The following is a 1,153,433-nucleotide window of genomic DNA, read 5'->3' as shown; positions in this document are numbered from 1 at the left end:
CAGAATCGACGTTCCAAACCTGGGACCGCTGCGGACCCATACAGTTTATCTGAAAATAGGCCTGTCGCAATAAGCAGTAAATCAGTCAATCGCATGATTACTTTAAGCAAACTCAATAATTTCCATTTGTATTATTTATCTTTTTTTTTCTTCTCTTTTTTTGATCTCTTTCCACCAAAAACCAAATGACAGAAGTCTTGGTCTCAACTAACTCTTTTCTTTGAAGGACAGTTTTGTTTCTAGAGACTTTATTATTCATTAATAATTCATTAATTCATGTGTTGTTTCTGGGGTTTTTTTTGGGGGGGGGGTTATTATTATTATTATTATTTATTTTGGATATGCAAAAGGTCTTCCAGTTCCAGTCTTAAATGTTCATGGGAATTTAAACCTTATTGATCTTTTGAGAATGTGTTCCTGCACTTTTCTTAAGCCTTTAACGGTAAAGTTAGTTGAAAACGGACTCAAACAGAGATATTATTGTTTATTACGATAACTTCCATGGACAATTTATCGTCCAGCAAAATTTGTCATGGTGACAGGACTTTCTGAAAAGAACATAAAATGGACTTTTACCGTTAAACCCAGGGGTTCAATTCTGTACTGTAGAGTTTATAATTACAGCCATGTTAAAGAAATAGAACCCCGCCTTAATGAGTTCTTCATGAAGAATTATTCACATGATATCAACTGTTTTGTCGGAGTGATTTTCTTTCATGTCAATAGTGAAAATCTGGAGAGTGTCGAAGTGATTTGTGTTTGTAATCCTGTTCTTGGTGGATTCAGTGGGAGGTGAAGAGGTGTGTGGACGCAGACCGACAGTTTTACCTGTTCAGGTGAGCCTCCGCTCCCACAGCGACAGCCGTGTTTTTAGTGTCGTCGGGGGTTTGGTGTTGCACCTCCCAACCTCAGGCTTCCGTATTAATGAAACACATTTTTTAAAAATGATTTCCAGCGCTATGTTTGGAGCGCAGCTCCGATTTTTTTCTTTCTACAATGCAAGTGTAACACCTGCTGGGAGACATTTGCATTTTGCAGGTTTTTTTTTTTTTTTTTTTTACACGTGACGTAAACTGCAACGATGGCAATCAAGCTGGAATTTGGTTTTTTTTGGTGAAAAGCACAATTGTATTTGTTTGCTTCTGAAACTTCAGCTGTATTTTACCATCAAGTTCCTGGTTCTGTTCTATGTTTTTGCTAAAAAAATTCTAAATGATAAATTACTTTATTGTTTATGAAATGTCAAAGCGCCCAACTTTTGAACAATTAAACACCAAATCATAAGCAGACAATTTATTGGACTGCTTCTCCAAAGTTAGCCACATTAGCCTCTTTCTACTTCAGAAACTTCACTCATTTAGTCCTAGTCCAATCGCAGTCAGAAAAACAGAAAAGGTTTCATTTGATAAAAAGCTTTTTTTATTCATACATTAATCATCAAACATCCAGTAAAACTGCAAAGCAGCAATAAATTGAGCAGCTAATTGCTGCTTCGTTGGCAGCAACTCCAACATCCCTCATTGGTCCTACACAGGAAGTCCTTATGGCCTAGTCCAACCTCGTCCCGGTCCACTGTGGACCAAACCCTTACTGGTCTCATGCACACATGCTGGGACCAGCCAGAGTGGATTTCAGCTCTCAGAAGTTTAGGAAATAAGCTGAAAATGACCCAAAGGGGATTTTCCACGTGTCGTATAATAACTCCATGCTAACCAGCTTCATGTGTTTGTCATATTTCTATATTTTTGCCTCAGACCTGTTAGAGAAAAGCTTCTTCCACCCTCAGAGGAAGGTCCAGTTCCAACCAGTGCTTCAACTGGTTTAGCATGTGGCTGTAAATGAATGGCTGCTCAGTCGATACACATGCTTCCTGTAGATGACTGATGATGAGCGTAGAGGTAAAGAAATGATCCTACTGGTCCTGGTTGCTGCTCAGTCCATTTTGGGAGACAATCTTTTCATACAAAGGCACTTCTTCATAGCCATGCACATGGAGAAGCCGTTTCCCTGCCAACCCTGGGCTCGTAGCGGGACGTTTCCTGTTGCGGCAGCCGCTGTTTGATTTGGCCCGCTCCCTTCCCAGCAAAGGGGGACAGTTGTCTCCCCGAGCTTTTCTTCAACTCTGTCAGGGAGAGCGGAGGCGGCCTGGTCAGAGTTGGTGGGTAAAGGAAGGGATGAGGCTGATTAAACTGCCTCCATCTAAACACAGGCTGCTGGCTGATGCCTCCACACAATGTTTCCTCTGGTGGAGACACTCTGAGGGAGACAGCGGAGGAGGAGGGGGGTCTGTTTTCAGGCTGGATGACAGGGTAGGAACCTGTTTTTAGCTTCCACATCTGAAATGTTCGCTCTGCGAGGACACGGCTCACCGATGGAGGGGTGTGGCTCAATACCCTGCTGATGCGTCAAAAGCTGGAGGCTGGGTTCTTCTACGGTGGCCTGGAGGTCAGGCCTCACCAGAGTGTCGATCCTGTGCTGCTCTCGCTCCTTTAAGCTTCTGCTTCAACTTCAACTTTAAAGATGAACATTCAACCAAAACAATTTAAAATGCATGCCATTTCAGATGTGATGCATCAGGAACCCTAAGAATGACCCTGAGGCTCTTACTGTCGAGAGGAAGCTTGGGTTCACCCTCTGCTCTGATCCTGGATCAGAGGGTCTCCAGTCCTGCAGTTCATGATGTAAATGTCCTGGATGGAGATACAAACGTACATTTTTTTCTGCTGTCCCTGTCAAATCCATAAAAGTCTCCAATACTGCAGCTGACCAAAACCAGCTGAACCCCCAGAACGTTTGCTGTGAGGACGGAGCCTTGAAGGGAACCAAAGCCAATATGGAGGACAGAATCAGTGGCATCATTAGTCATTAGATTGGAAATTTGAGTCTGTAATCACAATGAATGGCACAAAATCTTAAGTCTAAATGGCAAATTCCCATTTTATTATAGGTACTGGTTGGGGCAGTGGAAAAGCTCCAGTAATTGATAGAATATAAAGTAACATGTGAGACAGACTATTTCTCTTTTACTTCAATCGCTAGTCCTTTTTTCCTACAAATCTCCTCTTTCCCTAAGCAGCAGTGGATGGTGTAGCGTCGTCTTTACAACCTCTCCTCACCCTCATCCAGCTTACCCCCCTCCACCTCCCACCCATCACCCCCGCCCCCTAAGGCTTTGTGAGGATGGGAGAGGTGAGGGGGATATGTGTCTTTAACTGAGCCGCCGCTCTGCTGCAGCTTACCGCTCGCTGTTCAGACAGGATATGTGCTCTGCTTTGTTCAAGCTAACCTGCTTGTTTGGAGTTGGATCTGTCTGTTTGCGCGCGTGTCGGTCGGTGGGTGTGTGTGTGTGTGGTGGTGTGGGCGTGTGTGTACGTGAGCGGCAGCAAAGGCAACTGAGAAAAATCCCATTACGGAGCCAAGTTGCCGCCACGCTCCCCCCCCTCCCCGTACACACTGAGACCCGCTGTAATCCACTCACCCCCCAACCCTCCACCCCCTTCGCGTTGCGCGCCCAGTGTACCCTCTAGACTCGTTGGTGAGCTGTTTATACCCGTGCACTGTTGTGTTACCCACCGTGAAACATGACAGCTAATGATATCGAAGGCTTTTTTTTTAAAGGTGTTTTGTCTGCAAGTGCGAGAGAAATGGAGAGCTGCTGGATTTCTTCCAGACATCGATTAGCAGCCAGAAAGGAAAAAAACCAAACAACAACCCTCCAACTTAAAAGCCCTGCTCTCATCTCTTCCATTCATTTCCTTCTATATGCCCTTTAATCTATACATGTGTTTACATTTCAAACCCTCAGACCAAAAGCTTTTCATTCTGTGATCATTTTAGGCTAAGGGTGATTAGCTGCTAGCATAACTCTAGCTGTAGAATATCGATATGCTGTTCCCTCTCTTCAGTCTAATCTAAACCAGCAGCTGATTTTAGGTAAAACAAAGAAATCTGCAGCTTCTGCAGTAAATCAACCCCACAGCATGACGGCACCACTGTCGTGCTCGACATTAAACTCGTACTAAACCAATCACACTTTGATACGTTGAATCCAAGTGTTAATTTTGAAGGGAAACAGGCCCAGGAATGCTCCACTATACTTAACACTGGGTCAGAGGTCGTTTTCCACATGTCTCCTCTTAGTTTCAGACTCTCAGCGTTGTTCGAGTGTTGAAAGGGAAGACAAACTCTGAGGGTTAGGTTCTGTTCAGACCAAAACAAAGCAGCAAGTGACAGTGCTTGAATTCTCTTGAAGTGGTGATACTGTAGAGGAAATGAACGACGTTTTGGAAACGGGGTTGGTTGACTTTAAGCTCGCTTTTTTTTTTTCTTCCATCCATGTTTGTGGATTTTTTTAACATAAATGCAACAAATCTGGGCTTTGAGGAGCAGGACTTCTGGATGACAAGTGCAAACCTTTTGAAAAATTTTTGTTTTGTAAAAGATACAAAAAAAAAAAAGAAACTTGATTACGATTGGGAGCCAGAAGGTGTTGAGGAAACACGACTTGAACCTCCACCAGGTGTTTCCAGGTAACAGTAGCATAGTTAGTATCCTGTAGGAGGTGCAGCTACTTCCACCAGGCTGAGCGTAGGGGGCGCTGCAACCACTACCGTGGCTTCCTATATTCACCAGTCTGTGTGTGTGTGTGTGTCTCTCTCTCTCGGTGTTGCCATTGAGCACTCCATCCTGGTTTATGTTTGTGTGTTTAACAGGAGAATCTCTCTCTCTCTCTCTCTCTCTCACACACACACACACACATTCCCATCCCCTCACCACCCCTGACCCCAGCGCCATCTTCTCTGTCTCATCCTTTATGCAGCCTGACAGCGAGCCGCTCCGTTTATGGCCCTGCATAACGTTGCCTCATTACCGGCCGGACTCAGGAACCCAAACGCAGCATCAGAGCTGGAGGAAGGTGTGTGTGTGTGTGGGTGTGTGTGTGTATGTGTTGGGAGGAGTGACGAAGTAAAAGTACAGATGATGACATTGGTGTTTTAGTTAATATTAATCTGATTGATTGCCAGGAAGCAGCACACGCTCTGAAACGGTTCATGAACCGAAGCGCCTCCCGTTTCTTCACGACGACCGCCCCGGCGCCGCAGAGCGCGCGCAGGCTGGCAGCGGGTCGTGTTGGCTGCAAGCGGAAGCGCGCGCGGGATAGCGGCGCGGACGGCTAAGCCAATCAACCCCTCCATCTCCTGTCCCTGCCCTTCCATTGATCCCCATTAAAATGCTTAGCAGATGCTTGGCTCCAGGAACGCCAGCGCCTCTCCTCCGCCGCTGCTATTTTCATTTGCATTCTCCTTGCCCGCGTTTTGCCAACTGGGATGCCGGCCCACTCCTCAGCTGTACAGTAGCATCTTTCAGCGGGCTAAAGCGCCGAGGAGTCCGTGTCGGCCAATCTGCCGGAAATCCCCGCGAGTTTGGTTGCCAGGAGGGCCATTTTTTACCATCTGTAGTCGTGGCAACAGATGCGCACCTGTGTTGTTTTTTTTGTCTTAAGGAGATTTGAAATGTTCTCCTTTTGCAAAATTCAACAAAAGCATGAATTGACCAGTGTTGCGGGAAACAGAAAGCGCGACGATGAAAAGTTGACTTAAGCAGCAGGACAGAATAGAGATTGAGAAGATGAAGCAAACTTCAATGTTGACCAATAGAAATCTAAATAAAATGTAATATAAACGAGGATAAAATATCAACAAACATGTCAGAATTTCCTAAATTTACAACTGGAACAGAAAATGCACAAAATACGTCAAATATAGATTAAAAAGGGAGGGTAGTTTAGATCCGTTTCTGTTTGCTGAATATTTTCCGTCATATGCTATTGTTTATGCTGCATTCTCAGAAGTAATCTCATATTTCATAAACTTTTTAATTTTTATGTTCATACCTGATTTGGAAGTGGCATCACTCTGTGACGGAAGTGATCGTTTTTGTCTTTGATGTAGAGTTATACTTTTCTTACGTTTTCTTCCATATTGCATCAGACTTTGAGTTAAATGCATAAATGCAACATAGCTACAACTGATGATGTGATCATGAACAATAAGATGCTGTTCTAGTGATATTTCAGATTAAATAAGAGGTTTTCTAAGTTTAGATCTGCTTTAAGTGATGAGCTAGTTTCCTCTCACCAATTTATTTCATGTCTTGTTTTCGAACAAGACGTGAAATACCTAAATCTGACCGCTCTGATACCAAATTTATCATCATCATAAGCTAGTGCTTCCTCTCCATTTCTTTGTTTGGCTGGGTTCCCAACATGCTGCTAGGGAACCAATTGAAAGGTTCCTCAGTGGAACGAGAACTTTTCGAGCAGCGTGAGCAGACTGGGAAAAGGGAAGTACTCCTCGACAAACTTCAAAATAAGAGCCTCAAACCCAGATACTATGGGATTTCCAGCTGAAATCGCACTCCTTCATCTATGGACTTGTAAGAATCCTTGAACAGCAGTTTGGGAGACGATCGTCACGTTCAATGGCGCGATTTCTCATCACACGCCTTCTGACGAAGTCTTCACTATTAAACCTTGACCTTTGACCTGCTTTGTTTTGTGCTTCAGCTCCTGATAGATGACAGAAATACATGATTCAACCATGACTCTTTTTTATTTTTTTACTTTCATAAGTTCCACTTTAAAGAATGCAGCTTTGTATTGAAGGAAGATTGTTCTATCCGATCTTATCATTGGGAGCTATGTTGATGATGGTAAGAACATTTATTTCTGAATGTGGGGAAATCATTTCGTCTTATTGTCGGATAAAAATTTCATCCTGATTTCTTTTTACATCATTGTGTATGTGAACACCTGCAGTCAAACATGACTGGTAAGCCTGTGGAACTGCAGGCTTACAGTTCCACAGGCTAGTGGCGCTAGCATCCTGCTGTACAGTTACTAATAATTGTTGGGCTTGAGACATTTGGGCCATTCGGTCACGCTGGAGTGTAAACATCTCCTTTGTGACATAACCCTTAAAGCAACGCGTGTCTGGAGCATGAGGGGCAAAGTACACCAGCATCAGGACCGGTTTGTGGTGTTTTGCCAGCCAGTCAATGAAAGCAGCTATTGTATGTGTGTGTCCGTGTGTGGGCGTGCGTGTGTGTGTGTGTTCATTTTGTGTGTATGAACCCAAACTATCTACATGTACTGTTTGGTGTGTGTTGTGCATACGGGTGTTTGTGTAGGACGCTTTCATGCTGACATGCGTACGCAGCATTTTTGTTTCTGCTTGTTTGCCTGGTCGGTAACCGAAGCCGCCGCCGTCCTGCTACTGTCTCTGTGTGTGGCGCTTGTCCTGGAGTACAGGAGGCATACACTAGCAGGCTTTGTTTGTCCAGGCGACTGACGTACGTGTGTGGAAGAAGGCCGTCCACTGCGGGCCGCAGCCCTGAAAGAGCAGCTTTGTTCCTCCCGTTCTTCCCTCGTCTTGTTGGAGGGAAGGAGAAGATGTCCGGGGCTTCAGCTTCTTCAAGCATGAAGAAATGCAGATAGGCCTTTTCCTCTTCTGTCTTGGCCCATCTCGTTGGATGTCAAGACAGTGAGAGCGAAGGTGGAGAGACCTGACACGTATTAACAGTGCAGGAAACGACGTGGTCTGAAATAATTTGTTTATAGAGTCAATTTGGTCTAAATTGGGTGTAAGTGTCCAAAAAGGTAAATAAAGCCTTAATATTAACCTTAACGAGTTTCTATTTAAGCACAAAAGTTTTGTTTTTCTTAAATATTTTATTAATTTTTTTATTAAATATTAAAGCTCAAAGCATAAACCACAATACATTTTGACCTTTCTATTTTGGAGTTACCTAATCCTAGTCATGCACAAAGTAAAAAATAAAAACACATGATTATGATTGTGATGCTACAGTAGCTATTAATACTGAATGAAACTCAAACCCGTACTACTACTGGGGCAATGAAAACAAACACTGTTTATTACTAAAAATGGTAAAAATGTGGTATTTCAATTATTATCTCAAATCCAGTGAGGTTAAGTTTAATTGACACAATGCTCTAAACGAGCTAAGAGTCTAAATCCATCGTTCAATGGCAATGCTCTTATCTAGCTAAAGTTAGCTCAAAGTTAGCTAGCTCTATTTAGCTATTTGCCATTCTAAGCTACTGTTATTGTCCTATAGTAATTCTGACTACATTTTAAAACCTGCTGTTCTGTTAAGTAAAATGTAAACTCTTACTGTTAACTTTAAGATAAAACTGGAAGTTTTACCAACTACTGTTGTTTAATGAGTACAAACATTGCTAATTAGCCAGATATTATAAAGTTTAAACTCAAGATGCCGTTTATCCCCGTTTGAAAACAATATCTTCTTGTTTTGTCCCACTTAAAGCGAAAATATGCTGTTGGTAATAATTTAATTTTATTAGATTTTTGAAGATCCAAAATCAGGTTCTGACCTAAACATTTGGAACTATACTCCAAATTTAGCTCCTTTGCTAAGCTGCTGCTTAAGTTTAGCTAAGTTAAGCTTAACTTAGCTCTTAGCTAAAGCTGATATGTCAATTCTACTAGAAAGACACAAGTTAGAATAAAGACAAATCTTTGCTAAAAGGCTCATAACAAGCTAAAGCTACTGCTAGCCAGATCTTAGCTAGCTAAGAGAAGGCTAAAGAACTAATTTTGTGTTTTTGCTGTGGAGTTTAACTGTTTTCTGCCTTGTAATATCAGTGACAAGTTTTTAAAAAGTGACTGTGTTGTGTAGAAATATTTTAAAATTAAATTAAACACATTTACTTTTCTCTGGTTGTGTGGAATTGTTTGGAAGAGACTTATTTAGACACAAATAAGCACCCTTTTCAAATGGCGAAATATTATATTTCAGTTACTTTTGACTAAATCAAGCAGGTGTGGATTTAAATTTTTTTACCCAAAATTTGTTTTGTGCCATGCTGTATTATACATATTTTTGTGCAACACCTCTCTCATACGGTTGCTTGTAATTATTTTCTTGCTTTCCGTTTAATAAAAATGGATACATTTTCAATTTTCAGAGTAAAAAAAAAAAATGTTTTCATAGTTTGCTTTTACTGCTTTTTATCCATGCTGCGACTGAGGCGGCGTGTCGAGATTCAAAGGGAAGTGTTATAGATGACATGCACACACTGTACAGTGTGTATCCAGAAGTAAAACTCCCACACAAACACAAATGCAAAACACAGAGACTCTCCTCCTCTCCCAGCCGTCACAGCGGAGGGACACCCTGACAGCGATCCGTTTAGTCGACAGGAAAACTCTGACAACAGCTTGAAGAGCGCGCTGGGAGCTGCAGTGATGCACAGGAGATATGGGGTGAGGAATGCTTGAAGTGAGGAAGGGAGGTGTGAACAAGAGGGGGAATTTGCGATGTCATGCGGCCGATTAGGCAGTTAGTCTATCACACCGACGTCTTGCAGAAGGGGTTGTGGGGGCGGGGGGGCTTTAACAGCAGCTTCCCTGTCCCACCAACACATCTTATCCATCACCCTCTCTTTTTGCGCACACACACACACAGTCACACCCCGTTTGCATCTGGAAGCATCATCCCCTCCTAAGTCACCTGCTCGGACCGGGAGCATGAAAAATGGCTGTCAGCTGAAAATGATTGCTGGAAACGAGCAAGAGGAGGGAGAATAAAACGGGGAGAGGAGGTGGAGGGAAGGTGAAATTGGAGGAAACTCTCGGCAGATTAGGTGCGGGTTAAGAGAATATTGATCTGTGTGCCGAGGACTGTTGATCTCTCTTAGCAGCACAAGACAAATGGCAGCAAACAGAAAATCGAGCGCAGGCCTTTTCCCCCGAGGATGGGATCAGCCTCTTTCTGCCTTTCCTTCACTTCTACAGATTTTCCACCTCTCATTGCACCAACATATACTTCCTGTAACGTAACAGAAAATGCTTCAACTGGAATCACCTTTCAGAGTCCTTCATCTATAAGAACAATACCGCTGGTGCTTATTTATTTCATGGTTATTGGGTTTTACGCCCTCCGTCCATCACCAGCCAGCATTAATACTAATAGAAGTGAGTTTGTGAGTGTTAAGAGCTGCTGAGTGATTCCGAAGGTTTCCCAGATAATTAGTCTTTTTCTCCCATTTCGAGTGTACGCGGGGTCCGCAGAGGCCCCGTGTTTGATTAGGGCCACAGCCTTGGCCTGGCACCCAGCCGGGGTGTTTGATGATGAGGAGCGAACTCTGGGCGGGGGCTGAGGTTCATCCGCGCCGGCTCAACATCAAACAGCCTGGAGCAAAGGACCAGAGCCCCGGGGGGACCCCTCCAGCAGAACTGCCTGGATAGGTAGATGCATTCCCAGTCTGAGGGGTTGGGGTGGGGAAAGAGAGACAGACTGGAAAGTAAAGAGAAACTCCAAATGAGAACGCCTTAGAGGAAGCAGTATCGCTCAGGTAACCTCTACAAAGTTTGGCCTTACAGAAACAAAATATATTTTTAATTTTCTTGGTTTCTGTTGATGTAGACTAGTCTTTGACTCCGTTAGTGAATTATTGACTGAACATTCAGTTCTGGTTATAGTCTTTATGTTTGCATGAATCATACCACAAAGTCCTGGGAATAGGCTTTTGGTCTTGGGGCACTGTGGTCTTCCTTCACAACATCTATAGTTTAAAACTTTGAGGCAACTAGTCCTTTCTGTTTGCACTCAGCACATAGGAAGACTCCAAAGATAAATCTTTAACACATGAGGAGCAGCTTACCGGATGTTGACTCTACACCAAGTGGTCCAGATCCAGTAACTGTCTGGTGATTGGTTAGTTGTCTATTTGATCAGCAATTAGTTTTTAAAAGCTTTTTCAAGACATGACTATGACTCAACAGTTGTCCATGCAATTGTTATTGGTCTTATTTTGTTTTGGCATTTGAAGAAAATAAGATAAACTTGTAATGTTCATCAGAGATCAGATCCTCAGGAAGATCCAACTGCTTTATTTTACAAGCATTTCTAAAATTGTAAAAAGTCAAAAATGTGTGAGAGATCTACATAAGAATCAGAGATTACAGACCTCAGGATGATCACAGTTGTTCGGTGCCTCAAAAGTCCAAAATGATCTGAGGAATTCTGGCTATTGGTTTGGCATTGATTTTTATGGCATTTGTGATTAAAGAACTAGTGGAAGAAATGTGTGTTCAAGGAATACATGAAGTAAAGTTTCCAATACTCATAACTTTCTCAAGAAATCCTTGAAATGATCAGCAGAAACGTTACTTGGCAGCCATCGGGAACTCTAGGTCTGGAGACAAAGTCTACGTAACCTGACTCTACTGAGGTAAACCTTTACCTTAGCCAACCTGTCTCACTTAAAGTACTGCTTCTAGAACTTGGTAAAGCATCATTAAGTAATCTGTTGGTTACAATAGCTACATAAAGCTATCCAGCTCTTAAGAACTAACTAGTCCCTGGTGAAGGGATGGAACATGAGTGAGAATTTACCAATTATCAGGAATCTGCAAGATACTAACTCAAGAATCACTGATGTTGAGGGCAAGATTACTAACATTTGTTTCTGTCTTGTTAATATCTTAGTTGCTTTGTATTCTCTTCTCGTATGGAGTCAAATTCCTTCTCATCGTCAAATCTCTGGACCTTCTGCCTTCCTCCGTCCACCTCCCTTTATGGTAGACTTTCCCTCCAGGATACAGTTACGGATTTCCTTCATGTGTCTTTTTAGGTTTATCCACCATGAATTTTCTTGAGTCAACACCCTGAACAGAAAGCAGTTTCCTTCCAATCTCCAGGCTATCTGACTTGTCTCTGTCTCTCCTCTCTTTTATCTCCCTCTCTCTCCCAGGAGGAGTGGGGAGGCTTGATCTTGCACCTTCGCCTCACTATTCACCCTTCAACAGTCATGTCTCATTACGGAGCGTCAGTCTGCCTGTCTGTCTGCCTGTGCAGCCCTGAGTGGCCATGTTTCGCAAGGTTAACATGGACAGGGCCCATCAGAAAGGGTTAAACTCTGGATTCGTCTGAATAGTTTAGTGAGAAGGTTCATGTAAATCTAGGATGCTCAGAGTGTTTATTGTGCATACAGATGCACCTGTCTGCTTTTAATGTGTAAAACTCCACGTTTGAAGCTACACCAGCGTCTAAAGACAGTGGAAGGTACAACGAGAACATCTACAGGGTTCCTTCGTCTCAAAAGTCTTGGAATATGTTGGGAAAAAGTTGTATTTCTATACCTGATCCCCTAATATCTAAATGTGATCCATCAATACATTCTTCTGTCTGTTTGGGGAAACCTTTGCCTTTATCCATGGATGCTGTTGCTGAGTAATACTTCGTTACAAACCTACCAGGTTCCTGCTGTTTGTAGAGTCCAAATTAAAAGGATCCCTCACTGAAGTCACAAATGTTCATAACTTGAACTGCCTCATATTATAATTCCATTAGTGGAGATCTGAGCGTAGCACACTTCTCAACAACAAAAAAAGAACAAATAAGAAAATCAATGCTGGCAGGGAAGCATTGCTGCTAATGCCCACGTAATAAGATGCGCCGGGCCGAATGCTCCTCAATTAGAGGAGCAAAACTCCAGAGAATATTTACAGTAATCAATGTACAATTCTCAAGTCAACAATTTATTTTTTTTATTAATTTTCCATACCATTTAGCTCCCGAGTGAGGGGAAAAAAACACCCACAGAATAGCCTCTGTTTGTGGCAGGAAACGTCTTGGTGAAGCGGACCGTCTCATTACCCGTCTTGGCTGGAACGAGAGTCTCTGGGTGGATATCTGAGATAAAATGGGTCAAGTTGGCTTTTTGACTGAACTGCAGGCACTGGAAGCCTACTTTCCTCCCACCATCCATATGGGTTCATGCATATTGATGTTCTCTGGACAGGTATGCCAAAACATTTCGGAGTTTTTTAAAAACGGAGAGTAGTGGGTTTTTTTGTTTGTTTTTTTTTTTTTCATTTCTGCCGAGGACAACCTATGTTTTGAGGCAGCGGGGACGGAGCAGGACGCACACGGCGCCTTGCCGACAGCCCCGACAAATGGAATAGTTCATATCTGTCAGAGGAAAACAATAATCCGGGGCTAGATTCGTTGTCGCCCATAAATGATCGTGGCAATTACGGCGGCGTTGCGAGGCAAGCAAACAGAATTACAGTGAGATTTTGCCGGTGATTGGGGTGTCACAGCCCCATTACCGCTGTGAGTCCTGATTGATCCTCTCTCTCTCCTCTCTGCTCTCTTTCAGCGCCTGTCTTGTTTCATCTTCTCCATTGTCTCGTCTTGCTTTTCCCCTGGACTTGTTCTCCAGGCTAATGAATCTAAAGCTGATGGGAACAGCCTGGCCCAGTGAGACCTGCAGCCTGTTCTGGGGCTCTTATTTTCTACCCTGCAGTGTCTTCACAGCCAGGCCCGGCCAAGTCGGGGGAATTTATCTGTCCATCACTCTTATCCTGGTTCCCTGCTAAGACTTTTACAACCTTTAAATTAGCCGCCGTCACCACAAACCAGGCCTTGTGTTCGTGCATCTCCAGATGTTCCGGGCTGCTTTTTTTCCACCACCGCTGCTGTAAATCTTTGCTTTCTGGAGTGGGAAGGGGCGAGAATAGCCTGGAGGGCCACCACAACTCACCTCCTTCCATCTGTTGTCTCAGGCGGTGTTTTCAGGAAGCCTAATTCTTTCTACGGTGGGTTGATGCAGCTCAAGAGATACACAAGGCAGTAGTGGGGTTGGTGGGGGGCGAAAGCTATGAAAACAAGGCTTTTGTTTATGGAAAATTAAACAATTTATCCCCAGCCAAAAAAAAAAAAAAAAAAGCAACAAAGAAATGATTTTATATTTTCTACAGAATGCATTGTATTGGGAGGTCATGAGAAGGATCATCATAAAGTAGAGCATGATTGTGGGATGCAAAGTAAAGGTGCATGGTTTTTCATTTTTCGGTCAGTAAAAGTCTGGAAAGTGTGGGATTCATTTGTGTTCAGCTCTATTTACCTTGATACCCTTAAATAAAACCAGTGCATTCAGAAGTCACCCAGTTATTAAATACAGTTCAGCTTCATGTCATTTCATCTGTATGTAATTAAAGCAATGCTCCCCCCAACAAAAAAAAAAATCATTTTAACACATTTTTGTAACTTGAAAATCAGAAAATTACAACATATTTAACCAAACTTAAAACTGAAGTATGTAACTTAAATTTAAAAAAATGCTTTTACATATTTGTTGATACTGTCACGACCTGGTAACCGTTTCAACAAATAACTAAAAAACTTTTTTTTTGTTTTTTACAAAAACTACATACTGCACGTTTAAGATGTATTTATTTAAAAAAGCTTTTGATCAAAGATGGAAACCATGATAGACAGTTATGCTAGAAATGGTAAATGGACTGAACTTATACAGTATATCCCTTTTCCAATCATTTTGGCCACTCAAAGCGCCTTACAGTAGAGTTACATTCACCCATTTGCACATGCACACACATTTATGCACCGATACGCAGGGGCACATCAACATTAGGCAGAAAGAAGCTGGAATCAAACCTACAACCTTCCGATCACAAGATGACTACTTACAGTCACAGTCGCTGTTTCGTTGTAAAGCATGGCAGAGGATCTATTATGCTTTGGGCTGATTGGTTGAAAAAGGAAGGATTCAAAATCCATAAAACTTCCTGACTCTAAAGACAAGAGCAGACTTTTGTACCTAAAGCACTTAGCTTGAATATTGAAGCAAAAGGGTTTCACCCACCCTACCCCCCGATTTTTCCTTTCATGATCAGCCAATCCGATCACTGATTGGTGATTTTGTATCTTATGTCTTAGAAACTGGGTAACCTTGTTGTACCCTGTGGGTAGTATCTGCAGAGCATGTTGTTCTTTCTGTCTGGTCATTGTCTGCTGTTCATGCTGTTCAGTGTGTTTTACTTGTCAATGTAATGACTAGTGTCATGTGTTCTCACACTGAGTTAAACCACCCTGGTTCCACCATTTAGGATCCACACTAGTTCCTTCCAGGGGACGTTTGGACTGTCCTTTATTATTATTGTTATTATAGTGTTTAAGAATCTTTTTTGGGGGCGGGGGGTCATATTTAGTTTTATATCTTTTAGGAAGTCAAGTTTGGAAGTTGTTTCTCTCAGTGTTGGTTTGGTAATTCAGCGCTTCAACCTGAACTTCCACCTTCTTGTTTTCATAGTTTGAGGCCAGTTCAGAGGTTAGCAAACGCCTCGACGCTTTATTAGCAGTTTTTGGCAGCGTTAACTCGCTCTTCCTCAAGTGTCGGGTTCAAAGTGGTACTTTTTAGTTTATTTTTTTTTTTTTCAGTTTCTGACATTAAATATTGCAAATATATTCCTGATTAGGTCAGTGAGGGTAACTAAATATCTTTCTAATTGCTAAATATCAGAATAATGAGGAATGCAATGGTCTATAATGTTACTTCTCCAACATTATTAATCTTCAAATGATCTTATATGAAGATATATTTGCTGTTTTGCTGTTTTGGGGTAACGCTTTATTTGAAGGTGTGTGCATTAGATTAACATAACACCTGTCATGAACATGAAGGAGTCTCCATGAATGCAAATATGTATTAAAAGGTGCGCTAAAATGCGTTAAAAGTATCAACTTAGTATTATTATATTGTAAATAATTTTTATGCAAAAGCAAAACATTTTTATGCAAAGTTGCATTAAAACCTACATTAAAAGTCAATTAAAAGAGTCAACTCTGCATTAAAAGTGGCATTATTTACCGAATGACACATTATGAAAATAGTCGCAAACATTCACGAAGACGCCTTAATGTTCATGACAGGTGTTATGTGATGTTTATGACAGTGTAATGTCAGTCTTATGCACACCCTTTCAAATAAAGGGTTACTGAATTTGGGAATGGTCAGATAAAAAAAATAATAGAAGTGGATGTTTGGTCACAACCACATTGCAATTGTCCATGCAGGACAATTGCATAACAGCTTTATGTAGTGAAGAATCGTACAATCGCACATAGTTACTGTGTTGGATAAACGCTTCTCAAAATGTTGCCTGCTGATATCAATGGAAGTGGACTAGTTAAAGCAAAATGTCATTTTTTGCTCTCCGAGTGCATTTTGACCAACAACCTTCTGTTTGGTCATTCTACCAAACAGGAAACAATTCAGTCGCTGAAACTTGTACCAAGTGACGAGTACTGGTCCTAACACTAGACCCTGTGGATCTCCGTCACTAATCTGCCAGGTCATTTAAAGTAGCTCTGTGCTGTTTTTATCCTGACTAGACTCGGTTGTTAGATCAGTCACCAAGCCGCCGGTTATGAAGGACGTCAATGATCCCAACTCTTGAAGACGGAAGGCTTTGACTGGATAATATCTTCCATCTACCGAAGGAAACATTCAAACCTCAAATGTCTGTTGTAATGGCCTAGAAGAGGAATTAAATATTCTCAAGAGACAAATACATTGAGTCTTTGTGCCCCCCTAAAGATTCTTTCTTCCTCCATCGATTCATCCAATTAACGATGCTCTTCAGTTGTGTTTAATCTGGAACAGAACCCAGCGCTTGTGGATGCCATTAAGGCTGATATCAATCAATCTGGGGCCGGTAAGGAGCCGTCCCTCACGCCCCATCTCCAGCCTCATATCCACAACCAGGGGCTTCTCTCTGAGTCACTCGGCCTCTCGAATAATAAAATAAATCAAAACATAAGAGTTTTGTCCATTTTGCAATTTCCTCTCAGGTCCTTGGAATATGAAACCAGATGTTTCCAACATCCTGAAGATGCTTTTCATCTGCTCCTCTTTCCTCCTCGACCCCCCTTCCTCTCCTCTGCTTTCAAAATTAATGTAAGCCCTGCAAAAAAAAAGAAAGAAAGAAAGAAATGAGGCTTATAAAAAGTGAAATGTCCTCTTTGCCTCAGGAAGTAGTCTGTTTTGCATTGATAGAGAGCCACAGGCAGCCCCTGGCCATCTACGGCTGAGCCTGTTTTTCCTCCGCCATATCCTGCCACCACATCTCTGCCTCTCGAGTGCGCCTCCAACTACAGCGGGCGGGTCAAAGCAATACCGCCCGACCCCCTCCTACAACCCCCCACCCCCCACCCCCAACCGCCCAACCTACCCCCATCCTTCCTCTTTTTCTCCAGTCCTCTAATTGGAGGTGCTCAGGTTAGAGAATGTCCCGGTTATCGCAAAGCCAGCAGAGAAACACCATTCAGCTCCGTAATTCCACTGATGAGTGACTTGCATTTTCAAATATTTAGCGTGGCTGTTTACACAAGCTGTGCGTCATTATCTCATTCATGCACATTCAAACGCCGACACGAGTTTATACAGGATAATTAATTCCAAGTCAGCCCCCGAATGGGATTTTTAATAGATTCTGGGTATATGTATGGGAATTCATATCTGGCTCTAAAGCGCAGACATTGATACTGTGTTTGTGTAATTCTCTCGGCGCAGTAAGTGTGGTCCCAGTCGTCTCGGCGCGTATGAAGAGCTTGTCTGTTTTATGCTTCATTTTGACAAACCGTGTGCGCTCCATGCCAGTCACTTCCAGGCAGCCGCAGCTACAATAAACACCAGCCTTTTTTTTTTCCTCCATATTTTTCCCCCCTCCCCGTTTTCTTTTCAAATCAAGGCCCGGGTTTGATCCCGAGCAGAAAGCCAGGGCCAGCTCACTTCCTTCTGAGCCGGGGCCCGAGCCCAAACAAACAGGATCTCCGGCGCATGCGACGGCAACTCCCCGTGAGCCGCGCACCTGCATAGTGTTACGGCAGATTTAGCGGCTGTGTGGTAGAGCCAGCAGGGCTTTATGTGTTTGTAAGGGTGAAATTTGCAAACAAGCAGCATAAGCTCCACAAAATGACTTGTAGACCAGACGTGCATTGGAACAACAAAGTCTAGTTTTTAGATTCTTTTTTAATTTGTGGCGTCAGTTAGAAAAGCTACGTGAACATACAACTACGGAGGGTGGCGTCACACTGTAACGTTTCAGATCCTTAATAAGCAGTTTTCTAATTGATTCACGTGTTAAAGTAAAAAACACCCAACAGAACCAACTTGGCTCCTTGAATTCCCCTTATTTAGTACAATTGGAGGGTTTGGACTTGCTGGTGTTCTGGTGGTGATCATTGTCCAGCTGTAGGACCCACCCATATGTCTTTGACTTTAGTCTCCAGAAATTAAGCTCTTTCTCCCTGTTTACGTTTGCACACATGTTCTGGAGTAATGGCTTTCTCCACACCTTTCAGCCCATGTTGGTACAGAACAGTTTCACTCTGGATAATGATATCCAGCGTTTTCACAAAGTGTGTGGCTTTTGTTCTGGGGTCAGTCCAAACACTTTGGACCATGAGCTGGTCGATGGCTGGACATTCCCATCATGGTCTAGACTCAACCGGATGAACGCGGCTCCTTCAAGCATCTGGAAATGAACCAGACTGGACTGGCTTATGATTCTCTTCCTGATATCTGGGCCGATGTAGAAATTTGACCTTAATCAAGAAACGTTTGGTCTGATTTACCATCGCTGGACGTGTCTTTTTATTGGGTGTATGATAACTTCTGGTTTCAGCTGTATTTGGGGACAAGAGGCTTTGAAACTGAACAAAAGAGTGTGACTACTCACACTTGACTCATGACAAAAACTTCCCTTTAATAAAGTAAATCACTTGAAAACCGCATGTTGTATTTCCTCAGGCTGTCTTTATTCGATGTTAGCTTGAAACAGGAAATACAGCAGAGTTCCCAGTTGTTTAGGTAGCTCTGAAAGGTGACAACTAGCAGCCTTTTATAGCTACCGTTAAATAGCCGAGTCCAATTATGGCTGTCCTCGTTAACATGACAGGATGTCAAACAAGCACTTCCTGTTAGCCGTCTCTTATCTTAATTGGCCACGTCTCAGAGGGGGCGCCTGGCTCTGAAGCGACTACAGTCTCTAGCGTCTGCGTCTCATCCAGAAAAGCTCAATTTGGAGCCAGCTTTGGCGTTCTTTGAGAAGATGAAGCCAGTTTGAAGAATTTGAGAAATGCTGAACATCACCCAAAATACCAATTGTACTTACCCAAGCAGATATTTTTGATTTTTAGCAAACTGTCCCCTATTAGTGGCTTGCCGGCTGTCAGTCAGACACTGAAGCATTGCCTCTTCACTCACTCTTAATAAAGCCCAAACACAATCTCCCTGTAACCCCAGTGAGATGCCGGGCCTCCTCACCGCTTCCATAATGCACTATTCATGCTTTTTATTAATCTCTTTTCTCCTCCAGCCATTTTTCAAATCACTTCGTCTGTTTACTTATGAATATTTTTAAACCTTGTTGATGAAGGGGGAGAGCAGCGAAGGCACGAAGGCCATCAACAAGGCAGAGGAAGAGCGGCCTTGTGGCGATCAGTCCATGGCTGACTGGAAACAGGAATGCTGCTGGGTAATCCGACCTTACAGGGGTTCCATGAACTGCCTCCAAACCAGGATCAGATCACATGACCGCCAGACCTTTTGCAGTCAATAGCTGTTATGGGTCTGGGGTCTTGCAACCATTTAGTGATGGTACAGTAACAGTTGCATTAATCAACTTTTAATAGAAACTGAGAATTCAACGTTAAAGCCCATATTTCATTCCAATTTGAATCGTAACCCGTACGTACTGCGCTTTTTTTGTGCCTAAAGATATTTGTAAAACTCTTAATGGTTTGGTGCTCCTGTGGTCATAAAATAAAATAATACAAAGATAATGCCAGACAAATCTGATGAATAATTATCATAAATTAACTTTGGGCACCCAAGAAATAGTGAATTGCTTGTTTATTAGCCAAGTTACTTATTTTGTAGTAAAACAACATATCTTTTGTAGCTTGCTGTTAATTTTCTTATTGTAAATCAATCTAATTAAAAAGAATAATAACCAGCCTTTCTCAGTTAATCAGCCCATAACTTTCTGTTTCTTGTTACCAACGTCAAATTAGCTTAATCAGTTGCTAGACTGTAAATAGTTGCTTAACAAGTTACTAGTAGTTATTTTTATATTTATATTAAACAATGATGTTCCAAAAACTTCAAGGAAAAAATATGTCCAAGGTGATGTCCTTGGAACAACCTGTATTGTCCCTGAAAACCCACCAAGAGTTGGAGCCCATGGCAACAAGGCTTTGAGGATCTAAACCCCAGTAGTTGTAGTTCGTCCCTCTATGTAACCACCTTCACCTATGGCCATGAGGTACTGATCACATCCTCAAAAACTGAGATCCTGGTGACAGGATTCTGGAAATTAGCTTGACCATTTGTTGACCGACTCTCCCTTAAATAAGGTGAGGACCTCTGAACGATGTCCAGGCAGAACTGGAAGTAGTTCCACTACTGCTTCACATTAAAAGTAGTCAGCAAAGGGTGATGGGTATCTGAACAGGGCACCTCTATCAGAGGCTTTCCAGGCTTACACCACCAGGAAGAGACCCAGACCCCAAGGCCACTGGAGGAACTTTACTCTAATTCCTTCAGGTCTTTTGATATGAGCCAGTTTTGACATGGAGACTGGAAGATAATTGGTGGGTGAAAAACACAGTTATGCTATTGAAACTTCGTAAGGCTTTACACACCTTGATATCAGAAATGAGGTCATACCTAGCAGCCTCAGCAGGGTTGTCTCCTTCAAAAGAAAGGAGAGGATCCTTTCTTGTTGGCTTTATACAATCAGAAGACATAGGAACTTTTGATTCCTATGTCTGGTGTCCAGTCAACTGCCATTAGTTTTTGGTGACCCTGAACATTTCCTAATTTACCAAACTTTCTATTATGTGAAGGAGAACCGTTGAGGGAGATTCTACCACTTCATCCACCAAGTGCAGCTGACACAAGAACAGACATTTCTTCCAAATCCTGCAACAAGAACCTTCTGAAACAATGACATATCCTGGACCTGAAAGCTAGAAAGTAGGTTTGTACTTCCGCTATGCCGTGGTAAGTTAGCACCACTAGACGTGTTGTATCGGATCAAACGAGGATGATGATCACACCAGACTGTCCATAAAAGTAAGCAGCATTAGGCTAATCTGTCACCCATTTCCATTTTTCTCATTTTCCTGGTTTAAGGGGGAAAGAGTGAGGACTGAGCAGAGGACATGGGAGAGAGCGTAATGAAAGGCTTCTAAATGACAGTGGGCTGACAGTGGGATTGGCTGGTAAGTGACTGGCGGAGTGGCTCGCCCGCGGAGGCTCCCAGTAGGCCTGATTAATTCAGCTCTCGGCGACTGCCGGGGTTAGCGGCCGCTCCGAGAGGAGCCCATTACCGGCACGCCGCTGAAACCAATATAATCAGCTACACGGCGACCCGGCCCTTCCCCGAGACAAACTTTTCCAGGACACGCTCCCCACTCATCCCACGTGGGGCCTGAAACACTCGGGCCGGGAGGGAAGGTGACGGAGGCTGAGGTAGAGGCGGCGCCGGGTTTGGAAGAGGGGTACAAAGGATTTTCTTTTTTGAGACGTGGTTAGGGGAGCTTTTGTTAGAAATCCTCTCCACTGCTCTGCCCCCACCCCCTCATCCCCACCTCCTCTCTAATGCTGCACCTCTATATCTCTTTATCCCTATCTCTCCCTCCTCCTCCTTCCCTCTCTGGCTGATTTCCTGCAGCTTTGATCGTGACAGACCCTCCCATGTGGCAGCAGCTTTAAGTCTGGTCAGATATGAATATGTCACAGCTCTTAATCCCGGATGCTCCACAAACCCGCTGCCAGCGTGGCTTGTTTTATCTGATGGGGGGGCTGCGTGATACGGCGCGGCCTCCTGAACTCTGCTCTGCCGGGTTTGTGGGACTGAGCCAGGATGGCGGTCGAGAGCGTGACGCGTTGCTTGCTCCACCTGCAGCTGCATTTCTCCGAATTACATGCAGGAAGGATTACTGGATTAGAGTTTCAACACCGTGATATGTCTTGCTTATGGCATAGATTTTCATTTAAAACAGACGTTTATGGATCAGTTGCAGAAGTTTTGTTTATGATTTGGTGTGAGACGGCAGCCAATGGCGGGTCACAATTTGGTGTTTAATTAGTGACTGATTTGCAAACCGACTCAATCTCAGTCGATGAGGACAAAAGTCGTCTATGAAAATTTAGACGATATTATAATTAAAGTATATAGTCCTATCCATATAACTGATCCAACTTAATAAAGGAAGACCTAATTCTAAGTAGTTTAAATTTTTGCTTTATTAATGAAGATACAGTTCAGGTTATTGCTACATTTTTGGTTCATTTTGTGTAAATGTTTCCTTTAGTTTCACTCAACCGTGTTAAGAGATCATTATTTTTGTGTCATGAACACAATACTTTAGCAATTTACAATTACAGTAGTCAGAAAAACAACAAAATACTTTCAAAAACTCTGTAAAACTCTCAAGTCATCACCGAGTTTCCATCCTGAAATTGTTCCACTGCCTCCAAGCATTCTTTCACAGTCATCTTCATAAGTAATTTACCAGAATTTCATAAACTTATCTTTGGGTGTTCACCACTTATTCTCTCCCTTTTTAATTACTATGTGAGTTCCTCCAGAGGAACGGATCGTGTTGACACAATAATTGGTCCTAAAATGAAGAGATGAACCAGTTTTGGCAGATTCTCCAAAGGACACCCAACTGATTGCAGATTGTTTCATTGACAGAATAAGTCCTGATGTGGCGATCAGGCAGCAAACAGCTGCAGCACATCTCCTGACCAACACAGTCTGATATAAACCTGGCAAATGCCAAGACTCACCCTCTGAACGTTTGGCCAAATCCTGCTCTTTTGTGTTATTAACGCAACACATTTTGGAATCTCGGTTAAATCTGTGTCGAAGCCAGTTGTAAACTGGACAGACTGCATCTGTTGGCCTCTCTGGCGGACTTGGACGGCCAAATATCTGCGAATCTTTCAACTTATCCTTAAACTCAAGCGCATAAAAGCCTCAATAATGTAGAAAAATGAAGATAAGTACAATTTTCTGTGTTTTTATAAGCGCAAAGCCGCCTTCTTCCAGCTGTATTCATGTCCCAGACACTGATTCTGATAAAGGTCATGAATAATACATGCTAAGCGCTGTACTGAAGACCCCAACCCAAGTGTTAAAATATTGATCTTGGCCAATCATAATGAGGAGAAATTACTGAGAGCAATCCATCACCGTAAGCCTAGTGTCTGCTGCTATTCCAGGCTTACGCTGCACACACACACACACACACACACACACACACACACACACACACACACACAAACACACACGCCTGCGCACCCCCCCACACGCTCACATTACAGCTCAATAATAATAAAGATGGTATCAGAGCTGCAGTTTGCGCACCGTGAAAGGTGGGGTGTTGTCATGCAAATTAAGCGACAACAAATCCATAACGCCACTAAATATATTTGGAGGATTACGTCCCCATTCATGTGTGCAGAGGAAGTAAATACTTTCGGTGTTTGCCAGCGCTGACTGGCTCGTCATTTGAAGCATTGGGTTGTGTGTGAGGAGGAGGAGGAGGAGGCACGAGTCGGTGTTTAATTCCCTGACGTTTCTTTTGCTTAAACGACTCCAAGCATCAGGTTTCTAGAACCGGAAACGATGCAGACGAGCGGGACTGGCAGCAACTCCCGAAAAAGACAAAAAAAAATTCAGTTTTGGGTTTCGTCTAACCAGAACTTCTGTGTGTTTTCGTGTCCTCTGTTGTGTGTGGCAAAAACATTATACTCCATCGAATCAGAATTAATTCAGAGACGCAAACCGACTTTATGCTTCCTAGCAAGGCAGTGGACCGGTTGCAATGGATAAAAATCGGACCCAGAACTGAGACCGGTAGATAAATAAGTTTTATTTGCTATAATAAGAATGTTAAAGATAATCAACAGGTAGGGAGGACAAGCAGGAAGTAATGTACTGTAGAAACAGGAAGTGATTTCTTCATCCTCTTTGACCTTGGCAAACTTTAATCCTCTGAGTTGTAACTATGTCCGTTTACTGGGGATTGTTTCTCCTGCAGGACCAGATAGAAGAGAAGGAAATGATGACGGCAGTGGGGTAAGTTGATGTAAACACACAGATCCTCTTCACAGAACAAATTGTGGTATTAACAGATTCCAGAGTCTGGACAGGGATTGGATTTCAATTAGAGTGAAGGGCGCTGAATACAGATGCATTTCAGAATTGCATTTTTTTAAAATGTCAGTAATCTTGAAAAAGAGGCCATCTAAAAGACACTGAAAAAATGTTCCCATTTTTTACTGTTAAAAAATGGGAAATGGTTTAAGGGGGCTGCGGGGAGAGACATTTCAATGCAATGCACGTCGTATAAAAACTGTTTTTTTCTTTCCCTCTTCATGTCCAGGATGTGTTTGAGTCTATTATTTCCACAAGAACTAACACTAGACTGCTCTTCTTTTCCAAACAATCTGACATCTACAGTGCAGCTGAAAATGTCTTGACCTACAGGTTATTTGTTGGGTGTCCTAATTTTTCCCTTGTCTGTGTCCTGCTCCGTATTTAGAGGGAGATTGCTTTGGCAGTCTCTGATCAATCTGTTGCTCCACCTCCAACCTGGGAGCCCACAGGGCCGTTAGCGGCACCTAAAGGTTATTGCACGGGGCCGCCAGCCCAACGGCAACACCTAATGAGTTTTTAAATATTAAAAAGCGGCACACATCGCCGCCACTATTGTGAGCTCTTAATTTACCAAGCAATTAGGCGCGGGGGCCCTCATTCATCAACGTATGTTGGTTTGCTGAAAACCTAGTCACTTTTTATTAATCGCCGGCGCGGGAAACAGCTAGGTGGAATTAATGCTCGCCCAGCGGAGGTCAGGGCGGCCACGCCGGCGTACCGCGGCTCACTGCGGCTGGGGAGATAAATAGGAAGAGCCGTTTGGTAATCACAGCGGAGATCCATTGAGTCGCTGGCACGGGGCTTCGGCCTCAGCGGCTGGGATGGATGAGGGAGGCCTGGGAGTCGGAGCCCGTGACCATCTGTTTTCGTAGTCGTTTTCCTGGGTTCTGGGAAATAAACCAAATCCCTATAAAAGGAAGAAACAACACTTCTAACCTTGTTGCAACTGTTGCTTCTACGCCTCCCATTGAAGCAACCCACTTCCTCATTAAGAAAGGAAAGAGTGCTCTTTAAAGCTGAGCACCAGCAGACTGTGTCCAAGACTGTCTAAATACGACGTATTCAATCAGAACAGTTCTGAGCCAAGTATGGCTTCATAAGACTTCTAATGAGATCTTATTGAATGGCGCTAAGCAGAGTGGGTGTCTCTAATAATCTTATTGCAAGTTAAGACAGTCCCAACCAATCGTCATTTAGCTATATGTAGCTGAAACAAGCTAAGTGAAGCTAAACAAAAATAGAGTAAGAGAAGTGTTCGGTTAGCATTTTAAACCAAACTAAGCTAGGTTTAGCCAGGCTGAGAACAGCCTGGCCAGTTAAGATCAGTTTAGCCTAACTTAACATAGATTATTAGTTTTATAACATAGATTAGTTTATCTTTGCTGACTTTGCAAGAGCTTAATTGAGCTTAGCTAAATTTAGTCAAGTTTTTTTTTAGTTTAGCGTACCATAGCATTAGTTAGTTGAGGTTTTTATCTTATAGTAATTTTGCTTATGTTGGTATATCCTAATTTAATTTGACGTACTATTACTTGGTTTAGCCTATTTTAAATAACCTGAACACAATATACCTTTGCTTAGTTTTGGTTGTTTTGTGCAAGATTTTTGGATATCACCCTAAAGTGTCTTTTATTTTGTTTAATTTGGTCAAAATATCAAAGGTAGCATGGTTTGACCAGAGGGTAAAGGAAGTATTTTGGCTCCAAAAAGGTGATTACACAGTAGCCTGGCATACAAAAGACATCCAGAGATGATGCCTCTTTAGGTTACGTTATAGCTCCACTTTTAGATTAACTGTACATTGTTCACAGTCAGCAACAAAAACTTGAATAAAAATGAGCAAACAATTCTAAAGTCTAACTTACCCTCAAACAGCTTTCTGAGTAATTGGTGAATATGCTGCTAGATTATTAGATATCCAGTCTGGCTTGAAACCTTTAAGAATCCTAAACACACATAACTACCCTTGTTTGGCACAGATGCCAACCTTTTGCAAGATTCTTTTTCTCCCTCCTCCTATTTTATCGCATGATTGATTGCAAACAAGCATATGGTTGTGCAACCTCCCGAGAGAAAAAAACCATCCACTGGGGAGTTGTTTGCTAGTAAAAGAGTCCATCTGCTGGGATTTCTTCTGTTCCGTGAATGTTTCTCGCGCTGGTTGTGTTTTTCATCGTCTGTGTTTTTATGAAAAATAATCAGCAAGATGTGATGACTGGAAGGGTGGCCCTCAGGTACTGACCGCTCACTTTGTGTTTAAACGCTGCAGCCAGGTAATCAATGCTGCTCCTCTGACCCGCCTGCTGTGCACAGTATTGCACAGTCATAATGCTTATCAATAGGTTAATGCGGGTCAGTGGAAGCCATTTGCCGAAGAAACACGGCTTCCTAACTCCTTCTGTCACATTTATGTGCGTGGCGGTATATTATATATTGTCTCACTTAAATGCAATCAAAGCACCGCTGCCCGCTAATGAACGATGAGACACCTGCTTGGCTTGTGTTTACAGCAGCATGCTAATGTTAGCTCCACCCTGGGACGGCTATCCGCTATGATGTGCACAGGTGTTGTTTGCAGCATCGCCCCCACTGTTTTGCTGTCTGTCAGACCAAGCATAGTGGGATTCAATAATAATCTCGCCGGGCACCGGGGGAGTTGGTAAACACACTGCATCCCTGCGAGATAACTCCATCACGCAGTTTTCAGTTTACCCTCTACATCAGGTGTCTCCGGATCAAGTTGGAGGAGGGGAATCAGGCAAACTGCTCTTGCACATTACGGAACAAAAGTAAATCCAAAAATGTACATTCATGTCCAGAATGCATACGATTCTTTTCTTACTTCACATAAGCCAAGATGGAAGACCTCGCCTTTCCTCAACAAGAGCCTGAACAACAACTTCGAGGGGCTTAAACTGACTCCGTTGTTGCTTTTAGATAAAAATACGGCCACTGACACTTCAACACCTGGACCCAAATTAAACCGAACAGAACTCTGGATGAGAAGATTCCCCTGGACATGCTCTACCACACATCTGCTGTGTGAGAAATGGAGAGAGATAGTTGTTAAGATATGAGCATTAGAAAAGCTTGCACAACCTCTATCACTTTGATAGTGTAGGCGTTTTGTACCTCTGTAAACCTTACAGCTATGCTGTGTGGGGGCCAAACTACAGCATGTTACCCAATTTAAATAAAGACAAGAACCATGAATCCAGAGGAATCTGGGGGGATCCAGGGATCTGGAACACCAGAACCTAATTGTAACCAGAGATCATGAGTGTTACGTTTTCCTTTGCTGTTATGCTCTCTAGAAGTGTCCTAGGGTGCAATGAAGTTTATCTTATCTTATCACACCCATACAGACTGAAATTTCACCGTATCATATCACCGTATCTGCTCTACGCTACTGGAAGAGACACTGCTGATACTTTGCATCAGGAACAATCCTCTAGGTTCAGTGCTGAATAGCCTAGCTGTGTTTGGCTTTAATTGAACTTTGACAACTGATTTGATGCATTTTAGCTACGTTCGGCATTGAAGGTGAAACCACGGTGACATCACTGAAGTTTGACTGCGATGCGAAGGAGATAAATGTGCAGATGTGAATGTGAAACGCCAAATGATTTCAGACAGAAAAAATTTATTCCAGGTGTTGCCTGGTGTAGAGACGGAGCAGGTGCCTCATGTAAGGCATTTGGAGTTCCAACTCCAGCCTGAAGACCTTTGTGACTTATCGTCTTCTCTCTGACTTGAGATGCAAGTAAGTGTTTCACTGTTTCTCTACACCTCCATCCCCATCCCCATCCTCCAGACCTTTGACCCTAAAGCGGGTCTTTCTGCAGGCGGTGCCAGCTTCCAGCTGCTTTGTCCAGACCCAGGACCCAGCACAGCGCTAATACGCTCCCATTCCTCATCCAGACAGTCTGTAAAGCACTGGGGCAAAATATTCTGTCTCCCTGAGCAGCTCCTAATAAATTGTCCTTTCATTGACGTGCAAGACAAATCTTGCTTCCCTGCCTTTCCCTCCTTCCATCCCTCCCTCCCTCCTGCCTCGCTGAACTCTTTCTCACATGTTCACAGTTGCTCTGCTCCCTGCGGTTTAGTGAAACTGGCACACTTACCCCACCTCTCAATGAACTACAGGAGCGGTTCAGTCGGCCAGAGCGCTCTGCAGACAGGAACGGGGACGGAGGATGCAGCTGCAGAGGAGAGCAGCACAAAGGCTTTAAAGGAGATGAATATCGGGCCCAGTCCTCCACTTTCCCCATCCCGTCTCCCTGCCTCTGCTCCCCGCGCTGGCACGACACCACGCTCCTTCCGCTTCGTAATTGTGCAATTAGTGCCAAGCGCCTGGTTTTCATATATCACAAATGGCTAGCCGCTGCTATTAAAGCGGCCCCAGCGCCGGGCTAGCGGGCACGGCTAGCCGAGGTGCATTAAGGGCAGCGTTTTGTAAAATGTGAGCCAATTTATCATGATCTGTTTTTCGCTCCCACCCACTGCTAAAACGCCCCTACTGCCTTGTCTTTGAGCCTGACCTTGTACCGTGCTTGTGTGTGTTTGTGTGTGTTTGGTGTGTGGAGGTTCAATTTGCTCATTGTTACTTGCTTGCATAATTTTAGGCGGCTGGCTCACACACACACACACACACACGCACACTGATTGCTTGCACCACCACTTTGCCTTCCTCTGTCTCTCGTTCGACTGCGTTCCCTTTTCGTCTCCGAGCAAAAATCCACTCATTTATATGCCGAGGCTAAACGGTATTCATTTGTAAGATGGCAAGCGGTATAACACTGGTAATTCCTCCTCACCAATTTCCAGCGCACTTTCCCCTTTAGCTGTCATAAGCAGTGCATTAAGTGAGTGAGGAAAATCCGCTCCATCTCCGCCGTTTGGCTGCTCGCCTTATTTTACAGGTTTAAACGCCTGCCCGTTCACTCACACGCCGCCTCTTGCTTTTATTCCCTTCATTTTTTTCTTTTTTTGGTCAGGTGATTTGAGCTGAGGAGAACACCCCGAGCTCATCAGAACCCTGCTGGTTCTTCTGTCCCGGAAAGCCACTCCAGCAGCGCCTGGCGCAGCAGAAAGCCGCCCGGCGCTGCGGCACCCTGCTGGGGCGCCTGCGGCCCGGAGGGAGCCTGAGGGCGGGGCTCGGGCTGCCATGGGACGGTATTAGAACATGGGGGTTGTTGAAGAGCAGCTTTGAAAATCAATTTTAAAAATCTTGGATTGAACTGGATTAACAGTAGGTTTTGACTAGGCCATTCTGCCATGCGAATAAGTGTAAACCTTTCCACTCCACTCTGACTGAATGTTTAGGTTGTTCTGCAGGTGGTTGTTCCATCTATGCCTCTGACAGGGTTTCGACCTGAATTACCTCCAACTATCCAACAATCAGTTAAGGAGCCAAGAGCAGACCGGTGAAATGTTGGACTTTTTGGTCAGGAAACCTTTTTTAATTCAGAAAGTCCAAAAACTAAAAACCCAATAGCCACAAAAAGTTCAGTGAATTGGGCCAAGTTAATTCACAGACCTAAAGTGATGAAGGGAACAAAGCCAGTTTAGATGACAACCCTTTGTCTAGGCTTCCATCTGTGGACGGACCGTTCCTTTGTTGAGTTTTTGAACACTCAAGTTCAACATCTGGCAACGACCGCTAACCAGTGACCCAGCTTGACCAGGTAAACAACCAAACACAGTAATTCAGTAATGTCAGAAGTGACATCTCCTCCATTTTGTCCTTTAAACTCAAGCAAACCCTTTCATCGCTGTATTATAGATTTTGTTACTGGGAGGTAATGGGTTATAAAGTTGTTAAATTCCTGGTTTTTGTTGCCTCTTTCTTCACATTTCGATGTCAGATTGCAGCAAAAACCAGGCTCAAGCATTCCCTGACCAACACTCAGCCATACAGCTACCATTTCTACCACCTTGTTGCTAATGTGTTTGCTGCCACTTGTCAAACACCCACTTGTTTTGTATTTTCCCTTAAGAGTTTGCCTCGGTAGCACTGTCGGAGTGGAGAGCCATCGCTGATTTGCTGCTGTTAACTTTGTTGTGTTTTTTTTTTTCCACCCCAACCACCAGCCCAGTATGAGGTCAATGCGGGCCAATAGACTGCTCTCACACCGGGGTGCAAATTGAGCAATTATACAGCATCCATTGCTCCGCTAAGAGATTTCAACTGGTGTACAGTTTGCAGCCACGCAGAGGTTTACAAGTTGCGTTCCAACATCCTCCTACTCTCGCTACACCCAGTCATTCTCAGCAGCCTGCGCGACTGGTGCAACTGGTAGAGATGTAGGAAATGTCTTCAGGTAAACCCTTTGTTTAATGAAGGAAGATCCAGTCTGTTGTGTGAGTACTGTTATCTAATGTTATCTAATTCCATTAAGAAATTGCAATAAATGTTCACTGGACCACTTTTTGGATTTGTTCTTAAGTCAGTCACAGTCAAAATCCTTACATTAATTTTACCTGAGGTGTAAAGGTTTGACATAGAGGTCCTGTTCTCTTAGCCACTTTTCAAAATAAGAAAAACATGCCATTACAGTACGGCAGATGGGAGCACAATCTTCAGGCAGACAAATACTTTAACTTCTAAGCAGATCAAACTGGGAGAACGTTTCTGTCCTGCCGTCACAAATGTAGACACGGCATTTGAAAAATAGTTCTGGGACTTTCACTGGAAGCCAGTGCTTTGGTTCAATTAGGTTATAATGGAAAAACTCTAAGTATGTCTGATGTAGAGCAAACTCTTCATGTTTGAGGAACCTTGCTCAAGTGCGCAACATCATCAGCTCTTTAAAACAGGTTGAAACGTAGCCCATGCTCACTCTTAGGCACAGTGGTGGAGCCATGATGATATGGACCTGTTTCTGTTTCATTCTGTTCTAGACTAAGGCTGAGCTTTTCCAGTCCAACACTCTTGAGATGAATATGAGCCCACGGCCAAATACGGTGGAGGATCCATGATACTGTGGGGCTGGCTTATCTTACAACCTTGGAGACCTTGTTAGCAGCTGTGGCGTCATGACCTCTTTGAAATAGACTCGGGTGAAATAGACATGGAAGAAACTCCTGTGTCCACTGTCAAGTACGGTGGAAGATCCGTGATACTGCGTGGATGGCCTCCGTTCCAACAGCCTTTCCCAGTCGCGTGGAAATGGGGCGTTGTTGGATCTTCCAGCAGGATACGGATCAAAACAACCCAGACGTGGATCGCTGGAGAGAGAATGAACCTCAGCGAAGATCACTGAATAATTGATCTTTATTTATCTTTATCACTAGTTCTAGTAATTGTGAAGGGACTTCCCCATAAAGCGTTAAAAAAAAAGAAAAAACTGCAACACCTCAGCGCGTGGTGAGGCTGCACATAATTGAAATGTATTCCCCAACATGAAGCTGAACAAGCTGCCAGCCGCCCTCTCCACGCTGGGTTTCTTCCTCCTCCAGTTGTTCCAGTCGGAGAGAAGCGATCTCGCCGTCGTTTCCTGTGGGAAGGATTTGGCAGAGCAGCCTAATAGAGGAGAGAGTTAATGTAGCTTAAACAGCCAAACTAATTGTCCCTGTCTCTGTCATATTTGTGTAGTTAAATACTCCTAAATACCACAGCCATTAATTACCTCCCAGTCAGGTACGTGGAGGGAAATGAAGCTTTTATGCACGACTAAAGGGAGAACTCTTGTCTGTGCCAGTGCATCATGTGGGTTTTAATTTGGAATATTGTTCACTTCTCCATTTCGTGAAGTTGGGCCCGAGCTCTGAAGGACAGACGGATTTATGTGGAACATTTTCACAGAGGGAGGTCACGCTGCTTTCGGTTTGTTTGGCAGACATGAAAACACCAAAAACAAGGAGACGATTAAGTGTTTTGCCAAGTGCAGAAGAACATGGTGGATCCAGGCCAGTTGCAAGACGCTCTACTTTTCTACAAGTCCCACAGGAAGCAGTATTTCTGCAGCGCCCGCTTTGTTTCAAAACGATGAACTCTTATTCTGAGAGAGAAGACTCCGTCTTTGAATATCAGACATAGAAGACGAGAACCTGCATCATGAACTGACGCACCTTCTTGCTATCTCTATTGCAGTCTGCCAATGCATTCTGGGAAAAGGTTTTGCGGTTGGCAAGGGCAACAATTGAGATATTTGGTCACAGTGAAAGATAAGTTGACTCTGACAAGAACCAATGCTATGAATAGTGGTGGTAGCTTCTTGCTAATGACAGAATGATGGTGGAGCACTTAGAAATTAATATTCACCTCAAATCATCAGCCAGCTGAAGGCTTCCTTCACTTTATTATTTTAAGATGACAGTTTCCAGACTTCTTCCTTTAAAGGACCTTTCTGACGTTTAAATTAAACTGGAGATAAAGAACAAATGCAGGGAAGGTGTGATACACCAACAGATCCTAAATGGACCATTAAAGGAATGGAAGGATGAATGAATGAATGAATAGCAGAATGAAGTTGCGGATCACGACAGGATGGACTTATAGGTAGATTGTTGGACAAACCAACAAATCCACTCATGGATGAATGAACTATCGGATGGACGGGGTGACAGACGGACCGGTGGGAGAAATAATTCTCTGAAAAATTCTACAAAGCTTAAAAATCTGGAAATTAAATTTTTCCATTCTATTTTTCCTGTCCTAATCTTCTCCTGGACTAGAAAGTTTGCAAACTTTTCCAGGCTATGAATGAATAATTCAGAACAGGAGTGTACAATGTGCATACTAAAGACTATTTTCAAGCCTCAGCACGGGCCGGCTGCATCGGCTGCACTTCCAGATAGAATAAACTTTAGTCAAACATCACAGGTCATGGGATACTTTCAGTACAAATGAGGATATTGATCAGTTAAAATAATCCTAGGATTGGCAATGTTTACTTTTCTTCGTGAACAATCAAAATAAACACGTAATCCTGAGGAAAGACTTTACAGAAGAGTACGTGGACATCATGCTTCCCCCCTAGAATGGGGTCTCTCTCAAGTTCAGTGTGGAGGCAGAGGAGTGAATACTTTTGGCATATAGAGTACATCTTCATATTTGTGTTTTCACTCACCACAGGAATGAGTTCAGACTGGATTGTGATCATTTCCTGTCTTCTCCCCTGTTTCCTGGCTTTGTGTCTTAATTAATGGAAGTAAATGGCATCTCTTGTTCAATGCTGAGCATCTCTTGCAGAAATCACTAGTTTGTTGGTGTTTCTCCATGTTGGGGCTCGTTTGCCAAGATCAGAGGCAGGCACCCCCTGGGGATGTGTGAAGTATATTCCCATCATGCATCTTTCCATGCCTGGGCAGCCCACGCCCACTCATCAGCCCCACATTAGTGCTCTCTCTCTCTCTCTCTGCTCTTTTCTTCTCGCTGTGTCCGTGTCTGTGTGCGTTTTCCTCTGCCTCCCTGTAATCTCTCTGGTTATGTTTGACCTTTTTGCCGCTCTGCACCGGCTAATGACGGTACAGGGATAGCAGGTGTGCCGCATTAGCCGACCATTGCCGTGGCGGAACAAATTAGAGGTCCACCGACACCGAGGGGCCGACCTTTCGCCGCCGATGCTCGCCGTTAGTGGCCACTGAAAGAAAAAAAAAAACAAACACACCCACAGATGCCCACACAGACTCTGTGAAAACACCGGCAAAGATGTGAAAAATGCTGGAAACACTCGGTCTCTCTGAGCTGTCAGGTGTGGGCAATTTGGGTAAAATAACACAGACCTGCCACATAATCTTCTCACCTGGGAAAATGGGGAAAGGAGGGCAGAATGGAATGTGGAGGCGAGATGGATAATCGTTCTTTGTTTGAACAGAAACTCCACTCTCATGATTGCACTTTACTTTAACCTGGCACTGGATCTGCAGAGTGAAGGAGATCAACAGCGAAGCGCCTTCCCCCTCTGACTTAGCAGAGCTGAATCCTCTCAGGCCTTCCTTCAGAAGAAAAAAAAACAGAAATAAAAATCAAAGGGGGGGACGCAGACTTAGTTTGGACCCCTGCTGCTAGTGGAGGATGAGTGCGCATGTGAGCTGGATGGTTTGCATAAATGCAGATCTGGCGTTTGAAGTCTCAGCACCTGGAGACAAACCGAAAGTAAAAACGGCGTGTGATCTTAGCAGCCGAAAAACCCAGAGCCTCTACAAACAACAACAGCTGAACAGAGATCGGAATCATACATCTGAGTCGTGACGTTTGTAATTGCAAGTCAGCAGCTCTTTGCTGCAAAATCCAGGCCCACGGTTTGGAAAACATAATAAAACATTAATCAAACGTTGGTTTACATCTTAATAGTACAAGATATTTTCTTGGACAGCCTGCTTGGTCAGTTTGCTCTCAACAACATCATCACGCACTGCCCTGTTTATAGACATCAGGACATAATGAATAGTTTTTTCTTCAGCAGAGAGCGTCTCTAAAGATTCAACAGATTCAACACAATTATTGCATCACTGCATCTACCAGCACTTTAAAGGAAAAGTCACTGCCAGACGAAGCCAATCAACTGCATTGCTCACCCAGTCATCAACCGGGTGTGGAGGCAGAGGAGTGTAGAGGCACGGGGTGACTGGATCTGATAAGCAGGAGAAGTTTGCTGCAACATCTCCAAGATGGAAAGACATCAACTATGACCTTCATGAACATGTAGACTTCATAAATCAGTTGCCAATGTTCCCAGGAGGGAACATCTGAGCACTTTCACCCCAACATTCAGCGAAATGAAAGAGCCCAAACAACCCTTTGGTGTTTGAAAGGGTTGAAGAGGAAACCATTGATCAAGGTTTCTGGATCAATGTCCTTCGGATAGATAGCAACAAAGTAGAGATGTTCCACTCTAATGCACAGCGGCATGTTTGATGGAAACCAACTGCAACACTTTGGCAGAAACAGCTGGTACAGCTGCTGGACATAGCAGTTGAGGAGTGATGAGTTGGGCTGTTTTTGGACCATGTCATCATTAATTTGACAGTAAAGTAAGTATAATGATGTCTCCTATTGGCCAACATGAGGTCATCTGTTCGAAGTTTGGACAGATGACCTCAGATGCAGGGCGATAAGTCCAGACACAGCAGCAGAATAAACCAAAACTCAAGAGATTCCCTCCTAACAATGTGAGCTATTCGAAGAGAAAATGAATAGTGAGAGTTATGTTTGATGGGCATGGTTTTACAAGCTGTTGTGTAAACCACGGAGGTGTGAGGCGGTTGTATGTGACGTGAAGCTGGCAGGAGATTCTGCAACGCTAACGTCTGACAGTAGAAAGAGTAAACCCAGTGGACGGATGTGTGAGCATCACAACTGATGAGGGAAAGAAACCATCCAGCGCAGAAAATGTACCATCTAGTGAGACGTTAAACATCAATTGTAGCCCTCAAGTGGCCCTGAGGGACGAGCTGAAATGGGACGGGGAAAATTAAACACACTCTTGATGGGAGGGAAATTGCCCCCTGCCTGCCAGCGTTGCAACCTTCGCAAATGAGCACCTTCAGCTGAGGGGACAAATGGGCCGACCTGGAAATCTGTTTCCAACCACTTCCCTCTTTGTCAGCCGCTGGCCAAAGTGCAGCTCTGTTGTCTGTCATCGGACCAGCTTCTATTACTGTCATTACCCCAATCGGGCCCCTAGTGCAAATGTGTTTGTCCGTGTACACAAGCCCCTGGGTGAATGGCATCCAATCTACATGGTAGTTTGGATGCTTTGGAGGAAAATAGCAGCCTGCCTTTCTGCCGCTAATCAGAGATCTCTGATTGATCTCTGCTGACTGACACGCTGGGAAGCACCTCTTGGACGTGAAGACATGTGTTAGACCCCTGTTAAACACTCCAATGGACGCCTCTGAATCCAAACTAGTTGAGAGTTTGAAGATGAAAGGCAAAAAGACAGACTTAAGTGGAGTCTTTTGCCTCTTTGTCTTCCTTATCTTCTCACCACTTCAGGTTCAAATGGGGAAGCTCAGAGCAAAGGCTGTAGTGGTCCGCCCAAGGCTTCCTCCTCCTCTCCATCTCTGAGATGCTAGCTTTTACTATTTTTCTAGATAAATCCCTCAGGACTCCAGGGTTTTCCAGGCAGGCCACTGCTCTTTTCCACACATTAAGTCTCTCTTGTGTGGAGCAGGGAGCGAGGTGGGGGCATGGGGAGGAAAGGGAAATTTTTCATCCAAGCAGGCTTCAGGAAGCAGCGGTCTGCCCATGGATCAGATGAGACACCTCTATGTTTTGGCCTTTTATGCCCAGTTACAGGTTGACATGCAAATACAGTCCGATTTATCCCGTTATTCCGCTAAAGCCCAACCACAAACCATATATCATCTTACTGCCCCTCACATCTAGCTGGGGGAAGGAAAATATCAGATCTGGGCAAATGGTACCTCAAAGCCTACCAGCCAGAAGAAGAGATCCCCCCTTATTACATGACTAAACAAACTTAATTGCTGTTAAAATAAACCCAAAGTGATTTCATAGTTTCCTCCGACTCCTGCTCCCTCCAACCTGCTTTTTTAGTTATCTTTGACACCATTGCTTCAGCTCCTGTACTCAAGTCTTGCTGATTTTTTTTTTTTCCAGCAAACGCAGCTGCATTTCAGTCCAGCAGGGCCAACAGATGCTCCAAATAAATCAGCTCCACACTTACTCTGGCATGAATTATGAAGAGAGACACGAATGCCAAGGAAAACACAAGGAGTCCAAGGAAATATTGGTGAATATAAATGTTGTGTGTACAGAACAAGCTTGACAGTCTCGTGGAACCTGGAAGTTCAGACATTCCAACTTTGTTGTCATTTGAGAACACAGAGTGGAAATAAAATAATCTGTGGTTGATATTCCAAAAAGTTTTCTACTCATCCGGAGCTGAGAGAAGAGACGTAGATTGAAACAGATACTGATCTTTTTTCTTTTTTTTTTTAATTTACGTAATAGACTCAGTCTTGCTAAATCTTTCTGAAGCTGGAACCGTTTCAAGGGTCACCCTTTCCTGGGCGACAATGGAGACGATCAAGGCAGGAATGTGAATTGGGTTGTGATGAAAAGAAAATTCCAACCTTTCGTACCAAGTCAGTCCAGTGTTAAAAACTCAAATCTTCGCTGCATCTGATCAAACCACGTGATACAGGTTAAAGTTCCAGTTTAAAACTCCACTTGGTGATGTTAGAGATGGTAGGACCGAAGATAATTTTCCTCGTATCGTAGGAACCTAACTTGGTGAATCAAAACGATCAGCTTTGACTGCAACTTCTGTGAACTTTGGAGGTTTTCTTGAACCTTCTTCCCACTTGTTTCAACAACAAATCTCTCATTTTATTTGTTGATCTAATTCAAGAAGGCCTACTGATGCATGTCATGATATACATATAAAGAATACTTATGCTACAATTTGTTTGCGCCACGCTGCATCACACCTGATTGTGTGTAGAAGACACGGCTAATGAGCCATTACAGATGAAGGGAAAATCCAATCGATTGCACGCCGTCGCCGGACAATGCCGATCAATTCTACTCTGACTGCATTTCCCCCTCATTAGCTCCTGAGGTGCGTGTGTGTGTGGCTGATGAGGTGGTGGAAGTGTGTGTTTTGGGTAAACACGCTCAGGTGGCTGCGTGGGCCCACGCCATGTTTCTGCTGTGCGCTAGCAGGCATGGGGGCCCTGATTACTCTTATTAACACGGAGGGTGTCAGGCACCGGTCCAAATGGCACCGCGGTGACTGTGAGCTCAAACACACACACCAACACACACCACTGCACAGGCTGTTTGAGCTGAGGGCCTGAGCCAACAGTCCCAGCTGAACCCTGCCATCAGGCCCAGGAGGAGATCTTTGTAGCGAACGGTTGGAGTTTTAACCATTAATATGTTGCCTCATTGCATTGCCTAAAGAAGCTGGGAAAGCACCTGCTCTTTGCCAAGCCTCACCCAGCAATATTTCAGTTGGAGGACCAAGAAAGACAACAGTTTTCACTTCTTTAGAGGGCCTGGGCCGCCTTTCATCCCTCACTCACCACCTGTGGCTCAGTCCTCTGAAACAAGCCAGTCAAAGGTTTCTGCTGCTAACTTTGGCGGCTCACTTCTACTGGGCGGAAACCCAGGCATCCTTTCCTTCCTCACTGGGAAGCTGCAATCCTCTATATATTTTCATCTGCTCTGATGTTGAATCTCATTCAGATATAATAATTCAGTATAAATCAATTTCCCAAACCGAGACTGAACCAATGCAGTAGCAAGAGAAAAGAACTGGTCTCTTGATCAGCTGAGCAATTCAGGAGTTTCTTCATTGAACATCCAAGATGTTGAAATCTTAATTTTTGTTATGTACCTGGAGAACTGAACATTATCACCAAAGTGTTATTGGACTGCTGGTAAAAGATGAGCGTCCGCTCTCGAGTCTCCTGCAACATCTAACGGGTTCCAGGATTTCCTGAATGGTTAAAAACAATTGACCTTCCTGTAGATGAATTTTGTATTGCGAAACATCTTGAGATTAGCGCCAACGTTTGGATTATTTAAGAACAGAGTTCCAGGAGAGACACTGGAACACCCCAGCAGTGTGTTTATCTGGCAGATTGAAGAGGAAGAGCCCAGATGTTCCAGATGTTGGGTGGAGCTCGACAAAGTTGCCGTTCATGGATGCACATGTGAGGAAGTGGATGTAAAGACACTCCTCCATGTTGGTTCCACAGTGTCTGTATCAGAAGAGCCCAGCTCCCCTACTGCAACATGATTGGCTTCCACAGAACTTATTAAACATAATTGCAAACTAATTAGTACAGCGATGGCTTGGCACCTCCGTCTAGTGCCAGACACTTGATGTGGGTTTACAACATGCATTCAAATTTTACACTAATTACCAATCCCTGATTAATTCATGACCGGGGAGTGCTTTATAATAGTTATTAATAGGGCTGTATAGATTAGATTAGGAATTAATTTCAAAATAAAAATCCGGCATTACATGCATGGAGAAAGCCATGTGTTTGGGAGCAACCTGATGTATGCGTGGTGTCACAACGCATTGGCAAAGCGCTTTGATTTAACAATCAGGTCTGCTTTTGTGTATGAAATCACTTGATCTAATGAGGTTCCCGCTTCAACCTGCTTGTCTAATGAGTGTTTGGATCTGGCTGCGCCCACGTAGCACTGGCTAATAACGCAATGAAAGATTTAAAACCCAATCTTCGCAGCTCAGTTTGCGCCGGACCTTGTAATTACGAAGGAGGGCGAGTTCAGGACAGGTTTTACCCAATCTGCGGCATTGTCATCATCGTTCTCCCTCCGCCCTACTGGACGGTGACCTGCTAGGTCCTCACTGTCATCTCTGAGGGATTAATCTTGGCCCACGCTTCTCCTGCTACTAATGGTCACAGCATGGACCTCACAATGCCACCCTAATTTCCTCTAATTGAATGGTCGTTAGCAGCCACGGGCCTTGGCACTAAAACACGCGTGGGTGTGCGGTGATATGTCTCTCGCTACACGTTCGCCTCCACGTGCATTTGTTCCGCATCAAATGGTCTGGCACCGCTCGGGTGACGACGGCAGAGAGGGGAGGGGTGAAGGGCACCGGTGGCACAGGGAGATCATTAATTCGTCCTGCCTCTCTGCACGGCTTATTTTGATGTTTTTGTAATGAGCGCCTGCTAGGGAGGGTAAACAGCCAGACTTGTCGCGGCCCCTTTGATGTCAAATGATGTGAGAGGCGACGAGGGTAGGAAGAGACGCAGAAGGAGCGAGTCTGAGGGAAAAGGAGTGGATGCTGAGAGGCCCACGAGGAGCAGCAGAGATGAGGAGAAACGGCTCCCGGGTCGAGTGGCTGCTGGTGATATCCTGTCACACGTTCAGGAAGTTGCAAAGAGAGGAAGATTGTGCTTCACGGCGGTGTGCGCTTTGGCTTCCTGCCTGTTCAAACAAGAGGAAAATCAACATAGACGTCTCTCAGATTTTACATAAACAGGGATTTAGTCAAATTTGGCCACTGTCATAAGCTGAAGGTTCTGAGGGCACAGACACAACGTTGTTCAAAAAATATCCTACAAGTTTTAAGCAACGACAAGAACATGCAACATGTTTAGAAAGTAAGACATTCATTAGAGATTTGAATTTGGGATCCACAGAGGCAACCAAGAGCAAATGTATCCCCAAAGCAAAATCCAGTTTTTTTCCTCAGTAGTTTGAAAAACCAATCCTTGTTCTTTAGTCTTTTGAATTTGGACAGTCTCCATTCATGACCATGGTTTAGCAAAATGTTGCTTGGTTTGGTTGGTAGGTACACAGGTTGTTGGTTGGTTGTCTTGTTTGGTGGTTTGGATGGTTGGTTGTTGGGTGTTTTTAGATGATTTGTTTGGTCAGTTGTATGGGTAAATATCTTAGCAGTTTGAATCATTGGTTTATTGCTAATTTTGTGGTTGAGATGATTGGTTGGCCGGGGTTGGGGGTCTTCTACTGCATCGTTCTAGATAGACCAAGTGAATTTTCTGAACAATATCATAAACAAGATTTTGTTGTCTAGATGACGTTCTAGCTGAAGTTAGCTAAACCAAAATGTTGTACTTCATCAATATTCGAACGCTTTGTCAAAACCTTTTCAGCTTCCATACCTCAGCTCTTTTCTTTGTCCAGTCGGACCATTGCGTGACCATTTCCTTTCCGTCTCCGCCCTAGTTGTCCTCCCACCCGCCAGTTGGAGCCACATCGTCCCCCAGCGTGGAGCCCAGGACCTCCTCAGTGTGACATCCTGACAGTTTCCTCTAATGCTGCAAATAAAAGGTCCTTTCTGAATGATGAGCTGTTATTATGTAAATAGCTTCTGACTACTGCTGCCTCAGACTTCTGCAGTCCGCTGGACGGAGGCTACTGTGGCGACGGGAATCATTTCCATGATTGCAGGCAGCTCTGGAAATGGGGGTGTGGGGAGAGGGGAAGTGACCAGAGGTTATGCTGCATGAGTAGATCTGTTTATTGCATGGTAAATGACCCCAATACGGAAAACATAGCTTGCTTCTCTTTTCTTATCATGACGGAGTGACTTTGGTGAGTTTACTGGAGATGAAAAGCAGCTCAAGGTGAAGAAGTTGTTGATGTTTTAGAGATGAAATGCAAACGTTGCTCTTCTATATCCTGGATTTAGGAGCAAACTTTTATTTTTAATATGATTTTTTTTTTATTGTATAACCCATGTTAGCTTGGGTTAGCATTTTCTGGACTTGTTACCACCAGAGAGACAGTGTGTCCCCCAGATTGTCTCTGATGGACAAAATGGACACCTAGTATCCCAAGCAGTCAGATATGCTGGGAAACCATATTAGCAGATTGTCACTACTATAACCTTCCTTTCTTTGATTTCTTGTCTTTATATCAAACAAGCCATACATCAACACCAATGGTTAAATTAGGGTTTTGTTTTAGTTTAGTTTTTTAACATTTAAGCTGTGGTTGAACATAAATTTACTAGAGTAATAATTCATCTATCATCTGTCTGTCTGTGTAGTTGCCTCAATACAGTTGATCTAGGTTAACTAGCACTTGATCCCTGATTCCTTCCCCTTCCAGTTGTTTTTTTTCTCTGATTGTTTCTCTTCCTTTGTTTTCTTTGACCTTTTATTTGAGATTGGAGGAAAACATTTTAGCCGCAACACTTTTTTTCTCCTGCAAGCGCTCCAAGTTTGTTTCCTGAGACTCAAACGTAATGTGGGAGAATGTTGGTTTTTTTGCCTCATTCCTGTGGGCTGAAAGCAGCTTTTAATTGATTTTCTGTAAATAAAATCTATGCTGCCCTTCAGCACCTTGTTTGTGAGCTTATTGGGAGCGAGTTATATGTGTGTGTGTGCGCGCATGTGTGTGTAGGCCTGTGTGGTTGCCATGACTCACTCTTGCTGCCACCCTGACCTCCACACTGCCCACACACAGCCACACTGAGACGCGAGTCCGACACTGGCTTTGCATTTTCCCATCAGCCGACCTCTGACCCCTGCCGGCAGCCTCTCCTGCACGAAGCTGAGCCGCATTAACCTGGACCTCCTTTGTTTCCAAATCATCTGTCCAAATACAGTGGACGGCAAGTCGCCACAAACACAGAGGGTGGATGGGTAATAATACATGCAGGCTCACTTGCTGCTGCACTGCACACCTTCACAGGCAGATCAGAGGGGTGGGGGTAGGGGGGTGATGATCACAAGGAGGAGGAGGAGGAAGAGGAGGAGGAGGAGTGGTTAGAGGTGAATAGAAGGAAGCAATGCAGCAAGGGGAAGAAATGTTGCCGTGCGCGCCGTGTGTTCATATTCCTCACTTCATTGGGTCTGGTTATTACCCAGAGCGTGCGGCCATGTTTGATTCATCCAGGTGCACCGCGGCAAATTACCCAGAGTGCTGCACACATCGACAGGGAACAAAATGTTAATGATGTTTGCTCCGGCTAAGAAATGCAGTGACCAGGTCAGTCCAGGTGGTGCTTTCATTTACCTCCCAATCTTCCTTCCACGGAGAGATGTATGTGTTCGTTGCCTTCGTTAGAAAAATTCATACCTATGGATTTTGCGAAATTTTGAGAAGACAATGTTGCCGTTTGTCAGTGCTCTGTGCAGTACCAACTGTAACAATTTTTAGGAACGTTTCAAAAGAATACAAGATAGTGACTAGTGGTGAGCTCTCTGTTGCTAATGGTGGAGCTAATTTTTAGCTAGGCTGTTTTGCTAACTTTAGAAAAAACATTTAGTGCTCTTTTCTACCTCTAAATTAATTTTTCCAGTGAAATTCTAAATTACTACTTTTATTCTATAAACTTTAAATTAAAGTTCCACATCTGTGTCGAAGCTTTGGTTCTTACCTTTTATATTAATGCTCTTATTTTGAAGGGGGTGAAGGCTGTTTACACAGCAGTTTTGTTTTCTCCTGTTCTCTCTATTCTTCCACCAATAAGGTTTTTTAAAACAGGAGCTAAATAAGACGCGGACAGTAGAGAACCAGACATAAACTTAAATACAATATCTAAGGGCATTATTGAACATGTAAATTATGTTTGAGGGTTGAAGTCTTCCAAGGGCAGAAAGAATTTTGATGTTAGCTATGTAGCATTAGCATCCGCTAAATAGCTTGTTGATGTAGTTGTTTAGTGTTAGTAGAACTAGCGTACGTCTTTGCTTTTACTGTAAGTCTGCGTACATAGAAATAATACATTCTACACATACAGAACATGAACCACACACAGAGCCATGAGGGACACCAGGGCTCCACAGAGAGGAAACGGAATGTGAAATGTACAAATATAACCAATGGGACAAAAACATTTCATAGGGAAAAACGTTTTTGTTTTAAAAAAATGACACAAAGTAGTAAATTAGAAAAACCGTGCAGCATCATTTCAGAACCGTTGCCAACTTCTTATTTATGTCTTCGCCAGGTTTCGGGACACAAACCCTGAAAGTTGCTCCAGGTGATCTGTGTGCTACTGGTGGCGTTTTAAAAGTTCACGCAATCAGGTCTGAATCCATGTGGAAGGGTTAGGTGGTAATTTGTGGTGCTGTGACTGTTGATTAATGCAATAACACTTTAGTCGGTGTGCTGTGCATCAATGGGGTCCTTGTGACAGATTACATTATGCAGCAGGTCTTTTTTTCCCCTTTCTTTCTTTTTTTGGGCTGTGTACAACATCTGATTTTAAAACTAGAAAGCGAGGAAGAACCGCAGGAAAACAACAAACAAGTCGGTGCGGTCACGCCTCCGCGTGCTCATCCTTCACACACTCGTCACTCTGAATACCTGGGCAGCAACACACACAAACACACACCAACACACGCCATGTGACTCTCCAAGCCAGACTTGTATTTATGAAGCTGCCCGCCTGCCTATCTCCTCCCCAGCCTGGGCGAATGATTTTCTATGAGTGCTGTAACTATCATGTCACACCATGTTGTCATTATAGTGATTGCCGACGGCCCTGATAACCTCCCTGCGGTGATTTGTACCATTGAGGAGTAGTTTCTGGGTTCCCCCCCCCTCTCTCTCTCTCCGTCTCTTTCCTCTCATCTTGATTGCAGCATCTCCCATCAGCAGCCTCGCCTTGTTTGTAGTCGCGCTGAAAGAGATCTCTCCTCCGCGTGCAACATTTCATCTCCCGTCTGACGGGGGAGACGCGCCTCCATCGCACTCCTCCTATTTCTCCCCTCACTTTCCCTCGATCCCTCCTTCTCTACCGCCCGTTTTTCACTCCTGAGAAGGCATCAGCCGTCTCCTGGCATGAGCGCTGTTTACCGCTCTCCTTTGATGGAGGGAATTATCTGTTCTCTCTCTGTCTCTCCGTCGCTTTGTTTTCTCTCCCCTTCTCTTTCACATAACTTGTCATTTGTTGCCCATTGTCTCGGTGGTATTTAGTGGCTGGGAGATTAGGCAGCTGTGAATGGACGGCAGCTGTCTGCGCTGGATTAGGGGAGTTTAATCAAAGTATTTTCTAATGCGCCTCGTAATGATGATCCATAGGGACGAAGGCTCTTTAACAGATAATGATAGCTCGACTGGCTGCTGGAGATCACTCGCTTGGAAGAACCACAGTCACCGACTTATTGTTGCCTTATATAGGCCCCGGCTTTGCTCGAGCAACACCAGCCTCTCAGGAATAAACCACACAAGCTTTAGATTCTCCAAGCTCTAAACGCTTGGCATTTTGTGAATTTTATGGTAAAAATGTCACATTAGATGCTCTGACAGTTTGTTTTTTTGTTTTTTTCCTATGTGTGAGTGCGATAACAGTAAAAACAGGTGTTGATTGGCTCCTTTCAGTTACATCTCTGGTGTTAATGATATGCCTCTTTCTCTTGACACAAGCTCTCTATTGTTTGTTTGCGAAGCTCTTGCTTGGACGCGGGTTTCCTCGTCGTTGGCTTTGTGTCGGTTACGAACGAGCACACAGGGGCCGGAATCAAAGGAGCTGAGAGGAGCTTCACCCGAAAAAGTTTCTTGGAAGGATTCGGCGTTGAACGATAGAGTTCAGAAGGCCGTCGACCTTGTTATTGCATCAACGCCAAGATGGAACGACGATTGAAATACCGCATTAGTTCTTGTCCATCTATCTGGCGGTGAACAGAGTGATCAACCCTTGAAAAGCAGCATCTTGGCTCTATTCAAAGGCAGGAAGACGTAAGTAATCACCTGAATAAGTCAGGTAGATAGGTACCATACATATTCAACGCAAGATACAATGCCAAGATTAGAAGACGGCAATGACTTTAAGAAAGCAATAAGGGAGTTTTAAAATGATCTTTTGTGCTTCATTCTAGATTAATTATGAGCTTTCACAATGGAGAAAACTTTCAGTTGTTGATCTTCCTGTGTGTAGAACTGCAAATATGTGAGAGAAAACCCCCAAAAGTGTCACTTCAAACTCCTCAGGAACCAGTTAGCATGTTTAGGGTTAAAGTTAATGGCTACATAATTTGACTGTTTTTGTGGAAAGCGTTTCCCTTCTCAAAGGTCTTACAGCGTTGCGCCTCACTGAGCCACCAGGATAAGGTGTGACGCTACATAATGCATAGATGCAACTACGGAGAAAACCTGTCAGCACAAACACCTTGTACCAAATATTTAGAAGTGGTGGATGTGTGATGACTAAAGGTTGTTTTGCAGCCACAGAATCTATTCACAATGCAGTTGTGGAGTTATCAGAGTCCCAAAGGTCTGGTCCAGTTCAGACCTGTTCATACCTCCAGGGAGGTGTGTAGACCACAACACTGCCACCCCTCCTCAAGGTGCCGCTCTGGGTGATTGCCCATGTCGGCCATATCACAAAACTGCTCCTAGTGGTGAGTTGGAGAGTGCGTCGCAAAAAGCCACAAATATGACTGACACCTGTATGAGAGGCAGCATCTATTAAAGATATTATATAATAATAAATTATTATTTTATGGGTTTGTTCAATAAATTTGTTTTCAGTGTTCATTTGCTTTTGTTAAAAATAAAAAAAACTGATTAAAATGTTATACAAAAGTAAGAATGTCTGTTTTCGTAACAGAACAAATACATAAAATGAAGGGAGTATATGTTAGGCTAAGTTTGTTATTCTTTGTTCCTTAATCTCCTTTTGTTAGATCAGTCTTGCTCTATTTTTAGTCCTTCTTTTTGATTCTAGTTTATTTCTTGTCTCTAGTTACTCTTTGTTACTCTAGTGTAATTATGTTTCTTAGATCTAATTATTCTTCCATAGTAGATATTGAGCCAATCAGCTCAGGTCCATTGTTCCACATCCTCTTTCCCAGTATTTAAGCACTTCTGTTGCTGTCACTATTTGCTGGTTCCTCCTGTCATACCCAGTTGCGTCCTTTGTATATTCTGTTGGATTTTGGTTCTGGACTCCTTGTTTTTGTTTGACCCTGGTTCCTTGTGTTCCCTGTGGTTTCTTGGAAGTTTTCCATAATATTTTTATTCATTGAGACGTTCCACATGATCCATGCTCCCAGCTCCTGTCTGCGTTTTTGTCCATACACCAACTCACACACGTCATAACAGTATAATATTATATTATATTATGTATAGGGAACATTGAATGCAAAAGAATTTTTCATAAACTTATGTCCATATGTGGGGCTGCAGATGACGATACCAAACCGAAGTCACAGAGGGACGGTTTTTTCAGACCTGGAAAACCCAGAACGGATCAATATCCCTAGTGTTGTTTGGATCAGGATCTGGCCAACCTGCAGGCAGCGACTAGGTGGCCAGGAGTCCAGAAACAGGTGGCTCGTGGGCTGGATGTGGCCGCCGTTTGAGGGCCACTGTTTTAGACCTTTAGTATTAATCATGATGTCCAAAAATGGGATTTATTTTGTTTATGTGTGCCTTGTCATATTTCTTGTAAAGAAGCATGTCCTGTTGCTGTGTGACCCAATACTGACTAACCATCCATTGTCCGTACCGGCTTACGCTTGAAGGAGCCTAGTTCCTATCCCCTGGAGTCATTGGATGAGAGGCGGGGTCCAACCTAGGACCAGTCTGTCCCCTGCAAGGCAAACCAAGAAAATATTTTCTAAAAGCCCTCCTCTAAGACATGAGAAAGAGTAAAAGGGAGATGTTTGTTCTCCATAGCCAGAGAAAAGGAAGTGGAGATGAAGGAACGGTGTCTCTCGGTAGCTGCCTCCTCCTTCACGCATGGAGGCCCCATGCTGGTTGAGACAGATGCTGGGGGAATCAGCAAAGCATGTTGCTACTGTGGCTTGTTTCTCAATCAGAGGCTTAACTCAGCACCTAACACACACACACACACACACATGCCTAGCCTCTTGGCACAAAGATGGAAACGGCACACAGACGAGTACGCGTCTTCCCCATAATATCCGTTGAGATGTGAGATCACAAACGCTGAAGCTCCACCTGTTTCTGTGCCATAACAGGTGCCTGTGATAATTATTGCACCTCTCTCTGATGAGCCAGGCTCACACTGCACCGTATGCAAGTTTAGTATCGAGAAAATGTCATTAAACTATTACTTTGTGTAATTACTGTATTAGATTTCTGTCTGATCCCCAAATCTGGGCTCTACTATAATTCCCCCGTCTTCTGCCATTTTACCCTGGACGTTACAGATTCCTGACGTTAATGGGTCAAACTGGCCGTGCTGGTCATTTCTACCAGTTACCTTATGTTAACCACTACCTACAGGACATCTCAGCTCAGTCATCATTAGTGGAAGAACTGCTCCAGTCTTTCACGATGGAAACAGAACTTCAGCTGTCTGTTTGCTCTTGAGGTCAAGCTCTACTAATCATAAGTTACATAAGTTGTTCGGGTTTTTTTCCAGCAACATCCAAGAAGTTTTTTCTTCACTCCTACATATCTGTTTTTTTCTTGTGTTAGTGTTGGATGGGCAAAGGGGAAATTAACGCAGAGAAACCGCTGCAGAACAACTCAAAATCACTTTTGTTCTCGCTCTCTGCGTCGGCTATGCTACATACAGACTCGTTGTCGTAACAACTGACAACAACGCCACTGTATGTTTCAGGATTCAACGCCAGAAACCACTCAAGCATTTCCCACACAAATAACAGAACATTCAGTCCATAATAGTATGTTTTTAGGCTTACTTTGCGATTATTAATAAGTGGTCGCTATAGTAGATTAGCTGTTGTTGCTGTTAGCTCATCTAACAGCAGGCTGATTAGCTACTTTAACCACCTGCATCTACTGATGATCTGTCAGAGTTGGTGTGAGGGTCACCTTATTTGTATTTAACTGAACCGAAACACACCGAGTTCCACGTCACATCTACATGTTACGGCTGTCAAAATCAAGCTAGCATAACTGAACTACTTCCTTCTCCCTCGCTATTTTTTTCCTTAAAGAAACCTTTTTCCTGACCTTGTTATCTAGTTGTGGTAATGTTGACAACTAGTAGTAAAGCACTGCTTCCCTTTTCCTTTTATTTAACAGGCATACTTTTAAGAATTAGTATGTTATTTTGACAACTTGACAGCTAAAACAAATGGTCGTCTACGTCAGTCAGGAGCTTTTGGCACTTCCACGCGTGATGTCACGCTGCGAGGTGTCCATAAATACTTGCTTTCGATAAGCCTCCACAGCTAGCTACATTTTACCAACGAATATTTCATGAATGCTAACATTTAAGCTATCACTATGTAGCTACACTAGTTACTAAGTGAAATATGCTTTTTTTTGGTCAATATTATGAAGTAACAGAAGAAACACATCCAGATATGTTCCTTGGATCAGTTGTGTCTTTGACTACTTTGGTAAAAATTGTGTATTTTGTATGCGAATGAGTTAGCTGAAGGTAGCTAGCTTTAGCTAAGTGTCTAGTTCAACTTGTTGGCACCTCAAATATCACCAAAGAAATCTTAAGGAAATTTTCAGTGCATATAAAAACGCTTCATTCCCTTCAATATTTCACTCTCCTATTCATTTTACAAAACAGTTATGATCAACAAAAGTTCTTTTTATCTGTCAAAAAGATAAGTATCTAAATATTCACCCCAATTCCAGTAAGTGTTTAGTAGGTGCACCTTTGACTTCCAGGAAAGTCAAAAATCCAACTTAAACAAAATTCTCGTATTTAAGACATGGAAGATGCTGAAGGATCTCCCTTCTGCGGTGACGGCGCATGTCCTGCTGCGTGGTTTTGATGCGGTATGAACAGAAATAACCGGGGCCACGGCCGTCCTCCTCCCTCCGACCTGCTGCTGTCCCCGCGTTCCTCACTGCGAATAAGAGCCAGACAAAGGGAGGCTCTGCGTTGGCGGACAGCCGCCCGCAGAAATATTCCCTCTCAGGGACTCGGCATCAGATGATGCTGCGACTGCTCCACCTCGCTCTCTCTATTGGGGGGAGTGTTTTATATACATTATCAGAGTGTGTGTGGAGTGTGACTCATTATTGGGCCTCCATCTCTCTCTCTCCCTGATGATGTCGTCATCCCGGTTTTCCGGATCATTCTCCGTCTCAGGTACTTTGTGAGACACACAAATGCTTGTAAAGGAAGAGGCGGCCGGGGGGGGAGGCGAGCCTTTGACATGACCCCCCCCCTTGTTCCCCTCACACCCCACTCACTGGGTGGTGAATGAGGGTCAGCTGCAGCTGGGCCCCCGGGGGCCTCCCCGCGGAGCCGTTTAATGAATGTCATTTTCTCGCATTAAGCGGGCCGATTGTGGGGGTAATGGCTCCCAACAATAACATTTAACCAAGTCGACCGGGTTCTGCCGGGTTCTGACGGCTCATTGATTGATTCCAATCAGAAGCGCAAAGCGCACCGCGACCTCACAACTCCACACTGGAGACAACCTGAGGACAGCTCCATGGACGCAAGCCCCCACGGTGACCCCCGCCACCCCGCAGGATGACCCCGGCTCTGCTGTGTGCTAACAAACATCCCCCCCCTCTATGTAACCCACAGTCAGCTAAAGAAGAGGTGAGCGGGTTAACGGCGCTCAGCTATTTAGATTTACTGTGAGATGAACAGTGGTGGTAGGGGAAGGGGGGGCGCATGGTGTCGCCATGGAGATGAGCAGTAATGGCAGCGGTGTGTGTTCAAGGAGAGAGCGGCTAATTGTCTCCAGAGAAGAGTTCATTTTCTGACTGCAGGTTGATCTCCAACAGTGGGATCAGGAAGATGTAAAATATTCAACTACATAAATATGACACATCACTATCACATAACACGTTGACTCTGGCTGTAGATGAATCAGCCTACTTGATTCAGCTGCTGTCGGGTGTGCTTTTTTTTTTCCTTCCACGAAACCTTCCATGAACACACATGGATGCAACAGCCTGTAAGCCACTAGCCTAATGCATCACCTCCAAACTCTTAAATTGACTTTCCATCAATATTGTCTCAAAGTGACTGCTATCCCTGACATGCTGACTGCTCCTTTCCACTTTTTTTCCTTCCACTAAACTTTCTGGAATGATGACTGGCTCCAGATTCGCTAGTAAGCGCCAAGCTATGAGCACCATTTCCCAATGACACGTTTTCCTTCCACCGAACTTTCCACACACGTGCTCAGATGCAGCATTCTGATTACAAGGCAGTGTTTATCCCGGCTTCTTCTGACACATTTTTTTCCCCCTCCACTCAACCTTTAAACCTAATTCTGCATTTTTTTTAGCAGAAGACTCTGGAGAGAATTAAGAAAAATAAAAAAAATCTAATCTGCTTTCAGGAGAATCTTTCAGGTTGTTTCAGGTAAGTTTTATTCAAGCTTATCTTTTCTCGTGACGCTGTATGTGTGAGTTATAAAATGCAGATGAGTTGAAAACAGTTTCTCATTTGAAATGTTAGAGTTTGAATATCAGGATTTGGAGAAACGGTTCTTTGCTTTTACTACTTTCTATTGTTAAATTTGTAGAAGTTTATGATAAAATTGTGACTTTGTTAGTTAGTAAACAGATTTATTGTTGCTTTATTTTAGTGCTTTTGTCGTTCTTGTTGCGTTGTTTTCTATCTATTATTGTGTTATCCATCACAATAGTTTTTGTCACTTTTTATTAATCAAGCTCTTTTTGTCTCTCTATAAATACCAAATATTAGTTATTTTTTATCATTTATTTCTACAAGAATCCCATTTTAGTACAATCCGTGTGTATTCGGTCATTTCGTTTGGTAATCCCCGGGCCTTATTGAAAACAAAAGCCTCGTCGCATCATCTCCCATCCATCAAATCTGACTCCTGACGGGGTTTGAGTTAATTTTTTTCTCTCGCTGCTTCGACGTCCACAAACAGAAGAAGTTCTGAAATCAGCAGAAACAAAAGGGGCCGCCCTCGCCCCTTTGTTTCGTTCGGAGATGATTATATTATCTTATCACGCCTGGAAGACTTGATGTGAGCCTAACGATTTCTACCAGCGCCCAATCTGCCGACGCTTAGCGGGATCTGGCTCCATTTCTCCCCCCCTCCGCATCTTTCTGCTGACTCGCCGCGCTCCGAGGACGGTAAGTAAATCTAATATAAAGCAGTTATTGATTTGCAGATCCTTAATCACTCTGATTCGGCCCAGTTTTCACTGACCCCCCACTGCAGCTATGAGTTCCCAGGGGGCAGTGCTCAGCGTCGGGATGGGAAGATACTTGGAGGCAAATGCAATTTTTTTTTTCTGCAACTCCAAACAGATTTAAAAATCCCATCATCAATCATCTCATCACAAATATTTATACATGTGCAGATCAATAGTCTGCTGTTCTCCTCGCCTCATTGGCGCGCTGCTAGAGCTCCATGCGCCGGTGAGCTGAGGTCGGTGCGTTCGCTCTGTGTCTTGTAGAGTTTGACCGAAAGGGAGAGTTTTGTTGACACACTTCCTGCCTGCAAAGGTTTGTTTTTACAAATTTGCGGATTCGGCCTCGGGCTTCAGGAATCGGTGGCAGAAATGCTTAAATGCACATGAGCCTTGCGCTCCCGAGTTTTTGTCAGGTTGGCTTAGTGGAAAACTTCTTGTAAACAGGACGTGGAAACGTGCGGCGCGGAAACAGAAAAGTTAGCTCCGCTTTTTGCCAACTTCCAGAGGGAGGGAGGGGGGGTGGGTTTCTGTGATTCGCAAACTTTAAAAAAAATATATATATATATATATAACAATCATAACAATGTATCGCATAACCGTGGTGAACACACTGGCTGGCTTAACAACAGTCCAACAATCAACACTGTAACAAAACCACCGTTTCTGTAACGGGGTTGAAGATTTTCACTCAAAGTAGCCATATGTCCACATCAGCTAGGTTATGGAGCAACATATGATATGATGAAAACAAGAAATTAATGTGTTTCAAAGACAATTCTTTACTTTTTCCCAAACAACAATAAATATAATTTACGTGCCTAACGGTGTTGAAAGGTTGAGCTTGACGATGACGATGTTTGAATAAAAAATAATCAAATATAGGCAAGAAACGTTCCTAACACTTAAATCTCTTTACAGTGTGAGCGGGAAAAGACTTAAATGATGTCACTTCCAGGGTGCTGATGAAATTGGATTGACCCATTATTTATAAAACGGAGGGATTGGTATGTTATGGGGTTGAACAAAACTGGAGGGACATGATTTAAAAGTATTTATAAATAATTCATGTATTTTTCTTATATTTCTTTTATTTAGGGTAAAGTATACCTAAAAATGTTTATGAATAGAAATAACTTGCAGTTACTGGCTATTTTTATTTGTTTTATATTCAGTGAAAACTTAACACCGGCCAGTGGGAACATGCTCATTTGGCTGACCTCTACACTTCAACAACCCATCAAGTTGTTCAAAGCATAATTTCTAAAAATATATTTGCATGTTATATTACCAAGACACATGGATATTTCCATTTCTTGATTTTTCTCAAAAAATGTGGTTTGCATTACATGAAAATCTTTGAGATCGAACCTGTGAGACACAAAATGCACCGAACTCAGAGAATGACCCGTTTAACTCGTGACTTCAGCCAGTTAAGCATCCAGAAAAAGGAGCAACAACAAAACTCTCCTGGAAATCACCAGATTATTTTCAGACTGGAAAACAATGATGATGAATATTTTAATTCAAATTAAAACAAACCCAGTATGCCCTGTTTATTAGCTCCTTTTACTTTATCAACACAAAAGGAGGAAAATCTGTGCTCTACATTTTGTCAGTGCTGCAGCCGTACTGGCTAGCAGTGGAGTTAGCGAGCTAAAGACGCTACCAGATGTAAGCATGGTATGTTTCTTTAGGACTGCCTCCTGGTTTTTGACAAATGAAAGTCCAGCTATAATTATAGTTCCTCATTTTAGATGTAATAGTTAATATTCACGTTTTAATTTATATACCCTAGCAAAAAAAATAAATCTAAACCAATAGAAGTACCCATATAGAAATTGCTTCTCTGGAAGTAATCTTGAACTGTGGACTAAAAGTGAGTTAGCTGGTGTTAGCTAGCACACAATATTTGCTTGGAGCAAAATGAAGAAATGCAATGTCTTATTTCTCTTGAGTTTTTCTTTTCTGTAATCAAGCAGCTCTTGTATTAGACAGAATGAAGTTGTATATTATGAAAAATAATCATATGTCTGGCACCTCAACTGAAATTGAATGATTTTATTGCAACAGATTTCAAATGGAATTAGGAATTAACCTTTTAGGAATTAAAATAGGCATATTTTGTTTATTATATTGATTAAGACACATGAACCACACATGAAAAAAGAACTTTTTTTTCAAGGAGCATTTCAAGAGTGAGACGGTGTCATTTTACCAGAGTTAAGTCAGAGGGGTAACGTTCTGAAGAGGAAGGTAAACCTCAAATACTTTTAGTCCTAATCTGGCTGGTTTATTTGGAGGGGTTGGGCAATAATCCAAAGCGCACCAGCAAGTAAAGCTCTGAAGGGTCAAAAATCCAAAACTGACAGTTTTCCACTTGCCTAGTCAAAGTATTGCCTCAGTATTCCTGATGGTTGAAAACAGCCCAGCGTGGTTGACTTAAAATGATCCTGTAAAGAAGAGAGGATCTAAGTTTTCCACAGTGACCTAGAAGAATTATCACCAGTTCGTGGCTCCATTGCCTTCAACCAACCAGTTGATTAAGGGGGGGTGATTATTTCCCTGATGGTTATGAAGAGATTATTTTTTATCTTTTCTCATCATTTTTTGCCTTTTTCTCTATTCAGGTTATGCTTGTCTGATATTCAGATATTATTGATGACGATCACTGGTGTTTCGTAAATAATCCATCTCTGCGGTCTTTCATAGAAACCTGTCTTCTCTGAGTCTAATCGGAGATTGAGATCTGATTTCTCTGACCTCCACAGACCGTAGCTTGGTGTCGGTGTGTGTTCTCCGTGATGTATTTGGTGTGGACGGAGTGACGCATGTACCCGACACGGAATCAGGAACCAAACGTGTCGCTGAGTAAACAACGCTAATTAAGAGAGACAGACGGATTGCCTCTTTGACCCCTGTCCCCTATCCTTGTTTGTTTGTTTTTATTCTTCATGCTAATTATATTTAATCCCTTTTCTGTCGCTGTGGACTCTGACCAGCGCCGGGCGTCTGCCACAGCCAATCAGATGCAGCCATGATGCTTTCAGGAGGGAAGCAGGGCGATGGACTGGAGAGCCGGGCTCAGATTGTGGGTGTGTGTGTGTGTGTGTGTGTGTGTGTGTAGGGGCAGTGGAGCATCACATTGGGTGGGGCCCCTGGCTGCCATTGTCTTGCAGTGCAGAAGTTAGCAGCGGGCCCCTCGGCCCCCCAATTGTTCTGCAGCCACTGAGGGAGAATGGAGCTGTCCACGTGCTAACACTTCCACACGCGAAGGTTCCTTCCATACACACACACACACACTTTTCATGTCCTATCTGTGACATGGGGAGTGAGTTCATTAATGGCTAATTAAAACAGGACTATTAATGAACGGCCAGCAGCAGACACCATACACCAACTTAGAGGGGATGAATTAACACATCCATAATGTGTCATCCAGCCAGTTGCAGCCTCTATGGGTGTGTGTGTGTGAGTGTGTGTGTGTGTGTGTGTGTGTGTGTGTGTGTGTGTGTGTGTGTGTGTGTGTGTGTGTGCAGCAGCTGCTTCCCGTCCAGAATGAATATATTACGCCCACAACTACAAAACCGCAACGCAACATTTCAACATGTTTTACTGTGACGGGAAGTGATGCGTCACAATAAGAGGTCACTCCAAAGAACGAACACAACACTCCATCCCCACGGCGATGCATGGCGGTGGCAGCATCCTGCTGTGGGGGTAGACCTGCCTTTAGCAGGTAGAAGGAAGATGGTGGGCAGATAGATCGAGCCAAAGGTCAAGTCAAAGCAGAGAGTTAAAATATGGTTTATGATCACAGACACATTTATTTAAATTTTCTTCAGCAAATCCTGCAAAAACTGAAACATTCAGTGTGGGGTGGTGATGTAAAATCGGCACAATAAATGTGTTAGATAATGGATGGATGGTTGACTTTTCTGTTGCAGCAATGGCTTTTGGCAATAAATGTCATAACGAGTGAAGATGGGAGGGTGTGCAGATGATTTGTATAATGAATCAAGATCAGAAATGACTTTCAAAACTCCTGGGCAGGGAGGCGCGATGCGGCGTAAAATTCATATCACAATATCTATTGGTAACGATAAATATCACGATATGTTTTTGCGTAAAACTTAGAAAAGAAACAAAAGAAAATCATCTTAACTGAGTGGAAAGTATATATTTGTATGTGTTAAATCTTTTTTTACTTTGTTCTTGTGGATGTTATTTGTATGTAATGTTTGCAAATTTAGTTTTATGTTGCAGTCTATCGTTGCCTAAGCAATGAACACGAGTGATTAACTATTATGACCAAATACACTAAAACAAACGATAAAGAAATGATCAGAACGGAAAACAACATAACACAAAATCCAAATGTGAACGCAAACCATGAATGGACATCCATATATAATATATTGAAATATGCCACTTTTCTAATTATACAAGATTTTTTGCCAATGAGCCTTTTTACAACAACAAAAAATTCAACCAAATACTTTATTGTCCTCTCTCTTTGTGCTCAGAATATGATCTTTATGTCCAATATTTATGAATTCTGAGGATGTTTTAAAACAATCCTTGATTCACTCAGTCTGGAGGGTCAGAGTGCTGCATGGAGAGCTAGGTGGTCATGATGGGTCACCGCCGGCAACCAGGGGTCGCCAGAAGCCATTAAGCAGGAAAAGGAATTACACACAGCTACCCGTGGGTTTGTCCCCGTGGCTCACAGGGGTCAGCTGGGGTCAACCATGCTGCCCACTGAGCCCCGTCACCAGAGCTGGACACTAGCTAGTTACATTTACTCAATTACATTTACTTATGTAACTTTTTTTGATTTAAAAACCCCCCCAACTTTTTACTACATTGTACTTTTTATTTTTACTTGAATAATTTCATTATGAAGTATCTCTGCTCTTACTTGAGCCACATTTCTGGATTCTCTTCCCACTGACTGAAAAACAAACTTATTGTAACCAAAAGCTCAGCAGACAGACACACACTGGCAGTTTTTGTTAAGGTTTTGTACGTTTTTTTTTAAAGAAACTGATTTGGAAAAAATCTAGAAAATGCCTGATTTTGTTATTCTGGTCTTTACAATACCAAAATTTCCACTTGACTCTATAATTTGGTCCTTCTGATCATGTAATTTTTAAATATTAAGTTATTGATAATCTGATCAGTTACTCCGTACTTGAGTAGACTTTTTACCAAATACTTTTTTTTTTTGTAATTCTTACTTGAGTCACATTTTTCTCTACTGCACCCACCTCTGCCCGTCACCTGGTCATAGTTCAGTTTGTTCTGGCTGTGCGTTTGCTGGTAATGAGAGAGAAGAGCGCCGGCTTTCTGCCTGATTGTTTGTTAAGCAGAAATGCGAATGTGGGAGCTGGGAGTGGGAGAGCTGGCTCCTTCCTCTGTGGTGGAAATGAGGTTTCCAGTTGAAAGAGTGAAGCTCCTGACTGCGCCGCTCGCGGAGGCTGGCAGGAGGCGGCGCTTCCCGCAAGCGGAGCTGTCGTGTCGCGGCGTTCAAGAGCAGCTCCTGCGCCCCTTTGTGAGTTTTCGACGGGAGAGAGAAAGAGTTAGCTTTTTTTTTGTCGGGGCTCAGCAGATTTAGAGGGCACGCGGGGCGGCTGAGAAACCCTGCTGCCGACTGGATCCAGCTCTCTGTTTGTGCTCTGACAGGGAGTTTCTCTGCTGGAAACGCAGGCTGCCACTTTTGCACAAAAACAGGAGAAGTGATGCATGAGGGGGAGGTGGCACTCTGAGGTCAGGGATGGGAGACAAGGTGGAAAACAAGAGGAGGTGTAAAGAGTTGCTGGAAACATGAGGGAAAGCTGTATAACCATTAGCCAGCAAGGCGATCGGCATCAGGAGGTGTTGGAGGCGATTCGGCTGCCGTCACGGCCCATAAACCTCCATCCGCTAAACCAAAGAAAGGGCATTTCCTGTCCTGGGGGTCTAGAGAGGGAAAGACGCAGAAAACTTGGATAAATACCAAATTAAAACCTTCTTAAATCACAAGCAAATTAACCGGAATACATTAAGAGAGCAGCTATTTTTGATAACAGCGGTGATCAACAGCGGTCTGGTTTGACCGATTAGTCAACCGCTCAAACCGGTTGATGATCTACCAAACATCCAACAAATCAACTAGAGGAACAATTAGTTCATTTTGTTGAAGCAGATCAGATCAATAACCGACCTACACACTAACCAATGAACCGATCAACCTGTAGGCCAACCAGCCATGCCTGAATCAGCTCCATAACCAATCAACATGAAGCCCCATTAACCAAGTGACAACAAGGCAGACATAAACCAGCTAACCATTCAATTAATCAATAAACCAATCAAACAACCGATCAACCGACAGACAGGAGAACCTTAAAGTTTATGGCCTCAGAGACATTGTCCAGTTATTCAGTCTAATTAATAATAGTTGCTAAATTGTTGGTCTTGTTGATTTATTGACTAGTTAGATGATTTGATTGGCCAGTTGGCTGGATAGCTGTTTGGTGCACTGCCTGATTGGTTAGTTAATTGAGACGACTAGTTCATTGGTTAGATCTTTATTTGTTAATTGACTAGTTTATTAGTTGGATGGTGGATTAGTTTTCTGATTGGTTGGTGAGCTGGTTGCTGGTCATTTTGTCTTTACTGATTGCTTAACTGTAATTAAATTAAAGGAAATCAATAGAAATATTTTCTACTGTCCCATACTGGGGACATTCAGGAGCCCCGTCTCGCCTAGTTTAGACAAGTGGAGAAACTTCCAAGACACATCCTGCTGTTCAGATACCAAGGCTTGGTTATTCATTAATAAAACATTTCCTAAAGTCATTCTGTCTTATCACGAAACTTAATTTACTTCTTTATATCTCTAACCTTGGAAAATCTGGAAAAATTCACATTGAAGAAGACATATTACATAAATGTAACAGGGCGTTTTTTCAAACCATAACTTATATAATCAATAAATAATAAGAACTTTAGGGTTCACGGTTCTGTATTTATTGAATTGACTAATGTTGCCAAAATACGTGGATTTTGCTGCTTTTAAACCATCCAGCATGCTGGGAAATCTTTAAAGCTCTCGCTCCATAAAAACTGGCTGCTTTGCTCAAAACCTTCTTATAATTACGTTTTGTTTTAATCAGTTAATACTGACTTAATTTGTTTTCTTGTGGCTAACGCAAAGCATTTCAATGACGACTCTTTTCATGGCGACAACAAACTGGATTCCAGCAGATGCTAACAGATTGATGTGACTTCTTGTGGATCAGAGACGAGGCTGATAGGTTGGTGAGGTTCTGTTCCTGGCTGCTAATTGGCCAGGCTCTGTTGGTGAGGCTCCGCCCCTCGGTATTAGCTGACTGGCTGCTCTTCGGAGGTCAGAGGTCACGCTGTGCGCCCGTGCTCTCGTCAGTAATCTCCCCTCCCTCGCCGTGCGGCCTGTCCTTCATATTAAATCACACTCGACACACCTGGAGCACCGCTGCAACCTCATCCATATTTTATTCCTGCGCCGCTTTTTTTTTTTTTTTTTTTAATACTGCAGTAATTTCTTTTTTTTTTTTTCTTTAAAGGGACGGCAAACTGATATATTTATTAAGTGACCCGCGCCGTGGAAGTATTGGGTGAGGGGAGAAATAATCAGGTTTGTTCAGGAAATAAAATGGGAAGGACATGTGACAAGTTTATGAAGTAAGCAGAACGGTCCTTCATTACTACCCTAAGACCCCTTGGGCGCTTTGGGTTGCGGAGCTCGGCGACTGCTGCTGCCGCCGAGTGAGTTGTCAGGGAGAATCTTTCCTCTGCTTTAACTCCAGCCCTTAAAGGCCTATTATTTTTGAAGAGGCCCGCTGCCGAACCTGGTTTACTGTCATAACTCAGGAAGAGGAGGCCCTTTCCTTCCCGATGGCAGGAGGGAAATGTTTATGCAGGAGCTAAATAATTCAATGGAGTGCTTTAGCAAGCAGGGGCCACGCTGTCACTCACCTGTACTTGGGCTCTTTTTTTTTGTTTTGTTTTTGGTTGCTTCTCTACTTAACCAGCAGCGAGGATGAGTGCAGTTTGCCCTTTTTTAAGCACAATTTAGCAGAATGAAGCCCTTTAAACATTTGTGGAGTGGCAGGGTTAAGTGGGGGAAAAACGGGGGAAAAAAAAAACCCTCTCGTGTGGCGCGTATTTGGCGCAAAAGGTTGCTCAATTATCGTCTGCTCACTTCGTCTCACCTGGAGTACTTTCACCGTTTTTATGCAATCAAATCTAGATATCTGGTCTCGCCGCTTTACATATTTCAGCCATGATGTCTGTTTACTGGTAAAATCTTCGACAACCTTAACACGCGAGAGATTTTCACTCTCAAAAAGGTCATGCGGATACGTGAGTCGTCCACATCGTCGGGGTTTTTCACCCCGACATTCCTTCTTCTATCGCTGGAGATTTTCTTTCCATTCTACCCACGACTGCCCTTTTCTGTCCCTTTCCTGAGTCCCCAATTAATTTCCTTCCACTTCTTTGTGCATCTCTATGGGGGAATAGTATCAAGTCAAAAATCCATACTGATTCATTAAAGATTGTCTCTTTACTTTTTTCAGTTTATCACAGAGACACTTAGAAACAGAAAACGTTCTGTGCTGTTTAATGTTAGTTTCTGTTTGTTCTACAACTCAGTTACTCTTTACAAACGTGTAAAAAAAACGCCTTATGGAGCAGATGGATCTTATAATATCAGCTGAGTTCAGATTTCACATCCTGAAACCTCCAGCACCCTGACTCCTCTGTGCCATGGTGTCCATCAGGGTTTTGTGCTCGGTCTGTCCATCTTTATTCTCCATATTCAACTTTGTGGCCACGTCCTTCATCATCTACTCTATTCCTGCTGCTTTGCTCAGAGCATCTAATTTTACAGGGCCCTGTTTTGACTTTTTGTCACGCTCAAGCTAAATTTAAGATTGTTTAAGACAGTTTCTAAACTTTAAGCCTGCAGAAAATTCTTGATTCAGCCACTGGACCTGCTGCTGGATGAATTTCCTGCTGCATTAACAGGGCAAGTTGTTAAAGTTCTCACTTTCTTAGTCGATTGGTTCATTTGCGTCTTTCTTGATTGGTTGTTTAACTAGTTGATTTGCTGGATCCTGTATTAGACAGATGAATGGTTGGTTGATTGATCAACTAATCAAGCAGGTTGGTTGGCCATTTGATAAAATGATTTGGTTAATTAGTTGACTCCAGCGGTTAAATGAAAAGGTTTGTTGGTTGATAGGTTTTGTTCATTGCTCATCGGTTGAACATATCAGTAGTTGATAAATGTTGTTACATCTGGACGGATGTTTGAATGGATGGATGATTAATTGGTTAATTAGTCTCAACGGTTGGTTGGTTGACTGGTTTATCAATTCTGTTGTCATGGAGTTCATCTGTCAGATATGAATGCGGCTGATAGAATATGAACTCTTTCAAACCACTGATAATTTGATCATTTTACCTAATGGTTGCCCTGGAGATGATGTAGATTAAGTGGAATATAAATGTAAACGGGTATTGGTGGCAATGAGAGAGTTAATCTTCTACTTCTTCTTTTGGTGTTTTTTGGCAGTTAGCAAGAAAACTGAAGGTGTGCATTACTGCCACCTACTGGTATGGATGATAGATGAGAGATAGATGATCACCTGATTACTTTGAGACAATACAACCAACTTAAGTTGACGCAAATATCTCATTGTTTTTGAGTAGTTAAAGCATAATACTATGTCTCATAGCCAATAACAGTAACATTTTCTCTCTTTTTTTAGTGTGAGAAAGATTCTGATGTAAATTATTACTTTTTTAAAAGTGGCATTTATAAGTGTCTAAATTGACTGGACTGAACCTGAACAAGGCAGGTTTCTGTGGCGGCGCTGTCTGAGTGTCGAACCAGAAACCTACGTCTGTATTTGGTGGATGTGATGGGAAGGTAAACCTTTCCTTTCTTCATCATGCTGTATTTAACGTTGAGTACCTCTAGCTGTGTTATATCTCCGAGTGCAGATGACGTCGGTTGCATTAAACTATTGGAAGGTGATCTTCTCTGCCCTATAAACCCAACCTGCTCTAACGCGGCTCCGGACAACTCTTGGCCTTCCATGGTGAATACAGTTATATATTTTTGTTCTTTCACTCGTGCGGACTGTCGGAAACCAGCCACAGGCTGCTGCTCTGCTGACCCGCAGCCTCTAGCTCCACCCTCTCACACCACAAGCCCTGACCCGGACTGAAGGGATCATACAGCCAATCACCCAGTAGTGCTGCGGGCCGGTTCCCTGCTGCAGAGCAAAATATTTAACTTGATGGCTCCATCAGCGGGCGAATGTGGAGGAAAGTGTGATTTTTTTATATATATATTTTTCTACCCAAGAAGAAAATCAAAGAATATATTTGGAATGAAGACACATGTACAAAATGAAATAATCCGAAGCTTTTATCCTCTAATATGAAATTATATACGTTAAATATGAAAGAGATTCTCGTTTTTATCTACATTTTTTTATATTTTGTGCATTTTCTGCCTCGGTTTTTAGGAAATCTAATCTGCTCCACCTGCTAGATTCTGTATCAGTTCAAATGTTTGACAAGCTTTCAACAAAGAGGCAGGAGGTTCTGCCGATTGTTCCCACAGCGTGCCATTTAAGGTTAACAAGTGAATACATGTAGAAATTAGATTAGAATTAGCATCCTGTTCAGAAGTTTGCTTTGGGATGAAGCTGGATCTGCTCTTGTTGTTTTTCATTTCCCATGCAGACCTGGAGTTTGACACGTGTGTAAAAGAAATCCTCCATAACTGCAGCTGACGGCCGAGCTGTCAGTGACGGAGTGTCGGGACCAACCCGGAGCTGGGCTGGATCTGCTCTGCCACCGTCCTCAATCAGCTGCCATTGATTAATTGGATTAACCCAAAATGATCCTAATGGCTGATCAATTTCCATTAGACATCCTTAAACACATCTTAATGAGATTGGAGGAGAGTCAACAGTTGTGTGTTGAATCTCATTTGCAACCCTGCGACTTTCTCGCCTTTACGTTGATTGAAGCCCTCATGCCTGTAGATGACATGTAGGGGCTGTGAGAGCAGAGATGAGCCATCCAAACCAGCCTGGCTCTGTGTGAATAAAGTTATCAACCCCCAACAACTGGCCGCTGTCTGTCAAGACTTTGACTAGGTCTCCTCTGAACCTAAGGTCATGTGACCAAGGTGTGGTCCAAAGGTGACAGAACCCTCTCAGCAGTGGCCTCCAGACTCTGGAGCTCTCTGCCCTTTAGGTTTATTGGTAAAAAGAACAACCACTCAGGATTCTTCACACCTTAGAGTTGCTGCTATGGCATGCTAAATGTGGAAAAAGTGTAACGGGAAGTACTATTTTCCCTGTATGTGCTTCTTTAACATTATTTCTACTCGTTTTTCTTCTTTACCACGAAGCAGAGATCCCAGGAAGTACCCAGTTACCCCCCCCCTCTCCTCTTTCCTCCCTTGTTTTGTCTGCTGCCGTCTCCTTGCCAGCTCCTCTGAGATCCCACTGTTGTTGTTCTAAACAAGCAGCAGGGGGTTGTGGGTAGAGGCCTGCACTCATGCTGGGGGTGTGAGTCACCGAAAGAAGGGAGGACGTGTCTCTCTTCCTTCCTTTCTTTTTCTCCTTGTGAACTCGGTGTCACCCCCTCAGCGGAGGAGACTCTGCAGGTCGGCTGACTCACGCGCCGACGTAGGAAATATGCAAACAAGTTCTGCTAATGCGCATCGTTTCATTTGCACATTGCACCGGCGCGTTAGAGCAGGAACACTGGAACGTGGCAGACCCATCCAGCGGAGAACCATAAAGCACAATAAAAGCAAACCTGCACATAAATCTGAAACCCCTGGAAGCAGCCGAGCGTAGGAGACCCTTTGCTCTCCAGAGAACAAAATCATATGGCATAACCCATAAACATGTAAACAAACACCCACGCAGGCAGCATTATAAATAGCGACACACTGAATGCATATGTTCACATGTGCCGAAAGTGTGTTTTGAATACACTCTGGACGTCTGCCAGCGACTAGAAATCATAAGTTTTATTGGCGAGGAAAGACGTGTGGTGATGGTAGCAGCAGGCAGGTAGCATGAAAAGGGGGTTGAAGGGGGGGAGGGACTGCTGTAGGTATTCACAACTCGTGGATTGAGATATATGGCTGTATCAAAGCTTTCTGTGTACAAGCCGAGAGGAAATGCACAGCGGATCCCCCGTTGTACGCAGCTGTACGGTCCACATCTCTGGCGGAATACTTAGCCCAGGGATTATGGGGCCTCCTGCATTTGCATAACTCCATTAAGACATCTTAGGCTCCTTTTCTATCTCTATCTGGCGCACTCACGCAGAGACACCTGTGTAGGGAGAAGCCATAAAGATGCTCCCCCCGTGAAAAGGCGAATTACATTTTCCTTTTCACATTTGTGGAACACGTAATCCACGGCGGAGCGCCAAAAGCATGGCGTCGAGGCGAAGTGGTGAAGAAATGAACATCCACTGTGGAGCTTCCAGGTTCACGTCCGACTGAAGTTCAAGATGAACTGGAGAATGTCGGACTTTGTTTTTATTTCAAGTTGTGGCTGTTTTTAACCCTGTTCGGTCGTCTTCATTTAGATCAATCTGAGTGCTTGTGGTCCAGGAGACATGCTTGCATCTTAAACTGTGTAGAGCTAGCGTTTTAACGGCGTATGATGGGTGAACAGTATTTCAGTGCAGCTGCTAGATGAACTCTCTGGTTCCAGAATGGATGAGCTATAATTAGCTTGACAGCATCAACGCCTCCCTGGGTCAGCCTCGTTTTCTTCCTCTAAGACAATAAGATCAGTCGTCCTGGGCTCTCCGGCTATAGATAGGCCGACTGTGTGTGGTGCTAAGGAGAGCGATGACCCAGAGGTCGCTTCCCTTTTCTAGTGTCTTTATACCACCGGCCCCCGCAGTGTCCCCCTCCTCCCTGCCACTCTCTCTTCCCCTTTCCCTCTTTCTCTTCTTCAGTGGCGTGAATCATGAAAGCGAACCCTGTGAAGTCGATGGGCCTTTTTCCTCTGTGGCGCCGTTTTCTTTTTCTCTCTCTCTCTCGCAGAGAGAAACGGAGAGATGAGGTATTGATTTGAGAGCCTCTGGGAGGAGAACAATAGGTCCCTCACTGAAGCCACTCTGTAGCACAAACACCTTCCCTGAAGCCTCTCAGCGCCAGAGCAGGACCTGGGAGGAAGAGAAAAAGCAGTTCTGCTCTCTGTTGCTCCGTCTTCCTCCACTTGCAGCTGCTTGTTGATAGCCTGCAGCGGTGGGATGAAGAAGAGGAGGCCAGACCTTAGCGCTTGTCTGGTCCCTGCAGATCAGCTAGCTGGATAGGCCAGAACCCAAAACCCTGGGCCAATCGCACAGGAGAACCTCTGAGTGCCAACACCCGGGAGGTCAGGGGTTCAAATCTGCCTGAAGGTTTTGAACCCCACTCTGAACTTTCTGGGCATGTAAAGCCAACCTGCTCCACCCTGCCCTCTCCCCTCTCCGCCACCCACCTACCCACCCACCCACATGCAGCTTGAAGACGGTCCCAGGTCGATGGCTTGCCAGCGCATTGGATAACAGCTTCCAGATTGGACTGATTGATGACCGCAGAAGGTCTACAATGATGTCATTGCCAAAACTGCATGAGATCATTAACAGAAGACAGCAGAAAATGCCTCATCCATCTTGTTAGTTTATGAGCCTGTTGTCCGGGGAAGGCACCGGACATAAAGAGACAAAATAATTATGAGCTGTCTCAGTCCAGAAGGGGAAACGGCAATTCATTTTCTTCTTTTGGTGTTTATAATCACTCTAAGCATAAAATTGTTCAAAAACTAAACAATACAAAGGCTATTATTCATCTGCATCATTAATTCTGAGAATAAAAAACATTTTTCATGGTTGTGTACAATTCACGTAAACGATGTGTTATGCAGTAATCTTCATGATAAACAAACCGATGCTACCTCAAGAGACCTCGGCTCCTATAATCCTCTCCGCCGGGCTGAGGTCGCGGCGGCCATCTTTACCATCTCTCCTACACACACCCGGGCCAGCCCAGACACGGAGCAGGGCCACCGGGCCCGGCCCCGACTCACGCTGATCATTTCATTATGCGGCGCGGCCGAAAGATGCGAGAGGCCGCCGAGCGAGTTGCCCTCGAATATTAAAACATATTGATTTGCTTTTGAAGAGATCCTGATGAATCCAAAGATCAGGGTTGAATTTTATGTTTTATTGACTGAATATTTATTTCCAGAAAAGTTTAGCTTCATCATAGCACTGATAAACAGCTACGCATATTAAGGAAGGATTCGGAACCTCCAGACTGTCTTCAACAAAGTTCCTGGTGCTTACCTCTGGTTGTGTTGTTTGCTTGAAGGTGATGGATGACCTGCAGCAATTCATATCACAGAGGCTCCTTTGTATGTTGTCGACAATGCGCTGGACAGGAAATGAGAAAGGTTCTTCACCGACGGCAAGCTGCAAACAAAAATATGACTTTCAACTTTTCAGTGCTTTCTCTCGCTTTGATGCGTTGGTCATTCCTGTAGGAGAGAAGATGGATGTTTCATAAGAAGACATGAAGCTGTGACCGCAGAGGCATTCAGCCATCGATGCTGCAATGAGTCTTAACACTTTGCCTTTGTCCAACTTTTTATATTTAATAATTTGGTAAAGCTGTTTGACTTTATTGCAAGACGAAACTGTTCCATATTGGTAAAGCCATACGGTGGTTAGGGTTAGCTATCAAGCACCTCTTTGAACTTGACAACAAAAAATACGTGTAAAAACATGGAAAAATTATACAGGTAGATGAAGGAAGCAGAGGTTTCATTCTTAAAAAACAAAGTTCTCCATCTAGTCATCCTTTGTATTGAGCTTCTTCAAGATGGACGACAGAGGAATCAGGTCCAGACTGTAAACCCCAACATGTCTGGAAGCTGTACAGTTGTCAAGGATTTTGTTTCTGGACGGATGTTTGTGTGCATATAAATGAAGATGAATGCAAATTTTCCATTTTGTTGATTGACTGCCTTTTGTTATTTTTAGTTTCTTCTGTCCTTTTTAAGTGTGTCAGAATGAAATTTTAAGACAATGTTCCGTGCAAACTGACAATAAAGTAATTATTTGTTCCTGTTTCTCCCCAGAGACTCTCTCTCCCTCTGGGAGATTCCAAGGTGTTGAGAAGCCAGACCTTCTAAAAAAACCTCCAAAAGGATCCAGATCAGATGCCCAAACCATCTTCATGTGCTTCTGCTGAGGTAGACATGCAGTGACTCTACTCTAACCACCAGAAAGCTTTGAAAACTACTGACCAAGATGACTTTGAGAGATTACAAGAAAGCCCAGGAGCAAAATGCAAAGAAATGACGGGATTACTCGAGGTTTTGGCATGACCAAATAATATTTGTTGGTTTAATTCTAATTCCTTTCCATGCTCTAACAGGGAACCAAGAGGCTATTGAAGGGACCCTGTGGGTGATTTTCCACTCTGTGAAGAATTAATATACCCACTAGAACCCAACCTCACTTTGCTTTCTCTCCTTCTCTGTCACCGGCCTTTCTTTCTCTTCATTGCCACTCGCTTGAGGCTACATCCCAGCGCGAGGCACGAGGGGAATTCTAAACGTTCAGGATGAGTTGTTTGTCTTACTTTGGGGAGTCAGCGGCAGCTGGAGACAAGAAGAAAGGGTGTCTGAAAACGGAAAGCTTCTCTCCTGCCTCCCGTCATACAAAGCCCAGAGTGGGTGGTAGAGTTGCGGGGGTGGGAGATTCGGTGGGGCAACGGTGAGGCAGAGACGGGGCTGTTGGGTTATTAATTTCCACTATGCAGCATCATGCAGCTGGTGGCTCCAAAGCGTGGTTTGGCGGTAATGAAAATGGTCCAAGTGGAGGATTAATGGCTCGTAAAGACGGAGCGTTTAGACGAGACGACCGCCTCAATCCGGACAGCGGTGACTAATCGCAACGGATGCACGCATTAGCACACGTGTAGCCACCGAGCTACACCTTCCCGTGTTATGTCACCCCTCGCTTTCTGCGGCTCGGTGTCTCATCTTGGTGTGAATTGTGTCTAGGTCAGAGGTCAAGGCGTGCTGAGAATCATCTTGATTTATGCCCCCTGAGCTCAGCTATGGCCATGCAGCATGTTGGGGCCAAATGGGGTGAGGTTCCCCCTTGCTTTGCCCCCCTCACCCTCTTTTTTTTCTCCCACTAACAGGCCCACCGCATCATCAAGCCGGACAAATGGGCTTTCCGCCGGCCAGCCATTTTTCCTTCTTTGAGGCTGAAGGTACATCATATATCTCTAAAACCACCTAATAAGGCGGTGGGGAACAGGTTTTTAAAAGAAATCGATTCAGATGCTTTACAGCGGGCGCGTGTGTGTTTGGGGTTGACGTTGTGGCAGGCGTGGCTTCAGCTGTCATGGCTTCAGCGCCGGGGGAGTAAATGGCAACACAGGCCATAAAACACACGATTTCCACCAAGACAGGCAGCCAGCCCTGTTTAAACCATTAGCCTGACATGTAGACACACACTATAAAGATCTGATGGGGGTCCAGAGCTGCAGTTTGACACACTCACGCTGATATGGAGGTTTTTATCACATCAGCTGAGGTGTCAATTACTAACAGGTCTCCTCCTTTTGTGGCAACCAACATTAACACGAAACAGTAAGAAGAACATTTTGGTTATTCTGCCCATAAATGTGTAAAGAGAGGTGAATCTCTGACTAACTCTTTTAGAAGATTTGTGTTTTTATTTAGAACTATGTGTAAATTATGTAAATCGGGCACAAAAGCTATTTTAATCTTTAATTTTGTAGGTAAATGTCTGTCACTAGCTTCTAAATGTTTGGCGCACCCAAAGGGGGCTTGAGGGGTAGAATGCCCACCTCTACCTCCTTTAGCTTTGGGAATGAGGCACAGCATAAAACATGGACTTTATACTCAAAAGACTCATAGGCAGGCATTACAATGCTTGATGGCATTATGCACCATCATCACCAACATACCTTGTTGTTTGGAGTCTTTGCTTATGTTACTTCTTTATGTGGATTTGTTATTTTCATTATTTTCCTTTGTCCAAGTTTATTCCCTCTGTTCAGTTATTCCTATTTTGATTTTATTAGCCTTACTCAGTTTACTCTGCTCTTAACTTAGACTATGTCTATTATTGATTAATGTCTTGTGTTTAGTTAGTTATTTCAGTTAGATTAATTTTCCTAGTCTTCCTGTTTGTCCTCTCTCGCCCCCTTGTGTCATTCCCTCTCTCTCTCCCTCAGTCTGCCTCTCTGGTCTCCTCTCTCAGCTGCAGCCTGTTACCAATCGGCCACCGTTTCTCCATCTACAAATCAGACTCTAGTATTTCAGCTCCTTGTCGTCGGTCAGTCACTGCCAGATTCCACTGTTTGTCAACCTCTTGCTCTCCTGTGATCTGGCCGCTGTATTTTTAGTTATTGGTGTTTTGTAACCATTGTTATGTTGAACTTGCCGTCATCTGACTGTAGTCATTAGATTTATTGGATAATTAATTTTTGCATAGGGCCTGCATGGTTTGGATGGTCTATTTGTTCCCGTCATGAATACAATGATGGCTGATGGTTGAGGTAATTCTTTGTCTGACAGTGAAATTTGTTTGATCTGAGTCTGAAGAGGTTGAATAGTAGATTTGCACATTGTAGTTTAGCTTTCTTGATTTGGTAGGACAAGCAGCATGTCCGAACGCCAAAGTATTAAAAAGTTTGAGAGGTTAACATTTTCAAAGTAGCGAGAGTGACCTATAATGGAAAATACAATTCAGCAGCTCTTGTGGGTTTCGGTGACGTGTTGTTTGCATTCGGGGCAAGGAGCCACAGAGAAGCACATCAGAATGTGAGTCTTGGCCTGAGAATGGACTGTGGTCTGTCGTCTGAAACTAGAGACCTTATTCAGTCCTCCAAGCTAAACATGGACTAACACGACATTTTGTTGAAGAGACCAGTCCAACAAAAAGCAAAGCAAAAATGTTTCCGCAGGGTAACTGGACAGGAAGGAAGGGAAGACATTTAAAATGACCAGGATTAGACCAGTAAGGTCACAAGCCCTTGTCCAGTTAAATACAAATCTGAAAGGACTGAGTGTAAGAGCCAAGATGGTTCCTGGCGCCTCAGCCTTTCTGGATCACAGTGTGAGGCTGGGTCAGTATGGACCTAAGAAAATCCTAATACTTAAAAAAAGAACCAAAATGACAGGATATACTCCTGATGTCTTGTGAATACTGTCAAACAGCTTAGTAGCTGCTGGACAAAGTAATATAATATAGTAATTGGTTTGCAAGTGGATAATTTAAATATAGAAGTGTAAAACAAAAAGTTTGCTTTGTTTTGGTGAGCATGCAGCCATGTTGGATTTGGAGTTGGTGACTGGTGGAAAGACTGGTTACGCTTCTTCTTCTGTTAATTGTTAATAATTATAAAACTAAGTTGCATGGCTGAGGTGTGTGTCTTAACTCACAAACATACAAAGTGTGAATTTTGGAGACTTAAACACAAATTGCAGATGGTCCACATTTGCTCAGATTTGCTCTTAAAACACAAATTATACTTTGGCTACAAAAACAAAGACTGACACGTACAATTTGCTAATCTCCCATTAAAACGAGTCCTGATCAAATGCTCTTGCGTGAAATGATTGGTCCAGTTCAAGCTGTCGTTGCGGGATCCAATGATGGCGCGGAAATCTATTATCCAAATGATCCACACCTCCACCTCAGGCTCTCGTCGTCTGCTCTGTGACTACATCCATCGCCTGCTGGCGTCGGCGCGCCCGCTGCTTTCTTTTGCCGCCAGTCCCATCAGGCGCACGCGCGAGCGTCTGTGTGCCGTCGGCGTGGAGGATGAGAGCACATGTGTCTGATTTATCATGCCCCCCCACTACCTGCTCCTCCCATGAACCGGACCGGCTGCCGGCGTGACCGCCCATGCACAGATGTGTCTGAGGACTGGGCTGAGGTGTGAGTTCTCCTGTCAGCTCCCTGACGGCGTGACATGAAAATCTATTTGTTTTCATGTTTTAAAAGAGACCGTTTGTGGCGGTGGTGGGATCATAAACCCTATCCAGAGCTCATCTTTTGCAGTAAATTGGAAGGCCCCTGACGGCTCCTGCAGCCGCTTCTTCCCTTTGTCGACTTGGCCTTGCACCTGGCCCATCTGCTGAAGCCTGTCATCCATTTTACCCATCTCTTCTTCAGAGGAGCCCACCCTGCAGGAGGGAGTGTGTGTGGAGGGGGGGTGAGGGTCAAGGTGTTCAGGCTGCACTCTTAAACTCCTCGGCTTCACTTTGAGGCTCGTCCTGCTGGTTTAAAGGTGAAAGCGAGCAGAAACGGTGCGGCGGGGGGAGGCGGGGATGTTTCTGAGCTAATATGGGGGAGAACAAGGCGGTGGGTGTAAGGCTGAGTCAGCACCGGAGTATGGATTCCCATCCCTTCAAAGCTTCCTTCACCTTCACCAGAGTTGGAGCCCATCTTGGACAAATGAACTTCCCGGTTCGCAAATCTAATTCCTCCTCTTTTCCAGGGGAAAACCCATCGAGGGGCATTAGATTTGTCTCCAGCAGCCGTGGCTCTAAAGGAATCACCCTGTTTTATAAAGAAATGATAAAATTGTGTCTTGCTGCCGTGTCACGGAAAGCAATCCTCCCTCCGCGTTTCCTGGGAAACCGCTGAAATTCCCACGCACATTTTATTCGTGCAGAAACAACAACCACAGGTGTGTGTACGCGGGGAGCGGCTGAGCCCAGACCCGTTGACTCGTCACCCCCCCCCACACCTCCCTGCAGCTCCTATAGCCTGAGATGGATAAGGCCTCGCTGGCTGATAACGCAGCCTGAGTGGAGCTGGCTAATTACTGCAGCAGTGGGTAGGGCTATTCATTTCCAGTGTAAAACAACCCAGATAACGCAGCTCTTTTTCTTTTTCTCTTTTCGCTGTTGTACAGTATCACAGGGGCCGGTGATTGAATTACGCAGCGTTCCCCTGGTGACTGAGAGGCGGTAATTACTGCGTAATTTAAGATTACATTATTAACCGTCTGACTTTATTAGAATGTAACTTCACCTCTGCAGTTAGTTACATCCTTATCGCTGAAAAAGAGAAAGATGATTAAGGGGGAAAGAGGAAATTGCCGCAATTGTCCGTGTGTAACTGGGAGTGTGTCGGGCTTATTAGCGGCAGGACGGAGCCACAGGAGGATTTCACGCCTGTGTTGTGACAAGGAAACGCAGAGCGGCTCCTGGCCTGTTTTCTCTGCCGGGGCTTATTTAATGTCAGGAAAGAGGAGAAATATCTCTGGGCCACTTACCTTAACTTGTGTTTATATCAGGCTGTCGACGTGAAAAGGCCAGTGAGTTCACAGAGCACACCGTCTCCACTTGGAAGGCTTTAATCTCGAACCACTAAACACTCTGCTCTCTGATTTCAGTCAGCCCTAGAGTCTGGACTTTGACTAGGCCGTTGCAAATCTCAGTCCTTCTCTTCTTTAGCCATTGGGACAATGTCTACGGTCGTCGTCCTGGTAACGATCCGTTTTGGGTCAAACCTCTGACTCTAGGTAAGGTAAGGTCATTTTATTTATGTAGCACATTTGTAGCAACAAGTCGGTTCAAAGTGCCAATAGAAAGACAAAAAGGTAAAAGTATGAAACTAAATATTGGTACCCCATGTTAATAAGAACAAGTAGACCAAAATTTATTAAGATTCTCTGGATGTTAAGTTTGCTTGATTCTATTAGTAAGCATACAGTATAAAGCTAAATGTTGGTTCTCCATGTTTGATTCTTGTTCTGGGTTGCTAAGTAAACTAACAGGCGTTTCTCCAGGTCTCGCTCCGATATTAAAAGGATAAAACTAAATGTTGGTCTAAAGTAATAAGAACTCCACGTTCTTCTTCATGGCTACTAATTGTAGCCATGAAATTAAATGTTGGTTCCATTTGTTCTGGGTTGCTGAGTAGATGGTGCTTTCTAAGTAGAATCATTTTACAAACCAGCGCTGGCCAACCGTCCCACAGCATGATGTTGCCACCACCGGTTGGTCCGTTAGCTCAATCCAAATCCCTGCAGTCACCTACCATCTGCTCCCGTCAAGGTCGAGCCAGATTGGAAAGCGTGGGCCAAATTCAACATGGCGACCAGAGTTTTTCCTTTGCGTCTGTGCTGAACTTTTATCCGACCAAACATCCAGCGGGGCGGCGAAGAAATGCAGAATGTGAGGTGAGGATTCGGTTTTAGCAGCTCATTCTCATTCTCATGGTGTGGGCTGACCTCCGTGGTCCTGTCAAAAATAATAAACCACTCTAATTATCTCAGAAAGTCAGGCTTATTACAGGCGGCAGTGGAGTTTTAGCCCTTCCTTCATGCTAACGGTTTGTCCCCCGGGAGCGACTGGTAGTTACTGGACTAAACTCTAATCCTGTCTTCATCTGCTCCAAGGTAAACAAGCTGCTGCTGATTCTGATATATCATCTAATTGGAGGCTTGTGTTAGGTGTATGTACATTATGAAACTACGTAAACATGCTACTTTTCCCATTGAAACTCAAGGAATGTGTGTTTTTGCATCCCACATCTTTTAAAGGCAAAATTAATGCAGAAAAAGTCTGGGGGGGGGGAAAGTATAAAATCCAATGTTTCCTAAGTTTGGGGAAATGAAACCTTATTTAAAAAATATATATGTGCTGATACTTTCTTTTTTGTTACGTCGTAATTATTTTTGTACCATTTTTCTCCTTCCCTTGAAAAATTGCCTGATAATTTATGAAGTGTGGGGGGGGGGGAAAGTACATTTTGTTGAGGTTGTAGACGGCAAAGTAAAATCAGGCTTAACTGTATCAAAGAAACTCTTACAGCATAAAAAAGTTTGACTGAGCTGAGCTGCCGAACCTCAATAGTAGACGTGTTTTAATGAAAAATCGAAACCAAGTATGTAAAAACAGAGAATCAAGCAGATTTTAAACACATGCAAGAATTATGCCCTCATTGTTGTGTTCACCGGTCAAAGGACCAGAGAAGGTGCAGGAATTATACATTTAAACGAGAAATTTGCAACTGGCATGCATAAAAAATCAGATTTTAAAGTTAAAAGAGCAGAATGGAAAGTGATGTTTTGGCCCTGATCTTTAAGATATACGCTCTGACTCACAGTTTCGCAAGAATTAGCCAGTTTCAAGGTAAAAGGTTAAGAATCAAAGGAAATTCGACGTCTTGACTCTCTGTCAGAGTTGTCAAACGGCTGCTGGTGAGAGCTGCGTTCCCACATTCGCCGATCAGCTTTTATTTGCAAATGTTGCCTTTGAGGGGAGGGAGAGCATCTCAAATTCTGACCTGGAAATACATTAAGCCGCTCCCAAACGTACGGAGAATGTCTCCGCTTGCCCTCACACGCTACAGGAACGGAGCTGCTCGGCGGCGCACACACAGAGCGGCGCAGCCAGAGAGAAAACGCAGCGTTGTGTAAAAAGAAACAAAAGTTGACCCGAAGCTGAAGCAAGATTAACCCCCCGATCGCTGGATTCACGCACAAATCCTCTCAGGGTGCAAAATCATGGGCCAGGCCGCGGATAATGATTACACATCCCTTCATTAGCATCATATCACTTCTATGGATTAGACTGAACAATAGCAGCCGTTGTTGGAGCGCCTACCAAAGCATCTGGCACATGAGGGGCTGAAGACGATCCTCGCTGGTGGGGCACAAGTCACCGAGGTGTCAGACGAAGGCAGGACGCAACCGCAGAGAGAGGCAGTCGGTCCAGTGACGAAAGGCTCTTTGCTTTAACAGAAAATGGCAAATATAAGGCGCAACGTTTCAGACATCCGTTCTCCAGCCGAGGAGGAAGTCGAGCGTCAGGACAGAAATGAAGGGCAGCAGCTGAAGAGGTCGAGCCGTGTCAATAGCTCCCATTGCAGTTCAGCTTGTGTAAATCGAAGAAGAAATCACTACAGAGGTGAAAGAGAGGCAAAGAAAACGCACCGTGTTGGCTGGGGGAAGAGGGAAGGGAGTTCGGTAAAGATTGGGATGATGATGAGGCAAAAAGAGGAAGAGAAGAGAACACACCAACAACACACACCTGATTACTTCAGTCCCTGACTGCTGCTTTTCTCTTCCAGGAGGAAAGAGTCTCTGTGGAAACTGGAACCTTCACTATGAAGCATATTAATCATGTTTCTGCCTCTAATCAGTTCAGAAATACTTTATTCATCCAGGGAAATGAAGTAACACTCCACAATTTACAAGCCTTCATGTCAGTTTGTGCGAAATTTTTGTTTTTGAGCCATTACCTCCTGGTGTTTAAATAATAGTTTGGTGGATTTATTGACTAACGGTCTCCTGATCCGAGGAAAGCGGCATATTTCCGACTGATTTCACCCCAAATTTACCTCAGGATAGACCTGTGGTCTGTCACCACTGATGCTAGTACTCTGACATTTAAGACAAAAACACATAACAAAGACCTTAAAGAAAGAACTAGACTATAATTGAGCGAATAAGTAAGCGTGTCTTTGCAGTTATGAAAAGACACTGGAAATAACTGTCGGCTGGCAAGGAGAGAAGGAAATGTACTTTGGTTCCAGTTTGCTCCAAAATTTGGCAAAGCAGTAATGACATTGTGTGGAGAAAAAAAAAAGTGAATTGTTAATTAAACGGCTGCTGGAACAGGTCTCTGCACTAATGAGGTTAAACAGCAACAGGTCAGCATGACTGACTGACGAGGAAGAAAAGTTTCAAGAAATCTGAGAATCTGCTAATCAACAGTTACAAAACCAGAGAATGTGGCAAATTTCTCTGCACAACTTTAGGATAATTACGGCAGAATTAGCCGCTGCTGATTATCCCGGATGCTAAACGGTGGTGGTGGAGTGTTGTACGCAAAGCGCTCCGGTGTTGAGTCATGTGATTTTTGACGTTCTCCTACATGTGGAGCGAGAATCGGGATCAGAGTTAGTTTAGAGCCAGAATCATCTTTTAACCTGGAGCTTTTTGTAAAGATGTCGGCCCTAAGCCAAGAAACGCCAACAGTGATTTGTAAACATTACCTCATCCCTGTCATGCAGCGGGGACCTCGGCCCCCTCCCGCTGGGCCCCATGTCTGTGGGAACTGAAGCCCACTCCACTGGCAGGAACAAAGGGTAGCCCTCGGCCCCTGCCCCAGCCACTGCTGCCCCAGCCCACCTCACAACAAAAGGGGCCATGGGGCCTTCATTCCCAGGCAACGATATAAATGGTGGCCCCCCGACTCCAGAGGATGGAGCGGGGTCTGAAACCGAACGGGGTTTGAAGGGAAGAAAAATGGCAAAGGAGTCATGAAAGAGCTTCCCTCCATTGCCCCCCCAACTCCAAGAGGTCCTTTTGTTGGACAGGGCTGAGGGGACATGGGGGTGTGGGGGCTGAGGGGACCGCAGCCAGAGGAGACAAAGGACAGGTCGGAGGGAGTCACAGGGGTCAAAACTGCCACACACCCCTTTCACACATCCACTGAGTCCCTATCAAACCGATACCCCATCGTCACCCCGCCGGGCCGACCAGGACGCCTTCCCTCTCAGCCCCGCACATCTGGTGCAAGAGTGAGTCCCAGAAATATTTCGGCTGACGGAGAAAAAACCTGCATGAAGGAATCCACATGTGGAAGGTTTTGCTAGAATGTGGCTCTGACAGAATGAAGCTGAAAGTCTCTTTAGCACCTAAACGTCTCTCAGTAACTCTGCCTCAGTGTGGTAACTCATCTGGCGTTAATAATACTTTGATACTGACTCAAAATCTACAGTTTGGGTTATTTGTGTCCTCAACTGCTTGAAAGAACTTTTAATTTTGTACCGAATCAATTTTAAGCCAGTAGGCGTTTTGTTGTAGAAAACATTCCACTGAGTTAGTTTTTCACCAGATGAAGCATGACACTCAGCTTTAGTTCAGACGTTTATCTCAGCAGAATGTTTCCTACAAGTCTTGGGGGATTTTTGAGACAGGATTCAGGCTTGTTTTTATTTTGTTCAGTTGGCTCCTTGAAGTAATCTTGGTAGGACGGCCACTTCATGGGATGGTCTTCTGCGGTTCTTTATTTTCTGGATTTGTGGGTAATGACTCTGACTGATAGACATCACTAGCTATGTTCAAACATTTAAGATATTGCCAAAATGAAAATAAGAAAAAAGAGCACATTATGCATGGTGTGGGGTGAATCAACTAGTCGATGCAGGGCCCCATCATGACTTTAATAAAAAGGAAGTAGAAGTTACTAACTAGCATCTCAGAATAATGGAGAAAGGTTTTCAGGAATGTGTTGCTGTAAGGCAAGTTGAAATAGTTCGTCATGCAATGTCACATGCTGTCTTCAGACATAGAGAAAGAAATGCAATCCTAAAAGCAGAAACAGCTGATCAGTCATGCAAGGCAAGTGTTTGCTGAAACTTTTGAATGTGCAAAGGAAATGACATTGTCGGTGACATTGTACCGGCCACTGATATGTCAACAATTATCTCAGTAATGTCTTTGTTAGCTTTGAAATGACAGAAGGTGCGTCAAATTTGCTTGATTTTCTCTATAGTCAAGAGGATTTGGTCAACTGGCCCACACAGGGACCAGAAATTAGTCTGTCTCTCAACATCCTCGCGGTTGTTTGAGGCAGTAAAGAGGTCAGGCAGACAATTGGGGTACAACTCAGTCCTGCGTAGATGATCCTTCAGTGCTGGGGGTCAGTCACCAGTCATTTCAGCCTCCTCGCAGATGGGAGCCGTTTCTCCGATGCTCGCCGTTCTCCTTCTGAAGCCCAACCAACCAATTAGACTAAGATGGCTTCCAACTCTGCAGTCGGTGTATTTACACCACACAGATTTTGTCCTCAAATTAAAGACAACGCGTTCCTGAGGATTCGAGCAAAATTAAATTTAATGTTGTGCCTCGTGCTTAAACTACACATTCTATCAAGGCAAACGGCAATAAAGACAATTTCAAAGCCATTTGTGGCTTGTTTCAGCGCACTCGCTCCCAGGCAGGGGTTTACCGAGGACCAGACCCCCCGCCAGCCAGCACCGCCAACCCGCATTAACTACTTCTTCTCCATCCTCTGTGCAACATTGTGGCCACAGATTGTGTGGAATGCAATTAGAGAGCCTAAATTAAGTAGTAATGGAGAACCTGGTCTCCCTACCAGTGTTGCCATCGCAACACCGCCTCTAGTAGTTTTGCTACTTTATCTGCAAAATGCACCATTGAGCCATAAACCGCCTCTGTCTGCAAGGTGGTGGGGGTGGGGGTGGGAGGGGGGTAGTGCAGGGTGGTGGAGGATGGGGGGTAACAGCTGCGTGCTCTGAGGTTTCCTTCTTGCATCTTGTGATTTTTGCCGGCCGTCAAATATTTACCGCCTAATACAGCGTGATGCGCTCCTGCGAGAGGATGAGGGGCCAGATTTCAAAGACCCCCTCGAAGGGTGACGTACGTTCAGCGAGCTTTGATGGCGCCGCTCCCCTCGGGTCGCCGCGGCGGCTCGGCTTTGTAAACAGCCTGTAGTCGCGGGGGCCTCGTTGACTCACGCGACGAGCTCTGAGGAGGATTTTCATCAGGATATTTTTGTATTTTCCTGCCAAAAAAACCAAAAAAAAAAAAACAGGATTAAAACTGTAATGAAGCAAAAGGTGCAATCACACCTGCAGACAAGAAAAAAAAAAGTTTCCTCTCCCGTATTCTGCTGGTTGAGTCTGGTTGGTTCACACGTCTTGATTTGCAAGAGAGCACAGACTTGTTAAAAATCACATCAAGTAGTTGACGCCGAGTTAGAAAATTAGATCTCACAAGGTAAAAAAAATAAAAGTTTCTTCAACAACTCAAATGTTTACTGAATTTATACCTGAAAGTACTAAAATACAATCTTCCAATAACAGCGATGCGGCAACAACGGAGGACAGAAACCAACTTCTTTGATGTTTCTGAAGAAGTTCAAACTGGTTTGACTGTTTTGGTGGAAAGACATCAGCCAAGACCTGAGAGAGGCAATTATTACCACCCATCAATCTGGGAAGGGATCAGGATCCAAACTACTTTGGAAGTTGCATTCTCGGTACATTACCGATACATTATCGGTATGAATCAAGCAGTTATGAGAAAACTCACGACCAAGGTCTGCAGGCATCAGCAATGACTCTTTCAAGAACTTTGAATTAAAATGAGTTACAACAACATTCAGTTTCCCTTTGGGATCAATAAAGTATTTTTGATTTGAATTGAATCAGCAATGACCTTCATGGACCCTTGATTCTGATGTAAAATGGGAGCGTGAAGTCTAGAAGGGAAAAATACACATTTACCAAACTAGGGCCTGTTCAGCTGCACACACAGGGTTTCAAAGAGGAAGTAGAGGATGAACAATTCAATGAGACAATAGATTCACCCTGATTTTTTTTTTTTTTTTGCCTGATTATGATATAAAATAACTGAGTAAGGGTCAGAAGGTGAGGAATATATAAATACCCCAACCTGCTTCTAAAGGACTTTAAAAGGGGCAATGCCAGGGTGGGAAGATATGACCTCACTGATGTCAGATCCTGGGTTGTTTTGTTGCTTCGAGTATTTGATTCTGTGTTCATGGTTTTATTGCAAGTCTTTGTTAATATTAATTAAATCTTCAGATCAACTCATCACCATAACTATGTTATAAAATGTGAGTGAAAAGATGTAAAGATGAGGAAGATGAGGAAGACATTTGCTGTCTTCAAGTCCTCTGTACATCAATGTGTTCTAGAGCTAAAAGTAAAATACGTTCCACCACAAAGCATGGTGGTGGAGGAGTGATGACCTGGGTTTGTTCAGTAGCTCTAGGATGAGGTTCCTTGGCGGTCTGACAGAACCTAAGTAGAAGTAAATGAACTGTGACCTTCCAGAAGGCACCATGACGACCAGAATGGGTTATCGACCAGAATCTGTTATACTTTCTTCTGACTGGAATCTGATCTCCAGGGAGTCTTCTGAGGTCAGTTCAATGCAAATCTGCTCACTTGGTCCATGATGTGATTCTGGAAATGTATGAATGATGCCGTTCCTCTTTCAGTGTGTCTGAGAAATGCCCTGCGGACAGAAAATCTTTGGGAACCAGTGCTCTAATCCAACTTTGTTGCACATGGGAGTGAGGAGAGGTGGTCCTGCACATGTCGGAGCCGCGTTTCCACGCAGCAGCTATGAGCAAAGGTGCCACTAATTTACACGAACAACAAACACGCCAAAGGTAAAGTGAGGAGGCCCGACACGCAAGATTGGAGCAAACCTCATGACTTTAGCAGTTCTAAAGGACATCCTGAATGGGGACGCCGTGGCAGGGTGCACCACATGTTGAAGCTGGTGACGAAGCTGGTTCTATTCCGGTGGTCATTAGTAGCCATGGTTGGACATGTAGGTGAAGGGAGGCCATGGAGAATCAGACTACAGCAAAACATTCCTGGTAAAACACGTAACCTGTCTAATAAACAAAGAGATTAAAAAAAAGCATGGGAAGCTATGGAATCTGATTATTTTCAAGAGTTTGGATAAATAATTACAGAAAGCACAGAATGTGGAAAATTATCAGTACTTCCAGACTTTCTTCCCGATGTCCAAATGCTTCATCAGCCATTCTCTATAAACCCCAAAAGTGCTAACATGAAAGCCGAGGCAGTTCTCCTGTTTCCCTGCATCTCGACATGATGCAGTCCGGTCCGTAGGAACCCATTTCTCTCCTCCGCTACCAGACCCATCGGGCCCCGGGACGGCTTGCTGCTGCTTTGCGTCACGGACTCATCACACCTTCCGCCGGCGCCGACGAGTGTGAAGGAACAGACTGCTGTCCACAGCGAGGAAGCATGGAGTCAAGTTGATATGTCTAACGCTTCATCACCGCTGTTGTGACATCTCTTTGATGTTTGAGGCATATAAATATCTGCCGGCTCCTATTCCGAGGCTCCGTTCGTCTGCTGGGCGAGGAGAAGCGGGAGGACGATGTAGAGGAGGAAGTGGGAGGAGCCGAGCCGGCAGGCTGCTCTGCTACGGGAAGCTCTGGACGGCGGCCAGGAATCCCGGCCAAGGTGTGTCGCTTGCTGTGGTCTACTGGTAGAGCCTGCTGGAGAGAACATCACACCGTCTCCACGCCAACTGCCTGGACTGCAGTGACCAGAAGTGTTGCTTTCAGACTCACAGCTGTGTTTGGTTCTACTAGTTCTGACTCAGGCGAGCTCCACACCAACCCACACTTTCCCTTTGCTTATTTCTACTAAAACAAAATTTCCACTCTAATGAATTTTGGCCACAAAAAGGTCAAAGGTTTAGCAGATGAAGACAACTTCTAAAGCCAAAACATGCACCAATATACAGAAGGTAAAGCGTCTTACTCCTCACCTTTTCCTCTCAGCAGTAAAAAGTTAATAAAAATCAGTGGAGAGTTTTCATTTTTGTCAGATTTGGGCGGCGTTGAGAGTTTTTGACTCGTGCCTCGGTGCCAAACGGGCCTCGATCAAATTTAAAACGATCAAATGCGGGAAAAGGAGCGAGATGGAGGAAGTGGAATGAGAACAGGAAGAGGAAAATAAAATAAAGTTTATGAAGTTGGGAAATGTAATTGGAGGCTGCTGGGGGAAGCAGCAGACTGCCGTACCTGCTGCACACACTCATACACACACACCTCCACCCCCATGCCTACACACACACTCTCTCTCTACCTGGGGAGTGTGAATATGGTGTTCTCTTTGGCCAGAGGCTGGTAAATAATGGATGTGTTGGTGGAAGAGCAGGCAGTTTGAAATGTAAATGTGACGGATGGAGAGCACGCGTACGTACGTGCGTGGATGGATCATGGCTCTGGAAGTGCATGCGTGTGTGTGTGTGTGTGCTGTCACTCCGGGCCGGGGCTGGCTATGTGTCTCGAATGGTGATGGCTCGTCCTCGCTGTGGAGAGGAAAACAGGAGCAAGCGGGCCAGAGGTGTGCCAGCACTACGGAGTGAAGAGGAGGCAAAACAGAGGAAGAGGCTAAACTTCCGGCAGGAACGTTTCAGTCCGCTCGGAACAGCGGAAGCTTAATTGTTCAAATAAACTTGGAAAATGCTCTTACATGGCTAAATAAAAGAGAAAGTGCATGAATTATATTTTTGCATTAGTCTCATTCATTTTGAGACTAATGAATGTTTTCTATGTAATTCCTTGGTTTTGTTCATTTCTATTTTGTCATTTATCAGGAATTTTGTCGACATTTTGTTTAAGTTTACTTATCTGAGTCGATAAGTTCACCGCTCCCTAAGACTTTACTTTCTCTTTTAGTCAGGTTTGAACATTTTAAGAAGCTTTGAATTTCTTTATTTTTAACTTATGAGTAGTCCAAACTGAGACAATATATATATATTTTTAGAGAAAATGTTGAAATATTCCTTATTAATGTAAACAGAGAGAAGGGAGGGATGGAGCGCTCAGATGGAAAAAGCCTGAGGAAAAGATCCCACTACCCTCTTTATAGCTTTATGGGTCACACACTCATCTACCAAAAGACCTTTAATGCTTTTTATCTCTCTCACACACACACTTTACACTAACTCAGTTGTCCTTGATTTGTGTGATCCTATGGTGATTTTTTTTTTCTGTTTCTCCCAAGAAACGTTCTCGTTCCTGCTTCCTGAAAGGAGAGGAAATGAATACTGGGACTCTGGGCCTGGGGGTCACGACCCCCGCGGTCCCTCGGTAAGGTTCCCTGGGATTGGTACTCGCCTCCGGACTCGAGGACATCGGGGGGGGATCACCCTCATTGGGAGCGGGAGCATGTGATGTCTGCGAGAGAGTGGGGAGGAAAAAAAGAGCAAAAAGCAGTAAAAGTGATGAGACGAAGCGAGTGTGAAGAAATGGCAGGGTGCGTCGAGACGGGGGAGCGAAAGAGTGTGCGACATTGACAGAAAGACGGAGTGAAAGGAACTGGTGGTGGGAGAAAAAAAAGAGCAAGAGTGTGTGTGAGGGACAGCTCGTCCTTCAGGCTCACCTCACCCCCCCCCCACCGCTCCCCAGGGGGTCTGTCTTCTTGGCGGCAGTTTTACTGACGGCCATGAAATGGCGAGGATTTACAGTTGAAGGCTGCGACGACGCCACCGTTTCCTCGAACTTTTGCTACATTGTAGCAAACAATAGCAGTGACATTAGAGAGGTAAATACTGCTGCCCCATCCAGCTTGTAATTAGTGGCGTAGAGATTTTGGTGGTCTGAAGGCAGACTGACACCAGCTACAACTTTCATGGACGTCAGATGAAGTGAAAAAGAAAAAAAAAGTCACAAGTTGTAGCTAGCCCATTTTGCAGCTCTCTGCTAGCTCCATTCTGGGGTGAAACGGTTTCAATAGACACAAGAAATGTACAACCAGAATTCATTTTTCAAAGATCTACTGTCAATTTAATGACAGATCTATGTTTATTGAGTTATTATTGACTAGTGATGTGCGTTCAGGGAAGTCAGGCGAGTAAACGATGAAAGAAAATCAGTTTTTCCGCTTGAATCTTCTATTAATTGTTTTTCTTATTTCTTAATTTCAAGAAATAAGAAATAAGCTATTTTTATGGTCAAAATTGCTGGATTTACGCATTGCTGTTGAAATACATGAAAGACCCGTGGTGAGGCAGTGCAGTACCGTGCCTCGATGATAGGGGCAGTGCTGAGCCCCGTAGACACAACGAGCAACAGGTGAGCTTCTTCTACTCATTGAAAAGACTGAGAGCAGTCGGGAGGGGCGGAGGATATAGATGGAGCAGAACTGCTACTGTTTTTGGCGTCCAGATTTCTGAAAATGAAAGAAAAATGAAAAACTACATTTTTTATTTTTTTCTACAACAGAATGACAGATATTTGTGGAGAAGGATAGGTGCATGGACATCATAAAATAGAGGTAAGATAAGAGTTTTAATCAGAAAAGAGAAAAAAATGTATCTTAAATATTCTTTTATCTTCCTTGCTATTATATTTAGTTGTGGTCGAAATGAAAATATAGCTTCTACATAGGATTTTGGATTTGTACATGACTCTGGTGAAGTCCATCATGAGCCTCACCGGCACTGCGAGTCAATAAGAGTGAGAAAAGAGTCCCAACTCTTTATCATTTACGTGAGGGAATTTTGAGCAATATTGATGTCAATGTCAAATTTCGGAGCTCTTAAAGTCAAACATCAGTGTGAACGTAGCACTTCCATTATGGCGCAACATAGTGCTGTTATTGTGAAAGTCCTATATTCTACTTCCGGTGACCAGTTAACATTAGCTTTGTAAATGGCCTCTTTGCACCTCAGCTTCCGCGTTCGGGGAAAAGCGGCTCAATCTTTTCCGATCTATTGAAAAAGCCACTTTACACTGGCCTTGTCCAAGGTAACAGCTAATGATGAACATCGATCCGAAGCCCCGACAAGAAAGCTGGAGAAAGGTTTTAAGATGTTCGCCTCGTTATACGTTCACAGATAAGAAGGTGAGTTTTACTTTCTTTAAACTTTGTGGCTAACATTAGCTTTGGCTTATGCTAGTAGGCAATATTCTCTGACATTTTTCTTGTAAAAATTTGCTAAGTATCTAAACATTTTTCATCCATTCTAACGGACAATGTTTTTAACCTTATGTTCAATATATTACGTGGTTTATTGTCGTTAGTGTCCAAGTAACAGGGATTTTACTGTTCAGGCTTTTTGCTTCTGAAGCCTGAGGAACAACAAGCCCATAGCTTAACAGTAGAGCAGCTCTGGTGTCGGAGTTCTAGTTCAGCTGACTGTTCAGGTTCAGAGTTGTTGCTTTTAGAAAAATATGGCCGTGTTCCTTAAGGTCTCCGTGTTATTTCACTTTATTAGTTTTGCATGTTTCTTGTGAAGCAGGACGGTGTTTACAGCAGTGTGTACAGGCGGATCAGTAGCTCGGCTGTCTAGCTCTGGTCTGCTCTCTGGTTCCCATAAACTCTCTTTCAGGCTGAATACAGAAGTGATTCCATGGAAATAACACAGAAAGCTCCTTTACCTTCTTCTTTAGGCTGAAGAAGTTGATCCGGAGTGACGTGAAGGCTGTAAACTTTGCTGTGCAGCATTAGCTTTAACTGGTAGCCACAAATATTTACAAGCCACCGTCTTCTTAATTCAGGATCGCTTGGAAATCCATAAAAACTTAAAAGCCCATTATGTTAGGAAGACAGCAATGTTCATAGTATAGTTTTATTTGCGTCTGAAAAACGACTTTGTCTTTTCTAGCTGTCATGGTAACTCAAAGCGGAAAAAAGAGAGCTGCATTTGCGCATGCGGTTGCGACGTCAGCGCGGCAGGTGCAAAGAGCCCGTTGGCTTTCAAAGGATGGTGGTTGGGAATGAGCAGCTGCAGTCAGTTCCGAAATAAAAAAAATGCACCCAAAAATTGGCAAAATATTCTAAGGTGGCCAAGAAGGCTTCCTGTATAAACTTGAATTTGTACATGCTTGGATTTTCGGAGAATAAAAATAGTGTTTGACCTATTCAATGCTGTTTGTCCATAGGAATGATTTATCCAAAATTCAGAAATTCCTCAAAATTCACTACTTTGTCCAGAAAATTATGACAATATTTCCAAATAACCAAATTTATGCTGGATTTTCTTTCATCCTGTTTCATTGCAGTATAAATAAAAAAATGTGACAAAACAAAATTTTTGCCACATTTTTTTATTTGTGGCAAAAAGAAAGTTAATTGTGAATGATAACTGTTTTCATTTCTCTCTTAGCTTAGATACAAGTTTAATCAGCGTAAAAAACTTGCATAAACTTTGCCAAACCCTCTAGTGAAAACATATTCAAGTTCAAATGAAGTCTCAATAATTATCACTCAGCTGTTAATGTAATGACTGTCAGTAATTTAAAAACACAGCTATTCTCAATTCCTGTACGAGCCTGCTGTGTTGGAATGCCAGCCAGCTAGCTTTTGTGTGAACAGTGACATGTTGACATGTTAAAGTTTAGTTTGTTCATTTTCTTGTTGTTTTTTTAAACCTACTGCTGACATATTTGTTCCCGCCTCCTCTTATGAAAGAAAATGGTACATTGCTGTATCTCTCAATCACCACTAGGGGTGCTGTAGTGCAAACAAAAATTGTCAGAATTCATTTCTAAAGAGTTTAGTTTCTGATTCATGAAACAAAAAGTGACCCTCAGTGAAAATACACTTTTTTTTTATCCAATTTTATGTTTACTTTGTTTTAAACTGCCAAACAGGACTAGGTTCTGGTCTATCATGGAGGAAATGTTGTCATTTTGATCTTTTATTGATGTAATGATGATTTAAAATGATTTATTAAGGATAAATTGTAGCAGAAAATGAAACCTTGAAATCTGACATTTACCCTGATTAAGAAGCCATCCACTTAGAACCCATCAAAAAGTTATGATTATTTCTTTACGTGTTGGTATGCAATCAAAGTGATCAATTTGACACGAGACAAACTAGTGTAAAAAAACAAAAAGTAAAAAATATGTACTTCCTGTTTTGACTGTAAGAGCACAACCTAGTGGTGATTTCACGCAGCTTAGTCGTAAACTGGAAAGATGGCGACAAGGTTTCATCCTCTAAAAGAGGTGGAAGGATGCGTCAGTAGACATTTCAAAATAAGAGCATATTTGCGAAGAAGAATATATACATATTTTATTTCATTTTTTTAGATCCCGTTGTTTTTGTGGTCGTTCAGCCCCACAATGAAAGCCGAATGATAAATCTGATTCGCTGCACATCTCCACTTTGGATGCGAAATGCTCTGATAATTCCTCAACGTTCCGCTGGTAATAAGTGAGAAACGCGTCTGCCCGGCTTCTGCGAGTTTCTGTCGCGGCGGCGGCGGCGTCTCCAGCCGTGAAAGGTCCACTACACGCCACTTCAGCTCCTCCGACTGAGACGAGTGTGACAAACAGCTCAACAGGCTTTGGCACGCCAGCTGTCCAGAGGGGACACACACACCCACACACACACACAGGGGCAGAAAATTCACACAGTGGTCCATTGACATGCGCGTCTCGGCATCCACACACACTCGCCACAAAACACACTTTGCTGCCAAGTGCAGTGTGGTAATCTTTACTAATGTCATGGGTCCTGAGGGCAGAGCATGTGAACGCTGCCAGGGGCCACACAGCATCACAGTCCGCAGCGCTTTGGAGAAGGAAAACCGACTCTTGTTTACTACTGATCGGGACCGTTCACATGACGGACCAAACGCAGTCCAGCCTGCAGACCCACTAAGGTCTGATCTCAGCAGCACCGGTCCGGCTTTCTGCTGGCCGGTCAGCCGCAGCCCAAACGCAACGCAGGTGACGGATTCCTGAACTGGGAATCCGTCACCACGTCATCCAGATGTCGCCCAGATATTTGAGAGGTCACCCAGTGACAGAGTTGGGCAGTGACGAGTTACATTTACTCAATTACGTTTACTTGAGTAACTTTTTGAGGGGGAAAAAATTTAGTTTTAGACTCTTTACGTTTTACTTGAGTAATTTATTATGACATGTTGCTAAATCTCTGGATTCTCTTGGTTGAAAAACAAACATGTTTTAACCAAATATTCACCAGACACAGACACACACACCGGCAGTTTTTGTTAAAATTTCACAAGGTTTTTTCATTGATTTGGAAAAATTCTCTTTCGCCTCATTTTGTCATTTTTTTGCTACTTGTATGAATTATTGTCATTTTGGTCCTTAAAATGCCCAAAATTTCCATTTAACTTTACATTTTGGTTCATCTGATGACATCATTTTTAAACATTAAATGATTGATAATTTCATCAGCTACTTATTTTGTTAAATAAATTTCTCGGATGGCCACTTTTTACTTTTCGTTGAGTAAAAACGTGTTGAGCAGTGCCACGCTCACTTTCGTGTGGTTCTCGGGTTCTCCGCCCGTCTCTGCTCAGTGACACCAGACCGGGTTAGCTTCAGCTGCTCCTGACCTTCCTGCTCCTCTTCCTCGTTCTGCTCTCCTTCCTCTGGAGGAGGAAGAGGCGGAGGAAGAGGGGAGCTGTCAGGAAGGAGTAAACGTGTGCAGCTTAGGGAGGCGTGGATATGATGAGGCTTCGGTGTTGTCGAGATGGATTAGCTGGATGACTTTGAGGGGTTTGTTCTCTTGTCTTTGAGCGCGCAGCCAGACTCGCCCTCCCCTCTTCTTCCACCCCTCCAGATCTTCACGTCTCCCTCTCACTTTCTGTCCCCATCTTTGTTTGTTCGGATACATTTTTTTATTCCCCCCCTCGGTTTCTGCCTCGAAGCGTCGCGCAGGAACGTTAAAACGAACCAAATTGCTGCTGCAACAGAAGACGCCCGATTCTCTTCTCATCTACCAGATTGACGGTTTCATTGAAAGTCCAGTTATTGTTTGCATCTCTGACAAAAAAAAAATAACATCTGTACTTGACATTTTCCTCCAAAGCAGCTAAATTTAATTGAAACCATTGGACATGGACAGAATACATTTTGAATGTTATTTTCTGTGGACATTATCTCTTTTGTTCCATATTAAAATCTGTTTTGTAGAGCCTGGCCAATATTAATGGATATTAGGCATAATAAAATGAATGAAGATGTTAAATACATGTGGTATCAGCAATGAATCTTCTGAAGGCAAAAACACTAAACACTTTTAGATCCAGCATGTGGATTTGGGGTCAATAAAATAAAATATAATATAAATATATATTGCCATTGGCAAGAATTTTGCTAGGGTCTGTCAAGAAAATCCGAGCTCATCCCACTTCCCCATGCTGGAGATTTTAGTTTAACAGTAATAATAAATAAAGTTATCTTTAAAATGAATCACTCAAGTGATATCAAGGCCCAACATTAGACTTAAGTGTCAATAAAATAAATCTAGTTGTGTGTGTTGTTTTTGTCTCATGCAAACTTTGCTTTAATTCTACTTTTTTCTATCTAATCATAAGAAATCATAGTCAGTCAGAGAGAGTCATTAAACAGGAAAAGCAGGTTTCCTGGAAAAAGAAGTTTCCAGCCTGCAGATTTATAAAAATAGCTGAGACTATTCCTTAGTTTAAAGGTAAAGTTTTAAAAAATTAAATCTAAACATTTTGAGTAATTTGATAAGATTCAAAGTAAAATACTTATATTAATATTGGTTTACTTGTAATAATACTTACACTTATATTTGTGAGAACACCTACAAGAAAAACAAGTAACTGTAACTTTAGTAGTAAATAATTAGAATCATGTATTATTCTTGGTTTCTTTTCAGAAAAACATCTGTAATAACTCACATTAAGATCATAATAAGAGTAACTAATAAGTAATGGTTATAAAATTATAAATGAATGATAGATCAGAGAAGCTGAAGAAAATAAATGTGATATAAATGTGATTTTGACATTAAATTTGAAATGGTGTAAAAGGTTATAAAACTGCAATTAAACATCACTGATATGTTGGAGGTAGATGGTAGGTGAAAGGTGACAGGAAGGGAAAAAGGGGAACTAACAGGAGAGCAGAGATGATCAGCACCTTATATGGAAACAGGAGGTTGAGCAGCCCTGAGACATTGGCACAGACATCATGACATGATGTCTCTTAAGACAGTGACGGATATGAGATCATCTGTCTAAGCAGACAGATGAACCCTATATAAGGTGGGTGCAAAAGAGGAACCTTTCGTTGGATCCTCCGGGCAGCTTCGAGCCAAGATCGAGATGGACAAAGAACTCTGCAGCTGAAGAAGAGCCGGGGCCACAGAGCTGAAGACTGTCCTGCACATGGAGACCAACCCGTCTGGCCCACAATCTGTGGCTTCGAATCGCACTTCTCTCATCGGCTGGGTTCAGACCCCAAAGACAAAGATGAAGACAAAGACAAGGAAGAAGAACTGGTGCCTTTTTTCCTGCCAGCACCAAGTCCTGTGTGACCTCAGCATCCATGCGGAGAAGAAGTTCATCGGACCTGCGGAGATCCTGGCCTTCGCCGATCAACATCTTCCTCCTGCTGCCACACCTTCTTCATCATCAAGCCAGGTCTGGGGTTCGAAACGCCAAACTCCGTCCGTCTCTCTCAAAGGTTCCCTTTTTTAGTTCTCAGTATCAGCAGTAGGGAAAGATAGACTAGATGACTGATTTTACTTATTTGATTATTTCTGCTACTGAATTAAGCTGTACTGACCCTTGCAAAAATGCCTTACTAATAAAATATTTAGCATAAAGAAAATCTAAAAGATGTTGTGGACATTCAGTTAATGAGTCACCTTAAAGTTCTTTGATGGTTGTAAAATAGCTGTGATGTTTGATTCTGGAGAGGAAGAGGTGGAAAATGTTTTTAGGTTGCTGGTAGCCCATATTTAAAACAACATCCTTGGGACTCGACCGAGTCACTAAAACCTACCTGGTTCAATAACAAATGCAAGTTGTAAAATAGAGAACGAGCGACCGTTAACAGGTGTGCTCTGTGAAACTAGTTGGCTGTAGGCTGCTCAGTCTGGCTAATTCACAGGGGGAAGAAGGGTGGGACACCTGGATGTAGGCCGTCAAAAATCAGGTGAATCGTTTCTCGAAACCAGCTTAAACAGAGTTTACTTCAGTTCTGGACAGGGTAAATCCCAGCAGATTTAGGAAACTCAACGGACCCGTTAGACGGAGAGCTGGTAGCACATCTCCCCTCTCAGAAGAGGAAGTACGAGAGTGAGAGAGTAGAGACAGAAAGGAGGGGGGGGGTGTTGCGCAACAACAGGTCATAAGAGTATGATATAATAAAGGTAAAACATAGACAACGGTACTGTTGAAGCAAATTTACAATAAGAAAAAACCCAAATACATAGTTATTAGAGATAACATCCCAGTTATTATTTATCAACATATTAAGACTTTAATGTATTAAGTTAAGTCCTAAGCTAATTAAGATTTGCTTTAGTGTAAATTACAACCAATTGGTCTGTGCTCACACAACCTGTTGACAATGCAAAGCAGACATGAAGATAGAACATGATTTCAAAAAGGTAAAGTTTCGTTACATCATTTCCTGAATTAAAGATCAATGACCCTTTGGAAAATAGATTTTTAACCAACCAATCAGCTCAGTGATGGATACCTATATCAAAGGTAGCTAGAGTTGGACTAGCACATTTGGGCCCCATATGAGTTTTGCCCATGGATGGGTGGTGATCCGTCCCAGGAGAGGCTAAGCTACCGAAACCGCCCCAACATAACATCGACTCATCCAGGAGATCCAAAGGAACCCAAATCCAAATCTAAAACTCTGCGGTGCTGGCGTGACGCTGGGGTTAAAAACAACCCACGTAAGGAGGCCTTACTCCTCGACACGGAAGTCACAGGTTCGATTCCCGGCCTGATCTTCCCCCATGTCTTATGACTTACTTTCCTGTCTAATCACTCTCAAATACAAGCTGCTTGAGCCAGTAAAAAATTTTAAAAATCCAAAACAGGTGGGGCCAAAGGTCATGATCCAACAGAATTTAAAAGAGGTCGGACAAAAATGGCCACCATGGGGGAAAACATCTTGATGATCATTAGGAATGTTGGGGAATAGTCAGAGGACTCAAAATGGAAGTAAATATACATATACACACATGTATTTCTATATATGTGTGTGTTCCTGTTGGCCCTGGCTGTCTGACGGTGTGTGATTGATGTGTCGAGGCAGCGTTAACACTTCTCATGCTGCTCCTACATGGAAGGAGGAGGCGGAGGCATAATGTACATGAACGATTGATCACCTTGCCTCCGCCGCCTGATGACTTCTCCAAAGACGCTTCCCTGGGAATCGATAACCACCGCTCTCCGTTTCCCCCCTTCTCTCTCTCTCTGAACATCACCAGGACAGACAGAGAGCTCATTTATGAAGGAAAGGCACATTTGCATATGGAAAAATAATTAAAACAAACAAAATGAAGCCCCCCACCAACACCACCCCACCACCCCCCGCAGAGACGAGGAGAGGTGGGGGAGGAGGTGAGTAATGTGGGGATAGAAAGAGGTTTAATTGCTCCACACTGAGGTTGTGCCATTTATCTTCAGCTGCCGTTCCATTCGTCAGCGTGCCGCAGATGAGAGTTTATGTAGGTGTTCTCAGGATATCTGTTTCAAGGTAAGCACAGCGTCAGACTTTTAGAGGGCAGTCGGCGTAGAGCGATGACTCAGAGTTAACCTCATCCTTCCCTTTGGCTCCCTTTGTGACTCCAGTTTAGCAGCCTATAAAGAGCCATTGCATAAAAGGGTTTTCAGAGAGACGTTCTGCTCTGTGGCCGTCTGTCTCTTTCAATCGTTATGCTAGGAGCTTCCGCTGCTTAGTTCCTCCCTTTATAATTCGTGCGCGTGAGAACAAAGTGTGTGATTTGTTCGTACTCGCGCCCATCTTTGTCTCATTTGAGCGTGCGCGGCGGTTCTGAGCGGTCTCCCCCCGCCAGCTCCGCGGGGTGCGAGTCGTCCGTGCGCCGAGGCCTGTCCGCTACGTTAGCACCGCAGCAGCTAAAACTCCATTTTCAGCACGCCGTTTGAAGCCAGAGGATGAAAGAGTCACTCTCCTCTCCCCTCGCTCTTCTTCTGCTCTGATGGACAACTCCATAACCAGCCACTTCTTAATTAAAAGAACAGTTCTTTGTTTCTTTCCAGATGAAAGGCTGTTGACCTGATGGTGCTTTGGGTAGATAAGGACAATGAGGGTGTCACTGAAGTCATTTGGAGTTTTTAAAGGAGAGCGTCTGTGTCTACTGTAGACAGATGTTTTAGCCAAGAAGGTATCGTAGACAGAGGATACATCTTCACAGTGTTTAGCACTTTAATAGGTTGGTCAAAAATCTTTCTTTAATGATTTCCTTTTATTCTATGCGCTTCGGTAAAAGACAGCTGGACTTCTTCACTTGAGAAGAAACCTCTAGAGTCTCTTTGTACCAATGCCACTGCCCCCAAATTTGGGTCCTCTACAGGTGAAGCGGTTAGATGGTTCCCATCTTTTGCCAAAGGCCTCTTCGGTTCTGATCAAGTGTTGGATGCAGAAGGTCTAAAGTTGGAGTCGGAACAATCACCAAACGGCCTTTTCCACCAGCATCTAATCGCCTTATCTCGACTCAGCTTTATTCGGTTAAAGGATTTGCCTTTAGTCATGGGTACATGGTCCCAGACCCTTTTTTTAGAACCTACTTTGCTGATACTCCAAGCATGCAGAGTTTGGGCTGAAAACAGCACAAGTCAGAAGACTGTTGGTCACTGATTGGCTAGGGGGCAGAGTCACTGGTTGCGTGATTTCCTGACAGTTGCCCCTCCATTTCCTAAACATTCAACAGCGACTGAGCACGTTTGGAGTTTTTAATGAGATTATTATCCTCCAGTGGGTTGTGTTTGTCAAAATCAAAGAGGTCTCACAATTTCTATAAATAATTGCTTTCATCTGAAGCATGAACTACTGTATGATCTTCATAGGATTTTACCTTTACCTGTTATCTTGTGGTTATCCTTCAAACCACAGAAATAGTACTTTCTACATCACGGCATTACAGGAGAGAGGAGAGCACTGAGAGATGTTAGAAGTGCGTAATCGTTGCTAGCATAAGGATTGGCTCGTCTAGGTGGATAGTTAGCAGTAGCATGCTGGTTCTGTAAACTCCATCCTCAGCAGAGATCCTAAACAACACAAGATGTATTTACTGAAAACATTTTGTCGCTGTTTTTCATCTGTACAACTCCTCTAGCATTTTGTCTTTGTAACTCCATAATTGCATTTGCCCCAGAAATACCTCCACAGCCTTTCCGCAGCGCTACCTCTAATGTTGCTAGTGATGTTTCAGCGCTGCCTCTGTTGGCCTTTCCCAATAATATCAAACTCAAAGAGACAAATTATCAGAGTTACTAAAGTATGACAGCTTGCCATGTTGCTCCGGGTAGGAAAGATCAGCTCTTAGTTTGCCTTTTATGCTAAAGAACGAGGATTTCTGAAGCGTTTTCAAAACCGTTTTCCGTGCTAATTGAGCGAGAGCAGCTGAAACTGGAGGGAGAAATATACAACAACAAAAACACGCCTCAGTCTGAGGAACAACTAAGAGGGGAAAAAAAAGCATGGGATTTTGTTACGCATCAGGTATAAATATATGCCGTCAAATTAAATGAAGCTGCTCTACAGCATCTATGCTATAGATGCAGCCCTTAGTTTCTCAGCTCGACAACAAAATAGCTGATTTAACCGGCGCTGGTGTTAAAGCTGCTTACCGAGAGTGAGCTTGCATGTTTTGCTCCCCTCCTCTTTCCAGATATTTGTAGTCTGCATTAGCATTCAGCCAAAGCAGCCTAGTTCACCCTCTGTAAGGAACTCGACATCATCCCAAGCTGGCTGTAGCTGCGGGCGAAAACAACAAGGCTTTAAAAACAGGCTGTCGAAGAAGAAACGCTCCCAGTCTATCAGAGCTCATTCTAATCGTGCGTTTCCTGTTTTTTATTTATTTATTAATTTCTTTTTTGCTGTTGCTCAGTGCGAGTGTGTGCGTCGAAGTCCCCGACGAGCTCTGCTGGGTGCTGGGAGTGTCTTCCCTTTTAAAGGATATCAGGCAACCGGGGATCCTCAGAAGCCGGCGTTGCCAGTTAATGCACCTCTGACGAGAGCGGCTGCGCTTAAGACAATCGTAGCGCGAGCGGGTGTGCGGGTGCGCACGTTGGTGTGTAAAAGTCGAGGAAGAAAGAGCAGATGGGGGGGAGAGAGAGAGAGGAAGTTAGGACGTATAGGTAGAAGGAGCCTGCTAAGTCGAAGCTTTATTCCCGTCTGTAGCCAAAGCCTTTTTCTGTTGCTCTTTCACAGATTGAAAAGCTTTATTTTGAAGATGTTTTGAATCTTTCCAGCACACTGCTGTGGATATCACTTGTGGGTTAGAAATATTTGCAGTTTACATATTAATCTTTAAATGTGTTGCTTTTGACAAAAACTGGATAAAAACCCAAATGGTCACCTTCAGATGAAAGGACACTTGATAAGATAGGAGAAGCAGCTGACCGCTAAGACCTACCCTTGGCCACAAAACTGCTAGAAAACAAGACTGAATTAACATGAACCAACTGGACTTCTGCTGTTGGATTTCTACTTGGACAAGTTTTATGATCAGATGAGACAAATACTGACCTCCTTGGTCACAGTAGTTTGATCTGAAACAGACATTCAAACTGGGCTTAGGATGGCTAAAGCAGGTCAACCTTGGGTTTCTGGAAAGTCTTGACCTCAACCTTGTTGAACTTTTGTGAGCTACTCTTCAAAGGAAGGTCCATGCTAGCAACCCAAGCAAGTCCAACGAACTTTACCAACTCTAATAAGGAGGACGTTCAGAGACCCAAACAGAAATCGAACCAGACGCTTGTTGATGCGTTCAAGCCAGATGCAACTTACTGCAGATTGTGTCCTTGATCTGGACTGAAGACGTGGCCATCTTAAAGCTGCTGGAAAACCTCAATGTCTTATCTAAATCCTGTTTGTTTTTAGAACCACATTAAGTGGATTGGTAGATATCAGGATATAAGGTCTGCTAATACTCCCAAAGAGGCGTTCATTAAAAACCTGAACAACAAATACGCCGGATTCCTCGAAGCCTCTGTCTATTGGAACGAATGTCCGTTCTCGCTGAACGAGACGTTGAGATTCCGAGATGTTGCACAAATGCGTCACCATGTGCATTACAACCACAATGCATTTCATTTGGTGTTGTGTGCGATCTCTAAAATGACATGCTCGGAGCCAACAACACATTTGAATATAAACAGAGATGTTCTCCTAGCAGGTTTCTGAACCTAACCAATCAGTTTGAACACCTAAATCATAAGGGAAGTTTAGGTTTTACTTGAAACTGATTACTAAAAGAGCTGAAATGTTGCTTAAAATCAAAATGTGGATGAAAATGGATGAGTAACGAAGGTGTACCTCCAGGATTCGTCTAAAAATAAGAACAACAGTTGTTGTTTTACAGCAGTTCTAATCATGTCTGATGCCACGATGCTGGTCCGAAACCACAGATGATTTTATACCAGGGTTAAAGTGATGGTTTTTTTTTTTTTTTTTTATGAAGTGTCTGTTTTGATGTTCAGAAATAAACCTAAGATGAAAAATTTATTTACCGCATAGAAAACAGTCAACATTTCAACATATTTTTACTTAACTAAGAGTAAAAATGTATTTGGTCAAAAGTACAGAGTAACTGATCAAATTATCAGTCGGTTAATATTTTAAAATCACAACATCGTACAGATGGAAGTATAAAATTAAGTAGAAATGTTGTTATTTTAAGGACCAAAATGACAATAATTGATATAAGTAACAACAAATAAAATCTGTCAATAAAAAAAAACTTCTCACATTTTAACCAAAACTGCAGGTGTGTGTCTGTGTTTGGTGAATTTTTGGTTAAAACATGTTTGTTTTTCATTCAGAGGGTAGAAAATTCAGAAATTTAACTAAAGTAAAAGTAAAAAGTTTTTTGTTTTTTTCAAAAATAAATGTAAATGTAATTGAGTAAATGTAACTGGTTACTACCCTATTCTGCCCCGATCTTTCACAACAGTCCTTTCCCCTTATTTCAGGTTAAATATGGAACTATTTTTTTGTCATTATTTGGTAAAAAATAATACGTTCTAAAGTTCCAGCAGCTTTTGCGGGGAGTGGCAGCCGGGCCCGTCGCTGCGGGTTTTACTCTGACCTCTGCGTGCACTGAGCTAGCAGCCGACGTGCTGCTGCTGCTGCTGCTGCTGGATGTGAGAGACTCAGCAGGAGAAGAAGAATTCCTCCTCGTCCTCTCCTCTCCGTCACCCCGGCCCCCCCAGCTCCAGTCCTGCTCTCCGCTGGAGTCGGCGGTCCATCTCGTGCTGCAGATTGCCTGTGACAGCCGCACTATTTCAAGTCGGCGGGTTGAGCTAAATTGGAGTGAGCAATACCACCTGTGCCTGCTGGAGGGCCGCTCTGGTTGGAGTTGTTGCTCGGGCGAGAGGAACCTTGAAGAGAGAGAGAGAGAGTGAGGGGGGAGGCAGAAAGCTGCTACCTGCATCAAAGCCTTGGTTTCACATGCAATCTTGCCAGCTGGCTCCCCTGTGAGGAGGGGGATCTCTCTCTCTCTCTCTCTCTCTCTCGGTTTCTGTTTCTGCAGGTGCACATCTTCTTCTCCTTATCCCCAGTTTTAACTTTTCTTCGTCCTCCTCCTCCTCTCTCTTCGTTTGCTCCTCATGGGTTTTCTGTCCGAGTCAGATGGGAACTGACAGAACTGCGAGCGAAAGCTTAGAATCAGACCCCTGAAAGCCGCCACACACCCCACGTCGAGTCCGGGTCTCCTCCGTTTACACCTGAATTCACCCCCTAATCCCCCCCCCCAAAGAAACAGCCTTTAACTTTACCTGCTACAACACAGCTCAGGTTCTCACAGAAAAGTATGTACTCCCTTACAGAAATAATCTGTTTTATCCATTGGCGATCGGCTAATTAGCATCGCCTCCTTGTTCACCAATGTACCAAAATGACCATTTGTAAAAAAGAATTTAGTAACACTTTATTTGAAGGCGTGTGTGCATAAGACTGACATGACACCGTCATAAATATGACAAAAGTCAGTCATGAACATGAAGAAGTCTATGAATGTTTATGACTGTTATGAATTCAGTAAATAATGACACTTTAATGCAAAGTTGCTGTAAAAGTTTAGTTAGTTTAGTAGTGACATCTTATCTTATTTACCAAATAATGCACAGTTCAAGTAAAACCCACGTCTCTGTTCACCTTGGTGTGACCTGTGCTCCAGTTCTGACCAGCATTGTCAGAGTGACAATGCTGGTCACATTTCGATGAGGTACCAACAGTGACTTAGGCGTTCTGGTGTGTGTAAATAAATCCCATTAGGACCTGGAGTTTCAACCTTATTTTTTATTCCTGCCAAATGTTTCATGGCACCAACATTTATACATATGTTTGAAATCCTAAGCCTACTAAACAGATTAAAACTGAAGGGTCGGTGATTCATCGCAGTGCAAAGTTGACATGATGAGTAAAGTCAGAGATTAAATGTCCTGAAAAAGTTTTTATTTTCATATTCATTTGGTATATTTCTTTTGTCAGCCTTCCAAAGCGCTGGAGGCTCTGACCGAAGCTGAACCCAATCTTTGTGGTGTGCTAAAATGGGGCAGATTAGGTAAATGATCAAATGGAAAATAAAAGCTAGGCAAAGTTAACGTTTTTTTAAAATAATATTAGGCAGTTTGTTGAACGCAAACTCTTTGAAATTAACATTAGCATTAGCATCAGGTCTAAAACCTGCAGATTCCACAGTGAAAATCAACTCGAATCTAAGCCCCATGACTCAGGATGCGCTAAATGCACTAACTTTAATCCAATCTGAATCGCTTCATTTACTATTTTTATTTATTTATTTATTTATTTATTCCTTAGAAGGAAAACTTGCAGTCAAAAATGTTTTGGTCCTGATATACTAAAATCTAATGTTGAGCGTTCATCGTGACTCGTCAGAAGTGAGCAGTCCGAATGTTACCAACACGTTTCTTTGCTCCTTCAAGTCGCCCAGACAGGCTGATGGGAGCGAACAGGGAGGAGGGGAGGGCTGCTGTCTCCTTCCCCCTTCTTGCCCCCCCCACCTCACCCCCTCCCAGGCAGGATACAGTAGGCATCATTTAGTGGGGGGTGAGGGGAGTGAACAGTGCGGGGTTATCCACGAGGTCGCCACGCTCGCCGCACGGCCGAGCTCATTTCCACCGACAGAGAGAGGCAGCCGCTGAAACGGCTCATTCACTTTCTGATCACACACACACACACACACCCCTCTCTCTCTCTCTCTCTCCTTCACACACACATGCTGCAGCCTGGCTTCATTGTGCTGCTATTTTCCTCATCCTTCACTTTCCCCTCTGTGCTGAAATATTTCCTTCCCGGCCCCGACGGTTCATTTTGTGTTGTCGTCGCTCTCCACTCCTCCTCACACCTTTTGTTTTTCTAACTATCACTGCATCGGCACGCTCCGATTTTATGCAGATTGACTTGTGCAGACAAACCCCCCCCCTCCTCGCGCTCACTCTACTCTAATCCGAGTGTCTGTGTTTCACAGTCTTGCTAATACCTCTCTCTAGCTAATCTGATAAGCACAGCTAATGATATTTCGCTGAATGCCTTCAGATGACAGCAGTCGTGAAGCAGCAGCTCGTTCTGCAAAGCTAGTAGCATTTCCGCGGCGGCCTTCTGGCATCCAACCAGTCCGCCGCCACGAGGTCGCGGCTTTCTGCGCGGCGGCGGCGGCTGCTGCTAGCTTACACGTTTAGTTTTGCTTTCAAGGAAATATAGCGTCAATAAGTTCTGCTCTGATGTCAACGGTACTGCTAAAGTTGCTGTAGACAAGGTTCACCATCCAAATGTTTCGGCTTTGTTGACTCATACCTCATAAATCTGGTTATATTACATTCATGTTGGAGTTATTGGGCCAGAGCACAGAGCTGTGGAACATTAACAACCGACAACCGTCCAATGAAAACCAGAAACACAAACTGAAGCTGTCTGATTAGATAAAAGCAGCTGGATTTTCTGGATGTAAAAACTGATTCATTGATATTTTTATAATGAATCAAAATTTATTTACATAGAACATTTAGGAACAACTGCAGAACACAAAAACAGGAAGTTCATTGCTGTTGGTTTCCTGTCCTGACATTGTGCTGCCAGTTCTGGATGAAAACTGAGTCTGGTTCAACAGATGCTCTTTCAAATTCTTGTATTTAATCTGTATTTCTTTGCTCGGTTGTTTCCAAGGCACCAAATTGCTGCCCGTGGATCGATAGCGCCACATGCCGCGGCTCCCTTCTCGCCCCGGCCAGGCAGGAAGGGGCCGCAGCGGGCCGGCGCGGTCAATGACCGGGTCCCGCTCCGCTGACGGTGGTTCGTTAAAGAGCGTGGTGTTAACGGTGTCGGGACCGATCCTCCGGGGCGGCCTCGCTCTCCTAACGAGCAGCCCGATCGATGGCTGTCTGGCGGATCAGGCTGACGCGTGGAGGAAGCTTCACCTTAACTAGCGGCCACTTCCTGCTCTGCTCTGGGTTACATCTGCTTCCACACACATCACTGATCACAGTCCAGCTTGGAAAAGAAAGTACACCCTGCTGTAGTTTAACAGTTCATCAAGAGGGGAAAGCAATCGCATCGAGTATACAAAAATTTGTATCGATATTTGCTAAATAACGATAAAAATGGAGAAAGTTTGTGTGTGGAAAAAGCAAGTTCCACACACAAACCCCATGGATGCCCCATTCTTAAGTCGTCACGGGGAGCATTTTTGTTCACTCTTCTTCAACATGTTGAGCCCTCTTCTCGACGACTTTCCACCTCTGCTGCTCTCCCTCTTCCTCTTTGTGTACACCCAGAGGTCATTGCTGATGTCTTTCCTACCTGGGGTTGCGCTAACAGGAACTTGTTTCAGCAGCAAACAGCTATTTCCCTGTGACATCCAATGAAAGCAGAAAGTGTGCACCGAGTTGTTGTTTTTTTCCCACACACCTTTTTTTTCCCGTCATTTTGGGTTGTTTTTTTTTTTTAACTTTTTGTTGATAGAAACTTGACTGTGCCGCTATTTTTTATTTTTTAAGTTTGTGCTGCTGTGACAAATTCACCCCAATCGGTGCCGTCGAACTGCTGCTTTTCTTCCCTCGTTCCTCTTTCGGTGGGGGCGGTGGCGGGGTGCAGATATTTTTAAATCCGCGGCTCTGTGGGGTTTCTCTCTCTGTGTTCCTGCCGCCGCCGCGCTGCTCCTGTCAACTCGCTGGCACTCGTGTGTTTTGCAAACACACCCAAAAACATATTTACAGGAAGTGCCTGACAGTAAGGCAGAAGCTGGATCGCGGCTCTGCTGTCTTAAGGGGCCCGATGTTTGGCTGTTGGTGCACTGTCTGTCCATCTGTCCTCAAAGAGACGCTTGTCCCAGCCTCAAGGGTCATTGAGGACACAGAGGAGGAGGAGAAGAAGAAGAGACCCAAGTGAGGAGCTTCAGGGTGCGCTCGTTTTTAACACAAACAGACACAGAGCTCGGCTTCTGCTGACTTGTTTTTTATTGCACACTTGCGAAAAACACAATACAGATTTTTCACGGCGAAGACGACGTACAGAGACGTCATGCTCACCGTCTTGAGAAAATCAACATTTCGCAGATGATCCGCGCTTTAAAGGAGCCGAATTTGCTCCAGATTTAGAGATTTGTGCTCGGCGCTGGAGTGTGACTGCAGCTAATGCGTCGAATTAAACCCCTGAGTTCGCTTCCGAGGTCGTCCCTTTTGTTCGCTCCTGCGCGCAGGTCCCTGTCAGATCTGCAGAGACAGAGCACAAAAAAAACAATCAAAAAGGCAAAGAGAGAATACTATTTATCAGTGCGACAGATTCCAAAAAGCCACTAAAACATGATTCCTATCTCATCATTGTTGAGCGATGTAAACCTTGAACGCCGCTTTGTGTCGGATTAAACGCGAGCAACGGCGTGCGCGATGAGTTTCCGGTTACGTAAAGCGATAAGACGTACCTCGGCTCTGCCGGAGCGAGATGCTTCCAGTGGAAGAGACGTGACAATGTGACATCACGCCGATGGGGGGAAATAAGCGGGAGTAGAGATACGTGAGCAAAAATCTACAGCTTCCATCCCTGAGCTCGGCTGACAAAACTGTCTTTAGGTGGCTCGGATTATGGATTAATCTATAATAACTGGGGAAGGAGCAGAGAAAAGGAAGAGAAGGAGCCCCTCCGAGTCCACTGCCTCATCAGCTAATGTTCCCGCTAATATTCCCAAATTATATCATTTAGACCTGTATCAGCGCTGCAGAATTAATCATCATTTCCCTGACACTACCCACCCCTCCTCCCCCGTTTCATTAGATCTACTGTTTCTGCCGCTCTCATTTCTACAAAGTTGGAGTTCTCTTGGTCCAACCATTCTGCTTCTCCTAATAATCTGTTTATCCACCTTATTCTCATTCCTTTTCTTCTGAGCTGTCTTCATAACAGCTGCAGGAAGTCTTCCTGAAGCGTCAGGGCTTTACAGACAGACGCCCTCTTCCTCATCGTCATCAATTGACTCCCCCCGTCATAATTACATGCCGTTTCACGTCGCCTTATTACCATCCAGTTTGTGGTTCTAACCTAAAGAAAATGATGAACACAAAGGAGTCTCCCTGCTTAACGTGGATGTGTCGATCTGAAAGGAAAACGAGAAAGCCAAAGTTTGTGACCTGATGGAATGTGCAATTTTGAGACGGTTGCGGCAACAAAAAAGACAGGAAGCGGAGCTTAAGAATATCAAATTTTCTTTGGAGGAGACCAAACTCGATGGCTTGTTAAATGAGAATGCCTTCTCTAAAATCTTTGTATACAGTACAGACCAAAAGTTTGGACACACCTTCTAATTCAATGGGTTTTCTTTATTTTCATGACTATTTATAAGGCAATAAATCCCACTTATTAACCTGACAGGACAGGTTGACCTATGAAGTGAAAACCATTTCAGGTGACGACCTCTTGAAGCTCATCAAGAAAATGCAGAGTGTGTGCAAAGCAGTAATCACAGCAAAATGTTGCTGCTTTGAAGAAACTAGAATATAAGGGGTATTTTCAGTTGTTTTACACTTTTTTGTTTAGTGCATATTTCCACATGTGTTATTCATAGTTTTGATGCCTTCAGTGTGAATCTACAATGTCAATAGTCATGAAAATAAAGGAAACTCATTGAATGAAAAGGTGTGTCCAAACTTTTGGTCTGTACTGTATATCAAATATGAAGTTAGATTTATTTATTTTTTTAAAACTAATCAAATAAATATCAGAAATTAAATAAAACGCATTGATATCACCACAGAACAACTTTATACCTACGTCTTATTAAAATCTAGAAATGCCTAATTTTCAGTCTTTTGAGAGATTCCAACTATAATTGTGGTATGGTAATACGTAATGCACCTGTATCTTCAGAGTACAACTAGACATACAGACCAAAACTAAGTCGATAGCCTAGATTGCCTAAAATCAACCGTTTTTCCACTGCAACCTAAGTCTAGCATGTTGGAAAGTTAGCATGCTGACGCTAACATATCGAGAACTTCAGACATTTATAAGTGGCTAACCAATCTTTTAACACTGGATTTGTTAAAAAAAAAAAAAAACAAAAGAAAAACATCAATTTGCTTTTTGGGCATAATGACGGTTATTCAAACATCTAGTAATTGGAGAAGTAGCTTTTTTAACATTGGTGCTATTCTCAAAGGAGGGATAAAACCAGGCTTGTATTGCACATCAATGAGCTTAGGAAATTAGCATTCTTGTGCTAATATTAACATATTCAAGCTAACGTTTAAAGAATCCATGAGTTATTGTGATTTTTGAAATGAAAGTTTAAAAGAAAAAACTTCTGGCCGTACAGAACACAGCGTGACGGTTCATTGTCGGCCTCGCCTGTTTGGGAAGTCATTATGCTAATGCTCGTATTGACATGCTAAAGCTAACAGCCACTGTTGGTTACAAAAGGAAGTTGAATTATTGTGATTGCCGGTTTCTCAGATTGTCTCAGAGCATTGAAGAGAGCTCAATCTGATTTATCTATAACTCTAAAAATACTGTCTGATATGAGATATTTCATTTATTTATGGGTGATATGTCCCTTTTTTTTTAAAATCTGAGCAGCGTTGACTCCATGCCGGTATGACAATGAAACAATGAAAAAAGTGAATTAGATTTGATGAAGGTTACACGTTTTTAACCAAAAACAATTCAAATTTGAGATCTGACGTATTATAACCCATTTGGCTGCAGACTGAACTGCCGTCTTCGTTACTCAGGTGAAGTCATTTGCCTGGCAGTGCTGCTGTGAAATGATCGGCCTCCGCTGCGAGCAGCCGGCCGGCCGCGGGGCGCACACAGGTGAGACCAACCGAGGTGGCGACGCAGAACGTGGCATAATGAAGCGCGGCTATGAAATTCCATCTGCGTGGCCCTACGGTTTACAGCCTGCCTCTCGGGTCTCTTACCTGCTCAGATTTACTGGCTGTTCCTGCCTCCTGGATCCAGCCTCGGTTTGTTTACGATGAAGGTTGGCAGTAAAGCTGGATCACTGGCCTGCGTGGGCCACTTTGTATCTTTGAGCAGATCAAGAAAAGGGTTCAACTGGAATAGATGATGCCGGCCTCTCAGTGTGTTTTATTATCCTGCTGCTGACAGTGCCACCCCCCGTCCATCCCCCTCCCGGGTCCTACCCTGTCTGTGAGCTCTGGATTGGTGGATGGATGGAGGTGGAGTGGTATCGGTGAAGAGGTGCGCCCCTACCCTCCACCCATTCTCGCTCTGCCGCTTCAACAATAGCATTTGCATATTTTTATACTCCGTCTTTCCTCTTGCCTCCCTCTCAAAGAAAAACAGCCCGGAGCGTGAATACTCCAGCAGAAGCAGGAGGCGTGCGTAGGGAAAAACGGAAGCTGGGGAGACGCCGTGTCCGCTTTGCTTGGGGAAGGAGACAAACGTACACACATTCAGACTAATGTACACACTGGGCCCTTACCCCCACAGGTTCTGCACCGGGGACGAGGAGGAACCAAAGTTTGGTGCTTGTGAGGGTCTCCTGATAGAGGAACAAAGGGAAGGGTCCAAATTACAATCAGGCCATTGCCGTTGTTGCCACATTTTACATGAGCTTGGTCTAGACCACTTTGCTAATATTCACTACCCTTTGCGATACGTTTCATGCTTCATCCGAAAACAACCGAATTCACAATAAAATGTAGCGCTGTATTAGCAGTAGTCCTTTTTGTATAGTGTTTTTCACAGTTGGACCTAAAAAGTCTTTCCGCATAATTCACCAAAATAATTTTGCTTTTGAGTGTAATTAGTCAGTTTTTCCATGTATGCATATTGTTTTTGTTCTACGTATGTTTTGCTACAAGAGAGAATTTAAAAGCAACCGCTTGATATTCAATAACATAACCTTATGAAGTCTATCAGCCCAACAGTCTATCAGCTAAATATCTGAAACCAACTTACTGACAATGACAGCAACTTTTTTAGCTTTTAAGTGTCCAATTAAATGTCTCCATTTAAGAAATACTATGTTTCAATTTTTACCTACTGCAGGACCTTGGCATTTTAATTTTATACACCACAGATGCTAATCTTCTAATCATATCATCAGCATACAAACTCTCTAACCCAGGCATGTCCAAAGTCCGGCCTGGGGGCCAATCACGGCCCGCGATCAGATTTCATACGGCCCGCAGCTTCGGTCTTATAATGTATTATTTATGGCCCGCCTGCACTGTGAAACAGAATAAATAAATCATAAAACTTGAAACTGTAATTCCTCTTTTCACCAAATGGTGGCAGCACCACTTTAATACTATCAGTCTCTGCCTCCGTGCAGCGAACCGCTCTCCGCTCATTTCTGCCATGGCCACTGCAAAGAAAACAAGTTTACAGTGAGGGCCGCCGCTTTCAAGAGAGATGGGAATTATAATACTTCTTCACTGAAAATCAAGGCAATTGTGCTTGTCTAATTTGTGAGATTGTTGCCTTGTTTAAGGATTTCAACGTAAAGAGACACTACCAGACTAAACATGCTAACACATACAACAAGCTAACAGGAAGTGACCGTGCTGAAAAAGTGAAGCAACTCCAAGTTGCACTGGCATCACAACAGCGATTCTTCACGCGGGCCTGTGAGTCAAAAGAAAATACCACCAAAGCAAGCTACGAAGTTAATGTTAATAGCTAAACATGGCAAACCTTTTACTGAAGATACATTTATCAAAGACTGTGTTATGAAAATGGTGGAGAACATTTTGCCCTGAGAAGAAGCAAGAATTTGAGAAAAATGTTTGCCTGGCAGTAACAGTGTGGCACTGAGAGTTGAGGACATGAAACTGAGTGTTTTGAACGGTAACGTCTTTCACTATCAGCAGTGAAGAGCCAATCGAACATTTATGCACCTGGATTTATGGCACTTATTTTTATTAAACTCTTGAGTAAGATTTGGTTATGAACCTGTAGATATAGTAAATGACGAGCAAAATTCACTTGTTTTAAGATTTAATAATAACAGACAACTTTGCATTACTTATAACTCCTGTTTAAAATGTTCTTGAGGCAAAGATATTTTTAAACTCATGTAAATTTAAGGTATTTCATACAGTTTGTTCAATGTTATCTGACTCTCCAGATATGAAAGAAAGGCAGAATTTGGGTTTTTAGAGTTATTCTCATTTGCCTGAGTGGCTTATATTTGGTTATTTTTTTTGTCATTTGAAAAATAAAGATAATTGTGACAATGAAAATTGTTTAATAACGGTGTGTATTTGCATGAAACTTTTGTAGTTAAAAAATGTCCGAACAAACTATTGGCCCCCAGGCATCTTGACTTTATCAAATCTGGCCCTCTTTGCAAAAAGTTTGGACACCCCTGCTCTAACCATTATCCAACCACAGTATTGGCTGTCTAATTTTTCAACCATTGGTTTAGCATGCTAGTTTACCCAGATGTTGGCATGCTAACTATCTAAACAGTTTTAGCATGGCAATTTTTCAACAATGCGATTAGTGTCCTAATCTCTCAACCGTAGCATCCGATGCTTTTTGTAAATAACATTTAGCATTTAGCCTGCATATTGAGACATTTTTGCTGAACATTTGTGACTTCAAATATCTGGCGTCCTAATCGGAGACGCAACTGCTGATAAAAAAAAAAAGTGTCTGGAGATTTTCAAGAAAGACTGCTGCATCTTGAGTCGATCGTCACGTCAGTCAACACATAGAACGTGAAACGTAAAGCGTAGTTAATTGTATTCAACTAGAAAACACACATTTAATCCCCAGTTTGTCTCAGGTGTGGCACAAGGTCCTGTTGCCGCGTTTTTGATGAACACCTCAGAGACGAGTGAGAACCAGCGAATGAAAAGAGCAGCATTACGTAATTGCATCATTCAGAGATGCTGACAATGCAACCAGACATGTTTGTCATTGCTAGGAGGGGGAGAGGGGATGGATTTGTTTGTGGACTAATCCAGAAAGGCTTCAGACAAACAGCCGTGCAAAGTGTGGAGGAAGGCATTTCAAAGCAGCCATAACCGCAGAGAATGCTCCGCTAAGCTCACACCTCCGCCATGAAGGTTACACTCTGAGGATAACTAGATGCACAGCAGAGCTGCATGTAATTTCATTTTACTTGACACCCCGCGTTATATAAAGTTCAGGCAGACAAAAGGAGGCGTCCCTGCGGAGGACCTTGACTCGGCTCTTCGGGCTGCAGTTTGAGGCGTTACGAAAGCAGCATGTGTCACCAGATGTAGTGATGAAGAGTTGCCTTTTCGTCCCAAACCGACGGCGCCGAACTTGTTACAGCTGACACCACCTTTCCACGCGGCACGAACGACTTGAGGAGGATCTATGTCGGGATGGAAAACCTGGGTCCAGAGGGATTCTCAGACATCTTCAGAGCACATGTTCGCTGAAAGTGCAGAGGGATATTTGACTTGACAGAGCATGCTGAGGCAATTCTCCAACAACAAAGTTCTATTGTGCTCAACTCTGAGCTCCATTGTTTAATTCCCTTCTAACTGACGCTCGTCTGTAGAAACTAAAAGTCCCTTTAGATAAAAAACAGGCTAAAAGATCTAGAAAAACTCTAGCATTGCCAACCAGCTCAGCACTGCAGGGCCGCAATTAGCGGTCCAAGTTAGTGAGTGACCTCCCCTGGGTCGATGTTAGGCCCGTCTGCTGTCCCTATTGTAGGATGATGCCAATTTTTGATTGATCAAATTCCTACATTTCAATCAAATTAAACAGGAGATTCATTTCAGAGCCTTTCTGTGAAAGAAACTTTCAAACTTTGGGGAAAGATTTTAGAAATTCAGGAAAACTTGAATTGCCTCTCCTAACAGCCTTGAAGGCGAAAGATAAATATCCATGAGGCACCCTGAAAGAAGCCTGTTTTATTTCTGGAGATTAATTGCAATCACATGAACGTGTCGAAAATGTGATTCATTTCTGGCACAGAGAGTTATATCTGAAGCTGTGTTTGATCAATTTAGTCAATAATTGATTTTGTTTGCCAGATTGATTTTGCGTTCAGGGGAGGCAGGTGAGTAATCCTGCTAAGTAAAAATAAAGCTATGAGAAGTAAAATAGATGCTAACAACAATGAAAGAAAATCACTTTGTCCACTTGGATTTTCTATAACTTGTTTTTCTTATCGGTAATGTCAACATTTTATGGTCAAAATCTTAGAATTTGCGCATTGCCTGTTGAAATACATGCAAGAAGAGCCGAGGTGAGGCAGTGTAGTACCACGCCTCACTGATAGGAGGCAGTGCTGATCCCCTTAGAGACAATGAGCAACAGGTGCTCTTCTTCTACGCATCGAAAAGATTGTCGAGGGAAAATACGGACGGAGCAGAACCGCTCAAATACACAACAAAAAGAAAACTTTTCTGTTTTGTTTTTATGAATTAAGTGAACAAACTGTCAATCCTGTTCCTAAATGCAAAATGATGCCTACATTTATTTTCATGTACATGTAAATACGAGATTAAATAATTATGCAACAATGTCAGTAGTTTTTAAAATCTTACTTGTGACATTAATTTTCTATTTTGTTGCCTAAAATCTAGCAATAAGGTTATTTCGACCCAATCTAACATTGTTAACCTAAACGATCACTTATTTCTAAGCAAAGCTGCTAAATTAAAAGATTATTTTTTTGTTAAATGTAAATATTTGTTATTTTTATGAGCCCCAAGCAAATTGTACATGAATATAGACAATGTTATTTTGGCCGAACCTAGCCGTGTTTCAATTTTTGCCACGTCAAAATATGCTATTAATCATAAACATGATCACTATTTTCCTAAACTTGGAGTTTTCCTTATGCTATTTATGATTTCTTCCATAAATCTTGATAAAATATGTTGTCAATATCTGGCCATGTCAACATTGTGATTATTTCTAGACGCCTTTATGGACGGAAGCTGCAGATTTCTGTCCCAGTTGATGCTGATTTAGCCTGACCGTTTAAAGTGGAACGGAAGTCTGTCGTTTTCCTGTTTGCTCATTTTTACTCATCCCGGGCGACCTTAAACCCAAACAGAGACATGTTGCATTGTGGGAAAGTGAAACTTGCCGCCCGAACACGGCTCCAGCTCCACGTCTATCTGTGGAAATGAGAGAAGGATGCTGCGTGTAATCAGCTGTTTACAGCCGCCGCAGCAGCTCCGGCCTAATGGCTCCAACATGGCCGACACGGGCTCAGTTACGTCACCTAAATGAATGCCCTCTGTTCCAGATCACCCAGCTGCATGTTTCCAGTTTACCCAGTCTGGGTGTGAGAGGATGAAGAAGAGGAGGAGGGAGAGGAGGTGGAGGTTGCGGGGGCATCCAGAGGAAGACGCATGTAAACCCATTTCAAAACAAACGGGCCAGTGTTCAATGCCTGAATGAATCAACGCAAGCGACCGCACAACAGGACATGGTGGCCATTTAACACTGGTGAGCCCATGGTGATTATACTGTACACATGCAGACAGAGTCAGAAATGAAACCAAACATGTGTGAGTTGAGGCTCACACATGTTTACACTCCAGAAAGTTGTCCATTTTTATCTAAAGGCCTTTATTCAGTCAGGTTCTTACTGAACTGACCTGCAGCCATATTGTGGGAGTAGATTTAGTGATGTGAGGGGGAGGGTTAGCCAAAATTAGATGCAAAATAATACAAATGTATAATAAATAATGATGAATTATGAATGTAAGAATGTGGATCGGATCTGTTGACTGACTTATAAACAACAAATATGCCTGAATATCCATTAAAACACAGTGGACATCATCTTAGCGTTGCCATAGAAGCTTACATCTACCATCTTCCTTATCTCCACATTTTAGGTGTTCAGCCAATCTGCACCAAGGAAAATAAACGGCACTCTGTGATTGGCTGCTCCGCAAACCAGCCAATAGGAAGTCAGCAATCATCGAGTCCAGGTATTTCAGCCCCCCAGGCCACATTTTCTTTGTTGTACAAAAAAAATGTATATCTGAAAAATAATGCTAACTTTCCACGAATAATCTGAAGTGGAGTTCCACAGAAAATCCACCAATAGCGTCCGTTTGAATCACGGCTACGCGCAGCTTTAAACACTGTCGTTCGTGTCATGTAGCTCTAGCTAAATTTGCAGCGGCGTTGAATTTTAATTTTGAAAATGAGTGTGCCACTTCGTTTTTTTTCCTCACACTTAAACTCCAGCTTTTACTTTGAAAAGCCGCGGCTCAGATTACACAGACAGGAACCATAAAGACACGCAGATGACATTTCCTCCCGTCTCCCTCATGAATATCAAAGCCAGGCCAGAAAAACAAGGCAGGGCATTAGAGCCCTATTATTGTATTTGCATTCCCCATAACACGCGGCGTATTGGTTGCTGTATTTATTGCCTCATCAGCGCGGCGTGGCTGCTAGCAGCGGCTGATTTATTAGCCCAACGTCACATGGAGTGAGTTGGCGAACGGAGTGGAGGAAGGTTTTCCTGCTGGTGGACTTTCCTGACGATTGGCTTCTCTCCTGGCCTGGAGCCAGATCAGGACTTCTATCTGCACAGCTCTACGTCCGGCTTGAGGTTTCCGTTTTTGTTTTGCAGAGTCTCTTGGAAGTGCAGCCGAGGTCCTCCGCTCATCTCTTTTTTCCAATCTTTGTGGGATTTGGAGTGATTTGCGCCGCGCTCCCCGAGGGAAATAAATACTTTGATTAATGTAATCCTGGGGAGGCTGATGTCCCTCCCCTCCCCCACCTGCACCTGAGGGACTGCTCAGCAAAACAAAAACAAGAAGAAGAAGAAGAAACGAGCAGAGAGCGACAACTGAACGAGTGCAGATTGGATTTGTTTGGTTTCTTAATTAGCGCGCCTTTAGTGCGCAGCATCAGTCTTGATTAGCATGTAGCGCTATCCAACAGGACACTGTAAAAGTGTGGCTCACGCTCATGTGACTCCTGGAAGTGGCAGCATCATGCTGGGTGGGACTGCTGGGGTTACAGGTGCAAAGTTCTTCCCGGTGCTCGAATAATTCCTTGAAAACAAGAATTGGACGTGCAAGTTTAAATGTACTACATAGTTCCTATTACGAGTGTTGAACCAGATGGCAAAAATAGTGGCAGCATGATCCTGTGGGATATGTGTAGCTTGAAGGAGAAGGGGGCGGGGGTTCTTGAAAAATGACTCATAAAAATAGTAACTGAAAGCAAAACTTAAATTCATTGCACTTTTCATGCAAGAAAGACCAAGTGGCAGCATCATGCTGTGGGACCGCTGCTAGTCAGACCAGCTCATCTGGAATATGAATGATCAGCTCCATCACCAGAACCTAAAGAACCTTATTTACCATATTTCTTTCTTTTTTTTTTTTTTTTGTTGTTGTTTTTTTTTTTTTTTCATTTTCCTCCTAACTAGTTTAGAACAAATCCAAACTTTATATTTGTGTATATCCGTATATTTATGCCACTCACTACTAGTTATTTATTCAATTTAAAAAAAAAGGTCATTTATAAATATTATTAAGTCATAACTAGTGTCATTTTAAGGCACATTTTTGTCTCTTTGTCTATTTATTAAAAAATGTTTTCTATCATTTAAAAAGCCTCAATGTTATGACTGGCGCACATATTTTGTAATATTTCATGTTAAAAATAAAGATGTATTTTTACATATTATTATTCACAAATATTATTTTTAGCGACTTTGTTCAACACGGTTCCTTTTGTCAAATATTGGGCCCCTGCCTCTTGAAAGTCTTCTGTGCGGCCCTGCTGGGGCTCAAAACATGAGCGCCACCTCCGCCGGCTTCAACTTTACTGTAAAGGTCAGAACTGAAATCCACTTAGAATTACACTAATGAGCGCAAACAGGGGCGCAAATGTCGAAAATCTGCGCAATAATTCTGATGAAAGAGAGTCCAGTTAAAAACTCCTAACATCTCTTCACCTGCACATCTCCAGCATCTCCGCGCTTCAGCTTCACAGAGCGGTTACTGTGTGTGTGTGTGTGTGTGTGTGTGTGTGTGTGTGTGTGTGTGTGTGTGTGTGTGTGTGTGTGTGTGTGTGAGAGAGAGAGAGAGAGAGACTCCATGAAGCATATTAATAATAAAAAAGCCTGTCTGAATGAGGGGAAAATCCCCATTCATGTCTGACACCGAAGGCCTGCTTGAAGCCCATTTAATTAACGGTATATATTACCGTCTAAGTGCTGCGAAGTTCGGCTCTAAATCAGCGTTTGGGCCTGACACGCTCAACGTATGTCGGATTACAGCGAGCCGGACCGAGCGTGATGGGGGGGGGGGAGTTTGGGGGGCCTGCAAATAAATTATGTAGCCCACAGGCAACTTTAAGTGTGCCATAATTAAAAAGCGGCGGGAATTGCATCAGTTTAATGCGAATATGCGGCGGGCGAGCCACAGAAGTGTCTGAAATTTACGGCCGAAAATCATCTTTTATGGAGAAGAGAGAGACAATAGATTAATGCGAGCTAATTGATTTCCCCCCTTAATTCGCTGGAGCTGCTGTGCAACAAGCCTACATTAAAAAATATATATATATATATTTTTTTTTTTTTAAATCCTCATTTTATTAATTAGTGGCGCCTTGTAGGAGATGTATCTCTCTCTCTCTCTCTTTTCCAGCAGGAGCAACCCGCAAACTCCCGCGATACTTCGGGAGTTTACTACCGCTATTATCGGTTGCGAGCACCTCCCCTCCGCCCCCCAACAAAAAAAGTCGCGGCTCCGCCATATGTTTGCGCCAAACATCCGTGATGCACATGGAGGCCGGACCTGAGGAGCCTGAGTGGCGGCTCTGGTGCGCAGGCGCAGGCGCAGGTGGTGGGTGGGTTGGGGGTCAAAGCCATCTTATGACAAATTCTCTCCCTGTCTGAGGATAAAATGTAAATAATCTGATATCTGAATTAGAATTTGGCTCGTCATATTTGTTAGCTCTGTTGTGCGTCATCAGCTGAAGTTTGCGCCACTCAGTAGTTTTAATGTTGAGCACGAGGGTTTATTAAAAACATGAGTCCATTTAAACGGAATAGAAATGGACTCATCTGTGTTCCGATTCTATTATTTCAGTATTGAAAATGATAAACAATCTGACACAAAATGGACTTTTTTTTCCCCCTTTTTTTATTTTTTTTTTTTTTTTTGCGCCAACCTGCAGGACAAAACGGGGTGACGTTCGCATCATGAGTGAGCGCGACACCTGGCGGATTTGATGACCAAATCATACCCACACTCCTACAAAACAATAAAAATGATTAAAAATGAACCAGACTGTCAGGAAGTAAATAATAGTAATAAAAAAAATTTTAAAAAAGAGCGACTCAACAGAGAGCAGCAGCAGGGGCGTGCACAGGAATAAGCGGGGCCGCGCGTTCAGAAAGAAAACTACGATTAGTTATTTCACATGTTTGGGTCACTTTTAGACGGAAAGTGGTTTTCTTCCTTTAGTTTGTACAAAAAGTTCTCCGAGACCCCCCCTCTCTCTCACACACACACACACACACAAACGCGGAGTCGTTTTTCATCTCGACTCCAGTGCACAAACATACAGCTTAATGCGGCCAGTGTTCCCGTCTTTTATTGGCCTCACCATGGCGACGGGGCGCGGGGCTCAGCAATGCGGCTCCCCGTCACCCTCGGAGGCTTGGAGGAGGAGGAAGAGGAGGAACTCCGGGGGGAGGCGGGGGGGACACGGAACATTCAAAGTCCGGCAACTCTGACGGGAAACAGTTCTAGTTTTCTTTTTCTTTTTTTTTCTTTTTTTTTTTTTGCGGATAACTGCTTCGCTTTCTCTGCCCGCATGCATGTTGAAGATTTAAAAAAAAAAAAAAAAAAAAGAAGAAGGAAAAGAACTTTAAGCAAACTTTAAGGTCGATTCGCCTTAACCGAGGATCCAGCCGATGGGTCCTCTCCTCTCTCCTCTTTGGTCCCTCGTTCTCGCCGCTTAAAATCTGATTGATTGCACTTTTCTCCGGCGGACGTTCGCTACGAAACCGGCGCAGCTCCTCCATCTGCTCCCCACTTCTATGGTTTAGCGATAAAAAGGAAGAGGGGGCCGGGGGGCGGGGGGGTAACTGCCAGGCTGTTATTGTTATTATTATTATTATTGTTAATAATAATAATAATAACAATAATAATAAAATCGGCTTTAGAAAAACTACTCATTAGCAGAACTTCCTCCAGATTGGCGCAGAAGAACGGGGTGAAACGTCGCGTAAAAAAAAAAAAAAAAAAAAAAGAAGAAAGAGACGCGTATAAGGCGGACGCGCAGAAAGTGCGCTAAATCCGCCGAGGTGATGATGACGACGATGATGGTGGCGGTGGTTCTTACCTTCAGAGTGAAGGACGTGGCGTGGGTTTGCTCCCACGGAGCGTGGAAGCGGTTATCTCCCTTCCCGGCGACTCGCTGCTCCCTCAGATTTTCTTTCCTCCGCCTCGACTGAGCAGGAGCGCCGCTCTGCTCCCGCTATTATTTTCACTAAAATATATGAAAATTTATGCAAATGAAAATCAGCACTAACTGTTCGTCTCTTGTTATACTTGGGGATGATTTTTTTTTTCCTTCCCCCCCACACACCCTCTCTCTTTCTCTCCCCTCTCCTCACTGTTTCCCCGCTTTGCATACAGAATAAATGAACTTCCCCAGCAGGAAACTTGGGGACCTTTATATATATATATATATACATATATATATAATAAGCAAATAAATAATAAATAAACACAGGATATATCAGAGAGGAGTTTGCGGCTGGTTTCTGGGGGAATATTTCCTAGAATGGCTTTTGACTCGCCTTTTATGGATGTTGTACATCCTTTTTCTTTTTTTCTCTCTTTTTTTTTTTTTTTTTTTTTTTTGCAGGGATTTCTGGGAAATTTATTCAGGAATCCTCACTGTATATTAATGCATAGAGGAGGGGCCCCATGGCTGCATGGGCCCCAAACGTTCCTGGTGCAGAGAGGACATTGGCGTTTCCTGATGGAAGGAAAGTCCAGAGCTGCACTGTTTTTATTCTGCTGGAGATAAATAATAATATGAATTATAATAATAATAATAATAATAATAATAATAATAATAATAATAATAATAATTACTGTGAGTTAAAAAAAATTCACTTCTTATCTTAAGTCCTGAAACTGTAGTTAGAATGAAATGGGGAAAAAATAAACACATTTTTTTTTAAAAAAGAGGGAAAGGTTTAACTCTAAAGTTAGAAATCAGGACTTGAGTGTGTTTTCAAAGAGGCAGAAATAAATTCAGAAATGATGTTTGTTTTCGAGGCTTTTTTCCATTTCAGACAGAAATCTGTTGTTTAAGTAGAGACTGTCAGACTGTCTTTAAAACAACATGAAACAATATTTAGTTCCTTCTAAGCAGCTATAGTTCTGAATTTAAGCAGTCGAAAAGACCTGGAGTTGTGCTTTAATCTGATGTAGTGGAGGTCATGGAGGGACCCATAGGGTCATCGTTTCAGGCCCAGACAGGGGAAGAGCTTCCAGCTCTGCCAGCTGAACAGATTACATTGTGGTTAAGAAGTAGAGACGTTTAAAAAAAAAAAGAAAGAGAGAAAGAAAAAAGTCTAAAAGTTACCAGAGTAAAAGGAATCCTCACTACTTATTGGTTCATAGAAAGAGGGGACCCATGCGTTACAGCTTCAGTGGCCCTCGGTAACTCTACTGTCAATAATTTGACTCTTTCTCTGTTGTCAACTTTACATAAAAACTGTGTCAGTCCGAGGGGCCCCATGCGCTCCGCTTGGAGAGGCTCGAGCGCGAATCCAGACGCTTCAGGACGAACTTGGCAGCAATGGGAGCGAATGTGATTAGAAAGGACAGAGAAAAGTTGGCGACGAATCCATCTGATGGATGAGGACGTGCTGGCTGACGTCTACATCCGCAGATTCCCCCATAAACTTCTGGTCTACGTAATAATATTAATAAGTAATGAAATCATTCACTGCTGAGGACAGATTCATGAAACAAATGTAGCAACAACAACAAAAACAAATATATATATATATATATTTCAATTTAAATAATGTGGTGGAAAAGTGAAGGATGAGGAGATATTGGAAATATATATATATATATATATATATATATATATATATATATATAAAGATGGAGTGCTGGGGGTTCCGTGGTGGCGCAGGGGTTTCAGCACAACACGGATAAGGAGGTCGCAGGTTCGATTCCCGGCCTGGTGACCTTTACCGCATGTCTTCCCTCTTTACCTCCTTTCCTGACCTTTCACTTTCAAATAAAGGCCACTGTAACCCCCCCCCCCCGAGAAAAAACAAACAACAACAAAAGGGGGAATATTGCCTTCCAACTAAATTGATGAAAAGTCGAAGAAAGATTTTAGGATGAATTCAGCTAAAAACGAAAAGAGACACAGAAACAGAAACGCTGTCTCCGTCAGAACGGCGTCTGGTGGCTGAAAGTGAATGGCGACAATAATAATAATAATAATAATTCATTTTCATTGTAAAGTCCTTTTTGGACTCTAATAAAGATCAAAAACAACAGCAACCACCGAGTGCGTGTCAGCGTCCAGGTGAAAGCCGGTTAGCTCGACAGCTAAACTTTAACTGTTTTTAAGACTATAAAGCGGATGTCCACCATTTAAACAAGTTGGGGGTGGGGGGGGGTTCAGGGGTTTAAAGCTGATTTCCGGAGCAGAGAGAGAAAATAACAAATGAGTGTGGGTTTTTTTTTTTTTTAAATGTTAAATAACCTTAAAAAGAAATAATAAAACACACAAACGTCCTCGTCCCTGTTTGTCTCGGCACTGTTTACTACCGAGTTGTGCTCCCCGTTTTGTTTGGACCCGCAATTAAAAAGCAGCCAATCGGAACAGCCGGAAGGAGGTTCTCCGCGCGCCCCGGAGACCTGCCAATCACGCCCCGGGTAACCAATCAATGGGCACGCACGGGGTAAACACGGCGTCCTGAGGGCTGCGAGGAGGGGGGGGGGATGCTGTGGAGGGGGGGCGGCGGGGGGGTGAGAGGGGAGGAGGCCTGTCAGAGATAGAAAGAGGAGGAGAGAGAGGCAGCGAATGAGAGGAGAGGCTCGCAGGCAGCGCCGCGCCACTGTTCCGACTGGATTGTACTTGAACGGGAGTTCGCGGTTTGGCAGGTTTATCCACATCAAAACAGAACAAAGAGACGGTGCTATAAAAGAAGAGAGGGAGAGAGCAGCGGAGGGAAGAAAAGCAACTTGAATTACAAAAGAAGTGAGGACGCTCTCCGCTTTTCCGCATCCAAGGCTGGACGTAAAAAAACTGGCGAATTTCTGGAAGGAGGCTTTTTGTTTTTGTTTGTTTGTTTGTTTGTTTGTTTTTCTTCCTTCCTGAAAGTTTGTTTGGGACGCTTCCGATTTGAATTTTGATGTCCGCGTTCTCGGTGCGAAACTTTCCCCCGCGGACTGCACATGGTTTCAAAGGGCTTTCAGAGGAGCTGGGATATCTTTCCACGTCGTCCACGCTGAACACTCTCCGCTAGAATGTTGTAAATACGCGCGGGTTTGCTCCAGCCGCTCCTCTGCGTCTATCAGCGCATCCAAAGAAGAAGAAGAGACTGCACGGACTTTTAAAAAGACTGAATAATTCATGAGATACAATTTGCCTGCTGGAAAGAAGTGACTGTAAAAAAAAAAGAAAGAAAGAAAGAAAAAAGGGAGGGGAGTTGTCCACAAATATATTCATAAGGGTTGACGGGATGGCCACCGCGGCTTCCAATCCTTATCTGCCCAGCAATAGCATCTTATCGTCCGGCTCCATCGTGCACTCTGACTCCGGGGGCGGCGGCATGCAGCCCGGCAGCGCCGCGGTCACCTCCGGGTCCGGAGGTTACAGGGGAGACCCCACGGTCAAGATGGTGCAAAGTGACTTTATGCAAGGCGCCATGGCAGCGAGCAACGGGGGGCACATGCTGAGCCATGCCCACCAGTGGGTGACGTCCCTGCCGCACGCCGCGGCGGCCGCAGCCGCAGCCGCGGTGGCCGCGGCCGAGGCCGGCTCGCCCTGGTCGTCCAGCCCGGTCGGGATGACCGGCAGCCCGCAGCAGCAGGACGTCAAGAGCTCCGCCAGAGACGATCTGCACACGGGCACCGCGCTGCACCACAGGCCGCCTCACTTAGCCCCGCACCACACGCACGCCGGGGCGTGGGGCAGCACCACGGCGGCGCACATCAACTCCATCTCCGGCGGGCAGCAGCAGCAGCAGCAGCAGTCGCTCATCTACTCGCAGCCGGGGGGCTTCACTGTGAACGGCATGCTGAGCCCAGGCAGCCAGAGCTTGGTGCACCCCGGCCTGGTGCGGGGGGACACCCCGGACCTGGAGCACGGCAGCCACCACCACCACCACCACCACCAGCACCCGCACCACCAGCACCACGCCGCCGTCAACAGCCACGACCCGCACTCGGACGACGACACGCCGACGTCGGACGACCTGGAGCAGTTCGCCAAGCAGTTCAAGCAGCGGCGGATCAAGCTGGGCTTCACGCAGGCGGACGTGGGCCTGGCGCTGGGCACGCTGTACGGGAACGTGTTCTCGCAGACCACCATCTGCAGGTTCGAGGCGCTGCAGCTCAGCTTCAAGAACATGTGCAAGCTGAAGCCGCTGCTGAACAAGTGGCTGGAGGAGGCCGACTCGTCCACGGGGAGCCCCACCAGCATCGACAAGATCGCGGCGCAGGGCCGCAAGCGCAAGAAGCGCACCTCCATCGAGGTGAGCGTCAAGGGGGCCCTGGAGAGCCACTTCCTCAAGTGCCCCAAGCCGTCGGCGCAGGAGATCAGCTCGCTGGCGGACAACCTGCAGCTGGAGAAGGAGGTGGTCAGAGTGTGGTTCTGCAATAGGAGGCAGAAGGAAAAGCGGATGACGCCGCCAGGAGTGGCGCAGACGCCGGAGGATGTGTACTCTCAGGTCGGCAATGTGAGTGCAGAAACACCGCCCCCCTCCATGGACTGCAAACGAATGTTCAGTGAAACGTAGAGTTGTTTTTTTTTAGTTTTTTTTTTAGATGAAATTAAACTGCTTAAACAGACAGACTATCGCCATGATAGCACAAAACCTTTTTTTTTTTTTTTTTTTTTGATACTGTGATTGTGAGAATGAGACTGCAGAAAAATGTGTTTTATCTATTTTTCACCAGAAAACAAACAAAAAAAAAAACGTTTCCCCCTCTTCGTTTTTCCTCCTTCCCAAACACACAAAAACAAAAACGCACCTTCTTCCAGGCCCTAAATGTCTTAACCTAAAAGGTTCCTTCTGCTTTTTTCTTTCAGGGGCATTTTTTAGTAGATTACTTAAAAGATGAAGCGAGCGACCAGAGGGTGACAACCACAAGTTCATTCCACCAGGTAATTTTGGCGCATTGAGAAGAGGAACTTCTCCTTAATAATTTTCATCATTTTTTTTTTTTTTTCCTCTCTCCCTCCTGAAAAGTAAACACACCCCCCTCCCAACCTGCACTCCCCTTCTTGTTTATCATGTTTATTCCAAAACAAAACAAAAGCGAGAGAGAGAGAGAGAGAGAGAGAGAGAGAGAGACATTTTGTATATTTGAAAAGAAAACCGGGACTGAATCATTCTCCAGAGAGGATCCACGACGCTTCCAGCTTCCTGATTATTTTTTTCTGGAGTTTTTTTTTTTTTTTTTTTTTCTGCCAATTTTTCTATCCTATATTCCTCCTCCTCCTCCTCCTCCCCCCATCCCCTCACTCCATCACTTCTTCGTCACCTTTTAAAGAGGAGAGCAGAAGCAGGAACTGTCTGTGATCTCAAAGATCACCTCCTTTCCTTCCCCCCTTGTCGTTATTTAACGGAGACACTTGAGTGGATTTTTTTTTTTTTTTTTTCTCTCTCCCATCGAGGAGAAAACGGGACATTTGAGCTGCACTTATTTCAGATTTAACAACAAAAACAAAACCAACAAACACACACACACACACACACACAAAAAAAAAAAAAAATCTGTTGCCAAGTGTGACTGAGTGTGGATTATTGCTGCCCTTTGTAAGCAGGATTCTTTGGTAGGTTTTAATAAACGACAAAAAAAATATATATATAAAAAAAACACACACACAATGTAAAGCTGGCAATATAGATCATCAGATCAGATTTTTATTTTTGTTTTTAATATTTTATCCCAAACGGTAATTTATTCCTCTGTTTTTATGCTTTATTTCTGGATCATATTTTCCTCTAAAAGGAGCACAAATCACCACGAGCAGACCGTTTGTTCTATCTAGGTAATAAGGGTATATTTTGATGTGAATTTCTTCTTCTCCTTTTTTTTTTTTTCTTTGCTCTTATTTTTTTATTTCGACTGTATATTTAATTTGCAGTAGTGGTTCCGTACGAGCTGACTGAGACAATAAATTTGTTAGAATGAAACGCAACAATCCTGTGCTGCTTTATTATTATTATTATTATTATTATTATTATTATTATTATTATTATTGTGGTGGTGAATTTGAAGTGTTTCGGTTGGCTATGGACAATATTTCAAAATGTGCAAAAAAAATCCCGTTTTGACGCTACGAACGAGCCAAATTAACGCGCGTGCTCGTTCATTTTTATTATTATTATTATTATTTATTTATTTATTTATTTTTTGCTAGCTTTTGTTTTGTTTTGTATTTTTACGTAAACGTGGGCGCGACTCGGCGCGTAAATGTTCTGCTGTTTGGAGGCTGTGGGTCGTGTTGGGTCAGGATCAGAGGCCGCAGAGGTCAGAGCGCGTGCTGATTGGTTCTACGCTTCAGTTTCCAACTGACCCCCCCACCCCCTCTACCTTAACCCCCCCAGATAAATTTCTTATCTCTTTTTGCATCTTGGGGTCGCCTATTCAGCGAAACTCCCCCAAACGTGTCCCCTCGCTGCAGGATTTGAATTTCGCGGATGCCCCCCTCCCTCACTGCCCCCCCCCCCCCACCTCCTCCTCCACGATAGTCGCTTAGCAACTGAATTCAATGATAAAGAAGGAGCTAGCATCATTTTGTCTTTGTCTGTATTGGAGAAAGTGGTGCTGGGGAAGTTTAGTTCGGTCATGTTTACTTCTAGTGTGTTTCGGTGTAAAAGAGGAGCAGCTTAGGAAGTCACGGTGTGTGTGTGTGTGTGTGTGTGCGTGTTTGTGTGTGTGTGTGTGGGGTAAATATACGGCAGGTGCGCAGTGACCTATCCCGTCATGTACTGCCATGCTTCACTCTGATACCTGCTTTCTTGTATGCGGGGCAGCAAGCACGCATGTGCGGGAAGGTCCCAGACAAATGCGCGAGGATGTTTCAGCAACGCTTCCAAACCTCCTGATTGGGTTTGATTTCATGCAGCTTTCAACTCGTTTTCACGGATGAACCGAGTAGAACCAAGACGTTTGTTTACAAAAAAAATTCACACACACATGTACATATATATATTTCAGATTTTGAAATATTCAGATTTTGCTTTTATTCACTTTTTGTTTCGAAAATGTCACAACTTTACAATCAGGCGCTGCTTTATTTCAAAATTAGGTCTTATTATTATTATTATTATTATTCTGTATTTCGTGTTTTCTTAAAAACAATTCGCATTTTTAGCATCATCAGGATTGTTATCATTATTATTTATTCATGATTTTACTGGCTCGTTCAAAACAAGAGTCACAATAAGTGTGTTTTCATAAGGCCACACACGCCTCAGCTCAGCGCTCCGTGTTTACACGCCGTTACTCGTATTTATGTAGTTTGAATAAAAGTGGTTGTTTCAGTCTAGCTTTCGAAAGAGAAAACAAAACAACAACAAAAAAAAAACATGTCGATATGCGTCATGTTTGCTCCACGTGGCATGAGGGTTGAATATTTATCAGTCCGCAGGGAACCTTTTCTGCCGCACGACCAGACGGATTCAGGCTGGTGACGCTGCAGCCACAAGGAAAAAAAAGGAAGAAAAAATACATTACAATGAAAAGTGAGGGGATGAATAGAAAGAAATCCGCCGCGTCGTATTTTTCTATTCTTATTTATCTGTACAGTTTTATTTTTTACTTACATTTTAAAATGTGTAATGATATCCAGCTTTCACTGTGTACATTTAATTATTAGATTTAATATATTTCAATTATTTCATTTGACTAAATGTGTATTTTTATTATTATTAAATAAATTAAAATGTTTATTTGCATTTTTTTTTTTTTTTTTTTTTTTTTGCCCATTATTTATGCAATGAAAGACTTATTATTGTTGTTATTGATAACTTTATGTTTTACGTCAGGCTAATTCTGGGTCAGCCCAAGAGCAGCAGATCCTACCCGGCCTCGTGCAGCTCGTCAGTTCTCCTTTGTGACAGGAAGAGGAAGATGAAGGAGCGACAGGGAGAAAAGGGGGGGAAATATGACGCGACTCTGGGGGTTTCCTCCATAAATCGTGAAGGTCATGGTTTTGTGAGCAGCGCAGGTAAAAAAAAAATTAAAAATAAAAAAGAGGAGGAGGAGGGAGTGTGAATTGAGACAGGCGACGAAAACCTGCCATTTACTGCCTTTATTTATTAGATGCGGTTTTATTTTATGAGTCGGAGGGATTTTATTGGTTTTGATTAACAAGTCGAGATTATCGGTTGTGGGTGGAAAGTGCCGCTCCTTAACAAAAAGTGGGTAAAATTTGTAAGTAGCAGATTCAAATGTATATAAATATATCCGTGAAATACTTTCAAATGATCCCAGTAATGTGTTTAATGAATCTACTGTCATTTTTCTAGGTAATTTTATACGCTACTGAAAATATTCTAAAAAAAAAAAAAAAAATTCCTCAAATGCGTACATTCGTCGGCCAAGTTTTCGCTCGGTGAGATTTAACGTTATTGTAAATTACAGAATTTAATTCCAAGTGAAATTTTTTGCAATACAACTTCGAAAATAAATTAAATAATTTTTTTAAAAAAGTTTCGCAGCAACGCTTTTCGGCACAGAGAGCGACAGAACAACACTGTGTACTTTTAAGAGAGAAACAAAAACGCTTCACGGTCAGCAGCATTTTAAGTCTTTATTTTTTATTATTATTATTGTTTTTAAACACAGGCAAGATAAATTGTTAAATAATTTGCAGATTAATTTATGTGGGAAATCTGCTCAAACTTTCCGGTTTAATTCCGTCCCTGATGAGCTGCAGTCGCATTAAAACGTTTTCCAGAATTAAACACATTTTGTCCCCTCATAAAATAAATTCACACGACCAGAATTTGTTTTTAAAGAGCTAAATACATTTTTGGAGTTTTGTCTAAAAATAATAAAACTACGCAAAATATATATATATGTGTATATATGTGTATATATATATAACAATTTATGGAAAGATAAATATTCCACTATAAACCATTTCTTATAATCCAAACAGTATCCTAAATAATAATAATAATAATAATTTTGAAAAATCCTCTGCAGTTTTTTCTTGCTGCTGCTTTCTTGGCCTTACAGCGCCACCCGGTGGACAGATGAAGTCACAATTCTTCCCGCGTCAGTCCTAAAAGCTGCCTGACAAACCCAGAGAAGTTTGTGGAAGTTTTATTTTAATTTTTTTTCCATCACTTAAAGACAAAACAGGTGAGTTAACACGTTTTATTTCTGCAGGTAATTCATAGTTATGGGGTTCAGATTGTTTAACAGAACTTTTTAAAAAAAAAAAAAAAAAAGCTTGTAAAATGTAACTTTTTATTTCTGCTTAACCTAAACTATAACTGAGAAATATTTGGTGCTTTTAATAGTAGAAACTCTGTATTTGTAACAGTTTTATTTTCGATTTATTATCATACTTTGACTTGTTCAGGCACTGAAACGCAGATTTATTTCTAACGTCTGCAGCATCACATAATCATTTTTGACAGTATTTCTATATTTATTTCCACATTAAGACATTAAATTACTGCTATATTTTTAACAGTAAAACTATTTTACTGATTAACATTTATTTCACTGTAAAATAGGAGCTTCTGGACACCATCGCTTTTATAACAATGACCTTATTTACAGTCAGAAGGTCTGACACTGAGTTTCTGCTGAATCAAATTAGCTTCCGTTTCATCAGCTTCTGAACACACAAAGGTGCGAATACTTTTGTCTCCCTACATGTTTAATTTGGATTTCAGGTGATGACGTGAAAGGGGAAACACAAAGATCTGAGTATGGTAAAGTGAAAAGCAGATGACGTTTGTAAAACGTTGCAGGATTCCTTCGGCCCAGTCGCGACTTTCCGCTTCGTTTCCGCGACTAGAACCTAAACAATATTCACATTTTCTATCTGTGAAACATCAGTGTTCAAGTCTTGCCACTCATGTGGATGTAGGTCTGGGCTTTGACTTGGCCATCCTGACATGGGATTCTAAACCTGGAAAGCCGTAACAGGTTTTCCTGTGATTGGCTTAATGCGTCTTCCCAGGTTTCTCGTTCCTGCTGGGGGAGAAAAAAAAAAAAAAAGACAATCTTCGTGTGATGCTGCCACTATACTGGTGTGAATTTTGGTTCACTTTCTTTCAACAGAAAGGACTACATTGGACTAACTGTTAATGAGCAGAGAGTTGGGTGGACAAAACATTTAGAAAACCAGGCGTTTGGAAGTTGGCGCTGCTTCGTGTTGATCGGTCACATGATGTGACAAAAGAGGCAAAAGTTGAAGTTTTAAACACAAAATTCAAGTTCAAAAATACTTTATTGATCCCAAAGGGAAATGGAAAGTTGTAATTCAGATTCTTGATTTATTGAAGACGGCGATGGCTGTTGGCAGAAAAGGTCTCTTGTAGCAGTCTGTATTACAGCGAATCTGAATGAAGCCTCTGACTGAAGACGCTCTGTTTTCTCAAGACGGTCTCACAACGAGAATGGTCAGGTTTTATGTTTTGAGTGAAAAATGTGCAGACTGTGCGGTCATTTGGTTGACTTGCCCAGACCTGGAAGGAGCTATAGATCGGCGAAGTTGACCTCCGGGTCAGAGCCAACGTTCCCAGAGACCCAGAATGCTCCGAGGGATGAGTCACTGAACCTGGAGAGGAGCAGAAAGTTCTGAGCAGAACCCGCTCTGTGAATATTTGATATGCTCTCCGTAGATGGATCAATGGGGACGGGTGGGTGGGTGGGGGGAAGCGTAGGGGTCCGACGGTGACATCTTCTCCTCGGCCGGACGCCAACTGTCCCAGCAGGCAGCAGTTGCCAAGGTGACAGCATGTCAGCTGGGCCCGGAGCGCCAGCAGGGGGAAGGAGGAGATTTCGATGCATCACCGGCTCTGATGGGTTTGTCAATAGCGCTTAGATCTGAGGGGGCCGAGGCCCACCGTGACACACACCGAGAAACACACATCCACTGCCGCAATCTGCATCTGATCCACTGTATTGACCGGCGTCCGCTTCCTGCAGCACGGCGGCTACACGCTACAAGCTAACCCTCAACCTTACACACTGCATCACAGCACACACACATTTACTCTTCCTAACTGAAGTCCTTTCTAGACGCAAATGTGAAACATTACAACTCCTGACAGTAAAACATGGCACATTAAACCTCCCTTTAGTTTTCCATCTGTTTTTGATGGAAGATTTAAAAACTGGTTTCTGCCAGAAAGAAGTGATGAGAACACTTGAGATAATAAAACAAAAACAAAAAAACCCCGATGCGTCGGTCCAGCTGCGGCTGCTCATGAAGATGATGGAAATGTTTGACCGCGTCTGAAGAAACTAAAGCAACTCTGAGATGAATCTGGAGAGAATAATCTTCATATTCATGAGGCGCCACTTTCCTCTGATGAGACGGATTTTTTTTTTAAAAACGGTGACGGTCATTTCAGTTTTACGTTTTACTGGCCCACTGACGAGCTTTGCTCTCTGGTTTCGTGGAAGACGTTTTGTTCATTTTTTAACCTCAAGCATAATTCAAAAGAACCTCGTGAAACATCTATAGATGTAGTCTCAGATTGCGTAGTTTTGGGTCCCATGTGACATAATGGGATTCCAATAAATGTTACTTAAACCTAGGTTTTAGGTTTAAGTAACATTTAATCACTTTATAACCTCTGGATGTTTCTATTGGGAACCATTTCCTACTTGTTTGGCCCCATGCGTGCACAATGGATGTAAATGTGGGCCCCATATACATTCTCCTAACTGGGCCAAGGCTCAGTTGAATTGATTGAGCCAATTCTAATCCAACTGGTCCCCCAAATGTCTCAAACTGGTGCCGTTTAAACATGGAGAAATGAACGGACCGTATTTTTACAAGTCAAGGGCCGTTGCTAGTTGTTGTGATGCTAATTTCTGTTAGCGACACAAGCTGATACCACATACCTCTCAACATCAAGTAATCTAGGTTCAATGGAACGCATACCACATAATAATAATAATAATAATAATAATAATTAATAGTTCATACTGACATCATTTTTTACTGTTTCTAGATGTGTCCTTCGTTTGGGATAATTCCTGAGGCCACTGGCTGACCTCTGACCTTCCCAGTCTGGATTCTGATTTAAGAGTTTTGGTTTGTATTTATTACTGGAAACTTAGAAAAATTGAGGGCATTGAAAAATGTGCCTTTTGAGGGCCGAGATGTGAAATGTATGGAATAGGACCCTCCAAAATGACTCAGAAATGATCCAGTGTTGGTCTCGCCCGGGTTTTTAGTTAAACGGGTAAAATATTATCAGCAGAGTCTGATAATGATCAAAGACAGTTGAGATTCTTTCGCCTTCACTTGTATTCAACTGGAATAGAATCGGCTCATCGTTCTGGTCAAAAATACAGTAAAAATCCACTTTTAACAAATATTTTTAATTTTTGCAGTAACTGCTCTGTAAAAAAATACAAAACAGAAAACAACTAATGTGACTAGAAATCCACACTGATGTGTTTAAAGAGCAAAGCCGGGTTGTTTTCGTAGCTCTGAGCTGTTCGGGAATAAAAACCGGCGAGTTCAGCAAACAGGGAAAGAAGACGGAGAAAGCACGGCCGGGCCATCTCACTTTGTGTCTGATTAACCCAGGAGCAGCGGCCCGGCGTGGGCCCAGTCGGGCTCACAGGAGCTGGCGGGGTAACCATTGCTAGGCTGCGGGTTTAATACGTGACTGATGAACGGCTGCAGGGCTGCTGGCTTACACATTGGTTAGAGGAAAAGTCCTGAGTTTGTTTTGGATCAAGTCGGCGGCTGATTTTATCAGGAGTTCTGGTGGGTCCGACCAGCACCGACGGGAGGGATTCACGGCTCTCCTGGCTAGTCTCAGTCAGAGTTGGGAAGTAACTCGATTACATTTACTTGAGTGACTTTTTTGGGGGGAAAAAGGAGTATTTTTACTTTGCTGTACTTTTTACTTGAATAATTGTATCATGAAGTATTGCTGGTCTTACTGGAGTAAAATGTTTTAACCAAAGGTTCACCAGACACACCTACAGTGTTTGTTAGTTTTCTAAGCTTTTTTTATTGAAAGAAACCGATTTTGAAAACATTTCTTTTAACTGATTTTGTTTTATTTTGTTTCTTATATGAATTATTGACATTTTAGTCCTTAGAATAGCAAAAGTTCCACTTAACTTTATATTTAAGTCTGTCTGGAGATGTAATTTTTACATATTAAATGATTGATAATTTGATCAGTTTCTTGGTACTTGAGTAGACTTTTTACCAAATACTTTTTTTTACTCGTAATTGAGTAATTTCCTTAATGTGACCTTTACTTGATAAAAATATGTTGAAGATGGGTTCTCTGCCAATCTTTGGTCACCACATGATGCTTTACTCCAGAAAGTCTCTTTAGCAACTGACTTCTTCATGTGCTTAAATATTGATTAATTCATTATAATCTAGGTTGGCCAATAAATACATGTTATGCTTTTATATATAAAAAAAAAAAAGTAAAATAAAAACAGAACTTACTGTTTTTTATCTTAACATAATAAATGAATGAAACAATGCTCAGTGTAGGGCAACAACGACGGATTTTCAGTTAAATATTTCAGTGTGTGGAACCAGAAATGAGATGATTTTTAGCAGACACCTCACATCAGATGTGTAATTATCCCAGAGTTTTTTCTCACTTTAAAGTCGAAAACACTAATCGCTTTCAATACGGACGTGAAACTAGAAAGCAAGATGGGAAGGTAGAAAGGAGGAGACTCCTTTTGTTTTTATCCAGCCTTACTGTGTTTTCTGCACCACACAGTCCCGCTGAATGACCTCTGACATCCCCACAGCATCACCATCCTCGGCATTTCGGGGGTTGTCACGGCGAACTTGGATCGGACTTCCTGTTTTTGATGCTCGCGACCGGAGCGGAAAACGGCGTCATCAGCTGAACTCGGAGGCAGGCTCTCGCTCTCTGACACGGCTCCAGCCGCTTCCCACTTTAAGAGCTTTGCTTTGCGAAATAAAAGTAATTAATTGGTGTTATACACGAAGGACATAATTATCATTTCCAGCAACTGGCACATATTTAATTACCAGTAATTGTTCCCTGAGCTTTGCTGGGAGACAGTCCTGATATATTATCCCCTAATCCTGCACTTGATCCTCAGTCAGTTAGGGAGATATATGTGCGTGTGTGTGTGTGTGTGTGTGTGTGTGTGTGTGTGTCAAAGAGCAGCCGTGTAAACAGCACACATCGCTCTGCTGGCCCTCCTCGGGGTGCAGAGCTCCCCCTAGCCCCCAAAACCCTCATCTCTTCCTGAGGTGTTAATGCCTGCCAGATCTGGAGGAAAGTAATTTGAGATCATTTCGCAACAAAAAAAGGGCCGCAGATACTGATTAACGCGGCCGCTAGTCTCAGTCCCACTTTTTTTTAAAAAGAGCTAAATTTACTCCCTAGTGCTTTAACAGAGGGTGGGGAGTTGGAGGGGGGTGCGCTTGAACATGAGAACAGGGTTTAATAAGTAAACAGGAGAAGCAGAGAACAGTGCTTGTGATCAGGGCTTATTTGGCCAGCCTAACCCCGGTACGCGCTACTAGCTGATTAGCCCTGCCGATTGTAGCTTGTAATTGCAGTGGCCTGACCCCCTCTAGGCAAATATTAGATTTTAGTGGTTTAACCTTTCCAATCGTCAGAGCAGACTAAATTGCCCGGCCAGATGTTAAAGAGCCCAGCGGTAGTCCCGCAGCCCTTCTTGATCAGCAGATTGGAGCTTTTTCTTTTTCTAATATTGTCTCCGTTTCCTCTGGCCTTTCTCAAGATGATTTTGCGCAGCAGTTTTCCGTCCACCGATCCTTATCCCCTCCTTCTGATGATACGGCTTATTTCAGATCGGCCCAGCCACGCTCGTTATGAGGGGGAATGTTGGGGAGGGGGGGGGGGACACATGATCAATGAGGAGATCAATGGCAGATATTAACATGGCAATCAGCCCTTCGCTTCAATCGCTCCAGCAATTTGTCAGCTGGTGAAGTGCCTCGCATCCACTGGAGGAGACCCTTCAGCCTCGTTGTATGCACAGTCAAGTAGTCGAGTAATCTAGGCATAAATAAGTTCTGTTGAAGTTTTTAGACGTTTTATTTCTCTTCATAAACAACCGGATCAAAGTTAGAAACAGTCCACAACAGCAGTCAGGAGACTCAACACTGGAGAAGTCCTGTTGCATCAACTTTTATAGCTTTTAAAATCTTTTGTTTTCATCCGTAACCCAAAGGTGTCATTGCTTCTCCTCTGCAGATTAGCTTACAGGAAGTGACATCATTCATCGGTTAGGAAGGGGTTTACTACCGCGTGGGTCTGCACCCGTACATCATGTCACACGTCAGCTTCAAGTAAACAGTACATTGAGAAGATGTAGAAAAGAAAAATGTCACTTTCCACCAGAAGCACCGGTGTCAGTTTCTAGGTAACCTTATCTTCAGCTTCAGTGGAACCTTGAAGGTCTTTGTGGACGTTTATGCCAACCCCTCCATGTGGACCAGTGAAGACACGGAGGATACCAGCCCAGGTGCCTGAATTCAACACCACCAGACCAGGCACTGGGCTGAAAGCCTGACTTCAGCGTGTTCAATCTGCTGTTTCCCAGGAGGCTGATGGGGTTTTAGAGACATTACAATGTGCTATAAATAGTAACCCGGTCCTGGGATCTGTGGTGAGGTATTCACAGTGTTCTGCTGGGTCTGGATACTATCATCACTATATTGTTTCTTTTTAAGAACCTCCTACTGTCTGGGAATACATTTTTAAGTGGTCAGCTAACAACTAGCCAGTTGAGTCAGGAAGTAGATTATGGCGTTATTATTGGATTTCAGTTTGAGGATGTAGTCCGGGGTGTGAACACTGAAGCCACCATGTTCTCGCTGCTTTTTAAGGTTTTCCCTCTTTGCCACACCGCCATCCTTATGAAACTCTCTGTGACGGATCAAATTTCTCCCCAAAGGCTTCAGATCCAGCATAGAAAAAAAATATATATAAAAAAAATCTCTCCAGCGTGTAAATGTTCCTCCACCGCAGAGAGCCACCCCACTGGGCCCAGTTCGGGTTCGGCCTCCTCAAACCAGGCAGGTGTCCGTCCCGTTAAAATCCGAGGCCGCCTCAGACACCGGCGGACGAGCGAGGAAAAACTACAAGCGAGCCGAATTCTGCGGCTTTCTGCGAATCCCTTTAATTTATGATCTTATTTGTGGGGCCGACCTCAGGCCGTGGTTACAGCAGTCTTCCAGCCCAGTTCCCATGGGTGGTTCGTGCTTCACACATAGAGAGCTTAATGGGAAACGCGCTGCGACAAAACAGGCCAAGGAGGTGAAGGCTTTCGGAAGTTTGCGCCTGGCCTTCCTCCCCCCTCGTGTAGTCTGGACGGTCTTCCTCCGCGACGCGCCGGCAGCTGCGTCTGCAGGCTCACCCTCTAATAGTAATAGTTTCCTTCCTCTCAGCCCCTCACCTGAAAAAAAAAAAAGAGTCGCACGAAGTAAAAAAAAGAGAATAGTCATCTTTTCATCCCAGAGGTGGACTGAAAAGCCTCCAGTCTGAGCAGAAACTCAATCCTGCCTCCTGCCTCTGTCTGAGGGGACGGGAGGAGTTGGGGGGGGGGAGGGGGGGGGGGGACAGCCAAAGTGGTTCCATGTGAGACGTGTTCGGAGACGTCTGGGAAAGACAGGAATCAACACCAACATCTGACTTTCTTATGCCAGTCTCTACAGTCCAGCACTTTGCTTTGGATGGCCATGAAACTGGACAAAAAGCCTTTTTCTGACCCACTTTTGTGTTTTATGCTGTCTGACGAAGAGTCAAAAAGCAAGGAAACTACAGTAAATGTGGAAGTTTTAGTCATTCGGCATATGAAAAACAATGATCTGAACTCGTGGCCAACACTCGCCTATCCCTGCTTTTCTTCGTCTTTTTTCGCCTCGTTGCGACTGTAACAAGGCCTCTCAAATGTTAGAGATTCTCAATGAACTTTTGGTGCCTGTGGCTCCATGAGACGTCTTTAGAGGAGGAGGAAGCTAATACCTGCAGACGTCTCTGGTCACCGCCCAATCTGTTGCACGCTCCGCTCATTTCACGCCATGCCAGGAGCGCTTTGTAATTATCCTGATATTGATGAAGGCTGATTCCAGCAGGTAATCGCTGGCAGCTCAGCTGTTTTTACGCTCCTCAGCAAAACGTCTCTATTCATTACCACTGGCAAATTAATTTCCACTCAATGGCCATACTTGTTGGTAATCAACGTGTGAGGGTGTGTGTGTGAATAAAAAGGGGATGGAGTTATTCTTGACAGAAAGCGAAGCGTGGCGTTTTAGTTGGTTTGCCTCACACTGAGCAGATGTTGATTGAGACAACAGACTGCTGCTGCAGGTCGGAGGATCGGAGAGGCCGCAGTGACCCCTGCTATTCACAGGGGTCAGGGGTCACAGCGAAACTCTGTGAGTACTCGAGACCCTCGTTAAAGAAGGACTTTGTTCGTTTCATCATCAAATTTATTAGTGTAGAACAGTAGCAAGCCAGGTCAACGCGATTTCACACCATAAAAACATAAAGCAACAAATAAATTGCATTACATTACAGCGGCAGAATGAAGAGAAGTAATGAAAACTTGTCCGTGTTCAGGTCTGGTTCTGGATGCAGAGCAGACCAGAACCAGAAAACCTGAGAGTTCTGGGAGGTTGACCAGGGAGCCAGTGGAAGGACTTTAGATTCATATTCAAAAATACTTTATCAGTCCCAGAGGGAAATTAAATAACGAGAAGGAATTGTTATCTAAACATTGTTGCGATGTGCTCCGTCTTCCTGGTTTTAGTGAGAACACGAGCGTTCTGGATCTAAATAGTTCAAACACCAAATACATCATAATAAACTTTGAAGCTGCAGCATGTAACTTTTATTAAGAGATTTTTTTTTTACATATTTGATGAAACTGCCACCATGTTGTAGTGGCGGCATAGTGGCACCACAACACACTCATACTGCCACACTCACACCATGTGACAGTATGGTATGAGACCTGGCCTTCCTCCCCCCTCATGTAGTCTGGACATCTCCCAGTGCTAACTAGAAACAACCAATCAGAGCCAGGAGGCGGGTCTTAACACTGTCAATTACAAGCTTGTATGGTGCTGCTCATCCTCCCTTCCACTGACCCACTTACTCTCTGCTACCACTTCAGCTTTTCCCCAATCAGCAGAACTTGTTGTGAATGCTAGGCTAGTTAGCATGGCCACAGATGACAGCGGATAAACTGTTTTCCTGTAACGGTAATTTGTTTCTAGAGAAACTTGACGTTGACTGACAGCGCAAGACCCTCCTCCTGGCTCTGATTGGTTGTTTCTGGTCAGAGTGGCGCTTTTCTTCAGATAGCAATTAGTAGCTCAGGGAGGAGGTGGAGAAAAATGGATTATCTGTCTAATAACAAACTGTCGCGACATGGTGACAGCTTTAACAAATATGTAAAAAAAAAAAAAAAAGAAATCATATTGCTAAATAAACACAATATAAACTGGCTAGCCCTACCTCAGAAGCTAACACCTTCTTAGCTCATTCAGTCAATCAGCTACAAGGAAAAACAAATGGTGCTTCTGGAGTGGCTGCTGTACAAACACCAGCCAATAGCGTGTCAAGTTTGTCAGCTGCCTAAACTTTCTTTAGAATATTTTAGAAGTGAGCTACAAAAAATGAGCAAATAAACATTTTTCCACAGAAAAAAAAAATCACAAGTAAAGACACTTTATTAACTATTAAATAGTGGTGGTGGCGTCATGCTGTGGGGGTGATGTGCACACGTTGAGGTGGGAGGAGGGGGGTGATTTATGGAAGAGATAAAAACGGATTTACAAAAAAAAGGGTGGAAAAAGCTAAGAAAGCTAAAATCCTAGCACCACCACTGTTTGTCGATAATGATTATTTTTTTTATTATGGCAAATGAATCAAACTAGGGTGAAAAGCAGTGACTTTTGACTTCTACTTGTATCTCTCTATACCTCCACGAGGTAGAAAACCTCTGAACTATCCTACACGCCAGGTACTGATCAGTGAGCACCAAAGGATCAACGATGTTCATCATAGAAAGGATGAATATAGCAGGTTAAATGTCTGATTTATGGTACAAATGACCACTTTAAGTTAAATCCAGTTTTGTTGTGTTGTAGGGTATTGTAGCTCTCCCCCAGCACGGCTCTGAGTGTAAATAAATATGTTTAAAAGACTAAATGAGCTTGAGGAAAGTGGCCCTTTGAGTCCCCATGTTTGTGGAGCAGCCATAATGGATTCTTTAGAGCCGTGAACGGTTTATAGGCATGACAGCCATGTTTCGGCACGATGGGCTTATCCCTACGCATGGCGCTAAGGATATTAGGGAATCAGCGTAAAGCAGCATGGAAATGATGACTGGAGCAAAGCCTCGACTCGCTGGTATTAGGAGCTTTCAATTCTCCAGCACTCGGGGAGGAGAGACGGAGGGGAAGGGAGCAGACCTGGCAAAGCTCCACGCCGTGATATCCTCCATTATTTCTCGCTCCATCGCCGTTTCAGACGTACAAATAAGAGGATGCCTCTCAATCTGGGGATCAGGCATATTGAGGGGAGGTCAATGTCACCTATTGTTGTGCTTCTCTAGTCCTGGAATCTCTGCTGTCCATATGGAAATCTGCTGAGACGGCTGGATGGGAGCCATCGCTGTAACGCTACAGTCACACAAGAATGAAAACACACACACAGGGTTCATACCTGTTTACCGCTTCCCCTTAACAGTGCGCTGTTGACGTATTTACAAAGTCAAACAGATAAATGCTGTGGCTGCCGGGTTTACCTGTGTCCACGAAACATCTCCACCCAATTCACCCACGGAGCCTCTCCTGTCAGGGAAGGGCCACAACAGAAGAATGATTAATGTTCCACCTCTCACCCCCCACTGTGAATTAGAGACCATGGGTCGAAACTATTTTTCTTGGCGAGCAGGCTCGCGCTTGTGGCGAAAAAACGGGGCAAACACAGTTTATCATCGGCCCGACGACAGCCCTCCTCGGGGCAAATTAACCACGCGGCCGTATCGACTGGCACGGGCCGGGAGTCGGTGCCCCTTCACTTTGATTAATCTCCCTGTGTTCCCGTTCCAACTCTATCAAAGTAATCTAAGTGAAGACACACAACATTGATCTGTAAGCACAGCATACTACTGTACTCAAAACACACACACACACACACACAACATAGAAGAGGAGCCATCCCCTAAAAAAACTGCTGCTGTTTCTGCTGAGAAAAACCGGTGTCCAAATCTCAGGAACAAGACAGAGGCCACGTGAAGGATGGAAGAGCTTTAACATTTTGGTTTTGTGAAATAGGTTTCTACTTGGACGTCTGGCCAGGCAGCAGTCAGACTGATCATAATTGACAGAATTAGAGAAAAATTCTCACGAGGTAGTCTATAACACTTTACATGCTAGTTATTCAACGTAGCAGCTTCCGCAGCTAGCAGCTAATCAAGCTAACAACTGATTAAGCTGTAACTGCCTAAACATAGTTTAGCTAATTGCCTATCAAGCTGACAATTTAAAGGTAAATGCCACTCAAGACAATAGCTACTTAGCAGCATATAAAGTGAATAATCTGCTAAGCATCAACTTTTAAAAGTTAAAAGCCATTAGCTTTTATCCTAATAGGCATGACAGCCATGTTTCAGGACGATGGTGCTACATGGTGCTAGGGATCAGCATGGCAGGCGTCACCAAAGATGGTGGCTTTTAGGATAGAAGCTAATGGCTTTTATCCTAACGCTAATGGCACTAACAGTAGGCCTAGCCAGTAGACCTAAGAACAGCTTAAGCTAACTGCTACCTAAATTAACTGTTATTTCTAACACACATGTCAGCAACTACTTAAACTAATTACTTAATGTGTAGTCTGTCACTGAAGCTATTAGCTAGTCTAACAGCTAATCAAGTTATAAGCTGCATCTTAAGTGCATAAAAGAACGTTATTGTAAGTCCTTCCCCCTAGTAGCTTTTAGACTCTACATCCCTGTGGTCGTATTCAGCTGAAGTCTTTTTATTGATAATGTCATTTGATTGTGGTTAGACAAACTTTTTATGTGACTTTAAGCAAAGCAAGGGAACAACAACAACTTGACGGAACAAGTTTACACTAATTTCAGCCCGTAAAGTTTGGGTGATGTGGCAGTTTGTTTCCCTCTAAAGGAATCTGCACAGAATGTGTTAATCCATTTCTTCATTTAATGGAACCGCATATGCAAAACAAATTATTTTTAGCTGTGCCAGTGTGTCTGGCAGACCCCGCCTGAGTCTTTTCTTTGTGTCATTTCTGATCAGTCATACTGATCACTTCCTTTTAAATCCTTTTGTGATGACACTTACAATCCATTCCCTTTTGGGGGTTTTTTTGAGTCCTTGGCTTTACTTTGAAGACAGATGGTGTTCACCAGTGGACAGTAATGTTTTTAGCGTCCATATGCTCCAGTCACGGTTTTCTTTTCCTGCAACTTTCTCCCACTAAAGTTGTACATTTAACAGGTGGTTGCAAACAAGGATACATTAATTTGATGGGTTTCTTTTTTTTTATTTACAGCCTTAATGAGGAACACAAAGAAGGTTTTTAGAGTTCTTTGTTTCTTACCATTCAGCTGAGCCATGTGGTCCGCATGGTTCTCATTCTGAGATGTGATGTGGAGTGTTGCCTTTCAGATTTAAGAAGTGGCAGCTGTCTTTGGGAACAACTGCACTGACTTTGACTCAACAAATCCCATTTTTATTCGTCTTGTTTTTGTCACTGCAGGCCCTGGCCCTCAGTCATGTGGTTTGGATTGTGAAGTTCATTTTTTTGGGTGTGTGTGTGTGTGTGTGTGTGTGTGCATGAAAGTTTTGTCACGACACCCGTACTTTACTTTAAAGTTGCAGAAACCAACAAAGTAGTTGCATGTGTTGGGCCGCTCACATCAGAAACAGCTCAAACCTAAACAAATTGGTGTCCCTGTTTTGCAGATCTGAGCCATCTCAGCCAGATTTAGCTCTGGACTAAAAACCCAGAACCAAGCCCGTTTGCAAACGTTTTTCTGGTGAAGTCATTATGTTGTAGAGTTGGAAGAATGCCTGGGCTCGCTGTGATGTTGAAAATAAAATCCATGACCATCATCATGAGGGACTTAAAGGGTTTGAATCAAAACTGACTGGTATTCATTAAGAATTAGAATTAGAATGTGAACTATCTTGTTCCAATTAGGAGACTTACATGTATGATGCTGCCACCACTTGGTTCTGCTGTTCTTACTCATCTAATAAAATGCCGTGTTACTTTTCTGGTATTGTGGCCCAAGTGTTTAGGACAGCTTCATCCAGGTTCATTGAATTTTCTGATTATTGGCTGTTATAAACTAGACTGAATGCTGCAATCGGAAGGTGCTTCATACAAATATGAGCTTATGGTGTAGTCGATACATTCAACTAGGTTTTTATTAATTTAACATTCACTCCCCATATGTATTTGATTGTTCTCCAGTTATGCCACATCAAATGGCATAAAGGTTTTCAAACAATTGATCATGTTTTAAACATCTTTTGGTATCAAGATGTCCTTTCTGACCTAAGTAATATTACTTTAAATTAGAAAACTCATCAGTGTCATAAATACTATTTTTTCTAGGAAATAAATAGCAAATATTTAAAATATATTTGTATGTATGATTTTATTTGTGGACTGTATTTATTTATTCATCTACTTGTCCTGGAGTTTTGTGTTTTTAAATGTAATTTTATTCGTTTTATTTTAGAACTAAACCGAAATAAATGAATAATTTTGTACAATAATATTTAGTTTTATTTAAATTAATAAATTAAAGCCATACGAAATAAGTTAATACAACAATATTTAGTTGTATTTAAATGTTAAGAAAACCAGACGCAGTGGTGACGTACACCAACAAACGTTGACGCGTTTGTCGTCACCAAAGATGGCGGCGAACTGTGCTCGTGTTGTCGGTTCGTTATTGGGGAAAAGTGTACATTTCGCCTCGTCTACAAGGCCAGTGACTCTGCGGTTCTGCCGACAGGTAAACCAGCACCAACAGTCCGTTAATTTGTTCTCCTTGCATTAAAAGTTATGTATTTAAATGATAAAAACACGGACGTCCTTGTGTTAGCATGCTGTTGTCACCCGAGACTAGCTGCACGAATCGTTGAAATTACAAACATGTTGACATCACAGGTTATCTAAGCAAAGTGTGGCGACGAGCTGAGGTTTGTTTGACTTCTGAACCTGTCGGGTCCGGTTCGGCTGCGGCAACAGATGTTTTAGCCATGCCAGGCTAATGCTAATGAGTGACAGTAGCGCTGCTGTTTCCCCGCAGATATGCGGGACCCCTGCCCTCCGCAGGAAGAACTTGGGGGCCGCAGGGCCGGAGAAGTTCACCGCAGAGTTTATCCAGAAGCAGGTGGAGGAGTTTGAGATCGGGAAGCGGCACCTGGCCAACATGATGGGAGAGGATCCCGAGAACTTCACTCAGGAGGACATAGATGTGAGTTTGGTCACTATGGAAACAGCCACACCTTTGGGGTTAAGAAGCACATGAACATCTGTATGGCTGTGTGAAGCAGGCCAATAGATGTCACTGGAAATGAATGGGAGAAAGAATAGGTCAGACTGTTGATTATTATTGTCTTCAAGGTCAGAAGTCTACATACAGAATGTTTGGTGTGTTAAGGATGGCCCGATTTATTGGCCAGCCGATTTGTCAACGCTGATTTTCTTAATTTGGGAGATCGGTGATTGGTCGATAATTACATGCAAAGTCGATCTTATTCCCTTATCTTATCTACCTCAGCAAAAGTCTAAAAATCAACCACCGTTTTGCCATGAGAGAGGTTTGACTGTTAGCCTCGCCCACCAGGTCATGTCTGCATGTTTGCAGTTAACAGTAGTCACCCCACAGTTGCCAACTCAGCGACTTTCTTGCTATATTTAATGACATTTCAGGCAAAAAAAAAAATAAAATTGGTATCTGCTAAAATCGGAATCGCCAGGTCAGGCTTTGTAGATTTCAGTAACCACCGGAAAACTGCAGTCAGTGCAGCCCTAATTACAGTCTCTTTGAAGAACAATGAATAGCCCAGATGATGTCATGGCTTTGGAGACCTCTGATAGAAACACTGTAGGATCACCAGATTCTTTATTTCTTATGTCATTACTGAGGCTTTTAGCAAACAGAAATAATTCTGGTGGTTCTGACTTCAAACAAAAGTTTGGTTCAGACGGGGAGGAAAACCCTGGATATGTTTTTTATTTGGTGTATGTAAACTTCTGGTTCCAACTATTTATAATTAGAATTATACAATATATTTGTAAATGAACCCTTGCAACTCTTCCTGCCAGGGTTCTTTGTTTTTTTTTTGCTCAATGCTGTGGGAGGTCAGAGGTCATGATGGGCCCAGAAAACTATCCTGGTTCCTTTAGTACCTGATCATCTGGATTTCATATGTTTATCATTTATACATGAATCACTGACTTCCTGGTTCATGTCTAGTGTTTTTATTTTTTTTCTGAAAAGATTGATTTCTGATCTTAACGGATTAGAAATCTTTCAACACGTTGATCCCAGATGAGCAGTCGGTTGGACTTTGTGTTTCTCCTCTTCTTCCCAGCCGCAGCTGTGTTTCACATTTAGCCGTCGTCCCTGGCAGCAGGCGGGCGTGGGCGACCCCCATCTGATGCCCGTACCCTGCTCCCCCGTCTCCCCCCCCACGTGTTTGTTTGGCAAAATTTCCACACATTTATCCCAATTTTCCGCGTGTCCGTGGCTCCGTCCCTCGCCAGTAACCAATAGAGCTGTCTGTGGAAGTGTGAAAAGCGAAGCGACAGCCGGCGCTCCGGACCCGGAGTCGGGACGCCTCAGGCGTGACGGAGAGGAAGAGCCGGGGAATTCATGGAGATGTTCCCAGACCGGTGGGACGGCTCCTCGGATCTCCGATCAGGACGTCTGGTCCCTGAAGGCATCATCGTCACCTGGTGGATGTCTTCCTGAGAACCTGATGTTGATGTGAAGCTAGTAAATGAAATCTCCTCATTGATGGAGTTGTTTCATGTAAAGCTCTGTTGACAGAACAATGATTGGGGGAAACCAGCAGCTGAGACGTCATTCTTAAATGCTCAGAAGCTGCTTTTTTTTTTTTCAACATTTTTCAGTCAGTTTTTGGGTGGTGTTTGATCGGTAACACGGAAATAAATGCATTTAAATGTGTTAACCGGGTGGAACTGGGAGGCTTGACGGGTTCTTCACAGCCTCTCTAGTTGTTTTTCTTGTCGTTTTCCATGTGAGGCAGTGAACGCCCCATGGACAGTCAGTCTAACTGCTCCTCTTCAGTTTGCGACTTCTTTTTCAGACTCGCATCACAACTAGTCTTTAGTAGAAATCAGAGTTTAGTGATTTTTTTAAAACATCTACATCAGCAGAGCTGTTTGATGCAGTTTAAAAGACGTTTTGTTTTATTTAAAACTCCACCAAGACTTTTTTTTTTGTCTTCCTTCATTTAAAATGCAGCATTTCTCCCTGGTCCCGCAGCTAGAAATGAATGTATCTCTGCTTTTAGTTTTGATGGCCTCCTGAGCCTCTTTTGTCCTTCTGGAGCTGTCTTTCTGTCATCTGTAACCTCCGTGTTCCCCATGTGGCTGAGTTTTGCTCCCATCCGACAGCTTCCCCTCTGGCACTCCGTCGCTGCTCCTCCCGGGTCTCTCCCGCATTTTGTCAGATCTCTAGGGAGGCGCAGGTGTGTCCTCATCTGTTCCCCGCCGTTTTTCACAGTTTCTCCCCATCCCCTTCTAGCTGCTCTCCGTCGTCGTGACAACCTTAAAGGACCTGCTGCTTCACTAATCGAGCTGACAGGACCTGGGCGGTGGCGCTGGCTAACAGCAGGCGTGCGGTGAACTCACGGTGAACCCGTCGGACGTTCACCCTGTCCGCCGAGAGCCTTTTCTCCTTCGGCTTCACGCTAACGGATCCGACTCGCCTCTCCGTGAACCCGCCAGCAGCTCGCGCCTCTTCTTCTGTCACGCTCAGCGACCCGTGTTCTCTGGACGTGCCGGCCGTCAGCGCACTCACCGTTTATTTATTCATCTTTATTCTTTGCTCTCGTCCTCCCCCACAGAGGAGCATCGCCTACCTCTTCCCCTCTGGCCTGTTTGAGAAGAGAGCTCGGCCCCTCATGAAGGTGAGGTTTCACTTTTATCCAGCTTTTATCAGCTCACCACACACTGCAGCGTTTCTCCCTCAAACCTCAACATGCAGTCGATGATTGCACTTATTTCTCTTTACATTTCTCTCCTAACCTGGTTAATCCAGCCTCTTTAGGCCTTGATTGTTGTTGTATTGAGAACTCAAAAACTTTCATCACCAAGAATATGGTCTGTAGTGTCTCTAATCCCCTTCCTGGAAAATAAACAGCTTTTTGACATTTAACCACAAAATTCTGTTTATTTTCATTGAGTTTTGTTCCACCTCATGATATTTATGTATATTTTACTCTGAATTAATAATAAGTAGCAAGGAAAAACAAGAAAACAAAACAGCATTAAAAGAAATCCTGTTCAGACGAATCAAAACAACCCAAAAAAACAGACTACAGTCTTAACAAGGACCGCCTCTTTTTGGGGGTGGGGCTTGTGGTGGTGGGCATGAAGAGGATGGATCTATTATAAGTGAAATCTTTGGAAGAATTAGACCTAGATCTAGAAATATTGAAAATTGCAACAATGACATTTAAGATAATAAACCCATTTTATCGTCACTACTCTGTTTTTATCGTCACAATTTATCCAATAAGCTTTTATATCTGGGTAGTAACTGCGTACATTTACTTTAGCAACATTTTGGGAAAAAAATACTACTCATGGAGTTGCTTTATTACTTTTAACTTCACTGGATGAAGAACGAACATATTTTCAGACGGCTATAAAAATCATAACGTGGTCAAAAGAAATTTGTCTTCTGGATGAACGCAGACTGCTTCATGTTTTGCTGGGTTTTTTTCCATCTGCAGCATCCCGTTGAGATCTTTCCAAAGCAGAGAGGTTGGTGACGCTTCCACACACTGATCTGTTAGTATCTTGACATCATCAGACTGTCAGCTGATCTTTGTTTCCCTCCTTGTGAAGCGGTGCAGTGGGGACCAGATGGACGGCCTTTCCACTTCCTGTTCTACACCGGCAAACAGTACTACTATTCCCTCATGCATGTAAGTGCAGCGTGTGATTCAGGCTCTGTCCCATCATGTGTCCATCTGGCTGAGATGTCAAAGCCACAAAAAAACAAAAAAAACAAACGGACAATGTCAACTAAGCTTTTTAAAGTCTGTAGAACAATTGATGTAGAGACTAGTTTAAAAGACTGAACCAATCTGAGCAAGGTTGCTAGCATGAGTATTTTGGTAATACTAGATACTTAAAACGGCTAATGTTAGCATCTGTTTGCTAACATTAGTTTAGCAGCTACTTTTATGATATGATACACTTAATAGTACTGAAGTGACACATTGGAAGGTAACGTGGTATTCCTAGTACAACAAAAACAAGTATTTTTCATATTTTTACCATCTAAATCTCACTAAGAATCAGTGTCTGATATTGAAAAGAAATCTGTCTTAGCCAAACACAGGAGGTCACATAACAGGCTATTATGCTTTTGCTAGGATATAACATAAATTTCACTTATTAGTTTAGGCTTACCTGCAAGCTAATTTTAGCTAACATGCTAATGTTAGTGTATATATATTAGCTTTAATTAGTGTTTTGTTAGCTAATCTCACCATGTTAGATGACACACGTTTGTATAAGCAATTACCAAAACCATTTTTAGAATACTATCTTTTTGTAAATTAGTAAATGCTAGCTTATTAGTTAAATATATAATTAAAAAAAATAACATTACTGCAGTAGCTGTTAGCTGATTTTTGCTAAGTTGCTATTTCTATTACATAACTAATGCTAGGCTATGCTACTAATATGCTAACGTTATGTTGGTATAAGTTACTATTTAATATCATTGTAGAAAGCATAAATCTGTGCTAGTCAACCCAGGTCGGGTCGTGTTAAGGCCCAGCAGAATGTGAGAGTTAATCGTTGCTCTGCCTTCCAGGATCTGTACGGCAGAGTTCTGAAGGTGGAGAAGCACCAGGACCAGCTGAGAGCCAAAGGGCTGTTCCCGACTGAGCCCAAGCAGATGTTGGTTTTGAAACCTGTCCTCTCTTAGATTAGAGCCGTCTCTGTCGAAAACCAACCCACTTCCTGTCTCCTGCAGCGCTCTGGGAACCAGCAGGTGGCTGACCAAGGAGGAGCTGGAGGCGCGGCTGGTGGAGCCCATCTCCAGTCAGGACGTAAGACCAGCCACAGTGATCTGACCTCAGCCTGACCCCGACTGATCCGATGTTTGTCCTCCTCAGTACGAGTGCTTCATCCAGCTGTTGGAGCGCCTGGTGGCCATGCCCTGCTGCAGCCTGGAGCAGCAGTTCGTCATGAGCCACCGCCAGCAGCTGGAGGCCCAGTCCATGCATCAGGTGGTGCCGCCGCTGCAGAAGGACGACGCCGGGGTGGACTTCAGCACCGCAGAGGGTATTAAGACTTTAGACTAGCAACGGTTGACAAATACTAACCCCAACATTTCACTCGTTACATTCATTTTTATCATTTACTGTAGAATGTTTCCAACTATTATGAGCCTCTTGTGGTGGCAGCATGTTTAGCAGCTCAGCTGGTCCTTATTGGTTCTTTTCTACACGTCATCAATTCCTGGTTGAATTCTCGCTGTTTTTAGACACTCTAGACAGTTCGGGATGCTGAGCAGCTGGAAGGGTTACTGTTGTTTTGTTATTTAATTTAGGACACTTATGATTCATAACCATGGCAACAAGGTATTTTCCAACTGGGAACAGCTGATTAGCATCTCAGAAGCTTATTTAATACCCAAAATCCTGGGAGTTGAAAATGAGGTTTCTTGGATACAGCGGTAGAAGGAAAGAGTTCAAACCATCTCTTCCATCCTTCACGACGGAGATCATACCCCAACGTCTCTCTGCTCGGCTTTCGTCCGAGACAGAGCTAAAAAGGAGCAAAGGAGGTGGATCAGCAGAGCTTATGATGTCATCAGAACATGTTACTGTAGAATATCATCTTTGTTGCCTGGACACTGAGCTGTTGGCATGTCAGGATGTGCCCAGTGCTAGTGGAGGTCTTTCCTGTCCGCAGCATCACCATCATCGGCGACTCGTGATACGTGGACGATCTGAGTTATGACATTTGATTTCCCTCTTGGGTGAATCAAACTGCGAGGAGCTGTAACCGTCTAGAGGAGAGTTAAACTGAGCCTTGTTTCCTTCCAGGCAGGAGGAAGACATCCAGGGGATCTGTGGTGGTTCGTGACTGCGGCGCAGGACGCCTCACCGTCAACGGCCAAGACTACCTGCACTACTTTCCTGTGCTGCAGGACAGGTGGGCCTCCTCTCACTGTTTCCCTTTAAATGGAGAGCGGGACATTTTTTTTGTCCTCCACAGCCTGAAGGAATGGAAGGCAGCCTTCCTTTATCTGCTGCTAGTCACTTAATTACACAGCTGACTGAGTGTGTGAGAGCGTGTGCTGCTAGCCGTTGTCACGCCGGCTGTAATTGGAGCGCGGGGGTGACAACCGACTCTGTCAGCATCTGGGTCCATTCAGGCTGAGACGCCACCCAGAACCGGGTCGTGCTGAGTCAGAACCTGCTCTGATCGGAGCGGGACCAGGTAGTAAATGAGCTCAGCTAACTGTCCCCCCCCTCCTCCACTGCTCCTATCTGCCCCGGCTCAGGGAGCAGCTGATGTTCCCACTGCAGTTCTGCGGCCTGCTTGGCCGTTTCGACCTGGATTGCTCCGTGAGCGGCGGTGGCAGATCCAGCCAGGCGGGGGCGCTGCGGCTCGCCATCTCCCGGGCGCTGCTCAGCTTCCTGCCGCAGAGCGAAGGAGAGGCCATGAGGCAAGGTGAGCACTGCCTGCAGCATTAGCTGCTGAAGACCAAATTCTCTCGCTTCAGCTTGTTGTTGTCTCCCTGCAGCTGGTCTGCTGACCCCTGACCCCCGGGTTAGAGAGAGGAAGAAGCCCGGACAGGAGGGAGCGCGGCGCAAGTTCACCTGGAAGAAACGCTGAGAATCCTCCGTCCCAGCTGCTGCAGTGACATTATCTGTCCACTAGATGGAGACAGGCTGTAAAATATGAACATTTTTCCTGTTATGATGAAATAAATTAAAGATTTACTTATAAAAACAAAGCGTGCATGTCATCTACTGTCATACTGTCATAAATGTATCTTTTTTCTTCTGACTTATTAACTTTACGCTTCTTACATGGCAAACTGAATAATGTATTTAAATGTTCAACAATTATATATATTTAAATAATTTGAAGATTTTCTCAAAAACCCAATTCAGCCATTTGGTAGAACTTGATAAGCCTACATTACCCATGGTGCAACACTGACAGGAAATTAGTTTTTCCGAGAAAAAAGGAAAAAGGTTGTTTCATTGATTTATAAACGGCCAATTCATCATTTATATTGATTTAAATGACCATAACTGACGAGTCAAAAGTGTTTTTGTTTCAGAGGGACATGAGCTCTGCTGGGAGGACAGGACAACTGGTGTCCTCCACTGGTCTGGACAAAGGAGACCAGAATGGAACCGCACGGTGGTGGTGGCAGCATCATTCTGCATTCTTGAAGAAAATGCCTGAGACTGGAGTGGAGGTTCCCCCCTTCCAGCAGGACAACTGCCCCAGAACATCCAACTAGAGATCTGACGGAGTGGGGAATTGTCACCTACATGGCCTAGTCAAAGTTCAGACTTAAATCCAATTGAGAATCTGTCCTGAAACCTGAAAACTAGACCTCACAGGAGCAAAGAACTGGTTAAAAAACCCCCCAAAAACAACTAGTGTCTCACTAGATGTGGAACACTGCTGGAAACTTAAAAGGTGTTTCTACGAAGCTTTGACTCAAAGCATGCCGCACTTTCCAGATTTTCATTTGAGCCAGGTGTCATTTTAGTTTTATTTTGCGATTACGGACCAAGCTGTGTTCTCAATAAACACCGATGGATATTTAGGGTAGGACTGAGTGAGGCGCGGTATCACCACATCGACACTAGATGGCGCTGGATATCCAGAAATGTCGCAGCGGGGCGCCGGCTAATTATAGCACACGATCCTGATTTAACAATTAGGTCATCAATTAAAGAAGTTATTTACTAGTAAATCCGTTAAGCAGGAGACTATCTGATGGTGAGGAAGTTAAACGAGATAGTTTAGTAGAAGGTTTGGTAGAACTAGTTTGTTTTCAGTTCTTAGAAGCGTTTTTAAACGAATCAGTCTGGTTGTAGCCCTGAGTTCGGACTGACAGGTGCAGCATCCACCTGTAATCCGCTTCTTTGTTCAGGGAGGTGGAGGCTGGGGGGTGTGGGTGTTTTTGGCTGGAGAGGTGGAGTCTCTAAGTCTCCAGACAGGCGCACTAGACAGATTAGTCTCCTCCAGCCGCTAACCAGGACTCAAATCAGCTGCGGAGCGCAGACGGAGCTCCACGCCGGTTCCTGAGCCGGTCTTCCGGGGTAGAGGGGCCGGTGGTCTGGAAGAACCTGGATTCGGGTCCGATGGAGGCTGCCGTGCTGGGCCCCGCCGTCATGACGGACGTGGACTGCGGCAGCCTGAACGCCGAGCTGGAGGTGAAGAAGCTGCAGCAGCTGGTGCGGAAGCTGGAGCGGCAGAACAAGCAGCTGCGGAGCCGGGCCGGAGGCTGCCTGTCCGGGGGCTTCCAAGGCCCGCTGCCCCAGCCGTCCCTAAGCTCGCTTTCTCCTCCGGAAGAACCGCTAGGTCATTTCCACCAGTGCGCAGGGGAGGAGGAGGAGGAGGATGCGTCGGAACCGTCGGTTCTGGATGAGTTGGAGCTTCTGGACCTGGAGTCTCTGAGCTGCTCGGAGGAGTCGGATGAAACCTGGTCAGTGTCGCCTCTTTGTTCACTAATATGACCATTTGTTGCTCTTCAGCCCTTCAGCAGCAGAGGCTGCTCCTCTTCCTCCTCGCTGCTCTACAGCTTTCAGGCATTTCTCCAGATTCACATCCTGGAAGTTGAGTTCTAGCAGACCAGCAGAACCAGCAGGCTGCATCAGTGTCTGTCTAGGCCCATTCAGGCTCCATGATGATTACATGTTGGCTCCATGGTTCCTCCAACCGTGGGGGCAGTTGAACCTACGTTTCATTTTAGCTCCATTAAAGGCTTTCTGGGCATAAATGATTTGTCTAAGGTCACCCACAGGTGAGGACTTTGAGTAGGCCACCCCAAAGCCACCTTGTTTTCAGCTTCCTCAGTAAAGCTTTGTATCATGTTCAGGTTCTGTTGTCATAATTCAGAACTCTTCACACCGGGTTCAGCCGCTAACATTGAACTAAAAACTGATTAATAATCATGATTTGTTGCTGCTTAAGAACTTGTCGCCTACTTAATGTAAGACATAAAATGATTGTTTTATGATTACCGTTTACTGCTAATGAAACCTGAAATTCTCACAAAATTTCTGATGTGACCAACATGCACACAGAGCTGTCCGGAGGGGAAGCCAAATCATACATGGAAAATTGAGTAGAAGGACAAACTGTGACGGGGAGCTACCAGTAGTCTTGTCCATTAGTAGGAATGTAAAGATATGGAAAATTTGCATCGTGCTTATTGTGTTTGCAACCAACCTCATATTCACAGACAAATATTTTAGTTCACATTATGAAATGACTGAACATTACCAAGAACTTTGGGGAGTTTAGTCTGGAAAACTGTGGCTGTTTCTAACGAATTCTGTCCTGAGACGATCAAAGCTGTGGAATGAACTCTGCGTTATGATTCGCAGGTTTCAGTTTAAGCAGCAGTTCCCCTCTGAAGCTGTGACAACGTTGGGTTGATTTGGGCCTCAGGAAATACTCAAAATGAGGAAGAAGTAGATAGAGCAGCAGCTTCTTTATTTATTTTTAAACTTTGGTCTGAAGACCTGGAGGAAACGATCAATGAAAGTTAGTTTTCTACGATGGTGGGTTTCTTGGGCTCTTGAACTCCTTTAGGATTTCCAGTAAACAGGAAATCCATTCCCGATGCTTCTCCTGCATGGATGTTTTTAGTCTTTGATTCAAATGAAACGATTAAATGAAACCAAACGGTTGTTTTCATTAGAATTACACCAACAGGAACAAAAACCAAGCTCCGTAACATAGGTGGAGCGTCCGTGTGGATCCATCAGAGAACGTGTCCCCAATCTTCAGTAGACCAACTCGAAACATAGTCCAAGAAAGAGCTTACCGATCGGTCAAGTCCCAGTTTTATCCATGTGACAGACAAACCAAGTTGTAATTGATGTGTTTTTGACCCCAGGTCAACATGTCTAAAGACTCGCTGCATGTCGTCTTCTTCTCTGTTTCCAGGTTGTACGTAGCATCGAAAGCAGGAGAGAGTTCAGCCGAGTCTCTCAGTCCGCTGCAGTGGTGCCGGCAGAACCTGGACAGCCCCAAGTCGGACGTGGAGGTCACCAGAAGGTCGTTGTCTCTGCGACTGGAACAAGGTACAAACTGAACCTTTATCCTTAAACCTCTGGGTTTATGTTAAGAGGTCAAACTTAGCAATAGACGTGATTCTTCTGTGTTTGCTTAGTTCCCCAGTTTGCTAAGACTCAAAACTCTTTGGTTCTCTCTGGTTTGTCTTTCTTCACGTCAGGAAAGTTCTGGGAATGTTCCAGGAAAACCAGGGACTTTTAGAAGGTTTTAACTAGAGATGCAGATGAGTTGGAAGTTCTAATCTGCGTCCAACATCCCGTAGGTTGTTGTAGGGTCTGGCTGTTTCAGAGCTGCTTGAATTTATGCCACCAACATCGTGGCTGACTACTTTGAAGCAGATCAGTTTTCTGTTGACAAACAAGTATCAACCCATATTAACTTGCATCAATATGAACGCAATTTATTTTCTGTGGGGTCCCTCATGGTTCAAGCCTCGCATCTCTGCTATTTGTATCTTCTGCTCCAAGGCAACGCCGATGGAAACCGTGAAAAGTTTTCCATTTCAAACAGAATCCTCCATTTTACGAAAACAAACCCAAGGTGTTAACTTTGAACTACTGATTTAAAAAGAAGCCATCCATCCATTTTCTGTTCACCCTTGTCCCTAATGGGGTCGGGAGGGTTGCTGGTGCCCATCTCCAGCTACGTTCCGGGCGAGAGGCGGGGTACACCCCGGACAGGTCGCCAGTCTGTCGCAGGGCTTTAAAAAGAAGCAGGATACTATTCTTGCACTGCCTTGTTATAGAGAGCTTCACGTTCTTTTTCTGTTGTTGAAGTGAAGCACAGAAACGGGAGTTACTCTCTAACAAAGAGTGAAGTCTGTAAACTTATGAAATTTATCAAAATACCCCTTTGCAATAAACAACAGTTGCATCATAATGCATATTTCTGATCAAGAGGAAGCAGGTTTGTTTTTCTGAGGACTTTAAGCTCCAGCTTCCGTCTGACGAGCCGGAGGTCCGATCACCACAGAGAGCAGAGTGCCGTTAATCTGTCCACGCGTTGAACGGATCAGACCTCGGGTCACCTGACGCCGCGTCTGCTTACGTAACCCTCCGCCGACAGTCGGAGAAGGAAACGGGTTGGAGGAAGTCAAGCAGGAACCGTAAGGAACCGTCGATCTTGTACTAGTACAAGCGTCTCTGGTTTCTGCTGGTTTGGCTCGTAAACGGGCTGAAAAGACTCGGCGACGACACGTTCTCGGTGTGATCGTTTCAAATGCAAAGAGTTCATTAATGACAGATTCCTGGGAAATATGGACAAACCATGATGGTGTGTGCTGGGTTTTTGATGACTACTGACTATTTTACCAAAAAAAAAAGCCCAGTGTCAGTCTCCTCTGACCAAAGAAGGAACACCCTTCCTCTTTCCATTGTAGTGATGTTTTTTTGGGGGGTTTTTATGAATGTTTGCATGCTGGTTCTCAGCAGCTCCTCATGGATGACACGGTCCGACTGTCAGTCAGACTGCAGGTCGCTCCGCCTGGCCCTGTGAAGTTGCAGCAGCTGCACGCTTCGTTGCATCAGAAACTCTCCCGCTAGCTCTGCCTCTAATCTCTCTCCCCCGCTCGCCGTTTCTACGGAAATGGTCGACGACAGGAGAGGAGTCTCTCTTTGTGCCTGAGTTAAAGGCTTTGCGTTCACGTATAGACGTCGTCCCTGCGCGAGTGCGGGTTTCTCCAGAGGCAGCCGGCTCCGCTGAAAGCAGCTTTGTCCATCCTCTGATGGGCGCTGAGCTGCTCAATAGAGCCGAGGGTGACAGACGCTGCTGGTGAGGTAACGGCAGCATGGTGGGATGGGCGGGGGGGGGAGGACACAATAAGAGCCTGTTGTACTATGTTGAACAATGCAATCCACATCTTGATGTTTGTTTACCTTCCTCCCTCAGTCTCCAGGTGGCGTAGCTCCCTGTCGTCCCCTGGAACCCCACCGACCCGAGCCGCAGCGGCGTCTCCCCCCCCAGCCAAACCCTGCTCCACCCCACCGCCACCGACTGAAAGACACGGTAGCCAAACTGCTAGCTGCACCTCCACGAAATGAGCACTTCCTCTGGGATTTTATGTGATGGAACAACAGTTTGTCTTGTAGAACCTAGAAATTCCTTTAACAGAATCTGCCTGACAAAAGGAAGTTGGCTACTACACACCGACACCAGGTCTGGAGGTTGTGACATCCATCGGAAAGGCTTCGAGAAGCTTCTAGAACGAGTGTCGAACTCCAAGACCCACCATAGCTTCTTGTGTGGCTCTCAAGAATCCAGACTCTAAATTAAATCAATCAGTCGGTGCCCCAAGATTTTAAAATCAATCAGCAGATTCCCACATTTTTTCCATAAACTGTCAACAACATTGGGTTTACCCGCCCAACGTTGGCAAAGTACAGGTGGCAACATACTGCTTATTCTACCAAATTACTTTGCTTCGTCACATAGAATTAATGTCGGTTACAGTCTGAGGTTGACATCCTTTGCAGTAGCAGCGTAATAAGCTCCTCTGTCATGTTTTTTTCCGTCCCTGCAGCCTCTCCTCTCCTCTCCTCCCCGCTGCACCCCGTCCTCCATCACACCCTGAGCCCCTTGGGGAGGGAGCTGTCCCCTGTAGCTGAACGGACGCCCACCTTCCTCCCTCACCCTCCCAAACGAAGTAAGACTTCCCCCGACGGAACCGAAATGTGCAGGAAACCGGATCACACTCGACTTTTTGCACCTTGCCAGACATAGAATGTTTGTTTGTTTTTATCAACACTGTGATTTATATGAATGCTGCCGGAGAGGAAGGAGAGGCGCATTAGTTATGGTGAAAGCCGGTGCTGGTGTCAGCAGAGTGGGCCCCACAGGGGCGTCAGGAACCAGCAGCTGCCGGTGCTCCCTAGAGGCAGTTTTCCACGAGTGCAACCAGCAGACCTGCTCTCTCTCACTCTAGTGGTTCTGGAGTTGAACACAGTTCGGTTCAGTCTGGTCGGTCATGGCCTCCATATTGGGTCTACAGCAGTATGGGCGATTGCAGCCCTGGACGGATATTAACAAACCAGCAGCCATTGGAGCAGAATGAATTCTGCAGTCATGTGTTGTCAATGCTGGTCTCAATAATAATAGTACCTCTAGAACCTCTAGAGTTCTGCCCTCTAGAATATTCCATCCTCTAGGTTTTAACAGACTTTGCCGTCCTACCGCTCTTCAGGAGAATCGGGGGGGGGGGGGTTCTCGTCAGGTCTTTGTCCTCTTCAGGAGTTTTTCTGGCTCAATGCTGTTTCTAAATGCAACTGTTTGAGAATTAAGGGTAAACCAAACTGTGCCGCGGCGCAGAGTTGGAGTCCGAGCTTCTTTTTTTCGTCTCGCAAAGTCACAGTCATTACGGGTCGACCTGTTGTGTTTGTGTGAAGGCCGCAGCCTTCGGCGCTCCACCCTGAGCCCCGAGTCGTCGGTGGACAGCGACCTGGGGACGTCGGAGGACGACTCCATCAGCCTCGGATACAAACTGCAAGATCTCACGGACGTCCAGGTCATGGCCCGGCTGCAAGAGGAAAGTAAGTACACCAACAGTCAGGTGTTGGTTCAATCCAACATTGACCTGTGACCCCCATCAGGTGACGGGTCGGGCTCGTTTAATTTCTTTGTTTTTAAATGGAGCTATAGTGTACGGAGCACATATAACTTATAATATATGCCTTTAATAATGGTTGATCATGTTTGCACATTTTGAATTGTCGAAGGTAAATATCAAAGTTTATTTCTGGTAAATAAACACATTTAGAAATGTCAGATTTCTGGAAGAAATGTGTCAACAACTTGATAGGATGTAAGTGAGCCCACACTGAGAGCTCAGACTTCCTGTCCAACATCAGCGTCTGACCTCAGAAATGAACTCTGGAAGGACAATGTTCTGATGTGAAGTCAACCCAGAAAGTGAAGTGACCCAAATCTTTCCCTAAACGTCAACAGTGTTTTGTTTTGGAGCCTTTAGCTTCACTTTGAAGAGAAAGTAGAAATGAGTTAAATGTTTGCTCATTTGTCCTGGTTCTGTCCTTCCTTCCTCTCCCGATTTAATAACATAACATCCAGATCTCAGAGCCCATCGCTACTTCAGCTTTATTAACCCCAGGAGGTGATAACTTTGTGTTTTCCGATTCCTTTTTAGTTTTTTTTTCCAGCCGTTTTCTTTGCGTGCGGCCCCTCATGTCGCCCCCTGCAGGTCTACGGCAGGACTACGCCAGCACGTCGTCGTCCGCCCTGGCCGGCCGCCGCAGCCAGAGCTTCACCTTCCAGCTCAGCCAGCTCAGCGCCGGCCCCGGCCTGGAGGAGGAAGACGAGGAGGACGACGAAGACTACGCCCTCCTGCCGCCGCCGCAGCCGCGCCTCACCCGCCTCTCGCACTCCCACACCTTCTGCAGCGTCCGCGACTGGCGAAGAAGCACCAGCTCCCTGTGCACCCCTCCTTCCACCCCCTGCACGCCGCCGCGCCCTTCCGCTGGCTCCGCCTACCTGGCGTCACCGCTGGTGCTGCCGCCGCTGGGGCCGTATGGCATCGAGTCGCCGGGCTTCAACCCAGGATCAGGTGACCTCACTGCTCCGGTTCATTCCTACCCATCATCCTTCAGTCCTTTGATTTTGTCCCTCCAGTCTTCCTTGATTTTTCCTTTTCTTCTTTGGTTTCCTCTTTTCTGTCTTCCAGCCTCTTCCTTTATTCAGTCTTTCCTTCCTCCCCTGTCTAACCCAGAATCAGTAAATTCATGCAGAACTTCAGTTTTTCCCCTCATCTGTAGTAAAAGCAGGCCCTCTGTTTGGTATCTGATCCGTTTCCTGTTCCGTTCTGCCTCCTCGCCGTTCGGCTCAATAAAAGTCGTCTAAGCCTCTTGCGCGGCGGCCCTCTAAGCCCTCGGCGCCGTGTGTCTCTGAAGGTTTGGTGGGATTAGCGTTGGGTGCCTCGTCTCCGCCTGCTTCACGGTTTCGTCCTCGGAGACACAGAAGATCAACAGATCCATGTTTTCTGTTTTCTGTCCCTCAACCATTTTGTGCTTCAGGCCACTTAGTAGTTTATTTATAGATGAAATCTGCTGCAGGTCACCTTTTAAAGGTTATTTCTGTTTGTCTTTATCAGATAAGCTGCGGAGGAGCATGCCTAACCTGGTCAGAGCTCCCAGCATGCCCAGTGTGCCCATTCCCACCTCTTCCAGTGCTGCTTCTTCTTCTTCTTTGCTTCGTAACAGCCAGAGTTTTGATTCCTCCAGCGGCTTGGCTCGCCTCCAGTCCTCCAGTAAGACTCCAGCGCCGCCGATTCTCTGTCGTTCTGTGACAAACGGGTCAGTGTTCCGTTTCCTCCTCCGCCTCAGTCCCCTCTCCAGGCCAGCTTCAGAACCGGGTCCAGAGCCTCGGGAGCTTCTCCTCGCTGTCACGGCAACCACTGAAAGCCACCGCCTACGTCAGCCCGACGGTCAAGGGCCCGACGTCCACCAGCCTCACGTCTCTGAACGGCAGCGGCATCCCTCTGCTCAGCAAACCAGCAGGCGGAGGCTCCGCCCGCGGCGGTCTGCCACGCCCCGCCTCCATCCTGGGCCCCACAAGCTCCAGCCCCCGCGGCAAGGTGGCTTTATCATCACGAAGGTAATGGAACCAGAACGTTGGTGTAGCTAAAAACATGGGCAAATGCACAGATATTTGAGCAGACAATGATGGAAAGTGAATATTATCACTCCGTCATAATAACAATAATAATTATTGCCATCTCAAACGTACTCGACCTCCTGAATAGAATTTTTGCACAGACGAAAGCAGAGCAATGCTTCAAGAGACGCAGCTGAAAGCCAATTCCCCAGCCTACAGTTAAAGGGGCCACATTTTCATTGTAACTGAACCGAAACGCAATAAGCTGCCCAGCACAGGTAATTGGATGTTAAGGTTGTCAATGTCGAGCTGGCGTAACTCGCCTACTTCCCACTTTTTCAATATTTTTAAAAAAAATTAAAACTGTTTCCTCACCTGTAAAATGTGAATTCCTTGGACTTGTGATAGCTGTGATAGATGTGACAATTAATAGCAAAACATTGCGTCCCTTTTTCAGACTCTTTGTCATTTTGTCGACCAGCGATTCTCCGGACTCAGTGCAAAGCAATATGGCGCCAGTGTGGCGTCCAATAATGTATATCGATGAAACGGCTCACTGCTGTTTTTAAAATCCTGCTTTTTTCCCCCTTTTGTTAGCAGCTAGTTGTGCTATCATGTTAGCTTGTTCAACAGGGACAGTTGAAGATTCAGTTTTAGGCTCCAAGGTTGCAGTTTTGTTTTTTTTCTTTAAAGTGATGGTGCTATAGCTTTTAAGCTTCTGAAATGATACATCTTTTATGCTTCTTTGTGGCTTCCTTTTTCAGCTAGCTTTGCTGTAGTGCTATTGTTAACACCACAGTTAAAACATTAATTAGCATCTCTAGTTCTAATAAATGCTAGTTTAAGAAGTTACTTTTCTAACTTTTGGAAACAGCTAGCTGTGCTCCAAGCGCTTATGCTAGCTTATACAGAACCATTAATGACACATGGATATTCAGTTTTATGTGATTTTAATTTATTTTTTTTAAATTGCAGTCCTCTAATATAGTGCAGATTATTTTTATTGTTTGTTTGCACTGCGATGATTAGAGTTCATAGGAATGCTAAGTTTCCCTGCTTGTCGAGAATCTTCACGCCCAGCTGGTTTAATGTGATGGATATTTTTCCTCTTCAGTTTACTGATGCCTCCAAAGAGCTTGTCCACCTTCAGTGCCCTTCGCGACAGCGCCTGGAGAGACGGCTGCTACTGACGGCTGAGCACCCCGCAGGCCGGGGGCCGCGCCGGGGCCGCGCCGTGGGCAGTGAGGCTTCGGACCTGAGATTCAGCGTCGGAACAGTCGGATTCTGTCTTCAATCATATGCAGGATTTCTTCGGAGGACTCGGGTAACCTTTCTGGATCTGTGTGCGACGTACGCCGGTGAGTTTGGTGGTTTGGTGCCAAAAGCGAGCCGTTCTCCGTTGTGCAATAAGCCGCCGGCCGCTGGGTAACGCTGATGCTAACCAGCAAAGAGGGCTGCCAGTTTTTACTATATGAACCTCTCATACTGTTTTTATTAAAATATTTATTTTCAATAAAACCGATTTGACTAATCTGGTGTAGTTGCCAGTAATGCTGCTAAAATAAATCCCTGTAGGTTTGGGCACATTTGGTCTAATTTTTAGAGTATTATGTATTGGTGTAACACCTAACTGACTGCATATATCTGTTTGACTGATTGCAATTTTTAAAGTGTAAATCGCCCAAAATGAAAATATGGGGAATGTCTCACTGTGGTGTCACCAGACTTTATGCATATTCCCACTGATCTTGTTGCACTTTGCCAGAAATCTCACAAATGTATTTGTTTACTAATGTTTGCACTCTGAGACTCAATCTGGTGGATTTAGATAAAAAAAACAAAAAAACAACACACTGATCAAGATGTTTTTTTGTTCAAGATCTAACAATTGTACACTTTTTTTAAAATTTTTTTTTATGTAGCACTTCCAGTTTGTTTAACTTGGTCCTTAATTTAAAGGGCACATCTTTCACAATTTACACTGTTTTTGTTACTGTGAACCTCAAGCATTTTACTAAAACTTAATAAACTCAATATATTTGGCAACAGTTCTGAATGTCTTTTTTAAAAATCGCAAAATATGACATTGCCAGTGGATTTGACAAATGAGAACTCATGATCAAGGTGTTGAAATGGTGTCAGATGCCACCTAGTGGTGGCTTTCTTACGTCACTTCCATCCTGATCAGCTTTATGATCGGACAGGGTTTTGTTCCATCCCTTTGAAATATTTTGTAGTTAATCTTAAGATGCTTTTAAAGAAAATAAATTCATGTAGCTGATTTGGACATTGAAGAATTTTCTAACTCCCTCAGTTGAAGCACTTATTAGGACTTGTGCAAATAAACTTCATTTTTATTATTATTATTTTGTATTTATATGACCGGGTCCAGATCACAGCGAGTTGCATCAAACATCTCGTGGGCTGAACACTGCCCCCGTGTGGACAGGAAGTCAAAAAGCTGTTGCAGAATGTTTATGAGAGATGAAAACTTGCAATATGGTGTTGGATATTTTTTTTAAATTTTAGTTTAGAATTACAACTAAAAGTTCAGATTTATTTCTTTATTTTTTTTTCTTCAGCTATATTTGGTAAACAAAGGGTGAAGAATCCGGGTCGATTCTGTTGCATAAAACCCTTCAGAATAAGAGTCAAAGATTCATTGCTTGATTTAGCATTTCTAAATCATACCAAAGTTAATAATGAATCAGTTGACAGAACAATTATTAGCCATTTACTTTATTGCAGTAATATTTCATTTTAAAGAGGAAACTTAACTATAAGAGGGAAAAACACATCAATGATGCGGTAAGAGCTTCTATCTTAACAAAGATCTTGTTTAGTCAAAGACGCCTCACTATAAATGTTTTTTTCACATAACTCTCCGCATGGAGATCCACTAAGTCTTACCACAGTATTTTCTGGTGATAATTGACAAGTTAAAATCTGTCAGGCTTATGAAAAATATGCAGCTTATATAGAATATAAAGTAGGCTGCTTCTGTTGCGCACGTTACTCCTACGTGACTATTTCCAGTGAATGATGTTTTTTTAAACATAACTGTATTATGCAGGGGAGTCAAATACAAGACTGAACAAAAGAACAAATCACAAAAAATAACCGGAAAAAACAAAATAAAATTAGACAAACGATAAGAACAATAATGATTAAATCAACTGTGGAGAAAAATAAAAGCAGAAAAAGAATGAGGAGGGAAGGGGGAAAAAAAGTAATATAGTTTTGGAAAATAAAATGTAATGTCATTGTTGCAGGTCTCCGAGTTCTAGAAAAATTACATATTGTATACGAAACATTTTGTACATGTAGGTTAGCTTTATTTCAGTCGGTTAGTGAGGCATCTGTTCATGTCAGACGATCTTCGAACACACGCCCAGCCTCAGCATCAGCGCATCTTTTTTTTTTTTTGGTTTTGTTTTTTCACGCGCCTCTCCCCTCCACCCTCGGCCCCGCGTGACGCGCACAAACACTGCCGGACCTCCCGATCCTCGCGCTCTCCGCTCGCGCCTGCCTCGTTATGCCTTTGATCCCCGCCGGCCTGCCGCCATGTCCGCTGCCGATCGCTCCCTGCCGCCGCTGCTGATCCTCTTGCTGCCGTCTTCGCTGCTGATCTGCCTGGATGGACCGCTGAGAGCGGCGGCGGAGGGCGGAGGCCTGTCCTCGCCCTCATCTCCGCTCGGGGACAATGGCGTCCCAGCCGCCGTGGGAGACACCTCAGCTACAGGTAAACATGAGCAGATGATGCCAGGGCAAACCCAGAGAAGCAGTGTTTTTGTCGGGAGACAGAATGTCCACGAACAACGCTCCACAGCAGTTCCCTCATTATTAACCCAGAGCTGCTGACCTGGAGCCTCAGTGTAAACGAGGCCCCGGTGGAATCGAGGTGAAGCTCCTGGATCTTGTGTGTATCGGTGTAATTTTCCATCGTCTCAGTGAACGATAGAACACAGAGTACAGCTTTTAGACAACTCTGTGACTGAATGTTTTTACCGTCAGATCTTGCCATACTCTCACCTAATCACTTTTTCATGGACCTTGCATCTCATCACACATGCAGCTCTGATCTCCTCCTTGCTTTCTCCCCAGAAGCCCAGTTTTCCCTGAAGGTTCTGGTGAGAGACCTGGTGACCCGCCGGCCCCTGGCCGGGGCCTCCGTGGACGTCTACCTGAACCACACCTCAAAGAGTTCAGCCCGGACGGGGGAGGACGGGGAGGTCCTGCTCCGGGTGCCCTACAATCCGGGTGTTTGTTTGACTCTGCTGGGCAGTAAGGAGGGGTATGTACCCACCCCCCTGCCCTGGAGCACCACCAAGAGACCAAGTGAGTTTCTCACAGAGACGGTACATTTAGGAGCACCTTCCATGTTATTTACAGTAGTCAGCAGAAACCTCAGCCTCCCTCACATCTGCATTATTCATGAGCATTACTGAGGCGCCCGTGACAACACATAAGATGCGCTCTGCTTATTTTATTGACTCCATCGATGTGTCACCGGACCATCTTTGTTCGGCTCAGAAACAGGGAGGCCGGGGGCTCCTGATGGGATTGTTCATCTATGGGTTTGGCAACGACACAGCAGGAAGGTGGCGGCCTAGATGGAGGATGGAGCAGGTGTTTTATGGTTCTTGTTTTTCAGAGACACCTCCCCTTTGTGCTTGTGATCCAAACTGGGGAGTCCTAGGAAGACGCATGAGAATGAGGACGCCATCTAGTGTCTAATGTACACAATTACATTTTTGTTTGTCATTTTTTTTCCAGGCCTATCCAGCTAATGTAGTGGTTTTTGTTCCTATTACACCAAATACGCCTTAAATGTAACTTTTTCTCTTAAACGTGTTGTTGATCATAAGCATTTTTGGTTTTATTAGTTTTCTCCGCTGTGACGCTGCTGCTGCTCCCTCACAGTCAGGGAAACATCTGGCTGTTTGATGACTCAGTACTCATCACCAGGAACTTACCTGGTAGGTTCACCTTCATCTTAGTGAGAAAATGTACATAAAAACACATATTCAAAAATATTTTTTACTCATCACCTTTTCACAGACAGCTCATCGCAACCTAAGGCCAAGTTCCCCAAGAACCTCCTCACCGTCTCTGACAAAAGCAACATCTCTTCACTGATGGCGTACCTGACTGTGCCACAGCACAGCACAAAGGACTGCACCCCAGGGATCATCAGCAGTAAATCCGGTTAGTATTTAATTTTACTCTCTAAGTCTCGTCCGAACCTAGAGATTTGAAATTCTCGAGAAATCTCTCCAGTGCTCAGAAGCGTCGAGCTGAAGGCGGTAGCGGCCGTCAGCATTCAGTTGCACTCCGGCAGCGAGGAGCTTGAGGTCCGAGGACCCATCCAAATCAGCCTGCCGCTGGAACACAACACTCACTTGAGATCCTCAAACACGGTACCCGCCTGGGCCTTCAACCTGAAAACAGGTAGGAGTAAAACTCTTTGAGAATATCAGAATGCACGAGTGACATAAACTTGACTACGTGAACCGACGCTCTGTGAAGGTGCCTGGGAGAATCACGGTCTGGGAATAGTTAAAGCAGTTGGTGACGAACTGGTTTGGACATACACCGCATCCCATCTGGGCTACTGGATCGCTGCCCCCCACCCTTCGGCAAAAGGTACCTGAGCTGTGATCTCTACGTCACATAAAAACATGTTTTACACTCCTTCACCACCGTTTAATATTTTAGCCATTTTCTAGCCATTACTGATTTCTTGTCTCGTTAGACAGAAAGAGGTTTTGAATCTTTGCTGAGTTCCATTGATTGCTCATGAATCTGAATTTAAAAAATGTGATTAAATAAGGCGGTAAACACCTTTTCACACCTCTGTAAACACAGTATCTGATACCAGGACAAACCTGTCATTTCACTTGGTAGATTATTTGGGATACCTAAGTTCTATGGACTTCATCTCTTACCACACCTATCTTTTGGTGGGAATACTGGGAGGAACTCTTGCCACAGTGATTGGATTCCTGTCCTTGCTTCTCTGTCATTGCGGGTACGTAAGAAAAACATTCAGTTCTAATAGATAAAAATAAAGGTTGCTCAGTGTCCAGATAACCAACCCGATTGAGTTTTGCCGTTTCCACATCCAGCAGTTCCCGTCGAGAAGCCACGAGGAGGAGAAGGGCCCGCTTTTCCAAACTCACTGTAGTAAAAAAAGACCAGACGACCTCCACCCACACGGAGGAGGGTTTGCTTCTCCGATCTGGCGACAACAGCTTTACCTCCTGCAGCGTTCGGTGCGAACCTTCATCTACACCCAGACACAAAGCCAACTACAACATCTACGTGGAGGATCCAGGGAGTCTGACCGCAGCTCCTCCTTACGACAATATCGCTTCAGATCGGATGAAGGGGACTCGGCCTCTGCTGCACTACATCAACAACCAGGACGTGGCTCGGATATGTGAAAAAGCAGAGCAAAATCGGGCCAACGTGAACTCTGACGACTTCTTTCGAGACAAACCGGTTCACATCTACAACCAGCCGGTGGCGATTATTCAAGCTCCAGAGCTGTTTGGCACTCAGGAGCAGCAGCTACCAGGCTGCAAGGCTGCCACTTTCCCCAGGAACGGAGACGAGTACGACCCTCATTCTGAGCCTGGAAGCAAAGACGACTACACCCAGACACTACCCAAAGTCCACTCTCAAGGTGGGAGCAGTCCACGGCGGGGCAATCCGGATGAGCCTCATTCTCTGGAGACACCCCCACCAGGACAAGGTCCTACTGCCGGTGTCTGGGGGCGCTACAGTAACCTCCTGGAGTCCTCCGTATCTGTGCCAGGGACTCTCAACGAAGCGGCCGGTATGGAGGCCTTCAGCAGCGGCCACAGCGGCGAGCTCCAGGGGATTTCTGAGCGCACCTTACTGGAACTGACTCGCGGCAAGTCGTCATCGGCTCACCCCAGGGCTTGGTTCGTGTCTCTGGACGGAAAACCAGTTGCCCAGGTTCGCCATTCCATCATCGAGCTCCAGAGTCGCCACCGGCCACCGAGCAGCAACGACACCAGCCTGGACTCCGGCGTGGACATGAACGAGCCCCTGCAGAACACCCGCGACAGGCCGTTGACGAGGGGCTCCTCGCTGCCGCATCACGGCAGAGGCGGCCGTTACGGCGAGGAGCAAGACCTGAGCAGCAGCGAGAGCGGCACCACGGCCACTTGTACGCCAGAGGACCCTTCCCTAAGGAACATTCTCGACGGGAGCAGCGGAGCTATTCCCAATATTCCCGAAGAGCGGGATGGGATGGATACATCCAGCGCTCAAGAGGACAGCGAGTCGAAAGGTACGCCGCCACCTCGACGACTTCGGAAGGCGAGAGAAAGAGGGAAGGCAGAGAAGAGAAGCACCAAGCACGTCCGGGAGGGAAGACCTTTGACCAAAAGAAGTTAGAGCTCGTGACTGGAATCACGTCCTCAAATTTGTGTTTACTTGGGCATCGTTGTCGTCGAGTCCCACGATTGTACAACTTTGCCAAAGAAAGCATAAGCTGACTGAAGAAGCACGGCACATCTACGTTTCACATGGAATCCTGACGCAGGTGTCGTTTAACCCTCTCGTTATGTTGCGGATCAAATTGACGCATTTTAAAGGTTAAAAATCTAAAGAAAACTGTTATCTAAAGAAGAAGTTCCTGTTTGGAACTTCTTCTGCTTGACTTAATAAGCATAAAGAGCATACAAAATGAAGATGAGTTATTTTATGTAGTTTTAACCCCCCACACAGACTGACACAGAGCAGTCAAATGTAGGTTCCCAAAGGGTCCAAAGTGATACTATTTGTTTGTATGCTACTCTGAAACTAATTTCATCTGATACACAGACACAAATACTGCACACCCTTTCCTTTTTCTCTTTACCTCACTAGTAAACTGTGAGAAAGCAGGAGCTGAAAAGCCTTTTCTGTTGTCATGAGCAAATTTGATCCATGTTGAGTGGACACAGAGGAGTGGGCAAACATACGAATATTCTCTTTAAGGGAAACCTTAAACATTGCCACACGATGTAGTCGTTTTCACATTTTCAGAATCCTTAAAAAGGGGGTGAGGGGCTAACATACAACATGTTGTGCTCATGAACAGTTTGCACAAAAGTGTTGAAATGAGCACTTGAAAGGACCAGGAAGAAAGAAAGACCCTTTACTACCAAAGGAGGAGTAGACAACTTGGACAAGATTACTAGGTCATACTTACACACAGGAAGTGAAAAAGGAAAAAAAAAAAAACATTTTCATGTATAACCATTGATTTTTCTTTATATTTTCCTAGTGGATATTAGAAAAACATCATCATCAAATTTTGATGGAAATTGTTAGCAATAATCAGATGTAAAATTGTTTTGGGGAAAACATTTGAACATAACGGGAGGGTTAAAAGGTTTCTGCACCTCATTCTCTCATTTCTTGAAATCTGAAGACCACCAGCGAGATTCTTCAAAGCGTAACCATTCCCAGTGTTTGCATTACAGACGGTGCCTTTCTTACTGCCCGTAGTCACAAAATGTAATTTGTTTCCTTGTATTTATTGAAAATCTGAACCTGCAGGATGGACAGTTGCACCTATCCTCACCACAAATGCCTGCTTTAAATTCAACAAGCTTTCCTAATTCTCGGTACTCTCACTCGGTTGCTGAACACACTGCCTCAAGAGGACTGCAACACTGACCCGAAGAAAGACTAATATACACAAGCACAGAGCTGCCACATTACGTTCACACGTGATATACGATATTTTAGGTCTACAGTTGCTTTTCTTTGCATGAAAATGAATGTTTCCTCTAGCGAGTGAACACAAGAGTATAGCTTTTAGACAACTCGGTGACTGAATGTTTTTACCGTCAGATCTTGCCATACAGGGCGTACTGTAATTCCAACTCTGGGATTTTTACTCAACAGTTGGAGAGGAGCGAAAGAGCCAATGTTAGTTTATTTCCAAGTTTAGAAATGTATTCAGGGGATCTACCTTAACGGGTCTATATGCTTTAACGTGAAACAGGTTTCACTTTCATCGCCCACCGATCCAGCCAGGATACTTTTAGGCCAGGATCTCAATACGTTTTTCACGTCTTTGCGCACGATTGGAATGATTGGCCATCAATCGACTAAATGTTTTGATGCTTTTCAAGGGAGTTAGTCACACACCTTTGTTTGCGAGTCATCAGTCCTGGGAACAACTGGCCTCGGTCCATAAAGTGACGAAGCCTTTATGGATTTCGTCCATATGTTTTGAAATCAAACAGAATAATTCTCACCACAAACGAATATTTCTTGCAATTCAACTTCACCTTTATAGTCTTCCATTATAGCTCTACAGCTACTTACTTTTAATCACGATCGATGATCGATTCCGTGTATTCAAGTGTTGGCTTTTATACGTAGATACCATTTTCCGTGAGCAGTAGTTTAACGATGTCATCTTGTTTGTTTGTTTTATTTTGGTTTCTATTTGAAAGAAGGTGGAACGATCCACTCACGTTGTGTCGCCGTGACTTATTTTAAGGTCGTCTCAGTGGACGGAGCCTTCTAAGACATGTAGCTCAATCACGAATATCATCAGCTCGAAAACGCAACGTCTCCCTGCTTTTTCGGCGAGACGAGAAGGAGTTTTCAACACTTTGTGCAAATATTGTCATCGAGTACAACAAACCTGTCGTCGCTCTGGTTTTTGTAGCGATCCAGATGAATGTAATATGCCGTACAGATCCATCCATCGTCACGCCCTTTGGTTTCTTCCGAACGGGCCACCGCTTGTGTTTTTACCTTTGTAGTGCTGTTAGTGTTGTTGTAGTTGTTGCATCTTTTGAGAACTTGCTTAATAAACTTACTTCATACCAAAATACTCTAAATGATTTTGACTGATTTAATAATTAGATTAGAACGCATCGAGTGAAAAATGCAGACATCCTCGTCTGCTATTATTGTTTGTTTATGGAAAATCCGGTCATTCTCAGCTCCAAGCCGTCTCCCGTCGCGTCTCTAACGGTCTCCTCGTCCGCATCTTTCGGATGCATTTTGGCTTTCCCGGCGGCCATGCCGCCTCGGGTCTTTTTGCGGGTATTCGGCGCTAGACGACTAAAAGACGAGGCGTCCATCGGCACCTCCGAGTTAGGAGCTCCACACGCAGGAGAGGGTTTGGTATTTTGAGCGAGTAGCGCTATCCCAGGGACAAACAGGTCTTTCAGGCAGTCTTCCTGCTGCGGGACGGAGGCGACCTCGGGAGAGCTCTTCCTGTCCGTCGGTCTCTGACAGTAGATGACATATCCGTCTAGGGGACAGGAGCGTGACCTCAGGAGGATCTGGTCCACGCAGTCCACGTGAAACTGAGGGAACAGACGACAAAAGAGTATTAGAACGTCTTAAACGTCTTCACGTTTTGACATATTACGACCCAAACGTAAGTTCAAGTCACCGGGATTCTCTGTTTGTATCGTGATTTGCCACAAAGATCATTCTTATGACGATGATAAATATTTCTACAAGTTTAGTTTGTAGAGTTGAAGCGTCTGAAATGGATATTAAAACATTACACCTTTACTGTAGTTTGTTTCTCATCTGACTTGTGCTCAACCATAGACGGTGGAGTCTAGAAAGGGACGCCAGGGAAAACATATCCCAGTTTTAAAGTTTGAAAACACCGGCAGGGTCAGCAGGAAGAGCGCGTGTACCTTGTGTTGACAGGGAAGAGTTCGGAGCCGCTGACCCAGACCGAATCCCCGCAGGCAGATCCGACACTGCATCCCCTCATCCAGCAGCCGAGAGCCGCGCCTCACCACGGCCGCGGGGACACGCTCCAACACGACCTCCGCAGGAGGCTCCGCCGGAGCGCTGAGGAGAAGACGGCAACACTTGGTAACCACGTGAACACTGCAGGAACTAAATCCTTCCTGAACGCACCTTCCATCCTGTGGCTCTGGATCCAAGGAGGAGCCCGCAGACGCAGGAGTCCACTCTTCTTTTCTGGTCTGTTTCAAGCGGAAAAGGTGGTTTCGTTCAGAAGCCGTTTAGGTCGCAGCAGTGCGACTGGCTGAGGTTACCTTTCTCGTAGCAAGAGGATGCTGCGAGTGGCTGCCTTGCGTTGCGCAGGTCTCACAGAGATACAGAGAGCTGCAGAGGCAGCATCTGCAAAAGACACAATGAACTTTTTTGATCTGCTTTCTGTCATAAGATAAATGCTATTTTCTGTCAGAGCATCAAAGCGAGAAAACCGGTCCGGTTTCCTTTTACTTTAAATTCCCTCAGTGGAATCAGAATTGATGCCGGTGCCAGTTCAGGATGGAGAAATTGAGAAGAACCAACCAGGACCAACGAGGCTCACCAGAAGAGTCTCCTCCTGCTCTGGAGCTTGTTTTGGTGAGTAAAAGTTTGAGGCGGGTACGTTTGGGGTTCCCTCTACATATTTCTGGTTTACCAGGTAGGTCGGTGAGACTTTCTGTTAACTACGGATAGCAGAGTTTTTTTTCTTTGTGCTTTGAGATGACGGTCAGGCCCCGTTTAGTTTCTCTGATTTGCTTCAACCCAACTCTCTCCCTTTCTCTCCGACAGTTGGACTTTATTGGCAAAGCAATCTTCTTTCCCGGAGACTGTTGTTTTATTGTGGTTGTCGTGTTTCACAGGCGTTCACACTACTAACACACCAACCTGATTACATTTCCTGACAACGGTGAGCTCAGATCGGTCGCGACGGTAAAACACGTTCAGTCGGCACTAACATGGTTTGACTGCCAGTTACTAGCGCGAAGGCTCCATATTGAAACCCGATGCTGCGGCTAAGATGGAGTTTCCTCAGACGTGTGGTTCTTTGGTACCGGTGAGTCTGTGTTACCCTTAGCCTCTGGTTCCAGTCGGCTTTTGTACCGTAACAAACACCACCATAGCAGCTAGGTGGTGTTTGCTTCCCCATCCTGTGCTGAGTAAATTGGATGAGTCTCTTCTAAGGTGGGCAGCCTGGCTGCAGGAGCGTCGCTCCGGTCCAACCCACCTGTAGCAGGTCCCGGTGACCGGGCCCACTCTGCAGCTGCAGCAGACCACTCCCAGGTGTCTCTCTGCTCGCTCCCTCTCAGCAGCCGTGAAGAGCCGGGCCGCGTTCTTTGCCTGCTCCTGGAGCAGCTGCAGGGAGCTGAAGCACTCCCTGCACAGGGGGCATCGCAGCATCTCCCGGCCATCCGACAGGCCCTGGTGGTCAGCCCACACCTTCATGCAGGAGATGTGGACGCTGTTACCGCAGCCGTACCTTAAGGGGACAGATGGGGGGGCGTCAGTACGTCGCATCCCAGAAACCGAGGTAGTCAGAAACCGCTGCGATCCAAACCCACCTGCAGTAACACACAGGCTGTTTTTTCTGCAGCAGCCCCTCCAGACAGATGGGACACACGTCCCGGTTCTGAATCTCTTTCCGGCAGATGATTCCGGTCTCTTGTCCTGGAAGGCTCTGGTGGGGGGTCTCAGCAGCAGAGGCTGTAGCCTGGTGTGAACCCTGGAGAACCTCCAGCAGCTGGCGCTCCGACAGCCCCGCCTGAAAGGCATCTGAAGCGGAAAAACACGTCAACGGCCACCGGATGTCGACCCGTCATCAAAACTAGAAAAGGTATTCAAGGCAGCAAAGCTTACACTGGTGCTCTCTGGGTAGCCGGAATTTCCTCAGTAAAAGCCTGGAATCACACACATCTTTAAATCAATGTAAGGGTTAAAAATATTTGTATCTTTTTGTAAGCAAATATAATTTTTAAGTAATTGCAAACTGCCAACTTCTGCAAACTAGTAGGTTTGCCTGAAAATATCTCTTTACCTGGTGTGAACCAACAGAATATGAATAATTTCAGAGATTTCAGGAAAAGAAGAAAAATCAAAATATTGGTAGGACTTTATTTGGAAGTCCTACCAAAATAAAGTCCATGTTTACGACAAGAATGTGTCATAAAAATGACACATCCATCAGGAGCACGAAGGGAGTCTTTATTAATGTTTACAATTGTTTTCATGAAGTAAATAATGACACTTTAATGCAAAGTTGCATTACAAGTCCATTAAAAGTGTTATTTTTTACCAAACGGCATTTCATGACAACAGTCTTACGACAGTCTTAAGCACACCCCTTCAAAGTAAAGTGTTACCAAAATATTAAATGCTAGTTTGAAAGTCGCTGGCTCAAAACCTGGACAACATTTGAATGAAATTGCGGAGCAAACTGTGCGACAGTGATACCAGCAGATGTGTTTGCACGGCTGCTGCTCCCTGGCGAACGTCGGACAGGTGCACGTATGCCGCTCGCCCAAGCACACCTGGACAACAAGAGGACACGATGGATCCTATGTGTCCCCGAAGTCTCTTGAGAGGACCCCGACTGTCCCGAGGCGACCGACCTTAAAGGTGGCCGTCTCTCCGTCCTCCCTGAGCAGGAAGGCGGTCGGGCCGAAGGACCGCAGAAGGAATACGGTGGAGCCGAGGGCTTGGTCCTGATGGGAGCTCACCGTGTCGCTGGGAACGTTCCTCCAGCCGGTTCGCCTGGACATCCTGATGCTGATGGATGTACACCAGAACATTATGGGAAACGGTTAGAACCAAACTGTTTACAAGGAGCGATAATGTGTTGCAACAGTTATGTATCATTATAGGATGGACTATGGAGACCAGTGTCACTCTTTATCATAGATGGACTAAAGAAACTATCTGTTTGGTTCTTTTGTTCAGATTTCTCTGATCTTTATGAAATGCAAGAATTACAGAGACGCATATATGTCAACCTGTAAAACTACCATCCCTCCCCCCCAAAAAAGAAAAGATGAATACTTTTGAATTACAAATGTATTAATTTTATTGTAGGGACATATCTCATTCACTTCACCTGTTAATGCTGTAATATTTTGTTTTATTAACTATTCCTGCAGATGATTGATATTTTTCTTGTTGCTTTCATTAAATACAACTTTGATCTCCATTTGGTTTTTAATTTGGTTATGACAACTCTAAAACAGCGCCCCTCATGGTGGCAGCGCCTTACAGCAGCTCTGCCGGCTCTGATTCTTTTCTTTTCTTTTCCTAGACTTTAGTTCATTTTCTATCTGAATCGTTTCTTTTTGGACCATTCCTCACTCTGAAAGCTACAAACTAAGAGCGGATAAGCGTCCAGAATCAGACAGTTGTGACGCATCGAAATGCCCGAAGCGACGTTGTTAATTTACACCCCGGTTCAAGACAACAGATACAGCGAACCGTTTGGATATGAACCGCTTAAATGAATACAGAAAGAAAGTACTTCAATTTAAAGTCGATAACCTAACCTGTTTGGGCACGAACGTCTTAGAAAGTAAGCTGAAACGTCCTGTTTTGCGCCACAACGATGAGACGACAGAACTTTACAGTCGAACCGACTGTAGGCATGGTAACGGTAGATTTGTGCGTTTGACCGGCAGAGGGCGACATTGTCCAGAAATGGAAGACGCCCTTCCAGTTTGATCCATTTCCTGCTGCTTGGAGATAAAACAGCAGCAAAAAAAAAAAAAAAAAAACAAACAAAAAAAACTTTCTCGTTATTTGAATATTTGAAAGAAAATTAAAAATATAAAAACAAAGCAGGTCATTCAGTTCAAATGAAATTCAAAATTGCTTTATTGACCCTAAAGGGAACTGAATTGATATTCTTTGCATTGCCTTGCATGTTATTTATTTGTTCAATGATTGACTGAGGAAACGGCAATCTAGAAGAGCAGAGCTGCAATCCGGTTTGTGTGAATTGACTTATTTTATTTGGGCTCTCATCATAATTGAAACAAATCAAGCAAACAGAACAACAAAAGGTAAAGATGGACGGCGGAGATGGAGACGGCGAGCCTGTGGCAGGGGCAGAACTGGGCAAAGGTTTATTTTTCTCTCCAGTGCAAACAACCTGATGGTAACAGAACAAACAACTTTTAATTTGGGTGTTTCCTGATTGTTAAAATTGATAAATTGAAAAAAGAACAGATTCTCAAAGATGAATCACATTCCTATTCTACTTCACATCTAAACACAGGAACTGAAAGACAAATCAAATGACTTCTAAAGTCTCTGTAAGCTAAAACTTATCATCCACTTTTTGATTGAAATAGAAAGGATTAATTGTCCCAATGGAAATGACTGAATCACATTAATTTATTGAGAGGTTTCAAAATATTTCTAAATAAAGTACCAAGAAATTCTTTGCTTTTCACTGCTTTACAACTTTTCTTGCAAGTGAACTTCCTGATGTGTTTCACAAAAACATCTACCAAATGTGATTGGATTTCCATCCACTCAATAGTGCATTAGGAAATGACTCATTTCTTCCTGCAGACATATAATACTATCATATTAATACTATCATCTTCCACTAAATCCAACCACATGACTGCAGAGGCCGATGAATTCCAGACGGGTCGTCGGCACGTCCAGCTTTGGGACGGACTGGGTCGGACGCAAAACAGCGCTTGGCCTGCTGGCTTTTAACAAAGCTGCATTGTTGTAAAGGTGCCCAAAATAAATATGACCACCAGCCTGAAGTGTTCATACGAAACAACATGGATCCCTGCTCACATCGATTGTGTCGTACTTTTACACCGATATCCAAATGTTGAATCTTTAAGCTATTATGGCACAGATACGTCTGGTTTGCAACTGCTTCAGGTTCTTAGTAGAGATGAAAATTATGTTCATTAATTTGCACTGTTACATTTGTCTTAATCGGTGAGCAGAAATGAACCTTTATTGCCTGAATTGATTTGAAAGTCCATTTATATCCATTAATTAGCACAAGCTAGTGCACCAAAAAGCAGTGTTGTATAGTAACGAAGTAAAAATACTTCACTACTTTACTTAAGTATATTTTGGAGTACTTCATACTTTCCTCGAGTATGAAAATTTTTGATGACTTTCACTTTTACTTCACTATATTTCCGAACTTAATTGCGTACTTTTACTCCGATACATTTTCAATGTGTGGTTTAGTTACTCGTTACAAAAAAGCGAGAGAGAGAAACGCAAGTGTTTTGATCCCACCTACTGATTGAGTGATGCATAAGAGTTTGAGTTTTGTAAGATATTCGGTGACATAACACTAAATAAACGTAAACATGCGGCAAGTAGTTTTTTGGGTTTTTTTAACCTTTGTCAAACAGCAGAGGGCGCTGCTGCATTCATATTTACTCAATGGGTGTAATTCATATTCCTTTATCTAATCAGGTAAACCCCGTTGAGATCTAGATCTCATTTTCAAGAGGGACCTGAGCAAAAAATTTGCAATACATAGCAACCTGGTTACAAGATAAAAACAATTAATACATATGCGCAAGTATAAAACAATAAAAACAATGACACTGTTTCATAGAATCTTGTTGCCTTTCTTTAATTTTTTTTTTTTTTTTAATGTCTCTTCTCTACCGGAAAACAAGCCATTTAAAGGTGGGATGTTCTCACAATCTGTGGAAAATAAAAATGAATAAAAACCAGAAAATCCTGGGAGTTTGTCTTTGAATGTGAAGATTCGACATGAAGATGACAGAAAAAGAGCTACAGAAAATAAAACAATTGGAATCTGTGTTGCTTTAAATGAACCCTTAGCTTTTTCTTTATCTTGAATATGTTTATCTGTATTTGTTTTTTCTTGAGGCAGAACAAATGAGGCATAACTCTGTCGTTATACAGTGTGTCTGCGAATAAAGTTAAAAAAAAACAACATCCGCCCCCCTCTCCCTCCCCCTCACCCAACAGACTTCTTGTGGCTTTGACATGAAGCTGTGATGTCACTCATCCTGTCTGTGACATCACAGCCGCCTGTCTTTGTATTCCCAGGTTCCACAGAGAAATTCATTTGCAGTCTTCAATCTCAAACAAAACTGAACGATGGCGCGACGAAATGTATTGCTGGAGAACGTGGAGAGTTTGGAGAAGAGCTGCTGGAAGCTTACAAAAGAGAACAAGAAGCTTCAGAAAACTGTTGAAGATCTGAGGCTGAAGATTGAGAGACTGAATGCCAGGAAAAAAGATACCTGGCAGGTAGAGAATGAAAGGCTGATCAACAAAAATGATTATTTGAAAAAACAATTCAGCACTTTGACTAGTGAATTGGACGAGGCTAAAGCGACAATTGAACAACTACAATCAGAAAGCAAAGCCCTGTCAACTCATAATAGGAAGATACAATGGGGAACAATGGTCGATAAAAAAAACTTTAACAATTCAATGAAAGAGAAATCACAACAGTTGTACTGGATTGGCAAGGTGAACGAAGAGCTCACTCAAGAAATTGCTGGACTTAAATTGAAGATGGACAAACTTAAAGCCAGGGAAGAAAATTTAAAGGCTGACAAAGAAAAGATGGACAAAACAGAGACTCAGACCCCGGATGAAGAAACTAAAGAAGAGAAATCAAATATATTTCAGATAATTGGGAGAACATTCATCAAAATGTATCAATCAGGGACTTTGAGGTATTGGGTGCCACCCTGGATATTTTAATTTCGAAATAAGATTAAATAACGACCACAAAAGCAGGGCTAGACTCAGATGAAGCTTGAGAGCAGAGGCAGAAATCTGCGGCTTCCAGAGGGAGGAACGGACATCAGAAGACCGTGACCACCGCAGGCTCCTAGGAGTCTCACAGATCCTTTCCAGGACTGTGTCTTTGACCCGCCTGCTGGAAACTATCCGTCGGATAGTCGAACCTCGGATCCAGGAAGAGCAGTGTGGTTTTCGTCCTGGTCGTGGAACACTGGACCAGCTCTACACCCTGCAGGGTCCTGGAGGGTGCACGGGAGTTCGCCCAACTAGTCTACATGTGTTTTGTGGACTTGGAGAAGGCGTTCGACCGTGTCCCTCGGGGAGCCCTGTGGGGGGTTCTCCGGGAGTATGGGGTACCGGGCCCTTTGATACGGGCTGTCAGGTCCCTGTATGACCGGTGTCAGAGTCTGGTCCGCATTGCCGGCAGTAAGTCGGGCTCGTTTCCGGTGAGAGTTGGACTCCGCCAGGGCTGCCCTTTGTCACCGATTCTGTTCATCACTTTTATGGACAGAATTTCTAGGCGCAGCCAAGGTGTTGAGGGGATCCGATTTGGTGGCCTTAGGATCTCATCTCTGCTTTTCGCAGACGATGTGATCCTTTTGGCTTCATCGGATCGTGATCTGCAGCTCTCGCTGGAGCGGTTCGCAGCCGAGTGTGAAGCGGCCGGGATGAGGATCAGTGCCTCCAAATCCGAGGCCATTTTTTTGAGCCGGAAAAGGGTAGAGTACCTTCTCCGGGTCAGGGGGTTTGTCCTGCCCCAAGTGGAGGAGTTCAAGTATCTCGGGATCTTGTTCACGAATGGGGGAAGAAGGGAGCGGGAGATCGACAGGCAGATTGGCGCAGCGTCTGCAGTCAAGCGGGCGCTGTACCGGTCCGTCGTGGTGAAGAGAGAGCTGAGCCAAAAAGCGAAGCTCTCGATTTACCGGTCGATCTACGTTCCCACCCTCATCTATGGTCATGAGCTTTGGGTCGTGACCGAAAGAACGAGATCGCGGATACAAGCGGCAGAAATGGGTTTTCTCCGTAGAGTGGCTGGGCTCTCCCTTAGAGACAGGGTAAGAAGCCCAGTCATCCAGGAGGGACTCAGAGTAGAGCCGCTGCTCCTTCACATCCAGAGGAGCCAGTTGAGGCTCGGGCATCCGGTCAGGAGGCCTCCTGGACGCCTCCCTGGTGAGGTGCTCCGGGCACGTCCCACCGGGAGGAGGCCCCGGAGAAGACCCAGGACACGCTGGAGGGACATGTCTCTCAGCTGGCCTGGGAACGCCTTGGGATTCCCCCGGAAGAGCTAGAAGAAGTGGCCGGGGAGAGGTTAGTCTGGGCCTCCCTTCTGAAGCTGCTACCCCCGCGACCCGACCTCGGGTAAGCGGAAGAAGATGGATGGATGGATAAATTGCTCCTTCGAAGCCGGAGTCCGATACACCTGCGGTTTCCAGCGGGAGAGACGGACATCAGAAGACCGTGGCCACGGCAGGCTCCTAGGAGTCTCACAGATCTTTTCCAGGACTGTGTCTCCGACCCACCTGCTGGAAACCAGCTGCTGACGGGACGTCCGTGAAGGGGGACAAGTGAGTAGCGTTTAAATTAAAAAGTGAGCGAACGATTGAGGGTCTTTGGGGTGTAAAACCCCATGAATCCTAGGCACTGATAGGTAACAGAAGGACGGCGGAGTCCGCGTAAACTGAAAAACCCGTAATACCAAGTGTGTGTGTGAGAGTACTTGGAGGAATTTAAATACCACTAGGTATTTGTCCTCATACCAAACCGCAGGAGTGCAAACGGTGAACCTCTGGTGGATGCATGTAGGCAAGAATTTCCCACCTGAAAAGGTTGAAGAGAAGAGAATTACCACAACAGGGGATTGATCACCGTCCTGCTAAGAATTTATCCAGTCTTTTAGAGTCCACCCTATGTGTTTTTAAGACTGGAACGAAATTGACTAATTTGCTCAAAATGGGAAAAGGGAATAGCAAATTAACACCGAAAGCTAAACTCCAGTGTAAGGACTGGAAGTTTATGGAAAGACAAAACCCTAACTCAGTAAAGAATTTAAATAAATTGATAGAAAAATATAACTTTCAGGGCCAATTAAACACTCAAAAAAAAGAACTGACTGAGTTATAGGATGAAGTACGACAGAAAACAAAAATCAAATCAAAAAAATATGAGTAGTGAAGGAATGGGCGAGTTAGAAAAGTGGATGGAGGAGCTAAAAAGAGAGAAGAAGGAAATCAGAAAAGTTAGGATAAAACAGGAGAGCAAGAAGAGTGAAGCAGATCAGGCAGCAGAGCAGGGAGGAGCTCAGGTAGGAGTTATAAGAAAAAAGCAATGTCAAATTTATTTATATAGCACTTTAAAAACAGGCATAAAACTGCACCAAAGTGCTGCACAAGAATGACAATAACACAAATGAATAAAAACAGAGAATCAAAACACTAGTTCAATTAAATGCCAAGGAATAAAAACGATTTTTAAGAAGCGATTTAAAATGATCCAGGCTGTGGGCAGATCTAATTTGGAAAAGTAGATTGTTCCATAGAAGAGGAGCAACAACAGAAAAAGCCCCATCTCCTTTCCTCTTAAGCAACCAAATACAGAAAGAAAATAAAAAGAAGATTTTGAAGATACAGAGTATAGATAAATAAATAAATGATTTAGTAAACAAAATGAAAAATAATGAATTATCTAAAAGCTGGAAAGAAAAGTAGGTGAGAGGAAGTTCATGCAAGGAGGGAGTGAGGATTGTTTTGTGGTCTGTCTGACAGTAGAGAAGTCATGATCATCGCATAAGGCAAGATTTTGATGTAGTTTTAGTTTTCTAAATTCAGAGAACAGTTTTCTCTTTAGAGTGGCTTGTTTAAGTAAGCAAATGATTTATGAGGAATGAAATAATATGGGAAGTTTTAAACGATTCACAACTGCAAAGAAAATAATAATTTGGTGTTGTGATGCCTTGAGTGGACATCCAGAGAGGTTGACCAGCAAGTGTTAAGGTGCCAACCTGAACATTATCCAGCTGAATACCTCAATTTAGGTTTTGATGAGAAGGGGAGGATAGGGGGGGTGTTATCTTTACTTTTCCTACACACACTCGCACACATAATGCAACGTGATTGGATTTGGGGAGAAGGGCGTGATTAATTTGCCATACAAAGAAACCTGGAATGGAGTAGTGGAACGGAGTGGCAATGTAATCACAATGCACTGTAAGCTATATAATGTGTTTTGAGGCAGTTGACCAAAATCCCGGACGATTTTTAGGTCTGAAAAGTAGGACATGTCCGGGATAAAGAGGACGTCTGGTCACCCTACCATCGAGGTAACGTCTTATGAAATGGTTATAATCCTCCTGTTTCAGTAACTATAGCTTGGTCACTAGACACTACTGTATTGTGAAACGTTGACCATAAATGAACTTTGTTTGGCATTGTTTCAGTTCCATACGTGGTGTATTTAGCTTAGGCCTAATGTTGACTGTAGCAGGCTACCTAGACTCCTCTGTTCAAGGGGGCAGAAGCCATAGCGATAGCAATTTAGACTAAATTTAACGAATATAGGAAAGGCATGCAAGTTCAAAACCAGGTTTACAGAGATGACAATAAGCTGCATTTCCCTCCCAATTCTTTTTTTCTTTTGCATAATGACCAGTTGTGTGCACCACCTACTGACTGTAGCATTGACTGATTCACTGATTTGTGAGGTAGAGTAATCGTAACAGCTCTTTTTCTTCATGTTGGCCGCATTTTCTGTACTATTTATTTTTCTCATTTTCAGCACTGACCTTACTTGAAGGGAAAACTTGAGGCTTACAAAAACTTTGTATTTTCTGTCCTGGAGGGTTTACTAAGAAGCTGGTTCAGTTGTAAAGCAGGTTAAGTTAACCTTGTGCTATAGGTAAAGCACCTAATTTTCTTAACTAAATGATGCCTGCAGGTATATCTATTAGCAGGTTTAATTTTGCCTGCACTTGGTTGTGTACATTATTTTAAGTGTATTTGACAAGTTTACCAAAATATAAAAAATGTCATTCAAACTGCATTTGCCTTGTTTTACTTTTTACTTGTACTTTTCATTACATTACTTGAGTACATCCATTTTTACAGTACTTTCCATACTTAAGTACAAGAAGTTTCAGATATTTTAAGACTTTAACTCAAGTAACATTTCAGTCAGTGACTTGGACTTTTACCAAAGTCATATTTTGGAGAGGTACTTGTACTTTTACTTGACTCTGAGATTTCAGTACTTTATACAACACTGCCAAAAAGAGACATTTTCTCTGAAAAGCTAATTTTACGATCAACTGTAACGGCTGTTACAGTGGTTCTAATTCTCGGTATCTGTAAAATATGCTTTAAGGGGATATAAAAGCCACTCAAGCTGCTTAAATTCTGAAGGAACAGATTTTTACGTTTTGACCAACCTGCTGATGCATTTAACAAATACATTAGATTTTTTAATCCTATTTATACAGTTGAACATTAAGTTCAACCGAGGAACTGAGATCTTTTCGATGGCCAGAGCGACAAACAGCGTGACGGTGAGCTTAATGGCCGAGTAGAGCGACGCGGTGAAAAACGCGCTGCTGGCAGTGATGGCGTTCCCCAGCAGAGCGTAGGCGGCGAGCGTCGCCAAAACCGTCACCTCGCTACTGGCGAAGGAGGAAACCGGGTTGAGTCCTCGCAGGTAGGAGGAGCTCTTCAAAAGCTGCCACGTTTCTTTCCTGGAAATATTGGACACAACGCCAGGAGTGAAGGCTCAAAAACTCAGCTGGTAGATATTACGAGTTAAAGCTAAATGGACTGAATCAATAACAGTCTGACAGGCTTTCATGAAAGCCTGTAGTGATTCTACAGGCTTCGGGTTTCAGCACATCAGGATCAATTTCTGCACATTTCCAAATAAAATCGCTGCTTTAAAGCACTGATCCAAGCAGAGATTTGGTCTCCTTCCCTGCAGCGTTCAAGAAAACCGAGCCTCCCGTCTAAAACAGATCAGATCAGGTCAGTAGAGAGAGCACTTTTAATGATATAAAACTTACTGACTTAGGACTTTATTATAAGGGAATGTTTTGGTCACCAAACATCTACAAGAGATTTTTTTTCCCCCCTCATTTGCTCAGGAGAAAGACTAAATCTAGTTCCCTGAAAAAAAGGTCTAATCTGATAAGTTATCACTTCAATAAGTTTTAATATCCTAATGAATGTAAAAGAACAAAATATATTTCTTTTCAAGTTTTCTCAAACCATCAAACCTGGTTGATATTCTTGATCATAAAAGGAAACTCAATTCTCAGGAGTAAAATCAACACATCAACTCATTAACATGGAAGAGCGAAATACTAGCTCCACTTGAGTTCACTGAATTAAATGGAACCATTAACTAAACTTTTTTAAAACTACATGTTTAGGATCATATTACATTGCTTCAAGCTTCAATCTGCTACAAACATTTTCTCTATTTCAGTTCAATTAGAAAGCGTTGTAGTGTAGATCATTCCTGCTTTTCCTATTTTGTTCAAGCTGAAGAAAATACAAAGTATAAAAATAAACACTTGAGGAAAATAGCTTTATTTCCAAACTGCTGTCTTTATTTCCTGGGCCGTTTGTTTTGGGGTGAGAAATTACAACGTGTTGATTTGGAACATACAAACCTACAAACCATACTACCCACCAAACCTGAACTGGAGGAGGTGGAGAGAATGAATGTTCTGCCTCCTAGGACGGCCCTCTGATGTCACACGCGGCTTCGGTAGGTTGTGAGGGGCTCGGCTCGGCTCAGTGAACCTCTGCTGCGCCGCGCACACGCTGGACCGCCAAGGCCGAGTAAAAAAACAATAATAATAATTACATTAAAAGGTATTTCTCTCCAAATTAAGGATTACTCTTTGCTCTGGCAAGACTTTTTCCTTTCTCTTCTGCCAAGGTAAGACGATCCTTTAAACAAACAGCTAGTTCATTCTGTTTTCTAAGCTGAACTGAACAGTCTGACGCATGTGAAAAGGAGGGAGATGAAAGTTTTATTGTTCCAGCTGTTTTCTGGTAACCTGTGCGTTATTTTTTTTGTCACACTTAACAAGCAAAACATGAGTTATTGTTGAAGAGACCGGCTTCGACATTTCGCTGAGGGTCATTTTGTGTCTACAACAAAACTATTTCCGTGACATAAAGTAGAGTATGCAACAAGCAAAGTGGATTTGGAGGATGACTTTATGAGTTTCATGGAGTTGGATCTTCATATTCATTCATGAGGAATCAAGTGTTTCACATTGTTTTCCTGTTCAGCAACTTGCACAGATTCCTGTTTGATTAGGGCTTATCTATAACAACATTGTTGTAATGTCACTTGTTGTCCTTTCTTGTGGTTTTACATGTTATGAAAAATGAAGCCCTTTATGTTATGGAAACACGGTTGAAGCTCTAGAAAAAAAGAGATTTTTCAGAAGGTGGGATGCTTAGGTATTAATAATTAGTCAGTTGATGAAATTAATCCATGGCATGCATCCTGACACAAAATTCAATGTCTGAGGTCAAAACAGGGAAAATCCCATTTCATATACAGATGGATTCCACCTGCATGGACACACATTTCAGCCTTTTTAAGTTGGATATCCTGATTTATTCCTCTCCATAATTTTTTGTCCCACGATAAATTTTGGGGGGGAAAAATTAAACACAAAAACAAAACTGTTCTTTTCTCCCATTTTTAAAGGAGGCACCATTATGCCTCCTTTAACAACATAGAACATTATAAAACATGCTAATTTCTTTGAATATACAAACTTAATCTCAGATATTTCATCAGTTCTGAGCTCGTTAAGGAAAGCACCACTTAGTGCATAATTAGCTGCTGCTGGCTCACTCCGTGTTTACATCGACTCCTCTCCAATCTCTGTGTCTGCAGATTTGGGACAAACAATAGGAACAGAACCTTCCTTCTGTCCAAGTATTCCAGTAAACGCTTTGTCGGTCGTTCTCAGACGAATCCTCCCGAAACTGATCTGCACAAACTACATCGTTCTTTGGCGATATCGCGGGGACGATGGAAGCAAAGAGAAAATGAAGCCACGCGGCTCCGCTCTCTGTGACCGGATGCCTGTGTGCAGAGACAAGTTCACGTTTTTGAATGAAGTGATCAGAGCTCCGCTTGGGTTGCCAGGTTTAGGGGCTTGACTTTTCTTGGGGTTGCTAGGTAAAATAAATTGCCACGACTATTTAGTTTACTTTTTGAAGAGGGTGATTTTGCAGAGACCAGCAGAACGGCTGGCTGTTTAAAATGATTCTACAAGCAGGAGATACTCTTATCTCCACGCAAATTATTAATTTTGCATAATAGTGGACCTCTAACTAACTACGCTCAGAAAAGTCAACCAATCCACAAAATATTCTTTTGAGCCCAAAAAACTACTCATCAAATATATCTAATTCCCAGAAACATTTTCCACAGTATTCTACAAACAATACTAATACATTATTTCACACAACTGTGAATAAAACCTAACTTGTGCATCCCAGTTCTCCACCAGGATTTCATGGAAAAATACCGTAGCCATGGCCTTAAAGAAGGAATAGTTACATCAGCGATGCATCCTTCTTTAATTACGTCTCACCCGGTGTTTAACACATGTAGACAAGTTTCCCTCAGCTGCGCTACAGCGTGAAACCCTGCCGATATAAAATAATAAAACTATTTAATGAACCTGTCTGACGTCTGCTTTATGACGGCTTCCCAGACGGTTTTCTGTTTACGACGTCCGCTGTAGTCGACGGTGCTCCCATTACGTTTTACATGCTCGGTGTTTTGACTAAACGTCCAGTTAAACTTGCTCAGCAGGCATAACGCTCCGCGCGGGAAGGAAGTGGAGGGGAACGGAGGAAGCAAAGGTTAAATCCGTGACCCCGACATCCAGAACAAAACAAAACAGTCCACAGCTCCTTTTACATATTTAAAGTAAACACGGCTCCGCTTGCTCTGTCTACGTGATTCCTGATGAAGATACATTTGATCTGTTGTGGTTTCCAGCAGCTGGACAATACAGACGTAGAAAATATACAACACCGTTATTCGTGTTGCCACAAATGGAGCTTGTGCCGACACGCTGGATCGAGCCAGTAGCTGCTCAGGAAGAACTTTTATTTGCAAACTCCAGGGACAAACTATTTGCTAAAGTGTGGACATTTTTATCTGTTCCTCTAGATCCACTAAAAATAACCCCAAAAGAAGCTAGGTGGTGGGGAAACCTAATTTTATAATAGCTGTATCGGTTTGGAGTGGTAAATCACTTTTCTTTTTCTCTTTCCTCAGAGGATCGGAGCGCAGATGGATCTGAGCCGCATCGTGTTGCTGCTGGCGCTCCTCTCCTTCTCCTTTATCGTTTCCCAAGAAACGTCAAAAAGTGATCTGGTGAAAACATAAATAAATAAATTCTTGTATAATACTATTTCTACAACAATAAGAGAAAAATGAATCAGATTTTTGATACGTTTTCTAAATAGTATGCATTATTTATCTAAAATCTTTTCATCTAAACAACTAAACGCTTAAATTACTTTAGTCAGATCCTGTTGAAACGGAAAATGTCCTGCAAACCGCATTTCTTTAAATGCAAAGACAACTGTTAAATGTTTCACGATACCTTCGTGCTAACATGGTGTCTGAGGTCAGAGGCTTCTGCAAATTTGCTGTAATACAGACTGCTACGGGAAACATTTCCTGCCTGCAGCCATCGCCATCTACATCGACTCTGAGAAAATTTTCTATTAATATTATGCAAGCTTAGAGGACAAACGCTGCGACAATCATGTCTGAACATCTCAACTTTTTTGTCAGACAATAGTGATAGAGGTACAGACTAGCTTCACGTCTCTACCTCGTATCACTAGTGTTTTAGATTCTTCTGAAATTTGCTTTGAATGTGAAAAACGGTAAATGCAAGACTCTTCACTTCACGTTTTTCTATTTCATTACAGCGGTACGGGGGACTCCTGTGGGTTAGGGACCACGGCCGCCAGCAATTCATCTGCTGAATATGACGATACTTGATTTAGCAGAATAGATCAAGATCTGCATCTATAACAGAAACTTTACTTGTTTTGGCCACTATATTTTTGTACCCAAAATTAGGTCGTTAAGATTCCTGAACATAATCAATTATATCTATAAAAAGTCATTAAACAACTCAAGTAACATCAATTTAGGGCACTGGTTCCCAAAGATGTTCTGCCCGCCCCCTAAAAACAAAATACAAAAAAAATTCTACTGGTCTACATGGTTCAACCAGACAGAAACCTAAACACATATTTTGTTTTCTAACTCCACTGAAGTTTATTTCACACTTCAGGTTGCAACAAAACAAACTGCAAACCATCTTTACAGTGAAACACTTTTGTGTAACGTTTTTTTTTTTTTTTTTTTACCTTTTCTTTCATCTATAGAGCTTCTTACGCCCCCACTGGGGTCGGGGGTCGCACCTCACACTTTGGGAACCACTGATCTAGGGATGCACAAGTTCAGCCTCTATTCTGAATGCATTTTGTTTAAATTTTTTTTTAGGAGTCATAGGTTTGCAGAAGTGCCGAGTTCAAAGTGAAAAGATTAGGTTGTGTGGCGTTATCCAGACATTTTGTTTTAACGTATCCGTTTCCTTTAATCGTAGCTGTCGGTCGAGGCGACGACCGACGGCGACAGGGGCAACGGGACTCACGTGAGCCTCCAGTGGCTGCGCCAGCGGATCGCTGTGTCCCAGTTCCGGTGCTTCCAAAGGATTACGAGAGGATCTGATCGCAAAATTACCAGTAATGGTGAGGGATGGAAACGCTGCGCTTGGGAAGGCGTCGTGTTTAAAAAGCCTCTTCAATAAGAGACGACTTTCTAAAGGAACGCACTCGTACATTATTGTGAAAAATTGACATTTTAAACTACGCCTTTTTTCCTTTTTTTTTTATTAGGCACAGCAATAAATCACTGCAATGCTACATGGGATGGATGGCTGTGCTGGGGAGACACTGAACCTGGAGCGACAGAGCAAAACTGTCCAGACTACTTTGATGATTTTGACACACGAGGTGAATTTCTCTGGTCCTGTAGGAAACGCACATTTTCAGATTGAGAGAAAGTTATGAAAAATTAAGAATAATGCGAGACTAATCAATTAGTAAACGGCTTCAACACTGTTAATTTTTTCTTCTGCATGTGCGTGCTGCCTGCCTTGTTTTTGTGTTGTAAAATGTCAAAAGTTGCCAGGAAATTCAATCGTACGAAATTTAGCAGTATGACATGTACAGTACTTGCCAATAACGACAAACACAACTATGCTCAAGAGTCTCAAAATAAAAATCCTATAACTTTGTTACATCCTAATTAAGTATTCTACTATTGGCTTGGACTTATGCCAACAGTAGAAGCTACACATGATCCAGTATTTATACAGGAAACATTTCTTGAAGCTCCTGTATTTACAAAAAAGACTCCAAAAAATACAAAACAATTATACAATCTAAACCCTATTCATCTTCCAATCTTTCAATTACACATAATTATCGATTGGTATTTTACATTGTCCTGCAAACTTTACACATTTCTTAACTCGTAAACAAGACGGGCCGCTGGATGAGCGGGGCCAACCTTTCTGGGGTAAAACTTGTCGTATGCCGTCAACGAGTGAAAAAGTTGTGTAATACTTTTTTGCGCAGCAATAGCAGTAAAAGTCTGCACAGAGACCGGCGAGTGGGCGCGACACCCAGATAGCAACAGAACGTGGACGGACTACACCAGCTGCAAACCCGACAAAACAAACTGGACGGTAAGAAACGCACACGCAAGCACTCGCGCCCAGACAGTGAGCCGAGTGTGACTACGTTAATGTGACCCCACATTCTTTCAGCTTACGGCAATGATCCACTTCTACTTGATCTTGATCGGTCATGGACTGTCGCTCGTATCGCTCCTCGTTTCCTTAGGAATCTTCTTCTATTTCAAGTAAGTTGCCTTAAATCGGGAGTAAACTCATCATTCGCTCATGATAAAATGTCCCTAAATTCTCCTTTCTGGTTTCCTCAGAACTTTGAGCTGCGAGAGGATAACTCTTCACAAAAATCTTTTCCTTTCCTTTGTCTTAAACTCAGTGATTACTCTGACATGGTTCTGCATAAATAAGGATTCGCTGAGCAGCCAGGTCAGACAGATTTCTGCCTTGCGATCAAACAAAAACGCGGTTGTTTGTCGAGCGCGCGGCGGTAATGGAGTTTCTGGGTCTCTTTCTGAACAGGGCAGCTGCAAGATTCTCGCGTTCATTCACATGTACATCATGAGCTGCAACTACTTCTGGATGCTGTGCGAGGGCATTTATCTACACACTCTGATTGTCGTGGCGGTGTTCGCCGAGAAGCAGCATCTCATGTGGTATTATCTTCTCGGATGGGGTTAGTAAAGAAGAGCTTTGCTTAAAAACAAAAACAAAGAAATAAAACTGCATGTTGCTAAAGTTCAAACGTTCCACAGGTTTCCCCCTTGTGCCGGCTGTTATATATTCAATAGCACGCACCTGCTACTACGACGACAAGTGAGTTTTCACGATTTGCGCCGGCGCATAAAGTATTAGATGTCGAGTGTTTTGTTAACGTCTGTACCGTGCGTTTGCAGATGCTGGGTCAGTTCGGCTACGTCCCTGCTGTACATTATCCACGCTCCCATCTGCGCGGCGTTAGTGGTGAGAGTTTTTATTGGATAAGCCAAAAGAAGAGGTTTTGTTTTTTCTTTTTCCTTAAAGCTGATTTTTTTTTTTTTTAGCATTTTCCTTCTGATGTGTAAAAAGCTTTAAAGATGCGATATGTAACGTTTATAAAGCATATGTTTTTTGAGATATTTCTTAAACGTGTCACTATGTCATGATGTAGCAAAACAAGCTACTCAAAGAGCTCTGCCTGTATTCATACAGCTACTGTAATAACTGTGGTAATGCAAAGAGCTCCAGTAACTTATTTCAACAGATATCTGTACAAACAAGAGTGGGCACTTGCATTATTATGCACTTTTTAAAAACTTTTTTTATAAATCCCTCAAAACCACTATATTGGGATCAATCGCCCAGGCCCTTGTAGGTTCAAAAAATTTTTTTAACCATTACTAATAAGCACCTTCATTTAAAAAGTGCATTTTGTGTTTACTGGACTAATATTTATCTTATGTGTGACAAACATAACACAAGCAGGAAATCATAAAACACACCACTCTACTATTGTGATAGTCTAACGTGGCAGGTATACAAACTGAACTACGTCTCTATATTGATGTATTTCTAATGTCGTATCTGAATTTCCTTATTGACAGGTGAATTTCTTCTTCCTTCTCAACATCATTCGGGTCATCATCACCAAACTGCGCGTCACGCATCAGGCTGAATCCAGCCTGTACATGAGGGCGGTGAGGGCCACCCTCATCCTCATCCCCCTGCTGGGCATCCAGTACGTCCTGCTGGCGTACCAACCCCACAGCCACTGGATCTCGGAGATTTACTTATACATCATGAACATCCTCATGCATTACCAGGTCGGCGCCGACAGAACACGCTAGATTGTTTTACGTTTTGTATCATAAAGTATGACTTGATATCATCTAGTATTATTTTAATCTCGTCTTTCTATTGACATTTAGGGTCTCTTGGTTTCTACGATATTCTGCTTCTTCAACGGGGAGGTGAGTAGTGACCTTAACTCCAAAACATACTCTCTATTTTATATTTTTGGGTTTTTTTCAGTTTAGGCGCTACAATTAATTCAGTTCTAATTAAACCTAACCAAATCCACTCTGTAACACTTTTAAAATCTTAAACAGCCTACTTTTATTAGGCAGTTTTAAAGTCCGGCTGAAATAAGGAGTTTCGTAATCATTTCTGATGCTTTTGCCTACACTCCCAATTATTTCTATTGTATTCATTTCTCTAACTGCTAATCTGTTTTTCTTCCTTTGAACTTTTTTGGGGACATTTTCTATTACAAGTCACTGTCAATTCAAAGTGTCTTTGCATGCTAGCTCTCTCACACACAAACACACACCGCCCTTGCTCCGACATACCTCATACACAGAACATTTCGGCTGCCTCTTACCTTCTGCCTCAGTAGCTGATCTGGCCTCGTGTTTCTCTCCTTAGTCCTTCTCCCGCAATGAATCCTCCTCCATATCTAATTCGTCTCATTTCTCCCGTCGTCCACCTCCTAGCAATCGGAAACACATCGGTAGGTGTGGCACGTTTTGCAGGCTTTTTAGTACTTGTTTTTTTCCTTGCGCTTTTGTGGTTTATCCATTTCCACTCGCTTCTCCTCAACTCTGGTCAGCTCAGCTGGCAAAAATTCTATGACAGGAAGAGACGGGCTGTGAGATCTTTTTGGATTAGCCCGATGTTAGAAGCAAACAATGGCCAGTCCAGGAAAATTTTTAATGGCATGCTTTTTTGTGGTTAAATCATGACCACCCCTGACCAGACGTCCATTAGAGGTCCAGCAGTGGCTTCGCGTGAGACTTTTCCATTCCAATAAATGGAAAAGTTTGCGTGGGGTTGAGATCAATCGGGTTTTTTTCTGGGAATGGCAAGATCATTTGCTGATGTCAAAATCGTGGCGCAGGGAAGCGTCGCCGTTTGAGGATTCTCGTCGCTTTGGTTGGTGGGGAGTGGACTCTGTCAAGCTGAGGATTCTGGATCACACACACACCCGTGACACCACTGACTAAAAGTGGGACAAGACTGAGAAAACAAAATGAAAATAAAATTACAAACCATAAACCTAAATATTTACTCATATTTATTTATTGACATTAAATAAACCCCCAAAGGGTGCATCTTTTGGGTGCACCCTGTTAACTCCGTTCTAAACCAAGACAGAAAAACAGACATTCAACTTAGTATTTCTATTAATCCATAAATTAGCTTTCGGTATATTTGACATCGACTTACTCATACTTGCCATAAAACCTTTGCAGCAATTTCACTGTATTATCAATCCAATTTTTGTAACTTGCACAATTTTTTTTTTTTTACCAAAAACAATATGATAAACATTAAATTTGACCCAACACTCAATTAAAGTATGCATTTGAACAATTGAAATTATTCAGACAAATGCTAACATTCAACAACAATGTGCTAAACAAAATTAAAACCTAAGCAAAAGACATACAATATGCTCACCGACCTCAATGCGACACGATGGGGACAACGGTACGGTGTCTCTCAGTCAAAACCTGTGGGGTACAAGATAACATAACAAGGCATGTTGTTAGGCTTTAACCACAGTCATGTGACATTTAACAGTGGATAAAGTAAACATATACTATATTTTAGAAATGACCTTCAGCTGAAAGCAGAACGACATGAACTTTCAGGGAACCAATAGCAATTAAGAGCTAGCGAGGCTAGCTAGCGAGGTAGCTCCAACAGTGATCTTTAAAGTCGGCAAAACACTCAACCTTCAAACTCACTTGAACCAATTGCAGCTCGGAAGTCGGCTGATAAACAGCAAAACTATCGACACGACGATTTGTTACAAGTTTATGTCCAGTACTTTTTCCGCCTTAAACTGCAAAAATTCTCACGCTAAACAGTTTAGCCGCTTCTTCTTCTTCTTCTTGAGTTTCATTGGTGATTGGAAAAAACGGTAGGTTTGCACTACCGCCACCAAGCGGTAAGGATTGTAGATAGCATGACAAAAGAAAAAGAGAAAAAAAAAAAACAACTTGCAGTGTTTTAAAAACCCCCAAAAACAAATATAGCCCGATGTCATCTGCTTTCTGAATAATAACAGTACTATCAGCAAATGCCCAACGCAATGAACTTAGTGGATTTGTCCACAATCACTAATTCCAAAACCAAAATCGTTTCAATTTTGTTTAGTTTACTCTATTGCTGGTTTGAGTGAGTTAATAAATATAGGTAGCCAGTACAATCTGAAGAAGTAATAATTCGGCAGATAAAAGCAGAAATGATGACTTCTGTAAAAAGGATGTGATGGAAGAGGGATCTCTGCTTTGAAACAGAAACAATATTTTTACTGGTTAGAAATCTGGTGAACATAATGTGCCATACAGTAAAACCTTTTCCACGAAAACTTGCTTTGCCGTTTTTTAAAAAAAAACAACATGTGTCACAATTTAAGTTGACTTGTTTTGTGTCGAGTCAAACGAGAGGAACTGTGAACGGCGTGCGCTCTTTTCCTCCCTCCAGGTCCAGACTGTCCTCAGGAGACAGTGGAATCTTCTGCGGATGCAGTCTGCCGGCACGTTTGCCAACCCCGAGTTCTTCCGTTCGGCGTACTACGTGGCGTCGTCGCTCACCGAAGTCCATCGCTGCTACAGCATCGAGAGCCACACCGAGCACATGAACGGCAAGAGCTACTCTGACATATTCAGATCGGAAGGCCCTTACGTGTAAGAAACGAGGTTCGACTGAATCTTTTATGAACGGACATGCAAAAAAACAACAACAACAAAACAAAAAAAGGTTAAGAGAGCAGTTTGGATTCTCTTCTTTACATATTTCACCAGACTTGACTTTGCAGTATCAACTCTTAGTGTTGCAAACATTGAGGCAAAACAGGACCAAGAAACAGTGATTGTTTTCACTCTACTGTATCCTATTTATGTGGGAGATTAGTGCAAAGTTGAGGTAAATGTCAAAACAAAGAAAATGGCAACCGAGTGGATTTTCTCATGTCACTCTATGTGGCATTTCTACATGAATAATTGGACAAAGCTAAACTTAAGATGTTGCTGAATTTTTTTAATGTTTCATTCCATTGGGCACTGTTTGCATTTCATGCATTTGATTTGGTTTAATTGTATTGTCATTCATGTATGCAATTCTAAATGCTGGAGAAACGACAGAAGCACACTGTATTGCAGTGTGTTTGTACAACGTCTGATTGAAACTGTTTCGAGGAAACTCTTTGAGGCACAATCTGTCACATAAACTGTTTTTCTGCTTTCAACCCGAGATGCTCGTAGTCTGTATTTTGGAGTGGCCTCGGCAGTCGAACGCTAAAGCTTATTGGTTTTGGTTCCGACTCCAAATCTCTCGAGAGTTTGCCGATTGTTCTACTGTGAGACGAATGACTACTGTCAGCAACGCAGTGAATTTCTCTTCATATATTACAAGAGAGTTTTGTATGGTTAAAATTCTCCAATGAAGCTTAGACCCTAAAACAGCGGTAACTGATAATTCACTGAATGTGCGCATAGTCGAAAATAAGCCCAGCTATAACAGGTGACGTAATGTTAGAATGTCCTTTACTCATGTTTTGACTCTTTCTCAATGTCTTCCTGTGAAAATACCTTTTTTTTGGTCACAAAACGCTAAAATTGTTATATTTCCGTATTTAATCAAGCTCACCTTGTTTAGTCAGGTCATGTTGTTAAAGCAACCGTTTTTATCTAATAGTATTTAAACTACCAAGAGATTTTGTTCCTACTGAAGTAATAATACTGTAAATAAAGACTTGTTGATTTAAAACCATGTTGACTTTCTTTTTGCAGCTCCCCCACCCCCTCTTTCTCTTACCCCCATTTTCTTTCCTAAAGAACAAAAAAAGAACAAATCACTTTGTTGCCTTTCCCACATATCTAATTGAGGGAGGAATTTCCTCGTCTGACCTCAGAAAATATTTCTCGCTCTAATGAATATTGTTTCCAGACAAAGCAGGGCGGGTTACCGTCTGTTCCGTGTCCAGAAGGCATGCGAGTGCAAACGGGTACAATTAGGAAGTCCCGCAGGAAAAGTCCTCCATCTATACTTTTGTGCCATCGTTTGTCGAGTTCGATCCGTAGAGAGGCTGGTACAACTCTGGACCTGTCTCTTCCGAGACACGGCCTGATCGAAAGCACATGTGCAGCTGTAAGACTTTCTATATACATGCCTTTCAATTCCAGATAGGACTCTGGTTTCTGTGATTGTTGGAAACAACAATTATGAAACCATCATGCTCTTTTTTTTGTTGTTGTTTTGTTTTGTTTCCCCTTGCAGCTGCATGACAGATGGTTTAGTATCCCGTAAAATTTGACGGCAAATATTCCCCGTTTTATTGGGGGAGGAAGCAGAAAAGTGGCGATTCAAGAATTGGAAGGATCCGGGCTGTACTTTGCATTTTGCTGTTTATCAATCACAACCCCGTCTGATGATGGAAATCGGAGCTGTGGATGCATTGCAGGCTTCCTGTTTCTAAGAATACCATCGCCATTGAACTCTTGATCCATCCATTCTTGTGTACTGGTAGCAGACGCTTCCTCAGCTCCGTGACTAAAGCTTGTTTACTGCCTTCACTTCCCTCACTTCCACCGGGGCCTGAATGGTTTCACTGGAGCTCTCGTTCCCCGGGCGGCTTTCCAGAAGCCCGGTTGGTAGAAATTCGGCGAATTTCTCAAGGACGTTTCCACAGGACGCGAGAGAATAAAGCCAGAGAAGAGAACTGCAGACGGAGCAAAATCGACGCCAAAATAAGCTCTGTTTGTAGCAGCTGCGCTACAGCTGATCGCAAACAATTGAGTTAGATTTAAAGTAAACTTCAGTTGTTATAAAAATGCTGCACATCTCAAATATGACTTCAAAGAAATTTGACTTTGTCATTTCACGCCTTGAAATTGGGCCTCTGTCTCTTTAAAAACTTGTGCTCTTTCTGAAGCTCCGCCTTCAGGAAGTCATCACAACTTGGCTCCTCTATAAACCTTTTCAGAAAGCTTTCTTTTTACCAGCATCACACAGAGAAGTAGCTCCGATACTGAGCTCAGCAGATGTTCCATGTGTTTGCTAATTGCTGCTGGCTAGTCTGAAGGAGCTGAGTGGGGGAATCGCACAGGTGGAATGAAACATGAATGAAAGACTCGAGGAAGCGCTCCAGGTAAAAACATGATGTAAAGCTCGAAAAGGTCGATTTAAAAAATTTGGTGTGTGAATATTTCAGCATGGAACATCTTGACTTGGCAAAATCTGTCCACTCTGTCAGATTGCAAAGATGTTTACAGCTTTCTTCAAAGATTTGGGCTTCAATTTGGCTAAAACTGTAACCTTCTTCTGGTGGAGATCTTCTTTTATTGATTTTCTCCAAAGCCTCTTTCCCAGCTGAATAAAGACAGTAAGCAAACCAAAAACTCCCCAAGTCTGTCTCATTAAAAGTCATTTAGGTATGACATAACTTGTGGGTTTTCCCATTAAGGTTTAAGACAGTCATCCAGTTACATTTGCAAGTTGATTTCAGCTTTATTATTAAATATCCTCCTGCCTCTAGTTTGCCCCACAAAGCACTTTTATATAATATACTCAAAACTCTGACTGGCTCTATAAATTTCATATAAAACAAATGCCAAAAATTATAATTTGTTTGCTCTACACTTCTTTTCTGCTGATGTCAATTTCAATTCCAAGGTGAACCTCAGACAAAAAGTCATCCCCATCTGTACGGTTGGACTTTTCCATTCTAAAGAAGGAAACTCCCACTTTCCGACTGGCCGTCGTTGGAAAACGAACGTCAGATACGCAAGATGCGATGGACTTTATCTTTCTTTGGGTGGTATGCTAGGAATGCATGTTCTTCGACGGAAGCTACGTAATGTAACTTTTGTATTGCAAATGTCAGACTTGTGGAAAAACAGACAATTTAAGGATTTTCATTTTCAGGGAAGATGTGACACAAGTTGGAGACAATTGTGTCCAGTAATTCCAGTTCATTAGAACCTTTCTGGTAAATACAATATTTTACATATTTTATCCACACATCTGCCTCACAGCACACTCGGGGCTTCTTGTTTATGGGGATCTCTCACTCTTGAGAACAATGAAATGAGCTTGAGGGTGTGGAGGAGGCAGCAACTGTTCGGGCTTAGCAATGTGGCCTGGCCGCATGGATGGTGTAACCCGGCCAGGGTGGGTCTGAGAGAAAGTCTGCTACTCACTACACAGCCCTTTCAGACCACAAAGAAGTCATAATTTATGTGAGTGGCTGGTGATGTCAACGCTTGGTTGTCGACTGTGGCGGTTTCCGAAAGAGCGTCGTGATCCAACGTGGGAATATGTCACACGGAGGGGTCACATCCAAAGGGGTAGAAGGAAGGACTTTTAGATAAAACAATCACATACATGTTAAAATGTGTTTACAGAAATGATGCAGACTTTCTAAGGACCATGCTTTCCTTTGAGCATCTATTGCATTTTCACTCAGTTTTGGGCCAGGCTCTTAGCATTTTCAGAGGAGCCGAGCAAAAAACTATTACCGACTTGGATTTTTGACACTTTGACAGCCTATTAGAAAGACAATTTGTTAACATTTCTGTGGCAGAGTACAAAAGTTCCATCCATCCATCTTTCTTATGCTTATTCGGGGGCAGGTCGCAGGGTGATAGCCAAACTAGGGAGGTCCAGACTTCTTTCTCCCCAGCTACTTGGGTCAGCTACTCTGGGGGAATCCCAAGGCATTCCCAGGCCAGCCAAAAAACATAGTCCCGCCAATGTGTTCTGGGTTTTCCTTTGGTTTTCCTGGTGGGAGTTGCCACCAGGAGGGAGGCGTCCAGGAAGCATAGTAACTAGATATCCGAGCCAACTCAGCTGACTCCTCTCAACATGGAGAGTTGAGAGTCCTCTGAGTCCCTTTCAGATGACCGAAAGGACTCAGGAAAAGTCCAGACATTGGAAAGTGGAAAAGCTGGAGAAATTAGCTTTTCTCCGTAGACTCTCTGGTCCAGACACCCTACGGAGAAAATTAATTTCGGTTGCTTGTAGCCGCAATCTTGTTTCTTTGGTCATGACCCAAAGACCGTGACCATAGAGAAGGGTAGGAATGTAAATCAAGAGCTTCGCCTTTTGACCCAGCTCTCTTCTCTCCACGACAGACCGGTACAGCGCCCAGCTTCACTGCAAATGCTGCACCAATCTGCTTATCAAGCTCCCACTCCATTTTTTCCCATTTGTGAACAAGATCCAGAGATAAGTAAAACATTACCTCTAGCCCGACTCAGAGAGTCTTTACCAACTCAAGACCAAGGTCTTAGATTTGGAGGCACTGATCCTCTTTCCGCCTCTTACTCCCCAGAGTACTCCCCAAGGAGTCCACGACGGACACAATGGAACGCCTTCTTCGAGTCCAGAAAGGACATGTAGACTGGTTGAGCGAACTACCACGTAGTCTCCAGAACTCTGCTGAGGATATAGAGCTGGTCCACTGTTCCACAGCCAGGATGAAAACCACCCTGCTTTTCTTGAATCCAAGGCTTGACTATCCAACGGACTTTCAAACCGCTGGATTGACCTTACTGAGGACGCTTAAGAGTGTCCCATCCCAGTCTGCCGGTCCAGGGAAACTGTCCCCGATGTCCACACAACATTGCAGAGTTGTGTCAGCCATCACTATCCAGAGCCATAAGGAACTCCGGGCAAAACACGAGTGCAAAAGTTACTAAAGAATAATGAGCAACCTTCAGAAATTTTAATTTTAGCACCAACGGCGTGATTCTCACAGATTAACTCACCTTATATTTACTGATCAACTGATAAAAGATTTCTTAGGTCTTTCTCATCAGATATTTTCTGTTTTTACTATGTAGACATATTGAGAAATCTCCACTGTTTAATGCTTGACTGAATTAAAGAGGACATTTATCTGAACTGACTACAGAACATTACTTATCTGAGTGTTACTTCAACCTTTTCACCCTCAACTCAACCTGTACTTTAAGGTGCTGTTGCTGACAACAAAACTGGTATATACCACTCATCAAAATCATTACAAGTTTGGATGAGTGGCTTATCAACTAGTGCAGACTGGTTGCTTTACAAGCTGTTTTATTAAAGCTTATTTGTCTCAAAAAGCAGAGGGATGTCCGCCTCACCCCTCTCTTGTTTGACATGTTTTCAGGAGGATTATTCCAAGAGTATGACGTTTGACAGACTCTTGGAATAATCCTCCTAAAACATCTTAAACAATGAGCTCTTGTTCCAATCTTAAAGAGCCCAGTTCCTTCTGAACAGGGTGGTGGGCCCGAGTCCACTTGTATGAAGCTTACCGTTGCTCTCGTCTTCTGCACGGTCCTGCCAACAGGAACTCCCTCGCTCCTCTCCGAGTTTCCTGCAATTGTTCTCCCCGCTGCCACTCGGCTCAGACTCCTCCCAGGATCTGGGAGAAGGTGGGATGTGAAGCGGCCCATTTCCCCTTTGATCAGCTTCTGCTTTAGCAGACGCAGGAGGAGTATGTGTGAAAGGGAGAGGGGCAAAATGGTGTACATGTGTTGAAAGGCTGGGAAATTGTTTTTCTTACGTCATCTCAATTGAAAAAAAAAGGAAGACACCTTATATTGACCTTTCTTGCCTTTACCTCATACAATAAAATCGTTCCTATGAACTGAGCAGAAAGAAAACACCCTTACCTTTACCTTGGTTATTTATATGTAGCTGCCAGAGTTCAGTTCTAGTTTGCCAGTAACAAAGAAATGCCATGTAACAAGGTCTGGTGCTACAGAGGTTTGTTCATCCCCTGGCATCAACATGGGATTCACGTTTAAGTTTTGCCCTTCTTCTTAGGTGCATCACCCCCGCCCCCTCCCCGTCTCATCCTCACAATGCATCCCCACCAACCTGCGACACTAAACTTACACCCTGGCATTTAATTGAACAAGAATTACAATGTAGGTTGTAGATGCCTTTAGGCTCACAGAGAAGCCCTTGCAGGCCATGACGGCGCTCCGTCGGGACCGTCAGTGTATAGAATATATAGAAAAGAGAGTAATTTAATACAATTTGGTAAAAAAACTGTAATTCAACAAAATGTGGAAAAAGTGAAACACCGAATAAATTCCTGGAAGCACCGTCTATTTGAGGCTGCAGTGATTCTCATTTTTAAGCCATTTCAATGTGTTGCAATGAACAGTTTGGAGGATTTTTCTAGAGGTAGAAACACCTCAAAATAGCTCAGTCAGGGGACACCTCAATGACCTTTGAGGAGAAGAAGAAGACGATCGAGACGAGCAGTTGCACTGTCCGATCCCATCGTCTGGGCAAGCTCAAAGCAGGAGACAAACATAAACAGGAAAACTTGCAGGAATGAGCCGAGTTATGGGTAAGAAATCTTAACACGCTTTATCCCATTATTGGAAGAGGAAACAACCTCTGACTACTGAATCTGATCCTCGGCGCTGCTTCTCATGCCAGCGACAGCAACGCAGAGTTTGATGTTTTCTCGTGGTAGCTCTTTGTGTTCTTAAAGTGTTTTCAGAGGGGCAGCTGTGAGGGGAGGTTGCTGGGGGCAGAGGAAGGAAAAGGTGTAGCTGGGAAATATCATCGAGGCTCCTCGGGGAACGAGAGACACCCCAGTCAGGATCTGGGCGTTGCTGCTAAATCATATCACCGTCTCCTGGAGGGAGGCCCGTTCTCCTCTCAGAAACCAACACTTTTGAATAAACGCATCCAAGACGCAGGCCTTGAATGTAACGCTTGCCACTTTTTTGCTGTGTCAAGCTGCAAGTTAACGCCACTTCTTCCTTTCCAGGAGTCCCACAAGCAAGTTAAAGACCAGCACCCCCAGGTGCTTATTTCTGGTTATAACAATAACAACATGTGTTAGCTGTGTTAGCTTAACTTGGCTAAAATGTGTTTACCTGCATGGAGTTCAGAGACACACATGGATGACATCTGATGTGCATCTGAATTTGCTAATAGGAATGATCCCTTGTTTTGTTTTTGTTACTAAAAAACCATCAGTGTTTAATTTTCCAGCTTGTTAGCATGCTACCCATTACATTTAGCTTGCTAGGTGTCAACCATTTTAAAAGGCTGACAAGAAGCAGGTAGGTTGGCATGTCTACTGTGTTGTGGAGGGCAAAATCACCAAGGAAAACAAGACATTTTCTGGATAAAATAATCATATTTACTTTTAGCCAGTTTTTATTTAAAACGCGTGCATTTCATTCTGAAAAACTGTGCTCCCTGAAACGCAAGTTAGCTTTGGTAAAGTAGCATAAAACAGAAAAGCATAGTGCCAAAGAAAACATACTTTAAAGTAAACATTCCTCTGAAGATACGCCGAACCAATTAGCTAAGTTGATTTTTGGTATAAAAAATTAAGTTAATTTTTTCCCCTTCTCTTTCCTTCTCAACAACGGTCATTTTGGGGCTTTACATGAAGCCCTGCTATCTTTTTTTCAGATATTATTAACAATTCATCGAGTTATTAGAATAAAATTAGAGGGTGATTAAGGAAAATTTGAGAGCATGTGCAAAATAGAACAGAAGTGGATCCAAAACACACCAGTAGATCCACCAATAAGTGGCTGTGGGTTCACAATTGAAAGTCCTAGGCCTAGTCAAAGTCCAGATTTTGATCCCATTGTGTGATGACTTGCTCCTTCAAGCGTCTCAAAGTTCAAAGTGTGAAGTGGATCAAACTACGTAGTCCAAAAGGTGCAACTCTAGCAAGTATTAGGGTTGTTTCTCAGGTTTCCCATTATATGTGGAAGCAGGAAACAGACCCACAGAATAACAGAACCGCCAATGTACAATGCATGTTTCCCCGATATGCCTCCCAAACGAGTGTGTCCTTCACACTGCAGATGTAAAACTCTCGAAACCAGCTGCATCCAGCTGGACATTTTTACCTGCTTAATGTTCCACGAACGAAAATAGAAACGGCAGCTAAAAATGGCCGCCTCGACAGATGTGCGCCAAGCTGCGGTGTGCGTGGAGCAGCGAGGGTGTCACATTTTTCAGTCAGCGCACGAGGGGAGTAAGGGTTGACCCAGAAACATGTGCGGCCTGAACTTTGACTCTTTTTCTTCCTGGAAGAACGCCTCTTTTCTGACTTTTTTTCTTTTCTTTTTGGTTTTCTCGCACACCCATCTGACACAGGGCAAGAAGACAGTGACCCATACCACCAGACTAGATGTTTATTTGTTATTTATTTGTTGCAGTTCAATAAAGTCATCATGTATCTTCAGAAATTGACTGCGTTCAACTGAGCTAATCGCCTTTTTCACCTTGAATATCAAGTGAAATCACTAATTTAAAAAAATTACTTTGTCTCCCTCTAGTGTTGAAAGACTTGCATTTTGTTCACAGAAAAGTAATACTATTTTGCCATTTACAATCATGTGTTGCATTTACAGCTTTTTCAAATGACTGTTTTGCACAGAAATTAATAATTTAATTATTTATTCCATAAAAATTAAGAGCTACGGCTATCCTACATCGACTCTTCCTTTCTCCGAGCGTCTAGAAAAACTGTGGGCTTTTATTTTTAAAGCCCACTCCGCTAGTTTACAATCCATCTACACGTCTTTGCGGTACAGGTTCCCTTCCACATACTGAAAACTGGAATAAATAGCACAAGTGTCCTTCCGTCACCAATAAGGAAAGGCAGCGATGAAACAGGTAGCTTCTATACCCTCTTTCTAAAAGAAACCGACGGCGTCCGTCTTTGTGATTTTATGAGAAGCACACCGGCCCGATGTCCAGACCGAACTCCTGATCAGCCTTTCCGACATCCATTGGGGCCAAGTCCATGATGGGGAGCCTGGTGGTTGTCTGAGTTCTGTACTCAATCACTGTCTTGCCCCACTCTCCGTTCGGTTTCTGAGGAAGAAGCGGGAAAGTGAGTGGACGTGTCTCTCTCTCTCTACGTCGAGTTTTATTCACATCTAGAGGAATTCTCTGTGGCTTACCGAGCAGCCGTCCTCGACGACGGCATATCTGAGCCGGCTGTTGCCCTGCGCCCTCATTTCTTGTCCGTTGGCGCCTCTGAGGACGAGAGCTTTCTTAAAGTTGCCGGCCTGCTCGTCCTTAAAGGCCACGCTGTTCCTGCAGTGATACGTGACGTTCTGGTGCGACTCCTTTGACAAAAGCTGCAGCAGCTTCATCTGGACTGCCACGGCGTTGGGCTGCTCCTCCTTGCTGCCGTAGAAGAACTGAAACGAGATGACAAACGTCACGGATTTCGAAGAGCTGAGAGATTTCCTCTGCAAAGCTTTTCTTGTGTTCTTACTTTGGCTCCACCGTTCATATCAGCTCCAAACCAGGTGGGTTTGTTGGGGCTTGGGGTTGATTTCGTCCACCAGGCTTTGCGGGGAATGCTGGCCGGATTGGCAGGAATGCAGGTTTCACCAGTTTCCATGTTGCACAAGACTCTGATGGCGTCTTTTGTGCTTCCTTGATTCGGATCCAACCAGTATTCACCTGCAACAAATAAAATGAGACGAATCAAGACATGTGATGTGGTTTAAAAATGACTTTATGACTAAAAAAACAACAAAAAACAAGCAGCGTGACCCTGACCGCTCCTTTTCTGAGGATAGCACTGCCTGATGTCCTGGCAGGTCTTGGCAGGGTTCGTCTTGCTGCCGTCCGGACTGCGCAGGTTCTGCAAGTGTCCGTTGAGGGTCTTCAGCGTGGCTCGGACACCCGTTTCGGCACCCAAGATGTTATTGTTGGGCTTAGCTTCGTCCTTGTTGAACTCTGGCGGAGGTGGAGGATCAGCGGTGTCGTCGTACTCGCCGAGCTCTACTGCTTCCTGAACTTCGCCGTGAGCGTCGTAATCGACGGCATAGAGGTCCTCTGCAGCTGCTGTGGGAGGACCCGGGGGCCCCGGAGGACCAGCTGGCCCAGGTTCTCCAGGTGGACCCTGAAGAAAAACAAGATAGGTGTTTTCATGAGGCTGAACCTGAATAAAACAAGTTGGATCCAGATGAGAAAACAGCCTGAAGTTGTACTTTAGATGAAACACATTGAGTCACCTGAGCTCCGAGGTCTCCGATGGTTCCTCTGCCGCCTGGAGCCCCCATTGGTCCCGGCTGGCCAATATTTCCTTCCTTTCCTGGAGGACCCACCACTCCAGGAGGCCCCTAAATGGTTTCAAGACATGCTGAGGTTTTATGCCAAGTTATTCCTGTAACATGGTCATGTTTTAGTCTCATTTTGTTTACCCTTTGTCCAGCTGGTCCAAAAATTCCTCGAGCTCCTGCATCTCCTGTGGCTCCCTGAGTTAGAGAAGAACCCATTTGGATTACACTCGCTGTTTAGCAAAGTTAAATTCTTTTCACAAATCGGCTACGGACAAGTTGGGAACCAGTTTGATATTATGAGACACTATTGTGAGTTTTGGGAGTATGTTTTTGGTGCCTTACTGACACCTAGTGGACGTTTTTTCCCCTTCATTTTCAAGGAATTTCAATGACCATTGTGTTTCGTTTTGTTTTGTTTTGTTTGTCATTAAGAAAAGCGTACCAACAATTCTGTCCATGTGCATCACCTTTTGCTAGTCATTTTCACCCAATTTATGCTTGATACTGGTTGACTTCCTGTCCACCTTTGGACTAGAAAGTAACATGTCCTGATTCTGCATCCAAAGGTTTGACCTAATCCAAGTAGGGATTCTGTGTGTTTAAGCATCAAGCTGACTGGATTTCCCACCTGAACACTAAATTCATAATCCTCAAATGGTTTCACTGCCAGTGGTTTAGGTGCTGCCTCCACTCCCTTTGTTAGCCTTATTTTTCATACCTCCTGAACTCTGATTCAACAAAATGTTAACCTTCTTGTACATTTTAAACAGTACGTTAAACTTATAAAACACAATATCACTCTGTAGCTTTGAAAACTGTTCTCACAGTTATTCCAGGGAGGCCCTGGAGCCCGGTAAAGCCTCTGTGGCCCTTCTGACCCCTCTCGCCGGGTTCTCCGGCTCCTCCTTTCTCCCCCTGTGGTCCTTGAGGGCCCTTTGAGCCAACACACGACAACATTTCATCACGTCAGAAAAAAAGACACACAGGAGTTTTAAACAGCTGAAGTTTTTTCTTAAGCATTTAATGTGAAAAGCCTGTCTTACCACTTTTCCCCGTACACCAGGCTGTCCCTGTGGTCCTGGGGGCCCTCTAGCACCCTAAACTCGCCAAGAGACAATAAAAAGCAGTGAAGCGATAATTTTAACACGCAACACTGGATCTAAGCTAGTTGTAAAGCTCACAGTTTCTCCTCTTTGTCCAGGACCGCCAATCGTTCCCACCGGTCCCTCGTTTCCTGGAGACCCCAGCACGCCGGGCAGGCCTTCTGGACCCGAGTTCCCCCTATCGCCCTAAAGACGCACAAACAAAACACGACTTTATACTTACGTCCGTATAACCAACGAAGACACGCGAGCAGAAATAATGTCTTTATTCTCACCCTTTCTCCTACTAGACCGTCTTTACCGGGGGCCCCCTCGGCTCCAGCAATGCCCTGAATAACGACACAAAGAAACAAAAATATAGTGCATGTCAGCAGAAAACGGGAGAACTGGACCGCGAATCGGTCAGATTAAACTGCGAGTCATTTGCAAAAAAAAAAAAAAAAAGTGTCATTAAGATGCAGAAAAGCTACACGCAAAAAAAAGACAATGTTTTAACTCGCAATAAGATTTATTACGTCTGAAGTTTTAATGTTTCTACAAATTCAGTATGAATGTTGACAAAAATTGCTGCAATGTGAGGTGGAAAAAACCCACAAAACCATTGTTACAGAATTTAGGCAAAACAAAATTCAAGATGTTTGAAAAAGGCAATAAATGCAACGCAATCAAAAATAACTATCGCATGCAATCAAATCAGTTTTCTGGGTGTCACGTTGCATGATCGATTTTGCTGGAAGCCACAGAAATGAAAGTAAAATGAAAAAATAGCCAAAAGTGTAATCTCTGTTTATTTTACATCATATATTTACTTTACCGCATTTGACTTATTGAGTGGAATGTTTTGGGGCAATGCAGACAAAACAAATTTATAGCCACTGGACGCAAAAATCAATCAGAACGCTACATTAAGTCATATGTGGAAACAAAAGGAATCCATTACTTTTTAAATCAGATTGTGTAAAAGTCCATGTCAGTTGTTTTTTTTTACTTTTCATCTGCTTGAAATAACTTCTAGAAAAAAACTCTAGAGAAAAGAAAGACTGGACAAACCTCAGGACCGGGATCACCTCTTGGCCCCGTGGCTCCGGGTAAACCGACCCCGCCTGGAGGACCGTTGGTCCCCTGAGCACCGGTAGCTCCTGGTTTTCCAGGTGGACCCTGACAGACGAGTTACTCCAGTTAACAGTCAGAATCACAGAAATAACCACCTTGTTGTGGTGGCTGCTGGAGAAGGATGGACGTGAAGAAAAGTTCAGCAGGAGTACATACCGCAGGACCAGGCAGTCCGACCGAACCTCTCTCCCCTCGGACTCCGGGCAGACCCGCCACTCCTCTCTGTCCTGTCGTCCCAGCCGGTCCCGGAGGTCCATCAGGGCCCTGGAGGAGAGGTGTGATGGTATCTGGTTGTCAGAAATGTGAGTCTGATAAGAAAGTGCTTCATTTCATCTTACCAGAGGACCGTCTTCTCCTGGTCCTCCCTTCTCTCCGGGGCTTCCTGCTGGTCCCGGCGGTCCGTTCTCTCCCTGACGTCCCGGAGCGCCGTTTTCTCCTCCGACCCCAGGAGGGCCCTTCTTTCCAGGAGCGCCTACGGGGCCGTCGGCTCCAGTCGCACCCTGAAACGCAAATTAGTTTTGGTTTTTGCAGTGATTATTGTAGAGTAAAAAACCCCAATATCAGGGTATCTAACTCACAAGTGAACCTGGAGGTCCAACTTTTCCAGGCAGTCCAGGAAAACCGGGAGACCCCTGTGTGAAGAAGTCGTTCCGATTACGATGTGCTTTGAGCATCTTAGCTGCAGAGTTAGACAAGCTAAAAGTTCTCAATAACTGGATCGTTGGGTGAAAAACTCACAGCTTGACCTTGTGTTCCCCGGCCTCCTTTCAGCCCCGCGACACCAACAGGCCCCTTAACAGATGAAATTCAAAGAGGATGTTTATCAAATTACTTAAGACAACTTCAGACATTAAAAATTTAAATTGGGAATTTTGTACCTGTTCACCTGGCTTCCCAGCCATGCCTTGAGGTCCAGAAGCTCCTGCTTCTCCTTTAGGTCCTGGTTCTCCTGTTTCACCTTTGACTCCTGGCTGGCCATCTTGACCCTAAAAAAAAGAAGCAAACCACAAAAACTTAGATTCTACTCTTTAAAAAAAAAAAAGAAGTGCATCACATTTTCTTTTTTTATTCATTGGCATGCGCTAGCATTTAACGGGATTCTTACGGACGGTCCAGGAAAACCAACTGCCCCAGTTGGACCGGGCTCTCCGCTGGAACCCTGTTATTCAGTGAAGCAAATATTAAATCGCAACCTTATCAAAACTGAAAACGAATGGCTAAGGTGTTGAAGAGTTTCCACTGACGGGGATTCCTCTGGTGCCACGGCGTCCCGTTGGTCCCGGTGGACCGGTTTCACCCTGAGGAAACAAAATGCAGCTTCTTAGATCATATTATTACACCAGGTCATCTTGAACCAAAGGAGAGAAAATGTTGTTTTTGCCCATTTAAAAAGTTAAATTACAACATCTTTTTTTATTTATGTAGTTGTTTTTTGGTTTTTTTTGCAGTTGCACCTGAATAATTTCATGTAAAAATAAAATAAAAATAAAAAATAGTGTTGTCAGCTTACCTTTTCTCCATTTGGCCCACCTGAACCAGCAATTCCAACTGGACCAGCAAGCCCCTTTAAAGAATTTGGATACAATTAAAGACGCATAACATATTTCTAATTAGATACCATTTAGCCACAGACTTTGGACCTACCCTTGCACCATCAGCTCCTGCCTTTCCTTCAGGTCCCTTCTCGCCAACAGAGCCCTGTCAGTGCAAATCAACGTAAAAGTCGTTTGTCATTTCCAGATTTTCTGACAGGTCAGTTGCTTCTTCGCAGACGATACAGTCTTATTCTTTAACTTACAGGATCTCCTTTTGGTCCGGATGGTCCTGAAATACCTCTCTCCCCTGGCATCCCTTGAAGTCCTGGACCACCTGGCTCTCCAGCAGCCCCCTTTGGACCTGTGTTACCCTGAAGTATATAACACGCACCAATCAGGCATAACATTGTGAGTAAGGCTGCACAATAACACTTCCACCAACGTCATGATACACAATATCGAGATGGTACAGATCTACTTGGAGCAGTTTCACATCGGGCATTGGTCTCCGTCTCTTTAAGAAGGTCCTATTGTTCCAGGCTCTCCACCTTTAGTACATCATTACAACAACGATGCTTTCTTGCCACAAAAACAAACTTACTGAACGGTTTGTTACAAGAAGTTCTACCAGGCAGGTCAATCATTGTGCTTTGACTGATCAGTGTATGTCTGGGATTTTCACTGAAAGCAAAGACGAATGTTTTTGGGTTCAGTAAAAGTTTGAATCACAACGATACCTTGGGACCGTCTGATCCCGGTGCTCCTGGACCTCCTTTTGGTCCCTGAAGCCCGTTGGGACCAGTTTCTCCTCTTTCTCCGGGCGCTCCTCTTTCGCCCTACGTGGACGTGCGACAGGTCAGATAACAGAATAAACATGGATGCGACAGAATAACCGATTGAAGCAATTGGTAGAATCGGTAGACTCACTCTTGGACCCGTCTCTCCGACAGAGCCGGCTTCACCTGCAAGACCCTGTAGAAGAAAACAATACAAGAGTAAACACAACGGTTTTGGTCTTAGTTTAGATTAGCGTTAATGCTAATTTAGTGGTAGTTCCTTTTACCTCATCACCTGGCTTCCCTGCCTCTCCAGGTGGACCTGAGGGTCCAGGCAAACCCTAGGAAACATCGATCCCACTTTTATTTATCATTAAAAACAAGAACAGACAAGACGGAAAATTGCAAAAGTCAATAGACCAAAAGTGATGCAAGACACTTTTGGTCAAAATCTTAATGCCTGGAATTAAACTACAGTACTAGCATAAGAAATTTACTTTGGATCATCACAGAGTAATAAAGTTAAACACCACAATACAAAGGACTAAGGACTAAGTTCTGTTTTTGCACTAAAAGCAATGCTTTTATGTCATTTACCTGGAAACCGGTCTGTCCTTGAGGTCCTTGCTCTCCTCTCGTTCCTGCAGGGCCCTAAAGAATAAAAATAAGATTGGCTAAATCAAGAGAATCCTTAGTTTCAATCTAGAAAAAGGAGATGGAAGCTTACAGCTGGACCAGGTGGACCAGCAGCGCCGGTCTCTCCATCTTTTCCATTTGCTCCCTGGAACACAAAAGAGCACACTCTTCACTGAAGGATCCTTACATCTGTGAAGATGATGAAGCATAAAGTATGGCTTTTTGGCTACTTCAGTACTAGATACATACCCTTTGACCCGCAGCGCCAGGACTTCCAGCTTCTCCAGCTTTTCCAGCATCGCCCTACAAACAAGTCAAATGTTTATCACCAGCTTTATGTGATGCCGACTTCTAAAGCCCATCTCACTCACTGCGAAGCCCTTTGGCCCCGGCAGACCCATGGTTCCGGCACCACCTCGGGTTCCAACAGAACCAGCCAGGCCAGGTTTGCCGTCCTCTCCGGCCAAACCCTAAAAACACGAGGGAAAACATCAAAACTTCACATCGGGAGAACAATAAAGGCACAGTGGCGTCGCAACACTGTGACGTAGAGAGATCTTGAGGAGAGTTGGGAAATCGTGCTCACCATTGGACCCTGCCTTCCCTCTGCTCCTTGAGCACCAATCGGCCCCGAGAGACCCTGGGAAAACAAGGCGAATAGAATGTTGTGTAAAAACACAAGCTTTAGCGTATGTCTTGGGATTTTATGTGACGGAGCAACACAAACTGATGCAAAATTGGAAAAAATGCGTCATTTGTATGAAGCCCCCTTTCTTCTTATACGTCTCAGTAAAATCCAATTCTGCCTACTGCAACTGTTCCACAGCAAACATGAAAAGGAGGGTGTGTAATGTAATCAAATTTGGCTTTAAAATGTACTAAAGCATAAACAAAAACCAGATTATGTAATAATCGGCTCAAAGTATAATAAAACCTCGAATGCAGGTTGAGGACGTTTGTAGAAGGAAACCCAAAAGTTTTGACCCAAGTCATACCGGTTAAAAGACAACAATTACTCAACCTTATGAATTTAAAGTAAGTTTTAAAAAAAACAAGTTTTCTGGTATTTAACAAATAGAAATTATTTTAGTCACTCAAACTTAACTTCGTATCTTGAAACTACTGTATGTGGTTTTTTTATTCTGTGTATGTAAACTTCTGGTTTCACCTATAGATGGTTCGATTTGCATCAAACACTTTTTGGTGTTTACATATTTTCCTTTGAAATTTGAATCAGAAGACAGAAGAAATGTTGGAAAATTTATCAGAGGTGTATGGAGTTGCCTTACCCGGGCTCCCGTTAATCCTGGCTCTCCATTGCGTCCTGGGTCTCCCAGAGTACCTTTGATGCCGGGCGATCCCGACAGTCCTCTCTCACCCTGGGCTCCCTGTTTGAGCAAGAATCAAATTTTTAAAAGCCGAACCATCCGCTATGATAAATGCAATTATTAACAAAACAAACGTATTTCATACCTTTTGTCCTGGTAAACCATCTGCACCGGGAAAACCTCGGTTTCCTGGTGGCCCCTAAAACAGAAAGTGCCGAGAGTTGCACTGTACGTCCTGTAAAGTTTTCATGGCTGATATCGTTAGCTGACTCACCATCTCCCCCTGTGGTCCTGGAGACCCGATGGTTCCCGCATCCCCTCGGGGGCCACGCTTTCCATCCTCACCCAATGGACCAATTGGCCCTGGAACACCGTGGTCACCCTGCCACCGACAGGTTAGTCAATACACCAGTAAGTACAGAAGGAACGTTTTAAGATGAGGCTTCATTGACCCTTTTTGTCAAATTGCTTTGACGAAAAGTTGCTGTCATTTTATGATTCAGACAGCCGTGACATTGCGCCAGTTCAACATTGATCTGACATTTGAGAAAATTGACATTTTCGCCAACATTTGCTAACAGAGATGTGCTGAAAGAACAGCAAAAATATTGGCGTATTCTACAAATTTTTCATCCACCTAGGATTTTTATGTACAACATTAGAAATGCATTAATAGATGTAAATAAATCAATTCATTTCTTAGTAAGAAATTAAACATTTTATTGCCAAAGAACGCATTACTTTAGTGAATTTGACCCGGGTGAAGCTAAAACTGCCACTTGAGGAGTTTTGGCTGCAACATATTTGCAGATGAAGGTGTTTTTTTGTTTTTTTTTAACTTAAACGCCAAAATATACATATTTTTCAAAGTTTTGGTTTTACTATTGTTCTGAATATGTTGTTTTTTTCAGCAAATGGCCATTTTGGAGTCTGTATACAGCAGTTATTTACTAAATTAGTTGTAGGGTCCAGTCACTCATGTGTCTAAGAGTTAAGGTGTTAGTTTCTTGCTTACTCTTTCTCCTTTATGCCCAGCTTCTCCTTTAAGTCCTGCTAGTCCAGCATCACCCTGTTAAAGCAAAGACCAAAATATTTGAAAGTTCGGGATCTGGCCTAAGTTAGAAATTCAATAAAGTCCGTACCAGTTGGCCTTTTGGTCCTGGTGCTCCTGTGGTGCCCTGAGGGCCAGGAGGACCAGCGGGGCCGACCAAACCAGGCGCCCCCTGTAAACCTGCTACACCCTGTAGAGAAGAAAGCAAAACATGCTCAATAAAAAAGGCATCAAAGGTTTGCTAAAAAGGTGGAACATCTGCTTTGCGTCGTTTCAAAGACTCACAGAGGAACCGCGGGCACCTGGGGCCCCATCTGGTCCTGCAGCACCCTGTATTAAACACCAAAATGAGTCTTTCAATAGTAAACAAAAAACAAAAAAACAAACAGCACTCAATCTTACTAATCAGTATCAGATTTGGACTCGCCTGCTGTCCAATTGGTCCAGGTGGTCCAACACGTCCGCTGTCCCCCCTGGGTCCCTGCTGCCCTCGACTCCCTCTGACTCCTGTGGGTCCCGCTTCACCCTAACTCCCAGACAACAATCGGGTCATGAATATTTTAGGAAATTGTAAAGGATTCCTTCCTGACTTGCTGCCCTGCCTGGCCTCGAAAAGTGATTGACTGTGGACACTTTTGAAAAATGAAGCTAAAAACACAGTAGAGGCATTGTGTCTTAACTTATACTGTTGGAGTTTGGTCTTAAAATGGGATCGATGCAAAAGTGTGAACAGTCTCACCTTCATTCCTGGACCTCCTGGGAATCCCGGCATACCGGGAATTCCAATCGGACCCTGTAGTTGGATTAGATTATTTTAACTTCGCATTCTGTGCCCTGGCCTGGCAAATTGATGCTAATCAGACAACAAAATCAATGAGAATATTTTTGTCTCCACTGGACCAATAGTATACAAGCACACAGTCAGAACAATTACTATTTACATACTATCATACTATCAATCTCGTTCTTACCAAAGGACCAGGTTTGCCAGGATGGCCATTTGAACCACGTTTACCCTGACAGAAAAAATAGACCGTTAGCTTTCGCTCTTTGACATTTCAATACTTTTACCTCAAGTGATTGGTTTGCTTCATACCAAAGGACCAGTGGGTCCAATTCTGCCTCTTTCTCCTTGCAAACCAGGAGGACCCTGAAACAAAAGACAGATTTACTGAGACACTACTTTACACCCTCCGTTTCTTCTCTCCATCTTAATGAAAGTAAGACACAGGAACACTGGCATTATTGGTGCGGATTGAATTTGAACGCATTTATTGCTTACCGTGGGTCCTGCAGGGCCCATTTGACCAGCAGTACCAGATCCACCCTACGGTGAACAAAGATGCAGGTGTAAAATGTCTAGTTTGTAGAACTGATTATCAAATTTGTCCATAACTTTTTTATTTCGTGAATCGTTGCAGGTGAACTTGTGCTTCTCTCTAATAATCAGTGGGTGCATAAACCTTAATAAACCTTAGGCACTAACCCAATCTTTTTCCAACCCCAGCTTGGTGGTCTTTTGCCTTTATTGTCTAAGGAATACCTCAGAATTCCCTCATGTGAGATGTAGTTGTTGACTTAAGGGAGGGAAGTCTGTGGTCTTAAATAAACAATAGTTGATGTATGGATGGACTAATTTTTAGTTCTTTTTGGATCGTTCTGGATCAGGATAGTGTCATACCTTGGCTCCAACTGCCCCAGACTCGCCTTTTGGTCCTGCAAGACCAGCGTGTCCCTGTTGGGATTAAAGTTCTGCTTAGTTTTGTAATCGTTTCCAATCAACGGCAAACAAAAGGGAGAATTTTCTTTACTTTGGGGCCTTTTCGTCCTTGAAGACCTGGAAGTCCTGGGAATCCTCTTGCACCCTGAATTCAAAACAAACCATAACTCGTCAAAATCCTCCGCAAACTGTAAAATGCCATGGATGCACTTATGTCATTATAGGTAATTCTATTACTGGTGATCCTGGAAATCCTGGTTCTCCGGTTGCACCGGCAGGCCCAGCCTCTCCCTGCCCATAAAAAAAAAAAAAGTGAAACTTGGATGTTGTTAATCACACGACTAAAAACGAGGATGTACGTATTTCTGACTCACGTCAGGTCCTGGTTTCCCTGGAGGTCCATCAGGTCCTCGATGACCTGGCTCACCCTGTGGAATATTCACATTCAACATGATGTTACATCCTACCATGGCCGCCACCATGTTTTATACGATAAAGAAGTCGTCCCACCATTGGTCCTGTGTCTCCGTGTTCTCCGGGAATTCCCTGACCGCCGGTTGCGCCCTAACGTAAGACATCAAAAGTTAAAAATATCTGAAATTTGCAGAAGTTTGCTAAGAACAAAATTCGTTCTCATAATTTTGGGTAAGAGCATAAAACCTACTGGAGGCCCAGTTGGACCAGGAAGTCCTCGTGGTCCTGCTTCACCCTGCAACAGGGTAGTTTTATTCTCAGGTAATTAATTCACACATCTGACTTTACAGTTTGTTTGCAGACCTGAAACACTCACCCTCGATGCGGACACCATTGGAGCAAAACCTGACTTCTCACTAAAACCGGCCATCTGCGACACCAAGTTTCCCTTGAAGGAGAAACGAGTCAATGATTACCTCTAGAAAGAGTTTTTGTTTATGTTTTAAGCATTTTTCGGAAGATATGAGAGTTCTCACCCCGGGAGGAGAGGAATCCCCAGGGGGTCCAGGTTCTCCTGGATTTCCAGGGACACCAGGCTCACCGTCAAACCCCGGGGGTCCAGTGAATCCCTGAAAGTTTTGTTATTACATAGAGAGTAAATGTCATACTGAAGTTCAATTTTATCTCATTACATCATGGTTGTGAGTATTTACTTATCTGTCATTTCTTTTTGTTTGGTTTTGTTTTACGCTAATAGCATTAGCATTTTGCTAATGTAAAGAAATATCTGGTGCCTTTAATTAGCAATGCTTTATTAATCATTGTGTCAGAAAATTTTATTCAAATGTTTTAATACTTTTCATTTGTTTAAATAATTTACATATAAGGTAGATGTAGGACATTAGCACTGCGCATGCCGCGGGCTACTTTTATACGTTTTCAAGGTCATAGATTTTGACGAATGCTTCAGATTAAAAATGATTCTGCTTCCAGTCAGAAAATATTTTGATAATGTCACAACACTAGATAAATGATTATATTTGACAGAAGTAATGTGGTGACTTTACTTAATACTTCTGACCAGAGTTAGACAAATAATAAGTCATGACCTCGTTATCATAAATACAGTTCAGGAGTAAAGAGTCTAGGTGTGGAGAAGACTGTAACACATAAAACGGAATAGAAATAATTGTGGTAAACTTCGGGTTTAAATCGTACATGGCATCTCAAAAGAAAAACTTTTTTCGAAACTCACCCGTCTGCCTTTGAAGCCTCTTGGTCCTGTTCTTCCCTGCGGTCCTGGGGGGCCCTAAACAATGAGACTAGTTTAACTTACACATTTTTTTTCTCCACTTTATGGGGGTAAAAAAAACACAAAATAAGGATATAAGAGACAAGTCATCTATTCCAAATTAGTAGAGCAATATTTTGTCTGGCTATTGCAATAGAAAAATCACATCTTTTTTCAGAAAGTTTTCATCTTATATCACTTCTAACTTTGTTTTCTTTTGTCCACCCTCTGTTTCTGGGTTCGAGAGTCTAAACGCCGAGCAGAAAATACCCAGACAAGGATTTGAATGCAGAAACTTCTTGCTGCACAGTAAGATGGCGCAATAAACCCACATCATATAGGAGTTTCATGTTATCGTTTTAATTACTGTGGTAAAAATTTGAATGGTATTCTGCTTTATTGTAGCTTTAAGTTCATGTTTGCAGCTTTAAGTTCATTTTATTGGCTGGAGTGCTTATGAAAAGGTCACATCTAATCATCATCTTAGCATCTGCTTCTGTTGTGTTCGAAAGATTAGCCCCATAATTCACCTTAACATTAGAGGGCGCCAAAGCTGCCACGGCAACCAATATAAGTACTTGAAGGTTAAATATATCAAAAATTTGCTATTTTTTTCTTAGATTCTGTGTTAATTATTATTTTAAAAAATAAATATTGCTGAGTACTGGAGAGGGAAAAAAAACAAGCATGAACTTTACTGAAGACCTTTTTCGGAATTGGGAAACCTTTGGCAAAAGCAAGTTACCCACCATTGGTCCCTGGTGTCCGGGGTTTCCCACAACCTGAAGAACAGGCAGATAATTACCTCTTGATGGGAAGCTTCAAAAATGATGCGCAGCATTTGTTATGAAAATTTCATACTTACATACGGTATGTCACCTGGTTCCCCTTTCTGTCCCTGCGAAGGATGCAAAATGGCTTGTTAGGTGTGCTGTGATTTTTTTCCTCTCATAAATAAAAGTGTGTGAATAAAGCAGTAATTTACCTGGAAGCCCATAATTTCTTGAATTAAAAAAAAGAAAGAAAAAGGAATTATCACACAGTTGATTACTACTGAGGCAATTTAATTGAGTCAGCTAATTGGAAAAGTGACCCCACCGATCCTCCTGCCGGCGCTGGCGAAGCTGTCGCACACGGGGCAGCATTCCCCCTCGGGCGTGGTGACCTTCTCGCAGTTCGCCAGCGGCTCGCACTGAATCTCGTCGCAGATGGAGACGCCGTTGTCGCAGACGCAGACGCGACAGGGTGCGGGTTTCCAGATGTCGTTGTGATGGTAGAGCTCCCCGTCGACTTTGCAGCTTTCTGATTTCTTCTCATCAGCGGCTGCAGCGCAGAGAAGAAACAAAGAAAAAGGGAAATGAAAACTGTCACTGCAAAATTTAACAATATTATCCACGGTCGATTCTTTAGTACATAGCAGTTTGAGAACGAGGGAATTCTTTTCCTGAACGTACAAGTTCTTTTACAGAGATGAAGTTGCACTTTCTGAAATTCACTGCACAGTTCCAAGAGCTTTTTAGGAAGATCTGAGCACTGATGTTTCATCAGTCACCCAAAGTCAAATCCAGCTCCGTGCCACAGATCAGAGCAGCAATTTTAAGAAAACCAGCATTGTCTTCAACGGCACAACTGTTATCTAGACTGGAGCATCATCAATCACAATTGATCACCATCCTCTTCGCAAGCCACCATCTACTTGGTACAATCACTTTTGTGTTTGGTCAAATTCTGTCAAATTACCTGTCGTTGGGTCGGTGTTGGGTGAAAACGTTGAAGCCACACTTAGGCACACAGGACAGCATTCACCACTGGGGATCACTGTGTTCTGGCAATCGTCGAGGTTCTCACACACCACATCTTCACACACTACGGTTCCCATATCGCACACGCACAGCCGACATGGCTCTGGGTTCCACATGTCTGTATTGGCGTAGATCTTCCCATTTTCTGTGCAGGTGTCTTAATTAAAACACATAAAAATGCCACAAAAAAAAATTGGTTATTGATCCAATTGTTTTAGCTACACTTGGTACCATCTACTTGAAAACAATTTAAACTAACACAAGCAGATTTTTTTTCTGATGTTTTGGCAGCTACTGAGTTGGATTGGTTTTCCAATTTAAATGTCGCTCACATCAAATACATGGTCAGCAAAAATAGCCACCAAGAAAATGCAAGAGTGCAGTGAGTTTGAATTTCAAATTCAGATTGCTTGCTGCCAAAAAATCTGCAAATAAACACAGAAAAACCATGCGTATTTTGCTGCTTTATTCAAAATCTATTTGTGCTAAAGACTCGCGAATGCAAATAAATAAATAAATCATGAGTTGTACAGAATGACATAACAGAGAGGCAAAAATTTCCCTGAGGAATACACCTTATTCAGTAAGTAAGTTACTTGCTCAACCCGATGTGTGGACGTTGTTACAGCACACACATGTTGAGAAGTGAGCTTATCTCGTCGAAGGTTTATGTATTCCATCTGCAACCTGAAAAGAAGCACTGTCGGAGGGAAATTCAGACCGCAGCGCAAAGATTTGGAAAACAACAGTCCACAGTGGTGTGCACAAGGCGACGCCTGAAGAGTTGATCTTCAGGCCACGACGGAGACCTAAAAGCACCACCAGCTGCGAAATACACAAACACTGCATCGCAGAAGTCGGCGTCAACAACCAGAAGCAAATCTGCGGGTCACGCTTGCAGTTTACCGGTGTCTGCGTGGGGCTGCTGCTGTTTCGCAGCCGAGCACACAGGGCAGCACTCGCCCTCGGGGGTTTCTGTGGTCTGGCAATCCCCTACATCCTCACAAACCACGTCCTCACACAACACCGTCCCTTTATCACATAAACACACCCGACAGGGCTCTGGGCTCCATATCTGATCGTTGGGGTAGGTATTACCGTCCACCGAGCAGGAATCTTTGTGAGGAAGAACAGCAACGGGCATCAGTATGGAAAGCTGTCCTCAGATGATAAAGACATAGCTTCATGCATTGCAGATTCAAGAGAAGCCCAGTTTCTTGGTTAGGTTTTGAAAGCTATACAGTTTGGCCAGGTCACATTGCCTGGAAAACAAATGTGGGGTTAGCTAGTTCAGGAAATGTATGATTTGGAAAGTTCACGATATATGGAAAACAATAAAAAACAATAAGTGGACAAAATGGAAAGTATAAAAATTCTTCATGTTTAGGCAAATGTAGCTTAGATTAATTGAAAAAAATTATTCATAGGTTCAAGGGAACAGCTTACTTTAGGCAGACAACATAAGGGTTAGCTAAAAATTAAAAAAAATGGAAACACGGAGTTTATGCTACTTAGAAAACATCTTTGATTAGGTTTATGAAAAATACTGGCTGAAGCAATTCACATTAACTGGAAAACAACAGTACTTAGAAAAAGGCTTGGTGTTACTTTACTAAGCTTGCTCACCAAAGTGACAAAAAGAAATCTTGGTTATATGTTGGTATACGTATTTGTCTAGCTGATACTATCTGGAAAACAAAACTCAAGTTAGCACGAAAAATTAGCTAAATTTGGGTAAATGTATAACATAGCCATCTCATGCTAGCTAAAAGAAAAATGTTGGATTTCTGTCAGTATCAAAAATTTCATGCTAGCTTAAAAAGAAAAACACAAATTTGGGTGACTACTAAAAAACCCAAAAGTCTGTGGAAATAAAACTCAAGTTAGCAAGAAAAATTTGACAGATTTTGGATAAATGTATAACTTAGCCATCTCGTGCTAGCTAAAAAATTTTGGATTTGTGTCACTACCAAAAATCTGATGCTAAAAAAAACACACAAAAAAATATGTTGGATTTGGGTGACTACTAAAAAAACTCAACAGTCTGTGAAAGTTTAGGTATGTTAAACCAAACCAAATGTTCAATCCTAAGCAAAAACTTGGTTTGTTAACCCTATGGAAGGTTACATTCTAAAAAATGTCAGCAAGGATTTTATCGGACAACGTTGAAATGAGTGATACAATTTACAAAACTGTTTTATATGCAATTTTGTTTCCAGGAAATAAATGCGAAAGATAACACTCCTATTTCGGCTTTTGGTCACACACACAAAAAAAAGCCATTTTGACACATATTTACATAGATAGAATTATCCATCTTTTAATCGGATCACCCAAACATCAGTTCATAATATTTATTACCAGTTTTATCGTCCAAGATAGGAGCGTTTGGTTTGTTGGCTGAGCACACGGGGCAACACTCGCCCTCGGGGACCTCGGTTGTCTCGCAGTCCCTTAGCTCTTCACACACCAATTCCTCACACACCACAACTCCCGAGTCGCACACGCAGACTCGACACGGCTCTGGGGCCCACATTTGATTGTCGTAGTAGGTGGTGCCATTTTCTGTGCAGGTCTCTTTATGGGAGAAAACACCAACCGAATGAGCACTGCGGACGATGCCCTTACAGTGCGCACAATGCATCATTGAAGGGATTTTTGGGAATGCCTTGAGAATATTCAGTTTTAACATTCCATACTTTTGTCTATGACTTCCTCAACTTTTGTAACAATTTAGACATTTGATTCCTAATGTTTTTGCCATTAAGCTAATTATTCAACAACATAAAAAGTATTGTGTATGCTTCAAAAAATCCTGAAACAACATGAAGCTGAATTCTGCTTGTAGGGAAATTCTATTTCCTTTTTGGCACTTGACCTAATTGAATGCATCAGATGGAGCTATTTGGACACTTCTCAAGCCAAAACATGAATAATTCAAATCATCAGCACTTTTTCAACTGATAAAGAAGATTTTAAGCCACTCTGGTAACAAGTTTTATGAATGCATATGGAGGATTTATCTGAAGCAGTCAGCTTAAATGACACCCATAACTCAACAAATCCCACTGGTATTAATCATTAGATCAGTCTTAGCTTATTATTCAATCTGCAGATTAATTTTAAAACACTTTCAAAACAATTACACCTAAAAGAAAATTAATTTTTTTAACGTTTATACTATGAATTAGAATGTTAAACATGGAATGTTGTAAAAAAAATGCTAAAGCCACACGCTAACCCCAAAAAACAAGCAAGACTTAATTTGCTTTTTTAACAATATGATTGCTTCTCGGTGACATAATTCTTAAAACGCAATGCTTTCTGACTGACTCTTACAATCTGATTGTATTTTTGATTTCATTTAGAATATAGCGTTAGAAACAAATTTGGCTAGAACAAAATGTATTACTTTTTTTTTTTTTACCGTAGTCATACCGCCAAACTGGAGAGGAAGACCTCGTAATGATGCATGGTGGTAACCGAAAGGGACGTGAATGTGCCTGATGATTCCCAGTAGTGAAGGGTCAGAGTCGGGTCAGTTTACCTGCTTCAGAGTTTGCTGTGTGTGTCGGTGGCGAGGTGGAGCACGTGGGGCAACACTCGCCTTTCGGAAACACCACCGACTGGCAGCCTCTGAGCTCCTCACACACCTCGTCCTCACACACTACAAGGCCGCTGTCGCACACACAGGTTCGGCACAGCGCCGGCCTCCATATCTCATTGTCGGAGTAGACCGTTCCGTTTTCCTTACAGCCGTCTGAGTCAAGCACAGCAGCAGCCGACATGTTAACATGTTCCTCTGCGGAGGTCTGATCCAGTCATGATGATGATGAGGACGACATGTTGGAAACTATAAACAGTACAACCAGCTGGTTGTTCAATTTAATGAATTCAAGCAAACAATTGCATGTATGAAGTTTAGGTAATAGCTTTGTTTTTCTTCTTTTTTATAGTTTTGGGTTGATATTTTGAGCACACGGGGCAACACTCCGTGTGCCCCGAAATGAAAGAAGAAAAGGGGCTGCAGTTTTTCCGTTTGCCCACTAGGTTGCATCAACCGTCTTTTAGGAACAACTGCAGGACTGAACCGTATATAAAAGTATAACTGGAAATCTGATTCATGTTGCGTGCTTAAAATAATGGAGAAAATAGAAAAACGTGACATAGTTTTAATTTTTCACATTATAACTCATAGCAGATTCACTTTTAAGATCTAAACCAAAAACTGGTTTTCAGTTGTAGGATATTCTGCTGTATTGGTAAATTTGAAAGAAATTCATCTGGTGGTGCACGATAAACAAAAACGTAGACAGAATAAATTACATCCATTACAATGTACAAAGACTGGGCAACTGGACACAGGCTGGTTTCGAGGCAGTCCATGAACAGCTGGCTGCAACTTCACTGATGGCTTTTCAGAACCGCATAGCTCTTGATATGCTGCTGGCTGAGAAAGGAGGGGTGTGCATGATTTTTGGAGAAAGATGTTGCACATTTTTACCAAAATAATACAGCGGCTGATGGGAGCTTGACGAAGGCCATTACAGGGCTTCGTACTCTTAATGGCAAAATGAAGAAACACTCTGGAGTGGATACTTCCATGTGGGATGCATGGATGGATGCCTTTGGGAAGTATAGAAACCTTGTGTCCTCTGTCTTACGGACAGAGATGTGCTTTCAGTTACAAATCTCCTACCGCTCTGAAAAACACATCTCCCGCTCCTCTGTTTTATTGATTTTAGGAACCCTGCCACACGGGGCGCTGCAACTCTAAAATGGTGGAGGGGAAAACAATTCACATAGTTGCAGCGCTAAATGATAATCACTAACTAAACATGTTATCTACAATCTAAATCCTTCTTGCTCCAGGCACGGCGTCGAATGGGACACGTTGTATAGCTTCAAAGCAACGAAGAACAAAGCAGAGTTCTTTGCAGGACTATAAAACTCAGCTGGGAACTACTAACACCTCTATCTCCCAGAGATTCCTGCAGGGTAACAAATGCTAAGAATAGCTGACACCTCTCTCTCACAAAGGAGGCCTTTAGGAAAGAATCAAACTTATTTAACACACAGAAACATCACTTAAAATAGAAGGAAAAGAGTAAAAGCATATAATTTAACATTATCTAAATGTAACTACAAGGCTACATGATACAACGAATATTTGATAATTACTAAAAATACAATTTATCCAACAATAACGTTTTCATTTTTTCACGAAAGATACCTGTACCCCTTGAAATATTTGACAGTTTGTCACATTACAACTACAAACATCAATGGGTTTTTTTTATGTGATAAACTAAAACAAACTAATGCATGATTGTGAAATGGAGGGGAAAATGATGCACGGTTTTCAGAAGTTTCACCAAATTCAATTTTAAAAGCGTTGATGAGCAATTGTAGAACAATCTCTCCCACTATTGGGTCATTTCTCCACGTTTTCTCCACCCTTCGTTTTGAATGGTGATGGTGAAAAAGAGAAGCATGATCCTGCCACTAGTCTTCAAATTGATATCTTCAAATCATTTTCTGATTAGATTGGGCATGGAACCCCAAAATATAAGTTTAAAGGGTGTATATGCATTTTGAAACAACTTGCTTACTAGAATTTTAAAAGAAGACGTGAGCAGAACATAAATCAAAATGTCGTAATTTCGACATATGTGAGGCAAGTCGCTGCTTACCTGCAGAGGCCTTTAATCTAACCTGACTAGACTGCGGTTCAGCCAACAGCTTTCAGCTGGAAAGTTGTCTATAAATCTGTCTGTAGGCCACTGTGCAATTATCCCTTCAAAACGATCTCTGCCAACATTCAACATTTAACATGAAACATATATGCTTAGTAATTAGCATGGATTTCACTGTTAGAGTCCTCAATTCCAGCCAGTCACAGAAGGAACACAGACTTTCTTAGCTTTCTGCCGCTCGGTTCATCTCTATATTTACAACAAAACATATGCCAACACCTAGCATAGTTATGAATTACATTTCTATTATTAAGCCAAATGTGTCTTAATATCTTCGTTCTAACACTACTTACATATGCTGAGTGATTTATAATCATCTCACATGTCAAAAATGCAGTTTTATTACGTTTTGCTAGCATGGTATGCTAACGGTTAACCCGGCCGTTTGAAGGATATCGTCTGGACCCCAAACATGGCGCAACTCAGACTTTTGCTGCAGGCACTTTAAGGGTGAGGTTTGACTGACAAATGAAAATACATAACGCTGCTCCTTCAATGGGGCCACAAACAATCAGCAACTTTGAATCAAAAGCAGATTTGGCCATACAAAAACTTTAGCTACACTCTGCAGCAAGGGTTTTCAAAAAACATACGGAGCATATGCTGTTTATGTTTCAGACCATAGATTAACATTTTTTCTAAGTTCAAATACAAAACACGCCACTCCCAAAAAGTTAGGAAACTGTATGATTTTTGTTTTAATGAACATGGGAACCTCTTTTTTTATTATTATTTTTGTGGGATTTACAACGGTTTACATGTCCATTTGTAGCAACTCCAGCTTACAATAGAAATATCACATCAACATTATTTATATATATATATTGATGTGTGTGGGTGATTTCAGTATGTTTTTGATATATGATATAGTTTCAGTTAGTTAATAGTTTCTCCCAATTAACTACGGTTTTTATTTAGTTCTCCTAATGAAAGTGTTTTCTCAATTTCAGTTTTAGTTATTTCCTTCGTTTTAGTTGGTATTTAATATTAAATAAGCTTAAACATTTTAAAGGATTTTGTCAGGGTTGGATAACTGAGACCCGCTTTCACGATGGGCAGGAATAAAATGCCGAGGTAGGGTTATACATGAAACATGATTTATATAAAGTTGGACATCACAAAATATTTGGTTCACATGACGAATGGTGAATTCTTCAATTTAACATTTAGACTTCAAGAGGAACACACACTAGGTTTCTAAGCTAAAAATCTGGAGTGTATTTCAACATTTTTTTTATCATAAGTGCACATAAACTATTCTTTGTCCTGGATAACTAACCGCCTATTACCCATAATTGGCGGTTACAGGTAATTACATACATAAAAACAGCAGGATCAAAAAAATAACAATAAAAGCAGCCCACACTGCCCACGGAAGTACTTTACTTCATAAAATTGGAACAATATTTAGGTTAGATGTGGAAAACTTTAAGACTCTTCGTGTCTTAGTATTTGTTAATTTCTTTTGTATCTTTCTCAAACACCTGGCTGGTGTAGCGAGGGAAGAAAAAAGGAGAAAAAAACTATACATAGGAATGTTGCACATAAAAAAAAACAAGGGTTAAATCTCGCCACCTGCTGATGCTGTGGGCTTTATGAGTGCATTTAAATCCATTCATTTTTGTGACGTCGCTAAGCACTAATTATGTGGTGAGGCCTCTCCCTGAGAAAGACGACGGCTTTCAGCAGCTGTAGTTATTTCAGGGGAAACCACTGAGCCTGTATTATATGTTGGGTTTGGGTTAAAACTTGTGGTTTGACTTTATTTGGGACAGCAATGAGATACCACACCCGAAGGAAACTCCTGCGTTGAAACCTGCTTCAGACCAAAGGAAAGAGTCACAGGTTGATGTGGAGTGTATTTTTGCAGGAGAGATTATATTTATAACAGTTATGCAGCCTTTTCGGTTTTTAACCTTTGTATTTCAAAAACTTTCCAACAACACAAGTAAGCCGTTTTTCATCTCCACATAATTATAGCTTCAGCTACAGTATAAGCTTGTACTATGCCCATAGTTTATATGTCTTTTTACACATCAGTACAACTGCCCGCCCCTTATGTTCAAACTTAGGTCACAAACATCAAACCACCGTGAAAAGGACTTAAAGAGGTACTTTGATATTTACAGATTAGATCAAGTCAAGTGCAACCTAGTGGGCAAAGATATTCCCATTTTCTTTGCCATAATGGAGTAAACATTTATGGGGGAAAAAAATATATATTTTTCACATTTTCTTCAGAAAGCTACAAAACAAAGCCGTATGTAAACACACCGCTGTAGGTAACACTGTACTGATACTTAGCATACATATTTTCCTAAAGTATCACTCTTATCGCCGTTTTATATTCATTTAATAAATTCAAAGATCATCCTCTCATACACTGTCCTAACTATCCCCGCCAACCTCCCACCAAAGATTTCTTTCATCTTTTTTCTGTTCCCCGATGCTTAAATCCCTTCAAAACCTTTCTTAATTGCTAACATATTTAACTGTAAATTTACCAATTTTTTTAATATATATATATATATATATAAAAAATTGGTAAATTTATATACTGTAAATTTACAGTATATATATATATACAGGGGTTGGACAATGAAACTGAAACACCTTGTATATATACCCTGTATATATACAGGACAACCCCTGTATATATACAGTATATATATATATAGTATGACAAAAATCTAGATTTTGATAACTTTTATGACATTGTGCAAGAAATTTAGGAAAGGCAAGGAAGTTTATTTGTTTGGTGCATTTTTAGCAACAGGGCTTTAGATGATTAGAAGGAAAATAAAAGAGCAAACAAGCAAAACCGTTACACAGCAGAGGCAAAGTGAGCGAAGGCGAGTTCAAAGGTAGCAGCACTGTGGTTCTTCCACGGTCTGTATTCATATGGATGTTGTTGAACACTTTGACAAGGGCACTTTCAGTACTGTGGTGTGCACAATGTTGGGGAGGTTTTTTTTTTGTGGCCCCCTAAATTATTTACACAAGCATTTTCTGGAGTTAATTTGGTACACTAGATATTGACAGGGGTTTTATTTTAATTTTTTTGAGGGATTTGTTTTAATCTCTTCATGATGTTTTTATGAAATGTTATTAACTATGTTTTTCAGGGTTACTGACAGCGGAACCTGTAACCCTTTCTATAACTAGCTTAGCCTCGAACCTAAACTGAAAGCACTATAGCGGAGGAAGCACTGTTAGCTTCCTCTGCTAACTCCAAAACATCACACAATCTTTAAGCAACTGGTTTAGATTTAATGTCAGACTATATAAGAACCATATTAGTTTACAGCTGAACTCTAACAATGTAGGTGTAACGTGGACACCAAAAAGTTAACGCTAATGTTAGCTAAATACCATTTCTAAACATTCTGCTCTCTGTTTGGCTAAAGATTAACATACGTAACTTTATGTAAAATTGACTTATTTTTCCTCTTTTTTTATACAGGATGTTATAATGTTATTCCCTCAACTAAAACATACCTGGAGTATTGCTTGATTATTTCATTCTTGTTTGAGAAATTCTTTAATCTCTTGGGTGGAGCCAGCGTGGCCTTTGAGACGCAGTGCCTCCTGGGAGTTGCAGTTCTTGACCTCCCCCCCACCATACCCCCAACCAGCTCCTTCAGACTTCCCAGCAGCAATTAGCAAGCACCTGGTGAAACTGCTGAGCTCACTGTAGGAGCTACTTCTCAGTGCAACGCTGGTAAAAATGTTGTTAAAGGGTTAAAAGAGGAGCCGTATTGTGACGACTTCCGGGAGGCGGAGTTTCAGAAAGAGCAGGAGATTTTAAGGAGACAGAGGACCAATTTCAAGGTATTAGATTATCAAGTCAAATTTCTATTCATTATATATGTATATAATTTTTTACAACAAATAAAGTTGACATAGTTGATTGTGTTATAAAATCGCACAATGTGACTGGAAAATATAATATTGCCCCTTGAAATTAATTAATTTGATAAATGAGATATGTTAATATAAATTAATCAGTGAAATTCAAATGTGTTTTTTATGTGGTCATTCTTCTATGCTGAGTATGTAAGCAAAGCTAAGTATGTGGCACGTCACTACAGCCCTTAATTGAAAACCAACATGAAAAATGCACCTATTTTATCAACTGAAGAATTATTAAACCTATATTTGTTCGGAAGTAGGAAACATTTCTCTTAAAACCCTGGAGAGAAAGTGTTAAAAGTATAAACCTTACTTAGAAATCCATACCAAGTCAGTTTGCATTTTTATACCAGAGCAGTAAATGGTTACAAAACTGTCATTTTATATATATCGAATTTTTTTTTGTCACGGTATTCGTTCAGTGACATTAAATGCTACTAAAAGCTAAAGCAGTACCACACAAGATTCTAACCTACAAAACATCTGGCGCACATGGTCAGAAATAGTTTTTTTTCTTCTCTTCATCTTCTTCTTCGTTTTTACTTTTCCCTCGCAGCATGAACGCTTCACTGGGGGTGAAGCCGAATGGAAGCGGGAGAAGCATATTTCATATCCAGCATCTTCTCACATTGGGTGTGTCCTCGTCTGACTCTGGCCCAGAATCTGACCAAAATTAGTGGCCTGCATTTGTCCATCCCATCCTGGAAGCCACATCATTATAACTGTGGCCTCTCCAACCCTGTCATTCAGCCTCGACTCTGCACTGAAATAGACTGGCCAGCCCCGCTCCACTCTTTAGAGTTAGCTGGAGCATTGAGAGGGAAATTGCTGCTTTATATGTATATATATATATATTTGGGGTGAAGTATATTAAATATAAAGTTATCTGAAGTTTGAACAATTATGTAACGTTAAAAAAAAACATTTAATTTTTATCGCTTCGGCGTCAAATCATAAGAAAAATTTACTTTCTTCTTTGAACAGGTGTTCTTCCACGATACAACAAATATCATTAATTGGCTTTTAATAGTGCCATGAAGTCAAACCAAAAAAAACAACAAAAAAAAATCCTTTTTAATTAAAAATAAGCCACTCTGTTGGCAACTTATCTGGAGGAATAAATCCTTTTCAGACTAAATTGCATTGCGTAAGAAGAAGTGGAAATCAAACATTTTCAGCAACAAAAAAAGCTCATGTTGTTGGAAACAAATTACACAAAATATCCACAAAGTAATCACGGGTAGAAAAAACAACAACATCTGAGTGAACATAAACATGACATTTTTGCATATAAATATGCAGAACACAACAAAAGTCCAACAAAAGAAGTTACATTTTCCATTCCTGAAATATTAGCGGTTTAGGCAGCCGTCACTCACCAGTCTTTGTTTCTTCTTGGCAGGCTACAGCAATCACCAGAGCTAAGGTGAGGGCCAAGCATACGGTAATCCTGGTGCAAGCTGAGGTGCCCATGTCTGCATATCAGACATGCAGAGTCCTCAAAAACAGTTGCTGCAAAGCAGATCAGAGAGTCCAGGGAAGCCCAGCCCCGAGCTACAACATCCAGGCTGGAACGAAAGAAAGAAAAAACAAAAAAACAAAATTCAAATGTCCCAGAGCGCAACTGGCTCCTGGATGTGCGATTACAGCTCACTGCAACAAGCTCCTGCTTCTGCTCCCCCCCTCACCCAGACCTCCTCGCCACTCTCTCTCAACCTTCGACCCTCCCACTCGTCTGCTTTCTCATCATTTCTACTTTTAGTCGAAGGCCACCCTCCCCTTCAGGCTCCGGCAAATGGCATGAAAGGTGGCACTGATTAAAGGCTGCATGAAATCGGCTCTAATTGAGAGGAGGAGGGGCGACGGGTGGCTTTGGAAAGGAGAATACCTCTAATCTGCATTCAAGGACCTTTAAAGGATATTGCTGCTTTTATGTGCAGAAGCCACCTTATGATTTGGCAATACATCATTCTAATAGAAATGTCCAAAACGGACCCGAATGCTCGCAGGTGTTGGACTTTGTGCTTGTTTCAGCTATTTTGGCTTCACTGCGTGACTGTAGGTTTTAGTTGCTTGCAGTGTCACTGGTTCAAATGGAGACAAACATTTAAAGGACATTACCAGATAACTGGGCTCATTAATATGTCAGTACTGTTCAATCACATCAGGTAGGTCTGTGATTAAAGTCTATATATGCCATTTTCTGCAGGTGTGGCGCTAGTTTATGTCCTTTATAGGAGTTATAAACTCTTTTTCTGTGGGTACTCTAGTTTCTGCTTTGGGAAGTACCTTTGGAAAAAACAGATTTTTGGGATATTCTTTTTTACCCTTATCGTTCTCCCAGATTGAGTACATTAGACGGTCCACAGTATTTCTGGTTTCTCTGCTTTACTTTCCCTGTTTTGATTGTCATAATAATGTAGACTGGACCTAAAATACCGTGGGAACACTTTCCTGGATTCCTATGGTTTTCTTTCCTATTCAAGTACCTTCAATAAGGCCTCCTGTTATTACTTCCTGTTTTCCTTCTGGTCTTTCTCCTCCTCTAGAGTAATTTTTGACTTCTCTATCAACTCCGTTCCACCCTACGCCACGTTCCTTCCTTCCAGTTTCACTTTTTGTTTTAAAGTACCAAGAGAAAGCCAATAAGTTCCTTCTTTCCAGTATCAAAACATGTCAAGAATACCTGAGTAATGCCCACAATCTCTCTGGGTTCTCCAGGTTCACTGCCTTTCTCACCACTCTACGTTTCTGTGTGGCATACTCTGGCATCTTCCCTATTTCTTCCCTGCGTTCAGAGACGTCTGAGTTCTCTCACAATCCCCCTGGATACTTTGGTTTCTGCCTTCCTTCCGGTTTCCGCTCATATCTGTAGTACCTGGAGAAACTGGACTCTATCCCCACGTACTCTGATTTATCCTCCATCTTCCTACTAAATACTGGTCCTGCCTAAGAAACCCTACAAGAGTACTGGGAGAAAGTCCAGAATTTCTCCAGACTCTATAGTTTCCTCCCCACCTACCAACCCATTTCCTGTCTAGAACACCTGCAGAAACCCAATACTTACACCGAGTACTCTGGTTTCCCGACATATTTCACAAACACAAGGAACGGTTTTCTGATGAGTTGCAAAAGAGGCCATAGCTTTATTATTACCATGGAAACTTCTAATAAAAACCATAAAACAGAAGGCATCCGGTTCCTTTTTTTGATCCCATACAAAAGTTGTCGTTTGGTGTTTGGCGCCTAAATAGTTGACACTGCTGTTGTAATATGCCTATGAACTTGTAGGGATTCATCTTACTGACCTACATCTGTACACTCCATCTTGAATGGTTTACAGTGTGTTTGCAGCATCCATCTGATGGGTTTTCCAGGTCAAAGCTCTGCCAAGTCTGTACATCAACCAGGCTGTCAGAGATGTTCCAGAGAAATGAAGCAAACCCAGGAGACTTCAACATCACGATTCCTTCGACTAACGATATTGTACTCTTTCTGGGGGGAATTTTGAGCTTCAAAAGAGTGGGGAAACTGCTTCAAGTCTAACATTTGTCTTAATAATGGAGGTAAAAGTAGCTTGTTTCCTCTACAGAACAAGACAGGAAGTCTTTCAAGCGCTCCGAAGACAGGTTGATTTCTCATTACTGAAAAGGGGGAACCACCGCGGGACCGGAATACAACATCAGACAAAAGCTCAACCCTTTGCACATCCGTGATGTTTAGATTTGCACTAAACGCAGCATGGAAACTTTAAAATCTGAGGTCATGAGGGCAAACCTCGGTACAACCCGTCTCCCTGATATCCCAGCTATTTCACAGCTTCATCCAATAACTGTACAAGCATCTTCGATGTACAGTATGTCATTTCCCATTTTCTGAAGTCAAAATTCGTCAAATTCTTCAAGCCTAAGCTAAGTTTAGCACAACAAAGCAATAGATAGTGAAGATTCAAACTGTAATTAGTTTTTATGTCTTAAAATATACTTTTTAACGACTTGCAAGATGTATTTTAACCAAAAGGAGAACATTTTGTATACATGGCAAGCTAATACTGGCCTCAGTTCCTGTGGTAGGACAACGTGAAGACTTTAAACATACAGGGAGTTATTTCTAGACATGAGACTACATGGCAGCATAACCTCAAAAGCAAAGACTGGCCACTAACTGAGAGTTTCAAACAGTGAACTTCAGCTAAGCAACGATGCCAACTACCCAGAACAACAAAAAAAAAACACAGGATTTTAAGGAATCTTAAGACAAGTTTGCATGGAGGAAAAGCGTGACGTTTGATGGAAGCATTTTTCTAGTCTGGCTAAGAGTGGAAAAAGAAAGTAAAGTATGGAAATACAATGAATGTAACCTTTCTTCTAAATATCCTGTTCAGTCTCCTCTTCTTTATTTTAGTCAGATTATGTTTATTAGTAAACCCTTCTGCTTATTGCTTCACTGGAATATTTCAAACACTCAAGTTGTGTTTGTGTCAAAGTCTATAGTTTGAGTTACATTTGATGCTGTATTCTGTTAAGCCCTTACTAGAGAAATATGGTGCCTGTCTTAAATGGAAGCCTGTCTTAAGAAAATGTAAAATAAATCAAATAAAACTAATCTGTTTTCTGTAGCTGCAGAGCAAAAGGGATCCATCAGGGTAATACGTACCTCCTCCCATATTATCTTACACATCACATGCATTAATTATAATTTCACGAGTCTGAAAGAACACACCCGGATTAGCCACCCGTAGTCAGAGAGTGTTGTGGACCAGCTGACGGTGCCATTGTTTTTTGTTTGTGTCTGAATGCTTTTGGGATATTTAAAATGTTTGCTGCGGCCACTAAAAACTTTGTGAAGCAGGTCGGGGACACAGGGAGGCTGATCCCCGTTCCGAGCCTAAGCGAGGCCGACCGCTACCAGCCCCTCAGCCTGGTCACCAGGAAGAGGAAGAGGTATTTCTGGAAGAAGAACAAGTACGCCTCGACGCCGTTCTCGCTGAAAGACATCCTTGTTGGGGAAAAAGAGATCACAGCAGGTGAAGTGCACCGTTTGGTCCAGTGTTGGGTTATTTTAAGGGTTGCCATGTGTTTAAAACACACATAATTAATATTGGTCAAATTTCTGTTTTCAAGTTCCTTTAAGACAGAAAAGAAAATCGAATCTTAATCAACCGTGAAACTATTAAAGTTAAATATTTTCCAAATGTACATTAGTTTGTGCCTTCTCTTTATGGGGACTTTCAATCTGTTAACTTATATATTGTGTTTTGTAAAACATATGGACATTTCTAAAACATATTGAAAACATATGAAGGCATGTTTTAAATGAAATTAAAGATTTTTTTTTTCTGCAAAAGACCACCTAAAAGCCAGTTTAATAGTCATTAGAGTGCATTTAACAAAGAGACCTTACAGGGGCATTATTGTGTAAAATTTTATATTTTGAGCTTTACATCATGACATAATGTTATTCCCTCATCATAAACATACTTGGAGTGTTGCCTTGATTATTTCATGCTGAGAAATCCTTTAATTTTCCATGGCAACCAGTCAGGCTGCGCAAAACACCTGATTAGCTCCTTCAAACTAGCCAGCAGCAATTAGCAACTGCAGTGGAACTGCGCATCTGTTGAGCTCAATATACGAGTTACTCAGAGCAACGCTGCTAAAATAATATTATTAAAGGGTTAATAAGGCCTGAAGGCGAAGTTTCAGAAAGAGTCAGAGTTTTTAAAGAGACAGAGACCCAATGTCATGGATTTAAATATGAAAGTCAATGTTCTTTTAAGTCATATTTTATATGGGCAGCATTTTTATTACAACTGAAGGCAACTTAGTTACTTGATTGTGCTGTAACATGGCACCATGCGGATGGAGAGAAAGCCTATAACCACATTCGTCAAATCTGGTTTATGTGTTGGCTTTATTATTACAGTATGCATTAATACACAAGATCGTTTAGACATAACTCTGTAACTATAAATTCGCAATTTGATGCAATCCCAGTATGTTGTTTTTTGTTGTTTTCAGGAGTATCGTCTTATCAACTCTTAAACTACGAGGACAAATCTGACGTAGCTCTCAGCGGTCGCCTAGGTAACCACATAATTAACGACGTGGGGTTCAACGTCAGCGGGTCAGACTCGGTGGCCGTCAAAGCCTCTTTCGGCATTGTGACTAAACACGAACTGGAGGTCCCCACTTTACTCCGTGAACTCAACTCTAGGTACCTTAGAGAAAAACAAAAATATATTTCAAAACCTCTTTTCTCTTTATAATTTCTTCCCTGTCTGCTTAAAGGAGATTTCATTTTCTGAATATGAAATTTTGGTTTGATGTTTTTTTTCCTGATATTCATAGAAACTTCATGTCTGACCTTGCATCTCCTTTTGGTGACTGGAATTTGAGAAGAGGGTTTCCCTGTAAACATGAATTAATTATGCTATTTTACACTGGCTCTCACAAAGGGGGTTACATTTAGGAGTAGAACACTTGCCAGAAAAGTAGGTCTCACATGTTCCTTTCTTTCCAGGAAGGTTGACCTGGATCACTGCCTGGTTCGTCAGTCGAGGGAGAGTGGACGGACTGTTCTATGTGTGGTTGTAGAGAGCATCCGGACAACACGTCAGTGCTCTCTAACCGTCCACGCTGGCATGAGAGGGACTACCATGAGGGTAATCATTTTTAACATATGAAATTTCATTGAAACACTATATATTTCACTTTTTTTTTAAAGCAGAGATAACTCGGCGTTCTATTCTTCTGCAGTTTCAGATTGACGACGGAAGAAACCCCAAAGGTCGAGATAAAGCCATCGTCATTCCGGCTCACACCACCATCGCCTTCAGTATCTGTGAGCTGTTCGTCCGTCTGGACGGTCGGCTTGGTAGGAGTACACCTTGTGTCATGTCTCCTCTCGAAACAAAAAAATGCACCACATTAACTCGACTTGTGAAATTTACCATTCATTTGAATTCTACTTTTAACATGAAAGACCAATTGAGCACGGGTCATAATTTGTGATTAAAACTTGAAGGTGCTTGGGATTGGCAACTTCATGTTCTGCATGTTTTGTTAAAGGCATTTGATCATGATTTTATTCAAAATATGAGTGGGGCTTAAACAGTGAAATAAAAATATTTAAGTATTTCTCACATTGACGATTAGAGTCCTTCATTTTCCCAACTGATATGTGTTTGTGGACCTCATAATGAATTTACTCAAGACAGATAGTTATTAACCGGGTCTGTTGTCTGTGGACAATCCCACTCAGGATCCATTTTCAATGGTCAGTTCCAATCAGGGCTTGTTCTTCAACCCATTTTGCTACTGCATATGTAAAATCTGTCTGAATAAGAATTTTGTAAATTCTTTTGAAGGATATTAAGTGACACAACACATATAAAATCCACCTATTTTACCAAATTTGCTGCATCAAACATCTTGGTGTTCGATGAGGCACCACCCTATTGGATAATTCCATCTTGGGACAATTTCAATTAAATATTCTACCCTTAAAGGGCTCATGAGCAAGTTTGAATGTTGTGTAATATCCATAAGAAACAGTATATATATGTACTAAATTATCTCCAAACTGGAAATGAGAGTTTGCTCTGGAACTGCATTAGTGCAAGTCTTGAAAACTGTAGTGACAGTTAAATTAAAAAGTTCATTATTAAACCCCTTCCTTTCCAGATATTTGTGTTGCTCCAGAGTCTCAGGGGGGCTTTGAGAAGGAACAAATCAGGGAGCAATTGGGCGGCTTCATTGGGCATTTCTCAATGGGACGCCTACGCCGCTTCCTGTCTGGAATTATCTATGGAAACCCCTTCCGAGCAGGTATGATTACATGGTTTATCCACATGAATTTTTGCAACACTTTCAATTTTTGTCTCACAACCAACTCCTGTTCGAAGACGACAGGACATTCGAAGAGCTCACCCAGTCCGACACCTACGTGGATGACATGGTGACTGACTACTACGAGAAAGCTGCCAGCATGACGGATGTATCTATGGCCTACCTGAGGGAAAGCTCTCACACACGGGTCAATCTTTTGAAACACAACATCCCAAAGGGACCATGCGCACTGTGCGGTATGGGAAGTCAACGGCGGGAAACGGTCTACGGGTGTCTGGAATGCTCCACTGGGGGCCAGAAGTATGTCCGACTGCATGTGGTGCCCTGTTTCGATCTCTGGCACAAAACCCTAAGGTGAAAAGGGAAAACTATTGAACTGTGACCAACATCTTTGACACATGTTGCCATTGCCTCAGAAGAAACCAACTATCCCCTTGTGACTTGGCCGATGTATCATTTTCAGTTTATCTTTGGCAATATCCCATTTCCACACGTGTGGCGCCCGTGTATTGTGGCTGCCACCAGATTAAATATTCAGCAAGTGGTGGTGTAAAGGCTAGCAAGGAAACAATGAGAGACCGATTGGGTTCAGTTCCAACTGTGACGTTGGTTTTAGGTTTTTGTTCTCTGTCTCACCAAGTTTTAACTTTATTTCCATAAGCATATTCTTATGAAATAATTGCAATGAATCTTTGATATGCTCAAGTATACTTTAAACTTAAGGTTTGGATGTTAACCAAACCCACATCAAACTGTAAATCTGTTTTCTCTCCAAAAACATTGTTTTGCTGCTGTAAATTTTATGAATGTAAACTTGTGAAATTTACGCACTCACCTCTTGTGACGCTATAAGAGAACATGGTGGCACTTGTTGGGAGCCTTGTGCTTTTTGTTGCTATATGTAATGGTGTTTGGTTTTTGTCCTGTTGGAAGGTAAAGGTTTGCCTTGGTTTCAAGTCTTTGCAGCTTCTAAAATCTTCCCATCAACTCCAACCAGCTTTACTGTCCAAGCTGAAGAAGAGCATCCCGATGCGCCCGCCGTTGTATTTCTAATGATTCTCTTTCATTAAATATTTGTTTTTGTATTGAGATGAAATTACACACTGGTTGACTGTTTTGATAATTTAGCTGACTTCTGAAGGGGGTTACTCTTATTTAGTCTGTATCAGAGCAAACGGATGTGAGTACAAAAACCTACCACCCTTTTTACAATTTTTTAAAATATAAAAATACATTAAAAACCATGTGTTATTTTCTGTTTAGTGTATTTGTCGCCGTGCCTCTCTGTCGACAGTGGAGGGCGCTGTTGGATTTTGACTCCGTCCGAACCGGATGTGTCGTGTGTCAACAAAGAGGACCCACGTGTAGAGGAAGGAGAAGCATGTGTCGTGATATGTTAATAATAAAATTAAAGGGGGTGAATAATACATTTAAGTGAAGATAAATGCATGAGAGTTGAGGATTATTCATTAAGATGAAGTTCGCCTACAGGGTAAGTCCCTCGCGCTGGTCTGTGACGTCGTTTGAGATTTTTAAAGAACGTGGCAACAAAACCGCATTAAAACAAAGTCACATTTAAGACAATTTGTTCAAAATTTGTGCGTTTAATGTATGTTGGGTAGACAATATATATAATATTGTTTGGTCGATTTTATAAATAAAAACAACCTAAAACTTGTCTTGGTTTGAGACTATATCTAGATACGTTGACAGGTTGTTTTTCTACTGAAGTTGTACCAGACCGCTCGTCTCTGCACACTCTCATGTCTCCTCTCTGTAGTTTTCCAACTTGCTTGGAGCAGTCTATCGTCAGGGGAATTTAAGTTTCTCCAAAGACGGGAACGCTGTGATCAGTCCCGTTGGAAACAGAGTCTCAGTCTTCGACCTGAAAAAGTAAGTCTCGGAGGAATAATCCAACAGGGATGGGCGCAACAATTCACATTTCATACAATATGTATGTATGTTGTAGTCTCCATATATACCATCTGACCTCTGTGTGTTTTAAAATCCACTGTGAACGTTCATATTTATACTGGGCAAAAGATTTGGAATGCATCGATGTGAAAACACACCGATGTTAATTCCGATTCCTTGAAAATGTGACTGAACTGACTGAAAATTTGACATTTGAGTTGGGAAAACTGGAACTTTGGCTTTAAAACTATTAAGGAAGCTGTTATTATTAGCTCACAATTTTGACAATACGTCCTATTCATTTGGAACCAAAAAACCTGATGTATTTCTGTAAGATATTAATATGTATATGTCTTTTTAAAATGTTTTGTTTTTCAGTAATACATCCGAGACGTTACCGATTTCAACAACCAAAAATATAACATGTGTGGGTGTGTCTCCTGATGGCAGTTTGGCCATAGTGGTCGATGAAGGTAAAGGCTTTCATTTGTCTTGATTTGTGTGATCGGTTTAGTAACAGAAGTACTTTTAACAAACAGATGTAACCAGTGGAAACATTCCTGGTTTTTGGAGTTGGTGGAAAGTAATTTTTAAATGTTTTCACTTTGTGATACGTGTCCAGTTGCAGTTGGGGAAAGAAACAATCAAAAAGTAACGATGTAAGAAAATGTGGTCAGAATGTACTCCAGCTACAAAGGTAGCTCTGGAAAACCTGAGCCAGTCTATTTATAGTAGGATTATCAATTGAAGTCACGCTGCATCCACACCTATTGTACCGCGTATGTCACCAGCAGAAAGAAAGCAAGAATTCGTAATTAATGATTTTGTAGTTATTATTAAACTATTATTAAACAATAAAATTCCTTTTTTTTTTTAAATAAAAATTTACAGTTTTAGGTTAACCGTATTCTGGCGCCCTTGCTCACCAAGCACCCCATCTCTCTGGGGCTTTTTTTTCCTCATCATTTATGTACTCACCTACATGTAACAACTTTGGTTAATTGAGATGTATCTCATTCACAAATATTTGGTAGCATAACTTTTCTCTTCACGCTGTGATGAGAGAAGTTATGCTAGCTGACAACATGCTAGCTAATGTTAAAACGGGAGATCGTCCCATTCTACTGTTATAGCCTTTAGGAACCAGCAGCTCCTTTGCATCTTTTTAGCTAAACGTTGAAAGAGTTGGGGGAAAAAAGATGGGCCATACACCTTGCATTTTAACAACAATGGGTTCGCTTTCTGGATCTGCTGTAAGTTTTTGTTTGACGTCAAACAGATGGTGCTGCGCTGCTGGTCAGTCTCATCACACGAGCTGTCCTTCATCACTTCCACTTCCACAAGCCTGTCAGCAGCATCCGCTTCTCACCTGACGGCAGGTTAGGATCTTTTCACATCTAATCAGATGATTCTTTCCTAACCTTCACAGTATTTTAAAAGTTAATCTGCTCTGGCTTCTCAGAAAGTTTGTCGTGACAAAGGAGAACGTGGCGCTGCTCTACCACGCCCCTGGGAAGCAGCGAGAGTTTAACGCCTTTGTTTTGGACAAGAGCTACTACGGCCCGTATGACGAAACCACGTGCATCGACTGGACCGACGACTCCAAGTGAGTGCGAGAGTGTGGGAGAGAGAGAAAGATGCGCATAACTTTGTGAACAGAAGTGATGGTTGGGACGTTTTCCTTCAGGTGCTTCGTGGTGGGAAGCAAAGACATGTCCACATGGGTGTTCGGAGCGGAGCGCTGGGCTAACCTCATCTACTACTCCCTGGGTGGACACAAGGACATCATCGTGGGCTGTTTCTTCGAGAAGGACAGCTTGGATGTACGTTTCCTTCCTTTTTTTAAAAAGGTTTGCCAACACAGATTTCTGGTAACACGTCCGTGATTTGCGTTTTGCTCAGCTTTACACGGTGAGCCAGGATGGGGCGCTGTGCGTCTGGGAGAGCGACACTGAGCTGGACGGCCTCGTTCTGAAAAAAAGCTCTGCCAACCCCGGGCCCCGGAGACAAGAGGGGGACGAGGAGGAAGAGGACGAGGACAGGGTGGAGGGAGAGGAAGCGGAAGTGATTCGGGGGAAAACTGAACCCCCGAAAGACAAGAAACAGGTCAAAAATGTTCGATACAAACACAGGAGCAAGTAAGTCCTCTTTTTTGTCAAATAGATATTTGGTTTCTGTTGCTGAAGACAGACCATGTTACACCATTAGAATGTAGAGATGCACCAATCTGATATTAATATCTATCGATACCAATACTGTTTGTCTGTATCGGTATCGGACGATGCTAAACCTCAGATATCGGTGTCAGTATCGGAAGTGAAAAAAGTGTGTCGGTTCAGCCTGATCGTTATGATTTACATTACATTTCATCCCATTAAAATGTGTGAACCGTGTATACTAAAACAGAAGGTATATCTAAATAGACCTGACGTAACAACTCCTTCAACTCCTTTTTCTTCAGAAACTGAACACTTTTCTTTTTGCATTTTCAGACACTTCTTCAACAAGGAGGGAGAATTCAACAACCTGACCGCCGCTGCCTACCATAAACCCACCCACATCCTGGTGACGGGGTTTGCATCTGGGATATTTCACCTGCACGAACTCCCGGAGTTTAACCTGATTCACTCGCTAAGGTGGTTACTGTGATTGTATGGCGCCTTAATAGGAATAGGAAACACTTTGAGATTTTCTTGCTGATTTCTGTCCCTCTTGCAGCATTTCAGACCAAAGAATCGCCTCGGTGGCTGTAAACAGCTCCGGAGACTGGATTGCTTTCGGATGTTCTCGTCAGTTAAACTTCCTGTCTCTATGTAAGTAGTTTTTATGGCTGTGACGGTGTAAAACATAACCATGGTTTCAGGGATGGGTCAGCTGCTGGTGTGGGAGTGGCAGAGCGAATCCTACGTCTTCAAGCAGCAGGGTCACTTCAACAACATGGCCTCGCTGGCTTACTCTCCAGACGGGCAGTACGTCGTGACAGGAGGGGATGATGGGAAAGTGAGTCCGGAGGAAGTCTAGAGTGCAAATTTGTGCGTTAAAAATCTCAGTCAAACTTGCTAATTGAACGTTCATGGGTTACTTCTTCAGGTTAAAGTGTGGAACACCAACAGCGGGCTCTGCTTCGTCACCTTCACCGAGCACACCAGCAGCGTCACCAACGTCACCTTCACCTCCAGCGGCTTCGTCATCGTCAGCGCTTCTCTGGACGGCACCGTCCGGGCGTACGACCTGCACAGGTGGGCTCCTCGCTCCGGGGCTCCGCTTAGGGGACGCAAACGAGAAAAAGGACTCGAGGACGGCGGGCTTTGTGTTTTACAGGTACCGAAACTTCAGGACGTTCACGTCTCCTCGGCCCGCGCAGTTCTCATCGCTGGCCGTAGATGTCAGCGGAGAGCTGGTGAGCGCAGGAGCTCAGGATTCCTTCGAGATCTTTCTCTGGTCCATGCAGACGGGCAGACTGCTGGAGGTAGGGACAAGTCTGTGCAGCTTCTCTTGTAGTGTTTCCAGACTGGTTGAAGGTGAGATTCCCTGTCTTTGGATGACCAGGTCCTCGGAGGACACGAGGGTCCGGTTAGCTCCCTGTGTTTTAGTCCTGTTCAGTCCATCCTGGCTAGCGCGTCCTGGGACCGAACCATCCGCCTGTGGGACATGTTGGACAGCTGGCAGGTCAAAGAAACACTCCTCCTCACATCCGACGGTACGTTCACAGAAAATGGAGAAATCTGGGAAGGGCACCCGGTTGAAAACAATGAAAAAAATGTATTGGAGATAAATTAGAATGATAGAACATTTATAACCTTATTATAGAAGTAGAAAGTAGAAGGTTTTAAATAAAACATAGAGAATCATCAAATGTTGAGGGAAAAATGACGGAATATCATGTTCTTACAGACAAAATGCGTGTTATTCTTCTCATATGTTTTCCAAAAATGGAAAACATAAGGGAATTACTCCCAACAGATTTAAGGAGTTTATTTTATAATCAATCACATTTCTATGTTAAGTTCTAGAATTGCCGAACATCGAGGAAAAATCAGAAAATCACGCAATGTCAAGGAATTTGTGGAATAAGTCTGTGTTTAATTAAAAAAATATATCCTGTTTTGAAATTGGTTTTGCAGTTTGAAAACGAACATGATGTAATCACCTGGTTTTTAGGAGAAATTGTAGAATTATGTAGCATTAAGGAAACCAAAGGAATCATTTTATTTGGCCAAATTACATGTAGAAATTATGTTTGTGTAGAAGAAAGTCTTGAGGGAAGAACATTTGAATATGTTTTAGATGGAATCTTTAGCTATTCAAAAACTGCTATGAGAGAAAAAAAGATGCAACTTTCAAGCTAAATAATTCTGCGATCACCTACAGTTGAGGGAAAAAAATTATGGAATCAGGCTGTGATGAGTGGAAAATAGCATCAGGCGATTCTACAGATTGTAACCACATAAAATAGGTTTAAAGATGATGTAGTCAGTAATTTTTTTTTCTTTTGCTCTAAATTGTTTTTACTTTTCTGTCTTAAACCACATGCTGATGTGAATTGTTGATTTTCCTTAGGTGATGTAACCTGGCTGTGTTTTTGTGGCCTTTTCTCGTCAGGTCTGTGTGTGACGTATCGCCCTGACGGTCAGGAATTGGCCGTGGCCACTCTGAATGGAGAAATCTCTTTCTGGAACCCCCAAACCGCCGCGCAGACCGGATCCATAACCGGGCGCCACGATCTGGAGACGGGCCGCAAGGAGACGGATAAAATCACAGCCAAGCAGTCTGCCAAAGGAAAGTGAGTTAAAATGTCAAATAAAACTAGCTGCATGTCTGTTTATGTAGGGTTTGTTTGGGTTTTTTGGTTTTTTTTAACTCTGGTTGCTTGTGGTTCAGGTCTTTCACGGCGCTGTGTTACTCTGCCGACGGGGAATCAATTCTGGCAGGAGGCCACTCAAAGTTTGTCTGCATCTACAACGTCAAGGAGCAGATGCTCTTGAAGAAGTTTGAGATCTCCTGCAACCTGTCCTTTGATGCCATGGAGGTAAAACGAAGCGTTCATTCACAGCTGCACAGAGCGGAGGCTTTATGCACGATTGCGACTGTTCGCTTCACCTCCAGCAGTTCCTGGACAGACGGAAGATGACGGAGTTCGGCAGCCTGGCTCTGGTGGACGAAGGTGCCGGAGACGGAGACGGGGTCGACATTAGCCTGCCTGGAGTCCGGAGAGGTACTGGTCCAGTCCAAACATTCGGGATTTTTGTATTTGTACACCCAGATGTTGTCTAGACTGTCTAGTGAAAATGAATCTTTTTCAACCAGTATGCATTTCATCCATCCTCCCTCCCTGAAAACCTGAACCCTGTAACAAACTGCCTGAAAACCTGAGCTTTTGAACAACTCCTCCCTGAAAATCTGAATTCTGCAACAAACTCTGTGAAAACTTGAGGTTTGGAACAAATTCTGTGAGGCCCAGAGCTCTGGAACAAATTCCATGAATACATGAACTCTGGAACGAACTGTCTGCTCCTATCTGCAACATAAAGGTGTATCAGGTCATTTTATCACACCTTTGTGTTTTTAAATGACCCATTTTGATATCTTTCCGTTTCTGTTTACCCTGATTTTAACTTTTGAATGAGTGGGTGAATTTTGTGTGCTCTGAAAGGCGACATGAGTTCCCGTCACTTCAAGCCGGAGATTCGAGTCAGCTCTCTGCGGTTTTCTCCAACCGGGCGCAGCTGGGCGGCCACCACCACCGAGGGCCTCCTGGTCTACTCCCTGGACGGATCCTTGGTCTTTGACCCGTACGACCTCGACCTGGACGTGACGCCGGCCAGCATTCGCAAGCAGCTCCGACTCCAGGATTGGGCGTCGGCCATCGTCCTGGCGTTCAGGCTCAACGAAAACGCGCTCAAGCAGGAAGTGCTGGAAGCGGTGCCGCACGAGCAGAGTAGGTGTGAAGCTGATGTTTGTCGGGTTCGCAGCCTGGAGGTGTTTTTGAATCGGATTGCGCGTTTGTGTTCCAGTCCCGGTGGTTTGTGGATCTCTACCCGACGTTTACGTGGAGAAGCTGCTGGGCTTTGTGGCTACCTGCTTGGAGAAGTCGAGCCACCTGCAGTTCTACATGACCTGGGCCCAGAACCTGCTCATGCTGCACGGCCAGAAACTTAAGAACAGGTAACAACAGATTCCCCGACTCATTCCACTCATTCTCACACTTTCCACCGGTGATAACGGTGGGATTTTAACGGTTTTCAGGTCTGCATCCATCCTCCCAACACTGCAGTCACTGCAGAAGAGCATCCAGAGACACTCTGACAGTCTGTCCAAGCTGTAAGTCTCCGGATTTTTCTCGTATTTCCGTTCCTACTGAAATCAAATCAAACTGTTCAAGGTATTTTCTCCTCACAGGTGTGACTTCAACATGTACAACATCCGCTACGCTGCTGCGCTCTCAAAGCAGAAGGGCATAAAGAGGCCTATGGAGGAGGAAGAGGAGCCTGATGAAATGATGTCTGAGGAGATGAGCGAGGCTTCTTTAGAGGAGTCAGACATGATGCTGTAGTAATATTGACATTTCATGTTAAAAGATGATTTTTCTAGCAAATAAATAAATAAAGTTGTCTGATTGTCTCTGTGGCTTTTGATCTTTTTTTTTTTATCCAATTAGATTAATTTTTGACCCAGGTTCTGATATTATTTATTCACAAAACGTATTTACTACTATGAAGGAGAATTATTGCCAAGCTAAGGAAATAAAAATGATAAAATTACAAGAATAAAGTAACAAAATTATGAGAATAAAGTCGTTTGAAAATAAAGTAGAATGATACAAGAATAAAATCGTAGTATTAAGAAACTAGCCATTTATTCTCGTAATATGACTTTATTCTCATAACTATTCTCGTAATATTACAACAGCAATAGACTTTATTCTCCTAAAATGTTTTTCTTCTCATTACAACCTTATTCTCTTAATATGACTTTACTCTTATTGTATTTTTTTTTTCTTACTGTGGCCTTAATGCTCCGTCGTAAACAACAGAATTCAAGCTGTTTTTTCATTTCTTAAACAATGTACGAGTCGGTGAAAAATTAAGCAAACCACGGGACGGTGTTTCACACTCCTTGCCGACTGGTGGCGGCAGAGCCACCGGCACTAAAACGGTAGGAAACGAAGAAGAAGAAGCGTGAAGCTGTAATGAGAGAAAACAAGAGCATGACTGAGTCCCCATCTCAAGCGGGAAAAGAAATGCCGGCGAAAAAACAGAAACTGAGCAGTGATGAGAACAGTAACCCTGACATGTCAGGAGACGAGAACGTAAGCCGCTGAAATCATATATGTTCGTATATATGAATGTGCTCAGTTATAAAGGTTGTTTTTGGCGGGTTGGCTCCGTACTAACAAGCTACCGGAAAGCTAAAGATGTTAGCTTGGAGCATCTTTGTCCACTTGCAGCTGAACTGGTCGTGTTTTGCACAACACAGGCAGCTGAGCGTGCAGAGTCAGCTTTGTTAGAACATTAATAGGGTTCCCACATAGTCGGTAACAGTATAGGGTTTGATTTTAGTGTTTACACGGACTGGATGCGTAAGGGGGAAAAAATGTAGCAGCTCCTTTCTGCATGCTGTTAGACTCAGTCATGATGGAGTAATTCGCTCTTCAAGTTGGTGCATTTACAAAGTCTGCTCGGTGGTGCTTTGGTGTGTATTTCTTCTCTTTTGTGGTATTTTTTCCTTATTTCTTTTTTCTGTTTGCTCCCTTTTATCCTTCCTTATTTACTTCATCCTTCTTTGATTTCTTTTCCTTCCCCCTGTTTCATCCCTCTCCATCTCTTTTAATTTCATTTTTCCAATCCTTCATCTTCCCAACTTATTCCTGTTTGCTTCTATTTGTTCCTCCTTCTGTTTTTTCCAGGTTTTATGTAAAAAAAAAAAAAAAATAAGACTTCAATAGAAGTATCTGGCACACATTCATGGTAAACTTATGTATTTAGTGGTGTACAAAAGAAAACAACTAAGACATTTGATAACATGGATCTGGAGAAGCATATAAAATTAAACAGATATTGTCTCCCCCCCCACCCAGGACGACGCGGTCAGCGTTGAAAGTGGGACCAACACGGAGCGTCCAGACACTCCCACTAACACAGCCAACGCTCCGGGCAGGAAGAGCTGGGGGAAGGGCAAGTGGAAGTCCAAGAAGTGTAGATATTCTTTCAAATGCGTCAACAGTCTGCGGGTGAGAAGCTCCACCGCATCTTAAGCTTGTTCGTAGTTTGTGTCGAACACGGCAGCGGGGCGTCACGTTGGTCCGTTTGCTTTTTCCCTCAGGAGGACCACGGCCAGCCGCTGTTTGGAGTCCAGTTTAACTGGCACAGTAAGGAGGGAGACCCTCTGGTGTTCGCCACAGTTGGCAGTAACAGGGTACGTCTTCACTTGGCAAGGAAAACAAACCGCTTTCCTCTGTTTTGTTGTGGGAAATGTTACGTCATAATCTATCCTCTCATCATGTATCCATCATCTAGTCGTGCTTCCATCCATCATTCCGTCGTCATTAATTCATCCGTTCGTCCTAGTGATGGTGAGATGAAGCTTCGTGACGCACTGAAGCTTTAAATCCAGTTGCTCTACTGCGACACCAAGTGGACAATACATGTAAAACAGGCAGAAATGATTAGGATGTGATGTGTGAAGCTTTAAATTGAATAAAAGAATGCTGTTTGGGATAAATGACAAACATACATTCTGAATACAGTCATAATATTGCCTTAATCTGTCTTTATGGATCAAAAGGAAACGTGGGAACTAATAGGACAGATGGTTGTAATGTGAATGGTATTACTTTGTTACCATGATTGTTACAAAGTAAACCAAAAGATGTGTTCCACTATATGTAAATATCTGTTTTCAACTTTATCTGTGAATCCATCCATCACTGCACACATGTATGCATCGATCCAAATATGCTCCCACTGATTCAAATTGGAGTCTTGATTTTTTTCAGAAATATTCATAAATTCCTATTGAACATCTGTATGAGTGCTTTTAAAAAAATGAGCTAAATGTCTCTGTCCAAACTTTAATCACATTCTTTTATGACAAAAACCTAAGATTTGCCTCCCTAAATCTCCTCTATGAGTTTATTTGCCCCTACTTGAACTATTTCTATCATTTCCTCCACCAGGTCACTCTGTATGAATGTCACTCTCAGGGGGAAATCAGACTTCTGCAGTCCTATGTTGATGCGGATGTATCCTTCGGACCAATGAATACTGACTTAAACATTTGTACGTTTGTTTCTAAACCTGTGGCGACCTTTCTGCTTATTGGTGCCCCCAAAACAGTTTAATCAGCCCTGATCACATGCTGGAGAGCTGAAGAGAGCAGGTAGAAATGTCTTTGCTTTTCTTTGACGGGGGAAAAAAAAAAAAAAAGGCAGACGAGAACTTCTACACGTGTGCCTGGACCTACGACACAAACACGAGTCACCCCCTGTTGGCCGTGGCTGGGTCTCGCGGCATCATCCGGGTAATCAACCACATATCGATGCAGTGCATCAAGGTACGGTCTTTTTCTACGTTCTGTAATCCTGCTGAAATTGAGGAAGGGTGAAGCTTTATCACGTTGAGGTGAACTTTGTCACGTTTCTGTCCGTATCCAGCATTACGTAGGTCATGGGAACGCCATCAATGAGCTCAAGTTTCATCCAAGAGATCCAAATCTCCTCCTGTCTGTCAGTAAAGGTAAGCTGAGCCATTTGAGCTCCGGCTTGCTTCCAGAAAACTTTAAAACGACTCAGATGAGTCGGAAGCATTCATATGTTCTTTGATGGCTTTTCATAAATGACATTTGCAGGTTAACACAGAGGGACAGCTGAGTTTTTATAAGCATGTGACTGTCAGGCGCTCCTGTAAATCTCATAAAGCAGCTGAGCTGACAGTAATTCATACAAACAGCAGTAAAGTTTAATTTTTAATCATCGTTGTAGTTTAGTTTTAAGGTAGAAAATGGAAGCAGTATGCTCCTACACGATGGCTCTTCGTTAACAATGTTAGTGTTTTGGAGCATTTTGTGGTTATGAAGTGAAGCTTCGTGTTTTGCAAACTTGGTTCCCCATTTTGAGGAAACTACCTATCATGACTATTGCTCTGATCTATGTAGAAATGTTAAAAAATAGCAAAAAGTATTTTGTACTTTTTTAAGTAGATAGATAATGTTGTCGTCTTTTTCAATAGATCACGCCCTCCGTCTGTGGAACATACAGACGGACACATTAGTTGCCATATTTGGAGGCGTGGAGGGCCACCGAGACGAAGTCCTGAGTGCTGTAAGTAAAGCAGCAATCACTAGAATGTTATTGTTACATCTAAAAAACAAAAAATACATACTGTATGTTGTATGATGAAAAAACATGCTAAAACTAGCATGTTAGATATGCTAGTTCCACATAAACCTAGCATATTTTATGTTAGCTCACTCACAAATGAATGATGGCATTTGTAAGCTATCTAACAAATGTCAGCTTAGGATTTGTAAGCTAGCGTTACAAATGCTAGCATTCCAAATGCCATCATTCACACAATAATTCAAATAAATCTGCATCCTCTGGTAGGATTTTGACCTGCTGGGTGAAAAGATCATGTCATGTGGGATGGATCACTCACTGAAGCTCTGGAGAATCAACTCGGAGCGGATGCAAAAAGCCATCCGTGGCTCGTATGAGTACAACCCCACAAAGACGAACCGGTAAAGCGTCAGCTTGATCAATTGTCGTTTCAAAATGTTAACCTATGAGATTTGTTGACACAGATCTTCTCTTCAGCCCTTTTGTGTCTCAGAAAATTCACTTTCCAGACTTTTCAACACGAGACATCCACAGAAACTACGTGGACTGTGTGAGGTGGCTTGGAGATTTGATTCTCTCTAAGGCAGGAGAGGTTTTATACAGAGGATAAAGGTTTTGGTTTTTATTAAAGGCCATAGGTGGTTGAGAATATTTTCCTCTCTGCAGTCTTGTGAAAACGCCATTGTGTGTTGGAAGCCGGGAAAGATGGAGGACGACATCGACCATATTAAGCCAAACGAATCCAACGTCACAATTCTGGGACGTTTCGATTACAGCCAGTGTGACATTTGGTACATGCGCTTCTCTATGGACTTTTGGCAGAAGGTCTCAACCCTTATTCTTAAGTTACCTTGTCATGTTTAGCAGAGTTTGAGGGTGATGGAGGAGAAAAGTAATGATGGCTGTTGTGACTGTGATCTCCAGATGCTTGCTTTGGGAAACCAGGTGGGAAAACTTTATGTTTGGGACCTGGAAGTGGAAGATCCACACAAAGCAAAGTAAGTGAGAGAGAATTTGAATTCTGATTGTAACCCCGTTACGTTCTAAACTTTAGTAATTGGTATAAATCAGAGGATTTTTATGACGTTTTAAGAGAAAGTTGATTGGCCTCGTTTCCACTTCAGGTGCACCACACTGACGCTTCCCAAATGCACCTCGGCTATCCGGCAAACCAGCTTCAGCCGCGACAGCAGCATCCTGATCGCCGTGTGCGACGACGCCTCCATCTGGCGCTGGGACCGTCAGCGCTGAGCCGTCATGGCAATGCACAAAAACCCATCTGATGTTTCACAGAAACACTGCAAAAAAAACAACAAAATATGTTCATTCCCAACAGGACGTTTTATTTTAATCAGTCAAGATTTGGGCTTATACAATTAAAAGAAAAAAGTTAATTTAATTTCCTTAGTGTGCCTTTATGTCATTGTTTGCATCCTCTTTTAGTGAAATAAAACACCAGCGTTTCAGGAGGATCTGCACCGACTATTCCACATAAACTCACTAAAGCAGTGTCTCTGTGCTGCCATGTATCTATTTTAATGTGATTTAAAGCTGGTCGTCTTCAAACAAAGTTTTTTTTTGTTTTTAAATGTTTTGTCTTTGAAATCTCACTTGATTTCAGTCAGTAAAATGTTTTTAAATATCTGAAGTGTCAGGTTTTTTTGGGGGGGGGGATGATTTGTTATTAAGTTTAGAATATTAAAAGAAATACCAACACAAAGGTTCATAAAATGTTCAAATGGGTTTACTTTTTAAAAATAATTTGAATTTGTTTTTTCATTAATATATCGAGTAAGGTCAAATTGGATAAAAGATGTAATTTGTCTTTGAGTATTTTTATTTTTGCATAACCTTGGATATATTTAAAGTTTTCAGAAAGTTTCTATTTTTCTGCAGTCATCCTCTATATTTGAGTTTGTGGAGCTTGTTTGCTAACGAGTAGCAACAGTTGACCACACTCAACCAATTTTTCCTTTATTATTTATAGAACATATTTTGTAAACCATGTCGCCTTAATCAGTTATTTTAATTGTTTTAACTTTTCTCATCTATGGAAACGCACACTAATGTACAGAAATGACGCTTTATTTGAGTCTATTTGGATGCTTCTACTAGTTTCTACGTAAATAAATAACAGTGCAGAATATTACGAGAAAAATGACGTACCAAAAGCGCGTGCTCCTCACCTCGTACCTCCGTAAAGCTCTCGCGCCCTCTCTCTCTCTCTCTCTCTGTGGACTTTTGCCCTCTTTACTTTCTCTGGAGAAGATTAGCCGAACACCAGCTCAGCCCAGCTCCGACATGTTTTCCCCGAAAAAGCCGTCCGGGTTCGGTTCCGGGGATGTCCGCGGTTCCGGGGAGCAGATTCGTATGGTTGAATGTGGCTGTAAGCCGGTGTGCTGCTGTGGCTCTACCTGCGACCCGACACTGTGTGCGGCGGAACTGAAGGTAGGCCTGAGGAACATTTGCTCTAATTACTCTCGGAGAACAATTGGAGCAGTTCAGGGGTTTAGATATAAAGTTTTCTTCGGAAGTTTTAACTCGTGAAAGTCTAATACAACTACTATTAGTTTGTTTTATTTCTAAACAGATAGAACTTGGTGTATTTATCTCTGGAAAAGTAATTTAATTATAAACACCAAAATGTACCTCGTATTACGCCATAAATAATGGATTTCAACAAAAATACAGGTAATAGTCCAGACACCCTACATCCTAATGGCTTGTTTTACCCTGTTTGAAATAACCTCATTGATATGTTTCTTGTAGCTATTACTGTTTGAGGAGTTTCCTGCATGTAGAACCTGTTTCAAGTCATCCTATATAACATCTTAGTCGGTCTTTGACTAGGCCCAGGACTTTCTATTTCTTTATTCTCAGTGAATCCTTGGTCGATCCACTGGTATGTTTCAGTCGATTCTACCTTTGATGGTGACCCGGAGAGGACCTGCTGCAGCAAGCCATAACACTTCTACCTCTGGCATAAGGTTCTTTCGTTTTCTAAAAATGCTGGATTTGGTTTGTGCCACACGTTTCCTATGTTCTGGGGTTCAAATTGTTCCCCTTATCTGGCCAAAGGACATGATCTTTGGCCAGTTACCTGTCAAAAGTTTGGATGCAACTTCCTATTGAATTGGATGAGAACGTTTGTCCAAACGTTTGACTGCTAGTGTACATTCTCTGTGATGATAAATCACTGTTTGGAAAGTCTGTCGCACACAACGCTTTGATTTCTGTCCACGGTAAAATCCCATATGTGACAACAAAGAAAGATTTCAGTTCAACAGTCTCTAGGTTACAGATTTCTCTGCTGGAATACACTCAAATATTCAACCACTGGCTAACAGACCTTATCTGTTGGGTCCAATGGGTCACTCGGACATCACAAGACGTAACATAAATCCTCAAAAGTTCACTAGTTCTAGTTAGAGAGTAAAATAAGGTCATCCCGTTTCCCGTACAACTTCTTTCTGGAACCTGACCTGGTCACTTCTAGGAAAGCATAAAGGTGAGAGGCGCAAACTTAAATACATGAAACAAAAATCATTCCAGTTGAAGCTCATATTCTTTCTTAAGTTATTGTTCATGAAAAATATTATTTGTCTAAATAAGACTTTCTCATCTGGGGTTGTGAAAAACCACATTGTTCTTTAAAACAAAACAAACAGATTAGCAATACTTGCCACCGAATATTTCTGTTCCCTTCAGAAGCTGAACCATAATAATAGCAGCTCTAATGTACTGTATGCAATGCATTCCTACCTACCATGTTTAAAGTACAATGCAATACGCAAATGTTAGGTCACATGCTTTAAAAATGTCCTGCGTGACACACTTTCATGTCTGGCAGATGTAGCTCAAACTTTTTCATGGTGCTTAAATTACAATTTCAATGCTGTTGTCCAACAGAAACTTGATGGTATAAAAACCATTTCATTGTCTTGCCAAAATCTTGTCATAATCCTCTGGTGTTTGTGTTCAGATGGCTCCTTTCTTTTTGCGCCTTAGATGTTGCCATTTTAGTTTATTCCACCATCGGTCCAATTACGCAAATTGGAATTTGGTCAACTGCGACGGAAACACTTTGTTACTACTGGCGGAAAAGACAAAGAAGACGACAGCAAGTAGTAGAAGGATGATGGTTGTTTTTCGACATTTGCGGAATATCGGCAACATTTTGCAGACATTTCTTTCCTCTTTTTATTTTCATTTGTGTACTTATGATTGTTTTCTATTAGACAACTGTTCCCTTCTTTCAGGTTTATCTCTTTATGTAGTCTAGTGATCCTCCCTCCACTAGTCGTCTTCCACACGTTCACACCTGCCAACTTGCTCGTCAGCTGTTTTCATCCTTTGATTCCCTTCTGTCTGCTCTCTCTTCCAGCTGTCTCTAGTTTCCTGATTTGTTCTTCTGGTTCTTAGATCATCCTCAGTACATACTCTTGCCTCCCCGCATTAATCTTCACTAGTTTCTCCTGTCACGTTGGTTTTCTCCCCAGTCTTTGCTCCGGGTCCCGAGTCGTCATCTTTGCAAATCTTTTCATTAAACGCCCTACTCTGCAAATTACCTCTGCATTAGAGTCCTCATTAAGCCACTAGTAATGACAAATCTTATTTGATGCCGTTCATTTTTTGCTCTGGTGAACTCAAGTTACTTCAAAAACAAACATAAAGCTACAATTAAGTTTGTCGTGCATTGGAGATGTTTACACTGACTTCTGTGAAGCCTTTAGAAATATAAAAGGTTCTCAGATCATTTGTCACCTCCTGTTGTAATTTATTGTTGTACTTTGAACAGCAAACACGGTATTGTTTGCTTTATTTCACCGTTACTGAATCACATAATTGGTTCCCATCCATGTAGTATTTCTCCTTTTTTTTTTCTTTTTTACAGAGCATAATAAATATAAAGACAAAGTTTTGTATCAGATTCGCATAAATTATGTAATGCTGATATTGTTAAATTCCTAAATTGCTACCTATGAGGTAAAATTCATTCAGATTGTGAGCTATTTTTTGCATGTTATCTAGAAATTTTGCCAATTTTGGACAGCCTGCACCAAACTCTTCATGGTAATTCAATGGAGTTGGCGTCTAATAAATATTTTTGATCAGCTCATTGTGTTGACGTACAGAAAGAAAGAATAAAAAATTGTTTTGGTTTATGTCGGAAACAGTGACTAAAATCAATTATAAATATTGCAAATGTGCTATTAACTACAGTATTAAATATGATTTTAGTTATACTGTGGTGTAGGTTTGTTAGTGTGCCTGACTGAATGTGAATTTTATGTAGTGGATTTGACAAATTAGTTTTTGTTCTTTATAATTTAAGGCTGCCATTACATGCTCACATATTGAAATGAAGACATGAATAAAAATATGACTCCATCTTTAAGCAAATTTGGAAATACTCACTTAAGTATATGCTTGTTGATTTCTTGAGTGCAGAAAGTAAAAGTGGTTGAGAAGCACTGCTTTAAATCACTGGTCCAGTTTCCCTGCCTTATCTGTTTGTGCTGCACACAACATGATCGATATTATGTTTGTGCAGCCATAAGTCATCGGTGGTGTTTTCCTAGGGTGAAGGCTACAAATACATTTATCTGCCTCTATGTCTGAAAAGGGAATTTATTGTCGCTTTGGATAACTGCTTTGGCTTAAAGGCAGTTTATGCCGAGTTTTTAGCTGAGTTTTTATTTATTGAACTGTAGTTTGTCAGTAAATTGGTGTTGACTGGATTGCATCATTGTTTTATCCATATTCCACAATGAGGATATATTTGAGTTATAATCAGCATGGACTTGGCTCTATACTTTAAACAATTGCTGTGAAAATCTTGTTCAGATTTTGCATTGTGCTTAATAAAAGGCTGTGGTATACACTAAAAACCTTTGACCAGTGGTGATCCTGGAGCTTTTAATAAGGGTTGCCTGTTCCCTTCGCAGTAATAAGGTGCCTTTAAGCGGAGTCACGCCATCAGGCTTATGAATCGTGCTGCTCACGAGGTTATTATCCACCCCCAAACTGGCTCTGCTGGGCTGGAGATGACAACCTCCAATTATGCTGATAGCCGTATAATAAAGATATGTACTGGACATGCTTTGATTTTTACATTTCAGGCCCAGATTGTACTTCAAAATAGAAATATAAAATGTTCTGTGGAAACAGAGAAACCATCGGGTTACAGCATAAAGATCTCTAAATTACAAGTAAAAGCCAGAATTTTCACATTTTTATTTTGAAAAGAATTAGTATTGCCATTCTTTCCAGGTCCATATTGTGCAGTACTTTGTATTGGTCCTCCATGTAAAATCTTAGAAAAATATATTGAAGTACATAAAATGAAGACCTCTGAGCAGGGTACCTATCTCTGCATTTTGTTGCTAATTTAGATGCAAACCAACAAGGATCCTGTTGAGAACAGGTTGGTGTGAGCAGTGTTGTAGTCAAGACCACCTAGCCTGAGACCAAGACAAGACCAAGACTTTTAGGGTCCGAGACCAAATCAAGACCAAGACTTTTAGGGTCCGAGACCAAATCAAGACCAAGACTTGTAGGGTCCGAGACCGAGTCAAGACCAAGACCAGCGCCCCACGCTACATGACACAATAAAATGTGAAATATGATCAAAATTGCTAATCAAATTGATCTGAAAGACTCACATTCCCATAAAAACACCTAGATATTAAATACTTAGAGCTGAAATAAATTTAACCAATATTAAAAGCAGAACAAACTCTTTGTTCTGCTTATCTAAAAAGATAACGCCCTGGGCATTTTGCCCATATCATTCATGTCAGGAGTCACCACTGTCTGCACCATTAAACATAGCAACCGAGGCAATGCCCTGACGGTAAACAACGCTCAACTATGAACACTGACAAAAGAGCAATAAGCAAGAAGTAACCAAGCACAAGGCGCTGGATGAAGCCAGGCAGACACTACAGCTGCCACTTTGAACGAAAACATTCAAAGAGCAATGGGCTTTCGTTTTTGTGTTTTATTTATTTGCTAATTAAATAAATATCAATGTATATAATATGTATATACATCACGTCAACGGAGCTTACCTTTCTTTGAGCTTCTTTTCTAAGTGACGAAAAAAGTTAGACGTAGCCCCCACCGTCTGTGAAAGCGAAGCGCTGCTGAATTAGCTGCCGCCATCGGATTTCTTATGATTTATACAGCGCATAAATCTATTGCTGACGATTAGACAGACATCTTCTGCCGCTCAAAGGAAACCACTGCGCATGTCTGAGAGCCCCGCGTGCGACTGAAAGGTGGGAAAGGGGAGGGGGGAGTAACAGAAACACGTAATTGGTAAGTCACGTTATTGCTTGGATTTTAATCGGCGCGTTTTTCATCCAGTAAAAGCAAACATGTTAACAAATAAACTGCTGTAAGTTTAGTGATATTTCCACAGTTGCGGTCTTGACTGGTCTTGAAATAAAATCCCGAGTCCTCAGCGCCCGAGACCGAGACCAAATGCGGTAGAGTCCGAGACGAGACCGAGACCATCAAAAAAAATGGTCTCGAGACCAAAACCGGTCTCGAGTACTAAAACACTGTGTGTGAGAGCCTGGGAAGCAGACATTTCAATGACGGCCCCAGTTGCAACGTCATATAGTTGAAGGATTCAGGAAACAAAAGTAAACCCAGACAGCTGGGCTACTTTCTGGAGATGGACCAGAAATAAAACAAAAATAAACTTTATGTCTAGCTTCTTGCCTTTTTGTGCTTCTTGTTCCCATAGAGCTGTGACATCTCAGAAACACTGGAAGCTTAAAACAGCAATGAACATGTGTCTGTATTTTACACTTTTGATTCAAAGATTATCTTGAGTTTCCTTTCTTTTTCTTGCTTCTACTTGTGATAAATAAGTGAGGATTAATGCATTTGCTCTCACCCTTTCAGAGGAATGGCCCTGATGTCAACCCAACAGCCTTTGACAACTTGGCTTACGAGTATGGAAGCCAGAGTGAACTCGACACATCGGCCAAACCGATCTCCAGAATCAGTTTCAAACTTCTGGGACTCGCTGCTGAACAGCAAGCTGTGGAAACCACTCTCGGCCATCTTAACGGAGTCTTTGCCATCATCTGGTCTGTGTCAGATAGTTTACTCCAGGTGGACTACAATACCTCCATCACCACAACCAAAGAGATCGCACGGCAACTGCAGACCTTGGGATGTAGAGTTGAAGCGGCCATACGGATTAAAGTGGGCGGGATGCGATGCCAGTCCTGCGTCCAGGCCATCGAGGGACAGTTTGGAGGGCTACCAGGGGTCTCACACATCCAGGTGTCTCTTCAGGATAGAACAGCTCTAATCGTATATCAGCCTGTCCTTGTTACACAGCAGGAACTAAGAGATAAAATCAAAGATATGGGATTCGATGCCACTTTGTTACCTGAGGATTCATCCGACGGAGATCTAAGCTACTGGCAGAGAGACTTAATCGATGCACCCATTCAGACTGTAACTGTCTGGATTGGTGGGATGACGTGCAGATCATGTGTGCAGTCCATAGAGGGCAGGATCTGTCAGATGATCGGAGTGAAATCCATAATGGTGTTGTTAAAGGAAGGGAAGGCAACAATACGCTTGGATCCCAGTCTGACTGATCCAGAGCATGTTAGGGCAGCTGTAGAGGAAATGGGCTTTGACGCTTCACTTGAAGGTAAGATGTTTTACCTTTCATTGACAGAATTTCACCACTACAATGTAAGTTCGTAGGTCTTGGTCAAAGTCACAAGGCGGAATCTGATGGTTGAGCTTTCGAGGGATGTTGTGTTGGTTCTGTTTCAGTAGAAATGCCTTTCCAATCAATTATCAATTGTCCTGAGGAACAACGGATTAACCTAATGGTGGTAGGGATAAACTCCAGATTTTGAGGAGATGGAAAGGGATCATACCTAAGGAGGAGGACGATTTGAAAAAGAGAGATCCCTCATCATGATCATCTCTTTACGATGATTGTGTGTGATATTTGTTTTCTGTTTCTGTGATGTCCTCAAGTTTGGTGTGGGCTCTGTTTGGTAAATTTAAAACTATCAGTAAAAAGAAAAATCGAAAACACTGAGGTCTTCTTTCAATTTAGATTTGGTAAGAACTAGAAATACATTGTAGGTTTGATATTTGCCAGTCAACTGAAGTATATAATTTGGAGTAAAACAACCTGAATGTGTCATTAATCACCGTTACCTTCCCCTTGTCTACTTCATGTTATGATTTGCTTAGTCGGTATGTGCATAAAATTTGTTCTTATTTGTAATCAGACAACCTTCAACTTGGTAAATGGAAAACAGATTAAATTTGGTTTATAAGCTCAAGCCTTCTTTGTTCAGAGCAGATGATGGTGATTGAATGTACTGCCTGCTCACGCATCACAGATTGTCTTTTAAATGCTGCCACCAAAATAATTTCTTCAAGCGTAATCTCTGCCACCGTGGGACACAAAACCCGCCAAGAATCTGTGATATAATCTTTAAAAAAATGATCTTATATAGGTTGTTAATTTGATAAAAGTATTAGGTTTGCAGGGTGAACAGTTGAATAAATACCACATCTAAATAAAAATGTGTCACCTTCCAGAATTAACCATCCAGTTCAGCATTTTGCCAGGCCTGAATACTTGCAGAAATACTATGAAAGGCTTAAATTTCTTCAGGCTTGAGAACACTTTCTTTGATAGTTCAATCCCTACTATTCAATTAGGAAGCCTCATAATTTGCTTATGCTGTGCTGCTCAGATTCTTGGTTGTCTGTCTTTTTTTTACTACTTTGTGCTGTCAGAGTTGAGTTTCCCAGTTCAAATTTGAACATATTTTGTATAGACTTCACACTTCCTGAGACGGCTACATTTTTCTTTCAGAGCCTCTTCAGAATCAGGAAAAACGAGACCTTGCAAACCTGCGCTCAACCAGCAGGCTGGAAATGAGCAACGGTGCTGAATCTCAGGTAACCCCTTCGACCTGCCACATCAATTCCCCTGAAACGAAAGCAGAGAAATGCTTCATTCGTGTGACGGGAATGACCTGCGCCTCCTGCGTGGCTAACATTGAGAAACACATCCTCAAACACAAGGGTAAGTTGGAGCAATCCTGCTTCTAAAACGGTGTTTCCGTCATTAGTGATAGACTTCAGTTTATGTTGCAGGAATCATTGCAATCCTGGTGTCTCTGATGGCCGGAAAGGCGGAGGTGAAGTATGATCCAAATCTCATTGATCCATCCGGAGTGACTCAGCTCATAGAAGATTTAGGCTTTGGTGCAAAGCTATTAGAAGACAATGCAGCGGCACACGGGAAGCTGGATCTGCAGATAACGGGAATGACGTGCACGTCGTGCGTGCACAAAATCGAGTCCAAACTCATCACGACCAAAGGCATCCACTCAGCCTCAGTGGCGCTGGCCACCCAAAGAGCTCACGTCAAGTTTGACCCAGAAATCCTCGGAGCTCGTGATATTGTCAGGATAATTCAGGTGTTCATAATCTAAGGTCTTGTTTTGTGTTTTTCATTGGTTTGAAATGTAACTTATTGACTGGAACTTCTTGTTTGCAATCACAGAGCCTTGGTTTTGAGGCCAGTCTGGAGAAAGCTGGGTTCAAAAACAACCTCGACCACTCAGAGGAAATCCGACAGTGAGTATTCTGACTAAAAACTTGTTGAAAAAAAATTGTTAGTTCAAATGGGTAATTATTTTGAAAATGATCTTGAGATTTCTTGAATCTCAAGATAGTTTATTCAGAACCAGAATTTATGATAAAATGTCATATTAAAGAGTGAACACCCTATTTCAATTCAATCTAATAAATATGTTATTGATCCCAGAGGGAAATTAAATGTCGTAACTGACATTTAATTCAAGATGTTATTTTATTCTTTTAAAGCACCTGTGAGGTTTGTGTTGAAAGTTCGGCCATTCGTCCCTGGTTTAGGCCTTGTAGGAATTTTTTAATCCAATTCTCTAACCCTTCATTCACTGAAAATGTACACTTTTACATCAAAAAACTGAAATACGCATGATAAAGTAGTTTTATATTTTTCTGCTGTTTTCCCCTAGATGGAAGAACTCCTTCCTGCTCAGCCTGGTCTTTGGCTTGCCAGTCATGGGCCTCATGATCTACATGATGATAATGGACATCCAACACAAACAGCACGGAGGCTCCATGCCTGAGGAACAGAATGTGCTGCCGGGTCTTTCCCTCCTCAACCTGGCCTTTTTCCTGCTCTGTACACCCGTGCAGGTACAAGGAAAACAACAGATCTGGATTTAAGGTTTCTCTTTACATATTTGGCAGCCGATTGTTCCCTTTTAAATCTGCTATGAGGTTCTGGGGTTTCTTTTCTCAGATTTTCGGAGGACGATACTTCTACGTCCAGGCATATCGCTCACTAAAACACCGCACGGCCAACATGGACGTGCTGATCGTGTTGGCCACCTCCATCGCCTACATCTACTCTTGTGTGGTCCTCGTTGTGGCCATAGCAGAGCAAGCCGCCCAGAGTCCCGCCACCTTTTTCGACACTCCGCCCATGCTCTTTGTGTTTATTGCTCTCGGACGATGGCTGGAGCACATTGCAAAGGTTAAAGATAAAAATATATTTTGGGTTTTGCTATCACTGTTGTGTTATGAGCTCAAGATGCTAGAAAACATTCTGAGCATTTTCCCTACTGTATTTTTTTCTCTTTACACTTAAACTATGTGTGAATGCAATTACTAATGTGATTGTCTTTTCATAGAACGTGCTGGTTTTTCTTTAGAAGATAGTCATTCACAAAACAAATGTGGCCTTTTTTTTGTGTCTATTTCTTGATTGTCTTTCCCATAAAAAGTCCCTCATTGTTTCTGTGTTTACCTGTGTGTCTTCCTAGACACACCAGTGGACAAAGCCATTGCTGCCATTAACTTTTTGTGTTCTGTTTGGGGTATTTTTTCTAAACAAACCTGTCCTAGTACTGCTACGCTAATTCCTTCTGCTTGCCTTTCCTCTTTGGTCATTCATACCGAGTTTGGTTCTGCTGGGACTACATCACGTACATCAATTGGACATTGCTTTGTCTTGTTCATATTTGCTACCATTACCAGTTCTTTTTTGGACTTTAAAACAACATTTTGTTGTTCAGTCTCTGGTTGATTGTAAAACACAATTCATATCAACCTCGTATGTTTTTGCCACCTATTTATATTCCAAATGATTACAAATGTAACTCATTGGCTAAGGACGCCCATCCCTCCTCTATTTATAGACTGTTAATGTTAATCTGTGGCATTGTAGTGAAGCTATCAAAAATGTTTGGGAAATATGTATACAGATACAGAATAGACGGGGTTCACCAAAAATTACAAATCTGAAATTGAGGAACGCAGAATTTGGTCTGGTGCCCCAATGGGTCAAATCAATTTATATGCCTTAATTTAGTTTAACAATGAAGGCTTCCTCATTGAGCGGATGTTCATTCTACGTTTTCAGAGCAAAACCTCAGAAGCTTTGGCCAAACTAATGTCACTCCAGGCCACCGACGCCACAGTGGTCACGTTAGGACCCGATCGCCGTGTTGTCAGGTAAAGCCCTCGATATGAATCTCTGCACAGCAATAACCCAGCTGCATAACCTGCAATGATGCATTTGTACTTTGCAGCGAGGAGCAGATAGAGGTGGAGCTGGTCCAGCGGGGCGACATCGTCAAAGTCGTCCCTGGAGGAAAGTTTCCCATTGACGGGAAAGTGATTGAGGGAAATTCTATGGCGGAAGAGTCCTTAATTACAGGTACAGGGAGAACAGTTGTGTGTGTAGGTGTTGTTGCTTCGTTAACACATCGTCATTTCCTCTTTACCAGGTGAGCCGATGCCTGTCAGTAAGAAGGTGGGCAGCTTGGTGATTGCAGGCTCCATTAACGCTCACGGTGCTCTCCTGGTGGAAGCCACGCATGTCGGCGCTGAAACCACTCTGTCTCAGATAGTTAAACTCGTTGAAGAGGCACAAACATCAAAGGTATTACGGTACATTTGAGTTTACCGTGCGACGAAAGCTTTTTATACACTTGCTGCTTTTTGGGGGTGTTGTCAATTGTTTTTTTGTGCAGGCCCCGATTCAACAGTTTGCGGACAAAATCAGCGGCTACTTTGTGCCCTTCATTATTTTCGCGTCCCTGTTAACACTGGTGGCTTGGATTTCTGTAGGTTTTGTCAACTTTGACGTAGTGAAGGAGCACTTTCCGGTATGTGGGATTTTGAATAGTTTCACTTGCCAATACACAAGCAGATTCCACAAATCTCTAACTTTCGACCTCTGTGCAGGGCTACAACCAGAACATCTCCAAAGCGGAAGTTATCGTCCGCTTCGCCTTCCAGGCGTCCATCACGGTTTTGTCCATCGCCTGCCCCTGCTCTCTGGGGTTGGCAACCCCGACAGCTGTAATGGTGGGAACAGGAGTCGGGGCTCAAAACGGAATCCTCATCAAAGGAGGGGCGCCACTGGAGATGGCGCACAAGGTAATGAACTAACACATGGAAATCTGTGGTGCCAGGATTTGAAGGAAAACAAAACGTTAGAAAAATCTGTAGCAGGTGGTATCAAAGCCATGGTTTATGCATGGCGTTATATTGAATTTGTCAGAATCTGGACTGTTTTGGGTTGTTAGGGGTTTTGATTTACTGATTCTGGTTGTTATTATTATTCTGTGTTCCTTAGTCTCTCAATTACATTAGTTAACTTCTTTATCACTAGATCATTTCTCTCATAGATATTCACAAATAAAACTACTGGTTTCCCCCCATCTCATCGTCACTGCTTCATTTATGTTTCATTTCAGGAACACATTTTTTGTCTACTTTTTAAATGCTTTTTCTGCTTAAAAAGTATAGTGTCCTTGAGTTTTCTCCTCCCTGATTGACTACAGATCGATGTAGTGATGTTCGATAAGACCGGTACGATAACAAATGGCGTACCAAAGGTGACTCGCGTGCTGGTGTTATGGGAAATGGCCCGCATGCCCCTGAGAAAGATCCTGGCGCTGGTCGGCACAGCAGAGGTCTGCAGCGAGCATCCACTGGGCACGGCAGTTGTGAAATACTGCAAAGATGTAAGAGGTTTTGCACATGCGCGCCACCCGGCAGCCTGCGTTGCTTCGCGTCCAAATAAAACGTGCGTGCACTCAACAGGAGCTGGGCTCGGTCGCTCTGGGACACTGCCAGGACTTCCAGGCGGTTCCCGGCTGCGGGATCAGCTGCAGAGTGTCCAACGTGGAACATCTGCTGCAGCGGAGCGATGAGGTTTTTTTCCTGCCGGGAGTAACCACAGAAGAAAGTCGGCTTTTGTCTGCCGACGAGCCCACCCCCACAGGTCAGTCCACCTCATTCTGAGGCACAAAATAAGTTCAGCTCCACCTCATTTTTGTACCATATTTCCACTTATCCTTTATTAAATTACAGAATCAAACTAAAACATTTTTGTTAGTTCCATACCGGCCACTTTTTGAAACATAAATAGAGATTCTCGGGCTAGAGATTGTCAGAAAATTTGAACCTTCTTTAAAATAACTAAGATTTGAACTGATTTGTCTTTTTCCCTTCATTCAAATGTTTTAGTAGATGTACCAAACTGTGGTTTTCCTGTTCCATTACACTTGTAGTAGTCAGGAAGGTTATGATCAACTTTAAACCAATTAATTGGCTTTGTGTTGAAATGCCATGTCCGTTTTTCTTCAAGCATGATGGAAATGGACATTTAGCCATTGAGGCTAAATGTCTTTACATTGGATCTGCTGAGGCCTGCTTGGTTTACTGAAGACTGATTATCTTCTGCTTTATGAAGGGTTTGTTGTAGATGCTCTTAAATTATGGACTTGCGATTAATTGTCAATTAATTATCAAGGAGAAAATGACAAATATTTGCCATTTTTTTCAAATGTGATCCATGTCCAACTTTTTCAAGGCAGTCTTCAGGGTCAAATTCCAATCTTTTTTACCCTCCCCCCCTAAAAATCTGACCTGTGCCACGTCCATATGTAGAACTAAATCGGACACGCATCCGATTGTTTTCAAAGCAAAGTTTGAGTGGTCATGTCGCATTTCATCCGACTTTTTATGTCATTAATGCATCATAATTCTGCACCAGAAGAAGCCAGACGAGGTAAATCTGGACATAAACAATGGCTGTAAATTCTAATTATGAACTTCAGCAGCCTATATAAACTTTGGTACAACTCTGACATTTTTTTTATTTTTATCTCTTGTGAGTAATCCTTCTGTGTGTAGAATGATGGACTTCAAATTTGCCTTATAACCCTTCCCAAATTCATAAACAGCGAAAACTGCTTCTCAAATGTCACCGCTGTTGTCTTTCCACCTTGGTGTTTCATTAGCACACATCTGAATATCTTCATATTATCTTAATTTTGTTTTTAAAATATGCAAATACATTTCCTTCGGTGTGCTTCTAGCTGAGGGGGCATCGTACTCTGTCCTGATTGGGAACAGAGAGTGGATGAGGAGAAATGGCCACCACATCAAAGCGGACGTTGACGCCGCCATGTCGAGCCACGAAACCAAAGGACAGACCGCCATATTGGTGGCTATAGATGGTGAGGTGCAGACTAAGGGGCTTCGTCACGTCTTTTTCACCACACTGACTTTGTCTGTGCTTTCCGCAGGCATTCTGTGCGCCATGTTGGCCATCGCAGACACCGTGAAAGCAGAATCAGCATTAGTGGTGCACACCCTGAGCAGCATTGGCATCGAGGTGGCCATGATAACCGGCGATAACAGGCGAACGGCCAAAGCCATAGCAGCGCAGGTGAAACTCTTGTACAGACACCAGCGGACAACTAAATTGTGTACCAGGGTTGTAATAGATTTGGGTTTTTGATTACAGTTAAGTCGTTTTTTTTTTACACGCGACTGCAGGTGGGGATCAGGAAAGTGTTTGCAGAGGTGCTGCCATCGCATAAGGTGGCCAAAGTTCAGGAGCTGCAGGACCGAGGGCGTCGAGTGGCCATGGTGGGGGACGGCGTCAACGACTCGCCCGCCTTGGCCTGTGCTGATGTCGGCATCGCCATCGGCACCGGCACAGACGTAGCCATCGAAGCGGCCGACATTGTCCTGATCAGGGTGGGTGGCCGGCGGTGTGGATTCACATTGGTGGGTTGGAGGGGTCTCAACCTGAGGGTTTGTCCACCCTGCAGAACGACCTGCTGGACGTGGTGGCCAGCATCGAGCTCTCCAAGAAGACAGTGCGCAGGATCAGGATAAACTTTGTTTTCGCTCTGATCTACAACCTGCTCGGGATTCCAGTGGCCGCAGGTGAGGGCTGAAACTGTCTGTCAGAATTCGTGTTCTGGATTAAGTAGAAGTGCAGCGAACTTATCCGACGGTGTGTGTGTAGGTGTGTTTATGCCCGTTGGCCTTGTCCTGCAGCCTTGGATGGGATCGGCTGCCATGGCCGCCTCTTCTCTGTCAGTGGTCCTGTCCTCTCTGCTCCTGAGGATGTGAGTCATAACTACTTGTTTTCATAGTTTTTGTCCTAATTTTGCTACATTGCCTAGCAAAATTATAATCTAGGTAATTTAGCGGTATCGGAGAAAAGAGGGCTGAAGTGCCAGATTCGCAAAACATTTTGAAATCCACATCATTTTCCTTCAAGTCAAAAAAATGATGCACTGCTTTGTGCATCATTTTGTTTACTCTCATTTAAAAAAAATATTGTTTTCTCTTCAGTATATTGTGCAATAACAGCCAGTATTTTTGCAGGTATAGAAAGACATCGTTTGAGCTGTACGAGTCCCGTGCCAGAGGCCTTATGGGCAGCCTTCGATCATCTCAGATTATCACACATCTGGGGCTGGACGGGCAGCGCCGCAGCCCGGCGCTCTCCCAGACTTTTTGAGCACAGCCGGGCCAATCACGTTGCCCAGCAGCGTCAGAGCTACTCTCTACTGGATCACCGGACGGCAGATAATTCTAACATTTAAAACAAAAATTAATTAAATAAGGGAAATAAGTTCTTAGTTCTTATGTTTACAAGTATACCAATGTACTTTGTTTTGATATTTGACTGTATTTATGTATATACTTTTTTCCTGCTTGTAAAATCAAAATTAAATATTATTCCAAGTGGTTTTTCTTGGATTTTCTTTTAGCAAATAGCAGCCATGTGATTGAACACAGATAACACAAATTTTTGAAAACCACAACTTAACGTTACAAAAGGAGAAAAACTTATTTCTTTATCCGATTTTGTACGGACAAAGCACCATGGGTCAGCCAGAAATGTCCTTTTAATGTTTTTTTTGGCCTTTTAGACAAGTGAAGAAGAAGAAGAGCAGTGGAGAATGCCAAGGATTTTTTTTCCTCCTCCCACTTTTATTTAAAGACCTGCCAGGAATAATTAAAGGAGCGCATTAATCAAAATGTCTGGCTCGTGGATTCTATAGTTATCCTAGAAGAATGAGCTTATTCACTGAGTAGACTGCAGGCTTATTAATATGACTCTTGTCTTGTACTTGGACCTCATAATGGGCTTCTTTTTTCACAGCAGCTTGACATGTGTTAGCAGGAAGAGCAGAGGAACACTTCAAGCACAGTCATTAATAACGTTCCTGATTACACGTGGTATGGCAAGCCCAAAGAGCAATAATTAGCTCAGCAGAAGTTTGGAGTCTAGAAAAATACTTCATATTAATCTAATTAGATCTTCTGTTTTGCACCTTTTATTGGGTAATAAACAATCGCGTTAACATAATATCTCAAAGCTGCTACATAAAAAAAATTAAGTCATATCTTTTGTACGATTTGATGTCCTTAGGAGACAAATTTGTGACTAATCAAATTCTAGTTTTATCCAGTAGATGGCGCTGGACTATGGAGAAATCTGTCTTCAAAAGTGTATTATAGAATTATATTGTATACACTTAGTGAATGAAAGCAGCTGTAAATCTCACTTTTTTTTTTTACACTTGCACATAAAGAATGTCGCTGGCAAAATCTTGTTTTAAGGACACTTTATTGATACTCAAACATATAAGTCCTTCTGTATCAGGCTTTCATAGAGGGGCGGATGACAACGATGTGAAAACATGTGAGTTGGAATACAACACGGTGACAAAAGCCTTTTTTAAAAAGCTTTATTTAGATTGTATGATTATCCACAGGATGAGAAACAAAATTAGCATTTTTATTTACAGAGGCTCAAAAAGAACTGGTATGGACCAAACACATGGCCCTGGGGAGCTCCAAGTTGGTAAAATGATCTCTACACAATTTCAGGTTTGTCTGCAACGAAGGCCAAATCCCCCAAAATTGGCTATACAAAAAATAAAAAATCTCTACAGATATACCCAATTCATTTGAAATGTAAAATTGACATTATTGTGACTATATACAAAATAGACCAGCAAATATTGCAGTAAGCATATAGAGGTAGAACAATTTCACACAGATTTTGAGTTAATGGGGCACACGATTTGGAAGCTATTGAAGAAAACATTTAGTATTAAAATTATTTAAAATATTGAATATGACTTTAAATCTTAACAGAGGATAGTGTGCCTCGTGTAATAGCATGACTTTTTTGTATCAGTTGGTCACAAGGCAAGGCATTTATTTATAGGAGTGTTTGGTTGGAAATTGACGGTCCCTTTGCGAACCTCCGAGCGCTTCAGGGGGGAGCGCTAGAGAACAGCTGGCCGGAATTAGCGTTCATAAATCGGATCGATTTTGAGCTAACCACCCCTTACTCCGCGGAGCGCGAAAATCCAATATCCAACTTGAAAACAACTTCGATGCGGTCGGTAACACAATGAAAACGCTGGACTAAAGTTTGTTTTGGACTGTAGCCTCAAAAGATGGCGCCGAGCGACTGCGCGAGACGTAAACGTCACACGCAGTTACGTCAGTTCCAAAGCTCTATTGCGAAGGAACGCAAACGCTACCATGACCCCTAGAGGGCTCCGTAGGAGAGAACCCAGACTATGCGGGGGTCATAACTTTTTTTAGAACGGCAATAGACCCGAGTCATATCAGTCTCCTCTCTTTAGGGACATAAATATGAATTCCATGGCCATACTAGAGCAACATAGAGCTGGCAACTTTTTCACGAAGAAATAACTCGCCATTAGTAACGTCGAATGAGGACGACGAAACGAGTAAGTCAAACTTTCACTTGACTTGTTCAGTCAAGTCAAATTTTCACTTGACTTGACTTATTCAGTCAAGTCAATGAATTGTGTGGTGCTGTGGCATATTACATAACGTTGCATAATTTAAATAGTTATGACGCGATGCTCCATAACTGTCTTCCAGTCGGAAGAAAGCTACGTCACCAAGCAGCCACGAGCTCGCGACTCCAGAGTGGAAGTGGAAGGTAAGACTAGTCATTGAGTCAATATTATTAGGATTAATATAATGGAGCGCATGGTATAGAACTGCTTTTTATGAAAAGTGGCCTGATTCAGCTCATTGCAAATGGACTGTGTCAAATTCAAGGCCCCGCGGGCCAAATCTGGCCCACCATTGCACTCTAGTGGGCCTCATAAACGGAGCCCTTAAGTGACTGTAAGAAAGTTCAACACTTTTTATTAATTTTTTTTATTTGATATTTAATATTTTAATAGTTACTCTTATTTCATGTTCATATCAGAACGCTCAGAACAAAACTATACCTTCTGGTATTGTTGAAAAGGATGTATTGTGAAGAATATTGTTCATGTTGAAATGTGTACATTGTGAAGCAACTCTTGCCTTTACTGAATTGGAAATATTTTAGAAAAAAGTACACTAAATTTCAACACTTTGCAGAACAGTGAGCACATCATTGTAGACTTAACATGTATGATTATAATTGTAACGTAATGGAACTATTTTATGCGTAAGGTTACGTTGGAGTAGAACGGGAAGTGACGCTTGAGAGATTTTAGAGCCGACAACACGCTGTCCTGCACCCTGAATGTGTTGGTCTTCTGTTCAACATTAAAGACGTTTAAACGCAAAAGCGGTGACATCCTTGACTCCGCGTAACACTACAATAATCACATAATCTTAATAACAATAGGTTGCTATCTAAAGTGGGCGAGCACGTTGCAAAAGTAGAGGTTGGAGTTGAAGGAAATCTCTGTATAAACATTTTGCTGCAGATGTCTCATTCCTGAAACAGTGATCCATGAAAAGACAGCTCCGTGCCTCAGACGTGACCTCTAAAGGTGAAATTTGACTCTGACTGTGTGTAAATTGCAAAAGCTAGATGATTTAAATAAACTTGGGCTTCTTCTCTGGTGACCTTGGTGTGTGTTCTGCCGTGTCAGAGCAGCAATTTGTGTCAGCCATTTGAAATATGACATTGCTTTATAATAAATAACTTAAAGACAATTTTAAGAGACATGTGATAAGGTGCTTATGATCATACACCACTTTAATGTAATTACACAAAATATTCTTGGTTGACAAAATGTATTGCAACAGAGTTCTCATTGTACCTTCACTCTGAAGAGGGGTTCATTGACTGCATGTGTTACAATGTAGTTAGTTTTTTTTATGTAACTACAATGTAGTTAGATACAACTACTGTACTTGATTCCACTCTGGTTTCAGTGAAGAGTTCTGCTATGAGCTATTCCTAGATAGATTCACCTTGAAGATAATGACGAGAGAAACTGAAACTACGAAGCATAAACCTCCATCACCTGGCATTTCCTATTTAGCCGAAGGTCACTGTACACACATGGAGACAAAGGGCGACTGGAGGAGCTTTAGGTATTCTGCAAACATTCTCAAACGGCCGAGAGAGAGTAAAGAAATTCTGCTCTTGCTTGGCAGAACGTGGCGAAGTGTACATAAAGCACACTGGCTACATAGAAAAATGTTGTGGTTCACATTATTACACCAGACAAAGCAGCTTTTCTTGGCATCTGGATATAGTGAAACTCTTCCTTTACATTAATAAGTATAGTTAGTAAAACTACAATTCTGGTCGTCAGAGTATTGTGAACTGGAGATGCACCGATCCGATATTAATGTCTGCGTCGGAACTACTATTGAATAAAATTCTAGGTTGAGTATCAGCGACAGGGCGGCCGATCCGTAGAGATGTGGTTCTAGAAGTAAAAAGAATAACTGTTATTATCTCAGTAGCTTCCAACATTTAGTTTCAATTACAAGTCGACCATTTTAACATTGCGAAGCGTGTTGCAATGGAAAGTAATGACGAGCAGCTCCGCTTTCACGGCCAATTATTCACTTGATTATGATGTCGACTGCAGACTTCAGGACATTTAAGTAATGCAGGCTTTAATTATTATCGTGGGACAGCTCAAAGGTTTACTCTAGAAACCACTAGGTCAGAAATGTATTGATATTATACAACATGTGAGCCTCTGGCAGGCATATATAACATTCAGGCGACCAGGGAGATGGCATAAATGGATGAATCATGTAATTACAGAATTGTATAAATGAGATACTAAGTCTACCATCCTTGTAATGCCCTTCTCAATGACTAATTAGATTTATGGACTTACACTACTGGTGGAAGAGAGCTATTTTAAGACTATGGGACAGATACTAATATTCATCCACATCTGTACTACTGAAGACGTATGACTTCCACATTTGGAAATCTCCAGTGAAATCTGGAGGAATAAATATCTGGAAGAATCTGTTGTGGCTGCAGATAAGGATCAAGGTAGAAGGTAAAAATGTACAGCTATGAAGCATTCATCGAATAAAAATGTTGAATATTTGTGACTTGAAAAGAATTCCTAGAAATGCTCTGTTCTGATTTCATAATTGCGTCATCCGGAGGCAAAAAGCAATTTTGAGTTTGATGAGTTTCATTAAGTTACTATATCAAGATAATATCTCATTCTGAATTTGTTCTTGTAACAATTTCCTGATCTCATTACGTGGAAATAACAAGATCTTTGAGTGTTTTGTTAGAATATATGCTTATTTTACTATCTTGAGGTAAGAAAACCCCTGAGCATGATTTATTTTGAAAACAGCTTAATTATCCTAAAATAACATGATCGCAAGCTTATGTCCTGGTAACAGTAGCTGCCGTTTCATTGGCCGTGTAATTGCACAATTGGACATTTCGAAAATCAATTCGCTCTTGTATGTGATAAAAAGTTTTGGTTCTTAGATGAGGTAGTTTTTGTTCGTATCGAAATTGGTTTATTTCGCAGAATTGCAATGGAAAATTTTTTCCCCCGCATCACACAAGTCATGTGATCAACAACCGCATGTCGCCACTGACGCAAACCAAGTTGGAGACAACACGAAGTAGTTAGTGGATGTTTTTTAGTGACTTAGCGTGTGAACAAACTCATTTATTTACTGGAACCGCCACAACTGCAAAATTGTGTTTTTCAGACATTAGCGGAACATGGACAAAGTTTTGCGAACATTTGTTAAAACCATCATTTCAAACTCGCACGATTATTCCATTTGATTCCAATTTCCTTTTTTAAAACTCAATAATCAACAGAAACCATTAGACACTTGAACAGAATGGTTCTGTTTGGATATTCACTTGGTCCACATATAGTCTAGCAAGAGATGGACTGTAAATAGTTGGTCTCCGTGACAACTGTCTGGTAACTTTACCACTGCATTTGTGGTGCAAACACCTCCTGGCCTGTTCAACTTGTGCCAACTCGTTGAAGTATTTATACACCCATAACTATTTTGCCTCATCACAGCATTCCTTCTGAGCGCCAACGCTCTTTTTATTAATGAGGAAAAATTTGCATTTTTCTTGACTTTTAAGTAAAGGAATTAAAATCCATTGTTGGAACTAATGCCATCTTTGAAAGCACTTGGAGAAATGTATTCCTTGAGATATGCAACACACACATTTCCTGTCCCAGTTTGTGAAAGAGCCCTTGCTAATTAGATTGGAACACACACTCCTTTGCGAACCCATTCAGGGTTTTTGTTGCTGCCCCTGAAACAGATGAGCCTTCGTCCATCCAGATCTCACCTGACGTTGACACAAAGTCTCAACTCCTGCATTTGCGACTTCACTGCTCGACCGGGCTCCGTGTCGGCTTTGTGGCGAATAAGGTCTCGCCCTACATTCTTCAACAAATGCAGCTGAATATATTACTGTGGTGGGCTCCACACACTGCTGACCTGTTACTCACTTTGCCACCTGTTAGGAGAGAAGTCACAAAAATGCTGCTTTCATTTTATCGCAGAAGACCTTTTTTATGCAAATGTTTGATAACACAGGGTGCAGGTCTGACTGATTTGTGCTGTGTGAGATTCTTTCTGAATTTGTCACGTTCATTTGAAATTGTGGCTGAAACAATTCATCTGATAAATCGTGATTAATCATTTATTGTAGTAGTTAACACATTTAGTAATCTATTAATAGTAAACTGGAGTATAGACTCTACAAAGGAAATTTTCTGCATAAATAATACACTATCAGTAATTGAGCCATTTTGCAAGGTAAAAAACACCCTCTTCTATAAATATGTTCTACCTAGAAATCCTCAAGTAGTTTTAGTTTCACCTGGTTGAAATTCTGGAAAACAAAAAAGTTTTTTTTTTTTTACATTTGTGAAAACTCCCACTATGTTGTGACAGTGTAATATAAGACAGATAATCTGTGAAAAGATTGATCTCCTTCACCTCCTTCCAGTACTACTACTACCACCGCTCCTGACCAAAAACAACCAATCAGAGCCAGGGGGAGGGCCTTAGCACTGTCAATCAACCTTGTGTATGTGCTGCTCAATGTGCTAATGGTGGAGAAACAACTTATTGCCAAGTCTTTGCAAGTCTTTGCATGGAACCCAACTATTATATCAACTCTATAGAGAAGAGCGAGTAAATATTCTTTCAGAATTATTTGTAAAGTTTGTTGATGGGCTCAAAAGGCATAAACTTATGGTGCCAGCTGGTAACAGATATTAACAGGAGGTACATGGACATATTTGTACAATTGTATTCATAATTTTGACCCTGTGTGCAAAAGACCACAAATTTAAACTTGTGAACCAGATTATTATCTCCAACCAAAGAAACAACGACAAAGTTTTAGTGAGAGTATTTTATCTTTTTTATTTCCAAAAGTGACTAAAGTTTCTCCCGTCTAAAGCGAAACATTAGGCATTCGACTATAAAGTGTAACTTCAACTTCAATTGACATGTCATTCAGTTTGCAAACTCTTATACTTAGTATACTCTTAGTATTTATGCGTGGGTGAACACAGAATACAGTGAGTTCATTCCCATGTTTGCCAAACAGCTAATTCTGTATTTTTCCTGCCTTTGTATTTAAAGTTCAGGATGATAACTGCACTTATGTCTTTTTTATTCCTTCCCAGATTTCTTCTATAGGATATTTTAATATCAACGATACCCGAAGAGCTTCAAAAAGCAGTTTTGAAATAATGTCTTCATTTAATAAAAAAAAGCTCTCCAAACCAACTATTTTAAAAGACCAGCTGCGCTCTACTTCAAATACTTGTTTTTGCTACATTTTGTTGGCAACTATTTTGACCCATTTGTCTTTTAATTCAGCGACATTGGAGATCTTATGGATAATAACTTTCACTGCAGCTCACTGACCCTTTCTAGGCTGATAGATGTGAATGACTTTGTTTCTAATTTGTTCTCATATTTCTCTATCTTGCAGTCATTTGTTGCTTTATGTGGACTTTTTTTTTTTTCTTCCAGGGGGTCTTTTTGTGGGCTCTAGTGTCCCTTATATGATAGTAGGCTGACAGGAAACGGGGAAGGAGAGGGGGGAAGACATGCGGCAAATGTCGTCGGGTCCGGGAGTCGAACCCGCGACGGCCGCGTCGAGGACTCAAGGCCTCCAAATACGGGTCGCGCTAACCGCTACGCCACCACGGCACGCCCCCTTTATGTGGACTTTTAGCCTACTTCATGAACACTACTTTTTGTTTTTATTCATATTGTCTCTTTCTAATATTCAAACTTGAAATGCGCAACAAATAAGCAAGAAAGGTAAAAAATTAGCTTTTTCACAGCTCTGTCCATATTAGAGATTCACCGATCCCAAATTAATATTTGCATCGGTTCTGATATTAAAAGAAATTCTAGATTGGGTATCAGTGACAATGTACCCGATCAATAAAGGCAGATCAATTCAGTCTAATTCTTGTCTTTGCGACTACAGACTTTATTATTGATTTTATATTATAGTTAGAATTCCTAATTGCACTTTCTAAACTGTTTGAAAGACAGCAGCTCATTTTTACACATTTGATCAAGGTAGCCAACCTTTTTGTCAGTTTTCGTTTCTTTATTCATCGGCTGTTTGCTACTAATTGCACTCACAGGACAAATTAAAGTTATTTTGTTTTTACATGTTTCACCAACCTTGTGAAGCTATTAGTGTAGTGGATTGGTGCATCCCAAGTACATAATTCTACAGAAATGTATTTTTATGTGCGCTCCCTATGATTTACTCCGTCTCTCCGACTCTAAAACACACTGCTGGCCGTGTCGTAATCCTTGCTGATGTGGGACGTACTGGGCAAGGACTTTAGGTACTCGATGTGCCTCCTGGCATCCTCCTGGTTGTGTTTGATATAATAGACAATGTAAGCTGTTACCATGAAGAACCAGCAGAACATTGCTACGAACATGGCCACATCTGTTGTTTTGTGGTGGAAATTGCAAAAGTTGATGCCTGAGTCCAAAACCTGGATCACTGGCTGTCCCACGTACTCCTCCTGCACGGATGTGTGGCAGCTGACCTCGTTGACTGTCTCCGGATCCAGCCTCAGTTCCCTTAAAACCTCCTGGAGGGAGCACTCACAGTGCCAGGGGTTGTTGGAGAGGCGGATCCGGGCGTGCAGCTTGGCGAAGGTTCCCCTTGGGAGACCGCTGAGCTGGTTGTTCGAAAGATCCAAGGTCCGCAGGCTGTCCAAAACTCCCAGGAAGGAGTCGTCGTCCACGCTTTCGAGCAAGTTGTGCGATAAATCCAGCTCCCTGAGGCGCTGCAGGTCTGCGAAGGCCTCCTTCGGGATGTGCCTGATCCGGTTTGACGACAGCAAGAGAACAACAGTGTCCCTCGGCAGGTTGGCCGGGATGTTCTCCAGATTGCGCGAGGTGCATTGTACCACCATGCCAGTCCTGTCTGAGCAGTGGCAGATCTTCGGGCAACCCTTCGCTGCAACAAAAGAAAGTAGCAGCAAAGTTCCTGCAAAGAAATAAGAACGTCGGCTAGGATGTTGTATGGAGCTTCTGCGCCTATGAGAAACCCCCATTAGCTGTAGAGTCAAGGATCCAAAAAGTCCTTTGAAGATTCACCTGGACATTCCTTCTTTGCATACTCTTTAAATGAGAAGTAAAGGAGCAACGATTGCCCCTGGGAAGAGAGAGGGAATCGTTTTGACAAGTTGATCCATGGTTGTGACGTCAGGGTTGGTCTCCACCAACTGGAAGAATCCTGAAAATGAAAGAGACACAAAGGGTAACAATGAATGTGTAATTAATTTTCCATGTCGAGCAAAAAAAATTCTAACCATATTGTTTTTCTCCAGTGGGTGGGAGAGGACAGTAAAGTTCAGCATTATTATAATAATACCATGCTCTTTGGAAATTACATCCCATTAAATAAGGCGTGGGCTCATCAATATGCAGCTGATGAACTTTGAAAACAGTGATTTGAGTTGGAGTACAAAGCTGTGGGTAATCTGTGAGATTAACTGGAACGTTTGTGGTCAACGAAGGTCAGGGAGCAAAAAAAAATCACTACAAGACACACACCTCGTTTGTGTGTGTAGAGAACGGATTTGACGGAGATGATGGATGTCAAACGAAATGATTTCACGGCAGGAATGACAAGAATATAAATGAGGTAAATGACCGGTAACCAGGCAAAACATCCTGGGCTTCACGAAAGTATTGACATCCCTTCAGCCAGTTGCTGTTTGCGGAATGGTTTATATGGGCAATTGCCCAGGGCAGCAATAGAAAGGGAGGAGGGTGAAAATATCTGTGTTGCTCCTTAACAGATTTTCTGTAGCTTTTACGTGTGTAGACAAATGGAATGTTGTGCCCCCTGCTGGCCACTGAGAATATGGAGACATTTTAAAGATTGTCCTGAATCTTTTCCTGAGTCTTCCATGCATGTTTGAGAAATCCTTTAATCTCCCTTGGCAACTGTTCAGCTGTACAAAACACTTAGTTGGACTTAGCTCCGGCTTCAAGGACAAAGTTTCCACGCTACAGAGCACCTTCCCTTCGCAACTCAGCTGCTCAGTTCCTTCAGACTAGCCAGCAACAATTAGCAAACACCTGGTTGAACTGAACACCTGTTAAGTTTATTACATGAGCTACATCTCAGTGAAATGCTGGTAAAACGCTAAACGGTTTATAAAGGAGCCATGTTGTGATGACTTCCAGAGGGTGGAGTTTCAGAAAAAGCAGGAGATTCTTAAAGAGACAGAGCCCCAATTTCAAGATGTTAAATTACAAATAAAATTTATTTTAAGTCATATTTGATATATATGCAGCACTATGTGGCTGGAAAATGCATAATACTTCCCCCTTAATACTCAGTTAGAAAGAAGATTCTACATATTTTAACTTTTTTTCCACAAATGAACTTTTAAGCCCGGAATGCTTTTTTTAATTTGCCACATTTACTCTGATACCCATGAATAAAATCAAGTGCAACAAACTGTTACTAACAGTTTGTTTGTTAACGAGTATTCTAACTCGTTAACAGATTTATGAGGTAGTGTGGAGGAACGTGCTCTGGTCACCGTGGAGACATCATCATCACAGTGAAACATGCTTGTGGCAGCGTCATAACCTGAAGATGCTTTTCTTCAGCAGAAACAAGTAAGCTGGGAAGAGTTGATAGAATGATGGATAAACACTGTAAAACAAAACAAAATGAATAAAGGCTACAAAAGTCAAGAGCAGCCAGCAGGATGACAACCATAAACATTCATGGAGAATTGAATAAAAGCAAAATACTTGAAAAGATGTGAGTACTTTTGCAAACCTCTTCTAAATGCGTCAGAGATCATTTAGTAAAATGTGTTTTTATGTGTAAAAGTTGAAAAATTAAGCAACACAAAAAGGCCTTTTATGAAATTTTACCTTTTCAGAATAAAAGAAGGCTTGGTCTTTACTTTTGCAGTAAAAATATGAACATGATTATTTGTTCCAGAGTAAAATTAGTTTTTAAACAAGACACTTTTGCGAAACATAACAAAAATGCTGCTAAAGTAGATTAAAACGATTAATATAAATGAGGCTGGCTGGGTTAAATCCAGAATATAAATGTGCTTAAAATGTAGCTGCTGTAAAGTGATCAGGAGCCTACCTGGTAGCTCCGGATCGGCGTGCGTTCCCCAGCGGACGGGCAGCCTCCTCTCTGAGCTTGGCGCCGATCGCTGTCCTCCTCAGGAGCTGCAGCCTCTCCGGGAGGCAGCATCCAGCTGTTTGGCCTCCTGTCAGGCGGCAGCTTTGCAGCAGCGGTGCGTCTCTGGGAGGGTGTATAATAGAAGCGTGTGTGTGTAGGTGTGCGGGAGGCGGGTGGGTGTGTGTGTTGGCGCGCAGATGGGTCTCAACTCTGCCTTCCTGCAGGTTGAAACCCCGCAACTGTGAGTCTTTTGACTTTGACAGGAAAACATTTCTGACAACATCCTCATATCAGGATGAACATTTAAGCTGCAGTATCAAACTTTTATAATTTATTTTTTTAATACATATTTATTTAAACTATTACTATGGCTTGACAGTACGATATGAGACAGATAATCTGTGAAAAGATTGATCTCCTCCACCTCCCAGAGCTGTCGGTAGAAAAGAACCACTCTTGACCAAAAACAACCAATCAGAGCCAGGGGGAGGGGCTTAGCGCTGTCAATCATGCTTTACTCAACTTTAAAAATCTCAGACAGATTCAGATTATCTTTATTGTCATTAAACTTTGCATCAGAGATGCACTGAAGAAGAAATTGGCTATGCGTAATAGCTCACAAACAGTACGTGTGATCTATTCCGTGCGTGCAAAGCAATCAAAACAGTTTGACGCTCCAAACTCTGAAAATATGTGTAGAGAGGGAAAGCGATTAGTTGATGGCAGCATTATCTCATCTTAAATCCCACGACCAAACGGAATGCTAGACCAGGTGCCGCTTCTTTGGAGAGAAAAATAACAGAAAAAACAAAAAGCTAACAGTTGATATAACAAGTTATGCAAATTGGAGAGTAGAAGAAGAAAGTCAGAAAAAGTGGTCAGTTTTTCCTCAAGGAGCTTAACTACAGAGATAACTAACCTAGTCTATTAGCCACTACCACTATGTAAAAGTCTTATAATATCCTCAATAATTTTACCCGTTAGTTTATCTAAATTACAACTTAAGAATTTATAAAGAAAGAAGTGATCGACAGACTTGAAAATATGTCATGTCTTTTCAGCTACACTATCGGACTCAAGGTCATGCCTGCTTGATCTGCTGAAAGACACCTAAACCTTTATCCTGGGGCTTCTTTGCCTGTTTTGCTGCGCTTGCACTTTTGACTCAATGCCACCTTTCCTCCCCATTTGTAAGTTTATCTCATGCACGCTGACGGATTATGTAGTGCAAAAACAACAGAACAATAAGCACTTTGCAAGATTGGACGACAGAAGGCGTCTCGGAGCGAAGCGGCTTTCCGTACGCACCCCGTTAGAGTAAATCTATAGCTGACCTGTTCTCCTCATGCGTCTGTCTTCGACTGATTGTTCTTCCTCTGTCACTCTTCACGAACTTCAATTACAGCCGTTGACGTTTATGAATACTGCGCTACCAAACGCCTTCGAAGGGATTCCTACATATTGAAAGCAGCCAGCGCTTCTCCAAGCATTAGCATGATTAAGCCTTGTTAGTTTTCTGAAAGACATTGAAGAATGAGACTGGAACTTGTTGGCGTTCCAGTGGCTGTTTCTTTTTGCCACTGGTTGCCCTGGTTTGATCATGGATCAGTTTAACTCCTCCTGTCAGACTCCTGGCTTACTTCCAGCATCTCATCTCAAATAAATTCATACACCACCACCCTGCCAGATCACAAAAATATGGAGCTGAGCCAGTCCAATCCAGTGTTTTTCAGCAGAGTAATCTCTGTAATACTAGGTAATGTATGAGATGTGTTTGAGGTGTGAGCAATGAATCATGACAGATCGCATCATTTCCCCTGGACAAAGAGGCTGTCTTCGTTCTATCCTCTCTATTGACTTTCTGCAGTCACTTTGTGAAAGCAGCTCCCCTCCAACGAATGTTGACCTCTTTAGGGGTCTATTAAAGCACGGCCGCTGCAGAGCTCGGCTGACATTGGGTTTTTGCTCACTCTGCTTTGGCCCGTGAGGGAGGACACCAAACGTTTCATCGCTGTGACCCCCCCACACTCCCCTAACATCCAAAAGGACTTAATGACTGAAGAAGCCACTGGATATACTGCACCATAAAGTAGAATTTGTAACCATTGAATTTTTTTAACTAAAGGTTTTGCTATTGTGTCCTATGAAAACACAAATTTTTAGGAGTTTTTAGACTAAACGATGATAACCAGTAATATCCCTGGAAATAAAAAGTACTACTCAGCGAAAATGTAAGGCTGTGACATAAATACTCTAAAAAAGACCAAAAACAGCCAACTCTTTAAAACAAGATATACAATTTTGAAATTATTTAGCCAACATTTGCGAAAATATTTAATCGGAAACCATATCTCAGATGAACATCTGTTTAAATAAGGTGCATTACTTATCGCTGCAAAAAAAAAACAACAAGGTCAGTGGAAGGCAGCATTACACTAAGCTAGCCTATAGCCTGGCAGAAATTATTAGTAGAAGAAGCAGCTTCTGTCAATCTAAGCATGAATGTATTTGGCAATCGCATAATTAATTATCTAGAAGGCGCACATCAGAAAAGTAGCGCGGCTCGACATGTGGTCATGTGAGTGTAAAATGAAAAGTTTTCATTTTACATTTGTGTGTGTAAGCGAAACACCTGAAGAAAAAAAAAGGAGTCAACCTCATAGTGAAAAGTGGTGGTGGCAGAATGATGCTGTGGGGATGTTTGGAGAGAATGGAAACGTAGTGGGTGGTGCTCTCTACAGAAGGCTTTTTATCCGACATAAAAACAACTCTTATTTGGGATTTTAAGAAAAGATACCATCCGTATGGTTAAAAAATGGTAGTGGCAGCGTTATACTGCGGGGATGTTTGTGAGTCTGCAAACAAGGAGGAACGTGTGTTGTGAATTGATGCTATACAAATTAATTGAACTGAATAGCTCCAAAGGGTGGTCAGGTATTGTATCATTTATCATGATAAGTTTTTTTTCAAGATAAGACGTTGATTTGTTGTTGTTTAGGATAAATACCAATGAATGATGTTTAAAACCCCTAAAACCATATTATTTTGGGCCCATTTTTCTCAACTGTTTGCTCAATAAAGGTCATCAATTAATTTGAAAATATTAAATGCAGTTTCTGTGAGCAATTTAGTGACACAAATCACACTTCCTTAAGTATGATTTGATGTCCTACAGAAGGATATTGCAAATATTGGTTTTTTTTCAAGAGTATTATTTGTTTGTAGGGCAATTATTGCTGTATCAGGCATGCAGTTACCTAAAATAGAAGTAGCTTGTTATCGTTATCACAATACTACTAGTAAATATCACGATACGGTGGACCCTCGCCCGTTTGCGGATTCATCGTTTCAGATTTGTCTTTGGGACGTAACTCCGAATTATTAGAAGGAAATTTGCATATTTACATTTTCTTTCTAGAGCACATTTAAAATATTTCAAAGACAACGCAGCTTAGGAAGCTGGAATACCTACATACCTTCTGCAGTAGTGCTAAGGCTGTTTACACTGTGGGCATTATTGCATATTAATGTACAGTTTTTAGAGTGGGTCTCGATAATTTGCGAGTTTCAGCTATTCATGAGCTGTTGTGGTCCCTAATTGCGTGATTACTGGGAGTCCTCTGCGTAATAAACCAACATTAACATTAATACTGAATGTTCCAAAGTTTATAGAGTGCCGATACTTTTATAAAACAGTCAATTTCTCGCTCTGTCTGCTTTAAAACCTTCAAAACAACTTTTATATCTTTGCTTTCTTTATTGCTTTGACATCATCTGCCTGACGAAGGAGGTTGTCACTAAGTAGCTTCTGGCACTGATGAGTGAAAGCGTGGAGCCACTCTAACTCCTACTCAGAGCCAACGCCAGGCCAACTTTCAAGGCAAACGTAGCAAAGCGTTTGCCTTTGGATGGCTGGAAGAAACACAGGTGATTCATACTACTGTGGTTGAGAATCGGTCAGTATGGATACACCATCGTGTCTGAGCTGAGTTCAAATAATGAATTTAAAATTCAAAAAAGACAAAGAGACAGAGTAAAAGGCAATGTACTTCAACATACATGTGCGTCATCATTTATGACTTTATTTTCTGCTAAACAGCCCACACCACTTGTCATTCTGAATAAACCATCATTTTGTTTTCGTGGAACAAAATAGCCTTTCTGTGTCTTGATGAGAAAAATGTACTTTCAGGTCATTTGGAAAGGGTTTTATTTCCTTATGCGTTTTAAAAAATATCTTCTTTTCTAAATGTTTGTCTTGTTTGTGCTAGTTCAAATAAACATCTAAGTATTTTTGTGTGCTTCCGTAATAGTGCTCTGTATTTTCAGTTGCTGGGTTAGCACAATAAACCTCAGCTACAACTCATTTATTTGTGTGAGATAAATGTAATTTCTATGTAGTTTTTTTCATAATTTTACTTTAGATTTAGTTGATGCTCCTTCTCCTCAACAAAGGTTACTGTTTTCTCAGTGTGAGCCATTGTGAAGAACATTTTCTTCTCTCCAAAAACCTTTCTTGACCACGCCAGATTCTTTTCCTCTCTCCTCTCCCGCAGCGTTTTCAGTCTCCTTCACACCATTTGCTCCCCTCTTGACATCAGTTTGCAGGGAAAATGAGAAACACTGGCCTCAATTTGCGACACATCGCTACCTGTGCACCGGCAGGTTAAATTCCCAAACCTTTGACCTGAATGTCTAATAAAGAAAAAGTTGGTTTTGTCTTTTCTCCGAGGAGAAAGTGTGGGCAAAATCATTAAGGGACCAAACGGCAGAAAGGACTTTCTGCAACTCATTTAAATAAAATGAAATTTTAAAAAAATCAACTGGATTATTCTGTACAGGGTAAGGTCAGTATTCTTTGAATATTATTGCGCTTTTTGAATAGACATTAAGAGAAAATGATTAGACAGAACTTTTGTTCTTCCAATGTCTCCGTACATTTTAATCCAAAGAAATGCACATAAAAACATTTCTCTCTTATGATGCCTAATTAATTTGGATACATTGTGAGACATTAGTACAGTTTAGCATTGTTACAAATAATTGTTACAATGTACTAACATAAGTGAAATTATGCTAATTAACAAAGATTTCAGTATAATAATAATCCGACTAGAGGTGAGATTTTTCTCCCTTGAGGCCAAATTATGTTTATTTGATTCCAGTTGAAGTTGATTCAAATAAGCAATAACAACTCAGTTGTTGTTGTATGTGCCATTAGCATGAATAGTTTTGTGATGAATTTTTACTTGTTGAGATACAAAGATTTGTACTAACATTTTAGCTTATTAGCTTGCTGTTAGCTTAATTAGCATTTCCAGTGAATCCCCGTTGCCCCCAGAGAAAATCAAGTCTCAGAAGGAAAAAATTGAAACTTTATTTGATTTTTAGTCTTACTAACACTTTAAAATTAAAACCTATGTAATTACTCACAACTAATATAGATCTGCACATAGCAAATAAGTCAATTGAAAATAGTTACAAAGTTCCATCACCACCCCGCCCCTCCAGCTCCAAACTGCAATACACATGAACAAAACTAACAAAAAGAATCTGATGAATCTTTTTCTTCCAGCCTTTACTGCCACTCTAAACGTTGATAAAATAAAAGCATTTTCAACAGGCTACACAGCTCTTCTGTATCTACCAAGCAAATAAAGAAATAACCGATTAAATAATTGCACGTTGCACCCTATTATTGCATTAGTTGCAGTTTGTTTCAAAGTTGTGGCATACTCAGGCATATACACAAATGTAAATACAATTTTCAAACACTGAGTAACACATGAATACTTGAATGAGGTTATTGAACTCGCACTGCCATTACTTAGCCTTACAACTTAATAGCTATGCTTTGCAATCAGTTCCAAAATATACAACAAAACCATTTGTTTAATGCACAGTCAGCTGTGATAGAAACAGCTCATCAGTACTGATTGTTAAAGCGAACATTTCGATCGTACACATGCACTGAAAACCGTTGTAAAAAAAAAGCCACATCAACCTCCAGGGTATTCTCTGTTTACGCGCAACGCAGAAAGAATTCCCTGTCTGGTATTAGCAAACTGTCCTAAAAACATAATTTATTTATTTGTTGATTAGACAAACATTCCCACTTAAATACAAGAAATTACGAGAAAAATTAAAAGAAACACAAATCCATTCAAGGCTACCACGACTACTTGATTATACATTAAAAAATAAAGAGTTATTGCAGAATATTCATTGACTGTGTATCTTTTTATTTAAACAGCATTTGGTCCATGTACATAGTCTCATTTTGTTATCAAAGCACTGAAGATTGAGAGGAAAAGTGAGTTTGGAAAATAATGTTTCAAGCTGGACATTACTTTTAGCTGTCTGTCAACTTAGTATAACTACTGCCAATGATGACAAGTAAGCCAGCTAGCCAAGAGTGGCATATTGCTGTCAAGCATTTATGTTATTTTCAAAAGGTATCAGTATTCAATCTGATGCTTTAGTATTCACTAGAATATTAAACTTGTAAAACACAAACGCCACACTTGGGCTTAAATGTAGACCTTTCTGGGTTTTAATCAAGATAACATAGCTTGGCCAAAGCCAGTGCTAAGTATTATGCTAGCTGGCCATTAGAGGAAAATTTTTCAAGGAGTGAAATTACTTTAGAAACGTTAATGTTTAATATGATGGTAAAAGAAAACTTTTAAAACATACATTTTACAAGTTACAAGTTTTACAATTTAGACTTTCCTAGCTTTAGCTTAGTCACAGCCAGAGCAAACTATTAAGCTGGCCAGCCAACAGAGACATTTTTCTAGCAAGTGTTGATGTTATTTTGGAAAGTTATAAATATAAAATTTTTTACATACAATTCACAAATATAACTATCAGAACTTTTAATGAATTTTAATTTAGAATTTTTCTAAATAAAAGTGCAACAAACTTTGAGCTAACTACTAATTTTAACTTCTATGGTGGCCAATAAGCACTAATATTGTTTAAGAATGTGGATGACTTTTAATATGCTGTTTAATTAGTTAAAAATATTCGCAAAAATGTAACAACTTATAAAAATTCAAAAATGCCCTATGCTAGATTTATTCCACTCCTGCTATCCCTAACAGCCATTCACAATCCTAAAGGAAATTATTCATATTCAAGGTGATGCTTGATTAGTTTAAAATAAAAAGTGTTCACAGAAATTCAGTATCTTATAAAACACTGAATTACAGTTTCTTGCTTTCAGACTTGGTGTTGGGTAGCCTAACATTAGTTATCCTAAAAAAAATTAGATGTAGATTAATAAATTTCAGGTCATTTAGATAGTCATTTTCTATTTCCGGTGTAAAACTAATTTAGCTGAGAGCTAGCAGTAGCTGATGTAGCAGTAACAGTGTTCCCAAAAAGTCAGATTTTTCCTTTTGTAGTAAATTTATGACTAGAAATAAAAGAATATTGGCGTGTGTAGGAATAAATCTACTGCAAATGCAAAGCGTTTGTGAAAGATTAGAGTTAATGTGCTTCAACAACAACATTCAAGAATTGTTCAATGCTGAACTGAACTTAGCAGAAGCTCTAAAAGAAGATCACGCAAGTTGTTTAGCATCTGTAGAGCATCCTGAACAAGTAGCATATTCAATGGATAGTTGAATTACTTAAGTTGACCAAATATCATCCACACCTCCTTCTCATATTAGGTACAATACAGCAAAAACAAACTTAGCTTAGCAAACAAAAAAATATGTGCATCACAACACTACAGATAAATACATCCTGGCTTAATGAAAAACCAGCAAAGCAGAAATTGTCATCCAACTTGTCCTTTACAAAAACAATTAAGTTGCTGACGTGGTTGTGACAATGAAAAGACATTCAAAACTAAAGCGTCAAATCAACTGCGTGACGATGACAAAACATGACAAGATGAACAATCATGAAAAAGAGACTGAGTGGTCACGTCCGCCCAGGCCCTGCGGGTTCCCCCCAATGAACCCCTGAACATTCCTTGGCCCCAAAAGTACCATGTGTCCACCCATTTAAGCCTCTTCGAAGTTGGCCGAAAAACCCTAAACGTTTGGACAGCACCTGACTTTGAAGTCCAACTAATCCTCCCACACCAGAGGCAGTCCAGAGTAAAGTGTTGAGTAGTCTATTGCATGAGCGCCGCGTAGTCGACTAATGTGACAAGTCACAATAGTCCTTGTACAAAAAAAATACATAATAAGTTAGTAAACAATCATTAAAATTTTTCGTCAGTGTCTTACGTCACTGATTTTCACTAATTCTCATCCATGCATCTACAGTATATAGCTACGATTAATCGGAGGCGATGTTGGAAAGTCTTTCTGTCTGGGCGGGTAGTAGGACTGGACGTGAACGGTCAAAAATGCTGCAAAGGTTTATGGAAAAGAAACAGGGTCACAAAGATATGACAGCAACATCTCATGAAGCACAAACACGGAGCAGGTGTTCTTTTTCTACTCAAATACGCAACGACACAATACTGAACACATGCAGTATAATTAATATTGTAAATAGAGGAAATTAACATGAGAAGGGAGGCTGGAGGAGTGATACCATTGGCTTCAAAGGGTCATGTGATGCAGCAAAGAGTCTTGGGCAGAGATTCGACAAGGAACAATCCAATTTTTTATTTTTTTATTTTTTTTACTTTTGAAACTATATAATTAAACTCGAGTCATTTGGCTACATCCCACCACACACTCTGCCGATAGCATCACTGAGCAGCTGTTTAGTAATATACAGATACCTACGTTCTACAAAAATCTTCAGTCGTTTGCTAATACTTTTTAAATGTTGTTCTATGACGCAGCAATGAAAGATATTTATAAAAGCAATAGACGAAAAGAGAACCAAGAAAAATGAACACAGATTGTTCTAATAAACATTCAACATGCTTTAACAGTTCTCTAAAAAAAAACTAATCAACAGTTTCTTGTATGTCTTTTTTTTTTTTTTTTTAATCTTTGATTTAATTTGGCTTTCTGAAATATAAGCGGCCACCAAAACCTCTCTGATCTAGGGTAAACCAGAGCAGTGAGGCGGTCAGGGATTTCGGAGAGCCAGAGCCAGAGTCCGAGGGGCTTCATCAGGGTTGTCTGCGGTAGTCGGTCAATGGAAAGGGCCAAACGGAGGAGCCAGTCAGGGATCTCAGGATGTGGTCATGGATGATGGGTCATTCCACATGGCAGCCACGTCTCTGAACCTACAGGTTGATACATGTTAGATTTTTGTTGTTTTTGTCCCCCTTCAAAACTAAAACAATAAAGTAGAATCTTCTAATACTGAGCTCTCCGACCTTGCATTAATGAGATACTGAGCCAGGCTGATGTTGGCGGGGGTCCCTGTGATGGTGATCTGGCGCTCCGATGACCCTTCCATGGCATTAGCAATTTTGATCTGCGCCCCAGACATCTGACGGATCTCGTTGATTTTGGTTCCCTGGCGTCCGATTATGCAGCCTATTAGCTGGGAAGAAAATGGGGCAGGAATTAGGATGGCTAGAGCTTTGTAAGCGCTAACACCTTCTACATGAGTACAACAATTGGCTTCTGTAACAATACTATCTTTTAAAACAGAAGTGTCCAAACATTTTGTCATTGGGACAAAATTTTCTGTATGAAAGTGCTCAAGAAACAAACAAATAATATATATATATATATATATATACATTTTTTTTTTTTTACAAAAAATACTTTTTCAAGCACCTAATATCTTAAAGTTGACAGATTTTGTTTTCTCTGAAATGCGTAATATTAAAATGTATTTTTTTTTCTTGCATGTTTGCCTTACAAAAAGGCTTCTAATGTTCAAATTCCTGCCGTCGTATAAAACCACTCCTGGGCCACACTTTGGACACCTGTATTTTAAAACCCCCAATCGACGAAACAATCAGAAACCCTCATTTTATATCTCTTATAATCGGGAAAAAATTACGCTCGCTGCGTTTCCATTCTAAATGTTTATGCAAAATGTTTGTGATATTCTGCTAATGTTGGGGGAAAAAACACAATTTCGTAATAAGTTAATAAGGTGTTGGAGTGACAACTTTCCTACTATTGGACGGCTACATGTATTCTGGGTGTTTTAGGGAAATTGTAGTGTCCAATTTTACAGAACAGCTATGAATTCACCGGTTGTGAATGACAAACCCAACCTTTGATGAAATGTGTGATGCTGTTACACCTCTGGTGGAGCTAGCTGTGCATTGATCAAGGAGACTAGTGTCTACAATTAAGGACATTTCTTCTGTATGCAAACCGGCATGATGTGACAAATTTGTCTCTATTGCAGTTTTGCTAAATACACCAATTTCGATACGAATGGAAAACCACTTCATGATATTGCGAAAATGATTAATTGGAAAACGAGTCATCGGGCGTGTTTCCTCTAAGTGAATTTATTTTCATAACTCCAATTTTATGGTCAATGGAAACACAGCTATTGAAATGGACTGATGCAAATTTGCACACTAACATAAATCTATACTCACATCATTGGGAATGGTGAGTTCATGAGTACTGGCCTGGTTACTGGCATCCAGACCTGCTGCTGAACACAGGAAGCAGACAAAGAAAAGGAGGAAAGCAAAAGGACAGAAAACAGTTGGGCATGTTGAGGGAACAAGTCATGAACTCTCTTTACAGACTACTAGCAGTAACTGAATCACACAAGCGTGGCTCAGGCCTAAGCAAAGCCCACATACGTCATTGCCTGAGGACCTTGAGTACAGTTAACTCAAAACAAGAATCTATTTTAGTTTGTATTATTCCAAAAGAATTACTAAGGGAAAACCAGACATCAAAAGAAACCTCAACATCAACAAGAGCAGACCACCAGCAGGCCATGTCAATTGCAGTGCACCACAAAGACCAATAGGAAAAAAACGACAAGAAGAACAAGAATGAAGAATAAAGAGATAGGGCAGATCCAGCCAAAGAAGAGAGAGTGAGAAAGAGAGAGAAAAAAAGGAGGAAGAGAAAGTGTTTTTCTCTACAGGTAAAAACGAGAGAAGGATTTTTGGTAAAGAGGGTCATTGTGTAGGTGGGTACGTACCGGGGAAGGCAGGGGTGGTCTGTCCGAGGGGGGTAAAGGGGGTTTGCTGCATAGCCAACTGGTGGAGCTTGCTCAACTGCTGAGGGGGGGAGGAGGAGGACAGCAGAGCTATGAGGTCATCATTAAAAACCCACTCCGGCTCGCACACAAACACACACAGACAGACATAGAGAGTTATATAGAGGCTCTGCTGGAAATGGCACAAAAGTAAAGAAAGGAGCTGAGGAGAAGTAGAGAGGCAAAGAACAAAAATCAAAAGAGAAGGAGAGCAAAAAAAATTGGAGAGAAGGAGCATTGGACTTGACCTGATTGGAGTATCCTCGGTTGTGTGAGTTGGTAGGACATTTAGTTGTTTTCTCCAGAATAGTACCACACAAGTTACCAACCTGTTGCAGGAGCTCTGTTGTATTCCTAGCAATGTATTCTTTTTAAAGCTTTTCTTATTTGTTTTCAATTTGGAAGCATTTTTCATTCTGTGTTTGGGTGCTGTGCAGCTTAAAATACGTTTCCTTTCAGCTGCTGGTGTGACGCATAGCATCCAAAACAAAGGGGTAGGATCAAGGTTTCAATAACTCAAACAAAGGGAGATAAAATTATATATATGTGTCAAGGGTGCATACACATCCTGTGCAAGACCTGCTTTAGGCAAAGCGTAGTGTTTCTCTGCTATTTGTGTAAACCCATTGTTGAAGGAGACGGTTACAGCAGTGTTTCTCACTTCCGATGTGTTCAAGACAGCATAATATAGATTTTATGGAAAATGAGGTTAATGGAAGTGTGGATAAAATAACGGCGTATTAGAGCCATTGTAGGTAGATGTAGAAAGGAGTACATTTCTACCAAAAAATCAGACATTTTTAGATTAATCTTAGAAACGTTTTATTTGAAAAGAAATATTGAATTTTTTGAGTTTGAAAAGTCCAAAATGTATTGAAAAAACAAACAAAAATATAATAGCTCTTTGAACATATTTATATGCTGAAAGATGTAACTATATTTAGTTTCACTTTGGAATATTTATAATATTATAGGTGGCATGTATGCAGTTATTATTGTTTAGAAACAGGTTGTTTTTTTGTATAATCCTTGATAGAAGTGTCTACATTTTTCTAAATAAACAGAAATAGATGTTTATACATATAATCAGGACTGCTTTTGATTTTGATGCTGATTACTTAACATTCTCATAACCACGGGTAAATTATCAAAGTTTCCCTTCAGGCCAAGCCTCATGAGATTTGAAGCAAAAGAGAAGGCAGGTAGCCAAGGAGCTATAAAGTCAGAAGAGAGGAAATGCACATCCATAAGAAAAGTATTAATATTATTAATTAATATTAATAAGGTGGATAGAAAGATTGACGGAGAGTGCAGTGTTGGCTGCCTCGTGTGGTTAGCACTCACATCTGGATGAGGGATGGCGTACTGTCCTTGAATGGTGTAAGCCTGTGAACACGAAGAAAAGAGCCGGTCGTTATCAGGTTACCTTTGACTGACCAGACACAAAAACACATTGAATTGCAAAGAGTACAAATGAACCGAAAAGCTGAAATCGATTTATATTGGTATCCACATGACGTAAAGTCATGCACTCTAGACTCAAATCAGTCCTGCTTCTATACATCAGTCAGATCCAGTTGAACTCAACTCAATAAGGAACGACTCAGACAGCAGGGTGGTGACTGGGAGAGTGTGGAGAAAACCAGAGAAGGAACCCTGACAGGAGCGGGGTGATTGGTCCTGCTGGTTGTGTTGCGCTTTTAAGGCCGCAGAGGTCAGAAGTGAGCTAAATTAGATTTTAAAATGTAAAGGACTCAACCGCACATACGGAAAAACTGATTTTAGAGAAAAAACGGTTCAATCTTGACCTGAAAATTGATTATTTATGTCATCAATAAATCATCAATTATTGATGATTTATCAATAGGCTTATTTACTTGACTTATTTACTTGACTGAGATGTGACAGTTACTTGGCCAGAATGTGACTTGTGAAAGTAAACTTATCTCTCCAAGAAGTGATTTCTTTATATTTTAGAGAATCAAATCAGAGTTGAGAAAATTAAAGTTACAGACTTTGAAGGTGTAATAACTATTTGGCTTTTCTTTGACTGGTTATTTACATGAGGAACATTGGTGAGGGTTAGTCATGAGTCAGGGTTACTGAAACCTACATTCAGTCGGGTATTATATTGAATACAGTTTTAAGTCAAACTGTCCAGTTTGCCTCGTCTTTATTGTTCCTCATCAGATTCAAAGATAATTTTTATTTAACGTTTTTGGATGTATTTAGTGCTATTTGCTTTGTGAATCTAGTGCAGAAATAAACAGTATGAAAAATGCAGTGTTCCCCCAGTGTATTATAAGCCTGTTGGGCTTCCAGGCTCTACTTGCCCCCCCCCATCAGGCTAAGTATTATTTGCTTAGTTATTTTAAATGTTTTTTTTTGTTTGTTTGTTTTTTTTACATACACCAGTAACTGATAGCACAGACGGGTTAAGCTAGGAGTACAGGTTGGCACACTGTACTCGGTACTAATTGCCGAGTACAGTGCGGAGAGAATACTGCACCAACATACAAGTCAAATATCAAAGCCTTATGGCAAGCTGCTAATACCAATAATAAGATGTATATTAATGCCTCGTTCTAAACCGTAAATAGTAGGATTCACAGTTTTTTGGTGCTAATGCATTGAGAGTCATATACCGTATATATCATATATACATACATATATACCATAAGATTGCGTAAACAAACATGGTGGTATAAATAACATACAAATACATATTTTATCATCATCTTATTAGTGATTGGCCACTAGATTTTAGGGTATTTTGCCCTATCTGTACACTGCAAGGGCAGACACAACCCAAAAATACCTGATCTTTTGAAAATCGTTGAAGATCCTGTCCTGATCACACCATGTTTAACAGTAAAGTTTGGTATGACACGCAACTCATTCTACTAGTCCAATGTTATGTTTTCTTTTCTGTTGATGCTTTATTTTCAAAGTTTCTAGTCAAATCTTAACATTTATCAGTACAAACGCACAGTGGGGCAACTGGTAGCACGCCTACCATCGGGTTTCGTTCTCTGAGGGAAATCCTGAAAACGGCTGCAAAAAATATGTTTCATAAATCCATTAATCATCCCCACTAACCAAACCCAATCCGAACCCACTGTCTTCTTTTTAATCGGAAAGAAATAAGAAGTGTTGTCATTTGCTGGCAATATTTATCTCAGTTCTGATTCAAGCGGCTCAGGCTGGTGGGTGACAGTAAACAGCGGTGGTGGTATCATGCTAGTCAGGGGGGGGGGGGGCTCAGGGAAACAGGGGAGTGAGGGTCTGGAGGAAGAGTGAGTAAAACCTGGTGCGACACTAACAGGCAGTGGCTGGTGCTGCAGTAAGAGGCTGAGGTTGGCTGTGGACGCCCCCAGTGGGTCTGCTCTTACCTGGCCACCTGAAAAAATGACAGGGGTGGAGGCAGGCTTTGGGCGGTAGGGGATGGTGGCACCTTTCGGTGGGGACTGAGGAGAGCAAAGGAGGAGAGAGTGGGGGGACGGGAGGTAGGAAGGGAGGAGATGTGGAGAAAGTGTTAGAGCAGAAGAGAAGAGAGACAGAAGTTGCATAAAGTGAGACCAGAAGGGGACGGTGCCGTTGGGGGAAGACAACCTGTGACACACAAAAGTGCTCTTCACTGTGTGTTCATGCTGACATAAAATGTCCAAACTGTGGTTCAGTGCACAACTAGACCTGGATTTACCTGGAAAAACCACTTTCAACTGGATAATGACGACTCAACATACTTGCACTTTAAATATATTTCTTGGTCCGTATTCTGGAGACTTACAGTCATGTCACAAAAGTCCTAGCATCCATGGCTGGTGCCATCATGAAGGCCCAATGGAGAACTGGCTGTGCAGATAGTTAAAATTAATGGTGCAAGAAGAAGATCCGACATAGAACTCTGACATGTGAGAACAGTGATGAAGAATAAATAGGACTGGGTAGAATGTTCTGTTTTGGTTCAGAGTGCCTAAATGCATACTGAGGAGGAAAAATACAAAGGTGCTCTCTTGTCAAATCCGTCACCTGAGAAAGTTGTTATGACTGTCCTAAAAGTTGCTAAATGATATAAGAATATCAACATTTGGAATACAGTCTACATCAGTAATCTAAGTTGACCAAAAAGGGACATTAGAGATACATTTATCTGATATCAATATCTGTATCGGTTGTGATGTAGAAGAAAATTCTAGACCAGTGACAACTTGCCCGATCCGTAAGGGCAGATCTATTCAGTCTAATTCTACGCTTTGTGCTCTGAGCAACGTCATGCTTTAATATTGATTTTAAGTTATATTTAGAAGTCCTAATTACACTTTATTAACCATGTGGAAGAAGGTTTGTTGCTCTTTACATGTTGGACAAGGTAGTCAAATTATTGTTATTGTCAGTTTTTTTATTATTTATTTGACATTGGTTGTTGTGACTGAACAACAGTCATAAAGTTGTTTTTACATATTTGACCAAGCTTGTGGCAATATTGGTGTATTTAAGTGCGCTGTACTGGTGCACAATTACCAAATGAATTTGTAATTCAGTACATTTATGTCTGTGTTTAAAAAAAGTAACATTTTAAGTCAGCACTGTATCTGTATCTGGTCGGAATCGGCCGATACTAAACCTCAGATATCGATATCGGTATCGAAAGTGAAAAAAGTTGAATCGGTGCAACTCTTTTAGAAATACAGAGATTTATTTTAATGCACTAATTTAATTTAGATATAGAAACTAATTTATTTTATACATAGAAATGTTACAGTAACATTTCATTAGCGGTCTGGAGGAGAACAGCCTTCATCCCTATTTGCTCTGGCCACTCTCATTGCCCAGTAGGGAGTTCTACAGACATTGAACTTTTTGATGCTACAGATTTCTAGCCGAAAAGCCAATGTCATGCATTTTTCCATGTTGGGTTTTGTGAGTGAAGACTTTAAGTGTGTGTGTCCCTCCCTTTCCCTTCCCCACTATACCTCCAGCATCACTACACATATCTGTTTGACACACTGGATGATGGCTTCCGGCGCCCCGGAGATGGTCACCGCTCTCTCTGTGGAGTTGGGCAGCATGTCGCCTGCCACCTGGACCTGAGCTCCCGTCGACTGGTGCAAACATAAAACCAGAACGTGACCTTTTAGTTAGTCGTCTTTAAATATATTCACAGGGAGAGAGTTATGGCAGACGAGGTTTCACAATCACGCTTTTGGGATTATGCAGAGGAAAGAGGTTAAAAGGGAATTATTTGATTTCCATTAATCCTGGATTTGGAGAACATATATGGAAATCTTTTCATTATTGCATATGGATATGATGTAGGTAACAAAAGTTCTGCTTGCCTCTCTCATTTCTTTGATTTTGGAACCGCCTTTGCCGATCAGGGAGCCGCACTGGCTGGCAGGAACGACGAGCCTCAGGGTTACTGGAGGCTTACTGGTGGCCGGACTGTTACTCATGGAGTTGATTATGTCCTGGACGGGAAGCGAGGACACGCCATGTTTTATTAAAACATTCTTCTCTTTTTCACATATAATGCATATTTGGCAATATAAGACATAAACTTTAAACTTTTGCAACTTTTACAAATTGAAATCACAGGTGTGTTTGATTGTTCATTCATGTAGTTTATGGAAACGCAGCTGGTGCCCATTTGGAAGGCCAACATATGCCGAAGTTTTAACTTCCTGGCTTAAATATTCCCAAATGATGTAATTACCTGATAATTCCATCTACTGCTACCCAAATCTGACTAATTAACTGGTTCAAAGTAACAGTTCAGTTCAGAAATCTCCCCTTGTTTGTCTTTGTCTGCAGAAACTATTTCCTGCAAAGATTAAGCGATCTGTTGGCAGGTCGGTCCATCTGCAGCGTAAACAGTCTTGGACGGCGATTGAACAGCCAAATGAAAACACGGTACTGGCCCACTTTCAGAGGGTGCTGCAAGGTGAGATCAGCACATTTCTGTCCTACATAAGGCAACCAAGCCTGTTTTGCATTCTGGGTGGCAATAAGCCAGCAGAGGCGCTCAGAAAAAAATTTTGCTTTTTTTTTTTGATAGCTTTACATGCATATTTACAGTAACATAAAGCATAATCGGTGCATCCTATTGTAAATCAGACTTTGTATATACAGATTGCTGGTCAATAATTATCGCCATAACAGATCTAATTACGAATCCAACTGAAAGCTTTACCTCCTCAAACTTGTAGGCAATCATGGCGAATGCCTTGAAAATGGCGTCTGTCGGCCCGGTGATGGTCACTATCCGCTCTGGACAGTTCCCTTCTGAGATGTTGATGCGGGCGCCACTCTGTACGACAAAGGAAAGCTGAAAATGTGCAGTGCCATCTTAATAATATACCAATAGACTGATGGACGCGATGAGAAAAGGTCTTACGTCTTCGCGCATTTTCTTCACAGTCTCTCCTTTCTGAGAAGCAGATTAAACAGCAGTTAGATGTTTGCAGTGAGACAACATCCCACTTGGAAAGCTCTACTTGTGCTTGTGATAAATACCTTTCCTATGATGCTTCCCACCTCCTGCAGGAGAAGAAGGACAAGCAGGTTGAATCCCAACTTGCTGCTAAAGATCTACCTTGAAGACAGAGAATTTTGCAGGAATGGCCGTTCGTACCTTTCCGTGCATCAGCAGCCTGATGGTGAGGGTCACGTTTAGGCCACCTTCTGACTGAACCTTGATGGGCTCCATGTCGGGGAAGTTGGAAGTGAAAGGAAGGGGTGTGGTCTCGTGAGAGAGGAGGTGGTGGAGTCGGTTGACCGGTCAGCTGCTGGGCGGGGGAAAAGGAAACAGAGCTCTAAGGTGGTTGGAGACTCTGTCATTTTGCCAAACACTGGAATAAAAATTTGTACCAACTGGGGAGCTTTTCTTTGGATTGCCAGGAGCACCAGTGTAGATTTCTCAAATAATAACAGACAAAGGTAAATACAGAAAGCAGGTTTCAATTGATGATCTCCCTTTTTAAGGAAAAGAAGCTATTCAAACCAACCCACTGTGGCAGAGTAGTTGTCCCCTAAACCCAATAACTGGTTGTGCCATTCTTGGTGGCGGAAACTGACATCAAGTGTTTGCATATTTGGTAATAAATCTTTTACGTCACTGTGGACCTAAAATATCCAACACGACCTGAGCCCATTCACATTGTGCTTGAGCTCGATCCAAACCGAATAATTAACTCTAATTAGGGATCCGAGCCCATCATTTTAAACTGCTACCAATTTAACCATGCCACGGTTCTAAGAGGGGGTCCAGTGGCTTCAGGAACTGCTGGTCTGACGGCTCTTCCCCATCAATTTACCCGTTGTCTGACTGTGACATCTGCTTTCTCTTACTGAACGTCATGCTAAGACTGCGAGAGGTCCAGACCTCCGACTGCTAACTCTGCTGGGTTAGTAGTGTCTCCCAACGCTATAATTTTGATCTGACCTGGTCGGGCTTTGGCTATAGATCTAAACATCGCTGTGGAGGGATGTTGGGCCACTCTTCTTTGGAATATTGTTTTGATCCAGCATCCTGAAAACCGTGTCAATCGGATTTAAATCCAGAATTTGACTGGGCCACTCCAAAACTTGTATTTAGTTTTTTGAGCCATTCGGATTTGGACTGGCCAGTGTGCTTTGGCTCCCAGTCCCGATGCTCGAACTTACGCTCTTGAACTGATGACCAGACATTCTGCTTGAGGATTTTTTCTCTGGACAGCAGATGAGGTGTGATCAATTAGGTCAACACCAATCTTAGCAAAGGCAGTGAGGCCTGCATGGCTATGGATATTGTTATGAGTTCTTTTGTGATCTCCTGGATGTTGTCAATGTGCGATTGGAGTTATTTTGGTTGAACACAATCCTATGTTTTCTATGTTTGTGGATAATGGATTTCTAAAGCTTTACAAATGGCTTTGTAATCCTTCCCCGACCGATGTAAATGACTTTGCTTCCTCATCCGTTGTTTAATTTCTTTACATCAGGGCATGATGTAAAGAAATCAAACCCTCCATGTCGTCAGGTTTTTTTTGGTTATAAGGTGGGTGTGGCTAGTGACGCTGAAACAACAAAAAAAATGTTTAAGAATGGGGGCTACCCCTTTTCCAGCTTAGTTGTGATACATTCATTTTGCTTTTGCTCAAATAATCTTTTTCTGATTTTGACGTTTGATTGATGACCAAAAAGCAAAACCCTTTTATTTTACTGCACTGGTTTAATTTGCGTTTTGGCACAATCAAATGTAAGACAACATCATCAACTCAAGGTGTGAGGCTTGAATTTTACACTTGCTACTGCTACATTTCTTTTTTCCCCCCTTGCCTAGGAATGTGTGCTGCTGTTTGTTATAAGACTTATTCAAGATGACTACAAAGAATATAGTGTAACAATGAAAATCATATTTTTATCAAATCTGGATTATCTCTAATTCTGTCTGACATCTGATGTCATGACTCAAGACTTAAGGATTCACAATGATCAGAGCAAACACTAGAGGGCGCCTCAGCCCGCAACCTGACTCTAAACAGAATGGATGTGAATGTTCACATGAGGTCTGCTGCGGAGTTTTTAATCTGCAGACGGATTCTCTGACAGTATTCCCAAACACCGCAGCACGGCTCGGCTTTTGTTTAATCAGGATGACGTTCCTCCAAACATTAGGAGAGAGAGTCATGGGTAAGCCAAAGGCTTCAAATCCAGAAGTTTTTTTTTTGTTGTTGTTTTTTTTACTAAACAAAAAAACAAAACAAAACAAAAAAAAGATGATTTGTGTTAAAACACGAATTTGCCATCTGCTGCTTTATTAGATCCTTGGTTTCAGAGCGAGCGGAAAAGCTCCTGCAGCGGCTGACCTTGACCGAACAGACAAAGTCGCTGTCAATCCCAGGCTCTGTTGCCATGTGGAAACTGAAATAAATCCATTTCTCCCTCATGTGTGGCTAAGACCTCTTCCATGACGACGCGTGAAGCTGGGAGCTGATAAAAACACACTTACGTCCTAAAAAGTATTTACGGTTTTATCATTGAGACACAGCAGGATTAACTGTTCATTTCAGTGTCGTCCAGAAGAAACGGAGTGAAAAGAGTGAGCCTCTTTATGCCTTTTTTAGAACGTTGTAATCTCTCAGAGGAACTTATTTTTATATATTTTTGAATAATGACAAACATTTATTACTTCTATGTTTATTTCCTATCTTTGACAGTTCTGCACTTTTCTATGGAGTGTGATGAGTGCCAAAGTCCAATAAATAAATAACTTGAGAAATAATTATGTAAATCTGTAATTAATTGTTTTACATGTCATAAATCACAGAAATCATTTATTAAATATAGAATTGTATGTATGTGCCACCATAAAACATATTGATTTTATTTTAAAAACATATTGATTTTATTTTAAGAACTAGATATAATCATTTCATGATTTGAATAAAAGATTGTATGTTCCTGTGCTGAAGCACATCATGAATTAATTTAAACTGTCAACTTCACCCATGGGGTGGGCGGGATTAGGGCAGCTACTATTGGCTGTTTCAAATGGGAAGTCTTCCAAGTTTCCTATCAATATCTTCCCTGGAAAGTGCAGGACTAGCTTTGATAACATAATTAAATAGGTGTGTTTTATTTACCACAAAATCTGGGTGAGCAACTCCAGCCTCCAGATCTCTTAATTTTTTGTGAAATATCTCTAACAAGTTCACGAGAGAGCACTAGCTGTGTTAGCTAGCGGGCTTTATTGGTTTTTATGTTTCGGCTAAATTAAGACTTCACTTGTTTTTATAAAGATGTTTATTCTGAACTATACAAATATTGCTTTACTTTGTACTTTTCTGTGGCCTTTACACATCAGTCATCTAAAAGTCTGATTTATTTATCAGCCATAAATACACACTTTGGACATCTCTGTGTGCATTTATTGACATTTGGATGTCACTGGAGGTCATCGTGTAGATTTCTTTCTGCCACAAAATGTCATCACTGTTTACGTCGACACACACCTACAGATGAACTTATTGTCCATCTGTATAATACATATTTTCACTTTTTATGTTTCATTCACTTTATGCCGTCAGCGGCACATTTTCCTGTAGATTTTCCACAACGGAAAAATGCTGTTTCACCTTTTACTTTTCGGGCTACTATCACAGGATTTCTTCATTCGGTCGTCTTTTCAGCCACATTTAGGGATTGTAAAGAAAAAATAAATAAAACATATTTATTTTAAACCACAATTAGACTTTATGGACATCATTTTAATTATAAAGAAAATGACTATTTACACATCATCAGATGTCTTTTGACTATACTATTTACACCAATAGAAAGTGTTTGAAAAACTAAAACAAAAAGATGCGACTGAAATTCATAAATGAACAGGCGGACTTCCTATCATTTTCAAACATATATTACACAAAGGAAAATAAAAATCTCTTGTCCGATAAATGAAAGAAGGAACAGAATTTGTTTTAGATTCAGTGCAGACAAAGTTTAACGTATATAACATGGTAAAATTTGGTTTTCATATGGGCTTCTATCTTACTAGCATCAACAACGTGAAAAGTGTGAAAATATTTCAGATGTTAAACTTCGACAGATCCAAACAAGCCTCTGATTTTGGTTTTTGTATTAGCCTAATATGATCTCACCAGCATCGGTTCAGATTCCTCCATAACACACAGTGCTTATAGATTCCCTGTAATCCCTGACATGTATCGAAATGTGTATATATATATTTTTTGCAGCGCTCATCTGACTGTAAATGTATCCTAATCTGCGCCGGATGCCAGTTTTAGAGGTTCGGGAGATGAGCGGCAGGAATTCGGCCGCCAGCTGTCCCCTCCCAATCTCCCAGAGGAGACCAGATTACGTAAAAAGCCTTAATCCGGGTTTAAGACCCGAGCCAGCGGTGCAGGTCCTCTCCAGGGGCAGGCGGGAGGGATGGAGGGAGGAATAAAAAAGAAAAAAAAAGATTTATGCTGGGATTAAATCAGTGGTTTCATCTTGGAGGCAAGATGGTGCTTAAAGGTGGAAATGTATTTCTAAAACCGTGACAGAGGAAAATGAAAAAAGTAAAAAAATCTCCAATTAAGACTCAAACTCAGCTGTTAATCTAGGTCAACCAAAAAAAATGTCGGGTCTCAAAGATGGTAGGAGCTGCATTTCAATAGTTTCATTCTGCTCATGCATCCTAAAAGAATGAGGTCAAGGGCCTGTGAATCACCGGCGCCAAAAACCTTGCAGCATTTTACCTCTTTTTGTTTGGTCTTATTTTTATACTGCGTGGAGAAAAAAAAAACAACAAAAAAATCATGAAACTAGATTTGACCGGGCTTCGCTGGGAAGTCGTTAAAAGTGAAAATGCAGACAGAGCCGTGGCAGGGAATTTTTCCTGACATCTGACAGGGAAAGTGGGTCATGCTCAGCGCTGCAGCGCTGCTAGCCTCCTCCTCCTCTTCCTCCTCTTCGATGGCGGCTATTGAATTAATCACGCTTTACGCTCGGCTGGGCAACGCGGCGCACAAAATGGCTCCCTCCTCCTCCGTCCTCCTCCGCCTCGGCCGCAGAAAAGACTCGAGCGTCGCTCTTGAAGAGCCCGAATCACTAAACTCCGCCGTCCCTTGACCTCTTTCCTCTTTAGTTGCTGCCAACTGAGTGGAGTTGCTCAATGTATACAGAAACGTCAGCGTGTGAATGATGGAAAGTGGCTGCAAATGGTGACGAGAACAAGGAAGGAGGATGTTTGTAGATCTCAAATGGACGAGAAACATTACTTTGAACTTTTAAAGAAGAGTCTAGAAAGTGTGTGAATAGCGAAAGTGGCTCATGTTTTTCAAGTTGCTCTTTTGTTCAAATGCAATCACAACATATTTAAGATCTTGATTTCATACTCAGATTCTAGTCTCTTTTTGCAGTTTCTGCATGCAAATCAAAGATATTATCACTAAAGTAATACCTGTTATTAGGCCTGTCACAATAAATTGTCCCAGAACTTAATGCGATAAACGATAATATTGTTGTTTAGAGACCACTTTCAAGTAATATTTCAAGTAATATAATAGTAATAATTCAAGAACACATTCTCAAGAATCCATAACCTTTAAATTCTAATGAACATTTAAACAGTGGAACTGGAAGAGATTTGAAATATCCAAAATAAATAAAGAAAACAACAGAAACAACAAATGAAATGAACTGTGAAATCTCTGTCAATGAAATTATCTTAAAAACAAAAAAGGGATAGTTGAGACCAAACAGACTGAAGACTTTTATCAATCAGTTTCTGGTAAAAAGAGACAAAATTGAGAAAAGCAATAAATCAAGCCAATGAAAATTATTGACTTTCTTTTAATTTATCATGCGATTAACTCATTTATTATTTAACATGACAGGAATACCTCTTACTGTTTAAAATGTAGATTAATGCAATCAGGAGATGCTGTTTTTCCGCATAAAGTCAGTCTTGGTGTTCTGTTTCTACATATACAATGAAATCAAAGCAAATTCAAAATTTTGTTGGTTATTGCACATCTGTTCACTCGATTTGGAGGAAATATCAAACTATCGTCCGGTAAATGGAGATACTGAGGTCAGTTAATAAGGCTGCAGGCTGGGAGAGAAACAGATGTAAAATCTAGTAAGGAACATTGATAAAATTGTTCACTCCAGATAAAAGCATCTTTCATATGGTAAGTCCTGAGTAATATATTGCAAGTTTTGCTAACCCGAAACAATAGCCTTAAAACGTTTTCATTATTGAGGCAAGAGAAATCCTGAAATCTCAGGTTTTCAGGCTTTCGTACCTTAAAAATGTGCCTATTGGAGGTGTAAGGCATAATTTTTGTTGGTTTTTGCCTTTCAATCATATGTGAGCCACAAGGTTGCATCGTTTTTCTAGAGACGCACCGATCTGATATTTATATGGGTATCGGTCCCGATGTCCTAGATATTCCCGAAATTCTAGACCGGGTATCGGTAACAATATGTCCGATCCATAAGGGTAGATCTATTCAGTCTAATTGTATGATTTGTGCTCTGAACAAAGTCGTGTCTTATTATTGGTTTTACATTATATTTAGAATTGCTAGCTTCACTTTCTGAACCATTTGACAAATTTGTTTCAGTTTTGACCAAGATAGTCAAACTATTGATTTTGTCAATCTTCAGTTTTTTTATCAATTATTTTACATTATACGTTATACTGCTAATCGCACTGACTGAACAAATTAAAATTGTCTTTACATGTTTGTTGCTTGTTAATGCTATTGGTGTATTAAAGTGTACTGTACTGGTAAGGAGTTATCAGGTACATTTGTTATTCAGTACATTTATTTCTACTATTTAAAAATACACATTTTAAGTCAATTCATTTCTGTTTTTCTGTATCGGATCAGTATCGTTGGGCACTAAACCTCAGATATCTGGATGGGTATTGGAAGTGAGAAAAAGTGGATTGGTGCATCCCTACTTTATTCCTCCGAAAGAAATGCTTGAAATGGTAGCAGATTTACATCCGCCGAATTAACACAAGCAAAGTTAGATGTATGTTTCCATCATCATTTAACCGATTCTGGGATGTGTTTGTGCTCCAATTAGGGGTGAACAAAAGGGAAATTAGCGAGAATGTAGGGCAACAGAGGGGGACCGCAGAGGGTGACCTCTTTGAGCCATATGCTCTGTATCACAGGAGAGTCTCACTTTGGAGAGGGGGGCTAATGTGAGAAAAACCTCTCAGAGTTCAAAGTTGGGAGCAGGAAGGAGATGAATAATTATTCTGCTGTCAGAGAAAGGAACTGATCAAGTAGATATGAGGAGTTGAGTTTGTCTTTGGTTTCTTGGTATATGAGCAGCTCTTGTCTCGTCTGGCTTTTGTTTCATGCGGCGCGGAGGGGGGGTCGGAGGCAGGGGGTCGTCCGCCCAGTCGGCCTTCCTATGCGCCGCTATGACAGTCCTCTCAAGAGCTGTCAGTCCGCATCAGCAGACCAGCATCCTGACATCTCAACCTAAATCACAATCAAAGCTGCAACTACCTCAAACTGGAGGACGCACCCGACAACCAACACAACCGCCGACCACAGAGAGGCTCCAGCGCTAGCTCACGCGCTTCTAGCGTGCAGAGGAAAAGCCGACGGAACGGAGGCACACCATGTTGTGCCCCGAAGAGCAGCACTGAGTCGGCCATTTTAGATTTGCCACAGTTTGTAATGTGAGATCACTGGTTGTCATAAAGTCATGGCTTCCATACGCCAAGCTTCCCCCGAGCGCTGATGCGGAACGAGACAAGAATGTCCCCATTTCCTTTTCCTGCTACCCTTTTTCACATTTTAGCTTTGTCGCCTCTCAGACGTTATATTTGATTTCAACAAGATAACACATGACATTTATCTTTTCGTATGACTACCCAACAATAAGACGAGCCGTGGCGCTATTGTCCGCATGGAGGTAATCAGAATAACGACCTTGTCTATTTTGTGTCAGCGACTCCTTTCTACATCTAATGCAGCTAATTGCCAAGCAATGAAATCGCTCGTGCTTTAAGCAAAAGACAATCAGTTAAACAATGACAACCGCAAGATGTCTGAAAGCAAAATCGATTGACTGCAAACCACGGCGTTCTTTAGAAAAAACCAAAATGATTCCCACCCAGCATGAATTCATCATGTTGGAGTTTGCCAATGAAAGCATTTAAAATAAATGGGTTTGAAAAAGAAGTCAGTGGGTAAGTTAGTAAGTCAATTAATTATTGATGGCTTCCTCAATCTCACCAAGAATCTAGAAATTCAAGTTTTCCAGAGTTCAAAGCCTCTGCAACTCCGACAACCAAAGCAAGAACTTCAAACATTTCTCTCTAAATACTTTTAACAAGTATTGCAGTCAAATGTTGGCTTTCCAACTAAAGCGTTGTTCTAAAACAACAACAAAAAAGAGGCCGTAATCAGGAGCATGAAAAAGAGAGTTTACCTTTTCGCGGTGCAGGATACAGTAGCTGACGACCACTATCGCCGTTGAAGGATTAAAAATCGCAAAGGGAAGATGATTTCTCCACCCCCCGCCACCCCCACGCACCTCTCTCTTCCTTTGATTGGAAAAAACACTGCCACCCTATTGGCCCATCCACCCGGGGGGGCATGGAGGGGGAGGTCACGTGAGCGACCCAATCGACACGTGACTCTTCTCGAATTTATATGACGAAACCGACTTGCATACTCGTCGAGCGAGGTTCTTGTTGCGACCGTTTCCAGAGACCGTTTTGCAAACAGGCTGCATGTTGAGAGAGGGGTACTTTGGGTGACCATCACCCGCCGCCCTCTATGCCCACTGCCCCTCACCCTTCAATTTTCCCTCAGATGCATAAAAAAAAGGGGGGGGGGGGGGGGGGCATGCCCAATGAGGCACACGGGCATTACTGGGGCACGTCTGGGGACGATGGGGCAGTCTGAATCAGAACTTTAGCCTCCAGGGGCATTTGGAATCTAGAAAACCATCGTCCTTGTTATTGGTAATGACAAGTGACACACACACACGCCCACACCCCCACACACACACAAAAGAAAACCAGCTCAGAGAAGCCCCGGCCACAACTTTCTGGCGCAAATGAGCTCCTTAAAACCTGCGCGCTCACTCCCATCTCCTGCTTTTTAATCTGCTTCCCTCTGAGAGCGTGTATGTCCAGAATTACAGAGCTTTGGAGGCCACCCATCCAGATTTTTTATTTCCCAATCCAGCACAAATCCAGCCCTCATGTCAGATGGACAGTTGTGCAGAGCTTAATCTGCCATCATTGGGGTTGGACGGCAGCAACAGAAAAGTGCTAGGAAGGGTTAGAATGTCTGGATTAGGGACAGTGCAGACAATAGAGAACAACTCGCTGTTGATTGTTTGCAGTCAGCGCAGATGCTCAGGACTGTATCTGCTTTTAATTGGCGCACCTATATAACACTGAATGGTAATCATGTCTTTACCTAACCACCCAACTGTAAAATGGCCCATGGGAGAGAATACAAATAGAGCATTAAATGTGTTCCACATTGAGTCAAAAGAGGCAAAGAAAGAATGAGTGGCTCGCCACACCAGACAAAAGCTGCTACATTAAAACTTCTGGAAAACTGGTCAGAGTGGAAACAAGAAATGCTTCTAATAACTTCCTTTAATCTTTATGCTCGCCCTCCACAGTTCTTTGACATACAATATGCAGTTGTTTGTTTCAGAAGACCCTGGACCACCTGACTAGGTCACTCCAAAGTCTTTATTTTGTTTTCCTTCAGCCATTTGGAGGTGGACTTGCTGGTGTGTTTTGGATCATTGTAGGTATTACATTTTTGCATGCCTTACTCGAAAACATAAAAGATTTTTAAGACATTTTGTTGGATCTTACAACTATTTCCTGACAACCAACAAAAATAAAAGTTGAGATTTTGAAGCTTCAGATTTACAGAACTTGAACTAAAAATAAATCTTAAGTTTTGTTATAGTGTTTTTCTCATGTCAGTAGGCTAGCTCAAGACTAAACGGAGACTAGACTTTTTTCTAATTAGCGAGAGGCAAGCTAATAATTTGGCTAGTAGTTGTGAATTATAGTTAAACAAACCAAATGTTTTGCTTGACTGAAAATGTGTTTTGTTTTCTATGCTCCTAATACCAGCAGTTTTGCAATTTCAAATTTGTAGTAGCAGGGCTAGCTGCATGACACTAGGTTTGACGAGTTGTCCTTAATGATCTCTGTAAGCGTTTTTTGGTCCAATTAATCAACTGTAGCTCCAGTTCAATGTTCAAAGTGTTCACAAGTTAATACAAACAGGAAATCCTGATCAGGACACTCAGGGACTATAGGAGAAAGGTGACAGCTAATGAGTCCACGGGGAGTCTCTGTAGTTTCTGTCACTCTATGAGTTGACTTACTTCCTCCACCCAAATCCATGTGTGGCCTCCAGCAAGGTGATGAACCCAGGCTGGTCCCGGACAAGCCCCCACCCCTTCTGTGTTGCTACCTCCCGACATTTTACACACAATTCCTATCAGGGTACCACACTCCTAATGAAAGCAGAAGGGCATGAAGGAGAGATGGTCAATTCCTGATTGTTGAGTTAGCTCTAAAAAGGAAGAGTTTAATTAAAGTAGTCCCCTTACAGGGTGATTCTGGTAGAGTTGGAAGACAGTGGTTTGCGCTCATTTGAGTTTAAAAGGGTAGAAAATACAGCATGTACAACCTTACTCTTTAGTAAAATCTTAAATGGAAAGGACACAAAAAGAAATCGAGATACTTTTTTAGATTTAATTCACGCCTGCCTTCAAATGTCAAAACTGGATAGTAGAAAACAAATGAGACGAATGGAAAGTAAATCAAATGTAGCAACGGGCATTTGTGCAAAAGAGTGTGATGTAAGATGAGAGACTAACAGGTCATATTGGATTTACTCTAATACTACCACCGCCTGTAATCAATGTTAGATTTCCATCAGTGAAAACCCACATGTGGTCATTGACTCTTAGAGGGCAATGAAAACAGTCTGCCAAAAAAATAAAACCTACTGCAGCTCTGTTTAGCTGTGTTTTTCCATAAATTTCTTCTGTATATATTACAAAAAATATTCACAAAGGCAAACACAAATTTCCATCCTTCTTTCTCCTTTCTTCATTGCTGCTTTTTCAGTTTTCTTAACATGTTAAACTTCCCCTTGCTGATGTTGCCTGCCATTGCATTCAACAGATAGAGAAAATGTCAGAGATTAAACACTTATCTTCAGCATGTTGCCTTTCCATCAGCTTTGCAGCTAAAATTGCGAAGTGAGTATGCGCACTTCTTTCGCCCGCATTTCTTTTTTTTTACTAATTTGACTCCATATCAATCAAAGAACATTAAAGACAGAGTGACAACATTATGGAGAAGAGACTGGAAAGAAAACTAAGAAAGAAAACGTGCTTTCATTATTAAAATCTAATATCTAATTTGAAAAAAAAAAATACATGAAACACTTTTTCAGCTGTAAATTAATATATAAAGAATCTTCAAATATTAGCTGATCAAAGGCATCACATTTAAATACGGCAGAAAGTTCTGATGGTCATTAGAGATGAATGACCTCATATTATAATTATTTGCGAGAAGTCCAACAAGGGCTCCTTGTTTCTTTTCCTGTATAGCGTAACAGAATATTCATGGGGGAAAAAATAAGACGTTACAATATCAAGCAAGGTAAAAATTGTGTTTTTAAAAGTATCATGGTAAATCAGTTAACCAGAATGAAATTTAAAAGGATCTGAGAATAGCTCCCTGAGGTGCACCACAACATAATTTTACTCTTTTTTTTTTGTCAACAGCAGCCACTCACTCCAGAGTAGAACATTATTTAATATCATTGCTGTGTTCGGGTTCAGCAGATAAAAACTCGCCACATTTAATGCAAAAGTCTAAAACACCAACAGTGGTCTAATAAGTGAATGCAAATAATATCTTTAATTTTGGATGAAAGTGTTGGACCGGCTCTTTCCAAATTTTCAGGCCCAATTAAATAAGAGAACAACAGGAAAGAGTTTAAATTATTTGGTGAACATGGAAAAGAATAAAATAATAATAAAACGTGGAGTTACATTTTCCAGACCATGTAAAATCTCAAGTTTCCTCCGAAAACTATCCTTCTCTTTCTTCCAATATCAAACCAGCTGCACTTACTGTGAGGAGTTTATTGCTTGAAGCTCTAACCAGGGCACTTTTGTGTTTTGGGAACAATAAAACCTCTGATAAGTGTGCTTGTTGCATGCACTAAAAGCCTTTGCCCATAACTCTTAAAAACTGCTCTATACAAAAAACTCCATATCCCTAATGGAAAATATTGCCCCAGTCGCTCCTCTCATGTGATCAATGCAGCCAGTAATGGAAACATGATGCCTCCTGGCAAAAACCAATGATGAATAGGCTTTGAGTGGGCGAGGAGCTAAAAAAACATGGCTGGCTCCTCTGGATTCAAACTCTGTCCTTTGTTTGGATACAAAAGTAAAACATGCAATAAAGAACAAGGTTTATCTATTAAAAGTTTTACTACAAGGACAACTTATTGTACAGTGAGAAGAGAAGAGATTGTAATTTTACCAAATACTTGAGAAACACCAGTTTGAGTTGATAGTAGATTCCCACCTGTGAAGACAAAATTAACGTAGAAAACATAGCTATCCAGATCCACACTCCGTTCCTGTAGATGGCAGCAACACATATCAAAACGCTGCTTGCCAACCGCGACAAAAAAGTAGAGCAACAACAAGAAAATAGATCCTTCAGTTGTGCCCTCTGTCTGGTGTTCAAACAACCTGCAGCAGGAAATACACCAACATCAACTTCTGGTTGTTGATCAAGTGACTCGTGGGATGCGATACAAAGTGTTTCCATTGCAGTTTTATGAAATAAACCAGTTACCAAAAAAACCACCTCATCCTAGTGCCGAGCTAGTGGAAATAAGTGGTGAGAATACAGTTCCCTGCGGTGCTCTGAAGCCACTTGCCACCTTGTCTGACACATAATCCTTGACTCTCTCACACTGTCTTGTGTGTTTTGAAAATTGTCCCTATCCAACACAGTATGAAGAAGTTCTTTACCCTTTGAGAAACTGGGTACCCAGTTCTTATTTGCATTTCCAAATAAGAACGATTGGACAGAAAGGAGAGAAACTTTAAAGTCAGCAGCGTGATAAGAATTGAATGCAAGTCTTCAGAGAGTAGAAGCTAAATCCGGATGAGTTAACGCGACACAGCCGGCCTGCTGTTTCGTACTGCTTATCAGTGTTTGTTACAAATCGTTTCCTGAGGGCTGATTGAAAAGAATCTTCTCTTGAACTGATAAATCTGACCTACATTCCCTTGTCTCATCTTGTTCTGCTTTAATAAGATCATATTTATTTATTATAGAGTAAAAAAAAAAAGAGTAAGTATGTCTAAAAAGACATCAGCAATGGCTGTGACTTTCTGAGTTCCTCTAACCAAGGATTACCTCCTGGTAATACAAGAATAACTCGTGTTCTCGTATTGAGAATACGAGTGTTCTCAATACGAGAACACTCGTATTGAGTCCCAACAAATACCGTGTGACAGGAATCTATTTTAATCACCACGTCTCATCAACACAATCGCACAAAAGATTTAGAGCTTGGACCGTCCGATGAAATGTGACGTGTTAAGACGTGGGGCACATACAGCTGTGAAATCAGATGAAGATGATGAACCGTCCGCTGAACAACAATGGGCATGGTAACTGCAGGGAAGACTGTCCTAGAATACACATCTAGATTGTTGATTTACATTGCAGGGGAATGACTATGGATATTAATTGATTGATGAATTTATGAGTGAATGAGGGTTATGGATGAGTGGTTTAATGGTTAAAGAGGATTTCAGAGGAGGAGCGAACCATTTTCTTAGCTTGTTCAACGACAGCCGTGATAAGAATTGGACCTGACCATCCCAGAGGCTTTGAGATGAGACCCACACACACACACACACACACACACAAATACATGCAGATTTGGAGGAACAACACTGATCCTCAGGACATTTTTTGATGCCAGCAAAGTTAGAGGGCCCCAAACACACAAAACGAAGCTTGAGGGCTTTAGTCGACTGAGACAAAGTGAATTTATGAAACGTCAGAAGGCTGTAATTTCATCTTGTAGACATTAAATCCATTAATAAATAAATCCACAGAGTGGTTTATGAGTCTTAAATATTAATATTATGTTCCATTTTAATGACAACTACAAATAACATTATTCAAAATAGTCCGTCCAATCATAATGGGCATGGAGATTCTTTTAATTTTGTACTTTTGAGAATTGAGTGGCAACTCCCAAAACTGTGTTCAAAAGTTTGAATTTATCATGATGTTCTTTAATACATTTTAACAAGTTTTTCAAGAATTGGTAGAATTAATATGTTTTAATTTGGTGGGTTTTCTGGCGCAGACTGAACATTTTAATGGAGCGCACAAACATTTTTTTTAACCCCTCCAGGGGGTCTTTTGTGGGCTCTAGTGTCCCTTATATGATAGTAGGCTGACAGGAAACGGGGAAGAAGAGGGGGGAAGACATGCGGCAAATGTCGTTGGGTCCGGGAGTCGAACCCGCGACGGCCGCGTCGAGGACTCAAGGCCTCCATATACGGGTCGCGCTAACCACTACGCCACCACGGCACACCCGCGCACAAACATTTTAATAGGGCTGAGATTGCTTAGGTTGTTTCAAAACCAGGTTCCTTTGTAAAGATTTAATTGGCCAGTTTGTAGGATATAGCCCCAGATAAAGCACTATACAAGTAAAGGCTATTTACCATAACCTAGATGTATGAAAATAGATAGATGGTGTTACCTATAATCCTTCTGCTTCTTCCTACATAGACGTGTTGCAGCATTACATCACGTGCGCAAGATCCCTGGTAGCCAACGATGACTACCATTGGTTGTAGCTGCGACATTGTCATTTAACTGATAAAACTTAAATGTTTCCTTGATAAATAAAAGAGAAAGGGACACAGTGTCTTTGCTACTAAATGTCAACACCGTGACAACTAGAAAACAAGGCCAGGAAAAAGTTTTGTTTAAGAAAATAGCGAGGGAGAGAGAAGTGTGCCAGTTATGCTAGCTTGACTATGGCAATCTAAACCTGTAGATGTGCTGCGAAATTCATGTGTGTTTCGGTTCAGATAAAAAGAAACCCACACACCAACAAAATAAACATTAAGCCTGAAAATACAATAATGTAATTGAATGTTTTTGTGTTTTTTGGTGTTGAATCCCGATACGTTAGTGAAGCTGTTGTGAGTCAGATGCGATGCCAACCGTTCTGTGTGCAAGGCAGGCGACGTAGAGAGAATCTGAGTGGGTTTGAGCTGTTCTTTGTTTTTTCTGCATTATTTTCCTTTACTGTGGGTCACTACAGTAAATTAATGACACCTACATCTCCAGGTTTCATTTTAACTGAATTGTTCTACTGCGGCACCGCGCTAAAAGAACCCTCTCTTTGCCTTCCAGCGTTGTAGGAGTCCGCGAAATTTCCGTATGTAAACTATAACAAGCAACATGTCTACATGTCTATTTGCCCATCAAGGACATCCATCCCAGCATGAACGAAATTGTTTTCTGCTGCAACCCCTGCAGAGAGAAATTTCCTATCAACTTGACAGACACCATAAGTGCTGATCCCTGTCCTCATTTGGCGCCATCCAAACTGAAGGCGTATCCGTTGAAACTCTGCTGAGAAATATTACGGGGCTAAATGTTCACATCCACGTCGAGTTCTTTTGTATTTTCCTTTATCTAAACGCCGCCACTGATCCACTGAAACTGCTCTGGCTGCCTCCTAGCTGAAGCTGCCAGTACGACAAAACCAGTTGCTTTGACAAAGGACACAAGTTCCCCTGGGTGTTGGTGAAAACAAAGCCTCGATGCCCTCAATATACTCCAAGTGTCTGTGTTTGCATGTGTACGAGTGTCTGCATGCTTGTTTTATGTTTTTTGCCAAAGGAAGGTGAAAGGGAATACCCCCCATTTGGGCCATAAATAGAACACAGATGCCTGATGATGCTCACAAGTACAAAGCATGATTTGAGGATTTCAATCAAATTGGGTAGAACCTACCCATAAAGAAAAATCCATGATTTAACTGTTAAACTCGGCTTAAAACTGAAATCTGGGTTCAGAGAGATCTCAAATGACATTGTTTACTGGTTTTTTCTAACAACTGGATGTTATTTACTTCAAGTTGTTTGGGAGGCATGCCAGAAATCTTTTTTTTTTTTGTGAGATCATCACAAAGTAAACATACAGAGATTACTAAACTCTACTGGATTAAGTCCTTTGGTCAGATGGGAACTTTTGACAAAGACTTTCAGGTGTGTTTGGAGTGGATCTGCTGCACCAGAACCGGAACTTACTTTTTTTTAAATCTTTCCTATTATTTTAGTTTCGGAGGTGCTGACAGAAAGCGTTCAAATATTTTAACTTCTTTTATGTTTCAGAGATGAGACTTCGTAGACAAATACTCTATTTATCTTAAAGTAATTCAATCCAGATTCCACACATAAGATTTTGAAAATGCATAAAAAGCATTTAAATTAATTTTCTATCAGACTGATGAGTTTGAATCATTTGACCATATAATTGTGCAATTTAACATTTTGAAAATTAATTTGCTTAATGGAAACAATAAAGGAACAAAAATATTTACTGCACCTAATGTTGGACAATCTGGTGTAGAGTGAAACTACAACTCGTCATCTTACACTTAGATCAGTGATGAGTAGCTAAGAAGCATTTTAGAGTGACACAGGACATCAGCATCAAAACAAGAAAATGGGTATTGAGGCAAATCACAACACAGTGACCTCGTATAACCGAAACAAAATCCTCTACAAGCGCGGCACGAGTCTCTGATTATAACGAGAAATAAAACTAGAAAAATAAGACGGCATCTGTTGTTTTTCCAGCTAGCAGAGTCTGACCCCGACAGTATTTTCAGAGACTTTTGCATCTGCCGCCGCTTCTTGGACGGGTGAGTCCTGCAGGATGGACGTGGGGCGCGTCACTCAGACTGACGTTCCTCGTGGCTGCGGCGCCATATGCGGAGCTGCCCACTTTACTCCACGCTTGGCTGGCTCCCATCATTAGCAGAGAGGTAAATAAAAGCAAATTAGGATTAAAAATACAAAAAGGAGTTTGCCCTTAAGTGGAGATCCACGTGGGCCATCGTGAATTTGCAGTAGGGTTGATTTTTTTCTTTTGTATTAAAACTTGTAAAATAAATTGTCAACCCCCAACAGGGGAGTGTTTTTATATTTATGTTTTTGAGCTTTTATGAGCAAAAATTTGCATACGCAGCTCATTGAAGGGAGCTATGAAGACTCCGAACCCTCCAGCTTGTATTTGTGCTTAATTTCCATGACTCAACGCTACAGGGAAAATGAAGTTTGTTGAATAATCATAGTTTTGGGGGCGCATTTAAGACACTATGACAATAGCACACATAATAGTGTCTGACAGCTTTGAAATAAGTGAACTACATTTGAGTTTTTGACAACAAAAATTATAATAATCATGTTTCTTAGAGGATACTTCAGTTTTTCTCTGTGGGTTACAATGGGATTTAGTGAGAACTAAACGCGGCCAGGTTCTGCTCCAGTTTATAAGGAATTTCAGCTTCACTTTTCAGGGCCTTCTCTGGTAGAAATGCCTGGTTGACTCACCTTCTTCTCTGATCTGCTGGCTCCCCCTGCTGGTCAAAACACACCAAGAAAAATCCAAGTGATTCAACCCGGAAATCTGTTAAGAAATACCAACCAGTGACATAAAGCAGCATAAAGTGTTTAGTTAAACATCTTAGAATTTCATTTTGGGCTCGACTGGAAAGCAGCAGTGGCTCAATTTGATATGATGAGAAGAAGAATCTGTTTTAAATAAATATTGCATGTAGCTGAAGGCAATCCTTTTACTCAGCCTGAAGCAGACAATGAGGTAAAAGTTTTTATTTCCCAGAACATCTGAAGATCTGGAGAACATTTCTAAGTTTATCTGCATAGCACATGTCAGCGACAAGGACAGTTCAAAGTGCTTTACGTCATAATATTATATAATCGTCAGTTATGAAACGGCAATAAACATTACATTTTGTCAAACGTCATTATGAAAATTAGCAAGCAAATACACATCAAACATGCTGACCAGTAGTTGTGTTTCCATTAAAAATGTGTGCAAAACATTGATATTTTGCTAATGACAAAAAAATCAAACAACACAATTTCGCAATTGTGCAATTTCCACTAAATAAGAAGTGCAATTAAAATCACACGTGAATAAGTTTGTTCACGCCATAAGTCGTCAATAAACATGCCACGCCGCTATCCTTCAACTACTTCCTGTCGTTCTCTTCGTCGTTCTGCCAGTAGTAAAATCCGGTTGTCGATCACATGACTCGTGTGATGTGAAATGTGTTTTTATTGCAGCTTTGCAAAATACACTAATTTTGATATGGCCAACAAAACAAAACAACAACAACAAAAAAGAAAAACAACACCTCATCCTAGAGCAAAACATTTTACAAAAAGTTGACGTTTTTTCAGAATTGGTATGTTTCTATTAAGCAAATTTATTTTTGGAATTCCAATTTGGGCAATTACATGGTCGATGGAAACATTGCTGTCGTTTCATTCCTACTAATAAAAGGCAACTCTAAGCAGGTGTGTTTTAGGTCTTGATTTACAGGAGCTCAGTGTTTCAGCTGTTTTGCAGTTTTCTGGTTGCAGATTGGTGGTGCATAGAACATCTTCTTTTTGTGTGATGGATAACCATTCAGCTCCTTCAGACTAGCCAGCAGCAATTAGTAAACACCTGATCGTACTGCTAAGCTCATATGAGTTACGTCTCAGGGAAATGCTGGTAAAAGCTTTGCTAAAGTGTAAGTAGAGGAGAGATGTGATGACTTCCTGAAGGCGTAGTTTCAGAAAGCGGGAGCCTCTTAAAGAGACAGAAGCCCACTTTTACGATGGTAAATTACAATGTCAGACTTCTTTTTAAGTCATATTTGATGTGCAGCATTTTTGTAACAATTGTAGGTAACATAGTTACTTGATTGTGCTGTATAATGACACTATGTGGCTGGAAAACACAATACTTCCCTTTTAAGGTTTAGCTTTGGAAATAAATGTAATAAGGCAGTTTTTGCTGTATTTAAAAAAATATATAAATTAGGGTAACATCCATTCATGATGAATTCATCCATTCATTCGCCTTTCCATCCATCGTCCCTTTCCGATTTCTCACACTTAGAATTCTTGCCATTAGGAAGCATCTGGAAAACTTCCAGAGTTGAAGGGTTTTCCATCTTTCTGTAGATAGTCGGCTTTTTCAAGACGACGACGGGGCGTTTGAGGCTCTTCACGACGCACCCGGAGCAGATGGGCCGTTTTAAACCCTCCTCATCCGCTCTGCTTTCACCTTCCCTGAGAGGAGCCGCCACAGGGAGGCGCCGCCAGCAGATGTCTGAGCACATCCCAGCCGGCGTCCGTTGAACAAAATAAAACATTGCCTCTGCGCTCTGTGGGACTGGACAGATTTTCCTCACACGAAAACTCTCTGCAGTTTGTACAAAAAGAAAAAAAATATTAATAGTAACAAAAAAAATCCATTTTAATATGCTGATGATAGCAATGCAAAGCCCCAGATTCAACTATTTGAATTAATCAACTTTGCTTCGAAACATACCTCAACAGCAAAAGGCAGCCTACATTTTAGGTAGATTAAGACATTTCTTGTCAATATAAAATTATCTTGAAATAAACAAGCCCTTTTTCTGATACTTACTTTATTATCTCTGTGTAATTAACTTTTGCAATAATCTTAACAGACCTCATCGTACTTTAGATGTTTTTGATCTCTGACTTCATCTTGTTGAGATTGAGGCGCTTCTTGCTGGGGAAGCTGTTAAGTTCGCTCATTGCAAGAGATGAGGCATGTGTTGCCGAGGTTATGGTTTACTGCTAAAAGCCTCTGCATACCAAAATGTGTTTTACAGATGTAATGGTTTAGTTCCCAATATCTCGATAATGAGGCACAGTTTTTAGCTGATGTAATGTTTAGTTGTGGGGTGCGGGGTTTGTGGTGGGAAAACAAAGCAACTTGTTTATGACAGTTTAGTTCTGTCATGAGGTTTTAATCATTTTTACCACTTAGAAACAAATGAAATTTAAACTAATAGTTTCTCTCAGTGTACACATGGCATTATAGATCTTAATTCTTACCAATCTTGCGGTATCTTTTACATCTTTCCCTTCCGAAGGATCTATTGTGCGCCGTTTCCGTTTCAGTTCTGCGCTCTCCTTCGATCTCGATTCAAGGTGTCATGTGAAAGTCTCCCATGTCTAGTGCTTAAGAAAAAAGATCAGAAGAAATCAAACGCCTCAACCAGAGATGGAGGCATGCGGAGAGAGGAGCTTATGAAACATGTGTTCTACTTGAAGCCAAACAAAAATGTTGGATAAATGCCATGTAATATGGTGTTAAGGGCTTTGCGGGAGGAAGCAGGGGATGTCTTTCTTTTCAAAGTAGATTATAAAAGTCAAGGTCAAGATGATGGCTTTTTCACAGCTACGCAGCTGCCAGATCAGAATGTAACTTAATAACGATAGCATTGTCTAGAATTGCGCCGCTCATGGAGGGAGGTAGCTCCACTTTCATTCAGATTTTTCTTCTTTTTTGAATTCATTCCTTTGTTTCTGGCACAAAAAACAAAAAGAAAAACAGCCTTTTTGTTGCTGTTTTGGGCAAACGCTCCTTCTAGTTTTGGATGCTGTGCAGTTGATTTGATTTTTTTCTTTTTTTTAAAAAAAAACAACTTTCTCATCAGAATTTGTTATGCGTAACCACAGCAACAAGACGGTTTACAACAGGGGATTGACACCTGCAAAAGCTGAAACAATACCACTACCGAAGCCCCAAATGCCAGAGGAGTTGAAAAGGCGACATGATGGATACAGAGCAGGAGAAAAGGAGGAACTAAAAACCATCTCCTCCATCAGTCATAACGGACAACGTGAGATCATTAGCTAACAAGTTGGACGAACTTCAAGCCTCGTCACGGACTCAGCAAGACCGTAGGGAATGCGGTAAACTCTCAGCAGTAAGTTTCTGCCTACAGTTCGGCTGTGTTATTTCGGCAGCTGCTTACGTTCCACTTTCAGCGGTTGCTGTGATGTCATCAGCTCAGTTGTTGCTAAGCTACAGGCACGACGCCTCAATGCATATGCGGTAATCTCCAAGCAGATTTTTCTCTGCTTGGAGTATAAACATCTTATTCAGAGACAACCTGTGAGAAAGCTGAAGAAGCCCTGCGGGGTTGTTGTGAGGCCACTAATTGGATTGCTCTGTGGCAGCCACATGGGGTGGACATCGTTTTGTTGTCCGCTCACAAAACGATGTTTGATGTGATAAAAACAGTTGATCACATCTTGACAAAGAGAACCTTTTACATTTTCCTTGTTTGTAAAAATTTTTTGTATGATCTTAACATAAAAACAGATTAAATGTGCAGTATTATGTATATTTACATCATGTTATGCCTGTCTGCTCTCCTGCCAGTTTTTCCTACCACTCAACTTTCTGTTGAACTGCTTGAATACAACACTCTGGATAAATGCATAGTGAAATAAGTTGTTTTTTTTGTTGTTGTTTTTTTTGTAACTTTTTGAGCTGAATTATGTAAGCGTCTACTATATCCCACACTCTAAAAGATGTCATGTAGCATGGAACCATAAATCATTGATGTTCAGAAATATTGAAGAAGCCATCAGACCTGCTAAAGGTTTGAAGGCATTTTCATATTCACCTGATTACATAATCAACAGTTGGCTGTTTGAGAGGGTGAGAGGGGGCTCGGGGTGACACCGACTGGTCCATCCTCTTTCTTGCTCCTCCTCATCCTCTTCATCCTCCATGCTGTGTTTGGTGACAGGATTTCAGCGCAGACCTGCTGTGTGGTTTTTGGTGGGGGGGCTGAATGGAGGAGTTAATGGAGCTCCTGCAGACATTTTCTCGTCTTCAGGGATCCCCACTGTAGATACAGACAGGCCAGCCTCAGTTTGCTGTAATTTCTCCCAGCGAAAGCCGACGTTTCTTCGCTCCCCGAGCGGCGAGCTTGACCTGAAGCGGCGAAAAGGCGCATTTTTATCCCCGGTGGACACAGGCGTAGCGGAGGTGAGCGGGACTACCTGTTTGCTTCCCCCGCGCGGTTGCGCGAGCGTGTGTCGCCCCGACTGATATTCACTGAACGGCGCCGCCGGTGCTACATACCTACTGACCTACTTTGTGTTAGTTGGGGGTGAAAGCGTTGAGGCGGCTGCGTTTTTAAAGAGATGAAAGGTGTTGTGGACACAGCGGTGACCCCGCGGGGAGAGCTCCAGTGAAACAGTCAGAAGTCAAAAGGGAGGCGGCGGCGCGGAGGCAGCAGGGATGGCCGCGTCTCATCACCTGGACCCCGGGCTGCTGCTGCTGCTGCTGGCCTGCTGGCGAACACCGGCGATGGTCGGTGGAAGTAAGTCAGTTCGTCTTTCTGAAATTGTGAATAATGCATTGTGCTAAATATAGTTCGCGCTATAGCAGCTGGTTTTAATTCCCAATTCAGTTGAATTTGTTATTTTAACCGAAAAAAGGCTCAGTCAGAATATCATAAAGTTAATTTCTTTTACTAATTTCATTCAAAATGTCGAACTCGTACTACACGCATCGAGCATTTCAAGTGTTTGTTTACATTACCGTATTGCTAAAATAAATAAATAATTTTATGAGATTATAGCTATCACCTTTGAAAAACGATTCAAGTCAAGGTCTATTAATGGAAAGTTAAGTGGAAGAGGGAAAGGCATGATAGAGAGAGTTTCCTTTCAGCTGACAGTAGGGTTTTACAACATTAGGAAAACATAATGTGATTTTTGGCTGTGATTCTTAACCCACATTCTCATCACAATGAACTCAGTGCTCTCTTCTGTAGGTCTGATCTTGGTTGCTAAGATCTATATTAGATTAAAGCAAAACAAACCATCCAAGTGGCCAAATATTTCACATAAAAGCTTAACTTTGATATATGGTACCCACGGATGTTGCAGACATAATATTGACATCATTTCAACTTGATATATATATATATTTTTAAAGTTTTGCTCAAAATTTCTAAAAGACTAAGTAAAACATAATTCTAATACCTGTACTAAATTGCAAGTTCTGTTTATTAACATTGTGTGATTATAAATGTGGTCACATCGGTAGTAATTGCATGTGCTGAAGTACAAAAGTGATTTTTAATGTAATTCTGATTTTTTAAAAATGTAATTCAGATTTTCTTTTTTTTTTGTTAAGCACCTGTTGTAAGTGTAGAAATACGTGCATTCAGATTTGCGCATCTTCATTTGATCATGTTTCATACGTTGTGCACACGTAAATGCTACGTTTGCTTTGTGCGACATTGACAGCGTTTCCTGTTATGGCAAATTGTACTGAGCGCGTTTAAAAGTATTTTGCTGAAGTACATAAAGTTATTCTCGCAGCTTGATCTTGCTTTCAGTACTACCAGTGTTCTGTTATAGTAGAACTGTGAGCACTTCCACAGTCCTACAAGATTGAAATAGCTAAAAAAAAATTAATGCTGAGGCTCTGGTAGTTGTTATATTATTCAGTATAACAGAGCAGAAATTGACACATGTAAGCTTTTATTTTCTAATACCAAACATCTTGACAAGCTACATTAAATGTGCAAAGATAGTCATAGACTGTTAAGGTCATAAATTGGCATGTACAATATTTCATGTTTTGTGTTATGCCTGAAAATGTGATACACAAATCCTCAAAAGATAAGTACTGCACCATTGAATCGTCTATTTAATTTTTATGTTCTGTCTGCTCACTTTTATGTGCAGCTTTAAATTCAAAGCATTACTAAGTCACTCATATTTGTAAGTGAGTATTACACTTGTTCATGTGGCATGACTGCACATGCTGTGACAAACTGGACTTCACAAGCAGGACCAGGAAGTTCTGATGCTGTGAACTGTTGTTCTTGTCCTTCTGTGTGAGACCGGTCCTTTTCATAGATGTTTCAATAAAAAGGAAGAGTGTACAGCGCTGATATCAACAGAGAAACAGGAATATTTCAGACATTAAAGCATAATAACAATACATGAATGAAGTATCTCAAATAATTTATTTTGACTCAGTGATTCCTGACCGCTAATAGAGCAGATCTGTGCCGTATTGGATGACTTGTTGTTTTCCTCTGGATATTAACCAGACACACTTGTCGACTCTTGATGCCAAGTAGCAAAGTTTTCTCACCTTCACTTCTGATTCTTGGGGTGTAATGAAAACTTCTCTTTACTGTTTTTTGTTTTTAGTTCCATGAAATACAAAGTTTTACATTTCCTAAACATTTGTTCTAAATTTCATTGTTCTGGCCAATCAAAAAGGGGGTTTTCATTGGATGTTGTCTGTGGTTGCAGGAATCAAAAATCAAGATGTCATCTGCGTAAAGGCAGACAGTGATGTACCTTTACACGTGTACGGCGGTTGTTGTTGATTCGTTCTCTAGCAAAAAATTCTACTAGATCTTTTTGAAATTAATTTTTGCCTTTGATTAGTTCAACTGGAACGAAAGTTTGAATGTTTGTTACTATAGATGAAGTAATGAAACGCAGGAAATTGTTTAAAATATTTAGATGCAGCTTTTAAAAAAAAAAAAAAAGTAAAAACGACAACAAACCAAAAGAAGTCCAGAAACCGCTGGTCATGACCGCATCAAAATTTTACAGAACAGTACTTCTGTTACTTTTATGGTGCTTCATAAACTTGGCAAATGGTTATAAACTGGTATTAAAGACATAAAATAAACAAACGCAAACTTTTATCTGCTCTCCTCGCTAAATCTTCCTCTCATAGATCTTCCCAAACGTCAACGTTCTGCAATGAACTCTAATATAAGACTTTAACTTGATTTAAACAGTAGATACCCATGTGTGTAATGAAATCAGAAGCACTTACAGGTACAGTTAGTAAAGCTCCGCCGGGGAAACCTGCATCCGTCTGGCGTTAGCGTGCATTTCATTCCGACACTTGCCACCTACATGCAGATTTTTAACGACCAGTCCAACCCCCACATGGCAACAGCTCTCCCCTACTGTAGCAACCCACCCTCAGCCAACACAAAGCACAAACCACGGAGCCACATGGATGAATGGTTTCTCTTGTGTTTTGACTGAATTTATTAGGTTGTGACGAGCAAGTCCGTCGGTTTTCAGACGATTGTTATTCGTTTTCTGTACAAAATGTTTTTCTTAACCCACACCCAGGATTAAATTTTTTAGGATGACACGTTTTACAAAACACCGTTGTGAATTAATAAAAGTGCCAATGTTATTAAATATTGTTTGACTTTAACACATTTTTCAAGTAGAAGGCTTTTTTTTTTTTTCAAAGTCCAGACTCTACAGGAATGAAATGTAAATCGTTGACGATCAGATTGCTGCTTCCTGGATGTTCACATTTGACTCTAAGTACAAAATGGCCACTAGAGGTCAAATGTGAATTCAAAACCTCAATCAGGAGGCAGCTGTATTTGCAAAATGAGAAAAATGTGACTTCAAAATGACTATCCCTTGAGGAAAATGTGAGTGCAAATGCAAGAGAAAAGTGATAAGTTTCTTTCAGTCGCAACTTTATGATCCAAATGTATCACAATTTTGGGTCATTTTCATATTTTCACTTGTAGTTGTGATGTTTTCAGAACTGAAAATCTACTTATCTGTTGCATAAGTTTTTCTTTTTTTTTGATGTTATGCTTTCTAGAAGTTTTGAAATTGAGAAAAACTTGATTAGAAGGAGGAAAAAGGAAGTCGTGATCATTTTAGTCTTGTAGTCTTGTACATCCGTAAATGAATATTTATATCTCGTAGAGTACTTCTGGATAGATGCAAACTACATCTCGTTGCTTGTACTTGTGACAGTGCAATGACAATAAAGTTGAATTCTATTCTATTCTATTCTATTTTAAATATTCTGGTTCAAGAATACGGCTGTAGGAGAAAACCAGCAGAATTCTATAAAAAAATGTCCTCATAGATTTTTAAAAAGATTATTTTTATTTTTTTTAAAGATGGGTCTACAGTGAACCCTCGTTTTTCGTGGGGGTTACGTTCCAAAAAGAACCCGTGATAGGCAAAATCCGTGAAGTAGTTCCCTTTATTGTTTTTACAATTATTATACAATGAAATACTCCATAATACATCGAAACCAAAGAACAAAACCTTTTTACAGGTCCAAGCATTTGTTTAACAAATAAAAGTACTGTATAAATGTTTTTTGGGGTTTTTTTACAAATAACTACTGTACTGTAAAATAATAATTGTAATCATCAATACGAACTGAAGGCTTCAAATTGCGGAGATCAACACCGCGACCCGAGTCAATGGATTAGAACGGGAGAAAATGAAAAATGATTATGAAAAAAAATACTAAGTACAATAGTGACTCACGTGTATTTCACTGCTCTTCTGACTGAGCCGCTGCATCCTGACTTCGCTCTGTAGCCGTTTTTTTCTTCTAAAGCCAGCGGTGCAGGTGTGTTTTTTCGAGAGAAGAACATAGTTATCGGTAGTTGTTGTCGCTCTTTTTTCTTCTGGGCAAAAAGATTCTTGAAATTGGCAAGCTGTTTTATGTACGTGTACATATCAAACCGCAAAGCTATTGGCATTGCGGTTTGATATGTACCGCAACGTTATATCAAACTGCGGAGAAACTGGCTAAACAGTCTCTCCGCTTCTAAACAGAAGCGGAATGCATTGTGTTCAGAATGCAGAACACAATGCACGATGCAAATCCGTGAAACAGCGAGACCGTGAAAGGTGAACCGCAATATAGTGAGGGTTCACTGTATTCATAAATAGTTTACAACAGGAGTCTTTTATATCATTTACAGCTCAGAGTGCAGGACACAAACACTGTGTCACACTAATATGCTTGATTTAAAGTTGCAGTACATAACTTTTATGAATTATGTTTTCTACATATATGCTAAAACAACCAACAGTATTATGTGACAGTATTATGTGAGGCAAAATTTTTCTATGGGGAGCAGCGCGCACTTGGACATGATTGACAGCGCTCTGATTGGTCGTTCTAGTTAACACTGGGCGACGGGCTCTTTTATTTATTTATTTTCATATACCGTCATGACATAGTGACAGTTTAAATAAATATGTCTTTTTTTTCTTTATAAAACCCACATACTGCAGCTTTAATGCAAGTGGAGTCTCTGTTTACACCTTATATTTCAACCAGACAAAGTGATCTGGGGAAAAGTGTAAAGGCCACAGCAAACAGCCCATCAGGTGGTCCAGACTGGCCTCTTCCACACTCCTTGATTAATGAGCTGCAGCATCAGTGGGCTTTAATCACCCGCGGCCAGCTTCCTTCTTGTTGGTCATTGTTAATCAGACTTTGGGACGACGAAGCCAATCGTGCTCATGAGGCTCCGCGTCGATTTGTGCAGTAAAGTGCTCTTTTCATTTTCCCCACACGCGGGCAGATCATAAAAGCCTCGACCTCGCTGCGGCTTATTGTCCCGCCACCACTTTTGGTACAAATGGAAAGAGGGGGAAATTAAAAAAAAAAAGTGTTCCACCACCGATGTTATTTCCCTGTTCGATAAATCCCAAACATCTGCTCGGACGCAGCGGCACACAGCTGAATTGAGGTTATTTTTAGAAATATGAAAAGTGTGTATATAAAACCGTGGAAGGGCTTGGAGCATTGCCACAGGCTGTGGCCTTCTGGGGATTTTTTTTTTTTTTTTTAAATCACAATCAGAGTTCTAAAAACTCTGCAAACTGTTATCAATATACTAAAACACCAATATTTAAATAAACTCCAATGTATTACCTTATAGTTGTGCTTCAATAAGGCATATCTGGATTTATAAAAAGCTGGATAATTTGTTTTCTAGGTCACACAAGAGTTTTTAAAATGACGAGAAAGCTGTTGCGCAGATGTCATTAGGAAGGAGAATGGAAGACATCACAAATATGCACCGGCTGTGGAAGCAGGAGGGTTGTATTGATGCGCAGCAGGGTGAAGACGGTTTTTGTTTCTCTGTCTCACTGTGGAGCTCTGAATCTCTCTTCTGCACACTGTTGCTGTCGCCATCTTTATTCCTCTGTAACACCCAGAAGCATGAGCATCCTTCTTCCCTCCTGTGTGTTTTTGTTAATTGTGCTAGCAACACTGCTTCGCCTCTTCTAGGACGTGCACCTGACTGCAAGGTCAAATTGATTTTGCAGCTCATTTCTGTTTAAAGCAATGCATTTTCAGAGTTAATGTCATGTGCTGGAGAGGGCCATTGAGCATAAAATGAGTGCAAATTTTAGTTGACGTGCATAAGTGGGTCTGTATGTGAGGGAGGAAGGAGACTTCAAAATAACGACCAAAATATAAAGCGATCCGGTAGAAAATGTGCCATTGATTGAACACAATTTTTTTTTTTTTTTATGACTTCTCGTGTGAACAAAAGTATCTATGTGTGATTTTAATTCTTAATCAAGTTTTGCGGAGATTCGTAATGGAAATGCAGCTAGAGGTGGCATCAGGGGCACATTGGCCGCATGCAGACTGGGCCCAACTAAAATGAAAGACAGAGAGACACAAACCGCCAAAAAGGACTACCAGTAACTCGAAGCAGGCAATTGTGGCCACAAGACCACTCAGAGGCATTTATCTACATCAAATGGCACGTTTGAAAGCCAATTGACCAACACATGCAAATGTGAAAACGACCCCCAATAGGGAAAGCAAAACAATTGCAACAGGCAAATGTGAAAACTAACAGAACAACAAAGAACCAAATGTTAAAGTAAAATTACCATCAGACAATACCAAATGACCACACAAAGGCAAATTTAAAAACAAAATAGCAAAAAAAAAGATACATCTGCTAAAAAATTTTATAAAATGCAAATTTACAGAAATTAACAACACCAAGACAAAAAAGTGACCATCAGACAGTCACCGAAAATGTACTGTGACTCAACAGACGGCAGACACTTGGACAGAGTTTGTATCTTGCGAGAGCTGGAATGTTTTCATAATAAACTCAGTATGAGCGTGTTTAATCAGTATTCATAGTTTGTCAGGACGTTGTACAGCATGGACAGTCAGACTCCAACACGTGTGCAGACATCCATCCATCTTTACAAAGTGGTGGGAAGCCATTATCCAGATTAAGCTGTCCAAGTCTATTAGCTAACTGTTACATCAGCGTGATCTACAGTCCACCGTCCGACTCCACTTGTACATCACAGATTACTCTACACTGAGAGGAGAGGTAAACATCCGCTATCACCAGGCTTATTTTGGGTTTGATTACTTTAGTCTTGTTGAGGGCAACAGAAAATCTCAAGCTGGATTTTGCTTGGAAACACAGATGCTAAACTTACGGTAGGGCATGTGGGTAAGATGTACAGCTGACCTGTGTGACGTTTTACAGAACGCTGGTTTTATGTTCCTGTATCTCACTCTCGATCCCGCATGCGCCTCGCTCTCACAGGTAACAAACATGGTGCCATTCGGCAGGGTTGTCAGATCTGACAAACGCAATATAAAGCCCATCCAACTATTAAAAAACACACAGATATGCAATATTTTTGGTTGTCCTTTATATTGAGAGTGCAAAAGGACTTGTCTCTTGGAACACAATCAGACCTGTTTGTTTTAATTTATATATATATATATATTTTTTTTTTTTTGTGGCACCATATCGTTTTAAAGCAGCAGTGTTATACAAAAACATACAGTAAGCACAAGCTTCAGTCATTTGTCTGGAATGGAAAGAACAGAAACCATAACATAATAAAATACACATTATCATGTGGATCATCTGTATCTGCTATTATAAGTTTGCATTTCAATGATTCCTTGACATATTTAATAAATGAAAATGTAATACAACTTTTTTTGGTAAATTTAAAGGGGCAGTATTATGTAATATTGAGCTTTACATCATGTTATAATGCAATTCCCCCAGTATTGCTTTGATTCTGTCATGCATGTTTGAAAAATTTTTTAATCTCCATGACAGCTGTTCAGCTGTGCAAAACGCCCAGTTGGACCTAGCTCCGCCTTCAAGGACGAAGCTCCTCTTCGGAGCTGCAGTTTCCAAGCTTCCAGCTCACAGATCAACTCTCCCCCGCGATTCCCCCATTCATCTCCTTCAGACTAGCCAGCAGCAATTAGTAATCACCTGATTATGCTGCGCATCTTCTGAGCTCATTAGAGGAGCTACTTCTCAGTGCAACGCTGGTAAAAACATTGTTAAAGGGTTAATGGAGGAGCCGTGTTGTGATGACTTCCTGGAGGCGGAGTTTTAGAAAACTTCTTCAGGAGTTTCTTAAAGAGATATCGGCCCAATTTTAATTACAAAGTCAAATATCTTTTAAGTCATATTTTATATATATGTAGCATTTTAATAAGGCAGCAGTTACTTGATTGTGCTATGAAATTATATTATGTGCATAGGCCTGTCACGATAACAAATTTTGCTCAGCGATTAATTGTCTCAAAAATTATTGCGATAAACGATAATATTGTTTGAAGACCTTTTTACACTGATTTAATGGAAATGACGTAATAATGCATGTGATTTCCTGCCAAAGATAGATACACTTTATTTTCAAAAGAATATTTAACACTGGAACTGATAAACAAAATAAACAAAACAACCAAAAACAAAAATAAAATGGATTCTCAGTCTCCATTAACAAAAAACGCACTTCAATAAAAACGAAACAACATAAAACCAAAGTGGAAATAAATACTGCATTCAACCAAAAAAGTGCAGATTATGAAGTCTGTATACTATGTTGCCCTTCAGTAATAATTAGATTTAAATAGAGAAAATGGGCACATCGACTACCTGATGCAATAGTTCACACTACATGATTTTTTGCTCCTATTTTTCCCCTTAGGACAATCTTAGAACGTTGATCTTTCTAAGATTGTGTGGTGTGTTACTGTAGATTGTCGTGGCCACTCTGATCTAAATCAGGGATTTTCCCCGACTGGGAGTGTAAGGCAGCCTGTTGAATGTGACAGGTAGCCAATCAGAAAATGTGGATTCCTCTCTGTGCTTTCTGAGGGGAAATTACGGAGGGGAATCCCAAACAGCTTATACAGCACAATCTGAAGTCCAGCGGACATTGGAGATGATTTGTGGAAACAACATTAATGTTTATTCAACATTTTGTGCAAAGAATATAGAAATGACAAGAGGAGGAGTTGGAGCGAAATTGCTACCGCAGTTGATAAACCCGGTAACTTTTCAGCTGTTCTTCGTTAACGTGACGTAAACATGTTATAATGATTTTCATTCAGTCAGGACTTTACGCTGACACTAGCCACATGCATTGCAGGTAGATTGTAGTAAAGCATTGATTAATGCCTGGTTTTAAAATTAGTTCACTGAACTTGTAGCCATTATTTTGTGCCCATTGTTGGAAACCACACGATCAAACCGTTATACCTAGGATTTCTGTCGGCTAATGTGTGGTCTGTCAGGTTTTAAAAATGAGCTGACAATCGGCCGACAGCTCTAAGATCATGCAGGATAAGATAGTGTGCGCTGGGCTTTACACTAAGGAAATGAGGAAGGGAGGAGTCAGTGGAGAGCACCGGAGTTGAGCCTTTTTTCATTCAGTGTCATCAACAGAAAGAGAAAAAGGCCGGAAGAGACGATAAAGCTAATAATTAAAATGAGGTCGATAGTTTTAACTTATCATACGATTAATTGATATATCGTTTATCGCGACAGGCCTATACTGTATGTGCATGGAAAATACATACTACTCCTTGTTTAATAAATCACTTAATTCTTTTTATTTTGGCCCTCCGTATTTTCTGCTCTTTCAGATCATTTAAAAAATGAATTTATTAAAGTTCATTAATAAATTAAATTAAAATTCAGACGGACAGATGGATCAATAGTTTTGACCGATGCATAAATGGATGGATGATAACTCTAGGGCAACAGGACATGGCGTCGTCTTATTTTTCAAATTCCCATCTTTTCCATCCTGAGTAGAGCAAGAGCTCAGCACTTGTCACGTAAAAAACTTCTTATAGTCAGCAAGTCAGACATCCTGAATGGGCTGCTAGCATTAGCATGGTGTTTACCCACCATTACTGCTGTGTTGTGATCCTAAGGACAAGATGCTGTGAATTGCACATCAACACCTTCCAATTAGAGCCTCCAAGCATATCATTCGCAGAGCAGCAGTGTTGATTTAATGGAGTTTCAAATTCCTCCTGCTCCAAGCAACTTTCAGCTGTACTCATCATGCACTGGAATTTTGTTCAAACTGGTAAGAGCTGAAAACAAACGGAGGTCAAAAGAGGACTGCTTCTGTCTTTCGACATTGGCTTTGTGTCTTTAACATTCCTAAATCTCCAGGGGGAGATTTTTGTAGGAAAATGGAGGACATGCGGAGATTGACAAAAACAAACATGTGTACACATAATGCAAAGAGGCGCGACGAGAAGGCATTCCTCCTACACGCTCAGAGCCGCGTTTCATGCTCCCTGCCAACGACAGACGAGATCCCCCTGAAGTCTCGCTTCGCTACGGTTGCTGCAGCCCACCGCCTTTCATCAGGCAGCGGCGAATAGGCTTCTGCAATTACATTGCACACACACACAAGGAGAGGAGAGGCTTAGACGGAGTCAGTAAGACGGAGGAAAAAACAGATGGAGAACAAAGGGAAGTGGACAGAAGATGATGGAATGGGAAACAAATGATGGGCAGAAAAAGGGGGAAAAAAGCTATTATTCACAGCAGATAATAAGAGGTAGTGATTTTCAATCTTTTTTTGGTTTTGATGAGCAAAGTGCGATGATAGACAAAAGGACCTCCGTGGGAAAAAAAAGGGAGAGGAATGTGACGGATGATTTCTAGCAGCTCAGATGGTCGTCAGAGCACACTCTGTTCCTGCGTGTCCTTCTCTGCGCTTAGTCTGAATTACATATTTAAAATCATTCATTTTAAATTTTCTTTTAAAGGACATGTTTAGTCATCTGCTGCTTTTCAGTGCTCCACGCTAAATTGTGCTAACATCACAATGGAGACCTCAACTAGGGTCGATGGTAGGCAGAGTGAGAAACACAGAAAAACTGGGAATAGTTTGGGAGTTTCTGTGTGGCCAAAATCATATCTTCTGGTTCAGATTCCTACAGAAGTATGACTATATATCAAATATAACTTAAAAAATTTGACTTCCTAATTTAACGCTTTGAAATTGGGTCTCTGTCTCTTTAAAAACTCCTGCTCTTCCTGAAACGCCGCCTTCAGGAAGTCATCACAACATGGCTCCTCTGTTGAACCGCTAACGTTTTTATTTGCGTTGCACTGAGAAGTGGCTCATATAATGTGCAGCTCCAAATGGTGTTTGCTAATTGCTGCCGGCTAGTCTGAAGGAGCCGAGGCGTTTTACACAGCTAAACGGTTGCCATGGGAGACTACAGGATTTCTCCGACATGACTGAAAGAATCAAGACTACACTCCAGGTGTGTTTGTGATGAGGAGATCAGATTATAATATGCATTATAATATTTGACCTATATAATATTTTTTTAGCTTCATTTTTTTAGCTAAAACCAAAATGTGTTTTTTTTTGTATAAGATCAGATAAATTTGAAGAAAAGATTGTCAAGGAACAAGTTTCTGTCATAAATGTTTTTGTCATAAATATAAATCAGCTTTGAAGTTCGCTTCATTAATATTTAAGCAAACGTTAGTTTTTCGAGCGCAATTAAAAAAAAAAAACTTCAGTAGACGCAGCAAGTGTGTTTGCCTCCTTTTGCATGCCTCCTTGTTCCCATCTCTTTGCATCGTCGTGTTATGTAATCACTCCCAGCTCCACAACATTTACAGATGGGCTCAAAAAAAAAGCTGCTAAGTCGTTAAGTTTCATCTTCCAGATGATAAGCCAGAGAGGCATTGTCTTACAGTGAGAAAATGTCACAATTTCTACCTCCACTGTATCAAAAAATAGACGTTGGCCTCAAAATGGCCGCCCACTTTCTTCTCCCACCTTCCCGGCCTGCTTTCATTCAGTTGATCTGTGCATCCGGGACGCAACAACTTGGTAATCCTTTCCTGTCAGCCGCCAGCCGGCGCTCTGGGAGTATCTGAAGGAACTAGACGCCCCCGGAGGTTAGGGCTTACTTCTGTAGAACCTTGTGCCTTTTACTTTAATGAGTCTGGAGCTGGTTTTTGCAGAGAGCAGATGATGGCAGAGTTCTTAGCCTGTCATGTTTGGGTTTTGGAGCTTTGAAATTAGCTGGAACTGATCTGTGAGACTATTTGGTGAGTTTGTGTGGGTGGTAGAACTTGTGTCTTAGCCAGGCTGGAAATGAGTCATACTCATCTGTTCCCGGAACAAAAAAAATGAAAAGGAAAAAAAGAAACATCATTCTGATGCAATAAGGGGTGACCATTCCATTTCCTTAAGCACTTAGGAGTAATGATCCAATTTGGGCATATCGGATGGTCATGTAAAAGGACTGAGGAAGGAAATGGGTCTTGTGAACGTCACAGTGTGTAAAACGGAATCGTGGAATTTATTTTTTTGTTTTTCATGTGATGAGCATTTGGTGTTTAACTCTAATGCAGTTTTAAAAAGAGAGATTGTCTTCTAATATTTTAGTAAAACCAATATTCTGTTGAACCACAGCAGTTTGTTTCATTTGTGATAACAGGAAATGTGCACCAAAATTATCTATTGATTTATTTTATTTTTATTTTTTCATTCACACCACAATTACTTACCCTTTCGAGTTAATAAATATAGTTAAAATGGAATTCGGAAAAAAAAAACTGGAATTTTGGAAAAAATAAAATGGAATTTCATAGAACCCTAGGTAATGGATGGATAAACAGATGAATTGTTGAATAAATTTTGAGGTAAATGGATGGAAAGAAAATCCAAGAGCAGCATTCTCCACTAATTAACCTCAATGCAAATTTCCTGACTCTAATTGGGCTTTTTGCTGTTGATGCCCTAATTGGCTGCAGTGCAGACCCTTTGACTGCCTCTTTCTTCTGCTTCACACACAAACATTACAGGGACACACACTTCTATCAGGCGCACACTAATTGCCTTCTGCAGCTGGAGGAGCTGATGAGAAATATGCAATTCTGTTCCCCGTCGCTCTCTCAAAAAGAAACTGAAGTGGATAAACTGGAGCGATCGATACGTATTGACCCACTGTAAAAACCAAGTGATTGATGCTGTGATGAGTTTTTATAGCAGTGAGAAGGTCACTGAAGAAGAGCCAGACCTTCCTGTCGTAACGGCGGGCTTTCCTTTTGTGTCTACTTTTGTTTTCGGATTTGCTTTCATTTTTGCTCTTTGTGTTTCTGTCGGATCTTGTCTTAAATGCTGTGTTGAAGTGCTATATTTTCATACGATATAGCACTTAAGAAAAACGGAATAGGCAGAAATTGGTCAAAGACGGGTCTGATTTCGGAAGTTGGCAACAAAGTGATAGGTGCATCAAATAATTGAGGGTTTTCAGAAAATGTATATGGAATCAGCCATGGAAACTGAGATCATGATTTGTGTCGTTACTTTGCAGATATTTCAGCGTTAAAGATTTTTAGAAGCAGCTGCAGTTGGAGTGAATTTTTCCATTCTTTATTCATGGCTGTGCTCTTAGGCAAAATGGTGAGGAAGCGCTCTCATAGCTTCACCCTTTTTTGTATTTGCTTTTATTTTTATTGCTTTTATTGCATTTTCAGAAGAGTACCTGAGAGAGACTAAATGTTTAGCTGCTGATTCCTGAAAATCAAGTGGGGCTTCAATTTGTTAAACTAAATAATCATAATTATATTTGTTACATGAGACAAACATTATTTCACAACACTTTGAAGTCATTTTAATGCAAACTTTACACTTTAATTAAGGAGTAACTGTTGCTTAAAAAATAAGGTAAGGCATATCATCGGTTTGAAAATAGTCTAGATCAATAATCATGCTTAAATAATAACTGATTCATTCATTTTAGCTTTTGTCCTTCTCAGTGCTTTTTTTGTTGTTGTTGCTTTTGAAAGTCAATCTTTTGCCTCATTTATCATCTTTAGGACTTTTTACCATGAGTGTTCTATCAATGAATCCCATCAATAAAAAGTTGCCTCGGCGTCCCTGTTCCTGGTCGTCCTGACAGCTCGTGTGTGTGCGTGTGTCGGCGTGTGTGTTCACAGCTGTGCCAGCGGCGCCCGTGAACGTCTCGGTGACCCAGCTGAGAGCGCACTCAGCCATGGTGACCTGGAACGTCCCTCAGGGTGACACGGTCATCGGCTACTCCATCTCTCAGCAGGTACGTTCGGCCGCCTGTGTCCTCATCCGTTCGCTTTGCATGATGGGAAAACCTGGAGCGCTGCCACACCTGCAGGTAGGGTGGATGGGGGGCGCTAACGCAGCCTCTCCATAAATGAAGTAAAGATTTCTTTGTGATCTTCTCTAACCCACGAGGGGCAGATAATTCTCCACTTTGTCTGCAGGACCTTTAAAACGCTGCGTCATTTTATTAGCCCTGCAGGCAACCAGCAATCTGCTCAGAAACACTTTGAGGGGGTTTGCTCATAAACATTTAAATCATCTAAAGGTTTGTTGAAGTCAGCGCTGGCTGTGGAGCCACTCTGATTACTGGAAGAAATAATGAAAATCACATTTCTTGATTAAGACCTGCATAAGCATCCAGTTATGGAGAAAAACTTAAATGTAACTGTAGATAGGGGTAAAAAAAAAATTATTATTTCCACCAAAAGAATCTGAGAAAATGTTCAACTTTTAATTCAATCTGGAGAGACTCACACAGAGAAGAAAATAGCAGTTAAAAAGATTTAATGGTACAATTTCTTTGGCGCTCGGACCCGGCAGAAGACCGTGAGCCGAGGATCGCCGTGAGCAGGCGGTCTGCTCGGCGAGCTCGGGATAGTCTTCCCCCCGGGACCGAAACTGGTGGTGGAGCGGAGCTTGGAGAGGAAGAGCACAAGGGATCCTGGAGGACGACCCTCATGGTGAAGGTGGAGAAGGGGAGGAGGTGGGTCGAAGCACGGCTGACGAGCAGGAAGACCCCAGGGTAGCTTGGACGTTTGAAGGTGTCTTTGGACGACGATTGGCTGGAGCGGCGTGAAGCTCCGGTCCGGATTGGCTGCGGTCGGGCGTAGTGATTAGATGATGTGGTGAAGCTGGTCGAGTCTCCCAGTTTGAATTTTCGCCAAGGCTCCATTACTCATAAATTTCTTCCTTTTTTTATCTAGAAAATTCTGAGATTTTCTAGAAAATAGAAAATGTTTGACTTTTCAAGCTCAGAAAGTTACTCTTTTTTTTTTGTTGAAATTTTTATATCAATCACAATTTCTAAGTTCTTCCTGAAAATGTACTCCTTTTTTATATCTACACTGGCCGTAGTTGACAGTCGTAAAATTCTGAGAAAATTTTCCTTTTTTTTTCTCAGTGGCTCTAATTCTCTTCCGTAGGAAACAGATATTTATTTATTCCTCTATCGTTTCAACACTTTGTGAAAGTGATCGCACTGATTATAATGATTCTCTGCTTCAATTTAAGCCCCCATAAAGTTGACAAAACACAATTTCGCATTTGCGGTGTTTCCATTAAACAGGAAACGAATTTAAAGCCACACTTGAATAAGTTAGATCAGGCGATAACTCGTTAAAAATCCACGCCACTCCATCATCGTCTTATCAATGACTGTTTTATTCTTCTTGGTTTGCGCCACCTACTGATTACTTTGACTTGATTGAGAACGTTGCATTTGTTTGAACTTGAGTATCATGTTTTCACCTAGAAGAAAAAGTGCCTAAAATATCTTTAAACAACCTTTTTAAAGCCGACTTGTAAACTTTGCCCCACTTTAATAACTTTGGATGAGTTATTAAACACAATCCTGCCTGTTGCATCTTAAAAGATTTTTTCCACTGGAAACTGGAGATAAACAAGCAGGCCCACATCATGACAGCACCTCTGCTGTGCTTTAACGCAGGTTGGCAGTGTGTTTCATATTGCTGCGCTCTCCCGCCAATCAGAGCTGCAATTAGTCGAAATGAATTGAGCTGCAGTGCAGTTTTTCTGCGGATCAATTCTCCTGTCACAGCACCCAGTTCTCAGGGTCTCGCCTCTCCCGCTAACTCATCTCGGCTCATTTCCATCCGTTTTTTTCTTCTTCTTCTTCTTTGCACCACCTACGGTCTTTTGGCAAACGGGGAATCGAACATTAGCTGACTTCTGAATTCGAGCCGTCACTATTAGCGCTAATGATTTTGGTTCCGACTTGTCCTTACAGGAGGAACATCTACGGCGGCTGCGGTGCCAGATCTTGTTGTTGATTTTTCTTCTTCTTCTTGTTCTTCTGTTTTTAAGCTTCCAGGTGGTGTTTGGAAAAATACACTAAACGAGGATGTAAACCGTCTCTTGCCACAACCTCAGAAGGCTGTTATGTAAAAGCCTTACTCAAATATTAATGGAGGAGGGCGATGGGAGCAGGTAGATGCAGCAGCTCTTTTCTTCTGCCATTAGTCATCAGGATCAGGAGGGGGCCCTACAAAGGAGCAACGCTGTAGTTATATAAAATGCCAATCATCAACCACTCTTTATTCTGTGAGAAATAACAAAAAAACAACCGTCCCTTTAAAAACCGTTTGTTTCCCGGTTTAATTAGCGGCTGCTTCATGAGATTACTTCCCTCTCCGCTGCGTGTGAAGGAGAAGCAGGACGAGGGAACAATCTCTGATGAACAGTTGCTGCTCCGCTCGTCTGAAGCAGCTGGAAATCCCACGGCGCCCCGGCTGCCGAGGTTCACACAGCCCCGCGCTCCGACAGGAAGTAACCCAGTTTCATAGCCGTGTTTCTGAGACTCACCAGCGAATCTCGTTTTGACATCCCGCGAACCGTCAAAAGGCCGACGCTCGTCAAATAAGCCGGGCCTGCAGGATTGTAAAGACTCAGCCTCGATCGTCTTGCCAAACTTCAGATTTACTGAGCATCCAACTTCTTCTCTACCAGTCGCACTATAAATAAGTCTACTTTAGGTTTATTTTTTACCACTTTGGCTCCGGTAGATGAGTTATCAGCCGCAGGTGGGAGGTTGCCGTATTCAGAGGATGGAGGTCTTGTTAAAACATTTCCTGAAAGCTTCAAAAGCTAAAAGCTCCTCAGGGACACAGCATTCGGGGCGTCGAGTGTTTGTGGATTTTCTTCGCTACATTTTTGGGAAAAAATGACATCGGATTTCAGATATTTTTATTTTGGTTTTGTTCAGATTCAAATATCAAAATAAATGTGCTTATCATTGACTAGATATTTCACAAATAAGCACTCAATATTTTGAACGGGCTTTTTTCTGAATAAATTCCTGCCTGTAATTCTGCTGAGGTGACCATTTTTGTGCAATAATAGGTCTGGTTTAGCTATAAATAACAAATTCATTTCTTAAGGCAGTTATTACCTAAATTAATCATTTAGATAAGGCACGAAGTCAGGCCACCACCTAGAAAAATAATAACAAAAATAATTAGGCCTGTTATGATCCGGCTATTAAATAACCCATAAACTGATATATCCTTCCTAAAGTAGTGGCCTAAGGCTTTTTTTATTTACCTAAAATATGGTGATTTTTATTTATTTATGTATTTCGTTTTTGGGCTATTATTTCAGAAAGGTGGCCATATGTAATGTGAGAGTCCAGGATAAATATGTTTGCTTAAAGAACAAGGTTCGTATTAAAGAGTTTTGGAATTGAGGCTAAATTAGTTGTGAACTAATAAAAATGAATTTGGCTTGTGTCTAAGTAACCAGATCACAATGCAAATTTTATTTTTTGGGGGGGGAAGTAATGTTTTATTAATTTGCTGAATTCAAATTCAGGAACCTTTTGGACGATGGATTCTTAGTCTATTGATGCGTCACCTCAGTGAGACGCGTAGTAATTTTGAAAACTAAGATGGCGGCTCAAACGGACACTAAGGAGCTAGTTTTGCTGTTTCAAAGTATCATTTTTGACTCCAAAGAGTTGTAAATAACAATATTATTTGAGCGCGAGAGGTCCAATATGGTAGACCGCACAAGCAAGGAAAACCTGTGCTGAAGCTTTAGCTTAGTTAGCCTAGTTAGCGTTTAGCTTTGCACAAAAAGGGACATTTCAGCCCATTTTTAGGACTATTTTATACAGTCTAGTATCAAGAAAGGGAACAGAAATGCCCATAAGGCAGACAAGCTCATATTACTGGACTGTCAGTGATTTAGCCACTCATTAGAATGAAGTTTGAACAGCCTGAATCAGTGCTAGCTTCAGCTGCAGCGTGCTCTAAGGCCTGCTCCGTTTGGGACAGTTTTAAGCATCAACAATGCAAAAAAGCTTTGTGAAATACACAATAAAACATTGAAATTGTTTATCCCTAAGCTTTGGTTAGGATTAGCAGAGCTTAGGATTCATCTCTGCCCAGTGACAACCTCTTACTTTGGTCCTCCCTGAGACTAGCTAAGCGGCTAGTCAGGAGCGAGACCAGAGTGGACTTCTACTGTCGTAAACCAACTCAAGTCTCAAAATATATCAGCGCGGTTTATGTGAATGACATTTTATGGACCATAAAATATTTGCACAGAAGCCAGTCCTGTTTGTGTTCTGTGGTTTGAAAGCCGAACCTCGACTCGCCCAATCTTATTTCCTGTCATTTTGAGCGGATAACTGTATAGACCAAGAAAATATCACACTGGACCTTAAGCAGCTCGGATAAACTGAGTCAAGCTACAGTGTATTTAATGTGAGTCACCCCAAACTCTAGAATTCTCTCAGTAGTTTGTCCTTCCACTAAACTTTCCATTAATACAGCTTCTTCAGTAATGATCTTTTGGAGTCAATCAGGAGTTTTCCTTTTGATCTGCTCTTATGCAGTAACTGTCTGAATTATGAGATTTTGTTACGTGAGCTGACTGAAAACTCTAGAACTTGTTTATAATATCCTAATTTATGGAGACTCACCTCTGCATTCTATTCTACCATATTTTCGTATCTTCCTGAAATCGAGCCTGTTATGGCCTCTCTGCACTTTGCAGATTAGATTTCCTGCAGCTCTTTTCGAAAGTCATTCTTTTCCGTCTCCAGAGTCGGCCCCTGTTGGAGAATTGCTGATTGGCGAACCTTTTTAAGTCCTAATACGCATCACGAAGCGTCTCATCGGGGAGATGATAAAAACCTCCTTCGCTGATGTGTCGCCTGCAACGCTGCCAGAGGAGCAGCAGACGGCCTGATTCAGACATCTGGAGAGCCCGGAGCTTGCCGTCAGCCGTTTTATTTATTGACTTTCCCTCAGCTTTTAGTTCTCTGCAGACACATTTATTAAACGGAAGGCTGAACTTTCTGCTGGCCTGATATTAAGAAACCTTTAATCCAGAGGAGAGGAAGGAGTTTATGAAGTTTAGCGGTGTGCTTACCTAGCAGTTGGATTAAATCTCTGATGAGCAAACACTTCCGCTTCACTCTCGGTGAGCTGGAAATAGGTTTCATTTGCCTCGTTTCTTCAGCTTTTCTTGTAATCTGTTCACTATAATCGTAGTTTTCGACTCCAAACACTTAGTATTTTGTATCAATACATAATGAACTGCGTCTGAACCACTGGCAAAGAGTAACACTGCCAACACCATGCTTGAATCGACCAGAAAAAGTAAGGAAATTGTCTTCCTGAGAGTTAGCTGAGCTGTCCATGCCTCGTTAGAGACCCTGAGCATCATGTACGACAGGACTGTTGGCATGTTAGAAGGTGAAGTAACAATAAAGTAAGTTTTTGTTGTTTTTTTATCTGCAGAGGCAAGACGGCCTGATGCAGCGCTCCATCCGAGAGGTGAATACTTCCAGCCGCTGGTGTGTCCTCTGGGACCTGGACGAAGACACACACTACAGCGTCCAGGTATCCCATCTCTAGAACTGTCCTGAAGTTTGCAACGAAAAGTGGATTGAATTTAAATCCACCGTCACTGTTTGAATCCGTTAAACAATACGTCTTTTTCAGCCTGAGTAAAGCTGAAAGAGTCAGAGCTACTCTCAGCAACCATCACAGCCTGAACAGGATGTGCAATTTGGAGTGGTTCGTGCTTCTCCTCTGCTGGGAAATGTCGGCCTGATTGTGGCATGATATTTTTAGAAATTGTGGACTGTGCGCTGAAACCAATGAGCGGATTTGTGAAAATATGCCTTCACAAGGCTTCCATCTTCATAAATATGTTGCCACGGCTGTTATTTCAAATCCGTACAGGTATATTTTCAATTTAAAGGGGAGGAATTATGTAAAATATACTTTTTTGAGCTTTACATCATGTTTTGTTATTCCCTCATCAAAAACAAACCTGGAGTGTTGCTTTGATTCTTTCATGCATGATTGAGAAATCATTTCATCTCCCATGGCAACCATTAATTTTTTGTAAATTCAATCATGGAAGTCCAAATGTCACTTAATAGTGAGAGACACAGTATTCCCTTTTATTCAAACTGAACAATATCCTCTTATTATCTAACCTCAGTGTATCCAAGCACCAAATCATCGACTCAGATGGTACACTTCAATACAGTTGTATAAATTGCAGCTGGTTGCCATGGAGATTTTTTTTAAAAAATTGAAATAAATCACTTTTTTTATCTTAAATCTTTTGGTGTTTTGTAACTCCAGAACTGATTCTCTGACATTTACTTCTTCATGTTTTTCTGTCAAATTGGAATTTGTCATGAATTCCAGAAAACAAATATTTTTACTATAATATTCCATGTTGCAGTCAAATTGTTTACAACTTTAGGACTTGAGTTTTGCATGCCTCTACCTTGTTTGGATCCAACTGGAAGATTTTAAATTAATTGCGAATTACAAAGCAATTACTTCTTTTAAGGTTAATAATGTGGGGGGTTTTGTGTTGTTGTTTTTCTAAGCACATTTTTATCTGTTAAGAGCAGATTAAACTGAATTAGAAATATGGAAAATGTCCATCAAGACTTATGTGTTGTAAGAGATTCTTCAGTATTTGATCAACTTTTAAAGTTGCTCTACTCCGTCGTTTAAATGATGATGGAAAACAGAAGCTCGTTTCAAGCATTTTTAAGCTAAACGCTCCTGATCAGAAGATTATCTCTGAGGAGTTTTCACTGCAGAACATCTTAATGGGAGCACGCTTTAAAAACCATGAATATGAGACTTTAATAGCCAATGAAGGGCTTTTCATTTTCCTTACTGACTCTAATTAACAGGGATTGTTGAATTAACTGTCTGTAGCGACTCTTCATTAGTTTTTTAGAGCTGAAAGTTTAAATCGAGCTCAGAGCGTTTCCATTGCAGCTCCGTCGTTGCTGGTTTTTAGCAGATCGGCGCAGTGACTCAGGCTGACCTTCAGCAGTGGGTTGAATGCTGTCGGCAGGTAGATGTCCTGCGGGGGGTCAAAGAGCGGACACCTCGACACGTCTGGAGGGTAGAGAAAGGTGAACTTCCTAAGGGAGTTGGGCGTTTTATCCAGAATGAGGGAGCAGAAAGGTTCGGGTTCAGTCCAAATGACTCCATTGCAGCATGTAGGAGAACTCTTACGTGTGACGTTCTGTGCCTGAATGAATCATTTCTGCCCTAAAACTCCTCTGAAAGTTTTGGGAAATGACAACAGCACCCCCAAAAGTCTTTTGGCAGTATTATGTAAAATCTAATTCTATCTAATCAAAAACATACCTGTAGCTTTGCCTTGATTCTTTCATGCATGATAGAGAAATCTTTAAATCTTCCGTGGCCACCATTCAGTTGTTCAAAATATCTGGCTGGACCTAGCTCCGCCTTTGAGCTTGAAGCTCCTCCCTCAGAGATGCCGTTTCTAATGTTCCACCTCGCAGTCCGCCTCCTTCAGATTATCCCGCAGCTATTAGCAAACGCCTGGTAGAGCTGTGCTCATTATACAAGCTACTTCTCAGTGAAACGTTGGTAAAAACATTAACGCTTTCATAGAGGAGCCATGTTGCGAGGACTTCCTGAGTTTCAAAAAGAGACGTGACTTAAAGAGACAGAGGCCCAAATTCAAGACGTTAAATTAAAAGTCCAATTTCCTTACAATAATATTTGATATATACAGCATTTTTCAAACAACTGAAGGTAACATGATTGTGCTACAAATTGACACTGTGCGGTTGGAAACGCAATACTGCCCCTTTAATGGATTATTTGGCCCAAAGTAAAGTCTAGCTCCATCATTGCACTCTCCCTCTTCCTCTGACTTCATGTCTATGTCCTCCAGCAGTTGGAGGTCCTGGATCACAACCAAAGCCCGTCCTGAGCCAGCTTCTTACATAACGCTCTCCTCTGGTCCCGTTTGGCTGTCTGTCTGCTGAAAGGTGGTCTCTTCTCCAATCCCCCGTAGGTGCAGTCCGTCGGCCTGCATGGAGACAGCCAACCCAGCCGGCCCGTCCACTTCAGGACCCTGGAGAGAACCGACCACTATCCGGCCGGAGTCCTGGACCACCGTAAGTCCAGTTTATTTTGTACAGTTCATTTCATTAACAGGGCAGTTCGAGTGATCGGATATGAAACAAACAGTAAACATTACCTTTAGTCAAATGCCGCCATCAACAAATCAATCACAAATGCTGATCAGCGTTTCAGTTACGACCAATCAAAGGCTTTTTAGGATTGATGCTGCTAAAGATAAACACGTAGATGAGTTTCTCTAGATCAGGGGTCTCAAACTCCAGTCCTCAAGGGCCGCTGTCCTGCAACTTTTAGATGTGCCTCTGCTGCACCACCTGAATAGAATAATTAGGTCATTAAGGTTCTGGAGAACTGATCTACACATGGAAGAGGTAATTAAACCATTTCATTCCAGTGTTTTATATCTGTGGCACATCTAAAAACTGCAGGACAATTAGCCCTTGAGAACTGGAGTTTCACACTTGTGCTCTAGATCAGTGGTCCTCAACCTTTTTATTACCGCGGAATGGTCAAGACTTGGCAATTTTGGATCAGGCATATTCAACATTGTCTTGACCCGATTATCGCAGCCTGTGGGTTTTTCCCTGACTGGCGAGCGAGAGCGCAGCCGGGGGTTCGGGACCACTGCTCTAGATGATGTGTCAAACTTGAGGCCCGGGGGAAAATCTGGTCCGCCGTAGCTTTTTATGTGGCCCTCCAGACTCCAAATTACATCAATAAGTAAATAAATGTTAATATTTTTTTTTTTTTTTATACTGCTAATTTTTCTCAAAATTGGCCAAAAACATTGGGTCTAAGTGACTGCTGCATCAGCCTCACTTGATGTCAAGTTGTAGACTGTGACCGATATGGCAATCAATAAAAAGTCACATTTAACATCCTATATTAGTGCATATATTATAAAAATTTTTTACAAACATTTCTAAAGTAGTGTCACCAAATGTGTGATTTTGATTGTAAAAAAAAAAATCCCCCACAAAATCCTGGATGGATTGAAAAGATGTTTAAATAAAATATTATTTAATTCTAAGAAACACTTACTGAACGCTGAAACAACCAGCTATTTATTGATATTTTAACAGTTTAATGGATTTTATCAATATGTTGTGGCCCAACCGGTCATTTAAGAACATTCAGATTTTTGATTTGGCTCAAAATAAAAATGAGTTTGACAGCTCTGCTGTAGATCTTTGACATTAGTCGTTTAACCCAGGAAACCGTCGTCAGGTGATAGAAGGCTGATTTTGTGACTGTCTCTATGTGGCTCTGAAGGTTCAGGTCCATCACTACATGCAGATTTTGGGCCTGATCTCCAGTTTCCAGCTGTTATACCTGACTGTAGATCATTCCTCTTTGAGTCCAAATATAAAAACTTCAGTTTTGTTTCTGTAAAGTTGGAGAGTTATGGCTCAGCCATAAACCTGGCAGTCAGGAACAATGTTCTGTTGGACAGTCATCACCAGTGTGTAAAGTGTGACTCCCCGACTCCACAGACGAACCAGCCATGGAGGGTCTGGGGATGACCCCTCACCTGCAGACCGGAGAGCTGCTCATCATCACCACCGTGCTGCTGCTGTGGGCCGGTGAGTCTGCGGGGATCTCTCTCGACCTTTCGGGTGAGAGCGCGCCCGTTTTAACCTGCGCTCTCTTCCAGCCGTCATCGCCCTCTTCTGCCGGCAGTATGACATCATCAAGGACAACGACTCCAACGGTACCAAGGAGAAGGCCAAGAGGCCGCTGGTGCAGGCCAGCTCCTCCTACTACAACGCCTCGGCGGGAAGCTCGCCCATCTACCACAACGGAGCCGTCCGCAACAGCAGGGTGAGGCACTCACTCTTCTTCTGGGTTTTTTATATCTATATCTATATAGATATATATATATCTATATAGATATAGATATATCTATATATCTATATAGATATATATAATGCATCACCACTGCTGTCTGTAGCTGCAGCAGAGATCCCAGAGTAAACCTGGGTTCCACACCTTGACTCTAAACTGCAGCTCCCCCTACTGGACATGTCACACCCGTCTGAAAACAGCAGAGTTAATGGGAAAAAAAGCCAATTTGAATTTTTATGCATTTGAAACGATCTGCTAAAACCTGCTCACTAAAGGTATTTTAAGCATTTTAGGCCTGTTGCAATAAATCATATAACTTAAAACAAGCTTGATCATTTCCATTTGCATTTTTTTATGTGTCTCTCTTTCTTCCAAAACTTTAATAACCAAAGTTTTCAGTTTGGTGGTGCTTTGGTCTCATCTAGGGCAATTTTCCTTAGAGACTTCATCATTCATTTTATTTTTATTTATTGTTTTGTTTATTTATTTTTGGCTATTTAAAACCTCCTCCACTTCTAGTGTTAAATGCTTGTTAGAGGTTAAAGTTTATTGATCTTTGAGAACGAGCTTTATATTACCGCTATATGACTTGAAAATCGTCTCAAAACAGCAATATTATCGTTTATCACAATAACTTCTGAGACAATTCATCGTCCGATGTGTTATTGTGACAGGCTTTTCCCAGGATAAATGAAGATTTATGCTATTATTTTACTGCAGAGGAATAATGAAGTGGATAACTTTCACAAGGTTGCTATATCAAAACAAAACATCGCCATCTTTGATTTAAGGTGGTTCAGACGTCTGAAAAAAGCAAAACAACCAGCTGGTGTCGCGTGTCTCCAGTCTATAATTTGTTGCTTGGCAGCATATTTTTTCTGTTTATGGTCTTGTTGTGTTTTTTTGTTGTTGTTTTATTTTTTTATGCAGCTGCACCGAGCCTCGTCTTCCATCAGCATCATCAGAGTCTGATGTCGGGAGCCTTTTCTTCTCAGGAGGAGCCTCAGCGCGGACGCTGTGAAGGATTTCTGGAACCTGCTGCTGCAGCCACGACTCCAAGTCGTTGTAAAATAACGAGCGGGTTTGAGAGCGGGTCGGTGCTGCCCTCTGGTGGCAGATTGTGACCATTTCCCCTCCCATCTTTCCAGCTCGTTCGCCTCAGATTCCTTCAGTTCACCAGGACTGGCGCTGCCGTCGCTTCATCATTTAAAACAAGGACAATCTTTATCGATCATTTGAGTTCTTGTTTCATCATCAGTGATTAAACGTTCAGCTTTCATCATGGTTTAAATATGTACAGATGTCAAAAAAGGTGTCGGTGATTAACTTTAAGTGTAATCTTTGCAGTGGTGGTGAATTTACACTGTAAATATTTCAGGAATTGATCATTAAACTAAGTTCAGTTTTTTTTTTGTTTTTTTTGCATTAGTTAACTTTTCTTTCCCACTTGAGTTTTTCTGCATTTATTTGACTAAAAGTGTCTAGTTCACTGTACAAAGTGTAAATATGAGAAAATAGGTACTAAATATGTCGAATTTGTACGAGGTAAAATTACAAATCACTCTTTTTGACGTCCAAACTGTACCAGGATTTATTCTATAAGATGAACAAACTGAATTACTACATGTTGGACTTTCATGTGCTGTAAGCCGGAACCGTTAAAATGACCAAAAATAAACAATTGAAATATATCACTTTGGGTGAAATAGATACACATAATATGCAAATTCCAGATTTTTTAGATGACTTAATAGTATAAAAAATTTATATATGAATGATTTTCTCCACTCATTCTGTGTTTATGAATTTACAATTACATATTAGTTACTGAAGATGGGGGGAAAAAAGGAGTAAATTTCCACCAAAAACTCTGAAATTTTAACAATGATCTCAGAAATTTTCTAGAAAAAACTCCGATTTTTCAGTTTCAAAAGTTTAACATTTTTGACTTTTGAAACAACGTTTTTTTTTTTCTAGATTAAGATTAATCTCAAATTTTCTGAATTTTTCCTAGCAAATGTTTGACTAAATATTTTGGGTGGAATTGTTTTTTTTTACTATTACCCTAATACATCGTCGTATAATATATTCACTGAAAAATTAGTAAAAAAAAAAACAAAACTAAACAAAAAAAAAAAACCTGAACATATTTTGACTTGTGAATCTGTAGGTGTTGCGTTTAGCCAGCAGAGGGCGACTGAGCGCCAAATACCGGGTTTGTTCAACACCATGTTTTTTGAACTGAATCTGTGGAGGAAGCTTTAAAAATATCACGATTTTTTTTTTTTTGTCTAATTCTGGATTGTTATCATAATAAGCTAAAAGTATAAAACTTTTGCATGTTTCAGGTAAAGTGCTGCGGGTGTGCTGAAGCTGAGCTGTGGAATTATTTGTGGTTCATTGAAATGCGAGGAAATGTCACCGTTCACCCTGTTTGCATCGTAGAGGTCAGAGTGCACAGGAAGAAGCTTCACCTGGAGCGATCCCCGACCTTCTGAGGGAGTTTTTTTATTTTTGCTGCCAAACAAAAAATGGAGGAGTGGAGGAATCCTCTGCGAGGTGTGAGGGAAAGATCAGAGGGAAATATCACGGCCTGCTCCAGGCTCAGAGGTGTTTTAAGGACAAGTTCTGGGTAGAAAATACAGAGGAAAAGAAGAAGGAAAGTGCTTTTGACTGAGGATAAATCCTCTTCTGTCATCCGAGTGCTTTTCTCCTTGCAGGTACTGAAGACTGGCTGGGAGTTAATGAGGTTTTAATCTGCTGTCTGTTGCAGAACCCTTCACGCTGACATTTAAAGTCGTCATTAAGCTCTGACTTTACTGATTCTGTGTTTCAGGCACCATAATTCACACCATTCTGGTTCCTACAAAGTCATTCAAATTTGGAATTTGATTTGTAGTCAGGAAACAATTAGGATAGCTCATTAAATATTCTATTCTTGATTAAGAACTCGTTTATCACAGGAAGTTAGGACACCGTACCGTCTAATAGCTGCTTCCTGTAGTCACAGGACTTTCTGTCCTCCATTTGTTCACCAGTCCTTGGTAACTTGCTGTGTTTTGGGTCGTTATGTTTCAGGTTCCAGCCATGTCCTGCTGCAGCAGAGTATGCCTAAAACCACAACACAGACCCCTCCATACTTTTCCTATAATGTTACACTCTCTGTTCTCTGTTTTGGTGAACAAATAATTGAATTTTCAACTCACCCCAACATCCACAACATGCAAATGTTCTGCAAATTTTAGGTGTACTGGTATTTGTCGGCAAATATAGCTTTGTAAAATTCAACATATTCCTTACAAAGTCAGCCTAGAAACCCTATTTGCAAGCTTCTAAACCCACTTTCAGGGAAGCCCTCTTACATTATTGACCACTCAGTATTTTTAGACCTCAAAACTTTAAAACATCCTTTAAATATGTTTCCACTGCAAGGAAATGGACAGAGTGCTTTAAAATCCATTTTTAATGTGTTTGATCATTTTATAGTAAGTTATATTCAGTTGTCAAATGTGACTTAAAGGAAGTTTCACTTCATAATTCGACGTCTTGAAATTGGGTCTCTGTCTCTTTAAGAAACTCCTGCTCTTTCTGAAACTCCGCCTTCAGGAAGTCATCACAACATCGCTCCTCTTTATTTATTTTTTTTCTTTGCCCCTCCAGGGGGTCTTTTGTGGGCTCTAGTGTCCCTTATACTAAAGTAGGCTGACAGGAAGGGGGAAGGAGAGGAGGGAAATATCGTCGGGTTCGGGAGTCGAACCCGCAACCGCCGCATCGAGGACCAAGGCCTCCAAACATGGGTCGCGTTTGACGCGCAAGAGTTACCAGTAAAATCCGGTTTAGGATTTTCAAAATAAAACATCCGGAAGTAGTTCATTATTTCTTGCGCGGCCCGGTACCAATTGGTCCGCGGCCCGGTGGTTGGGGACCACTGCCCTACGGCACGCCCCACCTCGCTCCTCTTTTAACCCTGTAACACCTTTTTTACCAGCGTTGCAACGAGGTGACGAGTTCAGCAGATGGTAGCTCCACCAGGTGTTTGCTAATTGCTGTCTCAAGATGGCGCTAAGTTCACGGAGGCTTCTCGCGCAGCTGAATGGTTGCCACGGGTGATTAAAGGATTTCTTAAAAATGCATGAAGGAATCAAGACAACACTCCAGGTATGTTTTTGATTAGGAAATAACATTAAAACATTGATGTAAAGCTGAAAAAGGTTAAAAAAAATTTTTTCATAATACACATCTTTAAATTTGGTGTCATAGTACTTTTGTGCAGCACTGTACCTGCTGTACATTGGCTACTGTGATGCTGCGTTTTTCTGGCTAAATCAACCTAAACTTTCCAAAGACAGACATACTTTTCCTGTGTATTCTGTATCACGTCTCGCCAAACCAGCGACATCTTTGCGGAATGATAAACCAGAGTGTTGCACTGCGAGGTTGATTGACAGGTGTCCACGGAACTCCACCTAAAAGAGCTTCTTGTGTGGCCGCCGACGGGCACAAAGGCCGTGAATGACCCAGGTAAATGTCAGGACACCTCGCAGAATGCCATTTTGTTCCACCGCGACGAGGTTCCAGAAAGGGCAGAACCACCTAGAAAACTGAAATGTCTTTTCAGTTTTAGTCCAAGAAAAATACCTTTGACAATAAGACTGCTATCAGAGGTAATTCAAATTCTTAAAGACTTCAATCCGATTTAGTGACTTTTTTAATCAGGCGAACAACAAACTAACACTGAGAAAACCCGCGAGACCGGTCCGCTCTCAGATCAATATTTGAACGTTTCTTTGCTTGGTAACGAGGTCGATAAGAGCCGTCGGTTAATTATCATCTTATTTACCATAATTACTGGCTGAATGATGGAGAGCTGTCTGTCTGTCTGGTCCCGACACTCGTATTCACACTTCTAATTAAAGCCTGGCATTATTTATGGACAACTTGTTTGTGAAAACCATCAGAATGGTTATTAACTCCCACTTCTGCCTTTCTAATTACAGGTAGGCTCTCGAGCTCGTGGTCCTCGGAGAACATTGGTTGGAAAAAGTCGTGAGATTAAACTGAACCCTGGAAAAAAAACAACCCAGCAAGCAGAAAATGCATCCCATAGCTTTAAGCATGAAAATGTGCCTTTTTCCCCCCAGTTTAGCGAGGGTTACTCTAGTGAAACCAACTGGCATGATAAATTATCTAACAACAAAAATATATATTTTTATTTGCAAAAAAAAATTAAAGGCATGTCATGCATTCCCTCCTCATAATGCTGCCACCACCATGCCTTCACTCTGTGGATTGTGCATTCATGGTAAAATGTGTTACAGTTTGCCATTTATATTTTCCCAACAAAATAATGGACGACATATTTTTTTTCTAATTAATATCTGGAATTTCTTCCACACTAAAGAAGGTGTGAGTGAACAATCTTTCTGGCCTCCTCTCCTCCCTGCATTGTTTTATTCGTGAGCTAGCAGAAGCCCCGCTGTAGCCATGGGGGGAAATCCTCGGGGGGGAAACCGAGGCCCGTTAGCGGTTGTATGGCAGGCAGATTTGCCCCGTTATTCACGCTCGCTAATTGCTTCCCGGCGCTCCCGGCCTTTTCCCAGGAAGACGTCTCCACCGCAGATTGTAGCACGAGCGGTGGACGTAAAGCTGTCACTCAAACCTCAGTGTGACCTTTTCCCGGAGAAAAGGATGTTTTTCAGCCAGCCAACGAAACGAAGGCTAATGTGTGAGTGTGCTTCTATGCCGGTGAGGACCAGGTCTAGAAAAGGCTGTTTTGGCTTGGGGCAACTTGACGCCATATTGAGCTAATAAAATAACCAAAGATTGGGATTTATTGCTGATGCTAAGGACGTTTTCTAATAATATATTTAAACTAGTGCTGTCAATTGATTAATCAATCAAATGACAGTAGTGTCCACTTCAAATTATAATTTTTTACACTGCTATGGAGTTCAATTTTTAAATAATTTAAAACAGGAGTGTTGTTATCCAGTGTCTGTTTTTTTTTTTCTTGTCCTCCTCAGGCTGATTCCTTTTTGTCAACGTCATGACACCAGCCTTCACCGATGTTCACAAAAACGGCACAAAGCACCAGCAGCAGCCGGACGCCGTTAAGGCAGGTGTTTTATTTGTTTCACCTATTTCGCCTCACTGTGTTGCTGGATAGAAACCGGATCCCCTTTTTTCAAAAAGAAGTGCCTTCAGAGCATTTTTTTTTTTAACGTATTTTTCAAAGTTTGACCGAACACACATTGGTAACTAATATGTGTTCTGAATAATGTCTTTGTTTGTCACTCACAATGAGGTTTGTACAAAGAATTTCAATCAATTTCAATAAAAAAAAGGTAAGACAAAACAAAAAAATGTGGTTTAAAAAGTCAAAAGGATTTGATCTGTGGTGGAAAATTCACGTTTTTATAACCAAAATGTTCCGACTTGTAAAAAATGTCCCATGTTGACATAAATGTACTTAACTTAATTGCACTTAATTTCATTTATAAAGTTAAGTGCAAATCTAAAGCAAACAAAATCATCTTTAATTTAATTTTCTCAATTAGATATTATTGGATCACGGTTTTCTAAGGTGTTGAAGATATATGATGAACTCCTATGTGCACAATTTTATGTTGTATCCAAATATAAAAGAGCTTTTTCTTCTTGAATTGAGACACTTTTTAAAATGATCCTTTTACTCCTTAAAATATCCTAAAAAATTTGCAGGTAAAATATTTGAGAGAAAATTCAAAGTACAATACGATTTATAAATGTCATTTATGTAACAAATGTTTAAATACAAACAATTTATAGACTTTGTGCGCTTTGAGAGACAATAAAATCATAGTGAAGGCACATGGCATACATTCATCACAGCATGAAACATTTACACCTGAAAAATGTTGAATAAACAACAAAGCATCAGCCAGCATGTAGAAATATTGTTCTCCAACAGAAACATGAAAAGAAAATGGGGTGGGGCGATAAAACTCCACGTTTATAATTCAATGTTAAATGTTTGTATGGAGGTCCAAACATGCCACAATTCACTAAAAATATAAATAATTAAACATTACTTGGTCAATTCATAAACAATTGTTACAAATCATTCATTTAAAAAAATAAACAGTTCCTTAATGAATTGATAACATTTTCAAATGAGGTGCTGCAACACATTCTGAAATTACACTTGTGGATGGGACTAACAGTATTATTATTTAAAAAAAAATTAAATGTAGTAATTCTACAGGATTTTAACCCTTCTTCAATTACCAATTTCATAAATTCTGTATTTTTTTAAAGCACTTACTGTTTTTCTAATTAAATCTCGACACCTTTGATACCCCATAGAACAGAATTTTGTATGTTAAGAATAATTGTTTGCTTTAAGAAACAACCTTCACCAAGTATATTTTATTTATATACCCAAGCGTAGTGAATAAAAGAATAATCGGTAAAAAAAAAAAAAAAGATCAAATCAAAAAGCTGAAAGCTTGTAAACATCAGTGACTACAGCTTGTAGACAGTGTGAACATCTGAAAACAAAATGAAAACAAAATGAGGGCAGCAGGAGTGCTTGAGGAACCTTTAAAAAAGGTGCATTGTGCTGCTGATGTGGCTGAATGAGAGAATTATTACTAAGCAATATTTGTCTAAAGAGATCATTTATACAATAAAACATAATTCCCACACTGATGGCAGCATTATGCTTTAGGGAGTGTCATTTTTTATTTTTTTTCCCCCCCCTCAAATATCCGATCCAGAATAATAGCAGAGGTTCGTTGAAGGCTACTGCATGTCAGCCAAATAGTTGTGTTTGTACATAGTTGCATCTAATTGTCTCATATATTTTAAAGTTGAAAGCTCAATTCAGTATTACATCAATACAGAATTGATTTCCTTCCTTTTTAGATGCAAATGACGATTATGTTTCTTATCGATTTGGAAAAAAACAAATTAATCACTCATTGGTCACAAGTCATGCCTCGAATCTGTACTGACCAATCAGAAGTAAGCTCCTGAAGCATTGGTAGGAAGTATTGGGGTATAGTATTGGGAAGACTGCAAAACTTTAAATATGAAGCAAATGAGTGTCTTTGCATGTATTAAAAGCATCGCTGAGTACTACCAGCTGCTCATTTCAATGTCTGCAACAACTTCTTTCATCTGAAAACAATTCAAGCAGAAGAATTTGATCATTTTTGGTAAAAATGAAGATACTGCACACATTAAAAATGTACTTAAATCTGTTATAGTGTCGGAACAATAAGACCGGGCTGTTTTAATACATTTAAAGAACATATAAAGTACTGATGAGCATCTATAGGGTCCAACCTTAACATGAAATTGATGTTCATTTCTAACTAGCTGCAGTGTGACAAGGCTCCACAAACAGATTCAATACAAGGATTCCTTCCTGTTTATTCTAAGAGGACACACATTTCATTTACTTTAATATTTCAATTAAGTGAAGCCTTTTACTGTAAATAATTTGCACCTGTGAACTTTGACTTTTGAAATCCTTTCTTTTCTTGGTAGCGAACATTCAGCTTGCTGCACAAAATAAAGCACATCTTTAATCCACAATCAGTGTTGATTCTGTGAAATACGGAGTGATTCTAGAGACACTAAATGTCAAAAAGGTTTTGTATTAAATGGGAAACATTTTTTGTGCGATCACAGGCACAGGATTTATCTCCCGGACTTCAATCATTAGATCAAATTTCCCCCTAAAAATGCAGCGCCTGATTTGGTCAAGCTCGTCGCGCTGCGAGCCTGATTGCGTTATTGTGATTCAAATGGAACCATTTGCATATACCCTCTCAGGCTCAGAGTCCTCCACCACTGCGGTCCACCGTCACCGCCTTTCTCGTGTCCAGCGTGGCCTCGGCCGACTTCAAGAGGATGGCCAGGCGGCTGTCGGACACTTGTCCCTTCTTCACGGCGCTCATCAGCTGCGGAGGGAAGAGCAGAAAGCTGGTTCAGGCGGGGTAACCTGGCAACCTGAGGTCAGAGGGCGCTCTGCTAAAAGAACAATTACTGCGTTTCGGTCAACTTAAGCGAGGCTATACATCTTCTGGGGTTATTGTTCCATCGCTACGTTTAACAATCAGATGTAATAAAATTTTTTTTTCTTTTTTACAATAAAAAACTTAACTTAAGTTGATCAGAGGGACTTTAATGAGTAATTTATCGCTGTGCTTTGAAAACAAATCGGCTTCAGAATATCGGCAATTTCAGAAAAAAAAAAATTCTTGTTTTTCCACAAAAACGTTTGCTGCTATCAAAATGGGTTTACTTCACAAAACTGAAATGGAAAGTCAGGATGGAAAAACTTTACCCACCTGTTAGCCACAAGTGTCTGTGATGCATTTTGCCAGCCTCTCTCATGAACTCTCACAGACACAGGAAACATGTCAAATCAAAACCACCTCATCCCTACTTTTAAAGTACATCAGTGGGTCTATGATGCTGTGGGCCTGTTTCTCTGCCCACAACAAAATGCAGTATCAAGAGATTTAAAAAAATAAATGAATAAATTGTAGGCAGTCACAAAGTTTAAAATGAGTTGTCATTGGGACTCTTGGTAGAATCACGATCCCAACTATTTGGAAATCAAAATTTGCCAACACGGGGAAATGTAAAACTAGAAGCACGGTGGAGGATCGGTGATGCTCAGGGACTGTTTCTCTGACATCTTAAGTACAGTTTTCTATTAGTAATTGCATGTTGGCTTATAAACTCATTTTGACATTTTCATAAAGGTTGGGTGAACACTAAACCGAAAACTGAACACTGATCCAAAACACACGAGACCCTTAGTGTATAGTGATAAATAAATCAAAGATTGGATTGTTCTAAATCGTTCAGTGTGAGATTATGTTGCTGTAACAGAAGATATTTTTACTTTGAGGCTTAGTACAAATCTTGAATCACAGAAGCCACTATTTAAAAAAATCAGGAGAACAGCTTAATTAAAACAATTTCTAATCTATTAATTATCTTGGGTTTATTTTAATTTGCCTCCTCCACCTGCAGGTGTCTGAGCTGTAGCCCAGTTTAACGGTTTGGATCTTGTTTCTAAAAGGTCGACAACCAGAATCGGAGTGTTGCGCTACCCTCAGGAACTCGTTGAATTCAACTTGTCCGTTCTTATTGAGGTCCACCTCGTTGAGGATTTCGTGGAGCGCATTCTCGTCAATGTAGACGTTGATGCTCTACAGAGGAGAGGAAAACGGGGGATCAATGGCACGTCATGAGGAAGAGAGGACAAAAAAAAAAAAGACTGAGGGGAAACTCACTTGTAATACTCGCTGGACATCGACTGTGGTGATGAAGCCTTTGGACTCTTTGTCAAACTTGTGAAAGCGGTTCTTGTACCTGTGGAACAGCTCATGATTTATGAAAGAACATGAAAACAATCAGGCTTTAGAAAATGAAAGAAAAGGGACGATAGCGGTTACCTCATCACGTCCTGGTAGTCCAGGTGGATCTCGGATGACGTTGTGAGCCGCTCCGATCGAGATCTGTAGCCCATCTCGTGGTACAGAAACATTTTCGCTGCTTCAAGTTCCTCCTGGATTTCACGTCAGAGACAGAACTTCGTTCAATCTAAATGAAATCATTTAATCAAAACGGACATCACCTCTCCATCGAATGTCCCATACCGTCCTCTTCTCCTGACTCCAGTTAAGCTCTTTGCCCATGATTTGGACAATCCTCGGGAGAGCTTCGTCTGCGGCCTGCACATTCAGGAATCCGAGCCGTGTCCGTCGCGCCATGACGTCGATGGCGGTGCAGGCGTACTCCTTGATGGCGTACAGGACCTGGGAAAGGACGACAAGGTCTCAGACACTTCCAGGACGTGGAACCAGAAGGATCCCAGTCTGAGAAACGGTTTTACCTCTGCTTCGATGTAGGGGAATTCGGACACCAGACGTTTCCCAACGATCGGCCACCTTTGGCCTGTAACCTGAGCCATTTTGGCAACATCAAACGCTTTGCCACCATATGCTGTGGCCAAATGTTGAGCAACCTGCAGCAAAAAATTAGAAGTACTCACAGAAATTAATAATTTATGACACCCTGATACGTATTTCATTAAGTAGCTCCAGAATTTAATGTAGAATCCATATAAAATGTTTTTATAATTAATATACTATTTGGTCTCCCTTACAAGATCCCCTACATGTTATTAACTGCCGGCACATCAAAATTGTGCGTTTCTTCAGAGTTCTTGAAAAGCCTGTAAGTTACAAACTCAAGAAGTTTGCAAGTGTGGAAAGTTTGTTTTTAAATTATTGGTCATCTCGAACATAATGTCTATTACACTGGTTGCTTTTGCTCTTTCTCCCGCTGTACAAGAGTTCCTCTGGGCTCCATGTTAAGACCCCTGCTCTTCACCTTCTACATAAACAATCCTTTTGATAATTGAACAAATAACATCCCTTTTTATGTTGATTTTTACGATTATGCAGAAGGAGTTGTCTTTTTTTGACGTTTTTGAAGACGCTAATGCTACGTTGTCGTTCTTGTATGCATATTATATATGCAGTTTACATATAGTTCTACTGGAAAGCTTCCAGTTCCAAAACTTTAAAACTTTTTCTTAAAGTACTTGGAAGTTTTCTTTAAAAACATACAAAATAGACCTTAATAACAAAATGAAACTGTAACGAGCTTAATCCAGTTTATTGGCAGCATCAGAAGGTTTTTTTGTAAGATGATCAATTGGAAGTTTGGATTTTGGCTGAAGCGGCATGTTTCGATGAGTGGATGCTTTCTGGCAGCACTCTAATTCAGTCAAAGTTCATCTTTTATAAATTCGTCAGACGGGATCCTCCTGCTACTAATGCCAACGCCAACCTAATGCGTTTTACAGTTTCCCGTATTCAGCTGATCAATTTCACATCTTTGCAAATTAACAATAAATGACGGCGCCGCTTGATCAGCGAGGCTGCCTTGTCGATCATGTGAAAGGTCAAACCCTGTCCAGATATCTGGTGACCTTTAGGAATATTCCTGAGTACACAGCAGCTGCTACAGGAGCTTCTAATGAGGGGGAAGTTTACTGCAGGCTCTTTTTCTTCATGAAACTATGGTCTGATGCTTTTAATCAAAACAACTGGCTAATTATTGCAGATCCAATCAATGTATCCTTATATGAAGGTATTGATGAATTGGGCATCTTTCATTGCATTTCTGCATGACTTAGATTTTTTTTTGTGTCGAACAAATGTCAAAAGAAGCTTTAATGTCAGCTCCAGGACTGCTGCTGGAGAAATGTCTTCAGTCTCACTGAGACTCTTGGCATGATTGTTTGTAGGTGGGCTTGTTTTCTAATGAGCGTGTTTAGGAGGATTTTACCCCTGGAGGACAATCGGAGGAATCTCAGTTTGGAGAAACGGGGAGAAATTCTCATGGAGGAATCCAGCTAAATGTTATTCTGATGGATCATAGAAAACAACTCAAATTCAATATCGTGTGTTTCCAGGCATATCGTGCCATTTTATAGCACAGTCAAGTAACTGCTACCTTCAGTTATGCAAACACTTTATATATCAAACATAACTTGAAAGAAATTTGACTTTGCAATTTAACGGCTTGAAATTGGGCCTTTGTCTCTTTAAGAAGCTTGTGCTCCTTCTGAAACTCCGCCTTCAACTTCATAATGTTTCTCCAATAACCCTTTAACGTTTTAAAGAGCGTTGTACTGAGTAGTTCTTACAATAGGCGCAGTTCCACCAGGTGCTAATTGCTTTTTTTCTCTGAATTCTGACATTAAAGTCAACTCTTCGAAGGTTTGCCAAATCATTAAATGAAATGGAGATGTACCTCCTCCTCCAGGCCGTAGTCCTGTACCAGTCGGATGAAGAGGGTTGGTGTCCAGTCCTTCGCCCCCTCCAGCATCAGTCCCACCGTCCTGCAGGGTCTAGCTGGGAGGTGGAGGAATTTTACTGCTGCATCTATCGTCTCCTGGGCCATAGCGCGGTAGGTTGTCCACTTCCCCCCTGTACACACAGAATGCTGCATCAGAGCAACTCATTATGTCTTGAAGAGTTTTGAAGCTGCGTGGTGGGCCGAGCTGACCTGCGATGGTGATCAGTCCGGTGTCACTGATGCTGACGATGTGGTTCCTGCAGATGGACTGGGTGTCTTTGGAGTTGGGATCGGTCACCAGTGGGCGGATGCCGCTCCAGGCTGCTAGCACATCTCCTCTCCGCACTGAAGACAAAGCGCAGCCGTGTTTATATTGAGTGGACAACCAAGGAGGCATCAGAACCATGAGCCGAGTCCGGTACCTTCCACATCTGGGCTGAGGTAGTTGCGCACCTCCCTCAGGATGAAGTTGATGTCATCCTCCCCCGGTATGGGGTGGGCTGTCACGTCGGTGGGGGTGTCGGTGGTCCCAGCGATGGTCATCTTCTCCCAGGGCAGGAAGAAGATGACGCGGCCGTCGCTCGTAGCCGGATCCAAAAGGCCCATATTGTCAGGGCTGAACGGAAGAGGGTGTGAAAATTTTTAAAGCTAGAGCTGGTGAAAGACAGGACAATGTAGCATAAAGGATGAGGGAAGGAGGAAGAAACGAATATGAGGGGGCAGAGTGAGGTGAGCACCAAAGATGAAGAAGAAAATTAGGTGGTTGGCATTTGTGTTCAAAGGGCTCGCGCTCCCTCGGGTTTTACTCAATAAGCTGAGCTGAACTTTAAAGCCTCCCACTTCAACAAAACCACTCTATTGCTGAGCTGCTTCTCAACCTGAGAAGATTGTCCTACACCTGTAAGTGAAGGTCAGATTATAGTTTAGCTAGCGCACTATTTGCAGAAGGGGAATGGGAAAACACAGAGGAACAAACAATGAACAGGTTAATGAATATGAAACAGCATCAAAACCTTCGTTTTTACACCAGGCGTTGAGTTGCATTTCCATGGTACCTGTAGTATCCCGGCATGACGATGTGGACACCTGCACTTGGCTGGCAGATCTTGGTGGTCTCCTGCTTGTCCATCTGCCTCAGAGAGTCGGTGAAGGGTCCGGTGGCGTTGATCACACATTTGGCCCTCACGTCAAACTCCTTCCCTGGAAAGCAAAGCGATCATCTCCAAACACCTCAGTGAAAACCCTAATGAGAAATCAGTTCTACGACTGACTTCGGATCCCTCACCTGTGAGGACGTCTCTGCAGTGGGCGCCGCACAACTTCTCCCTGCCAGTCTGCTGGTTTTTGGTCTTCAGAAGATGAACCACCTCAGTGTAGTTGGCGACGGCCGCACCGTGGCGGGCGGCTGTCAGTGCGATGCCCAGGTTCATCCGGGCGTCATTGTGTTGACCTGATGAGGACGGAGAGCAAAATGGTGATGTTGTGGTACCTAACAGAATGTGGCCAAGTGTCAAAATCTCAAGACCCTAATGGAAGACAGATGCTTTATTGGCAAGAGTCTGATTGTACAAAGGGCAGAACTGAGGTCCAGGAAGTGAAGACCCACAAGCAGGAAGATCTTTCCACTTGGTTCTTCTTAGTGGTGAGGTTTCACACTGATGACAAACAGTCTTTGACAATTAAGTTTTGTTTTACTCTTTGTTGGAGAACGAGACATGCAATAAGACATTAGATACATTGTGAATGTGTTTACCTCAGGAAGATTTGTAAGAATAATAACCGAAGCGCCAAAAGAAATAAACTATTGGATTGCGAGGGTCTTCAGACCAGGTGTACCTTCAGCGGACTTGACACACTGAAGGTACTTTAGTGGCATATTAAAGGCAAATGTAGACACACACCAAAGGTAATTCAGGGAGAGGATTACATGTTTGCTGTCCAGTTTCTGCGAGAGCAAAACGAAGCTCTGTTGTCGGCTGCGGCAGGAGGGAGAGAGAGCTTGTCGTTCTGCCAGACCACCACGACGCTTCTCTTCAGCGCTGGAAGAGAAGGTCAGGTTTCTAAATGTCACGGGCGTGATTGTTCCAGACGGAATAATTGGAGAAAAGACGCTCCGATCCTCCACCATCCTGCGCTGCCCCCTCCCCTTTCCTCAGAGCATTTGATGGAGGAGGGGAAGGATATGGAAATCAAACATAACCTCAATGAGGAATCAGTACTTCTCTCTCTGTTCTCTTCTAAAAGCTGACTAAAAGGTAAAATAAAAAGATTATAACAGAACAAATGATAGTCAGTGAAGTCTGCACGACCAACAGATAGTGTGACTTTGTTTTCAGTGCAGGGGTCTTCTCATGCTGCGATAGATGCACAACATATGCTTTGGTCCTTTTTGTCCCCCCCAAAAAAGGAACATGCAACCTTTGTTGCCTCCCACCAACCTGTCAACATTTTTTTTCAGAGCCGGTGGAGATGGAAAAGCCTCAGGACGTTTTCGTCTTTAACCTCCTTTATGGCGTTATTCAGAAAATCTATGTTCATTTTAATATCTCTTGACAAATTTACCATTTGAAAAAAAAAAAAAAAGAATTGCGTCTTATTTAATTTTGTTCCCATATATAACATAAATACCTCCCCGGGATTTATGTTATAATGATAAAAAAAATACTCCACTTTATTTCAACAAATGTCTAAGTCTTCACGCATTCCATAAAGGCTAAATTCAAGAAACAATAAAGGTTTGACAGAACACAATTTTCAGAGTATGTTGTCTAGCAAGGAATAATTCTTTTCAGTTTTAAGCTGTTGCAGTATTTCAGGTCATCAATAAGAGCTGATGGTAGTTCAGAAAAATAAAGGGCCTGGATAGAAGTAGGCATTGTTGATAGAAACAATAAGATATGTAAACTATCAAACCCATATTAACCCTGTTAAGTCAGACTCAGCTGCTTTTTTATGTATACATTAAACTACAAAGGTGATAAAGGAGCCTTTACTCACCGTCGTAATAGACGATGGCTCCTACCAGCTTGTCCTTATTCAGCATGGGGAAATACTCCAGAGCTTTGGACTTACTCAGGAGATAGCTGCTCTTCAGGCAGTGGATCCCAGCCACCACGTCGTACATCTTTATTCCTGCCCAATAATAAGGCAACTGCCACCATCTGTAAATAAAATCCCATTCTAGTAAAGACAATAGACATAAACAAGCAGTTGGTCGGATTTGGACTCTTACTTGTACACCGGAAGCATGATGGGTAATGGCGCTGAAAGATGAGGGGCAATCTCTAGCAGGTTGGCTCGCTCATGCAGCGCCTCTTTCACCATCATGTACTGAGATGTCCGTACATAACAAGCAAAGTCAGATGATGCATAAAAAAATAGCAACAAAACCAAGAGCAAGCAAGATGTGAATGAACCTGTTCGTAGTCTAGCTTCATGATGGCCTTCTGTAGGTAACGCACTCCACCATGGATGAGCTTTGTACTCCGGCTGCTCGTCCCCGAAGAGAAGTCGCTTCGCTCTACGAGGGCAGTTTTGAGGTCTATAGGGTAAAGAAAGACTTCATCAAAGTCGTGTTTGATAGGCCAGGCAGGAGAGGTCTGAAAGCAAAGAGGAATGTTACTCCGGGTCACGGCGTCTAAGGCACATCCGGCTCCTGTGGCCCCTCCTCCGACAATCAGAACGTCGAACTCCGGAGTGTCTTGCAACGCTGCGAGTTGGGCCTCCCTGGAGGGAAGCTCGTTTGCAAAAGGGACCTTCAGTTCTGCTTCAGCTGTCACTCGCACCAACTGAGCCTGGATGGGACACACAAGTCCAACCTGCCTGTAAGTGCAACCATGTTGATGCCTTTTATCTTTAATAGTGGTCTCTATTTTAAAGATGGTGCAGAAGAAGAGAGAGCAACACTTTGCTTGAGATGCTCTGAAACATTATAAGCACACTGCAGGTACATTATTGTGGCATTATAATCAGCCCTTGAGCTGACGTGATGTAATGCATAATGACTTGCAATCATTTTCATACATTATGAATTTGTTTTGGATGTGCAGTGAGACTACTCGGTTTCTGAGCTCCACAAATTTGAATTATTAGTGAATGGCAAAAGTTTGCGAACCTTTGAGTTTAGTTGTAACCTCTGCTGAATAGTTCCAGGAACTTTGGATCACTGCTAAAAATCTCTTTAGGGAAATCTTCAACTGGATGTTGGTGACTTGGTGAGTACTTTCCTGTTATCTTTGACCTTCCAGATCTCTTTTCAATTGAAGTGGTTGATTTCCAAAACATAAATTTAAGATCATCTTCAGGGCTTCTGACATGATGCATCTTTACATTTTCCAAGTAAACCAAGAAGTTGCAAAACAGGCCGTACCATGGCCTCACCACCACTATGGATTACAGAATGGTTCCGATCCTTTTGCTCTAATACGCTCCAGTGATGGAGAACACATCCAGTAATGAAGAATTCATTGTACTAAATAAGAGAAACAGGCCCATGCCATGATACCACCACCATCTTTTACAGGCTGAATCAAGCTACATTGCTTGGAAATATAGCTTTATTCAGTCTTCTCGGTTATACATCACACTTTTGAGAATTTTGAACTAAAGTCTGTAGCTTTTATTCTGACCATAAAACACTGGACCCTATTTTATTCTGGTGGAAGGTCAAAGACTTTCATTGTTAGCTTGTATTTTTTTAGATCAGTGGTTTAAGACGTTTTGTGGGATGTGTTGGGGGAAATCTGGTGCCAAGGTAGATACTTAACACTACCAGGCCTGACTTGATATAATACAAATTTAGGTTTTGTTTATAAGGCAGGCTGGACTCCTCAAGGGGGGACGTCTTGTTTGTTCATGAATAAGATCTGTAACCACCTAATTAATTCAGGTGCCTCAGGGCCTCAAATATTCTTTATTTAAAGCCTGTGGTTCTATTTATGGTGGAGCGGTTTGCAGCCAACTGTGAATCAACTAGTAAGATTTCTCTAAATCTGAGGTCATGGATCTCAACAGGAAGAAAGGTGGATTGTTACCTCTAAGTCTTCTTGTATTGCTCACGAGTCACAGGTGTATGGTGTGGTAGATGGGATGTCTGTCCTACAGTAAAGAGAGCAATATACTGCTCTGTTGTGCAGAAGGAGCTAAGCTAAAAAAAACAAAATCCTTTAATTAGCAAAGACATGGACATTAGTTCATAAGAGTAGTGTAACTTCTCCTTCATGTAGTAAGGATTCAGTTGAGGTGGACGTAAGCAGGATGCTTACTGGCTGCCGTCCTTCGAAGCTTTTTTAGAAAGTCCCACTTAGATGGTTTGGTAGACTTTTGATGGCGGAATGGATGGATTTGATGCATTTATGGATGGATGGAAGGATTGATGGACTTTACAATTCAATGTATTTTTATAGTGCCGATTAACAACAAAGGTCATCTCAAGGTACTTTACAAATCTGATGGATGGATGAACTATTGATGGATGGTTGGATGATTCTGGAGGTTCACATACTTTTATCAATGAGATAAAGTTTATTTAGACAAACATATCACTCTTTAACATAAATGTTTATGGTTATACTTGGCTAAATAAAGGGACTCAACCCACATAAGGTAAAAAAATAAAATGAGTAAATTCTGATGAATTTCTAGATGGAAGGAGAAAACAAAAATCATGCAGACCTCAAAGGCTTCAGTGAACATGTGTTTCTAAGAGGCTATGATTGGTTCAAAGCCCCATTTTCTGTGCTTATAATGTTTTCCATTAGATTCGGTGAGCAAGTGAAGTGTTGCTGCAGAAAAGCCCACCGCATTCAGGATTAGATTAGTGACAAAGAAAAGTTAGGAAAGTGAGGAGGGGTTACTTTGTGGCTGCTCCACCATGCTGCTCGCTTTCACACATTCCAGACTAAACACTGCTGTTTGATTAGCCAGATACTTAATTTAAAGAAATAATCACAGCTACAGTAGAAGAATTTCATATCTAATTAAATATGTATTCACCTTTCTGTTTAGCAGCTCAGGCTAAATGATTGCATCAAGCTGCTTTGAAGCCAGCGTGCCATTTGACTTGCAAATAACGACGGGCGTTTGTAATTTAGGTCTCGCCTATGATATAATCATTGTCTCTTTTCGCTGATGCTCGGTCACAGAATGAAGCGCCGGCACCGATAATCAGGTTAAGTCGGAGGACGGCGCGTCGAAGCTAATAGCCAATCGGACCGCTTTGAAAACTTCCGTGAGCCACATGCTCCGACTGAAGAAGACGAGACGGACATTCAGCTCATCAGCAGTGCAATTGCAGGAATTAGAAGGCATGCATGATTACAAACTATTTATAAGATGGTCGGATTTCATCAAGGTGGACTTCTTGCTTACCAATCCATGCTTGGGTGGAGAGGATGGCGATGGCAAGGAGAGGATATTATCCCACCAGGACACAAAACAGAAGTTCAGGTTAGGTTTGAGGCGACCAATAAGGTCTGGAATCTAAAGTTATGTCTCACATCTAAACTAAGCAGCTGGAGCTCTTTGTGTGGAGTTATTTATATCACTACGAAGACGTTGTTGTCTTCAAGGATCGCCAGGGCTTCTGAACCTAAACTGCCTTCCAAAAGTATTCATACCACTTGACCTTTTTTCACATTTTGTCAAATTATAACCACAAACCTCCAATGTATTGTCAATGGAGATTAGAAATCTCCATTGATTTCTAATCAATGATTTTAGCTGCTTGTCAGCCTGAACACACCGTCTCTAGTTTGAGAGATGGTGATATGGCAGCGTCGTGAACGACACATTTTATGACACGTTTTAAATTTATTTGTGATTTGCATTCAGTTGAATGAACTGAAATCTGTGCAGCCTTAAAAATATGTTTTTGCTTTAACAGCTGCCACAATTTATCATTTAGATTTAGGTCTAAACTTTGACTTGGCCATTCCAACTCGTGAATTTGTGTTGATCTAAACCATTCTATTGTAGCTTTGGGTGTAAGTTTAGGGTCACTGTCCAGCTGGAAAGTAAACCAACCTGTTTTTCTGACCCTGTGGTAGAAAAATCATCCTCACAGTATGGTGCTGTAGAGACGACAGAGTCTTGTCTGTGTTCCTCCCGCTTTCCTATTTACTTTATGCAAAGCACAGCATGTCTGATTTAGTGTACAAAAAGACGACAAGAGTAAAATATATTTATTTTGAGTATTTAAAATAACTAAAGTTCAATTGAAATGTGCTGGAGTTTGTGGTTGGATTTGTGACAAAATGTGGAAAAGTTGAAGGGATACAAATACTAAGGTAGCTTAGCTTGTTGCTACCAAAACACGTGTGCTCTGTTTACTTTGCGCTCTTCTGTTGGCACGGTTATTTCCTCTGATTTTCACCGGCCAATCCAAAAACAAGAAAGCGAGGAGAATTTGGGGTTAGACAGATTCACACTGAGGTTTAATCAGGACCAGGAAGCTCCATAGGATGACAAATTCATCTACATCTGGAAAAGAAGCTGAATGGAGCAGGAGGAGGTTGAGACTCCCGTGGGTCGGATGACCTGGTGATAAATTCTTACAGCAACAAACCTAGAATCAAGTCAACACATTCCATAATCCAGACCAGACTTGCCCTGCTGGCAGAAAGACGTCTTTATAGAAGGAGAACATTCCTCTCTGATGGGAAGAGCCAATCAGAACAGAGGCTCACCTGCGTCTTCCTGTACTCTGTCAGCTGTGACAGGCCGAAGACCGTCGTGACCGCCACGCCTCCCACCACCGCCGCCTGTGTCAAGGCTCTTCTGAACGCCATGAGCCCTGCAGTGGAAGAAACAGAAACCAAATCAGATTGATCAGCTTTGTGTTCATCAGGTCTGACTCCACTTCGGAAGTAAAAGCAAGAAAGACCATACCAAATATTCATCATTTTAGTAGTCCAGTCCAGAAACACCACCAGAACCTTAGATGACTGTTTTAGAATATATTTAAGATAAAAGCAGCACCTTTATACCACCCGGGCCAGGAACAGTCTGGAAAAAGAATCAATCTATACATCCATTAATCTGTCCATCCACCCATCTCTCTATTCCAGGGGTCTGCAACCTTTATAATCCAAAGAATCATTTTTGTCATAAGTCCAATTAAAACTTGGACTTATGATTTGTGTTTAGAGCCACAAGTGTAACACAAAAGACAATTAATCGTTTCTTAAACATATGAGAATATAAAATTTGCTGTCATTTTTAAAGAACCACTACTTTATGTTTATGGTTTCCAATCTAATGTCAAGAAAAACCCATCATGTGCTTTCAATCTCATTCTGTTGGAGAAATGTATTGTGATGCCATTAAAAACTGAAAAACTACTAAAACCTGCATTTGTTATTATATTTATATTTAAGAACATGAGTTTGTTGTTTATCATCTCTGACCAAAATCAATAGAAGCCATTGTGGGAAGTCTATTCCTTTTTCTCCATCAATCCATCCACCTCTTCCTTCATCAGTTTGTCCATCCTTCATCCATTGGAGCATAATTTAATTAAAAGTACAACCAGTGCACAAATTTGACCTCCCCCCAACCTCCAACCACCAAAATCAGCACAAAAAAAAAAAGAGACAAAACCAAAAAAAAAAAAGTTAAAATAAATAAATAAATAGATCTTCCCTGAAACTGGACACAGAAACCAGTGAGTCGCTTTCCATATTTTCATACGTGAACCTTAACAAGCAGAGGATGGAGCTGCTGGACCTCAACTCCCAGCAGGGGGGTTGGTGTGAAATAATTTCCATAGCTGCTGTAATGCAGTTAGGATGCAGGTTCCCAGGGAACGCCACACAGAGAGGCAGATTCTGATGCATTTTAATAAACACAGCCGCAGATGGCTCAAAATGTCAGGGAGCAGTCTGGAGAAACGTATGACGTGGTACAAGCAAAAAGAATTACTGCGCCACTTCTCAGCATGTAATGAGGTAATTTTGTGCTTCTTGTGCAAGTGATTTAGAAAATGATTTAGTTTTTTGTTGGGGTTTTTTTCCAGCCCCATAAACTGATTAGTAAGCACAAAAAAAAGTTTTCATGCACCATTTTTAAAAAACGGGTTGGCTTTATGAAATTTTTCTTCAACGTGTTTGTACTCATGACGACTGTAACCTACAGAAACGAGACTTTTAAAGCCTCAACATATCTGAAAGTGAAATTATCTCCGTACAAAAGAAGGACTCTGGGTAACATCTTAGCCTGATTAATTCCAACTAGGCAACTAATGATCAATGTAGTTATTGATTCATCAATTTTTGGATGATTAATCGATTATCCGCATAAAACATTGGCACATTCTGGAGATTTTTCAGCTAAGCTCTTTTTATAAAATACTAGACATACACTAAAAGATACAAAGATACATTTTTAAATAAAAAAAGAAACATTTTATAGCTTAAAATGCAATAAGATAGAAGTTTTTTTGTTGTCTTTTGCTGCAGGTGCATCCTTTGCTGCAGATGACCAAGCGTTCACTAAAGGAATGCTAACATCAACAGGTGAAAAGCTCAGTCCTTTCACATCCCAGTGACACATCAGTGCAGTGTAGGGCTGATCTATTGAGCTACTGTTTGCAGACTAAGATTTTTTGTTTAGCTTAACTGCAAAATGTATTTCTTTCTTTCTTTCTTTCTTTTTTTTTGCTTTATTTAATGCTTTGACTATATTGTTCTCTAGGCAAACAGCCTTTTCTTGGCTCTGCATAGTCCAGTTAACAGTTAATCGATAACTAAATTAGTAGACGATTAATTCAATTATCAATTCATCACGATTCATCGTTTCAGCCCTAATTCAAATGGTTCAGTTTTCCTAAATATAGTTTCACTCCCCCTCCTCCCCACTTCTCTGTACTTTCTGATTCTAATACATAAAAATGAAAATTTATTGTGGCAGATATTTCTAAAGATGGACGAACAGATAGATGGATACGCCATATTTATTCAGACTTTCCTTAAAGTATTAAAATGAAGTGCATTCTCATTTTTGATCCAGCCAATGTCAGAAACCCTCAAGCTCATAAGAAACTCAACTTCTTAACTTTCTTCTTCTGCAGCTATGTCCAGACATCCCATTAAAACCCATTTGAAGCAGAATCCAGACCAACAACTTTGTTAAACCCTTTTGTTTTCATTCAAAGGTCAATTTAGTTGATCAAATAAACGGTCAACCTGGATCCAGCTAAGTAAACAGATAAGTGGCTCCTAATAGAAAAAATTAATATATTCCCGCTGATAAGGAGTTAACAAACCCTGAAAACAACCAATTATTGCAAGTCTATCCTCTGTTGAAACTACCACTATTTATAGGTACATATTAAAACATAATCGAATGTGAAATGTCTAAAGAAAAATAAAGAACTAAAACTAAACAAAGAGTATTGTATTCTGGGCTTTGATTTAGTCAGATTCAGGTGTAGAAGCAACGGCAGAAGATTCATTTGAAGATTTGTGGTGCATTTCAACTCAAAATGACCACTAGAATATATGTTTTTATAGTTTTAAAAAACTTTACAACATAACCCAAAATACCACATATAAGCAGCTGTAGACTACAATTAATAACCCTCAAACTGAAAGGAATCGGTTAAAAAAGGAGGCCGTTAAGCAAAACAGTGGATATTTTTCAACTATATAGCATGTGATAAGTGTCACCGTCATCAATCCTCATATTTAAAGAAACTATAGAATGGTATAAGAACAATAAATATTTTTTAAAAGCACATAAGAAGTCTTATTAGCTGTTTGCCATCTTCTTGAATGCAGCAAAGAAGCTCAGATGGGATGAAAGCTGGAATTAAAACTGCACACCACCTGAAACACACCATCCCACAAAATGGTGAAACATGGTGGTGGCAGCATCATGCTGTAGGGATCTAGAGACAGAACATTTGTTTGTGAGTGTGGTGGCAAAAAGTGGGTATGAATAGTTTTAAAGGCAATGCATTTGTAATTATTAGTCACCAGAGGAGGGGTTTCCTGGATTAAGCAGTGAGCTCATGACGAACTCCGTTTAGTTTTAACCACTTTTAGAGAGAAACATGAGTTTATTACGTCTGTTTAAGAGCTTAATGTGTGTTAATGACTTTAACTGACTTATAACAGCTGCAGGTAACATTCGGCGTTGTACTACACTGTTATATCTGTGTCATGGCCACACATCAGGAAGTTGTTAAACTGTAACTTGCTGCTATGGCTTACACTATTACCCCATCATGGTTTCATTTAAAGGACAACCAGCAAGAACTCTCAACAAAAGACTTTATATGCATGGTTTTAACAGAACAAGCTGTATATCAGGGAATAAAAGACTGAATAACCGTTGAAGTCACACAGCTCTAGAAACAAGAAGAAAGAGGTGTTGCTCTCATTTTGGCTCCATTCCAAACAAGACGGGTTTAAACGTATATTAAGTCCGACTATAAAACTTCGGATGGGGGAAAAACCCAACAGACAGGCTCCACTTACAGGAATTCTAGTGTTCCGGCTGAAAATGACGCTCGGTGTGCTTCTGGACGGCTGCTAATCAAACTGTCGCCGTTACTGTCAAGACGAGTACAACCCAGGAAGCTACCTGCGTTACTGCAGAGACGTTTCGCCCCAGCCAATCAGAGCGCAGCACTTCCAGGATCTCCTCCAATGAGATATGAGGAGAGGAGGGGCCCAGACGGTGACGTATAGCGAGGGAAAGAATGCGTAGCTCTGATCTCCCTCTTGGATAATGAGGAAGAGATGAGAGGAGACGCCAGCTGTCGCTTTCTCTGACGGCAGGAGGCACGCAGGGGAAAGGAAAAGCTCTCGTGCTGGGATTGTTTTAGATTGTGGGAACTTGTATATGTCAACAAACCTTGGAAAAGCAGATTATAAACGAAATCTAACTAAAGGCAAAGTTGAAGCTCAGGAGATTTAAAAATTCACTATAATCAAACGCAACCCTAGAGAAGAGATGAACAGAAAGCATAATGGGTGTTATCTAATTTAACCAATGTAGTTATTACTAATATTATTAGCGTACTGTAATGTTGTTTTGCTAATTAATTAACATTTAAGCAAAGATTGACCCAAATCATTATGTTCAAATATATATATATATATATATATATATATATATATATGACTTTACAGTGATTTACACAAACATTTCCCATAAAATAAAAAATAAATCTGTCTTTAACAAAATATAATAATTTATAAGCATCTAAAAAAAATCATAATGTAATATTTTTAGTATTTTTGCGCCGTGAATACATCTAACTTGACAATTTTGGCCGAAAAGGTTTGGACACCGCTGGTTTAGATCAAACCATGTTCATGTGTTAACTCACTGGAATGGCTCGGTTTTCGAGTCCTTCCCATATCGGCTCAACAGGGCCAAAAGGCCGGAGTCCACCCTGACGACTCTGATGGCTCAAATTAGCATCCCTTCTTCAATTGTAAATGTGGCCGTTGACCGTCAGGCCAGAAGGTAGGAATGTGAATAGTCCATGTTGGGGGTGGGTGCGATCTATGATGGAGGCAGCTCTACAGTAGACTCTCCTGTAGGTAATGCTCTTCAGTTTAGTTTTGAAGCATACATGAAGTGTTTTTGGAGAGATGTGACCTTTTGCAGCTGATCCATGATGTTGTGCTGCATTATCCAGGTCATTTTGCCAAATGTACATAGAGTTTGCAAAACATACAATCTGTTTCAAAAAATATGCAAAGGTTTTTCTAAAAGAAATTAGTAATGTTTCTCTTTGAAATAAAGCTAAGAGGGTTTAAAATGACAGTTTAGAAATAAACTAACCAAATTAATTGTGTTGATCCACCTCAAAAAAATCATGCAAAAAGTGTAAGCAAAAGAAATCTGGGAGACTTTGCACATGCAAATTTGCATGCAGCCTTTTGTGCTGTGGAGGATAAATAGGTGACTGCTTCACCTATTTAGTTCACAAGAACTAATGGCATTTATTTCAGTCATAATCTTGCGGGGGGGTGACCAAGGTTCCATGACTATGTGACAGCTGGTCAGCAAACCTGGCAAACATGATTGACATGGCAGCACTGAATGCACATGTGCTTTATCAGGCATGCATTGGGGTGCAGGAGAGACGGGTGGACTTCCTGGTTGAGCTTGCAAAAGAGTTCGGTAACTCTCATGTGAGTGAGAAGAAGGCACACAAGGAGAAACTGCTTCGGCAACAACCTTCCACACCCAGCTCAGGCAAAAGGGCGAAGTGTCAGGTCAACCATCGATGCAGGATGCGTGTCCTGAGGCCGAAACATCGTCAGTGACCCCTCACACCCCCACCATGGACTGTTCTCCCTGCTGCCCTCTGGAAAGAGGTTCTGCAGCATCCGGTGCAGGTCCACCTGGTTCCGAAACAGCTTTTTCCTACTTGCCATCAGACTGCTGAGCTCTTAACTGGACTGCACTCAAAAACTGGTCTCCACTTTATACCTTGCACATGTACAGAGCTAAATAACTTCTATTTTACTGTCAGTCCTGCACTTTATATTTTATATTTAGATTTATATTCATATTTTATACTGTATTTTATTTTACTCACAACATTGGAACCTCAAACATTATCCTGAGCCGTATGCAACGAAATTTCGTTCTGTATACACCCTGTGCATTGAAAATGACAACAAAGTCAGTCGAAGTCGAAGTCTAAGGAACAATTGTGCAACTGTGAGATGCGTTGAGGCCATTACCAGGGTACTTCTAAGGTAATGGCCCTATTTACTGAACAAAAGCACCTGCTAGATAAAATCCTTCAGGCCAGTTGGACTATCTAAGCCGAAATAGGTATATGGTCAAAGTGGACTAACTCAAGCCATTCTAATGGCCTAGTCAAAGTACAGACCGACTAATTCTAATCTGTGGATAGACATGAAAATTGTCCACAGGTAGGCTACACTCTGACTGATGTGTAACATTGGAAACACGAATATCAAAGTTGCCCAGAACGCATCACGAAATCTATTATTTTACTGACACAATGTAAAATAAACAGTCCAAGATGCAAACTCGGCTTGATTGCTACTTAGCTGTTGCTTCAGAATCTGTCACATAAACTCGACCCATCCTCCTCCATCACAGAGACGCTCACTGTGCGCACACAGACCACCCAACCACTCCGCCTCTGTCTCTGGACTTGTGCGTAAAGAGGGTTTGGCACAAGACGCCGCGGCGCGTAAACAAAAGCACATCGTCAGCGCCGCTGCTGCCCAGTCTGCCCAGATGAAGTGAGCGGTCATTCCCACTGGTCTGAACAGACAGCGGACTTCACTCGGATTGGATTCTTTTTTGTGATTCGGAAGCCTCGCGTGGACGAGAGCAAATTCGACCCTCTAATAGCCAATTTAGCCGAAACGTTTTCATTTAAAGGTTGCAAACAGACTTTTGTTCTTCCTTCAAGCTGGAGAACCAAGAGAGAAATTAAATCTTTTGGAAAACCGGACTTAAAGGTAAATTCTCGCTTAATGTCTTCCATTTTTAAGTTGCTTCGTCGTTTCAAGCATTTTTGGAATCAACCAGAATATAGTCAAATTAGCAGATGATGAAATAGTTCACATACCTTGTCAGGTTTACGCGCGGTAAAGTTGAACGTGTGTGTTTTCAGGGGCCATGCCGTGCGTCCAGACCCAGTGCAGCTCCTCGCCACAAGGCGCCAGCCCCGCGTCTCAGAGCGCCGGCGCGGAGTGCAGCTGCGACTTCCTCACGCCGGAGTTTGTCAAGTTCAGCATGGACCTGACGAACAGCGAGCTCTCGGCTGCCTCATCCGGACCCTGTTTCGGCAACTCCGCGGACGGCTACGGCGCCGGCTACGACGCGAAGCCGCAGTGCGTCTTCCAGATGCCCGCGGTCCAGGCGGAGCTGTGCGTCAAAGTGGAGGATGCGCACGGATGTCCGCGCTATCAGACTCCCCTTCAGTCATCCCCCACCTCGGATGACTTGCTCTCCTCCCAGAGCTCCGTGTATTACTACCGCGCCCCCTCACCGCACGGCTTCCACCCGCCGCATGGACACATCTGGGAGGATTCCGGCTCTCTGTACAAAAACGCGCTTTCCAGGTTTTCCCTGTTTTCTCTGAAGCACACGCCGCACGGTACCCAGCGCTACCCCACCTGCCAGATGAAATTTGACGTCTCCATGAACTTGGACGCGGGCGGTTGCGGGTCGCACCACCAACAAGGGAAAGCCCTCGGAATGGGCTTCCCTCGCCCTCTCCAGTTCTCCCAGAGCCACCACTTTATGGAATACCAGAGCTCTGTCGGAGCCGCGCGAGGAGCGATGAGCTCGGAGGGGCTGTGCGCGGTGTGCGGGGACAACGCAGCCTGTCAGCATTATGGCGTCCGCACCTGCGAGGGCTGCAAGGGCTTCTTCAAGGTCTATGAACTTCTAATCTTGAATTATTATTATTATTATTTTTATCAAAATGTAGTTTTATTCAAGCAAAGTTGAAAAACTCCCAGAAATGGTGATGCTGTTGATTTGAAATAATTGAAGAGAAAAAAAAAAGAAGGAAAATACCCAGAGGACTTCTTAATTTCCATTTGAGATTGGATATTATATTCCAGATGCTCCTGACAGGTGATGCATTCTGTATGAAAGTGGGCCAACGTGCCATGAATTGCAAAGTGCAACCCCCACCCCCCTTCATCTGCCAGAAACATAATCCCAGGGTGATTCTCAAAATTATGAATGACCACGACCTGGTGTTTACCCAGACTGCCCCTGTCTGCCTGTTGAATCTATTTTCCATCGCCTCAGATGGCCCAAAGGAGCAAAAAGGTCCTGCCGACGAGTTCCAAAGGGCAGCTTAGACCTTTTGCATGTTCACGTTCATGCTCGTGTGCTTTGGGTTCAGAAATGAAAAGTTCCGTTTCCAAAAAAACGCACCACATTCTGTCGGTAAAGGTGTTCACAGCACCACATTATCACCATCCTACAATAATGGCCCGAAGCATTGTTGTTGCCAAAAGTGATTTTGGCAACAACAACAAAAAAATCTCCACCATTTTTTTTTAGGAAGGTGTCGATTTCCTAGTGTAGGATTAGGGTTGGGGTTTGGTAGACTTGTGTCTTGAGAGTATGAAAGAACTTTCTGTCTCATGTTATCTATTTGATTCCTTTTTTTATCGGTGCAGCGAACGGTGCAAAAAAAAGCCAAATATGTGTGCCTGGCTGCAAAAAGCTGTCCTGTGGACAAGCGACGGCGGAACCGATGCCAGTATTGTCGCTTCCAGAAGTGCCTGGCGGTGGGAATGGTCAAAGAAGGTATTACCACGACAACACAGTTCCTACTCCAGTCCTCAAATGACACATTTCAGAGGTATCCTCATCTAAATGACCTCTTTGGCCTATTGAGTTCAGTGAGATCTGGTTATTAGCCATTTCTAAGATTCGGTTCTGTTGGACTGGGGATTCATCTAAAAGTTGCAAGACAGTGAATCTTTGTGACAGGAATTGGAGACCACTGTAAGAATCTGCAACTTAAAAATGTTATAAATGCCTTTTTTTTGTTCTACAGTGGTGAGGACAGATGGCCTTAAAGGCAGAAGAGGTCGTCTGCCGTCCAAGCCTAGAGCTTTGCCAGACTCGTTTTTACATGGCAGCACCCTTCTGAGTGCGGTAGTTAGGGCACATATAGAGTCAAATCCTCCAGCGTCTCGCCTGGACTACTCCAAAGTAAGTCGCTCCACACCAACCAGCCTTAATGTCACGCCTTGTCAATTAAACACATAATAAAGTCACAGTTGTTGTTCCTTCTGACCCACAAGTTCAAGGAGAGTTCAGGGGACCTGCTGGGTGACGATGCTCAACACGTCCGACAGTTCTACGACCTCTTGATGAGATCGATGGAAGTCATTCGGAGTTGGGCGCAGAGGATCCCAGGTTTTGCCACCCTACCTAAACACGACCAAGACCTCCTCTTCTACTCAACCTTCCTGGAGCTGTTTGTCTTGCGGCTGTCGTACAGGTAACAAATACACCCTTTTCAAACCCTAAGCTGGTTTTCATGTTGCCTTCGATTTGAGTCTTTGTCCCTGATTTGAAGTGTTTGCCCAACAACTGGAAGGACGGGCCAATTGTGCAACAGCCCGGTACGGTTTGCTTTCACAAACCCGATTTCTTGTCATTTCAGATCCAACCCAGAGGAGGGGAAGCTGATCTTCTGTGATGGGTCGGTGTGGCATCGGCTACAGTGCCTGCGAGGCTTCGGGGAGTGGATTGACGGGATTGTTGAGTTCTCCGCCAACCTGCAGAGGATGAACCTGGACGTTTCCACCTTCTCCTGCATCTGTACCCTAGCTTTACTCACCGGTGGGCAAACAGTTTGTGCACATTCAGTTGCTTCAGTCTGTCAGTCAATTTTTTTGTGCGATTTGATCCTTTTTAAAGTATGTCTTGTTTGAAATGTTCAGGCACAAGATGGCACCTGTGAGTTAATTTCACCCCAGGTATGAAGATGAGTGATTAATAGCCAAAAAATAAGATTCGCAGTAGCATGATTAGCTGAGAAGTGTGAAAAGTCGACAGCAAGTTATCATCTTATCTTACAGATATATTGATTCAACATGTAATATAGAGGTACAAACATGTATGGGATTATACCTTTAGGCAAGGGTAGATAAACAATTCAGGAAAGTGGTTGGTAAAGTCATTAAATTGTTGAAGGATTTGTTATCATTCACTGGAAACCCATCAACCTGAACCGTTCAGGTTGATGGGTTTCAGTAATAATGGGGGTAAACTGGCTAAATAAATAGCTAAAAGTAAACTTAAAACCATTTGACTTAAAGGAAAAACTGATGTTTACGCAAATATCTTAAATCAGCTAAAAAGAAATCCAATATTGATTTAATAGCAACAGATAGATGAAACATCAATAAAAACATATAATAGATTGATTCAAACCTGAAACTTGATTTTGTTTTCGGTATTCTGTATTATTGTTCATGTCCAGAATACATAGCCTAGTTAGCTTAATATAGACAAAAAAAATAATCTAACATGGTATAAAAGGATATAAAGTATTTTAATTATTATATTTTTAATTAACTGGATATTTGGAGTGAATTATAAATTCTCAGTTACAAGTTTGAAGGGCTTACTGGTTGTGAATATGGATAATGAGTAGTAAAAGGGCAGAAAATGAACCTTCTGGGTGTAAAAAAAAAACATATTTAGGCTTAAAATATCAAAACATTTATCAATAAAATTACCACATTTCTCAGTGATGTATCCTATCAAGAAAATTAACACTTGCCAAGAACTCAAAGGAGAAATTAAAATAAAATGAATGACATTTGACATTAATGTTTACTTTGGATAAATTAGAATGAAGATCAAAATGTGGGGTGACATCAACAGTGAGCAGATATCAGTGATGTAACCAAGTTTTAGCTCTTATTTACTGTTTGAAAATGCCTAAATAGGTCTAGTACATGTATACTTTTATTAAAATGTTATCGAAATATAGAGGCACATATATGATATGTGCGAAGATGTGAAGTTAAGAGGTTACTTAACAAATTAAACCATCCTTAGTGTAGTAAAAATACGGTTAGCTAAAACAAGATTTGGCTAACAATTAGCTAAAAGAGAAAATGTGAAAATAACCTGGTCTTTGTTAAGACACTTGTTTAAAATAGTAACATATATGGTTGAGGAAGTCAGGTTAAAGAATAAGAGTTTTCTGAGTCTTTAAAACAGTTTTTTTGATGAACTATTACATTTGTTAGCTAAAATGAAACCGACGATGTAGCCCACCTTGCGTTTACAAGTACAGCTTTTTTTTTAGGTGTCAAAAACCACAGAAAATTCCATCCAACGGGTAGAATTATATTCTTGTAGCCTATTTTCCCAGAAAAAATACATGTAATATTTTCTCAGCAGTCTACAAAATAATTAAAAGATCTCCTTGTGGTTGTTGCTAATGTTAATTTGAAACTCTCAAGAGCGCCACGGGCTGAAGGAGCCAAAGCGGGTTGAGGAGCTGCAGTGCAACGTGCTCAGGTGCTTAAAAGACAACGAAGCCGCCGGTCCGGATGGAGGCTGCCCGAACCGCTGGTCCAACCACCTGTCCAGACTTCTGGAGAAACTGCCAGAACTTCGCACTTTGTGCATCCAAGGCCTGCAGAGGATTTTCTACCTGAAGCTGGAGGACCTGGTCCCACCGCCTGCTGTGATAGATAAGTTATTCCTGGACACGCTGCCATTTTAGAGACTTTTTTTTTTTCTTCCTTTAAAAAAAACAAAACAGATGGAGGACTTTGACTTCTTCTTCCTTCTGAAATCATCAGTGATTCCTGGCGGTCTGCAGTCTTTGCCCAGCGTGCATGACCACGGTTTAAGAATTTAAATTCAAGTTGCTGGGTGAGTATTTGGGCCAAACAATTTGCAGAAAGCTGATGAGTTTTGCCCACAGGAAATGTGCAACTCTTTATACAGTAACTGTAAATGAAGCACAGCTACATGTGTGAACACATTTTCCTGTCTGTTCAGCTTGTATAAAAGCATTTTGATACAAAACAAGCACTTCTTTTTTCATGCTTCTATTTATTAGTGAATTGTTAAGTATTCTTAGTTACAAAATGGTTTTCTGTGTTCAGTCTGTTAGTCATGTCCATGATTTAATAAAAGGCAAAGTTCAAATTATGTTTTTTTTCCTGATTGACCTACTTTTATTCAAACCTCTGTGTATTTTATTGAGATTTCACGAGTGGAGCATAAATGTTAAGTGGAAGATAAACAATACTGTTGTTGTTTTTTTTAAATAACAAGCATCATGCTGTAGTAATTTTTTAATTTCTGATTTTTTAAAAATATTTTTATATGTATATTTTTCACTGCAAAAGAGCCAAAATTTAGTCAGCTTGGCAAGATTTTTTAGATCCTGCCAAATATTCACAACTGGATCTACGCTTGGACTTTGACTAGCCCATTCTAAAGCATGAAAATATTGTGATCTAAACTGTTCTATTGGAACTCTGGCTGTTTTCCCAGGTTCCGAGACTTTCTAAGCCTCTAACAAGTTTTGCTTCCAGCCCTTTCTCTAACTCCACCCATCCTACATCTTCCAGCATGATGCTGCCACTACCATGATTAACAGTGTGGGCATATTCAGTGTAACGTTCAGTGTCAACTTTTCTGCCATATTGAACTTCCCAGACAAAGTATAAAATAGTCTTACAAGACAGTGTATGTCAAATTAAAATCTTGCAGTCACAAAATACATACAGAGGCAAATTTCAGATAATATTTTTAAGTTGTCATTTTTGTAGGATGCATATGGGCATTTGCTCAGGGTGGTATTAGTAAGCGGATGCAAAAATACAAAGCAAAAAGAAAAATTACTCTGAACATGTTTTCTGTTGCTTAACTATATGTGCAGTTTTTTTATTTTATTTCTATATATAAAAAGAAAAAAGCCAAAGCGACATGAATAGCTACGTTCATCCTCAAACCATGGATTTTTCTTCACTCCATAACGTGTTTTTGGAGCCGTCGGCTGGCTGACCTTTCTGCAGCCCCGTGGTCAGATGTGACATTAAAGACATCAGTTTCTGCTGCCGTCCTCAGAGATAAAGTCTCCGAATTCGACAACGAGACGAAAGCCAACGCAGGCAGAACGAAGCGTTTCATCTGCCGCTGATCTGTCTCTTCGAAAATCTGAAAACAAACACTTAAATAGAAAATATAGAAATACTCCAACATCAACCTGAACTTGTTGTGAAGCAGATCTGCAGATTAGAAATAATCTATCTCTGTTTTCTTCTCTGCCTGGGGAAAAAAGACTGATGCTCCTATGAAGGTTTTAAGAGATCGATATTCTATTCAGTGCCAGTTTGGTATACAGAGATGGAAGTGAATCAATAACTTTACCTGGGATACGTCCAATTTATCCTTGTGATGACGGGGTGGATTTTAACATGGATGTTTAAAGACGTTCAGTCTGCAACAAAACACACGTATTCCTCTACATCACAAATATACACCGATTCTCAGAGGCAGTGATGGAACTCCAAATTAGAGAACCTCTGTACTTTTAGAGCTCTGCTCAAGTTTCTGAATGAAAGTACTTTTCAATTTCAGGAACTGAAAAAAGTTTTTGTCTCAGTATTCATACAAACTGTATTAAAACACGAAGTGAATGTTGCCGCCGGGAGTTTCTTTCACTCAAAGTATCACTTACAAGCGTTTGCTCTAAAAACGGCAAATTGAAACACCGTGTTGGGGAAAGTACATGTAGTAGATTGTAGAAAGTATGGTTAAGGATTTGTATATTTTATTTGTTTTTTTTTAATTTTATGAAATCACTTCCTGAATGTTAACACAATCCATTTCTGACCTCCCTGTAATTACTGTAATTATAAAAAAAAAAAAAAAAATGCTCACAAGCTCATTTGCTTTAAAGAAATACCTGACCTCCTGTATGGAGGTCTGAAACTGCCAAAAAGAAGAAAAAAAAAAGAATGTAAATGCCAAATCTTTTTTTTTTAATCCTTTTTTTATCCTTGTAATAATTAATTCCTATTTATGTTGAATTTAAAAATTACTTTACACTATCTTTTTGTAAGTTTACATTAAGGATTCATTCTCTTAATACCTTCATAGGAGATTTTCAGATTCATACAGTGCAGCTGGAAAATTTTTACATTTTATTCCAAATTGCACAAAATTAATCTCTTTCCTCAAATTTGTACACACGCATACCCCATTATGAGGATGTGGGGGGACAAACAAGAAATCACTTTTACATAAGTATTCACAGCCTTTGCTTAATACTTTAAGTGTGCCAAGCTTGTGGCTTCATATTCAAAGAATTGAGGCTGAAATTGCTGCCAAAGGTGGATTGATAAAGTATTCAGTAAAGTCTGTTAATACTTGCGTACAATTGATCAGTCTTTGTTTTTAATGAATACTTTTGGAATTCACTGCGTATCAGGATTCTAATCTGCTAAACTGAAGTTTGTGGTTTGGTATCTTTGCCCCACAACAACACGCTCCAGATTCAAAGTCCTGCACGAGACCCTTAAATGGAGGAAATTGCGAGCGCATGTTCTGGGAGACCTGCAAAGCCCTGGGGGCCGGCTGTGACCACACAGCAGCATCTCGTATTTGATCTCAAGTGGCCTGCCGTTTGGGTTTTCCCGCAGACTTTGATCTCTGCAGCCGTCCGGCTTCAAGACAGCTTAACCCTTATCGCTTTCAGGCCAGAGCCCACGAGCACCGGGGCCAACCGCTGAGGGATTTATAGCCAGGCTCCATTTCCCCCCGGATATTTTCATCATGTAATCCATTGTAGATTATTACAGATTAGCTCATCGGACATTTCAGTCGTTGTTTATACGAAGGAAAAATGCCCATTACGAGTATCTGCATGCATGCTGAAGAAACGCAGGCATGTTATGCTTTCAACATAATAATAGTGGAAAGGAGACAAATCTTAGAAATCTGAAGAACAACTAATCCTCGTCTACATATATATATAAAGACATTTACAGAATACAGACAATGTTGTGTTCCCAACCCTGAACTCTTTGTCCTTTTGTCCTCATTTAACAAAAACCTCACCTAATTTGCTTGTTTCATGTTGAATTATGAGGGTTATAGATCTTCCTGAATGGGGTCGTCTCTTCCTTATGTAGGAGTTCTCATTTGAAGAGTGGATTGATGATAGTGCGCAGGTAAGAATCCAAAGAATTGTGCCCGGAGACAGTTTTAATCCTCCGAAGACGTGCTTGACATTTAACACTTCAGCACCTGAATGTCCATGATTATTTTACAGATTAAGACAGTTTCATTTCCCAAATGAGCCTCTTAACACGTTTAATCCAAAATACAGAAGTCTTATCAATGTAAGAAAAAAAGAAGAAGCATTTGTTCCTTCACAGATTAAATGTTTCAGATCAAGCACCTTTTTAAATCAAAGATGATCAGAAAATATGACTTTCAAACTGATGACGAAAAATGATTTACATCGGTGTGAAGAAATCCCGACCCACTCTATTTGCAGAATTGTTTTCAATCTGCCTCATTAGAGGGGTTTCCTTAAAGGTCAATGTTCAGTCTTATTTAACTAGACAACTTCCAAACCTTCATTTTGTCTTTTGAGCCATTTGGAGATGGACTTTTTGATTTACTTCCAGTTGTCCCCATGTGTTAGAGTAGGGGTGTCCAAACTTTTTGTCGCTTGGGCCAAAATTGTCAAAGGACTAAATGGGTAAGAAAATAAAAGGAACTTAAATCAAGCTGATTTTCTCTTTCTGCCTTTTCTTTGTTGCCCTTCCCAAACTGGTAGATTCGGTGTTGGAGCGCAATGTGCTGCTTTTTAAAATCTTTTAACCTGTTTCAAGTTGTAATTCCACAGATTAGGGCTAGGGGCTAATTAGTGCTAGGGGCTAATTAGTGCTAGGTGCAGCTAGCATCCCGTTAAATGTTATTACTTAGAATTAATCATGTTTGACCAATTTGTTTTCATTTGAAACAAAAGTCAGGTTTTTTTTGGATAGTTTTCCATCCTTAGTAATGAAATCAATTTTAAAACATATTTTTGTGTCTCTCCAGGTAATCACCAAAACCTTGTGTGACATGATTGTAAAACCAGAAAAAAAAATCTACATTTCCGTATCACTGCATATGGTGTAACTTCTTCTCAACATTTCTATCATTCCCAAAGATCCACGCGAAGATTTGTATTCAAATCACACCTCTGTCATTTGCTCTGTATAATTCTACAAAGCCTCGTAAAAAAAAAAAAAACATAAGCAAGAGCAGAAATCCCTTAAACAGGTTCTTTGTTTTGGAAAAGCAATCAGTGGTCTCCTCTTAGCGTCCACTTAGCAACTCTCTTTAAAGCGACAGTAAATGAAATGGATTACAGCGTCTTATTGTTTCTGCGTGGAAACCTTCAGGGAGCGCTTCATCTGAAATTAACATTCTGTTTTTGTAGGACAGACGCAAAATAAGGGAGACAAACCTGAACAAAGCATCAATTATTGACTGTATCCCTCGAAAGGTGTTTAATGGAGTATGACAAACTAAGAGGAGGTTAAGGGATTAGCTTAGTACAGAATTTCGTCTTGTACTCAAATCTAGTTTACAAGTGTCGTAACCAGGAATTAACCAGCTTAAACGATGAAGATCTTGAGAGACATGAAACTGGGGTCACCAGTGTTAGCACAATGCCATGTTAGAGGGACATCGGAAATGACCTCAGAGAAGCAATTGTAGCTGCCCATCAATCTAAGAAGGGTTCTAAAACTGTCTCTAATCTATTTCAAGTCCTCCATTATCTTGAGAGAAAAGAAATATGTCCAGGTGGAAAGATGCGTCTCACTAGCTGCATTTCTATTAACCATAAAATGACACAAGAAAAGTAAATACATATGTTTAATGCTTATGCTTAATCAGAATATGTCAATTTTGAAAGAAAAAAATTTTTTTTTTTTTCGGTAAAATGTTTTTTTGCGCTCTAATGAGGTTGGCTTTTCAGACATCAAAGCACTTCCGTCACATCACAGGATTCACGTGATCAACAGCCGGATGTTACGACACGGACGAAAGCGGAAGGTGATGGTTTGTGTTTGGGATTTTTTTTTTTTTTTTGGTTTTTGCGGACAAGGTCCAACTGGCTCCATAGCGTCGCGCAGTTCGTAAAACGTTGTGTGTCGTTCGAACGTGTTGAATCCCTAACTCTTCTGTAAAATGAAGAGTGAAATGAAGAAAACTACAATTTCCCCCAAAACGGCGCATACGTCAAGAAGTAGGCGGAGCTTGTCGCTCCGACGCCTGAATGAAACGCCGACGTCTCTTCAGACGGCTGACAGATGGTGAGCGCCAGAATTATGAATATATCTCACGTAAATCTTTACACACGTCACTGCCATGATTTTTATTGACTTATCGCGTGAACACACATATTCACGTGTGATTGTAATTTTATAGAAACACCACAAGCCCGTTTCCTCCACTCTAGAGAAAATAAATAAAAAATATCTCAATATAATGAGATACTTATCGCTATATTGAAATACTTATCTTACTATAATGAGATACTATTTTATTATATTGAGATAATTCATAGTGTTGGATTTTTTTTTTTTCCCGCCCTTTTTTCAGCTTGTCGACACAGAAAAACTGGCCGAAACCACAAGGACTCTATGGCATTGGTTAGAAGGTTGAACATGAAAGTTCATGACAAGACAGCTGAAAAACAAAACAATGCACTTGTTATGAAGGCTTAAAAAAGAAAGGTATTTTGTCCAAAAGGACATTGGAGTTCGACGCAAGTTTGTTCTGAATGAACCTCAAGATTTCATCAACAAATTAGACCGAAATATAAATGTTGGCGTATTTTAAAACATGACAAAGACAAGACTATTTTTAATGTCTTAATACGTAGAATCCAAGAATTTCGAGGTTGTATCTTAGAAATACAATCATTGTCTCATCTGGAATTAGTAAGTTTCCCTTTAAAGGGGTGGCCACATAGAATCCTTTTATAGCACTATCAAGTGACTACGTAACCTGCAGTTGTTATAAAAATGCTGTATATATCAAATATGACTTAAAAGAAATTCGACTTTGTAATTTAGCATCTTGAAATTTGCTTGCGTCTCTTTAAGAAACTCCTATTCTTCCCAACACTCCGCCTTCAGGAAGTCATCACAACATGGCTCCTCTATTGACCCTTTAGCAACATTTTTAGTAGCTCCTACGGTGAGCAGATGTGCAGTTCCACCAGGTGTTTGCTAATTTATGCTGGCTAGTCTGAAGGATCGGAGAAGGGGAGTTACGCTCTGTGATTTCTCAGACATGCTTGAAATAATCAAAGCAACGCTGCAGGTATTTGTTTTTTGATAACATGACATGATGTAAAGATAAAAATATATATATTCTACATAATACTGCACCTTTGAATATGGTTGTTTATTAAAAATAGACTGAGTAGATATAATCCCCGAGAAAGTTGGACTTCTAATTACGCTCAAACTCAAGAAAAAATCCGATAAGAAAGACTTAGTCTCCGGCCTGAGAGAGATTCAGGAGGAAAACAATCTGTGGACCTCCAGCACAAAAAGACCTCTGCTATCTGTTGATCACAATCCATCTCTCTTCTCTCTTTAAAAAAAGATGATTGGTGGTATTTGAAGAGGAGCTAAAGGCTCAGGAGGACTCTGGAGGCCGGTTTGAGGATTATGGCCACGTCGACCATCAGAGACGATGGCCTGGTGAGATGTCTGCCGCGAATTTCAGTCGGCCGTGATGGAAAGTTCACAAAAGTTCACAAAGACTTTCACTTTCGCTGTGGCACCGAGTGTTGTAAATGCCAGCAGAGAACGGAGCACTTCAGCCGTTGTGAACCTGAAGATGTGCACAGCTTTCTCTTCTGAGTTGGACCTGGACGCTGTTTAATAAGCAACATAAAAAAAAACAAAAAAAAACTGGATTGAAAATCAGTGATAAATCAGCTTCCTGCAGAGTTACTGATCAGAACCTCCTTTAACGATTACAAGAAAAGCCTCAGAAATAGAAGATAGAGAAGAGAGATGAACTTCTCTTGAGTTTAATCCTGATTTTATTAGCTTTTCTCTTAAAGGGAAAGAACAAAGGCTACCTGCTTTATTTTCCAGCTGCGTTCACGGTCCTTCCTCCCATTCTAGAACTCGCTCATAAATCCACGTCGAACCTTTTTATTGATCCTTTCGAAAATGGGCTAAAATGCCAATTTCCAATGAAGTATGGGAATTTGATTACGTGGCTTTGACATAAAATATATTTCAGGGGCCCGAACTATAACTTATGGATCGCAATTAATGCGCTTGTAAACAGAAGCAGTCAGGAGGGAACCGCATGAAGAACACGAGACACAAACGTAAATGATTAGGGCGCCATCTAGTGGTTGTGAAGTGAATTACAGGACCAATAAACGGGCTCGTTTTTATATTTGCATTTTAAATATAAAATGTACTAGCTATAAATATATAGTACTTAGCTATAAAGATTGATAGTTTTATATTGCTTTGACTGTTTTGTGAACAAACGAAAAAAATATTTAGTTTTGTAGAAAAAATATTTTTATCACCCCCTGTCATTTTAATATAGTTAAGGCAGAGAGCAAAATATTACCTTAAGTAGTTTCTTATTTTTTGCTTTTAATGTTTAAGACTCTTTTGTTTTCTGATCATGAAACACATGTGTTTGCATCTCTACTTACTAGATTATGTATTTATCTTTGCGAGTTCTTTAAAACTAATTTCTTGCTGGTATGTTTTTTAGGAAATATATACTTTGTAAAAACTGACGTAAAATCAGAATTAGGACTACCAACATTTTTTTCCCCCCCCAATTTGCTAAGAATAATGAGAGAGAGAGAAAGAGAATTTTATTCAGGCAATTTTTGTTTTACTACTTTCTTCATTGTGTGTTCAGGGTTCAGTTTTGTTAAACCTTTTATCACAGAAAACCACTTTTTACTTTAAAATCTGAACGTTTTTACTGCCCATTTTATTATGAAAAGCAACCAGGAAGATTTGGAGAGTGGAAGAAAGTTGCAGCTGTCGCCGGCTCCACCTCCTCCGCCTCCTCCGCCCTCCTTCCTGTGCAGCTATATAAAGGTTTCACCAACCCACTCTGACAGGACTTCACTCACAAAGATCTCCTTAAGGTTGCACTGTGAGAACCAGCCTGTCTAAACTTCTCCTTCTCCCTGCTCCCCCCGAAAAGGACAAAAAACAAAATGGTGAGTACTTCCTCATCGTCGATAAAGAGGTCTTATCGTCAAATCGACAAAAGGGGTCCGTGTTCAGTGCTTCTTTCTTTTTTTGTTATCGAAAGTTTGAAATGTGACTCACTGTTTCCTGCTTTTACACTTCCTTCCCAAATTTAGCCTCTCGTCTGAGCTTCTCTGTTGCCTCGACAGGCTGCGTTGCAAAGCAGTCCAGCAGGCTGCCAGTCTGCAGAGGTTAACCGTTTCCATATGTGGACTGCTTGTCGGCCCGGGAATGCTGCTTGCTGCTTGCTGCGGCGGCGGCTTTGGGTTGTTTACACAACGCAGCTGAAAATCAGCTCGGTACACACAGCAGCTTTCCTCTCAATGAAATCCACAAAGTTGGACTTTGACTCTGCGGCATGAGGGCGAACCGTTCTAGTGTTTGGAGTTTACACAATGCTGTTTCTCTCTGGTCTTAACCAACAGGCCCGGGGAGCTTGAACAACCTCATTTAGTGGCATATGAAGCACAAGTTTACTCTGATTCTTTGTATTTTTATTATTTTTACAGTGCTGTTCTGTGGGAAACTCACCAATAACCCCCTGTAGCTCTTTTCCCCTTCCTGTGTTGCACAATGCCCCACTGTGTTTGCCCTCCATGTGTGACCTCGTTTCAGGCGGGACCAGATAGACGTAGCAGATGACTCCCTCCACTTCTCTTAAAGGCTGATTCAGCGCAGCGTGTTGCAACAGGCAGCCACACCCACATCTCACTTAAATCTGCTCAGGAATCACCACATAATGATTTAAAAATAAAAAAAAATCTGCACAGAAACTCTCTCTGACGCTCTGCGCTTGCTGGAACATGTGATTAGAGGTTAGTGGGTTAAAGCGGCGCTCTGTGCGCAGCGACTCAAAATAGCTGGCTGCTATTGCCAAACTTAGCAGCTGAGAAGCCCTCCCCTGTTTTAAAGAGGACCAGCGCTCAAAACGACAGCTTTAAAAGTGATCCAAGAGGCTTTTTTTTTTTTGTTTGTTTGTGTTTCTCGAACCAACATGGGAAACGATTCCCATCAGCAAGGAGACATCGGAAAGAATTTCGCCTTGTTGTGTCACTGTCTAGAACAGAAGCTAAAGATGGCAGCCGGAGTCATCTTTAACACCGAGGTTTGGGATGCCTGAGCTGCGAGGTATGACTGGCGTTTTGATTGCATTTCCACAAGCGGTCGGCACATCGAGGCGCTGATCTGCCTCCGAACGAACTTTCCTTTCAAACCCGTTTCAACTGTTCTGCTCCACCCTCGCCCTCCCCACTGCTACACCTTTACAACCAGCGCGCAAAAATACTTCACCAGGGCGTGGAGGCCCTTTGACCCCTTTGATGTTGATGATTTTGTTTTGACTTTGGCGTCACATCCATGCAGGTACGGCTGACGTGTTTGATTGCAGATACTAGAGACCGTTGTTTGGAGACCTTTTCATGTCACACACAAGCCGCAGTGTGTTTTCGTTTGGATGTGAACTATGTGGCAGAAAGTGAACGCTGCATTTCCCCATGAATAAAATGGCGGTGGCAGTATAATTCTCTGGCATCCTTGTTGGAATAATTTTTCTTTTTTTTTTTTTTTTTCTTTCTTTTAACATTTTTTTTTAGTTTGGCATAAAACGAATATAGTGCTTTGTCCTGAACATATCACGACAACTAGAAATCAAGGCAGAGGTTGGTTTTATTTTTGTGCTTAAATACAGTGCGTTGTCTTGGAAACATCATCCCCACATCAAAAAAAAAATGGTGGTGGCAGTATCATTCTGTGGGGTACTTCTGATATATGCTTACATTTTTTCCAGGTGTGGAACTGTTTTCTTTTTTTTTAAATTTTCCACTCAAGATTACATTGAACCTGTCAGTTCCCACCATTGGATTTAGGTTTGGACTTTGACTAGGTCATTCCAAAACATGAATATCGTAGCTCTGGTTCTATGTTTACAGTCCCTGTGCTGGTGGGAGAGGAAACTGTGACCCAGTTTGACCACCTTCTATTTTTTTCTGCATCATGAGCATCCACACAGCATGGTACTGCCACCACCATGCTTCACAGTCAGTGTTAGTTTTCTTCCACATGGTTTGTATCGCACTCAGTCTAAAAGGTTTGATTTCGATCTGCTCTTTTCATAGCATGTTCTCGCATGTATTTTCAGACTTTAAATACAGATTCTTATAGCTTCCAGCGTTTTAAAAAAATCCTTCAGTCGGTATAAATACTTTAGCGAAGAACTCGTTTGGCCGCAGTGTAAACTCCACCCTGTTTTATGATTTTTTAAATTTTTTTTAAGCATTCAATCGACAGTTTAATCGAGTTCAGACACAACTGGCTGAAATCTAATTAAAAATTCAGCTTTTTGGCTTTTAGTTTGCACTCATCTGTTTATACTGGACCCCCCCTCCCCTGTTGTCTTCCCTCAGAGAGAGTGCATCTCCATCCATGTCGGCCAGGCCGGCGTCCAGATGGGCAACACGTGCTGGGAGCTGTACTGCCTGGAGCACGGCATCCAGCCCGACGGCCACATGCCCAGCGACAAGCCCACCGGCGGCTACGACGACTCCTTCACCACCTTCTTCAGCGAGACCGGCACCGGGAAGTACGTTCCCAGAGCCATCTTTGTGGACCTGGAGCCGACCGTCATCGGTGAGGCCTTTCACTGCCACACAAGGCGTGTTTAGCTGCAAATCGTTCCCTTTTGTTGTGACTGAAACCTGTATCCCAAGGTGTAAAGGAACAAATGTTTGTTATTGAGTGAAACAAAAGGCAGAGGGTGGAACCGTCAAGAAGCCGTTTTTTTTGTTTTTTTTGGCAGGGAGGGGGGGATTAATCTCAGAAATACTCCAGGAAAAAGCCTGAACATTTTGCATAATTAAAACGGGGGGGAGGGGAAAAAAAAGAGAATTCTGAGTTTGAAAAGTCCAAAATTCGAAAGAGAAACACTTGAGAGATTTTGGGACTTGTCTCAGAGGTTTTCCAGAAAATGTTTGACTTTTGAAACTCAAAACAGCCTTGAGAAATGTTACTTTTCCTCGTTGACTAGCACCTCGAACCATCTTACTTTAAATAACGTCACTCTAGGATGTTGTCTTTTCTCTTTATCCTTCTTCCTCTTCTACTCTAACCTCGCCTCTCTCCCTTTCTTTTCTTTTTCCGCTTCTTTTCTGAGAGAGATTTTTCTTCATAGATGTCAACTGGAGCATTGTAGCAAAAACCACAATGCTCCACTTGTGAAGCATTGTGACTCGGACAACAATTCTCAGTGACGCACTTTCTGGATGGTATACTTAAAAAAAAAAAAAAAAAAAAAAAAAAAAAAAAAAAAAAGCTCCACCCACTATTAAGATGGTAGCATCTTAATAGATGTTACAATTACAAAACTCATTAAAGCCATTAAATTAGCTCAAACCCCAAAGAACTACCACACTCTCCAAATTTTGCATTAGCTCCACACATTTCACTTTGTATTAAATGAATTGAATTTACTTGCTTGCCCCTCCTACACCTACTCATTACTCCACACTTCCACTCCCCTGCAGCGTACAATGTGCTAGTCATGTTTCAGTCACATGGTTAAAGAAGCATTTGAAATGGCATTGAAAGGCAGTTTGGCACAGTACTAACCCTGTTCCTATGTTTTTTTTGGTTTTTCTTTTCAGACGAGGTCCGAACCGGAACCTACCGCCAGCTGTTCCATCCCGAGCAGCTGATTTCAGGAAAGGAGGATGCTGCCAACAACTACGCCCGAGGCCACTACACCGTCGGGAAGGAGCACATAGATTCTGTCCTGGACAGAGTCCGCAAACTGGTAAGGAGAATAAAGCTAACGCAATATTTATCACGGGGCAAAAAAACAAAACTAAACTAAAGATGCTGTCAGCCATGGAGGTGGTTTATCACACCAGCGATTTGAATTGACCTACAAATCTAGATTTTGAAGTCAAAGACCAGACATGACATTTGATAGGCTGTTAAGTCTTGAAAACCCTCCAATGTAGGTAAATTAAGAACTATTCTGGAATGAGAAGTGGGGAAAAATGATTCCTTAGCAATTTTCATTACTGCTTGACGATGCTTGCTTGCCCCAAAGAGTTTGAGGCAATCATTTTTCCACATTGAACCTTGTTGATTTGGATAACTTCGTAGGGAATTAAATCATTTGAAAATCTGCACTTGGTTTAGGCACAGCTGCTGTACCACTTTAACTAGGACACTCCAATCTTTAGCCTACTTTATGTTGTAAGACATGTTCTGCTTAATTTAGTTCTTGTAAAATCTTTAATTTGACTTTTTTTTTGTAATGGTGTGACGTCTTGGCAAAGTTCTTCTTCACAAAAAATGGGTTAGTCTCAAGGTAGAAGGTATAAGAGTAGAAGTCACTTTTTAAAGGGAGTTTTATATTCAAAAGCACAACTTTTTTTATTCTGATTAAAATTATGTTAATTTATAAATAAATTTTCCAAGTCTTTCATTGTAACTAGTAACTGTCTTGTTCAGTCTGACCAGTGCACTGGACTCCAGGGGTTCCTGGTCTTCCACTCCTTTGGAGGAGGAACCGGCTCTGGCTTTACCTCTCTTCTCATGGAGCGGCTCTCAGTAGATTTTGGCAAGAAGTCCAAGCTCGAGTTTGCCATCTACCCAGCTCCTCAGGTCTCCACAGCTGTGGTTGAGCCCTACAACTCCATCCTGACCACCCACACCACTCTGGAGCACTCCGACTGCGCCTTCATGGTGGACAACGAGGCCATCTACGACATCTGCCGTAGGAACCTTGACATCGAACGCCCGTCATACACCAATTTGAATCGCCTCATCAGCCAGATCGTCTCCTCCATCACTGCCTCCCTGCGCTTTGATGGAGCGCTGAACGTAGATCTGACAGAGTTCCAGACCAACCTGGTGCCCTACCCTCGAATCCACTTCCCTTTGGCCACCTACGCCCCAGTCATCTCCACAGAGAAAGCCTATCACGAGCAACTCACTGTGGCGGAAATAACCAACGCCTGCTTCGAACCAGCCAATCAGATGGTGAAATGTGATCCCCGTCACGGGAAGTACATGGCCTGCTGCCTTCTGTACCGCGGCGACGTCGTGCCGAAGGACGTCAATGTGGCCATCAGCAACATCAAAACCAAGCGCAGCATCCAGTTCGTGGACTGGTGCCCCACTGGCTTCAAAGTGGGCATTAATTACCAGCCTCCGACTGTGGTTCCGGGTGGTGACCTGGCCAAGGTGCAGAGAGCCGTGTGCATGCTCAGCAACACCACAGCCATCGCAGAGGCCTGGGCCCGACTCGACCACAAGTTCGACCTGATGTACGCCAAAAGGGCCTTCGTCCACTGGTACGTCGGCGAGGGGATGGAGGAGGGAGAGTTCTCCGAGGCCAGGGAGGACATGGCCGCCCTGGAGAAGGATTACGAAGAGGTCGGCATTGACTCCTACGAAGAGGATGAAGAGGGGGAAGAGTATTAAAATGAGACGCATTGGAGAATGCTCATCCATAGCCTGAACGAGTGCTGACCTGCCGTTAGTGGCCGTTTGCAGACAATTGGTTAAACGCTGTAAAATGGCAGTTTAAACGAGCTAAATCCCATTGTGTTGGGTTGTGTCAAAAACCCAACACCAGAAAATGTATTTTCCAATAAAGCTGTTTACACCAACATCACGTTTTACGTATTTCTTGATTTTAAAACTAAAATGACTTCCCTTTTTTCTTTTTTATATATTTATCTTTATAAGACAGAAAACTGTTAAGAATGAGCAAACTATAATATGAGGATGTTATTAGTATAATGAGGAAAAAAATAATTACGTAACATCTCTCTGGACGAGATGTGGGTATTTGGCCACAGGATGGCAGCAGGCTATTACTATGAAAAGGCGATTAAAGTATGATAGAGATGTAAAATCCACAAAGTTAAAGACCAAACATAGAATTAATTGCATACAAAGCATTACGGATGCCATCAAAATTCTCCATAAGCATTGAACTGTGTAAAATTAATTTTCACTCCATATAATTTTAATAGTGCTCATAAGAAATAACCAAATGTCATGAACAAGTGAGAGTGTTCTTACAATTACACGCATTAAAATGTGTCACATTTGTTATGGCTCACCGAGGTAATAATCAGCAACGAGAATAAAGTTGATTAAATGTATAATATAATGTATATTGGGCAATGCTACTACCAGAACGTCACTAATTGTGTGGCCCTGCATACAAACGCCACACAAACACTATTAAGACAACCGATTAATGGAAGCTTAGGTCATAAGGAGGGCGCCATATCTTGTGGTGCCACCTGTTACACATAACCACAAAGCTACATAAAAGTATAACTTTTTATTGGGAAATTATTAGTGCTGCCTTGTACTTTTCTGTCTTTTTTTATCTGAAGACTCTGCTAGAGTGCATCTTCTATCTAAAGTTTCCCCCCAAAAAAGCAGAAATGTAAGTTTTTCCTGTTTCCCGGCTAGAATTTCCGAAACTTTGAGCTGCTGGCTTCTCTTCCCCTCCTCTGAAGACGAGGCCGCCATGTTGGTTCTGTAATTGCCTCGGTGTAATTACGGCCCAGTTGGAGCGGAGTCTCTAGTGTTGGCCGTGGGATTTAGAGAAAGGCCGCGAAGGACAGAAGGGAAGATAAATGCAGCTACAGTTTACTGAGTCGCACTTTTACTTCCTTGCCAGACAGCTTTGAGTCTCAACTTAAGGTTGGTACAGTCTAGAACAAGCTAGTTAAAGCATTTTGTACAAGTGAAAGCCATCTTAAATTTTCATGGAACAAATTCTAGCTCTCACTGACAGCTAGCATAGCATCTTTAGCCAGATAAAATAGTATCTGGAATACTAAAACTAACTATTTACTGTATCTTTGATGCTTAATAGATTGTTATACTTAAGATATTGGATATTGCTGCTATCAGAGCTGGTTGGTGATGTAGTTTGGCATTCTTAGAAACATTAGAGGCGCATTGTTATGTAAAATCATCTTTATTGAGTTGTACATCATGTTATAATGTTATTCCCTCACCAAAAAAAAAAATATTTTAAGTCATATTTGACATATGCAGCATTTTTATAACATCTAAATGTAATACTTTCAGTTATTTCAAAAATATATATTTTTAATTATCTTGCTCAAAAACTGTTTCTTGAGAATTTTAATATGCAACGCGAGTTTTGTTAATCCTGTTCCTGTGACTTACACAGAGGGAGACTGAGTACCTTTTATTTTGATCGTCCTTTTGCCGCTTCCTGTGTTTTATTTTGCTAATCATAAAACGCAGCCACTGCTCTTCTGATCACGGTGTAATGAGGAACAGCTGCGAGTGAACAACTTGGTGGGAGTTCTCTAAGAAAGCAACCGAGGCTTCAAGGTATTTAGTGTTTCATTGTCGGCCAAAACATAATTCTGTTGTGAAATTACAAATTTGCATTACAAATCCTGCCCATTGAGTAGATTTTAGAAATGCAATTTTTCTAAAGTCCTTAGTGTTTCTAAGTGAAAGGTGTACAAAAACTGAAAATGAATGACTAATGTAGCTCAGTTAAAAAAAATATTTGTACACTTTACCATTGCCTGGGTTGGTTTGCTACATATTGTTTATTCCTGTTGTATGTGAAACTTTTCTACCACACTTTCTCCTCCCACTAATCATTAAATTAACATGTCTGGATGAACAGGAAGTGTTTTTAACACTGATATTTAGTGTCTTCAACTATTAATGGCGGGCGCTCATGTCTGACTTCTTCCTAATGACTATGTTGGTTCTAAAATGACCAGGACAAAACGCTGGCTTGGAAATGGATAATATTCTGACTTTTCTCATACATCTAGTTTTCAATAAACTATAAGCAAAACTATTTTCAACCACACTTTTTCCTTGAAGTCAACTTTCCATAAATAATTCTGTGAACAGCTCTCTTTTTCTTTTGCCCAATACATAACCCTTCTGTGTTAAAAATAATTTCGCTTTATGACTGATCTCATTTTTTTTTTTTTTTTTAAAGAAGAGGAATGTCTTTTTTTTTTCATTAGAAAACCATTTATTTCAAAAATTCTGATTTGAATTTCTGAAATAAATGGCTAATTTTAATTAGCGGGGCCGTGAAGAGAGGTGTAACCGTGGAAAAACATGATTTTTAGGTTCTTTATTTGCACTGATTTAAGTAAAAACAAAAAATATGAAACTTTCGTCAATCTTTAATAAACAGCAAGACAAAATTAAAAAAAACAAACAATCTTATTCATCCAAAGCCTACAGCAGTTTCCAGACTTAATATTTCCAAAGAAGGGTGCTTCCCACCCCTCGCCCCCATATGTAGGCATACAGATTTGCCTATGTGGGTGTGAATCAGCCATTTCATATTGGGAAAAAATAAATAAATTTGAGTGTCCTGGTCAGGACCCTCGCCTCCGCTCCAGTCATGGCTGTAACTGCAGCATGGTTGTTTACTTCCTGGTGTTTTTCATATGGAAATGAAGCTCCGCACGCAGAGAGGACGTCGTCGAGGACACTCATCCTGCGATCAGTGGCTCTCCTGTGAGGCGGTCGGTAATTGTACGACTTGCTCTCTTAACCACGATGGCACAGAGCGGTTCACTCTGCTGCTGTGGACACTCGCGTTGCTTTTAATTGCAGAGCTTCGTGGCTTTAACTAGGAAAAGGACGGAGCCCTCGAGGAAGTGCGCCAACTCTGCTGGAAATGTTCACCGCACGAACAGGAAATTAGGTTCACAAGCAAAACACTGCTTGAGTTTTGACGGAGTAATTAAAGGGACATTGGGGGACTTGATAATAACAAAAGAGCTTACACAAACTATAAAATAAAAGTTGAGGTTTACAGCAAAATATGTAAGATTGTCACCTGGACTCAAACGAAAACACCACAAAACTGGTGTGACATTAATAAATATCTATTCTTAGAAGTAATAAATCTGTACAAACACCTAGAAGACTGTTAAGAAAACACACATTAACCTCAAAGATTACACATTTAGTTAGCGCTGATGCTGTGTACAAGCTGGCTGAGATGCCCCACAATAATGTAATAATAAAAATAATGTAAAAAAAAAAATAAGAATGAAATTTTCCACCCGTGAGCCAGGTTTAAAACGCGTTTTTAAAAATGGAAGATTAAAATTTAAAGCGGATCCAAACTGACATTAGAGTAAAGCTTTAAATGTTTCATACTTTTTGTTGGAAACTGAATGTTTTTGAGGTGGACGGTGTTTGAAGTATAGCATTTTTTCTTGCAGGGTAAAATATAACTAGATTAAAATCTTGTGTACTCAGTATTTTGCATTACAAAAAAATATTTAAATGTCTGTAGAAAACAAAATACTGCCATGACAATTTAGTTTTCAAATGTCTGCTGATACATAAGAATAATAAAAATGACAGAACCTGTTCTCAAACATTCCTGAAATTGATTATAGCGGTTTAAAATAATAATTGAAATGTGTTCCTAAATTTCAGAGGGAATTTTGCGTGTTAGAAATGAACATTGGACTAATTGCAACTTGATTTTAAAGCTGGATTGAATTTGGAATAAGTTGGAATCAGAGGTGTGACCAAGTCACTGAGTTGCAAGTCTCAAGTAAGTCTCAAGTCTTTGTCCTCAAGTCCGAGTCAAGTCTCAAGTAAAGACAGGCAAAAGTCGAGTCAAGTCTCAAGTCAGGAACCTTTAATTTCAAGTCATTTCGAGTCGTTTTTATTTTAATTTTTTATTTGCAATTATACATAAAATTCAAATAATAGACCATTTGTTAGTTTTAAAATATGTATTTATCTCAAATGATAGAACATGTGTAGCTGAACACAAAGTATAAAAACATTTTTAAATTGGACCACTTTATTGCGCAGTTCTGTTAAACTTGATATTCAATAAAAAAAGAGGAAAATGCTGACATTTCCACAGCACAATACAAAGAACCATAACAGCAGTTTTTTCCTCTTTTCTCTGACCTGTCAAAACAATATATTGTCAATATAATTTCCCAACGTAGATGTCTTCAAATACACCAACCATCCTTAGATGATACTAGACCCGGTTCATCATCATGATGGGACAGAGAGACTCTGTTCACTGTGTTCAGGTCCAGAATCTGCTTTCTGTTCCGGAGCCCTGCTCACTATCCACCGGCTTCCTGAGCTAAAACGGTGCACATTATTTGTGGAGGCATTTGAAGGACCGGATTTATGGTAAATAATCACCAATTTAACCCGGAGTACACATGCTAACACGAAGTTAGCTAAAGTCAACTATCTTACAGCAAAAGAAAAGCGCCACCTACCGATCTTTGTGAAGCTTCAAATGCCGGACAAAGTTGGACGTCGTGGCATCTCCATCCGATATTCTCTTCTTGCATGTTTTACAAGTTGCAGTTCGTTTTTTAGTCGAAAGTTCATAACCTAAAAGAAATTACTCGCGGAAGCATATTCGAGCGGTTATTTCGTATTTAGTTCCCTGAGCTCTGCAGCTTTGCCGCGTTTTTTTAAACGTCCAAATCCTGTTAATTTGATTGGTTGTGCTGCAGCTACGTACACATACATACATAAGGAGAGAGGAAAACCATAGTGACGGTCTGCGCATATTGATGCGGAATGAGTGAAATTAATTAATGACGCCACTTTATAAATAATGTGTTTTAAATTTTAAGACTTTGAGTAAAAAATATCAAGTCTTTTCAAGTAAACAGCTTCAAGTCGAGTCAAGTCCCAAGTCAATGGCATGAAAGTCAAAGTCAAGTCCGAGTCTTTGAGAATTTTTTCAAGTCAAGTCTCAAGTCGTGATTTTAACGACTCGAGTCTGACTCGAGTCCAAGTCATGTGACTCGAGTCCCCACCTCTGGTTGGAATGCATCTATTTGGAATAAAAAGTACACAAAACAACTGTGTTTTCTTTTTCAGACAATAGATTTTTAAATTATACATTTGAAAGTAAAGATATGTAATTGTAATTGTAAAGAATTGGATTGGAATGTCAATGGTTTAGCAAAACTGAACATAGAAAACGTATTCTAGAAATAGCATGTCATACAGCAGTAGTCTTTAGTCAGAGGCTTCTCCAGATTTGATGCAAGACTGACTGCTATCAGAGGAGTTTTCGGCCGACAATTCACAATGATTGTTTAAAGCTACTAATATGAGTTACAAATTTAATTTCACTTTGGGATAAAAACAAAAAAGTATTGTGCAGTGCAAAGGTGTAATGTCCTATTTTAGTGAAAACATATTTCTTCATAAGCGTTATATAGTTCAAATTTGTTTCCATCTTAATTTGTGGATGTTAAAGAAAATCATCAAAACACAAAAACCTGTTTTTAAAAATCATATAACAGCCAGTTTCATGTATTTAAATTCAGCAAATTTTGAGTGAACTTGACGCTAAAATACAACACCCAATGATGCTCCACCGTACAAATACTATCTCAGCATAGCTACTCTGTGACCATAAATAAACGCAAAACAATCCTAAACTTATATATCTTTTATGTTTAAAAAAAAAAAAATCCAAAATGCTAATAAAAAGTGTCAAGGCAATCCAAAAGTTTACAGAGATTACTGTTTCTTCTTTGTTTTTTCAAAGTTTTGGTCATCTTACTCTTCTTCTGCTTCTGAAGTTGTCTTCAATCATGTGTACAGCGCCCCCGCGAGGAAACTTAAGGAAGTGACCTCAAGAGAAAAAGGCCTGATACTTGTACTTTCAGAAGATTAGTCGATTAACATTTCATTCCAATTTTAGTCTTTTGGTTCCTCTTCTTTGAAAAAGGACCTGAAGACACTTATTTCTGTTTATTCTACTGTAAAAAAATACTTTGGTATTGGATTTTTAAACTAAATAAATCAGAACAATCTTACTAAATTGATGAATTATCTTGAAGGGGACAATGTTTTTGTTGTATTAGAGCAACTTCGGCCTTAAAATTCCCAGTCGGGTTGATAACAACAGTCTGGTTAACAACACTGAATGTACAGCTGCTGGACTGTGAGAGCATATTGGATATGTCTGATATATCACACAGAAACTGATTTTGTCCTTCAAATGTGGCGCTACTGGCTTAGAACAGACACATTTGGTCTTCCGCACATGTTAATAAACCCCGTCCTCCTTTCACTCATTGTCCCGCTGTTCGAGCAACAATGACGTGTCAAGCAAGCAGCCCCTGAAATATCCAATTAGAGAGTGAGTCAGCTGAATCCGGCTGCGTGTCGACAGGAAATGGCCTTCGTCCGGGTAGATCTGAGTTCGGCAAGAGATGGAGAAAAGAAAAAACAGACAAACAAACGAATTCAGTCACAGCCTTTTCTGCCCAGTTCAAGAAACTTTAAAATACAAACACAAGACGTTTCTTCTTCTATTGTTCTGTTCAAGGTTTATTATCTGGAGATCTTCACAAAATGTCCTGTTTCCAAAAGTACCACATTATCAACATGGGGAACTGAGCTGAAACCCATTTACTTACTACGTTCTTTTTGCATTTAGCTGAAAGTGCATAACTGTTACTGAGTGAGATACAGAAATATAAAACTACAATTTTCTCTGCCTTACAAATCTAAATCTTTTAGAGGTGCTAGTACAACCGAAGACAAGTAGAGTTAGCTCCTCTACTTTCAACATGTTTTATTGTAAGTTATGTTGATGCAAGGTGTTTAAAATCTCGTTCTATGTTCTCCTTTTTAATCCATTTTGCATTAAAAAGGGGCGGTAATTACCTGCATAGTGTAGTTGGCTCCGATCTTTATTAAATGTTTAATGAGCTCGGCCGAGTGTTGGAAGTGAACGTTCGCTGTGGACGAAAACACAGCAAACTTCCATGTTAAATAATATTTGTGACAAGAAAAAAAATAAAAGAAGACATTTTGTCATTCAAGTGCATTTTACAACACACATTACAGCAATAACAGGACTTTTGAAATCTGTTTTCAGCATGAAGAGGTCAGAGATGTTGGTACCGTCAGCAGTGCCGTGGGCCAGAAACAGAGTTCCTCCCTCAAGACCTTTCATGCCGGGCAGCACTTTGGATGCCTGAAAATGAAATGTAAGTAAGATTACTGAAACTGCATATTAAAAATAACACCAGAAATCCAGAAAGTATTGGATAAACTTCTAGAAAGTGCGGAGAGTATGACCTTTTACATCACCTCGGAATCAATATCGATGTTATGTCAATTGTAGGGATTCGTTATCCATTCTACTAATTGAAAATAAGTATAAAAACATGTAGGTTAAAACAATTAAAGGTATATCAGCTTAATCTGGGAATCTATGAATATGGCTTTTAATGGGAACAATATGATTACCGTAATTTAGAGTAGTAACTTAGACTTTAAAAGTGTAAAGATGATTTTGTTTTCTTGCTAATGCTACGTCAGATAACTGTTTGCGAGATTCAGACTGGAGTTTTTTGTTTTTTTCCAACTTTCAGATTCCTTGGACTAGCAGCACTGAACCAAAATATCTGCTTATAATCGTCAAATACTGTATATCCCACGTGTTTTGTTTCTTTTGTAAAACAACAGATGAATTAGGTCAGAACTTCCTGCAAACCTTCAGAATAAGAGCTTTAGGTTAAATAGCACACATTCCAAAATTTGAAAAAAACAATTGAGGACAATTAAATTGCTTAAAGCATATTTTTTTCTTATTTGTAAAAACTCAAAAGTCTTGATGTATGAGGGCTCAACCTTGTTAATATGCATAATATACATTACCATTTTTATTATTATGAATACTCCTGAACTGTGCTACAATTGTAATAATGTTTGCATATTTTTGTACATGTAGCAAAACCTTGATATAAATAACTGCTGAATTTGCTCATAATAATTATTAAATTTACGTCAGACACATAAAATTAGCTCACAGACATAAATTAGTGGGCACCTAGAAATTGGGTTTCTTCTCTGGTTGAAACCGAAGAAATCTTTCTTTTTTTTTTTTTTTTTTTTTTTTTAAGGTTAAGCACCAGCTTCCACCTTTGAGACATCATTTAAACTCCTTGAAACAAAAAGCCAGACACTATTTAGGATTCCTTCCTCCCGGGGGAATGATTAGCTGTAGAGCTGGAGGAATTCCCAACTTCTCTCTCCCATTATTCACTTACTCCCTGCTGGGATTTGGACCTGAAGACATCATGAATAAGTCGTCCACGACCTGACTATTTCATACTCTGTCACTCTTAGTAAAACGAATTTCTTCTGATCAGATCAGTGTAACATTTCCCCCCCCCTTTTTTATCTTCTGAATTTCATTTAAAGCAGATCTCCCACCTCCTGCTGCGAGAGACACAAAAATAGAGCAGTCTGGCCCAGTTATAAGCAACCCACTTCGCAGGAAAAATACACTGCAACCTTCATGCAGAGGGCAGCCGAGGGAAAGGTTTTTAGGTTTAAACGCCTGGCATTTCCACACCTACTGCCTAGTTCTTTATTGCTACAGGAGCTTTTGAAGACACAACATAACAAATACGCAACATTATTTTACTAAAGAGAACCTGTGAGTGGAAAGAGGCATAAAATGCTCATTGTTATTGTTTTCAGGCTAAAGGTTGCACCAAGGATTCAATAGACAATGACAATCAGAACCATGAATGATAATATTGAATGGAAAATGTAAACAGGTCAGCTGTCAGGTGTTAGGATGACCCTGAAATTGTGATTAATTCCAGTTAAAAAATGTGCCTCTCCTCGACACAGTAGAGTCATAATATTATCTAATAATTACTAATAATTTGTGGACTCTTGAAAAGGAGAACTACACAAATTAGGTGTGTAAGCTGCAGGTGTCCACAATGTGTGTATCCTGAGGTGTATTTATTGCTTTACTAGAATGAGGGGGAAAAAAGACAGAAAAATGATCTTTGCGTGTGGGTCAGATGTATGTTGGTTTTGTCGTGGTTGTGTTTGTGTGGGTCAGGTGATGGTTTTTGTGCGTGCCCTCCACCTCATTCACACTTCCTCAGTCTCTTTTTTTTTTTTTTTTTGCCAGCTCAATTCCTGCTCCGCCCGCCTCTTTCATTGTGTCCTTGGTCAAGACACTTCATCCGTCTTGCCTGCTGGTGCTAGTCAGAATAAGAGGAAATGGCGCAAAATGCCAGCCTGTCTTCCTTCAGACTGTCTCAGGGCAACCGTGGCTACAATCCAGTAGCTTGACATCAGCCTATAAATGTGCTCTTTGAGATCTCGATTTGATATAAAGGACATTATAAATAAAAGCAATTATTATTATTTATCTCGCTACTGCTAGACATCTTATAGAACAGAAATATCTATCACACATCTATCAATCTAGCTAGCTAGCTATCTACCTATCTGGGTCGCTAGTGCTAACCATCTTAAAGTCCAGAAATAGCTAGCTAGCTTTTTAGCAAGCTATGTAGTCATCACTAGCTATCAAGTAGTCCAAAAATAGCTCACTAGCTAGAGTAGAATATACTTTCTTGATCCCCAAGGGAAAATTGATAATTAGTTGAAATGCTATGGTGATAAACAATACAAATGTAACAATAAGAGATAAAGTTTATAAAATCCATGTGCGAGCTTTATAAAAGAGACCTCTGGACAGAGTGTTTCACCTTTGACACTGGAACAAAAGCTCCAATGACAACTCTCATTTTAGTATGCGTCATTCGATTTACGGGAAGATCAATTCAGTGTTTTGGTTTGTTTGTTTTTGCGGTTTATAAACCTGAAGGGAGACAAAGTAGGTATTTGCAGCTCTAACCCCAGATTTGAACAAATCTCCACTGGGACATACAGTAATAAGCAGCAGGATTATAATTAGCAAAAAGCTTACATGGTATCTGCTGTCCTCTGTTGAAGGCAAGCCGAAGTATCTCTCTGAGAAGGCTGAGGCTGAAATTGAAGCAGGGAGAGGTTGATTAAAGGCGACTCAACGACACACTTTTAATAAATGCAGGAGCTTTTCATCTTAGAATTTCTCTGAGCCTAAATCCCTAAACACAGAGCCAAAGTATAATTAAAGTCCCCCTACCCTGATGAGACAAATGAGAAAGTCTACATTCACAGAGCTGGTGGTTCAGCAGCACAGGTATTAAACATGTATTTTTCCTCAAAGTTTGTAGTATTTTACCTACCATACATGGTCCAGTCAATGATGGGAGCCTGAGCAGCTGCACATCTTATCAACCTTTCTGAATCCAGCATCATCAGAGTGATGTAACCCCCATAACCCTGCAGAGGAAAGTCAGTAATGGGAAAAAACACTGAAAACAGATTTTATCCTGAAACCTTGAGTTCAAATCAGCATGTGTAAAGTGACAAATTATAGAATTAATAGGCTTTCCTAACCTGTAATACAACATTCAGTACTTTGTAGGAGTTAAATGAAAATTTATATAAATTCTTCCCTGTTACAAAAACAAATGTTGCTTACATTACCAAGGTACTATAGACCAAGAGTCTGCAAACTGCAGCTCTGAAGCCACAAGTGGCTCTTTCTCTTCCATAATCCTAACAACTCTGGCTTAAATTTAATAACAAATGGACATTAAGGCCATGTTTTTGTGTACTAAGTAGATTTTCCACAACAGAAGGATAGTAAAAATACCAGCCATTTTGGTTTAGATCTATTTTTATTTTGTCATTACATTTTTTCATTTTTCATTAATTTACAAATCCCACTGAAGGAAACATATCCATCCTCTTTTCTGCAAATGTTTTAATGTTTTCCTTTATCTTAAACCCCCAAAACAGAAATAATATGTGGTTCTACAGTAAATATTCATATATATATATATTTTTTTTTGCACCTCTGAGGAAGTTTTGTTTAGCTGGTCTAAAGGCAGACATGGCTCTTAGAATTGTAAAGGCTGCAGACGTCTGCTATAGACTGAGGTATTGAACTATAGCTGGACAGACGAGACTAACCTGTCCATAAACTCCAATACGAGTCCGATCAACATATGGCAGCTTCACCAGGAATCTGAACAAAAACAAAAAGGTTGTATTACATTATCATTTGGCATATTTAACTCAGATCAGGGTCAGAATGAAAATAAAAATGATAAATAATATATTGCCAGAGTCGACCTTCTTCGTGTCACTTTGGATTATAAACCTAGTAAACTACAAAACAAACATGTAATCCAGCATTTTTGACCTGTATGACCTGCCTGGGGTTAAGGGTTGAGCTAATATGTTAGCATTTTGACAAAAGAGGAATCTTCACTTAAACCCGTTTGAAAGGAAAATGTTTAGTCCCCTAAAACTCTGCTTCTGTGTGGCACAGAGCAGAAAAATTGTTCCTGTGTCAACGGAGAGCAAAATGAGACACTTAAAATATACATTTTCTTTGAGCTAATTTTGACTTCAGTAACAATGCTGATGTTTTCAACATACTCCAGAGCCGCTATCTGGTCCTCGACATCCACCGTCTTAAGTCTGTGGTAAACCTGCTCAGGCAACCTGGAAATACAAAAGAAAACTGTCAGGAAGAAAAATATAGATCAGTAGTGCTATAAAAAAAAAAAAAAAATGAAATATTGTTGCACCTTTGACCACCAAACCCAGGTCCTCTGCCGTCGAGCTGAGCCACTATGATCTGCTCCGATACGGCAAGCACCAAGTCCCAATTCAACCCGAATTTCTCCGTCACCGCCTGTTCTCCTGGAGCGCTGCCTCTGCCAAGAAACATTTCTGATTTACTCACTGCTTGACTCTGGCTTTATCTGGGAGGCAAAGTGACCGAGGGAAAGGGTGGATTCATTTAGAGTCAACTTCTCTCCTACGGCTCAACATCAAGATCCAAACTCTAAGTTGGGAAAGCTTTCATTTAAATTTTTTACATGCAATATTTGCCACATTAATTACCTCATCAATCCATTTATTATTTCTATTTTTATTGCCAATATTTGCAGGATCAATCCTCCATAGGAAAGAAGGAGCTCCTAAAAAACAGGCAAATTTATTGCAGAAGCAAATATTCTAGAAAGAAATGAGAGTAGGGAGAAGGCAAGAGAGAAGAGGAGCTAGAGCGATTACAGTCGCAACCCAAAAGGTTGGGGAGAGATGCAACTGAGAATGATGAAAATAATATTAGCAGTAGCTCATGGAACCAACAGATGTGATGAATAGAAAAGAGTAAAAGGAACAAGGTCTGCAGCTAAAGTAGGAATGTGGCGTTTTAAAAGAAAATCTTCGCTTGGGTCCCTTCTTCCATTGTGCACCTCTGGATTCCTTCACAATATTGTGTGTAATCTATGCACATTGCATAGATTTTCTATGCAATGTCTATGCACATTGCATAGTCTGATTTTCCACATGGAATATAAACACTTCTACTTCTTTTTTTTTTTTTTTAGCACTCCCATCTATAAAGGCATATTTACATAGTTGCATATTTAAATAAAAGGGTGTCAAGAAAGGAATATATTTCCTAAGTTGTAGTTTTCTTTATTTCATCCTTTTTCAGTAGTTTAACTCAAAGAATTTTTTACTTTGGTCTCAGAATTCTGTAATCTCAGAATTTTCATTTTAATCTCAGAATTTTGGCGTTGATCTGTGAATTCTGATTTAATCTCCAAATGTTTGACTTTGATCCCAGTTTTGAGTCAAAATTCAAAGAAAAAGGTTAGTATATATATAAAAGTCTTCCGCAACAACAAAAAAAAGGCTTTGTTATGGGTGCAAACAATTATGGCATAGGTTAAAAAGAATAATTCAACAATTTCCTTTGGGAAAATGCACTTCAATTAAGTTGGATTTTCCAACATCTTTAGATTTGGATTGAGCAGTAAAAGAAATTATTCACAGTAATGTGCTTTTACAGATCTAATCAGCGTGAAGCCTGAGTAAATTGCCTTTCATCTTAGATTAGTTGCCGTAAAAACGGTATCTTAGCAAACTGGGAGAGAAGTGTTTTGTTGTCCTTGTCAAACTGAGCCCAGGATCAATGTGACATCGCAAACATGCAAATGCAATACAGTATGGAGGGCTCACATGACGAGGAGAAGGCCGTAGAGGTAGGAGTCTGAGAAGTCAGGAGGATAAATGAGCTTCAGAGGCAGCTCTGCGGGAAGAGACAGAAACATTACCTGGTGCAGAGGTGACCCACAGGAGGTTTTAAAAAAAATGTAAAGTAGGTCGGGACGGACGCCAGAAACAAACACACACACACACACACACACACACACGCACAAACTGTTGAGGGATCATTTATACCAAAATTGTCCCGAGTGACATTCAGGAAATCCGTCTTAGACGTCCTTCTGGCGTCCAGCGCAGATCGTAGAGGAACGTTGCTCTCCAGGATGAAGTATGCTGCCAAAGATAAATGATTACAGAACAACTGTTGTTCATATATTTAGGAAATATAACTGGTGTTTTTATTTTTCATAAACAAGATGGTTACATTTAGAGAAAAAGCCCAAGAAAACAGCGAAACATAATGTAAAATGAACAAAATGCACCGGTCTGATCTTAAAATCCGTATCGGTCTTGATATTGAAACAAAAACTATATTGGGTATTGGTGACAATGTTCCAGATCCATAAGGGCAGATCTATTTAGTCTAATTCTATGCTTTGTGCTCTGAGTGATGTCATTCTTTATATCTCGTACATTACTCGTTTTTATGTTTAAATTATTTTCAACCTTTTACAGAGGTATCATGATTTTTTTTATCCAGTCCTGTTTCACCAGTTTATTTTAATTTTTTTATTATTCTGTTGAACCACATCTCAAAATATCTGATTTTTCACTGGTTATTCAAATTTTTTTGACCTGCATCATAACACATTTATGTTCTTCTGTTCTCCAATTCACTCATCAAGCCACTTAGAAATCACTTTACTTTTAAATTCATTTTCAACGCATCTTTCCATGTTAAAATCAACACATCTGTGCTGCATCACATTCAGCTGGCATTCAAAAAAAAAAAAGAATTAATTAAATGCTGCAAAGCTGTTTTCTGTTTCACAACAGCTGCGAGGGGGGGGGGGAAGAAAGCGTAGTTCCGAACCACGAAAGTAAAAAATACTTACAGTCCATGTTGCTGAAACTGAGAAGCAGCACAGCTGGAATACCAGGACCTGGAACGTAAATACTACAGATCAGGTGATTTGCAAAAATGAAAAGTAAACCCAATTTAATTTTATTTCAATAAAAGTCAAACATTTAATTGTGATACTTAACACATTATTAGAAACTTAGAGCTGCTGTTGGTCCTATTTTGGGCTTAGAGTAAATCTTTGCTTAAAACTTCCACCGTGTCTACTTTCAGAACGATTCTTAATCTTGATTAAGAAACTTTTGTTTCAGAAACATCTGTGTTCATTCGGTTCATCATGTTTGCAGGGAGAGGTGAATGTCGAAGACCTTGACAGTACAGGATGGCGTTCTGTGCGTTTGGACTGATGTCGGCGTCGAAGAACAAGCAGTCTTCCTTCATGTCACAGGTGAGGCATTCCTTTGAAAATGAGCCATTGGTCGACAAACTGCGGAGGAAATGGGGACCAAAATGTGCCTGTTATCTTTTCTGAAAACGGGGAAACAAACATAAAGCGGACTCGATGGTTTTCACCTGTATAAATGTCTCTGTTGTGGTGCCTTCTCAGAGCTCAGAAAGTATCTGTGGGAAGCAAAGCAAAGCTGTTAAAACTAGGACAAGGTCACAGAGCTACTGCATTTTTCTGGCTATATACTCAATAAAACATCAGTTTGATTGGAATTTATTGAGAGAATTGCAACAGTTGTCCCAACATTTAGTAAAAAAATAAAAAATACTTGCATGAGGTTTTTGCTTTCGTCGTAAGCTACGATTCTGATCACCTCCCAGTTTCCAGATGTTAAGTGGCGAACTTCAACCGGGTCACTTCTCGACTGAAATAGAAAAAAAGTTGTTGCTGTTTGCGTTTCAGAGTTGGACAAAAACCAAGGGAGTTATATTCTGTAACTAATCACTATATAGTCTATAGGAAAGGGCTAAGGAATAAGATTCATATTTTCTGGTAGGGCTGGATGATACGGCTGTAAACCCTAACAAGTTATCAGTCTATCAATAATTATTGATTAGTTTTTTGTTTCAAATATCAGAAATACTGCCGTGACCTTTCCTGTTTTATCCACAGTTTTCACTCCATGCTGTTTTTTGATTTTTTAAGCAGTTATGAGACACGGTGACAAAACCTGAAACTGCTGCTGTGCAAGTTAATTAACGGGTTCTTGCTAGGTAACCAAAGAGTGAGTTAGTTGATACCACCAACCTAGCTTAGCTTGCTATATCTCCCAAAATGCTGTGCGGTTCTGGCTCAGAGTTCAGTTCATATTCTTAACATTATTGAATATTGAACATTCTACCAGATATATTCTTTATTAATATTGATCACGTGTCTATCATGATGTATATTGTGGTTGATTTATTGCCCAGCATTAAATGGGTCAACAACTGTTGTCCAATTTTTCTGTTGTTGAGGTTTGGGTTTAGTTTGTTCTGAAATTACAATGAAGCTTCAGCTGGAATAAATAGTTGGTTCAGTTCTATTGGTTGTGAATAAAATGTTAAAATGTGGAATCTGACCTGCAGCAGAATGCAGGGTTAAGACATGAACAATGTTCCCTTGAAGGGATTTGATTTTAAATTACAGCAGCATTTGTCGGAAAAGCAGCATGGCTGGGATTAAAATCAAAGCTCCCCATGATAAGATCTCCCTGGAAATAAATCCTTTCCTTGCTCTGAGTCTTATTGCCTGGATATTTTCTGCTGCTGGAGGACAGAAATGGCACAAGAGAGACGTAGAGAACGAGGAAACAAAGTCTGTTTTCAGTCACCTTTTTAGAGAACATGGCGACGTGGTGGAAGTCTCTGTGACCTCCGTGTCTGACAGGCATTATGAGGAAAATCCTGCTCAGGTCCTCTGAGAACAGCGGCTCCTGACTCTGTGGGGGAGAAACGGGGAGGCGAAACATTTTCAGCATGAATGCTTCCTGGTTTCATATCTGTCTGTCGATTTTTCTGGGTGATTCTTATCATAATTTGTGGGAATATTTGCGTTGATTTTGCTTGCGGACGAGGTTTAACACAAATCATGACGCAAATCTTTAGTTTTTGCGTCATGTGGGTCCTTTTTCTGCAACCTTTTAATCATTTCTCAGGTTAAAGATTGTCTTCTACTTAAATTTAGATACAGATGAGCTTTTTGGATTTTGGGGGGATATTTCCAATAAAAAACGTTTTTACCTTGAAATTGTATACTTGCATATAACTGTTAAATAATTTGAATTTCTTTATTTACCTGCCTGGTGAGCCATGTGTCTGAGGACTCTTCATGTCTCTGAGGAAGAAAAAGCAGCTTTTATTGGCATACATGCAAGATTTAAATAAAGAAAGTACAGTTTTACAAGCAAAAATAATATAATAATAAAATACAATGTGAAAGTAAAGAAAAAAAGCATAACACATAAATGAAATCCAATTTATTCTCATGTATTGTTTGAATCATGCTTGAATGTATTAAAATTACACTGACATAATTTAATGTTTTTACATATATATTTTTTCAGAAGATGCATAAAATTAGCTAGAAATATGAGGATAATACAAAAAAGTTACGGTAAAAAGCACATATTTTAAAAAGTATTTGCATTTTTCAGAAATATACGTGTTAGGGTATACAAACAAGAAAATACAGGATGATTAGCACATTAAATGTAAATTAAATTATTGCAGCTTTCATTTTGTAAGTTTTATTTTTGTATTTTCTTTTTCTTTATTTACTTAATATGATTTTTAAAACTAACAAAAAAAACTGTTAGGTTTAGAACTCAAAACTCAGTTAAAGAGCTTTGCAACACATTTTTATAAAACTACAAGGACATGCGTTCACCAAAGCCAGTCCTCAATAAACAAACTTTAAGCATCATCAAAAAGAGATGTGTCCTTTATTTAGAAAAAAAAACCCTGACATGATAAATCCTCCAAGGCTAATAAAAGCACTCGAGAAGTTTTCTACTTTTGTTCAGATATTCATGCTAACATCCCTGAAATCTTTGGCATAAAGGAAAAAAAATGCAACTAGACCAATTAGCATTTCCTGTGAAAGCGCCGTGTGAATACTGACTACAGAATAATTTGAAGTCAATTGCAGAAATGTAAGAAATGGGAAAAATGCCTAAAGAAAAACAGTTTGAAAGAAATTAAAACTTTCAGTCAATTCAAAATTCCCACTTAAAGTCTTAGAAAGCAGTGCAGAACACTGTTTTAAAAGCTAAACTGTAAGGTCACAGCAAGTTTAGTTAAACTTTACTCAAAAGCTAAAGCTAAAGCTAGCTCGTTTTAGCTTTTGTGCTAAAGCTGGCAAAAAGAGTTCCGAAAAGAAATGTTCATATTTTCAAAAACATTGAAAAGAAACTCTCAGACCTGGTGACAGACTCCAGTTGTTGCTTCACAGACCGTCAGAAGGGAGGCGTTCTGGGGACGGTTGACCCACCGCACAGCAAGGCGTGTGTGGTTTATCCACTTCACCATGGTAATGTAGAACTCTCTGATAATCAGATGGAACAATAAAACAAAATGATTGGATGTTTTGATGCTCCCAATACTGTACAGATGTTTATCTGTCTTCACCTGAGTCTGAGCTGATCTGGGGGATGGAGCTCCTGAGTGTTCGTAATGCCAAACAGGTTGACAACAAATAGCTTGACAGTTGGGTTCCTCTGACCGGCCTGAAGTAGAAAGCATAAAAACAGATTAGGTATATAAGGAAGAAAAGAAATTAATGGTGCAAATGTCTTGAGTCTTTCCTTATTTCTTCCCATTTTCGTTCCAAGCAGTCTGACTTTGACTAGTCCCGTGTATGTACTAGTCAAAGTCAGACTAGTATAGTATTGTTGTCAATTGTAAAAATTTGTGATGATGTGCTACAAACGACGTGTTGGAAAGAGTGTTGGAAAGGGCCTCTGTCCCTCTCTTAAAGGGACAGAGGCCCAATTTCAAGTTTTCAAATTGCGAAGACAAATTTCTTCCCCTAACTGTGTGTATAATAATTTTGTTTGATAAACACAGCATTTTTATGACGACAGAAGGTGCCGCCTTTGAGGACAAATAGTGCCATTTCATAGCACTACTGGTGCCCAGAAAATACATAATGCTTCAAAACTCTTATTTTTCATCACAAATTTATCAAGAAACAAGAAAACATAATTTAATTTGAAAATTCCACAAAAAAATTTGCATGTTTTTTTGGGTTTTTTTTTTCAAAAACAGCTTGTGCACTCATCAGTTGCCTGAGATTTTACGAACCCTTACCATTGGGTAGGGGTATTGGATTCCTCGGGGGTAAGTGCTGCCAGTGAACTGTGGCAGAGCCATGTTAGGCACCAGGGTGTTGTCGATCCTCAGGAAGGCCAGCCGCTCTCCGTCAGGCGACCACCAGTGAGCCAGGTGTGAGTGGAGTATCTCCTCTGACAAAACAAAACTCATTTAAAATCCCCCTTGTTCTTTAATTGTCTGGTTAATTATGTAAGCTGCCCCTGCAAGGAGTCTCAAGATTAGTCGAGAATAACAGCCAACTGATTATACGTTGCTAAGACAAACAAAAGCAGAATCACCAAATGTCCTTCATCTGCCAGGTTTTTTTTTGTGCTGCTGCTTGTCCAAATCTTTCCCAGACACTTCAAGGATTGCAGAGGCTGGCTTGTTTTCCATAACTAATCTCTTTAGTTTGTCTCATCTGCTCTCCTGCAGTCTGAACACCAAAAACAAAGCTTTGGAAAACCTGATTTTTCACACTAAACTGTATCCACCAATTGTGACTGCAACAAATTTCCCTCTTAAATTGTCAGTATTACGTAAAATAGATTGGTTTTTTTTCCAGCTTTACATTATGTTATGTTACTTACTCATCAAAACACATCTGAAATGTTGCCTTGATTTTTATTTATTTATTTTTTTCATGAATGTTTGAGAAATACTTTAATCTCCCATGGCAACCACTCAGTTGTGCAAAACGCCTGGGTGGCGCTAGCCCCGCCTTTGAGGACGAAACTCCTCCTTTGAGCTGCAGTGTCTAAGGTTCTGAGCTTTTGCCTCGCTGACTCTCCAACTCGGCTCCTTCAGACTAGCCAGGAGGAATTAGCAAACACCAGGTAGAGCTGGGCATCTGATGAGCTCATTATGCAAACTACTTTTACATGAAACACCGATAAAGACGTTGTTAAAGGGTAAATAGAAGACCAAAAGAGCGGGAGTTTTTAAAGAGACAGAGGCCCAATTTGAAGGCGTTAAATTACAAAGTCAAATAATATTTTATATAAGTAGCATTTTTTTCATGAAGTTAACATAGTTACTTGATTGTGCTATAAAATGTCATTATGTGGATGGACAGTGTATAATATTGCCCGTTTAAACATCTGAGGGAAGGACAAGTGTGGTGATTTCTCCAAGAATTAATCTGCATCAAACAGCCATCAAAGCCACAGTTTGCTTTGAAAGCCCAAACATCCAGAGAACTGGTCTAAATGAACCCACCTTCATACAGCCAGTCAGCTATCCCGTTGAAGATGGCGCCCTCCATCCCAGAGGAGGTGATTCTCAGAGAGCTGCTCTTCACATCTGACTGATAGTAGATGTTATTCTCAAATATGTAGATCTGAGGAGGAAGAGTGGACTTTATCTTTATTGCTTCAAGAAGGTGTTTGTCCACTTTGGTAGGATTTTTATGGACCACTAATGCAGCTGGTTTGGATCATTGGCAGAACAATAAAAACTGTACTCATCAGATTGTCTGGCAGATTTGCCAATCCCCCTGAACAACATCTCAACTCTCCACAAAAGCAGTTCCGTCAGAAAAGCGCAGGCAATTTTTGCCTTTAGGTCAAAGCGGGTCCCTTTTCAGAATGCTAATTATGTAAATTTAAGATGACTAAAACCTCCAGTTTGGATTACGACCATTATTTGCAACAAGTTCTGATTCCTTGACAGTGGTTGCACTCTAAAACATCCCGAAGAAGAGAAAAGAAACTTCAGTTGAGAAGACAGAGCAGTACTTAATAGCGATGGAACATGAATATCAACATTTTTATCAGTTACACTTTAAATATATATATAATTTTAATAATATATAATAATAATAATATATAATTTCAGAGCAGTACTTAATAGCGATGGAACATGAATATCAACATTTTTATCAGTTACACTTTAAATATATATATAATTTTAATAATATATAATAATAATAATATATAATTTCAGAGCAGTACTTAATAGCGATGGAACATGAATATCAACATTTTTATCAGTTACACTTTAAATATATATATAATTTTAATCCTGACAATCTGTAGCAGCAGGAAATTCAATAAGAGATGAGAACAAAATGGTTTGGATTGTAAATGTTTACAATAAGATTCTTTTACAGCAGTTAAGGAACATAATTATGCATTCTCTGAAAATCATAAAACTCCTTTAATTTCAAAGTTGTTTTGTAGTAATAAAAACATCAGATTCCTGAACAACAGTAACCATCTAAATCTTAAGTAAATTCATCATTAAAAACTGTAACAATGTACATAAGAACAGAATGGACTATATAGAAGTGATTTACAGCTAAAAACTATAAAATGTCTCATTTTTGACAAGAAGTCTATAATACTGGCAGTTTCTTCAAATCGAGAGGTAATTTTAAGAGAGATTTCATTTCTATTTTAAAAGTTAACACAACAGGACCCCATCAAATAGCAATATTTAAAAAACACTCAGAAGTGTGTTGCAGTATTTTCATGATAAAATCTAGTCCTTTAAGTAACAGCTGTATAACAGTTTGAGACCATACAATGTAGCTTTGACTTATTCCCTTTCTATTACAAATACTGGTTTTTGCACATTTCCACTGGGTGTGGAGGGATTTTAGTAAAACTTTAGAATGTAACCGCTGTTAATCAGTCCAAGTTTCTATATAAGGGGATGTTATGGTGCCTTGTGCTCTTAGTAATATCTGCAAGCCCTAAAACAGTAAATTTTGCTGTTTACAAAATGTGATAGTTTCAGTTTAAACCTTATATAAATTGTGTTGACTTGATCATAAAGTAGTATATTGAAATAAGTTTAAAAGTAAGATTTCTTATACTCCACAAAAACTATAAGAAAACAACATTTTTTTCTGCCCACCTAATTCCTCTCAATAAGCTGGATGAGCAGGACAAAATGTAGACATGAACACAAACGCACTCAGACAGAGAAGGTAAACATGCAATATATTGTTCATATACGTCGAAGCGGCTCCCTCTGAAGAGACAACGAATTTATAGCAATAACTCAAGCGAGGGAAGAGGGAAAACGAGAGAAATGTCTTACCAGCTGCCGTCCCTGCCTTCCCCAGGCTGCATGCTGGAGAACAGAGTTTTGAACCTCAGGTGGGTTCAGCTCCCATACCTCCCTGATGAAACACGACAACATCAACAACCGCCATCTGTTTCCGCACGCAAGCAGCGACAGAGGAGCTAAAGCCGTTCCTTACCTCGTGTTGATGTTGTACACAATGTACGATGCCGTGTACGAGTGTCTGTACACCTGCAATGACAGCGGAGACAATCACCAAAAGCAAACACTGATAAAGTGTCGAGGCTTTTTCATATTAGCCGCTCTGAGTAAATAAAACGGCAAAAGCTAATGACCCTGAGACGTCCAGGGAAGTAATAAAGTGTATGACACAGTGAAAACGCCGCATTCAAATCTTATATTTTAAACTGAATCCACTGAAAGTAAAATCTTTTAGTCCTGCCAATACTGTACATTATGTAAATTAATTGGTTTGTTTGCTTATTTGGCATACAGAAATAATTTTATGCCTATTTAAAAAATATTGTTGAGCAAATCTTTGAATAGAAATGTAAGTAAATGTGTGAACTGTGACAGTTTGTCCTAACATCATCTTTTAAAAACAAGAACAAAGAAAAAACTAAACAGAGATCTATAATAATCTACTAATTGTTTTTCAGGAACATTTATAGAGATTAAGAAGCCTCCATGTCATATTACATTTATACTCCAGGTAAAATGGAAGTTAACTTATCAGAACTTCATAGAAACTTTAGCTAAATGAAAAAAGTCACAGTACGTATATTTTAAAAGTCCTAAAACTAATATTTTTTTTTCCCAAATGGGACCGTTGGCACCAATTGTCCCTCTGGTAATTGCAGCAAAAACAATCTTAACATTTTTTAGGTTGGCACATAGATGTAGCTACATAGATGTAGCAGAGTTCATGGTTGAATTGTTCACCAATCTTTAATGTGAGACAAAAGAGAAAATCCACAACCAAAGTAATGTTAAAACATTACTATGACATTGCTAGCTTTATGAGTTTCTTGATTGAAGTATTCAACTATAAAGCTGAATAATTTTTTTTTTGAAACTCTTGCATTCATGCTTGGCTAAAACGCTGGACCCTGGAATCACAAGCACCACCAGTCAAAGTTTTAAAATCGGGTAACATTTCTCCAATCTAGAAGAAATTTCCTGACCCTGAAAGCCATTGCTTCTGCACAGAAATGCTCAAAAGCCTCCTTTCCATAACGCCTCAACATGCTGAGCACCTAGTTAGTGACATGCACTGATACAGTAGGCAGGTCAGATGATTTAGTTTCCTCCGGTGTACTCTGGCTATAAAGTTGAAAACGTGTTTGTGTCTGCACCAAATGTCAAAATGACAGATGCCTTTCAGCTGTTTTCAGTCATACTTTTAAAATACCGGTCAAACACGGAAAATATTCGGGGAATTGGGGAGTTGTCCAACAATATAGTACCCACCATGGCCAGAGGCATTCATTCTTGAAAGCTCATCTTTGTGGCTGAATAAAAATAATTCTGCAAAGAGTGGGCCAACATTCCAACATAGTGATGTAAAAGAGGAAAAAGCAGATCTTACTGCCAGAGCCTGCACAAGCGTTAATAACATTTATGATTAGGGCCACAGTCGGTTCGGATAGTTGGAAATTGTCATTTAGAAAAGAGCATTTTGCATTTCATAAGGAACTGAAAGCTTCGGTAAGAGGTGATTGTCTGTTGCTAGAGCAACAAATGAAAATGGAATTGAATTAATTAAGGTGAATTTTAAGGTGCACTCTTCCTTTCAAATGAGAGGCTGACAAGCTAAGAAATTATATTGGCAAAGCAATCACTGGAGAGCATAATGTAGAACACACACCCTTTGCTCTATCAGCTGCAGCCATATTTCCAGATAATTGATGGAAAACCTTCACTGTGAGGAGAAAGGAAAGCCCTCCTGCAGGTTGACTGATGGCACAAATATTACTGAGAACCCGGTGTTTAAAAAAACCCCCCGAAATTATGCAAAACAAATCAGCTCGGTGCAGGTGGTACAGTTTGTTCTCAGAGGGAACTGCAAGAACTCATGAGAGGAGCAACGGATTTATTCAGCCCTCAAAAATCCAAATTATCAGAGCAACCCTTCGCCAAAGCAGAAAAATCACTTGTCAGAGAAACGAAGCCAGTAAACATGAATAGAGACATCACAGGCAGGTGGTGTGTGTGTGTGTTCTCTTGTTTTTATCACGTCATTGAGACCTCAATCTGTTTACACAGTCACGTCATGGGGACCATCTTTTAGGTCCCCATGACGTGACTGTGTAAACAGATTGAGGTTTTAAAAAAAGACAAAATGGGGTTCATTGTTTAAATTTATTAATAACTGAGTATGAAACACAGTGCATAAAAGAAATGTGTAAGCATTTGTGCAAATATTTAGTTAACTAATATTCAACACTACAGTTTTGGAACAGTTTTAAGACAGCCCTCTATATTTGTTTATCCAATTTTTTTTAACTACAGTTATTTTGTAATACAAAATAGGCAAGGGTTTTAGTCTAGATCTGCATTGTTGTTGAAGCTGTTGAAAAAACTAACAGCAAAAGAATTTTACAGCTAATTGGCCCAAGTGGACTGTTCACAAATGGAAAATCTTTCAGTTTTATTGATAATTAAATTGTAAAAATGTACAATATATTTCTTCAACTTCACAATTAAAATTCCTTTGTGTTTACTTACAAATAAATTGCACATAGCATATATTTAAGCTTGTGGTCATGAAATAAAAAAGTTAAAAGGTCCAAGGGGTGTACCCTGTTTCTGACCGTGACTTTTTAGCAATCACCTCTTCTAGATTAATATGTAGTAAATGTCAGTCAATTGTATCAGGTGCGCATTGTACTAAACTTCTTTCACCAGTTCCTGATGTTTAGAAGATAAAAAGTAGCTGTGGAGATACATTTTTTGAAACCTCTATTAGAACCTAACAAAGTGTCAGTGACTGTTTGCCATAAACAACTAGCATTTGGAAAAGACAAACCACCTCCCCGGAGCAGAAACTTTGTGAATGCAGACAATATCTACATGCATTTAATTTTGAGCCAAAAAAATATTGGGACATCAAAATGTTGATACGAAAACATACTATATACTGAGGTTGAACAGGTTAACAGGTAAGGTTAATCAATACCTGCTAGAACACTCCTGCTGTCCTGCAACAAGCTACATTATTACATTTGCTCTATCACTAGTTTTTATTTAAAAAAAGAAAAGTAATCAAGCAGGGACACTTACTAGCAAAGCACAAATGTGGCCAAATTTGCATCAGTTTTTAATCTTTTCAAAATGCATAGCTCAACACAACCTCTAAAATGCCTCTTTGATGTTTACCCTCATTTCTGATGTACCTCAGCAGAGGTGAATTTTTACAAATGGGAATACAACTAAGGGGAGGTGGCAATGGAGCTGGATTCCCCCCCCCAATTATTATTTGTGTATATTCCAAATATGTGTGAAAAACATTGTCCGCTCCTGAAGCTCTCCTGGCATGCTGCCATCTTCTCTGGTGGCGCTATGTGACTCCTCTATTTTTTTGCCTTTTCTGTCTCCAAAACTTTATTTAATGAAATATGCAGGGCCCATATCGCCATAACTCTAGATAGGAACAAGCTACAGCAATGGGACTTACATTTCTGTCATTGTTTCAAAGACTAGATGTCAATTGGCCTATACCGTATTTATCTAGTGTGGACTGGCAATGCAGTGCACTGAGTAATCCAGTGTGCACGGCATTGTGTATTGCATAGCTCAGGGCACGGCACACTGGATTTTGCAGTGCACTGCATTGACGGTGCACACTGGATACTACACTTGATTTTGTCGTGCGCTGTGCACTGTGTTGTCGGTGCACATTGCATTGGGTTATGCGGTGCGTGGTGCATTGTCCAGTGAATCTGATGTGTTCTTTTAGAAACTTAATGAGTCCTCATGAAGCATTGTCCAGACAGGCTGATGACCCTACTTTTGAAATTGAGTTTTTTGAAGCTGTGTATAGGGTAATACAGCCATAAACATTGTACAATATTTTTTATGAGTCTATAGAACCACTAGAAAGTGTGGTCCCCACAAATGATAAAAAGATTGGTCCCCACTCCCCATGGAAACCAGTCTGTGTGTGTGTGTGTGTGTGTGTATGCATATGAGTAATGGCAGCACTGGGTATTTCACGGGAGCACAACGGAAATCTGGCAGGATATAAAACAAAAGGTGAGAAGAATGGCTGACACCCAGGATGTAATTATAATGATAAAAAAAACTAAACACCAGCTGTTATGCATGGAACCTTTTATTTATAGAAATCAGCTTTAATTTGAAGCTCACCTGTTTGACATCGTATGCGAAGAGTGCATACTTCAGATCTGGAGAGAGTGAGTATTTTGCCACCTTGAAAGACACCTAGAGGTAAAGAGGCGATCATTAAAATGGGTTTAAATGGGATGAATTATGTCAGACACAAGAAAAGATTTCACTACAGTGAAACGCTCAAAACTATTCAAACTTCAAAGACTTGGAGCTCATCATTAAAGATGAATTGTCTAAATAGTAGTGAAAACAGGCAAAAAAATAAGAATCACAAAAGTTATACAATGGGGTTGACTATTGGAAAAGGTAGAAATATTAGCTATTAGACATGCCATTCTTTTAATAAAATCTAAATAAAATCATGACCGATTTTCAAAATTGAAAATTTACACCCTTTTCTTATGTTTGGAGAGATGTCCATCTCATTTCCTGACAGGAATAAAAAAGGAAAATAAGATGGTAGACGAGGCTGGAAGAGTTGAACAAAGGCAGGTAGGATGAAGGATGAAAGGACTTTGGGGAACAAAAGGAGCCAACCAAATAGAGGCACAAAGAGGAGAGAAAATGAGGGTGGAAGTAAAGTACAGACATGGAAAAGACGGGAAGAACAGGCAGAACAGAACACATAAGCAAGAAAAAACAGGGAAGGAATGGTAGATGGGAAACAAGGGGAAATGATGGAAAGAAAACACTAGGAAAGAGAGAAGTATTGGCAGAAGGAAGGGAAAAAAGATGTTATTTGAGAAAGGGATTGAGAGTAAAGTCTACAAATACTACATTATTTCATTTTAATATACTTTTAGCTGGAAAACACTGAAATCAAACTCCAGATTTTTTTCTTAAAATTTTTTTTTAAAAAAAACTTTTCTTTTTGGGGCAAGGGGAAAGTTTGTGTTCAGAACGAGAACCAAACATGGAAAAGCAGCATTCAGCTTCTATGCACCACAAATCTGGAACAAACTTCTCCCAGAAAACTGCAAAGCAGCCGAAACACTGATTTCCTTTAAAACGAGGCTAAAAACCTGTTTACTTGCTTTTGAATCATAATAAACAGAATATTGTCCGCCATTTTTGATGTGTATTGATAATTTGTAACAATGGCACTCAGTACCATCGTACCGGTAACAATGGTCTTAATGTACTGTCGATTGTGTTTCTTTTTTTGGTCATCAACAATGTTTTTGTTGTTTCATCAACAATACACAGCGTTATGTCCCAGTGGTGACAAATAGATCTGTACCTAATGACAAGATACATATTTATAATGTGTACAGAGAGATCCTGATGTGTTTCTGAGGTTTTGTTCTTATTTTACATAAATCAAGTGGGAAGAGTTCAGACACATTTCCATCTGTTGCGTCAGTTTCGGAAACAAAACGTCATCTTTTCTCTAAAAGTCCCACAGTTTTGAGGAAACTGGAGCAACCTGCAACACTGGCTCGAACGCTAACCTCCAGTCTGGAAAGGCTTTAAAGCTTTCCAGTGATTCTCAGTGAAACGTGGGTGAGACGATGACAAAAAATGGAACGATTTGTTTCACTGCACAAGGATTATGGAACAGCAACAGGATTAACACGATGCCAGCAGAAAACGGCTAAATTTAACAGGAAACGTCAATTATTCACTGAGCTACAACTCAGGATGTGAATGTATATTCCTGAAGGTAACGCAGCTGCAACTATTGTGGAATATCTGGCAAAGTTTGAGTTGAGATGGTCGGATTATTAAAAGTTTTCTTGGTTTCATTCTCATAAATATGCTAAATAAATATCATTTTAAAGAAATACTATTAGTTGAACTGGTAATATACATAAATCAATATCTTCCATCCTCCATTTGTGTTTTTTGCCACTCTATTACTGCAAGATTTAATGCAATTTCTCATTTCTTATTACAGTGAAACTGTTACAAAACTGCTTCAGCCTGCATGGAATCAACTTTTCGGTAGTTAAAACGTAAAATGTTACTGATCCCAGTTGAAGTTTATGCACAACCGCATAAACTTCAGCATAAAGAGCGTTTTTTTTAGTCGTGAAAATGTGAAGGAAAGAGTAATAAGAGCTGTAAGAATAGCTTACAAACGTGGTGTTCTTCAAGATGACCTCTGTTTCGTTCAGGGCGAAGTTGAACCTGATGACATCACCGTCTCTGTTTCTGTACACCACCTCTGAATCTGAGAGCAAAAGCAAAAAAATATATCAGTAAAAAAATACAAAAGGAACATTTAAATCCAAATAAAACAACATAGCATAACTTTGTGCTTTAAAACGTCACCTAGACTCATAGACGCTATAGACAGAAGTTATATACTGTACTTCAAATTGTTGTACCAAACAACCCTTCTCAGATTGCAACAATTGCTTCTTCCATTTAAATGCTAAGGTTTTTCCATTTTGGCATTGTTAATACTCACCTGTAACTTTCTGATTTTCCATTATTTACATCATAAGTTCTCCCTGAGGCGCATTGCTGTTAGTTTTCCTCTTAAAAAGGGTTTGTTGGGGCGTGCCGTGGTGGCGTAGCAGTTAGCGCGACCCATATTTGGAGGCCTTGAGTCCTTGACGCGGCCGTCGCGGGTTCGACGATATTTGCCGCATGTCTTCCCCCCTCTCCTTCCCTGTTTCCTGTCAGTCTACTGTCATATAAGGGACACTAGAGCCCACAAAAGACCCCCTGGAGGGGTAAAAAAAACCCAAAAAGGGTTTGTTGTGTATTAATGTATGTATTTGACTTTTCTTATCTATTTTTTAACATTCTCAGGTGCATATACCTTTATGTCCTGGCATTGCTTTGAGAAAATTTTGGTTCCAATATAGGTTTTGTTTTTTTGTGTGTGTTTTTTCACAATTCGTTTTTTTTCTAGATCCTTAAACGTTTTGTTGCGTCTGACAAAGGTAACCAATGAATGCTTCCAAAAAATTACATCAAAAGTGCAAAATACTCACCTTAATTTCACGAACAATTTGCAACAGTACGGTACTAATTTAATAATAATAAAAATCAACGAGAATAATTAAAAACCCATTATGAAAATCAGCACCCACCACATAATAGGAGTTATTCACTACAAAGAGTCCACCACTCTGGTTTCACATTGAAGTGTTGAGTCAGAGCTTTTTATTTTTTTTTACCTTCTGCTTGGACTGGCCTCTCTGTCCATTATAGGTTCAAATAGCAACACACACACAATGTCCTGGATCTGTCTCATTACGGTCCGGTCCTGGCTGCAGCCAGCAGTGAGAGGCTAATGATATGCAGGGAATAAAGAACGGCTGCATAGGTCATGTTCATGTCTTCTTAAGAGAGAAAAAAACCAACAGATGTGTTTTTTTAAATCGGTCTGTTTAATTTACACAAGAGCTGAAAGTGCAAAGTCTCTGAGTTTTTCATAACAGTTCCATTGAATCCCGGTAATGTATATCTTCATAAAGACAGTTTAGGTCAATAAAAGGTCTTTACAATTAAAAAAAAATACATTTCTAAATATGCCCACATTATCGCCTGTGCATTTAAATACACAGGGACATTTTAAAAACTGGTTTTTAAGCTAGCTTTGCATCATTTTTACAAACGTCTTTTAGTGCCCGAAATCCCAACCTGCATTCTTCCTCTCATATTTCACGCTGAACCGTTTGATACACACTGAAACGGGGATTAGTTTTAAATTCCCAGAGTCATTTTCTGTCATTCTAATCCAGAAGCAGCCGCAGCAAGGCCTTTCTTCGCCTTGCCTCCTTTTGGAATCTCGGATCTCATTTCGGAATGAATTTGTAGCTGATTGCAGCTGAGAGAAATCACTCTCCTGCCGCGCGACGGGTTCAGGCTGGGCGTGTGCACTAAGGCAGTTGGAAAAAGAAATCCAAATGTGGATCCACATTTCTCAGTAAGCTGACTGGCGGCGAGGGTTATGTGAAGGACGCCTCAAGTTTAAATGCGCAGGGAAATTAAAGTGTTTTTAGGCTAGCTTTGCATCGTTTTTACAAAATCCTAAGTGGTGCATTTTCTCTTGTAAATCAAGCAAGCGTTGTGTTTGCATTCAACTTCGTTGCCCCATTGATGAGTCTACTAAGTTGTGTTGACAGATCCATTATCCTTGGTAATTGAGCTTTTTCAGCAGATCCTGTTTCGGCTCCAAACTGGAACAGGAATTAAGCTGTCCTTAATTTGTTCGTACTATAAGGTGTTTTGTCCCTTACAGACATCTTCTGCTAATATTTGTCATACCAAAATTAGTCAGATTATCAAAAACAATAATAGTATCAGAGAGGTTCCCTGGCATAATCGCCTGTTTGTGATCTTGCAATAATATCTCAGACTTAAAAGTGAAGGATGTAACTTTTTATAAACAATGGTTATTTTTACATATTTGTGAAAACTGTCCCCATGTTGTGACAGTATAACATGAAATAATAAAAAAAAACCCATCTAAATCGTCCGCTGCCTCGTTGTGGTCCTACAGCCATATGCAGAAATGCACTGCTAGGTCAGAAGCAACCATTCAGAGAAAGGAAGAGGGTGCTGTTAATCATGCTTGTGTAAGCTCTGGTCAAACTAATGGTGGAGAAAAAAGTTACCATTACAGGAAAACTGTTTATCCATCACCATCGGTGGCCGTGCTAACTAGCTAACATGAAGCTTTTGTGACATTTTGTATGACGAGAGGGAGTCATTTCTGTAGTACAACATAATTATTACATTTTTGTGCAGACATCAGATTTATTGTATTGCAAGAAGCTTTGAGTGTGAAAATAATTATTTTCACAGTTTTTTTTGTTTTGGAAAGGTTAGCTTTTAGCGAATTATCAGCAGGTGGAGCTGCGGAACCTAACAGCAGACTGATATAAAGGAAAGTCGGTTATTTACCAATAATATTTAGATTTTCTTACCCTTTCAGCCTTTCAGTGACATGAACAATAGTGTATCAGTGAAATATCCCACAATCCTCTGCTGCATCATGGTCAGCCTCTGACACTCCTCAAAACAAAACACAACACGTTGCCTATTGTTGGCTTTTCATATTAGCAATGGTTATCTACTGAGAACTAGCCTCAAAATATTTGCATAAAGTTGTGTAAAATTGATAATAGTATTGCACCTGAAAGAACAATTTTCTGCATCATTAAATACTTTAAAGTGAGATGTTCAGCTAGAGTGATGGTTTCAGATTTATGTGTTTCCTGAGGTTTTTTCTAGTGGATTTACAGTTTACTGGTTCTCGTCCTGCATAAGCGTTTGGATTTTTCCACCTTGTTCTCGGCTAAATCCCATGTAATCTATTCAGAACAAACAATGTAAACTTCATGAATAAATCACTCGTACACAATTCAGGGGTTAGTCTGAACACACTCATCACACAGCAATTATACCGTTCCCGTGGAAACATCAGATCACCGTAGCATCCATAACGCTGATAAGCAGGGAAACAAAACGTTTGTTTTCAACTCTGCTTTAGTTTGATCTGCCTAATAGGTGTTGAATCAGATTCCGGTGCAAACCGAGAAGAGGGTTTTTCATTCTAACCTTCACAATAAGCTGTATTTGTTTGGTCGTTTCCAAATTGTTCTGTTTTTAACTTTATCACCGAGCCAGTAGAGTCTGTGATGAAGCTGCTGTGTTTTCAGGTTGAATTTCCTCCAATATGAACTCCTGGGAAGACTGGCAGCTGCTTCCCGCTTGTGAATAATCCTTCTCTCTGTTGATTTTTAGAACTTTAAAAACCTTCCCTGGTTGTTCAGCTATAACAGTTGCTTATCTATGGTCATTTCTTTTGTGTGTCCACTCTGTAATCATGTTACCAAACTGCCGAAACTCCCACTTTCACAGGAGTGATGACACTGTTTTCATAAGCAGCACCTTTCTTTCCCTTTTCCCACTTTAATCCTATATAAAACCAGGTATGTTAACTTTCTACAAACACTATTGTTTGTAGAAACAATTTTCTCATTAGAATAATATGGAGGAGGGCATCAATAATCCCAACTGTGACCAAGAGCGAGGCCAGTCTTGTTAAAAGTATCAGTTCAGCAAATAAACACAGAACTTCCTGCAAATCTTCACAATAAGAGTCTTACATGTAAATAAACTGTGGACCAAACATATTTTAAAGCTAATAAAGTTGTTGTGGGTTCAGACTGCAGACTGTCCCTCACATCATTTGATGAATTTAATAAAGGACGGTTGTTAAATCCAATAAGATATTTGATAACTACCCCTTCTTCATAATTAATATGAGTAAAAATGCTACACAATATTAACACTACTTGTAATATGATGTTGATGACAACATTTATGTGTTGTATTGCCTCAGAAGATTTGCTGCAAACCAAATCTTAGTTTTGCTCTTGTTCCCGGGCAGCACTGATGTGAAACATTAATTCTAATAATGTTCAACTCTTTAAAATGTTTTTTTTTTTTTTATTAAGACTGAACTCCGCAAGCTTCAATCTCCCAGCGTGGCTCTCTTTCTATGATTACGTTTTCAAAGCCCGGCTTGGACGCTTCCACGCTGGAGATGCTTTGCGCTTGGTTTCCTGGAATTTATGAACAGCCATTTGAAGAAACGTAAGAAATCACTTCATACGCGTCCCCTGTTCTGTTAAATGTCTGCGCGGCCACCGCCGAGACCCAACTCCTATGGCGAAAATAAGTCTGAGGATGTCAAGAAATGCAATTTCCATCGGAGGCCTGCTCGGAATTAGAGCTGCAGTGAAGTCGGAGTCAGAGCCGCGTCGTCTGCACCGCCTCTCGGTTTTCATCACACCTGATGGAAACTACTTTTACAGCACACAGTGCGTCAGGCTGCAATTCCCCCCATTTCATCATCAATCTCAATAAAGCAGCTAATGGGACAGCTGACCCTCTGCGGCTGAAAACAAATCATCACAGCGGTGCAAACGGGCTTCCTGCGGTTTGGACGAAGACGAGCTCAAAAAAAAAAAAATGAATTCATTCATGTTAATGTTTTTTCTGATGAAATAAGAAAGCATGTCTGAAGTCTAGGGAAAAAAAAGACTTTTGTGTCATGATTGGTGACATGGTGATGTAGTTTTCTTACTAGCTGCTTGATGGACTGGTCCGCATGCAAACCGCTAAATGTTTTGCCTTAAAAGAAGCTAGATGTTTGGATTCTGCATAGACATTATCATTGTGATTACAGAAGTCAAATTTTACGTCTGCATGTAGCCAGATGGTCATGTTGTAGTTTTTCTGCTGTGTTGTCAGAAAGGGTATTAAGTTTGGAGTTTTGATAGAAAAGTTTCCCTATGAAACCAAATTTTTAGTTGTGGAAAGCTTGTGCAAATTTTTCTACGACACTTTTTCCTTCCACTTAACTTTCCACCAGTATGTTTGGGAACAGACTGTCGATAAGAGTCTTTTCATTATTATTACTATTGTAACATAAATATATTTATATAAATTAGATTTTTTTTAGTCACATTTTCTACCAGTTTTTGCTTCCACTTAACTTTCCATCAATATGCTTGGAAACCGCACGCCGTGAACAGGAAGCTGTTTTTAATCAATGATTCTTGAAACTACAACATCTCTGCAATATAACATTTCTGGATGAAGCGTTCTCTTTTTATTTGTCTGATGCAATATTTTGTATTTTGGTTTTATCTGTCAAGATGTCAACATAATGAGCTAAAATCTTAAATGTACGCATGATGTATAAAAGAAAAAGGGACGCAGTGATTTTCTATTAATTGTCAACACTACCATAGCTTGAGAACAAGGTCCAAAGGTAACAAGTCAGGAAAAATTTTTAAGGAAGTAGGCCAGTTATGCTAGCTTGACTTTGACAATCTTAACATGTAGATGTGCTGTGGAATTCAGTGTGTTTTGGCAACGGAACTGTGCGTAGCGTAACTGATGCAGAGCGATGAGAAAACGATGAATGCGAGTGTTTTTAAGTTGTTCAACTGGTTTTATGTATTATTTTGCCTCTGTTGTGGCGCACTGTACCAAATTAATAATACCTACATCTCCAGTTCTGCTGCGGCAGTTTATTTTATTTTATTATTTTTTATTCAGGGGCGCTGCAAGTTTAAAAAGGGTAGTCTTCTTGCCCTTCAGCATTGTGTGCATGCGTGAAATTTCTGGATGTAAACGACATGAAGCGCGTCTATTTGAGCTTTTTAAGGTTGTTTAATTCCAATGAACACAAAACTAGACTCAGCTGAACAGTGTGTCAGTGAATTAACTTACATTTTTTTAGGCTGAATAAGATTGCATATAAGTAGACCTGTCCAGCTTGTTTTGTAAAGTGCCTTTACATGAGTTATTTTCTTTACAAATTGGTACTGTATTAATATAAATTCAACTGAACAAAGTAAAGTAAATGTGCCACGTGAAACCACAATTTAAAATACAAATAGAGGGACAATTGTAAATCAACAACAAAGTTGGCAACAGAGAAAATGTTGAAAAACGGCAGTGAGAGCTTCAGAAACCCCATAATGAGCAGAGAGATGATGAAAATCTAACATCCAAGGCTGCAGCTGTTTGAGTTCGGTCAGTCGTGACATTAAAATGTAGATCCATGGGAAATTAGCCCTTATAAATGTATTTACCAACACACCAGAGTGTGTCAGAGGCTCAACCGTCCAATAACAAGAAGCCACAGGCTACTGAACTAGTCATTAGTATTATCTCCCTGTGAAAGGGAAGGACTCAGCAGGCGCTGGATCTTTTGTTTCCCTTTCAGAGCAACAAGGTAATCTTTCCCCACTGTCCTGTGCTTCCCACCTTCCCCTCACCTTCTGTCACCTTAGCCAGTCTCCACAGAGGTGCTACGGATATATTTAGCCATCAACACGTCTGAACTCGCCACAAAGACAATAATTTAACTGTCAAGTTGTCAAAGAAAAAAAAAATCCTGCTGCCATTCTTTAAATTGTCCTCTTTCTCCAATAGGTTATTGTCCGTCTCGCCTTTTCTTAAATGAGAATTTTTTTTTTTTAGACATTAACACAATTTCTCAGTGCTGTAGGGGAGCCGGTTAAACAAAACACTGGAAATTCATCCCCAATATGAGCGAGGGGAGAAGGACTTGATACAGATCAAGGTCAAAAATATGATCTTGAGGCGTTGGCAACGTGGCCTGGAGGCAAGCTGAGGTAAGGAGGGTTCATTGTGATGCAAACCAGAAACGGGTTTGCAGCATTTCTACTGATCCCTGACAGTCTGGATCCCTTTGTTCTGAGCTTCACCTGGATGCTTCAGGCACGAAAAATGCTCTTTTGCAGATCGTCATAGAAATAATGTGCGTCAACAGATTGTTTTTTTTTATGAGTGCCATTGTTAACATCCGTCTTCACCATTACTGCCACACATTTTAACCCCTTAGAAGCCAGTTTTTTGCTATTAAAATTGTCAATTTTCTGCCAATTTCATTCACTTCAGTTCCAAGAATTGGCGATATTTCTTACAAATGTACACAAACCTTTGTCAATGTTCCGCAAATCTCAAAAAGAACAACAATTTTGCAGTTGTGGCGTTTCGATTTAATAAGAAACACAATTGAATTCACATGTGAATACGTTTGTTCATGTCATCATCCTCCGACCACTTCCTGTCACCGTCACCTTCGTGGTTTGTGCTAGTGGCAACATCCAGATGTTGATCATGTGACTTGTGCGATTAGGAAAAAGTGCTTCCATTGCGGTTTTGCGAAATAAAACAATTACAATACGGGAAAAAAGAAACATCTCATCTTAGCACCGAAAAACAGGAGTTTTGTCGGAATTGGTGTGTTTCCATTGAGCGAATTTATGTTTGAAATGTCAAATTTTGCAATTATATTGTCTATAGAGATGAAGCTACTAACTATCGTAGCTCCAATTGATGTTTGAGAACCTCAAAAAGTAGTAGATTCCCAGACAGAACCAATAATTAGAGATATTTGCCATTACCAAATTTTTTTTACACCTTTACACTTAATTGCAAAATTAACAGCAACATAACTTTCTGGTTTAAACTTGTAATTTTGTTGTTTATATTAAAATTTGAGGCTTATAAATAAATACTTCAATTATGTAGAGATAAAATCTCCAGGGTCATTTGGAACGAAGGAAAATATTTTTTTTTAAAAGGCAAAATCGACTTAAAAAACACAGGAAGGCCAAGGTCTGCATCTGGAAAAAGCGAGAAAAACTACAGGAAGGTCCATCAGAACCACAACCGGGTCTAAATATTTTAATTCCAATTTTCAGAGTTGGCTTAAAGCCTAAAACTCACCACTGATCCACCTGGCTTCTGGGTCATGAATCTGGAACTCCGGTTTGAACAGATCCGCCACGGTCAGCTTGGACTTGCTGCTTTCTGGAGGCTCAGCTGGGAGGAAAACAAGACGCTGTGTTTCAGCTTTACATAAAAACACTTAACTGCTAACCAGGCACTGTAAATAATCGGAATAAAACGAATTTTAACGTACTGGGTGTGAGGACGACTACGGACAAGGTGATGAGCGAGCAGACCACCACTATAACCAGGAGAGAGATGGCGATGCCCTTCCAGTTCCTCTGTGGGGGGCTGACGTCCACAAACTCCTGCAAACCCAGTTAAAAAAAAATACAAATAAGAATCAGCAGAAAACTAATCTTTATGACAATGGCATCAAAACTCCAACGGTCAGAAACACCCATCTGTCTGGCTATGAGAGTTTTCTTCGTTTCCGGTTTATTAAACTTGAAGAGCTGTTGTGTTTAAATATCATTCTGTGAATAAATCAGTTATTTTATATAATTTACGGGAAAAAAAAAACTTCAGATGGAAGACCGGGTATTGCTTTGGAGCCATTTAGCCACAAGATAAAAGCAAATGCAGCGTAATCATCATGTCTAGACAAAAGATTGTCTACAGAAAGAGCTACTGTTTTTTTTTTTTTGCTTTAAATTATATAACCTAAGATTTTGTATGAATGCTTTCAGCTCTTATTTGAAGAAAAAAAAAGCCGTAGCAATCTTTCACAAGGAAGATTTAACCTGCAGTCACAACTCGTAAAAGAAAAAAAAAAGAGAAAGAAAAATGGACAAAAAGATGCAGGCTTCTGGTTTAACCTCACATTCCGAAGCAGAAACTGAGCGAAGACGTGTCAGGCGCGTTTGGCCGGGGGCCCTAACCGGCACCTGACACACGGCCGTTTCTAAGAAACAGAGAGATGCCGAGGAAGGAAGTGAAGCTTCGTTCAAACTGGAAAAAAATGCATCCCAGAGTGAATTTTTCTTACATTAGAAAAGAAAAAGAAAGGCATCAGAAAAACGTGCCTCAACAACAGCTGAAATCCAACTGCAAAGAAATGAATTTCCTGTTAATATAATCATGACTGGACATAATTTAGGGATATTTTATAATTTAAAAAAAAACAAAGAAAACACTCAATTCCTTACATTCTATTTCAGAATTATGACCAACTATGTAGTCCTACTGTGTAAAATACCCCCAAAATCTGTAAAAGTGTGTAGCTGTCACATGGCAAAATGTTAAGTATAAACTACATGTGGACTCTTACGTTTGTTTCAGGAACATCAAGAAAACAGCAGCACTTTTTTATTTTAAATTTTTTCCCTCAATAGGGAAAGAAATAGTGTCAAAATAGTCTGGAAGAGATATAATGGTGGTAAGATGAAAGGAATTCTCAAAAGTATGAGATAACAAATACAAATTTATCAAACTTGGTAATAAAGATGCAAAATGTCCAAATGCTTCCAAGTTTCATCAGGAAATAAAAATGAACATTTCTCCAACTGGATCAACGTCAAAGTAGTGTCGCACCGCATATCCACACAAACCCCTGATCCCGCTGGTCGGGCACGGTGGTGGAGGGCTCATGATGCGGGCTGAGCACTTTGTTGTAAATGAGTCAGCCGTGAACTCCTCTATTTAACAATCGCAGATTCAAATGTGACCCAAAAGCGTTCTCCGTTAACCGTGATAAAAAATACGTTTAGCTGTTTTACCTCTTCTAAATATGTCCCATTCCATACAATAAACAGGTCTCACCCAGTAGAGTGCACACCCAGTTAAATTAGCATCAAAATGAAAAGAAGGAAGTGAGGTTAGACCACAGCTGGCCGCCGCTCCAGCCGCAGACTGCACCCGGCCACCATTTCAGTACAAACAGCAGCTAACGCGACATTGGTTCTCAATTATCTTCTTTTTTTTTTCCATGCACCCCAGGATATATTTTTTTTATTGAAGTACTATGGAGAATCTAATCGTATTTATCTGTACAAACCCTCAGTACGAGTTTCTGCCACCAGTATTCTGCGTTTAGTCACCTGAGTTTCAAACCATTTTCATTTTAAATGACCTCATTTTATTATTTGATGACTTCCAAGTTCAGTTCTTGGAAAATCGATTTGTGACATTTAATTAAGACTGCTCAAAAAAAGAACAAAAACTTCAAATGATTCACTAAGACATGCACAGTCAGTCGGGTTCGACTGAGGTCTGAAATTGCAACATGATACGGCGTATCAAACGATCCCAACTAATTCAAAATCCTGTTGACCTCCTCGCCTGTGGTGGCGCTGCAGCAAGAACTGCTGACGGAAATGACACGAAAACATCCAAAGACGACTTCCTTAAGAAAGTGGAAACAAAAAAATGGAGTCGCCATTTTTCTTTTCTCCATCCGTTCTCCTCCGTCAGCTTTGTACTCCGGTGTACCTGTGTGTTGAAGAGGCCGGATGTCGATTAGTTTGAGCACTGATTGTGACTGGGGGCTTGTTTATCAGTCAAGCATGAACAGAGACACTAATACTTAAAAGTCCGACCATCCTACCAACACTCCACTGTTTGAGAAGTACTAATGTAAGGGGAAAAATCTGAGTAAAAGGATGGAAATTGAGGTCTAAAGTGATTATTTGATGACGGACGTCCTCATGCATTTAGAGTGATTTCGGAGTTGAGAGCAGAAGAATCACTCTTCCCCATGCCGAGGATAATTGAGGCTCTTCTAACAGCACTTGATGTTGCGACAATAGAACATCCCAATAATTGTTTTTTGTTTTATTTTTTGCCTTTTATTTCCATCTCTGAGAGCCTGGAGTCACAGTTGTAACCATGAACACCAGCTATTTTATTTAACATGTCAGGAAATACGACGTTTACGACCGAAAACAGGAATCCTGGTGGTGTTACAGGTGTTACTTGTGCGCTTGCAATTTGAGACAAAGGTGGGATTTCAATTGATGAAAGTGTTTTGCCTTTTTAAAAAACCAGTGGTCATTTTGTAGGCATGTGCTTTCTGCACTTATCGAGAAACGTATTCATTTGTAGTCATTTTTGTTTTTGTAGAAAACATATCGCAGTGGCGACTCTGTTGTTTTGCAGATTAAAATAATGCTTTTTAAGCACTGAAAATAGAAAAGTGAGGCAAAATGCTAGGTTGTTTTTTTTACCCCCCCAGACAGCTGGTTCTATATTACAGGCGAAATAGTGAGAGTGAGAACATTTCACAGCCTCAGGGCAGAAAGAATAAGGCACACTGCCTGAAAAAGAGGAAATGCAGGACCAAAAAAACTAACTAGCAGAAAGTCTGACATATGCAACGACCTTTCCGGGCAACTGATATGACATTGCTATTTCTTAATATTTTACGGTGTGCAACAGAACGCCAAGAGATTTGCAATGCCATTCGTGGGTACGTAAGTAAGTTTGGACAGTTGTAGTGGTTTTTCACTGTCATTCAGTCAGACTCTGAGTAAGGTCAGTTTGTTTCAGCGAAGGTAAATTCAGGAATAATAATAATAATAAATGTTCTATTCTGTTCTTAACACTCTGAGATTTACACACATTTCCTTCGCATTTGGTTGTTTCTCATCCACCTTGTCGCTTATTTGGCGGTATGCTTAGGATCATCGTCCATGATGCGGAAACCCATTTGTACCCAAGCCTTAACTTGCTTTCTGTTTTGTGATGTTGCTTCAGTATGCCCACATATTGGTTTTTCCACATAATGCCATCTGTTGCTGCAGTCTCCATACTTCACAGCTGGGATGCTGTCCTTTTATATACACAATGTTTTTAAGGTGTTGGGATTTTTATCTGTAGCTGCAGTTCCATTCACCATACAACTGCGTCATTTGACATTTCAAACATAAATTCACTCGACGGAAATGCGGCAATTTTGAAACGACTCGTTTGTCTATAAAAGGTTTTGGCGCTGCGATGAGGTGAACTTTTTTAGCGGTATAGAAATAGTTCTACCTCACAAAACTGCAAAAGAAACACTTGTTTCTCATCACACAAGTCACTTGATCAACAACCGGATGTTGTCACTGCTGGAAACCACAAAGAAGAAAACAGGAAGTTGTTGGAGGATCATGACGCTGCAAGTTTTTTTTATGATTTATCGTGCCAAAAAACTTGTTCACATGGGATTTTATTTGTGTTTATTCAATCTGAACCGCGATTATGTAGTGGGTGGGGGGTTTTCACAATAGTGGAATATTTACAAAGTTTTGCGCACGTTTGTAGCGGAAACACAGCTAGTGAGAATTACAAGGAGTCATTCACCAGATTTTGGTTATATTTGCATTAAATATAACCCAATTCTGTTTAGAAGACACCTGAGTTTTAGATGTATATATTTAGCTGCAAATCTTTCACAATATCACTAAAATGATCACTTAGTCATTTTTGACATTGTAAGGAACAATTTGTTTTCAAAGAAACATTGTATGAAACGTTTTCAACATTGAAGTAGCTCTTTTTTTTCTGTTTTTTTTTAAACAAAGTACACCAGCAGAATCCACAACGTGAGGATAACGAGGCGCAGAGCAATCCGTATCACATGCGCAGCTGCCGAGGCGCACGGCGTTTAATCAATGAAGCAAGAGGAAGTGATTCCCACCGACACACTCGGCAGTCGGTGGAGTTTTTCTGGACACACTCGCTGAGCCGTCATCGACTCCTCTGTAAGCATTAATTCAACACCTCGGAGCTAATTCCCGCCGTGCTCCCCGTGCGCGCCATCAGACACGGTCCACTGCAAAAGAGTCCTCGTCGGCCTCGAGTCGGCGGAAAGCAAAGCAGGCGAGGAAGGCAAGTGTGATTGTCGGTGTTTTGGGGTGACTGCCGTGTGTGTGAGGACACAAAAACACAGCGAAGATTTAAACCTCGCCTCAAGATTGGATGGTGGGAAGCTGCAAACGGACAGAGGTGTTCCTAACTGGACTACAGAATAAATCAGCCATGGGTGTCTAGCTGAACAAAGCAGAGTGGCAGATTATTATCTGAGTAACTGTGACGACTAAAAGCAAATATAATGCAGATTGATGCTGCCAGCAGGGCTAGTCAAAACATTACCACGGCCCTGAGCACAATGTGATCTGGGGCCACCACTTCCTGTAAACACGGTGCTGTGTAGTGACCAAATATCTCTACTTTATTTCAACATTGAACCAGAAAGAAAACATATTTTGTTTCTAATGAAACCCCAAGTTTCATTTTGACATTTAACATCGTTATTACTAAGTGTGATGAATTTCTGTTTTATTATTTTATAGATTTAATAGATTGTTTTCTTAGTTTTGCCACCATTATGTCTCTTCTTGACAATTATGACAAGCAAGTTAAGTGCTTTTAATGGAAGAAACCGTTTTTTTTCCCCTTTGAGGACCAAGTAAAAAAAAAATTATACATTTATCTAGAATTTTGTTAGAATTTCCTAAATAAAAGCTGCAACTTAAATCTCCAACAATTGGGTCTAGTTAAATGTTCAGATTTAACAATACTGCTGCAAACTAGTGACAGGCTCCAGTTAGTTTCAAATAAAAGCTATTTCTTAAACCAACAACAACCTCTGACTAGTTTCAGAATTTACAGGTGTAACTATAAAGAATTTCAAAATAAAAGCTTCCACTTGACTCACAAGACTATATCTATTATCTATTAAAACAAAAAGCTACCGGGTTTAAGTTTAAGAACCAAAGCTATTACTCAGAAGTGAGACAATTGCTAGTTAGAGGTTTGAAATAGAAGTTATTTCTTCAAACTAACAACCACATCTGGTGAGTTTCAAAATAAACACGGCTGCTGTTGAGTGCCCCCTGCTGGTCTAGAGGACCTAAGATTTAACTGTAATAAAAGTGTAAGGAATAAGTATAATAAAAGGAAATTCAGTATTCTTTTTTCCCCCCATAAAAACAGCACAACTAATTTGAAACATTTCAAGAGTTTATTAGGAAAAGAAAATATGGAAACTTATACCTGTTTTATAAATCTAAAGATTGGGCAATAATTAAAAAATACAAATGATCTCATAATGTTTTCTGTAGTTTCATGGAGTCAGACTTTCTTTAAAAAAAAAAAAAAACCTGCATCATTCTCACTAAAACTGAATAAATGTTGACTTGGAGGACAGAACTAAAACTCAATATTTGCTTTTGGAATAAAAGGCAGGAAGCCATTTGGCAAAACAAGTGGGAAGAAACACACAAAAGTAAGTCAAATTCTAAAAGAAGAGAGTATATTTATGAATGAAGACTAAACAAATAAAGGTATGTAAAAGCATTTATATTCACCTATCATATTGTCACATTCCCAAAATAATGACCTAAGTCGTTATTTCCCATAAATGATTTTTTTCCCTTCTTTTTCTTTTTTTTGCTTTAATCATTTTATGAATGCAATAAGAAGGGGGGTAATTTATTTATTTACTTTGACCATTACTTTATTCAAAATGATGTACATATATTAAAAAGGATGTACTATTTTCTCCCCACTTACAAATCATAGTACCTGTCTATGTACTTATAAAATAAAAGAATGATACTGCAAAATAAGCTGAAATTGAGCACAAAGTCACAAACCAATTTTCAAAAGCTGAAAGTCATGAACAAACACAAACAGGAGCTAAACTGAAGCTTTAAGCAGTGAGCAAGTAAGTGAGAAACACCTCAAAGATCACAAGTCAACTGCAGTAAACTGACAGTCACAATAATACCAAACAGTAACACCAAGAAAATACCTTTTTTCTTCTTCTCCTGCCTGTCTAGAATAACTCATTTTTTCTTTGAACCTGTTGAAGATACCGTTGACAGCAATATTCCTAAAATCTCATTCTGGTTGAGCTTTGTAGGAGGCTGATAGCTGTGTGCTGACAGACTTTAAGGCTTCGCAGCTCGCAGACAGATCCTCCTGTGAGATAGAAAACGACTGGGTGTGATGCAGCAGCTGCAGCTTTCACCTGGGATTTTAAAACTGTCAATATCCAATCCCAACTCCACTCGTGGAAGTGGAGAACACTCTTTCTAAACGCATGGTGTTGCATATTAAAATCCTACATTTAGAGAATACGCGTATTTTTTTGTATTTGTCAAATATGTAGTGATTTATAAACCTGTAGAATGCTCATAAATAATCTAACTGACCCCATAGTGTTGGGGTATCAATGCTCTAAGGTGACTGCTGTAACGCCTGTCTGAACGTGTGTTTTTCATAAAAAACAAAGCGGGTATCAGTGGCTCTACCTCGTCCTGTTGAGAGTCCTTCGGCTTTTTCCTGACCGGATCTTTAGACGCCGTCATTTCTCCCGCTGCTTCTGTCTCAATCCGCAGCCTCAATTCAGCCGTTCTCCCGGTGATAATAACATTCAGAAACCCCGTCGGAGCGATTATTAAGCAGCGGGGCGTCAAGTTCTTGCTCTGCAACAGCGACTGCATCCGGTTTGAGCTTCACAATAAAAGCTGTGGAATACGCGTGAGCGACCACATCTTGCGGTAATTTTTTATTTTTTTTTTAATACAAAGCACTGCCTGAAACCGGCGACATACGTTATCGCAAAATACAACCTGCAAGTATATCTGGTTACGGTTTCAAAGTAAAATCACAATTATATCGGCGGAAATGTGAAAATATTTGAGGCGCTTCGAAACCGACTTAAAGCAGCGTTCGCCTGCCAGAGCTTGAATATGAAGTTAAAGAGCATTATTTAAATATTATTTATCATTTATCTGTCATTATTTAAATGAGAAAGCTTTCTCATTATACCGACATTCAAAATACTTTAAAACAAGAAATCTGAGATTTTAAAAACTCGTTATAGCAGTTTTAAAATTAAAGCCAAAATAGTAAAATGAGGTAGGAACAGGAAAACTGAATGGAGAGAATCAACGAGTCCCTTCATGCCTCGTTGAAGGGGCATCTGTGGACTATCTGTGATCAGCATATTTTTATCTCGTTAAAACGAGAAACTTTATCGTCATAATGAATTATCACCTCATTAACATGAAACGAGATATAAAACTTTCTCGCTTTAACGAGTGCAAGTTTTATCATTTTAACCAGAGAGTTTTTCTTTATAAGAAGATTTTTAAAAAAAAAGAAACTCGTCTCGTTATAGTGAGAAATGTTCTTGTTTCAACGGGCTTTTCATGTCGTTATAACAAGAAAGCTCTTCCTTACCGCTCCTTATTTCCAAGCTCTGGAAATTAAATACTACATGCAAAAAAAAAAAAGAAAAAGGCAATGACTAAATTCAGTTTGTTTTAAATAAACCAGGCTGCTTGAAATCTTCTGATTTGGAATTTGTTGTGAAATATAATGTATGATCAATAATAGACAACTGTATCTGGTGGGCGTTTCAAAATAAGAGTCGGCATGCAAGCAACAACAGGACCTGGTTTGTTTCTATAAATTCTGAGAATTGATCTTGGGGATTATTACACCAACAAAAAGCCACCAGTTCAATTTAAACTACCAACCTTCATTCATCGCAGCTGTTTATTCTCTACCACTCAGACGGTCCTCTGGTATATTTCTTTGTAATCAACATTCTTGATAACTATAACATCCCCACAGAGAACTGCAGTCAGTCTGTGCGAAGACTTGTTATTTTTACCTCTGATGTCATGCCACTATTTCTACTGTATCACTTCAGGGACCAGGAGTCCTTCTGTGATATCTGCCGGTAAAGCATCTCATCTTCTAAACGATGGGATTACGTCTCTGCATGTCACCGGAGAAGGAACGGGTCCAAGACTCCGTCCGAAATCCCCCTGGACGACAATAAGGCGAGGCTGTGGAGCAGATCAGTGACCAGCTGGTCTTTACAGCTGCCAAGTGGCTGAATGCAAATAGATAGGTGTCACCGAGAATGCCCTGAAGGAAGAACGCAGACACTTCCCCAACACCCCATCTAAAAATAACGATTATAGCACGAAGGAAGGAAATGGAAAACCAGACAAATGAAGATGGGGGAGTCAATGGAGAACACAAAATATCCTGAGGGGGTTTTCTGTATCTGACAAGAAAATGACGTATTTCAGCTTCCGATGCCAACATGTACAAACATTTTTTAAATTTTAGGATTCCACACAGTGCACCATGAATTTATGGGTAGAAAGATTTACAGAACCCACCAGATCTGACACTTCATGCCCTTCTATTACCTTTGAAATTTCTTTTTAGATCAGTCAAAAGAATCTCTCATCCTGCATAAAAAAGAATACTAAGTCTTCAAAATATTCAATATTTTTATGACCTTGCCTGTTATGATCAAAAGAAGTCTTCTTCTGCCTATGAAGACCTGTCTCTTACGTGAATGATCTTATTTTGATCTTGAGATAAAACCCAAAAGCCAACCAGTAAGGTTATTCTACTCTCCCGTTGTGTAGCCTGATGATTGATCGGGTTGCACAAAGAAAACGTAGTTCACCGTCTGCTCTCATTCACAGGCATACTTATCTTTATTAAATATGTGTAACAATATTGAGTGTCTTTTGCACACATCAGACAGTCTCTCCTGGAAATGAAATCTAGCAGGTTCAGTTTTTCCAGACATGACCGATCGTGACGGGGACATTCCATCGATTAGCTGATGTCAAGGCCAGGTTTGGCTGTCAGACGAGGTATGAAAGAGTGATACAAGGAGGAAAATTCTTGGACAGCAGGAGTAATTAATCCACCCAAACAGAATGATTTAGAGTGGTGTAGTCTAACCTCAGACACAGAAGGACCTTTAAAACTCAAAGACTGACTTTACTGACCTAGCATTACGAACGATAACACAAACAACATACAGTAAGTCTTCCTGGGCAGGAACTTGAACCAACAACCTTCTTGCAAACAGTGCTGCCCGCACTTGTAAATAGTTGTTGCCAACATCTGATCTTTGTCAGCAAAGCAAGACAAAATGAAGTCAGAACTTTTGTTAACATACAAATTTCACTTATGCAAGTACTTCTGTCGTGGAAAATGCTTTTGCTTTTGTAAAACAAGCTCGTTTAAATTAAGTTTCTACCTCTTTCTTAAAACAGAATACTCTGATCTCATGAATAACAATTGCCTTGAGTGAGAAGAAACCACATTCTCTAAATAACTTGGTTATAAATATGAGTGTTTGAGGTCGGTCTGGCAGAACAGCTCCGTCTTCAGAATCTCATTGCTCTCACTTGCTGGAATTCCCAATAAACTGTTTGAAATGGTCATACTTTGATAATTTTCTTATTTTGATGTGGCCTGACGTTTTTTTTTTTCATAACACTTCCCACTTGGAAAAAAATTCTCTTACCAGTCTGAATTTTGTTGAACAGCTGAACTCTGTTTATTAGCGACGGAATTCACCTCTCTATTCACACAGCCCAAACTTCACAACCAATGCATGCGTACCGTCTTGGCGTCTACCAGTTTTGTGTTGCCCAGCATTATGCTAGAAATGAAACAGTGTGAGCCACCAACAAACATGCCACTAATGACACAAGCAGGCAGAAAAAGCAGGAAGACAAGGGAACGAGAAAAGGATAAAATAGCTAGCTTAAACTTTAACCTGAGCGGTTGTGGCGCTACGCCTAAGTAGACCGCGGCAAATGTCACGGTCGGACAGTGGGGAAGTGACGAGGGTGTTCCGTCAACTCTTAAGTTCCCAAAACCAGGGGGGGGAATACAACTTGTAAAATTGTTGGACCACGCATACAGTAAAAGTTAACAAGTTGAAAATAGATGCTACTAAAAATACAAGCTACTTTATTGCCACCTACTGGACTAGGAGTGTAAATTTACTCAAACTTTGCTCAACATGAGTGCTTCCATAGGAAGTAACCTTTTTCTGCAACCCAGATGAGTCTTGAAAGCGAATGAGCAGCATAGTCAGATGAAGAGAGAGAATGTAAAGACGCTTCAAAAATTCAGGAGAATGAAAGCAAACAGCAACAGAAAGTGAAGGTGATAGAAGAAGAAAGAAAGGAAAAAAGTGTAGGAGGCAAAGATCCTCAAAGCTTATGTTGGACTTTCTTCCTTTCGCCATTAAATATTCAACAGACGGAATAAGAAACCAGATGGAAATGATCTCTATCTCTCTTTCGATGACCTTTCCTGGTGATTTGGAAGTTCACCGCATCCCAAAGGCGCCCGATCCCCCAGCAGCCGTCGCACCAAAAGCTTTACTGTCGCATCTTTGCTTCAGCCGTTATTGCGCAGCTCCGTGTTCTCGTCGATGCATATTGCTGCAACTTTCATTAATCTGCTTTACAAGCTGCAAAACAGAACATTTTAGGTTATCGCCGCTACATGTTGCTTTTCTTATTAAGAGCTTCATAGCCTCCTGATGTGCAACTTTCAAACCTTCAGTGCCTATTTGCCTTGAAGTCTGGACTTTTAAGAAAGAGCTCTACTTAAAACCAAAGAAACATCAATGGCATACATAAGATAGAAACACAGAACTTATAGGAGCTGCTGTCTAACCAAAGCTGATTTACACCTGGGCATGAGGTGAAGGCAATTAACCTGCTGTCTGGGTGGAAACCCACAGGGCTCTGATCTTGGACCCACTGAGTACTGTTTTGGTGATAAGGAAGCTGGTTAATTAACTCAAAAGATTCTTGGCCTTCCAGTCCTTTTCTGAGGATGTGAAGACTTTGCTGGCTACTGAGGGGTTTGCTTTGATTTATTTGAAAGATGGAAGAAGAAAAAAGCTTAGCTGTTTAAGCACAAAATATTATAAGTGTAGGAATAAAAATGAGTCCTAAAATATATTTCACTTTGTGACTTTTTCTTTTTTTAGTTTTTCTTTGGTTAAGATGCACTAAAAGACCTCCGAAAGTCTTATTTCTGTGTAAAGCATCAATAAATATGTAACGTATGTATGATTTTGAATATTTTAGGTAATTCACATAATTGCGTATGAATGCGTTGACATTTTTTCTTCAAGTTGCAATCAGAAACTTCATTATATCTTAGTGGGATTGTATGTGCTGGACCAACGCAAAGTAGATTTTATAAGATACAGATCTTCCTCTAGAAGTATTCATACCTATTTTAAAGCTTCTTTGTTCCAACTCAAATGAAGATAACACACCATGAGGGGGAGTGTAGATCAAAACAGAAGTGAGGCACTTTTTTTTTAATTTATGCACAGAGATTACATAATATTACCGCTCAAATTTGGTTACAATTTTTTATTTTTTTTTCCTTTTCAGAACATCAGGAAAAGCCTACATAAAATAATTGTTCCCTCTCTCTTCTATAGACAGTTGAGCTTTTAGTATATTTTGCTTATTTACAATTTAAACCATCAAAAAATAAATTTTTAGTTTCTTGCATTGATTAACTGAAGCAAAACTATTCCAGTAATGGAATAAATAGCTGCTGTTTGGGTGATGAAGCGGAACCTTAACCTTGGGAAAAAGTGGGTCAGTGTTGATTTATTGACCCATTAACTGGTCTGAGGCTCTGCTGGGCTAATCACAAGGGGAGACAATTAACTGAAGGCAAAATCATCTGCAATTTTCACATTCAAACAAAGTCTCCTTCCTTCAGTACCCAGCTCTAACTGCAGGAGTCTTCTTTTTTTTTACACCTGTATTAAGGAAACACAAATATCAGCACTACCGGCAAAAAGCTCAGTCAAATTCCAAATCTTAGTCTCAACTTTCAGGCATAAAGAATGAGGGGAGAAAATATGGAAATACAAGTGTTTTTTTCATACTCTAATGAAAACCACTCAAACTGAAATATGAAACACTTTATAATTCTTACATCACAAATGGCAGGCAACAAAATGCACTTCCAACCAATGATGCTTTACAGAGAAACCACTTAAAACTTTTCCACTTATTACTTGGTTAATGATGATTAATAAAATTAATAAATATTAGTGTTTGTAGATTTTTCTTCTGCCCTCTCCCTTCTTTCCTGCCGTCTTTGTCCTTGTATATATCCTTCCTTCCTGATGTCTGCCCCCCTTTTTTGTGTCCCACCAACCTTCCCTTCCATGCTTCAGTGATCCTTCCCTCATTTCCTTCCTCCTTGAGTCCTAAGATCCTCCGCTCGCATCTCAAACAAACACAGCCTGACACACTTTGAGTCCCAGAGGAAACTATTTCAGCTTTTTAGAGCTTCCCGCCTCCCTGAATGTAGTTAGTCCTGCTGGGAATTTCCAACGCAAAGGAGTCTTGAGAATGGTCTCAACACGTTTGTTGAATTCAAAACCAGCAATGCTTAATCGACTGGAGTTGACGTGTACAAAATGTTGTAAGCACGCACGATGCTGTAAGTGAAACAGTAGAACCACCGTAAAATCTCACCTCTATAAACCTGAGCTCTTGGTCCATGGTTTATCCTGAAATCCAGACAGATCACCGCCTCCTGTCACCTGATTCCACGTAACTTTGCCCAAAAGTGCCTGGTGTTCTTTCCACTTGAGTCCAACCGAAGACGGACTTCTGACTTTTGTCTTTTGTCTTGTTCTTGCCAAAAGGACGTGTGTCTTTTGGTCTTCAGGATAAACAGAAGCTTAGCACACACGTGTGTGCACCAAAAAAAAAAATGGTGTCATTCACACGTAAAATCAGTCAACCCAGTTTCACTTGACATCAGTCTGATAGACTAATCTGTGTCAAGGCGATTATGGTTGGCATTGTAGTAAATTAACTTCCTTTTCTGTGCTAAAAGGCAACAGAGGAGTTCAGGTACAGCTGTTTATTGCTTTTGCTTTTCCATATTTTGTTTTGTAACAGCACAACTGTCGACACATACTACAACTCCAGGTACAGTGAAATTAGGACATTGTGGAAAACGTAAAAACAGAGTTTGAAGATTCTGTTTCCGACCTAAATTCATTTGAATTATCTACAAAGACCAGATGTTTAATGTTTTTTTGTGGTTTTGCAAATATCCACTCATTTTGGGATTTGATGCCTGCAACACGTTCCAAAAAAGTTGTGACAGACGCAACAAAAGACTAGGGGCAATTTAAGAGACCAGTTGAACTAACAGCCATGCTTTTTGGACTGTGGGAGGAAGCCAAAGAGAACATCAGAAAGTCCTGGACCAGAACCAGGACTAGCTTAAATAAGCTATTAGCTAATTTTCTTACTTATTAGCCATGTTTAGTATACCAAATGGAGTAAGTAAAGTACAGACAACATGCTAGTGATGCCCCACATGCTACTGACAGCATTCATGTTAACATTAGCATTTTGGCTAATTTCAGCTGATACACTTACTTTAACATACTCAATGGTGCAAGTCCATGTTTTTCAGCATCAGAACGCTGGGTCCAAACCGACGGGCACACTTTAGCAGGCCCCGGTTAAATTTCTTCAGGAATTTTCTAGTTCTCAATTCTGCCACAGGATGGAGCGGTTTCCCCCACTGGGTGAAAAATTCATAAAAAGCTGAATATTATAGGGGCGTGTTGAGGTGGCGCAGGGGGTTAGCACGCCCCACGTTTGGAGGCCTTGGTCCTCGACGCGGACGTCGTTGGTTCGACTCCCGGTCCCGACGACCTTTGCCGCATGTCTTCCCCCCTCTCCTCACCCTCCTTCCTGTCTGCCTACTGTCTAAAAAATACGAGCCACTAGCGCCGCAAAAACTAGCAAAAAATCAGCGAAAGGATTTTCCAGAGCATTGCGAGAGATGCATTCCACTTTGCTTCTGGACTGAATTTGATTGCACTTCTCGACTACCCGGAAGGACACACAGTAATTGTGAAAAAATTCAAACGCCACTTGGAGAATCCTGTTCCTACAAGGAAATGTTTACACCTACAAAAAGAAAGATAAAGACTTTTTTTCCTAATGAGGACTTGTATTCTCATGAAAATTGCATGAGTGAGGCTTATACTGAGGCAGTCATGGATCCGGAACAATTTTTGAGGGACGAGAACAAGATGGGATTCAAACTGGGAACCGAACATGAAAGGAGAAATATGGTGGAAAGAATTCTTTTGCAACTGATTTACAAGTCTAGTTATAGATCTACTGTGGAGAGGATTCAGACAGAGCCAAGAACTTTTTAACAATGGACCAAACGTTGAGCCTCGCCCTGCTTCTGACTCAGGACCGGCCTCTGAGTCGGGACCGGCCTCTGAGTCGGGACCGGCCTCTGACTCGGGAACGGCATCTCAGTCGGGACCGGCCTCTGACTCGGGACCAGCATCTCAGTCGGAACCAGCCTCTGACTCGGGACCGGCCTCTCAGTCGTGGCTGGCCTCTGACTCGGGAACGGCATCTCAGTCGGGACCGGCCTCTGACTCGGGACCGGCATCTCAGTCGGGACCGGCCTCTGACTCGGGACCGGCATCTCAGTCGGTACTGGCCTCTGACTCGGGACCGGCCCCTGGCTCGGGACCGGCCTCTCAGTCGTGGCCGGCCTCTGACTCGGGACCGGCATCTCAGTCGTGGCCGGCCTCTGACTCGGGACCGGCATCTCAGTCGGGACCGGCCTCTGACTCGGGACCGGCCCCTGGCTCGGGACCGGCCTCTGAGTCTGGGCCGGCCTCTCAGTCGGGGCCAGCCTCTGACTCGGGGCCGGCACCTGACTAGGGACCGGCCCCTGGCTCGGGACTGGCCTCTGAGTCGGGACTGTCTGGAACTATCGTATGTACAAAGGCAAGTGTGGAAGTGGAAACAACATAAAGGTGGGTACTTGTAATTCTGTTTTGAAAAGTCACAAACCAGACAATCCTGAAAGAGAAGACAACACCAATGAAGACCCGACACGTGAACATCGGTGACACAATTTTGGAAGATCCTGAATCGATAGACATTGAGGACTATGACAGAAATGAAGACCCTACATTGGTGATACTGTTTTGGACGTTTTTGAGTCAGTAGACTAGGAAATAAATGAAGACTACACATATGAACATTGTGATCTAGTTTTGGAAGACATTTGGAAGACATTGAATCATCAAACCGGTCAGACTCAACAGAGCTCAACAGAGTACAGATCAGGAGAGCAAACATAGGATCCAGCACCTAACATAACACACAGGTGATCTTAAATAGACAGGGGAAACATTAGAGGACCAAAGGACAACTGAAACCAATAATGGGGTAAGAAAGAAGAAGAAAAATTAGAGAGAAAACTGAGCTGTACTGTAACAGAGAGAGTCTGGGACACGTGGAACCAGAACCACAACATGCTCTGTTGTGGAGATGATTCAGACATTCAGAGGCAAGAACCCTTTAACAGGGGACCGTCCTCCGAGTCAGGACCTGCCTTCGAGTCGGGACGGTCCGCCGAATTGGGCCCTTCATCGGAGTCGGGACTGGCCTCCAAGTCCCTCTGAATCGGGACCGTCATTCGAGTTGGCAACGTCCTCCGAGTCAGGACCGGTCTCTGAGTCCCTTCGAGTCAGGACCGGTCTCTGAGTTTGGAATGTCCTGAATCGGGACCGGCCTTCGAGTCTCTCTACCTTGGGCCATGCCTCTGAGTCGGGACCTGCCTCTGAATCGGGCCCTGATTCCAAGTCGGGCCTGTCCTCCGAGTCGGGACCTGCCTCTGAGTAATGACCGTCCTCCGAGTTGGGACCGGTTTCTGAGTTGGGACCGTCCTCCGAATCGGGACTGGACTCCAAGTCCCTCTGAGTCAGGACCGGCCTCCGAGTCTGGACCGGCCTCCGAGTCGGGACCGGCCTCCAAGTCCCTCTGAGTCGGGAGGAGTTGAAAAAGACAGAAATGTTCCCCTATTCCCTCTGATGAAAATCGGTGGGTGAATGAAATCCAAACTTTTTAAGGTTCCTGAGATGTCAACATTTGTTTGGAGGCATCGGTTAGCACAGTGGCTACAAAAAGCATGCCTCATGCAGCACGAAAAAAACCCAACGTCAAAAGCTCAAATTATTCCCAGGTGTTAAACAGCACAAAAGCTGTTAAACTGTCCAACTTCAAAATGGCCACTGCCTTGTGTCCTCCATCAGCCCTGAAACTTGATGATTGATTGCCATTAATAGGCAGGACCTAAAACATTCACTGTGAAACACAACAGACATTTTATATTGTAATTGGGGCCTGCCCATAGCAATCCATCAGGAGAGCAGTGACTGACTTGCGGAGAAATTCTTAACATCTTCTTCCGTCACTGTTAATGTGGCTCGTACCGCTGCGAGCCCACCCACAAAAGTGGTATCAAAACGTGCGGCTCGATGACGGGAGCCGCACGTCATCGAGCGTTATTATTTTTATTGGGATTCGGACTTACGATGGCGACGTAAAATGCGAAAAACGAGCAAAATTTCCAACTGCCGAAACGCAGAGTGTAACTGAAACCAACTGCTGCTCCATTAGAGTGAAAAATGAAGCGAATTTTTGACCCCAAAACAATTTTGAAATCGCCGTCCCACAAATATCGTCCGATTGGTATCAAACTCTGTCATGACATTGATACGAATGCCTGCTCCCGTAAAATGTTTTCGAAATTTCTCTAGGGCTTACGGCTTTCTGTCAAGGTGCTTCAGAGCAAAATCATGCGCCAGGGTAACTGACAAATCTCCCAGATTCACTTCCATGTATTACTGGAAAATTTCAGAGCTCTGCACACACCATCTTTCTCTCATCACTGCAGTTACTGTGAGTGAGCTACAAATATGAATCGCGGTACTATGGGAGACGACAAATAGTCCTCTCATACGCTTCAAACTGTTTTCGAATACGTCTCTTGGTTCCTGAATGGGAAGGAGTTGTTCAGGCTGCTTTTTCCATATAAACTGACTGGGTGTCTCACAAAGATAGAATTCTTTCTCCACCTCTCTGTCTCTCACACACACATGACAGTTAGCAAAGGATTGATAACCATAGCAACGGAACACAGGAGGCGATTGGCTGCTGGTTAGGACTACAAAAACGCATCACTGTAGTTCAAACTAACACTGTTAAAACAGAGGGCTGAGCTGCCATTTAGAACTGCTGGCTGTTTTGGCAGTAAATAACTGATTTAACCCAAACACTGTTAGACATTTTAATTAGTGTGGTCATTTAATATGAAGCTTATGTTTTTTTTTTCAAAATAAAAGCCTCAATATCCCCCTCAGGTTAATGCACCACCATAGACAGTGCAATAATATTAGCCTGCATAATATTTTTCTCTCAGGTTAGGGAACTGCCTTGCACAGCAAAGCAGTTCATTAGCATTAGAACTGCCTTGTTCTAGTGCTAATGAACTTCTTGTTTGCTTTCTCTTTTCATCATTTCATCAAATTTGTATTTTTAGTAGATCTGTTTACTAATTTCTGAATAATAAAAATTTGAGACAAGCAAATTTGAGAAAAGGGTGGTGAAGATAACGCAGGCTGGTTAATAGCTTATTTTACCTTAAATAAGCTATTAGCTATTTTCTTACTTATTAGCCATGTTTAATATACTGAGTGCAGTAAGTCAATTACAGACAACATTCTAATGATATCCCACATGCTATTGACAGCATTTAGAGAAAGATATGTTCGTCCTGCTTTGTTCAGAAAAACTAACTGCTTCAAACAGTTACAATTCTGTCTCTCTCTCTGTGTCTCACTCACATGACAGCTGAACTGCTCTTTAGAACTACAATGACTGAAGGTTAGAACTACAACATGGCGGAACACTCAGTGCCTACAAAAGAGGTCAGAGCTAAATGTAAGAACTACAACATGGCGGAACTGTCAGTTACTAAAGAGGAGGACTGAACTGGCCTTTAGAACTACTTGTGTTTTGGGCTTTTTATAACTGATTTAACCCAATCACTGTTACACATGGAATTAGTTTGGCTTACTGAAAATTTGAAAATTAAAAGCCTTGACCTTTTTTATATCAAGTAATTGCTATTTTGGGCTTTATGTGACTGGTTTAAACAAACCACTGTTAGACATTGGATTACTGTTTCCATTTAATAAGAAGCTTACGGTTTTTTTTCAAAATAAAAGCTTAAATATCCCCATCAGGCGGTGCAATAATATTAGCCTGCATTATCTTTTTTTTTTTATTTATTTATTTATTTCGAACAGACTTTAAAACAATCAAAAAGAAAATAAAATAAATAAATGGAATGAAACAACTTAAGAAATAAAATATGAAACAAATTATTATGCCCATGTGACATGCAAAATTTTTCTGTTCGAAAAGGAGCAGGTAGAAGATACATCTTATAATGTCCTGCCCCTTTCCTACTTGTCAATGTATTTACAATGAACTGTCATAACATCAAAAAGAAATTTTTTTCCATTTTTCCATCATGTATAACTATACAAAATTATTTTAAGTACTATTTATATCATCAATTACATTATAGCCTATTGGATATTAAACATCTTATACAGCATATTTTGAAATGAGCTCTGCTTTAATCAGCTTTTTAAATTGGTTTACATTTGTAATTTGTTTTAACTCATCATTCAATCCATTCCAGACATTTACTCCACACACAGATAAACAAAAACTCTTCCTTGTTGTTCTAATATGTTGTTTTTTAAAATATCCTTCACCTCTTAGATAATACCCACCCTCTCTGTCAGCAAACATTTCCTGTATACTGTGTGGAAGTTTTTGATGTCTGACCTTAAACATGAATTGTGTCGTTTTAAATGTTACCAGGTCCCAGAATTTCAGTATATTTGATTTAATAAATAACTGGTTTGTGTGTTCCCAGTATCCCACTTTATGTAATATTCGGATGGATTGTTTTTGTAAGAGGTATAATTGCTGTAAATTTGTTTTGTATGTATTCCCCCAGACTTCCACACAATATGTCAGGTGTGGTGCAATGAGTGTATTATATAGAATAAACAAAGATTTATAGTCTAGTACGAAGTTAATTCTTCTTATAACAGCAACACTCTTGGCTATTTTAGATTTTACTTGTCCGATGTGTGGTTTCCAGCTGAATTTATTATCTAATGTGACACCCAAGAATTTTATTTCATGTACTTCTTCTAAATTAACACTGTCAATTGATATTTTAATTGGATTATTTTCCTGTTTTTTATTGTTTCCGAATATCATAAATTTGGTTTTATCTAAATTTACAAATAATTTATTGTTTTTGAGCCAATGCTGTAATTTTTCTATTTCTGTGTTGATCACTTTAGAGAGTTGTTGAATGTTTTCTCCGGTACAGAAGATACTTGTATCATCTGCAAATATAATATATTTTATAAGATTTGATATTTTAACTATGTCATTTATATACAAAATGAACAATTTGGGTCCCAAAACTGATCCCTGCGGAACTCCACAGGTTATGTTGAGTACATCTGATTTCTGACCATCTAATTCTACAAATTGTTTCCTATCTCCAATGTAGCTCCTAATCTTTTTTCTCTCAGGTTAGGGAACTGCCTTGCACAGCAAGGCAGTTAGCATTAGCCTTTTAGCTTAAATAAGCTATTAGCAATTGTTCTTACTTATTAGCCATGTTTAGTATACTGAATGCAGTAAGTAAAGTACAGACAACATGCTAGTGATGACCCACATCCTTCACAGCATTCAAACTAACATTAGCATTTTTGCTAATTTTAGCTGATACACTTACTTTATCATACTGAATGGTGCAAGTCCATGTTAGTAAACATTCTTGTCATTCTGCTCATATGATTGCAGCTTTCTTTAGCATTGATGCTAATTTTTAGCATCAGAACGCTGGGTCCAAACCGACGGGCACTTTGGCAGGCCCCGGGTCAATTTCTTCAGGAATTTTCTAGTTGGGGTTATTTTGCTGCATCCTGGACCAACACAACCGCTGGTGATCAACTGAACAAGTGCAATGCGTAATCTTCTTCCTTTAGACAATCAAATGTTCAAACTGATAAAATGCAAATAATAATACCCAATCTGTATTGGAGGAGAGATGAACTGATTGCCTACAGTTTCAAAATGGCACAATCAGAGATCAGTGTGTGTAGTTATAGCAGGAAAATAATTTAACTCCGTTCAAAAAATACTTTCCTAATCCCAGATGGAACTTAATTGTTGTAACTCATGCTACTCAAGGCATCTCATCAAGGACAAAACTTTCTATGTTCTGACATGGTTGGGGAAAGTGTAAATGATGGGCATTAGCTGCAGAATTGCTCACAGAAATGCAATATAATGAACATTAAAAGCGCACCAGCCAGTTTTAGGTGTTGCGCATGAATCTAAATCCCTTAGAGACCGTCTTCTCAAACGTTATGTTCCAAAACAGACTCCAGGTTAAAATATGTTAGTGTTATTTGGACGGCTATGGTTTTAGGTAAGTTTGTAGTGCAGTTATGTACTACAAACATAACTGCACTTACTGTACATGTTAATTATAATCTAGGAAATATTTCATCAAATTTTATATTTTTCCAAACAACGAAGGAATCCCGGAAGTGAAATTTGATGCCTCATGTAAACTGAGGAATCTTAGGTTCTGGTAATCGATTTCTGCATTTTCCAAACTGAATAACTGTAGATTAAGAAAAACAAGAGGGAATATATACACTGAATCCATATTTCCTATGTTACGGCCTTATTCCAGATTGTAAATTGATTTCCTTACATTCTGTCCTTCTCACTTCTTGTCTCCTTTGTTTCTTCCTCCTTTCATCCTTTTTGTTTATCTCCTACCATTCATTTTCTTTCTTCGTCCATGGATGGATGGATGGACTTGGTCATCTTAATTTGCATAATCACCAGAGACTAAATGATTAGAAACATTCCATCCGTTCATCCTTTCATCAGGTCCGTCTCTGAAAGGTTCATGTGTCTTTGTGGTGTTTATCTTCAGTAGATGATGAGCTGCTACAGCTGCAAAGGTCAGACCAATATCACATCAAACTCTTCGGATCAGGAATGTGACGTCACACAGCTTAACTTGTGTGACGGCAGGAGAGAGTAAATGTTAGTAACATAGTGTTGGGTACATTCCCTGTATTTCCGCTCTGGTATGCAAACGCAGCCAGATCTCTCCTTGAATCTTCCGTATGCTACGTGTGCTGTTTAGCTATGCTGGCTGCCTCCCATCACTGTGCTGGGATGTACAGGCCCAGAGCAGCCTGCGGCCTGCAGCCTCCGTAGCAATGACCTTCATCTGGGCAATTGTGTTTGAGAGCCGCCTCTAACCTGAGATGATTCCTGAGGTGGTGCGTGGCGCCGAGTGGGCCACGCTGTGACTCACTGTAACAAAAATAAAACCGCGTCTGAGTAAACAAGCAGCCTGAGACTAGACCAGTGTGGACGCTTTCATCAGCAAACGCTAGAATGAAAAAAGATGAATGGGACACATTAGAGATTAAAGGCCTTTAGTTTCTATGTTTCATTGTTTTGGAAAGAAAACTGTTTTTGCTTTAATTTTAGGTCCTACTTGTATATATTTCATATCCACTTTGTTGATTTGACAGCAAATGAAAAGAAAAACACTTGTGCAATGCTGCCCTCTGGTGACAAAACCTAAACATAGCAATATACACAATGAAATATGTTACAATCTTTAATTGTTTGGTCTCTCAGTGTGCAAATTTACCAGGTACTAAATTATTAGAAACATTGTAGTTTTACATGTGCACCATTATTTCTATATCTCTTACATTATGATGAATGTATCAAAATGTAAATAAAAAATATATACTTTTTTGTACTCTGTTTTCTTCTTACATGTTAATCATAATCTAGGAAATATTTCATAAAATTGTATATTTTTCCAAACAACGAAGGAATCCCGGAAGTGAAATTTGATGCCTCATGTAAACTGAGGAATCTTAGGTTCTGGTAATCGATTTCTGCATTTTCCAAGCTGAATAACTGTAGATTAAGAAAAACAAGAGGGAATATATACACTAAATCCACATTTCCTATGTTACGGCCTTATTCCAGATTGTAAATTAATTTCCTTACATTCTGTCCTTTTCACTTCTTGTCTCCTTTGTTTCTTCCTCCTTTCATCCTTTTTTTATCTCCTACCATTCATTTTCTTTCTTATACCCTTATTTATTTATTTATTTATTTATGTGTCTTTCCTTTGTTTCTATCCTTTTCTTCTGTGTACTATCTCAATTATTTCGTCTCTTTGCTTATATCTGTTCTTCTTTCCTTGTTGCATTTAGCCCTTTGCTTGTATGCTTCCTTTATCCTTTTTTGCGTGCTTCCTGTCTTCTTCTTCTAGTTGTATTATTGCCGATTTCCAACTTGAGCTCGTTTCTCATAAATCTGCCCAAACGTTACCACCCTCCCTCAGTGAGCCGTTCACAGATTCCCTTGTTGACACCTTTCTTTGGTTTCTAGTGTTAAAATCACACGTTGCATCACATTGTTCGGAACTTGGTCAAAAAACTGTGTGAGATGACAAGTCACACGCAGTTTCTGACCAAGCATGCGTAAAAATGTACTTTTAAGATGCCTAGATAACAGCCTTGTTGCCTTTAAGTCAAATATCAGTTGAGTTTAATAAAGATAACAAAGATTTATTAGTCATTTCCCTCCATTTCTGATGCTAAGGACTTGTTTTCCTTCAATGCCCGTCTCCACGGTAACAGATGGTGTTGACAACGTGGGGTTAGTGTTAATATTCAGTGGCTGTGACGGTTGTTAGGCACAGCAGAGGTGGCTGAACCCCGGCAGGACGGCAATCTGCTCACTTTCGCCCGTCGTCAGAGTCTTATCAGAAAAAGATCAAACGTTGAGCCTGATGCTTCTCTTAATCACTCCTAAACCTCACTAACTTCTTGTATATGTTCTGTCCAAGTTGGTTCTCTAAGTCTGTTTCTGCCAAATCAACAAAGTTGTTGAATTCTGGTCCACGGGGACAACCTGCGGATCCAGGATTGGCGTAAATAAAAAAATATTACACTTTCACTCATTTTATGGTTAAAGGAATCTAAAAACTGCCGCAGAATCATAGCGACGCAACTTCTGGCCTCGGTAGGGAATTGGTCTTAAGCCAATAAGAAGTGTTGGATTCTTGTCTGCTTTTTTTTTTTATCACAGCTTTGATAAAAAGTGGCTACAAAGTGGAGTTTCTTACACTTTGCAGTAAGAAAGTGTAAGAAACTCAAATGAACCTCAGCAGGTGGACCAAATGTTCTGAATCTTTCCATTTATCCTGACATCTTCCTTTGTAGGTATTCAGCGTTCTTATCAAAGCTTTGAGCACAAGGACGTATTTTAAACATGTTTTTGTATACTCAAAAAATATTCTAAAGGAAGGACGTTGTCTATCGGACTCGGGCTCTCCAAATGAAAGAAACATTTCAGTGTCTTTTCATTCTTAAGAGATTCTTTTTCTCTTTTTTTTTCCCGACAACTGACTCACAGCGAATTCCATTGAACAAGCACACCCACTCCTCTGACCCTGAGCGAGTGGGATTTAACTGAGATATATATGATAAAAATGTCCCAGAATAACAAGTTACTTAGCAACAGCCGACATGATCATAGCAGCAACTGAGAATAAGGAAGCAGACGAGACTAATGGCGCAGAGAAGATGATAAACCTTTCTTTAGGTTTTATTGTAGCCCAGGCATTAACACAGACTAGCCCTAAACCCGATGTCTGCTCTGAACATGTTCGCTCTGCAACACTCGACGGACTGACATTCTTCCTTGCATAACTTCATTCTCTAATCAAAGCTCCCTTCTTCTGATATTATTATTATTTATTTTTAACTTTGCAAATACACAAAGTATTCACTTGTTTACTTACATATGCACATAAATGCATCTTATTCTTTATCCAGTAGATTTAATATGATGTCTGCCCCACTTTTTTGCTGTAACATTTTTATTCCCGTCTATGTTTTTGTTTCATTCCACCAATTGAAGTTGTGTGCGCTTAAGGGACTTTTTGACCATTAGCGAGGTCAGACACCGATGTTGGACAACAAGGCCAGTTTTGCTGTCTGCACTCTAATTAATCCATGAACTCAACTGTCTTTATGCTCTGGTATACATGTAACCAGATCTGTTCACCATTGTGCTGGTTATTAGTGAAGTATATGCCTGGGTGTCTTTCTGTTTATTCTGATGAGAATAGTAAACAACCACAATATACTGCTGCCCACTCAAAGTCCTATCGCGACCATGTCACACAACTTTTCTTATCAACAAAATGAACTGATAGTTTACTTTGTTGATCCCGAAGGAATCAATTGCTTCATTCCAAGATTTTATAGACTTTTACAGAAGTGACTGGATCAGCCGAATTTAATGGATGTGAACACTTCCAGCAATATAGACACGTCTCATGTTATTGTTTACATCCAGAAATTTCACATACGCTCAACGCTGGAGTGCAAAAAGACGATTCTTTTACTTGCTGCAGTAGAACAACTCAATTTAGTGCAATGCGCCTCATCTAAGGGAGAATTACACAGGAAAATCATTGTAGAATAACTCAAAACCACTTGTATTCTTTTTTCTCGCTGTGTCAGCAATGCTACACACAAACTTTGTTGCCATAGCAACTGACTAACCAGAGCTCTACTAGTGTATCAGAATTCAACACCAAAAAACACACAGAACAGGACATTCAATCTGTTACAGTATTATGTTTTCAGGCTTGATGTTTATTTTGCAATTATTAACAAGTGATCATCTGAACGTAGCAGTGGTTGATTAGCTCATTTAGAAACCTGCTCTACTAATGATCAGTCAGAGAGTTGTTTGAGTCGAATTTATTTTTTCAACTGAACCGAAACGCACCACATTCCACAGCATAGTTACATGTTAAAATTGTCAAAGTCAAGCTAGCATAGCTGACCTACTTCTCTCTCCCTCACTATAATTGTTTTTTTTAATTAAAGCTTTTTCCTGACCTGTGAAATGTGATATCCTTGGACATTGTTATCTAGTCGTCATAGTGTCAACAATTAGTAGCAAAGCACTGTCTTTCTTTTCCTTTTTTTAATATCATATTTACAATTTAGTGTGTTATGTTGACAACTGGACAGCTAAAACCAGTGGTACACATCATCGGTGAGCAGTTTTTTTGCGTGAGACGTCACGTAGCAAAATGTCTATAGTGGACATTTTTGTAGTCAATATTTAAAACTACAGGGAGCCAAAGGAAATACGTACAATTGGGACATCCAATGAACCACTGAAACAAGCAGCTACAGTAGGAAAGTTCAAATTAAAATCTTCCAAACATTATACAGCATGTAAACCTTGCATACACTATCCGAACCCACTTGTATCACAAGAACTACTCAGTAAAGTGACGTTTGTTTTTTTTTTAGAGGGTTTGGTTTTCCCTTATCAAGGCTCCCTTCTGTCAGATTACACTAGTCCGGATGAGGGACTGCAGCAGCACGCAGGATTAGACTTTGCCTCACTGTCAGTCCTCACTTCTTAAGGATCTGCTTACACTGAAAAACCGCTTTGCATAAACTGCAAGCTGCAGTAAAGCACTTTAGTTTGAAAGAGTTTTCTGTTGAGGTTTCTCTGCCTCAATGACAAAACATAAGGTCATTTTGCAGTTTAAAAATGACATTGAATTCAGGTTTTGTTGCTAAAATGTGTTTGTCAGGGTATGTATCACACCAACGTACATGTTAAACCGGGTTTCTCCAGTATATCAGTGTTTTCAGGCAGCCTTACAGCTCTTTTCGCAGAGCTTTAATTTCCATACCTCAGATTTAAAGGAGGAGCTTTATGTGCTGCTAAGCTTTTTGTTCAAACTGTAGCTTTGAATAATTTGGGATTCACTGGTTTTAAAATGTACACGCTTGAGAAAAGCTCTGTATTTTAGATACGAAATGTTGCAAGAGTTGGTCTTGTTTGACATTGGGCTGATAAAAACAAGAATCCAGGAAGAAACGGGAGATTTGAGGTGATAGAAAAGTCGAAGATTAGCCTCCAACCAATCCTCTTCTGTTTTTCACAAACGAGAGTACAATTACAATTTGTACAAGCACAACTTATTTTTACTATTGCCAAATCTTTTCTCCAGACCTCTGTTCTCCTTGCTTTAAATTGTCAGAGAATTGTTCCATACTTCTGACACCTTTTTATTAATTCAATGAAAAGGATTTTTTTTTAAGGGGCGGTATTATGTATTTTCCAGGTACACAGTGCCATTTTATAGCACAATCAATTAACTGTTAATTTCAATTGTTCATATATATATATATATATATATGTGTGTGTGTGTGTGTCTTGAAATTGGGCCTCTGTTTCTTTAATAAATCCTGCTATTTCTGAAACTCTGCCTTCAGGAAGACCTCACAACATCGCTCCTCTGTTAACTCTTGAAAAATGTTTTCCACCAGCTGTTGGCTAATTGCTGCTAGCTAGTCTGAAGGGGCTCCAAAGAGGAGCTGTGCTTGGGAGGCGAAGCTGGGTCCAACCAGACGTTTCCCCATGGAAGATTAAAGAATTTCTCAAACCTGCACGAAAGAATCAAAGCAACGCTCCAGGTATATTTTTGATGAAAAGGTAACATTACAACATGATGTGAAGCTCAAAAATAGTTGATTTTGTACAACACCGCCCCTTTAATTGCATGACAAAAGTGTACGAGAAGGCAAGAAATTTAAAACATCACAAAAATAAGCAGTTAAGAAGATAAAATTAGATGTAGGGGTTAGAGAATAGCAATATCCCTAAGAATTATGACCTTTTAAAAACCCTTTAATAACATAATATTAAATAGCTGGAGGGGAAATATTAAATTAAAAGCCAAGGCAAAAAAAAGTACTTCCAGCTCAGCAACCCAAATGTGAAAAGTTAAGAGGCGCAACACGAGCAGATGCTCCATACCTTGCTGTCTCTTAGGGGCTGAGAGTCTATCTGATGCGCCACCGATGCAGTTTGGTTCATCTTGGCTCCACAAAACGCTCCTCAGCCTGACAGAAGGACCAGAAAACAATAAAATCCAGTACAGAACCAAAGTTTCCCCTGACTTCCTTATCCACTGGAGCAGCCCCTGCAAGTGTCACCAGACTGAACACATTTCCACCAACAATCTGTTTTCTTCCCTTTGTTTCTCTCTCCGTCTCTGAATGGCTTCCAGTGCATTTACAGGCGGCTTCTCCGCTCTTTCTTTTTCTCCTCTCTGCGCGCCTACCCCTTCTATGGCAACGATGCGCTGCTTCACATTCAGCTGACGGGCAGCTCATAAACTAGGATGTTTGCCAGCGCCTCCCACATTCGAAGACATTTCTTGATCAGAATGCAAATTTGCTCCAGGCGAAGACTTTGCAGGCGTTTGGTTTGAGCTCTTACATCCAATGCTCCTCGTGTAGATGTTTACTTTGACAGACTGTCACTGATAACATTTGTGTTGAATTCATCCCTTCAGCCTGTCAAAGACTCCCAATTCAAATGTGAGCTAGGCTGGGATTTTCAATTATTATTATTATTATTATTTTTTATTTTTTTTAACGAGCATGTATGGAAAATATTTTGGTTGAATTAAAAAAAAAGATTTTCATTTATGGTCTGAATGTACTTATGAGATTTTATGATGCAAAGCACTCAAAACACATACTAGAATCTCATTCTCTCATCTCCAATTTTGTTATGAAAAACCATGTACTATGTTAATAAAGGTAATATGTTAATCTTATATATTTTCTATTTCTCACTAAAGTTTAATAAACCTTTAGTAAGCATCATTTTTAAATAATCCAACTGCTATATCAGTAATATTTTTAATGTCTTGACTGCTTGAGAGCATTTGCATCCCACATCATAATAATAATAACTGAGCCAGTTATTATTATTATGCTTGTCAGTTTGTGGATCATATTTTAATGGTTGCGTCCAGAAATCCCACAAAACGGCAGCAAGCCAGATGATCCAGTTCTGTTGCTGTGTTTGCTTGAGAAAACGCCATTAAAGGTTTCACCGTCATCAAACCTGCTGAAGCTTCCAGAAGATATTTGGTGTGAAGCAAATCTTGACAAGATGCATAATTTTTAATTTGCTGGCTGAAGTAAAAAAACAAAGAAGAAAAAAGATCTTCAGAGAGAAATTGATTTAAGAAGCTAATGCACATAATTATTCCGCATTTAGGCCTAAAATGTTCCTCAATAAACCATTTATTTGAAGTCCCTCCTTTGATTTTTTTTCTCTCTCAATAAAACAGTTAATTTCATACTGCGCTGCTTCTTATGAAATAATGAAACGCTATAATCGCTGTGGCGCATGTTTAATTAAAGCAGCCGTGCAGACGACGCAAAAGCAATCAGGACAAACGCGCGAAAGCCGAGCAGTTAGTTATTATGTGAACAATATTCCTGAGCCTGTTGGTGTGCATGCAAAAACGGTGCTTCGCATAGTTTGAGATTTTAAATAGTTCTTAACGTTCTGCCTCTTCATTTTTGCTGCTTGTTGTCGTTTGGAGTCGTGTTGAAAATGTTAGATGCCAGCCTTGCGTGTCGACCCACATCCTGCTCCTTTCAGCCGAGCTAACAATATGTCCTCATATGCTGACCCATTTCTGTCCAACTTTTTGCCTGGTTTCATCACTTTTATGTCTTTTTTTTATCTTCAGTTGTCATCGTGTGTCTTTGCCTATGAAATATTGGTCACTAAACCTGAGCTGAGCTTAGAGTTTTGCCTCCTGCAGGAGATGAGGAGATACCGTCTGTCTCCTGTTCAAGACTTCATCCCACAACAAATCCACGCTATCTGTTATCTGTTATGACACTAAACCACTGCACACAGTTTCAGGTGGAAACTCTGTCATTGCAGAGCTTTACTAATGTAATGCCAAAGGGACACTGTTTTTTGGGTTTTTTTTGCATTCTCATATACAGTTGAATTTCTTTGATGCCCCTAAAAGTAAGAGTTAGCTTCCTCTGCTAGCTGTAAAGACAATTCATCCCACCATTTAAAGCTTGCCGGGCAGACGTACAACTTTAACCTCTGGAGGTTTATGAGAACAGAGGGCCATAAAAGAGTTGAGTGGACTAATAAAAGGGAACATTAAGACATCTAGTGCTCGAACTCCTCTTTCCTGAGTTTAATAGTACCTGTGGGTCCTCTCCCTGGTTTCAGATGTACTGGTTAAATGGTGGAATATACAGCAGTGTATTATAAGAACTGCATCACGTTAGATAACTGAATCTGCATGTTGTCAGAAATATACATCATGGGCATCAAAATTCCATTTGCTTTTTAGTTCAAATAACAAAAGTTCACTTTTAATGTTTATGCATTATTTGTTGCTACAATTCAAATACCACTTTAAGAATAAAATGTTTTTTTTATCGAAACAGTTTTGTGAGTATAATCCTCATTTTATAGCTGAAACAGCAAATTTGTAAACCATGTATTACTTAAATATTTTCTTGTCGTTTTTCTTCCTTTCATTAGCTGGCCCGTTGCTTTGTTCATTCGGTGTGGGTTTGTCGCCATCTTCTGACCACAATTATTATTGTTTCCCGCCGGAACTTAAACAAAAGCTAGCCTACACGCTAATCTCAACAGCGACCCAAACAAACTTTATTTATCTGATTTCCCGTTCCCCTGGTGTTCTGCATGTGGATTAAGAACCTGGAACCCATCATGACAGTTCCATTATTATTATTATTCATTAGGCATTTGTCATGTTTCTTTTCTTTAATACTTTCCCCTAAGTAATAGTAAAAATCAGTAACTTTTCCTTTACAGGTTTTAGCTTTTACTAATAATTAATCATACAAACTTATAGAAATTTTCCGCCTTTTCAAAGTACAGTTGTGACTCACTACAAAAAGCTAAAAATGTATCTTCATGAAATTAGTTTTGACTTTTTTTTGTACTTCCTGTTTCTGCTTATGTTATTTTGACTGAAATTTGTTCTGATACAATATTAATATGTGCAGAGAACTGAAGCCTGGCAAAACATTCAGCAAATTGCCCTTTTTTCACTTTGACAAAGACGGCTTTACGTTTTCATTTTGTGAAATTAATTTTGACTTCAGCATCTCGCTAATTTTAGCCAACACTCTCATCTTTAAACACACACCATGCTGCCATCTGTTGAATTGGCTGGGAGGACATATTTTGCTAAGATAAGGGACCGTTGTGTGTGGGAGCTCAGTTAGTCAACCTTTAATCTTATGCGAATGCAAAAAACGGCAGACTTTTAAAAATATATATTTTAATAGTGGCATTACATAAAAATTCCATTTATTTTATCACTTTTGGCTCAGGACAGTCAAAACGTAAAATAAATGCATGCAAATTAAGTCCTCAAATATAACAATGGTTTAAAAAATGACAGATTGTTGGGTCCTGGTGAACATTATACAGTAACACTCTCTATTGGAAGGTGACTCTGTAATAAAAGTTTTAGCCTGCTGCTCCACATTTCTAGATTCAAATTGCACATCCATCAGAAAGAAATAACATGAAATAAATAAGTACCCAGTGAAATAATTACATATATTTTTAAATATGTTTTCTTTAAAAATACTTACTACTTTTAGATTTAATTGTTTAATTGCACATGTCACACTTTCATGATGTAGTTATTAAATTATGTTTTAATTGTTTTATGATAATCAATTAATGCAAGATTTACACTGATGTATTTCTTTGTATATTTATTTAATTTTGCCATACCAAAAACGGTGTAAAAAACCAACTGGATATGTTTTTCTGTTTGGCCACTAGCAGGTGTAAGATGATAAGTTGGCACGTGTGTGTTACGCTGTATCATCATACATCTATATTAAATTTGTTTTAAATTCTAACAGTATGAATTGTTTTTATGTTATTCATAAAAAATAATTAGAAAACAATTAGATTGCAGTGATTATATTTTGTTACAGCTCACTCATTCTGGTGGCAATTTGATCAGAAAAGCCTTTATATCTGTAGGACAAGACTCTTCGTCTCGCAGATTTGTTTGTTTTTCAGTTGAACTGTACAGGATAAATCATTTGAAATCATTTACTATGGTCTTCTTTCTATGTGGCTTTAGAGGGGTGTGTGAACTTTTAGGAACCAGAGTAGTTCCTGTCTGTGCAGGATGTCGTCAAATCTTGACTTCCCGTCGACCCCTGAGGCTGGAAAGTTTTGTGGAAGAACAAGTTTGTGTTGTAATGCTGAAGGAAGGTGGGAGGAAGCCCTCGTGAGACGGCTGTAAGTGGAAAAAAACAAGAGAACATCCATAAAGTTATGTTCAGTCAGATTAGATTTACAGATCAAGATCCACAGCAGGCAAAAATAAATGCCATTTCCTCTGGCAGTAATGAATCTTTAAGCTTTAAAGGGTTAAAAAAAAAAAACCACTCCCAGGAACACATCTACAGAGTCAATAACTGGCATGTCGGCCAGAAAGGCAAACATGCTGTAGAGGACCTGAAGCGACAGAAAACAAATTACTGGAAAACTACTGTTTTACTGTCATAAGAAAGATTTCAAAAAGCCAAACAAGACGAGATATTAACCTAATTGTGTTCTAATCAAATAACTTTTGATTAGAAAAACAACCATATTTTATTTGTCTGCTTGAGAATCTGGTGTAAACTTCTTGCTTATTTACTCCACATGCAGTTGTAAACAATGTGCCAGCAGGACTTGAATGAAACTTGGCGTTCAAGTGACACTCAACAGAAACAGTCGGTATTGTTACTGAGGCGGCTACCCAACAAAGGAGAAACTGACGGTCAGGCAGGTTAGGAGTCTGAGTCACTTTGGAGCAGATTTCATGCATAAGAACTGTTTGGGATTTATTTGTTTTTATTTGCCTTGCAGAACAACCTGCTAATCTGATTCTTAAGCCTGTGTTGATTTGGCCAAATGTTTTTACGAAAAAAGAAAAAAATACGTTTATAACTCTCCTAGATTTAGAGGTACCTGAACGAAAGAACCCATTGTTAAACCTTCTTGTAAGATGTATTTTAAAAAGGGACATCACGTTGCTGATCATTTGCTCTCTAGACTTACCAGGATCAGACATTTAAACTGGACCTGTGTGTGTGTGTGCGTGTGTGTGTGTGTGGCGGTGTGTGTGTGTGTGTGTGTGTGTGTGTGTGTGTGTTTAAAACTAGGTCTGGATTAGCTGTCAAACAAAGCAGTGGAACTCCTTGTTTCTGGAGTTTCCTAAATAGATGTATAAGCTGTGTTTTATATTAGGATAAGTTTGGTAATTTAGCCTTACCAGCTATTAATTTTCTGTGTTACAAATAATTGCCCTTTACTAAAAAGTTGGATTTGAAACTTGCTAACCATAGTTTTGTGGGGGGAGGGAGGTATATTTACAATGAATTATAAACACAACTAAGTTATTTCTTTTGTACTCAAAGATTCAGAAAATCTTTAAAATTATAGTCTGAAATTTGGAAATAATTGTGTAGAAACCCTGCAGCAGTGTTTGGATCACTCCCATGCAGACCTAGTTTCATTAAATGTTGGCATTTCGCTAAAAACTGAGAAAAAAACAACAATCCCTACTTCCATATTGTCACAAGGTTCAGGACTGAGGTGCAAATCTGGTTTCGACCGTTGCTAAATCTGCTTCACCTATTTGCCCTGCACCTACTGGGTGGAGCTGCATGTTGAAAATAACATGAAGAGAAAAACGAATCACTGTCATTGGCATGATGTAATCGAGTCAAACCTCTTGCTGTTTCTGATGAATGGCTGGGACTCAGAAAAGACTTGATTCAAGCTTTAAGGCTCACCTAAAAAAAACTTGTGTGGGGACCTGCAGTACCTCATAAAATCCACATGATGGCAGCAGAGCACAATTCTGTGATTCGCTTAACGACATGGCTTTAAAATATGACTGATACAAGTTAATATGATATACTACAACAACGTGACTGTTACAAGTTCATGTAAAACAATATTTTCTGTGATAGATAAAGCACTTTCCTCACATGAAACCGCAAAAGGTTTAAATAAATAAAATGATTAAGAAACAAGTGGCAGGTTTGTGAGTGTTTGTAGCATGCTAGCTGTACCAAAAAACAGGTTAAGCTATCGGGGAGATAAAAGCTATAACTAACAAAATTAATAAAGATATTTGCTGGATTTCTTAATTCAACTTAACGGGTGATTTACTACCTGTTGAATTCCTTAGACTTTCCTAAACAAGTAGAACAAGTTACTAAACTGAGATACAAGCTAGCTACAGCAATGTGAAAAATATGTTGCTGCTTTCAGACTTCTTCTTTTGCTTTGTATTGTCTTCTAAAATATTAATATAATAAGTTAATTTAAAAAATGTAACCCAAATAGGAAGTAGTTTTCAAGGGTCAATTGCATTTATGATGGGAATGGGTTGAGGAAAGCTAAAGCTATCCAAAAAGTTTATCTCTGAATGGCTCGTGAGATGAAACAGCTTAATCAAAGTCTATACATACATCTAAATGAGATAGGATGCCATGATCTTAAACAGACTTTCAATCCCTGGGAACTCTAAAATTAAAACAATTTTATGTAGAAGAATGGCAAATTCGTCAGAGTTATTGCTGGTGTTACAAAGTGGCAGTTTTGTTCCCAGATATTGAATGTTTTACTTTTTCAACATTTTTATTTAAATTGCCTTCCTAATAAGTAAAGTCATTGCTTGAAAACAGATTATTATGTTAAGTCAGGTGTCCTTTGTCTGATAACATTTGTTTGATGATCCGAAAATTTAAATGTGACAAGAAACAAAAGCTGAAAAAATCTTGACGTGGGTGAATACTGCTCAAAATTAAAATACATGTGCATTTACAAAGAATAGTTTGTACAGATCCTTTCTTATGTCATTTGTTTGTTTGACTGAATCCAATTTTATCTTCAATTCATTAAATACAGACTTTGTGGATACTTAGGTTTGTTTGTGTGGTTTTCACATGCTATATAATTGCATTTTCATGCATTATCCAACAAACAAATTTCTGTAGTTCTTTTTGATAAGTATCATTTTGACAGTAGCAAATTTCACATTTGTTAGTGCTACTGTATCTACCACAATAAAATGAAATTAATATTTGCCACTAAAACAGACATAGAAATACATATTTGTAGAATCACAGTTGAAGTTGCTATGTTGAATTACTAAAACAGATAAATTATTACTACAAAACTAGCCTTTTATAATGAATAGTTAAATAACCAAATATCACAAGATAATGACAAAATGTATGCATTTTCATTTTAACATGTAATTTCTAATCTTTTATGCCCTTCTCTTAAAGTATTTCCAAATTATTAACCAGACTTCTCTAAATCAAAATGCCTATAACAGACAGTACTTTTTTTAAGCCTAAAAAAGACCAAATTTTGTTTTGTTTTATTTTATTTTCATTTTTATCCAGTAAAAACTGAACGCGCTGCGTAAGATACGCAATGACGTCTGGCTGTTCTTGACACAAGGGGCGTGGCTAAAGGCAGTCACTGCTGCGGCTTGGGTGACGTCCAGAAGGAGACATAGTGAAACTGCTGCAGTTTTCAGACACCCACTTTCAGACGGTTGTCGTGTTTTCTGGGCGCTACCCGTTTGTTTGTTTTTTCCATGCAGATAACCGAGCCAAACTGGTATGTAGCTGCTACACATATGTTTTTTAGGTTTTTTTTTAAACCTGAAGTTGTGAAATAGCGGTTGTTTTTATCGTCTGTGCCACGGCTTTACTGTTTATAATGCTGGGGATAAGTTCTTAAACGGAAGTAGTTCTTTTCTGCCTATTTGTAGGCAGTTTGGTATGTCTATGTTGCATATGTCTGTCTACTAACAGCTTACAATACACCGAGTTAGCATTATGCGCAGTATAAGAAGCTGGAATTTAGTTTGAATATGGCAGAGGACTACTAACCTTCTTTAGGGGGGAAGTCTTTTGAATGTAAGTGATTTATTTCTGAGCCGCGGAGTTATGAAATAATGCGTCTTCAAGGCTGTGTTTGTAAATGAGTCACATTTCGGCTTTATTGCTGCAGGGCATGCTTTTTCCGTTGCACCTGAGCGGTGATGGTAATGGACACCTGCTTAGTATACCCTGTGTGGACGCTGACTGGCTGGGGGAATGTAAACACATGTGTTCCTGACAGCTCGCTGCAGACCTGCTGCTTTTTAGTTTTCACTCCGAAGGAGTCAAGGCCAGCGGTGTGGAGGAGATGAGGATGCTCCTCGGCTTCAAAACGAGGCCTTTTTACCGCGACTAGGATGAGTTGACGTGTAGAGCTAGTGTTTACGAGCATATGTGCACCCAGAGTGTTTTCTGTTTTCCCTTTTCTTTTCAGGGTTTAACAATCTGATTTACTGGAAGCGAACTGCTGAGAACAAGAGCAAAACTAAAGCCAACTTTTCTGCAGCTTCATTTGAAGAAACAAAAACAAGCAATAAAATGTTTAGGTTGAATCTTAGTGTTTTTGGGATGAAAAGTGTAGAATTTGCTGGACTAAAACAAAATGGTCTGTGTTTGGGTTTTCGGGCTTTACTCCATTTTCTGTTTAAAATATTTTTTTAAAAATAGAAATTTCTAGACAAAATAAAACAAAGGATTAAAATTTTAACTTGGTTAGAAAAAAAATCAAGAAAATTTAGAATTTGTTCCTATTTCCTAAAATCTTTTTAAAAAAAAATTGTGGAAACAATTTATTTTCCCTTTGATTTTTTTTTTCTTGTGCTACTTTTAAGAACTATCATATTTGTTAAAAATAGAATAAAAAAAAGAAATCAACATTTAGACGGAAGAACAAGCGATTTTTAAATTGATTTGATGAGTGTCTGGAAATTATTTATATATTTTATGGGCCGTTTTGTTGTCCCGTTAGGGATCTGGACTTATTTACATCATAATTGGACCTGAATCTTGTTTTGGGAGCAAATAAATAATTCTACAACCGCTGATTCTGTCACACCGACTACACTTTAGAACCTACTTAGAGTAGGAATATCTGACAATTTTAAAATAGATTTCACCAACGCAAACTTCTGTGTTGTATCGCTTTTGAAGTGAAAGGAGAGAAAAGAGAACAGCAAGGATAGCTATAAACTTGGGAGTGTTTCGCAGTGCTGATGCAATAGGCTGTTTGCTTGTTCCACAATGTAAGCGCCGTGTTTTTTGCTTCAAAGTCAGAGGAAGTTTTTAAGCCCGAAAGACGGGTTTCGAAGAAAAAATGTTACACAAAGAACAGGAGCAACGCTTCATTAAAAAAAAAAATTTAAAATTTTGTCCCAACAAGACATTTGTTTTGGTTAAACTTGTACTTCTTCCTAGTAAATGCTATCCACCACACAGGGAAAACCCTGATCTGCAAAAACCGGTGCCACATCAGAGTAACGGGTAGTCACTTTCTAATCAGTTACTCTCCCTCAATAGTTTAAGATTTAGCAAAAAAGCGATGATTTCCATCATCTCAACTGATCTATTTGTTGATCTGATGATTGTGTTTGTTGGATTTAGCAGGGAGCCAATTGGAGTTTCACCAGAAGATTTTCTGGATACCTTTAGGGTAATTTTGGCACTTTTAATACATAGCTCACTCTAGTCTTAATCCCCCCCACCCACTCTGTCTCCTCCGACTAAATAGGAGTCCCTTGAGGTTACCGGCAGAATTTATCACCGACTGCATCTGAGCATCTCTGGTGGACTGTAACGCGACGCCATGTGCTTGTCGTGACTCATCAAACCCGTCCAATCAGCTGTGAGCAGGGAGTCTGTTGATCCACGCTCCTCTGCTTCTGTGCATCATCTTCCCCCACGTGTGGGTAGTTACCGGCGCATGCCTGCAGCCCGCTGGTCGTCTGGATGCTTGGGAGCTGGGGGAACACGGCTTATCTAATGAGGAGACAAATCTTTATCAAACATGTCATGTAAAGGTCACACAAGAAGATTCATTTAAGGCTTTTATTTGCTTAACATGAACTAAAATGGAGTTGTTTTCAGTTATCTTACAAATTAAGAACACTGAAATGTCAATGTTCTTGTTCTTTAGCTCAGTAAAAGCAAAATGGAAGATAAGATGCAAAAAATTCTAATATTTATTGACTTAGAGCTAAAAGCCACAGCAGCTTTGTGTCTTATTTTAAAATGAATTGCTCTTCTTCTGAGCACGTTAAAGCTGCAGAACCTCCTGAACATCACCCTCTCTAATTTGTGAGCACATATGCGGTCTGCTGCTGATACCGGCTGCTCTCAAGTAACAGCCTCTTTAATATTGATGAACTCTGGGGGAGGTTAGAGACGCATCAGCACTCCGCCGTGTAGCCGGCAGCTCGGGTTTAGCAGCGGTTTCGCTGTGCTTCTTCGTGTTGAACAGCTGTCGCAGAGTGACGTGGGGCGTGACGGGGTTTCCTGCGTGGTGAGCGCTCTTGAAAAGCATCTTGAGACGGTGAGAAAGAGCAGCTGAAAACCGATTTGTGTCAGATGCTCAGCTTCCGATATTACAATATCGAAAGCTATTCGACTAGACGTCGGTGTGCGTTCTCCTTTCATCCGGTGCCTGTGATCAACAGTTGAGTGTAGGAGGAGTTATGGTGGATTTTCTTCAATTGAGACAGTTTCAAAAATTAGACATACAGGCTCAAATAGATCATTCTGTCTGGACATGTGACTGCTCTTTCTGGTAAAAATTGTAAAGCTCATTTAAATCAGTTGGTTTCCTGGCCTGCAGTGGAGCCCTTCGCTTGAAGGTGAAGTTGGAGCACAGTCTTATTCCTTGGTTGTACTTTCTGAAACCTGGTTTCAGTGTGGACAGTGTCGCTCGTGTTGTGGCAGTCTGCAGTTCATGGCTTGAACTTCGTTTGCAGTTTGGAACACCCAGGTCTAGCCTCCATTGACCAAAACCGTCCCCTTCATCTCTCTTGCTCCTCTAATCCACATCGACATCAGAAATGATAAGAGGGTAATCGTGTTTTCGGTCGTTTCTGTTCTTTGCACTTTGCATTTCTTGCTCACCCCGTCATTGCGCCTAACGTGGGACAGCCGCTGCGGTCCACAAAGTGTTAACTGGATCAAGTGTTCAAGAGGCAGCAGCAGTTAGAGTGAGTATTAAAAGTGCAGCAGAGGAAATGGGTGAGTGCCTGTGCACTCGCGGCTGCTGCCTCGTGACGACATCTGCAGCGTGAGTTTGTTTACACCCCGAGGCTGCAGACCGTCGTGCACTGGAACGCTGATGTCATGCATACATTTGGCTGCAGATTTGTGCTGCGATGTACGGAGGATCTGAGGGGAAATGCATCGTCACGCTGTTTGCTAATAGGCCAATGCGGCCTCGTTAGGAAAGACGTGATATAAATTGTGACTGGACTCAAACGGAAGCACAGACGTGGATGGACGGTGCACACTTTAGTACTTTAGTACGGTGCACTTTTTGTTTGTGCGTCTGCTGGTTGTTTTTCACTGCAGGAAGTTTAGTTTGTGGTGTCCTTTCAGAGAGACTTGAAAGTTGACCCTCTTGGCTCACTTCTGCTTTCAGGGTGGTTCTGCTATGAGTTCTTCTCTCTTAAGTGAAGTCTCACAGTACAAACACAATGTTCCATCGGACTTGTAAAGCAATTGTTGCTGCCTGTCAATCTAGGAAAGGTTATAAGGTAATTTTCCATCTACTCAACATAATAAAGTTTCTGCAGATGTGCAAAACTTTAAAGATGGCTACTGATCTTACAAAGAGAAAATTCTCTGAATATTGCATATCAGAACAAGGTGAACCTTGCAGTCATTGGGTGTATCATGATTTCCTCTGTATTGAAAAGTTGTACATGATCCTATATGATCAGCAGTGATTGAGGATCTTACAAGTGATGAGCAGGCTGTTCATATTTAATCTGGTCTTATGTTGGGGCTCATTTCTATTTTAACTTGTCAGTAGGTCCAGGCTGGAGAATGTGAAGTTGATGATGCTATTTTAGACTTTGCTGTTAGGCCAACTTCTTTTAACAAAACCTGAACACAACAGTAATCTTCTCCAGCGGCCAATCTGCTTCTTTTTTTTTGAAATAACAATGTGCCTCAGTGGGCCAAGAGAAGTGGCTTTGTTGTCCATTGGTGTTGTGTTCAGATGTAACTTGTACGTCAGATTTGGAGGTGTACCAGTATGTTGAAAAATATTTAAAATGCTTTAAAATTAATGTAATAAATTTATCAAAGTGAATAAATTCAAGTCCCATTCTATGTTTGATATTAGTATCAAGTATTTCTCAGTGGGCCAAGAGAAGAGGCTTTGTCATCCCTTTTTGTGTTGCGGATGTCGCTTGTGCATCATGGATTGAGGTGTACCAGAAACGCGTCAACACAAAGGTTCCAGCTGGAACATTTTGCATGTTTAAAAAACAACAACAAAAAAACATTAAAGACCCAGCTCTAGATATTGGTATCAAACGTGGTACGGCTTAATTCCATTCAGAAATGTCCCAATATTGAAAACCCATCCTTAAGATGATAAGATGGCATTTTCTTTCAGCTCTGTCATAATTGTCACTTTTGTATTTTTATATTTTTGCTGGCTGCCAACCAAATGACCTCCCATTAATGCCAAAGTTCAGATGCGTGTGTGAGGTTAAGAGTACCTCGGGCCACGGCCTTAAAAGTCCCACCAGAACTGACACTACACTGAATTTAATTTCAGCTCTGACTACGTGAACCTTGTTGTCTGTGACTGCTGTCAGACACAGTGAACGCTCTGCCAAAAGCCACTCCTCCGAAAACAATAGAAGGAACATGTCATTTTTTCTACTTTGAGTCCCTGACAGTTTTACAGTCTGACTTTGAGAAGCTAATACGTGTTGCGTCAAGTCCTCTTATTAGTGAAGTAAGAAAGGGCAGGAAGCTCAATGCACTGCTTGTTCAATGGTTCAACAAAGACACCGAAACGACCTGGAACTCAGCCTGGAAACTTAGGTTGCTTTATTAGACGGTTTACATTTGGTTAGCGATGCTTATGTTATCTCACTCTTTGCTCAGTCAGTGAAAGCAACTGTAAAAAAATCAGAGAACTGGATGTGGCTCTGGGAGATGCTCGCTACGTCACGGTGTGTGTTGTTGTGTCTGAGGCCTAGGCCGGAGCTCATTTTCATGTGAAAGGGCCACAGCTGCTCTTTCCCCATAAAGAAATTATTCATGTCTCGCTCTGATGCCCATCCCTGAGGGTGGACGCGTTCTGTCGGGGGAGCATCTCTGATTCTGGTTCAGTCCTGCAGCCTGATGATGACTAAGCCAAGGCTTATTTTACAGTGTTTATGTTCAGCTCTAGTGGTGGAAACCAGTATCAAAAACAATGTGAAAATCCCAGAGGGCTTTATTATTGGCTAATTTACATGTCCTGGATGATTTTGTTCCACAATGACTGACATTTTAACAGTCAGGTAAAGGAACAGACAAGAAAACGGATGTTGTTGTTTTTTTTTTTTTAATGTTTACAAAATACAAATTTAGCCAGTTTTGCTATATAAGGACATAGTTGTTATTTTTTCAAATGTAATTTTGTTTCAGGTGTAATTATAGATGAATATGTCAATTTTGTAATAGTCCTTATCATTCTAATTTTGATTTATTTGTCATGTATTATAGCACCATTGTGTTGTGGGAATTCCTTTTATTTACTTAAACTTAAATTAATACATAGAAGTTTGTGTTGCAATCTGAGAGAAAAACAAATCAACTGCTACGTTAAATATTGACGACGTACAAGGTAGGGAGGTCCATAAAGATTCATTCTTAAGCTAAAAAGCATCAGTTGAAAAACTTTTCAGAGACTTTTCACTCATGATAAAATACCTCCCAGAAATCCACACGTCCTATAGAGATGTCTGCTTTTGTCGAAGGAACTCTTTTTCTCCTGCCCCAACCTATCGGATGATTTTACATTTCTGTATCTAAATTTAGAGCCTTAAAATGCCTTAAATTCATGTTTTTAAAAAATGTAAGTTGACCTTAGATACGTCCACCACGGGTCTTAAATTTTGTGGCGACAGGACTATTTAATCTAGCTTTTAAACATTTATTTTCTCATGGGACTTTTCTGTCAGGCAAAAGTTGAGTAGCGTGCAGATATCTTTATTGCGGTTTGTGACTTAAGGTTGTTGCGCTAGCGGTGACTAGCTGCTAGTATATGCCTTCTCGCTAAGTCAAGTAAAGTTTATTTGTACGGCACATTTCAGCGACAAGGCGGTTCGAGGTGCTTTACATCATAAAAACGCAAAAATACAAAGTCACAGAGCACACAGTCAACAATTATAGCTAGCTTAACTGTTAATTAACTGGCCAGCTTTTCTGCGTCTGTCGTGGAAAAGAGCAAATGTATCACCAATCGGCTGGATGATGTTGGTTAACACCGCTAGTTTTATTCTGTTCAAAAAATCTTGGCAGTAAGAGGATTAAGCCTGTAGAGAGCACTACAAAATATGACACTCTTTGTTTAATTTCCGTTTTGATACAGGACTGAAATTTCATTCATTATGGTCTTAAAAACATCTTAAAAAGTCTTTATTTTGAGTTGGTGAAACCTGCCAGAGCCCTGTTTTTTGCAGTCTGGTTAAATCGGACCTAGTTACATGCGGCTTGTTAAAAGTGAAACAACATGTGTCAACATCACTACTTCCCCCTTTTTTTTAAAACTAAAATCTTTTGAATTGTTTCCGATTTGTTTCATATTTTCATTTTTCCGTCTGCTGTGTTTTACAGGCATCGAGCAAAGACCCAAATTTGGCCGTAATAAACCGTTCTCGGTCCTCTGAGTGAGAAAACGTGCGGCTGCTCGGAGAGAGGAAGCATTGAAACGTGAGTTTTGCCATGTATGGTCAACTGGACTGTCTGTCCCTGAATCTGGCTTTTGTGCCTGAGGTTTAAACCAAAGACAGAAGCTGTAAACACTCACAGACGCTGTTGCTCTTTATACAAATCAGTGCAAGGACAAGCCTGGCGCTTCTTTCTGCTGGGATCCTTAAACAAATTCCTAAAAGTGTAGTGCAAATTAGAAACTCCCTCCTACTTCTTTTTTCAGATCATCAAACTTAATAATCATTTTTTGAAGTGAAAAAGCCATCAAAATCAACCTGGATTGAAGTGAACTGGTGCCTCATACAAGCACCTACAAATTTCAGCCCAGAAAAAGACGATCTGTCAGCATCTTTTGTCTCTGCTGTGAACAAGCTTGAGTTCATGACAGACTTGAAGCTTGCTGGGCTTTTCCTAAGTATCCTAACCAACTTCCTGTAAGTAGCAGCTTGGGGCTTCCTGCCAGATCCTTGCAAAGTAGTGATAGACTTGAATAACCTCTGCTTAGTTTCTAACAGGAAATATATTTAGTGAAATATGACAAAGTGAATATAATCATAGATGACTGGAGTTTGTGTTGCTGTTGGTTCCACAGAGCAAAATGTATGCAATACACCCCAGATATGGGTTGTAAGTGTCAGGAGCTCTGACAAGCCGTCTCTAAGATTTATACAAAGTATGTGTGAGTGTGTGCCCCAGTTTATGTGACTCACAAACATACACACTCTTGGATCTCATGTTAGCTAAATTTGGAGCTGACTTATATGGCTGCTTTTCCTCGTTCCTTGTAGCAACACCATGACTTTATTTTATGACTACATTTCAAACTGGTAAATGACTGTCATCTACAGATCTGACCAATAAACATTTCTATTCTTCATTCTTGCTTTGTAGCAGTTAAGGCCTTCCTTACATAAACATAGAAAGAACATTGTAGAGATGTTTAACTGTCTGCAGATACAGAAAAGAGGCAATAATGAATTGATTTGGTATTTCTGAAGAAACATAAATTAGGATGATGTGATGACGAAAATGGAAGACAAAGAAGCCCCTCTAGACGTTTTTGGCATTGGAAATGGAAAAAAGTGACTCTAGCCAGACGAGAGACTGGAAAATTCTCCCTAGTTTTCAAAACAAAGGAGTACAAATGCATCAATTCTGGGAAAGATGAAGAGTTTCAATCAATGTTTCTGTCTCTAAAGAAAAATCAGGCCTCGGGGTGTCTGCACATCCTCAAAACATCTTCATCATGTAATGTGACTCACTGCTAAGATTCCCTTGCTAGCTAGCTGCCTTACTAGCTTTTTTTTACGTTTATCTTTAGTACAAATGTATCGCCAAGCTATCTCTGCAGTAGCACACAGGCATACAAATGTTCTGTCCTCTGCCAGCATTACCCACATTGTTCTCTTTAAATTGTAAACACCTTTGATAGAGTGCAGGACCTTGGAAACTTTCCACCTATGTCTGCTTTTATTCCAAAGGCTTCACTGATCCATGATCACAGTTCCACTTCAGGGAAATAAAATCGCCAGTGCTGGCTAAAACACTTCCAGACCGTAGATCTCACTCATCTGGTCATCAACGCTTCAGTTGTGTTTCAGCTGAAGCGTAACCAAGTTTTGTCAACAAGTATAATGACAACAAACAGACAGTTTTTGTATGATAAAATCAAATTCTATTTTATTGAATTTCAGTCATTCACACCATTGAATTCTTTGCAGTTCATTCTATAAAAATGGCCGTTTTGGAAAATTGAACAAACCAGTTGTTAAATGAAAACTATAATAAATTATATTTGAGGTTTCGTGCTCAATGATTGCTTTTATTCAGAGCCGTAATGCATGCCACCTTTCAAGTTTTTCTTTGTAAAAGAAATAAAATGAATATTTGTTTACAAAAACCCAGTAACATGCATGGAAGTTTTTTTTATGGTTTTAGCATGTCAAAATGGGAAAATTTGAGCCGGTTTGCACTCCATTTTCAGGTCAGGCAATTTAATCCTTTCTTTCAGCTTCCTCAAAATCCAGGCGACAACTGTTGTTCGTTTTGGAAACAGTAGATTGTCAGGTCGTCTCGGTTTATGTGCTGGAATATGTAAACCATCTCATGCTCTCATGCAAACGCCATTCAAATTCGGATGGAAATCAAATCGACTTGCTTTGATCCGCGAAGGACACCAGCTGCTCCAGATGTTTGACACATGTGGGTCGTTCATAAAGTGGGGCACTTTGAGTGCTGGACCCCATACGCCAGGAAGTAGGCCAGACCCACCGTAAAACAAGATCCTTCTGTTTTAAATCGGTATGGAATATGAATGTCAGCTTTTAGCACTTAGAAACTTTTTCAGAAAACGGAACTTCTCATTTGTATGAGAAAGCTGGTTTAATATATTTTATTTTTAATGTTAGCTTAAACCTGAATCATTAATGTTTGGGCTGTAGATGGAGCTGAATTTGTCTCTCCTTTGCGCGTTGTTTAAGCAGACCAGTGAATCTCTCCATTGGAGCCGCCTACTGTCCCCTGTGTTCACAGCTTTCATCCAAATAGGCTAATTGCTCTTTTATTAAAGTGGGACAGAAGCAGCGGAGACGGCACGCAGTGAGAGCAAGACGTCCTCATTCCCAACAGGGAGCTCAGAATTTCCTAACTTTCCCCAAAAGCAAAGATGGCGACAAGGATGTAAACATGGAATATGTAAAACGAGTTGAGTACAGCATTTAGTCCTGGATGGACAAAAAAAGCTTTGTGAAATACAAATTTATCTTCTTTATAGAAGTTCTCACTGAAACCCCCCCAATGTAAACCAGTTAAAAGTGAGAGTCTGCAGATAAAGATTAGATCTTTTTAGGGTTCTGAAATTCCTTCACCAAACCTCAAGCGTACAACAGATTGGGTAAGCAGTGGGTGGAAAAACTAATTGTGGCCCATGAATCTGTAGTTTAGAGAGAGACAGCAACTATAACTCTTTTTATCTGCATTGTTTACAGTTTCTGGATGGCTTTATCAGCTTTTCTCATCGTTATGGAAGAATTTCAAATAAGTTGAATTGTGGATATTGACCAGCCCACTGCCACACCATAATACTTTTGTTTTTCAGCCATTCTGTAGATATTATTGTGTTGCCAACCCAGATTGAACCAAGCTTCTGTTGTCAAATTGAGAGCCTCACAGTTTTACACATAATTACAAAACACTTAAAGAAAAAATGGTTTCAAACAAATATATATGGTTATATCATTATGAATCAGCAGTTAACTCTAAAACTGATTGTTTTTCTCTCTCTGGGTTCCCTTAGAGGTGGTGAGGCGTTCAGCGGATCAACCGTGGATCTTCACAGGGCCTCACCACATGGGAGTGCGCTTCCGCACTCATAAGGGTGTGCGTTTGGGGCTCCCGCCGTCCCGTCGCCTGCTGCTGCTGGACCGACATGGCCGGTGGCAGAGAGCGCAGAGAACGAACACAGCGGCCATGGTCGGTGTACCGGGCCAACACCTTCGAGCTTTCCAGCGAGATGATTGGCCTGGCGCTCGCAGGTGAGGAGTCACAGGATTTATGGAAACCTTCTGAGGATCGGTTGTCTTGGAGTCTAAACATTGCGGGTTTGATTCCAGCTTACTCTCTTGGCACATATCGCTGTGTTCCTGTTTTCCAGGAAATAGTCAGGATCCAGACGAGCCTGTTTTGGAGTTCAATGTTGGTGAGCATTACCACAATCTTCTAGAAGCTACTTGAGTACCTCTTGGTTTATGCCTCGGTGACTGTAGAAGTGTTGTCGGTCTATTCCAGCCTGCACAGAGCTGGCCACTCCCGCTTTGGAGCGAAAACCTAACAGCTTTGTAGCAGTGAGCTGCACTACCCCACCACAGGCCTTCTGGACCAAACACGCCCAGACCGAAGTCATAGAGGTCAGTCTGTCCAGAGGAACCAATTATAGCCGCTTCTCCATCACCAAGTCTCACTCTAACCGGTTAATATCTGGATTTGTTCAAGTTTACAGCATCTCCTTTGGAGTCTGGTCCTCACTACAGACATGCGAACGTGGTCGACTGATGATTTTGTTTGTAGCGACACTCTGCAATGGAGAACCTTGAGGTTGTGGATTTGATGGACTTAAATAAATCCATATATTTACTTTTGTCTCATCAAAATGAAATATTTTGATACTTAATATCAAAGTCATCTGAATTAGTCATCTTATTCATATTGTGGAATTTCATTTTTTGTTTTTTTTAAGCGTTCGCCCGCTGGATTTAGGCAATGCAGTCAAAAGATGTACACCATTATCCATGCATGAAAATAAAATGCACGACAAACTATTGTTATGTAGTATAACCTTATAACCTTTTCCAGTTGGACAAAGCTAAAAAGATGTGTAGCATGGCTCCTGAAACTAAAAGAAATGCTACGAACAAAGAAGTTGCTAACTGCACACTGTGGTCACAACGGTCTTTTTTTAATTTTTTTATCTTGTAACCAGGTTGCTATGTATTGCAAATTTTTGCTCAGGTCCCTCTTGAAAATGAGATCTAGATCTCAATGGGGTTTACCTGATTAAATAAAGGAATATGTATAAAATAGGATTCTGTTTGACCAGAAAAAAGTTGGAATTTCTCGGTTTGTTTGTTGTTGTTTTTTTACTAGATTGTTTATACATATGTTTAGAGTAGAAAAATATGTTAACATGGTGTAGACACAGCTAACTATTGGAGCTGTTTTCTCCATGCAGTGTTTCAGACTTGTTGTTGTTCTCTGAAATAAATAAGTGGCTTACATTTCAGGATCTATAAAATAGCAGGACCAATCCTATATAAACCACATTTGGACATTTACTCAGGCAAAGCTTTCATCACAAGAGTATCAGCAGAGTATTGCGTGCAAACGAGTTGATTGGCCTGTAGAATCTGCGACAAGACAGTAGTAGTTGGCGAGATGGAGAGGTCCAGATTGTTAACTCCATGGTCAAACCTTTAAGTCTGAAACTTTTTAGCAATTGTAGAAGAACATCACCGAGAGTGTCAACTGGACAGGGACCAAATAAATAAATAAATATACAAATAAATGTACAAACGCAAAATTACATCATTGGAGCATCCGCCCACGTTCCTGCTCATAGTCAGGAGACGCACCCAACTTGGGTAAAACCAAATTAGACATTAACCAGATGGAGTGAGACTTTACCACGGAGAAGGGACTTAAGAGGATACCGTCTTAAGAATTTGTACCATTAGTGATTAAAATCAGCTTGTCAAGAGTGATAAGTTGAACAAAAACTGCTTTATGTAAAGCATTGTGTAACGCGAGTCCCCTTGGTTTCCCCTCAGGGCACCAGTAATCCCACGTTCCTCAGTAGCATCGCCTTTTTCCAGGACTGTAACATTAACCCCCAGACACAGGTCAAGCTGGTCGTGTACGACGTAAAGGACCGCTCGCAGGGCACGGTACGAGTCTTCTGTCATGTACCTGTGGCACCTTAAGAAAACCAAACATAAATCTGAGCTGTTGTCTCTCTCTTTATGTTCAGATGTACATGTTGGGGTTTGCACTTTTTGCTGTGAAGGAACTTCTGCAGGAGAAAGGCCACAGATTAGAGCTTGAACTGCGGTAAACCACCTACACGTGAAATTAAAATCCTGTAGAGGACGCATAGCTTCTAAGATATTTTCAGTCATTTGTTCAGCAGTTTTGATTAAAGTTTGTTTTCCTGTAAAATAAAACCCAGCTTGTGATTTTTTGGATGGACAGATCGGCAGAGAACCAACGGGTTGGGAAGGTTACCATCGCGGCGTGGCAGATGGAGGACAGGGCTGATCATAGGATGTCTGTTAGAAGTCTGCCAGAGAGCATCAATGGTCGAGTAAGGAACAAAATAATCAGCTTTTTGTTGTCATTTTTTTCTCCTTACACGCTAGGTCAAGACCATTATTTCGTCTCAAGAAACCTGATTGGGTTCCTGGAAGGCCCTATTCAGTGACACGGCTCACCAAATAGCATGTAACGTCGGATTGTGTAATAATCAATGCAAAATACAATAGATCCTTGGATGCATTTTGCAACACTTTCTGCCACATTATGTGATGACATTATTATGTTTTGTGGAGGTTGCTCCTCTTTTGGAAATGGTAATATAATAATGTAGCGCATTGTGCAATAAACGATCACTAGGCCTGTCACGATAGCAAATTTTGCTGAGCGATTAATTGTCTCAAAAAATTATTGCGATAAACAATAATATTGTCTGAAGACCTTTTTACACTGATTTAATGGAAATGACATAATAATTCATGTGATTTCCTGCCAAAGATAGATGCACTTTATATTCAAAAGAACATTTAACACTGGAACTGATAAACAAAATAAACAAAACAACCAAAAACAAAAATAAAATGGATTCTCAGTCTCCATTAACAAAAAATGTACTTGATAAAAACTAAACATCATAAAACCAAAGTGGAAATAAATACTGCATTCAACCAAAAGAGTGCAGATTATGAAGTCTGTATATTATGTTGCCCTTCAGTAATAATTAGATTTAAATAGAGAAAATGGGCACATCGACTACCTGATGCAATAATTCACACTACATGATTTTTTGCTCCTATTTTTCCCCTTATGACAATCTCAGAACGTTGATCTTTCTAAGATTGTGTGGTGTGTTATGGTAGATCTTGTTGCCGCTCTGATCTAAATCAGGGATTTTCCCCGACTGGGAGCTTTAACTACACCTGTTGAATGTGACAGGTAGCCAATCAGAAAGCGCGGATTCTCCTCCACTCTTTCTGAGGGGAAATTACAGAGAGGAATCCCAAACAGCTGACACAGCGCAACCCGAAGTCCAGCGGACATTGGAGATGATATGTGGAAACAACATTAATGTTTATTTAACATGCAAAGAATATAGAAATGACAAGGGGAGGAGTTGGAGCTAAATTGCTACCGCAGTTGATAAACCCGGTAACTTTTCAGCTGTTCTTCGTTAACGTGACGTAAACATGTTATAATGATTTTCATTCAGTCATGACTTTACGCTGACACTAGCCACATGCATTGCAGGTAGATTGTAGTAAAGCATTGATTAATGCCTGGTTTTAAAATTAGTTCACTGAACTTGTAGCCATTATTTTGTGCCCATTGTTGGACACCACACGGCAGGACCGAACCCGACCGAACCCGATAGAACCGTTATACCTAGGATTTCTGTCGGGTAATGTGTGATCTGTCAGGTTTTGAAAATGAGCCGACAATCGGCCGACAGCTCTAAGATGTGTTGTGTGCGCTGGGCTTTACACTGAGGAAATGAGAAAGGGAGGAGTCGGTGGAGAGCACCGGAGTTGAGCCTTTTTTTCATTCAGTCTCATTAGCTGAAAGAGAAAAAGGTCGGAAGAGACGATAAAGCTAATAATTAAAATGAGGTCGATAGTTTTAATTTATCGTACGATTAATCGATTTATCGTTTATTGCGACAGGCCTAACGATCACACACTGTCTGTTCTCATCTTAATCATTAAACTTGTAAGAACGACCATGTTGAAACTTGGGTCAGTAAATGCCAAACCTTTTGTTCGTTTAGTTCCTTTTCAGACTCATAGCCAGAAACCTTGGTATTAACCTATATGTCAAGGCAAAATGATTCAAAATGTGTTCAAGGATTTTATTACGTTGATTATGACAATAATAGTTTTAATGCTGTATTATTGGTCTCCCAGCAACCAGCAGAACTGAGCCTGGATGTGGTTACAGTTATTGCGTTATTCCTTGCCAGTCTAGCTCCAAATTGCCTTGTGACTCATACATGCTGGTGTATTCTGCCTCACTGACAGCACATTACTATATGCTCTCTGCCTATGAGAAAGACACGGTGTCTAATTTCTGTCTTGATTCAGCGTAAAGCAGGTCAAATTTGCACTGAGTCTGTTTTTGTTTTGGCTGCAGATGGTACTTCCCGTCGATGAGAGCCTGACTGAGTCGATGGGAGCCCGGATTAAATACGCCTCACTGTCTAAAGACAGCCTACTACGCTCAGGTGAGACTTCACTGACTTCACAGCAGCAGATAGATTTAAGCATAAGACACCACAATATAGCGTGAGGGAAAAGCTAGGCCAGGAGCACAGAGTACCTGCAGGAAACAAGGTAACTAAGTCACAGAGAGCTGCCAGGTGAGGGAATGAAAGCTCCTCAGTGTTGTAGTTACATGCAGTTTTTGGTATGAATGATTGTTTGATAAGAAAAGGTGCTGGTGCACTTGCGAAACCTGTCAAACCGCATTACGATGTGCATGTGAAACAGTGTTTGGAGGAACCATGTCCAGGATGTACCGCTTCCCAACCACTGACGGAAAGCACCTGCGCGTCCTGGAGCAGATGGCCGAGAGCGTCCTGTCCCTCAACATTCCCCGGCAGTTTGTCAAGCTGCTGCTGGAGGAGGACTTCGCCAGGTACTGAACGATTATTTTAGTTATCGATTATTCTGATGATTAATCATATTTTTAAAGAAGTGGCATTTTCTTCAGATTTTTCATCTATACCTTTTTAATACAATACTAGAAAACTGAAAAGATACATATAAACAAATATTTCATATTTTTAAGTGGAACATTATTGCCGAAAATGCAATAACGCAGAATTCCTTTAGCAAACGCTCAATCATTTGTAGTAAAGAATGCATCTGCAGCTAATAAACATAAAAAGCTCAACCCATTCTGCAAGACTTAAGGTATAAAAACAGGGTAGGCAGCTTTGCTTCAGCCTATTCCTTTTTTGGTAAATTGTGGGTTTGTTCATTGTTTTTTTCCTTTCTTGTTTCATGTGTTTAATGTGGACAATTTACCAAAATAAAGTGATTGATGATGATAAATTAACATCAATATTGTACACAGCTTAGGTGTTGATTGTTTTTTAGATTAACTGATTGCAGAATTTGAACCAGATGAAGCTAAAACTATCTGACTTGAGGAGGTTTGGCTCAATCGTATTTGCAGACAAAGTATTTTTTAATCTTGCACGCTAAATGTATGTATATTTTTTTCAGTGTTGACTCGAGTCTGCATACTCCAGTTAATGATTAATCGGTTACTAAATTAGTTTACGATTATTTCAATAATCAATTAATACAATTAATCGTTCCAGCCCTACAAAATCTGCAGTTCTAACCTCCTCAGAATTTAATTTTATTTATTTTCACTCTTGTTTTGTGGTTTCTAGTGTCTAAAATCAGGACGTACATCCATAACAAGCAAACACAAACTTAACAAATTGAAACCTATCTTTGCATAAACGGCAGGAAGTTTGCAGCTTTTTTTTTTACTGATTTAATAAACTTGCCTCAATCTTCAAATTTTTACAATTTTGTGGAATTGAATCAGTTTTGGGATACTGCTGTAACATTACATTACTACTCTAACACTTTTGTAACATTAAATGTTGCAAAAGTGAGGCGCCACCGTGAATATTTTCTGGCACCAAAATATGATGAAATATGCACTTTGAGGTCATTTCTATTGAGTCTGTCTTTTTTTTTCTTCTCCACCTTAAATATCTCTGCAGGGTGTGTGAGCTGGAGGAACTGGGAGAGTTATCACCCTGCTGGGAGACTTTACGACGGCAGATCGTGTCCCAGTACCAGTCCATAACGCTCGCATATCAGGAAACGCTGTGCGACCTCAACAGCTACCGAGGTCGGTGTCTTCACGGCTCCCCAAACGTTGGTCAGTGAGTAAAAAACTTTAAGCTTTCTCCCTCATATGCTCTCGGCGTCAGGTCCCTCCTTCAAAGCTAGCAACCTGAAAGCAGACAGGAAGCTGGAATTCATGCCAACCAACCTCCATGTGCAGAGGATGAGGGTGCAGGACGAGCTGGACTTCAGTAAAACATCTATTCTTGAAAACATTTATTCTTTTGTGTGCTGTCCTTCCCTCTGTAAACGGTCATCTGTTTCATCGCAGAGCACACCTATGATGTCATAACGATTGGCGCTCCGGCTGCTCATTGCCAGGGATTTAAAAGTGGCGGCCTCAGGAAGCTCATCCATAAGTTTGAGGAGGCCAAGAAACAGTAAGTTAACGTGAATGTACACGGATTTTATACAGTTCAAAAAAACAGTTCAGATAAGTCATGTTTTTTTTTCCTTTTCCTTGAGTTAATTTTTTTTTAAACTTCATTCATATTTCAATTTTTATTTCAGATACTTCCAATAAGCAAATCATTGACCTGCTTTGATTTTACATTCAATTAATGCACTGTTTCTTTGTAATATTTTCTGGCTTTCTTCTTAATTTGTTTCTGTTACTGTTTTTTTGATCAGCGTTTGTGAGGAGGGATGGTGAGTTGCTGCCTTAATTTTGCTTGTTTTCATTTCACAGTTTGTATCTCACTGCTACAATGGAAAATTTCAGGTTATGGCTTGTTTACAAAAACATGAAAGCAATAAAGAAACTGAACTATTTGTCTTAAAACGAGAGTTTCAATATGTCAAACTGAACTCGCACAACTTTGACGTATCCTTAGACATCCTTTCCGAGAATTTACAATCTCCACCAATATGTTTATATCTTGCTCTTATTTTGAAAAGCAAAAAGAAACCAGTTTAATAGTTTATTAATAGTCTATGCCTCCTGGGTGGTTTTGAAGTGAATGGTGACGGAGTTCATCTGGCTGCGCTACAGGGCACGTTTACAAAGCGAAACTGCAAAATATATTTCCTTCTTCTTGTCCTGTTTGCAGAGTGCGCCCTGCAGAAAATAGAAAAATAGAAAATAGATTCTTATTTTCTGACATAGATCCTGTAAGTCACGTGGACACATAAATTATCAAAATATTGTGGAAAGAGAAAGTTCCTCGGTTACATTGTCTGAGGACAAAAAGTGAGCTATTATAGGTGCATTTTCTAAGCTACAGAATAGTAATTATTATGAAAGTTAAAGGTAGGACACAAGCAGTTTTCCTAATGCCATAGATGGATGTACTGGAGGTAATTTTACATGTACACGGCAAATGCTGATACTTTTTATTTGTCTCAAAATTGGCTAACAGACTAGAGTTGTGTGGGAGAGACGGTCTACCGTCACCTTACATTCTTTTCAATTTTTTTTGTAGTTATAAAAAGCTTCCATCTTTTGTGGCAAGCCTTTTTTCGAGTGGTAGTTGCCACTGCTGTAGATTTTCTTATTTGTGATCAGAATCAGATTCAGAAAGGTCTGATCAAAGGACGACCAATCAAAATCAAAGTTTGATACCAAGTTGTTGAAAATTTTAAGACGCATGGTTCAGCTGGTCATTACAAGGTCAGTGCTTAATTTACTTCATTTAACAGGCTATGAACTGCAATTTTCAAATAACACCGCCTCGTACCACCACACAAACTGTTAATGTTTTTAAGTTGTCAAACCCAGAAATGACGTGAAACAGTATCACTTTATCGAATTCATTGAAATGTCAGTTTGTAAAGTTGTAAGTCGGCTGTTTGTTCAAGTTTCTAATAAAAGTCACTTGGAAAAGATCATTTTTAGAACTAATTCTCAAGTTCAAATGTCAGTGGTATATCCCTCTGCTCAGAACATGTTAAGGCACAGCAGGCATGTGCATGTAAAGTCTTATTTGACATGTCAGTTGCATCTCTCCCTCCTGTTTTGGAAACAGATCTTCTTAAAATCAGGAGCTGACTTTTTCCCGTTAGAAGTGTAGAGCAGAGTGTCGTCAGCGTATGGTTTGGTAACGGTCTTTTCTCCCCGCAGCAGCGCGCTCTCCAGCTCACAGTCCATCGTCTACATACCCCAGGACATTGTCCGAGCCAAAGAGATCATCGCCCACGTCAACACGCTCAAAACTCAGGTCAACTACTACGCTGAGAGGCTTTCCCGAGCCGCCAAAGACCGATCGGCTAGCGGGCTGGAGAGGACGCTGGCTATCCTGACGGATAAGGTACCACAGGCAGTTTGATTTGGGAGTTTGTCTCCATTTATTCCACGACTAAAAGCGATATGTTCTCATCGGATGATGTCAGACTCGTCAGTTGGTGATGGTGTGCGACTGCAAATTGCTGGCTTCGGCCATCCAGGCTTTGAACGCGGCGCGGCCTGACTACATTGCCTCCAAAGCATCGCCTACCGCCGAACCAGAACAAGTGGTCCTCCGCAACGATCAGGACACTCTGCTGGCCAAGTGGAGCGGTTGCAACAGTCGATCTTCGCTGCATGTGGACTGGCACGAAGAGGAGTGGGTAGGTCTTTACAACATTCCTCAGCGTTTTGTCATTATTACTATCGGCTATTTTTGGTTTTCTCTTCACATCCGGCATATTTGAGTTAAAATCTTTTGCCTTCTGCCCAGGAGAAGGTTTGGGTCAATGTGGACAAGTCTCTGGACTGCATCATCCAGCGAGTGGATAAGATGCTGCAGAAAGAGAGGAGACCCAGCAGCAGTAGTCTGGACAGTACCCAGCATGACCTGCAGGGCGGCGACAGTAAAAAAGGTGCTCCACCTGTTCACCATTTAAGTTTTAGCTCTAATATTTCTGCTTAGTCTGCTCAGCTGGAATCAGTTTTCATCATCATACGTTATTAAAAAAACAAAAACACAGGAATCACAATCAGATGTTGGTGTAAATTGACTCTTGTGTATGTGGCTATGAAAAGGTGAGGAAAAACGACGGGCTTTCTGGATCAACCCAGGAAGTTTGTCACAGGACTCAATATCATCAGAACCACCTCCACCATCTTCATCAGCACCACCATACTCTTCCTCTTCGCCTGCCCTCTCCTCATCTGCCCGACCCGCCTGCCCCGAACAGGAAAACTGTACGTTTCTGTTTCTACTGCTTTGTTGCTCAGTTTTTCCACAGAACCGCATAGAGGTTGCAGTCAGAAGTTTACATTCACTCAGAATACACTCATTCTGGGGTAAATTTCTGAGGACTGGGCGATGAATCGGGTCTATCGGTTCATCGGTTTTGAGGATTAAAGTTTTGGAAAATCAAGATTTTTTTCACCAATTGACTTCTTTGGTTTTGATAGTTTGAAGTGATGTTAGCACAGCCACGGCCGCCATTATGTTTGACAATGTGTTTTACAACTTCTATTTATTTGGATTTTGAATTAAGGTCAACGCTACGACAAAATATATATATAAATAAAGATTTATATTTTTTTAAGTTATAATGTTACCAGAACAAAGTCGTAATATCAGGAGAATGAAGTATCCAGAAACCATCTCCCTCTTTAACCTCTCTTAGGGTCACCACTGGTAGTTAAAACTCGTTGACCCTATTTTTGTTTTAAGCATCTGAACCTTCAAAATCTAATTAAAATGACATGAATGTATGTAAACCTCAGTCTGAAACCAAACTTCTCTCACCTCCTCGTCTGGATCATGTTCTTCTATTCGATCGAGTCTCATTGTTTAACCTTTGTCGTTGTCCACCGTGTTTCAGTCAGTATGTTAAATGTTGTGGACCATGGTCAAACATCTGTTCCATCTACCCCTTTAAACCAATGTGGGAATAAAGAGGAAGCCTTTGCTTGAGATTTCTAATCATATTCAGGCAGAAGAAGCTGTATAGTACATTTTTATTGTTAGATGTTTGACCCTGGTCTGCAGTGTTTTCTATGTGTGTCTGCTAATCATGCATGTTGCACCTCCACTCCTTCTTCCAGATGGAAGCCCGAGTGCAGAGGAGGCGTACCCAGGTAAGAGCTGCTGCCTCTGACTTTGAATTAATATAGGTTTGTTTTTGTTTTTGAATAGTCACTTTCCATAACTTTTTCTGTCATTTCAAAAATGAAAAAGACACACAGTGTAACTTGGCTTTCATCAGCGCTTCTGCTTTTCTTGCCCTCTAACTGTCCAGTATGTTTCTGTCTCTCGACAGTCTAATTAAGATTAATTTCAGTTCCAGTCTTCCAGCTAATAACCTCTTGGTTTTATTCTTGACTCCGTTCCATCTTTGTTCCCAGGTGAGTGGAGCGAGGCTCTGTACCCGCTCCTCACCACGCTCACAGAGTGCGTCGCCATGATGACCGACAAGGCCAAGAAGTCCATGGTGTTCCTGCTGATGCAGGACAGCGCCCCCACCATAGCCATGGACGTGTCGCTGCAATATCGTCGGGATGTCGTCTTCTGCCAGACGGTCAGCACGCAAAACATGACTCAAGAGACACTCGCCCCCTAATCCAATGAAAAAACTTCTTTCCTCCTGTTCTGATGTCTCTCCTTGTTCCTTGCAGCTCACTGCCCTGATCTGTGGCTTTGTCATCAAACTGAGGAACTGTCTTCGAGACAACGGTTTCCTGCGGCAGCTCTACACAATCGGCCTGCTGGCTCAGTACGAGTCCCTGCTCAGCACCTACGGTCCGAAACAGACTCTATCAGATCTTATTCATTACTTTTTTAGCTGGATTTACTTCGCTGAGTGTCTCCTTGTGCGTGTAGGAGAGGAGGTCGCCATGTTGGAGGACATGAGCATCGGCGTCATGGATCTGCGGAACGTCACCTTTAAGGTAAAATAACACTACATAATATTTACACAGCAAAAAACCCAAGAAGTTTCTAGTTAAAATATTTTAGTACATTTGAATTTGGGAAAGAAAAAAAAATTTAAAGCAAGTTTTCAGCAAGATATATAAGCTAAGTAAATAATTTTTCAACAATTCTAAAAAAAGATGTAGCAGTTCTAGTACTTTTTATATCTAAATTCAAGAATTATTTACTTAAAACAAGCTTGCATATCTTGCTGAAAAGTTACTTGTAAGTTAGTTTTATCTTATTTCAAGGTATTTGCACTAGAAACTATATAAAAAAATATTTGGCAAATTTTTGCATTTTTGCAGTGTAATTTGTGTGCAAATATTCTAAATCAAAAGAGAAGATTTTGTTTTGTTTTTTATTTTATTATTTTGACTCAGATCACCCAGGCAACCGGCAGCTCCGCCCCCGACATGCTGCCGATCATCACGGGCAACAGGGACGGCTTCAACGTCCGCATCCCTCTGCCGGGCAGCATGTTCGACGCGTTGCCGCGGGAGATCCAGAGCGGGATGCTGCTGAGGGTCCAGCCGGTGCACTTTAACGTGGGCATCAACGAGCAGCAGACGCTTGCCGAGAAGTGAGACAAACTCACATTTTCTCCTCCAGAGAGTTTGAGATGAAGGGGGGAAAAAAAGAAACCTGAGTTTGTGTTTGTGCCGCTCAGGTTTGGTGACACATCCCTGCAGGAAATTATCAACATGGAGAGTCTGTCCAGGCTGAACTCGTACTATGAACAGTTCAAAGAAGTACTTCCTGAGGACTGTGAGTTCGTAAAAGCTAATTCTGCTTCTGTATCGTCTCAGAATATGAGAAATGAAAGAGTTAAAACTCCTACGACCGTCCTTTCCCCCACCCAGGCCTTCCCAGGTCCCGTTCCCAGACTTGCCTCCCTGAGCTGCTGAGGTTTCTGGGCCAGAACGTCAACGCCAGGAAGAACAAGAACGTGGACATCCTCTGGCAGGCGGCCGATGTGATTAAAAACCTCTGAATGCAGAAGAAGGGACGAATCTGCCTGTTGAAACTCAAACCTCTTCGCTTTCCTGCGTTAGATTTGCCGCCGACTGAACGGCGTCCGTTTCACCAGCTGCAAGAGCGCCAAAGACCGGACGGGCATGTCGGTCACTCTGGAGCAGTGCCTGATCCTGCAGCATGAACACGGCATGGCGCCACAGGTCTTCACGCAGGCGCTCGACTGCATGCGCAGGTAGGAGAATCAACCTGTTCTGTTGGGCCGTAATTCTAGTATCACTTGAACTCTAAGCTGAAATCTGATTTGTCTTTATTTGATTGAAAAAAAATAAAAAACAAAAACAAATCTCAGACAAAAATGTGTAAACTTTATTTTTAACTGGCAGATTTATTGTTTTTGCCACAATCATCGTCATTTTTTCCTTTGTCATCCTTTTGCCCATCGGCTACCAGTGAACTATACTTTGTTTTAGGTTTGTATTGACTGCAGGAATTGGGGCCAGCTAGATTACACAGTTTGAAATTGAACCGTAGAAGCACAAGGTTGTATTTCAGGTCTTAAAATAAACTTTTACTGCTACTTTTTGTTGGAAATTTGAGGTGCACAACAACTAAAACTGCTATTATTTGCAAACACATTTAACTCATTTCTCGAAAGCCACTGTAAAATTTCTCCAAACTCCACAGAAGTGTGTAAGAAAAACGCATTACAAAGAACATAAGCTAGTTGTTGATATTTACTGGTGAATTACACAGCCAGGCCAGTAAAACCAAAGTTATATAAGATTCAAATTATGTAAATTACAAAGCATATAATTTATTTCTTGGGCACTTTACAGTATATATAACACCGGAATTAACCATACCGAGCAATAAACAAAAGTTAGCATTTTGCTAATTAGCCGCTAATGTACAAAATAACCCATAAAAACTACTGGCATTTTAGTTAGCTTAAAGCTAATCTCCCAAACAACCTGTGGAGCTAGTGGAAGTAGGCCCATTGCTGTTATTGTATGTTGATGACTGGCAGAATTTTCCAACTAAACTCAAGAGGTAAGTGGTAACAGTAACTAATCTCTCTAAACTCAGTTAAATTTTGTGAAATTTGCCAATTTTACAAGTTGTTCAATCATAGCCGTTACATTCTAACGCATCAATAAAGTCAAAAATATATATACAAAATTACAAAGTGTGAAAGCGGTCCTGTTTACCTCCAACAAAGGGGGAAAAAAAAGAAACAAGCTGAGCTTTTTTTCCCCCCGCGAAATACGACGCTGATCTGAGACAGGAGACAGTGCGACTGCTGGTCGTTATTGATACCGATATTGATCCACAGCAAATGTGATTCCCAGGTTCTCCAAATGCCTCTGTTTGGTACAAATCCCAGAGATGCTCGCACCGCTCTGTTTAAAGTCTCTCCATCTTTCTCCCTCTCCTCCACACGTCTGCACGCGTTCCCCTCCTCCTCCGCAGCCGGCCGGCATGAACTCAGATTTGATTTGACCCCGGACGCATGTCTGACAGTAACAAATTGTCCCACACCCGTAACGTTTGCATGCTCTGAGCTTCGCGCTTCTCCTTCATCTTTCATCCATGTCTAAAGAGAAGATAAACATGGTGAACCATTTTGCTGTTTCCTCTTTTCTTTCTTTAAAGAACATCTTTCCTAATTTCTCTTTTTTTCTCTCTCCTCTCTTTCCTTCCTCTGCTTCCCGTCTCATGGTTCTTGTCGTTTGACAAATTTATTTTTGCCGGATCGTGTTTTATTTGTTTATTGATGTTATTGTTTTGACGTCGCCTTGTGGGAGCTGCTTTCTGTCAACACGTTTTTGTTTTTTTTTCCTTGTTCTCACATCCCACTTATTAATTTGCCATCTCTCCGCTGGCATATCTGCGTGCCATCTGTTTATATCCCTTCCTCCTCATCCGTCGCTCTGTTCCTCCTGTTTTGCCGCTCCACCTCCTTCCCGTTCTTCTTCCCCACACCGGACAGCGTTGGGACGAGGGAAGGTGTGATCCAGAAGAACCTGAGCGGCTTGCTGCCAGTGCGCGACCTGCGGCTGGACCCCAGCCTCATGTACTCCCTGCCGCTGTTGGCGCTCAGCCCCAACCTGCTGGTGGTGTGCATCTTCCTCAGCGTGGCGTATTTCTTGGCCAAAGTCCGCTGCAGCTGAGCCAGGCCTGGTCAGGTTTTTTTTTTTGGTTTATTTTGAAACCGCAGGAGGTCACACACTGTTTCACCTGAACAAAGGGCTTTCCATAACCCCCACTGGAGTTTCTTCATGGGAAAAGAAAAGACAACTGAATTTTCCTTCACTTCTTTCTCCTTTTGCTGAAAGTGAGGCATCACGCATCTGATTTACCATTTTAAAGCTGCAGTATGTAAATCTATCATAATTTCCCAACCAAAAACAACCAATCAGAGTCAGAAGGAGGGTCTTAGCGCTGTCAATTAACCTTGTGAGAGCACTGCTAAACATGCTAACCACGGAGAAACAACTTAGCGTTACAGAAAGAAACTTTTATCCGCCGTTATTGGTAGACATGCTAACTAGCCTTAGCACTAGTTAGCATTTGCTGAGCAACAGTTTCAACAAATATAGCAAAAAATATTTTTTATTAAAGTGATATACTGCTGCTTTAAAGTTTAATTTTTGTGTCTTATTTTCATATTTTCTCTCTAAATGCTGCCGTTCCTGTAAAGTGCAACATTTTGTCTTTTTTTTTTTTTTTATGTGATTCCTCACATAAAGAAAGAGGAAAGGCTTCAAAACAAAGATGCTTAACAATAAATGATGTGTTTTATGGGGAACATGAGAGAGAAGAAAAAGTATTTTTAAAAGGGATGTAATGGATATTTTTTAGCAAATGACTTGATGTCACGCTGCCTTATTTCTCACAAATAACACCAGAACACACTTGGATTCAGAAGTTCTGCTCGTCGTTGTCATAAATATTATAATATATATATTTGGTTTCATCCGATGCATGTAATTTTAAATTAAAGACGATCCAAAATATGATGCTCACACCAACTTGTTCACTCAATGACCAAAAACTCAATTGTAAGATGAAATAAAATTTGAAAAATGATAATGGCCACGATGAGAGCACATAACCTTCTGACTAAAACTGTAGAAAATATCAGTAAATCTGTGAGTTTATGTATATAAAGTTAACTTAAAATAGGCTATATTAAAAGAGCTTCTGGAAGAACTGAGAGTAACTTTTATTTAAAAAAAAAAAAAAGAAATATATAAACAGCTTCTTCCATTTATGCTTTCATAGTCTTCCGCGTGCGTCGGCACTCAGCTTTTGAGCAAATGTAGGTGAACCTAAAGCTTTTTATGCAGCTATGCTTAAGCTTGCATATATTTATATTTTTGTCAGCCTTGTTTTTTGCTTTTCAGCGGGTCTTCCTGGTTTTATAGAAAGTGTGAGGCTTTTTGCTTCGGCCACATATTGCTTTCATGACAAAGCAGCCATGGCAGATTGTAGGATATCCAGGTGAAATGTGTTTGATTATGCAAAGTGATGCTGCCGGTTGTATGCCGTTTACGTCCATAAGCTTTAGAGGCAGTTATGAAAGTCAAAGACTCTATTTAGGTTATTATGCAACAAGATTTTTGAATTATTGATGGATGTATTCCATCGATAGCCAAATGCTAGTCAGGTTTTACTGCAGGGTCTGTTTTCAGATGTTTGCTAGATGCAGCGAGGCCTGTCACAAAAAGCAATAAATCAATTCATTGCGTAATAAATTAAAATAAGATTAATAACTTCCAGTTAGACAACAATCATTAAATAAATAATAAATCAATAATTTCTGGAACAATTTCTTATCGTGACGGGCCTAGATGCAGCAGTTTTGCATAAAGTCTCCTGTTTATTTATTTTTCTTCTCCCTCCCCCCCATTGAATATGTTTTCTGTAATACAAACGCTGTTTTGTTTTAGCAACCATTGCTGCTTCTTGAATGACAAAATGGTTTAAAAACAAAACTAAAATCAACTATATGAAAAGAGCAGCAATTCAAACGTATTTAGAAGAACAGTTCTGTATATGGAAGGCAGAAAACATCACAGAATAATTTAATAAAAATAGCTTATTATCGAATTAATTGGTAAACAGTTTCTATAAATATGTGCTTTTTTTATATAAAAATTATAAATAGTAATTACAACAAAAGATTTCATTGTTAAAATGTATTATGTCTGGAAAAAATATATGCTCATATCTGGACTCCGTCTCATTTTTGAGGCAACAAATAAGTGCATATCGTTTATTCAAGGCAGAACTGTACCATAATTTGATGTGTCTGGAAGAAAAAGGATGAATAGTGTGTTTCTTATTTTGGGGAACTGAAAGCATTCAGGCTGCTTTACTTGGAAGTGTGCTATTTAAAAATCAATATCTTGGCCTGCAGCATCAGCTGCCTCCCCAGAGCGTTCAGACTCGGTGTCGTTAAGATCGACCCAGTAAGGAAATAGATAAGACCAAATTAGCCTCCCTTGGGAGTTTATTGGCTCTCATGTCCTGCTAGCATTCACATACACTGACCAGTGATCAATTCTTTGGCTTGTGAAAGTATAACAAGCTTCTCTGTCTTCTCAAATAGACTTAAAAACATTTTTAATCACGGTTGATGTGGATCCAAACGGCTGTGCTAGCTAGCATGCTACACAGAAAAACCTCCTATCATTTTAGCACGTTAGCAAAGTTCTTCGTTTGTTCAGATACAGTGTTAAATTATTTTTATTTCGTTTACAAGAATTAAAACGATGCAGTGGCGCGTGTTCCTGAAAGCTATAACTATAAATTTATGTAATTATAAATCAATCAGGAGCATTATTTACCTCCTAGTTCAGCTGAAATATGCTGATCTTATTTACTGTAAGTTATGTTTATGAATGAGTTTAGTTAGAGTTGATGTGCTTTTCAGTTCTATTGCTTTTGTTAGAAAAGGTTTGGTAAGAGCCTTCTTTGGTTTCTGCCTTTTTCAATATTTTTGTGCCACTAGTAGCATATTAGCTTCAATATTTTGTTGCTTTTTTATTTGGATAGAAACATAAAAATAGATGAGGATTACCATTGTTCATCTCTAGTCAAATTGCCATGTTATCAAGATATTTAAAATGAATAAAAATTTCAAATCAAATTTCAAATCCAGTGTGTTTAAAAAAAAAAGCTAAATAGTCACTATTTTTACGTCTAGCTAGCTTATAAGCAAGTGGGCATAATATTTTCCTTAAGAAAAAAAAAGATTATTTAAAAACAGATAATGATCATTAACTAATCAACTAATGAGTTAAGTTGTTATGTTTTAAAGTACCACTTGGAAAATGTAATGCAAACTACACTTTCTTTTTTTGCAATTTATAACTTGTTGATTTTTACAAGATTACTGAGTTCTCCTTGATCTGCAGACCTGCCACCGTTACCATTTATTGAACAAAAACAATAACCTATTTTTAATATTTTAAATATATATTAAAGATAAATAAAGTTTGGAAATTACAGTTTGTTGGAGAAAAAAATATCAGGTTCAGAGATATATTAATTATTTACTATCCATCTTTAGAGATACATTATGATAAAGTGCTTCCTAAAGGGTTCAGTTACGTTACTGTTTCATGGAGCTTCTTGTGCTTGTTTTTGCAGATCTATAAGAGAATATATTTGAAATATGTTTTTGGAAGAATTATATTTACGTGCTTGTATTGTCTCAGTACATTGTTGTCTGCGATATGTATTATGAATCAGTAAAGGAGTGTATACATAAATCAGTGCTTCTATGCTGAATATTATGCTTGTGCCATAACTATCCTACTCTAGTCACTTTATTTCTTTTGCTATTTATGTCTGTTTTTACTGCCTATTGAAACTGAATATGCATTTTCTTGTGCGACTAAATTTCTTCACAGTTTTGTCCAAAACTCTAAGCCTTATTGTCAGATATTGTTTTTGGGGATGTTTGACTTGTAATGTGACATTATCATGGTATTACAATCCTCATGTCTGACTGTAAACTGTTAATATGCTGAAATTCACTCATTGTATTGACAGAAAAATGTTCTGCATTACTGTTTCTAAAAAGACTTTTACAGAGATTTGTGCAGGAAGTTATTGCAAGAACAGTGGTTTTGTAGCTCTCAAGGTGTCAGTTTTGTTAATTATTCCAATGATAGCGTTCATATTCCAGCTGCACCCAGACATGTATTACAGTAAAAACAAAAAAAACAGTATTTTCAACTATGCCTCAAATTAATGTTACTTTAATGTCTAAACTTTTGCTTTGTCCAGCACCCACACTGCTTTAAATGTATACACAAATCCAAGAAAACCCTTTGTCTTTGTGCCCTTACAGTCATAATGCTGCTCAAATAAATGTTTTATGCCTCCACTTGCAAAATTTATATACATCAATATTGTTACTCTGTATTTTTTTTCTTTTGTGTGTCGGTTTTACACTTCTTTTTTTTGTTGATGTTACATAAATGTTTCTTTCTTGTAATATTTTTCATGTATTTTTTGTTGTTTTTTTTTACATTATGTGGCTGAATTTAAAAATACTCGCCATTGCAAAATCCATTTGATAAATTTCTTGGTAATTGATCGTCTGGTTGGCCAGCCATTTACTGGCTAGATATCAGCTTCTAAGCAAATAATTAAACTTTTTTTTTATTTAAAAGCACATTGTTTTCTATTTATAGATGTCGATTTAAATGTAATATGTCCTAGCTAACTTGTTTAGCTTACCTGAACTGAAGTTACAAGCAACAGAATTAAATAAAACGTTAAAGAACATTTCAATTTAGGCCTTTTATAACGTACATAATCTTGCTAGCTAAATAGCAAGTTAGCGATGCCATTAACACCTCTGTGATTAAAGAAAAAGCTAGCCCCAGATCAATAATCTAAACCTAGAAATATTTAAACTAGTTCAAAAATAAGAGATGCACTAGATGCTATTAACTAAAATTGAGCTATTTTAATAAAAAATATGTATCTTCTAGCTAACTAGTTAGCTTGCTACAAGCTTGCTATGCAGATAAGTTACAGATTGATATTTACAAGTAGTAAACCTTTGGATCCTAATCTAGCTCATTTATTCAACCTAATAACAGACAAGTTAGTTGGATAACAAGTTAAAAAGTGACATATAAAATCCTTATAATTCAAACATTGTACGGAAGTGTTAAATAAGGTAGCTTGTTTTCAGTAAGAAACACTTTCATAAAACATTCAGCTTTCACTGTGTATGAAAGGTATTACGTGAAAAGACTGCCTGATTGATTGGTAAATTGATTTACATTTTTTTTTAACAAGTTAGGTTGCCAAATAATATTATATATTACATGTTTATTGTTATACATAAAAAAGGTAATCTAACTTGTTGTAGTCGCTTCGTAATTTAGCAAAGCAACTCAATCGTCCATCAGTTAGCAAGTTACCAGTCGTCATGCCTACCCACAGTATGTTTCGCTTGTGTTTTAACTCTTTTCGTCTCCCCCCTCCCGCTTCTTTTGTCTTCACAGCGAGGGCTGCAGACGAGAAAACACTGTGAAGAACGTTGGCGCGAGAAAATACGCCTTTAACTCGTTCCAACTCAGGGCCTTCCCCAAACACTACCGGCCACCTGACGGCACCTTCGGGAAGGTGGAAACCTGATTGAACCGCCCTGGAGGTGCTTGTCAGGACAGCATCAGCTTCACATGACCTCTTGGTTTGGGAAGGATTAGACTGAGTAGAGTCAGGATGCATTTCAGACATTAATATCACCTGGTGAGATATTAAAAGACATCTACCTCCAGAAATGTTGTTTTCTGGAGGTAGATTCTGTGATTCAACGTACACTGTACTACCACACTGAAACCGCTGAGGCAAGTCCTATGACAAAGACTGTTTTCTGGTACATATACCAGAAAACATATACGGTTTTCTGGTATATGTGGTAACACACATTTTGCGTATATTACGTTATTCATAAGTTGCTAAACAGTGTTTTAACCTCACTGCCTCAATCTTTTCCATCACTGATAATCGATATATAAATACCAAGCTTTTAGTTTAAGCAGAAAAAACTCAAAATACTTGGTAGGTTAGAGGAATGAATTGTGTAAAATCAAGCCTTTGAATATGAATAGCTTATATGAATAGAAGCACACCTAGTGCAATTATCATGTAGTAGCATAAGAAGCAGTGCCTTCAAAATGTTGTCTGAAGTGCCCATGAGCAAGATATGAATTCTGTCTTACCTCTTGTTTTGTTAGTTGGACGGGTCAGAAAAGGTTATGTCTTGTTCTTCAGTTTAAAAATCATATATTTTACCATTAAACTATTAAAAAGACCTAATGAGGAGTTTTATATCAAAACACTGAGAGTGGTTTGATATATTTTATGACACAAGAGGGCGCCACTCTGCTACCAACATACTTGGCTCTACATGTCTGTGAATCAGCTGCCATGTGTGCAAATCCATGTACATTTTAGTCATCACTGAAAGTGTTTTGTGTTTTTTTTCCCTCCTTCTTTTTTACTCTGACACACACGTGTTTCTCTGTTCTGTGAAAACCGGCCATATTTGAAAGTGTTTATGTTGCAGCGTCGCTAAAATAAACTACTTTTTTTGTATTATTTGGTTTGGAAGTGAATCTATTTTCCTGATTAGTTACAAAATATAATAGATGTGGCATTCTGAGAAAATGGCGTGCAGTGATTTAAAGACCTCTGTGATATGATTCATTCTCCTGTCCAATCCAAAATGACTCAGTTTGGCAGACATCTTTTTATGCTCCTGTAATGTTTGCTGCTCCTGACCGATTTACTGCAGGTAAAACTGGACTATTTCATTACTCATTTTAATTTACTCTCCATTCTTCAAATGAGGCTGATGGGTCAAAGCTGCCTGGTAACAATGAGGAGGGATTAAAGGTTTGTCTCATTAAATGTTTTAACATGGAACCTATTTACACACAACCCAATTCAAAAAACCAAAACCAAAATAAATTAAGAAGAAATGCAAACAGCACCGGCTTTGTCTCATGAACACGGACACGTCTTCATTTAATCTCTTTAGAGGTGCATCTTTAACTGCTTAATGCCTTTTCATTATTGAATCTGCTCACCATCCATCTGAGCTTCAGTTTTACAGAGCAGGAAAAACCTAAGAGGTCTCACTCTGATGTTTAGAGAAAATTAGACCTCCGTCAGCAAGACATTTTGTGAAATGTGACAATATTACTCCGAGATTAGACATCTCTAACAATATTATTGTAAACTTTATTTAGCCTCCATTTGCTCTATTCCTTTACATTCTAATATATTCCAAATTATATCCAATATCACCTCTTTTGTAATTACCTTGTTGGTGTAAAAATGCAATAATGATGCCTTTTAAAAGATTTGGCCTTCTGCATAAATGTAATTAGTAGAAAAAGTTTACATTTTTAGATTGAAGACAAAGAAACTACACAAGAATAAACCTATTACTTCTCTGAGTCCAGAAAACGTTTTTAGCTGATATTTGGCAAAGAATACAAAAACTTTGCTCAAAAACCCTTGTTGAATTCAGCCATGTCTCTTTTTGAGGAAATAGTTCCTGGACTTTTGTGACCTACCTATTATGTTATTAAATTACAGCAAATAACCTCCCACTTACCCGCAAACACATGGCTAATAAAATAAAATACTTTGTTTATTACCAAACACTCTCCATTTAATAATATATAAATTAGGGTTTGAAATGCTCCCGGTTCAAATGTTATAGAAAATGTCTGCATCGGGTTTACAAATGGCCGCACTTTGGGCACTTCTGATTTATACGGCACTGTGATTCATTAGAGGACAATTGTGTATAAGTTGGATACGAAAGGATTTCTAAATGTCCCAAATTCTAGCCAAATTCTAGACAGTAAACCTCCGGCGTAGGGTTACTGTCACTTTAAGAAAGCTCCTTCTCGTTTTTCCTCGATTTCAATGCTGAGTAGCTCCTCATGTTTTGTAGACCATCTTTGCAGCTAACCGCTAGTGTCAACAGTAAGACAACAAGCAGCGGCTTTTCCCTGCTAACAGCTCCACTAACGGAGGACTTACCTTCTGGGTTAAAGTAACAACCAGAAGAGCAGTCAGGAGAACCAGCTGGTAAGAAAAAGAAGTTTTTTTTTTTTTTATTATCCTGTTTACCTTGAAGGTTTGGGTTTGTTTTTGTTGCTAGCTGCCAGGTTAGCTGATGTCAGACGGCAAAGATTAGCAAACACCTGCCAGAAGCTGTATCACGATGTTTTTCCAGAATTATTACAGTTTGTGCTGCAAATAATGGAATAAATGTATTGTAATGAAATGGTACATTTTATCTCAGAAAAGAGGTGAAGGGCGACAACGTGCTTTCGTTTTAACAGCTGAACCAGTTGGCACAGTTGCATGGTTTCTGTTTGGTTAAAATCAGATTGACAGCCTATAAATGGGCTTCATTAGGAAGCTGACTGATGATGCCTGGTTTGTTTCTCAGGGCTGAGAGCAGCAGCCAGGTCCTGATGGAGGAGTAGAGCCCACTCACTGATGGAAGCCCAGGGGAAGAGGTAGGTCCACTTAAAGCCCACCACCTCCCCAGGGTTGGGCCTGATATAATCCTGCTCAGCTGTTTCTGGATGGATGTGATCACCATGTGACTTCGCCTACGGACAGCGATCACTTCTGCTTTAACCCACAAAACAACTGTTGTTGGAAAAGCTGCTACTGCAGCCACCCACACATCTCCAATTCCTCTTTTGATCACTCTTGCTTTTATTTAAAACTGGTCCAAGCTCTTTTTTTCTTCTTCTTTTTGCACTGACATCAATGTGCTTTTCTCCTCCAGCTCTGAAGATGACGATGGAGGGGAACGGGGTCTCCTCCACTCCTGGAGGGGCTACTCCTACAGCGTGGTCCCAGAGAGGCTGCTCCTCCCGCGGCCAGCGCTGCAGGTCGCCCTCGGAGCGCAGCATGGGGTCCTGCTGGTGGAAGGTGAGACTGCCGTGATCCAAAGGCATAGAAACGAAGATAGTGGTGGTGCAGTGGTTTGAGCAACCGATATAGTAATGTCTTTACCAATTAGGAGAGTACATTACTGCCAAGCTTCCTAAGTGGGCGATAAATCGATTTAACAAATCTTTGGTTTCCGCATACTTCAATTTTGGAAAACTTTTTTTTTTCCCCCAACAAAGCTCTTAATAGTTTTGGTTTCCATAGTTCACAGTGATGTCATCATGCCCAGGGTCAATTGTCTTGTTTGAAAAGTGTGTTTTACAGCTTCTATTTACTTGGACTTTAAATTCAGGTCAGCTCCACGACAGAGTGTTAGGGCCAGACTAAGATTTCTCTTTTCTTTTTTTTTTATGACAAGAATTAGGTCATAAAAGTACAAGAATGCAGTCGTGATTTTAGGAGAATAAAATAGAAAAAAAAATTTAAGGATTTTTTTCTGGCAAAATTCCGACTTTATTTTGCTAATATTGTGATTCTTTTCTCATAATTAAACAAATACTGTTTACTGGTCTAATACTCCATCGTACAATCACACAATGGAAAATTGAAGAAAAAAAACACTTTGTGAAATATTTTCTACCTTTTGTTTTTTCAGAAAAGAAAGCGAGTGGAAAAATTGATTAGAATCGGATTTGATTGGGAAAAATCTTGAAATTTTATTTCCCAGTCCTACTCTGGATCTTAATTTAACTTTTTTATGTGACACTGACTTCCTATTAAAAGAAAAGTTTCCTCTGTTTTTTGTTTCTGTTTTTTAATTGATAGGAGGACAGGTGTATACTTTCGGGGAGTTGCCATGGAAACAGACTCAGGCGTCCCAGCCTACTAAGCCGACCCCGGAGAACGCGCTCAGCGGGCAGCGGGTGGTCGCGGTCGCAGCCGGGAGCTTCCACAGCGGGGCGGTAACGGAGGATGGCAGCGTCCACATGTGGGGGGACAACGCGGAGGGCCAGTGCGGCCTGTCGGGCCTCAGCTGCGTGCCCAACCCGACGCCCGTGGCCCTGCTGGAACCCGGCGGCGCTCAGTCGGTGCCCGTCCTGGAGCTAGCGTGCGGAGAGAAACACAGCCTGGCGCTGTCGGCTCAGAGGGAGGTGTGGGCGTGGGGCAGCGGGTGTCAGCTGGGCCTGAAGGCGGCCGTCTTCCCCGTCTGGAAGCCTCAGAAGGTGGAGCAGCTGGCTGGCAGGTGGGTGCTGCAGGTGGCCTGCGGCGCTTCGCACAGCCTGGCTCTGGTGCGCTGCGTGGGACCCGACGGTATCCAGCGCCCCCCTGTGGACAAATGCAACCAGTGTAACCAGCTGCTGTACACCATGACAGATAAGGAGGACCACGTCATAATCTCTGACGGCCATTACTGCCCCATGGGAGTGGAAGCCAGAGAGGACCCCCCTCCTACCCAAACCTTGAAAGCATCCCCATCTGAACCCATCCTGCCCTCCCACAGCAGCTTCACTTCAACCCCAGCAGCTCCCACTCCTGACCCCACCCCAGACCCTGAGGACTCCCAGAAGGGAGGAACAACTACCGCAGCGCACCCACCCTCTGACCCGGACCGCCCACCTTCCCCTAAAGCTGCTGCTTCCACCTCCTCCTCTAAGAGCTCCCCGTATCCTGGCGAGAAGGAAGTGAAGGAATACCTGAGGAAGCTGTCGGACGCATCGCAGACTGAAGCCAAGATGGCCAACGGCGGTCTGCACGCGCTGCAGGTGAGCATCCAGATCTGTCACAGAACAGAAAAACTCATCTACCAACTTTTAGTAAAGTAAAGTACAATTAAAATATCTTGTATTTAATAATTCATTGCATTTGTTAATACATAAATGACCAAGTTGTTTCTCCAGCATTAGCACTTTTAGCAGCAACTACATGAGTTCAAACTGACAGCTCTAAGACCCTCCTCCGGACTCTGATTGGTTGTTTTTGGTTGCATTTATTCCGATGTCACTAGCAGCTCAGGGAGGAGATGGGGAGATTGATCTTTTCACACATGATCTGTCTTATAAACTGTAATGACATGGTGACAGTTCTAATAAATAAGTCAAAAGATTTCTTTTATTTTTTAGAAAAGTTACATGCTGCAGCTCTAAGTTTTCAGAATGTCTGCTTCTGCTCAGGTTTTTTTTTGTGTGTGTGTTTTTTTCCTCCTTCCCCTCCCACCAGGCGCCATCGTCGGGCCGCGGCCAGTCGGCCCTCAACAGCCTGGTGGCGTCCTGCGCTTCGGCGGTGGGCGAGCGCGTCGCCTCCACCTACGAGGCCCTTTCCCTGAAGAGGATGATGAACTTCTACTTGCCGTCGTCGCGGCTGGAGGCGCTCGGCGGGGCGGCCGACGGCGGGGCGGAGCGCGTCCGCCGGGAAGAGTCGGTCCAGGCCAAGAAGAGCTCCAGCACGGGGGACATTCACGAGGAGGAGGCGGAGGGTCTGCGGCGCCGCCTCTCGCTGCCGGGACTCCTCTCTCAGGGTAGATACGCCGTTCACCTCTTATCCTCCTCCTATGGCCCGCTGCGTAAGTACAGCCAGCGCGTGTGCAACTGGATGCATCCCATTCGCTCTGCAGCTTCTACAGCTGCGTTTCCATTAGCCATAAAATTGTGTAGGCATATTGAAATTGGATTAGGAAAATAAATATGTATTAATGGAAACAACCAATTTCGTGTTTTTCAATAAAAAGGTTTTGCGGTAGGGGGCAGTGTTGGTTTTGGCCGTATGGAAATTAGCGTATTTGCAAAACTGGAGTGGAAACTTTTAATTTTTTTTCCCGCATTATACGAGTCACATGATCAACCAGATGTTGCTACTGGCAGAAAAGATGAAGAAAACGACAGGAAGTGGCAGGAGGATGATGTTTTTAAAGACTTACCATGTGACCAAATGTTTTCACGTGTGATTTGAATTGCATTTATGTAATTGCGAAATTGTGGGGTCTTTTTTTTAGCGGAATATTAACTGGATTTTGCTCACGTTTGTAATGGAAACGCAGCTTACCTCATCTGCTTCTGTGTTGGCTGGTTTTTCTGTTCTTTTCTGTCGTCCTGATAGTTTCTGTTTGTCTCGAGCCGTTCACGTTTTCAACCTTCGCCACAGAGAGGCTAAAGGTCAACCTGTGAAATTTCCCAGTCAGTAGATGGCATGCGGCAGCCGCTCGTCTGGAGACGGCCTGCGGCAGGTCGTGAATATTGACAAGAAGTGAGACATTTAGCTGAAGAATCGGTTTCCAAAGGGAAGTGGAGCTGAACGCAGGTGTGGTTTCTGACTAAAATGCACCACATTTCTCTCATTATTTAAATGAGCAGGACCTGCAGTAAGAAGGTCGTTATTTGTGCACGAAGCATATCCAGGTTTCTTCATTGATAGCTTTGGTCAGTTTTGTTTTGATCGTCTCTATTAACCTTCACTAATCTGCACGTCTCTTCTGATTAAATGCAACCATTGCTTCCGTCTGTCCGCAGGCATGAGTTCACTTCCGTCTTTGAGTCACTTTAACCTCCGTCATCACGACGTCCTCAAATCGTCCAAAGACGAACCTTTTTACGTGCCGGCTCTTCGTCTCCGCAGTGTCGCCGAGGCTGCTGAGGAAGATGGGACGCTCCGGGATGCGGGCCTTCGCCCTCACCCCCATGGGAGGGGGCGTCCCCGAGGACCAGGAGGTGTTTCCCACCCTGCAGACCGAAGTGTGGAGCTGGGGACACGGCGAGCACGGGGAGCTGGGACATGGAGACAACCTGGACAGGTGGGACAGACCAAATGGACAGACATTTGAGGAACCAAAGTGCTATTTCTCTCTGTCTTTTCATCGATTTTTAGCTGCTGTTTCTTGTTGATGCTTAATGATTATTAAGTTTAACTCGCTGTGGTTGTGTTGAATGTTGCTAGTTGTGTTTGCATTACAAATATGTGCAAAATCATGTCAGAGAAATTTGAAATTTTGAGATTAATCTTAGAAATTCTATTTTTTTTTTTTTTTTTTTTTTTTAACTTTCAAAAGTAAAAAAAAAGTAAAAAATGTTTGATTTTTCAGAAATTTTCTGAGCTCCAAAAGTCAAAAATTGGCAAGAAAAAGAAAACATTTTGAGATGAATCTCAGAAATGTTCTGGAAGAAACTTGGATATTATTTCAGAGTTTCAAAAGTTGAAAATTTCCGAGATTCCTGTCAAAATTTCTAAGTTTCTTATCAGATATTTTACTCCTCTATCTACAATGGCCCCAACATGCTATCATAGAAAAAACAACTCATCCTTGTACCAAAACGTTTTTTTTATTTTTTTTTAAATCACCGTGTTTTCATGAAGTAATTCTCAATATTGTCTATCATGCGGTCGGTGGAAACGCTGCGGTGTGTGTTTGCAGGCTCCAGCCGTTCTGCATCAAGAGCCTGAACAAGAAGGAGGTGATCCGTGTTTCAGCCGGCGCCCATCACTCCATTGCTCTGACGGCTCAGTCTCAGGTCCGCCTGTCAGCACTTAACATTTACGGTATTTATTTTGAATTGCTAACACAGTATATTTAAAAATAAAAAGTTTTAAAAATATGTGTGTGTGTGTGTGTCCTCTCTAGGTGTATTCGTGGGGCAGTAACCTCTCCGGTCAACTGGGACACATGGACACGCCCAGCACCGTCCCCCGTCTTGCAAAAGTCTGTAAACTAACCAGCGCTGAAGTTCGTCCCAGAAGTCATGTTGGCGTTTTTATTCATTTCTTTTCTTCTTACTCCCTTCCAGCTGTCGGAGGGGATCCGGGTTTGGGACGCCAGCGCTGGGGAGAGACACACTCTCCTGCTGGCTGACGGAGACTGCATCCAGCCCATCATTTACTACAGCGGGCAGCAGGTGAAGGAGGCTGGAGGAGAGGAGGAGGTGGAGGAGGAGGAGGAGGAAGATGAGAGGCCGGGAGGCTATACCCAGCAGCCCGTCCTGCTCCCGTTCTGCATGAACGTAAGATTAGTTGCCAACTCATTCGATGCTACATTCGTTCTGCACAAAATTATGTCTAAAATATACACATTTGTACATGTTTGTCATGAACCAGGTCTTGCGTTTCATTCAGAATATTCTTTAAAAGGTTTTGAATTGGAGTTAGTGAAACCCGTATGGGGCCCTCTGAGAAATTTTGGGCTATTTTTTTGTCTGGGTTTTATTTTATTTCTGGCTATTATTTTCTGGAGTATTTCTGTGTATGCAGATGTTATCCAGTTATATAGTAATAAACTTTTTGTCTATAATTTTCTGTCTTTTTAATAGTCTTTAAAAGACTTGTGGAAATCACTTTATCAGTTCACTGGAGCTGACCAATCAGTCCAGAGTGTGGTTTATAGTTGGAAACTGTGGGGTATTATGATGTAAAACTAATCAGCTTTGGGCTAAAATTATTATTATTATATTATTTTTTTAAAGTCTCCTTGATATTTTTTATTCAGAATCTTGTTATAAATTCTGTACATGTCGCGTGTCGTTCTTCAGCTGGGCTTCGTGAGCAGCGTGGTCGCCGGCGGTCGCCGGTGCGTCGCGCTCTCCGACAGAAACGTCATGGGCTTCATCTCCAGCCTTCACGAGTTGGCGTCCGCGGAGAGGAAGTTCTACTGCAAGCTGTGCGACATCAAATCCCAAGTTTTGCGCCCCCTGCTGGAGCTCGGTGAGAAGAAGTTAAACTGATATTGGTACCAGTGTGTGTGTGTGTGTGTGTAAAATGCCTCACTAATTTGGCTTCTTCTTCAGAGTCGCTGAGCTCGGCGTTGGGGCCGGCGGCCACTGAGCTCCTGCAGACGCTGGCGGGCAGATTCAGCCTGCTGAGCCACCTGACGGGGCAACACGGCGCCAGCCTCACCGCCAACCTGCGACGTGGCCGTGACGTCGGCAGCCTCCTCATGCTGGAACATGCCAGCATCTTCCTAGACGTCTACAATGAGTACGCATCCAGAAATCCGTCGTTCCTTTGATTCTACACTTTCTGATGAACAACTCTTCTGTTGTTTTAAAGCTACTGCTCAACTGTGGGGAACTTCTTTGTGATGGGAGGTTTCCACGCTCTTACAAAACCGTCCTTGTGAGTTTACTATTAGTCTTAACCTGAAAACATGTGTTTCACAATACTAAATGCTAATTTATTTTATTCTTTTCTTTTTTAAGGGACATCTTCGGGAAAAGTCCCGAGCTACTGCAGAGGCTGTCGGAGTGCAGCGAGGAGAACACCGTCACCTCTGACCTCTTGGTGGCGCTCTTCTACCTCCCAACCCAACACTTGCACGAATACGGCCGGCTGCTGCTCAAACTGGCAACCTGCTTTGAAGTGGTACGCAGAGTAGATGATAGAGAAACGCCGATCCGATATCGATACCTGTATCGGTCCTGATATTGAAAACAATTCCAGATCGGAAATTATGACAATGTGTCGATTCCATAAGAGCAAATCTATTTAGTCTAATTCTATGCTTTCTTCTATAAGTGACATTTATTTATTATACAGTATATTTAGAATTAATTGTACTTTCTGAACCATTTTAAAGGTTTTTTGCAGTTTATTTTCTACATGTTTGACTAATGTAGTCAACTTAATTGTGCCAGTTTCAGTTTTTGCGTGTTTGTAGTGTGTGAAGCTACTGGTGTGTTTAAGCGTGCTATACTGGTGCAGAGTTATCAAATAAATTTGTAATTCAGTACATTTATGTCCATATTCAAAAAAAAAAAAAAAGAAACATTTGAAGTCAATTCAACGTTATTTTTCAGTATCGTATCGGTATCGGCCGATACTAAACCTCACATATCGGTATCAGAAGTGATTTTTAAATGCTGAAATGAAATCAGCTTAAATTGTTGATTTGTTGGTGGTAAAGCTGACTGAAACGACTGTTATTATTCCACCTAAAGCAGGCAGCAGCATATTTATCTTATTTCTGTCGTCGTTTCAGAGCTCCGGTGACTACCAGAAGCTGCAGGACAGCTGTTCCAAGTTCGAAGCTCTGACTCTGCAGCTGAAGAGGAAAAGAAAAGAGGCCGAGTACACCTTCCACTTCTGGAAGAGCTTCCCGGGGAAAATGACGGTACTCCTTTGATTTCGAGCGTCCTCGGTGTCTCGTGGCGGTTCAGCAGGATGAATGTGAGCTCTGTTTGTGGCCAGGACTCCCTGAGGAAGCCGAGCCGCAGACTCATCTACGAGAGCAGCAACAAATCTCTCACGGTGCAGAACGCCGGCCGCTTTTCCGTCAACTGGTTCATCCTCTTCAACGACTCCCTGGTGCACGCGCAGGTCGGCCCCTCACACATGCTCTCGCCACGTCACATCTTTGGCTGTTCTGCTTTTTCTCTCTCTGATGTGTTTCAAGAGTCTGTGTGTGCTTGTCTCTGTGCTGTCAGGGCGTGGCGCCTTGTAAAAACCTTGTAAGTATCCAGCCAGGAGACGATTTCGTCTCAGTTTCCCCAAATCTCCCCCTGTCCAGCCCCTCTTCATCCTCTTTGTTTTTCTTCTCGTCTGTCTTTGTTTTAGGAGTTTAGGGCTTTGTGTCATCAGCTTTATTTTTTCTTTTTCTATTCTTAATATCGGAGAATTCAATTTAAAATTTGTGAAATTAACTGAAGTCAATATATCTGTTTATCTGTTTTTGGATGAATTCAATCTCACTAGTTTTGGTGTATGTTTCAAGCCTCCAAAAAGGCAATTCATTTGAGGGAGTAATAATTAATAATAAACAAAAACTGCAGTTGGCCTTCACAACAGTTTAAGGGGTTATAAAAGTGAACCCCTTTTACAATATGTTGCACGTAAATATTCAAACGTTTAAGTCACGAGTTTTCCAAGCCGTCAACACCAAATTAAGAGGCAGGTTTTCCAGAATGATCAGGTTGTATTAATTCATGCCTTTTTTGGGGGCAGTCTAGTTTATTTCTTTGGCCCATGTTGATAGATATATAAAAAACTTCACCTGTACAATCTATGTTTTGGGTTGAAATATATATATATATATATGTATATATATATATATATATATATATATATATATATATATATATATATATACAGTATAAGTTTTAAAACTTTTAGGGAACCAATTATCCAGTATTCACATTTTGTACTTTTTTGCTACTTCCATTTGGGTCTCGCTTATACAAAACCACCCAGATGTTTTTAAATATTTTTTTGGCTGTATTGCCCTTTATTTAACAGTAGATTGTTATGATAGAGGGCAAAGGTCAACGGGCCGGGACTCAAACCCGTGACTGCCTCTACTTGGGTCCTGCGTTCCACCCAGACATTTTTTGACGTTATACTTGTATGTTTTACCATCCTCCTCTATTTATGGTTTCCGACCGCAAATATCTAAAGCCGGGTGCGTTACTGTCTGGATCCTTTAAGTGATACTCAGCCCTATCCTGACCTCCACCCTCTGCCTGCTCTCCACCTCCAGGACGCTGCATGGGAAGATAAACTCTCCACAACCAAGGCTCCAACATTTGACCCATTTCTTGTATTTGCTTGTTTATTTCTTCGCCCACATTTTGATCAGTGATAATTGACCTACATCCAAGTAAAAAGTGATGAAAGTTTTTATTTCCCGGGAAAGCCTTGGTTCGCGCTGTTGGTTTGGAATGTGAAAAAATAAAACCACCAACAGTTTTTGTTACCTTCTCAAAAGCAGGTTCCTGTTGCATTCATTTCTCCCACTTCCTCGATGTTTGTGTTGAGTGGTTTAGTGATTGTCCTGATGGTGTGAAACCTGTTTGGACATGCAGCCGTCATCGCTTTTAAATGTAAAATGTGTGACTGGAAGCCAGGCCTTTATTTCTGCAACATCTTTGCAGGACTTTTTGCCGTATGAATATGAAAAGCGGTGCGTCGGTAGACATTAGAACCTGCATGTAGAATCATGTGTTTTGCATGATTGTTTTAAATCTGTTTAAATGTGAGAACTTTTTCTTTTGTCGTTAAATGCAAGCAAAGCCTGAAGCATAAAGCCCAAAAATGCAAATATTTTTGTTCATTATTGAGACGTTTATAGAAAAAAATGTATTTTTATCCATGGAGAAACTTTTAATAATTTCCCATTTATAGCAAATAATTTTTCATTGAATAGAAAATGGGTCAAAAATCAAAAACTTGAATATTTTAGAATAAACAGTTTGACATAAAATTTCTTCTTTAAAGCTTTTAAAGAAATGTATATGGTTGTAGTAATGGAAGCTGTTGCACATCTACATTCTTTTACACTTAAAGGTTGGAAACAGAGACGTTTGTCTGAAATGTATTTATTGAAAACACATTTTATAAACGGAGATTTTCTCTTATCTTCGCTCTTCCACTCTTCCTTTCTCCTCCTACGTCCAGTTCTCCACCCATCACATCTTCGCCTTGGCCACGCTGTGGGTGGAGCCTGCACCAGAGGACAATTCTGGACTGTAAGTTGTTGAATGCAAAAGCGTTAAAGGTGACACGATTTCCAGAACTCTAAAATATTATTGACATAAATTACTTTAAAATACAAATTTCCTCTTTTTGAACCAGAATTTTACAGATTAGCAGTTAGCTTTTACAAACGGTGCGAGACTGCAAAAGTCAACAGAAATTTCGCTCGGTATCCATCACTGAGGAATGATATTTAAAAACTACGTTTTTCAGTACTTTTTAAAAATATTTATGTAAAATTAATATTTCTCATTGTCTTTTGGATGCCTTAATGGTATATACTGTATATGTATGTAGGTAGGTGGGTGGATGGGTGTATATATATATATGTGTGTGTGGGCGTGTGTGTGTGTATACACTGTTTGTAAGTGTTGGATATTTACAGAAGATATAAAACTCACACTTGTTATGTAATGTTTTGGAATCCATTTTGGACAGATGTTTTTAGTACGTCATCAGTACTGACTGACAAATACTTTGAAATGAAATATTGTTGTCCTCGAAAACATGCGGACAAAGTTAGGCTGGTCGTTGCTGATTCCAGAACCGGTTTCTGTGCAGGCATGGTTTGAAGGTGGTCACGCCTGAGGAGACGCTAACTCTGCTGGCCTCGTCTTCCGCCGAGAAGGTGAAACCTTCAAGCAGACACAACTCTCTCCCTAAACACTGCTTTTCCTTTTGCCGGACTTGTGATTTTCTGCTTTTTTCTTTAGACCAAGTGGCTCCGCGCCATCAACCAGGCGGTGGATCAGGCTCTGAGCGGGGCGGGGCAGGACGCCGGCGGCCCGGCATCAAAGTCGGACCCTCCGATCTCCAGGACCGCCTCGTACACGTTCTATAAAGACGGGCGGCTGAAGGATGCAACTTATGAGGGTCGCTGGCTCGCTGGCAAGCCTCATGGCAGGTTGGTCACTGTTTGACACTAAGAAAGCTTTTTAGCCAAAGTAGGATTTCTGTCATTTATATATTTTTTTATAATTTCAGAGGTATTCTAAAATGGCCTGATGGGAGGATTTACACCGGCTCGTTCAAAAGCGGGTTGGAGGATGGGTGAGCAATGAAAATAACCTCTAAATGTATCAGAATCACCGAGCAGAAAGAATTATTTTTTCAAACATTGTTTTTGTGTCTCTTGTGCAGCTTTGGGGAGTTCGCTTGCCCCAACAAGGCGCTGAATCAAGGTGATCTTTATCAAGGTTACTGGAAAGAAGGGAAGATGCATGGCCTTGGGACATACCGGTAAATCTATTATAAAGATAACATTTTAAGATTTTTCCAACTTGTGTAAATCTACAATTCTCTGTCTTGGATCTTTACTGAGTTCCTCGGTCACGCCAATAAGAGCTGCCAAACAAATCATGTTATGCTCCGAGTTGCATTCTTCACGATGTTTTAAGAGCCTAAGCCGCCTCTGTCTGGCTGAAGGTACGCAAGCGGCGAAGTTTACGACGGCTTCTTCCAGGATGGCATGCGGCAGGGTCACGGGATGCTGCGCAGTGGAAAGCACAACACCTCATCCCCCAGCGTCTTCATCGGACAGTGGCTACAAGACAAGAAAACGGGCTACGGAGTCTTTGACGACATCACAAAGTAACGCTCGGAACTTCCCGAGATCGTTTCCGTGACGCATTTTGACAAAGGATTGTCTAATCAGATGTTCCTTTTATCTTTGAAGAGGGGAGAAGTACATGGGAATGTGGCAAGACCACCAGCGACAGGGCACGGGGGTTGTCGTCACCCAGTTTGGTCTTTACTATGAAGGTGCCTTCAAAGACAACAAGATGATGGTGAGAATTTCTAGCAGACGGGCTATAAAATCTAACGGATTGTGGGGTTAAATCTGGGGCGGTTTTTATATTTCAGGGTACAGGAATCCTTCTGTCTGAGGACGACACAACCTATGAGGGGGAGTTCTCTGATGATTGGACCCTCAGTGGAAAGGTGGTCTGAATGTGAACTGATCTAAACCAACCATTGGGGATCAGATGAGCCCTATTTAGAGATTAAATGCTTCGTCTCTTTCTGACTTAGGGTGTACTTACTATGCCAAATGGTGACTACCTGGAGGGCTCCTTTAGTGGCGAGTGGGGGTCTGGCCTCAAAGTGACGGGCTCCTACTTTAAGCCAAACCTGTTTGACACTGAAAAGGACAGGAACCGGGCCGTGTAAGCTCTTGTTTTTATTTTTGAAAACCCTTTAAATGAAATGCCTTGCTGGGGTTTAAAAAGGTTTCTGTAATGTTTCAGGAAGCTGGGTCGGATGAGCGTGAGGGCGGAGGAAAAGTGGCAGGCGGTGTTCGAGGAGTGTTGGAGTGAGCTGGGCTGTGAGGCACCAGGTGAAGGGGAGCACTTGAAGGCCTGGGAGAACATCGCTGTGGCCCTGACCTCTAGGAGGCAGCAGATACAAGACAGGTACTAAAAATTAGGGTTGACCCCTTTCTTAATACTTAGTTACAAAATAGGAGAGGTTGCATTCCTGGTTTTTGTTTCTCAGTCCAGAAATATTGTCTCGGAGTCACAGTAAAACTCTAGAGGGTCTGGAGGTCATCCCCCAACATGAAGGGCCTATCACAATCGAGAGATATCACAGCATCCGACTGTACCTACTCAAGGTGAGTTCATCAGACTTTCTTTTTAAACTGCAAAATACATTTATTTTTGCGTTTAGGTACACATATCTGAATGAGCATTGATGGATTATCAGTTCTTTTTTTTTTTTTTCAACAATAAAATTGCTTGATGTAATCGTAACCACGAAAGAGAGTGTTGAATAGCTGCTATCCATTGTGGTGTCCCTCAAGGATGTGTCATCAGTCTCCTTTTTTCTCTTAATTTGCATGGGTTCTTTTGGTTATATTAATATATTTATATACTTCATGCCTCTGTCATTCATATAGTACAGTTGGTTATGATTCGTGTCTTATTTCCTTCCTAAACTGTGTCTAAAGGAATGGCTTTGATGTTTTTAAAAGTAAGATTCCTAAGAACTTATTTTCTGACTGACGTCATTCTGAAGAAATATAAATATGTACAGTATGAGCCACATTTTACTGGTAAGAATGTGTAAAATAAAAGAAGAAGCTTTTTTTCCTGGCCTGTTTCTCAAACAAACATGTTGGCACATAGATGATGGTTAGTTTTGGTATGATTGCATCCCTATCGGAATTTAGCTTCAGGTTGTCAAACAAGCAAACACCTGAAAATCAGTATTATCTTCTGCTGTTTTAGGCTTGTGACACCCCCCTTCACCCTCTGGGCCGGCTGTTGGAAACCCTGGTGGCCGTCTACAGGATGACCTACGTTGGCGTGGGTGCGAACCGTCGCCTGCTGCCTCAGGCGGTCAACGAGATCAAGTCTTACCTCTGCCGCATCTTCCAGATTGTCAGGTACAAGCAGGAGCGTCTTCAAGCAAAAATGACGCGGCTGTTCTGTGTGCTTCATCTTCCGGCTTATTTTTGTGCTAAATTCTCTGCAGATTTCTCTTCCCTGACCTGCCAGAAGAGGGCGGTCTAATACCTGAACCAGCCGAAAACCTTCCAGATGGAAACCAGGAGACGTCCGCTGACACCCGGACGGAGTCACCCAAACCAGGGTACGAACCGAGCTGCTGCTTTCACTGCTGGAATGGATCAGGATGATCTTCTTCTTGTGTTTTTTTGTTTATGTTTGTTTTGTTCTGGTTTTTTTTGTCGTTTACAGCCGCGTGGTGAGTAGCTCGGCTCTGCTGCTGCCTGTCCTGCTGCCTCGCCTCTACCCACCACTCTTCACTCTCTACGCTCTGGAGAAGGAGAAGGAGGACGACATGTACTGGGAGTGTGTCCTGCGCCTCAACAAGCAGCCCGACCTCGCCCTGCTTGCCTTCCTGGGTGTCCAACAGTAAAAGCACACACTGTATCTGAATACTTATAACCACATGGGAGAGAAATCTGGCCTGGTAACTTTATTAGCTTTTCTTCTCCTGTTGCAGAAAGTTTTGGCCTGTTTCAATCCCAAACTCTTTGATTGCTCCAGGAGAGAAGCAGCCGGTATCATTTATTTAACTTATAAAATAAATTGAATTCTCTACATTTTAAATACAGAGCCTCCTATAACAAAGATGTTCTGTAGGTTGCCTCAAGCACTAAAGACGCCTGCTTTGCCTCGGCAGTAGAAACGCTACAGCAGATCAGGTAAAAGTCAGCTCTACAGTTATAGCAAATCTAACATGAGCACAGATCAGTCAGACTTCCTGTTCCCTGTGTGTTTGCAGCACAACATTCACCCCGTCAGACAAGCTGCAGGTGATCCAGCTCACCTTCGAGGAGATCACACAGGAAGTGCAGTCTCTGCTGAAGCAGGACTTCCTGTGGTCCATGGATGACCTGTTCCCCGTGTTCCTGTATGTGGTGCTGCGAGCCCGGTACGGCGCTGACTGGCTCTGACGGCTCAGAGGAAGCGGAACGGTTGTTTCAGAAAACAGTGCAGGCATATCAGTTTGAGATCATGAGAGATCAACCATCCAGACATTCATAAAACCATTATTCCGTCTGATCAACCAATTTATCCATCCATTCATCCATCTAACCATGTATCTGTCCATTTATCCATTTACTTGAGACTGTGTCCTTAAACAATCATTAGGCAGCTGATTTAGTCCATTGGTGGTCTGCAGCTTGTTTATTGTCTGTGATCCTTCCTTTCTTTTTATCCTTTGACTAAAACCGTCGCATGTTTTTCCGTTAGAATCCGAAATCTCGGCTCCGAGGTCAGCCTGATCGAAGACCTGATGGATCCGTGCGTTCAGCACGGCGAGCACGGAATCATGTTTACCACCCTGAAGGTAACGCACAGCTTTGCTTTACTCTCAGCTTTGCTGGGGTCTTTGCAACCATATTCGGGTCACTCACTCATGTCTCGTCACCCCGCAGGCCTGCTACTACCAGATCCAACACGAGAAGATCACATAGAACGACGGCAGCGCCCTGTACTTCCTCATCCATCCCTGCAGCAGACGATCAGTCAGTGTGACCGCTCAGGAAGCGAGTCCTTCAGCTGCTGTCACGTAGACGAGGATCACCTCGTCTGTTCTGACTTTTCTCCTCTGAGCAGGTGTAAACGATGAGCTGCTTTCCTTCCATTTTGATCCAGGTGGAGTGGGGAAACGGGAAATAAACCAACTGTGTTGGTTGCGTCGAAGGGAAGAGGGAGTTTGGAGTTGTGCTGCAAGGAGACGGAACCCACATTTCTTACAAAGAAGATGCAGACATTTTTAAAAAAAAAAAAAAAAAAAAGAAAAATCAAACGGATTTGGAAGTATTTCCATGTGTCATGGTTTACAAGTGGCGTCACCATCAACTCAAAACTGCAGCACCAAAAACAAGTTGCAAGACTAAAAGTCCATTTGTTAGAGATGAAGGGGAGATTAATTAATGCTAAAACCAATTTCATAAATGAGAAATTGGGGGAATATATATATATATATATATATATATATATATAGAAATCTGAACTGCTTTGACTGTGACTCTTGATCAAACTAAAAAAAAGTGACTTTTTTTTTGTAATGGAAGACTTTTGGACCTCAGACAGAAGTAATTTTGTGAAAAGTTATGGAGGTTTAACTTGTGTATTGTTTTTATTTTTGTCCTAGAGAATCTGAGCCTAGATGCCACACATACCTGAACAGTACCGGACTTTAAACCCTTAGCGCTGTAAAAATCAAAACGCCTCCAAAACCTTGTCATCTGAATTATCATTGGGTATAAATTATGAATTTAGGAAGCTTGTAATTCCTAAAGTAAAAAAAAAAAATCTACATAAATCATCAAGTGACGTGTGAGTCACAGATGGGATTTCTGCTCCATCTGTTAATACCGACTTTTCTCATTCTTACTCGTGCATCGTGTCACTTCTTCCAGTGTGGGAAAACTAACTTAAGAGAGGATCCTTTAATAAAATACAACATATCACGATTTGAGGAGTGAAAACACACCACATGATGAGATGAAATTGTGTGGTTTTGTAGAAAACCCCCCAAAAAACAAAGAAACGTTAATTTATTTGGGTCATTCCAACGGTTGCCTGTGTCTAAAACGATTTGTGCATGAAAACTGACTGCCAAACTGACTGTACCTCATGCTTTTGTTTGTAAAAAAAAAAGAAACAAAATGGTTACTGTAGAGTCGGTGTGTTGTTTTTTTTTTCTCCCCCTGCTGACCTTTTTACATGCCGTCAAATATGCTGACCTTTTAAACAAAACAACAACAAAAAGTCGCTGTGAATACGATTGACTCAAGATAAACGACTGAGTGAATTTACAGTGCTTTGAAAAAAAAAAAATCTTCAGGGTTTTTTTTTTTTTTTTTTTCTTATTTGTTGTTTCAACAATTAAACAAATGATATAAGCTAAAAATAACCTGAAATTAAAAAAAAAACAGGAAAGTAGTTTTTAAAAAACCTATCCAAACTAGCTTGTTCCTGTATAAATTACAGTACAGATATTGACAAGTTGGACTTGATGAGCACAAAAAAAAGGCTAAATTAGTTTTTACTTAGAGAACCGAAGCAGGGAACAAATTAGCTTTGGCTCCAACTGTTGAAGTGTATTAGCAGGTTTTTCTTTTTCTTTTCTGTAATTACTCCTCTGATGTTGTATCAAGTCTTGCTCTTATCCCTTAAGGGGGACACATTTGCTTCCTTATCTCACAGCTTCTCCTGGCCACCGCTAGCAGCTGAAATGGTTAAGAAGATTTGGCAGCTCAGCAGCAACTAGCCACCCGGTGAGGGAGGAACCGGCCTCCGGGGGCCAGAGGCAGGCAGCTCACTTGCCCAGGATTAAGTGGGATCGAGAGAGATTACAGCCCTCTCTCTCTCGTTTCCCCCCTGTTGCTCGATGAAAGCGTAGGACTCTGTCCACTCTCAGGGGTATATATATTTTCTCAACGAACTGATTTATAGTTTTCTCTTCGATTGGAGGACGGGGTGGAAGAGGACTTGGATACCTCAGGTAAGACATGATGTTGGTTAGTTGAAGAAGGAAGAGTTGGGTGAAGGCCGCAGGGCAGTAGTTACCCCTTTACTAGCTCCACCTACTTCACAACACTTTACTGACCGATCTATCATCCTATGTGAGCTACACTTTTCAGGACAGTCGGGCCTGTTGAAGCAGTAACATCTCCCTAAAGTTGACTCTTCCTTAGAGTTGTGGCTGCCCATTGTGCAAATCTAGTTTGCTTTCTCTTGATTTCTGATGAACTCTGGTGTGTTGTTCATCAGTCACAGATTATCATCCGTTTCCACATCTCTGACATCATAAAGCATGCCATTAACATTTGACCCTATTCATAGCTGGGACTATGAGAGCAGAGCTGGGACTACATGTTCCCGTTTCATCCCACTGCCGGCCTACACCATGGATTGCTCCCTGTTTTAAAGTAGACAAACTTACAGATTTTTTAAATATTCTAAGTCTGCTGCCTTGTAAAATTAACTTCATTCTGTATTGTAGTGTATGCCTAAAATACACTTTATATGGTAGTGATGCTATCAGGGCCACCAGTGGAGGGGGCTGTGTGGTGCCGTTTTGAAGCCACATTAATAAACTGGTATGTATCAGTAAGGAGTCAAATTAGTACGAGTCGTCCGCGTTAACATTTACCAAATTGACAAATGTTTTTTGTGTTTAGATTTTAAAATACTATTTCCAAACTGGTGACTGGTTAGAGATTGTTGTAAGTTATATTGTTCATGTCTAGCAAATTATTTATGCCTAACTCGATATTTGTTGCAAACCTCTGTTTTGTCCATCCATCCATCCATTTTCTGTACACCCTTGTCCCTAATGGGGTGTCAGTTTTGTTTTTATTTGATTTTAGAGCTGCAATCATGTGGAGTTCCTTTGGGCCACTTTATCAAGTATGACGACATCTCTGACTTTACCTGATGACACTCAAGTTTATATGTCTGTGTCTCCACATGACCAAAGTCCCTTGCAATCACTGAGTACATGTTTTCTTTTATATAATAAGTTACAGGATGTCTTTGAGCTTCAGTTTTATGCAGTAATTATTCTGGCAGTAATTTTGCCCAAAAGCCTGGGCAAAATTTCCCTATGAAGGTTCTGTTTTATTCTAGATTCCCAGGCAGATTCAGTTAGCTTTAGCTTAGCAGAAAGACAATATAGAATCAAGAATTATGAAATGGATTTCTCAATTATAGGTAGTTAGGCTTGTGTCTGGGCTAACAATTTTGATTTTAAAAAAAGTGTTCAAAGACAAAAAAAACCCATCATAAAATATAATATAAAACCAATATAAAATAATATCACTAGGGCTTCAATCACACGTGGAGTTCCTCAAGACTCTGTTCTTGAGACCTCTTTTTTTGTACTGTATATAAATATGGCTTAAAACTGCAGGGAATGTTCAAAAGATTTCTTGTATTCTTTTTTTTTCTTTTTTGCAATTTTGAATGTAATTATCCTAACAATAACTTTGGCATTAGGTTTTGTCAATTTCATTTCCATTTCGTATATCTTCCTTTCAGAGCTACAACACATTACAGACTGTAAATGGGACAATTTTGAAGGTGCACTATAGTGCGATGTCATGTACCACATCCATTTTTAAAAAAAAGGAATAGCTTAACACACATTCTGTCTAAATCAACAAACATTTTATGATAAAAAAAGGAGAGTCTGACCATATATCAAAGAAATGTTAAATAACACGAATCAAAGAATCTCTCTTTCAGCTCTCTGACTTACATCCATTAATCCCCAGGTTTACCGTCCGTCCTGGTGATAAGCTAACAGGTGGTCGGGGGTCCAGGGATCATGAGGCAGGCGGTGGAGGCTCAGGTCGTAACTCTTCCCTTTGAGCTTGGAGAGCAAGGTGAAGCAGAGTCCTGGCCTACAGGTTTAATCTGTTGTGCGGTTTGGCGGTCTGATGTGACGGTTTCTCCGCTGCAGGCCTGCGGCAGATCCTGTCGGACGTGATTGAGGAGGTGAGACGCTCTGTTAGTCAGGACATTGATGGCGCAGAGGTCCTCCACAGTCTGCTGACCGCCTCCTGGCTCCAGTCGCTGCTTAAGGTTGGTAGACAGACATTTCTATGTTCACCTTTTCAATTAGCAAAAGTTTTCTTGTAATCTTTTAGGCTATTTTTATGCTATTTTCAGGTGTACGAATGTCTTCAAAGGTATCTGACAGACTGCCCAGCTCCAGCTCTGGATTTTGCTTCAGGACTCTCACTTCAGGTTTGTTATGCAGTCATTTTAGGACAGTCGGTGTGTACTTTTCTCACGTTGAACATGTATTCTGTTCGGGTGTAGTTGTTGATAGACATCAGATCGCTCCCATACTGTTCCGATGAAGCCAAAGAGTTGTACCGTCTCCTCCGACAGCCGCACATGCAGGTGAGAAACCAGCTGCTTTCTGCTTTATTCAAATTTGTTGTTAGGATGTGGAAACGTAAAAATGACAAAAAAAGATAACAGATGTTTCAACAGTCCTTGTAGTTTTTAGCCACATTATAAAAATAAAAAAAGTGACTCAAGAGTAGAGCCTTGAGGAACTCCACATCTGATTGCAGCCCTAGGAATTTGATTCATTATTGTTTAGACATTGGAAAAGTTCCTGAAAAGATGTGCTCACACTGATACTATCTCTGTGTATTAAAACCATTGAATCAAAGTATTAAGTTAATAAAATATTATGATTTTATCAGCTATTAATGTGCAGCCTACACCCGTAATGTTGAATCACAAAGATTAGATGGAGTAGGTAGGAAAAGGTTGAAAATCTCCCCGTCATGTGTTCATTTAAGGCACTTTAATGAAAACATAATAAAGACATTGCGTCATTTTTTTCAGGTTAGCTTATATATATATTATTATATTTTGTTTCAAAAACATAATGAGACTTTAAGGCTCAAAAGCTCTCAAATTTAATTTGGTTGCGTCTTTTTTCAACAACTTTTTTCCGTTAGAAAAAATCGCCGTGAGCAGGACTTGCTGTACTATATGTTTACAGTGAAATGCCAATTTTCTTCCACTAGTAGCTCATAAAAATGATATATTTAGCAAGTTTTGACTTGAAAATCGGATTTATGCAGTTCACTGTGCGCTTCGAAACAACGTTGAAGTCTGGTGGCCTCAGTGGAAAAGTGCTAGACTTGCACGCTAGTCAACAAATATCAACTGAAAAATATTTAAGTTGCTTCAGTTTTTGATTGGAAAGTAACTACGTTAATAAATATGCTTCTTTCATAATTTAAGTTAGTATTAAATTTTTATAATAATAGTCTTAAAAAGTCTAGAATTCTTGGGCCAGACTTGTGGAATCCCAGATAATAGTGGCGATAAAGTGAATTTCCCTGATAAAATCTTGACAATGTTTAGGATTTAAAATTTTTTTGTCGTTCAGGCTCTTCTCTCGGCTCACGACACCGTGGCCCAGAAGGACTACGAGCCGGTGCTGCCGCCGATGCCGGATGAGCTGCCGGACGATGAGGAGGCCACCCGAATCGTCTGCCTGGTCAAGAACAAGCAGCCTCTGGTGATCTGCTCATTTTGAAAGATTTAAAATCCAATCAGTTGAATGAAGTCAACTTTAAAACATTTGATTAGTATTTATTTGGACTATTCTGTAGTTTTAACCTGACTCAGATATGATTAATACACTAAACCAATACTAAGGCTTAGTAAAAATATTTGTATTATATTTATTACGTTTTGGAGATCTGAACCTTTAGTCAGACCACATTTAAATCTCATTTACAGCATTATATTGCATTTAGATTGTATGAAAGATTTTGTTGATTCAAAGACTTAATGAAGTCCTTGATTAGTTTCCTAAATCTAACTAAATTTTTATGAATTTCAATAATTGGGAAATTACAGAGCTAGTATAATATGCTGTTACAGTTTGTTATGTTAGACAGAAACAACAGAGATCTGCCCACACCTCCTTGCAGAACATCACGATTATACTTGCTCTCCCTGTCAGATATATTTTGTGCTTTCAATTCTTTATAGCCACTAACCATCCAACAAAATCTGTGATTTTGCAATTTTTACGTTTTTGCAATTTTCTGTTCGGTGAAGAAGTTATTGACTTTTTTTTTTTTTTTTAAAAAACAACAAGGAAAAAACCAGCATATTTTCAGTGACTGTGTTGTGTCACAGCTTTGCCGGCTGAGTGATACGTCCCATGCTTGTGCAAGAAGGTGTCGATCAGGGACAGGAAATGCCTGGAGCGTTCACAGCGACGAGACATTTGGAGTGCAAAGCCCTGCTCCGGAGCACCTGCGGCGTTTCTCGTGTTGCGAGGTCCGTCGGACCTGCTGCCACCCGGCTGAGCTGCCTTGCTGCCCCGCGGGGGTCCGACCGCATCTGCTCGCCTGCACGCCTCGACACGAAGTGAGCTATCGCAAGCAGACCATTCACTGCAGCGTCTGTTACACCGATCTGGAGCAAAAGTTGAACCAATCGGCGCCGTCCGTCTACAACCCTGTTGGGTTTGGTAAGAAAAGACGCTTCCAGAAACGATGCCTTGAAAACTCATCATTGCTCCGCCTTCATCCATCATCCATCCATCTATTCATTGCCATACGGATTAATATTTTGTCTGTTTTCTCTGGGGATCACTCTGCTAAAGAGTCGGGACCGTTCACCTGTGCTCCATATCCTCCCTGTCTTGGCGTACCATGCTACCTCAACAAAGGGACCTACTTTCATCCAGATTTGCCTCAGAAGCTTCGTGCCCAAAGCCCTTGCGTCCGCACAGCTCCCCCGAGCCCCATGCAGCCTCGCCATGTGCCGGAGGAGACACCCATGGAGACGTCCAATCAGGAGAGACTGGACAAGTTGAGGACGACGGTACAACAAGCAGCCAGCTCAATGGAAAGCAGCAGTAAAGACATTAGAGTCCTGGGAGAGAGGATGGTAGCCGCAACAGATCGAATGACAGAGACGGTGCAGTCTTTGGTCCTCCTCACTCAGGTGGTGGACCGGCTGCAAACGCTCCTCACAACCACCAGGACGGATATAAAGATTTCACACGCAGAGCAGTCCAGATGTTCCTCCTCGTCCAGCGCCAGCTCTCTGGATGCTCCCTCCACCTCAAAGGGCCCTTCGCCTATCACCACAAATCATCAAGGACCCCCACTCACCACCGTCACAACAGGAAAACGTAGCCCTGGTGATCCAGACGTCTCTAGAGGCTTACTTACAAACGGTGAACTAGAACTCATGAAGACGGCCAACAATGTGAAGGGATGTCGCACCAGCCAGAGGAGGAAGAAGAAGAGGAAGAAACCCACCTGAGTGACGATAAAGGGGTTAATAACAGTGAGCGGTTTTTTTTTTTGGATCACTATGCCTCCAATCATTTTTCCGAGCTACATTCAAGAACTGAAAGAATTTCCTCTCCTTTTGTGCCCTTGTTTCATTCTTGTCTTTACAAATTCATCCACTTCCTTTGTCCCTTCATGACCTTCAGCAGACTTCATCAGCATCCCAGTCACGCCGTTTGTTCAACCGCCACGCTTAACAATGTGTTCTGTTTCCTGTTTCAGGGAGCGACCATAAAGAGAAATGACATCACGGGAGAGATTTTCGTGGCTCGTGTTATTCACGGAGGACTGGCCGATCGGAGTGGTGAGACACTTGATAGTGAACAGTGGAGTGAGGGCAAAATTACAACATAAACACTGTGAAGTTATAATGAAAATGGCATACTGCCGTCCAAAGATCTATCTATTCATCTCTGACTCCACCCTGCAATGATTCAACAAATATTTCAACTATTCTGAAAGAGTCCGAGTCTCTGAAACCTTTTTTTTCTTAAACATTTGCCCCTTGAATTGCTCCTCAAAAGCTACTTATTTTAGTAAACAAACAGGCTTTCATGTTATGCAGATGAGCATCGCATTTATTTTTGCAAAGAAACCTCAAACCAGTTTACCAAACTCTTGTGTTTTGGTTATGTTTGAAGAAAAAGTAACCAAATGACTTTTAAAAATGTCTTTCAGCTAAATCCTCAGGTTTAGTTTGAATTTGTTTCTCTGTATGCAGGCCTGCTTCATGCAGGAGACAGGATTATAGAGGTGAATGGTTTTCCTGTGGACGGAATGGAGCCTGAGCAAGTTATCCAAGTTGTGGTGGGTTGATTAAGAGTAGAAATTAAATCGGTTATTTCCATCATTTAATATCCTTCATGCCTACTGTAAGATCCTGTAATCTTAACTGGATAAAGAGGGTATAATAAAGTTATTGTTTGTTTAATTACATCCGATCAGCAAGCTCGGTCACATGGCACCATCATGTTTAAGGTCATTCCCATCACAGAGAGGCCGATCCACAACCAGACCATGGTGAGTCTTCCACCACACTTCTGTAATTTCTTTGTTTTAGACATAAAACCTCAAAAAAACAAGTGTTAATTGTTGCTCAGCTCTACGTCCGGGCCATGACCGACTACAGCCCTCAGCAGGACCCAACCATCCCCTGCGCCGACGCCGGGATGAGCTTCAAGAAAGGCGACATCTTGGAGATCGTGGACCAGACCGACGCTCTCTGGTGGCAAGCCAAGAAGCTGCCCGGCAGCTCGGCCTGTGCCGGACTCATCCCTTCCACTAGCCTGCTCAAACGGTGAGTCTGAACCCAACTCTGCATCTTCTTCATGAAGATGTTTTAAACCTAGATCGGTCTGGAGGAGCTCCATGGAGGATTTTGAGGGATGTTCTGCTTTGAATAAGCTGTATTTTCATCCTGAGCTCTTTGGAAAATCTGGTTTTCCTTTAAAACTCTCCCTCAGTCCTAGGAGGGAGGGAAACAGGCTCAGAACACACAGGGCTCGCACTCACCCTGTGTGTTCTTTCACAAGCTTTTTTTGTTTTCTTGGTTTCGGGAACTGACGGGCTGACGGGATAGCCGCTGAGAAATCCTTTAGTCTCCCGTGGCAACCTTCCCCATTCAGCTCCTTCGGACTAGCCAGCAGCAATTGAGCATCTGCTGAGCTTATTATACGAGCTGCTTCCCAGTGAAATGCTGGTAAAAACTTTGCTAAAGGGTTAATAGAGGAGTGATGTTGTGATGACATCTTGAAGGCGGAGTTTCAGAAAAAGCAGGAGTTTTTTAAAGAGACAGATATCCAATTTCAAGTTGCACAGTATCTAAACTTTTCAGGTAAAAAAAGAAGTGATCCTGGTATTATTCTTTGGGGTACTTTACCAAAAATCTGTCAGTTAATTGCAGTCTTTGAAAAAAAAAAGTACACTGTATGATCCATTAGCTTGTACACCTTTAGCAACAATAGTTTTTTTTTAATAGAACTGTTTCTCATCTGGAATGTTGTGCTATATATGTGCAATACTTTTTTTTTTCTATAGCAAACTGATTACATTTGTATTTTGGAAAAATAAAGAACTTTCCCCTGAACTGTGTTCCTGTTACAGGAAGCAGAGGGAGTTCTGGTGGTCCCAGCCGTACCAACCACACGTCTGCATGCAAATCTGTGAGTGACCTGCTCTTGATTTTTGCTATTGCCTTGTATACAATCATTCATATGAACTCACAGATAGGTTTTATCCGTTTCACTCCATGCTTCCTGCAGTGAGCACCGTCGACGAAGGTAAATAAAAGTTACGTTCAAGTTTCTTTTGAATTGTTTTTTCAAAAATCCTTCCACGTCTTTTTTTTTCTTAACAGAGGAGGATTTGATGGCCATTGATGAGAGATGTGTTGAAGCAGGTAAGATTTAGTTCAGATGGTACCATCACATATTTGTATTTATTTATTTGCTTCTTTTGGATTTAATTCTCTGTGTGTGTTTTTGGGGTCAAAACAGACGAGGAGGCATTTGAATCTGGTAGGTAAGTCTTTAATAAATTAGTTTTGGAGCCTGAAATCGACGACTCTATCTGTTTTCCTGCCCTTCATGGAAAACATTTTTTGTCCTTTCCAAATCTTTGTGATACCTGATGCGCAAAACGTCAGAAGAGCTCAGAGAAGGTGAGACTGCTGGTTTTAAAAAAATCTTTGAATTAATTTGAGAGAAGGAAAGCTTAATAGATTTCAGCCTCTGTATCATGTTTACAGTCATAATTTCGCCATCCATTAGGTTTTCACTTAATCAATAAGTTTGCTAAATGTTCCTTCTCTGCTCTTTTCTCCCCCATCAGAGGAGGATGACTTCAGCAGCAACATTGAAGGAGTTTACTTGGGTAACTACTGACCTCAAAGCAATTGTTTATTAGAGTGCACATTTAATATTCAAATGTGTGTTTCACATAATTTGTATAAATTTCCATGAGAGAAATCCAGAGTCAGTGAATGTATTTATTGTATTTATTGGGGGCAAAAGTTATTTAACTTGCACATGGCGTTTTTTTTTTTGTTTGTTTGCTCTTTTTTCCAGAAAATGAACTCATTGTAGTGTAAATATAATAGTGAGTTTGTGCAGTCATTTATAATTGTGATGTTGAATAATATTAATATTGAGATGACGATTCCTCAGGTTTAACCTAAACCTCATCGCTTACAGCCGCCCCAAACATTTTTTTGAAGCCCTGTAAACAATTTGGTGGGGATATTTTATTGTTGTTATTATTATGTTTTGTTGTTTCACAACAACAAAAAAATCTGCATAATATGACCAGGATATGAGTTTGAATAAATAATCACATAACTGGTGTGAAATACGGCTGGAGTTCCTCGGAAGGTGATACAAATATGAATGTTTGGCAAATGTCCTTAGAAGGCAACGTAAGTTTTATAACTTTATAAAATTTATACATTTTATATGTAGACCTGCAGAAAATTCTAATTATCTTAACATTTGCTAGGAAAGCCTTTTATTATATCAGTTATCTGCTTACAGCAGCTTCTCTGTTCTTGTTGCTGTTTGATACATCTTTGCATCTCCGCTCCAAAAGGCCCATAAGGATCCTTGAAACTTAGTGACGCCCCCTGCTTTGACGTGATGCTTACGTGACGAAAACGCATGAAAATGCCACGTATAATTAACACATGGACTTTATATCTTAACAGCCCTTCTACAGCGTGTAAAATATGCGTCCACTGCGCCTCCTGTTACGGTGCAAAAAGCGTCTGTAAAGGTTAGCCTCTGAAATCCTTTGTTTTTAACCATCAGCGGGGTTCAGGCGCAGCATCCGTCTGTGTCGGCGGCGTTCCCAGAGCACAACTCAGCCTTCCTCCCACATCCGCTGTCCCAGCAGCTGCAGCAGCCTCCCAAATAACCCTTATGAGGAGGTGGTCCGGTACCAACGCCACCCAGAGGACACGCATCGCGTCATTGCCCTCATAGGTACAGAAATAAAACTTTGGCTTGATGTCTGTACAATCTGGAGAAGTATACAGTCTGATTTCAGAATATCCCGGGTCTGGATAAAGAAAGACTTTGTCTTGTTCTTGTTCCTCAGGTTCATCTGGTGTGGGTGTGAATGAACTCCGACGGCGCTTGATCGAGATGAGCCCAAACATCTTCCAGGGAGCTATACCTCGTACGTGTAAAGCCTTCAGAGTCACAAAAATGTTATGAATCATCGTGGTTTTAGCAAGTACAAGTCATATCTTTCGTTTTTCCTCTTTCACTAGACGCAACAAGAAGTCCAAGAGGGTACGAGGAATCCGGGAGAGAATATTACTTCACCAGCCGAGAGATTTTTGATCACATGATCTCTAATAATCGGTAACGCTCCTATCTGTCACATGCTTTTAAATGCCTTCGAATAAATTGTGACGTTGTAATTTAGCGCTGTTATTTTTCATAGGTTTCTGGAGTTTGGCGAGTACAAAGGAAACCTTTACGGAACTAGCATTGATGCTGTGAAAGACGTTTTAAACAGCGGAAAGATCTGTGTCGTTGACATAGAGCCAAACGTAAGCCTTGAAAGTCTCGCCACGCACCCGCTTTAGAGGCAGAAATGTTGACGTAGAGTAAAACGAACGCACTTTGCCTCATTGTTTAGGTTGTTGAGGCAGTGAGGACTCATGAACTGAGAGCGTACATTATCTATGTGAAGCCCCCGCCTCTGGAGCGCCTCAGGGAGACGAGACAGGACTCGTACATCACCACTAACTACTACGTCAACCGTCCATTCAAAGTATGCACTCTGACGGCCAGGTTTCATTGTTTACATCTAGTCTCTCTTAGTTACAGACAGTAGTAGGATCAGTAGCAGGTGTAAGATGATGTCACTAGTGAACCAGCACAAGGTCTTCCAGGGTCAACTTCAAAATGGATCCGAAATGAAGAGTTTTGAAAGATGAGACCAAAGTAGAGATGTTTGACCGACATCAAAAATCAGCATCAGCACAAAGATTTCATGCAAACTGTCCAATACGATGACAGAAAATGACTATTTTAGAGTTATTTCTGCTGTTGTGTGTTTAGTGGTTTTAGCAGTCAGATTATCATGAGGTATAACCCAAGGAATTGTACTGGAGCCACTTCTTTTTTCTCCACCTTAGATGTGTTAATTTTTCATTTATATAATACAATTAAAACTTTTTGCAATTTTTTGAGATCCTTATTATTATTATATTTTTTTATCTAAAAAAATATTCTAATATTTGCTCTATATCACTCAAAAACTATATATTTTCCTATGTGGCTATTACAAAACTCAGTTTATGCTGAACTTAAAAGCTGAACAACAGTGATTAAATGGGTCAGACAAAAATATAAGCTAAAGATTTGAGCATTCTTTTTTTGTTTTTTTATGGTCATCAAACCACAAAAATCCACCAAAGGCTTCAAGCTGAAATCCAATCCGACTTTGATTTTCAACAGGATGAAGACTTCCACGAGATGGAGGAGTCCGCCCGGAAGATCGAGGCTCAGTACTGGCAGTTCTTTGATCAGGTGATCGTCAACGATGAGCTGCAGGACTCCTGTGTCCAGCTGCTGACGGCCGTCAGGAAAGCACAGGATGAACCACAGTGGGTCCCCGCCTGCTGGATCCGACCCACGGCCGAATCATGAGGGAGAGGGATTAAAGCACTCTTCGCCGGGAAGATACAAATGTTGAAATGTAAAATCTTTGCCTGGATGTTTGAGGGGAAGCAAGCCAGGAAATATGTAAATCCTTTGATCTGTATGTATATGTGGGGAAAGCTTGTTCTGGTCTTTAAATCTCTTTAAATCCCAGAGGAGGACTCAAAGCCCCAAGAAATCCCATAAACTGTCACAATTTCTTTTCTTTTTTTTCTTTTTTTTTAAAAACTCTTCTCAACGTCGTCGTTTATTTAGATGTGCTTTGTGTACTGGATTTGGAAGGTGTTTAGATTAAAATAAATCAGTTTTGTACTTTGGATGCAGCTCCATTTTCAATAAAGAAAAAAAACAAACACTAAAACTGATTTGTGTGTTTTTTCAAGATCAGAAATGTACTCACAAACTTGAAATGCTTTTTTTGTCTGAATGTTTGCAACATAGAAATAAAATATTTTTTTTGTGTCTCGGTTTTTGTGCGTTTTCATGACAAAAAAGAAAATCTTAAAAAGAAGGTGAATTTTGAAAGGGCACTATTATGTATGTTTCAGGCTGCCATTTTATAGCACAGCCAAGTAACTAAGTACACATAAGTTATTAAAAACTACATTAAGCTGAAGGGTAAAAATGCCATATATGTTAAATATGACTTAGAAATGTGACGTCGTAATTTAATAAATCAACGGAAAAAAGCTTTCTACAGTAAAATGTTATATAACTGCAACCTGAGTAAAAGAGTTAAATATGTGAATACTTTTGTGACTGATTAAAGTATATTTATATCCGTGCAGAAATGGGACACTTTGTTGCGCGTTTCCAGTTTTAACTTTTTGAATGTGTGCTTTTATTTTGAAATCGGACGTACTACTTCCTGGCACTTCGTAACATCCGGTTAAGTAAGGTAGCTCAGTGACGGTAAACAAAACGGCGTCAACTCGAGTTTTAACTGTCTTGGTGTTGAAAAAGTTCCGCTTATATTGATGAGAATGTGACCAGGAATTAATTTCGCTGAAAGGTTTTAGGTGAAAAGACCGAGAATGGACGGAGGAGACGGTAAAGTAAGTACTAATAATCTATGTACAAGATGAATAACGGTTCTTTTAAGTCGAAATGTTCTCACATCTCAATGTCTGTAAGATACAGAATGAAGTGATACGTTTTATTCAAAATAAAATGATACATTTGGTAAAATGTATCATTTTATTCAACATTGTTGTGGAAAAAAAAAACCCTATTTCCAAGCACTGTCAGGTGAAATCACTCAATCGGGTTTATTCATAAATTGTGCACAATACAGAGAGTTTGTAGGACAATCAGTAATGAAGCGGGTCTGGATGGAAAGATCTGCCAGGCAGAGAAACACATGAGTTTTATACTAAAGGGATAAAAGATCCACAGCATGGGAAACGGATTGGTTCCCAGGCAGCTGTGAAAAACAACGTACATGTAAATAGCTTTATCTTGGTGGGAATATACAGGAACTTAGAATAGTTACTTTGAAAAAGTAACTTTAATCGGATCACTGATTACTCCTTGAAAAAGTAACTCAGTTAGATTACTGACTACTTGATTAGGAAAGTAACTAAGTTACATTAAAAATAACTTTTTTAGTTACTTTCAGCAGTTGCTAACAACAACGCTGTGAAAATTACATTGATCTTTTGCCAAAACTTAATTGTAAGCTATTTTATAATGGTAACATCAACAATGTGCCTCCACTTATAAGGTTGGACTGAAGGGGAGACTTTTTTAATGGTTACAGTACAAAAAAAAAAAAAAAACGTTAGTAATTTGTGCATGTTTTTGTGTTTTCCACTATTGTCTGGAAAACTCTAAGAAGGATTTTAACCCCCGGCCCCCTCCAGCCTCCAGGTTCTGCGTTACGGCCCTGCGTTTGGTGTCAGAGCGCAGAGCTCCTCCTGCGGCTCCACAGTTCAGATGGCTGCTGCATAGATTTGTGACTCTTATCTTAATATTAATAATTATAATGGCGTTTAGTTGCACAACTTTACGGACTCGTTCATTCGTGGCTGTTTTCACGTTTATTGCTCTGTTCATATTAGTCTCCATGTTCCCAATGGAGACTAATTGGAGCTCGACGTAATCCAGAGGTAATATATTACCTTGACATTAACAAAGACTCAGCGGGACGGATCATCCGGGAAATGATGGGCAGGCAGAGCCTGACTAAAACTAACTGGAGGTCAGACACATTCTGGGGTTTCTGTCTGCTTATTTCCAAGCCCAAATGACCAACTTCACGTTCAAAAACGAGCCCAAAACGCGCAACCCGCCACTCATTAAATTTGCTACCAACTTTAAAAATAAAAAAAAAAAGAAGCCCACAGCCGCTTATAATAATCGGACTTGGCGACAGAAACTCAAAATAGTTCCTGTTTTTCTACCAACAAAATGCGCATCTCCCTCTTCCCTCCATTGTTTATTGCAATGTTCCCACATCAACAGAATAAAATGATACATTTTATGCTTGTTTCATACTTGTATCCAGGCACACCCGCCATCCATTTTCTTTTTTGCTGTTTTTAAAAAAAGAAAATCCTATAACTTCTTGTGTTTTTTCTGTTACTTTGCAGAGTATAAGGTTCAGGGAGCTGCCGCCTCTTCCTAAGGTAAGTGAACTCACTTATTTATTAGGATTCCATTATTATTACTGTCTGTAGAAAGTCAGAGCTGATTTAAGTACAGGGTGGTGAAGTGGGATAATACAAGGGGCTAGCTCTAAGGCTATGGTTCTGTAGAGTTCAATAAAGTCTATAAAACTTTAAATTTAATCGTTTTATAATTGGACCTTTAGATACAATTTAACTAGTAATAATAGGAGAAATTTAATTTAGTTTTTATTTATTTATTTATCCTTCTGTTGCATTTCTTTTAAAAGGTTCTGACAGTGTCTATTAAGGCAGGATGTTGGAGGTCTGGTAGAGTTCAGAGGTTCTTTATTTCAGTCGATTTTCATTTTAAACTATGTGGACAAAAAAAAAAAAAAAAAAAAAAGAGTTTAAATGCATCGTTTAATTTGGAAGTTAAAAAAAAAAAGCTCAGATTTTTTGTCTTTGTTGCTGTTATCTAGCAAATTAAAAGTAAAAAAAAAAAAAAAAAGAATTCATTTTATTTTTGGGTTACATTTTTTTATTGTGTACCAATTACCAAGTTGGGTTTTTTTTTTTTTTTTGCAATTTAGTGAATAAATATGTATTTGTGTGATCATTTAAATACACTTAGAAATACACAAATAAGAAATGTACATAATTTTTCTCTTTTAGTAATATTTTAAATACATATAAACAATAAAATGTACATTTATCATATAGATGTAAAGAATGCATAATTGTTTTGGCATTACCATTAATAATTGAAACATTTTGTAGTCCTATGTTGCTTTACCTCACTACTTTAACTTTTATTTGAACTAATTGTACCCATGAAGGGCAGTGGGAGGAGCTAAGACTGTGCAGGTTATCCAATCAGATGCTGGGGACTATTGAGGACCCCCCACTGAGTTTTATTCCATGGCAGACCCCAGTGCAGAAAATCTTAAATGGATAAATATATCAGTAATTCTATATATACATATTGATATCAAGTATTAGTTGAAGATGTTGATATAAAATTCTGTATTTAATGAATTATTGACACATCCATATAATTACAGATCTCTGTCAGATCTCATTTAATTTGTTAAACCAAAAATGTTTTTAAAAACTATTTGTTGGGTCATGACAGGTTTAGCGCTTGATAATTAATCACCACGTCACAATTTGCATGTTCACCACCAGAATAAAGTGCGGAAAGCTGCGAACGTAGCTTTAAAGAGCGTGCATTTATTGACGTAGAACAAAGCAAAAATAATGAATAAATGCTGCAAAAACTCGAGAAGGTTTATAAGTGGCTGTTTCCCGAACAGCAAAGCGCTACAACGGCGTCAACAAAAGCAAAACAAATCCCACCGAAGCTCGCGTCTCGACCATCACAAACAGCCACTCTTATGATGCTCCAAGTCTTTTGTAAAGGGTTTAAATCGTCTGACCTCTGCTCCCAACTAATCCTCCGTCTTGGCAGATTTAGCTCAGGATTTATCTGTCAGGATTCGCTTCGCTCTGAGTTGCATTCTTGACCGAAATGGCCAGAAAAACCACGGTAAGGTTTTTGCTATCTCAGCCGTTTGTTTCAGGCTTAGCTTGGTCCAAGAAGTTCTGCTAGACGAGTGTTAAAACCCACACCTGCTCAGATGTTACGTAAATGTCCGGGAATAAACAAACTACTTATCATGTGGTTGCTCCGTTTAGTAAGAGTAAGAGTTTCTTATTTGGATCAGGGTTTTTTTTTAATTATTATTATAAGAACACAAAGTTATTGTGGTTTAAATACTTTTTTGGTGGGGTGGGGGAGACAAAGTACTGGTACAAGTAGGACTAATGGCCTGGACAGTTTGGTATAGTTTCAAAAGTACTATTTGACAGAAACAGTGACTTATAAGTTTGCGAAAAACGTGCGAAACTCTTTAAAAGGTAAGCTATTCATTATGAAATATTCTGTAGTTTTGGCAAAACTGCTAAAAAAGTGTGTGTTTTGAAACATTTAGAACTTTAATTTGTATTGTGTTAGCCCTGTTTTTGAAATCCGACTTCCTAGAGATAGTTCCCACGAGACCGGAAGTAAGTCACCCCAGAAATGTTGCATCTTGATTTGTTCTTTTAAGGCCTTTTTTGCTCTTCGAGAGAACTTCTTCAGTGTCTAGCAACAGCAAATGTCAAACAAATCAACAAGTCGTGTTTGTGAGAGCTGTACATAATTAATATGAGTTACAACTTTTAATTTCTCTTTCATATGAAGGTTGTTTCGAGCCATTCTATTGCTTTTAGTTAATTACTTCAATAACTCGGTTGTGGTGTACCTCAAAGATCAGTCCTTAGCCCCCTAACAATACTAGTCAGTAGCCTACATATACTCAACAAAATTATCTGGGTGGGATGAATATATAGCTTCAATGTTGTTTGAAATAATAAAAAAAAACTGAGTCAACAGGTTTAAGTTTGTGCGTTTTCTCTATTCCACAAGGTCAAAATTACATATATAGGCTCAAACATCCATCCACATCCATCCACTAATGTATTTTGTGGTCATTTTTTGTTTCTATGCAGGTACCTGTTCATACTTATGTACCATAAAACCTACAGAGCTACACAATAATTTACCAATCCAACTTGGATCTAATCTAAATACAGCCAGATATTTGGGGAAAACTAATAACTTTCATCCCGACAAAAACTCTGCTTCATGTCACTAAAAACTATTATTTATAAAAACTTCGACCAAAGTGGAGATTTGAGAAAACTTCCTTTGTGAAAACAGAGATTTGGGCATTACGGTCTGAGCCAAAAATATCTATATCTTTGCTTTGACACATTTCCCAATTAGCATTGTCTTGTGTTTTTTTTTATTTTTACTTTATATTCTAATACGCCATTTTGTTTTAAAAGGACTTCAACTTATCTACCTATCTGCACCTCCTGGAACAATGTCTAATTCCTAACAATAAGCTGTGGTAATTTTGAAGCAATTTGATTGGCTGAATTAGGTTTTAGTTTTTGCGCTACACTGCCCCCTATGGGTTTGGCATGTTGTAACAACGCCCAGAGGCAGATTTGTGCAGGTTCACGTGTATGAAAACACATGAATGTTTTTTTTTTCTTTTTTAAAATAATGATTTTTTTTTTTTTTTTTTGCATAATAGTAAACAATAAATGTGGTGGAGATATCTTTTTTTTTTCTTAAAGACTTGGATAAGTGTTTTTGGAGATAGATCCAAAAATCTGAACTATCTCTTTAAGGCCCACTCTTTGTTTGATTATGTACTCATATGACATTGGCAAAAAATGACTAAATAATTAGAGATAATTATTTTCATGCTTGCTTTTTTGTCTCCATAGCGAGGGCAGCGAGCTCTTCCCACCATGTCCAGGTAGGAAAACCTTTCCTCTTTAACAACTTCTTTGTTGAAAATGAGAATAATAAGAAAACTCTTTTTTTTGTCGTTGTTTCATACAAGCCAAGACACAGCAGGTGGGTTCAATTTTTTTTTCAGAAGCCACATTGTTGATTTATTTCTGTTTCTAAATTCAAATGGAAAACCGTTAACAGATTTTCCAGCCCCGAAACGGAAAAAGAAGAAGCCAAGAAAAGACGCAAACGGAGAAGGAGATGTGGACGGTAAGGAGTTGAGGTTAAAAACCGGAACCTCCTCCCCCCAAAAAACCAGCGTTCTTTGAATAATTATGTTTCTTCAGATCAGGAAATGGAGATGGGAGGGCTCGGCAGCCGGAGGGCGTCCGAGGTCGGAGATCACCTGACACTGGGAGCCACAACAGATGCTCCGACGCAGAGGAAACGGAAGAAGAAGAAAGCCATGTCCACAGGTGAAACCACGCCGCTTTGCTTTTATGTTGTTCAAAAGTACGGTCGCGGTTTAAAGCTTATCCGTCTCGAATTCAGATCTGGAAGACAACCAAGCCGACCTGGTCAACGGAGACACAGGAGATCAGACCACCGACGGGGAAGAAGTGGTGAAGAAAACCAAAAAGAAAAAGTACAAAAAAAACCAACAAAGAAAAATAACAAAACTAGAGGTAAGACGACAACGACAACAAAAAAAGGTGTTTCTCGTGTTCAGGAGGTCGAAGGTTGCAGAGTCGCCGCTTCCCGACGAGTTTTGCGTCGAAGAGGACGACATCATCAACGACAGCTGTTCGCCGATCCCCCAGCAGGCCCTGTTCTCAGCGCCGCAGGGTCAGAGCCAGCCGGTCGGGAAGCTGTTTGTAGAGAGAACCAGTGAGTTCATCACACCGATGGTTATCTATAGTAAAGTAATGAACTTTACACTTGAATTACAGGCTATATGAAGAATCAAATAAAACTAGCAGTTAATGACATCATAATAAATTATGTTTTAGAAACAATATATAACTAAAAATGTAAGATACTCCATTAAATCTACAATAATGGAAGTTTATTATGAGTGGAATAAGCTTGTTTTTTTGTTTTTAACTCCTCACTGCCTGAATTTATGTACAAATATAATGAAAATTTAATGTTTTTTTGTCTCCCTCACAAATACTAGGACCAGGCTCAGGGGGAAAAAAATGAATTACAGACATTCTATTACATGAATAGAACGATGCCATTCTGAGGATAAAGTCGTACGACATTAAGGTGAAAGAATACGACAACGAAGTCATCATAAAAACAGAAAAAAGTCGTAGGAATGCGGGAAAAAAGTCACAATAACATGAGAATAAAGTCGCCTGACAAAAAGTCGTATTAAGGAGAACAAAGTCATACCCATGAGAGAAAAAAGTTGTGATAATGTGAAAACAAAGTCATAATAATATGAGAATAAAATGGGACGACAAGAAGTCGTATTGTGAGAACAAAGTAAGTAATAAAGTGAGAGTAGAGCTGCAATAATTCAAGGAAAAAGTCATAATAATCTGAAAATACAGTCATAATATCAGATTGGAGTCATAATAACATGAGAATAAAGTCGGATGACAAAAAATCATGTTATGAGAATAAAGTCGTAATAATGCAAGAAAAAAGTTTTTAAAATACGTGAATAAAGTTTAAATTATTGTATAAACTCATAATTATATGACAATAAAGTCATAACAATACAAAGTAATTATGCAACTTTCTGGCAACATGGCGTCTTTATTCTGCTAATATTATGACTTTATCCTTGCAGCAGTTTTAGTCCTAATAAAAAAAACTCTCAGCCTGGCCCAATCCTGTGTGTACACTAGGACAGGAAGTGGGAAAAAAATAGATTCAGTCATTTTTTATTTTTATTTTTTTTCCCGAAACGAATTGAAAATCTTCAGCTTCCGACCAAAATCGCTAGACACCAAGTCGTGAATGAAGGCGCACCTCGCCAGGTCAAATCAGAGATGTCTCTGTGGAAAGGTCGATGACTTTGAGTTTGTTTTTTTTCCTTTCTTTATTTTCTTCTTGCTATTGTCGTGTTGATACGCAGAGCGGTTCCAGGCCGCCGAGCGTTCCGACTGGAGGACGACGGGCGAGCAGATGGACGGCGCGGCCGAGCTGCAGCATATGCCGCCGCTCTGGACCACCAGAGACGTTTCCGTCCGAGTGCACGAAGGCTTCCGGTCAGGCGGGGGGAAACCCTGAGAACTCAGCCTTCACCTCTCCTGCATCCTCCTCAATGTTTCTCCTCCGTTCTATTATTTATTTAGGGTGTTCGGTCTGTTCTGTCACGGCTTCCTGGCCGGCTATGCCGTGTGGAACGTGGTGGTGGTCTACATGCTGGCCGGGCAGCACCTCACCGCTCTGCGCAACCTGCTGGAGCAGTACCACGGCCTGGCCTACCCCTCACAGTCCCTGCTCTACATGCTGCTGGCCATCTGCACCGTCGCCTCCTTCGACAGGTGAACCAGGAGGAATCCCTTTCAAAATAAGAGTCTACACGTTACAAAAAGTCAGATGAGTCACTTAAGAAAACATCTTTTATCATAAAAGGGCTTTTATTCCAAAGACATACCTCTTACTGTGAAAAATGAAGCAATGTTTCTTTTTTGTAGAGGAGAAAAAAATGAAATATTTGAAAATCTTATCTTTTTATTTGAAAAAGAGCCAACTTCACTTTACGGTCATATCTCATGAAACATGTTTTTTCTTTTTTTTTATTACCTTTCTTAGTTTTCTGAAGTTTTAAGAACAAAGACTAGAGAGAGAACAAATGGAACAGCACTTTGCAAATGAACGTTTTTTGGGAAAATTTCTCTCAAAAGTTGAAACTTTTCGACTTTTGAAATTTCCACGTTTTCTTTCTAGGAAATCTCTGAGATTAACCTCAAAATTTCTGCGTTTTTTTTTTTTTTTTTTTTACAGCACGCCTGACTTTTTGAACTCATAGTTGTCTTTGTTTTTGCTAGAACATTTCTGAGATTGATCTCAAAATTTCTGATTTATGTTTTTTTTTGGCAGAAATTCACTCCTCCTTTTCTTCTGTCTACAACTGTCCTGATACGCCGTCGTACAAGCATGAACCAGTTAAAGAAATTCCAGTGACACTTTAACTAGAACCACATGTTTTGATCAGATTAGGAACAATCTGTCCAGATGGGTCCGATGTACACCAAAATATGAACATACTCCTGAAAATGAATGATTTATTTTTTGTTTTTGCTTTTCTGTTGTCAGGGTGAACCTGGCTAAAGGTCCGGTGGCTCTGCGGCAGATCATCACTCTGGATCCAGTGGCTCTGGCTTCGTTCTGTAAATCCACGTCCATTCAGAGATTATTGATCCTTGTTGTTTCTGTTTGCTTTAATCCCACACTCTGTTTTGTTTTTTCCCACACAGTGTATTTCTCTGCATTGATTCTTTCTCTGAGTCAGCAGATGACCAGCGATCGGATCAACCTCTACGCGTCCTCCAACACAACGATATGGTGCGACGACTCAGATAATCCTGACATTACGGAGCAAACGTAAAGGCCAGGATTACATTCCCCGGTTTCCTCTGTTCCTGCTGCAGGCCTCAAGGGTCGGAGCACCAGATCCTCCACCCGTGGGTGACCATCAACCTGGTGGTGGCTCTGCTGGTGGGCTTGGCGTGGATCTTTATCGCCACCAGGCCGGAGACAGACTACACCGAGGGTGAGAAAGAAAGACAACGTTGGCAAACTGTTTGAATTCCAGCGAAATCACAGATCATGTCGTGTTTTCTGTTTTCTTTAGGTTATCTGAGGGCGATGGAGGTTGAGCCGGCAAGGCCGGAGGACAAACCAGAAATTACTGGCTGAAAAAAAAAGAAAAAAGGAGCAACTGTTAATCTGTTCTTACTGCAACATTGTTTACATCTGTGATTGTATTAGAGATGATTTTTTGTTGTATTTTTTAAATGTGTTTGTCTCTTAAAATATAGAGTTTAAAGTAATCCAACGATGGCTCTTCTTTATGTCTGATAAAATATTTATGAAATAAAATCCACTGAACAGCAGGTGTCCAGATGCATTTTCTGGGATCATTGAAATAAAAACAAGTAATAACATGTTTTCTAAATTATTATTATTATTTATTTACTCATTATAAGAAACAAATCTGAAAACAGACTAAAATTACAATATTTAAAGATTTATTTTGTCTTACAAATATAAACTGAGGTGGGTAGGTCAAGTATATTACGACTTTATTTTCGTAATATTATGATTTCATTCTAGTTATTTTTATTTTATTTGTGTGGCCCTAATACTCCATCATATAGGGATCAAATACTCATATCAAGATCAAGATATTAAAACAAGTTTTTAAGTTGAAATATTTTAATTTGTACAAATAAACGTGTTATGAGTTTTCGATTGTTTTCATTAAGACAAAAGTATTATTAGTAAAAAGTTAATTTGAAAAATTTTATTCAAATGTCAAGATAAAAAAAAAAAAAAAAAAAAAATCCGTAAACTTCTATAAACCCATACAGGCACTCGATTACTTTGGTCTTCTTGCTGTGGCTAGGCGGTGTAGTCGCACACAGATGTGCAACGTTGACGTGGTAACTGGCAACATTTGGACCCAAACTTAAAAACATAAACGAATAAAAGGTAACAGCGCGGCCATGTTGGACTTTGCCATCTTCGCTGTCACGTTTGTCATCATTTTGGTCGGAGCTGTTCTCTATTTGTACCCGGTAAGCCCCAGATTAGTTAAAATTAGTTAGCATTTAGCAGGCTGCTATCCTTAGGGCAGACTGCAAACACAAAACACTCGATTTTAAAACAACTACAGATCTGTGCAAATTGCAATGGCTGATGTGTAACAGTTTTACAAATCCAGACGTTGTGTAATGTTTCCTCATAATCGGCATTCATTTTATTCAACTCGCTACAAATTTAGTGCATAAAGCCACAGTTTTCTGAGTTATGGTTTGCGCCAAAAAGGTGAAACACGCGTAGATATGAACATTTTAAAACTTGAAAAGTGTATAATTTGTTAGCCGATTTTTAGGAAGCACAAATATCTGTTTGCATGATAAATTGTTTGTCTTAAAGAGCTTGGACTCCCTTAGACGGAAAATAATAGGCTTAAAATGAACAACATTCAAATGGAAATCGCCATGATATGTTCACTTGGTTCTTCTAAACATGTTTTCAGTCGTCCAGAAGGGCCTCTGGTGTCCCTGGTCTGTACCCCACAGATGAGAAGTAAGTTATATTTAGTTTGGTACATATTAGTAATTGCTGTTCTGTTCTTATCAGACTATGCATATTTTTACAAGTTGAAAAGTAGGTTTTTGTCTTTTCCTTTTTGCTAATTTTCTACATAATCATATGACACAGTAAGTCATGGACAACTGTATGAAACGGTGCATGTAAATATATGTTTACTTATTTGTAGAGTTGACGATTCTGAAGGCAGCTGCATAAACAGAAAAATGTTCTGTCTTTGATGTTGTTTTGCTTCTTCTTTCCATTCTGTAGGGATGGAAACTTGCAGGACATCATCAACCAAGGCAGTCTGCACGAGTTCCTTGTTAACCTGCATCAGGAGTTTGGATCCGTGGCGTCCTTCTGGTTCGGCGGGCGGCCGGTGGTCAGCCTGGGTTCTGTGAACCAGCTCAAGCAGCACATCAACCCCAATCACACCAGTAAGGACGTCACACTCAAGTGTCTTTTGTCCATGTGAATACCTAAACTCTTCCCATTTTTCTGATTTTCAGCCGACTCCTTTGAGACCATGTTGAAGTCGCTGCTCGGATACCCCCCGGGGATGGGAGGTGGGCCCAACGAGTCAGTGGTTAGAAAGAAATTATATGAAGGTGCCATCAATAACAGCCTGAAGAACAACTTCCCAGTCGTGCTCAAGGTTCGTCCGGATCACTTTAAATGAGGCTCACCTCAAATCAAAGGAGACCCGCTGACCAGGAAGTTTTGTCTAGGTGGCGGAGGAACTTGTGGGAAAGTGGAAGTCATTCCCGGAGGCTCAGCACACCCCGCTGTGTGCCCACCTGCTGGGTCTGGCCCTGAAGACCGTCACCCAGCTGGGTCTGGGCGAGCGCTTCAAAGATGACGCCGAAATCATCTCCTTCCGCAAGAACCACGACGCGGTGAGAATCATTTCAATTTTTTCTTTTTTTTCTTTTAATCAAAATGAATAAAGTGTTTGTTCTGATTCTGCCAGATCTGGTCTGAAATTGGGAAGGGCTACATGGACGGCTCCATGGAGAAGAGCTCCAGTAGGAAAGTTCATTATGAGAAGGGTGAGTTCAATCATTGAACTTTGTTGTGATCTACTTTCAGTCTGTGATGCTGTTTTGACAAAACTTTTGATTGACTCCTTGTGCAAAAATTAGGAAGAAAACAGCTTTGAATTCTCTATAAGTTTGGGGCTTCCTGATTGGCTTATTTATCCCTTTATTATTCTGCTGCTTCACCCACATTCTTGTAAACTCGAACAGAAAAATTAATTAAAACACACTGAGTAGGAAGTGACGTTTTTTCAGTCTTGCATTGTTGATAAAATTCACACAAAAAATTGAACAAATAGCCAAAACAGCAACATGTCGTTTATAGTTGTTGCATTTCGGGAGCTGTATTCTGCTAAAATGAGAGTTTATGTAAAAAAAAAAAAAGAAAACATATCAAAATGTAATCATCGTCTAGTTTTTGATGGGTTTGAATCTAAATTCAACACGGAGAATTTCATTCACTTTATTGTCAATCCATGCACATAAGAGAGGTTTGGAGACATCTAGTGGCAGAGTTGGGAACTACAGCTATGTACATCCTTTACTCATCTTCAAAACCAGGAGGACGATTTAGACGCAAGATTGGATCTGTTAATTTTTTCTTTGTACGCAGGATTTTACGTTTTATTGTTATTGTTTTGGATCTTTTTCTTTTTGTTTTAACCATAAATGATTTTTTTTTTTTGAAAACCTTTGATCAGCTTTGTCAGAGATGGAATCCATGCTTCTGTCAGTGGTGAAGGAGAGGAAGGCCCAGAGGAAACAGACGGCGTTTGTGGATGCTCTTCTTCAGTCCAGTCTCACAGAACGACAGGTGGAATCTTTGTTAGCTTAAAAAAAAAAACCCCAAAAAACTTAAACTGATGGAGAACCTCATGAAATTATAATTTTTTTTGTATTTCGGTGTTTTAGGTCATGGAGGATTGCATGGTCTTCACTCTGGCTGGATGCGTCATCACTGCTAACTGTAAGTGAGAAATTATCCTGACAGTTAACTCGTAGCAGAAATGACTGCTTTGCCCCATAAAAAAGTTTCCGAAAGGAAAAATGCTGTTTTGTTTCGGCAGTGTGCATCTGGGCGCTTCACTTCCTGTCCACGTCCAAAGAAGTCCAAGACAAACTCTACCAGGAGTTACAGGACGTTTTGGGTTCTGATCCGGTTTCCCTAGACAAGATTCCTCAGCTCAGGTGAGACCCGTCCCGTTCCAGTTTTAGTATCATCCTTCATATGTAGGCTGCTTAAGAAAAACAGCTGCTGAGTTTAATCTTGTCTCTCTTTGGGAAGATACTGCCAGCAGGTTCTCAATGAGACAGTAAGGACCGCCAAGCTGACCCCCGTAGCTGCTCGACTTCAGGAAGTGGAGGGCAAAGTGGATCAGCATGTGATCCCTAAAGAGGTATCAACTTTCTTTAGGTGTCCAGCTTGTGGCCACAATAGGAGGAAGTAACAGAAACGTTTCATGTATTCACTTTCAGACTTTGGTAATCTACGCCCTGGGAGTAGTCCTTCAGGATGCAGACACATGGAGCGCCCCCTACAGGTTCAACCTGTAGTTAATGGAAGAACTCAAATATCTCTGATTCTTAATATGGAAAAACTGAGTACAACTTTGCTGCATCTAAGTGACCACCTCTGTAAAAGCAGGAGTCTTTACTTTTACTACTAAAACGTTGCGTACTCAGCTAGTGTCGCCGCACTTTCACAACTGCGGCATTTCCAGTAAATAAGAAACGCAGTTAAAATCACATGTGAATAAGTTTGCTCATGCGATAAGTCGTTAAAAAAAACATCATCGTCCTACCGCTTCCTGTCGTCTTCTTTGTCTTTTCTGCCATCACTAACATCCGGTTGTTGATCATGTGATAAGAAACTTTTTATTGAATTTTATTTATTTATTTATTTTCCACCAAATTGGTGTGTTTCCATTAAGCCAATTTACTTTTGCAATTCCAATTTGCACAATTGTATGGCCAACGGAAACACAGTTATTATTGGCCTGGAGTACACGTGTGTGTGTGTGTGTGTGTGTGTGTGTGTGTGTGTGTGTGTGTGTGTGTGTGTGTGTGTGTGTGTGTGTGTGTGTGTGTGTGTGTGTGCTTACACAAGGCAGAAAGACACCAGTAATGACCTTAGAGAGAGCAACTCTTGATGCTTGTCAATTTGTTAAAAATTCAGGGATTATTTAAAGGTTATAATTTTACAGCGGAGAAGAGTCCTAAGCGGAAATCTTTTGGGAACGGTTCCATTTAGAAGTTTGTTCCTAACTGGGTCAACAACTGGAAGGTAAATCCAGCAAATCTACGGTAGTGGTTGAAGAAGATTCATGGTGATTGAAACGCAGCGTCGCAGAAAAAGGAAGGTGTGTAATCCTCAACAAGCAAAGGCAATATGGCAAAAAAGAGACAACTACTGAGAGTTCATGGGGTATACTTAAATTTTTCTGACTATTTGATGAGCAAATTTTCTGTGGGCACCAATGTTTAGACATTGCCCAAGGTGTGCCACAAGGAGTCTTACTCTGGCAACTTCTTTTTCAGAGGTGGTTCTATAAGCTGTTTGCTCCAAGGGTACTTGGTTTATTCCATTGGCTGTATCTACAAATTAGCTTCACTATTGGAGATAAAATTGCACAAATTAAACATTATTCTATATTTATCAGGTTTGATCCAGATCGATTTGAGGAAGAGCCTGCGAGGAAGAGTTTCTGCCTACTCGGCTTCTCAGGGAACCAAACGTGTCCGGAACTCAGGTAGTTTCACGTTTCTATGACTAAGTTTTTGTCAGAAGATTGTGGTTTAATAGTTGGCTAAATTGTTTTTGTTTTTTTTGGTAGGTTTGCTTACACTGTAGCTACAGTCCTACTCAGCACGTTGGTGCGACAGCTGAAGCTTCACCAGCTGAAAGATCAAGTGGCAGAAGTCAAATCTGAGCTGGTGTCCACACCCAAGGATGAAACTTGGATCACCGTCAGCAGTAGAAAAAGCTGAAAATAGTCTACAAGAGCCCAGCAACTAAAGCATCATGCTCTTAGAAAACAATCAATTTAAGTGAGAATTTACCAGCAAAGTATTACAGCTGTGGTTTAAAATGAAGCTCTTAATTGAAACTGTTGTAAGGACCAGAGACTTTCAGGACTTTTCTAACCTGTAGCCAAATAAATTTCTACTTCATAAATGGGCAAGCTCTGAAGGCAAGAGCTATGAAGTTTTATTTTTAAAGGAGCACACTGTAACAAACACTGCCATCTAGTGGCTTTCCAAAATTTGGTCCATCTGTTCTTGAGCAAGAAAGTATATCTTTATTAACGATTATGTAAATCATCTGTGGAGAAGACAAATAACTTTACCCCTTCAGCTCTTCCTTTTTCTGGATCCACAAAATGAGCCACATTTTTTTTCTTTGTTGTTTTTTTTATTTTTTATTTTATGTCTTTTTTTTTTTTTAGTCGTAGAAATATGACTTTCCACAGTTGTCCTATTTTGTAACTATTTAATTTTGTCAAAATTAATACAAAAGAATTTTTTTTAATCAGTAGAAACTATGTGAAATTTTTTTGAAACATGATTTATTTTTGGCAGATGTTTATAATATTGGTAATCTTAATTTTTATTGCTGCCTTAGGCCAAATATTAGAGCCGTACAACATTTGGATATTTTCATTTCACTTTTTAAGGCCTCTTGTTTAATAAATTTGAACAGAAAATATTGTTTTTGTTGTAGTCTTTTATTTAATTTTACAAAATATTTGTCTATTAATGGATTTGCAAACGTACCTTCTAATAACTTTACATGACTCTGCCTACTTGCTTGATTATTACAAGCATAAACAAATATGAAGTGTCGTGAACTGCACATTTTTACAAGTTGGGGATCTGCGTTGCAACTCAAACTTATTACCCAATATTCAAACATCAATGGAAGTTTATAAGAAAGAAATAGAATTGAAAACGATTAATTTTGCATAGTCCATCTCCGTGTGTCAGTGGAAACTTCTATTTTAAACATGAATCATCGTGGGAAGCCCTGCTTCTGGGACAGCCCTTCCAGTACCACACGCGGCCGCTGGCGGCGCTGCCGAGCCCTGCATCCCGCTCTGCCAAAAGATGTGAAAATGGCGGAGCTACAAATGCTTCTGGAAGAGGAGATTCCAGCAGGACGAGGCGCTCTTCTAGACAGCTTTACCAACTTGGAAAGAGTAGCAGAATACTGCGAAAGCAACTATGTCCAGGTATGTTATTATAACGCAATTTTTGGTTCAGGTTTAAGACGGGCATCCCTGACTGGGCGAGCTGATGCTAGGCTAACTATTGCTAGCGCTGTTTTATAGCTTTCCTCTGCTAAGGCGAAAATGAGGCACTCTCAGGGCGTCTGGTTTGAAACTAAGTCAACAAGTGGCAGGTTTAAGTGTTATTAACCTTATTAACATGTACAACAATTAGCTTTACATTTTCAACAACGTTAAGGTGGGTGTGTGTGCTGTAGCTCCGCAGGTCACTAGCTAGCCACTTTCCCTCATCACCAAAGGTTAGAATAAAATAATAATAAGAACGATAAATGGGCCGCGGAATCAATCGATTAGGCAGCTATCGATGAAGGATATCTAGTCTGACTAATCTCTGCTGAGCTGTGGTTGGCAGCAGATAAACCGCTGTGATCCCACGACTACACCCCTGATTTAAGATGCAATGCAGAACCTTAAAATATATTCAAATGAGTCTTTCAAATTGCTTTATTAGTGTACTCAATTATTGCAGCAGATGTGCATCACAGTAATAGAAGTGAACCGATGGGGTGGGGGACCGACAGCTCACACAGAGGCCGATTTCTTTCTTTCTTTTTTTTTTTTTTTTGGTTGTTTATCATGGTTTGGCCTCCCAATTGCATCATTCCGAGGACCGCTAGACTTCTAAACTTACTTTAAATTAAAGATGCAGGAACTCCAGTCTAATATTGTCGATTTAACAACAATTTTCCAGCATTTATATCTGCTTGAGTCGGACAGAAAGATTTGACAAGGTGTGATAGTGAAATCCTGACCTGATCAGGTCTGACCGGTTGTCCTGGAGACGGAAGGGCGTGGCTATCCAGCTGTTTGTCCACAGGCTGCCTGGTCAGACAGCTGCTATCCCTCTCACATTGCTGTGACAGGAGTGTTAGTCAGGAGAATACTACTAGGATGTGTCACATCTTCCTCTGGATGTGGGCCAGGTTTCTAGTAACATCATCAGTCGCCAGGGAATGTAGTCATGGAACTTGTGAGCTCTTCACAGAAATGCCGTCAGAAATGACATCCAGACTCTGAACATATTCACACATTTTTAGATTAATGTCAAAAATGCTGTTTTGACTATTTCCACTTATTGTGGTGTTTTGCTTTGACGGACGTCTCATAAAATTAACCCTTAGAAATTGTCTGCAGACTTCAGTTCTTTTTGGCCTACTTGCATAAGATGTCATTCAAATGATCCAAACCCATTTTTCTTTATTATTCATGACATTATTATTATTATTATTATTATTATTAGTAGTAGTAGTAGAATTGACTTTTCTTTTCTATCAGCTTTGGTGGTGGAGGAGACTTTCTTTACGACGTATTGACCTAAGCCTGTCACAATACACAATTAAATGAGCTCGATGATTTATGTTTTATTCATGATTTCAATTGTGTGGCTTTTAAATTCGGCTTTATTTGTTGTTATATTTATGCCTTGTTTCATGCCAGGCTGACACAGACTGTTATATAGCCTCTTCCCACCGCCGCAAACAGTTCCAATTGGTTTAGCAAACCGAAACCTGTAGATTTTCTTCAGGTTTTGGAACTCTTCTACTTTTTTTTTAATTTTATTTTGATATTAACTAATTTTATATTTTGAATACATCTAATATGCAGGCAAAACATCTATTCTGCTTTCATCTCCATTTTATTACCAGAGTTAATTGTCAGGGTTTCCCCTCAGTGCATTATAAGCCTGGCGGGCCTCCAGGTTTAACTTGCGCCCCCACCAGGCTAAGCTTTGTTTATTTGTTTGAGTTTGTTGTTTGTTTAATGTCTGCCATTTTTAGGACGTTGTAGTTGGTGTTTAGGTATTGCTACATAGTAATACTTTCCAGTTTTCTGTCAACCTTTAAAATGCTTCAACTCAAAAACGCGTTAGCAAGTTTTCTGGTTTAAACCCTGTTATTGACATGAACTTGGCTGCTACTAATAACCTTTTTTTTTTTTTAAATTAAATGATTTATTCAATTTTCTATTATTATAAAGAAGCATGTTTTTCTTTGATAAAAATAAAACTCCTTCCTAACCAGTTAGTCTTCATACTCCAACACGCTCTTGTTTACTCTCCCAGTGCTGCTTTATGTTGTGATTCCTGATAAATGTGTCTCGTTATAAGGGGTCTGTGTCTTATGAGAAGTAACATTTGGTTCTTGCAACAGCTGTCTAGTTTTAAATGGAAGTGTGGCATCCAGTGGATTTGTGTGAACAGATGTGACTGAGACAAACTGATTTTCTGCTCCCAGTTTAGCAGAATAATGTTTCCCAAAGTAATTAAGACATGGAAGCTAAGATTAGCTCCTTTTTCAGAGCTGTGTCCTGGCAGGGAAAAATCTTTGTCATATTAGTAGATTTTTGTTGTTTGAATTAGAAGTGAAAGACTGATTTATTTATTTTTTTTGATTGAATGTGTTGAAATGTGCTCTGATAGGTGCCGTGTCAGAAACGTTCACTTCCATGTTCTCATCAACCCGCCTCCAGCAACTCCTTTCAGACCAAATCCATCTGTTTTAGGTGCTTCTACGACTTGATTTGGGTTTACTCTACCTCTGTTTTTGTCATTTTCTACGTTCTCAGCTCGTTTCTGTCGCGTGGATCACAGTGTGCGGCGTTATTTTCACCATCTGTCATCTTCAACTGCTGCTTACAAAAGAGCTCACATACAATTTACCTCTCGGGTGATTCATGTTTGTCCACACATTGCCACACAAATTAATGACTGAAGACCGTCTAAGTCACTAAAGCCTAATTTATTTCTAGAAAAAGATGTCATTGTGCCCCATAGACAGATGATAATGGCTGATAATGGCATTAAGACAAAAATGAAAACAAGAAATCTGTACGATTTCCTGTATTTAAAAGTGAAAGTGATGATAACTAGGTGGCGCACCAATAATTCAGTCCCAATTTTCTTAATTTTGGGAGTTTGTATATCAGTCGATATTATAATATTTATTATAAACTAATAAATATAGTTGCTATATTAGGTAAGTATTCAGACCAAAATCTGTATTGGAATAGGAAGCCAAGGCTTTTTAAAGATTGGTGATTGGCCATAAAACTGCAATCAGTGCACTCTTAATTTTAACTACTTAAGGCTTAAAAGAATTTTAAAAAATGCTATAGTTTGTCTAAAGTTCAGAAATTATGTATTTTTTGTTTCTTATTATTTAATAGCTAACTATAGAGTACAACAAGCTAATATTACCAAGTTTTTTTTATTGTTTTATTTACTTTTTATGAAAGTACCTTAAAAAAAAAAAAGATATCAGAAATACTATCAAGCAATTTTCTTGGCATCAGATTTTTTAAGTCAATTTAGAAATAAGAGGTGTAACTTTTAACCCCCTGTTGACATTTAAACCTCATATTTCTAAAGGTCGAGTCATTTCACATGTTTCTGTCGACGTGTTTATACAGGCCGGTTGAATTTTCCACTTTTAAAAAAAAATAAAATCTGTGCTACATTTCTTGAGCTCTTGCTCAAAATGTAACCCTCTTAGACAGTTGCACCGTAAACATAAACTCACATTCAGAGCTCCACTGAGAGTTCCAGTAGATTATCTTATTCACTGTTATCGTACCGACTCGTATGGAAGTTTAACACAATTGTTCTAGGTAGCTATAACGTCTAAATGCATGTTTGTTCAGTCTCCAGACAAGCAGAGGGCGCTGGAGGAGACCAAGAATTACACTACCCAGTCCCTGGCCAGTGTGGCCTACCTGATCAACACGCTGGCCAACAATGTGCTGCAAATGCTCGACATCCAGGCGTCGCAGCTGCGCCGCATGGAGTCCTCCATCAATCACATCTCGCAGGTACAGGCGGATCCGGCGCACAAAAAGCGTCCGCAGTTAGAAATTGGGTTCAGTGGTTTAATTACACAACCTTTACTGCCTCGCATCCCTCAGACGGTGGACATCCACAAAGAGAAAGTAGCGCGGCGAGAGATCGGCATCCTCACCACCAACAAGAACACCTCCCGCACGCACAAGATCATCGCCCCGGCGAACCCCGAGAGGCCCGTCCGCTACATCCGCAAATCCGTCGACTACAGCTTGCTGGACGACATGGGCCACGGAGTCAAGGTGCTCACTGTTTTTTCTTCTGTAACGTTCGGAATACTCTTGAAGAAACAAACGAACTAAAAGGAACTCGTGTCGTTCGATCAAATGTGTTTTGAGGCGATTTGAATCTGTTTGTTTATGCTTTTACTTTATTAGTCTTGGAGAAAGGTGAAATATGAATAGGAAAAAAAAAAAGTTTTGTATTTACTTGGTAAATAGAAAACATACCAAGTATTTTTGGTCTGTTTTTCTAGTGCAAATATTTAGGTACACTTGAAATAAAGCAAAACTAACTCAGAAGTAACTTTTCAGCGAGACATAGGAGCTTATTTTGAGACGATCGTTTCTTAATATTTATGAAATGGTTCTAATTTTAGTGTCAGATTATTTCACTTATAACGAGACATTTCCCCGTGTTTCAACTGATAAGGCGTCTTTACATTTTAATAACGGAATAAACAATTCATATCACATAATTCTGTCAAAATCTCCAGTTGACTTTTTAAATTACTGACTAGAATCCCAGTGACACAAACACATTCAGACTATTTTGTTATTTTGTCCATCACAGGTGGGTGTGGCTCATGTGATACTGATACAAAACCCCAAACACTATCAAGAAATGTGGCTAAATAACATTAAGTCTGGAATTTTGCACTGAGAATGTGTAGGAATCCTGATGAACTTAGATTTTTCTAACAATGTTTACTTTCCTTAAACAAAGACATAGGAGTTGTTTCTGTGTGGAAACATGTCAAATATAAAATTAAATTACATTTGACCAAATTTGATTCAAATTAAAATCTGAATAAAATTGTGTTTTTGTGGATGCAAAAAAAAAAAAAGAAGAAGAAATCTAATGTAGAGGACATAAAAAGGTCAGACATAAGAGAGAGCTCTCGGATTTCACTGCATTTCAGAGTGAAGTAATAGAAGAAAAAAATCAATAAGTCTGTGTTTTTCTCCAGGAAACTAAATCTTAAGTCTGTCACCTGCTGCTGGCAACAGATTTCTGTCCTGCTATTTTCTCAAGTAATAACATATTAAAAGTGGTTTATTCTGGAAAGTGTCTGCGTCTTTGTTTCCCAGAAACGGGGAAACAAAAGCACCGAAGATCGAATTCCTCAGATCTGAACAATAAGCTATTGTTAGCAGCTTTTCAGAAAACCAACTTTACTGTTCTTTCTCCAGCTAACCCCCTGATTTCTTCCTCTCTCTCTCTCTGTTTCTCTCTTAATGCTTGCCAAAATGTCTCTTTGTTGTCAACTCTAGTGGTTGCAAAGGTTTAAGGTAAGAATTTCAAAGTAAAAGCCTGAAATGAGGTGAGGATTGTTTTGCTTTCAGGGTGTGTCGATGGATTGGGTTGAATTGCAATGGGAGTGGCTTTTGTTTCTGGTTTTTTCTTTCTTTCTGTTTTTAAATCACCTTGTTTACTGTTGAGAATCTATTCATTCCTATTCATAATCAGATAAGATGACCATAGAAAGTGGAAATTACTAATTTGTCACAAAACGACATAAATTCGTTCTGTGACAAATCTGCTAAAATTTCAGTCCATCCGTCGTTTTCAAGCCTTAAAATTCTTTAAAATCCTTGGTCAAAGAGCTTTTTAGTACTAGAATGAAAATGTCCAGCTACTATTGGTTGCTGGGGTAACAGGAAACCAGGATAGAAAAAGAAAGAAAGATACTTGCTCCCAATCTTCAGGTAACAGTTGTCTTCTGGTTGAGAACCACGATGGATTAATTTCAGCAACTTCAACCTCAAATTGCCAAACCCTTCAGTGTACAGCCAACTTGAAGCGGAGAGACTGTTTAGCCAATCAGAATGCAGAACACAATGCACAAAGCAAATTTGCGAAGCAGCGATTTGGCTTGAAGAGGTCAACAGACCTTTTGAATCTGAAACAAAAGAGGGGATCTTGAGATTCCCCATCCAGAAAGTCTTCCTCTCCTTGACCACAGCATGAGTTCCTGTCCATGGACACTACAAACAGGTTCCCACACTGGGAACAAGCTCAACTTTGTGCTGGGAATATGAACACAGCTCTTTAGGACAGTCTACAAAAACTTCCTTGAGTCCAACTGAAAGTCCTCCATCATAGATCATCTAGTCGTCTCCTGTTCTTCAGCTATTTAGCTGCTGATTTTCTGATCTGTTCTCAGTAGAAAAAAAAAAGAGAATTGCGGAGTTCTGAAATTCAGTTGTTGCTGCTTGCAGTTGATGTCATTGCTGTTTATGTTTTTAAGTGCTAAAGCTAGCCAACAGGTGTTCACGCCTCTGTCCTCCCACACAGGCCAGCGCTCAAAACATGAAAACCGGAGGAGGCGCCCTCCCTCGCACCAACCCCCCCACACAGAAGCCCCCCAGTCCGCCTATGTCAGGGAAAGGGACCCTTGGGTATGTAAGCTACAGTGGGTTTGTTTTGGGGGTTTTTTTGGGGTGGGGGGCTTTGGAAGGGGTACATACCCCCAGAGTTGATCTGTGCTTTACTTTTAGAACAGGTTGGACCGGGATTAACAATACATAAACTCGGCTGACATTATTGGCCTTTCTCAGGTCGTCATTAATAAAACATCAACATCAGTTCACGCATTAATAATAGCTGCATGTTACCTTGTGGAGAATGTTGAACTAAAATTTCACTGTTGACTTTAGGATGGTTTTCAACCAAATACTCTGACTGCATCTGTATGATATGGAAATGCATATTCAGACATTTTATCTCTCTTTTTATACATAGAAATTTGTCTAACGGTAGAGTAGTAGCTTCTCTCTGGGATCAATTTTCTATCGGAAAAGTCAAGTATTCCTTTGTGATGTTGGACAGATTCTTGTCTTCTGACAGAAAAAACAGAAACCTGTTGCTGGCTTTTCATCAACATTTTGGGACTTGATGGCATCATTCAGAGTTATTTTTATTTTTTTTCTTTTGGTGTAACTTATGACAAAAACAGTAGAAATGCCAGGTGGTTGGAACGGTTCATAACATTTGAACCTGCTCTTAATTTATTGGTAAATGATTTTTGCAGATTTTGAAGTGTGGCCAAGACATCTGGAAGTATGGAAGCTGTGTTGGCTCATGAACGAATGGAAAAGATTTTTCTCTTTGGTGTTGTGCAAAGCTTTTTTGCATTTTGGTTTCATATTGAGTTATTAAACAAGTGTAGGATGTGTTTGAAGGTGATAAAGAAGAGATCAGTTCTTGTATTATGAGCCTAATCAAACATTTCTTCACTTGGAGGATGGTTTTGGGAAACGGCTGATATTTTCGAATGAAAATTCCTTCTTTCTTGGTGGGGAAAAAAACCCATCAGAAGTTGGACTTGCTTTGAGTTTCTCACAGCAGCTGAAGGTTGCACATGTTCTGTGTCCTAACTCATGAAAGGCGTGTTTATCCCTCAGGGGCTCGACTTGCGCTGCTCGTAACTTTGTGTTTGTTTCGTCTCTGCGAGTGGAAAAAGAAGCTTGTGTTTGTGCCCTGCAGTTGTTTGTTGAGAGGTCCAGTGTGTCCAAACCTTCATATTGACCCAGAGAGGTGTGTGTTTGTCCCTTCAAGATGCATTTCGATCATCCATGATGCATCAAAGCTTGTGAAAAATCTCCTCAGATATGTTTTTTACATTTATTTTCCACCTTTTTGTTTGTGTGACCACTCCAGGCTTCTACACATCCCTCATAAAAAATGTTCTTGCCATCCAAACGCAGAGAGAGGCTCTGATCACTGAGTCTTTGTTTCCTCATGTTTAAAACTCATCAGAGCTGCTGTTGGACTAAGGACTCAACTGTTTTTGCTCACAAGCGAAGTAAAAGACACAATTTGGTTGCATCTTTTAAATAACACTAAATAAATTTTTAAAAAACGTGGTGAGAGAGTAACTCATTCACCGTTTCAGCATTTTGAAATATTTTTGATTAGAAGGAAGAGTGCACTTAACAAGAATTAGCTTAAATTATTGTTAAAGCTATTTAAGAGAAAATAAACTACAATTAGTAGAGAAAGCAGATATTTACAAGCATTATATTTAAAAGGAAAAATAAAAAATGTCTTTCTCAGATCAGAAGTCGGGTCGGATACGACATGGGAGAAGCTCATTGAAGGACACCCAAATATTTGACCCAATAGTTTAGTTGAATTTTGGAGCGTTTGCTCTGACAGAACCGGTGGAACTGGGTCGGGTTTGTAGGCCGCCCTGCTCTGCTCTCACACACCTTTTCAGGTCTGCTCAGAGATTTCCTCTAAGGCTTTTTGATATGGGTGGGCGATATGACCTATGAGTTGTATCACGATATTTTGGGGTAATATTGTGATAACGATAACAGCGACAATAGGAGGGGCGTGCCGTGGTGGCGTAGGGGATAGCGCGACCCGTATTTGGAGGCCTTGAGTCTTCGACGCGGCCGTCGCGGGTTCGACTCCTGGACCCGACAATATTTGCCGCATGTCTTCCCCCCTCTCCTTCCCCATTTCCTGTCAGCCTACTATCATATAAGGGACACTAGAGCCCACAAAAGACCCCCTGGAGGGGTAAAAAAACAGTGACAATAGGAACTATTTATTATTGCTTTTTTTTTAGGTCGTAGCACCAAAATAAATTTCAGATTTCGAGAAACGCCCATTTATATTGTGGTTCTTTACGCGTATTACATTACATAAAGAGGTGTAATTTGTATCATAGTGACTGTATTAAGTCATATTTTCAAATTAATTGATACTCTCGTTGAATATACAGTGGAGGTAACAGTAAAACTAACAGTACAGACAGTTTTAGGGGATTTTAAACCATATTAATTGGAATTTATTGTGACAACAAATGAAGATTCTTATCTTCATTTATAAGAATCATAAGAATAAGAAATAAGAAAATAAGATAATAAGAAAATTATCTCGATTAAATGCCCATTGTCTATTTGAAAGATGCGTAAAATAGAGACTACCTCCTCTTTTTTTTTTTTTTTTTTTTGTTAAATCAAAATCACCAACAATTATTGTCTCCTGACAATTTATGTAACATAAAAACAAGTTTCATTTTAGCTTCCATCAATGTACTAATTTATGCCTTCATCAAGGTGAATTTCACTTAAAGAAAAACTGGAAAACGTGATAATTAAGGTGGGAAATGGCTGCAAGAAAATATATAGAATATTGTCCCGCAAAGCGGAAAGTCAGGTGTAACAGCAGAAACAAGATGTAAAGGTTCACACAAAAAGTTCTTTGTGTTAAAAACAATAAGATTAACAATATACTGACCCAAACTGACATTAATTACCCCGTTTCCAATGCTTCATTCACAGACCAGGAAGCTAACTCTTCCAGATGTTGAAGTTGCTCCTTGTTGTTTCCAACACTCACCAGAGAATCTTTAGTTTATCAAAACTATTTCTGTCTGATCCTGACTGAGAAGGAAAAACTGCTCCATGTTTCTCCATCAACAGCAATCACCTCACCTGTTTACCATCCGTCATGTCATTTTTTTTAAGTTTGCACTTTGTTTCTTCTTCCTCCTCCTTTTCCCCCCGCCCCCCAACACTCACCCTTGAATGCATCCCCCTTCACCCACCCCTGGATTCCTCCTAACCCTCACCCCCTCACAGGCGCCACTCCCCCTTCCGGACGCTCGAGCCGGTGCGTCCTCCCGTTGTCCCTAACGACTACGTCTCGAGCCCGACGCGCAACACGGCGCCCCCCCAGCAGAGCCCCGCACGCACTGCATCCGTTAATCAGAGGAACCGCACGTACAGGTACCCCTTCACTCCCCCTCGCCCCTCCTTCTGCTTCCCAGCATGCCTCTGTACTCTTAAACTTTAAACAAGCCCCTTTTCTATCCCCACAGCCCCGCTGCTAGCTTCTAAAAACCTTTCTTCTTCTCTGAAGCGACTCTCCGCCAAAATCTTTTTGATGCGCTTTTGTCCTTCCAGACGCTCTCTGTGAAGCTCCTGTCCGCTCTGAGGAGAAACACAAACACAGTTTGAATCTGTGTCCCCATCTGTTGCTCACAAACTATTCCAGTCTGTAAAGACGAGAAAACCTTCCCCCCCCGACTCTCCTCTGAATTTCTCTCCATCTACATCTCTTCATCTCTCAGAAGCTGCTTTTCCATTGCAAATGTGTGCAAATGTCAAAAAAACCCGACACAATTTTGCAATCGAGGTGTGTCCATTAAATAAGTAATTAAGTGAATATCACATGAGTAAGTTTCTTTACGCGACAAGTCATTAAAAACCATGGCAACGAAACAAAAACAAACCATCTTCCCTCCACTTCCTGTTGTTGTCTTTGTCGTTTTCACCAGTAGAAACACCCAGCTGCCAATCATGAGTCATGATGCGATAAAAGTGTTTATGTCGCAGTTTTGTGACATACATCTGTTTCCATACGTTTGCAAAGCCACCAAAAACTTTTTTTTACAGAAAAACTAGTTTTTTTTTTGTGTGTGTTTATTTTTAACCTTTGTGTTTGTATTAAGCAACGTTATTTTTGTAATCTCAGCTGGCTGATGGACACGCAGCTACTGAGCAAATAACTGCACAATTTGACATTTCTAAAATAGATTTGCTTAATGGACGCACGCTAATTAAAACAAACAAACAAAAAATTCTCGCTTTTTGGTGAAAAGTTTTGGCATTAGGATGAGGTGGGTTCATTTCACAAAACTGCAAGTCACATGATCAACATCTGGATGTTGCCACTGGCTCAGAACATGAAGAATACAACAGGAAGTAAATAAAGAATGAGGTTTTTTAGTGACTTATTGCGTGAGAAAACTTATTCATGTATGGTTTTTAACTGTTTTCTTATTTATTAGAAACACCGCAATTACAAAATTGTGTTCTTTTGACATTTCAAGAGCTTTGCGTACATTTGTAATGGAAACGCAGCTCTTCACCGTCTTCCTGCTTTCACACACTCTCATGTTGGGGTGTGTGTGTGTGTGTGTCTTCTGTTGCTACAGTGTCTCCTGTGTTGTCTGCCCTTATTCAGGCGTCCAGCCGCTTTATTTATTTATTTATTTATTTATTTAACTTGTCAGTCATTTCAGAGGCTCACACTAACACATCGATGCTTCTTGAGGGTGCCGCTTTAAGAGAATGTGGAAAAACGTTTTGCCTCTTATTGTTGTGTTGAAATGACTAAATCTGAGTTGCGTAATTACACAATTAGCTGCTTAAATGACAATTTAATTCGTCACAAATATGTTTGCGTAAAGAAGAAAACAAGCCGGAGTGTGCATCGCATTGTGTGTGTGTGTGTGTGTTCTGACACGTCTTGCCGCCCTGTCAGCAGCAGTGGGAGCAGCGGAGGAAGCCACCCCAGCAGCAGTCGCAGCAGCAGCCGAGAGAACAGCGGCAGTGGTAGCGTGGGCGTGCCCATCGCCGTGCCGACGCCTGCCCCGCCCTCAGTATTCCCAGGTAACCCTGGGCGTCCTTTATCCTCCTCGGCCGGAAACTGACTGAACTAATCCGAGCGTCGGGTTATACTTCGGATCTGCTGTTCTTCCCTTCCTTCACCTGTCTCTTTTGTTTGTTTGTTTCCTTCCTTTCTGACCTTTAACCCCCTCACCTTTACCCATCAGGTTCAGCCCCTCTCCCACCTAACACGGCCAAATCTCCCCCTAACACTGCCACCACCCCCGGGCCACCTCCTTCTGTCCTAGACGGCCCACAACAGGCCCCGAACCCCTCTGTAGAGATCCCGCCTGTGCCCCCACCCCCTCCTCAGCTCCCTGCCTCCATGGCCCCCTCAGGCACTGGCCCCGCTTCTTATGGCAACCCCGCACAAGGTGAGTGGGAGAAGCTCACCCTGCACGCCCCCCCACCCTTCATCCCACCGCCCCATGCTTGGTTTATCCATGTCTTGTCTTGTAAACGTTTTCTCTGGATGTTGTCCGGCTTGTTTGTGTCTAGAGGTCAGACACAAACGCACCGAGATGCAACTTGCTTGTAATGGACCGCCATCCTCTTTATTATGTAATGTTGTCTTTTTGTTTTTTTTCAGCTTTACATCATGTTATAATGTTATTCCCCCATCAAAACATACCTGGAGTGTTTTTTTGCATGTTTGAGAAATGCTTTTATCTCCCATGGCAACCATTCAGCTGTGTAAAACGCCTGGGGCAACCAAACTCCGCCTTTGAAACGCTGCTCCTCCTCAAAGCCTCAGTTCCCAAGCTTCCAAGCTGTGACTCCCTCACTCGGCTCCTTCAGACTAGCCAGGAACAATTAGCAAACAACTGGTGGAACTGAGCATCTGCTGAGCTCATTATAGGAGCTGCTTCTCAGTGAAACGCTGAGAAAGATGTTGTTCAAAGGTTTAATAGAGGATCGGGGTTGTGATGACTTCCTGAAGGCGGAGTTTCAGAAAGAGCAGGAGCTTCTTAAAGAAACAGAGGCCCAATTTCAAGGCATTAAATCATGAAATCAAATGTCTTTTAAAGGGGCAGTATCATGTAGTTTATAGACACATATTGCCATGTGTGTTACCTTCAGCTATAAAAATATTCCATATATTAAATATGATAGTAATGACTTCCACACAGAAGAGTGTTGAAATACACCTAGAAATACACAAAGTTGCGGCTCAGTCTAATCACTTCATCTCTGAGTGTTTGTCATGTAGCCCCTCAGACGTCCCATCCTCCTCCTCACTGCGTCTCACACAGAGGTCGTTTTGGCGTCTGGTGAGATGTTGTGTTGTTCTGATGTAAAAAGCACGAACCGTCTGCCGGAACAGTTTCTGTGTTTTCTATTTGTTGTATTTAGCTTTTTCTTCCCTGCTGGTGTCAAATTCCTGCCCTAACAAGCAGTTTCTTGACTTTTCTCATCTTGAACATCATGAATCATTTGTTTTCCTTCAGTCATTTGAATTTCTGTTTATGTATATCAGTAGCAACTAAGATAAATAACAGATGGTGTGCATTTAATTTAACACAACTTTTTCATAATTAGCACCTAGCATCTTGTTTGTAAACTGTTTAAATGTTGCAGAGTTAGCCTAATGTTATACATTCCATCTATTCCTAAATGTTAATGTTTGTAATTCCTTTCACCAACTGAGGAGTCTCTGTTGCCCCCTGCTGTGGTCTGTCGATAGGTGCGCCTCAGTTCTACAGCATGAACCGCCCGGCGCAGCAGCAGCCCCAGAACCCCCAGGTCGGGGGGTCCCTGCCGTTCCGCCGGCCCTCGTCGGTCACGGGCCAGCCCAACACGGCCCACCACAACCAGAGCCAGCTCAACGGGGGGCCGCACTTCGCCCAGAACCAAGGTAACACAGACGCGCTTCGTCACAAACTCCCAGGGATTTTTATTAGGGTTTTATGGGTCAGAGCAGCACATAACTGTGGTAGAGGATTAAATATTGTTGAATATGACTTTTTAGTCTTTAGAACATTTAGAAAATCATCCGTCCTTTTCCTTCTACTTTTCCTTCTGCTCCTTCTACTTAACATTTATGACTGACTTTGTGAGATGAACTATTTAAAATACAAGACTTTATAGGAGAGGCTAGTCAGACCCTTTTTCATTTCTGCTGCTTGACAAAAATGAAGCTTTTGTCTCCGTTTGTCCTTCTTTAGTTCCTATATTGAAGCTTTTAGGTTGTAGAGGAAACTGATCTCTGGCTTGTTTCTCTTTTATTAAATCATTTCCTGTTCTCTGATGCTTCGTATCGACATCAGAAGACTTCACTCTTTCTCTCTTTTTTTTTTTCTTATTGGAATATTTTGTCCTGTTTCTCTGCCAGAAACTGTCTGCTCACATAACTTCAATTTGATAAAGAGCTTTTTATGTTCTCCTTTCAAACATATTCACTTTACCAACACTGTAATTGAAATAAAATAGCAAAAATCAAATGAATATTCAGACTCTACTTTGTCTTTGGAGTCTCTGCTCCTTTTTCTCTGATCTTTAACTCTGTTGTGCTTCTCTTGTATTCTCTAACCTCATGCTGGTGTGTGATTGTGTGTACTGGTGCTAGCAGGCCCACACGCGCCCCTCCCCCCATCCATGCAGATCACCCCCCAGCTGCCTCTCATGGGTTTTGTGGCCCGAGTTCAGGAGACTAGTAAGTAGCGTTTTAGCGCCTTGCTCCCTCTACGTGACCTTGGCTTGTGTGAACTCCACCTTCCTCATCGGCTGCTGTCCGTCTCTTTGTTTCACTTCCTGGTTGATCTCGCTGTTCTGTCCACCAACATGAGCTGCTGCCTCCACATTCAGGCCGTTCCGACTAAAACTGCAGGAATTTAGTTGGAGATGATGGCGTCGTTAAAAGTGAATGTGGGATAAACTGCAGGCTTCTGTGGCAGCAGATGTTGGTGGTTCACATTACTAAAGCATGTTGCTGTGGGATGATTCGCTTATTTTACATGCATCATATTGGTTTCTATGGCAGCATGTCTCTTTCTGAACCCGCATGGCACCTTTTGTTTACGTCCCCAAACCCTTCAGCGTTTTCTTGGTCGCCTCTTTCCTTCAAAGTGAGTCGTCTCGCGTTTCCTGTAGTTTCAGACGTGCCGCCGCCGCCTCCGCCCGCCGACGAGCCGGTGTTTGAAGAGCCCACCCCACCCCCGCCTCCGCCCGAGGACTATGAGGATGACGAGGAGGAAGAGGATTCGGCGGTGGTGGAGTACACCGACCCCTACGCTGAGGAAGACCCACCATGGGCCCCACGCAGCTATCTGGAGAAAGGTTTGTGTTCAGAAAGGAAAAATCATATAAACATTTACTTAAGAATCCTGTGTTTTAATCTGAGAGTTTATTTGTTTCGGACACGTTTGTTTGTTCCGAAACTGAACTTTGAACTCCTGAAACGAGGAGAGCATCCACCTCTTCTCATTCCTTCTCAATGCTACTGACATTTGAATTTGCTTCAAAGCTGGAAAACCAGCCAGTTTAAACGAACTCGGCCTGTTTTGCCAAGTACAGCAGTCAAATATCCCAACTTCCACCCAGAAGCTTCCTAATGTCCTGGAAACGTCTCCAGGTGTTCAGATCTACACTTCATGCACGTCCTTTCTTTCCTCGCCTCAGTGGTGGCCATTTACGACTACACCCGCGACAAAGAAGACGAGCTGTCCTTCCAGGAGGGCGCCATCATCTACGTGATCAAGAAGAACGACGACGGCTGGTTTGAGGGAGTGATGAACGGGACCACGGGTCTCTTCCCCGGTAACTATGTGGAATCCATCATGCACTACGCCGACTGAGCAGCCCTCCTCTGATCGGAGCGGGCGGAGACTTGGATCAGACGGAGCATGACCTCCATCCGAGCGAAGCCGTTCTAAAGCACACGACAAACTGAGGTCATTCTTTCGACATAGTTGTCGCCATTGTAAAACAACCACTGCTCTAGATATCTCCTCCCTTGTAATGTTTCTTTCTTTATTTGACCAAGCAGGAGCGTTGTTAAGTTACGAAGCCACTACATTTTTTTTATTTTCGTTTTGTTGTTTACCAATTGGCCCTTACTTTAAACAATATTTATTTGTAGTCGAAGAAAGGGCTGGAGGAAAATGCCTTCATGTGTAGATTTCTCCTCAACACTCCAGAGACAACAAGATCCTCAGTAAGTGGGGGACGGGGGGGGTTGGGTTTCCAGATGTCCAGTCGGGTACCTCAGGGACGGTGCCAAAGCTGAGCAAGACGAGCACACAGGATGTCTTAGTGCGACATCTGTAGGCAAACGAGTGCTTTAAGGTGAGAGTTCGGATCATTTTCTGCAAAGTTTGATTTGGCGAAACGCAACGTTTCAGGCAGTCGGGTCGATTCGTGCTTCACTTCGCAACCCGGCGTGCGATCTCCGAAGAGAAGGAATCCTCATCCAGCCCTGGAAGAACACGTGTTTTTGGAAGGGGAGCATTTATTTTTCTTTTATTTTTCTCCTTTTTTTTTTCATGGTTTTGCTTGCAGAGCGTCAGACTGCATGTTTTCTTTCCTATTGATTACCGTCTTAATATTTTCAGATATGGTGTGGTTTGGTTTTTCTATATTCGCCCTCTTACGCAGACGACGACGATGACGACGTCATCTCTCGGTCATCTCTCAGACGCTTGTGCCATATTGAAGTGTGTGTTGCTGTTCAGAGGTTATCTATCACTTCATTCGCAATAAAACTCGCCGGTGGGGATTCGAGGGACTGGTACTGAAATGCAAAACTTTCTCAGCTTCTGCCCCCCGAGTCGTTTCAAATCAAAAGCACATACGTTTGTAATAAAACAGAAAAAAAAAAGTGTAGAAGAAGAAATAATCTAACTGTGAGATGTGTTATGTCCTCACAAAGGGACTTGTTGAATATGAAAAGAAGCCAGCTGTCATGTTGAAATGGTTTTAGCGGCCATACTGAGCAAAAAAAAAAAAAAGAAATAAAATTCACTTGTCCTCCGTATAGTTCAATGCGCTTGGCCGTTGGGTGTTTCCACCATGTCAGAATCTTTATTTTTTATTTGAAATGGAGAAAAAAAAAACTGAAATAAGTGGGTCTGTATGTGAGTCTTGCATGCCATTGTTCTTATCTGTAAACCTACATGGCGAGATTTCTAAGAAAAAGACGAGCTGCCCTGACCAGTAACGACCAACCTCATCCAAAGAGACTGTCTAACTTCAAGCCCACGTCCGAGGAGTCGCTCTCCGAAACTGAAAGTAGCCGTCATTACGTCACCCGTGGACCATTGTGTACAAGCTGCTAGTGAATCCAGCAGGCGGGATATTTACGTAACACTACATAGATGACACTAAACGGTCAAAACTTACATGCAAGGCCTTTGGCCTGCAGGATTCACAACCTTCTGGAGTCACGGATGTCCCTTAAGATGTCAGGTTAACAGTCCATAATGCCATTGTGTTGCACAGTCAAAGTTGAATTGCAGAAGTATCATATTTGTAAAATCATGAGAACAAAGACAATAAAGTTATTAAGATTTACTGGTGCACAAGTGTCTATTTTTGTGGCTCAGATTTAAGGAGGTTGATTGTAGAACATGGTTCTGGCTTGTTTGGCTAATTCAGGCTGAGCAGCTTTCGCTTCCTCCATCGCATTTCCTCCACATGTGAAGCATGTAGAGATGTGAACATCAACCACTGTCTTCTCTTCTGTGAGGTTTGACTGTTTATGGCACTTAATAGTCACCAATGTGTATTTTTTGGCTGTGGGCCAAAGTATTGCTGGATTTCCGATGACGTAGTGCAAACGTCACGCAATGCAGATGGCGGTCAAAAAGGAAATGCAGCCCGTTTACTTCCGTTGATCCAGGTTCAAGATGCCTAAAGCGTGTATAGTGTCCGGTTGTTCCACCTGTTCTAATAGGGAGAAAGGTCAGTGTTTCATGTTCCCAGCGTAGTTGCTCACAAGGGAGTTGATTTAAAAAGACCAACTGAAAAAAGACGAGAAAAGTGGATCAACAATCTGCGGCTAAAAGCGGAAGTTGCAGAAACTAACAACCCCGGAGTTTGTAGCGGCAACTTTCCAACAGGTAAGAATAGCAGCGTTTAAATTGTATTTTCAGATACTTTGGACAGTTACTTAGAAAGACAGGCATTCATATGTAAGGTAAAGTATATTATTTTTACGCCCTAGCTTCGTTGTCCCCAGAAAAGGTTTGAGTGCTTCTGTTGTTAGCAGCTAGCTTAGTGCGCAGCAGGTGATTCCCAAGATTGGCCCCCTGCTGTGACCTGCTGTGACCTGCTGCAGCAAACAGAAAGGGGCGGGACGGACCACGTGGCAGTCTCATACCTTATGTGGAAATTGGTATCAAGGCAGTCGATTTTGAAATTATGAATGGTACTTTAAAAATGAAATGGCTTCAATCCCTTTTAAAAAAACAAACAAACGGTGATCTCATTTGGTTTGTTAAACCGTCGTTCGTATTTCAAAAGGTTGGAGGTATTGAGCTGTTATTGAAATGTGATTTTGAATGATCAAAACTCCTGCAACTCTTAACTTCCACCAACAGGTTTTGTTACAATGGAAGTTAATGTTAAAACAACTTCAGCCCTCATAATGTTCTACTGTGGAACAACAGAACCATTCTATGTGGTAGAAAATCTATATTTATGGAAGATTGGTGGCATTAATAAATCTGGTCACTTACTCATTTACTGGATGGAAATTGTGATATTCTAAGGTTGGAGGAATTTAACAGGAAGTATGGAATTGATTGTTCACTAACAAGTTATAAAAAAAAGTTTTACGTAGTATCACTAATGTCCTCATTCTGTTACTTAAAAACAGTTGATCTAATTTCTGTATTCTTAGACTCCATAATATTCGATTTAAGCATGTGGACATTAGAGATAATAAATGCAACAACAAGTTTTTGAATCAGTATTCTATAAATATTATGTACCCAGGAAGAACAAAAAGCAGAATTCTCTTACAAAATTTTTTACAAATCTATGATAGTCAAAATTAGGACAAATTATTTGAAATTCCCAATTCCTCCCAAATATGAAGAATTACATTTTAAAATAATTAACACATGTCCTTCCAATGAGTTCTTAAGAGAGAGATTTAACTGTAATGTTGAGAATTGTGGTTTTTGTAAAACTCAATTGGAAACAACTAAACATTTGTTTTACGAATGTAAAGAAGTATTAAACTTATGGGATCAACTTCGTAACTTTCTGTCTTCTAAAACAATAAATGTGGATTTTATTTCCCTACAAAACATTCAGTTTGGTTTACCCTTAAAAGAAAAAAATTGAAATTTTTAGTCAATGTTCTAATGATTGTAACAAAATATTATATCCATAAATGTCACTAATCAAAATGCTCCCTCTCAATCTCTGCTCTCCAAAATGAACTTTCTTTTTTTTAAACGTTTGAGAAAAATGCAGAATTTAAACGCAATTAAATTGTTTGAGTTAATGGAAGAGTTTCAGTTAGTGGCCCCCTCTAATTAATTTATTTTAACTTTTTTTTTTTTTTCCACTAACTTTAATGCTTTGCTCTAGCCTCTGTATCCAATTAGACCTATTAACAGTAGGAGTGGTGATATTTTTTTGTTTGTAATGTGTGTTATTGACTTGTTTGAGATCGTCATTGTTATTCTGATATATTAAATAAATAAAAAAATAAAGATAAAAAAAATACCTTATGTGGAAATGGGACCCCCGGCAGTGAAGGGGGCGCTATTTCCTATATTACCCACGACCTTCCGTTTTTTATTTTCTTTTGAAATCTGGGATATATCTTCATCTTTAGGAAGGAGTTCCACTCGTCATATATTTGAACTCGTCTCTTTTATTTACTTAAGCGCAAGTCAGTTTTTAACAAATTCTGTAGCTTTCTGTGCACTGTTTTTTTTTTTTTTGTGTGTGTGTGCTCATTAGTTGCATCTTTTCGGGTCTGCTACTGCCTCTAGTGGAGTGGGGGTAGTAACACAAGTAACTTAATTTAATTAAAATACCACAAAGTCTAAATTATTTACCATTAATTCTGGCATCACTGGCTCAGTAAAAGATACATTCTCTAATAAAACACCATTTTCATTTTCTTAAGGATGTAGGGCTAATTAAATTACATAAACAAGATCTAGAAGTGGTTCCAGTTTAAATAGTTTGTCATTCTTGGACAGCCAGCTCAACTTTGCAGAAAACACTATATTTTTAAGAAATGTTCTCAGAGACTCTTATCTCTTAAGACCTAGTGATCCTGGGGTTACCCAACTAGAGGTTGTGTACAAGACAATGTTGAGTGTTTTAACTTTTCATCTCCTCTGCTGGTATGGTCGCATGAGCTGCAGACTAACTTTTCAGAATACTTTCAATAGCAGGTAAATAGTGGAGAAACCAAAGACAACTCTGTCTCAACTGTTTGCTGCTGAAAGAACAGGGAACAGCAGGGAATATTTTCTGCACCCAAGGTGCTAGCACCTCTGGCAACTAACATCTAGTAGAAGTCATTTATTGACAGTGCAATAATCACTATTAACCTATAGGGTGCAAAGTGTTTTGCTCTAATCACAAGTTATTGATATTGGGATTCTATGAATGTGTTTTATTTTATCGTTTTGGTGATGAAGGAAAATTTCCACCTTGATAGACTAAATAGTTTCATTTTATTTTTGTCCTATGTGCAAGACGCTACCACCAAAAAGTCTCTTAGAATAATTTGGCATCACAAAAGAAAAAAATGTGAATTTTTGCTCTTATTTAACAACCAGATTTGTTATTTTTCTGTGAACCCAGTTAATTTGTTCGTTATTGACTTTTGCTCAATTAAGTTTCTTATGAATACATTATAAATGGTTTATTGTAGTTGATCATGTTGCTTTTCATGTCTCCTTATTTCTTTTATTCCTCCTATAATTGATGGAGACAAATAGGTATTTATAATGTGTACAGGTCTTGTTTAGGTCACTTAATTAGCCCTACATCCTTGAGAAAATGAAAAAGTAGGGTGTTAGAAACTTTACTCTTTTATGGTGCCAGTAATGCCAGAATTAATAGTAAATAAAGACTTTGGTATTTTGATTTAGTGAAGTAGTTATGTTACTACCCCCACACCACTAGAGGCAGTAGCAGACCTGAAAAGATGCAACTAAGGAGCAGATTTAGAAGTACAGAGAAAGCTACAGAATTTAAGAACCGTGAGCTCCGCTAAAGCTCACGGTTCTTGCTGACAGAGGAACGCCATCCTAAAGATGAAGATATATCTCAGATTTCAAAAGAAAATAAAAAAGGGAGGCTAATATAGGAAATAGCGCCCCCTTCATTTCCGGAGTGCATTGGTCCCATTTCTAAACAAGGAACAAGACTGCCATGTGGTCCGTCCCCGCCCCTTCCTGTTTGCTGCAGCCAGGTGTATTTTTTGGGTTTGGTCACTAGATGGTGCTGAAGCCTCACGTACATGAGCCGAGGGGTGACAGCCAGGTGTTGACGCCTCTGCCGCAGTTTTTGACCGCTGCGGTGGAGTCTTTGTTAATATTGTAGTTGACCTCGGAGTTACTGGGTTTGTCCACACATTTTCTAGTCTGAATTGAGTAAAATCTCAATTTGCACGTCAAGAAGACCTTTGTGACCGACTTTACATACTTTAGCTGCTCAGCACGTCATAAAAAGCTCATCTAACAGTATGAAACTGGCTAGTCACCTCATACACAAATGTCAGAAATAAAGCAGGGAGGCAGTCAACATAACGGCATGCTTTATTGATATACAGTAAAGCATTTTATAGTACAGTAGTAAGGCATACATTTGATGATATGTTGTGAAGTACCGACGTATTATTTGAAAAAATTAGGTGAAAATGACATTCTTTGAAATAGAAAATTAAAGAAATCAACTTGGGTCAAAATTTCAAACTCACTGGGTAATGCTGCAGGAATCTGATTTTAAAAATAATTGTTTTTTTTTTCTTTTAGTCACGTTAATTTCAGAACTCCTCACACAGAACGAAACCAACTTGCTTTGAACCAAAGACAAAATGTAACACAAAAAACCAGATTAGGCTTGACAGAACATTCAGCGTCCACCAGTGTTCAATTAGAAATATCTTTATGATTTTTACTAATCTTGGAGTGTGGAACTGATTAGAGGTCAAATTAACGTCCAAACTTCACCTGAGGTTAAGTTAATAACAGGTAGTGGAAATCAAACAGTTAAAATGTTCCTCTGCCTCCTGGATCAAGGCTTTGACCGTTAAAAGTTTCTAAACTGAGGAAGACTTTTCTGTCTCTGTGCAAAATGGGAGCAGATTCATTGTTCTGCTTTAGATGATAGAAAAAAATACATCTGATCAAAATTTGGTCTGCACTTGAACACTTTGACCTTTGGAGAATTTAACATGTTGATGCAGCCAAGCCAGAAATCTGACCTTTTAGGGAAATGACGCATTTGTAGTTCTTACAAATGTAAGATTTGTGATCAGCTGCAAATCAACGTGTTGAATTTGTCTAAAAGTAAAAAGTAAAAAAAAAAAAAACCCAAAACAACCTTTGTTCAGATGAGGGGAATAAACTCAACAGCGCCCTCTAGTAACTCTTCTTGATGCAATGATGGTGTGTGAGGTCTTTTTCTTTCTTTTAAACTTTGCTTTACTGTTATTAGGATCATCAGAGCTTGTATTGGGTATTAATATCCATCCAGTTTCTAAAAAGTAGCATCCCTCCACTCCAAAAAAAAACAACCAAACTGTTATGAAGTTTTAGGCACCACACACTCACACACACACAAAGAGAACTGCCTCTTAGAAAACACCCTCATTGTTACAATCGTTAGAATCTAGTGAGAAATGCTTCAGCTCGTTTCCCCAGTTAGAAAGAGATAGCAAATATACGAGGACACTGAAGACGCCGTCTCTGTTTCTCAGCCCCGCTTCTCGTTTTACACAATTGCATAGAAGTTTAAAAACCAGCTCCTTTTAACAATAAAACAGGATGTTTTAAGAAACTACTCAAATCTTAGATTTTTTTTTTTTGTACTTGTTGCTTTAACTGCAATCCTTCACAAAAATAGACATTATATTCTCTGTGTAAACGGGTTCCAATCCAGTTGTTTCGACTAGAAAAGCATGCAGTACGATGGAGGGGGATCAAAAAGGACGCAGGAGTTCCACGCTGCGCTCGGCGGTCATGGCGCTGACCAGTGACTCCATGACGCGGCCCAGATCGTCCGCCATGTGGAACAGGCTGCCGATGCTGGGACCTGCAGGGAGACGATTAGATCACTAAAAATAAAAGGTAAGTGACTTTTTCCTGGAGAATCCCAATTCTTCAACCTCTGAACTGTCACCCTCAAAATGCTAGTTTGTAGGGCGATGTTGTCGTTCCAGTTAAGAGGTTAAATTGTTTATCAGGGATACATTTTTTCACAAAGAAGAAAAATGTTTTCATATGCTATATAACAGACAAAATATGTTGGCGTATGAAAATCTCTTTCTAGGAATGTTTCATTATTTTTGTCAACTTTACATTTGAAGAACTTTGTGTTTTTTCCAGTCAGTTTGTTAGTTTAGTAGCAGCATATTGACCAGAGGTCAGCAACTTTCACACTTTGTAGACCCAACGTATTTTACAGCACAGTCTGCTGTTAGAAACCCAACTGAACAAAAGTTACGTTTTGGAAGCTGAAGGTTTGCTGACCTCTGACCCTTGATGTGGAACCGTCCATGCACGGCCGCTTGAACTTTCCAGATTTTGTCACAATACAAAAGCAGAAAATAGCAAAAGCATAATTTGATTTCAAAACGTTTTACTAGTACAGACTGAAAAGTGTGGCATGGATTTTGTCTTCAGGTAATTGATACTGGAAGGCGAAAAACTCTGTTATTGTATCCGTAATGCGATAAAAGGTTGTTTCGACATTTGTGAAATGCAAATCAAATAATTTTCTGACAATTTAGTAGCTCACGCTTTTGGCTCAGAATTTTATTGCATTTCAATCAATAACATTGCAGCCTTAGCATTGCATAGAAGAAATCTTCTATAAACTGACTGAAAAGGCTGTTTGCTATTCTTGTTGCGTTTACTGCAGTATGGCTCCGTGTTTAGCGCCAGACTCTGTGCTGAACAGCATTTTGGGCCGTTCTGTATGATGTTTGCAGTGGACAAAACTAATCATGTTGCAAATCAGTGTCAAAACTTGGATTTTTTTTTATTTATTCAAGAATGCACTGCATGTCACACTTTTCAGATTTTTTTTAATGACTATATAGCATTTTAAGTGAATAATTGGAAAGTTTAAGCATCAGGAAAATTGTGTTGACGTTCAAGAAGCAAATACAACAATAATTTGGTCTATTGTTGTATGACAGACGACTACATTTCTGCCTAAAAGCTTAGATATTCTGTGCTGTCAAAAAGTTGTACATTTGCAAGAAGTGACATAAAATCTTTTGTGGGAGTTTTCTTTCCCTTCGTCAGATCGACAAATCCCGGGTTCAGACTCGCCATGAAGAAGCAGCTCCAACATGGCAGATGTCAGAAAACTTGAGTTTTGCTTTCTTTCTTATAGATGTGACACTTTACAATGTCAGAGAATATTTTAGTTTTGATTTAGTCTTTGCAAATGTACAAATTTTTAACAGGATATCAAAGTGTTTTCTTGTAAATAAGAGAAATTTCCAACAAAACCTCCAGTTAAACCTCCTTAATGGTGAAACTCTGCCTCCTGCTGACAGAAAATAGTAACTGCAGTCTACTTTCAGCTGTTTTATTGCAACGGTCAATTAGCAAAATAAATCTACATCCTCAGCAAGAAAATTTCTTCAAACTTACAAATAAAATCAGAGCAAACTACATGCTACCAGTTTGGTTATTTCATGGTGCAAACAAGCTGTAGAGATGAAGAGGTGGGGAGAGGGAACACTGAGCGACTGACCTCATGGATGTCCCCTTCTCCCGCCTGGATCACCGAGAAAAAGGAAGAAAAGACACGAAGAAAGAGGGAAAAGTCATCCTTCTGTTTGGATGTCTAAGCAAATTAGGCTAAACTTAGTGTTTCTAAACTACATTTTTGAGGAACAGGAGCACAAAGAAGAATAAGACATAAAGAGGAAATAAAGTTTGGAATATTTTCAGACCTGAAACTAAACCTTGCAAAAGCGACAAAAATATTCAGATTTTCTAATCAACATTGAACATTGTTCGCCTCGGCACATTTGTGTAAAGGCAGTGAAGAGTGTTGTACCCTGGCTGTGAGGGAAAGTGTTGTTGAGCTGCTCCACCACTTCCTCCAGGCCAGATGCATCTTGGGAAGGACTGGAAAACTCATCATCGCCTAAAAACCGACAAATCCTTTGATGGTTTATAAACATCAATGGAAGCAACCGACCGTTTCCTGCTCCACTGGCTGCAGGGTGAAGGCTCTTTACCCATTGTGTCAGTAGTCTGGCTGGCTGCCACGCGCAGCAGCGGCAGGGACGAGTCGGAGCGCTGGGAGGAGGTGGAGGGGGAGGAGAGGGCCGTGCCGTTCACCTTGGAATCTGTCTGATAAACACACACACACACACCTGAGTGAGTCGTCGACCGCCACCATTGCTGAACCAGAGATAACGTCTGACCATGACTGGCCAGATGTCACTACACTGGTGCAAAAGGACGCCTGAGTTCATTGCATAGAAATACTCAATACACATGAATGATTATGTTAATTATCCTATTCTATTTGAGTCCTGGAACATTTTGTCACCGATCATGTTGACATTTTAAAACATCAACACTTCTGACTACTTTTCACATTATTAAAATTAAATGAAACAAAAATAATGCTTTTTGCATCAGATGTTGAAATTTCCAGGTTTAAATTCGGAATATTTGACATTACAAACTTTAGCTTGACGTCCAAAATGGTTTGGACGTCTAAGGAGTTTCACTGAACTTGGGCTAAATTTAGTGTTTCTGAGCATTTTTTTTGTTTAGAAACACAAGACAAAATGTTGGAATGTAGCCATTTTGGACGTCAAGCTGAAGATCGGAATGTCAAATATTCAAAAAATAATATATTTTTGTTTCATTTACTTTAATTGTCACGTGTAGTGATGTTTTACAATGTCTGTCAACATGACCGGTGACAAAAAGTTTGAGAACTCAAACAGGATATGATTCAAAATGGTTACCTTCCATAGGTAGCCATTTTGGCTGTAGGACTATTTGCCAACAAAGTTTGATACCAACAAAGTATAAAAGGCAGTCCCACTACTGAGGCACTTTTACCTCAGTAAAAGGCATTTTAAACTGGTTAATTTATTATGGAGTTCCTCAAGGCACCATTCTCGGGACTTTTTCATTATGGTCTAATTTATCTAATTATTTACATCTAATATGGAAATATGGGTTTAGAACTAAGTTGCTTATTTGGCAAATCAAAAGCAGAACCAGTTTTAAACATGGCGGCCATATTAAATTTGTCTTTATGAGTCGGCTCTTTTCTCTGGTGCAGCTCACAGTTGGTGTTTGGTGTATTTAAAGAGACGGTATTGATTACCTGCTCCAGAAGCTGCCTCAGCCTGTGCAGCTGGGACTCCAGTTGTTTGTTGTGGTCCTCCAGTATCTGCATGCGGGCCTCCAGGCGACCTTTGTGCTGCCGCAGCAGCTTGGCCTCGGCGATGAGCTCAGCGTCTCGAGCGCTCTGCGGCGACACCGGGAGCATCTCGGGCGGCGAAGGCAGCGGGGACAGACCTTTCCTGTCGTGGGCTTTTTTCAAACGGTCATACTCGGCCTGCAGCTTCCTGTAAGGAGAACCGCAGAGTTTCCACTCAGAGCTCCCGGAAACGTATTTTAGTTACAATCAGGGGCAGTTTTTTTTATTCATAGTACCTTCATATGCGGGGGGGAAAAGTCTACTGGATTTTATGTTTTTAGGCTTAATTTCAACTGTTAGAGTTGCAAAGTTACTGAAAACGTTTTGGTTGGGATGTGGAAGTGAGTTTTGCTCCTACTTTAAAATGGTTTAACGAGCATTAAACACCGCTTTCCTCCACTGACCTGTTCTCCTGCTCCAGGTCACCCAGGACCCTCTCCAGCTCTCCCTTCTCCTCTGTTTCCATGGAGATGAGGATCTGGGCGGGGCTGCGGGGCTGACTGAGAGGAGAGCCTTGGTTCAGAGACTGGCAGTAGTGCTGGATCAACATGTGCTCGTCATCGCTGCAGATACACACACACATCAAACATACCCACCAATGATTGACACACACATTCATAAGGTCACAGAGACACCGTGGCATGGACGTGCATGTGTGAACACACACACACGCGCACACACACACACACACACACACAGGAAAAAATGGAGAAAAAGAAAAGCAGAAGGTGAATGAAGGAGCAGCAGGACTGGAACACAGATGGAGAATCTGAAGCTCAGAGAGAAGAACAGGAAAATGTTTGACTGAAAATATTAACATTGTTTTTGTTCTTTATCAATAAATGAGCAGTTTGATCACTGCTTTATCTTTGATTTTATTTCTGTCCAGCCTAAAATCTAATCATGAAGAGCTCTTTGAATCGTAAACTGGATCATTCATCATTAAGATTTGTAAATGTAACCAAATGTTGGCAAAGAAGAAGAATAAAATAATGATAAGGAACAAAAACAGGATTTATTTTGCTGGCCTACAGGTTGGGAAAAACATTTGCCATCATCTGAAAGTCTGTCCTGTGTTTGCCTTCATTTTGTACACAAAAAAATAAAACTGCATCACTTCTCACGACACTAAGAGACAAAAAAATTTGTTCAAACCTGACGCAAACATTTCATCCTAAATGGAAAGCTCTGATCATTTGACATGAAAGTGTTTTAGATTGATTCAGTTCTTGCGTTACTTTTGGGGTTCCTCAAGGCGCCGTTTTTGGGGCACTTTCATTTAATACACCATGTTCCAAATTATTATGCAAGTGATATTTTCTCATATTAAATGGTCAATGCAAATGATGGTCAGTATAATTTTCAAGTCATGAACTATTACAGTATAAATCAAATTTTACTGAACAAAGCTCCCCATGAGAACAGTAAGTATTTCAAAAATAAAAAACTCAAAATGCAAAATGTTTCAAATGATTATGCTCAGCAGATTTTCTAAACATTTTATGGATTATAAAGAACTGCAAACGGTCATTCTTTGAATGTGCAGCATTAAATGGTCACATGTACTAAAATCAAAAGCTATTTCAATCAAAAACATCTTAACAGACAGAGTTCCATGTTAACATAGGACCTTCTTTGATATCACAGCACAATTCTTGATCCATTGAACTTGTGAGTTTGTGGAAAGTTTCTGCTTGAATTTCTTTGCAGGATGTCAGAAAACCTTCCTAGAGCTGCTGTTTGATATGAACTGCATTCAGATCTTCTGCTTGATTAAACTCCAAAGGTTCTCAATAGGGTTGAGGTCAGAGGTCAGAGGAGGATGGTGACCACACCATGAGTTTCTCCCCTTTCATGCCCATAGCAGCCAGTGACACAGTGGTATTCCTTGCAGCATTCATTGTCATGCATGAAGATGATTTTGCTACTGAAGGTACGGCTCTTCTTTTTGAACCATGAAAGAAAGTGATCAGACAGAAAGTCCATCTACTTTGCTGAGGTCATTTTCACACCTTCAGGGCTCTGAAGGGGCCGACCAATGATTCTCTCTCTCTCCTCAAAAAATGACTCCACCACCTCCTTGCTGACGTCACAGCCGTGTTGGGACGTGGTGGCCATCCACCACCGATCCACTACTGCATCCATCTGGACCATCCAGGGTTGCACAGCAGTCATCAGTGAACAAGTCTGAATCTTCATGTACAGCTGGGCCCACTGCCACTGGTTCTGCTTGTGAGCTCTGGTTAGGGGCCCAATAGTAGGTTCATGCACCACAAGCCTCTGGAGGATCCTCCACCTTGAGGTTCCAGCAGCTTCAAATAACTGTTTGCTGCTTTGTAAGAGCATTTTAACAGCTGCTCTCTTAATCTGATGAATTTGTCTAACAGAAACCTTCCTGATTATACCTTTATCTGTACAAACCCATCTTTGTTCTGAATCAGCCACAAATTTCTTCACAGTATGATAACGCTTCAGTTTTTGTTAAATATCTAATGTTTTCATACTTTGTCATACGGCACTACACTATCTGATGATTTTCATCAGCAGAGAGATTCTTTCTCTTTCCCATGTTGCTTGAAACCTGTGGCCTGCTTAATAATGTGGAACATCCTTCTGAAGTAGATTTCCTTTAATTGAGCTCAGCAGACAAACTAATCAGCCAGCTCTCTGAAATTAATTACAGTTATTCAAAGAGTCCTGACACATAATACCATCTATCAATTTAATAGCACAACAAAAAATTTAATCTTTATGACACTTTAATCCAATTTGCATAATAATTTGGAACAAGGTGTAGTTGTACACTTCCCCTTAGCTCAGTACTACATCATCACTTATCAAATGTATGCTGATAATACATTTTTCTCATCATAACTGCAACAAAAATGAATTTTTGAAGCCAAAACCTCTGAACTTTGACTTGATGGGGCTAAAGAGAGCAGAGCTGGCTCAGGCCAAAACCTCACCAACATAAAGAAGCCAACTATTGTCCTGGAAATGTTGCCAGAATTGTTTTGTTGTCCTATCAGAACAACAAAACAAAAAATTAATAATAATTCTTCATTTTTTGCTTCTTAAACAATCTAGGAAACATGTTTACTCTGTGCACTGGCTCTGGTCATTTCTTGGTTGATAAAGCCAGTGACTGGACATCCTCTACTTGTTCTCTGATAAAGTTGAGTAAGGAAGACAAAGTGCTGATGCCAAGTCTCAGAAAGATCAACTACAATCAAAGAAATACGCCTGTTTTACTCCTACTGGGTTTTGTGTGTTGTATTAATAGAAACTTATTAAGTTCATGATAAATAAGTGAGTTTTAATAGTTGAGCATTAAGTGTCCTCTCTCTGAACTTTGCTATAGATTCTTTGACTAGATGAAACTCTAGATTTCGTAGGTAATACTGCAAAAACAATAGTTTTTTTAGAAGGGAAATAAGAGAAAGTTATTTAAAACATGGTTGTGTGATGAGTTTGAATATGTATTCTTACATACATTTCTGGGTTTGTGTTAATTAATCCAACAGAATGTTGAAGGAGGACAATAAAACTGAACAACAGATAGTCAAGGGGGGAATTAAAAAAAATAAAGAAATAAAAGATTTGACTTTAAATCCAGAATACACATTTACAGATGAGTAACACAGGCAGCCAGTGGAAACAAGGACGACAGAAGCAGCCGACACGCAGAAAACCAGAGTTAGGAGGACAGGGTAGAACAAAAAAAACAAAAACAAGAAGCTGTTCTCACATGCTCTCATTGGGTGAGATACTGTCATTCAGATAAGAGCCATTACGGTTCTCCATTTCAGCTAACCTGCGGAGGGGGAAGAAACAGAGCAGTCAGTCTTAAAACCAAAGAGGCTCTTCTCTTTGGTTTGTGATCCGCCAGCAGCTCTCCAAACCGGAGACCGACCGCTGGCTGTCAGCTTCAGGGGCTTCCATCAGTTCCAGAACATTTCAAGTTCTGGTTGGATCATTAACTATGATGATTTCTGACTGTTTCTTTTTTTTTTTTCTCCCCACTTAGTGAACCACTTATTGCGTCTTGTTTTATCTTTGACACAATATACAACAACCGCTCTGGATCTTTATAAGTTTACAAGTCAAGAAACACTTTATTGGAATTATTTGGGGGATTTTTTTTTATTTGGAAATAAAAGTGTATAATACTAGTCAGTGTTGAGCCACGCTGGATGATTTAGGTTGCTAGCATATGTTGTAAAGATGGCTAGCGTCTCAAAGTGTACCAGATGATCTGAAGGCTTTTGTTCAGAGACTACCTGTTAGGTAGAAAGTGGTCAGTCATGTCTTTGGTGTATTCTGAAGAAGCTCAGCAGGGATTTTTTTTGAGGCAACAAACGGTGTTGCTCTTTGCCTATTTTGTTGGCAAAGAGCAACACAATTTGGTCTCATCTGACCAGAACAATTTCCTCCATGTTAGCTTGGAAATTGGTGTCTAGTGTCTTTGTTCTTGCCACTTCTCCAGGAAAGGACAGATCTGAAGTTATGGTGAAAACCATCTACATCTTCCTTCCAAATAACAATTCTGTATCACATGGTGTGGGAGGTCCTGAGGGGGTGGATTCCCATTTATGCTAAACCCTTAGTGATGCTTCCCCATGTTGTGCTCCATCACAGCCATTGCTCAACCTCCTCAAAATTAGATTTTGAACAAAGAAACAATAACAACATTGAGGCCATTTTTCTAAACTTTGTCAGTATACTTAAGAGTGTGTGGTTATGCAAACAACAAACTCCCGAACAACAGGAAGCTGCCATATCAGCCAATAAAAACAGAAGTTGGTGGCGATACTTAGCGGACACAACTGCCAAAAACACAACTGTATCACCCGCTCCTGCTGCCCCCTTTAATGCATGTTCTCAACCCCTCGTGTCCAGATACAACAGTAGGGAAAACTCAAAATATTACATAGATTACTAAAATAATTAGCAATTATTGGCCGTTAGTTGGGAAACTTCCAGGGTTGAGGACAGCAGCATGGAATATGAGTGGAATAAAAACATAAGTAGAGGGTGGTAAAGACTGCTGCACCACATCATGTTAGCAACACCTAATGCCAGGAAAGCAAGAATACAGAGAGTGTGTGTGTGTGTGTGTGTGTGTTACCGGTTGGCGTAGTGCTCGATCCGAGAATGTGTGTCGTCGTGAGAGAGTTGAGGGGACGATCCAGGCCTGTAAGAGAGAAAGGAAAATGAGACGGCATGAGTCAAAAAGGAAAGGAGTCAAAAAGGAAAGGACAGTCGTAACTGGAAATACCAGACATGGGATAAATGGTTTATCCTGCTTTACGTTGATTTATTCAAAAGTTTTAATATTCTTGAATAGTTGCAGTAATTTGCCATATGACTAATATGACTTAAATAGACTGATTGCACACAGCACTATGCTTATTTTCTTATTTAAAATAGAAAATTGACTCAGTGAAAACCTGGAATTCAGTTTTACAGAAAGTTTTAAACATCAGACACAAACATCCATGTGTATGTATGCACTGAATGCTTGATGGCATAGGCTGCGCTAAACCTTTTTGTTACCCACCATTTTTACTGATGTCTATTAAAAAAATAGAAGTTATTTTAACCCTTACCTTTTAAAACTCTTTACAACCAGCTTTAAGAATAAACCTTTGCGGCTCCTGCTCACAGACTTCTGGTCTGACCACTGTGTTTAATTAATGTCTTTATGAGACTTTCTTTTTCCAAAATGAATTACTGCACAAGAAAAATAACCTTTTGAGTTGTAGTGGTTGTTTGAAATTTATTTTCAGCTCCGGTTGAGGAGCTGATTGGATTAAGGATGTGAGGTTATTTTCATTATTGTTGGCGATTTGTTCCTGGTGCAACAGATCGCTGTTGCACCAGGAACCTCAAGGTGGTGACAAAGTCCTGAGCTTACTGAGCCTGCTTCTACAGCCTGCTGAGTGCTTGGATGCCATGTTTTTGTTTTTAAATAAAAAAAACAGAGCTGTATATAAGCATCAGAAGAACAAAATAACTGGATGGAAATACAGCAAACAAGCTGCAGACTGAGACTGTGTGTCAGATACTCACGCATGGTCTACAGGCCAGAAGTTGATCAGAGTGACGGGACTGGAAGAGAAAGAGCATACCATCATTACAATTTTATCTCTCTACTAATATTCTGCAAACTCCAAAGTTCAAAGTGTGCACCTTTAGCTGAGTTTTATTGAGTAAAAGGAAGTTAAACATCCACACAAAAGCTAAACATAAGGAAGGTGTGATAATGTGTTTGTTTAGCATGGTAGAAGAAAACAGTCCAGTTACACATTAATCTAGCACCAGATTCCATTGCACACATATGCTACAGTGGAAGATTCAGTTTCAGATGGTTTTTATATAGTTATATATTTCAAATATAGAAAACATGCAGTATATTTTAGAGATCTTCAGCCTTCATTCGGTTCTGCTGACACAAATTCAGCAAATTAAATTTTAGATGCATTTATTTTGGACTCCAAAATGCTAATGTTACATTTATTAAACGCTTGCTAAATGTTTGTTTTCATTCAAGTAAACTGGGAACAAAGTGGAAATGTTTTCAGGTCCTCGTGTCCCGTTTGGCTGTTTTTCCCAGAGAACTCAACTGTCTTATTAAAGAGGGAGTTCCACAGGGTCTCCCTTTCAGATCACTTATTTTTTCACAAATACGCTTTAAACAATTCTTATGTACTTCTTTATGCTGATGATGTAACCCTCCACATCTAAATAATTCAAACGTAGTAGTTATTTTTTTGTCTGATATAATTGAAATTTACAAAAGTATTTGTCAGGGCATCTTTAGCTGATATAAATGAGTAACAATTCACTTCATTCTTCTGCAGCAAATATACAATTCCTCAGTGCAATACCAATAAATCTGAAAACAGCTTTTTGTATTTAATCGGGTTATCTTTGGATTCTAACAACATTTGAGGAACAGCAGATTTTGGTCACAGACCCTGAGGTGCAGTTCGCCTCGGTTGTTATCTGAAAGCTTAGACGTTGATGTGATCCGACGGTCCTGCATGAAGAAGCTACGCTTAACTGGGAAATCTAAAAAGCCCCTCAAAACTCACAACAATATCAGGAAGTAATATTAACTTGTGGTTGGTCTTTAGGTGTTTGTTATGCTTCTGTCCTTTTATTCCAAGTTCAAAATTTAAAGAGAAATCTCAGTGACCCTTGTAAGTTATAGCAAATTTAAGAGTTGTGTAGACTTCTTCTGTAGGTCAGAATATTACTTGTGTCTCTTGTCTGTATTTGTGTGTGTGTGTGTGTGTGTGTGTGTGTGTGTGTCTGTGTGTGTGAGCCCCACGTTTCCATGTTGTCCCCCTCCAGGATGGTCTGGACGGGCAGGTAGCCCATGCGTGGGTGTTTGGCAAAGTAGCGCTTGGTCCTGAATTTGTTCTTCAGCACCTTGGCAAAATCACGCACATCCTCCCCTGATGTGGTCTGCAGAGACAACGCAAAGAAGAGGGTCAGAACTCCAGAAGACACACTTTTTTTAAATGGAAAAACCAAAACAAAATGTTAAATTTAAACAATGAGTTGGTGACGTATGTTTTTGAAAGCCATCTACATTTACATTACACAGCTGATAAGAAGTCATGCATCATGGTTCCTTAAAGAGGAATCTAAAGTCTCACAATTCTCATCTGTTGGAGAAATTTCCTCAGATGTGTCGCTTTGTAAAGATCCTCCAGCCTACTTCATGTTGTCAGACTGGTCCTATTTAACAACAGATGGTAAAATTTGTCCAGAAAATATATTTTCACTGAAGTTACTTCATCCTTTAACATGGAGGACAAGCTTAGATTTACATGGGACAAGGCTGGTTCATGGATTTGATCCATGAAATCCTTTAAAAACTGGATTCTCTTTCTCTGATATAAAATTTGCTTTGATGATCTGAAACGCAACTGACGAAAAAGTAAAAAATAAAATAAAATCAGGAAATCTTTAAGGTGGCAAATCATTTTGCTGCAATCATGGACACAATCTGGACTAGAATATGTTAGATTAAGTTTATGGTCACTGTGCCAAGATATAAACTTCACATTTCAAAACTAGACGGGGACAAGATGGAGTGGAGAGCTTAGATTCATTTTAATGAAAAGCAATAAAGAACGCACTTTGTCTTCCATGGTAACCATCACTAACAGAAAATAATTCAAAGCACAATCAGTCTGCGTATTAGTTGGATGCAGCTGGACTCTTAAACGCTGCAGGATTCTTTTTCAGGTCTGGCCCAAACATACCGGAGTGCAGTATTCCACCATGGGGTATTGCATCTTGTGTCCCTTGGCAACGCGGCCGGAGAAGAAGCAGCTTTGGCAAATGTCATAGTTGAAATGTTTCAGGCTCCGATATCTTAAGAATAAGAAAAACAGAATACATGATTAATAAGAGAACAAATGAGAGGAGAGGAACACACCAGCCTTCTTTTCCAGTCTCAGTTATCCAGTATCTAAAAGGTTTTTTTTCTGGTTTTCTCCTTTTCTTCTCTTCTTTCCTTCGTCTCTTTTGCCTTCTTTGTGTCTTTCTTTTCAACTTCTTTCCTTGTGTACTCTCTATTTTTCTGAATCCATATAACCTGGTGACTGCAGTTTATTTGACTTTATCTTTTAAAATCTGCTGTATATGACAAAAAAAAAACTCTGTAAAGAAGATAGATGAATAAATGTAGGACATTTGTTGCTCAGAGTGTATTTTTGTTTATGCATCAGGCTACCACTCTGACATAAACCTGACTGAGGCTTTACTGTGAAAAAGCCTCTTAACTGTTCTTAGAAATAAGCTGAGTCATAACCAGGGTCAGTTAATAGAAGAGTTATGATCTCAGTCCTATTATGGAGGCATGTTTACATCACGTTACGGTTACCATGGCATCTGGCAGCACACAAAAAGGCTGAAGTCAGCTGTGGGCAAAGGAAAGATACTGCCGGCATAATACATCTAACAAAATAAAATATGAAATAAGAGGAATGAATTATGGAGGCACCGATTGCAGTTTTCTGGCCGATCACTGATCTTTGAAAAGCCTGGCCTACTAATTCGGATTTTCCTTGATATAGATTTTTTTCTTTTGTCTGAAAAGTCACCAAATATACTGATGAGATGGGTGGATAAGATCAGTCGATCCCAAACTTAAGGAAATCAGGACCAATTCATCACATTTCAACTAGCGATGCTCTGATCCATTTTTTTTGGGTCCGATACCGATGTAGTATCGGCTGATCGAGGCACAGATATTAATATTAGATCGGTTTTGATTTCAATCACTTCACCCACCTGAACCCAATGATGGGACACTCCTTGCAGATATTGCACTTGGCTTGGTGCTTGGCGGTTTCTGCAGCCGCGACCCGGTGCAGAACCGGGAGCCAAACCATAGACTGAGGCTCCAGACGCATCCAGTCCAGGAACATGGAGGCCTCCAGCTCAGGTTTGTTGTTGGCCTGCAAAGAGAGAGAGAGAGAGAAAAACAGAACTTAAGACGAATGCGAGGCACCCAAAACAGGAACTGAGCACATCAGTCCATCTATGCTCACATTTCTGAAAAGAGAAATTTTCTTAGAAACTTAGATTTAGGAGTAATAAAGAAATTTTAGGTCCAGAACTTATTGAGATGAATCATTTGCTGTTAAAAGTAAAGTAAATAAATTACCATCAGTTGTTATAAAAATGCTACATATATCAAATATAGCGTAAAATAACTTTGACTTTGTAATTTAACGCCCTGAAATTGGGTCTCTGTCTCTTTAAGAAGCTCCTGACTCTTTGTGAAACTTTAGGAAGTCGTCACAGCATTAACCCTTTGACAACATTTTTACCAGCATTGCACTGAGACGTAGCTCCTATAATGAATAGAAAGTAGTAGGTGTTTGCTAATTGCTACTGGCTAGTCTGAAGGAGCCGAGTGGGGGAGTCGGCTGTTCTGTGAGGTGGAAGCTTAAAATCTTGGAAGCTGCAAAAACATCACCTCGAAGCAGGAACTGAGTCGGCTCAAGGTGGTTGCCACGGGAGATTAAAGGATTTCCCAAACATGCATGAAAGAACAAAGGAAACACTCCAGGTGTGTTTTTGTTGAGGGAATAACATTACAACATGATGTAAAGCTCAAAAAAGTCGATTTTACATCATATTTTTCAAAGTGTCTTTTCAGGGAGGAGTAACCAACTAAAAATCACAACATAAACAGAAAAGAGTTAGCAGGAGAATATTCCCCTTTCATTCCGTTTCTCTACAGAAGCAGGACAGCCGAGTTAAGACTACAAAGTTGACGCCAGCTACTGATGTGGATAATGATAAGCTGCCTTCACACCGCCAGCCAGGCAGGCAGGCAGCGGGGAAAGGAGAAGGCAAGTAATCACATGTAACCCAGCAGAATTAGCCACTGCTTGTGTCAGCGTCCAAGTCTATTCGGACCGGTTCTGATGGAGGCACGTACAAACTGGAAGCAGCTGCGGACGGAGGGCTCGATGTTGGAGCCGCCGAAGGACGCCACCTCGCCGAGCTGCCGGGGGATCTGGATGGAGTCGTGGAGGAGGAGGCCCAAACGGCGCTGGTCACAAAAACCCGTGGCGCCAGCGACCTGTCGGAACAAAACTGGAGATGCAGAGGGGAGGGTGAAGAGAAGGAAGAGAGAGAGAAAGAGTTGAAAACTTTAAAAAAAAGGATAAATATCACCTCATAATACAGTTTATGATAGCTTGTACAAAATGAATTTGGTCTCAAAGAATAATGTCACTAAAAAAAATTCTAAAACATTACAATAAATTCAAATTTTTTATATATCCTTATTATAAAATATAATTTTCTTCTTCTAAAAATATTTAAAAAGTATTTTTCATAATTTTTCAAACAAAGTAAACAAAAATATTAAGCAAAAATGTGTGAAACATGGATTTTAACCATGCTTTGTGTGATGCACTGATCCACTTTTTTCACTTCCAAAACCGATACCAATATCTGATGTCTAGTATCGGCCGATACCGACCAGACAGAAAAACAGCTGAATTGGCTTAAACCTTTTCTTCTTTTAAACATAAATGCACTGAGTTACAAATTTAAGTACATCACACTTAAATACACCAATAGCTTCACAAGCTAACAAGTAAAAACTATTTTAATTTATCCACTCAGTGCAATGGACCTTACCAAGCTCCGCCCACAACTGACCTAGAAAATCCCACGTGGCCGCAAGTCTCACAAACAAAGCCTCGCGGCGTGTTGTTTCTATGTAAAGATGGCGTCTTCCACTTCGACTGATTCTCTGCAGTGTATTTCTGACTCTATTAGTGCATCATTTCTACCGGATTTTCACAATATATCAGCTACTACAATAGACAGAGGAACTAAGAACTTCATGTCATCTTTTTTGGATGAGATCAAGGCGTTTGAGCCACACGATGCCTCCAACATTGTTCATGTCACAGCAAAATGCTTTCACTCGATGAGGAAAACGGCAGAACCACACACCCTCTACATCAATATAGCTGTGGACAAGATCACTGATGCCTATTGTTCTTGCAAGGCTGGGTAAGTCGGGCATTCATCGTTTTGTACGTTACTTTTGAAATCAGTGGGTGATTCCTGTGGTTTGTTGGCAAATGTTTGAGTGTGCCTAGGCCTGATGCACTGTACTTGGTGCTAGAGTGGCTAACACGAGTAACAGTTTAGTCCAAAGCTTTTTCTGCTAAAATAAAATCTTTAGTGTATGTCAGATACAGACACATTGCATATTGATCTGTTTAACTAACGTCAGACTGTGTAGCAGACAGGCTTCAAGGTGTAGAAGTTGTATTAGTTCTGCCATTATGCTGTACTTAGCTAACAGGAAGCTAAGTGTGTTTGACGTAGAATGGGCATCAGCCAATGAAAAGCGGCCCCTGTGGTAAGGTCCATTAGCATAACAGGCTATGTAAAATAAATAATACAAAAACTGAAACTGACCAAACAATAGGTTGACTATATTGGTCAGACATTTAAAAATGAACAGCAACAAACCTTTAAAATGGTCCAGAAAGTATAATTAGGAACTCTAAATATAATGTAGAATAAATAATAATGATGTTGCTTAGAGCACAAAGCATGGAATTGAACTTAATAGATCTAGAATTTTTTTCAGAATCGGGATCAATACAGGTATTAATATCAGATCAACGCAACTTTAATTGTACCGTCTAGTTTTATGTACAAGCTGGTTGGACTTACATCGGTATTTATCCTCCAGGTGGGCTTTGCAAAGCGAGATGATTCCAGTTTTGAACGACAGAGTCCGAATCTTCCCAGTGCGCCCGCTGCCAAAGCAACATTTCAGAACCTGGTTAGCTCTGGGGGAAAAACACTCCTGGGATCGTGTCGGGTGTACTTTCACGTACGTGTCGTAGACGTTGAGCAGCCAGTTGAGGCACATGTCCACGCTCAGCTGGATGTTGACCAGGTGGGAGTGGCTCTGCTCCAGCCGCTGGTACAGGCTGGTGAGGCAGGCCACCAGCTGGGAGATGTCTAGCAGCTGCTCGTTCTGCTTCAGGGTGTGCTGCTCGAACACCTCGCACGCCGTCTGCATGCTCAGCAGGTCCACTAAGCAGAGAAACACCACCGCAGATGATGAGCATGTCTATACAGAGTACACTTTGCTTCCATGTCAATAGTCTTGAAATCCCTAAAAAGCAGTTTTAATCAGCAGTTCTCCAGGCTTTGGTGAGTTTTTCCTCAACAAAGAGAAAAGAGCCAAGAATGGGTCCTTGTGGAACGCCAAAAATAACGTCATACAAAGGGGGATATACCTTGGCAAAACAGAACATGTTCTCAAGATGTAAATAATTTTATTGCGTCACTTATTGACTTAAAGATTTGGATGGAAACAAAGTTTGGTTGACAGCAAACCTCATCTTCCGCAGTCCAAGAAAAACAAAATTGTGTGAATTGGTCTCAGTTGCATTCAACTTTTCCAAGGCCTTCAGACGGGCCAGGTAAAATAGAAAATTAGTTGATAATTACATATGACGTTCACTGGAATAGTTTACAGTTTTAAGCAATGTTGCCTCAGAGAACACCACAACTGAAGCGACCGAACAACTGAGGGACAAAGGTGCTGGTCAATCATCAATCGTCAGCCTGTCAGTCATTTGCAAAAAGTCTTGAAAACATTTCAGTTTCTGAGCCTTAGCAGGCACAAAAGGCTTAATCGGATTAAAATATTTTATTTAGTGACATTAATGGTGTAACAACCATCTGAAAACAGAACATTTGTATTGAGCTCAGTGTAAGGAACTGCCTTCAGAAGTAGTTGCTTCCTTATTGTGTATGGCATTAGTTAAAAAATGTAAATTTGTTTTTTTTTTTGTTTTGTTTTTTTTTGGTTTAATTTAGAGTTGCGTACTTGAAGCAAAAGTTAGGACATTTTACCAAGTTACTCCTGGGTAACTTGGAAAATATTCTACTGTTACAAACCATCCAGAAATGTATTTTTAGTATAGTTGCTAAATTTAGCGTTGCAGCTCTGTAGAGCCATCCATTCCTCCAAATCTCAGCAGGAATGATTTTATGAGATAGAATTAATCCTATTAAAAATAAAACTGTTGATATCATTAATTAAAATCCACAGAAAGTCCTAGTCAAAGTTGTCTGAGGCCCATGTAGGGGACACAGCATACAAATACTTGAAACTAGAGTAGAAAAACACCTAAAACATGCACCAAGAGCTACCAAGGTAGCAAGCATGGCCCAGTCAAAGTCCAGCCCTAAATCCAATTGAGATTGTGTGGAATCTCAACATATCAACGAGACTCACAGAGCAAATGTTCAACTCCAGAACTCCACTCCTGGGGATTTTGCTTTAATTTATAAAAAAGCTTTGGCATCACAAATAATTCCTCTGCTCTGTGCTGCCGCAGCAGCCTGACAAAAAGACGTAGGCAGCTCCCACTTTGCAGATCCACAGGCAAAAGATGAGAGGGATGAGTAAACACACATATGGACACCATGATGCGTCAGAAAGGGACAGATGGTTAATAGTACAGAGGAGGCAGGAGAGGCGGGACGAAGACGAGGGTAAGAGAAAGAAGCGAATGGGGAGGACGAGCGCTGCGTCGCGACGGGGCGAGGAGCCACTGGGACGGTACTCACAGCAGAGAGCTTTCTGCAGGCGCCTCAGCTTCATGGCTGTGCGGTAGGCCGAGAACCGAACGTTGTTCAGGTCGGCTGAGAAGCAAAACGTTACATCGTAAGTTTAAACCCGCCAATAAAAAAGCAAAAAAAAAAAAACGCCTTAAAAGACACTGAGGTGAAGCTTACCCAGAGACTGGTAGAGCTCCGTCATCTTGGGATGGTCCCAGCATGTTGTCTGGGTGTGGTGGCTGCAAAGGGACCAAAAGATTAAAAGAAGATTAAAATATTTTGTTGGTAAGTTCAACAGTATTTGGGCCTAAATAGATGGTGTCCAGATAAGGTTTGGGGCTAGCGATGGCAATTGGAGGGTTCTTAGCTTGAACTGCTGGTTGGAAACTCAATTATCTGATCGACAAACTAATGGAAGCGACAGCAATAAAATGTTGTGGAGACAGCTTTCTCCCAGAAAACCATAAATGCGTCAACTAGCTTTATCTGTTATCATTAGTGGTGTATAAAAAGCTGTATTTAAAATAAAGTAAAAGCAAATTCCAGGCTTTACTTTTGGCAAGTACAGCCTGGTGGCCCGCCAGGCTTATAATACAGAACACGTTATGGAGGAGTGAGTTAGGTATTTTTTAGAAACCTGGATATAGCTTTTGTGGTTTTGGGAATGTCATACCTGGTTTTTACAGAAAGCAAAAAAAAAAGTGCCATTTTCTTGCTTGGGTTTGATCGGCCAACCCCGCCTGATTTCTCCAGTAGAATTTCAACAGGGCCAATCAGGAGTTGTGAACGATGACACGGATCTTGAAATAATGCCACAAAATCAGTAATGAATTTTAATATTAATTAAACCCTCCTTTATAGCAATTGCTCTCTCTCTCGTGGAATATTGCTGCTGAATAAGAAAAAATCTGGGCTTTGACTAGGCCTATAACTTAATTTCTTCTCTCTTAGACCCTGATTGGCTGACATGCTGATATATATTGGGTCAGTCTCCAGTTCTGCTTCAGCTTTATTCTTATTTTTTTTCAACTGGCCCCACATACGATGCACATTTTCTTTTTATATTACCGGTATTTGGATTTCTCATCACTGTTAAAATGTCCAAATATGAAAAACTATTTTTCGCATTACTAGTTTAAATATTTCCAGACATACTTCAGTATTTGAAGTAAATAAAGATGGGGATAAAGGTGAAATGATATCTTGGTGTTCTCCTCTGTGCAGGTGGATGTTTCAGGTCAGGCTTTAATAGTAGGTGTGCAAAGTGGGTGACTTCTGAACACAGTGGGCGGTGTGGCTCAACCACTGCATCGAGCAAAACAAAGAAGAGAAGAAGAACGCAGTGCAGCTCGGACTTTTTTTGTGCTGTCCAGTTTCTACCAAGGGGCACGACGGTGCACAAATGCAACCCGTTCCGGCTGGTTGTACGAGAGAAACACCCGCACTTAATCTCCGTCTCTGAAGCACGCACAAACAATAATCGGCCCGCGGGCTTGTTTTACTTCTCTCCCACACTTGCACTCCCAATAATGAGGAGAGGGGTCCCCTGGTGAAGAGCTACTCTAAAATCCTCAGCCTCAAAGTGTGGACAAACAGCAGCTCGTCATGAGAACGCCGCTCGCACAAACGCCCCCGAATAAACGTGCAGCAGCTGCTTTCATCGGCAACACGGCAACGCATCGGGACTGAGAGCGGCTGCAGGTCGAGCAAGGTGTTTGTCCAACGCAGAGCCTTGACTTATGTAACAGTGAGTAGCTGCCGTTTTTCAGCAACCAGCTGAAAACGACACTTTAATTGTAAATGAAAATCAAAGAGACTAGATATGAGAAAAATGTCATTACAGAGATATTAACAAGAAAATTAGTGTAATATTTACACTAATTAAATGTTACACTAATTGATTGTAATATATATGGATTGATGTTGCAATCAGTATACATTCCTCATTTCATTTTTGCCGTTTCAACCAGAACTTTGGTACCACGGTAACAACTAGAAGCCATGTTTCAATTACTAGAGATCCTCCGATCCACTTTTTTCCCCCACTTCCGATATCTGAGGTTTCGTATCAGCCGATATCGATCCAACACAGAAAAACAGGGCTGAATTGACTTAAAATGTTTTTTTTTAAACACAAACATAAATGTACTGAACTACAAATGTAGTTGATAACTCTTCACCAGTACAGCACATTTAAACACACCAAAAGCTTAAAAAGTGTTGTCAAACATGTAAAAAGAACACAACTTTAATTTGTTCAGTCAGTCAGATTAGGAGAATAACAGCCAACGTAAAATAAACTGACAAAAACAATAGGTTGACTTTCTAAAAAAATTTTTTTAAAAACTGCGACAAACCTTTCAAATAAACCAGACCAGACATGGCTGTGCGTGAAGATAAAATCAAGAGTCTATGAAATACTCAGTCTGCAATCAACAATCATTAGGAGAAGTAAAAAATGAACAAAACAGTGGTCCGATGTCACAGCCGAGGGGTACACCAGGGTTCAGACAGATGTTGTGAAGAGTAAAACTGATGTCTGGGTGGCAACACATGGATCTGTAGCATCACATATGATCATTGTAAAGCAGTGCAGTACTTCTCAACACGCAACAGTCTAAGGGCTACTCTTGCTGCTGTATCATTCAAAAACAAGCTATTCTGTCCCTTGGATAGGACAGTGAGAGCTTCACACTTGATGCCCTGTATGATTAAGACTCTTCATATAGAGAAGTAGTTCTTGAGTAGCAATGAGAGCAATTGATTAATAAATTACAAGTTTTTTTTATAAGTTTCTAACACATTTAAGTGACTATGTGTACTTAGTGAAAAAAGGTGAGAAAATAACAGAATTTGAAAGCACAGCAACAAGCTAGGCACTAGCTGCTAACAATATTGACGTAAATCCTGAAGAAGATTTATCCAGATAAATCTTGAAGAAGAACTTAGGAAGGAGAACTTCAGGCTTAAAAACAAGTTTACTGTTACACCGCAGGGTAATAATCTGAAGCAAATCAGCAATTTTACCAACAAAAATGTATAAAAGCAGGTTTTGGAGTGGTCTAGTCAAAGTGCAGGCTGAGAAACAAATGGCCATTCTCTGACCAAAACACAATGCTGCTTAATTTGAAAAGAAATGCTAAGAGAAATGTCTAAACTAGGTTGGTTTCGATATGTTGGCATTCATTCAGGTTATGCTTTTCGAAAAATTGACATTTGTTTAATGACTGATTTTCATTTCAATCATTTGATTGGACTAAAAAGTGAATTAGTCGGAGCACACACACACGCACACACACACACACACACACACCTGCAATCACATGCGTCCCACAAATGGGAAGCAGCCATTCCCACAAAGACTACATCCTATCCTGCCATGCTGAAAACCGATAAGTGGAACAGAGGATCGGGGCAAAACAGCGCCAAACGTGCAACAATTCTGCGCCGATTGGCCAGGAAGGTGACCGTGTGTGGAGTGTGAAGGAATTCAAACACTGCTGCACTGACGGCGGGGGTCTGTGTATTACACGCCTTGAGATTACCACGTATTCCCAGTGGGCAAAATTCAATCACATACTGCTGGCATGCAGGCGCAACTCCGGGCTGAATATATACAGATTCATGTTCCAATATGGCAGCAGAGGAGCGGGGAGGAGAGCGGCTTGAGGAGGCGCGAGTGGCCGCACACCTCGCCTCGCTTCCCCGGTAACAACCGCAGGAAGGGTTAAATCAGTCCCAAAGAGAACCATTTACCTCCCACTTCATTAGTGGAGAAAGGGGAAAACGCTTCTCACTCATTTCTCCGCAAAACCGACAATTTACTTTAATATTCTGTTATAACTGACTGACAGTAAAAGCGCACGGTCGATGTGCGTGAAAAGCTCCTCTGCATTACCACCATCCCCATTATTTATCAGCACCACAAACATTCCCCAGCCCCTCTGCAGCTACTCACTTCCGAAACTGCTCCCGCATCGCCCGCAAATCACAGCCCTGCAAGTCCAGAGGTGATGGCTCGACTCGGCGAGGACAGAGGAGGAGGAGGAGAAGGCGGACGGAGCGTCTCCTGACACCGGCGAGAGGCGTCCGAGGTTACCGTGAAGGGCCTAAACGAGTCGGTGTGTGTTCCTCTCTGCAAGCGGCAGCGGCGGGGCTAACACGTCCCGGGAATACGGCGGAGGAACACTTCCGCTGGGTCAGACAAAATAAAAGCGGAAACCGCTCGTTTCCCACTTATTTTATGGTTCAGCGTCACTCTCAAACAAATTCCTGTTATTTTCGAGCAGCAAAACAGGCGTTTAACTCAGGTCGTTAATACTCCCAGAGGCGTAGCTCGGATTCTGAAACACTGGGCTCAGTCCAAATATTCAAGGGTGGTGGTGGTGGTGGTGGGGGTTCTTAAATTATGAGAACATCAAAAGTTAATAACTAGTTTTAACTAGTAAATCTTGTGCACATGCAACATTGTATTCATATTTAAGACTATCAGGATTCATTTAAAATGTTCTTAGATTGCAATGTCTTTTAAATATTGTCACCTTTCTAAAATTTTGAGGGGGTGATTTTTTTTTTGTCTTAAAGTCAAAATCACTTTAGGCAAAAATAAATTAGGCCATTAGTTTAAGAAGGTGACAATATGTAAATCCATGTGGTTATTTTAAGTTATTTTTATGTAGCCACTTGTGTTCTTAAATAAACTATTAATACTAACAATGGTATTTTTTATTTTTATATAAACTTGCATAGCTTGTCTTGATCTTCTAGTGACATCAAACAATAAAGCAATGTATTTAAGGCGTGCCTTAAATGATGCTCAAATGTGACATCATTGTCTGGGAAGGGAAAGTTTAGTCAGATTAAATGTTAGACAGTGGAAAACATTGCTGTATTTTTACACAGTGTAAAAAGATCTGGCTTCAACTTTCATGTTGAAAGGGTGATGGGGGACAAATCGGTTGTCAGTTTGATCCCCTCTCCACCTGCTTCTGTCGTTGTGTCCTTAGTTAACACACTTCACCCACCTACAGTTAGAAAGCCTGTTTCTATCCCCTTAAATTGTGTCATATTTGTTAAAAAAATGCATTTGTGGTTTGAGCAGCAAAGTTTAGTATGTGTTTTCCAATGCCAAACAACTTATGCTTTGCAAATAAAAATGTGGAATACATAAAAAAGAGAAGCAGTAACAACATAAACCATTTTATGTTTTTTACAAGTGTTGCTGAGGAGCAGCATCTCCCTCACAGGGAAAATAAAACTTGTGATGATTGAAGGCAACTTAAATTCTAACTTTTAAAATAGTTTGAAATAAATGCATATTTCATTTCCTTTTCTATATTGTACTGATTTCATATGTCTGTCATTATTATATACTGACCAATTTAAGTGTCCCTTTCAGTTTGTTTGACATAGGAAGATTATTGGTGTCGCACAACCTCCAACCTCTATTTCCTACTTCAATCAGCAGTATAAAATATTGTACAAAATGTCACTTCGGGGGAGAGTTGTTTCAAAACTCTAGAGGTCTGTTTCGATCTTAGCTTCTAAGATTGAAGTATTCTTTTACACTTATCCACAAGTTGTTGATTTATTAATGAAGATCTTTATTTTGAAACGAAACCCCACTTACTTCCTGTCTAGCCTGGCCTGCCGCTCAGCATTGGCCCACAGCTCTGCTAGACAAGGCAGAGATCAGGCTCCCTGCCTCTGAATCCCTTCCCCCCCTTCCTGCTGTTTCAGGGGAGCAAAAGAGCCTGAACATCATCTGAGGGGGGTTTTCACCTCCCTGACAAGAAGGACGGACAGAGAGAGCTAAACACCACTTGCACTCGGCATCGTGAAGCAGAGGGAGAACAATAAGGGCCAGCTAGGAGAGAGCTAGAGGAGGGAAGGAGAGCAAAGTGCCTTTTGTTTGTGAGAAAGGAGAGAGAGATAAGCTGATATGGAGGAGGAAGGGTGAGAGGGGTGGGGGGTGGGAGTAGCTCCGCTTTGGGAGCCAGTGTTGCAGGATTGAGGAGAAAAGTGCGGACAAGTCTCAACTGTTACATTAACTCTGGAACAGTGTGGAGGGGTGCGTGTGTGAGTGCAGTGAAACAATAGCAGTTTGTGCCCATGCAAGTACAGCTGCAGATACCCGGACGATCCACTCTGGATTTTATCCCTGCGCCCAATTACTGATGAGTGCCAACTGTAGAGTGAAAACATGTGGATCCATCAGGAGATCCTCGCCGGTATTTAATCATGAACAGCTGCTACTGAAAAGCTTCCAGCTGATTTAAAATGCAGAAGCATGTGTTCGGTTGGAGCGTCTCATCTTTTCCCTGGTAAGCTGACAATTTGTCCAAGACTTTACAGTAACGCGTGGCGTACGTTGACCGTTTAAGGAAAAGTTCACACATGTTCTCTGTTCTGGTGTCCAAATAATTCCACCAGGTTCTTCCAGTTCTTCTTTTTGTGACTTTAGCAGCCTCTTTCCAATTGTACAAGCATGAAGGTTCATATGAACAGTAGCAAGGATATGCTAGCAAGAATGTTGACATTTCAATGGTGATGTTTAAGGGTTTTGGAGACTCTTAAGCATCTTGCGGCTCTGTTTTCAGACGGCGACATGCTTGAGGTCTAAAAGTAAGCACAAATGGCTGATTTGCAATTCTCCCAACAGCTCTTTAAATCCTGTACCAGACTAGCAGAAGATTTTTTTCAAGAGGACCATGGCCCCCCGTGTCCCTGCCTGGAGGTCGCCACTGGTTAATATCATTCGTACCTGAAGTGAGTTAGACATTATATATGGAAAAAAATGTCGGGATGTCCAAGACTTTTCCTCACCAGAAATGTTTTGAGTTTTTATTATCTGTTTTTAGGTTGTGTTAAAATAGACTTTAAATATCTAAATATGTTTTATGGTGGCAGGAATAATAATAATAATAATAAAAAACGAATCTAGAACGTGGAATAAAATCACTCCCCGATATCTGCTTTTGTCACAATGTTCCCTTACGGTTGATTCATAGGTTCATAAGTTTGTCCCAAATCAGTCTTCAACATCACTGAACCACAAAATGTAGGAATTTATCTAAATACTCTCCTTCTCTTGACATTGAACAAACAAAAATAGTATGAGAAGACGTTTCTCTGAGCTTTAATCACTTTCAAAACATGTGACATATATGTAAAACAAAACATTAGAAGAAGTAGAGGGGGGAAAATATGTTAAAAACAAACATGAAGTTGAGTTAAAGTTCCCAAGGGAAATCCGTTTAGCTAAGAACAGAGGAAACAGAGCTGCTTTTGGAGCGACACAAAGGGCAGGAGAATGTGAGGATCAGCTGGCCCACCACCCAAAGGTCTGTACTTACTTGATATAATAGGGCACATTGTTTGGAGAGATGCCCTGCTCGAACGGTCTTTCTACTGATCCTGGAGAAGACACAGGGACGGATGAGGAGTGTCACAACAAAAGACCTGAACTTTAACACAGTTTATGCATTATTAAAAAAGGTGCAACAAATCCCAAGATAGTCTTCTTTTTAATCTTCTTTTTGTTACTTAACCTTTACAAAGATAGGATGTTGCAAATCGAGCCTGCTCTTTTCTGTTCTCTGTTCTGTTTTCCAGTAGATATAAAAAATTTGTCCCAGCTTCTTGTTCTTTTATCCTAACACACACTTCCTCCTTCCACTTAACTTTCCATTAACAACCTTTTGTGGCTTGTGGTTTAATACTTTCCTGTATTATTTATTTATTTTCACGTATTTTTTGGATTTACATTAGATCAAAAACACAGCTATCAAAATCAGCAGAACTAAACCTGGCAAGATCATATTTCCTAATATTATTAATGTGCCACATAAATTGATCTGAAATGAATTCAGAGCAAATTGGATTTTCTATAACTTCATATGAATTTTGTCAATTTGTACAGCATCTTATGGTGGCATTTTTCGTCATTTGTGGTAATATAAAAGAACTGGACTGAATTCAAACCATTGTCCAGCCACCTTGACGTTAAATTCCTCAGTCCGGGCATGAGGACTGCAGGGATTAGCATCCATATTTAAAGAAAAAAAAATTGTTTCCCACTTTTGAATAATCCCAAAGAGGAAATACCACACAAATTTGATTACAACCCATCTTCCTACCACAAGTTAAATGCAGGATACATTCAGAGCGCTGTGAGAATGTGAAAGCTGACCTGGTTAAAACCTTCAGACTGAAAATCATCAGGCTGGAGGAAAAAACCAGTTTGGGAAATATGTTGTTCAATTTTTAATGTGTGAGTTTGCAAAGTGCTTGCTTGATATATACATTTAGAACTCTGAGCACTTAATTATTGTTTTTCATAATAAAGTTAGTTGAACATAGAGGCTTAAATATGTTGTAATTATCCTATTAACTAATTAAATGAAAAAATAGCTGTTTGTGATAAGTAAAAAAACTCAATTACTTGAAAAATTTCATCTTTATGTTTTTTCACCTACGCAATGCATGCTGGGTTGATGACTTAGTTAGATCTGTTCTTTACTGGGATCTACTGAGTAAATACAGGAAGGCTAACTATGCTACACCGTGTCGATGTTGGCTGTAATTAAAAAAAAAATTAAACAGTGAGGTGAGTGTCGCTTCTGACGTGAAAAAAAGAAGAAGAGCGAAGTGGGGAAGAGCTAAACACAACTTCCGAAGGACCTATTTGTGCCCTCAACATTTCTCTCCAGAAGACAGTCATTTGTACGAGCAAAATAGATGAAGACGCTAAAGCGCATTACCGTCGCAATCTAACAACAAATGACGTGACGACAAAGTATACTTTGTATACATCCATACATCCATCCAAAGTGCCTAAACCCTGCTAACTATCAAAAGGCTGATAGATGCAAAAAAAGATGCAAAAGGCGCTAGGAGAAACATCAGATACAGGAAACAGGAAGCGTTGGAAGTTCCTTTAAATGATAACGAAGACATTGCTACTGCCACCAGTACCAAATGTGAAATTATGGACCTAACACCGGACCCTAAACAGTTGTTACCAGTGCAGGTCCAATCTAGGGTACGTCATTTAACAAGAATGCATTGCAACGTAAAACAACATGGTGACGTCTGGGTGATGATATTTTATTTAAATTTATAAAATACCAAACAGCCTACAGTATTTTTACTGTATATATAAAGTCTAGCATAATTTTATGGGTATATAGAAATGAGTAGCAGTGGGGGTGGTGCCTCACCTTGAGAAAGGCAGAAGTCTGTGTGAGCATCTGTCAGCTGCTTCAGATGTTCCTTGACAGATATCTGTTAGACAGAAAGCAGGAGCCATTCTAAGAAAAATAAAATAAACATTTTTATTCATTGCCTGACCCTCTGATGTTCATTTAGATGCATTTGATGATACATAAATATGATACATATATCTACTAATTTATTGAGATTTTGCCAACTTCAGCAAAATCGCAACTATTCCTTTAGTTTCTTCGGTTGCAATGTGTACAAAAGTTATGGAGTAGATCATTATTACATTTTGCAGATGTAAGTTTTTCCTTCCACTTTGATGTTATTCTTAATCACTAACTAACAAGCTACGTCCACTTGTTTTAGTTGCATCGATTGGTTTGTGTAAAAAGAAAAAAAAAGTAATTTCAGCCAAATATATCACCAAGAAAATCTAAATTATATATATTGAAATCGACACTTGTAAATAATTAGAAGCATTAATAAAGACAAAGTGGTGTACAAAAGAACACATTGGTGGCCTGAGTGAAGAAAACAAAGATGAGCATGGACAGGATAACTGAATTTGAAGTGGAGGAACTGAAGGTGATGCAGTCTGAATGAGGCATGTCTACATACTTCAATTTCAAATGTAAAAAGTATCAAAACAACAGTAGTTAAACAACAGAAAGGGTCCCACTCTCCTGTCAACTCACTTCCTCCTTAACTCAAGCTATTATAAATACCACCAGGATCTATGAACCTTTTGGGTTATGTTCATTCCTGCCAAAAACGACTTTTTTAATTAGATTTTTTTAAAGGACATGAGTGACAACAAGATCACTATTTGATAAATAGAAATCAAAATTTCTAAAGTGTTCCAGTATTTCTGCTTGCAGCTAGCTAACATCTTTTAGCTAGCCACAAGCTATAGTCCTTTAGCTAGCTAGGTAGTCCTTGTGGATGATCTGGTAGCTCCCCAATATTGTGTGACTTGACAAAAGCACAAGTTTAGCCCAATTGCTAAAAGTCTGTGTTGGATCAAACCCTGATGAGGTTGAGGTTGGACAGCCACACACCAATCAAAATGCTTTGCTAACCCTTTTCCATTAGCAGAAAGATTCACTGTCGGATTGTAAAGGGACATAGGCATTTCAATAGATTTGAACATCATCATAAAGTTAATTTAATTCAGTAATATATAGATTCATTACAGTGAGAGGGATATTTGTTAATGTGGATTGTTTCCTTGTCAAAACTGCTATTGGTTTTCTATCAATGTTATTTTTAGTAGAATTAAAAAGACCAATGTCAAAAAATGTTTCTTAAATAGAATTTTCTATAGTCTGTATTTCAATTTGTGGTTTTATGACTTCCATAAATAATATCTACTAGCAGAAGGAACACATTTGTGGAGGGGTGAATAGTCCTGGAGCCACTAAACAGGCATACTGGTGACACTATTTTTAGTGAAGTAATGTCTGTGAAGATTAAATGCATGGCAAAATATCATTCCTTAATAGAAAATTATGGAAATTCAGCTGATTCTTGCTGTGTTGTCAACGCCTGCCAGTAAGCTAGATCTCAAGCACCATCGTATGTGTGTGAGCTTGGGTGTTGAAGTCCTGAGATGGGTTAAAGTCCATCTTTGTGGACAGATTGGCTCATTAAACATCCAACCTGTCATCTGCTACCCAAATGACAAAGCAGCTGATGACACAGCATGGGAAAGAGGAAGTGAGAGGAGGAGAGCCGCGATATGAGATGAAGAAGATGCGACAGTGATGGCCTGTCCCAGTTTTTCTGCTTCTATGCAGCCAGGGACTGAAATTACCTTTGAGTCCACCTCATCCAGTCCATTGCTGCCCAAGTTGCTTTTTCCCGTATCCACGGTAACCTGATTAGAATTGTACAAGAGATGTTGTGGGATTGTTGAGGCAGAATCTGCTGCTATTACCGAGAGTGCACTTTGTGCCTATGTTGACCATCACCTGCGACCCTTTAGGCATAAAAGAACACTGTGAACTCACTTGAAAGAGCTGAATCTCGAGCTATTCCCCTCCTCCCAACAGGAACATAAACATATATTAGATGTACAACATGAAGTTTAGGCGTAATCCCATCTAAACAAGTCATTAATACCTTGATAACGTTGAACACTAACCGTTTAAACTCTAAATGTCAACATTCAAAGGACAATGAAAAACGAACAACAGAAGCCAAAGTTATTACGACAGTCCTCTAGCTTTTGGTATCAGACCAGTAAAACAGTCAAACACTCCACATTGGTTTGGCATGTTTTGTTGTTCACCCCTTCTTTCAGAACTGCATTCCTCAAAATGTACAGTTCCACGATTGCCGGTGACGGCAGAACAAACTACTGCATCACTGTCCGACAGGTTGCCGTTAGGCAATCGGTACTCTGGATTTCAGCTCGGGTCAATGCTCTTGAAAAGTTCTTGAACGTTTAAACGAATGTTTGAACCTCACTTATACCATACGATAAACATTTGACACAACCGGAGAGTTGAGCCCTGATTCTAACGTGATCAGGTCCAGCTTCTTTGATGGACATTTTATTACGAGTTTGATTCTGTGTCTCTCCTGGGTGTAATGAAGTTACAAAACAGAGTTTATTGGAAAATAAACACAACACAACAGTGAAAGCTTCCAGGAGAGGGACTGTCACTGATCCAAGTCAGAGTCTAAGCTAGGCAAATCAAACAACAGTGTTATGTCATTTGTTGGGCCCCCTTCCACAGGATCAGGACCCTGCTATGCTATCAGAAATTAGCCAAAACTTAAACGTGGGTGAAGGGTCATGGTCACTATTTGTACTACTAAAATGCTTTCATTAAAAAAGGTACATAAATTAAATATAAGCAAACAAATTCACTGTTTTTTGTTTTTGTTTTGTTTTTTTCAGACCCGGCTGATATTACAAGATGTTCCTATGAAGCCATAATACAGAGTAGTGAACTGTGTGTTATGGCGGAAGCTGAGCAAAGAAACACCTTGGCTTATTGTTGCAAAAGAAAGCCAGATGTTTGTGTCGGTGCCAAAGCATCTGCTCCGGTCCTAACTTCAGAAAGACTAGCCTTCTGGTCCTGTCACCGCTGTTGCATCCAGGCGTCCATTTCATCCAGCTGATTGGCTCTATCCGTCACACCCTGTTATGATCACTGGTTGACTTCCAGTACACAAAGGGTGGTGTTTATTGTTGCTGACACAAACCGAGGCTGAACTGCCTCTGATCACCGGCACCTTGTCATTATGAAAGTATTCTACCATGAAGGCTGAGCTAGCTCAGTTTAATCATAGTAATCTTAGTAATAGCCAAAACGTCTAAAATATTTAGAAGAGCACTCAGATCATAAATGCCTGTTGTGATAAAAGACTTGGTGTAGTCTCAAGAGTGCAGTCTATCATTTAAATGCTAGGTCAGCCAGCTACTGCTACTACAACCTGCTGATATATTCTTTTGAAGAAAGATGTAATTACTCATCATTTCAACATTTTATTTTGCTTTCCGTACTGAATATACAACTGAATAGTGTGTTAAAAAAAAGAAAATTTGCTCAAATTTTAGCCATTAAAGTAGATTTTTTGGGTAATACTTGGTTAGATTCTAACATTATCTAATTTATTTTGGTCACAAATCCTTCCCAAAAACTTTCAGAAGCGTTTACCAGAAGATACACAAAAAACACTAATCAGAACAAACTTCACACTTCCACATGCTGCTACCTTTAGTTTTAAAGATTTATTCATTGTGTGCAAACTTTAGCAGCAAACAGCAAAGCTGGCTGTATAAAGAATGCATTTTGAATAGTAAATAAATCTTTTGATTGGAAAAAAATGTTTGTATCCAGCCTTAGTTAGCTTAGTGATAGCATTAAGGCTAAATTCAAGCTTGCTAACAAGGCATAGCTCGTTAGCTGCCTATTTTTAATTAATATGAATTAATACACAAAGCAGTAGTGCTCAGCAGAAACCATCTTTGCACTACCGCAGAAGCTAGCATCCATGATTTTCCTTATCTCCGCTCTTGGGGGTACAGCCAATCAGCATCAAGGAAAACGAATGACATTCCTTGATTGGCTGTTTTGCAAACATCAACCAATAGCGTGTGAATTAGCAATGCGCTTAGCTATTACTGTTTCTCAAGCTGCATTTTGTTTTAAATATTTCAGATATAGATTATGAAATAAATCTGTGAACAGGCAGGTTCCACCAATAATTTGAAATTCCACGTCACAGAAACGTCCGGGAACAGATGAAGCCACACGTACTGAACCGCAAGTGTGTGTGTGTGACCTCTGTACCTAATGAACCACGACCCCACCGAAGTTGGGATTGTCATTTGTTTCACCAAATATATCACAGGAAAATTTAACATGGTTTGGGACTGAGGTCTTGGCTAAATTTAGTCAAAGCAATGTCAGCCTTGGTTGGCTAATAGAGTGCAAACATTGCTCTAACGTCCTTAAAAGCTTTGCCTACATGTGTTTTCAGTGTTTCAGCTTTTCAACCACCGTAACATCTTAACGGAAGGCACTCAGGCTAATGTCCTAATAAGGTAAAAGCTTTGACCTCTCAATCCATAAACATAAAAATTCAAATTAAAAGTTAAGAGACCTTTACAAAATGTCTTCACACAGCTGAATTTAGTCATCCACTGGTCATGATTGTAAATGAGAGCATTTTAGTAGGTAAAACTGTAGGCAAATAACTAAAAATGGCAAGGCTAGGGAACCGGGAGCCAACCAGATTGGAGGGTTAATACCCTGGTTTAGGTTGGAGACAGATTGCCAATTCTTCATGGTAAATACAAATGATTTCCACTGATGTCCTCCCTGACATCATTAAATTCACAACAGGAAGCCCCTGGCATATCAGTAATGGTTGTTTTAGCTAAAAAGAAAAAAACCCCGGTAAGCAAGGCGGCAAAACTTTAGTTACATTAGCCAACAACAACAACAAAAAAAAAACAGGTGCAGCCCTATTACAAAAAGTCTTTTTTATATAGATTCATTAAACACACAGTGATACATTTTTAGTGTTTATTGCTGTTTTCATCAACTGTTACCATAATCTTAAAAACTGAGAGCCCACAACAACTGGGTGAAATGAAGTTACAAAACAGAGTTTATTGGAAAAATGTTTTTCTTGTGTGTGTGTGGGTGTGTGTGTGTGTGTGTGAGAATGCTTAAGGGTACATACTTGAAGCAGTCTCCAGCGCGTGTTGAGGTCTTCAATGCGTTCCAGGTTGCTAGGAGACAACTGGATGTCGGATGGATCGAAGGTGGATGCCAAATGGTTCATGTGTGTCACATCGTCCTTAATCAGAGCTATTTCTTCCTGGAACTCCTGAACCAAAGAGAAACACACACATATACGTAAACACTTGTAACTGCTCAGATAAAAATTTCAATGCAAATAATTACTCTTATGAAGACAGAGAGACTTGTTGCTCTGTTGGAGTTACCTTGACTCTACTGATGTGCTCAGGTAAGGAGTCAATCAGCAGTTCCCCTACAGGTTCCCAGCCCTGCTTCACCATCTCCGCCTGCTTCAGCTGTTTGTCCAGCAGGTCTTCTGCTTCCTGAAGCTCCATCAGTCTGTCCAGGGCCAACTCCAACCTCCTCTGCCAGTCGGCCGAGTCGACGTTGAGCAGGTCCCACCGGCTCACCACATCGTCTGCCTCTTTGCGCAACACTCGGCCCACGTTCTGAGCACGCTCCTCCGGGCTGATGTCTGACATTTGGGATAAGCCAAGTCTGGCAAAATGAGTAACTAATAGCAACAGTCTCATTTATTAAGCTACATTTGCTCAATTGTGCCTCTGTGAAGGTATGTTTCTAAAAACTTTCACCTATTCGTCACATAATAGCTCAAGTTCTGTTTGGTTGGATAAAAAGCTCCTCTGAGCGCCAATTTCCAAGCTTTGCCACAGATTCTCAATTGAATTTAGGTCAAAATTTTGACTAGACCATAGAAACATTAGCGCCTTAGGAAGGTATTTACACCCTTGCGTCTGCCCCTCAAGTTGTTGAATTTTGGCCATTAAACTTGGCCCCCCTCTGAGAGCCACATGAGGGCGATAGAGCTAACGCCTGAAGCAATGAGCAGACGCTGGAATTCCCCTCTTCCTCTCAGCCCTCTCTGAACGTGCTCAAGTTGGCAGCCTGTCAGATTTATTAGACCACACCTTTGGCTTGGTTTGTTTTGTAGCCCAAGCTGGTGCCATGGTGCAAACAGCGCGGCCAGTAAAGCATCTGTGACTGCGTTTCCGTGTCGACCTCCACAAGCAGTCGTTACTAGGCTGTCACTAGGATGCATATTTTTATTTTATGAGCAAAGAGAGATGGAACGCTAATCCTCGCTTCCCTTTATGTCAGATTTCAGAACTGAAGGAGCTCAAAAACTTTGAGAACAGAATTCACCATTCCCTCATTTACAGAAAATCCTCCAAATCCAAATTCATTCTACAGGTCGGGTAGTATACAGGGTGTGTGAAACTGAACCTAAAACGTGGAAAATCAGTTTAATTCATGATTAAACAATGTAGTAAATAACATTTTCATGAAGACTTCCTATGTTGCTTGGTTACTCAACGTATAGTTAACTGACCTTTGAGAAAAGGGCTAGACTATTTTCAGTCAAAACGTTTGTTAAAGTCAACATATATCATGCTCATCTTAAACTGTAAATGAATAAAATAACCAAATAAATAAATAAATGTCTTATATAAAAAAATATTTGAACCAGTGCTACAAATCAATGGATGAAAGCATATTCATGTCTTAACATGGCCTAATCAAAGTCCATATCTACGTAATGCCAACTGAGAATGTGTGGTAACACTTGAGAGATCACAGATGCTCTCCGTGCATGTGTATATGAACAACAATTTCTGTCTGTAGATATGGAAGCCTGGTGTAGACATACCTGGAATGATTAGTGGCTGTAATTGCAGTTAAGTGAGGTTGTATTGTATTGACCCACATTGCAATTTACTAGTGTTTGATGGGAACACAGAAAATCCCACTAAATAACACTGAAGTTTGTGGTTATAACTTGACACAATGTAGAAAGTTAAGGGCTAAGAATACTTTCTCAAGGATCTGTAACTGATGAATGGTTCTTTGACGTAACAATCTCAAAACAAAAAACATTATAAAGCAGAAATAAATGCGTTATTTATGTCAGCGAATCTGTTTTAGACATAAATGAAGTTTGAGTGCGTGTGTGTGTGTGTGTGTGTGTGCGTGGGTGTGTGTGTGTGTGTGTGTGTGTGTGTTTTACCTCTCAGTTCAGGTGATGGTGACTCTCTAGGGAGTTCGGACAGGAAGAATCCCGCATCATCAAGAGCCTTGGTCACCACCGGATCCTTGGCTCTGAGCTCCATTTTGAACCCCTGGGACACACACGCACACACACACACACACACACACATGTTCAAGTCTCTTATCTACTTACACCAGAGGTAGCTTTCATTCCACTTATCTCTGATCTCAGAACAAACGATGCTTGGAACCGAGTGTCAGCTACACTGTAGGTTTTCTTCGATTTCATTGGCTGTTTTTACCATTTACCATGACAGGATATTATATTTACTCTTTACTTATTTTCTTTTTTGTGTTGTTTGGTGGCAAACCCTGCATATAGATACTAAATTATGATGCTAGTGTGAGTTTCAGGAGGTCATGGATTCTTCCAGTCTGATTCTTCTCATTTTAGGCTTTTATTATTGTCTCTAAACACAGCAATTTTATGTTTTAATCCATATAAAGTCAAATTAAAACAATTTTACACCAGAAAAAAACATCACATATTTCCTTATTAAGACATAAACTTGTGTCATGTTTCCCCCTTACTCTGTGGGTATCCAGCTGGGTCTGCACGGCGGGAACGTCGCCCCCTACAGGCTTCTCCTGCTCTAGCTGCTGACTCTTGAGCCTTAGCCAGTTCAGCAGCTCCTGCAGTGACATGTGGAGCCTCTTCCAGGGAGCCATGTCGGAGTCCAGCTGTGACCTACCAAACAAGCACAAGCTTTTCCCTCCCACCTTGTTTTTTTTTTTTTTTTTTTTTAAATCATCTGGATCCAAATTGAACCATTTCTCCCTCTTTGGACCGTCTGTAGTCCAGGTGTGTCTCACCTCATGCTGAGAGTCTTGCTGCGCAGGTCGTTCCAGCGCTGCCTCATGTTGTCCAGACGTCTCTGGAGCACAACCCGGTCCTCAGGGTCCCTCAGAGAGGTCAGGATCCTCTGGCCATTCTCATCCAGGGAGTGATACAGCTCTTCATGGCTGTCCACCTCTGCCTGGAGCTCCTAGTTTAACACAAAGAGACAGGACTTGTTATAAAAATGCTATATATACAGTACAGACCAAAAGTTTGGACACACTTTCTCATTGAATTCAATGAGAAAGTGTGTCCAAACTTTTGGTCTGTACTGTATATCAAATATGACTTGAGAGAAATTTAGCTTTGTAATTTTAATGCCTTGACATTGGACCTGTCTCTTTAAGAAACTCCTGTTCTTTCTGAGACTCCGCCTCCAGGAAGTCATCACAACACGGCTCCTCTATTAACTTTTTAACAACATTTTTACCAGCGTTGCACTGAGAAGTAGCTCCTACAATGAGCTCAGCAGTTCCACCCGGTGTTTGCTAATTGCTACTGGCTAGTCTGAAGGAGCTGAATGGAGGAGGGCTGCACTTTGGTGTACCCAGGTATTTTGCACAGCTGAATGGTTGCCATGGAGATGAATGCATTTCTCAAGCTTGCAAGAAAGAATCAAAGTAATTAAAATGTCTCGGGGAACTGAGTACTCAGCTCCTTCAGACTAGCCAGAAGCAATTAGCAAACACCTGGTGGAACTGCTGACCTCATTATAGGAGCTACTTCTCAGTGCAACGCTGGTAAAAATGTTGTTAAAGGGTTAATAGAGGAGCCGTGTTTTGATGACTTCCTGGAGGCGGAGTTTCAGAAAGAACAGGAGTTTCTTAAGGACACAAATGCCCAATTTCTTCCAAAGCCAAATTTCTTTCACTGAAGCTGACATAATTATTTGACGGTGCTGTAAAATGATACTCTGTGGCTGGAAAGCATAAAACACTGCGTCTTTAATCAAAGATTAGGTCAGAATGAATATGACAAGAGAAGAGTTTCACATGAATCCAACGGGTTCAACGATCATCGTTGAAACAAAGAAGCTCTTTATCCATCTGAACTTTAACGACAAAACTCATGACATGATATTTTTCCGCTTTACAAAAGAACGAAGCTTGAATTTTATGTTCCAACCTGAACTTGGTAGACCTTCCTACGCAGCATCCTCCAAAGAAGAAACTAGACGCTAAGTCGCAGAGGAAGCGCCATGTTTTTCCTCTGTTCTGTTCGAACGAGGTCCCCACGCGGCCGCACAGAAATGCCCTCTGTTTAAAACGCGAGGCAGATACTGGAGACGAGAGGACGGGGAGGGCGAGGAGACAAAGTTGGGCCGGGTACGTTGGTGGAAACACAAGAGGGGGCGAGGAAGAGATAGGAGGAAGAAAGAGGCAAAGAGGACATGAAAGCAAGAGGAAAACGATGAGCGAGCTCGTTTTCCAATTAAACCTTATCTGCGTGTGGCGTTGTCGCCCCGGAGAGAGTGTGCGCACTCCTCTGGATGCTACAGCTGCCATAATAATTGGACACAGAAGACTATCTCGGCGCTGCACACAGCACTGCCTGTTGGACTGACACAACTCATAACGCATGTGTGTGTGTGTGTGTGTGTGTGTGTGTGTGTGTGTGTGAGAAGAGGGAATAAAAGCTGAAATTTGTTTCCATTTCCGTTTCCAACATGAGAGTGTGTCCGAGCTTGGACAAAAAGAGCGTGTGGGAGCAGGATGAGGGTCAGAGTGTGTCCTCGCCACAGACAGAGGCCACCATTCAACACCCACAATGCAGTGGGGGGCATTTTTCCATATGTCCGCCAGACCGGGAGAGGCCAATGAGATCTCTTCATGCTGCCGTATCAGCATTGTTGTCATTCCAAGCAGAGGAGGGAATTGTGCAAGTGTTTTCATTTTTTTTTATTTTATTTTTTTATATTTTTGCTCGACTTGTTAATCAAACACTGGACTAAGCTGGGAGGACGTTATGTCCTGGGATGGCGTTTGATGTCAGCTTTACAAAAACTGAAGTGAGCTCGATTAAAAACACTGTAGATCTAAAAAGGCGGGAGTGTGAAGGAAAGTTGAAAGTCTCGCTACAGAATGTTGATTAGATCTTGGCTTGGTGATTCTCCACAACTTTCACCTTCAAATGGCCTCATGCGACCTACAGACGACTTTCTCCCCGAGGCCTGAACGACGCAATTCTGATCTTTTTACCCCCGTAAAAGAAAAAGGAAAAACAAATCTTTTGCCTGTGTGGTACTAATTCGGGTATGCATCAGATTGTTTTCTGCAGTCTGAACAGTGATGTCACAATAATATTGTTTATCGCGACGATCTCTGGGACAGCTTATCGTCGAGCAAATTTATTGTGAAATTTGTGCAAAAATTGTCAAAAAAGTTTTGTTTGAATAGCTGCATTTGCATTGACCGTGAAACTGCAAATTGAAATGGCAAAAATAAACTTGCTGAACTGAAAAAGCACGGAAGAGGTGGTTTTTTTGGCTGGAACGAAATGGATGATTTTTGCAAAACTGCAACGGAGACACCTTTTTTTCCGTTTTGCATCACACAAGTGATGTGGTAAACACCAAAAACAACTTTTGTCTGAAAAGATGGACATACTTTTCGGGAGGCCAACTCTGCTTGTAATAAAAATGTCGGCCCAAATAATATACTTAATATTTCAACATTCCTGAGAAACAGAATTAGGGTTTTCATCTGCCGTGAGCCATAATTGTTAAAACAGGCAGACATAAACATTAAAAATCTATCACTCTGTATGAATATGAGCTCAATGCCTCTCTGAATGTAGAAAAAAAAATTGAAATGAAATGAGGAAAGATGCAGAAGAAAGTCTCTCTGCTAAACCCGCTCTGCCCTTATGCCATGCTGTCCTTGTGAAAACAATTTACTCTCTGCCCACACAGCTCCAAAGCTGAGTGCTCCTCCATTATTCATGCAGGGCCAGTTTTTATATATAAACACAGAAAATCTGTTGCATTAATATCCCGACTCGGCGAGCGAGAAAGCATAAGGGAATCAGTCATCGTCTAATGACGGCTGACAGGTGGAGTCAGAAACATGGATAATCCTGTTCCACTGGTACCTGGTGAGGGAAGGGAGGACGAATCAAACAAGAACTGTGATGGCAGGAGAGTTGAAACTAATTTAGTTTTTTTTTCTGAGCTCCCTGTTAAGATTCAGCACTTTCTGTCCAAGGTAAATAACCAGGTCATGCAGTTACACCTCAAACGAGCCGGATTACACGCCTTAATGAAGAGGATCTGTGTGTTAAACCGTGTCCTACCTTCCACTGGGCCAGCAGCCTCTTGGCCGCCTCAGGCTGATCTTGCAGCCTCTCCTTGTTGGTGGCATCTATTAAAACATTGCAGGTGGTCTCCGCCTCCGTCAGCCAGCTCAGGAACTTCTCCAGGTCCAGGTAGAACTGGTGGAGCAGCTTCAGGCCGGCTTCCACAGCCGCCTCCCGGTCTGAAACTCTGAAGACGTGCGAGAGAGATGAGGGAAACCGAGGACTTGCCTCCAACTCAGGCTTTATTATCAAGATGAACTGAAATGAACCCTGGTCGCACAGCACTTTCACCAATTATTTTAGATTTTCATGAATTAATAGATGCACAGTAATATTCTGAATAACAAATGTTTTTTTTCATTCGAGGTGTTGAAATTGTCTCATTGACGTAAACGAGTGACAAAAATTGCGTCATTTGGTATTTCTCGACACCAGGGCCCGATTGAACTATCCCAACAGAACTGTGTGTGAAATGTTGCGTGATTGGTCAGAAACTTGTTACCGTGTTTTATGCAGAAATGCCTTTTCCGCCTCGGATGAAGAGTGGGAGAGTCCTAAGCAACTAAAAGCCTTCAGTTCCTCTTAAAGCTCCATAAACAAAAGTTTTCCTGCAGAAGTCCAGCCAGTTTCTCTAGTTCATTTTTACAAACACGTTCCTTATTCAGACCACAAAAAGAAACCAACCGACTGGACAAAGACTGGAGAAGAAAAGTCATCTCTTTTCCCTGCTAGCAAAGAAACTGGGTATTACGTAGCATTAGAGGTTCATAACTAAAAGTAAGACTGGTACTCATTCTGAATGTTTGCTCTTCCAGTGATCTACTGTCATTTCTGCCACACGTGTGTGTTAAGACACCAAGACACTCAGAAGACAGGACCTTCCATGTAACAAGCCGTCTGCCAATTGAGTCTTCTCATAACCAAATAAAGTGCAGCATTTTCCAGACTATAAGTCACTATTTTGTTCACAGTTTGATTGGCCTGCATCTTATAGTCAGGAGCAACTTACATGTGTTTTTTTTGTTCCCGTTTTAGGCCATATTTTTTGACTAATGCGACTTGTATTCCCGAACGAAGAACGAGTGTGCGGTTACCGTTTGCTGATGTGAGCCCATGTCGCCAGCATGTTGTCATTGACCTGGGTGACCTTGTGCGTGTCGTCGTTGGCGTACAGCGTCAGCAGCTTGTTGGCCAGCGCGTTGGTTTCGGCCACCTGTCCCTGCCACTGCTTCAGGTCCTTCATGAAGACCTGCAGGGGAACGGAAACAAAAGGGCTCGTTCTCGTTGTCGATGCCAACAGATCTGGTTGTGCCAATCGTCTGACATTCATGCAGCCGTGCAGACGGATCTCCAGTGCCCACCCTCAGATCTGCGTGTTGCTTCTTCAGCGCGTCCGCTGTGTACGTGATCTCCTGCCATGATTCCAGCCTCCCACTGGCCTGTTTGATGAGGTAGTCCACCTCCCGCTTTGCGTCCAGCCAGTTTGTGGAGTCCTGCAGCATGTTGAGGATTTGCTTGAGCCTGTCAGAGAGTTTGGTCTGAGAGTCTTCCCAGTGGGTCTGAAGCTTGTCGACTGTGGAGGAGGAAAAAACAAAATTGCGTGTTTTCCAGGTACATAGGTACATACATTTCATAGCACAGTCAAGTAGCTATATTGTCTCCAGTTGTTATAAAAATACCATATACATCAAATATGACTTAAAAGATGTTTGACTTCATAATATAATGCCTTAAAAATTGATCACTGCTCCTCTTTTGAACCTTTAACAACGTTTTTACTGGCAAATTCCTCAGAAGTAGCTCATATAATGAGATGTTTGCTAATTGCTACTGGCTAGTCTGAAGGAGCTGAGTGGGGCAGGGCTGCTCTGTGAGACATGGAAGCTGCAGTTCTGAGAATGAGCTTAGTCCTAGAAAGGCAACGCCCAGTTTCACCAAACGTTTTGCACAGCTGAATGGTTGCCACGGGAGATTAAACACTTTAATTCTTAAAAAATTGACGTATTTCGCTGAAACGTTTTGGCACTAGGATAGGGTGCCTTTCAAGGTGACCATATAGTTTATTTCACAAAACTGCAAAGGAGACAGTTTTTTCGCAACTGGATGTTGCCACTGGCACAAGCCATGAAAAAGATGACAACAGGACAGCGGCATGTTTCTTTAATAACTTCATGTGTGATTTTAATCGCATTTCTTATTTATTGGAAAAACCACAATTCGAAATTGTGTTTTTTTTAAATGATCAGAATATATGTAACACACGTTTTGTGTACACAGTGAACCCTTGCTGTATCGTGGTTCACCTTTCACGGTCTCGCTGCTTCACGGATTTGCATCGTGCATTGTGTTCTGATTCTGATTGGCTTAACAGTCTCTCTGCTTCTTCTCTACCTGTGTGTCAATAACTTTGCGGTTTGATATGTACACGTATGTAAAACAGCTTGCCAATTTCAAGAATCTTTTTGCCCATAAGAAAAAAGAGCAACAACAGCTATAGATAACTATGTTCTTCTCTCGAAAAAACACACCTGCACCGCTGGCTTTAGAAGAAAAAAACAAAGCAAAACAAAGTCAGGATGCAGCGGCTCAGTCAGAAGAGCAGTGAAATACACGTGAGTCACTATTTGTCCTACTGTACTTTGTATTTTTTTTCATAATCATTTTTCATTTTCTAATCCAATGACTCGGGTCGCGGTGGGGCAGTGTTGATCTCCGCAATTTGAAGCCTTCAGTTCGTATTGATGATTACAATTATTATTTTACAGTACAGTAGTTATTTGTAAAAAAAAACCAAAACAAAACAAAAAACGTTTATACAGTACTTTTATTTGTTAAACAAATGCTTGGGCCTGCAAAAAGGTTTTGTTCTTTGGTTTTGATGTATTATGGAGTATTTCATTGTATAATAATTGTAAAAACAATAAAGGGAACTACTTCACGGGTTCTTTTTGGAACGTAACCCCCACGAAAACGAGGGTTCACTGTATTTGTAATGGAAACGCAGCTTTGTGAGGATGCGTGTGGCTTACTGCGTTCTGTGATGGCATTGCGCGTGTCCTGGTTGCTGGTCTTGTTCTTCAGGTTCTGAGCTGCCGTTACTTGTTTCTCCAGGAGGGGGCGCCGCTTGTCGAGTTCCTGTAGAGATCCCTGAACGCAAGCAATGCACACTCAACTTCCCATCCATGCAATGTTGTTATTCTTCAAAGCCCAAGTCGTGCACACATGTCGATGCTACATCACTTAGCTTGATCACAGTTTATGTTTGAGCTGCGCTAAGATCGTCACCTTGAGCTGGTTTATGTTTTCATTGATGTCGTCCAGGTCAGCGACCACCACCTGCTTGTTTTGCACCATGTTATCCAGCATCTTCAGCCAATCGGTGAGCTCAGCATAGGATTTGTTGAACTGCTGGAGCACGGCAGATTCAGGCTGGGAACTTCCTGTCAGGCCTTCGTCTGGGAAGCACACGACATTAGAAAGAGTTCTAGAAAATGGCAAATTCCAGAAACTTTCCAAACATTTTCAAGATAAGCCTCCAAATCGTTTCCAGCGTTACAGTTTGGAGATAAAAACAAGACAAATGAACAAATAAAAAAAGACAGTTTCAATTCAATATTATACATTATTTACCCCTGTTATTAATTATGACTTGTGATAGCTTTCTACATAGTAGGGACAAACTAAACTATAAAAATGTTTTATGTTTTGAAAATTCTCTCTCACATCCTATACATCCAATTAGTCTGAGAACAAAACACAAATTAAAGAAATTTTTTTTAAAAAAATCCCCCAATTCAACGTTTTGTACAGCTGAGTGGTTGCCATGGAAGATTAAAGGATTTCTCAAACATGTATTAAAAAATCTAGGCAACACTCCAGGTCTGTTTTTGATTAGGAAATAACATTATAACAAAACTCAAAAAAGTTGATTTTACATGATACTGCCTCTTTAAGTACAGATATGTGAAAATGTACTTAAGTACCACAATAAATTACTTGTGCTTCACTACAACCCACCACTAAATAAAGACAAAAACAGTTCTGCCTTCATATTTAGTTGCCTCATTAGCATCTTTTCTTGCTTCAGATGTTTTTCTGGTGATGATTGTGTATGAAGTGTTACGATGTTTCTGCAAAAGAAAACTTACGGGTTTTTTCGGAGACGAGAAGAGCAGCCATCCTTTCTTTGTGCTGCTGCAGTAGCTCCAGGATCACCGTCCAGTCCTCCCTTAGCTTCATGTGTTTCCCCTGCCGTCATCAACACATAAAAAACACACACACACACACAACTCGCGTCTCGGCTAACAAAGGGTTCAAGGTCAGCTTGTACAAATGCAATCAAAAGAGTTTTAGTTAGTTCAGCAGGAGAGCGTGTCTTTGATCTGAGACCTATATTAATGAAGACGGTGATCTAAAATGTGATGAAATCTTTGAAGAAAACCTGGTGGTGAGATGAAAGACGTGAACGTGATGTTGGAACAAAAGACTTTTCTTCACATCGTCTTTACAGAGATGAAGCGCGTTGTGAGAACGTCAGTGCGTAGTTGAAGTATAGCTGTCGCTCACCTTCTCCAGCCGTCCTGGAGGAGTCTCCTTATACATCTGACTGGCTCGCTCCAAAACAAACTCCACTTCTGGCTTCTTCTGCTGAACGTCCTCAATTAGCTGTTAGACACAACTCTTTAGTATTTGTTGTTTAAATAAGAAAAGTAGATATACGGTTAATATGAGTAAGAAAACAAAAGTTGCTGTACTCTGGGTGGTGGTTCCTGGGTGCTCTGCTCCAGCTTGGCTCTCGTGCTCGACGCCCAGCCTGACAGGTCGTCCAGCTCACCTTGGAGCTTCAAAAGCTCCTTCAGCAGACCCTCGATCTCCAGCTGACGCTCAGGCAGAGCCCTAGACACCTAAAGGAAAGAAATAAAGAAAAAGTACAACCCCTTTTAATAAAAGTAGAAGCGCAAGCTTGGTAGTGGAGTTAAAACCGTCTCTTCCATTGATCAAAATTAGCAAGGCTTACATCCCCTACTCCAACGTCTCTGCCTGGTTTATAGAGGGGTGGCAAAAGCAAGTGAAGTGGATTAGCATATGCCGACAGCAACTGAAGGTGTCATCCGGTATGGATTATTGTCTATGCTGCCTGGAAATTGAGTCATTAGAATGACGATCATACAACAAATGATCACACAACATTTAGTATTTTGAATTGAACTGATGGTAAATTCATGCCACCTTCAATGGTTTGTAATTCCACATCCCCACAGCTCAGTAATATCAGTAGTGATAGTTGCTTACCTGAGCCCAGCGAATGTTGATTCCCCTGATGTCTTTGTGCTTGTCAGCAGGAAGAAGGGTTAGCATCTTCTGCTTGGCGTTCAGATTCTCCACTGCCGACTTCTTCGCGGGAAGCTCCTCCACACGTGTCTTAGACAGATAACATGAAAATATTCATTTCATGTGACTTTGGCAGCTCCTAATGGGCAGAAACTTAGCCTCTGCCAGGCAATAGAGATTCATGCCTCATTCTACTGAACAGTGTGGTGTGTGTCAGTGCACTATAAAAGAGGGTTTCCACTGCCAGTTGGACTTTGAAAAGCGGAAAGCGGGGAATTGAGATGGGGATTTGGGGGTTGTCCCATCAGACAGTCAGTTCCCAAAACCATCGACACAAAAAATCCTCTTAAAAGCGCATGCAGGGTCAGTGCAACCCGCACAGGGTAAAAACTTGTGAAGTATAAATGATTCCATCTCTTAAAAAGGGCTAAAGCTTTTTTGACCATAATAACCTTCAAACAAGGGAGCAACTAATCATTCTTTATATCATCCCCATATTTTTTTTCCCACTGTACCTGGACTTTGCTCAAAGTGTCTCTGATGTGCTGTGGTTCTGGGGGGTGCAGAGGGATGGCCAGCACACCCTCCGCTTTATCCAGCCAGCCCAGCATCGAGCCCATGTCCTCCTCAAACTCTGCGGCAGCCGTTCGCGCCTCGGCAGACCTGCAGATACAAGCTCTCCTCTTAGTAGTGGCACATTGTTGGACATGGTGATTGTCAAATCACAGCTGTGAGGTTGGATGGGGGCCCGCCCACCTCCTCTTACGCTCCCTGAGCTCCTGGCAGATGTTGGCCCAGCGAGTGTTGAGTAGTTTAAGCTGCGATCGGAGGCGTAAGGCATCATCTGGTGTGCTCATCTGGCTGATGTCTTCTCCTGCAGAGTTCACTCTGCCCAACACCACCTCCTGGTGAGGTATGTCGTCCACCAGGTCCTGTACAGACATACACACACACACACCTGCCTCACCATTTGCACACGGACAGGTCTTCAGGGGTAATATTGTCTTCATAGGTTTCATCCGGACAGAAAGGGTTCTCAATATTAAAATACATTGTTGTCCTGTAGAGGTACATCTTAATATGTTCATGTTTTGATGTAATTGACAAATAGGGAAGAGGAGGATTGGGTGTTACCCTGAGTTGCTGTCTGTATGCTGCTGGCTCACTCTCAGACAGTTTCAAAGTGCTCTCGGCATTGCTCAGCCATTCCTCCACTTCCTTCTGGTCCAAAACAAGCCTCTGCCACTTGGAGTTACAGTCCTTCCAACGCCTTGACAAAGACAGATCAGATATTTCTATATGTGGCAAACAATGAGTACAAAAATCAGTCAGCTAAATGGTTTAAGACCCTGAGACGTAAAAGAAATCCCAAAGCTGTCTTATGATTTTGTAGCTTCTAGGACCAGAACAACCAAAATGTAAAGAAATCTTCTGAATATTTCTCTCGAATTCTTTTACTTCAGTCTGTCTTTGTAGAGCTTGTTTAGTTTGTCCCAGTTGTTGTTGAGTAGGGAAGCAGTCTCCTGAACCCTGTGACCTTCCAAAGGTCGAGAACGCATCACCATCTCTTCTCTCCGGGCCAGCGCTCCTTCCACTGGGCCGTGCAGCTTGTCTATGTTCTCCTTTACGTCCTGCATGCGAGGAAGTGCACAAAAGACAATTGTTCAGGATTAGGAAAACTAAAGCGAACGGACAAATAAGGGTATTAAGCATTCAAAGAATATCTGTTTATAGTGAAAACCTGATGTTTTTGGCAGCCTTTGAGGATAACATAAAAAAATCAGTCATGTCTTGTATCACAGTCCAGGTAAATAAAACTATAGTTTAAAAAAAACAAGAATTAAGGCTTCCACATATTAAAACGTGCGTCCATTGTCTGTGCCAATATATTTTTTTTTAATATTTCCTACAATTTCAGCCCTGGTCTCAATGGGCAAGGAGAAGAAAATCATTTGCTGTTTAGCTTAAGTTAAACCAGACTATACCCCAAATATTCAGTTTTGTAATCTCTTCTGTCACAACAATCTTCAAAATTTTAGTTGATTTTTAAATTCTCAAAAAAAAAGAGGTAACGTGGCAAAGGTGCGTTACCGTGTGGTTTAGCAACACCGTGGCTGTGTAATGAGAGCATCATTGAAATCTTTCTGCATGGCCTCTACAAGCACAGAGTTCACAGGAGAGCTACCTCAAGGACTTCACACTCCCACAGCAGGAACTGTTCACACTTTCACTCTCCTCCCAGAAGCACCAAAGTGAGAAATGGAGAATTTCTAGAGTTAAGAATTTGACTAGACCTGAAATACTTCCATATACGATTTATTTGAAGGACAAATGTATGCACAAAGTTATATGAGGCAAATGGATTCTCTTTCTATGCCATTTTTTTTATTGTTGGCATTCACTGCAGAAATAAAAACATATTTTCTTCACTCATTTATTGTGACGTTGCTTCAACAGGCCAGGTTCAGGTTCGGGTTCAGGGTTTGGTGCTTAGGGTGTGATGCTACATATTTAGCCATGTTAGCCCCAGGTGGTCTGGGATTGGCTGGGTCTGATAACATTGGGGGCCTGACAGTCAGGTGTGCTGTGGTGGTTCAGGGGTTAAGCACAACCCACATATGGAGGCCTTAGTTCTTGACGCGGCCGTCACAGGTTCGATTCCCAGCCTGGCGACCTTTGCCGCATGTCTTCCCCTTCTTTCATTATCCACTTTCCTGTCAATTAACTATCAAATAAAGGCCACTAGAGCCAATAAAATCTTGAAAAAAGAAACTTGACGGTCTAAGCTTCAATCTAGTAAATAAAAAAAATCCTTAAATATGACTTAAGGTTGAGAGAATGCTTGCCTTGAGGTTGCAGGCAGGTTGAGAGGCAGAAAACAATGTATTGTATTTTGACAAGATCTGAACTTCGGCGTGATTAAGAGGAAAAATGACAAATGCACCCATGCACATGTACAAAAATCATCAATTAGGATCTGAATTTCAAAGCTTATTTTCCAGATGTGCAAGATTTCTGCTTTATAATGATCGAATTGGCTATATTGTTGCCAATTTAATGTTTTTATTTGGCCCCAAAATATGTTGGACTCAAAATCAGTATCTAGAAGTGAGCATGAAAGAATAAATGAGTGGATACATCGCGGACATGATTGAATTAAACATTTACAAAAGCATCTTTTTTTAAATTTCTTAAGCAGAATCAGCCTTTTTGTGGTAAGCCAAAAGGACAATGTTAAAATCGAATGTGTTGACTTTGAACAATACAGTGCGCTGTTACAGATGAGATATGATATCGCAAAAAGCAACAAAGAGTCATTGTGAAAACTATGTAGCAGAAAATAGACTCTTATCGCTAGGTCAAATGAAAAACAGATAAAACAAATCCCATTTTTGTGGCGGGTTAGAAAAGTATTAGTAGATGTATATCTAAAATATTTCCGAATTTTGATATATAACCTCAAAATATGTTAGAAATGTTATGTTATTTCACTGCTATAGACAATAAGTATGCTATTCTAGGATCTCAGGGCTATGTTGGAACACATATACAAATATTACAAATACGTGTTTTTACTTAAAAAGGTTAATTTTAAAGAAAATGTTTTCTTAAAAATGTTTTTAAACCTCCTAAAATATACTTGGAGAGAAAATAAAACAGTGGAGTGCTGACATGCAAAAACTGTTTGTTGAAACCGCTGAATCTTTTTGACTTGATCTCTAGTCTGAAACAAATATGCATTTATTTTTTAAAAGATCCAAAGGGAGATTAAAACTTTTCCAAGGCTGTTTAGTAGATGGAAGAAAACAATCCGATAAGATGAAGCATTTTATGCATGCCTTTAATAAAAAAAACAACAAAAAAACAAGAAAGAGAATGTGCATTGTTAATACTTTGAAAAATGCAGCTGATTTTTTTTCCCCAACTCGGCGGCAGTGCTGACCTTCAGGCAGTGCTCTTGCTGCGGCAGGTTATAATACGCTGCAGGCCAGTATTCAGGAGAGTTCAGCTTGAAGTCCGTCTCTGACACCGAACGCAGCAGCGCCTGGAGCTCTGTCAGGTACTCCTGATTCCACACACACACACACACACACACACACACACACACACACACACACACACACACACACACCGACACATAAACACGCAGGCAACAGTACACACAGCACAGAAATGTTATGACTCCAAAAATAGATAAATATGTTATGTGATGTTTGGTATTCTCTGGACAGGTAACACTTCACAAGCAGCTAACATTTTCATTTGAAACCCATCTGGGGCCTCATTCAGTCCACATTTAATCACATATGGAGCTACCAAAATGCATGTTTTAATTGCTTACATTAGAAGTTTAGTAATAATCAGTGGTGGTGCTCGCATGATTGGCCCTTTGGGCAAGCCCCTCCTTCTGCAATCTTTCCTGGCCAATCAGAATACAGGAAATTATCTCAAACAAAACTTGTCTTCCTTTTTCAGAAGCAGGCCGGGACCACGCTCAACACATGAGGGCACCCACTCTCCATCAAAAACACAGGAATAAAGTCAATAGGAAACTTGTTGATATTACAAATGAGAATTGTTTTTTTTTTTCATTTTAGTTGTGCTTGTGCGCCCCTCATTTCTATTGTCGCCCTGGGTAACTGCCCAAATGGCCCATTTCAAAAACTACCACTGATCATAAGAGGAAGGAATTTTTAGCGGAACTGAATGTGAAGCCCTAGATTGAGATGTCGTCATTTTTCTGTTTTATATAGTTTATCAGACCTTTAACGTATTCAAATTACTACAACTAAAATGGAAATCTACTTTTTTCTATTCTTTTTTTTCCTTCCCAGAAAGACGCACAAAGCTTGTTGCTACAGTGGAGAGAAACTGGCATGTAAACACTCGCCTGTGTTCATTTCACCTCATTGTTATGTTCCCATTGCAGGCCAAGCAGTCGCCCTCCAATTTAAGGAGACTTTTTAATCAGGCCCAGATGAAACACTCCTAATGGCGTTATTAGCGGCCGCCTCGCACCGATTGCTGCCGACTGTGAACATGTGAGACTGAGCAGACTGATCAGTCCCAATCGTCAAACATACTTTTCAAGAACGAGACTGATTTTTTTTTTCTTTCCATATTTGTGTTTATTTCTGTCTGTTTTTCAAATGATACGGTCAGACTGGGGAATTTGACTGGGAAGAATTTGATTTCCGAGGTTTTTTGCAACAGAATACATTTGCTTTTCAAACAAACAAACTTGAATGTCCTTTAGAAAGAAATGAAAAAAGTGAAACTCATTTATTCACTTCCACCCACTACTGGCTTACTGCTAATAAACAATAAACCACGCAAGAAATCGTTTCTCAGAAAATGTGTAGATTTTTATCAAAGTAGTGAGACTGAAATATTTGTACAAGATGAAAGCAATAAAAAGTATGTCTTTACTGTACAGTATAATGTATAGTTGTTACAATACTTGACGTAGCACCTTCTGTGGAATAAATCTGTACTGTCTATACTTTTCCCTTTTGTTTTCTGAAGATAATGAGTTCATTTCCCAATGGATTTCTCAAGATAACAAGTTAATCTCCATTTTCTTTGAGATTAACTTATTCGCTAAAGAAAACCGCCATGAAAGTGGCTCGTTATCTCAAGGGAACCATAAGAAAATGGAAAATTCACTTATCTCTAGAAAGTAGGAAATTAACTCATCGAGAAAACCATTGGAAAAATAAGTTGCCTTGAGAAAACCGTCGGGTAATAAACAAATTTTCTAGAGAAAATGGGAAATTAATCCTGTCTGACGCAAAACAAGAGACGTTTGGTCTGATTAAATTTTAGCCCATGAGAAATAAAGGTGTATGTGTCTTTTTATTTAATGTATGTAGAATTTGTAGTTTCAACTGTAAATTCAGTGGGATTTAGCTTGCCACCGTAATCTGTGCAGTTAAATCAGAGTTTTACAGAAAAATGGTTCTTATTACAACGGGTTCTGTTTCTGTACTAGAACATTATTGTTACTTTACAACACTGGCTATAAAATGTATGCAGGAAATAATCATGAAGCATTCTTTATCACTCAGATAAATGTAATCTAGGTTTTATTGAGAGGTGAAGTGAATGACAATAATTCACATCCTCAGATTCACTGTTTGCTAGAACATGTTTCTGCTGAAAGGTTCTGTCACATTTGGTTTCAATATGGTTCAAAATTCACTTTTAACTCCTAAATTATCATCAAAACACATTATAAAATTTACTTAGATCGACATCTAACGCTACTCTGAAACGAAAACAATTAAGGATGAAGACGAATAACGCTTTAACTTTTTAAAAGTTTTTTTTATCATTGTTGTTGTGTTATTCAGTTTTCGGTCTAAATAAATCAAAGTTTTTGCTAATTTCGCCCTTCATGAAGTTTTAAAATGATTGAAATCATTGTGACAGTTGCACAAACGTCTAGTACTTGTAGGTGCACCTTAATAAACTAGAATATCATCCAAATATTTACTACAGCCAATGAAAACCCCCAAATGATGGAAAGTTTAGTTGAAGGGAAAACAGTGCACAATTAAACATGGATGAAAAAATGGAATGGAAGTGAAAAAAAAGCACGTAGACAAGAACCAGAAATGGATTCTGAAGAAGTCAGTTCACTTAAATGACTTTGTCTTTCACTTTTTAAATCGAATTAATGAAGTAAATTAATGCTTCAACAATATTCTGATTCTTTACGATGCACCAGTGTTTATGGATCAGTACCAAAGGCCCAAAATAATTCAGGCCAGCAGCACACTAGAACATGGTTTCTTGTAGTATTTTTCTCTTACAGCATTTGGACACTGTGTGCTTGTTTGTGATGATGAAAGAACAGAGCAGGTGGTGATGGTGAGAGTAAATTATAATATTTCATTCTTCAGGATATATCTTTATGCAAGCAAACTCAATTTTACTCAGTATATCTCAGCTCTCAGGTTCCAACTCATCCTTCGATCAGTTTTGCTTTTTTTTTTTTTGGCAACTTGGACTGAAAACACACCTGGACTGAATTTATTTGCATCAAAACCACTGTGGGAAAATGGACAATAAAAGAAGAGTGTGCTTCATGAGTAAAACCAATAATAACCAGTAACGTTTGGACTCTAAGGCTGTCCAAACGATACAAAACCAGGCAGAGCTGGTTTTGTATCTTGCTGTAGCAGTTGCATGTCTCCATTTCTGATGACTGTCGTAAGTGGACCAATCAGTAACCGAAGCCTCAGTTATCCTATTTTCATCCCCCCACTCCCATCTGCCTACATTTACTCTGGAATTCAATCAATGATAAAATTCTGAGGATGGCTAAAATGGCTAAGCTAGCAAGTCTCCCAAAACATAGCTTCTGTTTTCCATGTCACAATTCACCAGGTGTGAATTGTCACACCTGGTTCCATGGTTGCGAATAAAAGTGACAACTCACACCTGGTTTCATGCTAACATGACAAGGAAAACAGAAGCTAATAATGTTAGGGAGACTTGTTAGCTTAGTACGGTTTTAGCCATCCTCAAGATTTTCTCATCGTTTGAATTCCACATTGTTAGCTTCCACATCGTTAGCACCTGGTTCCTTGCCATGGAACCAGGTGTGAGTTGTCGCATTTATTTGCAAAAGTTTGCAATAAACCTCCTAAAGTTTTCTATTTTTCATCAAAGTGAGGTCTGTGTTGTATTGCTAACCCCCCGGTTCCTAACGAGTGAAGCGTTCTTCTCGGCCCTTCGTAGAAACATGTGAACATTAACCTCGACACCTTGTAATCACTATGTTTGAAACTCTAATTTTGAAGTAAGAAAGGAAGTTCTAGAGTCGCCCTGATGTGTTGACGAATTTGACTAGAAGACTTCTCGTCAGGTTGGTTAACAACTCCTGATTACAAAAGTTGTTTTAAAAACCTGCCAGCACTTAAAAACTGTTTGTGGTACAATTTTGATGACAAAAGTGGGCTGTAAGCACCGTGTGAACACTGCTACTTGTTAACTGTTAGCTAAAAAGCACATTTAAGTTAGCATTTGCTTCTCAGCTTGCTATAAATCCTAATATTTTGTCGTTTTTTCCCATCGAGTCTGGTTTAGAATCAGAAACACTTATTTTCAACATAGTTCTTAGTGTCTTAACAACTAAAATGAAGCACACTGATCGTCCTTTAAAGTTACTGTCCAAGAGTCCTCCAGCAGTCCATTTAGGTAAGAAAATATATGCTGTTGTGCTTCTCACAGGGTTCCTACACATTAGTCAGATTTCATACTTTTACTTTCTTTTGTCCTCAGTGTGAGCTAATTTGTCGTCTTTTTGTAGAGTGTAAATATGCAAGTTCAGTTTGGACTAAAGGTAGGTATTTCTAAAGTGCTCAGATTTGAAAAATGGAAGCTGGAAAAAAAAAGATGGCTGGATGGATGGATGCATGAACAGATGAAACACTCAGTTTGGGAATACAAATATATTTCCAAACTCTGTTATCTTTCCCATACTTGTCCAGACTTGGAAAATAGTTTTCCCACACGCAGTGTAGGAACCCTGAACTCAGAGAATACATGGAATCTTCCCATTCAGTTGGGTTTTAGTCCAAGTACAAAAACCCCCCACACCCAGTGGGGCGAAGGGCATGTGGAGGATGGATGGGTGTTTGTGTTTCACAAAAAAGAATACATCTTCAGTGGCTGGAAGATCAACGGACTGCCGGTGACGTGATTAGTGGAGGGAAAGGCAGGCATGCGTGACACAAAGCCAGACACAGCAACCACTGAGAGTGAGACATGCGAGTGTTCGTCTGAGACACACGCAAGACACGTAAATAAGGATGACAGCAAAGAAACACAAGAAAAGCAAACTGGAAGTTCATTATTTGAAAGGAGAGAACTAATGCTCTGTTTCTAATTTAGTATCAATTTTAGGATAATATTTTTCTGAAGACTTTCATTGGATGTAATTTTTATTACAAGCAGTATTTCATATGACCTCTTATTAGTATAGTATAGATTATTAGACGTTTTTTCCCATTTTTCTGTTAAAGCTGCTAAAGCCTTATTCCCTTTGGTTCAAGACTGTCCAGCTTTTCAAAGAACTGAGATAATGAAACTGTATTTGTTTTACTTTATACAACACTTTTTTTCTCCCCTCCTCTTTTGTGGGCTCTAGTGTCCTTATATGAAAGTAACACTTTTTAAGCTTTAATCTTCTTTGTTCGTTTCTTTCTGCGTAAGACAAGCTTCAAATCCTATTTATGGCTCACCAATATTCTTGAGGATTGTCTATCTGGGTCAGGACACAGAAAATGTCTTATTTATTGTGTGTCATTACATACCCTGCAAAAGTAAAACTTTGTTGAAAAGAGAGTAAGGAGGCTACATGATTCATAGGCTAAATAAATGGCAGAATTTTGGAACAACTGTTCATTTCATGTAAGCCATTCATTGTCTACAGACATCTAGGGATTGGAAAACTGCTGAAAACTACAAACCAAGTTGAATACCAATAAGCCACTCTTGTATTAGCATTTGTTCTGCTCACCGATTAGTTTTGCTAGCATAGTAACACAAGCTAGCAATGTGTTGGGCTGTAGCTTCCTTTTTACCACAGTAAAAATAACTAAAAATGATTATACAGTCAGCAGACATCTGGTTTAGATTGGAAAACTGCTGAAAATTACAAACCAACCAATAAGCCATCAAAAATTAGCAATTGTTAAGTGACTGGACTTGCTAGCATACCAACACAATCTAGCAATATGTTGGGCTGTAGCTTTCTTTTTACCACAGTATAGAGATTAGAAATAATGTTGTAGTCTGCAGGCTGCAGGCAAACTGCTGTAAATTACAAACCAAGTTGAATATCAATAATCCATCAGTAATAGTAAAGAAACTAGCAATAAGTTTACATATAAATTAGATAACTGACAGAGTAAGACTCAACTTACCCTAATCCAATTTACCCTTTATAATTTCTTAAAGACAGTTTCATTTAATCCACAGGGCATCCATGTTGAATTTCAATTTAGGTTTGTTAATTTTTTTGTTGTTAAAAGTGAGTTTGGGAGGCATGACGACATTTAAACTTCTGAGTTAATCCTTACCAAATTAGTATTTTAAATGGTTTAAGATTGAACTGTCTAGTAAATACATGACAGTCATTCTCCACTGGAACTCAACAGAACATGTTCAGTCATGGTTTACTAGGTTTTCAAGCTTTTTTTTTTTTTAAACTCCAGATTTATGCTTGCAATGAAAATACACTGGTTTTTAAAAGGTTGCATCCTTAAAGAGTTAGTTTTCTGGGCTTATTTCACCAGTAAGTTTTGTTAGTATTGCAAATGTACAAGTAGTGCCTATTGAGACTCACACATCGTCTTTTGAAGGGTATGAACTTGCCCTCCACCTCAACCCAGCGGGTGTTGAGCTGGAGTTGGTGAGGCTCCACTAGATTGGCGGCTCCAGCCTGTGAGAGCTGATTGGCTAAGCCCTGCACCTCCTTAAGCTCCTCCTTCTTCTTGTCGAACTCTGAGCCAATTTCCTATTGGACAGAATCAACCGAAAGGTCACTGGCTGGGACCCGGTTAGGTTAAGCACAAAGAGGCATGTGGATGTGCTCAAAAAAAAAAAAAAAAAAGACCAAAACACACATTTACGCACAAACACTGACTCACAAAGCGACATTACAGAATTGAAAAATAAAACCTTTGTAGAAAAAGGAAGTACATTTATTTAGCCACTAGCACAAACTCACAACACATTAAGTAAAAGGAGAAAATATCATGTTTGCCAGCATCAAACATAAATAGAAATGTAATATAGATCCAGAAAGATGGATAATTATCGATTAAAAACAAAAACACTGCCTTAAGTCTTTATTTGCACAAAGAAAGTACAATCGCTGGCCAGTACAGATCGGGGATAAGTGCTGAATGAGCGGCTCAACAGAAGCAAGAGGCTGTATGGACAGGTCTGAAGAACAGATAGATGGCCAGACACACAGACAGACATTGGAGAAATCTCAGTTGTGGAAATGACAGGTGAGTCTACGGCAAGCGGGTAACACTTCTGCTTAGTGAAATGTCATAGTGATCGTCTGAAAGGGAAAGACACATATACAGAGTCAGATGAAGGAAGGCGCTGGAAAACAGGTTAAGTCCAAGCTTTGTCTCTCACATAGACCCCGGGTTTGATTTAAAAACATTTTAAGCTGATTTAACAGCAAAGCAACTTAAAGACATTGTTGTGAACGGCATGGGCCTGATTTATGAGAAAAATCAATCAGTTGTGAGAAAAATAATGGCATGCAGTATATAAACTTTCCTAAATAAAAAGTGGATCGAAACTATTTGAATCAGCCAAATTAGATTCTCATGCTATGGTAACTTTCTGTACAGAATCTGAAATAAGAATTTATCAAAGTAACTAACTGGTTTGACTTAAAAGAAACCAGAAAAAATGATCTCATTAGAAAAAATTTTAAAGAGTATTTAATTCTGAGTTAATTTTTTCTCATGGCTGTCGCTGTACAAAGACTTCATCACAAAGTTGAAAAAGAGTAGAATGGAGAGAAACAGGAAAAGAAAACAGTTCTATACTTTTGATAGATTAGCAAGAAAATGTTAAAGAAATGTGGGATAGGACATAGGAAGAAGAGTTAGAAAAAGAACCAAAATCAAGGTGAAGCTTTATGATAAAAGAAAAATGTTGAAAAGAACAAAAATCTACAAAGGGTACAAGTGTGTGTATGGTTCTGAACATGCTTTCACCTTGACCCGCTCTCCCTCGGGTGGGTCAGGAAGTTGGTCCACGCTGCGCTGGATGTCGTCCAGCCAGGCCATGAGGTCATGGGATTTCCTTCTGTATTGGTACCACTGGGGAGCGATGGCCAGAGCCTTTCTATTCCTCAGGATACGCAGGTCCTAAACACACACACAGGAAAACACCAGCCTTTTCATTAGGAACAGTTTTATACAACTCTGGCCTCAGAAATGTGTCTTTACAATGAAAAACTACAAGTCAACCACCTGAAAGACATTTAATTGAAATGCCTCTCAGAGGTTTGCAACAACAGAGTTTTTTCCCGAAGCCTTTTCTGAAAGAGTCATTTGTCAGTGGCACCAACCTCAAGGGTCCCTTCTACTTTTATTAGAGCTGTCACGCTAACCATCAATAAACTTGAGGAAATGCCTTCAGTTTAAGGCAAACTTTAATGGTCATCGATACGGGGCTACAGCAACAGATCAGACTCAAAGACCAAGAGTTAATGGGGCCTTTGGTCCAAGTCAACCGCTTTGGTAAACACTAGCAATTCTTGACGGTTGATTTTATTTACAGGCAGCCATCTGCTCCTGCAAGCAATCCTCATAGCTTAGCATTTTCTCTTAAGTTGTAGCCTTCAAAATGGGGAATTCTTTTATATACAGCCTAGGTTCTAGAATATACCAACCAGGTATATTCTAGAACGTTTCAGGCACTTGTCGTGAAATCTTATGGAACTATTACTATTATTTTCTCAAATCTTATTAGGTAGTTTCCTGGATTTAAGAGGTTACTTTCCAGAAATTGCTGGGGCTAGAAAAGGTCTGAAGATTGGAATTTGTTAATTGGAGAAAAGTTCTGGATTGCATTTGTTATGTTCCAGACAAGTATCCTCTAGTTATGAGAATGTAATCTCCATGAAAGTATCTTTGCAGTTCAGGAAAGTATGTTGTAAGTTCTGAAATTGGATCTCAAGTTCTAGAAAAGCAACTTCTCGGTTTGAGGGAAAAATCCTGCTAAGATTTAAAAAAATAACTTTATTAATTTAAAAAAGTACCTGCTAAGTTACGAAGAGTAATTGAGTTCTGGTACGGTAGCCTCTAAGTTCTGGGAAGGAACCGGAAGGTATTACTGGACAGTTAAAGGTTCTGGTAAATCACAGCTAATCCAAAATTCCAGTAATTATACCCTGTAAGTACTGGGACTGAACCTTTTAAGTTCTATCTCAAACTCTAAATTCCAGTAAATTCACTTCTAAGTTCAGAGAAAGATCCGGCAAGTTCTATGAAAGATCCATGCAAGATACTTCATAATTTTGACAAGTACTTGGTCAATTCTGAAAATCAATCTCTAATTGCAGGCAAAGTACAGGTGGTATCACATGTTTTAAGGTGTATCTTACCTTTACAGTATTGTATTTGTTGTTGAGCTGGCTGTGTTTCTGTCTTATGTGCTCTCGCTTGTCTCGATCTGGGGCTCTCTTTTGCAGGTTCTCCCCTTTCAACAGCAACTCTTGCACGGCGCCCTCTTCACAATTCTACACACAAACACATGTTGCCTTTAACGTGAACATACAACACATTGGCAGTGGTTGAAAGTGGCAGAAAGGAACCTTGTCCTCTTGGAAGTCCTCCTCCTTTAGGTTCTCTCCCTGTTTGGCTTCCTCCTCCAGCAGTTCAAGCCAGACCCGTACTTCGCTGTGGTACTGTTCAAGCTCCCTGGCTGATGCTGCCGTCTGTAGACGCAGATGTAGCGAGTTTGAAGTAAATTCAATTGATATGAACATTGCTGGGAATCTTTAAGGGCAGTGGTGCTTTTTAAAGGACAGTGCAATAGTCCGTACCAAACCAGAGGTGATCCGTTGAGAGATGATGTCGAACCTCTGGTTGAGCTGCTCCATTCTGGGTCCTACTTGGGCCTGGCAGTTCTCTCCTCTGGTGGACATGAGCTCCTGTGCCAGTTCTCTAACTTCCTCCATCTTCCCTTTGGTCAGCTCCAGCTCAGCACGCAACACCTGCAGGAGGCAAACAGCCGGTCACCCTTCCACACAAGACATTAGCTGGTCACAGAAATGACTTCCACTTTAGTACATGCTGTCATTGCCTGAACAAGCTCTACAACGGCATCAACCCAATTTCATAGTTAATGTTCAGGAAACACCTAGACTTTCTTCACAGCTATCAAACCTCTGGTCTTAAAGTTCTTGATGATTCAATAAAAGGCTGATTTGGATCTAGTTTTGTTAGCAGCAAATATCCCTTGCTAGGTGGCAAAAACGCCATCTAGTGATACAAAGAAGCAATGACAGAATGGATTGCCTTGGAGGTAACCATGGTCACCAATCCCCTTCAATTCAATCATCTTCCCAACTTTCCCCTGAGTTAATATTAAGATCATTAAAATGATCCTCCCAGGTCATTTTCTAGTAGAAAGTGCAAATGAGTGTTTTTTGTGGTTACTGCAATTTTCAGTAATCTTTACTACTTATGTAATTAGCTGCATTTTAGCTGATCACTTTTCATAACCCACGCTCAATACAAATGTCCCAAATTCGAAGATAAGGTGGTAGGATTTATAAAAACAAGACTTCTTTCAGTCCCAAAAGTTTTCCAAGACTACGTATGACATAAAGAAGGAGGTGTAGGATGGGTGGGGGCGGGATTTAAAGATTACAACCTTCAGCACAGCATCATTGGGACCCTGATTGTCTATTTCGTCCATCTTTCTCTCTGCTCCGTCAATCCATTCATTCACTTCCTTAATCTCTCCGTCTAACTTTTGCATCTGCTGCTGGTAATCCTGAAAAGATGAAAACCAGAAAGAAATATGGAAACTTTTGACTTGCTCGTCAGTCCTGCAAAAATAATGATAATAACATTGTGGATTATGTGTTTTATTTCTGACCAGCAGCAAGTTGAGCCATTCCTCTGCTCTGGATGTGACAGCAATCCAGTTGCAGTGCAACAAGCTGACTTTGTCGTCCACTAAGCCTCCGTTGCCCTTCAGCACTGCCTTCAGCGCCTCTGCAAGGTCCACCACCGCCTGCAGCTGGGGCTGATGCCTCTCGATGTCACTGTGGACGGACTGAGAGGACAAGATGAAGGAAAGAGTCAGCGTCCATTTTTATTTCCGTAACGCTGCTCCGCGTCTGGCGTACCTGCGCCCAGGCAACCTCAGCCTCCAGGTCACCAGGCATGCCCTCCACGGCAGAGCGCCTGGTAAGCTCGGCATCGGTAGCAGCGAGCCACTCCGTCAGCCCGTTCAACTCCTTACGCAACTTCCTGGACAACTTCAGACTCTTCTCCAGCTCCAGTTTGCTCTCAGTCACCTGAAAAGTCAGCAAAAAAGGGACAATATTGACCAGAGTGAAGTTGCGACGTCGCTCAGGTGCAACGTTATTCTTCAGAGTTCCTGGATTGTGTGTCTCTTTGAAATGGCGTGTGCAGACCTGCGATCCCAGCTGGTTGTAGAGCAGTTTCAGGGCGGTCACCTTGTCGTCCAGCTCTTTGGGTTGCTCCGTCTGTTGCCTCTGGACAATCTGTCTCCCTGTTTTAATCACTGTCTCCACCTCCCCCTTCACTTCGCTCAGGGTCTTGTACAGTTTCTGTTCCAGCAAAACAAAATGAGCTGAAGACAGCCTCTCGGTCAGCTCGCCGATCCGTCCAGGTCGCTACCCACCATGCACTGGTCCAGCTGCGACTGCACCACGTCCTGCTCCACACTGCGGATGTCCAGCAACCCCACCTGGCTTTTGACCCCGGCCAGCACGCGCTCGCACTCGGCCAGGCGGGAGTCAAAGTTGGCCGGCTTCTGGAAGAGGCGGAACTTGGTCCAGACGTCGCCGAGCATTTTCTAGGAAAACACACAGGGACAGCATGTGTATGAAACCAAACGCACCTTTTAAACCAATGCAACTGCAACTTTGATTATTTTTTTACATTATATGACTCCGAATATGATTTGCGACATGTTTGTAATTTTACAAAACAACAAGCTGGAATGAAATTACGGGATGACGAACGCATGGACTTATGAGACTGTAGTTCATTAAGTGTTTTCAAAAAACAATGAGGAAGGAAATATTTGATTTAACTTCAGATTTTGCTGGCTTTGGATTGTTTTATCTCATTTTATGTTTCTGTTTAAGAATTTTTATCAGTCTTATTTACAAAATATTCATTAATATATAGATCTAGCACTAGAACTACCAAAGATTCCCAAAATGGGAATCTTCGTCCAGGTACCAGACAGGGGCCAGTTTGGTCCTGTCCCTAGAGCTACCAAAGAGGGGCCAGTTTGGCCCTCCAAGAGAGGGTGTGAAGAGGCGCCTTTGTTATGTAAATAAGGCCATTACTATCCTGTTCCAAGGACAATCGGCGTGAAAGTTGATGTAGTGAGTTTGGCTCTCCTCCCCCCTGCTCATCTACAGGGATGCTAATTGCTAATGCTTTTTCTGTGCAATCCTTTCTGTGGTATCGGCTGCTTCAACCCAAATGCAGTATATTTCAAGTCCCATGCATAGTTTCTCTTTGCATGGTAATTCTTACAACAAATCCTGATGTTGTTTTCTAAGTTTTGTCCCTCTAGTATCTTGTCTTGACTCTCAATTTTCTTTTTTAAACAACATGTTAACCAGTTTAATAGCAGATGCGCTCTAAAACTTTGTATATTTTGCATCCTTTGTTTACGGCTTTTTTTTTTTTTTGCAAACTTTACAACAAAATTAAATGTCTTTTCTTAGTGGTTAAATTATCAGCTAATAAACTGTTCATGATCTACTGCATACGTTTTGTTAGGTCAGTTGTTAACCTAACAAGCAACAACAACTGCATCATTTAATTGATTTTAAATGTGTACTATAGGCAGAAATGTCTGTCCACTAGCCTATATTAATTATTTAGTAATAAGCTGTTGTAGTGACTGGTGGATGGTTATGGTCTTTTCTATAATTTCTTCTCTGAAATTGCAATAGAGGACTGGGGTTTCACAGCACACTATGGTGAAAAGTCAATTTAATGATGTTGATGAAAGGATGTTAGCTGCCATCTTCCAGGTGTGTTCAGTTGGAATCAGAGAGTAATTAGCAGGAAAACTAAGAGTACTTGTTCCATGCAGGTCATCTACATCCTTTCAACAATTGTCAATGTCTAAGCCTATCACACTGCATGCATCCTCACCCCCGTCTGTTGACTGCCTCTTCAGCTGTTGGTTTTGTAGGTTTAAATACTCAACAAGCTGTCGATCTTTTACACAGCATCAATGTTATTCTTATCTCTATAAAAAACACAGAAATAACCCCCGGCATTTATGACATGGAACCATAAAGAAATCGAAAAGCAAACTCTGGTCTACCTAATAACCAGGGTTATTAGGTGTGGTTTGAATGCATAAGTATGTGCCAAGCAAAGTGAATACCATTCCAAAAGCAAAACGTGAATTGTAGGTCAAAGCATTCTGGATAAATAAACCAAAGCAAATGTGCATGTCTTGCACTAGCGGGAGGAATTGCTGGTAGTCTTTTGCCAAAGATAAAAATGAAGTCATACAACTGCTAAAATCTGACGTGACTCTGTTTTTGTTTACATGTCATGATAATCATTACATTCAAAATTGTAACATCTGTTACATTTTAAGTTGATAAGATATGCTTTCACACTGCATTGTGTTAAACAAATGAAACCCCATTAGCAACTTGTTTATCCTCTTGCCTGTGAAAATGCTGCACTAAGAATCACTGAAGGAAATGACAGAACAAAATCTGAACAAGACACTAAGCACAACTTGATTACTAAAAATGTAAGCAAAAGTGGGGTGGCCTCAGATTTTAGCTGTTGTTGGATGTTTATTTTGTCTTTGGGTAAATGTGAAAAAACAAACACTGTTCAACAAAATCTGCTCAGCATGAGTCGGGGATGAGGCATCAAACTATGGAGAATGTTGTTTTTCACACAAGTACCCTCTGCTGTAGTGCGTTTCCTGCTTTTGGAGCGGTCTCAGGACCACTTGGCATTCACGTATACATTCAAACCGCACTACAGTTCACTTCAGCTGAACCGAGACCTAGGCTTTTAGGAGGACCAGAGTTCACTTCTTTGGTCCGCATTAGAGTTTGAGTACACATTCACACCTCCCTAAATCAACCAAATTTTCTAGGCAAATGAAAAAGAGTATTAACGTGGGCTAAAGAGGGCTGGTGTGAATTTACCCCAATTCTCCTGAAACTTTGGGAACCTGTGGCAGATGTGTGCAAATCCACTCTCAATATCTTGTACATCACATGCCAATGTGTTATAAGTGGGAAAGGAAATGCAATTTTTTTCAACTTGTGGAGAAGATGAGCTATCTTATGCTGAAGATTGCTGTGTATTTTATCCAATTCACTTGTGAAAACAAAATCACAAATGCATTGAACAAAGATACATTTCAAACATTTTTCATGTACAATATCAGTAAATACAAAGTTACACAGAAGCAGCACAGCGGTGTGGTAATTACCAATGTCTCCTTGGAAAAAAAGATCTCCAGTTTGAATCGTAGCCTTGGATTTATTCTGTAGAGTTTGCGTTCTCTCGTGCCCTAGTGTTTGGACTTCCTCTAGCAGTGCTAAAGCATAAATATTAATAATATTCAAAATACCTTGTTTTAGTACATCTAAGTAGCCATCTTGGTGTGTTTCTGTGTTAGCCCTGTGTTGAACTTTAAATTCTCCCTAAGATACATTCTGCCTATCATCGACAGATAACTGTATCCAGTTTTTGGGCCTGAATAAGATGTAAGCTGGTACAGTAAAAATGTCAGAAGAACATTTCTGAATTGCTTGGGTAAAGGTATTGGTCTCTGTAACTCAATTCCATCAGGGTTGATAAAAATGTAAATGCAATAAAGAACCTTGGATTTGATGAAAATGTTTACATTAAACACTTTGGTGAGCACACTTGAGTCTATGAAACACAAAATTCTGCCTTTTTCACATGCAAATGGTAAAAATTGAGTAAAAAATCTTAAAAATAAATCATCTTCTATTCCATTTACATAATTATCCACTGAAATGTTTTAAAATTAAGAGAAACAGTGCAATTGCACGTCTGTTTGCAGTCATTTTTATATGTATAAAATGTGAGCATACGCCTAAATGTTGAATTGGGGAGTGGGGAGAAGGTGACTTTAACTGCTGTGTATTGAGCGTGAAAGTTGATGTAGTGAGTTTGGCTCTCCTCCCCCCTGCTCATCTACAGGGATGCTAATTAGACCATTCAGAGTCGTCAGTTTGGCCACATTTGGATGCTAATAACCCAGTTTGGCCCTCTCTCGGTAGCTCTAGGAAGATACCCAATTTGGCCCCTCTTGGTAGAGATAGGAATTTCTCAAAATCCTGGTAGTCCTAGTGCTAGACGCCTTGCCTCAGTTATACTGATTATGTCACATAACATTTACCAGTTTACAGTTTAATTTTCCTCTGTTCTGCTCACATAAACCGTGTTTTAATGTGGCTAAAGTTCCACCTAGCTGCTCTCATTAACATATTTTTCAGAGTTTGAAATGTTCATTAAAAGTTTGTCCATTCAGATTGTATTTTCATTTCTGTTCACTCTTAAAGCATGACGAGTTAGGCGCTTCTCTGGACTAAAATCGTGATTCTAAACAGCCTAGCTAACAAAATATTCACTAAACAGTTCACTGCATAGAGAGATAACCATTTTATAATTACAATAATAATAACTATAATAATATATTTTATTTATAATACGTTTTACGTCTTGAGAATAATGGTAAATAAATAACAGGTCTCCGTCAGATCTACTTCAGTGTAGCAGCCAAAACCACAAATTCACACAACAGTCACCGCGTGCTCACCTTTTAGGGAACTAGATTTTACCCTGAATGTTTCAAACGTTCAATCTTTCATTCTCTTCCAAAAAGATTGAGGTTTAATGACAGGACTCAGCTCAAGTTGAGGTTGGACCAAAACCAAACATCATTAAATTCCAACCATCCATCCATTTTCTGTTCACCCTTGTCCCTAATGGGGTCGGGAGGGTTGCTGCTATCTCCAGCTACGTTCCAGGCGAGAGGCGGGGTACACCCTGGACAGGTCGCCAGTCTGTCGCAGGGCAACACAAAGACATTCAGGACAAACAACCATTCACACACACACACACTCACCCCTAGGGAGAATTTAGAGAGACCAATTAACCTAACAGTCATGTTTTTGGACTGTGGGAGGAAGCCGGAGTACCCGGAGAGAACCCATGCATGCACAGGGAGAACATGCAAACTCCATGCAGAAAGACCCCGGCCGGGAATCGAACCCAGGACCTTCTTGCTGCAAGGCAACAGTGCTACCAACTGCGCCACTGTGCAGCCCTCTTCATTATTAAATTCCAAAGTTAAATTTCCCTGGAAAGTGAACCAGCCTCCAGCAGCATTTCTTTCAGGCTTGCCTTGCGTTTAGCTATAGCTTCATCTAATTTTCTACCAACTCTGTCCAGCTTCTCTGTCCCTGCAGAAGAAAAACATTCCCACACCAAGATGCTGCCAAACTAAAACCTCTCAGGTCTTCACAGAAAAGCTGCAATTACACTAAGACTAAACTGGACTGCTTACATCTGAATAAAGTCAATTGTAGTGGAATGTAGTGGGAAATGCAAATGAACCCACATTTTATTTGCTAAAAAAAAGTCAAAATCATGAAACTGTATCATTCTTCTGCATAATTATCCTCTTATTGGGATCTATCATAGAAAATCCCAATAAAATCTAGTGAAGCTGTTGATGTAAGATGAAAAAATTAATAAAAATTCAAGGACAGATAGAATAAAGTTGATGCCAAAATCATTTTGCAAATACTTTAGAGAAAAATTTACTTCACATAAATGTAATTATTTGTTTGTGTTTACCTGAGTTAGGTCTATCTGTCCCACGATCCGGTGTGAAGGATCCTTATCCTGGTTCTTCTTCCTCATGTCTGCCAGAGCCACTTCATGGCCGTTCAACTCTGTCTGGATTTTCTGTCACACACATAAACTCATCCATAGTAACAAGGTAAAAACCAGTCAAAGTCCGTTCTAATGCATGTGAAGGCACTTGAGTTTAAATAGCTTGACTGACCACCAGAGGGCAGAATACACTCAGGGATATGGAACGGTGAAACCCTTACACTTTAACCCATGAATAAACATTTGATTTCTTCACATTCAACCTCCTTCTTTACAAGATACAAGTTGCTCAGAAACCAGACTCCCGTTTGCTAAATGAATTCAGTCGTTTCTCCTCTTCCTCGCTGAGTGTTTGTGTGAGTGACTGAAATGTCATCCTGGCACGCGCTCTCCCGCTCTGTCACTTCGCCACGGCTGCTGCAGGTCATTACTCCATGATCTATTGTCTGATTAGTTCAGACGGTGTGTGTGTGTGTGTGTGTGTGTGTGTGTGTGTATGTGTGTGTGTGAGAGGGGAGGAAGAGAGGGGCAAGAAGCAGATGTTGGGAGAAAACACAATGAGGCAGGGGCAGTGTATCCTCATCAGCTGCAGCTTTAATTAGGACCTTGGAGTGGGAACGGAGAATTTCCCAGCTTCTCCCCGGGTCCTCAGGGAAAACTCACGTTTGAAGGGTGCCAAGCAACGATTGAGCCTGGTTCTTTGAATATTTCTGGAAAACCTTAAAACATTAGGAGCTAGAAAAACAAAAGAATTAAATAAAAAAATAAAAACAAAAATGTATTGACCGCCCTTTTCTCCTTTCATTTCACCTTGCGCATTACAAAACACAGAAGCTGACCTTGAACATTGATACTGATGCACAGACATGGCCGCTTTAATATTCTGATCAGGACTGTGGAAAAATGCCTTCATGTTACTTTAGATTAACTTAAATCATATGTCAATCCCACACACTGAGCTGTCCAAATGTAAGAATTAGAACATTTAAAACAGTAATAAACTGCTAATGCATGCAAATACATAGCAAGCTATGGTTGAAAGTAAATCAATAGAATGTCACCTTGTTCCCACTTTACTGGGAATTTTTTAGTGCAGGTCTCACACCATGAATTAGGAATCCACTGGTTCTGGAGAGTGATACTTAAATTCCCTTACCTCTGGAAAATATTTCTAAAAAGTAGAATCTATATTTTTTTAAGGTTATCTAATGTAGATGCAGAAAAAAGAAGTTCTACTTGTACATGCCGAGTCAGTGAAGGGCTTCCTCAACATGTAATTGATTGTTGCAAAATAAAAGTGCTCACACTTTCAGAATATATGTTAAAAGCATATGAGATTCATATATATATATATATATATATATATATATATATATATATATATATATATATATATATTAGATTGAAATATGTTAAAATTTAATTTAGATTTAAAAAACCAACACCGTTGGCTCCGGCCTGCCAATTTTAGACTTTAGTAGAGGGAGAGAAAAGTTGAAAGAAAAGTACCAAAAGAAGATTAAGTTGAATGCATTTTTAGTTCAAGCCTAATTTTAACATATATTGCAGCTGAATTACAGTAACATAGCTAATTTATATAGTTTGGTCGTCATTTTGAAAATAACTGGAAAAGACTTTGGTTCCCTCCTTTCGGGGTTCCCCCATGTCGTAACCCCACAATTTACAACAAGTTATTTGGACACAGGCGTGAGTATGTGGTGGTGATGGGAAACAGGAAGAAGTGGGGGTACAACATGGCTACCTGTGCCTCCTGTGGTATCTGCTGGGCATCGATGTGGTCGGCCAGGTAGGCGGTGAGGTGGCGGTCCGTGTTCGCCAGAGACTCCTGGATTTGTCGGAGCGTCTTGTCGTTCTCCTGGGCCCACTGCAAACTCTGCTCCAGCTCCTTCCGCCTAAGCGCCGCCTGGGGAGAGAGAGAGCTCACATCACACACCGTCAACACACACCAGCGATTTGACGCAGAAGGCGACCAGCAGAAAGACACAAACAGTATTTTTGAAATTGTAAAAGCAAATAAGTCCTGAAAAGAGTATTACATCCAAGTCAAATTTTACAAATAATGCCACAACTTATGAAAAACTGGTAGAATAAATTTTTTTGATCACCGTTTCATGACCTAAAAATCCAGCCAGAAGAAAGTTGGTGTCATACTTTTTGCCAGAATTGGGTTGTAAACTACTTACATTTACTTGAGTAGCGTTTTGGAAAACAAATGTGCTTTTAAGTGTATTTTTCCTCCAGTGTACTTTTTACTTGAGTAATTTTATTATAAGGCATTGCTATTCTTACTTGAGTAAGGTTTCTGGATACTCTACCCACTGTGAGTAACTTCACTGAATGAAAGACAAACATGTTTTAACCAAAGAAAATTTAAAAAATCACCAGACACAGAAGCACACCTGCAGTTTCTGTTAATATTGATTGAAATAGTTAATTTTGCCTTATTTTGTTATTTTTGCAATCATGTTAATTTTGGTCTTAAAAATACCAAAATTTCAACATAACTTGAAATATTTTGGTCCATCTGATGATGTAATTTTAAATGCTTGATGTTTTGTTACTCAGTACTTGAGTTGCCTTTTTACAAAATACTTTTTCACTCTTAAATAATTTCTTGGATTGTTACTTTTTACTTTTACTTCTGTCAAAATATGGTGAAGTAGTACTTCTCTTAATTGAGTACAATTTTTGGGAACTCTACCCACCTTTGCTTTTTGCAGTACGTGAATAAAAAGCTATTGCTACCAACTACAAAGTTCATTTCAGAAACAAAGGAAGCCAAAAGGAAATAAGTCATAAAATCAATTCATTTTTCTTTCATGGGTTTCTAAAATCCAACATTTAGCTCAAGTACTTTTTCTTTTGCTGGAAGCAAGAAAATAAGATAAAACACCGTAATACATTGTGAAGACGTTATCGCTACAATCAGATTTGCTCACACTCAGAAAGAATAAAGTGCAGATATATAAACGTTTAATCCGTTACCACGTTTAATCTGTTACCAGAAAGACTTTAGCCTTTCTTCAGACACAACGCCTCACTATTATTTAGCTCAACCATTGAAAACACACACAACCCTCCTCCAAACCATCTGAATTGTACCCTCTTGAAGTCCGGACTCCGAGGTATCTCCCTCATGTTGTCTCCTGGTGCGAAACCTCAAGCCTGACGGTCTTCAGATGGCGACTGGTGTCATCGTCCAGGACCTACCGGTCATTCCTTTGCCTGGTCTCCCCGGTCACCGACCGTCTATGAGATTAGCTTGTACACGCACCAATTACCTCATAGGAAATCTCAGAGTCGGAGTGTGTGTGCTTGGTTTCAGGTGAGCATGCTAATCTTACACAGAGGGATAATAGATCCAAGTATAGCCTCGAGCCCCTTGTGCTTTGCACGGTGTTTTCCTAATATAAGATTTGAATGTATCCCAGAGGATACGTCACCATAAAAGGGTTTGAGGGAGACAGCGGGTCGTTATTTTCTCCAGGAAGTGCGGTTGGTAAAATAGGACCAGCATGCTTCTCCCATTGCGAAGAATTGGGAGAAGACAACGGGGTGAATTTAGCAGCCAGAAAAGAAATGGGTGATTTTAGGAAACCCAGACGGGCTTTGAGGGATTTTGAACGACTTTTCAGGAATGCATTAAAAATGTGTTTGATTCAATGATGGTAAAAATTAAAGCAGAAATAAAGGGTTAGAAAGGACACCAAGGGAGGACAGACCCTTTATAATGCCGTAAAACATAACCACACGGACATAGGTACGAAATAAAAGCAAATTGTGTAGACGTATAATCCCTCTAAGGGAGACACAGCAGGGTTTATCAGTTTTCAAGGAGAACTTTAATCTGGTTCTATTGTTAGAGGAGAATCAACACGGTGGCAGTGTGCCCATTTGGGTAGCACGCTCATGTGTCTCCTACTGCTGGCCCTAAGAGAGAGCAATGTTGCTGCACTCAGTGACGGCAAGTTCTGGAAGACTTTTCTATTGTTTGCAGAAATCCTCGTTTTCTTTTGGCCGTGAGGGAAGATTAGCATCACTGAAGGAAACAAAAGGCGGTTTTAGGGCCATGTGGTGTTTGAAATGTACAATTCCCGTGATTATAGATGAGTTTAATATGATTATGAATAGTTGATTTAAATCATTCCCTTAAACATAATTGGGTAACTATGACAAACAACATTTTAACTGTATAAAATTCTCCGTCTAGCAATCAAATCTGCAATTTTTCATGTTTTTCAAGAATGCGATACACCAACAGGGGACGAGAAAGCCAAACAGATGCCAGAACACAAGTTTTTACATGTTTGTTGATTTTACTAGTAAAATAAACCAGTAGAAAGACGGAAAGAAGGAAGTATCTAGAAGTCTGAGAATGTGTCAGGTTGTAGACATTGGTGCTATAACCAACTGCTGTTGGTTATGGATTATTAATACAGAGAAAGCACAGGCAGAGAGATGGATTCTATCTTACCCTCGCCATGAGTTTGTCCCATCGGGTGTTGAATGCATCCAGTTTCTGCTGAATCAGTTCGTCCAGAACCCCTCCGTCCATCAGAGTCTGGGCCAGTTCTCGGATCTGGTTCCTGTTGTCCTCTGGGTGTTGCAGAAGAACCTCAAGGCTCTGTAGGTTTGAAGTCCAAAAGTTTTTCTTTACTGCTATAGACTCAAAGATATTCTTTTCAACAGCAGCATATAAAGACATTCTGAAGGTAGGTCTTTGCTTGTAGCATTTGTAGATCCTTTGCATTGGAACGGAAATGTTTTGAAGGTTGTTTCCAGTTCAGACAAACAGATAGGTTGAACATTTGCCGCTGTCGGACCGCCGGCTTTGACGTGACACTAATATTTAGTTTTGTTCCTGAAAGGTTGCAGTTGTACCGGCAGCTTTTTTTCTTTAAAGCCTTCTTTAGGATCACCCACAAGAGAATGGCTTATGTGAAGGCATGTTATGTGAATATGGTGTTTTCTTCTGTGTTGTCTTGAATTGACACAGAAGTAGAATTCCAAAACAACAAAAATCACATTTTGGCAAAAATAAAAAATGGTAGCATCAGCTATCACCCTTGTTGTATTTGAGGGGCAACTACATACCCACAAGCTTGTGGCGTAATTAGATCATGTGGAGTAAGAAAATGTGAATCAAAAATGACCTGTTTTAGGAGCCTAAGGTTAAAATTTTGATTTATGAAACTTGGACGAGGTAAAAAACTTCAACATTTAGATTTGGTTTCCCAGAAATGTAAAAATTTCTTCTTGTCTGATTCCAAAGAAGCCAACACTGGGCGGTCCGGTCTCATGAGCTGGATGCACTGCTACATCCCTAACTTATAATCGACTGGAATTAGAGTAGAGAGTCGGCTCATTTTCTGTGTTTCCATGTCAATGTTATGGTGCGTTCACACCAAACGCGTTTTGAGCGTTTAGCGTGTCTGGTTTACATTCAAAGTCTATGTGGAAGCGAGTCAAGGGAATGTCAGATACGTCAAAATCACTCTAGCCATTGTTTCCGTTGACGGCCTATTTGTCATACGTGTTGCACTCGTTGATGCATCAAACGCTCAAAATGCTCCAAACGCTTCGAATCGTGCCGCGCTAGCTGCTCAAAACGTGCCGTGACGAGCCGTCCACGCACCTCCACATAGACTTTGAATGAAAACCAGATGCGTAAAACATGTCTGCTGTGAACGCACCAATCAGAACTGGGGTTACATCTTGTCTGTATCTTTGTGACTCTTTGGAAATACTTCTGTCTAGGTCTAGTAAATACATCCTAGAAACTCCCACAATGTAAAGGAATGAGATTATATTGTATCCTCCCGATTGTCTGACAATTATTTCTTTTTAGCTTAAGTTTATTGTTTTGATTGCATTTCTGTAAGTGCAATCAAAACAATAAAGTGAGATTATACCAGTGAGATCCGACTGGTATAATCAAACACTCAGAGGCTGATGACATCAGTCTTACTCTCTTCTTGAGAGTCAACAAACATGTTGGTGAAAGAAAACAATAGTTGTGCTCATAACAGCGCTCTTAATGAAACCTAACATGTGCCACTACCTTTAAAAAATGATGGAAGTTGGAGAAAACGAACACTTGGGAATTACTACAGGTCCAAATTAAATCCAAGCCTTTAGGCACAACAATAAACAGCCAGATGTCTGAGGCTGTTTTCTAACCACACGAAGGGCCAGTAAAGAGAGTTTAAAAGAGTTGGTTGATGGGATGCAGAAGCTTTGCAGAGGTCAATTAGTAGTTACCCATAAATTCTTTGTTCACTGGTTAATTAGATGCTGAGTAAGCAGTTGGTCTGCACCAAGCTAAAGCGCAGTAGAGAATCCCGTCACTATGTTGTCTAAATGAAGTCGATCCCACCAGACTTCCTTTTTCCTCGTTTTCATTCCATATATGGGTTCTTAAAGGATTATTCCTCACTGGCAGGGATAATCTGCTTTCTTGGGGATTTCCCTGTCAAGACTCTGGCATGCTAAACAGTTTTTTTTTTGTGAAGTAACTATGGTAACATATGTTTTCAACTGGGTGCGGCCAAAGAGTCGACAGCTCAACCCGCAGATTTTGAAAGAAATCGAAGACGACGCATCGTTTCCTCCTACTTCACGGCTTTGTGTTGAAAGAAAAAAACAAATCTGAAAGGGGTGTGCAGACTTTTACAATAAACTTTAGGTTTCCAATTGTTTCAACTGCAGAAACAAACAACAAAACAATGGATTTGATCTACTACAACGTGCAAAATGCTAACAGGTATTTATCCCCATCTTTAGATCAATTTTCCGCAGCAGAGACACTCTTCTGGGATTGTTGGAGGCACAGATTAGGATGGGATGTGTGAGCCACATAGAAATGACATCAGCGCACACCATCCACACCAGGGCATTAAGGTGTCTCTGCCAGTAATAAGCCCCGGGTCACCAGTGACCTGATAAAGTTGATGAGCAAGAGGAAGACGTCCTTCAGAGAGATGGAACTGAGCAATCTGATGGCGGTCTGGAAACAGCTCATGACCTGAATCTGCTTCCAAACAGGCTCAAGTAAGGACTCAGTATTCTCAAACCTCCAGTGATATCAACACAACATATAGCAAGTCGTCTAAATGCCACTGACATGACAGGCCCATAAAACCAGACTGACTTTTTCAGTTTGAGATTTGTCTCAAAATCGAAAGAGAACAAAAGAAAAATCAAAGTCATTGTTCCGTCTGAAGACTGGACTTTAATTGTATGTCCACAGGTGAAAACACACCTAAAATTTCTCACCAATCTTGACATCAATATCCAATATGGCTGCCACATTTTCAAAAGTTTTTTATTACTGTGATAATAGCCTATTGTTCTGTTAATTTATGTCTTTATTATGCATTGTCCAGGCACACAATGCTATTTTATAGCACAATCAAGGTAACTATGATAACATACTGTAGGTATACTATGCATTTTACATGTAGCATGTAAAACTGCTACATATCTCAAATATGACTTAAAAGAAATTTGGATTTGTAATTTAACGGGCCTCTGTCTCTTTAAGAAACTCCTGCTCCATTTGAAACCCCGCCTCCAGGGAGTCGTCACCACACGGCTCCTCTATTAACCCTTTAACAACATTTTTACCAGCTTTACTCTGTGAAGTTCCACCAGATGTTTGCTAATAGATGTTTGCTAATTGCTGCTGGCTAGTCTGAAGGAGCTGAGTGGAGAGCTGAATGGTTGCCATGGGAGATGAAAGGATTTCTCAAACAAGGAAACACTCCAGGTACGTTTTTGATGAGGGAATAATATTTTTAACATAATGTAAAGCTAAAAAAGTTGATTTTATGACATACTGCCCCTTCAATTTAATCCCCAATCCTAAAAATTGTTGGAATGTATATTCAAAGCACTTTTCAAAACAGCAAAGTTAATGTGGGGGTGATGATGTTCTCAGACTCAAGTTGGAGCTTCAGAGGTAAATGGACCACAGCATTAAAAGGCCAAAAGCATTCGTCTACATATTAGTGCAACTTATTTATACATTTGTGACACGTAGTTTTAGACATAACTCAGCTGCCTGAATCTTTGCAACTAAATGATTTACAACTTTCCCCTGGAGCCCAGGGATGAACATACCTTCATCTGTAACATATGTAACCTCAGGATGTGAAATTTTTACTTTTTATCCGCCTCCAAGCCCCCAGTTCATTTAAACTGTCGTTTCTGATTCTGCTGTGAAAATGGATGTTGCTGGTTATCACTAAGTGTATGCAGAACCTGGAGACCTTGAGCTCTGATTAATGCCAGGCAGATTTTCTCTCTCCATTACCGACACGGACAGCAGTTTAGCTGAGAATTTCAGATTGTTGAATCGTTTTGAATGGATACGCCGTCTCTGTGGCGACGAGGAATTTCATGCCAAGACTCTTGACATGGTTACGATGAATTTTAAAATTTTATTTTTTATCTGTTTGAGGACGGTGGAGGCATTTCTGAGGCTTCAAGTGAAAAACATCTCCTTGGTTAAGTTGAGGGTTTGTCCCATTTAATCATCTGGGCTTATTGAGTGTTTTGAAAATCTTCTCTTTTCTTTTCAAGAAAATTACCAACAGAAACACCTGGATTCAGGCTTTTTGCAACATGGGTCAAAATCTATTGTGAGCTGAAACAAAAATAATTTACAAAACAACTGAGTATCACAAAGAATTTATATAATAACCTTTTGCACAATAAATAAAAAAAAAAAAAGCTAATGTTCGACTTGCACAAGCAGTTAGTGTGAGGTCTGGTAATACTTACATCCAGCGCCTCCTGCAGCTTCTCCGCTCCCCCCTGCAGGTTTTCCACGTCGTCCAGTTTCTGCTCCAGCTGGTCCAGGAAGGCGTTCTCCTGCTCCAGGTAGGACAGCAGCTCGCACCAGCATGCCCACACCTCCTGTGGAAACCACACAGACACGCACAGAAAGTCAGGAGACGTGGAACGGAAATGAAAACGCTGCTCGACATCTGCGTGTTTGACCAAATTTCGTCTGGAAACGAGCTAAAGTTCTAGTTTTCCCATCTGTTTTACCCGACGACCAGTGACGCGAGTAACGCGTTACTTAGTAATAGCTTACAATTAAGTTTTGGCAAAAGATCAATGTAATTTTCACAGCGTTGTTGTTAGCAGCTGCTGAAAGTAACTAAAAAAGTTATTTTTAATGTAACTTAGTTACTTTCCTAATCAAGTAGTCAGTAATCTAACTGAGTTACTTTTTCAAGGAGTAATCAGTAATCCGATTAAAGTTACTTTTTCAAAGTAACTATACCATCACTGCCGACGACAAACATGCAGTTCCTGTTAACAAACCTGAGCTTCTTCCAACTTGTGAAAGTCAAGAGGTTTGAGGGAAACAAAAAGTATAGATTTTTAAAAATTATTTTCTGATGTCTGGTTTCAACTGTAAACAACACTTAATTTAAAGGGATTCAAATTCAAAGAGAGTGCACTGTGCAGTTTGAATATCAACCACTTTCAAGAACCTTTTACAAAAATCAAGCATTTTCAAGGATTTCAAGCACCCTAATTTATGTCGTTTTCATCTGAATTGCATTCTGACTATATAAAAAATTTTCTAAATCAAAATTCGCCAATAATCTGTCAAGTAGACGAGGGTAGATGATGTACCTCTAGAGTTTTACATTTTCCATCCAGGCGGCTACACAAACGCTGGTAGTTGGCTGTTAGTATGTCCAGCTCCGAGCGCAATGCATCGTGGGCAGTGGGCGGGGCCTTGCCGATGAAACTGTTGACGCTGTCCGTCAGGAGTTTGACCTTTTGCTCCTTGGAGTGGACCTCCTCCTGCGCCCTCTGAGAAGTGGAGGGAAAAATATAAATATGAAAACATTTTCACAAAAGCAAGGCCCTTTTCTAAACTAACACGTATATAATATATCCATACAGATTTACTTCCCAGTGGGGTTCGAAGCAGAAAAAGAGAACAAATAAAGGAGAGTAGGAGTATAAAGTATGACTGAAATTAAGGAGATATAATCAGATTTTTTTTTAACTTTTGCGCTCAGCAGGGTGAGACATTTCTTCTGCCGAGGCTGTTGGAGATATCACAAAGCAAACAGTGCCACAGGGGGAATTCACAAATCTATTGTATTCAAGTTATGCAAGCTAAACACAAAAAAAGACGTTGGCAGTGGATGGAAAGTCGATGCAATTTGATACAAAATTGAGGAATCCGGGGAGCAGAGCGAAGCCACTGACGAATAGGAAGGAAGACGGAGTGAAAGAAGGATTTCGACAATAAAAGCCCGGCAGCCTGGATAATTCATCAGCTCTGAATTATTTACCGTCATGGAGGGAGAGACAAAGAGGAGGGAGAGTCCATCAGAGCCCAGGAGTCCATGGGAGTCAAGGTGGAGAGGGATTTCACAGGAGAAGTCTTTGAGGAACATCCAGGAGCAGTCCATATGCCTTACATATTCTGTGTGGGGTTTATTTCCTTTTCCCTTATTGTTTTTGATTGTTATTTTTGGATACTTAAAATATCTTCAATGTGCTAATTGTTTGTACTTTTTTTACCCACAAAATTAAAACCCCTATGATTCGTTTTATGTCAGGTCATATTGTATAAAGATCCAACCGAAGATCAGAATAAAACAAAAGGATCGAAATGATCCACTTATGTCCCATTATACCTCCCATGACGACGGTATACGACCACATGCTGGTACTCCTAGACAACATCGTCCCATCTTCAGGCTGCGTCCCTCCCAAAAGAACGAGCTGTACTTTTTGAATTCGCTCCCCGCTCAGACATCTTTCCACTTTTCCAGCAGCTCTCAGAGGCATTATCAAAATTGTTCAGAGCGGGACTTTTTCCACGGAAATAAATATTTCAGAAGACATTGCCAGCTGATGCTCAGTCAAACTTTCTCTGGTGAGTTATTATTTTCAGTCAGTGTCCGGCTAATGTCTAAAACATTTCTAACAGTCGAATATGACCAAGTGCTTTTTTTTTTTTTTTTTTTGGTGAGTTTATTAGAGTTTTGGAGTATTGTCTATTATGATCCAAAACATCACCAGTTAGCTTTAGCCTCTGATGATCCTGCTGAAGAAGAAGAAGAATTACTTTATTCATCCCAGCAGGGAAATTATTTTATTTCGCAGTTACAGCAAGAATTTTTTATACACAGATTAACACACACACGACAAGAGCTGCGTCTGCAGGCAGCCAGCTGAGCCGGCGCCATTTTTGAAGGAGGACATGCGGCAAAGGTCGTCGGGACCGGGAGTCGAACCCGCGAATTAGTGTGTTCAAGAATGGGTTCTTGAACACACTAATTCTGTCAGTGGTCATAATGTTTTGCTTGGTCGATGTATATTTGTATGATAGACTTCAAATATTTATACTATAGCTTAAGTGATTTGTGATAATACAAACAAAATTTCCTTTAAATATTTGTGATGAGTGATTAGATGCATTCTGATTCGGTGACATTAAAAAGTTTGTCTAAACAAATGAATAAAATGTCGGTGTTGATGCAAAACGATGTATTTACTTCATTTCCCAAACGTGTGAAGTTTCAAAATTCAAACCTCAATCGAAATAGAGAACTGAGTGCTTTAAAGGGAGGACCAGAAGTCCTGGTCATGTCTTAGCTAGCATGCTAGCTAACACAACATGTTAGCTACATGTTAACTAACAAGACTGTCCAAAAAGTCAAGATCTTCTGCTACTGAGGACTGAGCAAGAGAATCATCAGCTTGGTCAAAATTGTCAAAAGATACATGCTAGTGTACTGTATCTGAGCAAAGAATGAGGTGAAGACTTTTGGACATGTGTCATATAGAAGTCTGTCCAAGAAAGCTTCAGGACAAGACTGGACAGCAATAGCTAAAGTTAAGATTCTCGTATTAATCTTCCTTTTGATTGTTTGGGACACATACTTTGATTCCTCTACAGCATCAACAAAGAAACAATCTTTACATGGATGATCATACAACCAAAAGGTTGAGTTTTTCATGTCTTATGATCTTACATGTTGACAAACACACCTTGAGCTCCTCGACTGCCTTGCGTAGCTCCTCAGGTGTCTTGTATGTGAAGTCTCTCTCCAGATAGTCTTCCTCAGCCTGGTTTATCCATTCTTGCATTTCCTGCATCTCTTTCCTCAACGCCATGGTCTTGTCAAGGCCTCCTTTCAAGGCCGACTTCTTTGCATAGGCCTACACAGAGAAGGAAAGTGAATGCAAACCGGATTGCAGAAATTTGAAGACAACCTTGTGTGTGGTGGTTGTTGTTGCGTACCTGTTTGCATACATTCTCCCACTGCATGTTCAGGTCATCCAGTTCTTTCTGGATGTGGATGGCAAAGGGTGGCTCTGCTTCTTTCTTAAGGTACAGACCCACTTCGTTGATTCCGTTCACGCTGGGTTGGATGGTGTGGATGTCATTCACCAGAGCCTAGTCAAGGTAGAGAGAGCAAAGAACAGAAATTTACGCATTGAGACAGTTTGATCCAAAAATTGTGCCTGGATGCTTTTTTTCTTACTGTGCACTGCTCTAACTGTTTCTCCAGAGCCTCAGAGTCTCCCAGAGCGGGCCACTCCTCGTTCAGAAACACATCCACATCTGCCATCCACTTTTTCAGAGTCTTCACGTCATTCTAGCAGAGAGAAGTAGACAGGAAGTCAGAGTAGAACACACACATTGTTTGGTCCACACAAATCTTGAAAACATGAACCATCTCTTGAGTCTCACCTCAAACTGCATCAGTTTGGCCATGAGCTCCTGGATTCTCTGGACGCTGTCTGTCAGAGTGGAGCCCAGTCGTCTCCAGCGGGCCATTATGGTGTCTATCTCTAGGCGATACCTTCAACACAAGAGAAACTCCTGTAGCCATTGCAGATTGTCAGTCAACCAAAGTGTTTTTCAAAACACACTCCTTTCAAATTTCAAGCCACTGAAGTATTTGTGTTTCCCTAAACATCCCAATATGGCTTTTAGTTGGCCACCTTTATTCATCATGTTGACTTTTTAGCTAAAGGTGCTTGAGACCGTTGTCTCTATGTTATGTTTACCCTTACAATGACATTTGATCTTCCTTTGTCTTACTTTTGGCTGATGTCTGGTGGAGCTTTCTGAAAGACCTGCTCAACAGCTGATGTCAGGTAGTCAACCTCGCCCTGGTGTTCAGCCAAGGCCGCCTGGAGAGCCTGAGAGGGAGGCAGAGATGGACAACGTGAGACCAAGAAGACAAAGAAATGAACAAGAAAATAAGGTGTGAAGAGGCCTTTCTGTCGGAAGACATTTTGCTTTGTGTTGATAAACACATGGAGGGAAATCTGGGCCCAGTTTTGAGATGGTGTCAAACACACAGGTACCCAAATGTGCAAGGAGTCCGAGTCAGAGAGTATTAGAAAAAGCACGCCATATTAGGTTCTTGGTAAAGTACAATTTCTAGTGTCTGCACTACAGAAATGTAGCTACTTTAATTTTTCTTGGCTTGCATTTTGGAACTGTTTGAAATTCCTCCTCAAATGATTTTGCCTGAAATGTAGAGAACTTAGACACACACTTGCTTTTCCATGAAGTAATTTTATATTATGTGGTTCAGATATAAAGAATTTACACAATCATTAATTCACCATCAAAGCGTAAAATACGCTATATTGCCCAAAGTATTGGGTCACTTGTCTTTTTATTCAATATGGCCTTGGTCCACCCTTTGCAGCTACAACAGCTTTAACTCTTCTTGGAAGGTGACCTACTATGCTTAGGAGTATATTTTTGCAAGGGTTTAACCTTTTTACACAAAAATTACAGGTGTTCAGTCATGTTGGAACAAAAGGGGAACATCTCCAAACTGTTCTCGAAGAGCATCCGATTGATTTTCTCAACCTTTTGTTGTCTCATGATTATTTATCTGAAATACCTGCTTGACAGGTATTTCAGATAATTTCCTTGTTGTATTTACAGATTCCCTCTCTTCAGTGAAAACTGTTCCTCATTCTTGTCAGATAAATTCACTGAACTTCCCCCCGCTTTTAATGATTGGATGCTGGTTTCAACCCGGGTGTTGAGAAGCTCACTTCTACGTGTACCTGCACAGATCATTTGGTCACTACGGCTCCAGTCGAGACTAATCGCAACAATCCATTTGTGCACTGAGTTGTGATTGTAGTCGAGCTGAGCGAAAATGGAAAAAAACCCGACATGTTCCTCTAGGGATTTTAAAAATGACTGCTCATTAAATTATCAAAAAGACTAAAAAGTCAAACGACTTCTCTAATCTTGCCTTATTAAACAGCCACAGGCCTCAGATTCTCCTCAATGTTTTAAACTCTGTTTTTAAAGAGGTCAAATGTCCTGTTGCTGATAAACATCTCTTAATGCAGGCTGCCTTTAAACAGGCTGAGGTGCTGATCCTTAATGGGGCCGTTTCCAAGGTTATGGAGAAAAAATGTTTTTATTCAGGTGGAAACATTTTTTTTGGATAATAATTGAATTTCTCAAAGGTTCCAGGCTGTTTTTAAATGCTTTCAAAGCACTAAAACAGCTGTTAACTGGAAACTCTACTGAGTTTAATACCATAGGTCTCAATCTCCTTTTCTTTTTAAACTAAGTTAATGAGAAATCTTCATCAACGTCACAATGCAGACCTTCTGTTTGTCCCAGACATATTTAAGCAACGCCACAAAATCAAATCAGATAACATCTCTCATAAAGTTATGTCACGCAGTTCAATATAATCCCGTTTCACACAAGCAGAACATTTTGTGAATGTCATGTCTCCAGTCAATTTCTTTTTTATAACCGTGTTCACATTGTGAAATTCATTTGTACTGAACAACAGGGGGAAACTATTCGCAGATTTAATGAACATCAACTCAAAGTCGTTTATCCCCTCTTCCTGTTTACATCCTTGCACTGCAAAAAAAAAAAAAAGAAGAAATCTCTCGTGAAAGTGGATGCTGTTGAGTCTAATGACTGAATTATGGACGTGATAAATCCTTTAAGGAGCTGTGGATTCACTGTCATAATCCATCCGGATCATGATTTCATTTATCTCAGCTGGTGTCTTTAATCTATGTTTTCTTAAAAAAAAAAAAAGGGTGTGGGAATAGAAATAAGAACCCCATACCTGAGGAAAAACTCATTTATTTCCCATATAATGAGAGCTATAGGCTACTAAAGGAGAAACAGTTGGACTGAATAAATAATAGCTTATCAGCATGCAGGATGAATCCCTAATTATTATCTGCTACTCTAATTAAGCTCAGGCTACAGTAGAAGGCTGCTATCAAATTTAGCCGACATACACACACAGGCATGCAGCTACAATGTAATCTTCACTTCATTTGAAATGTAAAAAAAAAAATCAATGCGACTAATACCTTTTGAAAAGCCTTTCCTTTTGAAAGCAAATATACTGTAGATTATTGTTATGTGTTGGGTCAGAAAATGTTCTTTTGTGCATGAAAATTGGGATTGTAATGACTTTCTCACCCCTGTGTGATCGTATATGTGTGTGCGTGTGTGTGTGTTTTCTTGGTAGATATAGAGATAAACTAAGACAGCAACTCGCTCCAGTGGGATTTTGCTCATCTGCCTCCTGTAATTACAGGGCTGTAGCTAGACACACACACACGCACACACACCCTGGTTAAAAAGCCAGGGAGTGTTTTTGTTTTGTTCTTTTTGCTATGTTTTGTAGAGTCTGAAGAAAACATTGGAGAAATTATAGTTAAGAAGTTTGTATTCATTTCTGATGCATCACCCAAGTAAATACTAAAAAAATGACATTTTGATTCCAACAAGGTCAGTGGTTTTACCAAATGAAGGGCTTAAGCAAAACAATAGCACACACACACACACACACGCACGCACGCACGCACGCACGCACGCACGCACGCACACACACACACACACAGACACACAAATAATTTCCCTCTCTCTCTACTGAAAGGTGTGTGAATCTAGATGACTGTTTGCATAGTAAATAGATTTATTTTTATATTTTCTTTTTGACTGCTAAAATACAAACTAAAAACAAGGCCAAATTTCATAGGATGATTTCTGATTTTGTCTCAAAGATGGTGTTTGGGCTTCACAAACACAAGTTCTGAATTAAACTGTGTTACTCTTTGTTGGGTTTTGTGTCAAGGCCGACGTAGTCTTTATGCTGCGATAAAAATACGAATTTCTTTCTACAAAACTGGATGGAAAATTGCACAAAAAATTTTTTCTTTACACAATTTTTTATTGCTAATGAAAATCAAAAACGCATAAAATACAGAAGTATATTCCTATATTTCTACAACTTTGCAGATTACGTCAGTGATTGCATTTCTATTGACCACATAATTGCACAATCTGACATTTTGAAAAGAAATTTGCTTAAATGAAACACGGCAAATTAAAAAAATTAAAAATATTGATTTTGTGATAAAACGTTTAGCCTCTCAGATGAGGTGGGGTTTTTTTTGGATCATACCGATGACGAAGACGACAGCAGGAAGTAGTGAGGGGATGATTTTTAATGACTTATCGAGTGAACAGTCATATTCATGTGTGATTTTGATTAAGTTTCTTCTTTGATGGAAACTTTAAATTGCAAAATTGTTTTCTTTTCTAATACATTAGCCCAATACTGACAGCGTTTTGCGAACATTTGTCATGGAAACGCTCTGCTAGTGGAGCAAACCACCAAACCTCATTGCTAAAACAAACCAACTGGCTGTTCAGAGAGTTTTATCCAAGTATTTTAATTATGAGACAAGAGTGAAAACAGCAACTTCTTTTTAGTAATTAAAAGAATAATTTGGAGGAAAATAAAAACCACTTAGCAAAGCATTTCCAGTAAACAATTGCCTTATTTTCACTTAGCACTGCTGGAACACAATTTGCATTTATTTGGGAGAAAAGGAACAATTTAGACGCTTCTCATTTAATCCCGCTAAAATGCCCGAGTGCAGAGCTCCTCACCCAGACATTTCTGGTTGCATCTCAGCGTTTAAAAGCTGAAACTTTCATCTTTCCACTTATTCTTTTTTCTCTCATTCTTTGAAACGAGCTGAAAATCCATCCATCACCCCTAACAACTCCCATAATGAACTTACAGGTAATGTCCTGTTGTGTCAGACACACACAATTTCCTCCCAAGGTTGAAGGCTTAAATCAAGCTTTCGGCTAATGATGCATGGCCGCCATGCTCTCCCTCATTGCCGTCCTCTGCCTGCTACTTTCAAGTGCAACAGGAAGCATCTCTTTACATGCTGGCTGCCTTGGCTGTTTGCCATCACCGCTGGCGATAAAATGTTACTACTTATAGTAAAAAAGTGATTACAGGCTTCCACAGTTTGGCAGAAACATCAAACCAGCAACATGTTGGGGTTTTTTTAGGGATGAGAAATGGACATAGACAGCCGTACTATCATTATTATTCAGTCATATAGATTAATCAACCTATCACCTGAAGGTCAATAAATAAAATTTTTACATTGTAATTGAAAAACAAACCAAATGTAAGGTGATTCATTTAACAAACTCAAAAGAAATCTGATTCTGTTCATAAAAAAAAAGATATAATCCAGTGGTTGGATGTGAGCATAACGGACGCACTACATTTGACCATTTATCGCTTAAAAACGTATTATTTTTGTGTTCTTTAAGATTTGACTCTCTGAAAAACATCTTAAAACAATCAAAGTTTTTATTTCTTTTCCAAAGAACTCAGGTAAACAAGCATCTTTCTCTACTCAGGATCTTTGTTGAGGGATGAATTAAGACAGCGAGTTAGAAAATGTATTAAATTAAAAATGCAATAAATTTGTTTATTGTGATTCTTTCGTGTTTGTTTTAGCTGCTCAATAAGAATCAAATTGTTATTAAATCTGTATATTATCAAAGATCCAAGACATTAAAAAAGACTGTTGAGTTATTAAGAAAAACTATTTTTTGGGGTTAGTAATTGTTTTGTATTTTGTTGGCCAAATCTTTACCATCCTTCACTTGCAGTGAGGGGCCAAACAAATTTATTTCAGGGGCCAAAAATGACCCCTGACCCACAACCTTTATACCTCTGAGTTAAGAGAAACTGCAGTCTAACGCTAACTTGTTGATTATTCTGCTTGTAGCATGTTTTCTTTGATTCTTAACATGTTGTTTTGTGGTCAAAAAGGCAGAATTGTAAACTAAGAGCAGTAAACAATGTAAACCCATCACTTTGGCTAGCAGCATGACCAAATTTAAATGAATCTGAGTAGCGGCGGATGCTAATTTAAACCCTGCTGACAGTATGCAACAGATTTTTTGATAGGATCATAAATGATTCTGATAAAAGTTTAACTTTAAACTTTGGAAAAAGAAACTTTATTGCACTAAAAGCCCCAAATTTATGTTTTTCATGAATCTGATAAATGTATGAAGTGGTACATTAAGTGCAGGGCACAACAGCTAGACAGAAATATATTCCTTATTATTTTCTTACTTTAATTGCAGCCATTACTAAAATGGCTGCATCGAAAAGCTGAACTCCTTTGATTTTTTTTTCCTCATATTGTCCTGGTGTGTGCAGAGTACCTGAAGATCCTTGAGTCTCTGCTCCATAATGGGATACTCTGTAACAGCTGTTGATGGGATGGAAAGTTTGGCTTCGCACTGCTGTAACCATGCCAACAATGCCGATATGGTCTCCTTATATCGAGCTGGGGGCAAGCTTTCCAAAACTGCAAGCAGAAAAGAAGAGAGAGGCTGAAAGGAAGTCAAGGCTTGTAAGCAGGAAAAGCTCACCCAGTCCTCCATCTTCTTGGTGTTTTTAATCAAATGCTTGGTTGAAAATCGTTACAGGACAAAAGCAAACGCTACGTCCGTTTAAATTGCATCGAGTCATTGCTGTCGAGAACATTTCAAGAGGCCAAAAAGGACTCCTGCCCTTTTTATTGTTTCCTTGTGTCTCCAAAGCCAATCCGACAATAAGCCAATACAAACATATACGGGCAATGAATCAGTGAGTTGACCAATCAAAACAATCTCCCTTTGTTTCTCAATTACAGTTGCGTTTACATTGACCATGTACTGTAGTTGCAATTTGGCATTTTGAAAATGAATTTGCTCAACGGAAAACTCGTTTTTCGGTAAAAAACGTTTGGCGCTGGGATGAGGCTGTATCAAAACTGATGTATTCAGCTTCACACGGTCAACAACCGGATGTTGCTGCTGGCGCAAACCACCGAGAAGATGACAGGAAGTGGTAGGAGGATATCGACAAAGTTTTGCGCAGCTACTGACAACTATGTTCATGAGTTATCAATGATTAAAAGCATCGTTTCTACAGCTCACCCGGCGCTGAAATTTGCTACGAGTTGCGGCTAACAACCGTCTTTCCGTTCTCACCCAGCTGTAGCTGCCTCTCTCTGGCCCGCAGATCCTCCAGCACCTGGTGGTAGTGTTCTTTGAAGGCAGTGATGTCGGCATCCAGAAAGGCAGACGGGTCCTCCTCGCCTTCCTTTTCGTCTTTCAGCTCCTTCAGACGCTTTTCCAGGAGGTCAACCTGGGGCTGGAGGGAGGACAGGCGAGCAATCTCCTCCTGACAACACAACAGAGTAAAGTGGAGGAGATTTAAGCCAAAACCTGAACATTGTTGGATCTTGTAAAGTTCTGGATTTTAACTTTCAATGCCCAACAATCTTAAATCCTTGAAATATCAGGTCTAGAGGTGTAGTAAGATACTGCACAGCTTAAAGATTCTGTATTTTTAGCTGCTTTATTCATAACTGATTAACCGCTATCTGGTTGCAACTGTCTACATCTGGTGAGCTATGTACTGTATATGCTACATTTAAGAAAGCTAGATGTGAATATGAGCTTTAGCTCGACAAATTGTCACAGCTATGTCTAAGCCTTCTATTTTTGCTGTAGTAAAAGAAATAGCTTAAAACTATTTTGATGAAGCCGACTAACACACATATAATACGCACTATAAGAACTTCATAACATGCTCACCGTCAGCTGCTAACAATGCTACACTTAGTTTCCGCTTTCGAAGCTTTTTAAGAGTACAAGTTAGGACTGAACTGGATTCTAAACCACTTTTGCAAGATTTAGAAAATGTATCTACCACCTTTAAGAACTGTTTTCTGTGTTAGAACATTAGGGCTGCAACTAACGACTATTCTAGTAATCAAGTATTCTGACGATTCATATATTAATTGGATAAAAAAACATCAGCATATTCTGCAGATTTTTCATTTTATCACTTATTATACTTACAATATTAGAAATACATTTTAAAGATGCAAATAAATAAGTTAATCCCTTTTTAAAATGAGAAAATAAACATTTTACTGCCTAAAATCCAACAACAGCAGTCTTTTAGTGAATACTTGATCAGAGCTAATTGAGTGATTTTCTTCTTCTATTAACTGGTTAATAATTGCGTTGCAAAAATAATGAATTTTCTTACTGTATTTGAACCAAGTGAAGCTAAAACTAAGCCATTTGATTGCTATGGGTGGAACATATATACAGAAAACTTAATTTTTTATCTCAAATGCAAAATGTCTAACTTTTTTTTTTTTTTTTTACAGTTCTGGTTTAATTACTACTGGTGTTGTTTTTTCAGCAAATTACCTTTTTTTATGTCTTTATACTCCAATTAATGATTAATCAGTTACTGAATTTGCTGACGATTATTTTAATAATCGATTCGTCATAATTAATCCGATTAATCGTTTCAGCTCTCCTAGTGATTATTAACTTTTTGTAATTTGTTTTGTATTTTTACAGTAATATTCTGTGCACTGACACACTGTGCATCCATTAGAAGATCTCAATGTTGGAGGAAAAGCGAGAATGACTAAATAAGTTAAAAAAAAAAAACCCAACCTTGACACTGCCTTTGTTCAATTTTCGGATGATCAATATAAAAACAAAAATCAGAGTTTAGCCAGTGCAGGTTGACATTTTGTGACACTGCAAGAAAACACTTCACTCCACTGTGATCAATAAAGCGACATGGAGTTGAGTGCAGCTTCCCTGTGCCTTGGTGAATCGAGTCAAGAACATTATGAAACCCCTGAGGGGCTGAAATCTTGTATCCAGCAGCAACAAACATCAATTCCTCTTGTAAAACTGCAACAATCAGTATCTTCAGCTTATGAGCATCTAATAGTGTAATTAACAGGAAGGTGATTGAATGCAGTGATAAAGAAATAAACACTCTTTCCTACCATGGTGTTGACATCAAATTCATTCGCTTAGTTTAATTATTCAAAACATAATCAAGTTGGTACATAAAAAGTTCATATGCCTCCGTCGTCGATAAGGTTGCACTTCTTGTAACTTCTGGCCGTTAGACGCACATTTCAGTTTGTAGGGAGAGGAAAAACCTTCCACAAAAGATGTCGTTCCGGTAAAAGTTGATTCTTCTCAACATGACCTCTTCAGCCAGATGATCTGAATTTTTCCAAATTATTCTTCTACTTCGTATTTTATGAAATATCTATGAACATTATATATCTGTTTCAATTTTCCATGAAAATAGAAATAGATATATATAAGATAAAATAGAAAATAGCTAAAATCTTCTTTTTTGTATTTTACGAAAAAGAAGATTTTAGCTCTTCCATTTATTAGCTCTTCTATTTTGTATCTTACAAAATAGAAGTGCTAATATTTGTAATTTTAGCAGCTGGAGCTAGGGAAGCTAACTTAACAAGCGTTCATGCTTTTAAACATTGCTGTGTTTTTTCACATTGCAAAAACAAAAAGTCTTAGCGTATTTTTGGTGTAGTGTAATCGATTGGCAGATTATTTCATTTACAACATGGGAACAATGTCTTATGAGTTTAATAATCTGCCAATGAAACTAGTACTTTTTCTTTAATATTAAGTTATTATTGACTTAAATCAAACTCCTATTTCTTGCTGAGAAGTTATTTGGAAGTTAGTTAGGTATTCGCACCAGAAACTAGACCAAAATTACTCAATAGGATTTTGTGTTTTTGCAATGCAGTTGTTCAGAAAGGATCTACAAAGCAGAAAAAATGTTTTCTAAGCCAAAGAGAATGAGTGACAGTGAAGTACTTACAAAATAAAGCTGTGACAAGGTGCATAGGGGGAGGGAAAAAATCAAATAGGTAAAAAAAGATAAAGGAACAAGAAAAAAAATGCAGGAAGTAGATAGAGAGATCGATAATGCTGTTGTAGTGTGGTGTGAGATTCCCTTTGTAGTATTTGGTGGCTGAAAAGCATCTGAGTTGGACCTCTTGTCGCCTTGCTCACCCGACATCGGTCCAGTTGCACTTTGAGAGGTTCTGGCTCCGACGCTGGAGGCGCCTGCACCTTGAGCCAGTTCTCACTGCTGTCCACTGCCTGCTCACATTGCTCATACAAGCTGTAAAAGGCCAAAACCTGGAGCGCAAAAAAAAAGAAAACCAAACACTATTTAGATCAAACTGACTTCTATTTTCATGTGTTTAACAAAACATTGCATCAAAAAATTCACTTTTAATACAGTGTTTTTTATTACTTTCAAGGTTTCCCCCAGAAAACTTGCTAAGCTCGGTGGTTGGGGCGCGAGGGCAAGTCATTCATCCAGCGGCCCGTCGTGTTTTTGAGTTAAAAAATGTTTAAAGTTGACAGGAAATTTCAAAATATCACTTGATAATTATGTGTTATTGGAAGATTGGAGGATTAATATCTGATCACCAACTATGAAACCTTAAAAAATGCAAGCATAAAAAAAAAAACTTAAATAAGCAATGCTAAGTCTGGCAGGTTCACAAGTAAAGCCTGTAAAGGCTTATTATACACTGGGGGAAACCCTGACTTTGCATGTAAAATGATTTCACAAGCTAATAAAAACATTATTTTCATCATGTCCTAATATGTAGTCGTTCGGTACCTTTGTTTGGTAGGCCAGCCATGTCAGGCGGTCCGCCAGTAGGACGCAGAATCCCGCCCAGCGCTGGTTCAGCTGGTCTGCTGCCTGAGCGATGTCGTCGGCTCGGCTCCCTTCTGCAGGCGGTCGCAGGGTTTAGGAATGTTTACATGGGAAAACTCACAACAGGAAGTCCAATTCTAATTCCAGTCCAAATACAAGAAATAAAGGCTTGAAATATTTCACTCTACTTGTATATTAAAGACAAGCAAGTAAACTAAAAACAAATATGCTGTTTGAGATGCTAATAGAAAACAAAAATTACAACCTCTTAATGCGTAGTATTCATTGTCATAATACAAACACATTTATCTTTGTGATATGGATAAGTTTTATCACGAATTTTGGCGGTGTTACTATGGTAACAATAAAAGTGACAATAAAAACTACTTATTAAGTCTTTTTTTAGGTAACTGTGTGACTGTGACTGCGTGTCACACCAATTTTAGCCCCACAAACACAAATAATGTTCTTGAAAAACATTCACGTTTTTGTAATATGCTTCTTAAAGACACCAGTCTCATAGAGAAGTGTGATTTTCAAATTAAATTCTTACTTATTAATACTTTCACTGAACAAACATTTGAGGAAACAGTAAAAGCTGTCAATCCTGACAATATGGACAGTTTTGCGGATTTTTAAATACCATTAATTGTAATTTATTGTGACGGTGATAAATCAAAACTCCCACCATGCAGAAATTTATCACAATAAATGATAAACGATACAATAAGAAGCCACCTCTATGTCAAACTAATCAAAATTTTGGATATGCGTTGCATTTTTTTTGGCTATTCTGATTTAGATTTGTTTTTGGAAAGGAAAACAGCTGGGGTGGGAGACTTTTAAAAGTGTTATTTTGGCCTGGCAGACTGTAGGAATGAGAGGCGACTATAAATTGAGATCTCTGCTTCCAGGGACACCAACAATTACACAAGGACAGAGGTGAGGACACAAAAAGATCCATCTCTGTCCCCTCTCGCTGTGTGTTTCCCCGTCGGTGTTTCTATGGAGACGAGCGGAGAGGGTGGGACAGGTGGAGGCGTTGCCATGGGGACAGACGGGCGGTGTGCATGCCTGTGTGAGAGTGTGCAGGTACCCTGCTCGACGAGCGTCTGTGCCGTGCGCGTCGCCTCCTGGAGCTTCCTGTACTTCTCTGGCCGCTCTCGGTCTATGGCCTGTGGCAAACAGAGCGGAGGAAGAGAGAGACGAGCTCAACAGCAGAACAACAGAGAGGCTGACTGGCTCAACATCAGAGCCGTGGCTGTAATTAATTACGGCAAAGCTGGGCTCCAACCTTTCAGATTTCATCTCAGAAAAGCAAACTTCAATTCTTTTCTTGGGATTTTACGGGATGGACCGACACAGAGGACAAAGGCCTGTCATGATAACAAACTGTGCTATCCAAAGTGTCCGTAGCATCACTAAGAAACTGCTTCACTCCTCAGGCACGATGGATGCTGAGAATTTAAAAAAAAGGGAGCTATTAGCCGCTTTATCAGAAAGCTTCTATATTGTCTTCAGACTGTGGATAGACACCCAGCAGCCATGTTTTTTACTTATCTATACCAGTTATTGTACTGGTATAGATAAGTAAAAAACCAGCGCAGAGTGTACATTTTAACACTCTGCGCTCCATAAAGTGCCGACTCACTTTGTGACAAAAATAAAGTCTTTAAGACCTTCCATAAAGTAAGGCTCCCCCCGGTTTCTGTGGCTGACACGCAAAGGGAATGTTTGGCTATTCGGGACATTAGGTTTGCTAATTTGGGGCGCGGTTTTTACGAGGTGTGGTAAGATACCTTCTGCGTTCTTATCCGAGATCTGTTCATCTTTAGTGTGTAAATCTGATCAAATCAAACATCCAAGCTGAGGTCAGCGTCCTCCATTTCTCACTTCAAAACTTTCCTAAAGATTTTCACTCTTCTTGTCGTTTCTGCTTCCATTTGTCTCTGATCTGGGTCGTTTTCTGTTTCGATTTAGAACTTTTAAAAGTATATTTTATTCATAACTGATTAACCTAAACTGGGCAACACTTTACCAACACTTTTTAAACAAAGTTTGACACTGTCTTGTTGCATAATCACAGTTCCAGAAGTCCTTCCAGGTCCGACTGCTAAATGAGATGCAAAACCTCGTCCTGCCCCAGCTGGGTTATGCTTTCCCAGCAGCTCAGATCTCAGCAGAATCTGTGGGGGATTATTCTCACATTGAGCACTAAACTGTTTTTTTTTTGTTTTTTTTTTACCTGGACTTTGTCGTGCAGCTCCTGAAGGCTGCCGTCTTTGCGCGACACGGAGAACTCGGGGCTCTGCAGGATGGCCTCGCCGCGGGTCATGTAGCTGTGCACCTCTGTGAAGTCCACGTCAAACCTGATGGCACAACGCAGGCGGGAGAGAAGGAAAAAACGGAAACAGATGTTCAATTTGCTGGAAATGTTGCTTTAGTGTTGTGAAGCGCAAAAAGGTATGGAGTTACACGAACCAAAGGCCTTCCTGGTGTACTCATCAACAGCTTCAGTAACAACTACAAGTTCAATCTCTAGACATCCATGTTCCTATTGCTCAGTTTTGATATGCTTTGCTTTCAGTGTTTCTTTTTTGTCCAAACCTCCACTATCCAGGACAAAAACACACATTCTATTTTCATTGATTGATCAATAAACTTTATTAATTCTTTCAATTGCCTCCTGAGTGTTCTGTATGAGAGGCAAAAACATACCTCTTGTTTCTCTTGGCAAACAAGAGAAATATTCAGACAGTAACAAAAGAAAATATTAGTGGTGAAAAGTCATCATTATATGCTGCACCTTTTGTATAAAGCACCATTGATAATTATTTTGAGATCCAGGCAAGATTACACAGCTGTGTGTGTACAAATGCTGCAGTGACTCATATAGTAAGGAAATATAGCTGATGGAATAACCAAGGGGGCGCAGTGGAGTCAAATTACAATTTAAGGCTGTTGGGCTGGTCTGTAATGAGACCAGAGGTCGCGCTAGATTTTTTTGTTCTCCGTCATTTTTGACAGACGGTATATAAAAAATAATCGGTCATGTACTATTTTTACCCGTCAGATTCTAATTATATTAACATAGGCTATTTAGCTGTATTTTTATGCGGTTTAGTTAATATTCACCTAGTTTAACCGAAATCAGTTTCCATCACACATACAGCAGATGAACTTTTTCTCCGTAGCGACAAAAATCACTGCGGACCCTATAACTTATAATAAATGAAATTAAAGTCTCCACTTAAATTACGGTCCCTTCACCTGCTGGCGTCTGAAGGAACAGTGCCTCAAAAATTCCTCTTGGTCGCATCTGTGGAGAAATCTGCACTACTTCATCAGTCACTTGGATCTGTCTGATTCAAACCGATCAATTGAACTTGGCGAGTTTTTTTTTTTACAATGTGCAGTTCAGACGTGCGCTTTTACGATGATCTTTTTTGCGCGGTCTCGCTTCCCTGAAACAGACAAATGTTACGTCTGCCGCTCTCCTTCTGGGCACAGGAGGTAATGTGAACAAAGAAGGCTTTTTTTTTTTTCACTGAAACCACAGGATGAGTTAAGTTTAATTCTTTGCAGCGGCGGAGCCGAGTCGCATTGGTTGTGCAGCTGCAGTGCACTGCGCATGTTACGGTCTAATTAACTTCTGCACCTTTATTTATTTCCTCAAGATAAACTGCCGGCTCCACTGTTTAGACTATAAATGGATTAAGACAATATTGCAATCTCATTATTTTTTTCTGTTTTGTATGAACTGGAGACTGGAATTAAACGCGCTATTTCCATCAAAGGTTTGAAATGCTCTTCTGAACCAGACGCGCTCCAAAGCGTCCGGTCCGTAACTCTTGAAAACTCTGTTGTAGTTGCCTCTGCAATTAAATCTTTGCATAAAGTCTATAATGTCTGCGCTCTTGACTTGCACCAGTCAAGGATGTTAATTATAACCTGTCAAAATGACCGATGGGCTTCAAATTTTCCCGTCGTTTAAAAAACAACCAGTCTAATACGGAAAACATTCCATTAATGCGACCTCTGAATGAGACATAGAAAGTATGATGCAGCTGGGCCCTAGGAGAAACTCATCGTTTTCACAACTTTGAATCGGCCATGCCTTATGAACAAACTGACCAAGTTTGAAGACTGATGTAGCTGTGACCTTGCTTGTGGAAGTTACTGCATCTTGATGTTTCATGGCCAATAGTCAAAGTTTGACACTTAGCCACGCCCACTTTCTTTGATGTTCAAAAAGCTTAAAGAAATTAAAGCTGTCTTTACAGCTTTAAAAACAGGAGATTTCTGGAATCTAGATGAGATTGTGGAACTAAGGTAAAAGCTGTATTAATTGGCGGATAGGAACTGGGTGAAGATGGTTCCATAATGACTCAACTGGGAGCAAGATTACATCAGACTACAGGTGTTGGGTCAGTAGGAGTCAGACATGCAGATTCAGGATTATTCTGTGCCACGATGACTCCCCTATCGCTTTTTATCTTCTCCTCCTGGTGCCAACAATTCTCTTAAAGGGGCAGTGTTGTGTGTTTTCCAGCCAGGTCAACTTCAGTTGTTAAAAAATGCTATAAATATATATATGTCAAATATTAGGAATGCACAATATAGAATTTTTGGGCGCTATCTGGTATGCCAAAACACATTTGGTCGATAACCGATACCAATACATTATTTTTTTCCTATACCTACTTATTGAAACTATATGACGTTCTCTACTGTGAAATCAAAACACTGCGTTATCTTTGTCAATTTAGCCTGCTGCCAAATGCTAAATGCTAAAAAAGGAGACTGAAAATGATGAAACACTTTCAACTTGCATTATGTTTAATGTCAAATTTATTCATGAAATTTGCTCTCTCAGCGACAATGACAACACTCAAACAAATTTCATGATCTTTTATATCAGTGAGTTATTTTCATGGATTGGCCGTTGTCTGATATTAAATTGTACAGCTAATCTCGGCCGATACCGTTAGCATGCCAATAATATCGTATTCCTATCAAATATGGCTGAAAACAATGTTTGAAGAAAAGGTATTGGAATGCGACGGATTAGTCACTACAAGGCAGAAATACATCTGAGCTGAATTTTATTTAGGGATATCATAGTAAAGGGGGATTAATACCTTATTATCTACTTATTACTTTCTAATATTGGACCAGACCTGACTATAATCACCTACCTGCTGAGATAGGAGAGCAGAAAAGGATGCATGAAACTAAACATGTCACATAAAGTTAGAAAATGTCAACAGATAATAACTGCTGGGCGACAGGGGTCTGAACACACACTCACCTTTTCCTGAGCTCAGAATCCACCACCACTGGTCTCTTCTTCTGAGGCGGCGGCGACTCTCGAGTGTGGCGCCAAGCCGACACCTTCTCCTTGGTGGTCACCTTGGTAACGGTCTCTGTGACCGACTGGGTCGCCTCAGACTGCTTGGTCGCGCCGGCAGCCGAGGAAAGCTGGAGGTGAAATTTGAATTTATTTGGACAAAACAAGCGAAGCGGTGGTGGTTTTAGTTAAACCTGAAGCTGTAGATGTGAATGTGGGGGAAATGGGTGAACATGTTCTGTATCGGGGTGAGGGAAAAAAGGCCAGGTGAAGAAATGGGAAAGATCTAATTCCCCGTATGAGTGTCTTTGTGTGTATGTTTATTGCGCCAAGGTACGGCCTAATGAGCTTTTAATGTTGAGTACAATTACTGGAAAATCAATGCTGCCATGGAAACGGAAATGTTCACAGCCAGGTGTCAACCTGAAGAGGTCAATACGCTAATCATCTGACTGATTATAATGGACAAGTGATTAAAAAAGAGAAAAGGATGGAGCAAGGGAAGGATGGAAAGTGCTGCTGCTGGGCAGACTGGAAGAAATGATGGATTTGTCTTCAGTCCAGGTGTGTGTGTGTGTTTGGTGTGTGTGTGTGGTACTTGTTTTTGTTTCCTATTTAGGGCTGTTTCTGGTAAAACCACTTACATTCTGTAAGTCACCAAACTTACTTTCCCAAGTGGAGCGTTACAGCTTTTAGTATAATATATATAGACTTTAGACTTTAGTCACTCAACTGTACATTTAAAATGTGCATATTGAGTGAACAGCAACGAAATGAATAAATAAATAAAAATAGGTGATGAAGAAAACACAAGAACAGAAGTCTGCTTCTACACCTGCAGAAAGAGAGATGGAGAAAAAACTAAATCGATTAAAGGAGTCCAGAGAGACCGATCTGATGTGGAGGCAGAGGAAGTCTCCAGGCTAATATGGTCCAACAAAAGGTCTGTATACTTGAGGGTTAGGTAGGGTCAATGTCAAATTTATTTGTATATCACTTTTAAAATCAACAGTTTACCAAAGTGCTTCCGAATGTACACGCGTCAACCTCAGGCTTCTGTAGCACGTTTGGAGTAAAACTTGAAGTTAGCTACTTCCAGTGTCACGGATGTTTATTAGAAGAAAACAAAATCAGAGAAAGTGTAAATAAAAGGGAAAATGTGTTTTCTATGCAGGTAAGAGGAAGGCTGAATGGATTGCAGCCAAGTTGTTCTTATTGTACTTTTGTGCTTTCAACCTCTGTTATTGAACATACTGGATTCAAAAATGATGACAGCTTTTGAGAAATGTCAGTGTAATGGCCATACTGTCCAAAAAAAGCTAAACAGGTTCTTTTAGAAACTATAGATACCCTTACTTCCAAATAGTAAATTGATGCTGTTTTACATCATTGTGTAAAATGCAAAATCCTTTGCTTCTTTGTGTAATAATAAATCAACCAATACAAAGCTCCACCAACCTACCTGGGAGATGTTCATCTCCAGATTTTGGACCAGTCGGTCCCATCGCTGAGCAAAGCTGTCCAATCTGGCCTCCAGTTTGGAGGCGACTTCTTTGTTCTTGACACTGAACAACAGATCCTGGCTCATAGAGCACAGCTTATCCATGGTGGGAAGCTTGGCCTCTAGTTCTCCCTTCAGCGCCTGACAATAAAGACGAAAACATTTGATACCGCCCGTCTGGGAGGTATTTGTTCCGTTCAGGGAGGTGTTGCGAACGCCGGGGTGTGAAAAACTCACAGACAGACGGAGCAAACAGGCCGCCATCTCTGCCTGGTCTTTGAGGTTGGAGGTCTTGGTGGAGCGAACCAGCTCCTCTTTTTGAGTCAACCAGGAGTCAAACAAACACTGTCAACACAGAAGTTAGACCAAGATCAGTTAGGGCGTTAAATAAGGCAAAGGACAATAACAGACAGGAAGAGTATGAAGAATTAAAGAAATAAAGACAAGCTGACCGGTTCTGAGAAAAGAAAGCATTTTTGATGCAGTTGTGAAAAAAATGACACCCAACAACCGCATCATATCTGGAGATTTAGATATTTAAGAATAATTTTGTGACAAATTCAAGGATTGTAAATGATAATAAAACCTGAAAAAAAACATGTAAGACTTTATAAAAACGCCCAGAATATCGAAGGAAGTTCACCCAAAAGTGAACCACAACTAGGCCTGTCACAATAACACATTTTGCTGGACGATAAATTGTCCCAGAAATTATCGCGATAAACCAGAATATTGTCATTTTGAGACCATTTTCAACAAACAGAATAACCATAAAACTGGAAGACATTTTAAATAAGCAAAAATTAACAAATAAAACAATCATTAAAATTAGGATTATGAAATTTTGGTAAGCAAAATTGATTAAAATAAAATATTAATAATTTTGCTTTTCCCTTGACAGGGAAAACAGGCAAAAGTGGCAGGTAGTGCAAACTAACTACTTCCCAAATGTCAAATGTTTTCTGCGTTTCTCAAAAATGTCGACTTTCAACGATATTAAAGGAGAGCGCCTCCTTGACCATTGTTGCTGCCGACATTAAAAATCATGTCGTACAATCAGAAAGAGACTGTGGTCCACAATGAATTCTACTTTGTATGGGACAGGACTTGTGCAAAAATGTGAAGTGTGTGTGGAAAAAAACAGAAAGCTGAAGCAGAAAGTGATCCAAAATATTCCAGTAAATCCACAGAGAATTACCTGAAAATAAAAAGCTTAAAAAGGCCCAGTCAAAGTCAGATCTTTAAATACATCTTTGCTAATTATTTAATAAATTGAGGTTAATTTTCATCCTTTAAGTGCAAATAAATCCCATTTGCTTTCAAGAGATGAAAAACATAAGGTTATATGATTTCTAAACATACAGTAGAACTTAATAGGAGTTTAATGGGATGTCCTCATTTTTTACATCAACCTGCCATTTTATTAAGGGGTTAATGAACAGAAAAAATGATTACACTGAAGCACATTTCACTTTAAATGATAAAAATGAGTCACTGGGGCAGAAAACAAAAAAGTCGATTAAGCAAGCAGTTCCAATGCAAATCTATTTGCTGAATTTTAATTAACTCAGACTTGTTAATCACGTTTAATCCAACGCTGTGATCTTAGACGTTGCAATTATTACTTACAAAACATGAGCAAATCACATATCTTAACCCACTTAATTAATTTTTTTTACTTTCTTCACAAAGTCTGCTCTTGCCAAAGATGATGCATGTTGACCATGAAAGGGTTGGTCATTCCTGGCCTATTCAGTTTGGGATTGGTACATGATTGCAGCACTGCATGCAGAAATGGTTGGACTTGCTGTGATCGCTCCGTTGAAACGCAATTTATGCACATTTTTAAGCAACTCTTACACACCAAAAACTGAATAGACACTAGTGGTTTGAATAATGATAATAAAAAAAACCCCTTCAATAATAACAAACAGAATATATTCCAGAATTTTCCTTGCAAAAGTAATAATTGGAACTTTTCCACATTTGTGGTTGTCAGTTTACCACAAACCACAAATATATGTTGTTGTGCTCCTAAATCCCTACAGTATTTTTCTATTTGTAAAAAATAAAAATAAATACACTCTGTTAGTTAAATCCTATACAAATCTATGTTTCTTTTGCATTTCTACTCATAGGTTACACTATGAACATTTTTATGGCTGAGAAGTTCTTCTCATTTCATTTTGGGAGACTGTTTTGCTATTTCACAAAAATATCAGTGGGTCTGATTGCCAGTCATTGTTTGACATGACTATGTGTTTATTAACATGTAGAGCTAGGAAATGAAGTTTGCTAGCTCTACATGTGCTAGCAAACTAGCTACACTTGACAGCTCTACAGCTAGCAGTAGTATGACAATTAAAGAAAGACATTGCGGCAAGTGTGAACATTTATGTGTACTGTGTACTTGTATCTACATCAACACCATTGATATGATTTGGCATCAATGGTAAGGACTTCAGTTAGGTACTTGAGTTTTAACATTTATATCCAACATTGACATTATACATTTCTTTTAAATAACTGTAAGCAGCTAACACAGTTATATGAAAGAAATTAGAATATTTTTGAAAAGTTCATTTATTTCAGTAGCTCTATTCACTAAATGACACACATTATATAGTTTCATTTTCAAGCTATTTCTGCTTACTAATGGAAATATTTACAATTGGAACATCATATCAGTCCAATGAAAAACATTTCCGATACAGAAATGCGAACATAATGAGAAGTATGTTTAATACTTGCTTCATGGTTATGATTTTCAAAATGTACTTTTAATCTGACAACGCGAGCCTCATATAAACGTGTTCTAATTTAGTAGATGTGACTGCATTCATCAGGGATGTACATTTCAAAGTAACTGAACTTCAACTGGTTTACTTATTTTTTTCAGTTTGAAATTATTTGATGTTCTATAAAATAAGTAATTACATTACAAATTTTGGGATTTATAAACAACAGAAATAGTCAAACATAAGGCCCCTCTGTACAAATTTGCACTCACACCACTTTATTTGGTACACCTTACAGTGTTGTCAATGTGAGTTTATCTAAATAGCACAGAACAGATGTTGACCATAGTACTGTACTTTTCAGTGAGTTTAACTTTTCTTTAAAAGCCAGTAAAAATGAGAGATTCGAGTTGATTTGCTTGACTGATTCTCATTAAACATAGAGTAATAAAAAGAAAACATTGCCTCAATGATGATGTCACAACCGCTTACATACACCTGTGCTCCTACCTGTTCGTTAGTGAAGTGCTGCCATTTTAACAGAATCTCCTGAAGCAGAATCCAGCGCTCTTCTGTCCATCTGCAAATCGCTGCCCAGCGGTCACCGAGAACCTGCGCACCCACCCACACACACGCACACCCCACACCCGCCCACACACACACACACACGCACCCCCACACACGCCAACACACGCACACACACACCCCCACGCACGCCAACACACGCACGCAAACATCTTCGATCAGAGTGTATATTTGGAATAAAATTCTCTTTGAGATATTTTCCCCCAGGCAGAGTAAAATTTTCATCATGTTGCCTCAAAAGGTAATTGGTTCATACTTTTGACATGCCAGATGAGCTTTTTTAAGCTGTCAGAAATGCCGTTTGATTTTGGCTTCTTGCTCCTCTAAAGTTTATATTGAGCGCAGGGGGAAAAGAAACTAAGAAAACAAAGAAACAAAACAAACACTGGACATGCAAAACACTGGTTCTTACACAATGCCATTTTTTCTGCTCTTTTGTCACTTAAAATGTTACAAAACTGGCACTCATGTACAACGACAACTTTTATTATCCCACTTCAAAAGAAAATGTCATTTTTTGTTTCTATCCAGCTGATCAAGGATCAGGATGATCAAGGTAGAGAATTTATTTCTACGTCTACGTTTAAACATAACGCAGACTGTACTACTACTGATAGTGTCTGTAGTTTATTTGAACTATAAATTTCAACAACAAAGTAGTTCAAAGTGCTTTACAAGATAAAACAAACCAAAAAGACATTACAGTCAAAAAATTAAGTAATAAAAAGTTGTAATCCAGACAAGAATTAATCAATTTTTCACTTTTTATTAATCAAATGCAACCTCAAATATCATCGAGTTGAAGGAATTTAGTGTTTCAGCAGCTTTGCAGTTTTCTGGAAGTTTGTTTCTAGATTAGTGGAGCATTAAAACTGAATGCTGCTTCTCCATGTTTGGTTCTGACTCTAAGGATGCAAAATGAACAAGAAGATTTAAGTACACATGGTTAAGTTTATTGAGATCTTATTGGGACATTAGTCCTTTAATCCTGGAAATGTTCTTCCCATGAGAGAAGACTGACTTTGTTACTGTCTTTATTTGTCTGTGAAGGTTCAGGTCCATCACTACACTCAAATTTAAGTGCAGAATTATGGTATCAAGACCTACTTCATCACAAATGTATGTCCTAGTCCTGAAGCTTTGTGATTGTACTCCAACAAACAAAGGAAACAAAAAGAAAAAAACAACAAAAAACCCCAAGAGACAACAAAACAACATAATTTCTTTGTGAGTCAACAGTGCTGCAACAATAACCCATTTAATAAATCTGACAGCAACTGGCTTGAAGAAGCCAAGCCTGAACAAAGACAGCCATCTGTGTGACGGCACTTCAACCCAGGCATTGGGCTCCAATTATAGCAGCAGCAACAAACTGATGTGAAAATTAATGGCTGGAGTTGTAGCATAATCCTGTCTCATTCTTTGCGCTGTGTAGGATATAGCAGGACGCTGAAGTGAAGCATCAGCGTAGAAAATTAAGATAAACAACAATGTCCATTACTCCAGTCTGCATGCAATCTTGCTGGCAATATCTTTGTAGAAATATATTCAACTAAGTTTGCTCTTTGTAAAAAACAAAACACAGCCAACAAAATACAGCTGGTAAGTCTGCTGGGCTCGCTATGGAAATCTTCTGAAACATTTAGGTCAACTTTGTTTTCAAATGTGCAAAATATATAGATATAAAAAATATGCCACAACATTAATTCTTACCAATATTTTGTTTTAGTACACTAACACTTAAGCAGCATTAGGCAACGTTTTCTGTTCTTCTAGTGACACCGATCCACACTTTGAAACAAATCAAGGCTGTGGCTCTAGCTCTGTTTTCATCCATTACATTTACATCACATTAGAGGAACCTGAAGGACGGATTCTCTACCAAGTGCTTGTGTTTACTCGCCTGGAGTTTGCTCTCCAAGGCGGCAGTCATGGTGTCTCCGGTGTTCTCGTCGACAACCACCACCATGTGGGTCAGAGAATTCACCCTCACCTGCTCCATCTCCAAGTCCTCCTGGAGGAGCTGCAAAACAGACAGAAAACACACATGGAAAATGGAATACAAAGTTTTACAATGCTACATTTTCGTCTGAGAAGAGTTACAGAGCTGTTAATGTATTTGTGCCTTTGGAGTTTTCCACTGTTCTCCGATGCTGGCACAGTAGAATGTTTCAGATGATCAAGAAAAAAAATGTCATTAGCAGACAAAAACAAACCTGTCATGCTCAGCACCGGGGTGCCTCAGGGCTGTGTGCTTAGCCTCTTGCTGGTCACATTGCTAACACAGAACTTTACATCCGCACATGAGCGAAATCTTATTAAATTTGCAGATGGTACCACAGTAGTGGTATTTGTTCATGGGAATGATGAATTTATGCACAGCGCGGAACTTAAAATAGCAAGCAGGCTAGTGCAGAAACAACAATCCGGTATGATATTTACATGACATAAACAGGAAACAATTATTGATTTCTAGAGGTAAGAAGTTGAACCAACGGCCCTGAGGATCAGCAGCCAATCAATAGGGAGCAGGGATAACTTTAAAAACTCTTAACTTGATTTCTTTTCAAAAGCCTCAACAAATTTGTTTGGTTTATGTTACATCTTGACTTTAGTTTGCCTCTTATAACATATCTACTTAAGAAGCTGAATTAAATGTTTAGCTAATACCTCTCCAAGGCAAAAAATAAATAAATAAATAAATCAGTCTAATGATCCTTCTGTCAACAAGTAAATCTTAGTTAGATTCACAACCTGAAGCCAGAGAACACTGTGTTGCGCTAAGCAGTAAATTTAATATCTAATGACATTGAGTAATTTTCCTTTTCAACTTGGCTGCTGTTACTTCACAATTAGTACGCTGAGAACACTTTGAAAAAAAAAAAATGGAAAAATGTATATTAAGTGACAGTTCAACACCAACCGCTTCTACACACAGAAGGCCAATTTGAAGCGTAGGTTTCAAAAGGCATGTGAACGCGCCAGATAAATCCATTTAACACAGCTGGAGAGCTCAGCCTCACACTGCGATTAGAGCGGAGATGATGGAACTTTTTTTAAAACACGGCCACGTTTAACAAAGTGAAAATACGAACAGCCGAGAACCCCTGCTGCAACGGTTTTGAACCCGAAAGAAAATCACAGTCAAATTAAAAAGCAAACAGAGTTCTGTGATGGTAAAATAATTTGACAACCATTCGATCTTTAAATTAGAGTAAAGAAAACGCAAGCCGAGAAAAACGAGGTAGATAACGCAGAAGAAAGAAAAGGCTGCTTTTTATTGGAATAAACAAAGTGGACAGCAGTGAGGTGCTGCTATTCAAAATATATAGGCACAGTATTTTGCAGATGTATTGTCACTGCTATGCAGCATGAATACCACCATGTCTGGTCTCCAAGTGTTGGCTAATTATTCACTCAGGCTTCCTGTGTCTGTAATAGTCCTTACATTTGTTTTTGTTTTTTGTTCAGCCTAACAAAAAAGGTCAGGAAGTCATTAAGAAATTATAAACAAATAGTTTCAATGCCAGGAGCCAGAAACCTCGTTCCTGAGACGGAAATATTACCTTATCAGCACTACGGGCCACATGTTATCTTGGGTCCATGCCTGTTATTAAGAGCACAGAAATATATGAAGATCTAAGTTTTTGCTTAGTGGTTCTCCTAATATCTTACAATATCTTTAATTCAGATGCAATTCTCAAGCTCACAATCAACAACAGTCAGCAGCTTTATTAAAGCTGCAGTATACACTTTTATCTCAATATGTTTTTTTGTTTTTGTTTTTTTTTATTTGCCAAAACTGTCACTGTTGTGATTTATTTCAACATATTTCTCTGTACATTTCCATATATGTGTTTATATGTATGTGTGTGTTAGGCATGTTGCAATAAACAATAAATCAATTAATCACATGATGAATTAAAACGAGCTAAATAATTTCCATTTGCATGATTTATGGTTTTTCACTTTTCTCTCTTTCTACCCAAAAACTGAATGATAAAAGTCGTCAGTCTGGTGTTTTGGTCTCAACTGGCCCTTTTTGTTTTCTTTTGAAGGATGATTTTGTTAACAGTGGCTTCATAATTCATTTTATTTGTTGTTTTGTTGAATTATTTTTGATATTTAAAATGTCTTCCAGTTCCAGTGTTAAATGTTCAATAGAATTTAAATGTTGTTGATGTAATGGTCATTATCAATGTATTACTTGAAAATGGTCTCAAGCCAACAATATTGTCGTTTATCGCAATAACTTCTGGAACAATGTATTGTTCAGCAAAATGTATCATGACAGGCCTAGTGTGTGTGTGTGAGTATATTTTGTAAATGTATACTTGTGTGTGTATGTATGAATATACATATTCATACATACACATCTGTATTTTTTATCAATTTCCAGATATTTTCATATTTGTATTTCTAAATTAGCCTACATGTGTTTTAACATTTCTTTCGCTCTTTTGTTCTGTCCACGTTCTGCTGTGTCAGCTTAAATTTCCTGCTTGTGGGACTAATAAAGGATTACCCCATCTTATCTTTGTGTTTCTCTCTTACATGATCGTGAGGAAACACGTATTCAAGGTGAAAGTGGGACCAGGTGATGCTCACCTTGTGCTCCTCCACTTGGTGCTTGATGTCCTCCAGGTCGGGACCGAGCGGCTGAGCGCTGATCTTCTTGATGCGAGCCTCTGTGACGTCCAGCCACTCGGTGAGCTGCTGCAGCTGCTTGTTCTGCAGCTCCATCAGGACTTCATGGAGTCTGGGACGGAAACAAATCAGAAGCCTGTCAGTTACGCGGCTGGGCTCGGTATCCCCAAAGCAGTCTTCCTGAGGAGCGGCTTGGAAATCCGTCAGATGACGGGTTTTAAAGTCGAAGCAGGAGATTTCAGGTAATTATTACCATTATTATCATTATTATTATTCAGACCCCATTCAGCAAGGGGGCCGTGTCTGCTTATCTCTGTGCTCGAGTCAACAAGATTATCGATGACGATAGCAGAACTGTTTAATTAAATTTGGCTCAGTGTCAGTTAATCTTGGATTCACTATAATTAGAAAGAGTGCAGCTCTTTGTACTCATCGATGGGAGCCACAGTAAAGATCTTCATTAACTGTGAAAGTAAGATGGGAGAGAAGGCATGTGAAGCCGACGTGGGCTCAAACTCTTTTTATCACAGCTTTAAATTTCTGGTGTGTTCTGACAAAACAGCTGTAAAAAAAAAAAAAAGAAACATAACCTCCAACATACATAAATATAAACTCTTATTGTTTAAGGTTAGTAAATAGGACCAAAATGATCTTTACTCCGAGAGACAATTGATTGCTTTCTTCAAATGAAGTATTTATATGCACCAGGTCAGCAACTTCTACAATCCAAAGAGCTATTTTCGGCAAAATACATTTATTTATTGTAGATTTTTGCATTCTTTTGTGAGGAACACATCTAATCAGCAGGCTTTTATACACCAAGAAATGACTTTAATGAATTTATTAAACTTGGCCAGCTACATACTTTTTAGTAAAAGTGACAAAAATTGTTTTTTACAGTCGTATATTATCAAAATTTGCAAAGTGAGATAAACCCATAAATATAAACTTACACATCCTTTTCCAACAAAAAAATAAATAAAAATATGACTACTTGTTTAATGTATTGCAGGTTAATTTATTGATGAGAAGGCAAAAAAAATTTAAAAAAAATCACAGTATTTTGTTTTTCCTGTTTATTTTTCTCTCTCTTTTTTTTTTAACTTGCCGATTTTGGCCAAAGTGACAAAATGTTTCGACTTGTGTTCATCTGCTTTCTGCGAGATCCTAAAAGCTCGAGATCCTCTCTTACAACCAAACTTATCTTTCAACTTCTGCACTTCATCCCAAACCAATCTGTTCGTTGATCTGCAGAATGTTCACTAATGCTCACTATGAAATCTCTTGAGATTAAATCTGGCCTGAGATTGAACTGCAGCTGCTTCCTTCCACTTCACAGTCATGGACTCCTTTAAGTACGTCCACACGACAACACGTACTTCCACTGAGTGTGCTACTTCTTTCTTACAAGCTGAAGGAAGATTTACTTGTGCTGACTCAGCAGTGCTGATATTCCACTTTCATTTACCATTTGTGACAAGTTACAAATGTCGGCATTTAAAAAGGTCCTTCAAAGGTGAACATTTTAATCATCCAAAAGGAGAGGTAGAGGCCTACATTTCACTAAGAAATACTATATATATATTTACCCTTTAGTGCGGGTGTACTACCAGCAGACTAAGCGCTGAATCAAATAGTCACAAACATCCAATTTTCTGAACTGATATTGAAAAAGATGGAAATAAATAGAATGACGACAAGCTAGTGCTAAAGCTGATAGTATATGTAGTCATGGGAAAAAAGTTTCTAACATAAAAGACCTTTTATGTGAACAAATTCCCTTATTGTAACCAGCTGTTAATATAAAAAAAACCCAAGATTGATTTCAAACTGGCTGAACTTTTTCCTCCTACTACTATAAATGCGTTGCGCATTGTTTTCATCCAGAAATGACGCGCATGCCCACAATGCTGGAGGGCAAAAAGACGACTCTTTTACAGACGCACTAGAACAATTCTGTTAACAAAATAAAACCTGGAGATGTAGGTTTTATTCATTTAGTGCGGTGCGATACAGTAAAGGGGAAAATAACGCATAGAAAGCACAGTAGAAAAGCTCAAAAACACTGGTAATGTTTTTCTCGCTACCTGTGTCGGCTACGCTACACACAGACAAAAGCTCCACAAGCAAACATTTCCCACACAAAGAACAGAACATTCAGTCTGTTACAGTATTATGTTTTCAGGCTTGATGTTTATTTTGCGGTTATTAATATGCGATCGTGTGAACACAGTGGTGGTTGATTAGCTAATTTAAACACCTGCACTACTAATGATCTGTCAGAGTTGGTGTGAGGTTTGCCTATTTCTTTTCCCAACTGAACCAAAGCACAGCAAGTTCCACAGCATATCTACATGTTAAGATTATCAAAGTCAAGCTAGCATAGCTGACCTACTCTCCTCTCCCTTGCAACTTTTTTTAATTAAAACCTTTCAATGACTTGTGAAATGGGATAAAACCTTGTCATAGAGGTTGTACTGTTGATAATTAGTAGCAAAGCACTGCATCTCTTTATTTTATACTTGACATTTAAGAATTAGCATGTTGACAAATGACAGCTAAAACAAATATTAGTCATTGTCGGCGAACAGTTCGGATTTTGCAAGCGTGATGTCACGTTGCAACACACCTACATGTTTCTGGGATAATACCAACAAACACAGCCAAGGTGGGTGATTGGGAAATATTGTTAAAGTCTGGATATTTGAATAAACTATTACAAATCAATTACTTAAGAAAATACAATATAAGGTTTTATTATTTTTAGACTGGTCCAGCAGTACATCAGTAGGGTTTGATTCACATTTTGGACAAGACTGAGATGAGTAAGTGCAAGTAGATTGAGACAGAAGAGCAATATAACCACTTTAGTTCTCGCTTAGTTCTTGCTTGATGGTTATATTTGAAACTTTAAATGTTTAAAACTCTATAATATGGCTTAGGTCCCTGAACTGAAATATTTTGTTAGACCTACAGTATATGATCTCCTTTAGATTACAAAGGGAGATCATATAATAGTTTACTTTTATTGAAAACCTCGGTGCTCGTTGTTGGCCAACTCATTTTGGCAATCCGCTGTGAAACGTTAATAGAAGTGATAAATTAATTATCCATTTACTGATAGTTCAGCAGAAAAGACATTGAAAACCCTACATGTATTCATTTGCTCACCAATATCTGAGTGTGGAGGACGTTTAAAAGAAAACGGAGGTGTGCGGCTGAAGGACCAATTTTATGAGAAGGTAAAAGGAAAATGTAACCTCCTCTTGTCGTGAATGAGCAGACTGTGAGCACAAATAAAACAAAGAAGTTTCAGGCAGTGAAAGTGTCAAATAAATGTCCGGTGAGGTGAAAAATGAGTAAAGCGCCGTCTTTTTCAAGATATTTGCAGTGAGGAACAATAGAGTCTGCTTAAGAGGCTTTTCTACCTCCTAAAATAAACAATTCTTGATTATTAAGGCTTAACCATTCAGATTGTGAGAAGATATACTAAGAGTCGACAGACCTGTTCTGTCTCTCCATGCTTGCTACTCTCAGGTGTTCCCAGCGGGAGTTCAGCAGGTTCATCTGCTCCCTGACCTCAGAGTCCTCGTCCTCACTGAGGTTACCCTCTGCCAGCAGGGCGGCGCCGGCCCGCAGGACGCGTCCCACGCTGCCCTGATGGGTGGTCAGCTCCACCATGTAGCCCTGGTGAAAAGAGAGTGGGCGATATATCACACGTACTTCCAATCGATTAAAAAAGTTCCTCTCTTGCTCCGCCTACCTCATGCATGTGGAACTGTTCCTTCACCTCCTCCACATGGGTGGAGATGGAGGGCTGGCCGTGGAGGCCGTCCTCTGCCGACAGCAGCCACGTCAACACCTGTAGGAAGCGGAGCTCAACAAGTTACTGTTGTTGTTTCCTGTTGTTTTAAAATTACAACTCTTATTTACAACACGGCAAAGATATTCCCACACCGTGAAGTTAAGTCACATTTTGTCACATTGCAACCACAAACTCAATTTTTATCAAGAAGATATGTGATAGAGCAACATACAGTAGTGTAATTGTGAAGAGGAAGTAGAATTTATATTAAGCCATGAGAAATGTTACTTTAAAGTTTCACCACAGATTCTTAAAGGGACAGTATAATGTATTTCCAAGACACATAGTGAAACTTTCGAGCACAATCAAACAACTATGTTAAGTTCAGTTGTTATACTTAAAAGAAACTTGACTTTGTAATTTAATGCCTTGAAATTGGGCTTCTGTCTCTTTAAAAACTCCTGTTCTTTCTGAAACTCCGCCTTCAGGAAGTCATCACAGCATCACTCCTCTATTAACCCTATAACAATGTTTTTTTTTAATTAGCCTTACACTAAGAAGTAGCTCGTGTAATGAGCTCAGCTGATGTGCAGCTCCACCAGGTGTTTGCTAATTGCTGCTGGCTAGTCTGAAGGAGCTGAGTGGGGGAGGAGAGCTACACGAGACGGAAGCTCAGCTTAGAAACTGCAGCTTAGAGGAGGAAGTTTGTGGAAAAGGCAGCTTAGTGAAGGAATGCGTTTTGCACAGCTGAATGGTTGCCAAGGGAGATCAAAGGGTTATGAGGTAACTATGAGTTAATGTGAACAGAAACCAAACATGACACGAGAGAGCTGCTACAGTTTTTAAAATTTTTTTTTAATTTACCTCCTCCAGTGAAGCCTGGTAGCTCTCCAGGCTGGTGGATCCAGGAGGCAGAGGACTGAGGCCCCGCTGAAGCTCCTCCTGGTTGCGGGTCAGGAACTGATGAACGGAGGAAAACACACGACAGGAGACAAAGGGAAAGGAGGAGATGGGGCGAGAAAACAGACATTAGGTGAATGTGGAGGAGACGGGGAGACATTAGAGGCACAAAATGAAGGGAACATGACCAGAATGTAAGAGAGAACAAACGGAGAGAAGGAATGGTGGCAAGTTCAGCTTCAACAACCGTTCCTCTCTCACACCCCCAATCCCACACCTTGTCTGTAGAGTTTGCGCTTTACGTATCGTTGATTTAATGCAATAAATTATGATACATTTTCTGTAGATGTAAGTTATAATCCTAAAAAAATAAACACTTCAGGAGTTTCACATTCCAATTCACTTTCTGAAGTTATTTAACTTTTTGAATGTTCTGATTAATTCAGATGCAAATATCTATGACTATATGTATTATCATGTTTTTGTTGTTAACAAGGCAACTATTTACAAATGCTTTAAAAAAACTATTTGTACACAAACAAATTTGACTAAAAGTTCAAAAAAGTGTAGTTTTTCATTTATTTATCTGGGTCTATTTCTTAGCACCTGGATGAACTGTGTTACTGCAGCCACAAGGGGGTGCTCATCAGGAAGTTGTTTACAAGCGGTGAAGAAGAGTAGACATCCGGCTACGACAGGAGATAAAGGTTTTGTCTGGAACTCTACTACCAACTCCCAAGATGAGAAGACAGGCAATATTTGTGCTATTAGAGGAAGACGAGGAAAAATTTCGCAGTATTCTGGGGAAACTAAGAATTCCCATATTTGGTTTTTGAACATAAAGATCAGCAGACCAGCAGAAAATGTCCACCACACCAAATTAAATTAACATATTTTCAAATATAAGTGCACCTCCAGCTATTTTACTTTTAAAAAAAAGAAGTAGTAATTGAACTTAAACAGGAAAACCACTACATAATTACTTCTGTAAAAATGAAAACCCAAGATCCAGTTTATCAGAAAGTGGCTGACAATCACTGCCCACTTGATGGTTGTCTTGCCAACAGTCATTGACACCCTCCAGTAGGAGGGAGAGCCGCAGATGGTCGCTGTTGAAGAAGTGGAAAGGAAAACAGTTTGGTAAAAATTGTGACTTAATTTGGTAATAAAGGTCCAGAAGTCTGGAGGAAGAGTGGAGAGGCACAAAAATGAAGCTACTTCAGGTTCAGGGTGTTCCCTCAACTTTCCAAAATCAATGATGGCCTTTGGCACCATGGCGTCCCTGCTGGTGTTGGAACAAAACACTGAGTTGGTTGAAATGTGGACTAAATCCCTGCTTGTTTAAAGTTGCTTTTGAACCAAAATAAATGAAAAGTTGACCGACATAGTTGATGTGCGTTGATGATTTTGATGATGACACTCATCAAAACGTGATGTTTGTCTGGTTTTCTCACTGGTTGACTCTATTTTTTTGTGTTTTTATGATGTATAACATTTGTTGCTGAAACGTGTTATGCAAATAAACCTGACTGATTGATTATTGTGATAAATTTCTGAGAAGAATTTTGATTTACCATTGTGACGATAATTTCCAACTAATGCTTGAAAAACGTCCAAACTGTCAGGATTGTTAGCTTGAGTTTTTTCTCCACTGTTTGTTCAATGGGAGCATCACAACGTGTCGATAAATTTAAACATAATTTAATGCAGAAACTGTGAACATCAACAATAACTAATTGAAGAATTTTGAATGAATATGAGTCACAAGATTTTTTTAACTGAACTTAATTGAATTAGAATCAGATAATGAACATTTCAATTATGATTTCAATAAGCTACAAGTTTCCAAATATATTCCCAGACTAGTTTTTATAGACATTTGTCAATGGCAGCAAAAACAAACAAACAGATGTTCAGCCAAAACACAGACAGACAAATGTTAGCGTTGAAGCGTTAGCACTGCGAGACACGGACCTGCTCAGTAAAACGTCTCCTCTTTTGCTCTGGTGACTTGACATATGCAGCCTGGGTGTAGGCATAGCTTTTATAGCGAGGCTGAGGGGAGGGGCTCCGCACGCGCCCCTGAGCCACACTCACTGTGATCTGAGAGGGAAAGACAGAGAAGAAGAAGAAGAAGAAGAAGAAAAAGAAGAGGAGGACAGAGATAGACAGAGAGGTGGGAAGAGTTGGCAAAGAGGCAGAATAAAGAAAGGACAGATAGAGGCAGAAGAATGTAAAACAGTGTGCAAACAATCCCAACAGCCACAATACACAGAGGAGTGAAAAGCAGAAAATAAACAGGGTGGGGAGAGAGAGAGGGGGGAGCGGGATGCAGGAAGTGAAAGTCTGAAAGTGGCTAAAAAAAAAAAGATGCAGGAGAAAGTGAAGCGAAAAGTTTCCATCCAAATGTCAAACTAATCTTTTGGGACATTCAGAAACAAACGGGGACAATTTAAGTCAAGTCAAACTGGTAGGTTGTGCCTGAATTATTTGAACCGGTTTGGTTTGATGTGAGATTTACAGATTTTTGTCTGAAAATGCTAGTGAATTAAATCCAATTATTAACTTTTCCTGTGATTTAATAGGTTGAAATTAAAAAAAAAAAAAAAATTATAAACTGTTTGTTAATTTAAGATTATGATGGGAATAAACATGTCCGTAAAATAAAAGACTGATTCTAGCTAAAAATCTGCCTTGTGCATGAAAAACAAAGGGCTTACCAGCGTCTGATTTCAGATAAATGCAATAATAAAAGACGGAAAATTATTTACCATTGTCTCTTTTTTTTCTTTTACAGTACAGCACATTAGGTCTTTCACATTTTTGAGAAAGTCTCTGGATGGAAACCCAGCTTTAGAGGCAGACGATACAGACAGGTACAGGCAGAGACACAGTGTTATATCATGGGAACAGTGGCACAGTCAAAGCAAGTGAAGCTCTTCTTCAGAACCATTTTTACTTCCTTGAATCAGAGGCCATACAGTGACTCTTACGTTTCACCCCCAGTTACTCGGGCATTTTTTTTAAACCAAAAAAGAAAAAAAAGAAAATTGTGTTTAATACACGACATGGAGCGTGGTCAGGGTTTAGCTCATTCAGAACTGTTCCCAAAGTCTAAATGCATTTATGGTTACGGATTTGCTCAGTGGGTTTTTGCTGAGAAATGACGATGAGGCCGTGTTCAAAGTGCCACCTCAGTGGGTTTCTGGAGATTTGCCTGCTTTCTACACGCTGATTCGACAGTTTCAGGTGCTGGGAAAAGCGTAAAAGTTGCTGACCCTCCACTCGGACAAACAATGAGGAATAAGGGAAAACACCCCACATTTCCACTGATCACCAACTTCTGGTGTCGATCGCACCATCATGAGTTGGAGGTGAGGGTTTGTTAGCTTCAATGGATTAAATACAATTAGGTGTTCCACAGGGATCACTGCTTGGTACTCTTGTTCTCCAGATACATGCCAACTATATTTGAAGACTTTAAGTGAGCATTACTATTTTAGTCATTTTAGATAACATTCAGCTATCAATTAGAACACATATTTGTCCCTAAAATTGACAAATATGGCCTAAAAACCTCTTCTATGTCGCCTTTTATGTTGTTTTTCTTGAATCATAGAAAGGGTTAAACGTTTTGACATGGCTTTATGTCACAGTGTGTCCCCGTAAAGGAACTTCAGAAGCCAGATAAATAAAAACAAAAATGTAGTTTGCTTAAAAAATATATAAATGAAGGACAAATTGCACAGAATATTTTGGCCTTTGGCTCACACCATTTATCTACTTTTTCCAGTAAAGACATCGCTCTATCAAACCGTGTTTTATAAATGCAATAATGGAGCAAATTATGTAACAGATTGTTGTTGGCAACTAAGTGCATAAAATTAGAGGCAATTTTATACTTGAATAAATTATATGTCAGTGTTTACTTGCTTAGTAAATACATCTTGACAGCAATCAGGCTTTAAGAAAGTCTGAAGAAGAACAACATAAAGAAAATAAATAAATAAAAAAGAAAAATCTATAAGTTCCATCTGTGGAAGACTTCTGCCCAGGACTAAGAGGGCATGTTTGGTTCAGACCTTCACATCTCTGCTGGAGTCAAACTGTGCAGATGTCAGCTCTTATCTGCACTGAACAAAAACAGAATCTTAAAAAAACATTTTTTTTTTTTTTGCTTTTTTCCTCCACTTACAACCATAGACTTCTGTGTTCTTTATTGTGGTTTTGTGAGATTAGACCAGCACAAGGTAGAGAAGTTTCTCTCTCTGTATCTCTTTGTTTTTATTTTATTTTTAAACAAATGAACTATAAGCTATAGAGGATACAATAATAAATGTAGAAGCACCTTTGACTGGGACATTCTAACATGAATCGGCTTTCATTTTAACCAGTCTCTCCTGTTTCAGTCTCTGCTCTTCTGTAACGGGTTTTGTTTTTTGAAACCTTCCATCACACACTATAAAACATGAATTTGTCACTTTCCAGCTGTTTATCTGTATATTCTACCTTCAGATTCACCATCACCTGACATTTTTGTGCGTTTCCCAGGGTTTCCCACAGTATATTATTAGCCTTATTAAAGCCACCAGGCTTTACTTTTGACCCCACCAGACATAGCATTGCTTTTTTTTTATTTTTACATCTTTTTAAAAATGTTTGCATTTTTTAAGACTTTATAGATGGTGTTCAGGTATTAATCTTCCAATCTTTAAATAAGACATAATTATCAAGTGGTATTTTCAAATTTCCTGTCGTCTTTAGACATTTTTTAAACTCAAAAACACAACGGGCCACTGGATGAATGACTGCCCTCACACTCCACCACCGAAGTTTTCTGAGGGAAACCTTGGTTTCCTCACCTGTTCTTTCCAGGATTTTCACTCAGCTCAATGAGGAAGCAGCTGGAGAGCAGCTAACCCCCGGATCAAATGTTCCCCTGAAAATAACATCAAGCTTTCGTTCTCCTCTCTACCTGCCCCGGGCGTCAGATGGATGGATCGGGGTGTGTGTGCGGGCGTGTGCGTGTGTGTGTGCGGGCGTGTGCGTGTGTGTGTGGGGATTCGGTGCATTTCACCAGATTTAGGTAATCATCTCCAAGTTTCAATCGAGTTATTTTTCATATATTCCTTCATGAAAAGTTAAGGTCCTTCACCCTGCTGAGCCCCAGGTGGTAGTATAATATTAATGTGAGGAAGTGGTAGAAGTGCTGTTGTTGGTGACAGATGATGGAGGAGGGAAATAATAGCTCCTGTCAGGACCTTTATTCACCGTCTGTATCTTTTATTTTATTGTCATCTTGCTTGTTTCCTGTAGTTTTTTGGGTTTTTTTTGGTCTGCTCTTCAGCTCACTCTTCATAATCCTCATCCTCCAGCTTCCCTTCACATCTTGCCCTGTCCTGTTATTGACTCTGAATTCCTTGCAGGTTTATTCTTTCTGCTCTCAAATAGTGAGTCCGATGTGACTGCTGCAGTTATCCCAGTAATTTCACCCCAATCTGCTGTGATTGGCCGCTGACCTCTGCCTAACTGAGCTTGAAAGGGTGAGAGCAGATGTCACTCGTGGGAGCAGATTTTTTTTCTTCTCTCTGTTTTACAGCCTTTTAATCTGTGGTTCTGTGTCGAATCGAACGTCGGTTTTCATTTCTGAGGCCATGCGTTTGCAGGCGGCGGCGCTGAACGAAGCCCGTTCCTTCAGCACGCCGCCCGTTCCTTGGAGCGAGCTGGAGGAAATTATGGCAAGCGGGGAGAACATCTGGTAACCTCCCCACCGCCGAGACTGCTACCTGAAATCCTGGCTGCGAAACGGATGACTGAACCAACGTACAGATGGTTGGCAATTAAGGCCGACACAAAATTAAAGCGCCGCTGTAAAAGCGCGGCAAGGTACGGGGTCTGTGCATGTTTTGTCACATTACAACCCCAAATGTAATGTGTCTTACTGAGATTTGCATTTGTAAGTGAGCTTGAGTGTGGTGTAATTTATTTGCGAGCTAAATAAGAGCGGGGATATAAAGCTAATGAGCCCCTACAGTCAGAAAGATGAATTGCGCAAAAACACTGATCTCTACTTCAGACAGAAACTGCTTGGGAGAAAAAGAGCAGAGGGGAAAATTAACAAGCTCTCAACTGGAGCTCAGCTATGAGATTTCCTCTGTTTCTAAACTATGATTTTACTGTTCTGCTGAAAAGATTTAAAATGAAAACGTTTGCCATAGATTCGTTCTATTTAATACTATATTTAGTTGGATCGCCTTTAGCTTCGATTACAGCATCCATTTCCAGAGGCGTTACTTTGATGAGCTTCTGGAAAGTCGGATATTTTTCCATCTGGTGTTGAAATAATTTGACGGGTTTTTACAAAGACAATACATTGATTCAATGTGATACAGATCATTTTCTCTTTCAAATGAATAAACATGAAGTCTTAAACTTTTTAAGCTGCTCTATGGCAACTTAAGATTGAATTAAACATGAACAGGAAGTGTTCCAACTCGATATCCATGGAGCACCTGGCATTTCCTGTTTTCAACGTTGGATAAGTTGATAAAAGAAGAATTGATGATAATATATAAAAAAAAACATCGCTTGAGCAATGACTGAAGAGATTCAGAGGTTTATATAGAGATACACAAAACCCAGCTTTTATTTTGATATTCCACTTTAAAAATAGGTTAGGTAAATATTGAATCTAAGCTAAATATTTAATTGGACCTACATATTTACCTAGCAAACCAAATATTTAACTTGCAACCTAAATATTTAGATAAAAACATATATTTAGTTTAGTAAGAAAGCTAAATATTTAGCTATCCTGTTTTCTCCAGAAATCGGAAATCTTGGCTTTTACTAATACAGAATCTGCTTTAAAAGGCTTGAGAATGACTCATTTAAATCAATGCATCATGTTTGTATTATAATGGCCTAGTCAAATTCAACTGTAAATTTGAGTCAACACTTTAAAATTGGGGCTGCATGATGGAACAGTGATTAGAAATACGATGGATTCAAGCCCTGGGGTCTTTCTGCATGAGGCTGGATGTTCACCCTGTGTATTCATGGGTTAACTCCTGGTACTCCAGCTTCCTCCCACTGTCCAGAAACATTGGCAGAAGAAATGCCTTGAGGTATGAGTGTGATTGGGAAGACGAAAAGTGTGTCAACCCTGAGAGCACACAGCAAAACTAACTCACTTCCATGAAATTTCAGCTCTAACATTTTAGTTTGAAGCTAGAAGAAGTGAAAGTTCCCTTTAACCTGTCAGAAGACACAGAAGAATTCGCAACTGTGACAACCAGATGGATCAACGTGTTGTTTTCTTATTTTTTCAAAAATAAGATTTTGCAGTTTTTGCACATTGAATGTTTCTTTGGTCTAACTTTTTTATTTCTATTCAACTGTCTTGTGGAGGGACATGAGTCCCCATAGCAACTAGCACTTCTTCACAGAGTGAATTATCTTCACATCAAGCAAAGTCCAGCCAGTTAACAAGACCGACAGAAAATTGCTTAGTGATCTTTAATCTGAGTTTAGTAATTTTCTGAACTATTGTAATTAATTTTTTAAATGTATGTAGATTAATGTAGTTTTACCAAATTAATGATATTAATCTGATCATAAGGAACTGTTTGACTTCAAGTTTTAGTTTAAAATAAGCAAGAATGAAACATCTTGACAACACATTATGATTTAAACCATGTTAGAATCAGTCCAGCTGTATAACTACAATTACAATTGTGAAATTTGTTTCTGTGGTTTGTTATACAATAAATCTTTACATCACCGTAGAGGGAACTCTGACCATCAACTAGTTGTCAAATGTTTTTTTTTTGTTTATTTTTTAAAGATTTTCTTTTCCTGAAACGCTGTGCTTTACACCAAATGTTACAGGACAACAAGTTCTACCTTTGTCTCGTCCGTCCACAGAATATTTCCAGGAAGTTTTGTCCCACAAACGCAATTAGACACGAAACACTGAGTGTGTGGAAACGCGGGTTTCCAACCTGCTGAGAGAAGCGCTGCTGAGTCTGGATCCGATAGTGTTCCTCCGTTGTCACGCGGGAGACGCCGGCCGTGGTCGCCGACGGCAGCGACTCCACTTCCTGGATGGCCTCCATGGAAACGCTTTGGGGGAGAACCCGGAAGAGCGACGTCACGTACATGATGATGCTCTTCTTGTCGGGGTGCGAGACGGCCACATCTACGGAGCACAGAGTGCAAAAAATGAAGGAAAAATAAATAAAAATCACTCTTAATGTGACAAATCCAACGTTTTCTCTTCTTCCTCTCCCCCACATGTTGCTGAGAGCTATTTAGAAGCTGGCAGAGAGGAAGAAATCTGTTAAGAGAAATATTAAAGATATTGGAAATGCTTCTGGTTGTGACAGGATTTGGAAAACAGTCGGGCTCCGTCCATTAATCTTATAAAGTTAGCATTATTTTGTTAGCAAAAAGGTAAAAGAGTTAGCTTGTGTTGCAGTGCTATATCAGTTTTGGATTTTTCATTGTAGTGTAGTTTTATTTCATTGTGACATTTCATCTAATTCAGATAGTTTTAATTAGTTTCAGAAGTACGTTTGCTAAATTTGATTAGTTATTAAATAAATGTTATTTACAGTATTAGTTTTTTCGATTCAAAACCAGGTCAAAGTATTGCATTGTGATTATGTATGCATCGATTGGGTAATGGATTCAATTATTCTTAAACAAAGACTGACTCCGGTGTTTTCTCCCAACTTTTCCTGTCACCATTTTACGGACTAGCCTTTAGCGCCTCCAGGAGGAACATGGAGGACACTAGGCGAAAAAAATACTCAATTCAAAAGGTTAAGAAGATTTATAAACATGAAAATGAAGGATATTATATCTCTAATTTCAGTAGGTTTCAGTTAGTTTTATAAGCGCACAATATAGTTCCAGTTACCCTTTTTATTTATTTCAGTTAGCAAAAATGTTTTCTCAATTTCAGTTTTTGTTATTTCACTAGTTTTATTTAATTATATTAACAGCCTAATAGCATTGTAACAGAAAGGATCAGCCTTGAGTTTTAAAAAGGACATTAAATTACTATCCTCCACTGATATGGAACAAACTTCAAGAAAACTGCAAAACTGCTGAAACACTAAGTTCCCACCTGTTTAGGAGCCTTAATTTTAAATATTTTTGATGATGATTATTCTTGAGGATTTTGATAATGGAAGGTAATGTTTGTTGCCGTTTCATAACTGTTTTTACAGCACGAAACACTTCGCTGCTGAAATGCGCAGTGCACATAAACTCAACTCCACTAAAGCGATCCCATGGAGCTTGCTCTGGTCTGCTTTAGTCTAAATAAAAAGACCGACTGAAACGAAATGGTTTGTTCGTGTCATGATGAGCAAAAACGCCTTGAAGAAAGCAAACAACTGTGAAGATGGAGCTTAAAAACAATCCAAGCATATGCCCGCCACTGAGCGATCTTACAGGCTGCATAATTTAGACCGTCCTTCAGCCGCTTCAGTCACTCCCCCCCTCCATTTTTCTCATGATTTACTGCAGGCCTTTGTTTAGACTGCTTATTATCTTCCACAGCTTTGAGTATGTGTCAGTCAGCCAGCTTGTACTGAGACTTGCAGCCGAATTAAGACTGAGGAGGGATTTTTTTTTTCTTCTTCTTCTTTTTATTATTTTTTTTAAAGCAGAAGGCTCCAGGTATAAAGGAGCGTTTTCTCAAGAAAGGTGGCAAAGAGCCTGTGGACATGCAAGTCAACCAGGGGTATAAGTGAAAGAGACAGATCACGGTGTGTCTGAGGCAGAGCAGCCAAATGAACACATAATGAGATGGAGATGCCAAGGAAAACAAGATGAATGAAAACAGTGGGACGGAAGAGATAGAGGAAATGGTTAGTGTTATTCTCTTTATCCCTGCCTGACAGTTTTGATTAACAGAGCAAATTGAACTGGGGGAATCTGGCAAAGATAGATGGCACCGATGTCCTGGTGTGTGTTTGTTTTTTTTCTTTTCACCTCAGTGTCCACTTCAGTGGTCCACTTCAAAACAGGCCCCGCGTTTGGTAAAACATCTTCTTATCTTCCCCACCTTTACAGGTGATGGGAGTGGATGTGTTTGCCGGTTACCTTCGGGGTCCAGGAGTCTCTCGATGCCCAAGTGCTGCTCGGCCTTACTGAAGGCGTGCTCCAGCCTGTCGATCGCCGACGTCTTCTTCTCCACCGCGCTCCAATCAAACAGCTCCGGCCTGGCAAGACGGCAGAGGGAATGTTTGGGATCGTATGTCGAGCTCCGGGTTTTAATATTTTTTAGTTTATCTAATGATCAACCCTTGTAAGTGTAGAAAAAAACCTTAAAATAAACAGCTTGAAAAATCCTACCTGCAATTTCAAGATACAGTGAAGTGACTACAGTATGTTACCTTCAGTTGTTATAAAAATGATGCATATTTAAAAGAAATTTGACTTCGTATTTTAACAACTTGAAATTGGGCCTCTGTTTCTTTAAGAAACTCCTGCTCTTTCCGTAACTCTGCCTACAGGAAGTCATCACAACATGGCTCCTCTATTAACCCTTTAGCAGCGTTGCACTGAGAAGTAGCTCCTATAATCCTATAATGAGCTCAGCAGATGAATGGTTGCCAAAGGAGACTAAAGGATTTCTCAAACATACATGAAAGAATCAAGGCAACACTCCAGGTGTGTTTTTGCTGAGGGAATAATGTTATAACATGATGTATAGCTAAAGAAAAAAAATCAATTTTACGTAATACTCCGCCTTCAAGACGTTCGGTTAATGAAACAAGAGAAACTTAATTGTAGTAAATTTTGACCTTGCCCCAACTGAGACTTCTATGCTGTAAAGATCATTTCTAATATTAGTTTTGAATTACAAGGGCCTGGGAGATATTCTAGAGATAAAGAGACATTCTCAACATTGCTTATTAAAACTCAGCATTTACTTGTCCTTTTTTATTTCTTTTCCACCCTTATACAATGTTTGTGCTCCGACGCCTTTGTTCCTTCTCAGCTCTCTAGCACAAACATGTCATTGTACTGCACCTGTGGCTGTGGATGAGGGCGTTGAAGGCCAATCCATCATTCCAGCTACTGGAGAAGTTAACCACATTCACCTGAGGACAGAGACAATATGAAACCTAAGGAGGCGGAGTGCGACTGCGAGCCGTTAAACCCACAGCTGAAACTCCGTTCTGGAAGCGCAGGGACTCGTTCAGTTGATGGCAGACAGAGCTTTGAATGCATGAAGCGAAAAGAGGATACAAAGCTTTTAAAATGCTCCGAAAGGCAAAGAGCTGGAAGTCAGAGGAAGGTTCATTATGCTCAGTCTGTTACAGTAGCTTTTCAGCCAAACAAAATGCTAAAAAAGCAATAAAGTCCCCCCTTTTTGTGTTTTCACAGATAGAATAAATGTTGAGCTGTGCTTTAAAAAAAAATCTCTTCTGTGATAAAGTTTAAAACGTTCTTAGTACTCAGTCCTGCACTGAATCAGATACCAACTTTAGTACAATTAACAGTGAGGTACGGCCATATTTTCATAGTCATACTGTACATAACACCAGGTAATATGGACTTTAATGACATGCCAAAAAACAGTAGAATGCTTAATTCATTTTGCAACTGGTAGAGCACACCTGTGCCACCCCATTCCTCGGTGGCGCCCAGAGAAAGAGCCACAAAACTCTTGTAATGGTAGCACTTTATAAGGTAGAGTTTATTTTTAAATAAATATGTTGATAGTTTCACTTCATTAGACATTAACAAAACATTATAATGGACACTTAAGAGTGTAATAAAATCGGACTTTCAAATGTAATGAAACATAATTTTTTAATAATTATTACAATTATTACAAATTATAATAATTTATAATAATTACGACAAATTACAATAATTTAGCCCAATTATTATAAATAATTTATTATTTGTTTGTAATCAAATACTTGGACGCATTTTGAATCGTTTTGCGTTGAACGACATTCTTCAATAAAACTTTCAATTCAAAAGGATCAACATCATGTTATTAGAAGTTCAATGATTATGATGAACACAGTTATGATCATTTATTACATAATGTGCCACATTATTACATTAACATCTCTAAAACAAGAGCTACTGCTACATTTTTGGAATAATCGTCGCAACATGTAATAATATCATTACGTAATGCGGCAGAAAGTATTGCAAAATGCATTCAAGGATCCATTGCATTTTGCATCAATCATTACACAATGTGTTTAATACATTTTTAAGTCTGGTTTTATTATTTTATTACATATTGTGGCATTACATTGTTCATATGAAGTGAAAACTGTAGCATCCAAACTCCTGCTTTAAAATAAATATCAGCTTTGTTGTAGATTTAGAAACTTAGCTTAAAGGCGTTATGTATATTTATGTCTTTTGTGCATTACAGTTGATTACCTTAACCAACTGTTAGCGAACCAAAGACATTAAATTCAATAATGAGTCAAAGGAACATAACACACAGCCTCTCTCACAATAACGTTAAGCTTAGTGTGCTGCTGAATTGACGACTGTGTTGATAAAGTCTGTACAGAGTGAATATATATGAACTGGGAGGCTACAAATGAAATGCGCACGAGGCCCAATAAAGCTGTCTAAGTCCAGCTCTATGTAGATTGATGCTGCATGAAAAGAAGCAGCAAGCTTGCTGCCGTCGCACATTACATTAGAGTCAAACCGGAGGACAATCCAATAAGGGTTCCTTCACACTGGATGAGAGGTGTGGCGGGATCTCCAGGAGGAATGGGGATTTTGTGAGGGAAGGTTGGACATGAATTAAAACTGACACTGAGAGGTGGTTGTGATTTATCATCAGAATATCAGAGGCTGTCATTTTAGCATGGTGGTAACATGGTATTGTCTTTACCACCTACAGTAGCTGCGTCCTGACAGTTAGCTAAAGCAAACAAGGGCTTTGAGTGGGGAGCCGTCATTGGTGGGAGGATTGTGATATAAACCTATGATGTCATAAAAAGTCGTAAAGTGAAAATCAGTGTTTTCGGGACGCTCTGGTGTTTTTAAGTGATTGTTGTGGCCTAAGATGACTTTTAAAAAATAAAATAAAATAAAAAAGTTGCGGTCAAAGTAGAACATTTTTTAAGTTTTATTTTGGTCTTATGAGAAAGTGCTTTATAGTGTTGCGAGGTACAATGTTGATAACTTTGACTTTATTAATATTATATTCATTTACTTTGAATTTGATTTAAAATGCGCAAAAGACAAAGTAATTAAATTGTATTTGGGAGAGGGTTAGTTTAGCGTCATGACTTGCAGGATCCATCACATCTTTTCCTACTTTCAATACAAGAGGATAAGTGGAAGAGCAGAGATTCTGTCTGCTGTGATCATTTCTCTAACTCTTCTCCCTGTTTTAAGGGCTAACAATAGCACCCTAAAGTTACCGTACCTGATGAATTGCGCAAATTTAGTGTGCGGTTCGTTCGTAAAGCTACGCTTTGTAGCTTTGTAAACATCAGCTGTGTTAAAAGTGGAAAGAAGACGTTGGGAGAAGTTGCGAAGACTGGTGAAAATTGCGAACGATGAGCAGGTTGCGTTAATAGTAGTAAATAGTCAGGACCTTGCAACTTCCTCAAGGAGGGACTGTAAATTTACTTTATTTGCTTTCCAGAAATGTTAGAAGAAAAATCTAATCCCTTTTTCCCCAGGGACCTTAGTACAAAACAGCAAACAATTTACTTTTATCTTTTCTTTACGAGCAATAAATCTTTTTGAAATAAATCATTTTGATTTTCACATTTACTAAAGTAGCTTGGATTATACCATTCTCTGCTCAAATAGGATCTTTACACGCAGCAAATTCTGAAAGAAAATGAAACTTTTAAAGACTGTAACGTAAAGCGTCATACCTGAGGGTACTGCCGTGTGTTCTGACGAACCCAGCTCAGCAGAATCTTCTCACTGTTGGTCTGCTGTAGGCCCGCCATCACATCCTTCATCACATCCTTTACCTGAACACACAAACAGAAGAGGCAGGTGGAAAAACCAACCCAGAAAAGTGAAATGATTTCCAGGCCCAGAGAAACTAAACACGTTTTATTGTTTAGGGTGGAAACATCTCCACCCAGCTGAGTTTCTCTCCTCACACTGAGTTTTAAAGAAGTTCCCCGTTTGAAAAACGTATTCTTAAAACGACAGTAGGTCCCTTAAATAAACACCAACACTGTCCAAGCGGGTTGGCTGCAGCCCGTCTGTGGGACATTTTGCATTTTCGACAGCTGTACCTCCGCCAAACAGCACGGGCTCAGTAAAAGCACAAAGCTGAAGAACGCTTCTATAGGAGGAAATCCATGCGTGCCCGTGTTTACATACGTTTTTATCCCCACACGGAGGATTTCTGGCAGGTGTGAGTGACAGTTTTGGAGCAATTGTTTGAACTTGTGTGGAAAACAAAGAACCGTGCTTTTCTCTTCACCAGATGGGTAATGGCTTTGAAAAAAAAATGCAATCTCAACATTTCTTCCAGCTAAAACCCACAAACACAAAGAGAGGATTTGTAGCGTCAGTGCTAATCTCTTTCACTTCCACATTAACTTTCCTGTCTTCATGCGTTATGATCTGCGGATTGTTTGCCGGGATAAATAAAAATTGTAAACATTTTCTGTAAGCAAAACCAGAAGAGATTGTTATTTGGCTTTTGCACAACGTAACCTTGCCCCTTGAATGTTCCTACGTTGTGCTGCAATGTTGAACTTTAATGTATTTTATCAGGTTTTACTTGACGATAGGGGAAGATAAAGAACACGTGCTTTTAAAAACTTATTTAAAAAAAAAAATTAAACATGGTAGTGGCAGCATCATGCTGTTTATAACATAAAACTTGAATTACTTGAATTTTGCAAGCAATGTGCAAGAAAAAAAAATCCAAAATAATTCAAAGACCTACAGCTGTATTTGGAGTTAAAATGGTTCAACAAACTCATGGAGCAGAATACAGATGCACACCACACTTTTAAGATTTATTACTGTGAATTACAGTTAAACTATAATACGACAGAATATGGAAAACTTAGAGGTCCAGGTACAATTGTACTGCTAACATTTAACAATTTCATAAAAGTGAAGTGTGGAGGGTGTAGCAAATCAATAATTGTTGCTTTTGGCTCAATTTAGTTTAATTAAAAATATTTTCTTTCTAAGGAAAATTGAACATTGTTGTAAATCATGTCATCCAAGTTGAGTTGTGGCAGTCAGTCTTGCAACGAATCTGAAGAGGCCTCTGACTGAAGACACTGTTGCTGAATGACACCATCAGCTAATCCACCTCCTTTGCTTTTGCTGCTCTTGGGATCTCTCTCTGGTTGCCAGGTAGAGGGACAGAATCAGGGATTTGATCCTTCCCCGTTACGATCCACTGTCCTGCTCCACATCCGTGAAGCCTTCTTTTCAACTCCTCTTGGATTCTTTAGGTCATAGTTCAGGAGTTGTTTGAGCTTTGGAAATGATAATCAGCTGCTCAGAGTTACACCAACACCTTGTTGCCACGCTTACGCGTCAAACTGACTGTTTGAAAGCACAAATGAGAGCAAAAATCCTTCCAGCTGCACAGCATCCAAAACCAGAGGGAATAATTGTCCACACAACCTTCCAAAAAATAATCTGAATAAAATTCTGCAAAAAATAACTTAAAAATGCTGCCACTACTATCGCCGTGGGTTACTGAAGTGACCAGTGTCTGTGAACTGGTGTGATGGGGAAAGCATGGGGAAAAAAAAGAGTTGCGCTTTAAATTATTGGTGTCCAAACTGAGGGTTGGGGGCCATTCGCAGCCCGTGGATTGATTTCAGGGGCCTCTTGAACTGGATTTCAAGAATGCTGGTCAACACATGTAATTAATGCCTTAATGTTTCGTTAAGGCCAAAGTCACAAACAAACTGAAAATCTTCTTACAATTAAAGATATGACAAAGTATTTGGTCTTTTCAATAACCACCATTTTTACATTTAATGGTCACTAACAAAACGTCCAATGACTTATTAAGAAGCAGAATTTGACTCAAATTTACTATAACAGCCTTTTTTTAAGCTAAATAATTCTGCAAGTCAAAATACATCACAACAAGAATGTTTTGCTGCTTTTACTCTTCTGAACAGAACAAAAGAAGAAAGTTGTGTAAATGGAAGTCCAATAAAGACAATGTTTGCTGTTGAACAATTCAAGGAGCCAACAAAGTATTGGAATAATAAACCTAGATAATATATAGCAAAAATATACTGTGGTATAAAAAGGAATATGTTTTGTGCTGATTTCCACACTATATTTAGAAAAAACAATAGTGGGCTAAGACCTGAGCTTTATGGAATCCCAGTAGGGATGTGAAATAATTCTGACACAGAACCATTTATCTGAATCCTCTGGGTTGCACCTATACAATATTTTTCACACCATCCAACTGCCATAAAAATTCCCACCGTTTAAAGACATTCAATTAAAGTGAGATAAAATACAGAAATAATAGAAGATCCCAAAGCTTCCTAAGGAGATACTGATATTTTGCTTATGCTATTTAAGTAAAATTCACTTCAGACATATTCTACCTCAACCTGACCCAATTATTGTTTTTTTTTCTTCCAAATGGCAACTTATGATGCACCTAGTAATGAAGCGTATTCAGTTTTTTATACGTCTGCACCTGAGAACATTAGCGTCATGCTAGCGATTATCAGCGCTTATAGCAATAGTTCTGCCAGCAAAGAATCAATTCTCCAAGCGATTATGGAAGACAGATCTGCACACATTAGAGAAAAGGCCATCTTTTTTATAACAATCATTTCCAAACTTACATCAATACAGTACATCACAACTCGTGTCTTTGACTAATACCAGTCAGCAGAAATGTACTGTGAATGAGTAAAAGAGAAATATAAAAGAAAGTGAGTGTGACAAAATATATTAATGTATGATGCACCACAAAAAACATTCTGAAAAAATTTATCATGAGGTAAATTGTTGGTGAAAGGATAAATTATTTATATTACACGCAGACACACAGGGAGGTATATCATTGTTAGGGTTTCCTCAAAAAATGTGGCTGGTCGAGGAGAAAGGGACTCATTAGGAAATGGGTCACTGCATATATTTTTGCTATAATTAGAGGGGAGCTTTGACAAGGCAGCTGGATGCAAATTAAAAGTTAGCCACACTGACACAGTGACAGCAAGAAATACGCACTTACAAACAGAAACAACAGGCGGAAATATGTCACTGAAGAAGAACATTGAAAAAACCTCTGAAACGTCCACTGATGGCCAATTTCAATCACTATACATGATCCAGATTTGGAGACAATATCAACTCCGACATGTTTATTAGAGCATAGTTATCCAATGCTAAATAACAGTAAAGTCTATGTTGGACGCTTGACTAAGAGTCATAGATATAAGGTATCGAAGAAGGGACACGAGAGAAGGAGAAGCTAAACAACATGTTATTGACCAAACTTTGTTTACCCAGCCATAAATAGAATGAAAGGGAAAATCAAGACGAGAACAGGTCCACTCAAGGCTAACACCCATTAATACGAGAAGAGAAAAGTGTCAATATGTGTGTCCCGCAGCACCAGCTCCATTCCAAGTAAATCTGACAACTTGCTTCCCCTGAAACAACAACCAGAGTCACAGTGCCAGACCTCCAACAGAGACTGCACTATAGTTTCTGTATCATGTCTGGATGTGGCTGACCAAATTCTAGCAATTGCAGATCAACAAAGATGTTTAGCTGTTAGCATAACTAATAACTCTGAGGCTTTAGCGATACAGACTGGTGTTCCTCAAGGTTCAGTCGTAGGGTCACTTCTTTTTGCTATTTATCTCAGTAGTTTCCAGCAGTTTATGAGGTAGAATCTTCCAATTAAGGGATGAGGTTCCTTTGCCAAAGAAAAGCCTCTCTACATAGCACAATGATACCAACACCACATCAGGGTGATTTGCACAATTAGTATCTTGGTGACCAGAACACCTGCCTCCAGATTTTTTTTAAATTGTTAAAACTGCTCCTAATGTTTAAAAACAACACTAAAATTGATTAAGACATCACCTAACAGATCTGAGGCAAAGGGAAACAAAGCAGTAGTATCAAAGTCTCATTGTGATGCGACAAAAGCAGTCCAGTGAAATCAAAGGGATGCATGGTTATCAGAGTTAACAGTACTGATCAAGCAAAAAACAAGACATTTGATGTTCAGAACCGTTTCAAATATCTTTGGAACAGCGTTTCATAAAGAGACTACAAGGATGTTATCAACTACAAAGTCAGGCTAAATGCTGAGATTGAAGTTCATGCCACCAACGTGTGTGCCCTGCAGTTCATCAGATACCCCAATGGTATCATAGGCAGGCCTAAAGAGAAGGCGGAGGCAGCTGATGATTCAGATTGGTGCGGTACACCAAGCGTAAGGAGCAAGGCAAAGAATTCATGAGCATCAGCTCCATTATCCATGATGAGACAGGAAAGATCCAAGACAATGTCCCCTGGCGATCAACCGCTAAGTCAACGTTCAGGCAATGGAAAAGTAGAGAAAAAGAACCCAAAATACAAAATACAAGAAATTGTATATATAATGCACAGCAACAAAATGTCTGCAGCACAGGGTGACAAATGGATGAGGTCTCAAGAGAATATAAAACCGACTTCGCTGGGAACCCCTCTGTCAAAATGCTCCAAGTCTGACAATTTCTGTCAGTTATTTGACATGAGTTAATGTTAAAGGAATACTAAAGAGAGAAGTTCTTAAAATAACACTACAAAACCATCTAAGTTCTAACACTTCACACTTCTTATCAGACACATCTACATTGCTTTATGTTTCACAGACAGCCTAAGTCATCAGAGGGAAGCATTTAAATGGCAGTATGCAACTGTATTTTGCAGATGTTTCTATTTATGGAAAATATAGGAAAGATGAAAACAGTCTTGATTCGCTGTTGAAAAGAATTAACAGTAGAAACAACAAGACAGAGATCAATATTCGAGGTGAACAAATTCAAGGAATTTATGATCTGGAAAAGTTTTCAACCAGAATTGATAAGCTTTTCAGATTCTGAAACTTTCTCAACCTTAATGGAAACCAGTTTGATTTTATCTTCCTCCACATTTATAAACATGACAAGTTCAAACAACTTTATGTATTTTTTTTTCTTGTGGCACAAACAATAGCCTTGAACTTTTTCAGATTTTCAAAAATTACAAACATGTTCATGTGATAAACCAGCAAAAAGTTAAAAAAATTTTTTTTTATTGCTTTCAAGGTTTTTACAAGAAAAATAAACAGAAAATCTGAAAAATGTGGTGTGAATTTGTTTTTGAACATCAATTACAATTAATGCAAAACTAGATTATTTACAATATCGTTCAAGCTTAGATTCCAGTTTTGCCATACATTCCTAACTGGTTTTAGGTTTAGACTTACTGGGCCATTCTAACACACCAATATACTTTTGTCCTCCATGTTTTACGTACTAAAGGACTCAAAAGGAGGAATGATTAACTAAAACTTAAAACTGGACTCCCTAGAACTGTCTTTCCAAAATAAACAAATCATTATAATTAATAATTTCTTACCATTTTTTGGTCTGGCAAATAAAATCCATTCAGAGCTGCAGTTGCAACCTGACATAATCTGACAAACTTCATCAAGGCTATGAATATTATGAAAGGCATTGTGCTGCACTAAAACAAACAAAAAAACAACGGTGAAGATGAATAAAAAATTTCTACTCCAACTATAGTTCACCCAGCCATGTAATTTGACGACTTGCACACTTAGTAAGGATGAAGTGAGAAACCATATGGCAAAGTTTCCCTTATGGAGTCAGTATGCATTTGCTGTCACTAAGAGAAAATGTTTCGTATTTTAAATGTTTCATATTTTACTTTTTCTCCTTGCAGCACTCTGACGTCTTTGCGTTTCTTGCAACATGACTACAGACTGACAGGTACGACATCTAAAGCACTCGGTTCAAATATGAAAGACAAAATGATCTTAACATGCACCAAAAAGGGACGAGTAGCATTTGCTTAACATAATGTAAAACAAATGTGAGCAATTCGAGGGAGTGAGTTTGTGTTTCAGACACGAAAACCGCCTGTTTGGGTGAAAATTGGAAAGCTCTTTGTATTCTTCTTTATAACCGATTTGAAACGTGGCACCCTGAAACAAATGTTCACCCCAACTTACACACACACACACACACACACATACATACAAACACACCTGCCAGTGGAGAATAATGCTCCAGATGAGCCCGAGTATCAGTTTGTGATTCCCATCAACGATGTCTGCCGCTCCAATATTCACCAAATCAACCTGCAGAGAGGCAGCAGAGACACAAAAATCTTGTGATTGCTTTGTTTTCCCAACAGCCAAACTGCTTTTCTTACCTTCTCTCCTTGTTTTTCTCTGACTCCATTAAGAAGGGGTTTGTGGAGGCAAGTTAAATCAAAAACACTTAGAATTTATCATAAAGAGTGGTGGACGTAAGAATTAAAGGGGCAGTATTATGTGTTTCCAGCCACATGGTATCATTTTATAGCACCATCAAGTGACTGTTAGCTTCAGTTGTAATAAAAATGATCTATAAAGATCTATTTATGACTTAAAAGATATCTGACTTTGAAAGTTGACATGTTAAAATTGGGCTTCTGTCTCTTTAAGAAGCTCCTGCTCTTTCTGAAACTCCACCTCCAGGAAGTCATCACAACATGGCTCCTCTATTAAAACTTAAACAACATTTTTACCCACGTTTCTTTGAGAAGTAGCTTGTGCAATGAGCTCAGCTGATGAATGGTTGCCACGGGAGATTAAAGGATTTCTCAAACATGCATGGGTGATGATGCAGTAACATTTTAACATGATTTAAAGCTCAAAAAGGTCAATTTTACATAATACTGTCCTTTTAAAACACCTTCATTACTATTTTGGCGCCTTTAGTCTGACAAATGTTTCAGTTTTTCTTTTGATACCTTTGGAAAATTCAAACAACCAATAAGAAACATCAAAACGTGTTGCTCAATGAGGAAAAGCTAGGACTTTTGCTAAAATATGGTAGCAAGTTTGTAATTCAGAATGCAACGTTTTAATTTTTAAGTTTCTCTTTAGTGTTTAAAATGTTGTTTTGATGATTTAAAGACCTACACATATATATTTTTTTATTTCTTAAAATAAAATAGAAAGAACCTACATTTTGTCTTTGTCAATATTGCCCGTTTCCTCAGGACTTTTCTGAGAAACTCCTGAGGAACTCTGTGTTCTTATCTCCCAATAGGGACTTATAGGGAAGCATCCAATGTTCAAACCACAGAAGGAAACGACACAGAAACCTCGGAAGAAGACAAAAGTGTGACTTCCTTATTTATGAAATGTAAACAAAAATGGAATGGTGTCAGCTATTAGGGATTGTAGAATTTCTCTTTTGTCTTTGGTAAAAGACCAAGAGCCATTTCTCTTGTTAGAGCTAGACTAGCATTTGTTTTGGTTGCATTTACCCAGAATGCCCTGCTATATAGTCCACTTCCTGCTTTTGGTAAAACATCACACACTATAGATTTTAACCCCGTAAAACTACTTTCAGAACTTCCACAAATATTACATCAAAACAAGATATGTACACAGCATTTTTTGACTTTTCGCTCAGCGTGCCTTCTGTCGTCGGGTTTATGGGGTTTTTATGATTTTCTGTCAAATTACTTTAGTGTCTGTCTGTACACACCCAAACTGTGATTTAGTGTGTTATAGTGTGTGTGTATACTCACATTGTTCTTCTGCAAGATCTGCAGAGCACGGTTGACATTGTTAAGTGAGTGAACACGGCTAGTCCCTTTCTCCAGTCTCACCTACACACACACACACACACGCGCGCACACACACCCCCACACACACGCAAGCAAGCACAGGGAGCAGGAAAAGCATATTAATGAGGAATAACCAGATCTTGCTCAGAGCATTTATAAGCACTACAAAAAGCCAAATTATAATATATGAGTGGTGTGTTTACATGTGTGTGTGTGTGTGTGAATACCAAAACAAAAACAGACCAATCTGCATTTTTAAAAAAGTTAAAGTACAGGAAGTGGTGCTGGACAGAGTTTGAGTGCTTTACCTAAATGTCATTCTTTCCAACTCTTACCACACACTATTAATATTTTATCTTTCCTCTCAGAGTCAGAGGTTTGGATAACTTTTACCCCCTGAATAAAGGAAACCCATATTATCTAAAGCATTTAAGTGTGGCAAAAAAAGAAAAACAGAAAGAACTCCAACTAAATAAAACAATTTTTTAAGATACAATACAGAACAGTTTTGCGTTCACTATAGCGAACGACCTTCGTTTCGACAGACAGCATAGAGTGGAAACCACCTAACATAACAGTACATGCAGATGGAAAATGATAAATTGTTTTAGCTTGTTTTTTTTGATGCCATTGGATTAGAAAATGTCTCAAAATTTGGCCTTTAGCAAAAGTGTCCTTTTAGCCTCAGAGCTGTGTGAGTGCTGCGGCTAGGCAGGGTACCCGGATGTGCTGCTCTATTCCATTTATTGTGGTAAAAGAAAGAGTGGGAGTGTGTGTGTGTGTGTGTGTATCCTTACTAGCTCGTGTCCTATAAGGCCCTCCAGCAGCTCCAGCAGGCGTCGTCCATCACACAGATCTGAGAACAGGTCCTCCACAGGTGGCTTTCCTGTCTGAAACACAGAGACAGAGCTAACCTTTAGCAGAATGCACTAAAACTCAATGAGAACAGCAAAACATGAGCACCATTCTTTAACATACACATGTTCCCAACCAGGAAAAAGTAATTTCTTTGAACTGGTAAATCAGAACCAGGACTATTAGCTGACAAATGAGGAAAAACAAAGGCTCAAATGACTCCTGCAGAGATGCTGCAGGGAATTTGCTGGTTTCACAAAAAAGGCCAGCGGTTCAGCCTCCAAAGTGGCAGAAAACAACACACTGGTCTGAACAGAGACACATTTCTCGAGTAATAACAACGCAGCCTGGTGTTAAATGTGAAGATAACAATTTTATACCCAGGGGGTTGTTCTTTATCTCCGCTGACAAGTCTGGCCTTACAAACTAGGAGTTGATTCACACCAGAACACGCTGCAGGCTGAATACACTATGAGTTCCTCCTCTTAGAACGAAATCAGAGGACCTGAACGACTGATTCAGGAGATAAAATATGGATTTTTTAATATTTAATATGTTTGATAAATGTATTGCAAGTAATATTGTAACTACGTTGAAAAGCAGCAAATACAATTCAAGATAAATCTGTGTTATTTTTGTCAAAGAAAGGTTGTACATTATTAAATTAATACGTTCTTTACGAGTTTTGATGGTGACTCATTTATTTTAATGGTTTTATACTGTTGTCTTTAATTGTACAGTGTCCATGAGTGACCTGAAATAATATTGTTATTAACTTGATTAATTTAATATGAGTTTAAACATACACATATATTTAATTCATTGGAATGACTTCATGTCTGAAACCTTGAGAACACAAAGTCAATAAGAAAATATGAAAAGACAGACAGAGGCTAGACGACAAACCAAGCTGAATCAAAAACAACCTGCAACGTTCCAGCTTTCAGTGGTTTTGGTCATAGTGAACGCTCCTATACTTCACAGATCAATACATAAAGAAAGCATATTACACTTATAGTATAGAAATAAAAGTTGATGTCTCAAATCGTGTTGAAGGCTAAGGCGTAAAAGCAGATTTTCAAACAAGGTTTAATCTGGCATTGCAGTATGCCAGATTACTCACATTAAATGCAGTATGTAACTGTCATAAAAGTCTTTTTTTGTTTTTTTTACATATTTGTTGAAACCCTCACTAAGCTGTGATAGCATGAAAAATTAACCATGATTCTACTGTCATCTGCAGAAATACACAGTGAACAGAAACCAGCAATCAGAACCAGGAGGAGGGTCTTAGTGCTGCCAATCACCAAAAAAAAAAAAATAATAATAATAATTTTGCAGAGAACACAGTAATACAGGGCCCTCTGTCTAGGTGTTATTTATAGAACAGAGTTATTAGATTTTTTTGGTGATAATATCACACCAACCTATCACCTGTTGACCTCTGTAGATGGATACCGGCCACCCTCCAAAATACCCCAGCACCATTTCTTCTGGGTGATTAATATTCTGTCGTGAATGACAAAAAATCCATTCCCCATTCTGCACATAGAGAACTATAAAGAAAGTCTTTTGTCCTTTAAGTGACAGCCTCCCTGTAATTTTGCTCCCTGAGGATGAAAACAGATTATCAAGTGTCCCAAGAGCAAAATGAAAGCTCTTATAACTACAAGTCCTGGGGGATCTAATAGTCTTTCGAAACCTGAGAGCACTTATAACTCCAGCATCAGTAAAACTGTACAATGGTGAAGCGGGGGGAGACCGAAACAATCCTCAACTTAACTCTATCCCCAGCAGAATGTGTTTTAGTATGGATTTTACCTGAAATATAAACGCATATTTGGTGTTGAGTTATGTAAACCTTGTGGCACTCCTCAAAGGTTATAATACAGCTAAAATAACAGCATTTTAAATTATCTGTAATCAGTGCACATACAAACACCTACTCGTGTTTATCAATGTCAAAAATGTAATACTTTTTTTTCTATGTTTCACAATTTAAACACCTCTACTTTACAGAATCCGTTTACAGCATATGGATATGAATTTTATGTTTCACCCATCAAAGTTCAATGGACCCCCAATACTGAGAGGGACACAATTCCCCTCTGTGAAAAGCTAAAACCCACAAATACCTTAGATTCTCTATAAACATGCTTAAAACTTCGTATTTTAATAGTTAAAGCTCAATATAACCCATAATACACGTAGTGCAAACTATTTTGGCTGCAAAAGCTAGCACCCACGGTCTGAAACTCAAAGTTAATTACACATGAGGTTTCAATCAATAAAAGAAAGGTTTTTACAAATCTCAAGTTGAATGACTAGTCAAGGTATTTCACATTTTGAACTAGAAATTCAATAGGAAACTTTTTTCTTGATTTCTGAGCGAGCGTATCGCCCCCCTGATCGTTATCACCCACTGCAGTGAGCCCTTTCATCCGCATCAAAAATGTATTTGAATGGTAATTCAAATTCTATCCTAACTGGAGATCCCCTAATCTTGACATCTGTCAGGTTTTTCATCGTCATAATGACAGAAACATATATTCAACCCACATCTTCAATGTCAGAAAAATCCTAGCGAGAAATCTCAAGTGTTTTATTTTGGGGCATTTCTGCCATTAGACAGGGAACAGATGGATTACAGAGTGAAAAAGGTTAAGGTGTACTTGGAATAAATACTTTGTTTTTATTTCTATTGCATGTTCGGCTGCTCCTGCAGGCTCAGACACCCTACATCTGATTACCTACTGTATATAACCTCTTAAACCTTGTAAGTATAGCTACTGTGTGTGGTTTTCTGTCAATCATCACCCACACTCAGCAGCAGCCTGAGTTCGGCTGCCAGCCACATAATTTCCAGAGCAAATCCAAACCTTATGTGACATCTTTTCTGTTTTAAAAAAAAATGTTTTTTACTATGCTGTTAGAAATGTCAGAATCTTATGTCTGGAGGTACTCAAGCACCACATGAGATTTACTGGCTGTTTGAGCACCAGAGGAGTAATTAAGAACAATATCTAATTGGTCAATTTGCGCCATCCTGAGTATATTCATTAGAAAGCCCCCATCCTTCCTGTTTTGTAGTGATTCACTCCTGTTCAGAGTCACAACAGGGCTGGTTAGTAACTTTTATTATTTATTTCGCATTACATTTAGAATTCCTAATTGCACTTTGAGAAATGGTTGAAAAGAAATGGTTTATTTTTTACCTGCTTGACCAAGGTAGTCAATCTATTTTTATCAATTTCAGTTTTTTCATCTTTTATTTTACATTGGTTTATTACACCAATTGCACTGACTGAGCAAATTAAAGTTGCTCAGTCAGCGCAATTCAGTACATGTATGTCTGCATTTAAGAAAAATAGTGCATTAAGTTTTCACTTTTTCTGTGCTGAAGGACAAAATTTGTGGCTTTTAAACTTTCTGCAACTGAAGATCTGAATAGTGTGGAGTGCATTTGTATCCAGTATAAATCTGGCTGTGTGTTGCAGGTCAGGCTATGACATGTCGGAGCCTCCAACATGTTTTTTTTCTTTTTTCATGCTTTTTCAGGACACTTCATGACACACACGATGCTGCCACTAGAGGTCGACGTATACCCCAGGCAACCAATATTTTGGCCCATTTAATTTTACATAGAAACAAAATGTACTGTTTAATGTACAAATCAAACAACAGAGGTAGAACTACATCAAAATATAATGATTATTTTTGGTTAAATTGAGACTTGTGTAATATTTGTTATTCTGTCATTTTTATCATTTAAATGAAAAAGTAATGTTGGCTTAAAAAAATTGGCAGTACATACCAATTACAGGTTGGGCTGATGTCAAAATAATCGGTATCAAACTTAAAAAACTTAAATCTTGTTGCCACGATCATGTTTCACCATGACGACATCGTCAGGGTGATATAAAGGTCAGTGTTGCGTCACACAGGTCTCATCCGACCACAACACTTTCGTCTTACTTTGAAGAATGCCTGATTAATAAGATATACACATTTAAATGAATGTTGAATATATCCCATATAATATAACATCGAACAAACATTGAAAAATCTTTATAGGCTTTTCGTTCTTTTATTTGTGAATCTGCATATTCAGCTGTTTATAAAGTTGGAGACACATTTTCATCAGATGTCTGAGTAAACATTAGGTAAAAAGTAAGTACTTAGGAAAAAATCTGAAAATTGTAAATATAAAAAAAAAAATTAAATTAAATAATGACCAGCCTTTTTACAAAACACGAACTGTGCATCACTTCAACTGAAAGGCCAAATCGGTATCGTTAGTATGCTGTCCATCCTCCACGTCAGATAAAAAACCATGCGGCAAGCAAAAGAAAAATAAATGGAAAGCAGTGATATAAAGAAGGAAAAAAAAAAAAAACCTGCTTCTGTAATTGAATTTTCCAGCAGAACATCATGGATAACCGAACTCTAAATTACAAAGAGAAAAACAAATGAGATGCTACCTGTGCAATGTCATCGGAGGACAAATAAAGAATGCACAACACCCTCCCTTCCACAAATCAGTGGGTTTCACTTCGATGGCAGCAAACAGAGGATGGAGGTTTGTAACAGATGCAGATAATGGCTGCCTTTCTGTTGGTCACAGGGGACGCTCGTTGTTTGTCTAAACTATTGACCAACTCCTGGAAGACTGGCATTTTAGAAAATAAATTCCGATGACTCGCGAGCGATAAAAATCTATTTAGTACAAGTGCAAACACAATTCATACTTGAATTATTTAACGTAAGCAAGAGAGAAACTTTGAAAGCTTTGCTATTCTCGTCTCTTTACTGGATATGAACAAAAACAGTGGAAAAATGAGAAGAAAATGATCGCTGAGCTACTTTATGCCTAACATTTTTCTAAGTTACATATTGCTTTTTCTCCATTGTGTACCCATTCAGTAATTTTGTGTTGTGACAAAATTTTATTGATATATGTAGCAAATGTTCCCGACTTCAAATGATATTTGGTCCATAACTCGGCCAGTTTTACTGGTTAACACAAATCTAACCCATGTCATAACTTCAACTCCATTCATCAATTGACTCAATTTAATATAAAGGAATAAATTAAGCATTTCCACAAGGTTAAGAACTGAATTAGTAATCACAAAGAAATTTCAGTATATTTCTTACAACACGGAAACATTTTACTGCACAGTAAAAGATAGTAAAACGTCCGTGGGACTGTCTGCTCACTGTTTACTGGGAACAGATTCATCAAAACATTAATACTCCTTTCCTGTGGGGAGCTAAAAATGTTACCAAAAATCTGACTTAAATGTCAGGAGCAAATGTACTTTTTGGTCCAATTGAGACATTTATGACAAATTAATTTATTAGATTAAAGGGGGGAAATGCGAGAAAAGAAAATGAAGTTTCATTGTAACGAAGCATCAGGAAATTTGACAAAGGGTTAATCGTGATGAATTGATTATTGAAAGAATAGTCAACTAATTTCACAATCAATTAATCATTAGATATATTGCCACACAAATTTATTGACAAATTGTCACTTTTTACCTTGTTGCCAGCCATTTACAATACAACTGTGTTGAGTAAAAGCTTTACAAGCTGTACACTGACTGCTTCACGTATGTAAATATATTAAATTATATTTGTTCATGGGACAATGACAATATCAGGGGTGTACTTACTTTTTTTTTTAGATACTGTCAATCTAACCCTAACCCTATGTACACTAGTCAGAAGTTTCACTTCCAGAATATTGTTTATTCATAAGGATTCCTCTATAGTTTTCAAAATGAGTTCAACTTATTCAACCCTTGCGTAAAACGACATGATGGATGAGAAATGCATCTTAATAATCCAGCAATATTCCAAACAGCTTCAATAAAAACACACCCAGCTGATTTATTCATTTCTCTATGTCCTTTGAAAGATTTCTGATGACAGCTCTTGTCCCATAAATGACTTTGCTTTCTAGGCTGCATTGTTTTTCTCGTATTTTTTTAAATTTTTTATTTATAGCCATATCAGTTGAAAGGCTTCAAGAAAAAGAGCAATGCTTCTAAAGCTTAGGGTGGAATCTTTTGTTTTTGACCGTAGTGCAGAAATGGGAAAAAAACCTTTCTAGATTCCCATATAAGGCAAGTTCACACAGTTATGATAAATACTCAGAGAAAGAAAGAAGTGACCACAGCAGTTAAAATTTGACTAGACTGATTTGTGATGAAGTTGTGTGACTATACTGTAATGACTGCAAGATATGGGTTCTGTAGATATATAAAACTTCAGAGGCCTGAATAGGAGTGGCAAAGAACTAACAGGAATAGTTGCTACATTTTATTTTTAAAATTTCTAAACACATGTTAAATGTAAAGAAAATAGAAAATTACAGTAGTATCTTAACAATCTGAGCAGCACAGTCAAAAATCTGATAAAACGTGAACTAAGAGGCTGCTATTACCTCTAGCATTGCTAGCTGTGCTAACTGCTAACAAAACCTATGAAAACATTGAATATGCCCATCAAAAGCTGTTAGTGACATTTGAATTAAATAGGAAACTACAGTTTTAACTAGAAAATTTCTGAAGAAATTTAAACGGGGCCTGCCAAAGTGTGCCTGTCGGTTGGCACACTTCGTGGGCGTTCTGATGCTACAAATTAGCATCAATGCTAAAGTAAGCTACAATGTACTCAATAGCATGTAGAGATTGACAAACATGTTGAGTAACATGGACTTATGCCATTCAGTATGTTGAAATTAGTGTACAAGTTAAAATGAGCCAAACTGCTAACATTAGCCAAAATGCTGTCAGTAGCATGTGGAGCATCACTCCATTCAGTGTACTAAGCATGGCTAATAAATAAGAAAAATAGCTAAAAGCTTCTTTTAGGGAAAAGGCTAATGCTAATGGGGGCAGTGAAATGCAAAGGTTTGTGCTAATGTTAATTTACTGTCTTGCGCAGCAGGGCAGTGCAATAACCTGAGAGAAAAAAGATAGTAAAGGCTAATATTAGTTAGCACTACCCTGAGAGGAATATTTAGGCTTTTATTTTGAAATTCCGTTACAAAACTTAACGCGGTGTCACTGTTGCTCCCCGTGATTAAGCTCATAATTACAATCCTCTGTACTGAATAGCTCTCTGATAGCAGACAGTGTCCATAAACAAGTTTACTAAATATTGTACAATAACTGAAAACAGAGATGCAACTTCTATCATGAATATAGATTAGCCAAAAACCCTCCAAATTACAATGAAATACTTCTACTTCTGGTGGGCGACAGAAGTAACACCCTTAATCGTTTCCCCAGTAAGCCTCCCAGGGATAAGGTTGATAGAATGTTCAGTTCCAATGGTATCAATGACATCAGCGGTTATGACGTCACTCTATGATACCACAAAGGAGTCTCTCTCTTGAATATAGCTCGCAGACAGAGTTTTCTCAGACCTGTTCCACAGTTCTATCGCGACAGATCACTCTTCAGAGCACGTTCGAAATTAATTGAGACAAGCGGGATATCGATTCCAGATATTACACGCCTTTCAGAGAAGCAAGAATTTACCACAATATAGACATGAAGCAACAACAGATTGTTTGTGAACATGAAGCTTTTCCAGCTGAGCTTTCATGGGTCGACATGATGGACCTCAACATCCAAGTCGACTTCGACGCAGTCATTTCTTTTGAAGATGACAGCGACAGCCCCATTAAGCCGGAAGATGAATCAGCAGAGATTCAGGGGGAATCAGGTCCTTCTGGCAACTTTGAGAGTCCAACATCATTGGAAGTCAAGCAGGAAACAACTCCCTCTGCTGGCTTCGAGATCACCCCCTCAGTGGAAGTTGTGGGAGAAACAAGCCAACACGTCATCGAGCTCACAAAGCAGGTAGACGATCTTAAAAAAGAGTTGCAGAGTAAGATTTTTGATCTCCATGAGGAAAGAGACCGAAGGATTGCATATCAGGCTGAAGTCAAATCACATCAGGAGGAGATTCAAAAACTGCAAAATATGGTAGTAAAAGAACATCACCTGCGAGTCAAACGTGAACATGAAAGAAACGTGCCAGAGATTAAAGATGTGTCAAATGTTTCCTGCTCTTCCAAAGTTACAGCCGACAAGAGCATCCTTCAACAGCTGGAGTACTTCAAGAGGGAGGCTGAAAAATATGCCTCCCGCAACAAAGGCCTGATAGAAGTCATGGTTGAAGAATACAGAGTGAGACTTAAATACGAGGAGCAGCTCAAAAGTCACACAGAGCAAGCTTCCAAATTCAAAGCCCAGGAGGAAACGGTGAAATCTCTGCAGGGTCAGGTTGCAGACCTGAAGGTGAAGTTAAAACTTGCTCTGGAAAACAACCGTCCTAGAGTCTCCACCCAACCAGAGGTCCCCCTGCAAATAGAAGGCTCCCTACGACCAGAGGAGTTCAAGGAAAGACAGACCTCCAATCAATCAGTGAGGTATGAGGAAAGACAGACCTCCAATCTATCAGGGAGGTCTAACGAAAGACAGACCTCCCATCTATCAGTGAGGTCTAACGAAAGACAGACCTCCCATCAACCAGGGAGGTACGAGGAAAGACAGACCTCCAATCTATCAGGGAGGTCTAACGAAAGACAGACCTCCCATCAACCAGGGAGGTACGAGGAAAGACAGACCTCCAATCTATCAGTGAGGTCTAACGAAAGACAGACCTCCAATCAACCAGGGGTCTCCATGCATAGTGTGGCTCGGCCTTTGCACCGACCCACACCCAGGTTGCAATCAGAGGAGTCCACGCAAAGCCAAATCTCCACACAAACATGGAGGTCCGAGGAAAGACAGACGTCCATGCGACCAACCTCCACTGGTTGCATGAAGGGGCTTCATGTTGGCGTTGGCGTGAAGGCCAATCTATGCCCGGCTCGGCCTTTACGCCGACCCACCCCCAGGTGGCACTAATCTAGGTCACTATCGAAACCTAGGTTTTGCTAACACTCGGCATTAATTGCTTGATTAATTGATCTCTCTAAATTGTCCTAAGGTGTGAATGTGTGTGTGCAAGGATAAGTGTGTTAGATGATGGATGGATGAATATTTGTTAAAAGTGTTTGACAGTAGAATATGAAACAGAGAATCTGCGAAAATGCATCTAGCTCTGCTACTATCCAGAAACAACCAATCAGAACCAAAAGGCAAACCTTTGGTTCTGATTGGTTTCTAATGTGTTGAATGTGTCTCAGCACATTCAACACATTAGACTACTAGTGTACTGCAGCTACACAATTGGCAGAAAAACACCCTAATATTATATCATCATTGTTTATAATGATTTAGAAAACAAAATGCTGTACAGGTTTGTCAAAACTATTTCGACCCACATTAGAACTTTGCATTGATTTCCTTCATTTTAGTAGCTGTGATTTTGCCTAATCCACACATTTTCAATAACCCTATACAATACTAGCCTATTCCTAACCCTATCTAAAACTTAATTAGCATCTTACCTCTAAATGTTACCCCTGACCCAAAGCAATGAGTCCATCATATTAGGACCAGGTTTTGGTCCTAATATGATGGAACTAATGCAGTGTTTCTCAATTCTGGTCCTCAGGCCCCCCTACCCACCTGCCCTGCATGTTTCAGGTGTTCCCCTTCTGCCACACAGCTGGATTGAATCTGTGGGTGATTAACATGCTACTGCAGTACTTGATGACTGCAGAAGAGATCATGCAATCATTTAGATCAGCTGTTCTGAAACAGAGACACATCTAAAACATGCAGAGCAGGGGGTGTAAGGACTGGAATTGAGAAGCACTGACCTAATGTGACACTGGACATATAATGGTGCGTTCACACCAAATGCGTTTTGAACGTCAGGCGCAGCTGGTTTGCATTCAAAGTCTATGTGGAGGCGCGTCGAGGGCCGTTGCATCGCGCTTCAAGCCTCTAGCGCGGCGCGATTTGAACCGTTTTGAGCATTTGACAAATCTAGCGCATCCAACGCTTCACATAGACTTTGAATATAAACCAGATTCGCCTGACGCTCAAAACGTGTTTGATGTTAATGCACCATTAAAATGTTCAGTTCCACTGGTAACAATGACATCAGCAGTGATGACATCACTCTTTGATGCATCAAATGAAACTCTCTTGAGTGTAGCACACAGTCTGTTTTTCAGACCTGTTCCTGTTTCAGAGTTATAAGTTATAAGTTATGAATCTTCTCCAGGAACATTGTTAAAATGATTTGAAGGCACAGAATCAGCCCAGTACAGGTTCACATTCTCAGGTTAGAGAGACTCACCTGGTATAAAGTTAATTTTTTGGTGCTGGAATCACATTTATTAATTTAATCAAAGCATGTCATCATGTCCAGAGCATAGTAGCATTTTGTTGCTTTTGCCACCACTAGATTATATGCATATAAGATATAACATAAACAGCACCATTCAGAGATGCAATGAGTTTATAGCAGTTCTTCCACCATGTCTGTAGTTCTGACGTTTTGCCATCACTGTGGTTCTAAAGAGCAGCTCAGAGAGGCAGACTAAATTCTGTCTATTTTGGGTCTAACTGACTGTTTTGTGTCAGTTAGACTTTTGTTTTGAGTTAAATTTGGCTCGTTTTTTGTTAATTATGTCGCCACAGTTACTCGAAATGCCAACAAAAGTAATAGCTCCTCTCACGGGATTGAGCCGCACGTTTTGATATATATTGTGAGGGGCCACGCAGCGGTACGAGCCGCAATAACAGTAGTAGGAGGCAGCAGTTATTTTGAGGTGTAGAACAATAGGGGCCTGCCCATAAAGGTACGACTTCACAGTCTTTCATGTAAACAAACAGTTAAGCTAAAGGTAGCATAAAGCTAGTTCTGGTAGGATTGTTGCTGGATGTGGCGGATGTTCAAACAAACAAACAAAAAACTTCCTTTTAGCTGTTATTGTGCTATTTTTGGTGCGAAGTTGTAAACACCAAACAGACAAGTCTGACTGTGAAGGAAATAGAAAACTCCAGCAGCTTCTGTGATCGTAAAGTCAAACTTCCGATATAAGAAGTGAACGTTAGCAACGCTAACTGTGCTAACTGCTAATAAAAGCTGTGAAACAATAATCCCATCATTAATTCTTGGCTTTATTTAAATATATAATACTGGGTTTAATGAGCTGTGTGGTACAACTTCTCAGTGTAAACAAACAGCTAAGCTAAAGACGGCAGAAAGCTAATTCTAGAAGGCGTAAAAGCTACACCTTCTAGCTTTTACGGCAAAAAACCCACAAAGTTTTCTTGTTTTTTTCAAACCAAAAAAACTTCCTTTTAAGTCTTTTCAACTTAAAAGGAAGTTGATGAAACTTTCTTTTGTGGAAATATTTTCGGTGCTGCCTTGTAAATTCTAAGTAGGCAGGTTTGTGGAGTGGTTGGAAACGTTTCTTTGTTCTTTATGCCCCTCTCTTACTCATACAGTATTGTTCATTAGGCTGCAGTTGTCATCAACAAGGCTATGAACATGGCTTGAGGATCGATCTGTGCGTTCATATATAGCCTGTTGGATCCTCCAGCTCCATGTTGAAAAGTTTTATAACACCCAGTCTGTCTGGTTTACCATAAAGCCTGTGACATCAATGCTATCCTCTTTACTTCTGTTGCCAGGGGGATTGTCATTTCTTGGAATAGACCATACAGATGGGTGCCTAAAGTTTCTGCTGCTGTAAACTGAACTACGGCCACAAATAATAAACAAAAACAGATCCTAAATATCTTTATGCTACCTGTCAGACCCATTATTATTCCTCTGCATCTTGTTCCTGCCACCAAATCCAAAAATGTTTTATTATTTTAACTTTAATTTCAAGCTTAAACAGAATATGAGCCTCTGCTTATTCTTTCTGTCAAATTATTTCCACCTTTTACAAGGAAACATCTGTCAGTGGGGGAAAAAAATGGGAACACTGTATCCCTGCTTGAAATGACTGGAAAGGACAAAACACTCAAGATGAAGCTTTTTTTCCTTCTCTCTCATCTCCAGCATATTTCACAAAGTAGTGACCGTCGAGTGCTGAGCTTTAACAGAATATGATAAAGTAAAGAAGATTTTTTTTTGCCCGATTTAAATTATAGGACCTTGTCTCTATTGCTGGCTCTAAATGTTTCAATTGAATATCTCAGTTATATCTACTTAATGGTTATAGAATATGTTGTAGTTCTTCTTTTGTTTAACACAGTTTGATTTTCGTTAAAGCATTAGCAAGACATTCTTGATTTTAAAGCTGAACCTTTCACGCTTATTTCTCTCCTGCTTATATAATTTCAATCAGAATTGCATTGTAATTATTTCCTTTTTCACTGGTCAGCTGCTAAAAACAAGATATATTTCACACTGGTGAAGTAAAACGCATACTTAATGAGGCAAGCTATCAGAAATGAGACGAGGGGAGCTGATGTGCAATGAATGTCAACAACGGCAACTGTTCAATAAAACAAGATGCGACCTCAGATAATCACCGGGGTGAGCGGCGCTGCAGGTTGATATCAGCAATCAGCATCAGGAAACAGGAACCAATGAGATTCATCGGCATCGTTCGTCTCGTGGCTGCGGCAGTAAACTTTAACGAGCACAAAGGCCAATCACTCATTTTTCCGGTCTGAAATTATGCTAACTGTTCACTTCAGATAGATTTCTCGTCCGTCGACGGAGCGACACGTCCTCCGCCATCACTGGCGGTACGAGTCAAAGGTCGCCGTTGCTTCCTGAACTCTGCGTATTTGCAGATTAAATGACTTTGGAGATTAATCACAAGTTTCAGCGTTGATTTTATGGCTTCGCTGAACAGCTAAGCTACATATTCACAGCATGCAAAATTGGGGGGAGAGAGGAAAAACAAAAAAAAAGGAAATTAATGCAGGATTCAGAGTCTGATTTGGTAAATTACCACCAGAAAGTATTGCTGCAGGGTACGTTATGATTACACAGCTTATTTACAAAAGCAAGCAGAGAAAAGAGACACAGGGAGGGGGGAGAGGGGAAAAAAATCTGTTCCAGCTGATTTGTTCTTCACTATACATAGCAGAACCTCAGCATGGCAGCCAGGAAAATCCTGAAAGGTAGCAAAGTGAATGTTGTATGTTCCTGTGAGACGGGATCTCCTGCTAAGTTTGAACAAACATTTATTTACAATCCTACAGCTACAAAATCTCTTCCTGGCCGTAATGTTGGCTTTTTTCTATTAACTTCCTGGAGTTCACTTTAGGTGATAAACTGGTAGCTGGACAAACAAAATCCCAATAACTGTATAAAGTGAGAGCAACACGAAAATGAGGAGGGAAACCATAAGATAAGGAGTAAATAAATCCTAATTCACTACATTCTTCTTGCACAGACTGACTTTCATTACATAAGAACTGAAGAGGCTGATGCTGCAAGAGTCGACTGGATTTAGTTAAAAGGAAATTTATGCTAATTTTTCAACATTTTGCAAAAACAAACCTGAAAAGTGTGGCATATGTTGTGTGAACTCCAGTAAGAAAATCCTAGACTAAGTAAAATTGATATTTCTTTTTTTTTACAAAAACACATCTGGAGTGTTTTGATTTTTTCATGCATGTTTGTGAAATCCTTTAATCGCCCTTGGCAACCATTCAGCTGTGCAAAACACCTGGGTGGACTTAGCTCCGCCTTCAAGGCGCAACTCCTCCTCCTTTATGTAAAATTACACTGAAAATAAAGAGAATTGAGCTCCAACTTGAAATAAAATGTGCTAATTGGTCACAAGTCCTTGACTGAAGTTTATCAAACTTACTATATGTTTAACTTGACAACTTGATAAACTTAAATTGCATAAACTTAATTTGATTCCTTGTTACCTATCCACACAACATATTTAAGTTGGATCACCTGATCCAGCTGATCTCAGTATAAATCCAGCTGTTCTGTTGCGGACTCAGAGCTTTGTTAGAGCATGAATAAGAAGCAACAACCTGTGTTCATCCAATATTACTGAGCTTAAGAGTTTTTGCAAAGAAAAAGGAGGTAAAAATGTCAGTTTCAGGATGTGCAAATTAGGAAAACTGTGTATCCTTTTCCTTCCACCTAATAGTTCTGTATACTTTCTGTTGGTGCGTCACATGACGAAAACATACACAAAAAGAGGAAACGGATTAAAGTTTGTGCCTGACAATGAAAGAAAAAAAACAAAAACAAAATAAACGCAGAGTACAAGAACCTGCACTAAAACAGAGACATGCTCTGCTGAAAGAAACACAATGTCAAATGTAATTCAGCCGTTTGAGGCAGCCATTCTTTGAGACATCTAACATGTCCACTGAAATGGAAGACAGGAAAAGGCACAAAGCCAATGCAACCAAGACAGGAATACACAAGCTGGGAAGAAAGAAAAAAAAAAAGCACAACAGAGCAGAGAAGGAGAACTGAGGTTCTCACGCATTCTCACTGAGGTTCCAGATAAAATCAGAAAAAGTATCACGTATTAGCTAATTTACTCCTGGAAAATAATACAGGTGCACCGATTCGATATTAATATCTTTCGGTATTGAAAAAAATTCTAGATCGGTGTAGAAAAAATTATTTATTTTACATTATATTTAGAATTTAACTTTCTGAACCATTTGAAAGAAAGTACATGTTTGACCAAGGTAGTCAACCTTGTCAGTTTCAGTTTGTCTATTATTTATTGTACATTGGCTGTTATTCTTTTAATTAAACTGACTGAACAAATTAAAGTTTTTTTTTGCATGTTTGTAGCTTGTGAAGCTATTGATGTATTTAAGTGTGCTGTACTGGTGCAGAGTTATCAAATTAATTTGTAATTCAGTACATTTACGTCTATTTAAAAAAAAAACACTTAAAGTCAATTCAGCGCTGCTTTTCTGTATCGGATCAGTATTGGCCAAAGCTAAACCTCAGATATCGGTATCGGAAGGAGAAAGAAGTGGATCAGTGCATCTCTAGAAATTAGCTTGGTCCATTTTCATTATATTTGTGGAAACTAAATTGCAGTCAGTTCCTTATGAAAAAGCAATAATAGTTGGAAATACTAAACAACCAGATGCAGTTCCTTATCTAAAAAACAAACAGTTTCATATTCTTTGATTGCTTGATTTTATGACTCATTAAGGAGCAAACAACACAAGTCAAACTTGCTGTCAGCACATTCTCAATCTATCCATTTCTATTAACCCTAACCTCTTCCTGTCAGCCTTCCTTCTCTCCATCATTTGTCTATATCCGATCGTTTTACACTAATTAACCCTCTTCTTCACTTCTCTACCGATTTGCACTCTTGTCCCTTTCATTTCCACCTCTATTATGTTACTTCGTCCCCTCTGCTGTCTCAAACACTCACACTTTAACAAGTCTAGATTGATGAGGGCAACGCTTCCTTCCTTTCCAGTTCACCTTTCTGCCCGTCTCTGTCTTGTCTTTTTCCTCAGTCTTCATTCTGGGGAGGATAAAAAGGCAAAGAACAAAAGTAAAGCTGTCCAAACGGCAGGAAGGCACGGTGCTAAAGGCTGGAATACGTTGAGGGCCTCAGACTCTACCGGATGGAGGCATAATTAGGTGAGCTGGCGTTATGTAAGCTAGCCCGTCAGAGTTTGGGTTCAACATTCCCTGCCTGCCGCCCTAGAGCCGGTTCCTCAGCTGTCTGTCACTGTGGTGCTCATGCCTGGACAGGGTTTGTTTTGTCCACACTATGTAGGTCACTTTAACTCAACCCCGGCAGAGCAGTCCAGAGACTCATTCTTTGTGACAAATCCAGGATTAGAAAGTCTACGAGCTCAATGCTAGCAGCAAAATGTCAATAACTTGAGATCAGTTTGTGTTTGGCACAGAATCTTCCAAGGAAAACTAGCCTGTTTAGAGTTACACTACGCAATTAAAAAACTTTTATTCTACCTTTTTTGGAGTCATTTAAAGGTGTTATGAGATGTTCTCTTTTACGATTATATGCAACAAAGAGAACAGTATTCCAATAGTTATGGCGAGTTGTTTCAGTCAGGAAATGGCAAAGCAGCCCTAGACATTTTAAAGATTCACATAATGTCAGTTTTCTGAAGTGCTGTATTCGCTTTACATCGAAGGACACACAACTTTCAAAGAATGCCCCTTTTGTCTCATGGGATGTAGTCCAAAGCCTTGACGTTTTGTCATTAACTGTAGGTGTTAATTTGTAGTTCATTGGAGCACAATTTGTTGCTTTTTGAGCTCTTTCATCCTACTTCATGTTGTCAGACTGGTTCTGATTAAGTGACTGATTGATTCCACAGCTCTGCCAGCAATTAAACTGTGTGGCTTGAAAAAAACCAAAGACCATTTCTATGCGATTAAAACCAACTTAATTCACAAAGGGTGGGAATTTTATTTTCGCTCAGTAGCAGATTATTTTAGATGCATATTTTTGTCTCAAATGAATCCTCATTTGAAAATATTTGGCATTTATTCAAGTTAACTTTACATTTGTTTTTTTTTCTATTTGTTTTTTATCGCCCCGCAAGGGGTCTTTTTTTTGTGGGCTCTAGTGTCCCTTTTTCAAAGTAGGCTGACAGGAAAGGGGGAAGGAGAGGGGGGAAGACATGCGGTAAACGTCGTCGGGTCTGGGAGTTGAACCCGCGACAGCCGCGTCGAGGCCACGTTGCCTCTGAATGTGGGTCGCGCTAACCCAGGGTGGGCAATCCTGGTCCTCGAGGGCCAGTGTCCTGCAACTCTTAGATGTTTCCCTGGTCCAACACACCTGAATCCAACAGCTGAATCACCTCCTCAGTGCAGTCAGGTTATCCAGAGTCCTGCTGATGACCTCATTATTTGACTCAGGTGTGTTGAAGTAGAGACGCATCTAAAAGTTGCAGGAGACCGGACCTCGAGTTGCCCACCCCTGCGCTCACCCCTCCGCCACCACGGCACGCCCCTTTACATTTGTTTTAATATCTGAATTATTAGGTAGATAACAAAACTAGAAGGAATTTTTGTGGGTGCAAAAACCTTTTCCAGTACTGTATACGATTTGTTAAATGCTTCAGTGGCTTAAATGAAGTCATCAAGTTGTCTTTGTAGAGTAATTATACATTCCTACAAGACAAATGAACTGGTTTCTGTCATTTTTAGCCAGACCGGGCTGAGAATTACAGATGCCCAGGATCAGCGAAGTGTTTAAATGAAGTCAGTGGAAGCAAAGAGACCATTCATTTCTGAATCAATACCTTTTAATAGTCTTATAAAGCAGTTTTGCTAAACTGAATTTGGGATTTTTATTAGCTATAAACCATAATCATTATGGCTTCCAATAGAACCAATCTGTGTCTAATGCATCTGCATAAAATAGAAGCTCTACTTTTTAAATTGACTTATTGAAAAATTAGTTTGATGATATTCTATTGTATAAATGCAGTTCTCCAGACTCAGTTGATTGAGCATGTTCTGTAACACAGGAACCACAAGGCTATTCAAATTAGATTTGAGATTTGTTTACCCTGAAAATATCTCAGTCTCATTAATGTAGCATTGCGTATTTTCTCCTCTTATCTACCAACCGCCCTTTGGACGAAGTGCGAACGGATGAAAACTCAGATTTTTCAGTTCAAGAAAAAAGATGACCGTGATTTTTAAAAACTGTTTCCGCACGTTCGGGTATGCAGAGATGTAAAGATTTAACACCGATCATTTTAAAATGCTATTATCAGGACATTTTTTCGCCACAGCTCTATACACGTCACGTTTTGGATAGAGTGGAAAATCGAATTAATTAAATAGAGAGACTCAGAGGATTTTCAGACTGTTCTCTTCTGCAGTTTCTTGTTTCACAGGACATCTATTCGACCTAACGGGGCTTACATGCGAAGAGAGCAGGTCTAATTGCAAATGAGGAAAAGGAAAAGGAGATGAGATAAAAATCGTAAAACATGGAGGTAAATGAAATCAGAAAGTAGTACAAATGAAGCTGATAGAGGAAAGGAATGAAAGAAAAAGGATAAAAAGACAAGGCTAATAGCAAGCTAATTACTTAACTACACATTTAAATGCACAACCGCAGCCACATGAGCCAAAACGTGCACACATGCTCATAAATCTCAATAACCATGGCAACGGCACACCTCAAAAACCTCGTAATCAACTTTGAAAATAGAAAGCAAACTAATGCATCAGTATGTATGACCCCGCCACACACACACGCACACACATACACGCACACACACACACACACACACACACACCAACAATTCTTCAGACATTTGTGAAAACAAAATGAATGTGCTGCAGAACATTATTTATCTTTTATAAATACTAGAAGACAAAGTTCTGCTTTATTATTTCCACATTATCCATGTTTATTGCTCTGAATTCTACTTTTCTAAAAAGTGTGTTATTATGGAGTAAATGAAAACAATACAACAAACAGCCAAGAGGTCCAAATTTACTTTAGTTATTCAAGTTGAACAAATGCAATAAAATGTTGCGGTTCAGCGGAACACGGATGATTTTACAGGATATTTAATATTTTAATATTCTAATATTTTAAAAGAAAATCTCCCTTTAAAAATGCTTTGGAGCTGAACTCAACAAAATACGTCTCATAAAGAAACTAGCAAAAAGTAAACTCTTGTTTGCAATCTGTCCTTGAAGTACATGACTGTCTGTGTTTTGGGGTTAGCTCTAATGTTCCGGTAACATCCGCCATTTACATTGTTCACCTAAAAAAAGAGCAATGTTTTTTTATTTTTTTGCCCAAAAGCATATCTAATTTGGCACACAAAGCAAAAAGATCTTGAATAAATTTCCACCTGGTTTCTAGAGAGCTTGTCAAATATTTAAAAGTTAGCAAACATGACTGGCTAGCTACCTGATGAGACTCTTCAGCGGCCATCGCATGTATTCTTGCACCTTCGGCCAACCATGTGCTGACAAAAACTACAGAAAGGTTTGGTTTTTTTTCCTTGATTCAGAAAATTGCTAAACCTGAATTTTCATTCAGCTTAGAGTTTAATATTACCTTCTTTTTTTTCTTTTGGAGGAGTTTGGTGTTTCACAGGGATTTTTCAACATGGCTGACATCTTTTTTCTGTCATTGTGGAGAGGACATTCTATGTCTTTCCTTGTTGTTGTTAACATACTTGTCCGCTTCTGGTAAGCAACCTGGCAACTTTTATAGAGCTCATGTTTCCCTACTAAACTCTTATCAAAGCAGTTAGGTTGTACCGAGATATGACTGTATGAACCATAATAAAACCTTATTTTATTTTGACTGTTCACCATTAGCATAATTATAATAAATCGCTCCAAAAATGTAGGTTTTCTATTTTATTGACATTTCATAAGCACTCGTTCAGTTTTGAAAGAATAAAAAAGAAAAAGTGGGTGAAATGGACTCTTTAAGTCCGTTTAAAGAGACAGGACTCTGATTATTCAGCTAATAAATACCCAAACTGTAGTTTTCCACCAGCATCATAGCATCAGAACTTGCTGCTTTTAATTGAAAAAAACAAAAAAAACAAAACAATATTACTCAGCTCTGTAGATAGCCCCTCTACAAAACAAGCCAGCCCCGTGCTGCCCATTGGTGTTGCTGCTTACCGACACGACTCTAAAGAGGAGACGGACGTGGAGGGAATAACCTTTGAGCGCCATAAAGGGAAACGCTCAAATTGTTTGTCGCTCAGAGACCAAAGGAAACAGCTTGGCTAAAAGGATGAAAGCAGCAGAAAAGATGCTTTCGGCATTAAGAACAACAAATCCTTCCCTCCTGTTTATTTGCCTTTGAAAGTGGGAGGAAATGAGTGAAAACAAAAACATGGAACGGGGCCCAAGAGTCATTGAAGAGAGTACAAAGTGATCCAAACGATGTGGTGTCTGTTTTGGTGTGTTTGAGTCCTGCTTCACACAAAATGGACCAACTTCAGCCGTCCACATCGGCCTTGTCCAATTAAGGATTAGAGGTTTTAGTTTGTCTACAACATAAAGACAGAAATGTAGAAAACTACCTGGTTATTCTGAGCAGTACGGTACTTTACACAAGTATTCAAACATTTTCATATCAAAATCTCAAAATGAAATGGAAAGAAAATGATGCATGGTTTTCAAAAATATGTTTAAAATAATCTTAAGAGTGTGCTATGCATTCATTCAGTGCCTCTTTACTCTAACGCCTCTAAATTCAGCACAACAACTAGTGAATTTCTCAGCTCTGCAAATTTATGTCTGAGTATCTTTGCAAAACAACTCAAGCTTTGACTGGGCCATTCTAGAACAAAACAAGCTTCCTTTTTTTTATCTGATTTATTACATTAATTGACAGAATAATCGATTGCTAAATAATCGATTACTAAAATAATAGATTACAGTAATAATTCGATTATTAAAATCAATTACTGTCCTTAATAAAACACATTAAGGTTTGTCGTTGGATCAAACATTTAGATTTTGGAGTCCCGTTCCGCCCACGGTGTGAAACACAGAACACAAACCAGAACTCTTACCTTACACAACTGCAAGTTGACCCATTTTGTGAAAGTCTTCTTCTGAACGTCTTCTCTTTCATCTGGACGGACAAACAAAAACAAAGACCATCAGATCAGTGAAAGCACACAGAAATACTACCATAATCCTAATGTTCTTGAGACTGTCAAAACTTCTCCACGGACGCAGAGCAACACGGTGCCCAGCGTGATGAGAGACTCTTCTAATCCTGCTCAAAGCTAATTGCATCCTCATCACATCAATCAGCGGCCCACTCCCAGGCCGTCGCTGGCTTGCTGGCTGACTGGGTGAGGGCATCGCAGGCTGGGATGAGGAAGCGGTCAGATCACGCAGCATCCTGACGTCTGCGCTCGCAGCTGCTGCTAAGGCTTCGCCATCACCTGCTTCTGCAGTGACGGTGTCTGATCAAAGCTCTAACGGAGCTGCCAAAAAGTGTTTACCTCCCGACAGGAAGCCTTCTTTTGTTGGAAGATCAAACAGAACCGGGTGAAACACAAAGAAGCAGGTTTTAAGTAAAGTGGCTCGAGCCAAACTTGTTCCAATTGATAAATCTTAAAATTGTGATCAACCGCTCTCTCTTCTCTCTGTTTTTAATTGCACCGAGCTGTGGTAGCGGCTAACGTGAACGGCTAGCAATTTCCGAGAAAAGAAGAAACTTCCCTTCCTCCCGGAGAGATGCTGGTGTAATCCTTACAGCTGGTTTTCAGAGCCGCCTTTAGTATAGGCAAGACTGAAACAATAGAGAAAAGGACCAGATCAGTCTGGATTTTGCTCATTACTCTAAGCCCTTTTATCTTGGTCTAGCTTGACAACTTAGGAGTTTTTCCAAAACGATTTAACTTTAACTTCAGGTTAGAATTTCATCTGACAGGTCAACAAAAGTAGCTTATAGCTGGGGTGATAGGAAAAGGATTTTGCCGATAAAAATCTGAAAAAAGCGTTGCGTGTTTATTGAACCCCTACCCTAAAGAAAACATCCATCAGGTCACCCCATTAACAAATACAGCTCACCTGTGTGCCACTTAATCTCCATATGAATACATCTAACAAGAAAACCTTTTGTCATCGATACAAAATATAGTTTCCATGGAATTAAGCCTTTTTTTTTTGTAAGGTGAAACTTTGGAAAAATAACTAATATAAATGAAACCAATGTTTTAAGATGTTCTAATACAAAAAAATCAGAGCACATGAATTGTTTTTATGCGGTATATTTTATTGTTCTGTGACATAAAATCCCCACAAAGTCAGGTTTGGTGGGATGTGTAAAACAATTCGGCCCGTCACGATACATTTTTCTAGATGATAAATTGTTCCAGTAATTATAGTGATAATTAATAATATTGTTGTCTTGAGACTATTTCCAATGTCATTATATTAATCATAATAATGATCAATTATTTATTGGTAAATGACCAATAGACTTTTTGTAGAGTACACTTGAAATATTTTAAATATCCAGAACGACAACCAAAAGCAATAAAAATGTTGAAAATTCATACATGAAATGGATTATGTAGTCTGTCCTCCAAAACATATCAGGATGGAAATTATGAAGCTCAGTTTAAGTTGTTATGCAAATAGCTGATTTATTGTTCGCAGCAGAGCAGTACCAAGCTGCTTGGCTACATTCACCAACCGGTGTTTTTTTAAAATTATTATTATTTGAAAACACAGCTCATTTTGTTAAGATGTAAATTATTTTCCTTATTTTTATTCATTGGAAATGTCCGCTGTCCCAAACAGACCTGGGAGAAGAAGTGTTTAAAGCGAATGGGTAAAATAAAAATAAAAAGAACTCTCATTGTCAACTTTTTATTTTTTATTTGTTTGTATTTTTGTTCTTGTTGGAGAAATGTGATCAACGATTAACGGGGTGAAATCAAAGTTGTCCTTTAATGGAAATGACAACAACTCCTCTGCCATTTAACAGGTCCAGGGCTCGCGTCTCATTATGAGGGAGAATAGATTACACCCTCATCTGGAAACACAACATCAGGTTCATATTACAGCGGCTCAGTTAACCGGAAGTCTTTGAGCATGTTTGCGATTGGGAGCGCCGACTCTGGCCCCGCGCCGGCTAATGAAGCTGATAATGAAACTTCTCCTTTAATTAACAGGTCACGCGTCGAGAGGAAGTGCGGAGTGCGAGACGCCGCCACGCACACGCAGGATACGGTGACACACACACACACACACAATTCTGATTCAGACATATTTCCACGTGGTCAGAAAAAAATGCAGCAAAAGAAATATCCTAAACGAGAAATAAAACTATGTGTGAAAAATAGCTAATTTATGGAAGATACTGGATGAGACAGTAAAGAAAAGTTTGTGGGGGTTTTTAAGAAGAACCTCAATTTCTCAAAAGCATTCCCTCCTGACCCCAAACTACAAAGCAACAGATTTCACTTCATTTATACAATTTCAGTTTCTCCACATTTTCTCTCAAATCAATAAAGGTGAACTTTTCACCCCGGTCTAACTCAGAATACGTGACGATGTTCCACAAGCGGAACTGTGCGGTCCAGAGAGACGAGAACCTACAACACAAAATCAGCAGGATTTATTTCAAGCGGAGCAAAAGTCTAATTTGATATATTATAAAAGAATAACATTGGTTTTTTTTAGAGTAAAGTTTTTAATATATTGTTAGTTAAACTTCAACCCTCAGTTTCAGGTGTTCTGCGCGATTCTTCTTCTTCTTCCCCGTTAACTCAGAAGCACAGCATCATGCTGCCAACTCCAAGTTTTGTTGTAAAATGGGGGGAATTATGTGTTCAGGGTAGGAATGGGTAATTATACAGTTTATTGTTATTGTAGAAATGAAAATATATAATACAAATTCAGGTGTAACAGAACAATAAACCTAAAAAGCTGACGGTATTGTTGGGATTGCTATTTTTACGGTTTGAAACATAAGTCTCTCCTTTTCCAACGCTGGTTTAATAAGAGCCTCAATTAAAAAAGTATATTTGAAAATATTACTTGTTACTGCAGTTAAACCGCAACACTTTATGTAACCGGTGAAGTAAAGCAGTCTCTTCAATGATGGAAATTTCACCAGGATTTGTGTTGAAACTATCATTTTTTTAATGATTATTATTTCTTGTTATCATAATAAATGCAATGAATTATTGTTGTAAAATGTTAAGGCTATTTACTTATAAGTCCATATCTCTAATTCAGGGTGATGTGTACAGTAGTGTGGGTTTTTCCCCACTCTTAGTTTTTTTGCACGTAGGAGGCGCAATAAAAAATTTGGATCGGATCATTTTTGACTCACTGGCTTTCACCTCTAGATGACAGACTGCAATCCAACCTAAATAAAACTTCACAAAAAGTGGAAATTTGGAAAACTGTCTCCCTCAAATTTATTAAGGAGTGCCAGAAATATCTAAGTGAATAAAACATTACAGAAGGTTTTATTGTTAATTGGTCGGACTACAATAGATAATCCCGTACAGTTGGGAGACCAGGAAGCTCACTGGGAGCTCAGGTTGTAAAGCCACAGAACATGGTGGCTCTGTGTGTGAATTAGCATTGCATGTGTTGCCAGAAAAGCCGAGGCGTTGAGAATTAGTGGGGACAGCCAGAAGCAACCAGACAGACACCAGAGGTGAGGGAGAGACACAAGATCAATAGTCCATTTAAACTGTTTTGTTACTGAAACTCAGAGCAGCTGTAAGCACAACAAAAGTTTCTGCAAAGACATTCAAGCTGAGTAATAAAAGAAAAACTTTTCAAGGTTCCTTGTCTTTATTATAAGCAACGCTTATGGTCTTGTGATGTATAAAAGAACAATTCAGAAACAAAATAAGCATTGTTTAACCTCACTTTTCTCTAATAACCAGTTGAAATTGAAGAAATCTGAGGCAGAATAAAAACATGTCTATTTCTGCACAAAGCTTCTCTATTCTAAGAAACAAGCAGGGGAGGGGTCAACTCTCTGCCGACTGAACAGAAATGAATCAGAAAACTTGATCTAATGCAAGTCATACTGGGCAACTGGCAGTATGACTCATAGGAAAAGTTGCCACAGGTAGGCCTGTCACAATAATCAATAAATCAATTAATCACATGATAAATTAAAGCAAACTCAATCATTTTTACTTGCATAATTTATAGTTTTTCTCTTTTTCTACCAAATTCTGCACGATAAAAGTCTTCAGTCTGGTGTTTTGATTATTTGTCGTTTCTGTTTTGTTTGTTTATTTTGGATATTTAAAATGTCTTCCGGTTCCAGTGTTAAATGTTCATCAGAACTTAAAGTTTATTGATCTGTAAGAACGTCTTCTTGCATTATTATTATTATTGATTACCGTTTATGGCGACAACTTTTGGCGCAATTTGTCATCCAGCAAAATGTATTATTGGGACAGGCCTACGCCACAGGAAACAAATGTCAGAGATTTATTTTCTATCAGTGGCTTGACCTCAACAACATTAGCTAACTCGTACCTAAAAGTGCTAGAAACACAATATTGTCTCAAGGGAACATTTCCAACATTTTCAGTATGTCAGATGCTTTAAACTATTTCACACTTTGTCAACTTACTTTGCTTAAAGTTAAAATAGATTAAAGATTGTAACCATCCCATTTGCTCCTTTCTGATTAATGCTGCCCTTGCCAATCTGTCTGCTCATTTGGATTATGTCTGAATTGGGATTAATGAGAGTACAGGCCGCACATTTCAGATTTTTGTTTCTAAAAAAACTATCATTTCCTTCAACTTCTCACTTTGTGTTTGTTCGGACTGCGGTTGTGACGAGACAAAGATGTAAAATAAATGAAGCAGGTATAAATACTTTTGAAAGAAGCGATATCTGTAAACACATAAAGGTGTAACTGATAGCAGAAACTCACTGCAACACACTGTTTTTAGGCCATTGTCAGTAAATTAGTGGCGTTTGTTTGGCTGGCATCAAACGGATTCCTGTGCATGCAGATGAAGTCTCAGATAACAGAATGTAAAATATAAACACACTTCCAACTAAAGCCTCTCATTCGTGTAAAAGCCCAGGATCGGCCCTTTGTGATGTACGAACGCGCTCGCATATTTCTCAGAAATTAACCGACGCAGAAGACGCCGCCTTGGCTTCCATGTTCCCAGATAAACAAGTGCTTCAAAAGCTTTCAAACAGCGTCTTTATCCAAACAAGCTGAAATTACGGCGTGTTAAATATTTGTTTTCTGACAGATTCCTGATTCGTTTGCATGGAGAACGCAGAGGTGGGGAGGGGACAGATGTTATCTAGGACAACTTTAAAAAACCCCAACATTTTATTTGTGCTGTGGCTACCCCCAGGATCATGATACACAAAGCGCCGCGTCCTCTCTCGCAGAATCCATGCTGTCTGAATGATGTTCAGTAATTGGGACAGCTTTACGACCTGCAACCTGAACAGAACTCATTAAAAACAAGAAAATAAAATGAGAGGAAAAAAACTGAACGTGACGAACTTTTCCAAACCAACCATTAGGGGCGAGGGTGTTCTAACTTTTTCCTCTTCTTGGAAACACATTTTCCTTCATATATTTCTTCTTCACAGATCAGACTTTAAGTATGTGAAAGTAAAATTAACAATTTTTGCATTTTTTCCCCCCGATAAAAAAAGCAAAACCTGGCAGGAAGATGCAGTTCGAAGCTGCAGACCTGAATCAAAATAAAGGCAGAGAAGTTTGTCTTTATAGCGAGAACATATAAAGATTTCCCCCCCCCCCCTCAATTTGACTCAGTTTGCATTTGAGAAACTCTGATTCACAGTTGGGTTTCATCAAGTTGGGCCATTATTTAACATTTTCCTACAAGTTTGCAGTTCAGCTCCCAGCGTGAAAAGCTCTCCATATAGGGGAAGAGAGAGCTACATTGACACTAAATAATAAAGAAAAAAAAAGATACTGATGCTAAACGTCATATATCTGCCTGATAATTATTCTCAACCTGTGTTTATCATCCTAAAATGCATTTCTAATAGATTTCCACCGTGTGTGGTAGATGGATAAAATCATCTGAGTCGTCTGATCCATCATGTGGGCTTCTCTTAACAGGCTTGTCAGTGTCCTAATGGAGCTCAGCAAAAGTGCAAGCACAGAAGCCCCGGGAGGGCAAACAAGTGATCTGTCTCCGCTGTTGGCGGAGCCCGGTGGCAGAAGTCATGTTTGTCGCTGTTTTGGCCACAGCTGCCTGGCAACTGTCACGGCTATTAGCCAAGGACGGAATATGAGACCAAATCCAATCAGATCAGGTCATTACAGAGCGATGAGACGGAGAGGAAATGATGGAGGGACAGGAGGCGGAGTGAGAGATGGCTGATAAAGGGATGGAAGAGCGCGCGAGGCGGCGGAAACAATGGCGTGGAGAGATGACAAGATGGGAGAAGAGAGAAAAGAAAAGCTGGAAGAGGGCGAGAAAATGACAGCAGGAAGGAAAGGAAAGTAATCAAGAGACATCACTGCCAATTACCACCATACATAATAAGGCCAGAGATCACACACACACACACACCCGCCCCCACACACCATCACTCACACACTTGGATGGACATGCATAATTAATAAGAGTCAAAGTCAGTCAAGTTTGTGTATTACCGACTTAGAAGTCGAGTTGAAAGTCTTCAGTCCCGTTTCAAGTGTTTCTCGCCAAACTGAAATTAAAATCAGCAAAACCTAAAAGACAAACACTTGTTTTGGGTTGGTTCTAGAAAAAGAAAATCAATAATTACTTTCTTTAAAACTGATACTGTGATAGTTCAGTCACTGCACTTTGACTCAGCTGTCAAAAACTAAGACAAGCATAGAAACCAGTGTTTGAACCAAGATCCATATTAGAGATAATTTGACCATCTAGGGATCCAATGAAAGTCCAGTAATTTGACGGCCCATAAGAGGTTGAACAATTAGATGCAAAAATAATCAGAAATGTTGTCAGGCATATGATTGGTTGGAGCCACTGCAAGCATTTGGTATACTGTAGTGATTATATCTTAATTAGTGCAGACAGAGTGTCCGCATAGTGTAGCCTGAGAAAGAACATTATTAGCAGGACAATGCTTTGAAATCAGCTTAGCCTGTATAGATTTCATGGTGTTAGAGTATAGGTGAGGTCAGAGGTCACGTTAAAGGAATAGTCTGTCTGACATTTTGACTGCTTACAATTCACCTTCCTGACCACTTGGCACAGACATTTTCAATTTTGAGACAACTAAATCAATAAATAAAATTTTTTTTAAATAAAAATCCCATCTGAATATTATGTCTTATGTGGACACAGAACTAAATGCATATTGCTGACAGCATTTGTAAGAGTTATGCACAGGACACCTTGGAGCGCAAATCTCAAGCATACACCATATTCTCAAAGGCACAGGAAAGAATTACTGAAATGTTTAGTTTTTTCTTATCAAAGTTGGATGTTTTCTTATGCAGTTGAAATGTAGGGCAAATACATTACAGTGATAAGATTTCTATAGCTTAAATTTGTACGACATGTTGCACTAAAGGTTCCCTCATAGTCTTCTTTTCCTGGAGCACGCTCTTAAAGTTGCCTGGGGAGTTTCAAGCATGTCTTCTTTCCTCTGAGTGGAGCTCTTTTTTTTTCAGACCAATCAACCCTGGAGCAAAGCTCTGCAGAGTGCTCATCTTAAACTGCTCCTATGAACACACACTTCAATCTCTGTCACAATGCTTTGCAGCTCCTTAAAAAATAGCCGTTGCCCTATTTGGCACCTTCTTGATTAATGTCCCTCATTCCTGGCCCCTGAATTAGTGGGCTATGGCCTTTCCTGGCAAGTTGGTGTGCGGCCACATTCTAGAAAAGATGGCTTCGTTTCTGAGAAGTGTCTTTTGCTTGGTGGCTTGGCACACTGGGGCACCTGTCACAAAAGGTTTCTTATATTAAAAGAACTCAGTTAAGTATATTTGCAAAGAGAGCTTCTCTCTCACACAACAGATTTCCTTGTGGTTCTTAGAATACCTTGTCTATTAGGCAGACAGCCTGTAATGAAAGGATTTGAAAAATATAGAGTAAGCTTTTCATATTACCTTTATATAAGGCTGGCTTATTATAAGGGTGTGGGTTACCTTCAATCATCGCCATGCTTATGCTGTCATAACTTCAGACAGCTGCAGTACATTATGTAGAGAAGCTTAAAAATGTTGCAGTCTTTTGTTAGCCAAACACAGGATACTGTTAGATAAAGTATGTCTACTGTGGTTTCATTAGTCCAAAGGACATTGTTGATGGTCTGTTTAGAAGGAAAGTTGCAAATACCAATTAAGCAGCCATAATATTTTTAGAGATAGCAGGTTTTCTCCGACAACTCTTACAGAGAAACCAAACTTGCTACATCTTTTCTAATTTTGCTGTCGGGAATTTAAACATCTAATATGGTAATTGAAGGGTGTCAAGAAAACATGCGGAGCTGACCTGGCTTTGTTAAGCCCAAAGCTAGAGTAAACATGCCTGGATATCTCAATATTTGCAGAAGTGGAAGTGTCTTAAATATCTCTCTGTAGAAAGATAAACTCCAAAAATGTAGGAAATTACCTCAACTGTTCTGAGCCCGACGAGCTTCATTTAAGTTATTAGGTCATTGATGATGTTTGATTCTTGGGAGGATAGATCTTTTTCTGAAATGCAGTATTAGTTTTACACGAGATGTAATGGGAACTACAAGTTAGCAATACATTCATAAAGATGTTTTTTTGGCAAAGGTGAGATGATCTTTTTGGTCAGTAGTGTTTTGTGGTCTAAGAGTTATCGAATTGTGGCCATTTTTGAACAGTTTGTTCCTCAGTGTTAAATCATAAAGACTGTCCTTAAGGAAGAAAAAGCCTGTTTTAGATGTTCTGGATTATTTTGTGACCTCCTGACTGAGGCGTTGTTGTGCTCTTGGTGTAATTTTTGTAGGCCATTAGGAAGGTACGCCACTGTTAAACGCTTTCTGTATTTGTTAAGCAATTTCTCACGGTGCTTTTTTGGAGTCTGAAAGTCTTAAAAATGGCTTTTGAACCCTTTCTAAACTGATACAACTCATTTCTTATGTGTTTGTAAGCTCATCAGAATGCAGCATGATGTTTTGCGTTTTTAGATCACATAGCCTACATTGTGTATTTAGATCATATTTATCTACTTTGTTCATCAGACTGATTTTTTTTTACATAGGTTGGTTTATACAAGTTGTTGCTACTTAAACTGGGTTATCCTTTTCTGATAAAATTTGTTTGGTGATCTAAGGAATTGTTCCAAATCCTATGGATGACACTTCAATATCACAACACAAAGAAAGGCTGCCACAGATTTTCTCTTCAACCTCAGAGGCACAGTTTGTTGCATACCTTCTGTGGCTGTACCTGTCTACAGTTGTGAATGAAAACAAATATATAGGCTCCAGTGTGTAGTGCTGATACTCATCTGCAGTCAGACAGCATGAGGAGAGAGAGACGCAAAAAGATGGTGGTCAAAACAAAGTGGAGGAGGGAAATATTTTTCTCATCAACCCACTAAAACATGCCCTTCCATTTTCAATCACAGTGCAGAATAAAAAAAAACACAAATACCCCTAATGTCTCCTAAATGTTGAGTTCCTTTAAGAGAAACGAAACAAAACTTGGCGCAAGCCTCGACTCAGGTTGGCTTCCTCTACTTATTCACATGTCAGTAGAGTGAGCTGTGAGCAGCAGAATGAGATTTACTGCTTTGTCACACCCCATCATTGTCAGTTTGACATCTGTAACACGTGAAATTGCGATTTGAAAGCCACAGACGCACTGTAGATGCAACTTTGTTTCCTTCTGGGTCAAAATTTGCCAGGGCACAAACTATAATTCATCCAGATGTCAAGAGGAGGAGCTATATAAAAGGTGCTGCGAAGCACTTACGGCTTTGAAGAGGGACGTATTTTGCACAGAGCTGAAGAATAATTTGACGTGGATTGAGGTTTTAGCAGAGGAAGGAATGATAAATGGGGAAGAGGAGAAAATAACATCTTAGGAACAAAGACACCAAAGGCAACCCAAGAACAGAAGATATTAGAAAGATGATGAACAGATAAGAGAGCAATAAAAAAAACAGCTCTTAAAGATTGCAGATAGGAGGTGGAGGACATTTTCTGAGACTAAAAAGAAGTATATGTGAAAAAAGTACAGGGCCTCGTAAAAAGATTCATCCCCTTCAAACGCCTTTTGTCACATAACGATGTACTTATACATTTTACAGTGTGATAAACACACAAAGCAGCGCACAACTGTCAATATCCCAAGATTTGGGAGACTTGACTAAAAATGTCAAAAATCACTCATTACACCTCACAATTTGTGCTAAAGCGATTAACTAACTAACTAATTTAGTAATCGATTAATCATTAACTGGAGTATAAACACTCAAAGAAAGGCTATTTAATGAAGCAACAATATACTCATGGCTAAAAGTGTGCAAGAATATATACATTTTGCTTTAAGATAAAAGAACAAAACTTTGTATATGTTCTACCCAGAACTCAACAAGCATAGTTTTAGCTTAGGATGGTTCAAATCCTGTCTATTAAGCACCTTTATCCTATCCAATTATTAATTGGTTAATCCAAAAAATGAAACAAATCAGCTTTACATTGTCGTGATGTTAAGTCCAGCAGAAAGGACTGTTGATGCAGATGTATCCTTTGCTACAGATGATCCAAGCATACACTAAAGCAATGCTGCTATTGCATTTTAGACAATAAAATGTTAGAAATTATTAATATTTTTTGCCTTTATTAAGTATTTCTGATATTGCATAAAAAAGGTTTAAATGGTTAAATGAAAAAAATCTGCAGAATACGCCAGTTTTTAATTCAATTAATCGATTAATCATCAGAATAATCAATAGAATAATTACATATAATAATCGTTAGTAGCAGCTCTACTCACAATTATGAAATGTATGTTGACCTACTACAGAGAATCCAAATAAAATACATTGAAGTTGTTTATATATATATATATATATATATACACTGCTCAAAAAAATAAAGGGAACACTCAAATAACACATCCTAGATCTGAATGAAAGAAATATTCTCATTGATTACTTTGTTCTGTACAAAGTTGAATGTGCTGACAACAAAATCACACAAAAATCATCAATGGAAATCAAATTTATTAACCAATGGAGGCCTGGATTTGGAGCCACACACAAAATTAAAGTGAAATAACACTACACGCTGATCCAACTTTAATGTAATGTCCTTAAAACAAGTCAAAATGAGGCTCAGTATTGTGTGTGGCCTCCACGTGCCTGTATGACCTCCCTACAACGCCTGGGCATGCTCCTGATGAGGTGGCGGATGGTCTCCTGAGGGATCTCCTCCCAGACCTGGACTAAAGCATCCGCCAACTCCTGGACAGTCTGTGGTGCAACGTGACGTTGGTGGATGGAGCGAGACATGATGTCCCAGATGTGCTCAATCGGATTCAGGTCTGGGGAACGGGCTGGCCAGTCCATAGCTTCAATGCCTTCATCTTGCAGGAACTGCTGACACACTCCAGCCACATGAGGTCTAGCATTGTCCTGCATTAGGAGGAACCCAGGGCCAACCGCACCAGCATATGGTCTCACAAGGGGTCTGAGGATCTCATCTCGGTACCTAATGGCAGTCAGGCTACCTCTGGTGAGCACATGGAGGGCTGTGCGGCCCTCCAAAGAAATGCCAACCCACACCATTACTGACCCACTGCCAAAGCGGTCATGCTGAAGGATGTTGCAGGCAGCAGACCGCTCTCCACGGCGTCTCCAGACTCTGTCACGTCTGTCACATGTGCTCAGTGTGAACCTGCTTTCATCTGTGAAGAGCACAAGGCGCCAGTGGCGAATTTGCCAATCCTGGTGTTCTCTGGCAAATGCCAAGTGTCCTGCACGGTGTTGGGCTGTGAGCACAACCCCCATCTGTGGACATCGGGCCCTCATACCATCCTCATGGAGTCGGTTTCTAACCGATTATGCAGACACATGCACATTTGTGGCCTGCTGGAGGTCATTTTGCAGGGCTCTGGCAGTGCTCCTCCTGTTCCTTCTTGCACAAAGGCGGAGGTAGCGGTCCTGCTGCTGGGTTGTTGCCCGCCTACGGCCTCCTCCACGTCTCCTGGTGTACTGGCCTGTCTCCTGGTAGTGCCTCCAGCCTCTGGACACTACGCTGACAGACACAGCAAACCTTCTTGCCACAGCTTGCATTGATGTGCCATCCTTGATGAGCTGCACTACCTGAGCCACTTGTGTGGGTTGTGGAGTCCGTCTCATGCTACCACGAGTGTGAAAGCACCACCAACATTCAAAACTGACCAAAACATCAGCCAGACAGCATAGGTACTGAGAAGTGGTCTGTGGTCCCAACTGCAGAACCACTCCTTTATTGAGTGTGTCTTGCTAATTGGCAATAATTTCCACCTGTTGTCTATTCCATTTGCACAACAGCAGGTGAAATTGATTGTCAATCAGTGTTGCTTCCTAAGTGGACAGTTTGATTTCACAGAAGTTTGATTTACTTGGAGTTATATTGTGTTGTTTAAGTGTTCCCTTTATTTTTTTGAGCAGTTTATATATATATATATATATATATATATATATACACTGTATATATATATATACTTTTGCAAGTCACTGTACAGTAATCCATGTGAATGGAAAGACTAAAATTTGAGAGGGAAATAAGTGAGCGATCTCACATGTATCACATTCAGCATCACACAGGCACTTTGCTCAACCTCAGTTATGATTCTGTGTGTGTGTGTGTGTGAAGGTGCAAAGTCTGACTGTGCTGTGTGAAAAACAAAGAGCTGCGTATGCGTCACCTGCAGTCAGAGTCAGTGGAGACAATGTGATTTCAAAGCAGCAGTATTTGATTATGCTTTTACTTCCTCTGAAATGGTAAAGCCAACAAATCATCACACACAATTCCACACAGCAGGGATCTAAAGTCCCCGAACGAAAAGGAGGAAGTGAAACCATTACATCTGCTGCAGCTGCACAGCAGATTGGCCTTCTTTAGCTTTCTCTGAGTTTCCTCATTCAAACTCGCTAATGTGGAATCAGTTCGATTTACTACCAGAAGAGAACAAATGCTGAGAAAACAACAGTTTAAATAAAGAAAATAATTTTCTTTTCACTTTCCATTGTGCTGTAAATTTGCTGTTGTGTTTTTGAATGTTCACGTTGCGGATGATTATCAGCCAAATTATGAGCATTTTAGAAGACAAAATTGTTAGCCAAATCTATTAAAACATAAACTTTTTGCTACTTTTATTACATTTACAAGTTTTTATGATACTGCAGTCATCACGGGAAGCTGAAGAAAAGAAGTGGTTCAAGCTATAATCTCGAAAAAAGGTCAATTAACATTAAATGCAACAGAAGTAGCACAAGAAGAAAGAGGGAGCAAAAGCAGAGCTGACCGGGACACCTCATCATCCACAGAGATAATGGATGCATAATGGAACAACCCACCTTGTGATTGAGTCTTTTGAACAGGGGCACAGTTTGGTCATTTTTTATTTTTGAGTGTTTATCTAAAACGGGTAAATTCGGGTAGTGCAGTGCAAAAAAAGAGAAAGAAAGCAGTACATTTAATTTTTAATCCAATTTAAAAAGATCCTAAATTACACGCAGAACTAATTGAACACAAGCCTGAGGAAGGCTGAACACTATTAGAAAATCCCTATAAGGGTCGATCCCATTCAAAGAGCCCCAGGTGTGTCTGATAGAAGGATTACATCTCCTCTGGTGTTTAATACCTGCTGATATATGAAACGTAGCAAAAAGTAACATTTGGTAGCTAATGCGGCAGACCTCTTAATGCCACAAGCAAAACAGTTAGAAAAACCTGACAATTTTGAGACAAACACTGTTTTAACCTCTGAACTTTTTAAAATGTTTTCACATTGCAACCAAAATCTCACGTATTTCGTTGAGATTTTGTTTGACAGACCAACAACTAATAAGTTGTCCTGTTACGAGATTCCTAGGCTATTTCTGAAGGCAACCGTTGTCTGTGGACTTTAGTTGCACGATATATGCACGATCCATTTAGTTCTTTGTCTCCGGCTAAGGTTTTTTCTTCTGCTCTTGAGCGTGAGTGAGGCGTGTTGTGGTCACATGGCACAGCTTCCACCTGTTCCAGATTAACCCAGTGTGCTGCGCTGCCAGGTTGGGATTAACCTCTCCACAAACAGAGTTAGCACACACAAGTAGCAGGAAGTTCTCTGCCTTGGAAACACACAAACACACCTTTCCTGTCACACAGTCCTACGATAATTTCTAATGACGGATTACAGAGGCCGACTCTTGGTCGCTCTATATTTTTTGCGGGCTCCCCGCTGCGTGCCTCTTTTGCTTCAGTCTTTCTCTTAGCAATTTATGTCTTCATAAAAGCAGACTTTCTTGTAATTACTGCTTCTGTAAAGAAAAGTAATCTGTCCTCCTGCTGAGTTTTATTAGACGTCAGAGCCTTGAAGGACTTTATCTCCTCGCTCTTCTCCTGATAGTCAATTCAGACACTAAATAGGAACACTACATTTGCAGTGTAAAGCGGTAAGAACTCCTTACTCGTTATGGATGAGGAAATATAATGTTTTCAGAGACTTTCACACAAACACATGCACTCTAGAGCCCATAAGGGGTTAGGAGATTATAGCTGCTTGAAATGATGATGGCCGGTACCGACATCAAAAACTACTTACACTAAAAATGACAGCCATAACTATGTTTAATACAGCAAGGCTAAATGACTTGTTTATGTGCGCTCTGTAATGGCATTTTCAGGAATAAATATCAATAAAGCGCTTGGTGTGAAGGCAATACTGCAAAAAGGGAACTCATGCCATATAATGCTAGTGTTTTGTTCAGATACTATATGATAGAGCAACATACGTTTGTGCGGTATTCATACTCTTGCTAGTAAAAATGTATGTTTGCATTTATTCCCCTTTACTCCAGCAACTCTAAATTAGGGGTGGGCGATATGGACTTTTATCATAATATTTTGTGGTACTATTGCAATAATGGTAAAATATTGTCATAGCACCACAAACACAAATGCCGTTCTTAAAAAATAAAGCCTGGTGGCCCGCCAGGCTTATAATACACCATCCATAAGAGTCCAACACTGTAGATGTCAACCACATCTGTGGAGGGTGACACCAGAGTTTTGTTTCATTGAGGTGATTTTGTGTGTTTTCATAAGGCCAGGCCATAAAATATTAATGTTATCTATTGTGACAGACAAGTGATCGGTATAAAAAAAAAAATCATCTGAGAGAATTTTGATCATTTCTCTGAACTCTGATCCAGAACTGAACGGCATTCTGGGAGATAAAAGATCATATAAGTTCATCTGTACAAATTGTTGTTCACAGATGCTTTATGTCTTATGTGTTTATGCAATCTGACAGACGTTTCCATGTCTAGATGTGTTAAGCTGGTAGCGATATAACCCATGACAAATACTTCTCTAATTGCAGTTTTCGTTAATATGGCTCTAAGCAAATGCATACTGAACTTTTCAGACATTTACTTGTAAAAAAAAAATTTTTTTATTAAATACCATGTCATGTTTTTCTTCTATTTCACAATTATTCAACACTTTGTGGCAATGAAAGATGAAGCAGAAAGTGGTTCTACTCAAAGTTTAGCTAATAAAAAAATGTCTTCATGTTTAAAGGGGGCCTAGAGAGATGTTATGCTAGCTACGAAACAGACAAGTGGATCGTCTTACTGGTCCAACTCTCTGTTGGATTGGCAACAAGCGCTCCCGAAGTGTCCGAGGATCTCGGCGATGTCGGCGCGCGGCACTACAGCCACAAGCTGCGGCCGCCATGGCCACAAGTGTCATTTACAGCACAACATCCCATTAAATTTCCCATCCTTTTTCAAATTTCTCACACCATTAGCTCCGAAGACATTATCATTAAGCAGGCTCGATGAGAGCCACTTTGGAAAGGAGCACAAACACATTGCAGATAAAAACCTCGCTGTCCGAATGCAACGTGATCGCTTCTTACTTCTGCAGCAAAAAAGAAAAAAAAAAAGAAAACCCTCTTAAAATGCTCATTTAGTGTACATCGGTCACTGCGCTTAGGAATCTCATTTAAGGCTTGTTAACATTTATTAGCTAGAATAAGCTGCTGGCCTCGCCCTCAACAAGCTGCAAAACTTCTCAGCGAGCTTAACTGCTTAATTATTATTACTCATGCATTGCACTTTAACATGAAAATGTTTGCGCAGCTTTGAACTTGAGTGAAGGGGGGAAAAAAAACTGTAGGAGAAATTATAGTTTTCCAAACTGCATTAAGAAACGGCAGCGCAAACCCGTCTCCTCCTGACCCTGGAAAATAAATGCCTCCTGCTATTTGTTTGGAGAGAGAAAAACTATTAAGCAGCCACTATGTCTCCAACTGTGTTTACAAGATGGGGAAATAGGCAAGTGCAATTTGATTTGTGCAGATATTTTGTGACACAATTTATTTAAAAGCACAGCTGTTAAATCACATCTAGACAGGCCTGGTGTAGGATGATTTGTCACCCATTCTGATTAAAGAGGGTCTTTCCTGGGGAAGCCAGGAGAGGGGGCTTCTGTTTGTAGAAAAGTCAGAGATGATTTCTGGTCTATGACCTCTCATTAAGCTGAGGTTAACAGGCAGCAATAGTTTTGGGGCGGGGGGCAACGCTGCAGTACTCTCTGGCTCCGTGCAGCAAGAGAAAAACTGAACATGATCTTTATCACCTTATTAAACGAAGAACTCTGATTAGCACATTCTGCATGGGGTTGGTGTTTTCCTTGAGGATATGTGGGTTTTCTCAGGGAACTCCGGACAATTTTAAATACTCCCTCTGAGATCACTGTTGACTGAATTGTACGATCATGGTTACTTGTCTTTAGTGTTCCCTAAGGGCCTTCAAGGACCAGGTGACTATAAAAAAATTTAGACGAATAGATAAATCCCTTTTTTCTATAAATGTTGGTGTACAGCGAGTATGAAACATGTAAAAAGACATGTGTAAAAAACTTGTTTTTACTTCAAAACAATGACTTAAAAGCACAAAAGCACCTGATTCATTCTGACTCCTGCGCTTCATTTGAATTGAAACCGTGCTCTAAAACTTTCTCTACTATTCTCTACGCTGCTTTCACCACTCAAGGCCCACTTGGAAGCTGTGCTCTGAGGAGATTAACCAGAAGACCAATTTGCTTCCTGATTTTAACTCGTCTTGTCCCTAATTGGCTCGAGGGGTACCTGAGGGGATCCTGCAAAAGGGGTGAACTTAACACAAAGTAGACTCCTGTTCTTATTATTCTAAAAGGAACACAAATTAAGGCAAACCACTGACTTAATAGAGCTTCCAGTCTGCGGCATAATGTGTCTGTATGCTCTATCTCGGATTTAACACAGTAGCCTATAGATGTGAGAAAGGATTTAGTTTGGGCACCCATCTGATGTACAGATTTAAATCAATGTACATAAGGAAATTGTTATGATAGTCATATAAAGGATTGTTTTGAGTTACCAGTATTTACTTGCATTGTAAGTAAGCTGTTAAAATTGATAAGGTTTGGCAGTAAGATAAATAAAATGCTAAATCTGTATCACCTGACACTTTAAAGTAGACTCACCAACTATCTAATTGGGTGATTTAGAGTAGACATGTGTGAAATGAGTAATTAAGGGTGTTTTCACACCTGATGGTCTGGTCGACTCAGTTCGACTGGGGACCAAAATTGCAACATTTGTTAAGTTTTCAGTTAATGCGGTTTGCTTTAATAATAAACTGTCAAACCAACCAAACCCTTAAAACCATGTTCTTCCCCTGGCCTGTAGTGGAAAATGACACTTAAGATGACACGAGTACAACTTCCTTCTTCACAAAATGTAAACAAAAAGGGAGTGTCAGATTTTTGCAGTTGTGGAGTTTCTCTCTTTCATCGTTGGTAAAAGACCACGAGCCATTTCTCCTGCTAGAGCTAGACGTTCACGTTTGTTTTGGTTGGATTTACCCAGAATTCCCTGTGCTTTAGTCCGCTTCCTGCTTTTTCGAGCGATCTCTGAACCGTTTGGTGTGATTCAAATGCAAGTTGTGAATGTTGGGGTTAACTGCAACCAAACCGAAACCCAGGTCTGTAGTTGAACTAGAGTTTGCTTTTGCCTCCCCAAACACACTGGACTCTCTAGGCAAACAAACAAGATTTAGATTAAAGTGGACTAAACAGGGCTAGTGTGAATGCACATTCAAGCAGTTGTCAAATGATTATTTAACTCATTAACTCTCTAAAAGCTATGCTGAACCTCAACCAAGAAACTAGCTCCAGCGATGGCAGCAAACATCGACTTCACACCTCTGGGTTAGCTGGCGACGAGTCTTTTACATCAATGTGAAGAAAATGTCTTATTTTTGGATCAACATAATTTCACCTTTTTACTAGCAGACACTATTGGCCTATTGGTTGATTTAGGAACAGGAAACAGCATTATAGAAATCATTTTCAGTATAGTTATAACTTAACCTTCTAGCTGTCAGAGTAGTTAATCCACCAGCCATTTACCTCCATAAAATGCTGGGGAAAAAACAACAATGTAAAGCCTCCACAAAATGACCAGCTGTTTTCAGCATTTATAAAAGAAAAAACAACAACAAAACAAAACAGATGTCTCCCTCTTAATGTATTCCAATTGATCGTGTGTAATTATTATGTGTGAACCTGATTACCAGCAGCATGGTGGACACTTGAGGAGGAAAAGGAATTAGTCACAGGAAAATGATTTCCCTACTACTTCAAACCACCAGATGTCCTTGCAATAAAAAGGAGCAGGTTACTCTGATGTCTCATGTAAACTACCCCGACTACAATGCATCATGCAACTTTGGACAACTCAATCATTAGAGCTGATTATGCTAAATATCCTCACTTCCTCTTTACACTCAACATTTTCTTATGACAAAGATTTAGAAGAAGAAGAAGTCAAGTTGATTTGATGAACAATACCATAACTTATCCTAGCTTAACTTCACCACATATAGAAGAGAATATTTCAGCTCAGTGGAAGCTGTAGCTAATTCTACCAGCTGCGTTTTTAGTCTTCGCCATAACTCGCATATTGCCTCTTGAAATCATGTACGTATTTCATTTCACCTTTCCCGGCAAATAGCTACGGCATTGATTGAGTCAAGGCACCAGGCTGACATTTTTCCAACTCTCCTAATCACATAATGTTGCTCTGAAGGGGGCCGTTCGAGTATGCAGCCGCTGAGTGACAGACAGGGTTTCGAGCAGTGGCAGGAAAAATATACCCATGCAATGCCATTTAACTCGGCAAGCAGCACTACAACGAGGCAGAACTGGATATTAATCTCACATCTTACCTATACTTTTCAAATGCCAATGGCTAATGGCTAATTGCAAATAGACCAACTTCCCTGTAGGGTAGAAAGCCGCGTTAAGAGACTTACAGGGACTCATAGACGAAAAGGCTCAAACCATTCCTTCCATCTTGCTCACCATCTTGTTTTAGTATATTTCTTTATTCCCAAATAAATCTAACTTGCTTTCCAGTAGAGTATCTCTGCCTAGCAAAAGTGGAAACCCATCACATATAAGTCTTTATAAACTTCGTTCTTCACCTCCTCTCCCTCTGCAATGCGCTCAGAGAGGATACTCCACTAGACTTGTCTAGATCCTTCCAAGGATGGACATTTCAAGCAAAAATGCTAATTGAAATCACGTGTTCAAATATAATTCATATATGTTTTAATTTGTGCAAACCTACGGCCTCAAGGCACCATGCCACGAGACCCTACAACTGCTTTTTTAACAATGTAACTCCAGTTTTTCTTCTCCCAATTAGTAAATCAAACTATTTCATGATTTATGCAAAGTCTCTGGATGAGAGAGAAAATCACAAACATGTTGAATATCTGATAAGTCACTACCAGACCATTTAACAATTTAACACCGTTAGCAAGACTAGCCAACCGGGTTGCTTAAGAAAACTTAATCCGCTAGAGTTTTGTCTCAAACAACATAAAACATTTTCCAAACTGCAGCTCACATCAAAACAGCATCCAAAACCTTTGTGAACTCGGCAAAAAAACGAATTTGCTTGAACTGATCAAAATCACATATCGGAATGAATATCATCACGATTGACAATTGCTGCCTATGTTGGTTGCAATTTGTTATTGCTCCACTATTTTGTTTTTGTTTGGACGAGTTTACTTCAGTACTCACTTCATGCAATACCCAAAACAGATGTATAACATTGTCCAGGGGTTTTGGGTAAGAAAAAGTGAACTAAAGCGCAAAGAAGGTGTGAAATTTCTGCATTTTTCTCCTCCTGTGATGCAGGATGACCTAAAATGGACATTACATTATAGGCCAACAGTGCCTCACATTGTATTTTAAAGCCAAATTTGTATAAACAAATCTATAGTTTTGGGCAACTAAATTAGATGTTTTTAAGGAGATGTTAAGATCTGGGCTGTTTTTTTCTTTCTGCATCTCTCTCAATGCTCTTCTTCTTACTTCTTCTTGCTGCCGCTGCCAGTTCTCGTCACCTAAACTGATGACAGCAGCTAATCAATAGCCTGCAAGGCTGGTCACACTTGTCAGATCAATTTCCCCACTAATGAATGTAACTCAACTGCAATTGTCGTTGATGAACTATTTGATGTTCTCTAAAGCGCATAACGTTGCAACGCGGTTGCAGGTTATCCCAAGGGAATAAAAGCTCAAGCTGAAGGATCTTCAGTTCCCAGGGATTGTTGTTGTTGTTGCCATGGCTACATTCTCCCGCATTTCTTGGACCGAGCACAAAAAGATGTCAAACACGTTAGCAGATGGAGTTTGATAGCACTTTTTCCAAACAATTTTCTTTCTTTCTTTTTGTATTTTTTACACATTTAAAACATAAGTGGTAAATGTCAGTTTTGCTGTCTGCCTCTGGAAATCAAAGAGCTGGGCCCCTTTCTAGATGAATCACTTTAAGCTTCGGGCATTCGAGAAGAAATCAATCATTTAAGAAGCAGAAAGAGCAATTTCTTCCCTGAAACTAGCCTGGGAGCAGAATTGTGTCCAGCTACAAGGCATGCTGGATCGGAAAACTGAGGCAGAGGATGAGACAGGAAGGTGGTTCTGTACGTAAAACCCAACCAAATGATTTTATTTAGGCTTGTACTCTCAACATAATTTAATCCTGGTCAGGTGGGGGTTTTTTAAACAAAATATTTAAGAGTAGTTTAATTGAATTTTCATACAGAAACAGACTAAGAACTTAATATACCAATTGTGTTAAATAACTGTCACATCACACTAACCATCAATATTATTTTTGATACATTTTTTACAAATTTGTTGGCAGCTATTAGAAGGAAGCCTGCAGCAGATACATTGATGGTCTGATTAGGTTAGCTGAAACTCAACAAATATCTGAAACTCAACAAATATCTAGTACGATGAAAATCTATCAACCCCACTGACAGAGAGACGATGAATGCAAAACATATGAATTTGGATAAAAGATCACATAGTTCTGCTCCCTTGATGCTCCATGCTTACACTGATGAGGGATATCCTTGACTAATCAAAGCAAAGATTTGATTAAATCAGTCAGTTTCCATGGTTAAACCAAAGGGTTTTTTTTCAGATTGGCATTTAATTATTACTAATGCACTGCGTCTGCAGCAATGAATTAGATGGGATTAATGATGAGATATTGGAAGCATGTTAAGTTGGATGGAGTTTGTATGCAACTGGATTTTAAATGGACTTATTTTTTCTATATGTTGCCTAAAAGACTTTTAGTTGTTGACTGTTGAGGCATTCGGCGCCTTGTCATTTCTGTGCCCTACAATTGTTTACATTTTAACACGTTACAGATAGAATGTTTTACGTATTTCATAGAGGAACTGAGGAATATAGCAACGCATTTTATTGTTCTGAAGTTAAAGGAAATGAACTTTTATGGTCATATACAGGTGAATCTCAAGGAATATGAATATTTTTGAAAAATTCCCTACGTACCTTCAGAAATGTTACCGTAATACATACACCATGTGAGATATTTAAAGAAAATTATAATATTCCAAAACTCCAACTTAGAAACAGCATTTTTAATGTTTAAATATCATGTCATGTGCATTTTATGGAGAAGATTGGTGACTGGACAGATGTTTAAAAAAATAAAAAGTAACCGAAGGAACCTGGGCTTCCACTAGACCTCAGCAGATAGACTCCACACCGCTCTGCACTAATTTATGCAAATGAAGACACAACCAAGTATTGAGGATATATAAATATGAAGACACTTTTTAGAAGCCTGACATTTCTGTCTTTTTAAATGTCATGTCTTTTTTACCCAATATCTAACAATTTTAGACACTGAATTTAAGGTTTCCATTTTCTGTAAGTTATAATTATCAAAATTACAAGAAAAAAAAGGCTTAACATATTTTTGCTCTGTACATTTTGAGTTTTACTTTCTGAAATCTGCTACAAAAAAACCCCACAGCTTTTCTCTATTTCAAAACATTCAAATCTTTAAGAGAAATAACCGTACATCCAACATGTAAAATGTTAAGCTGAAATTTATCCGAAGGCTTAGACCGACAGCTAAGCAGAATACCAGCCTGGTGACATATGAACAGCACACGTTCAGATGCCTTTCATCCAATTTGGTCAAAAGTGTAAAAACAACACAGCTTTAATTTGAACAGTCAGTACAGCAGGTTAACTCCCTAGGTCAAACATGCAAAAATAAACTCTTTTTCAAATGGCTCGGAAAGTGCAATTAAGAATTCTAAATATAATGTAAAATAAATAATGAAGCAGACATGGATCTGACACATTACCGCCAATACCCAATACAGAATTTTTTTCCAGTATCGGGACTGATACAGATATCGTATCTGAGCAAATCTGCTAAGGACTTGCGCTTTAAATCAAGACACAGCAGATAGAAAGTGAGTCAATCTGAGAATGCACCTTCTGCATCCAGCAACACTCAAACAATGAACTCACAGGCGCAGCAGCGGACGCTTTGGGAATTTAAAAGCCGTGATATCCACCAGACTGCAACAACCGGATCCAAATATTCAATTCAAACAACAAAATTCACAAGAGGCTGCAGGTTTCACAGTGGCACCTTAAAATGGGCTGCATTTCACTGAACTAATTAGAGCAATTCCCTATTGAGAAAATAAAAAACAACACCCTCCCATGAACACAATACTGAATTAAAAACAAACTGGAGTGAAATGTATTTTTTTGTTTCACGTGTATAACAAATCTAGAAGCTGTGGCAGAAGAATTTCATGACTTATATTTTTTCTCTCTTTAATGTAGCTTCAAAAGAAGAAAAACAGGAAGAGCTAGTTTTATGTAGAAGAAAATAACGTGTGCAGGAAGAGCAAATAGCTTGGTAATAATATATCACAGGTTGAAAGGAAGGAATACCAACACATTTCCCACAATACAGTATGAGAAAATGCCGATTAAACGTGGACACATTCAGTGAACAAACCCATCACTCCCATCCCTTTCCCTGCTTCTCCTCCCACAGTTTCAGCCCAACAAAGACAAACTCTCTCTGCAGGGGTGTTTCCCAACGGCAAACTGAGTATTGAGCGCTCTTTTTCTTTTTCACAAAAAAACCTAATCAAAGATCCCATCGCACACAATTTGCAGAGCCATCTTCATCAGCTCTCTGATTGAACTCCTTTCCCCCACTCGCCTTTTCTTTTTGTGACTCGTACTCATGCGGTGACCTTATAACGATCTTCTGCGCGGAGCTTTTGCAAACAAATGTGAAAGCACAAACCTGACGACACACGCGGGCCCACGACGGTTCGGTAATGATCTGCCAGACACGCCGCACTCTGAATCCGTAACGGCTCTCTCCCGCTCTCTATCCCAATGTGAGACTGTTTGTAAAGCCCTCGTTAAGTTTGTGAGCACTATTTCCTTGTGAAGTCACATGTTACAAAATGATCTCCGTTTCCTGTCATCTGGGTTTGGATGTAGAGGAACATGGATGCAAAAAATATTCAGTCCCCATCAATTAAAATGTATTTTTTTCTTTGGTGTGTAGTCAAAGTTTGAGCCTTTCAACATGCATGTAAAGTCATAATTTTGATAACTTTACATCCCCCGTGCCTTTAAAGCAACTTTTAAGCTGATCAATTAAAATCACTAGGAGTAGCTTAATCAAAAGGGAAGACTATAAACAGGCAAAATGGCACACTTCCTATTTGTTGTAGGGAGACATTTGGGAAGTTATACAAGTATACCAAATTTTATGTATGTATAATAAAGTAAGCTAAATGAGGAGTTGCAGATAATGTTCCGTTCAATCTGATCCAACACTGGTATTGTAAACGAAATGGAAATGACTTATTATGCATTTAAGTAATAACATAATCAATTACACTGTGTATGTACAGACTTTTCAAATGTATTTGATCTATTAGGCAGAATGCTTACAGTGTAAAAATACAGATGGAACTCATCGTGGGCATCTGAGTCTGCCTTTAAAAAAAAAAAAGGCAAGAAAACTGAACACTGGTTCCAAGCATCAGAGCAGAAACTGACGGTGGCCAAGTGGCAAAATGTACAAGGTTTGGCCTTTCTACAGGAAGAGATCCAAACCTTGTCTGAACTTTTTTAACATCGGCCATCTTTTATTGTACATTTATTTTAAGGGCACCCAAATAATCTGTGACAATTCCTCAACCACTTGATGGCATTTTGCGCCTTGTCAAAAGGTCTCTGAGCAGGACTATAAATCATCACCAGGCTGGAGAGAAATCCCTCCAGTGGTGAAGAAAGGCACTTTAGCTAGAGATGACAGGATGACTGGCTGATTAAATTCTCTACCTTATGCGACGCCTTAGCTAAAACGCCAGGAGTATAATTAGCTGTCACTTCACAAAAATGGCAGAAGAATATTTAGTCAGGCATTGCTCTCAGACCCCATCACACTCAGTCCTGTTCTGGTTTATAAACTGTTTGTCCCCAAGTTCAAGGCTAAACTGAATACTTGAACCTAACCTTAGAATACTAACTACACTAATAAGTCATAAAATTTTGTTAATTATCTTATATACAATAATGAACCTGAAAAAAAAATAGACAATATATCACTATTCAGTTATGGATTATAGTGCTATGCTTCATATTTTTTTCAAACTTTCTAAAACTGTTGTTGCTCAGATGATTTTATACTTTTCTTTCATCTCTGGTAATCTCTCTGTATTGGCATTCCTGGTAAAGATCTTGGAGAAAACTCATTTGTTATTGCAGTTGAATAATCTTACAATGAACAAAAACAACTCAAGTGACAGTTCTCCTTTAGTGAGAACTAACTATCTTAGCAGAATTCTGTGTGTTGAGATGACAAATAAACATTTTTCCAAACTATTTACATGTTCTTACAGTTTAAAGTTCTTTAAATTATTATTTTTTTCAAGACTGATAAAGATAGAAGGATGCAACTTGTCCGTACATCAGTCAAAGAAGAAAGTAATTGTTTTGGTTGTGATCTGCATCTGGCAAGAATCCACTGTAATCTCCATATATGTGGCTTTTGTAGTAAGGTCAAAAGGTCAATTTCCTAATAAAAACATTCAGGTCTGGCAAAAATCTTAAAATCTTGTTGGAAAATGCATCAGAGTTTTATGAAACCAAATAAATTTTGCCTGCATGCTCACTTGGAAACATAATAGTGGAAAATTCATGCATACGGTAACAGAACTTTTTTGAATAACAAAAATCCAAAACCTTTAGGTGTACGCAAAGCAGAAAGATGGAGAGAGATCGTAAGGAATCCAGGCATGCAATCCAAACCAAACAAAAGATTGGCTTTACCCGAAGATTATGAGCCAGAGTGCAAAACTAAGTCTGAGTGAGTATATGGGGAGATAGGAAGCCTCTGAACAAGAGAAATCCTCACAATCGGATCTGGAGCAGCTTTGTGTGGCAGAGTAGACAAATATCACCAAATCAATATATGGTGTCTAGATAGACTCCCACAATAGATGACTGACTAAAGACTAAAGAAGCTCTAAAAAAGTTCAAGATTAATTGTAGCTCCCCCCCCCCCCCCCCTCCCAACAGATTTGTTTTTGCAGTGGTCATGTTAAAGGTGGAAGGAGTTTGGAGAGTTATGGCTTTTAAATCTTATAAACCTGATTAAACATTAGATTTTTCTGAGAAATGGCAATTAAGTTGATGAAAAATGTGTTTTGTAAGGCTTTTCTGCCTTTATGTACCAGCTGAGGAACAATAATGTGGAGGATTGTACATGTTGGCCTTATCTGATGGCTGCCACTGAAACCACACCTCAAACATTTAAACTGGTGTCCATCACACATGAAAGGAGAAGTAGTCTGAATATAGGAATTTCTGTTCATCCGAAATGTCCAAAAAAAAAAGGTTCTGTGTCATTACTGATGCAGAAATAGTATCTTTGCTACCAACAACTTAAAAACAAGAAGTCTTACTTAATCCTTATTTTTTGTGTGTTGGTTAACAGCACTTTTTTTGCTTTTTTATTGCCATCCAGTGTGCCCACATTTATTAGCTTGCTGATTGGTAATCACAAATGCAGCAATAAGCACAGATGCAAACAAGCACAGCCACCATTGTAATCACCCTGCATTTTCAGAGAGATTATTATCTCTCAGAAGAGGTCTGTCGCAGGAAGGGATCCGGTGCACTAAGGACAGAAAATGGAGATGTTGTTCAGCCCATTAGGTTCCCCAGGAGAGCAGTTGATAAGGCGGTGGGCGTGTGCGGTCCTATCAGTGTCTCTTGGGTATGTCATGTAGTCAAATAAGCAGGAAGTGAGCTTTTGGATAAGATATGCAAGATCACAAGCAGATCCTCCACCCAAGTTTATCTCTTCACTTGATTTCCCCTTTTCTTTTTTCAGAAAACTGTCGGAAATAATAAGGATGTAACAGCAAGTAACATTTAGTAGGATGAGGTATTTCATTGAATTTAGTCAGTTCTGGCCATTATTAGAATGTGCAAGTTTATTTGAATGAGAATTAATGTTTGAAAAAACTATTTGAACCACTAAATCTTATATAATGAGTCATACTTGTTAAATATTCATAAAAAGTTGTGTATTTCTTTTAAAATGCATCTAATTTGATGTGACAAACCATCTCAACACCTAAAAGACACAGATGGAGTCCTCAAAAAATGTCTGGATTAATGTTTACCCGATAAACAGCTCACAGTTTCAGAGACTGAAGTCTAACAAGGTGGTCAGTAACACAGGAGTACCACAGGGAACTGTACTCTCACTATTCTCTTTACAGCTAGTCTGTTTCTGTATTCCAGTACAAATCAGAATCCTGTCATCTACAAAAATTGTATACAAGTCTGTTGTGGAGAGTGCACTGTCATCTTCTTAGTTCTGCTAAGAACTAAGAAGAAGTTGAAGAGGTTCCTTATGGAGTAAAGAATTACACCGGCAAAAACAATAACTCAGATTAACGCCTTTATGCTGATCCATGAGATTTGATGACAGAAAAAATTACAGAGAACCGTTACTGACAAATTCTGAAGAACGTTTTCCATCAAAGTGACAGAGGATTAAAAATGAAACTCTCAGCAAGGCGACACCCGATCTGAGTTGATAACTAGAAATAAGTAGAAGCTAGTCGTGCTCTTGGATCTTCATAGTGCATTATTGGCTTTTCTGTATATAAATGTAAATCAATGTGGAGACTTGGAGATAATATCTAAGGAGAGGGCTCTGACCCTGCATTTCATATCCACAAAGGAAGAACGTGTCCTGCATACAGCTACCAGTCGCATAACTTTGCTGGGAGTAACTGAATGGGGATGTGGTAAGTAGCAAAAAGGCAAAGGTTAGAGGCAAAATATCCAGCTGATAAGCAGGAAGATTATTGAGTATAGAAGGAGGTAGCAGTGAGGGCAAATGCAGAATGAGTTTCATCAACATATACAGTAGAAGACATTGATTTCTTCATTGAGTTAGGACCAGAAGGACAGAGGAGGATAAGGCCATCTATTTGCTACCAAGATGGCTGAGCCTAGCTTCCAATAACAATGGATCCACAGCCAAAAACATAATTACACACATGCCCTAACCCACTAAGCATTCCTGATCTCAAACCAATGGATCTACTCCTCTCTCTTTTCTCCCTCCTGGTTCCCTTCATCTGCTTCGCTCTCTCTGTGGTAAGCTTTCACGCCTACACACAAACACACACATCAAACAAAAGCCCGAGCTGACTGAAATGACAATGAACCGCTTTCGCTTTTGTCAATCGACCTGTTGACACAAGATCGAAACACAATCAGTCTGAATTAGGGGGAGCTCTTCGCAAATTTATGGGAATACCAGTAAGCCAAAGTGACAATCTGGGCAGAATGCATCCACCCTCAGTCCTTCCTTTTATTCACTCTGAAGCTCGTCGTAATGTCTTGAAATTCCTTGAAATACAGTTGAGGGAGCCAAGTCGGAGCACCAGGGATGATGAGCAATAAAGATCCGACAGGTAATGCTTTGTGATATTTGAAAAAGACAACAGCAGTCAGACAAAGTAGATGTAACGACACAAGTGTTTTGAGGTTTAATCTCTTCAAGTTTCAGGCTCAGTCCAAGCTGACCCAGACAGACGTGTGTGATTTGTGCGCGTGGTGAAGACCAACACTCAGTTAATCTCCTCTGACATCAGCAAGACATTTTTGGCCAATAAACTAATGCTCATTGCATATTTCCACGGTTTTCACACGAGTACTATAAGCCTGGCGGGTCATCAGGCTTTACTTGCTCCCCTACCATGTTAGGAGTTGCTTATTGTAAATACGATTTTCCATACACCACTAACAGTGAAAGTAAAGGCAGATTAAGCTCAATTGGGAATGAGTGAAGTTCTGGTGGATTGCCCTCTCTCCCCTACAACCGGGGCTTAGCAAATTTTCTAGGGGAAACCCTGATATACAATTTTTGGACCATTTTCTCTATATACACATGCAAAAAAAAAAAAAAAATAAATAAATAAATATTGTCTGGGTTTCTCCATCGATCAAATCTGGTACCAAAAATGTACCAAAGCAACTCGAATCCCACTTATTTTCTATAACAGCCCAAAAATGCAGCCATTTGATTGGATGACTCAGTGTCTGTGTTAACCAACTGGAAGGTGCATCTGATAAAGTGAACACTGACTGTATATCAAGCAATAAATTTAATTTCCTTTACTTTAGCTTCAACTCCTGCTTCACCCCAACCGTTGGTACAACATGAAGTGCTGGTGAGTAAATATTGATGTCTGTAGTTGTGAACAGATAAAATGTTACAAGGATATGAGTACTTGTATCAGAGTCTGCATACACCAAGGTAATGATCGTCTCATCAGTGCAGTAACGATCTCATTCATCTCAACAACTCAAACGCCTTTATTAGCTGAGGCTACATTTACACACTTCAGCGTTTCACCATTACAGCTCCACAAATCAATGTTTTTCTTTGTCAAGTATGTGTTTGAGTATTAGGTGGAACAAAAAACAAACACAGTTTTAGCTTCAAGTTCAGTTTCAAGACAGTCAACATAACTGATTCATTCAGATATTTCTGGTTAAATAAAATGGCAGATTTTGAAAAAGTTACACTTTCTATGAAGTTTGTAGTGACTCTTTGCAAGCAACAATAGAGTAATTGATGTATTAAAATCATTTATTAACATATTAGTGCTGAAACTCAGCTTTTAAATTTACTATGGGATTCTGTGTTTCGAACTCAGCCACCATCTGACGAAGCTACAGTGGGGCGACTTTTTAGTGTCCGTTCCTGTTTTGGACAACATTCTGGACGTTAGGTTTCAAAAATAAAATTCTGAGTCTCAAACAAAACGTGTATTAAACAATTAAAGACTGCTCATGACAGAAAGGTTTAAAAACTGACATATGCAAGGTTGTCAACGGGCCACAAAACAGTGATTGGTGCATTGCTAAGGAACATGGATATTAGCCTAGAAATGGTCATCCAAGCTCGTCGACTGTTGGTTAAAATATTGCATTAAGAAATTATTCATTTCAAAGTGACTATTTTTTAGCCATTGTGATAGGGGTAAAAAATACCTCAATAGCTCTACAGATAAGTCAAGATGATGAGATATTAGATATGGACAAAGATGAATGACTGTACATCTCTAATGTTCAGCTTTACATCCATCTATTATATCAGTTTTAGTCCTCTTTATCTGCTTGTCATCTTCAGTCCTCCTTCAGTCTTCACATGATTTCTGGCTAAATGTCACCATTAGAGTATACTTCATCCCACAGACTTATCCTCTTTCTTTTCAGCTCTCTCTTTTGTCTCAAACTTCAGTTTTTCCTCTCTGTCTGTCCCTCTGGGGGTCCGTCTCTGCAACTCACTGTCTGCGTTGCACACAAACACACTCGCCTCGAGACGTTTAAAAATTCAGTCCACGGTCCAGCACTTTTAAGGCACAAAGAGGCATGGCGAGGAACGAACAGGGATTGGGCTAAAAGCGCCCACTTTGATAGGAAAAGCTATATGAATGGTGCCGAGTGAAGCAGATGAGGCCACTTTTGTACTCCACACATCCTTGAGCGCAGAAATGCTGATGCACACAAAGGCACTGGGAGACAAAAAAAGTTCACACACGCATATTAAATTAGAGCTAAAAATCAACCAGAAAACCTCTTAAACCTCTAATGAACAACAATATTGCAGATGGAACATGCAGCAACCTAAAAATGGTGCCAGTAGATCGGATCGGGACATACAATACAGTAATAGCTTCAACTATTAACAGTTTAGTGTTTTAGGCATTTCTTTTCTTTGCACGTACTAAATCAGTATCTCAGTCATCTATACATATAATTCTAAACTTGTTCCTTTTAGGTCATTTGCTTCTTCTGCTGAAGGTGAAAATTTATCAATCAAATCCTCCTGAGGAGGCAAAAATATTCATCAAAAGCTTTGAACAATGCAGCTTGAGCCACACTATTGCCAATAAGTCCGAGGCTGAATTTGTTCATAGCATGTTCTGCAAATCCAGAATTGTGCCACTCGAGGTGGCAGAATGTTGGACTGGCTTTGTTTTAAAAACATTTAGATGTTTTGAAAAAAATTTATCTTCAGTTTCAGGGTGAAAAATTATAATTTTGGACATAATCTTTAGATGTTGTGCCGCTGGAGATATTCGCTACGTTAACCATAGCAACAAGGTGTTTTACAACCGGGTGCAAAAGGCATCCCAAATGCTGATATAATACTTCAACTGAAGTCACAAATCCCAGAGGAGTTGAAAAGGAGGCATCGTGGATGCAGAGCAAAAGAAAAGAGGACAGAGAGAAGGAGGAGGTTCACCCTATCTCTTACATCAGTCATTGCTGACTAACAAGTTGGACAGACTCCTTGCTGGACCTCCTTGGAGCAGAGTCTCCCCAGAAAACAATCAAGTAGGAAATGTGCTGTAAAATATCCTTTCAGAGATTTTCTCTGAAGTCTTCGCTTTGATCTACAAGGAAATACTGTTTTTAAGAAAATACCCACAAACAGGCAGACTTCCTTTCAACTACCCCTCTGTTTCCTGTGTTGGTGCTACCCTCAGAGGGTGGCAAGCTTTTCCTGGTGACTGTCATGTCTGGCTATTCAAAAACCAGTTCTAGTAGCCAGAGGGAACTCCATCTGTTGCTGTGTAAATATCCGAATCTCAGCTTCATATTCTGAACTATAACTAATCTGTGTAAACAAGATCAATGTTAGCATGTCTGAGGCATGATTTCCAATATTTCAGCAAAGAAATTTTTTTGGTAGCTTGGGGAAAAATGTCCCTTTACAGCTACTTGTTTTATTTCGTGTTTCAGTTTTACTGACATCGTTCTAGTCCACAAAGGGCAGTAAAAGCCCCGAAGGCTGTGAAAGTGCAGAAGAAAAAGAAGGGAACTTTCTCAACGCTAAATTTAAAATGGAAAATTAAATCACCAAGTCTGAGAAATCAATTAGATTACAGCTGTGACTCCTACTGAGGTTAATATCTTTACATAACCTTTGCCCAAATGACGGGATAGGAAGTAATTTATGCAACAACTCAATGTGAACAATGGAATCATAGCGGATTTAAAATGTCTGCTAGCAACAACAGTATGACTCAAATAATAGATATCTGTTAATTCTGTGATTAGAAGGTCATAACTGTATACTATAGGATATACCCTCCAATAACCCCCAACCCCTCCATAAAAAAAACTATCAACTATTGTTTGACAATAACCAGAACAGCGTTGATCAGTGACCAGCCAGTTAAACACTCAAAAATATCACCTTTTTCTTAACTCTGAACACCCCATTCCAAAGATCAGGTGTATTATGAGGCTGGTGAGCGGCCAGGCTTTACTTCCCACCCTGCCAGGCTAATCATCATTTGTTTATTTATTTTAAATATTGTCAAACTGACAGCAAATATGTCAACCCATTTTTGCTACCACTGTAGATGTTTCACTAAAAACTACTCCTGACCTGGATACATCTGTATGTGGCATCTCTTGAAACATTAACCTCAGTCAAATCCCATGCCTTGGTAATTTCCCCCAAACCTTTGAATAAGATATGCTTCACAATCCTGACAAAAATATGCTTATCCTGTTGAATGCGCACTTTTTAATTTCACCTTAATTTCTGTTTATAAACTGGCATAAAACACTGAACAGCTAAGCTTCATTTGAAAAAGATTTTACTTTCAAGTGACCAGTTCTCTCCTAGATTTTGTAGGCCATCGCACTTCGAAGACATTTCACTAACAATGCTTGTATACATCATTTATATACATTTACATAACAGCAAAAATGATCACTGAGGAAAGGTTTGTCCAAAGCCTGCGGAGTCTGGAAACTGATCGTCCTCAAAAGAGAAGCTGGGGCTGTTGAACAAAAATATGTAAGCAGGTCAGACTACATCAAGTAATGAGATTTACAAAAGCAACAAAAATGAAACAACCATCAATATGCCAGAGACACTGTTTGAAAATCTAAGTTAATTCTATGAAGAATAGCAATAACAAGTATAGTGCAGTAAAAATAGTCCTAGAATAACATTTTTTCAAAAGGTTAGATAAATAAATGCAACTATCACTATACAACCCTTACATATTGGATGTTTTTTAACATTGTTTCACCTTGAATAAACATTACGTCTTGTTTCCATAGTGAGTCATCTCCATTACTGAGTTTACTCTTCAGTTTATTCCCATTTATCTAGCTGACTGATCTTCTCACTGAGATGTCTTGTCTCTAATTACTTCACCACCTGTTCTTCCCTCTGCATCCAGCAGCAGTCATTTTAGTAGCTGGCCTTTGCCATTTGTCTAACCTTCTGCTACTTCTTGCAGTGTTGCCACGACAACTTTAACCTCTGCTTTGGTTAGCCGAGGTTTGTCACACAAGCTCTCCTGCCGTTCCTTCACATTATTTTAGTCAATCTGAGGACTGGATGTTGACTGTTGAAGTCATTGCAACAGCTTGACGTTGTTCTGTGTTTGGGGTCATTGTCCTGTTTATGGTTCCAATGAAGGTTTGGTACGTAGAGTAGAGTATGGTCTCCTTAATCTCTGCAAGGTGTCCAAGTCCCGTAGCTGCCAAATACGCCGTCCACAACCAACAGATGGCTTTCAAACATGTTTTCTATTACAACAAAGGACTCTAAATAGAATGGATGTAACCTTATAGGATTTCCCATATTAAGAGAGTAAGATTTCCCCCAAGAAAACTTCCTAAGCCCAGTGGGGTAGGACAGCCCACTAGCAGCCCACCGCGTTTTTGTGTTAAAAAATGTTAAGTTGGGGGTGCTGTGGTGGCGCAGGGGCAAAGCATGACCCACGTTGAGGCCTTAGTCCTTGTAGCGGTGGTCGTAGGTTCGATTCCCGGCCTGGCGACGTTTGCCGCATGTCTTCCCCCTCTCTGATTACCCTGTTTCCTGTCAAACTACTTTCAAATAAAGGCCATTAGAGCCAACAAAACCTTTAAAAAAAAAAAAAAAAAATGTTAAGTTGACAGGAAATTACATAATGTTGTTCACATTGAAAAGTAAAGTAAATGAAAAAGGAAATTACCTACAAGGGACAATGATGAGAAAGCATCTTTTTATGCTTAACTAAATATTCTTTGGGTGCAAAACTCAAGTATTGTATTAGGTTTTCTTGTGTTTTCCTAGAGCGTACCATTTTGTTTAGTAATGTCCGTCACCTGGTGGAGTGTTTTGATTGGCTGGTTGTGATTGGATGCTGTTTATCAAAGTGAATGCAGTCCATGCAAGGAAGACCTGTCTGTGATTGGCTGGCGGCATGGTTCATTAACTTTATCAACTTGCTGGCACAGACACAGAGCCAAGCATTTTTTCCTATTTAAGTATGAGAAACTCAAATAATAAAAAAATAAATACATTGTGAATAAATTGGGACAGTTCTACATTTATTCCCACATCCAAATGTGTGTTTTTCCAAAACACATAAAAACGGCTCAAGGCTGTGCAATCTAACAAACATCCTCAGGTTGGGGGTGGGGCGAGTGATTTATTGAGCATCTCAGCACAGCCGTAATAAGCGAGCTGTCAATACAATCGCGGCTTCTGCCACCACACACGCTTGCGCGAGCACACGTGAGTGAACAAGCAACTCCTAAGCTATTCATGGTTCCATCTCTTTCCAACGCTGTATTCGCCTGGCTAGACAGATGCACGCATGGAGACTTCCATCTATCCACTTGCCAGCGTTCTATTCAACCAGCTGATCAGCCTTGCAGCTACAATGTACAAAAGGATAAACCCAGGATATTTTTGCATCTCCTTCCGCTTCCCAATGGCTGCCCTTTTCAGCTCTTTTATACACAAATATCTTCCCCTCACACAATATTGCCTCACTTTCTCTCCTCCTGTCCATCTTTTGTTCTCACAGACACTTCTCTATGAGTACAACCCCAACAGCCACTCATATTTATATAGGAACACCTTCCATTAGTTTTGCACCTACACCTTTTACCCATTAGAAAAAAACACACCTGGGCATAGAGTGTGAAAAGTTAACAAAGCTTTTATGAAACCATGCAGAGTGAATATCAGATGCTTTATGACTCGCAGGTCTTAAGCCCTGTTCATGTATTTTTAATGGGTTGAAGTCAGGGCTTACCATTAGCTTGTTTCATCCACTCCTATCCCATTTTGGATGTACGCTTGGGATCATTGTCCGGATGGAACAACCAGTCTGTCTACATTTAAACCCCTCAACCTTCAGTGGTTCCTGGCTTGTTGCTTTTATCAGAAGTAAAGGTTTAGAGGAGATGGGTTAAACTGCTCAGTTTTCTTATGTTTTTAAAACTTCCTCGCTTCACTGATTAAAAATGAAAAAAAAAAAGGTCGACTTTCCACATCATACCTAGAGGTCATGTCCAACTCCTTTATGGATGCATCGGATAATCAGTCAGAGCAGAATCAGTAATCGGTCAAATTCGGAGAAATCATCTTTGATCCTATTCTTTAAATGGATAAAACTAGGAACTCGCTCAATTTAAACCAAAGCTTAAAACATTTTTTATTCAGACAGGATTTCAGTACTTAAATATGTGGTGATACTTATGGTTTTATTTTGTTTGTGCATCATTTTTGCTTGTATCCTGCTGTCATGTTCTCTTTGTACTGATTGTTTTAAAGCACTTAGGAAGCCAACCTTGGTTGTATAAAACATTATAGTAAAAAATGATTGATGGATTTATTTATTGATTTTCTGGTCCATGAACACAGTTTTGTACTTTAATACACTTTGTATTTACAAAAAATAATGCAACAGTGGTGAATCAGAAACATATTCTTTCTCATTCAAATAGGGATAGTCTTGTGATTCTTTCATATTCTGCAATTAGTGTTAATGTTTCATAGTCAAATATCAAAAATGTGATACAAGCTAACAGAAAAATACAGAAAATTGATTAGGAAAAGAATTTTTGAAATGGGAAATTTGCAGAAACACTACCTGACACGCATCAAAATTGGTTTTGGGAAGCATGAAGTCGGCCAACGCCAAGCTTCTCTACTATTAAAAATTGATGGACAATGCAGGAGACCAACCAATTTAAATGAGCTCTACCATTCCTGTCAGGAAGAGCAGACGAGTATCCAGACAAAATAATTCCAGGAGCTTGTTGACAGCTACAGAAATTGTATCTGCAAATTGCTAAGAGGAATTTATCCAAACATCAAAGGCCATATGTATAATTTAGAATCTCTTTGAATTAAGAGAAATCTGAAACTTCTGCACGCAAATCTTCCTCTTAAAAAAACTGTAGTTGTGTGTTCTGTAATGATTCCACCAGAAAAAGGATAGTTAAAGCTCCAAATTAGTCCGACGTTAATGCAAACCATGCATTGCAACAGCAGAAAGGACTGCTTGAGCTGAAATAATGTGAACATAGATGCTAAGCTATAGCACATGTTGTGCAAAGCAGGGAATAAGAATTAAATGCCAACAATTCCTTTATGGCACGATGTTTACTTTTATTTGTAAGTTTATGATTGTCACTACTAACTATATCATGGTCAAGACTTTGCAAACCTTATACACACACGTTTTCAAAATTCAAAGTAGAAAACACTTGGAATTCCAAAAGCTTTTCGGATAGAGTCTTGAAAACGAATTCCTTTTAGATACCAGCTGTACGTAGCTTAGTAATTACTTTGTTGATGAAGATGAACATCCAAACTCCCATTAAGTATTTGAGTGCCTCTGCAAACCAGAATTTCATATGGAATTAAAAAATTAGTTCTGCGCACAAAGACATGCATCCACCTTTTTCCACAAAACTTTCTGCGAGTCGCATGAGGAAAGCAGCCTTCCTCAGTAGGAGTCTTCCTAAAGCGGCTCCTGCATGACAAATTATTTTAAATAACTTTTGTTTTCATCACTATGGGTTCGGTTTGTTTGAAGATGCGACCAGCTATAGTCTTGGTGATATTTGAGAGCTACGTATTTTTGGAACAGCTACTGTTTGAGACCAATTAATGTTTCAGGTGCTATAAATAGAAGTGGCACGGCGACAGCTGGAGCCACATTGTTTTTAGACCCAGGGGAAATGGTCTGGATAACCACGGAGCACACAGTATTAATGATTATTTGTGAAAACAAAGTAACATAAGGACATACATTATATAAGGCATATCTGTTTAAAAACATCCATTAAGTTGCAGCCAGAATCCTGAATATACTTTCTACATTGGGGCAAATATATATTGGATACTGTTCCACTCCAGAAGTGTCTGGAATGAAGGAGAAAGTGTGAAAGTTGGTCATTTCCCCATGCCAAACATTACACAAGCTAAACATAATGACAATATTCTGCTAAAGCCGATAAAGGATCATATCTGAATGGAATAGCTGAGATGGAATTTAAGCAGTATGAAGTCATATCACATGTCTGACAAATAGTCAGATTATTTATCTGGCTGAGTTACTGAAGTACTTTGCAAAAGTATGAGTAGCGTGCAAACCTTTTCCAGATTTTGCCTTATTATGACCACAAACCATTCCCACGATGCAACATGGTGGTTGAGGCATCATGACGTGGGGATGTAATATGCATCACAATCCTGAAGAAAACCTGCTAGTCAGTATTCATATGTTAGAGTGGTCTAGTCAAAGTCCAGACCTAAATCCAAATAGGAATCAATCATAAAACTTGAAAATTGATGATCACAGATGCTCTCTGTCTTAATTTATGGAGCTTAAGCTAAAGGGCAAAAAAAGTTGACATTGTTTTATGATACAATCATGAATGAATAAGAATTTTTGAATGAGGTTTTTTTTTTTTTTTACATTCTTACATTATATATCTAAAATAAAATACATAAAATTTGGGTAAAATTGTGTCAGCAGGTTAAATCTTTATGAAAACTACAAAGCAAACATCAGCCACATGTAGTGTTTCTACTAGGAGATTTAAATTTTTTACTTCACTGAATCAAATTTGGTTAAATTTGGAGGCCTGGTTCAAAAGTTCATATCAGTAATTTAAAATTATGTTCTTTCTTGAAGCAGATTTTAAATTATTTCCTTAAGTTAGCTGTTCAAATTTGCATATGATTTCATCTTTACTTTCACCGTCATACTGAAGTGGAACGTAAAAAGTCTAGCACTGCTGTTAACCGCTTTAAGTCCACTTGACTTCATAAAGAAACAAGTTTTTATTGATGAAACCCTTCATCTGCTCTAGCGGGATTATTAGACACTTTTTAAGCAGAAGTCTAAAATTTTAACGTCTTTGAAATGTTGCTCAAACTGTTTTCAGAAAAAACTATTTCAAATTCACACATGCTATAGCTCATATGTTCTGTAACTACAGGCTTTCTATCTGATCCTTGGAGAAATAAAATCTCTCAACGTCTCAAGGTTTCCTCTCTCCCTTCCAAAGACGCCATGTTTCAAAGGTTAACAAGTGTAATTCGCGTCAAAATGTATGTTTCCAAGGTACTTCAAAGCCGCACCGCCAGATTCAAAAGTTACACAGAACGAAAAAGGATGAGAAATGGTGGAATGTCTCACTCTGCCTTTACAAGCAACAGCTAGGAGAGAGTTCTAAAGACATCCATGGTGAAGTTATTTCAATTGGAAATCAGAAAATAAAGTGAAGTTAGAAAAGAATACAACTTCAGTTTTTTATACTGTCTGAAATACTGCTAAAACACCGTACTACTGAAGGAATAATCACTGCATTCTGAATGTCAAATGGCTCGCTTTAGACAGAAAACGGATGTAATGCATAGCTGCTACCACAACCATTAATCATCATAAATGATGTATGTGAGAATGTGGCTGTTCTTATTTATTAGTTTTGTTTTTTTTTTACCAGTTATTTGTTAATTCTTACATTGTGTGTGAATTGTGAGACAGTTATTTTTTGTTTTTAAGCATATGCACTGACTGGTGGCGCCTTTTGAATTTCGTTGTCTTTGTGACAATGACAATAAAGATTTATCTTATCTTACATGGTGGTGCTGCAGAAACCTGATTGCCAAGAATAATAATAATAATAATAATAATAATAATAAATCAACCTTTTTTAAGCTTTTTGAGTGTTTCCTTGATTCTTTCATGCATGTTTAAAAAATCTTTTGATCTCCAGTGGAAACCATTGAGCTGTGGAAAATGCCTTGGTAGACCTAGCCAGGCATTTTCCACAGGCATTTTCGCCCTCGGCAATGAACCTCTTCGTTTGAGCAGCAGTTTCCAAGCTTCCACATTACAGAGCAGTGACTCCCCCAATCAGCCCCTTCAGACTAGCCAGCTACAATTAGCAAACCCATGGTGGAGCTGCTAAATTTATTAAACATAAATAGTCACCAACCAAGTGATTCCTTGGGCCGGTACTAAGCCTGGTTATGCAAATATGCAAAGAGTTGTGTCAGAAAAGGCTCTTTGAATGGTGGAACTATGACAGGTAAAGCTAAAGAGTTGGTGGACATGAAGCTGAAGAGGAAGGAAGAGGAGCAATTATGCTTCCAGAACTGAGAAAGTGTTACCGAGCACAAAATTACGGACAAATACTCTAACATGTACAGCAATTACAGTAAAAAATGCAGCTTGAGGCGTGAATGCTGCAAACTAAATAGGCACACTGATCTGCTACAGAAGCTGAACTGAAGGACAAACACTTGATACTTTAAAAGCTGGCAGGAATACCACGAGAAGAAAAATGATGTGCCAAAGAAATGCAGTTAAGGCATTTAGAATAGCAGAAGTGAAACGGAGGCAGAAAACAGCCAAGAAAGGACCATCTGTAGCTACCTATTCTTTTAGTATTTTCTTTTTAGTAGTAAAGAGTCAGCAGACCGGCGAGAGAGGCAACCGTAGAAAAACCAAACATCTAGAACTAAAAGAAGCGCAAAAGACAAAAATGAATCCACCAGATCTGTAATGCAGAGTTTATAATTCTAACAATGAGCCTGAAATGTACTTTTTGAAATGGGGGGAGTCAACATCCAACCTTTTCTTCCTCTTGTTAAACAAAATTAAGTTTATACACACATATTAATATTAGTGGAAGAGGTGTAGCTCCAGTCAAGTGAGACAAAGCTGCACTTAGTGGACACTACACTACCATAAAGTATGGTAGAGGCAGTTTGTATAGATACACTATAGACTTTCATCTACGACTGATAAGATATTGACTTTCCATGCCCCTTTTCCAATTTGAATTTTTTAAATCATATATTCTTTCCTTACTTTCTACAACATGTTACTTTGTGCTGGTCCATGATAGGAATTCACAATAAAATACATTGAAGTGAAAAGATTCAGGGGGTGTGAATACTTTTGTGACATACTGTATTTATTACATAAATATTGTACAGGGAACGCCAATTAAATATAAAGCATTAACAAATGGTAAACGGTTACTGGATGAAAAAGGACAAAGTTTTCTTCTTTCGTGAAGAAAGAAAAACCTCAAACTATTTGGTATGTACATTATCATTTCTAAGAGATTATTAGGAAGCCATAGGTTTATGGATCAATGAGTTTATAATTTCATTGCTTTCTATAGTTTTGTTTTCCCATGTCGCAATTAATCAATTAATCGCATAATAAATTAAAATGAGCTTGATCATTTATATTCCGGTTCATATTTTAAAGAGTCATTTTGCTTACCGACACCATAAACCATTTTATTCATTTTTTCGGTTGTACGTGGCATTCATTTACATTTTATTTGTCGTTTTTAGTTGTGTTTTATTTCCTTCCGGTTCCAGTATCAAGTGTTCTTCACAAAGTTAAAGTTTATTGGTCTCTGAGAGAGCAAACTTGCAATATTATGTACTAGTCTCCAAAGCAGCAGTATAATAGTTTATCGCAATAATTACTGGGACAATGTATCGTCCGGTAAAATTTGTTACTGTGACAGGCTTAGATGTAATTAAATGTACCAAAACAAACAGCTTCCGTCTGTCTGTCAGCACTTTTCTTTCTGCCAACACTTAAGCTGGTTTTAAGAATTGCTCAGTCAGCTGTGGTGCGTCCCTAAGGACAAGACAGGGGCAAATTAGGCACTGAGAGGCAGACAGGATGGGGTGACAGAGCAAGCATCATGCACTCTAGTTTATCGAATGGCTAGATACTGATCCTGTTCCTCCTACAACAAGCTGCCACCAGCTCCCCTCTCTTGCTCCACGTTACCGAAAGCTAGCGGAGCATGCTAAACTCAGCGTGACGGAAAGGCTCTCTACCCTGCAGCGTGCAGCAACAGATTGGTCAGATCGTTCCACTGACATGGAGACAAAAGGACAGGAAAAACTGTGCATAACAGTTAGTAGACATTCAAAGACGAGGGATAAGCGAGGGCAAGAGTCACACGGCGAGGAGTCTGACGGAAACGGGGGAAAAAAAGACAAAAGACAGAAAAGCGAGGAAGGACAAATATAGAACACGATGCAGGTTATATTAAACGTGAGCAGAAAAACATGATGCAAGAGTGTGCACAAGGAGGGGGAACAGGGGCGGGAGGGGATTATGTCCGTCCTTGTCCAAAGTAGATAATGAGGTGAGTGGAGCTCAGATGACCCAGTCTGGCTAATCCGACTGTGCACCTGGTGCCTGGGAAGCATCATACAGGAACAAAACAAAAATACCAGCAATCACAATTTACTGTTACTGGACTGGCTAAGCAGCTCACATTACCAAGATAACAATAAGCAACTAATAAATTCAAAGGCCTGTAGGGCAGCTACCGTACTGCCACATCAGACTCTGAAAGACTGAGAATTAAACGATATAATCCAACAGTAGTGCGAAACAGAGAGAGGTGATAGGCAGCAGCTGAACTTTCTCAGCTCAACTGAGCAACTTTAAAATGTTTAAATTGGGATGATTACACTGCTGGGTAAGAGCAACTTCACAACCAACCTACAAAGGTGGTCAAAAATGATCTCTTTGTAGGGAGCCAAAACACAACGCACTGGGAAATAAGAGCAGCAGGGGCTTGCTTTGTCCCCTACCAAATTCAACAACATGTACAATACAGTGCTTGTACTGTATTGTGCATAAAGAAATTGCACTTCTTTATGTGACTGGTGTCCTAAAGAAGTATTACTCAAAGAGAAGTTCTCTTAAAAGAAACTGACATAAAGGACTTTGGTCTGAACAAAATACAAGTTACAAGCATCAGACTTATAAATAGGACTTTAAAGACCTCCCGTTCACACTCACGTTGTCGGTTTGACTGTACATAGGCACGGAAGTGAAAAGACAGTTATCTTCCTCCTCTTTTATCTCGAGACACTTGATCCATCACCCAACATCCTCTTAGATCTTATCACGGGACTGCAAAATGGTTCTTCCATTTTTCAGCCGTGGAAACACGAGGTATATGCCGTCGAGACTCACCTAAAATGACCAGGCTCAGCTGGTGCGGCGCGGCGGGGTGTCGCTGAACCCTCCGTGGGGTCTGCCTTACATTTACATGGCATGCTCAGGGGAGAGGGACACAAACAGACAGGATGTCTGGGCTCTTTGTTTGCTGGTCACGTTTGGCTCACGGCCTCTGGGGCTACCGGCGGAGCGTCTCGACTGACCCCGCTGCCAGCCAGGCACACAAGTCACGGTGAGTCGATGGATGCATACAACGCTTAACAGAGGATTCTGTATATGTATCCTTAGCAACACACTTGTATGAGAGGCGGAGTTCAAGTCTGGGTCCTTTTTTTTGTTGTTTTCATATTACAAATACATCTAATGGAAAAATGGGAAATGTGAAAGGATGACAAACTGGATCAACAATGACAGAAAAGCTCTGCATTGATGTCTGGCATCCAGACATGAGTAGCTGATTAGCACAAGAAGTTGTGAGGCTGGATCCTTGAGGATAATCTGATCTGGGGAATTCAGAGGTCACGTCAACACGTAAAACTGTCCTGTTGGTTCATGGTCCAGTTTTAGTGCTTACATCACACTTGCTGTGGATTTTTACAATGCACACAACTCAAGTGGTGCACCCCGACAGCTCTGCTGCTACACAGCTTCACGTGGAAAGAAAAAAAAATGTATTGCACTGTGTTACAGTACAGTACACCTTTCCATCTATTCTTCAGTTACATAAGCTGCAATGGTTCTCCAAATTTGCCAATTAGAGCAAAACTATGACAAGAAAAAAAATATATAGCTGTGTTGCAATTTTTAAAATGATCAACAGATGATTAATAATAAGATGAGTAGGGAGCAATATCAATTATTATTTACCCCATTTTCTAGAGACTTTTCTTGTAATACCATTGCATCATGTTTTCACAACTCTCCATGAGCTCCAGCAACTAAAAAACACCCGATGTGGCATAAAGGGAACTTACAGAAATCCAAAGCACTAATACACGACACATTAAATATTGCATACAAGCAGTCTGTTGTTATCTCACTGATTTTTCAGTAGTGGTTGTAAATTAATACATGTTGAAACTGAAGATGTTTTCAACCAATAGCTCCCACCAAAATTAGCCTAAACCAAAAGATTGAAAGTGAAAATTAGTTAGCCCATTAAATGATACTCATCACATTTCGACACTGTTAAACTTCTTGACATCTTTTCACAGTTGACTTCCCAATTGCTTAGGCAGAAGTCAATATTTACAGTGTCTATTCAAATGACTTAATTTTTATTTTCTGCAGTTTCTAGAGATCCTGATCAATGCAGATCATCATAGTTAGGGATAAGCATTTATCGTATCGTTTATCATTTATCGTGATAAATTTCTTAGAATTCTGATTTGTCGTCATGGTAAATTCCAATTAATGATGTTTAAAACCCACCAAAACCATCCTACTTGTCAGTCTCTACTGTTTGTTTAATGAAAGCATCAATGAATACTAATAGATTAGAAAATACAGTTACCGTGTACAGTTTAGTGATACAAATTAGATAGATAGATAGATAGATAGATAGATAGATAGATAGATAGATAGCATTTATTGTCATTGAACAGAATTCAACGAAATTTCCATTGCAGCTCCCGTGCAAAAGGTCAAATATATACAGTATAAATAAGCAAACACACAATAATAATAATAACAATATATACAACTAAATTAACTAAAGGCACTCAACCACACCAAAGAAATAGCAGCAGGTCCAAAAGTGGGTTACACTTCTTTATGTGACTGGTGTCCTAAAGAAGTATTATTACAAATGGGAATATTTTTCAAAGGCAATATTTATGTTTGATAGGCTATAATTGACATATAGTGTATAAAAAAAGAGACTTACATTTTTTCCCCTTGCTGTCTGAAGTTAAATCAGATCAAATTTCTCTTGTTTGAGGTCAGATAGAATTACTAGAAATAATTTCTATTTGCTAAATGACACAATAATAAGAGAAAAAATGTCAGATTTATTTATTTAGGCTTACATTTCCTCAGTATTTGGTAGTATTGCCTTTGTATTTCTTGGGTCAAACATCTGGGCTTTCCCAAAGTGTTCAGAGATAGCTATTGTTCTATATTTAAATTTCTGATTTTGAAGACATAAATTAATTAAATCTCTTACGTTATTGTGGCATTTAGCAAATCTAAATAAATTTGGTTATTCTAATTGACCTAACACAAGAGAAGTTTGGTCTGATTTCATTTCAGACAGTGAGGGGAAAAAAGATGGATCATTTTATTCGCTGTTGGTAAACTTCTGGTTTCAGCGATAGTTTATAAAACAGAAAAGTAGAAAAGCAGCAATTATTCTTACGTGTCTAGAAATAGTTGCATATTTATAACAATGTTGATGTATTTCATACAAATGTGTCGTAAAAGCTGACTTTGTCACGGTAACGGAGATGAACAGAAAGGAAGGTTTTTTTGGCTGGCTGGTCAGCAATGTGCAGCAACAGGTGTGGGGATCCTACGGTCACACTGACAATTTATCTGGCATCTCATTACAGGACTAAAGCTTGGGAGCGGCATAATGGAGCATTTGAATAGAAATGAAAGCAGAATTTTTAAAACATTAGTATGAGACAGGTATTTACACTTTGTGTTCTTTCTAACCGTAAAACAATAGTTTTGTATGCAATCAACTTAGTTTCATGCTAATTTTTGCATATTTTAACACTATAACACCAACAACTCCATTTAGTATTCACATTTTGAGTACTGGAAAACCCCTGTTGACAGACGTAAAGATATTAATCCAAATTCGAGATATCTGGCACAGCAATGCTACAAACATGGTGTCAAATACAAACTGCCAAACTACTGGTGTCAATGTGTACAAAAGTTAAAAGATTAAAAAAAACATCTATATTTTTCATGCAGCTTAAAGTTCTTTCATTCCACCTGTTGCTAGATACTTGCCACTCAACTGGCTAAAAAAGTTACTCATCCACATTTTCCAAATTTGGGGATTTTAAAAAAGAGCTTAAGGAGTTCACCTTTACTTTTATTAAGTAACGTTTGAAAATGGCATGCAACATGCAGCCGCTTTCTTTAGAAGTTGACTGCATGTTTGCTACATGAGCAGATAGTCCTACAAACTAACCAGCTGATGTCAGCTTTTTAAACATGTTGGGTCAATGTAACAGCAGGAGTAAATGGTGTACTACATAAGCACTTGAAATTTACTACTAAAATCAGATAGAACTCATTCAAAATATCCAACAAACATGTTACAGTAAACTGACATATCCCACTTTATATTAATTTGCAAGTCAGGATAATTGATTATGTTTTTAATTATACAAATATAAGAAACTCTTGATTTAAACATTTCTGGTCCATCAATGTTTTCAGTTCTATTTTATCTGCAGAGACAATGTCTTATTTTCGATATTGTATAAATACATGTATGTTTTCTGTTTGGTTTTTTTATGAAAGAAGTCGTCGCCACTTAATTTTAGTCAAAGGTAGAAACAAAAGGTGTGAATGAAAATTACACACTGCACAGCTGCGTTTTCTGTGTCCATAATTGATAGGGCAGCTACCTCTAAATAGAATTTCGGGTTACGGAGTTAGGAACCAGTAGCGCAAATAGACCAATAAAATGAACCAAGTCATATTTGACAGCATTAAGGGAGAAGTTGCGATAGTCACAAAAACACGCAAGACTCCGGCGCGCACGCCACACCAAAAATAAATAAGATGCAGACATAGGCTATGTCAAATGTCGCGTGCCTCCAGTAACATCCACCTGCCTGTCATATTATCACACGGAGTTTACATTATTCCTCAACAACAACGCTAATGAGCAAAAAGTCCGCGCGGCTCCAGTCACCCCCTGCCTCGAGCCGGCAGTCACTAGACGGTCAGCCCAAGTTGTCGGGCGCAAATACATTCCACGTCGCGAAATTTGCCTCGCGCGACGGTCTCCTACCTGAAACTGCGCCGCTCCATTCGTATCCTCTCGTAGTTAGTGGCGGCTTTCCAGCGGAACAGGTGAAAGGTGGAAGTAATCTCCAAATCCTCTCCCTCCCACCAAGCCCCAGTGTATAACCCGACTTTCTTCTCTGTGGTATCTACGCAGCTCCTGATAGGGGTGACGGAGGCGTGCTGCCGTGCGCCTTTCGGTGTCCGGGTTTGAGATTCTCCCGGTGCCACTGACAGAACGGTGGGCACCCCTCCTCACAGTCTGGTGTAGTCCCGTATAGAGCAGACGAGGTCTCTCCCTGTGTAGCCTCCTGTCTCACTACTATCTCCTTCTGCTTTTTTAGGGGGAGGCGGGAAGAGCCAGACTGGTAAACTTACACTTCATTAGCGGGTGAAAGCTGCAAAGATGCATTCCAGAATTGATTTTCTCGCCCACTAAAGCTCATTTATCATTAAAATGCCGCTGTTTAAAAAAAAAAACAAAAAAAAAAACGCGTCAGAGGTGTTGAAATAGCCTGCGAGATCCATCTTCCAACCACTTAAGATGAGAGTCTGCACGCGCCTCGTAAAAAGTCACGTGAAAATTAGATTTCAGTATTTTATTACTGACAGTCAATTAGAATGCCACGTCTTGAGTAGTGGATATTTGCTATCTCTTTTTTTGTAAATCTTAAGCAAATATATTAGATTTTTCTTGTTCTTTAGGTGATGCCCAGTATCTAATTCTGAACTTTGACTAGGACAATCTGAAACTTTCGTTTTCTTCCGATGAAGCCCCTTTTTTCAATTAGGCCTGTCACCATAACGAATTTCTCTGGACGTTACATTTTCCAGAAGTTATTGCGATAAACTTTAAAATTGTTATTTTGATGTCCTTTTCAAGTAATACATTATACGATTGGCATTGTTCAAAGATCAGTAAACCTTAAAAATTGCAATTAACATTTAACACTGGAACTGGAAGACATTTTAAATATCCAAAATAAATGAACAAAACAAACAACAAATAAAGTGATGAAGTCTTTGTTCACAAAATTGGCCTTCAGAAAACGGACTAGTTGAGACCAAAGCATCAAACTAAAGACCAATGTTGGTACAGAGAGGGAAAACAGAAAAATGATAAATGATGCAAATGGAAAATGTTGAGATTATTTAAATTTATAGTGCAATTAACTGATTTATTGTTTATGATGACTATTTTCAATTATTCTGATGTACTCCTAGACATACCACGATACAACAATATATATATATTTTAAAACTTACTGTTTAGTAACGCCACTGCTTTTGCTTCTCAAAGAATTTGAAAATGGAAAACGACGTCCTCTTTCATTGTCTATTCAAAGGTTAGCAGACCCAAAGGTGATTTGGACAAAGGTCAAGAGGTCAGGTATAAGAACTGACCTACATGTTTGTAAGGCTGATGTGAAATCTTAAACGAGTTTTTGACTTGAATCAGTAAACGCTATGGGCTTCTTTTTGACTGGATTTTGATCAAACAATTACTTCAGGATGAAAACGACACAAAGCCAGACTGCTTGATTTATGATGGATAAGCTTGAAGCAAATCTAATCGCTCCCACTCTCTTCTTATCTGTCTCACCGAGCCAAATTTTTCCTCACCTGATGGGTGGCTTGGAGTCTTGATGGATGGTGTTAATTTCTACTTGATTCCAAATTACAGATGACTACATTATCGAAAGCGTAAATAATCACCTTCAGACAGCTACTGGCTTTGATAATCAGCCATAGTTTGCTGATGGATCTTTTCCCCACAAGAATCCTGTGATGATGTTTTGAAAAGACGTATGTCTCATTCCAGGATTCATCCTTTCACTTGTTCTCATTTGCCTGGCTGTAGGAGGTAAATAATATTTCTTGCACCCTGGCACTCCAAACATTGAAACTCCTAATTTATGAGCTTTCAATTGTCTGTTGACTGTTGAATCCTACAAGGCTGCCTCCATAAACAGCCCCCAAAGCTTTTGCCACCTAGAAAGATTAATCAAAACTCAATGTTTAAGAGGGTGAATTTCCACGGCATGGAGTTTGATTGTGGCATTTTTGAAAGAGATGAAACTTAAATGAAGGACAATTATCTAGCAGGAGGCTTTGGATTGAGATGATTTGATCTCTGCTCAGCTCTGCAAAGTGTGTTTTTCTTCCCATGAAAGAAAAACACACTTGCTGTTTCAACCCAGGAAACAACAGCTCGTTTCCTGGGTCATCTGTTGCTCATGTTGTTTGCTGAAGGGTTGAAGGCAGACCAAATACAAGTGACCTCTGTATCTAGCGGGAAAATGTACAAAAATAGTGAGGCGGAAAAAAACATCATCTGGAACAAATTGTACCTAAAGTGACCTGGAAGTGACTCTGATTCTGTGAAAAGATGTAGAGAGTATTCCTTCATTTGTGGGTTTTAACTTGGTCAGGACAAAAATACATAAGAATTTTTTTTTTTTTAACTGACAGAAAGATTTAAGTTGCTATTTACCTGCAGATGTTTGGGGGCAGGGGTTATGCCTTTGAATGTGTAGATTTGTACTGTCTAAGTGGAATTTGCATAATTTCATACTAGGTTTTGACAGGGTCATCTTTGAATTGTTTTACAGCTGATGTTTCATACTCTATATTCTTGTTGGGATTGGCATATTATATTAAAGGTAGAAGACAAAAAGAAAAAGAAAAAATGACACCCCCACATATACATTCTGTTTTGAAGTCATGGTTTGGTACAATTAAAATCACATAATAATCAAACAAAAGTGTTGTGCCAAAATTTTTTGGTATGAATATTTCAAATTATTTAACTACATCATGTGCATGAAATTATTCAGCACAAATTCAACATGCATTACAATAACAAAAGCCGACATGTTTGTAAAAAACCTAGAACACTACAAAATCTTGGGTTTGTACCATATAGCGCTAGCATTTAAAGAGAGTGGTCATATACTGAGCAACACTGGTAGGTCTTTCTTCCTTTGAGGCATGCAGTAAAAGTGATTTGCTTCACACAGAAGGCAACAGGGCACTTAGGAGTGAACTGCCTGGTATAAAGTTTATTTTACAAAAGACTGATTAATTTAAACAATCTCTTACTGTTCCAATATTAACCAAATTGGATTAGAAGAAAACAAAGAAAAGTTGCTTGAAACCAAATTTGCAGTTTATACAAAGTCGAAATATAATTGTTTCTTGGCAGGGTATGTAGTCGCACGAGCCAAAGAGACATTTTGAACACTTGCTCCAGAATATATGGGACACACCACAGTGAGAACAGAGGCCAGTTTGGATTTCTAAATTATCGTCAAACTCCGGTGTGTCTTGGAAAACTAGGAAATATTCACTTTTCTTGCCTGACTTTTCCATTTAACTGATCAGCTTTCAAAGCATGACTCAGAACTTTCTCAGAGCAGGTTGTAGAGTTTCCAAACACAAACTGTTTGAAAACTCTACTTTCCTGAAACCTCAGGAAACTAGTCAAAGTTTAAAAAGAAAGAAAGAAATATGGTCCAAACAACATGCTACACAGACTTGTTGGTGATGCGGCTGTTGAGGCTCCAACCATGAAAGACCAAACTACAGGGAAGAAAAACTCTTAATCTCACACACTGCTCTGCAGCTCCATTGCCCTGCCACTAGCTGAGCAGCTGCAAAAGCCCCTCAGACCCCGCTTACCCAAGCCAGAAGACCCCTGGAGCTGATAGAAGAGGCTAACAAATCCTGCAAAGACTCCTTTTGAGTCTGCTGACTCCCCATCCTTTGCCACACAATACTCAAGAATGGTTTAAGTAAGACTTGTGTCTGGGCAGAGACAAATAAATTAGGATAAAACAATTTAAATGTTGCTTTTATTGTATATTTCATTACATTTTTTTGCATTGTTGATGATTAAAACTGCTCCAAACGAAGCAGGCCTTAGAGAAAGCTGGAGTTGAGGAGATATATTGTATATAAAGCTGTTTGCTCCATTGTCTGTGCATTCTAGATGGTGTAAATGCCACGGGGCATTGAGATTTATTACCGACTGTGGTCCTCTTGCGCATCATTGTGTACTCTAAAATTAACTGGACGGCTGCATATACACAACAGCTCAGTCATTTGGTTTGTGTTTATTTATAAAGCTATTCTGGGTCACTACTCCTTCTTATCTAATGTCTCTTAACAAGAAAACATGTCTACATAGTTGTAGATCAATGGATGTCCTGCAATTTGTTGTCCCCAATGTACGAACCAAAGTGGGCAAAAAAACTTTTAGGTTTTCAGCACCTCAAACCTGGAATAATTTACAATCTAAGCTTCAACTTTAAATCCCTGTTGCATTGAAGGACTTTTAAAAAATATGGTGATATTGTTGCAGTGCATGTTGTAGGTGTGTGTAATTTTAATGTATGTCACTTTCTTTCATTGTTGATGTCTTGACCAGGTGTCCCTTCTACAAGAGATCTTTGATCTCAATATGACTAACGTAAGTGTGTGTTGTTTTGGGATCTGACGGTCTGAAAAATATTCTCTTCTGGCAGGGACCAAATACATCATATCCCTTAGTAAATACTGATAAATTCCTATTTTATGTCATTTCTAATTTCCAAAGCTTTTCATTTGTTTAACTGTGACAGTCAAACTCACTGCATCTGTTTACTGGGAATCAAAATACCCTCATCAAAGGGTGTGGGGCTAAAATTTAATCTATGCACAGATTCATTTTTCCGTTCAGCATTATCTCTCTTGTGTACTTGACCCCTATCTAGCACGGTAATAATCCTTACTAGATCACTAGTGGCATTTTACCAACTAGGAGATTCCTCTAGACGGCAAAACCAACATCTGGGTAAATAAGCTTCCTCGGCACATTAAAGTGACGGTTAGATGGAAGCAAGGTGTTCAGACATTATTACCAGCCAAGGATGATGGCCAAGAGAATGAAGCCATTTGTCTGTGATAGGAGTGAAGCGATCAGTCATAAAATAAAAAAACGGTCTGTCAAGTGTAGCCTTATCTGCTCTGCTGACAGAATAATTCACAACTAGTCTGAAAGCAGCAGACTGTGTGTGATAGTGGACGTCCCCAGGGAGTCAAAAGGTCACCAGAAACACTGGAGCCAAAGTGAGCAGGACACCATATAGCTGATAAGAACATATTGTTGTTTACAGCGGGGACAAATAGAGAAAAGGTTACGTTCACACAGAGTCGCACGTCCCCAGAATAACCGGAGCTCTGTTCTTGTAAGGTTGTTTGTCTAATTTATTTTCCTTTCTTTCTGCTATGAACCAAACTTTTTTTTTGCAACTTTCACAGCATAAAAGTCCAGGAGAGCTTTTTCGATATTAAACACAACAGAAACCTGTTTGAATGTCCACATTTTCAGAGAAATATCAAGCAATTCATAATTGAATAACTCCCCTGGTTAAAATTTTACATAATTTAATCTAAGCTAGAGCACAGAAAAAAAATAGTGCATAAAGAAAGAAAATAGAAAGAAAACGATAGAGTTGTTACAAGTATGGTGTGCGCTTCTATGCTATTCTACTTCTTAGTATAATAAACATGTCAGAATGTATTTATATCAGAATTTTGGCTGAGTATGTCAAATTGTGACCTCAGAAGGGTTCTTTTCTACACATCCAGGCTAGAATTTACATGTTTTGATATGTACATACCCACATACTTAATTTAGAAGCCTTTGGTTTCTTTGGTTTGCTCGTTATGCCTAACTAGTAATCCTGGCTTGCAAGTGGGAGACTCGGTTACACCCAGCGTGAGTACGAAACGGAACAAATCGGCTTCTCCCTCTAGCTGTCTTTAATTAACAAGCACTTTCACAGCTGGCCTTCACTTTTGCTCAAACAGATTTACCGAGAGCTATTTTATAGTGGCCTCAGATTCCTAAAGCTTTTTCAGTTATTAAACTACAGCAGCTATTCTGATATTTTTCAGCGTTCTGATTTAAGGTTAAGACATTTTTAAATTATTTTAGAGAATGTCTCCTCCACTATGCATTACCAAGATGATACTATTTAATGACTGTCCCACTTTGATAATGACTGGAACTAAGATATGAACTAAGATAAGAAATTCATAAAGTGTAGCAGTAGTAGTGGAATGCTGCAATTTCACAATGGGACTCATATCAAGAGCAATCTTTAAGATGTATACAAAGCAATGCAAAAATATTCTTAACAATAATATTTTTTCCTCTTGGCGAATATAACCAGCACATTTAAATGTACTTCATTGGGATTTTAAGTGATAGGCCAACATAAAATAGTGAATAATTGTGACATAGAAGAATCATTTTTTAAAAATAAGTTTTTTTGCAACATTCTTTATAAATAAAAACAGTGTCATGATTTTTAGTGATTATCGCGTGAACAAAGTTATTCAGGTGTGATTTTAATTGCATTTCTTATTTAATGGAAACACTGCAATAGAAAAATTGCTTTCTATTTTTTTATGTTGGCAGAATATTAAAGTTTGCACACATTTGTAATGGAAGCGCAGCTTTGTTTTGTATATTTTTATATATATGTACAGTACAGTACTTCAAAGGTGCCCTGTCAGGTTAATAAGTGGGTTTTCTTGCCTTATAAATAGTCACGAAAATAAAGAAAACCCATTGAATTAGAAAAAGACCAAACTTTTGGTCTGTACTGTATATGTATATATGAGTAACTAAGTATCTGGGAATGAAATCTAAATGCAACACCCATGTCAACAAGTGGTCAGATTCATGCAGTCAATTTCACTTTCATTTTCAAGTATCCAGCATGCTGAGGTAAATGAAGCCCGAGGTAACGAGATGTTATTACTGGGTCATCACTGAAATATTTTAGTTGCAATTGTGCCGATTCTGAGGCAGGGCTCCTATGCAAGGTGTGTGAGAGATGAGGTGTTCAAATTTTCCGACATGTCCAAAGACCTGCACTTTATCTAAGATTTTGTGCCACAATGTTGTTGTTGTTTTCTCTCTCTTTTTTTTTGGAGTCATCAGAGAGGAAGGTGGATGGCATGCAGGAAAGTTTCATACGACGACAAACAGCCTTTTTAGTGTTAAAGTGTTTCATCATTGTGTCATTTTGAGACTTTTGAGAGCTACCACATCTGCTGAGAAGAGGAAAAACAAGTCATGGTTTAGAGGTGGTGACACACACACACAGAGGCTGAAACGGAAATGCATTTTGCCTCATTTAATCTGAACTGCTGACTGCACGAATTTAAAACCTATGGGATGGTGACCTCAGAAACTCAAACACATTTCCCTCTGGCTGTGGGTTTTCCTTAAACATATCTCAGCATTTTCTCAAGAGAATCCATAATGTCACAATTCTACACTGAGCGCTCTTGCTTTTATTAACTTTACACCTGCTCAACCTTTTGGATCAAAGCAAACCTCTTACAGTACAGTTCATCGCTAGCAGCTGGAGAAACCAGCCTAGATGGCACACAAAGCAGTGAACTGGCACATCCACAGCTTGCAAACATATGCCTTTATTTACAGTGATCACGAACCGTTACTCACAGCCATTAGTCAACCAGGGCAGGAAGTGGCACCAATCCCGCCTCCTTATTGGATGGGGGATCTCGTTAGGGAGTTGCGATTGCTGTGACGATGAGTTTCCTTTGGGTAAAAGCTAGTACAATTCTGCAAGGATTTGTGTGTGTGCGTGCGTGCGTGTGTGTGAAAGAGACAAAAAAAAGAGAAACAGCCAGACCAGCTGGCTGAAAATCACAATCTGCTGCCCAATTTTGCTGGCACATGTCTCACACACTCACACACACCCCAAACACACACATACATTAGCCAAATACTTAATTGCCTTCAATTGTTTGCTACATATCAAACAGAAAGTGCAGTAATTAGGAGTCTAAAGAACAACAAACACCATGCATCAGATAGTCAAAGAGTCGGAAAAGTGAAATAATCGGATAAAAGCTTTAAAAAATGATTAAACTAAAGGCAAAAACATGTAGCTGTGTATATGGATGCCCTTATTAACAGAAAAATTATACGTTCCTTAACAGTCAAAACACACATTTCTACATTCGCTGTTCAAAGTGCTGTAGCTCGTCTCTTCTCCTCCCCTACCCCGTCTCTACAGAGAGGCGAAGCCATTTTCAGGTCATTAAAACAATTTATTGCAATTCTCAATATTCTCTTAATGAAAATTCACTTATCGCCATTTGAGACTTGAGAGCAGGGCCATTACGGAGACTGTTCTGTCAAGGGTATGTCTAGGAATGTGCGTGCTCATGCAAGCTCTTGTCTATTGAGGGGCATGCGGAGGAAATAATTCAAGATTACAAGAATGCAAAGCCTGCAATCTTAATCGCAAATTTTGCTAAACCATAAAGTGGAGGGAATGCATTAGTCAAATATTACATCTTTCAGAGGACAGGGATATGTTCTTTTTTTCTGTAGCTTCAGGGAAGCTGGAAAGCCCCGATCCTGCTGGTGGACACGTCGTGCTAGAGGAGGTAGAAATCCTTTCAAACGTAGGTACCTTGTGGGATCCCTGAGGTACCAAGCAGGTGGCCAAGTGGAGAGAAGTTTTATCAGCTGTGAGAGCACAAACTAAAGTCAGGGATGAATTACAGCTGCCCCAAGAGAGACTAGGAAAGGTAGAGGAAGATACTGAGGTGGTAAAATAATATTCCCCAAAGCTGTTTGTTAGAGAAGTACAAACAAAAGTGGCACTTTAAGATCACAAAGTCTACATAGCAACCATTAAATGTTTTTTTTTATATATATATATATATAAGCAAACCAGTGTTTGTGGTTTGTTGCCAAGAAAAAGCTTTTTCTGTCCAACCGTCACAGTGGAGTCTTCTACACTGTCCTTTGACTTTTATCTTAAACTGTGTGCTTTGGTCGGATGAGACAAACTTTGAGCTTTTCAGGAGCAAACACTCTAGATGTGTTTGAAGTGAAACCAAGAATAAGTAAATATTAAGGAAAGTACTAAGCACTGGTTGTTTGAGTTTTAGTGCTCAAACATCCAGTTTGAGCACTAAAACTCAAATAAGTATAAAGCTAGCTGCCCCTACATCATTAAAATGAACACACGTTATATTTAGTGTTTGCGAAACACTAAATACTTTAAGTATATACAGCTCTTGAAAAAAATGAAGAGTCCACTGCACTGAACCCCATTGAGAACCTAATGGTTGTATGAAAGTACCTTAAACTTGTTATATATATTATATGGAAGATCTGTGATGTCTTGTCAAGAGTCCGTGTCTTCATTTAACAGTTGGCCAACAATAAATGCTGATTTTTTCTATTGTTTTCACATATTTAAAGGGTTTTATCTGTGTTTTAGCCAATTGCAAAGACTTTATAATCCCTCCCACACTGCCGGCATCATTAGTAATAAACAATTGAAATGGATGTAATTCAAATTATGAGAAAGACCTCATAAAATATTTTAAGTATAGTGAAATGGCATGTCGGTGCTGACTTTTATCCTTTTTGCTGTCTCCTTTGATGCCGTTTGCCCAGCTTTATGGCTAAACCCCCAAATTCTCTGTAACAAAAAGGAAAATAAAGGCTGCAAGAAGAAAGACGCCGCAGGCAAACACTCAGGTAAACTTTCAATCATAAAAAGGCCTAATCTAGCTTTGTTATATACAATAACTCAATGCAGGAAGCAGATGTGGGTAGCTGTGATCTGATATTTCCACTCCCTCCTATTTGTCTTTGAACGCTGCAGTCAGGTTTTGGCTCCAGTCGCCTCCAGGCTTGAGTGGAAGTTTCGAGGGAGGCCCCCGGGTTGCCAACGACCTCAGAGCCTATACTGTATTGTATCCCGGCTACCGCTGCTAAAGCATCTGTGGTGTTCAGCTGCCAGCGGCGATAAACGAATGTACGTTTTCTGAGGAGAGCGACCCCGCTGAGGGTAAAGTCATTAGCTTAACGAGTGCTGCTGAAATCACACACCCCCAGACACAAAGGCATGCATATTCACAGAGACAAAAAAAATTATATATATATATATATATATATATATATATATATATCAGTTTCAAGTTTACCCAGAAAGGCATAACTAACATGAAAATACATGTTTTTTTCTTCCAGCTAAAGCAGGTAGAGTGATGACTGAGTTACTGCACAAATGTTAAACAACAAAGTGGTTTTTACACAATTATAATAGCAAATGGAGGAATAATTGTATTGAATTTCCACATCTGAAAGTCTTTCAAATATTTTTATTGTATTTTCCTTGTCATTAGGCTGAAAGTTGAAATCATTTTTCACAAATATTAACGTGAAAAAGTATTCACTTTTTTTGCAAACGTTTTTTTTTAAAAACCCCAAAAACAGAAATAAAATGGTGGTTCTTTAAAAAGGGCAGTAAATGTCCTACATTTGATTAGTTGCCTCCTTTCAAAAGGTCACGCAACGTTTGTGTCTCTAAACAAGTTTTATTTAGCCGGACTTGGCTGTTCCCTAATTTCCTTAACCAAAGAGCTGAATTTATACTAAGATTAGATTACACACAAGTGGACTATGTTCACTAGGTGACTCCAAAAAGCAGATTTATTTAAGGAAATCAGGTTAAGGGTGGCTAAATAAGATCCTAATCCTGTGAGAAGGGAAGTTTAGGAGCCCTAAAACTTGCACCTGTATAAAATGTATTATAGTGTTGCTTTATTTACTTCTTCAGGTTATTTTTTTATTAAAAAATGTCAGTTTCTGGGTCAGCAAGTAATTAACTTGTCTAATATTCACCTGACAGCCTGCGGTTAGGTAAAAAAAAGAAAAGAAAATCCAGTGTAATAATTTTCACTGCGTTAAATGACTGGGAAATAATTAGTTCTTTCAATCAACGTGATAAACTGAATTATTATTATAGGATGGCCACCAGCCATCGCTCTGAAGGGGATTAAATCATTTTAATTAGCGTGCTCAGACTAGCCACCAAATTGTCTTTACATAAACTCACACATAAGTAGCAAGCATGTATGAAACACAGACCTTGGTTTTCTAATTTTTAAATCCTGTTTTGGTTTTATTTGGTCAACAGTACTGACAAGGTGTGTTTAAAATCCCACAAGTAAGCCCAAAGATCAAGATCTAGGTATCAGTACTATTAATTGGAAAAGAACATATTTGGATATGTGGACATTTATTAGCATTTTTTACAACACTGAAAAACTTCAGTACCACAATTAAACAATACAACACTGCAAAAACACAAAATCTTCCCAAGTAATTTTGGTCTAGTTTCTAGCGCAAATGTCTTAGTACACAGCGATAAAAAAAAAATTAATTCTTTTTAGGTATTTTTTTTAGATATTTATTGATGCTCTCATGGAACAAAATATATTTTTTAAATCATTAACTGAAATTTATCAGAACAAGTCAAAATTCTTATCATTATCAGAAATATTTCACAATAAGTGGCAAACAATGCAATAAATGCTCACTCCTAATAAGGTACCTTTTAAAATATTGTACATAGTGTAATAAATAGAAATGACATTTTTGTCTTTTGTCACTGATGATGGTTTTCAGGAATAAATCATGACGGCTCAACATTTATCCCCACTTAGAATTACAAAAAAATTGCAAACTGGCGAGAGAGTGAACCCATTTGACCTAACTGAGAAGATTTGAGGTGACCTGAAATGTGTTGAACATGCAATAAATATTGAACTTCACAGACAGAAGTGAGGATTGGACTAAACCTTCCTCACAGAGAGGTCAGAGGCTGACAGAAGGCTGTACAAGCAGCGTCACACTGACGTTATTCAGCAAAACAAGTCTGAGCCAAATTCAATACCAGACGAATACATCTCAGAAATTCTCTATTGTTTCAATTATGTGCCTCTAATCCTTTCCTAACAGTCTGTTTTCCTTTCAAGCAAGGATAATCTTCAGCTTCTAACAAATTCGACTCAAAACAAAACCAGAATAACTCTCCTTTTCTTTCTCTCTTTTTTTTTAATGCTGATCACAGACAAACCGCCCAGAGAGGTTTTACTTTACACCACAGAAGCAGACAATGGATCCAAACAACCAGAGGGCCGTTTAAATTGTTTATCTTGTTGAGTACTTTAGAAACAGTTTCTCCTCTAAAATGTGCCTTGCACCCAGAATGATTAAGTGGGGGGAGGTGGGAAGGAGGGATTTTTGGGTAAGCTTTTAATCAGACACAAGAGCGTGGCAATGTTTGTCATAGTGGAGGGAACAAAAGCTGTAACATTCTGCCACAAAACATTAGCAATTTATAGTACTGATGTGAAATGCTTATTGTGTCTATCGAATTATTTAGAATATTTCTGATTATGTGAAAAGGTGACTGCTTGCAGCAACATTTTTCATTACAGACAAACTGTAATGAAACCAGAAGCTAATTTAATGCGTCTGAAAAGCACAATGCGTTGAATTCTTTAGCATTTTATCACATCAAAACTGCAAACTTTAATGTATTTTATTTCATACACCAACACAAAGTCATGCATAATTGCTAAGTGAAGAAAAAAAAAACCCATAACTTTCCAAGTTTTCTACATTAATTATCTAAAATGTATGGCGTGCATTTTTATTTAGTTCCCCTGCTGCTACATCTGGAAGGATTTTAGCTTTTGAGGCTAAAATTTTAAGCTATATTCTGATTTTAGTTTTTAATTAAATTTTTGTTAAAACTGATGTCAAATGCATATATGTTTGCATAAATTAAAAACACACTAGATAATTATTTTCCACATGACTGTACAATGTCGTTTTTGCTTTCAACAAGTCTATAAGTGGAAAAAAGGAAAAACTTGACGTTGAAAAACGTCACTAATCTACGTGCATATATACAGTTTATATATATATATATAAGGAGGAACAGTTTTATTTCAACTACAACACACTGTTTATGGGAAGCTTGAAACAGCCAGAGGTGTAATTGCTAATAAAGAAACTGAAAATGAATCAGTACTTTAGTCACCGATTCATTTTCAAATGATTGAATTTTTTAAAAAGCATAGCGACCAATTCTGATTGTATTTGTTAAATTTAAAGTCTCCTTTACATTTAGCTGAAGTCTTAATTCAATTATAGTGACGACGAGTGAAAATGAATCAAAACCGTATTTTGAATGCCGATATGTTAGACTATTAGCTTTTCCCTGCTAATTTGACCTGACCACGATAAAACAGACTGTAAGTCATCAACTGGAGCAGAAACCAGGTGTCATACACCCAGTGGGAACATTCAGTGAAGGGGCTGACTTTCTGTCTCCCCTCACAGGCTGGTGGAGGTTAAAAAGGTGTCCCTATGTGAGCTGAAGGTGAAGAAGGAGCAGCAGCAGTTCTTCAGTATCATCTGCTTCCTAATGAGGAACCACTGCTAAAAGTACGAGCAAGCTTCAGGGTTGCAACTGGGAGCTGGAAAACATTTGCACATGCACACACACACGAGCCTCAGAGTGATTAGACCCGCCCTGGATGTGAAGAGCAATTAAGTGCAATCACAACCCTGTCCCTCTCCTCCCACAGACCCTTTCCTTAGTCTCTCATCCCTCACTCCTTCATCTGCATGTCAGCCCTTTCGCAACTTTATGCCTTTATTGTTTTCCTTCAATGCATCCCTTGGTGCTTCATGTTGGCTTTTCTTATGGGACATGGAGACAGTGTATAATGTGTATGTTAAAGTGTATACATTTACCAAATAATGCAAAGTTGGCACCTTCAATGAACTTTTAATGAAGCTTTTAAAGCAACGTTGCATTAAAAGTGTCATTATTTACCGAATGACACTTCATGACAGACAACAGTCATAGACATTCATAAAGACTCCTTCATGCTCATGACAGGTGTTATGTCATGTTTATTACCGTGTCATATCAGTCTTATGAACACCCCTTCAAATAAAGTGTTACCGTATTTTTTTAACAAGTTACCATAGTTACTTGATTATGCTATAAAATGGCACTACGTGCCTGGAAAACATAGTACTGCCCCTTTGACCATCATGAACGAAAAGGTTTAATTTATATAGCTGATATTAATTTAGCTTTCATGTTCCACAACTAATACTTACTGATATTATATAGACAGCTCACATTGCAACTCTATTCATTAATATGTATTGCTAAACTTTTTTTTTTTTATAAACAATTGGTACCCATACAAAATACTCTGTGAAGCAGAAAAGTGACACTACAAATGTCCCTGAACACACCATCTCCACTGTCAAACATGGTGGTGGCTGTGTCATGGTGTGGTGATGGTTGGAGCAGCCTACAGGGCATGATTGGAAGAAAAGCTGATGGAGGCTGGGGTAGAGGTTCGTCGTCTAGACAACAACTCTAAACATACAGCCTGAATCACAAAGGAGTAGATCAAAGCATATGAGTTATGTAAATAAATATTTATCAAAGATGGGCTGTGCTGTTTAACCTCTGTACTAAATATAACCGCTTCCTCCATCTCATCCCTCGCTCCTCTCAGTCTGTCCTCATTTACCATCTCACATAAATCACTATTTTTCTTCCCTCTCACCACCTTCATTTTTCTAACAATTCCATCATCCACATTCTTTGGGCCATCTCTCATATTCAATATCTGCTTTTTATTATGAGCTTGTAAAACTACCTCCGTGAAGGAAAATGAAAAGAACATTGCTGACAGTGACTTTTGACTTTTAGAGAGAGTTAGCAACGGAAAAGGAGAGAGACGGCGCGGGGGATTTAGGATGCTTTTGTGTGTCTTCCTGGGTGTCAGACAATGGCAAATTGTGTGAGCCAAGGTCTTCGAGACAAAAAAATTACAAAATAATCAGAGAAAAAGATGAGGCAGTAAAAAAAAATCAGAAAAGACAGAATGCAGGAAATAAATATGTGCCAACATGAGTAAGAAACCACACAATGAGGTGATAGAATTACTTTGCGCATTCATATAGTCCCATGTTTACATAGAAGTTATTCTAAAACGCATTCATCCACCATCTACAGCCACCTAACACAACATGTTTATGTCTCATTTTGTTTTTTTAAAAAGCTAAACGGTATTCATTACACTAGATGTTACAGGGACGGAGTCACAGAGTTGTTTTGTCTTGACTTGGTTTTTGGAAACATATCTGTAGATCAGGGGTGTGAAACTCCAGTCCTCAAGGGCCGATGTCCTGCAGTTTTTAGATGTGCCATAGATACAGAACACTGGAATGAAATGGCTTAATTACCTCTTCCATGTGTAGATCAGTTCTCCAGAGCCTTAATGACCTAACTATTCTATTCAGGTGTGGCGAAGCAAAGAGGCACATCTAAAAGTTGCAGGACACCGGCCCTTGAGGACTGGAGTTTGACACCTGTGCTGTAGATATTGAACCCAGCAAAGCAAACCAAAAGAAAAAAAAGTGGTTTTGGAGGACTTCCTGTCCAAGATACTTTTACAAGAACTTGAACAATTTTTGTGAGATCAAGAGCTACTTTTGTGACATCTCGAGGTAATTTTGTTTGAGATCTTGAGTTAATTCTGAGATCTATTGAAAGACCCTGAGGTATTTCTGCAAAGATGTAGCAAAAACAGTTATAAGATTCATCCTTTAGAGTTACTGCGTAACACTTTAAGACGGTTTCGTTACTTTTGAGCGATTGTGAAAACTATTGGCAGATCCCAGAGGTTTTGAGACCTCAAAACACTTTTTCCAAGATCCCAAAGTTGATTTGCACAATCCGAAACTACTTGTAAACTGTACAAGTAGTGTAACTGTAAATTTGAGTTAATTTTGCACGTCACTTTTCACTTCTGTGAAATCCATAGTGACTTTTGAGAAATCCAATGAAATGTTCTGCAACATTTTGAGTTGCATTTGTGAGACCTAGAGAAAGTTTCAAGATCTTGAGCTGCTTTGCAAGATCCTGCAAAAGTTGTGCGAGACTGGGAGTCATTTTAACAGTATGACACTGATAACGTTCTAACTATTGAAATACAACTAAATGTGCTGCTATTCTACATTATCTAAGTACCTTGTTGAGTGTTGATTACTAGTTTTTGTCTCTGTGATGATTTTATCTTTTTCAGATAGGTTTGGCCATTAGCATAAAGAGCTGGATTAGCTAACAGTTTTACGACCACGACTTCTCAGTTTAGTAAATATGCCCCATATAGTGTTATAAGAGCAACACTAATGAACTCATGTTTTTTTCTGTTTCCTGATTATTGGAAATTAAGCATCATTGGGGTTTTGGTGCTGATAATACAACATAATCTGGTCTCTTCAAAACTGGATGGAACATTTTCCCTTCTCAGTCTTTCTCTCACAGACAAACTGAAATTAGCTGCGTTGGAAGAACCTTGAGGAAAGGCTGGTTCTACACAGAGAGTAATTTTCCCTCCAGACAGACAAAAGTCACGGCCAGATCGAGGAGATGTGGTTTTTCAATGTTAATCTCTGCAGATAGAAACATGCTGTCTCTTTAGAAAACTCAATTCACTGACGAAGAAAGGAAAGCTTTCTTTGAGTCTGCTGGTTCAGATTTTCATTCCGGAGAGAAGCAGATATCACTGGTTTAAATGTTTGCAGGAGGTAGTTAAGGTAGAAAGATTCAGCTTGAATGCATATGGAAGGTAATATCAATCATCTAAATTAAACATATCCCCCTTTTATGCATATTTGCTGCCTCTCTCCAGAAACCCCTGAGACAGAGGAATACCACATTCAGACTTCCTATCGCTCTCTTTCGCAGAAGGACGGTAATGAGTCTGGGCCGACTCAGTCACCAATACACAGTGCTGTAGCTCAGCTGAAGGCTTGCAGATTGACAAAATTCCTTTTTATTACAGATGGTTTAAGAAGGAAGTTGTCCTGTTAAAAACTACAGTAAGAAGTAAGTAAGAAACACAAAGCTCTCTTCTTTATACCTCAGCACAGAGAGTTACAGGAGGATTTGGGTCTAGATTTTGTGTCTAGTGAACCATTTTTAATGTAAAGATACCTTTGTAACATTCCAGAAAAACTATCATAGTAGCACCAATAACTGCTTTATGAATTACTCCACAAATAATTTTTTTCCAGACTCCTAGAAGTGCTCTGTCATTATGCCAATCCCTAAATCCGGTAATCCCAGCAGTAATAAGTAATTATACGCCTATTAGCTCACTTTCTACACTTTCTAAGGTAATAAAAAATTATCCTACTCTTGAATAGTCCATAAACCAGGACAGTTCCTGGTATTTTAATCCAATTTGGCTTTAGGAAACATTACTGCTGTTTGCTGTTTTTTTTAATTGATTTAGGAAAAGCTTTTGACACAGTAGAATTTTTGGATACTATCTGTTAAATAAAGCCAAATTGTTCAAACCCAAAGGTTTATACGAGTCGTTAACCAACACAAACAATTTGATTGCAAGTTTTGTTGATTTGTTTATGTCTCATACCGAAAAAGCACACACCTGTGGACATTTTCTCTATTTCTCAGGAATTTTGCTCAAGTGTAATTCATGTTTCAAAGTTCGACCTCAACTTTTGATCCACACTTTGACAAGCTTTAAACTCTCATCACTGCCGAATCGGTGAGGATTCAGAAGCTAAGCCCAGTGTCAACTATTTGCAGTTTGATTTAATGAATTAATGATTCCTTCTTCGCACTCAGCAGGTTCCCAACACCTGAACAGCCCAGAGTGATGTCCTCAAAGGCTGCCATGCTGACTACGTGAGACTAGGAGTGAGCATGAAGGTTTCTTGCATCAATGATCTGTGGAGTCATTTTTGCTGACTTGTTCCCAGCGTGACTCTTGCTCTCTCCTGACTAATCGTTGAAGACCTTGCAGGGAGCTGTCAGCCAGCCTCCATTAGAGGGGGGGGGGGGGGTGATGCAAACTGACTTGAGGAGAATCCCTAGCATTATCCAAAACCTTTCCTCCTTTTTGTATGCACAGGCTTGTGTGTGTCTAATGATTAGGGAAGGAGATCCCCTGGGATCTTCAACTGTCAGACTCATTACCAGTCCCTCCCAAACAGCCTCCTGCTCTTCCTTTTCTGGTCTATAATGACCCAGAAACTCCATGTGGGTCAGATCATACAGTGAACCCTCCGTTCCAGCCTTCATATCCACCGCTACCCAAAACCCACTCATTTATTTTACCACCAGCCTTCTTTTCCCTGAAGAAATCAACAGCTGTTTTTTTTCTCCTCCACCTCCTTTATCATTTATACCTTGTTTTTCTCCTCTGTCCCCTCTCTTGTTCTCTGTCTGGACCAATCCAACCTGCCTTTCTTTCATTTAGAGCCAGACCCAACTCTCCTAAGAACAGAATCTGTTCCCACGCACTCATCTCTATTGCCAGCAACTCGCATACCTCTGAGGAAGCTTTCCCCAGCTAGTAGGAGCCTCTGCTGCCATCTCCTGGCTATAATGTTTATTACTTATTAGTATTCATTCTGAATTTAAAAATTCCAGATCTTCACATTTCTGATTGGGTGTAATTTTGCTTTCCTTAAATTATGCTTCAAATTCCAATCTGAGTATTTTATTAATAAATAAAGCCAACTTTATTTAAAAAAATTTTGGCTTGTATTCAGAAAATGAACTGTTAGAAATTAACCAATAAAATTGTTTAAACAACTGGCAAACATTTTATGTAGGGTCATCATAATGAAATCTTTTTTTATCAAAAAATATGCAAGTTTTCTTTCTTTCTGACACTTGTCACAATTTGTTATATTTCAACAATTTTAAGGTGATTTCTTTGAAAATAATTTATTGAATTACTCAAATAATTTAGTTCGCTTCCCACTGCTCTCATTGTGCAGACAAGAGGCAATTTTAGCAAAATGAAGGCTGTTTAACCAATCAAAAGATGATTTTTGGACATCATGAGATCTATGTCATATTATACAACTAAGGTGTTGAAGGGAGTATCTTCAAACCGACCACACACACACGTTTAAATCATCATTTGATTCGGGTGTGTTCATGACATAAATGTTACAATAACAGCTTAGATGTTGTTCATTACCGTCGACTTCTTTTAGGTAACCTCTGCTGGAGTTTGAGGTTAGCATTAGCGCTGTTGCTAAGCTAGCTTAACCTGAACAAGTTTGAATTCTTGCTTTGACACAGAAACCTCCTCAACCAAATGTTGGACAGTCTTTACATTTATCAAAGTTGACATATTTATTCACAATAAATACAAACATAAACATATCTTACATTTTTTTGCTGGAAATGCAAACTAAAAATTAGGTGAAACGTTGACAGAAAATTCCTTTAAATAGTGTTTTTAAATGTTTAGGTAGATTTTCTATTATCCCCCAAAATAAAAGTACCATCAGAATTTAACCATTATTGCAAGTAACGTTTATGAGCTAAAATGTATTTCATTAATGTTTGCTATCTAAACCACTCTTTATGATAGAACTCGATCAAACCATAGAAACATTAGTTCCTCTAGAGTTTGACAATGAAAGAAAAATAATTAAAAAATTGCAGCCTATTTTTTTTCATAGCTCAGAAAGTCATTATATCCATTTGTTTGCAAGCCAGGGTAAATTTATGCACAATTCATAACCTGCTCACCAGTCCCTGAATACAAATTACCCTGCCAGTATCAGATTAAGGCCTATATAGTTTCAGAATTAGATCTAAATCATAATAAACCTCATCAATTCTAATTTTGGGTCAATGAATTGGGATTCCCCGGGCTTTGAAAGGTAATTTTATCAAAGATAGAGGCAACGCAGAACATGTCCTTTGGGTTCAGTGCCATGGAACGACAGCAGCAAATGCTGAGCTGAGATGTTGAACAGGAGACAAAAGTGAAACAATAAGACAGGAGGTATATCAGAGGGTGGGCTGAAAGTCTTCCAGTATAATATATACTCATAGTTTATCAACTGCAATATTAAAAACAGAACTATAACACCTTAAAACAGTGATGGGTGTTGCTCCAAGCCATCCCTGTTTTTTGTTTTTTTTACTCAAAATACCAGCCAAAGTGCAAACATTAAAAACCTTACTTGATGGTCCAAAGAAACAGTAAACGATCCTGTTCCTACTCATTTTAATCCAGCTAACTTAGCAGAATTCTAATACTACCTAAAAAGGCTGACCATTAATTATTTCCTTGGCAGAAAAACTGTTTTACCTGTAAGCCCAGATTCATTTTAGATGCAAAGCTCGGTGTGTTCTGTTCCCAATTAATCCCAGCACTGCCTTTTGGTTACAGTTTCACTCCTGTAAGCCCGGTTCCTGCATCATGCCGCCTGCCAACCTCAAAATTGGATTTCCCAAAGGGTGTTCCTCAGTCAGGCTTGAAAAATTACTTATAGCTTTGTTTCATTTGAAGCTTTACCCTCCGTTCTGTTCACACCATAGGAAGGTTCACTGTACATCTGTTACTCTGTCGGCTTATAGCTCAACATGATGAATGGTTGTTTACTTTTTCAGTTGGCTAAATATCCTATTACTTGGCCTTCAATTTAATCATTTTATTTATTCATGTTTCACATATTTCTCCTTGTCTTCTCTATCCAAACACAAGCCGTTAGTTGAACTTAAAAAGCTGTGAAACTATGAGGGGCTGGTTTCTTCTGAAGCCACTAAAGGTTGCTTCAAACTGACACATTTTACAGGGGGGGAAAAATACAATCTCTTTTAAAACCATGCTAACCTGTGAAAAACTAAGTCCATGTTACTGCTTCACTAGCTGCTCTTCCAGAACAAATGTGGACCAAAGTTTTTTGCTATTCTGCTAATGTAAAAAAGAAGAAAAAAAAATGGCGGTGTTTCTATTAAATAAGAAATGCTGTTAAAATCACGTTATTAAAAAACATCATAATTCTATAACTTCCTGTCATCATCGTTGTTTTTTTTGCCAGTAGTAACGTCCGGTTGTGGATCAGATGACTCGGGTGATGCAAAAAAATAGTTTCCATTGAAGTTTTGCTAAATATGCTAATTTCAATACGGCCACTTATCGCAAAAAACTTATTGAAAAACATGAGTTTTTTCAAAATTGCCGCATTTCCGCTGATCACGTTTATTTCAGAATTCAATGTTTCTACGTAGAAATTTGTCTAAAAACACCAGGATAAAAAAAAAAAAAAAACTTCCAATAGAAGAATTTAAAAATGAAACTATTAAAAATAACTATTAGTTATGGTACGGTTACCGGTTCAGTGATGTCACAGAAAGAAAGTGGTGACCTATGAGGATCCACACAAAGAAGCAATTCTGTCAGTGAAATTTTTTTACTTTTGGTCAACAGAACACTGGATAAGTCCCTCGAGACAATTTGATGCAATACAAATAATGAAATACAATCGTGTTACAAAAGTAAAGACTTGAACTTTGCCCCATCATTTACCATCCAAATAAAATAATTTTGTTTAATTGTTCAATTTGTTTTCTTTGTAACACCTGCTCAATATGAACCTAAACAATTATCCATTGTGGTTCTTATGATATATTTAAAAGCATTCAACCAGATTTTACTTTACCACCTTTAGCTCCCAACAATTCAGACTACACTGTTATATAAATGTGGTTTCTTAATGTAAGTTGCTATGCTGAATGATTTAAATCGGAGAGTGCAGGGCAGTTCCTCACAATTAGACCAACTAATACATACCTACTTTGTGCATGCATGCACACACACACAAGTTTATATTTCTATCCATATTAAAACTTAATATTGACTTTTTTTCATTTTATTAGCTGCATGGAAGGTTTTACACATCTTCAAGATCAAAGTGAGAGTATATATCAAAGAAATACCCAACATTCCCAGCTTGAAACCTCTTGATACGCTGATAGAGGACAGTATTCCAGACAGTATGTTAAGTATCTCCAGTGAGGCCTACGGCACAAAGATAGAAGGCCAGATTTAGCTCCCGACAGAAAGTCCAGCCACACAGCGTCAACAACATGGGTGGTAAGATGTGTCACACTGAGATAAAGGAGCAGGACAAGAAAGAAACACAGGAGGGGACAAAAAAAAGAGAATAAACAAGAATCGTCTTTGTATCGACGGGGATACAAAGACATAAACTTAGGGGAGAATAGAAAACTGTGAGAAAATCACAAGATAGAAAGATAAAGACAGAGTGCTAGCTTCCAAACTGGGCGATCTGACACCACTCTGCCTGGCCAGCTGGATGCTATTTCCAGCTGGAGATGACCCACCAGCTGCAGCAGAGGGTATAGTGGGCAAGACAGAGTGTGTACAAGTCACGGGGACATGGGAAGGGGCTTATTTAGTCAATCAGGCTTTATTTAAGCAGACAGAAGCTAAAGACGTTGTTTATGCAGACAGGGAGACGGGATTAATTTACCCAACACAATTCCTGACCTCACCAACGTCGTGTGAGTTCTCCAACAGTTGGCAATATTGGAGAATAAGGCTACCCCCTTATTCCCCCATAAACCTACCAATGGGTTTTGCCATCAAGCACTTACAAAAACTGGCAATGACTGTTTCACATCACTGTGGAGGAATTTCTCTCCAATCTTCTTTGCACGACTGCTTTAACTCCGTCACATTTGATGGGTTTTGAGCACAAACGGCCTGTTCAGGTTCACGCCACTTCACCAATTTCAATCCAGAGTTTGACTAGTTCGCTCCACAGCTTTTGTTTTTTTGGAGTCATTCGTTGGTAAACCTGCAGGTGTGCTCTGGGCCATTGTAATGCTGCACAACCCAAGTTGTCATGAACTTATAGTCTAACGTTCTACTACAAGGACTTATACTGGAAGAAGAATGACCAGCTCCACCAATAACAGCGAGACATCGAGCAAACCAGTCCCAAACCGACACACTATCACCAAATGTTATCCGAGATGGAAAGTGACACCCACCTTCCAAAAAGTCCCTCTTTTATCTCATTTGTCATAGAGATCTTCTTATAGTAAATGTAAAACAGCCTTTTTGTTGTTTTTGTTCTGCAGTGATTTTGGCCTTGAAACTTCCCCATGAAGGTCATTTTCACCCAGGCTCTCTTTCTTATAGTTGAATCATTAATTCTGACCTGAAAAGGCAAGGTGAGACCTGCAAAGCCTCACCTGTTGTTCTGGGTTCTTTGGTGACCTCTTAATGAACTCTTAAGAGTAATTTGGTTGACCTTCCACTCCATTGAGGTTTCCCACAGTTCCATCTTTTTCTAAGTTTCTGGATGAAGTATCTCCCAGTTGTTCATTGGAGTATGAAAGCTTTCAAATCCTTTTGTAACTTTCTCTGAATGTGTAGATACTAGCAATTTTGTTTTTCTCTGCTGTTTTAAAATTTTGAGAATGTTAAATTGTCATAAAGGTTGTATTTAAGTTCATTCTTGATTTGACAGGTGAAGTCAAATGACTATTTCTGGGGCATGTGGTGACCTTAATAAATGACGTCATCATTTGAAAACTGCTTTTTGTATTTACTCAGTTTATCTTTGTCTGATGATCGGAAACATTAAAGACAAGAAACAAAAAAATGGAGGAAATCTGCAAAGGGTTGAATACTTTTTCACAGCATTCTACATGGTTAATAATTTTATTGTTCAGTGTCGGACGGTCAGTCAAACTATTTTAGTTGGACACCTGTCTTCTCACTTCAGTGTTTTGGTTCTCCAACAAGTCCTCTCATATCAAGAGTCACTAAACATGTTGTCCAGACAATAAAATTATTCTGTCTCATATGATAGTTAAAAAAATATAACCTCAAAAGGAAACTGTGGGGTCATTTCCTATTGGAAGTCATAGGATACGGGCTGCACAGTGGCGCAGTTGGTAGCACTGTTGCCTTGCAGCAAGAAGGTCCTGGGTTCGATTCCCGGCCGGGGTCTTTCTGCATGGAGTTTGCATGTTCTCCCTGTGCATGCGTGGGTTCTCTCCGGGTACTCCGGCTTCCTCCCATAGTCCAAAAACATGACTGTCAGGTCAATTGGTTTCTCTAAATTCTCCCTAGGTGTGAGTGTGTGTGTGCATGGTTGTTTGTCCTGTATGTCTCTGTGTTGCCCTGCGACAGACTGGCGACCTGTCCAGGGTGTACCCCGCCTCTCGCCCGGAACGTAGCTGGAGATGGGCACCAGCAACCCTCCCGACCCCATTAGGGACAAGGGTGACCAGAAAATGGATGGATGGATGGAAGTCATAGGATACCATATGCATGACAGTGGCACTGACATGTTTTTAGCTTTAAGCTAACACCAGTAAAGTTAAGCTATTTGTTTAGGTATAAAGTCATCTACAAGTAAACTTTATAGTTTAGTTATATTTGAATTATACAGAAATTAATTTTGTAGAAAAATAAAGCTTGAAATCAACTATATAGACTCAAATTTTGCATCAGTTGGTATGTTGGTGATGCAATACTTTAAAAGTTTTGGGTGACCCCCTCTTTGCTGTCACTAGCTTGGAGCACGATCAGCATCAGTGTACTGCAGCCTTTGATATCTCAGTCAGCAGCATATGGGTCAGTACGCTCCTGGACTCACACACATGCACACACACACGCCTACACACACAGGAGACTTTGATGTCTTACCAGACCGACACTTGATGATCTCTCCGAACTCATCTTCCACCGGCTCGTCGCAGTAATCCTCAGGACGCATGCCCTCCGCCATCACCAGGCCGCCAGCTGTGAAAAGTTAGTAACCGCTGAGCCAAACGGTCAAGTTAAATCCTCAAGGAAGGAGGGAAGGGACAAATCCAGATCGAGTCAAAGGTGGGAAATAAGGAGTGGACACAGGAGGTAAGACAGAGGGGACTAAAGCAGGAAGAGAAGGAGGACCGCTTGGTCTGTCACTGAAGGGCAGATGAACAGGAGCAGGTGGCAGGATGAGAGGGGTGGGGGGGACTCTGAGCATTCCCACCTTTAAATAGTAAGCTGTTATGATGTGGCTCAAACCGCTTGGCAGACACCAAGCGTAAAACTCAATCTCCCTGTCCATGACATTTATTTCCTGCCTGGGACGAGGATGCAGCCTAGTTACAGGATATCAAGGTGAGTTTGAAACAGACCAAGCTGTGGCCTTCGGGGGCGGACAGCAGTCATATGTCATGGTAAAAAAAGAAAGAAAGCACACTCATCAGTCAATTCAAGAACTTTAACGTTTTAAAGTGAACTTCAAAGTGCACAGAAACATAACCCACCAATTCCATAGTGGTATAATTTATGAAACAAAAAGGAAGCCAAAAGCAATATAATAGTTTTGTTTCGTCTATAGGTAGTTTTGTGGGGTCCTCCTGAATTTTAGTACACTTACTGGGGTAAACAATAATTACTTGAACACCACCAGCCATAAACAGCACATCATTGTATTTGGCACAATGCAAACCAGAGATTTAAAAAGGCAAAAGCTAAGTAGGTGGATTAGCATTGTTTGCTCATGACTTTTTTTGACTGCCATGAACATCCATCCTGCCCACAGCATCACGACAGTAACTTGTTATGACAAGATTTAATTTCCCTTTGGGATAAATAAAGTATTTTTAAAAATGTGAATAAATCTTTTTGAAAAAGAAACCAGTTAATTCACCCCAAATATCCCAACCAGGTCACAGAAAGCATAAGGTGGACTGGACATGTAATTCTTTTACCCAAAACAGAGTGTAACATGAATTTACAACAGGCAGTTACCATAGAGACCGAGTCCTGACTGACTTGATGGACATCAGTGCTGACAATGGTGACGGGGTTAGGTGGCTCCTCCTTCTGGCTGGTTGGCACCTGAAGGAAGAGACTTCATTATCGTCTGGATAGACGAAATAGCAGGTGAAGTGCTCATATTTAAAATGCGCATTTCATTTTTTAAATATGTAGTTATTGCGGTCAGTCACTGATTTTTGTAACCACAGAGAAAAAGTTCCATGTATTTGTCTGCTCGATGTGTGGCGGTGACACAATATGCTTTTCTTGAATCAAGTTTGTCTGTACGGTACGAAGACCATAAGAAACAGTAAAAAAAAAAAAAAAAAAAACCTTCTCCTCTTCCCTTTATTCGTACAACATTAAAGGCAAATGTTTTACCTTCATTATTTGACTGTCGTCTTTCCGTCGTTTTCTTCTTTTTAGTTTGTCTAGCTAACGCTTCTCTGTGACGTAACACCATTTGCCATTCACATCCTCGCGCGAGTAGCGGGAATTATGACAACAAGTCACACCTGTTAGTCACTCACCGAGTTGTGGTGGAGTCCAGATATTTTAACTTGGCCGTGCTTCAAAAATACTAGCAACATATCATTATTAGGCATTTTTATATGCCTACATATATACAACATTTATTTCTAAGCGTATACACCTTTCTCCTGGCCCCCTTGAAGCTTTGCGTGAATTATGAGTGCGACTTCCGCTGCAAACAGGTGTTACAGAAAAATCTGTCACCCATCATTTTCTGTGACCGCAGGGGGGCGATAGCGTGCAAATACTGGGTAAACACTGATACAGCTGGGATTGTTAGAGTCATGGCTCCTTTATTACCATCGCATTGACGAAGAAAATATAATGTATTATTTTGGATTTGAGGCTGAACACTGACCATCGCATTGAATCCCGATGTGCTGTCGTTAAAATATGTAAACCAACCATGGCCGTTTAATAAATGGATCACACTGGTCACAGATTATTCTGGCCAGAATAATCCGTGACCTTACTGTCAGAGTTTAAAACAACTATTTTTTTCAGAGCTCTACCATCTCATCACTACAATCTGGGTGTATTTATAATAATATTTAACCCTCAAATAGCTAAAATCACACTGGTCACAGATTATTCAGAACAGAATAATTGCGCTTTTGCCCCCTGCGGTCATAGAAAATGATGTGACACTTTTCTGTAACACTTCTTTATTGACTCAGTTACTTTGGATGGAGATGCTGGTTTTCTTCTGTTGGCTTTTTGGCCACAAAATGAGAAAATGTGTTTTTACAGAGGAAAAAAATAAGGACTACTTAAGCAATAAGCTAGTTTTACTCCATTGCTTCCATCAAAATTAAAGTTTCTGGGCTTTACTTACTTTTTTATGCACACCTTTTTCTAAGGTGTTTTAAAAGATAATTACAAAGAAAAAGATTAAAGACTAACAGAAGCCCCTGATGAAAAGATGAAGTTATAATCATACATGTTTTATAGCACACTGTTCCTTTAATTGCTTGCCTCCGATGGGAAAGCTCTCACTGCTTCATGATTGAATGGCAGTGCCGTTTACACACTCACTATGATTAGATCTGCTGTGAAACTGATATAGCCACTTCGTATTTGCAGAGTGTTTAAAAGAAGGACTAGGTTTACCGTCACGAGTCATTACACACAACATTACGAGCATTCATGAGTCGGAGAGGCTCTATTCTCAGATATGGTGACGTGATGGGCGCAGTGGGCCAAAGAATCTTGACGCTCCCCATGAAGTCTCTTGAGTGGGGGGAGGAAGGGGAGTGAGCAAACTGGGGTCTTCTAAAAAAAATTACAAATAATGAAGAAAAGGTAATGCAATACAGTATTACATTTGTACATGTGTAGCCCTTTACAGTAAATAGATGTGATTAGCTATAGAGATTGTGAGGGGTCCTGCCAGTAAGTCATTCAAGCCCTTGTGTATTCAGTAGCAACTGGATAACAACTAATGGAATTGTTCTGCTGGTGTTAGTGTGGTATATCAAATGCAAAGTCCAATAGGACATGGACATTTGATACCCTATTAGGTGCTAATAACTAAGGATTAGCAATACAGGGAATCATCTAGATGAGTTAGAGGCAAGTTCAGAAAGCACATTCTTTGACATGGGAGATGTGTCAGAATGGTCTTCCACGTTATAACGTTGCATTATTATTGTTGGTTATTGTTGGAAGACAATGCATAGTTTTGGTGAAGCTTAGCAAATAGAACAAACCACGACAATATTTTGGTTAACCAGCTTGTTTAAATCATTGGCTACTGAGTATTAATTTCTTGCCGGAGGAGTGGACTCTGTTTAAACTTGAAACAGCTGGATCTGATTCTGGCCTATCGCTAACGTTTGGCCGCGAAGAATATACTGCTCTAGCTCAAGCGTAAAGGAAGCTTTGCTATATAGCTTGTCAGAAATCGTGTGCGCTGTAAGAACCATCCCTCATCGTGAAGAGAGAAGTGTGAAGTTGAATGGCATCTTTGCTAGCAACGAGCTAGCATGTCCAACAGCGACTGAATGGCTTTGTTCACCTCCTCTGCTGCCATTTCCAAACTACAACAGACAGCAGATGACAGCAAATTAAGTCATTGTTCACAACTCCTACTTCTGTTTGCTGATTGGTCCAGTTGAAATTCTAACAAAAATATAAAAAATCTAACTCAATGGGAGAAATCCCAGACGGATCAGTAAAGGGAGATAAGAATCTAGCGAAACTGCATAGGAAGGCAATGACCAGGTTTGTTTACCAAGGCTTTGGTGGGTTCCAAACACTGCTGTGGCTTGTGTGTGTGTCTCTGAGGGCATCTCAGTTAGCCTGATGATAGTACAGTTTCTTGACAAAACACATTGGGGTACCTCCAAAACAAATGAACTCTATAGTCAAAGTGTTCTAGAATGGCACAATGAGGCCAAGCTTGGAAAAAGTAGTGACTTAACTGGCAGAAGATGCTTATTTTCATTATGCACATTTTTTCCCAGGAGGGGTAATTACTAAAATCTTTTCTGCATCACATAAGTAAGTGACGGAACACTTGGAATGGCTTTGGAACAAATTCACCTCTTGTTGCTAATACACAAAGTGGACAGCAGAGGGTAGCAGAGCCCCAGATTAGGAATTACATCAGTGTATTTACTATAACGTGGCTTTCTGAGTCTTAGACAGATGTGGTTTTTGTGGTGATTTCCTCAAGGTTTCGTTAACAACAGAAACATCTGACTGAATTACTTGTTACGTCACTCTGAGATCTCTCTCTGATGTGCTTGACGGTGAATGTGTAAAGGAGATAAGTGCTGATTAGCACAAATCCAGGCTCTCAAAGGCTCCAGTTACTTCACAGATGTACAATTTAAAATATCCTGTAGAAACTCTGCAATAATGAAGATACAAAGAACACGTTTCACAGCTGGAACCACTGAATACATTCCTCTCACTCTACTGATAATTGGGATGTATGATGCATTTGGATATAATTTATTCATAAATAATTTAATTCTTAGATCTTTGATTCGGGTAAACACAGCCTCGGATAAACAACGTGCCATTATGCAAGTGCATTTCAGTAAACTAGGATGCAACTGAAAAGTTTATTCAGAAAATATTTCTCATATATTATGTATTCATCACACACAGTGAGTTATCGCAAGTTTTTTCTATTACTCTCGATGGTTTTCAGCTGACGAAAAGCTGGGCTGTCTCAGAAAAGTGGAACACTGCACGAGCTAATTAAATTTAAAAAATGTTACGAGTGTTAACGCTAATGATTGAAAGTTGAGTGGAAGGAAAAACTGTGCGTTTTCTAATGTTTTGCATTTTAAAATTGAATTTAAGCCATAACATATTCTCGGCAGATTGTTCAAACTAAGAGACTTTTTTCGTTTTGTTTTTGCTTTTATTAAATCTTATTCTAATGTACAGCGTTTACAGCATAAACTGCAGCTGGAGTCGGTGCTTTAAGAAACACCGCACAGAAATATCTAGAAGCTTGAAATACTGTTATAGTACTGAATGTTAGTGTTGTGAGGACACTAGGAAAAAAAAAGAAAGAAATTCTGCATTCTCACAATCTAGGCTGATTAGTTCTCTACAGAATACATGGAGCAGCTTTAATGAATTTTAGATTAAAAAAAAAAGATTTGCATAGATTTGAGAGAAACTGAAAAGGGAAACGAGAACAACAGCAATGGCTTCAGAACCGGGGATGGGGGGGGAAAAATGAGATGAAAGAACATTATGACAAAGTGACACAAGAGACTCTCAGTTCAGTGCTTTAATGTGCAGATAAATGCTGATTAGTGACATCTCTACGACGGCATCTAAAACATGCCAATACACATGCACAAATAAGACTCTTTTTTTTCTTCTCCTTCTTCTGCCTGCCACGCATACTTGTACATTTCTGCAATCATCCACACTAAATCCCTACGCACATCATTAGACAATGTTCCCCCTCCCAGTCTACTGGGGGAGGAGGTATCAAAAACAGAGGAGCTGTTTCTGTTTACAAGCCTCTACTTTTCATTAATAACTGTGTTACTAAGCAAACAAATGCTAACAGTCACGGCTAAGTCAGACCTCAGCTAAAACGTACAAAGGGATGAGAAACGAAAGAAGCATTGTACGGGTGCAGGAAGGATCTTGTAAATATTGTTTCAGTTCTTTTTTTTTAAAAAAGAAACAAAACCAATCTAATTGCACTCAAACTGACCCAGTCTGATCTGATTTATTAAAGAAATGCCACATTTCTTTAATAAAGTACTTAAATCTGCTTCAAATCCAGGGTGAAGAATCTGAACAAGCAGTTGTCTGAGTCTGAAAATAATTCAGTAAGTCTTTGTTGTGGGACTGAACCTTTTATAGAGTTTTTGTGTGTGTGTGTCAGTCTTAAAAAGCATCAGTGTATCTTCTCACGTCTTGCTTTTATTAAAGCTTCATTGAAACACGCATGCTTATTTTAACTCCCGCTTCTGTTAAAGTGTAGTTGCTACATGAAGACATCCGTAGTCAGCAAAACGCCCCAATAAAACTTAAATGGCACAATCGTAAGCAAAGTGATGGCTGTAATAAAAATAAATCCATCAGATGTGTCCCTCTTATATCACCTGAGATGAGACAAATTAGAAAAATTGTCATGAAATAAGAAAAGTCGATCGTCTATAAGACACAAGAATAGAAAGGCGGTACAAAATAACCAAAGCAAAATCTCCTTTTGAAACAATACCAGGTGAGATTCCAGTCAGTCACTGCAGTACCTGTGCTGTGCCACCAGGTGGCGATAATTGTCCAGATTGGATGAAATCCACAGCATGAGTAAAGCAGCGCTAGGCTAAAATGTAACCACAACCAAATGAAAATGTTAAGATTGGGTTGTTTTGGAGTGTGTTTATTTATTGTGTATTTTTGTACATTTGAAAATCAGTTTTTTTCTTGTAAAGAGCCTTGACATAAACTTTTGTTTTGAGCTGTCGTGATACAAATAAACTAAAATTAATCACTTGTAGCTACATTTTCTTTCGTTTGCAGCTCAATCAAAGCGGTCAGAAAAGAGCAAGACATAAAATCAAGTGATTTTAATAATGTTTCAACATATATTTTGGTAAATGTTGCAGTTTGCTGTTCAGTGTAACCACACTGCATTACATTTACACTATTTTTTCCATGTTTCTAATTCAGTTTACATTTACATTCTTTAATTAATGAGTTGAGTCATTATTATTAAGTAGCTGTTTATTCTGTCAATTACTGGGAGGAATGAGAGTGACTTTGGTTAGTGGAACAGTAAATAAATTGCTAATTGGATTAAATGTTTGGAGGGGTTTTTCACTCAAAGTGAGCTGATTGTACAGAAGCAGGTTTTCTTTGAAAAGGTTTTGATATTAAAACAAAAATTACAAGCCAAAATACAAGGTTAGCCAAATTTTGAGAGGTCCTACAATAAATAAACAGATTTTTGAAGACTCGTTTAAAGTGGATTTAAAAGAAAAAATGTGTGATGTATATGTGTGGACTGGTTATTCCTTAAATTATTAAAATATGCAAAGTGAGGAACACTCTGGCTTTCTTTGTCAGAAAGTACAGCAACAGTTTTTTCTGATTGGGGATAGGAACCTTTAGCCTGAAACTGCTTTAGCCATGCTTAGGATCTGCCGGCAAAACCAGATATAAAAAAAAATTCAGTTTTAAAAAAGTAAAATCCAGAAAGGTGCTGCTTAGGCATACAAAACTTGCTGCTTTGGACACAAAGACAAAACAGGAAAGAGTTTCAGTTTTGGAAAAATACGGCGAACATGGTCTAAGCAGTGCCAAAATGACAATAGGGAGAAAAGTACAGAACAGCAACAAAAGGACCATAAGAAGCTTAATGTGTCAAAAAGACGACATAAGTTTTTTGTATAACGTACAAACCTTCAATGCTATGCTCCTCGATGTGAAATAAACGGACTTCTGTCATTTCCCTGCAGCGCGTGGCCGCCATCCAAGTCCTTCATTTGTTTTTGGTGGCTGGGGAGTCGGCCTGGATCCTATTTTGGGATGACGGTTGCATGACAGCGCTCCGCGGTAAATATGTGACAATGAAAGGACAGCGAATGAAAGACGCTGCTTGAATCTCCAAGTATCCACAGGAGAACTGCTTTGCATTCAAATCCCTACACACCTGGAGTGTGGGGCGGAAAAACGAGTTCCCAAGAAGAGGAAAGTTATCTAGGAAACAGAATGTAGGGTAAAAAAGGAGACACTTTGAAAATAGCAGATGATAAATTATTTTTAAAAAAAAAACTGAATTAGTAATTATAGTGGAACCATTAAAGGAATTAATATAAATAAATTTAAAAAACTGATGTTTTGAAGATACCCTTGGCATCTCTGAAAAACTAAACAGCAATACTTTAAAAAAAAAAATCTCCCTCTTTAAAGCTTGCTTTTCTTTGTCACACTTTTATATTGAACTAATGTTAATATTGTAGAGGAATAATAAAAATAAATCAAAATATGACACAATCTGGATAAAAAATGTCAGCCCAAGATTATGTGGCAGGGAGAACAGAAATAAAATCATCATTGTCAGCTAATCTTTTCCGAAATGCAATAGAGCGTTGAAGTAAAATACCGGACTTACTTTATTTTTTACCATTTCTTAGATCAATTAATTGTGACATTTTCTTCCTCTGTGCAACTGAGCACATCCCAGAATGTCTTCAACCAGAAACTACATATTCAGTGATGCATAGGTTCCTGACATTTATAGTTGACAAGAGGAGAACAGTTTGGTCCAAGAAAATAGTTTGAATTTATCACTAGGAGCGACTTATATGTCAGTAGCCATGGTTACATACACCAGGGGATAGACCTTTTCATTCGTTTTGTTCGAATATGTTGTATGTAGCAACATATTTGCATTGTGCATTATCACAGCTGGCGTGTAGAATGTGACGGTGTTTACTGCAGATCCAGGTTATAAGGAGTTATTAGATTCGGTGATCTGGAAAATTCTGTTAGCATTTTGTTTTTAACAGAGAGGCTAGCTAAGAGGTAGCAGTGGCTTTCTGCAATGTTAAAACTCAAATGTATAGAACATGGTATAGTGGTTATAGATGTAAACTATTAGAGTGAGATTTGGTTGTTTCCTTGTTATTTCTGGTTGTAGAAGTCGTTTCCTGTTTGACCAGTTGTGTTGACAGAGTTGGCTAATACCAAGCTAACAATGAACATTCAGACAACGCTCCCTGACCATCGTCATCAGTTTTCAGCGAACATTTGCAGACAACGTTCTCAGTTGAATGTCAACACAAAACACAATAAAACATTCTGGGAGCGTTGTCTGGTCGTTGAGTGTACGCAAACAACATTCGCTTAACGTTTGATGATGTTCTTGTACATTTTCCACAAGTGTCCACAAAGTGCTTGCAGATACAACATCAAAATGAGATTAAAGACTACCAAGGCAAAAGAAGTGGTAAAAAAATATATAACTGCCATCAGTGAATGTCGTCGGAACATTTGCTTGCTAGATGGGAAAGACTTTTTGTCGAACTGACTGAGAATAATCTCAAGCGCTATTAGAGTGATAGATAAAATAGGAACGATTTTTCAGTTCTGAAAATACTGTGATTGGCTAACCCGTAGCGGCTAACTATGCTAAAGTTAGCATCTGTATCAGGGTTTTCTATTGATGCTAAGCTAATGACTCTTTTGCAGTTGTCTTTTAAGTGAGACTGGAGTACATTTGATCTTCTCAAGTTTAAAATTAAACTGTTTGAGATGTGTGCGATGATTAGTCAGAGAGATGGGCAAACAAAGCTGTCTGGCTAAGACTAAGAAAATGATCTACTACAAACAGGCCGTTAATTAACATCCAAATAAAACTCCACTTTGAAATTTCTTAAGTTACCCCTCATTTGTACATTTTTAATGAAAGGCTGGGATTTGTTTACTCTAAATTCCCTCTGTGTTCTCGAGATGCTGGCTGGTAGGAGTAAATGTGAATCTATAACAATTGCTTCGTTGGAAGCTGTAAATAGTGTCGTAAGTAAAAGACACAGCATGATGTGTAAACAAGGTATTACTCATTACTTGTTTTGCAAAATTGCTCTAAACATTTCCACATTATAACACATTGCAACCACAAGCACCAATGCATTTGATCGGGACTGTATGTTGGACCTGCAGACACAATAAAATGCATCAATGTCTGAGGTTGTTACATGACAAAAATGTGGACAACCAAAAGGGGAAAGAATGCTTTTTGCAAGGCACAGGATACTGACAAAAGTTAAGTTTCCTATTAAAGCCAATATCTTCTACCTGTAGCGCAGCTATTTCAGAGTTAAGCATATAGATCTTTTTTCTTCTGGGAACACAGAACGCCCAAATTACAAGATCAAATGGATTATAGCAAAAATGTACAAGTGTAGGTCTTGCCACTCCTGCTTTTCCACACATATACTGAATATCACATATACTGAATACAGCCTAATGTGTTGATGACTTGGAGAAAGGCACAAATGGAGTACTGTTGAGTAAATTCTTGAATACTGTGTGGAACCATGATAAAACTATTACTTAGTACAAGAAAAGTTGAATGATCTCCAATAAACTGCCCTCTCTAAAGAGTCAAGACTGAACATTCACCCTTTCTCTGCACCCGTTTGAATTCATTTAAAGGTACGGATGTGATTTTTGTGTGAGATATTGTTTTTACATCAGACTGAGTCAAACCATTCTTTTCACCCCCAACTGGGCCGAGCAATTTCACCAAATGCAGCCAGGAAATGAGACAAGACATGAGCGCTCCGAGGAATCTCAATCAGATGAGTGCATAATTACAAGATTCCATTCAGAACAATCCTCCTTTATCTCATGGCCGTTGTGCATGTAAACCTGACTACTGACGGGCTGACAACACTCCTTTTTCACAGAGAGAATTACCGGAGGGTGAAACCGTACACCAAATGACAGGTGGCTGGAGAAACTCCGTTCAATTGGCAATCGAAGATGCTTTGAGGCCTCGGAGGGCCGTACTGTCTTACAATCCCCGACCGTGGGTAATCAATCATGACAGCTGCATGTGCACTCCCCGTGGGTTGCCGTGGTAACAGACAAGTGGGTCGATAACGGAATATTGAGTGGGTGTCTTACGTTTTCTTTATTCCTGCCCTCACCTTCCTCCAGGAAGAGTCTGTCTGTTGTAAAGTTATGAGGATGTGATCTGCTTCCACACCCTTGCGGAACCTTAGGGACTCCAAAGGACTGTGAAAAACAAAACGGCTTCTAAGTCTAACCAAGCCGTAGGTTTTGAAAATGGAGCTGGAAACTGAGGTGAAGAAATTCAAAGGGATCCAGCCAAAGAACATGCAACAATTTTCTAATGAACAGTCAAAAACTTGGGTTTGTGGAGCCAAGAACAGAGGGAGAGTTGTTGAGACTACGGCCGACAGGTTTTCTGAAGGCTGTTACACAAGTCTTAACAATCGCTGCCAAGACGATGAGTCCACATCAAAAGTTCTTTTGACAGAGGTAAAAAAAGGATGATATCTTGACTATCCGCTTTAATTCCAACGGTCAAAGCTTGGGGCACTCAAATCTGATGTTCATTACTTCCAGCACATCCTCGGAAATCAGGTGTTAAAAAAAACATACCCCCCATCCCCATCTTTACTTCTTTGCCACAATGTAGCTGTGAAGTCCCCAGCTGTTATTGGAGTTAGTAGTAATCCTCATAGCTCTTTGGGTTGAGGCAGTAGAGGACACCCCCACCAAAGGAAAAGATGGTCCCTCCCCAAGCCAGCCCGTAGCCCCAGTTGAATTCATGATAGATCCTCAGGTTGATACTCTCGATGAACTTGATGGGGAAGAGGACCAAGCTGCAGGCCTGGAGGACAACTGGAGAAGATAAGGCATGGTTAAATACAAGATGTCATTTTTAAAGTGCAATCACAATGTCATTCTGTGCTTAGCATCAACAGAGTATAAGCGGAACAATCAGGAATGTTGTTAAGGAAGTGTGAACAGCATCACTTAACTAGAAAATTCCTGAAGAAATTTAACAGGGGCCTGCCAAAGTGTGCCCGTCGGTTTGGACACAGCGTTGTGATGCTAAAAATTAGCATACAAATGCACTGTATGCTAAAAATTAGCATCAATGCTAAGCTTAGCAAAAAATTACAAAGTAGCATGTGGAGAATCACAAAAATGTTGACTAACATGGACCTGCAACATTCAGCGTGTTAAAATTAATGCATAAGCTAAAATTAGTTAAAATGCTAATGTTAGCATGAATGTTGTGAGTAGCATGTGGGTATCACTAGCATGCTGTCTTACATTCACTTCCTCCATTGAGTATAGGAAACATAGCTAATGTATAAGAAATATCTAAAATACTTATGTTAGGGAAAAGGCTCATAGTGGGAGGAAGTGAAATGCTAATATTTGTGCTAATGCTAATGCATTGCCTTGCTGCACAAGGCAGCGCACTAACCTGAGAGGTAAAGATAATACTGGCTAGTATTATTGCACCGCCTATGGCCTATGAGAGGAATATTGAGGCTTTTATTTTGACATTTTCAATAAGCTTCATTTTAAATGTCAACACTAATCCCATGTATAACAGTGTTGGGGTAAATCAGTTCTATAATGCCCAAAACCTTCTGCCATGTCTGTAGTTCTAACATTCAGCCTCCTTCTGTAGTCAGTCAGCGTTCCTCCATCATTGTAGTTTTTTAACTGCCAGCTCAGCCCACCTCTGTAGTAACAGAGTTATAAAATGATTAAACCAAAATTATTTCTTTGTAGCTCTTCTCCAAGCTGGCAACATTTCTTGTCACATTTTTACAACATCAGTAGCAGCAAATGCCTGTAAGTTACATTTAATTTTACTTTTAAGATATTTTTAAGTCAAGTATGATTAAAACTTTTAAGCCTGACAGAATGATGAAATACACTACTTAAATTAATGTTTTTAATATACCATTGTCAATCTAAACTTAATATTTACTATTAACTATTAAAATCCCTGTTTTAATCTCCAGCCTCCTGAAATATAAACTTCCAACGTCTGTCATGATTAATCATTCGCCTCAAATGACTAAGTGACGCAGTTGCAGAGGGTTAATAGTTTGAGTCATGTAGAACTGACCTGACCGTTTCCATAGCAACGATCAGAAGCAAGACATTCCCCAAGAACTACAGTGAGCTCATTGTTGCTATGACATCTTCTATGACATAGATATATGTCATAGATCAAAGAACATCTGAGGTTATATATGTTTGCATCTCAAAACATCAGGTAATATAGATACATTTTACTCATTTGCTACCATTCCATCACCCATGTTATACTGTATATACCTGCTATTTTTAGTCCTCTTGTAAAAGAGCTCTTTGACTCTTTTACAAGGATTTTTAATATGGAAGAGGTCTTAGCCACCATGTTTTTTCCCCTAACTTAAAACACAAGTAGTTCTAAAGGCCAGTTCAGTCCTCCTCTGTAGTAACTGACAGTTCCGCCATGTTGTAGTTCTTACATTTAGCTCTGACCTCTTCTGTAGGCACTGAGTGTTCTGCCATGTTGTAGTTCTAACCTCCAGTCATTGTAGTTCTAAAGAGCAGTTCAGCTGTCATGTGAGTGAGACACAGAGAGAGAGACAGGATTCTAACTGTTTGAAGCAGTTAGTTTTTCTGAACAAAGCAGGACGAACATATCTTTCTCTAAATGCTGTCAATAGCATGTGGGATATCATTAGAATGTTGTCTGTAATTGACTTACTGCACTCAGGATATTAAACATGGCTAATAAGTAAGAAAATAGCTAATAGCTTATTTAAGGTAAAAGGCTAATGCTAATGAACTGCTTTGCACAGCAAGGCAGTTCACTACCCTGAGAGAAAATGATAATGCATGCTAATATTATTGCACTGCCTACGGTGATGCACTAACCTGAGGGAGATATTGAGGCTTTTATTTTGAAAAAAAAGTACGCTTCATACTAAATGGTCACACTAATCCAATGTCTAACAGTGTTTGGGTTAAATCAGTTATTTACTGCCAAAACAGCCAGCAGTTCTAAATGGCAGCTCAGCCCTCTGTTTTAACAGTGTTAGTTTGAACTACAGTGATGCGTATTTGTAGTCCTAACCAGCAGCCAATCGCCTCCTGTGTTCCGTTGCTATGGTTATCAATCCTTTGCTAACTGTCATGTGTGTGTGTGAGACAGAGAGGTGGAGAAAGAATTCTATCTTTGTGAGACACCCAGTCAGTTTATATGGAAAAAGCAGCCTGAACAACTCCTTCCCATTCAGGAACCGAGAGACGTATTCGAAAACAGTTTGAAGCGTATGAGAGGACTATTTGTCGTCTCCCATAGTACCGCGATTCATATTTGTAGCTCACTCACAGTAATTGCAGTGATGAGAGAAAGATGGTGTGTGCAGAGCTCTGAAATTTTCCAGTAATACATGGAAGTGAATCTGGGAGATTTGTCAGTTACCCTGGCGCATGATTTTGCTCTGAAGCACCTTGACAGAAAGCCGTAAGCCCTAGAGAAATTTCGAAAACATTTTACGAGAGCAGGCATTCGTATCAATGTCATGACAGAGTTTGATACCAATCGGACGATATTTGTGGGGGTGATGGTGATTTCAAAATTGTTTTGGGGTCAAAAATCCACTTCATTTCTCACTCTAATGGAGCAGCAGTTGGTTTCAGTTACACTCTGCGTTTCGGCAGTTGGAAAGTTTGCTCATTTTTCGCTTTTGTGATACCACTTTTGTAGGTGGGCACGCAGCGGTACGAGCCGCATTAACGGTGACGGAAGACGAAATATATATATATATAAAGAGACGTTCTATTGGGTGTAGAACAATAGGTGCCTGCCATGCAAGGCAGGCTGTGGCGTTTAAACAATGCTCAGTTAATACAAAAGAACCAAGAAATTGCTAAGAAAATATCCACAATAGCATTACACCACCAGTCTGAACTGTTGATACAAATCAGAATGAATTGAGGGTTTGATGCTTACACTAAATTCTAGAGTCTGAATGTTGGAGACAAAATCAAGGCTCATTGGACCAGCCAGCATTCTTCCACTCTATAATGGTTCCAGTTTGGTGTGGTAGTGTGAACTGTAACCATTTCCTGTTTTTAGCTGCCAGAAGCAAAAGTGGTCCTCAGCTCCTTGCAGTTGGATCTTCTGCAAATCCTGACTGTAATTTGTTTTGTGGTTATCTTTAGAGTAGCTATGTGAATTATATTAAAGAAGTCAGCCTTATTCCCATTTGACTTCTAACGTCAAAGAATTTTTGCTTGCTGTCCTCATCGGATAATTTCTCTTTTTAAGTACAATTTTATGTATACCCAGAAGATGTACGGCTGTGACAAATCCTATTAGCTCAGTAGTTTCTGAAATACTAGCATCGGCCCATCTGGTACCAGCTGCCATGCCACATTCAAAGTCACTTAGATTCTCTTCTTCATTCTGATGTTCGGTTCAAACTTCAGAAACTTGTCTTCACGTCTAGATGCCTAAATGTATTGAGTTTCTGCCATGTGGATGGCTGATTTGTTATTTGAGTCAACATGCCATTGATAGATGCATCTCATAAATAGTCTAGTGAGTAAATGAACTTTCATCACTCGCTTGTAGATGCAGCAAAGTATTATTCCTAATGCTTTTTTGCAAGGCCCAGTGTCGCCTCTGTATTAAGCAAACCACGAGACAAATAAGATAGAAAACCACTCTTATTCAATACGTCCTAGTTTGTCACTCCCAAAGGTCTTCTGTGCTGATTTACAAACTACTCTCTGTCTGTGTCCCTTATACCCTCCGTATTTATGTCTTTATAATAATCTGTGCAATTGCTAGAACTTACTTAATTTGCTTCGTGTGCTTTCATGCCCGAACCTTTCCAACTATACGATACTATATTGACAAAGTTTATTACAAAATCTAGAAGGCCGTTGAAGTTAGTGGAAATCAGATGTTAGCTAGGTGCTACAGGTAGATTTTCTGTATACATTTTAAGCAACAACCATTTTAGTGATCCTTAAAAATGATTTCTCATTGGTTTGGTCTTGGACTTAGACTTGATCTTGGGTTCTCCAATGAGTATTTTACATCAATTTAGAGAAAGTTTGTTTCTTTTTTTTTTTTATTTTATTTTTTACAGAATTTGTTCAATCTAGCCACATTGGCTAAATTCCTAAGTTTGAGTTTGTGAATTGAATCTGAATGAGAGTTAAGCCCAGATTTTGAGTAGCCTACTCCAAAATCTTTTCTGAGTCACTAAGCCATGAATATTGGCTGTTATTGTGGTCCGTCTCTCATCTGTTCTTGAATTTGTTTAAAATGGCGGATTATGTGTTGCTTTTCAGATCTTGTAGTCTACCTCATATTGTCAGCAAAGTATTAGCTAAGCAATTTCTTGACTTGACAGTCAGGCAGTAATCAGGCCTGGGGGTTCGTAAAACAAAGCCTCCAAAATGAGGTTAATCAAAATTAATTAATGGGCGCAGGGTCCTTTTATGATATTAAATATGTGGAAACATAAGACAGGTTATCATTTTCTGACATTAAAATCTGATTGATGATCTGAAAGATTTAAGAATGACCAAAAAAGCAAAAACAGAAGAAATCTGTAGGCAAGGGAAGTACTTTTGCACAACTCTTTATCTCTTTAGATATGGCACCATCGCCGTAGGTACACCTAACCCTGTGCTTCTGAGTTTGTTTCGTTTTTGCACTCTCAGCCCCTCATTTCATGAAGCAGACAAACTCATACTGAAGTTGTCTCTAAGCAAGGCTTCTTCCTTTGGCAAGAGAGTGTGTTTTTCCCACTTTGGGTCAAGTTAGTTCTTGCCAATTCTAAACAATTGCTTCTCAGTTTAGTTTCCTTTTATATGCAGGAAAATATTCACAGAAATTTTGTAAAGACACTGTTTCTTGGTGCTGATTTGACATGAAGGACTCACTCATTTTAATAAAATTTACAGTTTGTTTTTTTTAATGAGCTAGCAGTTTGGAGTTCACTTTTGGGGCACCAGAGAGGAAAACAAGCTCTGGCGTCAAACTGTCGCTCTTCTGAATATACAAAATAATAAATAAAAAGTGGATGCATGACACAAAGTACTATGCAAATAACACAGGTGGTGTTACAAACAAATCTCAAAGTGGATGTCGGTGTGAAGAAAAAAAAAAAAAAATCATTCATCAAGGGTTCATGTAGTTTTTGTGGTCCGTATTTAAAATGTCGTGTAAAAAAGATTGTTTAGTTCGGATCAAAGGAAAAGAGTGTTGATTGTTTTTCTTTCTTTTACTTTTGCATTCTGAATGGGAGGACGCAATGTTCACAAGGACAAAAACTTATTTTAAATAACATTTTGTAACCACAGTAAGTGTAATGTATAATGTTCCTTTTACCACCGAAAAGTCCAATAAGATAAGTTTAGGTTTGTGGTTATCGTCACAAAATGTTCGAAGCTCAATGGTTTTTAAATGCTTTTGGAAGGTTATAAAAATACATAAGCCTCCATAGTCTCCAAACTTCCTGATTTGTAAACAAATCCTGTCGGCCTTCTAACGTCCAGAACCGAAACGATCAGACAATGACAGCTTGCTAGCAAATACCACAGCAGAGCTTTAGAGGCGTCGCTTAAAAGCTCAAGGCTGTCGTGTCAACAATTTTAAGAACACTGAAAGTCACACGCTGCCGCATCGGTAAAACTCTGATTTTTTTTCCACCGCTGCTGATTTTGTGCATTCTAGTTAACCCTAAACTCCAGATGGCCTGAGCACTCAATTCTGTTTCGCTTGCAGTATGATCTTGGTAACTAAGGCAACACATTGTTCGCAAATTGCAAAAGCGAACCGCTTTATATTGCTGAAGCATTACGTCTCGCAGCGGCGGCCGAGGCCTTTTATCACAAGACACCCTGCCGTGTTTAACATAAAGAGAATCTTAAAGCAATCTGAGGGAAATCATAGAATTATAGCTATTAGAGGAACATATGCTGAGGCTCCATTATTGTAACAAGGCGTGTTTTCAGTAACACTAAAGGAAGTTCCACAGAAGCACAATTCAACAGCAGAGCTGCAAAATAACTGCTGGAGTAGAAAAAAGAAGATGTTTAATTCATGGAATATTGGAATATTCACATTTGCGTCATCCTTTAAAGTCGGGACGGTTTCCACTTGGCTGCAGTCATGCTAAGGTTTGTTCGCTGCGGCTAAGAAACAGATCCTGCTTTTCAAAATAAATCACATCGCAGATATAAGAAAATAAATAAATAAATAAAAATGTCTCCTTATTTTACGCTGTGAGGAGCTGGGTTGCTGCTGGACTTGAAGTGAGGGGATGACGGGAGAGTTAAAGAGGCGAGAGTGACACCACATTTCATAGTCGGCCATGAAAATAAGATTTCCTCTGAAGAGTGAGAGAGCGGAAAACTGTGAGTGTGAGAGACTGCAGGTGTGTGTCTTGGGTTAAATGACGAAATAAGGATTATCGTGAGAGTTTCATTTGAAAACCTTATGAAAATTGTGTAATTAAATAGTGTGTGACCTAAGTAGGACCTTTAACATTAAAATCACAGTCTTTGCTTAGACTGTTAAGTCAGAAAAGGATTTCGTTTCGGCAACGCAAACTACTTTGTGTTCCTCTACTGAATGAAATTCTAATAAAATATTCTGAAATTTCTGGTTGTAATGTGACAACGTGACAAAAAAAAAAGTCCAAGTATTTTTGCAAGGCACAGTGTTTCGTCTAGAGTGTGTGCTGACCTGCGGCGAAGAGCATGAAGGCAACGAGAGCGTAGAACCGCCGTCTTGTACCGATGCACACGGCAACCAAAGCGACTAGGAATGACATCAGCACCAAGGCTCCGCCCCCTAGCAACAAGGCCAGTGTGGCAACCTGCCAGTCTGGAAGGAGAGGATGGGGGGAAAGAGAAGAAGTAAAACAGTAAAATATTTACAGACATGAAAATTTGATGCAAATTAGTGATTGGCATTATGGGGTCAGTCTTTACAGAAAACGGCGTGGATTTCTGTACCCTTCTCCTGACTGATACCTTTGTACAATAAGCTAATTTGGTAAAAAATAAAATAATTTAAAAAAGATGGCAGGTCTTTAAATGCTGTAATTGTATCAAAAGGTAGAGCTCAGTTTTAAACAAAACCTGGAATTTTAACAGGAACGTTTAGACTTTATGCTCATTGTACTATTCCCAGCCTCAAAAATATCAGTTTATGTGAGCATTTTTTCTTTTTAGAAAAACAACCAACTGCAGTCCTTCAAAAAAGGAGTTCAAGCAAGGCGTAAAATAGCAGCGTTATGCTTTTTTTTTGGTTTTCTTTTTTGCATTTTGAGAAGCGAATGCAAAAAAAAAAAGGCCTTAAACATGCCTCTTGGGAAAACATAAACAACAAGACAAATTATTCTCATTTTGCACTGCTCTATTATTTACAAGCATCAGGTATAATGCATTTATCGGCGGAAAGCGGCGCGGGAGCAAACAAGGCGTGGAAGAGAGAAGCAAGACAGAACGAGGAGTGTTTGGAAAAGCAGAATTGCAATTGCCAGTTGCAGGAGAGGAGAAACTGAACAAAGTCTAAATGGATGAGTAAAGCAAGGTAACAGGAAGGGGGGACGGGGTTGGTGGGTTCGGGACATTGAGATAGAGAGTAAAGGTAAAGAACTGAGAGCGGCAAAAGCACCTGAGCCTTCAAAAGGCCTTGGCTAAAAAGCTTCTCTGGCTTGTTGTCAAAAATCTATCTATGTTTGTATATGGGAGCATTTGAGGTTGAAGGGCAGTGAGAAGCAAGAACACACACACCTACCAAACTCACACTGAAATGTACAATAAGCTGAACACTGAAGTGTATTAGATATTATCAAAACTGAATGAAGCATGTTTGATTGTAAATGTAACATTCAATAAAGATTCAATGTTTTTAAGTGATAAATCCTACCTTAAATCCTTATTTCATGCTACATCTTTTTTATTTAGTTGTCATTATTTGTGTCGAAATCAGTTTTCACTTTCAGATTAAAGGGTTTGGGGCTTTTTTGGGATTGTTTATGTCAAAAAAAATAGAAAGAAATTTGTTGATCATGACTGATTTGTAAAATGAATGAAAGGGTAAAAAATGTCATGCTTAATGTAGGGACTGTAGTGGTTTTAACTCTCACACTATATGAGAACACTGTTTTCAATCATCTAAGGGCATACATTTCCAGTTTGAGGGCGTATAAATTCCAATGCTCTCTCTCTCTCAAAAAAAAACAATTTCTCAGCTCTCATTCTCAAAACGTCATCAAAATGAGGTTTTCTCAAACTTTACACGGTTTGCATAAACATCTTTGGTCGTGTTTTAATCTTGCTCCTCCCGCAGAAAAGAAAAGTTGCAAACACAGATAAATTTACAAGCCTACTAGCATCTTGCTAGCTGAAGCAAGATGCTGAGGATTGAGAGGAGAGAATATTAGCATGTGAGAGTTAAAAGGGGGAATCCTGTTTTTAAATTCAGGATTCCTCGGTTTATAGAAGAAAAATTCACCCCCCGAGTTTTCATTGGTGTGAAAGTGGACTGGCTCGTTAATACAATGAGTTTTTCCTTTTACTTAAAGCAGGACGCCTGCTGTAAAATAGGCCTACGATGGTGTTTCTGTTAGTGTGACCGGTGGACGTCTGCGCTGTGTGTGTTATGTTGTGATCGGACAAAACCACCAAACGCCAAGTCTGGGTTTGGGAGCGGTCTCCGTTCATTTAATCTGTCAATCGGGAGATATTAGCATAATAGCACATAGCATGTGCTCCAGTTCTCCAACCCGACCTATACAAAATAATAGTGTTGGCATGCACCAAATGTTATAAAGGCGTAATAGCAACTCAAATGAAAAATATCCAAACACCTATCATTAATACAGAAGGAAAAATAAACATTTGAACAATATACATGAAAGGATTCCAATGGATTATAAAACTTGGCTCTCCCCAGTGGAACGAGTAGCAAAAGGGAAGAGAAAATGAATAACTTAATATTTATAATAGTCCTGGAGGACCCTGAACAAAAGAAGAAGAAAGTAGGGCGGAGCTGGAGGACTAAACCCCTTATAGCAGACACAGAGGAACACAAGGACAGTCAAGTATAAGCGGACAAATACATTAAAGAAAACATTTTATGAAAATATACAACTATTAATATAGACCCAGTTACATTAGCCAGCCGTTTTCTTCTAGCTGCACACAAACAGGCGGGTTTGGAGCAGAACATTTAAATTGGAGCTGGCAAATGTGCAGATTTCTAACACACACAGGCCTCATGTTGTTCTGTGCTTCTGCTTACTGCAAAATACCTTTTGCTGTAATGTGACTTGTTGCCATGTGACGGGATTAGCATGGCACGCTGTCACATTTCTTTCCTTATCCTGCAGAGATAGGCCGAGCTGTCGGGCAGATCAGCCGCTTTAAAACACAGCGCCGCTATAGAAGCTAATGTACACTGAGACAAATTAGGAGCGCTTCACATGTTAGCAAGGAGATAAGAAGTTAGCTTAATCTTTTAGCGTTAGCCACGTCTCAACCTGTCGTACTTTTCCCATCATCACGTTCAAGAATCAAAGCCAAATTAGAGATTATTTGGAGGATGTATTGTGGATCTTCACTTCAATTATTTAGTTTTTTTAATTATAATATTTTAAAAGTAAGTAAATAAAGATCAAGAGCCCTTAAGGCTATTCATTTTGTTGCAAAGATGCGAAAACTAGAATGGCCAAGTCAAATATAATTATAGAGGTCATTGTGAAGCAAGTTGGTCTACCAGAGTGGTGAAGTCAAAGTCCATCCAATCTAAATAGTTCACTATTTAGTTGACTAGAAGAGGCAACTAACAGTTGACTATGTAGTGACAAATATTTTTGCTGTTCTATTTGTGGCAAATATATGAATTTGCCATTCTGAAGCAAATTTATACACCAGCGCCATGTCCCAAATGACTTGCAACTTCAAATGCCTGTGGAAGATGGTTTAAAAATTATTGACCCACATGTGCTCCACACTTTTCAGATGTCTATCTGCAAAGAAAGTCGAAATGTGGAATAAAAATCCTCAGTTCAATTTCTTAAAGTGGAGTAAATACTTTGGATCTGAGCTGCATCCTGTCCCTCTGACGGCCAGAGAAAATGAATAAATGACAAAATAAACGCCTAATAGACTGCATTTACCGTATATATCACTCCTCAAGTCGTATCGACCACCTCGAAGAACGTCACAATACAAGTCACAATCACCCGCCGCTTATTGATGATCTACACCGTTTTCTGTTCTGTCAAACACACACATCCAATCGTTACAGGCACGGTCCCCCTTTTCATCCAGACACTAGATCTGGAAACATGACTGTCATTTAGAGCTGGAGGAGGCCATTTTCTTTTAAATTTTTATGAATTCATAATTATTTACCAATCCGATCACCTTGAAAACCTGATATTACAAGTCTGACGCTGTAAATGTGTTGCAAAAGGGTTTCGGAACAGGAGAAGGAGGTTTTATCTTTGTTTGAACACAGAAGCCAGATCCATGTTTCAGCTTTGTAATATATTTGAAAATGCCTTATTAATATGTCTTAAAGTTTCTTTTGAGGAAAAAAACACTTAAATGGCGATACATCGCGATTAAAACTGAAATGTGACGCATTTATTATGAATCAAACCAAATTGTCGGGGGCAAAAAAATACACAAAAACAAAACACAAAGTTAACAAAAACTGAGTTATTAAAACTATATTGGACTTTTCTTATTAGAACTTTTCAAAAATATATATATTTACAGCAACTCTGATTTTTTTTTTTTTTTAAAAAAAAGCTTTAGCTGTAAAATCAAGTTTCCTCAACATGAATAAGCTTATGGATGTTCTTTTCCTTAAATGCTGTTAGTTTTACACCATCTGGAACACGATGCACATCTGAATTTTTTCAGGTGGCTTGCAAGATTCTATATTGCAAGAATATCAAACATGGAATCAGCAGATCAAACAACCGTATACTATAAAATAAGCATGCTACCACGTAAGAACGCTGGTGACTATTGCACCTATCTGCCATAAAGCCGGATACTACATGATTTCTGATTCTTTCTTCAGCTGCTACAAATAGAAGGAGCATCTCTGGAGGGAGCCCTGAGAGGGGAGTCGCAGTCGGGAAGGGAGGAAGAAAATGAAAAGAGGGAGATGAAACGTGACCGTGGAGAAATAGCAAAGGGAGAGAGTGGCTATACAATGAGAAAATAATTAATGCATAAACAAAGGAGTCATTAAGGACAGCAGAGCAAAAAGGGAATGCATGTAAAAATGGGGGGAATAAGAAACAATGGAAGACGAGAAGATGTATGAAACAAAGCAAAAATGAAAATAAAAAATCTTGCTCAATTGTACGGACCAGCGGGGGAAAAAAAGCCCAGAGTGGATCAATACAAGTGAAAGAGAAAGATGGTAGAAGGGGAGAATGGGGAGACCAAATTTAGGGAGGGTGGGTGTTCTGTCTTCACTGATGACTGATCTCACAATGCCGTAGGAGACAAAAGCAAGAAAAACGAAGCCTCGCTTTGCGCTTAAATGTCTCAGAGTGTGCCTATGTGACTGACAGGCAGAAGCTTCTGGTACCTGCCTGTAAGGACAAAAGCCCACTGGAGTGTTTCGGCATCTGAGATTCCCCTCATAAAAACAGCAGATCCTCAGTTTCTACAAGGACCTGATTGAGTTCTGGATGCATTTATTGCACAAAACCCATGCCTGCAGCATGTTTTGCATCTACTTCCAAACAGTTGAAAAATGACACTATGTGAGAAATGCTCTAATTATTCCATGTTTCAGGGTCGTTAAAATAATTCATATCTCGTTATAATCAATACCAGAAGAACAAATTATTCAAAGGTTCTCACAAGTGTCAAAATCTACACAAACATTCCCATTTGCCCTAATTGTTGCACTTCATCTGACAGCAGCTAACTGTGCTAACGCTGTAAGCTAGCACCACGACAATGAGCAACTTAAAAAGGTCAGAAGACCTTCTGTAACAGCAACTGTGAAATAGTTATCCTCCCAGTAAAATTAAGCTACCGCTATCTGTTTTACTAAGCTAACACAGTCAGTTTAAATAAGCTAGTGCTGTCTGTTTAAATCAGCTAAAATTATCTAAGCTAAGCTAACGTCGTCAGTTTCAATAAGCTAATGTTGGCTGTTTAAATAAGCTAATGCCATCAATTTAAAAATTAGCTTGATGAATTTTTGGATAACCCAAGGACAGCATTCTGTTGGTCCATTTATTGGTTAGTGAATCAACCAGGCTGTGTACTGTAGTGCATAATGTTATCAGATGTTGACTCTGCATGTGGCTGTAATAAACAAGTTATAGAGATAGCAAGCTAGCATGGACCACACACAGTTTGCTACATTAGAAGTTATCCTGCAAATGTGTTTCCATTTCCCCTTTTGAGCTTTTCTTTTTCGGAAAAGCCAAAAAGAAAAAAAACAAAACAAAACAAAAAACACCCCAAGTGAGCGTAGAAACATGTTCAGAAATTGAGGAGGTTACTTTGAATGTTGCCGTTTCCACCGATCTCTTTTCTACTGCGATACTTCAAAATGCAAAACTGAAGAAAAGCAAAACTGCTGATGTAAACACGGCTAATGACGCATTGGTAGGACGTTGATGAGTCTTGATGAGAGCTGCCACATTCAAATGGTGGGGTCAGAATTTAATGTGAACATCATGAAAGCATTAATCCATGGTGTGATTACATGAAGGGCGTTTTCTTGACGCACTTTGGTCCAACTTTTGGGTACTAATTTAGCATCGTTTAAGATGCCGCAGCATTTTAACGCGGACTAACTAAAATCTTAAAAGAATATCTTGCTAAGTACAGGTAATGTAGAATTAAAGTGAGGTTAAATGGGCTCCAACCAGGTAATAGCAAGGTGAGCCTAACAAAGTGCACTGTAAGTGTATAATGTCATGCGATTGTGTTATATGTCTTCCAAAGTTTTTGCCTACGTAGAATTTTACAACACCTTTCAGCTAAGTTTGATATCTTAGGAAAAAAAACAGAGCCATTAGTGAATGAAAAAATGACCCAATTAAAGAAACCGAAGACATTTGGGACAAGCAAGACAGAACTTACTTTTAAGATCAATGCGGGTGCAATGGCAAGACACACACACACACCAGCCGACACCTACATGCTCACACAGACACCTAATTAGGGAGTCTGGGTCTGGAGCATGGATGTGAGTAGGTATGTGTGAATAGCAAAGAAAGAATGTGTGTGTGTTTGCCGTCTATGAGGGAGAGAGACGGAGAGATGGAGAGAGAGGGAGGGAGGGGAACGGAGACGCAACAACAGAGAAATCAGAGTGTGACATGAAATATTTACAAGGGCTTCAGAGAAGAATGTCCAGAAATAGGTCAGCTCAAGATGGTAGCCTCTTACTGGCCCACACACACTCTACACACATTGCAGACACCGACACTCACGACTCAGTCCAGCACCACAACAAACTGGTATGCAAACAAGTCATCAGTCATTTCCCAGGGAGTCGGGGCTTAAACACAACCTCACTATCACTTAGTAAAATACGGCTGGATATGACAACAAACAGCAAACCAGAACTGAGACTGAGAAATGAGACAGCATTTTTTCCCCCCCCTCCACACCTTCCTGCCGTTTGGAGTCGTGGACGTGGATTAATTAGCTTCAAGTTAGTGGCAACACCCCAGAGCTCCTCACTCGTGTTTGAGACATAAATAATCGGCTGAAGGAAATTGATGCAAGGTAATTAGTCTTGATGGGCCCTCCACAAATCTGGCCTTTGTGGAACGGAAGAGTGGCAAAGGGAAAACCGGAGGAGTCAGGTTGGAGGTTTGCCACGAATCACGGAGCACACCAAAGATCCACCGGTTGGACAATCAGCTCTGTGAATCACAGTCCCGACTTTGAAACGTGGTGGTGGCGGTGTCATGCTGTGGGAGAAGGGCGCTTTTCTTTAGCAGGTACAGGAAGAGGGAAATACCAGACAATCCTAGAAGGAAACCTAATGGAGGCTGTAGAAGACGAGAGACGGCAAAGGCTGACCTTCAAGGAAGACGACCAGGGTTACAATGGAATGTAACTGTACATTGTTTTTTAGCTCATTTTGTCAAATTACAATCAAAGAACGGAAGAAAGAAATGCACAAGCTACGTTTAGAAACTAGTGACCAAACTCTTAGCAAGTTACAGCCAACTTTTCTAAAAGTTATTCTGCCTGAGCAGCAGTGAGCAATTCTAAAGTAAAACGTAGAAAATAAAACAAATCCCAGAACAGTAATTTTATGTTTTATTGTCCATTATATAGAACATTAATTTAGATGTCAGTGATGTGCCAAGGTATACGCTAAAATGACTTGTGAAAGGTTGTTCAAGAAACTCATAGGGGGTTGAATCAACAAGCATGTCACACTTTTCAGATTTATAGAGAAACACTTGAAAGCATCACAATGTGTTGGCTTCTGAAAATAACATCCACAGGGAAATACACTTTTGCCATGTTTTCATTCCATACAGCTATCCTTCACTGTGTTAGTTGTCACTTACATGAAAGATGTGAGGTTTGAAAGTAAACCTGTGGTGGAAACTGTAGCTTCAGGAAAGAAAATAAAATAAAATAAAATAAAACTTTGAAAATTTATGATGAATTCTTACAAAGAAAAAGAGATCAAATATAGTCTACCAGAGGAGCTCTCTCCTGATGAAAGCTTCTCATTTCAAATCCACAATAATTACTGTGTTTCAGTTCCATTCTCTTTGTCTATATTAGAGGTTACTTATTGTGTTCGTAGTGTGACTGTGTCCGCCTGGTGTACCTTTGTCCAGCGTGCTGTTGCACTCCCACTTCTCAAAGCTCCCCGGCTTCCAGCAGGACTCCCACAGAGACAGGTAGTACTGGTCGTCGGCGGTCACCCACGCCGGACTCATCACGGCTCCCACGTCCAAGCAGAGCGCCAAGAACACGCACACCAGCCCGACCAGCTTCAGCGGGGTCAGCGGGGAGCTGTGCGCCGACTCCTCCGTCTCCGTGACGGCCGAGGACATGGCGGGGTCGGAGAGGCGCGGAGGGCTCACGGCCGAAGCGCAGGGTGCATGCGTGGGGATGGGAGAGAAGGCGTCGCGGGAACGTGGCGGAGTGCGGCAGCCGCCTCTGCGATTCGATGCGCGCTGGACGGACGCTGCGCCTGTTGGGGCGCCGCTGCCGCCGCGCGGCGGAGACCTGAGCCGTTTCCAGCTGACGTCAGCGGCTTCACAAAAACCTGCAGGTGCAGCCGGGTCCTAAAGAGACAACCAGAAGTACATTTAGGAGCTGAAGACATGCATGACACCTACTGAGTGTAATGTCGCAGTTTTGTGATGAAGTATGAGTTTCTTCTGGAGAGTTTTACATGTGAGTAATAATAATAAAAAGATTGGAAAAAGAAAAAAAAGAGGACTGGGTAAATTTCTAATTCTGCTTTAAGGTGCGATGACATCACGTAAGGCGCACCAATCAAACTGATCAGTTGGCATTAGTAAAACACATCAGTCCTCTTCCAATAACATTTCAATCTGCTTTGTAATCTATTTTCTGGATTTCCATGTGCATGCAAATTAAGGGTGAGAAACTCATTTAAAACCATCTGACAACCAGAAACTTCAGTTTAATCTGTTAGGATTTGGTTTGATATCACAACAAATATTAGATTACTATTGTAAAGTGGAAGGAAAATAACACCTGTAATCAAACTTCTGAAGTCTGGCGTGGGTCTTTAGCCAACCCGCTACTGTGATAGCAACAAATAATGTACAGCGCAGCTAACTGCCTTCAAAAGTCCCCAAAATAATAATAATAATTATATATATATTTATATTTCTTTTTTATATATAAAATTATATATATATATTCCACCCGCTTTCCGTCATTCAGTGGCGCATTGGGGCGCCGCTCCAGAGGGGGCGCCAAACAATGGTGAAAATGCATTTGTAGATTTGTAGTTGGCATTTTCTGTATTTAACACAAGTGAATGAATGAAAAAAAATGCATTTCTGGATTATGAGTGTCATAAAATACAAATCTGCTATTTTATATATATATATATATATATATATATATATATATATATATATATATATATATATATATATATATATATATATAAACATATTGCTCTATTTCTTATTATTTTAGACTCAAGACATTTGGAAAATGCGGTGGAGAACCTAAAGTGCCACTTTCGTGTTTGTTTATAATCTCAATAAAAGAGATTACGTTTTTATATTGAATGTAAACAAAAACCTATTTAAAAAAAGTTCAAAAAGTTGCCAGTTCTTTCTTTTTAGTGGCTCTACTTTGTTTCCACTCCATCTCTTTTATTCCTGTCAGCTGCCTTCTTATTCTCCTCCTTGTTCTGCTCCCCTGCCTCCCTTCATCATCCCTTAATATTCCAGTGATGGGAAGTAAACAAGGCCATCTTTTCCCATCCATCAGTCTCTCCTTTTCTTTCTTTCTTTCCGGTCAGATAAGCATATGGATAGCTCTGTCTCCTTGAACCAGAGCACTACGGTTTTCCTGGCCTCCCTGCTTGATCATTGGCTGTATCATGAGTACACAGAGGAAACAATCATATTTCTCGACATGTGCCTCCCACTCCCCTCTATTCTCAGCACTCTTATTTGTAAGGCCTTTTCCAACACTAAGTTTCTGTTGTGCTAGCTCTAAAAAAAAAAAAGGAATTGTTTGCAATTTGGTTTTTTTTGCTAGAAATGTTAAGAGGACATCCTCATCGGTTCTTTGTTCTTCAAGTACGTCTTGCAGGGATGGAGGTGTCCTTGCTTTCCGTATCAAACTCCAGTGTGATTCCTTCGACGAATCAAGACAAATTCACAAATTCAATGGCGCCGCGCTTCATTCGACCAACTAAAACACTTCCGAATTGCAACATGGGCACGAGACACGGCACATTCTCTCACCTGCTCGTCTCCTTACAGAGAGAAGCATGGATCCCTGGGATGTCCTGTGTGGCAGCCTGTGAAACATGAGACGCAGCTGCATAATGGCTGCAGGAAAATGGACTTAGTCTTTGATGAGCGAGACCAGTTAAAAGATTAGGCATCTCCTTGCTTTTTTTAAATAGAGTCCAGTAAATGTCAAGCTTTTTTTGGACAGACCATTTTAAATATTCAAAACAGCACATTACCTGAAACCCTCTTACACAGGACCACCACACCACACTTTCTGGCAAATTCTGTGGGCGTTTGCACACAAGCACAGGTTGTTGAGGCTGAAAAGGAAGAATCCACACCTCCAAATTGCACCTGACCTCGACTTCACGTAGCAATTTGAATGTAGCATGTTCTGTACCTGTCAGGCTGTAAACGTGATCAGTGGACTCCGTTTGCATGAGGTGAAACAGCAGGACTGTTGTTGATAACAGGTTCTCTGAGGACTAATGAATATTAATGTGTACAAATTTCTTCATGGGATCATAAAAAACAAAAAAAACTTAGCAGACGTGAAACCTGAAGTATCTACAGGAGTCGACAGTAGAAACGTGACTGAGTAAAGGTGTTGGGGTTTATGTTGGACCTCATTTAGCTACTGCAAGGATGCATGCATGACCCTTAGAAAATGAGGCAGTCAGGAAGCCTGGTTCACAAAATAAGAAGCTTGGACTAATGTGTTTTTTAGCCTTGAATGAAAGGTGAGGCTTTCTTTTAAAGAAAGTTAAACTATTCACGTTCAGCATTCTCCAGTACTAGACCTAAGTTATAAAAGAGATTCAGCCATTGAAAACCTGCATATTTTGTCTTTTAGAAGGACACAATCGTTCATTAATCCCACTTCTTTGTGTGTTCTGAAGGATTTCTTGAATTCTAAGTTGTTTTTATTCCACAAAGAGATTTCAAATGAGCTCTACAAGCTTCCTTGCAGTGAAAAAAATAATTAAATCCATCTAACAGTACTTCTCAAGGTTTCTCTTTAAAACATACATTCAAATAAATGTCTAACCTTTTATAATTTACTCTTTGTACCAAGTGCAGATATTTTCTTTGGTCTGCTCTTTGTCATTACTGGTATTTTTTTCTCTCTCATTAAACTGATGAAATTTGAAAGTTACAGCTTGAATACCAGCTTGCCTTACTTCATTAGCTTGGCACGCGGATCAGTTTGCAATTCCCAAAACTTTCTGATCTCATTTTCAACATCATTAACTCGTAGCTCTATTTCTAATGCTATCATTCAACATTACTTATTACAATGAGTTGAAATAACTGGATATATGAAATCATAAAAATAGAATATCTTACAGATAGGAATAAAAACATTTACTTGCAATGTGATGGACTGGTGACTTTTCCAGGGTACGAGATCAAGTGAATGAAACCCCGGACAAGACCCCACTTTCAACCTGGTAAGAGTCTTTATCAACGGTGACAATGGGCTGAAAGGCCACTCATGGAGGAAGAAGCCATTTGTTCAAAAGCACAATAAAAAGCCAGAGTATAGTTTGCAAATACACTCGACCTTTTAGAAACCTGTGAGTGTTTTTTTTCCTTCAAGAGGGACTGGTGCACTTCATTAAACAGACGGCATCATGAGGAAAGAACAATATGTGGAAAGGTCAAAAGCAACATTTCAAGATATAAACCAAAACTTAGGAAAAATGAACAATCATTCTAACTTACAAATTCGTTACAAAGTGGCCATAGAACAACAAAGTAAAACACCATGGCAATGTCTAATAAAAGTTAAAAAAAAAAAAATATATATATATATATATATAAATATATATATATATATATATATCAAAGCCGTCTCCCTCACATTATTGTTGAATTTAGCAAAGAGAAATAATTTTGGTCAGCTTAACAGACTTAAAACAGGAAAAGGTTAGTCTGATTTAATGTCAGAAAAAAGAGAAAGTAAGTCTCTTTTTTATGCATTTTCATAAAGTGAATGAAAACATCTGTAGCGAACATGAATTCATACCAACATTTTGAATTTATACTTTTAGATCTGCCAGGAAAAAGGGATTGAGGACTTTCACAATTTGAGTTGCTAAGAACAATATTTTGACGCAAAAAAATATGTAGATTGTAGGAATGATAGTTTAATATCAGACAAAGACAGTTTAGTACTTTGTTAGAAGTTTGTAGCTCGACAGTTTGAAGTTTGCACACTTTTGGACAATACTGCCACTTCTTTTTTTAAAAAAAGGTTTTATTGGCTCTAGTGGCCTTTATTTGATAGTTAATTGACAGGAAAGTGGGTAATGAGAGAAGGGGAAGACATGCGGCAAAGGTCGCCAGGCCGGGAATCGAACCTGCGACAGCCACAATGAGGACTAAGGCCTCCTTATGTGGGTTGTGCTTAACCCCTGCGCCACCACAGCACATCCCAGTACCTCCACTTCTAACACCCAAAAAGAGCAAAGCATTCCAATTTACCGTGCAGGAGAAATGTGTTTTGTGGTATAATTTCAAAACTTCTAAGTCTGCTGTCCTGAAAAGACCGCATGCTACAGAGAGCTCAGACCGAGCGAAGTGAGTGAAACCAGAGTTTGTCTTCCCGGGGACGTTTACTGTCTGGTGAAACTGTAGAACTCCACACGCTCCCCGTTTTCCTCAAATTCTGTGGACACAGAAGGGTCGATTGGGGGGGGAAAAAAAAAAATCAGATTTACAGCCTGGTGTGACTCTTCAATCAATCAGGTTTGGCAGAAAGTGCGAATACTTTTCATAAGAAAATGTCTTCAGTTCTGTATTTATGACTTGAAGCTAATGATTAATGTTCCATTACTGGTGTGAGATTAATTAAGAGGTCTATGTGTGTGAAAGTCTACAGTGAACTGATCAATGAGGTGCGCCGGGATGGTAAAGAGCAACTGAGTCAAAGTCTCAGCAGTAACATAAGTAAATACACAAATTTATGTTAACATTTTAAAATAGTTTTTTTATGATCATAGCCAGACTTAAAGAACTAAGACAGCAATTTATTTTGCTTTGGTTTTGGTAATCCTGTAGATTTGTATGGTTCAAACCTACTACTATTCTCACCACATGGCAGTTTACATTTTCCAGTTTTCCCCCTGAAATCTTTAAAACCAAAAAAAAAAATCTTCTTTCTAAATTTGGACTCTTTGTTGGTTTACCTTTCAGGCAGACGAAATAGAGGTGATCGCCGCACGGAAAATTCCTCCAGTAGAACGAGTAGTCGGCGTCCACGCCACCGCAGGGACTTGTGACCTGCCAGATGTGTTGTTCTTTCCAGTAAATGTAGCTCACAGAAGCACCAGACATCCAAAACCACGAACTCCCCATCAGACGCCTACAGCAAAAACAATCCAGACACTAAAAATGTCACTTTTACAGTTCTTGAACCTTTAGACTGGCTTAGCGTTCTGGAGGATATCTGCGCAGTCCCAGCCACACATGTCCGGAAGAAACGGAGGGGTCGTTTGTCAGGAAGGTTGTGTTTCTCAACACCTCCTCCAACCCTCTCTGCTCCTGCTCACTGCGAACGCTGAGGAGGTCCCAGTAGTGTTCCCTGCAGTACAACAAGGCGTCCGACCAGCACAGCTTCTTCTGCACAACGGCTACTCTCCGTCCCATCACCACTGCGTTGAAGGATGGTGAGGGAGCAGCCGGTTCTGGGAAAATATAACTTCCATAAATACACGTTGGGCCAATGTTCACGGGAAATAGTTCCCTACGTTTGTTGGGTTTTTTTTTACAGTGGATTCTAAATATAAAACAGCTTTCACTAACCTCCATAGATTTCTAGCTCACACATTGTCAGTAAGCCGTATGAGGTGCTGATCTTCACGGTCAACATCCGACCCGTCATTCCTGTGCAGTTAAAGCTTTTGGTGCCCCCAGGGGGGATGGAGGAAATGACAGCACATCTGAGAAGGAGACATACAGATTTACATTTTTAATCCAGATCACTGAAAAACACGGAGTCGACACTGTAATCTGAGGCAACAGCAGATGTATGAAGATCCTTGAACCTTTTGAAATTTATAATACAGCAACAAACTTTAAAGGGGCAGTATTATGTGTAAATATGACCCGTTAAAAGAAATTTTACGTCATAATTTAATGCATTGAAATTGGGCCTCTGTCGTTTTAAGAAACTCCGGCTCTTTCTGAAGCTCCGCCTTCAGGAAGTCATCACAACATGGCTTCTCTATGAACCCTTTAAAAACATTTCACCAGCGTTGCACCGAGAACCAATGAGCTCTCGTTTGCTAATCAACTAAAACCTCAGAGGAGGAGCTGTGCCTCAAAGGCGGAGCTAGGTCCACCCAGGGATTTTGCACTGCTGAATGGTTGCCACGGGAGATAAAAGAATTTCTCCAACATCCTATCAAAAACACTCCAGATATGTTTTTGATGAGAGAATAATACTATAGGATTATGTAAAGGTCAAAAAATATGACTCTACATAACACCGCCCCTTTAAGATGTTTTGATATGTGCACATTTAAAATCCTTGTAATCCTGCTGATTAAAACAGCATCTAAAAGGATTCTAATAATAACAGGAGAAGAAAGGTGAAACTCTTCCTCCTCCATGTTACCTGGGGTTGTTTTTGCCGTTGTTCTCTAAGGAATTCCCAATGAGGATCTCAGCATTATTTAGCCTCTCGCTCGCTACCTTCCTGTTGGTGATGCTAACCGTCGAGACTCGGTACACAACTGGCAACAACAGACTCCACCACGGGTTTGGTTCCCCCCCTGTATGAGTGCAGGATCCGTGAGAGTACTCTGGGTCTCTGTTTCCATCAACTGCCCTTGAGGCAACACCAAGGAAAGCAGTGGATGACTGAGATGCTATTCCCTCTGGCGCCACGTTCTCCAGGGACTCAACTGGGTAGACTAAAGGAGTACAAGCCTTAAAATTAGCTAGATGGCTAAAAAAATCAATTTGTAGCTTTAGTCTTTAGTGTGTAATATGATAAGTTTAATTGGCACTTATGTAGACAGGCAAAATATGAGATGTTTTGACCATAGAAGTGTGCAGTGCTACAAATTTTGGTGTGTATCCGATACCAAATATATACAGGGTCATTATTACCGATACTGATACTGATACTGATTATACTTTAAGTTTGATATTCAAACTTCTGACATTTAGGAGTATTTGCTGGGTTTTTCTTCAAATTATATTGCTAAAACCTTAGAAAGAATTTGAACAAAGTCTATAGATGTTTATAAAATACTTTAACAATGTATCAACAAGATAAACAGAAGCAATAGGACAGGAGTAATTTGTGTGTTTTTTTCCCCTAAATAAACAATTAAAAATTTTTAATTGTAAGCATTCAAAGGCCTACCCTTACAGGCAATGCTTGAGCAAAAGCTAAATTTTAGTTGGTAAATGGCCAGTTATGTAACAAAAACTAAGTTTCTCATCTGGTTATTTGGCTCCCTGGCTAACATAACTTTCTATTTGCACACTCTTCTCTTGTAGATCTTGTTGAATTGTGACAACACCCTAATTTGCCTGGTTCTGTACCTGCCAGTAACAACATGGTTTTACATTGATGCATCGAGTCCTGAAGGCAATGCCTGCACAAAAGAAACAGAACAGTGAGAGCATCAACTGGATCTTACCTGTAAAATCAGCCAGGATCCACATTAGGAAGGAAACGCCTTGAAAAGAAAAATTTTCACATGAAATTAAAGCTTCGTTGTTGTTGTTTTTTTTTAAAAACATTTCTATCAAGTTTCACTTGATAAAGCTTCAGAAACAGAAACGTTTCAGTTACTTTGTATTTAAAATCGGGCAGCTTTTAATGTCATTAGCACGTTTTAATCGCAAACATCGATCCATGTCAAAGAATTAGTTTTCCTTTAATATACAAATCTGACAAATGAGCCGCAAGGACTTGGATGGATGAACAAATGGCTAATCTGAAATTATACAGGTACTTAACCAGAGTGATTAACAGCGTGTGTTTGCACACTGTGCTTTAAAGGGTCCAGTGAACCCTTTGCAATTCTTTACGCATCCTCACTTCAGTCACTGCAATTACATAAACGAGCCAGGTTTGTTTAAAATAGGCTGGCATTGCCATGCTATTTGACAACCGAGACAATTAATAAGCAGTTTTTAAATCAAACTTGCGGAAATAAGGTCAATAAAATTTAACTCGACATAGCTGATTATTTATAAGTCCTACTCACAGCAAGCAGCTTTGCAGGCGGCTGCCATCGTGCCTCCAGGTCTCCAACCTCTGGGATGGCCTTCCCTCAACTCCTGATTGCATGTTTTATCACCACACGGTGCTTGTTATTAGTCTTGTAAATCACTTGTAAATCGCCCCCTCCGTAATCACGTCTGCTTTCCAAATCAAATTGTTCTCTACGGCAGGAGCAACACGTTTCAGCAAAACAGGCGTCGGGTCCCGAGAAACGTGATTCCATCTTGGTGTCGGAAAAGTCCGACGGAGGCGATTCGCACTAGAGACGTGTGGACTGACTTGGACTAAAAGTAGATCAGAAAAAAAGTTGGGACAATCATAATTCCCGAACATATTTCCACTCACAACAAAGAATCTCAATGAGATCAAGATCGAAGCTTTTGACTCAGTCGAAGCAGACCCATAAGCTGATACAATCTTCTTTTTGGATGTCTTAGACAGCTCTTTGATCCCACTATGACTTCAACAGTCAGGAGCACACTTTACTAAATGTCTGGAGTTTAAACAAGGCAATCCTCCTGATTTATGCTGAGTAATAATGCTCTAAGCACACTCACCTGATTTAATAGGCCTAGTTGTAAGTTTTACTGTTTTATGCGCTATATGTTCTCACAAGAAAGTGCTGTTTTTATTACAAAGTACAGCGATACAGGAGTACAAATTTGTTAAAAAAAATAAGTTTGGAAAAAAAAATGCAGGCTGTTGTACAGCGTACAACAAATCAGTCCAAGAACAAACCTCAGTTCCTAGAAAATGCTGCAGAAGGTGAAAGTCTTTGTTGGTCCTGAAACCTTCATCACTGCAACCAGAATGTTCTCGACGAGTCAGGTAAAATGTTCTTTTGGGTCTTCTTGGCAGGAGTGTTCTTTCGTGTGAAGACTCTATGATCTAAAAAGTGACAAGGACTGAAATCATTCAAATTCATTCCTCGGCTAGGAAGCTAAAACTGGGTCTTCTAAATGGACAACGGCCCCAAATATAGCAACAAATCAGCTGAAAAGAGGCTAAAAGACAACAAAGTCACAAACGCTTGATCACAGTCCTGTAAAACAAGTCATTAAATATCTCTTAGCAAGTCTTTTGTAGCAATTGGCAAGCTTCTGGCACAATTCTCAAGCAGTCTTCCAGGCAGAATTGGCACATTACATTTAAATTGGTTGGCTTCTAGTCAAATACTCGCCTTTTAAGCATTGTCTGCAATTGTAAAAGGTGTCACTTTTAAGAAAGGGGCTTTTACTTTGTTTGTATTTGCGTAAAAATCAATGTACAACTCACTGCGCACAGTTACGCTTGTGTTTCAACATGCTTTGGTTGCTCTCGTGTTGCTCCTGAACACTGAAGCCAATTTCCTTTGATCACAAAGTCACAGTTTGGGTACAGGTAGTTGAAATTTGGACACAAATGGGTTTTCCAGCAGAACAATGATCCCAAACATAAATCAGTGGAGGCCGAGTCTGTTCTCTAAAAGCCCAAACAGAAAAATGTACGGACTATAGTGCCAAGAAACCACTTGATTTAAATTCCATCTATCAATCCTACCCGCCTGATCACTCTGCGCCACAATCTAAACACAATGCAAATTGCAGCATCTAGTGTGTCCAGCATTTTCAAATAACGATTGTTCAGAAGAAGAAAGAAATAAATACCTATTGAGATGAAACACGTATTTGTCGCTGTAGGCGCAGATTAATAAATAGGAATGTTTTGTATTTGCATATTTCCCTGCAGTGAGATGCATATTGAGTTATTTTTTTCTTTTTTTTGGTAGGCTGCCTTTTTTGTGGAAATGCATCGCCTAAACGTGTTATTAAAACCACCCAGGCACTGTGGGAGTAACCCATAAAGCAGCGGCTCTGTTTTCATTATGACTGATGTCTTAACACGGCTTAGACTATCTTGATGGGAGCTCAGTTTCTTCCAGCCAAAATGCTGCCCTTCAGCAAGGATGCTTGTCTCACATCAAGGTCGGAAATGCACCACCCTCCACTCCGGGCCCTCCCTCTTACAAAGTTTTCCATTTTCTTCCCTCCTGCATGTGTAATGATGGCTTTTTATTACACCGGTTCATTAGCATATTTCATATCCTGCTGCTGAGCTTTTCCAGCTCTCTATCTGTCTTCGTCGATGAGACGCAGGTGCCGGCTGAGGATGGCTTTATGAGAAATGAGAACAAAACGCGCAGCGAGGTAAACAGGCCAGCAGCACCTGATCATCAGTCACCGGGAAGCATGCGTTTAAGGGAACTTTTGCCTCTGGACGGGCCCGGGAAAGAGCTCTGAAGGCGGATGCCAGCTGCGTTTCCGTTAACGAAAGTACACAAGTCTTTGTCGGTATTCCGCCAGTGTTGGGGAAAAAAGAGAACATTTCTGAGGTTTGGACTCAACACGTTGATTGTTGATCATGTGACTGGTGTGACGCAAAAAAATAAATAAATAAATTCTTTTTTTTTTTTTTGCAAAATACATCAATTTTGATATGGCCAGGAATGTTCTTGTCCTAAAGCTTTTTATTGAAAAACGTGAATCGGCGTGTTTCCGTTGAGCAATAATTTCAGTTTATACAACGGTATGGTTAATCAATTGTCTTCCATTTCCACAGCTCTGTTAAATTACGTTTGTCTACCACCTAAAATCCCGACAAAATACATTAAAGTTTCTTACTGCTGCATGACAAAATGTGGGTGCGGAGCTTTCCATAACAATTTCAAACGGATGCTAGTCAGAGTGCAAAATGGTGCTGCAGAGATTTCATCAAAATCTGCCGAGAGCCCACCACTTCCAGCCCTTTCGAACACAAAAAACTTTCCGCCTTAAATGCTTCCGATGATCGCAGAGCGCCAACTCCTGCAGTCGTCGGCGGCGAAAGCCCCGCGCACAAAGATTCATCATGTGTCACGGCTGAGGTTTTAGGCAGCAAATGGAGGTGAGGAGATGAAAGCGGTTTCCTCTTCCTCCCCCTTCACTTCTGTCATGTTTACCAGAGGGAGATTTTATAGGTGCAAGCTCACCCCAACACACACACACCCCTACACGCCCAGAGACAGAACAGACACACATAAAATGTTCAGAGAGAAGTGCAGCAGTAATAATTAGATTTCACTTCAAAAGAAGCTGGCTGTGGATTTGCTGGGCTGACGTGTGATTGGATGCCGAGGCTAACAGGTGACGGACGGACAGCTGCAGGACGCCTGGTCATTTATCTGGTGTTGAGATACCGCAGGGCTTATTGTGCGTCACTTTGCATCTCTGCATCCGTTTGAGGGTGTGGATAAGGGCATTTGACTGAGTTCAATGAAAAATGTTCCTCTGGTTCGGTGTTTCTCTATGACAGCAAGAACCAATTAGGGAAAGGTTTTGAAGAAGTATTTGCCCCACGCATATTTACTCGGTTTTTGCTACTTTTTCAAGTTTTGTAACTTTAAACACCATTAAACCCTTCTTTAGTGAGTAGTGTTGAAAACAGTTGTTGCGTTACGGCCAAACTTTGTGAATATGAGGTTCTTCATGAACAGGACTTTTGAAAAACACGTTTCATTAAAGCCGATGATCGTATTTTAATCTTTCATTAGTTAAGAAGGCAGAGTAGATGTGAAATTTAGACACTGATCAGTGTTAGACATCGACTGCTTTCTAATTGAAAGTAGTGATTACATGGCTTAGAAATATACAAATGTGGAAAAAAAACAAACAAACAAAAAAAAGCTGAGTCAGTTCTTGTCTCTTCCTGTCTTAAGAATGTGAATTTTGAAAAACCGATAGATATTGATGTATTTCTTAAATTGAACAACATCAGCCACGGTTACCCCAATTTTGCCGCTGATTGCTTCATTCATTGATTTGCATTGATTCTCCTTACAGTCATTAATTCTTTAAATGTTGATAGTTTCAGTGTTAATTCTAAATTAATCTTAATCCTGAGTAGCATACCGAAAGTTAATGACTTCAACCTCTCGATTTTTACTTTTTTTTTTTTTAATAATTGTGTTACTGGATGATTTATAAACCCTTAAATTATTTAACACAGCTCAATAACAATGCAAGCATGTGCACTACATGTGGTTTGGTATGATTACATACATTAATAGGTGAAAATGATCAACACATGGATGCCTCTTCTTTGTCCTGACAGGGAGTCAAACAAATGGCTGTGTGTTTTTAGCGAGAAAGAAGCCCCCCCCCTCCCCTTCTTTAATTACCGCCAGGCTAATTGAATCCCCGTGTGAGTGATGTATGGGGATAGGACTCCCTGTGACAAAATGAAAATGAAATAGTATTAAGCAGCCAAGTAGATAATCAATTTAGAAACGTCTGAGAAGCGAGAAGGATTACTTGAAACGGCCCCGTACGGTTTTTTACTGTCAGAGGACATCGGAGTCGTTTGAAATGTGGAATTATTTCAGTCTCAGATGAGAATCTGAAATCTCTCACAAAGTAATAAAACTTGTCCTAGGAAGACAGACTATTAGAGTTGTGTTGTATTTATTTTATGTCATGTTCAGGAGGTTTACTGGATGTAATTTTCAGAACTAGTATGAAGCAGGATTTCACCACATGGGATGGAGGAACATTTAAAACATTCAAGTCTCTACAGGCTTCAGGATAGTCTCAAAGACAGACTATCTTCCAGATAGTCTCAAGGTCACTTTGTACCTATATTGTATGCCAGGCTGCAACAGTTGAATACAGACAGACTATTTCCACAAAAAAAAAAAATGATGGGAGACTCGGCTGAAACCGAAAAACAAGGAAGTATGGGAAGACGTTTTACTCTCTCCTTCGAAAATATCCATCTGATTCAGAGAAATTAAATATGGTACCTAACAAAATGTCTTTCCAAATTTAATATTATGCTAATTGGTACCTGTTTTTTGCTGGAAAACGTCATAACCAAATGAGTGAGAGATGAGCCTCCTTCAACAAATCCTTGATATCAAACTACTGTCTATGAGAAATCTAAGATTCAATATTAACCATCATTTAGACCTTTTCACAGGAAGGTATGAGAAGCGAGTACCTAATAGTCTAAGAGAGCAATCGCTTGAAGTATCAGACCTAACAAGGACATTGCTGTGGGTGTGTTCTATGATGGTGTATTGTAGATAGGAAAAGAAAAAGAAATGTATTTTTGACAAAAAATAAATAAATAAAAAGTCCGAACTTTTGAGATTAATCTCAGAAAATTTCTACAAAAGACTTGCAAATATCTGAGTGAGAAAAGTAAAAAAAAAAAAAAAGAAAAGAAGAAATTGCTAGAAAAGCGCTCAGAAATGTTTCTGTTTAATCTCAGAAACTTTCTAGAAAAAAACGTGGAAATGTATGAGGCTAAAAAGTCAAAAATGAGCTTGACTAAAAAAGAAAGAAGAATAAAAAAATTCAAGAAATTTTGCGATCAATCTCAGAAATTTTCTGGGTTTTTTTTTCTAGAAACACAGGGAGGAAATATACGCCTACCCTTTTTTTCCCCTCTACCTACAACAACCCCCGCAGGCCGTTGTAGTATTCTGGATTTGCTACAGATCTTAAGACAATTTGTTCATGCCCTGCACTGGATTGCTATAATTTTGAAAATACAAAAAAAAAAAAGTAAACCTGCCAGATAACATCAACATCATAGGTTATGAAGATGTAGTACCTTGTAGTCGGGGCTGGATTGTCCCTTTGGAACGTCTATTCTATCAGTCCAGGACTAATGGTGTCCATATATTGGGGAGTCCCTGCTCGGCAGCTTGTCATGATTATGAACTGGACTTCCAACATGACCTCTTGTTGCAGCAGGGAACACGGCAGACCCCAATTACAACCGGCCTGACTCGTCTGTTGCTGGGGCAACGCAGCAGCAGAGGGCGGCGAACGGGGGAGCCCGTTTCAGCAGGTCATCTGTGGATAAAATTCAACAAAGGCTCGAACCTGCAGTGATGCACTGACACAAGCAGATGCTCTGGCTCCTGTAGCTACACACACACACACACACTGAGCAAAACCCCTGATTCCTCACACAGATGGTATGCAAAATACATGCACAGCGAGTCCTGCTTTCAACATCCATCCAATCCACTGCTTTTAGTGCTCACTTTATCTGCTGCCCTCATCTGTTCTCCCTCGCCGTCACCTGTTATTCAACCATTTCCCCACTCTCTCTCTTTCCCCGTCTCTCCATCAGCTGTCGCGCACCTCTCTACCCTCCCTTCATTCTTAACCCGGCCGGCTGCAGATGGTGCTTAATGGATGCATAGCTGAGCGTAACTGCCTTGTGAATAATTTCAAAGGCACAAGGTGAATCACAGGACAGCTCAGTATGCGGACACACACAGAGAGGGACCCTTACAATTGCATTTTATTTATTTTTTTTGTTTTAATTCAAACTCAAACTTGATTTTCTTTTATTTGAAAGCTGAATTCCACTGTTGCCTACTGAAAATGACATTTTCAACATGGCAGATGATTTTTTTTTTTTTTTTGTAGGAGCCGTCGGGCATGCTTTGAGTAAAACTGCTGGGCATTTTTGTTTTGAAAGACAACATTATGCCTGTGGTGTAGAGCAGTGGTCCCCAACCACCGGGCCTACCGGGCTGTGCAAGAAATAATGAACTACTTCCCGCGACTAAAAAGGTTGGGGACTGCTGGTGTAGAGGAACCATCATTTGTCGTACCTAGCCCAATTCCTTCTTCTCGGAAAGCATAATGCTATTTGTAAATTACACCTAATTTGATAAAAGTGACTAAACTATTCTCACTCCTTGGACATTTTCACGTTTTGTTACGTCAAAGTACGTAGCAAAAAGTATTTTATATGATATCTGTAGACAAGATACCTTTTACACTCCACAAATCTACCCCCCACACTAAACCCAAAGCAACTTCTAGTAAAGCTTAACATCTTTCTCAAATTTTAATTTCACAAAAACAATTTAGTGTGTGCCACATTGCTGGACAAGAAAAGTAAAAAAAAAATTTAATTAAAAAATGCATTTCATTTAAGTCAGTACACGAATCTAGATAGAAATAGTAATTCAGCAGTCACATTCGCAGATGTGCTGGATGTGTGAAAGTTCATGGGCACTGCGGCGTGAACGTGTCATTACAGCAAAAAATAAAAAGAATACTTTTGAAGAATGACAAAAACGTGCCATTCCTATCCCAAGATTTATAACGATGGAGCTCTTTTCCTTGCACTAGTTGAAAGAAAAGCTGAAATCCCCCCCCCCCCAAAAAAAAAAAATAAAAAAGGATTGGGGCAGCATTAATTCGGGCGGATTGAGCTTTAATTTTCTTCCCACAAGGTAAACTAAATACATTTTGGCATCAGGAGAGAAATAGCTAATTACAGCTGCTGATGGGAACCATCATGCAGTTAATGAGCCGAAACAAGATGAGAAAACTTTCCTTGTGGTTTAAGAGGCGATGTGACGAATGTGCATGTGTGAAAATACATACTGTAACATTCAGCCGGTTTCTGAAAAATATTTGTATTTAAAATAAAAGAAGGCTGGGATTTTTATTATTATTTTTATTATTATTTTTTGACTTTGACAGGGGACGAGTTAGCCAGAAAGGGAATGCGAAGGTTCTGGACCACAAAGTTACGCCGGCGTTCTCTGGGGGGAAGAGGAGCCGGGAGGCTGTCCTTGGTGGATGATTTACGGAGGAGCTGGTGGTCCTGAGAGGTTTTCCCCTTCACGTCATAAATCCACTGCATGTCTGCTGCCTGCAATGAAAGAGTTAGAAGTGAACAGTTAAGATTCCAGGAGTACTGCAGAACAGCAGTCGAGGATGGGTGTAAACGACAAGCGGCATAAAATTTGTTTTCCAGCAATAACCAGAGATGTTTTGCTCGGAGGGTTGGAGAAATGCTTTATTTCTGCGATCAAAGCTTCTGGGAGCAAAGATCTGTTTATTTTACACTTCATCCAGCTTAAACGTTTAAATTCGTCACGCTTCTGTGAGACAGAGTTCATGATTCAGAGATCCTATGGTTTACATATCAAACGCGCCATGTCTCCACTCGGATTTTCTGAGTTCTCAGTCCGTTTTAGCGCGTTTGTAAAGTACAAACAGAAAGGGTCAGAGTGGCTGGCTTCATGGAAAATACGGCTACATTGGTAAACCTCAAACAAGAAGGACATTTTCTAGAAATCTTTTTTTTTTTGCAAACTTATCCATACCTAAAACAAATAACTTCTACATGTTTTTTGTGAACTTCATAATCCTACTTTAGTGATGTCCTTGGATTTAATAATCAAACTGTAGAAAGATCTCTGGCTGTGGTTCCATGTTAGCCAAAACCGGAGGATATTTAATGAATGAATTCTGCCAGGACAATTAAAAAAAAAAAAAAGTGCATTAGTTTGTTTTAAGTCAATTCAACACTCGGGTTTTTTTGTATCAGATCGGTTATTAGCCAACACTAAACCTCACATATTGGTAGTGAAAAAAGTGGATCGGTGCAGTTTAGGATACAAAAGTATAAAAAAGAAAAGCAAAAAAAAAAAAAAAGCAACTGAAATTTGTCAGAGTTTTACTATCAGGCAACTTCTCTGGATACCTAAAGATTATTTTAACAAAATATGAAGATTCTCTCCTCACCAGTAATACACTAAAGCAGAAGATTATAAAATATAAGACATTCCAATCATATAAATGCTTTCAAACACACACACACACAAAAATAAAATAAAATAAAAAAATATATTTATAGGCTTCTGGGTTACTTAAATAAGCCAAAGTACACAGAGGAATTGAGTGGGCAGAAACCTACAGTGTTGCTAAAAGTAAACAATCTTGTGAATGTCTCATCACCACAGGAAGTGATGTACCTGGACGGCCAGCCTGGCTCTGTGTCTCTTGCAGCTTGCAGTGGGGGTGAAGAACACAGAGATGAGCGCTCCGGCTGTGCCAGCAGGAGGCAACATCCCAGAGGCCGGAGCCACGGTGAACTCGGTGCTGCTGCCCGGCAGGAATGTTGCTTTGAATGGCATCGACCTCCTGCAACCAACGCTGAATTCGTTACCTCCACAACAAATTATCGCACATGCGAGAAAGGCAGCACACATACTGTATACGGAAACTGCTGAAATACAAATACGAGTTTGCTTGAATGGAAATGAAACTAAATCTTGGCTTTGAGATAATTACCACATTTATTTTCAATCGCTTTGTAAAGTGTTACATAAAAATTTGACTTTGCTTGAACTACTTTGATGGTTAAACACGATACCAAGTACAATAGAAAATTAATATAATTTTAATAAAACTAAAGATGTATTAAAAAAAACTCAAAATAAATCCATCAAAACGGAAATAAAAAACTCATTTACATGTAGAAATGGTTCTGTCTTTATATACAGATTAAATAAAAATGTTCTGGGTCACTGTTTGTTCAGAAAACAGACGGGTTTAAGATCCAGAACCAGAGGATTACACAGGAAAATAGGAACTTCTGTCGTATGGCAAAATAAAAATGAAGTAATCTGAATAAAATATTAGAAGAATGCAAACAAGACTAAATATAAACAAAGAAAAATCTTTAAAAAAAAACACAAGAAAAAATGTGGCAAAAATCTAAATTAGAAAAAAAAAAGTGAAATTACAAAAATAAAAAAAATAAAAAAGTGTTATAATAAAGCATTTAAAATAGAAGTAGCAGACGTTTTAGCTCAGGAATAAATGCCTAACTTTGCGGGATGAGTAGAACTTTTATGAAATCACGCGTACACACCTGGTGGTGCTGGTCAGGCGGAAACCCACGGCGGAGGTCCTCCCTATCTCGGTCGTTTCTACATGAACAACGTCATCCACCTGAGGCTTCGTAGCAATGAGAATCAAGGGAAACTCCCAGACCTTGCCGGTCGAAGACTGAACTACTAGGATGCTTGAGAACCTTTAAATGAGAAGAGTATTCACACAGCTAGCTTCACTCAGGTGTAAAAAGAAAGCAACATTTCTGTTTACACTTTTATTGTTCTTCTGTCTATTGAAGGTTGAAGGCTGGAAGCAGAAAACTGAACCATGTGGGTTTTTTTTTAATATGTATATATTTTTTTCAATAATAAAAGATTCTGATTCTGTAGAAACTAATTTAACTTCCGGCATCTTCAAACGTCTAGACGTGTGTAGTCTGAGTGACGATATAGAACGTTGCTCATATGTGCAATATCAGATTCTTCTGATGAATGCTGCTTGTGATAAGAAAGACATTAGTTTGCTGCAAAAATGGAATCTAAATCTTTTAGGTTCTCTGCCACAGAAATGAGCATGTCTTGATTTTTATGGCTTTTTTTTTCTTCGCTGTAATTGATCTTCTAGGATTTCCATCTATTCGGACAAACACAATCCTCTATGCTGGTCGTTACTATTCCGGCTCCGAGCTTCTGATACCTCCCTTATCTCCCCTTACGGCCCAGATTTAACATGTAGATAGAAAATGGAAGAGCCTATTAGCGGCACACACACCCCTGCCCCACTCCCCCCGTCATTTCCTGATGGCGAAGTCATTAGCTCTCGGAGGTATTGATTCTACCGGCGCACGCCTCATTAATGGACTCTGCAGATCCTCTACAGAAGACTAAAGCTGATAAATGAATCCTTTATTTACTCAGCAGGATGTCTCGTGCTACGAAAAGTAAAGGCTGAGAACGAGTTTCTACATTTCTCGACGTCGCAATCCTCCAGTTTTTTTTAAAATCTTCAATCATTTGTCACATTCTGACCACTAACAGGTGAGGTAATAATAAAAAAAACACTGATGATTGGTTTGTCAGAATATTAAACTCATATCACATTTTTTAAAATAAGTGAGACATTATTGTCTTTTCTCATTAACCAACATAATTTATAAACGTCAGTAAATGCTAGATCCTTTCGCCTACATAATACACTGGGGATGTAACCTAAAAGGATGAGTCTTGTTTAACCACAGGCAGCCATTTTAATGAGTCGGCCTTGGCCTTTAGTTCAAAGTGAGCACAGCAAAGTTTCCTGCGACAAACAATAAGACTCAGCATATAAAGACAGTAAAAAATGAACACGGTAACCACACCCAGACGAGAGGAAGAGACCGAACGGTGGAAGAACAGGCACTGAGGGAGGAAAAGTTAAGATTAATGAATGCAGATTTTGCCTACAGTGTTGGAGATAACTGTTATTTGTACACCACTGGAGGGAGAGAGAGAGGGAAAGGTGGTTCAGCTTTTTCTGATTTAACTCAAGAGTCCTATTGTTGCTCAATCACAGAGAGGGGTGAGTAGTCTTCTCACCATAGAGGCTATATTTGAGGTTTTTGATTGTTTTTTTTCTTATCCTCATGTCCATTTAACTGTAGGTTTGTCACGAGAGCAAAATTTCAATCTCTAAGAAAAACACTCCAAAGTGTGGTCCGAGGGCAATCTGCAAATTGAGAACGATACAAATTTGATCTGTCCAGCACAAGTGGATGATGTAAACTCAGACTTTTTGTTTTTAATCAGAGTAAAATTATTACCAACTTTGTTTCCCTTAAAAATGTTAGGGCAAAACCACATCTAGGAGAGAATTCAATCCCTCCCTTCAATGAAAATATGTGATTTCACAGTGCCACCATTTCAAGACCGCCACGACAGAAATGTTGAAAAGAAAACTGGATGTTTTAGAAAGTAGTAACGCTAAGTTTATTTATTTTTTTGCACAGAATGAACGTAGCATCGTACGGATTGCCAACGGACATGAGCCATTGGCAAAGACAAAGGTAGTAAATTTACACTTACCCATGACTGACACAAAAAGCTAGATAGCTAGGAAAGGTATGTTAGCAGCGAGTTAGCGGTAGCCTCAATTGTATCGAGACACAAAACATAGTGTACATGTCTTCGACTGACAGAAAAATCCCAAGAGACAACTACATAGCTTAGTTTTTGCAAGCACAAAATTTAAGACCTGTGATTAGCGTATTTAAGGCCAACTCAATTTTTTTCTAACTAATTTAAGACATTTTCAGACTTTAACTTTAGACGCATGAGTTCATGACATTTAAAGACTTTTTAAGGATCTTCCTGTTGATGCCAGCCATCCCTGTCCCCTGGTGACGAAAACCACAGCCACAGCATGATGCTGCCAGCACATTTCTCTTTGTTCAATTCCGCGTGTTTAGCATTCGGCTACCTGCGTGTCCTGCGTGGCGTGTAGATCAGACAGAGGGTGAGCATGATGACGCCACTCTCAGGATCTCTCCTTGCCGCCTTGATGGAAATGGAGAGATAGTTGTCGGGCCTCGAGCGCGCTGTTCCAGAGGCCGAACGCACCTTGCACAGAAAGTCCTCCATCAGACCTGTCCGGTGAGCAGGAAGCAGAGAGGTGGATTAGCGGAGAACGGACGGCAGAGTATTTAATTCTCAAAGAATTATGGGTTTCGAGCCAAAAATGCAACCATGTCAAATCAGTTTTATCAAGTCATGGATGAATGGATCTCTGAGACAATGTCACAGGAAAAAGACCCGGAAAATGAACTTTATGTTCAGTTTTCATCCTCGTTCTGATCAGGAAAGCAATTAAATACACTTGGAACGGTAAAACAGAACTAATTAGGTTGTAAAACATATGCAATCCAGTCACATACAAGTCAACGTACAATTCACTTCATTTGATATAAATACAATATCATACTCCATTACTGCAGAAAACTACGCCATTCTAGCTTTCATATTAAGCCTTCATTTTAATGCTGCACACCGTGAAGACATCTGCAACGTATGAAAAAGTCATCATTATGTTCTTCAAAAACTAATTATGTGAACTCACCCTGCTGCCCCCTCAGCTCCTGGTTCCCTGGCACATACCCGGTGAGCTGCACATCCACTGTATGTTCAAGCTGGCCCCCCACTTCACACTGGAGTACAGCATGAGGGGAGCTCTCGAACGGAGCCTCCACCGGGATGCCACGCAGGGGGTAAATCCAAGATATGTGCAAGAGCTCTTCACTTGACCTGCAAGATTTATTAACAGGCTTTAATGCTGCTGTATTCAAGATTTGCAAAATGCGTCCTAAAAGTGGCAAATAATTAATTCTCATGAGTAAATAGAGCTCATGCTGTGTAAAACTAACAAGTTGTGGCAAAGGCATTCTTTTTATGTTCAAAAAATTAAATAAATGTATAGTATGGTATAGATTACATAATAATACATTAGTTGTACAGATATAAAAATTATGGCTTATGGTTTTCTGTCAAGGTGCTTCAGAGCAAAGTGATGGAACAGGATTTGCTCACGCTCGCTCAAGCTCTCACCCATTGACTTCCATATGATTCAGAAAAATTTCAGAGCTCCATCATTCTATCAGGCTTAAAATTTTGAATCATGGGGCGTGCCGTGGTGGCGTAGCGGTTAGCGCGACCCGTATTTGGAGGCCTTGAGTCCTCGACGCGGCCATCGCGAGTTTGACTCCCGGACCCGACAACATTTGCCGCATGTCTTCCCCCCTCTCCTTCCCCCTTCCTGTCAGCCCACTGTTATATAAGGGACACTAGAGCCCACAAAAGACCCCCTGGAGGGGTAAAAAAATAAAATAAAATTTTGAATCATAAGTGACTTAAAAATATCTTAAAAGTAAAATGAAATGTCACTTACAGACATTTGCTGCTGCTGTTGTTGTAAAAATGTGACAAGACATTTTGCCAGCTTGGAGAAGAGCTACAAAGAAATAATTTTGGTTTAATCATTTTAAAACTCTGTTACTACAGAGTTGGCAGTTGAAAAACTACAATGATGGTGGAACTCTGACTGACTACAGAAGGAGGTTGAGCAGAATGTTAGAACTACAGACACGGCAAAATGTTTTGGGCATTATGGAATTGATTTTACAAAATCACTGTTATACATGGGATTAGTTTGGCCCTTTGATATGAAGCTTACTGAAAATTTCAAAAATAAAAGCCTTGACAATTTTCACATCAAGTAATTGCTCTTTTGGGCATTATAGAACTGATTTACCCCAACGACTGTTATACATGGGATTAGTGTTGCCATTTAAAATGAAGCTTATTGAAAATGTCAAAATAAAAGCCTCAATATTCCTCTCATAGGCCATAATATTAGCCTGTATTATCTTTACCTCTCAGGTTAGTGCACCGCCTTGTGCAGCAAGGCAATGCATTAGCATTAGCACAAATATTAGCATTTCACTTCCTCCCACTATGAACCTTTTCCCCAACATAAGCATGTTATATTTTTCTTATACATTAGCTATGTTTTCTATACTCAATGGAGGAAGTGAATGTAAGACAACATGCTAGTGATACCCACATGCTACTCACAGCATTCATGCTAACATTAGCATTTTAACTAATTTTAGCTTATGCATTAATTTTAACACACTGAATGTTGCAGGTTCATGTTAGTCAACATCTTGTGATTGTCCACATGCTGCTTTGTAAATTTTTAGCTAAGCTTAGCATTGAGGCTAATTTTTAGCATCAGAACGCTGTATCTAAACCGACGGGCACACTTTGGCAGGCCCCAGTTAAATTTCTTCAGGAATTTTCTAGTTTCATATAATATTTTTTCTCTCTGACATTTTACATGTTCGAAATAAATAAAGATTTAATTTAATTTCATACTTTTCACTTTAAATACAATTAGGCTAGTTTTGTTTCTTTCATTCCATTTAAAGAAACTTCTGCAATTATTTATTTTGCTATGCAAGATTATTTATTCTCAAGGAATTCTTGGGAATTCCTTGAAAATTCCCAAGAATTCTCAAGGAATTTTCTTTGAATTTGAGGAAAGTAACAAAAAACAAAACTCTAAAAAAAATGCTCTTGCTAAGGTTTCTGGAATTTAGGAAATAGAAATAACTTGCTTCTAGCAGACCTAAACCAGGAGATGTCTGGTCTGATTTAAGTTCAGACAGTGGGAAAAAATGTATGTGTCTTTGTATTCAGTGTGTAAACATATCTGGTTTCAACTGTATTTTTGTCAAATTATAACAAACCTCACTGTCTGATATTGGGAGTTTATGTGCAGAAAGCTAATCCCCCAATCCTTCCCCTTCACCATAAATCATGACTTTGTGTTGGTCTATCACAACCCCCCCCCCAATAAAAACCACATTAAAATCTCAGCGAAATGAACACATTCTATAACTATTAGTGTATTGGATAATCAGACTAAGTTACTCAAACTGAGCAGAAACTAACCCTGTGGAGTCCTGACAGCTTATGGGCTTCATGGTGACGCAAAGCCAGGCCTTCTGCAACTCCACGGTCTTAGGCGTAAACACAACTGGCACACCAACAGTTGCTCTTTCGCTGATCTGCAAAACTACAACCGAGAAGAAGATAATCATGGCAACGGCCGTAGGATTAGGTACAAATCTGTCTTTGGTTTTATGCTGAACCTGAAGTAAAAATTGGTATTGAACCATGGCTCTGACAGTGGTGAACAATTTGTTTGAAGTACCTTCAGCATGATCCAGAGTGCAAGAGAAGGCCTTCTCGTCACTGATTGGTTTGCAATTAGACGCATCATTTGGGTCTTCGGCTGAAGCATAAAAACATAAAGAAAGTATTGAGATGTCTTAGTAGTTCCCTGATTGCAGCAAAAATGAGAGAAAGTAAAACTTGGGGAGAGCAAGAATCACCAGAGACCTGTAAGAGTTATGTTGAGTGTGGCTTGGTGATCGGTAGGGTTTAAAATTGGAACAGAAATGGAGGTACTGGAACCAATCAAGCAGGACATACACAAAGGTTCCTCGACCTCTGGCCTGAGGCCACACCCACTCAACAAAACACAGCAATCCTGCAACTAAAGGACAACAGAGACACACACAAGCATACCAAAACGGAGAGAAATTATCACACCAAGCAAGTGTGAATACTTTTCCAGATTGTCATTTGTACAAAATATTGAAACGTTTTGCAATACTTTGAGTTGATTTAACGTGAATCAAAAGAGGATAAGCACTTTTACAAGACCCTGCAGATGTGTTGGATGTATCCACCTGAGAACATGTAAAAGAGATCTTTCCATGGTGGTTCTCCTCTCCAATGGATGAAGGACTAAAGCGAACGCCAACAAGGATGCATGACTTTGGTGCCAGCATGATCTGAAATGCGCAAAAAAATAAGGACATGAAGGAAAATCTTGTTATGGCAACAATGAGTAAGAGACAACTTCAATACCTCAATTATTGTCTACTAATTGAATAGTAAACGGAAAAAAGCAAGTGTTGCATGATAAATTAGGCAAACTAAACAAAATATAAGATCAACCGAACTCAACATTCGCTTAAAGAATTGACTGATTACGTTCCTTCAGAAGAAGGAGGATACTTATCCTCAAAACAATGTGTTTGTACAATGTAATGTACAGAAAAGAATAATAATAATGGCACCAACGGTTTCTGCTGAATCCATCTCCAGGGAGTAGTGTCTGGGATTGGAGTTAGCTACAATCAGCTTCAGCGTTTCAGCTGTAGGGTTGACCAGAGGAATATTTATTCTGACCCATCTGAAACACACATCAACAAAACGCATTAAGGAACAGCTAATAGTGCTACAAAATTGGGATTAACCAAACATCAAAGCATTTTAGACATAAAAGCAACACCAACTAGAAACTGGAACACTTTTGATAACTTTTAGTGCACAACTTGAGTTGTGATATCTTCTTTTAACTTAGAACTTGAGGCTGTTTAACACAAGGTGGGCAAATGTTACTGTGGCGACTTTAAAAGTGAATCACAGGTGCTAGCCAGCAGCATGTTTGAAAACAGCATATTTACCCTTTCACACATGAAATGATTATCTTTTACACAGTCAAGCTATTTTAGTAGAAAGGGAAACTAAAGGAATGTCTCTGTCCTCTGCATAAAGCTTCATGGATGAGCTGCCTCTGTTAGCTAAATTTTGTTTTACGTTCCAACAATGTGACATGTGTACCCACTCACACAGAGCACTTGTGTATTCTGATGGATCCCATTTGAGCAGTCAGAATTTAATGAGCCTAAAAGCTTCACTGTGTGTGTTTGTACGGAAAGATGCACTGACAATGAGCTCTGTCATATCTGTTTATCTACATCTGGAGCAGAAAGCTGTGATCCAATCACAAAGCATTAGCCAGGATGAATGTGGGGCACACTTTAATAGCAAGTGGAAACATTTTGTAATCAGATCACCCGGTTTGCACGGCTATAGCAAAGTGAAAGGGCTTTATATTTTTAAGAGGGTTGCTGACCTTTCACCTACCTTCAGCCACTGATAAAAAATAAAATAAAATAAAGCACTGATACAACAGCAGCTCAATATTTTAGGTGTTTGAGTTTAACACACTTTTCAGAAGCTTCACATTTCTTTATGTTATAGATCTTATGTAATAATATAATTTTCTGAGACTCCAAATTTTGGGCTTCCAGCCACAGTCATCAAAATTACATGAAATAAATGTTTGAAATAGTCCACTCTCTATCTATAATGAAGTTCAATTTAGGAAATTAGGGGGTGGGGTGGAATGGAGTATTGGATAGTAATTGTCACTGCAAAGAACTAAATTTGATGAGCGTTTGAAACAATTTATATAACTTCCTTTCTGTGTATCATAACATGGCATGGCATTTACAGCAAACTGTAAATACAGATTTCACAAATATACTGGGTTATGGAAAACCTTAGGGATGAAATAATTTCCCACCACAGACTATCTATCTTAATGCAGTGCTGTGTGTGTTGGTGACTGTGCACCTACTTGCCCAGATGACAGTGAGCTTGTGGGATCGTGACGACTGATGGAGGAAGAGCATAGAGCTCCAGTTGGTACCAGAACTCCCCTATTAGCTCTGACTGGAACACCACACTGGAGAAAAACACAAACTGAAAACATTACCAATGAAAATTCTTAAACCCAACTCAGCTAGTCTGGAGTCAATCCTCATGTCTTTAGAATTTGCTTACAGCTAAACCGACTTCAATAGGATCTTTCAGAAGTATCTCCAGAGACCTACTTGAGACTTTTCTTTTATTTGTGGAATAAAGTTTGGCTCTATAACACATAAATCAGTTAATTCTGAAACGTTTTACTTTGTCCTTCAAAGTGAGGTGAGGTCAGCGTTAGTGCAGTGAGCCTCACCTGCCTGTGCCCTTCCCTACGCTGACAGGAGAGTAGGTAACTCTGTAGCTCAGAGTCCCCCATGGGGGAAGTGAGAACTGGTTGGCCCCCGTCAGATCGCCTCCTTCCAGGCACACATCCAGTGTCAGCAGCTCTTCTCCTGGGTTACTGACAGGTATCTCTATGGCAACTGAGCTCTAGGAGGAAAACATGTCAAAGAGTACACCTGTTCTTTCTTCCTCTTGTGATGTTATAAGCATCTTTTGATCCATGTGTAGAGGGAAGGTTACGTTTTCCTATATTGGAGGCAAGCGTCAGAATCATAAACCTGAACTAAATATAACTTTACCTTTCTGTTACAGTAGCAACACCATACAGACCAGAGCTCCTCTACTCAGGCTAATGGCAATTTACAACACTAGACACATATTTTAGCTATTAGCTATCTCAATATTACATATTACTAGACATTTAGCTATCTCATATTCACTATTCTATTATGAATTATTCACAGCTATTTAAATGCGATATCTATTTTTTTCTATCTTATTGATTGCCATTTTATTATTTGTAATTATTAGCTATTTCATCATAAGTGTTTTCATTATTGGATAATTGTAGCAAATTTACTATTAGCCATTTTATCATTAGCAGCCTCATTAAAAGCCATTGCCAACTTTTTCATTATTAGCCATTATCAAACACCCTATTATAATCTGTGTTATTACGAGCCATTATTGTCGATACGATTACTACAACTATTGTTAGCTTTGTTGTGATTAGTAATCGTTAGCTATTTAATCTAAGCTGCTTTTCGCATTACAAACTAAACTACAAAATACAAACTAAACTAACTATATAGCTTAGCTTAGCTATTATTGCCTACACCGTTATTATTAGCCATACCAGGGTTTCCCCCAGTGTATTATAGGCCTGGCGGGCCACAAGGCTTTACTTGCGCCCCCACCAAGCTAAGCATTGTTTATTTATTTAAGTTTTTTTTTTTTTTTAAATGTTTGCATTTTTTAAGACTTTATAGTTGTTCAGATATTAATCTTCCAATCTTTCACTAACACATAATTATCAAGTGATATTTTGAAATTTCCTATCAACTTTAGACATTTTTTAACTGAAAAACACAGCGGAGCACTGAATGAATGACTGCCCAAGAACCCAACTACCGGGCTTAGCAAGTTTTTTGGGGAAAACCTTGCATACCTTTAACAAATATTAGCTAGGTCATAAGCCATTATTTGAGTTTACTAACAATTATTACCTATCTCATAATTAGCCCTAGTTAAAATAGCAAATTCACAATTAGCTATTTTCTAGAAATTCTAAATTATTCATATCTATTACAACATTTGTTGTTAGCTATTATCAGCTATTGTTGGTTTTCGTATCTACTTATTAGCAGATAGGTGTGTTATTAGTTCTTACCTTAGCAACACACTGTACATCAATGACCTTGATTGGTGCTTCTGGTTTACAATTTACCACAAGTGAAAAAATAACTATGTAGTTTCCAATTGAATTTCCTGAAGACAAAAAATGTACTTGTTTAAGTTCACGTTTATTGCTCACATACAGGTCTAAACTGATCTAAATAAAGTACTTTTGAATCTATAATAACATAGTTAACTCTGACATTACCTTTGTTGTTCTCTCTCTCATCCATGTCACCATGTTCAATAAATGATACTGAGCCTGTAAGAGACATCAAGAATTATGTTGTCAGCCTTCTTTTTTTCTTACTTTAAGATTCAATTATTTTAATTTCAGTTCAACTTGACGGAGGAAATATGGAGGCCAAAACATTTCAACACAATGGCCAAAATCACAGAAATGTCTAATAACAAATGTGGAAACAGACAAGGTCCGATTGAAAACTGGTTACGATCCAGAGGTAAAGAATAAGATAGGTGAGCAGAACCTAAATAAACAACAAGCATTTAAAAGGCGATTGTAAATCTGCACATCTTTTTAAATTAACATCTTGTGGAAGCACTTTTTGATTTAGTTTTGGCATTTAGTCTTCTTTGGTAAGAGTTACTCTACCACATAAAGCTTTTCTTTTATAACTTAAATGCAAAATATTTTTTGTAAAGTTTTGGGTTAATTACTGCTCTTTCAGCAAATTGCCTTTTTTTTAGTTTGTGTACTCCAGTTAACAATTAATTGATTACTAAATTAGTTGACGGTTATTTCAGTAGTCGATTAATCACGATTAATACAAATAATCGTTTCAGCTCTGGTCTGGACAAGACAATTCAGTCCACTGGGTGGAGCTGTTTGTCCAATTTGATAGTGACAGACTGAACTGACACGCTTCACTCAAAATTATTAGAAATTAGGTTATTATTTTTTAGAGATATAAAAGTTACAAATAGATATGTTGCCTTATTATCACTGTTAATGTTAATAATAACAAACGTGTAAAAAGCCGAATTTACAGTCAACCTATTGGAGGATAAAACACAGAATAAAAGGTGAACATTAAGATGTTTTACTCTAATATATCACACAGAAGAGGAAAAAAATATAACCTGTGTATTCTCCTCGTTTCCAAGGGGACACAGCCAGGGTGTATGGAGAGCCTTGTTCAGGGCTAATCTCTAGAGAAGGGCTACCACTCACAATCGGCAGGTCTGTCACTGCCTACACATAAAAAGCATTAAATGATTTTTTTTTTTTAAAGAATTTTCTCACATAAAACAACAATATGATATATTGCAGCTTGTCGTCGTAACGCGACAAAAAGTTAAACTTTATCCAGGGTGTGAAAAACATCAGCAGTATGTGCAGAGGGAGTCTGTACCCTGAGAGTGAGGGTTTTCTGGGTGTAGTTGGGGATGTCCAGCTTAGCGTATGTGGTCTTCCCCACTGGGCAGGATAACACGATATGATCCAGCGGCAGGGGGGGCTCTCCCACTCTTCTGAGGGTAAACACGTGTTCCGTACCGTCAAAGTCATTGTGTAAGCACAGCCTGCCCTGTGGGGGGAGGGGTGAAAAAAACGGCAGTAGCAACAGGAAGCAGTCTCAACTGCAGCCACACAAGAATACGACGCAGAACATGACATATTTTTAGGATTGTGGTATAAAATTTCAGAATAGGTGGTTGTTGGCACTTTATTAGAGGCTACTGTCGTGAAATAGCTGAGAGGCATGAACCATGTGAGCCTGCTGTCTGTGTGGCTTTTCAGCTCCTCCTCTACAAATTGAGAACGTGAGCATTGGTGGTTCAGTGGTAGAATTCTCGCCTGCCACGCGGGAGGCCCGGGTTCGATTCCCGGCCAATGCAACCTTTTCTGTTTTTCTCACTCACACCCCTGTTATTAGGGAAAGTAATGTTTATAGATAAGCTCCTATCCTACAGGCAGGAAAACATATAATATGGCCACATGTGAAGGTTTTGCGTATTATCTGCAGCGGGAAGGAATTTTCAGGGCAGTGCTCACTTAATTACAGCTGTTTCTATTATGAAAGAAATGATTTTACGCCCCTCCTATCAGTACTGTCACGCTTACTGTTGTGAACGTGATGACGTGAGGCATTAATTACAAATAAATCAACAAGAAAAGCTATGAAAGGGTTACCGTAGCAATGCATTGGGAGGTGGGAAGGACGGTGAGGGGGTAGATCTGTTTTGTTCCTGCGGGAATATCTACGACGTCTGGGCCTGAGAATCCTTCGCCGCACACTTCAGCTTGCACACTCCAGTTCTGAAGAGTCTCATTGAGCTGCAGCAAAAATGTGAATTTGGTTTGTTGTTTGTTCCTTGGGAACTTTGACTTTATTTTGAATTTTGTCTTAAAACAAACCACACAAAAAAAAAACGATACAAAGCAAAAAATAAAAATATGAGTGAATTGAAATGTCTGTAACATTGCAATGTCCATCAGTGTAAATACATGCCACCAGCCCTAGCCCTCATGTTCAATTGTATGTTTAAGAATTGAATAAAAATAAAGTAAAAAAAATAAAAATAAAAAATACGAGTGAATTTCTTCCTGCTTCTCACCAAAGGTATGTGTTGTGTGACTGACTGCAGAGCTGGTGAACTGAAGTCCAAGTGAGTTGAATTTTCCTATGATATAATATCACAAATCAGATTAGGATTGAATCAAATGAAATGACACGAGTTCCTTAAGTCGGTCTTTAAATACCCGCTGAGTGACGAAAGCCTTGAGCTGGTACACTCTGGTATCGAAACAGGATGTTAGCACCACGTTGCAGGTGAGCTCCCCCACTGAGTGTGCCTGGAAACGCAGTGGGATGTCCACACAGTCACACACTGTTGACATTTCATAAAGAAAAAGAAGAATGAAAAAATAAATCAGTATAAAGTCTCATCAATCTTACCTAAAATTATTTTTAAAAAAAGGGGCTAAAAGAATTCCTCTGAGATTTGTACTTGTTTATGTAACAGCAATTATTGAGATATTCTGAAGGGACAACAGTTAGAAGATCACCTTCAGGTCAAACTAATCAGAAAGTGCTGGTAGCATCTTAAAGCAGCCATCAATGAATAGACAGGAAATCTAAAACTTAAGGGAAGAACACACAGCAGAAGGTCTGGGCTGGAGCTAAAACCAATTATAGGGACGATGTCTACAGAGCTAATTAAGATATTAAGTGATTAAAAAGAAAAGGTATCAGGAGAAACATCCCCTGTTGATTGTTTCATTGTAAGAGCTGCCACTCATTCCTTCTATTCATTCACATTCAACCGACACTTTGAACCCGCTTCAAGATGGCTCCCATGTTTAAATAAAGTGTAGGAGAAATAAAATGCAACATAATAAAGGAGAGGAATTTCACTTTGTAGCTTATCGACTGACTGTAAAATTCAAACTGGAACTATAAAAATAAATTCCTTTAATGGAAATGAGGCACTTTCGAAAAAACATTTTTTGCTCTAGGATGAGGTGTTTTTTCCATTAAAAACAATAATTTTTAATAGCTTTGGTAAGCTATCCCTTGGCAAGCTAACTGTAGCGTCGCACTTTCAGCTCAAGTCACGGCAAATAAATGGTTATTTACATGCAGTCCACTAGGGGGCGCTGATGGACCATCAGTGGTTCAGGGACCACAGTTTGAAAAAGACTGGTTTAGGGTAATGTGCTATTCTGGTTTCTTGAGGTGGCGTGTTTTGATACCCAAGTGGACAACTGACTCGCAGATGTAATGTGTGTGCGCGTGTGTGTAGGGGTGTGTGTGTGTAGGCGTGTGTGTGTGTGTACCTGTTAAAGCGTCCCATGGTACATTTATGTTTTCTTTTACAGGTATGGTAACAGTCTTGGGAAGATCAAAGAAATGCGGCAAAGAAACTTCCACTTTGTACCGCAACGCTTCATTGTAGTAAATACTTTCTATGAGCTGATTCGAAGAGAATAAGAGCAAAAGTGAAACATGGATGACATCAATAATCCACAGCAGAAGCCTCTACTTTTTAAGTGTGTGTGCGCGTGTGTTTTTGTACCGAACATTTGAGGTGCTTCTGCGTGGCTATGGCTGCTCTCACTGTACTGCTGTGCAAAGAGCGCGTCAGAATCCGCCTCCCGCGTTCTTTAGCGCTAATGCATTGCTGAGCCCAGACAGCTAGAGCGTCCTCCAAAGACTTGTTAACCAGAGGCACCCGCAGCATCTCCTCATAAACTTCTCCAACCGTACATTGAAAGCTTAGGAAAGACCCACATGTGTCTGTTACAGGAGCAACAAAAAACACGTAAGGAAGACGAAAAATAAGAACGTTACGGCTTGGAACGTAAGGAATCCTGAGGTCTTACCAGATTTCCCTGGAATTAAAGTTGGACTCGCGGGAAGGGGGGAAGGAAGCGGAATTTCTGATGTAGCCTTCACCACGTACACCATATCTCCCACCTAAAGAGGACGAGGTCAAGGTGTTTCAGAAAGAAACAAAATGGCAGCATACAAACTGTACAAAGTTTAAAAATGTTCCCGTAACTTTCTCCAATGATATGTGGAAACAACAGAGTTCCAGTACAAAAGTTTTGAAAAAGTAAATGAATTCAGACCTGAGGGGAGAGCAGCAGCACAGAGCAGTATTTGGTTCCTATAAAGAAGGGCATGTAGAGTATCCTCAGATTGCCTGGCTGGCCTGGCTTCAGATAAACAGTCCTCTCTGTACTCAGGAACTCATTGTCTTCTCCTTCTGTGCAGGCCAGCAGAGTACAAGGAAGAAATACTGGATCAATATATAGGCTGCTTTAGTGAGTGAGGTACAAATCGTATTCGTGTGGTAATCAGGAAACAGTCGTACAAACAGCACGTCATTTCGAGAACGGTTATTTACAGTGACTTGCATCAAGAAGAAAACTTTTCAAAATCTAATATGAAAGTCCAAATATGATCAAACTTGAAATATGTTTCCATATAGCATACGATGTGGGTTTGTTTTGCAGTCGTAATATCATTTGCGCATTTGGTGTAGTTATAATTAAATATGTTATAGTACAGTGTGACATGTTATATCCCGCTACGCTAGGCACAAAGTTCACACTCCTTAAATTGCATGGTTTTTATACATATCTATGGTGTTTGGTGTTAAACATTTCACAAATGTTTCCATTTTCATTTGATTGTGCATAAAGCAACAGTTTACAAGATCGTACTTATGTTGTGGAGTATTTCGTTCTCGCTTACCTTCAAACTGATCTCCATCAACCGTATCGGAAGTCGCATCCTTCTCCTTCTCACTGAACAAGGAATGAAAGAAAGAAAGAAAGCTAATCAACAAAGATTAACTACACATCCTTCATGTTAACAGCTGAAGATTGTTATTCTTGAACCTTAAATTGGTGTGTGTTTTGCACCAATCTTGATGTGAGGCTTTCAAGTGCTTGGTTTTAGCTTGTGTGTGTTCTCTGGAAAGTGTTAGCAGTGCTCCTCACCTGTCATTAGGTGACTTTTGTTGAGAAAGCCTATCTTTTCTCATTTCAGGCCCAAGTGGGTTGTAGGAAGACTCCACTAGCACCACCCTAAACAAACAAAACAAGCATAATTTTATTCCAGAAAACTTTGCATTCCAGTCACTTGAATCCAGTACTTTTTGGGCTATATTTCAATGAACATGCATGCAAATTGCCACTGTTACATTTGGGTGGTTGCCTGTTGTTCAGTTTGTCTTCAGTTACTTACCTGAAATAAGCTTTTTTGTTGAAATTGTTGGTCAGTGGCACATTTATCACTTTGAGTTGGTAACATGGGGAAGTCAACTGGAGTGAATTCTGGAAAGTAGAAACTCAGTTAGGCGAAAAAATAAAAATAAAATAAAAAACTAGCAGCAAGAAGTTCAGGTAACGACTGCCACGCGACTACCAGATGCAGACTGAAAATCTTTCCCTTTATCTATGACGAATCCTACTCACTATCGGTGTGATTTGAGTGACACACGTCTTAAGGTTGAAAGCAAGCGTGGCGCAGCGGAGGCCGAAAGCAGAGCTGGCGATGAGCAGAAGAACCGCCTTCACGGGGCGCAGGAAGCAACACCTGAACTGGACGGTCAGCTCAAAGTCTGACCTGCAAAAACATCAACATCTGGTGTCATTTAATTTCTAGAGGTTTAAAGGAAAAGAAAGAGAGAGGGGGGGGAAAAAAACACATTTTTATAGCTCTCTAATGATATCATTCAAGCTCCACTTTTCTGGGACCTTTTGAAGAGTCAGCAGAATCAGAGTGGCTTTGCTCTTTGACACAGTTCTCTTCCCAGAAATGGTGGAGCTTTACAAGTGGGGCAAGAGGCTATTTTTATAGCAAGCTCCCAAGAGTGAAACTGCTCCAACTTAATGAGCTGCATTACAGTTCCTGGACTCTGAGTAAAGAGAGGTGCAGCATAATTCGGCAGGATCAGAAACAAGTTATTTTTGGAAATACAGCTTTGATTTTTAACAAATTTATTTGTCAGAAGTGGTTCATGCTGATTTAGTAAGCATGCAGAGTATTCCTAATCATGACGGAGTACTTTACTTTGAAGGAATCGTGGCTAAAATAATGTGCTTGTCATCATCTTTTATGTAGTGTTTGCAAAAACACAAGAAAATGGAAAAAAAAGAACGTTTTTCATTTTATTTTTTTTAACTACTACTTTTTACTTTAAATGTTGTTTTTTTGGAACATGAGAAAATAAATAGGAAAAATGTGTTTGGATTTTTTTTTTTTAGACACAAGGATTACAAAGTAAAGTGAGCTGAGGTAAGAAGTATCTCCAAATATTGCAGGTAGTCTTTCACTTTTTACAGCTGTTTTGTACTGCACGGGTGTCGTACTGCAGACGTACTCTGCGGGAACGGTGACCACAGAGCTACCAGGGACAGAGAACAGATGGGCATCTTCCCCTAAAAGGAGGACCTTGTATCTGAGCGGCCTGGAGGAAGGGTTCTTCAGGCACACCTGCGGTTCACAGAGAGCAGTTTAGACAAACGAAACTCAGCCATTTTCTGTCTCCTCTGTGCTCACATTAATTTAACTTACAATGATTTTGTTGTATCATAGAACCAAGTGTGTGTGCGTGTGTTACGAGTTTGTAACAGTATGTGTGTGTGTGCCCTACCTGCTTGCTGAATGTGCTGTGCAGACGTCCTGACAGAGTGAGGGTCTCTGATGGCATGTAATGAGGAAGAGACTCATACAGGTGAACACACAGAAATAACGTCTGCACTGGGTTAATCTCACACAGCTCTGTGGACTAAACACACCACAGACAAAAACACAAAAGGATTAATACCATTTTGTGTTAAAAAACATAATATAATATCTCAGTATTACTCAAAATGTGGGCTAGGTGTAATGATTTCATTTAATTTCACTTCCGTTACTTCACCAGGTTTAAACATTTCTCTGTGCTGCAGCAGCTGTGTGACGAGAAGTGTGGGAGGAGTTTATTCTCTCTACAGCTGGATAACAAAATCCGTTTTCGGACTTGAACAACAGCCATTTTGTTGTTTAATTTGTTTGGTTTTAATATCAATAAAGTCAGATGGAGTAGTTTGTTTTTGTTACTTTATGAAAGTGCAGTCTTATTTTTATTGCTTTGCTATTTTTGAAAATGTCCGATAACAAAAAACATTTTCTTCTTTGACAATAGAAAAGAAGTGGGAAATTGAAACAAATATTGCACATTTTATTTTTTTATACATTAATAGGGGAATACAAAAAAATCCTTACTAAAAATTAACAATTGACATAATTAGGTGGTGAATTGAAATATTTGTGATTTACATAAACTTCTCTTTGTTTGCCCACTTATAAAGAGTTGATTGCTTGACAATTGTTCAAAAGCTGCAATTCTATTAAACATGAAACCATTGGCTTTTGTTCTTTACCTTCATGTTTAAGCTGAGACCAAGTAAAATTAAAGCTTGAATCACAATAATGCTATTGTGAAAGATCTGCGGCGAGTTGCAAGGTGTGGTGTACATCCTCCGGAAGTGGCTTCTTATCTGTAGTAATTAGGAACTCAACAAGTAAGTCTAATCAAAATGAACTCAACAGCAGGGCAAACTCACAGTTTTAGGAACATTCCATACAGCAGAAACAGAATTGTATATTAAACACATACCAGATAAGGGCAGTGAGCGGCAATCAGCGCACCAAGCACCAGACCATCTGCGAAGTCCAAATCAAAATTAACGATCCAGCGCGACGTTGGGACTCTACCTGAGAAGTCATAGTAATTCAAGAAATATTTATTTTTGACACACAGACAATCCAAAAAGAGACACAAATGGGTAGAGATTTATTTTGTCACGACAGTTTTAGCAACATGTTTAGCCTTCCCGTGGTCTTAGGGCTGTCCCATCAGACCGTCAATTCCCAAAACTACATACACACACACACACAAAAAAAAACAAAAAGAAAAAAAAACATGTGAAAGCGCACATGGCGTCAATGCGCCTGCGCATAGAAGAAAAAACTTCTGGGATCGAAATGACAGCATCTCTTAAGACCACAGGAGGGTTAAGTATAAAAAATTGTTTCTGAAAATATAGTAAGAAACTGTTTTAGGCCTAATTGTCCATATTTGTACAGTTTTATGGGATACAGCGACAAAGTAGGCTTACCTATACCCGCGGATAATATTCAATGGCGACTTCAGACATAAACCCTACCTGCTTCCCACACGATCTTCCTCATCTTCTGGTAGTTCATGTTAAGCCATGACAGCAAGTGAAGCTCCCGTAGTGAGTAGATGGTACTGGTCAGAGCATGGGAGCCATCAAGAAGGGCGTCCTCTGTGTCCCTGGGGTACAAAGGTTCATGTAGGGTGTCCTCTGGTACATGACTCAACACCAGAACCTGACATATGGGCAGTGATGTTCAATAAAGGTATTCAGCAACTGATGTGCATTGAAGATTGGAACGACATATAACCTTGTAGATCTGCAGGAGCACATCAGTCCATGAGCGTTTGCTCAGAGACCAAAAGTCAAAAAAGTTACAATCCAAGTATTTCTCTGAGTCTTTTTCCTGAGAATCACAAACATAGACTTACAATAGGATCAATGTTCAACAATCAGGATAGAGAACTGTACTGCGGCAAAGGTTTGTTTATGTGCAAGTAAGTCAATACCTGCAAGGAGCACCAGTGCTTAAACTCCGCAACATCCAGCAGGTACTCAGGCTTGATGTGACAAAGACAGGCTCCCTGCACCCTGAAGACATAATTATGGTTGGCAAAATCTTTTTAAAAGTGACATTTTTGTATTTTGTTAATGCGGGAAAAGAATTTTCAACAGTTCTGCGATGTGTTATGTGCATGTGTTAGCATGGCATCATAAACAGTATTTTTTAAAAGTATTGATAGCCCTTGACTCGAAAACGTCAGAAGACGACAATGAGCGGAAGTTTATGTTTTCTTTGGCAAAGACCAAGAGCCATTTCTCCAACTTGCGGCACACTAGCATCTTTCTTTGTGGTTGTATTTATGCAGAATGCCCTGCGCTATCGTCCACTTCCAGCTTTTGGAGCAGTCTCTGGAGCACTTGCATTCACACATGCATTCAAACAGTGCCAGAGTTCACTTCAACCACACCGAGACCTAGGTTTTTAGGCGGACTAGATTTAGGGGGGTGGAGGTTTTGGTTTGCATCAAAGTTTGATGGCGTGTTCACACCTCCCCAAACACACTGAGCTTTCTAGACAAACAAACCAGAGTTTGATTAAACGAGGCTATACAGGGGCTGGTGTGAATGCACCTTCCGTGGTATAACAAAATTTTGAAACTATTTCCATGGCAGGAAACCTTTAAATGAGCTATATGATAAACAGGAACGGGCTTATTTGTGCATTTGTTGAGCCTACCTGAGAAATTCCAGCATAGCTTCATTCTGTTGTAGCAGCTGAGTAGTGCGCTGGTGTATATCTTTTGAAAATGTTTGGCACATAGGGATACGAGGTATCATTCTGCCGCTCAAATGCTCAAGCATATCCAGTACAGACCTATAGTGCAAAAATTGTATAGTTTTATGAGACTTCAGAAGCAAGCACAGCCAAACAACTGGAATAATACTTTAAATCACTGAGTGTCATCCCTACACACCTTGTATCTTTATTTTGGGTGACACTAAACGCTCGCCCATTGGAGTCGCTTGTTTGAACTGCGAAAACAACTCTGAATGGAGACAATGAGGGAAACGCTACAGCAGATGGCTTTCAAAACAATCAGCTTTGTGGGGTTATGTGTCAAATATTACCTTCTGAGACTGTGAGGTATACATATGGGGTTTGTTCCACTGGGCCATCCATAGAGGCTAAACCACTTCTCTACAGTCAGTAATACTTTCTGGTAAAATTTTGTTTCTTCTGACCTGGCAACAGGGAATCTTGGGATAGAAAGACTGCCTGGGGTGTCACTTTTAGCAGAGGAATTATCATCTTTGCTGGTTTGGTCATCCATACTGTGACAATTTGACAAGGTATCTGAAAAGGGAAGATGGCACTTTAGTGTGAAATGAAACTGGTCATTCAGGGTCTTTGATTTGAAATGTTATATTCTGGATTGTAAAACCTGAGGCACACTCAGAGACAAATCCCAATGCGCCTACATCCAGTAGCCATTGTTACAGCTATATACTTAACTGTTTTTGATTTCACAACCACAGACTTCATTGCTTTCTGCTGGATTTCTATGTAACAGAACGGACCAACACTAAGTAGCACACTGAAGTGAAGCAAAGATGCTAGACTTATTTTTAAAACACACACACACAAAAAACATATACAATTCAAAGATTGTGTTGTGCCATTGTATTGAGGTCCCCTGAGTCAATACTATGTTGAAACAGTTTGTTAGCACAGGCGCTCCAAGGGGATTTGCATTATACAAAATGCATACGGGCGCCATGCTAAAGCGGGCGCCAAAATTACACCGGAAAAGTTCCGTAAACTGCATTTTCTGCATTCACTAGTAACACCTGTTTCTGCATGTGCAAATGATGTGAGAAAGTACAGAGTTGCAGCCCTTTTTCTCAATTTGAGTCAAATAAGCTGGAGAGCATCTGTGAATATAGTCCTGTTAGACTATTTTGATTGGCTTTATGTCTGGACTTTGGGCAACGGTTTACACATGAACTTTAAATTAACCTATTCCATGGTAGCTCTTGCTATTTAAGGTTATTAATCCTGCACAAAGACGAGCCTCCACCTCAGTCTCAAGAGTTTTAAAGTCTCTAACACAGGAGAAAGTTAATGTGGTATGGACATTATATCAAGACACTGCTCTTAAATACAAAGACAGTAAGTTTTTCAAATTGCGTATTGTGGTCTTAGAAGTTAAGAGTATGAACTTATTTCTTAACTACATTGTTAACTATGCAAGAGTTTGTGTTTGTAAAATTGTATATGGTATCTGGTTTACAGGATTTTTAAATATTATTATGGTTTTTTTTATGGAACAAGGAAAACAGTTTTTAGTACTATTTATCCTAATTTATTCTTATTTGATGTGATCTCTTCAAGTTTGTTGTTTCACCGGGGCATGGCGAGAAATGTGATTTTGATTCCCTGTATGTTTAATACTTTGACTTTTTACCACAGCTGTATCCCCCACACAGAAGTCATTTCTGACCTGAGGTGCAGTATGCTGAGCTGTAGTGGTCAAACGATGACGACGAGGATGACGATGTGATCGGGCCAGATGCGGGACTTGGTGTGTTATAGTTCAGAAGAATAGCCTCCACAGATGTGGCTCCTTCATGAAATATTTCAAATCAGAAGCAAAAAAATATCAGAACAGATTCTAGTTTAATTGATTTCAGCCCGCCGTCAGATAACTTAGGCAGCACATGAACTCATTTTTTCCCCCCCTCTGTTTATATAGCTCTCTCAGTGCAGTACCTGCTTGCAGAACTACATGTTGATGGTTGTGGTGTATCGCCAAGTAGGGCCAGGCCGTTAGCAGACAGTTCTCAGCAACTGCACACACCTTAATCTTGAATCTGAAGAAGTGAAACGCAAAAAAAAAACAGAAAAAAAAGTTGAAGGGAGAGATTGAAGATTTCTAAAACCAAACTAAACTACAGACAAACAAGGTTACTTGTTTTTCATGTGGTCACTGAAGGTGACGGTTGTGCACAATGACACCGGGACAGCGGAGCAGAACGACACTTCACACAGTAGAGAGACAACTTTGGTTCCCTGTAGGTTGGAAGACAGCAGATTAAAACAAATTTAGTAGAAGAATTTCCAAATCTGTATCTCAGTGCAATTTCTAACAAAACTGAACTGCAAATAACAACAAAATTGTGTTGTTGTTTTTTTTGTTTTGATGTGGCCTGCCGTTATGATTAGCAGGCCACATCAACTTTTACCTCGCTGATGTTCTGGGTATAGATACGGTTTCCATGAGGAAAGTTGACAGAAATAGGCTGGATCTTAGTTCCATCCTTCGTTTCCACCTTTTCGCATTCCGTCGATATGGTTGTTCCGCTACAAATGAAAAACAGCCGACAACTCACCACCAAACTTGACTGAGCATCCTAAAAAAATGTGGATGTGGAGTCTTCCTCCTTAACGTTTTCACATTCTGACAATTTACAACCACAAACTTTAATATAATTCAGTTTCCTGACATTGAAATATAGCGGTGGCAGAGTCACATGTGTTAGGTGTAAAATGTTGTGGTTTTTATTTGCAATATGTTTATTATTTTTAATCCTCCGCCATAAACAAAATCAGCATGTCGATTAGGCTGCTGCTTTCCGACGTAAGGAAACCCACCATGACAGTAGATGGATCCAGGCCTGATTGATTTCAATAAAGCAAATACTCTGAGATAAATAAGTGACTGTGGCTTTGTTTCCTCTGTTATAATTTAGCATAGAAGGCTTAGCACAGATGGCTTATTGCCACCAATTAGAAAATGCAATAAAAATCCATCTTCATTATTGCTCTGCTTACAAACAAACATGGCAGCTTTAGGCGTATCTCTGTGAACTAACCATGGATAGCCAGCAGTATGCAAGGATAGCATGGTTTCTGTGCTCTTTGACAGTGAAACAGGGGGGAAGAGGATCTGACGGGGGGAGAAGACAATACTTGGACGACTGAGGAGAATGATGACTGACAGCCTTCTATAAGGATGCTGTTCTTCATTTATTTGTCTTCCTTCCTCTCCCTCCCCTCTTAAATACATTGGAATGGACACTTTGGTTATTTTTTCTCCTGGGGGTAAAAAAAACAACAACAAAAAAACAAAATTAGAACAGAAATCAATGATTGGAATGTTGCAGCTTTAAATACAATTCACTTTCTGCTTTCTAACAGAAGCTGCGCGCCATATCATCCATCCACCTGGGAGTGAGAACAGTTCAGAGGTGATATTTAAAGCTTCAAATGAATTTCGATGGAGAAACACTCGTTCTAGAGGTGCGACTGCTAATGACACTGCACCGTTTTTCATGGCCTCAGGGTTGATGGTGACTGCCAAGCACACGGACTGGCCAGGCCTGAGAATGCCAAACGCTGGAGCCACCGCGCACAGCTCTTCTGCGGTGCCAAGGTCAAACCGCCAACGGACGCCTTCTCCTGCGACAGCTTTCCAGCAGATGCTCTGTTCACCCTTAGCTTTCAGCTCGACGATCTGCCGAGGCAAGGAGGGTGGGGAGGAGAGCAGGACGGTAAATTATCCGAGGCGTGAACGCGTTGCTGTATTTGTCATGAGGTGGTGACACGTGTTAAACAGGGTGCTTTGAAACGCAAAAGAGGAGAGGGAAAATAATGGGAGCATGGGTAAGGTCCAATACCTGAGGGAATGTAGGAGAATGTGACACAACAACAAACTGCAGGCGAGTGGAGGACATTTCCACTGGGGCAAACAGAGCTAAAGAGAAAGGGAAATAGAAAGGATTATATATATTTATATACTTTAAATTCTGAAACTCCTGTCATTAACAAAGTCATAGACTATCACAATACAACAGAAAGATTGCTAAAACTTTGTTGAAATTGGATGCTCCAACAATGAACACTTTAAATCTGGGTTTTGGAATGGAAAACGCAGGCCAACGCCAGCTTCGGTGAGCCCACCTGTGGCATCTACCGACAATGACTGTTCTTCGTCTGTGGATAAAGTGGTAGACGTCGTCATAGTCTTCCTGCTGTCAGGTGTCAGCAGTAGAGTAGTAGAAGACGACGAGGTGAAAAAAGAGGGCAACGAAGTGGGCCATTTAACTCCGTTGACCATTATTGGCAGTACGAAGTTGTAGTCGGTCACCTAAAGAGAGCATACATTGTCTTTACCCTCCTTCTACTGCCTATGTAGTTGTAGTTAGTAGTTATTTTTCATGGTGAATTTTAACAGAGACCCACACAAGACATTTACTTAAAATAATAGTGTCTTGCACGTTTTGTCATTTTTGTGATAGACGAACAGAAAGTAGAGCAGAATTAATCCAAAGTGGAGAAAAATAGAGCAAACAATCCCTTTCCATATCATCAAGTCATAATTTGGCTAAAAAAGACCTTTAAACGCCATGCATGCAGGCTATGTAAAATAGTTACATAGATACAACCCTGAACACACCTTTATAGTTAGCATAGATGCTAAGTAGCCACTTGAGATCAGCCTACAACATCTTTTAGATGCTTCGTGAATCTCAAACATTCAGAAAGGTGTTTAAGCAAATCTTACCTGCGTGGGAGAAAAGACAAGGAAACACTCCTCTGTCTGACCACTACCAACCTCCATCACAGTTATTCCCAGCTCCTTTTCTGTTTACCGAAAAAAGATACAGAAGCAACCAGACAAAACAAAAACAAAAAAACACTGGCTTAGCTCTTCCCATGACAATATATATTGGGTACGACATCACTAGCATAGTAGCATTTATCAACTGAGATACTTTAAAGTGCATACATACTTGTGGAGGGCTGGCGGCCTTTGATTGAGAAGTCTTTGTATTTTGACAGATCAAAAGTGACTTGGGAAAGAGCCGCAGAGTGGTTTGTTATGGAGAAAGGAATCCTCTGTTGAGATCCAATGTGGACTCCACAGAACTGAAAATTAAACTGAAACAAAAAGACAAAAAAAAACACACATTATTTAGCAAACGTTGGTGCTGCAAGCCAATCTTACGGTTACGGGTCAGTAAATCGGATGGTCAACAAAAAATGATCTTATTTCAGAAATTCAATTCTGAATTGAGGCCACACCAAACATTTCACTCCATCATACTCACCTTGCTGAAAGTTACATTCGGAGGCTCTACTGATCCTCCAACTCTTAGCTGGATGGACTTCATGTTCTTCATCGCTATCTGAAAAATACACACACGCAAAACAAAACGTTTTTAAAAAAGGGTCAAAATGGACATAAAAAGAGCACCATTTGTTTCTCTCACCTCAATCTTGGAATCAAATTTAAAGATACAGTCTGGGTTGAACTGAATGCGAATCATGGCCTGACCTCTGCTTGGTACAACACCTACAGATGGACTCACTACCATGCCAGGCAGAGGGCAAATGTCTACAACCTGCCTCAAACAAGGACACGAACATGGAATCTTCTGTTAGTCAGCAGCCATTGCAAAGTGACGTCACAGGGTCGGAGCCGAGTTGCATGCAGGTCAACGGATAGAGCACACGTCTTCTAGCATAAATATAGATTATGACTGGCTCAAAAGTTCTGCACATAGTGCAGGATTGGACACCTCAAAATAGGCGTGGTACTGTCCAGAGTTGTGCAGGACAGTGGATCTGACGGAAGTTGTGTTGAGAGGTACCGAGGTGAAAAGGATTCTCTTTTCTGCCAGCTCGACAGTAGTGGATCCAACCTGAGAGGAAGATTGACATTTTAACAGTTTGCTAATAAGTCTTAACACATTCTGGCACAACCGGCTCCACATTTATTGCGTTGATATGTTGCCCGAAATGAAAAGGAGTTTGACACCCTGCGTTACGTTTAAGCACCTTGTTGTGTTTGAGGTTTCTTCAATGCTGTAACTCAAATCGGAGCCCACGAAAAAAAAAAAGAAAAAAGTAATTTATGTTAGCGAGACAAACCTTGGCAACACAGTGCAGGCGCTGGGGGATTCCCTCTTGGACAAAAAGGTCAAAGTCTCCCTCAGTAGGGGAATTAAAACCGGGATGCCAATTTATCTCGCAGTCTATTTCCATGTGTGGCTCCACCATGCCTGGACAAACGGAGAGTAGACCGTATGAAACAACACTCACATATCACGAACCCTCTCCTCTCTCCCCCCCAAAGGAAAAAAAAGTGGGCTGCACCTGTAGATGGTCGAATAGAGTATAACAGCAGGCCGCTCTCTGGGATAACTGGCCTCCAGGAGAATTCTGCTACACAGTTGGACAGGTTTCGAAGGGTCACTATGCCTCTGTACTCTGATCCTGCGAGCAACACTGGGTTGGGGGTGAGCACCACCAGGTTGCTGGACAGCTCCAGAGCCAAGGGGACCACCTCAGCTTGGACTAGGATCTGACCAGGGTGCTGCTGGTTGACAGTGTAGCTCAAGGACCTGGAGAAATGAAAATACACCCACTATGATTTGCAGAAGTACTCTCACACACCTCAACCCCATCCACGTTTTTGGAATTTCTCCAACTACACACCTCAAGGGATTTTACTGAGATTTCATGTGAAAGACCAATCCAAAGTAGGGCCGGGTGATTTTAAATCTATTTTATTGATCAAATTTTAGTTTTTGAAGATTTAATTTGTGCATCCCACCAACGCACTCCTTGGGTTTCCACGGTTCGTGGTGATGTCGGCACGCCCCAGGCGGCCATCTTGTTTGACGAGCGAGTGTTTCAGCTTCTGTTTATTTGGACTTTGAATTTAGGTCAACCTTACGATGGAACATCTGGGCCAGGCAGAGATCTTAACATTTTTAATTCCGAGAATAAAACTAAGAGTTTCACAAGAATACAGTCGTAGTAATATGAGACTAATGGGTAATATGAGACTAAAGTCATATGACAGTACAGTCAAAATAAAGCATCAATATTAGAATTAAGTCATAATAATAAGAGAATAAAGGAATAATTTTATGAGAACTCCAATATGAAAAATAAATAATGAAACGAGGAATGTTGAGCCTCTTGTGACGTTATTATTTTGGTATCAATTTTACAGACAAGCTAACACTTAAAATTCGAACACAACAGAATCAAATCATTATCAGTAGCAGGACTTTGAAACGATTGAGTCTATTTGGAAGAAAGAATCACACGCACTGAGCCGGTAACGTTAGACCATGAGAATCGCAGAAGCTTTTTTTTCTTCTTCTTCTTTCTTTTCAATTCATTGTCTGAAAAGAAAAAGAACTAGCCTTCTGAAGCGGCCATGCAGCGTGCCCTGAAACGTCAGGGGCAAGATGCTGTGGAAGAAGGGAGGCAAGACTTGGGACAGCATTGAGGAGCCCTGCAGCTCAATGCAGTCCACATCCAGCTCAACCCAGACGTGCACCGGCAGGCGATTGACGAGATGCACATTAGTAGAGCACACTGACTGCGCAGCCACTGTGCCAAAGTTCACAGACGAGGGAGCTGTTAGAAAAGAGGAAGATTTTATTAATATTGTTTAGACACATTTCTTTTGTGTTTTTGCTCTGTTGATGGTTTGCAAAAATAAAGTCCTACTTATGTCGACTTGGTAGAGCTCCAGAGGAGCCAGAGTCCTCCTACAGTCTGCCACCTGCTGTCTGGTAGATGGAACTGTATTCACTGCTTCAAAAATCTGCGAAGAATTCATGAGAAAATGTAAACAAAACACACACACACACAAAAAAAATGATGTTACTGAACTAAATGTTATTGACTCACTTTTGATCTAACCTGACTGTCCCCACTGTTTGTAATTTCACTCGAGTGTTTTGAACTGCAACTAGGGTCCCTGTCTGAGTTCTTGGTGCTGTCCAGGTCTCTGATGTTGAACACAGGAGGAACAAGTCCATTATGTGTATCAATGTCAAGAACACCGTCATTCCCAGTCTGTGGCTGCCTAAAAACAAATCACAAAATCAAGTTGAATTGTGTGGCTCTACAGTGGAAACGAAAGGTTCTCTACATATTTAAAGATTATATGTTTTCCTCTAAGGAAAACTAAAATGTAAAATATAGAGTTTGCAAAGCAAACCTTTCCACGGTCTTCTCATGCCATCTTTGCTTGATAAAGTTAATGTAAGTCTGCTGGTTGCGCCGTCTCAGCTCGTCCTCATCCTTAGTGAAAGCATAGGTGCGGTCCACATAGCGGTAGCGTCGCACTCCGGTAAAAATGGTCCTAAACAATGTCAAAATAAAAAGAAACATCGGTAAACTTCGGTAAGACACACACTAAGACATCTAAAATGTACTTTTCTCCCTTGCTATAAGAGTTCTTGTTAAAATGGTACTATCTTTCCAAACTCAAAGTTCCAGAAATGACAGTTTATGAAAGGTTTGATGTAGCTTCCAGAAGTGTGGCTCATTAATGTCTACCTATATTGTGTGTGTGGTGATGCTGGTCTGATGCTCGCGGCCCGATCATTGGGGAAAGCCAGGAACTCGTTTATATCTGTGATTGGGCTCATGTCCCTGCGATGCTTGTGTAGCTTTGCGGTGGCAATACGGCCCAACTTGCTGCAATGATCCAGATCTCTCAACTGGACGCAAGGCCGTAACCCGGTGGGACACTTTAGAGCTGCAGCAAAACAAGAGATAGTTTCTGTTTCTGCAACACAATCGTCGATTGCGCAATTGACGATTGCGCAATACTCACCAGAATGTAGTTTTGGTTGTGGGGGTATCCTCACACTGTCACATATTGCAGATAGGTGTAACAATATTGTGTGGAAGCAGCCAACTTCATTGGAGCAGCCATTTTTCTGAGACGCAACCCAACCTAGGACATCTACCTTCTGACGTACCTGGAAGGTTCCCTGCTGCCGTGCATTAAAAGTCAAAACTACATCCTGGAGAATATGGGGGGGGAAAAAAGCTCCTCTGTTAAAACTGTGGGGGTTTATACAGCACCACCTAGCGCTGCCGACAGTCTCACCTGGCACTGCCCAGGGGCAATGGTTCCCGTTGGTGGATGGGCAGTAAAGTGTGCCAACTTGCGAAAGCGGAATCTGATTGGAAGTTGAGGGCAGAGGTTCTGGAGCACGCACAGAAGATCTGAATGTTTGCCCATTGCACAGTGGGAGAAATCAAACGTGTCAGAGGGAGACGGCACCAGAGCCACGGGGATTCCGGAACCGGTTACTGCCACCTCCACGCTGCTGTCAACTAAATTAAAACAATAAGCTTCATTAAGGCAATCAGTCCCCATTTGTTCTGTGAAGGTCTGCAGAACAATTCTCTATATTTATTAGAATATACTAGGAATACAATTTAACATTCAGTCTATAGAGGAATCCGTGCTCTGTTCAGACGTTAAGACAGTATATTGATACCTCTCACAGATTTGACACAACTTGACGGCCTCAACATGCTAGTGAGAGCCATTCACATTGTAACTTGGCATTAAATTCATGCAGCATAGTAGCCCTTTTTAGTCCAGTCCTCAATCAGATAACAATTTCAGCACCGTGTATCTGTGAGAATACCTGTAGGTTGAGTGAAGCCATGTTTGCAGCTCACAATATCAAACACGAGAAACAGAGAGTAGTCCTGTCGCCTAGGTAAAGTACTACGCCACCTCCTGTCAAGCAGAGCACAGGGGAACCATGAAATACAGACATGTATTACTTGCTGCTACAAGCTCCTCGTTAGTATAGTGGTGAGTATCCCCGCCTGTCACGCGGGAGACCGGGGTTCGATTCCCCGACGGGGAGTAACCCTTTTTTTCTTTATTATTCTTTCTTACACCTTTGATGTTTTTAAGGTAGGTCAATACTGATCGACATACATTCATTGCCTTGAATTAATATTATCAATCTACTAGTACTATAAACTAAAACTAATACTATGTGAGTCAACACAAAATATTTCCCTTACATGAATTTCCAACAAGTTTTTGCAGTGTTTTAGGACAAATATACCTCCTGGATTTGGGACTGAATCGTACTACCACTGTGGTTGTGTGATATGGATCCAGTCGACCATGTGCAGGCACACACTCCAAGACCTGGAAAGCAAAATGTCTGGCTGAGCTGCAGTTCTTCATCCTCTCCAGCAGGGCGGTGCCTGTGCTCTTCTGAAGTTCTGTTCCCTGCAAACACAGTAGGAACACTGAATAAGACGATGCTTTTTTTGGGGGGGGGGTTCCTTCTGCACTCCTTTACCCCCCTTGCAAACTAAAGATGTTGTTTTCAAACTCACAGCCTCAATACCAACAGCTTTATCCAGCAGCAGGCAGACCCAGTCACAAGAAATGGGAGAGTTATTTCTTAGTACCACTTTCTGCTCGCTGGAGGCCCCAAAGTAGACAGGTCCAAACCACAAACAGGAAAGGGGGGAGCCCTACAACATGTTCAAGCAATTAAAACAGAAATGTAAATAATAATAATAATTTTAAGATGTACAGTGTCTTAGAAAAGAATTTAAACTACATAAATTTTTCCATAAATTTTTTTTTGATGTAAAAATCACCACACCACATCTAGCATTTAGTATTTTGCATGTGACAACATCATCCTATATGTGTGTGAATTTGAATCAATGTACCTGCATGTCAGAAACCTCAAGATGCTGCTCCACCACTTCAGCCTTGATACTAAGAACAGCTGGGGAATCCTGGAGCTTCACCCTCAGGAAGAAATATGCCAAGATCACAGATGTCATTATCCAGTTTGAGTAGAGACCCAAATACCTGTTCAACAGACAAAAATGTCTAATAGGTAGTTAATTATAGAACTACATCACTTAATTTTTTTTTTACATAAATGACCTTCTAAATAGTTTCTGATTCCTGTAATACAAGCTAGATATTTATAGTAATGACGGTTAGTGGTTTTAAAAACATACAGAGCTTCTTCAGCAATACGCCCAGGTCTGTCTGCATGCAGTTCTACTGTCAGCCACATGGTGGAACCACCTTCTACGATTCCGTGTGACGGGTGGATATGGAGGGAGAAGGATTCACTCCTCTTATGCTTCACTTCGAATCGACCTTCAGCAGTAACACACACACACACACACACACACAAAGGCATACAGCCTGGATGACTATCATAGTGTCATATGATATCACCTGTCAAATAACAAACACATGACTTACCAGGTGCTGATCCGTTGTTGATAATTAGATGACGTTTTTTGACCACTTGACTGTCCGCGACAAGGTATCCAAAGTCTAGCAATGAGTCCATGGTGAAAGAGGGAAACCTGGGAAGTCTGCAGCCAGAGACGCAGCATTAGAAGCACCACAGGCACAATTGACAAGTGTGGCTGAAAACAGCTTTTGATATATCAGACTTAGAGAACTTCGTACCCTGTTACCGGAACTTCGAGGAGCTCCTCATCGTCTATAATTATCTGAATGGAGTCTTTGACCTTCTCCTCAGTAACTGGAGTGAACTCCAGCGTGCCTCTAATACAAAAGCCTGGTGGCAAAAACCAAGCTTGACCCAATCTGATTAATTTAAAGATCTTCAGGGAAAGAGAAGTCAAAAGGACAAAGATATCATTAGGTGCAGTGGCGCCACACCACTGGAACATTTTCAAATAGTTGCCTTTACAACCACAGACCTAAACACTGTATATAGCATTGTATACAATGCCATATATACAAGGTATACATTGTGACATTGTATATGACACATTGCTATATACAGTGTGCCATATACTATAATATGGCATACAATGTATATTGTATACAATACACACTATATACAATGCCATACACAGCATTGTCTGGTATACAAAGCATGCCATAACTAAAACTACATTTTAGTTATGCCATGCTACAATGTAGTAATTAATAAAAGTACTTTTTGAAAGCTGTCATTGCTCAGTGGTAGCGAAACGAAGATTGAACTGGACTGTTTCTGTTTCTCGTTTGTTTTAGTAAAAAAAAAAAAAAAATCAAAAATGTTTTTTAAATAATGTCCTAAAGGAAAACTATTCATATTTTTATTATTTATTTTAACACCAAATTAAATAAATGTGCAAAAATTATAAATATAACCCCGTCAACAAAAAATAAATGTAGGTCTACATCCGTAGTAGCGTAGTTGGCCGGTTTGTAGCTCATGAAATTGAACTCAGCTTTGAAAGAAAAATGCGATTAATCGCATTGAATTAAAATTCAAACTTTAATAAAGGAACTTTTTCACATGGCGCTGGGTTGGGCAACTTTTTAAAATGCATACTTTAAAACTACTTTTGCATTTACTTAACTTATGTTTGATACATCAAGCCAATAACTATAATTACAATTTGTTACAAAGAAACGTCTGAAGCGGCAAATACTTCGAGAAATTTCTATTCGATGTAAGACAGCGAACTCCGCCATTTTGCTGTAATTGGCTGGTTAACTAGTAACAATATCCACATTTGGTAAATGCTCAACATTTATAAATTAACGACTACATTTCATTCCCAAAAAACCTGTAAATACGTTACCTTCAGCGCTGGCTTTTCAACTAATATCTTCCTGGATACTTTCCCAATATTTGTTATCGAGACTGCCTTCTTGTAAACGTCCCCAACTTTCATATCCTTGAATTCTAGGAACGGGGGTTCCACTCGAATACCCTTTCCAGCCATAATGAAAGCCTCCGCAATTATAATGCAGCTAAAGTCACTTTTATAGCCGCGGAACAATGGCGTACTTAATTCAGTTTGTTGACCCGCGCGCCGTTAGTCAACTTCACCGTTGCTACCCAGACATGAATAGTGAGAGCTCAGGTGGTTTCTAGGATACTGCGTATGCTTGTTTTTTCCCCCTAGGACAGCACAGGAGGGCGGAGCAGCCTCTGCCACTGCACTACTCCCAATGGCCTCTTAACTTGTTGAGTCGAGTTTTACTTACCAACCACATAATATCAAGCATAAAGGGATTATAAACCAAATATTGCCACATTGTATTCCGAAGTATTTCATCAAACACTAGTTATGTCTTTCAAGGAAGCCTGTGGAATCGGTACTCTAACGAGTTACCTTAATTTAGTACTTCAGCTCCCAATCATTATAGTCATTATTGTCATATTACTAAAGATTATATTTTTTTTCAGTCGTAAATTTCTCAAAAGAAATTTAGTTTTCTCCGTAACACACAGGGTCAAAGCCATTCATGCACATTAAATACAGATGAATTTATAACCTTTGATGTTTTTTTGTTGTTGTTTTTTTATATCAAAATGTCAACCACAGCAGGCCAACAATGCAAAAAAAAAAAAATGTTTGCATCATTATGCTGTGAGGATTTGTTTTTTTCTTATTAAAAGATCATTTTAGATTCAGATTAGTTGGTAAAGTATTTTGGGTTAATTTCAGATTACTGCAGATTCTATGTAATTAGCTTAAGTAATGGAAGTTTGGTGAAAGTTATTCAGTTTGAAAAGTACGTTTGTAAGAAAAATGTCCAAAACTGTCAACCCAGGTTGAAAGGTAATCGTTTAGAGTGTTCAGTAACAACCTAACACCCAATCATTAAACTTTAAACCTACCATGAATGTGAAACCACTGGAGAGTTTGTTCTATAAAGTTGTTTCCCTGGAGAATCATAATAGACTTTGTATACCCTGTATACCTTATGAAAATTCACAGTTTAACAATTTTGTAAGTAAACGTATTTATTCTACAACAAAATTAATAGGTCCACCTACAACAAAAAGCAACAAAATGATTCTCTTTACAAGAAAAAATAATTATACACTTCAACCTAATGTCTTAAAAAAATTATTTCAAGGAACAGCCATCCATTTCCCATATTTCATCATCATAGACATTAGATTTAGATGTGATATTATTTGTGCTGGTGGGATCTTGACCGCTGTGGGCCGTGGCAGTCTTTTCTTCAATACTTTGGACAGACTCTCTAGAACTTTCTTCAGTTCTTTCAGCAGATTCACTGCCTAAAACTTCAATATCTTTGCTGTCCGGGACAATTGTAGTTTCAAAATGTCTCTCATGGTGAACACTGGAGTCTGATCGGGACACAGGCCTTTCTTCAAGCTCACTGGTTGCAGTAACGGTCAGGTTTTCCTGACTCATCTCCTCTCGGTCCTGAGATCCGTTTTCCAGCCCGAAAAAGTGGTTGCGGACGACATATCGTACACACTGCAGCAGAACATTCCTCTCGTGGCGAATGTCTGGGGCCAGTAACTACACAGAGGGGAGGGGAAAAAACAGTAATAAGTGATAATGAATATTTGGATGGATGGACAATGCAGTGAATTAAACTGAAAATGACATTTATTTGAGACATACCAATCATTTCTGTTCAGATTTACAACTTTGTAAAGCTATGACCTCCTAATGCCGATTTCAGCTAATTCAAATTTCTCTCCAATAACTAAAACTACAAGTGTTTTTACTAAAAATTACTCTATTTTACTTGCCCTTACCCTTAGTAAGGGCTAATGTCCCTTACTACAGGGGTGAGAGCCCTACAAGGGCATATAGCGATTAGCCCTTTTAATAAGGGCTAATGGCTAATATAAGATGTTAAAAAGTTTTTAGCATCATATACTAGTCATTGGCCCTTTCAGTGCCATTAGCATAAGTTACTTTATGGTAAGTCGACCCAATTCTGCCTTACCATGTTTAGCCTTCTTTGTATTCAGTGAATTTTGTTCAAGTCAATGTAAGTCTTCGTCAATTCAACAAAACATATCCATGTTCCTAGTTGTTTTTTTAGAGCCTTTGCCTTTTTTTCAGCCTTGGAATTTATAGCAACGATTTAAACAGGGCTCCAACTTTAAATAAGGAAACAACAAAAGTAATAGAAACTGGGACGAATGGATAAATGGATGAATAGACCATGCAACAGGTGAGCCGTGTAAGGAAGTGAAAAGACCAACAATGAGGTGGCGGGAAGGGTAAATTATTTCACCGACAGAAGGAAGGAAAGACCATTTGCTGAACCAATGTGCTTACAGATCTTTTCCCGAATCAAAAAAAAAAAAAGTTGCGTTTCCAACCAGCCAATCACTAATAATGATGTTCAAAGTGAAGCCTAATTTCAACCAAACAGAAGATTTGTTGGTGCATCTCTTAAATTTATGCTAGTTTTATCTCGTATGAAAATACCATTTCCAGTAAAGTCGCGCGGCGTGATTGAGGCATGTCTCTGCGTCTTTGTCCCCTTCCTCCTCTCCTCCCTCCTCCTCTTCTCTCATTCCACATGATGGGGCCAGAGGTTGGTTGAGGAACTGCCCGAGTCTCGCCGGGCCTTTCCACATGTTTAGAGCACCGACTGTCCTTGGAAGTTGGTGTCATTTTGTTTAGGAGGGTCTCGTTTTCTCTGACTACTTCTTTGGCTCTCAGAATGGGGACATCTACGAAAGCAAAGATCTGGTTAAACAGGAAGACACCGTCTAGTATTTGTCTGGAAGAAACCTATAAGAATACCTTCTGGTTCCTCGTCGCTTTCACTCATAGAACCGTAGTTTGCCAGTAATGACCCAAGGGCTGAGCTCATCTGTTTCGGGGCCACAACCAGGCCAGCAGTGCTGGGCTCCTCTTTATCTGAATCTGGGAGGAGAACAGAAACAGAGCTAACATCTGTAGCTGACACTGTCATTTGTGGCTTTAATTCTAAAAATTCACCATCAAATCATTAGCTTACTTATTTACTAACCTTGGTCAGTACTGGCCAGCACTCCCAATGGATCTCCCACCTTGGAAAGATGGTTGAGTGGTTTGGGGGTCTCTGCAGCAGTGCTGTTTAAAGGGAGGGGCCCTCTGTTACCCCAACCACGTCCTCTGCCTCTCCCTCTCCCTCTCATGCGCCTGAGGACAAATAGTAAAGTATATATATGCATTTTTACAGATCTAAAGCGTCTTACTTAAAATAATAAGAAAAAGAACTGGACTACTACTCAGTGGTTCCCTAAGAAAATAATCCAAGTTATTGAGATCCTTGGTTAAGTTTCCAAGTTAGAGTTTTGATTATCTTTTAAAATACCTATTGTAACAGAGCCAAAGATAAAAGTCATCCTTTTTTTTTAACTACTTGACGCAAAAGTACCTCAAGAAAGTTTTGAATTAGTCTCAAATTTTCCAAGAAAAGACAATTTGCAGATTCCTCCAGATAATAACAGAGACGTTGCCCATACTCACCCAAACTGAGTCGTTTCAAGAACGCCTCCGATCTGCTCCCGCACCTCCATGACTCTTTTCTTCCTCTCAATATTCTGAACCGTCGGGTAGTTTCTGCACGTAAAATAAATTGGAATCCGGTCAGAGGACAGGAACGAAAGGTGGCAAAGCATCTAGAATCGTGTGCGAACTAACTTGCGTCTGTCCTCTCTCCATTTAGCAATCTCTGCTGGAGTATCCAGCTTGATTCTTTTGGCCCCTGGTGCATGGCTCTATTTTTAGAACACAGTACACGTTAGAAAGAAGAAAACTTTAAGTGATACCCAAGGACGTAGCCTACGTACGTTCTTCCAGTGAATGGCGACCAGCTTTTCATGAGCCATGAAGTTGCAGTCAGGTACAGAACACTGTTGATGATATTTCATACAACGATTGGGTTATGATTCAGATATTATCCAGAAAGCGACCAGTTGCAGATAAATACCTTGACATGCTGAAAAACGTGCTCATCGTATTTTTGCTGGTTCTTAAAGCCCCGGTCACAGGTGTCGCAGTAATGGGAATACTCCGGCTCCTTCCTGTTTCTTTGCTGTGAATTCAATTCAAGATCCAAATCAAGAGGAAAGACACTATTACGCCCGCAAAAGCACTCATAGGCTTTGGACTGTTTACTGATTTTTTTTTGACGTTACAACCTCAAGCCTTTTATTTGATGTAATAGAACAACCGATTTGTAAATATTTGTAAAGTGGAAGGAAAAACAGCTCATGAATCAGCAAAACACTTTTCTTTAGTGCATAGGGCACCAAAATGGCTTCCAGCGCAGGGGCCCAAATCCTTGTAAATCCGGCCCTGGATAACGGAGTAGGAAGGGCTGACAACATTTGGAAAACCTTGTATCGTATTATTTACATTTAAGTATGATATAAAATCAATGTTTGGGTTTAAATAAGACCAAATGTGAAAAGGTTCAAAAAGTGATATACATATATTTAAAGTCACTAAAGTTAATACTGATTTTTCTTTTTTTAAATTAAAAAATCACCTTTTTGCCTTGTTGATAGGGAGGTCGGTAGTTCTGTCTGCCACCGGGATGTCCAGCTTGGTACCACTCACCGCCAAAATGCTGATCTGAGAAGAAATCCACGATTTGAAAGGGAATCAATCCTAAAATGTTTACAAGTTAAAGAGGCAAACATTTGCTATTATTAATAGGCCTACCAGATCACAGCTGGAAAAGTGGGCTCGAGCGTTGAAATACAAACTGTATAACACACTTACTGAATTGTGGTTTGGGTCCATAGTGAGCAGGTCCATCCGCTTGGCCGTGATAGTAGCCGCCTTGCCCCCAGCTGGGCTCACAGGGCGTTTGTCCCCAGCTCCACATGCTGGAGTGAAAGCTGCTGAAGCGGGTCTGCTGCGGCGGCTGCTGCTGCGGCTGCTGCTGCATGAAGTCCGGTGGAGGACAGCTGAAGTCCGGGGGCGGGTAGCGTTGAGATTCACTCATTTTTCTAGGTCGGTCGCTTTTTATTTAACCGCCGTTGGTAATGTTTGGCCAAACTCTACTAAAACTTCTCATCCGTGTTCCCCTCTAGAGCGCACATGTTTGTTCTGGAGTACGTCACTTCCGTGTCAACAGGAAAGACCTATGCTACATTCGAAGAGGTCGGAAATCGAAACTCTAGTTCTCGCGAAGCAATTAATGGACACAGACAAAAATAGTTTAATTTAATTAAGATTTCTAGTATGTTAGAACTTAAATTATATTGTTTTTCGTAAGACAGTTACAAAAGTCTAGTATTAGCGTGCTTTATTTATTTCCTATACATGTCTTGGTATATATATATATATATATATATATATATATATATATGAAATGGTTATAATCCTCCTGTTTCAGTAACTAGCTTGGTCACTAGGCACTATTGTGCAATCTTGACCATAACGTTACCTGCAGTGGTGGGAAGTAACGAAGTACAGTAACGAAAGTTACTGAACGTAAGTTCAGTACAGTAACGAAGTACAAGTACTTCGTTACTGTACTTAAGTACAATTTTCGTGTATCTGTACTTTACTTAAGTAGATTTAATAATGGATACTTTCTACTTTTACTCCACTACATTTAACAGTAAGTATCTGTACTTTCTACTTCACTACATTTCTATATAGCGTTTCGTTACTCGTTACATCCAAGACGCATTTCAGTTTTTTGATTTGTTCGTTAGTTTGAAAGTATCCAATGGCGAGAGCAGAATCAGTCCGCTGAACCAATCCAAAGCGGGAAATAACCATTAGGCCCTCCCTCAAGAAGAGCAGCACAGTACGCAGGACCTGCAGAATCATTAACTCCCAGAATGGAGTCCAAGGATAGTCATCCTCCAGAAGACCTGCCCCACCCATGGCCTTATTTACCTGTATAAATGAACTTTGTTTGGCATTGTTTCAGTTCCACACGTGGTGTATTTAGCTTAGGCCTAATGTTGACTGTAGCAGGCTACCTAGACTCCTCTGTTCAACGGGGGACAGAAGCCATACCAATAGCAATTTAGACTAAATTTAAATAATATAGGAAAGGCATGCAAGTTCAAAACCACAAACCATTAACATGTGCTACTCTTTAAAACTGGAACAATTTATTAGCAGGTTTAATTTTGCCTGCACTTGGTTGTGTACATTATTTTAAGTGTATTTGACAAGTTTACCAAAATATAAAAAATGTCATTCAAACTGCATTTGCCTTGTTTTACTTTTTACTTGTACTTTTCATTACATTACTTGAGTACATCCATTTTTACAGTAATTTCCATACTTAAGTACAAGAAGTTTCAGATACTTTAAGACTTTAACTCAAGTAACATTTCAGTCAGTGACTTGGACTTTTACCAAAGTCATATTTTGGAGAGGTACTTATACTTTTACTTGACTCTGAGATTTCAGTACTTTATACAACACTGTGTATATATATATATATATATATATATATATATATATATATATATATATATATATATATATATATATATATATATATATATATATATATAACTCTGAACTTCTAAAAATTCCAAACACTTATCAAGACATGTATATAAATAATATATTCCACTTTATATATATTATCTATATATATATATAATGATTAATAATATTTACAAAGGAGCGATTCTACACTAGATCTGAAAGTGATATGCTAAATCGGGTATTTTCAACCCATGTGAGCGGATCTGGCAACCCATCAGTTTCCTTTTGCCGACCTCTCTCTGCGCGGCGTGTGGAGGAAGCAGTCTGCGGAGAAGCTAAACTTCATAGCTCTCCTCACCGGGGAGCCTCTTTACAGACATACAGGACTAATTTTTTAAAAAATGTTAGTGCTATTCGAGACCGCTGCTGGCTACGCCATCTTTAAAGTAAGTGTAGAACTTTTTTTTAAAAATTTTTAAAGCATAATTCAGATTTTGACACTTTTTGCATGCGAAGTTAGCTTCGATTAGCATCGTAACTCAGAAACTAACTGGTTGGGATTGACATTTTGCAGTAACACGTGACAAAATGCAGTTAAAGTAGTAAATTGTCTGGTTGTGTTAGAGGATGCTTCATTGTGTTTTTACGTTACATGATCATGTTTGTCTAAGTCGCATGCTAACACAGAGCTAGCATTGCGACGGGCCTGTAACCACGTGTGGACATGGAGCCTCGTCTGCCTGTTTATTTCAATGGCTCAACATGAGGGGACAATTTTAAAGCTTTGTTGACCAGAACAAAGCAATTTGCTTTTTGTTGTGATAGAAATACAGAGTCAAGAAGTGCATATCGCCCTTTTGATCATTGCTTTATGTATTAGGGGTCTTAAATCAAAAGTTATTAAGCTCTTAGAAAAGGTTTCCTGTAATTTTTAAGCTGCATTAAAAATGGTCCAAACTCAGTTCAAGTAAATATGCTTCATTCCAAATAAATAAATAAATAACATGTACACTTTCTAATTCAAATGTTATTTGTAGTAGGAGTTTCCCGATACAACTTTTTCACTTCCGATGCAATAACGATATTGGCCAATATCAATACTGACATTTTATTACTTATTTTGCAGTGTGGAATGTTTTAAAAAAAAAGTCTTAATCAAATGATCTTACATTAGGTCTGAGAAAATGACCCATTTATTATTAACCAATGTGCAGGATATGAGTGCTGCTGGATAGAAATGCTGCAGCTGACTAAATGCTGATGTGTCTGGTTACCATGTGTCTTTCAGGTCCTCGATGAATCCAAGCTGCAGGAGGTGGACAGTCTGTACAAGGAGTTTGAAACTCCTGAGAAAGCCAACAAAATGTAAAGTTCAGATATTGTACATCCAGTAATCCCATTTAAACCAGTCAGTGGGCTGCCAATCTAACAAAACCTGACATCATTTTTTTTTTCCCATTTTCTTCCTCCAGACTGAAACTGAAGCACTTTGAGAAGTTCCAAGACACAACAGAGGCCTTAGCAGGTACTGCCTTGTTCTCCTTTATGCTTTTTAACATGCAGTCTGGTCTGTGATGTATGTCTGTGGCTGATGGAAACATGAGGTATCCCACAAAATTGTCACTACTGCTGAGACCATATCATCCACAGTGGCTCAGATTTTGTGATGGAACAACATAAAATTCTAAGTTTCCGAATTTTTACGCAATTAAAGTTAGGAGTGACTACTTTTTTGGGTAACATAAAAATGTAGGCCGATACCGATATCTGATATTATTACAGTTGTAACCAATAAAGTTTTATTTTTGCTTCTTTTGCTCGTGCGTGTAGTAACTGTTCTTCTCACCTTTGCTGCTAAGCTGCCACCGCCCTTGTTGAGGGAAAACTCGGCAAGAGTCTGAAGAAGGCTCTGAAGAAGGTTGTTGCCAAGGAAGCTCATGAACAGCTCGCCATAAGCGATGCGAAACTGGGTGGCGTCATTAAAGTGAGTACGCAGCAATTTGTAACGGAAACGGTTCCACCAGGAGGCGGAGTAGGTCGTGTCTGATGGGCGCATGTTCCTCAGGAAAAGCTGGACCTGAGCTGCGTCCACAGCCCCGCCGTGGCCGAGCTCATGAGGTGCATCCGCAGCCAGATGGAGGCCCTCATCTCCGGACTTCCTCCCAGGGAGATCAGCGCCATGTCGCTGGGCCTGGCTCACAGGTGGGTAGCGAGCAGGAGGGAGTTGAGGGAGTTGGGGAAGCGGCGGCTGCTGCCAGTGATTACATTCTGCTGTCTGAAAATATCCGTGTGGATTTTCCTCAGCATTCGTCACTACCACTGAGGCTCTTTGGTCTTAAAAAAAAAAAAAAAAACAACTCAATTAACAGAAAACAGTTCATGTGAATTAACTAGATTTTATTGTGTCCCCCCCCTCCATCTGTTTTCAGTTTGTCCCGCTACAAGCTCAAGTTCAGCCCGGACAAAGTGGACACAATGATTGTGCAGGCCATCTGTAAGTGTGTGGTTTTTTTGGGTCTCTCTCTCTCTCTCTCTATATATATATATATATATATAATATATATGAATGAAACATTTCATATTTTACTATTTTATTCAGATTTTGTAATCAACAAAGTAGTGCATAATAGTAAAAATGGAAGAATATAAATATGCCTGTCGCAATAAGCAATTAATTGCAAAACAAATAGCAACGAGCTCAATAATTTCCATTCTGATGAGTAATAGTTTTTGAAGGAGACTTTTTAAGTTTTTTTACTGATTGTCGCAGCGTGGAGTGTTGGGTGCAAAATTAAAGTTAATGCATCCATGTCTGCATGTTTGCAGTTAACAAATAGTCAGCCCTCTGTTGCCAACTCGGCAACTTTCTTGCTACATTAGCAACATTTCAGATAATAATAAAAAATTAGTACTGGCCAAAATCGGAGTCGGCAGGTCAGGCTTTTTAAAGATTAGTAATCGGAGAAAAGAAAACTGCAAACAGTGTCCTTTGCGGTATCATTGTCTTGAAAATGGTCTCAAGACGATATTATCATTTATCGCAGAAATTTCTGGTACAATATATTGTCCAGCAAAATTCACAGTGACAGGCCGAGATATAAATGATGAAGACTTGAAGCAGGTTTGGAGGTTCAGACAAAGTTCAGACCTGAATCCAGTTAAGAATCTGCAATGCCACAATGTTGGTGCGTCACTTATTCCAAGAACTGCTTGGGTGGTGATAAGCATGAGCTAATTGACCTATTCTGTATGTGCAAAGCTTGTCAATATGTAGCTCAGAAATACATGTTGCTGTAGCCGTTTTACCTCTCATCAAGTATTGTGAGTGTGTAAGTGACGTGAGTTGTTGGGGGTTTTTTGTTTGTTTTTTTGTCGCCAGCTCTTCTGGATGACCTGGACAAGGAGCTGAACAACTACAACATGCGCTGCAGGGAGTGGTACGGCTGGCACTTCCCTGAGCTGGGGAAGGTCGTCACAGACAATCTGGCCTACTGCAAAACCGTCCGCAAAGTCGGTAAGCTTAATTCGGACTGGGAAAAAACCCCCAAAAAGATTGCTTTTCTTTTAGGAAATGAATGTTGATTTATTTTTTTAACTCTTTGTCTTTGCAGGTGACCGCACCAACGTGGCCACCACTGATCTGTCGGAGATCCTCCCGGAGGAGATCGAAGCCGAGGTCAAGCTAGCCGCGGAGATCTCCATGGGAACAGAAGTGTCGGAGCAGGACATCGGCAACATCCGGCACCTGTGCGATCAGGTACAGGTCGCTCGTAAAGGCGCTAGCGCGATCGAGAGCGGCTGTGATGATGACGCTGACAGTCGTCTTCATCCTGAAACGTTCGGTGTGGGTCAGTCACTACCTCCTCTGAACAGCCGCAGGTCAACGCGGAGGCCTCCGGCCGGGCCGTGTGCGTGTGTTTCTGTGACACGGATCTGTTGTTTCCCCTCAGGTCATCGAGATCTCAGAGTACCGCGCTCAGCTCTATGACTACCTGAAGAACAGAATGATGGCTATCGCCCCGAATCTGACTGTCATGGTGGGCGAGCTGGTCGGCGCGCGCCTCATCTCTCACGCTGGTAACTGTAAAAGAAAAAAGAAATACCAGCAGTTCTCTTGTCACTTTCCACAACAAGTGTGCGCAACACTTTACCAATATTTTGCCAATGTAAAAAAGGAAGAACTTTTTTTTTCTTTTTGCAATTCTAGTTTTTCCATTAATTAATAAAAAAACATGGCATACCATTCTCCTCCTACCACTTCCTTTCTTCTTCATCTTTTCCACCAGTAGCAACATCCACTTGTCGATCACATGATTTGTCTATGTCCAGTGGAAACGCAGCAATCCTCTAAAAAAATGTCATCGGTGTATTTGTCCTCTGATTTATTGCCCTTGCTTTTCTGTCATAAGTTTATGAGTTCGTAGTAAATTTCTTCAGTAAAAACGGAGCAGAAAATACTGGTCTGGGAAAACGTGACATGAGCGACGCAACCGTGTATTTAAACACGACAGCAGTGATGATGATGACAGCATGTCGTTTTGCTGAATGCATGTGATGGTTTTAAGTCACTACCTCATCTGAGCTGTCATTAGGAGTCCCTGCAAACAGACTCAGACCAGAAACGTGTTCTTCGTCCTCTAATTTTGATTTATTTATGTTTTTCTTTGCGTTAAGGTTCCCTTCTGAACCTGGCGAAGCACCCGGCCTCCACAGTGCAGATTCTCGGAGCCGAGAAGGCTCTGTTCAGAGCGCTGAAGACCCGCAAAGACACTCCCAAGTACGGGCTCATCTATCACGCCTCTTTGGTGGGTCAGACTACGGCTAAGAACAAAGGAAAGGTGAGTTCAGGAAACCTGTCTCAATAAGCGATAAATCAAAAATTATTACCAAAATGAGTGTGATCATTTGCGCTAATTGTTGAAAAGCCGCCATTTTCAGAAGCACTGCAAACAATTGACACCCAGTATAAAGTAAATAGTTTGCACTACCTTCCCATTGTGTCTGCTCTCCCTGTCTAAGCTGAATGATTATTATTATCTTTTCAAATGCAATTTTGGTTAGAGATTTCATCATCCATTTTAATTACTGTTCATTTTATTTAATTCAATTCAAATTTCAAAAATACTTTAACGATCCCAAAGGGAATAAAAAGAAAAAGAAATGTCTCCCAGCTGCATTTAAAATTTCTTCAGAAATGTGTTTCTTTTTAAGCTTTGAGATGTACTTGCATTATTATGTCATTATTATATCTACATTAGTTGAAAAGGGTCTCAAAATGACAATATTATTGCTAAAACAAACGCTCTCCTGTTGTGTTATGTCCAGATTTCCCGAATGCTGGCGGCTAAAACGGCGCTGGCTATCCGATACGACGCCCTTGGCGAGGACACGAACGCAGAGATGGGAGCAGAGAACCGGGCCAAGCTGGAGGCCAGACTACGGCAGCTGGAGGACAGAGGAGTAAGAGTCCAAAGATCGATTCTAACCCACTTTTTTTTGTTGTTGTTGTTGTCCTCCTTTATTTGCCTTTAACTCCCGATTTCTTTCCCGCCACAGATCCGAAGAATCAGCGGAACAGGCAAAGCAATGGCGAAGGCAGACAAATACCAGCACAAGAGGTGAGGAGCAACACGTTCCTGATTTTTAGGAGTTTTTTTTTTTTCTTTTTCTAAGCGGGATTATTAAACGTGTTTTCGTCTCTTCCAACTCAGCGAGGTGAAAATCTACGATCCGTCCGGCGACTCGACGATTCCGTCCACCTCAAAAAAGAGGAAGTTCGAGGAGGTCGAGACGAGTGAACAGGACCCTGTGACTCCGGTGGCTAAGTCCAAAAAGCCCAAAAAGGAACCGGTAGCAGAAGGTGTGTGAATTTCAAAGGAAAAAAACCTCTTCTAGATATGTTCAGGAATCCACGATGCTCAAAAACGTCCCCGTCTTGTTTACTAGAGCAAGAGGCCAAAACGGCAGCAGAGTCTCCTAAAAAAAAGAAGAAGAAGAAGGAAAAGAAGGCAGAGGAGGAACCTGAGGAGCCAAAGGACGAAGAGGAGGAAATGCCTGTCAGTGAGGTAAACTTCACATATTGTATCAAATTTTTTTTATAGTTTTAATTAATTCATTTTTTTAAACTGCTCTTGTCTTTGCTGTCCAGCCAACAGAAAAGAAGAAAAGGAAGAAAAAAAAGAAGGTGAAGGAGGAAGAGGATGAGTGAAGAGTTGTCATAGTGTATATACTTTATTTTAGCTTTTCTTTCTTTATAAATTTGTGTCACATGTTTTTATCTTCAAAACGGCACGGCAGTATTATGGTGCCTATTCCCTGGCATGAAAATTCATCAGATCTCATTTTATGGATGGGAGAGAGCGCCTCTCCAGTTATGAGTGAAATCTCACGTAGTTTCTAATGTTCTTGGTTTTTTTTATCAGTTTAATTTAGCTGTTTTCATGTCGAGACGTCTGTATCAAATGAGATCGAATGTGAATGATGAGACAAATAAATGCAGATTTCTCATTCGAGTCGTGACCGTTTTCTGTTTCACAAAAATCTAAACTTGTGCCCTAATTAAACTTCTGTAATTTCTCTAAATTTCCCTGGAGCCCTCGTTTTGATGTCCAAACTCCAGATTTCTACATTGAAAGTCTTGTAATTGTATGACTATAAATAATAAGTATTAACCAGCAGGAGGTCGCAGGGTAGTTTCGATTTAGTGAGAGGTCAAAAGAGTTTACTGTATCCACATACGAACTAGAATAAAGTTAAACAGATTGTAGGCAATGCTATTCAGAAAATCTACAATCAATCTTCCGTTGTTCACTTGTGTTCTATGACTATTTTTGTGTTTTTATAAAATAAAGCGCATTAAACTGTCTTGTTGATGAAATGTGCTATGCAAATAGCACAAACATAATTGATAGATTGGATAAATTATTAAATCAATGTTAATTATTCGTCATTTATTCCAAATGCTTGATGGCAGTGGTTACAGCCAATAGCAAGCAAATTATGAGCATGAGAGAGCATTTTGCTCACAGAGCTAGGTTGCTTTTTGTAATTTTTTTTGTCTTTCTAAATTAAATTTTCGTTTAAAAACAGCCTTTTTCTTTACTCAGGTTATCTTTTTTATGCTTTTAAATTAGCTTAATATGAAGCATTCAGATATGATACAAGTTAAAATATAATAAAGTGTTTTTATAATACATATTTTATTTGTTTACATTTATTTATTTATTTAAATTGGGCGGGTTGTGGTGGCGGATAACGCGACCCACTTTTGGAGGCTTTGAGTCCTCGACGCGGCCGTCCCGGGTTCGATTCCCGGACCTGGCGACATTTGCCGCATGTCTTCCCCCCTTTCCTGTCAACCTACTTTCATATAAGGGACAAAAAAAGAATTTTTTAAAATGACTATTTAATTTGAAAAAGAAGAAACGTCGCAGTCACTTAGCTTCCATTAAAACTTTCGGAGTAAAAGTGTTGTAGATGGATGAGTGTTTGAAAATGCCACTCATAAAATGGCGCTGAAGTTGACGTAGAATTCATTCGCGCGTGCGCTTATGGGGTAGCGCTCAGCCACCAGTCATGATCAGCCGATCAACGAGTCGCCGAACTCGATCGGTTTTCGACTCGAAAGTCTTCCCACGCAGCACATGGCGACACTGCATGAGAATTTGACATGTTATGAAGTGGAGCGGAATAGTTTTATAACCGTTTGCTAATTTCTGGAATATATATATATATAGAGAGATTTTGTTTTACAAAATGTCGCAGTTACAGGCGAGGTTCTTCACAGAAGACCAAAGGTGAGACTGTAAACAGAGAGACCCAGTAGCAGCGCCTTAAGCTAGCTGAGCAGCTAGTTCGTGATGCTGAACTCTAGCGGAGTCAAATTCATTTAATCTTTGCGTTTGAGTTCTGTTGTTAACTTACTACTAAAGTGCAGGTAGACCGTAATTTTAGCTTTTTAGTAAGCTACTTATAATAAACGTAAAGTTAGGACTAGCTGCTGTCATTATTTATCTTTTAATTTGATAGCACTGAAACAGGCTGATAACTTTCTCTGTCTGTGTGTGTGTGTGGGTGTGTAGGTATATTGTAGATGACGTCCCATTCTCCATCCCAGCTGCCTCTGAAGTCCAGGATCTTAGCAACGTTATCAACAAGCTCCTGGAAGCAAAGCATGGTAAAATGACAGAAAGCACAAACAATTCAAATTATGCTACCACGAGCATAGCTGTTTTTACATAACAAAACTGGCACATATCTTATAAAATAAAAAGTACTTGTTTTCCGTAATCGCATGAAACAGCAGCCATAGCCTCACAAAGATGAACGCTGTTCTAGAAAAATACTCTTGAACATAATGATGCCTTCGTGGAACAAATTACTATGAAACAATATGATCAATTTCCTTTATAGTAACCTTCCATACAAAGACATAAGGAAAAACTTTTGCAAACTATCTAATTACTTGTTGCAATATTGATGACTTAAAAAACAAAACACAAAAGCCAGCTATAAATTCAAGCTATAACCGCAGTTCATTTGTTGCAGTATTTTGTGTTTTGTGCTTGCTCCAACAGCATCTCACAGCAGGGTGGAGTTTGACTTCCTGGTCAAGGGTCAGTTCCTGCGAACCCAGCTGGCCACTCACATGGAGACAGAGGGAATATCAACGGTAAGACCTGCCTGAACTTTCTTTAACTTTTAACTTGAACTGTTCTAAAACCTAGTAAAGCTGAGTGTTCCCGTCTGTGTTTCAGGAAGACGTAGTGGAGATAGAGTACGTGCAGCGGCTCACGGCGCCGGAGCCAGAGGAGTGCATCATGCACGACGACTGGATCAGCTCCGTGGAGGCGGACAGCGAGTGGTAAACATGTCCTGCTTCGATTTGGAAGACGTCACTTATTCGTCTTAATAAAGCTCCAGTTTTGTTCAAATTTCCCCTCCGCCCCCCCGTTTTTCCAGGATCCTAACAGGATCGTACGACAAGACAGCCAGGATATGGTCTTTAGAAGGGAAGGCGGTGACGACAGTGGCTGGACACTCTGACGTTGTGAAGGATGTTGCCTGGGTCAAAAGAGGTCAGCTTGCTTAGAACTTTACATCCCAGTTTGTAGGTGTTTGTTGTTTTTTCTTAGCTTAAAGTTTTGTTTTGTTGCATAGACGGCCTGACATCCCTGCTCCTGACTGCGTCTCTTGACCAGACCGTCCTGCTGTGGGAGTGGAACTCTGAGAGGAACCAGGCGAAAGCCAGACACTGTTACCGGGGACACACAGGAAGCGTCGACGCCATTTCCACAGACCCCACAGGCTCTAAGGTCAATATTTAAAACTTTAGTGTTTTATTTTTGAATCGATAAGCTCCGATTAACAGGGTTTTCTCTGTTTCTTTCAGTTCTGCAGCGGCTCCTGGGACAAAATGTTGAAGATCTGGTCGGCGGTGCCCACAGAGGAGGCGGACGAGGTGGCGGAGCCCGCTGACCGACCCAGGAAGAAACAGAAGACCCAGCAGCTGGGCCTGACCAGGGTACGCACAGAACCCGACTTGGAACAGCTCAAAACCACCCCTCCAGCTTCTAACTCATGTTTTCCTTCTCCGACACAGACCCCCCTGATGACGTTGTCCGGACACAGCGAGGCGGTGTCCTCCGTCTTGTGGTGCGACAGCGAGGAAGTGTGCAGTGCATCCTGGGACCACACCATCCGATTGTGGGACGTGGAAGCCGGAGTCATGAAGACCACGCTGGTAAGAAGAGCAGCAGCTCAATGTTAAAGTTTTAGCCTTATATTCTTTAGTTAAGAATATATATATTTATATATTCACTTTAAAAAGTGACTATATTAGTATATATAAGTCGGTATTGATATATATTTAACCCTAATCTCTTTTTCTACACCTGCTGGTTACCATGGCGCCCCTTTGTGTTGCAGCTGCAAACCTTTGTGTTTTTTATTGGGATTTTGTGCAAGAGGTCAACACAAACGCATGCATTATTTTTTGAATTATTTTCAAATAAAAATCCAAAAAGTGTGGCATGCAATTATTTTCAACCATTTCTACACAATTATTCCTGTATAAAATATGTTGCTACCAGTTGTAGTGTCCACCCAAGCAAGCAATTAAAATTTTTTTTTTAACAATGTTAAATTTAAATGTTGTTAAATTTTAAAATGGTAAAGAAGAAATTTCGGAATTTTTTTTTCCAGCAAATTTTTCACTGAAAATTTAGTCGTGAGATTAAGTCTCAGAATATTTTGAGGGGAAAAAAGGTGGGGACTTTTCCAAGTTTGAAAAGTCAAAAATTTGCTAAAAGAAAACTGAGAAATTTTGATTAAAATCAGAAATTGTCTTGAAAAATTCAGGGAATTTCTTAGTTCGAAAATGAGTTTCTGAGATTAATCTCAATTTTCTTTTCTGACAAATTCTCAACACATTTCAAACTCAGAAGAAGTTTCATTTGAGAAAAAAAACTAGGAAATTTCTGAATTTGACAAGTCGAAGAATTTGCTAGAAAACAATAAGTTTTGAGATTAAACTCTAGCAAATTTTTGACTTTTGAATGTCTCAAATTTCCTTGCCTGTTCTAGAAAATGTCCACTTTTTGGTGAAAACTTACACCTCCTCTTTTCTATCTTCAATGCCTCGACTTGTAAATTTTCCTTTTTGATGAGTGAAGTTTTTTGAATTGAATTGAATTAAATTGAAAAATCATTCAACCTCTGATTGGTAGATTCTTAATTAGATTTAGAAGTGGGCCAAAGCCTTAATTTGTTTTTCTCCACAGCTTGTAGAAAAATGGACTTCCTGCCAATCTGGTGCTTTGAGTTGCTCCATAGCATAGTATCCCAATAAAATATGTTGAAGATTACTATAATGCCAACCCATGCTGAAATTACAAGAAGCACTTTTATGCCACATATCAATGTGTGGGAATGTTTTTGCAGATGCATCTGTTTAGTAGTAAATCTGTTTCTGTTATGTTTCCCACAATGCATTCTGTTTTGTTCCCCCCAAGTCGGGCAGTAAAGTGTTCAACTGCATCTCCTACTCCCCTCTGTGTCGACGGCTGGCCTCAGCCAGCACCGACAGACACATCAGACTGTGGGACCCTCGCACCACAGGTGCCAAACTGAGCTTAAATGATCAGAAAGAAAAGTTTTAAAAACTCCCCTCCTCTTTTCTGCTTCCTAACGTCGTTTCTGCAACTTCTGCTCATCAGACGGAACCCTGGTGCTGTTGTCTCTGACGTCCCACACCGGCTGGGTCACCGCAGTCAAGTGGGCACCTTCCCATGAGCATCAGCTCATCTCCGGTTCCCTAGACAACCTGGTCAAACTCTGGGACACCAGGAGGTATGTAGATATGAAGTAGACATTTTGTTGAAACTCTGAAAATCGTGACGAAATTAGATGTTTGGAACTCGGTTGTTCATAATCAAGTTGCTCCACCTTTGTGTCTTGGGCACAAAAATTGTATTTGAAAGAGTGGGAAATACTTCTTTTTTTTTTAAACCCATTAATGTCAATTTCTGCAATTAAAACCTTCCCATTTATGCAAATGTGAAATAGAGATCAGATCTTTTTTTTTGAAGTTGTCAACAAATTGGTCGACTTAAAGAATGTGAATATATCATCACCTTGTAGAAAACAAAAGTTTGAAGCAATTGTTAATATTAAAGAAAGGGGTGGGGATATATTTATGTTAAAATCCAACCACATTGGTTGTCAGTTAAGAATTAAAGTGCATTTTTAATTAAAGTTGCACCTTTTACAAGAGATTAAACAAAACTAACATTCCAGAAACCCAAAAAAGAGGAAAATCAAAGAAATTAATGTTTTGTAGCTCGATAATTATTCCCACTTATAATTTTTTTCTCACGTTGTTCGCAAAATCGACAGTATATGTGAGAGAATCCATCAAGGTTATCGCATTTGCATAGTAATCTGATTGTTACCATGGTTACCGCAGCTCTTGTTGCAATCATTAAAGTTTCAATTTGGATTTGGTTTCCTCAAATCCACATCGAGTCAGAATCACACATAAAAGCTTAAATAAAAGCATTTATTCACCTACATCACTTAACTGATTCCATAGTAGATAAAGCAAGACGTTCTGTTCCGTTTGGAGCAGGCTTCCTGGCTTTGTCAGAATGACCTTTAGGGGTCATTTATCCACACTTTTTCGTCTGCGTCGTCTCAGTCTGTGAACCGTTTCGTTTCAGCTGCAAGGCTCCGTTGTACGATCTGGCAGCTCACGAGGACAAAGTGTTTTGTGTGGACTGGACAGACAGCGGGGTGAGGCAAACCATCAGGATTTCTCACCAGCTCTCCTTTTAACCGGTCGCAAAACGTCATTTTCAGCGCCTCAATTGTTGTTGTGCTTTTGTTTTTTCAGCTGATGTTGAGCGGCGGCTCAGATAACAAGCTCTACACCTACAGATACTCAGCCGCTCAGACAGATGCAGGAGCGTAGGCAGACGCCGGCCATCTTGTTTTCGGATCCTGGTTGTTTTAAGCAGATTTTTTTTCAATTTAAATGTCTCCCTCTGACCCAAGTAGAGTATAAACTAATGTTCCTTCTTCAAATGTGTCGACTTTAATTCAAGTGCTTTGGTGGAAATGTTTAGTTTACAAAAGACAAATAAACCTAAAGTTATGTACAAGTGTTGTCTACATGTAAAGAAGGTATTTGTAATTAAAAACTTTTTTTTACCGATGAAGCCTTCGAAAATGTTGCCTGCGTTGGTATTTAATCCCCTTAGCAATTAATAATGCAATTACAAGTTCAAACATCTGCTTTTTACATCTAGAATTTTTCATTTTTCTTTGCAAAAAACATCGAGCTAAGTAAAGCTAGCTCGCTTCCGATAACATTCACATACCATTGTTTGGATGGTGGAATGTGTAGAGCATTTTGAATTAAGCTAAAAAAAATAATAATTAAATTCTGGTCTGGTCATGCATTGTGACCTTAGTGGATGTAATGTCAAATGGTAAGAAAATGTTACAATTCTCTTAAATAAACTGAGTTTTGGTGGTTGTAACATAAAAATGGAAAGCATTCAAGGAATATCTATGGTTTTGCCAGGCACTGGCAAAACCATAGATAGATTTTTTCTGTTTATTACATACACAGAAAAAAATATGTAAAAAATAATTTAATCTCTAGGTCAATTAAGAAGGTTTATGCCAGTATTAATTTCCTTTTAGGAAATGTCACACCTCGTGAACTTCCTCTTGTGGATAAGCCTTTCCTGCTCAGACTGGTTTGGCGACCGGGACTTGCCACTCTTCACCTTCCCATAACACTGGCATGTGCTATTTTATTTGCATTTAGACGTTTCCCTATTGATAACACTTAATTAAAGTCTTGTGAAAAACTTTAATGTATCTTAGCAGACAAAAGGTGAACTTGTTACGTCGTTCGCGGCTTTTATCACAATAGACGATCTTCGACGGAATCTGACGAACAGTGCCCCCTCGTGGTAATTCGCCGCCATTGCAGCGCGTGTGCATATCCTGTTTCTCTGACTCAGAGGATGATGGCTATCGGGAGAGGAGGTTAGTGGAGCTGCTCCGCATAGATGCTCGCGCCGCTGGACAACAGTACGAGGAAGGTAGTAGTTTATCCTTTAATTTCACATTCATACGGAGCAACAGAGAGGAAGAGAGGGCGAAAGTAACCCGACTTGTTGACGGGTCAGTCGCTGCTTTGAACGTTCATCTGCCGAGACGTTCTCCAAGTGACATTTGCTGCTAGCTAAATTGTTGCTAGCAGAGAAACCCAAGTGACGCTTATTTTGTCGACTTTCGCAAACCACTTATCCACTTTATGGCGGTATTTCTCTCGGAAGTAACACATATCCGAGTGACACCTCGGAGTTTTCTTCTCTTGTCAACAAAGGGGGGCGTTCAGTGAAACCGAACACCTGCTTCCACATCAGCTGCTGCCAGGTCGCAGGTTTCTGCTCCCAGCTCCGGGAACCATATTCAATTAGCCCATTTAGCCTGTAGCGTCTATCAGCTCTGTCCAGCTACAGATAAGCCACAATAACAGGTTGTAACTTGATTGCAACGCTCTGGCTTGATAGGAACGATTGTCAGCTTGGAGTTCAGTCTTCTCTTAAAGCAGCTATCCAGTCTTCTCTAGAAAATCAACAGAACTCCGTTTAGTCAGTTTGTTACCTATAGAACAACTTGTCATGGTCACTTTTGGGTTTGTTTTGTTGTATATTGTTAATCAGAGTCCATTGGACCAACACGGGAGCCTCCAGGCATATGTCTGATGACATCACACAAGGCATAGGGCAGCATATAAGTTCGTTTAAGTATGTGTATTTGGCTTTTTTTCCTTTTCTTTATTTATACCTGAAATTTCTAGTGGTTCTCAAAGCATAGGCATAACAAAATGTAACTCTTTTCAAAAGTGCAAATTTTCTTAATTCCCTATTTCTATGAAATTGATTAAATGCCAAAGAAAGTTGTACATCGCTTGGTTAGTTTCTGTAAAACTCTTAACTTTTGGGTTCTTTCAGAACACAAAACGGCGGATATCCAAAGATGGAGGGGTATGTAACATTGAAGCGCACCCGATTTTGGTTTACCCTGCCACAGCGTAGGTCGGACCCAGCCTTTTTGTCCCTTAAACCTCCAGGTTTGCTGCGGACATGCTGAGTGGTGGCCGGGCTCTGCTGGGCGAGGACAGCTCAGTGATGGCGCGCATGCAGAAGAAGTTCTGGAAGACCAAGCAGGTCCTCATCAAAGCTACAGGCAAAAAGGAGGACGAGTATGTGGTGGCTTCAGATGCCGACCTGGACGCCAAGCTTGAGGTATGCCTGCTTATTTATAACATGTTGGGGGGATTTCTGCATTAAGAGTCCTCTATGCCAACAAGCTAATAAATGTGGCATTTTTATATAACAGTCTTTTGCCTATTGAATAGATATGACGGCGTAGGTATAAAAATAACTGAGTAAATTTCTGCCTTAAAACAAAAAAACTTTCTAAAAAAAAAAAAGGAAATTCTGAGTTTACTCCCATTTTTTTGGTGCATTTATGCTACTCTTTTATTTATTTATTTACTTTTTCCTATCAGCACTGGACCCTAATACATTGCTGCAAATAGATGTATTCAAATTATGTAAAAATGTAAAAAGAATTTAATTTGTTAAGCTGCTTTTTACTCATTTTTAAAAAAAAATTCAAGACAGAGTATCTAGTACAAAAATAAAGGTTCTGGAACGTTCCATTTGCATCGTCCCCATTTGGTTCCCATCTTTTGGAACTTAAAAACAAGCATGGACACGTCGTGTTGGTTTGTGAGGGATGTGGTACTGTGTGTGTGTGTGTGTGTCGCTGAATATTGAGGGATAAACTGTGAGCTTTTTGTTCAGTCTGGAACAAGATCCTGCAGCCTGTTTGCCCCCAGATCCCTCCCCGCTGTCATGGTGATCAGAAAGAGGACTGGGAAAAGAAAATTGAAACACAATATTTTAATGTTTTTTCTTCCCGTTTGCCTCAGAAATTGTCCACAGGGCACTAAATGAGCAGATCAGATTTGCAAATACTTTAAACCCTTGGATATTTTGTGTTCTGTAATGCATGTGTTGTATATATTGTCTCTAAAACAAGGCAGGGTTTATCAGACACACATGGAGTCAGTGAACCAGTCCATATTGCGCCCAACACAACAACTTGTGCAGAATGGCCGTTCTGTGTGTTGACAGATGTTTGACCACTACTGAGAGAGACACACTGAAGGAAGTCTCTGTTTATTCTCCAGTTAATAAGTAACTCTGAACATGTGCAGCTGCGTCGTCCATTTTTCTGTCTTGTGGCGTTAAAGAGGTGACTCCTTATGTTGCTTTGTTTTAAGCTTGCTGTTGTGTGTTTTTAATCTAAATTTGGCCCTTTCAGATGTTTTATGAAAGGTAATGGAGACTTCTATTTTGTTTCCTCTTCAGGAAAGCCTCAGAGATTCTGTTGCTATGATACATGCTGTGTACCGCCGTAGCAAGCTTTTCACAAGGCAGAGGGATGCGAAAAGGGACGATCCCAAAAAATCCGCTGTAAAACTAAAATAAACTAAATGTAGAAACATTACCATAAATTCTCAAAGTAAGAATATTTGTATGCTTAAATTCATATTCCTAGGTTACAAATCTCAAATGTGTTAAGTTCTCTTGTGTTTTTCTTAAATCTTATTTTTTTTGTTTTGGAATTTCTGCCATTTGGTTCCGTGCTTTGATTGATTGATCGGTTCTTTTTCACCCGCATTTAATTTACATACGCTTTAAGTTCCAAGCGCAGTACTTTGCGTGTGAATGAATCGTAAAATTTTGCACAATTGTGGCCCTCTTGGTGTTCCGTACACAAGAATTGTGCTACCACACCGACAGTCGAGTGCAGAGGAGGTGAAGCAAGAGTTTTTGTTAGAGTGTGTGAGATTTAAACTTTCAACTCCAGAAATAATTGTTTGTCCACATAGATATGTTGCGTTTACGTCAGTCTCACTGCATGTATAGAAGTATAGCTTCTGAGGAAAACTGTGGGAAAAGTGTTTGTTTAATCATCTCAATAGAAAAATTCTTCACTTCCTTAAAATATCTTAGATTTTTCTCACGTTACAATCTCAAGCCTGACTGTATTTTGATAATTACTGGTTTATTTTGTTTTTCTAAATTATACATTTTTCAGTTCTTCATCTCCTTTCACCGATACACTCCTCACCATGTGTGTCGTTTTCTGCAGTTCTTCCGCTCCGTTCAGCTAACGTGCACAGAGCTGCTGAAGGTGATCGAAAAGTACCAGCACAGAATCACACGTGAGTCAGAACCACCGATATCTGCCAATATCTGTTTTTGAATTTACAGATCGATTCTTGTTTACTCCCCTTTTTTCCCCCCATTTTTTATTCCCAGGGTTGTCCCAGGAGGAGAACGAGCTCGGCCTGTTCTTGCGTTTCCAGGCTGAACGTGACCGGACTAAGGCCGGGAACATGATGGAGGCCACCAGCAAGGCCCTGTGCACCTCTGCCAAGCAGAGGTCAGCATCTGCAGCTGACCATCAGTTAACTACTGTTTAGGACAAACGAAGATTTTAAACTCTGAAGGCTTGTGCTTCTTTTTTCTCGTGTCTTTAGGATGGCGCTTTGCCCACCGTTGCAGCGCATGTATCAGGAAGTGGAGACGTTCCGACGGCGCGCCATAGCCGACACGCTGCTGACGGTCAGCCGGATGGAGAAGACCCGCACGGAGTACAGGGGAGCGCTGCTTTGGATGAAAGACGTCTCTCAGGAACTGGACCCGGACACCTACAAACAGCTGGAGAAGTTCCGCAAGGCAGGAAGCGTTTGGATCGCTGTCGCCCCTCTGTTCCGCCCGCCCGCGTTGCTTCATCGTTCCCGTGTGTTTCTGCTCTCAGGTCCAGTCGCAGGTCAGAGGGACTAAGAGCCAGTTTGAGAAGCTGAAGAATGACGTGTGTCAGAAGGTGGACATGCTGGGAGCAAGCCGCTGTAACATGCTGTCTCACTCCCTCTGCACCTACCAGGTCCACTGCAGTTCACATACCGTCACGTGTCCGTCAGGTTCAGCCGTCGGTAACTAAAAATTTCTCTCCTCCCGGTTCCGTCAGACCACTCTGCTGCAGTTCTGGGAGAAAACTGCCAACGCCATGTCAGGAATCCATGAGGCCTTCCAAGGGCACATACCGTACCAGTTCACCACAATCAAGGTGCTGCAGGCTGCGTTTTGAATCTGGGCAAAATTCTGCCTTTAGACGTAGTAATCCAATTATTATTATTATTATTTTCATCTTTCCAGCATCTACGGGATCCACTGGAGGAAATCTCTGATTTCCAAAAAGAAGAGAAGGACGAAAAGGCCCGACAGAGCAACACAGACAGGTGAATTTTCATGTCAGTCAATTAAATGTCTTAAAACTCTCGTCTGAATCAGACATGCAAATCCTTGTAGCAGTATTCATTCTATATTTCCTTTTCCACATTTTCTCAGTATGTATTAGTTTGATTTATTGAAATAGATCAACAAAAAGTAGCACATTCTAAGGTAGAAAATATTCTTAAATAAATGTGTAATTTATGTGTAAAATGTGTAACACTTTGAAGAACCGTTTTTCGCTGAAGTTACTACTTAAAATCGTGTGGCGTTGAAGTTGATTTGCTGTTGGTTTTCTAGTTGTCAATATGTGAAAAAAAGATATTATAGATTTTAGATGCTATGCTAATACTGCCTCCTCGCTCTCAGCTTGCTCTGTTCTATTATTCTTTTCTTAAATTCTCCAAATGTCTTTTGTCCTTCCTCTCAGCCTGGTGTCCTTGGATGATGACAAGCCAGCAGAAAGTGCATCTAATTCAGGTTAGTGCTGCCCCCTGTTGGCTGAAACATAAAATAGCTCAGGCACGTTGAACAACAGTAGCTTGTAATAATTCCTTAAAGAGATTCAGACGGGCTGCTGTAAACTTTTTAGTTTTTATTGCTTGGTTTTGATCAAAATAAAAAGTTATATTTCTGTTTACCAATGCAGACCTTAAGCTCAGCAGTGATGGGCAGAGCGAGGCTGGTGAAAATGGTAAGTGATCTTTCTTTTTTTTTTTTATGTGTGTGTGTGCATTCATTTTCTGTAAATTGTCCACATGGGACTGCTGTTTGTTAGTGTGAGCGGGAAACTTTTAGAAAGAGTCTGATCTCAGCGCACCAAAAACATTCCAGCCATGCACGACCTCAGAGGGCTCTCTGGAGACGCCGGCGACGACCTTATGCTCATGGCCTGTGGCATGCCGCCCCCACCAGGCGCCCCCCTGGTCCCGCCTCCTCCTCAGATCGGTGACCAGAGCGAGAGCTGGAGCTTTGGACGCTTCGAGCCAAGCCTCCCACAGCTGCCCGCCTCGGGTAAACTGGCTGGTTGTTTTCTCCACTCTCTCACTTTGACCTTAGACTTCAACTTGCTCACGCTTCTCTTCTTGGCTGCGGGGGAAATTCTTACCTTCTTCATTTCCACAATCAAACATAATAAGCACAAACTGCTCCTGTTAAGCTGCGTTTCCTGATGTTCAGAGTCTTCTTCCTCTCGTTCTGTGGGTTTAGGTGACAGTTTGCTCTCAGTCGGTCTGCCGATCCCATCAGAACCAGGGCTAATGCTGGAGGAGGAAGATGGTGAGCGGAGCGACATGGCTTTCCTGAAGGACCTCCTCAGCCCGGGCCCAGGGGGCAGCGATGAGTTCAGCAGAGAGTGGCAGGACGCCTTCGGGGCGTTCGACCCCCCCAGCGTTCCTGCAGCCGGCACCGGACCCACCCGTCCCCCTTCCAACCCACCCAGCCCCACAGGCTTCCTGCCATCACAGCTGCTGGATCACAGTTTGAGCTCCTCAGGTCAGCCACACAGAGCAGACAGGGTGTCCACCACGCAGCAATAAAAAGTCTGAACTTTGTGTATCTAAAATTAAGGCCTAAAATGTCTTAAATTGATTTTAAAAAGTAAGTTGACCATGCAAGCCTGTTAGTTAATGGATGGATGGAGAAAGTTGTTCTTAATATGTTAATCACAGGTGTTAAATTTTGTCTTGACACAAGTATTTAATATCATATATTCATATTTAATTTTTCTCAGGCAAAAGTTTGAGTTGCACTTTCAAGACGGTTAAGGCTACCGTTGTTAGCAGTAGCCTCAGCCAACTTGAGAATGTAATGAGCTAGCTAGAAACCATAGCCTTGACACACCCTTCCTAGCTAGTCAGGGTAGCTAGTTAGCTAGATAACCTCGACATATTCTTGCTAACTAGCTAGCATACCCATAGCATGCCCTTGCTAAGTCCACATACCTTTGCTTGCTAGGAAGGGTATATTAACGGCTAGCTATCTTTTTTTGTGGCTATCATGGGTAAGTTCAAATTTATTGCCAGTTGGATAAACGAAGTTCGTACATTTCTATGGAGATGTAGGTCTTAAATTCTATTCATAGTGGTCGTAAAAAGTCTTAAATTTTGGTTGGTGAAACCTGCAGAAACTTTGACAGAGGTTATCCTCACTGTTACACAGCTTAAGAAATGTATTTACAACCATTAACTCCAGCATTTTTATTAGGGATTTTATTGCCTTACGTTGGTGTTAATAGTAAAAAACAAAAGTTTTCTTCTACTTCACAATTATGATTAAAGTTTGTGGTTGCAATGTAACAAAACATGTTAAAGATGGACCAACACTTTCACATTGACTCTTATCCATCTTATGTCCCCTGTATACTTTAGGTTGGGTGACTCCCCCCATGTTCCAAGCTCCACCCCTGCAGCTGCCCCCTGGTCAGAACCAGGCAGCTCCCCGCTCTCAGCCGGCTGCCGCTAACGGTACGACGCTCGGCTTTAGAAAACGTCTCAGCAGAACTGCTTCTTCCCAACCTGACCCTTCTGTCTGACGTTTCCTACAGCAGCTTCAGGAGGATCCAAAGACATGTCTGCGTGGTTCAACCTGTTCGCCGACCTCGACCCGCTTTCCAACCCCGACGCCATCGGACGCTCTGCTGATGAGCTGCTCAACGCCTGAACCTCTCGGAGCTGCTTCAATGTACCTTCACTCTCTCTTTGAAAAAACTAAAATCTGTATTACTGCAAATTTTCATTCCATCATAATTGAACACATACACACACTAATCTCCTTAGAGGCTTGAAACACTGAGCTGATAAACTCTCAGCTGCTGTAACCGACTTTAATACCAAGTTAAACACCGAGGCTGCAGTGGTTCGTGTTACCTGATCATGACTGCAGCGCCTGGACGTTAGGGAGGATGTCTGGGCCCCGCCTTTGTTTTGGATGTTGCTGTGCGCTTTCTGTGTTTGGTTTGTTTGGGCGTGTGTCTGTTTGCTGAGTGTACATATCCAGAGATCCAGAGTGGATAAAAAAAAAAAAAAAAGCCGCTTTCTGTGGCATTTCAGTTTTGCTGAAAACGGTTTGTGTGAAGTACCATATGATTGTCACAAATGATTCATAGGTTGGGATGTGATAGGTCTGTTTTTCAGAAATCCTGACCCCAAAAACAACACGCTAATCCATCATTTACAGGCAAAGTGAAACCACTACACTTTCATTGCATTTAAACAAAAGTTTAAAGCCAAAATGTGTATCTAGTACTTTTTTAATGTACACTTTCAGCTCTTTATGGAGTAAAACCAATATAACAAGCTGATGTTTGCTGGGTAGTTTCCAGAAAGCCAAATTTGTCTTTCATGTTCTATAGAATCGGAGAAAACTGCCATCGCTTTCTGTGGCGTCTCATTTATGGAACGAACATTTTAGCGATTTGGAAACTAGTTTTAAATCAGCCCCTACCTACTTGTACGACTGCATCATTTAAGCAGTTTGTGCTTCCTGCTTTGTGCATGAGCTACTGCCATGTTTTTCTGTTTGCAGTCGAACTAGTCTGCTCACCTTATGCCCAAAGAAAATAAGCAAACTGTACGACAGAACGCCGAGGCAGGTACAGAAAAATGCAATCTAACAGCTGAAGTTAACATTTTTTTTCTCAAGTTATAACTAAGTTTTTTGGTAATAAAATATGGTTAAATGACTGATAAACAATGAGCACAACTGGAAAGTTATTGGGTTTTCTCTGGGGTCATAAAACATCACATTTCATAAGCGTGAACAAACCCAAACTAAGATCAGAACCAAAATAAGTGCAAATAAGTTGAAACTTACAATTTACAGTAAATTTTATGTGATATTTGTCTAGAACTGAAGCAGAGTGGATTGTTCATGTGTATGGATTGGAAGTTGGAACGGAGGAAATGGTCAAAAGGTGGTTACAATCCGGCAAAGAGGTGAATTGACTCAGACCCAGTTTTAGAAATGGGTATTCCTAACTTTCATTTTGGTTTGGAAAGGTTCAAGATGTCAAATTTGTGATTTAGAAAGCTGACCACTGAGCCAGATAAACATTTCCAACTGCAGATGAAAAGACCAAATCAGAAAGTCAATATATCTCCTGAAAGCTAACACAAGCTTGCTAACATGACTATGAATCAGAGTTGTAACAGTAACTGTCTAGTTCACCGTCATTAACTTCTGCTAATTAGAAATGGAACTGCATATTTTGGGGTTCTTGCACACTTATAGGTCAATTTTCCAGATTTTTCCAGAGATCTGTTCTTTTTAAGCTCCTATTAGCGCTATAGCAAATATTTCTACTCTGGTCAGTCTTAGAAAATGAAACCTGGCAGAAACAGATGGATGGATGAGTCAGAATTGGATGCCACAGATGACTTGTAGATATACATATATTTTTCAATACTTTAGTTTTTTAACATTAACCCACAACTACAAATTAACTTTGCAAGAGGACTATTATTTGGTCATAAAGTATTAGTCTGGCATGTCATTTCTTTCTCCACATCCTCTCACAGCTAAACTGGTAAAAGCAGAGCTAACTGAGCCATTTAATGGGTTCTTCATGATGCAGCGGATACCAAATGCCTCGACATCTGGTTGAGATTTAGTCAAATGGTCTGGAGCAAACTTTAAACTGTGAATTCTCAGACTGAAATTCAAGGTGTGCAAACTCTAGTGCAACATCTACAAGCAACATGGTTGAAATTCCATCTACTGAATCCATCATCACAAGTCTAAGGCCAAGAAGATTTTGCTTGCAAATACTTAGTGCGTCATAATCATAATAATCAGCTGTCTGGGCATTGTGAGATACAAAACCATAATAAGTATGAAATAAAAGTCAAATATTGACTATTTTAGCTTCGTGTGCCGTTCAACACATAGTATCTGTGTTTAACTGAATCAATCCGAAGGAACTGCTTAACAAAAAGGGATTCATCTCCATGTGTGGAGTTCTGACAACTGAGTGCTTCAGTGTGATTTAGAGCAAATTTGTTTCTAAAAGGGATTTTTAAATGGAAAATAAAAAGGGTCCAAAATGCACCGAATCCTCAGTTGGGATATTTGTTTGCTGACATTTTTAACAAGCTGCACATTAATATCCCAGCTCACCTACTTATGTTTCACTTCATTTACCTTCTATTGCAACTTTAAAAAAAAAAAAAAGACTACTAGAATATTACTATTTCTGTCACATCAAATGTAAATCTTACTTTTCACACTGAAAATAAAAGAATGTATTTCTCAAGTCAATAAGAAGCGAGTCGTTTATTGTAACTATGCCTTTTATTTCACTCAAAGGGGTTTAAAAGATGAAAACTTGGCAGTTTGGTTCCCTATCAACTGGACACGCAAACAAAGAAACGAAGCCTCATTCCAAAATGCTTTTCTTTCCACACTGAAACAAGCATCCATGTTTCAGATGTTTAATCTTTTTTTCTCTCTCTTTTTTTTTTTTTTGTTGTTGTCTTTTTTGGTGGCATTTCCAGGGGACAAGTCGGAACATGCCGCCATCGTTGTGATTGTGTTTCAGCAAGTGGATTTTGGAACGGGCCAATTTTATTTTTTATTTTTCTCCCTTTTTTGTCGTAACTAGCCGTTGCTCCAAGTCGGGTCGCTGAACAAATAACATCCACACTTTTCTACATCTACTCTGCTACAAATTAAAGTCAGTCGGGATTTCCACCGTGTGAGGCTACATAGAAAGCAGTTGTTGTTTTGCTCCATTTATGTTAGCATATATCTTTGTATCCTACTCTCTACGACCTGAGATGTCGGTTCTTGTTTAGAAATCTCCGAAGACCCAATTCGTCTCCTGTCTGATAAATAAATACATTATTATTCACAATAATGAGTCAAGTTGTAATTCACAGTACTCAGCTGAGAAGTCGTACGTTACACTTGTTGCCTCGTCCGATTACATATCTCTGTCAGCCAGTAATACAAACACAGTGCCTCTGTATTTACAAGTCCAGTACATTCCTGTCCCACTGTAGCAGGCACCGTTAAGTAATTGTGACATCTACAAAAATACAGGAGGGTGGGTTCTGACCCGGAGAGGCTGTCAATGTGTAAAGTACAGTCATCTAACCAGATTCAGTTTATCTCAGTGAAACTTTTGTTATATCTTCGTTAAAGAATGAAGTCTTTATTTTAGTTCATTTAGTGTATTATTCTGGATTATTTAGTCTCTCTAAAACGTAGAATTTGTGAATTTCATACAGCGTAACATAATTGCAGACATCAATGTAAAATGGCAGACAATGAGACGGCTGGAGACACTCTGCTGTTTATCAGGATCATGACTGAAGCAGTGCTAGGCTAAATTCTTTCCCAAAGCAACTGCAGCGCTTTTCAAAAACAAATGTTCGATTTGGAAACAGTCCTACAAAAATATGGCAAGCCGACAAGAAAGATTTCAGTTTTGCACAATTTCCGAACACTCCGTCGCTTAATGACTTGAAAGGTAAGCTTTTGTTCTTTTTGTTTGTTCTTTAGAAAAACTAACAATGCAGCTGTCAGATTTCCAATCTTTGGTCTTGTAGGACTTTGATTTGCTGACATTGACTGGAGCCGGTTCTGTTTCCCTTAAAATTTATCAGTAACGGTCATTAGCTATTTAGGATTACAAGTTTGAGACAGCAGTTGCAGTAAAACATTACTTATAACATTTTGAAGCAGAAAATTCCAATGTAGTAGAGATATTTAAGCCTTTTTAGAATCTTATGTCATCAGTTAGCATGGTTAGCATTACCGAAACAGCTCAATCTGTGAAATTGCTATATAATGTCATTCTTTACCTTAACTCCTAGATGAAAAATCTACCAACATTTCCAATTCTAGCCAGTTCAATACCCGACTGAGGGTAAAGGTACTCCTTTCAAATATCTTACACTGTTTGTTACTTCTAAGACATAATTCTACAGACCACAGGAGTATTGAAAGTAGATAGCTTTCAACTATCACGCAGTTTAGGTTTGATGTTACTCAACCCAACCGATCAACCTTGTAGCAAATTTGTTTGTACATCTCTAGCATAGCAATGGATTCTATATGTTTATATGGGCCACACCAGTTCTATGTTAAGTCAATCTGAAATTAGTATGATAAAGAGACTAAATATAAAGAACCCTAACCTTACTACGTGTAGTTTGTTTGAACCATTAACAGTACACAGTTTCATTTGATTCTTTGCTGGCTATACAAATAGTTTAAAATTGTTTATTTTCTGCAACCCAGATTACCCCGATGGTCTGCGGGATGCGTGGAACCTTGGATTGACCAGCCTCTCCGTGAGAAAAACCCTGCAAGTAGGTGCAGTCAAAAGCAATACAAGCCGACCAAGACAGGAGGACCTCATCGAAGAGGAGGAGCTTGCAAAACGGAGAAAAGATGGGCGAGGGTGGGCAAAGGTTGGCGCTGAAGGGAGGTCGGGCGTGGGGAGGGGCAAGCAGACACAGGTTGAACATGCGTCGAACATCATAGCTCTGGCCTGTGTTTCCCATAGATACCCTGCAAATGGCTGATAAAAAAGTAGCAAACAGATCCCAGGATTTGGTCTGCAAGTATTTTAAGGATATACTGTTTGTACTTTTTCTTCTTTGCTCCTTGTATCTACAGCCTTCATAGTGCAATGATCACTATGAAGTGCAATGATCATGCTGTGACCATCATAACGCTCACAGCATTAGGATGGTTCAGGGAAACTGCGGTCTAAAACATCAGGCACATTTTTGAACTTCTCACATCCCTTCAAGGTATGCTACGATTCATCTGGCAGCACCAAAGTTAACCTCTGTGGTCGATCTGGCGGTCTCCAAGAAAACCAGCGGCCTTTTTTTTTTTCATAATGGAAGGCATAATTTATATCAAGACAAACAACCGTAGGTAGAAAAACAGATATGTCTGTGGAAAGGCGCCATGGTATAATACGATGAAATCAAAAGAAATGTCTGTCTGTTTTCCCCCCTTTTCCTCCTACAAGAACAGGAACAGAACCAGTGCTGAAGGTAGAAGAAAGCGGTGAAATGTGAGCTACAAACGCCTGCTCTGGAAAGCAGGAGTCTCAGGTCAGAGGAGGCGGCAGTGGAAAGAGCTTTTTAACAAAAGAAGGACATCAGAGAGAGCGCAGCTGGCATGCTAAAGGCATTTTTTTTGTTTGTTTTAGAAGCAAAACGGTTGATTCCGTAGTGTTTTCTGATTCAGCTGATAGGAAGGGGAACAAGGGTTGTTGACTTTGAGGCCAACGGGGCAGTCAGAAGCTCTCAGGCTCTTCCAGGAGACAGGGCTGGGTGGACAGAGGCACCAGGGACGGGGACAGGCTCCGGAGGCCCAACCCCGGGCGAAAGTTGAGGTCCGGGGCGGGAAGCAGGGGCTTGAGGATGCTGACGAGGCAGAAAGCAGAACCGCTGTTGGGGATGAAGTTGACCTTGTTGCGGTCGGGACACAGGAAGGGAGGGATCTCCTCCAGAGGTTTGGGCCTTAAAACAAAGTGACAATTAGTTTGTCACATCAGTATTCCTTTGCTATGAGTTACAGATGTATCATAAAACTTGAAAACTACTCACATGGACTCTTCAGATACTCTGACCTTCTCACAACCCTCTGGTGGTTCTCTCTTGAACATGTAACTGTTGTTGGGTCTGGGAGAGGCGGCGTACTTGGGCAGTGGGGAGCACGGACTTAGCTCTGGTTAAAAGGAGCATTTATTGCCCATTCTTAAAGTGTAAACTCTAAAATTCAAAATGTAAGAAAATCTTGAGTAAAATCGAGTTCTGCTCACCTTTCTCATCGTATGGGCTGCCTCCAGCCGTGTCGTTGAGGACGCTGAGGTAGGAGGGGGAGATGGAGTCCGGACGGCTGCTGCAGTTGCTGTGGTTGCCGCTAAGGCCACCCCCCGATGGAGTCTGCGTGTCGATGCTGCGGGTGCTGCTGCTGCGCTGAGGGGGAACCGGTGGCGGCGCGCGGTGGCCATCGGGGACATCCTGCGGCTGGGTGAATAAGTCACAAAAACAGCGTTGCAGCAATGCAACCCGCTATCCTTCATGGAATGCATCAACATGTTCTAGGGGACTCACAACAATGGTCTCGTCCTTCTCCGGGGTGTCTCGGATGATGATGCGCTCGATTTCCTGGTTCAGGCCCTCCACGCTGTTGCGGAAGCGAGGAGCCGAGGATTTGGATATAGGGATGGGTATGAGGATGGTCTTGGGCATAGGGGACTGCACAAACACGAGGAAGTATGTTTAGAAAGCAGCACACCCATCGGAAACATTGTTTCAGCAGACAAACTACAGAAAGCAACAAATAACAGTGTGATTACTATATCATGCTTCTCATCAGCTAACAAGGATGGTAACGTCTTTTGGCCCAGGAGACATTTCCAGACTGAAAATACAACTCTTTAAAGGAAATTGTATCGTACTAGTTCCAACTAAATTTAACTTACTATTACTAAGTATTTTTAAGTTGAAATGTACTTCAAAGTGAGGAGCCTCAACTTAACTTAGGACTGTTGTTTCACAGAATGGTTTGAATTATAGGGTTTTTGTTAGTGGCTGTAAAATTTGGTCAATGAACACTAGGGGGCACAGTTGAGACATTAAAAGCAATGATTTGGACTCCACGTGTAATCCTGAAGTTAATTATGGAAAATAACACATTTGCCTCATCTCAACTTTTATTTTGACATAATTCATTACTTGAATTGACATTTCAGGTAATCAGAACTACTTCTAGGTCTGTTTAAAGTGGCTGTTCCCAGGAAGGCAGGTGGTTTTACCAGAACTATCTTACCTCAGTGAGATTTTCAGGTAAGGATCTGCTTTGTAGTAAAAAGTTGTTCCAACTAGAACGCATCAAAAGTTCCTTCAGCAATTCTGACCTTTTACAGGTTTGTTGCTTTGGAACATGGAACTGATCTTATCCATCGATCTTGTCTACCTCCACAAAGATCTGAAAACCAGCTACTGCCCCATTGGGCGGTTGACTGACAGAACTGCCCACCAGGTCACGTCTGCACAGGTGGGGTCAACTGTACTCACCCCATTGTTGCCAACGTTATTGCTATATATAGTAACTTTTCAGACCAAAAAAAATTGGTATTGGCCAAAATCGTAATTGGCCGGTTGGGCTTTTTAAATATTGATCATCGGTTAGAAGAAGCCACTGATCAAGATCTTTTAGTTTGATCACAGAATGCAATTACATTAAATTACAGTATTACTGATTTTTTTTACTTATGAAGAAAAATCAGTAATTCTGTTTTGCTCTGGTTGCAGGTATTAGTACAGAATCAGGGCATGATCACCTGTGACTGAATGATGGCATGGCTGCCGTTGAATGGGGATTTGCGGTCCTTGTCCCTCCGATGGCGGCTGCTGCGCTTGCTGCGCTGAAGCTGCTGACGCAATTTGGCAATCTGGAGAAGAAAATGTTAACATTAACGTTGCTGGAACGTACCCATAGATCTGGTAGCAGTGTAAATGCGCAAGGCAAGACCAAGAGAAAGTGGGACGCAGACCTCCTTGAGTTGGTCGGTGCTCCCACAGGAGGCCGAGCGTTTGTGAGAGCCCCTCCTCCTCTCATCTGCCCAGGCCCTGGGGGTCTGAGACGAATGCATACACCATGTTTTTCATCATATAGCAACATACTTGATTATTATTTTTAACGTTTAGAATTCAAAAAAAAAAAAAGCATGTTGCCATTCGTCCTTTGCGGTGTATTGATGTGCTGTGGCAGAAAGATCTCTTTGATCAGGAGTCTCTGTTCGAAGTCTGTCACCGGTTGACAAGCAACGCAGCCCGATGATGCAACCACCTGCAACCTCCCTGAACCTTGTTGTGTTCATTGACACACTGACAGTCACATTTTTGCTTCGGAGCGGGAAAAAAAAGGCACAAACACAAACTTGAGCTGCTTCAGCTGACAGACACAATCTCATCTGTGCCAAATCAAAATAATGTTTTGAATAGAAATGTGCTGATCTGATATTAATACCTGTATCAGTCCCAATGTTGAAAACAATTCTAGATCAGGTATTGGTGAAAATTATCTATAAGAGCAGATCTATTTTGTCTAATTCTATGCTTTATCGTCTCAACAACGTAATTTTTTATTTATTTTACATTATATTTAGAATTTCTAATTGCACCTGTCACAGTTTATTTTTTACATGTTTGACCAAGGAAGTCAACTTATTGTTTTTCTCAGTTTCAGTATTATTCATTTTACACTGGCTGTTATTCTCCTAATTGCATTGACTGAACAAACTACAGGTGTGTTGTTTTTTACATGTTTGTAGCTTGTGAAGCTGTTGGTGTTTTTTAGTGTTCTGTATTGGTGCAGTGTTATCTGCACGAGCGTACTTGTAATTCAGTATATTTATGTCTCCGTTTAAGAAAAGAAACGTTTTAAGTCAATTCGGCACCTTTTTTCTGTATCAGATCGGTATCGGCCGATACCAAACCTCAGATATCTGTATCGATATCGGAAGTGAAAAAAGTGCATCCCTAGTTTTGAAAGCATCTAAATAAAGGAACTGTTAACAGGTTAGGTTTTTTTTTTTTTTTTTGAAAATCATCACAATTCTACATCAATTATACACTACTTTGTGATTATCTATACATAAAACCCAATAAAACACACTGAAGTTTGTGGTTGTGACGTCAAATATGCATTTATAACGTTTTGAAATAGCTCAGGAAGAAAAACAAAAAGAACTTTACATTGTAATGAGCACAAGCATGGAACAAACACTCACCTGCGTCGCTTTGTCCCTCATGTAGGGAACGTGTTGTTGCTGGCTGTCGTCCTGAGGCCAGGGACCTGTCAGGTGAGAGCCAGCGAGCGCGCCCTGCGAGGGCCACAGCTGGACGCGATGGTGGGAGACGGCGAGGAGAATGGAGGATGGGGAACGGACGAGCTCAGAGGGCGAGGAGGCCGACACCGGCAGAGAACCGCGGGGAGGCGCAGATGGTTAAGGCCACGGTCTGAGGGGGAAAAGGAGAAAGATGAGTAGGAAGGCCTGAGAATGCAAACAGTGTCCGCAAACGGTAAACAAATCAACAGCTGTTCTGATGGATAAGCCTGTGAACGTTCCACGTTGGTATGTCTAAGTTTAATCCAAACCATGCTGGGCAGAGGGGATATACCCCCCCTTGGGTAATGGCATTAAAACAGCTTTAGACACAGGCGGGGTAGGGTAGAGGCATTGGAGGACATGCAGTTTTTGGCTAACTGACCCAGATGGGAGCTACTGTTGGTTGTTTTGTTGTATTGATACATTATTGACCTATATACGAAGGTTCATAACGCATACCTGACGATTTAGAAAGAAAAAACAATACTAATATTATGTTCTTCTACTGCTTTTCCCATTTTGAAGACTTTTAATCACAACATATGCACCATTTATTCACATGTCCAAACAGCTTTGCTTGACTGTGCAGGTCCCAGAGCTAAATTTGGAAGGAGCCTTGACCAGCAACACATTACTGTTGCTAGGGAACCTGGCGAGGGGGTAGGGGGGGGACTTGGTGATCTTTATTAACACACAGCAGCAGGAGTGTCTGCGTGTGTTTTGTAGCTGAATAGGGAGTTCAGGCATCAGCTCATCAAAACTTCAGCCTTTTCTTGTTTCTCCAGTAGCACTGCTGCTGGTAGTTTTAAGTCATCAGTAAAGAGTCTCATTCTGCTGCTGTAGCACTGCCCTTTGTGCCGATCCAGACATCAATTTTGACCTTGTTTAAAGAGAGAAAGGCTACAAAGTCTCCAACTAATAGAAAAGAAAAACTGATCCACAGAGTATAAAAGTGAAACAGCTGAAAATAACAAGACGCTTGTTCATATTATTCATGATATAAGCAAAGAGTAAAGTATCAGCAAAACATACAATAAGAATAATATAAATTCATAACTTAAATTGGAGGATTTTCAACCACGTGCTCCAAAATCACAGAGCTTTTTGTCAAATAGTGAATGCACCATATCAAGGTGCTATTAAGCAACACTCTTCATTGTGGAAAGCACTTACTGAGGGAAGGAAACGCAAAGGTTTGCAATTTTTTAGTATCTGATATGTTTGAATTAAGTTAGAGGATGTCAGGGATATAAGAAATCTGCACTTTCTAAGACATCCCTGTAGCTTATTAACCGTGAGAGAGAGCGAAGCCATGAGTCGATAACAGGAAGGCTAAACTTTTTTTATTTTTGACTTTTAGCCTCCTGTTATTAAACACTCTGGATCTGGTAAAGCCTTTTATAAATCTCAACGTTACGATAAAGACCTACATTCTCTGGAGGACAATAATTAAGACTGTTTACAGTAAATAATGCTAGATGTACTAAAGATAGCAACTCTGTAATCATTCTACTAAATACAGTGTATTTAGTATTGGCCCCCTTGTGACCAGTATGACATTGTCACACTGCCGATAAGTTGGCTTTTATTTGTGTCACTTTTATATTTCATATTTTAACAGCGGTCGGAATAATCGTTGCTTTCAACTTTTAAATATAACTAATCATATTCATTATGTGTTTACATATATATTTTTTTAATATAGTGAAACATATTTTTACCCAAGCTGCTTATGTCACTCATAAATTATTCATTTTATTCCAGCTCTTTCTGCTTCCACATGCTCCGTCTTGCATGTCATCTCGGATCTGTCATTTAAAAACACGATAGAGCAAAGCCAAAAAAAATAAAATAAAAATAAATAAAATCACCCGAAGAACACGCCAATAACATGCCTGGACTATTAAGAAAATACATTTAACGCAACCGACATGATCCTAAATAAGTAAAAATGAATAAATTGTGCAAGATGTGGTTGCGGAGTGCAATGGAGGCCGCTTTTGTTTACATGGAGAGAAGCATGCACCACATCCCCGCGCATCAATACTAAAACAGCATGCAATGCTTTGCAAATGTTGCCTCTCTTAGTCAATATCACAACAATGCAAGCTGCATGCAGACAATAATAATAATAATAATAATAATTTTAAATAAATACATAAATAATACACTGACCTGCAGAAAATAAATGCAGCAGAGCATGGAGCAGCCCAGCCCCTGTTTGCCGCCTCCTGAAGATGCTAAAGAGGCGGAGAAAAAAGGCTGAGCAAGCTGCAGGCTGCTTCCACGCAGAAACAGGCAGACATGGAAAAGGTCAAAGCACGGGCTTCGTGGGTAAAATTGTAACAAGAAAGGTGTCTTGTTCGGATGGGGTTGGTGTGACACTGCCTCCCAGTCGTTGTGGATGGTTTCCCCCCCCCCCCTCCCTCCTGGTAGGATTGATGCGACACCACGGCTCGCTCGCTCGCTCGACTACCGGCGGACCATCTGGTCGATGGAAAAAATATAAATAAAAAATTGTAATTGCCGGAAGGAGAAGTGGCTGCGCACCGAGTTCGCGCGGTGCTGAAAACAAACAAACAAAAAACAAATAGGGAGGAAAAGAATAATACAGGAAGAGAAAAGACAGAGGAAATAGAAAGAAGAAGGCGGTGATGCTGGGCGAGCCTGGTTGACGACGGGAGAAGGGACCAGTGTGAAGCTCACGTGAGTAAACAATTCAACTTCCGCTGATTTATTTCAAAATAAAAAGTGAAGCGCTACTCTTAACAGGAGCGCAGGACTCTGGTTGGTCCATAAAATTTGATAGCACGCCAAATTCACTTTCCAGGACTTGCTGAGTACTTTCTTGGAACTTACTTTTTACATTTGGAAAAGTGATGGAACTTACTCATACTTTTCAAGATCTCACCTGTAAAGCACGACACACAAGTTACTTTCCTGGGGCTTGCAGTCTATTTACCCGAGATTAAATTGCTACTTTTATGGACCTTATAAGGTAATTTCAAAGAAGCCACCACACACTTTCCTGGAACTTGAGAGTTACTTGTACCAAACTAATAATAATAATTTAATTTACCCAGTGCTTCCAAAACCTTCTCAAGACTTGCAGGTTGCTTTCCTGAAACTTCCCAAAAGTTTCTCAGACTGTAAATATACTTTTAAAGACTTGCATGTGACTGGAAAGTAACCTTGTTGCTGGGTAAGTATGCATTTCATCTCATCTGTTGTGTTACCTCATCATCAGTAGGGAAAAAGTATTGTTTGTTAATAAGAAATTAAACAATTAGTTTTCACTTCTTGAGAGAGTTTTGTAACCTTTTCCATTGTTTTAAGTTGCAGCTATCTTGATGGGAGGCTGTTCCTGAAAATCAGACAGGTGCTTTAATTTGAAATGATTTCAATATATATACATAATTTCAAATAAGTTGATTTCATATTACTTCCCTGTGTATTAGATTTAAAAAGTCAAAAACTGTTGCAGCCGATTTTCTTAAAAAGGTTAGAATTTAATTCTTTTTTTTCACAAAACAACTAACTGTTTCTGGCATATAAGAGTAGTAATTCCCTGTTTTTGTGAAGTCTGTGAAAACGTTTTGTATTAGGCTCCTACGATAGAATATGTTTGGTAGTCAATGTATCTAATAAGAATAGTTTTTATTGTACTTGAGACGGATTCCTAAAACTTTGATTGTTTACACATTTCGAAACTAATAAGAATTCAATATCGGCTTTTATACTTTTAGAGCCAAGTCGGCGCATTTCCGACAGTTTTCCTACCGACTTGACGCAGCCAGAGAGGAGCCGTGACGTAGCGCTCCAGCACTGCGCCGCTCGCGCTGATGCTGCAGTTGCTAGGGGCGCGAGGAGCAGACGGCGAGGCGCTGAGAAAAACAACTTCTAGGTGGAAAATGTCTCCCTCTAGAGTCTGTCTTGGAGAAAGTACTTCAATAGAAACCGAGGAGTGTTAATGGAAGAATGTTAAAAATAAATGTAAACGCGTTTGCTCCATTTTCAAAGAGGAAGAAAACTGAAATGAAACGTAAGTGTTCCTTTACTCCACTGTGTTTTTCTATTGGTGTCTCGGTGTTGGTAAAATCAGACTCTGCTGCCAAATTGTGAGTTGAAATGAACTCTACAGCAGTGGTCCCCAACCACCGGGCCGCGGACCGGTACCGCGCAAGAAATAATGAACTACTTCCGGATCCTTTATTTTGAAAATCCCAAACCGGATTTTACCGGTTACGTCTTGTGCGTCAAAATTGAGCCGACTTGCAGCAGAATGAGTAACAAAACAACATCGAGTAATTGCGCAGCAAAATTGCGAAGGTTGGGGACCGCTGCACAGTGCTTCATAAAAGTATTTTAATAATTACAAAGGTCGTCTGTTTTTGCTCTACTGTCGCACTTGCATGTTTCAAAACATTAAAATGTCAAGGACAAAGATATGAAAAACATTATCCATTTAATAATAATAAAATTCACCAAAAAGCACATATATAAAAGGGCTCTAAATAAAATGTCTAACAAGAATTACATACAAAAACTGACTAGAACATAGAGGGGAAAATATGCTAAAAAGTTCGCTTCCAAAAAACGAGGAGGGGAAGGCAGAGAAGAGACCAAGACACAATAAATAAACCTAGTGAACTAGTTCAAGCTAACAAATTATAACTACAACACAAAATAGCGCAACAGAAAATGTTTCCAATCATTAGAATTTAGAGAATTGCATTCTCATCTGCAATTAGCTCTTTAGACCCTCCACTGTGGACGGTCTAAAGACCAGTGTTTAAACGTGAAAACGTACTAAATGCTAGCTTTAGCTGCTATTTTCTATACTAGTAGCATAAGGAATTATTTTTGTGAAGTAATGTCTTATTGTTGGAAACTACATTTTCTGTAATCCCCCCCCAAAAACCCCAACATATATATATATAGTAGCTCTTCATTAAATTAATTTTATTCATTATATTCTATAAATTAAAGAGTGATGCTTTTTTTTAGTTTAAAACCTAATAAAAATTAAATAATTTGCCTTTAACTTAAAAATCTAAATTGATTCTTTTTGCAGATATTGTTAAAACAAACTATTTTGTTTTGAAATTTTGAGTACCATTCATGGACAGTTTAATTAGCTGTAGGGAAGGTAAAAATGATTCTTTGGGTAAATGTTGCTGACCCCTGCACTAGCCATGCCCAAGACTGAAAAATTCAGACCTAACGAGGCTCTCAGGTGCACTTTTGGCATAGGTCTTTAAATAGATTCTGACGTATCCAAGCCGAGATTGAGATGGAACGAGGTTCAGGATTTGACAATACAATGAGAAAAGAACTCAATCATAAATTCTGTACTCTGCTGTATTTAAGCATATTATTGGAAAGTTAAGTGAAAGGAAAGTGTGGCAGAAATAGACGCAAACGTACATATATTGCATATACATAAAAACAATAAACAGAAACTTTAATCCAGTATTCTACATACACTCATTAATAGTCTCAAATGGTTGGGTTAATTACCTATTTCATATGTTATATATGCTTTGAATTATGTTAAGAGTGACTATCAATGTAGCAGCTTTGAGCACTGCTCTTACCTTGTCTTGTTCGTTTTTAAGACTTTTATCTGCCTGTTTTCTGTTTGCAACACGGAAAAAGTCCATATCGTATAAAGCCATGCGTTATTTCATACATTTATTGAGGTTTTCTTCCATAATGACTTGAAAGTGTTTACAGAAACTGTACCGAGCAGACGCATAGCAATGGGATCAGAGGTTGTGTGTCCATTGAATGCACAACAGAATTCCATAAAAAATAAAGCAAATATTAATGCAATACACGTAACTTCATTATTATTATTTTTTTTATACAAATTACAGATTACAAAAACATAAATGAGATCTTGTCATATGCCCTGAAGCAGCAATGACAATATAGAATAAGTATGACGACGTTTAAGCACGCCTGTACAGGCCGTGACGGCTCTACATATGATGTTTGCTGACAAAGATCTATAGCACGTGCACACACACACACGCACAGTGAATCAGTCATTCAAACAAGGGATGAGAACTAGAAGCAGAAATAATATCCAGCGTGCTTCTATGTCTTTCTTTTCTATATATTTTTTTTTTTAAGTATCTGGTTTCAAACGCAAAACAGCAGAATCTGGGCTTTGTAGTGTTTCAGTCAGTCCACAGTGAGGTCAGGTGATGTAACAGGTCGCTCCGCAGGGTTGATTCAGGTGATTGTAGTGTTAAGAACAGCAGTGTGACAGAACCCACGTCCTCCAGTCGGCTCGGGTTGATTGTTTTTGTTTGTGTCCCCCTCCTTTAAAGACGGCTCAGAGGCGAAAGAAAAAAAAAAAAGAAGAGAGGATTGTCATCCATTTTCTCCTCTTGAGCTCATGGGGACGGAGATCGCTCGTGGATTGTTAAAGTAAAGCAAAACATAACGATTGTGACAATTCATAAGTGCAACGAAAATTAATGTATCAAAATATTAATGATAAAATAAAAAAGGAAGCCGTAAAAACGTCAAAAGCATCTAAAAACTACATCCTATTGCACAGTTAAAAAGAATAGTACAAAAACAGATACATGGTTAAAAGACAAATGGTATTGCATACAGAAATAATAATAATAATAATAAAAAAGTAGCTTGTTCCGTCTTTAAGACATCAAATCTTTTCATCTTTTTACAGAGCTTACATTAAACGTGCTTCGTACAGCAAAGTAAGAGTGTTGATTGTTTGTCATCGCCTATTTAAGTTTAGAGACCACTTTATCCGGCGGTCGCGACAGACGCGGGTTAGGAACACTGATTTTTAGTTGGTTGAAAGTGCACGTGGGGAGTAAAAATAAACCCATCTGATTAATTGCTATGCTTATGATGGGGCAGAGGGGGGAGGGAGAAAACCCAAAGAAAACAACGAAAGGAGATGGAGAAGAACGATGAATGAGAACGCTGCATAGCTGGATTCCATTTAAAGCGATGCCGTCGGAAAGACATGAGGGAGCGAGACAGACCTAAGTAATGTACAAGATCAGGTTCGACTGATCGCGACACACTCCACAGCGTCCTTTCTGCTGATTCAGAGCAGAGCAGCGCGTTTCGTTTTTTAAAAAATTTTTTTGAATCCTTTGTGTTTATCTCAGTCCAGGTAGAAGCTCTGAATTCACACTTGTGTGTCACTGGGCTCGCTGGCCAAGCCTCCGCCTTGCAGGTAGATGGCTGAAGTGGATTTGGGCCCGTTCTGGGTGTGGCCCTGCCCTCGGGTGGACCCATTGTTGTTGACCTCCGGACCCCGGGTGTCGGTGGAGATCACCCATGTGGTGGGTCGCCACTTTTTAAGAGAGTATGGCGTCTTCACACGCTTCTTGATTTTTTCACCTGTCCCCAAGGTGCCGTCGGGTCTCACCAAGCCCTCCCCTGCAGGTAGAAGAGATGAACAATATTGATCAGTGTGCAGTCTCCCACATCATCCAGAGCCGAGCAGTTGACGCGTGGTTTTGGTATGTTCATCATACCAAAACCACATGACTGTGTGTCGACTGACTTTTTGGTGCATCAAGCACAATGTAATGTGACATGCTGCTGTGCCGGGCTGTTAGTACCTAAAGAGGTAAGGTCCTGTGTGGTGAAGGACAAGTCCAGGGAGTTGGGTCTCTCTGGTCTGCGAGCTCTAGGCTGCCTGAGCAGAGCCTCTCCCCTCATGGTGACTGTAGCTTCCCTCGGGGGGTCTGCCAAAACTGAACCCGACCCAGAGCTCTCCCCCACGGTCTCTCTGCTCGTCCCCTCGGCGCTGCCCTCTTCCTCCCCTCCGTCACTCTCCCCACCACTATTGCCGTCCCCCTGGCCAAGCCCGGTGTTGCTGTTGTTGTTGTTAGTGTTGGGCCGGGCTGAGCGCATGGCTGCCACGCCCGAGGGCGCAGCTCTGGCATCAGGCTGCTCTCGCTCTCGGCTCAGGAGCGGCTCGTGTTCATCGGGGCTGGCCGTGATCAGGCCCAGGCTGAGCCGGCTGTCGTCCGTCCTCAGAGGTACAGAGCCGTTCTGGACAACACCTGCCCCGCCGGACACTACGCCGGCGTGACCATTAACGGCCCCATTGACGTGTGTGTCCCGTATAACAGGGATGTTGTTAGTGCCTGATCCCGACGGTGCCTCCACAACGCTAGGGCCCGTCACCACACCAATGTTCATCTTTGTTCCCTCTACCTGCCGCAGGTTGGACTTCCCCGAACGTCCGAACTTAAACCTGAGCGAGGAGGATGAGGACTCCTTCTTGGCTGGCTTGTTTCTCAGGGGCAGACTGGACGGCCTCTTTGGCAGATTCTGCTGCTTAGGCAGGGGAAATATAGCTGTGGGCATTGCTGCAGCCGGGTCCGATGTTCCCGAGGCCTCACTGGCCATCTTGATAAGGGGGTAGAGTAAGCTGGAACTTCCAGGGCTCAGTGGGTCAGGTGAGCAGAACTGTTTCTGCGAGTGCTCCATTAGATTCTCATCAGAGCTCTCCTTTAGGTTCTTGTCCACCTCTTTAGGGTCCAGCTTTGTCGTTTCCAAATCCTCCTGGGTCAGGTGTAGGCAAACGGGGACTGTGCTGGCCCCTGTGGGCCCTTCAGATTCAGAGATGATGGTGGTGGTAGTAGTAGAGGCGGATGGACTGCCTCTTAGCCCCATGCTGGTGCTGCTGCCCTCTGGGCTGGGCAAGCGGGCGTTGGCTTGCTGCTGGCGTTCCTGGTTAATGGAATTCCTGTTTCTCTCTCCAGTTCCCACTCCCACCCTGCCTGTTAAGGAACCGGTGGTGTCCACCTGTTGGTTCTTAGCTACACCCTCTTGCTCTTCGATGTAGGTGGAGGGGTGGTCTGTGTAAGGACCCGACTTGGGGGTCATGCGGTTTCTGTTGAAAAACAAAGATGGAACAGTTGAAGAACGACTGGAAGCACCTGCCCCACAGTAACGGAGGTGGCTCAGAGTTTAACAAACCTTTCATTGTGCAGCGTGGTGGACATGGGATTGAGGGTTGGACTGACAGACTTGGAGCGGTCCCATATGAGGAGCAGCTCTGCGAGGCGTTCCTCGGCGCACTGTGCTGTGAGACGGGCCTCTGCATCCTGGTCCCAGCAGTCCTCCATTGTCTCTTTCAGAGAGCGAACCGCCTGAAACACACACATTTAGGTTAGCGAGTCAGACCATTAACAACAAAATTCATTGGCGATTATGGTTATAGGGTGAGAAAATGTAGAACGGTTACAAAAGATGCATTAACAAATATATCCCAGCTCTTCTAGCCAAAAACATACGCACCAAGCTGTTCTCCTTCCAAGCCTCGGGGAACTTGGGCCGTTGCTTCTCCCTGGATACCAGGACCTGCATGTCCTCAAACGTGGGGTGGTTTCCTGCCTCTGCCTGAAAGGCCATCTGGTACTCTGGCACCGACTCTCCTAGAGGCAGGCAAGGACATGGAAGGGGGAAAAAAAACACAAATGAAGCTTGTATTCTTTAGAGTAACCTCTTTTCTACAATGTTGTTTCTAAATATTAATCTGTCTGGTTGTGTCTCACCAGGGAAAAGGTCGGTACATCGCATGAAGATCTCCCAGTAAATCAGGCCCAGAGCGTACATATCCACCTGCTTCAGCGCCGATTCACAGTCCCTCAGATTCACAGCACCTTCCAGCACTTCTGGAGCCATGTAGCGGATTGTCCCCACCTGGCAGCGGAGGAACAAGTTAGTGACAAACTTTATTAACTGATCAAAGTTATGGTGCTTTGCTGCTCTGGAGTGCACAGGTGTGTGTTTACGCAGTGCTGCGGTGGACAGACATGCAACGGCTGCTGTACATGAATCCGGGAAGGGTTATCAGGACATTTCCAAAAAAATTTAACATTTTCCTTTACAAAAATGGAACTAAAATGTCAGATGATTGAGTACAAGCAAACCTAAATGCTCAATGTATACAGAATTGGAAGGAAGTGACTGTTTTAGGTTATTTGGCTCCTTAACAAACCTGAATGCCTTGTCCCAGCTCTGACTAATGGAGACTGAGCAGCAACAGAAGTTGAAAAGTAAACAGGAAATGGAACTGCTTGAAACAACGGTGGCACACCCAGGAGGAGGATATGTCAAATATGCCCTTCAGACTGCGTAAAATCTTCGACACAACTGGAGTTTTACAGTTTTAAATTCAGCATAAAAAAAACAATTCATTGAACATCAAAACCCACTGATTATTAAATTTTTTTTTTTTTCCTTTTTAAAGAACCTCGGTTTCCCAGAATGCTCTGATACTACTAAAGGTTTTGGAATGCTCAAAGATAACATAGCAAATTTTGCTAGCCAATTAATTGTCTCAAAAATTATTGCGATAAACGATAATATTGTTTGAAGACCTTTTTACACTGATTTAATGGAAATGACGTAATAATCCATGTGATTTCCTGCCAAAGATAGATACACTTTATATTCAAAAGAACATTTAACACTGGAACTGATAAACAAAATAAACAAAACAACCAAAAACAAAAATAAAATGGATTCTCAGTCTCCATTAACAAAAAACTCACTTGAAAAAAACCCCTAAACAACATAAAGCCAAAGTGGAAATAAATACTGCATTCAACCAAAAGAGTGCAGATTATGAAGTCTGTATATTATGTTGCCCTTCAGTAATAATTAGATTTAAATAGAGAAAATGGGCACATCGACTACCTGATGCAATAATTCACACTACATGATTTTTTGCTCCTATTTTTCCCCTTATGACAATCTCAGAACGTTGATCTTTCTAAGATTGTGTGGTGTGTTATGGTAGATCGTCGTTGCCGCTCTGATCTAAATCAGATGTTTTCCCCGACTGAGAGCTTAACGCAGCCTGTTGAATGTGACAGGTAGCCAATCAGAAAGCGCGGATTCTCCTCGTGTTTTCTGAGGGGAAATTACAGAGAGGAATCCCAAATAGCTGACACGGTGACCCAAAGTCCAGCGGACATTGGAGATGATATGTGGAAACAACATTAATGTTTATTCAACATGCAAAGAATATAGAAATGACAAGAGGAGGAGTTGGAGCGAAATTGCTACCGCAGTTGATAAACCCGGTAACTTTTCAGCTGTTCTTCGTTAACGTGACGTAAACATGTTATAATGATTTTCATTCAGTCAGGACTTTACGCTGACACTAGCCACATGCATTGCAGGTAGATTGTAGTAATGCATTGATTAATGCCTGGTTTTAAAATTAGTTCACTGAACTTGTAGCCATTATTTTGTGCCCATTGTTGGACACCACACGGCAGGACCGAACCCGACCGAACCCGATAGAACCGTTATACCTAGGATTTCTGTCGGGTAATGTGTGATCTGTCAGGTTTTGAAAATGAGCCGACAATCGGCCGACAGCTCATGTGCGCTGGGCTTTCCTGGGCAAGGAAATGAGGAAGGAGGGTCAGTGGAGAGCACCGGAGTTGAGCCTTTTTTCATTCGGTGTCATCAACAGAAAGAGAAAAAGGCCGGAAGAGACGATAGTGCCGATAATTAAAATGACGTCGATAGTTTGAATTTATCGTACGATTAATTGATTTACCGCTTATCGCGACAGGCCTAAATCTATACAAGTTAAACTTTTTCAATTAAATTCACTTTTCAATTATGCTGAAAATAATTGAAAAGTGAACTAGGGTTTCGTAGCAGAACTTTCTAAAACTCTTCCCATATTTTTCCAAATGATCTCACTATAATAAGACGGTTGACACTTGGCCACTCTCTCGTTCTACTTGCTGACAGTTGTTAGACCAAAATGGCAGCTCAGACATGACTCACGCTGCATCGTCTACACAAGAAAAACAACCAAGATACATTTTCAAACAGAAACACCTCGAAGCACAACTCCGGCCGTGACAAACGCAAAGAGCATCTCTTCCCTCTCCCAAACACTCACCTCGCTTATAGCGGCGTTCTCCTCCTCTCCGTTGCGCGCCGGCCTGTTCCCCGTCAGCTTCATGGACAGGCCAAAATCGATGATGACACACGTGCCGTCGGCCTTGACCAGGACATTCCTGCTGTTTAGGTCCCTGTGGGAAACGGCTGGCTTGTACAAATCTGCGACGAGAAGAGAGAAGGGAATTGTTTTTTTTTTTTCCCATTTAAAAACTTATTTGTTTTATTACTTCTTGGAGTAACCTTGACTGTCAACATTTACTGCTGATTTTTCCTGCCCAGCAGAGGGCGCAGTGAAGCAGCCACAGCAGCTATGTGTTTCCTGGTGGGGGAGGATGACAAATGTTCCAAAGCCTGAGAGATTCAGCTGTTAGCAGCTCCTCTCTCCCTTATCTGCCCATCACTTCAGCTTCCTCCCTTCTCTCCCAGTGTGCACCCAACACTCAGCCTCTTTTTATTAGTTAGCCATCTGCACAAGCAGGCTATCAGTGCACTTTCATCCCTTGTCAACTTCTGAGCCCGTTTGATGTGTATCTGTGCCGATGAAGAGACAAGAGCTCAATGCAGCTGCTGAGATTGAGATTTTGCGACATGCTGAAGAGGGAAAGAAAAAAGAAATAGACTCGTTCGGTCGTCCAATCGGCCTCCTGGGAGATACTTCTTCACATGCTCTAGGTTGTATCTATACTGTGTCCCTTTCCTCATGCTTTTTGCTCACGGCAAGCTTGAGGCTAGTCTATAAATACCCCTCGACTGGGCGTGCTCACAGTGCGTTTGTCAAAATACAGGAATTTTACAGGATAAACAGAGCCATGTGGAGCCGCAGTATGCAGCACATACAGCCGTGGTCAAGGAGAGGATGACCTCTGTCGGGCTCAGCACCGTGAAAGTAGAAGTTATTCCTTCTTTGCAACTTTAAAAATCATAAACATCGAGGTTTTTCACTGGGATTTTAACAAACACAAAGTAAAGTAAAGCAAACAGAGCCTGTTGGAGGTTGCAAAAGACCTGAGACCCAGGCAGAGGTAGGGCTAAATGAGGTTAGGAAATTATGCAATTTACTTTTGAATATATAAATAAATAAAAATGTTACTCATTTGTCTTATTTCATCTGTGACACGATGTTAAAGGTCTATGTGGCGACCATCTACTGTGCTGAGATTTGATCCAATAAGCTGACCATGTAACTGCTTTGCAATAATCACAACACTACAAATAGACAATATTGTGCCGCCCCGGGCAGAGGGTCACCTACCAGTGAGGCAACGACTCAATCATTCAGATAGAGCCACAATTTAATAGTTTCTAATCAAAGAAAACTCGTGTGTTAGGATGGTCCAGTGAAAAGTCTAAATCTAATTTAAAATTGATGTTTACTCGCACTCTCAATCCAATCGGAGCTGCAGCTGTTTTGCAAAGAATGAGTAAACGTTTCAGTCTAGATATGCAAAGCTTGCAGAGAGGTGGTTCTACAAAATATAACTTATGAGAACTGAATACAAAATTTGTGCCACACTTTAGACTTTTAAAAAAATATATTTTAATTCAAAAATAGTTGGTAAAATGTTGTGTTTCTGCAGTGTAAAACCTCCAGGGTGTTATTACTTTTGGAACGCCCTATTAAATAGATAATCTGCTCCTTGTCATGTTCTTAAACTTTTAAATTTTACTGATCATTTCAGGATTTTTTTCCAACCAAATCTTAGCCAAAATTCAGAAGCAATGTAAAATAAAAAACAAAACAAATATAATTCTCACTCCTGCTGGAGTTAGGAGGCCTAAATAGAAAACAGTCACTGCTAAACAGAAGCATTGACGGATTGATCAAGACTTCACTGATCGTGCGCCTTTCTTATTGGCATTGACTGAGCAAAGCTAGACAACCTGATTTAACCTCCCTGGGTTATATGAGTCTATAGTACTTTGAGATGTAATTGTTGCTGCTCATCAATCTCGAAAAGGTTATAAAGACACTTTAAAGTTCATCTTCATTTTCTAGAGAAAACCTGGTCCAAAAGCCCTACCGCTGCCTTCAACCTTGAATACTAAGATTTTATTTAAATTTTTTTTTTTGCATTATTAGTGACTGAAAAGCTAGATGAACAGAAGGCATGTTGCAAAACAAGAGTGATTCAACATTCCTCAGAGATTTAAGTGACTAATAAGATCAAATACAAGGTGCTTACTTCAAGGTATTGCTTCTAAAAGCTGCAGAGTCATGACATAGCTTCTGCATTTTTGGTTCCGTGTTCAACGTTATATTTTTACTATCTCGCTACCTAGCAACGACCAGATAACACTCTAATATGTTCACAGCAAGTAAAATCTTAAGAAATAAAAGCACGTTTGTCAAACTTTTACCACCGACAATGGCTCAAGCACTATATATACTAAATAGGCTGTTCAATTTATATTTGTATTGTGAGCAGTGCGTTGAGGTTTACCTCCTTTAAAGAGCTCGGTGTGCAGGTACGCCAGGCCTCGAGTGACAGAATGAGCTAACCGGCAGCTGTTGACCCAGTCGTTGGTCTGGAGGCTCAGGTAGTGACTCAACGAGCCCTGCAAAACAGGAACGAAGTCAAAAACAAACAAGACAAAAAGTGATGTGTGGTGTATTGTAAAACTATTTCCATGCCTTGAATTTTCAGACTGTATTTTATTGGTTAAATCTCACAAATTTTCTCTGAGGAAAGCCCTAAAAAAACCCAAAAAAACACTTCTCATCCTTCCTCAGAGGTAAAACCATAATAGCGATGTGAATACTTTAGCTATGGACTTTAGCTTTGACCTCGGTGGGGAGCAGCTACATTTGTACACCGCAAGACGTGAACAAAATATTTCATCAATAATCTGAAAAACCTTTCCGATTCTGAGTTGTGCAGCCGAAAAGGAATGAGATTCAATTATAAAAGAAGATAACGCTGTACGAAAACACCAGAACTAACGGTGACTTTTAATAATTTCCTTCCTGAAAGTCCCAATATTTTATTTCTAAAATAAATCACAATGTGGTTCTTGCATCTATTAGTGAGGAAAATTATATTAGATTCAGTTTAGATAAATTAGCTAAATAATTCACTCAAATGCATTAGGCGTGTCCTGGCTTGCACTGTGTTACCATGGCAATGTGCATTATAATAATAACTATGAAAAGGCACGGACTCCTCATGTGCTGGGTGGTATTAGCAGACTTGTAATTAGCTTCAGGTTTGGACAGAAAACATTTCGGCTGGTATTTACCCTTATTATTATTATTATTATTCAGGAGTTCACTTTGCTATTTTGTCGCAATCTGATATTTTTTGCGGGGGAGTTTTTTTTTATGTACACCTATTGGGTCCGGGGATAGTTTTTTTTGTCACATTCCGCAGACATTCCTGTATAACGTTTTTCTCACACTCCTGTGGGGCGTTGTGATAAACTAACAAAGGCAACTGGTCAAACTGGTAACTCTGCAGCTCAACGTTTGGACAAAAACTGTAAAAGCCCAGTTTATAAATGCTTACCTTTAACCTTTTAGTAAAAGTTTGAAAATAACAACATGTTGAATGCTTTACCTCCATTATATACAATCTAATAGAATAGTCACCCCACTATTGTGTAGCTGAGTTAATTTTATTTATTTATTATTTTATGAACCTTCCCAAAACATTTTTATTTCTATTTTGTCGAATTAACATGTCTGCTGACATGGCTATTTCTGTTTTGACTGCTTTTATTTTTGGTTCCTAATGTAAATATTGTTTTGGGGGAAACGTTATTAGTGTTGCACAAAGCAATGTTCAGTGACGTAGCTGCAGCAGCCAGGCAGAGGCTGCCTAACGGAGCTGCTGGTAAGACGCGTGCTAAAGCTACCTCTCACTTTTAATAATGTTTATGTTGTTAAAAATAGTTTTCACAGCTTTTGTTCTGCAAAAATATAAGGTTAACTGTGCAAGTGTTTTTAAAACAAACTTTGGTGTTGGTTAAAGTTAATTTGTTACGTTTATTAAGTTTGTATAAAGTTTTCCTCCAAAATGTGTTTGTTGGGCCGCAGGACTGTGACAGTGATCGTCTATCATACCTGGTGCTGAGTGTGTTCCACTGTCTTATAGGAAATTAAAAAAAACCCAACGCAGAGTACTATTCCTTTCCACATCTGTTACAATTGCAAACTTAGCAACTTTGTCACTATATTTAGCAACTTTACAGACAAAAAAATAATTTAATAACGTCAGACTTGGCAGGTAAGGTTTTTTTTAAAGAGCAGTGATTGGCCAAAAAATTGCAATTGGTGCACCGAAAAATATTAAGTAATTTTCTAATTGAATTTATTTATTTAAAATTTCAAGTCTTGACATCTCTTAAGCAGATTTTGATACAACCAAAAACACATGAAAATAAAGGAAGAAATATTTAATACAGGACGCTGTAAATAATACATATCTTGAAAGGAAATATTTAGCAGAGTAAAGCTCTTTATTAATGCTTTATTAATCGCTTTTCTCCGCTCTGTACTCACATGTGGGTAGTAGTCCATGACCAGCAGGTATTCTGACCGGCCCTCGGGGCCTGTCCGCTCATTGGCAGCGATGAACCGGGCGATGTTATCGTGCTCCAGGAGCGGCAGGCGGTAGATGGAGCACTCGTTGACAAAGTTCTGCCGATTGGCTGCTGTAAACACTTTGACGGCGACGGGCCGCTCGTCCAAAGAGCCGCAGTACACTGTGCCGTATCTGCCACGTCCAATCAGCTGAAGAGAGAAAGAAAAAAAAGGAAAACGGACTATAAATAGATGTTTTACAATTTAAATCTTTTGAACTTACTAATCTAAAAAGAATAGGGCAAACAGGATCCTTCGTTGAAGACATATTCCCACACAGAGGTACACATGTGCTTGAGAAAAACAGAGAGACCCAAAAAAAAAGAAAGACTCAAAATCTCAAGAGCGGTAAAAGCAATTACTAACAGGCCGACAGTGAAGCATGTTAGCAAGCAGGCAGGGAGTGGGGAGATGGGAAATTAACTTAATCACAAAACAAACAACAGTTAAAATGGTTTTGAGTCAGTTCCAAATCATTCAATTAGTTTCCCGAATTAGCCAGAAGACTATTGGGTTCAAACAGACTGCCTTAAAATGTCATCTGCAAGGGAGCAGGGGAAGAATTCAGCAGTGCATTTACTTGTGTTTAATGTCTTCCTCTGGACATTTATCTCTGGCTCAGAAAGACAAAGCGAAACAATAAACCTGTTTAGTCTGGGAGTAAGGCTCCCCGGCTCACGCCCCCTCAGCAGGCCGCCGGTTTAATGCGAAAAAACGTGTACACGATAAGGCACAAGGACGACGGCGTGAAATGCACGAAAATGAAAAACGTCTCCTTCTCTCTGACCCGAAAAGGATGCGAGGTTAAGCTAAAAGCAGCTACAGCTTCAGAAGTAATCTACATTACTGTATTGTTCACCATGCTGGTCACGGCAGTTTTTACACTGATTTCAAAGCAGCCAAGGGAATCAAATGACTTCAGGACAGCTTTAGAACATGAAAGAAATGTTTTCTAAATACCAACAGATGAATACATTTTCCAGAAGACCAACAAGATATAACCCGCAGCATCTGCAAAGCTACAAGGAGACTGCTGAGTCATATGCTGAATATTTTGATCAAAATCAAGTCGAAACTCAAGCAGCCAGAGCCATGTTGCCTGAGTTTTTGCCTGTGTTACGGGGCTGTGCAGCTAGCTAAAATCCGTAATAGGACGTAAACAAAATAACATACTTACAAGCAGGAGCTTGAAGTAACATGTTAAACTGTCCTACTTTAGCCCACACTGAATGGTTTTCAAACATGAACAGCCTATGTGAAGTCACGTGAAATCATCTTTGACTAGGAAACCACTAAACATTCAGTTTTAGTTTTTTAAGCCATTCAGAGAGGAAGTTGTAGTTGAGTTTTAGATTATCCTGGTTTTCTGTTCAAAATTCATGGCTCCAACTTCATGTTTCCATTAAGTACGAAACAATTGAAATCACAAATGAATAAGTTTGTTCATACATCATTAAAAACAATACTGCGCTATCATCCTTCTACCACTTCCTGTTGTCTTCTTTGTCATTTCCACCAGTAGTAACATCCGATTGTTGATCATATGACTCGTGTGATGCAAAAAAAAAAAAAGTGTTTCCAAAGCAGTTTTGCGAAATACACAAATTTCGATATGGCCGAAATACCATCTCATTATAGCGCAAAACCATCTTAAAAATTGACGTGTTTCCATTAAGCAAATTTACTTTTGGAATTACAATTTGCACAATTTGATGGTTAACGGAAAAGCAGCTACTGACCACCTCCTTGTTTTAACTATCGGTATGATGTTCTTTATCAATAAAACTGATTTGCATTTATGCCAAGACCAATAATGACCTTGTTGTGGCTGTCCCAGCTGAATATACTTCTCTTTAACTGCAGTGTTTTTTTGTTTTTTTTTTACATCTGGTGGTGTTGCAGTGCCACTACTACAACGTATTCTATGGCACTGAATTCTGTCGTTTGAACCTACATTTTTTCTTTCATGTTTTCAGTTGGATTAAAGATATATATTGTTTTAAAACATTGTTATAGCTTGGTATTTGTAGTCAGTCCATGCCTAATTCTGAAGAAATATTTTTTAGCAAATTTTTTCTCATAAAAAAAAAAAAATAAATCAATCATTCTGATCAGAATTTAATGCGTGTGTTTCTAAAGTTGTTCATTTGCAAGTGAAGTAATTAGAATGAATGTAAAATCCCCGTTTTTACAGAGCCTCAGACTTCTGGTCAATTAAATCAAAGTAAATTAAATTAAAACGGACAATTAGTTCCCATGCCATTTCTTTAGGTGATGAGACGGTTTTTATAGCTAATTTTCTAAATCGTGGAATGAGACTTTTAAGACTCATTCCAAAAAAACATAAGGGATACAGAAGAAATTTTAGTGTACTGGTTATTTACAGACAAAGCAAGCTGTCCACAGTTTTAGAAATTTGAGCCCCACACTCTTCCACAAAAAGCAAACTCATCTAAGAAACCTAAATAAATCTTTGTCTGCCTCTGTTGTCCCTGCGGCTGAAAATCATCCAGACTATATTGGCTTCCTATCACAACACGAGTCCGCTTACTCCCATATCAGGTTGTCAGGATCCGGTGTTGGTAAAAGCGCATTCCTATTTTTACACGCTTGACCCATCATACGTATCATCCTACTATGATCGGATGATAAAAGTCACATTGAAACGACAGAAGCAGCCATAGACTTTGATGTATTTTGGGTTTATTTCCGTCTCGGCGTCTTTGGTTTGACTTTTAAGCATTCCTTACTCTCTGAAGACATGTGGATAAAAAACCATAACCCTTCTCTATCAGTAATAAGAGAATTTGCTCTTTATAAACAGAACCTGGTTGAAATTCAGATGATATTGAATGCAACTCAGACTTTTATTCGAACAGAAATCTCAAGACATCTTCAAGGCTACATTCATAGATCACTTTTATTAGTCCAAAACAGCTATATAGGAGGGTCATCAGATGAGGTTGGTCTTAAATCTAGGTTTAAGGGTGGAGATGATGAAAACAGTTAATTTGGACACTAACCTCCAGCAGTTTGAGATTGTCAAGGTCCAGTGAGCTCTCAGAGCCGGCAGCCTCCATCATGTTGAGGTTGTGCAGCCCTTGTTTGCCATTTCCTGTTAGTACAGACACATTTGTTTTACAAAGGATTTTGAAAATGATAAATTGCTTTTACTCAACTTCACAATAATACACTGATTTGAGTTGAACCATTACATGAAATCCCAATAATTTAGAAGCCAGATGTATGAATACCTTTGCAAAAACACTGTAACTCGTTATGTGACTAGAATTGAAATGCAACCAAAATCGTTCAGATGGCCCTGAAATGAGCTAGGCTCCATGGTAACTCACTGTGCATCATGCGGCAACCAAAGAAGGCTGCTACGGCGACCACAACCAGCAAGGAGACTGTTGCCAGGGCGATGGTTACCGTCTCTTCGTGACGCAGCGTTCCATGGGCTGCAAGCAGGAAACATGACAAAACAAATCCAAATCACACCGTTGACTTTTTGCCAAGAGAAGCACAATGTACTGAACTGTACATTGTCGTCCAGAGACAACGGTTTGATTAATTATTGATGACCTCTAGAGCTTGAGGGCAGCTATGACTGATGTTCCAGCATATGCATGTACACCCTGCTTACACACACATACACAGACGTTGACAAGGCTCCCTTTAATGTCTAACATCTCTTGGCTTCTAATCAAAACAACGAAGTCGGAATAAACACAGACGTATACACCGATGTTCCTCCATCCTGCTGTAGAAGAGTGTTTAGAGCTCCAGGAAAACACACACTGCCTAGAGTCTTATATCTAAACAAAGTAGGCAAATATACAAAATGGTTTATGCGCGCAGCTCACATGAAAACACTTTTTCGCAACTTTGCGTTTCATAACAAACCTTAACCTTAAAGATAATGTCCGTCTTTTCTCTGTTGAAGTGAGGTAGCATAATTTATTTTTTAAATATTAAAGCGACTACATTAGGAAACAATAGTTTAAAAAAATACATATTTTATATCATGATTATTCAAAGGCATTTCAAGCTGCTCTATGCAAGTGCAACTTAAGATTTTCTTTTATCATTACTGCATCTTTTTATATTAGTAAAAGTCTAAGAACTTTAAATGAGTAGTCTGTGACTTCTGTTTACTTTGAATTTATATACAGTGTGACACAGCCCCCCCAAATCTCCATAGTAACCATTAAATGCCAGTTTGAGAGGCATATTGATGGATGTGTTGATAGGTATAGTTGGATAGTGAGGTTGACAAGTGGGTGGATGTGAAATCTTAATAATAGAATATGGAATTTAGTGTTTCTATACATATCCATGTCTGAAAAATACTTCAATCCCGGACGTTTCTATGAAAACGGCAATTTAAAGAAAAATCTCTGCCGGTGATGTGAAATTGGGTTGTTATTGGACAATGATCCAAAACAACAGAAGAGGTTCACCAGATACAAAAATCAACTTTCTTTCTAAATCCAATAGAAACCATGTGAGGTGAGCTGACACAAGATGAGAGGAATTTACTTCAAGAAGGAGGGAACTTTAAGTGTTATTCTAAAAGTAAACATTACAGTCAGAAAATATAATTAATCCTCTAGCTATGCTGGTTCTTCACCGGTAAAGTGTTTCTGTGTTACTGTGCTACTCCGATTACCCAACCCTAAAACCATCATCCATGAGCTTTGTTTTCAGATCACTCACACAGACATTTCCTACTAAGCCAGGAATCTGCCAAGACACGTCGGGAGTTAATCTGCCATGAACCAGAAACGGGATTTAAAATTCAGGCACAAATGGAATTAAAATTTCACAGATTAATCAAAGACAATCCAATTTAATTACCTGCCACTAACTCCTTACTTTCCCCTGTTATCTGCCGGTGCGGCAGAAGCAGCCGCCGACACGCTCCCTCTGTCTGTCTGCAGACAGCCGGAGCAGACACTGTGTAATCCCTGGAATGCAGTAGGACGACATGGATGGCGGGAGAGTGTGTCTGCAGAGGAGATGGGCCGGTGTTGACACCACCCTGATCTCGCCACACACGGCGCTTTCATTCATAGGTGCGGCACAGGTAAAAATGAAAAAAAAAAAAAACTACTAATAACAATATGTCCCTTAGCTGCTTGACAACTCACTAAAGCTTCGAAAGCACAACAGCGATTCTCAACTCTCACTTGGTCTTAGTGGATTGTTACCTGATTAAAATGGCTCAAAATTAGTTCAACAAAATAAATAATTCACACACCTTTAACTTTTTCACTATTTTGTCACTTTAAAACAAGAAACGTCAATATATAAGTGTATAAGCATCTGTTAGAATGTTCAAGTTGAAGTCCAGATGTGAATCTAAGTGGCTTGTGAAGTATTAACACATAAATTCCCAATAAAATACATTAAACTTTTAACGTCCAAAACAGGAAAGTGGTAAAACTGTTTGTGCACTGCCCTGCATGAAGAACAGAGAAGGGGATTAAAGCGGCCGCGAATGAACGAACGCGCCCCGTGTTGGTCTGGCTTTTGTGTGAGTGTCCTCACTGAGCGGCTGTGGAGGCGTGGGGCTTGGCACCGGGAAGTCCTCCGTGAAGTTTACGTTGCACATGTCGCTGCCGCAGCAGCAGAAGTGGTATGTTCCATTCTGGATCGGAGGCGGCAGGCTGGTCACCACACATCGGTCGTCATGGCAGCCATGGTTATCAGCAAGGTGACTCCAGCAACCTGAGACAAGAAAAATTGCGATCTTTGACCTTTTTTTAAAAAAAAAAAACAACAAAACTATCATTTGATGGGGACCAAACTAGAACACAATAAACAGCAGTAACACTTGATTGGACATTTAGGAAAATTAACCGATTCATTTTTGTTTCTATAAAACCGTTTCATCTCTTCTCTTTCACACAGCCAATTCAAACCGTGACTTTAAATTAACTGAGGGAAATGACTGACCTTACAGTTCAGGGTTTTTCCATTAAGCTCGGACTTTCATTTGGTGATTTGAAACAGCCAAGTGAGACAAAAGAGCAGCAGAAGCAGAAAAAGAAGAAATGTGTAGGAGAAAACCTTGTTGTTACCTTGTTTGACCAGCTGTAATTCACCAGGCGGGGTTTTCTCCCACAGGCCAAAGCAGTGCTTTCCCTTGGCACATCGGATGGTGGTGTTCTCTGGGGAGACCCTGCCTTCGCCCTCCGCCACTCGCTTGACCTCCCACTGCGGCAGCTGGTCCGTGAAGGCGCACTCCCTCTCCTCACCCTGCGCAGCTGACAACACACAAAAAAGGTATTTAAATACCATCTTTGTTCTGAGGTGTGCAACTGACAGGACCTTGGACTTAAAGTGGAGTCGAGAAGCTCTGATGAGACTTTTTTTTCCCCCATCACTGGTGCTCGACCAAATGAAGTTTGTTTAAGCCGTTTGATCCTTCCACCAGTCAATGATCTGACTTGGCAAGATAAGCTCATGAGACACAAGGCGTGTTTTCATTACAAATGTGCACAAACTTTGTCGATATTCTGCTGTCGTCTCTTATTCCATTACATAAGAAACGCAATTAAAATTACATGTGAATAGGTTTGTTCATATGACAAGTCTTTAAAAGAAAAAAAAAAAAAAACATGCCATGCCCTCATCCTCCTTCCACTTCCTGTCATGTTGTTCATCGTTTCCGGCAGCAGTAAGATCTGGTTGTTGATCATGTCATGCGTGTGATGAGTGTTTCCTTTGTGGTTTTGCAAAAGACTCTGGTTTTGATACAATCGAAAAACCTATAGAGCCCAACTGACGACAAACGATGGCCACAACTTAACTAAAGGGAATGACTCATTTATTTAGTGGGAACAAATTGTTTAATTTGTGGGAACGGCTCATTTGTTTTATGGGAACAACTTTTAGATAACAAGTCTAACTCTTGGCCACGAATTAAGTTGTGGGCACCAGTTAGTAACCACCTCATCATAGTTCAAAAACCTTATCGAAAAACTAGAGGTTTTTTTTTTTCAAATGGGCATGTTTTCATTAAGCAGTTTTTTCCCCCCGTAATTCCAATTTGTGAAATTTTATGGTCAGTGGAAACGCAGTTACAAGTAATTCTAAATGTTTGCTTCATTCATGGATTTTGTTAGAATAGTAAAATCTTCCATGCCTTCCCAACGTCTGTGTTGTTTGGAAAGTCAAACAACTTCAATTTAATAGGTTGGCTTATACGGCTGTGGACTTTCTAGTTCATTTATAATTCATACCCATTAGTTGTTGTTTTTTTCATTACAAAATGAAATGAGCAAATTCAAGCAGCATTACGTCAATACCTGAACGTGGGATGTGGACATGGAGGGGATTTATTTAACTCAACTCAAAGAACGTAAACAGAATCACAATAATTCTCCAAGATGGATTCAAATACATCTCATTTGCTGAAGCAGCTGCACCGCCGCTCATCGATACAGGAAGAATTCACAGATGAAAACCAACTATGTGCCCATTAAAGCTGCTGCCTCTCACGAACCAGGAGATCAATAGGAAGCCCATTTAACTCCAGCCTGAAGGACATAACATTCACACAGACAGCAGGAGGAATGGCAAACACATACATAAAGTCACCACCTTAATGAATTTAACTGGTTTACAGCCTGACAAACACAATAAAAACAGTTCTATGCTGAAGTATCCATAGCCTTGGACCTTTTTACATTTTTTTCACATTGCAACGCCAAACATAAATAGACGTGATAGAACAGATCATATCTGGTCTATCTGTTGCACAGTTGTAAAGTGGAAGAAAAATGCTACGTTTTTTTCTTCCAAAAATGTTTTACAAGCAAAATCTCTCTTTGCTCATCCCAAAATATTTGGACCAGAACAAGAGTGTCCCAGTAATTATTGTGAAAAACAATAATATTGTTGTTTTGAGGCCATTTCCAAGTAATATAATGATAATGGCAGCATAATAATGCAAGCTTGCCCTCTCAAAGACGAATAAACATTAATTTTGCGAAGAACATTTAACACTAGAACTGGAAGATATTTTAAATATCCAAACAATAAATAAAACAGAAGTAAAAACCACTTACAACCGAAATCTCAAATAAAATGGATTATGAGGTTTCTGTACACATTTCCCTTTATAAAATATTAATGAGAATGGAAATTATCAAGCTCATTTTAATTTATCATGCTTCAACCTGAAGAGTCCTAATTGGTTAATGGAGTCCACCAAAAGTTAATGTCGGCACACATGTAGGTGTTCTGGAAAGTCTTGCTCTTTATTCGTGATGATTTGTGTAAACCATGAATTATTTTCAAAATTTTGAGCTGCACTGTGTCGGTCCCTCACCTCCAATCCCAATAAAATGTTAACGTTTATTTTTGTGACCCGACTACATATGGCAAAGTTCATAACTGCACGAATACTTTTGGAATCAAGTCTGCCTCTGAGTTTTGACTGAAAAGATGGAGCCAGTTGTGAAATCACACAAGCTTGCACACAACTGGGCGACTGAAGCGCCACGCCAGGAAGAACTCGTCTGAATTTCAGAGAGTGTGTATATGTACACAGCGTGTGTTGTGGGTAATTTCAGATGAGAGAAACATGATGTGCCAGTTTGCTTCCCTTACTCCCAACTCCTCCCTATCCTCCATCCGGGAGAGGCACTGAGAGCAGCGGGGGGAGGGTGCTGTTGGGGTTAGTTCCAAAGAGGGAGGAGGAACAAGGGTGGCTGTGCCCCGTCCAAGGTCAAGCTAGCCTGTGTGAGCAGGGGTCGAGGCAGTAGAGTGGTAGTTCGGCTGGGCATGGAGCCAGCTTTCCTCCTCTGTTCTCATGAGAAGATAAAGCTGTCAACCCCTGGCTACTGTAGGCCTCGGCCAGCAGCTGCCCTCAACCTGTAGGCCCCTTACTGCTCACTGTTCTGAGTACCTGACTCTGTCTGTAGGGGGGGCTGCTGAGCATACACCTCCACAGCCAATGATAGATTAGAAAAAAGATGGGCGGAATCGGCTCTTTTCAACTGAGTTGATTTCCTCACTAGATCAGGAGAAACATTTCTGATTTCAAAGTAGTGTTATTTTCACCTCAGTTAACTCTGAATCTGAAGATGAAAGAGAATCAAATATTAGACAGTCTTCTAACTAAGCATATTGGTATGTGCATTATAGATGTTACAGCCAGAGTAAAGCTGAACTAAGCAGAATTTTAAGTCATACTCCAGTACAAATTCTATTGATGGTGTATAATTAGGGGTGGGCATTTATCATATTGTTTTTCATTATGATGAAAAAATTCTCAGGAGAATTTGGATTTATTGTGACAATAAAAAAAAGATAAAAATCACAATGTTTGGAAATGCCAAAAACTGGCTGCAATGTTGGAGTTCTTTTTTTTTCTCTCCGCTGATTGTTCCATGAAAAATTAGCTATTGGAATTGCCTTGTTTCCATTAAGTGAAATTATTTCCTAAATATCAAATTGTGCAATAATGTGGACAATGAAAATGCAGCTAAAAAAGTTGTAATACATTTTAAGTAATCACCCAAATCTATAGCTGAGGGGAAAAGAAAAATTATGTTGTTTGGTTTACTCTACTACCCCTAAATAAAATCAAGTGCATCGAACCAATATTGAACATCATCTTGAATGCATCGTCGTTTCCACGGTGAAGCATTGCAGTGAGAGCATGAACATGGAGTTGACAGTTGATTGACAGATGGACAAAAGTTGATACAGGGAGGTGTGTTTGTCGCTTCCTACTGACAAACACTGAGATTTGTGATTGTAATGTGACAAAAACGAACAAACGTTCAAGCAGTACGAATATTTTTGAACTATATGCATCTTAAACATACGTCTGCAGACAAAGGAGCTCCAGCAGCGACAGATTTCCAGTGAAACGTGCCACTTGAAGAAACTATTAGAAATCTGCGGACAATAGCAGTGCAATCCTAGACCAAGGGCGTGTGGTTCCAGATTTTCCTTCCTCCAAGTAGCTCTGTGAACCAAACCCTCTTTTCCTCTCTCTCTCTCCATTGTCTTCACCCGAGTTACACTTTAAAGGCTGCATTCAAATTCTCCCCGAGCTTTCTTTAAAGCCCAAAAAGGAAGAAAGCATAGCTTTAAGGACACGGCTGCAGTGGATTTTTAACATAAAAGCAATCAGTACTTACATTTCGCCCTAACTACCACAATAAAAAAGCTTTAATGAACCACTAGAAGTGATAAATGAACACAGTGGTAAAACTGCACCAACTGCCTTCACTTAACAACCTGACCTACTGTCTTCATTCATTCACAATGCATTCTCTGTTCATCTTTACTTAATTGGTGGATCTAAAAAGGGAATGTATAGTAACAGAATGAGACCGTTTGTGTTAAAATACCATGCAGCCTTTTGTACTGCGCCGACGAGCATGTAGAAGTCTCCAACGCAGTTTTGATTGACAACTTAATAAATTAGCTGTCTTATAAGTCAGACTAACACCTGTGATGATGATTAAAAAAATACAAAATATTCTGAGGTTGTAGCCAAGGTGGGTAGTTCCTTATTTGGACCTGGTTCAAACAATAATTTTACCTGTCTGCACAGGCATAATTTGCAAAGTTTGTCCACCACTTACATCCTTTGCCAGTACACCCAATATACTTTATAGTTACATTTTTATATTCAGCTTCATTTCTTGAAATTCTAATTAAGTAAAGTGGTAAGCTTGAAGATTAAAGTATATTCTTTTAAATACACAACCATTACTCTGCTGAATTTAGTACTAAAGCTTGATGTGCCAAATTTAATGCCTCTTCTGTTCTGCTCTGCTGAAGTGTCTCTAGGAGCAAAACATGCAGAGATTAGCTGTGTAATTAGCCACGTTATCAACCATGGTAGCCACTAGACCATGGCTGGCTGCTGATAAAAAGATATTAAAGTAATGTTTTGAAAAAAAGAATTTTCCCATCATTACAATAGTTTAAAATCCTTTTAATAAGCAGCTAGAATTTTACCTGGCAGAACAACACATTGCTGCTCAGGCAGCAATGTGTATTAGGTAATAATTCAAGTCAGACTAATTAACTAGCTAATATGACAGTAAAGATTTATCTTATCTTATCTATCTTATCTTAATATTCACTTGTTTTATTTTCACTGATACCCTGCAGGAAACAGAAAAAAGGTTTACTAAAAAGTGTATTAACGCAAGTAGCACATGAACACTATAACTAAATTCAGTCCATGTTTAATGTTTTTAATGCAGTCTATTAAGTAGTGTTTGGAGTAACAATTGCTTTTCTGTTTCAAATGAAATCAATTAGATCATATACATGTAATTTTTAGTGTAAAAGCTAAATATTTAGATATTTTCACTCAGGCTTATGTTGTGAGAATCTCATACTGGTGTATGTCTATTCATGGCAAGGAGACATTAGTTGTGCTATAGCTTCTTATTTTTCGTTTTCTTTAGGCTGTTCCCTTTTCAGGGATCACCACAGCACCCGGTCATGCTCCATCTACTTGTGATATATACTAAAAGTTGCTAATACCGTTGCTAAATCAATTGATCAGTTTATTTAGTCACTACAAACACATTCTTACAACACTTACTCTACATGAGTGAACTGTATTGAATGTTAAAAATATCTTACTCTTAAAGCTAATCTATTATTTTACACAAAGAACCTGATAACTGAGGATGCCCCTACCATTGTCTACTAGTTTAACTATAAACTGCATTTGTTCTAAATAACGATGCTAATAAGCCAAAATCACTTTGATGAATGCTTTACTATACTTTAAGTACAGTAAGAGTGACCATTGTAGTGGTTGAGTGGTCAAACCCTACAATGTGATTTCTTTGTAAAAAGTTTTCTGGACGTATGGAAAGATCCCATCCATCACGGCTCAATTTATTTTCTCAATGCTGGTGAATGTGTGGACATGGGCTGTACAGGAGGAACTCCCACAGGAGAGAGGAGAAACAAAGGAATAATAGAAGCAGCACGACAGAAGGAAGTGCAGGGCCTGCGACAACACCCACAGACGGCAAGGCAAACACGGAGACGTCGCATGCAGGGCTGGAAAAACTGAACTCTTCAGCAGCGTCTGCTGACAATACCTTTTAACGCTTGGTGTTTGAGGCTGTGAAATGAATTCCATAGATGCCGCTCTGTCAGCGACGCCTCTGAGACAAACCACAACACACAGCAAAGAAGGAACTTTTGATATTCCCCCCCCCCCCCCCCAAAAATGATCTAAAACTGGATTTTTAAGATTTCATTCACAGCCTTAAAATGTGATTTCCCTGCATCACTATTATACAAGACCTCCTTAGAAACAATACCAAATGAGCAGTAGGCATCAGATAACCAAACAATAACTTACATAAAGAGCTGTTTAACCTTTCATCCTGCAATAAAACACCCTCACTGTCTCCCTAACCCTTTAAACTCCCAGACTTCAAAGCCTGACCTTCTGTGAGATGGAAATAACATTATGACACACATCGACTGACATGCAGCACATTAAATAGTTTCATTGTGCCAACGTGCTTGCACATAAGTGCACACAAGACAAATGGAGAGCACCGTCTTACCACAAGGCAGGTTCATTGATTTCCGTTTCCTCTTTGTTCTTCGGGGCTGTTCAGACCTGGCACTAACATGATTCCTGAGTGTTTCGATCAGATGTGGAAAATTGAATTAGATTCTCGCTCTAAAGTCTTTAGACTTGACTTCGACTCACATTCTAAAAACTTGAGGCTCCACTTCGACTCGCATTGTAAAGGCTGGGCCTGACTGATTGGTGAGACTTAGACTTGTGCACTAAAGACGCAAGGCATCACTTAGACTTGTATAGTGAAGATTGAAGACTTTAATTATGTTTAGTTCACACAGCAAGAATTTTATGCTGATTTTGTTCAAATTTCACCCTTCAGACAATCTCAATGACGCCCGGATTATCAGGGTGGCTCTTAAGATAATCTGAAGAGATATTCCTGCTGTGTGGTGTTAAGAGTGATCTTGACAGCTTGGAAGGATGTCAGGGCTGCTCCGATCTAAAATCGAAGATATTGAACATATTGAATTGGAACAATATGAGCGCGTGTGTTGTTTACTCTGAACTTATGTTTGATCAAGAGGTTTTATGAGCTTTTCTGACATATGAGAGTTGGTGAGTTGCTCCTGCCGTGTGACTTGACATTCTAAAGACTCAAGCCAAAGACTCACGCTCCAAAGACGCAAGACTGGACTTGGACTAGTGCGCTAGACATTTAAGATCTGACCTTACTTCATACATTTGATTTCAGTAAGATTTGTCCGCTAAGGAGGACAAATTTAGATTCTTGCTCTAAATACTTGCAAGTTGTTTAGACTTGCACTCCAAAGGCTTGAGATTTAGCCCAGACTTTTAAGTTTGGGACCGGAGTCTTTTGAACAATCTCGCATAATAAGGGGAGAAAGCAAGCTTTTCCTTGTGACTGCACATTTGTGTCAACTTGCCTTTCCGTCTTTTCCTACTTAATGTTCGATCTGGATAACAGAATGGACTGTTTACTCCTGACATACATGCTTGCAGCATCTGCATTTGTCTCACATACTCCTGCTCAATTATGTTTGTGTGACAGTGAAAAAAAATAAGTGGGAAGAAAACCTTTACGACAGCTTCCCATTCAGACTGCTAAAAAATGTGGATAGAGGTGTGATGAAATTGGATCCTGGCGCAGACTGGAGAATGTACACCTTAGGTTGAAGCAGATATTTACTGAGGAAGGAACTATAAAATTCCAACAGGAGACACGAGGGGAATTGAATAACAGCAGCGGGGCTAACAGGCGAGGCAACAGAAGAACTAGCAAACGGACGTGGTGGCAGGTACCAGAAGGATCAAGAAGAATACAAAATATCCAATTTCTTACTACTTACTATTTCTTACTACTAAAACTAGGTATGTCTAATCAAGAGCAGGCCGTACAGATGGATCTACTCAATCTAAAGCTAAAGACACTAAGAATCAAAACCAATACACAAATAAAACACCGTAATGTAACGCTGCAAAAAACCCCCCCAAAAAACCCAACAATCACAACAAAATCAAAACCAAAGTGATCATTTGAACATCAATGCATCATTACATTTAGGTGCTTGTCTCTAGAAGGACCGAGTCTAACTATTATTGCTGATGCAATAATGATGCATTTGATCTCAGATTATTGTAAGGAACTTTTCATGTTCTTCAGTTGCTCCTATTTAATCTGAATTTAATTTATTAAACTCAGATTCTTCAACTCGAGCCCTCAGGTCTTTACACCAAAACCTTGTAGAAGTCGAGATATAAAACTAAAAGGGGATAGTCCTTCCCACATCGGGCAGCTCAACTGTGGATATTCTTTGGGTTTTATGTTGTTTTGATTCCAACATCAATGCATAGATCAGTAAGTAATAGATTACAATGAATGGGATGGTTAAAAGCATGAGTCCGTTTATTTTTTGGAAATATTGATTTGAATACATTAGCTTGTTTACAAAGATAACGTTCAAGAAAAAGGAGAATGAAGCTCAAACTAATGTAACCTGACCTTTTCTTATTTAGGATTCCGAAATGTATTTTCTGGAATTTAAATATTCCAGGTGATTTCAGTTTCCGTTTCTGTATGGATGCCAATCTCTACGTTATTCAGCATGACAGGCCCTGTTTCGGGCACTGCTCTGTGGAGCTGGCTGTGTAATTTTGGCTGCCGCTGCAGCAATGGATTGTGGGTCAGAGTATGCAAGCAAGGCCAGTGGAGCGAGGTAGATGAGAGACAGACAGAGAGAGGGTAGTCATATCAAAAGACTACAGAGTAGTTTTCTGCTCCGAGGCTCTCCATTGGATGACAGCGGGCACTGCTGAGTGTTTACCCATGGCCCAGTTATTTGCTAATCTCTCCCTCCTCCCCCCAACTGGCCTATAGTGCACCCTCCCAGCTCCCCTCGCGCTACCCCTTCCCTCGGCTTTGCTGCTAAAAAACAACAGCGATCTAATCCCTCCCTCTCCTCCCCTCCCTGCTGCCAACGCAAACGCAACGCAAGACATGGCGGTCTGAAACTTGATTATAAGGCACGAGAATGTGTTGGCTGCTCTCTCTGCACACGTTTAAGCTCTCGTACGCGATTAAAGACAGTAACAGGAGAAGGGAAGTGGGAAAACAGCAGTCTTTCTTGGCTGAAAGCGGGGCTCATGCATCTGTGCATGCACAGTCATTGCCTCAAGCAGGCATGCAGGCTTTTCAAAGCCAAGCACTGACTCCCCATCAGAATGCATTGGTGCTTTTCAACGCCTTCGCCTCTCTCCAGGCAGAACTACCCCAGACTATCTTCTCCCAAATATACCGTGTTTTCATTAGCACAAAACGCTCAGGGTTAAGAAAATCTTCTGAGAAGCACTTGTACCTGTGTGAGCCATGTCCGCTGCTGTTGTTTGGGTGCACGGCTTGTTTGGTGAGGTAGGATGAATCGGATTGGCATTTGCTGACACCCCCGATTTTTCAAGTCCTCAGGTTAAGTTTAAAGATGGAGCAAGGGGGCTTTAATCTGTTCCATCTGGTGCTCTGCAATGACCCCCCCCCGATAACACCACTGCTCAGTCTGTGTCTGTCTGAGTCTGGTACAGTTATGCTAATCCTTGGTTTATACTCCCCTCAAAGCTGTGGTGGTCCATTATTGACCACCTCACAGTTACACCAAAACCCCCACCCACACTCCTCCTTCTATTATCCCTGTATACCTTAACTTTCCCAAATATGTCATGAAAACGGTCACAACAAGTGGTGTTTGCTCTCACTCCATGGGGGGTTGCATAATCTCGGATTATATAAGCAAGGAAGTCTGGTTTTAGGTTGTACCTCCATTTAGGCTGTGTTTATAACATCATTTCCTTGTTGAAGAAATGAGTTACAAGTATGGACTTGTCTGGCCATACACTAGCTTGATAGGATTATTTTCACCACAAAACAATGTAAAACCAGTGAGGCCTGTGGCTTTCTGGTATGATGGGGGTTTCTCCCTTTCTGGGAGAGAGAGTATTATTTCCAATGAAACTCACAATGCTAAAAGAAGAGTGATGGATCAGAACCAAAAATCCCTTAAGAAAATTAGTGACAGAAATAAATATTTTGACTAATATATATATTGAAACTTTTAGTATGTCAGTGGCCATGTCAAGGAATGCCAAGCTTTAAACAGTTGCGCATTCATAACCTCTAAAATATTCCGTCGTACCTTTAGTTTAAAGTCCTTAACTTGAGATGGCAGAGAAAATGCCAAATTAACTGGCATTGTCTTTGATTGCGTCTCACGACGGCCCCTCCCCCACCTGCTGCTCCAAGCAGCATACTTTTCATCGTGAGGCTGACAAAAAGCTTTTACACTCGTCTTTCAGTCTTAAGACAAAACTAACCCACCCCACATGTTGCTGTGCACTATTCATCAGCTGAGGGAAGGGTGTTTGATAGGGTTTCATAATAGACTGCAAAATTACCATTATCGCAATATCAATATAGCAAAAACCATGATGACTGTTAAATATTATCAAATTAAATAATTGCTATCCCAGACATACATTTACTAATGCTTGTTCTTTTATTTTCACAGCAAATTTTGAGATGTGTCGGCAAAGTCATTAAGAAACTACAATTAAGTTGTTTTATTGCCAAAACAAAAGATGTACATAAATGTAACTTTACCAATAAAACCACATTGTTGTAAAAATTAGCTTTTTTTTAGTAGCTGGAAAGTCTGAGTTCCATATTTTCACAAACCCAAACCAGAAAGACATGAAAAGTAGAGAGGCTTAGTTAAATATTTGTTCACTTACTGCGAGTCATATCATAGTCACTGTGACATAATTGCAGATCACGTCATTTTTTAATATAAAGTAGGCCTAGTACAAATATCTCCTCTTACAAAAACTTAACCAGTTGTGGCTTTGATACAACAGAAACCCTGTTGTTCATAACTAGCTTCAAGAGTTAACATGCATCTAAAAAGACAATGCTACTTAGGAGGAAACCCAGACTAATTCCCAGCTAAACATGGGTTGATTACCGTTGTTAAAGTACACCAAAGTTAGAAAGTTTCAGATTCTAAATCACTATGAGTTATGGTTTAAGATCTGCCTCATGAGATAACTGAGTAAGCCTACGTTTCCAAAAAAATTTAATAAAATGTAAAAATGGAGTGTCAAAGTGTAAAATTAATGGAGCCACACCTTCTCACCCTTAAGGCTCTGAAACTACAGAAACATGTCTGGTAGGCAGCAACATCAAAATAATAATTACTACATTATTATAGGTGTAATGATCAATGTTATTTTAGCAGCTATACAAAAGGAATAATTGTTGTCTGTTTTAAAGAGACCGTATTATATATCATTTCTTGAGAATCTCATACAAGCCCATAATGAATCTCTATAATTCAAGAGGTTTCTCAATATAATTTTTTATTGACAATGCAATATAATTTTTAGTACATTCCCACATTTTAGAGTAAATCTTTAACATTCTGGGAGTTACTGTTTTCTGGATGTCTTCTGTGAGAGCCTTTGCAAAGCTGAAGCACATAGCAACATCCACGGTTTGTGATGTAAAAGGATGGCAACAGAGAAGAGCAGCAATTACCGAGTTGGCAGACGTGATTTTTAAAAAGCCCAATATCGACTGAAATCCCTGCGGCTACCCTGCAAAGGTTCTGTCTGCAAAAATCCTCAACATTTTTTTTTTTTGTAGAACTCCAGACTCATTGTCTCTGCTGGTCAAGGAGAACACTCTGTGCTAATCATAGGCTGTCACTCTGAGTTACCATCTCAAGGCTGCACCTTTTGTTTTTCTGAAACATCCGCTTAATTTCTCCTTTTGGCCGTCGCAGAACGCTCACTGAACACTGTTCCATTGTATAGATCGCTGCGTTCGCCACAACTCACAACTCTAACTAAGGTGGGCTGCTGGAATGATCTCTGATTCCAGCAGCAGCTGAGCCTACAAGCTGCAGCCACACTGCTCTCCTCTTGAATGTCAATGTATAGTTTCAAATACTAACGGATCATAATCTCTCATGTTCTGTGTCCACATTGCTTTACTTCAGGTATTCAAATACCGGTTTGTAAGACTATACTGGCTGTATCGCTGTTTCTATGGGATAACTGCAGTTTGTGGCTAAAATCTGTCTTTTGTAGAGATGCACCGATCCAACATTAATATCTGCATCAACCCCGATATCGGGAAAAAATATATAAAATTGTAGAATTCTAGTTTCATTTATTGCTTTGTCCTCTGAGCGATGTCAGGCTTTATCATTAATCTTACATTATATCTAAAATTTCTGATTGCACTTTTCTTAAAGGTTTGTTGCAGTTTTTTTTTTTTTTTACATGTTTGACCAAGGCAGTCAACCTATTGCTCTTGTCAGTTTCATATTATTTATTTTACATGGGCTGCTATACTCCTGACTGAACAAATTAAAATTCTGTTGACTTTACATGGTAGACCAAGCTTGTGAGGCTATTGGTGTATTTAAATATGCTGTAATTGTGCAGAGTTATTAAATAAATTTGTAATCCAGTACATTTATGTCTGCGCTTTGAAAAACAGGAAACATTTTAAGTCGACTCAGCTGTTTTTCTGTTGCTGAATCGTATCGGCTGATGCAAAACCTCGGATATTTGTATCGGTATGGGAAGTGGTAAACGGGTTCAGTGCATCTCTAGTCTTTTGAAAGCCATTCATAAACTGGTTTACTATTCTTTTGTTTACCTCCATGGAAGGCATTAACGTCTCCTTCGTAGGACCAGCCATGCTCTCCTTTTTTTTGCTGTTGACATCCCTGCTAAGGGTAAAAAAATAACTAGATCGTTAAGGGAGAAAATAGGGATTTGCTCGGCTAACATAAAAGTCTGTATGGCCAATAATGCAGTCTTGTAGATGAAAATGTGTCTTTTTTTTAATGTGCAGCATTTTGACTAGAATTATAACCACTAAACTTCCGTATCACTTGGAATAAGAGAAGTACTTCCATGTGAACTGTAGTAGGAATTTGCTACAAGTTGTTCTGAAACTGAGAAGAATCTAAAAGTAGCACCAGAAGGTTTGAGATTTGTTTGGAACCGCTTCCCAATTCGGGAACACCAACACACTAATTAGTCCCATGGGACATGAAGCATTAGCCTGACCAAACCAATGTCGGCTGCAAACAGGTTAAACGCAAGGCATATGGAAGGAAGGAAACAGATGTTTATGAAAGATTTGCATTTTAACTATGGCTTGGATTAAATTTAATACCAGTTTAGCAAGGGAATTATCCACACACTGGTGCTGCTATTTACATGTCCAATTTATAAGATGAGGCACTCCAAGCTGTTACTTGCGATCGGTTCAGAATCACTCTGAAGAGTTCTTGAACAAGATAAGAGCAAGAACTGCACCCAGCCTGTGAGCAACTTCTGCACAGCAGCTTTACTGTCAATAAACGCAAGGTTATATTCAGACCTCACGTTTTGAAGGTCTGAATATTAAACAACACTTTTTTTAATGCCCTTTGGCCAAACAACCACACATTGGATTCTGAGCATAACGAGCCTGAACACACAGAGGTTTGCAAACGTGCTTGCGGGGCTTCAAGTTTCCCACATTTTGTCACAGTACAGCTACAGGATTGAATCTATTTCATTGGGATTTTATGTGATAGACCAACAGAAAGCGTCTCACATTTGTGAAGCAGGTAGAAATGTTATATTATTTTCCAACATATTTATTAATAAAAATATAAAAAGTGTGGTCTGCTTTCATATTCAACCTCCTATCACTATGATACATACTCTATGTTGGTGTATCAATTAAAATATTGAGAAAATACAATAAATTTTTGGTCGTGGGAAAATTTTGAAAACAATCTCAAAACACTAACAGCTTCAAATAATAAAAATAACAGATACAGTTTCTGATAACTCCTTCACTATGAATTGATGGATGAAGCAACACATGCTCCAAAGAGATCTTTTTTGGCAGAGACTCCCGCCACCAGGGTGAACTTCTTTCACCTCAGCTACCCATCTTTTTTTCCCACACATTCTACTGTTCTGCTGTCTGCTACTATCTTATCGTGCTCAAGGTTTCACAGAAGCCTGGCTTCAACTCTGAGGTCTCAAACACATGGCATGAGTTGGCAGGCGGGGACTGCGCGTGCTTGGCTGCGTTTTCTTCCAGGCCTGTTGCACACAGAGAGACTGAAAAGGGTTATAAAAGTTGTTTTTTAACGCAACTGCATGAGCAACACAGACAACAGAGGCAGTGTGTGTGAATTTAGGCAGGACGGTTAGAAAATTCTGTCAATGCACAGCTAGACTAAGGCATAAGCAAACTAAGCAGGTGCTTACAACCTCCTGGCCAGCAGGAGGCGACCATCAGTGCTCAAACAAATGCCACAGATGTAATTTTTCATGATGTCTGTCTGTTAAAACATGCTGCAACTTTACCTACAACGATGACTTGTTCAAGATAACAAAATTAACTCCTAGTTAACAGTCTAAATAAATGGGATATTTTAAAATTAGAATAGAGATGCACAAATCAGAGTTTTGCCAATAACTTCCAATTTCTTGTTTTTGTAAAGCTTTTGACCTTTTACAACAATTTGGGTAAGATAATTGCCAATGATTACATCCTTGGCATTTTAAACTCTTTTGCATTTTGAACAAAGCTGAAAGTTCAGAAAGGATTAAACTGAGCAATTTCACAGTATTTTGTTAAGTCAAATGAAATTCTGTCATAGCTTAAATCAGTGGTTCCCAAAGATTTTATGGATCCTATGGATTACAATAAAATCCCCCCCCAAAAAGAAAAAAAAAATCAACTGTGCACACACATCGTTCAACCAGACAGAAACCTATACACATATTTTGTTTTCATGCTCTACTTAAGTTTATTTCACATTTCAGGTTGCAACTGATTAGACTTTTGAATGTCTCTGATAAAAGCCATGGTTTTTACAAATGGTCCCTATTTCAGTGTAAATGATCAAAAAATAATTCTTTGAACTAAACTGAGTTAGTTTTAGTGTCCCAAGTTGGCACACAACTTTGCACTCAGCTCTTCCCTCCCTGAACAATGACTATTATAGTGAGCAAAGCTGGAATTGTAAAATTCTAGTAAAAAAAACGACACTCTTAGCAAGGCTTCTTTAAGATGGTTACTTGTGTATATGTGGAATTTATAACGATAGAGAACGCTCTTGTGTCTACAACAACAAATAGGTCAATATTATCTCCAATTTGTCACCTTAAGAGGGAAAATGACCAACTTTTACATTTTTAAGGACTGAGACTGAAGCTAACATAGGTAAAGTCAGGAACTACTCAAAAACCATGGCAACATACACTGCTGACTGTAGTTTATAACCTAATAAAATATGTAAAACCAGCAGAAACTGAACAGGAGTGCTGCTGAATACATTGGCATGGACCAGATCTTCATTTATTCTGCTACGTAACCTTCCAACTATTTGTTCAGCTAAATCCAAGACACACACATCCTTCAAGGATACCAACACCATAATCATGTTCTACTGTTTGTTATACAAACACCTAAGTTAATTTTGTGCATCAAAATGGCTGCTGGGTTGCCTCTTACTTAGTGGCTTTGCACTACTTCAGACAGTAAAATATTATTATAATGATACTGATTGTATTGTTCAGATCTTGATCAGAATACAGTTTTTTTTTCGAGGTATTAATATTGAGTTTAAAATTTCAGTATCACATCAACCATTGTCATTGAGCTGAGAGTAATCTGATTCCGATGACAACTTTTCAGTGTTAAAAATTTATATATATATATATATGTGTGTTACCTTAAGACTACTTCTAAATTGTATATATTTGTGGAAATATAGGTGAAATTTACACCATGGAGGATGAGTGATGATATCTCCAACTAGAAATGGACACCTATATTAAATACTGCTCAGGGCCCCAAAAACGTCTAGACCGCCCCTGACAAAATAATCACGCAAAAAGGATCAGACTCAGCCTAGTAAACAACACATGGATCATTTAAAGAAACGAAGACTTTGTGGGACAGACTATGGCTAAAAGAGAGCATAAGATTTTCACCATGAGAACATTTTTCATCAACAAAAATCAATTCACGCCACTCACCAGCCACAGAAGTCAGGAAGATCGCAAAGCAAAACGCAGATCTTGCCATAGATTTCATTGCGGCTCGGCTCACAGCGTACTTTGGTATCGTTACTTGGTCTCCTCCGAGGCGTGCTGTACTTCTTTTGGTCCTCTGCTACAACAGCTTCTACTCACTTTCTCCACGTATTTCCTCAAAAGTCAGCCCAATAACTTGAACCGATCTCCCAGACAGTACAGCACAACACATTGAGAAATAATGCAAAAAAAAAAGAAAGAAAAAAAAAGATTTGCTGTTGTTATTCTTTTTGCTGGTGTCCGTGGACTAACAATGATAACCAAAAGGAAGTGAAGTAGTCCCGCTTTGGAGCCCGTTGCGAAGCGGACAGATAAGCCGAGCAGCTATCTTGTACGGCGGATCTTCCATCTGTGAGTGTCCGGAAAACGGCGTCTGTGTCCAGCAGCTAACATGCTAGCTGCCCAAGGCGACAGTCTGGCTGGTGCTACAAAACTTAAGCAAAGCTGCTAAATATCGCGAAAATAACCAACACGGTAAAATACATATTCTAATCAAAAGCAGTTTTAAAATATATCCATATTCTCTTCTCGAAAGTCAGTAAAATTACAAAAAGCCCCTACATTTAATTCGAGTACGTTTAAAGCTGATTGCTATTAAGCTAACTGATGCTAGCTACAGAGCTAGCCAGTTAGTTCTGTGCGTCCAGTGTCGTTTTCCAGTCTGGAAAACATGAAAACAACACACGAGTCACAGGCGCCTATGGTGAGCGGCGGACGGATTGTCGTCCCCGGCGCAGAGAGATGGCGGACGGAGGCGATGGATATCTCTCGGTCTGACCAGGGTGGCTGGGAACGCCTCGTTTGCGGACTCGTCTGGACCACTCGTCTCCTGGTTTTAAGTTACTGCCGCGGACGGTCCCACACAGCCAGCCAGGAGAGAGAGGGTGGTGCAGCGCCGCTCTGCCGTAGACAGTGGATACAACACCGGGGACAAATGTACTGCATCCGTGCTCTTTGTGTCGTTCTCTGCCGCGATTTGTTGACTTTTTTAACCGCGTTTTAGTTACTTAACTATAAAATCAGAATGGGACAATGATGCTCTGTGATGTATTCATGTCTTTTTAACTTTTTGACGTGTTGTAACGTTACAATAATAATTTAAAATGCGATTTACTAGGATTACATCTGACATAAGGCAACATAAAGTGGTGCATAATTTAGAAATTGAAAGCAGGTCATAGATGGTTTTAGTTTGTTTTGCAAAGCTGACCCTGCCGGACAAAAGCAGACCCACAGCATAATTCTGGTACCACCCTGCCTCATCTTGATGTTGCGTTCAGGTTTATGCGCCATGTTGGTTTCTCTTCAGAAATTTTAGTTTTAATGGGCCATAAACATCAATTCAGAAGGAGAAGCTTTAGTAAATTGTGAACTTGTTAGTTGTAATGCAGATTAAAAATACAAGTTAAACTAATATTTCGTGACTATAGAACATTTCTTATGCTTAAACAAATCTTATAAGTTAGTGTTAAATAGCTCAAGAAAAAGACAAATTAATAATAAATGGCCAACCACAAAGACGGAGCGGAAAACCAACGTTAATCATTGAAATGTAAAAGAAGGGAGCGCTTTGAAGAAAGTCTGGCTTTTTTGATATATACCATAAAGAAATGAGGGGGTGGCTTAAAACTGCTGCACATAAATAATGCATCATGACAGTGAAGGCACCAAACAAATGTTGAAATAGTGATACTTTACTGCCTCTTTGTGGTTAAACCACATACTGTCCAAAAGTGAGCAAAGGGTGTTTTTCATCGATAACTTATAATTAACAGCAAGGAGCTTAATAAAAACAAAACATTAGTTACAGAATTAATTTTATAGTATTTTTCTCTACAAACATGAGAACATCAACAAAATGTCTAGAGACAACAGCGGTGGATGTACCTTAAATCATTGACTTTGTGTCTGTGCAATAACACCATCGTCACTTTGTATAATTTGTAATGAAATTGCTGCTATTGTAAGAAAATTTGTAATTCATCGATTTTTCCTTTGTCCTAGCAATATTTATTGATAATAAATTCCAAAAAAGCTGGAATTATCATTAAAATTATCATTATTATTACTACAAAAGTAATAATAATAATAGTTAACAACTGAAATACCCGACTGAGTTCTTTTCTTTTACACATTTTATTTTAACAAAACAAATTGCTTTAGTACGTAGAGTTCAGTGATGACTGTAACTATCATCAAATATAGAGCTTTGCTGTATTTTATTAGGAATATGAGATAAGCTTAGGTCCATTATACGCACATTGTGTTTCATATAGTTTTTATTTAATTTTCTCGTTTATATTTTAATTTATCTGTTTTTCCAAAAATACTGATATTTACGGAGCCCTCTAGATATTGGTTTCCACTCAGAACATGACGGACGTATTTGTCGCAACATTTCTACCCCTCTATATCTATGGTAGTAACATTCATGTTCCAGCAGGTGGCAATATCGGACTGCAGTATCTTGAGATCAACGCGTAACTGAGCGCATTTCAATGTTTTGCACTCATGAAAGCTCATTGTGTCGCATCAGAAATTCAGACATAAAGCAATTAAAACGCAAATTAAAGCGGGATATTAAGGAAGCTGAATAAAAACTCCGAAAATAAATCATATAATGTGCGCTAGAGACATGATGGGTACCTTGGTTTTCGGTGCTGTCCAATTGGATACCAATACTCAGAGAAATGGGCGTGACACTTAGAGGAGTTGTCCCCGGGGCTCGTGAGCCGCGGTGTTCGCGATGAGCGACGAGACTTTGAAGTTTCCCTCAGTTACAACGGCTTTATAAAGCAGTATTACTATAAGATAGGCGTTCCCACTGACACCTCGGTATTACTCTGCTCCTCTCAGCACCTGGCTGCCCGATGAAAGGTGGCCTGCGCGATGGCTACTGGTCCACCTGAGCCGAGGAAGTTTACCAGGGGGCTCAATAAGCCTGGGACGGCGGCGGAGCTCAGGCAGAGCGTCTCTGAGGCTGTTAGAACTTCAGTGTTGATGGTAAGAAGAAAACAACTCTCTCTGTCTCTACTGTCATACAAGACAACTATATAAACAAAGAAGAGATACTACATGGCGAAATCAAACCATCATTTCAGGGACATTTGAATATGATGAGAAACTGCTGCCCACTGGACCAGTGATGACGATTCATATCACCGGAATGTGTAGTTATTTTGCCAGCTGCTACTGTATGTTTCCCATGCCTGACTCTAGTTACAACTTTCTTAAAGAGGTTGCCAGGTAACTGAAATGCACACTGGCTGCTTTAACTGGATGCATGCACACCAATTGGTGCAATCTGTCACCTGATCCTTGCAGATGCACCTTGTAACGTGATGCGTTTGTCAGAAACGGTCAGCAAGGGATAAAAATTAGAATAGACAAACTTTAGTTGTTTTCAGGAGACATGGGTGCAGAATCCCTGAGTGAACTTAATGCAGACAGTAATTTATAGGTGGTGATACTGTTGTGCTCACTTCTTCTGCGATTGTGTCTTGTTGCATAACAGTGATCAATATGTGCTTACTTTTTTCTGTCAGTTGCTGTTCATCAGAATCAGCTTTATTGGTCAAGGTTGTTCACACAAAAATGAACTGCACTTAGTTTTCCACTCTGCAGATATTTATACTATACTAATATATATACTATACTATATATATACAGTATATACAGTACAGACCAAAAGTTTGGACAGAAAGGTGTGTCCAAACTTTTGGTCTGTACTGTATATATACATTGCTCAAAAAAATAAAGGGAACACTCAAATAACACATCCTAGATCTGAATGAAAGAAATATTCTCATTGAATACTTTGTTCTGTACAAAGTTGAATGTGCTGACAACAAAATCACACAAAAATCATCAATGGAAATCAAATTTATTAACCAATGGAGGCCTGGATTTGGAGCCACACACAAAATTAAAGTGAAATAACACTACACGCTGATCCAACTTTAATGTAATGTCCTTAAAACAAGTCAAAATGAGGCTCAGTATTGTGTGTGGCCTCCACGTGCCTGTATGACCTCCCTACAACGCCTGGGCATGCTCCTGATGAGGTGGCGGATGGTCTCCTGAGGGATCTCCTCCCAGACCTGGACTAAAGAATCCGCCAACTCCTGGACAGTCTGTGGTGCAACGTGACGTTGGTGGATGGAGCGAGACATGATGTCCCAGATGTGCTCAATCGGATTCAGGTCTGGGGAACGGGCTGGCCAGTCCATAGCTTCAATGCCTTCATCTTGCAGGAACTGCTGACACACTCCAGCCACATGAGGTCTAGCATTGTCCTGCATTAGGAGGAACCCAGGGCCAACCGCACCAGCATATGGTCTCACAAGGGGTCTGAGGATCTCATCTCGGTACCTAATGGCAGTCAGGCTACCTCTGGTGAGCACATGGAGGGCTGTGCGGCCCTCCAAAGAAATGCCACCCCACACCATTACTGACCCACTGCCAAACCGGTCATGCTGAAGGATGTTGCAGGCAGCAGACCGCTCTCCACGGCGTCTCCAGACTGTCACGTCTGTCACATGTGCTCAGTGTGAACCTGCTTTCATCTGTGAAGAGCACAAGGCGCCAGTGGCGAATTTGCCAATCCTGGTGTTCTCTGGCAAATGCCAAGCGTCCTGCACGGTGTTGGGCTGTGAGCACAACCCCCATCTGTGGACTTCGGGCCCTCATACCATCCTCATGGAGTCGGTTTCTAACCGTTTGTGCAGACACATGCACATTTGTGGCCTGCTGGAGGTCATTTTGCAGGGCTCTGGCAGTGCTACTCCTGTTCCTTCTTGCACAAAGGCGGAGGTAGCGGTCCTGCTGCTGGGTTGTTGCCCGCCTACGGCCTCCTCCACGTCTCCTGGTGTACTGGCCTGTCTCCTGGTAGCGCCTCCAGCCTCTGGACACTACGCTGACAGACACAGCAAACCTTCTTGCCACAGCTTGCATTGATGTGCCATCCTTGATAAGCTGCACTACCTGAGCCACTTGTGTGGGTTGTGGAGTCCGTCTCATGCTACCACGAGTGTGAAAGCACCACCAACATTCAAAACTGACCAAAACATCAGCCAGACAGCATAGGTACTGAGAAGTGGTCTGTGGTCCCAACTGCAGAACCACTCCTTTATTGAGTGTGTCTTGCTAATTGGCAATAATTTCCACCTGTTGTCTATTCCATTTGCACAACAGCAGGTGAAATTGATTGTCAATCAGTGTTGCTTCCTAAGTGGACAGTTTGATTTCACAGAAGTTTGATTTACTTGGAGTTATATTGTGTTGTTTAAGTGTTCCCTTTATTTTTTTGAGCAGTTTATATATATATATATATATATATATATATATATATATATATATACACAGTATATACAGTGCAGACCAAAAGTTTGGACACACCTTCTAATTCAATGGGTTTTCTTTATTTTCATGACTATTTATAAGGCAATAAATCCCACTTATTAACCTGACAGGACAGGTTGACCTATGAAGTGAAAACCATTTCAGGTGACTACCTCTTGAAGCTCATCAAGAAAATGCAGAGTGTGTGCAAAGCAGTAATCACAGCAAAATGTTGCTACTTTGAAGAAACTAGAATATAAGGGGTATTTTCAGTTGTTTTACACTTTTTTGTTTAGTGCATATTTCCACATGTGTTATTCATAGTTTTGATGCCTTCAGTGTGAATCTACAATGTCAATAGTCATGAAAATAAAGGAAACTCATTGAATTAAAAGGTGTGTCCAAACGTTTGGTCTGTACTGTATATATACAGTATATACAGTATATATATATATATTCATGTGTCTTAATGGAGTATGCCCAATTGTGATGTATTGCAAACATATTTGTAGCCTGAACATTTTCTAATTTTATTATGCTATAACCTCTTTTCTGGATTTTACGGACATGTTCTGTGATAAAATTGCGATAAAAGGTGGATAATGAAGCAAAATTTGGAGAACGTTTTTGCAAATACACATCTGAAAACTGTAGTGTACTTTTCTATGTGTAGAAGCAACTTTCACTGCAATTGTACCTGCATGCATTTTGGGGTATCACTCCAACTGCTTTGCACATTTAGAGTCTGAAATTTCTTGCTCCTTCTTCTTTCCAAAATAACTTAAGGTCTTTCTGACTGCATAACATTTGCCTCCGAGTTACAACATTGACATCTTTTCTCTTGGAATCAGATCTGGACTGGGATTTATCTCATGTAAATGCCTTTATCTAAACCATTTTGTTGTTGCACTGGCTGTATGTGTCAGGAAATGCGGGTGGTGAGAGTGGTGAGGCAGATGCAGCGGACCCAGGTATGATGAATATGATGTTTTAATGAAAATAACTTAGTCTAAACAACGAGCAGGAGTAACACACACTGAACACGAAGAGACTAAACATTGACGACAACAAGGCTAGACATTGACGAGGACCCGACGACGAACAAGGAACACAGGTGGAGTTAAATACACGGGAGGGTAATCACAGAGACGAGACACACCTGGGAACAATCAAGGGGAGGACAGGACAACGAAGAGACTTAACGACACAGAAAACTCTAAATAAACAAGGAAAAACACAGATCATGACAGTACCCCCCCCTCAAGGGCGGCTACCAGACGCCCAAGAAAAAAAAAACAACCAAAAAACCCAGCAAGGGTGGGTGGAGGGGTGCCGGACGGCGGGCCAGAGTCCAAACCAACAAAAAAAAAAACAAAAAACAACCCACCATCGTGGGCGGAAAAACAAGAAGGGCCAAGAGTCCAAAAACAACAAAAAACTACCCACAGGGTGGGCGGAGGCAAAGGAGGCGAGAACCACGGAGGTGGTCCGGCGGTCGTCCGCGGCGGCGGGAACCACGGAGGTGGTCTGGCGGCCGTCCGCAGCGCTGGAGGCGGGAACCACGGAGGCGGTCCGGCGGCCGTCCGCAGCGCTGGAGGCGGGAACCACGGAGGCGGTCCGGCGGCCGTCCGCGGCGCTGGAGGCGGGAACCACAGAGGCGGTCCGGCGGCCGTCCGCGGCGCTGGAGGCGGGAACCACGGAGGCGGTCCGGCGGCCGTCCGCGGCGCTGGAGGCGGGAACCACGGAGGCGGTCCGGCGGCCGTCCGCGGGGCTGGAGGCGGGAACCACGGAGGCGGTCCGGCGGCCGTCCGCGGGGCTGGAGGCGGGAACCACGGAGGCGGTCCGGCGGCCGTCCGCGGCGCTGGAGGCGGGAACCACGGAGGCGGTCCGGCGGCCGTCCGCGGCGCTGGAGGCGGGAACCACGGAGGCGGTCCGGCGGCCGTCCGCGGCGCTGGAGGCGGAAACCACGGAGGCGGTCCGGCGGCCGTCCGCGGGGCTGGAGGCGGGAACCACGGAGGCGGTCCGGCGGCCGTCCGCGGCGCTGAAGGCGGGAACCACAGAGGCGGGACCCCAGGAGGCGGTCCAGCGGCTGTCCGCGGCCCGGGAGGTGGCGATGATGAGCCCCCCGAGGCAGGGTCTCTGGTGGAGCACAGGGGGTCTCGGTGGGAACGCCGGGGGTCTGAGTCGGAACACTGGGAGTCTTGTGAGGAACGCAGGGGGTCTTGGTCCTCGGGGTCTCGGGAGTCAAGGTCTCGGGGGTCAGGGTCTCGGAGGGAACGCAGAGGGTCAGGGTCTCGGAGGGAACGCAGAGGGTCAGGGTCTCGGAGGGAACGCAGAGGGTCAGGGTCTCTGGAGGAACGCAGAGGGTCAGGGTCTCTGGAGGAACGCAGGAGGTCAGGGTCTCTGGAGGAACGCTGGAGGTCAGGGTCTCGGGTGGAACGCTGGAGGTCAGAGTCTCGGGTGGAACGCTGGAGGTCAGAGTCTCGGGTGGAACGCTGGAGGTCAGGGTCTCGGGTGGAACGCTGGAGGTCAGGGTCTCGGGTGGAACGCTGGGAGTCTGAGTCGGAACGCAGGGAGTCTCGGTAGGAACGCAGGGAGTCTCGGTCGGAACACTGGGGGTCTCGGGAGTCGGGGTCTCGGGAGGAACGCAGGGAGTCTCTGGAGGAACACAGGGAGTCGGGGTCTCAGGAGGAACACAGAGGGTCAGGGTCTCAGGAGGAACGCAGAGGGTCTCGGGAGTCGGGGTCCCGGAAGGAACGTAGAGGGTCTCGGTTGGAACACAGGGGGTCTCGGTCGGAACACAGGGGGTCTCGGGAGTCGGGGTCTCGGAGGGAACGTAGAGAGTCTCGGGAGTCGGGGTCTCGGCGGGAACGCCGGCTGATTCGGCCTCGGGTGCGCCGGCTGGAACGCCGGCTGATTCGGCCTCGGGTGCGCCGGCTGGAACGCCGGCTGATTCGGCCTCGGGTGCGCCGGCTGATTCGGCCTCGGGTGCGCCGGCTGGAACGCCGGCTGATTCTGCCTCCGGTGCGCCGGCTGGAACGCCGGCTGATTCTGCCTCGGGTGCGCCGGCTGGAGGTGAGCCGGAGCGGAGCCTCGGTCCCGGCTGCGGGGGCGAACCGCAGCGAAGCCTCGGAAGCGGCTGCGGGGGCGAGCCGCAGCGAAGCCTCGGAAGCGGCTGCGAGCCGCAGCGAAGCCTCGGAACGGGCTCCGGGGGCGAGCCGCAGCGAAGCCTTGGAAACGGCTGCGGGGGCGAGCCGCAGCGAAGCCTCGGAAGCGGCTGCGAGCCGCAGCGAAGCCTCGGAACGGGCTCCGGGGGCGAGCCGCAGCGAAGCCTTGGAAACGGCTGCGGGGGCGAGCCGCAGCGAAGCCTTGGAACCGGCTGCGGGGGCGACAGCTCCGGAAGGCGACGAGGGGCCGGGTCCACCGGCGGCTCACGTCGCTGTCTCCGGGCTGACCGTGGAGGTGGCGGCTCCGGAGAGCGACGAGGGGCCGGGTCTGCCGGCGGCTCACGTCGCCGTCTCCGGGCTGACAGCGGAGGTGACGGATCCGGAAGGTGACGAGGGGCCGGGTTCACCGGCGGCTCACGTCGCTGTCTCCCCCGGCGTGAGTAACGGCGGGGGCCGAATCCGGAGGGCTTTGGGGTGGTGACTGGTGGGATCTGACATCTTCTAAATGCCAGGGTATAGTCTGAGTCCAGTCCCATCTCCTCCAGCAGCAGCGGAGATGGCAGGATCTCTACGTCCTTGTAGAGATCCCGCTGAGCCAACTCCAACTGCTGCTGGAACCATGCCTCCTGGTCGTGCTGGGCCATATGCTGCATTCTCACCGTTCGGTATGGTCGGGTCCTTCTGTCAGGAAATGCGGGTGGTGAGAGTGGTGAGGCAGATGCAGCGGACCCAGGTATGATGAATATGATGTTTTAATGAAAATAACTTAGTCTAAACAACGAGCAGGAGTAACACACACTGAACACGAAGAGACTAAACATTGACGACAACAAGGCTAGACATTGACGAGGACCCGACGACGAACAAGGAACACAGGTGGAGTTAAATACACGGGAGGGTAATCACAGAGACGAGACACACCTGGGAACAATCAAGGGGAGGACAGGACAACGAAGAGACTTAACGACACAGAAAACTCTAAATAAACAAGGAAAAACACAGATCATGACAGTATGTTTATTTCAAATCTAAGCATCATGACTTTTTTATGCCCTGTCACAATTAATGAGTGCTAATGAGCTGGACTCTATTCACTTTACTCTTGTACCGTTGGACTTAAACAGTTTCCAATATGTGTAAGACTAAGTCCTATTATGTACTTGTCGTGGTTAAGTTGGGATAGCTATTCCTTGTTCTATTTTGGATGGATCCTAATGGTGCAGCTGTCTCTTTCGTGTTAAACATATATGCTGGTCTGGTAAATGAAAAAATATATATAGCACACTGACCATGAGAACTTACTTAGCACCTTTAATTGTCCTGACAAAGATGGACTATATTGTATACAAAAGTTGTTCAGTGGTAGAACTGCACAGGTGGTGTAAATCATCCCTTTTCTTGGTAAATATGTGTTTTTATATTAGTCTTTATCTTGTCTGCTTGGCAATTATGTCCCAGAGGCTCCTTAATTGTGCCCTTGCCCACTGTGTGTTTAGTATCATAAAGGATACAGTCCAGAACTGTGGGTTGCATTTAATAATGCATGAGATGATGTTGGGTGTCCGCGCTATTTTTACACCTGCCCCCTTTCTCCTCAGCAACTTGGTGTCACACAGAGCACTCTGGGGAGCATTAATTATGAATACCTGTGCATGCAATAAATCATCTAGACCTCAGAGTGAGTTCACTTGCAAATATACAGTATCATAAAAACAAATCCACACCCATAAAGATTTTGTCGGTTTTAGCTTCTCTTTTTTTTTTTGTCACGTTTGTTTATTTCAGGGCATCAAGCACATTTTAATTCCAGACGAAGATAACTCAAACAGAATGCTGTTTTCAAATAATTATTTAATATTTTATGGGGAAAACTATGCAGTACAGCCTGACTCTGTTCACTTTACTCTTGTGCCATTGGACTTAAAAAGTTTCCAGTTTGGAACAGTGGGTCAGCATCATTAGCTGAGCTCCTTATTGATTTAGGTTATACCTCTTGGACAGAATCTTGTGTAATATTAATACTACTTCCACCACCCCTGCTGCTCTGTCTGTTGGGGGTACCCCAAGGTTCCATTTGTGGACCTACAGTGCATTTTCTCTCTACCTACTTCCACTAGCTTCAAACCTTTGCAAACACAAAAGTCCTTTTCATCTCTATGCAGACGACTATCAAGTTTATCGTCCAGTAAAACGCACGAGCTTGTGCTGCCTTAAGCATCACCTTAGTTGCCTTACTGATGTCCAAAGTTGGATGGCAGTAAGTTTCTTGCACTTTAATGATAGTCAGATCAAACAACACTTGTAGGAGGCAATTGGCAAATACCAAACCAAAATTATCTAGAAACAAAAACAGAAACAGTGATTCAAGTTTATGACTTCCATATTTGACTCTCTTGTTCACTCGACTTCAGCAAGTAAAAAACGTTGCAGCTTGATTTTTTTTAAAACAGCTACAAGGAAAGATCTTTTTTTTTTTTTACCCCTCCAGGGGGTCTTTTGTGGGCTCTAGTGTCCCTTATATGAAAGTAGGCTGACAGGAAAGGGGGAAAGACATGCGGCAAATATCGTCAGGTCCAGGAGTTGAACCCGCGACGGCCGTGTCGAGGACTCAAGACCTCCAAACATGGGTCACGTTTATCCCCTACGCCACCACGGCACGCCCAAGGAATGAGCTTTTAGCCATGCCTCACTGGCCTCCAGTTAAATTTAAAAATGTTTTCAAAATCCTTTAATTTTAACATGCTTTAACTGTGTTGTTCCCTGTTTTTCTTTGTCATGCGTTTAGTCATTCCAAAGACTTGATTAAAATTCACAAACTGAACCAGATTGTTAATTGCTGCTGAGACTTTACAGTACACATCAGCCAGGCTTTGTTTTAAAATCTAACTTCAAAACACATTTACAGATTAAAACTTTGGCTATAGTTTTTTTTTTTGTTTAAATTTTTTAATTGCCTTTTTTCTTATGGCTATTTTAATACCACACCTTTGCTATTTCCTACCCCGACTCTGTCTTCTGGTGAATTTAAGTTTTTCTGGATACAGATGGAACCATAGATTCACATCAGCAGATTCACATCTCAAAGGCTCAAAAAGAGAAAAATTGGGATTTTTCAAATGGTCTAGTCGAAGTACAAAACACAAATACAATTGAAGTAATTCATTCCCTGTGGATGAATTGGCATGGAGAACAATCGCATAGAACCAGATTGGTTCATTTGCTCTGGTTATCTTTGATACTAAAATGTGTTTTATCTGAACTTGAAGTTTGAAAAAAGAACCAAATAACAAATAAAACTGTAATGCAGTAAATACTTTTTTGAACCTGCGTAGATAACACTAAATAGGTGGGGCTGCTTGGTAAACGCAGCAGAGGCCAAGCCATAAAAGCGGCCCCTGCAGGTTTAAAAATGACTTCCAAATGTGAGAAATGTTGGCAGCGAAGTCTCTGTTGGCTTAATTCCTCTCTCTGTTCTTTTAAATAAGCCCTGTTGGCAATGCAACAGAGCTTACGAGTGTTTCTTTTTTAATACCTCAAGTTAATTTCTTGCTCCTGTCCTGAACCTCCTGAGACCTTCCTGCCATCTCCAGTTTTTAGGTACAGTAGCTAAATCGGTGAACTAAGAGTCAACTCTACTCCAGAGGATTTGGTCTGATTAGAGTGTTAAAAACCCGCTACTAGATAATCTGTAGATTTCCAGATGCTTTAGCGCTGCTGACCTATATCTGTGCCACGATGCAGAAGTTGATATGGAATGTGGTTCTCTGCTGAGCTCTGTTGTTCTGAGAAGCCAAAGCTACTGATTTTCTGGTCATGTGGTTTCTTTTCCTTGTCATTTTGACCTGCTCATGTTTTGCGACGCTCTCATCCGTGACATAAATATATTTAGGATGAAAGCTTGCAAAGGCATCCATATCGCTTGTTTATTTCATTTTTTCCCCTTTAAAATCTGTTACAACAATCAACTTTTGAGCTATTTAGACTATCTAAACTGTATCCCTGCACACAGAGGGTGTGATGGTTTACATCACTCCCTCTGTGTGTGACTTTTGTTGCTGTTTGGGAGGAATTTTTATTTTTTCTTTCTCTTACAGCTGAATGACTTTAATATAGTCGCAACTAAAAGCAGCCAGTTTTGTATGAGGGGTTGGGGGGTGGAATGGGTAGCGACCTTAAAAATGTGCTTCAAGCCAGCTGACATCATTTCAATCCAAGCTCTGTCTAGCATAAAAATAGCCATTTAATATGAAAACGTTCCCCTCAGGTGGCCAACTTATGTGGTAATGGGTAAAACTGGAGCACCTCAACTGAGAGACCCACTTAGAAAAACGTCCAGACAAATAAGCAGGAATATGACTCCTTATACTGGTTGGTAAATTCTGCCAAAGGCTAGTCTGGATAAAGTCTTTCTGCACACAGATGATGTTCCAGTCCATGACAATACCTGCAGGCCTTTCATGAGACTCTCAATATCTAAATCACATGTGTGCGACCCAGATTCGGCTCTAACAGTCATGATCATTAACCCAATTTTCTTTTTCCCTTACAAACTACTGCAAAATTGGAGAAGAAAGGAGGACAAAGACAGTGGAAGAACAGGGTCTCTGGTTTGCGAAAATACAAAAACGCAGTTTTCAAACGATGGTTTCATTTACTAAAGAAAAGGCCATCCAAAGCCAACCTAAACTTGCGTAAAAATTAATTGCCCACTATGCCTCGTAGCTGTTTGTTTTGTTGTTGTTTTTGTCTGATGTGAGATGTTTTGTTCTTTTTGGTTAGCGGTGGTTTTGACTTTTAATTTTAAATTGTGAAGCAGAAAAAGATGCGAATACATATCTAAACATTTCCCTGGTACTCTGTTTTTTGTTTTTTTTTAATAACTATCAGATGTGGGCACTTGGGGATTAGTTATTTTTTCATGGTGGAATAATTCTGGAATAAACAGCATCATTGTGTTTTAAAAAAAACAAAAAACAAGTTGAATCCACAAGTTTATAATTCTTGTGGTTTTTCTCTGATCCTTTTGGATCAAAAGTTACAAATAGGCAGAAATATAAACACATAAATTCACTTTAATCATTTAATAAAATGTACCAAAGGCATTGGAACGCCCACTAACTGAATTATGATTATGATTTTGTTAATTTAACCAAATATGTATTGTATGTACGTATATATTTGTGCATTTGCAGATTTAATGGAGAATGAATTAAACATAATTCACTATAAATTTAGATTTGTGAGCCCAAAGCAAGGTTTTAGAAACTAAAGCAGTATAATCATTTCACCCAGAGTAAAAGCCCTGAAAAAAGAAGGTTTACTTTTAATATGTCAAAAAGTAAATAAGTTATTGAAAGCTTTATGGTGGTCAGCCTATTGTAGTGAAAGTTGCCTGCTGTGGTTGATTTTTCCTTTTATTCCTCTCAATGCTTTCATAAGTAGGACCTGGCGGTGAATTTTGCTCAGACTTGTAGTCGGCCTGGCAGAATTTGTGCATGCTGTAGTTCTTGTGGCCGTGGAGGAATTTTCTCTCTGGATCTGTTTTGACAAATGAGGTAAGGGCCGGGTTTTTTTTTTTTTTTCCAGTGAGTCATCAGATTTCAGTGCAGTTGCAGAGTTTTTAACAGACTGTTGGAGGCAGCAGTGATGCACGTCATCTGCCTTAGAGGCTCTTATTGCACTGTGGAGAAGCAATTATGCTGCAGGAATTCCAACATGTAAAGACAAATAGTTATGCCTCCTCAGAGCAAAACTGAAAAAAATATTAATGTACTATTCTTCTCACAGCAGGAGTCTTTTTGTTAATTTTAATTTACCACTTCTTCATAATCAATGATCTCTCTCAACAAAGAATGTCTTTCTCTAAGCTTATAAAACCCCAAAACATTTTAAATTTAAATCCTAAATTTGTATTTATTCTAATTGGATTTTAGAACAATGTGGTGCATATTTGTGAAGTGGAAGGAAAATAAAGCATGATATTTGTTTACAGTCGCCTTAACTCTGACAGCTCTAAATAACAGTGCAGTGAATCCTGTGAAGGCATCCAAAAAATTAATAAAAGTACACCAAAGATGAAATGAAATCTGATGTAACCAGTGGTATTGTTGATAGACTATATTTGAAAGACTAAATGCACGCCCATCCTGATGGAGACACACGGTGGTGGCAGCATCATACCGTGGAGATGATTTTTCTTCAACAGGGATAAAAAAGCTGGTTGAAGTTGATGGTAATCTGGATTAAGCCAACCACAGCAATGTAAATGCTCACTAAACTTTTTACATTGCACTTTGTAAAAAATCTCTCATTTTACTTCTGCTTCATAATTACGTGCTATTTTGTGTTGAAAATAACAACAATGCGTCGGTTAATTTTTATCTGCTAGCCAGCAGCACAGACAAAAGAAGTGTAATTATTCCTTGTAATGCCCTTGAGAATATTCGAATGACATCAGAAGGATGACTACAACACTTGTAATACCACTGCCAGTGGGAGAAAGAGGAAGGAGGGAAAGACGCAGGGAGAAAGAGTAAAACATTGTCTACGCCAGCTGATTTATGTGGGGGTAGTTTGTGTGTGTGCGTCTTTGTTTGTAACAGGCTGCTTATGCTGTGTGGAAAGCTCTGCAGAGTCAGAGAAGTGACTAGGCTTTTTCGACTGAGAGGAGGAGAGAGACGGAGGAGTTAACAAATGAAAGCGGCTGGCTTGAGTGATTGATGACAAGGGTAAGGAAAAGGAGGAGAGAAGGCAAACTGGAGAGAGAGCAAGTGCCTCGACGTTCGTATCAGCCCCCCAGCAGGAGTGAGGAAGGAAGAAGAGTCAAACAAGCTGACGCCCTGCTTCGAATGAATGGACTGAATGAACACACACCATCCTTCATCCCTCATTCGTCCCTGCTGAGCATCACACAGGAGGATACAACTCGCCGACCTGTCTCCCAAGATTCTCTGCTTTCCGATATACAGAGTCTTGGATAATAACAACAGTGGATAATTCTGAGTCTCCTCAACCGTGGACGTCAACCCTTTCAGTCCACCTGTAAGAAGGCTTTACCTCGATTTAAGACAAAGGTAAAGTTCGGAAGATATGCTTCGGGCTTCTGATCCTACTGCCACCTGCAGTGGAGGCTCTTGATCACTGTGGAAGCGAGTGTCCGTTTTCATCATGGGGTGCACAACCAGTGTGGTTCTGTTGGAGGGGTTGCGTTCCATCCTCGAGAGGAACTGTACTTATGTCAAAGGTTCTGTGGAGCTGGGGGCTCTGGAGGAGGAAGAGGAAGCGCAGAGTCTTTGGGGATCTCATCAATGGATACCCACCACTGCTCTGGTAAACAATTGCTCTACTTTAACCTCAAAGTTGTTGTGTTTTAACCAGTTCTGGAACAGTTAGCCACACTGAAATGTCCATTGAGCATCTGCTTTGTGAATGAAAATTCTTTGCTAATATAAGAGGAAAATGGGCCGACTATCTTGAGATGATAATATGTTATCAGTAGCTCAAATGAACACTTACTACAACCAAAGTTGATGGAAAACCACTTCTGAATTCACAATATAGAGATAAACTAAGGCTACACTTCACACATTCTCACATTAAGCATTGAAAAATAACAGTTTATAAATATATTCCTAGTCTGCTGAGTCTTAATTTCTGTTATACAATTCAGATGATTGGTTAGAATTTGTTCCACAAAACATGAAGGCATTATTCTATCTTGCCTTCTCTCAATGGTTTAGGTTGATGGTGCTGATGTATTGATATATTTGCCACCAAGTGAGCACGTTTCAATCCATTCCTAAATGGGATATGCGATAACTGTCCATGGTGATAACAGCTGGTTGAGTCACTCAGTCTTTAATTTTGTTCTTCTGCTTTATTTAAATATGAGCGTAGATCCTAAATCCAACATTTGCCCGACTGTTTTACACCAGGTAATGCTGTTAGCATCTCCTTCTGGTACTTCGTTGCGTAGGAACTGACATTTCCTGGAAGCTGAAATGAAACAGGACCAGTGCCAAGACTGAACATCATACCCACGAGAGACAATGAGGACCTTACATTGGTAACAATGTGAGCTCTCCTTTTATAAGATGGGTGTGATGGTGGAGCACTGAATGGACGACCAGAAATGAATCCTGTTGTAACCAGCTACTCTAACCTGGACACAGTAACTTGAATTAAGAGATGAAGAAATCATATTTTCATATAAGGCTTGATCATATATTTTTTTCATACCATAAAAACGTTTTTGTTTTTACTCAGGTTATTTCTGCCTGATATTAAAACTGTTTAATCATCTGAAACATTTAATTGTGACATCACTGTAACTTTGGCATAGCCTACTGCTAGGCTTTTTATATGTTTGTTTATGTTAAATTAAGAAATTAGCAAATGTATTGTCATTATAATGGGACATAGACACAGATGTGCCTGTATGTGACATCGTCTTGAAAGGCAAGCCTATTTAGGGACTTTCTGCACTTCAGGAGATGTGAGTACCTATAAGAAGTCTGATGTCATTAGCACTAAGGAAACTCCCATCTCTCATATTAAGTTGCGGCAGATGTGTTTTCTTGCACTACCTATTGGCTCTTATTATGTTTTAATGCTTTGTTGCTCTCCCTTTAATGGAAAGTGTTTACCTTCTTACTTTCATTAGCTTTGCGACAGATCAATGGATTTAGGTATATTGTTATTATTATAAGGTGTACAACAGGTTGGATCTTCTCTGTTTTATAAGCAGCATTCTGACACTTCGTCTCTTCAGGGAGCCTGTAGTAACGGTTGACTCCCAAACATGACGTCAAGCCCGGCCTTATGCAATTCTCTCTAGACTTTTAGAGCTTCGTCTCTTCTTACGTGCGCAAGCGTTGGGGCTTTGGGCGCACCTCTTGGGAAGGGTGGAAGGGGCTCACATGTTCTAATTGGTTCAAGCTGAGTAAAAACAAATGGACGTCATCCCTCTCCAGCCCCTTCCCCCCTTTCTTCCCTCTGTGAGAGCTTCATCTTTTTCTTTTAAGCTCTTCCACAGATGGCCCTGCGAATTGATTTGTTCTCACTCCATGTATGATCACTTTCTTAGACACAATAACACTTGTGGTATCACTAACATGGTACCAGTGGGTAGCTCTGGGAAGTTTGATGGTGTGAGAGTGCCGATAATGAGGGAGGATGACCTCAGTGCGGACGGCGTCTTGACAACGGGCTGATTATCATGCAGGGCTGGTGACACTGTCACCATATGACGTTTGGCTCTATAGGGGCAGAATGATGCAATATATTATAGCCATAATGGAGGATAGTAAAGCCTCAATATGGGCTATTTTAAATAAAGCAGTAATTTTTTTTCTCTAATTTCCAGCAGTGAATAAAGCTTTTCCAGGTGGAAAAAACCCTGAATCTGTATTACATTTTCAAACACAAACCTTTAAAAAGTTACCTGCTAAATAGGACTAACATAACTTGACGAGTTTAAACAGTTTTAGGGTTTCTAAGCTTTGAAGCTTTGATGAATTTTTTAAAGGGGTAGCAACAGGAAACACCAGCTTAAGGGGATTCCTCCGCATGTTTTTTTATTTTTTATTTTAAATGAGCAACTGTGGCTTCATTTGTGTCCTTCCTATGCACCAAAGTCACAAGAGCTTTATCAAAACCAATTTTAACTGTGGGAAATATATCTGCTGTTATGATGATTTTATTTGTAACATATACGTTAGCCAAGACTTTCTTCCGTTTCGTGGATTCTAGGATTTTGACCAGAGAAGAATGATTAGCTATTGGGGCGAAATTTAATTTGTATGGAACCTCAGCTTTTAATTAGGGAAGAATGGTAACTAGCTGCCGTGACCAAACTAAGAGTACATCAATCACCACAACTATTAGTAGATCTGATAAATATCTGTGTGTCTTTTGAGGGATTTTCCATGACACCTCAGCCGATTGCACTGCTACACAGGGTGGTTATGCTTCAGAGCTTCCAGTGTTTTTCTAAGATGTGGTCTCTCTGAGAGGTGCATTTCAGCCTGTCCCTTTGAAGCTGGCACTGTTGAAACAACTTATGCAAATGATCTGAGAACCCTGCAGTGCAGAAAGTAAAACTCGCGCTCAAGCATATGCTCGCCTACTTTTGTGCTAAACTTTCTTAGCGGCGATGGTGCTGAAACTGCAGCGGAGGAACGACAGCCTTTGAAGTCATCCTGACCCCTTAGCTTGTCATCCTGCCTCCCCTCTTCCTCAGTTTGTGCACTCAGATGCTCTTCTAACTCCTCTGCCAATGGAGACAGTTGGATATTAATCATTCTCTTTGAGTCAGAAAGATTCAAAACATCACTGATATGTGGGCGCTGTGCACAACACAGCATGTTTTTTTTTGTCTGAACGCTATCAGTGTCATGGTTTTAAAACACACAGTGTGAGAGGAACAGCTGAACCGAGGCCTCTTTTCTGCTAGAAGATGAAAAGACAGCAACTGTCCACAGAGAGAGCTGAGTGTTACAAGAAACCCGGGGAAGCTCTTCCCGAGTCCTTAAACTTTAACAAGAGATTGTGTGTTGCACCTTAAAGCCGGAGAAGGAGGAAGTGACCCTACTGTGGGAGTCTGATGTTGTAGAAATACCAGAGAAGCAGTTCAAAGCGGAGGAAAAGTAGCAGTGCCAGTGTTGACTCTAGAAATATTGTTACTGTTACTGCTCAGTTATTTTGAGGCTTTTGTAGAGTCTGTCTTACAGGAAAACTGATCATTCAGAGTAATCAGCATGAGAAGCACTTCAAAGGCAAAATAAAGGGATTTTCTTCAACTTGACAAGTAGTTTTGAAAATGCAGGTATTTGATATTTGCATAGATTTGCACAGATTATTGACATAGTGACATACGTTTGTAAACGTTATGTACTGCAACTTTAATTTGATATATCAGCTCTGGTGATAATGCTAATTAGTGGACATACGTTAACTTACCATGTCCCTATGTTCGAATTGTTTTACATTTTTTTAAGAGTACCATAATTTTTGTCCAGATCTTTTTTTTTAGTTTCTTTTTAAAAATTGATCCACATTCTTAAAAGCAATGTCTGGTTTTCATTGGTTAACTGTCAGTAAATTGTTATTTATCATTGCTTTTATCAGTTATTTTAGTGACCTTGTGGGTTTTCCACTCATTAACAGAGGAGTACCAACAACTTTGTCCTCGTGTTTTTTGGCCCAACCTTCAAGAGTCGCACCAATACGATCATATTTTGGTTTTTATTTTTGACTCAGCGCCTACAAAAATAGACCAAATTGTCAGTGCTCCGCCCCCTTGCTGAACAGCTGGAAGGTGTTTGTACTGATATGCTGTATTTAGTTATCTCTAAAAGGCATTGTGTTTATTATGGTAGATTGTCTCATTTCCCTTCATCCGTCCCAGTGTTCAAGAAATCTCATGGTTTGTGCTGAAGGGTTTTTATTGATATACTGTTCTGATGAACAATATGTTTTCACAACGGACATGTCTTGAGTATTAACATGTGAGTCTTTTGTCATTTTTGTTAATTTGTCTCACAAAATTTCTTACAATTTAGCTAATGTTTTTCTAAATTCATCCTCCTTGTGCATATGTCTTGTACAGTTGAGGTTGACTGTTATGTCCAGAGAGGATGTCCTTCTTTTTTATCAAGACTGTAGATAAATAGGCAGGTGGGGCTGGAACATGATGACATGATCCATGGGTCTTTTCCAAGTTTTTAATGAGGGAGGGGTTGTTGTACGTCCTCTCCTTCTCCTGCTGCACATATTCTTACATCTGTACAGCTGTGAGGGTGGGAGGAGTCATGTGTTTCTGATGAGAGACAGAGCAGGGGAGAGAAAGGGAAAGGGAGGCCAGGCCCATGGTTGAGTAAAAAGAGGGAAACTCGCTGGACGTCATCAAAGCTCTTGAAACTTTTGGAGACAGAAGACAGCTTTCTGAAATGCCATCTTCCGCCTGGCCATAAGGTCTGCACCGGCAGGACTTGACCACCATGCAGTGTCGAACAGCCAAAGCCCCTAAAAGGGAGATGGTGATAGAGAGTCCACAGCAGTACAAAAGTTTGGCTGAAATTGAGGCAGAAGTTGAAGGAGTGCCACAGGTGCCAGCGGTGAGTATGTTCCTACTCTGCTGTGTGTTGAATCCTTCAGAAGCTGCTTTAAATATATTTCAAAGGGCCCGACTTGATGATGGGAAGTAGCAGCTTGACTCTATGCGTCTCAAGGGAGCGGATCTTTTTTTGGAAGTGGAGCACTTGTTGCTTCTTTTGTTCATTAACCCTTCCTGTGCACCGGAGTCCAAGATTTTGGCCAGTCTGATTAAATTTTTGTGTTAAAATAATAAACATTTTTTTAACAAAACAAAATTTTATTTTTAATTTCAAATGGATGTTTTTCTTTAATCAACGATGTCGTCACAATTAATGTCAGATGCACGTATGAAATGCATTAATGCTAGTTAATTACTGGAAAGTTACTCTGGAAAGCCACTGAGTTCACAGCTGCTTGTCTGCCTGGCCAGAATCCCATGATAAACTGGGGCTTATAACTTTATGCTTATCAGACCATCTTTAACATCCACAGGGCTGAGAAATTTGGAGGGGGTCATTGCATTGCATCACTGGGAAAATCGCTTAAATAAATCAAAACTTACCGTAAATCTACAGCCAGACATGTGTTTAATTGGCCTCATGTGTTTGTTGAATCAAGTCCAAGAGGCTAATCCAAATATATAAATCAATTCCGTGTCTACCAACTAAAAGCTTAGTATTATGTGATTGTGGTCATTGGTTTGATTGAGATTTTGCCCCATTACATGTATAATTCTCCTTGGCCAAGACAATAGACAATAGACTGATCTTTATATTGGTGAGGGTTTGAGCAAGTGTCACTCAACTGGTCAGTATGACTAAAATGCACTATAAAGTTTAAGTCCACTTACAATTTTTTCATAATCCGTCATTCTGTATTGTTGTAGGCATAATGAACATGGCTCAGACTAACAGCCTCAGTAAGCAGAGTGTCTGATCTAACAAAACATTTGCTGCCTACTAGTACCTTTCTACCTGGGCTACAAGTCTTATATAAACTTATATATTTTATTGAAGATGCTATGCCAAAAGTGATCCCGTAATTGCGACTATGTTTAGCTGTTTACTTGTCTATGCCTTATAAAATTCATTCTTCAACTTTTGATGAAGTTTGAAATACTATTGCATATTTGCCTTATGTTTCAGTGCTTCATTAGGTGAATTCCCAATCTCCAGCTAAGCTGGGATGCATTTTTTTTTCATATGTCAAAATATTCTCCTCGTTAGTATAGTGGTGAGTATCCCCACCTGTCACGTGGGAGACCGGGGTTCGATTCCCCGACGGGGAGTGAGGTTTGTTTCAGGTCCCTCTTGAAAATGAGATCTAGATCTCAACGGGGTTTACCTGATTAAATAAAGGAATATTAATTCCTTGGCAGATGTGTTGCATCTCAATTCTGAGACATCTGAGAATCGCAACTTTCAAATGTTGAAGCATTCAACATCATGTTGTATTTAAATTATATCTTTTAAAGTTTGACAGTTAGTGACTACGAAGTTGAGTTGCTTTCAGGTGGATCTCATAAGCTTCAATATCAATAGTAAGCAACCAATCCTAATTTTGTGAACTAAACTTTGATACCCAAGTGTTTTGAAATGAATACCAAAGCTGTAAATCGTATAATAGATTTCCAGTCAGTAATACTGTGAAACCTGTTTTCCTACCAGACATTCAGTGCACAACTTAGGCATGACCTTTTTTAACTTAATTTGTCCCCTGGTGCCATATTGCGCTACCCCCCAATGTCATGATGCCCTGAATGGTGAGCCATATTGCCAGTATACAAACCCCTAACTTATCATAATTATACCAGACTCGCGTAATAGTACATTTTGGTGTGAAGAGACAAGAATTTTTATTGCGTATCACTCTCCTCTCTGTACAAATTATACATTTTTAGCAACATAACATTACACCTTTATCTAACTTCAGAGAGAACTGTGCATCTGCTGCTTATTGTATTGTTAATTATCTGTGTATTTTTGTTCTCAATCTTTACTAAGAAAACACATCCACATTTTTAGAGGTTTGGATACCTAAATCCCAGTTGATAAGGTTATTTTTAAGGGAGACCAAACTCAGGGGTTTTCCTGTGGAATGCAACAGCTGAGGTCTGCAGTGTCAAGGGAGTATAACATCGGGAACAGAGCTCTGCTATCTTATTTACTGTCAAACATCAATGCCTTGGCAGTTCTTTTTGCTTCAATGATATAATCTAGAATGAAGACTCTTGTTTAGGGAGTACACGGTTCCACCACAGCTTCGAGATGTGATGGATGTATGTGCTACGGACAAATTCTCTGCAACTGCGTAATGCTGTGTGGGGCCAAAATCTCAGAGGAATGCTACTGAATAAAAGCATAAAAGCAGTTCTGAAGATGAGTACTAACAAGGTGCAGCCAATAAAGTGGCCAGTTGGTGTAGATCTGTCTCTGTTGCACACTGGTATAAAGAAGTAATGTGTACGTCTGAGAAAAAAATGATTCCATGAGCTGCAGTGGCCACTTCTTTAGATACTGAACGTGAGCCTGTGACACTGCGACTGGTACAAATACTCACACAATCTCTTGCTCGCTCCCCTACCCCTTCCGTCATCCAACATCTCCTCCTCTTGTTGCCCATATTCATTGTGCCAGTTCCTGTATCTAGAGCTGCCAGCGAAAGGACAATAGCAACTTGTTGAATGCTACAAATTTACCATTGTGAATGCGTCCAGAACATATGAAATGGTCCTGTTGTTGTTGTTGAACAGGCACAGTTCCTTTATGATAAATCAAACGAAAGTTGAAAAGGCTGGCCTATTGTTGTGTTTTGTTCCTGCAGGTAAAACCAAAGATCATAGAGCCTCTGGACTATGAGAATGTTCTCCTCCAGAGGAAGACCCAGATCATAAGCGATGTTCTGCGTGATATGCTGCAGTTTCCTACGGAGGACTTCCAGGTGAGCAAGAGCAACTCTGAGCATGTTGATGGATTTATTACTTTTGCTTCCTTTTCCAAAAATAAAATGCATTTTTACAACATTCACAACGTTATTAAGCAATAAGATGCATAGGGAAATATCTTTTACCTTCAAACTAATGTTGCTTGCGTAGAAATGTGAAGTACTTCTACTTAAAACTGTGTCTATGCTCAGACACTTAGCTGTTTATAAAAGTGTCTGCCTCTCCAATATGAACTATTTCTCCATCTTTGGTATCTTTAGTGCTCCCTTTTGAATTCTGCTTTTGCATTTTCACTTCGAATTCTTGAATTCTCAGATTCTCAAAAGCTAGTTCTAAAGTTAGTTCTCTCAGGTTTTCACCTTTATTTGCTTCTTAGTTTTTACTGCAGTTATCACTTGCAGTAAAAATAATGAAACTAGATGAGGTTACCTTGAAATAAAATACACTCATCGTTGTATATGAACTAAAATATATTGAATCCAAGACTGAATGTTTATAAAGGAACATCCAGCCTACTCCTAGATTATTGTGCAATCGGTCGATGATTGGTGGTTTTCATTATAAGGCTGTCTCTGTTAGTAACTATCCACAACCAGTGTGTGTTCCTGTGTGTGTGCAAGTGTCTGTGTGGTTTGACCCAGTCTGTCCATCTGTCCAACCCACCACATGTTTCACATCACTGGGCTGAGAGACACAAAGCATTTAAACAGCCAGACACATGGGTGTGGCAAGAACAAGTACTGCACTCCAACGCTGATAAACATTGATTTAAAGAGTAGGGGTTCATAGTTTGGTATGTTTTTAGGAGGATAAAAAACCCTATATTTTTTCCTTTCAGTCAACACTGAAATAGTATGGAACTGTATACATTGTTTACTAAGTAAAACTTAGGCTATAGGCATCTGGGTTTAAGCGTTACTCCGTGCTAGTGATGTTTGCATTCAAATGATCCTGACTCAACTGAATAATTAAGTTGGAGGTAGAGCTAGCTCAATATCTTACTGTTGTTGAAATAATGATTAGATCAAGATTTCGATTGATCCACCTTTCTGCTGCTTATCAATAGAGGAATCTTTAAAGCAACAATATTATGTTAAATCAACTTTCTATTGCTTTACATAATGTTGTAATGTTATTGCCTCATCAAAAACACACCTGGAGTGTTGCCTTGATTCTTTCATGCATGTATGAGTAATCCTTTACTCTCAACCATTCAGCTGTGTAAAATATAAGAACTGATTGTGCTATAAAATGATACTGTGTGCTTGGAAAACACATAATAATGCCCCTTTAAGCAGAGTTTAATAATGGCCAGAGTCGTAAAGCTCTGACTCATCAGTCCTCTCCCCGCTGTTTTGAATTTACAAGGATTTTAAAGTTCCACACAACAATGTCCTGCATTTGTGGGGGACATGCTGAACTGACAAATCCCTAATTTCTCTGTAAACACACATCCTCACAAACCTATCAAAGACGAAAGAGATTTAATGAGAGAAAAGAGATTAAATGTGTGGTTATAGATTAACCACACATTAGCCACACAACAAAGGTCACTACTCTTTGTTTATGTAGTGCTCTGCAAAATCATTCATGCTTCCTATACCACTTTCATCACATTCCAACCACAAACCTCACTCTATTTTATTATTAGGCTCATATGTGATATACCGACACAGAGTAGTGCATAATTGAGAAGAGGAAGGAAGATGTTACATGCTTTACAAATCATATAAAAGTAAAAGTCTTTGTTGTATTCAATCCTATTTACTCTGAGATTAAAATAAAATCCAGTGTTACCAATTATCTTCACAAAGCACTTGATTTGCAAATAGTGTCCACCTGTGTGTAGTTGTAGAATGTAATAGTTGATGGAATGGCTTTTAAAAATTCACAGATCCCTATTGGGAAAGTATACTGTATGTAAATAATTGCAATTAACAAAAATATATACAATTAATGAGTATTGGAAAATAGATTCCAGGTATCACCAGCTGTGTATTTAGGGTTTTTACCCTGCTAAAAGGTGAACCTCTATACTGTTTACCTTTGCAAAAAAATGTACCTTTTTTATTTAAGAACTTTATTTCATTTACACGCATCCATTTATTATTATACTATTTGATGAATTCAGATGTGACAAAGATGCATGTGAGGATGGTGCAAGACATTGACCCAGTAGTGAGGATGAATTCATGGTAATCAGTTTTGAGCTCCTTGTTCACACTGTGTATGGACATACTAACAGAAATGTGGCAAGAATTTCCAAATTGGATGTTTGCAGATGACTTTGTGATCTATAGTGAGTGAAAAGAGAAGGTGGACAAAAGCTGAGATGGTGATGGTGTGATTTGGACAAAGTGGGAATTAATGTCACTTGAAGAAAGTCAGAATACACACAGGTGATTCTGCATGTAGTAGAGTTTCTAATTATGGACAAGAAATGATTTGCTGTGGTGCTTCCTAAAGGGAGCAGCCAACGTAAGACAATTTAGACGCATTTAAAGTCGAAGAAGAAGAAAAGTAAATCAAAGAACGCTATGTAAATTTTCCAGATTGAGCCAAATATGATTTTGTTAGCCAAAATACCTGTGTACACACCCAAATATGGCAGAACGTTTAAAACCTTGCGAGCTCAAGAGTGTAAGAACCAGCGACTTGTGACAAACGAGGGCATTGTGTCACTGCGTCCAACTCGTTTTTGTGAGCTGAGTTGAAAACCAGAGCACTCTTCTTAAGCAAAGGAAGTGGCAGCCTCTAGTAATTTTGCAGACCCTCCGACTCAATAGCCTTCACAGCCTGAGGCACATTTTCTATGGACCCATACTCTACTCTGTCTGACATTATAAGGCTAGGAGGGGAAATAATTGGGTCTGGAGTTTGACTGGATTGACTCAGATCCTACAAGAGTCATTCCTTACTCTTTCAGCCCATCTCATCTTGTCCTATTGGCAGTGTGTTTAGCATATAAAACACACAAACACACTAGAAGGGATTTTTATAAGACTATATAATTTAAGAATGTATACAATTAAATTAATGAATTGAAAAGCTACATATGAAATAGTGACTTGGTGTTTTACATAAAGATTAGAAATTTTCACTTGCCGTTGTTGTAAGGTGGATCCATTCTTAGCAATCAGCATGCCGAGGTGACTGAATCGTTTTTATTACAGAGAGTGCATCTGCATAGATGAAGCAATGTTGTTATTTTGTTTTTCATGCAAGATTTGAATAGAATTTACATAAATTCCGTACCAGTGGAGCATATTTGAAATATATATGTATCATGATGTTCAAAATGGCAACAACAACAACAAAAAAAATCTATTGATCATTGTTTTGCTACTGATCAAATGGCATACTCTCAAGAATACCTAAAACAGTAATACAATGGTGTGTTATTTATTTATAGCGGTGTATCTTCAGAGGCCATTGAAATAAAAAGCAGACACACAATACCTCGATGGTTGAGAGGCAACCAGTGTTGTTGATTTCAGTTAGTATAGTTGTAGACGTTAGCATGGGAAGTGCTAAAGTGAGGCCTTCGGTCTTGGTTGTCTCTGGAGACTTCTTAAAAAGCAAATAAGTATCCAGGAACCAGAAGGACTCCTGCTTCTGTGGTTCCACAGATCCTAGAGGATTTCTTCAGCTAAACCAGCTGTGATGGTTCAGGCATCTAATGAGGATGCCTCCTGGCCTCCTCCCTTTGAAGGTTTTCAGGATGACTCTGGGGCAGATGTAGAACTCGCTGGAGGGTTTTTATAAATATCCCTTCTGGCCTCAAAATACCTTTGGAAGCCCAAAGACAGACAAAGTAGTTTAGTTAATTAATTAAAGGGGATCAGTACATTTTGTAATCTTGAGGTATTGTAAAATGAAATTTGCCCTCCTGCCTGACAGAATGGATGCGTTGTGTGATGTGTTTTTCATGCCTCTCCCTTCAGATCTCCACCCTGCGGCGCCAGGGACGGACTCTGCTCTCCACTGTGCCAGAGACTGCTGAGAAAGAAGCTTCCTCTCTGTTTGTCCAAGAGGTAAAACCAATACATCCATGGATGCTAGCCTGCTTTGACCATTTTAAATCCCTCCACGAGTGCCAAAGGCTAGGCTTTGACTGAAGCCCTGCAATGTCCTTTTGATTGATGTGCTGCCAAATTTGATCTACTTTTAGCCAAGCACAATTTGCTTTGTTTCTGCCGTAGTTAGAGCACCTGGAATTCATACCCTTCACACCAGATGGATACTGGTACCTTTCATTGAACATTAAGCCAATCACAGCTTTGATTTTCTTGTGCAGATAAAGCTGGTTTGATTTCAGAGAGGGTTGTTGAGAATAACAATGCTAAACGAATCCCGGTCATTCGTTTGGCTTTGAGAGGAGAGAAAACTCATCTGCTGCACATTTGGAATGTCACTATTGGCCTTCGTGTGAACTTTTATTTGCGTTCTCCACCCTCTGATTTCCTGACGGTACGTGTGCCATTTATTGTCCAGAGATGGAGTCCATACTTTATTGGCACTTGACCCCATGTTGTGTCAGAGAATCTGCTCTGAAAATTTTTGGGATGGGACTCAATATAGAGCACAGTACATGATAGTCCCCCACTGCTGTAGCAAGGCATTACATCATAACTCCATCTGGAACAGCTGGGGTTACTTATACAGTTGGATGTTTTCTTTTTTTCTTACCCTGAATTTATTTTTCCATTTTTACTGACCTTTTGTCTTGGACATTGTGGGTTCTATTGTTTTTTTTTATTGAGGAATTCAGAGAGCTGAAGAACACATACTGAGATAAGAAATACAACTACTTGCTGTATTTTGTACGCTTTTCCTATTTTCCATTGTCTGATTTTTCAATTTTGATGTTTCTCCTTACAGAGTTCTGAGCATGAGCAATCCATTTAAGCTCATGCCGGAACTTTAACTAGGTCACTTGAAAATTAAGATGTTTTTTTTCTTGCTAAACGTGAAAGTTAGTTAACAGTTTTGTTTCAGATACAAAAGCAGAACATTGCACATCTAAACTTTTATTATATTTGTCTGGAAATATTTGAAAGCCCATGACTTCCCTGATGTTTTTGAGCAAAGTAGCAGCTCCTCTTCAACATTTTAATAAAAATGTGTTTTATTCATTTAGCCATAACTAAACCCACGTCAGTTCAACTTCATTTCCTCTCATCTTATAACCTCTAACCCTTTTTTTTGTTCCTTTCTCTCTGCAGTGCATTAAAACATACAAGTCTGACTGGCATGTGGTCAACTACAAGTATGAGGAGTATTCTGGAGACTTTCGCCAGCTTCCACAGTGAGTGTGTGTATTTCAGATGTGCTTATTCTTTGACCAAAAATGCCCTAAGCTAAAGTGCACTAAAGCTTTTGAAGCTTTAAATATACAGACAGAAATGAGGAAACAGGAAGTCTTTGCAGCAGACTGGTCATTATGGAAGGTCAGATTAGAGATACAGTTTAGTTGCACTTTGTAAATTGCATTAGACTTTGTCGTTTTTATCTCTAAACTTGAAATGTTAGTATGTCTTGGCAACTTGTAATTCTATTTTAAACATGTTTCTTCATCTTGTAATCGTCACTAATTTAAATGTTATTCATGAGACCGTTGGATCTATAAATACATTTTCTCTTTAGCTAATGTTCCCTTTAAGGCATTTAGTAAATCTTATTGTGCTCAGCGACTCTGCCCTTTGTTTACTGCCCGGTAGCTGATGTAGCCAGAGCTCTAGAAGCAAGGATACCTGCCATGGAGGTACTACAACAACAATAGAGAACTTCCTTTGTTTTTCATACCCCGATACAGACAGCTATTTTAGGAGCAATGTTGACTAATACCATTAAAACAAAAGGAAAATTCCAACAATGCTTTGGGCGTCCTTGGCCAAGCCGCTTTCCTTGAGTGCAGGAATTAACTCCGCAGATGTCGTGTGATGTTTAAGTCATGGAAGGGCAGACGCTAGATAAATCCTGGCCTTGGTTTGGACTGCTTATAGAAGTAGTTCCTCAGAGAAAGTTGGGTGGTGTAAAGGTCAAAGGGCAAACGGTGTGTTGTTTGAGTTGTACTTTCATAAAGGGTTGCAGTTTTCAACCTAAAAGGTAGAAAATGAATTTATATTATTAGTACTGTTTGTGTGCTTTTGGGGTTGCAAAACGCACTTTCTGAAAAGTATTTACACCCTTTGAATGTTTCCATATTTTGTCATGTAAACACAAACTCCAGTGTATCTTATATTATGAAGTAAACAATCACAAAGCAGGGCATAGTTGTGAAGTGGAAGGGAAATACTTTATTGTGTACTTTTTCTTTTTTCTTTTCCAAATAAGCATTTGATAAGTGTGATATACATTTGTTTTCCACCCCCTTTAATTGGCACCTTAAAGTTTTTATAGGTATGTTCCTACTAGGTTTGCACATATTGCACACAGAGAGGCCATGAACATCAATCCTATTGACATGATGCCGCCACAAAAATATCAGTTTTAGCCTTCTCTTCAATTTGCTCCTCCAATTTGTAATTTGAAGAATAAAAAGTCATTTTACCTTTCTTATGCACTACTTTGTGGGCCACCACATACAAATGCATAAAAGAAAATTTTAAGATTTTAACATTATAAAATATGAATTCTGTGATTTTTTTTTTTTCTTATTTTTTGCCGCTGCATACTGCTCTGACTTCAGGAAGGAGTTCTTAGTTGCACTGTCTAATTAGAAACCATGGGTATTCATTTGAAAAATGTATACCTTGAATTTCTTAGGCATGACTTAAAGTCACAATTGAAGACAGTTGTAGCAGTGCTAATGAATAATGAAAAATGACTGTATGACAAGAGGAAGTTTAAACCGAACTAAGTGAAATAAATGTGACTTTTCTCCTTCAGTAAGGTGTTGAGACCGGAGAAGCTTGCTGCCCACGTGTTTGAAGTAGACGAAGACGTGGAAAAAGATGAGGTAGAGTTTCCAAACATCTCTCTTCACCCAGGAAGTCCTGTTGATCCTCTTCTCCTTTGGAGAGACGTAAGTAGAGAGCAGTATTATTTACCTTAATGAAACTTTTTTTTTTCTTTCCGTCTCCTCCAGGATGCAGCCTCTCTTGGATCTCAAAAGGGAGGCGTGTCGAAGCATGGCTGGCTCTACAAAGGCAACATGAACAGTGCAATTAGTGTTACCATGAGGGTGAGCATTCTAGAGGAAATGTTACCCTTAAATAAAAATCTCTGTTCAACATCCATCCTCATTTGTCTCAGTTTTCAAAAACACAAAACCTTTGCTCTAGTTTACACTGCAAATATTGGTTCGCTTGAAATAAAGCAAAACTGACTTACAAGTAACTTTTCAGAAACATATAGCAGCTTGTTTTAAGTCAATAATCCTTCATTATTGATGAAAAAGTACTAGTTCCACTAGCAGATCATTTAATTATAACATGGGGAAAATGTCTTCTTAAAAAAGTATGCCAGTGGAGCTAGTACTTTAAAAAAAAAATCAATATCAATAAATTATTTACTTAAAACAAGCTCCTATATCTTGCTGAAAAAAGTTTGCAATTTTGCATTGTAGAACTTTAGAACTATATAGAGGTGTTTATTTTTCATTCTACCCACGTCCAGATGAGAACGAAACCTCAATAATCAATGCTTTTATGTTTTCAATGACTTTTAAGGCAAAATGTTTGCATTTTTTTTCTTGCACATTTGGAGATCAGATTAGGCCTCGCTATAGATAGCCCTTGACGTTTTCAGTATACCCATGGAGCTTTCCCATGCCCTGCTCCCTCTTTATTTTTAGAATTATCCGATAAACAACACTGTGGTTTTCACAATCTCTATTTTAATCCTCCAGTCCTTCAAGAGGAGATACTTCCATCTGGCTCAGCTGGGTGACGGCTCCTACAACCTCAACTTCTACAAAGATGAAAACACCTCCAAGGAGCCCAAAGGAACCATCTTCCTTGACTCGTGCATGGGGGTTGTTCAGGTAACGTTGCCTGTGCAAGGATTCTTTGAAACTTAAACTTGAGGATAAAGCTTGGGATTATGCGCGTTCTTTCAGAATAGCAAAGTGCGTCGGTTTGCGTTTGAGTTGAAGATGCAGGATAAGACCACGTTCCTGCTGGCTGCCGACAGCGAAGCAGAAATGGAGGAGTGGATCAGCATTCTGAACAAGATTCTTCACAGCAGCTTCGAACAGGCCATGCAGGAGAAAAGGAACGGCGATCTGAATGATGGTATTTTTTTCTGATCTCCTCAACAATTTTTGTTTTTTTTCCCCTGCCTATTTCACACTGTTTCTAGTGCATTTGTTCCAAATATCTTGTGGGATTTTAAAGCTTTTTGCACATGTTTTTATTTTTAAGTTTCCCTCCAAGGAGTAATGTTACACTTTGAAAATCATCCATAGCTTCCTAACCGAAATGTTTCTCTTTTGGTGTTTCTAGAAAGGCAAAAAAAAAAAAAGAAACAACACTTCATTCTGATTCTGCTATAACAACTACAGCTAACAAAAACTCATGCTGATCTCTCTAACAGATGAGGAGCATGGAAAAGCAGAGCTTTCCTCTGGAAGCTTTCAAGACAACTTTCAGGTAACCTGTTTATCTATTTAAACTATTCATGTCACCCAACAAATCAAATCTGTTACTGCTTGTGAGCCCCAGTAGGATTTGATGTGCAGAAAGTCTCCTGGTTATTTGTAATCGAAGCTTTGAGCTAATTAGTCAAATGTCTGTGTTTTCTGGAGCCACATTTTCCACTTGGTGGCCATTCTGCGCACATCTGGATAAATGTGTTTGCTTCTCCAAGTGGAATACTTCTCCTCCGAGGGAGTGGCATTCTAAAAACAATCACTTAGACCTACTATGGGATTTGTTTTCTTTAAAAATAAACAACATTGATGATCCCAGATAGATTTGTTATTCGCTGCTGCTACCTTTATACTTGCATTTCAGCGTTTTGTTTTGGTTTCTTAATCAAAAGTATTCACACCTCTTGAACTTTTGCACAAGTTTTTAGGTCACAACAAGCAACAGTGGTGCATTTTGTTGGGATTTTATATGTTAGACCAAGACAACATGGTGAAAAGGGGAGAGAAAAGGATACATCATTTTCAAAATTTTTGGGAAATAAAAACCCAATGACCTCCTAGAGGTCTGATTACAAATGTACACAAAGTTCACTGTACTTTTATTGCTTTACAGCTCTCACCAGATACCAGATTCAAGCTCTTTCCGACTTATTCTATATCCTGCCCAGGTAACAGCCATTTTTTAAAACATTTCATTTGATTTCTACCAGACTGCCAGAGATATTGAATCCAGAATGAGAAGTGAAGCTCGCCTAAAGCTGTTTACTCTGGATCCAGACACTCAGGTGAGGACGTTCTGGGTTATAAGTATTGTGACAAGATTGAAGCCTTCTAACGACAACAACTACGGTTTGTCACAGAAACTGGACTTTTCTGGCATCGAACCAGATGTGCGTCCGTTTGAAGAGAAGTTCGGGAAGAGAGTCCTGGTCAGCTGTCACAACCTGTCATTCAACCTGCAGGGCTGCGTCACAGAAAACGAAGAGGGGCCCACCACTAACGTATGCTTGAGAGCTTCGGATGCATTTGTTGTTGAGCAGAAAGTTCACTTGAGTCTGAAGTGCTCCCTGGCATTTACGCAAATGCCAGGGAGTTTTAAATTGTTCAGATGGCCCATTTGGATGGTTGATTGTTAAAGCTCATATTGATGGGTTGGTATCCTGACTCCCAGCCAGGGCTTCACATGAAGCATTAGCACTAAATGTGGTTTCCTGACGTCACTTTTAGTGAAAGGAGAACTCTTCCTTACACAAGATGCTTAGCCATGAAAGCTCTTAGCACAAGACTGCACGAACCTCAGATAAAGAGCCTTGTGTAATGGGAACGATGGTGGAAAGCGTAAACAATAAGATCCATTTGGGCCGAACGAAAACTGTGAAGTACATTTGGGAGGAGGAACATCTGTTGTCTTCTTTGATATTTCACTCCTTCTCTTGGCCTTTACAAAACATTTCATCTCCTCTCTTTCCTGTGTTTCTTCTTTCTCCACAGGTTGAACCGTTCTACGTGGTCCTGTCCCTGTTCGACGTCCAGAACAGCAGAAAGATCTCCGCCGACTTCCGCGTGGATCTCAACCACCCTTTGGTTCGCCAAATGACATGTGGTCAAGGCAACGGGTCCAATTCGGAAATCATCGGCGATGGTCCCCCAGAAGGCCTTGGCCTGGCTCCTCACTACCCCACACAGGGGGTCTTCTCTGTAACTTGCCCCCACCCAGAGATCTTCTTGGTTGCCAGAATTGAGAAGGTCCTCCAAGGGGGCATCACCCACTGCACCGAACCTTACATGAAGAGCTCAGACTCCACCAAAGTGAGTACACAAGCAGAGATATTCACCTTCTTGTATAAGTAGATAATCACATTAAATAAATACATTCTTGTTTAGGTGGCTCAAAAGGTGTTGAAGAACACCAAGACAGCCTGCAGCAGACTGGGACAGTACAGGATGCCGTTTGCCTGGGCTGCAAGGTGCGAAGTTGGCTTACGATAGACCTGATGTAGTCTATCCACAGGTGGTTGTGCACTGAGGGTACCGACATTAAAACTCCAGATATGTTCCACCTATTTCACATAGTAATAGAATAGTAATTCTGATGGAAAGGGTTTGTGAGAGGGAGAAACGATGGGAACTGGAAAAGTTCAGACTTTCAGATAAAGTCAGTTCAGATTCTCCCAGAACAAAAGGGAAGAGTCCTGGTTAGGCCGACTTTCTCCGCCAGCTATATATAGAATAAATATAATATAATCTTAAAGGGATCTAAAATTCTGGTTTGAAATACAAACAATACAGACAGAAACTATAGTAAAGATCGATATTCTGAAAAAAATCATTCATATTGTGCATTTAAAAACACTATTTTTGCCAGACATCTACTTCATCACAAACATGGAGTAAATTGTTGGCAAGGTGCCAACTGAGTATTATTACAATAAAATATTTTTAAAAAGGCAAGAAAAAGGTAGATAAAACCCTTCACTTAAAAGTAAAAATAAAAAGCCTTTAAACACCAAGTCTATTTTCTGTTTGTGTTGTCTGTCATATTGGCATGCAAATCTAACATAAAGTTGTATAAATGTGTTACGCCTAGCTATACTATATATTCAGGTTCTTACGTTTTTTTCCTCTGCAGGCCGGTATTCAAGGATGCATCAGGAACTCTGGAGAAAAACGCTCGCTTCTCAGCTCTTTACAGACAGGACAGCAGCAAGCTGTCTGACGAGGACATGTTCAAGCTCCTCACTGACTTCAGAAAGTATGTTGTGTTCAGGGAGTTTTGTTGCTGTTGTTATTATTCTTTTTCCTGTCCTCCAAATGTGCTTTGGTATTTTTCTAATAAGTTCTTCTTCCTCTGTTTTCCCTGCAGACCAGAAAAAATGGCCAAACTCCCTGTGCTGTTGGGGAACTTAGATGTTACTATTGATAACGTCGCACCGGACGTACCCAGTAAACCTTTATTTATTTAATTTTCTCAGAACTTCTTCTAATCATCTATTTAAATGACTAGAAGTTAATAATTATCCCTCTAACCTTGCTGCTTGCAGACTGTGTCACTACCTCATACATCCCTGTAAGAAACTTTGAACAAAATGGTTCAGGCAGCGCTCTCCTGGAGGTGGAGGAGTTTGTGCCGTGTATTGCTAAGTGCGCCCAACCATTCACTATATATAAAAACCACCTGTATGTTTACCCGAAACACCTCAAGTATGACGGACAAAAATCGTTTGCAAAGGTGCGTATAGAAAAGGTAGTAATGGCATGTAGTTACAGTTACAGTGCATTACCATAACCAAAATAATGTTTTATTGTCTTTTCATTCACGTTTATCCCCAAGCTTGTGTTGTTGCTTTTTACATAACAAAAGAAAAAATGCATACATTCTTTTAATTTGTTGTTTTGAATAGCCAGAGCTTATCTGCAACATGAACTGTAGGTCAAAAGCATATAAGCTATCCTATTTGGAAAGCAATTCCTTTATTTGGCAGGCATTCTCTTATAATCATCACTTTGTGCTCCTGTTCAGCCCATGAGGCGACTGGCAACGGCCTCCAGCTCATTTAGGCCAGCTGCATAGCCAGAGAGAATTATCTGCATGCCAAGCGTCAGCTTTTGATTAATACATTAAAGCAGAGGAGTGGGTTTTTGAATGTTTTTTTTCCAAATAGGTCAGCTCGTTACAGGAAGCCAAAGATATTTAATAAGGCAACTCTCGGAAATCTACTTGGAAGTGTTTGTACACACACAAATTTACACTCTCCATATTTGTCTCCTGATTTTAATTTGTATTTTTGTGTTTTTATCACCCATTTACAGGCAAGGAACATTGCTGTATGTGTTGAATTTAAGGACTCTGATGAGGACGAAGCCCAGCAACTGAAGGTATATTTACACAAAACACTATGCTCTTCTCATTATATCTGTTTGAGTGCTCTAGGTTGAAACCCCCCCCCCCACAAACTCTTGAGCAGAAAAATAGCAAAAAATCTTTAACTTATATATACTGTAGCTACATATTGGACAATCCCTCATGGATTACAATGTTTGCAGACAACATTATGCTTTGTGAGAGCAGGTGAAAGAGAGCCTAGAAAGGTCTAAAGGTGCAAAACGCTTACATATTTGTTCACTCTTTCATCTCTTACATCCGTCTTTGCTGCAGTGCATCTACGGCCGACCCGGAGGACCTCTGTTCACCAAACAGGCTTACGCAGCCGTTCTCCACCACCAGCATAACCCCGAGTTCTACGACGAGGTATTCCTGCTTGCTGTTCCTCATTAGAGTTAGTTTATGTAAAGGCTTATTCGAAGATTGAATCGTCAATAAATCAGAGGAAGAATAAATCTCTTTATATTTCTGCCTACAGATTAAAATAGAGCTGCCGACTCAGCTGCATGAGAAACATCACCTTCTCTTCAGCTTCTATCACGTCAGCTGTGACAACAATAGCAAGAAGAAGGATGTAGTAGAGACTCCTGGTAGGCTGCTAAATACCCCTGGGCATATCTTATATATGTTCATTTCTGTGTAAACTGTAACAAACACACAGCTACATCTTTTTTTTATTTATTGTCTTCAGTGGGTTCAGCTTGGCTGCCGCTCCTGAAGGACGGCGGCAGGGTCATCATGAACGAACAGCAGCTTCCTGTCGCTGCAAATCTACCTGCTGGCTACCTCAGCTCCCAGGATGGCGCTAGCAAGGTGACAACAGTTAAGAAATTAGATTTTTAGATTGGCGTGCGAAAGGCCACGTGAGGGTCTGGATATGAATAGACGTTTGACTCTTGAATTTTCTGCAAATTTATTTGTATTCAAGCCTCAAATATGATAACACAACCGAACCGTTGTCATTTCATTTAGTGTCTCAAGGTTAAAAGATAGAAATCTTGTTAGCTGAGATTGGATTGGGACCTTATGCAGGCCCCGCAGGCTTTTACACCAGACGCCCCAGAAATCTGCTTAGCTTTAATCTATAACACAGGCCTCTGAAATGTTTGATGGAGATTTCTTTATTATAATTTTAATTACAGCCATTTTCTAATCTCCGCTGTACAGTAAAACCCCATCACAGTTTTGTCCCTCATGCTTCAGTAGGGAAAGACGATGCACCGCTTTAGGCAAATAATATACCAGCATCGCCTTCGTATGAATCTGATTCTTTAGCATTTCAATTTAATCTCCCGGTGTAAAACAGAAACGCAGCTGTTGCTGCCCGGCTATAGAGAAACAACAATGTTCAAGATTCAGTCGCCTAAAAATAGCAAAAAAGAAAAAGAAGAAAATAAATATTGATAAATGCATTTAGTTTAAATTTTCCAAATGTAGTAGGAACTATTCTGTCTAAACCTCTAAAAGCAAACGGCATCATCAACTCTTACTAGTTCAAAAGAACTAAATGAATAAATAAATGTAATTATCAAAGCGCAGATGAGTAAACAAAATCAAAACTTATTATACGGTTCAGGGTTTCCTATATTCCTCTTGTTTTCTTCTAATTTGCTTTGTAAAAATCTTTTTTTATTATTATTCTCTGAGATTGTGAGTTTTTTAATGAATTAAGAAGACAAACAACTGAAGCTATAAAATAAACTGTTACATTTGCCTTTGTGTATTCAAAAATATAAGAAAATGAAAAAGTGTGCTGTTATACAATTATGTTGACTTCACTGAAATAAATATAAATTCTTCTTCCAGTCTATTGCTCATGCCACTTTAAAAAAAAAAGCTTAACAGGCAAGTGTAGCATTCATTAACTTACCGTATCTATTATTTACCATATTGAATAAGTAGTTAAAAAGATTTAAACTTTAATGATCGCACATAAAAATCTGTTTGATCACTTTTGCAATTTATGCCTTTAAAGGCTTGAATCTCTAATCTAACCAAAGTCTAGATCCAAAATTATTTAGCGAAAGAGAAAAAGGAAAAAGAAGAGGAAAAGTTATGTAAATTCAAAAAGTGTAGTATGAAATTATAACATCATAAAATTGAAATAATGTTAATATTGAGCTGTTTTTGTTTTTATGAAATATGAAAGCTGTGTCCCATGTGGGGATACAGCTTTCATATTCAGAGTCACTTTTGCATTGATCAGTATGCAGCACAATAATTCATACACATTTATCACTGCAGCAATCTGGCTCCGAGATTAAATGGGTAGATGGAGGCAAACCGCTGTTCACACTCTCCACCCATCTTGTATCTACAGTTTACACTCAGGTAAACACACTTCCTTCATGCTCAATCTAAGGACCTGCTGTGTCTTTTTATGGGGTTTTCTGGATTGAGAACAATGATTCTGTCTCTTCAGTTAAATTATTTATCGCATCCCATGTTTTCACCAGGATCAGCATCTGCACAACTTCTTCCAACACTGTCAAAACATGGACATGTCAGAGCAAGCCTCAGAGGGAGAGCTGATTAAATACCTGAAGGTATTATGAGCTCCATTACCCTTAAATACCCAAAGCAAACTTAGCTTTCAGTTCATTTAGTAACCATTTCTTTTCAAAAGCTAAGATTTGCAAATATGATTGGTTTTTTAATAATTTTTTTTAGAGTCTTCATGCAATGGAGGGACATGTGATGGTCAACTTCCTGCCCACAATCCTCAACCAGCTGTTCTGCATCCTCACCAGAGCAACGCATGAGGATGTGGCCATCAACGTTACCAGGTAGATATTTTCTCCTTAATGCCATGTTTCTTCTTTTCATTGGACATTTGGCACACTCTTTGTGTTTTTCAAGACCTGCTGTCACACTGAAATAACAGAAATGTGATTTCTTTTGCCCTTTTTCTCCTTTGCTTTTCTTCAGGGTAATGGTTCATGTGGTGGCGCAGTGCCATGAGGAGGGACTTGAGCATTACCTAAGATCTTTCGTCAAGGTGAAGTTTTGTTATCATATCACTTGACAATGATATTCAGTGTGTTCCTGGAACAACTAACATATACTAGTGATATTTTTCTCCTTTCAGTTTGTGTTTAAGCCAGAGCCTTACTCATCCATCTGTCTAAGAACGGTTCACGAAGAGCTGGCTAAAGCCATGACGGCCATTCTCAAACCATCCACTGACTTTTTAACAAGCAACAAGTTGCTAAAGGTAACCTGAACGTGCTTATTACTCTGCTGTACAAATACAGAGGTAGGACTAAACACAAATTTACTTGAAAAAAAGCTATTTGTATGCAAAAGTTTACACTATAAAGGGGTAAAATCACTCTTAACGTTACCAGGACTAAGTTGCAGATGGAAATACAGTACTTGGATGGTTGGATGGAAGGAATTAGTTCTTATTTAGTTTGTACTGATTTTTAAAAATCAAAACTTTTCCACTTTAAGTGAAACTCCCTCACTTTATCTGATGTTTTCAGCACGTTCCAGGCATCAAGTTTCACTTTATGTCGAAGACTTGTTACTATTTCTTCAGAATCCCCAAATTTCTTTTCAGTCTCTAATGTTCTTGTTTCTCCAGCTGAATTACTTTTCTGAGTGTAAATGTGGGCAAAAGTTAACTTTGTGCTTTGGATGTAGAACACTCTACAATTATTAATAACTTTAAGAGCAATTTATCTGGGAACAACAATAACAAGAAAGTACAAATGTCTTCACAAATGAGTTTTAATGTGATAAACTTATATAGAGTTTGTCACAACTAAACTGTTAAAGAAACCAGGTATTTGCATATTAGGAAACTGTGGTGAGCAACATGGTATACCTATAGCTAATCAAAATGTTCACTCTCATACTTCAGTGTTTATCTGGTAAGTTTCCACTTCCCACTTCTAACTTTTCTTTTCCTTCCACTGACGTTTTTGTTCTGTGTTGCAGCACTCATGGTACTTCTTTGAAGCTCTGGTAAAATCGATGGCTTACTACCTCACGGAGAGCGGTAAAGTCAAAGTATGTGTTTTATTTTCTATTTCCTTCTCTTCCTGAGGTAATTTCATGTGAGCCTAACGCCCGTCCTCCTTCTCCCCCTGTTTCCTGTTCCCAGCTCTCGAGGAACCAGCGTTTTTCCGCGTCCTTCTACCACGCCGTGGAAACTCTGGTCAACATGTTGATGCCGCACATCACCCAGAAATACAAGGATAACCTTGACGCTTCTCGCAACGCCAACCACAGCCTGGCACTTTTCATTAAGGTTGGCCCTCCTCCCTTCTGCTCTGCAGGGAAAGTTTATGTTTAACAACTAGGGAAGCTTTTAGGAAGATAAAATGTGACTCACTGCCTACTTTGCATCCAGCACTGCTTCACCTTCATGGACAGAGGATTTGTATTCAAGCAGATCAATAACTACATGAACTGCTTCGTGCCTGGAGACCCAAAGGTGTTTTTCTTTTTTAAACACAAAGATTTCTTTCTAAGATTAATTGTTTGCCCTAAAAAGTTGCTTCTCTTATGTCTCTTCCAGACTCTGTTTGAGTTTAAGTTTGAGTTCCTGCGGGTGGTTTGCAACCACGAGCACTACATCCCTCTGAACCTTCCCATGCCGTTTGGCAAAGGCAGAATACAGAGATTTCAAGGTGACCTTGTCTATAAACCTCCTTTTTTATTGCATTTTGTTTCATAATTAACAAAAAGTTCCATCTCTTGATTTGTGCTTTGCTGCAGATCTGCAACTGGACTACTCCCTGACCGACGACTTCTGCCGAAACCACTTCCTGGTGGGCTTGCTGCTGCGGGAGGTGGGCGGGGCCCTCCAGGAGCCCAGAGACATCCGCCAGATCGCCGTTCAGGTGCTCAAGGGACTCATGATCAAACACACATTTGACGACCGCTACGCTGCTAAGGTAAGCGATGCTAGTTGCTGTTTCAGCTTTCTGATTGTGTTTCTGACGTTACAAAATACCTACACAGTCTGACTCCTTACTTCCATTTTTTATTTTTATTTATTCATTTTCATTTTTCACTCAATAATTAAAGTGAATAGTTCATGTAACAACTTCAAGAAATCATGAATGAAAAGGAGCAAAAAGAAGTATAAACATATAATATCTACCCTCTATTCACATAAATGGAAAATTGGAAAACTATTAATGACATTTTTAAATACACCGAAAAAACACAGACAAAAATCAAATGCCATATGACTTCATTGTGATAATTTTCTAATTTCTTTTGAATGCAGAAAGAGATTTAGATTATTCCATAAACTGCCACTTTTAACTCAAATTCATTTTTCCATTGTCGTCGTTTTGAATCAAATTTTTTTTAATCTCTGTTCCTTTTAAGTTGTATTTGCTTTTTCGTTTTACAAATCTGTTTTGAATATTGTATAGTAAAAAAAAAAAGGTTTATGTACTTTGCACGTGAATTTTAGAACAGTTTCAATAAGTTTGACTGTATAAATATTGGGTGTCTATATAATCCCCCAATCAGTAAATAATAGAAAATATACAAAGCCTTTTTGTTTAGTAACTTCTTTACCTTATTTAAAACAGAAATAGTTTTAGAGATTTTAACTTCTACAATAAATTTATTAGTAAAACTTTTTTTTGTTTTATTTCAGAGTCACCAAGCCAGACTCGCCACACTCTACCTCCCGCTGTTTGGCCTTCTTCAGGAAAACGTCTACAGGCTTGACATCAAGGACTCGGCTCCCCTCAGCAACCACAATGTAAGCCTGCCACCTGGTGGTGGGAATCCAAATTGCAGATGATCTTTCTCACTCTTTGGTGGTGGTTGTGTTTTTTTTGGTTTTTGTTTTCCGTGTCAGAACATGAGGGAAGACTCCCTTGTTCCAAACTCCATGGTAACCCCCCAAAAACCTGGAAGCTGCATAGAAAACGCGCTCCACAAAGATGTGTTTGGGGTCATTTCTGGGACAGGTGACCGACTCCTCGCTGCCTTGCTTCAAACGATTCTCCAGCTAAAACATCACTGAGAGCGCTAATATATCCTGTTTTCCTTCATTAGCCTCTCCTCACAGCTCCACTCCTAACGTGAGCTCGGTTCACCACGCAGACTCCAGAGGCTCTCTGGCCTCCACCGACTCTGCAAACAGCCTTCTGGACAAGAGCAGTGACAAGACCAACTCTTTGGAGAAGGTGCGTCTAGATTAAGCTTTTATCTATTATTCAAGGCGTCACATGTTTGGCATTTGAAAAGCCTACTCCAATATGTCAACTACTCTCCAATGGCAACAGTTACTCACCATAAAGGATGCTAAAAAGGACCAGAAATTCAAATCGGTTCAAGGAGCAATCAACTTTTTTGACCTTTACATCATGTATTACTCCCCTTTATGAAAGAAAATCAAAATTGCTTCTGTGTTCCCAGAAAAGAAAAAAGAAACAGATACAAGTATACTTCAAAAAAAGTACATTTGTGTTTTCCAGCCCTTTACTCTGATAAAGGGTAAAAGGCTGGAAAAATCAACCCTTTACCCTTTATCAGAGTAAAGGGTAAAGGGTTTCAGGTTAACTGAGCGCTATTATAAATAGACACCACTTGTGTGTAAAGTCACCTAATCATAAATCCTGTTCTGTGATTCTGCAAAACACTTTGTGCTTGTTTCTCACATATAATCCTAATATTTATGATTGTAATGTGACAAAATCTACAAAATAATTAAGAGTATTTTTACTAGTAAGCATCTGTGCACTGCGTCCTACAGTGTGGGGTAGTCTGTTTAGTTTAATGTGTTAAAGTTACCCACCCAATATGTTTTGACTCATTTCTTTCATTTCTACATTATTGCCACCCCTTCCTTAAAGAGGTCACACAGGCACTCTTTGACCTCCCAACTCCAACACATTGAGAGATTTCCCAGAAGGCACTCTGTCAATGTGCCCCCCCTTCACCTGGACCCAGAGGAGTGTGCTCCGCCTCTGAACCGTACTACCAAGCGGGTCACTATGGACTTCTCTCTGCTCACTGTGCCTCTGCCTGACCTGCTGCTGGACAGAGACTCTGAGATTCAGAAAGCAGCTGCAGACTCTGGACCGGACGGAGGACATGGGGAAAACGGACCAGTACAAGTACTCAGTGTGACTTTGGGTGGCTCTCCATCGGCTCATTATAAACCCTTTATTTGAAGTGTTTCCACTTCTTTGCTGTTGTAGCGTCAACTGAGTGGACTTCTCTGACTCTTGTTTGGGGTTTTCTTTTGAGTGCTCTGCTTGGGCTTTTTGCCTCTACTTTGCCAACTTATACCAACATTGATTCTCTTGCTGTTTACATCAGAGCCAGTGTGTGTCAGCAGTGGGCAGTACCGTGCTGCGCTGCGACAAACTGGACCGGGACGAGATCGGAAACCTGCTCATGTGCTTTCTGCACATCCTCAAGAGCATGTCAGAAGGTAGGACTGCAGGTTGGACTTGGATTACTCAGTGCCTTGAACTTGTTCATTTTTATTATATTCAAACCACAAACTTCAGTGTATTTTATGTAATAGATCAAGCAATTCACTTCTGCAAAATACCTTAGAGTAAAAATAAATGGGAAAAAATAAGTTTTCAACTTAGCCTCTAGAGAACAAAAAAAAATTTCATTGCCATTTTTAGGTTCTTAAATAAATAAAAACATAAAACGTCTGCAAAGTAAGGGGGATAAATTTTCTTATTTGACATTGATGTTAATGGAAAGATGGATTTTAACAAGTATTACTGGTAATGTTGGTGTCATTTGTTGGTGGAAATTCAATGCAATTATTTCTTGAATAAAAAAGCCAAAAACTAGAGTTGTTGCTTTATATGTATATTTTTGAAAATTGATTTTAGCCGGGCTGCACAGTGTCGCAGTTGGTAGAGCTGTTGCCTTGCAGCAAGAAGGTCCTGGGTTCTCTCCAGGTACTCCGGCTTCCTCCCAAAGTCCAAAAAACATGACTGTTAGGTAAATTGGACTCTCTAAATTCTCCCTAGGTGTGAGTGTGTGTGTGTGGAGTGTGTGTGTCCTGTCTGTCTCTGTGTTGCCCTGCGACAGACTGGCGACTTGTCTAGGGTGAACCCCGCCTCTCGCCCGGAACGTTAGCTGGAAATAGACACCAGCACCTCCTGACCCCACTAGGGACAAGGGGGTTAGAAAATGGATGGATGGTTGGACGTGAAAACAAAAAGCAGGTTGCAGACCGCTGGGTTAACCCAGACAATTATGTTATAACATTTGAGAATGTTGTAACCCGCTGTCCGTTAAATTCAGACTTTTACAAAATTACAATGCTTAAACAAGTTGGGGCAGATCTAGCTAATGATTACATTTAAATATGTTTTTAGGTGTCAAAATGAGAACGAGTTCAAGAGGTTCCAACACTTTGCAAACCTCTGTATTAAACAGCATGTTTTATGCAGCATATTAATGCTTTCTTGCTGTTTTATTTTTCCTTTCCGCCACCTGTAGAAGCCCTGTTTGCATATTGGAACAAAGCAACTCCATCAGAGTTAATGGACTTCTTTACTCTAATAGAGTAAGTACTAGCATTGACTGCCTCAATGGGGAGGCGGTGAAAGGAAACTCTATATAACGATTTCACCGAGTTCACCGCAGTCTGGTTCAAGAGACACAGCATGATGTTCCCTAAAATGTGTTTTCTTTGCTGCTAAGTTATTTGTTTGTATTTTTGTCCTGCAGAATCTGCCTCTATCAGTTCAGATACATGGGGAAAAGATTCATTGCTAGGTAAAGTCTGTCTGATCACATAGTTTATTGATTTAATTCTTGAAATAAAATAAAATGGTTTTAATCTGTGCAATAACACACACACACACGTCTAACTGCTCAGAAGGTTTTAATCTTTAGTTCTTGGCTTTATCTTTTATCTTTAACACTGCTGCCAAGTTGTTTTGTGAATATGGTTGTGGCTCTTGGCCCCTCCTGCACGGGTAAGAGCTTTATTCCTTCATTCCCTCTGTGCTAGTTTAAGTGCATGATGGTGATTTTCCACACTTTAATATCGGCTGTATTTTGTCCGCTGCTCTTTTTTTTTGTTTGTTTGTTTGTTTCACATGTCAAAACACTCAAATTATAGAGACATCTGTAAACGGATGAGTGATTTCTGCTCTCACCAGTAGCCTAAATGTTATGGTGTCTTCCATTTTTCTCCCAGGAGTCAGGAGGGAGCAGGACCTGTAGCCGCAGACAGGAAGTCTCTGACTCTGCCTGTGTCTCGTAGCAGGGCGGGGATCCTGCATGCTCGTCTGCAGCAGCTGGGAGCTCTGGAGAACGCTCACACCATCAATAACAGTAAGCTTTTGATCAAGCTAAAAAAGCTGGAAGAAATTATATTAAATGTAAAATTTGCTAATTTGTTGTTTTTTTTTGGAGCCAAGTATAAGAGCGGTGACGGTTCAATATGAAGGGGATAATATTATGTTTAAAGGGAAATAGACTTGTTTATTCAATCTGGAAATATTATACTGACCTCTAGTGGTGGACACTTATAAGAACAGTGAATGGCTCTGTACGTTTATTCTAAAACGGAGTAGAAACAAAATATTTTGCTCTGATTCAATACAAAACAAAATGATTTTTACTGTTTAACCAACAGAATAAAAATCATTATTACTAGTTTAAAATGACAATAAATGGTGTGTTGTCAGTGTACTGCCACACAGAAGCGGACGTAAACAGCCAGTGCCTGCTGGAGGCCAACGTGTCTACAGAGGTCTGCCTGACTGTGCTGGACACACTCAGCACCTTCATCATGGGATTCAAGGTGCACACATAAACCTTTAGCATGTACAAAAAAACTTTTTATTATGGGTTTGTTATCAAACATCTTATACCTTGTTGCGTTTTCAGACTCAGCTGAATTCAGATCTGGGTCACAACCCCCTGATGAAGACGGTGTTCCAGGTGCATCTGTGCTTCCTGCAGATCCCCCAATCAGAGGCTGCCCTCAAGCAGGTCTTCACCTCCCTCAGGACTTTCATTTTTAAGGTGAATAATTTCACCCTGGTTTCGACGCTGATCAGCTTCCTCCTCGTGTTAATCTTCTGAACCCTCCGTGTCTTTCAGTTCCCCTGCACGTTTTTCGACGGTAGGGCCGACATGTGCGCCTCGCTCTGCTATGAAATCCTCAAGTGTTGCAACTCCAAGCTGAGCTTCATCCGCAATGATGCGGCCCACCTTCTGTACTTTCTGATGAAGAGTAACTTTGACTACACAGGCCGCAAGTCTTTTGTGCGAACCCACCTGCAGGTATGAGATACAGCACCCGGCCAAATCTGTTAGCATGTCTTCAACACATTTCGTCATGTTATAACCACAAAGTTTAATGTGTTTCATTGGGATTTTATGTGTAACACAAAGTAGTGCATACTACCATATGAATATGCATTGATTCAAACCGTTCCATTGTGGCCAGAATGTTCAGGCCACCAGCTGTCCTGCTGGACAGTGAACTTCTGCCTCAGTCTCAAGTCTTTTGCAGTGTTTATTTATTTTTTCCAATGTTATCCTGTATTTTGTTCACTCATCTTTGCATCATTTCTGACCAGTTTCCTTGTTTCTGCTGAAGAAAAATAATCTAAAATGCATTTTGTAACTGAATACACAGTTTTATTTATGGGTATCGGATTTAAAGGATCCAAAAACATATTACTGAAGAGATTTTTTACTTTGCGTTATGAATCACAAACCATGTCCTTTTCATTTCCAGTTCACAAAGATGTGCTTCTTTGTGTTAGTCAATTGCATAATCTCTATAAAAAGTTAAAGTTAATGGTTGTGATTATCATAAAATGTGAAAAGGTTCAATCTTTTCTGGTTATTACAGTGAGTCTGGATATTTTTCTGTACTTTCCGAAAAGTCATCAGTGTGAGGCTGAATTTGACCAATCGCTGTTCCATTAGGTGGTGATAGCTGTTAGCCAGTTGATAGCTGATGTCATTGGGATTGGGAGTACACGTTTCCAGCAGTCTCTCTCCATCGTCAATAATTGTGCCAACGGTGACAAGAGCATCAAGGTGAGTGAAGAACACAGATAAAACTGTTCAACAAGGAATCCTTCTCATTGTTTAACTTTGGTGCAGGAGCAGTAGAAAGAAAGTTCACCTTCTTTCTGTTCTTATTTTTTAAAGTTTGGGTGTTTAAGAAGCCAATAATTCCAACCACAGCAGCAAATATCTAACAAAATGGCTGAAAAAGAAACATGTTAAAGTAAACCTTCTAACCAAAGCTGCTTACTTTCTGTTCTGTCATAAATACAAATAACCTATTGGATATTTTAAGTATACAAAACATCCAAAAGTCATCATTCACACAGAGTTTCATTGGTTTTTTTGGGATTAGCATTAACATTTTAAGACTTGTTTACATGCGTCATGCAATCATAAACATTTGTACATGTGCTGCTGGCAGCACACAGCATTCCCATCAGATGTGAAGGACCTGACCAAGCGCATCAGGACGGTGCTGATGGCCACCGAGCAGATGAAGGAGCATGAGAACGACCCGGAGATGTTGGTGGACCTCCAGTACAGCCTGGCCAAGTCCTACACCAGCACACCGGAGCTGCGGAAGACCTGGCTGGACAGCATGGCTCGCATCCACAACAAGAACGGAGATCTTTCCGAGGTACGGAGGGCTGAATGTGCCACGTGTAGGACTCACACACCCTCGTGGGTTTCTGCTGTTTTTGCTTGTTTGTCTCTGTAATGCTTCAGAGAATCAGACCAAAATAACACAAGGAAATACAAAATGCATTTCTAATGAGCAAAAAAGCTTTTTCAGACTATCATGGTTCTATGTGAAAAAGTAAATAACTAATAATAATTAAAACCCTCTAACATGTGGCCCCGCTTTTAAGTGGAAACATCTGCTGGAAATGAATGTTATGCAGTGATTCTGTAGGTCATCTTAAACTGAAGTCAGATTCCCCCACAGTTTTATTCATGTTTTAACAAAAAAAGGGAAAATTATTATTTTTAATTAGGCCATGTTGGTCTGAATAGTTTTTTTCTTATTTATTGAAATCATAACGTGAAAACTGCACTTTATATTTACTCAGGTTGTTGTTTTTGTCTTATTTTGAACTTCATTTCATCACCTGAAAGATTCAAGTTTGTCAATAAAGTAAAGCAGAAAAAAAAATCTATAAAGGGTCTCGTCTCTCTCTCTCTCGCCTGCAGGCAGCTATGTGCTACATTCATGTTGCTGCTTTGGTTGCAGAGTATCTGTGGAGAAAAGGTGAGTGTCAGAAGTAGGGGTGGAACTTTTCTAGCGTTGGTTATCTTTCCTTCATGTGAATAATAACCCTTTGAACCATTTTTACTGCATTTATTATCCTCATTATGGAGGCCATAACATGAGTCACCAGGAAATGTTTTCACAGGAGAAAAATTTTCCCCCATAGTTTGATTAATAAAATACTGTATTCCAGGAAAATAGCTTTCTTTCTTGTGTATAAAAAAAATCACTTTCTTATTACTGGATAAGAAAGTGACAAACTAATGTTACATAACATTAGTTTTTCAGTTATTAAAAAAAAGCATGTCAAGAAGTAACATGAGGTATGTTTCTAACTTGCACACATCTAATAATTCATTTCCCTTTGGGATAAATAAGGGATTTTTAAAAATTGAATTTGCAGTGGAACTCGTCGTCATTTGCTGTGTGGACACTCGTCCAAGGGTCACCTTCTGCTTCCTGTGTAAAAATGTCTCCAACAAGTCATTTTCCAGATAACATCTTTTCCTAAGTGTCTTTTATGCCTCCTGTGCAAGACTTTGAAGATGATCTGTGATGTAATCGGGCAGGTGTTTATGAATATCACCAGCTGAGTGCAGGCTCACAGTGCGGAGGGGTGTAGTTATGTCAAACTGACATTTCTGGCTTTTTCTATTGAGCCCCTGAAATGTTATTAGTTAAAAAATGTCTACATATATAAAGTAAGGTGTAACTAAGAAGTAAAAGGAAAATTACATAATTTGAAATATTTTTGACAAATTGAAATCTGGTTTTAGCCTCCTTTTCTTTAGTACATAAACTCTTTGGTTTCAACCTCAATTTCAAATAACAATCAGTGTTAGTACAGCTATTGTGAGAAGGCAATTCACCTCATTTTGGTGTAATTTTTGCTCCATGATATTTTTATCATCATAGATCAGCTAAATCAGTAAATACCATCACAGTAAAACAACTGAATATCTTTACACGTCTTAGAGTATTTTAGATAAACATTTATCCTTATCCTCTCCACTCTGGATATTTTTTTCTCTCTTTGACAAACATGTCTGGTGGTGATGACAAGAAAATAATACATAACAGGAATATTCACCACCAAAGAAGAAAATTTTGCCACATTTTCAGCAGAAACCAAGTCATTTTTCATCCTTATTAGTGCACAAATCAGACGTGTGCATCTATGATGTTGACTGTTAGATTATTTTTTTCCCCAAAATATTTGACAGTCTATGTGAATTAACCAAAACTGAGGTTTTTAAAATATTTTTCTTCCTCACACAATCTGCTAACTGTTCACATCAGTTTATGTGTAAATATGTCCTATTTCTTAGTTGCTTCTTAACTTGTTTTGACCAAATTAATCTAAAGACTCAATCAGATTTCACATTTTATTTTCAACACAACAGCAGAAGTAAAGCTTCATGCATGTAAGACTCCTGCTGGTGAGTGTGTGACATACATCTGGGTTCTTTCTGTATTTCAGGTATGTTTAGGCAAGGCTGCTCAGCGTTCAGGGTCATCACTCCCAACATTGACGAGGAGGCGGCCATGATGGAGGACGTAGGGATGCAGGATGTTCACTTCAGTGAGGTCAGACCTCATGTCTCTCCTGTATGGTTTGTTTGTTGCTGTTTTGTGTGCCAGTAGAGATGCAGTGATCAAAGTTTTTTGAGATCCTATCTCCTCTAAGGTAAAACCCTCAGACCTAAATTGATTATATAAATAAACTGACTTAAGGGTGATCTTGTTCAGGAAGTCCTGTTGGAGCTGCTGGAGGAGTGTGCTGATGGCCTGTGGAAGGCTGAGCGCTATGAACTCATTGCTGATGTCTACAGGCTTATCATCCCCATCTATGAGGAGCGCAGGGACTTTGAGGTAGCGTGAATACTGCACACACTCTGGCGTTACAACTCAACTCTTAATTTTGATGGTTTTACTCAAAGACTGATAGACGGAATAGGTAGAAGGTAGAGCAGATACTGAGAAGATGGGAATTGGATTGTTTCTCAAAACATGCTCACGTGGCAACAAGAAAAGTTGCCAAGCAGTAACCATAATAAGACAACAGAGTGGCCTAGCCAGTGTCCACACCTCTTACGGAAAATCTCTAGGAACCTTAGGGTATTTAAGAGTAGAAACCCTAACCTTGAGTCGCCATTAGATTTAATGTTAAAGCTGGAAAACTGACTTATTACTTTTCATTTGGACATTCTGCAGTAGCCCAGGTTGTTGGGAAAAAATTAGCTCTTGACACAAAGCAAATGACTAGCCATTTTAATTCCTCTCTCTACAATTTTTAAGTCAATGTTCTTTGGTCAAGCCCTTCCAGACTAAAATAAAACTACTACCAAGTCATTTGTCACATAATTCAAAATGCATTTTTACCGTTTCTGTGGTTCTTGGTGGTGTTTTGTGACCATTTCTAAAACATTTCTATACACCTGGAACAGAAACTGACTCACCTCTATGACACGCTCCACCGTGCCTACACCAAGGTGATGGAGGTGATGCACAGCGGGAAGAGACTGCTGGGCACTTACTTCAGAGTGGCCTTCTTTGGACAGGTGAGGTTGGTGAGGATTTCATTACATCTTCTTGGGATCATTAATTAATCTGTGTAAATAAAATTTCTTCCCTTTTTTTCCACTTGCTATCCAAGGCTGCGGTAAGTTTTTAGGGGTGTTGTATGTATGTTATGTGTCTTTAATGATTTATTTTTTTATATAGTTTTGGGCCTTGTATGTTTGTTCATGTAGTTAGTTAGTTCACATCCATATAGTTTTGATGTTGGACTTACATTTTTAGTTCATGACTTCTATGCATTATATTTCCGTTTGTCTATTTTTACCTAATCTTATGTTTGCTTAAAATGAATTCCACTCAAAAATGGGACCCCATGTGTCAGCGAGGTCATCTACATGAAAACGGACAAAACAGTATAAAGCCAGTTTCTTGCTTGCACTGCAGGGCTTCTTTGAGGATGAGGATGGAAAGGAGTACATCTACAAGGAGCCGAAGTTTACCCCGCTCTCTGAAATTTCCCAGCGGCTCCTGAAGCTCTACTCTGACAAGTTCGGCCCAGAGAACGTCAAGATCATTCAGGACTCTGGCAAGGTGGAGTCCTGAGTATCTGTATCTGACCACGTGCTGCACACTGAAGGAAATGTATTTTGTTTTGGTAAACCTTAGTAAATATGGAGGCTAAATTCATAGAAAAATTGTTGGAAAGTAGTGGAAAATAGGTCAAAACTAAGCAAATCTGCTCATTAACAAGCTGATTTTATTATGTTAATCAAACAAACATGCATTTATTACACTGCTATCTGACTTTCTAGAAGCCTTGGAATAAGGAAAGTAAGACATAAGTATGCAGGTCACCTTTCAACACAAGCTAATAAATTTATAAATAATGAGCTCCTTCAGGGTGCTGGACATGATAAGCTAGCAAACATTTAATTGATTGTTTACTGATGTTGCCACTTTGCTAATTGGACCTGTGTAGATTTGGATTTTTTTATTATTGACTTTTTAGTGTATGAAACCAAAGTTTCACCTTTTATTTCTTGTTTCATATTGAACCTTTTTGAGGTACACAATGTGTAAAGTTTATATCAACCTATCTGAAAGCCAACAATTTCAAGTGATTTTTTTTTTTTTATTTGTAATTTACTCGTGATTTACTTTATTCAAATGTGGTTGTGTGACTTGTAGAGTACAGAATGATTTGACAGCGTAGGTGGGTTTTCTTTTACGAAGAAAAACACTCTAAACCTCTTTTCTACTGTTGTACCTGCAGGTTAACCCTAAAGACTTGGACTCCAAGTACGCCTACATCCAGGTGACTCACGTAACGCCTCACCTGGACGACAAGGAGCTGGACGATAGAAAGACCGACTTCGAGAAGAGCCACAACATCCGGCGCTTCGTGTTTGAGACGCCGTTCACCGTTTCGGGCAAGAAGCAGGGGGGAGTGGAGGAGCAGTGCAAACGACGCACCATACTAACCAGTAGGTTCTGTGATGATCAGGTTTCTGTTGCTAACGATGATGCAGCACTGACCCAAACCAACCCTGCTTATCGCTGCAATTTAGCTAGGAATCAAAAGCCAGGAACATTTCCCTTGTTGCTGCTTGTCGATGCTGATTATGAAGTTTCAGTTTTCTGCCAGCCACTGTGAATTTAATCAGATAGGTGGGGTTTATTACTTTGACCACGTCATCTCAAGGTCCAGGTGTTATCTTGCGGTGTAAATAATCATGTTTACTCTTTATGACCTGGCGAACTTACATTTCAATTCAGTTTAATATCCTGTAGAAATGCTGTAATTCAGGATATATGAGCAATTAATGAGTGAGGCAATTCCAGTACGAGTAATACTCTGCTTTTTCTCACCCGGCCGCCCAGCAACCCACTGTTTCCCCTATGTTAAGAAGCGCATTGCGGTCATGTACCAGCACCAGAGTGACCTGAGCCCCATAGAGGTGGCCATCGACGAGATGAGCGCCAAGGTGGGCGAGCTGCGTCTGCTGTGCTCGGCCTCCGAGGTGGACATGATCCGGCTGCAGCTCAAGCTGCAGGGCAGCATCAGTGTTCAGGTAAGAAAAGGCTTAGTCATCCTGAAAGGCAGAAAGACTGTCAAGACCTCCCGTTTTTTTTTTTTTTTGTCAGGTCAACGCAGGTCCTCTTGCTTACGCCAGAGCCTTTCTAGATGACAGCAGTGCCAAGAGATATCCAGACAACAAGGTTAAACAGCTGAAGGAAGTCTTCAGGTACTGATTACTGACAAAAACACCTTCCAGTCCCAAAATCTGCCTGTTGTAAAATCAACTTTTTCGAGCTTCATATGGTGTTATGTAATTATTCTCTCATCAAAACCATAACTGGAGTGTTGCCTTGGTTCTGTCATGCATGTTAGAGAAATCTTATAATCTCCCATGGCAACTGTGCAAAACACCTGGGTGGAAACTGTAGCTCCTCGTCGGGGATTCTGCTATAAAGTGGCCCTATGTATCTGAAAAACATATAATACAGCTCTTTAAGCTGAATACTGAGCCCTGCTAAAGTATTTTGTTTCATTACATTGTGATTTTTATCCGGTACATAGATAAGTGATACCCCTAAATAAAATCAGACGTTTTTGGTTAAATTCTTACTTTGAAATAAACATTCGTGAATGCACCCTCCCCATGGAGAAACACGGTGGTGGCAGCACCACGCTTTTCTTCAGTAGGGTCAGAAAAGCTGTTCAAATGTGATGGAAAGACGGATGGAGTGAAATATAGAGAAGTTTATTTTAGATTTTTATTTCTAAAGAAGAATGTAAAAAAAAAAAAAAAAAATCAAGAATAATTCATTTTTCCACTTTGCAATTTTACATTATTTTCTGTTCTATCATAAAAACCGGTGGCTGTAGCCTATTGGGGATGAATTGTGAACATCACAGGTGGCTTGTCCATATCTTTTCAGGCAGTTTGTGGACGCCTGCGGTCACGCGCTGGGGGTGAATGAACGGCTGATTAAAGAAGACCAGCAGGAGTATCACGATGAGATGAAGGCCAACTACAGGGACATGACCAGAGAGCTGTCTGACATCATGCATGAACAGGTAGGAACCACCAAATATGGTCATTGACTGGCACATTTTCCACTATTTTTATAGGATTATGTGGTGTTTTGAACTGAATAGTCCTAAAGTATCATAACAATTATTTCTAACTCTTCATTCTAGTTGCTGGTGTTTACATCTGCACTCCACACCATTTAAGTTTATTTACTAACCATATATTTCTTTCTGCTCTCCTTGTGCTGTCCGTGAGCAGATTGGAGGGTAATCCTGTTGTTTGATAAATAGTCGTGCATGCACCAATATGAAACTTTTTAATATATTTATTTCTTCATCCTCAGGTTATAAATTATCTGATAATATTTTTGAATTAAAAGGAAGGCCCCATTTTCAAATTCCAGTTGCTGTGGCTTGTCAGATGTATTTGAAATGAAAACTGGCTACTATGCATTGGTTTCTATAGGTAGACCATTAACATCATCATCATCAACTTGGAACCCAGTTTGAATTTGATTCAAATATAGAAGGTATTTTTGAGCTTAGCTGCCTGAAAAGTTACCACATCCTGGGATGACAGGCATCAGATTGTAAATATTATAATGTTATATAGATTACAGCTTATAAAATTTGATAAGTTCTCGGTTAAATGGGGAAAAAAACATTTAAGGTAAAATGTCCATTACTTGTGTGACTCTGTATTAGTTATATTATAATTTAAGTTATTTACATGTTATGTGTGCAGCATCCCTCATGTTTGTTTTATTTATTTTTGTGTAGTTTTACGTTTAGTTATGTTACGGAAAGTTTGGCAAAAGATTAGAATTTATTAACATCTCCCATAAGTCATCATGGCATATTCCACAACAAAGCCAAAAGGTCCAGTTATATCAACTACATGAACACAGTTTCATTGGATATCAGACTACAAATTATATGTAATGAATTTCCATATTAAATTGCTGTCCCATGAGACGGAACCAGACGTTAATGATTTTGATTTCAAACAAATCCAGTGTAATGTAATGAAGTGAAGCGTGTTTTTCCTAGATAAACCCGGTGGAGGACGGCACAAGGACCACCCTGTCCGACTCTATGGGCATCTTTAACGCCATCAGTGGCACACCTAACACCAACTCCCAGGGGTCAACCACCGTCCTCTGAGACGGTCGCGTCACACCTGACCTCCATCATCAATCAGATTACCTAAGAATCAAATTGGGGCAAATTTACAGACAAATTCTTCTCTTGTTTCCTATGGAGACTTTGTTACACTTTGACGGATCTTCTTTTGTTGCATTTTGTTTTGTCTGAGGGAAAAGCATAAACTACATGACGTCTTAACAAGCCTGCAACAACTGAACACATGTTGTTTTCCCCTCTTTGGAGTGATTCTTTCCAAGAGAGGAATGACGCATGAAGAACTTCGGGATTTTTCAGTGTACAGACAGCTTTAAAATGCAGAGAGAGAGAAAAAAAAATCGACTGTTGTACATGTATATCTATTACTGGTCAAATGTTACTCAGTATTTTTGAATAACCTTTTTTTTAAAAAAAGAAAAAAATTCCCAGTAAGATCCAGTTAGAGCAGACGAATTTTGTATTAGAATTCTTTTCCAAAAAAGAAATAAATTTTCTATTTTAGACCAGTGGAGCTGTATATAACCTGTCTGAAGCCAAGTGAATCACAATATTTTGACCTATTTTATGAAAAGTTTGTGCAATAAGTCATTGCTACCAAGGCTACCTACGGGACAAAAGGACAGCCTTGCCAAAGATGACAGACTAAAACCTAAACCAGGACGATGGCGTGCAAGTTTATATTCAGCCATTTCTTTGTATGTAATCTAGATTTGTTTTATTATCTGTGATCTTAAATTAAATGGAAAACATTTTACACAATGCCTGTAAATATGTTTAAGACTTACAACTAAATAAAACCTGGCATAAGACTCTTTTTTTTTCCAAGTTCTCTCTTTTAACCATTAAACCAACAATACCAAGTTGGGCATTCAGAGGAACTGAAAGTTGGAAACCTCACTATACATTTTGGACTATTTTATTCTCACAGCTTTATGGGAACAGTTTCAATATGGCTACCTTAATTTGGTACTTCACTGCCCCGACATTAGTGTCTGACCTCATTAATACTCTCCGTGGAAAGTGGTGAAAGATTCCCACGTCTTAGAAAAATGGAAGCTGCTGCAAATAGTGGACAAACTCCATATGCATATATTATAGTCTGTGATTATAATGTGAAAAAAAATGAAATGCTTGTTATTTTTTTTGTTTGGTATTATTCTAACATTTATAATTCTGGATATATTTGAGGAGAGAAGCAGAAGGATCTCCCCAGACAGTCCATATGCCTTTGGTGTCTCTAACATTTCCTGCTGTTATGACTAGATAGAAATAATCAGCGTTTTTATTATATCTAATAGCACAAAGATTGCTGCCGTTATCGTCTATCCTGACGTAGACAAATAACCTGCAAAGCAGAATCTGTTTATTGCTCCCGAGCTATTATATATATTTTTTTACAGTTGTAAAATCATCCCCAACATAAACACATGGCTCTGATAAAGGTGCTGGGAAACTGGGGAGAGGGGAGATGAAGGAGATGTCCATAGTCCACCATCAGTGGGCGGTCCAGGAGGATGAGTAGAGGTTAGATAGAGCGCAGGTCGGGCTGGGATTCAGTCTTAGTGGCTCTGATCTGGACCACTCATCTCTCTTTGTCCATTGTTTTACGGAAAGATCTGATTTAGGAATCCAAACGGGACACAGCCTGCTGCAGCCATGGGAGGTGAGATCAACTCTTTTTTTTGTTTTCTCTTTTTCCATTTTTATTCCTTTTACAGTGAATGCATTCATCATATGCAATTTAATCTTCTAAGTAAAATGAATTCAACTCTTCTTTTTTTTGCTGTGCTCGATTTCTGTCTTAACTAATCAGATGAAAGATTCCCAGAGTCACTCATGTTGTTCTTTTTCTGCAGATAAAGAGAAGAAGACGGGCAAAAAAAAGAGTGTAAGCTGTGGAAGGTGTCCACTATCCTCCTCTCACGTTGACGGTTTGCCGCCTCGATCTCACTTTACCCATTTTGTTTCAAACAGGTCACTATATTCGGCTACCCGCTCAGCATCTTTTTCATCGTGGTCAACGAGTTCTGCGAGCGCTTCTCCTACTATGGCATGCGAGGTGAGTTCAGTAGAAGGAAAATGCACTTTGTTTACCCAAGTAGCTTCTTCCACTTTTTAAGCATCTCCGTTTGTTACGCACCTAAATGTGCATCTTCTTTCCTACTGTGGGTACGTTGCAAATAAGGTTTGCTCATGAAAAGACGCAGTGAAGCTTTAACTAGGCGGCAATACGTGAAGTATGTAAGAGAAACAAAGCACTCTGAAGGCATCAAAATAAAAAGCACGGCTATAGCTGCACTAGAAAAGTCAGGTATTCGGAGTCTTTTGCTAATATACTCCAAAAATGTGAAGTGTAGAGAAAATGATATTCATTAGCGACACGGTTTCCCCAAGTAAAAATCTGAAAATGGTTTTCAGAAATAATTTCATTTACTCTTAGCATATAAATATATTTCTCTAATTTAAGCATCAATGTGTCTGTTGGTTTTTGTTCTTGGTTAATTGATCGATTTAATGGCTTGACTAGTTTACTGTGTACTTGTTAGAAAAAAAAATCTGAAAAAAAAATCATACAAATGAATAAAAAAACAGATTTCAGTGTTTGCAATATAGCAACTAATTGTTATGATTGAAATGTAATGTAATGAAGTGTTCAGTCAAATCCTACCAGAGTGCCAATTTGTTAACACTGGTCTTTGTTTAATTATACTGGTGGATCCATCATTAGCCACTATACATTAACTGGTAGCTTTGATAGTTATACACCATTTTCTCTGATATTTGAATCCATGCCAGATTTTCTTTTGTGTTAAATGTATGCTAAGTCTAAATAACGCTGAACTAATCAATAAAGAAAGACTGTTTCTAATCTAAACTCATCTATATCTCCTTTTTAGCTGTACTGGTTTTGTACTTCAAGTACTTCCTGAAGTGGGATGATGATTTTTCCACAACCATCTACCACACCTTTGTGGCTCTCTGCTACCTGAGCCCCATCCTGGGCGCCATCATTGCTGACTCGTGGCTCGGAAAGTTCAAGTGAGTCGCCTGACAGTTCCTGTTTCCTCCTGCGTGCTGCACGTATTGCATGTGTGAAGATCACTTCTGCTCAGTTCTATTCAATTCATTTCAGTCTAGTTCAATAAAATTTAGTTTGTTAAATTAATTTCAATTTCATACTTAAATTCCATTCAGTTCAACCCAGTTTGGTTCAGTCAAATTCAATTAATTTCAATGAATATAAATTCCATTCAGTTCTGTTCAGTTCAATAAGGTTGGATTAAATGTATTTCAAATTGATTCAGTTTAATTCGGTTCATTTAATTTAGTTCAGTAAGATTCAGTTCAGTTCATTTCAGCCTAGTTCAGATAAGCTCCATTAATTGATTTCAGTTCAATTCAATTAATTTAAATTATTTTCTGTTCAATTTAGTTATGTTCAATTAAGTTGAATTAAACTTTATTTTAGTTTAGTTAGATTAATTTAACCTACATTTTAGTTTTTTCCAGTTTATTTAAATATATTTTTAGCTTATTTAAATCCACTCTTACTCCAATTTAGCTCAATTGATTTCAATTCAGTCCAGGTCGGTTACATTAAATGAGTTTAATTCACCTTATTGACATACCACAAGCTTATAGCAAATGTTACATCAACACAAGCAGATATAAGTCATATCTAGTGATTATATAATCTAATTAATCCAATCATAAAGAGAGATTAAAGAGTTTAATGTTGCCTCAGATAGTGAGCTGTTAATCTGAATCTAGCTGATAGAAAACTGGATCACTGCCTTGTTTTTTTCTCCCCCTCTTTCTGCACAGGACCATCGTTTACCTGTCCATTGTCTACACGGCGGGGCAGGTCATCATGGCCGTAGGTGCAATAAATGACATCACAGATGGAAACAAGGACGGCACCCCCGACAACATGACCTTCCACATGTAAGCCGAAGAACGAAACGCAGTCAAATGCAGAGGTTGCCGTGTGTTTACGGTGTGTATCGGCTGTGTTTCCCCCTCCCAGAGCTCTGTCCATGGTGGGCTTACTGCTCATTGCTCTGGGAACCGGAGGCATCAAACCGTGTGTGGCTGCCTTTGGAGGGGACCAGTTTAATGACGATCAGGTTAGATTTAAAAATAAATAAATCTGTTTTAATACAGCTTATAATGTATTAAAATACAGTGTAAAAATATTCATTTTTACTGCAAAAATACAGTAAATTCTATGTTGAAGTTATTGAATACCAATCAATTCGACAATTTATTGGCATTTATGTTCGGAATCTTGCGTGCAGAACACTATGCACCACATCTGAACATGCAATCTTTAACGTGAAACATGGTAGTGGTGCCGTCATGCTGTGGGGGATTCACTTCTTCCACAGAGATAGAGAACATTTAGATTTTTTTTTTATGTGTGTGAAAATTTAGCAGAAATTAAAAAAAAAATCCCTCAATTTGAAAAAAGGTGCTCTGATCAAATCAGTCAATTCATACGCACATCGTGCAATACAGTTAAAGGGAAACGGCACAAGTACTGACCCTTCCCCTTTTGTACAGATGCCTTAGTCAGTTATCAGCCACACCTGGTCAGCACTTTTTCTATCTCTGCTTTATCCCCGTTAGTTGTTTATTAACATTACATAACTCATTTACTGGCTTTATTTCAAGTTCAAGGTAAGCGACCACGATTGCTCAATGACATAGAGAGGCAAAGGGGAGACATAACATCAGGCAAATTTATCATCATAGACGCCCTAATCCTTCCTGTCGTTGTGTTCAGTTCTCTTAGGATTAGGCTCAATTGTCTTTGATAAAAAATACATTTTATATTTAAACATTTTTGCATTCTTGAACGCATTTTCAAACTACTCTAAATAACTTTAAAACCGTCCAAAATTCCATTCTGCAGTGTAAAACTTAACTGAGACTGATATTTTAGAGCATGTGTAACAGTAACGATTGAATACATCTACAGAAGATTGGCAAATTTAAAATTAGAACTGTTTTATATAGAACCTTTGTAAAGAAAAACCAATATCAGCACATTTTAGAAATGAGTAGTTCTTGTTTGTGTGGTTCTGAGTGTAAAATCTCTTCTCAAACCGTCACGTTCAACAGGAGAAGCAGAGAAGCACCTTCTTCTCCATCTTCTACCTGTCCATCAATGCCGGCAGCCTGCTGTCCACTATCATCACCCCCATCCTCAGAGGCAGGCCCCAATTCTCAGAAACATAACACACTCCTTAAAATACACCAATGAATCACAACCAGAGGTTGACTGCATGTGTACGTTCTGTGATTTACAGCTCAGAAATGTGGGATTCACACTCAGCAGCAGTGCTACCCTCTGGCCTTCGGGGTCCCTGCTGCTCTCATGGTGGTCTCTCTGAGTAAGATCTTCACTTAAGCTTGAGTCATGATAATCAAGCAGGGAATTCAGAAAAAAAAAACAAGACTATAATAATTCACGTTTTGTTCGTTTCCAGTCGTCTTCATCGTCGGAAGTGGTATGTACAACAAAACGGCACCTTCGGGAAACATCATGGTGAAAGTCTGCAAATGCATCTTTGTGAGTTCCTCCTCAACGACGTCTTCATCCAAGCTTCATTCCAACATTACATTTGCATCTGGTTACATCTGAACGGTCTCTCGTCTGTTTGCAGTTTGCTATCATGAACCGGTTTCACAATCGATCTTCCCAGATCCCAAAGAGGGAACACTGGCTGGACTGGGCCGAGGAGAAATATGACGTAGGAGGAAGACTGTGCAATAATTAATAAATAACAAGCAGCAGAATGGACAGAAATTCATTTTTGTGATCTTCTCTGCTTTGGTGTAGAAACTCCTGATTGCCCAGGTGAAGATGGTGTTGAAGGTTCTGTTCCTTTACATCCCCTTGCCCATGTTCTGGGCTCTCTTTGACCAACAGGTACGTGTCTAAAATCCTAGATTTTTTAGACATAGTTAGAAAGAATATTAGACCGTATTACTGTTCTGCTTGCTCATAACAGCTTGTATATTTTGGTTGTAAAACAGCATTAAGCTAATAAGAGTGATAAGTAACACTCCATTAGTTTCCACAACAGAACTGTCAACGATTTTGTTACAGAAAACAAACATTTCCATACTCCTATCTTTCAGCCAGCTGATTGGTAGTGTTTAGCAGCAGATGGTAGATGTTCATTAAAAGAACTTTAAACTGAAGCTGTATCTTTGTAAACCTCGATATACCTTCTAGTTCTAGTTGGTAATTAACCACAATCTAAACAAGAACTGTTTGTCCCACAGGGTTCAAGATGGACACTCCAGGCCACCACGATGGACGGTAACTTTGTAAGTTTTCTTCTTTCTGCTCTTCAACTCCTAATCCCACCCCATGGAAGTGAAGATTGCTAAACAGAGATCATTTTCTCTTCAACAGGGTTTGATGGTAATCCAGCCTGACCAAATGCAGGTAAGACTCTACTGGTGATAACATCGGCCCACTGCTGACATGAACTGATTGAATCAAACTGCAGCCGTTTTATGACCTTCCCTCCCTCCCCACCAGACTGTCAACCCCATCCTGATTCTGATCATGGTCCCCGTCATGGACTTCATAATCTACCCACTCATTTCTAAATGCAAACTAAACTTCACGTGAGGAGTCCTTTGTATAAACTTTTCTACTTCTAAGATCTTGTGAGTCCTGGTTTCAGTGGCTGAATGAATGTGTTCGGTTCTGTTTTCCAGTCCTTTAAGGAAGATCACTGTGGGGATGTTCCTTGCAGGACTTGCGTTTGTGGCTGCTGCCCTGGTTCAGCTACAGATTGATGTAAGTGAAAATGAATGACAAAATATTTAACAAAAACGAAGCTCATGAAGGATGGTTTCTCCCTTTTCCAGGCAACCCTCCCTGATTTCCCATCGAGCACTGAGCAGCAAGCTAAGTTCATCAACATGGTTAACCGACCCATAAATATCACTGCTGGAAAGTATGCTTTCCAATTGCAGGCTTTACAGGTAGGACTATACAGAGTGGAAAAAAGAAACATTTTGGTTACCACAGTTTGATAAACTCCTTTGTTTTGAAAGATGAATTGCAAATCTGTTTTCTCTCACAGGGCAACAAGGAGTATAATAGATATGATTTGTCATTTGACCTGACAATAGATTCTGGTTCCACTGAAACGATCAGATTACCAGGTGGCACTCGCAACACTATTGTCATTGTTGAAGAAGCAGACAGAATGACAAATATAAAGGTCAGCATAAAAGTCAGATCAAAATCAAAATCAAATCACATGTATTCTTATTTTGAACATTTCCCAGAAACAGCCACATGGATTTTCTTCTCAGAAATGTTTTCTGGTTACAGTTTGGCGATATTGTTGCAAAGCCGGAGGAGGGAGCTAACGCCATCAGGTCGGTTTTGATTTGTTATTGTGTGGCAATAAAAGTTGGTCATGCATTTGAGTTTCTATAAAACATCCTACTTTTATTCATGGTAAAAGTTTGCTTTCTCATTAACATGATTATAACTTTTCGATTTTTCCCAAAAATCAAAAAGCCATCATCATAACCCCACGTTGCTAGACCATCGCAGCCAGGGCAAATATTTAAGTCTAACTTTGAAATGTAATGGAATCTGTTTTCAGATTTAGCCAATCAGCCTCGGTTCGTCTACAGCCCACAAGAGAAAATTCATACATTGTTGTTCATGAAATCAACATCTTTTGAAGAGTGAATGTGGGACTCGTAAACTGCTGTATTAATTGTGCTGTGTTTTGCCTTTCAGATTTTTTAATGGTTTTGGCATGACTTTGAACATAACAGTGGGTGAGGAAGGTTTTGGGAACATCGTTAGCAAGAACATGTCCACATACGTTGATGTGCCACAAGGAACGTAAGTTTGATTAATTTGACCGCTTCGTACAATCCCTCTAAAGAAAGTTATTTCCTCTAACTGGTGATTTTGTTGTAACAGGGCAAAATTCGTCATCAAAAATGCTGCTGGAAGTACATGTGTCTTCAAGCGAGAATTTGGCTTTGGCAGTTCTTACACTTTCATCATCCCACCAAACGTCACATTTGAAGAAAATGTAACTTTTGAATCCAACCTGTGCAAATTAATAGCTGTGACATATTGTTTTTGACTGAACTAATTTCTATTTGCTTTGCAGTGTGAACCGCACATCAAGGAGGTAGAGGACATCAAGGCCAACTCCATCCACATGGCCTGGCAGATTCCTCAGTACTTCCTTATGACATCAGGAGAGGTGGTGTTCTCCGTCACAGGATTGGAGTTCTCATATTCGCAGGTAACAAATGCTCATTTTTAGGAAAATGAGGGGGAAACAAACAGGGAATTCCCAAGAATAAGGCCTTAATACACACATTTCTGCTGTTCAGGCTCCCTCCAACATGAAGGCAGTGCTGCAGGCTGGTTGGCTGTTAACGGTAGCAGTAGGAAACATCATTGTGCTGATTGTTGCAGAGGCTGCCACACTTCCAGATCAGGTGAGCGGAAGATTCCCTGTTCTTCTTACTGACTTGAATCCAACAGAAGGCTGTAAATGAAATTGGTTATACTTGCTTTTCAGCTGAAAGTTTCTAGAGAAACATAACATTAACAATAAGATTCTTTTCACTTAGTTTTTTTTTTAATGTTAAAAACATGCAAGTTTTGGTGTAGGACATAAAATCCCAGGTTTTGCCACATTTAGTAGGTTATTCTATGATCTACTGGACCTGTTTTCACACAAACTAAATCAGGACACTGTGTTTCACAGCAGGCCTTAAAATGTCTTAAATTGAAGTATCTTTAATTAAGGTCTTAACATGTCTTCATTTAATCTTTAAAAAATGCAAGTTTACCTTAAATACAGTACTCACTGGCCTTAAATTTGGTTGTGGCAGAACTATTTAATTTCATATATTCTATATAGTTTTTTTTTTCACTGGACTTTTCTGTCAGGCTGGACAAAGCTGAAATTTGACTCGAGGCAGGTGAGGCTAGCAATAATTAGCTGCTAATGATAGGCCTTGATGCCTAGTTAGATAATTTTCTTACGTCCGTCATGGGTAAATGCTAATTTATCGCCAATTAAACGTCTTTTGTGCATTTCTGTCATCATACAGGTCTTAAATTTTATTCATAATGGTCTTTATGAGGTCTTTAAAAGTCTTAAATTTGAGTTGATGAAACCTGCAGAAACCCTGTATAGCAGCGTTTACGTACATTGGCAACTATGGAAAAACTTAATTCAGTTTTTATTGCATAGTCTCATGCAAAAAAAATTAAAGACACTTAACATTGTTTAAGTGATTTCGCTTCAATAAGAATACATTTATAAACATATCATTTTTTTTCTTGTACCACACTTATTGACTAAATTTAATGAAGAACTCCTGAATCCAAGCATCCTCTTTATAGTAGGAGGTTCAGACTTGTCATCCAAAGTCAGTTTCTCAACTAATCAGTGGAAAACAAATCCATACACATTCATATATTTTCTGAAATGTCAATAAACTCTTGTGTGTCTTTCTTTACCAGTGGGCTGAATACGTTCTGTTCGCTGCCTTGCTGGTGTTGGTGTGCATCATCTTTGCCATCATGGCCTACTTCTACACATACATCGATCCGGTAAAGATAGAGGCTGATTTTGCGAACTTGGAGCCTGAAGATGAGAAGAAGAAGAACTTAGAAATGACCAAGAAGGACATGGTTGAGAACCATGACGAGAAAAAGAGGAGGAGCTCCAATGAGGGCAAAATTGTGCAGACCAACTTCTAAATCAAGACCTTTTCCGACTTCCGGCCTTTACGTATGCGAAACCTTCTGGGTTGTGTTGGTCATGTCTAAAAGTGTCTGTGATGTTTATCACAGAGACAAAAAGATAGAGTGAATGTATGACCAGACTGGGATGGGGGATCTGAAGCTGGTTGAAAACAGTGGATGGACAGTTCTAGTGTAGGATTCTGTTAGGACCAGTACCTGGATCCCAGCTTAAAATCTAAAGAGAATATGCTATTTTGAAGATAATGTTTGCTTTGACTGTAATTTCTGACCAGTCTTTTGTGGAATTACCCCAAAAAGCATTCCAATATTTGTATTTATTTCCAAACAGTATTGTATGTATTGTAAAAACTATTATGACTCTTCCATATGTGTCATGATGGCGATGAACACCCAAAGCTTCCTACTTGGCTAAAAATGCTCCATTGTGATCCAGGAGTATACTGCCCTGTGCAGGGGTTGGTCATCTAAGTCTGTGAGAAAGATGCTAGACAGACACTCTCTGTAATAAAAAAAAAATCTAATGTGCATTAAAATGAATATTTAGTAAAAATCTGTTGACTGCTGTGGAAATTATTCTAATTTTTTTTCTAGAAAAACCCAGTTTTTATTTAGTTATCAACTAGTCTTAAAGGTGGACTGAATTAGCCAACTAGCTAAAATAGATTTAATTAAACTAGACATGGAGATGAGTTTCAATTAGATCTGGATGTGTGTAATTGGAGGGGTTTAGCTGGAAGAAGTTGTGAAATGTTAAAATGTTTACATTTTTGAAACTAAGATGAACAAAATCGTGTGCATTGTTGTTTTAAAATGGTTGATTTAGTGGTGGCACCAGATTTTTTTTTTTTTTTTTTTTTTTTAGCAGATCTTAGGTGGGAGTTTGCCATTTTGTTGTGAGTGCTGCTCCATGAAGTGATCAATGTTCAATGAATTTCTGTTCAACACATTCTACAAACATCAAGAGGGAGCCTACAACATGGATGAACTCTGGGTCATCAATGACTCCATACACCAACAAAACTCAACAGTAAGCAACAGAGGGTTCATGAAGGGTTAAAGATACAGATTTCAACTTACAGAAGTCTAAAAATTCAGTGCTGGATGAAATATGGCAACTCAAGATGGTTGTTAGTAGATCCATCCTCTTATGTCCTTTGAAACATTTGGCAAATCTGGAGGAGCTCTAAATATAAATAACTCACATTTTCTAACTATGCATCCACAGGAAATTTGTGTGTTGGGTCTAGGGAGGGACCCTAGGAAGGGTTAGTGAGTCCTTAGGAAGGTTTGACTTGGTTGGATGAGAGCTGTTCAATAAGAACTAGTTCGGAGTTTCTAAGCAAGCGCAGGTGTCTAATAAATCCATGGTGGCGTTGTACTTTTTGAACGCCAGGTGGCGCCTATAAAATGTCTGCTGGCTTTTATTAAACGTGTAGTGACGCCATATAAACGCCAGGTAAAGCTTTTGGACTTCAGGTAACGCTGGAAAGCAATCCAATTTGACTCTCCACACACCTGTTACCTACATAAGTGTTTACCTGGCAGAGCTAAGAAATTAATTCTGGATGAATATCTCGTTAAAACAATAAACTTTGGGGCGTGCTGTGGGGGCGCAGGGGATAGCCCGACCCACATTGGGAGGCCCTGAGTCCTCGTCGCGGGTTCGATTCCCGGACCCGGCGACATTTGCCACATGTCTTGCCTACTTTCATATAAGGGACACTAGAGCCCTCAAAAGACCCCCTGGAGGGGAGGGGAAAAAACCAAACTTTTTTTGGTATGATGACATGTATTTTATATCTAGACGTAAAATCTGACAGATTACTACGGAGCCCCTAAAGGGACATGGAGAATTGCGCAGTAATTTTTTCTCTCAACACGCCGGAGGTTTCCTGGAATGTGATTGGTTGTCAGGAGACTTGGCTTCTAACCCAACTGAGCTCACGCGGGAGGAGGTGTAGGTTAACCACTCATAGACGCTAAACCGGGAAATTTGAAGAAACCACGTCTTCATAAATTGAAACTGTTTCTTTGGATGTTTATATCAAGAAAATCACGAAGTGGACGAAATATGACGGTAATAGCAAAACACAAACATGGCGGACACTTGGAGATACGAGGCATAGCTGTGCGACGTTAGCTCTCAGTGATTAGCTTCGGGCCTCTAGCTGTAGGTGTGGCTTTTCCGGTGAAAAAAGAAAATGAGAAGCATGGCCATAAAAAAAAAATCATATTTTACATGGAATACCAATGTTATATGCAGTATAAATATTTCATAATTTTTAGAGATAAATTTGGAGTACCTCAAAAAGCCCATTTCATGACCAGGCTGGTAGACAAGATAAAATCTATTTGTCCGATTATCAACAGTAACTTAATTCCTACACACATTGTTTTCTGTTTTAAATGCTAAATAACTTCACCAATTGTTACATAAATGTTCCTCACAGAAGTCATGTCAAAAACTTAATTATAATGGCATATTATCAATTTTCTTTTGTTTGTTTTTTTTCCAAGTTTGATTTCACACAGTTGAAACCAGAAGTTTAAATACACCAAATGAATAGATATTATTCCATAAGCTTAGTTAGTGCCAAACTTTGTTTCTGCTTGGAATATTTCAATACGATTTGGTGGAGTAGATGGTGTTCAGCTAGTAATTTCTCCGGGATTCTCACCTCTTAGAATGTTAACAAAAGATTTTGGAAAAAGTAATCTATTTCTCATAGAGGTGGAAAAACACTTGTCTTACTGATGTGAGCTGATTAGTGCCGAGTCGGCGAAAAGAGAAGGAAGAAGAGTCAGATCATTTGTGCTTGCTACAGAACTGTGAACCTGAAACAAAATTCACATGATAAACATACAGTAGGAGTGTAATATCTGTAAATATTATTTGGGGAAACAAACAGAATAAAATGGGCTTTCACAAGTGCTGTAGCAAGCATTTCAAAAGTGTGATGGATGTGAGAATGAGATTGTGGCCTTTAACCAATTCATGCTCTAATTACCTTGAATGGGTCTATCTCTAAAAATCTGTTAATTATGTAAAATTCTCACAGTTGCTCCACAAATAGCATTTAACTGAATATTAGGCTGCAAAATGTAGGTGTCTATTTTATGTTTTGTTTCTCCTTGGTGCAGTATTTTGAGTTGCTGGTTGTTATCGCTTCATTTTCATCCAACATCGTCTCCCGCTGGGATGGGAAGTGCTGCTCCAGGCAGGTAAGACAAAACTGCACTTACTGGACACGAAGGAAAACAATCACTGTATACACATCACCCTTAGCAGACCATCCACGCCATAAAATATGGTAGTGGCATCCTCATGCTGCAGTGATGCTTTTAAATAGGAAGAGTAAAGCTGGCTAGGATTGATGGAAATATAAAGTGAGCCAAATACAGGACAATCCTGAATGAAAAACTGTCTCTAGTTGTGTTTTCATTACAGATTTGCACAAAACTTTGTCAATATTCCACTAATATTAAAAACCCTCCACAATTGCCACGTTTCCATTGCAGATTTGTGAAATACACAAATTTTAATACAACAGCAAAATCCCCTCATCCTAGCACAAAAAACGTTTTATCAGAAAATGTTGGGTTTTTTTTTTTTCAAAATTGGCGTGTTTCCACTAAGCAGATTTATTTATGTCATTCTAATTTGTGTACAGTAATTTCATGGTCAATGGAAACGCAGCTACAGGCTAAAGACTTGGTCAGTTCATCTTCCAAAAGAACAGTGAGTCCTAAAAAGTACAATAGAACAATAAAATAGTTCTTATCGAAGTATATTTATGTTACTAAGTTGGTGTTGGCTGTGGTGATAAATACAAGTGCACACTTTTTAGATTGTTTTTCTAAAAAAGTATACCACACAGTTACGTGCTGCTTTGTGTTTATGATAAAATTCCCCCAAATAAATGGACGTTTGTGGTGGCGAAACAAAATGAGAAAGTGTATGAATATGCTTTATTATTTGTGCATATGTAAAAAAAGCCACTCTTTTACACATGCACAGCAAAGAGACTAAACAAAGTTCTCAGTTAGCATTAGATCTTTATTTCTCATGTCACTTTAAAAGCTTACATTTAACTTGGGAATTTTCAAATGACACAAGCAAAGATTATATACAGTACTATAAATCATCAGCTATAATAAAGGAAATCAAATGTACACATTTTGTTATTTCTGTAGCATATGTTTTTTTTTCTGAAAGGTATAGATATATTTTCTTTTGCCAGAGGCAGATGCCCATATCCATAAAGCATTCCATATTTCCATACTTAACTCTTTGCTGTTATAAAAATATCGAATATTTCTTAATTTTTCTCAATCCCTGTTTTGACAAGTGCATCTTGATGCGACTCCTCAACATTATTGCTGCAATAGCACAGTAGTAAATTCTGGAACTCTTAAGTAAACATATATATAGTAAAACATGGCTATTAGCAACTGGTTTTGTTTGCTGTTTTTTCTTCTTCTTCCTCTTACAGGAGTCTTTAAATACTCAACACTTTCAAAGTGCACAAAACGGATCTGAAAATTAGAAAAAACAAACAACAACAAAAACCCAACAAAGGTGCAAATCATACTACTAGTGAAAGCGTCAGAGAGGACATGGCACTTCTATAGCAAGAGATGAAGATGGTCTAGGATGGCATTGAACTGTGCAGCTAGGCTTGATTTGGTCAGAATAAATGATGCGGTTGAGCTCTTGTGGTCAGACACGGGCCGGTACTGGAAGTTCTTCTGATTTCTAAACCGCTGAAATTTTGCGTCACATTGGTTCAAGGGTGTAAAAAGTCCTTTCAGTGAAAGTTAAGAGAGAGTGCTAGAGCGTCTGTTGTCTACGGAGCACAGAGTTCCTGCACTGCTGGTCAACTAGCTTAATTACATCATTTTGTTTTCAACTAGAAAGTCCTGCAGGAATAACTTTCTTTTCTGTTTGTTTGGATTTTTTTGTTCAAATACTAAAGGCAGCCATAACGATCCAATGCCGGCCCTTGCCTTCTTTCTTTGCCAGTTTATCCTCATTTCCACTTTACTTTCTCAATACTGCTAAACCAAAGAAAAAGAAAATACTTCAACTGATATCAGTTTAATGTGGTTCCTCCCTTGTAACGGTCCACTACCTTTATTCTAGTCCTAAAGTCTTTCAGTTCCCTAAACATGAATACAGGTAGGGATTTTTTCTGCTTCTTCTACACAAAGTTAACTTAATGATGCTGTAGGATGTTGAAATGAAACACTGAAACTCAGTCACTTAAAAGAAAAAAAAAGAAAACAAAAAAAGACAATTATCACATGTGTGTAAAACAAAACCAACTAAATCTGCGACGAATGCTAGAACGCTGAAAAAGGCAAGGCATTTTCTGTCGGAGTAACCTTTGAGATGTTTTAAATACCTACGTTGTCTTTAATCAGTATCTACAAAATGCGCGTCGACCATTTTGTACACAGTGATTTATTTTCCGCAATGATAACTCGTAATCATGTACAGCATGGCGCCCCCTCCTGCCTCGGAGGACAAAGTCCACTTAAAGCACTTTACCTGAGGTTTCTTTAAGAATGCTGCAATTTGCCTAAACAGGGAGTTTCACAAACAAAACCGAACACACACACGCACACACACACATACCTGCGCACACCCACTCACACACACATACAGCTTTTAAACTCGGATAACATCCCTGCAGGTTCATCGAGCATGCTCTCGTAGGTTCTGGGGATATGACGCCTGCATTTAGAGAACGGGGCGGGACTGACGGGAGACTTTCAGCTCCTCATCCAGCACAATCCATGCAGAGACTCTGTGTGAGGCATGAGGAGTGTCACATGTGCAAAAGCCCAGGGACAGACTTGGCTATTGCTGTTTTTTTTTTGCAGCTGGTCGCTTTCACTTTTGAGTATTGTTTTTCTTTTTCCCCCTGCTGCACCATCGTAGCTTCCAAAGATCTTCTCTCGTTAATGGATAAAAGAAGCTCTGCAAAGTGTCTCTGTTCTCCACTTTGGAGTTCAGTCTTTTTTTTTCTTTTTTTTTTTAAATAACAGGCTAAGTTAGCGCCCCTCACATGGAGGTCAAATGCAGCCAGCTGGTATTGAATGACTTGACCCTCAACGTTTAACCCTCTGACCTGGCTAGGGTGTTGATGGGATGTGGGGACCTGGGAGAGCAGGTTTAGGGGTAGAGAGCCCATCTCTAGGGGGAGGAGGAAGATCTTCTGCTTGTGGAGAAGCTGTAAAAGTAAAACAAATGGTCAACAATGGAGCAGATATTGAGCTGCATTCTGTATGAACATGAGTAGAGCGGTTACCTCTGGAGCCTTTGCACCATGTGAGCCACGAGGGAATCGGAGATGCCAGGGTAGGCCTCTTCAGCCAGCAGGATGGCCGCTCTCAGCTCGTCCAGAACCAGTGGATTCCCGTTGACCTGCTCCTGCCGCGCCTTTAGCTGAGGTGGGGGTCAGAGAGGAGGCGTGACCCAACTAGTTCAAACGCTTTGTAAAAGTATCCATACCCGTTAAACTCATGTCGTGTGACCTAATAACAAGGAAGAAACTGTACGTTTTCCTCCTAGATATTAAAGTCTCCTAAAGTGCCCCAAAAAATCACCACTGGTTGTTTTCCCATGTCTAGAGAAGTGTCTCACGCGGAGACAGATTTAATATTGTGAAAATGCTCAAGGGCCAACAGTCCTTCCTGCCCCTTGAACCATAAAAGTCACATTGAAATGTAATATTCTACAGCCGGACATTGTTCTACGCTTTGCTTCATCCAGAGGGTCTGGACTCTGCTGTTGAGAAACGGCTGTTTCCTGAAGGTGTGGACTCTGTTGAGGTTTTAAATGTTACCCAATCACTAACGTTTGTATGTAATACACCAGTTCAATGCTATGAATCTTACCAGAAATTGCCAGTAAACAACCATCCACTGCAAAGAAAAAAGTGCCAAGTCAAACAAGATGGCTGCGAATGTTATGTCAATATTCGAAAAATGGATTGAACGGCTTTGTTCACTTCCTCCACTGTCATTGCCAGAACTACAGGCCGATTATAACTGAAACAACACAGAAAATCAATGCCATTGTTCACAACTTCTTAAACTCTTTACTGTATTTTCATGGTGTAGCTCATCAACTTTAATTTCTCTATCTCAGGGGTCTCAAACTCCAGTCCTCGAGGGCCGCTGTCCTGCAGTTTTTAGATGTGCCACAGGTACAAAACACTAGAATGAAATGGCTTAATTGCCTCCTCCTTGTGTAGATCAGTTCTCCCAGCCTTGCTAATGACCTAATTATTCTATTCAGGTGTGGTGCAGCAGAGGCACATCTAAAAGTTGCAGGACTGCAGCCCTCGAGGACTGGAGTTTGAGACCCCTGCAGTCTATCTGAAGTAACTTTTAGACTTCGTCTTGACAAAGAGTATCCACAAACCTTTGGGTTTTTAAGTCACTTTCACAAGTAGTTAAAAATGGGAGTTCCAAGACATGGCTCTCTCTCTTAAACTGATGGGCCAGTAAGGCAGAGCAATAATAAGGAGTTACAGAGAGGATAATAGTAATTCAACCAGAACCAGTACGAGCCAATAAATGCCTTTGCTTTTGTAGAAAAGCAAAAGCTTTAGCTTTTCTACAAAAGTACACCCTTTTTAATCTAATTTTATAGTCTCATTTTACAAAACAACAACAAAAAAGCATTACATTTAATTAAATTACATAACTGACTTTCAGAGAGCATTGAGAGTAGGATCCTCACCTCGGCTAATGCAGGAGAAATGACCGTGGTCAGGCTCTGTGAATAAGGCCTCCTTGGAATGTCTTTTGTCTGAGGAAAGAAATTAAAAACCAGTGATGCTTCATATTGTGAGCATTATAAAAACAATGTTTTACAAAAGCATTGGCTGACCTGGTCCGTCCCCCCTGACTGACCCTCTCCGTTCTGTAGTTTCTTGGGGTCCTTTTCTCGGATGGTGAAGATCCAATCATCACTGCCAAAGTCATTCCCGCCCGACGCCTGGCCGTCCTGTTCTCTGATTGGACCGACATTTCAAAAGATTTATCAGTATAAGCAAAGAGTCTGATCAGCTCTCAAACTAAAGATGAAGGATGAACTTTATTTCCTGCTGAAACGGCAACACACTTACGAGTCCGACTCATCTGAACTGGACTCTGTAGTTCTGGACTGCTCAGCCTTCCACCTCTTGTACTTGTCCACCAGCTCTGTCAAGTATGACGTCTTTTTCGCATGGCGGACGATCAATTTATGCTTCAGCAGTTCTTTGGCAGTCGGCCTCTGCAGAAAGAGCGAAAAAAAGAAAGTGAGGCAATGCAGTCTGGAGAAATGAGCCAAAACATACAGAAATAATGTATGTTAATAATGCAGAATTACGCTAGACTACATACAAAACTGGGCTCTTTGTTGAGGCAGGCTTCGACAAACTCCTTGAGAGGTTTGCAGTAGTTGCCCTCGAGTGTGGGCGGATTGTTCTTTGGAATGAGGAATAACACCTTCATGGGATGGAGGTCTGAGTGAGGCGGCTCGCCTTTCGCCAGCTCAATAGCTGTGATTCCAAGTGACCAGATGTCGGCCTGGAGCGCGCGGGAGAAATAGAAATAACAGAAATGCTTTCAAACGATACAGTTTCTTGCACAAGAATGCAAACCCCTTGACACCTTCTGTTTTCAATGGATTTATTTAGTATTGTCACAAACCAACAAGTGCTAAACAATTAATCAAATTTTTCATGATTAATCGATAATTGAAATCGTCAACTTATTTTGTAATTGATTAATTGTTAAATGGAGTTTACAGACTCAATAAAATCCCATTTGCTGAAAGAACAACATACTCAGAGCAATAATTAAGTCAAAACTGTACAAAGATTTAAAAAACAAACTTTGTAAATATGCTACCCTCAACTAAAACTTTAGTTGATAGTTGAAAAATCTGCAGATAATTTTATTTTTAATCCTTTAAAATCCTTTAAACCAATAGAATAATTGATTACTGAAGTAACTGTTCGCTGCAGTCCTAAAACCAACTCAAAGTAGTGAGTAATTCTTTCCAGGTGTCAAAAGCTTGCTCAGTTTGAACTCACCTTAGAGTCATACGCGGACTGTTTGATCACCTCCGGGGCCATCCAAAAGGGCGTCCCGACAAAGGTGTTCCGTTTGATCTGAGTGTCTGTGAGCTGGCCCGCCACTCCGAAGTCGGCCAGCTTCACCTCTCCTTGCTCGGACAGCAGCACATTGGCAGCTGTGGACAAACGGAGAGGTCTAACGGTGGAAAAACTACTACAAAGCTATCCGTCTACATCGATTTGGCATCAAACGGAATTCTCAGGTGAAACACAAACTGTATAATGAATGAAGGCTTAAGTGGATGTCTATAACATTAATGCGCAACATGATATTCACGTGTGTGCACTCTCTGAAGCCATTTAGTCAGCTACCTTTAATATCTCTGTGGATCTTCTTCTCTGAGTGCAAGTACTCCAGACCCTTTAGGATCTCTCTGAGGATTGTGGCAATCTGAGTCTCATCTAATGCGCCGGGCTCCATCTGTGACAGGAAAACAAACAGAGACACATGGCCATCAGGAACAGTACTCATTTCACTAAACAGTGGCAATATGTGTAGATAAAATTCTAAGCTAGCTTGGATTTGGTGGAATGTATTAATAGTAGTGGGCATAAAAAGTTATTGCCCACTTGCAGATTTCATTGCTTTGGTGTTTTTTGTCACAACTAAATGTTTCAGATGATCAATGAAAAAAAAAAGAGACAAAGGCGCACCACATTATAAGGCGCACCTTCAATGAATGGCCTATTTTAAAACTTTTTTCATATATAAGGCGCACCGCATTGTAAGGCGCATAGAATAGACGCTACAGTAGAGGCTGGGGTTACGTTATGCATCATGGAACTGCGCTAAAGGGAACGTCAACAAAATAGTCAGATAGGTCAGTCAAACTTTATTAATAGATTACAAACCAGTGTTCTGAAAACTCCATTCATTCCCAAATGAATAAACAGCTGCTTTATTATTTTCCCTGAGGTAAAGTCAGTGACGTGGTATTTTAGTGAGACAGTTTATCTTTTAACAACAGCAAGGTATAACATATAGTGGAGGGGAACGTTTCCTCGATTCAATAAACACGTAAAAAGTCTGATACTGTTACGGTAAATCAAACGTTAGTGCAATCACAATATACAGTAAATCCACTTCCGCACCATTGATTCGTTCATGTTAAATTCTCTCGCTGCTGCTCTATTCCCCTGTTCTACTGTGTGACTGATCGCCTTGAGCTTAAACTCTGCGTCGTAAACGTGTCTCTTAATAGAAGCCATTTTGGGGTCTTTACACAAAACCCAGCGTGCACCGCGCGCTTCTTCTTCTACAGGGGAAGCCCGCGGCGGCAGCGGCTGCTTACCGTAGTTGCGAGACCTGTTGTGGCTCAATATTGGTTCATATATAAGGTGCACCGGATTATAAGGCGCACTGTCGGCTTTTGAGAAAATTGAAGGTTTTTAGGTGCGCCTTGTAGTGCGGGAAATACGGTAATAGAAAAAAAAACAACTATCCATATCAACACAAATATGATAAATCTTCAGTTTTTAAATCCTAACTCAGCTGTGATTAGTTTTTTTTTTGGTTCCATTTCATTAGCCAAACCAGGATTAGATTACCAGATCTGTATAGTTAAGAAACTACTTAAGTAGAAGCTCTCAGACAATATGAAGCAGGCTAAACATAAAATCCCAATAAGCAACACCATGCCCTGATCTAAAGAAATTCAAGTTGAGAACAAAGTCATTGACATGTGTAGGTACAACCCAAAGAGTAAAGAACTGGACTGTTCAAAGTCCTCTTTGACTTTGACTAATGACCAGCCTAGGCATGCTAGTCACTTTCATTCAGATCAGTAGCTAGCTTAGCCTCCTGCGACAAAGACATAACACTAACATAACAGCGAAAACTTGAGTATTGTGCACACAATACTCTCAATTCTGTCTAGAAATTGAGATACAAATGTTGAAGTTTTTTTCCCTCCAAGCTACATAGACTACCCAATATTTGAGATCTAGGTTTGCTAGGAACTTAAAGCAGCAATACTTTAGACCCTTTTTTAATGGGTTTTTTTTTTAGGTTATAACATGCAGTCCTATTTGTAACAACTTCCTAATGTCTTTGAAGTGCAAACCTCTGCAAATAGCTTTAGACTCTGTCACTAATTTGCCATCCGAGTTTTGCTGAAGTTCAGTAAAAAGAAACGAGGCATAAGGACAAGCAAAGCAGACATTTTGTGTGAACAGAAAATTTACTTACCAAATCTAAGGCAGAGCCCCCACCCAAATACTCCATGATGATCCATAGCTTTGTGTCCTGCATTGACGGAGACAGAAAAAGAATAGAAGCTCTTTACTGCTTGGCTGCATGTAAGAAGAAAACGCACAGACTCCCAAATTCAGATGCTTAACACAAAACTTCCAACAAGCCAGCGAAAACTTGAATAAGTTCTGATGACCCTATTAAGAGTCTGGTGGTCAGGTGGGTGTTTCAAATCATCTGAGGCTAATCCTTTTTTTAATTTGGGATTATTCACAAGGAAGAAGTGGGTTAGAGAAGAAAATCTCATTTCATCAGCTCATTTAAGATGATGCTATGCCAGCTAAAACAAAGATCCGCTATATGTCCAGTGCTTTGGAAAACCACTTGTTTAACTTTTTTACACACCTTGTAATGATTACAATCATAAACTTTAATGTACTACATTTGGATTTCATAAGACAGCCCACATACTCTTTCCTTTCCATTTTGTGTTTAGCTAACGCATATAACTCAGTTAAACTACGTTAAAGTTACGATGTAGCAAAATGTGAAAAGTTACTGGAGGATATTGTGAATTTGTAATTAGGTGGCTACCTTCAGGTAAGAGCCGTAATACTTGGTAACAAACGGACTGTCGCATTGGCTCAGCACAGTGATCTCCTGTTGGATGTCTTCAATCTCATCTTCCGCTTCCTCCAAGTCTATGATCTTAATGGCCACCACCTTCTGCGTGCGATTGTCGATGCCTTTGAATACCTCGCCAAAGGAACCCTTTCCGATGCGCTCCAACTTGGTAAACAGCTCCTCGGGGTCCACTCGGACATTCTGGTTGTTGACGGGAAGAAGCAAGGGAAAGGGACAGGGAAGGTGGATTTAAATAAAAATCATAATAAACAGAATGAAAGAAAGGTTGGGAATAAGTCAGAAACACTGGCAGGGTGGCATTCTTTCACTCATTGCAACACTCGGTTTATGTAAAGAGAGAGAAAGACACGGGAGAGGTAAAAAGGGGAAGAGTAATGACTGGATAACGTGCAGGTTCAAAATAAAAGTAATAAAATTAAAACCAACTGCTAGATTTATCATTTTACTCCCTTTAATCCTTAGATAGACCTTTAGTATGTTGATGACAGTGTAAAGACTCACTAATCAGCTAACGGCTGCAAGTTCACCTATAAAACAGCCAACATGGACTTGAAACACGACATTCAACGGAAAAACCGAACCAGGAAATACATTTTCCACAATGTGCTATAGGACATTTCTCTGTGGCATTCATATCATAGAGTGAAATGGGGAGAAAACAACTTGCGTACCACGGGAAGTGAACTAAAATGACTTAACTCTCCAGAGGCTGTTATGTGGAAAACACTAGAGTAGGCGCTGACAAAAAACAACTTCCTTTTATGACCTCTTTTGGCCAGAGAAATGCTCATTACAGCCACTTTAAGGCAGCAGACTTTTGAAAAGAGAGACCCTCGTTCTTATGAAAAGACATCAAAAGCTGCTGAAAAGAAAATACACATTTTCCACAAAAAGCATTAAGAAAGGAATTTATGTTCAACACTGTCGATTTAAAGCCGGGGGTTTGCATGCATCCCTGTTCCAACACACCTGAACCAAACAGCTTAATTACCTCCTCAGTAGGCAGTCTAGTTTTCCAGCTAATGACCTCATTATTTGACTCAGGTGTGTTGAAGCAGAGATGCAAAAGTTGCAGGACACCAGAGCTAGGTGACTGAATTTGAGAACACCTGGTTTAGGTGATTGGTCGGGTCTAGGTAAGTCGAATATTGTCCTGAAGTCTATTTAAAGATGATAAAGTCAGCGGCTCTGAGGGTTTAATATGTAACCCAATCCTGCTTTAAACTTAAGAACTTTCTCTCTACCTGTCTGATGCTGTTTGCTTGCCAATTTCTTTAAAAAAACCTATTAAGTCTTGACTGAACAGCTGCATCCCTACTGAGATTAAATGACAGACTCAGTTGTATCATTTATTCTGGTTTAATTGTCTTCTTTAGGCAGTTTGTTCCTCTGAATTGTGTTAAAGTAAAAGAGGAATTCAAATGTTTATGTATCGAAAACCTAGCATCCTACATGGTTTAGATGACCTACTCCTCCAACACAGGTTTTAGAAATGGCTGGATTACTTCCTCAGCATGTCATCAGGTTCTGCAGAACATACTAATAATTTAATCAAGGTGTGCTGGATCAGCGGAACATCAATAATATTCAGGATGGGACTTGGCAACCCCAGATGTCCTTGGCAAACCCAAATGCAACATCTCTCTCTCTCTCTCTCTCGGGGTTTCAATTACATGGCGTGTCATTTTTAGAATTTTAAATCCTGAGGTGTCTCGTGATAATTTCCGAGCCATACTAAGGTCCTTAAACGCCTCATCTCACTAAGCTGTTTAGGTGCACAGCATTATTAACCCTCGACAGGGACTCGGTGTACAGTATGTTCTAATGCCCTCCCCTGCATAAAGTAAAACAAGCCCATTAAAAACACTTCTTACCTGCATCCCCGGCAGGTTACCCTGAACGGGAGAATGGGCCATGATGAAGCCGACTGGGTTTGCTCCTCGTCCTGTAACAAGGGGGCTTAGATCGCCCCGGCTGTGATGCTTTCAACGCTATTAATCCTGTAGGACTCCTGGCTATCCAGATTTGAAGAGAACAGTTTCCGCGGCTGTTAAACTGTGACACCACCGTCCTCCCAACACTCACTGAAGTACCTTTACAGTCATAGAACAGCCTAAAGAGTCCAAAAACAGCTGAGCCCACTAACTGACGTCTGCTAACGCAGATGCTAGCTGCGAAGCTGCAAACAAGAAATCCGCAATGTTAGCATGCTAACCTGCTAGCTAAGCGCTAAATCCAATTTGTCTCTTTAGAAAGTTGAGCTGCTGTAACTAACCTTATCTCCGATAACTTATTTAGACGCAGCCGCTATTTATATTGGAACGAGCCCAAGTGTCACTTTGTAATTGCACAACGTCTCAGTAATGATGCTGTCAGATAGCAAACATGGTTAGCAGGTTAGCTCCCAGTAGACCCGATAAACGGTCCTAGTGCGCGCCGCCGCGGAGCGCACTGTGTCTGCATCCGGCAAGAACAAGAGCCGGAGTCCGGGCTGCACCCAGCCTATATCTCCGCCCTGACCAGTCCTCAGCACCGCTTGAAACCCGGCGTCTTCAACAGGGGGGGCAGCTCACAGATGTTTTTGTTTCCTCCCTCACTTTCGACCCGTAATCTCGGCCATCTTGTCGGTGCCGTGACGCCGAGCTGGGCGGATCCGGATCATCAGCAGCAACATCCTGACATCTCAACAGCCTCGGTGCTGATGCCAGCCGCAGACTGATATTCACATAGCTTTTCAGAAAACTTCCAGCAACTTGGTCACATGAAAATACAAGTTGCAAATATGATCAAATAAATGACTCCAAATTAATGACACCATTCGTTATGGATGGATTATTATTTTGACCAAAATTTGTAAAGCCCCTCTATTTCTTCATCATGAGTTTACATACAGAGCTTTGCAAAGATATTCAAATCTCTTGAGCTTTTTCACATTTTACCTTGTTACAACTACAAATCGCAATGCATTTCATTGGTATTTTATGACACGTCAACACAAATTATACATTATTGGGGGGGAACATATGTGCACAATAAATAGTTTTACAGAAAATATGAAAAGTGTGGCATGCAAACCCCTTTAAGCTGATACCTTTAAATAAAACCCAAAGAGACCTTTTATACACAAGTGCTGCCTATTGCTACTGTGTATGTCTTAGTGATTTTATTTTTATACATGCATATTTTGTTGCTGGGTTTTTTACGGTTTTCGGTTGGGTTTTTTTTGTTTTTGTTTTTTTATGCACCTGTAGAAGCAGATTTACTGGGTGTTAACTTGTCTTCTCTTTATCCTTTTCTATTTTTATCTTTCTTTCCCTTTAAACGTTCTGCATGAGTTCTCTTCCTTTGTTTCTTTTTATCCCTTCCTTTTCCGACTCCGTTTGAACCAAACCCAAAGCAATGTTTAATGAAATTTTTCATGTAGTAAGTGGAGCAATGTAATGAAAGCCATATTGCATGGGAGACAACCTACCGTCCCCTTCTTTACCTCTAGATGGTTTTTGGACCAGATCATTTCTGTGTGTCAGATTTCCAGATGACACTCAAACACCACCACTGTCTCCTTATTTCCCCAGCGTTCTTTATCCGGTCACTTAGGCAGGGCAGGCATGTCCTCCTTTTGTACACGGCTTTGGGACTATCCTTGACTGAGTTGGACAGGCTGTTGCTAAACTGGATCTTGCAGCTTCAGAATTTGTGTCCCTCTCGCCTTGCAGAGCATCTGGAAGAAGTCTCCTGTTGTATTTCCCAATCTTCTCCAACAGATCTGAGACTTGAACCATTTTCAGAAAAGACTAGAAAAAATGTGCAGTTTTTCAAATGGAAAATCTTTCGTCAGGTTAACTGTGCCAGTGAGCTGAACTCTGAAGAGACCAATGTGATGCACCAAATATGCTGTTTATGCAAAATACATTTAAGAGGGTGTGACGTTGGGATGCCCTTACCTCATTTGAACAAAGGCCACAGATATAGGACTGTGAAGTTTAAAACTGTGTTAGACAGATTCCAACAGCTGAACTTCCCATTCAGTCACCAAGTAGGAACCAAAAATAAGATGTTCTTATTAACATGTACCGTAATAAGAAAAAAATGGTTCTAAATAAGGCAAAATGCTTTTTAGCTAAATGTTCGTAACTTTCCGTATATAATTTGTCAAATGTATTCTATTGATGTATCTATATCTACATACAAAGACATTAGAGGCATATGGTTTATGGCTTCTTTGGTAGCACTGGGTCTTACACATAACTTCTTTAATTCCTAAGGTTTAATGTTACTAATCAAGATGAACAGTATACACCAAGTGTAGCTAGTTCTACTAATAAGCTTAGATGGTTTTTAGTACCATCTAAGATGTACACACTTTCAAGGACAAACTTGAAAGTGTGTTCAAGTTAGTCCTTGAACACACTTTCTTTGTTATGGAACATGGTACTGGAAACTTTATGCTCTGGAAATGTTTTTCTTCAGCAGGAACAAGGTAACTGGTCAGAGTTTCACCGCCTAAGAACCCCGTCACCCTCAACCTGTGATGACACCCGCAGCTGGCTGACGACCACAGCAGCTTCTTCTGCAGGTTTGCAAAACAGACATTCACACCTCCGACACACTCACCCTCACAAAAGGACTAACCACACACCATCACAGGGTTAAAAGAATACCCACCTGTCACCTTGATAGACAGGATCTGACAGAGAGGATCCTCATCAAGGGAAGCTGACAGCTCTGCAAATGTCAGCAGAAATTTGCAGACACAAACCTTTACCTCCAGGTTGGCACTATGGAGCACTATTTGCAGAAGCCAGATTCCACAAAGTCAGTCTCTCCAGTGTCTTCTGTTCCTTCATTCCTCACGTCCTCTTTCTTTCCTACCCTCTGGCAGTCTTGTCTATTGCTCTGTCTGCCTTCCTGAACACAATCCCCAGCTTAGCTTTCCTGCCCCTTTTGTGTCTCTGCCATGGCTGTAAGTTTTGTTTTGTCTTTGTTTTCAATAAGCCTCCCCAAACAGGATCTTACCATCTTCCACAACAACTAAATAAAACAAGGCTGCCAGCCCAGCAATGGTCAAAGAGTAAATGATGGAAATTAAATTATAAGTTATTTTATTTCTTCTGGGTTTGTATAAACTTGACAATTATACTGAAGTAGAAGAACCATTGACAATAGTGAGGTTTTTAACTTCACCACAACAGAGGTCCTGAGTGCTTTAATCTTAAACCACTCTTCTTAAAGATGGCAACTTAAATTATAACTGTGTTACTGTGTAATTTATAACCTTGACTTTAAATGAAATCTCCTTGGACTGGAAATCTGTCCTTGCTACTCTTTTACAAAAAAGTGGCCTCTGTATTTCAAACAATTGCAGAGCAATGTCTAAATCTATCTGTCTTGGCAAAGGTCCTGTTCAAAGGATATCTGACCATAAACTCTTTTTTTCTCTCTCTCTCCATTTCAGTCAGGTTTCTGCAAAAATCACAGTATTGTTACCTCTACTTTTATAACTGTAATTGGTTGATTGATTACTGTAATCAAATGTCTTTCAGGTTTTGGAAAGTATCTCACTATAGTAGAGCCCAGATGGTTCAGATAGAGGGCTATTCTATGGAAAAATGTGTCCCTCAGGGCTTTGTGCTCAGTTCATTACTAGTCATTATTTATATAAATACTGGATATATCATTCCAAACTCAACATTCCAATTTTTCCAGATGACGTCATACGCTGCTCAGCACCCACTCCTACTGAAACCTTTCAGTCTTTACAAGTTGCATTTGATGTAGTGTAGGAGCCACTTTGTCAGCGGCAACTTGTTTTAAATGCATGATGTTGACTGCTTCAAAAATTCTGAACTCTACACAATACACAACCCCACACAATACATGGACAACAAATAGTTTGTCTACTTTTTAATAAATTGAGAATTTTTTGAATGTTAAGGACTTAACTTTTATATAATGTAATTAAAAGTTATTTTAGGATCTTACTACAGAAATAAGTCTTGCTTTTCCTATTGCGTGAAACAGAAATTGGGGGAAACAACCTTTCTCCCTATTCTGGATAATGGAGACGTATGTAAACGCTTCCATTGTCCGCACATGCTAGATAATGGGGTATTGAGATTTGTCATCAACTGGCTTACTCAACATTCTGTGCTCAACTATAAAATTAATTGGACATCTTTATGTATACAACAGCTCAGTCATTGGTGTGTGGTTATTTAAAAAACTATTCTGGGTACTATTCCTTCTTATCTATCTTGTCTATTAACAACAAAACATGAAAGTTGCAATCTTAGCTCTATGGATGTTGTGCAATCTGTAGGCTCCAAATTAGTCTAGACCTAAAAAAAAACAATTTGGTAATAAGACTGTGAAGTCCAAAGAATTTTATGACCCTCATATTGTAGTCATAGTGGTAATTTTTCATGCATTCCCATCTTTTATAGCTCATATATATGAGCTTTAACATTTCTCACATTTTCACAACCACAAACCTTACTGTGTTTTATTGGGATTTATGTGACAGGCCAACACAAAGTAGTGCATAATTGAAAAGTTGATGTAAAATTAATAATGGTTTTGGAAATTTTTTCACAAGTAATCTTAAAAATGTGGCTTGGTTCAGTATCCGCTGCCTTCCCCCCGCCCACCCTTTCTTTTTGAGTCAGTTTTTCAGTCTAGTATGTAGGCCAATAATTCAATGATGGCCTCTTCTGACAACAACGCCTTTTTCAACATGTTATCTATGTCAAACTTCAAAAAGGTCTGCGTATAGTTGAACAGTAAAAAAACCCCAACATTCTGGTTCGGTTGACAAGTGACCAGAAGAGGGCGCCATTGCGTTAACTTGAACCCAGCAGCATCCGGGGGTGATTTGGATGCCAGTTGCCGGTGGAACATTGCGTGCCGCAACAAGAAGCAGAGATGCGATTGACAGAAGACTGCAGATTGCCTGCACGTTGACGGGAATAATAAGACAACCAACACGAAGAGCTGAAAACGACCTATTGAAAAACAAGCCACTATGATTGGCGGATTTCCCCTGTCATGCAAACATGAAAGCCGTCCAACATGGCTGTTATTCTTTCTGTTCCATTTCTGTCTTATTGCTCGTGATCCACACATGACCCTCTGTGTTTTTAAATCTTCTGGTGAAAAGCTGAATTAGAAAAAAACCCGCCTTTCCAGTAGCTCACGTGCACGACTGAAAACATGGAGGTATAAGCCCCCACTGGCAGAAGAAACCCCCGCATAAAAAGTGTGCGCTCAAAATGGAAAGCGCAGCCTCCCCTCCTTTGTGCGTAAACGATGCGGGGCCAGGACAGGAACACTTTGCTACCTTTGTCTGAGAAAACCCGGCCGGCGAATGCTCAGTAGGGGAGGAGAGAAGGATAAAACCTGAAGAAGAAGAAGATAAAAACCCGCCAGCATCAAGTGAGGGTCGCTTTCCAAAGCAGCGGTCTGCCGAGGAGGAGCGCAGCGTCGCCACCTGGTTATAATCTGAGGCCGAGGAAGAGGAGAGTGAAAAGATGGACATCACCGACCAAGGAGCCCAAATGGAGCCGCTCTTACCCACGGTAAGCACACACCGATCTGGATGTTCAGCTTATCATGTGAGCGTAGTTTATTTTCTCGTTGGAAAATATATACAAATATATATATATATATATATATATATATATATATAGGACTGTAAGATGAAACGCTCAAAAATGAGCCGTTCGCCTGATTTTTTAAATATACAAAACGACTCATTTTTGAGCGTTTCACCTCGCAGTCGTGACAGACATGAACGCTCATGATCACACGGGGAAGGAATACCGTCTTAATGTGCCACATTTCAGCTACGAGTCCACGCAGCAAAGCCCAGATGCCCTCAATTACAGAAGTGACGCACAGGTGGGATACACAGCAGCAACAGTTCTGCTTTGCAAATTGGCTTCCCTGCATCTCACCCATACATGTCGTCTATAGCGTGGATCATATGGTTAACATGGGTTTATACACCGCAGACAGTGGAACCTGCTGTCAAAGCTGGGATCAAGATGTTCCAGGAGCTGGAAGTGTTTGATCCCAGCAGGGTGGTGTGTGTCTCATAGGTTGGATGCACTGTAACCAGCTTCCTTTTAATCTCAGGGAAAGATGGCACAGACATTTATAATGTGGATCATCTATATGAGTCAGTACAAGCACAAGCGTCTTGACGTAGTTTCTTTTTAGATCTGCTGCTGGAGTTTAGAGTAATGGTTTAAAAAATGAACCTTAATCCAACCAGCAACGTGAAACATGTAGAGCGTCTTGAAAAAGTATTAATACTCACGTTTTGTCACGTTACATCCATACATTTTTATGTCTTTCTTTTTTAATTGTGTGTGATAGAGCAACACAAAGTAGTGCATCATTCTGAGGTGGAATGAAAATGATGCACAGGTTTCTGAGCTTGTATAAAAAAGGATTCTGAAAAGTGTTGTGCATGTTTTCACCCCCTTTACCAAGATGCCTCTAAAACAAGTCTAGCTGAACAACTTTAATACTTTAGAGTCAACTTTAGCTACTTCAAGTCTTGAAATGGTTTCAAAATAACTTGGACTCTTTATAGATGATGTCTGTGAACATCCACCTTGCTCTAATTTCAAAATTTAGATTTTAATTTATTTTTTATCCACTGTAGCCCTGCCTGTATGTTTAGTGTTTCCTGTCGGAAAGTGAAGGACCCACAGGTTAATTCCAGAACTGCTCCATTTGAATTGTCATCCAGCTTCCTTGTTTATGTTGAATAAAAGCGTTCTCACACTTAGTGAAGCTTTTCTAGGCCAAACATTTCTCGTTTTTTTTTCTCTCTCAAGGTTTTTTATTTTCTCAACAATGCCTTTTTTTTTTCTTGCCAACTGCAAAATTAGAGAAATGCAAGACTAGTAGCTGTGCTCCAATCAGACTCTACCACCCGAGTCGTGAGTCTCGCAGCTCTTCCCGAGTTACTGTAAGCTTTCTGGCTGCTTCTCTGATTAATGTTCTCTTTGCTCGTCCTTTCATTTTCGGCATTCAGCTGTGTCTCGGTAGGTTTGTATTTAGAAAGAGACTGAGTTACACACAGATTAACTTTATTTTCTAATTAAATGTCTCCCAAAGCCAACTGGTGCACTGGATTTTATCATCATAAAAAAACAGATTAAAACATTTCAGATTTTTGTTCATTTTTCTTCCACTTCACACGTGTGCTCTTCCCAATAAAATACAATAACGTCCGCATCAAAACGTACTATTCCAAAGCACTGCCGCATGCATTAGTATTCAGGTGAGACTATGCCATTTAAAGTAATAAAAAAAAGATGGCCACTCCATTGGATGCAGTGTCAGTGCAAGAGCAGGAAGATAGCATCCATTGTTTTGTGCGGACCAGTAATAAAAGCGCTGATTGCTCTGGAGGCCAATCAATAGTCTGACTGCTCTATTTGGGGTGGTGTTATGTGAGGACGTTGTTTTCTAGCATAAGGTGAAGCCTGTAACGCAGCTCCCCCCGCCCCCAGTACACTCAGTGCAGCATGGCTGCTTCCTTGTCATTGTAAGTCATTGCTGTCTCCCCTCACCCCAACACCACCCACTCTTACTGTGCAAGCTGCAAGTGTTGCCATAGTTTCACTCTGATGTGTATGATTATGTGAGGTATTAGTTTGGTGAGCATCTCAGGGGATCTATGTATGTATCAACTCGGTTCATCCAAGGTCAAACATGAAAGTACAACTGATTAACTTCTCGAGAGATTGAGTTGCTTAAATTTACAGTACAGCTTAAAGCAGGGGTGTCCAAAGTCGGTCCTGGAGGGCCGCCATCCTATGTGTTTTAGTTCTCTCCCTGGTTTAACGCACCTGGATCCAATGATGGCTCATTAGAGGCCTTAGGAGAACATTGACAAGCTGAGAAGGTTGTTACTACAACCAGGGAGAGAACAAACACATGCAGGATGCCGGCCCTTGAGGACCGACTTTGGACACGCCTGGCTTAAAGTATTAATACACTTTATACTGTCATGTAAAATCCTATTGAAATACATTGAGGTTTGTGGTTTTATTAGGAACGTGATTATTTCAGAGTATTTGAATACTTGACTCCATTTTTATGTTCAATAATTGGTCCACAGAGTAAATAGATTTTAACTTGTCTCGTTCTTTGACTTTCAGGAACAAAGTTCTCAAGAAAGTAAAGATGTGGTGAGTAGACTCCATCAGTATTTGTTTAAGTAAGACCAACTTTTTTTAATAACCCTTTATTTTTCAATATTTATATAATAGTAATAACATGATGGTAATGGTAGTTTCTCTATGAGTGCATCAGTCTCTTATGTCAATGTGTTGGATGTTTTTTTTTTTGTCATCTTTGACTTTGAGGTTGCATGGTTCTCTGGTTGGTCCACCATTGCCTTACAATCAGGTTGAGGTCTGTACTTTGACTAGGCCATCAGTTCTGTTATAGATTTGTTGGTGTATTTGGCATTACTGTCCAATTCATGACCCAGCTTCAGCCAAGCTGTTAGTCTGTGTCCTTTGACTGCAACACAGGCCCAATCATCACCTTACCAACCCGTAGTGGACAGGTGGTGTGATGTATTTGTACTCATGCAGGGTGTTTAGTTTCCATAGGGTAACATTGAATTATAGACAAATAATTCAGTGTTATAGGTGTAATCAAAAAATACGTTGTTCCAGAAGTGTTTTGTTTCGTTTAGAGAAACAAAAGGCTTTCTCATTGGAACGCTTCAAAGAAGCCATATTGGTTCACTCTTTATTCTGACTGTGCTAACTGAGGCTTGTCGAATCTCTTATGGATTTCTTTAGTCTTTTGTCGTTTCTCTGAGCAATTCACTCTTGGGAAGAATAGATCCTCCTGTCTCAAATGTCTTCCTCTTGTGAACAATTGTTCACTCTAGAAGGGTGGATTTGAATTGAATTCTGGTTTTTCACCTCAGTACATTCCTACTTTTGAAGTTCACTTTGCCAGTTTAAGGGACTTCATGTTGTGAGTTTGTTTAATTTAGATAAATCCAGAGGTGAATTTACTGTAGTTATTTTCTGCTAATATTACAATAGTATATACAATGTTTCCAGGCTTTTTCCTTTGTTATTAAGAACAACGCCTTAATATGTATTATATTTTTAATTTACTAGTGTTATGTCCATCTTTTGTTCCCAGTGTAAAAATATTTTGGTTAAACTTAATATCCCACAGCTGCAGTTGGCTATCTGTGATTAGCCAGCTTGCTTAGCAGATGTCCTGCATTATTGGATCCGAGTTGTGACACATGCCACAATGCATCTGGAATCCTCAGCAGGCTGTCTTCAATCAATAACAGGAATTAAGTGGAGTTGGAGCTTTCAACGCATTAAACGCTTTGAGGAGCTCCCCGGGTGAGAGTCGAAGCAGGCCTCAGAGCCAGTTCTGGAGGACAGCTATGAAGCGTGTTTGCGTTGTATGACATCCACCCTGATGAAATATTGCTTATGCAACTGATGGCTCACAGCCACACCGAGGACAGGACTAAGCACAAAGTGGCAGACATTGGAAAAATGTTGAATCCTCCACTTAGATGAGGTAAAGGGTTCAGCAGAGCGAAAGTATGGGTGCATGAAGCTGGGAGCTTTAGAAAAAAACTTTCATTTGTTTTATTTTTCAGAAATGACATGTTAGAAACTGAATAATGTCCACTGGCTGAGTTTTTAGTGAGGAGATTTTCTTTTCTTTTTTTAAGCAGATATTCTTTTCTTTGTGTAGAACATTTTTACATTACTTTATCTGAACAGAGTTCTGCTTAAATGAACTAACATTGTAAAAAGAAACTTATTTATTTACACTGACCCAAAATAGTATTACATTTACTTTAACTAAATGTAATACTATTGAACTACAATGAGTTTAATTGACTCAAATTGAACTGCGTGAACTTAAGGTATTTAACTGAACTGAACACAATTGAATTCAGCTATACATGATTGAACTGAACTGAACTACCCAATTACTTTATAAGTAATTGCAGTCCTTATAAACTCATGAATATACAAAAAGAGATACGAAAGATGTCAATATTTGGAAAATTAGCAAGAAGAAACTAATTTTGTTCAGCCTACCTGACCTAAATAGGTAAGGTTTTGTCTGATTTTAAGTCAGTCTGAGACAAATGGTGTCACTTTTGTTTTTTAAATTTTTTTTACAGTGTAGGTAAATATTTGGTTTCAACTGAGCCTGACCAAAGTTAAATTGGAGATGTGTTTTGGGTAATCAGTTACTCAAGTAAAAATATCCCATGATGTAAAGGATGGTAGATAAAGGAAGATAAGGGAATAAAACCCTATATCTATTTATTCCTTTATGAATAAAGGAATTTGTCATTAGAAAGAAATCTAAGCAGTCGGTTCAGTCCACTATAAAATCCCAACAATTCACGCAAAAGCCGCACGACTTGGAGTACATGCGGACAGTAGGTCTAAATATGTTGGTACCTAAAGTAACAGATTTTGATCTCCTGGAAGCTGCGCTTGGATGACTCTGACCAGGATCCTCTGTCCTGGAATAGCAGGGTACATCTCCGGCTTGTAGAGAATCAGCAGGGACAGTCAGAGGACGTGTGCTTATGTTGCCTGGGTTATTCTTTGGGATGTTGTGTTCTTCTCGGATCAGTGAAAACCTTTTCCAATTTGGTGGTTTGGCTGTGAAAAACTGGCAGGCGGACAAGGGAGGCAGAGGAGCTACAAGGTTAGAGATAAACGGTTAATGAAGAGCATTGGAATGAATAGTGTTTTTAATAGCTTTTGAAATGGGGAGTTTTGAATTCTGTCTTTATTAGTACAGTAAGATACTGTACCCTGTAAAGGTAGGAATTTTGATGTTGAATGGTTGTAGCATAGCAGAAGAATCTTCTTCTTCTCCCTCTCTGTTCTGCTGACAATGCAGTTTAGCCAGAGAGCAGCTTCTTTACCTGAGGTAGGCTCAGCTGACATACATACATACACAAGCATCGAAATGTGCACATGCAGTGATCAGTGGGACTGCAGCAACTACAGCATGCACCTCTCCCCGCCTGCCGTGTTCAAGATGCGCCGTGACTCGTAGTGGGAAGGTATAGCAGGACTTGTGTGTACCTCCTCCCTTGTAGGATGGCGTTTTTGGCTCCCTGTGACCTAAGACTCTTCTCTTGGGTAATGCTACACAGCCCTATAGCTCAGGGAGTCAGCGGAGCAGAACGGTGCACAGCGCAGCATCGGTGATGTCAGAGCGCTAATCTCTCTGGGGGGATTGGCGGATGGACGCTTGTCAGAAGCATTTGATGCTGCCCTGGATGAAAGCCTTGGGAGGCAGAGCGAGAGACTGGAGCTGGAGCTGTGCTACTTTTCTTTTCGAATGCTGATGTTGTGGAGCCTTTGGAAGCGGGGGTTGCTTCCACGTTCCAGCATGGGAAGAGTGACTGATGCGAGCGGCCGAGGGAAGGAGAGGTTCTGACCGAGACGAGCCGACAGATGAGCTGACTCTGTCCTTCTGAGATTTCCTCTCACTTTCTGTCCAACTCGCACAAACATCCTGAGCTCAGAGTCGGAGTCAGGCCTTGAGCCTTCGCTTTTCATTTTCTACCACTGCTGCAAGCACACTGCAAGGGGAGTTAGCGGGCAACCTTTCATGAACACCATGATCTCAGTGGATCTCAATAAGGGATTTGTTTATCAGGTATGTTCTTTTGTTTTTCTATGTTCCTTTCCTGTTGCTGTATTAACTGAAATTGATTTTTTTTTTGGCTAGACAGTATCTGTAAATTTTCAAAGTACACTAAAGAAGTATTTCTTCTTTAGGGCACTAAAGAAGGGTTTGAACAATATTGCTCAAGCTCATATTGGCTTGAGTCAGGTTGCCAGTGTCTAGGCTGCATCATAGTAATCCAAGTAAAGGCTAGGCTCTTGTTGTAAAATGAGAGCTAGTTCAGTTGATTTATCTGTCAGGAGGGTGGCTGACAGATGGGACTGTCATTCTGGAGCTTATATTGTACATGCTACTTCATGCTCTATAACCCTCATCCTAATTTCTGATGCCGAAGACAAGCCAGGAATGCTAGATTGTTGCTGTTGATGTTGTTTTAGTCTTGTTTGATGGATATATGACGACTCTGACTTGCCTCTAGCTGATAGACCAGATCTATTGCCTGCACTATGTCTCCTGCTCTGTCCGAGTGAACAGGTGATGTAGCGATGTCCCCTGGGTACTTTGAGTACCATGCTCTGTATGCCACCAGCGCTGATCCTGCTGCCATTGACACGGCCACCACAGCCATCTGTGGGGGTGAAAACCATGACAACAGAAGCTGTCAACCAATCGCAGATCTTGTACTTTTGTCACTGATAATACGTGTTCCCTGTTTGCGATCTACAACAGTCACCGTAGCTCCTAACACTTGCAGAAAGTCCACTAAGGCTGATTGAGATTAAAGAGATTGACATTATGCAACTGTGTTTAGAGCAGGATGGGCCACTTGCTTGGCTACTCCTGTGTGCACAGTGAAGGACAAATGCCTCATTTTGTATGATTTTTACTGCACTTTACCTGTCCTATTTCTCAGCGCCTGAAATTGTAAACATTCATCAACCCTGCTGCTGTGGGAGCCTCAGGAGAGATTGTTGAAGGGCACAGAAAAGAGGTCGCATATCTTCTTCCCAGTGAGCACTGTTACTGAACACAGATTCCTGGAAGGTAGCTTGTAAGATTGAGTGAATCTGGGATTTACTCTGGCCTAAAAAATGCAATATGATAGTTGAAAACATCTTTGTTGTTCTTCATCTCTAGTATCTCCTGTTGGCTCCATTTAGGTTATTCTGCTCAGTATATCAAAAGATTTAGTCCTCGTTTGTACAATGCACTGCAAACATAATCATACCATTTGAATTTCAATATATTATACTGGGACTTCATGCGATTTCTCAAAGTAGTGCATGATTGTAAACTGGAAAGTTCTATTCGTAGAGTGTAATTGAATCTGTAAATCCAGTTCTGTGAAGACCCCACAGGTTTGTTAGAGAATATTTGAGAACAAGCAATACCATACAGCAGAGAAATACAGCAGACGGGTCAGAGAGAAAGTTCTGGAAAAGTTTAAAGCAGAGTTTCATTGTAAAACAATATCCGGAGCTTTGAATGTCTTATAAAACACTATTATCCGGAAATGGAAAGAGTAAACAGCAGCACAATGGAGTACCAAACTGTGGTTGCCTACCTCGCAAAAATAGCATTAAACAAAGAAGCAACTAAGATGCACATGATAACCCTCTCAAGTTCAGGTGGGAGAATATGTTAACCCCTTAACTGTCACCCTCAATGGATGCATAAGGACACTGGTGTAATGATAACAGTTAAGGACCATTATGAAAAGTGAATGCACATTGGGAGTGTTGCGTCTTGTCTTGTCAGTTAAGATGCATCAAGATACTCTTTTCAGTAGAAGAGGTTCAAAAAGGATCGGTGTGTTTGCAGCATTGTCCACCGATCAGACGCAGCGGTTGAGGTTGTTTGCTAGAAAAGGGCAGACGCGTACTTTTGCGTGTCTGTCGCTGCTAGTGTGCATTGCCCTTTAGTTGTAAACTCAACAAGACAAAATGAATTGTTTAACAAGAAACCATGAGAAAAGCTATATACAGTTTACCTCAAGCCAGGTAGGAGACAGCAGCTGTAGAAGAAGGTGTTAAGAATGAACACATCTGCATGGTAGTACATAATGGTGACAGAGACAGTGACACTGGGAAGTTTGATGGAGATACATGCACCACTATTCAGGACAAAAATAGCTACACCAGTTAGTTTCCATCCAGTCTGATTGATTTGGAGGTATTCTGCAAAAAGGAATGCTCCAAACATTTTCACATGTAGATGTTGTGAATCTGGTAGTGTCATACCAAAACATTTAGAATTGTGATTACTGTAAATGGTGGTTTTACAAAGTTTTGACTCGGATAGCTGAATACAAATGCTTACCACACTAAATTGTTCAAAGTCACATATCATTTTATTTGCATTAGAATTCTGCACTACTTTGGGATGGCATGTCATGTAAAAGCCTTATGTAATATATTGGGTTTTTTGTTTCATGTGACAGAATCTGAGAAAGTTAAATATCTACAAAATGAGACTTTAGTTTTGCTAACGTCTAATTTGGTCTAAATTTAGCTTCTCCTGTGGCTCACTATTTTTAGATTTAAAGCAACTCAACTCCTGTTTTTAGTCAGTTGAAGACAAAATGTATACATACACTGTATAAAAATATGTATGCTAAGCTAATGCAAAGCTAATGTATAGTATCAACACTGCACTGCAAAGAACAGGAAATCAGATTTTCTTTAAAAAAAAGTTATATGACAAACAGTCACCAATTTATATATTAGATGAGCTTCTCTGAAAGCAGATTCTTCTGTCAGGAATAATTATGGCTAGTATTCAATAAAACTATATCTGTGCAAATATAGTTATTCAAAAATATAGATGGTTTTATATAACGATGTATGGGTTTATGTCCTTTCATGTCTATATGAATCAGAAATAAAGCTGAAATGGAGCTAAAAGAAAAAAAATCCACCTAATTAATAAACAGTAGTAGCACACATTTTACTGTTAAAATAATGAAGATTTAGCATTTCTTGAAAACGGGTTGGCGACTCTAAACTCAGTCGCCTGCAAATCATGTTCAAAAAATGTTTCTGAAATAGTTGCTCCCCCCCGGAACAATAAGCAAAATGTCAAAATTTAAAACAACTTTTTTTTCCTTGATTAAGAACTTCACCTTTTCTGGAGTCAAATTTGTACAAAACAAACGTCAGCCATTGCTGGGACAGGCTAGTGGACATAGCTATTATGCAGGCTAACGCTGCTTTGTCTTAAAAGGCAAAACTATTGTACTTGCAAAACGGTGTTGAAAGGTGAAAAGCACATTCTTATTTGACGTCCTCTGTTGTTCAACAGGGAGCTGCTAGTATGAGGGTCAGAAAAGTAATGGCTTCATACAAGAAGTTTAAATTGCGGGTGGTTTAGTTTCTATGGTAAATTGCTAATGAACTACAGAAACCATGACCATTTGTATTTTTTTTATTTTGACATGTAGGTTAAAAATTCAGTTTTGGTTTTATATGTTCTATTACTTAATTCTGCTGTAATCCAACATCAAACCATGTTTGGTTCAAGTGAACCAAACATCTAAACAATTCCAAAATATGAATTAGAAAACTTCTTTTACTCCCTTTTCATTTGCATAGACAGAACCGTGTTATAAAAAATAAAACCATGTTTTATTCATGCTGACATTGAAAAGGGGGACAATTTTGACAGTAGTTCAAAGCTGTTTTGAACCCCGCCATGTCATTACGGCCTGAACAAACGAGTTTTGAGATGTGACAGAACTGGAAGATCTGAAACGGCATGAAATGCTCAATAGCATGTTTGACCGCTAGCTTGCAACTTCATTATTTACTAATCTCCAACTAATACAACATGTGGTGCTTCAGTTTTATGTTGTGCACATGTAGGTGTAGAGAAAGTGATGGTTGATTTTATGAAAAATGTAAACTGATCAAATGAACTTGTCTTTGGTGGTTCAGATGTGAATAAATGCAGACTTGGCTGTCACTTGCAGAGTTGCGTTTCATTAGGATTTAACTTTAACAGCTTTTTAAAACAAAAAAAATTATCAGGAGGAGAGAGGGTCAAACTGTTACTCTTTCTCTGTATGTTAGTGTTTGGAAAGACACATTATATGGGTCTAAATATGAACAAGGACTTTGTGAAACATCCAATACTGTCACTGAAGTATGCACTGCTTCTGATGCACTTCTTTTCAAAATACTGCATGTATACTGGCATCAAAGATGTGGAATAATATTGAGTACATTACTTTTCTATGATTTCACAGTCTTGTTTTTCATCATGGGTTCATCACCAAACTGGTCCTACAAAGTTGAGAGCATAAAATTTATGGAGGGCTAAAAAGGGTCAAAATTACATGAATAAATAGAATAAATACTTTACCTAAATGGCAATTCATTTATTAAAATTAGATTATCTGTGATATTTGCCCATCAAAGTTTTAGTGCAATTACATTGATGTGTTGAACAGATTGATTGTAGTCTAGTATAATTTTGCATCTTCCCATCGACTTTTACTTACAGAATCAAACCATGACACTTCTTCTTCTACAGTGTTTTCTCATAGGATGATGTGTTCAAGGTAGCGTTCGGTGTTGGATTTCTGGTAGAAAATTCACAATTATTCAGCACAAATCCAAATGAAAGCCATTCAAAACTAGGGAATATACTAGATATCTGTTTTTTGTTTGTTTTTGTTTTTTCTGTTCATCAGAGGCAGCTCAGTGTCAGTTGTCCTCAGGAAGTGATGATGCTCGGCTTCCATCATGGCACAAGTACCCGAACACGTTTCTGCATGCATGTACATAAACACACACACACACACACTCACCCTCAACACTTTGTGACATTACTGTAGAGCTTCCAGAAGCCCGTGTTGCTCGCTCATCCACGCCGCTCCTCCCAATCACATCACTGCCTGCACGTATGAGTATGCATTAGATCGTCTGCATCACGTGTTCGTCACATACTGATGAAGCGGTTTATGCTGAAAAACACGAGCTGGTTGGAAAGGGAACGCAAAACATTTCAGGGTAAACAGTTGTGCACTTGAATTTGGTTCATATTACATTCTGTTAATTGCATCCCCCCCTCTGCCCCTCCCACCTCCCCTCTCCCCCCGGAGTCCTGATCACGTGCCCAGTGCTCCCATTCGCTCTGAAATCTCCATCGCCGAGCAAACGGGAAAGGCAGCAGAATTAATTCTCTTCCACGCATTGGACCCTCCGTCGCCCATCTAGCGGTCGGAGACGAGATTTTATCCCGTCATAACTGCTCAGAGATTAATCTCAGCCCAGATTGGTGAGCCGGCAGGCTGCTGGTCTGGGGTCAGCGGTGTTGGGCGGAGGAAACTGGTGCCTATAAATAGAAACCGGGACCTGCAGGGAGGAGATTCTGGCTCATTTGTCAAAGCTTTGTGTGGGACAGGGAAGGGAAGGGTGCAGCATCAGTCAGGGATATTGGATGTCAGTCTTTATTTCATGTAATGGGCGGTTACTAAGAGATCAGTAAATTATAAAAGAGACAAAAAAAATAAAAAAGGAAGTAATGGAAAATGTGAAGGTCCCATATGGCTAATAGTAGATGGGATTTGTTGTCACATGAAGAAAGGGGGTGATTATTTTTTCACAAGATGCGTCCATAATAATCAAGTTTCTTTAATAACCAAACATGTTCTTCCCAAATAACAATACACTGATATTAAAGCTGACTAGTTAAGTTTACTCAATAAGGGCAAAAGCTGCATTTCCATTACAAATCTGCACAAAACTAATGTATAAAAAACACAATTAAATATGAAACGCAATTAAAATCACACCCAAATCGGTTTGTAGATGCAATAAGTCACTAAAAACGCCATGCTGTGGTTCTCTAACTACTTCCTGTTGTGGTTTGTGCCAGTGGTAATGTCCCATAGTTGATCACGTGACTCATGTGATTCAAAAAAAGTGTTTCTGTTGCAGTGTTGCGAAATAAACCAATTTTGATCTGGCCCAAAAAAACCTCCTCAGCCTACCACCAAAACCTTTTATCGAAACAGATTCGTTTTTGTTTCAGCCATTCTTTAAAACCTCTAAAATCCGCAAACTTTTTTTTTTTTTTTTGGCTGATTGTTCCAAATCTGAGAACCAGGATTTTGGTGGTTAGAAGCCTCCATTAACATCTCCTCTTTTTGCGTCTCCTGACTTTTAGAATCCTTCTACTCACTAGCTGAAAATCACTAGAATCTAAATAAGAATTAAGTGCTTCATAACAGATGAAACCTATTCTCTGCATTAATTAGTTTCATTGAAGTAAAATGCACTAGCAAAATGGCAAAGCAGAGAACGAAATGAGAACGAGAGGTTCTGGGCTAGAATTTGCAACACCTTGGGTAAGCACTTCTATCCTTTCAATTGTTTCAATCACAAACGGTGTATTTTTGAGGGATTTTATGTGCTAGAACTCATAATGACTTCTAATCTCGAAGTGAAACAAACATTTTACTTTAATATTATTTTTTCCATTTTTCTTTGCAAAATTACTCGAGCTCAATCAGACTGGATGGAGAGAGAGTGTGAACTGTAGTTTCTAAGTTATGACTGAGATTTTCATCTAGATTTACACAGCGTTACCAGATCTTTCAGTTTGTAGTTGTAGGGCGACAAAATTTGAAAAACAAAGCTGTCCTCTCATGTTCGTGCGGTTAGAATATTGAGTTCCTCTGTTCATGTTCCTATTTACAGTAAGTATGTCAGCATCTGGCCACTCTCCTTTACAGCTCTGGCTTGATTCTCACATGTTTCTACGTGTGTGTGTGTGTGTGTGTTTGTTTAATCGTTCTATTTAGGACCATTTCTGACATATTTACTACTCTTCTGAAGACTGCTGGACCGATTTGAATTAGGTTTGGTTTAAGTTAGAGTTAGGAATAGACTAGTAACAGTTAAGGTTATGGAAAATGTCTGGGTTTGCATAAATCCAGTTACTAAAATAAATGGATTAATCTCAGCCCAGTCAAAGTCCTAATATGGGCAGAAATACAAACATAAGCACCTTTAATATCTTTCTTTGTTGTTGTTTTCTGCACATATTTAGTGTTTTGTGTTGTTAGTTTTAGTTGTCTCCCATCTCATAAGACACACAAAGTCAAAAGAAAACAGAGTAAAGCGATGTAGGTGGTGTCACCATGACAACTGCTTATACCTAGATACATGGTCTGGAGATGCTAGCACTCAGTGTTCTGGGCTTAAAGGTTTTTAATATAATGAAAATAGTCAATAAAAGGGATAAAGTTGCCTCTGCTGTAGTTGCTAACATGACTACAACTGCATACAAATGATTCTGGCTTTTCCCACATTTCTGTCTAAACAAATTAACAGAAAACACAGTGAAAAGGAGGCAAGGCTCCTTGTTACATGTCAAACAGCACACTAACCTGTCAGATGGGATGCTTCTGTTCTTCATACCCCTTTTCCCCCTCTTTTGTTTTTTTTTAATTAATCAATAAAAATAAGATTAGAAATAGGTTTTAAATGCTTTATGGTCACGATCATTATAGAAGGGGAAAGAAAATCTGAACTTAACGGTTAGTTTTCAAAATGGTGTAGGTTCAATTACACAGTTCCAATCATGCAATTACCTCCTGTGCTTCAGACATTCTGGATGTAGTATTTAAATTTAGACCAAACTGGACTTTTGACATCTGAGGAAAACTTCAGTTTTGTTAAAATGTCACTTTTTGAAGCTTTAAACCACTGTCACTTTGGCTCTTGATGTATATTTGCAAAGGAAGTACAGAGCAGAGGCGGTGCATCACCAATAATCTTCCTAAGCGAAACACCTGCTGAGAAGGGAACATATGAAACATTTCCAGTCAGGGTAATTGGCTATGAGAGACTTCTATTCCTTCCACCTCCATCTACTGTAATAATAATTTAATAATATAAATAATAACTAGAAAATAAAGAGACATTCTATTGGGTGTAGAACAATAAGTGCCTGCCATGCAATGGCAGGCCCCAATTAGCTTTTATGTAAATACACTCCCAAAGAAATGATGCAAGAATTTATCTTGCACATCTTGTTTTTAAAGCATCCGTCTACAACATGTCTATTCTGGTACTTTCGAATATGAGCGTGACTCTTTCCATATCACGGCTGGTTGTCCCTTGTTGCCATGGCAACCGTGAATGTAAGCTTTATGTGGCAGGTTGTCTGGGTGGGTTGGGCTGAGACAGACAGACCGGTGGTTTTATATCTCTGTGTGTGTGTGTGTGTGTGTGTGTGTAGGTGGTTTTATGCAACCACCTTAAGCATCTTTCTGAAAATGTTTCTGTTACTTGAATGAAGAAGGAAATGCTTTTCTAAAGTAGTTTTTTTTTTTTTTTTTTTAGGAGAAGTGCTACACATCACTATATCCCGCCTATAAACAATAACGCAGTAGGTGTTGGATTACTAATATGATTCATATGCTGAGTAATAACTTAGAGTTTGTGTCTCCTGTAGAGGACTGATGAGGAGGCGGTGTTGGACCGCGGAGGAACACGTTCTATGCTCAACACCAATTTTGAGAAGGAAGAACTTGAAGGTAACTGCCTTATATGATGCTTATTGTAACAAAGTTTCCTAAATATATTTGTTTAGTAATTATTAAAAGGCAATTGAAAAATAACAACTAGCAATAAAAGTTTGAAATGATTTTGAGCAAAAGATTTATCCTGGACTATTAGGCTTTCCACAAGCGAATAGGAGAGCACAATTCTTATTTCAATAACTTTTTTTAATCATAAAGTTTAAAGTAAAAAAAGAGAGTGTTAAAGTTTTTACCTCCTTACAGATTTCTTCCATTTTTTGTCAGACCTTAAGACTGAAGCTTGTGACATTGAGTGTCTGCAAATGTGCTGTAATGAATATTTTTGCTGCTAACGCAGCAACTGACGTCAAAGTGTACGCCAAAAATAAATCAGCTTACAGCCGTCATAATTATTACTATGTGTCACTATTAGCTTAAAATAGGATTACTGATATATTTTGAAGAACAGACTAACAAAAGCCTATAAAGGAGCTTCTGTTTGTCTAGTTAAAGCCCCTCATGAATTGTTGTAAAAAGTATTTGGTTCTTGTGTGTGTGTGTTTTTATTATCATCACCGGTTTCAGATAAATTTTAATATCAAGCAAAGAAACTGAATAAATAAGTGCACTGATGAATCATCCAGGTCTTATCAAAAGAGTCAGAACAACATCTTCAGCACCTCAGACCTCGGTTATAATTCAACAGTAATGCCAAACAGCTTCACAGCACCGCATTAAATTATGATTCTTTCTTTTGTGTGTGAAAAGCATGAAGTATTCTTTAAAAATTTTTTTTGAAAAAGCATAACATAATGTGACAAACATTATTATCAGACTGAGAAATGTTCTCTGTGAAGGTCTTTATCTGAATGCTGAACGGTGCAGTCCCATGCTGTTTCTAACACTCTGGTTGGGATGTTACAATGAAATCCAGTCCATGTAACAGATGATGCATCATGCTGTGTTTAGAAAAACATGGAGTAAAATGGGTTTCATTTATTCCTGTCCTGATTTGAAAAATCCATAAATATATATTTTTTTCTGTCCTGGATTAATTGGTTCTGAAACCAAGAAAGCACTAAAAATAAACAATTGTGTCTTTGTTTCTACAGAGGTTGAAGTTTTTATGAATTTAATTCAGGTTTGATTGATCAAACTTTTTCAGGCTGAGGACTAGGGCTGTGTAATTTGATTGATTTTACGATATTTATTGATATTTTTTTCCTCGGAAGTTATCGATTTTTCATCCACTAGTATCGATACATGAAATCCTACTTGGGTATTAAGATGCAGTTAGTTAGAGTGGGGCGCAGCTCTGTTCACCGCCGTATCACACTCGGCACAGACTTTCCACCGGTATCTTCAGGCTTTTTTCTATTTTTTTTTTTTAGTGAAAGCCTGAAGATAACCTTTGGTAAGCTAAATGTAGCACTGCACTTTGCATGTAAACAAATAAATGGTTGTTTGCATGCAGTACCTGGCAGGTCACTAGGGGGCACCCAGTGGACGGGGGACCACAGTTTGAGAAAGACTGGTCTAAGTGTTATACATTTTAAAACTAAACTTTAAAAACCTGTAAAGCCGCCCTTTAGTTTAGCAATGACGGGAGATTAGAAAGCAGAAAACTTTTGCGTCATTAGCAGCTAATGGTTAGCAAATTGCAGTATTCTCATAGAATCATCTTTTGCCATTTTTCTTCAGCTTTTTTCTGATGACTAGTTGGATGATTTAAGACTCCAATAATATCTTCTATTAGCTGAATTTTCCTTTATGATAAATATTCAGTTGAATTGAACTTTACTCTTCTATATGAACATTCTTCATATCCTTTAATTTGACTGAGTTTCCACAAATTCCTTTGGCCGTCATACATTTCTAGATTTTTAATTTAAGGAATGTTGAAAACGCTGTACATTCATCTTAAGTGGTTGTAATCTCATCAAACCCCAAACTACCGTGCAAACTGAAGCTGTGATGGACAAGAAGCTGTTTAGGTGGGGCAGGGAGGCAAAAAGGAAGAGACAAAAAAGGAAACATCATATGACATCAGCAGTTGGTCATGCCTGAGAGAGAGAAGCTATTTTTATAAAGCCCACTACACACAAGTCTTGACTCACTCATGTACAAAACCCTCCCATCACGTCTCCTTCCTCTACATCCCTTCTGATCTGGTTCATAACTACGTGGTTAGGAAAATTTGCTGCGCATGCAGCGAATTTCCAACCTCTTCCTATTGCTTCCCACATACATAATTTACTGAGCGCTAAAAGCAGTTTGCTCTGGACAGGTCCATCTACTGTAAGACATGCGCTGACAGCATCAAGCCTGTCCAAGTGACAAATATATTTTGACATAGTACATAATCTCGCTTAACCTCTATTTCTGCCTTCCTGTTGGTTTCTGGAGTCTCTTGAGATTGTGAGGTAATTGTGCTCAAGCAAGTAGCGATACAGTTTCACCCCGGAAAGTAATCCATCAGGCATATTCTTTATTTAACAAGTCTTAGAATTTAGTGTCATTTTTGGGAGAATAACTGCAAGTTTTTATAATTTATTCTTGTTTAAAACCCAAAAGGGAACCCTTTTGCATTCTGAGCCAGTAATAAAACAAGAAGGCGGCTTGTAAAATCTGGGTCAGATAAACTCTAACCCTCTGCTAGCTGTGCTTTGCTAAAATAATAATAATACGAAAAATCTGCAATGCAACAAATTTTCCCATCGCTTTAATTTCCACACACCACTATCCAGGGACACACTTATCATCCTGACGTCTGCCGTAAGAGGGTAGCTGAGCTCCACGTTTAGTAATTAGTGAATGACGTTTAGCATTATGAGTGTATTTTTTTTAGTGCTTTTCCAATTGAACTAAAACTTCGGAGGCACAGATCATGTTAGTTCAGATGACAAACACTTTCAAACACTTAAAAATGTAAAATGTAAATCCACAAATTAAAACAAAATCCTAACAAAACTTAGAATGTATGTTGGCGTAAATTTTCACTCACTGAATAAATTATTACAACTTATTAATTAATTCTCCAATGAAAAACAGTTAAAATAGAGATGCACATTCTTATACTAGACTGTTTAACAGCATTCACTTTTCAAGATGTTTTATTGTTAGAAATGACATTGCAACATCCTTGACCTATTTAAGCTTGTTGTTGAATGGCTTCTTAATACTTTTCTGCAGACCCAACTGTTCAATTGCTGTGAGGAAAAACAGATAGGAGAGGCTGCGGCATCCTGAACACGATTTATCCAGATAAAAATCATAATGAGGTTTATAAAATGCCCCCTGTCTTCACATGTCCGAGGTTCGTCTGTTGTCACATAGCCATTTAGCAAATACTATAAAAACCACTGACCAGTAATTAGAAAGTAATTAAAATGAAAATTATTATACAAATAATTAAATTGAAAAGAATTAAAATCAGTTAAAAATTCTTAAAATAAGAACAATTATGAAAGAGTCACTGGCAAAAAAATAAATAAATATCAAATTAAATTTTTGTCAAAAACAATGAAATACATTACTTAAAATAAGTATTGAAGACTTCCAGTGGTGCCATGCTCTGAGATGGCTGCATTGGGTGGAGGCTCCAGTGAGATTGATGATTAACTGACAAATTGATGATTAACTGACAAATTACATAATTTTCTGGACATCCCCTTAAAAAAAACAGCAAATAAGAAAACGATGCCAACAAGAAACACCGTTGGTAAACAATAAACTGAACAAAAAGCGCCCAAAGAGAAGAAAGACCCGCAGCAGGCTAACAATACAGCTAGCTAGAGTAGAAAAGCTAACGAAGCTAATGAAACGGTAGCCGAAGTCCTGCGTGAACTAAAGGAGTTGTGGAAAGAAAATTAGAGTGTGTTTGCTGAGACAAAGGCTGCTCTAACAAAACTGGAAACATCAGTATGAGACCTGAAAGAGCGTAGGGACACCCTAGAGCAACGCATGGAAGGAGCAGAGAGTAGAAACGGTAGAAAGGTACTCAACTTATACGACTTCACAGGCCCTCGCATACAGGTGCTGGTGCGAGGGCTTTCACAGGCCCTCGCATCCACGTGGCGGTGCGAGGGCCTTCACAGGCCAGGTCCTTGAAGGATCCCTGGCCTTCACAGGCCCTCGCGACCACGTGGCGGTGCGAGGGCCTTCACAGTCAGGTCCTCGAAGGATCCCTGGCCTTCACAGGCCCTCGCGACCACGTGGCGGTGCGAGGGCCTTCACAGTCAGGTCCTCGAAGGATCCCTGGCCTTCACGGGGTTTTGCATCCACGTGGTGGAGCGATGGCCTTCACAGGCCTTCACATTACCATGTGGTCGTCTTATTCAAGTACTTCTGAAGGAACAGCCTGCGATGTCATCGATGACATCACGTTCGTTTTGATGACATCTGTGCCTCTTCCTTTTTCTTAAAAGGAAGAGGCACAGATGTCATCAGGTTTGATGTCATCAGTGACAGTCAGGGATGGACGTGATGTCATCGATGACATCGCAGGCTGTTACCTCAGAAAAAATATTTTTTATACCTACATTATTTTTTATTATAATTTCTAAGTGCTCTAAAACGTTGTTCACGTCATGAGTGACATGACAGCCATTCTTAAGTGATGTCATGAGCAGCTCCAAGCCATGATGCAGTGTTACACCGTCTCATCACTTATTTAACGCAAACTAAGCCACTCTTGCTGTTTTGCTGGAAATTATTAGACTCAGATGGTGATCAAATATCTTAACTAGCTAACCGTCATCAGTTGCTGCTATCGAGCTTACACAGCGCATTTGGCCTTTCTGCATTCTATTACAGTTCGACTAGAGCTGCACCGATCCGATAATATCTTTATTGGTTCTAGATCAGATATTGCACTTTCTGAACCATTTCAAAGATTTATTTTTACATGTTTGACCAAAGTAGTCAACCTATTGTTGTTTTCAGTTTCAGTTTCTTTATTACTTATTTTCTGTTGGCTGTTATACTTCTAATTTCACTGACTGAACAAATGAAAGTTGTGTTGTTTTTTTCATGCTTGACCAAGCTTGGTGTATTGTAGTGGTACAAAGTTATCTAATAAATTTGCAATTCAGTACATTTGTCTGTGTTAAAAAAATTTAAATAAATGTTTTAAGTCAATTCAGCTCCGTGATCCGGTATCGGATCAATATCGGCCGGTACCAAACATCAGATATCGGTATCAGAAGTGACAAAAAAGTGGATCCCTAAACCACAAATTTCACTGCATTTAATAGGGATGGTATGCAATAAACTGAAAAGTGGAGCTAAAATGATGCATGTTTTTAAAATGACGTCTAAAAGTACCTCAAGGTATAGTGGAGAAAGTAATGTTTAGTGCCCTTATTTTTGTCCAGACAGCCGAGGGCCATCAGGAATAAAACAAATGGTGGCCCCCGTAACTCGACCGCAATAAAAGAAGAGAGAGTCAGCTCAGATTCTCTTCACACTGACCCTGTGGATGCGAGCTCCTGTGTGCTTCCACATAGACATGAGAACGAGGCTGTAATCCTCACACTGCGCCATGTCCTTTCAAAGTACAACATTCATTATCTGTGTTATACCAAAATGAAAATGACTCCAATTACGGTGGTAATCTTCAAAATCAATTTCATTCTCTTGAAAGGGGACAGGAGGCTTTCATTACAAGCACAGCAGGCCTGAAGGCAGCCGTTTGTTCCTTTAATTGAGGCTTCATGGCTGCTTGCTAGATGACATGGCATCTACGCAAAGACATTACTACATTATTCAGAGCCTGTTTTTTTTTTTCTTTGCATCTTTTTTATCACTTTTTTTCTTCCAGCTTTAAGCTGGACAGAAATGTTCTAAGTGTTCATTTCTTAAGACAGAAATGAACGTGTCTTCATTTCTGTCTTAAGTAGATTTTTTCATTTGTATCAGAGTACTAGATGCAAGTTCAGTGTCAAGTCTTGGGAATCCTGAGGGACATAGACATGAACAACGTCAGGGTTTCAGAGTACAAAAGTATGAAAGATAAAACATTTAAAGTAATAAATAATATACCATGGAAGGCTTGTTTATTGTATAGTAAAGTATAAGCCTGTCGCATTAAGCAATCAGTCAATTATTCGGATGATAGATGAAAATTATCTTGATAATTTCCCTTCAGATTATTCCTAATCCGTTTTATTGATGGTTTTGGTTGTGTGTATGTTTTTTATTTCTGTTTTATTTATTATTTTTGGTTGTCGTGTTTTGCTTTGGATATTTAAGATATCTTCCAGTTCAAGCGTTCTTTAAAAAAATAAGTTTTATTAGTCTTTGAGAGGGCAAACATGCATAATTCTACTATTATCATTATGTTACTGATGGAGCAACAATATTATCATTTATCACAATAATTTCTGGGACAATTTATCATCCAGCAAATTGTATTATCACAGTCATAGTAAAGTACATTAACGGTTGAAAACTAAAGTAGTATTTTATAGTAAAGTGGCACGAAGTATAGCCAACAATTCAGTTGATTCATTGGAATTTTGGACCCTCACTTATTCTTGTACAAATTGACTTTGTTTCGTTGTTTTTTTTTTAAGCCAAATTCTGTTTGGCTGCTGAAAATTCACACACTTTTCCTGAGAAATTATTCACCGTCAGTTGAAACTGCAACAGATTGACAGCAATTTCACACGCTGAATATGGTTGAGAAGCATGACAGGCAACACATTGCTCCAGTTACAAATCGTGGCTGCCACAGTCTGCAAATTGCGCTTTCCATTGAGGAAAAGGCCAACAAAATGTGAAGAATATTTGGACAATTTTCAGTCCAGAAATGACCTCTGGCCTCTTTGTCCAATCAAAAAAATAATTAATATCCTACTTTCATTTTGAAAAACTGACTTTTATTTTGAAGCTTAACTACAGAGTGCATCATTGTTTCTGCTACATGATACTAAGAGAGGTTATATAGTTTTAACAACATGGACTTTTAAGTAGGTAAGCACAAAATCAGTGTGGGATTTGATAATATTGTAAATATGTTTGGAATTTCTGTTAAATAAAATATTTTCTAGTATTTTCTTTCCAATTTTTTCTAAAAAGTAATAATTTCAATTAGTTCAACATTTAGTAATCACTGTTTCTTCTATGGTAATCTTTCTAGTTCCTCTTTATTGTATTTACTTTTAAAGGGAATGTTATGGTTAAAATTAGCTAGCCTCCAACGCTAACCTAACATGTCAATCAAAAGTTAAAGGGGAAAAAAGAAGTTATGGATATATGTCAAAATGTTATAGCTTCTGAGTTGGGCCATCTTGGTTTCAGGTCACCGCACTCTCTACATTGGAGTCCACGTCCCCTTGGGTCGGAGGTCACACCGTCGACACCGTCACCATGGACACAGGCACAGGAAGAGGTCCAAGGAGAGGGACTCCACAGGGGACGACGGCCGAGAATCCCCCTCATATAGTAAGTGATAATGACGTGTAGAGCTGAACTTCAGAAAACAATTTGGCAGAGCTGGGAACTCAAAGCTATTTAAATGGAAATCTTTATCATCTTTATGTTCAAATAACTTATTCTGTCCTTGTAGCAACTTTCTATCAGTATGCTGTGCTTCTTTAAGCTAGCTTCTTTAGCTTTAGCGCTTGAATGTGGTACCAGATGTCCATCCTCCAAGGAAATACTGGTGAAACCCTTTTTTTTTGTTTTGTTTTGTTTTTCTTTCACTTTTCTTTCCCCATCAACTTCTGCTGCATAGACACACCAGCTCAGAGGGTGCAGTTCCTTCTGGGCACAGAGGATGGCGACGAAGAGCACATCCCTCACGCCCTGTTCACTGAGATGGATGAAATCTGCCTCAGGGAGGGCGAGGACGCAGAATGGAAAGAGACGGCTAGGTGAACTTCTCTCATCCGCTTTCTGTCCGTCTGAAAATTGGTGGAAAGAGATTTTTTTTAAGCGTTATTCAACTCTTTGAACTTGTTTCCAGGTGGCTGAAGTTTGAAGAGGATGTTGAAGACGGCGGCGAACGGTGGAGTAAGCCCTACGTGGCCACCCTGTCTCTGCACAGCCTGTTTGAGCTGCGGAGCTGCATCATGAACGGCATCGTGATGCTGGACATGCGGGCCAACTCGCTGGAGGAGATCGCAGGTGAACACCGCAGGCGGTTTTGTCTCATTCCTCATCGCTCTTGAACTCTTTCACATTTTATCACGTCACAACCACAAATTACACAGTGTCTAACTTCAATACAGCCAAAAAAAACACCTCAAAAATGTGATCAAAAAACTTGAATTTTGTCAAAATTGGTGCGTTTCCATTAAGCAAAATTATTTTCGTAATTCCAATTTGCACAATTTTATGCAGCTGTTGATCCCTCAGCACTAAGCTAAAAAATACAATATCTAAGATGAAAGCATATCCATGTGTTAGAAAGGTCTAGTCAAAGTCCAAACCTAAATTCGATCGAGACTATGTGTCAACACTTAAACACTGATGTTCACAGACTTGATCCATTCAGTCAAACAGAGATTTAAGTGTTTTGTGGCAAAAATGGGGAAAAGTGGAGCTCAACAGAATATTTAGAATCATAGAACACAAATACTTAGTTTTATTTGTAAACTGTATATTGTTAGTAATTCATTGCATTTGTCTTTCACATGAAATACCAACCGAATACAATATTACAAGTGGAGTTAATAGCGTCTTTGCTGCAGCTACATGTCAGTAGGGTTTCACTGTTGTTGCTCTTATTTCTTTTTCCCCCCATGCATTAATTCTGTTGATATAAGAATTATCTCACTTTTCAGTCAGAATGACCTGAATTAAATCAAAGCAGGAGACATCATGGAGCTGCCGGTGTGTTTTTGAGGTCAGTGTGGGGAGATAATATTTATCTGTGCTGCTGCAGAAATCGCCTGAACAAAACCTGATCCAACACAATTAAATCACCCACAGTGGGTCAGTTTTTTTTTGTTTTTTTTTCCTTTGTTGGCTATTTTTTGGACATGATCAGCTTAGTGTCGCTGGTTGTCATGCAGAGGCAGGAGAAGCAGATTTATAACTGACCATAATTTATTTATTTTTCTCGAGTAATGTGTGCTTTTGTCTGTCAGATATGGTTTTGGATCAGCACGAGGGTTCCGGCTCTCTGGGTCCGGATGCTCGGAAGAGGATCCGCGAGGCCCTGCTCAAGCAACACCATCACCAAAACCACAAGAAGCTGGCCAACCGCATCCCCATCGTACGCTCCTTCGCTGACATCGGCAAGAAGCAGTCTGAGCCTCATTCCATGGACAAGAACGGTAAACACACCCACACACACACGGAGCTGTCAATAGTCAAATACCTGTTTTTTTATTTCCTTTGTCACACTTTACGCCACATATGTCAATTGTGAGTTCATTGCAAATTTTCCGCAAAAATAGTCAAAAACATTGGGTTTAAGTGATTGCTAACTCCCACCTGCAGGTGGCAGTACTTCTTACTTTTGCTACACTGTTGCCTCAGCCTTACTTAATGTCAAGTTGTTTTACGAGAACGATGTGGCGAGTAACAAAAAGTCTTGTTGTGTTGTTTATATTTCTGAATTAACACAAAACCTGTGAAATCCTGGATGTGAAAAGATGTTCAATATGATTTATCAGCTGCAGAGAAAGCTATTTATTAATATTTTAACAGTTTGTAAATGGAATTTATCAGTATGTTCTGGCACAACCAGCCCTTGAGAAGATTCATAAAGTTTATTTGGCCCAAAATGAAAATGAGCGTGACCTGCCTTGTAGCTAGATTCAGGCCTGCTGGGCATCTTATTGCAGGGATTATTTGTTTGACAAAACTGCCACTGACCGCATGGTGGCAACACTGATGTGCAATACCTTAGTCCATCATGTGATCATGCAGCATGTATTAAGTCTACAATGTTCCTTAGGCCACTGATATCCACACTAAAGTGCTAGAAGTTTAGTTTGATTTCATAAAAGACTCAAAACCTACTACAAGTTGTAAATCAGTATGTATCAGATGGTTTAACAATAAAACATATAAATATTGGGCTTTCTCACTAGTTAAACACTCCAGGCTGGACATGATAAACAAATGGCTGATTAAAAGCTGCTCTGCCAGCTCAGTGACCTTCATCGATAACCTCTGGATCTGTTGGCAGCGCTTTCACCTTTTTGGAAGAGGCGAACGCAGTCTTAATAAACATGGGATAAAGCTACTCACTGCAAACCTTTTTTATTTTATCAACAAGGACAACAATGTGATCATTGCTTCAGAAGAACAGGCTCAAGGATGTCTGACTAGGATGGAACCCACCGCTTATCAGCAGCAAACTATTCCAAAACAAGCTGATATAACATCGGCTGGAGATGGAGCAACTGGTTGCCCTCCTCCTCCCCCCCTCCCTCTCTGCTCACCCACACATTCACAGGATTCACAAGATACCTATGAAGAAATGTCTTCTGGACCAGAGTTTCTCAAATTTACAGATGGAATGAATCAACATGTTCCCCTTGGCACGTCTCTCCTTAGCTCTCATGTAGCAGACCTCACTTCAGTTAAGCCACCTGCCTCTGGCTTCCCAGAGGATCCACCACTCTGCGTTTCTGAGGTCTAAGGCCGGGGTCCAGATATTATCTTTACACCCGTCTTCCTCCAGAATGTGTCTGGCCCCCCAGCACTGCAAAACAGGACATTACCTGTCCGGATCACTACAAGAAAATTTACAAAAAACAGAAATACAAAATACAGCGGTCCTAATTCAAACCTAGGGCCAAACAAAAACTGAACAGAAACAAAACTGAAGTTATTATTTTTGGACCTAAAGAGGAACGATCTAGAGTTATAGATCTAGAGTTATAGATCTAGAGTCAATGCACAGCTTCAGTTATTACAACTGAAAACCAGCGATCAGGCCGAAACCTGGGAGTAGTGATGGACTCTGACCTGAACCTTCAGAGCCACATAAAGACAGTTACAAAGTCGGCCTTCTATCACCTGAAGAACATTTCAACAAGGACTAATGTCAAGATCTAGAGAAATTCATCCATGCGTTCATCTTCAGTCGTATTGATTATTGCAACAGCGTCTTCACAGGTCTGTCCAACAAATCAATCAAACAGCTGCAGCTGATCCAGAATGCTGCTGCTGGCGTTCTCACTAAAACCAGGAAGATAGAGCACATAACACCAGTTTTAAAGTCCCTCCACTGGCTCCCGGTAGCTCAAAGAATAGACTTTAAAATCCTGTTGTTAGTTTATAAATCACTGAACGGCTTAGCACCACAATACATTAAAGATCTGCTGTTGTTGTATCAACCTTCCAGACCTCTCAGATCTTCTGGTTCTGGTTCTGCTCTGCATCCCCAGAACCAGAACCAAACAGGGAGAAGCAGCTTTCAGCATCTATGCACCACAAATCTGGAACAAACTTCCAGAAAACTGTAAAACGGCTGAAACACTGACTTCTTTTAAATCTCAACTAAAAACCCACCTGTTTATAATTGTATTCGAAACGTAATCAATTACACATTTAATGATGGAACTTGACTTGATGTCACGTTTTGATTGTTGATTCTATGTTGCATAACTTTATGTTTTTGTGTTTGTGATGTAAAGCACTTTGAAATGCCTTGCTGCTGAAATGTGCTATACAAATCAAATTTGATTGATTGACTAGTTTTCACCAATAAAGATCCAGCAACAGCGAGGGCAAAATGTATCCACTTTCCAGAGGTTGTAACCGTAGCGTGCCGTTTCCCAGCGTCGTCTTTGTTTGGGAAAGCAGTTCTTGTGAAAGCTGATATTATTTTCCTGCTCTCTGACAGGCCAAACGGTCTCACCGCAGTCCCAGCCATCCAACAACGAGGCCAAACAGGACGTCAGCCGAGAAAACAGCACTGTGGACTTCAGTAAGGTGAGCAGCCAGAACAACTACTGCTCTTCTTGTTTGTCTTTGGCCGGTGAGAGCTGAACACATAACAAGCGCTGTGTGTTTAACCAGTCTGGGGTTACGTGTGTGAAATGGTCACCAGCAGCTTCTCACAAAGGTAACCTGACTGGGGTCAAATGGCATCAGACGGTGTTTTCTTTAGCCATGCCGTTCAGATTCTACTTTAATTCTCCGTTTGTTTACAGAATGCCTATTTTGATCATTTATCAGGCTTTCAGTCCAGAAGTGATCCGCTTGCGTCTTACTGTTACAGATTGACCTCCATTTCATGAAGAAGATCCCTGCTGGAGCGGAGGCATCCAATGTGCTGGTTGGGGAGCTGGAGTTCCTGGACCGCCCTGTGGTGGCCTTTGTCCGCTTATCTCCTGCTGTGCTGCTCAACGGCCTTACCGAAGTTCCCATCACCACCAGGTGATCCAGGCGCTGACTGAAAGTCCTGCAGTTTGGTTTCTCTTTTAGACTTTGTTTTTCATGTCAGATCTGATGTTGCTTTTGTTGCACAGGTTCTTGTTCATCCTCCTGGGGCCTCTGGGTAAAGGTCCCCAGTATCATGAAATTGGGCGATCTATTGCTACCCTGATGACTGATGAGGTGAGGCAACGCCAAAAACAAACTGAAATATTTATAGAATAAAGAGTATTTATGTTTTATTATTCCCAACAAAGCATTTTGTAGCACTTATGTAGTCAACATCCAAACAGCAGTTTATAATCTATATTTTATAGTTTATATATATTTTTTTCATTTTAAGAATAGTCATAATACGACACAGTTGTAATTATATGACTAGAAAGTCAGAATTCTACCAGAATAAAGTCATAATAAATTAGAATAAGGTTATATATTAGGAGAATAAAGTAATAATTTTATGAAAATTCCTTCACAAAAAGATAAAATAAAGAATGTTGAGCATCTTGTGAAGTTATGCCTTGGTATCAGTTTTACAAATTATGAAATACTTCATCTTTTAATATCAGCATCCAATTATCATCAGTAGGAGGGCTTTGAAATGTTTGTGCCAACAATTAGATGTCGAAAAAAGAATCTTGGACTGCATGATCCCATCAGATCTTGATAACTCACTAAAAGCTTTGCTCTCATTAAAACAGATTTGTTCTGGTGCTATATTCACTACTAATATTATGACTTTATTCCCATAATTTAAAGAAAAAATCTTATTCTGGCCCTAATGCTTCATTGTAGTTACTCCTCGTTGTCTTTGACAGATGGCTTTTTTTCTGTTGACAGTTGATGCTTAATAAAAATAAAAATACTTTACTCGTCTATAGAATATAGTGATTAGCTTTTTTTTGTATGGACAATAGCTTTCTGTATTCTGTACATCCTCATATGATGAATAATTAAAGTGGGGAATAATTTGAATTGAACGGAGTCTGACATTTTCAGTGGCCTATAGAAATCCTGATGGGTTAGTAGTTGGGGTGTAGCAATAATTCCAGATTGCCAGACGAGATAATAAACAATGTTAACCATGAGAATATGATGAGGAAAAGAAAAACTTTTGCAATATTGGGGAAAACAAATGGCATAATGGTTTCAGAGATCACAAACTGTACTTTAAGCAATCTCTGTTCACCGATTATTTTTTTTTTGACAATTCATCAGAGGTGTGGATTTTTAGAGCTCACACACTGCATCGCCTGCTGTGATCCATCCTAAAGGTGTCCCACGGGGATGTGGCAGGACCCTGTGGAGTCCAGTCAAGTTCTTTGACACCACACTCATTTATTCATGCCTTTGCTCTCTGGTGGACAGTCGTCTTACAGGAAGGGTTCTTCCCCAAACTGTTGTCGCCAAATCTTCCAAATTATCTTGGTATGCTGCAGCATTAAGGATTATTTCACTGGAACTAAGAAGCCCAGTCCAAATCCTGGAGAACAGCCCCACACCATAATCCCCTCTGCATCAAGCTTCACTCTTGACACAACACAGTCAGATAAGTGTCGTTTCCCTGGCAACTGACAAACCCTGACGCCTTCATCCGATTGCCAGATGGAGAGGCGTGATTTGGCCCTCCACTCTGATCCTGTCCAGTGGCGGCGTGCTCTGCACCACTGCATCCAGCGCTTTGCATTGATTCTACTCGGTGATGCAGCCGGTCTTCCATGGAAACCCATTACATGAAGCTTTCTATGTACTGTTAGTGTGCAAAAAAAGTTTGGATGGTCTGAAGCTCTTAACTGCAGAAAGTTGGTGACCTCTACGCTCCCGATCCCTCAGCATCCCGTGACCCCACTTTAGGATTTTGCGTGGCCTATTTGCTGTTGGAATTGCTTCCACTAACAGTTGATGGTAGAGAGAAAGATTAGACCTATTGGACATCTAACATCACTGGGCTGTGGAGAGTGACTCATTCTTTTACACCTGTAGCCATGAAAGGGATTGAAACACATAAATTCATAGATTTGGAGAGAGATCCACTGTTTTCAGCAATCTAGAGTAAACATGATTTTTCCCCCCTTTTTCTGAGTGGTACATAAACTTTGGCATTAGCTGAAAAATGCGAGCAGTATACTAATATAACAACAGACCTTTATTTCAAGCTAATCAGATTCACTAGAATCAGTCATCTGCAAACCTGAAATGGCTAAATGCTGCATAAATAACAATATTGTCCAACAACATATTAGTTCAGTTAAACTTTATGGGACATAAATACATTAAAGGTTATGAAATGAGCCATCATGATGTCAATTTAAAGCTTAAAAGTCTGGAATTTCAACTGGGGTGTGTATTTTTTTTTATAAAAGCCAATGTACATTTAACTTGATAAGATATACAGTATCTGCAACTTTTAATAAACTCACTTCTTTGCTCAGCTGGTAGTGATTTCATGAGAAGCATTGTGGCTAATTGCTAGCATGTTAACTCAATTTTGATATAAGTTGTTGATATTCACTGCATTTCCATGTAATCTTGTGTGGACAAAAACTGTGGAAACATGAAGCTTGGATTTTGTTTTGATCAGGTCATATGTAATTGCGAAGCTCATTTTCACATTAATGAAAATATATATTTAATGTCAAAAATACAGATTTTCCATGATGTCGCCTATAAGGCCAAAGACAGGAGTGACCTGGTGGCAGGCATTGACGAGTTCTTGGATCAAGTGACCGTGTTGCCCCCCGGCGAGTGGGACCCCTCCATCAGAATAGAGCCGCCGAAGAATGTTCCCTCTCAGGTAAATTCAAAATGTAGGGATTTTGGATTCTTCTTTTAGCATCTTGCATTCTGCTTTCAGGATGAAATTGATAGAATGGCCGAATTTGGACCTTTTGGCAGCTACTTTGAACATCTCCCAATTGTCTGCTCTTTTCTGTAAGGTTAAAACTATTTTCTGATCTCTTTAAATTGCTTATTGGACTGAAAAACAGTGACAGTCTTTCTGACACAGTCATGGTCAGAACAAACGAAACGTCTCTCAATGCTCTCATCATTTGCACCTGATGTGAAAATTATAGCCCATCAGAAACATAATTTTTCTATTTTCTACTTATTTATCAGCAAAAATCTGTATTGAAATGGATGCTAAACACCCATCCAGGACACTGAGCATTTTCTTTTAACTGTGCCTTTAAATGTCCAGTTGAAATGCCCTGCTGAGCCTGTTTGTGTTTGTCATAGGACAAATTAGGCTGCACTTTAAAGCTGGCATATACCCAGCGTTTGATTGACAGTGATGTTTACTGTACAGGAAAAGCGAAAGATCCCCCCCGTTCCCAATGGAGTGACGGATCTTGGAGAGTCTGAGGAGCACGGAGGACATGGTGGCCCTGAGCTCCAGCGCACGGGGAGGTGAGCGCTGGAGACCAATGGAATAATTTACTGTTTACACTCTGTCACTTCTTAAAGCTATTCTCTGTGCCTGTCTTCCTGTCGCCTATTAGCTGCTTCACTTCTTCCTAACTGTTAATTTAGCTTGTCTAGTGTGCAGACTATCCTATTGGGGGAATGTCATTCTTCACTGCTCAAAACAGAGGTCTGCTGCTTTAGTATCACTTCATTGCATATTGGTTGCGTTTATTAGACCATAAAGGAAAAACGTTGCTTTTAGACGTTGACAGATTTCAGAGTTGTAACATTTTTCTTCAGATGAAGCCGCATGTTTTTGTTTTCAGTTGTCTTTGCATTAGATCCACACATCATTTGAAACTATCCAGACAGCCTTCAAAATAAAAGGCCTCTTAAGTTTTCAACCTAGAATAGTAAAGGGGTAAATCATGTAGAAAAAAAATAACAAACTTTTTGAATATGGGCAACAAAAATTTATCATCCTGTCCAAATTGAACATTAAACAAATAAACATAGAACTTAAGACTGAACATAAGTTCAGTCTTGTCGGTCAGCCATCTCCTGCTCCTTCCAGTGGTACCTCCACCATTTCCGCCACCCTCTCTTGACTGACATAAGCGTAGCAGCTCACCCAACGTTGTCACGGCAACCTGCTCCGACGGTACCTCACCGTTGCAGTTTGATGCAGCAGGACTGACTGCACAGTTGTCGGAGGCAAACCCAGCATGGGGTCACTTTGTAACTCCAGCTTTGTTTACCGATGTTTAATTTGGTGAATCAACTGAAAGTGGAAGAGCTAGTGTTTGGCTAGGACCACCTGCCATGCGCTAACATGTTTACCAGCCGCTACCGCCCACCTGATAGAGATCAATGGTAGAACTCATTGATCAAGACAGTTTGTAGTAATGGTATGTTGTGATGATCTATAGCAGGACAAGATAATGGATTTTTGTTGTTGTGTTGTTGATTAAACTTTTAAAAAGGGATGGATAGGCTATTGATACATGCTTTTTCCTAAAGTAGGGATTATAGATGTACTATACATTTACAAATTTCTATAAAAGGGGGGAAAAAACTATTTTTTGACACCTTTGCAGCAAACATAATTAGAATCAGTATTGTCCCAATTGCTGCTGATTTTAATACTGTTTAATAATTGTGTCATAAAAAGCATGTAAGGATTTACAAGAGTCTGAAATCTAAAATAAAATTACATAATTTTTTGGATGGAGACATATCTTTTGGATCACTTTCTTTCAAAGAGCCTAGAATAACTCATTTCACCATTAATTGATTTATGTTAAGGATGCAAACTATCTGCTACTCTGGACATGAATAACATAAGTTTGTAAAAAATATTGCAAGTTGCTTCATTGTTTTTGTAATCATATATATATATATTTTTTGCTGTAATTTTTAGTCAGATTGCGATTTTACATAGCTGGGCCCTGTCACTACATCAAGGTGTATCATGTCAACACGGGTATTTTCATACAAAGAGGACGATAAACGCACTGATTCATAATATGTCTGTTTCAGGCTCGCGACTCCCCCACTCAGCTCCTTCAGACTAGCCAGTAGCAATTAGCAAACACCTGGTGGAACTGCACATCAGCGAAACTCATTGTAGAAGCTACTTCTCAGTGCAACAAATAAAAACATATTTAAAGGGTTAACAGAGGAGCCTTGTTGCGATGACTTCCTGAAGGCGGAGTTTCAGAAAGAGCAGGAGGTTTTAAAGAGACAGAGGCCCAATTCCAAGGCATCAAATTACAAAGTCAAATTGCCTTTAAGTGATATATGTAGCAATTTAAATGGTACTATATGCCTGGAAAATGAATAATACTACCGCTTTAACATGGCCATGTCATATTTGCAGGATATTTGGTGGGATGATCTTGGACGTCAAGCGAAAAGCCCCTCACTACCTTTCAGACTACACAGACGCCATCAGCCTCCAGTGTCTGGCCTCCTTCCTCTTCCTGTACTGCGCCTGCATGTCGCCTGTTATTACCTTCGGAGGACTCCTGGGCGAGGCCACAGAGGGCCGCGTGGTAAGTTTCTAGTTTCAAAGACTATAAATTGGAGACGCAACAATCAGAGATTTACAATCTACAGTGTCTGCAGCTGCCATGAGCAGACATCATTTATTTATTTATATTTTACAAAATATAACCTTTTTCACTGACAAATCAGTGATTCACTACCTTCGTGGTTTTGTATAATTTGTGAAAATAAACTTTTTACTCATTTTAGAAGGTGAAACTAGTATATTATATAGAAAATGATAATACAGCAACAAAGTTTTAGCACGTTCAGAAAGATGAGTGGAAGGAAAAGGTTCATCAGCAAAAATATTCTTTTTATTAATCTCATGTAATAGTCAACTTTTCAGTAGATGACTCACTACCTTTATTGACTGTAAGTCATAATCTTCAAAATGACGAGAAATAAAGGCTTTAAATATTTCACTCTATTTAATGAGTTTTGCTTCTGAATTGAGGAACAAAAATATGAAACTTTTTCACAATATTCAATCATTTTTTTAGCAGTCCTTAACATGTTTGTACGTGCTATGTATTGAAAAATAACAAGCCCTTCAAACCTCTAAGGTTCGGTGTCACTAAGTTAATCAGAACTCTGGTTCCGGTTCTTCCAGAGTGCCATCGAGTCTCTGTTTGGGGCTTCAATGACTGGGATTGCCTACTCTCTGTTTGCCGGTCAGCCCCTCACTATCCTGGGCAGCACTGGGCCTGTTCTTGTCTTTGAGAAGATTCTTTTCAAGTTTTGCAAGTAGGTTTCTTTTTCTTCCTCTTTGTGTCTGTCTGTCCTTGTTTCTTTCTTCCTTCCTTTACTTCATTTGGTAAAATGCTGTATGTTAGTTTCTGCCAGTTCTTGTATTTTATTCCTGTGTGTGTGCCTCAGGGAATATGGCCTCTCCTACCTCTCCCTGAGGACCTGCATCGGGCTGTGGACGGCCTTCTTCTGCCTGCTGCTGGTGGCCACAGATGCCAGCTCACTTGTCTGTTACATCACGCGCTTCACCGAAGAGGCTTTCGCCTCACTAATCTGCATCATCTTCATCTACGAGGCCCTGGAGAAGCTGATTCACCTGGGGGTGCACTATCCGGTCAACAAACACAACGACCTGCAGAAGCTCACCCAGTACTGGCAAGTGTCTCTGTCCTGTAGGTTGCAAAGCAGAAAGCCCATGATCCCAGTAATCTTCAGTTCAAATTTCTTACAAAGAGATTACATATGTAATCTGCAGAGTGTACTTAGCTCAGCATTTTTGGCCAAAACATGCTAAAGTACCGCAGCTATGTCTTGGTTCAGTGGTAAAGGAGACAGTTTATGGTTGACGCGTTACTAGTAAATGGAGATTTTAATGTGAGAAAATTACTTTTTAAAGCGTACTGATTAATTTATCTCAAACAGGTGTAGCTGTGTTGAGCCCAGGGACCCGAGCAATGAGACCCTGCGATTTTGGGATGAGAGGAACGTCACAGTCTCCCAGGTCAACTGGACCTCACTGGAGGTCAAGGTAAAGAACCCATTTATTTGTACAGGAACGTCTCCACTGAGCCAAATACTTTTTCACATCCCTGTAAATCGTTTTCCTCAACGACCGTCTTCCTCGTCTCTTTGCCCTTTGATTATTACCACATCCATCATCATCTCCATTCACACCGGGCCCAGTAGGAGTGTGAGATGTTACATGGGGAGTTTCAGGGGCCCGCCTGTGGCCATCATGGCCCGTACATCCCAGACGTCCTCTTCTGGTGCGTGGTGCTCTTCTTTACCACAGTCTTCATGTCGGCCTTCCTGAAGGAGTTCAAGTTCAGCCGCTACTTCCCCACCAAGGTACTCAAACTGACACTCATTTTATATTTTTTGTTATTTTTGAGTTGAGTTTTGGTCTCTGTGGCTCAGATAGCATGTTGGATTTATTTGCGATGCCTAAGCTAGTATTGTATATCAATGGAGAAATCCTACAACCGCTAAAATCTGATAGCACTCCAGTTTTGTTTACATTTTGTGAAAAAGGAAGTTACACTGGTCTTCTTCTGAGATTTTGTGTTTCCTTCAGTAGATCTTGGTGCAGCGCCACCACAGGCGAGGAGTGGAACATGTTTTTCAATTAGTTTGGATGGTTTGAAACAGTGCAGTGTGACTGTGAACCGCACCAGCTGAAAATGCAACAAATGCTGCAATTTTGCTCCCCAATCAAACCGAGTCTACCAGACTATAAGGCGTGAAAACACCCACAGTTAAGTCCGAGGTCTTATACCCGCAAAAGAACAGTATCTGCTGGCCAGATTTTTAAGAAATGTGTAAAAAACAGAAATGTCAACTGATCATTTAATATATTCTATTGGTTTAAAATATTGTTTAATGAGATTTCAGAGCAGAATGCTAGTAACACAGCAGACAAGGACTACTTTGCCAATTTTATCTTCAGGGATCTATTTCGAGCCACTTTTATAATTTTTTTTCCCTCAACCTTAAATTAAGATTAAGTTCACGTATAGTTTGTTACAAAGTAAAAGTACAGTTTAACATATATTATATAGACTTATTACACATCTAGTGAAATATTTCAAGCATTTGTATCTTGCAATAGTGAATTATAGAGAATAAAAAAACTATTTTGTGTCTCAGAAAATTACAATATTAGGTACATTTTTAAAAAATGAAACATGTTTGATTTTTCTGAGAAATGTGTTCATTTTTGTGCCATCTGGTGTCACTAATCTTCCTCTCAACAATCCTCCATAGATTTTCTCAGGCCTGTGTGCTAGCTCTTCAACCACAGTAACATTATGCTCAGTGAACCAGCTTCTAGTGTCTTTGACTGTTTGGGTGCCAAGTCCTTTTGGAAAATGAAATCAGCCTCTTCAGCAGAAAGAAGCACGAAGATTTCAGAAAACCCGATGGACCAGAACCAGCAGATGACATCAAATCATCCACTGGACTTGAAGCAGAATGGATTCTCCACTCTTTCTCTTAAGTCTTGGACTTTGGTTTACAAATAAAATGCAAACTTTACTTCCATCTGGAAAATAGACTATTGAATATTCTCACCACTGTTTTAAAATATCTATTCTTTGTTCACACAAAGGGCCTTTTTTTTTAAGGGCTTCCCAGCTGCAGAATGAAACCGACTTCACTTATTTATAATCCTCCAGTTAATTTTGAAATCCGCACAATAATACAGAAGCTGCCTGACACATCATTAGCATACACTGCCATCTATTGGCTGTTTGGGAGCACAGCGAGAGCGCTGCAGTCTGGCCATTCTATGCTAAGTTTCTATGGGTTGTCATTGAGATGACACACAGCAGCGTAATGTGTGGGGTGATGTTGACTCACTACAGCGTGTCATCTGATCGCCACCTTGTGGTGATGAATATTACATTGCAGTAACATCTAAACGCTTACTGACCGCTTCCTGTATATTTATGCTGCAACATTGGATTTTCTTGAATGTGACTGTTTTGATTTAAAAGAACTATTCTTTTTCTTGCTCTTTATTTTTTGGGGTGGATTTTTTGTTTATCTTACTAGAAAATGAAGACGTTGAAAATTTTCAAGAACATCAGCACTATACTATTAGTAGTTAAAAATCAGTGGAACGAAGCAGATAGAATGAAAACTTTAAATCATTTTACCTCTTAATTTTCAGCTGAGAACTGCGATGGCATATTGCGACCATTGTAAATAGAAGAAAAAGGAATACATTCAGAATCTAAGAAATTGAAAAAAGAAAAAACCTTGAAAATTTGAGTTTGAAAAGGCAATAATTGGCTTGGAAAAACATACAAATTTTTACATTAATTTCATTAATTTTCTTGATCACTGAAAAGTTTTGAGGTTGAAAAGTTTCTGGAAAAAACTTTGGCCTTTGGAAATGTTCAACGTTTGGAAGACAGTTTTCTTGTTTTTAGAAAATTTCAGAGATTAATCTGAACATTTCTGATGCTTTTTGAGCAAATTTTCAACTTTTTAAAGTCAGAAATTTCCAAGAGTTTTGTAGAAAATCTCTCAAAATGTAAATATTTTTTGTCGGAAATGTACTCTTTGTTTTTCTATATACAACGGCCCAGATACACCGTCATAGACAACACATGGGTAACCTGAATAAATACTCTTTTTGAAGGTGTTCTTGAATGGTACTCTGTTTACATATTTCTGTTTGAATTCAACATGGACTTTGTCTAAAGGATATGTGTGTCTTTGTTCTGTCCAGGTGAGGTCTATCATCAGCGACTTTGCAGTCTTTATCACTATCCTCACTATGGTCCTTGTTGATTATGCCATAGGAATCCCATCGCCTAAATTGCAAGTCCCCAACAAGTTCAAAGTAAGCACCTGTCACAGCCTTGTGTGTGAAACTCTGCACCTGTGTTTGCAGTAAAGTAGCACACGGTGTAAAAACACAAAATCTTACCATGATCTTTGTCCACTTTCAAGTGCAAATATCTCAGTACACTTTAAACTGGACAAAACTAACTTGCAAATGACTTTTCAGCAAGATATAAGAGCTTGTTTTAAGTAAATAATAATTCCTTAATATTGATTTTAAAAGTACTAGTTCCACTGGCAGATTATTTAATTTATAACATGTGGAAAATGTCTTGTTTATAAGTGAAATAATCTGCCAGTTGACTTAAACCAAGTTCCTGTTAAAAAGAAACCAGATCACTAAACTATATTTTGAAGTATTATACATGCAAATTCCATAGTCTGAATCCTATTTCAAACATTTTATTTGAACATCTATGTATAAAATCTTTAGATATCTCATCACTTAAGAAAATGTCCCATTTTACTCCCGGAAGCCAACTAGAGACGATCGGGGCTGGGTTATAAACCCGGTTGGACCCAACCCATGGTGGACCACCATTGTCACCTTTATTCCCGCTCTGCTCTGCACCATCCTCATCTTCATGGACCAGCAGATCACAGCGGTTATTATCAACAGGAAGGAGCACAAGCTGAAGGTTTGCATTAGCTCATTTCTCTTTGCTGCGTGACGCCTCATCGGCGCTGAAGTCTGTCCCTGTCGGCCCCTGCAGAAAGGCTGCGGCTACCACCTGGACCTGTTCGTGGTGGGGGTGATGCTGGGCGTGTGCTCGGTGATGGGCCTGCCGTGGTTCGTGGCGGCCACCGTGCTCTCCATCTCCCACGTGAACAGCCTGAAGCTGGAGTCGGAGTGCTCGGCTCCTGGAGAGCAGCCCAAGTTCCTGGGCATCCGCGAGCAGCGCTTCACCGGCCTCATGATCTTCACCCTCATGGGCTGCTCCGTCTTCATGACCTCCGTGCTAAAAGTATTTACTCAGCTGACGTCAAAAAGCACTCGAAAATGCTTGTAGAGTTGCATAGAAAACCGTTAACCAGTTTTTAAATGATGATTAAATTTTACCCGTTAAATTTAGTCAAGTAATGTGGTGTGAATTTTAAAGTCACTGTGATTAGCCCCAAGTCACCAGTTAAGTCTGTCCTTGCATACTTAAAAAGTCTTAAAATGTCAGAAATTCATTAGAAAATAATGAAAAACTGTTTTAGGCAACAACAAAAAAGAAAGCACTTTTGACTTAGGCTATTTCAGGAAGGTGATGATATGCAAGTTGTTTAATGATGGTCTTCAATATGATCATGGCAGGACTATTTAATCTCTAAATGTAGTTTATTTCTCTCGTGAGACTTTTCTGTCAGGCAGAAGTTTGAGTCACACTCAGAACATCTTCATTACGTTCTGGGATTATTAGCTCTTGCTGGCTAGCTAACATTTTTGCATCCATCTGGTGCTAATTTGCACTTGATATTTCAAGTGCAAATTACCACCAGTTGGCTAAACGGCATTGCTGACCTGTATGATGCTACATTCATTCTGTTAAAAAAAACTTGGCACTATTATATAATACATGCAATTTTCGTTTGTACATTTTAGTTGATTTAGGTCTTAAATTTTATTCAGAATGGTCTTAAAAAGTCTTGAATTTGTGTTGGTGAACCCTGCAGATAGCACAAAGTAGGCTAAAAGATATCAAAAAGTAAAGTAAAACTTTACTTACCAAAAAGTAAGTAAAGTTCTGAACAATTTTAAACCACTTCACTTTTGAACCAGTGATTTACATTAAAGTCGAAGCACTTTGAATTGCCTTGTTGCTGAAAATGTGCTATATAAACAAAACGATCTTACCTTACCATTATCTAGTGGAACAAAGCTATCACTAAATTAGCATAGCTCTAAGTGTTGCGATCCTGATCCTGACCTTTTTCCTGGTCTCTTCTCAGTTCATCCCTATGCCGGTCCTCTACGGCGTCTTTCTGTACATGGGAGCGTCTTCCCTCAGAGGCATTCAGGTGAGCATGCACAGAGTCCCCCAGGGGCCAGAACTAACCCCGAAAACACTCATTTATAAGTCTCGCTTGTATCTTCCAAGTTCTTCGATCGCTTGAAGCTGTTCGGCATGCCAGCCAAACATCAGCCTGACTTCATCTACCTTCGACATGTGCCGCTGAGGAAGGTCCACCTCTTCACCATCATCCAGCTCAGTTGCTTAGTCCTGCTGTGGGTCATCAAGACCTCCAGGGCGGCCATCGTTTTCCCCATGATGGTAACCTGACTCTGTGTCTGTGGTTGTGCCATCTCGGCTTGCCTGGTATCTTCATCTCGCTGTTTCTCCAGGTCTTGGCGCTGGTATTTATTCGTAAGTTGCTGGATTTCATCTTCACCAAGAGAGAACTGAGCTGGCTGGATGATCTGATGCCGGAGTGGAAGAAGAAGAAGCTGGAGGATGCAGCACAAGAGGTACAGTAGAGGAGCGCAGCGTCGGATGTTGGATGCGTTACAGTTTGCTGCAGGTTTTCTCTGTTTCATCTCTTCCTGCAGGAGGAACACAGTATTATCGCAGAGGAGGAAGGAATTGTTCAAGTCCCACTAGAGGGGCACTACAGGTGAGTGTTTTCCACCTTTAGTTTAGTTTTGAGTGTTGATATTCTATTAGAATATGAAACAAAATAGCAAACAAGTTCAATTTCTTAAGACTGAAACAACTTTCTGCCCTCTACTGTGTTTGAAGGAGCGACCCAGCCACGGTGAACATCACCGACGAAATGTCTAAGGGATCTTTCGGGAGCGTGTGGAAGGGTGTCAGTCCTGCTGAGAGCACGAAAAAGGAACTGGGATCGAAAAGGTACGCTGATAATTCCCAACACTTCACATGTGTAACGTACTACATCAGCACTTTTGCTATTGATGCAAAACCTGAAAGTTTTTCTTCTGGAAAGACCTCCATGTTAAGTGGCAGGTGTTTGTGACTGAACTGCTATTTTTCCAGTAAAAAAAACAGAAGAAAAGAAAGATGTGTATTTCAGAGCAGCTGTGCCCTTGCAGATTTCCCACTGCGTAGACTAACGTAGTTTGTCCTGCCTGCTTCTCTCGCTCCATCCCGCCCCTAAGCTCCCCTTCCTAACCTCTCAGAAGCTGATACCCCAAAGGTAAGCTGTTCCTAGCAGTCCCTGTTACCGTGCAGAGTCTCACTTTGTGTTGCATGCTGGAACCAACAGTCTGTAGCACGGGTGTCTGACTCCAGTCCTCCAGAGCCACGTTACTGCTTCAACAAACCTGAATTTAAATTTTTCGCTCATTAGCAGAACTCAACCGCATCCTGAAGAGGCGACTCAGTCATTTGACTCAGATGTGTTGGACTAGGGAGACAAATAAAAGCTGCAGGACTGAAATTTGACACCCCTGCTAAAGTGTCTTGATTTGGTTAACTTTATGATATGAAGTGACTAGTGACTCTGTTGAACAGTTCATGTCGTCAGGTTGTGCATGTTAGTTTAAGATTTTAAATACATTGATATAAATCTTCCCACTCCTTCAACATTTTGTTGCGTAACAACCACTTCAGGACTTTAACAGGGATCTGTAACTTTTATAACCTGCTTAGAGTCGCAAATGTTAAAAAAGACCTCTTATAAATTTCATCTATATCTATGTTAGGAAATTTGTAGTTTTAAAGAACCGCCATTTTAAGTCTATATTTGAGGGTTTAAAACAAAGATAAACATAAAATTTCTCAAAAAGAGAATGAATTTGTTTTTTTCCTAAGTGTTTGTTCAAAGATTGCCATTGTAACGTGATAAAGTTGAATCTGTACGAATGAAACCGAAAGGCAACATTTACTCTTTGTAAATTAACAGAAACATAATATTCAGTCAGACATATTTGCATGTTTTGTTGCATGTCTCCTAACAATCATTTGTCTTCGCCTCATCCTAAGATTCCATTTGCTTTAAATTTTTTATTTATTTATTTTGTTTTTCTTCCCCTGAAGTTACGCCAGAAGTGGTGAAAAGCGACACAAGCGGAGGAGGCATGACAAGAGCCTGGACAGGGAGACGAGTTTGTGATGACACCTGCTGGTGGCGCCACTGTGCTGTCAATCAGTAAATACAAATAAAAGAAAAAAAGAGAAAAAAAAACAGAACAAATATACCGTGCCACACTCAACCACCTATGTACTGTGCTACACTGTGTTTTTAGTCATGTAAGTCTGTGTGCAAGTTCAGAAGAAAGAAGTATTTGTTGGAAACCATAAGCAACATAAGAAAACTCACTGAGTTATCCACCAAGTTAGGCAAACGGAAGGAAAAAACCAAATCTGGACTTAATTTGATCCGCATTCAGACCAGCAATGGGTACGGGAATGATCAATTAGTGAACAGCTAGTTGCAGAGAGTGTATATGTGGCATTACTAGTAGAATGACAGTATCTGTTGAAGCTAAGCTGTCAAGCACTTTAACACTCTATCAGCTGCTGAAGGAGACTTTGGTAACTGTAAGACGTTGCTCGAGTATTAGTTGCTCTTCTTATTCGCCTCAATAGCTGCCTTTTCATCACAAATGTGTACAAAACTTTACTGACATTCCGCTAACGTCGAGAAACACAATTTTGCTATTGCGGTGTTTCCATTAAATAAGAAAAGCAATTTAAATCACACATGAATAAGTTCGCTCAATAAAAAACATGCTGCGCCGTTATCCTCCTACCACTTCCTGTCGTTTTCTTCGTCTAGTAACATCTGCTTGTTGATCACAGGACTCGTGATGCACCCTAAGGTGCAGTTTTACCACCTCATCCTAATGCAAGACTTTATTGAAAAACGTGATTTCTTATTTTGTTTTTTGGCAAATTATTTTTCCTAATTCCAATTGCCGCAACTATATGGTCAATGGAAATGCAGCTACTGTTTCGAATACATTTATTGCTACTTTGGCTTTGAATGATACCCAGAAGAAATCTTTTGTATTTGTTTGGTAATTGCAAACAACCGGGATACATTCCAGTTTGGAATCACTGCTGGATCTGGGATTGATATCAAATCGAAACATAACCATTGCTTGAAAATCAGTAGGATTTGCTACGTTAGATGTCAAATGATCCGAATAAATAGAGAAATAGAAACTAATTACCGTGTATTTTTCTGCATTTTGTACTTTCAAGCTCTAAATGAGGCTGTACAGCACTGTTTGTGTGAAACACAGTTTTGTCATAAATGCAAAAAAACGACTTTTTCTACCACAACTTTCACCAAGTTTTATACGCAATGGAATTCCAACCTTTTAGAGACCTTCTGATAAAATTTTCCAGTTAAAACGTTTCAAAACCAGAGTATGTCATCGAACTGCAACCACTGGATGCGGATGTTTTTTTAAAAAGTCCTTTTGTGATAATCTGTTAAAATTGCTGACGTGGTTCTAGTTATAAAACATTTAAAACCTCTGTTCTGCCACTTGAATCCTTCCTACTCTGCATGCGGATCAAATTACATCCAAATCGGACCTTTCCCGTCTTGGTGCCTAACTCGGTGTGGACCATTAAGTGTAATGGTGATACAGTACCAGCAACAGAGTGAAGCCAGAATTATGACTCCAACAATATCTTAGTCTATAGGCCAATTCCTGACAGATTTTAAATGATTTTTAACATTTTCTTTCTTGGTATTTTGTATGGGTTTTTTTTAATATTCTTTCCAAAAAGAAAAAAATAACAACTGCAAGTTGTCTCTTCAAAACACCTGCCACAGCAAGTGCAAATGGATTTCATGTGGAGCAATGAATGCTGCAGCAGAATTTCGCACCTTAGAATAGTGATTAGATGTCTGCCAGGTCTACTCCAACTCACACGAACCTAAGAGCGCTGGCTATGTAACTTTCTGAAAGTAAACATTTTCTATATACTATAATGTAAATCTAAATGTCTGTGTCAGTGGCTGTGTTCACCTTTGATGTTGCACATATAAATGTTTCTTCTTCAGTCGAGCGTTTCTTCGGTTTACCTCCTGAGAAATTTCCATTTTAGCCTTCTTACTAAGAATGAACTGAGAAGATTGATTCCTCTGATTGGTCAATTCCCCCTTCACCAATTCATACCTACATGTTACTACAAACACATTTTGTAGCCATGTACTTCAACCATGATAAACAAGTTTTTTGTTTTTTTTGTCAAATTATAGAAATTAACAATTCAATAAATGCTCAATCTTATGTACAACTTAATGTATTAATTTAAAAATATTTTTTCTGTTTCTTTCTTTAGTTGACTTTTATGATCCTAAAAACCTGATGACTCAAAATTACGTTGTGCTGATAGACATAAAACCATATTTTTTCTCATATGTAGCAGACTGTAAATCACAGATATTGTCTTTAAATTGTTAAAGTTGATGCGATCTGAGAAGTTTCTCAGTTCTACGTGAGAAACTAATCTGCAAAACAACAAAAACTACAAATTGAAATGGAGCAAAGTGAACACAAAGCTAAAGCTAGCAACAGGTTAGCTTTCTAATGATGGCTCAGTTTAAGAGTAGCTAATATGTCCAAAAGATATGAATTGACAATGGGAAAAGAATGACCTGCATCCCCCCTCCCCTCTCACGTCATTGCAAAAACCTGAAGCTAAAGCTAACGTTACTGGGAGGTTGACTTGGTTGACAAAGACTGAAAATGTGTAAACTGTTTATCTGGTCTGACTCAAGTGTAACACCTAATGCTGATATGTACTTTATATTGTTTCTGATTTATTCCACAAATTCTATATTTCAACAAAACAAGCATCAAAATCAGTCTTTGCTAGCATTAGCATTTCATTTACTGACGAAGTGTAAGAACCATATCAGTCTTTCAAATTACTCTTCCAAGTCAAGAAAGTCAAATCTCGTTTCTCTGCTGCGGTTGGCGCGAAACATTTCCACTTCATATCGGAAAAAGTTGGGTAATAAATGTTCAAAACTACAACACGGCAGAATTAACATAAAGCTAAAGCTAGTGGCAGGTTGGCTAGGCAGGCTAGGCTAATTGCAAAGATTGTAAATGACCCAGATGAAGCGAAGAAGCACTTTATACCTTGTTTCATTCCAGAAACGTCATACAATGTACTTTGTGCAAAACTGGTATTAAATTGGTCCTTGCAAGTATTAGCATACAAGAGTATTAGCATACAGAAATACAAGAGTGTGTGTGAATGGTCTCATGGAAAACTGTTCCTTTTCGTACCCCCCAAAAAACAGGTGTGAAATGTTTGAACTATTAGGGACAAAATTGTCTCATGTAATTAAACACAAAGCTAAAGTTACAAATTTGCTTGGTTAAACGCAAAAATTGTAAATAGTGAAACCCTTTTGTCTTTTCTTGAAAGTAGCTGCAGTGCTGCAAAAAAGTATTTGACCATTACAGATGTAGCCTCTTAGTTTTTTGTCAAACTTTAATGTCAAATTTTCATAGCAATTACATTTAATAAGTGAAAAATGTATCCAAACAAACCCTGGCCTTGAAAAAGTAATTGCTCTTCCCTTGTTAAATCATACAGTAACTTTGTTTTACCACAGTTTTTCTGGAAATCCAAGTTCAGTTTCTCAAGCAACACCCATCAGGTTAGATGATGCTAAGTGTGACAAAAAGTACAAATAGAAGAGTTGAGAAAGTGGAAAACTCCTTTTTCATAGCACTGTAAGATGCCTAAAGCTGACAAGCACTTTACGTCTTCTTTGTTTCATTTCAAAAAGCTTGTACAATGTAATTTGTAAAAAAAAAAAAAAAGAACAAAAATCTAAATCTGTCCTTGCTGGCGTTAGCATTTCATTTTATGAAGAAATACCAGAGCCATATCAGTCTTTTCAATTTACTCTTCCAAAGTAAGAAAGTGAATGAGCTTATTTCCCAGTTATTTCTTTTTAGCACACTCCTCTTTTTCTTTTTTGGGGACAGCTTAAATGAAGATGATATTTTCAAGCTTGCATGGCAGCGTAGTTTGGTAACATGTAACTTTAGCTAACATTAGCTATCTTTTTGCTTAAGAATAACAGAGACACTTAAATGCTTAACTTTCGGGTGATTGTACAAATAGCTCAGTGTTTTCCAGCATACTCTTCATCATCTTGTCAGTAAGTGTCATCTATGAACATGTGATCTCCTCTGAAACTGACCTTGTGTGTGTTAGCATCCAAAGCTAATTGTTTTTAAAAGAAACATAATTAAGAAATCCTGCATGGTGGTGAAATTATATCACTGCAGGATCATGGATTCCTCTAGAGATGCAATAATTCTGTTCTCTTCTTCTGGTAAGGGCAAAATGTAAATGGTAAAGAGTCTTAACACTGTATAATACATAGAATATTTTATTCGTGTAAAATGTTACTAATATGTTACTAATAAGAAATGTGTTGAATTCAGATTTTTGTTTATCTTCCCTCTACCCCCCAATGTCCAACCGATGGTTCTTAGCTGATTAGAGAAACCAATGGTGGGTCAAAATGAAATCAAAATCAGATATTTTGACCACTTCTGTGTGGAATTCTGCCTTAAATTTGGTATTATTACACGGGCACTTTCTGTTTTAACAATTGAAGTCACCTTTATGGAGAACTATAAGTTCAGATCTGTTGTGCAGTTGTAATTAGTTTCATAAGAATGAGAGAGTGTGTGCAAGATGACATAAATAAAGAAATAAAACAGCTGAAATTGTTTGTGTTTTGCTTCATTTATATATATATATATATATATATATATATATATATATATATATATATATATATACTGTATATATGTATGTATGTATGTGTTTTTATTTTAAATGCAGTTGTTTACCCCAATACACCTGACAAAACCCCAACTGCAGTCCCAGTAAAATGTTTGTTGGTTTTTCTCCACAAGTACAGATTTGGAAAACATGCATTTGCATTTAAGCCCTTCTGAGTCAATACTATGTAAAACCACCTTTTTTTTTTTTTACCCCTCCAGGGGGTATTTTGTGGGCTCTAGTGTCCCTTATATGATAGTAGACTGACAGGAAACGGGGAAGGAGAGGGGGGAAGACATGCAGCAAATGTTGTCGGGTCCGGGAGTCGAACCCGTGACGGCCGCGTCGAGGACTCAAGGCCTCCAAATACGGGTCGCGCTAACCACTACGCCACCACGGCACGCCCCATAAAACCACCTTTTGCGGTTTTCAGCTTTCTAACACATGAATTTGCTTCGTTCTATTTACAGTGGTGTCACGATGCTCCTGGGGCTACTTTTGATGAAACTGGTTTTCATGGACTCCAGTTCCAAAGCCTAGTCAGTTTATACCCAGAACTGCAGGTGTTTGCTCATGTAAGATTTTTCTTTTTTTATCTTTAGAACAGTGTCGGCATGCATTTCAGTCCACATAATGAGGACTTTATGAGAGAAAAAATGATCATCTTGGAATGGCTGAACCAGAGTCCAGAACTAAGTCTGATACCAAATCACCTAAAATGGTTTGGTCCTTCACAATTTCATAGAGCATCTTTGCAAAGGAGACAAGCAACATGTAGATTATACAGAGTATGGGATATTGACAGAGCTGTACTACATAATCAGAATGCTTAAATTGAACCACATAGAGCTTGGACAATGATTATTGCTGCTCTGCACAGTTTTGGTTGTTTTTAAGTTGATTTTTACAAGATAAATTTCACATATGTGGGACAATTGTGAAATTTCCATCACAAATGGAAACATTTGTGCATCATGAAAGAATAACAATTTAACCTCTAAACAAAGGAGGCAAAGAGATGGAATAAATGACAAGGTTTATTTGGCAGAGTAAAATATTCATTTGCCATGACAATCATGTGCTTTCCATAGGACTACCTGAGACAGAACCTTTGGTGTTCTTGTTTGCAGCTTAGAAATATAGCAAATAATTGTCATTTGTAGAAAATTTCATGCCCTGAATTTCATTTCTTCCCTTGCACACCTTTTGTCTGTGGAAGAATAGCATTTATTTGTATCTTTGCAATACATTCAAAGTAAAGTAAAAAATATTAACATAAGTTGCAAAGCGGTATGGCTTCCTGTTCCCCTGCAATATGGCTTTAGGTGGCGTTTGAAAAGACTCTCATTGGTTGTCTTGCCGTTTGTTGCTGCAAAAGACAAAGGTCACAGTCATGTTTATTACGGCTAATGGGGGAGGGGGGAACCAAGCGTTAGCATTTGCGCAATCAGCCGTGTCGACTTTGTATTACCTTTCCCCTGAAGGTTTAGAGGTCATGACCCAGAGTAAGTATTCCTTGGCGGCCATGGAGTCCAGCACCTTGTTCACATCGCTGGTGAAGCTTCCATCTACATGCCTCCTGCTGATCGTTTGAGCCAAGCTGTCCATTTCCGATCTATGTACACAAGGACACAATGTAAACAGTATTCATTAAGGGTCAACAACCCTCACATCTGAGCTCTAATGTTTGGCCTGAAAGCCATCAGATGTTGCTATAGCTGTTGCTGTAATTGTGTCATGCTAGCTTCACTGTCTGCTTGTGTGTTTTGTGATTCATTGCACCGTGAGCAAACAGACATATCAAATCAACACAGTGGAAAGGTTCATTGATTTATTTTAGCACAACGTTAAGAAGAAAGGAAAGGGGAAAAAATAGGACAATGGGTGAAGTGCAGCACAAAGCAGATGATTAGTTCAAGATCACTCTGGTTCCCGTGATGGGTTCATGGTGGAAGGAAACAGCCAGGTGGTTTTTGGAGGCTTTGGAACCGAAAGATGGAGGATTGGCCTACTCTTTTTGGATCTGTCCAGACTTGAGCTGGGCAACGAAGTCTTTGATTGCTTGGTCCTTGAGGTAGGAGCTGACGTCGCTGGTGAAGGTTCCGTCTGCATGGCGCTTATCGGCACTGCAGTAAAACAGAACAATACCCGATGAAGAAAAGCAGACAATTTGAAACCTTCTCAAATAGCTTCTTTTTTTTTATAAATCCTACACCAACCCGCTCCTCTTGTTACTCATCAACCACCGGACAAAGTCTTGGGCCTTCCTGTCCTCCAGGTATTTGCTGTAGTCATTTGAAAACGTTCCCTCTGAGTGTCTCTTGATGTTCGACAGCTCCTGGGGCCCGCTGGCTAATCTGTTGTCTTCCTCAAAACTGCAAAAAATACAGGGCATGTAAACAAATCACCCCAACTTATTCACAAAAATAGTTTGTGTAAGTTTTTAAACCGTAGAGCTTTTTTCAAAAAAAGTCCTAGTTCAAGATATTTGAAGTGAAGATCTGTGAAAAGGTTGTAAGCAATTAATATATAGCAAGGAATGCATTGGAAGCTCTTGGCCGCCATCTTGAAGTCAGGGTGTGAAATGCCTCTCTTTTGTGATTTTTGCATTTTTAAGCTGTATTTAAATTTAAATGTCATTTTAAATGATTTCAATGAAAAGTATAGTAAAAGAAATTGTAAAACAGTATAAATTCAATATTATTCTCTTTTGACTGAAATTTTTTTTATTTTGCTCAATTTTGCCTGATGTCGCTAATTTTCATCAGAGACAAATTCTATCTTCAAATAAATTTCTACTTAAATTTTTTACCAGCATTTAAAAAATATTATTGCAAATAAATTCAGGCAGTATGAGGTCAAACCGTTTTACTTTCACTGGGCACTTATTTAAAAAACTGTTTGCAACAACTAAACGGTTGATTAGTTGTTACAGGAAATGAAGTTTGGAGGCTGTGCGCCACTAAGAATCCTCCTGTGAGCGACATGTACTGTGAACAGAACACCTAAAGTGTTTTATGGTATTTAAAAGTAAAGATTTGTCAAAAAGTACAAAAAAAATTAGGAAAAACCTTTTTTGTTTTTCACAGTCTTATTGTCTGATGAACAGGACTTTATAGGATTCATTCTCAGGGCACGAGGCTCACCAGATGAACATTGGTGACCCACCACTTCCTACTTAAATTTCCATTAAATAACCATCCAATAAAAATGTGATGACAGTTTAGGTGCATAAAATATTGCTGCCATTAACCACTTTTAAGGATTATGTGCTGGATTATTATTTTTTAGATGATAGAAGTCTACTTTGGACTTGGTGACCTCGGACTAGCCATTAGCTCCACCAATCCTAGATGTGTACCGAAAGAAGACTTCAAGAGTGATACCTACAGCAGGTAAAGTATTTACCTGCTCACAACATTTAAGCTCAACACTGGTTTAAAAATTCTAATCAAGTTTACGACAGTACATCCTCCAGTCTTAGTGCGACACTCAGGAGGAGCGTGGCAGATGTCGCGGTCTGATAGCTGAGAGGGCGTGGCTGGTGTCCCATCAGACTGTCAATTCCCGAAACCACATATACACACACATACAAAAAAAAAGGTCCATAAAAGCGCATGCAAGGTCAGTGCAACCCCACCAGACTGTGGAAGGGTTAAACAATGTTGGATGTTAAAAACAAAGCAACCGTTGTTTTGTATGTTGATTTTCTTCCCATAGGATTTTCTGGGGAAACATTTTTATTTCTGTTGTACTATCATTCATGTTAGACCTTTTATTTGTTGTAGAGTTATTTTGTTAAAGTGCTCTGATATCTCAAAGTATTTGTGTTTAGAAGTACAGGCTGTATAAATCCATAGTGTAACACATTTATATCCCATCTCCATACTCTTGTATGTCACAGACTGGAGTCTCTTGAGTTAAATTGTGCTAAACCTAGAGGACTTTACCTTGAGTTGTCCTCAGTGCCAAGTAGAGGAACCTGCCAGCTGACTTGCATGAAGCCCAGGACCAAAAGGATGCCGGCCAAGCAGTGGATGCTTCTCATGGTTCCAAGCTGCGACATGAAACAAGGCATAAACACGGACAGTTCATCAGCTGAAGGTAAGACGGTGTAAAGGCGAGAAGATTCAACTCACCTTGTGTTGTTTCCTTCCAAACAGTGCTGTTAGTTCCTCTGCTTGGTGCTCCTGTGTAACCACTTGCTTCTCCCTTCCAGCTTTATATACTGGAAGAGGAGGTCCCATCTCCTCAGGCGGACCTGCTTTACGGTCCCTTTACTCTCGACCCATTAGACACAGGACACCTCAGTGACGGGCAAGTAAACGAGCCATGCGTTTGTTCATTTGAAAGGTGCAGGTGGAAAGGCGCAGTTCATGCGTGACGCCTGCTTGTACTTAGGTGTTAAGATCAAACAACTGCTGCTCATCCTGTCAAATAGACAGTCAGCGAGACGCTCTAATGCGCTACTGTGTCATCACGATGGGAAGCAGTACGTGTGACAGTGTATTTGGACAGTGAGTCAGTATTTGAGGCTTCTCGCCAATCAGACGCAGAGAATTGGAAATATTGATCAGTTTTTGCCTCAGCGACAGTTTGGGTTTTACAACCAGAGTGCTTGGTAATGTTCAGGAAATGTCTCCGCTGCCACTCCTTTTCTTTCAGTTAGGTTGAAATGCAAGCTGAAATAAACTATTTAATGCAGTATGATCTAGCATGAGCTTAATATTTATAGAGTTTTGACGAAATCCAAAACAATTTCTACTTTTCGCCTGAAACTAGAACATCTTAAGCTGCAAGAGCCAAAAAGATGCTACTTATCATGAATCAAAATAAAACTGAAAATCTGACTGAGTAATTTAGCTGCTTTTTTGGTTCAGTTACAGCAGATGCAAAACGTCAACGTTGTACCATTAAGTATAAAAGATAAAACACAAAACCAAACACGCCAAAAATAGATCACAAAACATCAATAATTTTACAAAAACCATATGTATTCCTTTATTTCTCATGGAGTCATATAAACAGCTATCTGTAAACTTATTTCAGAAACATTTTGATTCAGTTTTTAGTCATATGTATGGAGATAATTCAAGGTAAAACAACTTAAAATAATTAACATACAAATTTAACAGAATGCAACACTTTATTTCCAAGTAAAACACTTACATGAATATTTTCAGCTACCTTTGGGTGTTTCTCAGGTCATTGTGCATCCGCTGTAAGCAAACGGCAATGTAAAACCAGCTGCTTCTAGCAATGTTATGACGCTCACAGTATGACAACTCTAAGCAAAAATATCACAATTCCATGGTATTCATACATAAATTTATAGCAAAATATATAACATGCTCTAACTGAAACAAAAAAATGGTGGAAATTTTGAATGTCAACCATTTTGTCATTCTGCTTATGTTATAGAATAAGTCTAACAGCAGGCAAGCCTAACAGACATGCTACCTTCTTGTAGCTTGAAAACCCTGCAAGTTTTTTTTTTACCTACTCTGTGGCGGACCGACAGGGTTGCACTGATGCGCTTTTATGAGTTTTACAGGTTTTGTTTGTGTGGTTTCTGAAACGCACATTCTGAAGGAATATTTTGTTTGACATTACTGTTCTGATGAGAAAGGGTTTTCTTTGTATGTGAGTATTTTCTGTGCGCATCTTTATTTATATTCTCTGCTTTCAGGACATTAGCTTTCTATTTGGTAAATACATTTTGGGAAGGACTTTGTGGTTGAACTCCTAAGGGAGGAGATATGATAATTTAATACAGTTTTTATTACAACAATGTCGTATTCACATGAGAAAATGAAAACATGCGTAATCTTATTCAAAGCATTTTTTCAGGAATTTAGTCATGTGGATGTAGACATGCATGTTGGCAAAGCCATCCAGTCCATGATCCTTGTCCGTGTACCACTGAAAGGAAAACATTAAAAAAAAAAAGAACTTAAAAAATATATTTGGCAGATTTGTTTATTAAATAATCATTTGGATTTTAAGGATTACTCACCATAGCATCAAAGTCCACCTGCTCATTTACCAAGGCTTCTGAGATCTCAGCAGCCTGCTGGAAGTGGACATTATCTAGAAAAAATACCAAACACTAAATAAAATTAAGAGGTACCACAGTTGAACTTTGGTATAACTATATGCCAACGTTTTAAATAAGGCAGAGAGGGGAAAGACCAGCAACAAATGGCTAGAGGCTAAAAACCCACGCTTGAATATTAATATCTACACTTGAATGCAGAGATTTGCGTTGACAAATACCAAAATAAAAAATAAAAAGAGTTTCCTGTGGTCTTATGAAACTTAAATTGAAATGGAGAATACCTTGTGAGAATGGTGGAAAACTTTCAAATGAGAAAATCTTTCTAATAAGAAGGTTGATGTCTTAAGAGTGTTATGCTCTTGTAGCCTAAAATTCATCTAAAATGATTTGGAAGACTAATAAAAATTAGGCTAGTACGTTTCAAAATATTCTATATTTGTTTTTACAATAGAATCATTTTTGCATTTTCTTATAGGGGATGAAAATGTACATTTTCGTGGCCCAAGACTAATCTCATCTTCACAGTTGTGGCCCTAGTTGCAAAACATTTGGACACCACGGGGGTCAGAACAACCATAGGAACTCACCGTCGGCTGTTCCGTGAACCAGAAGGTACTGCACTGAATGGAAATTCTTGGCTCTGGCCATTACTGTGGAGTTCTAAACACAGCCAGATTTATGGTTAGGTGATGAGATAACAGATGCGATGACTGATAACGGATGGCGAAGCTTACGTCGTATCCGTCACGGTTCTCTGAGGGCTGCATCATGTAGCGCTCTGTGTAGATGGTGTCTGGAACAAACAGATCGATGCAGATCTTGTAATGTCCCGTTATTACAGCGGTCCAAAGTAGGACGACTAGCAACGCCAATTAAAATACCATAATATTCCCATTTGGACACCGGCGCCACTGACATCCCACATTTGAAAACGCCGCTGTTGGAGCCCAAGACCATTGAAGATACATATCCACCATAGGACTGTGGAAGATAAGACACCTCATTACATCAGCTCATCTGCACTATAAAACACACTGACGTCAGAGTGGAACATTAACTTATTTTTAGAGCCACGACTTGGCCTTTGTACTATAAAAAATTACACATCAACAGCTCCAATCCTATTCTTACACAGTCCATATTTGCTTTCTAAGTCTTGACTACTTACCCATCCCCATATAGCAACCCTATCTTTATCAATGAATCCCATTTTGATGAACTCCCTTTAGAGAAAGGACGATAAAAGGTAATTAGTTTGTGGAATTCATGAGAACTGCATTGCACTATGACAAAAAGTATTTTTATTGAGACTTTTCAGGCGAGGCGAGATGTTTGCGTGAGATTCTCTTACTTAGCTGCCGTTATCTGGTCTTCCACCTCGGAGGTTCCTAGGCGTTTGTAGATTTCGAACATCAGCTGGTCACCCTGGTAACCGCTTCCTCTTCCGTCAAAGCTGGCAACGATGACTTTCTCAGTGCTGGCCAGGAAGGTGGACCAGCCTATTCTGTACCTGGAGTCCACTAACTGGCTGCAAGGACCTGCATACCTGGAAGGGTGTGCAGATTTGTTGTTTTTTTTGTGTGTGTGTGAGTTAAGTTTCTATGTATTTTAGTTATTTCTTTAGTACAGTGGATCCTTACACATCAATTAGCAAAGGGTACTTCTTGGACTCATCAAAGCCTGGGGGTAAATACATCTGATACCAAAGATCTGTGAATAAAAAGAAATGCCTTTTTTTCATTGGAGATAGAAATTGACAGTTTAAGGCCACAATTATGTATCTTTCTGAAAACCAATGTAAAAAAGAATCATTGATCAATTCACAATTGTAAACAAAATTTCTGACTGCTTCAAACAACTCACACACTCCTAGGGGTATGGAAGAAGATTAGAACCACTGGAGAAAAAAGAAAGATTTTTTTTTTCCTCAGTGAATTTCTGCCGAAATTTCAGAAATTCTTTTTCAAATATTTCTGAGATTTTGAATTTTTTTCAAAAATTTCTGGGGGTTTTTTCTGAGATTAGTCTAAAAATTTTGAGTTTCTTTTTTCCCCCAGAAATGTACTACTAATTTGTTTCTATCTACAATGGCCCTAATGCTCCGTCATAGAATTCTGACTTCAATCTCAGAATTCTGGCTTTTTTCTTCTTAGCGTGTCAGAATTCTTTAAAATCCGAATTTGTTCTCAGAATTCTGAGATTAAATTAGAATATTTTTTTTTTTCAATGGCTCTAACCCTCTTCCTATAGAGGCAATTTACAGAGACCAAATAAATGCTAAGTTTACGACTTCTTTGAGCTCAAAGCACTTTTACACTAGAGCCACTCACAAACATACACACATGGATCAGTAGTCCATGCACAGAACACCACTGTATTGCAGGGGAAGCTGGAATTGAACCCAGATCTTTCGCGTTGCAAGACTCGACAGCTACAAAAGGAAGTATGTAATAAATGTCTACCAGTCGCACATTCATTTACTTACTATATTTGCCAATCTTAAGGGTCCCTTGGCGCTTAGTGGGCATCTGGATGTCGGCTATTGCATCGCTAAATACCTTGTTGTCCTCCAAAACCTTGATCTCTAGAAATAAGAACAAGTAAATATAGGTTTTCTGTCCTTTCATGTCATTTACAGATAATTTATCTAAACTGTAGCTTACTTTTAAAAATGCTAGTTTCTACAAGAAAGTGCTGTGGAATTCTGGGACCTTAAAGCAAAAAAAAAAAAAAATCCAGTGTCATTGTTATAAAAATATAAAAATACATAAAGTGGCAACTTTATCAAAAGTCAGATGAGGTATAACTGACCGTGGCAGCTGAAGCGGTAGTAAGAAGCATTGTGGCTGAAGTAGGCGGTGTTATATTCACATTCTTTTTGAAGAGAGCAGGTGAGACACTTATAGCTAATGTTTTTCGTCCACCTGGCGTCCAAACATGCAAATGTTAATAAGTTTTCCTTATGGAAATGAAACTTCCTACAAGAGGGAAATCCAAATTCTTACTGGTAGACGTTCCTCCCTCCTGGCTTGCGGTTCTGTTCGTTGTTCGAATAATACCTGAGGAGAAAATTCTAAGTTTTTCTACATTTGAAGAAAAAAAGAAAAAAGAAAAAGAGGGGAGCTTAGGCAAACTTCAAGATGAAAAGTTGGGGTCCCAATTATAGATGTTTTCTAAGGATTTCTCAATATGTATATGCAAGACATTTCCTGTGGGCATTGCTGCAGCTAGCATTTATAGCTAGCAGTAGTGAATGCTAGCTTAAAAGCCAGAACCTGCCCAAGAAGTAGCAGCAAGTGGCTAGATGTGTGTCGCTAGATTTACCTTTAGGAAGAACAATCCTGCATTTACAGTATGAACATTTGGTCAAATTCCACAAACATATCACTTAAAGCCCAAGAGATGTCTTAACGGCAAAATTAAAAGATATCTCTTTTAATTTGGAGGGAAACAGACTATTGTTGTAGATGCCCCAAAAAACTTTGACCAAAAGTCCTACATAAATAATAAAAAAAAGTAATCTGGGCAGAACTTGGTCCAGAAAGTGGGACCATATGTTTAGCTTTTAGCTACAAGAGCTAGCTATATGTGTGCAACTGGTGATGGTGGAAATCTGGTTATATTCAACACACATGTGCAGTCCAACAATTTAGACCTTTTTCTAAGAAGAAAATAATTTAAAAGTCACATTCAGAGGGAATATATTTAAAGAGACATGAACAGCTGCGTCCAATTTAAAACGCTGAGAAAACTTACACACTGTCTTCACTGACTTTCAGAATTTCAATGTCTTCCCAGTACCCAGGTGAGATGGGTGTTGCCTTTCCCTGGATGACAAGACAGAGCAGAGTGAGTGTTCATAAAAGACATTGTGCAAGATTTTTATTTTTATTTTACTTCTGTTGTTGTTTTTTTGATCATTCTACTCACCCCAACCACATGATGAATGTGCTTGTACATCATCAAATCAGTCATGATCAGGTAGTAACTGTTCCCGTCAGGCGCAAAAACTGGCTCTGGTGGAGAAAACTAGGAGAAAATATTAAAAAATGCAGTTTAACATAAAGCCACCCCCTGATTTTAAGTCATAATTGAAAACATTTAAACATAGATCATGTACATTAACATGTAGCTCAGCCCAACAGCGGGCTTGTGCAATAACAGAGAAGTTGCATATGTTTTAAATGACCTGCAGTGCCTGACACCGCAGGTCATAATGGTCTTATCATGGAATTTGCAGACTACAGGAAAAAAAATTACATTTTACCAAAGGGAGTTAACTTACCCGTCCAATCCAGCCCGGACTTGTCAGCTCCAGATGCTGTAATCAGATAACAGTGGGTTTATGGCTGTTGTAAGTCACGTTTCATTAAAATGCACGAACCTTTATCTCAGCAGCTCGAAGCAGAGAGACGCCTCAAAACAGAAAAGAATTTAGGAAAAATGTTTCCGGATGATCTCCACTTTGTTGGAAGTAGGGCTCTACTAACAAGCAAACAACTTTTAGGCAGCTATTAAATGTACTTTATTTAGCAAAAATTTCTGTTTTTTTCCAAATAGTTTTTTTTTAAATTTATTGCTCTTATGTAGTATTCTAAATTTAAATGTCGTGTTTTCACCAGCTGTTAGCAGAAATCATCATGATTAGCGTCAATCTTTCTCTAAATTCAGTTCAATTCAAAATTAATTTATTGATCCCAAAGGGAAAATAAATGTTGTTGTAACTCATTTAATTAAAGAGTTACTGTAAATGGTGATGCGGAGTTTCCGCGCAGTAATAAAGGGCAGTAAAAGGTAGTAAATGTAATGAGCTCAAATTAAGGCCAGTAAAAGGTAACAAACAGAATTTCTCTTGGTAGTCAATTTTTCATCACCCCTTCAATATATTTAGGCTTTCCCATTGATGCTGACTTTTTAAGTTCGTTTAACTATAAAATCTGTATAATAATAACTACTGGCAGGATCTGAGCTGACGTTGATAGACTGGATTGGTTCCAGTGTCCCAGTGTGGGAACGGCCTGTTGCATACCTGTCAAGTCTCCCGTTTTGGACGGGAAACGACCGTGTTTTACCCCTCTCTCCTGGCATGCTCCCATATTAGTACTTCCCCATAAGCTTCCCACCCCCTCCACAAAGAACACAAAGAACAGAACATTCAGTCCGTTAGAGTTTTCTATTCTCAGGCTTGATGTTTATTTTGGGATAATAAAGTCATCTTCTGAACACAGCGGTGGCTGATTAACCAATTTAAATGCCTGCTAAACTGATGATCTGTCAGAGAGTGAGTGAATGTATGGGTCACTCACTTTTTTTTTTCCTGAACTGAAACACCAAAATTCTGCTGTACATATAAAAAATTTTCATGAAAACCTTTCACTGACTTGTGAAACCTTGGATATTTATCCCAAAGTAAGTGGATTAAAGTTTTGTCTTACATGGGCCATCATGTTATGTGGGTCAGTGCTGTGAATTCACTAGTGTTGTGTCGATCGCCGATTACCAATCTTTAAAAAGCCAATTCCGATTTTAGCTGATACCAATTTTTTTTTTTGCATGAAATGTTGTTAAATATACCCAGAAAGTCACTGAGTTGGCAACAGTGGGGCAACTATTGTTAACTGCAAGCATATATCAGTCCAACCTCTTTCACTGGAGAGCAGAAGAGGACGGCTGTTGAATTTTAGACCTTTATTGAGGTAAATAAGATTGGCTTCAGATGTAAATATCATCCGATCAAACTTACCAAAATTAAGAAAATCGGCGACGATAAATTGGCTGGCTGATAAATTGGCACACCCGTAGAATTCACTGCTCTCATTAAAAAAGACTGCTGCTCAATTTTGTGTTGGTAGTAAAAATATTGTAGAGGTAGTAAAATATGTAGTAAAAGGTTGTAAATTAAACTCTAGGATTGCCTGTATAAACCCTGGGATGGGTGTGGTGAAGGAAAGAGCTCCTGTAGCAGTCTATATTACAGCAAATTTGAAGTAGCCTCTGACTGAAGATGCCCTGTATTTTTTCTATGACCGTATTATGAAGAGTATTGTCAGCCATAGGATAGTTAAGGTTTACCAAAAGACTCGTAGGAGTCATGAACGCACTTTCCTTGTCATCTCCATGATTAAACACGGCAGCTTTCATTAATACGGTTTTGTACTCTACTGCTTCTAGAAACAGTCCAAGAACTAAAGAAAAAAAAAAAAGCAGTTTTCTGGCAATAAGTAAACTTTTTTTGATGTCTGGAAAATGAGCCGTTTCAAAAACCTCCCAATGTTACCTAGCAACCTAAGCGGAGCTGGTCAGCTGGTGGCTACATTTCTTCTGCTTCTCACTCTCACTCAGTATCAAAGATACTGCAGTTCTGTTTGCAGCCATTTTGACTTGTATTTAGTGTGAGTGTAAGCAAGGAGCTGGAGGGCGTGGCCAGCAGCAGCTTATTTGCATAAAAGTGACAGAATCCTCAAATATTTCATACTGAAAGGAGGTCAAAATAGGCAGAACATAGCAGATGAAATCTCATTATCAGAGAATAATTTTGTGCAAAAAATTCAGTTAACTTGTTTTGTGTGTCCCATAGACCTATATCCTAACTTATTCAAGGAAGCATAATAGACCCCCTTTAAAACCTTGTAGCATTTCAGTTCCACACTAACTTGACGCCACAATGAAGTTTGGGAAAATGTGAAAAGTTTATCACATGTGAATTTTACACATGTACCGGTACACATGATTTAGGACTGACCTCAACAGGATCCCAGCTGCTTCCATTAAGGTCATAAATCTGAAGGATGAGTTGGTTCTGTTGTCTCTTTAACCACTGAACAGCTATCCGGGTGTCAGTCACCCAGGTAACGGTAGCCAAGTAGTGTTCACTGTGGGTGGAGGGGAAAAAGGTGAATCAAGTTCTCTTTCTGTCAAATTCCTCTAGGGGTATGACCTCATGCATTACATATCCTGTATTACATTGATTTGTATGAGTCTGGAACAACAACTTCTGTGACTATTGTGGTGTTGTCAGTGTCCACAACAAACAGCTTCACAACCGGGTTGGGAGTACCTGGCTGCAACAAAGCACAACATGAAAGATGAACCAGGAAGTCCATAATACAAGAGAGGCCGTGACAAGAACAAAGACCCACCTTGGGATAAGGAATTGAAATAGTGCTGGGGTACTGGCCCTCGCCATACCAAGGGTACTCAATATTGTGCACCAGGGTGTCATTGAATTCAGCATATGCCAAATACTTCCCACCAGGTGACCACCAGAAGCCCTGGTTGGATGAGAACATCTCCTCTGAAAGTAGAAAATATAAAGAAATGTAGAAGCAAAAACCCACATGTTCAAAGTTTTGTTCTGGTTGACTTCATGTAGTATTTGAAGTTGCCACACAATGATTCAGAGGTGACATTAAATTCATATTTGCGGTGGGGTATGCCATATATTCTTAGAAGGGGCGTTGAGTTGCAGCAGAAATCCCCCATCTGGAAGAAATCAGCCTCATGACAAAATGCCAGAAGGAAATGCCCGACCGCATTCTTGACAATTTTTTTTTTTTTTAAAGAATATCAGAATGTCAGCAATGGTAGCTGTTTTGACAGCAGGGTTGGAAAATCTGACAGTACAGTCATAAGTGGGGAGGTTCCTCATGGAAAAAATTAATGTGATTCTTTGTTACCCTCATACACCCAATCTGGAATCCCGTTTAATATCTTGTTTGGCTCTCCGTTGGAAGTGATTGGCTTTGGCAGTGACTCGGGGCTGGTCTTCAGAAACACGTTGTTGTCCCAAACATAAGCCTGGAAATCAAACAGGAAGGGGATGCAAATGTAAAAAAACACAGATTTCTCCTGAAATGTTGCTAATTCTTCCAGTATGGTAGTAAATGGTAATTCACTTCAATACAGAAAACGTTAAGGCATAAAAAAAGGACAATCTAATCATTATCAGGTTCTAAAAATATTTTTGATTTAGTTCCTATTTATTAAACACAAACATGGTGGAAAAAAAGTGTTGTCAAAGTAAGTGTTACAAAACCACATCTAAAGGCGATCCATCTTCTATACATAACCAAATGTGACCAAAGTAGACATGTGCACGGCGGTGAGGGGTTGATGATCTGGGCTTGTCTTGTAGTGACAGAAGTGTCACTAAATCAACCACAAACTGCTCTCCATACTGAGCGAAATGAATCCGGATCCCAACAGAACCCACCACAGAAAAGAACCAAGGTGTTGCGATGGTCAAGTGAAAGTCCAGACTTTAACATTACAAAGTTATGCAAAAAAAATAAATACATAAAAAAATCCTGCAAACTGTAAAGTAGAGGCTTAAATTCCTCAAAAAAACCAACCAGCTACTGAAAGTAGAGCAAAGCGCACGCACCCCACAGTGCTTCGTCATATTAATCACACATCCCAGATGATTTCCACTTGAATCACCGTGCGGTTACCACAAGTGACAAAAATGGAGCTGGAAGATCTGAATCAAAAGCTAAAAACTGGGTCAAGTTTGAATTTTTAGGCCCAATCTAAACTCTACTCAACATATCCATGTTTGTCCAGGAGAGTTATTGCTGCTAAATGTTTCTAAAAGCTACTCAATCCTAGTAACTGCTTATTGTAGTTACTCATGAAGGCAAAGTTTGGTTTTCACACAAACGTTTTTCCATTTTGACTGTTTGTTTTTGCTTAGTACTGCACTTTCTTTTTAACACCACTGTCTCCTGCAGGCTTACCAGTTTGTTCCCTGCTGGGGCAAATGCAAAGTATTGGACAACATCTGGAATGCCAGAGGAAGAGATATTTTTTCTGAAAGAGATTGTCGCAAATCAGTGATTTTGTTATACATATATTTATATGTTCAGTAGAAATGCTGAAATTTGTGGAGTATGTATTGTCAGGAAATATTTTGGATTTTCTAGCACAGCGTTTCCCAATTCCGGTCCTCAGGCCCCCCTACTCTGCATGTTTTAGATGTGCCTCTATTCCAGAGCAGCTGATTCAAATGATTGCATGACCATCAAGTGCTGCAGAAACCTGTTGATCACCCATATATTCAATCCAGGTGTGTAGCAGAAGGGAAACACCTAAAACATGCAGGGCAGGGAGGCGTGAGGACCGGAATTGGGAAACGCTGCTCTAGCAGTTACCAGAATATCGGTAGATCAACAAGTGACTTACCCTGACTCGCGATCATGCAGCGAGTAAGAAGCTGTGAATGAATGTCTCCACACCTGAGTGGAGGAAAGCAGAAATGGTCAAAAGCCTCCAATGTGTCAGGTTCCACTCTAAACTGGTAAATAGAAGCTTCATGTACCTTATTGTAGTTGCTCACGAAGGCAACATATTTGCGATCAGCAGACAGCTTGTAGTCAAAAGCGTGGTATTCGATCTATCTTGTTCAAAGAAAGACTTAAGCATTATCTTGGAAGCAACACCGCATTTGTTAAGATTGACATGATCTTTGTTTTAATCGCATAAGGATGACTTACAAACTTGTCTTTTGTCAGAAACACTTCAGAAACGTTTGTTTTCAAGTTGACGAGGGAGACGGAGTCATCGCTTTCTTTATGCAGGTACTCATAATCTGTTGTGGACGACAGAAATCTGTGTACATTTAGCATGAAACACAAGACAGTCAAGGAGAAACTCCCTGACAGTGAGTCCAAAAAGAGAAGAAAACAACTTGGGAGCATGAGTAATGTAATGATCTAATGGTGCATGCCGCATTTTCCAGGAAGCAAGAAAGACAATGCTACACTTCTTAAACTTTTTCAGTATTTTTACCAATGAAAAGTGTGAAGAGTTTGTAGTTCTGGAACATTGTAGAGAATGAATATAATTTGATATAAATCACATGTTGAATGTCTGACTTGTTCTTCTGTTGGAAACTGAACCTCCATCCATGTTGGTATGTCACATAAAATACTGAATCTAAGCTCTATAGTTGGAATGTGACAAAATATGAAAAAGTACTAAGGATACTAAAACTCAACATTTCAAAGCACTGCAACAGTTAAAGAGTCTGACTGTAACTTCATAGACTGTATTAGAGGTTCAGTCTGGTGAAACAGTAACTAAGAAGCACAACCAATAAAAAGATTACATAATAAAAGTCTTCAATGATGCATTTATGGCTTTACACACTGGTACAAGCTTAGATGTTATCAGTATCATAATATTCTAATCTTTTTTGTTTTTTTTAGTTTCCTCCCCCCCTCACCTGAAATCCATTTCATGTTGTAGGACGCTGGTTTCAGAGAGGAGTTGAAGACGTCCAATAGGCCGAACGTTTTCATGTCCTCGGCGTTTCCATCGTCTGAAACACAGTTGTTACCAAATTAGCTTTCATTAGCGATTTCTAACTCAGTCCCTGTCCTTATTTAGTTCAGGAAAATACATTTGAGCTCAAAAATCTCACCCAAATTTTATCTTAAAGACTGAAAGTTGAACTTGATTAGCCCACAACACGTTTCCAACCACATTTAGACATTTCTAACACACACAAGCCTCAACTTATATTTGTCATTTTCTATATTTGACTTATGTTATTCAAAATCCTCTGTAATAAATATCTATTGTGATGGCGAGCCACACAGGAAAAGATCCACACTTTGGTTTCACTTTATCTTACTTTGTAGTCGCTACTTTAACACATCTACCAACACTTGGTTACTTAAAGTCATTTGAGTTTCATCATTAGTTCTAATACTGTTTCATAACAGTCAACTATCCCAATATCAGAATCAAAACATCTGTAAATCAGAACAGCAAGAAATTGTTCAGATATAAATGTGAACTGACGCAATGTTTTCTACAACTGTCAAGCATTGAATTACCGCCAACACTGGACAAACATGGATATGTTTCTATTTCTTGTCAGTCGGTCCAGGAAAACGTGTAAATTCTCAAAATTGAGCCAAAATACAAACTCAAATCATTGAGAATTAGTTCCCACATTTGATGAAAGCTTTTCAACCACATTCAAACTCTCATAGACGTCTCTATGTTGATATCTTTTAATTTACCAATTCAACTAAACTGTCACAGTTTACATGTAAAACAATATTATATTTTTTACGTCCATCACACAGCTGCGACAGACTGGCGACCTGTCCAGAGTGTACCCCGCCTCTGGTCCGAAACGATAGACCCCACTAAGGACAAGAAAATGGAAGGATGTCCATCACACAGATTAATGCCTAGAGGATTGTTCTGTTCTGTGTTCCTCCTGTTACGACACGGTCGTGTTTTATTAGCGTCAGTCTTTTCAGATGGGTCACGTATTTTTAAAAATACATATCCAAATCCAAACTGGCCAAAATTTTAGATTTGTGTTACGGATGTTCTTGTTTAGTGGTTTTGCCGGGGAAAATGGTGGAGAAAAACGGTATGGTTTGACTTACAAACTCCTGAATCGTACAGAATACTCGGCATTTGTTTTTGACTGAAACCGTCAATATCTGAACCGAGTATTTCCCTTTGAAGTTGTGACATTTAACTTCTCGTGCGTAATGACGCGCGCGGTTCTGTCAGCGGCGCGTGCCACAGCAGGACCTTTTAATAGCAAACACTCACCCTTCAATAATATAACCGTGGGCACCACTATCAATACAACGACCACCGTGGCTCCTAAGACTCCGACCAGCACTTTGGCGATGGAAACCTGGCCGGGAATGAAAGACGAGAAGCCCGCTTTTAAAAGAGCCAAAACACAGAAATGTGTAAGTGTGAACAAAATACTGACCATTGCTTCTCTGATTACCACCCGTCCAAATCACAACCGCGTCGATATCCACAAGGCTACAAACGCGGACAACTGCAAAGTAACGCGAAAGTCATGCTTTGGAGTTAAACATTATCTCAGCCGAAGTTTCAAAGGTGGGACAGTAAGTCTGCGGTGTAAAGTTCTTCAGCATTTGAGGAAGTGACTTTCCCAAACTGCCCACCGTCACAACACACTCGTATGTGGAAACATCGCGCTCACCAGGCGTCAGCCTCTTCCAAAATAACTGATTATTTATTGCTGTATTTGCATTGTTGAAACACTGTTCAGTTTTCCTATAGGTACAAACTCATAGATTTATTAAATATGTACGAGTGCTTGTCTTGATTATTTTTGGTGATTAGAACTTAGAGCTAATAAAACACAAATTTCAGTTTCTTAAAAAAAATACCAAAAAAGATTTAAGACCATTAAAATAATTTGCATACATAAATGTATTCAGCAGCATTATATGGCTGAGGGTTTAAAGGAACTTAGTAGTTACTTTCTGTAGCTTTCCCTGAATTTATCTAGTACTTTCTGTAATCTTTAGCAAACTCAGTTTTATAGGCGTTTTGGAAAAGTCTCAAAAAACCAAGTCATGACATAGTACTGCTCAGTTTCTGAGAGTACCCTGAGAGTTCTGCGAAACTAATCAGAACTTTTGATTTATTATTAATCAAATAAAATCCCAGAAAGTAAGCAGTATATACTTCAAGGTTTCTGGTGAGTCCCATGAAAGTTTCAGAAAAATGACATGAATGTTTCAGAAGGTACCCAGTAAACTCCACAAAGTTTCATCAACACACCTGTTTGGATCCATTAAAGTTCCAATAAAGTACCCGGTAAGATACAGAACAATTACATGAATCTATTTTTTAAGTCCCATGAAAGTTCTGGAAAGTCTACTAAAAAAAGTACCCAGTAAGTTCCAATAAAATTATGTAAAAGGTCCTGGTAAGTTCCAATAAAATTCCTGAAAATAACCTCTAAGGTCCACAAAACAATGGAATATGTTATGCAGGGCTATACTCACGAATATTATGGCCTACTCAATGATGGAGAACCAGTTGTCTCAACACAAGCAACAAAGACAATGCTTTGAGTATTGTGGAGTACGGTTCAATTTTGGGGGAGATTTTCAAGATTGTTTCTAGAGTTAAAGTTTCAAGGACTACAACAGACCGATGTAACCAAGACATCAGGCCACAACGGTTACCTTGCTTGTGTTGACTTAACCGTGAGATGCCAGAAGCATCTTAAATGTTTTAAAGAGTAACAGTTTTTCAGTGTCTAAATGTATTTTGCAAATCCAGATCTGTAAATCTGGAGAATAAATTGTTCAGCGAAACTAATTACATTTTTCATTCTCTTAGCAGGTATTCTTCCTGGATTGCCTCTTATTAACCTCCATCCATCTTCCCATTAGCTCAAGCCAAATTCCCTGAGCCGCTGAAGAAAAGTGTTCACACAGCATCAGCCTGCCACCACCGTGGAGATGGTGTGCTAGACCATAGAAGGTATTTTCTAGAAAACCCAAATCAAAAGGATCCAACATATAAACGCCAGTCAGTCGCAATAGTCCGACCACAACCGGTCGGACTATTGCCTTTATGACAATTTCGACAGGTAAATTTACTGTCATAAAGTAGTGTTCTGATTGAAACACCTGACTACATTTATTGGACATTAAACTGTTCATCGCCACAACACTTAACATTTAGACAAAAAGGTAACGGCGCCTGCTAACAGAACCATCTGACAAGCTGCTTAATGCATAAAAAAATCGTATCTATTTTTGTCTACATGACTGAGAATGAACAATAAACAGAACTGTGGGGACTTTGTAATTTGTAGACACTCTCTACCTCCTGCATTGACAAAAACATAAGATAGATCTGTCTACTGCCATGACGACTCTGCATTCCTGTTGAATCATATTGTAAAGTACAATATTACAAAGCCAACAAACTGGCTACCATAAATGTCCCTGAATTAATACTCAATATTTACAAAATCATTAATGGCTCTCCATTGCTGAAGGGGGAGGGAAATTATGTACTCAATTGTAGAATGGTAAACCCAAAGTAAGCTTTATCATTTAAAGAAGTATATGACAGCAGTGAATACGTTCAAAACAAGGAGACTCTGAGTGTATTTTTGCCCCTTTTTTCCTGGATTGTGGAAGTTAGTCTTTTTGTACATAGTGTAAGAGCCGACTGTAAATGTTAACAGCCTGTTAAAAGCTTAACAAACACAGAGCTGTGTCTTTATGAGGATCAGACGTGGTATTATTCCGCACTCGTCCGCCTCATACCGGACATCCTCAGCAAACAAACAGACAGTGGATGTCTTCTCTAATGCGGCGTGGCTCTGTTTGAGGAGTGGTTCTTTGCAGATAAATCCGTTTACCAGACGCTTAAGCTGGCCGGGGTCGTTTATAGTTGTCACTCTGAATGCATTTGGTCTTTTTGGACAATTAGGGGCCCGATGTCACCGAGCTAGAGCAAAAACAAGACAATGAAGGAAAGTCATTTTTACCGTCTTGATGTACTTTTAGAGTACGTTACCAATCATATATCACAAAAGTTAACCTTGTATCTCAGTAGTGCTTGCTGTATTGTGTAAGAAATAGCAAAGTTATATGTGAAAATCTTCCACTTCAGTGTTTATTCTCAGGCATAAACAGGGAAGTTTGGCTATCACGTCAGCAGATGCGGTGCAAGGGTCAGAGCTGTTATGGCATTCTTGGCTTCAGGGGGTGATTTTGTTTAGGCTTGAGAGTTATTAGGGGGAGACTTGTGTTTGTAATGAGCCGCTAAAGCTTCTGTTTACATCCTTATAGCACATCTGCATGGTTCGGAGTAGCAAACACAGTTTCCTCAAGCATTGCACTCATGTTTCAGTCTGATTAAGCCACAAACTTCAATGGATTTGATTGGGTTTTAGGTGACAGAACAACTCAAAGTAACACATGACTACTGTTAAGTGGATTGAAAAGAACACATTCTGCAATTATTTCTTTGGACGAACCTTATCAAAACCCAACCTCTTTCAGGCGTTCCCTGAGTTCTTTGAATGAAGAAGTTATCTGAACCGAGACTGATAAACAGCGACCGCATGAAGTTTGCACTTACCACAGGGAGGTTCCGTTGGATGTCATTGGTGTGAAAAGAAAAATAAATATCAAACTTTGTGGTATTTTTTATTTAGGCAGGACAATTTACTGAGAAAACAAGTGATTGGGCCCAAAATTGACTCCCTTCATAGGAGAGAAGCAGATAATGCTTTATAGATATAGTCTGGTATGTCCAACGATCACATGTATTTTTTAGCACAAGACACATAGAAATTGTAAAACGTAATACTTTTGAGAACCAGAGGGTTGGTATATGTAACTCTTTCTTTGTCATTACCTTGTTCAAAAGGTCGGGTGTCTACACTGCTAAAAGAGGTTGAGAAAGCTAGAATAACTTGAAAGAAACTAAACACTGTTTTCCATTCAAATGTAACATATGCACAGTCACTTAGAAAAACAAGTTTAACGGTTCAACAAATTAACCCTGTTAGCTGCCTGCTTGTGTTCTTATCATGGTTCAATGTCTACGGTTCCTGCAGCCGTCAGTGTCAGAGTGCTGGAATCCCCCTGTGTGGAGAAAGTGGTAACTTCCCAGTAATGGAGCTGAATTCAGTTAAAACCACAAAGCACCACAAAGCTAACAGGAACAGGAAGTTACAGCCTGTGCACTCAGGAGTAGGACACAATGTACCTGCTGCATCAATTTGATGCTTTTTGCTTTGATTGTAGATTGGTCAGCGAGAGTGCAAAGTTTGTTTTTCTATTCTTTTTTTTTTATTCTTTTTTATTTTACTTATGCCTTTCAAGATGAGTGTTTGTTGTATTTCAAACTTTTGGCAAACATGTGGAAAAAGGTGCTAGCACTAGCTAGATGAAACCAAAATTGAATTTTGTAGCAGAATACTAAGTGTGACTGAAGCTAATGGTGCACATTCAGCTAAGCAAACAATCCCCTGGGTGAAACATGGTGATGGCAGCATCGTGTTGTGGAGAGGCTTTATCAGGTTCAATGATGCTGGCCAGAGCTGATGGATGGAGCTACATGTTGTAAAGCTTGAGGCGGTTGAATACAAATGCTTGCCACATTTGTCCTCTTTTAGATTTTTACTTGTAAAAATGTTAAAAACCATGTCTCATTCACCTTCCAATTCACAATCATACTTTACTTTGTGTTTATTTTATAATAAACTGGTAGCAAGAGGAAAGAAATCTGCTCTTGGATTCTTCTTGTTGAAAGGAAGTATTTCCTTTCCTCTGTCACCGCTTGCTTCTTGATTATGAGTGGTTAGTTAGAACCCTTACACAAATTACATCTAGAATAATTTTACATCTGGAATTTAATTAAAATATTTCCAATTGAATTGAAATGTCTGTAATTATGTGTTTCTGTGTATTAAAATGATTTGTCTTGTTGCCTGGAGGAATCATTCCATAGGAAATCGATGTAACCTCTGTGCAATGGTTGCTGTGACGATGGGTTCCTCTTTTTTTTTTTAATTCTTCAGTGAGGAAATTAAAATCTGAGTGCTGTTGATCAGATTGCAATAGCACCATCTAGTGGTTAATGGACAGCAAGCCTTCAATTTCTCTTAAAATGAGAAATACAGTAGATTTATTTCTATCAGCCAAATTCATATTTGTGACTCGAATCCTTTATAACGTAAATTATACGTTATATAATGAGCTTATCACTCATTATGCTGACAGCTGTTGATTTTAAAAAAAAAACGTTTTTAGCCTATGGCTTCTTTTTCCGATGTTATAACAATTTGGAAAATTATTGGCAAATATATTTAAGGTAAAAGCTTTGTTAGCCTACTTTCAACGTGTCAGACACATTTAGACATCAATGTTTATAATTCAGCTTTATAGGTTTATACGGCCAGCTAAAGAAAAGCACTCCCACAGCATGATGCTGCCGACACTATGTTTCACAGTCATGTTAGCGTGTTAGATGACTTGTGGTTTATAGGACAGCGAATTCGTTCTAGTAAAACTGATAGTTTCAGTTCTGGACCATAAAAATCAAAACAGCAGGTAGGCGGGTCTTTAAAATGATTCTCCTCTCTCATTGGTTCGCCGCGTCATCAGTCACGTCCGACTTTCGCAGGGCGGAAGTGATGTAGAGACCCACTCTCACTTCTCGGAAGTTGTTACGCCTCGAAACAGCAGCGCTAGTTGTTACCTGAAAGCTTTAAACTTGAAGGAGTTTATCTGGCGTAATCAAATGGCTTATCCAGGATACGGCGGGGTGAGTAGAAAATATGTCCGAACGTGTTTTTATTTATTTTTTTCACAAGTCACCAACTTTAGTTGGGTAGAAAAGCCCGGAATCTCCTGGGAGGTTTGAGCCTCAGTTGTTCTGCAGGACATATGGGAGGATTTCATGTTGAGGAGAGTGAATAAGCAACAGTTCCGGTATTTGCTGCATGTTGAAATTAAATGCTGACTTCCGGGTGAAAAAATCCCGTTACGTTAACGCTGCGTCATTAAAGGGCTTTTATTTAGTTTGTGTAAAACAGTAAAGTGCGTTTTCTACATTTTTCAGCTAAATGTGTTTAGCCTAGATCCCCTGGAGAATTTGATGATAAAGGTAAAGTATAGAATAAAGAGCTCAATACATCCATTAGTAACTTTTAATCTACATAGACCGGGTGTTGTGAGTGAAAGTGTCATGTGACTAAGGTGGACCAGGTGCAGTTGGACTTGGTTTACCGCGCTTTGAATGAGCCATAGGTCAGAGTTGAAGCTTATCAAGCTTTCCATTTACCCCGGATGTCACAACTCATCCTGGGTTTGACGTCATATTCGTGGTAACAGCGTTCTGGTTAAGAAGTTGTAATTTAGTGTACAGCCCCGCTTACAAACTTCATTTTACTGGAAAGAAAACGCTTCCCGGTATTATAACTTGGTCAGTTTAGAACATTTCTTTTACATGCACTCCTGCATATGTGCCTTGTAAAATAACCATGTTTCCAAAATACCTTACTGCTGTTTAAGGGAGGAGCGGCCATATTGAAACGTGAAGTTCTCCTTAACTTCACCTAAACTTCTCCCACTACCCACTCGTGGTAGTGGGAGAGCTCCCAGTGGAAAATTTACTACGGTGTATTAGGGCTACTCAAAACAAAACACTCAGAAATTTACCCTAAAAAACAAGGACATTTCAGAGTCTGAAAAGTGTACTAGAAAAGTGTCAGAAAATCTTTTTAAATTTTCTGACATTATTCCAAAAAACTCCTTTTTTGACAAAAAAATTACTTTTTTCTTGTTCGTTTTTTTTTGTTGTTTTAACAACCCTAATATGCCGTCATAGAAATCTGACTTCCCAGGGTGTTTCAGTTGTTTTTTTTCCTGCTGGGAATTTGGAATTTCCCATTTCAAAATGTAACTTGAATGCAGCTCAACCTCCTCTGCTCATTCGTTTCTACTCCGTGTGGAATGTCTGGATTTTACATTTAGGATTTGTCAGGTCTGAACAAGTAGGCCAATTCATTTAGGATGAACTTTGACCTCAGGACATGATTTGTTTTGCAGATGGCAAAGAAAATCAAAGTTAGACATATCTGTCTGTACATTGATCTATTAGTGTCCTCCATCTGTTTATCATTCTGTCCATTCAGCCATTTGTTTAGCCAGGTCACCAAATCAGTCGTCATTCTAAGCCTCCAATCATCTGTCTGTCCTTTCATCATTCCATCAATTATTCTTTTCACCTACTGCATGTCTGAGTGTCATTATTGTCTGACGTTCATATCCTGCTTTTACATATAATGAATGTTTAGAGGTTGAGTTTCTCTCCTGTTTGATCCATTTTGTCAGTATGGTGGCCCCATGCCAGGGATGCCACAGCAAGGGATGCCTGGAGGCCCCATGGGAGGCCCCATGCCCGGGCAAATGGGCGGACACATGGGAGGTCCGATGGGCGGTCCGATGGGAGGCCCAGGACCCCAGCCAGGATACGGTTCATACGGAGGAGCCGGCTACACAGGTGGATACGGCGCCCCGACCCCAGCTGCCAACGATCCGATGTGGGGTTACTTCACCGCCATCGCGGGGCAGGTGAGCGTGGGCGGGCTGCAAGTTTAAACAAAGAGAAGTTCTTGAAAACACAGAGGTGAAGTGCAAGTCTTTACACTTCCCCAGAAAGTGGGGAAGTTACAGTTCTGAAAAAGCTTTAGAACACTAATTGTTTTTTGTTATTGTTATTACCTTTGTATTTAAATCACCTGGATATGATCAATGGAAATAACTGATGGATTAAAACGAAAACTAGTGTCTTTTATTCACAGTAATCAGACAGGAAATGGGCAGAGAGAAGGAGGAAGACCTGCAGTCAGGGGTCAAACAGCTGCATCTACGACTAATGGCTTCCACCTCTGAACCTCAGAGACATCTTTAGTTCTTTATGCCTGTAATGGTCTCACATGAGCCTGTCTGTGCAGGATGGAGAGGTGGACGCAGAAGAGCTCCAGAGGTGTTTGACTCAGGCTGGATTCACTGGAAGCTACAACCGTAAGTTTATTTATGCTTCTCTATCATGGCTGAAACCAGATACTTACAAACACTGAATATAAAAACAGACTCATTTTCTCATGGTCTGACATTAAATATGAATAAACATTTCCTGTTTTAGATCACTGGGGATTGCAGCATGTGTTTCTGTTTGTTCAATGCCAGAATCATAAGAGCCATAGCTTAGCTAAGATTACTGTACCTTTATAAAGAAATGACAGAAGCCTGGGGCCTCATGTATGAAAGAGAACTCAGTTTTCACACTAAAACTTGGCGTACGAACACATTTTAAAAAGTGAGGCGCACAAAAAATTTTGATATATAAAGCCGTGTGCACGTATATTCCTGCACACCTTTCCTTTATACATAATAATATAAATAATAAGAGCGTAGCTGCTGGTCCGCCCTGTCGCCACCCATAAATTCATATGTAAATTAGTATAAATAGTATAAAGTCTGCCACCACGTCAAGCAATGACCATGGCAACGGTCCTTGCTTGTAAAAGTATTTATAATAATAATATATTTTATTTTAAAGATGTTTTCAAGCTATAAAACATTACAGTTAGCAAGAGATAAAGGAGGAATGTCACTCCCATGTTTGGAAAATTATTTACAGAGCAGCACAACTGCAGCATGTGGTTTACTAGTGTGAAGAGGGGATGACGCAAAATGGAAAGAACTAGAATTGAGTCAAATTGACTTATAATATGTCTGAAGACCACATATTCAGATGAGTTGTGTGTTTCTACAAAAGTCCCTCTTGGCATCTGGTTCACAGAGTTTCATAATCCTCTTCTAAAGAGGAAAACACGGTTATTAAGATGGATTGAGCACGATAAGGGTTTTTTGCCAGCACAACCTGACTTAAGATTCAAAGAATTGACTGTGTGATCTCTTCTGGAACTGACCTGGAAAGTTTCCAACAACTGCAGGAAAAATTCACCCTTGACAAACGAGACTTTTTCAGATGTTTGCAGCTCAGGCATCACTTTCATCAAAATGTAAAAATATTAGAAAAACCTAACCCTAACCCTACCCTATCAGGACCTCATTAATACCTTTATTGATGCCTATAAAGGTAAATCTTATAATAAGAAGTTGTTCAGACTATATGTGAGCTTAGAAGCCAATAAAAAACATCAACATTATATATTAAAAATACACGTTGAAGGGAGGTAAACATGATATTGACGGAGGATGAGAGAACCAAATGAACTCCTCCACCACCAGCTCAGGACATTGGAGGTCATTTTCATGGAAGAATATTGTTAGGTGTTTTTTTATAACTCCCAAAAGAACCGACTGTCAGACTGTCAGAGCTGAAACAGGGCATTGCTGGAGGCAACACAACAATGTGATGGCTGACCACTTTCATATTTTCTGGGGCTGCCCATTGATTTATTCCTATTGCTTGAAGGTGGTCAGAGAGATGAGAGTAATTCTCAGCTTTGAAATTTAGCACAATTTTCAAACTATATATTTATGTAATTTGCCAAATGAGCTCAACGTTCAGGATACTTTTTGATAGTACTGCTGACAGCAGGGAAGAAATCAGTAACAAGAAAATGAGTTAGTGGGAGAAGAAATATGGCTCGACTGAAGGGTGACTGCAGCTGCACCGGTTCCACACGGAGCTCAGAGCTCCAGGATGATCAGTCTGGATTCATCTAAACACTAATAAACCATCACTAGGCCTGTCACAATAGCAAATTTTGCTAGCCAATTAATTGTCTCAAAAATTATTGCGATAAACGATAATATTGTTTGAAGACCTTTTTACACTGATTTAATGGAAATGACGTAATAATCCATGTGATTTCCTGCCAAAGATAGATACACTTTATATTCAAAAGAACATTTAACACTGGAACTGATAAACAAAATAAACAAAACAACCAAAAACAAAAATAAAATGGATTCTCAGTCTCCATTAACAAAAAACTCACTTGAAAAAAACCCCTAAACAACATAAAGCCAAAGTGGAAATAAATACTGCATTCAACCAAAAGAGTGCAGATTATGAAGTCTGTATATTATGTTGCCCTTCAGTAATAATTAGATTTAAATAGAGAAGATGGGCACATCGACTACCTGATGCAATAATTCACACTACATGATTTTTTGCTCCTATTTTTCCCCTTACAACAATCTTAAAACGTTGATCTTTCTAAGATTGTGTGGTGTGTTATGGTAGATCGTCGTTGCCGCTCTGATCTAAATCAGGGGTTTTCCCCACTGGGAGCTTAACGCAGCCTGTTGAATGTGACAGGTAGCCAATCAGAAAGCGCGGATTCTCCTCGTGTTTTCTGAGGGGAAATTACAGAGAGGAATCCCAAATAGCTGACACGGTGACCCAAAGTCCAGCGGACATTGGAGATGATATGTGGAAACAACATTAATGTTTATTTAACATGCAAAGAATATAGAAATGACAAGGGGAGGAGTTGGAGCTAAATTGCTACCGCAGTTGATAAACCCGGTAACTTTTCAGCTGTTCTTCGTTAACGTGACGTAAACATGTTATAATGATTTTCATTCAGTCATGACTTTACGCTGACACTAGCCACATGCATTGCAGGTAGATTGTAGTAATGCATTGATTAATGCCTGGTTTTAAAATTAGTTCACTGAACTTGTAGCCATTATTTTGTGCCCATTGTTGGACACCACACGGCAGGACCGAACCCGACCGAACCCGATAGAACCATTATACCTAGGATTTCTGTCGGCTAATGTGTGATCTGTCAGGTTTTGAAAATGAGCCGACAATCGGCCGACAGCTCTAAGATGTGTAGTGTGCGCTGGGCTTTACACTGAGGAAATGAGAAAGGGAGGAGTCGGTGGAGAGCACCGGAGTTGAGCCTTTTTTTCATTCAGTCTCATTAGCTGAAAGAGAAAAAGGTTGGGAGAGACGATAGTGCCGATAATTAAAATGACGTCGATAGCTTTAATTTATCGTACGATTAATCGATTTATCGTTTATCGCGACAGGCCTAACCATCATCAACATTTCCCAGCAGATCAATATGGTCTCTGTTTAATCGCTCCCTCTGAATCCTTCTATTGGCGACATTCTCCATTAGAGTCAAAGCGCTCCACAATTACGCGGCTCACCTTTGAGCAGCTACTTGTATAGGTGTGACTGTAAACACATCCATTTAAAATCCCCGTAAAAATAATCAAACCTGTTTGGAGTTAATCTGCTGATCAACCCTGGTTTCTTTTTTTAGTGAGAATGAAATTTCCCCTTAGATGTTTTCCATGCGCTTTGGTGCGCAGACCAATACATTACATCCTTAAGAGACAAAAACTGAGGAAAAGAACTATTTACATTGGAGTGAGGTTTTCACATCCTTTCATTTTTATTTTCTTTATTTTGTGTGCGTGTTAGATTATTGTCTGAGGATAAATGTGGTTCAGTTTCATCGTTTTAAGTTGAAAGAATAAAATATTAAAATCATGAGTAAACATGGGGTTTGATGCTTCTTGGTCTGAGTGACACTGACTGAGTCAGGTTTCAGATATTTAGGTGAGTTTTCAATTTTAAAGTAGTTCTTGATGTTCAAAGACAAAATAATGTACTATTATTGAAAATTAAACTGTAAATTTGATGGATTTGTAATGAATACCTTTTTGTGTTTCATCTGTGCAGCATTTAGCCTGGACACCTGCAGGATCATGATTGCGATGCTTGATGTATCCTTTGTGTGATGGGTTCACCCCCCACCTCCACCTGGACATGTGACCCGTTTATGAGAACTTAACCGGATCGTCTCCAGCGGGACTTCACGGGCAAGATGGGCTTCAACGAGTTCAAGGAGCTGTTCGCAGCTCTGAACGGCTGGAAGCAGAACTTCATGATGTTCGACCAGGACCGCAGTGGAACCGTAGAACCTCACGAGATGTCCCAGGCCATCAACGCCATGGGTGAGAACAGGAAGCGTTCACGATGACGGATAGCCAGACAGCACCAGAAGGACGGCTCTTAATTAAAGTCATTTAGAGCCAAATGAGCGCTGAGCTTATCTTCCATTTATCACTGCAGAGGAAACCGTCATTACTCATTACTTTATTTTCTTCCTGTGTTTCAATAAATGTACTTGGTTTAAAATGAGTTAAGGTTCAGTTTACTAGAACTCAGTGTGTTCTCTACCCCCAACCCAATTTGTTCTGCATCAGGTTACCGCATCAGTCCTCAGGGCCTGAATGCAATCATAAAGCGTTACAACAAAGGAGGCAGAATCTACTTTGACGACTACGTGGCCTGCTGCGTTAAACTGCGAACTCTAACAGGTTAGAACGCAGCGTCTGATTGGTTCAGTCTTTACTGGGACCTCTGCTTTCAAACACTGTTAACTGAATTCATGTAGTCACCACTTCCTTTTCCTGTTGCAGACAACTTCAGACGGAGAGACACCATGCAGCAGGGGTCAGTCACTTTCCAGTATGATGATGTAAGTGCCGTCACTTCTTCAGTATGTAGTTTGTGTCGGTAAAGAAGCTTGCACAAGCATCTGTCACCTTATGGCCACATATTTCAACACGTTTTGTTTGGGAGAACGACGCACAAAGTGACTCATAGTTCTACTGTTCTTTGTAGCTCAGCTCAGTAAGGGTAGATTCTGATCAAGCTAACTTTACTCTGCTAATAAGGGAACTGGCTGCAAGGTTTTCTTCAGCAGTATTTTATTTTGATAATCTGGATTCATTTTCTTCTACTCCTACAGTTATGTATTTTTTGTATCAATAGGATAAAATTCTAAATATATTTGTTAAAGGAGCAGCATTATAAAAAAAATCACTTCTCAGATGTTTTCATCATGTAATAATGAAAGACAAGGATTTGAGAAATTCTTTAATCTTTTGTGGCAACCATTCAGCTCTGTGAAACTCTTGTTTGGCCCTAGTGGCCCCTTCAAGGCACAGCTCCTTCTCTGAGCAGCACTTCCCTGGGACTCCTTCAGTCTAGCCTGCAGCAATTGGCAAACATCTGGTGGAGCTGCATCTGTTGAGCTGGCTGTGTGAGCCACATTTCAGTGCAATGTTGGTAAAAACGCTGCTAAAGGGTTAATAGAGGAAAACTTTCCTGAATGTCTTCAGCAAGATTTTTTTTTTAAAGAGACAGAGGCCCAAAGTGTTAAATTAAAAAGTCACATTTCTTTTATGACATATTTGAGTTATAAAATGGCACTGTGTCTGGAATACTGGCCCTTTAAAACTTTTGACTCCCAACTGTTTTTTTCATGTGGTGTAATCTAGACTTTGATGCTTGTAGTCCTGGGTAACCAGTATTTATATCTGTAGAGTAGAAAGGCTTTCCCATGATTCCATGCACACACATGCTATGTTATCTGATGGTGCAACACTTGGACTTTGTGCTCTGATTAAAGACAACAGAGCAGCTTTATCTGTCAGATTGTTGCTGAATGTGCTTTACACATTCTCTCCCTCTGTGTCTTCTGTCTACAGTTCATTCTGTGCACAATGGCCATCTAAGCCCCGCCTCCTGCCCCACAACCAGAGGTCAGAGCGTCCAGGACGGTCAGGTCATACCTTGAGCCGGCCAGTATATCATATCACACGGCAGGAAACAACTTCATGTTGTAACGCTTTGGTTTGCGCTGGATATTTATAATGCAAACACAGAAACAGCATTATTGACATTAGAACGGAATTTTGGACAATTCACTGTACTAATCTAATTTACCTTTACTTTGGAATACGTATAATTAACCAATGCATAAGGAATGTACGTACACCTCTTGTGCCATTATATGCTGAAGTATATCTTTTTTATAGTTAGTTAACTGTGCATGTTGTGAATCGTGATTATAGAAGAAATTGTCCTAAAGTGGTGTTTTAATTTAAAATGACCATTTTCAGCAATGTGTATTACAAAAGATCTCATTAGATATTTGCTATTCATGTTTACCAGTGATTATTGGTAGTGTCTGAAATCCCGCACTCCAAGCCAAACACTCCCACTTCTGTAACAAATTCATATTTTTGTTAAAATAAACTCATTACAATCATTAATTTTTCTTTATTCATTTATACAATTGTGCATCATTTCCCAGTCTATTTACATAATATACTTCATTTCTTTAAATATAGTTAAGAACAGAAACATTCAGAGTAGCTGTTAAGTGTCGTATTGTATAAAATACAGTGGCAAACGTTTAAAAAAATGCATAAAAACAATTGTGAACAGCACTAGATTTAAAAAGTGACATTTAGATCCAGTACAGCAAGGTTGCTTATCTCTGTGCAAAAGTTTGCAAATCCCATCAAAAGTTCAGCAGACAAGCCGGCAACTTTTATTCTGCGTCTCAAGATGGATGATCAAAGAAAGGAGGCGGCACTGTGCTGGAAATACTTGAACAATTTCTCTTTAGGTCTGTTTGTAATCTTAGATATTCTGCTGGTATGATTTGAGGGATCGGTAAGAACTCGCCTGATTCTGCATGCAGAAGAAGTGGATGGAGAAACAGAAAGACTACAGTGTTGGTCTCCTTGCAGCTTTCTATTTTTGCATGTTTGTTACTTTCAGATCAAACTAATTTTAATGGAAAATATAACATGAGTTAATACAAAAGGCAGTTTTCATTACAAGAATAAAAGGACCAAAGCAACATGGCCATTTGAGGAAAATTATGGTTTTTTTAACTTTGTCAAATGAAATTTGAGGACTGCATTTTGTATTTACTCTTTCTATATGTCTGAAAATAAAATGAGTTTGATACAAAATTAAACATCCAAAAATAGAAACGAGATGTAAAACATCTTCACACCGCTGTATAGGACAAACATCTTTCTGCCTTGCTACATTAAGAGGTGATGTATTGCAGGCTCAGAAACCATAAAACACAAACAACCAATGAAATGGGTACAGTTTAGGAAAATAGTTCTTGGTGGGTTCTACAGATGTTGTGCTGAATGTTTAATAGAGACCCAGAATCCAACACTGTCGTCTCTGAGATACGTGAGCCGTTATTGGTGTTGATGCTGTTCTAGAACAGGAAACAAATCCACTTCAGCATGCACATCAAGGTAAAATGATGGTTACGTATCAATCGGTTAACCCTACTGTTTATGAAGGCTAGAGCAAGTGAATAAAGCTAAGGCCAAACTTTTTTTATCTCTAGTTTTTCTGATTATGCTTTCTTTCAGGAAGTTGTAGTTTCTCAGAAAACAATGGAAGACCTGAAGCATGCACCGTCCCCAGCAGGACCAGGTACCTTCCTGCTCTCAACGACAGAAAAGAAAATAGATTGAAAGGTATCAGAGTGCCTTGGCCTCTAGCTATTACTGTCGCATCCTTTTCCTTTAAGTGTTACTATGACACTTAAAGGAACAGGGTACCTGTTGAACAACCAATTTAACTGTAGTTCTCACTAAATTGGATGTTGTCGATTTTAACTCATTTGTCCTACATGACATGTGAATGACTAAGCAAATTAATGTATCAGAAACGCTCCCTATTGTTAAAAGTATTTTTTTCTCTGTTCGGTCCACTAGTGTTGCCTGCACTGGCCCGTCATTATTGCTCTCAAAAGGCAGGGTCTTGTTCTTCCGGTTGTGGTGGGCGGTAGGCACGCTAAATATACACAGATCTCATGGGGAAAAAAGGTTCCAACTTTAAAGCAGTGACGTAAAATCTACAATACAGGGCAGCGTCACATAATACATGCCATATTTTTTCTGAACTTTGAGGTTAGTTGATAAGTTCTAGAAAGTATAAGCGCTAATAACATAACCTCTAAGCTCTAGTAAAGTAGGGCCTGTATTATTTTGCGGTAATGCCTCAGCGAGTTTCAAGTAGCTTTGTTCCCTATGTAGAGGGTATAGATGTAGAAAACTAGCTACGGTATTCTGAGCATGCCGATCACACCTGAACGCCTCAGGAGTGCCTGTGTGAGGAACATGCAACAGAACGGAAAACGTGAGAACGTAGATCATGCATATCTAGAAGTAGCACATTAGGTGCTTTATGTTGCTGGCAGTGGTCTATTTGAACTATGTACAGGATAGCTAATGACTTTACATATGTTTAATAATATAGAGTATAAATACCTCAGTATAAATGGATTTTGTACATCTAGATCAGAGCTGGGGAGGGCTGGGCTTCAGAGATGGTCTCAAAAGGAATGGAAGAAAATCTACAGTTTTTAATCCTTTGCATAATTCAGTCTCTTTCTTAGACCCTGAGTCAAGCTTAAGAGAAGACCTTTAGTCTTGAAGTGTTGTGTGTGGGGCTACTGTCCTGGAAGGCCCGGGTCAGACACGGGCCTGTGGAGTCCCAACGTTCCTGAGCTGCCGGGGACGTCGGGGAGGGAAGCCTGCCGCACCGGCGTGGCCGGACCGCTGCTGCCGCTAGTCGTGTGTCTCTGCTGTGGATAGGGGGCGCTGTCCAGCAGCCCTGCTGGAAAAGTCTGTGTGTGGACAACTGGAGAGGGGTCTTTGGATTTCATAGCAGAGCTCTCTGAGTCGGGGCCCTGAGGAACAGCGCAAAGGTTACACTTTTGGAAGCAGAGATATTTTTTTTATAAAACAAAAGCACCACTTCTACAGATTTCAACTGAGTGAACATTGAAAAGCTGTGATAGAAAAATAAAGGCAACACAAAAGTTTTGAGACAAAGTGTTGGACATTGTCCCATTCTGGTCTACCTGTGGCAGAGGCGGCGCCGGGTCCAGGCTGAGGGCCGGTGCCGGCTGGACCCTGATGGGCGGGCTGTGGTACTCTGGGCTGGAGGTGACGGTGCTGTAGGCGGGGGGGCCGGCAGCGGTCTGCCTTTGGAGGAGCTGCAGGATGGCCTGGATGTCTGCAGTCATCTGGGACTCCAGTCTGATCACACATACGATACACACAGAAATGATTTTCTGCGAGGAAATCCATCAGTCTGGGTTTCATCAGTTAACTTAATGAGAGAGTAAACCTGGATGAGAAAACAAATCAGCACATCTGTTCTCCTAAATCAAGCCTTCTGCAGCTATTTAATTCCTAAACCAAGCCAAACATTAGCAGAGATGATTGCATTAAACTACTTAGCTCTTGCTGTGATCTCATCACTACAGATTATTTATTTACTTTTCCTTTTATTGCTCTGCTGTGACTGAGCTGCTCTGAGTTTGCGGCTGCAGCAATCAGGATCGTTTCCTCAACATACACTGGGAAAAAATTAAAGGAATGAAAATGAGCGAGCATCAATCAGATCTGCTGAAATCCACCGGTTATACAAGTCGGGTGTCAACACCCACTTACAACACTAGAGGGAGACACTGACCTTCCAACCTGATATGTTGCCCTCTATAATAGAAGAATAGTATCTTTTGTCATGTCCCTGCTACAAACTCTGTATTTTATTACACAAAGCACATGCAAAGAGAACAGACTATGAGGTCAATCTCAATGCCTTCTCATTAGTTTGCCAGGTGACTCTTCAGAGGGAGGAAGTGCTGCAAGAGCCACACACTCAATATTATGAAAAATCATTATGGTAAATGAAAATGGACTACTTTAAGAACATGGTGTACATAAAGTTGACGTGTTAAAGGCAGAGAGAAAATATTATCAAGGACTAAAGTGACTTTGGAAAACCATGTCTGAACCCTTCCAGCTGCAGCTGATGTGGGCCTGGAGAAATTAAAAACTACTTGAGCTGAAATCATGCAGATAACCAGGTAAGCATTTATCACCAGGCATGAACAAAAACCTGGTTTTTACTTATGACTATTGTAATCTGAATGATTAATGTTGAAGAAATGATCCGTTTGTTCAAACAGTAACAAATAATTAGTTAATTAAAGCCAGCTAGCAACATTACAGTGCTAGCAACCTGTATATTATATATATATATGCACAATGCACTGTGAAAAAAAAAACTGCACAAAAAATCTGCAAAGCAGCGAGGCATCACTGTATATATATATATATATATACATATATATATATATGGTTCACCTTTCAGGGTCTCGCTGCTTCGCGGATTTTTTTGTGCAGTTTTATTTTCCACAGTGCATTGTGTTCTGCATCCTGATTGGCTAAACAGTCTCCGCACTTCTTCTCTATAGACCATAATGTGCCAATAATGTTACGATCTTTAAATATACGTAATGCAGTTTGGCAAATTTTGGCAAATATTTTTGCCCAGGAGAAACAAAATAGCAACAACTACTACCGATAACTGTTCTTTTCTTGAAAGAACACACCTGCACCACAGGCTTCAGAAGAAAAAGCCACTAGAGAGCGGAGTCAGGCCGCAGCGTCACAGTCAGAGGATCAGTGAAATACGCCAGTCACAATTTGTCGTACTGTACTTCGTATTGACGATTAAAATGATTATTTTACTGTAGTTATTTATAAGAAAGCGTTCTATTTGTTAAAAAAAAACAAATGCTTGGTCCTGAAAACAGGTTTTGTTCTTTGGTTTCAATGTAGAGTATTTAATTATGCTGTATAATAATTGTAAAAAATAAAGTTAACTACTTCACGGATTTTGTCCATCACTGGTTGTTTTTGGAACGCAACCCCCATGAAAAACCAGGGTTCACTGTATATATTTATATATCTCATTTCCAAATGGTGAAATTTAAACAAAGTATTTCTAGAATTAACTGATTACATGTTCAGAGCAGCTGCACTTATATTGACATTTAACTGCACACTGATGGACTCTATATTAAGTACATTTTCTTTGTGAATTGTGAAAGTAATCAAAACCCCTGAATAACTACGTGCTACTTTGTCCATCACATGAAATTAAACAAAATTTTTGGTTTTAATGTGGATTCTTTTTTAAAGCACTGTAACGTTTAAGCGACTTTGCATCAATGGCTGAATAGTAGATAAAAGTAGGTTGAGAAGTGGTTTTCCGGTCCTGTGTGAGTTCGTTGTGACGTAGAAATCTGCACCTTGTGTTCTATTAATAGCCTCTGCCTGGCTGCTTCCCCCTCATCTGGATCAGAGCAACAGCCAGGAGCCCAGCCAGACGCTCACTGCTCCCCCTGCATTAGCCTCCACTGTCTGGTCTCAGATGTATGTGTGAGTTCTCAGCCAATTAGAGTTTAAATTATGGGCCCCGCTCTGTTAGCTGATGAAAAATAAAAAGGCCTATTACAGGAAATGGAGTCAAACGCAGCAGTGGGCACAGACGGTCCCTGCTCCCACCTGTTCAGGTGCTGCTGCAGCAGGTCCAGCCGTTGCTCCACCTCTCCGTAGGTGAGGTCCGTGTCGCTGTCGTCCTCCCCGGCTGTGTCTCGATTTTGAGTCGACTCCTCAGCCGCCGCGCCGGGATGAGGCTGCACCCAGTCCTCTGCCTGGAGCTCTGGGAGGAGATGGGAGGTTAGTGGGGGCGTGTCGGACATATTGAACTTTTGACATTTTAGCATAGAAAAGAAAATGGGACATGGATTTTCAAAATTAAAAAGAGAAACAAAATCTTGAGCTTTTGTGAAAAAATCTCAAAAGTGTGGCATGCCTGTCTTTGCAAGGTCAATTCTGAGAACCTCAGAAGTTGAAATGTTTTTTACGCTCTCCAGAGCCTGCTGTGTTCACCTCTGCATCCATTTGCAGATCAACTAGAGATCAATTACACTATTAGGTGATTTTCAAAATCAAAATGGACGGCTCACGTTTTAGGTTTTTATTTCTGAAAAATACATAAAAGCACAAATCAATTTTCTCTTATTTCACAATTCCCTGCTGAAGGAACCAGCATGATGCTGCCACTGCCATGCTTCAGGAAGGGGAGGCATGCCACACACCTTGGACAAAAAAGTGTTGATCTATCCCATAGCAGGTCAAAAAGAGCGGCACTGTGATGTGACAAACTGCGTAAAAGTTGAGAAAGTATAAATACTTTGCATACATTTTCCTGATTTTTCTCTGAATCTTTCTGCTGCACCAGAGAACGCACACAGCCAGTCGGGCTCTTGGCAGGAGATTTCTTCTGCCTCCTTTCAGAAATGAATGGCTGGAGATTAAATTGACATTCCCTCCCTGGGCTGTAATCAATATCACTGCTCTCTACCTCGGCAGTAATCCTCTTTCAGCTGTAGCGGCTGAATTATGGGCTATTACTATCAAATCAACGCGCTGACACCGTTTCCTCATCTCGCATGCCGGCGGCGTTACGGCATGTGAGCTGCAGCTTTCTGTGGGGCGACTGAAGGCGGCGGCGCGGTAGCGTTTGGAGAAAATGAAGTGGCAGACACAACGTAGTTGCTGTGGGAACGTGGAGAAGTTCTGCACAGATCTCCCGTTACAAATCAATCAAACATTACAGATGTTATTTTGTTCCTTCGGTCCTGTGCAGCAGTGAGTTACTGTTCATTTTAACACTAATCAACACATCTGTAAAGTGTGGCACTAAATTTTGCTTCTTCCTAGTAAATTGTACAAAGATAAAGAATTTCTGATTTTAAACAAGTTTGATTTGGATGAATATTCACCATATCAGTTCTGGGACTAGATTAAACATTTTAATCAAGTTCATTGCAGGTCTAATGAATTTTTTATGAAAACTATACATCTACAAATAAGCAACATTTTCAAATCAAAAACATTTTTTGCTGCTAAATTAAAAATAAATGGACATAAATAGTGATTTGTTTAATTTTTTATGTTATTCAACCATTATAGTGTTTCAGGAACAGGACGCTACCATTAGCATTGGAGACGTCTGCTGCTACATCAGGTTTAGCATTGATATGTTATTTTAGAAATTAACAGCTTTGCTGACAAGTTAACTGCTTTTAGTATAATTTAGTCTTTACCAGCATCCAAGCAGATATTTTTTAAGCAAAGACAACACTGATTGCCTTTGCTTAAACTGGAGTCACTTTTTACTATTTAAATGAGCCTGAATGAAGGACAGAATCACCTTTATATTCCTGGTTCTGTGTGTTTCCTTCAGCCTGCGCCTCAGGAGCCCCGCTCAGGCCGACACCCAAGGTGTGGTCCCTGACAACCGGGTAACCAAGCACACCAGAACACAAGGGCCTCTGCTCCTCCTCCTCTTCCCTGCCTTCCTCCTCATCCTCATCCTCGTCTTCCTCCCCCTCCTCTGCGGACTCTCTCCTGTCCTCGGCCGGTGAAGAGGCGTAGACGCCGCGGCCCTTCTTGGCGTCGCAGTGCGGGGCCGCCGGCTCCTCGTTGTGCGAGCCTGTAGGGAGAAACGGTAATCAGGGAACAGGAAGTTCTACGCTCAGACTTCCTCTGGGATGACAACAGGTGGAGACTGGCTTTGCTTTGGGGGTTAAACTGAGAACAAACAGGTTGAACCTTTTAGGTTTACATCAACTAAATGTCCTTAGAACTCAGGCAATCATACGTCACACTTTGTTTTTCTATTATGAAGACAAGAAATGATTGTTTTTGAGATTTTATGCAAAAGTTTAAAGTAGGGTTAATATCTAAGACTTCAAAAAAGAATAACTACATTCATAGATGCTCCCAATCTAATACAACTGAGCTTGAACTCTAATTTGGCAAAGAACAACAGTTCTAGATTTAGAACCGAAATTACTTATGAAAGTAAGAAGTTACTTACTTTCATAAGTAATTCCATAATTACTTATGAAAGTAATTAGTAACTTTCATAATCATGCTCTACTTTGTTTTGGTTTGTGTTAGTAATGTGAATTTTTTCACCGTGTGTGCTGGTTATAAAACGATCAGTTTGCTCAATCTGTGCTCTCTGTGGTGGTAAACTCACAGATAGCGGCTGTATTCAAACAGCTTGTAGCCATGGTGACCAGTTAAATTATTCTGAAGCCGAGCCGAATGCCGAGTGCTGCTCTGTGGACTCATCTTTGTGTAAAGGAAGTCAAATTACAGCCGGGGCTGAGAAGTTGAACATCTAACAAATTCCTCTGACTCTAATCTGACTGTTGAGAGACGGCAGAACCTACTGAAGTGAGGCCATCAGCGACGCCGACACAATGTTTATTTAGGAGCTCAGGATCTATTACTCTTAAAAACTGCTGGTTTGTTTTCAACCAAATGCTGCGCCAACAGAGACGGAGCTTCGTCAGTCTTCACAGGCGGCCATTTTGAAATGGAGTCAGACTTTACTAAACCTCTTAAGAATGGAGATAGAAGAAATGTGTGGCAGCCATATTGGATTTCTAGGCAAAATGTTGACATTTTGACAGGACAAAACTCAGAAAAATATTAACAATGGTAATATTTCAGTTTAAGTCAAAATCAATACTTCTCTGACTGATGCTAAATTTGGTTAGGACAAAAACTACATACTAAAAAAATACTGCACATCTCATCTATGACACATTCATAGCCTGCACAGATTTTACTTTCCCCTGGAATAATTTACAAATGTGAAGATTACAGTGTATGGGATAACAGTAGGTGGAAAACCAGCTGCTTGTTTTAGCTGAAGACAGTCTGGAGTGAGAAAAACTCCACAAGATGCCGGTGTTCAGCCAGCATCGCTCATGTTGCAGCTCTGACCTGCTAACGGGGGAGGTGAGCGGTGTGCTGCAGTGTGCTGCAGGCCTTGGTGTGCTGAACCATTTTTAGGCCCACAGAGGAGCGTCTTTTTTTGACTCTGCTCCACCTGTTCTCGGTGCACAGGTGTAGGGAAATGTCCTTGTTACAACAGATGACCTGGCGTTCAACACATGCTTGTGGCCACAAAAAACACAGACTGATGTATAAACACCCATGTGGGTTCTCAAAACCTACAGAGTAATTCTTCCTAAAGTAAAGCTTGTCAAAGCGAGCGTAGCTTGTTGATAACAGCTGTGCAATAGAAGGTCAGAAACTGTATCCTGTGAACGTTGAATATGAGACTCTGACCTACTATCTGGATTCCATCTTGATATTTTGGATGAGTCGAGTCAGCAGAGACGTTGTTTAGACATCCAGTTAGAGAGCAAGACAGATACAGATATTAGGACATCTGTGTGACTTAGGATTTATTCTTTATAGCAAATAAAAATGTATCTTTTGATGTATGGATTTTTTTAAAATTATTAATTCATCAATTAGTGCATATAAAACAAACATGACAGACTTACAAACAGAAGTATTGGTCTACAAATTGATGAATAACAAAAGAGACAAGAGAACAAACAATTTAGAAGATTAAAAAAAGGAGATGCATTTTAAAATGTATACATTTAGGACACAACAAAAATTGAATTATTTAACATACATACATTTGTATTATTATTATTATTCCGGTTTACCTGCGGAGGATTTTCTCTTGTATGAAACCCGTCTGTGGCTCTTCACGTCAGCCATGTCAGAGTCACCGGGGTAGGTGGTCTGCACAGCAGGGAACATGTGAACAGGTTCAAACGTTTTGCCCAGCAAAAACACTCACAACTTTTAAAACTTTATTACAATATTTCATAGAAAAACCACAACGTCAATGTGCTACGTCGGGAATTTATGCAGAGACCAACACATAGTCTCTGCATAAATTAGAGACACTAAAATCAAGTCAATTTTAAGGCTACTGGCTTTGTTTTATTGGCATAAAAGCACACCACACTGTTCAGAAACCCAATGAAATACATTAAAGTTTGTGGTTGTGTCGTGACAAAATGTTTAAAGGTTGAACTTGTCCAAGTATCTTTATCCTGAAGAACGTGAACTGGCCATCGCCGCTTTTAGTTTTTAAGGTGAGTAACAGGAACTGCTGCTGGACTCGTTAGGTCGCCATGTCTGTCCTGTTTTCACAGTAATCTCACCGTGTTTCTCATGTGTCTGATCTCCTCTGCCCTCTTTAAATAAATAACTGAAGACAACTACGACCAGCGCTCTCTAGTTAAAAGATAAAGCGACACAGTAATGCAGACTAACGACTCTACCACTGTGTCCATCATGCTAACTGGACACATGCTCCGTCTTTCTCCGTCTTCCAGTAAAGCAGCAGCAAAAAGAAAAATGTGCAACTCAGCGAAAACGTTTCCGAATAGAATGACTAAATTAAGTGAAGAGGGGCTAAAGCAGAATTAATCAAGAAAAGCTTTCATTCCAGTCAATGGCCTTTTAAAGTAAAGCAGAATCTGTGGTTTTTACTTCAAAGGCCTCAAATCCCTTTGAATCTCTTTAATCAAACCATCTTTAGGTCGCTGGTTTCACCTTCATGCTGGTTACCTTTGCGTTTTCACCCCGAAGATCAAAGGTCAGCTCCAGGTTGGTGAAGAAGTGGTCGGCGAACTCCGGGTACATGTCGAGCACCTCCAGGATCTCCTCCCTCTGGATCGTGTGCAGGTCGCAGTAGCTGAGCGCGCGGACGTCCGCGCACGACTTCCCTGGCTTGGAGAACAGGTGGATCATCTCGCCGAAGATGTCGTTTTTACCTGAAGAGCAACAGGTGTGTGACTCAAAGATAAGGAAACACAAGTCAGGACACTTATCGTCACTCCTGGTTGTTGATCACATGAGGAGGAGTGATGTGGTTCACGTTTTTCACAGAAACAGCCATATCTGAAACCGATGGGAGAGGTGCAGAAACCGATGGGTCTCGTTTGTCAGATTAAAGTATCTTTTTAAAATAACCTTTAAGTTGGTATTACACATGCTTTTAATTAAAACCACATTTCTGTTTTTTGTATTTTTTTTATTGTACTATTCTATTTTTAAATGTGTTTTCATTAGCTGTTAGCAGCTAAGAGAAAGAAAGATGTTAAAACATCACTCTTTGTCTAAATTCAATTTAATTCAGAAATACTTTATTGATCCCAAAGGAAAATTAAACATTGTTGTAACTCATTTGATTAAAAAGTTACAAATTAGGTTTTTAAATCCAGAAGAGCACAGTAGTTATTAAAGCTGTCAAGAAAATCCGAGCTCATCACACTTCCCCATGCTGGAGATTTTAGTTTAACAGTAATAATAAATAAAGTTATCTTTAAAATGAATCACTCAAGTGACATCAAGGCCCAGCAGTAGACTTAGGTGTCAATAAAATAAATCTGGTTGTGTGTGTTGTTTTTGTCTCATGCAAACTTTGCTTTAATTCTACTTTTTTCTATCTAATCATAAGAAATCATAGTCAGTCAGAGAGAGTCATTAAACAGGAAAAGCAGGTTTCCTGGAAAAAGAGGAAGTAAGTTTCCAGCCTGCAGATTTATAAAAATAGCTGAGACTATTCCTTAGTTTAAAGCATGAAAGTTTGAATGAAATCTAAACATTTTGAGTAATTTGATAAGATTCAAAGTAAAATACTTATATTAATATTGGTTTACTTGTAATAATATTTACACGTACATTTGTGAGAACACTTACAAGAAAAACAAGTAACTGTAACTTTGGTATCAAATAATTAGACTCATGGATTATTCTTGGTTTCTTTTCAGAAAAACATCTGTAATAACTCACATTAAGATTATAATAAGTATAATTAATAAGTTATGGTTATAAAATCATAAATGAATGCTAAATCAGAGAAGCTAAAGAAAATAAATGTGAGATAAATGTGATTTTGACATTAAACATGAAATGGTGTAAAAAGGTGTAACTGCAATTAAACATCACTGATATGTTGGAGGTAGAGAGTAGGTGAAAGGTTGTGCAGGCAAGGGACACAGGAGGTTGAGCAGCCCTGAGACATTGGCACAGACATCAGGAAATGTCTGTAAGACAGTGATGGATATGAGATCATCTGTCTAAGCAGACAGCAGGCGCACCAGGGGGGTGGATAAACCCTATAAAAGGTGGGTGCAAAAGAGGAACCTTTTGTTGGATCCTCCGGGCAGCTTCGAGCCAAGATCGAGATGGACAAAGAACTCTGCAGCTGAAGAAGAGCCGGGGCCACAGAGACGAAGACTGTCCTGCTCATGGAGACCAACCCGTCTGGCCCACAATCTGTGGCTTCGAATCGCACTTCTCTCATCGGCTGGGTTCTGACCCCAAAGACAAAGATGAAGACAAAGGCAAAGACAAGGAAGAAGAACTGGTGCCTTTTTTCCTGCCAGCACCAAGTCCTGTGTGACCTCAGCATCCATGCGGAGAAGAAGTTCATCGGACCTACAGAGATCCCTGCCTTCATCGATCAACTTCCTCCTCCTGCTGCAGCACCTTCTTCATCATCAAGCCAGGTCTGGGGTTCGAAACACCAAACTCCGTCCGTCTCTCTCAAAGGTTCCCTTTTTTAGTTCTCAGTATCAGCAGTAGGGAAAGATAGACTAGATGACTGATTTTACTTATTTGATTATTTCTGCTACTGAATTAAGCTGTACTGACCCTTGCAAAAATGCCTTACTAATAAAATATTTAGCATAAAGAAAATCTAAAGATGTTGTGGACATTCAGTTAATGAGTCACCTTAAAGTTCTTTGATGGTTGTAAAATAGCTGTGATGTTTGATTCTGGAGAGGAAAAAGTGGAAAATGTTTTTAGGTTGCTGGTAGCCCAAATGTAAAACATCATCCTTGGGACTCGCCCGAGTTACTAAAACCTACCTGGTTCAATAACAAATGCAAGTTGTAAAATAGAGAACGAGCGACCGTTAACAGGTGTGTTCTGTGAAACTAGTTGGCTGTAGGCTGCTCAGTCTGGCTAATTCACAGGGGGAAGAAGGGTGGGACACCTGGATGTAGGCCGTCAGATAACCAGGCGAATCGTTTCTCGAAACCAGCTTAAACAGAGTTTACTTCAGTTCTGGACAGGGTAAATCCCAGCAGATTTAGGAAACTCAATTAACCCGTTAGAAGGAGAGCTGGTAGCACATCTCCCCTCTCAGAAGAGGAAGTACGAGAGTGAGAGAGTAGAGACAGAAAGGAGGGGGGGGGGTGTTGCGCAACAACAAAGCAGATCTATTCAACGCTAGTAAATATTGAGAACTTCATGACATTTTAATACAAACATTGATGGTAATCAGACTTTATTCAGCTTATTGATCTGTGTTTGTTATAGTGCTAACATGGTGACTCGAGAATATTGCTAGTTTTAGTATCTGAAAACGTTTTTTCTATGCTTGCACTTTGGTAGTGGAAACCGAATTAGAAAACCAGTTTGGGTACTGGAGACATTTCATTACAGCTTCAAACTGGGACAACGTTGTGAGGAGAGAAAACTCGTAAAGTGGAATACACCTGCTGGTTTTATGGGATGAGGGGAAAGGAGAGCATATGAAAAATGCTCTAATTATATCTGGAAGATGTCAATAGCAATTTATGCTTCGGCTGCAGCTGTGGTCATGCTTGGCATCCCAACACAGAGACAATCTCACACACACATAAAAAAATCTCTCTAACCCTTTTATCTTCTGTCATTTTACTTTCATCATCATTTCTTCTTCATCCTACCTTCTATTTTTGTCCGTCTCTATCTGCAGCCTGGCTCTTTTTTTTTCCTCCATTAGCAAACACACTGAATTTCCTGTTACTTTCATTCCATTATGTATCCGCCCCCTCTCTTTTCTGTTCACTTAATCTTGGGAAACTTTACACAAAACAGCAGCGAACCCAGTCATATCGCAGTGCAACATAGCCATCTGCACTTAGTACTAAAAAGAAGGGAGTTCAAAGCTAAGCAGCCTGCACTGATGGGACCGTCAATTTGTGCTTCTTTTGATGTGTCACAGTGACTCATCAACAAAGCTAATTAAAAACCATGTGCATTTCTACTTTAATTTTTGAATTATGAGTCTGTCTGTGTGGGTGATGCCACTATAACCAACGATTCAGTTGCAGCAACCACACTTTAGAACTAATGCAGAGTCATCACGATGGGAAGAAGCAGAGAAATGGCGAATTAGGTAAGCTGTATAGGTAACGGGTTGTACAGGATTTGATTTATTGGTGCACAACTTTACAGTTTTTTGGAAAAGATTTTGTAAATTGTGTATTTATTTCCCTTTCTTTCACAATTATACACCAAACATACACAAAGCCCAGAAAAATACTCAAAACAAACTGAGCAGTTGGTTTATTGAAGATATGAAATGCTATTGGTGTTTTTTCAAGTTACGTGGAACTAGTAATTAGTTACTAGTTACTTCTTCAAGAAAACAATCCAGTTACTTTACTGATTACTTATTTTAAAGAGTAATTTTTGTGTTTTGAATAGACATAAAATTAAACAATGGAGGAAAAAAACTACAATTGTTGACTTTTAAAACAGAAAATTTCCAAAAGTCAAACGTTTTCCATTTGTGAAATTCTGAAATCAGACAGAGGCACTGATACTCTGTCATACATCACTGACTGTTCGTCATTAAAAAGAGCTGCTGGGGTTTAAAGATAAAGCAGCAACTCACCTAGAATGGCCACCACAATGTCATCTTTCAGGATCTCGATGGAGCCGCGTGACACAAAGTAGAGCGCCGTGAGCACGTCTCCACTGTGGACCAGCGTGTCTCCGGGAGGCGCGTGGGTGGTCTTAAACCTCATGGCCAGGGCGCGGAGGCAGCCCTTGGTGGCCCCGCGGAACGCCTTGCACCCCTGGAGGAGGCTCTTGTTCAGGTGGAGGCAAATATCCGCCTGCAGACACTCTGGGAAGCCCTTCAGCACCTGGGAAGGAGTTAAAGGTCAAAGAACGTGTGAATCGCTGTGGAAGTGTTTTCAAACTGCGACTTTCTTGTGTGATTTTTGTTCAGGTTGATGTTTGCGTGTCAATTTGAAAGGTTTTTCCAGAGAAATGTGTTACAGTTGCCACATGTTTTTCCCTTCTTCTCAAAACCTAAACCGCACAATTAAAAAAAACCCAAAAAACTAAACAAAACAACAAAAGCTCCTTCAGAGTTTTTAGAGAACTTTAGAGCGGACAAGACAGAACATTCATAGATTCATCTAAATGACAGCAGAAATTAGGAGCACAGACAGAATAATGTTCTCTATTTGAAAGTTAAATCTTAACATGTACATGAAAAAAACTAACATTTGAACTTCTCCATATTTTATCAAATTGCACACCCAAACATAGTGTATTTACAATGGATTTTATGCGACAAGGCAATGAATAAATGTGAAGTGAACTTGTTTCTTTTTGTTTACTTATTATCTTCTCAAATGTAAATATGTAAGATTCTGGTCAGGCCTGACAAAAGAATACTACAACGGCATATCAGGACCACTGTAGATAAAAAAAAATAATTAATACATTTTCATCAAAGATCTCTGAAATTTTCAAGAAAAGACAAGGACATTTCGAAGTTTGAAAAGTTGAACATTTTCTACTTTTGAAACTCAGAAAATTCCCACAGACCTATATTTTTTGACTTTTCAAACTTCTCAAAAATTCCTGGGATTAATACCAAAATCAGAGACTTTTCAAATTCAGAAATTTCCACATTTCTTTCATAAAATTTCTGATATTAATATCAAAATTCCTGTTTGTTTTGGTGGAAAATTACTCTTAAAAAACAAACAAACTACAAAACAGTCTACAATGGCACTGATATGCTGCTGTAGAATACAGTACAATCTTGCCATTTATTTCTAAAAACATATCATTTTAGTCTCTAGAGTCAGTCCCAAAAAGCTGGTAGATGTAGTTCTACAAAGTACTTACTTTGTGTTGGTGTAGCACAAAAATCCAAACAATATATTTGTGTCTGCAATGTAATAAAATTAGAACAGGTTCAAAGAGTATTAAAAAAATCACAAATCTTCTTAAAAACTCTTCTTAGGAGGTTAGCCTGTAAATACAGCAGCTTTAGTTTAAATAATATATATTTTTTTGCTTTTACTTTTTACATGGATTACTGAAAGTCAGTAACTTATAGTACACTTACCATTTAAAGACAAAACTACAGAGAACACAAAACAACTGATATGCCTCGGACAGCTTGAGCTGACTGTAAATAAGCACCATGTGATCAGACACTGGAAGGCAAAGAAAAAAAACTTCTTGGGGACACGTAAGTGACGGTTCAAATGAGTAAACACAATTCTTCTCTCTGTTGTTTTCACATCTGAAATTCAATGTGCCGGTAAGACGAGTAGCGCAAAAGAAATGTTGTCTGAACTGATTTTCTGGCTCTAACAAACCTTTTGTTGTTCCTTACCAAAAAATATGTATTTAAAAAAATAGCTTTGGATTTGAAAAAGAAAGACTGAACATTTGGCAAACGCAGGTGCCACCACAGCGTCTACAGCCAAGTGTCCCACAGTGGGAGGGAAACCTGGCAGTGGAAGGCGACGCAGTGCCCACTCTTCTAGGCATGACTCACTCCGTCTCTGATATCCAATGAATATCATGGGGTTGTGTATGGATACACAGACTTCATGCAGAAAGCACCTCCTTCAGGCCACATGCAAGCCTATCAGTGATAGACTTATTAGTTGGCCTATTTAAGACAATTACTGTCATGGGTGTTTTGTTTTGTTTTTTTAAACAAAGACATGCATTAAGTAGATGTTCTAAACAGTGAATTTACAGTGTAAGCTGTGTTTCGACTATTTCCTACCCAGAACCTCTCTCTCTCAGAACTACTTAAAACCTGCAGCTCTAACCATCTGAAAAGATGGATCACCTTTTCAGTAACACCAATAATGGATTAAACTAAAACATAATTAAATGTAGATAACAGATGTTTATGAAAAGGATAACTAGTTATAACACAAATAACAACAACAATGTTTTACAGCCGTGGAACTATAATCAAAAGCTCACCAGCTACAACCTATAGCATGTGTGAAATCACTGCTAACTTTGTAGAAAATAGATTTCCAATTAATTTTACAGATATTAACTTTTGATCCTTAACAAATTAAGCAGAAAAATGTGCGTCTCCATGTAAAGACTGACTCTGACACACTTAAACTCTTATTAATATCTAATCCTAAGCGGGTTGAGATGATTTTATCTGCATCTCAAAATATGCAGATAAAACATTATATACTATTATATAATTTAAAACCTTAAAATATAGCTTTGATCACCGACTAATTTATTCCTGCAGCCATTAAATTTTGTCTTAGTTAAACATTAAAAATTACTATAAATTATCGGTGTCCCGATCCAATACTACTATTGCAGCTTTGAGCATCAGCTGATACAAATCATATATACTGGCATAAATCATATATACTCTTATTACTTATTTTGTAGTGTGAAATGTTAGAAAAGGCTTCATCAAGTGATATTACTCAGAGCAGAATATGTTTGGGAACAACAGACCCATTTATTATTAATCAACGGGTCTGCATGGAGAACACAAGCACTGCTGGTTAAAAAAGCTGGAGCGGACTAAAACCTGGAGTGGAGGACTTCTAACGGCGTGCTTATGTCGGAGATTTCAAATACAGGCTGATGCAGGGGTAGACAATCCTGGTCCTCGAGGGCAGGTGTCCTGCAACTCTTAGATGTCTCCCTGGTCCAACACACCTGAATCCAACAGCTGAATCACCTCCTAAATGCAGTCAAGTTCTCCAGAGTCCTGTTAATGACCTCATTATTTGACTCAGGTGTGTTGAAGTAAAGATACATCTAAAAGTTGCAGGAGACCGGCCCTCGAGGCCTGGAGTTGCCCACCCCTGGTTTAGGGTAACATCACAAGCCCCGCCTACTTACAAGGACCATTTCATCAGAAAAACTACCAGCCTGGTAAGCTGTTTGGTTCCTTGAAAAATGCAGAAATTCTTGCCAGGGTATTTATAGTCGAAAGACACCTTTGGTTATGTGACTGAAGTGACAAAAATATGACTTTTAGTAACGTGCATATCTGGGGCAACAATGAAAAATACAACAAATTAAACATTAAAAAAAATACAAAAATACTCGAAGCATTCCACTACAACTGTGATACACAGAAGATCTACTACTGAAGGACAGAGAAAAACATGAGGTGAGTTAGCACATGTACCTCCTGCTCTTACCAGAGTGGTGGGGTCAATCCATTTGACATGGCAGACATGGAAAAAACAAACTTGTATAAGTACCGTGAGCATCATCATGATAAGTAAAGCCGAGTTACTGCCTGCATCCAAAGTTTTGTTTCAACTGTGGCTATGACTGAACATTGAGTGGTATAACAAATGAAAACATTATACTATGCCAATGACATAGCAAGGGAGCATCACACTGATTTGGTAAGAGCACTGTTCAGGACAGGCTAGTTGACATTCAGCAAAAATTGGGTTCAAAACATCCAACTCACAAATGAAACTGGAGGAGAGAGAGAAGGAACAATGGGAAGCAAAAACAAACTCTTTGTACTTCTCTTTGTACTAAACATAATAAACCAAAACACTCCAACTCCTACCATATTCATGTCGATGCCATTGGTGTATGTCCACGCGTGTTGGAAATACTCCTCCAGCCTCTGTCTGAGCGGGTTGGGGATCTGATGGAAGCGGATGAACTCTTTGACTCGTAGCATTTGGAGGTGATACCGGGCCGTGCCAGAGTACAACCTCTGGATGATGGCAGACACATTCCCAAAGATGCTGGCATACATTAGAGCTGGCAAACAAACCCAAAGTTCAGTGATAAATACCGGCAGGTGCATACACTGAGGGTTGAATACTTAAGTGAATAAATGAAACTTTAGGGAGAAGCATGGTAACTTACATCCAATGAGCATGACACAGATGGAAAAGATCTTCTCAGAGTTGGTATTGGGGGAGACGTTCCCAAAGCCCACACTGGTCAAACTACTGAAGGTGAAGTAAAGAGCTGTGACGTACTTATCTTTGATGGAAGGGCCTGAGCTGGGGTCACTGTAGTTATATTTCTTTCCTTAAGGGGAATAATGTGGAGATTTTTTATTAGATTGTGCATTTTAACTGTGTGGTGAAGGTTGTATTACCAGAAAGTACCTATTGACACGCCAAGATTGTCCAGCCAGCCGATCTTATGCTCCAGGTAAGGCTTTTCCACGTTGCCAATTGCATACCAGATGCAGGCCAACCAGTGGGCGATTAGGGCAAATATACACATGAGCAGCATAAGAACAGCGGCACCGTACTCTGAGTAGCGGTCCAGCTTACGAGCAACTCGCACCAGGCGTAGCAAACGGGCCGTCTTTAGCAGGCCGATCAGAGTGGTGGTCTAGAAAAAACAAAACAAAAGAGTCTCAGACATGGAAAAATTATCAAAAAGTTGATGTTTTCCCTTTTATTGTGTGGTTGTATTGTCTCAATTCCTTTACACACCCTAGTTTGCTGTGCAACTAGAAGAAATTTTGCTGATGCTACATTTTTACTTTTGGCTATGACGTGAGCCCATAGCGAATAAGGTGATCTGCAACCAGAAGCAGCTGATTAACATCGCAAAAGCTGAAATAATATCTCAACTGTAGCCACAAATCCCAGATGAGTTGAGAGAGACGAAGGAAGCTTAAACCATCTCTTCCATCAATCATAATGGGCAACGTGAGATAGCTGGCTAGCAATTTGGATGAACTCCGAGCCCTATCAGATCACAGAATATCAGGAAAGCAGTATTATATGTTTGGCTATCGGACAGGAACCAACATCAATATCCCAAGGTTTCTTGACTATACAAGCAGACAGAAATTTAAATAGGAGAGGGAAAATAAAAGGAGGTGGAGCAGCATGAACCACAGGAGACAATGGTGCAAAGAACAACTCTTCATAAAATCAAGTAAATTATGGACAACCCTGAGTGTCCTCTTCATGAGATCGTGAGTCACCGAGTGTCTTCAGTTGCTGTATAGCTGATGTATTATAGCATATAGCATTCATAGCATTTTATATTTCAGAATGATTTAACAAACCGTCATGGTCTTTAAGTAGCCCAGATGTAAACAGGGGTACATCTAAAAATAGAATACAAGAAAATAGTAAAATATTTTTTGGAACTCACTTCATAAAGTAGAACTCATTATATAGATCCTTCACACAGAAAAATATTCTGTTCTATTATTTCTTATAATTTTAATGATTATTACTTATAGATAATGAAAACTCTACATTTTAGTGTCTCAGAAAATTTGAATATTACATAAGTTCAACAAAAAAGGGATATATTGCACAGAAATGTCAGGTTTCTGCTCATTTCTATTCACTCAATATTTGGTTGGTCCTCTTTTTGCATGAATTTTATTTATAAATGTTACATAATGGCCATATTATGGCCTGCATAGGGAGAAGACTGCTGACTTGACAGACGTGCATAATCATTCAAATGATAAGAAAGGCCTGAAATATTTCACTCTATGTGTAACAGATCTATACAAGTTTAACTTTTTTGAAATTAGTGAGAAAAACTATTGAACCTTTTCAGAATATAATTTTTTAGATGTACCTCTGATGTATCTTCATATTTGCTAGGATTTCCTTTCTACAGAACCTATGTGGTTGGGTGGGTGAACATGCCGGGTCACATTGCACTAAATTATATACTTTGGATCTATTATCACATCAAACTGACCGTAAATATTTAGACTTGAGATGTCCACTACAGATAAACTTATCCTAATGTGTCTTTCTTTATGTTTGATTTTTCAAAATCCAGTTGCTAGTGTTATATTACCTGATGTTTTATTATTGCTTCTTAGTAGTGTGGCCATTTTACAATTTCAAAGTGGTTAATCAAAATTCAGCTGCACAAGGCACTAACATGTTATCTACAGACAGATTTCCATCTTTATAACTTTTCGTTGTCTTTTTGTAAACAGTGTACAGCCTTGATATCTCTCCTACAACACCAACAAGTCTCTGAACATTTGAAGGCATTTCTTTGAAGTATATCAATTTTTCTAATTGTGGGCTTTGACTCAAAAAAAGGACACTAATGGCACTAAATATTTATTTTAAAAATCCAATAAAATACCTTTACGATTGTGGTTGTAATGTGACAAAATTAAAGGAATGTGTGCACTTTTGCAAAGTGAGAGGAGATAGATGGGAATTGCTTGCCTTTATTGCAGCATTTCTGTTTGTGGATGTCCTGCTCTGTAATCTCATGCTTCAGAATATCTAAGCCTGGTTAAATAACAGATAATGTGAACAAAGTGGAGTAGGTTGGGAGGGAGGGCATACAGTACAGTTATGACACTCGTCCCAATCCATTAGTGTCATGCAGTTGCAAACACAAAAAGAAAGAAAGCTAATTGTTCTACCACTCCTTATCACGCCTGACAATTACACTAATAGCCTGGGGGAAATCAGTAATCCACCGTCTCCGACAGTAGCAGGGCTTCTTCACATCTATGCTTGTTTAATTACACTTCATGCGCATGCAAGAGTAAATATGACAGATTATTGCAAAAGATTAAAGTGGCCAGTATTATAAATGGATGGTTGAATTTCTGTTCGTTATGAGCAATGGAGTGTTTTTTCTGATGGGTCCATTACAGGACCTGCATCCGACCAATCTCACCCAGAAATCCCCTCTGTCATCCACTGCATCGCATTCTGCCAGCAGAATCTGCCCTTGGTGCTGACAACTCACTGAGCAGCGAATGAGTCATATAGAAACAGATGAGGCCTAAATTATCTAGTGCACATTATCTGTGAGCATGCACCGCCTTAGGTGTAGCGCAGCTGACGGAGTGACCTGGACAGAAGACACGGCGCGCATCCACTACATGCAGAGTGTTGGCTGAGAACCTGCGAGTGTGGTAGCTGAAAAACAAGTAGGATTTAAGACCAAATCTAATTAGAATAGGAGAAAATGGAGTACAAATATTTGAAAACCAAGGTTTATTGACTTCTTGTTTGTCAAGATTGACTGAAGCTTGTGGTTTCTGTCTACCAGCGTTAAAAATGACTGGTGTGACTCTGAGTTGAGCATTCAAATCGTCAAGCATTGTGGTGGCAGCATCTTGCAAAATGACATCAGTTTAGTTACCTGATCATCTCCCTGACATCCGGTTTCACTTTGTTATTTTAACTTTTATAATGCTGCTTCCTCTGTAACACCCTGAATGGAAATTAGACTGGTGTAATGCTCTTAATGACCAAGCATCATCTTATCTCAGAGGCATTATAAAACCATCGTACCCCAACAGAGCATATCGCTCTCAGGGAGCTAGCATAATTTTGTTTCCTCTCAATTTCTAAAGGTAGAGAGGAAGCAACCTGATCTGCCAATAAAATATATAATAACTACTTTGATCCACAGTTGGATATGATGACCTTTCACATAAAGTCCGATCATGTTCTACTTAGAGGCTTCCTGTCTCATGCTATGCAGTGATGTTCACATTGTCTATAGAGTGACTTGTCAAAAATACTTACAGTAAAGAGGTTGTAATGTTAAAGTTAGTCAGTGAAGTCTGATGTTTTCACAAATCAATGATTAGCTTTAGTTTTTCAGTCATTTTAGGTTTCTGCTTATTCAGAGAAGGTACAGAGAAGACACCGTCTATACAAATGAATCTGTTTATATTGAAAACATGACAATGGATCAGGAGGTGGCATTGATAGGGAAATAAGGGACGGATGCCGGTGAGTCCTGTAGGGAAATTTATCACCATAAAATTTATTTTCCAATCTGCCAGCCTGCAATGATAAAAGTCTTTTTTAGACCATCAAAGTTAGAAGACGCTTCAAAATTATCCTGTCATAGCTGAGCAATAAAACCAAAAACACACGAGTCACATGTCACGTGTTGTTTCCAGGCAACAAAAGGTGCTTAAAATGTCTAAATATATTTCAGGCTGCTATATAAAAAGCTGAAAAGCAACATCTTCATGGATGTGCTATTTTTAGCTCCTGCTGGTGATTGGAGGAGCTAAAAATACATCCCGTCTTGTCATTCTCTGCATTTTGACAGTGCGCTCAGAACACAACGGGAACACACATTCTGTCACTCCCCAAGTCATTCAGCAGCATCATGCCAGTTGTCGGGTTTTTTTCCAACACCTTTCACTCACTCCGGCCCCCTAGCTATGGACTCCCGCCAAGGATCACATAGCTAACTGCAAATTATGACCGAGAATCAAATGGTTGACATTTTGTTCTACAAGCAGCAATCGCAATGCGTTCTGTGCTTGAGGGTGAGCCAAAATACGTGCAGGAGAATCTGGCATCTTAATTAAGCGCCTTATTTTTGCCTTGACTTGAAAATATGAGCAAGAGATTAAAAAACATACTCTTATCAAAGCAGTTTAAGGTTCATGTGTTTTTCTACAAGATAACACTGTGGGATTCTTTATGTGGTTAAAAAATACTTCCATGGCTAATTAGCTAAGAAAGTTAGCCGCAACACTGAACATCACATCAGTTAAAACTGAATCTTATGTTGTCTTAAATCTACTTTGACCACTTTTTGTTGGGCAACTTCCACAGGCCTAGTCAAAACATCGTGTCCTGGGCTGGTCTTTGACTGTCAAAACAGAGAAGTTCCTCTCATATGAATTCTATTTTTCTAATTTAGAAAAACAGAAAAGCTTTGAGTAACTTAGGATTTTATCACAACTTTTGATATTGTTTGTGGCATAAAAAGGTGTCTTTTTATTGTTTTTTTTTATTTTTTAGAAAGATAGTAATGTAAAAACATTAATGACATTATCTGTAAAGACATAGCTAAGGCTAAAATGAATGATTAGTGTGTCTAAAGTGTTCTTGCCTAAAATATATATATAATCAGTTAAATATGTCAATCAAATTAATTTTTTAAAATTCTGTTTCTCATTTCTGTTACTGTTCTGTCCATCTTTTGCCATCACAGCTTAAATTTTACACTTGTGGGACCAATAAAGGATTATTTTATCTCTGTTATTAATATTCTATTACTAATAAATATTAATAATACAATATTGTATTTCTAATTACTATTAAGAATACAATATTGAGGTAAATTAAGTGAAATGCTGATATAATTTTCAGGTTAAGTGGCTCAGAACAATGAATTCATGCCTTTTCCAGTTGATATGCCAGAACCTTAACACTCTTAATTGCTCTCTGACAGTCAGATAATTTGCTAACTCATCCCCCTCAGACGTTCATGAGCAGAATAGTTTCTCTACTGCAGAGTTGCCAGCAGAAGACAGAAACCTTTTAACTGATTTCTTTGAGGCTCTGCTGTCTGACTCTTGAAAAATATCAGAGGGAAGCAGATTTGACAGCTGAGTGTCAGATTGATTTAGGAGGCTAACTGCTTAAGATTACAGCTCAGAGCTATCGATGTTACAACGAACGGCTCACGAACCAGGATACATGCAGGAGACGTAGAAACATTTGGTCGTCGGTTTAGGCCAAAGGTTAATGTGGACTCCCTTTTCAATGCCTTTTGTGAGCCTGTATAATCCGGTTAACAATTAATCGATCGATAAATTAGTTTACTTTTCTTAATTAATCGATTCATCACGATCAATCCCATTAATCGTTTCAGTCCTGCTGTGTTTGTAACATCTGTTAATGTGGGTTGTGCTATCATTAATAGATACATCAACTCAGTAAAGGTCATAAGAACTGTGGTTGAGAAAATTGCTGTAAAAATGTAGCGAAAAACCCCCCAAAAGAAAATCAGCGTAATCTCTGGTTGTTTACTAACCAGCCTCTCTCTGCTCTCACCTCATCCGATCCTGAGCCAAAGATGAGCAGGTCGAATGGGATGGCCGCTACCATGTCTATGAGGAACCAGCCTTTAAAGTAATGGATGGCGATCTTGGCCGGATGGCTCACCACTTCCTCGTTGGCGTTGACATAAGTGGTTCTGAAGTTTATTAGAATGTCCACGATGAACATAATGTCCACTATGAGATCGACCACGTTCAGCGGAGAACAGGAGTAGCCGCACACCCGTCGTTTCTGCTCCTCCAGGTCATTGAGGAGAAAGGCAGCAGAGTAGGGGGTGAAAATGGCGGTGTAGATGACCAGCAGCAGGATGAGCCAGTCCCACACTGCTTTGAAGGGGCTGTAATGGAGGATGGTCCATTTGTCTATGCGTGGAGTCTGGAGCTTATACTCAGGCAGCACATCTGCACCCAGAGACAGAACCTGAGGAGAAACAATCATTTATCAATTTGCTGCAATGATTTCTTATTAGAGTAAATCATTTGCACCAGAGTTTCCACTAATATAACAAAAAATAAAAATGGCTGACAAGTAACTGCAAGAGTTTGGACAGAAAAATAAAAGGTTAAGACATTTCTTCATGAGGAAGCTCACGGTGCAGTATAAATGCAAATTAAAAATTATCTGGCAAGAAAAATATTCTAGGCATGATGTCGCTTATATAAATAATCTGTTAAGCAAAACATAAAAAAATGCTACGAGTGAGGAGGCTGCAGCTGAAATGTTAACATATTAGACAGACAGAATAAGCCATTCCTGATCCAGCTGCTTCTGAGGAACTTTTATATAAGCATCACATATCTTTCAGTTTCCAGCTGTGTGAAACCTTTGCATTGACTAGCAAAAGTACTTATACCATTTCAACCTAACTCGGTCATAGAAAAACATTTTTAAAAAGTTCCACCATGTAGATGTACCTTGGATATCAAAATATGTTTTCTGATTTTTTCCATAAAACCTAAAAATCAGTTTGCAAAAACATGTATAAAAATGACATATGTACAAATGTTCTAGATGTTTTAATGATCATCCAAAACTATGAAAAGATATTTTACTTTTTTAATAAACTGGTACACTGAGTCACAGAGGCTGTTCAAGGTTTTTTCAAGTTGTGGCAGTTTATGACCCTGTGGGACGAACTTTTCTATCCAATATTTTATGACTGAACTCTAGGGTTCAATCTCCAAGAATGGATTAAAAAACTGAAGAAAAGACAGCATTTGTATATTATTTTGTTTGAAGTAGAGATGTAGTATAACACAACAGTGGGTCTTACAAGGTTAACCTTTTTATAACAGCAAACATCAACATATTTGATTGCGGTTTTATGGGAAAGTACAGCATAATTGTCAGGTACAAGGGAGAAGATCCATGGCTTAAAAACTGCTTACAAAAACAATACATTAAAAAAACAGTCTATATTTTTGTTATTCTCCCTTTAATTTGATTAAACTTGTGGAAGACGTTGTTCTGATTAGATGAAACTGAACTTTTCGCCTGATGATCAACATGCCATGGAGGACAGACTTAAGTTTAGAATCAATAAGGCGACTTCTTCAGGCACTGATTTTCTTCAGAAGTGTCAAAGGGAGGAGAGTATAAAGGAAATATCCTGTTGCATTTTTTCCTCCAGAATGTTGAAAGTCCCTTCCACTTCACGGTTATGCACCATTTTGTAGTGGTGTAATGCACACTATTGCAATAACAGGCATTCAGGTGACAAAATGCGAGAAAGTTCGAGGAGTATCGATGTGGTAGAAAGGCTCTGTATCTGGACGGTTGCATGAAAGACAAAGGTGTAATTATCAGACAATATGATCATCTTTGTAATTGTAATATTTACCCTTGTAGCTTCTAACATCAAAATAGTCAATTTCACTTGACATTCTCATTTTGTTTGAGGTAATAATTTGCTCAAGTAGGGGAAACGGCTATTAATTTAAGTTTCCTAAGTAATCCTCAGGCATTGACTCCTTCAGTAGTAATTATGGAAGTCCAACGTACGATCACAAAGAGACATACGAAGACCACAAAGACAGAGACACAGTTACTGTGAGTGATAAAGCTGGGAATTGAAACTGAATATATTTGGCATTCATCATCTTCGGATGTTTCCTTATCTTATTCCTGGCCACCTTTATAATCTCAGTGATTATAAAGGCAGAAAGGTCGATGGGGAGGAGGGATGATGTATAGCACCAAGGCGGCTGAAGTGTTATTAACTGAAATGGCCATTAGGAAGTTCTCCATCCTGAGCGCTGGACAGGGTCAAAAGCTATTACCCTCTGTATGGAATAACCTTTGAAATCAATCAGAAACCAAAGGACAGACAAAGTGAATGTGTTCTATTATTCATCAAACGTCCACTTTATTAAAGGTTGGAGTGTAAAATGTCCATTTTGATTGTGGTCCAACTCAATGTTTAGCTGCAGGAAAATCTCAGCTAAGGGAAAAAGAAAGGACAGTTTTCAAAGTCCTTCATGCTACAAAATGGGGACATCATCAAATAATTTGCTCTGTCCACAAGTACTAAAATCACTTAAATAATCCCAGACGTAGTCAACATTGTTTGTAGGACCAATCTTAGTAGCAGTAACTGATTTTATTGCTTTATTATGGACTATTTTTATGTTTTCAATGTTGGACCACTAAACACTGGTTAGTGGTCTAACACTGGAATAACGTAAGGTAAATACTACCATGTTTATAAGTTTTAATGTCAAAAATGTTTCCACATTTTGTAGAAAGAGCAATGTATCATCAGCATAAGGGCTAATTTCATGAGTCAGACTTGCTGCTTTAATTCCAGTAAGATAATTGTTTTGTCAAATTGAAGCTACCAGAAGTTTGATTTGGTGCTTTGTGGTCCATCTAAAACCTGGAGACAAGAAAAGGAAGTGTGCTCAAATCAAAAGTCCAACTTATGGCAGAAAATGTTCCACCAAAAAACTTTGCATCCAATAAAATTTGAGGATTTAAATTTATGTTACAATATGTTTATGTTACAATATTATGCTCAGTCTTCTATACAAAATGGCTTCCGTTCGCATAAAAAAAATCTGCTATCCGACAACTGACTCAAGAATCTAGAATTATCGACTCCTCAACAGCAAAGACTTGTTGCTGAAAAACCACCTCAAATCATGAATCCTCCACCACCAACACAAACAGTTGCAAAGTCTTTTGGCTGACAATCTTTTAGTTTTCCTCATGCATGATGCTACACATTCTCGCCAAAGATATCTAGTTTAATCCTAAACCGTAAAGGATTGCTTCAAATGTCTTGTTGTTCACTCAGATTCAATTTTGCAAATCTATATCATCATTTTATTCTTTCTTTAAAAAGAAAAGCAGTGGTTCTAGTCGAGGAGAACTTGATCTGTTCTTTTTTTTAAAAATCAGAAACTAACATGATAATAGTCTGGAAGGAAGCTCTTGACGGTGATTTTGAAGTTTGTCTGTATGCAATATTTTATTCTTGCAAGTCATCTGTTGGTCTTCAAACTGTTTAAAATTTACCTTATAAACGTTCTCAGGTTGATGAGTAGCAAAAATTGCTTCTCCAAGACAATTTCTGCCATCTTCTTATTTTGACATTATGGGAAAACACCCTAACACTTGAGAGCAACAGGAATTACAATTTAGAGTCTGGTAAAGGTCACAAGTTTCATTAGCTTATGTACCTTAAACCAATGATTGAATTCCTTCCAATCAACAATCATTCAAGTCAAATTCAAGACAACATGACAATTCTCTAAAACTCCATTAGCCATCAGTATATATGGAGACATTATCCCTCGGCCTGGGAGGAGTCAGTCAGTTGGCAGAATTACAGCTCTAGATTAGGGTGTTGTAGCCAATCTGTGTCTAAATAAAAGATACCACCTTAATTATTTATTGTACCTAGTTTAGCTATGCTCAAACTCTTGTGGGGTAACGCAAAGCTTCTGTTTCCACTTGCTTAAGAAAATGCAAATGAACAACAGATTTCCCCCCCTTCTTTGGGTCTATTTGGGCTCTTCTGTCAGAAAGAATGTATGATTCTTAGGATTTGAATCTTTCATCATGTGGCTTTTGTCATTAATGATTCAGTTTCAGATAAAGCCAAGCAATTTAAACTTGGAGAGCAGTAGGCATCTGAGGTTCATGTGTGCATAAAACATACAAACTGACACGTTCAAAATGTGGGGAAGCATTATGGGGTGCTACGAGGGCGCTTTCTTTCTTTGCTGACCAGCTTCTTGGGTAAACCCCCCATCTGCCTGTGATAATCAGCAAGGCGGCCAAGGCCAGCAGAGAGCATGTCTGTTCAAAACCTTGATCGTAGCTTCAGATGAACGCGGGAGTCCAGAGTTGGTTTCAAGACATCTGCTGTCTCTTTGTGTTCTTCACAGCAAGGGTTCTAGAGACTGATTATACACTTAAACTCAAGATGATGGAAACTCAGCACCGTCTCTCTGATGGCAAGTCTCCTTACACAGAAACATTAACGCCTGGTAAAGACATCAACATACCCTTGAACTAGTCCAAATTCAAATCTCTATCTATTTTATTGAGATTTCACATGATAGCCCAACACAAATTATAATCCATAACGTTGAAGAAAAGGATATATGATGCATGGTTTTCAATCATTTTCCAAATAAATTCATTTGAATTTAACCCTTTTTACTGTAACAACCTGAAAAACAATGGAAATTATAGTCTGGAAAATATGATAATTGAAGTAAAAGGTGGCTCTATATGGGAATAAATCAGGAGAATGGAATGCAAATACATATCAAACTTAAATTATTATTTTTTAAGTTTGACATAAAATCAATTGAAATCAATTCTCGAGCAGTACGATACACTGGGTTGCCCTCTCGTTGCCTCTAGATGTTGTCTTCAGCCTCTAGCAGAGGCGGTCTGAGTGCAGACTGGGGTCAACTTCTTCTGTCCTTTATCTGTTACGCTGGTGATGGGTAAAAATGCAAAACTGAGATGGAATTTGTGGTTTGCTCTGACCTTGTAATACTTCGCTTTACACTGCCCGTCTACTTGGTGTTTGGTCTCAATCCTGCCAGGAACCGAGGTGATGACCTCAGTACCCGACTGTAACTCTAGAAATCTGCCTGAAGCTGTGGATGCTGTCTGGCAGCTGTAAGAGTATCCCAACTTCTTCACTGCAAGTGAAAGACACCTCTGCGGTTTTTACATATTAGCCCCCTTAAGTTTCAATTAAGTATCCTCAGACTCAAAGCGGACAGATGAGACTGTGGATTCAATCTGCCCACATCAGATTACCCACTGTAGTCTGGTTTGTTTCCTTCAGCGCACTCCGGCTTCTTCCATGTATCTATTCCTTATGGTAAACTGTAAATGGGATTTCTCATGGCTTTTTTTCAACAATAATTTTCATTTTGTCCTTTAAATGGCCAAACTTGTGGAGTGGAAGACTAATGGCCTCTATTTACTAATTTACTAATCAGAGAAAAGAAAGCTGAATGCAAGTCATGCTACAATTCTTTACATTTATTAGTAAAAAAAAATGTAAAAATGAGGCATTTTACCCTCACTTTCTTCAACTATACAGTACTTTTTGCTGGCCAAGCACAATCCCGATGACAAAAACTACTAAAAATAGGGAAGCAAAAAGTATTTACAGTTTGTTAATATATAAAACAGAAAAGAAAGCAAACTTAATTAACTTTGACTTTACTACGTAAGTAACTGAAGTAAAAAAAAAGAAAATTCATGGCCAGATTCTGTCATCTTGTGAATTTCAACATCTCTGTCATTTAAAGGGGCATTGTTATGTTTTCCATGCCATTTTATATCACAATTAAGAAACTATATTACCTTCAGTTCTTATAAAAATGCAGCATATATCAAATATGATTTAGATTAAATTTTACTTCATAAATTCATGCCTTAAAATTAGACCTCTGTCTTTTTGAGAAACACTTGCTTTCTCCATCACTCCCGCTTCAAGAAGTCATCACAGCATCGTTCCTCTGTTAATGTTTTCACCAGTGTTTCATTGAGAAGAAGGTCTCATAATTAGCTCAGCAGAAATGCAGTTTCACCAGCTGTTTGCCAATTGCTGCTGGCTAGTCTGAAGGAGCTTAATGGGGGAGTTACGGGAATGGGCTGCTCTGAAAGGCAGAAGCTTGTAAGCTTGCAAACTGGAGCTCTGAGGAGGAGCTTTGTCCTTGAAGGCAGTGCTCAGTCCTACATTGCATTTTGTACAGCTGAATGGTTGCCATGGGAGATTAAAGGACTTCCCAAATGTGCATGAAAAAAATCAATGTTACACTTTTGATGAGGGAATAACTTTATAAAATGATGTAAAGTAAAAAAAAAAGAAGTCAATTTTACATAAAAAACAGATTTCAAACTTGTAGTATCATCATGACTTCCATTGTTACTGCTGGCTGAGCACAGATTTTAATAAAGAGGAACGGTATCCCCGTTTTAAAAACAGAAAATCTATAACCCTACCTGTGTAACTTTGTCTGTGACATTATGCGTGCGGTCTTTGACTTTTGGGGCAATGATGGTCTTCTCAGAAGAAGGAGGGGAGGGACACTTCTTTTCATTGTTGGCTTCAGAGAAGTTGAGGGTGATGAGGGGGATCTTGTTAATGGTGCTGTACCTATTGAGGTTGGAGTCGGAGGTGGAGCCCAGCAGGCTGGACTTGATGTGGCTGAGTGGCCCTGAAAGAGAAAGCAATGGGGTGAGGATCGCACCGATCAACAGTGACCCAGGTTTTTGTTAGGATTGTGAACTGTGGACATCAGAAAACAGCCGGGGTGGGTCATTTGTGTCGTGACACAAGGAGTGAGAATGGAGAGGTCCTCGCTGTTGGTGTATGTGGAACCACAACACAACACTGGTATTACAGACAGACACCGAAATACAAACTCTACACCCTCTGACTGACCCATCTCAAATTAACAGGCTGCTTAAAGCTCCTCATTAAAAGGTAATGTAAACTGTCAGGACAAAAATCAAAGAATGCAACCCAACACTGAAAACAAGTCATTGTCTGATGGAGCTTGAACATACATTTGCAGTCAGAAGTTAACACAGACTTGTCATGGGCATGAAGGTTTTCATGGTTTATGGTTTTTTTATTGATTTATTTGAACAGATTCTGTTCAAATCAGTCGACTTCCTGTGTCACTTCTTGTTGTACCACACAAAGTCTGACACACATCGACAAAAACTTTATAAGTATAAAACAACAAAGGAGCAAAATTTCCAGCCACCACCCAAGTCTCTGTTCTGCAGCAGCATAAATAAACATCCAAGAATAGAAAACATTCAAATAGCTTCCTAAACCGTGAGTGCAATCTGCCTTCATTTTTAAACACCTCACTGAGATTGAACATAGCCAATTTTGAGTCTTGTTCTTCCCTCAGCAACACTGTTCACACTCAAGAGTGTTGTTGCCTGGCGACGTGTCAGCATTTAGGGTGCGGTGGATTTTTGGGTTTCAGGCGAACTAGTGAAGCTAAAAATCACCCAGTTCTGGTCCATAAAATGGCTCGTCTGTGATACTTTGGGTGAAAGATCTGGATATAGAAGTTAACAGAAATGTGAAAACCTTCATTAAATGATTTGGGTGAATATGTAAGTATTTGACCTCATGTGGATTACACAAATCCACCCATTCAAACTTACACGCTTCATGTTGTTTTTAAAATTCATTAAAATTAAATGCTGTATAGTCTTCCACCAAGAAAAAAAGCAACAAAAACAGTCCAAATAAATCATTAAAGGCCAAACTTAATATGACCAACCATGCCAAAGTTGAGATTATGTAAACTTCCATTATGTAATGCTTCCTTATCTGAGTGTGTTATACTTTCCAGGATTTTACAGCATTTAATAAAAGAACTGCCTAGCAGACATGAAGTTTCTGGCCTCCTACGAAAGCATACAACTCTTCAAGAATATGACACCATCATACAGACACGCACACCAACATGTGGCCCAATGAGAATGATCGAAAGTGAAAAAACAGACTTGCTGATTCAGTAGTGTGAGCCAGCAAAAGAAGGCTTCTCTGCTTTGCTTCCCTTTTCACCAAGAACGTTAAAGTGATTGAGAGTCAAGGACGGGGAAACAGACAGCTGAGGGTGAGAGATTGCATGCGCAGCTTCAATGCATGCCACAGTCAGGGTACATCACAGCAGTCATAAAGAATAACTTAAAAGATAAAGCTGAAGCCATACCCCCAGCCATCCAGGAGCGCGATACTAGCAGACCAGGGGAGAGAAGAAATAGGAGGTAGAGGGGAAAGTGGGATTATGGACGCTGATTGGACTGTAGGGTCATGGGTGTAAACAACATCAACATCGTGCTATTATCAGACAATCACCTTGGTTGATTCTGCGATAATGAGATTAGAGAGCTGATGCTGCCAGGTACACTTCTATAACTTAATCTTCAATATAAATAAAGATTATCTATCTACATTTTGCCACACTACAACCAGAAGTTTTGAACTTTAATGGGATTCTAAGTGACGGTTCAAAGTAGGCATAAGTATAAAGTGCAAGTAAGATGCATGGTTTTCATATCCCAATTCAACTTTTTCACTTCAACTACGATACAGACATTGCAACTTTGAATATCGACCGATACCGATATTTATCTGACACAATATCAGCACGAATCATGCTTACTTTTGTTACTTATTTTGTAGTGAGGAATGTTAGAAAAGATTTGATCTAGTCATATTACTCATAATGTAAGGGAAAAGGGAACAGCAGACCGATTTATTATTTACCAACGGGTCTGCATGAGAGATATAAGAGCTGCTGGATAACAATGTGGAGTTGGACTTAACTCTGGAGGGGAGAATTTGTTATTTTATGTTGGAGATTTTAGATGCAGGCTGATATAATTCAATACTGTTAGCCAGTTATGGAGAAAAACATCTTATATGTTGCAAACAAATTGATACCATGAATAAGGTTTTGTTTCCAGTAGGATAACCAGATGAAACAAATAATCTGGGCTACCATAGTTTACATTAAAGGATAATCATATGTTTGAATTTATACAAACATAAATCCAACTGCTGCTCAGAGACTCTTCAAATTTGATTGAGCTTTCACTATTTTTTAAACAGCAATGGGCAAAACGTGTCTTGACGTCCAAAGCTGAAATCAAGTGATTGCGTATGCATGGGACACTTTTCAGTTTGGTATAAGCATTTGAAACCATGTATCCATTTGCTTTCACTTCAGTTATGCACTACTTTGTGTTTGTCTCTCATGTACAAATACTCAACACATGCATTCAAGTTTGTGGCTATAATGTGACACAATGTTGAACCTCTAAAAGGGTTTATGAATAAACTGCCATAGGCAGCAAATAAGTAGCATGTCCTATAGAATCCAGAATAAGAAGTGTGTTTGTGATTTTTTTTTAATAACGGTGTAGTGTGTGTGGGGGGGTGTATCAACTTTAAATGGAAACACAGCCAGATTTCTATTTATTTAGATGTGGCAGCATAGATGCAAAGGGTGCACAGAAAAAAAAACAGAGGTTAAAGACAGTGGGAGGTTTCACTGCGGAAAGCTTCATTGATTTTCTTCAATAGACAACAAGCAGGAGAGAAATAGAAAGTGTTGCTTCATGCATGCGCGTGCACGGGTCAGTGTGTGTTCTCTTTACTGAGCCCTCGCCGAGCGACTGGCGAGGGTCAGCCCGGTCATGTACACTCAGACTACGTCAATTAGTGCTGCGCTAGTCTTTCGAGAACTTACAAACACACTGTCAGTCATCCACAAAGGCATTTGCATTCAACAGAAATCCTCTGTGGAGAAATTCATGCAAAGAAGCAGGCTTTGCGCGTTATACATGTCTTGTCCAACAGGCGTGCCAAAAGAAGCATAAGTCCAGGATGCAGCAAGCTGCTGTTGGTTACCTTTGATATTGCGACCATTGTCTGTGAGGAGGAAAAAGACAGGGGAACTGCAGGTGAGTGAAGAAACAGGAATAAATGTGACATCAGACCTGAAATCAAGCCCTATGGAGAGTTCATTAGAGTGAAGCGCACATATTAGTGTGTCAGCCATTCTCGGAGGCTACAATGAAAATCACACTTAATGGGTGAAGTAGACTGATTGGGCTGAATTGGCACTTTAACCATCAGCTTAAGAGGAAAAATGACCATGACAAGAATCTAAAGATGATCAGTGACACATAGTATGTTTGTTTTAACATCTTTGCAGGTGAAAAAAGAAGACAAGCTATCACATTTTCTTTTGGCAATAAATATTTAAATATCTTCATATTTGTATGTAAAATTAAGTTCAATTATTGTTAAATTATCTTTCATTTAAAGCACACAGAGTTTCTACTTCTTCCCCCTTCAGGCATTCTCCTGATTACTGGCCTCCATCTCATCCTATCTCTACCTTTCTCTTCTGTCATACCTACCCTGTGACAATCTAAAGGAGTAATTTATTGTTATTATGTACAAAATTTTGTTAATATTCATCAGTTAAAGTGTTATTTCAAAGTCGTCTCAAAATATTCAAAATATTTGATGTGCACGTATCGGAGAGGGCTTTGCTTCTGTCTAACTTTTAGAGCTTTTTCCTGTAAGGGACATTCTGATGTTGCTTTTTTAAAATTAGGATTATTATTTGCTCTCATACAGCAAATAAGTACTAGGATTGTACATCATTCAATACATCTCTGAACCTTCTCTGTGGTCTTCTTTTTTCTACCTTCCTGTCACCATACTCAATATCCTTTGACAAAATATGAGCCATCTGTCTTCTTCGCATGCCCAAACAGTCTCAGCTAAACCTATTCAAGTGTTTTCAACAGCACAACATAGCAGGAGATCCAATAATAATGCCATCTTGTTTAGCTCTTGCAGCTATCATTCTTTAACTACTCATAACACTTTTCTTTATCCACTTCATGCTGCCTGTACCTTCTTCTTGATCCGTCTTGTGCGCTGCCTCTTGCTATGAATGTTTGACCCTGGCACTTAACTCATCTATGCTTTATGCCTCTAGCACTTGAAGCTACATTGTGTTTCCCTCTCATTCACAAATCATTTCCTTATTTTCTCCACTGACTCCCAGCTCCCTTCTTTCTAGAACTCTAGAACAAACTCTTACTACAGATGACAATGTTGTCTGCAAATATTGTAATCCATGGGGACTCCTGCCTCTGGTCTTTTATCAATTTATACATCATCATTGCAAACAAGGAAGCACTTTCAACTCATCTTACTGCTGTCTAACTGTCCTTGTACATGACTTTCACCACCCTCACAAGCGATCTCTGTTAGACCTGACTTCTGAACACAGGACCTTCTCCCTTGGCACCTTATCATGTACTTTCACTAACACCACAAAGACACAAGGAGACTGACTTCGTTGCAGTTCTCCATCAACACTCGAGAAACAAACATCGCATCGATGCTCTTTGTCTTTGTGAAATCTAACTGCTGCTGTAGAACGGCCACTTCTCTTCTTGACCTACTTTCAGCAACCTCTTCTCATATCTTCATAGACTTTTTCCCTAAAGTTCTGCACAACTCTGTTGTTCTTGAAAGTAATAACCAACACACGCCTTAGCTACGTTTCCAGATTTTCTGAGCATTTATTTAGCTGTATTGTAACAAATTTTGAGGAACTAAAAGTGACATCCTTGAGGAATACTGCCTTTACTTAAAGGGTCTTTTTATTCAACTAGAACAAAGCTTTATTGCAGATCCATTTGTATGTACTCAAGGTGGTATTCTCACAAAGGAACCATCACCCCTTTACTCTTGTGAATATTCCAACTGGCTAACTTACGCCAGCAGCTAATTTGATTGTGACCGAGCTGGTTACTAGTTCAGGCATAAAAATTCAGCTCCTACTGAGATTTAAAAATCTCTCCACAGACTACTGTATCTGCCTTAGTAACCAATCAACTAATAGTGGATTTAGTTGGGTAAAACATACCTTCACTGGCATGCCTGTCCCTGAATGTAGTTTTGTACTTGGAACTGAAGCCTTCAATGTCATGTACAGAAGAGGCTCTGCGAATACTGCACACGGTCTCTCTAGAGGCAGTTGGAGTGAGGCCCGGGATTGACGGCGCTGCAGTAAGTGTGTCCTCTTGGCTCTGGTGTTGGGTCTGGGCAACGACCTGGCCCTTGTACATCCGATCCCAGGGGCCCTTGGGGGATGAGTGGTCTAAGGGGCCCGATACCGGGGTTGAACAATGGCTGGGGCCGATGAGAGCGCGGGTGTCGTTGGCATAGGATGGACTGCAGCTCTCGCGAGTGGTGGGGAGTTGGTAGTCGCGTGTCACCACCGAGCCATCGCTGTGTCGAGGAGAGTCCACCATCACCGCGTCTGGGTCCTCTTGGGGAAGGGACTGCTTGCTGATGCCCAGGAGCGGTAAGGCTGGGAAACGGAAGCGGAAGAACCTCCCTCTACCTGATGGGAGAAAAGGTAGAAGAACAGCACTGTCAAGATCCTTTGTGTTCTGGCAATCTCTTCCTAAAATGCTAAGGCTAGAACGTCTCAAGGCTCCTCATGTAGAGCAGGAATGCTTTCAGTTGCATTCCTGCTCTACAACACTTGAGTCAAAAGGCTGAGATCCATGTTTCTCAATTCCGGCCCTCCGGGACCACTGCCCTGTTTATTTTAGATGTGTCTCTGTTCTAGAACCCCTGATTCAAATATGCATGACCTCCTCTGTATGCCATCAAGTGCTGCAGAAGCCTGTTAATCACCCACCTATTCAAGACACTTGTGTGGCAGAGGGGAAACATCTAAAACATGCAGGGCTGTTATCCCTGAGGACTGGAATTGAGAAACACTGGCTTAGATCACATGTGTTCATGTGTTGAAACGGCCTAGTCAAAGTTCAGACCTAAATCCAACTGAGAATCTTTTTCAAAACTTGACATAAATGTGCAAAGACACTCTCACGGTCTTCCGGTCTCACGGACTGATCTGACTGATCTTGACCTATTTTGAAAAGATGAATAGGCAAAGGTTGGAGTCTCAAGATCCATGAAGGTAGTTGATAAATACTAAAAGGATCCTGCAGGTGGGATTACAAAGAGCGTTTTAGAACATTTTGACTAATATACTATTTAGGTTGGTCTATCACATAAAACCCTAGTAAAATGTAGAAGTAAAAAAGTTAAAAATAAAGAGCACTACTTAACTACTGAGGGAAAAAAAGCCAGAATGGGATTAACATTACTTGTTTTGACCTTGCACTGCTGTTTCCAGTGTGCTTAAAACAGAACCTGAATAAAGTCCCCAGAGCTGATATTTTAGGTATTGGCTAATGGCACCAGAAAGCCTGGTACTGCTGCAATCTGAAAAGCTCAGATCAAAACAAATGCCTATTGTGCTTCAGGCTCAAGTTCAATCTTCAATTTCCCTTTAATTATTCATAAGGGGGGGAAAGGGGAACATTTACTGAAATTTTATAATGCACCGGTGCACTGAGATGAGGATCCTTTAAAGGATTACGTTCAGTATTTTAATGAGTGACTGATAGCCTCTGGAGAGTTAAAGCCCAGTGTTACAAAGTCATAGAGGATAAATGTAAGACAAGTCTGCTCTCAGGAACAGTTGTGAAGCATAAGACTAACTTTAGGGTAAATGCTGAGCTGCCTGTTCACTGACAAACAGAATTTACAAATCACACTTTTCTGCATTTTACATTATGTGCAGTCATGTTATGACAGTGACGCTTGCGGATTTAAACATATAGACAACGAATCGTGGCCTCCATCTAGTGAATCATTTAGCCGCGTAAACATACGGCATACATATTGCATTTGTGTTTCAGCTCCCAAACACAAGTCTGCCTGCCATGATCAAAGCAAAAACATTTGCATTCAAAGTCAGACATGCCAACAGGAAGTATTCTATGTACAAATTATATATGAAGAGTAACTAAATGCAGCAGACTAACGTGTGGCCTAGTTCAACCTCTGCTTAATTTATTCTAATAAACAGGAAGGGAGGGAACAATCTACAACCCTGCACAGTGAGGAGGTGTGACTTCTTAGAGAGCAAATTAATTTAATTGTTCTAATAATAACTCTGCTAATGCAGCTCAGACCTGAGCATCCAACATCCTGACTTCGCTGCAGCATTACTATTTTGCGGCTGAAATTAAGTTCTGGGTTTTTATAACAGTTTCATGACGTTCCTCTAAAATAAAAACATCTTTTGTTCCTGAAGCGTCAGATATACCTTATAATAGTCAGCTACGTCAAGCCTAAAATACAGCCATGCACTGCAAAAAAGTTATTTTTGTATAATTTCTTGTGCAAATATCAAAGTACATTTGAAGTAAGATGAAACAAGCTTACAAGTAACTTTTCAGCAAGAAATAGGACAATAGGTAAATAACGCCATAATATTACTGAAAATGTACCTGTTTCACTGGCAGACTTTTGGACTTATAATATATATTTCCCATGTTATAAGTGAAATATTCTAGTGGACCTAGAACTTTTTTTTTTACTCTTACGGAATTGCTGACTAAATGTAAGTTAGTTTTGTCTTATTTCAAGTGTACTAAGATATTTGCACGAGATACTAGACCAAAGATACAGTACATCAGAAGCTGTGTTTCCCTGGAGCATATAATTGTGCAAATTGGATTTACAAAAATAAATTTGCTTAGTAGAAATGGCAATTTTGAAAAAAAATCATGTTTTTCGATACAAGATTTTTCCATTAAGATGAGGCGGTTTATCAGCTGTGTCGAAATTATTGTATTTCGCAAAACTGCAACCGAAATACTTTTTTCACGTCACACATGTGATCAACAAACGGATGTTACGATTGGTGGAAAAGATGAAGACGACGTCAGGAAGTGGTCGTTTCTATGTTGTTCAATGACCTATTGCGTGAACAAATGTATTCACGTGCAATTTTAAATGCTTTTTTTTTATTTCATGGAAACACTGCAACTACAAAATCATAGATAAGCAATAAATTCATTCCATAAACCATGTGTTTTTAAAATTAGATCTTAAGTCAGATGCACAATAATAACGTGTGCTTACAAACGTCGATACGAAAACAGTCAATTTGAATCTTGCAGGAATAGCTGCCCTGAGTACACTTCCTGGGTTTTCGGCGTATGTAGAGTTTGAGGGTGTCTCTTCCCTCCTCTGTCTTCTCATTCTTTTCCTGCTCCACCAGGCAGTTTTTCACAACCAGTGGACACTCAGTGGCCCTTGTTGCTATGATACCAGAGAGTAATATTTGCATAGAATATTAATTGGGCCCTCAGTTGGGGAGAGAAATGTCCTTCTGAGCATGATTCAGTCGACAGGGGAGAAGCCCAAAAAAGAAAGGAAAGCTGTTTAAAAAGAAGGCTAAATAAAACGCTAATGTTCTTTTGTTTCTGCCTCTGGTTGGGACTTCTGCTGACATCAGACTTAACTACAGCAGTTGTGCAGTGAATGTGCTTAAATGATTTGCATGAAGCATTATTTTACCTAAAGGAGTGTTTACCTGAGCTCCCTGTCCTCCAATTATACAGATTATTCTGCTTTGCCCTGCTCTCATTTATTAGAGAGAAAATAAAGGTGTTATTGCACTGAGCCTGAAGTAATGGAAGTTAATTTTAACTCTTTTCCTTTCATTACACATTTCCCAAAGGCGGGAAAATGCAAATGAGAATAAGGGCGATACAGTGCGATAAAGCTATCTGGGTTTGAAATGAGCATGAAGTATATCTAGATATTCAAACGTTCTGTAAAAAATATTTTCTCCCAACTTTCTGACAATTAAATCAGCTTAAATGTTTCACGTTTTAAGTCTTAAGGGTTACCAAACACTTCTATTTATTAAATGCTACAATAGGCCAGATTTTATAGAGATTTTTTTATGACTTTCTTTCATTTCTAAAGTTTACTTAATTTGGTAGAATTGCCTTTAATCTCTCCATCTTGGGTCCGATGTTTTAGGTTGTTTTCACATCTGATAGTCCAGTAGACACGCTTAGATTGGGGATCAAAGTTGTTACATTTTCAGCTGCTGTGGTTCTCCTTCACACTGCACGCTGTCTAACAAACCAAAACCTGTTCACCCTCTTCTCAAGATGTCTTAAGGTGTACTTCATGTCGTTTCTTTATAATGCCATTTATATTGAGAATTGTTCCAGTCAAACCACCCACACAAACATGATGGGGCCACCCCCTTGCTCCCAGTTAGGATTTTATTCTCAGGTTTACAAGCTTCTCCTTTTTTTGTCCAAATGCAACACAGGTCATTATGGCCAAATACTTCAATTTTAGCTTTACCAAAACACAAGACACCTTTAAAAAATTAAGATCTTTGTCACTTTGTCCCCTCCTCTGTCCTTAACAGTATGATGGCAAGACATTCTCTTTATAGTTATAAATCTCTCTTTTCCACTTATCTTGGCTGCAGCCGTGCCCCCAGCTCAGTTCGTGCCTTGACTTTTTCAACAGCTTTTTAATTCATTTGTATAAGGAAGATCTGGACCGTCTCCAGTCAGTTCAAAATATGGCTGCAAGGCTTTTTATCAACACACGAAAGAGACGGCATAGTTTTGATCTCTAAATCGGCTGCCGGTATGTTTTAGAATTAATGTGAAAATTTTAGTATTTCTTTTCAGAGTGCTGTGCGGTCAAGTCCCAGCATGCATTTCAGAACTTCGAGAGACCAACATCTCTTCTCGTGGTTTGAGATCTTCCAGTCTAGGGCTTTTAAAGGTTCCTCGACCACAAAAGACCAGAGGGGATTCATTCATCTTTTGGTGCGGAAGCCTCCAGATTGTGCAGTTCTTTGCCTTAATCTTTGTGCTTTTGACTAGTTTTATGCTGTATGACCTTATCTGATGTGTTGTGTTTTTATGAGGTCTTTTGTGTTTTTAACATTTGTTCCTATTGTAAAGCACTTTGTGGTTTTCTGACCTGTGAAAGGTGTTATATAAATTAAATGTACTTACTAAGTGCATAATTATGTAGCTCTGAGGAAGAGGTCCCGGTTTGCCGCATTAAAATATAATGCGAGTCCATGGGGGTTGCGGAATGGATGCAAAAATCAATTAGTGCAGCTAATGCATCACCCAAAATGAGATCATGTAACACTTGGATCATTACTGGAGCAAACCTATAAAACTGCAACACTTAAAAAAATATCAGCTTACATCCATAGAAGCTCCTTTGTTGAAGATAAGGATGGAGGTTTTAAAATAGTTTTAAAATTCTTGCAAAATGTTGAAAGCATTTGTATTCAACCCCCTTTATCCTGTTACCTCCAGATAAAATCTAGTACTATCAACTTCCTTGAAAAGTCACCATAATATCTACGTAAAAAGATATATTTACGTAATACTATGTAAAATGGTTTAGACTTCCACAAACGCTTAACTGAGCTTTGGTTTGGACCATTCTACCTAATGTTCTAAAGAATCTTCTTCTAGCTTCCTATTTACTCTGACCAGAGCAGAATTATGGCTTACAGATAATAAGAACCCATAAAATATATATATTTTTATTAATCTGATATAATATTCTAATTTTGTGAGACATGAAACTTCGGGTTTTCATTATCTAAACACCATATTTGTCAAAATTACAATAAATAAAAGCTTAAAACATTTCACTCTAAGAGTAATGAATCTACAGTATATGAGCTATACATTTTGAAAGGAGTGACAATATATAAGAACTTTTTCCACAATATTAAAATTTTTTTAGATATACCAGCAGGACACATTCCCAAAGTCAACAACAATAAAACCTCTTCATTATACTGTAAATGCAACACACTGCCTGTTCTTCACATCATCCCTCATTAGGCAGAGCAGCTTGTTAAGAGCTTTGTCCAATTACAGTCATCCTGAGGTGACCTCTGGTCCTCCTTACTGCTGTTTTCTGTATCAAAGATGGAAAGTGCAAACAGAGACAGACTTTTACAGGATCAGGAGGAGGAGTGAACCTCCGGGGAATGGCATTGTACACCATTACACCACAGCGCACTTCAAGTAGTTCATCAGGCCTTCCTGGCAGGGTATGAGCTATAATTGGGCCAGACCTTAGAGATGATAGCGGGCAAACATCAGTGTCTGCTAAAGGCCGGTATCAACATACCATAGCATTTGTCGAGCAACCAATTCCTGCAGCTGCAACGAGTACAAGCTGCCCAACATTGTGATTTATGAACAATCAATAATTGCAGAGAGATAATAGGGTTAAATAAACTTAAATTTGCAAGCTTGTATGAGTGTCTTTTGATTATCTATAAAGTTTAAATACAAGCTAACGGCAAATATCACATTATCCGACTACCACCAGTTTCCCCCTGAAGAGTTTGCCCTCTCTACTCACGCTGGTCAGCTTTGGAGGGAGACGTGTGGTTAAGTCTCTCCAGTGAGTCGCAGCTGACGTCGTCCAGGATGTAATCAAAGTTTAGGATGAACATCATGACCACGCCCTCCTCGTTCTTTACCGGGATGATGTGGGTGGTGCAGGGGAACTTGGAACCTAAGACAGAAGATAAAAAAATAAAAACCTATTTACTTTCATTTGACAATTATGCACTAACCTGTATTCGTCTGTCACACAAAATCCAATAGATACAATAAAGTTTGTGTTCATAGAGTGATAAAATGTAGAAACTCTTTTTGAGCAAAACAACTGAGTTAACACTGATTCAGCGCTCAGAGTACAGTCTGAGTACCATCACTCTGACATTCAAAAATGGCTGCAAAGGAAGGGGAACAACTGAATATGTTGTCCTGGACCTAGAACTGACAAAAACAAAAAACCCTGATATTTCAGTTAAATAAGATCCTTTTCATACTTTTTGCATTAGATGGTTTTAAAGGGTGAATATACATTTTCTACTAGTTACAGAGTGCTGTGCTCCCTGCTTTGCTAAAGCTAGTTCCCATGATGGAGCCTGACCCAAATGCTAAGGCTAATTAGCATGGCCAATGATGATGGCAGATAAACAGATTTCCTGGAACAGAAAGTTGTTTCTCTGCTATTAGCACATTTAATTGCGCGTAAACAAGCTTGATTAACAGCGCTAAGACCCTCCTCCTGGCTGTGATTGGCTGTTTCTGACAGAGCAGTGCATTTCTGCAGATGACAGTAGGAGAACTGAGAGCAGGTGCAGGAGCTCGATTTTTTTCACAGATTATGTGTCCAACACTGCATCACTGTCATGATATTGTGACAATTTTAACAAAGATGTAAAAATCATTTTTTATAAACATTACCTCCTGCAGCCTTAAGTTAACCAATAAAACACAATGAAGCATGTGGTTGAAACATGATCAACTTGTGAGAAAAGAAACAAATACAGCAGCCAGGTTTTACCGCAACAGAAAAAGTATATCAGGTTTAAAAAAATAAATAAAAAAGGAATCAACATGGACATCTCTGGAAGACACTACCTTTCGCATTAGGCTCTAAGTCTTGCTGTCACCACAGTGCTATTTATAGCTTACCCAGCAGGCACCCAGCCCACTGCGTTTCTTTTCTTGGGGGGAACACAGACAAACTGCTGCACACACTCAGCTACATCCTATCTTCTGATACACTACGTGTGTGTGTGTGTGTGTGTGTGTGTGTGTGTGTGTGGGAGGGGGGGTGCGTGTAGGTGTGTGAACGCACAAAAAAAACCAATATGACAGCCTAATTTCAGAAAGCCAGTGTTATGTGATTTTCCTGTATTCCGCTGGTTCAGTGTCTCGTTTTTGTGTTGTGCCCTAAAACAACAGTTCCACCAGGCTGGAGTTTGATTTATGTTTTGGGGAGCTGCAGTTCTGCTGGGCTAAGCAGTTTGCTGCTCCTAATAGTTCATCATCACCATGAACGGATCAAGCCATTATTTGTCAGTGGAGTAGGAGAGATGCGGGACCAGTGTTATTACAACTCTTCTCAATTGCATAAAAGAACCCGGAAGCTAGCGAGTGTTTTTGCTTTTATTGTTTTCAGCTGACAGGAAGAACCCCAATCAGCTGGTCTTCATCCACACCAGCAGCTGGAAAAGTGGAATTTAACAACTTTTACAGCAACATTTATTAACGCCTTGAGACATTTAAAAACTGAGAGTTTTGAAGATGTTAAATGTTTATGGATTTAGTGGAAAACTGTGGATTGGATGATGTAAACTCTGTAATGGTAATATCAAAATAAACTACAAGAAAGCTGAGAGACAGTCTGGTGTAGTTTTGATGTTTTTTTTAAACATGTCCTGTATGGCAATGTAGCATTCAGAACTGTTATCTGAGTGTCAAGGTGAGACCCAACAGATTTACTTTGACAAGTGGAGCGTTATGGGATTCGTCTTGATGCTCCAATTTCTACGTTTATGAAACTTTATTAAGAATTTGTATTTGGGCTTAATCCAAATGTAATGAGATGGAAAAGAAAGGACAAAGGAAAAAGAGAATGATGGGTGAAAAGGTTTAAAAGGAAAGGAGACAGGACTAGAGGAGAGAAAACATAGAATGAACAGAAGTCGACACCGTGGAAAAACTAAACTGAGAAACTACAACATGGATATTTATACTAACGATCCTTGTTTCCACGTCTCTGACATTGTTGCTTCACTGCTGTGTTTTTATAGTTATGTTTTTCACTTGAAAGCCCTCAAACTTAAAACAAAATGTGAAAATGTCCAAGGAGGAACCAATACGGCAACTCTGTTAATGCTGTGACTAACATTTCATAATTTGATTCACATTGTTTGCAAATGAAAATGATGAGCATCTCCATGGAAACAAGAAGGAGCTCAGGAGAGAAGCAAATGTTCATTTGTTTCATTTGGCTCCAACTCCTGAATAACAAAATAAGATCCTTATCTGGAATCAAATCACAGGGAAAATTTACATGATCCAGTCCTGGAAGCAGGTTCCCTCCATTGGGTTTCTACACAGAGGCTTAACTCACCATGAATCCGGGTCTTATGTCACATTATTGTTTGAGGGCGCGTACGCTCACACACAACCCCACATTTGCATTGACATGAGAGTCCACACGAATGCAAATATAATTCTTTTAACCTGGCATTTACAAACAAAAGTCTTCATAGGAGCAAGAGCTTCAGTTGTAGGTGGAAAAACAAGAAAATGACACGTCAAAAATATATTTACTTGTTTTGCAATTTGTTTAGTGGTACAAGGGCACCTGACAGTGAATATGTTGCATTATACTGTAGAAATGTCTATTCTATATGCAATATATAGAGCATATGTAGCACCAAGGAGTCAGGTAACTGTTTTATTCTTTTACCAGGAGAGGCATTTTATCAACTCACAAAAGTTAAAACATGAATTCAAAACAAAAGGACTTTATTTGTAGTATGAAACTTACTTTATCATCCCCAACCCCCGGGCTGCGGACCGGTACCGGGCTGCGGACCAATTGGCACCGGGCCGCACAAATATAATATTATGTATTATCTGAGTCTGGAGGATCTTTTATTTTGAAAATCCTTTAACTGGATTTTTACGGTTACGTATTGCGCACCAACATTGATCCCACAAGCAGCAAAATGAGTAAGAAACAGATCAGATGTCTTTGGAAAGTTTATTTGCAAAGGGGAAAGAGACGAGACAGGAGAATGAATTTATCCCGGTAGGTGATTCCCACATTACAAGCCCGTTCAGCGTCTATGATATGCAGTGACTGGCTCGTTAATGAGGCAAGGAAGCTTCAAACTGCTTCGCCACGTAGAGACCAAGCACCCTGTGCATAAGCAACACTTCGGGTGTCATTGTCTCCCATCACTCCCAGATGGACCGTCTCGAAGAAAAACAAGCTCATTGCTCCCATTGATTTGTCTTATCGTGAGTTAATTTTTTCATGAAGGTAAAATGTTTGTTTTTGTGGCGCATCTGTATCTTATTTTGAAGGGATGTGTAAACGTTACCATAGCGAAACGAGAAGAGTAGAGCTTGTGAGTCTTAAGTCTGGTTCATACGACACTATTTAAGGATTGTCGGCCGATTTTCCAAACCTCTGTGACGACACAGAGCCGATAAAAGTACTACAGGTTCAATCGATTCGTATGTCCAGACACACGACAGGAGCGACACACACAGAACCGATTCCACTCACAAACATCCCGATTCCAGAGGAAAATCCCTTAAAACCCCCAACATACCATACATGAATTTACAGTATCAAACTTCTTCTACATCCAACGATGTAGAAGCAATAGTTTATGGGCTCACTTTAAGAGATAAAAGATGTAACAAAAAGAAAAAATGTTGGATAAAAGGCTGTGCTTCCACCACACTCTAACTTAAAGACATTAGTGTGCAGAGTCAGCATCTGCTTCAGACCTAACTACTCTAAAGAGCTTTTTGTTGTCTGTTACTTTTTAACGTTGAGCTTAACAAGATTATTGCCACAGAACCAAAAGTGAACTACTTGAAGTTTTGCCACAAATCTAATTTTCTCAGCATTTACTCCATGGCATTAAACTATTGGGACTCCCGAACTGGAAGTTTTGGTTTCAATCCTGAGACTAATCTCTGCAAACAAAGCGAAAACTCAAGCTTTTAAAAACAATCAGTGTCTGTGGCTCCATGAATAGAAACACAGTGTCTTTAAATAGAATGGTTAAAATCCATCCGCATTTATAATTCATGACCGCTAAATATTATGTTCTGCAGAACGTAGTGGTTGATCTTCTATAGACAATATAGAGATTAGAGGATCGGTGCTTCCTTACATATCATGTTCAACTGTTTATATTAGAAACAGTTCATATTTAGTGTCTGTTGATACACGTTTACATGAGAAATAACCAAATTTTGAGGGTTGCAAACTATGAATCAGGTTTGACCCAATTCGTTTTGAATTTAGTTTGACAAAAGATCAAAGACTCGGGCAAGAGGGCGGGGGGAGGTAATATATCATCTGATTATTACTCAGGGAAGTAAATGTGTTTTCCTTCATTTTTTAATTTGATGGGTTGGTTTGCCTAAGAAGTTTAGAAGAGAAGCAAACAGCAGTATTGTCAGAGGCAGAAGATGAAAAATGGGTGAAGGCACAGAGCGAGGCAGAGGGGTTGGTTCAGAGCCCAGGAAAAGTGTTTGTTCACCTTGAACTGTTTCACAATAAGTCGCAACCAGAAAGTGTATTTATTGGTATTTTGTCAGATAGACCAACAAAAGTAGCACAATGTGAAGGGGAAGTGGACTTAAAAAAACATCTGAAAGTATGGAATGCATTTCTACCAGCCTCCTTTACTGCTGTACATCACATGCAACCCACTGTTTCCAAGTCTATTTGTAAAAGTGCTTAGTTAAAGTTCACCTACAGGTATTTTAATCTTAGTTTGATTCAAACTCATTCACGTGATTTTAGTTGCGTTTCTTATTTAATGTACTGCAATTGCACCATTGAGTTTTTTAGGCATTAGTGGAATATAGTCAAAGTTTGTAATGAAAACGCAGCTACAGACTGTCTGTCTTATTCCTCTGTCGTTAAGCTACCCTTGTCTGCACCTGTTTTATTTATCTGTTGTTATTCCACTCACTTCCTCCTGTTTCCCCCCCGGCCCTAATGTGCCTCCCCTTCATCTCTCTGAGAAAGAAAATAGCTGCTCAAGTTCTCAGCAAGAAGACCGCCTGATGTGTTAAAACTGGACAGATCAAACAGCTCCCCAGAAGCCGCTGCTGCTACCCATGCAAATTTCTTCTTGCCCGCCTGCCTTGGAGAAGGGTCGAAGCCACACAGACATACACACCCCCACACACGTGTGCACGAGGGGATCCTCATGCAAACAGAAAGCCGTTTACACTTCTCCGCCGCACGCCGAGCGAGCCGCAAACACTAACGAGACCCGTGCGTCTCGGGCTCAGCGTGGCCCAAACTGAGTCAGTCGCTCACACACGGCCTGCCAGCAGCATTAATTAGCGGAATGTTCCCTGTCCGAGTAAATCTAATAAGCGGGAGATGAAGCTAGTTTACATGCTGCAGCGTAATGAGAGAAAGCACCTCTGAAAGGCACTAAAACAACTTCAGTCGGAGCGACTCCGACTGGAATGTTTCTAGGGAAATGCTGTGTTTTAACATTGCCAAATATACATCTTTAAAAACATCAAAATGAGAAAAAACAGGAGAAAGAAAAAGCTACGAGTCTGCGCTCTCTTGCACACTCAAACATAGAGTCATGGATGGGTGAACAATAACACAAACACAATCTGTTCTGTTCTGGTCTCTAAGCCTCAGAGGATGGGAGGAAGTGCTGACTTGAGGAAGTAGGGAGAGCAAAAAACTTTTTGGCAAGGTGAAAGTCGGCTGATAAACACGGAGCTGCCAATCATCCGTCCTGGATGTCAAAGAGGAGCCTATATGTATGACGGCGTTGTTATAAAGCTGCTGCATTGTTGCAGTCGCCCAGCGCGTCAAGGTCAAGCCATAAGCTTGAGAGGAAACGTGGGACTTATTGATTTAAACATTTTCCGCTTGGCTTGGTTTCCTTGCTGATGCGGTGCTTCCTACCTGGATTAACAGGGGCTACCTGGTAATCTGTTGATACACAGATGGCTCGGCAGGATGACAGCACAGTGTGTTGTCGAGTGCAAACACTAAATATGCCAGATCGCAGTGGGCCAACGAGCTCTTTGAAGTTCTGGGAGCAAAGCGGTGCGAAGGGTCGTGTCTTTTGACTCCATTACACTCAGGTGCTTCGGTGAGTCAGCCGTTGTCCTCATAAACCAAAGATTATTGGCTTTACATGTATGCAACTGGCATGCATGTTTCATTTATTGTTTTTGGTAATTGAGTTTATTTTGGATAATTCTTCCAGTTCCAGTGTTAGGTTTTCTGTACAAAATTAAACTTTATTAGTCTTCAAGAGGGCAAACTTTCAGTAATACGTCATTGTCAATATACTATTTGAAAATGGCTCCAAAACAACATTATCATTTATTGCAATAATTACTGAGGCAATTTATTCAGGGAAATGACAGGAATAATCATTTGTGACAAAACTGATATAAATGGATGTAAACATTTTCCCAAATAGTGGCACTTTCTCCATGAGTCAGAGTGACACATGCTAGCAGAGCTAATGCTATCAGTGAAGTAGCACAGTGCAGTGTTAAACTCCTGGACAAACTAAGCTAATGAGGGTAGGAGACACTGCCTTAACTGTAGTTTAATTGAATCCAATTTTAAAAGCAGCAATTGTTTCTGCACTTTCCCCTTACATGGCCCCAATATCACCTTGGAGTGAGGATTAACAGCCATACAACTGTTGGAGCGGGGGACAAAGTTGAGACGAGGACAACGTTACCTCAGTAGCTAAGTGTTCCCACAGAGTTGTGTCTTAATTACAGTTCAGGCACCACACACACAAAAGGAGCAAGGCCCATGACCATAAAATCACCTCCTCAATTATCTCACTTCTCTCACACCGCCCCACTCTCTCTGGGATTACATTCACTCCACTCTAGTATGGCAGTGCCTCATTTTAAGCTTGAGGATTCAGCATTCCATTTCCTTTTCCCAAGTTATTGGTTAAGCAATGAGACGGCTCCGTTTTATGAGTCGACCTTATTGGGGGCAGTTTCAATTTAGTTTGTGGAGCTCAATTAAATTTGGAGAAAAAATGAAGTAAGACAACCCTGAATCAAATAGTGCAAAAAAAAATACTGATGGAAGTAAACTAATACGTCCAATTGTTTTATGTTTCACAATAATAAAAATAAAATCTACAACGATTTGAATGAGGTGACTTGTGAAGGAAGTTGGTTGTAGTGGACATAAAATCCTAGCAAAATACATAAATTATACTGATGCACAGTTTTAATAAAAGAAAAAACTTTAGTTGAAAAGGCACTGTAAATAAGAGCTACTTTGTCCTCAAAATGTTTCAGTTTAACAGCTCTTGAATCTATTAATAATAGATTGATCTGAGAAAAATGTTTAACTGGGTACAGATTATAATTAATCAATATAATAATTGCAAACATTTTACAACTTATAGCTATTTTAGATTCAGATAAATCACAATGAAGGTGATGACTCTTCATCCAACACACTAGAATCAGTGAATCAGTGTATTAGTATTAAAAACAAATTAATATTGAAGAATTAAAACTCGCAATAATTATGTATGACTCCAAAATTTACTTATTGAGTAAACTCAAACAAAGAACAAAAATGCCAGGGATTGTGTCAACATGATCTTTTAAGGAGAATGATACCTGTTATTAGTACTGGATGTGCTTACATTTCATTATGTTTGCTGAGTAAATTCCACCTTGTAAATATGTCCTATTGAGAACTGCCAGCTTTGTTTGAATTCACGCTGCATCAGTGAGACAAAATTAACTCTCGCTGCATGAACAAACAGGTCGTTTCTGCTGCTTGCACCAGGTTTGTTGAATTAATGAAAAGCACTCTAAATGAAACAACAAAACTGTTTGAGGTGAATCTACCCTGTAATTACTCATTCAGTGGACAAAGAAAACATTACTTCAGTCAGGTCAGCTGCATTAACCAAAACCTAACAAACAGATTTAACCAACCTAAACAGATTGCTCTGATTAGGAAAAATATATTCAATTGAAAAAACCAACCCCTACGCTGTTAAAACCTTAATCAGAATCCTGTTTTGTTTTGGTGTGACTTAGTTCTGCAAATAGACATTTTGTACCTATTCAGGCTTAAGAATCACTTTATTTATGCGGTATCTGTGTGCACCGAACCATCAAGATTACACTACAATATGTTCTACATTAGGCATACTTAAATAACTGCTGTAAGATGACATATTGGCCATTACAGTGTGTGCTCACAGTTGGCATGAGGAATGGAGCTCAGAGTTCCAAGATGCTGGAAATGGTTTACTAAGCAATTTCATAAGCTCTGGGACTCCAGTGAACAAAAGTCAGTGTCATTATCCACAAATGGACAAAACATAGAACATTGGTGAATCTTCCAAGGAGTGGCTGGCCGACCAAAGTTACCCCAAAACCGCAGCGACGACTCATCCAACAGGACATAAAAAATCCCAAAACATCATCCAAAGAACTGCACTTGCCTCAGTTAAGGTCAGAGTTCATGCTTCCGTCATAAGAAATAGACTGAGCAAAAATAGCATTAAGGCTCGTATCAATTTTTCCAGAACACACCATGAGATCCCCAAGACTTAGTAAATTGACAAGACAATAGGTGTGGCTCCCATTTCATCTGCTATAAAAGTAACATTTCGGAAAAAGATCATCATACCAATTTTGAAACAGGATTCACTAGGAAAAACTGTTTTTGACCTGAAAGACATGTGATAAAAGGAACCAAAACCTTTTGAAGGAGAATGTCTGGCAATCAGTCCGTGACCTCAAGCTGAAACCAACTTGTTAAAAAGGCTTTTCATCCTGGAAAACCCTCCAATTCTGCAAAGGTGATTGGTCCAAGTTATCGCAAACACTTGATTTACGTTGTTGCTGCTAAGGCTGGCCCAACAAGTTATTAAGTTTAGGGAGCAATCATTTTAATCACACAGGTTAGGATTTTTCTTCCTTTACCTAAACATCTTCATTTAAAAACTCCACTTTGTGCAGTGTTGTCTTTGACTAATATTCAAATTGGTTTGATGTTCTGAAACGCGTCCTTGAAACTTTAAATACATTGGAAATCAGGAAGAGGGAAAACACTTTTTCACACCATTGTAACATAACCTTCACATTGCCTCCTTTTCCTTCACACTCCCCCTCACACACACAGATGAGTGCAACACTGGTGACTGGCTGTGTCTTCCAGTGATGTGAGATAATGATATTTGGGAATGTTGACAGTCAGGATTTGAGGGAAATCTCGACAGGAACATGGCAGCCACAATAATTTGAAACTGCAGCCGGGGGTTTTATGATCTACACTAATAGACACTGTGACTGTTTAGGTATGAGTAAGAGTTTCTAAATGACTGACACTGGTGTGAGCTGTGCCTCCAGCAGAATAGAGCTGTTGCACTTTGAGGTGTTGTAGTGACATCTCTCACCTTCTTTCCCTATCCGCCTCTCTCTCTCTTTCTCTGCCTGTGAAGTGTTCAGCCTCTGCAGCCTGCTGAGGTTAATTGTCATCAAATCAACTTCTTCAGCTCACTCTCTGACCCTGTGTCAGTGTGTGTCTGAGTCAGGCACTTCTGCTGACAGAGGGTGAGAAACTACTTTAGTTCATGAGTAATAAGGCTTTGCAGCGAAATAAAAACTGTACGATGGCTCATTGAAAATAACTAGTAAGTCACCAAGTATCTGTGTGAAGCTGAAAGAAACAATTCTGCTCTGAGCAACAGATAATTAGGCTATGGTAAAAGAAAAATAGAGATATAATCTTCTAAAATTAAATAACTGAACTCAGAGGTAGTTTATTCGGGCTCCTACAGTGGGTGCGTTTTGTACACAGATTTTTTGTCTACGGAAAGAAGCTACAAGATGCACATTTTTCATTTACCTTGTTCAGCTAACCAAATTAAATTCAACAAAGTTGTTATTCAAAAAAATAACAAAAAAAACTTTTTTTATTGGTTTTTAAAACCTCAATGTCAGTCATGAACCACACTAGACTTGGAGTAGACTACAGTTATTACAGCAGTTTTGGTTGAAGTCCAAAAAATTACCAGAACCATATGTGCTCATGTGTTTATCTAACTTGTTAGTTATAACCTTTCATGTCTTTTTATGGCTATTTATTGGGTGCAATGTTGTTCAACTGCAGTTAAGATAAAGATCACAAGGAAAGATCCTCAATGGCAACTGTTATTCAAAATCTACACAAACGCTGTAGCTCAGACAACATCTCTTACTATACATATGCTGACGGACAACTATATATTAGTTTGTCACCACAGAATATAGAAACAATAACACAGTTGTGTTTCCATGATGTAACTAAATCTGCCTACAATACTTTTAACATCACTACAATAAACAATTTCTTGCCACAACAAGACAGGAAAAATGTTGCATACTTTCATTTTCAGTAGGTTACATAATTGTATGTCTGTAAAAAAAATAAAAGGGTTTTCAGTTTTAGTCATGTCTTAGTTATTCAATTGCTTTAAGTTTGGATGCTGGCCTTTAAATGTCATTTTCTTTACTGAAAAACACTTTGGATAGTCTTGTTTAAAAAAAAAAGTCAACATATCGACTCCCAACGGTTAACAAACTGAAGAATATTTTAATATTTCTCCATATTAATTCATTGTGATTTAATGCTTTCACAATGTGAAAATGTTGGTTTTGGTTGATTGTAATATCTTTTTATATTAAACCAGAGGCTGTCTTTTCTGACTGAGCGTCTGTTGAATCAGTCTCCATCAAAGCCTTGCCTGTGGCTCAGCAGAGTGCTGATCTTGGCCTGGCATTTAGCAGATGGTAGCTCTAGAGGGCCTACTTTCTGTGCGTAGGATTTCCCATGTTGCTCGATTCATCAGATTTAGACAGTCAAACAGACCAGTGGGCAGCAACATCATAAATACCAACAATATCAGGGGCTGTAAAAAAAGAGCATTTTTTTCCTATACTTTTGTTGTTGCTTTTTGCCACTCTTACATGTTTCAGGTGATCAAAAAAACATTTTATTTCAGAAGCTGCATGAATACAAACAGGTATAATTTTATTAGGGAACAAATACTGTTTTGATTACCCCTTAATGCCCCTTCATTAACTATAGGAGGCAATTCTTTTTTTTCAGGTTGGTTTTGGGAAGCTTTTTCCCTTAATACAACCTTTTAAAAATGGCATTTTGTACACAGGTATTATTAAAGTCCACCAAAGATATTGAGGACAGGTCTACCGCAGGATAAATGCTGGAAATGTGGCAAAGACAATGGTCATTTTCTTCATATCTTTGGGAATGTCCCCTGGTGTTTCATTTTCTGATGGAGATCATTGTAAATTTGGAAAAAAATTCAAAGAATGGATTTAAGTTATGACAGAGACTGCCCCAAATGTTAGTTCCTGGGGTAAAAACAAATCAGATATTCATGTCCTTTATTAAATAATAAGTTAGAGAGTTCACTGTATAATTTTCTTATTTTTTTATGGGGACAGGGGAAGTAGTGCCACTTTTTTATGTGTATTTTTTAATTTTTTAATATGTGTTTATGTTCCAAAGATAGAAATTCAATAACAATTTAAATTGCATTTTCCATGTACTGTTTTTTTTATTTGAAAATTTGATCTGCAACATGTAGGAGTAATGAAAAAAGTGAAAAAAGAAGAACTTTGTTAGAGTGCATAGTTTTGCAAAGCACTGCGCAGGATTGCAAAATCTCTAGAATGAAAGCTAAGCTGTGTGTAATCTAACCAATGAATGAGACTGACCGGGGGAGAAATGTGAATGTCTGTTCATCCCTTTTCTCATATCCAATCTGTGAATGAGAGTAGGCAGACATAATGCAAGTCACATGACACACACTGACTAAGTGAATGGCGTCTTATTTGCATGGAGCTGGTGTCGTATAGCAGGGTGGGTGTGCTAGGAAATTGAGCCAGAGCAGAGTGGGGGAGGGGGCTGTTATACTGTTTACACTGTAGTTGGTGTAATATCATCAGATAATGGCCGAGTGTGTGAGTTTAATCCATAGATGCAACTTCAGAGTGGCCTACATTATTCACAGGCGCCGTTAAGCTGCAACTGTCAAAGATCTGATAGCTACAAGTTGAGGTTAAAATGTGAGAAAATACACAACGTTACAGTTAGTCTGTAAACCATTAAATCCCATTAAATAAAACTTGTTTATGTTTTTGTGAATAAAACCTGATATCTAATATTCAATTCTTGAATAAAAATAACATACTGGCAGAGCCCTACTGCAGTCTGATCAATAGAAGTTCTAACAATTGAGCACAATTTGAAACATTTAAGTATAGTAGATAAAATTAACACTTAAAAAAAATAATCTGACTATATTTTTAAATAATGAGATGATTTGTCTATATTTTAATCTTCAGTTAAGAACATTTTTATGTTGAAAGGTTGTGCTGCCTTACTTAAACCGGACATTTTTCTGCTCTCCTTATTTGAGCCTGAATTGTAGGAAAGCAGGGGGAATTGCAAGAGAGCTCCAAAGATGCAGCGGTTGCCAGGACAACACTGTGCTGGACTGCACAGAAAGACTTTGAGCAGGGATTGAGAAGTGATGGTGTGACAGACAGGGAGGTGCTCATAAGCAGAAAATGAAGCAAGCACAGCTTGTGTTGCCACATTCTCAGAATGTTTTTAAACCGTTCAGGTTTACCCAGAGATACATTTCTGCGTCTTAGAAAGATTTGTAATTGTGAACAGCACACGAAAAGCCACTAAACAGACTCATTGAGAGACTTTCCACACACACACGGATATGTCTGTCACTTAAAATAAAAGGTGCTAATGGCTAATTAATCCACCTTTTCTGCGACTCACAAGAACTGGCGACTCTTACTCCAAGCACCTCCTCAACATTCATGAATAACTTGCTGCATTTTGGCCCAAATACAAAAAATGCAATAGTCGTTTTAGTCTGTTGAGAGGGAGAATTTTGTGTACAGATGCAGGCTGTACACAGGCTTTATTTTTTTCAGAAACAGCTCTCTGGGAAAAGCAGCTCATTTTCAGCTGGATCTTATTTCTCATTCCACTTTAATCTGCTCATTTGTTCCTCAAACACACATTTAAAGATGAATACTTGTAGAATCAAGAAATCACTAACAGAACCTGTCAGACAATTTGAAGAATGGTAAAACGCTTCAAAAAGCAACCCAACCTGAAGAAATTTAAATCAGCCATTATGTAGAAATAGAGAAATTTAATTTCCCTTTGGGATTAATAAAGTATTTTTGAATTTGAATACAGAAGAGTCCTGGACTTTCTACAATATGTCAGCCTTACAGAATTACTGCAAGAGACTATCAACAACTAATCCAGGAGGTGACACAGGAACCCAGAACAGCATCTGAAGCACTGCAAGCTACACTTGGCTCAGTTTAGCTCAGTTTTGATGATTCGACAGTAGAAGAGAAATGGCACAAAATGGCATTCACTCAAAATCATGAGGTGAAAACTGTGGAGTGAAAAGCCTGTGTCACATTTCCCAACAACGGCTGAAAGACTTTTCTGTGGACTAGCAAGACAAAAAAATAATCTTTGGAAGGTATGTTTTGTGTATCTTTTGTATTGTGTGTTTATTGGGATAAACAGTACAAAATTTAGTGTTAGTCTTGTCTTTGATATATTTTTCATAGAGGATCAATTGACCATTTGAGGATAACAGTTAAACTCTCTCTCTGTGCCCCATATTGGTCAAATAATTATTAGATGGATTCATTACTTGTCAACGCGAGTTAATTGCAGACAGAGCACCTGCATAGCATAGCATGAGATTAAATTCAAGTGGGGTAATTACTGTGACATTTGAGTAGCACTAAGTTCAATAATAGCAATAGAGGATATGTAAAGTATAAGTAATCTTTGTGTCACGTCCAAAAAGTATGTGGCAGTCTGAGACTATGTTTACACAATATCGCTGCCTGGAAACTGCAGGTACTTTTGGATGTCGATTGGGAAAAAAACACCAAGACACCTTGAGTCAGCTGTAGTTGTCATGCCAGGCCATTAGATGGCACTGTGATTTTGGCATGTCATCAAATACACATGTGCTTTTCAAAAGCTTCCGCCTTGATAGTTTCCACCTCTCTGTAAACAGTAACACAAAGTTCTCAGGTAACACATTATCAGAGATTATGCTAAACTGAAAAGGTTAATTAGCACAACACAGCACAATGCTGTCCACCATTTTTGTTTCTATCTGCTGTGAATGCTTCATATAAACCCTACAAGTGTGTGCTTTTATACCTGTTGTGTTTTCTGGCAGGAACACAACAAAAATGTTACGGTTTCACCAATCAAAATACTTATTGTACAGTAACAGATGTGTAGGAAGGTGATGCTTAAGTGCTATATTCCTTAAGAATTTTATCTTACACTACTAAAAGTAGACTTGCAAGTGTGTGAGCAGGGAATAATTAATGCAGTGATGCAACAATATTTATGCTATCATTGTTGTGCGCTTACATTTTTCTCGTAGCAGGTACATAATGAGGGCTTCTGACCAAAGCTAAATGTGACAAAATGAAGGCACTGCAAGCTAAAAAAAAAAGCTTATCTCATGTGTTCAGCAGTGCATCTACAAGAACTGTTTTTTACTGAGCATGTTTCCCATTTCGGAGCCACACCAACTCAGAACTACGTCCGGCAAACAACCTGAGCTGTTCCATCACTCCTCATTGTGTCTGGCTTCCAGTAGGGAAGATAACCCTCTCTGCAGTAGTTGCTAAATATGCTAAAGCAAGTTAACCAAGTTCATCATAAAGTATAAGCATGGCAATAAGCAGAACGGCTCTTTAAGAGATGATGACATTATCTAAGTGACCCAGAAAATGAGTCTAAACAAATGAGCTAATTTCTCTATTAAACAAATGTCGTGTCCTATACAGAGGATTAGCTAACTGACAGTGAGAGATGGCTAACAGGTGATTCTATTTTAAATCTGCTTCCTAGTTAGCGCCTCGTTAACACGTCTGCACGATGTTGCTGGAAGAAGAATAACGTGTGAAATACAATCAGTTCCTTAGCCATGCTTGTCTACCCTGAGTCTTTGGAGAAGCAATGACAGGCTAAAGCTAAAGAATTTAGAAATCCTGAACCCGTCCTTGGAGGAAATAAACAGGAGTTTAAGGAGGAACGTTTTTTTTTTTTTTTTTTTTTTTTACCCCTCCAGGGGGTCTTTTGTGGGCTCTAGTGTCCCTTTTTACGAAAGTAGGCTGACAGGAATGGGGAAGAAGAGGGGGGAAGACATGCGGCAAATGTCGCCGGGTCCGGGAGTCGAACCCGCGACGGCCGCGACGAGGACTCAAGGCCTCCAAATATGGCTCGCGCTAACCGCTACGCCACCACGGCACGCCCGGAGGAAAGTTTTTAAGCGGTATAAACCTTAAAACACCAATTCTGTTAATTTTTATAGAGAATCTTGTTTCTACAGTCTGATCATGGCGTCAAGTGAAGTTTAAAAAAAGATTATTTGTTACTGTAAACCAGAATCCTGCCCAGAATGAATGTACATAATTCAGGCTTGATCTTTTTTTTTTTTTTTTTTTAACGTATTTGAACAACGGCTATAAAAGTGACACAGTCTTGTTTTTGTGTTGAAGTAAAAGCTTGCTTTGTGGCAGCGAATGTTCATCACCAGCTGAAATTGAGACATTTGTCCAACACATTTCAAATGCAAGGGAAAAGGTCTTTAAATCTCAGTGAGGATCGACGAGTCACAAGAAACTATAATCTATTTGTAGTGTGACATTTTCAGCATCATTTTCCATGTGCAGCTGAGAGCTTTCACAGCGTGTCAGACTTATGGCTGAAGCATTGCCTTTAGGAAATGAATGGGTGAAATTTGCCAGGACATTACAACAAATACACTAAATACATATATTTTTTAATAGAGGTTATTTATTTTGGGCTTAATGTAATCTCTAAAGAAAGAGAAGGTTGTTTATGACTGGACGGCAACATATCCTGAAGGAATGTGTTGTCGAATATTTATCTTTCAACATGGCTTCCCAACCCTTTTAAGGTTTTCACAATCAATAACATTGAGTCTTTTTATCACCTCAGATCTGTGCTTTTTTCCATCACTGTGAGCAGTTTACCATAACACCAGAACACATATATAAGCGCTTCTAATGTTTTCCTCTAATTTATTAAATAGAAACGACAGAAATACCCCATTTACCTATCCATTAAGACCATTTGTTGTGACAGTAACAGATGGGCTCCTATGCATCCATTAGCGCAGCACTTCACAAATCAGGCTTTTACGGTTGATTGGCTGTGAAAAGAAGATCCTCTTTTATATGAAAACATAGTCTGCTGGGAATTGTACAAAAGATTTTTATTAATGCAGCTATAAAGTCCAAGTTAGATGCAGAAGAAAATGCAGAAAAATGCAGAAAAAAATCTAGCTGTTCAAGTTTGGAGTTAATGCCTAATGTGTCTGCAGAAAATCAATAATAATCTACTAATAGTTTGTTTGCCTAGAAAGTCCGGTTCATTGTGGTGACGATGTGCAATTTAACTCTGATGTGGACCGAAGAAAATCCCACTCTGCCTACAAACCTCGGTCTCGGTTTGGTTGAAGTGAATTCTGGCGCAGTTCAAGTGCATATGTGGATGACAAGTGGATCAGAAGCTGCTCCAAAAGCAAGAAGCGAACAAAAGCGCACGGTATTCTGGGTAAATACAACCCAAACAGATTTGTGTTTCTAGTGGAAGTGTTAGAAACGGCTTCAAATTGTTTACCAAAGACACACAAAAAAATTTTTACAACTGCCAAAATCTGCCTGTACTTTATTTTAATTTATATTTTGTGGGGGGAAAAATGAATTTACATTTTGGGGTGGTGAACAGGGTTTTTAAAGGTTTTGTTTTGCAAGTGAACTGCCAATCAAACCGAGTCTACTGGAACATCAGGTGTAAAAACACCATCAATTATTTTAGCACCAGACCCATTTAAAGCTAAGAACCTCCTGTAATCTACATGACTGTATTTGCTAATTATTCACATTAGTTTGAGTGGGAAGAAAATCACATTTTATAAATCCAAATGTTGCTTTCTTGCTAAAATATTGAACAATAAGTTTTACCAATGCTCCATGTGACTGTGATTTCTGGCTTACTTAGGGATAATCAGAAACAAATCTCATTATTCCACCTAAAACATAATTACTTGGAACCATCAAAAGATAGGATGTAAATGTCTTAATTTTGTTGCTCGACACAATAAAACGTAAAGGACTGCACAGAGTTATTTAGAGTAATTAAACTTCTGACATGAGAGATAATTATAAACAAACAGTGACAGTATAACAACTGTTATTGTGAGTAATTGAGTTTTCATTAAATTAAGTTCCTAACCTTCATTACGTCCACAACCTAATTGTCTCCCTGGGTTTCAGATGGGACCCACTGTTTAAAAGTACCTTGCAAAAATATTCACACAATGTGTCAAGTTTCAGCCACAACGTCACTTTTATTTGGGTAAAAAGTCAAATATGAAAGCTGTTGCAATGTACTGCAGGGTTGAAACAAGTCTAAGAAGAGCACACTCATAAAGCGAAGGCAGAAAACTCAAAACTTGAGGGTCTTTAACAGCCGCTTCTTGTTCTGGAGGTCAAATGGACGGGAGGGTGCATCAGCAAAGGTGCGAATCATTCAGCATTCGGAATGAGCCTGAGATCGTGCTGACAAGCACAATCTCCTTGAGGGGCGTTAAAGGACAGCGGGAACGGCCTCTGCTCAACTTGAGTCAGGGGATTAAGAAGAAGAAAAAATTGCTTCACAGACAATCCCACTGTTCACGGTGAGGAGAGGAGTCAGCAAGCTGCACACAAACTCAAGCTGTAAAACACGAACCGACTGTGGTGGTAGAATCTGAAACTACTTCCAGAAATGCTTGTGAGGGTATTGTTTCTAACACGAGGTGGTCTTGTCTTTTGATCCCACAGTAGTTTCTGACTTCTAAGAACAATAACAACTATGTTTTCTTATTGTTTTTAATTTTAAAAAAATCTATTGTAGGGGCCAGAAACACGTAAGTGACCCTCCATGGTGAAGCTGTGGATCAGGTACGACCACAGAACCGAGGTAATTAGGGACAGAGGAGCAAGAATGAGAAAGAAATGTTTTCCCCCGTGGCAAGGTCTGACAGTCGGGTTCCATCTAACTCTTTATTCAAGGTCCCTGTAGAGCAGCCACTCTGTCCAATGCAACTGTGCTCCAGCTTTATGCAGCATGAGGGTCTCTGTGTCCTCATTAATGCTGTTTGTTCAGCAGATTGACTCAGGCTGAACTTTTTGGAAGAGACAAACCTGCTACAGTTAGAACAAACGTAGCTGAATCTGCTCTAAGAGTTGCTTATTTTCAACTAAATTTATAAACTGACAAAAAAGAAGAAGAAAAAAATCACCAAAAGAAGGAAAACCAGACTTTTTGCATTGGTGTAATACGCTAAATTAAAGCTAATAACATACTTCTGCAGTAATGTAAGTAAACAGTATTTAAATTATTCCCAATATACATGCATACCTGAGTGCAGTAAAGGTTACTACTATAGAAACTGGAGCTCTATCCAGGCATGTTGATGGAAAGTTCAGTGGAAAGAAGAAAAGTTGTGATACAAAACAGGTGCCTGACTAACTGCATAACTGGATTTTGCTAATTGAAAACAAAGACAAAACTGTTTTGAATTGATATTTTGAAACTGCCTAAATCCTTTGAGGGTAACAGTTAGCACAGTTAGCCTTATTAAATCCAAACTTTGATTGCATTTGCTGCAGAGAACATACACTCTGACTTTCACTCTAAAGTTTGAACAAAGCCGGCTTCAAGACAACATCCAGTGACAGATTTTTTTAACACACAAAATGAGTCATACGTTCAACTGTCTTTACTCTGTTTGACTTCCTTTTAAAACATGTCATAGGAACTAGCTAATGTTGAGGCTTCTTTCCTCAGTAACAACTTTCACATCAAAGAGTGTTTGTGTAACATAGCTCAACATCTCATATGTGAATGTCCTCCTTTGATCAAGAACATAAACGTGTCTCCATGCTAAACCTAAAAGACTAAAAACTAAGAGCTAAAAGCTTTTCCCGTGATTATATAAGATGTATTATTGTCACAAATTACATTATTGTTTGCTTAATTACTACAAAACAATATTGTGGAATTTCTTTTTTTGGTGATATTGGAGAATATATAGAAATACATTTCTAGCAGATAAGTCAAAAATTTATCAAAGATACAAATGAGACTTTACTGATCTGTTCTGAAAGGATTCAGACTAAAAGAACAAACCATAAGGCCACATCTCACAACCCATTCCCTCCAGCATTACTGTATTTGTCTCTCTCAACCTTTGACCCCTGGCTACATCTCCAAGGACACGATCATTTGGAGCAGCTTTTTCAAACCTACCCTCTTTCCTATTCCCTGCGTTCTGTTAAACCAGCTTGAAAACGGCACTGGCTTACAGATGAAAAAACGCCTTTAGTTCACTTTTGACGAAAATGGGGTTTTAATTGTTGGTTGACATGGAAAAACTGAGAAGTTGAAATACATGTGCTCCCCTTCCACTTCATAAATACACACTACATTGTTTATTTTTGTTAATTCACATAAAATCTGATTAAAATACATCAAAGTTTGCGGCCAGAACTTTAAAAAGTTCAAGGAGTATAAACAGTTCAATAAGGAACTGTATGAAGAACGAAGCAGTGGCAAAAAAAATACTGATATGAAATCTGCAGTAGTTCACAGTAATCAATGCAGGTGCTGGACTGAGACTTTGTAAACATTTCCATCCATATTCGTGGCAACAATGAGGAATATTCTTGAGACTAATGATGTTGGAGAAACAAATTTTTCTGTTGCCGACAGAAAAATCTTTCCCTTCACAAACATTTTCTAACTGCTGTTTAATATTCAATAAACAGATTTAGAATAAATAGATGTATAAAATAAAAGCAGTAAAACACTGCTGACAAAACTGAAACGATTCAGCATCACTCGAGTGTTTTATCGATTTTTTATCAGGATTGCCATAACTCCACCGCTGCTCCATTAATATAATCAATTAAAACACACACAATAAAAACTAATTGACTATTTTATTGCGGTTTTCTGATGAAGTGATGACTTCAGGGAATCACCAATCATACCTGACCTGCAATATTATTTATGATAATACAGTTGAAACCAGAAGTTTACATATACTTCTGGTCTGACATAATCAGAATCAAGTTTTCCAGTTTTAAGTCAACTATTGCCCCGAGTCAGACAGCTTAAGGGCAACAGTACCAAATACTAGTGAAATGTATTTAAACTTTTAACTTTGAAGAAAGTAATAAATAAAATGTTAAAATCTCTCTCATTATTCTGGCATTTGGCAAATAGAAAAAAAAAATGCTTATCCTAGTTAACCTAAACTGGAAAAATGTTATTGATCTCACTTTAGACAGTGTGAAAAAATTGCATGTTTAATTTCTTTAAACGGTGTATGTAAACTTCTGGTTAGGTTGTGTATGTTTGGGGGGTTTCTCTGCCCTGCACCAGGCTGACGCCACCAAAACGTTACACGAGGAGAGCTAATTACCAGGACACAGACGCTGTCGCTACAGGTCACACACCATCCCTGAATCAGCTAAACTTTCGCTCCAGTCACACACTAAGACAATACCAGCTGTCGCGCAAGTCATGATCTGCACTTTGTATTCACAAGCACCATATGCACATTGGATTATCTAAAGTACGGCTAAAACAGAGTCGCAGGCTGCGGTTTTAACCTCTAACAACTTTCAGCAGAAAACCATGAGCAGCACAGTGAGTTATTCGATACTTCTGTGCTCGGGATGCTTTGTAGAAATGTGGGGATGATTAGATCAGAGGCCTCAGCATGTTCGCATTGGTCTGCATCCTTCCTAAAGTGGCCCATCCTGATGGAGCTAATGAACAGCTTCCGGGTTCTAAGTGGGCAGAGATGGTGGTCTGCAGACAGCAGAAAGAAAACCACCGACGCATCCCGACCGGCGAACTCACCGTCCTTGCGGTGGTAGGTGATCTCCACCTTGCGCTCCTCGGAGCCCAGAAGAGCCTGGGCCACCTGGGCCACGGCGTGCCGGCTGGTGAACTGGCCGTGCAGGAAGTCGCACGTGCACGGCCTCTGCATGACATCCGGCCGGGAGAAGCCCGTCATCTCGCAGAAGCCGTCGTTGCAGTAGATGATGGCGCAGTTCTGCACGCGGGCATTGGCGATGATGAATTTCTTATCTGGAAAGTTGTGGAGGAGAAGAGTGTGTGTGTTTAGGTTATTGCTGTGGGAAAGGACAAAGACAGCGGCGTCACAGTTATTAAAGCAGCAAACATTATGAGTGAGAATGTGCGACATGCTTTTGTGAAAATAATTTGCTTTATGTTGTGGTTGGTAACTCCTAAAAATGTTCTGGCCTCCCCACTGTTCAGACATTCGAATCAAAATACAAAATGACCAGTTGGGAAAACTAATTTCAGTCATTTATGAATTTTATTTTTCCAATTTGTTATTTGTCCAAGATGTCTGAGTAGCTTCCGCCTGTTTTTGAGGTTAGTCTGTATTTTGTGGATTGTTTACAGATTTGCTTTGTACCTCCTTGATATTTTCATGCCGATGTTTAAATTTGTTTCTCGCAATGTATATATTAAGTCTTGTCATGTTATCTAAAAACCTAAAAATGGCAAAACAAAACTGGTATTCTGCTCCATTTTAAAATGCACCAACAAACCACAATCAAGGGTAAGAAAGCTCGATTCAATTAATTTGCTCTAAAATTTCAAGACATGATCTATTAAAGTGTCATTTTTACAGAAATTGGTTTCAGGTATGTAGAGTTAAATACCTTTTATCTATTTTAGTCACTTTTGAGTGTAAAAACAGTCAATGCATTTATTATGTTACAACATAACTCTGTTCTAGTGTGTAAAAATAATTTAACCCAATGAACGTGCATTTAACCTCATCTGTGTAAACTTGTCCATAGTTACATTAAGAGCAATAATGAAGCTTAAACAACTAGAACTGTGACAAATAGATCAACCTTTAGGAAAGCTAAATTAATCTTACATCATTGTTTGGGGGATTTAAAAAATGCCTTTTTTGTAGAGTTAAGTCAATGAGACTGTAAGTGGAATTTATGTTGAGCTTATGAAAAATCTCTCCAGCCTAGTTCAGCATCATATTTTGTCATTTGAGCACAAGCTCCTTGTGGGAGATCCTGAGGTGCTGCTAGTCCTGAAGAGACGTATAATTCTCCTTTGGGTTCTGGGTCGGCCCAAGGGAGTTCTTCTTTTTGTGAAATGGTAAGAGTCCCCCTGAAGCTAGGTTTTAGGCAGACCTGAGGTCATGAACTGATGACTAGGTATGGCCCTTCAGGAATTTTTGCTTGAGAGCAAAAATCATACAGCAAGTCATCTATGTCCTGAAGCAGCCCCAGATCATCATACTGCTAGAACCCCGTTTGGGTTTTCATTCTTTCATGCTTTTAATTTTACACTCAGCATAGCTGGACACCTTTGAGATAGTTCCAATTTCAGCAAACATGAGATGGGCCTTTGTATTACTTTTGCCTTTGCAACTCTCCTTTAAATGCCATTTTTGTGCAGCCTGCTTCTGATTGTTAAATGTTGTATACAGATCTTAATTCAATTCAGTTTTTTAATATATAGCCAATTCACAACCCATTTAAATAATAAAAAAAAAAAGGCAATCGGATCGCACAGATTCAAAGTTAAGTACATTCCAGCTGATCCTATCCAGGAATGAAGTCAAGTTAAGTTAATTGAAACCTAAAGAAACCCAGTAGATAGCACTAAGTCACCTTTATGAGGCTGGCAGTGGTTTAGATGTTTGTGACCTCCTAGGTAAGCCATTGATGATCTCATTAAGTCATGTTAGAAGTCAGTTACACCTGATACAGTTCACTGATGTTTCATATTTTCTCTGTAGATTAAAACCTTAGAAATAGCTTTATAACCCTTTTCAGACTGATGCATTTATTATTTCTTCAGATTGGCTACTTCATGCTTTCAGACTGGTTCCAGTAAAGTGATTGCTTAATTGTACAGGTCTAACATGGTCACTCCCGGGTGTGGCTAGTGATGCTTTCTCTAAAAACCCGTAAACACATTTGATTCTTGATTTTACAAGATTATTTTTTTCTCCATTGAGTCAGATTGATTTGGATAGGTTTTTACCATTCATTTATAAACTGCTTTGTATTTTGTTCTGCTCTGATATTAACATTTTTGATAGCCAAAACAATAAAGTGCAACAAAAGAAAGAAAAAACTCTACTTCTGCATTGAACCGCACAAAGAATAAAATCTGTGCAATTGTTAAAAGGATTAATAATATTACAGAATAAAAAACATTTGCTTAACGTGGGATTTCCCTCCCAGCCCTCTGAACTAATGTGCTCCAATTAAAAGGTTAGATTTTTTTCAATATGCTTCAGAGATAGTGCCGCAATAAGATGGAGGCTTTATACAGATCTTTATATTTTAGCAAAAACATATAGAATAAAGGGGGAATTGGCATGAAACATTTAATTAGGCTTTTGAACGATAACCTGTTAAGAATTGCTCTCACAAACAAAAGGTAGCATCATAGCTCTCCACATTGGACAGGTACTCACTTTGTCCTTCGAATTTCCGAATAATCACTCCTAGAAATGTGTTTTGTGGCGCGACATGACCTCTCCGAACAGGCATGGTTCCCTTTCCCCCTCCCCCAAAAATAAATGTTTATGAAGAAAAATCTTTGGCTGAGCTTTAAGCGCGTGCCTTTTAAGTTCGCGGGTGTAAACCGAAGCCAGCAGGGCTCCCCCGGTTTTCTTTGTCAGCACTCCGTCATCCTCGCAAGGGGAAAAATAAACAGATATCCAGCCCCGACCGAATTCCCCCTTCTTTTATTTCAGCTCCTCGGCTGAGCGCATAGCAGAGGCTTCCCTCCCTGCGCTCCGCTCCGAGGAGTAGCCCGAAAGGAAGGAAGAGCCGGCGGGTCGCGGCGGAACCAACATCTCACCGCTGCTCCTTCGCTAGAGCTGCGAGCGTTTGTGGCGGCGCGTGAGAAAAGCTTGTGCGTGTGTGCGCGTGGCGCTTGGAGGGTGGAGAGAGGGTGCAGTCGTGATGGGAAGACTGATGGTCTATTAGTCCAATGGCTTGACGCATGGCACCGACACCGCGAGAGAGAAAAGGGATGCGCGAACAAAGAGGCAGAAGCGAACTAACTATGGCAGCGCTCTGACGTTTCAGTCAAGTTACCTTATTTCATTCGTATAATTTATATTAATATTTACAAATACTACACTGTGACGAGAGGTAAAAATAATCTGCTTGCTAATTATATTAATGTACACCTGAGAGGTTAAAATAACGCCACAACTTTTGATTCGCGCACCTGTCACGAGCACAGCACGTGCCAAACAGTCGAAGAGGGTGGGGAGCGGCGTCACGTAGGTGTATGTCATTAAAATTAGACAGACGCTCTTGTGTTAAAAAATAAATAAATAAATAAAAAATGGCGACTCATGATTTCTCCGTAGTATCCTGACTGTGTTATGGAGGTTTCCACTAAACGTAACTGGCGCGGAGGCGCTGGCCATGGTGCTGCCTGGGCGTTCCACGTTCCCCCTCTGGTATCCATGTTTAAACAGCCTTGCCTGTTTCTTCTTCTCTATATATTTATGAGAAAGTGCTTCAGCAACAATTCAAATAAAAATATTCAAAATACTTTCCCCATTGGTCTCGCTTGTTGTGGAATGATTTACAGAGGTCTGCGAAAGCATTCAGAAACCTTAAACTTTTCTATATTTTTATGTCAGAGCCATAAACGTAAATATATTTTATTGGGATTTTTCATGATACACCAACACATTTTTCATTTCTAAATAAATCTTTGTATTCAAAGTCCCCTACAAATTCAAGACCCAGAATAACCAAGCCCATACGACCATCACTCCACCACCATGTTTTACAGTCAACAAACAGCTCCAGGTGTGTTACCATGGTATTTTGGGAGAGAAAAGGATTTCACCTGGCAACCCTTCCAAACAAACCAAACTTGCCAAGTGAGGCCTGTAGAGTTTGACTTTAAGTGTTTTTGTATTTATGATTTCTGACCCAAATACATGACATTTGTTTAAATAATGTCATGGCATTTTTTTAATACACACCCTTGAGTCTCCAGATTAGCCCTCTGAAAAGGTGGAACCGTACCGTAAAACACAAACTAAATCAAACTTTAATCTTCTCCATACACTAGCAGGCTGAGGGAGGGTTTGAATCTTTGCTTTGCATGCATGCAGAGGAAGTGGAGTAGCAGAGGCTCAGACCGGAAGGGTTTTAATACACTCTCTCACATCCTTTGAGTTCATTTTCTTCACTCGCTCCGCTTTACTCGGGCATTCAATTTATTTCCTTCCCAGTCACACGTGCACTCTCAGCCGCGCGCGGGCAAAAGAACTCAGCCGGGGTCTTGTGAAACATCTGTCTTGTGCTTCCATTTGCTCCTCTCCATCTGGTCCTCGGGGGGGAAAATGGCTCACAACACACAGACGTGGTGGAAGGTCAGTGGCATTTGCTGGTTTTGCGAGCTCTTTGTTTCATCTGCGTCTACCGTGTATTCTGAGCTAGACTTGACTTCTTGTCATGTTTACCACCTTCTAGAAGAGCAAGTCTGCTGCCATGTGGGATGATGCTAACAGCTGCTTTGAAGCATTTAATTTGCATTGTTGCAATTTATGTTGTAGTGCTGACTCGTATAGTTTTTAAAAAAAGTTCAATCCTAATTGTAAATGATTTATTTCCCTCCACACAGCAAAGTAAGCAGCCCTCACCCACTCAGCAGTAGAACAGTAAAGGGTAGCCCTGCCCTTGAGTCATAATCACATTAGAAGAAATTTATTGTACTTTAGCTCCTGACCTGCTCACTGAATGGAAACATATTTTTTAAACTTAATTCAAAATCAAATACAGAAATATACCAATTACTGCCTGAGATATTGTTGAAAACAACAATCATACATGGGGTATTTATGTACCCAACATAAGGTAGTGCATAGTTGTGAAGTGGAAGGACAATGACGAATGATTTCTAACATTTTTATGAATTAAAATCAAGGTTTGAAAGATGGACTGAACATCATCCTTCTCCCTAAAGTGTCTGCTGTGAATTTTCTCAAACAAACTTGAGATCTTCATAGAACAGAGATTAAAGAACACACAAGCTGGTTTTTATTTAGGGTTATCAGAGTAAATGCACTGCAAAAAAGACTATTTCCTCACTCAACTTGACTCGTTGCTTTGACTCCGTTAAAGTTGCATCAACTTTAACTGTCAAGTTCAAAACACTGAATAAAAGCTATTGCTACGACTTTAATTAAATTGTTGTAACTGTTTTTAACCTTTAAATTAAACTAAAATGATTAGTTAAAAGAATTAAAAAAATTTTTTTTGCTGACTTAATCACGTTTTTCTATTACTACATCAACCTGACTTAACAAAAAATTACATTGTTTATTACCCAACTCATTTCTAAGTCAATTTTGTAATGTTCATATGATTTTTTTTAACCTTTAAAATGTTCATTCTTTTATTATTATTATTATTATTATTATTATAGCAGTGAATCTAAATAAGAAACAGAATTTTATGAACATT

At 40.2% G+C, this 1,153,433-nt stretch overlaps 42 protein-coding genes, 8 long non-coding RNA genes and 4 other non-coding genes across 133 annotated transcripts; 33 read left to right on the top strand and 21 right to left on the bottom strand.

The window, feature by feature from the left end:
• Positions 1-99,820: 99,820 nt before the first annotated feature.
• LOC114141239 (uncharacterized) lies at positions 99,821-114,251 on the bottom strand. The gene is made up of 3 exons (XR_003594801.1): positions 114,015-114,251; positions 104,164-104,223; positions 99,821-100,936 (listed from the first exon to the last, which is right to left on the bottom strand). It is a non-coding gene; the product is annotated as an uncharacterized LOC114141239 (long non-coding RNA).
• LOC114141240 (uncharacterized) lies at positions 106,060-112,563 on the top strand. The gene is made up of 2 exons (XR_003594802.1): positions 106,060-109,133; positions 109,529-112,563. It is a non-coding gene; the product is annotated as an uncharacterized LOC114141240 (long non-coding RNA).
• Positions 114,252-116,714: 2,463 nt separating the features above from the next.
• On the top strand, positions 116,715-120,086 carry pou3f3b (POU class 3 homeobox 3b). Its single transcript, XM_028011763.1, has 2 exons — positions 116,715-118,617; positions 118,971-120,086. Exons 1-2 carry the CDS (start codon positions 117,400-117,402, stop codon positions 119,061-119,063), a joined length of 1,311 nt encoding a protein of 436 aa, XP_027867564.1. The 5' UTR covers positions 116,715-117,399; the 3' UTR covers positions 119,064-120,086.
• A 16,933-nt stretch (positions 120,087-137,019) lies between these two features.
• On the top strand, positions 137,020-144,379 carry mrps9 (mitochondrial ribosomal protein S9). The gene is made up of 11 exons (XM_028010889.1): positions 137,020-137,149; positions 137,447-137,614; positions 140,238-140,300; positions 141,129-141,159; positions 141,244-141,323; positions 142,223-142,308; positions 142,385-142,460; positions 142,527-142,695; positions 143,463-143,571; positions 143,924-144,093; positions 144,167-144,379. Exons 1-11 carry the CDS (start codon positions 137,051-137,053, stop codon positions 144,256-144,258), a joined length of 1,143 nt encoding a protein of 380 aa, XP_027866690.1. The 5' UTR covers positions 137,020-137,050; the 3' UTR covers positions 144,259-144,379.
• A 945-nt stretch (positions 144,380-145,324) lies between these two features.
• Positions 145,325-155,339, top strand: LOC114140727 (SLAIN motif-containing protein 1-like). 2 transcript variants are annotated; one of them, XM_028010882.1, is made up of 9 exons: positions 145,328-146,095; positions 147,565-147,701; positions 149,581-149,697; positions 150,212-150,334; positions 151,074-151,217; positions 151,883-152,245; positions 152,789-152,944; positions 153,021-153,291; positions 154,406-155,339. In XM_028010882.1, the coding sequence occupies exons 1-9, from the start codon at positions 145,752-145,754 to the stop codon at positions 154,479-154,481; spliced, it is 1,731 nt and encodes a 576-aa protein (XP_027866683.1). In that variant the 5' UTR covers positions 145,328-145,751; the 3' UTR covers positions 154,482-155,339. The 2 variants fall into 2 exon arrangements, with proteins under 2 accessions (XP_027866684.1, XP_027866683.1); XM_028010883.1 differs by lacking the exon at positions 149,581-149,697 and having other exon boundaries at positions 145,325-146,095.
• Positions 155,340-156,586: 1,247 nt separating this feature from the next.
• Positions 156,587-163,162, top strand: fam171b (family with sequence similarity 171 member B). 3 transcript variants are annotated; one of them, XM_028010881.1, is made up of 8 exons: positions 156,587-157,033; positions 157,396-157,629; positions 158,178-158,270; positions 158,353-158,499; positions 158,572-158,742; positions 158,821-158,937; positions 159,199-159,322; positions 159,423-163,162. In XM_028010881.1, the coding sequence occupies exons 1-8, from the start codon at positions 156,856-156,858 to the stop codon at positions 160,717-160,719; spliced, it is 2,361 nt and encodes a 786-aa protein (XP_027866682.1). In that variant the 5' UTR covers positions 156,587-156,855; the 3' UTR covers positions 160,720-163,162. The 3 variants fall into 3 exon arrangements, with proteins under 3 accessions (XP_027866682.1, XP_027866681.1, XP_027866679.1); XM_028010880.1 differs by having other exon boundaries at positions 156,588-157,033; positions 157,399-157,629; positions 159,420-163,162; XM_028010878.1 differs by having other exon boundaries at positions 156,590-157,033; positions 159,420-163,162.
• A 7-nt stretch (positions 163,163-163,169) lies between these two features.
• On the bottom strand, positions 163,170-167,757 carry zswim2 (zinc finger, SWIM-type containing 2). The gene is given in 11 exon segments (XM_028010884.1): positions 163,170-163,643; positions 163,989-164,148; positions 164,218-164,285; positions 164,358-164,442; positions 165,302-165,553; positions 165,636-165,846; positions 165,931-165,971; positions 166,525-166,601; positions 166,683-166,839; positions 167,601-167,691; positions 167,694-167,757. Coding segments are annotated over 11 exon segments (1,596 nt in total). The 5' UTR covers positions 167,743-167,757; the 3' UTR covers positions 163,170-163,238.
• An 8,790-nt stretch (positions 167,758-176,547) lies between these two features.
• On the top strand, positions 176,548-187,327 carry LOC114140729 (calcitonin gene-related peptide type 1 receptor-like). The gene is made up of 14 exons (XM_028010885.1): positions 176,548-176,754; positions 179,134-179,196; positions 179,671-179,677; positions 180,486-180,629; positions 180,777-180,893; positions 181,521-181,630; positions 181,712-181,806; positions 181,888-182,002; positions 182,096-182,249; positions 182,329-182,389; positions 182,470-182,536; positions 183,157-183,375; positions 183,481-183,522; positions 186,044-187,327. Exons 2-14 carry the CDS (start codon positions 179,149-179,151, stop codon positions 186,248-186,250), a joined length of 1,386 nt encoding a protein of 461 aa, XP_027866686.1. The 5' UTR covers positions 176,548-176,754; positions 179,134-179,148; the 3' UTR covers positions 186,251-187,327.
• Positions 179,132-186,052, bottom strand: LOC114140732 (uncharacterized). Its single transcript, XR_003594658.1, has 4 exons — positions 185,302-186,052; positions 185,016-185,064; positions 183,933-184,567; positions 179,132-179,229 (listed from the first exon to the last, which is right to left on the bottom strand). It is a non-coding gene; the product is annotated as an uncharacterized LOC114140732 (long non-coding RNA).
• Positions 187,328-194,715: 7,388 nt separating the features above from the next.
• col5a2b (collagen, type V, alpha 2b) lies at positions 194,716-220,742 on the bottom strand. 3 transcript variants are annotated; one of them, XM_028010874.1, is made up of 58 exons: positions 220,440-220,742; positions 212,940-213,152; positions 211,754-211,969; positions 210,299-210,508; positions 209,331-209,549; positions 208,689-208,913; positions 208,576-208,592; positions 208,456-208,488; positions 208,340-208,372; positions 207,555-207,608; positions 206,836-206,928; positions 206,676-206,747; positions 206,550-206,594; positions 206,396-206,449; positions 206,260-206,313; positions 206,123-206,176; positions 205,977-206,030; positions 205,847-205,900; positions 205,448-205,492; positions 205,262-205,315; positions 205,137-205,181; positions 204,905-204,958; positions 204,593-204,691; positions 204,451-204,495; positions 204,257-204,355; positions 204,130-204,183; positions 203,389-203,496; positions 203,260-203,313; positions 203,076-203,174; positions 202,373-202,426; positions 202,158-202,256; positions 202,036-202,089; positions 201,878-201,931; positions 201,748-201,801; positions 201,438-201,491; positions 201,302-201,346; positions 201,112-201,210; positions 200,638-200,745; positions 200,484-200,537; positions 200,350-200,403; positions 200,084-200,137; positions 199,945-199,998; positions 199,718-199,825; positions 199,578-199,631; positions 199,418-199,471; positions 199,178-199,339; positions 198,996-199,103; positions 198,777-198,884; positions 198,002-198,055; positions 197,805-197,912; positions 197,667-197,720; positions 197,449-197,556; positions 196,765-196,818; positions 196,576-196,683; positions 196,118-196,463; positions 195,828-196,018; positions 195,508-195,750; positions 194,716-195,418 (listed from the first exon to the last, which is right to left on the bottom strand). In XM_028010874.1, the coding sequence occupies exons 1-58, from the start codon at positions 220,531-220,533 to the stop codon at positions 195,272-195,274; spliced, it is 5,394 nt and encodes a 1,797-aa protein (XP_027866675.1). In that variant the 5' UTR covers positions 220,534-220,742; the 3' UTR covers positions 194,716-195,271. The 3 variants fall into 3 exon arrangements, with proteins under 3 accessions (XP_027866675.1, XP_027866676.1, XP_027866677.1); XM_028010875.1 differs by lacking the exons at positions 211,754-211,969; positions 212,940-213,152 and having other exon boundaries at positions 220,440-220,741; XM_028010876.1 differs by lacking the exons at positions 210,299-210,508; positions 211,754-211,969; positions 212,940-213,152 and having other exon boundaries at positions 220,440-220,741.
• A 2,803-nt stretch (positions 220,743-223,545) lies between these two features.
• Positions 223,546-228,103, top strand: pjvk (pejvakin). The gene is made up of 6 exons (XM_028010887.1): positions 223,546-224,086; positions 225,081-225,276; positions 225,583-225,724; positions 225,819-225,936; positions 226,746-226,889; positions 226,967-228,103. Exons 1-6 carry the CDS (start codon positions 223,876-223,878, stop codon positions 227,266-227,268), a joined length of 1,113 nt encoding a protein of 370 aa, XP_027866688.1. The 5' UTR covers positions 223,546-223,875; the 3' UTR covers positions 227,269-228,103.
• A 136-nt stretch (positions 228,104-228,239) lies between these two features.
• On the top strand, positions 228,240-235,431 carry pwp2h (PWP2 small subunit processome component). The gene is made up of 20 exons (XM_028010877.1): positions 228,240-228,402; positions 228,691-228,803; positions 229,203-229,297; positions 230,104-230,203; positions 230,287-230,430; positions 230,512-230,647; positions 230,727-230,962; positions 231,317-231,460; positions 231,543-231,613; positions 231,688-231,824; positions 231,915-232,063; positions 232,146-232,293; positions 232,374-232,524; positions 233,427-233,607; positions 233,706-233,853; positions 233,931-234,039; positions 234,478-234,762; positions 234,839-234,989; positions 235,071-235,145; positions 235,224-235,431. The coding sequence occupies exons 1-20, from the start codon at positions 228,385-228,387 to the stop codon at positions 235,375-235,377; spliced, it is 2,745 nt and encodes a 914-aa protein (XP_027866678.1). The 5' UTR covers positions 228,240-228,384; the 3' UTR covers positions 235,378-235,431.
• A 546-nt stretch (positions 235,432-235,977) lies between these two features.
• eed (embryonic ectoderm development) lies at positions 235,978-240,669 on the top strand. The gene is made up of 12 exons (XM_028010886.1): positions 235,978-236,133; positions 236,902-237,054; positions 237,147-237,239; positions 238,000-238,065; positions 238,251-238,376; positions 238,477-238,558; positions 239,051-239,142; positions 239,428-239,561; positions 239,638-239,743; positions 239,827-239,985; positions 240,085-240,158; positions 240,285-240,669. The coding sequence occupies exons 1-12, from the start codon at positions 236,014-236,016 to the stop codon at positions 240,409-240,411; spliced, it is 1,332 nt and encodes a 443-aa protein (XP_027866687.1). The 5' UTR covers positions 235,978-236,013; the 3' UTR covers positions 240,412-240,669.
• A 706-nt stretch (positions 240,670-241,375) lies between these two features.
• On the top strand, positions 241,376-256,285 carry atp7b (ATPase copper transporting beta). The gene is made up of 20 exons (XM_028011719.1): positions 241,376-241,608; positions 247,078-247,843; positions 249,038-249,250; positions 249,322-249,647; positions 249,734-249,807; positions 250,230-250,413; positions 250,520-250,753; positions 251,642-251,733; positions 251,811-251,938; positions 252,009-252,163; positions 252,255-252,389; positions 252,469-252,663; positions 253,071-253,253; positions 253,333-253,513; positions 254,613-254,753; positions 254,823-254,965; positions 255,076-255,279; positions 255,354-255,471; positions 255,554-255,656; positions 255,919-256,285. Exons 1-20 carry the CDS (start codon positions 241,462-241,464, stop codon positions 256,052-256,054), a joined length of 3,858 nt encoding a protein of 1,285 aa, XP_027867520.1. The 5' UTR covers positions 241,376-241,461; the 3' UTR covers positions 256,055-256,285.
• Positions 256,286-257,756: 1,471 nt separating this feature from the next.
• On the top strand, positions 257,757-284,577 carry LOC114141263 (uncharacterized). The gene is made up of 3 exons (XR_003594807.1): positions 257,757-258,311; positions 258,469-258,529; positions 284,450-284,577. It is a non-coding gene; the product is annotated as an uncharacterized LOC114141263 (long non-coding RNA).
• On the bottom strand, positions 264,064-265,511 carry LOC114141261 (leucine-rich repeat-containing protein 3-like). Its single transcript, XM_028011756.1, has one exon. It carries the CDS (start codon positions 265,407-265,409, stop codon positions 264,621-264,623), a length of 789 nt encoding a protein of 262 aa, XP_027867557.1. The 5' UTR covers positions 265,410-265,511; the 3' UTR covers positions 264,064-264,620.
• On the bottom strand, positions 272,878-293,642 carry LOC114141260 (poly(rC)-binding protein 3-like). Of its 4 annotated transcripts, none has more exons than XM_028011752.1 (13): positions 293,591-293,642; positions 285,270-285,423; positions 285,152-285,175; positions 285,033-285,065; positions 284,829-284,945; positions 283,975-284,106; positions 283,612-283,740; positions 281,959-282,102; positions 279,980-280,021; positions 278,579-278,657; positions 278,016-278,074; positions 276,822-276,991; positions 272,878-276,728 (listed from the first exon to the last, which is right to left on the bottom strand). In XM_028011752.1, exons 2-13 carry the CDS (start codon positions 285,342-285,344, stop codon positions 276,674-276,676), a joined length of 1,059 nt encoding a protein of 352 aa, XP_027867553.1. In that variant the 5' UTR covers positions 285,345-285,423; positions 293,591-293,642; the 3' UTR covers positions 272,878-276,673. The 4 variants fall into 4 exon arrangements, with proteins under 4 accessions (XP_027867553.1, XP_027867555.1, XP_027867554.1 ...); XM_028011754.1 differs by having other exon boundaries at positions 278,579-278,654; XM_028011753.1 differs by having other exon boundaries at positions 285,270-285,420; positions 293,591-293,640.
• Positions 293,643-307,022: 13,380 nt separating this feature from the next.
• On the top strand, positions 307,023-333,239 carry LOC114141266 (fibronectin type III domain-containing protein 5-like). 3 transcript variants are annotated; one of them, XM_028011760.1, is made up of 7 exons: positions 307,023-307,686; positions 321,442-321,557; positions 327,064-327,165; positions 329,636-329,738; positions 331,197-331,286; positions 331,358-331,524; positions 332,544-333,239. In XM_028011760.1, exons 1-7 carry the CDS (start codon positions 307,605-307,607, stop codon positions 332,670-332,672), a joined length of 789 nt encoding a protein of 262 aa, XP_027867561.1. In that variant the 5' UTR covers positions 307,023-307,604; the 3' UTR covers positions 332,673-333,239. The 3 variants fall into 3 exon arrangements, with proteins under 3 accessions (XP_027867561.1, XP_027867563.1, XP_027867562.1); XM_028011762.1 differs by having other exon boundaries at positions 307,028-307,686; positions 332,479-333,239; XM_028011761.1 differs by lacking the exon at positions 307,023-307,686 and adding an exon at positions 317,805-318,028.
• Positions 333,240-338,300: 5,061 nt separating this feature from the next.
• Positions 338,301-356,030, bottom strand: gpd2 (glycerol-3-phosphate dehydrogenase 2 (mitochondrial)). 3 transcript variants are annotated; one of them, XM_028011020.1, is made up of 18 exons: positions 355,899-356,030; positions 352,107-352,213; positions 350,791-350,799; positions 348,044-348,215; positions 347,838-347,962; positions 347,654-347,751; positions 347,419-347,582; positions 345,707-345,871; positions 345,477-345,621; positions 344,844-345,037; positions 344,632-344,766; positions 344,377-344,552; positions 342,446-342,577; positions 342,210-342,368; positions 342,006-342,118; positions 341,844-341,922; positions 341,661-341,759; positions 340,371-340,496 (listed from the first exon to the last, which is right to left on the bottom strand). In XM_028011020.1, exons 2-18 carry the CDS (start codon positions 352,206-352,208, stop codon positions 340,371-340,373), a joined length of 2,193 nt encoding a protein of 730 aa, XP_027866821.1. In that variant the 5' UTR covers positions 352,209-352,213; positions 355,899-356,030. The 3 variants fall into 3 exon arrangements, with proteins under 3 accessions (XP_027866820.1, XP_027866821.1, XP_027866822.1); XM_028011019.1 differs by lacking the exon at positions 355,899-356,030 and having other exon boundaries at positions 338,301-340,496; positions 352,107-352,208; XM_028011021.1 differs by lacking the exon at positions 350,791-350,799.
• A 2,236-nt stretch (positions 356,031-358,266) lies between these two features.
• LOC114140257 (nuclear receptor subfamily 4 group A member 2-like) lies at positions 358,267-364,080 on the top strand. Its single transcript, XM_028010007.1, has 6 exons — positions 358,267-359,805; positions 360,567-360,696; positions 360,950-361,107; positions 361,200-361,399; positions 361,565-361,743; positions 363,381-364,080. Exons 1-6 carry the CDS (start codon positions 359,044-359,046, stop codon positions 363,644-363,646), a joined length of 1,695 nt encoding a protein of 564 aa, XP_027865808.1. The 5' UTR covers positions 358,267-359,043; the 3' UTR covers positions 363,647-364,080.
• A 7,952-nt stretch (positions 364,081-372,032) lies between these two features.
• LOC114140795 (tubulin alpha chain-like) lies at positions 372,033-377,844 on the top strand. The gene is made up of 4 exons (XM_028011016.1): positions 372,033-372,169; positions 374,603-374,825; positions 375,839-375,987; positions 376,677-377,844. The coding sequence occupies exons 1-4, from the start codon at positions 372,167-372,169 to the stop codon at positions 377,649-377,651; spliced, it is 1,350 nt and encodes a 449-aa protein (XP_027866817.1). The 5' UTR covers positions 372,033-372,166; the 3' UTR covers positions 377,652-377,844.
• Positions 377,845-383,327: 5,483 nt separating this feature from the next.
• LOC114140832 (inactive dipeptidyl peptidase 10-like) lies at positions 383,328-442,206 on the bottom strand. Of its 2 annotated transcripts, none has more exons than XM_028011085.1 (27): positions 441,753-442,206; positions 414,272-414,386; positions 414,076-414,171; positions 405,915-406,009; positions 403,855-403,929; positions 399,665-399,717; positions 399,502-399,583; positions 397,675-397,795; positions 396,454-396,608; positions 395,773-395,870; positions 395,566-395,689; positions 394,442-394,480; positions 393,978-394,085; positions 392,938-393,029; positions 392,731-392,778; positions 392,526-392,644; positions 392,192-392,239; positions 391,371-391,469; positions 391,149-391,218; positions 389,702-389,830; positions 389,550-389,615; positions 389,079-389,133; positions 388,286-388,382; positions 387,985-388,043; positions 385,143-385,215; positions 384,903-384,976; positions 383,328-384,429 (listed from the first exon to the last, which is right to left on the bottom strand). In XM_028011085.1, the coding sequence occupies exons 1-27, from the start codon at positions 441,810-441,812 to the stop codon at positions 384,301-384,303; spliced, it is 2,379 nt and encodes a 792-aa protein (XP_027866886.1). In that variant the 5' UTR covers positions 441,813-442,206; the 3' UTR covers positions 383,328-384,300. The 2 variants fall into 2 exon arrangements, with proteins under 2 accessions (XP_027866886.1, XP_027866885.1); XM_028011084.1 differs by lacking the exon at positions 441,753-442,206 and adding an exon at positions 421,317-421,493.
• On the bottom strand, positions 432,687-438,817 carry LOC114140833 (uncharacterized). The gene is made up of 3 exons (XR_003594700.1): positions 438,807-438,817; positions 437,261-437,266; positions 432,687-432,808 (listed from the first exon to the last, which is right to left on the bottom strand). It is a non-coding gene; the product is annotated as an uncharacterized LOC114140833 (long non-coding RNA).
• A 7,107-nt stretch (positions 442,207-449,313) lies between the features above and the next one.
• Positions 449,314-480,755, top strand: LOC114140753 (type I inositol 3,4-bisphosphate 4-phosphatase-like). 13 transcript variants are annotated; one of them, XR_003594666.1, is made up of 28 exons: positions 449,314-449,459; positions 456,542-456,637; positions 459,933-460,170; positions 460,290-460,334; positions 460,424-460,542; positions 461,959-462,075; positions 462,159-462,238; positions 462,380-462,491; positions 464,567-464,657; positions 464,923-465,070; positions 466,179-466,309; positions 466,392-466,496; positions 466,577-466,685; positions 466,936-466,953; positions 468,365-468,551; positions 468,634-468,849; positions 468,960-469,101; positions 469,265-469,426; positions 470,282-470,314; positions 470,582-470,754; positions 470,852-470,975; positions 471,057-471,124; positions 471,530-471,729; positions 471,817-471,914; positions 472,010-472,122; positions 472,202-472,356; positions 479,660-479,872; positions 479,934-480,755. XR_003594666.1 is itself a non-coding variant. In XM_028010949.1 (27 exons), the coding sequence occupies exons 3-27, from the start codon at positions 460,065-460,067 to the stop codon at positions 479,790-479,792; spliced, it is 2,985 nt and encodes a 994-aa protein (XP_027866750.1). In that variant the 5' UTR covers positions 449,314-449,459; positions 456,542-456,637; positions 459,933-460,064; the 3' UTR covers positions 479,793-480,755. The 13 variants fall into 13 exon arrangements, 12 of the variants coding, with proteins under 12 accessions (XP_027866750.1, XP_027866746.1, XP_027866745.1 ...); XM_028010949.1 differs by having other exon boundaries at positions 479,660-480,755; XM_028010945.1 differs by lacking the exons at positions 479,660-479,872; positions 479,934-480,755 and adding an exon at positions 474,115-478,547 and having other exon boundaries at positions 468,368-468,551.
• Positions 480,756-482,110: 1,355 nt separating this feature from the next.
• als2b (alsin Rho guanine nucleotide exchange factor ALS2 b) lies at positions 482,111-498,682 on the top strand. Of its 4 annotated transcripts, none has more exons than XM_028010335.1 (35): positions 482,111-482,264; positions 482,632-482,701; positions 482,980-483,125; positions 483,912-484,849; positions 485,304-485,601; positions 486,696-486,870; positions 487,489-487,585; positions 487,696-487,773; positions 487,859-488,071; positions 488,597-488,768; positions 488,852-489,041; positions 489,114-489,179; positions 489,263-489,425; positions 490,042-490,173; positions 490,251-490,379; positions 490,487-490,510; positions 492,453-492,523; positions 493,092-493,158; positions 493,244-493,434; positions 493,515-493,580; positions 493,671-493,769; positions 493,956-494,120; positions 494,206-494,317; positions 494,394-494,471; positions 494,562-494,695; positions 494,777-494,941; positions 495,024-495,141; positions 495,758-495,915; positions 496,005-496,121; positions 496,229-496,405; positions 496,497-496,554; positions 496,637-496,698; positions 496,779-496,928; positions 497,252-497,348; positions 497,437-498,682. In XM_028010335.1, the coding sequence occupies exons 2-35, from the start codon at positions 482,682-482,684 to the stop codon at positions 497,473-497,475; spliced, it is 4,965 nt and encodes a 1,654-aa protein (XP_027866136.1). In that variant the 5' UTR covers positions 482,111-482,264; positions 482,632-482,681; the 3' UTR covers positions 497,476-498,682. The 4 variants fall into 4 exon arrangements, with proteins under 4 accessions (XP_027866136.1, XP_027866134.1, XP_027866137.1 ...); XM_028010333.1 differs by having other exon boundaries at positions 485,304-485,646; XM_028010336.1 differs by lacking the exon at positions 490,487-490,510.
• Positions 484,277-486,380, bottom strand: LOC114140464 (uncharacterized). The gene is made up of 3 exons (XR_003594590.1): positions 486,126-486,380; positions 484,781-484,863; positions 484,277-484,412 (listed from the first exon to the last, which is right to left on the bottom strand). It is a non-coding gene; the product is annotated as an uncharacterized LOC114140464 (long non-coding RNA).
• Positions 498,683-498,887: 205 nt separating the features above from the next.
• mpp4b (MAGUK p55 scaffold protein 4b) lies at positions 498,888-510,738 on the top strand. Of its 4 annotated transcripts, none has more exons than XM_028010338.1 (22): positions 498,933-499,514; positions 501,314-501,399; positions 501,477-501,598; positions 501,686-501,763; positions 501,839-501,922; positions 502,932-503,063; positions 505,084-505,165; positions 505,583-505,668; positions 505,807-505,881; positions 505,962-506,158; positions 506,965-507,023; positions 507,123-507,140; positions 507,218-507,259; positions 507,357-507,377; positions 507,506-507,520; positions 507,691-507,732; positions 508,662-508,835; positions 508,951-509,031; positions 509,126-509,219; positions 509,302-509,410; positions 509,500-509,634; positions 510,324-510,738. In XM_028010338.1, exons 2-22 carry the CDS (start codon positions 501,342-501,344, stop codon positions 510,513-510,515), a joined length of 1,896 nt encoding a protein of 631 aa, XP_027866139.1. In that variant the 5' UTR covers positions 498,933-499,514; positions 501,314-501,341; the 3' UTR covers positions 510,516-510,738. The 4 variants fall into 4 exon arrangements, 3 of the variants coding, with proteins under 3 accessions (XP_027866139.1, XP_027866138.1, XP_027866140.1); XM_028010337.1 differs by having other exon boundaries at positions 501,289-501,399; XM_028010339.1 differs by lacking the exon at positions 507,506-507,520 and having other exon boundaries at positions 498,933-501,399.
• Positions 510,739-511,397: 659 nt separating this feature from the next.
• On the top strand, positions 511,398-520,561 carry LOC114140463 (transmembrane protein 237B-like). 2 transcript variants are annotated; one of them, XM_028010343.1, is made up of 14 exons: positions 511,398-511,582; positions 513,119-513,154; positions 516,476-516,507; positions 516,595-516,608; positions 516,687-516,755; positions 516,833-516,961; positions 517,038-517,131; positions 517,216-517,373; positions 518,575-518,707; positions 518,795-518,986; positions 519,762-519,835; positions 519,923-520,010; positions 520,097-520,218; positions 520,300-520,561. In XM_028010343.1, the coding sequence occupies exons 1-14, from the start codon at positions 511,562-511,564 to the stop codon at positions 520,362-520,364; spliced, it is 1,227 nt and encodes a 408-aa protein (XP_027866144.1). In that variant the 5' UTR covers positions 511,398-511,561; the 3' UTR covers positions 520,365-520,561. The 2 variants fall into 2 exon arrangements, with proteins under 2 accessions (XP_027866144.1, XP_027866143.1); XM_028010342.1 differs by having other exon boundaries at positions 519,762-520,010.
• A 490-nt stretch (positions 520,562-521,051) lies between these two features.
• Positions 521,052-526,508, top strand: cyp20a1 (cytochrome P450, family 20, subfamily A, polypeptide 1). Its single transcript, XM_028011608.1, has 13 exons — positions 521,052-521,245; positions 521,710-521,759; positions 522,036-522,202; positions 522,275-522,420; positions 522,494-522,661; positions 522,736-522,814; positions 523,504-523,616; positions 523,715-523,769; positions 523,870-523,990; positions 524,088-524,199; positions 524,279-524,343; positions 525,463-525,552; positions 525,637-526,508. The coding sequence occupies exons 1-13, from the start codon at positions 521,174-521,176 to the stop codon at positions 525,788-525,790; spliced, it is 1,392 nt and encodes a 463-aa protein (XP_027867409.1). The 5' UTR covers positions 521,052-521,173; the 3' UTR covers positions 525,791-526,508.
• A 346-nt stretch (positions 526,509-526,854) lies between these two features.
• Positions 526,855-544,059, top strand: LOC114140720 (abl interactor 2). Of its 16 annotated transcripts, none has more exons than XM_028010853.1 (12): positions 526,855-527,031; positions 530,728-530,895; positions 530,989-531,165; positions 532,417-532,434; positions 533,441-533,544; positions 536,740-536,886; positions 538,427-538,554; positions 538,719-538,925; positions 540,236-540,406; positions 541,121-541,204; positions 541,642-541,827; positions 542,170-544,059. In XM_028010853.1, the coding sequence occupies exons 1-12, from the start codon at positions 526,915-526,917 to the stop codon at positions 542,343-542,345; spliced, it is 1,683 nt and encodes a 560-aa protein (XP_027866654.1). In that variant the 5' UTR covers positions 526,855-526,914; the 3' UTR covers positions 542,346-544,059. The 16 variants fall into 16 exon arrangements, with proteins under 16 accessions (XP_027866654.1, XP_027866652.1, XP_027866658.1 ...); XM_028010851.1 differs by having other exon boundaries at positions 541,118-541,204; XM_028010852.1 differs by having other exon boundaries at positions 526,856-527,031; positions 538,430-538,554; positions 541,118-541,204.
• Positions 544,060-548,264: 4,205 nt separating this feature from the next.
• Positions 548,265-770,737, bottom strand: dmd (dystrophin). Of its 12 annotated transcripts, XM_028010153.1 has the most exons (84): positions 770,475-770,737; positions 699,612-699,673; positions 679,104-679,196; positions 678,268-678,348; positions 676,730-676,822; positions 670,368-670,469; positions 667,519-667,589; positions 666,586-666,704; positions 664,473-664,669; positions 658,444-658,572; positions 656,434-656,529; positions 655,528-655,626; positions 655,270-655,451; positions 651,726-651,876; positions 649,021-649,140; positions 647,043-647,144; positions 644,032-644,139; positions 643,756-643,935; positions 642,255-642,424; positions 639,189-639,312; positions 638,040-638,118; positions 636,905-637,017; positions 636,283-636,411; positions 633,394-633,586; positions 632,581-632,726; positions 627,112-627,212; positions 626,758-626,869; positions 626,549-626,662; positions 626,305-626,460; positions 626,052-626,222; positions 623,670-623,852; positions 622,803-622,937; positions 618,493-618,642; positions 615,760-615,921; positions 613,959-614,069; positions 608,740-608,913; positions 608,510-608,665; positions 608,219-608,389; positions 607,966-608,145; positions 607,738-607,860; positions 606,905-607,075; positions 606,674-606,796; positions 606,464-606,598; positions 605,070-605,222; positions 603,671-603,841; positions 597,257-597,379; positions 594,772-594,944; positions 594,448-594,583; positions 594,070-594,245; positions 593,829-593,976; positions 593,275-593,403; positions 592,737-592,886; positions 592,549-592,647; positions 592,131-592,230; positions 591,268-591,437; positions 591,012-591,129; positions 589,344-589,555; positions 589,077-589,231; positions 587,980-588,169; positions 584,664-584,836; positions 584,382-584,538; positions 583,810-583,921; positions 581,990-582,258; positions 581,725-581,871; positions 578,336-578,398; positions 576,522-576,585; positions 574,656-574,716; positions 567,478-567,539; positions 567,310-567,384; positions 565,560-565,761; positions 565,393-565,478; positions 563,627-563,784; positions 562,468-562,634; positions 561,435-561,546; positions 560,492-560,628; positions 559,228-559,266; positions 558,284-558,349; positions 556,904-556,969; positions 553,560-553,718; positions 553,060-553,303; positions 551,948-552,062; positions 551,764-551,853; positions 551,455-551,478; positions 548,265-549,780 (listed from the first exon to the last, which is right to left on the bottom strand). In XM_028010153.1, the coding sequence occupies exons 1-83, from the start codon at positions 770,554-770,556 to the stop codon at positions 551,456-551,458; spliced, it is 10,899 nt and encodes a 3,632-aa protein (XP_027865954.1). In that variant the 5' UTR covers positions 770,557-770,737; the 3' UTR covers positions 548,265-549,780; position 551,455. The 12 variants fall into 12 exon arrangements, with proteins under 12 accessions (XP_027865954.1, XP_027865952.1, XP_027865950.1 ...); XM_028010151.1 differs by lacking the exon at positions 551,455-551,478 and having other exon boundaries at positions 553,560-553,655; XM_028010149.1 differs by lacking the exon at positions 551,455-551,478 and having other exon boundaries at positions 770,475-770,736.
• Positions 770,738-775,851: 5,114 nt separating this feature from the next.
• On the bottom strand, positions 775,852-797,913 carry LOC114141137 (transmembrane protein 47-like). Its single transcript, XM_028011585.1, has 3 exons — positions 796,984-797,913; positions 788,866-789,006; positions 775,852-781,976 (listed from the first exon to the last, which is right to left on the bottom strand). The coding sequence occupies exons 1-3, from the start codon at positions 797,210-797,212 to the stop codon at positions 781,798-781,800; spliced, it is 549 nt and encodes a 182-aa protein (XP_027867386.1). The 5' UTR covers positions 797,213-797,913; the 3' UTR covers positions 775,852-781,797.
• Positions 797,914-800,966: 3,053 nt separating this feature from the next.
• LOC114141178 (fucolectin-like) lies at positions 800,967-812,188 on the bottom strand. 2 transcript variants are annotated; one of them, XM_028011656.1, is made up of 8 exons: positions 810,990-812,188; positions 806,097-806,246; positions 805,342-805,642; positions 804,769-804,807; positions 803,733-804,030; positions 802,919-803,055; positions 802,303-802,800; positions 800,967-801,782 (listed from the first exon to the last, which is right to left on the bottom strand). In XM_028011656.1, exons 3-7 carry the CDS (start codon positions 805,367-805,369, stop codon positions 802,544-802,546), a joined length of 759 nt encoding a protein of 252 aa, XP_027867457.1. In that variant the 5' UTR covers positions 805,370-805,642; positions 806,097-806,246; positions 810,990-812,188; the 3' UTR covers positions 800,967-801,782; positions 802,303-802,543. The 2 variants fall into 2 exon arrangements, with proteins under 2 accessions (XP_027867457.1, XP_027867458.1); XM_028011657.1 differs by lacking the exon at positions 806,097-806,246.
• Positions 812,189-812,601: 413 nt separating this feature from the next.
• LOC114141177 (cilia- and flagella-associated protein 47) lies at positions 812,602-847,711 on the bottom strand. Its single transcript, XM_028011655.1, has 67 exons — positions 847,446-847,711; positions 846,313-846,470; positions 846,100-846,215; positions 845,847-845,991; positions 845,547-845,628; positions 845,202-845,342; positions 844,922-845,091; positions 844,487-844,581; positions 843,937-844,166; positions 843,658-843,850; positions 843,378-843,579; positions 843,037-843,180; positions 842,724-842,901; positions 842,541-842,637; positions 842,231-842,447; positions 841,170-841,417; positions 840,945-841,075; positions 840,593-840,715; positions 840,284-840,415; positions 840,122-840,199; positions 839,804-839,951; positions 839,575-839,654; positions 838,971-839,157; positions 838,688-838,764; positions 838,335-838,524; positions 837,884-838,106; positions 837,254-837,371; positions 836,980-837,080; positions 836,781-836,881; positions 836,512-836,634; positions 835,139-835,364; positions 834,985-835,056; positions 834,747-834,884; positions 834,016-834,097; positions 833,817-833,912; positions 833,555-833,741; positions 833,005-833,102; positions 832,769-832,885; positions 831,997-832,131; positions 831,724-831,836; positions 830,816-830,966; positions 830,586-830,674; positions 830,339-830,425; positions 830,091-830,143; positions 829,463-829,599; positions 829,214-829,307; positions 828,907-829,127; positions 828,668-828,803; positions 827,591-827,718; positions 827,446-827,511; positions 827,021-827,164; positions 826,242-826,415; positions 825,970-826,081; positions 825,077-825,130; positions 824,864-824,961; positions 823,445-823,620; positions 823,064-823,171; positions 821,719-821,830; positions 821,322-821,426; positions 820,969-821,125; positions 820,781-820,861; positions 820,519-820,642; positions 818,126-818,310; positions 817,490-817,655; positions 815,073-815,234; positions 814,171-814,339; positions 812,602-813,062 (listed from the first exon to the last, which is right to left on the bottom strand). The coding sequence occupies exons 1-67, from the start codon at positions 847,587-847,589 to the stop codon at positions 812,871-812,873; spliced, it is 9,117 nt and encodes a 3,038-aa protein (XP_027867456.1). The 5' UTR covers positions 847,590-847,711; the 3' UTR covers positions 812,602-812,870.
• trnag-gcc (transfer RNA glycine (anticodon GCC)) lies at positions 826,655-826,725 on the top strand. The gene has a single exon. It is a non-coding gene; the product is annotated as a tRNA-Gly (tRNA).
• On the top strand, positions 844,643-844,714 carry trnad-guc (transfer RNA aspartic acid (anticodon GUC)). Its single transcript has one exon. It is a non-coding gene; the product is annotated as a tRNA-Asp (tRNA).
• A 909-nt stretch (positions 847,712-848,620) lies between the features above and the next one.
• On the bottom strand, positions 848,621-852,729 carry nufip1 (nuclear FMR1 interacting protein 1). Of its 2 annotated transcripts, none has more exons than XM_028009900.1 (10): positions 852,369-852,729; positions 852,133-852,254; positions 851,572-851,676; positions 851,432-851,494; positions 851,283-851,359; positions 851,109-851,201; positions 850,627-850,778; positions 850,398-850,520; positions 850,077-850,324; positions 848,621-849,149 (listed from the first exon to the last, which is right to left on the bottom strand). In XM_028009900.1, the coding sequence occupies exons 1-10, from the start codon at positions 852,592-852,594 to the stop codon at positions 848,724-848,726; spliced, it is 1,635 nt and encodes a 544-aa protein (XP_027865701.1). In that variant the 5' UTR covers positions 852,595-852,729; the 3' UTR covers positions 848,621-848,723. The 2 variants fall into 2 exon arrangements, with proteins under 2 accessions (XP_027865701.1, XP_027865702.1); XM_028009901.1 differs by having other exon boundaries at positions 852,133-852,218; positions 852,369-852,728.
• Positions 852,730-854,339: 1,610 nt separating this feature from the next.
• On the top strand, positions 854,340-860,557 carry nop58 (NOP58 ribonucleoprotein homolog (yeast)). The gene is made up of 15 exons (XM_028009944.1): positions 854,340-854,494; positions 855,337-855,413; positions 855,521-855,573; positions 855,908-856,032; positions 856,114-856,250; positions 856,478-856,542; positions 857,428-857,562; positions 857,660-857,805; positions 857,999-858,125; positions 858,723-858,886; positions 859,374-859,508; positions 859,605-859,666; positions 859,760-859,908; positions 859,995-860,113; positions 860,197-860,557. The coding sequence occupies exons 1-15, from the start codon at positions 854,450-854,452 to the stop codon at positions 860,254-860,256; spliced, it is 1,599 nt and encodes a 532-aa protein (XP_027865745.1). The 5' UTR covers positions 854,340-854,449; the 3' UTR covers positions 860,257-860,557.
• Positions 857,844-857,924, top strand: LOC114141269 (small nucleolar RNA SNORD11B). The gene has a single exon (XR_003594809.1). It is a non-coding gene; the product is annotated as a small nucleolar RNA SNORD11B (small nucleolar RNA).
• Positions 858,554-858,636, top strand: LOC114141268 (small nucleolar RNA SNORD11B). The gene has a single exon (XR_003594808.1). It is a non-coding gene; the product is annotated as a small nucleolar RNA SNORD11B (small nucleolar RNA).
• A 1,079-nt stretch (positions 860,558-861,636) lies between the features above and the next one.
• On the top strand, positions 861,637-866,775 carry wdr12 (WD repeat domain 12). The gene is made up of 12 exons (XM_028009945.1): positions 861,637-861,844; positions 862,130-862,224; positions 862,625-862,719; positions 862,805-862,911; positions 863,010-863,125; positions 863,208-863,362; positions 863,440-863,571; positions 863,650-863,790; positions 865,061-865,166; positions 865,265-865,397; positions 866,267-866,339; positions 866,440-866,775. Exons 1-12 carry the CDS (start codon positions 861,804-861,806, stop codon positions 866,515-866,517), a joined length of 1,272 nt encoding a protein of 423 aa, XP_027865746.1. The 5' UTR covers positions 861,637-861,803; the 3' UTR covers positions 866,518-866,775.
• Positions 866,776-867,512: 737 nt separating this feature from the next.
• On the top strand, positions 867,513-877,114 carry ical1 (islet cell autoantigen 1-like). Of its 4 annotated transcripts, none has more exons than XM_028009941.1 (16): positions 867,513-867,661; positions 868,289-868,372; positions 868,580-868,612; positions 868,699-868,873; positions 870,795-870,867; positions 870,965-871,088; positions 871,186-871,384; positions 871,467-871,592; positions 871,677-871,775; positions 871,865-871,947; positions 872,370-872,419; positions 872,589-872,633; positions 872,774-872,953; positions 873,149-873,433; positions 874,309-874,404; positions 874,488-877,114. In XM_028009941.1, the coding sequence occupies exons 2-16, from the start codon at positions 868,323-868,325 to the stop codon at positions 874,598-874,600; spliced, it is 1,731 nt and encodes a 576-aa protein (XP_027865742.1). In that variant the 5' UTR covers positions 867,513-867,661; positions 868,289-868,322; the 3' UTR covers positions 874,601-877,114. The 4 variants fall into 4 exon arrangements, with proteins under 4 accessions (XP_027865742.1, XP_027865741.1, XP_027865744.1 ...); XM_028009940.1 differs by having other exon boundaries at positions 874,485-877,114; XM_028009943.1 differs by lacking the exon at positions 872,774-872,953 and having other exon boundaries at positions 874,485-877,114.
• Positions 877,115-877,209: 95 nt separating this feature from the next.
• Positions 877,210-883,919, bottom strand: fam117ba (family with sequence similarity 117 member Ba; the record flags this gene model as incomplete). Its single annotated transcript, XM_028009946.1, has 7 exons — positions 877,210-880,422; positions 880,510-880,630; positions 880,725-880,932; positions 881,020-881,163; positions 882,252-882,362; positions 882,465-882,548; positions 883,704-883,919. Coding segments are annotated over 7 exons (1,110 nt in total), but the record flags the coding sequence as incomplete, so codon positions are not given.
• Positions 883,920-889,479: 5,560 nt separating this feature from the next.
• LOC114140973 (bone morphogenetic protein receptor type-2) lies at positions 889,480-923,448 on the bottom strand. Its single transcript, XM_028011332.1, has 13 exons — positions 922,490-923,448; positions 906,408-906,593; positions 905,875-906,054; positions 903,675-903,782; positions 903,345-903,436; positions 900,241-900,471; positions 898,184-898,298; positions 895,741-895,901; positions 893,366-893,513; positions 893,109-893,245; positions 892,788-892,960; positions 891,419-892,701; positions 889,480-891,233 (listed from the first exon to the last, which is right to left on the bottom strand). Exons 1-13 carry the CDS (start codon positions 922,545-922,547, stop codon positions 890,980-890,982), a joined length of 3,126 nt encoding a protein of 1,041 aa, XP_027867133.1. The 5' UTR covers positions 922,548-923,448; the 3' UTR covers positions 889,480-890,979.
• On the top strand, positions 899,342-899,837 carry LOC114140975 (uncharacterized). The gene is made up of 2 exons (XR_003594733.1): positions 899,342-899,572; positions 899,776-899,837. It is a non-coding gene; the product is annotated as an uncharacterized LOC114140975 (long non-coding RNA).
• On the top strand, positions 906,504-978,319 carry LOC114140971 (dedicator of cytokinesis protein 9-like). 12 transcript variants are annotated; one of them, XM_028011323.1, is made up of 54 exons: positions 906,504-906,612; positions 925,403-925,549; positions 945,973-946,089; positions 950,038-950,127; positions 951,319-951,401; positions 952,985-953,054; positions 953,184-953,279; positions 953,946-954,080; positions 954,156-954,330; positions 954,632-954,687; positions 955,397-955,471; positions 955,547-955,687; positions 956,178-956,495; positions 956,571-956,653; positions 957,316-957,438; positions 957,550-957,629; positions 957,728-957,915; positions 958,497-958,562; positions 958,843-958,935; positions 959,048-959,159; positions 959,261-959,382; positions 960,814-960,900; positions 961,026-961,115; positions 961,240-961,355; positions 961,498-961,567; positions 961,658-961,783; positions 962,512-962,583; positions 962,678-962,824; positions 962,927-963,010; positions 963,095-963,206; positions 963,295-963,473; positions 964,193-964,300; positions 964,400-964,511; positions 964,600-964,730; positions 965,869-965,983; positions 967,021-967,087; positions 967,252-967,299; positions 967,727-967,863; positions 968,220-968,335; positions 968,422-968,559; positions 968,638-968,820; positions 969,475-969,588; positions 969,983-970,198; positions 970,753-970,810; positions 972,291-972,397; positions 972,560-972,682; positions 973,258-973,371; positions 973,467-973,472; positions 973,775-973,921; positions 974,604-974,814; positions 975,212-975,402; positions 975,476-975,576; positions 976,274-976,412; positions 977,418-978,319. In XM_028011323.1, the coding sequence occupies exons 2-54, from the start codon at positions 925,436-925,438 to the stop codon at positions 977,529-977,531; spliced, it is 6,216 nt and encodes a 2,071-aa protein (XP_027867124.1). In that variant the 5' UTR covers positions 906,504-906,612; positions 925,403-925,435; the 3' UTR covers positions 977,532-978,319. The 12 variants fall into 12 exon arrangements, with proteins under 12 accessions (XP_027867124.1, XP_027867130.1, XP_027867123.1 ...); XM_028011325.1 differs by lacking the exons at positions 906,504-906,612; positions 925,403-925,549 and adding exons at positions 937,732-938,382; positions 976,627-976,634 and having other exon boundaries at positions 977,418-977,568; XM_028011329.1 differs by lacking the exon at positions 906,504-906,612 and having other exon boundaries at positions 925,274-925,549; positions 967,796-967,863.
• A 607-nt stretch (positions 978,320-978,926) lies between these two features.
• Positions 978,927-987,813, top strand: slc15a1b (solute carrier family 15 member 1b). The gene is made up of 23 exons (XM_028011333.1): positions 978,927-979,173; positions 979,367-979,398; positions 979,485-979,569; positions 980,408-980,549; positions 981,336-981,455; positions 981,538-981,637; positions 982,635-982,725; positions 982,823-982,906; positions 983,003-983,085; positions 983,180-983,266; positions 983,356-983,445; positions 983,805-983,849; positions 983,938-983,970; positions 984,067-984,155; positions 984,249-984,330; positions 984,402-984,518; positions 984,620-984,760; positions 984,874-984,920; positions 985,294-985,401; positions 985,483-985,597; positions 985,679-985,816; positions 985,908-986,015; positions 987,052-987,813. The coding sequence occupies exons 1-23, from the start codon at positions 979,167-979,169 to the stop codon at positions 987,289-987,291; spliced, it is 2,184 nt and encodes a 727-aa protein (XP_027867134.1). The 5' UTR covers positions 978,927-979,166; the 3' UTR covers positions 987,292-987,813.
• A 1,424-nt stretch (positions 987,814-989,237) lies between these two features.
• Positions 989,238-1,005,197, top strand: LOC114140815 (uncharacterized). Its single transcript, XR_003594699.1, has 3 exons — positions 989,238-989,374; positions 990,439-990,519; positions 1,003,741-1,005,197. It is a non-coding gene; the product is annotated as an uncharacterized LOC114140815 (long non-coding RNA).
• stk24b (serine/threonine kinase 24b (STE20 homolog, yeast)) lies at positions 991,337-1,001,923 on the bottom strand. Its single transcript, XM_028011047.1, has 11 exons — positions 1,001,145-1,001,923; positions 999,220-999,450; positions 998,623-998,679; positions 996,747-996,855; positions 996,393-996,550; positions 995,698-995,883; positions 995,439-995,587; positions 995,201-995,324; positions 995,051-995,119; positions 993,612-993,748; positions 991,337-993,533 (listed from the first exon to the last, which is right to left on the bottom strand). Exons 1-11 carry the CDS (start codon positions 1,001,184-1,001,186, stop codon positions 993,497-993,499), a joined length of 1,299 nt encoding a protein of 432 aa, XP_027866848.1. The 5' UTR covers positions 1,001,187-1,001,923; the 3' UTR covers positions 991,337-993,496.
• Positions 1,005,198-1,006,137: 940 nt separating the features above from the next.
• Positions 1,006,138-1,052,258, top strand: LOC114140820 (sodium-driven chloride bicarbonate exchanger-like). Of its 3 annotated transcripts, XM_028011057.1 has the most exons (27): positions 1,006,143-1,006,844; positions 1,009,446-1,009,475; positions 1,021,411-1,021,492; positions 1,028,780-1,028,923; positions 1,029,216-1,029,354; positions 1,029,447-1,029,607; positions 1,030,573-1,030,761; positions 1,033,287-1,033,375; positions 1,033,665-1,033,822; positions 1,033,915-1,034,002; positions 1,036,467-1,036,613; positions 1,037,127-1,037,227; positions 1,039,104-1,039,278; positions 1,039,884-1,040,017; positions 1,040,150-1,040,395; positions 1,040,663-1,040,768; positions 1,040,927-1,041,088; positions 1,043,475-1,043,588; positions 1,044,067-1,044,228; positions 1,044,304-1,044,555; positions 1,045,526-1,045,594; positions 1,045,675-1,045,848; positions 1,045,920-1,046,042; positions 1,046,124-1,046,188; positions 1,046,314-1,046,427; positions 1,046,694-1,046,731; positions 1,047,574-1,052,258. In XM_028011057.1, exons 1-26 carry the CDS (start codon positions 1,006,797-1,006,799, stop codon positions 1,046,704-1,046,706), a joined length of 3,285 nt encoding a protein of 1,094 aa, XP_027866858.1. In that variant the 5' UTR covers positions 1,006,143-1,006,796; the 3' UTR covers positions 1,046,707-1,046,731; positions 1,047,574-1,052,258. The 3 variants fall into 3 exon arrangements, with proteins under 3 accessions (XP_027866860.1, XP_027866858.1, XP_027866859.1); XM_028011058.1 differs by lacking the exons at positions 1,006,143-1,006,844; positions 1,009,446-1,009,475 and adding an exon at positions 1,012,732-1,012,977; XM_028011059.1 differs by lacking the exons at positions 1,043,475-1,043,588; positions 1,044,067-1,044,228; positions 1,044,304-1,044,555; ... (5 more) ...; positions 1,046,694-1,046,731; positions 1,047,574-1,052,258 and adding an exon at positions 1,042,004-1,042,288 and having other exon boundaries at positions 1,006,138-1,006,844.
• A 1,082-nt stretch (positions 1,052,259-1,053,340) lies between these two features.
• Positions 1,053,341-1,056,587, bottom strand: LOC114141219 (glucagon-1-like). The gene is made up of 6 exons (XM_028011704.1): positions 1,056,456-1,056,587; positions 1,056,267-1,056,373; positions 1,054,536-1,054,691; positions 1,054,329-1,054,442; positions 1,053,788-1,053,931; positions 1,053,341-1,053,685 (listed from the first exon to the last, which is right to left on the bottom strand). Exons 1-6 carry the CDS (start codon positions 1,056,561-1,056,563, stop codon positions 1,053,661-1,053,663), a joined length of 654 nt encoding a protein of 217 aa, XP_027867505.1. The 5' UTR covers positions 1,056,564-1,056,587; the 3' UTR covers positions 1,053,341-1,053,660.
• An 856-nt stretch (positions 1,056,588-1,057,443) lies between these two features.
• Positions 1,057,444-1,070,319, bottom strand: LOC114141218 (dipeptidyl peptidase 4-like). Its single transcript, XM_028011703.1, has 26 exons — positions 1,070,121-1,070,319; positions 1,069,952-1,070,039; positions 1,068,597-1,068,692; positions 1,067,866-1,067,960; positions 1,067,691-1,067,765; positions 1,067,555-1,067,607; positions 1,067,110-1,067,182; positions 1,066,051-1,066,171; positions 1,065,514-1,065,668; positions 1,065,338-1,065,435; positions 1,065,117-1,065,246; positions 1,062,660-1,062,695; positions 1,062,305-1,062,403; positions 1,062,131-1,062,201; positions 1,061,380-1,061,433; positions 1,061,186-1,061,298; positions 1,061,038-1,061,085; positions 1,060,860-1,060,958; positions 1,060,015-1,060,084; positions 1,059,726-1,059,920; positions 1,059,543-1,059,597; positions 1,059,256-1,059,355; positions 1,059,109-1,059,167; positions 1,058,962-1,059,034; positions 1,058,333-1,058,406; positions 1,057,444-1,058,238 (listed from the first exon to the last, which is right to left on the bottom strand). The coding sequence occupies exons 1-26, from the start codon at positions 1,070,121-1,070,123 to the stop codon at positions 1,058,146-1,058,148; spliced, it is 2,226 nt and encodes a 741-aa protein (XP_027867504.1). The 5' UTR covers positions 1,070,124-1,070,319; the 3' UTR covers positions 1,057,444-1,058,145.
• A 5,007-nt stretch (positions 1,070,320-1,075,326) lies between these two features.
• On the top strand, positions 1,075,327-1,083,771 carry LOC114140757 (grancalcin-like). The gene is made up of 8 exons (XM_028010962.1): positions 1,075,327-1,075,468; positions 1,077,040-1,077,279; positions 1,077,663-1,077,732; positions 1,081,388-1,081,431; positions 1,081,515-1,081,662; positions 1,081,915-1,082,028; positions 1,082,131-1,082,189; positions 1,083,205-1,083,771. The coding sequence occupies exons 1-8, from the start codon at positions 1,075,445-1,075,447 to the stop codon at positions 1,083,229-1,083,231; spliced, it is 726 nt and encodes a 241-aa protein (XP_027866763.1). The 5' UTR covers positions 1,075,327-1,075,444; the 3' UTR covers positions 1,083,232-1,083,771.
• LOC114140755 (potassium voltage-gated channel subfamily H member 7-like) lies at positions 1,083,536-1,151,048 on the bottom strand. 4 transcript variants are annotated; one of them, XM_028010958.1, is made up of 18 exons: positions 1,150,409-1,151,048; positions 1,147,780-1,148,010; positions 1,126,501-1,126,656; positions 1,120,115-1,120,594; positions 1,118,071-1,118,091; positions 1,116,368-1,116,391; positions 1,114,629-1,114,843; positions 1,108,143-1,108,568; positions 1,102,476-1,102,707; positions 1,102,228-1,102,395; positions 1,101,920-1,102,119; positions 1,097,972-1,098,224; positions 1,093,864-1,094,069; positions 1,092,948-1,093,026; positions 1,090,619-1,090,900; positions 1,088,905-1,089,061; positions 1,086,405-1,086,582; positions 1,083,536-1,086,230 (listed from the first exon to the last, which is right to left on the bottom strand). In XM_028010958.1, the coding sequence occupies exons 1-18, from the start codon at positions 1,150,482-1,150,484 to the stop codon at positions 1,085,991-1,085,993; spliced, it is 3,624 nt and encodes a 1,207-aa protein (XP_027866759.1). In that variant the 5' UTR covers positions 1,150,485-1,151,048; the 3' UTR covers positions 1,083,536-1,085,990. The 4 variants fall into 4 exon arrangements, with proteins under 4 accessions (XP_027866759.1, XP_027866760.1, XP_027866761.1 ...); XM_028010959.1 differs by having other exon boundaries at positions 1,097,972-1,098,215; positions 1,150,409-1,151,047; XM_028010960.1 differs by lacking the exon at positions 1,116,368-1,116,391 and having other exon boundaries at positions 1,150,409-1,151,046.
• Positions 1,151,049-1,153,433: the final 2,385 nt, after the last annotated feature.

This window comes from Xiphophorus couchianus, chromosome 24, assembly GCF_001444195.1.
Source record: "Xiphophorus couchianus chromosome 24, X_couchianus-1.0, whole genome shotgun sequence".
NCBI lineage: Eukaryota > Metazoa > Chordata > Actinopteri > Cyprinodontiformes > Poeciliidae > Xiphophorus > Xiphophorus couchianus.
The sequence above is the reverse complement of the archived record's forward strand: the minus strand, read 5'-3'. Positions and strand labels throughout refer to the sequence as shown.

Bases quoted from the DNA above. Each gene is read 5' to 3' on its own strand.
- LOC114141266 (XM_028011760.1), top strand. From the start codon at position 307,605: ATGGCCGCGTCTCATCACCTGGACCCCGGGCTGCTGCTGCTGCTGCTG. The intron at 307,687-321,441 runs GTAAGTCAGTTC...GTGTGTTCACAG, and splicing joins ACCGGCGATGGTCGGTGGAA to CTGTGCCAGCGGCGCCCGTG. The intron at 327,166-329,635 runs GTATCCCATCTC...AATCCCCCGTAG, and splicing joins ACACACACTACAGCGTCCAG to GTGCAGTCCGTCGGCCTGCA.
- nufip1 (XM_028009900.1), bottom strand. From the start codon at position 852,594: ATGAGTGAATCTCAACGCTACCCGCCCCCGGACTTCAGCTGTCCTCCA. The intron at 851,202-851,282 runs GTTAGTTCGCAC...TTTTACGTGCAG, and splicing joins TGGAGAGAGGACAGACGCAA to AAACTACCCGACGGTTCAGA. The intron at 850,521-850,626 runs GTTAGTAAATAA...TTCTCCTCCCAG, and splicing joins GCTGGCCAGTACTGACCAAG to ATTCAGATAAAGAGGAGCCC.
- pwp2h (XM_028010877.1), top strand. The intron at 228,804-229,202 runs GTAAGTCTCGGA...TTTGTTTTTCAG, and splicing joins TCAGTCTTCGACCTGAAAAA to TAATACATCCGAGACGTTAC. The intron at 234,763-234,838 runs GTAGGTGTGAAG...TTTGTGTTCCAG, and splicing joins AGCGGTGCCGCACGAGCAGA to TCCCGGTGGTTTGTGGATCT.
- als2b (XM_028010333.1), top strand. From the start codon at position 482,682: ATGGAAGCCCAGGGGAAGAG. The intron at 490,511-492,452 runs GTAAGTATCCAG...TCCTACGTCCAG, and splicing joins TGGCGCCTTGTAAAAACCTT to TTCTCCACCCATCACATCTT. The intron at 496,555-496,636 runs GTATCATTTATT...GATGTTCTGTAG, and splicing joins CTCCAGGAGAGAAGCAGCCG to GTTGCCTCAAGCACTAAAGA.
- LOC114140973 (XM_028011332.1), bottom strand. From the start codon at position 922,547: ATGAAATCTATGGCAAGATCTGCGTTTTGCTTTGCGATCTTCCTGACT. The intron at 903,783-905,874 runs GTGAGGACACTC...TCCTGCTTGCAG, and splicing joins CACGCCTCCACAGCCGCTCA to CCCATGGAACGCTGCGTCAC. The intron at 898,299-900,240 runs GTGAGTACAGAG...CCTGTTTTGCAG, and splicing joins TCATGGACTACTACCCACAT to GGCTCGTTGAGTCACTACCT.
- LOC114141219 (XM_028011704.1), bottom strand. From the start codon at position 1,056,563: ATGGGACCTCCTCTTCCAGTATATAAAGCTGGAAGGGAGAAGCAAGTG. The intron at 1,056,374-1,056,455 runs GTGAGTTGAATC...TTCATGTCGCAG, and splicing joins TTGGAAGGAAACAACACAAG to CTTGGAACCATGAGAAGCAT. The intron at 1,053,932-1,054,328 runs GTAGGCCAATCC...TTGTGTACATAG, and splicing joins TCTGGACAGATCCAAAAAGA to ATCGGAAATGGACAGCTTGG.
- mrps9 (XM_028010889.1), top strand. From the start codon at position 137,051: ATGGCGGCGAACTGTGCTCGTGTTGTCGGTTCGTTATTGGGGAAAAGT. The intron at 141,324-142,222 runs GTAAGTGCAGCG...TCTGCCTTCCAG, and splicing joins ACTACTATTCCCTCATGCAT to GATCTGTACGGCAGAGTTCT. The intron at 143,572-143,923 runs GTGGGCCTCCTC...GCCCCGGCTCAG, and splicing joins TTTCCTGTGCTGCAGGACAG to GGAGCAGCTGATGTTCCCAC.
- LOC114141178 (XM_028011656.1), bottom strand. From the start codon at position 805,369: ATGGCAGCCGCCTGCAAAGCTGCTTGCT. The intron at 804,031-804,768 runs GTAAGATCCAGT...GTACTCCTTTAG, and splicing joins GATCCTGGCTGATTTTACAG to TCTACCCAGTTGAGTCCCTG. The intron at 802,801-802,918 runs GTTAGTGAAAGC...ATATTTTCCCAG, and splicing joins TGAGCTAGAAATCTATGGAG to AACCGGCTGCTCCCTCACCA.
- eed (XM_028010886.1), top strand. From the start codon at position 236,014: ATGAGAGAAAACAAGAGCATGACTGAGTCCCCATCTCAAGCGGGAAAA. The intron at 238,377-238,476 runs GTACGGTCTTTT...GTCCGTATCCAG, and splicing joins TATCGATGCAGTGCATCAAG to CATTACGTAGGTCATGGGAA. The intron at 239,143-239,427 runs GTAAGTAAAGCA...ATCCTCTGGTAG, and splicing joins GAGACGAAGTCCTGAGTGCT to GATTTTGACCTGCTGGGTGA.
- ical1 (XM_028009940.1), top strand. From the start codon at position 868,323: ATGTCTGATGACATCACACAAGGCATAGGGCAGCATATAAGTTCGTTT. The intron at 871,385-871,466 runs GCAGGAAGCGTT...TTCTGCTCTCAG, and splicing joins AGCTGGAGAAGTTCCGCAAG to GTCCAGTCGCAGGTCAGAGG. The intron at 871,776-871,864 runs GTGCTGCAGGCT...TCATCTTTCCAG, and splicing joins ACCAGTTCACCACAATCAAG to CATCTACGGGATCCACTGGA.
- LOC114140727 (XM_028010882.1), top strand. From the start codon at position 145,752: ATGGAGGCTGCCGTGCTGGGCCCCGCCGTCATGACGGACGTGGACTGC. The intron at 147,702-149,580 runs GTACAAACTGAA...TTCCTCCCTCAG, and splicing joins GTCTCTGCGACTGGAACAAG to TCTCCAGGTGGCGTAGCTCC. The intron at 151,218-151,882 runs GTAAGTACACCA...CGCCCCCTGCAG, and splicing joins GGCCCGGCTGCAAGAGGAAA to GTCTACGGCAGGACTACGCC.
- LOC114141260 (XM_028011752.1), bottom strand. From the start codon at position 285,344: ATGGAGCCCATCAAGGTTCAGTCAGAAGGTGGCCTAAACGTGACCCTC. The intron at 276,992-278,015 runs GTGAGTATAGAT...TTTTCTTCCCAG, and splicing joins AACTCACCATTCCCAATGAT to CTAATAGGCTGCATAATCGG. The intron at 276,729-276,821 runs GTCGGAGAGCTC...ATCAACCTGTAG, and splicing joins CAGTATCTCATTAATGCAAG to GTTCAGAGACGTGGCTGCCA.
- LOC114140720 (XM_028010851.1), top strand. From the start codon at position 526,915: ATGGCGGAGCTACAAATGCTTCTGGAAGAGGAGATTCCAGCAGGACGA. The intron at 538,555-538,718 runs GTAACCCTGGGC...TTTACCCATCAG, and splicing joins CCCGCCCTCAGTATTCCCAG to GTTCAGCCCCTCTCCCACCT. The intron at 540,407-541,117 runs GTAACACAGACG...TACTGGTGCTAG, and splicing joins GCACTTCGCCCAGAACCAAG to CAGGCCCACACGCGCCCCTC.
- LOC114140757 (XM_028010962.1), top strand. From the start codon at position 1,075,445: ATGGCTTATCCAGGATACGGCGGG. The intron at 1,077,733-1,081,387 runs GTAAGTTTATTT...TCATCTGTGCAG, and splicing joins ATTCACTGGAAGCTACAACC to CATTTAGCCTGGACACCTGC. The intron at 1,081,663-1,081,914 runs GTGAGAACAGGA...GTTCTGCATCAG, and splicing joins CCAGGCCATCAACGCCATGG to GTTACCGCATCAGTCCTCAG.
- LOC114140832 (XM_028011085.1), bottom strand. From the start codon at position 441,812: ATGAACCAAACTGCATCGGTGGCGCATCAGATAGACTCTCAGCCCCTA. The intron at 414,387-441,752 runs GTATGGAGCATC...CTGGGTTTGCAG, and splicing joins AGCCCCTAAGAGACAGCAAG to GAGTTTGTGGACGTCAGCCC. The intron at 385,216-387,984 runs GTAAGCTTTTTG...TTTCATTTTCAG, and splicing joins CAGAGGACAGCAGATACCAT to GCATCCAAAGTGCTGCCCGG.
- slc15a1b (XM_028011333.1), top strand. The intron at 979,570-980,407 runs GTGAGTTCAGTA...TCTCCTTTTTAG, and splicing joins CTCCTACTATGGCATGCGAG to CTGTACTGGTTTTGTACTTC. The intron at 984,921-985,293 runs GTCGGTTTTGAT...TTTGCCTTTCAG, and splicing joins GAGGGAGCTAACGCCATCAG to ATTTTTTAATGGTTTTGGCA.
- LOC114140463 (XM_028010342.1), top strand. From the start codon at position 511,562: ATGGACGGAGGAGACGGTAAA. The intron at 516,756-516,832 runs GTAAGGAGTTGA...ATGTTTCTTCAG, and splicing joins CGGAGAAGGAGATGTGGACG to ATCAGGAAATGGAGATGGGA. The intron at 516,962-517,037 runs GTGAAACCACGC...TCTCGAATTCAG, and splicing joins GAAGAAAGCCATGTCCACAG to ATCTGGAAGACAACCAAGCC.
- mpp4b (XM_028010338.1), top strand. From the start codon at position 501,342: ATGAGGCAGGCGGTGGAGGCTCAGGTCGTAACTCTTCCCTTTGAGCTT. The intron at 505,166-505,582 runs GTGAGACACTTG...CTCTGTATGCAG, and splicing joins AGGACTGGCCGATCGGAGTG to GCCTGCTTCATGCAGGAGAC. The intron at 507,733-508,661 runs GTAACTACTGAC...TTTAACCATCAG, and splicing joins CATTGAAGGAGTTTACTTGG to CGGGGTTCAGGCGCAGCATC.
- wdr12 (XM_028009945.1), top strand. From the start codon at position 861,804: ATGTCGCAGTTACAGGCGAGGTTCTTCACAGAAGACCAAAG. The intron at 863,126-863,207 runs GTCAGCTTGCTT...TTTGTTGCATAG, and splicing joins TGTTGCCTGGGTCAAAAGAG to ACGGCCTGACATCCCTGCTC. The intron at 863,572-863,649 runs GTACGCACAGAA...TCTCCGACACAG, and splicing joins AGCAGCTGGGCCTGACCAGG to ACCCCCCTGATGACGTTGTC.
- atp7b (XM_028011719.1), top strand. From the start codon at position 241,462: ATGTTTTCCCCGAAAAAGCCGTCCGGGTTCGGTTCCGGGGATGTCCGC. The intron at 251,734-251,810 runs GTAAAGCCCTCG...TGTACTTTGCAG, and splicing joins CCCGATCGCCGTGTTGTCAG to CGAGGAGCAGATAGAGGTGG. The intron at 255,472-255,553 runs GTGAGGGCTGAA...GTGTGTGTGTAG, and splicing joins CGGGATTCCAGTGGCCGCAG to GTGTGTTTATGCCCGTTGGC.
- LOC114141177 (XM_028011655.1), bottom strand. From the start codon at position 847,589: ATGGCTGGAAAGGGTATTCGAGTGGAACCCCCGTTCCTAGAATTCAAG. The intron at 842,448-842,540 runs GTAGGACTTTAT...CTTTTCTAACAG, and splicing joins GCTCTACCAAGTCGACATAA to CTCCCTCGTCTGTGAACTTT. The intron at 832,132-832,768 runs GTAAAGAACAAA...TGGTGTGTTTAG, and splicing joins GTCTCAGCTTAAACATGAAG to TCCACAGAGCTGTGTGAGAT.
- pjvk (XM_028010887.1), top strand. From the start codon at position 223,876: ATGTTTGCTGCGGCCACTAAAAACTTTGTGAAGCAGGTCGGGGACACA. The intron at 225,277-225,582 runs GTACCTTAGAGA...CTTTCTTTCCAG, and splicing joins CTCCGTGAACTCAACTCTAG to GAAGGTTGACCTGGATCACT. The intron at 225,937-226,745 runs GTAGGAGTACAC...CTTCCTTTCCAG, and splicing joins CCGTCTGGACGGTCGGCTTG to ATATTTGTGTTGCTCCAGAG.
- fam171b (XM_028010878.1), top strand. From the start codon at position 156,856: ATGTCCGCTGCCGATCGCTCCCTGCCGCCGCTGCTGATCCTCTTGCTG. The intron at 157,034-157,395 runs GTAAACATGAGC...CTTTCTCCCCAG, and splicing joins GGGAGACACCTCAGCTACAG to AAGCCCAGTTTTCCCTGAAG. The intron at 159,323-159,419 runs GTACGTAAGAAA...TTCCACATCCAG, and splicing joins TTGCTTCTCTGTCATTGCGG to CAGTTCCCGTCGAGAAGCCA.
- LOC114140755 (XM_028010958.1), bottom strand. From the start codon at position 1,150,484: ATGCCTGTTCGGAGAGGTCATGTCGCGCCACAAAACACATTTCTAGGA. The intron at 1,120,595-1,126,500 runs GTGAGTAGAGAG...TTCTCCCATCAG, and splicing joins TCCCTCCAAAGCTGACCAGC to GTAGAGGGAGGTTCTTCCGC. The intron at 1,086,231-1,086,404 runs GTAGACCAGAAT...GCTGTTCCTCAG, and splicing joins CGGCGCCGCCTCTGCCACAG to GGCCCCGACTCAGAGAGCTC.
- LOC114140820 (XM_028011057.1), top strand. From the start codon at position 1,006,797: ATGGACATCACCGACCAAGGAGCCCAAATGGAGCCGCTCTTACCCACG. The intron at 1,006,845-1,009,445 runs GTAAGCACACAC...TTTGACTTTCAG, and splicing joins TGGAGCCGCTCTTACCCACG to GAACAAAGTTCTCAAGAAAG. The intron at 1,040,018-1,040,149 runs GTAGGTTTCTTT...TGTGTGCCTCAG, and splicing joins ATTCTTTTCAAGTTTTGCAA to GGAATATGGCCTCTCCTACC.
- cyp20a1 (XM_028011608.1), top strand. From the start codon at position 521,174: ATGTTGGACTTTGCCATCTTCGCTGTCACGTTTGTCATCATTTTGGTC. The intron at 523,617-523,714 runs GTGGAATCTTTG...TCGGTGTTTTAG, and splicing joins CCAGTCTCACAGAACGACAG to GTCATGGAGGATTGCATGGT. The intron at 524,200-524,278 runs GTATCAACTTTC...ATTCACTTTCAG, and splicing joins AGCATGTGATCCCTAAAGAG to ACTTTGGTAATCTACGCCCT.
- LOC114140729 (XM_028010885.1), top strand. From the start codon at position 179,149: ATGGATCTGAGCCGCATCGTGTTGCTGCTGGCGCTCCTCTCCTTCTCC. The intron at 182,250-182,328 runs GTTAGTAAAGAA...AACGTTCCACAG, and splicing joins GTATTATCTTCTCGGATGGG to GTTTCCCCCTTGTGCCGGCT. The intron at 182,537-183,156 runs GTGAGAGTTTTT...CCTTATTGACAG, and splicing joins CCATCTGCGCGGCGTTAGTG to GTGAATTTCTTCTTCCTTCT.
- col5a2b (XM_028010874.1), bottom strand. From the start codon at position 220,533: ATGGGCACCTCAGCTTGCACCAGGATTACCGTATGCTTGGCCCTCACC. The intron at 209,550-210,298 runs GTAAACTGCAAG...GTTTTAATTAAG, and splicing joins GCAGCCCCACGCAGACACCG to ACACCTGCACAGAAAATGGG. The intron at 196,464-196,575 runs GTGACTCAATGT...GTTTTTCTTCAG, and splicing joins TCGGAGACCTCGGAGCTCAG to GGTCCACCTGGAGAACCTGG.
- dmd (XM_028010149.1), bottom strand. From the start codon at position 770,556: ATGGCGGAGGGCATGCGTCCTGAGGATTACTGCGACGAGCCGGTGGAA. The intron at 627,213-632,580 runs GTACTCTGCACA...CCTCCCTCTCAG, and splicing joins AGAGACTCAAGGATCTTCAG to GCTCTCCAGGCGGCCTTGGC. The intron at 626,663-626,757 runs GTGAGACTCAAG...TCTCTCTGCTAG, and splicing joins CCAAACTGATGCAGTTTGAG to AATGACGTGAAGACTCTGAA.
- LOC114141261 (XM_028011756.1), bottom strand. From the start codon at position 265,409: ATGGGGGTTTCTCATAGGCGCAGAAGCTCCATACAACATCCTAGCCGA.
- LOC114140753 (XM_028010944.1), top strand. From the start codon at position 460,065: ATGGCCGGTGGCAGAGAGCGCAGAGAACGAACACAGCGGCCATGGTCG. The intron at 465,071-466,178 runs GTACTGAACGAT...ATATCTCTGCAG, and splicing joins CTGGAGGAGGACTTCGCCAG to GGTGTGTGAGCTGGAGGAAC. The intron at 472,123-472,201 runs GTGATTAAAAAC...TTCCTGCGTTAG, and splicing joins TCCTCTGGCAGGCGGCCGAT to ATTTGCCGCCGACTGAACGG.
- LOC114140795 (XM_028011016.1), top strand. The intron at 374,826-375,838 runs GTGAGGCCTTTC...TTTTCTTTTCAG, and splicing joins CCTGGAGCCGACCGTCATCG to ACGAGGTCCGAACCGGAACC. The intron at 375,988-376,676 runs GTAAGGAGAATA...TGTCTTGTTCAG, and splicing joins TGGACAGAGTCCGCAAACTG to TCTGACCAGTGCACTGGACT.
- pou3f3b (XM_028011763.1), top strand. From the start codon at position 117,400: ATGGCCACCGCGGCTTCCAATCCTTATCTGCCCAGCAATAGCATCTTA. The intron at 118,618-118,970 runs GTGAGTGCAGAA...TTTTTCTTTCAG, and splicing joins TGTACTCTCAGGTCGGCAAT to GGGCATTTTTTAGTAGATTA.
- LOC114140257 (XM_028010007.1), top strand. From the start codon at position 359,044: ATGCCGTGCGTCCAGACCCAGTGCAGCTCCTCGCCACAAGGCGCCAGC. The intron at 359,806-360,566 runs GTCTATGAACTT...TTATCGGTGCAG, and splicing joins GCTGCAAGGGCTTCTTCAAG to CGAACGGTGCAAAAAAAAGC. The intron at 361,744-363,380 runs GTGGGCAAACAG...GAAACTCTCAAG, and splicing joins TACCCTAGCTTTACTCACCG to AGCGCCACGGGCTGAAGGAG.
- LOC114141218 (XM_028011703.1), bottom strand. The intron at 1,065,669-1,066,050 runs GTAACAAAGAAT...TTCTACTTTCAG, and splicing joins TCCAGATTGGGTGTATGAGG to AGGAGATGTTCTCATCCAAC. The intron at 1,060,959-1,061,037 runs GTAAGCTACAGT...TCTTATTTCTAG, and splicing joins AGAAACTAGCATTTTTAAAA to AGATCAAGGTTTTGGAGGAC.
- stk24b (XM_028011047.1), bottom strand. From the start codon at position 1,001,186: ATGGCCCATTCTCCCGTTCAGGGTAACCTGCCGGGGATGCAG. The intron at 996,856-998,622 runs GTAAGTAAATTT...TTCCTGTCACAG, and splicing joins GGGGCTCTGCCTTAGATTTG to ATGGAGCCCGGCGCATTAGA. The intron at 993,749-995,050 runs GTGAGGATCCTA...CCCCCACCTCAG, and splicing joins TTTCTCCTGCATTAGCCGAG to CTAAAGGCGCGGCAGGAGCA.
- nop58 (XM_028009944.1), top strand. From the start codon at position 854,450: ATGTTAGTGCTATTCGAGACCGCTGCTGGCTACGCCATCTTTAAA. The intron at 857,563-857,659 runs GTAAGCTTAATT...TTGTCTTTGCAG, and splicing joins CAAAACCGTCCGCAAAGTCG to GTGACCGCACCAACGTGGCC. The intron at 859,509-859,604 runs GTAAGAGTCCAA...TTCCCGCCACAG, and splicing joins GGCAGCTGGAGGACAGAGGA to ATCCGAAGAATCAGCGGAAC.
- LOC114140971 (XM_028011319.1), top strand. From the start codon at position 938,221: ATGGGGTGCACAACCAGTGTGGTTCTGTTGGAGGGGTTGCGTTCCATC. The intron at 938,383-945,972 runs GTAAACAATTGC...TTGTTCCTGCAG, and splicing joins GGATACCCACCACTGCTCTG to GTAAAACCAAAGATCATAGA. The intron at 962,825-962,926 runs GTTGGCCCTCCT...CTTTGCATCCAG, and splicing joins GCCTGGCACTTTTCATTAAG to CACTGCTTCACCTTCATGGA.
- LOC114141137 (XM_028011585.1), bottom strand. From the start codon at position 797,212: ATGTCCTCGGCCGTCACGGAGACGGAGGAGTCGGCGCACAGCTCCCCG. The intron at 789,007-796,983 runs GTACACCAGGCG...CTCTCCTTCCAG, and splicing joins CAACAGCACGCTGGACAAAG to ACTGGCAGGTTGCCACACTG. The intron at 781,977-788,865 runs GTCAGCACACAC...TATCTTCTCCAG, and splicing joins CTTCATGCTCTTCGCCGCAG to TTGTCCTCCAGGCCTGCAGC.
- gpd2 (XM_028011020.1), bottom strand. From the start codon at position 352,208: ATGGCGTTCAGAAGAGCCTTGACACAGGCGGCGGTGGTGGGAGGCGTG. The intron at 344,767-344,843 runs GTACCGGACTCG...CTTTGTCTTCAG, and splicing joins CCTCAGCCCAGATGTGGAAG to TGCGGAGAGGAGATGTGCTA. The intron at 340,497-341,660 runs GTAGCGCAACAC...TTCCCTCCGCAG, and splicing joins AATTCAACGAGTTCCTGAGG to CTGATGAGCGCCGTGAAGAA.